Raw genomic sequence first — 1,140,840 nt, forward strand, 5'->3', positions numbered from 1 at the left:
TCTTTGATGATGGTGACGTACTGATGGGGTTTTGGTGTAAGTGTCCTTCCTGTTTGATAGTTTTCCTTCTAACAGTCAGGACCCTCAGCTGTAGGTCTGTTGGAGATTGCTTGAGGTCCACTCCAGACCCTGTTTGCCTGGGTATCAGCAGCAGAGGCTGCAGAAGATAGAATATTTCTGAACAGCGAGTGTCCCTGTCTGATTCTTGCTTTGGAAGCTTCCTCTCAGGGGTGTACTCCACCCTGTGAGGTGTGGGGTGTCAGACTGCCCCTGGTGGGGGATGTCTCCCAGTTAGGCTACTCAGGGGTCAGGGACCCACTTGAGCAGGCAGTCTGTCCCTTCTCAGATCTCAACCTCCGTGTTGGGAGATCCACTGCTCTCTTCAAAGCTGTCAGACAGAGTCGTTTGCGTCTGCAGAGGTTTCTGCTGCTTTTGTTGTTGTTTAGCTGTGCCCTGTCCCCAGAGGTGCAGTTAGATCGCAGACTGCTGTGCTAGCAATGAGGGAGGCTCCGTGGGTGTGGGACCCTCCCGGCCAGGTGTGGGATATAATCTCCTGCTGTGCCCGTTTGCTTTAAGTGCAGTATTGGGGTGGGAGTTACCCGATTTTCCAGGTGTCGTGTGTCTCAGTTCCCCTGGCTAGGAAAAGGGATTCCCTTCCCCCTTGCGCTTCCCAGGTGAGGCGATGCCTCGCCCTGCTTCAGCTCTCGCTGGTCGGGCTGCAGCAGCTGACCAGCACCGATTGTCCGGCACTCCCTAGTGAGATGAACCCAGTACCTCAGTTGAAAATGCAGAAATCACCAGTCTTCTGTGTCGCTTGCACTGGGAGTTGGAGACTGGAGCTGTTCCTATTCGGCCATCTTGCTCCACCCCCCAAGTTTTATACTTTCATATGCTTTTGTGTTACTAATTTTTTTCCAACTTGAAGAACTCCCTTTAGCATTTCTTATAAGATAGATTGAATGGCAATCAAGTCTCTCAGGTTTTGTTTGTGAAAGTCTTTATCTCTCCTTTATTTCTAAAACACAGCTTTGCTATATATTCTTAGTTGGCTGTTTTTTCCCCTTCAGCATTTTGGATATGTAATCTCATTCTTTCCTGCTCTGTATGGTTTCCGCTGAGAAATCTACTGCTAACCTTAATAGAGCTCCTTTACAATAGAGCTCCTTTACACGTGATTTGCTTCTTTTGCTGCTTTCCAGATTCTCTCATTGCCTTTGATTTTTGACAATTTAGTTATACAACGTCTTGGTGCAGTCTTGTTTGGGTTTAATCTGATTGGAGACTTCTTAATTTTCTGTGAGTGAATATTTATATTTTCCCCCAGATTTGGAAAATTGTTTGCTATCATTTCTTTAAGTAAGCTTTCTTCTCTTTTGTCTCTCTCTTAATCTTCTTTACCCTCTATAGTTTGAATTTTGCTCTTTGGATGCTGTTCCATAAATCCTGTCAGGTTTCTTCATGTCTTCTTATTTTTTTCTTTCTTTTCCTCTAACTGTGTATTTTCAAATAGCCTGTCTTTAAGTTCACAGATTCTTTCTTCTGCATGATAAATTCAGCTGTTGACATTCTCTATTACATTTTTCATTTCACTATATTTTTCAGCTTCAGATTTTATTTTTTTTTAAATGCATATAATTTCAACTTTTCTGATAAATTTCTTGTTTTGGACATTTACTTACTTTCTTGATTTTGTTGAATTATTTCTGTATTTCGTGAAGTTTGCTAAGCTTTCTTAAAACAATTATTTTTAAATTATTTTTAGGCAGTTTGTATATCCTTATTTACTTGGAATTAACTACTGGAAAATTACTGTGTTCTTTTGGTGATGTTTTGTCTTTTTGGTTTTTCATGTATCTGGTTGCCTTTCACATTGATGTCAGCACGTTTGATGTAGAAGTCACCTCTTCTAAACTTTATGAACTTGTTTCTCTGTAAAAAGACCTTTCCCAAATGAGGGAGGTTGTAACGGTACTTTCTGGGTGAGGTGAAAAGGTGCTGGCACCAGTGACAGCACTGCTGTGTAGTCTTTGTGCAGCTCTATGATCTGAGGTTTGTGTTGACAAACATTGCAGGAATTCTTTGCAGCAAGACTGGATATTTGCAGTGGTAATGAAGATTGTAGAGGTCTTTGGTGGCCATGGCCACATGTGCGGGCAGTATGGCTCCAGAATCAGCAAAGTAATTGCTCTAGTCCCTGAAATGCAGGCACCTTTACCACTATGTTATTAATAGTTTATGAGTCGCGGGTGCTTGTGGAACAGCCAGGGAGCTAAGAGGCACACAGGCTTGTGCAAGTTGAGTGTGTCTGAAGTTAGGGTGTGGCCTGGATGGGCATGTGCCATGAAAACTTGGTTTCAGGACTCAGAGTGTGAACTAGCTCATTATGGCTATGGCTCCAGTGTTTGAGACATAGTCAGACCCAATGCACCCATGGAGTTTGGGTCTAGAGTGCTGGGACACTTAGGGCAGCTGTGGTCATGAGAGATGGTGGTTCCTTTCCTGAAGCAGCTCAAGAGTGGTTGCATTTTTGGTAGAAGATGGGTGTATAGCCATGTCTCCTTCCTGGAGGTTCCCTGGTAGAAATTATAACCTCGGTGGCAAGAGATGCCAGTGTCCTCTGTGGAGCAGGCCGCTGGAGACTACAGTGGTTCCTGTCACATGATGGATATCAACAACCTGTGACTTTCTCATTTGTTCCTAGTCATCTACTGGCATCTCAGGTATGTCAATCTCACCAATGATCCTTTCTATGTGGATATTGTGTCTTTTTGCTCTCCTATGTTGCTGCAGATTCTTTAATAGGTCTTTGAGCCCTCATTAGCCTATTTTGATTTGTGGATAGCTGCATATATATTTTTGTGGTGGGATAAAGGCTGGTATCCCCTACTCTCCCAAAAAAATCAAATAATATTCTAAGGAGTAATTCAAGAAATGTCACAAAGCAGTGCAAAAATAATTGCTAATGCAAATAGTTTGGTTATTTAAAGAATATGTATGTGTGAATGTTATAAATGGTTTTTGTTGGCTCGTGTTGAGTCAGTACAGTGATGTCATGACAGGCAAGGCATAGTCTAAATGATTAAAAGAAAAACCAAACCAAAAAAACAAATACACTTTTAATGAAGAAAAATCTTTCAGTTAGATGGATTAAAAAAAAAAAAAACCGTCAATTGACCTAAACACACATTATGGCAACAACATAAAGCTATTCTACTTGCCAGCTGCTAAAGTTCTTTTCAATTTTTTTAATGTGAGAAGTCAGGGTCAGCAGAACTGCTAGAAAATAATATCATAATGAATACACTTAAAAGTTTCTCTTAAGTCACACAAGGTGTGTTTAATCAGATGTAAAGATGTTTTTGTCTTTCTCTTCCTGTGGTTTAAAGGCCACAGGAAAGCAGGAGGGAGCCCAGTCAGCTAAGTGGGAGAGATGCCTCCAAACTGCTATATCTGGCCACCAGCTTGAGCCATTTGGGATTGTTGCTCTACTTCTAATGCCTAGGTAGCAACATTCATTGCATCATTCTTATTACAACATAACACAAAAAGGATAAATTATAAAATAAAAAAGATGGATAATTTTTATTTCATTAAAATAAAATTTTATGTATGTGTATATAAAGGACTATATATATGCACACATATAGTCTTCAAGTTTGTTAGAGCCTGTTCATTATCTACCCTTTACTTCGTTTCTCCTGATTTTTATCTATTGTACTTAATAACAAAATTTTATTACCTTTCCAGGTATTCTTTGTAATATTATGGGCACTTTATATTTGTGAGCTATCCTGTTCATTGCCCTTTTTCCCTCTTTCTCTTCTCTGACACAACCATTTCATCTTGTCCATGACTGCACACCCTCACATTTCTTCTCTCTCCCTGATTTCTAGTATCATCTTGCTTTTTCTCAAACTTACCTATATTCAATAATTTGTCATTTTTGAGACAAAATATAATGCCTAGATTGTAAAATATAATGCCCAGTTTCTTGAGTTTTGATAAGTTTATAAATTGTGCAACTCCAACTCCAACTGAAACAGAGATCATTGTACTCCCCAAAACTTCCTTTGGGTCACTTCCTATCCAGCTTACTACATTCAAGTGGGTAACCACTATTCTAATACATAAATCAGCTATGCCTGTTCTTAGCTTTCATATAAATAGAATCAAATAGTATGTACTCTCCTGTGTTTGGATTCGTTCACTAAATACACTATTTCTAAGATTTAATTTTTGGGGAATTGTCAGTAGTTCATTCATATTCATTTCTGAGGAGTATTCCATTTTGTGACTATATCACAATTTTATTCATTTACCTCTTGATGGACATTTGGTTGGTTCTAGTTTTAACAATTATGGTTAAAACTGTTATCGACATTATTGTATAAGTTTTGTGTAAATATTTATGTTTACTTTTTGGGGTAAATATCTAGTCATAGAATTGCTGTATCATAGGGTGTATTTGTTTTAATACCATGAGAAAATTTCAGTCAGTTCTCTAAAGCAGTCGTACCGCTTTGCATTCATACCATTAAAGAATGAGAGATCCAGTTGCTCCACAAACTTGCCAACTTAAATATTCTCAGTCTTTTTTTTTTTTTTTTTTAATCTTAGTGATCCTACTGGGTGTAAAGTGATGTTTTATTGTGATTATAATCTGTGTTTTCCTGAATATTCATGTTGTAAAACACCATTTTTGTGTGCTTATTGACCATTCTAGTACACGATTTCTTTTGTGAAATAACTGTTAAAGTTATTTGTTCATTTTTTGTCAGCTGAATATCTTTTTACTATTGACTTGTAATTTTTTATATTTTTCTCAATATGAGTTATTTTTCTGATATATGTTTTGCAAATATTTTTCCTCATTTGCAGATTGACTACATTCTTAATGTTACTTTTGTTGTTCAAAAATTTTTTGAATGAACTAAAAATTGTGAATCCTTTTTCTTTTATAATTAAAATATATAAATATATATAATATATATTTAAAAATAAATTAAAGGTTGCTGCCCAGGCATTAGAAGTAGAGCAGCACTCCTGAATGGCTCAAGCTGGTGACCGGAGGTATAGGAGCATCTCTCCCACTTAGCAGACTAGGTTCCCTGCTTTCCCGTGGCTTTCCGTAAACAGACCATTCACGCATTTGCCTGTGAACTTAAAATAACCCATATCCCACATGCTATTTCCTTATACATATTGCTAGTTTCGTCTCTCTCTCTGCCTGATTCTTTATTCCTGCATCACATGACCCAAGGATGGAGGACTGCCCTCTTAACTCATTGCAACATCCCTGCCCAGGATCTGAAAGTAAAAGTATTTTAACTTGCTTTCTATTATGATGATGTGCTGAATTTGTGCCTTCGATATTTCAAACCAGGTCCTACCTCAGGCCAAACCTGCCTCAGGACATGGGGGTGAGATGGGGGGACACAAAGTTATGTTCCTAGTGCCAGAGTGATGGTCAGGCAGACCTGAACAGAACATGGGGCAGATGAGAGCCAGAAGGGTGTCTGCCATTGTAAACAAGTTTCCTTTGTGAAGAGCCCCTTGGTCATTGGTTGGACAAGTAGGCATTAGACCACCTGCCAGGTAAAAAAAAAGTAAGAAACACTGTAAACACCCATGTCCAACTCTCCTTCATTTCCTACTAGGGTAGGGTTGCTAGCTGCTCTGGTACCAGAACCCAGTTTAGCTGGGGAGACTCAAAACATCTATTTAAGAAATCTTTGCCTATTCCAAAGTCATGAGAATATTCTCCTGTAATTTCTAGTAGATGCTTTATTATTCCAGTTTTTACATTAGGTATGTGATGCAGCTCAACATAATTTTTGTTTGTAGAGTGAGGTAGAAGTTAATGTTCATTTTGTTTTTCATAGAAATAGTTGATTGCTTAAGCCCTATTTGTTAAAGCAAAACAAAAACAGAACACTCCTTTCCCAATTGAACTAACTTTATACTTTGGAAAAGTTCAACTTGCCATATAAGTATGTAGATTCCCTATATATTTCCTGGACTCCTTATTCTATTATAGTTGGTATTAAAAAGGCATTTCTCAAAAATTTACTGATAGTTTACAAAAATAAAATTGACTTTTGCATATTGACCTTATATCCAGCAACATAGCTAATTTTGCTCACTAATTCTACTTAGTCCTATTTTTTTTATTTTAGAATTCCATTGGGTTTTCCATATATAGACACTTCTGTACAATAACAATCTTCTTACTTCTAACTTTCTAATAATTACATTACTTATGTCTTTTACTTGTTTTACCTCAATTACTAGGATTTCTAAATCAATTTTGAATAGAAACTGTATATATGAACCTTCTTCTTTTCTCACAGTTTTAAAAGGAAACAACCTTCCAGCATTAAATTTCTTAGCTAAATATTTTTTGTAGATGCCCTTACCAGCCTGAGGAATTTCCCTTCCATTTCTAGTTTTTGAGTGTTTTTCTCATGAATGCAAACTGAATTTTGTCAAATGCTTTTTTGGTGTTTGAGATCCTATGATTTTTCTCTAGCCTACTGTTAATGAGATGAACTACATTGATCAAGTTTTGATGGTTAAGCCAGTCTTTCATTTTGGGATAAAGACTGCTTTATCATGTAGTATTATTAATCTTTTGAACACAGTGGGTCTTCTTGTAGGCACTTTTAAAATACTCTCTTTACTATTTTTCAGAGATTATGATGTGCCTTGGTATAATTTTTTTCATGTTTCTTGTGATTGGAGTTTGTTAATGCTTTTGGATTTGGGGGTTTATAGTTCCATCAAATATGAAAAATTTTCTACCATTATATCTTCAAAGTTTATAGTCCTGTACTTTGGTGACTTTAATTACAATATATTAAGCCATTTGAAGTTGTACTATAGCTCACAGATACTTTGTTCCTTTGTTTTATCAGTATTTTTTCTCTGCATGTTTTATTTTGGATATTTCTGATTATTGTGTCTTCACGTTCATTAATGTTTTAATCTTTTGTATCTAATCTGTCTTTAATCCTATTCAGCACACAGTTGTCATCTAAGACATTACATTTTTTCATCTATAAGATTTTGTTAAATATTTATAAATATACATGCCACATCTGTATCTAAACTGCTCCATCTTCTCTACATTCTTGAAAATATGAAATATATAGTCATCCTTTGTTATCTGCAGAAGATTGGTTCCAAGACTCCCATGGATACTAAAATTATGAATGCTAGAGTTCCTTACATAAAATGGCATAGTATTTGCATAAAACCTATGCACATTTTCCCTGTACTTTAAATTATTTCTAGATTATTTGTAACAATACAATGTAAATGCTATGTAAATGATTGTTATACAGTATTTTAAAATGGTCTGCTATTTTTATTGGTATATTTTATTATTTTTTTCAAATATTTTTCATCTGAGATTGCTTAATTCCATGGATACTGAACTGGTGGACTCATGGACTCCAAAGATTCTTCCACCTACAGTTTTCTATTATTTTTTCTATTGTTTTTCTATTATTTTTCCCCACAGGCCATAGGTAGTTTTCATACAACACATTCACTGATGTCTCAGCTAAAGACACTAGGGGAACTCTCTAGATATCCAGAGCTCTTTCTATAAGGCTTTCTTCTCTAGCTGCTTGGCCTTCTTGGATTCCATCACCATTTTTCTCAGTACAGGAGGATCTTCTACATTCTCACTGCAACCTGAAAACTGGGAAATTTCAGGTCTCATTTTGCTTGTTTTCCTTCTCTCAGGGATCACTGTCCTGATGGCCAATGACTGAAATCCCTATTTTATGTATTTGTGCTCAAGCCAAAGTCATTGGACAAGGGAACCAATTATTAAAGACATTTGAGGTTGATCTTCTGGTATATAAAGCAGCATGAAAAAGGCAGAGAGAGGACTTGAAGGGGCAAATAGAAAATATCCAGCATACTTGACCAAAGAAGTTCTCATCTTAGCTTCTTCAGAATTTATTCTTGAAAATAAACTGGACTGAGTCCTTTGGCCTCATTTCCTATTCTAAGCATCTATAGACTTTGCAACATATGATAAACTTAACCATCCTCAATTTCGTAGTTGCAAAAATACATAGTGTCAGAGAAATTTGGCCTATTTGTTCATCCATGTTATTTAAAATAGAAGGCAAATTTTACAAGTCCAAAAGTTAAGAGTTCAGTCTCCTGATTTTATTAATAATGATTCTTCATTATGTACAATGAAGTTCAATATATGTATTCAATATATCTGAATAACAATAATAGCTATAACTTATTGAGAAACGTCTGTATAAAATGTACATAATATATCATTTACAGATATTTTTCTTGTTTAATCCTCAGAGTACCGTTATAAAATAGTTATCATTTTAATACCTATTTACATATTAGAAAACAAAATTAAACTAATTTTGTATGTTCACAAAGATCATATAACAAGTAAATAGCAGTGCTTGGATTTAAGCATTGAGCTTTCTGCCTCTATAGCTCATTCTCTTGTTGCCTCTTTTTGCTTTGGTAAAAAAACAAAAAACAGTAATACAAGTTCAAAGGCAATTTTTATTGTTGGGATCCAGAAAAAAAATTATTCACATTTTCAATTTCAATATGAAGGTTAACTCAAGTGTTCTTTTATGCAGCTTGCCAAGACTCCACTGCTTTTCCTCCATAACTGGTTCTTTCCCTCATTTGGTACCTTTCTCATATTGAACGGTAAGTCCACTTTCAATATTTCTCTGATAGTGAAAGAGAGAGAAAAAGAGAGAGTATGGAGCTTTAAGCCTTTTATTTAGTTACAGCTACTGAAATATTTTCATGCGTAAAGGCTGCAAAACTGTACTCAAAAAGGGTTGCTTGACATTTCAAAATGGTACCATCTCTGTAAAGACAAGAAGAGCATGCTATTTACAAATCTTCCTTAACACATATGATGTTTCAAGGATTCTTTTCATCTTAAAACTGAAGTGCTTATACCTGTTTTCTCATCTAACACTGCATTAGAAGTGACAAAAAATAGCATGAATCCAGCTCTGACTGCCAATGCATTGTTATGTACAGATGGATAGAAGTCAGCTTTGTCCATATTAGCATTAGAAGACCTTGCTGACCTATTTACTGGTGTACAATATTTTATATCTAACTACTGAGAGGAATTAGTGCTCTGTGTGTGTGTGTGTGTGAGAGAGAGAGAGAGAAAGAGAGAGAGAGAGAAAATAGCAGGAAAATAACAGAGTAGAAGACAAATTGGAGTAAAAAGAGTGAACAGCCTCGTTTTTTGGATCTGTAGTCAAAGGGCAGAAGGAAAAAGAGGAAACTTTCATTTATGGTAAGTCCCTAACAGTTATCACCATCTGCAACTGACATCAAAATAAACGTCTCCATTATAGGACCCAATGCCACCAAACAGGCATAAAGATGTCACCTATTAATTCTCTGTCATGGGAGATGTCCCGGATAGAAGATCACTTTGGGGATATATTGATCATATTGTACCAAAGTAGATGTTTGATAGAATGTACTCAGAGGTCCCTTATAACTCCATTGTTCGATAATCTTAAGAGTTATATAGATTAATAAGTAATTCTTTCCACATTACTATGTATTTGTGATGCAAACAGAAATTCCCGACTGTTAGTAAGACACAGCATGTAAGTGCACAGCATATTTCTGACCTTTCATTGCAATTCATTTTTTAACAATTATAGAATTGTTATATTTCAAGATCATTACCTTCAACTTTTCATTATTTCAGATGAAAGAGCAAAGACTTGGAGAAGTGAATTGACTTGTTAAAGCTCCCCAAGCTACCTAGTGGTAGATCTGCTAAGTAAATCATAAGCTGCTAAGTAAACTATGGGAAGTTTAACTCAGTGCTCTAACTTATGCATGCTAAAAGATAGTTTGTAGATACAGTGTGCAAGAAAAAGCCATTTTTACTACATTTTACATTACTATGTTACATCAGTTATTAAATTTTCTACATTTAATTGTTCCATCAGTACAGTGGATAAACAGTTTTCTTCCCAGAAGTCATATAAATGTTGCTTCATACTTATAATTTTAAGATAATCATACAGAAAATATGCCATATATTTCCAATGATTTATATTTTTATATAGAAAAATAATTTTTAAAAACAAAATTTTAAAAATTTATATTTTTATATAGAAAGAAAGATAAAACAAATAATTTTTAAAAACAAGGCATGAACTGACAGAAAACTTTAGTTTTATCTGGACATTTAATACGTTTCTCTACTAATAAGCAAAGTATAAAAAATATATACTCTCAGAATTAAGTTGAACTTGTTGGTTATCTTTAAGCACCCCACATCAATAGATGGTTTCAAATTTTCTTAGTTATAGACTTGGTTACTGAAATAAGTCTGGTATTCTGAGCCATCCTGATAACTCATGATAAACTAGCAATCCACATGTCAGTTGAGAGGCCCTTTCTGCATTCTGTAGGTTATGTAAGTGCCCTCAACTCCAAGGCCTATGCGAATCCAGAACTCTCTCATGTTTTCTACAGAAGTGCAAGCCTTCACAAGCTTATGATCTCCTTTATCACCCAACCTCCTGTTTCCACATGCTACTCTTTTGCAAAACCCAACTTCCTTGGCAATTTCTATCCACAATCAGCAAGCATCAACAACATCCATACCTCCCAAAACATTTGTGAATATGGCATGACTAAGGTAGAATTTCCTAAGTACTGGAGAACCTGAGTAATGAAAAAGGATGAAAAGGTCTTGCTTATCATGCAGTGAACACTTTTAAGACTGAAATTAAACATTCCTTTTTTTCTGTAGTCCTCTGGGTTCCTCTCCTAGCTCCCCCCAAGGTATCATTCCATCTTATGTCCTTTCCAGATACCTTTCTTCACTAGCCCCTATTTCCTCATCCCCTTCCATTTCCTCTCTAAAGGAAAAAAATATATATCTTTCTCTGTCCCAAAAGACCAGCTCCATGCTTTGCTCTGAAGCCTTTAGCCTTTGGAATGTCCTTGAGACCCATCCAGGCAGTTATGGTATTTTTTTCCTAACTCAAAGACAGTTTTCTTTCTCTACAAATCTTGGGGTGTATTTATAGATAATAATTTATTTGCCATTTTTCCAGTTTTAAAGTAACTCTAGGGAGGGCACAAGAAGACCCAATATATAGATTGGCCTCTGAAAGATCCTAAAATTACCAGGAAACTATATTGGAGCAAATTATGTGCCTCCAGATCTTAGAAAAAAAGATAAAATAGGGTTGGCAAATGCCCACTTGCCTCATTGAATATTATTCAAGCTATGATTTTATCAAGGTTATTGTGTTTAATAATTTGAATTTAAGTGACTACAATAATGAAAACTGCTACCTTTATAGAAAGAAGTGAATAGTACTTCCTGCTTGCTAAGTTATTTTACATACTTCGTCTCACTTGAGCTTCACAGAAACCTTCTGGGAGAAATAGATGAGGAAATATTATTAATTTAGTTTTTGTTAGATGTCGTGAAGGTAAGTGATTTTTAGAAACGGGATTTCAACTTTAGTCCTTCCATATGTAGCTACTCAAATTTAGCCATTTTTCTATATCTCTCTGTCACTTCCACAATGGTGACCACCCTCCTGTCTTGAATTTCTCTAATTCAGTCTCGCTTCTGCAACCAAAGAGATATTTTAAAAATCCAGATTTGCTCATTCCACATCCTTTCTTAAATTGACTCAATGCCTTCCCATTGTGTGATGGTTAATATTAGCTGTCAACTTGATTGGATTGAAGGATGCCTAGATGGTTGGTAAAGTACTGTTTCTGGGTGTGTCTGTGACCGTGTTGCCAGAGGAGACTGACATTTGATTTGGTGGACTGGGAGAGAAAGACCCACTCTCAATGTGGGTGGGCAGCCATCAACTGCCAGTGAGGCTAGACCAAAGCAAGCAGAAGAAGGTGGGATGACCTTGCTTGGTTGGTTGCCTTCTTATAATCATTTAATCACAAATTGCCCCATCTATGACGTTGGGGTCAGGTGTCTTCATAGGAAAGCGTGCAATATCATGGTACCAGACATACTGTGGTACAACTGTTTTTATAGTCATCTATTTCTGTTAGTGGACTTCAAGTTATATGAGGACAGTGACCATATTGCTTAAAAACACTTGTTGAGTAAATTCGTTCAGGGGTCAGCAAATGACGTCTGTGGGCCAGATTTAACTCACAGCTGTTTTTGCACAGCTCACAAAGTGAGAAGTCAAAAAATTGTAGAGTTAGAGAGAGAGGAAAGATACAGGAAAAGAAGGATGAGCAGGAGAAGGAGAGGCAGCAGAAAAAATATATAACCCTCAAAGGCAAAAAAAAGTGTATTATCTCTAACTTTACAGAAAAAATTGTCAATCTCTAAATTAGTAAATAAAACAATGAAGATACTTTGAATCTAAATGTTTGCCTCTTTCAACAAGCCAAGATCCTTCTCAAATATCTTACGACTATCTTTAAAATCTTTTGATTATAGGGAGAGTCACTTAGTATGTTATAAGAACATTCTAAATGTCAGTTCACCTTACTGATTAATAACAATAATAAACATCTCTGATGTGTATTGCCAGGTAACAGTGGCTGCTCGTGGCATTAACTAGCTTCATGAGATTGATTCAACAGAGGTTGCTTATATCTGCCAAAAGTATGATAAGCTTGGCAGACTATAAAACAAAGTAGAAGAAAAGTGTTTTTGAGAGCAAAATCAACCTGGTAATTTCGACTCTCTTATACTTTGTTTCAGAAAATAGTTTATTCATCAAATTGAGAGCCCATATGTGAAAGAGAAGAAACAAAGCTTTCATGTTAGTGGGTAGCACATCCTCTACTGTTTTTATAAGAAAAGTGTGGTCTAGGTAGTTTTCAAAGGAGAAAAACAGTTTTTTATTTCTGCTGCTTTTTAATGTTTTTAAAGTTGTTATTTAAATAGCCAGCATTGTTAAGGTCTATTATGTATTCAACCACGTGCAATTTTATGTATTTTGCCCTTAGCAACCATATTTTCTTTGTTGTCTGCATCGAAATAAAGATATTTAGGTGAAGGTTTTCACTTTCCAAGTTTTCACTCTACTTAGCAAGTTACTGCATGATTGCTGATTCTCTAAAATTTCAAATTGTACATAGGATGACTAAATAAAAAGTCTCTTATTGGTATTTGATAATTTTAAAATGTATTGAACCTAGTGCTTTTTGCAAAGTCATGTGAAAATATTCTGGTGTACATTGTCTTTTTATGACAAAGTGTTTTAATAAGCATTGGACAATAAATGATAAAAATATTTTTGTTAATTTTCTTTATAATACTTATAAATTTACTTACATGAATAATGTCATTGGAAAACTAGAGCTCAACAATTTTACAGTGCAATTACTGAAAATATGTCCTCCTGTTCACTGGTTTGCTTATCAAAAGTCTATCAGCTGGAGGTATGATTTATTCTTTGGCAAGCAAGAGTGTGACCATTCAATCCAGTGGACACCAGCCCAGTCAAGTCTGAGCTTTCAGGATTTAGGGGAAGTGGAGAAGGGGAAGTACTGAGAACAGGGAAGGAATAGACTCTGTGCTGAAAAACCTATTAATTTACTTTTTATAGAGGAGATGATGAACATGTTGATTACCTATATTCTTAACATATGTAATCAGCTAATAAATAAAATTAGAATCCCTGAATTTGCATATATTATTTCTATGTATTATTTCTATATATTATTTGCAACAAATGATATATTACCATCTAGCTCCAAGTTGTGATCGCGTCCACTGTCAGAGCCTTTACTGGGAAATTCACAGAAAATGCAGAATCTGTTACTGTTTTAGCTCAGAGTCAAGTAGCATAAATCATACATTCACTATTCAGGAATTAGGCGTTGAAATGGCTCAGAATATGGTAAGTAATTTTTTAATAATTCTATTCATTTAATAAACACACAGATTTTGGAGCCCCTGATATATGCGTAGCATTTCACCATAAATAAAACTAGTGTTTTTTTCTCAAGGAGTAAGCAGTTTAATTGGGGGCAGCAACTTATAAATACTATCATTTCAAATAGCTTTGAAAGTATGAAATATGGGCTATGAAAACACAGGGCAGGTAGGAAAAAGTTTGTGTAGAGGATCCCTTATGAGGTTCATATTGTCACATCACCAAATAACTATGATAAATGGAAAGAAATAAAACATATTTGAGCTGCAAAAGTACCCCACAATTTTCCAAAGGGGAAAACATTGATACAACTCTATTTTTTTGTTTCTTTGTTTTGTACTGGGCCAGTTAATTTAATTAAGGGCAAGAAAGGTCTGGAAGACTCCGGTATTATAAAACTCAATTTATAACTTGAGTTCCTTTTATGAAATGCATTATAGACATACTTGATTAGGAATTTATTTTTAAAATATGGTAAATAGTTATTAGGAACTTTGCTGTCTTGATGTCAATGAAATAGTGAATAATAATGCTGGTTCTATCTACCTCTAATTGAGTTTTCTGTAAAACTCTACCAAGTGTTTGATATCTATTTTTTCCATTTAATTATTTTAATGAGCTAGGTACTATTATTATCACCATGTTACAGATGAAAAAACTAAAGCATAGAGATGTTAAGTAACATAGGGCAGCTAAGCAAGGCATTGGTAGGTGAAAGAGTTGGGATATAAACCCAAGGGTGAAGGACTCAAAGATATGCATTTAACTATTGTATTTTATGAAGGTAAAGACAAAATAAAGCTCAACATGCTTATATCTGAAAAGTCAACAACAAAGGATATTGGCCAGAATTAATATGCCTGTAACTTGGCCATAATCATTTACATATTTTTCTTTTAAAAATGTTTATTTGAAAGCAAAATTCTAGATCTTTTGTGTTGTGTTCCCTGATATTTTTTACCCACTGAATTCCAAATATACAATTTTACTCTATTTAAATACTCATTTTGGACCTGTGCCAAATCAGAAAGTAGTAATTTTAGGATACAGTGGTAATTCATAGCTTAAGACAAACCAAGAATGGAGATTAATAAACAGTAATCAAATGGTAGATATAAAATATGTGCTTGTGGGTGAGATTATATGCTATAAAGTCAAAGATGCTAGCTGATAAATAGTAATATTTCCATGCCTCTCAGAAATATTTATATATGCATTGTTGCCAAAAGTGGTAAACGTAGATGAATCGTAAAGCTCATTGTTCCCTTTGCTTTTTTCACACATGCTCCTTGCACTACTTTTAGGGAATAATGTGCCCTTGGCATCTTCCCTAGTCCCTTGTAAACTTTGATTACAGGATTCCCTTACATGGCCCATTACCATCAATTTGATTAATGCCGTATTCCTTTTTTTTTTTTTTCCCCTGGGGCCTCTCAATAACCAGAAACCTAGTTTTACATTTTCACCAAAAGCTGACTTTAATTATCACATCTGTGTTTGTTTCCTCTTGCTGCTGTAACAAATCACCACGTTTAGTGATTTAAAATAACACACTTTTATTTTCTTACACTCTGGGAGTCAGAAGTCTGAGATGAGTGTTACATGGCTAAAATCAAGGTGTCAGAGAGCTGTGTTTTTTTCTGATGGCTCCTTCATACTCCTTTTCTGAGAGGCCACCTACATTCTTTGGCTCATGTCTACATCACTCCCACTTTTACTTTCATTGCCATATCTCCTTCTCTGATGCTAACTCCCCTCACTTCCTCTTTCCTGTATAAGGGCCCTTGTAATTACATTAAGCCCACTTAGATAATCCAGAATAATCTCTGCCTCTCAAGATTTAACTTAATCACACCTACAAAGTCCCTTTTCCCTATAAGCTGACATATTCACAAGTTCTGGGGATGAGGATGTGAACATCTTTGGAAGGGCTACTTGGGACCATGATCCCTAAAAATGACATGGCAAGGTTTTGAAGAAAAACCTGTTTGCAATTTTCAACATATAAATAACAATCTTCATTTACAGGCAGTCCCAAATAATCCTTCCAGTTCTGCCTGATTATTTCTCTTCTCATCTTTTCTTATCTCAAGTGTTTGGGATAAAGTAACTGAATATAGGAATATAATAAGTCAAGTCACTTCATGTAGTAAATTATTATGTTTTTCCCCCCTACCTTTAGTCCTTTTGGTATTCACTAATGAAATCTGTTTCAGAACCACATTAGATTAAAAGAGGAGGCATTGTGGTATGGTACCTAATTATGTGTTCATATTACCTGTGTTTCAGGAATTATGTGGACATAGTCTGGTGAATGACACATGGCAAGTGCAAAACTAACATTTGGTCTTGCTTTCTCCATCCTTTTCAAAGTCTAGTCAAGTCTGTAGGATGAAATTCATCTGTTCTGAGCGTGACCCTTGAGTTGTCATTTTGGTCCTCCCAAACATCCATCCCAGTGGTTTGTATTGAAGCGGTCATTCACTGAGATTCTTCCATCTGTTCAGTTCCTGATCAGAGGTGACTTCAGTCCTTCAACAAATGGTGCATTTGAAAAGATTAATGGTTTTTTTTATCCTCAATGATGTTTCTAAATTCTGCATTAGGAAACAGAACTTGGGCTGGAAGATTTTGAGGGTAGAAGTTACCAGAGTCATAGCAGCTATGGTTTGGAATAGTGTGCAACTTAAAAAGTTGTCTCCTCTCCCTGTGCTTCTTGAATCTTTGAAAACACATTTATGCACAGAAAACATAAAACAAGGATAGCTTGCTTCAGATTGATTGAAGTTCCAACGTTTGCTTCACTTATTAAAGCTTATGTCATTTAATCCTGTTTTATTTTGGTAGGAAATTATTTAGGAGTAGAAGCCATTTTATTATCATAGAACAAAGGGAAATAATGATAATTTTTAAAAAGATTATAAAAAGCATATTTTATTTCAACCTTTCTAATTTTTAAAATAAAATAATGCACATCTGTGACTAAATAATTCTATTTAGGAAGAAAAGGTTTAATGTAGCTTCTGTGGGCTGTTGTACTAATGAGCCCTGATCAGCTGAACTCTATAAACTCTAATACTTACACCTGGGATTCTTGGGCCTTTGTCTAGATTCATCATAAAAGACCTTCAATATTTGCTGGGTTCAACCAACAGCCATAGAGTGCCCACTATCAGTTAAGGCTTTACACTATAAACTAGCAGTGTAAATATAAATAAGATATAGAGATGTTATATATTTATATTTCTGCAAGAGATTTATATTCTAGAACAACATTCAAGTTCTATCCAAATACAAGTACAGCACTCCCGCACAATGGTGACACCAACATAAATAAATCTGGTCCCTGCCCTATGGAACACAGAATCCAATGTGGAGGCAGAAAAGTCTGTAAGAAATACACTGTAGAGTGAATGTATGTGTATTAAGTGGAGGAGCTTTAGGTTGGAGAGGGTCAGCAGGCAAGTAGCCTCACAGAATTTTATGACATGGGCCATCATGCAGTTCAGAGTGTGTTGGTCACTCTGGTTTTTCCAGAAATTAGATAATCAGTGTACTCAGGGGAGATGATCAATCTCTCAAACAAGACAACAGTAACTACATTCTGAACATTAGTGGATACATCATTGAAGATATTCTTTTGCTATGATGAGAACGTTCACATTTCCTTTCCATATCATTTCATTTTCTCATTATCAAAATTATTACCATAGAGTATACTATGAATTACATATTTACTCATTCATAGAGCATACATGATTACATATTTACTCATTTAATCCTCAATACTAGTTTATGAGGCAGAAAACAGTATCCTCATTTTACAAGTAGGGAAAATGACGCATAGAGAGGTTAAGCAACTTTCCTGAAGTCCTGTAGTCTAGAAATGAGGAACTGGGTTTGGAGTGCAGCTTCATTCTAAAGCTGACAGCTGTCACTTCTGTGCTATTTTGCTTAAAGGGTCTTTAGAAGAAGTGTAAAACTGGTCAAATAAAATAAAAATTAAAACATTTTTATTATATAGGTTATTCTTGATTAAATTAGACGTAGGTGTTTCAGGAAGACATTGTCTCCCCAAATTATGTGTAAATTTAAATACTCTAAACTTTCAGAGACAAGCCTTATTTCCTTGGGTGTCATTTCTTGCCCTTCCAGCTATATCTTGAAAAAGGATCAGAATAATAAAGATGTGAACCAAGTGTGGTGGAAACAAAACAGAGAGATGTAAATGCTTTAAAGCTATAGCAACAGACGTGCTAATTAGTGAATAGCTCATCTCTATCGTTTCTGTATAGCCTGTGGTAAAATGTCTCCACGTGAGGGAGGTGATTTTATGTATATATGTGTGTGTGTGTGTGTATGTGTGTGTGTGTGTGTATATATATATATATATATATAGAGAGAGAGAGAGAGAGAGAGAGAAAGAGAGAACATATTTAACTTTTCTCCTCTCAGGATTTATCTGAAGGATCTGTCAGTGTCACCCAGCTCTAAAAATGGTTATGATTCCATAAAAAACCCTTCCATTTCCTTGCATATATAACATTTTTGTCTTAATTGCAAAGTTAATGTTATTTCCCATTGTAGCTATTAGTGTTAATCTCTATGTACAATTCGCTTATTACAGTAAAGCTTGGCTATCTGGAGACCAGGCATCCTAAAACCCCAGGCTTTCGTCCAGATCTGAAGACAATTGGAGAAAACATGCATACACAGGATCACCTCTGCCCATTTCCTTTTTGTCTTGGAGGCTTGTTTCCTGTAACCATTTGAAATACACAACAGAACCAGCTTAGATGAAATGAAGATCCCAGGGCTACAGTTCCACATTATAACTGATTTGTCTACCAAAATGAAGAAAGGAAGAATAAGTCTAGATAAAATTAGATTTTTTTTTTTGGCAAAAAGAAAGAATAGCATTCATTATGTAACAGGAAACAAAAAGACAAGGAGGGAGAAAATCAGAAAGATGGAAGAGAGAAACGGAAATTAATAGTATCTGGTTCTCTTACTGAGGTTGAAAATGAGGGTAAGGAGAGGAGGGGTCAATAATTGACTCAGAGAATCTTAATTTAAAACAATATAATAACACTGGAGGGGCAAATCAATCCAGAAAATCTACAGTAGAAAAGATTTAGTTGCTGGAGATGAGTGGAGGATTAGAAAAAATGCCCAATCTCAAAGGAGTCAGAGACCAAGATCAAAATCAATATGGACAGCAATGTTGAAGTGAATTGTTCACCACAGAGTGAAGTGGAATAGAAGCAACTGAAATCTACTGTAAGAGAGGGAAGAGTTCTGAGTGATAGTTTATAACTCGGCAGCATTAAGGGCTTGTTTTTAGGGTCACCAAGAGCTCTTTTCAATGGTGAGTAAGCATGGCTTGAAGAGTCAGTGCTGGGTTCACCTGTAGCCACAGTGGTGACTAAATGTTAATGAAGCAATTGGAGACTGTGGACAGCAGACACTTCAATAGTGGTGAACTGCAATAAAAAGGCATGGTTAGCTACATAGTGTTCATTATGCAATGATGATGATGGTAGAATTCCTAAATCCCTAATACCCAGGTATCCTCTCATTTGTTGTCCTTCCAGATATGCCTTGAATAAGGATCAGAATAATAATTCATATCCTATACTGTTTTCATTTCCTATAATGAATTCATTCTTGACTCTATTTCCAAATAGTATAGGATATCATTCTGTGTGTGTATGTGTGTGTGTGTGTGTGTGAGAAAGAGAGAGAGAGAGAGAGAATGGCATCTGTGCATCAACATTGAAAACTTCCTGAAACTGTTGATACTTCAATGCAAATTGCTTTGAAAGTGGTATCTCTCCATTAAACTTTGTTAAAACCAACTACTGCATGTACCGTTGACCCAACGAAGGGTGAGGTAACATGCTTAGTAGCTATGGCTTAAGTCCAATGTGCTATTAGCTGTGATGGGCCACAAGGCCCATGATGACTTATTATCTTCCATCAGCTCTCTCAGGTCATGTCATTACCCATACTAAATACTGCTGTTAATTATTCTTCCTTGTATAAATGCTTGAGTCCACCGGACACTTTCCCTTCATCATAAACACTTGGCAAAACCACAACCCTGTTTAAATTCAATTCCTTACCAACTCCATGGCTGTATCTGTACAGCTGGAAAAAATGTATAGCCACAGTGTGTTCATTCATAACCGCAAACCACAAGTGAGTCCTTAATACCATGTTGTAATGAGACAATGCTTCCCTAATTTGCTTTCACTGTTCCAAAAGTCTTGACACTCAAAACACAGGCCATAGGATCTGTAGCATCTTCATCACCTGGGAACAAAAATGCAGAATGAAATGCAGAATGAAATGCAGAATCTCATGCCAGAATTACTAAATTTGATTCTGCATCTTAACAATATCCCCAACTCATTTGTATGCACACTGAAGTTTGAGAAGTACCAATCTTCTGACCTCTCTCTTCCTCACTCTGCTCAACCCACACTTATTTCTATATATTCTTAAAACATAACCAGGCACATTTCCACTTCAGTGTATCTGAAAGGGCTATTCCTTCTGCCTAGAATGCTCTTCCCTTGGGTGTCCATGTGGCTAATTCCATCATCTCCTCCAAGTTTTGTTCAAATATAATTATCTCCTTGAGTCCTAACTTGATTACCCTATGTAAGAGTCTAATTCATTCTTCTTGTCACACATAACCACCCCTTACTGTATATTTTTTCTTTCCTTCTCGCTCATCGCTTTCTAACATACTATGTCATGTCCTTTTTTGTTTTGTAGAGCTATCTATCATTTGTTTTCTGTCTTCCCCCTCTTGAACAGAAACACCACGAAAGCAGGTTTTTTTTTTTTTTTTCTTATTTAGTTCACCGATGTATTCCAATCACCCAGAATATTGCCTGGTTCATAGTATGCACTCAACAAATATTTGTTGAATAAGCTAAAAAAAAAAAAACAGATGATGTGGAAATGAAATACCTGAACCTATGCCCCAAGCCTTAGGCTTTCAGTTTGGTCTGCAATTGAGTTCATTTAGGTTGAAGTGTCCTCAATGGTATGAGAGACTGAGAGAGTGAAATCGCCATTCCTAGCTTTGCTATTTTTGTCTATCCGTTTTAGTCCATCTTTCATCTACTTTTTGCATACAGAAAACTACACAGAAGTGTGTACTTCTTCTGTGACATAATTTTTTTTTAATTCCCTGCTTCTCCTGAGCCCCTGGGACTCCAGGATTAAAACTTGTATTTTCTGAACATTTTTTCTCAGAATATTCTTCCAAATTTCTTTTCCTAACTGAAAATTGTCTATACCCTGAGAATAGAATATGCTCTGCAGAAACCTCATGTATTAGTCCATTTTCATCCTGCTGTGAAGAAATACCCAAGACTGAGTAATTTATAAAGAAAAAGAGGTTTAATTGACTCACAGTTCCACATGACTGGGGAGGCCTCACAATCATGGCAGAAGGCAAAAGAGGAGCAAAAGCACATCTTACATGGTGGCAGGCAAGGGAGTGCGTGCAGGGGAACTGCCCTTTATAAAGTCATCAGATCTCATGAGATTTATTGACTATCATGAGAACTTCACAGGAAAAACCCACGCCTATGATTCCATTACTTCCCACCAGGTCCCTCCCATGACAAATGGAGATTTGGGAGCTACAATTCAAGATGAGATTTGGGTACAGTCAAACCATATCACCTCACTTGGAAAAGGCTAATACTTTCAAAACCCATTCACCTCACGTGGTATTGGTGTCCTCCTTGCTCCCATGAGCTGCTTCCAGACCACTGTTCATTCTCCAACTGCCCAACTCTTGGCTCCTACGCTATCTCACTTTCTTTCTCTACTTCTTTGCTTTTGTTTGTTTGTTTGTTTGAGACAGAGTCTTGCTCTGTCACCCAGGCTGGAGTGCAGTGGTATATCTCAGCTCACTGCAAACTCTGCCTCCCTGGCTCAAGCAATTCTCCTGTCCCAACCTCCCAAAATCCCGAGTATCTGGGACTACAGGTGCGTGTCACCACGTCCAGCTAATTTTTTGTATTTGTATTTTCAGTAGAGATGGGGTTTCACCATGTTAGCCAGGATAGTCTCGATCTCCTGACCTTGTGATCTGCCCGCCTCCCAAAGTACTGGGATTACAGGCATGAGCCACCGTGCCTGGCCTCATTGCTATTGTTAATCAACCTCCTGACCATTCCTTCTCATTCTTTAATGGCTAGGACATGGTCCACTGTGCAAGTTGAGAGACAGAGGAGCTCAGTATTCTGTCCTCCATGACTTTCAGATACTCATTCAGTGATATTTTTCACCCCTCCACAGCAGCCACTCAATTTCTATGGTCATAATCTTGATTTGTATTGCCCTGGACTGCTCCATTTGTGATGTCACTAATTCAGATATCTTACTGTCAGATGACAGCTTTCTACCTTCAAGTTATCTGTTTGTCTACTTTCACTCAAGTTTTCTGACCTCATCAGTATTTTCAGACAGCAGAGTCCATGGTCCATAATTTTAATCACCCTTTTTTCAATACTCTGAACCCCCTTGCCAATTACCTGGCCAACCTGCAAACCTGAATGAACTCAACTAAATGGCTTTCCTTTTCTGCTCTTATGAATGCTGATTGAGAAAACCATGTAGCTAGTTGTTTTCTTTTTGATCAGAATATGTGTCCATCCTGAACTGATTCGTCAGTACTCCTTAGGAACTCTATTATTTGTTTTGTAGTCAGATCATTTCTTGTTTCCTGTAACAATTATTGAAGTTCTCTGAATCTTGATATTTTGTTTTTGTACATGTGTCGTTTATGCCTACAGCCTATAGTAAGCAAGTACAAACAGCTAAGCAGTAAAACTCCAGGTAACTGAAGCTGGGAGCACTATCAGATGTCACAATCAAGCAATCTGGAGTTCATGTTTTCTGAGTAGAGAGGGAGCCTTTGTGAGGTAGGACTCAGCCTGGAAGCTCCAAAAAACACAGTTCAGATGGGCTCAGAAAGAGTCAGAAGGCACAGAGCAGAGAGCATGCAGGGCAGAAAGGCCATTCCCAGGTAGTAAGTGGCTGAGCCTGGCATTTTTCAGGGTTTTTGGAAGAAGGACAAATCTTAAATTGTGCAGACAGTGGAGTGGCTATCAGTGGACACAGAAATACCACTGATAAAGCCTCCAAGGAGTCTGACTGTAAGGAAGCTTTATCCAGGGAGTTGAATAATTCTCTATTATTAAAATTAATAACCTCAGTTCTGCTCCAATGTGGGATACAAAAAGTGTGGGATGCAGAAGAGATCAGCAGATGGCAGCACTAGATGATGAGGAGGAGAATCCAAATGGATGGAAACAGAACTAGTTCCTTATTTCCTTTGGCCCCCTAGAAAAGGGTTTCCTGAAGAGTACACACACACAAGGTAATTATTTGTAGTTTTTGATATGCATTCATACACTGATAGTTTTTGAGTGCTGTATGTGACTTTTTTGTAGTTTATGTGTTCTGTTATCCTATACTAATTATTTTGCTTCTTCATATATTTACATATAGATGATACTACTTTTAAACAGCTTATTCCTTGCTGAATGAGCTACACTTTACATAAGCACGGTCCAACTGCTGAATAGTTTTACAATGTTTTGGTATATTTAAACAGAAAGGGAAATGGATTCTCTTTTTATGTAATAATTGCTACAGAATTCTATAAGCTTACTGGTAGTTGTTAAAAAGTATCATTTTCCTAGAATTTTCAATTATGGAAAGCGTTTTGAAGCACATTTTTAAGCATTTTAAGTGTTGATGGCTAGTCATGAGAAATTTGAGGTTTCCTATGATGATGGTGATACGTTTTGGCTCTGTGTCTCCACCGAAATCACATCTTGAATTGTAATTTCCATGTGTCGAGGGAAGGAGGTGATTGGATCAGGGGGCCAGGTTCCCCCATGCTGTTCTTGTGATAGTGAGTGAGTTCTCACGAAATAGAATGGTTTTATAAGCGTCTGGCCTTTCTCCTGCTTTGCCCTTCTCCCTGCTGCTACCATGTGAAGAAGGTCCTTGCATCCCCTTCACCTGTTGCCATGATTGTAAGTTTCCTGAGGCCTCCCCAGCCATGTGGAACTGTGAGTCCATTAAACCTCTTTCCTTTAAAAATTACCCAGTCTTGGGTATTTATTTACAAAACTGTGAAAATGGGCTAATACAGATAGCATGGATTGTAATGAAAAGAAAAATCACAAGTCATTTTATCAAATTATTCAACAAATAGGGGAAGTGAACAGAATGTCAATGGGTGACAAATGTTTATGCATCAAGTGAGGAAATATTTTACATTTAAGAGAAAAAGTAATGTATCTGGAGGCAGCAATGGTGAGCTAAGAGATTTTGTCCTTTCTGCACTCTGAGGTAACAGAATCAGGGTGTAGGAATATGAACAGTCACCACTTGACTTGTCTTCAGGGGAACCTATGTTCCAACTTGGTTTTAGTTGATGTAGGGAGTTTGAAAAAACATGAAGTAAATCATATGTAGATAAATATATTTACCACAAACTAGGATTCTAGAGAAATTAAGGTTGGATTGAAAGGAACATCAATTTGAAAAAAAAAAAAAAAGGCAAATGAAGAAATCACATGGTTGTGTGTGAATACTAGGATTGAGCAAGTAGCTCACTAGAGCCATCTTACATTTGTCCAGTGACCAAGAATGAAATGGGCATGGGCCACAGTTAAACTGATACTTTTTGAGGCTACCATCTTAGAAATACAGGCGAGACTATTAGACAGCATTTAGAGAGTACATTCCTGAATTCTTCTGCTGTTTTGATTGGTTCTTTGAGGTAATTTTTTAGTGGTGAATTCTCCCTAGGCAATAGCAGGAAAATATTTGGCTCTTGAGGTTAACCTCCAGGGTGTAATCCCAGTTGCTTAATACTCAGAACAAGCTATTGAGGGCATTTAACTTGCTGGGATAAAAATAGTCCTTAATTACAGTTCCTAATGGGTATTGGTTTCATTCTGAATTCTTACCTCATTATTTCATTTAACCTCTAAACAATCTAGCAACTTAGATAGTACAACCTGTTTTAATAATGAGGCTAAAATAACAGTCTCAGTGGGAGAGGCCTGCAAACATTCCCAGCCTCTTCACAACTGGGAAGAGCCACTGGGGAAGTATTCACTTGCGCCTGGAGTTATACTGAGAGTCAAACTTAGGGAGAGTTTGGAGAAAAGTGAGCCTGTTTTCATGTCAGCAGTAGTACAGCATTCTCTTCAGGGAATGATCAAGACTTTGATAGTTTAGGAATACACTTTTCTCACCCTAACAGAAGTTTTTAACATGACGGAGAATATTACCTTTTTATAGTCATAGTATAACATGTAAATGTGGATAAGTATGCAGGCTAATAAGAAGGCATATGGGCATTGTGTCATTGATATTAAATGAATAATAATTTTTTAAAGTAACAGCAGTAAAAGCCAAAATAATAATACAGCAACAGTGAAAAGGGTGGTTTTCTGAAGAGTAAGAACACTACCAGTTGGCTAAATCTCTTTAACCTTTTATTTGATAGCTAAATTTAAGTTAAACCATTCAAGAAGTCATTCAATGTTATGCATTATTATATCTTTATTTTAAAAAAGCAAAAGATCTAAAATCTGACATCAGAGAAGAAAAATCCAACACTTTGTCAGATGTATCTGGCATCATCTGCAATGTAGGGTAGAGGGTTCCTTTTCATATCCATTTCTCAGCTGTAATAGGTCTTCTTCCACTGTGCTCTGGGAGCAATAGTTTGCTACATGCTCCTCCAGGGGCTGAAGACTTCTGTTTTATAAGGGCTAGGGTCTAGCTGGGGCTTCCTGGTTTTTCTGTGGAAAGGAGCTTTTCCTTCCTCCAGGCCTGCACCACTGAGAGAAGCTTTCTATAGTCTCCATGCCTGCCATCTTTATTAGTATGCACTGGAAGGAAGCCTGTAGAGAAGAAATAGTGGGTGTGGATTCCACTTACCTCTGTTGCTCTCAGGGATTATATTTTCTTACCCAAGCTTAAACTAAGCCTTTAGAAATTTGTTCACATTTCAGCTGGATTCCTCTTACTTGTTCATGTGTACCTGACATCCATCTTTTCCTTACAGGCTCTAACACAGGTGAAGCATGCTTATGTCATGTCTTGATTTGGATTTCAGGCTACTTAGCTCTCTGATGGGCTCAAGAGAAGTTATGATTTTGCTGTTTTTCTGGCTTTTTCTTGTTCTCAGAGTAGGAGTAACACTCTTTACGTATTTCTGCACTCTAGGCAGAAGCACCAAAATCCATAACTTCTCTTAATATTTAATATTTACCACCTCGTCCTTTCCCTATGTTTTGAACGAGGTCCTCCATACTATATTTGTCTTTATCCAGTCTGCATTTTTTAACTTTTTAGTGATTTTTTTTAGTAATTATAGCTTGCTTCCAGGATTACTTATTTTCTGTATTTTTTCTCTTCTTAATTTATATTTGGTTCTTTTCGGTTTCTCAATTTTTATTTTTTAAGCGTGCCATTTATTCCTCTATCTTTTTGACAACATTAAATGTACTTAGGTTAAAGTAATTTTTAGATCCATTATTTTCAATTCACTGGGAGTGAATTTATCTCTAGGATTATATTATTTATTATTTGATTTTTCTCAATAATAGTTTATCACTTATGCTTACTTTCTAGCCTTTTCTGAATGGTTAATTTATCTCTCTCTCTCTCTGTACCCATGATCTCTCTGCCACACATGTGGCAACATTGCATATCTCACCTCCATGCCAGTGGGTGGCCTGACCCATTTCCAGGTTGTACAGTGGTCTCTAACCCTGCTCACAGAGCAGACCTAGGCAGAAGTCACTGTTTTCATCCGTCCTAGTCCCTGATGTCACAGTGGAGCCTGATTCTGGTCTTTGCTGTGTGTTGGATGCTTTTCATCTCTTTTATTTGCAGCAGTTGACTTCCTTGTGGCTTTTTACATTCTTTCAGACCTAGAAGCCAGCAAGGCCTGTAGCTTTAACCTTTCTTACCACTGTGTGGTTCTCTTCTATTTTGGGCCAATGAAAATGTTTGTCCTTGAACATAATGACTGTATGGCAGTTCTTCAGATAAACAGAAACAAAGCGTATTGAATAGCATTAATAAAATATTTATTGTAAGGGATTGTGTCATGCAGTTGTGGAGACTGAAAGTCCAAGATCTATAATTGGCAAGTCTATGCAAAAGAACCAATTGTAAAGTTCCAATTCAAATCTGAAGGCCTGAGAACCAGGATAACTAATGGTGTAAGCCCCACGTCCAAGTTCAAATGCAGGAGAAGACTAAAGTCCCAGCTCAAAGACAGTGGGCAGAGAAACAGAATGCTCTCTTCTCCCACCTTTTTGTTCCATTTAGGTATTTAATGAATTGGATGAGACCTACCCACATTGAGGGGAGCAATGTTCTTTACTTACTCTATGGATTCAAATGTTGATCTCACCAAGAAACACTCTCACAGGCACACCCAGTGTGATGTTTAGCCAAATATCTGGGGCGCCCTGTGGCCCAGTCAAACTGACTTGTAAAGTTCACCATCACAACTACACTGTTTCATATCATTTTTTAAAAGTTATTGATAAAAGTTTGATGTGAGAAGAGCACTTAATCATTGAACTTACTCTGCCATTTTCATTGGGAATCTAGAACAAATAAATGTTATTGCTTTATTTAATAATAAACTTGGATAATTGTACATAGTGTATGGTTAACAATAATGCATAGAAATTTATTAAAAAGGTAATGAGTATATCTGTTATATATTGCTATATACCCTAGCTCCAGAAATTACTAGCTATGTGGTAGTTCATGAATTCCCAAATAATGTCATTTTTTAAATACTCAGTGTCTGTTTCCTCAGCTGTGCAGTGGAGATAGTAAAGAGTACCTATTTAATAGGATTATTGTGAAGATCATGTAAGGAGTTTAGACTGGTGTCTGACACATGGAAAGCTCTTGATAGCTGTTGTCTATTACTGCTACTATTATTATTACCAGTGTTTGTGTATGTATGCAAAATTAAATGGAATATATGCCTATCTTTGTATTCAGTTACTTATTCTGAGGGCAAAGCATAGGAATTAGACTTACGCAGTCATAGCCTTGTACTTTTTACCCTGTATGTTTGTTTTCCTTATACCAGCTGCCTTGATGCAAAAATTGTGCACCAGGCTCTTTACCACTAGCCTTGTAAACCTAAATCCATAAAATAATGGTCAAGTACACTTACACACACACAAAGATTCTCTTTATCATATCATGTCTTTTTGTGTGTGTGTGTGTGTGTGTGTGTGTGAGAGAGAGAGAGAGAGATAAAGTTTCGCTCTTGTTGCCGAGGCTGGAGTTCAGCGGCCTGATCTTGGCTCACTGCAACCTCCACCTCCTGAGTTCAAGCAATCCTCTTGCCTCAGCCTCCCAAGTAGCTGGGATTACAGGCACCTGCCACCATGCCCAGTTAATTTTTGTATTTTTAGTAGAGGTGGGGTTTCACCATGTTGAAGTCTGGTCTCGAACTCCTGACCTCAGTTGATCCACCCATCTCGGCCTCCCACAGTGTTGGGATTACAGGCGTGAGCCACCGCACCTGGCCCTATATTATGTCTTTTAAATATGACATAATATGACATTACAATTAGCTTTTAGTTTTAATAACTCTTACATATAATATATATATGCAGACACATATATAAGCATATATATATACACACACACACATATTTGCTGCTTTAAATATTGATCGTTCATTCCAAACTTTCAACGCTTCTCTACACTACACACCAACACAGATAAACACACATACTCACATACACAATTTAAAGATGACTTTGAATTTTATGCCATTGAACAAATAGATACTATCAGGTAGAAGTTCCTTCAACTTCCCTGCAAATTCTGCAAGTTTACTTGTGTCTGCATTTATTGCCATCCTCTTAACTTTAGTTTTCAGGCCCTTCTACATTCTCAAGAACCTTATCAACCTTCCCTTCTCTCTGTTATCAGTCTGATCCTCTCTACTTGATTCTTTCAATCAACAATTCAAAGTTAATCTCTCCAATAGTAAAAACAAAAATCAAAAAGAAAAATACCTGACCCAATTTCTCTTTGCAGCTACAAATCGATCTCTATCCTTCCCTTTACAGTCAAACTTCTGGAATGAATGTTCATGATGACTGTTTTCATTTCCTCTCCTCTAACTGACTGCTAACACACTTTAGTTTGGCTTTTGCCCTGAATTTTCCACAGCAACTGTTTCACTGAGGCCACCAATGTCCCCACTGGACACTTTACAATTCTCATTCTTATCCCCTCACCAGCATTTGCTGCTTTTCATCTCCTTTTTTCTCCTTTTTAAGATTACTTTGGTACGTACACTTTAAAATGCTGTTATTCCACCCAGCTGTGTCAGAGGCCCTTTTCTCTTCCTTGTTTATACACTCTGATGAACTATCTCTCTTATCAATCGTGCACGTGCGGACAGTTCCCAAATGTCCACAATATCCACAATGTCCACAGTACTTCCCTTCACTCCAGATCTATCATCAATAGCTAGCTGCTGTTTTCCACTTGGATTTCCCACAAGTACCTAAAATTCAACATATCCCAATAAAGCAAATTATTTTTTATTCCCCAAACTGCTATTTCTTCAGAATTGGTTATTTTAGTAAATGGTACAATAAGCTATTCAATTCCTCAGGCAGTAAATCTGGAAATGATCTCCAATGTTTTGTCTCTCTCACTTTCCTCTGCATGTCCTATCAGTTCTATACCCCGAATAACTTTCATAATTTTCCATTTACATCAATTTCCACTGCTGCCATTCTATCTACACCACCACCATCCTAGTGTGAATAATGTGAGCACCATTGAAGGACTGCAATAACCTCTTTTTAAAAAAAAATATATAAATTTAAGGGGTACAAGTGCAGTTTTGTTACACAGATACATTAAGTAGTGGTAAAGTCTAGGCTTTTAGTGTAACCATTACCTGAATAACGTACATTTTACCTGTTAAGTAGTTTCTTGTCTCTTACCCCCACCCATCCTCTCAACCTTCAAGTCTCCAATGTCTATCATTCCACACTCTGTATCCATGTGTACATATTATTTAGCTCCTACTAATAATTTACCTCCCATTATTTAGTTCTCGCTGAGAACACGTGATATCTGACTTTTTGTTTCTGAGTTATTTCACTTAGGGTAATGGCCTCCAGTTTTATCTATATTGCTGCAAAAGACGTGATTTTATTATTTTTATGGCTGAATAGTGTTCTACAGTGTGTGTGTATACATTCCATTTTCTGTATATATATTATATGTATATCTGTATATATACACACACACAGACACATTCCATTATGTATATATACACACATTCCATTCTGACTGGCTTAAGATGATACATCATTGCATTTTTAATTTGCATTTCTCTGATGATTAATAATGTTTGAGCATTTTTTTTTGTATGCTTTTTGACTATTTGTATGTCGGGTTTGAAAAATGCCTATTCATGTCTTTTGTCCCCCCCTTTTAATGGGGTTATTTTTCCCCTGCCTCTGGCTCCATATCTAATGGGGTTATTTTGTTATTATTGTTGTTGTTGAGTTGTTTGATTTCCTTGTAAATTGTGGATATTAGCCTCCTGTGAGATACCTAGTTTGCAAACATTTTCTCCCATTATAAAGGTCATCTGTTTACTGTGTTGATTATTTCTTTTGCTGTGCAGAAGGGTTTCAGTGTAACTGAGTCCCATTTGTCTATTTTTGTCTTTGTTGCTTGTGCTTTTGAAGTCTTACTTATTAATTTTTTGCCTAGATCAATATCCATAAGAGTTCTATAGGTTTTCTTCTAGTAGTTTTATAGTTTTGGATCTTACATTTAAGTCTTTCATCCATCTTGAGTTAACTTTCATATATGGTGAAAGGTATAGGTCCAATTTTATTCTTCTGCATATGGCAATCCCATTACCCCAGCACTATTTCTTAAAAACAGTGTCCTTCCCCAACCGTATATTTTTGGCAATTTTCTCAAAGGTCAGTTGGCTGCAGATATGTGTGCAATGACCTTTTAATAAATTTCCTTTCTTACATTTTTTTATTCATTTATTCATTGATTAAAAATATTTATGAAGTATTTACATGTGCAAGATAAACCATGTGCCAGGCACCCTAATGAATTAAAATAAACAAACAAATCTGTGAACCACTTCTCAAATAGGGCAGATGAAAATGCATAAATAAAAATTACTGGGAATCAAATGGTGATCTTGCAACAAAGGTATTACAGATGAAGTGCCAGAGAAGTTCAAAAGAAAAAGTACTACTTCCATCTTGAAGGTAAAGGAAGGACGTTTCATGGCAGAGGAGACATTTGAACTGAAATCTACATTTTTTGGCTTGAGAGTATTGGGGTTAAAAAGATAAAGGGAAAAAAGTATTTGGAAAAGGAATGCTCAAAAAGAAGAAACCAGAGTGAAAGAAAGCAAGTAGGGTTAACACGTATGCACATCACTAAATCTAGCATCCAGGCTGGGTGCTCAAAGGAGTTCATTGGAAGATGAGGCTGAGAAGTAAACACTTAACATAATTTATGGAGGTGCATTATTCCCACATTCTTCACCCCTCTGTACATTGCATTTGGTTGGTAACATATAAAAATAGAGGTCCAGGTGAGGTGGCTCATGCCTGTAATCCCAGCACTTTGGGAGGCTGAGGCAGGTGGATCACCCGAGGTCAGGAGTTCAAGATCATCCAGCCAGATCAACATGGTGAAACCCCATCTCTACTAAAATTACAAAAATTAGCCGGGCGCGGTGGTGCATGCCTGTAATCCCAGCTACTTGGGAGGCTGAGGCAGGAGAATCGCTTGAACCTGGGAGGCGGAGGTTGCAGTGAACCAAGATTGCACCATTGCACTCTAGCCTGGGCAACAAAAGTGAAACTTCAACTAAAAATAAATATAAATAAATAAATAAATAAATAAATAGAGAGGGCCATATCTGAAATTCTTAATAAATTGAAAGAGGAAGGAGATCTAGTTGAACTCTTCAGGAATGAGGTGTGACTCAGAAAAATAAAAATGGCTCTTATGTGAACATTTTCATCATGCCTACCCACTTTAGAGCCACATTTCACCTGGCTCCTCCATCCACAGGCAATCTTTACAAAAGGGAAAATTTCTGTTAGGAAATCCTTCAAGGCTGCACATTACCTCTCTATATGTGTAGGGGCAAATAGGCAAATATCTATCACCTTCTAGTGATCAAAATGATTTAGTTAGCTCAAAGCAGCTATTACATAAACCAAAATTTTAGATATAATAATATGGGTTTGAGGTAAAGTCTAAAAGGCTCTTTTTCATAATAGCATCACACATATTGAGTATGTCTAATATATTTTCCATTGTGAGAGTACTAGAATAAATGTGAACCTGCTACTTCAGGCTTGCAACCTGATTTGTGAATTTAAAAATTATAATTATTATTTTAAGCATCAAATATAGTACATTTATTTCTCTGAAAGAGAGAAAATGAGAAAGAAATGTGAGAGGGCAATTATCTCCAACTTGAATCCTAAGATACTTAAATCATCTCTTGTTTCCTTTGCATTAAATATTTATATTGATTTCTTAATACTGTAAGGGACACTTAACAACTCTATTTATATATAAATGACTGGAAGAACACTTTTATACTTTGAACTGAACTAGATTATTAAGAAATCGGCACTTGATATTGTATAAAAAAGTATTTTGTTACTTTAATGTAGTCCATAAATTATAATTGAGCATATGAAAACAAAAGAAAAATTTACTCATTACAAGCAGGGAAATCTACTCTGAACCAAATTCTTGCCATTTTAAGTTTAAGCCAATCATCATTTTAAGAGGTATTTTCCTAAAACATTTTCTTGCTCTTTTAAAAAGTCATTTAAATATATGTTTTTAGAGTTAGCTTTGAACTCCATTTATTTTCTGGATCTCATTTTTCTTTCCTTTTCTGGACAGAAAACTTACGTTTATCCACTTTTTTTTCTTAATGAACTTAATACATCTTACTTCGTTAAACATGCTCAGTTCTCCTCCAAATTAAAAATAAATCTCTTTTTTTTTTGGTAGCTGGCAAGATGGCCGAATAGGAACAACTTCAGTCTGTAGCTCCTAGTAAGATCAATGCAGAAGGTGGGTGATTTCTTCATTTTCAACTGAGGTACACAGCCCATCTCATTGGGAATGGTTAGACAGTGGATGCAGTCCATGGAGGGTGAGCCGAAGCAGGGTGGTGTGTCATCTCGACCCGGAAGTGCAAGGGGTCAGGAAACTCCCTCCCCTAGCCAAGGGAAGCCCTGAGGGACTGTGCCATGAGTAACAGCCCAGGTACTACACTTTTCCCACAGTCTTCACAACCTGCAGACCAGGAGATTCCCTCGGTTGCCTATACCTCCAGGGCCCTGGGTTTCAAGCACAACACTGGGTGGCCATTTGGGCAGACACTGAGTTAGGTGGAGGAGTTTTTTTCATACCCCAGTGGTGCCTGGAATGCCAGTGAGACAGAACTATTCAATCCCCTAGAAAGGGGGCTGAAGTCAGGAAGCCAAGTGGTCTAGCTCAGTGGCTCCCACTCCCACGGAGCCCAGCAAGCTAAGATCCACTGGATTGAAATTCTTGCTGCCAGCACAGCAGTCTGAAATTGACATGGGACTCTTGAGCTTGATGCAAGGAGGTGAGTCCACCATTACTGAGGCTTGGGTAGGTGATTTTCACCTCACAGTGTAAACAAAGCCAACTGGAAGTTCAAACTGGGTGGAGCCCACCACATCTCCACAAAGCATCTGTAGCCAGACTGCCTCTCTAGATTCCTCCTCTCTGGGCAGGGCATCTCTGAAAGAAAGGCAGCAACCGCAGTCAGGGGCTTATAGATAAAACTCCCATTTCCCTGAGACAGAGTACCTGGGGGAAGGGGCGACTGTGGGCACAGCTTCAGTAGACTTAAATGTTCCTGCCTGCCGGCTCTGAAGAGAGCAGTGGATCTCCCAGCACAGCACTTGAGCGCTGCTATGGGACAGATGCCTCCTCAAGTGGGTCCTTGACCCCTGTGCCTCCTGACAGGGAGACACCTCCTAGCAGGGGTCAGCAGACACCTCATACAGGAGAGCTCCTGCAGGCATCAGGTGGATGCCCGTCTGGGACAAAGCTTCCAGAGGAAGGAGGAGGCAACAATCTTTGCTGTTCTGCAGCCTCCACTGGTGAAACCCAGGCAAACAGGGTCTGGATTGGATCTCCAGCAAACTCCAGCAGACCTGCAGCAGAGGGGTCTGACTATTAGAAGGAAAACTAACAATCAGAAAGGAATAGCATCAACATCAACAAAAAGGACGTCCACACAAAAACCGCATCCAAAGATCACCAACATCAAAGACCAAAGGTAGATAAATCCAGGAAGATGAGGAAAAACCAGTGCAGGAAGGCTGAAAATACCAAACACCACAACTTCTTCTCCTCCAAAGGATAACAACTCCTCGCCAGCAAGAGAACAAAACTGGAAGGAGAATGAGTTTGATGAATTGACAGAAGTAGGCATCAGAAAGTGGGTAATAACAAACTCCTCCGAGATAAAGGAGCATATCCTAACCCAATACAAGGAAGCTAAGGACATTGAAAGAAGGTTAGACAAATTGCTAACTAGAATAACCAGTTTAGAGAAGAACATAAATGACTTGATGGAGCTGAAAAACACACCATGAGAAATTCATGAAGCATACACAAGTATCAATAGCTGAATCAATCAAGCAGAAGAAAGGATATCAGAGATTGAAGATCAGCTTAATGAAATGAAGTGTGAAGGCAAGACTAGAGAAAAAAGAATGAAGAGAAATAAAGCCTCCAAGAAATATGGGGCTATGTGAAAAGACTAAACCTACATTTGATTGGTGTACCTGAAAGTGATGGGGAGAATGGAACCAAATTAGAAAACACTCTTCAGGATGTTATCCAAGAGAGCTTCCCCAACCTAACAAGGCAGGTCAACATTCAAATTTAGGAAATACAGAGAACACCATAAATATACTGCTCAAGAAGAGCAACCCCAGGACACATAATTGTCAGATTCACCAAGGTTGAAATGAAGGAAAACATGTTAAGGGCAGTCAAAGAGAAAGGCTGGGTTACCCAAAAATGGAAGCCCATCAGACTAACAGTGGATCACTCTATAAAAACACTACAAGCCAGAAGAGAGTGGGGGTCAATATTCAACATCCTTAAAGGAAAGAATTTTTAACCAAGAATTTCATATCCAGCCAAACTAAGCTTCATAAGCAAAGGAGAAATAAAATCCTTTATAGACAAACAAATGCTGAAAGATTTTGTCACCACCAGGCTTGCCTTACAAGAGCTCCTGAAGGAAGCAGTAAATATGGAAAGGAAAAACTGGTACCAGCCACTGCAAAAACATACCAAATTTTAAAGAGCGTCAACACTACGAAGAAACTGCATCAACTAACGGGCAAAATAACCAGCTAGCATCATAATGACAGGATCAAATTCACACATAACAATTTTAACCGTAAATGTAAATGGGTTAAATGCTCCAACTAAAAGACACAGACTGAAAAGTTGGATAAAGAGTCAAGACCCATCCATGTGTTATATTCAGGAGACCCATCTCACATGCAAAGACATACATAGGCTCAAAATAAAGGGACTGAAATGTACCAAGCTAATGGAAAGCAAAAAAGGAGCAGCAATTTCGATCTCAGTCTCTGATAAAACAGACTTTAAACCAACAAAGATCAAAAAAGACAAAGAAAGGCATTACATAATGGTAATGAAAGAGCTAACTATCAAAGAAGAGCTAACTATCATTAGTATATGTGCACCCAGTACAGCAGCACCCAGATTCATAAAGCAAATCCTTAGAGACCTACAAAGAGACTTAGACTCCCACAAAATAGTAGTGGGAGAAATTAACACCCGCTGTCAATATTAGACAGCTCAACAAGATGGAAAATTAACAAGGATATTCAGGACTTGAACTCAGCTCTGGACCAAGCAGACCCAATAGACATCCACAGAACTCTCCACCCCAAATCAACAGAATATACATTCTTCTCAGCACCACAATGCTCTTATTCTAAAATTGGCCAATATTGGAAGCAAAACACTCCTCAGCAAATGCAAAAGAACAGAAATCATAACAAACAGTCTCTGAGACCACAGTATAATCAAATTAGAACTCAGGATTAAAAAACTCACTCAAAACCTCACAACTACATGGAAACTGAACAACCTGCTCCTGAATGACTACTGGGTAAATAATGAAATTAAGGCAGAAATAAATAAGCTTTTTGAAACCAACGAGAACAAAGACACAATATACCAGAATCTCTGGGACACAGCTAAAGCAGTGTTTAGAGGGAAATTTATAGCACTAAATGCCCACAGGAGAAAGCAGGAAAGATCTAAAATTGCCACAATTAAAAGAACTAGAAAAGAAAGAGCAAATTCAAAAGCTAGCAGAAGATAAGAAATAACTAAGATCAGAGCAGAACTGAAGGAGATAGAGACATGACAAACCCTTCAAAAAAAATCAATGAATCCAGGAGCTGGTTTTTTGGAAAGATTAACAAAATAGACAGACTGCTAGCCAGGTTAACAGAGAGGAAAAAAGAGAAGAATCAAATGGACACAATAAAAAATGACAAAGGGGATAACACCGCTGATCCCCCAAAAATACAAACTACCATCAGAAAATACTGTAAGTACCTCTATGCAAATAAACTAGAAAATCTAGAAGAAATGGATAAATTCCTGGACATATACACCCTCCCAGGACTAAACCAGGAAAAAATAGAGTCCCTGAATAGAAGAGTAACAAGTTCTGAAATTGGGGCAGTAAATAACAGCCTACCAACCAAAAAAAGCACAGGCCCAGACAGAATCATAGTCAGATTCTACCAGAGATGCAAAGAGGAGCTGGTACCATTCCTTCTGAAGCTATTCCAAACAACAGTAAAAGAGGGACTACTCCGTAACTCATTTTATGAAGCCAGCATTATCCTGATTCAAAAACCTAGCAGAGACACAATAACAATAACAAATCAGGCCAATATTCCTGATGAACATCAATGCAAAAATCTTCAATAAAATATTGGCAAACTGAATCCAGCAGCACATCGAAAAGCTTATCCACCACAATCAAGTCAGCTTCATCCCTGGGATGCAAGGCTGGTTCAACATATGCAAATCCATAAACATCATCCATCACATAAACAGAACCGATGACAAAAACCACATGATTAACTCCATAGATGCAGAAAAGGCCTTTGATGAAATTCAACACCCCTTCATGCTAAAAAGTCTCAATAAACTAGCCATTGATGGCATGTATCTCAAAATAATAAGAACTATTTATGACAAACCCACAGCCAGTATCATACTGAATGGGCAAAAACTGGAAGCTTTCCCTTTGAAAACTGGCACAAGACAAGGATGCCCTCTCTCACCACTCCTATGCAACATAGTATTGGAAGTTCTGGCCAGGACAATCAGGTAAGAGAAAGAAATAAAGGGTATTCTAATAGGAAGAAAGAAAGACATATTGTTTCTGTTTGCAGATGACATGATGGTACACTTCGAAAACCCCATCATCTCAGCTTAAAATCTCCTTAAGCTGATAAGCATCTTCAGCAAAGTCTCAGGATACAAAATCAGTGTGCAAAAATCACAAGCATTCCTATACACCAATAACAGACAAACAGAGAGCCAAATCATGAGTGAACTCCCATTCACAATTGCTTCAAAGAGAATAAAATACCTAGGAATCCAACTTACAAGGGATGTGAAGGACCTCTTCAAGGAGAACTACAAACCACTGCTCAACGAAATAAAAGAGGACACAAACAAATGGGAAAATATTCCATGCTCATGGGTAGGAAGAATCAATATTGTGAAAATGGCCATACTGCCCAAAGTAATTTATAGATTCAATGCTATCCCCATCCAACTACTACTATTGACTTTTTCACAGAATTAGAAAAAAACTACTTTAAATGTCATATGGAACCATAAAAGAGCCCATATAGCCAAGACAATCGGAAGTAAAAAGAACAAAGCTGGAGGCATCACGCTACCTGACTTCAAACTGTACTACAAGATTACAGTAACAAAAACAGCATGGCACTGGTACCAAAACAGATATGCAGACCAATGGAACAGAACAGAGACCTCAGAAATAACACCACACATCTACAACCATCTGATCTTTGATAAACCTGACAAAAATAAGCAATGGGGAAAGGATTCCCTATTAATAAATGGTGTTGGGAAAACTGGCTAGCCATATGCAGAAAACTGAAACTGGATCCCTTCCTTAGCCTTATACAAAAACTCACTCAAGATGGATTAAAGACTTAAATGTAAGACCTAAAACCATAAAAACCCTAGAAGAAAACCTAGGCAATACCATTCAGGACATAGGCACGGGCAAAGACTTCATGACTAAAATACCAAAAGCAATGGCAACAAAAGCCAAAATTGACAAATGGGATTTTATTTAACTAAAGAGCTTTTGCACAGCAAAAGAAACTATCATCAGAGTGAACAGGCAACCTACAGAATGGGAGAAAAGTTTTGCAACCTATCCATCTGATAAAGGGCTAATATCCAGAATCTACAAAGAACTTATACAAATTTACAAGAGAAAAAAAAATTAAAAAGTGGGCAAAGGATATGAACAGACACTTCTCAAAAGAAGTCATTTATGCAGCCAACAAACATATGATAAAAAGCTAATCATCACTGGTCATTAGAGAAATGCAAATCAAAACCGCAACGAGATATCATCTCATGCCAGTTAGAATGGCAATCATTAAAAAGTCAGGAAACAACAGATGCTGAAGAGGATGTGGAGAAATAGGAACACTTTTACACTGTTGGGAGTGTAAATTAGTTCAACTATTGTGGAAGACAGTGTGGTGATTCCTCAAGGATCTAGAACCAGAAATACCATTTGACCCAGTAATCCCATTACTGGGTATATACTCAAAGGATTATAAAGCATTCTACTATAAAGACACATACAGATGTATGTTTACTGTAGCACTGTTCACAGTAGCAAAGACTTGGAACCAACTCAAATGCCCATCAATGATAGATTGGATAAAGAAAATGTGGCACATATACACAGTGGAATACTACACAGCCATAAAAAGGATGAATTCATGTCCTTTTCAGGGAAATGGATGAAGCTGGAAACCATCATTCTCAGCAAAGTAACACAGGAACAGAAAACAAAACACCACATGTTCTCACTCATAAGTAGGAGTTGAATAATGAGAACACATGGACACAGGGAGGGGAATGTCACACACTGGGGCCTCTCAGGGGGTGGGGGCACTAGAGGAGGAATAGCATTAGGAGAAATATCTAATGTAGATGACGGGTTGATGGATGCAGCAAACCACTTTGGCATGTGTATACCTATGTAACAAACTTGCATGTTCTGCACATGTATCCGAAAACTTAAAGTATAATAATAAAAATAAAACAAAAGCACAAAAAATCATTTTTTTCTTGATGACTTTACCTTTTATGGTGAAAAGCCTAATCTTATTATCTTTCTGGATGATTTAAATTTCTATGTTTTATCAGTTTACTCATTTACATCACTTCCTTCATTTGTTCATTTTATTCCTTCAAAACAAATATGCACTGAATTTCAGTCAGTCCTTGCTCCTTTCCTTCACTAAGTTTCCATTGCCCTCTTTAATTCACTTGTGTTGTTTGTGTCCTACTTTGGTTATTTGTATATGTGTTTTGTTTAACCTTCTAATTAAAAGTTATTTGAGGATAGTATCTCTGCTTTGTGTATTTTTATGTCTTCTGAATATCTAATCAATTGCTTGGACAAGTCTCTTCAATGAAGCACAGAATATATACAAGGCATTAATTTCTAGAATTTCTATCTTAACAGGCAGGGATAGAGAAGGAATTAAAGTAACATAAACAAATTGAACAGAGATTCAGAGGTGGGAAGCCACGATTTGTCGTTTTGCAGACTCAAGAATCCACTTTTGCAAGACTGAAGGAACTGGAAAGAGGCTAAAAGGAGAAAACCTGGGAGTAGCATGTGGTGAAGTATGATTATGGCTGAAGTTAAAGTTTGACCAGCAAATTGTTTCACCTTTCTTCTTTTGGTAAACACCCTAGGCTTTTCCTACATCGGCCTTTACTGTATGTGTAAATCTTGTTGGGCTCCCTTACCTCATACAAGGGTACATCATGTGTCCTGCACTTGGTCAATAAAATTAACCCCATCTTCAGTCACAGAAAGGAATGTGTGACCCAAGCAAAATCATTTTAAGTCCTCTATAGGATTTCTTTTCTGTGTAACAAGGTAATTTTCCCTGGGGATGCTGCCCTGAAGAGTAGGTCTGGAATTGCTGACAGGCATCCTGCCCCAAAGGTGAAGAGAGGCTTCCTGAAAATAAAAGCAAGCCAAGGAATAAAGAAAAGGAAAGGAGAAAAACTTAAGGACTTCAGTTAAGGGTCTGAATACAATCAGGGTGAGAGCTAAATGCACCCTCAACTTCTCAGTTAGGTAACTGAGTTTGGGAGTTTGCTTTTTTTTTTTTTTTTTTTTTTTTTTACTTAATTGGGCCTGAGTTGAGTTTCTATCACTTTCATTATAAAGAGGATGGGTGATGTTGAAAGATGTCTGTATTTTTTACAATGAAATGGAAGATCATTGAGTATTTTAAGAAAAATAGTAATGTACTATTTGATTTTTTTTTGTTGTTGTTGCTACATAGTTCAGACACCCTTTCATCTCTTTTGTGTACTATTGCAATAATTTCATAACTAGCTTCCCTGCCTTTGGTTTTGCCTCTCCTTCCGTATTCCACTCCCCATGCTGCTACAGACAGACTTTTCTAGAAAGCAAATATGATCACACAATTTCCTTGCTTAAAACTCCCCCACTGACTCTGTTTGAAGGGTCAGGTCCAAACTTAATTGTCTGATACACAAGTCCCCTCATTATCTGACCCTGGTTACATACAAGCTCATTTATTTCCCCTCACCTACATACCTCTCCATGCTGTAGCTAAATTGAGCTGCTTGCCTTTAAGAACACATTTTGTTCTCTAGTGAGCTCATGTCTTTAAATATGTTAGTCTTCTCCTTGGAATATCCTTCCCTAGGAAGTCCTTTTGTATTAAGAATGAGGGTATCATAAGATCTAGGTAGGATGCTACCTCAGAGATATTGTACACTTCAAGTGGGAAGAGACCATGTTTCATAGTTCCTTTGATTCTTCAATAATGCAGTAAAAGGTACAGTTAGGCACTCAAAGGATTGATGAGTGAAAACTCATTTACTGAATTACATTTTCTCAGGAATGTACTTAACTCTGTATGTAAACACAGAAATACAAACTTCCAGGACTTAAATGTGATTGACATGAGAGAATGTAGTGTAAATAAACTTTACTAGCATACATACACACAAAACACAATCTTAACTTTCTTAAGAGCTATATACATAGTGCATTGTAAGTGTGATTTTAGGCTTAAATGCTTCTATACATTTCAAGTTCTTAAATAATTACCAAAAACGTACTTTAGAACCTAATACACACACACACACACACACACACACACACACCCCTAGATACACAGTTGAAAGAACTAAAACTCTGGGAAATGAGCAAATGTGCAAACTGTCATATAATAAAGTACCATTGGCTCTTAAATGAGCAAAGTATCTTTGAAAATATGGCACAATTGGTTTATGAAAACATTTGAGGCTAATATACACTCTTTCTGAAAATTATCTCAAAAAAGTGGGGTCCATGTACCATAAGTATAACTTTAATGTATTTTATGTAAGACATACATTTAAAAAAATTGTTTTCCAAGGACATCTGAAAAAATTCCTATGTCTTTATGCTCAATTTGTAGCTAAAGTTAGAGATAGTCTATAATTATGCCCTGGAAATTTATTATTGACTCAATTTGGCTTCACACATTAATTGAACTACTTTTAGAGCACCAAAATGAGTCAGGCATACTGTTAGGTATATGGCATACAGCAGTAAACAAAACAAATTAAATTAAGTCCCTGATCTCATGGTACTTATCTTCTGGTGGGTGAAAAAAGCTGGCAAGCAAACAAATAAATATAATCAGATTATAATAAGTATGTTCAAGCAAATTCAAGAATTTAAGAAGGCAAAGAGTGAATGGGGAGGAGAATGCTATTTTAGATAACAGAGTCGGGAGATTTTAAAAAATTATTTATTTAGAAATGGGGTCTTGCTATGTTCTCAAGGCTAGTCCTGAACTCATAGGCTCAAACCATCCTCCCATCTCAGTTTTCTAAGTAGCTGACTACAGGAGTATGCCACCATGCCCGGCAATATTTCTTTGAAGGTAACACTTGAGCAGAGACCTATAAGAATGAGGGATGGAGCCTATAGATATCAGGAGGAAGAGAGGTCTGGGAAGAAGGAATAGATATGTACAAGCTCCTGAGTGAGATATTATTTGATACCTTGTAAACAAGGGAAACAAACGATCCAGAAATAATGATGACACAAGATAGGCTGTGCTATTGCGTTATGGGAGGTGCAAATTAGTGACAGAAGAAGGGAAAATGAAAATAATTTCAGCTCAGGGGATCTTTAAGATAACATTTTTGGTAGTTTTCCAATAGGTAGAGATGGTGATTTGGATAGTCCAAAATAGAGAGATGTGGGATTGAAAGCCTGTTGAGCTTTGGTTCTTAGGATAAGAAGTTTGTATTTCACATGATAGAAAGTACAGGTTTATTAAAGGGTTTCAGAAATGGAGTTTGTCTTGTTTAGGGCTAGATAAAAACAGGATGGATTTAGCCAAGCTGTATAAACCATATGTGGTAGAGGGTTGGTGTGTGAATAGACTAGAGCTGGAGACCATGTGGATTCTGGTTAACTGGATATAATGTTAGTGACCCTAAAAGTCAGGTTCCATCTTGTTAGTATTAATAATATCTATATATTTTGTCCAGGTTATAATAAAACATTACCAGGAAGCTGTGCAGGGGGTCCACTTGGCAATGCTACAACTCAAAGACTATTTGGCTCTGTTTTTTCTTTTAGAACAGAAATATGAGCCGTCATTGCCCTATAAACTCTTTCTCAGTATATTATTTATATTTAACCAATTTTAAGTAAAATACATATAATTTATAAAGAAACTTGCAAAATAATTTCATCTAAGCATCACATTTTATTAATATTTTTTTCTTCCTAAATGCCTTGAGAAAGAAAAACAACATGCTAATCTCCTGCTGTGGGTCTTTGGGATTTTCCAAAGAATGAGTAATATTCCTGCTTTTTCTTTAAGAGAATATGCTATTTAATTTTCCTTATATAAGTAATTACTAAAGAAAAACATCTTTCCACTTGATGATCTCTGGACTGAAAGCATACTGAGTCTACACACTACTCTATTGAGGTGTCCGAGGTACAATATGCTATTTACACTCAAGCCTAGCTTTCTTTTTCAATATTTTCATTTTCATTCCTGGGAAAAACAAATTTTAACATCACAATGATTAGGTAATAGATACATGCTTATAAAGTTGATTTCTCTACTTCTCTAGTGGTTTTCCCCTATTCTCACTCAATAGATGTATTTTCATACTAAGATTCTTTTTGAGCAAACATTTTCAGAAAATGCTAACACTCTGCCTATTTGCTATATTGAAGTCTCCTTCTAAATTTACAAAGGAGCAGACATGTGTAGGCAAGCTTCATAGGGTTTTTATTTGTGTTTGACTTTCCAGGGTTCCAGTATTCATTTCAAACAATTCTTGACATGGTGAAAGGCAGTACACACAAGCACCATTAATGTCACAACCTAGAAGGCCACATGATTTTCAATGTAAGTTGGATCAAGTCTTCTATATTTTACTGATGCCTTCATCACTTATTCACATGTTTAATGTCTTCTTTTTTATGTCATCATTCACATTTAATGTTTAGTCTAATATTAAGGTTAATTAATAGAAGACAAATATACCATAAGAAAAACAAAAGGCAAGGCTGGGCACTGTGGCTCACACCTCTAATCCCAGCACTTTGAGAGGTGGAGGCAGGAAGATCACCTGAGGTTGAGAGTTCGAGACCAGCTCGACCAACATGGAGAAACTCCGTCTCTACTAAAAATACAAAATTAGCCGGGCATGGTGGTACATGCCTGTAATCCCAGCTAATTGGGAGGCTGAGGCGGGAGAATCTCCTGAACCCGGGTGGTGGAGGTTGCGGTGAGCCGAGATTGTGCCATTGCACTCCAGCCTGGGCAACAAGAGCGAAACTCCGCCTAAAAAAAAAAAAAAAGAAAGAAAAAAAGAAAAGAAAAGAAAAAAAAAAGGCAGGAAGGACCTAGGAATCACTCTAAAATCACTAATGACTTCCTGGTTATAGATACCATATATTGCCAGCAAATGTCATTATCAGTTTTTAACACTAATCTCAAATATCCATACACATACACGCATGTGTGTTGGTGTTTGAATCAGAAGAGAAAACATACCATGAAGATACTAAAAATAGAAACATCTACGAATTACATAATTTGTGTGCCAAGTGCTTCACATGCATTATTTTGGATAATCCTTACAACAATTCTACAAGGTAGGGACCATTATTATCTCCATCTTGCAGAGGTGAAATTCGAAGTTTAGGAAGATTAAGTAACATGGACCAGGCAATTACAAATTAAGTGTCAATCCAGGATTCAAACTCAGGCAATCTGATTCCAGAGTCCCAGCCCTTAACTACATACCAACAAAAGAAAAATAAAGTAAAAAACAAAACTTCTTGCTATGTAATTGCTTTTGAGATCAAATGGTAGGGGATGGGTTTACTTCCTTAATAGGGTTTGATTGGGATAGTGGGGAAAAAAAATGAGCAAGGAGGTTTGGCTCATTCGACTGTATGTACAGATTGTGATAAATGCTGTTTGTGTGACAATTCATTTTGTTAAAATGCTTAGGCTTTTTGTAAAACTAACTCATAGGAATGAGGTAATAATGGCCAGCTGATAAAGTGTAGCCATGAAAATAATGAAAAAGAACCCACAATAGAACCATTTAAAATTAATCTCCTACTAAAAATACCAAATATTGGAAGTGAAAAATGCTTAGTTACTACCTTTAGGATTCTGATATTAACCTCAGCAAATACAGTTAGGAGGTGGTGCCTACAGCCTTGGGATACAAGAGAGTATATAAAATATCATGTTATGTAAATTATAATGGAGAACTTTATAGAATCATCCTTTTTTATTCTTCACTTGTCAAAATCATATCCTATATCAAGTTAGGTTAATTATGTAATCTCATGAAAATTAACAGGACCCATTTAGCTACTTTCACAAATATTGAAATAGATACTTACTTCTCAACTTTCTTAGGAAATTCCAGACAAATTTCAAAGGGTTCAGGTTGTCAAATGAGACAAACTTGTGCAAGTTGGGCATGGTACACCTGTTACCAAGAATCAGATGCATGTTTCAGTAGAACGAAACCTCACTTTCTTGGGAGCATTACAGAAATCTGCTGGATTTGTCAACATATAGCCTAAAATTTAAACTTAAAAAAAAGAAAAAAAAATGACAAGATAGACTGGATTCTAAAACGATATCAAGACAATGTGGTACTGAATTTCCTCCAAGCCAAAGGAACATGTCTTATTTAAGACTGTTTTTTAAAAATCAGAGCGGAAATGGTAGAACCTTGGTTTCTTACTTACCGGTATTAATTAATAAATGAGTGATACTCAAGGGCCACTGCAGTCTAAATGTTAAACTTCCTTTCTTTTACTTGAATTGTACAGATTAAAGCATACGTAAGATTGAGAAATATGAAGCAAGCTCTTAAATGGTGAGAAAAAAACATATCTCTAGTTCACGTGTCACTTACAGCGATTTTCTACTGCTAGGTTTTCCTTTTGGGTTATGATTATTACAGGTGGCAATCAGTTAACTTAGTGGTTCTGTAGGCACCGGCCTATCTTCAACTCACTTGCATTTAAAAATTCACACAGAGAGGCTAGTGGGAGGCGGGTAGGTGTAAACAATGTGCTATAGTGAGTCACACCCGTCACAAAAGCCAACAATGATTAGCTGTAATTTTTTAAAAATCACCTATCCAGCGGCAGAAGCTGTGGGCACAGCCAGGAGGGAGAGGCCAAAGGCAGTGGCGTTGCGTTTACACTACTCGCACGGAACAGGCTACAGCCAACGAACGCTTCAATTCAGAGATTACTCTGCCTCTAGCTGGAGGAAGCAGAGGAAACAGAGGGGAGTTTGGTGGCAAGAGATTTACCAAAAAGCTGGGGGGTGAGGGGGTGGGGGGGGTGAGGGGGGGGTGAGGGGGTGAGGGGGTGAGGGGGTGGGGGGGTGAGGGGGTGAGGGGGTGAGGGGGTGGGGGGGTGGGCGGGGTGAAGAAGAGGCACAGTGGAAGGCTGTTGCCTCCAACTCCGCTCTCTCCGTCACCAAGACGAAAACGCCTGGAACCCAAGCACAACGACGCCGAGAACAGTGAAACTCAGAGCGTCCGAGGCCTCGCGTCTGGACGGCCGTGCCGGTTCACTCATACGCCGCTCTGAGTGGTTTGGCGAACGCCACACGTGACTCCCTGGGCCCTTCACCCCTCCTGCCGCCGCGGGCGCTGCGGGAGCTGCGGGCGGAGGACGCTCGCTACAGCGGGAGGAGTGAGGGAGGAGGGCGGAACTTGTAAAGGGAGGGACCATTACCAGCACCAAGTCTGCCACCGCAGGACCCGCGCCCCCGAAGCCCACCCCCCACCAAGATCGCGCCTCCAACCGGCAGGAGGGGCGCGCAGGGGAGGGGACGCTGTGCAATAAACCGGGCGGGGAGGGGGAGGCAGGGGAGGGAGTCCTGGCTCTGAGGGGGCAGGATTGGGTCTGGAGGATGGTATGGCTTGATTCAGACTCCTGCACCCGACAACGCCACGGAGTGAAGGGAGAGGGAGAGAGAGAAGGTGGCAGTGTGTGTGCGCGCGTGTACGTGTGTGTGCGTGTCTACAGGTAGCAGTGGCGGCGGCGGCGGCGGCGGGGACCGGAGCAGGGGACGCATCTGCAGCCACCTCCCCGCCTATGATTTTCGGAGGCGATTGCTCACTTAGCTGAGGATCTGTAGCCCCGGGAGATCTTCTCATCCTCTCCATTTCCAAGCTTCATAGGTGTCTTCCAGTTTCAAGTGTGTGTTTTGGGTATTTTATTTTTAATTTTTTTCCTTCTCCCTCTAAATCTTCTCGGAAATTCTGCATGTTGAAGCAGGTGGCTCCTGGTACGAAATCTCTGGATACATTTGGCTTGCCAAGTTTTGCTCTTCGCTGTCCCCTCCCGCTTACAGAAGCATCTGTGGTGCTTTTCTTTTTGGATTTACATGCAGAAAACGTATATATGTTTATATACCGACCGCATAATATATAAATACATATACGCGTGCCCAAGCGCCTGGTTTTCGTCTCTCCTCCCTACGAAGCGGAATGTTTTGGAGCCGATGGATAACAAGAACACGATTAACATTCTTTTGAGCTTGTTTTTTAAAAGGGGGAGGGAGCGTGAAGAATTGTTTAACATTCGGCCATCGTTTGGCTGCACACTAAACACCACGAAGTATTTATGGTTGCAGATCAGGTGCAAACGGGGCTTAGAGAGAAAGGTAAGGGAGCTTCCTGCGTCCGCCGAGCTCCGGCGTTAACCTTAATCCCGGGGACTGCCGAGAACTTCCTACTCCCTGCCTCTCCTTCGCCTTCCCCACCTTCCACCCACCCTTCCCTGCTCTCTCTCTCTTCTGTAAACTCAACCCTTTTCCAATCCCATTGGGGTGGGGGTGGGGGGTGCTGGAAGTGTAATCGTCTATTAGAGTTTAAATGCGTCTCTCTTTCACAGGCGAGTAACTGAGTTTTCCAATCGCCTTTCTGGTGGTTATAGGAAATGAATTTTGTCCTTTATAAAAAATAATGCTACCTAAATAAGTGTTTTAAACATCTGCAGGTTCCAGTCCCTCACCCTATCCTCTGATGAAAATAAAAGCAATAAAAAATAATGAACTTTAATAAACTGGGTGGTTTTTTTTTTTTTTTTTTTTTTTTTTTTTTTTTTTTTTTCCAGCGTTGGAGTTCATGGAAGCTTCCAAACGCTTTTTTTTTTTTTTTTTTTTTTTTTTTTTTTTTTTTTTTTTTTTTTTTTCATTTAAAAAGAAAGATAACCAGCAAACAAACCAGTATCTCAGGAGTCCACAGCGGAGGAGATTCGGCTTCCGTTTCTGCATAAAACCAATACATTTTACTTGGAGGGTAATTTGCCAGAGTTGAGCGAGACGAAGCCGTGTCTAAATAAGTGCATGCCACTAAATTTCCTTTTAAATCCACATTTTACACCATGGCCAGTCGCTTGTTTAACTCCCGTTCAAGGGACATGGTTTTCAGACCTGACCTTTTGGGGAGATGTGGGAACTTCCCCTCATTTCTTCTTATGTCCCTCTAACCTCCTTCCTCCTCCGCGCGGCATCTCTAGCCCTGGCAGTTTGTAAATTGCCCGTTTTGCCCACCCTCCTGGTGGGCGTTTTCTCCCCCACTCCACTCCTGCCCCCTCTGTCCTTTCTTCATTGGCGTCTTCGGAGCAGATGCATCTTCTTTTTTCTTGGGCTCACTCTCCCGTTTACCCCTCAGTCCTCCCACCCGCGACTCCCCACTTGCCTCAGCTCTTCTCGCCGCTCCTCCCCGCCTCCCCGCGGCTGGTTGACCCTTCAATCTCGAGTCCCGGCCTGTGGGTGGGCGGGGGGGCGCCGCGGCTGTGAGCAGAGGATCAGGCGGCGGCGCGGAGAGCGCGCCCGGGCGGCCAGCGCCGAGCGTGCGGAGCTGGCGTGGGGAGACACGGCAGGAAAGGCGAGCCGGAGTGGGTGATGAGAGGCCGGGAGAGCCCGTCCGAGCCGGAGAGACCGGAGAGAAGGGAGCGAGCGAGTGTGCGGCGCGCACGCTGCCAGAGCCCGGGCGGAGTGCAGTGGCCTCCAAAGCCTTAGAGCGGCGCCCCAGTCACTGCAGCTCTTCACCCTAGAGCTGTGCCCTGGGACCACAGAGACCAAGAGCATGGAAATCGGCTGAGAGGTACAAAAGAAATAAGGAACAGATTACGAGAAAGCGGGGAGGGTTTCCTGGCGAAATACGGAGGCTGAGCAGATGGAGGAACAATGCCGCCTCCAGAAGAAAACCCTTGCCTGAACCCTCGGCGGAGCGCAGAGGTGCTGCTTTCAGCCTTCTGCTCTCCCCAGGCCCTCCGGCTAGTTCTGGGGTTGGTTCCGCCTGTTAGTTTGACAGGGATAAGAAAGTTGCTCTTCTTCCCCACAACGTTTCCTGCGAGGTGGTTTTCAGATCTGTGTGGTTCCGGTCAAGATGTCACTCCCTAGATCCCCCGCGTTGAGCAACTAATATATTATGCATTATTGGGCAATAAGCTCTCCTGGGAAGAGAAGGTATTCCAAACATTTAAACCGTTCTCCATCGACGCCTGCCCGCCTCAACACAATATCTTGTGAGTAGAAATGAAAAACCACCTGAATTTAAAATTATTTAGGTTAAGATTTTGCATTGGGAATAATTTCTTCCAGAGGAGGTTGTTAGTGTGTTATAGAGATGAGGGATATTGCATGTTCAATATTTGATTCATTTGTGATAATTCTAAATCATGAACAGTTGGCCTCCACAAAGGTACTGTTTCTTTTTGCATTTCCAGGGCCATAGTGATACATGTAGGATTTGGGAAACGTGAATTCGTATAGTTAACCCAGTATCTGTTACTCTGCATTTTTACAGGTAGTTAATATACTCATTTTCCCTCTTTTTATACTTAAACTCCGGTAGACTATTTTTGCTTAAATCAATTGAGTTGTCATGCTGTACATGAAAATTACAGGGTCTTAATGCATTTCTCACAATTAATTGTGCTCAATTATTAATAGGATCATAGATATTAAAATGTCACTGAGAAAGGGTATGTGTACCTATGTTTGAGTGTAAAACCTATAAAATGTCTCAGCATTTCCATCAGCCATTGTAACCTAGCAGAACACGAGGTTTTTGAAATGAGCTCAGAAGCAAGGGCCATTCATGTATTTAAAATGTTAAATGTTAAATGCAAAAACATTAAATTTACTGTGCCTTTGGCAGAGAATGAATCTAAGTCTACTTGCATTGCAGAGTGATTGAGTGATTCACAGAGAAAGTGGAAGTTAATCATTACTCAGGCCTTCTGATTACATGGTTTGATTAAAAGAAGTAACTGTTTTCTGTAAGCCTGCTATTCTGCAGTTAGTCTTCCCAATCCTCTTAACATAAGCAGAAATTGAGGGAGTCAATCTTTCAGTAGATTCTACTAGAGTTCCAGTAGTGTGGAGTAAGAAAAGCTTCTTTAGTTCCCCTCCTTCCCATTGTCTCCCTTCTTCCACCCCCAAAGTACTTGCTGTCAATCTTTTCTTTATTCCCTCAGTGTAGTTTTACTTTGTGAAATTTTCCACTTACATTTAGTAATAACATACTTTCAAATGTAAAGGTTTGAATGGCTTTGAAGTTGAAGGTGAAATATACACTTACAGAAGGTAGGCTGAGAACTCTGTTGGTTTCATTTGCAGAGGGAAAGCCTGATGACCCTATGCATCCCTGGATGACTTTCTTGGATCACTCTCTGAAGTCTCTTCCAACTCTGAAATTGTTATATTTTATTCCGCTTTTACTATTTTCACATGGTTATCCAGTGGCAGGATCTACATATCCCTTCAAATTACATTAAACTGGCTGTTTAGGGTTTTCTTTATAGGATGATTAAGTAGCTAGAACTAGAAAATACAGTTATAAATCTAAGATAAGAGTGTTTTATAAAATTTTTCACATAAATTTTAATGTTATTGACAACTTTTTGTGAGACAATACTAATACAGATATAGCTATGAGGGACACATATCTCTCTGGGTTTTCACGGGTTGAAACAAATAGTTTTTAACATAGTAATGGTTTATCTCAATAATTCTTTATTATTTTTACACAAATGAGTTATTTCACAAATTACCTAACAAGTACTAATTTGTAGTTTGTGTAAGCAAAACACAGTTAAAATTAACAGTAATATTAGAAACTGCAACTGTGTAACATATACCTTTTCCACATTTTAAAGGCTTATTTTTTGAAGTGAAGTTTGCAGTCGGTTTCCATCTTATTGGATTGTCAATAGGAAAATATGATTTTTCAGTTATGTTTTAATTATTTGTAAATTGAATCACCAAAGTCCAGTCTTCTAGACTTAATATTATTATTTCTGAAATATAGGTATGGTCTTATTAACATTGGCCAGTGGCCCTTTATGGATTATTACATGCCAAAGTCCACAACCCTAATGACACTCAATACTTTTCACAATTCATTCTTAAACCTCCTTATGTAGATTAAAACACTGTCCTCTTGGCTCCCCTTCTGAATTTACTCTTTAGTCCATTCACAAGACTCTTACTTACTATTTTCCCCAACACTACATACCATTTTAGGATTTTGTGGTTTGCTTATGTTAATCTTTCTTCATTGATCCATTCCCTGCCTACCTACCCCACCTCACCAAATATACACCAATGATAGGACAGAAAAACATTTTAGTTCCTTGTGTGGTCTTTCCTTCATCACGCTGCTTCCTTCCCGTACCCTTACTCTGAGCTCCCACAACACAGTATTTATACTGGGAGTAGCCCACCTTTCACACTTCTGATGGTTGGCTTTCTCACTGCACGGTGAATTGCCAGAGGTCAAAAGACATGCCTGATTTATCATGTCATTCAGAAATGATAGCTTAGCTTCATGTCTGAACATAAAGTCTACCATAAATGAATAGTAAGTGTATTATTTATAAATATATTTGGCTATGAAGTAACAGAAAACTTGGCTAACAGTGGATTAAGCAAATAAAGCTTTATCTCACATAATAAAAAGTCAGGAGAGGATAGTTGTTTAAGCATTTTATCATGCTTCTTCTATTATCTTGGAAACTTTCTTCTCATGGGCACAAGGTCACTAATGTGCCTCCAAACTCGTGCTTGCTTTGGGGGCCCAAAATGGGGGAGAAAAAGATAACAGTATTCTCTCTCAGAATTTTTCAGCTTTGACACTGTTGTCATTGTGGGCTTGATAATTATTTGTCTTTGTTATGGGGGTGTGTACTGTACATTATAGGGATGTGGAGCATCATCCTTGGCCTCTATCCACCAGATGCTGGTAGCACACCCCACTCCCACCTCATCATGAGTTATACCCAAGTATTTCCATTCATTGCCAAATGTCTCTGAGAGGTCAGATTGTCCCAGGTTGAGAAGTATTGCTATGAGATCAGAAGGAAGGAAATTCTCTGTTTCCTACTCTTCCCTACCCCTGTTTTCTTTTTTGTTCCCCCTTGCATTATGGTGGTGGCGAGGATCTTTTTGATTTTTGTTTAATAAGTAATAGAGGACACATGATGAGATTTAAAAAACAAATAAGAAGAAGGAAGAGGAGGGGAAGAGGCCAAACAAGCCTTCTCTGAGCATTGTGTCTTTTTTTATGGTGTGAACATTCTCCCCATAGCCTTCCATTCTCATATCACTGCCAGACTGTGTCAGCTGGCTTCTTCTAGGTAACTGAGAGGTTGGAAGATAGATTTTTAGGATGGCATTTTACTACCTTCAACAAAATCAGAATCTTTAAGAAAAGAAGGGGAAATGGATTTGGGTTTGAAAACTTAGTGTTTGCCATGGCAAGTGAATGAATACATAAAATTCATCTAAATACTTCAGGAGAAAGAGTAAACACAAAATAAACATCCATCAAAGAGGGTCAATATAATTTTTCCACATGCTAAATGTTAATAAAGTAACTAGGATAAAACTGTGACATTTTTCCTTTTGATGATATTTTACTTGGAAAATAAATGGGCAGAATGGAAACATATAGCGCTTCATAACATTTTTCTCTGCAGACAGCTTCCCTTCTCCTCCAGTCTATTGAATAAAGCAATAGAGTTTGCTATTTATACGTACCAATTATTTAGTAATCATGTGAGAGATGTCAAAGGAAATAAAAATGCAGCTCTATTGTTTTAATACTTCTTTCTAATGCTTGTATTTAGAAAGATAACACATGCTAGTGAAGGCAGTAGGTAAAATGCGTACAGATGTGTTAGCATGGACTATAGAAACTTTAGGTAGGGTTGCTTAGCTGCCTACCATCTACCTACCAATAAATACTCTTGGATTCTATCATAGGAAATAATTCTACCTTACAAAGGTATATTAACATTGCTATGGATGACCAATGATCTTATCTGATTGATTGTAATATTTTTTCTTCCTACCCTTGTTTATATTTTCTGTAAGTTCGTTGAATGCAAATTTTTGTTTAACTTTGTATAGAATATAGAAATATAAAAGATGGTGTCTGTTAGGAAGCTTTTGCCTGCAAGTGACGGAATATCCAATTCAAGGCTTTAACAAAAAAGACATTCATTATCTCACAGAACCAGGATTCTGGAGGTGTGCTGATCCAGGGTTGGCTAACTTAGGAGTTCAAGGATGTCATGGCTCTGGTACAACTTCACTGTAAATCTCTTGAGTCTTTATGTTGGAAACAAGATAAACAATATGGTTATCACAGAGCCAAATATCACCTCTTCTCATAGCCCCACTCAAAGCAAAAATGAAAAAGCAGCCTTCTTCTCACGGATATATCACTTTATCTATAAGGAAACTTTTTCCCAGAAGATATCAGCAAACTTCCCTTTATGCCTGAATGACTAAAACTATGTCACATTTCACTCTTAATTTATAACTGGCAATGAGACAATGCGTTGTGCGATTGTTTTTGATCATCATGGTCGGTCCCTTGAGGGCTGGGGGAGAGGTCTGTTTTCCCTGTGGACTTGACTGCATCACACAAAAAATCAGAGCTCTGTTAAGTGGGAGGAAGGGGGCAATAACAATCTAGGGCTCCTAATGGGGAGTTCCACAAACAAAATGCCTATCCTTCTCAAATCTCTTAAAATATGGAATGCCTATGTGAAAATTAAATGCATGAAAAAATAATTACATGGTCTTTGAATCCATGGAATAAATGGTGTATATGTCTGGCTGCATGATTCTGATGTAGAATGCATGCTTTCGTGATGTTACAGAGTTTTTTTTTTTTAATAGAAACTGAATAATTGGAAAATGTAGGAATGTGTCCCGCATAAAATTGCAAATACTAAATTATACTATATTACATGTTTAAATTATAAACCTTGCTTTGTCAACATATACCTATCTATATGATCATATAATGTAAACCATAGTTAAATCAGAGGATGTCCACCTTACCAAACAGACCACGTATCCTTATCTATGTTTGTCATATGATTTCACCATCATAATGCAGAGATAATAAGAGAAATGACTGAACCCTTTGGCCAGTTACTCTCATAAAGAAGGACTTCATATATGCTTTGCACAAATAAAAATTACTTCTTTGTTTCTGATAACGGTTTATTTACTTGAGGGGCTCAAGGGAGGGATCTAATTTTCAGCTCACATACCAGTGAGCATCTCTCTCATTGAACATTATGACTCATTTTTGTAAACAAGGAAAGCTTTATTTTCATTCTTTTGCCTGACTTCATGGAAGCTCAGAGCCAATTTTGTGCTCAATTGAAAAAGATGTCCTTAATCATCTTCTTTTACTTGGCTTTATTATTTGGATTCATTTTTAAACTTTAACTTTGTTTCAATATTTGATTATTTCGGAGTTTTTTTAAATCGTAGCTGCTTGAAATTATTTTTTGGAAGGAGAAAGAATGTAATGAATACATGCACAAACAAATGAGTGCCATCACACATCACTCAATACATGTCTGTTTTCCCCCTGAATGAATATATGTTTGGAAATTAGACGATACTACGTTCGGTAAACTGCTGAATTTGTGGCATGAGAGGAGCAATAGGTACAATATGGTGCAATAGGATTTCAGGGAAAAGAGCAGTTGTGCTTGAGTTATTTTTATGGAGATACATATTGTAGTTTGCAGACAGGTGGGAAACTAAGGCAGTGTAGGTGAGATAAAGTATAAATGAATTGAATTCATTATATTTATTTTGCTCTATGAACAGGTATCAGTTGTGTCTCAACTTTTTTTCTCTCCAGTTTTAGAATTCTAATAACCTCATTGCAATAACTCTTTCTACAGTACAAAGGACTCAAAGCCGCAATGTAAAAGAAACATAAACTAGGAAAGGAATGAGTTTGATATCTCTGTTTCAAAGCAACTTTTGTGATGGATGTTGGCGATCTTCTTGGCTTACCTTCAGTATGTTAGAATGTGCCTTCTGAGCATCTCATCATTCCATTGGCAATGCTCTATTTTCAGGCTCCATGCCTAGAACTGTTTACACCACAGCAACCACCTCTGAACTGGGCTCCTCGCCTCCAGGGGAATTGATTTTGAATCAAGCTTAAAATGGTAATTAGTAACTCCATCTGTGTTTAGGGTCAGGAACAGATGCTTTTCCTTTTTGCTTTAATGGAAGATAGATTTGAAGGTGGAAATATAGTGAAATAGAGTTTAAGTAGATCTATATTGTGTTGGGCACTCCTATGTCAGGTGATGACCATCATGGAAGTATGTTTTTAAGCATCTACCTGAACCCTCTTATCAGATAAGAGGTAGATGCTTAGAAGGTTTATTTCACAAATCCAGTGTGAATTCATTATGCTTCATAGCAATGAGCCTAAGCTACTGCAAGTTCCTGAAACCTCTGCTAGGGAGTTAAATGTTTAATTATATTTAATATACCATATTTTATGAAAACCAAGGAGCACTGATTCTAGAACACTGCATTTTATTCACACTGTGGAAAGAACACCCCAATTTATTAATTCCACAATGCTTTCCTACTACTTAGAATTTTTACTTTATATTTCTATAAGGAGAATTTTTAGACAAATAGATACAGATTTTTAACATATATCAATCTTTTACATGAATAAAACATATAATATTAGCAAGATGCATTGGTTTAAGAATTAAAAAAAATTATCCTATTCATAACCTCTTCTGAATCATTTTTTGACTCATTCATAGCCATGTTTTTCCACAGAAAATAGTATGTATGTGTTGGTGATGCACTATTTTTTAAAGCCTTCGCGATTGTCTTCAGAATTTAATTCCAAGCAGCTGATACCTTCTGAATGATTTGATCCTGGTATGTTGTTGATTTTACTAGAATGTGACAATGGAATGTTTTCAGACAACAACCAGAACTCATATGCCTTCCTTAAATTGTCCGGAACTGTCAGGAGTGGTGGTTGTCTGGTCATGCTAAGAAGAATACAAACAATTTTCACATATTTAGTCTATGGCTACTATGCCTCCACTACTGCTTGGCCATAAGGAATTATAAAATGCACCCTGATTTCAGATATGTTAAAGGTGTCAGAGTGAATGAAATATGGCAACTTTAAATATACATGTATCCTCATTTTTTAAACAACCTAATGCAATAACGATAACTAATTAACCAACCTAATAATCTCCAAGTAGTTAGATAAATTATTGCATAATTGTTAGAAACTATGATTAAAATCGAATCCTCTCTCTTTTTTTCTCTATTTGCCCTCCAATTATGTAATATACAAAATACAGCTAGTCTTAAGAAAAGAAATAATAGTAGGATGAAAACAAATGAAGATAACTAGACCAGGAATGAAAGAGACCGATTTCTGGGAGCAGACGCTTCTAGTAACCCTCTGTGTCATTTCTCCTGATCCCGTCACTCTAGGCTTTTGTTTTCATGTTTCAAGTGTATGGTTGGACTAATTAAACATGTTTCCTGGCTCTAAAATCTGTTTTGGATAAAGATAATCAGAAATAAAGTCCATAATAATATATTGCACATGTTAAGTTAGTATGATATAAATACATAATAGTGGAGGGATGTACCCTAATCTGGTAAGCTTAAAATATGTAACATATATAACTTTGAGATTTTTTTGTATCATGTATAACTTTAATATCTTACATGTTTTGGGAGACTTGTCCATACATATCTTACTTGTTCTTTAAAATAACTGTTAAGCAATGCAGAGGATTCAACGGAACAAAAGTAGGACTTAGGAACTCTTCTCAAATATACTGGATGAGAAAGATTACTAAATAAATCACAGCCAAATAGCGGATGTAAAAGTGGGAGGAGGCAAGAAGAAAATGCATTTCCACCAAGAACAAAGAAAACTTATGCAAGGAATTAACTATCACTATATATAAATGTTCTTAAAAAGAGTTATCAGCAAGAAGCAAGAGAAAATTGACAGGTAAAAATGAAGTTTCCCTTTTTAATTTTATCATTACTGAACCATATTTCATATATATATATATCAAAGGAAGAGAAGAAGCCTATGGTTGGACTAGTCAGATGCTACTATTTGTGGATACATCTTGACAGTTCTTACTGTGCAATTCCACAGACAACAGTGTTTCTTCCCTGTATTGTATTTGAAAATTGCCACTGCTCTTAAGTGGTCAGAAAGCTGGGCACTTACTTTCTGATGAATAACAAGCTCTCCAGAGGTGTGCCACTCTCTCTCGTTGTAACTGTAGTCGCCACAGAGAAAACACTGTGTTGCTTTTCACCTACCTGCTTTGCTTAAAAAGTGATTTGATTTATGGAGCATGTAGAAAATCCTTCTTTTTTATTTTGGCTAGATATTCTTGAAGTTTTTTCATAATACAATTAAGATATCAAAAACATATCATACAGTATTACTGAAGTAGTTTTCTATAAAATTATTAATTAAATTATTTTAATCCTCTAGTTGTGTCACTTTGTCCATAAGAAAAATATTCAAGATACTAGTTTTTAAGATGCAGAGTACTATTTAATGGCTTAGAGTCTCAGACCATTAAATGGGGTTCAGATATTATATTCATATAGTAATCACATCTTTATGACTAAATGGGCAAAATCACATTTTTTGACCTAAGGCGGGTTGTAAAAATATTGTACAAAGGCATAATTTATTTCTAAAAACTTTAATACATTTTCAATGGTCTTTCCAGCTGAAAAAATGAAGGGGCCATGGTGGGTTTTAGATAACATAGGCCCACTTCCTTAGTTTACATGTGACACAACTGAAGTCCAGAGGAAAAAAATGATTTGCTTGTTTACGCAATGGTAGAGCAAGCACCTGATCTTCACATAATGCCTTCATGCATTAGTTTTATTTAAAGAGCAGTAATACATACATCAGCACTATATATTCTGTATATAAGTTACCATGATTACATAATTACTAGAATTTTAGAAGTATAGGTAATAATCGCCAGAACTGATAAAAAAGGGGAGTCATATTTTTAGCAAAATTTAGTGGAGGAGGTGTTATTTAAAGGAGATTAGGATTTGAATAAATAGAGAAGAGGGAGCAAGCATTGCTTGCATAAAAGCAATAAAAATCAAGACTAAGGCAGCAGAGGCAGTTGGCCATTCTAGATTCTTTCAAAAGTAAACACACACATACAAACACATTAAGAAATACCATTGTAGAAAGCAAAGAAAAATGCTTATTGAAACCATACATCTTATTTTGCATTTAGTATTTTGGTTTAGGACCTCTGCAGATTAGAAATAATAATTATACGTTTATTTTGAATAAATAGTCCTCAGAAAAATTGGTTCATATTACTCAGATCAGAAAGAGTTTGCTTCCACTAAAAATAAATTATTTAAAATGGAAAGTATGACTTTCTGAGATTGTCTATTCGTGTCACTGGTTGATACAAAATCAAGCTGAGATTATTTGATTGCTTGTCATCAAATGAGACGATTCTTCTTATCACGAGCCTGCCTACATATGGTTCTCTAGCCCGAGCACTCTTTCCATAAGAAATACTAGAAATGTTCTGTCTTACACAATATGTGTTCTTTTCCTTGCTCCTTTCCAACATGGTATTCCAAGCAGTCCCTCCAGATTTGCTGATTGCAAGACAAAAATTCCTATTTGCTTAAGGGAGAGAGAATCTAGTGGGTGCTAATCTGTCTTTTAATGCTCATTGGACATACTCACCGTCACTTAAAAATTTTTAACATTTTTAAGGTCTAAGGGACAATTTCAAGAGAGATGTATTCTTCTGTTTCTACTAAATTCTACGTAAAATCAATACATCCCTCCTGACTCTCCTTGAAGTCACTCTTCATAAAAACAGCAGCTCATTCTGGGAGTCAGTGGCTAGAATAACCCGCACCTGGAGATTAGGGAGGGAATCATTCAGAAGAGCATAAGCATGTTTTCTATAGAATTCCATAAACACGGCCTCTATAACTTCTCAAGAATAGGTGCATTGGCCGGGCGCAGTGGCTCACGCCTGTAATCCCAGCACTTTGGGAGGCCGAGGCGGGCAGATCACGACGTCAGGAGATCGAGACCATCCTGGTTAACACGGTGAAACCCCGTCTCTACTAAAAATACAAAAAATTAGCCGGGCGTGGTGGCGGGCGCCTGTAATCCCAGCTACTTCGGAGGCTGAAGCAGGAGAATGGCGTGACCCCGGGAGGCGGAGCTTGCAGTGAGCCGAGATCATGCCACTGCCGATGGAGCTGGACTCCGTCTCAAAATAAATAAATAAATAAATAAATAAATAAATAAATAAATAAATAAAAAGAATAGGTGCATTACAACTCTGCCAGTCAAAATACGCTGGGAATAGTCCTGATATTCCATTTTGAATGCCATTTCCTCACCAGCCTTCTCTAGAACTCCTAGGAAGCCTGAGATTTCACAGAACAGCCTCTCGTGGGACACTCTACCATAGAAATCTGGGAAAAACAAAGAGCATGGGGTGGTGCTACTGTAGGAGGGAACGAAGGTACAATCACTGGAAATGGAATAATTTGTTAGAGCATTAGAAAGAGTATAAAGAGCCATCTTTAACATTGCAATATCTTTTATTTATCCTGCTACACTCAGGTTTGCAAAACTGCCATATGTATACATGTATATCAATATGTAAATGTGTATCTACGTCTCTCTATCTGATTAAATTGAAAATTAAAGTCGAATGATTGACATGAGAAAGCCTGAGAAGAAACAATCACTTTTCTTGGAAAAAAATTGTTCATATTCCATATATACTGTACACGAGAATGTGGAAAAACACTAGAAAACATGTCACTGGCCACCAGGAAAATAAATCTAGCATTCATCTATCAGTCCATATATTTTTTTACTTGTCTTCATGAATATTATTTCTTTCCCCCATTTCCAACTCCTGATTTCCTGTCTCCTGATCCCTGTATCCAGTCAACAATGTCTCTTACATGGCATCCTTTCTGTACCTAAATCCAGAACCCAAATTCAAAATTTTCCATTGTGCTTTTGAAATGTTGCAAAAGCTTTCTAAATGCAAGTATCAGCAACCAACACTCTAATATGAATAAGTTTGTCTGAATATTTCCCTCCCCCATGTGATACTTGGCTAAAAGGAATGAAACATAAAAAAGACAAGTATTGCTGGGGAAGGCCAGGAAGATCAGTTTAAACCAAGATCATTGCCAGTGAGAACAAGCCTAGGTTAATGCCAGGTGCTTACTAGAAGGATGTTTTAGGGACCTGTAGGGAGGCCAAGAGGCAATCTCTGGAGAGGGTGGGAGATTGAGGAATTTGAGTCTGAGAAAGAGGCTGAACAAATGAGCAAGATAAGAGAGAAAACAAACAAAAAAACTCGTTCTGCATCATTCTTTAGCTTAATAGGTAACTTAATAGGTAACTTAGCTGCTGCTAAGTTAGTACTGAAATTCATGATTCTGTGTGGACTTCCCCTCTCTTTGATTTAGTTTTTCTGTCTGTAAAAAATACACTGAGAGTAGTCCTGCTAGTCTATTTTGAATGTCATTCCTTCACCAGGTTATTCTAAAACTCTAAAGGAGTATAGGGCTGTTATGGGAATAAACAAAATAACAGCACTTTTGCCTGGCACATAAAAAATGTTCAGAAGTGTTTGCATTATCATGAGAACCCTCTATACATAAACACAGACACACTCTGCTCACCTACTAATAGCCGTTTATCACATATTTCCTAAGTACTGGGTGGGACATGGTGCTAGGCACAATGGAGAAGGCAAAGATGAGTCAAACGCTATCTCAGTTGTGACAATCCTTTTTTCACCTGGAGTTTTTGACATTAAGATATAGTGTTCTACATCCATGTTTTTGCTAATGCAGGGGAGATCGGGCTGCTTTTATTTCACTAGCACATGGAAGGAGGGATAAAGCATTTAGAAATGGTGAAATTGGCAGCTTTAGAAAATTCAAGAACTCTATCAGCATTAGAATGTGAAAACATTTGAGTCATAGGCTTGCTAGGGAGTGAGTATTTAATAGGTGCCTTTGTAAAATCTCCAAACTAGGCTGTATCATTTTCCATACATGTTTAAATCTCTTAATTACAAAGCAACTTTAATTATACATAAAGTATGCCACTTCAATCATGTTTTAATCACACATAAAAAAATTAAATTTATCCCAAAGTTATTTTCTGCATTTCAATTCTGATTTTTAAACTCTGGCATATTCTGTACCAAAAAATTGCATTAAGCTAATGTTTATGCTTGCACATAATCCCACACTTTCAAGGCAACACTTAAAATATTCAGAAGAGCTTCACAAGAGGGAGTAGTTTAATTCTGTTGTTGACTCAGAGCCATTGTTCTTCACAGTTACAGCTCCGCTGGCATAGGCTACATATGGTCACTTGTTTTCTCAGTGTACAGAGTGATAATGCATTAACATTCTGGCTGGTGGTGGAGGCTATGCTGTGCTTTAGAGAAATATAGCAGGGAAGATGTGCTGCCTCTTTGGCAGAAAAGAGGACAAGATCAACACGGGAGAGCCTGCAGATTGCTATAAACTAATCACTGGGACTGTACACTGTGGTGGCTGACCTAGAAGTCAGATCATTCACTTACGGAGTCTAAGTTTCAAACATTGTCTGTCTGTGAGTAGGACTTACATTGAAAGAGTGGTCATCAGAGAGAACTATGGATCACAGCCACAGAAGGAAGTTTTGCCAGCTTCCTCCACCACTGCCATTCAGAGGTGCTGTTCTGGAGCCCTCGGTTGCCACTTGGAAGAGACTTTTTATGATCCCACTTTTGCTCTAATCATGGCTATGTAGGCCGCAGGTCAAGTGGAGTACTGGGCTGGTGACTGATGGCCCTGTTGAGGTCCATTAGAAGTAGTACTTAAGTACTTTCTTAGGTCATTAGTATGCAGCAACAAGAATGGGGATTTTGGCTGGAGTTTAGTAAACATGACTTTTCTTATGGCTTTTGCAATTACCTTTGGTGTGTATGAAGTGAGGAAAAAAGGCCAAGGAAGATATTAAGCATCGATTCCTACCCCGCCCTCCAAAAACCCCTCATCTCTTATCTAATATTATTCCATGTGGGATTGTATCCCAAGAGACATTTCCAGTTATGAGGGCTTCTACCTACTTTTTCCTACTTATCTGGGTTACATCTGTGGTTGTGAATAGAAAAATTAGTACTAGTGGCAGCACCAGAGGGAGCCACTTACACGCTTTTGTTTTTAAGCAGTGACGAAGCTGACAGTAAGACTTAAAATGCGGAAATATTAAGATTTAATTGTATTTTCTGAAAGAGAATGGCAGAAAAGTAGATGATATGTAAAACCTGTTAACAGCAATTCCAAATTATGGGACTAGCAGCAACCACCTTATTTCTCCCACTTGAAATATTTGTGAATGGTAATTGCCTGGCTGCAATCCAGAAAGTAAATCATATTTCAAAATGTAAAATTGTATTTGGAGCAAGAAGTATTCTCTCTGATCCTGGCATTGTCCCTCTGCAGAATACTATTAGCAAGGTTGCATGTTTGAAACCTATACCAGTTTGCTGTTTTTGTAATGTTAATGACGCTACCAAAAATAATGAGGAATTAAGACTAAAACTTTTTAGATATACATGTCAGTGCTCAATACATTCTCTTTCTCATTCTGACACACACACACACACACACAGTGTGCACACATATTTGCACAGGTGATTTTGTTGTAGAGCATTAGAACCAGGATTTCTGTAAGGACATCAGCTAGGCTTGTTCTTGAGTACCATGATGGGGTTGAGGGAATTAAAATACTGAAAGGAAAATAGAATGTATTTATCTTTATTAGCACGCTGACCATTTTTTTAAATGAGGAAATAGTCAATTCCATAAAGTTCTGAGTGAAACTCTTTTAATTACCACACTGACAAAATATTTCAAGAAAATATATTGATTCCAACTTCTTGTAAGGGAGGTTTCTAGCCCTTCTCTTGTTTTATCTTGGCTGATTCTAAAACAAATTATAAAAACCTTGGAAAGGAAGAATTGCTATAGTTCTTCTTTGAACAACAACAAAAGAAGTTGTATTCTTAATACTGCTCAGCCTTCCTCCACCCCACTTTGACAGCATCAGGCATATCCAATAACATACAATCACAAGAAGGGATTCTGTGAAATGAGATGATCTCCTTTGGCTCTGTAATGGTACTTTTTTGGCCTGATTTTGATAAGGCCTGCAGTACATAATGCTGAAAACAAATGCTTTCTTAAGTCCCTTTCCATGTAACAGTAATTATCTTCAAGAAAGTATTTGATTAACTATGGTTCGTGCTATAGATGGAAAGGAGAGAATAAGAAACATTGCTTGTGCTTGACTTCCTGGCGATATTTATCCTTCTTTCTTTTTAAGAGTCCTTTCTTCTCTTTCTGCCTTGCCCACCCTAGCCAACTTGCTGCCCTTGCAGGCTGCCCATTCCTAATCCATTTGTGGGGGAAGTGATGGACTAAGGAAGTTGGGGATGCAATGTGACTGTGATCTAGTGTCCTTCTGCCTGCAGAACTTTTAAGAACACAAATTTGCCTCTGAGACAAGGAAGTTCATATATTTTTTGTTTTATCTATCCATCCATCTACCTATTTAATTTTAATTTTAAAAATGAAATTTCTCAGCCAGGTGCTGTGACTCATACCTGTAATACCAGCACTTTGGGAGGCCGAGGCGGGCGGATCACAAGGTCAGGAGTTCAAGACCAGCTTGGCCAATATGATGAAACCCCATCTCTACTAAAAATACAAAAATTAGCCGGGCCTGGTGGTGTGCACCTGTAGTCCCACCCACTTGGGAGGCTGAGGCAGAAGAATCGCTTGAACCCAGGAGGCAGAAGTTGCAGTGAGCTGACATCATGCCACTGTACTCCAGCCTAGGTGACAGAGCAAGACTCCATCTCAAATAAATACATAAAATAAAATAAATTAATTTAAAAAAGAAAAAAAAAACTTCTTAGTCTAAAAAGAGGGACCATTACTGAGGAAGGGATCTACAGCAATTTTGTTAACTTCCAAAACTCTGGAAGACATTGGTTATCACTTCCTTCAGGAGCCTTGACCCCACATGTCTAGAGAAGTTCAGGGCCAGAGCAGCAGGTCAAATGGGAAGCCCTGGAGCTAAATATATCAGGTGATTCTGGCTACCCTATGGGCAAAAGGTTTCAAGAACCTTCTTCTCCCTGGAAAAACAATGAGAAAGGAAGCAGCAGTGGTTGTGGTACAGCAGGTGACTAGTGAAGGCTGCAGAGATGACGTGAGCTTTGTATGTCCAGAGAAGGTGCCCCCAGCATGTGGTTCCACACTGTAGCGATTATCATGTCTGCTTTGTGCACAGATGATCCTGGGTTCGGGAAAGTACCCCAAAGTGTCTCCAAAGCATCTTCATACTTATGTTGTATTAGGATGTGAACATATGGGAACAGGAGTGGGACCCGGAAGGGAGAGGGGCATGTATGGTACCGAAAATGATCATCTTCACATCTTGTTGTTTCAAGCTATGTCTGCAAGTAAATCGGGAGCTGTGCTGCTAACTTAACGGAAAGATGATGCTTGAGTATTGATTTGAGGGTGAGAAAGGATATATTTATTATATAGTACTCTCCTTGGTAGTATACAAAAAGCTGGGAAAGGGCAGGGAGCAGAGTGAGTAGAGGGCATGTCTTCCACTTAGGGAGATTAAATGGCTATCTTTGAATTGGACTGGAGGAGAAGCAATCCTTAGGGAGCTAGGAAACCAATGGACTTAAGTAAGAGATCAGTGTGGTCCTTTCTTTGTAATCTGAGAATTACCGCTATGCTTTGTTTAGCAGTGTACATAGAGGCTTCAGTTTTCCAACTCAGAACCTTAGTTAAGAGACTAGAACTACATTATATGATATGCAACATCTCCATGTGTTAAAAAAAAAAAAAAACCCAAAAAACAAAAAACTTCTTAGTCTAGAAAGAGGGACCATTACTGAAGAAGGGATCTACAGCAATGTGTCCATTTGTGTTTAATAATAAAACCCTTGAAAAGAAAAGGATCTGAACATTCATGTCTTTGGGGAGAGAAAGGCAGGATGATTTGAGGAGCAACATCTCACTTTGGAAATCAGATTTGGAGGAGCAGGACCACGAAAGGTGAAGTAGGTGGTTTTGAGAAGGCCCAAGGCTATACAGCCTAGAATGACAAACAATAGGAAACAGACAAGAAATGATCTTGGGAAAGAGCAGGGAAGAGGCCCTAAGATGTCCACATATGAATAACGTCATCAGAGAAATCCACCTGAAATCCCTAAACAAATAAATTGAAACAAGAACCCACAATAAGATGCAGATGGAGACAAAAGGGCAATCAAGGAGGCAACTGCCAACTAAGCAAAACTTCTCCTTGGTCTTTAATCAAGCAAAGTCAGAACATTTGCAGTGTTTTGAAAACTGCATTTGTTTGACAAGCTAATTGTTATTAAAGGGTGATTTCAAATAGTTAGATTTAACACTACTCCAAATAATTGTAGTAACTCAATGGTATATGGTTAAATTCTGGACCTTTGAGCAAGGCTTTCAGCAAAAACCTCCTTTGTCAAGTGCAAAATAGGCAAATTTACAGCTCCTATTATATAGGGATTGCTATTTAAATCTGAGATGGCAGGAAGTAGGAGGGGGGATAATTTAAAGCAACTGACAGGCATTATGTCTTTCTCTGATCCTTATTTTTTAAGTTCTCAACAAGTAGTTTAGCAGTAAGAAGACAAATCTCTCCCAGAAAAAGTAGAATGGAAAGAAGCTTGATGCTATGCATAGTACACTGGGATTGAAGTTGGATGATGTAGATATAAGTTGACGTAGGTAAGCTTTGACTTTGCTGTATGCTAATGATTGCTGAAGGCTGTTCAACCTGGCTGAGTTTCAGTGTTTTTCCCTATAAAATAAGAAAGACAACATATTCTTGCCTGTTTCATAGAGTAGTATTAAAGGACTGTAAGTCAAAGTCTGAAAAGGCATTTTATATACTATTAAACTCTATATGAATATGGGATACCATTGAGTATAGCAGAGAAAATGGTAGTATATTGTAGTAGAGTCAAATTGGATGAATTCAGGGCATAGGCCTTAGAATCAGAGGAACCTCTGCCATTAAGTTATTTAGTCTCTCTATGCTTCAGTTTCTCTATTGATAAAGGGAGATAAGGAGAGTACTACCTGTGGAACACTGCATGGAGTAAAGGTTATATATATATATATATATATATGTGTATATATATATATATATATAGAGAGAGAGAGAGAGAGAGAGAGAGAGAGAGAGAGATAAAGGAGCTTGACATAGAGCCTAACACACAATAAGAGTGCATACATAAAATGAATATTAGCTATTACCAGGTGTGATTATTGTGGTTGACACCACTGAGTTTATTTATCTTAGAAATGATAAATTCATGAGCTTCACAGATAAGGAAGGACCTTGAAGCTCAAGCACTTTGTTTCTATATAACACTTACATCACTTGCATTATACTTGTTGACATATAGATGGTATTTAAACCATGAGATTAGATTACACCACCAAAGGAGTGAGCATAGGTAGATGCTCAATATATGCATTCCATTCCCCAAACTTCTAAACTACATAACCCTATGCAAGCTCCTTATCCCTCTAAGCCTCATTTCTTCATTTGCAAAATAGAGATAATATCTTCCTCATAGAATGAGAGGGTTTAATGAGATAGTATATGCAGAATATGCAGCACCTCATTGGAATGATTTCATTCGGTTCTTTTGGTGAAAACTCAGCCTTCAGAGATGGCCTTGAAGGGCCAAAGGGAAAACAGGGCAACCAGGAGCAGCTTCTTCCTCATGAATTTAACTGTGTGAGTTGTTTTCCCTAACTCATATTTCTTTTGCTTTCTATTTTCTGAAAGACTTCATGTTTCAGTTAGTTCAGAAAATACTGCTTTGATCACAAAGCTGACCCCTACTACATATAATCCTGAGGCTTTTTCAGGTAAAAGACATGCAAAAATATACCTACAAAACAATGTGTTTATTTCTTACTTAGATATTCCAAAGCATGTGAGCATTAAGATTCGAAAGAAGAGGTGGGAGACATATAGTTGCAAATAATATTTGTATTCTTTAGAATTTGATATGATTAAATAGATACTGTTATGGCCCAAGCACAAAGATTTCATCACTTTAATATATATAGTTAAAGTGAGTCTAATGTATTTTGAGAGAGATATAAAGAAACTCAAGTATTTATTCTGAGATCTTCTACAAATAATGTTTTTGAAAGTTCATATAAAATAAATCTTTATGATACCATGATCAAACTGTAATATTCATCTGTCTGTATGAATTCAACTCTTATGTTCAATAATAGAAATATATGCTCTTGTAACTATAAAATTGAAACCTCTTGAGAGTACAAACTGGTAAACTTGGAAATCTATTACTTGGAATTAAAACTGCATGTTATTTTTTCATAGAAAATAATCTACCTTTTCTGTGTTAGGTATTACATTTGACATATTCTTTCATGTCTCAGGTAATACCTATGGTCTCACAAATTACATTTGTAATTAGTTATTCATGCCATTAAACTTAAATATACTATAGAAGTTGAAGAGAGTTCGTAGAAGTAGAAAATAAAAATAAAGTTTCTGATTTTTTTTTAAAATGGTCTTTTTCAGTTTTAAGACTATAGAATTAAATAATCATTTTAAAAGCTCACATATTAAAACTATTTTAAAAATGCCTTGATATGTGATACCTGAACTCAATTCTCTAAGTAATCTATTTACAAAAAATAATGATTTTCTATTTTGCTTAATTATCTGAATCATATAAGCATTTTTACTTTAATGGAAACAATAATTTTCTTTATAAAATGAGTAATTCATATTTTGTTATGATTATGTGGATTTAAACACTCTTAGAAAATACATATCAGACACTAATAGGAATTATTTTGAGTTGCTTAATTATACACTGCACAGAAATGTAATAATTCATAACAGATTTCTTGCAACAATAACTTGCAATTTCAAAGATATTATGTTTAGGTCTCTATCAGTTTGCAGTTATTTTGTAACTTATAAATAGTTCTTGTACATGTAACTGGTGTAACAGATATTGTAATACAAAGTGTAAAGGGAATGCACAATATGAAATATTGAATTAACTATGTTTTTTAGGTGTTTTATTTCTTCTTAAACTAAACTTTTATGTAAACTTTCTGCCTTCCTATTCTTCTCAGAGTAAGTTTTACTCATAAAATTTTGTGGCTTTTATTATTTTTATTAAACAATAAATATTCATCTTAATAATTAGACAAAAAACAATTGAGCAAATAGGAAGAAAAAACAGAATTCTGTCATCACAAGGTAGCTCCTTTTATTCATCCATTCTCTTTCTTTTTATTTCTGTGTTTGTGTGTGTGTGTGCATATTATTTGAAAGTATATATACATAAATATAAAATATAAGTATATATAACACAAAGATGATATTTTAATGCTCTGTTATATATATATTTGTTTCACATATTAATATGTGAAATATTAGAAGGTATAATTATAATTATAATATAATTAGAATATGTAATTATTATAATTTTAAGATATAATTAGTATACAATATAATATTGTATACTATAATTTAACAACTTATTGTTTGAATTTTTTTTGTTCTCAGTTCTTTTTTCTGTTAACTATGAACTGCATATTTCAATGCACAGTTGTTTATTTTCTTAGGATAAATTACTGATCATGAATTCTTGGGGTAAAGGTGTGCACACTTTAAATTCTTTCAATGTATGTTCCTAAAGTGCTTTCCATAAATGTCATAGCCCAATGAAATGTCTCAGGCAGAAGTTCGTTGTGCCCTGTGCAATACAGATGTTATATTCTTTTTGATATTTTCCAATCCAATAGGTATGATCTTTCTTGTCATTGCATAAATTGGCAAGTCTTTGATAGCTAATGATATAAAACTATAAAAAACATGTATTTGCCAAATGAATTTCATCTTTGAGATTTCATGTAATTTTTCTAATCTACTGTTCATTTATTCTGTTTATGTAAACACAGCTATAGATCATTTTTTGTTTCTTTCTTTAACATCAAGTTTAGATTCTGAGAAGCCAAATTATGTACATATTAACCCATATATTCTTTAGATAGTTTTATGTCTTGAGTTTTTACAATTACATATTTTTGTCATTCAAAATGTGTTATGTTATGAAGTATGATATAAGGATCCAAACCACACTTATTCAACTCACAGGCCCTGGGCCACATGGGGTCCAGGATGGCTTTGAATGTGACCCCATCACAAATGTGTAAACTTCCTTAAAATATTATGAGTTTTTTTTTGGCAGTTTCTTTTCTTTTTTTCTTTTCATTTCTTTTCTTTTCTTTTTTTTCTCATCAACCATCATTGGTGTTAGTATACTTTATGTGTGGCCCAAGACAATTCTTCTTCTTCTGGTGTGGCCCAGGGAAGCCAAAAGATTGGACACCCTAAAAATAGTAGTATTGAAGAGTCTATCTTTACACACTAATTTGAAATGTGTACTTTTTCATGTGCAAAATTTTTACACATAGTTGAGTCTTCTGGAATTTCTATTCATTGCCATTGCTCTGCTTATTGGGTGAAAATGCTGCATTGTTTTAATTTATTATGTATTTCTAATACTTTTGTAATATCAGGTAGTACAAGTCCTATGCATTAATTACTCTTTTTTTTCAGATATTTTCTTACTATTCTGTCTACTGTTTCTTCTAAATGTATTGTAAAATATTCATCAAGTAAAAAGTAATATAATTGTTATAATAAATTAATAAGGCAATGTTAACCTCACACTCTTGATTTTCAGAATCAGGAACCTAGTCTATTTCTCAGTTTTTAAAAAATCATTTTTTATTATATACTTTTTATTTTTAAATAATCTCTAATGTCTAGAAAAGTTATTTATTTGGACATAATCTTAAAATTAGAATTTGCAAGAGTACAAATGTCTATTTTTAAAGCCATTTAAAAGTAAGGTGCCCATCTTTCCTTCAAATACATTAGTGTACATTTCCTACAAATAAGGATATTCTCTTTCCTAATTACAATTGCCATCAAAATTAGGAATTAACATTGGTATGTTATCCCATCTAATCCTTAGACCCTTTTCAGTTTTTATCAGGTGTTCCAACAAAATCCATTATAGAAAAAGGATCCATCTTATAATAATTATTTTTATTATTATATGAGACAGCGTCTCTGTCACCAAGGCCGGAGTGCAGTGGCGCAATCTCAGCTCTTTGCAACCTCTGCCTTCTGGGCACAAGCAATTCTTCTGCCTCAGTCTGGGACTGGGACTACAGACTGAGGCAGAAGACTGGGACTACATGTGTGTACCATCATGCCCAGATGCATTTTGTATTTTTTGCAGAGACAGGGTTTTGCCATGTTGCCTCAGGCTGGTCTTAAACTCCTGGGCTCAAGCGATCCTCCTGCCTCAGTCTCCTAAAGTGCTTGGATTACAGTCGTGAGCTACCACACCTGGCCCAATTTTGAATTATGTTTTCTTTTTAGTTGCTATGTCTCTTTAGGCTTGTTCAGTCTGATACAGTGTGTTAGTCATTCTTTGATTTTATGCCTCAACACTTTTTAATTGATACATAATGATTTTACATATTAATAGGATACATGTAATATTTTGATACATATATACAATGTTTCATGATCAAATCAGAGTAATTTGGTTATCCATCAAATTCAAACATTTATTATCTCAAACTCAAACACTTACGATATATGTATGTTTATATAGTTGTGTGTGCATATATATATAGTGTACTATATATATTTATATATATATATATAGTGCACACACACAATGGAATACTATTCAGCTATAAAAAGAAGGAATTCTTGTCATATGCAGCAACATGAATGAACTTGGAGGACATTATGCTAATTGAAATATGCCAGGCACAGAAAGACAAATATCACATGTACTTTCTCATATGTGAGAGCTAAAACATTTATCTCAAGGAGGTAGAGAGAAGAATGGTGGTTATCAGAGGCTGTGAAAATAAAAATACTATATGATCTAGCAATCCTGATTCCATACCTTAGCTGCTATGAATAGCACTACAATAAACATAGAAATATAAATATCACTTCAATTTGATTTCCTTTTGGATATACCCAGTAGTAAGATTGCCAGATCATATGGCATTTTTATTGTTGTTTTCTTGAGGAACAATTATACTGTTTTTCTATAATGGCTGTACTAATTTACATTCCCACAATCAGTATACAAACCTTCCTCTTTCTCCTTGCCAGTTTCTGTTATTTTTTTGTCTTTTTGATCATAGCCATTTTAACTGGGGTGAAATTATATCTCATTGTAGTTTTGATTTGTATTTCTCTGATGATTAGTAATGTTGAACACTTCTTGTGTACTTGTTTGACATCTGTATGTCTTCTTTTTGGAAATATCTATCTGGATCATTTGTCTTTTTTATATTAGATTTAATTTTTGCTGTTGAGTTGTTTGAGGTTGTTATAGATGCAAGTTATTAATTCCTTGTCAGATGGATAAACTGCAAGTATTGTTTCTATATTAGTCCATTCTCACACTGCTATAAAGATACTATCTGAGACTAGGTAATTTATAAAGGAAATAGGTTTAACTGACTCACAATTCTGCATGGCTGGGGAGGCCTCAGGAAACTTACAATCACGGTAGTGGGTGAAGGAGAAGCAAGGAGCTTCTTCACAAGGCAGCAGGAGAGAGAGAGAGAGACTGAGGAAGTGCCACACTTTAAACCATCAGATCTCATGAAAACTCCCTCACTATCACAAGAACAGCATGTGGGAAACTGCCCCTGTGATCTAATCACCTCCCACCAGGCCTTCCCTTAACACATCGGGATTACAATTTGAGATTAGATTTGGGTGGAGACACAGAGCCAAATCATATCATTCTGCCCTTGGCTCCTCCCAAATCTCATGTCCTTTTCACATTTCAAAATCAATAATGCCTTCCTAACAGTCCCCCAAAGACTTAACTCATTCCAGCTTTAACCCAAAAGTCCAAGTCTGAAGCCTCATCTGTGACAAGGCAAGTCCCTTCTGCCTATGAGACTGTAAAGTCAAAAGCAAGTTAGTTACCTCGAAGATACAATGGAGGTGTGGGCTTTGGGTAAATGTTCCCATTCCAAACTGGGAGAAATTGACCAAAAAAAAAGGGGACATAGGCCCCATGAAAGTCTAAAATCCAGCAGGGCAACCATTAAATCTGAAACCTCCAAAATCTCCTTTGGCTCCATGTCTCACATCCAGGGCACACTAATGCAAGGGGTGGGCTCCCACAGCCTTAGTCAGCCCTGTTCCTGTGACTTTGCAGAGTACAACCCCTGCGGCTGCTTTCACCAGCTGGTATTGAGTGCCTGCAGCTTTTCCAGGTAAACAATGCAAGCTGTTAGCAGATCTACCTTTCTGGGATCTAGAGGGTGGTGGCCCTCTTCTCACAGCTTCACTAAGCAGTGCCCCAGTGGAGACTGTGTTTGGACTCCAGCCCCATATTTCCCTTCCACACTTCCCTAGCAGACTTTCTCCATGAGGACTCCACTGCAGCAGACTTCTGCCTGGACATCCAGGCATTTCTATACATCCTCTGAAATCTAGGCAGAGGCTCCTGAAGCTCAACTCTTGTCTTGTGTGCACCCACAAGCTGAACACCATGTGGAAGCCACCAAGCTTGGGGCTCACATCCTCTGAAGCAATTGCCTCAGCTCTAACCTTGGCCCCTTTTAGCCACAGCTGGAGCTGGAACAGCTGAAATGCAGGGCACCAAGTTCTGAAGCTGCACAGATCCACTGGGCCCTGGGCCCGGTCCATGAAGCCATTTTTCCCTCCCAGGCCTCTGGGTCTGTCATGGAAGGGGCTGCTCTGAAGGTCTCTGACATGCCCTGGGGGCATTTTCCCCATTGTCTTTGCTAGTAACTTTCAGCTCCTCCTTACTTGAACAAATTTCTATAGTCAGCTTGGCTCAAATTCCTTCCCAGGAAATGGGTTTTTCTTTTCTACCACGTGGTCAAGCTTCAAAATTTCCAAACCTTTATACTCTGCTTCCCTTTTAAACATAAGTTCTAATTTCAAGCCATCTCTTTGTGATCATATATAACTGAAAGCTTTCAGAATAAGTCAAGTTATCTTTTGAACACTTTGCTGCTGAGAAATTTCTTCTGCCAGATACTCTAAATCATCTCTCTCAAGTTTAAAGTTCCACAGATGTCTAGGGCAGGGGCAAAATACCACCAGTCTCTCTGCTAAAGCATAGCATGAGTGAACTTTACTCCAGTTCCCCAAATGTTCCTTATCTCCTTCTGAGACCACCTCAGCCTAGACTTCGTTGTTCGTATCGCTATCAGCATTTTAGTCAAAACTATTCAACAAGTCTTGAGGAAGTTCCAAACTTTCCCATATCCTCCTGTCTTCTTCTGAGACCTCCAAACTGTTCCAACCTCTGCCTGTTACCCAGTTCCAAAATCATTTCCACATTTCAGGTTATCTTAGTGGCAGTACTCCACTCTTCCAGTACCAATTTTCTGTATTAGTCCATTCTCACACTTCTATAAAGATACTACCTGAGACTGGGTAACTTGTAAAGGAAAGAGGCTTAATTGACTCACAGTTCCATATGGCTGGAGAGGCCTCAGGAAACTTAAAATTGTGGTGGAAGGTGAAGAAGAAGCAAATACCTTCTTCAGAAGGTGGCAGGAGAGAGAGATAAAGAGCGAGGAAAAACCATCAGATCTTTTGAGAACTCCTTTACTATCAAGAGAACAGCAAGGGGAAAACTGCCCCCATGATCTAGTCACCTACCAGCAGGTCCCTCCTTCAGCATGTGGGGATTACAGTTCAAGATGAGATTTGGGTGGAGACACAGAGCCAGACCACATCAGTTTATCATTTTGTAGATGACCTCTTCACTCTGTTGGTTTTTTCCTTTTCTGTGCAGAGGCCTTTTTTTTTTCTTTTAATCTTTATAGAATCTCATTTATCACCTGTGTTACCATAAAATCATTATCCAGATTAATGTTCTAAAATGTTTTCCCAGTGTTTTTTCTAATAGATTCATAGTTTCAGGTCTTATATTTAAGTCTTTAATTCATTTTGAGTAATTTCTGTATATGGTGAGAGACAAGGGTCTATTTCCATTCTTCTACATACAGATATCCACTTTTACCAGGATTATCTATTGAAGAGACTGTCCTTGTATGTTCTTGGTGTCTTGGTTGAAAATGAGTTGGCTGTAAATGCATAGACTTATTTCTGGGTTCTCTGTGCTATTTCATTAGTTTTTGTGATTTTATGCCAGCACCATGCTGTTTTAGTTACTATAGCCTTGTAGTATACTCTGAAGTCAGGTATTATAATGCCTCTAGCTTTGTTCTTTTTGCTCAGGATTACTTTGACTATTTGGGGTCCTTTGTAGTTTCTCGCAAATTTTAAGAATTTTTTTCCTAAATCTGTGAAGAATGTCATTGTTATTTTGATAGGAATTGCATTGACATTGTAGATCACTTTGGGTAGTATGGACATTTTAACAATATTATTTCTTCTACTCCGGGAACATGAGATCTCTTTTAATTTTTTGTGTGTCATTTCTAATTTCATTTATCAGTATTTTATAGTTTTTATGGCAGAGCTGTCTCACCTCTTTGGTGAAATTTATTCCTAGGTATTTTATTGTTTGTAACTATCATAAATGGAATTACCTTCTTGATTTCTTACAGATTGTTCACTGTTGGAACATAGAAATACTAATGTTTTTTGTGTCATGATTTAGTATTATATATTGCAACTTCATTGAATTAGTTTGTTAGTTCTAACAGGTTTTTGGCAGACTCTAGTTCTAACAGGTTTTGGCGGAACAGGTTTTTCTAAGTATAAGATTATGTCAACAGCAAACAAGGACAATTTGACTTCTTCCTTTTTCATCTGCAGGCTTTTTTTCCCTTTCTCTTACCTAATTGCTCTACTAAGACTTCTGCTATGATGTTGCATAAAAGTGATGAAACTAGGTATCTTTTTCGTCTTCCAAATTTTACAATAAAGTTTTTCAAATGTTCCCCATTCAGCATGATGTTAGCTATGGGTTTGTCATATACAGCCTTTAATGTTTTGAAGTATGTTTTTTTCTATATTTGTTGAGAGTTTTTATTATGAACAGATGCTACATTTTATCAAATGCTTTTCTGCATTCATTGAAACAATAGGCTTTTGTCTTTCAGTCTGTTCGTGTGCTATAGCACATTTATTTATTTATTTATTGAACCATGCTTGCATCCCTGGGATAATTCTTGCTTGATCATGATGAATAATCTTTTTGATATGCTGTTGGATTCAGTTTGCTAAAATTTTGTTGAGGATTTCTGCATCTATGTTCATCACAGATATTGGCTTGTAATTTGCCTTCTTGTTGTGCCCTTGTCTGGTTTTGGTTTCAGGGTAATGTTGGACTCATAGAATGAGTTTGAAAGAATTCTTTCCTCTTCAAATTTTTTGGAATAGTTTGAGGAAAATCAGTATTGTATTTTCTTTAAAAGTTTGGTAAAACTTAGCAATGAAATTATCTGATTATGGACTTTCTTTGTGGAAATTGTAAAACTTACTTAATCAACCTCATTACTTAATGGACTGTCCAGTTTTTTTATTTCCTCATGATTCAATCTTGTAAGATTATATGCTTCTAAGAATTTATTCATGCCTTCTAAATTTTCTAATTTGTTGGTGTATAGTTCTTCACAATAGTCTCTAATATTATATTTCTGTGGTATCAGTTGTAATGTTCCTTTTTTCTTCTCTGATATTACTTGGATCTTTGTTTTTTCTTAATTAGTCCCAGTAAGGTTTATCCATTTTGTTTATCTTCTCAAAAAAACAGCTTTCTATTTTGTTGATTATTTTTCTATTTTCTTTTTCATCTCAATTTCATTTACTTTTGCTCTGATTTTTAGTATTACTTTTTCCTTCTATGAATTTTCAGTTTTATTTGTTCATGCTTTTCTAATTCCTTTAGGTGCTTAGTTAGGTTGGGTTTTGGAAGTCTTTTTGTAAACATTTATTGCTGTAAACTTTTTTCTTAGTACTACTTTTTCTATATTGCATAGGTTTTGGTATGTACTGTTTCCATTTTAATTTGTTTCAAGGAATTTCAAAATTTTCTTTGCAAAGTATTCATTGATCCATTGGTTGTTCAAGGCCATGTTGTTTAATTTTCACGTATCTGTGCAATTTCCAAGATCTCCTTTTGTTGTTAAGTTCTAGTTTTATTCCATTGTGTTCAGAAAAGATACTTGATATGATTTCTACTCTTTTGAATTTGTTCAGACTTGTTTTATGACCTAAGATATGGTCTATCCTGGAGAAGTTCAATATGCTGAGGAAAATAATATGTATTCTTCAGCAGTTTGCTGAAATATTCTATAAATATCAGTTAGGTCTATTTGGTCTAGAAACTCTAATTTTCTTTTTTTTGGTTGAGTTTCTGTCTGGAGGACTTGTTCATTGCTTAAAGAGGGGCATTAATGTCTCCTACTATTACTGTTACAGTCTGTCTCTTTCTTTATATTTATTAATATTTGCTTTATATATTTTTGTGCTCCAATGTTGGAGTACATATATATTTATAATTGCTATATCCTCCTGTTATACTGACCCAATTATTATTATTTAATGACCTTCTTTTGATAGTTTTGGACTTGGAGTCTATTTTATCTGATATAAGTTTAGCTACTGCTTTTTTTATGGTTTCCATTTGCATGGAATCTTTTTTTTCTCCTTCACTTTTATTCTATGTTTATTTTTATAGGTGAAGTGAGTTTTCTGTAGGCAGCATATGATTGGGTCTTATTATTTCAGTTGCATAATTTAGTTTATTACATTCAATATTATTATTGATAGGTGAGGACTTACTACTATTGTTTTGTTTCTGATTTTCTGGTTGTATTGTAAGTTCTTTCTTCCTTTCTTTCTTTTCTACTGTCTTTGTTTTGGCTACGTGATTTTTTTCTGGTAGTATGTTTTAATTTCTTTTTATTTTTAACATATCTGTATTATTTTTGATTTATGATTACTGTAAGGCTTACAAAATATTTTATGATTCTAACAACTTAAACTGATGACAACTTAACTTTGACTCAAAGAAAAGAAAAAAAATGACTCCATCTCCCCACATTTTGACCTTTTTGTCTCAATTTATATTTTTATACATCCTATCTCTTAAGAAATTATGTAATTATTTTTGATAGATTTGTCTTTTACTCTTCATACTAAAGGTATGAGTGGTTGATACGTCACAGGTTTAGAGTATTGTGCATTTGTATTTGTACTTGCCTTTTCCATTGTTTTATACTTCCAGATGTTTTCGTTTTGCACATTAACATTTTTTTCTTTCATATTGAAGAACTCCCTTTAGCATTTCTTATAAGCTCAGTCTGGTGGTCATGAATTTCCTTAGCTTTTGTGTGTCTGGGAATGTCTTTAATTAGAGCTCCTTTATATGTTGTTTCTTTTGTTTTGCTGGTTTTACAATCCTCTTTTTGTCTTTGGCCTTTGAAAATTTGATTATTATATGCTTTGGAGTAGTCTTATTTGGGTTAAATCAGGTTGGTGATCTTTGATCTTTTAGTATCTGGATAATCTTTCCCTAAGTTTGCAATATTTTATGTTATCATTTTTAAAATAAGTTATCTACACCTTGCCATTTCTCAACTGCCTCTTGGCGGTCAATGACTATTAGATTTGCTCTGTTGAGGCTATCTAGATCATGTAGACGCTCTTTTTTCTTTTTCATTCTTTTTTTCTCTCCTCTGACTGTGTGTTTTCAAACAGCCTGTCTTCATACTCTCTGATTCTTTTGCTTAATCAGTTTTGCTGGCAATAACCTCTAATGTATTTCTCTATCTAGCCATTGTATTTCTCCGCTCCAGGATTTCTGTTTGATTTATCTTTTATTATTTTATTATTTTTGTCAAATTTATCTGAATAAATTTCTGCACTGATTTACTGTGTTATCTTGGAGTTCACTCAAAACTACTGTTTTGAGTAGTTGATCTGAGAGGTCACAAATCACCATATTCTTGGGGTCAGACATTGGCTCCCTTTTTGTCTTCTCGTGGAGGTCATAGCTACCTGTTTGATTTTGTTTCTTATGGATGTATGTCTATGTCTTTGCGTTCAAGGTTTAGTTATTTATTTCAGTCTTTGCTGTCTGCCTTGGTTTAGTCTTACTAGAGTACGTATGACTAGAAGTCCTGTGCAGGTTGATTTTTGAGTACCCTCAGCCCAAGAACACTGCCTCCTTTTCTGCACTAGATGGCACCCTTGATCAGATTTGCCACAATTCTTACAAATAACTTGAGAGTGCTGCCTGTCCCAGATTGGGCGTGGGGGAATCCTAAAGTGTATATCCCCGCTGTGTGGGAAAGCTGGCTAAGGGTTATGCCCAGAGAGCCCCTGAAGTACCTCCCCTAAAGCATGTTGCTGCTGAACAGATTTGGTGATTTGGCATCTCCTTTGACAGATGAAGAATAGGTGCTGAGTTTTGTTCACTGGCTGGTACTAGCCACACCTCTACTTTATGCCTCTAGTTTCCCTTAGAAGCCTTCACCCTACAGGTATTTATGATGCTTCCTGTGGATTCAAGCAGAAATGTTTTTCCTGTGAAGAAACCTAACTGGTGACGCAACTGTCAGTCTTCCTTCATCTCACTTTTTCCAGGGTAAAATCTGAATCTGGTAGAAGCTTTCTGCATAATGCCTGGCTAGGGGAAGGGTGTTGTGGCCAGAGAGTTTTGTTGCTCTTACCTCCTGCTTGTGGTTTTTCACTTCTCTGTGATACCTGGAGTCATCATAGCCTCAGTTTTTAGTTCTGGGATATCTCTGGTGATAATCTTGGCTCTAGATAATTGATTTTGGTTTCCTATGAGGGAGAGTAAAACCAAATTGCTCTTACTCCACCCTTTTGATAATATCACTCTCTCGACACTTTTAAGGATTATAGAACTGTTGTTTTATAGTCTCTAAGTTTGGAATTGTCTGATATTTCTTCATGATTACTTTTATAAGATGCATGTTTTGGAAAAATGTCACAGAAGTGAAGCTATTATCTTACTGCATCCTATCAGGTGGCTCTTGATTAAGGTGGTATCTGCCAGCCTTCTCCCCTGTAAAGGTTTCTGATATCATTTGGATATTTGTCTGCTCTAAAACTCTTGTTAAAACTTTATCCCCAATATAGGAGGTGTGACCTAGTGAAAAGTATTTGGGTTATGAGGGATATGTCCTCGTGGTTTAGTGCCATTCTCATGGGATTAAATGAGTTCTCACTCTTAGTTCCTTTGCCATCTACTTGTTAAAACGAGTCTGGCATCTCCTTTTCCTCTCTCTTGCTTCCTACCATGTGATCTTTACATATCAGCTCCTCTTTGCTTTGTATCATGAGCAGAAACTTCCTGGCAGCACCAGAAGCAGATGCTGATACCATGCTTCTTGCACAGCCTGGAGAACTGTGAGCCAAATATATTTTCTTTATAAAGTACCCAACCTCAGATATTTCTGATAGCAATACAAACAGATGAAGACAGTATTCTTTTCCCCTTTGTAATATATCATGCCCAGCTAACTTTTAATTAGTTAATTGACTGTATCAGTATGTATTCATTCTATTTTCACTAAATGGGTCACAGTTTTTATTACTCTCATTTTATTCTTTCATGCTAAAATTTTCTCTATTTCACTAGTAGAAACATGTTAGGGTAGAACACGTGAACTTTTACCATAACCCTATCATACTGAAAGGACTTTCTTGCCTTCTGGCCCAGTAAGATGTTCCTGGATCATCTTGTGCTTTTCCTTCTCTAGCTGTTGAACCAGCCATTTCTCCAAGGATCCTTGTGTTCCCTTTTTTTTTGTTTTTAATCTACATTTTGGTTTGTTTCTTTATGAATAAGAGTAGTTTTGGGCAAATATGGAGCAAACAATTTCTTTTTATTCATGTACTTTTCCTATCAAATCTAGCACACATATACAATGTACAAAATCTTTCTTGTACTTATATAACTTTTTATTTGTATGAAATATGATGAAATCAGTATCTGTGAGCATTTTTCAAATTCAGTAATCAATTTTTGCCATGATTTTTAGATATATACATATATATAATATATACTTTAATTTTTACAGCAATTTCACATTTGTAGTAAAATTGATTGGAAGATGCAGAGATTTCCCATATATGCCCTGCCCTCATTCTTGCATATCCTCTTCTATTATCAGCATCTTACACCAGAGTGATACATTGTTATGAACAGTGAATCCACAGTGACACATAATTATCATCCAAAATCCAAATTTTCATTAGGATTCAGTGTTGGTGTAATACAGTGTGTGGATTCCACAAATGTATAATGATATATGCCCACCATCATAGTATCATGCAGAATAGTTTCACTGCTCTACAAATCTTCTAGGGCTCTCTGATCTACCTATTTATATCTTCCTCCCTACCAGCCCCTGGCAACCACCAAGCTTTTTACTATTTCCATAGTTTTGGCTTTTTAAAAATGTCATTTATCTGAAATCATATGGTGCATAACAATTTTATATTGAATTCTTTCACTTAGTAATAAGCATGTAAGTTTCCTCCATGTCTTTTCATGGCTTGATAGCTCATTTCTTTGTAGTGCTAAATAATATTCCTTTGTCAGGATACATGATAGTTTATCCATTAACCTACTGAAGAACATCTTGGGTTCTTTTAAATTTTGCAAATGATAGATAAAACTGGTATAAACACCTGTGTGCAGGTTTCTGTATGAGCATAAGTTTTCAGCTTCTTTGTGGAAATACCAAGGGGTGTGATGGCTGGATCATTCAGTACAAGTGTAAGTACTTTTGTAAGAAATTAAAAAACTGACTTGCAAAGGTGCTATACCATTTGTATTTTCGCTAGTAGTCAATGAGAGTTCCTTTTGTTCCACCTCCTTGCCAGCATTTAGTGTTGTCAGCATTCTGGATTTTGCCCTTTCTAATAGCTGTGTGGAAGTACCTCGTTAGTGTTTTAATTTGCATTTCTCTAATGACATACGATGTGGAGCATCTTTTTCTATGCTTATTTACATCTGTATAGCTTCTTTGGTGAGGTGTTTGCTAAGGACTTTGGCCAATGTTTTAATCAGGTTATTCATTTTCTTACTATTGAGTTTTAAGAGTTCCTTGTATATTTTGGATGAATCCTTTATCAGATATATCTTTAATAAACATTTTCATCTAGTCTTTGGCTTGTCTTCTCATTCTCTTAGTAGTGTCTTTTGCATATTTTTTATTGTAGTCAAGTACAGCTTATCAATTATTTCTTTTGTGGATTGTGTCTTTGGAGTGGTGTATAAAAGTTAATGCCAAACCCAAAGTCCTCTAGACTTATTTCCTATGTTATCTTTTAGAAGTCTCATTTCCTTTTAGAGGACAGTGATATTTGAAGCCAATATTTGGGTGCTGGGTATCCTCATTACTATTTGGGAACCACTCCTCACAGGCTCTCTCAGTGGACAGAGTTGGGAAATATATATTTATCCAATTTATATCTCTTTATATTTCTATATCTTTCTATTAAAAATAATGAGTTCACACTACTACCTAAAATTCTAATCAAATACCACATAATTATTTGGGTTTTCTCCCTTTTCATATTTGCAACATTTTTATGTTAATGAGAAACACGGCTTTTATTATTCTTAAGATATTTACCTATTTGACCAATTGCCCTGTATTGAACCAGTCTCCCATTGCTGCCACTGTGCCTTCCTCTGACAGACATCCTCCTCACCCCACCTGGGCTCTGATGCTCCTTATTGGGCTGCCCTCCTGCAGGAACGCCCTCATCCTGTTTGGGATTGAGCAGTCTATGTCTGAACTTGCCTCTGTTTGGATGACTCCTCATTCTGCGAATCCCCTAGCTCCCCACAGTGTTCCCTCCCTGTCTGAAACCTCTCCTCACCATGCTCAGGCTCTGATCCCTTTCTCTGGGCCATCTTGGATGCAAGCCCTCCCCCATTAAGATGCCTACTTTCCTCTGTCTTACCCAGTTAGTTTAGTTTAATAATGTTCAGTAAGGAAAAAGAAGGAAAAGAGAAGAGGGCCTGATCTTTCATGTCTCTCAGTAAAATTTACAGTTTCATTGTTAGCTTTCTTAGATTTCTAGCTATTTTATATTTTTGCTTGTATGGTGCATATTTATTTTCTTTTTTTCTATTTTCTCCCTTTATTGCTGGTACATAGATAAGTTTTTATTTGTACTTTGAGTGTTTAATTTATAACCAACCAATTTCTTGATCATTTTGCTCCCTCCTTATATGTATTTAATCGAGCTCTTCCTAAAACATCAGTTGTTCTATCACTTTATGCATAATGGAAGTTTTCTTGATCTGATACTTCTTTGTAGTTGAGAAGCTCCTGGCTTAGGTTATATAATTTATGGGAAACAAGTTGCTTAAATAAAAATGTCCCTAAAAATTCATTAATTAGTATTAAGATTTATGATTTACTACATAAAATGCTGAAATATAGAATAGTGAGGCCCTTTTAAAAGTATTTAAGAATCAGCCAAAATATTGCTTGCTTTTTAAGCTTAGATTCTTTTCTTCTAGACTGTGGAAGTAGAAAATACACGATTATTCAGAATTCTAGAATCGACTTTAATCCAAAATCCTTAACTAGAAAGTGGGGGTCAGGAGGGGTGGGGAATTAGAAATTTAAAGCTATGTGTTATAGTTTATATTAGATAATTTTTAGACATATTCAAATTACTCAAACTATTTTCTCTTTAACTTTCCTTTTTTTCATAAAATCTTTAAGAGTATCAAACAGTATAGCAAAGTAGATTCTAATGTTCATATTCTTATTCCTAATATAATACATGAGTTCTTTGTAGTAGTGGTTTTCAAATGTTAACATGCATATGAATTACCTGGTAATGGGGGCTAGGAAATTGCATTTTTATCAAACACTGCAGGTGATTACAATTCATGGGCGTCACTTAAGAAACACTGATTTAGAGTGAAACAATATTTGAATAAATGCTTCAAGTGGTATACTTTGGTTTAAAGTGCAGACAAAGAGTAAACACACCTTTTTCTAGTGATTATATCATTATTCAGGGAATACAGGGCACCATGTCGCTGGAGTCAATTGCACTCTCTACAATCTACTATCAGAATAAGCTGTTGATGTTCACCAGCTCTCTAGGATCAAGAGCTAAGTTCCTTGAAAGTTCCTATCCTTTCTGAGGTTTTTAGTAAAATGACACCCTACAAAATAGTCTAAAAGGAGTTGTAAATTCACTCTATATTGTAGTTATTTATCCAATTTTCAGTGTTTAAGAAGCTTTCTATTAGGCAAGAGTAGGTTCAGAATTATCTGTGAATAGATACAAAATAATGGTTGTTGTTGGAAACTCCTAAGAATAGCACATGCTTTAGAGGAAATTTTTTGGTCATTTGGTCTAATGTAAAACTTAAAAGGTGGCCTGAAGTTCACCCACCATTTGAAAATATGTAGGTGCTCAGTTCCATGTAACTAATGCTCTGCTTTCTCTTTGCTTTCTGTCACTTCTGAGGAGCAGACCTGTGAAGCTTGAGGCCACTCAAGTTCCAAATTTGTGACAAATCCCCCAGGGCTCACTGGAGTGGCAGTAAGTTCTCGCAGTTTGATTTCTTTTCAATCATTGAAGTGTTAGAAAAGTAGCAACAAAAGCTCCGATGGAAAAACAGCAGTTGTGTTTCCTGACCATCCACCATAGTCATGACTTACCTCTTTTGTTCCGATGATTTTTCTGTTGAACAATTTTAATACTTTTATCCATACAATATGCAGTATAATTTTGACAGGCTGGTATAATCCTTTAACCATGCTTTGAGTGTGGCTACTGTTTCTCACACTTTTTCTCCTTCTACGCCCATAACCTGCCATAGAAAAATTGGTTTTATTTTTGAAAATTTCTTTACCCTTTTCAGCTATTATTTTCACTTTAAATATATAATGTTTTTATGTTATAAAGTTTGATTCTTTGATGGTATATACATACACACACATATGAAAATCTTACATTCATGGAAGCATTATTTTGTGATATTTATAATCAGTTCAATAAAGTCATTTTTAGAAAAAAACATGTAGTAGGTTGGGTGCGGTGGCACACGCCTGTAATCCCAGCACTTTGGAAAGCTGAGGTGGGGGCATATCACAAGGTTGGGAGATCAAGACCATCCTAGCCAACATAGTGAAACCTTATCTTTACTAAAAATACAAAATTAGCCAAGTGTGGCAGTGTACGCCTGTAGTTGCAGCTACTCAGGGGGCTGAGGCAGGAGAATTGCTTGAACCTAGGAGGCAGAGGCTGCAGTGAGCTGAGATTGTGCCACTGCACTCCAGCCTGGGTGACAGAGCAAGACTCCATCTCAAAAAAAAGCAAGCAAGAAAGAAAAAAATGTAGTAAAAGTCCGTACCATGCGTTTAGTCAACAAGGAAGGCTGACATCAGTTTTAATGAGAGAATATTATAAAGAAGAAATAATGACTTTTGGGTCAGAAAGAACCACTGATACCAAACTGAGGCTCTGTTCTTTGTAACTAAATCCCAAACCAAACCGATTAACCGACAACCGCAAGAACAGAATCAAACAACACATGATGCATGTTATTGGAGCGTGTCTATAACTCCATTTTTAAATGAACTTATCAAACACCGAGTGAACTCAGCACTTGTTGAAGAAGAGACAGAAATGATTATTTAACCTTTGCTAAGAAATTAAGAAATCAGTTTTAAATGACCAGCGTTAAAAGCAAAACAATGTTTCATTGTCACCATCCAAATATACTAAGAAGGAAACATCTAGAATATATTTCCCAATATTAAAATTATTTCAGAAGACTGCTGTACCTCACACAATTTTGTTTATTCTGGTTAGTGACTTCCATTCTTTGGCAAATAATACATGGCACACACATGAGTTCTGGAACATGTTTTAGTAACTCTGAATTTCCTACCACTCATGACCCATCTCTTATGATTTGAGGACATTACATTAGGGAAGTCAAACAGGGAAGACTCTATATTTGTGACCAAGAGCATTAATTTTAGGCATGGTTTAACTATGTATCCCATTATTCCATAACATATCTACAGGTTATTATCTGTAACTCAACCCACCCAGATCCATGTTCTGCTCTTCTCTGTCTTGTTCTATGCCTTGAGAAGCTAACCTTGACTTCTATAAGCTACATCCACCCAGGCCCCCTTGATAGTTGGCTTCTTTTAAAAATCCAACAAATGCAAGACAATGGTAGGAGAACAGAGTGTAAGAGAGAAAGTTTGGGTTATACCCCCATCCCCGCCATTCTTTCCTGCTCTAAGCCATGATTTCTAGCAGTGACTACATCTTTTTATCACTGTGACCCTGGTTGGGTGGCTCTTTTCTATGTCTCTAGCTCTAATTGTACTCCAGTAACACTATTTTTCTCTTGTCCTTAGACCAGTCGTAACTTCTTTCTGTTGCCATTCCCTGGGTGCTGCAATGTTCCTTTTTATTTTTCTTCACGCTGTCCAGATCTAAAGTTATCCTTATTAAAACTTCTCGAAGTAGATTCTGATTCCTGCATGACTGACTCAGACATTAACAATAAGAAGCACTACATAAAATACTTGACTGTCAAGATTCCATTTTTGGATATAGAAATAAGATGAGAAACCTGAGGAAAATTCCCAAGTCATGATCTGTTTAGAAAGTACCTATACTTGGAATAATTTGACTGTTGCTTCCTCCTGCTCTTTATCCCCTGGTTTCTTAATTATCACAGGTAGATTTTCAGCTGTTGGTATTATCCATCACCCCCAACACTACATGTGTCTATTGTGACTATAACTACTGCTTTCTGAGAGGACTCGGTCGTCTACTGTAAAGACCTAATTACGCACTGTGACCAGAAGCCCTTTAAGACTGAATGAAGAAAGATGAGGCTTTTTCAGCTACAATATTAAAAGACAGTTGCAGCTGCAATAAAACATGCATTGGAATTTATCCAGCACTCCTGTGTGCAGCCCCTTGCTCCTCCTGCTCTTGAACATTGATGGATATGACAGTGTGTCTAATCCCAGTTGTATTCTGTGGTACTTGTCTTGGAGCTGGTTGTCTGACTTGCCTCTTCATTCAGCTTAGTGGACTTGATTTCCTCTCATTTGGGTACCAACTTTTGATTTTCTTTAAATCTTGCCTCCAGACTGCAAACATGCCAAGTATTGTGCATCGTGTGCTGTTTCTTTCATTGCTGTTCCTGCCACCGTCACTCTTGGCTTTGCCTCTGCTGCTGCCATTACTTTCACCACCCCCATCCACAAACACACACATACACACACACACACACACTCGTGCATACACACACACACGTGCTGTGCTGTGTTACAGACAAAGGTCTGCTATCTTTGCCTTCCTGATCCTGCCTTCCCTGCTATCGGTCACCCTTTAACCACTGCCACCATCCCCTCTGCCATCAAACTAGCAATTTACTGGTCTGTTTCTTTCATTTCAGCCCTTAGACTGAGTTTTCAAGTATCCAAGTCCCCAAAGATTATACAATTTGTTATTTTGGATTTTTTTTTTAACATTGCAGATTTATTATCAAGGGAAGTTAGTCCTGGAGGATTCATTCATTTGGGGTTTATAGCAGATAGGCATGAATATATTTTTCTCTTAAGAAAATAGAAATAAGCCTTTGATGGTTTGGTTATTTTGAGATAAATTTCACTTTAATGGTGGTTTTTTTGTTTTGTATTTTTTCCCTTTGGACTGTATTTCCAAATCAAAACCCTTTTCATTTTATGATGGAGAAAATCTTATATCCTAGATGCATAAATATTTTGTGTTATAAAGTTTCTATACCAGAAACCCAATTTCCTGGTTAAGATAGGAATAGAGTTTAAATAAGGTGAAAAAATGAGCCTTATGCATATTGTCTTTCCTATTAAGACTATATAAGGAAAAAAATGACAGAAATGAAGGAAATAACTAAGTTAAAAGACATGCCAACTTGATCCAGAATTTCTTCCCTGCATTCTGGGCTCACAGATTCAATATGCAGTCTTTTCTAAACAGTATGCAATATAGTGCTCCTATTTTTCAAAATAATATGATTCTAATACTGATAACTTATAATTATGAATCACTGAGAAAAAAGTTTTATTTAATTTTTCACTTTTGTTTTCAAAGTTTAGAGCTGAAATTATTAAGAAAATACAGAAAAACTGTGGAAGATTTAGGGAGCACTAATAGTCACTCACATGTTTTAAAATGGGACTTCTAAAGAAAGATTAAAGGAATTAGAATTATTCAGTAGACAGAAAAGATAAAGATACAATTGCCTTCAGGGAGTTAATGGGTACTGGATGTTCCTTTTTTTTCCCCGGAATGTAAGAAGAGGGAACAGTGTTATCTGTTAGCAAGAAAAGTAAAAACGATAGTTACCGTGTGGACATTTTTAGGATTGTTTCTTCTGAAGTTCCTTAAAGATAGACTTATCTGGGAAATATTTCAGTATTTTCCAAATTCAATTCAGTGGAGACACAATTTATTAGAGATATTCACTTTCTAAGATTTCTTTGGTCAAAACAGCTTGACAAATGTCTCATATTAAATTCCTCTCTTGGATATTAGCAATCTGGATTAGCATATTTAAGAAAAATTTATGGAAAGAAAAGAGCTTGTTGGAGTCTATTTAATGCTTAGGCAACCAAGTTTATTTGCACAAGGGAAGAATTTTTTCCCTCATAGCACATACCACATTCTTTAGTTTTTCTCTTAACACCTGTTAAGAGACACTGGTTTAAAGCCTGGAGAATGATTTTCTAAACCTGTTGAGGCTCATTGTTGAGTTTTAGTATTATATTAACAAATGGTTATAAACTTGTGAAATTTAATCCAAGGGATGAATGGCAGCCAAATAAGAAATATGCAGGAAACTATATAGAGGAATTATTTTGAGGTTGAGTAAATACTTTATGCTTCTATTCCCATAAAATGTGTCCCAAGGTGTAGAACACAAGGAAAAACGTGCTCATCTCACATCTTTGAAAAAGTTGAAGTTTATTTCTTTTTGTTAAAAGGATTGCTTATTCACCTGCAAAAAAAAAAGGTACAGGAACACCTTGGATATATTGTAGGTTTTTTGTTCCACATCACTGAAATAAAGCAAATATTGCAGCAAAATGAATCAGACAAATTTTTTGTTTCTCTGGTGCATATAAAAGTTATGTTTACACTATACTGTAGTCAATTAAGTATGCAATACCATTGGATCTAAAAAAAATACGTATCTGAATTTAAAAATACTTAAAGCTAAAATCCTAGTGGTTATTTGAGCCTTCAGTGAGTCTTAATCTTTTTATTGCTGGAGGGTCTTGCCTTGATGTTTATGACTACTGATTGATCAGAATGGTGGTTGCTAAAAATTGGGGTGACTCTGGCAACTTTTTCAAATAAGGCAGCAATTAAGTTTGCTGCATCAGTTTATTCTTCCTTTTAGGAAAGATTTCTATGTGGCATGCAAGTTAGTTTGATAGGATTTTTCCTACAGGAGAATTTCTTTCAAAATTAGAGTCAATTCTCTCTCTTAGTTGCTTTATCAAGTAAGTTTATGTGATGTACTAAATCCTTTGTTGTCATTTCAACAATGTAGATTTTATGTCTTTGACATCCATAAGAAGCAACTCCTCATCCATTCAAGTTTGTTCATGACATTGCAGCAATTCAATCATATCTTTAGGCTCTATTTTTAATTCTAGTGTTTTTGCTTTTTTTTTGTTTTGTTTTTTAACCAAATCTGCAGTTACTTCCTCCACTGAGGACTTAAACCACTCAAAGTCATCCATGAGGGTTGGAATTAATTTATTTTTGCTAATGTTGATATTTTGATCTCCTCTCATGAATCACAAATGTTCTCAGTGGCACCTAGGATGGTAAATCCTTTTGAGAAGGTTTTCCATTTACTTTGCCCAGATCCATTAGATAAATCACTATCTATGGTAGCAGTAGCTTTACAGTGTATTTCTTAAATAATAAGACTTGAAAGTTGAAATTCCCTCTTGATCTATGGGCTACAGAATGAATGTTGTGTGAGCAGGCATGAAAACAACATTAATTTTGTACATCTACGTTAGAGCTCTTGAGTGACTGGGTGCATTTTCAATGAGCAGTAATATTTTGAAAGGATAGGTCTGAACTGTAGGCTTAAAATATTCAGTAATCCATGCTATAAACAGAAGTGCTGTCATCTAGGCTTTATTATTCTATTTATAGTTCACAGGCAGAGTAGATTTAGCATAATTCATAAGGATCTTAGGACTTTCACAATGATAAATGACCACTGGTTTCAGCATAAAGTCTCTAGTTGCATTAGCCCTTAACAAAAGAGCAGTCTTTCTTTTGAAGGCTGCAAGCCAGGCATTGACTTCTCTCTAGCTCTGAAAGTCTTAGATGATATCTTCTTCTAATAGAAGGCTGTTTCACCAACATTGAAAATCTATTGCTTTCTGTAGCCACCTCCTCAATGATCTTCTGGATAAATTGGTGCAGCTTCTACACCAACCAGCACTTTCTGTTTCACCTTGCACTTTTATGTATGGAGATGTCTTCTTTCCTTCAACCTCATGAACCAATCTCTGCTGGCTTCCAACTTTCCTTGTGTAGTCTCATAACCTCTCTAAGCCTTCACAGAATTGAAGAGAGTTAGGGCCTTGCTCTGGGTTATGCTTTAGCTTAATGGAATGTTGTAAGTGGTTTGATCTTTTATCCAGACTACTAAAACTTTCTCTATATCAGCGATAATGCATTGTTTTGCTTTCCTATCATTTTTGTGTTCAATGGAGTCACACTTTTAATTTTCTTCAAGATCTTTTCCTTTGCATTCACAACTTAGCTAACCATTTGAAACAAGAGCCTTAGCTTTTGGCCTATTTTGGCTTTAGGCGTCCCTTCCTCACGAAACTTAAGTATTTCTATTTTTGATCAAAGGTGAGAGATATGTGACTCTTCTTTCGCTTGAACAGCAAAAGGCCATTGTAGGGTTATTAATTGGCCTAGTTTCAGTATTGTTATGTCTCTGATAATAGGGAGGCAGGAGGAGAGACAGAGAGATGGGCAAATGGATGGTTAGTGGAGCAGTCAGAACACACATATTTGTTGGTTAAGTTTGCCATCTTTGTGGATGGGGTTTCCAACACCCGGGCACAATCACAATGGAAACATCAAAGATCACTGATCACAGATCAACGTAATAGATGTAGTAATAATGAAAAAGTTGAAATACATGAGAAGTGCCACACAAAACGAGCACATGCTGTTGGGAAAATGACACCAATAGATTTGGCGAATGCAGAGTTGCCACAAACTTCCAATGTGTGAAAAATACATTCTCTGCAAAGCCCAATAAAGAGAAGTGTGATAAAACAAGGTATGCCTGTTTTTGAAGTATATATTAAATCTGTTAAACCACCAGGTCATGATGTAAATTCCTGGTTGCCTTCTGTATTAATCTAATTTTAGTATTTTGAAATGAACCTGAAAAATTTGTATTGTAGGTGCATATTAGCCCTTTTAACTTCAAAACCATGACATTTGCACTCAAATTATGTAAAAATATGTATAAACAGCAATTAACTTAAATTTGGAGTAATGAATGTGTCTTTGCAAGTTGGAAAAATGCCAATAACATTTGGGGTCTTAAATCTGTTACCCGGTTTTTAATGTGCAATGATTTGTATTGAGTGCATTACCTGTTTATTTTTTATTTTAAAATCATTAAATATGAAAATCTTTTTTCTTTTTCTTTTTTTTTTTTGAGACGGAGTCTCGCTGTCTCCCAGGCTGGAGTACGGTGGTGCGATCTCAGCTCACTGCAAGCTCCACCTCCGGGGTTCACACCATTCTCCTGCCTCAGCCTCCCAAGTAGCTGGGACTACAGGCACCTGCCACCACGCCCGGCTAATTTTTTGTATTTTTAGTAGAGACGGGGTTTCACCGTGTTAGCTAGGATGGTCTCGATCTCCTGACCTCGTGATTCGCCCGCCTCGGCCTCCTCAACTGCTAAGATTACAGGTGTGAGCCACCGCGCCCAGCCTAAATATGAAAATCTTAATGCTATAAAAAAATAAGTGGGATTTTTTTGGGTATAAAGAGTATTGAGTTATTTCCATTATATTTAAAATGTATCAAATGTTTATTTTTCATGTAAAATTAGTAATCATATTTTCTATCAAACAAGTTTTTCATTATACAGTTAAATTGGTTTCATCTCTCCTTTTAATAAAGCAGATCACTTTGTTCCTGAATCCAGCCAAAAATAAGGTGTAACATTCAATGTGTGTAATATTCTCCAAGGAAAAAGAGATTCCTACAGGCTAATTTTTGTAACTTCACTTTGTTAGCATTTAAATGACTGGATGGGGGTGTTTGTATTGAAAGGTTTAAATTTTACACTAGTTTTCTTGTATACTTTCAGTAATTATTGAGTCTTAATATTAGACTAGAAACAACTATAAAATTATTTTCAAGATTATATTAAAATATTAAAAAACTAACTTTTGAAAGGTGTTTGATTAATTCTATTAATCAGAGGTTTGCAGGATTTGATAATAAACACCATGGCAAACAATATAGCCTAGAGATTCTGAATTTAAGGATGTTAATAACTTGCCTGCTGTTAGTTGTAGTAATAAATCTTTCAAAATTTATACTTTTGCCTGATTAATTATAGTATGACTTGGTCTAACAAGTAAGATACACACATACACATATTACGTGTATCTTTTAAGTAAGCCAGCAACCTATAGTGCTAACTAAATATAATATGATGCTAAACAACCAGTTTAGAGGAAATGACAGAGTGGTTTGAAGCCAGTTGGGGTCTATAATAGAACACTTATGGCACCAATCTTTCCAGGGGAGGCAAATGGCTGTATATTTTAAAGTGGAAACACAAGATTTAAAATTAAATGCCAGTCAGGTATTGTGCCTAGTGGCTATAATCGCATCTACTAGGAAGACTGAGGTGGGAGGATCACTTGAACCCAGGAATTGGAGGCTGCAGTGAGCTATGATCATGTCACTGCACTCTAGCCTGGGTGATGGAACAAGACCCTGTCTCTAAAAAAATAGAAGTTTTTTAAAAAAATTGAATGCCCAATTTTTATATTTTTACTTTTATATATATATGTGTGTGTGTGTGTGTGTATATATATATATACTATGACTATATATATAGTCACAAAAGGATAAATTGAAGCTCTTTGTGATTAAATTATTAATTTTTGAAACTGTACTCCCAATGCCATTTTATATAACTTTATCGATTATGATTTCTGTTGCTTTGAGATTTTACTGAAAATTATTTTCTATTTTTGAAAGCATTTAATGAGAATGGAAAAAGAAGTAAATAAACATATATATTGTATGTGCAGTATCAATAAGGATGCACATAGCACATTTTAAAACTTTACTTTCAGACTTTTCATATTTAATTTTCAATTTTCAACAATGTTTACTTTTTCTGGCAATTTATGAATTTTTGTTGCTTTAGTAAGAAAAACGTGTAAACATTACTCTTAAGCTGGAATTATTTTCTAGAGAACAATTTCATTGTATTTTCTTAGTAGAAAGACTATAGTGCTAGTTAAACCCATAACCATTAATATTGAAAATTGTAATGCTGTAAAGAACTTGAAGGGATCATATTTTTCAGGGTAATACACTTTTGAAATAGATAATTTACACCCACTCATGCTTATTCATTGACAGCATATCATTGTAGAAATGGCTCACTTAACTGATCAGTGAACATACATTCTTGGATAATAAGCAACATAAGATTGTATCAATACTTCGGTATTAATTTGCTCATAATTTTTGCTCCACTCTATTTTTTTGTGATATTTGTATATAATTTTAACTTGAAAAGATCTCTAAAAAATATAGTTTGAAAAATATCACATATACTGGGCATCTTTCTAAAAAGGCAGTATCACTGGAATACAATACTAAGATTATAGGAATTTAGACTTATAGTCTTGTTTATAAAATCCTGACTTAAACATCTTTTTAAAAAGTGTAATGGCTGCTCTTCTAAGGTTGTTATAAAATCAATTTCATATTTGATATTATGTTGTATGCCTAGATAAAACGAGAGATGTCTGTGGCTCCATATCTGTGTAACAGAAGGAGAGCAGGTAATGCTGCTCATCAAAATGAATAGGCTCTAATATCTATAAAATGGAAGATAAAATTTAGACTTCTGCTTGAATGAAATGAGCACGGGTGTGATTTCAGGCAGGTCTGGTATACATTTATTCCACCTTCTACCATCTTTTCTCCCAGTCTCGATAAGGCAACTTCTGCATAGCTGATTTATAAGCTAAAAATTACAACTATTAATTTAAACACAAATGTGTGGATTTTAGTCTTTCAAATATACATATATATATATATATATATTTTTTTTTTTTTTGAGGCGGAGTCTCGCTCTGTCGCCCAGGCTGGAGTGCAGTGGCGCGATCTCGGCTCACTGCAAGCTCCGCCTCCCGGGTTCCCGCCATTCTCCTGCCTCAGCCTCCCGAGTAGCTGGGACTACAGGCGCCGCCACCACGCCCGGCTAATTTTTTTGTATTTTTAGTGGAGACGGGGTTTCATTGTGTTAGCCAGGATGGTCTCGATCTCCTGACCTCGTGATCCGCCCGTCTCGGCCTCCCAAAGTGCTGGGATTACAGGCTTGAGCCACCGCGCCCGGCCTATATATATATTCTTTATTTTACTTTATTTAATTTGGTTCCTTGAGGAAAATGGAACATTTCTCAAAAAAGTTAAAACTTGAAAATGCCCTTACTATGTTAGTTTATTTTTTATATTTCCTGGCCTCAATGGCTGGATGTTTGCAACTATATACTGCAGTGTCTATCTGTCTATCTACCTATTTATCTATCTGTCTATCTACATATATACATGTGTATATATGTGTGTATATATAAATATACACGTGATAGATAGACACTGCAGTATATAGTTGTGTATGTATGTATATACATACACACAAACTCACACACATATATTACATTTTGTAGCCCTTTAACATTACAGAAAATATTTTCTTTGGTGTTTTTTTCTGCTGCTTCAAGAATGCAATTTGCAAGGACATATATTAAAAAAAAAAAAAAAAGACAAGTACTTGTGTGAAGATCTATTATGGTTTCCTGTCGATTGGTGTCTTTTGTTTTATTTTGTATTATAGTAAAATGACCTGTTCCATAGGTATGGTTAATTAAAGCTTAAGTTCATTAAAGATTAGTATCCAGGCTCAAAATTCTTTATACCTGTTTCAATTTATAGAAGCAAAACCTGAGACTTGGAGAGGTTAGATAATTTGCCAATGATCTCATAGCTAGTGCGTGGCTGAACTGACTGCAATTCCTGAACATTTTGCTCTTCCCATACAGTAAGCTCAACTGGTACCGCCTGCACTAATAGAGTAATGCTTTTAGAGCCCACTGAGATATGTTGGAGTTTTCTTCCACATTAAATGGCTTCAGATTGCTAAAACTTTGGAGTCATTGTGTTTTCCACATATCAGCAGCCTTATTCTGCATTCTTGTTGACCCTCATAGGGTTTTCTCTGTGCTTGCATCAGGGAAGCCAAGCATTATTTTAGAACCTCAGAGAACAGGGAAGTTTGGGAACACTTTCAGTTCACACTGACCAGCCTTAGAATCTGGCAGTTCGATTCCTCTTCTTTAGTTTCCCGATTTGTGCAATGAGGATTTCAAAACTTCTCCACCTCTAACAGACATTTGATCTATCCACCCGCGCCTTTACTGTGAGCAGATTACCCGGTTTTGCTTTACAGAGAAAATGAAAGCTATCACATGCAAATTCCATTAATTTTCTTTCTTTCTTTCTTTTTTCTTCTCTTTTCTTTTTTTTTTTTTTTTTGAGCCAGAGTCTCGCTCTGTCGCCCAGGCTGGAGTACGGTGGTGCGATCTCGGCTCCCCGCAAGCTCCACCTCCCGGGTTCACGCCATTCTCCTGCCTCAGCCTGCCGAGTAGCTGGGACTACAGGCGCCCACCACCACGCCTGGCTAATTTTTTGTATTGTTTTGGTAGAGACGGGGTTTCATAGTGTGGGCTAGGATGGTCTCAATCTCCTGACCTCGTGATCCAGGCACCTCGGCCTCCCAAAGTGCTGGGATTACAGGCGTGAACCACGGTGCGTGGCCTAATTTTCTTGCCGGCTTTAACATTCAAATTTTCTTATTGCTATGTTGACATGTAAGTCATGTTTTGTTGAATACTTACAGTATGTATCGTTTGTACACGGTGGATACTGATATGAACAGGTCTGTTTTCCTGGCCTCTAGTACCTATCATTCCACGGTAGAGACAGAACATAAACTCATGTTTAAATGCATTAGTCAATGTTATCCAGAGAAACAGAGTCCATAAGAGAGAGAGAGATTACTTGATAGATAGATGATTAATAGTACAATAGGAGATTCAGGGATACCTCAGAAATACTGTATATTCAGTTCCAGACCATCACAATAAACTAAATAACACACTAAAGTGAGTAATAGACATTTTTTGGTTTCCCAATGCATATATAAATTGTGTTTACATGACACTGTATATTAATAAGTGTATAACATTTTGTCTAAAAATGTACATACCTTAATTAAAAATATTTTGTTGCTAAACAGTACTAATGATCATTGGAGACTTCAGTGAGTCTTAATCTTTTTGCTGGTGGAAGGTCTTGTCTTAATGGTGATGGCTGCTGACTGATCAGGGTGGTAGTTGCTGAAGATTAGGGTGGCTATGGTAATTTTTATTTTATTTTATTTTATGAGAAAAGGTCTCATATTTTCTTTTTGCATGGGCTGGGGTGCACTGGTGCAGTCATGGCTCATTGCAGCCTCCACCTGCCAGGCTGTAGCAGTTCTTGCTAAGTAACTGGGACAACAGGTGTATGCCAACACACCTGGCTACTGTTGTGTGTGTGTGTGTGTGTGTGTGTGTATGTGTGTGTGTTTTGTAGAGATGGGATCTTGCTATGCTGCCTAACTGGTCTTGAACTGCTAGGCTCAAGTGATCTTCCTGCGTTGGCCTCCCAACGTGCTGGGATTGGGATTGGTAGTTTTTTTTTTTTTTTTTTTTAATAAAACAACAATGAAGTTAGTCACATTGATTGATCCTTCCTTTCAAGAAAGATTTCTTTATAGTGTGCAAGTCAGTTTGATTGGATTTTACCCACAGTAGAACTTTCAAAATTGGAATCAATCCTCTTAAACTATGCTGCTGCTTTATCACCTACATTTATGTATATTCTATATCATTTGTTGTCATTTGAACAATGTTCATAGCATCTTCTCTGGGAGATTCCATTTCCAAAAACCACTTTCTTTGCTTCTCCATAAGAAGGAACTCCTCATTCATTCAAGTTTGTTCACGAGATTGCAGCAATTCATTTATATCTTTAGGCTCTACTTTTAATTCTAGTTCTCTTGCTGTTTTTACCAGATCTGCAGTTACTTCCTCCACTAAAGACTTGACCTCTCAAAGTCATCCATGAGGGTTAGAATTGACTTTTTTCTGCTAATGTTTATATTTTGATCTCCTCTCATGAATGCTCTTATTGGAATTTATAATGCTGAGTCCTTTCCAGGAGGTTTTCAATTTACTCTGCCCAGATCCATCAGAGTAATCATTATCAATCTGTCTATAGCCTTATGAAATGTATTTCTTAAATAACAAGACTTGAAAGTTGAAATTGCCTCTTGATTCATTGACTGTAGAATGAATGTTGTGTAAGCAGGCATGAAAACATTAATCTCTTGCATATCTCCATCAGAGCTCTTGAGTAACTAGGTGTATTGTCAATAAGCAGTAATATTCTGAAAGACATTTTATTCCAGAACAGTAAGTCTTAACAGTGGGCTTAAAATATTCAGTAATCCCTGCTGTGAACAGGTGTTCTGTCCTCCATGCTTTGATATTCTATTTATAGAGCATGGGCAGAGTAGATTTAGCATAATTCTTAAGGGTCCTAGGATTTCCACAAGGATAAATGATCATTGGTTTCAACTTAATTCTCTAGTTGCATTAGCCCTTAACGAGAGAGTCAGTCTTTCTTTTGAAGCCTGCAAGCCAGACATTGACTTGTTCTTTCTAGCTATGAAATTCCTAGATGGTATCATCTTCTGGTATCATGTTTCTTTAGAAGAAAGCCTACAAGCCAGGCTTACTGTAGCCACCTTCATCAGTGATCTTAGCTGGATCTTTCGGATAAGTTGGTGGCAGCTTCTACGTCAGCACTTTCTACATGCACTTTTATGTTATGGAGATATCTTCTTTCCTTCAACTGATGAACCAATTTCCTTGGACTGATGAATAAACCTTGCTTCCAACTTCTTTTCTGTAGCTTCCTCACCTCTAACAGCCTTCATAGAATTGAAGAGAGTTAGGGTCTTGCTCTGGATTAGGCTTAGCTTGAGAGAATGTTGTAGCTGTTTTGTTCTTTTATCCAGACTACTAAAATTTTCTCTGTATCAACAATAACACATTATTTTGCTTTTTTATCATTTGTGTGTTCAGTAGGTAACACTTTTAGGCTTATTTCCAACTTTTGATTGAAAATGAGAGATGTGTGACTATTCTTTCACTTGAACAGTCAGAGGGCATTGTAGGGTTATTAACTGGCCTAACTTTAATACTGTTATGTCTCAGGGACTAGGGAGGCAGGAGCAGAAGGAGAGAGACTTGAGAATGGCCAGTTGATGGAGCAATCAGAACATACACAACATTTTTGAATTAAGTTTGCCATCTTAGATGGCTGCAGTTCACAGCACTCCAAAACAATTACAAAAGTAACATCAAAGATCACAGTGTTGGCCCATTCACATTGTGATTAATAAATACCTGAGGCTGGATAATTTATAAAGAAGGGAGCTTTATTTTGGCCTGTGAACCTCAGGAATCTCACAAACATGGCAGAGGGTGAAGGGAGAGCCAGGGCTTAACATGGTGAGAGCTGGAGCAAGGGGAGTAGACGCCACATTCTTTTAAACCATGAAATCTCATGTGAAAGAGCAAGAACTGGGCCGGGCGCAGTGGCTCAAGCCTGTAATCCCAGCACTTTGGGAGGCCGAGATGGGCGGATCACGAGGTCAGGAGATCGAGACCATCCTGGCTAAAATGGTGAAACTCCGTCTCTACTAAAAAATATAAAAAACTAGCCGGGCGAGGTGGTGGGCGCCTGTAGTCCCAGCTACTCGGGTGGCTGAGGCAGGAGAATGGCATAAACCCGGGAGGCGGAGCTTGCAGTGAGCTGAACTCCAGCCTGGGCGACAGAGCGAGACTCCGTCTCAAAAAAAAAAAAAAAAAGAGCAAGAACTGACTCATCTGACTCATTGTCATGAGGAGACACCAATACATTCGTGAGGGATCCACTCCCATGACCCAAACACCTCCTAATAGGCCTACCTCCAACATTTGAGGTTACATTTCAATGTGCGATTCAGTGGGGACAAAATATCCAAACCATATCAATCACTGATCACCCTAGCAGACACAATAGTAATCAAAACATTTTAAATATTTTGAGAATTACCAAAATGTGGCACAGAGACAGGAAGTGAGCAGATGCTGTTGGAAAAATGGTGCTGATAGACTTGGTTGATACGTGGTTGCCACAAACTTTCAATTTATAAAAAATGCACTATGTGGAAAGTATAATAAAGGAAACCACAATAAAACAAGGTTAGCCTGCGTGTATATATGGGTGTGTATGTGTGTGTGTGTGTGTGTATATATATTATATATGTTTATAAAGATTTATTTTATGTTATTGGCTTACACTGTTATGGAGGCTGAGAAGTTCTACAATCTGTCATCTATAAGCGGGAGACCCAGAAAAGCCAGTGTAGTTTGAAGGCCTGAGAACTGCAGAGATAATGGTATAGATTCCAGTACAGGTGGGAGGGCAGAAAGAATGATGGCCTAGCTCATACTATCAGGCAGAAAGCAAATTCAACATTCCTCCACCTTTTTGTGCTATTTAGGCCCATAAGTGATTGGATGGTATACAACCATCTGCTTTACTGGGGAGGGCCATCTGCTTTATTAAGACATCAATTCAAATGCTAATCTCTTCTAGAAACACCCTCACAGATACACCCAGCGATAATGTTTAACCAGATATTTGGGCACACTTGCCCCAGTGATGGTGACATATATAATTTATCATCATCATAAATAAATATAAATGATATTTTTAAAACTGATAAGCTCTAAGAAGAGAGTAAAGAGGTGACATGAAGCAGTGACAAGACAGGAGGTGAGGATGTGGAGAAGGCAGCATGAACTAGAGTGGCAAGGAATGATACCTCTTGGAAGCAATATAGCATGTTGAGAACATGGACTGAGGTTCAGATTCTACCACTTATTGCCTGAGTAACGTCAGGCAAGTTACTTAGACTCTCTGTTTCTTAGTTTTCTCATTTGTAAAATTGAAGCCCTGTCAGTATTTACATATTAGTGTCAATGTGATTTAAATATGTGCAATGTGTTTAGACTAGCACCTGGATTACAGGAAGCATTCAATAAATATAGCTATAGTATCTGTCAAAGACCAATTGGCTCATTCAAGAGTTCAAATGAAGAGAGTTTAATAAAGGGGCCATTTATAGATGTGTAGGATTAGCTAATGGAACCAGCAGTATGTGGAAAATCACCCAGGTAAAATAGTAACAGTAGAAAGCCAAGCCATTACTACCTGTAAGCCTGACGAGGCAAAAGGAAAGAATGAAAGTATTTACCAGAGCTTGGTGGGAGCAGTAGCTGTGTAAAATGATCACTGGTGTATTTTGGAGCTCAGCATATGATCTTCTTCCTTCAGTCTCCATAATCTTACCATAAAGGTGATTATTTTCTGTATGATTTAGCTGCTCTTGTATATGGATTCCCTGACAAGAGCTGTGGTGATAAAGAAGCTCATCCATGAAAGAAGAGTTGCTTGGCAGGGAAGAAACATGGGAGGTTGATACTGTAACCTATCTCTTCCCATTTTTTAATCTTCTAGCATTGCTTACTATCAGAACATCCAATCAGAAATCATAAGGGAATCTAGATGTGTTCATGAAGGATATCCTGAGGCACAGAGAAAGACACACAAGGGTTGTGAATGAGTTGAGGAGGACATTAGGCACTCAGCTTCATTATCATTATCATCATCATTATCATTATTATCATCATAATTTTCATCATTATTAAATGACATTTGTATTGAGAAGTCAGGCCATTCCAAAATTAGGGGGAATAGTACCAAGAACAGAGGACAGCAAGTTTCAACGCCCTGAATCAGGGTTGATACATGTGGTTGTGCAGATTTTGAACCACATAAGTGCAGGGAGTTATATACACAGAGGCTAGGTTCACAGAGCATAAAGACAAGTGTGACTTGAGTGAAACAAATATGGGAAATTGGGGGAGCGATGCAACTGTAATGTTAAGCAAGTTCAGATCATTTAGATTTTTAGAGGTCATGCTAAAGAATTTGAGTTTTATTTTACATGTAATAGGAGGCCCTTTGAGGATTTTAAATAAGGAAGAGAGGTGATCTTATCTATATTTACAAAAGACAACTTTAGATGCTACCCGAAGGTTAAATTCTTATAGGCAAGCAAGAGCAGAAGAAACAGGAATGATCTCACAGTAGTCTTGCTGAGAGGTAATAGTGGCTTGACCTAAAGCTGAGATTCAGTATGTATGAAATAAAGCAATAAGGCTATCTTATGGGTTGAATATAAGAGGAGGTGGAGATGATGAAAAAGAAAAGAACCGAGGATAATTCCAGGTCTTTGGTTTAGGCAGCTAGGTGGACAAGATTGGCATTTATGCAAGAGTGAAATCCTGGAAGTAGAAGAAGCATGTATTTTGCATGCATGTGTGTGGTGTGTGTAATAGGAGTTAGGGAGATGGGTGATAAGTAATTGTTGCAGAACCAGGAGTTCTGAGATTTCAGGATTTGAAGAATCCAAATTGACATATTAAGGAGACAGTCCAGAGTACAGAGATGAATTAAGGCCTGAGATGTACATTTGAATGTCATTGTGATATTGATGGGATTTAGAACTATGGAAAGTAGAAGAGGAGTAAGGACTGAGGCCCCGGGTACACCTCAGTGTTGTGTTAGGAATTTCAGCAAAAGTAGAGAAAGCACTGGAGAGTGAGAAGAAACAGAGAGAGAGAGAGGAGGGAAATCACTAGTGTTTATGTCATGAGTGCAAAAAGAAGAAAATATTTTTTTCTTTTGCTCTGTTTTGTTTTGTTTCTACATGATCCTGAAGGCCGGACATCAGAATACAGTGTTTTTAGAAAGAGGGAGGGATCACTAGTGTCCTGTGGAGCAATATGGTGCTGGACATACCACCTTCTTTCATTCTCAGGTATCTCACCCTAAAGATGATCCTTCTCTTTTCTGTATCATTTATCTTCTCCTCTGTATTCGATCCTGCCAATAATTATTTAAATATGCTAAAATCTTTTCTCTCTTAAAAACCAAACCAAACCCAAACAAACAAAAAATCCCACAAACTCCTCCCCAAACTCCAGATCCAGCTACTTCTCCCATCGTCAATGGCTCCTTCTCATCCAAGAGCAGTCTAGCCTCTGTTTCCAGTTCCTCATTACCCACTTTCCAATCTACAAGTGAGTTGTGATTCTTTTGGTAACAAGTTACTGAACATCTAGATACAAGTGACTTAAAAAATGAGGATTTATTTTTCTATTGAGAAGGTTGCATGTGGGAAGTTTTAGGGTTGTTTAATTTAGCAATTCAGGGATGTTGGTGCTCTGTAATCCCCTTGGCTTTTTTCTTATGGTTGCAAGGCAGCTGCAGCATTTCTAAGTATTGTGTCTGCACTTAGGAGATGTTTATTTTTCACTATTTCACATTACATTAAGGAAGAAACACCCTTTGAGAAGACACTAGCAGACGCCACTAAGATTTCACTGGCTAATACATGTACCCATTCTCCAGTCGCAGAGAGTCTGAAAGAGCAAAGATCTAGCATCTTTAGCCTCAGTGGTGGGAGACACTCTGTTAACACAAGAAATAAGAAATAAGAGAGTATTTTATTTTTAATGCTCAGCTCATAGCCCATCTCTTCCTCTAGATTAAATTACATGATCTTAGAGCAGTAATTTGTTTTGTTGTTCATCATTTTCTTAATGCTCAGCCCATTGCTAAACTCAGTTAAAATATACTTATTTAATGAATGCACAAATAAATTTCAATGCTTTTTTTAAAAAAAATTAGCTACACCAACAATTCTCATTTCCTGTTTCCACTTTGTTAGGGATTAAACAAATCCCCAAGTTTTTCAGGTGCGTGTATGTGTGCATGCACATACACATGTGAATTTAATTGCAAATATGCTTGGAAACAATGATAGCTTTCTTTTAACTAATGCATAAACTCAGTGACATTTCTTTGGTTAATCAGAGGCTATACATGCTAATTTTCTAGTTCTTGAGTTTGTTATGGTAAGCAGAGATTGACAAATAGTTGGCTTCCAGGTCAATGAGATATTATTTCATTGTAGAAAACAAGATCATGAGAAACCATGGAAGTTTTTTCTGGGTTCACATTTTAAAATAATTTCTGAAATAATCTGAAGGAAATTAATGTCTAGTTAAACTTAAAGATGCAAAATAAAACTATTGCCGTCAATATATTTATAATTTTATGCTATAATGATAAGCCATGCACAGACTTATTTCAAGAGAGTCCTTATAATATGTTTAAGTAATAGGCAAGTCCTAAATAATTTGTAGTTAAGTACTATAATAGCATATTTTTGTGTATCAAATACATATTTTTAAAGAGGAAATTATAATTAGGAGCCTTATTTATAAAGCTGTTATCAGGGGTTGTTAGGAATTTTTGAGGTTTTATTTAAAACAAAAATATTATGAGAAGTAATTATTTTTATAGCATATATGAATGAAAATTGACAATACAGAATTATTTTTTGCTGTAGGATTCTTGGATACAATAGACAATAATTTTAAAAATCAATATTAATTAACATATTAATAACACATATTTGGAGAGCTACTAGTGTAGGCCTGGCACTGTGTTAATAAGAGTTAATTGAAAATTTCAGTTGTAATATGTATTTTTATAAATCATGTAGGAATTTTTATATGTGCTCTAATTACCCTTTGGCCTCATAATAGTGTGTTGTAGGTATTTATGAAATACTTATAAGATAGCTAGACCAATAAATAATATTAAATTAAAGGAGGCAACATGCTTCATAACTAATGCTACCCACATGACCCTCAGAAAATGGTAAGCCTTCAGGAAGCTTACAGCTTAGAAGATCAGACATATACAAAGTGATGAAGAGCTGGGACAGTAAGAAGAAACTGCTATTCTCTGTTCTTTCTTTGAAACTTGGCATCCCTTCTTCCCATAATAGTTCAACCAGCTAATATTGAACTATTAAAGTGTTGAATGTTATCACCCAAATACTATGACAGAGCTCAAGAACTGAAGGCATGGTTTTTGTTTGTGTTTTTGTTTTTATCATTTTTGGGAACATGTAGAAGTAGAAGTACCAGTCATTAGAAGCTGCAACTAATTGTTTGGATTCTTTGCAGTTATATTGTGGCCAAAAGTTAGATACAATCTATATTCCAGAATTTCTATTTTCTCGGCCCAGAAAGAAGTTGTGTCTACGAATGTTAAAGAAATTTTAATTTGTTTATAGTCCATTTTTTTGATGTCTACATGGAAATAAAAGAGAGGTTTTCCGGGATAAATCATGGGGTATAAGCATTAGATCCAGTGTCCCAACCTCAGTTGACTTTGATGTCTTCACAGTATGAAGAGCTGCCTAGGGAATGCTCTCTTGCCAGACCTAAAGCACAGTCTTTGACACTCAGCAATCTTGTGTGAGTGGGTCTGAGACTTAGGCTATTTCCATGATTACATCTGGATGGTATCTCATACAGGAATGAATCAGAGAGAAAGTAGTATGGAGAGACAGTAGTTTACTCTAGAAACTATTGAGCACCAGGGTGGTTTATTATAAGCAAGGCAGATATATCTTGTAGTCAAATCCAAACAATTAATACCTATATGAGCCTTGATGTAAGGAAATCAATCAAGGAGACTGAACTGTCTATGCATGGCTGAAATCCTTGATTCTGAATCAAAAGGGTGGTAAAGTACCAAATTCAGTTAGTGATTTTAGTGAGCACTAGGGGAATTTTATACTCTGGCCAAACATGTGTTTATCCAATCCTCTTGGGGAAAATGTAGGCTCCTGAGTATACTAATTCTCTCAGTCCCATTTGTGTGTTTTTTTTTGTTTGTTTGTTTGTTTTGCCTCTTGCATTAATCATGAACTGTGCTAAATATTGCGTGGACCACATCATTTAATTCTCAAATGGGGGAAAGATTCTATTATGACCATTTTATAGACTTGGATACTGAGGTCTAGAAAGACTAATAACTTACTTAACTTTACTCTATTTGAACATCATTGACCCTAGTGACCTCCATTCTGCATAATATGATATTGTACATGTAGTAGGCCTTCAACACATAATATGAGAAATAGAATAATAATAATTCTCAAGTCAACATCAATACCATTAACTTTCAACTTCATTTGACATTGTCCTATAAGTACGTGTGATTTAGTAAATAAATATTATTGAATCATGTCCTGGTTCCTCACAAAAGAAACTAGAAAGATTATCTCTTCATATGGCGTAACCTGAAAATATATTGTAACATTCTACAAAAAAAATCTCTCTTCTTCCCTGGTTTCTCCTTTTGCCTCCTCACCTAGTTTTTCAAATTTTACTTACCTGTATAGGTTAAATGTCTTACTACTTAGTAGCTGTGACAGTTTTCCTAGTGCCTCAATTCTTCACCTGTAAATTTCACATAAGAATAACATTTATTTCATGACATAGCTGTGAAAAAGAAATCAGATAAAGCATGTGAAGTCGTGCTTCTCAAACCATCTATGGTGAATGAACATTTTCTAAAAGTTATTATCAATTGCAGATTGATAAAATATCAAAAATCAATTGTAAGATAAATTAAATAAAAAACAGAAACAAATTTTTATTATTAGGTTCAGCGCTGCTACTGTGTTGAATTCCTATAAAAGTCTTTCAAAGTTTGCTCAGATTTCTTTACTTATCTCATTGCAAACTGATAGCAAATAGTTTGCTCATTGGCAATAGTCCGTTGGCCCCATTTTGAGCACCACTGATGTAAAGCTCCTAAAAGAGTGCCCTTTACATATTATATGCTCAATAAATATTTGCAGTTTTATTGAAAATAAGCAAGGTACCAATGACACTGTTAGTTTTTTACCTTTCTTAACTTTTTAACTTTCTCCTCCAAATCACTCTGTCTTCACAAAATTTTCTTCATTAGATTTTACTACTCCCTATCCTCCTCAATGCTTTTGTTCCTCTTGCTAATTTATTTTGAATGTCCCTTTAATTCCTGAACTTAAGGCTCTCCCTCTTTTTGCATGCATTTTCTTGAATTCTTCATTTCTTTAGAAAGTCACCTCCTCCCTGACTCTACCACCTTCTCCCCTGGATTTCTGTCTTACCGTAGCCAGTCTCCAATTCAGACAACTCTGCCTCCCAGGTGATTTTGACTTTCGGCCTTGTTACCTTGCTTTCATATCAGTTCAACAATCTTCTATTGCTCTCTCTACCATCATTTATTTCTGTTTCAACTTATTTTGCATGCAGTGGTTATTATGTACTATTTCGATAATGCCTTACATTTAAAATAATTGTCATTAATTTGTTTCCTTAAAAAAAATCTGTCAGGAATTGAGAACCTGATAGTACCAAACAAATTCAAGAAAAGGTGTTTTATATTCTGCTGAGACTTTATTTCAGCAGTAAGTCCTCTTTTTAGTTCTCTTCAAAATTCAGCCTGTCTTTTCTTAGCTTCCTTCACTCACTCACTTTTTAATTCCTCACATCTTTCTTGAGGATTGTTTGTAATTCTGGTCATGCTGAATTGCTTTATATAGGAGAGTCAGGATCTCCACCTTGTCCTAATCCCTCTGGGACACTTTATTTGCTCAATTTAGCTCTGAGAAGAAATCATTTGTTCCCAGACTATGGGCTAGAGATCACTGGGGCATGCTAGTATGTATGCAAGTGATCTATAACTCTACAGGTACTCTCTCCCCAAACATCAGTGTTACTAACTCTTCTGAATAACTGAAACTATACTTTCCCTTAAAAGGATCATCTTGTTCAAAAACATGAGAACATTATTCATTGCAAACAAACTGAAAACAAATCAATACAAAATATACATCAAAGTGGGCTTATTCTTAATTGTATCCCTGTGTTTTCCCCACACTTGAAATTCCATCTCCAATTTCTTTTCACTTCTCTTCTGTAGAGATCTGTTGCTCCCGCTGACCTTGTGGTACATTCAGTTCCACATTCCAACCTTAGCCACAAATGTTAGCACTGCCTAGAATGTTCTGTTGTCGTGTCTCTGCCAATTACCATTCATTTATTATTGCTGTTATTGTAATTATCATCATCATTGTCATTGCTGAATTGGCTCACTTCTTCCAAGAAGATGTCTTGGCTGACTTCTTAAGGCAAGCAGTTTTCAAAGTGTGATAAGAGGATGCCTCGGGGTTCTTGGTACCCTTTCAACTACATATTTGTGTGTGGGCAGACTGTCTTCTAATACTTTAAGCAAAACACCGTATCACAACAGATTGAATGAAGAAGCAGATATGGCAATCCAGCTGTCTTATATTAATCCTAGCATTAAATACACTTGCAAAAGTGTAAAATGGCACAATTCTTCTCACTAAATGATTTTGTTTTTGAAAATATTGTTATTTTATATAAAATATATTTATATTAATATATAATGGGTTTATAGTTGTTGCTTAAAGATAACTTGATACATAATATACATTTTTCAAAATTTAAGCATATTATGGTAAATATCCATAGAGATATTCTAAATATTTTAAAAAAAAACCTCTTTAGAATCCTCAAGTATTTCTAAAGTCTAAAGAAATGGAGAGACCAAAAAGTTTGAGAATTACTGCTTTAAGCATTAAGGTATAAACGGCATTTTGTTGTTATATATATCTGCTCATTCTCTTCAGCTTCATAAATAATAATAAATAGCATTTACTGAAAGTCTACTATGGAGAAGCATGATATGATATGTACACTATCTCTATCCACACAGTAAACCTGTAAGTTAACTTTCTTACTCTAATTTTATAGACGCAGAAACTGATGTTTAGGGAAATTAAGGAATCCCTCAAGTTTTCCCAGAAACTATGCTGGTGGAGTTAGGCTACTACTTAACTCCAAATCCCTGCTATTTCTTAATATTTACCACTATCTTGCATAAATCCACATTATTCATCAAACCACCTCCCATGGTATCAGTAACAATTGTTTTCTCTTTTTTTGAGATGGAGTTTTGCTCTTATTGCCCAGGCTGGAGTGCCATGACGCAATCTCACCTCACTGCAACCTCCGCCTCCCGTGTTCAAGCAATTCTCCTGCCTTGGCCTCCCAAGTACCTGGGATTACAGGTGTACGCCACCATGCCCAGCTAATTTTTTTATTTTTAGTAGACACAGGGTTTCTCCATGTTGGTCAGGCTGTTCTCGAACTCCCGACCTCAGGTGATCCGCCCGCCTTGGCCTCCCAAAGTACTGGGATTACAGACATGAGCCACCGTGCCTGGCCGGTATCAGTTACAATTCTATACGCAAGGAGTTAATGAACAAAATAATTATTAAATAGATAGAGTCAGCCTATCTTTAGAAACCCCTAATGGCAGATGTTAGTCTTCAAATGACCTATTTATCTCTAGAACTATTGTTTTTTCTGAACTATTTTTTTTCTAAATTATTTTCAGTCTGAATTGCCTCCTGTAGACAGTGGGATATTGGTTCTGCAAATCAATAGGTTTCAAATAATGAACACAATTCATTCAACTTCTACTTAAGTTAAGCTTTCTAAGCTTAATTCTATATTAATTCACCTGTAGATGCTTAATTTGATCTGGAAACATTTTATAATTCCACTTCCTGATAATATGCTTAGGCATTTCTCACAGAGGAATTAAGATTTTCAAAGTTATCAGTACATAATTAAGCCTTGTTCAATTAACTGGCCTGCTGCCATGCTTGCAGGGTGCCGTGTCCTGCAACTCAGGAAAGTGACACAGCATCACAGAGGATTCTGGCTTTTGTAGACAGAGCCAACACTGAAGATGTAATGCTTAGGAAAAACACCCAAATGAGTAATCCATTTTAGTTGTTGCTGAGAACTTCTTGGAGGAAGGAGCTTTGCAGGACAACTGACTCATCTTGCAGCAATGTGTAATGCTTGTGCTGGAAAAGATTCTGGTAGGTGAGAGCAACTGTGGCAGCAAAGGGCAGAAACACCACCCCCTAGCACACAGAAACAAAAGTTATTTGAGAAAGGGCATTTGTCAGAAAAATAATAAATTTGGTTTTAGCCAAATTTGATGTAAAGCCTATGTTTTTAACGGAAATGCCAAGTAGGTAGTTAGAAATGTCAGAGTGAACATCGGAAAATAGTAAGACAAAATTCATAGAAGTGAATGTTTTAGATTAGAGGTGAGAGATGAAGTCATACATTTTTTGAAAGGAAATCACAAAGCAATAAGCTGAAAGAGATGACTGTTAAACTTTGCATAAATCTTATTGTTACACTGAGAGATTAAGAAAAGTAAAACTTAAAAATGGCAAAGAAAAATATGGTAGAACATGCAGTTAGAATATGCCAGTGCCTCCAATGTCTAGTGAGAAAGAAGTTTCAGGAAAGAAGATTCCATCGACATTGTGAAATATTCCAGAGAAGTGAAATAAAGAGGAAGAAAATATTTGGCTTGTGAATGAGAAGATACTTGGTGACTTGTGAGTTGTTGATACATGAGCTAGATGATATGGCAGTAAACATGAGAAAGAAATGTGATTATAGCTTAAGGAACTAATGGAAAGACAACAATTGATAAATAGACCAGGTTCGAGTGAGGCTGAAAGTTCAAGGTAGGATGATGCATGCGTAACTTGAGGGAAAAGTTTCATCATCTGCAGATTGTCTAGTAAAAACACGAAAGACATATTCATTGAGCAATTGTGGTATAGAGACGCTGTCTTAGGTGCTTGAACATAGCAGTCAAAAATCAAAACCTAGATATCTAAGCTGTGGAGCCTGAGATTTTTTTTGAATATTTAACAGGCTCCTAGCCCTGGGCTAATTAAGCACTATTAGAAGAAACACGCTCTTGTGTTATATACAGTGGTGTGCTGGTAATCTGGCTTACTGGGAAAAAAATTAAAAAATAAAAAGCCTTGATAGAGTATTTGAGGCGTTCCTAGTTGTACATATTCCTGTACTGTAGCCAATTTCTAGCTACCAAGATAATACCACTGGTGTGGAGTTGGGAAGGAGGTGCAGAATAGGCTCCCGAGCTGGCTGCAACAGAGCACTGGTACTGGCATGTTTTGTTTTGTATGCTAGATATTAACATACTTCTACCTTTATTTTATTCATATGTAAAATAGGAAAAATATTTTGCAACTTTTATGAAGTTGTTTATTGATGAATATTTTTGGCGGAACCAAAAACTGGAGAAATGCAAGCTATGAAATTAATCACCATTAAGTGAAATGGTTAGACATTTATACATGAAAACAATATTAAACTTAGATTTGGAAAAACATAGACAAAAATAAACTCACAGATGGTAGACAACTTTAGAAATGCAGTAATACACCTCACTTATCTAACATCTTCAGGGAATGAGCTGTTTCATTTAAGTGAATTTTCCTAATAAAACTTACAGATTCAAACATTAGCACTTTTTAATTTTAACAAGTTTATGTGGAAACCTTTCAAAAATGGATTTGAAAATTTGTTGCCTTCTTTATTTTTATAGCACATATTTTGAGTTTAAAAATAATATGTGATTATATAACATTTGAAAATAAACACATATAAAGGAGAAAATAAAAATATATTTCTAATCTCATAATCCAGAGGAAACCAGTGTTTTCAAGATGATTTAATTTAATTTCATCTTCTTACTTACATGTATATTTTTAAGTAATTGAAATATTTTTAACCAAATATATGTTATATGAATTTATTTGCAAGCATTTCTCACATCATTATTCTGTAAATGTATGTTTTTAATGGCAGTTCTATTTTGTCAAATATGCACACTAGAATCATTTTAAATATATACATATTGTTATTGATAGTAATTTACATTGCTTCCATTTTTCGTAATTATAATGTGCTGCAAAGAACAACCTCATATATCTCTTTCTACCTTAGGACATTTCTAATTATAAATTCCTGAAAATGGAATTAGTGGGTCAAAAGATAAGGTTGTTGTTTTAGACAGTTAATGAAGTTGGTCAAATTTTAGTGCAAATTGGTCAAACCTTGCCTGCAGAAAAAGTATGACAATTAATACTTTCACTAGAATGTATGAGAGTACCCATCTCTCTGTGTTCCTTGCCATCAGCAGACATTGCCATCTTTATTATTGTTTTCAAACAATGTGCTGCATGTCATAATGATTCAGTCATCATCATGTTTATAAGTGAGATTAATGAGATAATGTATGAGATAACACCTAGAGTACTGCATGACACATAGTCATTAGTTAGTAAATAACTAGGTCAAAGTTGAGGCTTAGCACAATGTTTATCCCTCATTCACATTTCAGTGTGAGTCAATGAGGAGTCTGCTCCATGCAGTCCTTTAGAGATCGAGGCTTCTTCCACCTATTGGCTTCACTATCACTTAAGGCCTTAGAATCCTTGCTTCAAAACTCACTTCTGTTTAGTGGTGACCACAGGCAATCTAAGGCACAGTTGTTAATTCAAGTAAATTTTTGTTTTATTCATATACAAAGATGCACCCATGATTTATTAAAGATTGTAAGCCTGTTTGCCACCATTGTAATGCCTTTTCTTCTTTTTATAACCTTTATGTCTCAAGCAAACACATATTATACTGATTCATGATTGCACACTGAATGTCTGCCACTCCTCTAGGGTAGAAGCACTTTGAGAGCCATGGGCTGAGCTTGATTCAACTTAGTCTCTTCAACACTTGATATGGTGTCTGGCACTTATTAATATTCAATAAATAATGATTGGGTCAATGAATAAATAACTGGATTAATAAATGTACTTTTTGTTCCTTTGCCTGCTTTTGTGGTTTCATTCATGTGGCCATATGTTCTCTCAGTGAGTCTCCCTCTCCTTCCACCAGTTATCCTAATCTTCAAACCTCTTGGAACTTCTGGGATAGTATATATAAAATAGAATATTAACTATCTGTGGGCCTAAAATAACTCTTGAAGTAGTTAAGCTTAGAAACATTAATAAAATTTATTTACATCAACACTGCCTTACTGTCTGGCCCATTACTATGTTCTGGGGAACTGAGGCCATCAAATAAACAAATCTGAATGAGTGAGGCACATTTTCAAATCAATGTAGGCAGATACTCTGTTACCTAAAAAAGAAAAAAAACCTGGATGTGCATTATCCTCATATGATGAATAACCCTTTTCCCTCAATAGTAGTATTTGGCATATTTGAATTCAACGTTTTCCTATGTTTTGTGTTTCCTGGACCAGGTCTTCTTTGGAATAAAAGGAAACAGAGAGTTCCTGGGATATCAAGAAGGTTCTGTCCATTTAATGACTTTTAAAAAAAGTCACTTACTACATCTATAGTAAGTGAGTTGAATCAACTCAATTGAAAAATAAAAAATAATTGTTCTTAGAGTTATCCACTGCAATGGAATTAAAAGCCAGTGCATAATAGAAAACTCTGTATTCTGGAATTGGGGAACTGATCTGACTTGGTGTATAACTAGGGTATTGTAGGACGAGCTACTTCAGATTCCACTACTGCTAGATATATAGCCTTCATATGAAAAATAAGTTTTATAATATCTGTTCTGTCCCCATCAGAAGTTTATTAGGCTTAGTTGAGATCAAATATTCAGAAGAAATAAAAATGTTATCAATACTTAGAGCAACACTACTTATTTTAAATAATACACTATTGATACTTCTTCTAAAGCCTTAATTTTTAAACTTTTTTCCAGTTCTTACTGGTAAAATGAATTTTATTCAAATTACAATAATGTTTCTTGAATAATTTATTATTTATTATAAAAGATAATGTACCTTTAAAATGGTTTCTAAAATCTCTCTTCAGAGAGGGCACCTTTGTTGATTTCCAACTGGGCTTTCACCCTAAGTAGGCCTCCCAAACATAGCAATACCTCTCGGATTGTTAATTAGTTCTCCTACTCCAAGTTACACTGATGATCCCCTCTTCTTTTCTGATAGTTCCTGGGGAAGCAGTCTGATTACACAGGCCATTGCATATTTAGTTGGCCAATTAAAATCTTTGTCATTTCAAAATGTTCCTTGGCTTGTATCGCTTATGCCAACAATCTTTATGATTCAGGAGAATATTCCTAAGGCAGCTGGATCAGCTGGATGCTAACTGACATTTGGGTGATGCCTAGGAAGCAGAGTTAAGTCCTCAGAAAGTTGGCATATGCACTTTTAAAAACTAAAAAAAAACAAACAAACAACAAAAAAAAATACATTCACAATGTTGTGTAACCGCCACATCTGTGTAGTTCCAAAACACTTTCAACACATCAAAGTAAAACCCCTTATCCATCAAGCAGTCTATCCTAATTTCCCCTTCCTTCCAGCACCAATCTGCATTTCGTGTTTTTCAAAACTTTTTAATGTGGAAGTAATTTGAAATTTATGAAAAGTTTTAAAATAAAAATAATACAAAGAACACCTACATAACACTTTACTCCAATTCATCTGTTGTAAACATTTACCTCATTTGCTTCTCTGTTATATATGCATATAATATATAATAATTATAATTTTATGTTAATTACATATGATTATATATATGTATAATTATTTTCTGAACCATTTGAGGGTGACCCTCAGACATTTGTGTGGTCTGGGCATATATTCTCAGATTCAACTTTAGAATTGACTTGTGCTCTTTCAGTAGCTGCCAGGGGTACATCTAAAACACAGAGATGATTGTATTTCTAATATGCTCAAAACCCAGTGGGGACTTCTTTTTTGAACAGAGAAATCTCTTAACTGCTTTGCAAGGGCATTCAGTGTGCCCACACCGTGTTTTTTAACATCCTGTCTTGCAACTTTTGCTGTCTCCATTTCTTTATCTTTCGTCAGCTTCATCCACACTGAACTGCTTATGATTGCCAGTGACTACCATCATATTTTTGGGGATTTCTTCCTCCAGATATATCCATCTCTCTTTCTCTCCTTGTCAAATTCACCCATGGCCCAGCTTAAATGCATATTTTTGTTTTCACTTCCTTGACCTTATCCTTTATCCCCAAACACACATAGCACTTGTAGCAGAGGGACTAACAGCATGGGTTTGTCTTGCCAAATCATGGGTCTGTCACTTGTTAGCCATGTGAATTTGAGCGATTTCCTTCTCTTTTCTTCTGTTTGTTCCTCTGTAAAGTGTGAATAATAATAATACCCACCTCCTAAAGCTGTTATAGAATTAAATGAGAGAACACTTCCAAGTGTCTAAAACAGTCTTTGGTAGATAGAAAACACTCAATAACATGTGAACTACAGTTTTAGCAAGACTCAGCTCAGTATATTTTGATTACTTGTTTATATATCAATCTCCCAGGGCAGGCTATGGGATTCTTAATGATGAAAACCCTTGTTTATTCATCTTCATATCTCCAGCCTCGCTGTTAGGAGAGCTACCTTGTGAATAATAAATACTGCTAACTTACAGGTAATGCCCTTCTTTAGACAGAGTGGATTACAAGAGACATTTCAAAGTGACACAATTTAAAAGAAAGGTGGAATCTGCACTAAGGAATCTTTAGCTTGTAACTGCTTGTGTGTGCTGGAATGAGCAAACAAAAATTCTAATTATCTTTCTAGGAAATGGATCAAATAAAAGAATTAGTTGATCTCCAGAAAACAACAACAACAATAAAAACCTGCATCCTTATAGCAAATTTATTGAATTTATTGTACTTCGAAGTACTGCTGTTGCCTCAGGTCAGCATTAAGCTTCTAAATTCTATGATATATCTACAAGTATATTAGTTTTTTAGGGCTACTGTAACAAAGTACAACAAATTCGGTGGATTAAGCAACAAAATTTTTTTTTTCACAGTTCTGGAGTCTAGAAGTCTGAGATCAAGACATCAGTAGGATTGGCCCTTCTGAGAGCTATGAGGAACAATCCATTTCTTGTCTATCTTTCAGCTTCTGGTGGTTTGCAGGCAACCTTTGGCATTCCTTGGCTTGTAGATAAACCAACCCATTTTCTGCCTTCGTGTTCACATGGCGTTCTATATGTGTATGTAGCTCTGTGTCAGAATGTCCTGTTTATAAGAATGTCAGCCATATTGAGTTAGGGGCCCAACCTAGTCTAACCCAACTTCATAATAAATAATTATATCTGTAATGACCCTATTTCCAAATAACCTTCTGAGATACTGGGGGGTTAGGATATCGATATGAATTTTGGCAGGTACATAATTCAACTAATAACAATAGACTTTTAGAGAATGCCTTTAACATTTATTAAGGATTGAATATCAATAGATGTGCTTTTGTTCTTCACTGTCCTTCTAATGAAAATTGTTTTTGATGCTGCTTTCCAGAACCTAAGTGTTAAGAGGAAACACTGAATGTTTCTAAACTTAGAGTTATGATACTTGATATTCCTGTGCACTAGAGAAATTCCTATCCAAATAGATAGATTTATGATTGTAACCTGAACTTTGCTGAAGCAGGCAGGTTTGCAAATTTTAGCAGTGTTGACATTCCAAGAAAGAAGGTAATGAATTCTAGAAATTCAAATCTGATCATTAAGGTGGAAGTGCTGGGGTTAATATAAAACTCACCAGAAGTAAAATATTTAGACAAACAGTAGAGGTATCATAGAATTTAGGGACTTGGGGAACATTCAGTCCTTCCCTTAAGAAAAAGTCATTATATCCAAAGTAATGCACACGCTATTCTCAGTTCTCAAACACAGAGATAGGATGTTGATTACATTAAAGTAAGAAATTTGAAAATACCTAGCTTCTTACCCTGCCCGGTGGTAATATCTCTTAAAATTTGACCACAAACGTATTCTACTCTCTGTTTCCTTCACGTTTTTGTTTTAGTTTTACCTGCAGAAAAACTTCTGCCATTTCTATTATTTTTGTCCTTAGTCATAATGTCTTTATGAATGATTTCATTGTTTTACCTTCTAAAATCTTGCCTTGTATAGAAAGTTTAAATGTGAGCCTTATAAGAAATGATGTTCCTTGCTTAGAAAGTATATTTCAGGAGTACAATTTGCAGAGTTAGAAATTATATTAAATAATTAAAATGGAGAATAGTTTCACTTATCAAATTGTATTTGAGTTAACCTTGAGAAACTCTCAGTATCTAGTATTGTGCCTTGGGTAGAAGGAATTTATTAATATCACCAACCCCCTTGGACTTATTAAAATTATCTTGTATTCAATATTTTTGAGTGAAATTAATACTTTCCCTTTTATTATTACTAATAAAGGAATATTATTAACCTGGGGTCGGAATACATAAAAAATATCATGAGGATACAAGTTCTTGAAGAATTTAATTACTGTGACTATAGCATCTTTTTTCTTAGCATTTTTTAATTGTCAGCTTGAAAAAGAATTGTCTGTACTATGTTAGGCATTTTGGCTCAACCCTGAGTATTTGACCCAAATGGGATAAGTGAATCGTTTTCATCTGCTCCCTTAGGAGTCTCTTGGCTTTATGAATCTTGCATCATGAATAATTAAACAGTGTTGGCCTATAAATTCCATCAGAAGCACAGTATCTCAGAGATTCATATTTATTTCACAAAAGATAAATACATTGAGGAATCAAATCTGGCAATTGTGTATAAAGCTTACTTTCAGGTATAAGTTTTTTTTTTGTGCAGTGAGAATTCAAAATCCTTAATAGACAAAATGTTAGTAACCCCACAACAGAAATCCAGGAAAAGTCCATTACTGCTTTTAAAACCTTCATATTAAGATTTCCTATAAAAATGTAAATGTTATGTCTCTAAATTTGTGAATTCAAGCTATTACACAGTACAAAAATATAGAAAATGTTTTGATAATTACTGCAAGTTGAGAATATGAACTGTTTCAGCGAGAGTACCTGGCCCTTCTAGAGTAATGAAACATAACTTCAAAGAAGACATTATTTTCTCTGTTCATTTGGATTGTTGGCTATTGGGTTAAAAGTAGAGATTAATTCCCCACTGTGGGAAATGAGCATTGAAATGCTGACTTGCAGAAAAGACGTTTAGAATGAATTCAGCTTTCCCATTTTTAACCTTCAAATATGGACCTCGAAGTCCAGGAAGACAAAACTATAAACTTCACTAAAATAGCTGTAGTTTGAGGACTATGTGCCTTGAGTAGTACTCTTCTCAGACAGTGAAGCAGCGTGATCTATTTCAGAAAACTCTTTCTGTTTTCCCCTTCATTCTCCCTATCCCCAATTGGCTGTTTATAAATGAAAATATTGTATAATAAAACAATACATTATTTTTTTCATTGGGAATTAATTTCTAGTGTATTTTAAATGTGCATTTCCTACTAAGTTCTCAAATAAATAATCTTAAGTCAACTTCTCTTCATCATTTTGCTGGTCAGAAGGACAAGCCTTGTGTGAGCACTATAGCTGCTAGATGCTAGTGGGCGAATAACACAGCGTTCCTCTTTAATGAGGTGGCAGATTTCCTACGTCTGAAAATTAAGAATGTTGGTCTCTGCAGTAATTTGGCACAGGGCTGCTTTTACTTTATTAAATTTCTTCTAGTAGCAATAAAAAGAGTGCCAGTGTTAGCCTTAAACCCAGGGCTAGAAAGAAAATGTGTTGTTAGCCTAGGCCAGGTCTCAGTTGAACTTTTTAATACTGTGTGTAATTTTTTTCTTCCTCCTGCTCCTCCTCCCCTTCTTCAACTTCAGCCTCCCCCTCGTTCTTTTCCTTTTCCCTCTCTTTTTCTTTCTCTTCCTCCTCTTGCTCCTTCTCCTTCCTTTTCTGAAGTCTAGTCTGTTTTTATTTGAGAGTCCTCAGACTACTCTCAACTATCATGCGGTAGAGTCTTCAGTACTTCATGAAAGACTTGTCCTTCTAAGAACTGAGAACAAATAAAATAAACCTGAATTAACAAACAATACTTAAATTCACAGATTGGAAAAGTGGCAATTATTCTGTGAAGTGTTGCATCATCCTAAAATAAAACCCCAAAACCTTCAATTTCTTAAGAATATCTATATCTATATGTGTGTGTGTGTGTGTGTATAAACTATATATTCTCATATGCAAATATGCAGCACTTCAATAAAATGCTCAAAATTATTTATGAGAACAGGAAAACCTGAGAATCACTTGCCTAATATGAGGTTATTCTGACATATAGTTTGATATGTATGTACTGATTGTCACAGTTTTCCTTGGTTAGTTTCAGTATAAAATATACGTGTTATTATTAAATATGCTTAAGAAATGGCAGAAGTTGGGCTGGGCATGGTGGCTCATGCCTGTAATCCTAGCACTTTGGGAGGCTGAGGCGGGTGGATCACGAGGTCAGGAGTTTGATACCAGCCTGGCCAACATGGTGAAACCCCGTCTCTACTAAAAATACAAAAATTAGCTGGGCTTGGTGGCACACACCTGTAATACCAGCTACTCAGGAGGCTGAGGCAGGAGAATTGAACCTGGGAGGTGGAGGTTGCAGTGAGTGGAGATCGCGCCACTGCTCTCCAGCCTGGGTGACAGAAGGAGACAACACAGAGTCTCACTCAAGAAAAAAAAAAAAAAAAAAAAAAAAGAAATGGCAGAAGTTATACATAACAAGCTACTATGATTCTGATACCATGAAACTATATACAATCTAAAAATAGTTTTTATATTATCTTAGATGCAACATCAAAATTACCAATATACATTTATACTCTGGCTAATGGATTTTCCAACATAGAAAAGAAAATAAGTGTTTTACTAATTAATTTCCAACTCATCACCTCAATAATTACTAAAGTTTGTGAAAAACATATAATTTCTAAACTAATGTTACTAATGTTATTTCAATGACTTGTTAGGGTAGTCAAAGCTATTTATACATGAATAACAAGTTATTCGTGTCTGCTTTAAATTTTTGTCTAAATGAATCATTCTTTTGTTTTCTAATTAACAAAATCCTTTATAAGAAATAACTATATAGAGTCTGTGTATATATGTGTACATTTATATATTCACTAGTTAGCATCTGATTACTCAGCTCTCTAACATGCTGTCTCAAAATTTTAAGTTATTTATTATTGTTTTTATTTTCAAATCTTCAACAAAATATAAGATTTAAAATCAGCTTGCCAAAAGTGCAACATCTTATATGGTTTGCACAATTTTTTCTTACAAGTCTAACAAAAAACAAACCTTTTTGGGAGCAAATACTACATCTTGTCTGCCAGTGAATCCCCAGATCCTTATATGATGACTGATACATGGTAGGAGCTCAACAAATCTTTTTAGCAAGATTTTTAGCAAGAGTTAATTAATGACTGATCACTTATTGCATAGCAATTACTACTAATCATTCCTCAAGTGTATGTTTTATCTCTTTGGACTAAGCACATTACTCTTAATAAGATTTACAAAATTTTTGGATGTAATGTAAATACTCAAATCCTTGCATTTGAGACAGTTTCTAAGAGAGAACAACTGCTAAATGTTGTTCAAAATCAGTTAATTGGGTCTATTAATTGGGTCTATTTATTAACTAAACAAGCACTGCATTTTAAGAGAGTACAGTTAATGAGATGAAAGGAAGGAAGCAAGTCATTTTCTTCTTTAAGAAATTATTGAAGTTGACATTGTATTAAGATATTTTATGGCTGTAGTTCTCTGCCTACAGTGCCTTATAAATATTAATTATTTAAGAGTAAAGTAAGACAAGCTGGAGAATTACCTAAAGAGAAGGCTAAGAAGACAACTAACATCCCATGTGGCCGGTAGACATAATTCAACTCAAAAGCAAGTTTGGTTTCCTTAGATAAGCGGAGTGCAGCCTGAGTGGGGACTCTGTCTCTAGAGATGGTGCTAATGCTAGGAGCTGAAAATAAGTTTTGAGGGAAACATTAACAAAAAGTCAAAATTTTATAATAAGGTGCTTAAAAATGAGTTTCCTTAGGCCGGGCGCGGTGGCTCAAGCCTGTAATCCCAGCACTTTGGGAGGCCGAGACGGGCGGATCACGAGGTCAGGAGATCGAGACCATCCTGGCTAACACGGTGAAACCCCGTCTCTACTAAAAAAATACAAAAAACTAGCCGGGCGAGGCGGCGGGCGCCTGTAGTCCCAGCTACTCGGGAGGCTGAGGCAGGAGAATGGCGTGAACCCGGGAGGCGGAGCTTGCAGTGAGCTGAGATCCGGCCACTGCACTCCAGCCTGGGCGACAGAGTGAGACTCCGTCTCAAAAAAAAAAAAAAAAAAAAAAAAAAAAAAATGAGTTTCCTTATGTTATCCTGTATGTGGGAGAAAAATTTGGATAAGTTTAATGTTGTAACTTTTAGGAGTTAAAGCAAGCAGGCAAGATAACTACATACATAATTATAAATCTGTTTATTATCTATTTTAAAGCTGCTCCAAAAAATTGTGGCCTTTTTTTTGGTTTAAGTGAGCCCAGTTAACACTGGAATCTAGGTTTCAGAATGAACAACCAGAATTGGTAAAGGTCTGGAGTCATAGAAGAATATAGAGCATTTGGGGAACTGTGTAATGAGTAGATGTCATAGGTGGTAGAGATGAGACTGAAGAAGTAAGGCCAGAGTATAAAGGGTCTTCCTGTGCTACACTAAGGAATCTGCTTTATCCATCCTTAAAGTGATGTGACAATGTACGGTTGCATTTTGAACTGTCATTTAGACATTTCCATGAAGGGTAAGTGGGTGGGCCTTTACTAGATATAGAGACAACATTTTAGTATGTTACAAGAGATAGAAAATGCATTTATTTGAATGTAGAATGGAAGAAAGATCTACCATTCTCCATTATAGATTGATTATGTGTTGGTGACAGAAAGGGTTGTTAACTGAGTCAAGGTAGTTGTGGAAGCAATTGATAGGATGATGGCGACTTTGACTAAGATAAGGAAGGGAGGAGGAAGAACGGATCGTAGAAGAGTACAAAAAATTCATGTTTTGATTTGTTGACGTTGGGTTATCTGTGATGTCCTAGTGAAATAAGCATCAGCAGCCAGTTGGATATATTGCTCAGAGTTCAGGGGAGAGATCTGGACTAGAAATGGGGATGTCATTTCTAGTAACAATGTAATGTAAGTGGGTATCAATGCAATGTAATGTAAATGGTGTCATTTACATACAGGTGGTAGGCAAAGCCATAGAAAGTGAGATGAGGCCAAGAATGAAACCTTCACCAGGTGCAGTGGTTCATGCCTGTAATCCCAGCGTTTTGGTAGGTTGAGACAGGAGGATCCCTTGAGGCCAGGAATTCAAGACCAGCCTTGGCAACATAGTGAGACCTTGTCTCTACCAAACATAAACAAACACAAACAAACAACAACAACAACAACAAAAACAAGCATAGTGGCCAGTATCTGTAGTCCTAACTACTCAGGAGGCCGAAGTTTATCACTTGAGCCCAGAAATTTGAGGCTATAGTGAACTGTGATCCTGCCACTGCATTCCAACCTGCATGAAAGAGCAAGAGCTTGTCTCAAAAAAGGAAAAAATAATAATGAAACCTTTAGTATTGACAGAGTTGTAAGGGACAAGCACAGAAAGGGTAGAAAGGAACCTCCTGAAGGGATCTGCAACTGAATAATTAAAGAGAAAAACCTAAAGAAAATTGAAGCATGGAAGCTAGAGGCAGATTAACTTTAAGAAGTTCATCATGCATTTTTCTAATGATAAGTGATGTTGAACTTTTTTTTTCACATGTTTGTTGGCTGCATGAATGTCTTCTTTTGAGAAGTGTCTGTTCATGACCTTTGCCCACTTTTTAATGGGGTTGTTGATTTTTTTTCTTATAAATTTGTTTAAGTGAGATACCATCTCATCAGTCAGAATGGAGATTATTAGAAAGTCAAGAAAAAAAATAGATGCTGGCGAGGTTGTGGAGAAATAGGAAGGCTTTTATACTGTTGGTGTGAATGTAAATTAGTTCAACAATTGTGAAAGATGGTGTGGCAATTCCTCAAAGATAGAGAACTAGAAATACCATTTGACCAAGCAATCCTATTAATGGGTATATACCCAAAGGAATATGAATCATTCTATTGCAAAGATACGTGCATGCATATGTTCATTGTAGCACTGTTCACAATAGCAAAGACATGGAATCAACCCTAATTCCCATAAATGATAGACTGGATAAAGAAAATGTGGTACATATACACTATGGAGTAGTATGCAGGCATCAAAAGGAATGATATCATTCCTTTGCAGGGACATGGTTGGAGCTGGAAGCCATTATCCTCAGCAAACTAATGCAAGAATAGAAAACCCAACACAGGGTATTCTCCCTTATAAGTAGGGGCTGAACAATGAGAACACATGGACAAAAGGAGGGGAACAACACATACTGGGGCCTGTAGGGGGTGGGGAGGGAGAGCATCAGGTTAAATAGCTAATGCATACAGGGCTTAATACCTAGGTGATACATCGATAGGTGCAGCAAACCACCATGGCACATGTTTACCTATGTAACAAACCTGCACATCCTACACATGTATGCTGGAACTTAAAAATAAAAATTAAAAAAAATTACAATGAACAATATCATGTATTAGAAATAGGCCAAGTGAAACAAGGACAAAAATGTGAAAATTGGGCTGGGCGCGTTGGCTCACATCTGTAATCCCAGCACTTTGGGAGGCTGAGGAGGGCGGATCACATGAGGCCGGGAGTTCGAGACCAGCCTGGCCAACATGGTGAAACCTCGTCTCTACTAAAAATAATCCCAGCTGCTCCAGGGGCTGAGGCATGAGAATCACTTGAACCTGTGAGACAGAGGTTGCAGTGAGCTGAGATTGAGATTGTACCACTGCACTCCAGCCTGGGAGACAGAGCAAGAGCTTGTCTCAAAAAAAAAAAAAAAAAAAAGAAAAAGAAAAAGAAAGAAAATTGGATGTGGAAAATAGTACTTCAATTTGGCTATTGCATGAGGTATTTCAATGTAATAATCAGGGTTGATGTAGTTGAAGAACTAGAGGAAATAAGTATAGACTATTCTTTCAAAAGTCTTACTTGGAGAAGGAAATAGGTAGAACAGGATATGCTATAAAAGATGGCTGTGTTTGTTTGTTAAATAAACAAGCCTCTCTGCACGCAGTGGAAAAATACTAAATAGAAAGGCATCATTTGAAGACATAAAAATAAGGGCTATGATGGAATGGCTTGGTTCCTGAGGAGATGAAGACATGAGATCTAGAATACAGGTGGCTATATGTGTAGCGATGGGCAAGAGTGAGGATGAAGGAAGTAGGAAAATAAAAGAGTGAGGAAGAGAGGAAAAGGGCCACAACTGATGTAAATTATAGAATCCCAAGCCAGAATGTATAAACAAACAAGAGACTGTATTGACTCTCATAATTGGGTAGGTCAGGAATAGAACTGGCTTCCATAGAGCTGGATCCAAAGGAGCCTAGTTATCACAAACGTGAAATCTGGCGGTGCTAGCTTAATTTTGTAGACAGGCTTTCTTTGTGTCATTAGCTTGATGGTCACTGTCCAGATAGTCACATGTCCAGATTCTACTCGCATTTTAGCCTCAAGGAAAAGACTCTTCTACTCCCAGTGTTGGTATATCAACCCAGAGGATTTCTCTGCATGACCTTTCTTGGCCATGTGCCTGTCTCAGATCACAGAGATGAGGGTGAAAAACCATTATAGTGAGCCCAGACAAGACCAGAGGAAATGGAGATTGGATGGAAAAACAAGTAAAAACTGACAGCAACAGGTAAAAAAGAGCAGCTATGAACAATAAAGAAAAAAATTGATATGATTTGAGAGAGGGCCTATGTGTGAGAGAGTAAACACACGACCACCTTTATTTTTATTTTTATTTTTTTTTGTAGGGTTGTAAAGTAGAAAGAGAAGTTGTTAAAGTGCAAAGGATCAGAGTCAAGTTAGGGACTTGCAGAAGGTGATGATTTCCAACTGTCATTGAAGAGAACCAGAAAGAAAGCTGGCCTGGATATGTAAAGAGGTGGACAATTTGGGGCATTTATGATATAAGACAGTTGAAAAGACACTAGATTTGGTTAGGACGGATTGGAGTATATTCCAGTGCTACCACATTTTGTTTGTACCTGTTTAGGCAACATCTCTTCTCCGGTCCTCTTTTTTCCCCTTTTTTATTTGTACAAATGAAATGTGAAAACATGATTCTCAGTGCTAGCCACAAACGAGGTATTGCATTATGGAGTCATAGACTCAGAATCAGATGAATGACACTAAAGTGATCTAGAAGCCAAATGTATGACTTGCCTCCTGAAAAAGAAATGAAGAATGGGTTTCTATTTGAAATTACCCAACTCCCACTGAATAGAAAATGTAAAATAAACCAAAACTCACTTTTCCTTCTCTAGTTTTAAAATATATTAAAGATGATCCTGCTATTTTGGTGATGGTTTGCACATATGCACTCAGATTTGAATAAACCAATGGAGAATATAAAAAGAGGAATAGGTCCAAGATGTTACTCATGGGGTCTGGATAGTACTAAGACAGATTTATAGCAGTTACTTTCTGTATCTCATTACATAATTACCCAATCAAGGACATCAACAAGATTTAGTCTCATTAAATTGGTACTAAATGTAGGAAATTTTCTGATTCATTAATAAGAAATCTCTAGATAATTTGATTAGGTGATAGCTCTAGCTTTTTAATTATTCCACTTAATTAGTCAATCACTTATCTAGATCTCTAAGATCTTTGGATAAATGTCACATGAATTTATTAAGTATAGGTTCTTTGAAACTATCTAGACTGTAGTCAAAATCCACATAGTTTAGTTAACTTTGCTCATCTCAGAAGAAGTAAAGTAAGATCAATTGGGTATGAATAATAGGTGCTTCATAAGCACAATGAGTTTGTGTGTGTGTGTGTGTGTGTGTCTACACAAACCCTTAAATTGCATTCATCATGTGTCAGGTATTCTTCTAAATACTTCACATACATTAACTCATTTAATCTTCACAAATATGCCTTTAGAGAGATATAATTGTTATTATTAGACTAGTGGTATTCTGATTTTTCAGATAAGAAAATTGAGGCATAGAAAGCTGGCATTCAAATTGAGGCAGTTTGGTTCCAGAATCTGTGCCCCCAGTAACACAATAGTTATGCTATAAATATATGCTATTTTAGAGAGATTATTTACACAGGGTTAAAGGTATTTTTCAGAATTGACAGGATTTGGTAATGTTTTATAACAACTAAATAAATATTTATTATGGAGTGTCTCCTATTTTAAAATAAAAATTATTTTCTGACTAATATAAAATTATCATGGAAAAGATTGAAAGGAAACTAAATATTACACATAAACTGCAATGCAGAACTAATAACTATTATTCATTTTGATCTGCTTCCTTCCATCCCTCTTATAAATATGTTAATTGATTTTACAAAATTTGGATCAAGTTTTAAATAAACTTGTATATTTTGTTTCTTTCACTTAACATTTTATTAGAATAATATTTCTTTACATAATCTTCAATATGACTTTTTTCTTCAAGTCATTTGTTTTGGATGTAATATTTTCATATGAATGTATCATATGTTAAATAAGTCTCTTATTTTGTTTACTTTGAAAATTCAAGTAATTTATTATATCAGATAATAATATTATGGTCATTGTTATGCCTTTTGAACATTTTTTAAGGTAGCTGCTTAGATGTTGAAATTATTCAATTAAATCATATGGTTTTTAAGGCTCTTTTAAAAACACTCACAAATTGCTCTCCAGGAATATTATTGTTCCAGTTTGCATTCTTACCAGCAGAGTGTGACAGTATTCAACTCATCACATGCTAATTAGCGTGAATATTTTCATTTTAAAAAATATTTGACACTTTGGTAAGTGACAAAATTATATTTTATTGGTGCTTTAACTTTTATTTCTTTGATATTAATAAAATGACACATTTTATGTTTGTTATTCGTTTGTGTTTCTTTTATGAACTGTTGAGGTCTTTTATCATTTATCTTTCTTGTTATTTACACATAGGGAATTTGTTTTTCAAATCCCTCTCCACTCTCCCTAAATTGACATCTATCATTCAATTTTGTTTGTGATAATATTTGATGATGTTCACTTGCATGTAATCAAGTCAAGTGGTCCTTCATGTGTTATTTTTCATTTTGATGACATATATGGAAATGCCTTTCTCATGTTTATATTACAGTCATCTGTATACCTTTCTAGTGCTTGTATGTCTTCATTTTTTTATAATTACACTTTAATACACCTACATTTCTCCTATATATGTGTGAAAGGAGAACCTCAACATTTCTTTCCAGAGTATTTTTGAAATTACTAGTTTATCATGTGATATAATTTTTTTAACACATTAATTTGTTTCCAGGTGGATCTGTCTCTTCAGGTTTTGATACTCTCAAATTCCTGCCTTCACTCCCAGCCCCATCTCCACACTTTCAATACACTATCAGAAATTTCCTGGATAGATTTTCCTGCTTTTGTAAATTATAGGAACATTTCTTGATTTTTCTCAAAATATGACATAGAAATTTCAATTTAAAAATTTGCTAAATCCCTTTATATTTTAACATGATCTGTTAGTTTTTTGAACATTTCTCTTGGAGGCTATTTTAGATACAGCGGTGAGGGAAGATCATTCTGAGACGATGACAGTTGGGCAGAGGGAGCTGAGTGAAGTGAGTGAGAAAACCAGAATTATTAACAGACATGAAGGAAAAGCAATCTAATGAGAGCTGGGTTTAAAAGACTATGAAACCTGATAAGAGCACTCTAATTTCCCGAATGCCTAAAACTATAGGCAGACAATGTCCTTAATTATTGACAACTGTTATTACATGGACAGAATCTTAGGTTTCCCAGAATTAGAAGGAAAACTTAGGACAAAAAAACGTCACTTTGATACCCTTTCTCATTAGTAGGAATAAAATTGCTTAGAATTTAAATGTGTTATAGATCACGTAATCAGTGGTAGAATTTAGAGAAGATACAAATTACTTAACTTCCTGTTTTATATCCAGTCTTTTAAATCTCCCAACCTCCAGTAGTTGATTCTGTGGTAGTCATGTTGTAGGAACTATAGATTATCTATCACACAGATATTCTTGGTAAAAAGCTCCTCAATAATTGAACACATCTTTTTGATGTTGTTTACCTTTTTGCTTTTTGAAAAACATATTCTAAACTTCCAAAATGTAATTTTAAAAATACCAAGAGATTCTAGTTTTCATGTCAGGATATAGTTGTTAACACACTTATAATAGTTATATTTTATGACAGTCTTTTTCATTAAACACGTAAATTAGACTTTCTGACTTTTTATAACTCAATAGGAGGGCATAGAATTTCATGAAGGTCAAAGCAGTATGATGCCATTGTTATAGATTGCGTAGAAAATTAACATTAATTGGAAAATACACAAATTAATATAATTAATTTTATTCTGCTAGTCCCACAAGTTTAAATGAAAAGATAAGTTTATTATTCAAACATAACAGATATTATATTTAATAATACATTTAATTTTTAAATGAGAAAATAGAGAGTCTATGAACTGTTAAAGACAAAGTTAATGATATTGAACTTTTTAAAATGTGAGCAACTTTATTTAAAATTTATTTTTGTAAGTCTTGAGACGTTGTTCCACTTGGAGAAAAAAGATTTGCTGATACATGTATGGCAAAAGCCCCTGACTTATAGAGTGGAAGGGCCCTTGCAGATCATCGAGTTCACTAGGAAGACACAGAAACTGCAGATAAGAGAAGCCATTTGGCCCACAACCCTAAGAAACAAAAGCATCCCATGTCACTCCTCTACAACTATCATTATTCCTTTGAACCACATAAATGAACAGATCAAAGGGTATGTCCATCTTTAATTTCATTAAACTTTGCCTGAAATGTAACAGTTTATAATAGTCAGCAATACATTAGAGTTATCATTTCTCCCAATTATTTCTGACTTTAAATTTTTACCAATCTTGATGCTAGTAGAGTTAAATATCTTTTCATATATGTTTAACTACAAATGTTTCTACGGATAACACGGATTATAAAAGGCTATAGGAAATTAAAATAGTGTCACCATAAGAGTAAATGGTAGACCAATTAAGCAGAAAAAAACCTTAGACCTATGTGTATTTAGAAAATATACAAAGCAGTGGAGAAAGCATTGCTCACTGAACAAATGATGCTGGGATATTTTACCACCTATATTGAAAAATACATGATTTATGGATGACAGAATCACATCCAAATGGATTTAAGATCTGTGTGTGAAATTCTAACTTTGAAACATTTTAGGAAAAAATATCTTTTTGATCATGGGGAGAGGGATGGATTTATTATAAATTCTCTTATAAAATTTTCTATTTGTTAAACAAAATTTAAAAGATGGAATGTGTAAGAGAAATATTGGTAAATAAGATTCATTAAAATGCTCGAAACACATTTTTAAAGGGCCTACAAGCAAAGCTGGGAAAAAAATTCACAGACTGAGTGTAGATGCAATGCATATTTCTCTTAGAATCTTAATAAGCAAAATATTCATATTAAAAGTCTCCTTCAAGTCAATAAGAAATAAACTCTAAAAGGGGAATGAAGTTGGAACAAAAGACATAGGCCAATATATCTATGAAAAGATATTTAACTCTACTATCATCAAGCTTGGTAAAAATTTAAAGTGTATTACTGATCATATTATAAGTTCTTACATTTCAGGCAAAGTTTAATGAAACTGAAGATAGACATACCCTTTGATCTGTTCATTTATGTGGCTCAAAGGAACAGTGATAGTGGTAGAGGAGTGACATGTGATGCTTTTCTTTCTTAGGGGTGTGGGCCAAATGACTTGTCTCATCCTCAATTTCTGTGTTTTTCTACTGAACTAGTTGATCTGCAAGGGCCCCTTCCACTCTGTAAGTCAGTGACTGTATTAGTCTGTTTTCACTTTGCTGATAAATGCTTACTCAAGACTGGGCAATTTCTGAAAGAAAGAGGTTTATTGGGCTTACAGTTCCACACGCTTGGGGAGGCCTCACAATCATTGTGGGAAGTAAAGAGGAGCAAGTCACACCTTACTTGGATGGCAGCAGGCCAAAAAAAAAAAAAAAAAAAAAGGTTGTGCAGAAGCTACGTATTTTAACTCTATCAGATCTCATGAGACCCATTCACTATCACCAGAACAGCCTGGGAAAGACCCGCCCCCATGATTCAGTCATCTCCCACTGAGTCCCTCCTGCAGCACGTGGGAATTATGGGAGCTACAAATGAGATTTGAATGGGGACACAGAGCCAAACCATATCAGTGACTTTAGCCATATACACATAACACAGGTTATAAAAAACTAGAGGAAATCACATAATAATTAATTAATAATCCTCTTTTCCCTCCTTCAAAAATTGTTGTGCTTATGTTTACTTTCTCTTCCATTTGAATTTCAGGATTTTTCAAGTCACATAAAAAATTATGCTAGGATTTTGTTGGGAGTCTTATGAAATTTAGATTAATGTAAGAAAAATTGCCCTGTCTGAAGTATTGATTCTTTCCATTTATGACCATGGTTTCTCTCTTAATATTTTCAGTTCATCTTTCATGTCCTTCAATCCAGCTACATAATTTTCTGCAAAGAATTGTCATATGGTTTTGAAGGACTTACTTTGAGGCATCTTTTAAAATTGTTATTAGAAATGACATTTTTTTTACAATGCATATTTCCTAATAAAATGCAACTGATTTTTATATATTTACATAGAATCTTGTAATACTTTTTTTTGCAGATACTTTTTCCTACATAGGTAATCGAATAATCTGAAAATAACAATATTTAGTTTTTTCTTTTCATATCTTTCCTTATATATTTTTCTGACATTAATTTGGCTAAATAGTCCAGGAAATGTCACATTTCTTTCTTGAGGTCTTATCTTTTTGTTTTGTTTTTTGTTTGTTTTTTAACCTCTTAGAAATCTGGCAAGGCCTCACAGTGTAATGTTGAGTAGTGCTAGTGATTGCACCTTTTTCTAGTTTCTAACTTTATGTTTATTTTTATTTTTGAGATGGAGTCTCACTCTGCTGCCCAAGCTGCAGTAAAGTGGCATGATCTTGGCCCACTGCAACCTCTGTCTCCTGGGTTCAAGCAACTCTCCTGCCTCAGCCTCTGGAGTAGCTGGGATTACAGGCACGCACCACCACTCCTGGCTATTTTATTTTTTGTTTTTTTTTTCTTTCTTTTTTTTTTTTCTTAGTTTTTAGTTTTTAGTAGAGACAAGGTTTCGCCATGTTAGCTAGGCTGGTCTCGAACTCCTGGCCTCCAGGGATCCGTCTGCCTCAGTCTCCCAAAATGCTGGGATTACAGGATTGAACCACTGCACTCAGACTAGTTATGCTTCTAATGTTCACCGTTATTTTGTGGTGAAGTTACAGGCTTCACTGGACTGTAAAAGGAGTTCATGGCACAAAAAACGCTCGGAACCTTTCACTGAAATTATCAGTCTAGGGATTTGGAGCAAACACTGTGGATAAAAGACTTCATAAAGCTTGCTGGTTGCCCTTCCAGTTTTTATCATTCCACAAAGCATAGGACTCTGTACCACCCTGATTTAGTTCTGTGGATGTCAGAACTAGAGCTCTGAGTCACTGCACCTCTTAGAACAAGCATTATGTAGCTCAAGGAAATGGAAGGAAAGAAGCAAGAACATAATTTGGTTTGTTCTTTACTATTTTATCCTCCCACACTCCTGACTGTCTCCTGCTCAAAGTGCAAACCTGAACAGAACAGTTCAACTTTTGCCTGTTATCATCTTTATTGTAACTAATATGTATGTTTCCTTAATTTCTGGTCAAATAGAAGAAGCTTCTTTCTAATAAATTAATATATATTTCAAAATCCTAACATCTTAAGTTTCAAGTTTAGTTCATTCTTTTTAACCTTTTCTTATTTTCTGATATATGCATTTAAGCTTATGTGTACTCCTCTAAGTACTGCTGTAGATATACCCCACAAAACATATATAGCGTTCTCACCATTTCAGACTTGTATATTTGTTATTTCTTCTTTAAGCCATCAGTTTTTAAAGGGGTATTTATAAATTTTCAAGTGTTAGTATGGGAATTAGGAGACAATTTTTTTATTATTTCTAATTTTGTTGTGGTGTGGTTTTTATGCTGTTAAATCTTCAGTATTTATTAAGACTTACTTGGTGATCAGTTCTTGTAGATGTTCCATGTGTTTGAAATAATATTGATCCACTAACTGTTCTGCCTAGGGTTTTGTAGTTATCTATTAAGTAATATTATTTTTTTCTAAATATTTCATGTCTTAGTATTGCTTTCATTTAATACATTAGATATTAACATATCTATGTTAAAATTATCGAATTCCATATTGGCTTTTGTCAAATTCTCTTTATAATTCTTTCAAGTTATTTATGTATTTTGCAACAATATTGTTAAGGAAATACAGATGAAGTATTATTGTTTCCCTAGTGAATTGTTCTGTGAATTACACATTTTATCTCTAATACTTCTTTTCGCCATAAAGTGTTTTTTATGAAATCAATGCGATTATGCCAGTTTTCCTTTCCATTTGCTTAATTTCTCTTTCTTCATTCCTTTCTTGAAATACCTTCACTGTTGTTATGTTTTAATAGTTATTTAAACAGTATGCAGCTGTTATTTTCAATGCATTTTAAGTTTCTGTCTCTGAACTACGTTTATTTAATATATGTTTATTCTGGCCACTGATCCATTTGAATTTATTCTTTTTCATCTTATGTGCTTTATAATTACTAGTTTTTGTTTTATTTTGTTATTGCTTTTTTATTTTTGCTTTTTCATTCTTCTTTTCTACCTTCTGTTTGATGACATTTTCTTTGTTCTACTTGGTATGTTATACATTTTATTTCTATTTGTTAGTGTTACATTAGATTATTAACACTCTTATTTACCAAAATAATGTTTAACATTAAACCATAATTATATCTTCTAAAGTATAAGAATCTCAGAATATTATTTTACTCTAATCACTACTCACCTAATCATTTTATATATTCATACTATTTTCATTTGTTTTAGTTCCAATTTGTGTTTAAATCAACCTAAACTAAAACCTACTCTTTGTTCATATTCTTTGCCATTTTTTTTCTCTATGTGCACGTATTTTTCTATGTATTTGCCAGCCATTATTTTTTATTTCCCCCCACTTTCCTCCTGGATTGAATTATCTTTTCTTGATGTGAGTGAGTTCTTTATCATTTCTTTCAATGACATTCTGTAAGTGGTACACTTTTGCCTATGACTATCTGAAAATATCTTTATTTGAGTCTCAGTTTTTAATTACGGTTTAGTTGATTATAAACTTTTAGGGTAACCACTAGTTTTCCTGGGACAGCTTGCATATATATTCCATTGTAGTCTGGTCTCTATCATTGCTGTTGAGAAATCTGGTGTTGCCTTCTTGGTATTCAAAAGCAATCTTATCCCGGCTGTCTTCTTTCCTTTTCCTTGATGTGCTGCACTATCATTTTGGTAGGTCTAAGGTTTGATTTTATTTATTCTACTTAGGATTTATTCTGAATCTGATCATTAATATATTGTATCTATCATGAAAAAGTCTCAGTCATTGCTTCTTTCAAAATTTTTTCCTTCAGTTTCTCCATTTTTCTCCTCTGAAACTTTTATTATTAGGTGATTCTTCAGCTTTCTTTTTTTTTTTAATTTCTGTCTCTATTTCTCTGCATTATATTCTGGGTAAATCCTTTTAGTGGAACTTTCATTTCACTAATATCTCCTCAACTACACCTAATCTGAGCTTTAAATTTTCTTTTCTACCCTCTGTTCACTCCTTTCTCAGCCTTTTTCTTTTTCTGCTTCCTTCTTAATTAATATTTTTCTGGGTTTCATTTCTGCTAATACTGTCTCAAGCAGTCATGTTTGTGCTAGGCTTCGATTATCCCCCATGCATTTATGACTTCCATATCTATATCTCTAGGATGATTCTTAGAGTATTTGCCTTGATACCTCAAAAACTCCTAAACTGAGCATCATTTCCTTTCCTGAATCTGCTCCTAATTTAGCTCCTTATAGAATCACATGCTGAAGCCAGTTCTAGGAGTCATCCTAAGTTGCCATTAACCCCTCAACTGTGCCATTAATATTCTACGCTATAACATCACTCACCAAATTCCATTTATTCTACTATGTAATGTGACCCACCTGTGATCCTTAGCACCCTTATTATTCTCACTTGAATGCTGTAATTCCTCCTCACTGATGAGGAAGCAAGATAGTGGATAACGGATAAGATATGGGAGCAAGATAGAGTGAATTTGAATTTACATCTCCGGGTTTATTCTATGTATAATTTCTCCAAATCTCAGTTCTTCACATAAAATGGTGGAATAATAACACTTACATCATAAAGTTGATGTAAACACTTTAAGGAAAAATGCATGAAAAGTGTTTAGTGCAGTATCTGACTTATAGTAGGTATCAATGAGTGTTAACTTGTGTTATTATTAGGAATGGGTCACCCTGCATCTACATTCAATAATACCTCTGTATAAAGTAGACCTGTCACATAGAATCATTTAATGAGCCTGAGCATTTCACATGTACCTTCTTAGATATAGTGCTTAATTCATTTATGGTTAGGGTTCTAGGCATAGTAATTGGTACATGCACAATACTGCAGGTATATATTTCTTATGGGTCAATCAAGCTGTATTTGATTGAAGAGCAAAATGAATGTTATAAATAATAATATTTGTTACAATAGAATTTCCTATATATTTGGATATTTTCTAGGCAAGGCTAAAATAGTGTGCATATATGTGGCTCATGCTTCTATTTAATTAAATTGTAACAAGATTAGAATACAATAATTACTTAGTCATAATTACGTAACAAGAAATATAATTGGCAAGGGAGATATTTTTAAATATATTAAATCAGAATCCATTGCAAAAACAATAGTTTACTGTAGCAGTACAAAAGTAGAATAGGTTAGAAGAAAACCAAAGAAGGAAAGAGGAATCTATAATCTTTGATTAAATTATTTGCACTGAATTATTAAAGCAGATGATAGTGTGAATAAATCATGCTAGAGAAACCCTATGCTTTAGGCTTAAAATTTGGAGTTACAATGTTCTAACATGGAAAATATTAGCACCTCCTTAGGAATCCTGGGTAGAGGGAATTTTCTGGATATTTGAGTCTATCCTCCAGCTCCAGGTCATTGTCAGTGGCCCCTGAAACATATCATTATTATATGTTAATGAATATTTCTCCAGTAGTAAAAAGTGAGAGCTCCACTTATTGAATTCACGTTATACATCATACTTTGGATTAAAGTTTTACCTATGGAAAATTTCATTTATTCTTCAGCATATGCCTATTGGGTATTACCAACTTCGTTTTACAAATGAAGAAATTGAAGTTCAGCAACATTAAATATCATGCCCCAAGTCACACAGCTGTTGAGCCGCTTGTCTGAGAATTCTATCCAGGCGTGTTTATGAGGTATGAACCACAGTCCCTGCCTTCTGGATGTGTGCCAGATTTTGCCTACTAGTGAGAGGACTCATTTTTACATGCTCCTTGGTCCAAAGAGTAGAAAATGGCATAATTTCAGTAAGCAATAATGAACTACAATTTTGTGTTAATCATTTGAAGCTGCTGATAAAATTGGGGATTAGTAACTCAACTTTAGTAAGCACTCTTGTCTATTGTAAATATATTTGGAGTGGGTGATGTATGTTAGTTAATATATGTATTTAATAATATTATAATAGCTAACATTTTAAAGTGTTTACCATGTGCTGGGCAAAATTCCAAGTCCTGTACATTCATAAACTCTTTCAATACTAACAGCAGACACATAGAAATAGTACTCTCATCACTTATATATTACAGATGAGAAAATTGAAGCACAGAAGGCCAAATACTTTTTCCACATTCACACAACCAGTAAGTGGAAAACTGGATAAAATTTAGGCAGTGTAGCACAAGAATTTAGATAGTCAACAACTATTCTATGAAACAAATACACATAGAAAAAGATTTGACACATGTAAATAATTTAATTGAATACATATGTATATATATAGTATTTCTTCAGAACTTTTACCTTATTTTGGTTTTTTTGAAAATTTCCAAAAATTTGTTAAAGTTGAAATAAAACTATACTAAATTTCCAGATGGCTATCCTCAGATTCAGCAATTGCTGCATTTTGCCATACCAAAAATGGTTGATGGTTCTCTAAAATGTATAATCCAGACTTCTCTGGTTACTTGTGGTTTCTTTGATCTTTTTCATCTGTGCCCTGTTTTTCCAATTCATTCACATCTCTGTCAATATTTAGCGTTATCGTTGAGTGACTGTGTGTGGGGACGGTGGGCGGCGGTGGCTGTGTTTCGTTCTATTGTTGCTATTGTTTTGTTTAGTTTTGGCCATTCTGGTTGGTGTATAGTGGTATCTTGTGGTTTTAATTTGAACTTGTCTCCTGATTGATGACACTGAGTAGTTTTTCATCTGCTTTTGGGCATTCGTGTATCTTCTTTAGTGCAATGTTTGTTTGTTTGTTTTCAGTTTTTCTGCCCATTTGTTTTATTGGTTATCTTTTTATTATTGAGTTGTAGTTTTCCTCAGTATATCCTAGATACTAACCCTTGGACAGATATATATGTATTTTATAAATAGCATCTCAAGTTATTGCTTTCCTACTTATTTTCTTAATGGTGTTTTTTAATGATTAGAACTTTTTGATTCGATGAAGTCTAATATATCATTTGTTTTTCTCTCTTTGCTTACATTCTGTGACATGCCTAAGAAACTTTGACTAACATCAAGTTATGCATACATTTTATGTTTCTCCAATAGCTTTTTATTTCAGATTTTATGTTAAGATATATAGTTTGAATTATTTTTATGCATAATATGAGGTAGTGGTTGAGAGTTCATTAATTTCCATACGAATGTTGTTATTCTAACATCATTTTTAAAGAAGACTTACATTTTCTTATTTGATCACTTTTTTATATTTTTCAAATATCTACTGAATAAATAATTGAGGATTTATTTCTGGTCTTGATATTCTTTCACTGATCTATTTGGCTGGTATCATACAGTCATGATTATTGAGAATTATACTAACTCTTGAAGCCAAGTAGTGTAAATCCTCTAACTCTGTTCTTTTACTGAATTGCTTTCAACATTCTAGATGCTTTGCATTTCCATATAAGTTTTACAAACAACTTATCAATTTTTATAAAATAGTCACTAGAATTATTAAATTTTGTTGAATCTTTTGTAATTTGAGGATCATTACTATATTAACAGTGTTAATTCTTTCAGTTCAGAATTATAACTATCTGTATATTCTTTGCTTTCTCTCAGCAATATTTTATCATCTTCAATTTACAGGTCTTACATACTTGACTAAATTTGTTATTGATGCTATTGCAAACATAATTGATTTTTAAATTTCATAGTTCAGTGGGTTTCTCCTGGTATATAAAATATATACATTTTTTATACATTAATATTGTGTTACTTGAGCTTTCTAAAATTACTTTTTTATTCTATCAATTTTGTAGATTCCTTTGGATATTCTATGTAAATTTTCATATCATTAGGAAATATAGATGGTTTTACTTCTACCCTTCTGATGTTTATACATTTTATTTCTTTCTCTTATTGCAATGAGTATGGCCTCTAGTAAAACAGTGGGTGAGTTGCGAGAATATACACCATTACCTTTGTCTGAATTTTAGGGGGAGAATTACGTTCAATATTTGACCATTAAGTTAGATATTAGCTGCAGCATTTTTTAGCACCTTTATCAGGTTGAAGAAATTTTCTTCTTTTCCTGGTTTTCTAAGAGTCTTTTTGGGAAAAAAAAAAAAAATTCTATTGAGGTGTAAATTACAAACAGCAAAATACACCATCTTAAGTGTATTACCATAATCAAGATACAATATATTAAACAACTCCACAAATTTCTCTTATACCCCATACCAGTCTCTGCTTCTGTCTCTGTACATGAAGTTTGTGTTTCCTAGAAGACATGTATTTTCATATGATTTGAATCATAGAGTTTGTATACTTTTGTAACTTGCTTCTTTTATTCAGTATAAGGTTTTTTGAGAAATAGTTGCATGTCTCTGTAGTCGATAATTTTCGTTTCTTCTTTTTACATGGCTAATTTCTCTATCTATGCTTGTTCTCATTTCCTGTCAGCTTCTGCAGATTTTGTGCTACCAATTATACTTGGATTTTCCTGTCTCCATGCCTTCTTTTATATTTCTCCTTAATATGATTCCATCTCCTTCATTACTCAACTTTGAGACCAGAGACTATGTCTTCATATTCTTTATATTCATTTAGTCAGTCCTTTATTGGGTGTCTATGTTGTGGCTGCCATGATGGGCTCTTAAGTGATGCCAATACTGCTGGTTCAAGGATCGCATTTGAATAGATAGCGTCTAGAATATTCTGTAATACTGGGGACAGGTGAAGGTTAGATTACTAAACATTTCCTCATCTAATACAAATAATATGTGTAATTTCATGTAAACATACAAAATATTAAAATTTATATTTATCAAGAAAGCAGATTATACTGCAGATGATCAGAACTAAATTTTTATATACATATATATGGTTATTCAATTCATAAATGTTTTTATAAAACATGGGAATATCCGAGATACATTGAATTTACAAACCTTGGAGAGATCACCTGCATGGATTCTTCAATCAGGAGCACATTCATATTTAGTCTGTTAGCTTATCACAATTGACAGAGATGCTTTGGTTGTGAGTTTGGAATATGAATATAAATGTGGTTGATGGAGAGACAAAATAAAGGATTTTTCTTAATGAGAATATATAAAAATAGATGGATTTACCTAATTAATATTACTCATGTGTTTAAACAGAATATGCACAATTAGGATAAGATTTAAAGAGATAAGATTTCCTGTTGTAAATAGAGATCTTATTATTAATATTTATTAAATTCCTTTTTAATCCAGCTCTAGGATTTTGAATCTTAGCGCTTCTTATAGTCTTCCAGAAGATTTTTTACTTTTCTCCTTCTATTGTTTAATCTTTTATTAGAGAGTACCAGCAGAAAAAGAAAGTTTTGCAGTGCTGTAAGGACACCTTTCTCGATGAATCATCATGATTACATTTTATGTAGACAAAGGCTATTACTTTGCCATTGTTTCTTCAGATATCCTTATTTAGGCTGGGCGCGGTGGCTCACACCTGCAATCCCAGCACTTTGGGAGGCTGAGGCGGGCAGATCACCTGAGATCAGGAGTTAGAGACCAGCCTGGCCAACATGGCAAAACCCCATCTATACTAAAAATACAAAAATGAACTGGGCATGGTGGTGCACTCCTGTAATCCCAGTTACTCGAGAGGGAGGCTGAGGCAGGAGAATCACTTGAACCTGGGAGGCAGAGATTGTGGTAAGTCAAGATCGTGCCGCTGCACTCCAGCCTGGGCAACAAGTGCGAAACTCCGTCTCAAAATAAATAATAAATAAATAAATAAATAAATAAATAAATAAATTCTTATTTATATCTTCTCTTAAACTTGAATAGCTATCCAGTAAACTAGCATTATCAGCTCACAAGATAATTTAGACATTTCTTTCTATGAAGTTTTGGGATTAAAATTACAAACATATACACATATATCTATTTCATAGCATAATTTTAAGAGCACACTTAAAAAAAACCCAAAATTATTAAACAACCACAAGGTAGTGTGTAAGCTACAAAAAACGTCTTCCAATCAATTCTTGCATTTGGAAAAAATCTCAAATGCTAAATAACTAGTCAAAACATTTGATGATTCACAAATTTATATTCTATTAAAATTCAGCCATAAAAATGAATATTTGCGTTAGAAAAAAAATCAATATTCAAGGCCCAAGTAGCCTAGGCTGTTTTTAATATTTGCTTTAATATAATTATCTTTATTGACTATGAGAGTTATTTTATGGTGTCTAGAAAAATAGTCTACATAAACAATAATGCAATAAATATATATGAATGTATCTGATAATTTTCACAATAAAAATTCCTTTGTTGTTCAGAAGATAGGCACTTTTTATAAAGTTTTAGCTATCATTAACAACATGCTTCCTCTCAAATTAGTATTTGGCTGGTAAATGTCAGTTTCTCTAAACTCTGAGTAGCTTCATTCTTTTAAATACCTTATTTTCACAGAGAGACCTCCAACTCCTCAGCATGGGTTTAGTCTCCCTGTTACAAGCTCCCAAGATATCCTGGGCTTATACTTCACAACACCCAGCACATATAATGGTGTTACTTGAGTAACTGCTTTTATTCTTTGCTATTCTGTGAGTTTCATTAGTGAAGGAACCAGGTATTATTTACTCTGCACCTAACACAATGCTTGCACGTGGTAGACACTAAAAAAAATAACTACTGGGTTTTTATGGTAATCAAATGACTGTGTTAGTATCTTCCCAATTGACATCCTCCAGGTTTGTTTATCTTTTTCCAAGATATCTCAGAGTTTTATTTATTTATTTTGTTAATTTTTATTTTATTTTAAATTCCAGATACACGTGCAGGACGTGCAGGTTTGTTACATAGTGCCATGTGGTTTGCTGCACCTATCAACCCATCATCTAGGTATTAAGCCCTGCATGCATTAGCTATTTATCCTGATGTTCTCCCTCCCCTGGCAATCCTCCAACAGGTTCCAGTGTGTGTTGTTCCCCTTCATGTGTCCATATGTTCTCATTGTTCAGCTCCCACTTAAAAGCATATCTCATAGTTTTAAACGGGTAATTGGATGACCTCCGAAGGCTTATCTCTCAGACTTTCATAGCATCCAGTAACAATTACTTTGTAAGAACCTAGCAAATTTTGATAAGCAAACATCTAAATAAAAACAAAACTTAAAGTCCCAGAGACTTTATCTACTTCCCACTTAGAAATTCTTTATCATAATGCAGTAGTTCTCTTTACTACATACCATTTATGTTACTATTGTTGTTAGTGATTTGGAGTAACAGATTTTTGTCCAGTTTTGAGAGATGGAAGGAAAATGTGAAGGAGCAGATAATTATGTAAATAAATTTATAATTATATATATTAGAATTATTTATAAAATATAGAACTCTCTACATATAGAATTTCTATATATAAAATTCTATAAATTCTATTTTTATGTTCAGTGAATGTACAAACATTTCATAATGTAAAGAATAGATATAGACAGACGATTTTTATCAAAAGGGAATTGGTTTTTCCCTTTCTTATTAAATAAATGCTGAACAATTATTTAAAGAATATTGGTTGGAAAGATTCCAAGTTGTTAGCCTGCCTAGCCCACCCACATATCTTGGTGCAGTCATGGTCTTATAATAATAAGGCAGTGTCTGAGTACTCACAGTTTTCAAGTACATGGCAGATCCTTACATGGTATCTGCTCACTCGTGCTTGATTTAATAATGCTTGTCATGACCTAGACTTTGAGGTTGCTAGACACTTATGACTCTATATGTTAGGTCACACTGTAATAATTTTTTCCACAAATATTTTTACAAGAGTAGACATTTCAAGTGGTAAGTAGTTCATTTTGATAACAATCAACTCTATTATCAAGAGTGGATATTCTACTTTTCAATATTCAGAAGTGATTATTAATTTTTTGGCCATGAACATCAAATTCTAGTTCTTGGCAGTTTTCCTAGAGACAGTAAGAGAGGATCTTACGATCCCAAATCTCCAAAGTATATAAATAAATCTTCAGGTCTAAAGGAGTAATTTCAATGAAATGTGATACCTTTATTCGTGTGTGAACTCTTAGATGACACAAATTAGGTTGATTTGAGGTTTGTGCTGTGTCAAGCTATGTATGTAATAAATGCTTCCAGAGAATATGAGCTATAGTTCTGATGTTGCCAGAATTTCATTTTTCACAGAAGGGATATATAGTTTTCTAGCTAATGTTTTCTTCATGAGCACACATGTTTCAAGTTCACTTATATGTGTGCATGTATGTGTGTATGTTTCAACTAACATGTAAACTTATTCTTTATACTGAAAAGTATATGTAGGAATACTTGTTATATGAAATTAGGCACTGCAAGACATGTATTAATAATTTGATTCAGCATATAAATATTAAGTGTAGAGCAACTGGGAAAGAGAAATAGCAAACTGCACAAATCACTGAGTTTTAATCGATGTCCCCTCCCCTGGCAATACTTTTAAGTTCCTATATAACCTTCACAAGGGGGTTTGATGTTAAAATATTCAGAGGAAGCAATGATCAGGCTAGCAGCAGCAGGTAAAATGCACTTCCTAGTCTTGAAAGACTTATATTTGAATTGCTGTCCATTGTAGTTACATAAACTAAAGTTGAATTATATATGAATCACATTTTGTTTATGAATTATATATGTAATTTTATAGACCTTTTGCAACTTATAAAGCCTTATTCATAGTATCTTCTTTTTTCCCCACAATTAACATGACATATAGCTGTATGTATATGGCATGTTTTGTGTGTGTGTGTGTGTGTGTGTGTGTGTGTATTTAACCCTATTTTACAAATAAGGAAACTGACACTTAAGGACGTTGAATGACTAACCTGACTTCACAAGTATTAAGTACCATATCCAATTACTTGAAGACTAAGACTCTTAGTTAACATCTACTAAGTAAATATATAAGAATTCTGCAATATGGAAACAAAACAAATCTTCGAGCAAATATTTGCTGAGTGCCTACTGTGTGCAAAGCAGTGTGGGAACCTCATTTTCTCAGGGCTCAGCAGCATGTTCTAAATCCCTTGGGTGTTTTATAGTTGCATTTTCCGTCATCATAAAGGCATGACCCTCTTCTGGGCTTCAAGCCAAACACTGAACAGCATGAGATAATGTGCAAAGGCTTATTCTTGACATCTGCTAATTTATAAAAATGAAGTTGTCCATGAGAAAGATTCCTATAAATATGTTTTATGTAAAATCATTTGTAGAAGATTTTACTTTTTAAATTAATTTTTTTGTTTTTCACTTAAAAGATTGTTGATAAATTTGGCCTACTAAGCTGTTATAGACCAGACATCCCTAGTGCCTGCAGTTCTCCCTGGGAATGCTTGTCACTTTGTAGGAATCATATTATCTTTTTGAGACCATCTGAAGATAGTTTGTTAATTTGTTGGTTTACCAGTCTCTAGTTATCCTGAAAGACTTAACTCCATTTCCAAAGGTGCTACAGGGTGTAGCACTGTAAATCTGATACTCGATGGTAATTTTTGCATTATATATAATATCTTTTATGGGAAATTCTGTATGCATAACTAGAAGGGAACCCTGACAGGGATTTTTTTTTCTTATTATCTTCTATTTAAAGCACTTTGCTTCTTTTGCTCGCTGAAGAGAAGAAATAACACACTAGTTATTGGTAAAAAGATAGGAAAATAGCAACATCAGAAATCTGATAATTAGGAGGTTTATAATGGCACATATGTGTCATAAACTGCCAATTAATCTTGATGATGAGAAATATAATCAACTTTAGTTACAAATAATGCCTCTCTTCAGAAGATTTAGAAAAATGTCAATGGTCCATACAATTTTTATCTTTGTTTCTGTTTCATTGAACCACTGTAGGCACACTCCTTCAGAATTTTTATCTGCAGGCTATCGGGAATGCTGGTCCTAGTTATTGAGTGTAATCCACACACTTGCTTATTTATACACTATCTGCAGCATATGTATACAGCATTTGGTGAATTAATGAGGAAATGTATGTGGTGGAATACATTCTGAGATTCTAAACTGATAGCTCATATGTGTGTTTTAGCATTTTCAGAAATAGTGTTTTTAATCCCCCCCCACATTGAATTTACTTCAAATTTACATTTTAAACTTCAATAATTCAAAATCTAACCTAAAAAGAGGAAAAATAGAGTTTGCTAAGCACATATCTTTCAGTTAAAATATTTTGATAGTATGAAGACCCTTGAAATCTCTTAACCTCACATCTGCTATCCACACTCGTCTGCTGCATTCACAGACCAAGGTTAAGAAAGACTTGTTTATACCCAAGATTTCCATGTCCTCTTTTCTCTTTCCATCTACTGCATTCGCAGACCAAGGTTAAGAAAGACCTTAAGATTTCCATGTCCTCTTTTCTCTTTCACTCTTCAACCCATTCCAATCTGGTTTCACACGAACTCCCCATGAAAATAGACTTTTTCAGCACTTGATGTCACCATTCATCATCTTTCAGTCCTCTTCACTGGCGATCTCTCAGCAACATTTCACCTCCATTGACCACTTTCTCTTTCCCTTAACTTTTCTTCCTACCATTCCCATTTCTTCTTTCCCTGCAGGCTTGTCTTCTTAAGTCTATTCGTGTTGGACTTCCTCAAGACGAAAAACTCCTAAATAAATATTTACAATTAAGGCCTCAAATCGAAAGAGCAGATCCAGAGATTTCAGAGCTTGTTTGATATCTACAGTTGACTGTCTCATAAACATCTCAAGTTTAACAAGTCTATAATTGAACAAAATATGCCCTTCCCCCACCCGACACACATGGACTCCTTCACATCCAAACTTCCTCTTCCATTCTGTGTCTCAGTAAATGATATCCCTCTTCAACTATTGCCTGAGTCAGGAAACAGAGACTTACTCTGGATGCCCAGCGTTTTCATCCTCTTTATTAAGACATCACTTTTAATTTATGAACACTCCTTGAATTATCCTAGTTCCAGTTTCCATTGCCGTAACCTGAATTCAAGTCACTTTAACCCCTACCTGGCTTAGAGCTTTGGCAGATCGTAATGGAGCTCCCTGCATGGAATCCAGCAGCCGCATTGCAGCCAAAGCGAACTTTTGAGAACAGAGATCTATATCATGCCACTGCCTTACTTAAAATTCTGCATTGGCTTCCTATAATTCTTAAATTAGGGACCATGTGTTTAATATAGCCTATGATGCCATTTAGAATTTAATATCTGCCTACTCTCCAGAGAACTCTGATATTCTGTACCACTCTTCTCCTAAGGGTCTTTCAGTATATCAAGCTCCTTGGTATACTGTTCCTTGGTATACTTGGTGCCAAAGCTCTATATGAGAGCTTTGACACATTCCATTACCTCCACCTTGAATGTTCTCTGCATCCATTGTACCCTACCTCATCTCCCATTACCTAAACTATTCTTCAAAGCTTGGTGAAAATGTCACTTCCTCAGAAGCCCTTCCTGACCATTCAGGATCTTCTTGTTATCCTAACTCTCACTGGCAGTCGATTCCTATCACTGAATTTAGCACAATTAAAAAATGACTTAAATAACTACCTGTTTGAAGTCTTTCTCATCTGCTATAATAGAGGCTTTATGGGATAAAGAACTATATGTATATTGCTCATTGCTGTACAACACCCAAAATAATAATTTGCCCATTACAGAATTTGTATGTATATATGTTTAATTAATGAACAAATGAACAAGTAATACTTTCAACAGCTGATACCACATATTTCTAAAACCACTGGCATAAGTGGGCACTAGGTAAATATTTATAAATAAATCAGTGAATATAATGAAAATATACATTTTTGCTTAGTGTTCCTGATAAACCTTGAACTTTGACCATGTTATTAACTATACCTTTTATTTTCAAAATGTTGTTTGCTCTTTTTTCCTTTGGCAAAAGGAATTTTCTATCCTCTTAAAAACATGCTTACCAGAGAAAAGAAGTTGTAGTGCTTCTAGTTCAACATACTAAAGCTGAGGGTTACCATTTTATACCTAGGAAATGTCTTCCTGTTAGAGTCTATATATTTCAGATTTTAATGAAATGAGGTTGAATGACACTTTCTGCAACTTTTAGATTTAACTGATTTTACCATCACATTATTTTAGTTTTTTTAACTGTGAATATTTCTTGGGCAAATTCATAGTCCTTTGCTGAAATGTAACATTTCCCTTAATTATGAATTTAGACAAAACACCACACTAGTAACTAGCTATAATTGTGACTTCAACACTTACAGAAAACACAAATATTTCATATCATTTTACAGTTGTTACAGACATTTTAAAATATTATTTTTACACATCCCTACCTTGAAATTATGGTAGCTATTAGACCTGCTTCTATGTTTTGTTACAAAATGTGCTAAGAGACACATAAATACCCATATTACATTTAGTCATAATATTGTTAACAATATTATTGGTTCCATCAGAATTCTATATTTGTTTATTTTTAATGAATTTTAAAATATTCTGGGACAAGGACTTGGTTCACCAGATTGCCAAGAGGTCCCTATCACAAAATGATCAAGAACTACTGCGTTATGCTATATTTTCAGTCGTTGTCATTCATTGTGTAGTGTTCAGAAAAACTTTTTAAGGAGGAGACTCTAGTTTTTAAAAGAAAGGTCAAAATGAAAAAGAATGTCACAAGTTGTACATTCAAACTTAATTGTAACACTTGGTTTTTCAAATGATTGTGTAGGTGTCTTGCCTTAATGTGCAGTATTCTTTTTCATCCTTATTCTTCTTTGCACCCAAACCCTTCTCACTTCAGGCAGAAACCGAGATTTTGAAGTAGGGTTGGGTCCCTGAACACTTGCTACTTCACACTTCGCTGCAGGAAAATAATTATTTTGGATTAAATTTTTTCACTTCTGCTGTAGGGAATAAATACATGTTTGCTGCTGATCAGGAAGAATTAACTTCAGGTTTACTCTATTCTGGACCACACAAATCTATGCTTTTGAATGGAAGGTGGAACCAAGAACCACCCTTAACATTTTGTCACACTGAGAGTGGAGGAATTGGTTGAGGAATCTTTTCATGGTCTGTAAAGGACAATTAAATCAATCCAATTAAAATTTAAAAAATGATAGCACAATTAGCTCTCTCTTCTTAACTGGATTGTTTTGTTTTTGAATGGAAATTTTCATTTCTTATGGTCATTACTAATGCCCAATAAGAGAGAATATATTTGAATTCTATGATTGCTATTGAAATAATTATGATTTCACTTAGTATGTCCACCATAGTACGTGGTCTTCAGCAAATTAGCAATTAATCATTTGTCTTTGTGATTGTTTTCAGGTAATAGTTATTTATGTAAATGTAGAAATTTTTTATATGTTGTATTGATGAAATTATTTCAAAATGCAGTACATCTTTCCTTACTTTCCCAAATAGTATGTGTGTGTGTGTGTGTGTGTGTGTGTGTGTGTACATATATATTCCTGCCTACATTCTAAAAATGATTTAATCGTGACTATCGGTATTACATTATTCTAAATATGACCCACTTTTCCTGACAGTTGTTAGAATATGAAAAAATGCAAACAGGCATTGGTATTAGGGAAGACATTGGCTTTGAAGCAACGTATCTGGGTTTAACTTCTGGCTCCTCTATTAAACATGCAGTTTTGTGACCCTGGACAATTTACTTAGCTACAGCTCAGTTTACTCAACTGTAAAAAGGGGTAATGTTAACGCCACCACATACTACCTCATTAATTGAGAAGTACATATCAGGTACCTAATAAATAGTAGTGATTAGAATTAGTGTGTTGTAAATTCTGTCTTAAGGACAACTGAATACTTGGTGTTTTCTCCTATAAGAAAAATCCATTTTAGGGTTCTTTTGTCTACCTTTAGTGGCTAACATATCACTGCTAAGAGTATTTGTAACCTGTAACTCCTTTCTTATTTTTGCTTTGGCTTTTTCTTCTTCTCTTTGTAATTTTGGCTTGTAAGTTTTAGTGTTATGATTAGCAATTCTTTTGTTTTACAGCCAAGGTTACAAAGGTATTACTACATGTCTATTCTATTTGATCAATGAGCTAATATATTACATTATGATGCATGTAATTATTTTTTTCTGACAGATCCTTTTGTGTCTTAGGTGATTTTATGTCATCGAGGACTTTTATTTTCCACTTGATCTTCTTTGGAACACCATGAAACTACCATGGAAAATAAAATGTAAGCCAGGGAGGTTTTCCTGTGTCATCTTCGCTATCCCTGAGGCTCTCCATGTTATATATCTACAGGAACATGATTACATCTTAGAAGTGCTAGGAGAAAATAGGTTGGGGTAGAGGTACATGATTCTTCCCGTGGAAGTGCCTTTTGCTGTATAGTTGTTCTTCTCTGGAGCCCTCTACTCCTGCCTTCCCTCTGCAACTTTTTTGTCTGCTGGTCCTGGGGGTCATTTGCCAGTTTCTTCCAAGTTAGCAACCTTTGATTTTGTCCTGCTAATTAAAAAAGAAGTCCACAGCTCTTCAGTTTGCTTCTCAAGGAATACAGTTCTCCAGTCATATAAAACTTTCCTCTCTAGGGCTAACAGCCCTAGGGTGAAGTTGAGGGAGGCAGGTTGTTTCCTAGTGGGGTCAAGCCCAGCCTGCACTCTTTTCCTGGTCTGACTGCTCATTCTAACCCCTGATGCTGCTGCTCCAGCTCAACCAGCCCGTTTGTATCAGGTGTCTTCTCTTTGATAATGCAAAAAGTTTCCATCATCGTCCTGATGTTCTTTTGATATTTTCACATCATAGTTCCATCATCACAAGTCCATCAGAAAGATGGCACTTCTGGAATACATACAAATTTCTTCCTTACAGGGTCTATATTTAAGAATATTTTGAAACCTGAAGTTCATCAAATAGTATCTCATTGTTATAAAGTCTCCTTCCCCACCACCCAGCCACTGCCACAAATAAGGCTCTAAGTAAAATTCTAACATAACCTATTCAGCTCCAAGTCAAAACTTGTTGCTACAAAGTAAGTATATGTATAATACATCTTGATGTTTTTAACATTTAGATATTTTGAAGGATTTTTAAATGATTTGCATCTCATTTGATTTTTTTTTCCATATATAGTTCCCATTACTCTTTCTAGATTTGTTTTTATTTTTTCAAATTTTGATATCAAAAAGGTATTTAGTTCATGACCAGCCTGGGTAACATAGTGAAACCCCGTTTCTGCATAAAATACAAAAATTAGCCGAGTGTGGTGGTGTGTGCCTATAGTCTCAGCTACTCAGGAGGCTGAGATGGGAGGGTCACCTGAGCTTGGGAAGTTGAGGCTGCAGTGAGCCATGTTGTGCCACTAAACACTGCACTCTAGCCAGGGTGAAGGGAGTGAGACCCTGTCTCAAAAAATAAATGAATAAATTTTAAATAGTATTTCTATATTCATGGATTTTAAATGAGTTTTTTCCACTGGCAAACAATAAGTCAGGATATGTAACTAAATAGCATAGTTATATAAGAATAGTGCCAACGTGCTTAGATTAATTTAAGAACATCAAAAATTATACCCATGTGAAACTATAAGGTCCATACACTACATGTTTGAATTTTAAAAGTATTATTGTATATTTTGTTCTATAGAATTGTGAATTGATTGTTTTGATGTCTTTTGCACCACTTAGTTAATTTCAGGAGAATGAATTTGCTTGCAAACTATGAGAAATATCCAATTTCAATGGATATGAAGGAGATAAGCACATGGAGTATGCTTCAGTGCACAGAACAGCAGTTTTAGTCACAGGAATAGATTTGATAGGAATCACATTTGGCTGTAACAAGAATCTACATATGGAGCAATGTACAAGGTAAATTCTCCATTTGCAGGATCAGAATGTAAGGTGGATTTAAATATCTTCCAAATTTTAGAATGCCACATAACACAATTTTTCTTTCTGTTTATGAATATAGAAGAAGCCTGCTGGAGGACAAGTAGAGAAACTGAGACTTCAACTCTTTCTTTAAATTTGGTTCCCTTATTCAGTGTGATGATTGATATCACTCACCTGGACCATTTAACTGACTACTGCACTCTTGGCAAGTGTTAGTCTCCATTAGGCTCAGCAGGTGATATCATCACTGCCCATATGATTAAATGACACTTAGTAATATGGATTTCCCAAATTGTGTAGTGTCTTCCTGGTATATCATCACTATCCCCATTCTATAGCCAGAACACAGGTGAGTTTGGCTCTGCAGTGACAGGTTCAGATAGATAAATATGAGAATGGGAGGTTTTCATTTGCTATTGGCATTGTTTAACATTCATAAAAAATTGTTTTATTGCCCAGATGTTGGAAATGTATTAATTATCGTATTGGCTCTTGGGCCTAGTTCTTGCAAGAATGATAGTAGATGCCAGAAGCTAAATAACCTTTTGTCATACTGCTGAATAAAGGATTGTTTGTGCTCTCCAGTTGATAAATTATCTCTGTGCCTTGTCATTATAAAAAGAAACTCATCTTGTTCACTAGCCTGACAGGAGATGAGAAGGCCCTAGAGAGCACAAAGAGAGTTTTTCCTTTCACAAATCACATGTAGGATGTATGCTGTGGGTCCTGTCTGGAAATGAATGTGGAAAGAATCCAGGATGAAGCATACAATTTTCATTGTTACTACTTGGTATATGATAGATTATTACAAATTTTCAAGATTAAGGCTTTCCTTTTACTCATACTAACTTATCTGAAATCCAGGAACCAATTCTAGCACAGACAAATGTTCTTTTGCGCATAGTTGAGAAAGAAAAGGAAAGCTTAAAATTTCAATGCAGCTAAGATGATATCAATAATTTTATGATTATTCTATTAGTTTGTGACAGAGATTCATGGGGACATTTGATATGAAGGCATATGGTTTTGTGTTAAAGAGAAAAAGCTCAGTTATTCCTTTAGTCCAGTGTTTCTGCTAAATAAAATGCACTGAAACTTGCAAATGGCAGGTTGTTTATGTTATTAATAAACTTTATTTTATATAACCCATTTTAGGTTCACAGCAAAACTAAGGAGAAAGTAAAAAGGGTTCCCATATGTCCCCAGTCCCCACACACTCACCACCTCTCCCATTATTGACAAACATCCTGAACTCAGTTGGTACCTACATTGATACATCAATATCACCCAAAGTCCATTGTTAACATTAGGGTACATTCTAAGTGTTATACATTCTGTGGATTTAGACAAAGGTATAATGATTTTTATCCAGCTTGGTGTTCCCTGAGCTTCCTTGATCTGAGGTTTCGACATTAATGTGGGGAAATTTTCAGTCATTATTGCTTCAAATATTGCTTCTGTTTCTTTCTTTCTTTTCCTTCTGGTATTCCCATCACATGCTTGTTAGATCTTTTTTGGTTATTCTACAATTCTTGAATATTGTGTTTTGTTGTGGGTTTTTTCAGTCTTTTTTTCTCTCTGCTTTTCAGGTTTGGAAGTTTTTATTGTCATATCCTCAAGTTCAGAGATTTTTTCCTCAGCTGTGTCCACTCTATTATGAGTTTACTGAAGGCATTTTTAACCTTAATTCTTAGAATTTTCATCTCTCTGCTCACATTATCCATCTGTATTTTTCACATTACCTACTTTTTTCATTAAAGTTATTTGCATATTAATCATAGCTTAAAAAATTCCTTGCCTCATAATTATATTGCAGGATATTTTCTTGACCCCCTCCTAAGACTCATGACAGGGGTGCATCACTTACTAAGCCCACCCACTCAACCCCTTATGGGTGAGAACATGCAAACAAACAAAGGCAGGAACCAGCTGCTTTGGTGCTGGCAGAAGTGAACTCCAGGCACGCTCATGGCAGCATCCAGGTCAGGGCGCCTGCCACCCCAAGACCCCAGAGACTGAGTTACAATGGTCTCTTAGCTCTGCCATCCGCAGACAGCAGTGTGTTATCAGCTCAGTGGGCCCTTTGCCTTCTCGCATGGGGCAGCTGCCTTCTGCCAGCAAGGGCAAAGGGTCAGTGTGACAGTCTTTTTTGGTATCCACACCCAGTGCATCTTGAATTCTTGTCTGGTGCCCAAGAGGAATGAGGCCACATGCACGAGTTGAAGGTGGTGAATGTGGATAATTTTATTGAGTGATGAAAGTGGCTCTCAGCAGAGAAGGGAGCTGGAAAGGGGACAGGAACGGAAGTCACTCTCCCCTGAAGTCAAGCCGCCTCTCTCTGATGTCCAGCCATTGTCTCTGAAGACAAGCTATGTCTCTCCAACATCCAGGGGCTTCTTCCCGATGTCCAGCTGTTTCTAACCTCTACCGGCTCAGTCTGGGGTCTTATAGGCGTAGGATGGGGACAAGGTGGGCCATAGGTAGTTTTGGAAAAGGAAACATTCGATTGATAAAAAGACATTATTCAGAAAGAACCAGTTGGGAGAGAGTGGACACACAGGGACGGAAGTTCTCACTTTGGACTGCGAGTTTCAGGCTTTTTGGTTCAAAGGTGGGGATTTGCCAGGGACCCACCCCTGTCTGCCTAGAGTTTCTCTGCACCTGTCACTGTCAGTTACAACATTTCTATCACATCTGACTCTGTTATGATGTTTGTTCTGTTTCATTTTTGCCTTTAGTGTATGTCTTGTAATTTTTATGTTGAAAGATGAGCTTGATGTATGGGTAAAAGAAATTTCAGTAAATATATCTTTAGTAATGCAAAGTAAGACGTGGAAGGAGGGAAATGTTTAAGTCTTATAATTAGATCTCCGTCTTTTGGTGAACCCCTATCCCTGGACTGTGAACTTTCAAACACTTCTCGAGTCCCCTATTTCCCAAAGTGTGCTACGAGAACTAGAGGAAGCTGAAGTTAGATATTTCCCTTCCCCTAACTGGGTTAGGCTCTGATAAACATTGGCACATTAGGTTCTGGTAGAATAGTTTCTCCTGAGGGCAGACTTTGTTACAGAATGCTCTAATGTATTTGAAATGGCTACAGTTCCCCTCCCTCTGATGAAAATGAGATTTTTTTTTCCTTTGATAATTGCTCTGAGGAGGTAGTAGAGCTCATGTAGGTAAAACTCGCAAAAGAAAGGGTATGCCTCTACGACTAATCCTTTCTAGACTTTTTTGGAACAAGTCTCACTTTCAGACTTGTTCAGATTGAGCCTTCAGCAATTTGTCAATTACAGCTTAGGTTTTCCTTCCCCAGCACTGCTTCCAGTGGAGGTTTTCATGGATTTCTGTTCACGTAAGTTGTGATTTTCTATATTTGCCTTTCTCGCTAATTTTTGAAGCAGTGTTTTGCCCTGTAACCTCACTTCTCTGACGAATCTAAGAAAAGTTGTGGATTTTTCTGTTTGTTCAGCTTCTCATTTGTTGTTAGCACAGAATGGCAACTTCTAAGCTCCATACATACCAAAGTAGAAACCAAAAGTTCCAGTTTTCTTAATGAAATATGTTCTCATTGTTTGATAAATAAAATAGAAATGTTCTCACTGTTTGGTGAAATCTTCCATCACTTTCATTAATGTATGTATTGGCTGGGCATGGTGGCTCACACCTGTAATTCCAGCACTTTGGGAGGTCGAGGCAGGAGGATCACTTGAGGTCAGGAGTTCAAAACCAGCCTGGCCAACATGATGAAACCCCATCTCTACTAAAAATACAAAAAAAGTAGCTGGGAATGGTGGTGGGTGCCTGTAATCCCAGCTACTCGGGAGGTTGAGGCAGGAGAATCATTTGAACCCAGTAGGCAGCAGTTGCAGTGAACAATGTGTTGTGTTATATATTGTGTAACAATGTAATGTGTTACATTAACATTGCTATGTCTAATGATACCATGAGATCATGTTAAGTTACTCACTGCCCTTCTAAAACATACTGACTGCACACATAAAATAAACAATGCTCAATATATAAGTCTAATGTATTCCGAATGAATCATATGAGATTTAATTAATATGTTTTTAAAAGTCATACCGGGTTATACTGAAGAATAATTACCTGAAATTTATCTATTTTTTGAGATTTAAAAAAAATTTTATTTCAATAGTTTTTTGGGGTAGAGGTGGTTTTTGGTTATGTGGATAAATTCTTTTGTGGTGATTTTTGAAATTTTAGTGCACCTGTCACCCAAGCAGTTTACACTGTACCAGATATGTAGTCTTTTATCCCTCAACTACCTCCCCTTTTTCCCCAGCCCAAGTACCCAAAGTCCATTATATCATTCTTAGGCCTTTGTGTTCTGGTGGCTTAGCTGTCACTTTCTAGAATTTATTTATTTATTTTAAATTTTAATTATCGTAAAACCACTTAGCATCAGATTTACCCTCTTCACAGATTTTTAAGTATACAATATAACATTGTTATCTATGGGCACAATGTCTCACAGCACAAATCAAGAATTTATTCATCTTGGAAAGCTGACATTTTGTGCCCATTGGTTGGCAACTTCTTGTTTCCCCATACCACTCAGCCCTGGCAACCACAATTATATTGTTTGCCACCTTGAATCTGATAATTTTAGGTATCTCATGTAAGGGGAATATTGTGGTATTTGTCCTTCTGCGATTGGCTTATTTCACTTAGTACAAGGTCCTTACTTTAATCTATGTTGTCACATATGGCAGGCTTTCCTTCTTTTCTAGGGCTGAATAGTATTTTATTGTATGCATATACCAAAGTAAATTTTTTATACGTTTATGTGTTGATAGTCATCTAGGTTGTCTTACATTTTGACTATTGTGAATAGTACTGAAATAAATATGGAAAAAAATGTCTCTTAGAAATCCTAATTTCAGTTCTTTTGGATAAATACCCAGAATGGGATTGCTGAATTATATGGTAGTTCTGTTTTTATTTTTTGAGGAATCATCAAACAGTTTTCCACGGTGACTGTACCAGTTTACATCCCTCCCAACGGTGCACAAGGGCAACAATTTATCCACAACCTCACCAACACTTACTTTTTCTCTTTTTGATAATAGCCATCCTAACAGGTGCGACATGATATCTCATTGTGGTTTTGACTTGTATTTCCTCAATTATTAGTGATATTGAGCATCTTTTCACACCTGTTAATCATTTGTCTTTTTTGGAAAAATGTGTATTCAAGGTTTTAGCCCATTTTTAAATCAGGTTATTACTTATTTTATTATTGAGTCCCTTATATATTTTGGAGTTTAAGCCTTTATCAGATACAGGATTTGCAAAAGTTTCCTCTCATCATGTAGGTTGCTTTTTCACTCTATTGATAATTTCCTTTGATTTGTAGAAGCATTTTAGTTTGCTGTAGTCCCACTTGTCTATTTTTGCTTTGGTTGCCCATGCTTTTGGTGTCACATTCATAAAACCATTGCTAAGACCAATGTCATGAAATTTTACCCTGTGTTTCTTCTAATAGTTTTATAGTTTCGAATCTTACATCTAAGTGTTTAATATATTTTGAGTTGATTTTTGTGTGATAGAAGGGCCCAATTTCATCTTTTTCATGTGAATATTCAATTTTTACAATACCATTTGTTGAATAAATTATCCTTTATCCATTGTGAAACTTGGTATTCTTTTTTTTTTTTAGGTTTTAATATTTTATTTTTTTACTTGTAGCCCTCATTTCCTGGAGATTAGATTGGCATTCCTGCTGAAGATCAGTTGACCATATATGCATGGGTTTATTTCTGGACTCACTATTCTGTTCCATTCTTATATATTATCTGCCTGTATGCAGTAGCACACTATTTTGACATTCTTCATTTTTATCATAAAAGGGTCTTGCATTTTATCATTTTTTTTTCTACATTTATTGAGAGACCAAGTGATTTTTATCCTTTCTGAACTCAATTTTACAAATTTATTTTTTTGACTGCTACCTTCAATTTAGTTTTCTTAGATTGTCACTGACCTTGTATATATGGAAAGTACTGTCTTGGGTGCTTCTAAAAATGTGCTGACGAGGAAATCATCCCTGATGATAGTGACAAATTTTTCAATGGAGCACATATTATTAAAATAGAAGGAATAATACAAGGGTAAGAGCCTGGATATTCTAACTTACTATTATGTATTGCATTCTCTAATTCCTTTTTATTGAATACACTGAAATCAATATGTCTAATCCATACAGCTCTCTTGAGTTCCAGCTCCACCTTTTCATACACTGTCTTCATATCTCCATCTAGATAGCCAGAGGTTTATCAAATTCCAGGTGACAAAAACAGAATTCATGCTCCTCCTACAATATGCTCCTCTTCCTGAACTTTTTGTATCAGCTAATGGTAATTTCGCCCCTTCTCTTGAACTCTCACCCAAACTGTTAAAATCACCTTCCAACTCTTCCTTCCACCTCCAGTCTCTTCTATCTTTGACATAGATGCCAAGAATTATCTTTCTATATTGTAAACATTGTTATATCTATTTCTCCCTCTAAAACCCTTCGGTGGCTCGTCATTGCCTAGAAAACAAAGTCCAGATTTCTCAACATCACATTCAAGAAATCTGCCTAGCTGTTCAACTTTATGTGTGTTCTTCATACAGTATTTTCATTGTACTCTCTATAAAACATGTCGCTTCCCATCATTCTGACACCAGTAGGGCATAGGAAGCAAAAGAGTATTAGCAGAAGACCATGATTTTCGAGCTAATAAATTACTGAGTATAAAACCTGACTTCAATAGTTTGGTAGTAATATGAATAATACAAATTGATTAGCTTTATCTACTTCATATAATTATATTAAGGATTCAAAAGACTGACTCTATATATATACATATTATCTTACTATCTGTCATCACTATGTACTTAATTTATTACCATTCTATTCATGTATCTTTAAGTATTAGATCTGCCACTTAGTAGGCAATTAATAATTTATTAATGTAATTATCCTCATCAGTCATTTGTTGTGTTCTCATAAAAGCTTCTTCTAGTTTCTGTTAATTAATTTTTGACATGCATCAAGTTGTTCAAAGAGGGATATATGCACATTGTTTTATAATTCCTTGTGTTCACTATCTATCTATTCCAGTATGAGTTTCTCATGGCCCTTAAATGAAGTAATGAGAAGGGAATTCAGAGTTAGAATAGAAGACGCATGGAGGAATTAGTTGTGGAACAAAGAAGGGCAAACATGGACCACTCACTGTGGAAGTTTATTCATAGCTACTGTTGTTTGTCATTTCCTTCACTCTCAGAAAACTTCTTGCAAAATATCTCTCACTCTGTCTTCTGAATCTCAATACTCTCTCTTACTCCTCAAACAGACACAGTGTGAATTCTGCACCCATTACTCATTGATAAAATCACTTATTCAAAATATACAATGGACTAATTTTTAGTGCTTATTATATTTTCTTTTAGCTATATTTGACATGTATACAATACTTATATAAGTATTGTGGGTTGCCTTCTGTGATACTAATGCTCTCCTTATTCTCTAATTTTTATGTCCACTATTCTTTGTTTTGTATATTTCACTCTTACTCCACAATTGTACCACCCTTTATGACATTTCTTTAAAGTTTGTTCTCTTCTTTTTCTATGTAAACTTTTGCTGAAGCAATTGCATCTACTTTCATGACTTAAATTTTGGCTTTTATAGTTATGATTTCCACATCTATACTTCTAGCAACTGAAGACTAGTATATTCAAGTGCTTATGGGACATTTTCACTGGGATATCTTTCAGATACCCTAAACTCAATGTATAGAATGTTGAATTCAAAGATTTTCTCTGTAAGTCTAGTCTTTCTTCTTTGTTCCTTATCTCAGTGAATATATAATCATATTGTTACTTTAGCAGATAAATTTGGAATTTTTCTTAACTCCTTTGTTTTTCTCATCTCCAAAATCCAGTTATCAAATCTTGTGTGTCTAAACTCCTCAACATGTTTTGAGTCTATTCAATTTATCCCATCTTTTAAAATTCCCATTATTGGCCAAGAATGGTGGCTCATGCCTGTAATTCTAGCACTGTGGGAGGCTAAGGTGGGCAGATGGCTCGAACCCAGGAGTTTGAGATGAGCCTGAGCAACAAGGCAAAAACCCATCTCTTCAAAAATAAAAAAATACAAACAATTTAGCCAGCCTGATGGCATGCACGTGTACTCCCAGAAACTCAGGAGGCTGAGGTGGGAGGATTACCTGAGCCCAGGGAGGTCAAGGATCCAGTGAGCCACAATTGTGCTACTCCAATTCAGCCTGGGCAACAGAGCACCAGGCCCTGTCTAAAAAAAAAAAAAAAAAAAAAATTCCTATCATTATCTTCTTTTTATGGAATTGCTGCCATCTGCCATCATTTCCTAATTGGTCTTCCTCTCTCCAGTCTGTTTTCAAATATATGTCTCTTATCAAATTCTTTAAAACCCCTTATTGACACTTCAGTAATTTTTTCCTTGAATGGAACTCATTTTCATGATCCATTCCTTCTTTTCTAGCTTAAAAGTTACTTTCTCTGGAGATAACTTTATAGCATTCAAAATGTATGTAAGATGCCCTTTTTATAAGGTTCCCCTATTGTCCTTTGCGTTCTGTATTAATAAACTTATCAGACTGTTCCACTAGTGCCAGGTTAGTTTTCTCCTCCATTAGACGGCAAGCTCCATGAAAGCACAGACCTTGGCCCTTTTCACTATTGTGTCCCTGAAGTCGAACAAAATGTATGGCATGAAGTAGCTACTTAAAAATATTTTCTTAATTTGGGGATGAAAACTAAGCAGACAGAAGACAATATGAATAATTGGAGGGATTTTGTTTGTTGGTTTGTTGACTTGTTTGAAAAGAGTTGGAGAAAAGGAGTGTCTCTTGTTTTTACTTCACATTTCTAAAGTAGTTTTTGTTCATTTTCATTAGCTAATATATACACATGCTACAAAATTGAAAAGCACAACAGAGTATACAGTGAAAAGTTAATCTGTTTGTGTCATCTGTCACCCAGTCATCCTTTTCCCCATCCTGGGGACAATTCCTGTGATTAGTTTTCTTTTCATCCTTCCATATACAGTCCATGTATTCTCAACATCTGTGTTTATATGTATGTGATTCTTTAAAACATTTTATACAGTCAGCAGCAGAATGCACTTTTCTGCACTTTGCTTTGGCAAATTTATCTATCTATCTATCTATCTATCTATCTATCTATCTATCTATCTCTCTATCTGTCTATCTATCACATCTATCTCAATGGTGGTAATATAGCATGCCCTAATTTTTAAACCTTCATGGAGTTCCAATATATAGATGTGCTATATTTTGTTTAATCTGCTCTACACTAATGGACAATTAGACTGTTCAAACCTGTGAAATAAAAGATATCACTACAATGTATATTCTTATACAATCATCTTCTGGTACACATGAGAAAAGGCTTTAAATGAGAAATTAGATCAAAGGGTGTATCTATTTTTAATTTTGAAAGGTTTTACTAAGTTGCCCTTATCAGAAACTGTACTACACTACTGCTCACATTCCTACCAGCTAGATCTTCAACTGCCTTTAGGCAATGACATCAATGCAGTGTGTTACCAGACAAATTTATTTTTGTCAAACCAATTGATTAAAAATATCTCATTTTCATTTGCATTTGTGCTAATGTAAGAAAGATACATTTTTTTCCTAAGATTAAGAGCCATATGTTGACATTTTTTTTTTCCTTTTGGTAAAGAGTTCACATGCTTTGCTCATTATTTTTCTAGTGAGCTAGGGGTCTTGTGATGAGCTATTTCCAAATTATACAGAGTTATAAATATTTATATGTATGTACATATATAATTACATTTACTGTAACTATAATTATATGTAGGTATGTGTATACATAGTTATATATACTTATATATTATAAAGATATATATGTATGCATGTATTATATATATGAGTATGTATATGTGTGTGTGTGTACATGCATGCCTGTGTATGTGTGTGTGTGTAGTGCGTGTGAGATATGAGTTGCAAATATTTCCCTCATTCATCTCTTGTTTTCTGACTTTGTTCATGGAGTTTTTCCTCCTACTTTTGAGAATCTTGTGTCTCCTGCTTCTAACAACCTATGCTCATATGTGTGAGCAAAGAAATAACATAAAACTGGAACTTATATTTAAAGAGCAAGCAGAGTATAAAACTTTGAAAAATTTGCAGCCCAGCCACATGGTAGAAAAGAAAAATCAATTTTCAGGGGAGAAATTCAAGCTGGCTACAGAAATTCACATAACTAAAAGGAAGGCAAATACTTACACAATGGGGGAAAGGCCTTGATGGCATTTCAGTGACCTTCACAGCAGCCCCTCTTTATGGGCCCACAGAGGTCTAGAAGGATATAATGATCTGTTGGCTGTGTCCAGGGCCCTATTGTCCTGCACAGCCTCAGAATGTTGCTCCCTTTATCCCAGAAGCTCGAGCTCCAGCCGTGACTGAAAGGGGCCCAGCTACAGCTCAGGTCACTGCTTCAGAGGGTACAAAACTGTAAGTCTTTGCAGCTTTCATGTGGTGATAAACCTGCAGGTATGCAGAGTCCAAGAGTTGAGTCTTGGAAGCCTCGGCCTAGATTACTATACTATGTATGGAAGAGCTGGAATGTCCAGTCAGAAAGTTGCTGCAGGGGTGGGGCCCTCATGGAGGACCTCTACTAGGGCAGCATGGTAGGGAAATGTGGGGTGGGAGACTCCACACAGAGTCCCCACTGGGACACTGCCTAGTGGAGCTGTAATTAGAGGGCTACTATCCTCCATGCTCTAGAATGGTAGATCTACCAGCAGCTTGCCCCGTGAACCTGGAAAAGCTGCAGGCACTCAACACCAGCCCTTGAGAGCAGTTGCGGGGACTGAACCCCGGAAAGCCACAGAGGCAGAGCTGCCCAAGGCTTTGGAAACACACTCCTTGCACAAGTGTGCCCTGGATGTGGCACATGCAGACAAATATTATTTTAGAGTTTCCTATTTAATATTTAATGACTGTCCTGCTGGGTTTTGAATTTGTGTGGGGCCTGTAGGCCTTTTCTTTTGGCCAATTTCTCTCTTTTGGGATGGATTATTTACTGAATTCCTATATCCCCATTGTATATTGGAGGTAACCAACTTTTTTTTTTTTTTTTTTTTTTTATCTTATAGCCTTATAAGTGACTTTCTTTATCTCAGATGAGAGTTTGGACTTCAGACTTTTGAGTAAATGTTGGAATGAGTTAAGACTTTGGGGAACTGTTGAGAAGGGATGATTGTATTTTGCAGTGTGGGGACATGATATTTGGAGGGGCCACGGGTGGGATGATATGATTTGTATCTGTAACCCCACCAAATCTCATGCCAAATTGTAGTCTGCAGTGTTGGAGGTGGGACCTGATGGAATCATGGGGCGGAGTTCTCATGAATGGTTTAGCATCATCCTCTTGGTGCTGTTCTCGTGATACTGAGTTCTTGTGAGGATTGGTTGTTTAAAAGTGTGTAGCATCTTCCTCATCTCTCTCTTCTCATGCTTTGGCTGTGTAAAATGTGCCTGCTTCCCCTTTGCCTTCTGCCATGATTGTAAGGTTTCTGAAGCCTCCCCAGAAGCAGAAGCCGCTATGCTTCCTATACAGCGTGCAGATCCGTGAGCCAATTAAACCTCTTTACAAATTACCCATTCTCAGGTATTTCTTTATAGCAATGCAAGAATGGATTAATACAGTCTCGTAACATGCTGCTGGATTCTATTTGTACTATCTAGTCCAATATCATAGGAGTAGATGCAAAATTTTGTTGAGATGAGAATGAACAAATGTAGGGACTTGTTATTGATAATCTTTTCCACTTCAATGAAATAAAAGGAGTAATAATCTATGTAGTCACTTAGCATTTGTAAAGCCCACACTAGAAACTAAGTACTGAATTAATGCTGCGGCTGAGAATATGGAAAGGGCATTATTTCTTTCTTCAAAAGCACACAACTGAGTGGGTCAGAAATATGGCCAACAAGTCATAATGTAGTGTGGTCAAAGCTTTTATAGTAATAGGGCCATTAAAACTCAGGGACCAGCATAACCTAGGATGTGTGAGGGAGTTGCAGGATGCATAACAGGTAGTGACATATAATCTGGCTTGGAGACCAAAAACTTAATGTAAGTTTTTGGAGAAACAACTGGGTGGAGTTTGTTAAGGAACAAACAAACAGAAGAGATGGTTTTAGGTAACCCAGACATTAAAAGAAGAGCCAACTTGAATTTAAAACATATTTTTAGAGAGCTACTTTTAAAACTACAATTATTGAATAACAGGTGAAAAGAAACTTAGGACTCATTTATGTTGCCACCTTGGTTGGTAGCATCCTTCTTTGGCATGAGAGGTGAAAACTGAGATGGCAATTAAAGTTAGCAGGTATAATAAGGCCTGATTGTGGTCAGTGTGTGCAAGAGTCTAAGCAGTTTATAGGGCATTATGGGCATTTATCACAGACAGTAGTAAAATTGCTATACTATGTGAAGAGAGAGGCATTAAGAATAAACACATTCTGCTGGTGTAAGATGTAAGAAATAATTCAGATAGGGAGACTGTATATCTAGTATTTCATAGCCTGCTGCTGAATGCATGGCAGATACCATACATATAATATCCTCTGATTCACAGAAATCCTGAGACATTGGTATTTCATAAGTGAAGGGTTAGATACACTGTATAATTTGTTGAAGCCAAAAGCTGGTGAATGACAGAGCCAGGATTAGAATGAAGGTATTTGAGACTTTGGTGAAGCCACAGATCACATAGAAAAGTGTGTAAGATCTCCATAGAGGTGCTAACCTTCTATCCCTACAAATTTTACCTATTAAGACCATGGGTTCTCCTTGTAGACAATATATGCCTAAAAGTATTGAACACCCAAATGAGGCAGTGATTCAAAAAGAGAGTAGTAAAGCCTAGAATCAGCACTGTACTTATGGCCTGGTCCCTTGTTTTTCACTAATTTTTCAGATCACGAATTCTGAGCCTTTTTCTGATCCTCGTAGTTATGTCTGATCCCATAGAAAGTGTGACCTTTCATTTATTGACACTGTTACTTCCAGAACCTCCCAGGATAATGAGGAGCTCTGAGCCTAGTGATAATAATAATGAAAATACTTCTGTAGCATTTATTATTTTCTTGACACTGTTCTAAACACTTTACATACTCGTTCAATCTTCACAGTTAATACTATGAGGTATATTCTACAGCATTAAGAACAGTCACAGAGCTTCTGATGACAGAGCAGGATTTGTAATCAGATTTTTTAAATTTTAAACATGTATTATTTGGGAGAACACAATAAATTCGACTTGTTTTTCAATACATTCTACTCATTTTCTTAAATTAAATTACATTTTATATTCAAGGGTTACATATTCAGGTTGTAACCATAGTAGCGGGTAATTACTAGTTACCCTAGAAACCCAACTCCCACCACTATAGTGTAACTATCACAGAAAGGGTGAACATTGTGTCCGATAGGTAATTTTCAACTCTCGGCACACCTTCCCAGCTCCTGATCTTTTGAAGTCCCCAGTGTCTACTATTTTCATCTTTATGTCCATATGTACCCATTGTTTACCTCCCACTTGTAAGTGAGAACATTTGTTAAACATTGATTTTTTTGTTTATGAGTTATTTCATGGAGCATAATGGCTTCTGGTCCCATTCATGTTACTGCAAATGACACTGTTTCATTCTTTTTCATGGCTACACAGTATTTCATGGCGTATCCACACCACATTTTCTTTATCCAGTCCACCACTGATGGACACTTAGATTGGTTCACTTTACTCTTGCGAATAGTGCTGCAATGAACATATGCATACAGGTGTTGTTGTTGTTGTTGTTGTTGTGTTGTTGTTGTTGTTCTGAGATGGAGTCTTGCTCAGTCACCCAGGCTGGAGTGCAGTGGCCTAATCTCGGCTCACTGCAAGCTCCGCCTCCCGGGTTCACGTCATTCTCCTGCCTCAGCTCCCGACTAGCTGGGACTATGGGCGCCGGCCACCAAACCTGCCAAATTTTTTAATGTATTTTTAATAGAGACAGGGTTTCACCATGTTAGCCAGGATGGTCTTGATCTCCTGACCTCGTGATCCACCCGCCTTGGCCTCCCAAAGTCCTGGGATTACAGGCGTGAGCCACCACGCTCGGCCATTGTTGTTTTTTTTAAATAGAATGATTTCTTTTCCTTTGGGTAGATACCCAGTAGTGGGATTTCTGGGTTGAATGGCAGTTCTGATTTTAGTCCTTTGAGAGATCTCCCTACGGTTTTTCATAAGGGTACTAATTTACATTCTCACCAGCAGAATATAAGTGTTCTGTTTTCTCCTCATCCATGCCAACATCTTTGTTGTTTTTTGACTTTGTAATAATAGTCATTCTTACTGGTGTAGGGTGATATCACCTTGTGGTTTTAATTTGCATTTCTCTAATGATTAGTTATATTAAGCATTTTTTATATGCATGTTGGACAGTCGTATGTCTTCTTTTGAAAAATGTCTCTTCATGTCCTTTGCCCATATTCTAAAAAATGAGGTTCTTTTTGTTGTTGTTATTGAGATATTTGAATTCCTTGTAAATGCATAATATACAAATATTTTCTCTCACTCTGCACATTTTCTATTCACTGTGTCAATTATTTCTTTTTCTGTGCAGAAGCTTTTTAGTATAATTAAATATCATTTGTCTATTTTTGTATTTGTTGCATTTGCCTTTGGCATCTTCATCATACTCCTTTTGCATAGGCCAACATCCAGAAGAGTTTTCCTAGTTTTTCTTCTAGAAATTTTATAGTTTCAGGTCTTATGTTTAAATATTTTATCCATCTTGAGTTAATTTTTGTATATGGTGAGAGATGAGGATCCAGTCTTATTCTTTTGCATATGGCTAGCCAGTTTTCCAATCACCATTTGTTGAATAAGGTTTCCTTTTCCCATTGTTTATTTTTGTCAACTTTGTCAAAGATTACTGGGTTATAGATATGTGGCTTTATTTCTGAATTCTCTAGTCTGTTCCATTGGTCTATGTGTCAATTTTTGTACCAATACCATGCTATTTTAGTTACTATAGCCTTATATTGTAATTTGAAGTCAGGTAATGTGGTGCCTCCAGATTTTTTCTTTTTGTTTAGTATTCCTTTAACTCTTTAGGCTCTTTTTTGATTCCATATGAAATTTGTGATTGTTCTTTATAAATGAAAAATGGCATTGGCCATTTGACAGGAATTGCATTTAATCTGTAGATTTCTTTGGAGAGTATGGTCATTTTAGCACTATTGATTCTTCCCACCCATGAGCATAGGATGTTTTCTCATATAATTTCTTTCATCAGAGTTTTGTAGTTTTCCTTAAAGAGATGATTCACCTCCCTGGTTAGCTATATTCCTAAATATTTTATTTTCTTTGTGTCTATTGTAAATGGGATTGTGTTTTTGATTTGACTCTCAGCCTGGACATTATTGTTGCATAGAAATGCTACTGATTTTTGTACACAGATTTTGTACCCTGAATCTTTAATGAAGTCATTTACCTAGTTGAGGAGTTTTGTGGAGGAATCTCTTGGGTTGTCCGAATATACAATCATGTTATCAGCAAATAGAGATTATTTGGCTTCTCTTTTCTAATTAGGATGCCTTTTATTTCTTTCTCTTGCCTGTTTGCTCTGACTAGCACTCCTAGTACTGTGTTGAACAATAGTGGTAAGAGTGAACATTCTTGTCTTATTTCAGTTCTTAGGAAGAATGCTTTCAGTTTTTGCCCATTCATTATAATGTTGACTGTGGGTTTTTCATATATAGTTCTTATTGTTTTGAAGTATGTTTCTTCAATGCCTAGTTTGTTGTGGGTTTTTGTCGTGAAGAGATGCTGGATTTTGTTAAATGCTTTTTCTGCATCTATTGAGATGATTATATAGTTTTGGTTTTTAATTGTGTTTATGTGATGGATCACATTTATTGATTTGCATATGTGAACCATCCTTGCATTCCTGTAATAAAAACCTCTGCCCCCGATCATGATCAATTATCTTTTTGGTGTACTATTGGATTCAGTTTGCTAGTATTTTGTTGAGGATTTTGCTTTTCTTTTCATCAGGGGTATTGTCCTACAGTTTTTTTATTGCTGTTGTGTTCTTACCTGATCAGAGGGTTACTGGTTTTATAGAATAGTTATAACAGGAATACTTCTTCCTCAAGTTTTTAGTTAGAGAGGAATTATTCTTCTTGAGGTTTTGAAATAGTTTCAGTAAAGTCGGTGCCAGCTCCTTTTATGTTTGGTTAAATTTGTCTGTGAATCTGTCTGGTCCTGGGCGGGTTTTCTGTTGTTATTTTTGGAAGATGTTTTATTACTGATTTGATTTTGTGACACATTATTGATCTATTCAGGATTTCTCTTTTTCTCTTCTTCAATCTTGGGAGGTTTTATGTTTCCAGAAATTTATCCACTTCCTCTAGGTTTTCTAGTTTGTGCACATGGAGGTATTCATAGTATTCCTTGATGATGTTTGTATATCTGTGGTATGAGTTGTAATGTCACTTTTATCATTTCTGATACATATCCATTTGAATCTTGTTTTTTTCTTGGTTAACCTAGAAATTTATCCTTTCTAAGAACAAACTTTTTGTTTCATTGATCTGTGATATCTTTTTTAGGTTTTAGTCTCATTTAATTGTGCTCTGATCCTGGTTATTTTTTTTTTCTTCTGCTAGCTTTGGGTTTGAATTATTCTTGTTTTTCTAGTTCCTTGAGGTGCAACATTAGGTTTTTAATTTGAGATCTATCTTTCTGATTTAGGCATTTAATGCTATAGGTTTTTCTCTTATCACTGCTTTTGCTGTATCCCAGAGGTTTTGGTATGTTGTGTCTCTATTTTCATTCATTCCAAAAATGTTTTTTGATTTCTTACTTTGGTTGTTTACCTAAAAGTCATTCAGGAGCAGGTTGCTTAGTTTTCTTGTACTCGTGTAGTTTTCAGAGTTCCTTTCTGGTATTCATTTCTAATTTTATTCCACTGTGGTCCAAGAAGATACTTGATATTATTTTTACTTTTTTGAATTTATTGAGCTTTTCTTTTTGGCCAAAACTATGCTCAATTTTGGAAAATGTGCCATGCACAAATGAGCAAAATGTATATTCTGTTGTTGGGGAGAATGTTATGTAAATATCTATTAGATTCATAGATATTTAGTATCTGTGGGTCTGTGTACTGTTGTCAGTGGGGTGTTGAAGTCCCTACTTCTCTATGATTAAATTCTTATCAATCTGTTTTCTTATGTCTAGTAGTATTTGGTTTGTAAATCTCAGTACTCCTATGTTGGGAGCATATATATTTAGGATAGTTAAATCTTGTTGCATTGAATGCTCTATCATTATATAATGCCCTTCCTTGTCTTTTTTTTTAAACTGTTGTTGGATTAACATCTGTTTTTTTAAATATATATATATATAAGAATCATTACTGCTCTTCATTTTTTAATTTTTTAATTTCCATTTCTGTGATATATCTTTTTCTGTCCCTTTAAATTTTTTAAAATGTTTAATTTTTTGTGGGTACATATTAAGTGTATATATTTATGGGTTCATGAGATATTTTGATAGGCATCCAATGAATAATCACATCAGAGTAAATGGGATATCTGTTGCCTCAAGCATTTATCCTTTGTGTTACAAACAATCCAATTATACTCTTTTAGTGATTTTTAAATGTACAATTAATGTATTTTTGACTATAGTCACCCTGTTATGTTAGCTGTTAGCAAATACTCGGTCTTATTCATTCTTTCTAACAATTTTTTGTACCTATTAAATATCCCCACTTTCCCCACTACCCTTCCCAGCCTCCAGTAACTATCCTTCTACTCTCTGTCTTCATGAGTTCAATTATTTTAATTTTTAGCTCCCACAAATAAGTGAGAACATGCAGAGTTTGTTTTTCTGTACCTGAATTATTTCACTTAACATAATGACTTCCACTTCCATCTATGTTGTTGCAAATGTCAGGATCTCATTTGTTTTTATGGCTGAATTGTATTCCATTTTGTACATGTACCATACTTTATCCATTCATCTGCTGATGGACACTTAGGTTGCTTCTAAATCTTGGCTATTGTGAATAGAGCTGCAATAAACATCAGAATGCAGATATCTGTTGGATATGCTGATTCTTTTTCCTTTGGGTGAATACCTAGTTCTATTTTTAGTTTCTTGAGGTACCTCTACACTGTTCTCCATAGTGAAGAACTTTCACAGCAACAGTGTATGAGGGTTCCCTTTTCTCCACATCCATGCCAGCATTTGTAATGGCCTGATTTTGGGATAAAAGCTGCTCTGAGGTGAAAAAATATCTCATCATAGTTTTGATTTGCATTTTTCTGATGATCAGTGATGTTGACTACCTTTAAATATAATTGTTTGCCATTTGTATGTCTTCTTTTGAGAAATATCTATTCAGAATTTTTGTCCATTTTTAAATTATATTATTAGAATTCTTTTCCTATAGAGTTGTTTGAGCTCCTTATATATTCTCGTTATCAATCCTCTGTTAGATGGGTGGTTTCCTTTACTTTGAATCTGTAGGTTTCTTTAGGCATTAGGTGAATGTCTTGAAGGCAGCAGATGGTTGGGTCTTGTTTTTGTTGTTGTTGATGTTGCTTTAGTTTTTTAAAATCCAATTTGCCAATCTGTCTTTCAAGTAGAGCATTTAGGTCATTTATGTTCAAGGTTAATATTGATATGTGAGGTTTTATTCCTATAAGAGTGTTGTTAGCTAGTTGCTTTGAAGTTTCAATTGTGTAATTGCTCTATAGGGTCTTCTCTGAGCTTTGTACTTACATGTCCTTTTATGATGGTGAGTATTGTCCTTTCATTTCCATGTTTAGAACACCTTTGAGCATATCTTATAGGTTCAATGTAGTGGTGATGAATTCCCTTAGTGTTTCCTTAACTTAATTCATTTATTTCCTTGAAATAAATGACTTTATTTCTCTTTCATTTATGAAACTTAGTCTGGTAGGATATAAAACTCTTTACTGACAAAATTTTTTCTTTAAGGAGGCTAAAAATAGGTCTCAGTCTCTTCTGGCTGAGATGTTTGCAGTCAGTCTGATGAGATTCCTTTTATGGATGATTTGATGTTTCTCTCTAGTTGCTTTTAATATTTGTTATTTTACATTGACCTTGCATAGTTTTATAACTATATGCCTTGATGGTATTCATCTTGTATAGTATCATCCAGTTGTTTTCTCAATTTATTGTGTCTGAATTTCTGCATCTCTAGCAAGATTAGGGAAATTTTCCTGCATTATTCCTTCAAATATGTTTTCCAAATTTCTTACTTTTTCTTCTTCTCTCTCAGGAGTGTAACTATAATTCATAGGTTTGGTCACTTCACATAATTCCATATTTCTCCAAGGCTTTGTTTATTTTTAAAAAAATATTTTCTCTTTACTTTGTCTAACTGGATTAATTTGAAAGACCAATCTTCGAGCTCTGAAATGATTTCTTCTGCTTGGTCTAGTCTACTATTAAAGCTTTCAACTGTATTTTAAACTCATTTAAGTAGATTTTTCATTTCCAAAAGTTCTGTTTGTTTTTGTTTTTAAGACACCTATCTCTTCCTTCATTTCCCGGGTTGCTTTTAAGGTTTCTCTGTGTTGGTTTTCAACCTTTTCTTTGATCTCATTGAACTTTCTTACAATCTATCCTTTGAATTTTTATGTAATTTCCGAATTTTCATTTTGGTTAGAGGCCATTGCTAGAGAGCTAGTGTGATCCTTTGATGGGTTCACAGCATTCAGATTTTACATGGTACCAGAATTCTTACACTGGATCCTTCTCATCTAGGGAAGCTGACACTTCTTGCTTTTGAAGTTACCATTGTTTGGATGGAACTTTAAAAATATATCTTTATTTTATTTATTCCCCCACTCCACCTTGAGGGTGTGACAGTACAGTACGTTAGGTACTGTACTGTCTTTGGCTTTGTTTCTATGGTCCTGTGAGCTTCTGTTGGCAGGTTTCATATTGCATTGTGTAGTTTTACCTATTGGCCAGTAGGTGGCACTTGCGGGTTAGAGCCAGCTGCGCAAAAGCAGGTGAGTATATACTTGACACTTGTTTACTGTGAGGTGCTCTCTGTTGTTTCATGTGATGGGCTGGGCAGCCGTGTTCGGAGTAAAGAGGGGACACAGATGGGCAGATCTGGGCCAGCTGGCTTGCCCATGAATACTCCAATGAAGAGCACAAGCACCAGACTTAAGGGGGTGACCTTGGGGGCTCCTGGTTAAAGGCACTGAGATCTTTGCTGGGGTTGAAGAGGCTGCACCAGCTCCATGCCCTAGATAGGCAAGAACGTGGTCTGTTTATCACACCCCTGTCCTGGGGCTTGTGACTCTTAGTTCAGATCCACACTGTTTGTGTATCTATCTCTAGGCCACAGTGCAGCTGAACGCGGTGGGAAATGTCCGACCTTCAGCTCTCAGTAGGAATGGTTTTGGGGTGGAACCTCTTTGTTCCACCCAATAAAGACAGCTTTGTGGCTAACCTGTTCTTCAGTGCAGTAATGTTGCTACTTTGTGTAGAGAAGGGGAGGATACCTTTCAGGATGTGCGTGCAGCTGGGTGTTAGCTATAGTGGAGTTGGCTGGCTGGGTTGACCGGCCTCTAGCCCTGGGTGGAGTGGTCAGGTGTCAGTGGTGTAGAACTGGACTAGGTAATTCCCCAACTCCCATGTTCCTAACTTATGGAACGCTTTTTAGTTTATTTTTTCTTTTTCTTTCTTTTTTTTTTTTTTTTTTTTTTGAGATGGAGTCTTACTCTGTCACCCCGGCTGGAGTGCAGTGGCGCCATCTGGCTTACTGCAACGCCTGCCTCCTGGGTTCAAGCAATTATCCTGCCTCAGTCTCCTGAGTAGCTAGTACAGTTACACACCAATATGCCTGGCTAATGTTTGTATTTTTAGTAGAGACGAGGTTTCACCACGTTGGCCAGGCTAGTCTTGAACTCCTGACCTCAAGTGATCCTCCTGTCTCGGCCTCCCAAAGTGCTGGGATTGTAGGTGTAAGCCACCATGCCTGACCTTATGGAGGACTTTCTGTGTGCTTAGTTGCGCCAGTCTTGTTTTCATTCCCACTGTGACTCTGAGGTAGGTATGATGATCCCCTTTGGTGAATGAGGGGAAGGAATATAAAGGACACTGATGAGTTCAATGTGTTGTCATCCTGGAAGAGACAGGGTGTGGATGAATGAAACAGAAGTTAAACTCACCTAGGGGAGAAATATTTTCTGTTGAAAAGTAGTAGATATCACCCTCAAACATAAAAGCTATTTGTGAGGGTAATTTTCTGAGGTGAGTTTAGTTAAATTACTTACAGATATTTAACCATATGAGTGAAATAAAAATTTTCGTCGTATTTAATTAATTTAGCACTTTTTATTGAAAGCTGTTGGTGTTGGTCTTCTGTCAGCAGAGAAAACATTACTGTGTTGTTATTTAAAGTGTTAATCGGATGGTTCTTTAATTTTTCACCTTTCTACTAAAACATCTGATTTCATGCTAAGCAAATGCCTGCTCTTTTGTTTTAATTCTGAAAACAGAGTTTAAATAATTACTTTCTAGACTCTTTATACTTCATCATTTTTCTTTTGTCAGTTACTTAGTTTATAATTATATTTAAATGCTCTTTGTTTTAGTTAAAACTATTTTTACTGTTCGATGCTCATTTTTTAAAATGAGTTTTTGAAAGTATTTTGGATTTTCTTGGGCTTTGCTTTAACTGACATAATTTTCCAGTTCTACCATTTTTTTGAACCTTTTAAAATCTTTTTTTCTTCTAAAATTCTTGCTGTCATTTTTGCTAGTCTTTGACCTAGTCTACTCTTCACTTTTAGAATATACAATTACTGTATTAGAAAAAATGGGCCGGGCGCGGTGGCTCAAGCCTGTAATCCCAGCACTTTGGGAGGCCGAGACAGGTGGATCACGAGGTCAGGAGATCGAGACCATCCTGGCTAACATGGTGAAACCCTGTCTCTACTAAAAAAAAAACAAAAAACAAAAAACAAAAAAAAAAAACTAGCCGGGCGAGGTGGTGGGCCCCTGTAGTCCCAGCTGCTCCGGAGGCTGAGGCAGGAGAATGGTGTAAACCTGGGAGGCGGAGCTTGCAGTGAGCTGAGATCGGGCCACTGCACTCCAGCCTGGGCGACAGAGTGAGACTCCGTCTCAAAAAAAAAAAAAAAAAAAAAAAATAGATGGCTGTGTATTGTGACACTTACTTTTCTTTAAACAAACATGCACTCCATAAATTTTATGTTTAAGCCTGTAATCCCAGCACTTTGGGAGGCCGAGACGGGCGGATCACGAGGTCAGGAGATCGAGACCATCCTGGCTAACACGGTAAAACTCCGTCTCTACTAAAAAATACAAAAAAAAAAAAAAACTAGCCGGGCGAGGTGGCGGGCGCCTGTAGTCCCAGCTACTCGGGAGGCTGAGGCAGGAGAATGGCGTAAACCTGGGAGGCGGAGCTTGCAGTGAGCTGAGATTCGGCCACTGCACTCCAGCCCGATCGACAGAGCAAGACTCTGTCTCAAAAAAATAAATAAATAAAATTAAAAAAAAGAAATAAATTATGTTTAAGCATACAAATCTAGGTAACTATTTTATTTTCCCTTTTTATTGCTATTATTTCCTCAAATGCTTTGATGCCAAGAAAATTGGTGAAAATATACAGAGGCATAGCACTTGGAGACCTTGATTTTTCAAGAACTTTAAAGTTTGGTATAAATGTAGAAAAATAGTGTATAAGCAAAATAACATGGTGCTGTGATGGACATTGCAATTCTTTTTAAATTTTATATTATTGCTTATTCTCTAGGCTGTTTAAAAGTACAAGAAACCTTTATGGTATTCAATTTTTAGAAAAAAATCTTTACTTCTATTTAAATTTTTATTCCTTTTTAAAGCTATTTCTAGCACATATGAACTTGATTTTTTATTCACTTTTATTTTTCTTAAAAATTGTATTTATTTTTACCTGTGTGAAATATATATATATAAAATACACACACACACACGCACACACATTTCTATGGAAATCATGTTGTTAGTCAGTCAAGTTCTCATATTCTTTATTCCAGCTAAACTTTCAACTACCTATAAATCTCATGCTTTATATTCAAAGTTAAGGTAACCAATTATTTAAACATGTATTCTCAACAGATCAAAGATTTCACCTTTGATTGGCAGCCAGTCTAAAGCTCTACCTTACATTTGATTCTTTTAAGCCTCCAGCAAGGATATTTGATCCTTTTGTAAGTCCTCTGCTCTTTTTTGCCCTCATGCCACTCATCTCCTTGTAAAATCCTGCATTTCATTATTAGCTTTACACAGACTCACAAATGGCTATTTTCTCTTATTAAGTTTCCCTGGGCTCTTCAGCCAAAATGGAGTTCTATTTTAGAGAAGTGCATTTCAACTCTTACTATTACTATTGCCTTTCACTCATTGCTTCAATTTCCTCTTCACTAGCTTTCCTTCGAATTTCCTTTAATTTGGCGTCTTAACTCATGAATTCGCCAAAGCTATACTTCCAAATGTCACTAATAATCATTTCTTGTTAAAATCCCAGAGCTTTTACTGTCTTCTTGTCTTTCTTTCACTCTTGATTACTTTAGATATATTTAAAAGTCTCTCTTCATTTGTTATATATGTATCTTTCAGTTCCAGAACCCTAGAGAATGGTAGATATTTGATGCCATCTCTTTGAGATACATCTCTTAAAGAAAACTATATATATTATTTGGTCTCTTAGGCCAAATTGTGGATATTTCAAGGTATAGTTATTTTCCAGGATTGGAAAAGTAAAGGATAATTGTAATTACCATGATATTCCTAATGTTCTATGCCCTCTTTATTTTGTATTTTCATATAGCCTAGTGAACATATCCACTAGGATAACCCATTGCCATCTTAAAGCAAACCAGAAGTTGCCAACTCCTTCCTGTTTCTAAGCCACTTGTCTTACTTGTATATGTGTGTTTCTTGAAGAAATCTTCGTGATTAAGGAGATACTATAAATTGTCTGTTTCACCATAATAAGCAAAGGCTGATAGAGTAGTCACTAGCAATGTGTGGCTACTGAACACTTGAAATGTAACCGGTTACATTTGTTTCTTTTTTATCTCAAAGGTTGGCCACTCAAAAATTTAAAATTACATATATGGCTCACACTTTATTTGTATTGGACATTGTGGGTATAGGTTATGCCACAGTCATAATTACAAAACCTTAGTGACTCACAGCTACACATATTTATTCTCCCTGATCCTCCATGTTTATTGCAGGTTGGCTGAAAGTTATGCTTGATATCTCCTTACTCCTGAACCCAAGTTGATGGAGCAACCATAGTCTAAAGACTGCCAACAGTGGGATAGAGGGAAAGAGAACTCTAGGGATCTTGCATTAAAAAATGAAATGATGTGGCCTCCAGCTGATTAATTTTGCATGCATATTCTTGATTCACTGACCAGAATAAGTCCCATGGTCCTTTCCTGTAGTTATTTAGAAATGCTGTTTTGGCAATCATACCATTATTTATTCTAGCATAATGGTAATTATTAGATTTAATCTTTAGAACAACTTTACATTATTTTCAATTTGTGATTAGAGCTTAGTTATTATTGGATAACCCACACAAAGCTTTTATACTTCAATTAAATCTGTATTAGAAAATTTATAAAAGCAAACATTGGAAGGTGTTTACTTATCCCCTTATAGATTGTTTTCTTCATAATTTTTCTCAAATTAAAGGATTTTTAATTCAGAATTCTACAGAGATGTATGCCCAGTTTAACAGAGACTTCATAGCAATTAACACTGTTATAAGCTGTAATGACTGGAAAAACACAGAAAATAATTGAGTTATTTATTACCCCATGAGTATACAGGCAACTCCCCATTCTCTGAGATGTGACAGGTCTTAGGATCACTTGGTTCTTCTGGAAAATAAAGCCTGTAATCTTATTTATTCAAGTTCTTCCATGGCTCTCTCAGAGAAAAGTTGTGAAATCCTATATGACAGACCCACTCTCCATGAAAATGAATGACCAAACAACATGTTTGACACAATCGTCAAAAAATATCCTTAAGATACAATTACGTATAGAAGTCAGGTTCTACCTGTAGAAAGGTTTTGGGGCCGGGCTCGGTGGCACGTGCCTATAATCCTAGCACTTTGGGAGATTGAGGCAGGCAGCTCTCTTGAGCTCAGAAGTTCGAGATCAGCCTGGCCAACATGGCAAAACCCTGTCTCTAGTAAAAATACAAAAATTAACCAGACCTTGTGGTGCACGCCTATAGTCTCAGCTACTTGGGAGACTGAAGTGAGAAGATTGCTTGAGCTTAGTAGGTGGAGGCTGCAGTGAGCCGTGATCACGCCACTGCACTCCAGCATAGGTCACACAGTGAGACCCTGACTCAAAAAAAGAAAAGAAAGGCTTTGGAACATGGGCTTTTTAACCAGAAAACATCTTCGTGGCACCATTTGCTAAGTGACTTTAATCAAAGTACTTAGGCTTATTCAGTCTTATTCCTGATTAGGAAAATGGGGATAATGCTTACCCTGTAGGTGTGTTACGTGTCTAACAGTCTTCTGGCACATATTAATTCCACAACAAATGCTAGCTATTTTAAAAGAACTGTAATGTAGCTTCATGCCCTAATTGGTGGTCACATAAACAGCATATTACTTTTCAGATAGATTCTTTTGCAAAGAGTATCCTCATTATTAATTTCTTCTTTATAGTGTTTTCACTTTATCTTGAAATTATAAATCACGTTCAATTTGCCCTTCTACTCAGATTTTTGAGGTACCTTTACTATATATTATCAAATTCATTAGGTTGCCCTTCATTCAAATCATTAGGGGCTTTTCTTCAAACTGGCCACAGCTGAGTCTCTGTCTTCGATCATTTATTTCTGTCTCCTTTCCCCCCAGGGCACTTTGCTTTTGCCAGTTTCATGGCAATTATTACACATGCCCTTAAACTATACTCTTGTATACATGAATTATTGCTCTCTAAATATTACACTCTTTAGGGCAGGAGCTATAATAGAAAGAATCAACTAAAATGCCTGGAAACCCTATTCCCTACTAGGTTTTTTAATTCCTTTATCTCAACTTAAATGTCTAAAGGACACAAAGGGGTGGGAAATTAAGGTTAAGACAGTAATTACCCAAGGCCACACCAATACGAAGTGGCAAAACCAGGATTCAAATCCAAGTTGACTTCTACCTAAAACGTCAGTTTTAAATCAGTTTCCACATTTCCTTTCCTCACACCTGCCCAACGCTGGTGGAACTCTCCACCCCTTGCAACATTCAACATAATGCCTTGATTCATGCTTTTAATTGATTAATAAATAAATTAAAATTTCCTTAACTATCATTACTTTTATTAGTAAGAAGCTGTTATGTTCTTTGCAAACACTGAAGGGAACAAAAGCACTAATAACTTACAGAGAATAATACCACTCTCCCCCAGTCACAGGGCATGCTGAGAGTGCCTGTTTCAAAAACACATACAATTTAACAGAATACAAATGGATTGAGTAAAAATATGGAGTAAAGAAAAATAAGAGAAAAAGAAACAGATATTTCAGGGATATGGTCAGTCCACAAGGATACAAATCAGAAGAGTGTGAATTGGAACAGACTTCAAATCTGATGCTGACCTTCTTTACATCAAAGTAAAGTGGAAACACAATGAGCTATGAAATATAGTGTTCCTGATACAGAAGAAAACTGTTTGCTTAAGGAAATTTGTTAACATATGAGGGCACTTCTGATGTTGTGAAAAACATCCTGCATTAAATACAACATTCCTTTTTGCATGGCTACGTGATAAGTTTTGCTTTGTGATCCAGTAGTGTAACAGAACTCACTTATTAAGTGGTGTGCATTCTGTCTCTCAGCCAAACACCCATATTATTTCCTGCTATATTCAGATATCAAGTCATAAGTGGCAAGACTACAGACAGTGTTCTGAGGCTTCATAATATATATATATAAAAGAAGAAATGCAAGGAGAATTGTATCTAGGCTGCTCAGATTATCAGCCACCACATACAGAGTGAGAGGATCAAACTAGTGTAAACTGTGACCATAAGATGTTGACTCACTCTTGATGGACAAGACCCACTTTTAATAATGGATTTATACATTTTTAATAGTTGGCTTACATTTCATTATAGTTTATTCAGTAACCATTACAAGCCTTTGGTTTTCAGTTGTCAAAATAAGTAGGATAAACGAAGATCAAATGGTCACAGTATTTTTTTTTTTTACTTCAAAATAGGGCACATGATTTAAATATAGGCAAGGGCATGCACAGATGAATTTTGATAGAACTGAGAAAATATTGACTGCCATCAAGTCAGCTCTTACTGTCTGAGACATATTAAGTCATTTGCAGTCATTTGATAAAACAGAAGAGAAACCATACTATGAAACCAGCTGCTTCAGGGTTGTGGGAAACATGTAAAACTAATGAATTCCCTGAGCATGGGCTCATTGCTACACTTCTTTTGCTGTGAAGTGAGTTCCTTGGCAGAAACAATGCTGGATGGACTATCATAACAGTGAGTAAGGCATTTTGTAAGTCATTGGATGATAGCTTTGGTAGAAATGTGCGCAGTAAGGCAAATCTATATCCAGGGTAAATGTATATTTCAATAAGGACCAAATGCTTCCTCTTCCATAATGAAAGCAGTGTGATACATTTAACCTACCACTAAGTAAATGGCTGGTCACTTGAGGAAATGGTGTCATGTCAGGGACTCATAGTTGGTCTCTGCTGCTGGCAGATTAGGCTGTCAGTAATGGCTCTAGCCAGTTGGCCTTGGTGAGCAGAAGTCTATATGTGAAGCCCATGCTTAAGCTTCAACCCTAGTAATTGTGGAAAGAAGCTGTGTGGAATCCACAGAATAGGTTATGCTATTCACTAAATTATCAAAATATTCCTCTGCTAGGGTCACCCTTTGGTGAACATTCACATGGAGCACAAATATCTTCATGTTTTTTTTTTTTTTTTTTCTCATTCAGAAAGTCCTATCCATACACATCTTCCCTAAATTTCCTTGTCAGCACTTTTCCAATCATGTTTCTTCCAAGTCCCTAACCATCTGGACAAACCATCAGCCCCAGCCCCTGAATTACTATATAATCACACATCTGACCATACCTCCTTACAAGAAAAGTGGACATCAGATGAACTATCTGAGGTTCTGCCCACTGGGAGGATTTCCTTCACCACTGTCTTTCAAGGGCGTCCCACAGAGGTCCTGTAGTGCTACATTTGTCTACTTTCGGGTGGTGCCTGCTTATTGTGCAGACCATCTGTAAATCATACCTAGGTCTTTTCTTCCTCTGTCATCTGATAGTAGGAAACTTCCCATTAGGCTGTAGGTGCTGGTGGGGAGAAAGAAGGCAGTGTAGTAGGAGTGGGGATATGTACGTTTGGGTCACCTCTTTATGAAACTCACTTGTGCTTTCAGGATCTGTTTGGGTTCCATCATATACATATATATGTTTTATATATATATATGTTATATATATATATAAAACTTCTACTTGATGATAGAGTGCTGCTGAGTGGGGCCAACTTTATAATGGTTTAGTCGGTTAGATAAGACTCAGTTTATTGTGGGCAGCTCAGACTACATGGTAGTGTGGTAGCTCCTGGTTAAGTGTTCAGTTTCTATGAAGGCCCAGCAGCAGGCCAAGAGCTGTTTCTCAAAAGAAGGGTAGTCGTCTGCAGAGAATGGCAGCGCTTTACTCCCAAATCCTAAAGGCCTGTGCTCAGATTCCCTTATAAGGACCTTTCAAAGGCTCCAAGCAGCATCCCTGTCTGCCACTGCCACTTCAAGCACTGTTGGATATGCTAGGTCATATGGTTCATGTGGCAGAACAGCTTGCACAGCTGCCTGGATCTGCTACAGAGCCTTCTCTTTTGCTGGACTCCACTTAAAACCAGCAGCTTTTCAGGTCACTCAGTAAGTGGGCCAGAGTAACACATCCAAATGAGGAATATGTTGACTCCAAAATCCAAAGAGGCCCGCTATGTGTTTTGCCTCTTTTGTGGTCATGGGAGGGGCCAGATGCAACAACTTAGCCTTCAGAAAAAGAAGGTAGTGCATTATGCATTGGCTCTTAAACCCTCTACCTGGAAGTGACACATGTCATTTTCAGTAACAAGTCTTTGGCAGTGGCTCCTTTCATGGGTCTATGAAATCTTAAGTAGGGCCAGGAAGTGCAGTCCTGCCATGTTCTCAGGAGTCAGAGAACAGGGAATGTTTGGTGAACAGAGCTAATGACTGCAAGTTCTATTGAAAAGCAAGTGTTCTTGTTGTTAAACTCCTCCCTCCTCTTAGACACTATTCCCTGGTGACAACTACTTCTGCTTCTGTGTTTAGTTCCTCTGGTGCATATTTTAATACGACACATTGACATGTTTTTTTCTAAATCAACTTATATGTTATGTATCAATTCCTGCTACAACACTGAAGGGTTTAGTTCATTCATGCCATCAACCTTTTCTCTGCTCTTGGCACCCAACCTCTTCTCGCACAATCACGCTTTCTTACGAAGTTAATTGAAGATGTACTTGGATTAAAAAACAGGGTGTACCAAGGATGATAAATACATAAGTATAGTGACATGCAATCCCACTATGATAGCTGTACTGCTGACCTAGAGGTCAATGAATGGAACACTCTAGGAAACAGTATATAGGGAATCTATAAGATATAAAGAATGTTTTACAGATTGTACACAATAGAGAACATTATAAAGGCATTTATAGAGTGCTTAAGGAGAATTCATTCTAAATTGACACTACAAGTATTTTCCTTATAGAGGCATAGGGGCTACTGAATACATGGGGGAATGAAATATAATCCTAGTGTATGACTCAAGGTTGCTGCCAATTATATTTGTATCATTATTGTAATAATAATGTTTATTAGATTTGATAGTTTGGAACTAATCCATATAAACATAAAGGTGTATTTAAGGCTTTATGACTTGAGTAGTGCAAAAAAGAAGGTGAAGAGAGAGGGTAGGAACATTAACATCATTTCTTATTCTATAAAATGGGGATTCAGTGCATATTGTCTGTGATTTGTGAAATTCAAAATGAAGGTTTAGCTATGCTGTTTGAAATTGTAAAGGCATCAGTTGATGAACTGAAGATAGAGATATAATTATTTGTAGGTAGGGGGATTAACTTAGTGAGAAAGGAAACAGAAGTGGTAAACTTTCTGATTCTTTGCCTATCTAAAAATGTGTTTATTCAGTCCTCATACTCAATTGATAGTTTCACTTTACATAGAAATTATTTTTGTCGTGCATTACTTCGAACGTTTTGTCTTATTTGTTTTTACACATCTAATGTTACTGGAATCTGGTTTGATTCCTGTTTACTTCATTGGTGACCTATTTGTCTCTCTTTAAAAATATTTGTGATGTCACCTTTGAGCTTGATGTTAATTTTTACAAGTTGTATGTAGATGTGGATTTTGTTCATTATTTTGCTGGGCCTTTGATGGACCCTATCAACCAAAAAGTTAAATCCCATACTTAGGGAAATTATCTTGTAGTATTTCTCTGATAATTTTCTACTACATTCATCCCTCCCCTTATTCTCTCATACTTAAACTGTGATTTATTAGTTACTGAGACCTCTCGGTTTGATCTCCTGCATTAAATGTTTTCTCTTACTTACTTTATATTTTTAATAAAATTGGTTTATTTTAAAATTATTTTATAAAATTTTAGCTTTATTTCTTCTATTGAATTTTTATTTTGAAAAAAAATCACTTCCCCATTCTAAAAGTCCTGTCTTATTCTTGTATGGCTCCATTTTTGTTGAATCCTCTTTTTGTTTTATGTATGCAGACTCTGCAGATCTTCTCTAAATATACAAGGGGAGACTTTTAAAAAGTTTTATTCTGTTCTTTAAAGGGTATTTTCATCTCTTTGAAAGTTAACTTTTTTATCTGCTTAGTTTAGCCTTCTTCCCCCTCATTCCCATTGCTTGATTTCCTAAAATCACCAATCACTGCTCACCTTTTATGGTTAGAAGTGAGGTAAATAAATATTTCCTAGAAGCACTATAGATAGAGACAGATTTGATTATTAGTGTCTTTATGGTAAACAGGCAAGAAGCTAACCCTTATATTGGGGGACTATAAATGTGAGATGTTTAAGTTTTCTTCTTATATTTTATTTATGGAAGAAACTTCTTTTTTTGTTTTGTTTTGTTTTTTGTTTGTTTGTTTTTTTTAACCTAGTATAAGTGGTGTGCAGGGTATTTTACAGTATGAGGACTTCTCTTTAGAGGCTTTCATTCTAACCCCTGTCTCATCTCCCATCTCTGGTATTATTTGTATACAGTTGTCTTTTATATTTAAAGAAGATTTTGCTATAGTTGACAGTTATACTTTAAAGTGATTGAAAATACATGCCACAAGTCTATTGTCTTTTCAGTTCTCAATAACTATAGAACATATCCTTTTATCTAAATAGTTGTAGCTGATGTGACTGGTATCTAGAGTTCTGAGTATTTCCTCTTACTTTCCTACCCCATCATGTCCAGGTTCCATGTCTTCAGCTTTTATTTCACAGTCGGTGGTGTAGCAGAATGTATTGAAGAAATATAGCATTTTATCTCGCTCTTTTGTTACCCTGTCTTTGCACAACTCAGATGAGCATATGATGTAGCTTAATTCTGTTTGATTTTAGGACCATATTATTACATTTTTTCCTGTATGCTAAAATGTAGTAAAACTATGTTTTTGAACGAGAAATCTTCCTACAGAAATGTTGCTTTTATAGCTTCCAGCTAATTTCACAACATATGTTCTGATTTTCTACTTTTGTAGATTAGCATAGCACTTAACAATGTTGTATAAAAATAGCAAAAATGGATGTATGGCTAATGAATCTATCACTTGAATGTCGGGCTTCCCTAACATAACAGAAAAGAACTTTTAGCTTTTTCAAGACAATCTTTCATTCCCAGCATTATTCTGTCTCTTTAAAGCCGTACATAAACTCCTGATATATACTTATGAGGATATACACTGAGGTAAAACAGTTCTTGAGTGATTGTTTTGAGGATTTTTGGTGATTCCGACAGTATCCACTGAGTGAAAAGTTTATCAGAAGACAGCAAGTGTATTCTAATATTGTGTTCTGAAACATGACTAAAAGAGATTGAATAAAGCCAGATATTATAAGTGAAATTCTTGCAAAAGTAACCAAAGAACCTTGGATTTTTAAAAATAAAACTTCTATAGGATTGATAATGATTCTTTTATTTATATGTGCAATTTAAAATATTTATTGAACTCTAAATCTGTGCTAGTCACTGTAGGAGAAGATAGAAATAAAATGGTATAGAAATAGGCACAATCGCCGGGCGCGGTGACTCAAGCCTGTAATCCCAGCACTTTGGGAGGCCGAGGCAGGCGGATCACAAGGTCAGGAGATCGAGACCACAGTGAAACCCCGTCTCTACTAAAAATACAAAAAATTAGCCGGGCGCGGTGGTGGGCGCCTGTAGTCCCAGCTACTCAGGAGGCTGAGGCAGGAGAATGGCGGGAACCCGGGAGGCGGAGCTTGCAGTGAGCCGAGATCGCGCCACTGCACTCCAGCCTGGGCAAGAGCGTGAGACTCCGTCTCAAAAAAAAAAAAAAAAAAAAAGAAATAGGCACAATCTTTGCACTCATGAAGCTTAGAGACAAGTGCAGAGAGAATTGTAATACAGGATAAGTTCAACAAAATATTACTTGTTATGAAACATAGATGAATGACAGTAAACCAAGGTTTGAGTGCAGTGAAAGGAGTCAGGGAAGACTTCTTAGTGGGAATAATATCTTAGATGAAATCTAAGTGATATATAGAAGCCAGGCATCTAAGAGGTTAAAGATAAATGTTTCAGAGAAAACTCCTATGGAAAATTCTGAAGTATGGGTAGAACCATGGTATAATTGAAGAACAGAATGTTCTGAGTTCCTGGAGTATTATGTTGAATTGCGGGTAATAGTGAAACAAGGTGGTAAGGCATATTAGCATGCCAAGTCATCATAAAGACTTTGCCTTTTTCCAAAAACAAAAACAAAAAACCAAAAAAAAAAAAAAAAAAAAAGAAAGAAAAAAGGAAGCCCTTATTTATTTTTAAGTAGTAAAGTACCAAGATTATATTGTGTGTGTGTGTGTGTGTGTGTGTGTGTGTATGTGTGTGTGTGTGTGTGTGTGTGTGAATTACTCTGGCTGCTGTGTGGAGAATGGTTTACAGAGAGCAGCAGAGAAAGCAGAAAGAAGACTATGCATTTATTTAAGACATAAGGATGTGGCAATCATGACAGAGAAAAGTAGATGTCATAGAATAGGTAGGTTCTGGTAATTGATTGGCTATGATGAATGGGGAAAAGGACTCAATAAGCACCCTAATTCTAGCTTGGGCAACTAGGTAGCTGTATAGTGGCTACCAGTTCCATTCCCTGAAAATGGGACTACAAGGAAAGGATTTAATTTGAAAAAAGTCCCTTGAGACAAGTTTGAGATATATTGAGTTTCAATGATCTGTGGGATATCCAAATAGAAATATGTAGTCATTATAAGAAATACCAGGAAAAAAATAATAAGTTAAAAAAAGATTTGGCCTAGATATACAGATTTGGAATTTTCAGTACATAGGTGGCAAATTAAGTCACAGAGTTCATGATATAATCCAGAAGAAGACTATCAGATGAAAAGGAAAAGGGCCCAGAAGAGAAAACTAAGGACGCTCAACATTAAAGACATGGGAAACCAAGAAGTCCCTAGAATGAGAAAGAACGGGAGGGAGGGGTATCACAAAAACCAGGAAAAGAAATTGTTGCAAGAGAAAGGGTGTGAATAACCAAAACTTTGAAATGATACTCATGGGTCAATATATGATAAAGGATAAAAGTTGTCTATTATATTTAATTATAAGGAGGTCATTGATGACTCTGCAAAGTTTTGTGTGTGTGTGTGTGTTTTGTTGTTGTTGTTGTTGTTTGTTTGTTTGTTCTGTTTTTTTGAGATGGAGTTTCGCTCTTGTCACCCAGGCTGGAGTGCAATGGCACAATCTCGGCTCACTGCAACCTTTGCCTCCCAAGTTCAAGTGATTCTCCTGCCTCAGCCTCCCGAGTAGCAAGATTACAGGCATGTGCCACCACACCCGACTAATTTTGTATTTCTGGTAGAGATGGAGTTTCACCATGTTGGTCAGGCTGGTCTCAAACTCCTGACCTCAGATGATCTACCCACCTAGACCTCCCAAAATGCTGGGATTACAGGCATGAGCCACCATGCCTGGCCCTCTGCAAAGTTTTTATTATCAAAGATGAATTGAAGCAGAAAGGCAGAAATAGAAGCAAATGTACATTTCAGAAAACTTACAACTTTAACAAAGTATGTGGAAATATACTTTCTTTGAAGCTTTTTCAGGAGAGAATGTATATTATGCTAGGTTGATAAACAGATTATTTTTTTAAAAAAATCTGAGGGTAATGGCCCTACCATCCCATTACTGGGTATATATCCAAAGTATTATGAATCGTTCTACTATAAAGACACTTGCACACGTATGTTTATTGCAGCACTGTTCACAATAGCAAAGACTTGGGAACCAACCCAAATGCCCATCAATCATAGACTGGATAAAGAAAATATGGCACATATACACCATGGAATACTATGCAGCCATAAAAAAGGATGAGTTCAAGTTCTTTGCAGGGATATGGATGAAGCTTGAAACCACCATTCTCAGCAAACTAACACAAGAATGGAAAACCAAACAACACATGTTTTCACTCCTAAGTGGGAGTTGAACAATGAGAACACATGGACACAGCGAGGGGAACATCACATACTGGGGCCTGTCAGGGGGTAGGGGGCTAGCATTAGGAGAGGGGAGGGAGAACATTAGGAGAAATACCTAATGTAGATGATGGGTTGATGGGTGCAGCAAACCACCATGGCACATGTATACCTATGTAACAAACCTCCACTTTCTGCACATGTATCCCAGAACTTAAAGTATATTTTTAAAAAATTCAAATGGTATTGATCAAAGACAGGAAGCCATGATGGAAAGGAGTTCAAATATGTACAATGTAAAAAATATGTCAGCATAACACTGATAGGGTAGAGGTATCATTATGATTAAATTTATGCAGATATTTAGAAATACACCACTGCATTCTATTTTGTGAAATAGTGAAACCCCTGGCACTTGGGATTTTCTGAATCAGCACTATTTTTTGTATCACGTATGATGTGTATGTATATTTTTCCCATACCATGAACCATCTATATAATCATTTTAATTGTCATGTTTTGTCTGTTGAGGTCCCTGATGTACATCCAATCCCTAAAATACTGTCTGGAATGTGTGAGGTGGGCAATATATATTTATTAAGTGCACAAAATTTTATTAGAGAAGTGCTGTTAAATAAAAATATATTGGTTAAATGAAAATAATCTGAGGCTTTCTCACACGAGTAACAAAAATGATAAATGCACATAAATTAGATTCCACTAGATCTGAGGTTTCTGAATTTTTCCAGGCTGTAGTTCTAATATCCCACTATGTTTCCTCTCTCTGTTATGCATAGGTATGATAAGCCTTGACAGTTGGGCTGTGCTATTAAATTCATGCATTATTTTTCAACTGATAATGAAATAATAACAATGGTCAAGAATCATTCCTTAATACAGACTTTTACTTATACACATAATACACATAAAGTTGAGCAGTATCCACCAATCTTCTATATCTTGGATGAAGAAGAAAATGATTAAATATCTTATATTCTTGAATATAATGAGAAATACTATTTCCTTGCAAATATTATTTATAACTTAGAAAGTAATATGTGCATATGCGTAAAAAAGCAATGAGTACAAAATTAAACACTATAAAATGATAACATGCCCTCTTATTATAAGTCCCTTGCTTACTCCCTGGAGGAACCCATTTTTTCAGAACCTTCCCATGATTCTGTAAGTAAGATATTCATTTTGGAGATACTCTACTTTGGATTACTTGTTAATTAAACTTGGGGATAGAAAGACTTGCATTATTTAAATTATTCTTGGGTACAATCGCTATTTTTTTTTTCTCATGACTACTTCAGCGAATATTAGTCTGAATCTCTCCAAATCTTGTTTTCATACCATGGACCACCATCAACTGTCATTTGAGTTCTCTATCATTATGAACTACAGTCTTGTAAATCTTTTATTCACTCAACAGGATTACAGCACATACTCTGAAAGAAGTACTTCATCCTAATTAGTTCCACAGGTGCCTTTCCTTTAAAAAGGAAATAGTTTCCACACTGTCTCCAGAAGAATGTTTTCGGGTCATTATCCCTTTGATAAATGAACGTGCTGCAGAGCCTGGGTTTCCCTGAAGGGTCTCTGCAATGCACAAAAATGCTGTGTTATAACTTTTGATCCATGATTGCCCTAATTTTCTCCATTTATCCAATATTATATCTAGATATGCAGTCCCAGATCTCCAATGAACCACACTGATGCTTCTTTGTTGATTTTATGTACTTATTTTTCCTCAGGTTGCTACTAAACATAAGTTCTTCTCTTCATACTAGGTATTATGTGTCAGCTTTTAGAGAATTAGATTGTTTATGGCATTGGGATGAGAATAAAGTACTTAGACAGTGGATTAGTGGTTTGAATTCTTCCCAGGCTATCAGCAATCAGAAGTAGTTAGTACTCTCTTGGGAGCTATATAAAATGAAGGTGGTCTGATTACAATTCTGGGCCAGCAGGAAGGAGTACAATTTCTATTACAAGGGGCAGGAACAGAAGTCTTGGTTAGAAGGCCAGATGTCTCCTTCTACTGGCTTATAGGAACAAAACCTGAACGTTTTAATTTTTTTTTCCTCAAAGCACTATCTCGGGAGTAGTACTAAGGTATTTCATTCCCTCCCCACAATCATTTTCTCCCACTATAATAACCTACTCATTAATTTACTTACTCATTTACTTCTTTCTCTAGCACTCAAAAGTTCAAAAAGTTCATTGAGATTGTCTCTATTTTACTTGTTCCAAGTCAGTGCCTACCAAAACCAAACACCTTTGACCCTTCATTTACCATATGCAGCCACCTTGTTAATCATTGTTTCTCTGGACCTCACAGTTTATTGTCTTTGCAAACAGAGGCTGTAAATCTATTGTGCTTCTCTAAAATTAATTTCTGGTCAATATATCAAAGAAGCTTTGACGACATTTGACCAAGGCAGACGAAGATACAAAAACCTATGTAGAATGATTCTGAAATGCTTCCTATAGATCAGCCAGATTTTTAAATCGTGTATGCCTTACTATAATGAAAAGGTGAAGGAGAAAGCATGAGGAAACTAGAGTAAACTGGGAACTCCGCTTGGAACCCAGAGTGATACCAGCACCTCAGTTTTTGTTTGTTTGTTTGTTTGTTTGTTTTTTTGTAGATCACGTGATGCTTCTGTAGTGGTTATAGAAGCAGTATGATCTGCCTGTAGAGCTAATTGGCATCAGTGAGTTTTAAGACAACTTTCTGAAGGAAAATACAGTATGTGATTTTAGTTTGGTAATGAAGTCTAGATTTTTATATTATTGAAACAGCTTGAAACTATTTTGACCAAGGCCTGTAGAAAGAAATATATGTATTTAATATTAGAATCTAGTGAACACAAACATGCTAACATGTGTGTATGAAAGTATATATGTATATATATATGAAAGTATATATATTTGTATATGAATATAATTTGAAGTGGAGATTCTATTAAATGATTCTTACCTTGCTATGTGTAATGTCCTCTGACATATTCTAGTATTTATTCTACACTCTACCACTAAAAAATAACTCAAATATCTGGCCTCATACCATTAGATCTATTTCATGTATGCTTAGTGGATCATGTACTGCAGTTTGAAAAACATTGTTCTATTGTTACTCCTTACAAATTGTGGATATGTATTTCTATATTATGTCATTTTTACCACAATTGCTTTCATTTCAAAAAAAATTTGTGTTAAAACATGTTTAAGCATTGGGTTTTTTTAAGCACTGAAGACTACAAATATGTTCACCATCATTGTGGACTGAAATAGTTTGTAACTATTCCCTTTTCACACAACTAGATAATAAATCCAGATAAATTATATGTCTGAGAGTACCAAGATTTTTCTTTTCACTCATACTTATCTGTTTCCTGAATAAATGAAAGCTAGCTTCCTAGAGTGTTATTACAACATATTTACAAGTTCTAAATATTCTTTAGCAAAAACCAAAATACTCATTTTTCATTCTTTTTGTTTTTTAAGTTTTAAATTTTTGTGGCTACATAATAGGTGTATATATGTATGGGGTACATGAGATGTAGAAAACATTTCACATTTTGATTAAACAAAGTGATTAGATTTATTTCACCTGTATGCCTGCTTTACTATAGTTTCAGTGTTGCCATGCAGATTTTTCCATTTATTGGTCCATATTCCTGTGTTAATAAAAAAAATAGGTACCTCTCATTTTATAACCAAATTTGTTTTCTCCCTGAATAAAAACAAGGCTTACTCTTTATTAGATTAATTTATTTACAGAAGGGATGCTAAATCATGCAATACTTGTTGTAAAAGTTGTTTGAAGCAGTTTTTTATATGCTTATATTACTGGCGGAAGATGACTATGCATATTTCTGAACAAAATTTAGATAGCTGACAACATTAACCCTTAGGATTTGAAGGACAAGCCAATCCTGTATAAGCTATTTAGGATTTCTTTTACGTACAAGTCATCCAACATTGCTCACTCTATTATGGAAGTCAGTCACTAAGTCTCTCCTAAAAGTTAACCTTTTCCAGTGAACCATTATTGGTGACATAACCTTATCTTCTACTTCAGTGATGAATTCCACAGGTCACTGACATATGATGGTTTTCAAAATGTAGAAGATGATGATGAGATTATGAGGATCTGTGTCAACTGAGTTAGACTCTGAAAGTTGTAAAAGTGTCATGAATCCTGTTGGTTCAGTCAAGACTTGATTTTTAATATCTCAGTTGAAGGTCTTCATGCTGCCTACATGCCATACAATATGGCAATTTGTTGTAAATTTTTCTTTAGCAATCTTAAAGATTTTTTTAAGGGAAATGTGAATGCCAATTATATTTAGATAATTAAAATGAATAAAATTTTGTTTTTAATAAATATATGCAGAGAGATAGAACAAAACTCAGTCATAATATTCTCCTCTTGATTAGATAAAGGGATACAATATATGTCATGTTTTGATGAATTGCATGTTTGGGCACACATGCATGTTGTCAAGGAAGGATCATCTGCTGTTATTATATCCTCCATCAATCTGCACAAAGAACTCAAGTTCAAGAAAAGCAGGAGGGTAAAGAAAGAACCTACATGTATTCATCATAATAATTATGTTAGCTATTTATCTTACATTTCCCTTTAACACATAGGAGCTCTGACGTGGCTACTTGATAATAAGTATATTTCCTAAGAGTGCTGAAAAAAATAGCATTTGCTAAATACTCGGAAAATGCATAACATTTACAAACCACATTTGTAACCTGCAATGTCTTTTTGAGACCATTAGGCAACTATTTACTGAAGTTAATTTTACTAACATAGGTGTTAATGGTACACTAGTGTCTTAAACAGCAGAATGCAAACTAGGATACTATTCAGAAACATCTTAGACATTGAGTGGCTGTGATTCATTAAAATATACATTACAACCTATTCATTTTTGGCTACATTGTATAAAGGGTACATTTTTATTTAAATATTCTTCAGAATTTTCTCCCTATACACATGAGAGCTTCCAATTTTTCTCCCTATACACATGACAGCTTGTCTCCTCTCATCTCAAACATTTTTACAAATCTAAGCAGATTTCTGCCTTTACTGTATTATCACCTTATTTGAGAAAGCTCATTCTGCTTCTTCTAATCACTTCTAATCTTGTCTCACCTTCACTGATAACTTTAACAGTGGAGACGTCACAGATTAAGTTGGACTGGATTTGTGGAAATAAAGTGAGGTGATTTTTCACAGAAATTAGAGGCATCTTAGTGATAAACAGTGTAATTTTCAGAATCTTGCCAAAAGTTTTTCCAAATACCAAGCAAAAATGGAAGGAGTTGAAATTAAGGATCATCATATTTTAGAAAACAAACCACAAAACTAAACCAGCTCAATGTGTAAGCTAAAGGCAGGAGCTCTTAGTTCTCCTAATATCTGTATTATGGATTCATTAAATTGGTTGTATACTCTTTACCACTTAGTTAATATGTGAGCTTTAAATAGCTTAAAAGCTGAGCAATTGTTTCATGTTTTAAAAATATTGTGTTTGACATAAATTCTTGTTAATGATCTCTGAGCCTAAGAAGGCTTATATTTATGCCCAGAGGATAGTTCACATTTAAAAAGATCGTTCTGGCTTTTACATGTACTCTGAACCTACTATGATGGAATCCCTCAATTTTAAGGATTATTATAATTACTTGCTTCAAGAGAAAACCTTTTATGCAGTAATATGAAATTTATTTCAAAGGCAGGCAGGGTTGCATTGTGATCTTGGTACCAAAATCATCCACTTACTCCACCTCCAGCTTACCCATTTACAACTTATGTGACCCCCACACAAGCTACTTCACATCTCTGAACTTATGTTTTTTCACTCATATAATGGTAACAATTATACCTACTTTTTCAGAATTCTGTAAGCCTGGCTGACACCAGTAATTCACATGAGGCGGACACTCAAAAATACTTGTAGTGGCTGCTATTATGGTTCCTAGGCACCTATTAGTAAATAGTAGGAAACTAAGTAAAACAAATATATCAAAAGTGATAGAAAATATTCTTTGTAAGCCATTCAGGAGATGACTACTGTTAAGAAATGGATGATTTCCTCCTTTGAGAAGAGAAAATTACTTCCTCTATATTGAAATAGACTTATTGCAGAATAGTCATACTATCACACATGAGAAAATTTCTGCAGTATGTGTGCCTAATCCCCCGGAGAAGAAATTTATTTTCACCCTCGTGAAAATATGGACAAATCTTTTTGACGGCCATAGTTAAGAGCTGACCACTGGGGAGGAGAGAAAGTCAGCTTATGGAAATCACTCTCAATTAACAAGTGGCAGGTCAGAAGAAGTCATGGCGGTTTTAATTACAGGACAAGTTTTTTTTCTTTTTCTTTTTTTTTTTTTTTTTTGAGACAGAGTCTCGCTCAGTCGCCCAGGCTGGAGTGCAGTGGCGCGATCTCGACTCACTGCAAGCTCCGCCTCCCGGGTTCACGTCATTCTCCTGCCTCAGCCTCCCAAGTAGCTGGGACTACAGGCGCCCGCCGCCACGCTGGCTAGTTTTTTGCATTTTCAGTAGAGACGGGGTTTCACTGTGTTAGCCAGGATGGTCTTGATCTCCTGACCTCGTGATCCACCCGCCTCGGCCTCCCAAAGTGCTGGGATTACAGGCGTGAGCCACCGCGCCCGGCCAATTACAGGACAAGTTTTGAGCAATTATTGTCTTCTAACTACGCAAAAATAATTTGAGAGAGTTTTTTTTTTTTTTTTTTTTTTTTTTTTTTTTCCCCTCAAAGGATCTATGCATCAGATAACAGTTGTTGGCAGTGGAGAGCTAATATGATTGCCTCTATTTTTTCCTACAAATTTGAGGTTGTTGCATTAAATGGCATTGTTGTAGGACTTTTCCCTAGTTCAGCTGAAAAAGGGGTCCTTGATCCACAGCCACAAAACTTTAGGCTTGCAGACGATTTGAAGGGTGAGAATAGTGGGATTTATTGGGCAAACAGGAAAAAAGGGGGAACATGGACGCTCCACAAGGCCACAGTTCCTACGAGTGTAGGCTTCCCACTTCACAGGTTGAATTTCACTTTCCGCACAGGAAGAGGAGGAGCCAGGCTCCCCCTCGCTGCAAACAGCATGAACTTCCTGAGGCTCCCCCACCCCTGCACGCAGGCCAGTTGCAGTTTTGCCAGGGAGCCGTTCCCGCCTAGCTGTCTTCCACATCGTTTGTTTATACATGTGTGGTACTGTTAATGTTTTGTCCTACTTATGTGTTTATATAAGACAGTAGTATGGAAAAACATGCTATATTTTTGAAACTTGAAATTTGTATGAGAAATTCTATTTAGATCCTGTTACTCAAAATAGGATCCATGGACTGGCGACGTAAAATCTTACTAAAAATATATTCTCTCTGTCCCTGGCTCAGAACTATTAAATCAAATACTATGTTTTAGTAAAATTCCCAGGTAATTCAATGCACATTAAAATTTACGGGGCAGTGGGTTAGATCACAAAGCTATTCCTGACTTTGGAGCTCCTTATGACTCCAAATTGTAAATACTTGGAGGATTCACTTTGAAAATCTAAATTCCCAAACTATGGGATCACCATTGTTAACTAGTACCTTAGGAAATAAATCTAGATAAAAAGATAACTAATTGCCTGGGGATAGATGCAAAAAGGAAATTATATTGTTTACTAAGCCTGATCCCAACACCTAAGGAAACATCAAGAAGAGATTCTAAATATATGAAGCGTTGTCCACTAGAATAGGAATGGAAATTACTCTCTATAGACCCAGAGAGAATTAATTACTAGGATCAACAAATAGAATTCGCGGGAAGAGAGATTTTGGTGCCAGATAATTGAACTATTTGTATGTGCAATCCTTTTCCTCACAAATTACATCTATTTATCTCCTTTCTTCAAGCCGAGGTTTACCCAGTATCTGTCATGGACTCTGTTGAAAGAACTTTATAAGTAAGAGATTTGAACGGAAAGACTACAGAAGAATGACCTCAGAGGTCACTTTGAAGTCTGAAATTCCAGGATTTGCCCACTCAGGGAATAACAAATGCCTGTGAATAATTGAATATATGTGACAAGTGAAAAGAGAACTGTTTGAGTGAACATAAGTAGTGGTTAGGTTTAACAACTAATAAGAATAATCAGCTACACAGCCTGTGCAGATTTAAGAGGCAAATTACATGTTTGGAAAAACCAACTAACAGAAAGGCTCTTAGCTATTTTGTGAGGACTTGAAAAGTCACTCGAGCCCTCTGCTGGCTGATATGCAGGGCACTGATTTTTAGATAGGAAAGGAGACTAAATTTTCCCCCTCGGAATAATAGGTGATATTCGTACATCAAAGAGAAGTAGTGAGAAATATCAAGGATAAGTTAATTAAGATGGCTTATGAGAACTGCAACTTGTTTGACTCTTGGACATTTATTTTTGATTATCTTTGTAATAGCAGTTGATTCAATTGCTACCATATGGTGACACCAGCAAATAATTTTTATTTTTTAATATTTGAATCAACTTTATTTTCAAAATCTATGTGGGGATTTATAATTCTATAAAGCTTCCAAACAATATAATTAATAAAGTACTAGCGGTTTCCTAAACTAAAAATTAAAGATGATTTAGAATTACTTTAGAAGAGAAACACACCTGTATGAAGTTTCTTCATGTGTTTCTGTGTGTTTAGAAGTATGTTTATTTTCAGACTAAATCTACAGTGAAAGTTAAGTTACTATCATTTCTGGACTGCAGTGGTAAGAGAGAGAATCCAGTGTATGGCAATGAAAAATACCCACTGTAGATTATTTCCATCATCCCCAAATGAAACATATCATCATCCCCCAAAATTCCTCCTATTGTGTTTTTTTTCAGTCAATTTCTAACACCTGCACAACCTAGAAAGCTACTCTTCTGACTTAAATTAGTTTTTCTTGTTCTAGAACTTCAGTAGAAATGAATTGTGTTTGGCTTCTCTGGATTTAAAAGATTCACCCAGATTGAGTTTATCACCAGTTTCTTCCTTTGTATTGATGAATAGTATTCCACCATTTATCAGTTCCCATGGTGATGAACATTTAGCTTATTATCAGTTTTTGGTTCCTATGAAAAAAGCTGATATGGATTTTTAAATTTCTCGTGTGTATCTAGGAGTGGAATTTCTGGTTCTTAGGGTAAATGTGTAACTACAAAAAACTCTCAAACTGTTTTTCATAATAATTTTAGGTTCATTTATTATGAAAAAGTTATATATTCTCATAAGTACTGTATGCATGAGAGCTCAAATTTCTCCATTATCTTGCCAATATTTGGTATTTTTAGACTTTTTTGTTTTAGCTCTTCTAGGGAATGAGAAATTGTATCTCATTGTGGTTTTTAACTTGCATTACTCTAATGACTAAAGATGTTGAACACCATTCTGTGTACTAATTAACCATTTATATGTCTTCTTTAATAAGTTATCTTTTCAAATATTTGCCCATTTTTATTGAGCTGTTTACTTATGTATTGTTGATTTCTTAATATATTATAGAAGTAAGTTCTTTATCGGATGAAGAAAATTTCATTATTGTTGCTTGGTGAAATATATTTTAAAATCATGAATGGGTGTAACATTTGGAAGATTTGTTTTTTCCTCCATCAGTTGAGATGTTGTATGACTTTTGTCCTTTAACTGATGAATTACATTGAATGATTTGTTAATGTTAAGCCTCCCTTGAAATTACTGAATAAACCTTACCAATGGAATCTTTCTTATGTTGTTAATCTATTTGCTAATATTTTAGTAAAGACTGATGTGTCTAATCTTAGGAGAATTAGTTCATATTTATCTGTTTTTCTTACATGTTTCTTGTCAAGTTTTTGTTTGTTTGTTTTCTGTTTTTGAGGCTAGGTCTCACTCTGTACCCAGCCTAAGTGCAGTGGCACGATTACGGCTCACTATAGACTCGAAATCCCCAGGCTCACGTAATCTTCCTACTCAGCCTCCCGAGTAGATGGAACTACAGGTGTGAGTAACCACATATAGCTAATTTTTATAAATATATTTTTTGTAGAGATGGGATTTTACCATATTGCCTAGCCTGGTCTCAAACTCCTGGGCTCAAGCAATTACCAGCCTTGGCCTCTCAAAGTGCTGGGATTATAGGTGTGAGCAAATTCTCCCAGCCCCATGTCAAATTTTGATATCAGGATTATACATAAAATGAATTGGGAAGTGTTCTATACTCTTCTATTATCTGACAATGCTTTTAAAAGATTGAAATTATTTATTCCTTGAATGTTTGAAAATTCAATAATGAAGCCTCTGGATCTATTTTAAGAAGTATGTTTTAGGTAGATTTTTAATCATTAATTAGATTTTTAAAATAGAGATGAAGCTGTTCAGATTTGTTTATTTTCTCAGTCACCTTTGATAAGCTGTGTATTAACAGTTTGTCTGCTTCATCTAACTTGTTACCTTATTCACCTGACATCGATACTATTTACATATTTTATTTGTATTATCTAAAATATTTTTTGTTGATCTTTTCTTTTTCATTCATGACATGCCTAATTTGTGTTTCTTTTTTTTTTTTTTTTCCTTCATCAGTCTTCCTAAGTGTGTTTTGATGCTATTGATCTTTACTTGAAAGAAACTTTTGGTTTTGTTGAGTTTTTAAAGATTATTTTGCTGTGCACAAACACACATTCATTGGCTATATTTGCTTTTCTTTTTTTAACTTATTGATTCTAGCTGTCAGTTTCTCTCTAATCTGTGCTTTAGTTGCAAATCACAGATTTTAATATTGTATGCTTTTATTATCATTTAGTTAATATATTTTCTAAATTACCTTATAATTTCTTCTTTTTTGACTAATTTGTTTTTAGGAGGGTGTTTTTATTTTCCAAATATATGGATATGTTTTTGTTTAAACACTTTTTTTTTTTTGTCTGGGTACAGTGGCTCATGCCTGTAATCGCAGAATTTTGGGAGGCTGAAGCAGGAGGATCACCTGAGCCTATTCAAGACCAGCCTGGGCAATATGAGTCCCCTTCTTACTATTTAACAATTTGTCCAGCCTGGTGCACATGCCTGTAGTTCTAGCTACTAGGGAGACTGAGATAGGAGGATTGCTTAAGCCTAGGAGGTCAAGGATGCCTTGTACTGTGATTACACCACTGCACTCCAGCCTGTGTGACAGAGCAAGAACCCATCTCAAAAAAAAAAAAAAAAAAAGAAAAATTGCTGTTGATTTCTAAGTTTATTCTATTGTGCCTGAGAAAATATTATTTATTATTCTAATATTTAAAGTTATTGAAACTTATTTTGTGCCCCAGATTATAGAATATCTTGATAAATGTTCCATGTGCAGTTATAGATTTTTGTGACTATATGGATATATAAATATAAATATTCATTAGGTTGATATGTTTATTCAGATTTTCTGTAGGCTACTGAAGTTTTGTCTACTCATTCTATCAGTCACTGAGAAAGTAGTGATAAATTTTCCAACTGTCATTCTGGATGCATTTACTTCTCCCTGAAATAAATTTTGATGCTTATTTATTAGGTATATAGATATTCAGTTATCATGTCTTCCTGATGAATGGACCTTTTATAATTATGAAACGTTACTTTTATCTCTCATAAAACTCTGTCTTCAAGCCTGTTTTTCTACTATCATCACAGTCACATCAGATCTCTTGTAATTAGGGTTTGTATGGTACCTGTGTTTCTATCTTTTTATTTTTAATTCATTTCTGTCTTTATATTTGAAGTATGTCTCTTATGCACAGCATATGACTTATCTCTTTTTTTCTCATTTTCAAATCTTGTCTTTAAATTATTTAATCCACTTACATTTAATATAATTATAAGATTGTATTGAAGTCTACTTTCTTTTATTGGTTTGTCTTTACCCTATTTAATTTTCTTGATTCTGTTCTGTTTTTCTATGCTCTTTAAATAATTGAATGTATTTAAGCCTTCTGTTTTATATCTTCTATTAACTTTTTATCTAAACCCCTTTATTGGTACTTGCTATAGAAATTACAGCATAAATTCTTAACTCATCACAGTCTACCTTGAATAAATATTTGCCACTTCACATGTAATACCAGAACCCCTTTCCATACATTTTATGCTGTTGCTGTCATTTATTCCTATGTTAGTAATCCCATGACACTTTGTTATTATTTTTTCTTAAATATTCAGTTGTCTATTAAACAAATTAAAGAAAAAAAGTATTTTATATTTACACATATAGTTAACATATTTTCTGTAGATTCAAATTTCTACCTGGCATCGGTTCCTCTTGAAGAGCTTCCTTTGGCATTTTTATTGTAAGTGACGTTTGGTAGCATCAATTTTTTCACTCTTATTTATGTGAAAATATCTTTAAAATTTGTTTTTTGAAGTTTTTTTGTTCTCTATATAATTTTGGATTAACAGATATTCTTTGTTCCCCTTTCACCATCTTAAAGATACAGTTGCATTGTCTTCTTACTTGTATTATTTCTAATAGAATATCAGATGTTATTTTCTAATTATTATTTTCCTAATTGAAATATCATTTTTCACTGCTTGCTTTTTAAGATGTTCTATATACCATTGGTTTTCATCACTTTGACTATTATATCCCTAAGTGTGATTTTCTTTGTATTCATCCTGCTGTGGTTTGTTGACTCTCTTATTCCTGTAAATGTATATTTTTCATCTCATTGGAAGACATTTGGTCATTATTTCCTCATTTGCATCCCCCCCATCCCTATCCTATATATCCTCTCCTCCTGGATTCCAAATACTTACATGCTAAAGTAGTTAATATCGTGTCACAGGCACTAAACATGTCACAGCCACTTTCATTTTTTTTAGCAATGTTTTTTCTTTGCTTCAGTCTGAATAATTTTTATTGACTCGTCTTCAAGTTTACTCATTCTTCTACCGGACCTACCCCATTCAGTTCATCTAGTGAATTATTTTTAGATAGTTTTTTAGAGTTTCTTTTCCTCTTTTGAAACAGAAAATCTCTTCATTCATTATATCCATTTCCCCTTGATATTTTAAAATCATAGTTATAATGGTTATTTTGAAGAATATGTCTTTTCTGTTACCTGGGCCATTTGTGGGTCTGCTTTAATTCACTGTACTTTTAATTGGATATGGTCACATTTTCTTGCTTCTTCATATATCTCATAATTTTCTTTTGTATCCTAAGTATTATATATAATACAAAAGTGAATATTTTAGTAAAGACTTTATTTGATTTTTGTTGTTGTTGCTGTTGTTTTTCCAAGTAGGTAAACTCTTTTCTCTTCCTGGTGGTTAAGATGTGGCAATCCTCTGTCAGAATTTTTTTGGTTGAATAAATCTGATATGGCACTCACGTTTAATTAAATTGAATTCATCTATGAATAGAGGTACTAACTACCATTGATATTGCCTCTACCTTTTTGATCTTAGTTTTGGAAGTTGGAAGTCATTGGGCTGCAGTTTCAGATATTTGGTTTATCTTTGGAATCATTTCCAGTAAAGCCTCAAAATCAAAGATGCTTGGAATACACCATGATTTCTCTCAATTTTCAGCCCCCTTTTCCACTGCTGGTTTCTTGATAAAATTCAGTAGGCAAGAATTGAGGGCCCAAACATTTGTTTTAGCATATGATTCTCTTTCTGATCTACATACATACTGCTGTCTAGAAAAACTGTCATTTGATCCTATTTTAGCAAGAAAACTATCATATAACTCATGTCTGAGGAAGCGTTGTCTTTACTTCCAAAGCCTCTTGTCTCTGGTACAGCATGCCTTAGTTCCGTATGTGGTTGTGATGTTGACTTCTAGCATCTGCCTCCTCCCTTCAACATTTTTCTGCCTTTTGTTTCTAAATCTCATAGCTTCCTAAATCCTAGTACAAAACCCCATCCCGAAGCCTTTTTATCTTCAGGCAGAGATGAAGCGGAGGTCATGATGGCTGTAGATATATCTCTCCCAACAAGATCCCCTGAGAAACACAAGCGTCACAGAGACTTTCCCCTTCAATTTAGAAAACATAATGGCAAAAATTAAATATATGTGGTAATAATATAAAATTCATTAAAATTAGAGGCCAAATACTATAATAAATATTAGTTAAAAACTTTTCTATGCAAAAGAAGTGAAGCGTTGCTCCAAATAAATATTTATTACCTTACTAATCAACTGATTCATTAAATTTTTAAATAAGAGTCCATATACCATATCAAGCATTAAATTTGATACTGCGAAGAATACAGAGATTATTTAAGACACTATCCCTGTCTGTAATGAATTTAACCATCCAATGGGAGAGAGAAAACATGCACATTAACAGGTATAGTACAAGGTATAATATACTGAAGGCTAGAAAACATTGTAGAAAAATGCTCTAATGGTTTGATTATTTTGTTTAATGGTGCGACAATTAAACAAAATACAGGATTGGAGAAATAGTGCTATAGAAGATCAGCACAGTTAAGATTTTTTGTTTTTGTTTTTGTTGTTTTCTTTTGTTTGTTTGTTTTTCTTAGAAGGTGGGGAAGCATGAAGACATTTTAGACAGCAAGAATGATGTGAGCCAAAAAATAAAGGAGAGCCATTGAAAGGCAGGTTCAAGGAATGAAAAGCAGCACATTTGACCAGATGCCAGGGAATGTAGAAGAGAGTAGCTGGAACTAATCCTAGACAGGGATCAAACTGCGTATGTGTGTGCATGCATGTGTGTCTTGGCCATGAGGAATGCTGCAAATGAACTTAATTCAACTACTAAAGACAATAGTAGACTGGGCGCTGTGGCTCACGCCTGTAATCCCAGCACTTTGGGAGGCCAAGGTGAGCAGATCACGAGATCAGGAGATTGAGACCATCCTGGCCAATATGGTGAAACCTCATGTCTACTAAAATACAAAAAATTAACTGGGTATAGTGGTACACACCTGTAGTCCCAGCAACTCGGGAGGCTGAGGCAGGGGAATCGCTTGAACCTAGGAGGCGGAGATTGCAGTGAGCTGAGATCTCGCCACTGCACTCCAGCCGGGTAACAGAGCAAGACTGTCTAAGGAAAAAAAAAAAAAAAAAAAGACAATAGTAACTTTATATAACACTTTGAAGTTTACAAAGCACATTTATATGTCACCTTACTCATCTTATCACCAGCTATCTCCACTGATTATTCCATAGTCTTCTTGGTTGGATATTCTTCATCTAGACATTTAAGATTCAACATTCAACTGATCTGAGGTTCAATTACTGGGTCTCATCTTATCTGTTTATACTCACTCCTTTGGTTTTCTTCATCCAGCCTCCCAGTGAGCCACAGTTTTTCAAAGTCATGTCTGTATTCCAGAAAGCTCTTTCAAAAATCAGATTTGTAGATAAGGACACAATAACTTTCTTTTGGCTATCTCCATCAAAATGTCTGATAAAATTGACCTACCATGTCCGAGGCTGAACTATTTATCTCTCCACAACTCCACTACCCACACACATACACACAAAAACTATTCCACCTGCGGCCTTCTCCACCTGAGATGATAGGGATTCCACTCTTCGAATTAGTCAGGCTTGTGCTATAAAATGTTTCAGTGTCTGGCAAATAGAGGTGGTTAATAATCATTCACTGAATGAAATAATACATTTTCCTCATGGATTCCTGTTAGCTTACTGATTGGGGGCATCTGAGGACATGAGCTGGCCTGTAGCTTTACAGTCATTGAATATTGAATAAAGAGAACACAGTGTGCTTGCTCATAGTATTTTTAGATAAAAATTTACAAACATAAGAATATTGATAATATGCATGCACTTGTTAGTTAATAAACATCAACTGGGCCTTTGAGATATGCCCCATGCTCACCTGAGAAAATCAGAATAAACCAATGTATCTGTTGAAAAAGCTAAAGGAAATTAAGTATAGGTAAATCTGCCCCGAAAGCCAAGGAATGATTTATCTTCCATAAAGAGAAGTAGTAAAGTTAAATTTATTGCTGAAAATGTAAGAAAGAAACAACTTTAATTGCAGACCCGCTAGCATTACCAGAACTCCTGATTCTCTTTGATCTGCTTATATCTGTTCTCTCTCATGCAGACTTACATTTTACTGACATCTTTTAAAATGTGGTAATAGTCTGCAACAAAGCCACAGACCTTAGAGTCATTCTTGGGCCATCTTTTTTTCCCCTCATTTTCTTGTATATTCTTATAAATCTTTTGGGATTTACCTTTAAAATACATAAGAATCCCATCCTTTCCTTGCCACCTCTATTACATCCACCCCAGTTAAACCCATCAGCATCTTTCATTTGAATTTCTGCAATAGGCTTCTTGCTCGTCTTCCTGTTTCCATCTTTGTCCCTCTACAACCATTCTTTGCACAGTAGCCAAATTGAATTTTTACAAAATAAAATGTATTCCTCTACTCCTTCCACTCTTCTGCTCAAATTCCTGCAAGGGGTTCCAATTTCTCTCTGGATAATAGCCACAATCCCTACAAAGACAAACAAGACCTGACCTGATCTGGCCGTTACTACCTGTCAGTGTCATCTCCTGTCTTGCTTCCCTCCTCTCCCTGCTCTAACCACACTGGTTTCTTTGTTGCTCTGTGAACATACCAGTTACAATCCTGCCATAGGGCCTCTGCACTCACTGTTCCATCTTCCTGGAATGTTTTCTACTCAAAAGAAGTTAGCTTTCTCATCACACCTTCCACCTATTTTAGGCACAGGTTTCCGTTAAATGCTTCCGTATTTTCCTCTATGCTCTTTATAGACCTGGATGAAGGGAAGATACAAAGATAAAGGATCAGTAACAAAGAATACAGATTTTTATTTATCCACCTTAGGGAGACATTAAGTAAAACCATCCTACTGAGAAATGAATATTTAAGTAGATCAGAGTTTGTTACTACCTGTGTAAAACATTATGAGTCCTCAGTAATATTTCCAGTTCTCTTCATGGATTACACTGCCATGTGCTCTTGAAGTTTGAGTGCTACCACATAACTTGCCTTGATCGTATGAGACAATGTTAAGTGATCTTCTGACTGAGCATGTAAGATCCTGTGTATAATCTTCCATACTCTTTTCCCCTTTGTGAACTGTGAGCTCCTGAGGAGATGGCAGCCTCAGAAGATGGTTTAACTTTTATTACTCTGAACCCTTGAGTTACTGTGAGAACCAAGAACCCCACTGAATTACGTTGGACATGTTGCAAACACAAGAAATCAGTCATTGTTGCCGCAAACAACAGGAATTTTAAAGTTGTTGTTACAGCCTAAGTGAACTTGTTTTAAATGATATCCTTTTCAATTATTGCCTTATGTTGTACCTGGGTTATCTCCTGTGACGAGATCATTAAGCTAACAGGAATTCATAAGAAAAATATATTATTTCATCCAGTGAATGATTACTAACCACCTCTATTTGCTGGACACTGAGAATATAGTGATAAGCAATAGCTCCTGTCTTCTGGGAGCTTAAAGTCTAGAAGTTGAGATTGTGTTGAGCACAATGTGTTGAGAGGGAATGATGAGGCTAATATCCTGCCAAAAGGGAAACTCTGCCCAGGATGATAAGGATGAGAGACACAAGGAGTACAGGGCAAAGTTAGAGCAGATGTCAGTCTGGGTTACATGCAGTATAAGGTTGGGAAGAAGCAGAGGAACATCAGAAATCAGTCCTTAGAAATAAGCCTTATGAGAAGGACAGCCAGGTGAAAATACAAGACAGTAGTCTCTTCCAGGCACCTTGAATAGACCAAATATAGCGAAATAGGCTGCCTTACAGATGGAGAATGAAGTTGACTGGGAAAGCTAAAGCAGATGTTTTGCAGAGAAGCAGCATGGAATTGAGAAGAGGGAGATTGAGAAGAGTAGAACAGAAGTGACCAGGATTTGAAAGTTGAACAGCCAAATGTTTTCCAAACCTTACTAAATCCCAAGACTTGTGCTGCTGAATTCCTATTTGGTCTACTCCACTGAAGCCAGGAAAAGAGCTAGAGTGCATTCAGAAAGCTAGATATCTACTTCTAATAATTATGATGGGCGTAGGGGAGGGTAGAAATTAAAAGATGGCATGAGAACATTGGCAGTTCCCCAGAGATGTAGGTTTATTACATTGCATAGGAAAATAGAGGAAAACTATAAGATAACTCTCACCACAGAGAAAGAAGCAGCAGCTCCAGACATGGGTCTTCAAATTCCTAGTTATATGTATTACCACGTAAAGGTAAACCAATTTATGCTACCCCCAAGATGCTTTGAAAGACAGAAATGTTCTGAGACCTGACATTTTTTAGTTGAGCAGAATTAATTGGAATGAAGATGAAGCAGATAATAGAAAGAAAATTTTATTAAGGTCATAGATGCATGTATTGAAGAGCATTTCCTTTGTATGAAAGAAAACAATAACAATTAAGACTGTTTAGGTATATGAAAATTCAGCGGATTAAACCAATTTTTCCATTAACTGTAAATAGAGATTTAATCATTTTTAGTAGAGATGGAGTTTAGCCATGTTGGCCAGGCTGCTCTCGAACTCCTGACCTCAAGTCAACCACCAGCCTTGGCCTCCCAAAGTGCTGGAATTACAGGCATGAGCCACTGCCCCCGGCCTCAATAGATTTCTTTAACTTATTCCTTCTATCTAATTGAAATTTTACATTCGTTGAGCAACAGTGAACAAAAGTATTTAAGAAATAAACAAAAACAAAACTAATTAGGAAAGTAACTTCAGGAGGGAAGGGAGTGTCTAGGACCCTTTTTTTTTTTTTTTAATGGAGTCTTGCTCTGTCATCCAGGCTGGAGTGCAGTGGCGCGATCTTGGCTCACTGCAAGCTCCGCCTCCCGTGTTCATCCCATTCTCCTGCCTCAGCCTTCCAAGTAGCTGGGACTACAGGTGCCTGCCACCATGACCAGCTAACATTTTTTTCGTATTTTTAGTAGAGACGGGGTTTCACCATGCTAGCCAGGGTGGCCTCGAACTCCTGACCTCGTGATCCACCTGGCTCGGCCTCCCAATGAGCCACCGCGCCCGACCTAGGACTTCTTTCTTCAACAGTCTTGTGTTTGTTTTCTCAGTGCTTTTCCCCAGGGAAAAAAAATACTGTAGCACAAGGGAAATGCATGATTCTTAAAAAGTACAGTAAAATTACTCTTCAAAAGGATTTTACACTAATAATGAGTTAGTTTATCCTATCAGTTCTAGGAGAACATTAGGCACAATTTGAAAATGTGTTTTATGAGACATAATTTTAATAAAATTATTATATTTAGTTTTTCTTGAAACCAGCAGAAGTAAAATAAAACAGGGATACCTGGGATTGTGAGCTTTAATTTATTTACTTATTACTTCAAAATCTATTATAATACCAGTTCTTTTTAAGTGAGAGATTTTCCCTTCATCTTTCGGCTTATGAATTAATCTGCAGTCACATGCATTTGGTTACTCAGGGCTTTTATTAATTTTTTTAACTTTCAATATTCAAGTTCTATCAAAATGCTGTACTATATTATAGACATATTTTCTGAGAAGGCTATTTTTTATTTTCTTAAAATAATAGTCCTTCAAATCGCATTAAGAGTAATAGGTTAAATTTAAATTTAAATTTTTTTTTTCTTTTTTCCGAAAATATCTGTTTTCTCATCATGGTTTTTTTTTTTTTTTTTTTTTCCAAATGCTTGCTGTTTCTTTTTTTCTGTTCAAATTCATGAATAAAAGATTAGGGTGCTTAATGTAGTTATCTAGCAAGACATCTGTCTTATGGTCCTGGGAGTTTTAAGAGCTGGGGATTGGGAGCTGCTGGGGTCCATGACTCATTTTCTGCCGGTATGATATAGCATAGGCACCAAGTTCAACTGAGACCCACTTCTTTGGAATGTGTACTACCCTAACCCACATTCATGCTTTCTCTAAGAAATTACTTAGCAGACAGCATTCATTCATTCATGCATTTCTTCTTTTTTTTTATTATTATTTTTATTATACTTTAAGTTCTAGGGTACATGTGCATAACGTGCAGGTTTGTTACATATGTATACTTGTGCCATGTTGCTGTGCTGCACCCATCAACTCGTCAGCAACCATCAACTCGTCATTTACATCAGGTATAACTCCCAATGCAATCCCTCCCCCCTCCCCCCTCCCCATGATAGGCCCCGGTGTGTGATGTTCCCCTTCCCGAGTCCAAGTGATCTCATTGTTCAGTTCCCACCTATGAGTGAGAACATGCGGTGTTTGGTTTTCTGTTCTTGTGATAGTTTGCTAAGAATGATGGTTTCCAGCTGCATCCATGTCCCTACAAAGGACACAAACTCATCCTTTTTTATGGCTGCATGGTATTCCATGGTGTATATGTGCCACATTTTCTTAATCCAATCTGTCACTGATGGACATTTGGGTTGATTCCAAGTCTTTGCTATTGTGAATAGTGCCGCAATAAACATACGTGTGCATGTGTCTTTATAGCAGCATGATTTATAATCCTTTGGGTATATACCCAGTAATGGGATGGCTGGGTCATTTGGTACATCTAGTTCTAGATCCCTGAGGAATCACCATACCGTTTTCCATAATGGTTGAACTAGTTTACAATCCCACCAACAGTGTAAAAGTGTTCCTATTTCTCCACATCCTCTAGAGCACCTGTTGTTTCCTGACTTTTTAATGATCGCCATTCTAACTGGTGTGAGATGGTATCTCATTGTGGTTTTGATTTGCATTTCTCTGATGGCCAGCGATGATGAGCATTTTTTCATGTGTCTGTTGGCTGTATGAATGTCTTCTTTTGAGAAATGTCTGTTCATATCCTTTGCCCACTTTTTGATGGGGTTGTTTGTTTTTTTCTTGTAAATTTGTTTGAGTTCTTTGTAGGTTCTGGATATTAGCCCTTTGTCAGATGAGTAGATTGCAAAAATTTTCTCCCATTCTGTAGGTTGCCTGTTCACTGTGATGGTAGTTTCTTTTGCTGTGCAGAAGCTCTTTAGTTTAATGAGATCCCATTTGTCAATTTTGGCTTTTGTTGCCGTTGCTTTTGGTGTTTTAGACATGAAGTCTTTGCCCATGTCTATGTCCTGAATGGTACTACCTAGGTTTTCCTCTAGGGTTTTTATGGTATTAGGTCTAACATTTAAGTCTCTAATCCATCTTGAATTAATTTTCGTATAAGGAGTAAGGAAAGGATCCAGTTTCAGCTTTCTACTTATGGCTAGCCAATTTTTCCAGGACCATTTATTAAATAGGGAATCCTTTCTCCATTTCTTGTTTCTCTCAGGTTTGTCAAAGATCAGATGGCTGTGGATGTGTGGTATTATTTCTGAGGACTCTGTTCTGTTCCATTGGTCTATATCTCTGTTTTGGTACCAGTACTATGCTGTTTTGGCTACTGTAGCCTTGTAGTATAGTTTGAAGTCAGGTAGCGTGATGTCTCCAGCTTTGTTCTTTTGACATAGGATTGTCTTGGAGATGCGGGCTCTTTTTTGGTTCCATATGAACTTTAAAGCAGTTTTTTCCAATTCTGTGAAGAAAGTCATTGGTAGCTTGATGGGGATGGCATTGAATCTATAAATAACCTTGGGCAGTATGGCCATTTTCACAATATTGATTCTTCCTATCCATGAGCATGGTATGTTCTTCCATTTGTTTGTGTCCTCTTTTATTTCACTGAGCAGTGGTTTGTATGACAAACCCACAGCCAATATCATACTGAATGGGCAAAAACTGGAAAAATTCCCTTTGAAAACTGGCACAAGACAGGGATGCCCTCTCTCACCACTCCTATTCAACATAGTGTTGGAAGTTCTGGCTAGGGCAATCAGGCAAGAGAAAGAAATCAAGGGTATTCAGTTAGGAAAAGAAGAAGTCAAATTGTCCCTCTTTGCAGATGACATGATTGTATATTTAGAAAACCCCATTGTCTCAGCCCAAAATCTCCTTAAGCTGATAAGCAACTTCAGCAAAGTTTCAGGATACAAAATTAATGTGCAAAAATCACAAGCATTCTTATACACCAGTAACAGACAAACAGAGAGCCAAATCATGAATGAACTTCCATTCACAATTACTTCAAAGAGAATAAAATACCTAGGAATCTAGCTTACAAGGGATGTAAAGGACCTCTTCAAGGAGAGCATTTCTTCTTTAACAAATTCTGATTGTGATACTTCATAGATTCAAAGGTAGGAATGTAGATAAAACTCTCTCTCCCAAAGAACAATTAATACAACCAAGTATGATAAAAGATAAGGATAAGCATAGTTTAAGTAGGCTTAACCCTAACCTAACTTGGGAGTGGGGGCGAGAAGGGGTCAAGAATGGCAGTGAGGAATGAGGTAGGATAGATTGTATCTCTGAAGGGTTAATAGAGGCAGTGCTGACTAAAGTAAGAATTGATGGATCTATGGAAATTAGAAAGGTAGATTGATTAGGAAAGAGGGCCTCCAAAAGGAGAGCCTGTCAAGCGGATTGAAAACCATGTGCAAAGGTGAAATGTTTCAGAAAGAGCAAGGTAGATTTGAAAAGCTACAAGTAGTGCAGCATGCTTAGAGAGGCAGTGTGTGGGAAGAGAGATTGCTGGTCAGGAAAGGAAGTGGCCAGCTTGGGGTGGTATCTGGAGCTATTCATACCCAAGTGATCTGGGAGACACTATAACATGGCATTTCATTAGGAATCCAGAGACCTGAAATCTTTAACTGAGTGAGCTTGACCACATAACTTTAATTTCTGAAGCCTCTGCTTCCTTCTCTTTAAAAGGAGCGTGTGATTTTTAACTAGCACTCCAGGAAGCCCTCCAATGGGTGCTAGGTGGGGATGGGAACTTGGTGGCCAGAGCTCTTTGTCCCCTGCCTCCTTCACTTACACTATATCAGTTTTGTTTTCACCTGAATTATTTGCTTACAAATTGAAGTGAATTTATTTATTGAAGAGAGAGTCTTGCTTTGTCGCCCCGGCTGGAGTGGAGTGGCGCAATCTCGGCTCACCGCAGCCTCCACCTCCCAGGTTCAAGCAATTCTTGTGCCTCGGCCTCCCGAGTAGCTGGGATTACAGGTGTATGCCACCAAGCTCAGCTATTTTTTTTTTTATTTTTTAGTAGAGATGGGGTTTCACCATGTTGGACAGGCTGGTCTCAAACTCCTGTCCTCATGATCCACCCATCTTGGCCTCGCAAAGTGCTCAGATTACAACCCTGTAATGATTACAACCATCATGCCCAGCCTATTTATTTATTGTTTTTGGAAAACTGGCCCACCACAAAAAATATTTTGAAAGCCACAAGACTAAGTTATCTGAGGTCTTTCTGTACACCACACCACTTAAGGAAAAATAGCAATGTGTACTATTAGAAAGAACAGTAGACCTGGAGTTCAAAGCTTGGATTTTTATGGTTGGCAGACCTCTGTGTGGCCATAGGGAGCCAATTTTTCTTAGTCGATTTTTTTAATTATAAAAGAGGAACAAATATTATCTGCCCTTCTTGTCTTAATTTTTTTCCAAAACTGAAATAAAATCAGATATGTTGAAGTGCTTAGTGAATAGTGAGGTATTTTAAAAATGACTGTTATTCTTAAGGAAAATATTACCTATGCTAAAAGCTGTCTCTAGGTATGAGTATCTAATATATAAAAGATGCCCTTGGCGTGATGAATCTGGTTACTTAATGGAGGTGTCACACTTCTTATGTTACGTTTTTCTTGGCTCCAGTTCCCCTACCTAAAAGTGAGATAAAAATCTCTGTACTGGACAATTTTCTCCATAGCTTTCTAGATTTATCAGAATAAGTTTTATTAAAAGAAAAATAAATATTAATCATCAACTTAAACTTCATTGAAAAGTGATGGTAACCTTTATCCCAGGATGCTTCCTTGAGTTATTCACTGTGCTAAGAGCATGCATTAGGCTGGAATATTACGAATCTTCTTTCATAGTAGTTTCATTACAAACTCAGGAGAAGTAGGTTAGATGTTTGTTTTTTGTTGTTGTTGGTGGTAGTGATCTTTTAAAGGAGCATTTCAAATCCAACAGCCCTTTCTCCTATTAATCATACTGCCCATTCTCAAAAGCAAAACTTAGGTATGTGTTAGGTTAAAAGATCTTCCTTTACACAGTGTGAACAGGGTAAAAAATTAAGGTTGAAGGAAATAGATAATTCTGTCTTTCTACAAATATTGCAGCCACTTTCACATTGCAGATGAGGAAAAAGAATAATTTTTCCCTCTAAGAAGTTATTACTCAGAGGGAATAATATAGTTAAATATCACTCAGGTTTTTCTGAATGCAAATCCTGTGCACATCTCCACATGCTATCAGGATCCAATTTAAGGAGGACTTTGTTACCATTCGACAGAGTCTAAAATATGTCTCTGGACCCCTGTTCTTAACCCAGGCTGCATGTAGTAATGATTTGAAGGTGTGATCTAGCCCCAGCTCCAGAGATTCTGATTTAATTGATCTTGAAGGAGGGGACCAAACATTGGCATTTTTACTCTCCTCCCAAGGGATCCAAGGAACTCTAATGTGCAACCATAGTGAGAACCACTAATTCTGGTAAAAATTAAGCAGATAAATGATTTGTTCAGATTTGTAGTATAAAAAATATTATTTTGGTGTCAGTGTGAGAAATAGATTGGATGAAAGTTAGATGAGGAGGGCAGAGGCCAGTGAGGCTGGCACAGCCATGCAGCCATGAACCAATCTGAGTCCATGCCAAGAATTCCCAATATTGCTTTCAATTTCTGGGTTAAGAATCTTGTTACCAAGTCCTCGGCGATCTGTTTCCTTGATTTTAGTTGACCTTTCTGCTTTCATATTTACTGGTCATTCTCTCGTGGTGCTTCTCGTTACACCTTTCTCTGGTTGTCCTAGCTGTGATTTCGAGCCAGTGCCCTTTCCCAGATAAAGAGGGAAACCAAATAGGTTGCTGTTAATGAAGTTTTGAATGGGCATCCTGGGTATTTTCTCTCATCTGATCAGACCTTTCAGGAGGATTTTGCTTACAGCTCCCAAGTTGCAGTCTCACCAGGGCCCTCCTCTAGTCTTCCCTTGCCTTAATACATAGTTCATCTTCACCCTGGGAGGAATCACTGTATCTCACTACAAGGAGACACCTTCATCCTCTGAGTGAGGCATGAGAACTGAGTGCCCTATGTGAGGCAGGAGAACTAGAGCTACACCAAGTCCCGGTGTTATTTCTGCCTCACAAGAAGTGCTTGGAGCATCCCATCACTACAAGGTGATGCTCTCTTTTTTAGAAGAACCTCCCAACTATCCATTCCATTTATATTAGCTCCTGAACCCTGAAACTATTTCCTCAGTATCCGTTCTCTTCAGCACTGAGTTACTACCGTTCACAATGAACAGGAAGTACAAGAGGCTTGGATTTAAACTTGGATATAATCTCAGTTTACTCTGTTGTTAGTAGCCGCAAGTCACTTAGTGTTACTGGGTTTCAGTTTTCTGATTTGTAAAAGTAGGAAAAATTGTATGTACCCTTCAAACTTGAAAAAAACCTATAAGCTGAAGAAACTAAGTACAATATTGGTACAGAAGATGCATTCAACAAATGAGAGTTGATATTATTTTTGCTATTCTGATTATTAAGTTTGCATGCCTTCAAGTCAGCTGCGAAAGCAAATACATAGATAAAAATGTTAGTCTTTGTAATGGCTAAATGAGGATACATGTATCTTCATATGTATATTATATATATATTAATTATATACATTTAATTCAGTATATTTAATAGATAATCATTTATAATATAATTATGTATATTATATGTATGCTGAAACAAGAGAAACAGAGTAGGGGAGAGTAAAAAGGATAATGAGTGTAGGAAGAAGACAGGCTTTCCTGAGATCTTATTATTTTTATGCTATTATTATTATTGTTTTTGTCTGTTATATTTGCTTCCTGGTCTAGTTCTTAATGAATATGGGAAGAGGAAGGATAGAGAAAAAATTTTGATCATATTAAGAGTCAAAAAAGATGAAAAACCTGGGCGCAGTAGCTCACGCCTGTAATCCCAGTACTTTGGGAGGCTGAGGTGGGTGGATCATGAGGTCAGGAGATCGAGACCATCCTGGCTAACACGGTGAAACCCCGTCTCTACTAAAAATACAAAAAATTCTCCGGGCACGGTGGCGGGCGCCTGTAGTCCCAGCTACTGGGGAGGCTGAGGCAGGAGAATGGCGTGAAGCCGGAGAAGCGGAGCTTGCAGTGAGCTGAGATCCGGCCACTGCACTCCAGCCTGGGCGACAGAGTGAGACTCCATCTCAAAAAAAAAGAAAAAAAAAAGAAAAAAAGAAGTTTTGAAGTTTTTATTACATGTGCTCTTTTTATAAGGTAAAGTCTTTTTAAATCAATTAAATGCTGTCAATAAGAAATACCTTTTGATAACAAAAATGTAATTGATTAAATGGAAATATTTGTGTAGCAAGGAGTAACCCAAATATAAGATCTTGATTTCTCTATTTCAACTGAGGACACAGAGAGAAAATAGATGTTAAACTTTGACTAAATTGAATTGAAATTCAATTTAAAATTTAATATTTAAATAATTTAAATTAAACTCTTTATTAGTAAATAATTTTTAAAGCATCATTGAAAATACTAATTCCAAAGCAGTTGATGGTTTTAAATAATTTATGTAAAGTCTGTAATCTAAGGCAGGCTACTTACTAAAGTGTCTCATTCCTATTTTACCATGAAACTAACATACTTAATGGACAAGCCCAATTACAAAACAAATTCCTTTAGGAATTTTATGCCTCAAAAAAGGAATAGAGACGATAACATGAGAGAACATATATTGAATACTACAATAGAATGATTGTTCAACATTTAAAGGATTTATTCAACTACACCATCATTTAGCCTATATGTCATAGCTTTGTCCATAAGAAAATTATGGGTGACTTTTGTAAAAGCCCTTGGATGCAGTTAAGATAAACAATGCAAATGACACATTTGATCTGCCACTCCAATAATTATTTAAAAAACAAAGACAGGATCTCACTCTGTGACCTAGGCTAGGGTGTAGTGGCACAACCATGACTCACTACAGCCTCCAACTCCTGGACTTGAGTGAACTTCTCACCTCAGTCTCTCGAGTTGCTAGAACCACAGTCTCACGCTGCCATGCCAGGCTATTTTGTAAAAAATTTGAGTCTCACTATATTGCCAAGGCTGGTCTCAAATTCCGGCTTCAAAGGCCTTGGCCTCCCAAAGCCCTAGGATTACAGGTGTGAGCCACTGCACCCAGCTCCAGTAATTCTAAGCAAACAAACAACAAAAGTTATGATGACTTTACACTTAGCAAACACGTATGAGCATCAGGTTTAGAATTTTAGTTAATGCCAAGATTGGTAAACTTCAGTTTCTGGAATCTTGTTTGAAGACTAGGACAGTTAATTTTCATGGCACTTTTTCGTGGTGACTTAAAAATAATAGATATTAGTTCCAAGAACACTTCTTCACATACTTTTGGTATTCTAAATTAGGTAACAGATTTGTACCTGAAATCTTAAAACAAATTTAAGTTACCTTCAGGTTTTCTTATTTCCTCACCATCATATTCTTTTCCAGTTCAAACACCATTGGAGCTGAGATTTAATAGTTTTGCTTTTCTCTTGGTCATTTGCTCATATTATGTAGTTGGTCCCAAGCAATGTTATTCTTATCCTATCCTTGGCTATCATTTTCTTCTAAAAATACCAGATAAATTTCTTCCTATTATTGCTGGCATTTTTACAAACTCCAGTCAACTGAGTATCATTAGGTAATCATTCTCTTCTTTCATGTTCTTTTTAACTTTTGTTTCTTTTCTGATCTTTCTTTTTAAATATAATTCTCAAATACAAAGTTATCAGAAACTTGCCTATAAAACCATCCTGATAATTTATAGAAGCCTTTGTGATTCTTTATCTAGATTGTGACACAGGTTTAGAATGATATGGAATAATATGTAAAATTTTCTTTTTAACTTGTTTCTTATAATCTAAAGCCACACTATTCTTTATGGTAGTCACTAGCCATATGTGGCTATTGAGCTATTGAAAAGGAATTATTCCAAGTTGAGATGTGCTCTAAATATAATATACACATTGGATTTTGAATATATTTATATGAAAACAATTAAGTTTCTCAATAATAGTCTTTCATATTGATTATATGTTGACATGATAATATTTTGACATATTGGGCTAAATATAATAAAGTATTAAATTTAATTTAACTTGATTCTTCATTTTTTCATGTGGATGCTAGGAAATTTAAAATTGCCTATGTGGTTCACATTATGTTTCTATGGACAGAACTGATTATTCCCAGAATATTTTTAATATTTTTAATTTAATATTTGTAATTAAGTATATTAGTTTCCTATTGCAGCTATAACAAATTCCCTCAAATTTAGTGGCTTAAAACAACACAAATTTATTATCTTATAGTTTAGGATGTCAGAAATCAAAAATGATTGTCAAAGGCTGTGTTCTTTTTGGAGGTTCTAGAAAAAATTCCATTTTCTTGCCTAGAGACTACCTGCTTACCCTGGCTTGTAGCCCCTTCTTTTGTCTTCTAAGCCAAGAGTGTAGCATCTTCAAATCTCTCTGACTCTTTCTCTCTCTTCTCTGTTTCTGTTATCACATCTCTTACTCTGATTCTGACCCCTGACCCTCTGCCTTCCTCTAATAAAAACCCTTGTGATTATTTAGTACCCATCTAGGTAACCCAGAATAATCTCTCCATCTCAAGATCCTCAATTTAATCACATTTGCAAAGTCCCTTTTGCCATGTAAAGTGGCATATTCACAGATTCCAGGAATTAATACATCTATGGGAGGGGTGGAGTGTATTATTCCAATTACCATATTAAGTATATTTAATGATATTCTTTCTTGATTTGTTAATTTCATTTTTTAAATTTTGGTTGTGGTCCTGTATTTTAAGATCAATGAAACTGTAACACCAAAAAATAATCATAAGAAACATCAAGTCAGGTGTGGCATGGCACAATGGCTTCTCATCTGGGTGATGCTGCTGACCTCAATGTGATCTTAGTTAAGTCACTTATCTTCTTGGACTTTTTCTGTTTAGTGAAAGGAGTCTGTGAGTCTATGAAGGAACTTTAAAAGTGCAGTTCTTTGGGCCACTGTTCAAATATACTCTAGTTGTTTTAATGATTATTTTGAGCCCTTGTAAGATGAATTTCAGCTACAAGGTATTTCTTGTAGCTTCACCAGACTTATGAATGACGAGGATGTGAATTGTGAGTTGGTTTAATGTATTACACATAAGCCAAGAATTATATTCTCATTCCATCATATAATGAGTATACTTTCTGTTAACACATAAACCATATATCCTCATAGTCTTATCTATTTTGTGACATAACAAATCATGCTTTGAACTATTTTGACATTACCTTTTCTGCTTAATCTATGTAAACAACTATGTCTGAAATATTACCATGTCCTGCTTTCCTTCTCTCCCTTCCTCCTAGTACGATTTATAAATAAAGAGTCAAAAATTAATTTTTTTTGGTAACAAATCCACCATTTGTTAGCTTGTTTATCACTAGGGAAGATTTGGGAAACTTTTAGAGAAGAGGACACAAGAAAAGGCTGAGAGTCATGAATTTTATGATGGTTGGAAGATTGAACAATTTCTTATGCATTGAATGTAACATAGTTATGTCATTCTGTTTAATTAAATCATTCTACTGTTTGTTTCTAGGTCATCAGAAATAATTTTATTCACATACAAGCAAAAGCAAACTCTAAAACCAAACACAAATGATCTTAGAAAAATATATCATTTTTGAAAAACTTGTGATGTATTTTTTCAGTTTCTTGTAAGTAATCAAAGATTAACTAAAGGAACAGATTAATGTATAGATAGATAGATAGATAGATAGATAGATAGATAGATAGATAGATAGACAGATAGAGACAGAGAGACAAGAAGACAGAGAAATAACCATTCCTTTAGAAGATATCATTTTAGGCTGGGTGTGGTGGTTCATGCCTGTAATCCCAGCACTTTGGGAGGCCGAGGCAGGTGGATCACGAGGTCAGGAGACCAAGACCATCCTGGCTAACACTGTGAAACCCTGTCTCTGCTAAAAATACAAAAAAAGTAGCCGAGTGTGGTGGCGGGCGCCTATAGTCCCAGCTACTTGGGAGGCTGAGGCTGGAGAATGGCATGAACCCGGGAGGTGGAGCTTGCAGTGAGCCAAGATCTGGCCACTGCACTCCAGCCTGGGTGACAGAGCGAGACTCCCTCTAAAAAAGAAGGAGAAGGAGGAGGAGGAGGAGGAGGAGGAGAAGGAGAAGGTCATTTTAAGGGTTCCTTTATTTAATATTTTGGAAATCATGGAACTAAATATTTTGGGACAGGTAGAAGATGCTCATTAAGTTGCTAATTGAACAATAATGAAAATTCAGGCTGGTGTTCAAGTTTAATTATGTAATTAGCATAAAATCCTATCCAAAAATAGAATACCCGACTCTTGTCTGTGAAGTCAATGAGATGTCAATGCCACTGAGATATAAGTAAAAATTTCTCTTTTCATCTTGAACTATGGAATATTAATTTTCATGTGGTTTCCCATCCTATTAGGTCAAATTTTATAGTATATTGTGCTAATATTGGAAACATAGACTCAAATAAACTAATATTTTACAATAAACATTAATAGATGATATTTAATAAGATGGTTTCCTGATTGTGTTTTTTCAATACTTAAATATCTAATTTTATACAATTTAACTCATTCTAAACTACATTGCCATGCCAAAATCAATCATGGTACTATGGAATTAAAAGCCACCAAAATATGAAGAGAACCTGCTCAGAGGTTATTAGAGCATCAGCGTGAATACTACCTCACAAATATACATTCAAATATGAAGAAAATATTCTGCAAAATATTGCATTATGCTATTATTAGCTAAAACCTTTGAAATTGGAAATTTCTATATTTTTCAATTTTACCAATTAAATAAATGTACAAATTACAGATGTAAAAAAGACCTCTTTCTAAAAGAAAACAATCTTAATTATTAGCATAATGGCACCATTATTGGAAAGTTTTTAACACGTCAAAATTATTTAAGTTTGTTTTGAAAAATCTGGATTTATTTCTGATTTAAACCCTTTTAAGAGTCCCTCTGTAAATATCTTTTAGCATCTCTAACCAACATTGATGAAAAAGCCCCATTTCAAAAGTGGCAGTCTCGTGCTAAAATATCTAGTCTTGGCTAGTCACAGTGGCTATGCCTGTAATCCCAGCACAGCCAATGTGGGCTTATTACTTGAGCTCAGGAGTTCAAGGCTAGCCTGGGCAGCATAGCGAAACCTTGTCTCTAGAAAAAAATACAAAAATTAGCGTGGTTTGATGGCATGGCATCTGTATTCTCAGCTATTCAGGAGGCTGACATGGGAGGATCACCTGAGCCCAGGGAGTTTGAGGCCGCAGTGAACCGTGATCGTGCCTCTGCACTCCAGCCAGGGCAATACAGTGAGACCAGGTCTCAAGATAATTAAATAAATATACAAACAAAATGTCTAGTCTTGCTCATCACTTCCTTAGCTTCCATTACCAGTCTGTATTCTATGGAATATAAAGATACATCTGGTATATTCAGCATCCAGGTAGATGTGTTCCTCCAATACGTATCTGAAATATAGTCAGTACCAGTCAAGCATTTTAAGTCGTCTCTTCTAATTAAGCAGGCTTGTGGGAGTAGATTCTTCCCAGTAGAAAGAACGTCTTTGTAAACAGTCACTTTTGCAGTAGTTAGAACTTACAATGTTGCAACACTTTTTATTTTTTTTCTTTCATAATTCCCAATTGCCGTTCATTTAGATTCAAGTCTTGAGCATATAATATGAGGTTCCATCAGGGGAGTTCTGAAGATAGTAGAGGATTTTTTTCCTCCAGACTTGCTTTACAATTCTGTTTTATTTTATTTCCAGCTTCAGAATTTTAAAAATTATCTTTAAAAAATTATTGTCAGTATGTAGTAGGTATATATGTTTATGGAATACGTGAAATATTTAGGTTCTTTCTTCTTTTTCAGACACTGACCTGCAATCTTTCACAACATCCTAAAACATTTATCAAAAGCCAGAACTGAATTGATTTGACCTGGTCATAAAAGATGTGCATTTATATCATTTATCAAAAAAACAAAAAATCCTTTTCCCAAAATAACTCTTTTGTACTAAAAGCAACAATGAAATACTTGCTCATCTACTTGTTACGAAAACCATGCTATTTCCTCACATTATCCATTTGGTATTAATCAATCCATCATTTTCTATTTGGTATAGAAACCAAAATAAGATATGTAATTCTAACATGTTTTTTATGAGAGCTGAAATTTTAATAACACGGTAAAATTGGAATGCCCTAGAGTGCTCGGGTTTGCCAATCTTGACTTTTATTTCCATTATTATTGTTCATACTAATTCTTACTTCCCTCTTGTATTGATTTCGTTTTCTGAAGAAATTAGCAGGCCCATCTAATGAAGAGATTCGCTTCATTAGAGAGTTTATTCTCTTCATATAGCAACTAGTTTTATTGTTTGACCTATTAAGTCAGTCATTTACTAATAATTTGTATCATGAGGGATACAAATATTAAATATGTTTCTATCCTATCAGTAAATCACCAGGGAGATAAATGAATTCGATTCACATTTTTATCCTCAAACACCTTTCCTCTATCCCTCCTTCTCCTTTCACTTCTCCTCCTTTTACTCCTCTTCCTTCATTAACTACCTTACTCTGTCAACCCAGTTTACACTTAAATACACTGAAAAATGAACCTTCAGTTCTATATTAATATCTAATACTTGTTCAGTATGGATGCTGAAATATTAATTTATAATAGTAATAGCCATTTACAATCAACAAATCAATCATCAATGGGAAACTAAGGGTTTGTGGTGGTTGGCTGTTTTAAAATCAACTCTTCTATGATATACTTTGGATTATGCCCAGTATACAGGAGGTATTCAACAAGTGGTTGCTGAAAGAATGTCAACCTCTCCAAATTTCAGAAATATAATGGTACATCTGCTGCTTCTCCCCAAATTGGCATACCACTATTTCCTCATCACAAATCTGTTTTGGTTATTTCCAGGAAATCTATTCAGAATAGTTGAAAGTTGATTGTTTGACAATTAACTCAAGCATTTTTCCTGAGTCCAGGGTGCATGGAATAGTATTAACTGCTCAACTGAGTTATAAAAAATGTCTTTTCTTGGGAGGCCAAAGCGGGCGGATCACGAGGTCAGGAGATGCAGACCATCCTGGCTAACACGGTGAAACCCCGTCTCTACTAAAAATACAAAAAATGAGCCTGGCGTGGTGGCGGACGCCTGTAGTCCCAGCTTCTCAGGAGGCTGAGGCAGGAGACTGGCGTGAACCCGGGAGGTGGAGCTTGCAATGAGCCGAGATCGCGCCACTGCACTCCAGCCTGGGTGACAGAGCGAGACTCCATTTCACCAAAAAAAAAAAAAAAAAAAAAAAATTCTTTTCTAACATTTGGTATCTCTTTTGCATGGATTATGAAATATAATGCCTAGTGATTGTGAAATGAGATTTCCAGCCTTCATATTTCATATCAACAAAGTCTTCTTATTTGAATTCACATACATATTTTAATATTCTGGGTGAATTTTCTTTCATGTTGTAATTTCAGGTTATGGCTGCACTGGCTTTGGTAGTTTATAGTTAACTGCTCAGACTGAACATAATCAATCAGTTGATTGACTGTTTCACAATTTCCAAGGCCCCGTTATTATTTGTGAGATCAAAGGAAAATACAAGAAAGAGCTAGCTGAGGATTATATATATATATATATTTTCAATTTCAACCACATTTTCCCATTTAGGTGGTAATTTTTGCTTCCTAGCTAGGATTTCTATTATCAGTTATAGAAATAAATAAACACCATTCCATTTACAGTTCTTAGAAATATTCAGTAGTACAGTTTTTTTAAAAAAATCTCCATATAAAAAGCACATTATGAAATATTGAAATTTCATAATTTTTTTCACATACACATTTTTTAATGAGAAAATTTTATAATATGGTAAAGATTCACGGAAATCATGTAGTCTAAATCTTTAATTTTAATAAAATATTTAAAGCATATAAACAATTTATATAGTAATATTGTAGACACCTGTGTACTCAAGATTCAGGCTGATAAATAGAGCACTATAGATACAGTTGAAGCTTCTGGTGATGCCTTTCCAATTTCACTTACTTGGCACCCTCCCCACAGTAACCTCTACCCTGAATACCATGTTTATAATTATCATGCCTGCTGATATAGGTTGCTCTATAAGTGTATCTGATCAAATACAATAGATGTAATTATTTTGCATGTTTTTGAATTTTATATACAAATAGCATCATTCTATAAACATCTTTCCACGACATCCTTTGTTGTTGTTGTTGTTGCTCCACATTATATTTTTTGAGATTAATGTATATCAACTCAAAGAGCTAAGGTCATATTCATTTTTCTTGTTACCGTTTCTGCTATTGCAGTATATGAATATTCTATAAATATTTTGTCCAGTTATTTATCTAAAGGTGTTTAGATGATTTCTCCCTCCTACTGTTTTTTTCTGTTTCAAATAATTCTGGAATGAATAGTTCTAGGAGTGGAAAAACTGGATTATAGGATATAAGAATGTTCAACTATTGATAAACTGCTCTCTGAACTTGTACTATCATATACTCTCCATAATTTCTTCATTTTCATCAATATTAAGTTTTGCTGGACTTGTGAATTTCTGCCAATTTCATGACTAGGAAACAAAAATTTCATTATTTTGAATTTCATTTCTCTAATAACTAGGGAGACTGAGGACCTTTTTCAGATGCTTATTGGACATTGAGAATCTTGCTCTTTCAATGAACTATTCATTTCCTTAACCCATTCTTTCCTATCATATTTTTTATCTTTTATAAGACCCTTTATGTACTTTGGATTATAATCCTTCTTTGGATATATGCATTGCAAATATCTTTTATGAGTGTAAATTGGATGTATATAATTGTTTTATTTTAATATATCAAATTTAACATAATTTCTTTATGGACTTTGGTTTTTTTATCTTGTTTAGTAAACCCTTCTGTTCTCATCTATCCAAAATCACAAAGTGATTTCCCTCTAAATGTTGTAAAATTTTGCTCAGCATCTTTAGTTCTTTAACCCACCTTAACATACATACATGTGAAGTTGCAATCTTGTATTATCATTTTTTCATGTGGCTAATTCAATATCTGAATATGTCATCTTCCCTTAGTGTTTTCTAATGTCACCAGTTATTTATCAAGTTTCCATAAATGCATGAATATTTTTCTGGACTTTCTATTCTGTTCCATTGGACTAGTTTCTAGCCCTGAACCAAATCTGCACTGCCTCAGTTACTGTTATTTTATGTTAAGCCTTAATAGTTCGTATGGGAACTTCCTGAACCTTGCTCTTCAGATTGTATTGATAATTTCTTACCCTTTGCCCTTGCAAACGCATTTTAGAATTAACTTTTCAGGTTCCACAAAAAAGTTGTAGTAGATTTTATTAATAATTACATTAGTTCTATAGGTTAATTTACCATATTGATTCTCCCATCCAGGAACATGTATATTTGTCGATTTATGTCAGTTTACCCCTTAGTGTTAACAGAAAAATTAACTGTGGGCCAAAAAGTGATGGCCCAAAGTCACATGGCCAATTAATAGCAACACCAGTGGTAGAAGAAAGGTCTTTTGACTCCTTAACACCTTGTACACTAAAAAGGCTTAATTATTTAGTCATTTAAAGAATACCTTGGACTCCTTGCAGCTACAGAACCCCTCACCATGAAAGAGAATTCAACTTCTCTAGTTTACTAGGCCCAATTTGTGTTTCAAGCCCTCAAAGTGTGATTAGAGTGCTTGAGAAAACAAAGTCCTGAAATTCCTTGCATTGACTCTCTCTGGAGTCTGTCCGAAATGCTAGGGTTAATCTTGAGGTCATTGAATTTCAAAGCATTCAGGTAAGCAACATTGAGGCCTATGTAATGACTCTTAGGCCTTGCTCTGTGACCACAGGCGTACAGGAACTATCACTTGCTTTGCTGAATGAACACTAAAAGTCCAAAATAAGAAGAAATTGTCTAAGAATACACACACACACACACACACACACACACACAATCATAGTCCTTCAAAGGAAATAAAATTTTAAATGTTTTTCTAAAAGCAGCATATCAGGATGATTGAGGCTTCTTCTAGATCGATAGTTATTCAGGAAACAAATACAGTTGCTTTGAAATCACCGAGTTGCCTCAAATTGGCATTTTAGCTACTAACTGCCATTGGGGAAAATGTTGTAGAAAAAAAAAAAAAGAATCCAGAGGAGACAGAAGCACAGAAGATTCAGTCTTTAAACATAAAACAAAGAAACATCAGATGCTGTATTCAAGCAGTCATATACTATTCATGTTAATTGCAGTTCAACCTTCTTTAACTACTACAGTAGTCAGTTATCTGAAGGGGCAAAAAAAAAAAAAAAAAAAAAAAAAAAAAAAAAAAGGTGAGGAGAGGGGATGGGAAAAAAAAGTGAGATCCCTGCAATATCGCCTGGAGCCACTAGGGGTATCTTTGTACCATTTTTCATCCTGCACCGATTTGGAGTAGAAACCTGTATTAGGGTAAAAACAGGGTCCTCGGCATTTTTTTTTTTTTTTTTTTTTTTTTTGCAAAGAGTGCACCCAGAATCCAAAAACGATTTTTGAAAAAAGAAAGAAAGAAAGAAAGAAACCAGAGTTTTTTTCAATCATCCGAACAGGGTTATGAAATTGTTCTTGTGGACATCAGCACCGGGAATTCATTTTTGAGGTCAATTTCCAATCGAGATAAATCTATTGGATTAGTAGGATTATCTGATTGCAGCCGAAAGAAGTAACGTTGTTTGATCATTTGTATTTCTTTCCTGATGGTCGGATTTACATGGAGGTGGCTTTGGGTCCCCAGGATTCTGGATCGTGGTTGCATCTGGAGAGAAAAAAGGATCAATCGACACGTTTTGGAAGTGTCCGTGGGTGAATAAAAAAGGAGGGAGGGGGGGCAAAACTGGGGTTGCGGATGCTTAAAGGAAAAAAAAAAAAAAAAAAAAAAAGAGAGAGAGAGAGAAAAGGAAGCGTCGTGAATCCTGAAACAAGAATTACTGGGTGCTCGAGATTTCAAAAAAGCGTCTAGAAACTGGTAAATACTTTGACCATTTCAGCTTGAATTTAAATTTGACGGCGAAGTGTTGCAGAAACGGTCTCCTTGAATCACTGCAAAGGGACCGGGGAAAGATGAGGGGTCTCCCTCTGTGGATTTATCTTGCTGAGGGTAAGTTTGTGGCTCTTTTATTGGGAGGGGGCTGACAGGGTTTTGTGCCACTGCGCGGAAGGTGATGCGGACGCGGTGCCTGTGAAACGGGAAGAGAAAGGGGAATGTAAAGCCACCTCGCACATCCCCGGAGGATCGCTAGGGAGCTACCTAGATCGAGCTAAAAACCTTATTTTTGTGGCGTCGGTGGGGGAGCCAAGCAGCTCTCCAAGCTCTCAACTTTGCATTGAAAATCTCTCAGTTGGGAGATGCTTCCCAGATCCAGTGCTTTCTCCTAGCACTACTTTAAGGAGAGGAGGCGGCGGTGCCTTGGACAACCTGCATATAGAGCGGAAAAGCCCAAGTAGAAATCGCTGGTGCTTCGGCCGCCGTTTCGGCGGCTGTCGTGGCTTCTAGGGGGATATTTTGGAGTGGGAATTGGCTGTTTTCATGTTGTCTCCTCCCCCACCCCTCTCTTCCTACCGCTTCCCGCTTCCTACTTCTCTCAGCCAGACACTAAAGAGTTACAGGGTCACTGCACCGTATAGAGACAGTAGAAGTGGGTGACTGGCCACACATGTTATCTTGTAATTCGCTTGCAGGACTTTCCATAACACAAGTCCGAGGTAACTTTCTTCGAGTTGGTGGAGCCCAGGAAAACGTTGCAGGCTTTTTGCCGAGGGCCCAGGCTAGCCAGTGCGCCAGGCAGAGGGCTGCGTTTCTGATGCATCCCTGACCTGCCTGCCTCGCCACTTACTGGCTTTTCTTTCCAACTGAGCGGTGCGCGCGCGTTCCCAGACATTTTCTTGCAGCTTAATTCAGGGATTTTTTTTCTTTTTAAAAAGACTTTTGTAGCTCCCAAGAAAAACTCATCTTTATTTGCAGAAGGAAATCAATTTCAGCAGCTATAATTAATCACTCAAATGAGTGAATATGAATTGACTCAGGCAACTAAAAGTTGCTTTGGAACCCAGAAAAGCATATTATTCTGAACTCATTTTGGAGTCCACGTAGCTTCAGAACAATTGCATACAAAGAACTGATTTATTTGAGGGATGTATATAAATGTGTTCAGTAGGCTAACGAATCTGAGACTTCAACATCACAATTTTAGTTGGCTTTCTTTTTTAATTTAACGCCAATTCGTTTAATTTTAAACTTTTAGACATTCGAATGCCTTGTAATAAAGTGGAGATAGATAAAAGATAAAACATACATTTTGTACGATTTAATCTTTAGAAGAAAAGTGTTACCTTTTTTCAGGGATTTCTGGTTTACAGATTATGAAGTGTATGCAGGTACCTTTGTGGTTTTACCACTGAAGTCTGTTATGTGTGAACTCATCAAAAGGCAACTCTTCAATGTCATCTGAAGCACACTCATTCTCTAGTACTTTTTTCAGGAATTCCAGTTACATGTGACATTCTGGCTATTGAAAGATTAGTCTCACCAGACTTTCTCCCTGGATTGATGTGTGTATGTGTGCATCTGAAATCTAATTTTGAAGCATGCATGTGAGATTTGTTTTTAAAGATGAAATAGCAAAATGTAAAACTTTTGTCTCCCAGGAATTCTTAAGTAGAAAAGGTAGATATTTCCTATTTCAGTAGGCATCGTGTAAGATTATTTAGAGATTATAGAAATAATAATAAATAGTTTCTCCAAACCCAATTGTTAGTTTTAAGGAGATATCGGAGAAGCTAGGTTAGTCTCTTTTTACTCTGCTATAAGTCACGTGGTTCTTGTGCAGGCTGAAAGCAGAAGAATGGACGTTCTGTGTACTGGCACAGTCTAGCCACTGATCCCAGTCACACTGTCTAATAGTTTTTAAAATATTTTTCAAAGTTTAAACAGATTTTTAAAAGACAGCTAGCAAATAACTTTAAGTGGTAATAGCAAATAAGTAATGACGGTGAGTGGTAAGTGGGTTGGAATTTCTCTTTTTAAGCTAATAGAGAATATGGCTGTTGATAGAAAAATAGATGGATGAAACATGAAAAAGAAGGTCCTTTTCAAAGTTGATTTGCATATTCCAAAACCATTAAATCAGTAGTCATTGCTTGTGCCACAGTGTTAAAATGGAAGACTTAACTTAATGTGCCTTTGTAGTGCCTGGAAAATATGTTTCTGTCAGAATAAACAATCCTTTCTACTCCCTTGTTATGTTCTCTTTTGTCAGTTAAAATGAAAAGGGAGAACGTGAACTACTCTTTGTTATAATCTACTTGGAGGGGCTGTATCCTTTGTTTCTACAAGCAGTACATACACAAAACTTTGGTAAACATTGTAGGTAGTAAATCCACTTTGGAAAACCAATAACAATGGAAATAAGTATATACAAAATACACACCAAAATTTTTTTTAAAGTTGTGGCCAGTAAACAAAGAGCAAGGTACCCAGTTAGATAAATGCTCTCCCTAATAGAGCGGATTGTTCTAAGAACTATTGAAAAACCTGAGGAGTTCACTGAGAAAATTATTTACATTTAGCTCTATCTTACCTGATACATAGTTTTGGTCATAATTATTAAAAAGAACATGGTAGACTTGATGAGTTGTGAATATTCTATAGAGTAACACAAAATGTGATAGTTTGGGGTGAAGAGATGGAAGCTCTCAATTAGCCCTGGAAATTTGCAAGCACAGTTTCTGATATAAGTGACAAGAAATAACACTGGATTCCCCTAAGCTTATCACTATGGAAAAACTGATGTTTCTTTCACTGGAGTTTTGCTTGACAGCTGCACCTCTCCCTCAAAAACCTTTTATGTGTTGTAACTGGCCTAACATTCACGAAAAGCTAACACATTTGCTATAGATTCTTTCTATGATTTTGAGATGATTAACTACATTAAATATTATTTTACATTAAAAAGAAGTTAGCAACACACTCTTAATTAGAAACAAAGTGATAAGGGCAATTATTTTTAAATGACTTGTTGAAATTTAACACATGACACTTCCAAGTGCAAATCTTCCAACTCTTTTGCTTTATTGAGAAATAAAAAAGAACAAAAATCAACTTTCAATTAATTTAAAATTCAAGTTTTTGACGTATTAAATTTGCCAACCATTGAAAAATATCAAATTTGTGAACAGTCATGATGAATCTAAGGTTTTTACTGCTTTTTAAGAGATAATTTAAAACATCATGAGGTAGCTAGCCATATAATCCTGTGGGATAGCAACATTCCCAACTGTTTCTAAGAAAAATGATTCCTGAATAGTAACACATTTGCTTGGTCACTTTTGTTCTATTATTAATGAAATAATGTTGATAATATCAAACATTACTATGTTGGTATAAAATGATCTGAATAATCTCTGCCTTCAGGAGTCATCCCCCAAACAAAGTAAAATCAAACAAACAAAAAACCCCACAGCCATTTGGTAGCTAACCTGTGTGATAGAGAATGACTGTCAACTCAAAGCTTAAGTGAAGTCAGGGAAAACTAGTGAATCATTCCAGGCATTTGAAATTATTAGACATTAAACTTTTGGGGCATTTTTATATGAATTCTTTTTATAACAGTCAGTATAATCTCTTCTGTGCCTATTTCTGTTACATGTAAGAGAAATTCTAGTCAATGGCAAAACGCTTTACTGCTGCCATTACTGCAGACTTTATAGATCAGAGATGTGTCAGCATGTTAGCTTTAGCAGTAATGCCTCTTTTGTGTGAAACCTTATGGGCCTTGCCGGCACTCTCTCATCCTGACACTCATAAAACGTTCAAGTCTTCATATTTATTATTTAATTTTCTTCCTATATATAGCAACACAGCACTTCAATATATGAATGTGTAGTCAAAAAAATGACAGGCAATTGTGAGTGGGACTAATGAGTTTTAATAATACACATATTAGGGACTGCTAAAGGAAGTTTAATTAAGAAAAACAAGTTGAGCATGAAATTCATTTTGGAACAAATGCAAGTTAGGTTACTACTACAGATGTGAATTCAAAAACCACAGTGATATATCACAGGAAATTAAGTTCCAGCCTGAGACTAGACCTACCTAATGCAGTTGACATCTTAGGACTTAGCTTTAAGTGGACAAACTTTGATTTAACTTATGAAACAGAAGAATATGTACTTTTTTTACTTTCTCCTGGTTTGTATAGAAATTTTACTTTAGTATTTTCACTGTGTATCCAGCCACACTTTATGTACATGATATTAATTCACTTGTGACAGGCCATACAGTAACTTTTTCTTTTTCTGTGGCCTACTTTTCTAATGCTACATATGCCTACAATTAGAGCTACCTGCTGAGGCCCATGCTATCTCTTTGGAGGTACTATAGTTGGCGCTTCATTAATAGAACTGCATAGTCATCAACTTTCCTCTACCTATAATTCTGTTTATGTTTTGCATAATTTAGAAAATAGATAGACTAATGTGTTTGCTTCCTTACTTTTATTTATTTATTTTTTTGGGAGTGGCAGTGTGTGCGGAGCAAAAGCAGAAGTTGGAGAGGAGATTGAATTTTGGGCAAATATTTTGTTAGAATATGATTTTCTTATATTTTGCCTGTATTGAAATAACACAGACACTTTCTAAAAAGAGTAAATAATCAGGCAATGATATGAAAGTCTTTTTGTATATATATGGTTCTCAACAACTGCCTATTGGGAAACATCCAACTGATATACTGTTTTTTATACCAAAGTTTGTCATCAGTTTTGTGTAACCATAATGATTCTTTTTTCTTCCCTGACACACCCGATGAATCGTGGATCTACAGGAGAAGAAAAGAGGTTACTTGTAGTGTTTGAAAATGAATTGAACATTGTCGGTGCTTTCTAAAAAATAGTCACAATGAATACTCTCATATTGTCATATGGAATACTTTCTATGCTTGGAAGATCAACAAGTTCAAACATGTAATCAAGTAATATTGATTTGATAAAATCCAAGTTGAGATTATCATTGGTATAAGTTTTTTTCCATATGACAACCACCACTTCCATGACAGAACTGACCAGAAAAAGTGATTACAGCATAGAACGTTGACCAATGGTTGTCACAGTAGTCACACCTTGAAAATAAAACTTGAGCAATTTCATAGTTAACTATAGAGCTAAAAGGAATAAAAGTTCACTTCAGCAACCATTATGTTTCAAGTCAGTGCATCTGTCATTTCTAATTTAAATCTGTATTACTTACTGTCCAACACTTTACACACAAGTGACAGTACTATCTGTTCTTTTTCTTATGGATAGAAAAAGTCGCCAGTTTCATTACCTGTTTAACTGTGCCAAGTGTTCTAATACATATGTTACTACAAGATTGATGCCAAAAGTCCCTATATTTCATGCCATGGTCTTTAATAACACCATCTAAGAGGGAAAATGTTTTTTGTTTTGAAGGAATACTGTACTAGTAGTCTGTATAACCTCCACCGTAGTAGGGGATTTTTGTCTGGTTTGTTCGGAGCTGAGTGTATTTCTCTTCATCACCTAGAACAGTACCTGGTACATAACTGAAGATCAATAAGTCTTTATTCAATGAATAAATGAAAATCGACTCATGTTCTAGCCTTGGATGTTAGTAACTAAACATGTAACCTCTTTATGTAATGAATGCCTGGGATCTTCATTTTTGCTTTTTAAAAAAAATGTATAACCAGTAATTATTTGAATTGACAAATTTTTTAAATAACATACAAAATTCCAAAGGTAGGAATGATTCTATTCAAAAATTGAACATTAATTAAAGACAGAGTAATTGAAGCTTTTTAGTGATTTCATATGGAGTTTATATACTTCACTTTGATAAATTATTTGACCAAGACTTACAAGTGTATTAGGATTATTTATGTTGTTATAATTTACTGAAGGTACATTAGAGTTATTTTCTTCCATGAAGAAAATGTGATATCTCAGAGAATGCTGGAATTACTACAAGTTATTTCAAACAGGTAGAACATGAACAATAAGACAGTAAGATTTAAAATATAACTGTTGGGGATTTTCATCATTACTTAAGATCTTTTTTCATTTGTAAAACTTTATGATCCCATTCTCCCTATTATAAAATTTGAATTTAAATGGTGACTTTATTTGGCAACTTATGTTCCATGAGTATATTAAATTCTTGTTAATATTCTATTCTATACATTAATATATTGATATACTATTTGTGTTACACAAATGGCCTATGAACAGGGCATTGTTTTGAATTTTGTTATTTTTATTAGTACTAATGCAACTTTTATATGAAGGGAGAAAACGATGTAGATGTATAAAGAAGATTGCTAGTGTGATATTCTTTCTCCTTTGGATCACTGGTTGTGCTCTAAGCCAGGTCAGAAGTGACAGGAAACCATTATTGCTGTTTAGTGCCTTATGTGAAAGGAGTTGGTGGTCTTAGTCCAGTTCCTAGTAGACAACTACTCCTTAAACAATAGTCACTACACTATTTGCCAATTCCAGCAAAAGCCTGGGACTGAATGGACACAAAGGTTTAACTACCCTCTCTCTGCTGATCATCCTCCAAGGGGTCAAGATTGACACACCCTGGCACAGGGCCATACTCAGACTTATCACTGGCCCTGCCAAAGTCACAGCTATTCTCTGGCAACAAGGGATTTTTTAAACTGGACTTTAATTAAGCAGGGAACCAGGAATGGCAATTTTCCACTCTTCCCAGGCATCAGCAACTCACTACAAAAAAAATAAGCTTAAAGAGTGAGTTGAGAATGTAGCACTCTTTTTAGGTTGTGTTAACTTCTCTATAAAGATACTAACAGGCATAATTAAGTTGCTTCTGGAAGCAATGACTTGTGACCCAAAGGTGGCCCCTTCCAGACAAAAGCATCAACTTAATATCAAGGGAAGTAATCAGCTCTACCAGGCTGTCTCTTCTGAGCTCTTGAGTGATTATTCATTTTCTTCTGTGGGATCACAGGGTCATCAACTGGTTTTAAAAATGTATCCTGTGGTATTTTACATATACATTAAAACTGTTGCCCATGACTTTTGAAAAACACTCAGTCTCATTGATTTTTGCCCCTCTTACCCCCTTCGTCTTCCTGTTCATTTGGAAGTCAGGCTTCCTAAGTAGATTCTAGATGTAACAATTAATATTTGGAGATTACACCTGAAAATAGTTTCAGAATAAATAGAAAGTAAAACTTATATAGTTAATGTTAATTTTTTCAGCCCCCCTTCTCTTCAGAATAACAAAATAAGAATCTGTCTAATATTTAGCCATTAGTTGTAATGAAGGTTATAGCAGAAATACTCAGTTGTGTAATGCAGAAGACAATGCTGTCACCTTAATCTTTTCCTCTTTTTGTTGTCAGAAAAGCTATTATGGCATCTTAGAATCTTATTTTATTTTCCTTTTTGCCACACAATAATGGAATTAGCTGCCAGTCTGTATGGATATCTGTGCACACTCCTACATGATGAGAAATTTCCATTGTACTGTAACCTGTTTCCACCTCTTCTATGTTTCATTCTCCGTGGCTGCAAGTTTAATTAAGCTAATGCCTTCACGGAGGTCAAGCATCACAGATGGATAAATAAAATCTGAGGGTTGTGTTAATTGATGAAAAATAGTATAATGAATTAATGGGTCATTCATTCAAGAAATATTTTCTGAGGACTTACAATGTAATGCATTGTTCTGGGGCTGGTTGTTAAAAACCAACAATTCAAAAGACACAGCCTCCACTCTCAAAGTGTAAGGGCAATCTGATCAAGTCATTTGTATGATTATAATGATTCTCATCATACTTTGGATAAGATCTCACACTCCTAAAATGGCCAGCAAATTCTTGAGTTGTCACATCCTTTCTCCTCTCCAGTCTGATGGGCTACCCTTCTCTCAGTTCACAGTGATTTCTTTGGAAAGCCCCAACCTCCACAGCATTTAGGTTTCCTGTTACTTCTGGCACATTCTATACCTTGGTTTTCAATTGCCAACTCCTACTCAATCTCAGACCCCAGTTTCCAGATTAATTCTTCAGGAAGATCATCATTCCAATTCCATATTCTTAAATCTCCCCTCAAAATACCTGGCATTATCCTTCTTGGTATAGTGTTTATTACTAGATAGCTGTCTGTGTAATAGACTTACTTAAAGTCTATCTTCCCCCATTGAACTTCCATCTTTTTAAAACAATTATTTTTGATTCAAAGGTACATGTGCAGATTTATTATATAGGTAAAGTCATGTCATGGGGGTTTGTTGTACAGGTTATATCATCACCCAGGTACTAAGCCTATTACCCAATAATTACTTTTTTGTCTTCATGAATATTAGCACTATTCCTCTCCTGTTCATGTTGTCCTCTCCAATGCCTAGTATTAATTATTTGCCAAATATGCGAATGAAAATGGAAACTGAGATTACAAATTACTGTGGAAAAAAGTACTGTGTGTTTAGTTGCAAAAAAATGTAATAAATGTTTTGAGAGGTAAGAGAAGGGAGTATTTTTATGACTTGAAGGACTAGGGAAGGAAGTCTTACTGACTTTTGACCCAGGCCTTGAAAGGTACTAGCTGTGGTCCCTTCAGAAGAAAATTGATGGGGAAAGCATTCTCCAGGACGAACAATCTTGGTGAACAAGTTGAGCCCAATTAACTGAGCGCTGCTTCCAGTGCTGTGCTGTATTAGTCCATTTTCATGCTGCTGATAAAGACACACTCAAGACTGGGAAGAAAAAGAGGTTTAATTGGACTTAGAGTTTCACATGGCTAGGGAGGCCTCAGAATCATGGTGGGAGATGAAAGGCACTTCTTACACGGTGGCAGCAAGAGAAAATGAGGAAGATGCAAAAGCAGAAACCCCTGATTAAACCATCAGATCTCATGAGACTTATTCACAACCACGAGAATAGCGTGGGGGAACCACCCCTATGATTCAAATTATCTCCCACTGGGTCCCCCCACAACACATAGGAATTATGGGAGTACAATTCAAGATGAGAGTTGGGTGGGGACATAGAGCCCATATCATTCTGCCCCTGGCCCCTCCAAATCTCATGTCCTCACCTTTCAAAACCAATCATGCCTTCCCAACAGTCCCCAAAAGTCTCAATTCATTCCATAATTAACCCAAAAGTCCGTAGTCCAAAGTCTCATCTGAGAAAAGGCAAGCCCCTTCCAGCTGAGTCCGTAAAATCAAAAGCAAGCTAGTTACTTCCTAGATTCAAAGTGGGCACAGGTAATGAGTAGATACAGCGATTCCAAATGAGAGAAACTGGCCAAAACAAAGGGGCTACAGGCCCCACACAATTCCAAAATCCAGCAGGGCAGTCAAATCTTAAACCTCCAAAATAATGTCCTTTGACTCCAGGTCTCACATCCAGGTCACGCTGATGCAAGGGGTGGGTTCCCATGGTCTTGGGCAGCTCCACCCCTGTGCTTTGCGGGGTCCAACCTCCCTCCCAGCTGCTTTCATGGACTGGCATTAAGTGTCTGTGGCTTTTTCAGGTGAATGGTGTAAGCTGTTGGTGGATCTACCATTCTGGGGTCTGGAGGAAGGTGGCCCTCTTCTCACAGATCCACTAGATGTTGCCCCAATAGGGACTTTGTGTGGGGGCTCTGATCCCACATTTTCCTTCCACACTGCCCTAGCAGAGGTTCTCCATGAGCTCCCTGCTGCTCCAGCAAACTTCTGCCTGGGCATCCAGGCATTTCCATGCATCTTCTGAAATCTAGGTGGAGGTTCCCAAACCTTAATTATTCACTTCTGTGCAACCACAGGCTCAACACCATGTGGAAACTGCCAAGGCTTGGGGCTTGCACCTTCTGAAGCCATGGGCTGAACTGTAACTTGGCCTCTTTTAGTCATGGCTAGAGTAGCTGGGACACAGAGAACCAAGTCTGTAGATTGCACACAGCACAGGGACCCTGAGCCTGGCCCACAAAACGGTATTTTCCTCCTAGGCCTCCAAGCCTGTGATGGGAGGGGCTGCTGTGAAGACCGCGACCTTAGACATGCCCTGGAGACATTTTAACCATTGTCCTGGGGATTAACATTTGGCTCCTTGTTACTTATGCAAATTTCTGCAGCTGGCTTGAATTTCTCCTCAGAAAATGGGTTTTTCTTTTCTATGGCATTGTCAGACTGCAAATTTTCTGAACCTTTGTGCTCTGCTTCTCTTAAAAAATGGAATGCCTTTAACAGCACCCAAGTCACCTCTTGAATGCTTTGCTGCTTAGAAATTTCTTCTGTCTGATACCCTAAATCATCTCTCTCAAGTTCAAAGTTCCACAAATCTCCAGGGCAGAAACAAAATGCCACCAGTATCTTTGCTAAAACATAAGAAGAGTCAACTTTTCTCCAGTTCCCAACAAGTTTCTCATCTCCATCTGAGACCACCTCAGACTAGATTTTATGGTCCATATCATTATCAATATTTTTGTCAAAATCATTCAACAAGTCTCTAGGAAGTTCCAAACTTTCCAACATTTTTCTGTCTTCTTCTGAGCCCTCCAAACTGTTTCAACCTCTGCCTGTTACCTAGTTCCAAAGCTGCTTCCACATTTTTGGGTATCTTTTCAGCAGTGCCCCCACCCTACTGGTACCATTTTATTGTGTTAGTTCATTTTCATGCTGCTGATAAAGACATATCAGAGACTGGGAAGAGAAAGGGGTTTAATTGGACTTAAACAGTTCCACATGGCTGGGGAATCCTCAGAACCATTGCAGGAGGTGAAAGGCACTTCTTACATGGTGGTGGCAGGAGAAAATGAGGAAGATGCAAAAGCAGAAACTCCTGATAAGACCATCAGATCTCATAAGACTTATTCACTACCGTGAGAACAGTATGTGGGAAACCACCCCCATGATTCAAATTATCTCCCACTGGGTCTGTCCCACAACAAGTGGGAATTATGGGAGTTCAATTCAATATGAGATTTGGGTGGGTACACAGAGCCAAACTGTATCATGTGTGTTACCTTACATTAGTATTGTTTATTTGCAAAATTAGTTTGCTACCAGGTATAACTTTTACCATGTGCTCATGTTTCACTCCTTGTTATTTAAAGAAAAAGTATTTTATTGGTAAAATTTTTTCTCCAATTAATTTAAGTTTTAGTTGGCCTTTTCTCATTCACATTCTATTTTCTGTCTCTTTTTTTTATTGTTATTGGAGAGGTACATTTAGTGTGGAAGTAGCCCAAGGGGAAAGGGAACAAATAGAACCATTTGTACACTCTGCAGAGAAATGGGAAATTTCATGCAACTCTGGAAAACTATTGAGGGCTGCCCACAATTTCTCCCAGAAGGAGGTTCTGGGCAAAATTAAGAAGGAGGCAGCATTTGTCTTTAGAGAGTGTTAATTCTTCTGCCGTGTCACTTTCTATTTCTTGAAGCTTGCTGCATCCATAAAATGTGCTCTTGTTTTATTGAAGGATGTTACTGTGGCTTTGTGTTTCTGACTTCAATTTAATTATCTGTTACAAGAAGATGATAATGATCTGTACCTCATGGTATTTAGAGACAATAAAGGAGATGATGCAGTTAGCTCAATGTTTAGCCCTAGTACTTACTCATTTGGTGCTTGTCATTAATCCAGTTATTATTAAATGATGCTCATGGCACAATAAACTTGTCATCACTTTAGTTCTCAATAGCCTTATGTTAATATGGCCATGACATGGGTCCTGGCATCCCTTGGAACTTCTCCACGATCAAGATCTTGAACTTTGATATTCTCATCTCAGAGTAAACCCTTTTTGGCCTTGGTTTTAATTGTCTTATATTTTTCCCCTTTGTGTCCTTCTAGTACTGCTTAACTCTGTTTTAGATTTAGTTGATCTGTTCTACATTAGGATTACCATTTCTTGTAACCTTTGCTCTTTGCTGTTCTACCATTTTTTCCTTCCTTATCCCCAACCCTGACTTCTATCATTTACTCTCTGCCCCAGGCTGTGGAATGTTCCTGGAAAAAAGTTTCAATACCACACTCTTTGGGGCTGCTGCAAATTATGACTATTAACTAATCCCAGCAAGCGGATGAGCAGCCTTTTTATTTTGCTTCTGTTGATATTCTATGTGTTTCACCCTCCTCAGTTCCTCAACCTGAGCATAGGACTTTATTGAATTGGTCTCACTGAGGTGCAGCGCACAAACTCCTGTGTCACAAAGGTTCAGGACATGTTCTTTGGAGTTAGGCAGTCTTGGATTTGTTTCTTGGATCTGCCTTTTCCTGGCATTGTGGCCTTCAGAGAGTTATCTGACCACTTTCACCCTTCTTTTTCTCACCTCAAATAAGAGGGCTTGGCTTATAAATCTGTTGTGAAGGCTAAGTAATATGAACTATGTAAAGTGTTTTGGACAGTGATTGGCAAGTAGAAGGTGACCTACAATAGTAGTTGTTTTTGTTGCCATTTTCACGTAATTGTGGATGAAAACAGCTGATATTTCAAACTGAACCTGGAATTAAGACTCTCTCAGGTTTCTTTTGCACCAGTTCATTCACAAAGGTAACGATTCCCACACCTTTGTATCTAGTCTGTGCGTTTCATAACCAAACCATATTTTTGCTAAAGGTGAAAAATGTATACATATATACATATATGTTATTTTTTAGTAAAAAATATGGTTTGGTTATCAAAAATGTATGTAGGAATATACATATATATTTAATAAAATTTATGTATGAATATACATATATATATTTGATAAATATTTCTATCACCAGATCATGAAATATACACAAAAATAGGCACTAAGAAGATAAGAAAGATAAAATTAACAGTGTTTTAAAATGTCTTATAAATACTGATGACTTCGTTGCATTATTCACTAATATCTTAAGGCACAGAGATTTTTTAGGACACAGTTCACAACGAATAAAATGGGCATTCATTCACACTTCAAGTTATCTTCTTGAGGTTTTCAAACATTTTTCTGATTTGTTATTATATCTGATTAGATGGCCATTATTTTTAATCTTGTGATATAGCTGAAGAAGAGCTTGTCCTAAAAGTAGAAATTTCATTTTGCCTTTTTACAGTTCTTTATTTATGATTGTATTTCTAGTACTCCCTTTCATTTATATTTGATAAAAACTTAATCCAGTAGTTTGTTTTTCAGGGTTACTTTAATTACAACTTGACACAAATGTGTAAATCTATTTATCCAATGATGTAAACTTTAATGCATCACTGCACATTGAAACTGAACAATGGACAATAACAAAGTGCTGCTGGTGGTTAACCAGCTGCACTACAGACCAATCTACCTTCCCAAGAACACTGTAAGTGCTATGTGCATCAATAGCCATGTGATGACACTGGTGTTAGGTCATATATTCATATTAGCAAACTTTAATTGCTTTCTCTTTTTGTTTTATATAAAAAATGGCAAATAGAAATTCAACCATTTAGTTCACTTATCTAGTCATCTTGTGGTGGGGTATGAACACACTGCTTTAGAGATCTCTGTCCCAAAATGCTGCCGGTTTAATTTTCTTGTGAATGAATTTGATAATACTTTCCTTCTGCTAGGAATGTGTAATGGCTTTTCATCATCTAGAGAATAAAATCCAAACCCTTTAGCCTCTTAATGAAGGGCTTGCTTGATTTGGCTGTAGCCTGCCATCTCAATCTTATCCAATGCTCATCCTCATTTACTCTGCATTCTGGGCAAACTAGACTGTGCCTTCCTCAAAAAAAAGCTTGACTTTTCTTTCTGTCATAAGTCAGGCTTCCAAAGGAAAAATTAAGACTTTGAGATGAAGGTTTGTCTACAAGAAGTTTCCTGGGATGTGCCATTGGGAACAATTCCTGTAAGGGAGTAAGAGAATCTCAACCAACTCCTCCCTCTCCCCATTTTCATGGGGAGCTTGGGGCTGAAGTAGCCCCTCTGATTATTCTGTATTGAGAAAAGGAGGCCAGGCCTTTGTATACTGGCAGAAACCAGTCATTAAAATGTGAAGGTGCTCTCAGGAAGTGTGAGCAGCACAGTGTCTACTGAACATTCTTTCCACTGTGGGATCCCTTCTGTGACCATCAGTGTTTATCCAAATCGTATTCATTCTTTTAAGTCCATCTCAAATTTCCCTTGATTCATGAACTCGTTTCTAATTTGCTAGCTGGAGGTAGACTTGTCTCTTCTTTTGAAGCCTAATATCATTTTGTAAAATTGTGTTCATTTGTATATTCATCCCATTTTAAGTACTTACTATGTGAGTTAATTACACATTAGTTACTCTAAGTATTCATTTGCTGAAAGGTGTCAAACAGTTTATACTCATTGGACAGCTTTATTACAGGCAAAGAATACAGTATGGCAACAGCAGAATAAGGATATGCGTTAAATTGAATTTAAACAATCTCAGACTCTGGATTTTTTTTTCTCCCACTCCTGGGTCACAAAGAATATCCTTTTGTCTCCAGGTCTTTAACCACCACTAGTGTGTATATGAAACATTTTGCTACAGGAAACCCAGTATCTGTCAGTGGTCAGGTTCTCTTACAGTGAACTGATCACGTAGATATATTTCAGGTATATGGCTAGTTTTGTTTATCAAATTTTACCACACTCTGCTGAAACCAGATATTATTAAATTGCATTATTTGTTATATTAGTATTACTAAGTTCATTTTTATAACCATTTATTATTAGCATATATAGTTGACAAGCTAGTGTGGCCTGACTCAAACAACTCACAGATCTATAAGTGCAAAACATTATTTGTCTTTAGTTAGTAGAGTTGATCTTCATTATTCCTGGTTTCTGTATTTGCAAACTTGTCTATTCACTAAAATGTATTTGTAATCCTAAAATCAACACTTACAGCACGTTTATAGTCATTCCACAGACATAGCAAAGCAGCAAAACTTTGAGTCACCCTATGAGCATCTTGCCAGCTGAAGTCAAACAAGGCATCTCTCTGCCTTCTTCTTTCAACTTTATGGACACAGGATGGACACTGTGCAGTGGCAGAGGCTGTGCAGTGCAGTGCAAGATGCTTCATCTTTGGGACCAATTTGGGGGCGTTTTAATCCCAACTCTAGCACCTGTTAGTGAGGCGGACTCAGGCACTTAATGCTTTAGAACCTCAGTTTTTCTTTCATAACATAAAACAGAATCTACTAGTTACAAGCATTATGGATTATAACCTATTATCTATGTGAGATTTATATATCTATATATGTGGGTATATCTATGTACATGTGTGTACACACACACACATATATATACACACACATATACATGTGTATGTTTTTAAAAGCAAAAGGTCTGTGTTCCCTAATCTAGTGTTCATGATGACTTTATAGAACATAACTACCATGAATAACAAGGATCCACTGTATATTGTATAACGTTGGTTAAGGGTCACCATCAAGCCAGGGAGCTCTAACAGTAAGCATGCTGTCAATCCAGACCAACTGAGATTTAACCACGCTTGCACTATGTAACAAATTTTCATATAGATTTTATGGGGAACATAAAGTTATTTTTTAAAACACACATGCAAAATCTTGCCCCAAGTAAGAAACTTAACAGGGAGGAGTTGAGTTCAACAAGAAAACAAATAAATGCAAACAATAAAACAAAGCAAGGTAGAAATAAAAAAAGTTAGAAGTTTGATATTTCCTGCTAGGTCCCACTCCCATATTCATCTTGTATTTATTGAACACATGTAACATTTCATCTAGCATTAGAGTAATTTTTTTAGATTACTTATTCCTTTACAATGGCGTAAGCTACTTGGGAATAATGAGTAGACTGTGCATGTCTTTCAATTCTCCTTAACATTCAGTGCAGTAGCTTACACATTGTAAATATCTAATGTTTCCTGAGTGAATGAAAGATTGGATGAATGTGGCCACCCAAAATATTATCTAACATCCCATACAGTTCTCCCTACTCCTTTTTCTGAGTTTCTCAGAAACAAACTAGTTGAGGGACCAGCTTTTGATGAATTAATGTAAGGGAGAAAATGTATTACCATTTATGATGCCCTTTTAGATATTATTTATTTTGATTTTATTCTTTTAGTGGGACTATACATGCTTTAAGTCAAAAAGAGGAATAATGAGGAAATTTATGAGCTAGTATCCCCATTAACTTCGAAGTCAGACGAAGCTAGTCGCATGTGGATTGATAGGCTAATCTACGGGTAATACATGATTTGGTCTACTGAGTAAGAGTTTTCTGGCCTTATTATTTTAGTGTATTCTGAAATATTTTAAACATACAAAAGAATACAGAGAATTCAAATACTAAGATTTTGTCAAACTTGCTGTAGTTCATTGCTGGCCTTTTAGGGCCTTACCACAGGTTATCTGTCTTAGATGTCAATTAAATAATTGGCCCAATTAATTTATTAGTTGCTAGAATAAGCCTTACTCTTTTTCCTTTTTACTTAGAGATGACAGCTATCCTTTTACTATGTATTTATGTATTTGAGAATAATATATAATATTCTTTTACATAATTTAAGTTTTCTTTAGATAGTATTTACTGTACCTAATTTTCTGTGACTTGTTTTGTCAAAAATTTTGAGATTTATATATGTTGATATTTTGGGTTTAGGCCCTTTATTTTCACTAATGTATATAATTTGAATTTGTGAATACATCATAATTAATTTATCAATATCTATTGCTGGACAATTAGGTTGTCATAGTTTGGGGGTTTTTTGGTTCCGAATAAATATTATTAAACAAATTATTACACAAATCATTGTTTTAACATGATTTTGTGTAATGACATAAGAGAAACCTATCACCACATTCAATATAGGGTAAAGCTAGTAAAATATGTATAAAAATATATAGCAAAATGAAATATTAACTTTCCATAAGAATAGGGTAGACCATTTTTTCTTTCTCTGTCCTGTGAAATTGTCAGAATATTTACTGAGACTTCATCTTCTGAAGAAACATAAAATAGTTTTACAATTCAATTTTAAATACACTAGGATCAATTTCTTAAAAAGTGATAATTTTGAATTGAGAGACTCTATCATGTATGGTGATCATAAGGATGACCTTTAAATCAGATAGCAGTGGGTGCCTGGATTTGCTAACAATTAGCTAAGAGACTCTGGCCAAGGTGAAATTCACCTCTTCAAGTCTGATTTCCTCATGAGTAAGAAGGTGATAACTGTGAATCTACTTCATAGGGTTGTTGTCAATGAGACATAAATGCATGAAAACTGAGGATTTTGTATACACTAAGGAAGCATCAATAAATAGGGGTAAAATTGTCAGCAAATTTGAGACTTTCTATTTAGGTATATATATGTATTTTAAATTTTAGTACTTTAAATAAGCCATATTTTTACATTTGACCTGGATGACTGCTGTTATTATAGTAGCAATTTCTGAAAATTTTGGGGGGTCAATACTATAGTTCTCCGTACATACAACATGTAAAAGGGGGTATTTTTGTAACCTCAGGAGCTAAACATCATTCAAATTTGAAAATCCATCATGGCATGCAGAATTCCAATCCTCTGCAATTTGCATTAAAGCAGCACATCAGTGGGAAACAGGAGCTTCTTTATCCTTAACACAGTTAGGGATCTCTAAGTACAAAAAAAGGAGTGTTATTTTATTAATAACAAAACAAGTATTTGATGTCAGTTGTGCGAAGAAAAATTTTTGGAAACTGCTGTAGAGTAATTGAAAATTAGGTTGAATAAAAAATAATGATGGAGACTTTTAAGACCTCACCACAGGTTCTCTAGGTTAGGTGTCCAAATAGTGCATTTGTAACACCAAAAGGAACTTGCAAAGATTCGTTCATGCTGTGGCCCACTATGATGCTGCACAAGAATAAGCATGATATACACTTTACAAAAATGTGTTTGTGTAGCTGAATCTTCGATAAATGCCAGAGTTCTGGAACAGGAATTGGATTGGTCTAAGCCTGTCTTTTGTATGTTAATGTGCTTTCACAGCAAAGGTATGTGAATTAACCCAGACTAAAGTATTTTCAAAGACAAACATTTATCTCCTTATAGCCTTCTGTGATGGATTGTTCAGAGATAAAGACACACTAGGCCAGAACCAAATCTCCTGCTGCCCTATATAGTTTTTACAATCTCCTTTTAAACAACAGAAAGTCAGGGCAGTCTCACTGCCAGACCAACACTTCTTTAGGAATCTTCCCATAATATACAGGATAGAACCATCTCTAGTACAAATCAGCACTTTATTTTCAAAGTAAGCACTTCAAAAGGTTGCTTGAACAAGAAAAGACACATTTTTTGAGCTGTACGTTATTTAACAGTTAACGTCAGGTTACTCCGAGGACTGCATTGCACCGAATGTTACATTTTATTCTGATGCATTTTAAGTTGAACTTTGTAAACAGTGATAGATGTTTGATTAGTGTTAATATGCAAGATGCCATGATTAGGGACGATTGTTTTTTTTAATCACCACACTCTCTTTTTGTAATCTTCCTTTGATCTCTAACGGACAGTGAGAAAAAAAATTGTAATTTAAAATATATTGACTTTGACTCATAAATTAATTTTTGCATTGCAAATTTATTAATATCTATCATATATAGCAAGATGGTAAAATAACTTGTCTGCAAAAAAAGATGTAAACTTCTATCTTTTTTACAAATTGTATCCAATGCCATTTTCTCTTTTAAATTATTGAATCTTAATTTCAAATAGGAAACTTATAAGCAAAATTTTATGAAGATTTTTGAGATACAGCAAGGAAGTGAGGTAGTTTCATCTGAATAATCATAGCTGAACTCATATTAGTTTTCTTGTCCTGATATTATCTTCCTTTTTTAAATAAGCATAGGGTTGGGAACCACCTTTTTGTGTGTTTTCCAATGCATACAGTCATTCTTACAGAGTTTGTATCTGTTCTGCTAGTTTACTGCCAGTTTCTTAAAATATTTTCTGCTATTGGGTTTTAAAATGGAAATAAATTAATCTTCTATAGCTTGAAGTGATTGAAGACTATTAATAAAGTATAAATTTCACACTAACATTCAGTATTTTTAAATACTTTACTGTGACATGTTTCTAAAACTGTGTATTTTAACAAGGCCTGCTTCCACGTAAATGTATATGACGTCAGCAGACACATTTCTCAATAATCTTATAATTGTCATCTCACTTCAATCCATGATTTTCCTATGGTAACATTTAACTTCCCTGATGCTAGTCATTATTAATGTATTTCTGTAGATTGTAAAACATCTAGTTATCACACTGTCTATGTTAGCTTGTTCCAACTCATGATTTATTTTCATTTTTTCTAGGATATAGACCCGCAGCTAACTGGATTTGATTTATAAGAGAGAAAACTACAGTCAATGCCCACTCTTGCCACATTGCTAATATGGAAAACAGAATGTTGAATAGGATATGGTCTGATAAAGAGTGATGATTGAAGATGCTGCTCCAATACATGTGAAATCAATGGGAGATACCTGCTGTCTGAAGATCTGTCAGAACTTTTCTCGACAAGCTCCCCTTTAAGAAATCGGAGGTATATTCTACCATTATACAGTCTTTCTCAAGTGGATATAAATACGTTTGCCTCACTGTAACCAGACAACTAGACACCTAATGTGGGACCATGGCACTGCCCAGATGCATGTGGCAAAATTATGTTTGGAGAGCAGTGATGGCATGCGTGGTACACAGGGGACTGGCTGCCCCATTGACTCTCTGTATGTTGGGATGTTTGCTTCAGGCTGGTCATGTGCTATCACAAAAATTGGATGATATGGACCCACTGGTGACTACCAACTTTGGAAAGATAAGAGGGATTAAGAAGGAACTCAATAATGAAATTTTGGGGCCTGTTATTCAATTTCTTGGGGTTCCATATGCAGCCCCACCAACAGGGGAACGTCGTTTTCAGCCTCCAGAACCACCATCTCCCTGGTCAGATATCAGAAATGCCACTCAATTTGCTCCTGTGTGTCCTCAGAATATCATTGATGGCAGACTGCCAGAAGTCATGCTTCCTGTGTGGTTTACTAATAACTTGGATGTGGTTTCATCATATGTACAAGACCAGAGTGAAGACTGCCTATATCTAAATATATATGTCCCAACTGAGGATGGTGAGTTTATTGCAGGAAAAACAGGGAGATATAGTTTTATATTTTTTTCTATTCTAAGTTCTAACAATATTAATTCATGTGTACTGGTAGTATGCATGGCTTTTCCTGTTGGCATGTAGACATATTTTACATGCGTGCATGGTGCTCTTTTTGTTTATGTGTGTCAGTGTATCTGTACTTATTTTTTTCCTGTGCTTACTCATTTTCTTTCCTCCACAGCACGTATATTTAGGTAGAAATGGGTTTCTAATTTCCATTTCCTACCAAATGACTTCTGAGAAGATGCATCAACATTTCCTCATTGCATGTGCAGGCTCAACGAATTGGGGATCTTTCGCACTCAGTAAATGCAGGAGCGTATTGAGTTAGATAGTGGTGTTGCATGTTCCGGCGGTCTGTGATGGAGCGCCATGTTATTTTCTAGTCTTCTATTCATTTTTCAGTAAAAAGAATATCCAAGGAATGTGCCAGAAAGCCCGGCAAGAAAATATGTAGAAAAGGAGGTATGTATAAAAGTGGAAATTAAAAATGGGGGAAAAGGCTTGCAGAGGAAGAACAAGATATTCTCCTTAAGGATGATTTGCTGATGCTGGGAAGTAAATGATTAGGTGATATTTGAAATCTGATGAAGTCTGTCAAAATAGAAAGGTGGTTAAGGAGCACTCTAGCTGAGTAGATTACATTGGTTCATTGGTTGTGTCTTGTGTTCTGGTGCTGGTAGCATCGGTAAGAGTTGAATCTCTGCTTTGAGTTTGTGTGTAGTGGAATATTTATTTAGGCTATTATGATACCTGCAAGGAGCCCAAACAATGCTGTCTTACTAACTGGTAACTTTGATCTTTGATCTCTGAACTCTTTTCTACAGATACATATTTGTGCTCCTCTTAAAATTTGATCACTCGATCACAAATCTAGTTTTTCGTTTATTCTCAGCATTCCTTCCGAACACTCTATGGACTTTCTCATCCTAAGGGTAAATTTTCCATAATTATCGAGCAATTATTGTTATCAAGGTAATAGTGTTTTTTTCTTAGTCTTTTCATTTTCAGTCACTTTTCCAGAGGAGAATGAGATTTTGCAGATTTGATACTAAATATTTACAGTCTTAAAATTACTTTAACATTTTTATATTTACGTTAAACAATTTAAAACATAGAGAAGTGCATGATTCAGAAGCTACAATTAAATCAACCTTCAAATCATCCTCTAGCCAGATTGAGCAAATGTAGACACTGACAGCTGCAAGCTTGCATCTGAATGTAGCTTGTCCACACTCCGCTTTTATATAACATTCAGTAAATCACTCATAGGAGAGTATGATTTTCTATGGCAGTAAATCATCTAAGTGTTATTTTGACCTTATTCATAACTTTGTAGAATTTCCAATCTTCATACAGAAGTCATTAATATTCTAATGCTGCACATTCTATCTCTCTATGCACTTCTAATCTCCTGACTAGACCAAATCAGATTTCATTATAGCATCCTTGTGGGGCAGGGAATGTCTAAACTGTTCTGTTTTAATGGGATTGCATTTATGTGGAAGACACTTTATAAATAACAAAATTCGTAACTCAGTTCAGAAGTATTTGCATTACATTGAGGATTTTTTGTTTGTTTGTTTTGTCTTTGCTCTTATTTCTTGGGTAATACTGGTAGAGTGGGATTTAACCTTCATTCTTTATTGATATTATGAATTGGGTTAAAAGCACAGTATACTTAAGAAGATGGATGTGGAGGCAACAAGGGTGTTTTAAACAACTAAAAAAAGTCTTTTTTTCTGCAAATGAAAATAACTGCAGTAATTTACATACCTTCAACTAATGTACAATACTGCAGTAGTTATTATTATGCAGCTTATCAAGCATGTGTAATTAGCTAAGTGACTTTCACCTCCTATTACAAAGATGTTGATTCACAAAGTCATAAATAAAGATGCTATTGAAGAATGCATAAATAGAGCATAATACATAAAAATATGTATGATGAAGAAAAAGATAAGAGCACCAAAAGGTAAGCTAGCGAGTGAGAAAGTGACCTTTCTTCTCAAACAACTTTAGAGGATAAAAGATTTATTAGAAAATTATTTTTCATTGTTCTTTGTATTGTTGGTTTCATTTGCTCTAGTAAAAGAGTTGGCAAAGAGACATGTAGGCAATGCTATTTACCTTCACAAACTCTGAACTAATTAATAATTAGAATGAGGACAACATCTATCAATGCCCACTTGAGCCTGTATGGTTTACAGTTTAAATATATTATGCTTATTCATACTATTAACTATGCATTCTAAAAATCATTTTGGCTTGGAAATTTAATATATCCTATTATTATTATTAAATACATTGTGCTCATTTATTAGCTGTTTGTACATTATCCTAAAGTCTAAATAACAAAAAATTTTTGATGTAATTTTATTATATAAACAGTACTTTTAAAATAAACAAAAACTAAGGTTTAGAATTTAGCTGTTAAGTAGAGGAGTAGAAATCATTTTACCAAACTTTTACTTTGTTTTTTATTATTTTTCTACCATGAAGGGGGTATTTTGGTTATTTCAAGATACCATATTTTTGGGAGTCAATAGATTATTAGTCACTTTATATCTGTTTATATATGTACTAATATATACTGCATATGGACTGTGAGATTTTCAGTAGAATGCCAGGAGTATATAAATGATGGTTTAGGAACTGTGAGAATAGTTGCTTAGCCAGGACTTTATGAATGATGGTTCAGGAACTGTGAGAATAGCTGCTTTGCCTTTTATCTAGATGCCATTCAAATCCTGTCTTGTTATTATTTATTCTTTTATGTGTGTATGGATCACCTGCAGAGACAGATGGACCCCCATCCCTGAGCCAAGTACTCTATAATCTGTGCATACTGTATTCATGCAAAACTATTTCCTAATTGCCAATTACAAGCCACATACTATTCAAGTCAGCCAGTAATAAATGAAACAAAGAACGCTCTTCCCATAGAACTTATAATCAAACAACTTTACAAAGAGCAAAGCATTTTCTGCACTTTGGTGTTTGTAAAAGGAAAGAAATCTTATCCCTCCTCCAAGAGATGTTGTTCTATAATTTTTAAATAGAGCATGTACAATATTTTCCTGCAATTTAAGAAAAAGCTCATTTTTATCAATAGGCTGCCTCTCATTTTAAAACAGGTCCCAGTTGTACTTTTTAATCTGTTTTTTAATATTTCCCATGATAGTTTTAGCCATATGTTAATTACCCTCTAGATAGTTCTTCAGAGTTTTATCCTTACAAAATGGAAAAGAAAAATGAATTCATAAATGAGATGATTGTCAACACTTGAACAAAAAGGCAGATAACATGATAGACACTGGAATTTGGTTGTGGAGAACAGATACCTGGTTTTATATATTAGGTGTTTTGCATAATGTATCCATTTAATCATCATAACAACATTAGGAGGAAAGTATATTACTCTCTGTTTTTAAATTTTAAATTTTTTATCTCTATTTTACAAGTAAGAAGGTAGACTCTGAAAAGTTAGGTATTCCAACCTTACCACTGACTGCTAGTTAGTGGCAGAGGCAGGTTTGACCTTAATTCTCTTTTACGTTAGATAGATTTCTGTTATGTTAAATTACCTTCTGTGATGATTTCCATAGCAGAGACTTGTATCTATCCATCCTTCCTCTTTCTCTTTTTTCCTTCTTTGTTTTACGCATTCAAATATGTCATGAGTTCTTTTTATCCTATCCATTGACCATATTTTAGACAGACTTAACGCTCACCTTAATTGAATTGAATCAAGCTAATGTTAGCAGCCAATTTCCAAAAATATATTCAGTAATCATTTAGTGAATACTTTAAACCTCAATTACTTTTGTGCCAATCTAATAATACCACATGCTTCTTACTGTCCAGACTAAGATCCCCACGTATTCTTCCTGGCTGCTATTAAGGAGTTGCTTTAATTTGCGTAAATTTCCCTCTGTTTCTTTAGGTTGCTCTCCTGTGAGAGTTTCTAACAAACAAGAAAGTGGTCAAATATTAGGCAGTAAACATAAGAAGGAGAAAAAAGGGACCTAGAGAGGATTCACAAACACATTGTCTGGCTCATGGATTCTCTAGTGTTGTGTAGTCTTGTGTTTCTCCAGCACTTTTATTATTATTTGCATGGCTCTCCTAAGAAGGATATAGAACTAATTTTCATTCCTGCACTTGTGAGACTTAACTTGCTTTTTTATTTACCCCAATTGGTATTGTGCAGAAGATTAAAATCTTTGTAGATGACTCTGGTACAATCATTTACTCTTTGAGCATTTTGTTCGTGATTTTCAAAAGTGTTTTACTTTTACATGCTCTGGTTCATAGTCTTTACCTGAGATAATATTGAATTCTTTCAAGAGCCTTTTCCATAAATTTTTGGTTTGTTTGGTTGTCTAACATAGGGACTGATTTTTTCTTAATTTAATGTGTATAACAATGACTCCTAGTACTGTCAAGGTATTTAAGAGTTTAAAAGGGGATTATATTCCAGAATGTTCTTACTTCTTGCTTATACATTTCTCACTCATTTACTTATTCATTTGACAAATATTTACTGAGTACTTACTCTGTGCTGGCTATCGCTCTAGGTGTAGAGTAAATAAAAGAAGACAAAAACCTTGCCTGCTTGTGTGAAGCTTGTAACCTAGTGTGTAGAGACAGTTTGTAAATGATGAACACATTAAAAACTAAATTAAAAAGGTGTGAGAGGGTGAGAAATTGAAACAGAGTGTGAAAGACTAAGAGTGCTGGTATGGAGAGTGAAAATAGTTAAAAATAAAATGAGGACCACCTCATTCGAGCAAGGATCTGATGGAGATAAGGTGATTATCTAGAGAAAGATATTTAAGGAACAATTAGGAATGTAGCAGATCTGGAAAGGGGGAAAAGAGAGAGAGAGACAATGAGATTCAGAATAATCTGACTTGATATTTTAAAAAAGTTACTCTGGCGGATGTATTGAGAGTAGGTTGTAGGAGAGCATGGAGAAATGGGGAGAGTAAGAGGTGGTGCTCCAGATAAGACTTGGTCAGGGTCCAGGCTCAAACCAGGGTAGTAACCATGGAAGTGATAGATTCTTCATATATTTTAAAGATCACATTCCTTGATCAATTTGCTGTGGGCTGTGAAAGAAAAGGAGAAGTCAAAGAAGATTACTATATTTTTGATCTGAATACCCGGAAGAATAGATTTGCCATTAATTAAGATGGAAAGGAAGAACATAGAAGGGTTTGGGGAGAAGCAGAATACAAAAATAAGTTTAGTTTTGGACATGTTTAATTTCAGGTGACCCTTCGACATCCAAGTAAAGACATCAAAAAGCCAGTTTCTTGAACCAACATCTTGAATCAAGGTAGAGATAAAGGTTTATGTAGAGATATAAATTTGGCAGTCACTCTAATATAGAAGGTAAAGATTTCAAGTCGTGAGCTTGAGAGAGAATGAAAGGAAGTGAATGAAGATAACGAAAGAAATAAGACACCAAGGTTTAATTTATAGGAACATTCCAACATTACGAGGTCTGGAAGAAGAGATGGAAAGCAATGGAAACTGAGAAAGAATTATGTATGAGATGGTAGGTAAACCAAGATTTTTGTGTTGTCCTGGAAGTTAAGTCAAGAAAATGTCTCCAAGTGAGCATAGTGATCAACTGCGCCAAATTAACTTTTGTGGGGTGGTGTGGGTTTTACACACTGGAGGGTGTCTAAGAGAGAATGGGTGAAGATTTGGAGTGGCTTAACATAAATAATTATTTTAAAGAGTTTTGCTTTTTAAAAAGAGTTCAGAAAAAATATGAGGAGTGAGGAAAATAGAGGTTGTTTTTGTTACTGTAGGTTAAGATAGAAGAAATAAAGGCATTTTTTTTTTATACAGCAGGAAATGAGCAATCTTAAATATAGGCAAAAGATGGTAGAAATTCTGGAACAGTATCCTTCATTAGGTGAGAAAGGTTGGATTTGGAGATTTTGAATTAAAGAAATATGGGTAGAAAAATTAATATGTTGCTATGCACAGTACATGAGTATGAGTGCATGGGCAGAAGTATAGTGGAGTTCTCTGCTCTTATCTGACTCTATTTCAATTGTTTGATGTGTAATGTTAAGGGAAATGAAGATAGAATTAACATCAGTGAGATCTTGCTATGATCTAGACATCATGGCATATTAATTTATTTGATATCACAACAGCCTTGTGAGGTTCCCACCCTCACTTTCCAGATGTAGAAATAGAGGAACAAAGAAGTTAAATTATCTTGCCCAAAGATTCATAATTTGTTGTTGGCCTACTATTTCCTTTGAAGGGGCTGTTTTAGAATGGAGGAACTAAAACAGAACAACAAAAACAGCACAAAGCAACAGTAAGAATCATGTTTATATGGGATTTAAGATCACAAATGGAAAATGAAATTGGTGGCCAATTTGCTAGTAGAAAAATCACCACACACTGAAATGTTTGTAACGCCTAGTTCACTTAGAGTTTGAAGATGAACGTAAAACTATTGAACCAGAGATTTGGCTTTATATTTGAATTAGTAACTGTGGACAGATGTGGTTATGTCTTCTAAAAGCTAAACAGTGTAAGTTGGGACTCTGAAATGAAGTAGATCTAAAGTGTTGTAAAGTTTTAAAAGAACAACATCAATTGTTCCATTGTTTACTGACAGGCAGAGTGAGTCTCCTGAAGCAGATGATTAAAAGACCATTATAGCTGTCCAATTCAATTTTTTCAAAGAATAAATACTTTTTTTCTTATAGAAACTGGGGTTGAAGTTGAAAGCATTTAAGATTTATGCCACCAGCCAAAAGAGTTATGCTAGAAAATGAATTCTTGGTAGAAACTGCTATCCTTTCTCCTACCATATGTCATGTCTTCCCTTATGTATTCTTTTCACATATATAGCATTCGATAAGCTTAATAATAATTAGAATGCAATGTTTTGTTTAGTTGAGTTCTATATTACTTACCATTACACATTTTGTAGATAATATTCTGGTCTTTAATATTTCTCCTATGAATAATCCTCTCTTTCTTCCTCCCCTGGCAGTACATGCTAATGTAGTTTAAGACATGGCAGAATTAGAACGTCACACCAGTATAGACATTTGCTAGTAACCATTCCACAGAATCATTCTGGGTTTGATCACCTCAAACTCTGGACAAGTTTTAGAAGCATAATTTCTAATCAGAAATCTTCACACAGCCATTTGTAACTGGACAGAACACTTTATGTAGCACTTCTTATATTGTATAAGTTGCCTAGGCTGCTGTAACAAATTACCACAAACTGTGTGATTTAAAACAACAGGAATCTATTCTCTCAAAATCTGGAGTCAAGAAGTTTAAAATCAAGGAGTGGAAAGGTTTGACTTCTTCTGGAGGCTCTACAGGAGTACCTCCCTGCTTTTTTCTAGTTTCCGGATGTTGCCAATAGTCCTTGCTGTTCCTTGGCTTGTAGTTGCATCACGCCAATCTCTAGCTCTGTTGTCACATAGCTTTCATTCCTGTGTGCCTCCCTATATCCCCGTGTCTTCATGCGTTCTTCTTCTTCTTCTTCTTTTTTTTATTTTTTTATTTTTTATTATACTTTAAGTTCTAGGGTACATGTGCACAACGTGCAAGTTTGTTGCATATGTATACATGCGCCATGTTGGTGTGCTGCACCCATTAACTCGTCATTTACATTAGGTATATCTCCTAATGCTATCCCTCCCCCCACCCCCTCCCCACAATAGGACCCAGTGTGTGATATTCCCCTTCCTGTGTCCAAGTGATCTCATTGTTCAATTCCCACCTATGAGTGAGAACATGTGGTGTTTGGTTTTCTGTTCTTGCGATAGTTTGCTGAGAATGATGATTTCCAGCTGTATCCATGTCCCTACAAAGGACACAAACTCATCCTTTTTTATGTCTGCATATTATTCCATGGTGTATATATGCCACATTTTCTTAATCCAGTCTGTCACTGATGGACATTTGGGTTGATTCCAAGTCTTTGCTATCGTGAATAGTGCCGCAATAAACATATGTGTGCATGTGTCTTTATAGCAGCATGACTTATAATCCTTTGGGTATATACCCAGTAATGGGATGGCCGGGTCAAATAGTATTTCTAGTTCTAGATCCTTGAGGAATCACCACACTGTTTTCCACAATGGTTGAACTAGTTTACAGTCCCACCAGTAGTGTAAAAGTGTTCCTATTTCTCCACATCCTCTCCAGCACCTGTTTTTTCCTGATTTTTTAATGATTGCCATTCTAACTGGTGTGAGATGGTATCTAATTGTGGTTTTGATTTGCATTTCTCTGATGGCGAGTGATGATGAGCATTTTTTCATGTGTCTGTTGGCTGTATGAATGTCTTCTTTTGAGAAGTGTCTGTTCATATCCTTTGCCCACTTTTTGATGGGATTGTTTGTTTTTTTCTTGTAAATTTGATTGAGTTCTTTATAGGTACTGGATATTAGTCCTTTGTCAGATGAGTAGATTGCAAAAATTTTCTCTCATTCTGTAGTCTTCTTACACAGATGTTGGCCCCTAGCCTTAGGGCCTGTTCTAATCCAGTGTGACCTCATCTTCATTATATTTCCAAAAACCTATTTCCAAATAAGGTCATTGTACTGGTTTTCTGGATTGCTGTAACAAAGTACCACAAACTGGGTGGCTTAAACAACAGAACTGTTGTTGTTGTTTTGCAGTTCTGGAGACTAACAAGTCTGAGATCAGCATATGGGCATGGTTGGTTCTTTCTGAGGGCTGTGAGGAAGAATAGTTCTGGACCTCTCTTCATGGCTTATCGATGGCCGTCTTCCCCCTGTGTCTCTTCGCATGGCCTTCTGCCTGTGTATATGTCTGTGTTCCAATGGTCAATATTTTAGAAGGATACAAATTATATTGGATTGTGGCACAACCTAATGACCTCAACATAACTAATTATATCTGAAATGATCTCATTTCTAAATAAGGTCACATTTTGAGGTACTCAGGTTAGGACTTTAACATATAGAATTTTGGGGAGACACAATTCAACCTGTAACTGTCGCATCCGAAAGTTCCAGCTGGACATAAGTTCTTGAGGCACACTAAGGACATTGCCACTTTTTTCCAAACTAATCCCCAGAATGATCTCATAATGTTTCTATCGTTATGTCTATTTTAAATGTTGAAAAACTATAGCTTACTGGGGTTAAATAAGTTGCCCAAGTTCACGTGAATAATGGAATTACTGAGACTCCTGTTCAAATCAAAACTCAAATTGTATGTGATAGCTCCCTTTACCATGATGACCCATCCTACAGATAATAAATTTTCTCTGTCCTCCTGAGAAGTTCTTTTAATTTTTTTTTTTTTTGGTATTTTTCTATCAAGATAGGATATGATGCATTAGTCCATATGCTTTTATATATCCAAGTATTTCACTTTGTGTCAACAAAATGATTCAGTTTTTTAATGTATTTCTTGAATTTTAAACATTTTATCCAGATGGTTGCTTATATGCAAACATGGTTTAAGTTAAAATGAAGATCTTACCAATTTAAAACTGTAATATTATTGCTTTTCAGTTCCATTTCATTTGTTACTTTAGGGAATTGAACAGTTATTTTTAAAATAATTTTTAAGTTAAGACCTAATTCTTTGTTTACTGTAACCCTATTCATTAGGTATCTATGAAATGATAACATTAAAGCAATTTAAGCATAGCTCATAATTTTCATGAAAGCCTGTAAAATGTTGCAAAAATCAGATTTAAGCAATAACAAAATTAATCTAATAAAAGGATCTGGAGTCATTGTAACCATAATTATAATTTTTAAAAGTAGAAAAATCTGATTAATCAACAGTGGTCCTAATTTTTTGGTCCTCATTGCAGGAATGAAGGAGTGAAGGAGCAAATCCTTTTCTTCCTATTTTTTCTTTTTCTTTCTTTCTTTCTTTTCTTTTTTTTTTGGCAAAGATCTTTGGAGTAGTTATTCCAATAAAACCAAACCAAACAAACAAACAAAAAAAAAAAAACTACATCATCTCCTAGTCTTAGAAGAATATAAAAACATCTACCTTTTCCTCTTACAAAAGTGCTCACATTTTCTTTTCTCCAAAAGGTTTGACTCTTCTATAGTCTTCTTTCTGAGTTCCCCTAATTGGAAAATGAAAGAAGGAAGAGCAAGGGCAGGGCGATAAGTATGAACAGGACAGGTTGACACTAGGACAAGTAATGTAACCCTGTCAAGTAGTAGTAACTATAGCTACTCCCAGTAAAGGAAGAGGGATCCCTGGTTAAAATTATTAAAAATATATATGTGCTTCCTAATTTGGACTCCTAGACCGCTTGGGAACAGGTATGTTCTGTGGAGGATCTCTAAAAAGAAGAATGCCTGTAATATCCTCTAACTCTCCATCCCTGCTAAGTTCCCACAAACCATCTTCCTCAGCTCACCATCTTTCCTGACAATGAGCAGGCCAGGCCTCAGCTTGCAATTCTGAGCTTTCATCAAAGAGAACTGATATGTTGCTTTGGCACAGTAATTTACAAGGAGGCAGATCCTGAGGTTTCTGAGCTGCTCCAAGCTAGGCAGCCGAGAAATCTGTCAGTGCTTCTCTTGACCTATTCCCAACTTCCCACCAACGCAAACACCCACACTCCCACACCCGCCCACCTGGACAGCTCCCTCATCCCTCCCACATGTGTATATGGAGACGCCACCTACAATGGAAAGATTTCTTTCCTTTTTTTCACTTTTCTTCTCTCCTTTCTTGATTTCTTTCTTCCAGAGCAAAGGGGGGTTCTGTTGCCTTATTAAAATGTTTAGAGGTCATTCATTTGAGGAATAACTTCATTTCCGTGAAAATGGAAATATTTATAAATTTGCATTCCAAGGAGAAAATATTTTCTAAAATGGCCACTTAAAATATTTTGTATTCCAACTGACTCTGAAAGGCCAGAGATGAGTTTTTTTTTTTTTAATCTGTATTTATTTTATGAAATTCTTTGGCCACCTCCACAGTTTAGCAAAGGGTGTTCTTATGGGGGTAGAGGGGAAGAAAACATAAAACTTTGTATAATATTTACTGGGGCCTCAGACTGTGGTCAGGTGGAAACTGACTATTGAAAGTTGTGCTTTTATCAATTAATTGATTGATTGTTGTTCTTTTTGGTGTTGTTGCTTTGCTTGGTTATGTGTTCTGTGTCCTGGAGTCCCTGCCTCAGGTTTCCCAGTTTGGCTGTTTTCTGTCTCTCTCAGCCATGGTCTACTGTGGACAAAGTGCACCATCTGGCACTTTGGGAAAGAGATGTCCTTTGCCCTCAGAGGGCTTACATTGCAACAAAAACCTCAGTAACAAGAAATAGGGCTTTTTTGTTGATGTCCATGTCAATATTACTAAGTAAATGTAAGTTTGATATGTATTAAAATCTCCAAAAAACAAAATGAGGAAAGAGCTGCTCCTGTAAAAAAAGAAAAGGTAATGATGCTGATATTTGGCACTGTGTTTCCTATAATAAAACATTTAATTAAATCTTTAAATGTGTATAGAGCACAAAGTATGCACGTCAGAATAAAACACATCAGGCATAACCAAAACTATAATTATATCAACCCTGTTGCCTGAGCCCACCTTAGTTGCTCTGCCAAGAAGCAATGATTTAAAACTTTCCATCCATCTGGGTTTTTTTAAAGCCTAAAGTGTACCTATACAAATCTCTTTAAAGCTGGGGAATGCTTTGGCTACTGATACAACAGCTGCTGGATTACAGGCAGTTGCTTCCAAGAGTAAAAATGAACAGCTGATGCTCTAGGGCTCTTTTCTCACTTTTGTTGGAAGTCTTCTCAGTGCGGAGCCCTGGTGTAGGTCCTGGAGATACTGAGATAAAAAAGGCATTAAAGAGCTCACTCAAAGAGTTCACTATCTTGTGGGGGAGGCAGATATAGACAGAGAAAATAACAATATAGTAAGTGCCCCAAGGAAAGGAGGCAAGGGGCATTGAGGGAACACACAGGAGAGGTATCTGTGGTTTGAGATATTTTAAGATAAAAAGTTACCCCTTACATGAGCACTTACAGATAAATACTTTAGTCTCTCAATACCTCCAAAGGCTAATATAGTCTATGGGACCATATATCAGAGATTAAAATATTTCTGAGTGCTTTTTAAAAATATGTGTGTGTGTTCTCTCTCTCTCTCTTTTTTTTTTTTGCATGGATATCAGTTGTCTCTTCTTCCTAATCTCACTTTGCCAGGATTTTAGAAACACTACCTGCTCACTTCTGTAGTCCTGAGTCTGATCGATTACGGTTTGTAAAACAGAGGACCCGCACTTGAAACACACAAACAAACAGAAAAACTTGTTTGTTAAACAACTGGACTCAGAATGAGAGTTTTCACCATCTATAACCCATGGGAACTTAAATATATTGACTTTGTTTGATGGTAATATTTTTTTCAGTTTTATGTTCTGAGTAACAGGCCACTGAAGACGTAAGCTTCAAATAAGTGAGGTGTTTACTAATTGGGAATCTATAGAAGCCAACCCTCCCGACATGAGGAGACCTTTTAGGGGTGTGTACAGGCATTGCTAACTCCTGACATTAAGGACACCTGCAGACACCATCCTTCTTCCCTGGTGCACGCCCTCCCTCCTTCTCCATTTCTCTCATCCTAATCTATAGCCTCTGTCATTTCTTGCCTCAACCACTGTAATAGCTTCTTAACAGTTCTTCCTATTCCCATTCCTGCTTCTGCAATCTCTTCTACACATAGCAGCCAGTGTGATCTTTGCTTTAAAGTCTGAAATCAAATTATATCACCTCTTTCTTAATTTCCCTCAAGGATTCTCTATTGCTTTTAAAATAAATGTACAACTCCCTACTATGGTCTAGAACACTCTGTAAGACTCTACGTAGTAACTCTTGTCTGCTGTTTCAATATCCTTCTGTATATTTCTCCCTTCTCTCTACTTTCTAGCTTTATTGATATTCTTTTTGTTACTGGAATAGTCAACCTCCATCCTACCTCAGGACCTTTGCACATGCAGATCCTTCACTTTTAGTGCACCTCTACCTCTTTTCATGTCTGACTAAGTTTTGTAATTCAAGTTTTGGAAAAATGCCACCTTGTCAAAACAGCCTTTGCTGATCAACCTATCAAGGTAAGCCTACCCTTTTACTCCAGTTATTCTTTAATATCTTTGTGGTTATTTTCTTCATTACATTTGTATCTTCATATGAAATTATTGTGTTTATTTATGTGCTTAGATATTTACTCTCTCACTGCCCCAGAATAACATTTCTCTTCCTCACTACTATATCTACAGCACTCACAAGGAATTCAATAAATATTCATTGAAAACATAAACAGCCTTAAGAAACAATGCAATTTGTTGGAGAGAGCCTTCATCTCCCACCATCTGCATTTATTTGAGTAATACTACACCTGCAATCATTGCTCACCAGACATAGTAAATTCTGTTCCTTTCTGCTATGCAGTCACTATTTGTTTATGGCACAGTGCTCCCCAAATGAAGTAAATTTCAAAGCCAACATCAGAGTCTTTAACTAAGAAATAACAGTGTTCAGTGGCTCCGAGTCTGACAGATATAACCTGGACTCTGTCGCAGGGGCCCTTGAGGCCAAGTGGCTGCCAACAGCCGGGGCTCTTGGCTTTCTGCCTGTACACGTTACTGCCAGCCTTATTGCCTCTGCACTGAATTTATATTTTAATACAGGATGCCGACAATGCATTTGTGTAATAGGAAAACTGAAAATGATTTTTCTTTACCAGCCAGAAGCTTCATTTTTCTTTTCCTACCTTCTATTTTAATCTTTTTCTTCTTATTCAACCCCAGTTTCCCTCCCCTGACAAATATATCTTCTAATTATTTTCTTTTTTCCTTGTTTTACCATCTAACTCTATAAATAGGACTTCTTGCTAACATTTTCTCTAAGACATTTTACTTCAGATTGTGTAAGAGGCAAAAAGCCTAAATACCAGATAATCTAAGAAGTGGTCTAATTGTATTTGTGTAAGGGATTATATAGCATTAAATAGCTTCACCAATGGCCTGTGTGGGGATCTCATTCCTTATGACTTGGCCTTCCATTTGTTATCACCATTAACATATACATGAATTCAGTGGGTTTTTGTCATTGTTTTTTGTTTCTTCTTTTTTTTAGAGACAGGATCTCACTCTATCATCCAGGCTGGAATGCAGTTGCAAGATGGTAGCTCACTTTAATCCTTGAGCCCATGGGCTCAAGTGATCCTCCTGCCTCAGTGTCTTGGATAGCTGGTACTAGAGGCACACACAACCATACCTGACTATTTTTAAACCTTTTTGTACAGATGCACTCTCCCTAAGTTGGCCAAGCTGATCTCTAACTCCTGATTGCCAGCAATCCTCCTTCCTCGGGCTCACAAAATGCTGGGATTACAGGCATGAGCCACTATGTCTTTTCTTCTTTTATTAGATATTAGCAACCACAGATTTCCCAGGGCAAGCCAGAAATCACTTTATCAAATGAAGCAAACCAGAGAGTGAGACTATATTATATATTTATCACCATAGGCAGAGTTTTGGGAACATGGTTAGTGTCCCCAAAACAGCTGATAAATGAAGGAGCATTTTGAGTATGGCAGAAAATGGGCCAGTTAGATCATTGAGATAAAAAAGAGTGGCCAGCGGCTTTTCTAGTGGATGGTGGAAGCTGAATCTTGGAGAGTTGGTGGTGGAGAGGCATACTAAGAATGTTATTGACCTATAACATCTCAATCTAGGAGTGAGAAATAAAGCTGGCAGTGAGATCAACTAGATCTATGCCTCAGAACACATTGCAGAGTGATAGAGAAAAGAGTGTTGGATTTCTGGTGGGAGTGACTTCGTGGGCTGGTAGTCTGTGTAGTTTGACTGATCCTTGAGCTCAGAATGGCCCCACACTTGGTTAAATAATCTTTATTCACCATCTTGAAATTCATAATACTTTTTGAACAAGGGGTCCTGCATTTTCATTTTGCACTGGATTCTACAAATTATTTAGCCAGTCTTGTTTCTCGGTTTTGCTGGCATTTTCCCCATGGTGCACATCGGTAAATGTTCATGTAATTATGAGAGATGATAGAATAGAAACCCTCTGTGCACACTGAATAATTATATTAAAACTCTCAACTAAAACATTATGACCACTTGTATTTTTTACCCTTAGAGTTCCCTTCACATCTAAGGGGAAAAATGAAAAAAAGACATGTTTTAACTTTGGGAAATAAAAGGTCTGTTCCTCTATTATTCTATCATTCTTGTTTTAATGCACTTGTTGAGTATCTGATCAGACAGTTGTTGAGTGTTTAATGAGTCCTAGAGGCTATGCTGGACCCCAAAGATAAAAGCAGGAAGACTTGGTACTTGTCATAGGGGACAATCAAGCAAAACTAACAGAAGTCATTATTATAATAGCTACAATTTGTACAGTGCATGCCACAGGCCAAGCATTGTTTTAATGGCTTTATATATTACCTTACTTAATCTTCACAATAAACCCATGAAAAAGTTGCTATTAATATTTCCATTCTTCTAAGGAGAAATATGAGGCACAGATGGGTTACTGTGCAAGGTTCTGCAGTTGAAAAGTAGCAGAACCAGGATTCAATGCCAGATGGTTTAGCTCCATTGACTGTGCCCTTAGCCACTCACTATAACAAACATTAGAGATGCTGTGGGAAATAAGTAAAATTTACATACGGTAGAATGCTACCCAAGGCGGGGAATGGACATCTCTATCTTGGATGGGAGCTGGAGAGAAAACACTTTATCATGGCAATGATACTTGAAATGACTGCAGAACAAGAGGAAGTGGCCCATCCACTGAGCACAGGATGTGCAGGGATGAGTGGGAGAGGGCTTGGTTAGGTAGAGAACAGCTTGTGATCAGAGAGTACAGTGAGAGATGAGCCTGGAGCTCTAGGCAGGATCCAGATGTCTCCGGAGCTTGGAGTTTTTCTTTAGATGATAGGATGTCATTGAGGGATTTAAGTAAAGGCTTGACATAATCGGATGAGCACTGCAGAATGTTCTTTCTGACAACAGTATAAATGATGGAATCCTAGGATGATGAACCACAATAGGGAATAACTAGAAGTTCAGTACAACTTAGTGTGTCAGTGACCATGAAAGCCTTACCCAAGACGATAACTGTGAGGTAGAAATAAAGAAATGAAGGGTAAGAGATATCTGTTTGGCAGCTTTATAGGGTTTGTGGAGTAACTGGTCGTTGTGGGGTGGCAAGACTAGGGAAATAATGGAAACAAGGATGACTCTTAGATGTCTCACTGTCCAGTACCTTCCTCCTTGACCTGATGCCCCTACTTCCCCTAACCAGCCTTGTCTAACATGGCTTCTTCACCAGAACTCAAGAAGGCAGAATAGGGAAGACAGTGAGTTAGAATAATTAAATAATAATAAGTTGGGGAAAAGGGAAAGTGTCAAAGGTAGAAAAGAGGAGAAAAAGGGGGAAAGGTACCAGAAAATAAACAGAAGGGCAGGATGGAATACTGAACAATTTTTTTTTTTTTTTTTTTTTTTTTTTTTTTTTTTTTTTTTGAGACGGAGTCTCGCGCTGTCGCCCAGGCTGGAATGCAGTGGCCGGATCTCAGCTCACTGCAAGCTCCGCCTTCCGGGTTTACGCCATTCTCCCGCCTCAGCCTCCGGAATAGCTGGGACTACAGGCGCCCGCCACCTCGCCCGGCTAGTTTTTGTATTTTTTAGTAGAGACGGGGTTTCACTGTGTTAGCCAGGATGGTCTCAATCTCCTGACCTCGTGATCCGCCCGTCTCGGCCTCCCAAAGTGCTGGGATTACAGGCTTGAGCCACTGCGCCCGGCATCTGAACAAATTTTTAATCACACATATGCCAGATAAAAGGTAAGTTCTTGAAAATAAAACATCTATATGGATTTCTTTTATTGAGTCATCTTTTAAAAATAGAATTTGGGAGAGAGATAAGTATGTCAGAGCGAGACAGAGATAGATAACACAGAAATGGGGCTGGGAAAGAGTCACAACTCTGCAGCTTACCCACGGTTGGGGTAAGCTCAAAAATGAGAAGAAAAACATGCAGAGACAGGAAATCATAAACTGTCAACTGGAAAGAAAGCAAAATCATTTAGTTGAAGTGTAAATTGCTGAAAAGAACAGACAGATGCATAATCTATGTAGATTTGTATTAATGACTAGACAAATGAACATAATTTTTCAGAACACCGGTAAGTCAGAAAATGCATATTGATTGAATGCAACGTGTATTTCTGAGCATTGACTGTGTGGCATGCCTCATGCTAGGTACTGAATGACAAATCAAGTCTACAAATTAGTGAAACGCAAAAGCCTAAAAGTACTGCACTTGGGTACTCAAAATCTGATATGAAAGCAGATTACAAATAATCAAATATGTACACTACAAGACTAGAGAGGTCATTAAGGAGGAAGAAATGTTATAGCTCTTCATAAAAATGTAAGAACTCATGAAGTTTAGGTTGAATCAAAAACGTATACTAGAAGAATAATATTTGATATCAACCTTGAGTGATGGATAGACTTTCAACAGGCAGAGATGCAGGGCTTTTGTCTGGTAAAGGGAAAGGCATTACAGTTGGTAAAGTCGGGGGACAATAAGTGTGAAGTTGATTAGATCACATAAAATACTGAATTTTGATAAAATATTGATTGTAGTAAAATATCAAAACCCTGGAGGGTCAGGATGAGGCATTTTACTATCAACAAGTATGCATTGATGGTTTTTGGGCAAGGAGCTGTGATAACAAGAGTGGTTTCAGTGAAGGGTGGGCAGGGAATGGGCAGGGTAGAGAATTAATTACAGGAAAGGAGACTAGATGTAATTTGTATGAAAAGTGACTGGCAGTGGAAATAAAAAGATAACAAATTTGAGAGACATTTCAAAGCAGAAATTAGTAGAATTGGAAAGTGATTGCATATGGGGGTGGACAGTGAACAAGGAGGCCTTGGCAAGGTTGACAACAGATTGGAAATGGAACAGCTGGGAGGAAGACGATGCTGTTAATAAATCCTATTTCCAAATCTACTCTGAGGATAGATGAGCTGTGAAATTTTCAGCAAAATTGATCATGGGAATGAATTTACCATTCTTTCCTTTATTCTTATCAATATAAAGGTATAAAAAAGCTATTTATGTCTTTGTAGTGTGTTCAAATAAAATATTAACCTCATCAATTCAAAGAAATGCACTGAAAAATCTTCCTTTCATTTTTTACCAAAGCAGGGAGAAAAGATGATACATCTTACACACTAAAATTTCTCTATTACTGTCATTTCTGGGCTGTGTATAGCTCTGGATTTCCAAAAGAGAAATGAATAGGGTACATAATCCTTTTTTTTTTTTTTTAAAAAAAAAAGGCTACCCACTGCCATAGACTGAGTATAATTTTCAATGACAAGCCAAGATTGAGGAATGTGTACAAGGCCAATTACAGACTCAGCTTGTTTTTTGAGCATTTAACTGTTCCCATCTAGTGCTGTGTTTATTTACATGGAAGCAGAATGGACCCAAAGAATTTGAAAGCAGTGAAAGCCGCATGTCTCGCTGTGAGAAGTACAGATGCGTCTGGTTAGGCTCTTTCCTGAGACTCATACACCTAGATCATCAAAACCACATAAACCTCAGAGAAAGACTGAGAATACAGAATATGGGACATGAAGTAGAAAATTATCTGAAAGCAATAGCAAGGACATCTGGAAAGATCAGAGTATGATAGAATGCCCAAATTGCTTTCCGATGCTGACCTGCTGGAAGAAGAAGAAAAATAGTCCCAGTGAAAAGAAGAGAAAAAAAACCACCCAAAACTTATTTTAAGATTCTGGAAAAATGAATAGAAGTTTCCACTTGACAGGTGATTATGCGGATGCCGGACTGCATTGGAGAAGTGGTTTTATTTCACCTTAGGTAGCTTAAAGGGCAGGTATTACACCCATGACATTTAGCATTACTGAGAACTATTTTTTGTTGCAAAAACTATGAAAGTAAATCAACAGTTTCCACAATATGATTCCAATAGAATAATTATTTATTGTTTGGCATTTCCAAAAAATAAAGAACAAAACTACTAACTGACCCAATTAGTAAACACAACAAGTTGCCGTACTTCCTGCTCGATAACAAATGTAGACCTTGAGGAAGCTGCACATGACCTTCCAGATCATTGAGCAAATAAATTCTTCAGAAATCGTTAACAGGGCTTCTAAATGCATTATGTACCCTCAAGAGAGTGTTGAGTCCCAGGGAACTTCAGCTGAATGAAGAACTAGGCTATGAAACCACAAAGAGCCAGCACCCTGTTTTGTTCCATAATCATTCGACAGCAACATATATTATTTAGAACCCCCATTCTGCCTCTAACGTGGCCTCTACATAAACCTCAGCAAAGGTTAAGTCATTCTTGTGTATTCTGTCCATAAAGCCCTTTGGCGTGCAAGTCAACAATACTAGTTGGATACTGGCAGCAGTGGGCCCACTGACTGTGTCAAGGAGCTCAGTCTGATTGGAAAAGAAATTAGGATAGGTACATACATACTGTAAAAATGGGGTAGCGTGATTATTTTTGTGAAAGTGAAAAACTGTTGGAGAGTTAAAAGGGAGGAGCAGTAATATCTAATTGTGAATGTGTTTTGGATGAGGTTAAAGTGAACAATCAGAAAATAATGAGGGTTAAGATAACCTTGAATAATATAGACTTTTGACAGGTCACTATGAAAGGAGAGAATGCGTGCCAACAAGAGAGAATAGCATGGGCAAAGAGAAACATTGAGTTGGGAAAGAACGAGAGTTGTAACCATCACGTGGCTGCAGTTGAGCGGGGGAACAGATAATAAGTACAAGGAAGGAAAGATTGATTGGGACATATTGTGAAGCGCTTTGAATGTCAGTGTGAGGATTTTAATTTGGTAGGCAAAGGGGAGCTACTAGATGTTTGTGCATAAGAGAGTGACATGATTAAAATTGTTTTAGGAAGATTAATTTGGCAGCTGTCTTTGGTTAGATTGATGATACAAGAGACTGGGTTTTGTGAAAAATAGTAGACTTTTGCATTTGTGCCATCTGACAAGAAGTTCATCAGTAATTTCAAAAATCTTTTAAATATTTAAATTTTCTTGCCGTCCCATTGACATCTATTTAAAAGGCCCGGAAAGATAGGCAATAAAGAAATTTGTTAGCCTTTTTTCTTTTTTCAAATAAAAATAGGAATGCTAGAAGAACCTGTATAAAGTTCAGAAGTTGTTCTCCATGAAAGGGACAGGGCCCTCTGGCTCTAACAACAGATCAGCTGTTGATGGAGTGCTTGACCCATGGCTTCCTGTTCTGGCTCTGTCATTCTGTTGCCGTGTATTTGAGCAAGTCATTTTATCGCTATGGGCCTCAGTTTTCACTTGTGTGAGATGAAGGTTTGGGCTTCATGACCTTCAGTGTTGCAAGATTTCTCATTTTCAGGTTCTTTCTAGGAGCAAAGGGACTCGCAATAGATTACAGGGTTAATATTTGTCTGCAATTTCTGCCTATTTCACTGACTTGTCAAGAATTCTAGTAAGGAGGATGAGTTTGAAGATTTCACTTCATGCATGGATTTAATGTAGCATGAGCTTGTTTCATTTATTGCAACAGTTTAAATGCCATCTTTAATGTTTTCTTCTCATGCTACTGCTGCTGTTTTCCCTGTTTCCAAGAAGGGCAACTTTTGCAGATATGCCTGCTCCCACGACTTACAATGAATTAAGGATACACACAATTTCTTCTTTATATTTAAGAAGATTTAGAATACCAATTTAAATAAATTAGCTGTGGTATGATAGTGGTATATCTTAGTTTTATCTGTCAGGCAATAATTTGAATCAGCTAACTATACTGTGTAGTAGTTTAACAACATGAAAACAAGACAGCTACCACATGCAGTAAGAATGAGCATAAGGTTTCTCCATTAATTTACTTAATTCTTATAGAATGTAAACAATATTAGGCAACCAATGGTAGTATACCTGGACTAATTTATAGTTCATAGGTTTTTTTTTGTTTGTTTGTTTGTTTTTGGGGACGGAGTCTCGCTCTGTCGCCCAGGCTGGAGTGCAGTGGCCGGATCTCAGTTCACTGCAAGCTCCGCCTCCCGGGTTTTCGCCATTCTCCTGCCTCAGCCTCCCAAGTAGCTGGGACTACATACAGGCGCCGCCACCACGCCTGGCTAGTTTTTTGTATTTTTTTAGTAGAGACGGGGATTCACCGTGTTAGCCAGGATGGTCTCAATCTCCTGACCTCGTGATCCACCCGTCTCGGCCTCCCAAACTGCTGGGATTACAGGCTTGAGCCACCGTGCTCTGCCAGCTCATAGGTTTTAATTTTTTTAAAAATAGGAAGATGATGATTTATATATATTTTTTATTTTATCCACTCTCTCTTTATTTGTAATTTTTTAAAAAAGACTTTCAGATAGTTCATAAAAGACTTCGGATGATGGTAAGAGTCTTCTTGGACTTTAATTTAGTTGACGGCGATTTCATCCATGTCAGTCTGGTCAGACAAATGTAGAGAATGAGTGAGTCAAATATTCTTAACTCTGCCCACTTGCCTTTTCCCTAATTTTAACTAGAGAGTCATCAATTGTTTCTGGATTTACTATAATTCATTTAAACAGTACTTAGCTGAGTTTGAGTCATCAAGGAACTGGGGATACCACTGTCAGAAGTCCTACTGTTTTTTTTAATTTTACAGAAAAATGGACAGATAAAGTAGAATGGTAAAGAAGTAAGGAAAATGAATGACATTTTATAATTTAGGGAAAATTTTCATGATGTGTATTTTAGACATAAGATGTGTTTTGATATATGTGTGTAAGTATTTTATGGTTGTACACATTGGAAGAACTATTTCCTGTCCCCTCCCCGCAACACACATACCACCACTACCACCACCCTGGTACGTCTGCTTAGATTGCAGTTGAATAAAGAAATTTAGGTTTGCCAGTTGATTGTACTAAATTTGTTTCAATGGTGACATGTGTACATTTACTCATGCTTTTGAACTTTTTCCAAATAATTTCCAAAGGTGTGTGGAAAGGTGGGGAAAGTCTCTGTCTTCCCCATTTTTGTTTGATAAGACAGAAGAGGCTTGTTTGTTTCAAGTTAAAAATCATTAACTGTTTATTAAATACATTTTATGTACTAGTTATAGATCAATAATAAATTGATATATTATTTACTGATGAAACATTAAGAGATATTAACTGATAAAATAATGAGGTTAAGGAGTATTCAGTTAACTTGGCTAACCTATTCACGTGAATCTGCATAGAAAATCTTGGAATGTTAATGTAATAAGTCTTTATGTAGTCTATAGATACAAATCAATTGACTTTTTATTTAAAACCGTATTTCTAGTTTGAAGAGCTCAGTATAAAATTGAAATAAACTTTCTGTTGGGGTATGGACTTTGTTACACTATAAAACATGATAGAAACAGTTTTGAAATTTAGTGTAATTTTTCTTGTAAAACTAAATACCACTTTGGTAATTGAGTTTTTATTAGCAGCTATATCATAATACATTCAAATGTATAATGTCCCTTCTCTGTTTATAACCTGTATATTAGTGGTATCCAATAGAGCTTTCTGTGGTCATAGACATATTCTATATCTTCTCTGACCAATACAGTAGCCTCTAACTCCATGTGGCTATCAAGTGCTTGAAACATGGCTAATGTGACTGAGAAACTAATTTGATTTAATTTTATTAATATAAATTAAAATTTAAATAGCTATCTATGATTAATTGCTACCATTTTGGGCAGTGCAGCTGGAAATGAGTATTAGTATTACCAGGAGAAAGAGAAAAATGATCTGGGATTTTCAAATATGAGTAAAATCTTAGTCTTTACATTTTGATATTTGTGAATTTACAAAATAGTAACTAGAAACTGTCACAAGAAAGGTACTTGTTCAAATAGAATATGTCACATGTGGTTTATTTTTACTTTTAGGCATTTTGAAAATAGGACAATGTAAAATTTATTTTACCTACTTCTTTGAAATTTTTGTTGAAATTTTGTTACAAATGCTTCAAAATTAAAGCAAAAATTCCTTTAGAATAGTCTGTTATATCAAGGGCTATTTTATATAAGACACTTTTGCTAATATTTTTTAGAAATATAAAGTAGGTGAGAATTATATTTTTGTTTCTGGAACTAGTGTTTACTATATTTTTTCTCAGTGATATAGACCAGTGTGGGCCACATACCTAGGCTATTCTAGAACTGGTCCCTGAAAAATGATGTCAACATTTGGAAATATTTCATTAGTTGTTTTTATGACTCTTGGTTTACAAACTTGTCACACCTTTTCTTTAGGAGATTTAAAATAGATTATTATAACTGTTGACTTTTCAAATAATTTCTTAAAGACTATATTGATGATCCATAATCTGTTCCTCTTTTTGGAAAAAGAGATGTTGTCAAAACTAACAAAACTATCCTAGCAGGAGGAAAAGGTAGATTTTCCTTAAAAAACGAAGTGACTTTCAAGTCGTTCCTTGAAAGTCACTGACTAGGAAACAAAAACATTTTCGTAAGACTGGCTCCTAAGTAAACTCACGTCATCAAAAGTGATATAATTTTTGTTTCCCTTTATTCTTTACTGTGATCTATCGTGGGTTTTTTGCTTTTTTCCCAGTATTATTGAGGTATAATTGACAAACAAAATTTGTATGCATTTAACGTGTACAATGTTTGTATCCTTTGACCATCTTCCCATTCCTCCCATTCCTCAGCCCACGGAAACCACCATTCAACTCTGTGCTTTACAAATTTGACTTTTTATGATTCTGTATATCAGTGAGGTCATGCAGTATTTGTCTTTCTGGGCTTTGCTTATTTAACTTAATATAACATACTCCAGGTTCACGTATGTTGTTGGAAATGACAGAATTTCCTTCTTTTTTTAAGCTGATGATATTCCATTTTACACACACGCACACACACATGTACACACACACACATCATTTTCTTTATCCATTTGTTTCCCAATGCATACTTAGGTTAATTCCTCCCTTGACTATTGTGAATAATGCTGCAATGAACGTGAGAGAGAAGATCTCTCTTTAAGAGAGTGATTTTATTTCCCTTGGATATATCTACCCAGAAGTGATATTGCTAGATCATATGGTAGTTTTATTTTTAATTTTTTGAGGAATCTGCCATAGTTTTAAGTTGAGCATATTATATGGAAACATCTGAAATTTGTAATTTTCCAGCATATTATCCTTAGAGCCCAAATTCTACTCATTACTTGATCATCTCTCCTAGTTCTGTGCTTCTTTGTTTGTAGCAAATCAAAGTACCTTTTTTGGCTTTTTTTTTTTTTTTTCTTAAAAGGACTTCTGCTTTAAGTTATTCAAGCAGCTGACTGTATTTCATTCAGGTGAGACTTTTTCATTTTAAAATGTTGGCTGTTCAGAAAAAAAAGGTATTCCTCAAAATCTGTGTGTATTATCTGAATTCTTTTGCCATCTTCCCATGAGGCTTATGTTGATGTTGTACCTCATTCCAGTATTTGTCCACTGAACTTCTCTCCTTTGTATTTTTATTTTTTGTGTGAATGTTTGGCTCTCTTCCTGTCAGGTATTGCTCTCCTCTTCTGTCATTGCATAGCTGGGAGTTTAAGCCCTGAAAAATAGTCCGTACTGATTGGGGCCTGTCCTACCTGGATAAGTAAGCTCCTTGGAGCCTTGTGGTTACCCTTAAGGGCTTGGAGTCGTCACCTCTAGGATCACCTTGCTCTGTAACATGTTCTTCTTAGGAGACTGTTTTCTGTTCTTGTTTATAGGTGTAAGAATGTCATTTGACGTCAACTTTAGGTTGAGCTCACTTAGCTACTGGGTGGTGGAGGCTAAACAACCCCGCCTTATTCTTCATTTACTACTGACTTTTTCTGCCTATAATGCATGTGAAAATGCCTTAGGTTTTGCCTTTTACAGTAGACATTAATAAGCAGCCACATGTGCAGAGGTATTGCACTGTGGCTGAATAAATATAAAGAAGTCAATGTAAATATGCACATAAAAAGAGAAGTTAGAGAATACTACAAATTAAAGTTTTACATATATAGTAAATCAATATGTTAAACATTGTTAGTTACTGTCTAATGAAACTGGGAGTGGTTTTAGAGATACTTTAGGCTACACCATCTTTTTGTTAAGTAGAGTAGCTTACTTGGGGTCTGATGTAGCTTTACAATTTTGTCCTAGGAAGCTGGATGTAATATTTTATTTTATTTATATTATTATTAGTAGGAGTATTATTTGAAACAGAGTCTCGCTTTGTTCCCCAACTGGAGTGTGGTGGCGTGATCTCGGCTTACGGCAACCTCCATCTCCTGGCTCAAGCGATTCTCGTGCCTCAGCCTCCCTAGCAGCTGGGATTAGAGGCATGCACAACCATGCCCAGCTAATTTTTGTATTTTTAGTAGAGACAGGGTTTCACCATGTTGGGCAGGCTGGTCTTGAACTCCTGACTTCGAGCGATCTACCCACCTCGGCCTCCCAAAGTGCTGGGATTATATGCTGAATGTAGTATTTTTATTACTCATCTCAGTGACATCAGAGTACTGTCTACATTGTGCAGCATTATACCAATAAATAGTATTACTGTAAAAGTAATTTTAGGATGCTTATCATAGTTTTCTTTTTTTTCTTTATTCTTCAATTTAATCACAATGGTGAAGGGATATGCCTGAGTTTTAGACTATCTTGTTGCTTTTTTCTTTGGTAAGTCTTCTAAACAGGAGGATCCAATTATTTATTTGTGCATAGATCATATTCCCAGACTGGAGTTGATTTAATCTTAATTAGTCTGGCAAACACCATCTCTAATTTATCATTTATTTAGTAGAGTAGGGACCTTGCTATGTTGCCCAGGCTGGTATTGGAAACTTGGGCTCAAACAATCCTCCATTCTTGGCCTCCCAAAGTACTGGGATTGCAGGTGTGGGCCACTGTGCCCAGCTTCCAATTTCTTAAAAATTAAATATTAAGAATAGCAAATGATCAATAGACAATTACCTTTATTAATTAACAATTCTTTTTAAATTAAAAAGACATATTCTTTATTCAGAGACTTAGCTTTAGGTTTTATTAGTAAAAGAAAAATTGTAAGTTATATTTAAATGAAGAGCTACGTAACAATAGGTCATAAAATATCCAGTGAAAGGTTATTTGACACTTGGGAATCCTTAGACAAAGGGCTTTTAGCAAGTTGTATATCAAGTTTCTACTAGACAACTCCCTTTGAATCATGTATGCATAACTAATGCCTTTATCTCTAGCTCCTTGACACCTTGTTTAATATTGCTGGTTATAAATGTATGTCTCTTCATTGCTTAAAAAAAAAAGAGAGAGCGACGGCTGTGTTAAAACATTGAAAAAATCAATCTCCATTTCAGACTTTATCAGACTTGTGCAATTTTCATTGAAAATGCCTTTAAAATTCAATAAATTCCCCTTTATACAGCCTTTTTAAAAAAAATAATATACACCAAAAATAGAGGAGAACTTAAAAAATGCTGGAGGTTAAAGAGGGCAGGAGTTATTTGAGAAGTATTTTCTCTTTTCAGACAAAGGAAAGGAGTGGGAAAAATGCTTGTCTTTAGAATAAACTATGTTTCTAGGTTACTTATGAGACATGTCTGGGAAAACGAACGAAAGCAGAGGCAGTAAGTGTAATTGGGAAACTCAGCTATTTTCGAAGTTATTACCAAGTCTACACAACAAGGAGAAAAGAGCTTAAGTGTTTGACATTCTTTCCAAGGTATGAGGAAGAATTCCAAGGGACAGAATTAATATTTCCCTCTATTGACATCCTGAACAGTGAACAGTGTTCTATTTATATAATGAATGTTTAAGTTCTAGAATCCCTAACTGTAATAATCACATACTTACCTGATTTTCTTTAATTTGAGAATAAGTCTGCAACATTTAAGAAGACAGAAACCAAAGGACATTTCAACATAAAGCTCGGTATAAGCTAAGGATTAAAAAAAAAAAAAAAAAGGAAAAAGAAAAGCTTTATTAAAATGTGCCTGGATGGCAGTGTTCTGCATTTCCCTAAAAATCAAGTGGTCTGGTATTTTTTTCTAGGTATATCTTACTGACCTTTAAAAATCAGATTCACTTTTTTTTTCAGTCATCTATTTTTAACATCATTCTAACTTAATAGTATCATCCTTCAAAATTTCTTCTCTTCCACAGAGAGAAACTCAATCCTTTGTGAGGCCTATTTATTATCTCTGCAAGGACATCTCTTATTAGGTACCAATATTCTTTAAAAGTCCTTCCCTTAACATGTTTTCTTAACACAGAACAGTATTCTTCTGACATGCCTTACTTAAATTTTCTTTTACATGCCATAAACTTCTTGATTTGGTACCCCAATTATCAGTGTATGCAAATATTAGAGTTATTGAAATTTGGTAAGAGAGAGACTCTTGGGAGAGATGAGACTTGAGAGGGCCAGTACAAAATCAAAAGCATCTAGAGGTGTGGTCTAGTGGAAGCTGGTCCGAATGGCGAGTTTCAAAGAAAGTCCCAAGAAGACAGCCAGAAGGCAAATTGCCTTCTCAGGGCATGAAGCTCTGCTGTGACTGCTCCGCCTTCTTTGCGTTCTCTTCTGATTGGTAACTGTGTAGGTAGTTTCAGATTTAAATGTTTTGAGGAACAACACGTTCACCCTGAAAGTGGTTATTTTAAATTAAATTTGTGGTTTCACTCATTATCATTATCAACTCTCTATGAAATGGCTGCTGAGTAAGGAATATTCTGCTAAGCAGGCAGAGGGAAGATTCTAACAATGTGGAGAATACAAATGTATTGTTCTGCGAAAGATTGTTAACACTATTTGTCCATCCTTTCTAAGTGTAGATGATATATATCTTTAGGGCTTGACTTTCCTTTTTTTCCCCTTTCTTATTTATTATGAGACTTGACTTGCCTTTTACTCCTGAACAGCAAAACAAACAAACAAACAAACAAACAAACAAAAAACAAAAAAAAACAACCAAAAGCTTTGCACTTGGTGTGTGTGTATCTGTGTGTATGTGAATTTGTGTATGTTGAAGGGAGGGCAAGTGTTTGTATGAATTTCTGTATATATATCAGAAAGAAACAGAGGCTACTAGGAGTAAGGGTTTTACTTCTCTCTTTGTACTTCATGAAGCAGGTTTTTGCCCTGGAGTTATTTTTAAAGTATAACATCGTTTGGCAACTTGGTAAATATAGATATTCATAATTATCTATAACCATGGTTACAAGAGTAAATCTAGTCCAACAAAGTAAAATTTACTCTAGAATGATATAGTTATTTGCTCAAAGTTATTTTCCAACATGCCCTCAGAATAGGTTAAAATAGATTTTCATCTCATAAATTTCTGGTCATTATTTTTCATGCATTATTTATTTTACTGAATAAAATTTACTTATTAAAATTAAGTTTTGGAAGAAAATTATTCAATCATATTTATAATCTACAATTTCAAGATGAAATTTAAAATGTTCTTTTTCTCATAATGAACTTTAATATTTTTCTTTTTTCTTAAGCCTACAAAACATGATCCTGTAGCAGATTTTTTACAGCTGGGTTATAAACCCTTGGGAAATTGTATTTATAATAGAAATGCTGCCATAACTTTACATCTAGCAATAGTAGGAGGCAGCCTTCAATCTTCGTGATTTGCTGACAACATAGAAGTTTGTTTTCAGATACATCTGCAGTGTCTATCTTGAGCATTCCAGATTGTAGGGAATGAAGTGTCTTCCTCTCTTAGAGGAAAAAAAAGAACATATTCATTTTGCTGAGGGCAGCATCAGTGGAAATGGGTTTAGTATGCTGCACATATCACTTTGTGCTTCTTGAATTTTGATAGATATTTTTGTTGTGACATGGGGCTTCCCAAATGGTGGTTGTGCAAACATTTGTTCTGCTTCATTTTCCCCCAGAGTATCTGGGAAAAGTAGCTGAGAAATTTCTGGGAATCAAGTGAAGAAGTTCATCTGGCTTCGCTTTCACAAATTTTGGTGCATCCAAATCTGTGGAAGATGCCTGCAGTCACTGGGAGTATATTTTATGTGAAGGGATGCTTGTGTCAACATGAACACACTCAAATAATGAGCATAAATTAAGTGCAGCAGAAAAAAATGGCCTTGGTTTATTTTTAGCTCTGTCCTACCTATGTTCATGAGAAGTTCAGAGAATTCAGTCAATTCATTGTTAGATATTTGAATACCAGCTGGGCACTCAAACATTTGCATCACTTGAAAATCTCAAAGGGACAGGATTTCCTGTAGCTGACTGGATTTCCACCTTTCAATCCTTCCTTTTTGAGATTTAGAGCCAAGGAAAGCAGCCAGACTTTTATGTTTCCCTAATATTGTGGATTCATTGTATAAACAGATAGGATTTTAGAGAAGTCCTCCTTGAGTGTTTTTTTGTTTGTTTATTTGTTTGTTTGTTTTAATAGTTGTCTTCTCAAAAAGGGATGACATGGGACTGCTTTAGTACCTGCTTCCTGAGAGCGATATGCATATAATTGCTTCAAGCAAACTACCTTGGTGGCCAAATGATTGTTGTTTGCTCGTAAAATATTTTTCTCTTGTGATACCACGAAATGTTTGTTGTGTAAAAAAGATTAGTGAGAATTAAAATCTGATAAATGGGGGCCTAGATCATAGAACATTTTGTAGGGAGCTAGAAGTACTTTAGTTTTTACTTTGTTTGGGACAAGAAGACTTTGTAGAGTTCTGAGCCAAGCATTGACACAGCTGACTTATGTTGACATTTGCACATCCTAATTGAGATTATTTCACCATTTTTCTGAACCCCATAACAAGTTTGAAACCTTCTATGGTGTTAAATTGCTCTTCATGTAAGATCTGCCATGGCTTGGCCTCTGCAAACTTTTCTAGCATTATTCGTGTCCACACGTGGCCTTGATGTCTGGTCTGCAGTCATTTGTCTTGCTTTCAGTGTTTTTAATGTACATTTCCCTAGGGCAATTTCACCTATTGTGTGTTCTTAGCCAAATATAGCTGCCATTCATATCATTGAGCTACAAGGTAAGTGTTTACAACTGATCTTTAAGAAATAGAAGATTTTGTAAGTTCCTGGAAAAAGGAATTTGGTGGCCTAGAAGTTCATCCTATGGAAAGAATCTCAGAAATATCTAATTCAAACATTTTACCGTAGCATTCAAAAATGACCCAATGAGTTGACACCTTCAGTTACAGGCAGGGAAAGTGCCATCTGAGAAGGTAGCCCAGCCCTTTGGGCTTTTCTGAGAAACAGCTTCTCTAAGAAAACAATTTCTGGTGAAGTCTGTTGGGTGAAGAATATTAGACTTCTAAGACCAGTAAAAAAACAAAACTCCCTGATTCTCCTTATCTTCTAATTATCGTTTAGCAGGACAATATTTATAGGAAAAGAGAATATATCGAACTGGATTTTTTGTTCCATAACCCTTTCTGATCCCCATAGCTTGTTAAACCTCTTACATATAATCCACTTATATTAGCTTATACTCACAACACTGTAAGGCATTGTTCTGTTGCCCATTTTAATAGAATTCTGAGATGATGTGATAAATTGCAACTAGCCTAAGTAATTCTCTACCAGAATAAAAACAATCTACTGAAGGCTGTATCTGCCAATAAAGGTAACCTTGCCTAAATCCACATTTTTAATTAAAAACATTATGGGATTTTAAGGTTTTTTTAATTTCTAAAGAAATACATGTTCTTTGTTAAAAAAGGAAAGGAAACAATACAATATTGGATAAAATAAATAAAAAATTCCCACTGACTTCTTCAAAATCACTAGACAATTTCTTGAGAGTACATATGATAAAATGTGGTTTAAAAATAAAAAAGAAAGTTATTTAAAATGAGTATTTCGTCCCCCATAAAAGAAATAAGTAAATAAAATCTCCAAGTTCCCGAATCTCATCCAAAATATATGATCACTATGAACAAATATGTATATTGCTGTGCCTCATGTTTTTATGTTTTTACTTGCATATTTCAAATACTTATATGCATTAGTACATAATTTCTTTTTTTTTTTACAAAATGGGATGGCATAATACATACCATTAAACAATTTCTTCTTTTCAACTAGCAATAAATTATAGACCTCTTTCCACATCAGTCAAAAAAAGATAATGCATATATTTTTTTGACTAATTTGTAATATATATGTGGTAGGAGGAAAGTGTCATGATTCATTTAATCATTTCCACCTTGAAAATGTAGTCTTAAATGCATAGTATTATTTTATTGATTGCATTTATAATTGAGTCTATTTACTGTTCTTACTAAGAACTATATTTTGGGAGGATTGCTCATCCACTTGAAGGCAGAATTGGAACTGAGAAGAAGAGTAAGATAGTTTCTCTCCTGGGTGATCTAGATCTGAGACAGAGAGAGCTGGACTAGGATAGGACAGAAGGAGGACTGAGGCTGAGAGATGCAGAAAGCACCATCAGGGAAGGAGCCCTTGAGATGGCAATAGGACCTCTAAGTAGGTGTGTAACAGACAAGGGGAGAGCGCCCTCCTCCACAATGCAGGGATTTTACCATTATAAGACATGGTTAGGTTAACTAAATTTTTAATCTCTTCTAAAATATAATACATGTAGCACACGTTAAAAAAAAAGTCATTCATAATAAAACTCTGCTTTATGTTTTGCAGGTCTATGAACACTTATTTTGTCTAAAAACATTAATAGTTATATTAATAATATGAATAATAACAAAATAGCTACAGAGTATTGTATGTTCTCCACCTGCCTTTTGTTTCTTTTTTTTTTCTTTTTTGAGACGGAGTCTCGCTCTGTCGCCCGGGCTGGAGTGCAGTGGCCGCATCTCAGCTCACTGCAAGCTCCGCCTCCCGGGTTCACGCCATTCTCCTGCCTCAGCCTCCCAAGTAGCTGGGACTACAGGCGCCCGCCACCTCGCCCGGCTAATTTTTTGTATTTTTAGTAGGGACGGGGTTTCACCGTTTTAGCCAGGATGATTTCCATCTCCTGACTTCGTGATCCGCCCGTCTCGGCCTCCCAAAGTGCTGGGATTACAAGTGTGAGCCACCGCGCCCGGCCAGTTTGTTTCTTACATACACATCATCTACTCCCTACAGTTCCTTACGACACAAGTTTATCATTTCTGCTTTATTTTTACTCCTGTGACTCAGAGATATTAAGTAATTTCAGTAATTTCAGTTTATAGGGAGTTATTATCTTTGGAACAATATCACTCCTGCAAATAAGGACAAGAGAGCTCCTGTTTGCTGCATTCATTCTCACTGGTTCTCAAACAAATACAAATTAATGTATAATGGCAATAGCAGTCGAGCCCTACCTCTATTTTTGAAAAACTATTATTCATCTACTCTGTTTTGTATTGAAGGTCTAGGTTCATTTTTCTGTTTGTCAAAAGAGAAAAACAGTCACAAATATCTGTAGTGTCTTAACTGTATTTCCAGAAGAAACAGGTAACATTTTCTAAAGAAAATGATTTCAGGAAACACGTTTTTGGAAATAAATGATCACCCGACCCGGAACTAATAAAAATCTGAATTCTTTCTTTGTTTGGGTGCTTTCTATACTTAGAAATGATTTACTTCTATTATCTTAATTTTCTCATTACTGTTATTAATTAGAAGCATATTTTATATCAATGAAAACTTTGAAGTATCATTCCTTCTTCCTCAAAATGATTAGGAAATATGTCTATGGGGACTTAAGTTAATTGGATAAAACATTTCTGAAAGGAGTGAGTTTTATGTCCAGTAAAATGAGACTCACATTTCTATTGAATTTTTCTTTACTATGGAATCTATTAATAAATAGATGTGAAAGAAGATAGTAATCAAGAACACTCGGCAGGCTCGTTAAGTGCAGTTCCACAGCAGAGGAGACTAGTATATTTATTGGCCTTGCTATCCAGGGTGGCAGTGTTTTATTTCCTGCTTTGAAATTATTTTAATTTGTTATTTGGTAAATTGCCTATCCTCGTTTTTACAGTTCTATAAAAAGTAAGAGAAGAACTTAACGATGGTATTTATCAACTTGTTGTTTAGTAGAATGTAATTAGTTGGCAAAAGAGGAAACATGCCATATGTAAATGATGTCTGCGATTCTTCCTACCCCACCGCTGCCGCATCCCTGCACAGAACTTTCCATTTGTACGTTGGTTTTTTGGGGTACGTCCACCAGTGCCAAAAAAGAAAGGAAAAGAAAAAGCAATGTTTTTGTCAACTGTCTTTTTCACTGTATAACTAATTAAGCAGTGAGGGGGTTCTATTCCTTCAAGGAAATTATAACTATTTTACAGATTAGGAAACCGAGGTTCACAAGCTGGGCATCTTCCTCAAAGTCATGGTTTGTTGATGACATCTCTCTCTCTCTTTTCTTACCTGTACTTTACTTTACTTTAATTTAATTTGTTTTGTTTTGTTAACCCTATCACTCCTTATTCTACTCTTAGCATATCATTTTTTTTGCTCTTCAGACTGGAATATTCTTTGGTATGATATAACTAAAAATTTCCTAGCCAAGAAAATTGAGTTCATGGTTTGGAATTTCAAAACATGATTATTTTAAACTTTTTGTCCACTCTTGGGACTACCTGGGAAATAGTTGTATGGGGATTTTTAATTTGAAACAACATTAAGGATAGATTATCTTGTAGATAATACAATGACTCATTTCTCTTGGACGCTAAAGGGGTCATTAACACCTATACTGTAAAATATTGTAATAATGAATAAAATCAGAAATTTAACATAAAGAATTAGAATGAAAATATTTTGCCGTGAAAAGAGGTCAAGAAAAGACAATGGGGTATCTCCTTATAAGACAGTGCTATGCTTAAGCTAGTGTGACAAATAAATACGGTCTTAGCTGTTAACTTTATTGTGCAAAGTGCAAATAGAAATAAGATAAATTCTGGGAACTTTTTGTCTCCTTGTGTTAGTCTTATAGTGAATAAGATAAATTCATAAAAAAAATAATTACTGTGGCTGAACAGCAAACACTGGGTGATATGCAACATTCTTTATTCCCAAACAAAAAACTTGGTTGTATAGGGACTCACCTAGCTTCAAAATCCGAAGGTCAATGAAAATCATTAAAGAGGCCTACTATGTAATGAGTCGGTAACTGTATCTAAAAGACAGTTTATCAGAAAATATCTTTGGAAATATGCAGAGTTTAAAATATTGAGAATAATTTTGTTTCTCCTTGCTTTTTCATCTGTCCTGCTATTATGGTACGTAAAAGGAATAATGGACAGAGTGGTCCCTTCTTTACATTTGAGTAACATTTAAACTAAATGACCCCTATTGGTGTGAATCATATAGAGAATAATTTTTACCACATAATTTTCTTTCATGTAAGCTTTTTGTATTCTCTTGTTCTAGTTACTGTAAAATGCTGAAAATAATCTTTTAATGAAGTAGTCAAATGACAGCATGCTTATTTAAGGACCACAATATAATGAGAATTTGGTTTGTATAACTCTTAATTGCTTCCACAGGCATTATTTTACAGCTAAGATATTGAGATACTATGATGTTATGAGGCATGTCTATGTAGCACAGATGTTTGTTCTCTGAGAAGCTTCTATGATACTTTATAATATAGAATTGAGCCTTGGGTGAAAAGACCAATGGGAAGTTTCATGGGCTAGGTATACTATTATGCAGAACCATGAAAATGGTTCCTTTTTTGCCTCAGTCATCCTAGAGTGCCATAGGTTACATATGATATAAACTTCAATTAGTATTTTCGTTTCTTTGTATCTGTGCTTGGGATTTGGTGTTATACACCCAGATAAAAATCTCCAGAGATGGAGTTTCATTCCCTTATCTTTCAACATTTGGAAGTCGAAAATTGTGAAACTTTGATAATAAACCCATCACTGCAATTGAAGATATATACTGATAGGTGTGCTAGTAGATTTTAATAGAGATATTTACTTTCCCTCCATCTCCCAGAAATCTGGAAGTTAAGATATGATTTTTTCACCTATGATAAAACTCCTGTTTTACGCCAGTTCACTTTTTTTCAGTATAGTTTTGTTTTGTTTTTTTAACCAATGAATAAATAGGGGAATGCATTTGTTAGAATTTTTTTTTTTTTTTTTTTTTAATGTAGCCATAAAGGTGAAAAACTTGGCTGTGACTCTGTTTAGATATTCCAGGCTGAGGAAGTGTAATTGTAGCTGTGAAATGAAGTGGGTGTAAAATGAGTTTGATGGTTCAGTCAACTTCAATGGAGAGATGTTGATTTTATCCTTTAATGGGAAAAGGTTCTGCAAAAATTATTATAAAATGGAAAAAAAAATAAATTTGCAGGTGTGCAAGTCTTATTAAAAGACGTATTTAAATGTTAAAATGAAATTTAAGATCATATTCTTGTCAATATTTTGTTTTTATTTTTAAAATAAAAACAAAAACTCCCTTTCATCACCTGCTGAGCATGTGAGGTCAGGTTGCTCAATTTCTCTGATATCTTTATTTCTCTTTTGTAAAATGTACGTACCACACAAGGATTAATGATCAATTTGATGAGATAATATACAAGAATTGTAACTTTAAGGGCCCTTTCACATAATGGATTAGTTTAATCAGAGATGGAATCTCTGTGAGGGGAGTTCTCTTTATTAAAATATCAATTTTAAAAACGTGATTCATAGTCTGGTGACACAGTGTTTTTCCTACAAGTTCATTGTGAGATGTGTCAGAGTAACTTTGGAGGAAAGACTTCTTTTCATGTATTAATTTTCATGTGCTAATTATAGGTATTAATTGTTTCTGAGATATATAATATCAACATGTAGTATAGGAAAACAATGAATAAATAAAGGAGAAGTACTTATGAAATAGAAAAAAAAGAGTGGAAACTTCAAGAGAAGTGATTGTTCTGCCTTTGTACTATGTCTAGTCAGCTTTGTGTGCTCAACAGGAATGCTGAAGGTCTGGTGAGCATAGGGGTGAGGAAGTTATACTGTTGGGCCTGAATCTTTGATATAAAATGCTTCACTTGTTAGAATTTTATTTCACTGTGTTTGCTTTCTAACCCTAAATGTGAATGGAATAGGCCAAATAATAAAATATTTAAGCAATAAACAATTTGCCTGGCCTGCATGTTCTTTCTGGCCCAGTTAAGGCTGCATCCTAGGGGAATGCTGCCAAGCAGCAATGGAATGAGGCAGTCATTTGGGATGTCTCAGTCTTGGAGGTTTACTGAGGCAGGTAGCTAATTTGGGTCAATCAGTGGAGTGAAGGGGACAGAACTTGGTCTGGCAGCAAGCAAGTTGTTGAGGCATCTCTGACCACTAGGAGAACTGGGCCAGACCTCAGCTTCTGGGTAGCCTTTCAGCCTTCTGGTCTTGTGAAAACTGATAGGGATAAGGCTGGCATCCAGTCATGGGGAATGGCACTGGACAGGTTCTCAGGCTATGTTTAGACATGGAGGACTGTTATCGGGATCTGCTGATTGAAAATGAGACTTAAGTGCAGAAATGTTTTAAGATGATCAGAACAAGACTTAGCAATTGTTTTGACCTAGCAATGATTCTCCTGAACTACTAGACTAGAAGTCCTGAAAGTCTCCCAGAGAAAAGTCAAGACTGATGCTGAAATATGGGGCTTAATGAGTTCACAACTGGAAGCCCAGGATCTGGTTAAGGAAACAGTTTGTCCTCAGCGAACGCTGCACATTTTATAACGTTCACTAAGCAATTGCCAGTCTTCCTCTTTCCTTTTCTTGTTTGTGGAGTCTTCTTCCTTCCTTTCTTTCTTCTCTTTTTTCCTCCTTTCTTCCTTTCTTGCTCTCTCTTTCATCTCCTTCCCTTTCTTTCTGTCTCTTTTCTTATTCCCGTTTCTTTTCCCTTCTTTACTCCTTCCATGTTTAGCTTTTACTGAAGGTCTAAACTCTAATATTCTAATTCATTATTGAAAAAAACTTTTTTAATCAGCTATCTGCATGATGCTTACTGTGTCATCTTTCAAGGACAATGGGGTGCATAATAAAATGATGCATAATGTACCAAATATGTTACGTATAAAGGATAAATTGCAAATTATTACCAAAACTATTTCTCAGTAAAATTATTCAGAGAAACAATCTGGTGATCAGATAGACTCTAAAGTCAGTCATCTGAAGCCTGTATGTTAATGAGGGAAATTTTACATTTTAGAAGAAAGGTCTATATTTCTCTAAAAATTTAATTTTTGGCATTTTCATAGTGTATTCTTCAAACGCTCTTTATATTCTTCACTTAAGTTCATTGTTAGTATTTTTATACATATAATTTATATTTATCATTTTATCTATCTAGTGACAATGTTTTTGAATCGTTTTAAACTAACAGATAGCAGGACACTTCACAACAAAATACTTAAGTGCATATCTCTTATGAATAATGACTTTCACAATAAGGCTATTATCATATCTAAGAAAATTAACATTTATTTAATACAATAATCTGATAACATAGAGTCCATATTTAAATTGACCTAATTGACCCAAGTAGTGTTTTTTATAGCTTCGGTGTTTGAATTTTCCATCCAGGAATCAATCAAAATCCATGAACAGTGCATTTACTGTATCTTAAATTAGTTGCCATACATTCTAATTTTTTGTTTTTTTTAATGACACTGTTGTCTTTTAATGACCAACTCCAAATGTTGCTCACAATGATTCACATTCTGTATTTGTTTGATTATCTTGTCATAGTTAGATCAGATTAAACACTTTGGCAAGATTATTACTTAGGGGTTATTGCTTACTTGTGTTAGGAAACAAATCATATCAGGGCTTTCTATTATTTATGTCACTATATATTTGAATACTTGATTAAGACAGTGTCCATCATATTTTACCATTTAAAAAGTACATTTTTCTCTTCATGATTAGTAAGCAAACTATGGAGTGATATTTTGAAGTATTGGAGATATTTTAAGATAGTGTGACTACTCTGTTTCCTAGTATCCTTGATAATCATTGAGTGACTAAATCATAGCACTAGAGGATGTGATGCAAATTTTAAATTTTTGATTCCCTTTGTACTTATTATTCTTTCTAAAAAACTATTTAATTTTGTTATAGTAAATTAATTCATTATTCTTTCTTATACTCTAATATCTAAAGTTGGCCCCTTGAATTTCCTTCACTTTAGCTACTTTTAATCCCGTTAATATCTGAATACATATTATTATTATTATTATTATTATTATTATTATTATTTGGGATGAAATCTCCCTCTGTTGCCCAGGCTGCAGTGCAGTGGCACGATCTTGGCTCACTGCAACCTCTGCCTCCCGGATTCAAGCTATTCTCCTGCCTCAGCTTCCTGATTAGCTGGGATTGCAGGCGTGCACCACCACACCCAGCTAATTTTTGTGTTTTTAGTAGAGACAGGATTTCGCCATGTTGGCCAGGCTGGTCTCCTGATCTCAGGTGATCCACTCACCTAAGCCATCCAAAAGTGCTGGAATTATAGGCGTGAGCCACTGTGCCCGGCCCATATCTGGGTACTACTTACCTTCCAGTGCAACATGATGTCTCAAGCTCACTTTGTACTTTGTTGCCTCAAACTGAAATTAAGGCATTTCCGAAGAAACCCTCATTTCTTTTAATGGAGTATAATATTTTGAAAACGAGATGTTAATAGCAGGTTTAATCTTTGTTACTGGGGTGGCATTGACCTAGATTAGAAGTGGGTAAGCTAGAGCCTGTGAAGCAAATCCAGTCTACTGCCTGGTTTTGTAAATAATATTTTATTGGAAGAGCTATTCCTGTTGTTTACATATTATCTATTTCTATTTTCACACTACAATGGCACAGTTGATTATGTGCAACAGAGACCATATGCCTGCAAAGTCTAAAATATATGCTATCTTACCCTTTACAAGAGAAAAAGAAATTTGCCAGTATTTTATGTAGATGCTTTCAGTGGACTGAACAAATCCTGAGAAACAAACAAACAAAAAAAACAGACGAGGTATGCCATACAACTCTCCCAATTTATTGCCTTGAGAGTTTTCAGACTACGCTGTAGGAAAGACAGACCCAGATGGAATCTAACCGACTCTCAATACTGGGGAGATGGACTCCAGCCAACCAAAGTGGCTATGGGTACAGCGGTGGGTGGCGGCAGGGTCAGGGAACTCCCTTGAGTATTAAGCACAATGATTAAAACATGCATGTGAAGAAACCATCAGAATTCAGGGAAAGAATTTTCGAAAACCATTACATTGACCAACGTATGATGTGCACACAAGACTAGAACTGATGCACACTGCTAACCAGCTAAACTGACAAATTAATTCATGAGACATGGGGTAGTGTACTCAGGAAGTTCTTGCCTTAGTGGTGGAAAATAATTAACCCTAGATCTAGTGCTGCCCTGTACCCAAGATTCAAAAGGCTTTGCAAACTGTTTTAATATACCTTAACAGAGGCTCAGCTCAAAGCTCAAGAATGTTTTTAGGGCTGCAGACATATCCAGCACCTAATAAGATAAATTTCAAAATGTTTGGTATCCAATCAAAGGTTGCAAAGTATGCAAAAAAGTAGTTACATATGACCCTTAATAAAGAAAATACTAAGTCAATTGACACTGCACTAGAACTGACCAATACATTAGAATTAGCAGACAAGACATTAAGAGCCATAACTGTATTAAATATTTTTAAGTTAAATATAAAATGTGTATATATATATATATGTATACACACATCTGAATCTACCTTCTAAACATGAAACCTATAATATGTAAGATGAAAAATACATAGAATGTGATTAGAGCAGATTAGCATCGCAGAAGAAAAGAAGTGAATTTGAAGATACAGCGATAGAAACTATTCAAAATGAAATGGAGAAAAGAAAATTTAGAAAAATAGAGAGAGCTTTGGTGACCTATCTGTGGGACAACTTTAAGAGGCCTCATATGTGCATAACTGAATTCTCTAAAGCAGCGTAGAGAGACAGGGTTACAGAAAATATTTGAAGACACAATTATTGAGAGAATTCTAAATGTGATGAAAACTATACATTTATAGATTCCAGAAGTTCTGCGAGTCTCGATCATGAGAAACACAAAATAAATGACACCAAGCACATCATAATGAAATTGCTTGAAAATAATGGTCATAAGAAAATGTGAAAATCATCTGAGAAGGAAAAGACACTGGGCATACAGAAGAAGATAATAACAGCAGAATTTTAATCAGACACAATGCAAGTGAAAATAAGGGCAAGCAAAGTACTTCAAAGTACACTACTTTAAAAAACAAAAACTAGCCACTGCACTCCAGCCTGGGTGGCAGAGCGAGACTCCGTCTCAAGAAAAAAAAAAATGCTGTCGGCAATTTGCACATTTCTACAATAGAAACAGATGCTCATTCCTCATTCACTCAATTGACATATAAGAATGTTATTGTGAAAGTTACTGAGCTTTATTTGGGCATACTGGGGGAGAAAACATCCTAGTGACCTCTTTGTTTGTAAGCAGGCTACCAGAGTTGGGGAAACAAGACTCTTACTCACTGAAAGAGACAGAATCTGGTTTTGCTGCCCAGGCTGGTTTTGAACTCCTGGGCTCAAGTGATCCTCCCACTTCAGCTTCCCAAGTAACTGGGCATACGCCATCACGTGCACTGGTACAGGTGTGTGCCACCACACCTGCCTTTCTCTCTATTTTAATTATAAAAACACACATCAGAGGAACCAGCAAACAGGATGCCCAAATAAAAGGCATACATGGAAGCTGCCAGTCCATCAACTGCGGATCACCTGAGCCCTGGGGCTGGTGCTTACCTACTGAGAATGGCACCAAGGACCAGCCAACAAAGGTTAATCTGGGACACTCTTGGACAGTGATTCTGATGTCTGTTCTGAACAGCGCACTCAACAGTATGACAAGAGAAAGGGCCCAATGTCCACTGAACTACCAGTTCTTCCTGCTGCAAGCTTTCCCAGGGCTGAGATCCCAGGGCTAAGCAAGGAGCCAGCCCCAGTCAGCACCTTGGCATCTGCCTGGTCCTGTCCTACTGGTATCTGTAAGACTGCTTACTTCCACGAGGTGATGCTTGCTGTGGGAGTCCATGGTGAACTTGAACTGGAAGTTCCAGGCAAGCATGTGGGCCCTCTTCATCCACAACACCTCCATCCTTGTCATGGTGTGCATGTACCTGCATCTGCACGGCTGCTGCCCACCGCTACTGTGCTGCCTCTTCTACATGCTTTGGCTCTGGCCTACTCATGAGAGTTCCTCGCCTGCTGCCTCCTGCACCAGTTCAACACCTGCCTCTGGAACTACTCCGAGTTCCACTTTGACTTCATGGGCCTGTCACCCTGGAGTATGCTGTGCCCTGGTTCTGCGAGTCCTTCATCATGGAACAACTCCAGGGCACTCTGCCCCTACTTCAGTGCCACCCAGCCTGGGAAGCCTAGCAGACCCCTGGCCCTGGCCAACATCCATGTCAAGACTGAATGAGAGTAGAGGGGGATGAGTGGGGATTCTGGGGGTCTCTCATGGAATTCATGGACAAATAGACCAAGCTGGTGTATTGCCCCTTCTGTGCAGTACAAGCCCTGCCCTGGCCAGGCCTCAGCCCTGTAGGGCACACACAGCCCCATACCCTCCAATGTGTACAGGTGTTGAGGGGGCATGGTCAGGTGTTGGGGGACAGGATGTCAAGGCAGTAGAGGAACATAGGGAAGGGTACATGGATTTTGGCCCAGCTCAGAGGCTGGTAGTGGAAGGCCTGTGGGTAAAGGGTGATTGGACCGTATGGTTGACTTTGGAAGCAGCAGGCCATCCTAGGTAAGGGACATTGAGAATGGGGCCACAGGTAGAAGGCAAGGCCTGACCTCCCTCCCTCTCATCTGGATTTAGTTGGGCTTTGGCTGGTTCCACTAGGCAATATTCAGGTTCTTGCTTGCAACCAGTACTTCCACAGGGACCTGCTGAGCAGTAGCGTAAGAGAGACTGGGCAGCCAGGAAGCTGCTTGGCAGTAATGTTGATGTACAAAAGCTGGGAGACCTTCCCTTGGCTCCTCTCCCCTCCCTCACAGACCTGCATAGCTCCCTTGGCCTTTGGGGCCCCCCATAGTGCCAGATTCCCACCAACCTTGGGCTTTTGGGGGTTTCAGTCCCCATGACAGTGCCCTCCCATCTCTTACAGGCTTTCCTCCACTATTCCCACTTTATCTCTTTTAGCACCACTATTCCTGGTGCTTGGGGAATTCCTGGGTTATGCCTCCCCACTCTTGGTCTAGTGGGCTGTGGCAGTGTCTCCTCTCCACAGTGGGCCAGCTGAGAATGAATGATGCCCTTCAATGCACAGTCAGGCCGAGATGGGCCTTGTGGATTCACAGTGGTAACCTAGAGGCAAATTAGTTCTGTGGGGAAGAATCAGAGTTCTCAGTCACTTGGACTCTAACTGGTTTATTTTCAACCTAATTGATCAATCTAGCATTCCAGGGGATGGAGGGGGAGGTATCCAGCATTAGAGGCTCATGGAGAAAGAGGGAGAAAGAAAGAGGTGTCCTTCAGTCTTGGAAAGCTCTTTGGAGCACCCTTTGTGGGAAAGGATCAGTTCTTGCTCTGCCATACCCCCAGCGCTGTGGCAGAGCATTCTCATGGTTGCCCCTCTCCCTGGCTCCCTCCCAGGGAGGAAGATTCTTTGAGCTTGCTCCTTAAACAGTCTTAACCCTGTCACACTCATGGGCATTGTCATCTTGGTTCTGCCCTCCCCCTTTTCCTTGTGACAGGCCCATTGCTGGCAGTAGGCAGGTGAAATCCTCACTCTAGCCACTTTCAGCTCTGCCCCCATTCCCTGAGGAGAGGGGTCTGTTAGAAAGTGGTCCATCCCATGGTATATGGTCTCTTCTTAACCACACTCAGATCCTTAGGTAGAAATTAGCCTTTCCCTTCTTATAGATCGTTTTTAAATGACAATAATCCCCACCTCCCCCCCCCAAACCAAAAACTATCAATGTGGAATTCTCTATACCCAACCAAATATATTTTAATAGCTACAGTGAAATTAAGACCTTTTGGAGGCTGGAATAATTAATCACCAGTACAAAGTAGGACTAATCATTTCCTGCTACTGAAGCAAGAACTTCCTAAGTACACTACCCCATGCCTCACAAATTAAGAGTTCACAACTTTCTCTGGTTAGGAATGTGCATTGGTTATAGTCCTGTGTGTGTATCACACACTGTTCACTTTAATTCTTTTGAATAATTTCTTCCCAGACTCTAGAAGAGAAGATTTGAAGTGTTCCCAACACAAAGAAATAATAAATGTTTGAGGTGATGTATATCCCTGATTGTATATTACACATTAAGTGCAAGTGTCAAAATATCTCATGTGCCCCATAAGTATGTACAATTATTACATATCCATAAAAAGATGTCCACTATAAACTCTAAATCAATGACTAAAATATCAAAACAAAGTGTTACATCTAGTAAGCCAACAAAGGATATGAAATGGAATTATAAAAATGTTCAACTAATCCAAAGGTAGGCAGAAAAAGAGATAAAGGGGAATAAACAGATGGAACATATTGAAAACACGTAATAAGATACAGTCAAATTTAACCATATCAATAATCACATTGAAGGCAAATGTTTTAAACATTTCCATTTAAAAGGCAGAGATTGTCAAAACTGGATTAAAAACATAATTAAAACATTTTTGCTGTCTAAAAGAAACACACTTTTATATAAAAACACAGGTTAAAAGTAAAAGAATGGGAAATATATGCCATGTTAACACTAGTCAAAAGAAAGCCAGGATGGCTATGTTAATGTCAGTTATACCAATTTCAGAACAAAGAATATTACTTTAATTATATGACAAAGTTCATTTCAAAATGATAAAGAGGTTAATCCATCAAGAAGACATAACAAGCCTAAATACTTATGCTTCTGATAATAGAACTTCAAAATACATAAGTCAAAACCTGATCAAACTTCAAGGGGAAACAGACAAATAAAAAATTTTAGTCAGAAGTTGAAATACTCGTTTTTCTATAACTGACAATCAGTAGACAGAAAATCATTAAGAATATAGAAGCTTTGAACAATGCTAACAACCAATTTGACTTAATTGACATATATATAAAACATTCCACCCAACCAGAGCAAAATACTACTTCTTTTCAAGCCTGCACAGAACATTTACTAAGATAAATGATATTCTGGGTCACAAAACAAGTTGCAATACATTTAAATGGATCCAAGTCATGCAAAGTGTGCTTTCTGATCTTAATGGAATTGAATTGGAAATCAATAAAAGAAAGTCTCTGGAAAATTCCCAAATATTTGAAAACCAAATAACACTTGGATCAAAAATAAATCAGAATAAAAAATGGAAAGTATTTTAAACTGAATTAAAATACAATATATCATAATTTAGGAATCTCCCCTAAGCAGACATAAGGTAAAATTTATATACTAAACCCCTATATTAGAAAAGAAGGTAGGTCTCAAATTAAAGGCATCAGCTTCATTTTATGAAACTATTATAGAAGAATAGGAGCAAATTCTGCCAAAGTCAATAACATGAAAATAGGAAATACATAGGGATGAATATGACAAAAGTTGTTAAAGACCTATATTCTGAAAATGGAAAAGTATTGTTGAGAGAAATCAAAGAAGACCAGAATAAATGGAGAAATACCTGGGTCTTTGAACATAAGAGGCACTGTTATTAAGATATCAATTGTCCCTCATTAATCTATGGATTTAATGTTATACCAATAAAAATATAATCAGCCTTTTTTTCTTAAAAAAAAAAAAAAGAAATTGACAATTTGAGTTTCAAAGTCATGTGGAAATGCAAAGGACCTAGAATTTTTAAAACAACTTTGAAAAAGAACAAAGTAGAATTAACACTACCTGAATTCCGGAAAAAAAAAATTGATAAACTGGACATTTCCAAAATTTAAATCAAATGACCTCATTAAGAGGATGAGCAGACATGCTACAAATTGAGAGAAAATATTTTCAAATAATATATCTGTAAAGGATTTATACCCAAAATGTGTAACAAAATCTCTAAACACAGTAAGAAACCAAAACACAAAATGAAAACCAGTCAAAATATTTAAACAATGCTTCACCAAAGAAGATAAGAGATAAGAAATAAGCACATGCTGTGAAATGCAAACGGCAGCAAAAATGAAATACCACTTTAGATGTAGCGAAATAAATAAGTTAAAAAGATGATCACACTGAGTTAGTGGAGGATGTGAAGAATTCCGAACTCTTGTGTGCAGATGGGAATGTAAAATTGTACAACCACTTTGGAAAACAAATGGGTAGATTCTTCTTCTTTTTTTTTTTTTTTTTTTTTTTTTTTTAAAGACAAAGTCTCACTTTGTTGCTCAGGCTGGAGTGCAGAGGCCCTATCTCAGCTCACTGCAACCTCTGCCTCTTGGGTTCAAGCCATTCTTGTAACTCTGCTTCCTCAGTAGCTGAGATTTACAGGCATGCACCACCACACCCAGCTAATTTTTGTATTTTTAGAAGAGATGGGGTTTCACCACGTTGGTCAGGCTGGTCTCAAATTCCTGACCTCAGGTGATCCACCCACCTTGGCATCCCAAAGTTCTGGGATTACAGTCGTTGGAATTATAGGCGTGAGCAACCACAATCAGCCCTATTATAAGATCCAACCATCCCACTCATCAGTATTTAACCAAGAAAAAAGAAAACATGTGTCTATTAAAAAATTTGTGGATGAATGTTCATAGAACCTTTATTTCTATTAGCAGGAAACCCAAAACAACCTAAATATCCATCAGCAGATGAACAGATAAACTGTGGAATAAACATAAAATGGAATACAACTCAGTAATAAGAAGGAATTAACTATTGAACATTAAAATAATTATGCTGAATGAAAGAAGCCAGATTCTGTCCTTGACAAGAGTATATACTGGATAATTCCATTAGTATAAAACTTTAGAAAATGCAAACTATAGTAACAGAAAGAATATGAGTGGTTGCTGGGATGGAACACTGGGGAAGAGAGAGAGGGATTCCAAAGAATATGAGAACACCGTTGGGAGTGATAGATAAGAATACAATCTTGATTGCAGTTAATAGTTACATATCTATGTAACTATTACATATACATGTCATACATATGTCAGTAGATATGTCAAAACATATCAAATTACATATTTTAAATATGCACAATTTATTATGTCAATTATACCTGAACAAAGCAGTTTAAAAATGTTGAGTCTACATTGTTATTTTAAATTCAAATGAAATGCCATAAGATTCTTTTTCAACTTCCCACATTCCCTCTGTGTATTTTCCTTTTCTCACAGTGAAAACTAGTTCCTAATAAGATTAAAATATGTACTTTCTGTTCTCACAACACACAGGCAACTATGATCACACACAGACCTAGAGAGAGAGAGAAAGTTGATTTTAGGGTTGTATCTATACTACTATTACTAAAAGAATATCCTAAAAGTAAAAATTAAAGGTTTCTTGCAGTTCTTTTGGTCCATATGATATAAACCATTAAAGTACACTGAAAGTGTTCAATAAGAAAACTATGTTCAAATTACTTGAGTTCTTATTTTAAAAATATAGTTTTTCAAAATAAAACTATATGAAAATGTATACTCAAATGTTTCTCCCATATTAATCTTTTTCACTTTCCATTTCCATTTACCTCATAGAAAGGAAACTATATTCTTAATTTCTTTTTCCAAAAAAACCTAAATTTTTAAATATTTGCATATGTAAATATGTGTGTATATGCATACTCATTTCTTATTTCTCATTTCTTACACAAATAGTGGCATGCTGTGCAATATCTTTATTTATCAACTTTTGTACAGTTTGATTTTTTTAACTTAATACATCTTAGATGTAATACAGTCCATGAGTATCCACTTCATTCATCTTCAGCTACATACTTTCCACTCATCATTATTCACTCAAATTCCTTTGCTATGGATGGCATCCTATGGACAATTTTCACTATTTTGTCTTTCTGAATGATGTCACAATGAATAAACTTTTGCATAGATATAGATAAATACGAATGTAGATATAGATCTAGAATAGATACAGGAAGTTTATTTTTAGGGGAAATTCCTAGAAAGGGAACTGGTTCTGTTGTGGTAGATAATACAGATTTCGCCACAATGATTACTGTGTAGTTTACACTTGCTCCAGAATCTATACCTGACTCCCTCCTATGTATGGATTGTCAAACTTAAAAGTTTGCAAATCCCACAGGTTAGGAATGGTATCACATTGTGCGTTAAATTTGTATCTTTGTGATAATGAGTGGTGTCTATATGGTTTACTTTTTTATTCACCAAAATTCTTGTTTCATTTGAAACTCATTGTGGTGAGTAATGTTAGGTTGCGAAATAAGTATTCAGTTGTCTCAACATAATTTATTACAAATATTTATGTTTTCAACAGTGAATTGAGATGCTACCTTTACTATACACTAAGTGTTCATACATTCTTAAGTGGATTTCTGGTAATCTGTTTTGTTCATTGGAGAAACATCATATGGTTTTAATTATAGAGGTTATAGAGTATGCTTTTATATTTGGCAGTACTGTTACCCCCTCTTGTTAATTTTTGGAGGGATTTTCTAACTATTTTTCTGTTTATTTTCTTTTTTATTATTTGTATAAATTTAAGGGGTGCATGCATTTTTGTTACATGGATATATCGTGTGAAGTCTGGGCTTTTACTGTAACCATCACTTGAATAATATACATTGTATCCGCTAAGTAATTATTCATCCCTCACCCGTCTCCCACCCTCTTACCCCTCCAAGTCTCCAGTATCCACTATTCCACTCTGTGTGTCCATGTCTACACACTATTTAGCTCCCACTTCTAGGTGGGAATGGGTGGTGTTTGACTTGCTGTTTCTGAGTTGTTTCCTCTTAAGATAATGACCTCCAGCTCTGTCCGTGTATGATTTCATTATTTATAGGGCTGAATAGTATTCCATATATATGTGTTTTTTATATATATATGTATATATAATAAATTGTTATATATATATTACTCTTTTATTTGGTCATCTGTTGATGGACAGTTTGGTTGATTCCATATCTTTGCTATTTTGAATAGAGTTGTGATAAACATAGGAGTGCAGATATTTTTGATTTAATGATTTCTTTTCCACTGGGTAGATACCCAGTAGTGAGATTGTTGGTTTGAATGGTAGTTCTATTCTTAGTTCTTTGAGAAGTCTTCATACTGTTTTCCATAGAAATCTTACTAATTTACATTCCTACCAGCAGTGTATATGTGTTTCCTTTTCTCTGCATCCTCACCAACATTTGTTATTTTTTGACTTTGATAACAGCCATTCTGACTGGTATAAGATGATATCTCATTGTGATTTTAATTTGCATATCTCTGATGGTTAGTAATGTTGAGCATTTTTTTATGTTTGTTGACATCTGAATGTCTTCTTTTGAAAAATATCTATTCATGTCCTTTGCCCATTTTTTTGTTTGTTTGTTTTTTGAGACAGAGTCTGTTTGTCGTCCAGGCCGGAGTGCAGTAGCATGGTCTCGGCTCACTGCAACCTCCACATTCTGGGTCCAAGTGATTCTCCTGCCTCAGTTTCCCGAGTAGTTGGGATTACGGGCATTCACCGCCATGCCCAGCTAATTTTTGTGTTTTTTAGTAGAGATGGGATTTCACCATGTTGGCCAGGCTGGTCTCAAACTCCTGACCTCAAGTGATCTGCCTGCCTCAGCCTCCCAATGTGTTGGCATTAGAAGTGTGAGCCACCGTGCCCGGCCCCTTTGTCCACTTTTTAATTGGGTTATTTCGTTGTTATTGTTGAGTTTGAGTTTCTTATAAATTCTGGATATTAGTCCCCTGTCAGATACATAGTCTGCAAATATTTTATGCCGTTATGTAGGCTGTCTGCTCACTCTGTTGATTATTTCTTTTGCTGTGCAGAAACTTTTAGTTTGTCTGAGTCCCATTTGTTTATTTTTGGTTTTGTTGCTTGTGCTTTTGAGATCTTAGTCATTAATACCTTGCCCGGGAAAATATCCAGAAGAATTTTCCTTAGGTTTTCGTCTATTATTTTTATAGTTTCGGGGCTTACATTTAGGTCTTTGTTCCATTTTCAGTTGATTTTTGTGTTGGGTGAGAGAGAGGGGTCCAGTTTCATTATTCTACATATGGCAATTCCCAGTACCATTTATTGAAAAGGCTGTCCTTTCCCTGGTGTATGTTTTTGTTAATCTGTTGGCTCTAGATATGTGGCTTAAGCTCTGGGATCTCAATTCTGTTCCGTTGATCTATTTGTCTGTTTTTATACCCGTACTATGCTGTTATAGTTACAATAGTCTTATAGTATAATTTGAGGTCAGGTAATGTGTTGCTTCTGGCTTTGTCCTTTTTACTTAGGGTTGCTTTGGCTATTCGAGCTCTTTTTTGGTTCCATACACATTTTAGGATGTTTTCTCTAATTCTTTGAAACGTGACATTGATATTTTGGTTGGAAATTGTATTGAATCTGTAGATTCAATATAAATCATTTTAACAATATTGATTCTTCCAAGTCATGAGTGTGGGATATTTTTGCATTTGTTGGTGTCCTGTATGATTTCTTTCCTCAGATTTTTGTAGCTTCCCTTGTAGAGATCTTTCACCTCTTGTTTAAATATGCTGCTAGGTATTTTTAGGTAGGTATTATAAATGGGATTGCCTTCTTGATTTTGTTCTCGATTTGATTGTCGTTAGTGTATAGAAATGCTAGTAATTTTTGTACATCTATTTTGTATTCTGAAACTTCACTGAATTTATTTATCAAATCTAAGAGGTTCTTTTGCAAAGTCTTTAGGGTTTTATAGATATAACATTATATAATCAGTAAACAGAGATGATACAACTTCCTCTTTTCCAATTTGGATGCCTTTTATTTCTTTCTCTTTCCTGATTGCCCTGGCTAGGACTTCCAGTATTGTGTTACATAGGAGTAGTGAAAGTGTAAATCCTTGTCTTGTTCTAGTTTTAGAAAGAATGCTTTCAATTATTTTTATTCAGTATGACATTGACTGTGGGTTAGCATTTATGGCCTTTATTATTTTGAGGTATATTTCTTCTATGCCTAGTTTGTTAGGGTCTTCATCATGAAGGAATGCTGAATTCCATTAAATGCTTTTTCTGAATTTATTGAGATGATCATATGCTTTCTGTCCTTAACTTTGTTTATATGATGAATTACATTTATTGACATAAATGTTAGTACTAACTTTTTAGCTTAAGAAAATGAAAACTTAGCATTTTTAGAAATATTATTTTCTATTTTTATATTGATATAGTTGATTAAAAGATAGCTATAAATTATTTACTATTTATGTATTGAGATGTGGAATCTGATTTCCCCTCCCTGGAGTCTGAGCTGGCCATTGTGGTTTGCTTGACTATTGGAATGTAGAAGTGACATTCTGAGACTTAAAGGCTTGGGCAGAAAAAGCCTCATAGACACTTTCTCGGTCTAGGAACCTCAGTTTTAGGAACTAAGTTCCTTTCTAGGAACCTGTTAGGACCCAGAAACCATGCTCTTAGGAAGTCCAACAGCTCCTTGTACAAGCCACATGAATAGGAGCCAAATATCCTTGTCAGCAACCTTGGTTGAGTCAATAGCCACTACCAACCAGATAGCCACATGAGTGAGTCTTCTTAGAGGTGGATCCTCTAGTCCTAATAGAATCATTCGGTTGATGCTATATGGAACTGAGTTGAGTCATCCTCAATAAGCCCTACTCAAATTTCAGATTTGTTTGACAAAAACTGAATAATAATAAGATTACTGTTGTTTTAAGCCAGAAAAATTATCTTAGGAGAATTAAAACTGGATAGATAATTTTTAAACTTTCCACTTTGCCATCATATACTCTTTATACCTTTGTTTTTATACCATATTCTATTAAAATAATGTTGAGAGGATTGTAATACAGTCTATTTAAATAAGCATTTTACCTTAAACACCTTAATAATACTAGTAATATCTTATAAAACATTAATCCTGAATAGCATAACATTATACTTGTTTAGTAAAATGAATAGTTTCTAGTAATTAAAATAAATTGTTACTCTTATCCTACATACTTCAAATAAGAGTTCAAGGCACTTAAAAATCTATCTATGCATCAGGTCCATGTTATAACTAAATAGAAGGAGAAACCTATAAAAAGTAGGGAGTACATTATTACATTATTTTCTTGGTTCTAAGTTTCATCCTTTTAACACTTTAATATGTCTCAACTTGGATGCTTCTTGTGATTGATATATATGTTTAATGTAGTGACTCTCCTACCATCCAAAAGCTATTGCTAAGTCAAATCACATGTTAGGATTGAAGAATTATGTATACATCTCAAAGCATTTTCCTTTTTTTCTAAAATAAAATTAGCATCTATAGATAGCTATCTGAGAGCTGCAAGAAGATTCTTCAGGAAATTAGTTTGAAATGGCTAATGTAGTTAGACAGATATCCAGTTTTCACAGGAAGTAAAGAATTAATGCATGGATGATGTATTTTTCTCTGCTTGGCCTTGCTTTCTTCAGTCATGTATATAAGCATAGAGTCAGTAGTGTATACAGTGCGGTCACAGATACTGAAGCCAGACTCCTTGGTTTCAGATCTCAGTTCTTCCATGGTAGGCATGTGACCTTGGAAAATTTTTGCTTCCATTATCGTTTTCTATGAGTATTCAATAATCTAATACTCATAAAGCACAAAGGAAAGTAATAGCATATAGTTTGCACCTTGCAGGAGTTTGTTAAATAAAATTAAAATGCAGGAAGGACCTCGGAAGGTGGAAAGCTAAATAAGTATTTTAGAGGAAGAAAGACAGGAAAAAATAGAACAGGCAACACTGTTACATGATTTATTTAAACAGCTGTTGTTTCTTTACATCAATTCTTATTCACTTATATGTGGCATCTCTGTAGAAAGTATGAAAGGCGCTTCTGAAAAGTTTTCGAGCATTTAGAAAGTTCCAAAGCCTAAATATATATATGAACCTTTTTGTATTGCAGCAAGTCATTCTGTTATGTACACATTTTAGTACAGATGGCTATTTTGAGAGAGTGTAAGCAAAACTGGTTATAACAAATGAATTTTCTATTCCCAAGATTTGTTTTTCTCTCAGTATGTTATCATTTTGAGGTACATTTTTGGAAGCATATATGACAGGTGTACTTACCAACTGTGCCTGAAAGAATGATGCTTATTAAAAAAAAAAATAACAACTACCACTGCAAACCTCTAGTTCTCTGTTCTTTCTTCACATTGAAATTATTTCTGGATGAATTTGTTTATTTCTTATTTCTCAGTTGTATTTATTTACACTTTGCACCCTACCTACATCCCAAATGATTTTAAGATAGCTTTTAAAAATTCGTGTATAATAAGACAATTAAAATTTTTAAAAAATCTGACACTAACATGTATATGACTGTATGAGAGCATGAGGTTCTCAATGGAAAAGTACATATGTTACCAGTGGATGGTGTCCAGGTTCTTGGCAACTTGAACAAAGAATTGGACAAAATGCACAAACTAAGCAAAGAAAGAATGAAGCAAGGAAAGCAGAGATTTATTGAAAATGAAAGTACACTCCACAGGGTGGCAGGGGACCCAACCATAGGGACTCAAGAGCCCCGTTAAAGAATTTTTTCAGGGTTTAAATATCCTCAAGAGGTTTCCATTCGTTACTTGATGTACACCCTATGTAAATTAAGTGGATGAAGGAAAGTTACAAAGTCATTTACTTGGTGTTTGTCCTATGTAAATGGAGAGGATATTTCCTGTCATAGCTGAAGTGTTTCCATTTGATTTAGTTTTAGGAAATCCTTAGGTTTCCTGCCTCCAGACCCTATTCTCCTGCTTCACATATGCCTAAAACTTTGTAATATCAAATTTTGTTTGAGCTTGCTGGTAGGCAAGGCAAAAAGGAGCACTGATTAAAAGAAGTATTCGAAGTTAATTAGAGCTCATAACCGTTTTCTTTTCCTCATCCTGAATTCTGAAAAGCATCCATTGGGCGGTTCCTACCTATACAGAAATAATACTCTCTGCAGAGCTTTTGCAGAAGATACAGAGACATCCGTCACATCCCACCCACTCTTGATGAAAGTCATAGGTGTACTAGGCAAATGTCACTTAGTGAAAATATAAGTTGGTGCTTGGTTTTGGATTGTTTTATTCATGTGTGTGTTGGTTTGCTGTTGGTGAGACCCAGCTGACATGGTCCGGATGTGTTGCCTTCTCCTCTGGTGACAGTTAGAACTCTTCAGGAAGTTGTTTTCAGAAGTTGACCCCCACCACTACCTGAATTAAAATCACATGAATAATGTGTTAAAATGTACATTCCAGGTCCTCAGCTCGGTCTTACTCAGTCCGAATTTTGGGGACTGGGTTATTTTTTAAAAGCCTCTCAAAGGATTGTTATGAACAGCAAAGAGGGCAAATTACTTTCTTAGACAAGTAGACCTGTGGGAAACGGATCAAAGGGCAATCTAAGCTACAAGAAAGTGAAGGTTTGAAGACTTTGCATACTACTCTGCAGGATTTTACAACTGACAAGTTGATCATTTTACCTCAGCTTCCTCCTCATCTGAAAGAGGAGGAAATCATTTTGTCTTACCTACTAGAAAGGATTGTTGTAAAGATTACATTAGACAATAAATGTAAAAATGCTTTGAAAACCATTTTATAAAAGAGAAGACCCAGTTTTCATTATTATCAAGAAAAACATGTAGTTTTTTAAATCTAATAAGGAGGTTGTTAGGCATAGAACTTTGGGATCTTGTGGGGTGTTTAACTCCTGAATTTCACTCACTATGGTATCTAAAATAAAAGCCTTAAATTCTGGGGCTCAGGGAATCTGGAGATCCTCTGCTTCTTAAATAGAATTTCAAACTCCTTCTGTCTTCAGATTTGCCCTCCCTGTCCTTCCGCTTCCATGTGCTGCCAATTCCTGGGGCATTTGAGGTTGTATAGTGCAAATTGAATTGGTTTTTGACCTTCTTTACTGCTAACCTAGGAATCAACTTTCTTAGCTAAGGATTTGCCTCTTGTCTTTCTACAGTCTAGCTTCTAAAATAGTGCTGTTTTCTCTCCCCGCCCCCTTCTTTTGTTATTGTGAGATTTTTTTCCTCTTTCAGAAGTTATTTGCAGTCATTTTAAGGGGTACTGGGCAGTAGGGGGAAAGCTAACCCAATATTTTTGCTTTGTTCTTTTAAAATGTAAATGCTTTCTCCTTAAAATCATTAGTTGCAGACTTGATTCACACTCTTGTTTTATGATGTTTTAAAATGTGGTGCATATATTTTGCCTTCAGCTAAAAAAAAGAGGAATCATGCCACCCACTCAAAAGCCCCAGATCTGGTTACTTTATTCTCAGCAGCAGGGTGGAAGAAAGAAAGAAGGAGGGAAGGAAGGTAGGAAGGAAACCATAATTAATGGATATTAATTTTGAAAAGTATTGGTGATGATCCTTGTCAGCAATGTATTAATACTTCCTAGATTTTCTTATGACTCTCCTTTTTTTCATATAAAATCTGATGAATGTGACAAGTTTATGCCTGATTGTACTGGGAGAGTGATAAACTTAAGTTTGTAAGTGCATGGTGACTTTCAGCAATATCCAGTAAAGGGACTTGGGAAAAAATAGGTTTTAGGAACCCTATTAATAAAACATAGGTAATTAAAGAACTGAAAATGGTGTAACTTTTATATGGTAGTTAGAGAATTTAACAGGCATGGTGACATTATTAGTTTACATTATTAGTTTACATTATTAGTAGATGCTGTGGCTATACGTATTTATATTGTAAGTCCAAGGTACCCTATATATAACTATGAGCAATCAAAGAGATATTGGGTCTTTGCAGATAGATGTCCTAACTACTTCTCATTTTCCATAGGTCTGTTGCTACCAGTATGTGATTAGGAAGCTATCATAACCTAAATTACTCCTTTGTTGATTCTTTGTTGGGTGTAATTCCATTAATTGCTTTACAGGAGAGAGAAAGAGCTTGGGATAGACAAGTTTTGAAGAGAATTAAGAACAGCAATTGTGCTTCAGAGTGGAATCCAGGCTAATGACATACAAGAACAATAATCCAAATTTGTTCCATTCTCAGGTAGTCCTACTTCTAATCTTTATACTGAAGCTTTATGACTACTGTAACTTTAATTTGGAAATAGCATAGAAATATCCTGCTCCTTCAGATGACTTCTGATGAGTCCATTTTTAGTTGTGCAGAGTCTTACAGAACTGGGACACATGATTCAGTATGAAGGTGAAGGCATCAAAGCCTTCTTGCTACTTTGCTTTGGTTCATTCAAAGCTCGGTGCTGCTAAACTAAGACTTCCTTGGGGTTGCCCTTGCTAGTCTCTCCCAGGGTCCTTTTTCAAGGGTATATAGGCATGGTTTAATTCCAGTGCTAGAGCACTGCTCTAAGAAGAGGCCCCAAATGATCCACTGGCCAAAATATCTTTGCGTGTTCTATAATGTACTTTACAATCTATTCATACAGCACTACATTTGTATGGTTTATACACATGCATGGAATGGAGGTTCATCCTCAAAATGTTTGTAAAACTATCCCAAAAAGTAAGGAAATTATTCGAAGAGTACAGTTAACCTTATTTGATGCTTCTATGAAGATAAGCACACAATTATTTTGGTCTTCTCTTCAACAGAGAAGTGTAACTACAGAAGCTTGAAGCCTTGCATTATCTCATTAGGCAGATGAGTCACTTAACTTCTATTGCCACTACTCATTTTTGCCAGAAAATCTTGTCTTTGCCAGAAAATCTTGTCTTACCATTAGCATTATTTAGAGAAATAACCAGTGTAAGTAATAATAAAATATCCAGTGAAAATAAAACCTAAATGTAGAAGAATTTTAGAGTTTAGGAAGGTGTCAAATTTAGAGGTATGCATTCTCATTGTCATATTATACTCAATATTGATGTGTAAGCTATTAAAAACAAAGCATATTAAAGAAAGGGCATTTCTGTTGTAATTTTTTTCAAATGAACAAAATGGTGATGCCTAAGACCATTTTATTTGCTGTCTCCTCTATTTGCTGAAGAGTCCAACTCTTTGTGACAGCTGAAATGACAATCGTTGCATGATATAACCATTTGCCTAGTGTGTACAAGGATATTTCAGAAATATTAGCCATGTGGGAGTCATTTAAAAGGCAAGTAAGTATGACCAGAATCATTTAGCACTTAGAAACTTCCAGAGCAGCAGTTTAAAAAATAGCCTTGGGCCACAGAGTCGTCTTTGCCAGCTAACATATTGGGTTTATTATATATATGTATATATAAAAAACCATTGTGATGCCTTGATCTCTGATTCACAAATTTAGAGCACTGCTAGCTTCAAATCTTGGTGTGCACCTTATGGTTGCTTATTTACGATTTTCTGGGCTCCTCTGTGTGTATGTGCGTGTGTGTGTGTTTGTGCGTACGTGCGCATATGTGCGTGTGTTTGTGTGTGTGTGTGTGTGTGTGTGTTTAGAAGGGGGTGGTGGTTTCTTCACTGCTTTCATCATTTGCATGCTTGTGTTTGGTTTTAGCGAGGAGGTGTATGTTTTCGGTTCTGTTTTGTTGAAATTCCTTATCACAATAGTCCACTACGTTAATAGTCATCTTGCAGGCTAAATGTGACTCCTGAAAGTCATAGGTGTTTTGTTCTGAATTTACATACTTGTCCTTAACTGGCAGATATTCAAGCTTCCTCCTTCTATACTTTGTTGATTTGTATAAGTCTCCTATTCTGAGGACATAGTGAGGGAAAATGTGGTACATGTTCTAGTAAAATGAGTGGTTATTCTTGCTATTCTGTAGAGACAGCGGAGGCAGGTGAATTATGTTCCACTATGTCAGCCCCAAGCTAAATAGAGCTTTATCTTTTCCACACAGTGAAAGCATCTAGAGGGAATGCAAAGTAGTTTCCATTGTGCAATGAATCACTCATTAAAGTCAATTGACATCCAAGGAACACTTGTTTCAGTTATCACAGCTATTGGTAGGGGGAAGCTGGTTATCAAAGAAAGATGGAATACCACACTGGACCAATCATCTCCTTATGTTTTTTCCAAATAAATAACATAACTTAGAAGTCAATTCATTACATTTTCTAGGTTCATGCATTGAAATTCAGGTTCCCCAACTTTCAAATTATATGTTATAAGTTTCTGAATATATATGCATTATTTTCACCTCTAGAAAGTTATTGAAACTATTAAATTGCTTGGATGACTGAAGATCAAAAGCATTATAGTCAATTAAGAGGAGAATACCATACTAAGTGATCTTTGGAATATAATACTTTAAATACTAATTCAGCTTTACAACCTGAAGGTAAAAACCAAACAATTACACGGGACAAAAGCTGCTTTAATGTATTACTTCTTATCTAAACACTGTTAAAATGCTCAAATTCTACTACTAGTATAAAATGAAAAAAATGAGCACTAAAATATATCACATTCTCCACCATCAAGTCCCTTTGACTGGTGAGAAAATACTGGTTCATATTTTATCTAAGTGCTCCCAAGCCATCCTCTTCACATTGTACTTGGATGCACCATGGTGTGCTGAAAAGACGTTTGGCTCAATTTCAGACTCACACATTACCTCTTCATGTGGTCTCAAGTTAATGAACTTCCCTGGGCCTGAGTCTCCTATCTATAAACAAAAAGAGTGTGAGAGCATTCATAAAATATTATTTGAAAAGACTGAAAAGCAAATGTGAATGAGTAGTGTCCAGCTAAGGGTGTGTGCCAATAATCCACTTGAGATTGTTCCTGCCTTTCATTCTGTGTGTTAGTGGCCGAGATGGAGGGAAATGAACTAATGAAAGAAATGTGTAGACGAATAGGATCAAAGGACTTCAAAATAGAGTAGTGAGTGAGCTGAAAATTTTTGTATAGTTTCTCTAGGATTCTAAGAAAAGAAATTCGTTTGATGACTGATAATTATAATGCTTCAAGTTTATTAATGGCTTACTGCAATGTGTCTCAATAAAAGGTGACTGATGTTATCCACATTTTTCAGATGGATAAGTTGAGGTCAAAGAAGATAAGTACCTTTCCTAACATTCCATTGCTCATAGCTGGGAGCATTTGGATTTGACTCTACATCTGTCTGACTTCAAAGTCAAAGTTCTCAGCATTGGGTGAAGAAGCCTCCCAAATTGTGGTAAAGGTACCTAGTTATTATTACACCACATAGTGGTAAGTGAGATTATAGAGCAGGAATAATTCCCCTTAGGCTACTAAATTTACTTTCCACCATTTGAAAAAAGAATTTCTTCTTCAATTAGATATTTGACCTGTGTCTTGATAAGCTGTTTCATCAGACATAAATTTATGTTGTGATTAGAGAAATGTATACTATTCCTTATCTTAAGCTATCTCTTAATAAAGTTACAATTAATGACTATAAACATGTATGTTTATATGATTATAAACATATTTATGACTATAAACATATTTATGACTATAAACATATAAACAATTCATGGCTATAAACACTAATGATATAGAATCATTAGTAAATTGCATAATCTGGCATTTGGGGCCACTTAGTGAAAGTCATTAGAATACCATTTCATTGATTAAAAGAGAAGTTTACCCATATTGTTAATATAAATAGCCATCTGTTTATACCATGAGCATGGTAACAGGCAAATCAGAGCAGGAAGCAGGGTACATGCAATAGCGTTTGGAACCTTGGTGAATCAGACCACAGCAGGACTTTGTTCGTTAAATTGCAGTAGGCTGATTGCTGAAGGCATTGATCTGTTCTCTTAGAACTCAAATGACAAGAGTCGCACAACTGTTTGTACATAGTAAATTCCTTAATCACTTGACTCATCGTGTATGGCTTATAATTCTCTTCAACAGAAGGATGAGCAAGTTATCGTTCCCTTTATCCATGGCTGCTGAGTACCTCTTTCAGCTCACAAGCATTGATGACAAAGAACATTATCTTAAGAAGAAAAGTATGAATGCCCAATTCCATTGCCAAAAAGGCGCTTACAGAGCTATTTATGGAATCCTAAACTTAATATATACGGAAGTAATAATGAACTGAGACTAAAATAATTTGCTTCTAGACATAATTCTGCTACATTAAAAAAAAATCAGCCTTGACGAAATCACCTTATCTTAGTTTTCTAACATAAGAAATGAGGAGGTTGTACAACTTAAGGTGTCTATCAGTCATGAAACCCATCTGTTCATCTATGCTTAATTTCATAAAGTATATTAAAAATTATTGGAATAATTTGTGCAGCTTAAAGTTGATTCATAATTTATCCATTTGAAGTATCTATGTGTTTCAAGATGGCTACATTGTTTTCTATTCTTACTCCTTTTGAAATAATAGATGTTTGATTTTCTATGAATCTTTGGAAGGATTCCAGATGTTTTCATTGGAGTCTTCCTTAGCCATTAGCCTATGATTTCATTAATTTTCTTCAACTCATATCAGTGGTTCTCAACTTAAGACATTTGACGTTCTCAAAATAAGACATTTTTGGTTGTCACAAATTGGGAGATGCTACTGGTATCTCTATTACATAAAGACTAGGAATGCTGTTTTAAATCTCACAATTCACAAGGTAGCTCCATAACCCCAACACAAAATTTTCTTGCCCAAATTGTCAACAGTATACTTTTCCGTAGGTATTTGGAGAAAGCCTAAACTAACTATATACATTAAAGTAGAGAGGAGCTAGTCTGGGAGTCTTATTTTTATACCAAATATAAAGCACACTGCAGGGAAGTTATAAATCAGTTTATTATGCATTTTAAAAGCATCAGGTGATACTTAGCTATAAATAATTATTTTCAATTTCAAAATTCAGTGGGCTAGATGATAAATGCATGGACTTTGGAGTAGGTGAACCTGGGTTCATATCCTGACTTTATCATTTAATAGTTATATGACTTCAGACAACTTATTTCTCATTTTTGAGTCTCAGTGCTCTCATCTGAAAAAGTATTTAATTATATCTTCCTTTCATTGTTGTAAGACTTAAAATAGAACGTTGAGTGCTTATAAGAAAAAGCTATTTAAAACAGACACACAACAATGATTATGTTAACAATGATAGCTGATTTGCTTAAAAAATTCCATTAATCAAATTTTTCTTTGCACAAAGTTGTTTAACTTATTAAGGTTTTATAGCAGAAAAGCAATACTGATAAAAACTTCTGTTGAAACTAGGACAAAATAGGACAAAAAAAACTTTTCAAAAACTTTTTTTTGTTTAAAAAGTATAAGAAAAACAAATTTTATGCTGTAAAAAGAAAGTTCTTGCATATATAGAAGCTAGTGCCAAAATAATAAATAGCTTTGGAAAGATATTGTAAAGAACTGTGTTGAACAAGAGAAGCTCCTAAAGATATTAAAACCACCCACAAATGAATCAGAAAAAAAGCTGCAGTTGAGAGATGACTAGAAATGTATTGGTAGCTGAGCTGGGAACAGTTTTCAACATGCTTTATTTCTAAACATTCCATCTTTTCGGCACTAATGTGTCCAGTAAGGTCAATGACTATAGAAAATGATCAAGTGTAGACAGAGGATTCATAGATATCTGAAAGCCAAGTTCCTTGAAGATTATCAGTTTAAAATCTGTGAATCACTGCTACTTTTTTTTTCATTATGAGCAGTCTTTTTCCCAAAGGAATCGTGCCTGATGAGTAGGAGTACATTGTTTGAAAGAGCTACAGAAGTACTTCTTAGGTGTTTTTCCCCTTTAGCAAAATGTTGGGAAGATGGAGCAGTATTCAATATGAGGTATGCTGTCATTATATTTATTCTAGGCCTTTCAGCACTGTAATTTATTTCTGTGCCAAAACAATGTGAATTGTTAAAAAATGTACTTCTCCAAAATGTGAAACAATTGGACTGGATCCCTATTGAATTATGCACATATCTTAGCTAAAAGAATGGTATTTTCTGAATAATAAAAATCATACTTTTTTGCAAAAGCAAAATTCTCAAAATCTTTATCAGTACATTTTAAGGGCTATTCTGCCAATTGGACCTAAAATGAACTTTAAAATTTCAAATGGTTCTCAGAAAGTCCACCACATTTATTTAGAACAGATTGTATCTACCATCTCTTATCGTTTGACTGAGATGATTCTTCCTGGTAATGAAGAATCCTAAATGGAACTGGCATCTAAAGTTTAGAAATACAGAATCACTTTATTGTGCATGAAGATGCTTCTAGAATAAATATGGTCATATGATACCTTTATGATAAAGAAATTGGCAGCTTGAGTGAGGGAACAATTAAAAGTGTTAAAAAATGAGCACTGGACAGTGTTAACAATTTCTTCTGCTGTGATTCTTACACAAAGGGAAACAAAGTTTTCATTCATTGAACACCCTCTGTGGGTAAAGTACTCTTCTGGTGCTTCCATACATGTTCTCATGGAATCCTCAGAGCCACGTGCAAGGTGTGGAAACTGTATTATGTGTTATGTGTTATTATGTATTATGTCAGAGATGAGATTACTGAGTAGCAGAAATGTTAAAATCATTCAATTAGTGAGTAGAAGCTCTGAGTTTGAATCCAGATGTAAAACGTCAAGTTCAGCGCTCTTTTCTCTAAATCACACTGCTTGCATTACTTATTATTATTTTATATGTGTTTGAATTTAAACACTCCCCAAAATGCTCTTAATTTCCACTGCTAGATGAGTTCTTCAATGTCAGGGGTAATGAGTTGAATGTTTCTGAGCTCATAATATATTCTGTATTAGTGACTGGCATATGGTTGGTCCTTATAAGTATTTGTTAAATAGATTCCATTACTGACAACATACAAGAAATACATCTTGCTTCATTTGTCAAAAAAAGATGGTTGATATGGTCTGGCTCTGTGTCCCCACCCAAAATCTCATCTTGAATTGTAATTATAATTATAATCCCCGTGTGTTGGGGGAGGGACCTCATGGGAAGTGATTAGGTCATGAGGGTGGTTCTCCCATGTTGCTCTCGTGATAGTGAGTTAGTTCCCATGAGAGCTGATGGTGTATAAGGAGTTTTTCTCCCCTATGCTCTGCACTTCTTCCTGCTGCCATGTGAAGAAGGACATATTTGCTTCCCCTTCCTTCATGATTGTAAGTTTCCTGAGGCCTCCCAGCCATGCTGAACTGTGAGTCAATTAAACTTCTTCCCTTTATAAATTACCCAGTCTCGGGTATGTCTTTATTAGCAGCTTGAAAATGGACTAGTACAGTGGCAGAATGGCACACCTGTCAAGCCATTTAGACGTTCTGAAGATAAATGTTATATAAATGCATCATTATATTTCTGCTGAAATGATGAGGTTTACGTAATTGACACTGAAGAATCTCACATGTGTAAACAGTGCTAATCTTCTGTCTAATTTAAATCTTGTTATCAAAAAAATTGTGTTGGGTATGTATTCAGAAATAGTTGCCTGGGATAACATAAAAAAGTTAAAAAGATATGTGTTTCAATGGGAAACATTTAAATATTACCTATGTGGTTTTATGCATTTCTTAATGTGCAGAGAGAAAAAACAAACTGTTGTTGAAAGATCTAAAATAGTAGTGACCAAATTCTTTTGGTACATTGTTTCCATAATATGAAGTTTGTCATAATTATTCATGTTTTTTGGATTTGTAATTGGTATTAATTTCGCCTTCCATCGGCATTATAACTTAGTGCTTCCAAATGCATTTTCTTTATATGCCTGACCTCTTTTCCTGAACACCTGAAGGGCAGAAAATGGCTATTCATCCTTGTCTCCCTGCAGGCATCTAATGGGTGAATTCATACTTTACCTTACTGTTGTATGTGATTGAGGATATAAATTGTGATATACTTGGAAAAAGCATCATGCCTGTCATGAAAGCTCTGGCCTTACATCTTCTCTTATATGTCAATTGACTTTGAGTTCCTGATAAGTGACATCATAGTGTTGTAGTATATATATATACACACGCACACACACACACACACACACGTATATAGATAGATATAAATATCTATATATATAATTTTTAGTTCCTGATAAAATCCCTTCAACACTATCAGCTTTTCCCACCTCTGACCATTGATGTAGATAAATACAAGCCTAAATATCCTCCTTTAGAAAATGAAGTGTCCTATTGATAGGATACAATCAATGTAATTCTGGACCAAACCATAAGCTCAGATATATTTTCCCCAAAATGTGTGTCATTTTATATGCAATTTTTTCAGTCTGAGTTAAAAGCTACATTATGAAGGGAGCTGAAAACATGCCTAATGTATTGGTGTTAAAACAGGTTATTGTTTTTGAAGGGAAATTGCGTTGTTAGAAATTGTGTTGATACAGTCCTGTTTTAATCAGAGGATGTCAGAGTTTAAGGATGTTAGAAATATGATTAACAGATCAATCATTCCCTAACAGGGACTCTCTTGGTGATGCTCTCTTTCTTTGAAAATGAAAATGATCCCAGTTATTTTTGGGTGTGTTGTTCATTCATTGCTGTCCTGAAGGTGAACACCCTGCTCCAGTGAAAAGTTTTTTAAAAGTTCATTTGCGAGGGAGACTCGAGGGGGTACGGAGCAAGATGGCCGAATAGGAACAGCTCCAGTCTCCAACTCCCAGCGCGAGCAACACAGAAGACCGGTGATTTCTGCATTTTCAACTGAGGTACTGGGTTCATCTCACTGGGGAGTGCCGGACGATCGGTGCTGGTCAGCTGCTGCAGCCCGACCAGCCAGAGCTGAAGCAGGGCGAGGCATTGCCTCACCTGGGAAGCACAAGGGGGAAGGGAATCCCTTTTCCTAGCCAGGGGAACTGAGACACACAACACCTGGAAAATCGGGTAACTCCCACCCCAATACTGCGCTTTAAGCAAACAGGCACACCAGGAGATCATATCCCACACCTGGCCGGGAGGGTCCCACACCCACGGAGCCTCCCTCATTGCTAGCACAGCAGTCTGTGATCTACTGGCAAGGCAGCAGCGAGGCTGGGGGAGGGCCGCCCGCCATTGCTGAGGCTTAAGTAGGTAAACAAAGCTGCTGGGAAGCTCGAACTGGGTGGAGCTCACAGCAGCTCAAGGAAACCTGCCTGTCTCTGTAGACTCCACCTCTGGGGACAGGGCACAGTAAACAATAACAAAACGCAGCCGAAACCTCTGCAGATGCAAATGACTCTGTCTGACAGCTTTGAAGAGAGCAGTGGATCTCCCAACACGGAGGCTGAGATCTGAGAAGGGACAGACTCCCTGCTCAAGTGGGTCCCTGACCCCTGAGTAGCCTAACTGGGAGACATCCCCCACTAGGGGCAGTCTGACACCCCACACCTCACAGGGTGGAGTACACCCCTGAGAGGAAGCTTCCAAAGCAAGAATCAGACAGGGACACTCGCTGTTCAGAAATATTCTATCTTCTGCAGCCTCTGCTGCTGATACCCAGGCAAACAGGGTCTGGAGTGGACCTCAAGCAATCTCCAACAGACCTACAGCTGAGGGTCCTGACTGTTAGAAGGAAAACTATCAAACAGGAAGGACACCTACACCAAAACCCCATCAGTACATTACCATCATCAAAGACCAGAGGCAGATAAAACCACAAAGATGGGGAAAAAGCAGGGCAGAAAAGCTGGAAATTCAAAAAATAAGAGCGCATCTCCCCTGGCAAAGGAGCGCAGCTCATCGCCAGCAATGGATCAAAGCTGGACGGAGAATGACTTTGACGAGATGAGAGAAGAAGGCTTCAGTCCATCAAATTTCTCAGAGCTAAAGGAGGAATTACGTACCCAGCGCAAAGAAACTAAAAATCTTGAAAAAAAAGTGGATGAATTGATGGCTAGAGTAATTAATGCAGAGAAGGTCATAAATGAAATGAAAGAGATGAAAACCATGACACGAGAAATACGTGACAAATGCACAAGCTTCAGTAACCGACTCAATCAACTGGAAGAAAGAGTATCTGCGATTGAGGATCAAATGAATGAAATGAAGCGAGAAGAGAAACCAAAAGAAAAAAGAAGAAAAAGAAATGAACAAAGCCTGCAAGAAGTATGGGATTATGTAAAAAGACCAAATCTACGTCTGATTGGGGTGCCTGAAAGTGAGGGGGAAAATGGAACCAAGTTGGAAAACACTCTTCAGGATATCATCCAGGAGAACTTCCCCAACCTAGTAGGGCAGGCCAACATTCAAATCCAGGAAATACAGAGAACGCCACAAAGATACTCCTCGAGAAGAGCAACTCCAAGACACATAATTGCCAGATTCACCAAAGTTGAAATGAAGGAAAAAATCTTAAGGGCAGCCAGAGAGAAAGGTCGGGTTACCCACAAAGGGAAGCCCATCAGACTAACAGCAGATCTCTCGGCAGAAACTCTCCAAGCCAGAAGAGAGTGGGGGCCAATATTCAACATTCTTAAAGAAAAGAATTTTAAACCCAGAATTTCATATCCAGCCAAACTAAGTTTCATAAGTGAAGGAGAAATAAAATCCTTTACAGATAAGCAAATGCTTAGAGATTTTGTCACCACTAGGCCTGCCTTACAAGAGACCCTGAAGGAAGCACTAAATATGGAAAGGAACAACCGGTACCAGCCATTGCAAAAACATGCCAAAATGTAAAGACCATCGATGCTAGGAAGAAACTGCATCAACTAACGAGCAAAATAGCCAGTTAATATCATAATGGCAGGATCAAGTTCACACATAACAATCTTAACCTTAAATGTAAATGGACTAAATGCTCCAATTAAAAGACACAGACTGGCAAACTGGATAAAGAGTCAAGACCCATCAGTCTGCTGTATTCAGGAGACCCATCTCACACGCAGAGACATACATAGGCTCAAAATAAAGGGATGGAGGAAGATTTACCAAGCAAATGGAGAATAAAAAAAAGCGGGGGTTGCAATACTAGTCTCTGATAAAACAGACTTTAAACCATCAAAGATCAAAAGAGACAAAGAAGGCCATTACATAATGGTAAAGGGATCAATTCAACAGGAAGAGCTAACTATCCTAAATATATATGCACCCAATACAGGAGCACCCAGATTCATCAAGCAAGTCCTTAGAGACTTACAAAGAGACTTAGACTCCCATACAATAATAATGGGAGACTTCAACACTCCACTGTCAACATTAGACAGATCAACGAGACAGAAAGTTAACAAGGATATCCAGGAATTGAACTCATCTCTGCAGCAAGCAGACCTAATAGACATCTATAGAACTCTCCACCCCAAATCAACAGAATATACATTCTTCTCAGCACCACATTGTACTTACTCCAAAATTGACCACGTAATTGGAAGTAAAGCACTCCTCAGCAAATGTACAAGAACAGAAATTATAACAAACTGTCTCTCAGACCACAGTGCAATCAAACTAGAACTCAGGACTAAGAAACTCAATCAAAACCGCTCAACTACATGGAAACTGAACAACCTGCTCCTGAATGACTACTGGGTACATAACGAAATGAAGGCAGAGATAAAGATGTTCTTTGAAACCAATGAGAACAAAGATACAACATACCAAAATCTCTGGGACACATATAAAGCAGTGTGTAGAGGGAAATTTATAGCACTAAATGCCCACAAGAGAAAGCAGGAAAGATCTAAAATTGACACTCTAACATCACAATTAAAAGAACTAGAGAAGCAAGAGCAAACACATTCAAAAGCTAGCAGAAGGCAAGAAATAACTAAGATCAGAGCAGAACTGAAGGAGATAGAGACACAAAAAACTCTCCAAAAAATCAATGAATCCAGGAGTTGGTTTTTTGAAAAGATCAACAAAATTGACAGACCACTAGCAAGACTAATAAAGAAGAAAAGAGAGAAGAATCAAATCGACACAATTAAAAATGATAAAGGGGATATCACCACCGACCCCACAGAAATACAAACTACCATCAGAGAATACTATAAACACCTCTACGCAAATAAACTGGAAAATCTAGAAGAAATGGATAATTTCCTGGACACTTACACTCTTCCAAGACTAAACCAGGAAGAAGTTGAATCCCTGAATAGACCAATAGCAGGCTCTGAAATTGAGGCAATAATTAATAGCCTGCCAACCAAAAAAAGTCCAGGACCAGATGGATTCACAGCTGAATTCTACCAGAGGTACAAGGAGGAGTTGGTACCATTCCTTCTGAAACTATTCCAATCAATAGAAAAAGAGGGAACCCTCCCTAACTCATTTTATGAGGCCAACATCATCCTGATACCAAAGCCTGGCAGAGACACAACAAAAAAAGAGAATTTTAGACCAATATCCCTGATGAACATCGATGCAAAAATCCTCAATAAAATACTGGCAAACCGGATTCAGCAACACATCAAAAAGCTTATGCAACATAATCAAGTGGGCTTCATCCCTGGGATGCAAGGCTGGTTCAACATTCGCAAATCAATAAACATAATCCAGCATATAAACAGAACCAAAGACAAGAACCACATGATTATCTCAATAGATGCAGAAAAGGCTTTTGACAAAATTCAACAGCCCTTCATGCTAAAAACGCTCAATAAATTCGGTATTGATGGAACATACCTCAAAACAATAAGAGCTATTTATGACAAACCCACAGCCAATATCATACTGAATGGGCAAAAACTGGAAAAATTCCCTTTGAAAACTGGCACAAGACAGGGATGCCCTCTCTCACCACTCCTATTCAACATTGTGTTGGAAGTTCTGGCTAGGGCAATTAGGCAAGAGAAAGAAATCAAGGGTATTCAGTTAGGAAAAGAAGAAGTCAAATTGTCCCTGTTTGCAGATAACATGATTGTATATTTAGAAAACCCCATTGTCTCAGCCCAAAATCTCCTTAAGCTGATAAGCAACTTCAGCAAAGTCTCAGGATACAAAATTAATGTGCAAAAATCACAAGCATTCTTATACACCAGTAACAGACAAACAGAGAGCCAAATCATGAATGAACTTCCATTCACAATTGCTTCAAAGAGAATCAAATACCTAGTAATCCAACTTACAAGGGATGTAAAGGACCTCTTCAAGGAGAACTACAAACCACTGCTCAGTGAAATAAAAGAGGACACAAACAAATGGAAGAACATACCACCATGCTCATGGATAGGAAGAATCAATATCGTGAAAATGGCCATACTGCCCAAGGTAATTTATAGATTCAATGCCATCCCCATCAAGCTACCAATGACTTTCTTCACAGAATTGGAAAAAACTGCTTTAAAGTTCATATGGAACCAAAAAAGAGCCCGCATCTCCAAGACAATCCTAAGTCAAAAGAACAAAGCTGGAGGCATCACACTACCTGACTTCAAACTATACTACAAGGCTACAGTAACCAAAACAGCATGGTACTGGTACCAAAACAGAGATATAGACCAATGGAACAGAACAGAGTCCCCAGAAATAATACCACACATCTACAGCCATCTGACCTTTGACAAACCTGAGAGAAACAAGAAATGGGGAAAGGATTCCCTATTTAATAAATGGTGCAAGGAAAATTGGCTAGCCATAAGTAGAAAGCTGAAACTGGATCCTTTCCTTACTCCTTATACGAAAATTAATTCAAGATGGATTAGAGACTTAAATGTTAGACCTAATACCATAAAAATCCTAGAGGAAAACCTAGGTAGTACCATTCAGGACATAGGCATGGGCAAAGACTTCATGTCTAAAACACCAAAAGCAATGGCAGCAAAAGCCAAAATTGACAAATGGGATCTCACTAAACTAAAGAGCTTCTGCACAGCAAAAGAAACTACCATCAGAGTGAACAGGCAACCTACAGAATGGGAGAAAATTTTTGCAATCTACTCATCTGACAAAGGGCTACTATCCAGAACCTACAAAGAACTCAAACAAATTTACAAGAAAAAAACAAACAACCCCATCAAAAAGTGGGCAAAGGATATGAACAGACATTTCTCAAAAGAAGACATTCATACAGCCAACAGACACATGAAAAAATGCTCATCATCGCTGGCCATCAGAGAAATGCAAATCAAAATCACAATGAGCTACCATCTCACACCAGTTAGAATGGCGATCATTAAAAAGTCAGGAAACAACAGGTGCTGGAGAGGATGTGGAGAAATAGGAACACTTTTACACTGTTGGTGGGATTGTAAACTAGTTCAACCATTATGGAAAACAGTATGGCGATTTCTCAAGGATCTAGAACTAGATGTACCATATGACCCAGCCATTCCATTACTGGGTATATACCCAAAGGATTATAAATTATGCTGCTATAAAGACACATGCACACGTATGTTTATTGCAGCACTATTCACAATAGCAAAGACTTGGAATCAACCCAAATGTCCATCAGTGACAGATTGGATTAAGAAAATGTGGCACATATACACCATGGAATACTATGCAGCCATCAAAAAGGATGAGTTTGTGTCCTTTGTAGGGACATGGATGCAGCTGGAAACCATCATTCTTAGCAAACTATCACAAGAACAGAAAACCAAACACCACATGTTCTCACTCATAGGTGGGAACTGAACAATGAGATCACTTGGACTCAGGAAGGGGAACATCACACACCGGGGCCTATCATGGGGAGGGGGGAGGGGGGAGGGATTGCATTGGGAGTTATACCTGATGTAAATGACGAGTTGATGGGTGCAGCACAGCAACATGGCACAAGTATACATATGTAACAAACCTGCACATTATGCACATGTACCCTACAACTTAAAGTGTAATAATAATAAATAAATTAAAAAAAAAAAAAAGAATTAGGGAGACTCAAGTAAGGCAAGCAAACAGATAAAATCTTAACAACTTCAAGTCTTAGTACCAAGTGAAGTGACCCAGTAAGCATGCAGTGGTCCTCCCATCTACCCAGCATAGTAGACCAATTCTACATTTCTTGCTTGGAATTATTTGAACTGAGATTATGAGGCAGTAGAGCAGTTGCGTGGCATGATCAAACCATCTTGATTAGCTCAACCACCATTTAAGTATGACTGGCAATGGGCCAGGAGAGCTGGGTATATACTATGAATGAACCAAAACTAACTGAAATAAAAAATTCTACACCTTAAGTTCTCTTCTGAAGAGTTCAATTTAAAAAGAAAATTAGCACAGAGGCCAACATAAACAAGGGAGCAAGGTTATTGCATACTTAGTACCAGATTGATCAACTGAATCATAATTAGAAGCCCTGCCACTAAAATAATGCAATTTGATGCTACATTTACTCGTGAGATATTGATTGGCCCCCCCCCCCCCAAAAAAAAGAAAAAACTCACAAAGCCAGCCTCAATAACATCACCAAATATTTTGGAAACTCTGTTTCAATCCTACAAATGCATACAATTATTCTCCCCATTTGGGAATGAGTACAGTTGGCTCCTGAAATAGAATTGATGGTGGAAGCATTGAGAAACAATGATGTTTTTGATTCTTTGGAATTTCTGGGCACTTATTTGGGTGTAAGAAGAGTTGAAAATCATTTTGCAGTAATAAAATAACACATTTGATATTAAAAAAAAGTTCATTTGCATGAATACTAACTAAAATGACAATAAAGATGAGAAACTTTATTTATAATAGCTTTTTAATGGTACCCAACATTAAGACATCTTAAATTCTAAAAACAACATCATTTTTAATTGTATTATTAGAACTATAGAAAACTCAGATTAACAAACAGAACACTCATTATGCTAACTCACATTAAAAGAAAATGTTAACACTTCATTGTATATTGTTCAAGATCAGTTCTTTTGCACATATTCAGAGATAAGAACTTTTTGGACATGAGATACAAAAAGTAAAAAAGAATAAACATAATCACATTGGACTTTACATATAGTGCATTCTACTTTTTAAGATGATAATAGATTACAACGACCCATGTATGCCAATAAATCTAAAGAAATGTAATAATTTTCGTGGCTGAATATAGCTTTGTGTGATGTAACATGATTTATTTGTTGGGCATTTAGGTTATTTCCATTTTAATTTTTCAAATATTGCCATAATGAAACACACACATACACACGCACACACATACAGCTCTGTGGGTGTTTCTGATTATTCCCTTGGGATACATTTTAACAGATAAAATTGTGAGAATAGTAAATAATACTTCTTTTCTTAAACATTTTTTAAAAAAACTAATATTGGACTTGCAGAAAAGTGGCAAAAGTAAGACAGAGATTTACCCAACACACCCTATCCAGATTCCCTGAATGTAACATCTAGCACAACCATGTTACAATGATAAAACCAAATAATTAAATTGGTATGATACTATTATCTAAATTGCAGACTTTAATGGAATTTCACCAAGTTTTTTTCTGTGACATATTTTTCTGTATCAGGAATCTATATAGGTTTTCACAGTTTGTTTGCTTGTTGTTGTTTCTGAAATTCCCCTTTTTTTTTTTTTTTTTTTTTTTTTTTTGAGTTTGAGTCTCACTCTGTCACCCAGGCTGGAGTGCAGTGATGCAATCTCAACTCACTGCAACCTCCACCTCCTGGGTTCAAATGGTTCTCCTGCCTCAGCCTTGCGATTAGCTGGGACTGCAGGTGCCCGCCACCACACCTGGCGAATTTTTATGTTTTTTTAGTAGAGACGGGGTTTCACCATATTGGGGAGGCTGGTCTCGAACACCTGACCTCATAATCCGCTTGTCTTGGCCCCCCAAAGTGCTGGGATACAAGCGTGAGCCACTGTGCCCGACCCCATTTTTTTATAATAGCAAAACCTGGAAATATATATAACTTCTTAATTTAATAATGTATTATGTCTCATTCATTCTTGCATGCAATTCATGAACATTTATCTTCAGTTGAAGGCACAAGGGATACAATGTGATTTCCTTAAGAAGCTTACAGTCTAGTAGGAAGAAACAGACCTGTGAATAATATTATTGTCTAAATACTATAATTGGCATTTGTCCAGATTATTATGCATTCAGAAAATAGGCAGTGATCAAAATTTCCTTAGGGAGACTCTAACTAGACTTCACAGAAGAAGAGACAGTTGCCAAGTCTTAAATATGAGAAAGTAGTTATCAGTTTAGTTGGGTTTTTAAGGCAGAAGAAAAAATATTGCCAGCAGAAGTAATGAGCAGAAAAATACCAGGCTCAACTAAAAGGCTTACAAACCAAATGGGTGCATTTTAGGGTAATATAGCAGTGTGGAGGCTGGCTGGTGCAAAATGAAGAAATGACATTGAAGTAAAACACAAGTAGAAGCCATATCTGAAAGGGATTTGGAATTATTGCTATTTTCATGTGATAGCTATCTGTGTATGTCTCTGAGGAAGACAATCCTGTGTGAAAGGCTTGGCCATGCTTCAGTGTTGTGGCCATGGACAATTCACTTTCTCACTAAGTCTTAGTTTCCTTTTTCTTTTTTTTTTTCTTTTTCCTTTTTTTTTTTTTTTTTTTTTGAGAAAGAATCTCATTCTGTCACCCAAGCTAGATGGAGTGCAGTGGCGTGATCTCAACTCACTGCAACCTCTGCCTCATGGGTTCCAGCGATTCTCAATGCCTCAGCCTCCTGAGTAGCTGGGATTACAGGCATGAGACATCTTGCCTGGCTAATTTTTGTATTTTTAGTAGAGATGGGGTTTCACCATGTTGGCCAGGCTGGTCTCGAATTCCTGACCTCAAGTGATCCGCCCGCCTCGGCCTCCCAAAGTGCTGGGATTACAGGCATGAGCCACTGTACCTGGCCAGTTTCTTTATCTTTAATATGGGAATACTAATACTTAGTTTTAGGGGATTCTGTTAAGATGTAATAGACATGGCAAACCCCCATGCATAGTCCATAGTGGATTATCGTAAGTGTAAAGCTATAATTGTTATATTTGCATGCAGTGTTTATTTTTTTTTCCTGTAGACACTGGGAAGTCATTGCAGGGTTTTAAGCCTACGAGTATGTTCTTACTTTAAGAAAAAAACAATGTGGCGACAATAGGTAGAATGACTTGAAGAGACAGTGAGACTTGTTAGGAAGGTGTTACATTTATTGGGTGTGTAGAGGGCAATGTAATACAATCTTGTTTTATATTGTTTATATTAGTTTCCCAGGGCTATTGTAACAAAGTACCACAAACTAAGTGGCTTAAAACAACAGAAAATTTTGTCCCTCAGTTCTTGAGGCCCGAAGTCTGAAGTTAAGGTGTTTGGCAGGGCCATGCTCCCTCTAAGAAAATATCTGTTCGCATCTCTCCCCTACCTTCTGGTAGATCCTTGGTTTGTGACAGCAAAACTCGAATCCTCACATAACATTCTCCCTGTGTGCATGTCTGTCTCTTCACTTGGCTTTCTTTTTATATGGATATCAGTCATATTGGATTAGAGACTACCCTACTTCACTAAGTCCTCATCTTAATTTAACTAATTACGTCCACAACAGCCTTATTTCCAAATAGGTTGCATTCTGAGATACTGGGGATCAGGACTTCAATAGGTGAATTTGTGGGGACACAATTTACCTTACAGAGTTGTTTTTTCTAACTTCAGCATTAAATGGTCCTTTGTGGGTGCTCCCTAGCACTGTGATAATGATTACAGATAAGAACATTTTAAACTACATTTTTGTAATAATGCAAGTTTTTTAATAGAACTAGCTACCACTGACCATTGCTGCCAATCAAAAACCAACCCCACCATTCAAACACTGGGCAAATGTAGGGGGGTGTATAGAGCTTCTGTTTACTTATGCATACGTTCTTGGATAAAGCAGTTTAAAACTATTATGTGATGTGAGGTTTTAAAAAATAAAAACACAAAATCTTGTTTACAGCATAATTAAAACTATGGAAGGAATATGCGTGTCTGAAATTTAATATACTAAAAAAAGTGTTAGTTTTTAGTATAGTGGTAAGATTTGGATTTCAAAATTATCTTTAAGCTGATTGTTTCCTGTAAATAGGGAGAAAGTAGATCAACTGAAAGCTTTGAATTCTGAATCTTAATTTTCATGCAATTTGAAAATTGTCATCATTATTCTGAGAACATAGGTGCCTGGTGCCTTGATGTGATTATTAATATCACATCTCAAATGTGGCATGAAGAAAGGACAGACCACTGGACTCTGTTATTGCATTCTTTCCATTTTTATTTTAACTATTGGCCCATTTCTTGATGGCAAGAGAGTTAACCTTTTTTTTTTTTTCTTAGTTTTTCCTTATTTTTAATTTTTAACAAATTTTTAGAGTAGCAGAACTATATGGGTGGGACATAAAAAGTACAGAATGAACCGTAATCATGATGATTCTTCTCAAAGTGGATGTGTAACTCTTGTTAAGAGTGCTTCTAAAGATAAATAACCAACTTTTTTTTTTTCACCTACACTATCCAAATGGTGCCCAGTAGTTACATGTGGCTATTGTGCCTTGAATGAGGCTAGTGTGACTGAAAAATTGATTTTTTTTATTATACTTTAAGTTCTAGGGTACATGTGCACAACCTGCAGGTTTGTTACATATGTATACATGTGCCATGTTGGTGTGCTGCACCCATTAACTCGTCATTTACATTAGGTATATCTCCTAATGCTATCCCTCCTCCCTACCTCCTCCCCACAATAGGATCTGGTGTGTGATATTTCCCTTCCTGTGTCCAAGTGGTCTCATTGTTCAATTCCCACCTATGAGTGAGAACATGTGGTATTTGGTTTTCTGTTCTTGCGATAGTTTGCTGAGAATGATGGTTTCCAGCTTCATCCATGTCCCTACAAAGGACACGAACTCATCCTTTTTTATGGCTGCATAGTATTCCATAGTGTATATGTGCCACATTTTCTTAATCCAGTCTGTCACTGATGGACATCTGGGTTGATTCCAAGTCTTTGCTATTGTGAATAGTGCCGCTATAAACATACGTGTGCATGTGTCTTTATAGCAGCATGACTTATAATCCTTTGGGTATATACCCAGTAATGGGATGACTGGGTCAAATAGTATTTCTAGTTCTAGATCCTTGAGGAATCACCACACTGTTTTCCACAATGGTTGAACTAGTTTACAGTCCCACCAGTAGTATAAAAGTGTTCTATTTCTCCACATCCTCTCCAGCACCTGTTGCTTCCAGATTTTTTAATGATTGCCATTCTAACTGGTGTGAGATGGTAGCTCATTATGGTTTTGATTTGCATTTCTCTGATGGCGAGTGATGATGAGCATTTTTTCATGTGTCTGTTGGCTGTATGAATGTCTTCTTTTGAGAAGTGTCTGTTCATATCCTTTGCCCACTTTTTGATGGGGTTGTTTGTTTTTTTCTTGTAAATTTGATTGAGTTCTTTATAGGTTCTGGATATTAGTCCTTTGTCAGATGAGTAGATTGCAAAAATTTTCTCCCATTCTGTAGGTTGCCTGTTCACTCTGATGGTAGTTTCTTTTGCTGTGCAGAAGCTCTTTAGTTTAATAGATCCCATTTGTCAATTTTGGCTTTTGTTGCTGTTGCTTTTGGTGTTTTAGACATGAAGTCCTTGCCCATGCCTATGTCCTGAATGGTATTACCTAGGTTTTCTTCTAGGCTTTTTATGGTTTTAGGTCTAACATTTAAGTAAGAGAGTTAACTTTAACCTCACTTAGTCACCTTTTAACTTAGAGTAAGGACAAAAAAAAAAAAGAAAAAAGAAAAAAGAAAAAGATGTGTCATTCATTTGTTTACAGGAGGATCATGAAGTATCATGTCAGATTTTGTTCTGGAAAAACATTTTTAGACTCAAAATAAAAATGCTATGCTTTTGAGTATGATGAGATGAGAAATAGAAGTGTACCATTTGCTACTTATAAGTTATTGGTGTTTTTTTTTCTTCAGAAGTTCTGTAAGTAGCTCTATTGAAAAATTTCAAAATAGACAAAGTACATGAAGCTATTTTGAGAACAAAATGTCATTACTGAAGGTATACTTTTTCATATAATGAACTAATGCATTGTTGAGAACGTTCTTTGCTAATTTATCAAAATGTCATCTTCAGGTACTGGGTTGAAAAATGAGTAACTGCTAGAGTGGGGGACCATTGGAAGGTGTCACTGCATTCAGGAGCCTATCAGCTTTTAGCTTCCAGCATAAAACAACAATGTTAATCATTAGTGTTGAGATTTAAAATGTCAGAAGTTCTTAAAGTTCTTAGCATAAAAAATAAAGGCTAAAAGTTAAGCATCTACTGTACTATAAATCCAGATGTACAAAAGGAGAACACAGTACTCAAAAAACACTTAAAAAGTACTCAAATAAATTCCTGAAAAGTGCATAGGTAACAAACAACTTTTAACCATGTAATGGCAAATGTCTTAATTTTATTCTTATAAAAATGATTCCTGTTGGCTTTTAATTACTCGAAATTGAGGAATGGTGTATTATTAGTACACTCTTCACATATATGCTATTCACTCCTAAATACTTATGTGGCCAATCATATGTTGGACAAATACAGTTTTGCTTCCCTGACAAAACTCTGAGCAATTAGAAGAAGTAACAGAAATCTATAGCAAAATAATATAAGAATTGAATCCCTTGGCCAGGCATGGTGGCTCATGCCTGTAATCCAGCACTTTGTGAGGCCCAGGCTGGTGGACTGTATGAACCCAGGAGTTGGAGACCAGTCTGGGCAAAATGATGAAACCCCACCTCTGCATGAAATATAAAAAATTAGCCTGTAGTTCCAGCTACTGGGGGGGCTGAGGTGGGAGAATCACCTGAGTCTGGGAAGTCGAGGCAGCAGTGAACTGTGATTGTGCCACTGCCCTCCAGACTGTCTCAAAAAGAAGAAGAAAAAAAGAATTGAATCATTTTACCTTAACATGGTTAACCACATTGGAAGACAGAGGATCTCAATATGAAATAACTTCACAATTGACTATACTTTTACTTGCAACAATACTTCTGCCACTTTATGTTTGGCACTTTGGTCAATCTCCCAACACTTTTGCATAAACTTTACTCTTTTTCTCCACCCATTATGCAAACAAGCTAGGTAGGAAATCACATTTGACAGGTGAGAAAATGGAGACACTGTTATTTTAAGTATCTGATCCAATGGCAAACACAAGGTAAAACACCTGGTACTACAATTTAGACTTTCGAGAGATCAGTGCTCCAATGCAAAGCTTTGTAGTTTAAATGTTATTTTTAATGCAGAATGAGCACTTAGTGCTCATAAGAATTCAAATAAGAAAGGAATAGTTTACCTGTAGTCATGAAGCTATACTTCTCTTCAAGGTTTTAGCAGAGTAACCTTTGGGATTTATGTGCTATCTTGCTTCCAAAGAGAATACAGAAAATTTTTCAGTTGTTATTAATCCGTACCTGTGAGATAGTGGATGGTTGCTATCAGGGCAAATAAAGACTGGGTGAAATGCTTACGAGATTTGCATAAGGTTATTGTTTACAACAGAGTCTGTTCTGACACCTGATGATGTAGGAATTCCTGGATAGGTGAAGATTAAATCTAGGATGTATTCTCAATGGCTTTGGACAAGTTATTAGACCTCTGAGAGCTTTGTGCCTTATCAATACAATGGGGACGCTGGTGACACCTCTTGGATAGAGTTGACAAAGACTTGAATGGGAGAGCCTATGTAAATTTCCTACAAGAAGACTGACACCTTCAAGGAGATAGTCTTCCTCTCTCTTCTCTCCCCACCATGTCAGACGCTTCTTCATTGTTTCAGCTTAGGTTATCTTATTCAAGCCTTATTATCATGATGTATAGCATTTTGTAATTTTATTCTCAAGTTGAAGTACCTATTACAATGTAGCTCTTTCAACTATACTTTTCTCCCCCTTGCTGAAAAATAGAGGTCAGTGTCACTTTATAACAGCAGAAATGGTTATACATTACTCAAAAATTGGGGAATATTTCAGCAGATAGACCTTTAAGGAGTCACTGTAGGTTTTTGCTGCTTTAAGCCTTGTCAATAAACAATTGCTCTCTCAGAGTAATTTAGAGGGATTTAGAATGACTGTTATATTTTTAATAATTGCGATGGCATGACAAGGAGACTGGTTTGTGATTAAAGGTTGATGCTTTTAAGTACTAAATGGAGACTTTTTAGGAAATTATATTGGTAATTCAAAGATTTACATTATCAGCATCCATTTTTTCCCTCAGGAAAAATCTTTGATAACCATATATGATCAGAATGGTATTTTCTTGATGCTTTGAAATGTACCCCTGGGTAACATAGTAAAATATAAAATACTAAAATCATTTGAGCATAATTTATGTTAAATCATTCGTTTAGCAGTAAGTAGCTACTAGTACTAGTTAATCCCTGATACAACTCTTATGTCATTCACAAAGAGGAAAATAATGCCTTTCTATTTGCCATGGTAGAGTACTTGTGCATTTATTCTGAAATCAGTATCAGAACATTAGAGTATCCATTAAAAGGAGAGGCATTAAAATATGGCCTATTTTACTGTTTTTGAAACACTGGTCTGATTTGCAAGGTCTAGTTTGCTTACCGTGATTTTTGTAGTAATAGAAAATGCAATTTTTGCAGGGATGTTGCAGGAGGATCAAGCATGGTGCATTTAGTTCCTAAAATAATGCTGTGAGCTCAGTGGTATTATCCCATTGTGTGCATGAGGAAACTGGGACGTAGAGAAGATAAATATGTTGTTAATGTTATACAACTAGTTAAACATCACAATGCAACCTCCATCTAACCACAAAGCCATGTACTTTTTTTGTTTTTTAAGTACATATGTTAATGGTAGAAGAGTGTCCAGGTTCTTGGCATCTTGAACAAAGAATTGGACAAAACACACAAACAAAACAAGGAAGGAATGAAGGGACTTATTGAAAATGAAAGTACACTTCACAGCATGAGATGGGCCGAGCATAGGGGCTCAAAGGCCCTTTTACAAATTTGGGGGGAGTTTAAATACCTCTTAGAGGATTCCGTTGGTTACTTGGAGTACACCCTGTGTAAATTAAGAGGATGAAGTAAAGTTACAAAGTCATTTACTTGGCCTACACTCTATGGAGAGGATATTTCCTGTCATAGCTGAAGGGTGAAGCGGCCTTACGTTCCCTGCCTCCAGATCCTATTTTCCTGCCTCACATATAGTCATCCAATAATCACTCATGTCTAGAGATCTATGTTAAGGACATAAATTTTGTTTCATTTTCTGAAGTAATAAAAGGTAAATGAAAAAATACACAAAATTATAGACTTTTGGTAGATTTATGTAAAACATGAAAGTAAATATATGAACAATCAATAGTAAAATGGCCTTGTCTAAAATACATGTGCATTAGCCATTGTACCAAGGATATTTATTGTGCTCTTATTGTGTACAAAGGACTGTGCATTCATGTCGTTACCCCAACTTTACAGATGAGGAGAGTGAGGCTTAGGGAGTTTAAATGGCTTGTCCAAAAAAAAAAAAAAAAAAAAAATTAGCCAACATCTGGGTGGCTTCAAAGTCTGTGCCCTTAATTAGTATGCTATATCTTGGGCTAAAGTGAAAGCCCCGTAGAAAAAAAGAATTGTAATGTTATGAATATGTTATTTAAAGTTATAGGAAAATTTGTTAAAGGAATAGAAAGCTGTCCTTTCAGAAATTAGATTTCTCTTTATATCTGTGTAAGAAATAATTACTGAGGAGTTAATTACAACAATAGTATATTAAGGATTGGAGACTATTAATTATTATGGTAGCTTTTAAAATTTCGAGTGGAAAGATCTTTCCTAAAGCTACTTTCCCCCACAAATTCTAGGTTAAATAAAACATGGTGAGAGAGCTTAGAGATTCCCATTTGGGATGAGACATAGATTTATGAACTTGAAGAAAATAATTCAGCCTATGCTAAGTTTTCTATCCCTCAGGATTCTGTAACTGTAGTAATAGGGATTTGTGATATATTTTTATCATTATAAAAAAATTTATGTTTTTTCATGTTTTTGTATGATGAGATTATTTTGGCTAATTTTTTTTTTACTCAAATTATATCAATCAGTGTGGTAGCATTATTTTTCATATGTTGGCCAGAAGTTTTGACTGACAGCTATATGCTTTTAATTTATAAAACACATTGATTATTAATAAATTGTGTTTGTTAATCTTTATTAGACGTAGTATAAAGGAAGAGAGAAGCAACAGAAAGGAAAAAAAAATCTTTGTTGATTGAATATTTGGAAGTGATTGCACTGATATCTATGTGGATCTTCTTAATGAAATGTTTTTATTTAACATGGATGAACATCAATAAAATATTCTTTTTTCCCCACTTTTTGGTCTTCAAAGTAGTCTTCAAAATGCCAGAATTCCATAGTCATTTCATTGCACATTTATCTCTCAATTGACCAGTCAGCTCAATCTTCAAAATTGATCATTTTAATGCATCTAGGAGCTTCGTGTAGCAGATGTAAAATGAATACATTATTAGAACAAACAAAGAAAACTTTGAGAAATCTTTATGTAAAATAATTCATCTGATTATCAAACCATAGATAAATAAGGAAAAAGTGTTTGCTAATAGGGAGAATAGATAGCACTTCACCCAAAAATTTTAGCCAATTATTTTGTTCTTGGTAGCTGATAATATTGTATTAACTATTGTTTATTGATGCCAGGAAACCATGTAAGGTCATTTTGTGGTTGCTAGAGGTGTGGGGTAGTGGGTGTGGGTTGAGAAGAAAGGAGGTGGATGTAGTTATAGAAATGCAAAACAAGGGATCTTGTTTTATCCTTCCAATAGTGATGGAACTGTTTTGTATCTTGACTCTTGTGGTGGACACATGAGCCTGAACATGTGATAAAAGTATATAGAACTACTCTCTCTCTCTCTTTCTCTCTCTCTTTGTCTCTCTCTCTCTCACACACACATACACACACACACACACACACACACACACACACACACACACACTAGAGTATAAGTAAAACTGGGAAAATCTCAATAGGATTAGTGGATTGTATCAATGTTAATTTGCTGGTTATGATATTTTACTATAGCTTTGCAATATGTTACCATTTAAGAAATGGATAAAGAGTGCAAAGGATCTCTCTGTAATATTTCCTAAAACTGCATGTGAATATACAAATAATGTCAAAATAAAAGAGTTAATAATAATAGTAGTAGTAATAATAATAATAAGATATAGCAAAAGGAAACTAGAAAGAAAATCCTTCGTTGAGCTTTGAGGCATGCTGCTCTTCCTCGTTTTCCAAACAGCCAGAGAGCTGAGGTAGTGATGCCTTTGACAGACTGTAGAATCTTAGCAGTCTAGCAGACAGATCAACAGGACTGGAGGTCAACAGGGCCAGATGGAAATTGGAACAAACAAAGCCCTAGTAGTGAGACCAGAGCTCTGCTATATTCCAAAGCAGTTCAAGTACTGTATGAAGAATTTTAGCCAGTCTACCCTTTTGGTTCCCTGACAGTGGCTATTTAGTATCCAGTAATTGCTAATATAAAGAATACGCATGCTATGTGTTTCAGATAATATAAAGTTTTTGGTTTTTTTCTCTATGAAGGTGATATGGTAAATGGATAAAATAATTTTATATATATACCTTTGATGTACTTTTTATATAAATTCATAAAATGGAAAATCGATTTTTTTCACATTTAAATTTATTTTAAATATATTTTATTCAAATTTTTATTTTGAACATGTAGTTGCTGCACACTGGAAATATTAAGTAAATATCTATCTTTAGTCTGAAGAATGCCTAAACTTCCACTGTACATCTCAGCATACCTCAAAGCAAAATTTCATATTTCCTTATAATTATTTGTTTTCATATGTCTCTTTTGATAAGACATTGAGTCCTTGGACTGTAGAACAATTCTTCTTATTTTGTTTGTGTCTCTCTTCTTACTTTGACTACCATCCTTTTACTCCCAGCCCTGATGTCTAGCATAGCACCCTGCAAATGTAGATGATTAATTAATATTTGTTGACTTAATTTAAAAGTGAATTGTGGGAAAATAGGTTTGGTGATAGAGCGTGTATAAATTTCCAGAGCATATTAAATTTCCAGAGAAGGAGAATAGAGTCAGAAATGAAGGACCTGAGACTTAGGGAAAGACTATTTGTGTAGCCATCAGAAAAGTACTTCAACAAGGACCAAGAGAGGCTGTACAGATACCTTGGCAGCTGTAGAGTGAAGGCTGGCTATTATCTGGCTAGAAGGATGATCTGAAGAACAAGATTTACACCCAGGAATACAAATCAGAACCCAATTATATTAATATTGTCTCCCACCAGACCCAAAGGTAGTGCCATCTTGCACCTGCTTGGAACTATATGCTAGAATACCTTTCAGACATCCAGGCTAGTACAGAAAAACATACAATATGTTAGCCTTTCTTGCATGTAACTCCATCAATCAATCATTCCTTTGTCTGCTTCCATTGCTTGGTTTTTATTTACTTTAATTTTTAATAAATTTGTCATTGAAAACCTTCAGGCTGCCTATAAATTATTGAGGGGAGAAATAGATTTTAATTTCCTTAATAATAATCTCTTTAAACCAAGGCAGTTTCTTCACAGATGAGCAGAAATATTGTTGTGCAAAGACTACTATACTACTATATAGATTTGATAAATTTATAACCTATCATCTATGAGGCTTATGCATTCTAAACATATATTTAAAAAACATTTAAATGCAGATAGATATAGATACATACATCTTTAGCTCCATGGGACAAAATGAACTACCATAAATAAACTGTCTATAACCAACTAGTCACCATAGTTAAGGACTCACATAATTTCCATAACAGTCCTTCCTGAATTCTGTATTAATGTCTACATTAGGTAGGTACAGCAATCAAATCTTGGAAACATTAAATTGTTGATTGAAAGTCCTACAGCAATACTAAAGATGGGATTAAACTTAGGGGCTAACAGCAGAGCCCTATTCATTCTTTGACACCAAGTAGCTATTTTCAGACCAAAACAAATGACGTAGTGTCATACAATTTAATTTTCAGTTATCTATAATTTCTGGTGCAATTTTCTTCAGTCCTGTCCAGTTCTGTGTGTGGCACTGTGTGTGTGCAATTTCCTCAGTTTGTCCCTTATCCTGCTGTTTATGGAAGCATTTATGGTATCCACTTTTGAAATGCCTCTGAATTGAAATACAATATATCTAGTCAACCTGAGTGTCTACAGGCCTTTAATGTGACAAGGGCAGTTTATTCTCACAGTCTCTAATATAGTCATTTGACAAATGTATATTCAATGCTTGCTGTTTATCAGGATTTGTTCTATGTACTAGGAAGACTAAGATGAATATGGCATGGTTCCTGCTTTTAAGAAACATACAGACTGTTAAGAGGGCTATGTTAGAAATAATTACTACACAGAGTAAGGACATGCCGCAGTAGAGGGAAGAGAAAAGGCCATTGGATATACAAAAAAAAGGAGAGTTTAATTTTGCCTTGTTATCATAAAGCTATAGGAAAACTAGGGCAGGCTTCACAAAGGATGTGATGTTTGAATATGTATTGAAGGAATTGTAGGAATTAACAGTTGGAAAGAAGATAGGGCTCATTCTAAACAGAAAGATCCACATCATAGAGGTTGCAAGGGTGCTGCAAATGGTTCGTTATGGCTATAGAGACTATAGAGTAAAGAAGTTGAAGAAGCAGCTGAAGACAAGAGATCCTCTGAGGTCTGATTTTAAAGGACCTTGTACACTAGGGATTAGACTTCATTTGTCTTGGTAAAGAAAACTATTCATAGGCTATATTTTTAAATTGGGAGAGTGATGTGGTCAGATATGAATTTCAAAATGATTACCCTGCCAACAACATGGAAAATAGATTTTAAAAACTGAAAACAGAATACTAGTTAAGAGGCCACAGATCCAATCTAGGTTAGAAACATTGAGAGCTTCCACTAAGTAAGTGATATAGAAATTGAAAAGGTGGACCGATTTTATAGACATTTAGGAGAATTCTTTGCTTTACAACCTTTTGGAATTGAAGAGTCTATAATAATTGGGTGGTTCCATTAAGCGAGAGAAAAAGTATGGTAAATGGAGCAGAGTTTAGTTGGGAATTAGATGAGTTTGGTTTAGATATGTTACTGAGTTTGAGGACACTCTGGAAATCACAAATTAGTATTGAACCAGTCTGTCGGTGTAAAGATTTTTCATTCATCTGTATTTTGCAACCCCGATGTGGAAAAAAAAAAAGTAAAAATGTACAGGGAGATTTTAGAAATGATTTAGAGTTGATAAACAGCAAATAGATTAGTTGATTGAGATTTTTGGTAAAAGAAAAATGTAAATAATTCACCAGGGCTAGTAAAAAAAGGAAAAAAGATGAATAAACTGATAGATGGACAGAAAATGTGCAGCTCAAGAAATCAGAGGTTCCAGGATTTCAGAAAAGATAAAGGAATGAAGGAGCTGAAATAGTGTAAAGATTTTACAGGCAGCACTAATTCTGAATCATGTGGTATTCTATAGATTCGGGTTATATGAGTGGGTTGCTGAAGTGATTTGGGGATAAATGTTCTGCAGGGGAGGGGATAAAAAAGACTGAGAAGCTAGAAAATTGGATAGGTTATCCAATCCAGCGACTGTGTTGCAGTTGCTGAATACCATTTCATGAGTTAGGTTGGAGAGGTAGACTATAAGCCAAGAGCTAATTTTCTCTACAAATGTAAAATGACCTGTAGGTCAGTTGAAGAAATGATGAAAGGATGGAGTAGAGGGTGTTACAGTAAAATAATGTTGGTCTCAGAGAGGAAAGACTTTTTCAAGAGTGAGTTAATTCTATTTTGAACTTTGAAGTAAGATGCCAGGAACATACCTGGAGTCTGATCTTAGTAATCCCTGCATCTGATTTTAGTAATTGTTAACCATGATAAACCTACTGTATGTGCTTATAACTAGACAATGGCCATTAATGAATGAGACATGGAAACCTCCTCTGTGTCCTACAGAATATGGCATGTTTTATGATAAAAGTTCTTTGAAAAGTTTATGCCAAGGAAACAATTAATTATGACTGTGAAAATAAATCAGGACATCTTCTACAGAAGAGAAAATATTGGACCAGTACTTGAAAAGTGCATATGATTTTGACTGGAGAAAAAGAAATAAATGAGTGGAGAAAAATATTCTGGAAAAGTGAATATGTTGAGGCTAAAGGAAAAAGAAAATGAGGGTAGAAATATTTTATTTTGTAAAAAATAAAATGAGGTTTTGAAAGTTTATTTTGTTTTGTTTCTTAGCAGGGGTCGTGGTACGGATAATGGGAGATATTTTAGGTGGAACTCGTGAAGAATTTGGTATGAGATGCTGAGCTTTGTGCTAATTTATGTTAATATACTGCAGCCTTATTAAGTATTTCACTTATTTTTCTTGATAATGTAATTTGTGCAATGGTAACAGTAATAATTTGAAGATGGAGGTGCCATATTTTGGAATGATCAGAAATGTACTTTAAAATTATCTATATACCTATAAATCACCACTGCTAAGTTCTAGAAAATTCTAAGGTAAAAGCAAAGATTGGAAGATAAAAATGCAATTTTGAATTAATTTGAAGTGTAGCCAGTCATCAGTTTCCAAAACAATATTCTCTTTGTTATCAAGGTGATAAATTTTTAAAATTCTGAAAAAACTAAATTCAGTTTAAATTTTAATTCTCTAGGTGTCAAGTAGCAAGATGGAACAAGGTTACGATTCTTGTGTTTGCTCATTAATACCGTTTTATGACAATGATGATATGTCTGCATACATTTTGAAATATATTAATGACATGTAGTTAAAAGAGAGGACATTGTTTGACAATTAAGTTGGACCTCTGTCACTAGGGACCATGGATGGAAACTGAAGTAACTTTGGGAGGTATATACAATATCTATTTGTTTTAGTTCTTGGTGCAGAACAGAATGTTCTGGACAAAGAACTAATGAAAATTTACCCTTTCTGGCTCCAACTGAAGTAATCTGATGCCTTGCAATTGGAATTTTGAGACATGGGAAACTGGGTCAGATTTTCTTTCTGCTTCAGGCTACATTAAAAAAAAAAAACCCTATAATAATTAATTTTAAAGATTTCCCATTTGCTTCATGTAAAAACTATGTTTTTCAACATGTTTAACAGTGAATTTTAGGTACGTAATTTTATTTGAAATTTTTTAAGCTATCAAATGCATGATGATTGGACTGACTGTTAACCTTTTATAGATTGAGTTTACTGCCTTCAAAAGAAATGCAGCATTTTCTGACCAGTGAGATAAGATAAGCAGAAGTCGTTTTATATTCAGAGTACTATTTTTTTTTTAATATGGTGAAGAAATAGAAACATGAAATGTTTTTTCCAAGCTAAGGTAACAAAATGACTTTATGGTCAGTGTTTGGATGTGAAAGAGGAATAGAAGATTGATGTTTTGATGGATAATAATTGACTGTTAGCTGTTCTCACTCTTCTAAAGGCAAGGATGAATTTGCACTGATGCTTCCTTACTGTCACTCTAAATAACATATTTCTGTGGCTCAAGCTGTTATCAGTAATTGTAAGTAGGTATTTTTGTGACAGTCAGTCCTCTGGAGCCTACATGATGAATCCATCCTTGGCCTCTCCAAACCTCCCTGGCTGATGTGCTTGAGGTTTACAACTCTGTACTGCCTACCCCTTAGGGAGAAATCTGCACGTCTTCGTGCTACTGCTTTTGTGGAGAACTCTCAGAGTAAGACATATTTTTGGCCCTGATTAAGCACTTAGGCTCCAGACTCAGACTGCTAGTAACTACTTACTAGGTGTAAAATTGGGCAGGTTATTTAAGCTCTCTGCACCGTGTTCCTTCACTGACCACAAGAATAGTGAACAAACAGTAACTCACCTCACAGGAACATCATCAAATTGAATGTTCAGGCATGTGATGCCATCAATACAGTGCTAATAAATGCTCAGTAATTACTTCTTATTGTACTTCTTTTGATGGTTTGGGGAATTCATTTAACTATCCTAGTCAACCTCCTTATTTATAAAACACTTGAACATAATATTTTTAAAGGATTCTGAGATTTGTGAAACTAACTTACTAAGAATTGACAGTGTAAGCTTTATTTAGTAGCAAAATGGGCTGTGAAATCTGTTAGACCTGATTCGATCATGACTATGCCATTTACTAGTGTTTTTCTGTGGGTAATTTGTCTTTACTCCCTTGTCTTTTTTCTCATTTTTAAAAAAAAGTGAGAATAATAGCAGTACCCACATCATTCCAAGTTTTGAAAGAATTAGATGAAAGAGTTTATACACAACATTTCATTTAGTGGCTAAATTCAGTAAATAATAACTATTGTTATTATTATTTTCAAATTTTTCATACAAATATTGCCTTTATGAACTTGTCTTTGCCCACCTATAAAGACAATAGGTGGCCAGGCATGGTGACTCACTACTGTAATCCCAGCACTTTGGAAGTCTGAGGAGGGTGAATCATGAGGTCAGGAGATCGAGACCATCCTGGCTAACACAGTGGAACCCAGTCTGTACTAAAAATACAAAAAATTAGTCAGGCATGGTGGCACGCGTCTGTAGTCCCAGCTACTCAGGGGGCTGAGGCAGGAGAATCGCTTGAACCCAGGAGGTGGAGGAGGTTGCAGTGAGCTGAGATTGCACCACTGCACTCCAGCCTGGGTGACAGAGTGAGACACTGTCTCAAAAAAAAAAAAAAAAAAAAAGGTATTAATACATAAGCCATGATTTTCCATACCTAAGAACTTAAATAAATGGGTTAATCCATTATGTCTGAGGTTGCAATTTTGTGAATTTTTTCAATCAGACCTTGGTGATGACCTTGAGCAGTAGGATATAAATAACTCCCACATGCTTCACGTTCCAATAATGGAACACCAGGCATAAATGGGTCAAGTCTTTTAAATTGCTGCCTGAGGTGTCAATGAATTATATACTAGCAAATCATGGATGTTGAAACCTGAAGTTCACGTCAAATTCAGGTATCTCTTTAGTTGAAGAAAGCCACCAAAGCTATTGTAATGTAAGGAGTTTACTCCAGCATGAGAGAATATTTAGAGATTTTTATTAAGTTGTCATATAAGTTACTGGTTTTGCAACTGTTGACAGATATTAAAACCGTGCTTTTCATCATAGGACATTCTGTATACAGTGTGCATTTTTGTGGTTAGTTTTAAAAAATAAATTTAAATGTTTCTTTCTCCCATTTAGTATTAAAATGCAGCTGGCATGTATTTATAAATGATGTATAAGAATCTATTTTTTGCTCCTTATAAAATAGAGAGCTAATTTGATTTGCTTTTCTTTCATTTTTATCCCCTTGTGTTCTCAGTGGAAGAAACTATCATTCCTACATATTTCAAATCCTCCTTCCTTCCCCATCCTCTTCCCCCCATGGCATGAATACTGCTTCATGCACTGTGTTTGAAAACACTGCTTTTAGTGAGTGCTGGTATTATCTTTCTGGGAAATAGAGTTGAAATTTCCCCAGATCCCACTAAGCTCTCCTCAGCCTGTCACTACTGAGGGTATGGAATTGACTACATATTGGGGGATCTCCAAGTGACAGAACCACAACTATTGCTGCCATGTATAAATTAGAGAAAATACTAGATTTGAGGTAGTAACTCAAAATATGATTTTCTTACCCTCTTTCTCTCACTCCGTATTCCCATGGTAATCAAAAACACTTAATTACTTAATTTCAAGTTAAGCATTTACTGTGAGAAAATTATTTATTCTTACTTTACTTCAGAACTCATCCACATAATTAAAACACAAGTAATTCTTTTCACTTAGTTGATATGATCAAATAAGATAATGTAAATTAAACAGATGATAAACTGTGAGGTGCGGAAGGGTGTGTCAGGTATAATGCTTCGTGCTTTGCATATGTTTTCAAATGTAAACATCATTTCAACCCGAAGAGATGCATTTTATCACCTTTTTGCTGATGAAAAAACAGAGGGTAAGGCCAGGTCACATGCTGGGAAATGACTGTTGGACTTGATTTTAGTGCAGATCCAGCTGATTCCAAAGCCAATGTTTTTCTTTAATCACAGTAAGCAAATCGTATATCATTTTAAGATTATGATTTACATAGTAAACAAAAGTATATTGTTATTACTTAATTGTATATAACAAGTGTACCTTATTTTATTTAATGTATTGAAATTCAAACATGCCAAAACAGAAAATAATTTGAAGTGATTATTAACTTTTCAAAAAACATCATTTGCTTTTGAAGAAACAGTAAGTCTTTTTAAATAGAACCCTTTTTAAAAAATTCTAGTATCATTAAAGATATGACTTGATTTTTGAAGACTTCACTTCGATATACCTTTCCAGCAGCATGTGTTTTAAACAGACTGATGTGCCTCTACAGTGCCTTTTTACTCTGAGCTCCATAAATAGATGAAGCACATTTGGCAAGGATAAATGTGAGTTTAAAAGTCAGAACTTAAGTAGTGTGCATATCTTTATGATACTATAAGACTGAAGTGTACCTAGGTAATAGATGTAAAAGATGTCCATTGCTCTAATTTACTTATAGGCCATTAGCTTTCCATGTATCTGGGCTTTGAAAAACCAAACCAAAGGAAAACCTGCTTGTGATGTTCAGAGAACCCAGTTTTTAAAATGTGTTGAAGTGGTCCCACTAAATCTCTGAGCTCATGTGATGTCCAGTTTACATCATATTGGAAACGTCGGTCACTGAATCAGGTTATTGTTCACTTTTTTTGTTTGTGGGTTCAAATTACGTATTGAGAATTTACATGCAGTAAGTGTTTCATGATGAAAATATCTGAAGCTTGAAAGTTGTACTTCAGTTAAATTAACTGTATATTCATCCCAATTTAATATTTTCCTGACCTTAGCAGTTAAAATTATAACTAAGCTATTTTAAAACTTAATACATAACAGTAGAATGTTATTCCAACGGCCTTTAAAGGTAAATAATCCTTGCTCTACATCTGATAATTCAGAAATTATTGTTTTTAATAGTGTTCTTTTGCATGTAGATAATATATTATTTCATACTGATAGATTTTAATGTGTGCCACCACTTTAATCTTCTATGCACAGTATGGCACCAGATTATTCTTACCATTATGTTAAGCTCTCATTATTAGACCATTTAATGGCCTTTCTCTTTAATAATGGAAACTCATTTAATAATGCATGGTTTGTGTTATATTAACAATAATTACAGGATGCCTGGTAGTTGCTCCAGTTGAAAATCAATTTAAATAAGTTGCTCCCAATATTACAGTAGACACAAAATGAAACTTATTGGTCATTAGTAATTATGAGACAAAATCATTAGGAGCTCTGTGGACAAGAAAAGAACAGATTCAAATCATTTTTTATGTATGGTTAAGACATATTCCCAGGTTTTATGAGCTATGAGGGTTGAGGTTACTAATATCTTATGAAAATTAACAGCTAAACGTGTTTTAAGTGCGTTAATAATTCGAACTGTCCTAAACACTATTATAAAAATGCTCCCACAATTCCTACTTAAACAATATTGCTGGATGATTTTCAAGGCCTTAAGTTAATAGTTACCACTGTTGTATACCTCAGCCCCTATACAAAACAAGGGCTGCCAGGCAGTCATCAAATCCCAGGAAAAGAGGTTATTAGAGTTCAATTATCAGAGATAGGCTAGAAGTCAATGATTTAAGATGGTGGGCTCTAAGTTGATATAGCAGAAAGATAGCTATGTCACCTAAGGACTCAAATCCAGGAAGTTTGGTAAATGATCCCAAGAGTACCAAGATAGGGTGATCCGGTGTAACTCTGAAGCAGGTACCGGGGCTTTTTGTATGTGCTGTGTCAAAAAGGTAAGCACAATGAGAGGGTTGAATGCGAATATGGAGATATCATTTACTATTCTTCAACATCAGAGGTCCTCTTACAATTAAAATAAAATTAATACTTCTTTCACTTGATTGAGAAGATCAAAACCTGAATTTATGATGTGGGAGTATGTGGACTCTATCAAGCTACAAGAAGGGTAAAGGGAAGAGGGAGAAGAAAAGATATGGCAGAGTCTAACAATCATGACCATGCTCATTGGGGAGGTGGCTAACAACTATTTTTAAATTTTTAAACATTTTATAGGAAATACATTGAGTTAAAACCCAAGGCAAGAACTTGTTCTTTTGGTTACAGTACACAATTGATTTTTCATAGCATAACTCTGGAGCAATACTGAGATAACTGTGAAAGTGGAGACATTTTAGCTTATTCTTCAGTTGTTGAATTCATAGTTCTCTTAATGTTGTACTAAGATGAGAAAGCAAATGCAAAGTACTTGACTAAAAGAAAAAAAAAATCAAGCAAAAAACAAAATAACATTACCCCAACTGTTTAATGAGCGAAAATTTCTTTTACTTCCTCTGTTTTTTTCATTTTCAAAAGGGAGTTTTAACTTCATTTTAATTTTATTATAATTCTCTTTAAACTAGAATTACTGTATAAAAGTTTTTGAATTCTGGGACTGACTCTAATGAAAAGTAAGGGAAATGACATTTCCTGGTGATCTAATCAAAGTTTGCCCTCTGAAGATTTTTAAGGGTGGTTAATTTTATTATCATCACTATGTAAATGTTTCCCAACTTCTAATCATAGGCATGCTATTGCTTATCCATGCTTCCCCCAGTCGTATAGACAAGATCCATAACCCACTCCAACATCCTGCATATAATAAACACTTGTGGCCGGGTGCAGTGGCTCACGCCTATAGTCCTAGCACTGTGGGAGGCCGAGTCAGGCAGATCACGAGGTGAGGAGTTCAAGACCAGCCTGGCCAACATGGTGAAACCCCATCTCTACTAAAAATACAAAAATTAGCCGGGTGTGGTGGTGGGCACCTGTAATTACTTGGAGGCTGAGGCAGGAGAATTGCTTGACCCTGGGCGTCAGAGGTTGCAGTGAGTGGAGATGACTCCGCTGTACTCCAGCCTGGGTGACAGAGCAAGACTCCATCTCAAAAAAAAAAATAGATATTCATGAACCTCATATGAAATCTGAATTATGTGTGGTATGGTAATGAGTATTACTGTGATACTCATTTTTGTATCGGAGGAGAGGTTACTGTGAGTTGGAAAGTGTGTAGCACTGGGACAGTAGTAGTCTATGCATGTTGGGTTTTCCTGTGGTTGTAAAGAAACTCCAATTGGAATCCACGATCAGGTTGTTTACCTTAAATTCTAGACTTAACTCTATGTTCGTAGAGCCGTGATGGATTCTCCTGTAACAGTGGTTCTCAATAACATAGACTTAATGACTCCTTTGTGTAAAATCTTTTGCAATGCACATTTTACTAAAATGAAGCTAATGGATAATATTCTCTACCCACACATGTGATTTTTTAAAAGTAATTTTAAAATGATATAGACCTTATTATGTAAATGCGTGGGTATGGCTTCACTAGAAGGTGGATGAAATAGTCAGATGCTTATGCCTATACATAGAATCACTAAGATGAAATAGCTAAAATGCAGACAGATACAGGTGTGCTTTGTTGGGAGCTCAAATAGTAGGAGCAGCCCTGCTGTCAGTCACTTGATTTTCCTAAATGGTAACTTACTCTTGACATAATTCTGAAAAATAAAATAAAAATGTCTCTGGATTTATAAAACAGTTGTATTTTGGGATAATTTATACTTATACTAAAAAGTGAGAAAAATAAAATGTTTAAATGTTGATATATAAAAAGGAGTTGTCCATGTTGTGGGCTCAGATAACTAACTATACATATTTATTTCACTTATGTATGTATGTCCAGCAAGTCTTTGAAAGTCGTGTCAGATGTAGGATAATTCTTCACTCTACAGGAATGTTCCTTGAATGCAGAACAGCTAGCAAGTATTTCCAGACAATCAATGAAAGAGCCTCCCAAATTAAAAAGCAAACAAAAGATATTCTAAGGAACACAGCCACTGCAGGCAAAAACTGTTGCTCTGTACTAGAATACCATGTTTTAAAATCTCAGTTAATTTCAGGAAACACTAGTTCTCTAAGAAAGGTCTAAAATTAAATAGAATGGTCAGAAGGTAATATTAAGGTAATAATACTAGTGTTTCAAATGCCTGATATAATGGACATTCTGCAGTTCATACACAGAATTGTATGTATTCAGTTGAGTTATAGACCTAGACTATGTCTGATGATGAGATTCTACTGGTCATATGCCTTTTCAAAGGCATTTTTTCAAATATTTAATGCTACTGCATGTTCTTCCACTTGTAAGTCGTATGACATGGTGTATGTGAACATGCTTTGTAAACCGTTAAGCCAATTATGAGTGTTATCAATTCTATTATGGAGATTTTCTTAAATACTGACACAAGGATTTGCTAATGGCTCCTGAGGATGCAATGGAATCCTCTTATTTCATTTGCTGTCCTAAGGGAAGTAAGTTTAAGTAAGTTTACACAAAGTTAATGATTCATTAGGCTTTGAGTTTTGGCCTCCTAAAACAATGCTGTTTTTCTTAGGACTTTGTATTCCTCTGAGTGCTGTGTGCTTGGGCAGTGGAGAGCGACTAAAAAGGTCATTCACATTTTCTTTTTAATCACAGCAATACACTGGAATCAAAGAATCATAGCCATTGAGAGAGCCCTGTTACCGTCTCAGTCATTAAAATAAAGCTGTTTATCGAACACTAAACACATGCCAGACACTATGTTATTAAAGATACCACAGGCAAGTCACGTGGTCTCTTACCGCAACTGGATGTGTAAGAAAACTAATCTTGCTTTCCCCTATTGGGTAAAAATTAACTGAGTATCCAATATGTTTTCAAGCTTAGGCAGAATATGAGAAAATAGTTCTTGTAGTCAGCATTCAAAATTAGTCTTCAAAATGTCATGGACAACATTGCTAATTTCTAAAACAAAAACCTCCTCCAATTTTCTTTTCTTTCATTAAAATGGTGCCAAGGAGTATTGGGGAAGGGAGTTACATATGAGACTTGACGAAAAGTTGGGTTGTTCTGTTTTGGCATCCTGCTGTCACATTTAGTGTCTACATTTAGTCACTTTCCATTTGGGTGTACTAATAATTTATGACTATCATCTGCCGCTAATGTCATTTATGTCCTACTCTGGTAGACCCAGATCTTTTCTCACTGGCTGCCTTGGCTCCATAAAAGTCAGGCTTTCCTTTATGTCCTGAGTCACCTCCAGCCCCTCAAGTATTTCTCCTGATTATGCTGGTGGACTGTATTGCAGGCCTGCTTGTTCTCAACTCAGTATCCTGGACATGTGGGACTGTGCTTGCAGCATGGCAAAACCAAACCCAACATCACCCCCTCTGACTACTTTTGCTTCTAAGGGTATGAGATTGCACTTGCCACAGGGCAGTGTGAGGTATTTTGTAAGGAGACTTCCCCTGGGAAGTTACAGAGACTTGGGTAATGGAGGAGGCAGCCCCAATCTGCTTGTAGAGTTCCTCTCACTTCCCTAATGCCCCTCCCTATCTCCTGGAGAAATCTGAACACACTTTCGCTGAAATGGCTGTTCAACTTTTCTTTCTGCCTCCCAAAATTCTCTGAGATCAGAAAGGGAAAATGGCATTTGACCCCACAGTCTTTTCCTGTAGGCACTATTAAATCTGACCTTTTCTACCCTAAAGAAGGAGCCAAAGGAATTTTAACAAGATTCCTCAAGATAATGGCTTGGTTTGCAAGGCTCCCATGTGCTGCAAAATCATATTTTGGGTATTACAAGCTGAATTTTATCTTGAATTATTTTTCATTCTATTTGTAACGAATCCTGATCCTCCCACTCTACCTTGCCCCATTCAGTTAGGTACCTTGGATGAACTACACTAAAAATCTTGTTCTCAGAAATGCAGTCAAGGAAAGCACTTCAATAGTTTTCAGAATAAACTAGAAATAGGGGATGCAATAGTGGAGGGGATAGACATGATCCCTTACTTCTATGGAGCCCATGTTCTATTCATGAAGAATGGGGGTCAGATAAATAAAAAATAAAATAAGTGGGGGATTAGTGTTATGAAAAAAGTAAACATAATATTAAGGTAACAAATATAGGGATGTTTGAAGAAATTGAGTGGTTCTAGTCTTTTGTTTATATTTGAAGAAACTGAGACTTAGAATTTTCCAAATATTAATCATTTACTTACTGACAGTCAAAAGTGGTAGCAGGACTCCAGAATCCTTACTGAGTAAGCCCATTTTATAGGCAACACTTTAAAAAGAAAATGAACTAATGGTCTTGGTGTGGATATAGGTTAGAACAGCTTGTATTAAACATTGTGCCAAAACATTTTTTAAAGTCTCTACTCAAGTGAGCTGGACTGCTGACCGCACCATCATGACTTACATGTTTTATACCTTTAAACTTTTTGTTTTTCAGTCCTAGAATGCCATTTACTCTCACTTCTAGGCATTATAATTTTTATTCTTGCTTAGACACCTCCTTACTTATGATTCCAACTATGATGACCATATCTAGAAATAAGCTGTCAGCTCTTGCTATTACCTTCTGTGGCGTTTTTCACATACTGCCTGAATTACTGTTTGGTTTCTCACTAAGTTGGAATCCTTTTGTGGGAAGAATAATATATACTATAAATGTACATAGTGCTTTGCTCACAGTTATCAGTAAATATTTGGTGAACAAATACATGAATTATGTAACGAAAGTCCATGATGGCAGATTCCACAGAAGCTCTTAGTGGATGAATGGTTCATGGACCTCATAATCTATAACCAAGTTAATGAAGAACATAGTTTCTGCTTCCATTTACAGCAGTACTGACTGCATGTAAGAATAAAAGCACAACGAGGCATAGTTTTTTTAAAAAGATAAAATGTGCAAGATACATAGATATGTGACTAATTATAGTTTGTGTATGGAGAGATCAGAGCCAAGTGTGGTTAGGGAAAGAAGCCAAAGGCAGAAAGACTTGAGTTTAAACCATTTTTGAAGTACAGGCTGAACAGGTTGTGGTGCCTTAGGGAAAGTGCCTTAGGAGAAGCTGTAAAAATTGCGGAGGTTGTAGATGGGTGAACACAGTTCTAGGTAGAATATATTAAGTTGATATACCTGACTGAAATATTAATTGGGGATTCCAGGAGAGGGAGGAGTGGAAACTTTGAAGCTTGTGATTAGCAGTCTGAATTATATTCAAAGAATGATTGGTAGTCATTGTTGGCTTCCAAGAGGGGGAACTTGAAATAACATTTAGGGAATACTCCTACTCCTGTCCTTTGCTCATGCTGTTTTCCCATCTGGAAGATTTCCTTTTCTCCAAACCCCTCTTCAGCCCATTTCTTCAAGGCTTAATTCATATCCCTCTGTCTCTGAAGCTTTTCCAATGATTTCAGTCAATGTGTTCTCTCTCTCTCTCTTTCTCTCTCTCTCTCTCTCTCTCTCTCTGTTTCCCCATCCTCTGCATTTATTGCTTTTACTACAAAATTAATATCATGCTGAATTCTCTCTTCTTAATTTATAATAGGCACTTTAAAAGATTTTCTAAAATACAGTTTTGCTCAGTAGCTGCAGGTTCTTATTTGCATCGTAAGGAAAATAAAATCTTTGAAGCCAGGGGCTTTATATTATGTTTTTGTGTACTCCATTTAGCTTTCATCTAGGTTCGTGTGTGTTTAATATGTGTCTTAAAGTGGGAGAACTTATAACCCAAGTATCAACTCAGAGATAACGTTTAAGAGTTAGGAGAGACCTAAGAGGTCCTCCCCAGAGCTTGTATTGAGATCATATATGAAGTCAGTACCAAGGGCATGCATCACATTTTTTTTTTCTGTCAGTGGTGTTATCTAGCTGGATCCTATATGATACTGACCATACTTGATTGTAAATGCTATCGAACGGCTTCCAAAACCAGACAAAATGAAACAACAGCAACAAATATTTTATTTAAGTGAAATGTTTTTACTACTAAAGATTTTTGGAAAAAAAATATTGGCTTATGGGTGGTTCCTGAGAATACACATTAAATTCCCATCTGTAGAAGGACTTTAGTCATTTGAAAGCTAAAAATTGACTGCACAATGCATCTTTTTATAACAGAATACAAAATTAATTTTATTGCACTAAGATACACATGGTATCTTGAATGTTGTGGATTTAATAGGTCAGAAAATAGTAGAAGATTTATTTTTCATGTAGCAATTATCAGGAAATAAAATTCAGTGTACTAATTAAATCAAAATATAGCATCCTTATAATTATCTTTTCATGTACTTGTTAGACATAAGGCATTCTCAACTGGAAATCAATATTTTGTTAAGCCCACTAGTGTTTAAAAAGGAAATTGCTCTGCTATTAATTATTCTGCTGGTAGATGTTATGACGTCACTTACTTATGTAGTCACCGTCTCTTCAGATATAAAAGGAGTAAGCTTTAAACCTTGTTTCGCAGTTATCACTGTTCTCTTTGAAGAAGTTTTTACTCAATTAAAAAGCCAGTGATCTATTCACATTTGTGGCATGAGGATTAACTGATAAGTGTCTCTGTAGCCCAAAATGTTATATGACTGCTATATAATAAAGCAAATAATCAGTTATGTCTTTGAAATTAGAAAATACTATATAAATGCAAAATATGACTTTTTCAACTACATTTTTCTAAAGTACAGAGGTAAGACTGGACTTATCTCATACCTGCAGTGGGTGATGAAAATCCTTGGTAACATACTACTTTAGTGTTTATATTGAGTATTTTAGAAATGTGTTTGATGCTACGATTTGGAAGTACGCAGAAGGCTACAGAGCCCTGAAGGCAAAGGTGAGCTGCTTGAATTAATATGAACAAAAATGATAATACTTTACACTTAAAAGCTCACTTTTTTGCAATATACTTAGAAGTCTTTAGCTGCATTACCTCTAATCCTAAGAATACATCGTGAGAATGGTCTCTGTGAACAGGGTTAAATGCATTGGAAAGAACACTGATGGAAATAAGGAGGGGTCACTTTCCCATTAACAGGGTCTATGTAGAGTCAAAAGCACACGCCTGATGTCAGATAGAGCTGAGCACACAAACCGTTTCTCCACCAGTGAGATATTTCAATCAAATCAAGTATCCTTGCTGTTTTGAATGGTTCAAATTGGTGGCCTAAAGAGATTTGTTACATGATTACCTCAAGAGTACACTACAAGTGAAAGTAAAAACTAGAGTTACAACAAGTTGGTTAAGGAATCTTTGTAAGGTAATTTTGTGGAAAAATAATAGAGCTAGTGATTCTGACAGAGCAGAATAAAATAAAATGCTGGGGATCTTGTGGTATTGAAGGAAGTGTTTCGATGTGCACCTTCTATAAAGTTTTGGTCCTTCACATACTTCGGAACACGAGAATTTTTTTAATTGTGAAGTTAGAGGAGGGACTGAAATAAAATTTACTTACCAACTATGGAAAGCAAATGCTATTATTGCAAGTTCCTTCATGAATAGGGAGGTAGCATAAATATGTAACACGTGAGAGTAGAAAACAATGGAGAATAATGGAGCATGTGTGAAAAAGCTAAAACTTTACCAATACCTTCAAACATGAAGTTACTTAAAGTATTAATATGGTATTTATAAATTAAAATTATCCACTCATTGAAGAGAATTTTCTTTACTAAGTATCACACTTGACAACCTGCTTATATTCATGTTGCATCAGAATTTTAACTTATGTTAGCATTCACTCTCCTGAATGTAGTAGCATGAATTAGAGATGTTTTTCTTCTAATATTGGCTATATATTTATTTATTTATTTATTAGCAGGCTAATGAATAAGTAATGTTTGGGAGAAAAATGCAAAAATAAGGAACAAAAAACCAGGAAATGGTGTTCAGAAGAATGAAAAATTAAAAGGAACGTTAATTTTCCTTAAAAGATAACAATATAGGTTTTTTGTGTTATTTTGGGTCTTTGAGGTATCCAGAACCAACATTTTTGGAGAAAGTTGAGGATAGTGAATTGTAAAATAAGATTAAGGTGTTTATAAGCTATTAATATACAGATATTAGTTTAATTCATACATTAGTTTAATTCATGCATTAATTCATTCATTAGTTTAATAGATTATTAATATTTTAGGGAAAGTATAAAATAATACATTTAAGGACAATACACTGCTGGTAATAGGAAGAAATAAAAGGAAAGTGTAAGAAAATAATAGGAAGAAAACAGTCCTTAAAAAGTATGAGAACCCAGAGGAAACTGAATCCCAAAGTATCAACAAAGAGAGAGCAATGAGACTGACCAGCTCTATTAGTGATTTTGTATGATGTATATTGCTTGTTTCTGGTCAAAGTTGTGAAACTCTGGTTTGTTTTTTTTTTTTTTTTTTTCTCTCTCTCTCTCTTTGTGTTCTGAAATAAATAAGGTCAATTTTGAATTATATTTTTTCTGTATGTTTAAGTCAGTGATCCACTCTGAGCAGTCTAGAACAATATATGACAAGATGAGCACCAAATAAAACATTATGTAATATAGAGGCGCTAAACTGAATGAAAATTGTTTGGACACTTGAGGGCCAAGTGTGGTGCTGAAAGCTTGTGAACAGTGATAAAGGCCCATTTAATGTTTCATTGTGTTTGGTTCATTGGGACATAATGACGTGTACATTATCCAGGACTTCCAATATATTGAGCTACAAACTGATTCAACAGAATATATTTTTCTCTCATATTGCCTTGTGTGATAAAAAGAAGCAAAACTGAATAAGATTTTGTTTGTTTGTCAGAGTGTACAGTAGGGTAAATGAAACAGGTTTTTGTGCATAGCTCCTGATACCCAGAGTGAAAACTTGTCATTTTTTCATAGGTGCCATTGAAAATATTAGTTACCTGGTAGATTCCAGCCTTCATTGTAAATTGAAACATAAGATTTTAAACCTAGGACTTACAACATATCTATGCAATGGTCCTGATTGGAATATTACTCACAAGTGCAATTTTGTGTTGCCTTGTATTGACTATGACAAGACACATGACATGTAGCATGTGCACAACCACTGCAAACAATATTAGCAGAAGATGAATTCCAAAGAGGGAGAAGAAAAATATGGCCCACTACCAGCCCTCCACTGAAGTGTGGACAGATAGTTGAGGTGTCAGAAACTTTCAGATGTCATTAATACGTTCTGCATTTATCTTTATTTGCTTTGACTTTTCTAATAATTGTATTGAGATGTTCAGTATCCAAGGGTTTTCCAGAGACTTTTAGCTATATATATTGAGCCTGACAGTCAAAGACTTCCAGCTGGGTGTTAAAATTAGCCAATTTTTTAAAAATCCCATATTTTATGGCCCAAATAAAGTTGCTAATAAATACTTCCTTTTAAAAAATAAACTTTTTCAGGAGAAAAAGAGAAGACTATCTACCTTCAGTATCCAGAAGTACTTTGAAGGCATGATTCTGTACTGTGAAATATTCTGACAAATCATACATTATTAATACAGTCAGTCTCCATGTTTCAAAGTAGTTGTCTTCTGAAATCCATTTGTTACTGGGTAGCTTGAAAATAAAAAACAATATATTTTTATGTAGGAAAATATAATTGGCTTTCCAGACTGATCCACAAAATTCTCCTCAAAGAATAGTGCATCCACAAGGATATATATGTTCATACTGAGGATTTTTTCCCATCCATTTATTGTTCTGAGTCGTTAATAAATTTTATTTATAAAACTAGACCATAGATTCAAATTTTTAATCTTATTATTTTCCAATGCCACTTACACTATACTAGCATCCTAACTATTAAATATTTTGTTTCTATTTGGTTTTGTTTTTAAAAACCTTATACTTAGCAGTAGTCCACAGCTTTTTGCCAAACTGGTAATGTAAGAAGCATATCCACAAGCATAACTCAACCTGATCGCCATCACTTCTTGAAATAAAACCTTGCACAATTTAATCTCTCTGACTTCCCCTCTGTTTTTCTCTCTATAAAGTGTGAATAATAATACTCGTATCATGGAATGTCTGTGAGCATTAGAGAAAGTTTGTGAAGTGCCTGGCACTGTGCCCAGCATATATTGGTGCTATCATGGCTCACTGCAGCCTTGACCTCCTGGGCTTAAGCAGATCCTCCGACCTCAGCCTCCTGAGTAGCTGAGACTACAGGTGTGAGCCACCACATCCAGCTAATTTTTGTATTTTTTGTAGAGACAGGGTTTCGCCATGTTTCCCAGGCTTGTCTTGAACTCCTGATCTCAAGCAACTCTCCCACCTTGGACTCTCAAAGTGTGAAGATTACAAGTGTGAATCACTGATCCTGGCCTTATTTGTAATTCTTTATGGTACCGGTGAAGAAACTAAGTTCCAACTAAGTTGGCTAAAAATGGAAATCTATTGGAATGTGCAATTCAAGAAAAGATTGAACAATATAACAGTTGTGTGACAGGAGGATTTGGCCCTCCAAAGATTTAAATACTGACAACATTCTCTTTTGATTTTTATTTCTGCTTGTCTTGGCTTCTTGACTCCGATGTCTACCTCAGCACTCTAACTTCTCCTTGTGGCATAGTGGGAAAATGGCTATGTTTTAGATCCCTAGTTTTATGTTTTATAGGTATGGCTACCAAGAGACTCTTTTTCTCAGCTCCAGTTTTTTAAAACTTGAAAAGGGACTGTGAGTGACCCTTTTGTTGAATCAAGAGATCCAACCCATTGCTGAGCCAATCATCTGTGGTCCAATTATGAAGTCATTCTGAACAGTGAAGAGTTGTATGGTTAGCATCTTTGAGGAGAGAGTAGACTAAAATTTCTAGAAAATGGAAGAGAGCACTGGGAAAACAACTCTGTTTACTTCTTAATTCTTTTCTTTCCTTCACCTTCCTTTTCTTTCTTTTCTGTAAGACGAATATGGTTATTGACAATTGAAAGAACACTAGTTGGGCTTATTTTTTGTTTCTTTCTTTCTTATGGGTTTTAACCACATTAAAATGTTGCCCTACATATACAAGAAAGTGTAAATTTCTGTGAACTCACCACACTTTTTCATAATTATATCACAGTTTTTTTTATTCACCTACAAGGTGTTCTGCAGACATTGTGGACTAAACACCTAAACAAGAATAGTATGTTTCATAGAGATATATTGCTACAGCAGATTTGGATTTTTATGAAGAAAAAATTTATGACTCTTCTGAAAATGGGCAGTCTGATAGAGCCATAGAGCAAGCTAGAAAGTAATAATAGCTATTACCTATTATTAACAATGCTATCCTTCTCATCATTTTAAAAATATGATCAGAAGTAGTATTGCCACTTTAGCTTTGATCCTAGTGAAAGTTAAATGTTTCTTTCCAGTTTTTGTGCTGCCTTTTATTCACTAACATATAGGTACATATTTTAATTACAGGAACATTGCATAGATACTCATAAAACAACTTGATGAGTTAACATGACGTGTCAGAAGGATATGCTTGGGAGTGTGTCAAAGAAGGACTCAAGTGTTTTTTCTGTACATATTTTCCAAGCTATGTTTCCTTAAGCAATCTTCCCTACCTTTCTAAGTCTCAGTTTCTACATCTGTCTGTTAATAAAGTAGATACAGTAAGCAAATTAGTGGCTGGTTTTATTTTTCGTTGCCTGATTTTATGAAAGGTTTTTTTAAAACATTTAGAGAGGGACATACAAATTTCTATATTGTTTGCTAGAGTAACAGGGACAGAGAGAAAGATTTTCGTTTTTCTTTTCTTTCTTTTTTTTCCTTTTTTTTTTTTTTTTTTTTTTGGTGGAGTTTCGCTCTTATTGCGCAGGCTGGAATGCAATTGTGCGATCTTAGCTCACCGCAACCTCCGCCTCCTGGGTTCAAGTGATTCTCCTGCCTCAGGCTCCAGAGTAGCTGGGATTACAGGCATGCACCACCAAGCCTGGCTAATTTTGTATCTTTTTTAGTAGAGACAGGGTTTCTCCATGTTGGTCAGGCTGGTCTCGAACTCCTGACCTCAGTTGATCCACCCACCTCGGCCTCCCAAAGTGCTGGGATTACAGGCGTGAACCACGGCATCCGGCCGAGAGAAAGATTTTCAATCTAATATTATTTTTATTACCATTCCCCTTTATAGGTCAGACCCTCTCTGTGATTAGGGGGTAAATGATGCACTTTTTAGTAATACATTATTTTTTTCAGATTATCGGGGCCATTTTGTAAACATATGTTCCATTGCAATGGATGGTAACCAGTGGCCTAAACACGTAAGGACAAGGCTTAAAAAATGAAAAAGAAAAACTTATTTATATATGCTTTATTTCAGGATAGCTTAAAAACTTTTTCCCATGTTCTGGTTCATTAGGATCATAAATCCTTAGGAGAATCACTGTTCTGTCGCAGAAGATGTTGTTCACTGATTTGTGAAGGTTTGTAGTTTATTTATTCTGCAGCTATTAGACATTCAATAAAAGAATTCGATGATACTGCTTATGGTATTTTTTCCAAGAATTAGAAATTCAGGAAAGAAGGGCATCATGTTGCAATACTGAATTATCAAATGGAAGGTTTTTTTGTTTTGTTTTGTTTTATTGTTTTTTTTTTAATGCCATGTGAAAACAGAATCAGCACTCAGGTGGTCTTCTTTCAAATACTCTTTCTTTCACTGATGAGAGATAAGAGACCACCTAAACCATTTCATTAAATAGCTTCTGGTCATCTGATGCATTTATGTGCCTTCTACTACTGAAACAACCATATTCCCTTTTGATGTATAAGACTTTACCCACTAGTGGCAAAATGCTTTAAAATGATAGAATCAATTGACCATCATATTTGTTCAGTTATCTGTATATACCTTATTCTATATTATGCCCTGTGGAATATACAAAAGAAATAGGTTTTCAAAGAGCAACATGTTTGCTACATTTTTTTTCTATTTTATGGAAAAAAATACCTGCAATTAAAATTCTGTTGTCCGTACATACACAAGAGAAGCTTTCCCAAATGAATAAATGATTAATTTCAAAAAGCCTTTATTTTGTTCTCTTTTGACATTATCTGCCTATTTGGAGCTAAGAGAATGCCAATGATGAAATTTTGAGAAATGTTGTGTATTGTGCAATTAGAAAACAGGAAGTTTTTTGTTTATTTGCTTTTGTTTTGTTTTGTTTTGTTTTGCTTTTGAGAGGGAGTTTCCCTCTTGTTGGCCAGGCTGGAGTACAATGGCGTGATCTCTGCTCACTGCAACCTCCACCTCCCGGGTTCAAGTGATTCTCCTGCCTCAGTCTCCCAAGTAGCTGGGATTACACGCATGCGCCACCATGCCCGGCTAATTTTGTAATTTTAGTAGAGACGGGGTTTCTCCATGTTGTTCAGGCTGGTCTCGAACTCCCAACCACAGGTGATCCACCTGTCTAGGCCTCCCAGACTTCTGGGATTACAAGCATGAGCTACTGCACCTGGCCCAGGAAGTTTTGAAAAACAAAAGTCTAGGACCTCATCTCCCCCTTTATCCTGGTAAAACCAGTTCTCATTTCAAAACCCAAATTTTTATTATGGTTTACCAAGCATGAACATAAAATAAAAGAACACAAACTAAATGTTACCAACACAGGTTAACAATGCACATCCATACAATTTAGAGCAAATCCAAAATCAACTGGACGTTAAATATGTTAGCCTATTCTTGACGTTAAATGTGTCAAGTTCTTCTCTCTTGGTTTGTTTTGACCTAAATTTCTAACCTGATATTCTTATTCAAATGTGTCATGAGGGCAGCCAAATGGCCTGACTTTTCCAGGGCAGCAGTGAAAACTGTTCTGCTTTGTCAAGGATTGCTCAAAATAAGTTGTTCTTGCAGGGAATACAAAAATGTAAGCTTCCTGTCTCAGTGAACTGAGCAACAGAATGGGAGTTTTAAAAGTCACAGATCCAAATCCCTCTCTCCAGTACTGAGCCACCATGTAGCCTTCGTGGCCTTGACTTCTTGGTTTTCACTATTGAAAATGGGAATTATAGAATGCAGAGAGTATTTTATGTTTTAAGGTTTAGGGGGAAGAAGGATGTAGAAAGGTACAGGAGAAGGAGCAGGTAATTTTTTGAGGACTGGTGAATAGAGACACTGTAAGATATACCTCACAAATAATGAGCTTTCCCCTCCCACCAGTGGGGAGAAAATTGCCCACCAGTGGAAAGTAGGAGGAAGACAGAAAAAGAAAAAGAAAAGAGAACTTTTCTGGTCACAGAGGTACTATTCAGTGCACTGGAGCATAGTTTATTAAGTGGACCTTTGTGACAAAAAAGAGCTAATTCACCTACCAAACTGAGCAGATTTACATTCTTCCCATCACAAGGACAAAACTCCACATAGTTAGTTATTCATCTTTTGGGAAATAACTGGATAAGATATGGGCAATGGAGTAAATCAGCAGAATGAAAACTATTCCCCAAATGCCAAAAACCACAGGCTCTTGGGAAATATACTAAAATATTATTGTTAATTGTGTATCTACAAAAATTATTGTAAATGCATTCATGTTAATCACTACTGCAGAAATGCTCTATTTTCTTACTTTTTATACCATTCTGTTTCTTGGAAAAATACAAGATAATTTTGAAAGCAATCAAAAGAGCCAGATTAGTTCATTTTAATTAAGTCTTACAAAAACTGCCTTGTTATCTATGTGAACTTTGGTTACTAACTTTCTCAAGGTGAGAAAAGATGTATTCAGATCTCTGTATTACTGTAATGTACTTTGTACTCTACAGGCAGAAACAAATAAATTCAATCATTAAGACTGTATGAAGAAAGCTGAACAGTAGTGGTTTATGTTTTCATAATGAGTTCCTTGTATTGAATGTGGAAATTCTGTTGTATTTTCATGGAGTCTGCGTAGAATCTATACATAATTAAATGCCTGTTTTCTGCTTTCTGATGCATTATCTTTAGGCAGAAACCTGCATTTGTGTTTTTGGTGTCTAGCTATTACTTGAATCTAATTTCTGTCATATTTATTTTTTAATGTGAAACTTCTCCTATCAGTGTTATAACTCATATATGGTAGGGCAAGACAATTATGTAGAAGTCAGAGTACAATGCTAATGTGTATGTTTGAGAGAGGCTAATAGGAATCTTAAGCTCTAGACCTCATAAAAGTGCCAGAAAATGCCATTGAATTTGGTCTAAAGTTTTTCTGAAGCATATAGGCAAAATGATGTTCCCCTCACCATCCAAAAATGTCCGTATTCTGTGAACATATTGGCCTACATTGCAAAAGGAACTTTGCAAATGTGATAATGTATCTTGAAGTGGGGAGATTATCCTGGATTATCTGGGTGCCTCAGTGTTGTCACAGGAATCCTTATAAGAGGGAGGCAAGAGGTTCAGAATCACAGAAGGAAATGTGATGAGGGAAGCAAAACTCAGAATAATGAGGCCACAAGCCAAGGCATGTAAGCAGCATCTAGATGCCACAAAGGATAAGTAACTCATTCTTCTAGAGCCTCCAGAAATAATGTAGCCCTGCGATACTTTGATTTTAACCCAGTGAAGCTGATTTTGGACTTCTGACATCCAGGACTGTATGATAATACATTTCTGGTATTTTCAACAACTAAATTTGTGGTGATTTGTTAACAGGAAACTAATACACAGTAATTAATCTGACTTTTCAATTTTAAATACAAAACTCTGAGGTTTGAATTAGAACACAGTGATTCAGATACAACCTTAAGCTTATGCCTTTTCTAATAACGGAGTTAGAATATAAGTAATACAAGCCCATTGCACTAGAATATAAATTAATACAAGCCCATGGCACTCCACTAGTGCCAGTGGAGATAAATGACTTGCTTAAGGTAGTACAGCTAGTTAGTGATAGAGATGAGATGAATTGGGCTACACAAGACTGTCAGACCACTGATATTTAATGTCTACCATGCTGCCTTTGCTTCATGGTATAAAAACATTGGCATACAAAAGTCATGTTTAAGATTTTTCAAGTGTGGTAAGAAATGGAATAGAAGTGGGTGTGAGGATGAAGGGATAGAGAAAGGGAAGAGTTACTTCATGGCAAGAATTTATATACGTCCTGCTAAGTTACAGATTAGGCAATCTGTAGTGAATCAATGAGACATGGCCCTTGTCCTCTTGGTACCTGTTGGGAAGACAAACATAAACAAATGTAATTATAATGAATTAATAGAATACTTTAAAGGAGCAAAGTTCTGTGAAGATTTTATCATATGCAAGGAGTTTTCCTCTTAATCTATATTGACTTTGAATAAGATGATGATTAAAAAGAATTTTATTTTATTAAAAGAACATCATATGATTTTGAGCTGTTACTCTTATTCTGTAAAGATATAATAATCACCTTTTATTATGGGGAAGAATGTATACATGCGTTTTTCAATGTCTTTGGAAACATACTTGTGTATATTTTAGAAGCCCAGGTTTGTGGATGACACTTCACAGCAATGCCATCAGTTTCTATGGAGACACTAACTATTGTGCAGTTAGGAGGAAAAAAAGACTCCTCTGCTTCCCTGTAGCTTTAAACTGTTTTTACATCTTTCTATTCCACACATTCAGAAATAAAATTAAAATGGTTTTCTTTTTGAGCAATATTACTTGAATGCCAATAGTATTATCTTTTATTTCACAAAGACTATAAAACATTTATGAATTAAATATAGTCCAACAGAAAATGACATCTTCCCTAGCCATCCCATACCAATGGCAAAGATAGTATTTCCTCTGTGTGGTTTATAAATCTAGAATTTTTATTCGTATTATGTTACTAGAGTTTTTTTTTTTTTTAAACTTATACATTAAACACTATCAATAACTTCAACCTTGGTCTTTCACACAGCTGTGGTGTGTAGATAACTTCCATTTATATTAAGTGAAGTTACATTTTCATGCTAGCAGGGAAGTACCTTTTATAGAACCAAATTAGTACAAAGCCATGTGAAAGAACAAATCTCTTCTACTTAGAAGAGGCACGGCAATTCAATTTAATAAAGAAATTCTACATCATTGTTTGTTTCCTGGATCCTGATGGGTTCATTTTGTCTTCTTTTGCATCATTAATTTTAAATAATTTTTAAAAATTGGTAATCAACAGATAATATTGCCTGATTTGAACTTCCTTTTTATACTGGCTTTATTTACTGCTGGGAACTTTTTATTTATTTTAACTTCTTCTTGAAATAAGAATCCCTGTTTTACTAACGTTTAGGTTTTTAAGTCCTGTGAATGCTGGATTACATAAGTATCAATAAATATTACAGTTGGCAAAAGCTTAAAATCGCTTCTAAAAATAATTTTAAGAAACCAAAAATAATTAAAATGTCACTCCTGAATTCATACATTCAAGTGTATTTTAATATTAAAGCTAAATGTTAAGTGTTAACCGTGAATCCATGGAGATAGTGTCATACTTTGTAGTCTAAGTACTTTTAAGTAGCACAAGGTCTTTCAACATAATTAGCACAGAATATTGAACCACGCCAGAAATACGGGATTCGTCATTAAATTTAGAGGCTTCTTTATCTCTCTGAGTCTAATCATGTGTGCAGAAGACTAATTGTTAATGGCATGGTCTTTATTGCTCATAGCTTTCTTTTATTTTAAATGGAATAGTCTGCTTTGTGAGAAATAATTAGGTTTTATAGGCCTACCTGCATGGAGCCTTTTGTTGAATGTCTTATGGTTTTGCCAATTCAGATCCTGAGAGCAATTAGACTCTGTGGCGGAACTGTTCCTTAAATCACACACATATTGTGTTATTGCCGGCCTTTTATTTTTTTTACCTGCAGTAGCAGATGCAGACGCTTCAGTTACTTGCAAGTACACAGACTAATTGTTAGCCAGTGCAAAAACTACTTGGTTTGGGAGGCATAAACTAGGAAGACAAAGTTGTTATAAGTATGGCACATACAAATGTGTCCTGATGTCTGACATTGTCCCCAAAATAATTATGTTCTCAATTATAGAACAAGTCTGTAACGATTCTCTAAAGTGACATGGTAGTTTCATTGTTTAAAATGATGGTCAAAATTGGTGGCCAAGTTGTAGTCTTTCAGTATGTATTGGATTTTTTTCCAACCAGAATAATTTATTTGCTTCCCATAGTCAGTTGGGAATTATTGTTCCTTGGTGAGGTAAATAATAGAGACACTTTTCAAAAGTGCTCATAACAGTTATCAAAATCAACGTTTCATTTCCGAAAGAGCTCAATTGGTATGATTAGTCAGAGATCCAACTGGTGAGATCTGATAGAAGTATTGTCTAAAATGTTGCAAGTTTCAATATAATTTTGAGAGAACTATGTGTTATAGAAGAAAAAAATGGCTGAATTATTTTGATCACTCTGCCTACTTGCTTTCTTCATGACACAGAAAGGCTCAATGAGTTTATTCTTAATCATTTAATAATGATAAAAATAATTGCCATTGATATGGTAGAATGCCTTCATAAATTGCATTTCCTTGGAACTGTTTGTCAAATTGTGGTTAGGGGTTGGTGTTCACTTTTCCAAAGTTCTCACATGAAGTTACAGTAAATCCTATTTGTCTACTGTTCTGTTTGACACAAATTTAGCAGTGTTTTATCTTCTCTGTGTTATCAACATGTTAGCCAGTTACCATTTTCTGAGGCAGCTATACTCCTGCTACTCTGTAATCAATAACAAAATACTTTCAATCTTGACAATTTTCTTTAGTGGAAAATTATTTTGCATAGGCGTTTTGCCATTCATTCAGATCTACAATGTCAAATAGTATCACTCCCAAAAAGGCACTGACAGCCTTAAACATATGCATGTATAAATCAATATTTTTTTTCAACTAGTCTCCCTTGGAAACTTTTTTTTTTTTTTTTTTTTTTTACTGAAATACTAGAAGGTAGACGAATTTGTGACCTACATCCTGTGGCAAACCTGAAGATAAGTTTGAAAAAAATGTCATATGAACTCGCAGGCTCCACAGAGAAATTTACTTGTGGGTAGTACATCATTTTTGATATAAAGAAATAGGTCATTGTAAAATGTTTTCATAGGAACCAATGGTACTGAGATGTTTATTTTCTGAATTTCTGTCTTTATTTTCCTAAATTCCTCCTTTAAATAAGGGAGGGCCAAGAAAACACCTTTTTGTTATGTTAGACAGGTAAAAATGCACATTGCTGCTTTGAAACACACCTGAGATTTTTGAAATTCTAAGAAGGGTTTACAGTTGTATAAGAAATTGGCTAATTAAAATGTTGTTGAAAGATTATTTGAGAGAATATTCCCTTTTAGGGAAAAGAGATGAGGAAAATAGAAAATCTAATAATAACCTTAGCAGGTAGAAAGTTTTGTTTTAAATAATTTAACATTTTTGTCATAAAAATGAATGGAATACTTATTCGGTCGTCATGGAGAAAGCCTAGCCTACCCCTCCTTTTTTTTTTTTTTTTTTTTTTTTTCCTAATATGTGGAGAGCCTGATCCTTTACATTTGCTTATGCTGCTTTGAACATTTTGGTCACAATTTTTATTTTTTATATTCAAAGTATATAGACCTTGTGACAATCAGTTGTAGCAATAACTCTTCTTGTAGTCTTTGAAAGATCAAAAACAAACAAGGAAAAAATTCTAAATAAGGTTGAGATTATTTGAATAATTTTCCCCTTAAATTTAGTGAGGTTTGGGAAGAATTGCGTGTTATGAGTTTATGACAACTAAATAATAATTAAACTTCAAATGATTAAACTTTAAATAAGTAAAAGAGAAATAATTTTCATGCTCCTTGCAGTAAGTCAACAGTGTTAGTGTTAAACAAACCATGAGAGTTCCTTGTAGACCTATTTTTAGAGGCAAAAATTGTTTATTATTTGGTGTATACCTTTCCATACTTTTCATGCGTATGTAAGTATATTTTATCTATTGAAATGTAGACATGCTGTATTTACTGTTCTATCTTTCCCCTCTTCACTTAATAATATGGGGAGGACTTATTTACACATTTAAAGCTATCACTTTTTAGAAATAGATGTAATTTTAAAAAATAATTATGCATAACTAAGATGTAGACTTTTCAAATTATTTTATTATAAACACTCTTGTAACAAAGGTTCTTATTCATGTGTCTTTACATACTTGTTCAATTATCTTACTAGTATGGGTTCCTAGAACTAGATTTGCTGGCTTAAAGGTGCTTAGGTAGATATTGTATACTTCATGAAAATTTTGGTTTCCACATCCCACAATAGCATTGTCCCTAACCATCTTTTATGTTCTATATTTCTCTAATTATAAAACTCTAATAGGTTTTAAAATCTGCTCCCTTTGGTTATTAACATATTGCTGGTCTTTTCAGCCATCAGACTGAGCAGGCATTACCAAGCCTATAGCAGAGGATATCTACACATAGATATCAATCTACAGATATGAATATAGATCATATAGATACAGATATAGACATAGTTATTGATATGGTTATAGAAAAGGTTATACACATAGATGTAGATATGGGTTTGGACAAAGACACTCATATACATACACACACGCACGCACGCACACATGCACACACACACATCTTTTCCCATAAGTAAGTTGTTGTTTATGCTGTTTCATCAACCTAGAAACTTTTATTTTTCGATATTCTACTTGATGTATCCCGAGAAGCTGAGCTCTGATTTCACTCTCCCTACCATGTCACAGCCATATTTTATTGCTGCTGTCAGAAATCTCATATTCCTTTATAGAACTTATATGGTGCCTTGCACTCTCCTATAACACTTATCCTGCTGTGTCTTTAATTTGACTTAGGCATATCTCAACTTCAGTATTCATAGATAAGGTCCTTGGTGGCAGGAACCATGTCTGACCTATTTTTTTAAATCCACAAATACTTTATGATTTGGCAATATTTATTGATTTGGGGTAGGTATTTAAGCCAGTGTTGTGTACATATGGATTTCCATTGTCTGCCACAAAAGGAGTAATTTTGAGAAATACAGTGTTTTGGAAAAGAATATGAGACATGCAGTCAGAGAATTTGCCACTTAATTTCTGTGTGGCTTTAAAGATGTTCCTCATCTAATATGAACCTCAGTTTAATTCATCTGTGAAATTAAGGGAATAACAATATACTTCAAAAGTAGTAAGCGTATCACAAAGTAGTAATGAAGAATAAACAAGATACTGGCTTGACAGTGTTTTGCAAATGTTATATAAACATAAATATAATAATTATATATTATTACAGCTAAGATTTCTGAATTCTTATGTCAGTAGAAAGTAAATAAGAAGACTGAGTCTGCCTCTCCCAACAGGTGCCCAATGGTATGAATCTTAAGAGACCGAATGGAAAACAAGATTCTGGATGTAAATGTTGTGACCATATGCATCCATCAGAAATTACTTAGTAAAAACAGAAAGAAAAATAAGCTCACAAATAGTGTTACACTCTCTTTCCTGTATGATAGAATAGTTAAATTAATGGCTAAATCTAATTAAGAAACTGAAAAATTACAGCATGACTGCTGCCAATACTAAACCCAATGGACTGTGAGATAGGGATATGGTAGCACTCAAAAATTACCTCACCATTGTTGAATATTAAGGCAATTTTGCTACCTATCCTTAGAAATAAAACAGCCCTTGCAATTAAATTTTGTAATTTGTTATTGGTTCAAGAATTAATGCCTTTTACTATCATAAATATATCATCACAGTTGACAAAGCACAATTTTAATTAACAGTGACAGGTAAAGCTCCTTACAGTCAGATTGAATTTATATTAGCAATTATATAAAAATTATATTTTCATCATCACAGTTTTACATTGAGGCCAAGAGTACTCATCATATGTAATCCTGCCCCTAACATTTTGTGGGGCATGAGCCAATATGAAAATTATAAAATAGCTATAAACTGCTTAATATGTCCTTCTACCTTGATAAATAAATATACTTTTTTAATAACCCAGAAGCCCAGGTTTGAATTTGGTATCCTCTGACCCTTTGGACTCCAGCATCCAACCTTGGCTGAAGAGCAGCAGGCCTCTCCCTTGTTGCCTGATCAGTTTCCTTTTCATCCCCAGCTCATTGCTGCACCACGGGGAATCCTGTGCTCCACCTCTATGGAGTCACACGTCTAAGCCCTGTCATCAGCACCTCTCAGCCCCAAAAGTCTGTGTCTGAGCCAACATGCTGGTCTAGGGATGCACACACTAGTAATGTATTTGATTTCAGGGGAATAGACTAGGAGAGAGGCCTGTATAGACCTTGGATTGGACTCAGGACCATTAAGGCAAGAAATCTCTATACCTAGAGAATAGCCTAGAAAAGGTATTGTAAACTGCAGGTGAACACATCCATTGGGCCCCCTAGAATCCTTGTTCTCTTAGGAGAAATACAGGACTGCAGAGAGCTATAGTGACGATTTCTGAAGTACAGGACTCAGGGGCCCACCTTGCCTAGATGTAGGGGTGGTAATGATCATACATTAAGCATTTGAGTGTATTTCAGAGATGTCAATTAAATGATGGCTCAAATATATCAGTGATACTGATAAGTTTAATACATTGATTTTCAATTATATATATGCTTTAGGAAAAAATAAAGTTTTATTTTAAACCAATACATTCTTCGGTATATTAATTTGTTTCAAAAGTGAAGTACTCAAAACATTATTTCCGTGTGTGGTATTATTTCCTTTTTGACATATTTATAGGGAATTTTTTATTGAGAAATGTAGATTATGTATGTGAAAGACACAAGCATACCGAATAATTTAGACACAGACATAACTATAGCCATGAGTGTCTGTGTTAGTCAGGAAAGTCTAGGTTTTGCTATGGCAGCAATCACACTAATTTAGTGGTTTAAAAATACCGAGGTTTATTTCTCATTTGCACTATGTCTATCACGAGTCAGCCCATGGCTGTTTTCTACAACATGGTCCTTCTAACACTGGAGTTCAGCCAGACCCAGCAGTCACCCTTTTGGTCTTACAAGTTGTAGTAAAGAGGGAAAAGAGAACAATGGCAAATCTTGCATTACCCATTATGTGCTCAGCCCAGAAGAAATACTTGCTCCTCTGGCCATAACTCATTGACAAAAAACAGTCATAACAATCCTGTGTTCTAGAGGGAGATAGAACCAAAATATTTGTTGATCAAAACTAATGATTAATCTTGTACATTTTACACATGTATGTATCTAGGAAAGCATAAGAAACACCAAGAAACGGCTGGGTGCAGTGGCTCACACCTGTAATTCCAGCACTTTGGGAGGCTGAGACAGGTGGATCACTTGAGGTCAGGAGTTCGAGACCAGCCTGTCCAACATGGTGAAACCCCTGTAATCCCTGTGATCCCAGCTACTCAGGAGGCTGAGGCAGCAGAATCACTTGAATCCAGGAGATGGAGGTTGCAGTGAGTAGAGATTGTACCATTGCATTACAGCCTAGGCAACAAGAGCAAAACTCCATCTCAGAAAAAAAGAAAAAAGAGAAATAAAAAGAAAAAGGAAAACAAAAATCAAGAACCATACATGCCAAATTGTTAATATGGTTTCCTTAAGGGTGGAATCTAGGTTACATCTACATTTTAACAACTTGGTGTATGTTTTTCAGTACTTTTGTAATATTTGTTAAATTAAGGCTATAAAATAGTCTTTAAAGGTATAAATACTAATGCAATACCCATATATTGAAAATTAAAACCTACTGTTCATCTAACATTAGTTGTACTTTCATACAAGACAAAATGGTGATGGACGTCTTTAATTAAACTTGAGATTCAGTAGACACTATTATGGTTCAGTAGACACAATTATGGATTTTTTAAAAATTCAATGAGTGAATATTTATATATTCAGATACTGTAAGAAAATTAAAATAAGCACACCAAAAGATACAGTAGAAGATATTAGACTTATATACAATGGAAAAGGACCAGTAAGGTACTCAGTTTGTTCTTCCTTAATTCTATGGGACATTTTAGATGCTGGAAATTCACTACTGCTGTGTTTAACATTTCATTTAGTATTCTAATGTAAGCTGTATTCCCACTCACATTAAAAAAAAATCTCTACATAGATTTCCCAGGATTTATGCATTTCTTTATAACTTAGCTGTCTTGCATAGCCTAAGTTTTCAGTATTTAAATATCTAAAATAAGTTTTAAATGCAATGTTTCGGAATTATTTTCTATTGTTACCTATTAAAGCAAGTCATATTGTTTAGAAGTAATTTAATTTCCTAGGACTTGGTTTATGAATACTTGGTAAGTCTATGCCTGCAACAACCACTGAATGCCCCACAGCACAGGAGTGCAATGTCTTTGATAGCATGGGTTTTGTTAAATTAATGAAACCTTAATAATTAAATTTTTAATTGCATCTGGAAATTTTTCATTAACTGAGAATCTTTTACAATAAAGTTCCTTTTTACCTGGCACACTTCGGAGGCAATGCATACTTTTGGAGGCATCTAATTCAGGCTTAGCAGTCTCAAAGCATAAGAAGACCCAGTCAAGTACCATGCAAGAGTAAACTGGGTAAGAAAGAAGGGAAACAGTCCATAAGAAAACAGATTTCTGTGAAGACCTGGGAGTGCATGCTCCTCTTAAAGGTATTCCAGTTAGAACAATTTTAAAGCATTATTCCAATGAACCTAAACACTCTCATTGGCAAAATTTGAGTAGCTGTCTATGAGTTTGAGACTCTAGGACTCAGATTCTTGTTTATCACACATATTTATTTATTATTCAATATTAGTCTACACAGGGAAGAAGATCCATAATTCATCATATTCTAAATTGTGCAAACAGAAAAAAACATAAAATCAAGAGATGCAAAATTCTTAAGAGAAAAATAGTATTAATTTTGTAATGGGTACATAGTTTTGTTAACCTCATTTTGATCATCTTTTGGATTTAAAAAATTCACAATAATATTTCACAGATACCTCAATTTAGATGCTTTATGGCTAAAAACGAACAGTGGGCTTGGTACTTTGTTTCTGCTGAGAGTGAGAGAAAAATCAGCATGTAAGTTGTTTTTATTTCAGGGAGAAGCAGGACAATATCCCAAGTCAAAACATGAACGAACAGAAGTCACCAATGAAACACAGACTGTTAGCACCTGTTGCAAACCTGTGTTTCCTTAAATCCAACTAGGATTTAGAGTTTAAATTATAACATTAAATTGGTTGTAATGATGCTTTATAACAGTGCCTTTGAAAACACTCATTTTTTGTTGTTTTGTTAATGCATAAAAGCAGCAAGGCTCATTATTTTCATATCTCTAGGCTCAGATCAGCCAAGGGGTTAAAAGAAAAATAGAAGCTGAAAGGACTTCTTTTGCCCAGGGAGCCTTCTCATCATTCTTATCTCTTACCTGTTCTTAGGAGGTAAGACATGCACTAAGCATATATGCTGCTTATGCTTGTTACTGGAATTGATCTACTATGCTGATAATGAGTCACCGTGAAATAGCAGCCCAGTTACTGAAGGAGGTAAGGTTAGAGACCAGAACCTGACTGGCAACAAGGCTGTCTGGTTGCCTCCTGACATACTGAGCAGCAACTCTTTATGCTTTCCCAGAGTAGGGACAGTACTGTTCCAAGTCTGGAGTGGCAGAGGCCAACGCTGATCACTAAGTGGATCAGAATCAGCACTAGGAAACTGAGGACACAGAGCAATATTTGTAATTTTACTTTTGAACCTGATGTTTGTTGTCATCTACAGTGTATTGGGTTCCTGTTTTCAGTAAGCTTTAAAAGGCAAACTGAATACCGATCAGGAAATTCATGGACATACTTCTATGACTGCTTCATAATAATGTGTGGGGTGTGTGATATGTGCTAACCACTGTGTTCAGTGTTTTTATTTTGCAGTTTTTTTGTTTTGCTTTTAGTTAGTTCATTTAATTATTACACTAACTCAGTGAGGTAAATATTGTACTTGGATTTCCAGATAAACATACTAAAGCTTTGGGAAGGTAATATGCTTGCCTAAGAGCATATAGCTATGAAGTAATAGAAAGAAGATTTAAATCCATGTCTGTTTAACTACCAAGCCTAAGGTAGCCATTCTTTGTTAGCTATGGTTAAGCTAATTATACTCAAGATTCTTAACTACTAAGTTTGTCTAGATATTTAGCTCAGTGGTTAACATTTAGGATCTAGCCAAGGCTGCCTGGACTCAGATTCTGACTCTGCCACCGACTACCTGTGTGCTCCCTAACAAGTTATTCTACTTTTTTCAACCTTAGGTTTCTTACTGTAAAATAAGAATAATAGTAGAATTTAATTTCTAGGGGCCTCATTAATATTAAATGAGTTAATACATGGGAAGTGCCCAGAACAAGTGGTGTCTAGGAGACATTATTGCTGTCATTATCTTATCATTACTATTATTAGTTATTGAAAACCAACAATTCTGCAAATGAATATTAAACAAAATCCTTATATACAAGTGCAACTAGCTGTGTTTTTTCTTAAAACTTGAGGCATTAAAATTTGATTTTTTAAAGATGAAAAATATGCAATCTGCTAGATAACAAATTAATTGTAAAACTTCAGAACAGGTTGGTTGGGGTGTAGACAAATATAAAAGAGCAAGAAAAAATTAATAAGGGGAAGGATAGGCGTGGAGGAAGAGACAACAGGAGATCTGTGTAGTAGCAGCTAGGTTGGAAATAATGACATACTTAAAGACAAAGAGGAAAATAGACATTCTAAGAGATTATATTCATCAAGTAATACAATTAACTCATGATTTCAAATACACTATTACTTTAAACAAGATTGCATTTTTATAATTCTGGGCATACATAAAAATATCCTCTCTTTGTATTTACTCAGATGGAAGCTGAAATTGCTTTCCAAAAAATGGCTCTCACAGTATCATTGGTCAACCTGACTGTGATAATGTGAAGTGAGAATAAAGAAAAGGAGTTAGGTCCCAAATGAGCAAAAACTAAAACACTTTACTTTATCAGTGTTTCCTTTATGCAATGAAATATTTGTATTATCTAGGTTTACAAACTACAAAGATACATTACTTCATAACTAGTTTTTTTGTCTTTATAATTATCTTCACTTTTTTCTTTATCTTTGGGAGCGAAGTGCTGATGAGTTAGTGTGATGTAAGAATAGAACAGTTAAGAGAAGGAGAAGAATGGCACCAAACACTAGCTTTATGTTCTCAAATTTGGTGCGTAGGCCATTGATAATTGTTATTCTTTTGAAAATATATATGTAAATTATTTTCATTTTTTAAATTATAATAATCCTATGTTCGGTAGAGATATTTTCTAGCTTATTTCACTGTTACTATATGATTGACTTTGGACAATTATTTAACCTTTCTATACTCTTCATTTTTAAGTTGAGATTAATGATAGTACAGGGTCCTTGTGGGAATTAAGTAGGCTAATATTGCAAAATGTTTAGAATAGAGCCTTATACCCATCTGTACTCAATAAATGTTAATTATAAGCATAGCTATCATGCGTATGGTTACATTCCTTAGCTCACTTTCTCTAAAACAAATCACGTATGTACCCTATATTGTAGGGTGCATTGTTATGCCTGAAAGATATTTAAAGTGATATATGACTTTATTACTAAAGAGTTATGCTGTTTATGGCTGGTTACATCCTAACAAGTTAGAGATGGCTCAAGAATACAAAGAAAAAGGAAAAAGATGAAGGGAAAACTAGATTAAGAAAGAGGAAAAATAAATATTTGAATGCAAAGTGTAATAGAAATACATTTGCAACTAGAATTTAAGGTTTAAATTATAACATTAACTTGGTTTTAATGATGGTATGTAACAGTGTCTTCTGAAAACATTCATTTTTTTTGTTGTTGTTATATTGCCAACTCAGCTGAGAAAGTCTTGGAATTGGAAATGGGCTCTGAAATACATTTAGTGTTCAAAATGTATTTCCATCATTGGTAGCTACAATTCTGGTTAACCTCTCTGTTTCTTGATTTTGTCATCTAAAGCTGGGGCCACTAGTATGTCTATTGCAAAAGTTTTTGGAGGGTTAATTGGGATAATGCAGGTAAAGGGCTTAGAACTGTGCTTGACACCATATTTGCATTCCTTAAGTGTAACTATTATTATATTGGATTAACTCTTAGGGTACGAGAAATGGTGATGAAAAAGGCACTGTTTTTGGTCTCATGCAGATCAGAAGTCAACTGAAGAAGAGTTAGAGTGAACAGACTCTTATAATATAGCTTGGAAATTGTCCTGAAGCTGCTAGAGGTACACACAGGTTGCTGTTAGAGCAGCAATTTAAGGGGAACCCATTTGTTTTAAGGAATAAAGTATGTCTTTCTGGAGCAAGTGATCTCTAAACTGGATCCTGGGAGAATGAGATTTAACTTGAAAAGGGAGTGGGGAAGAGTTCATCAAAGCTTGAGGGAACTGCAGGTGCCCAGAATGTTTTGGGAAAATTCGAGTACTTTCGTATTATGGGAGAAAAATGTAGGGGTCAGATGAAGAGACTGAAGCAACTGGTAGAAAAAAAGGAGGTAAGTGAGCAGGGTAAAATGAGAAGGGTTTTGCCCTGAGTGTTAGGGAGGTTAGACTTGCAGGGATTCTTCAGAATAATCACAGAAGAATACACAGAAGAGCTTAGATCTTTAGAAGAGTTATCTTCTCTGCCTTTTGATACAACATGAAGAGCAGACGGAAGGAGGCAAAGTTTCCAGGAAGGCAACCACTTTGGAATCACTTACAGAAATTGTTAGGAAGTGGTTGTAGCCCCTCAAAAAAGGCGTGAAGTGGGGGAGAGAGAGAAGTGGATGGACTCTATTATATTTAGATGGAATCAATAAGACAACGTTTTTTCACTTCTTAAAATGGGATTACAGGTCTTGGCTTAAATGATTATTTCATAGCCATTTCACTTGTTTTCTTGAGTAAAGATCTGAACACTGTGACTTGTTTTTGTCCAGTAAGACTATATGCTACTCATGTTCCATGGCCTTTAAATAAACAGTTTCATGCCCAATTCTACAATTATCATGTGGAATATTTCCACCTGAAATGTATTGTTAAGTCTGTGGCTTCAATAGTAAGAGAATAGTAAGCAAAATAAATATGCCACTTCTTTTTATCTTGTTCCATAAGTGATGGATGATTTTCTTGGTGTGATTCATCTCTCTTATTAAGAGCTTTAATGTTTAGGATTCTTGTTTTGCACTATTACAGAATCAAGGTAGCAAAAAGGGACTAGTGAGCTATTTCTATGAATCAGGAGGGAGGTTTTGTATCCCTTTTATTACAAGCACATATTTCTTTTATTTTCTCCTCATTCTCTTTCCATTGAATGGTGTATAGATAGAACTTCTTATTATGCTTGCTGATATTACATTGCTGGGAAAAATGAATTTACTTAAATAAATAGCATCAATGTTTAAGCTATTTTCCACACAGCATCCTATCTGGTTTTGCAGATAGTTCGTTAATTGGGCAAGTATAAACTAGTCACAGACTGCTGTAGTTGATAGCTTAAAATTTAAAAATAAAATCCTTGTCCTGTTTATACTGTTTTTTATGTCAGAGCATTATGAAAACAGGCTTTCAGACTTTTGAAAAAAAATTATTTTATTATTTAGATTTTGATTAATGTATTTTAATTCTTGCTGAACAAAAATATTTAAATAAGATAGAAGAGTTGTATTTTAAATTTTTTGGATGATATTAAAAATACCTAATACATAAATATGCTTATGATAACCAGAAATATTCATAAGACAATTCTATCATTCATAGAAAAAACTTTGAATTATTTCACGAAATAAAATTGAGCAAATCTACCACTTTATTGCTTTCCTGTCAAAGTTGGCTGTAGCTAAGAGCTGGTGGAGACAGTGAATTTGCACGTTCAGGAAAGGGATTTGAAGGAATTAATCTTTACAAGCATTTCTAATCTCTGAATTTAAACTATTTCTCTATTTTTGGAAAGATGGGTCACAGATTTTGTAGATATATTCATTTTACTTAAACACGTGAGTGCTTGTCAATAGGGTAGTGTTTGCGTATGTGTGTATATACACATAAAATATACCATCTATGCATTGAGATAGAATTTCAATTTGAAGCACCATGTATATAATCTTTAAGAACGTAACTTTCTTAAACTTCAGTCCCTTTTACAGCAGACTAAGTGCTGCTAATATACAGGAAGCAAGAGGCAGCAGGGTCTTCACCTCAAAAAGACCTTCGGATTGCACCCGTTTGGAGCTCATCAGAGCCCATTCAGGTTTATCCTGAGGGGTCAGTTGATGCACTGCCTGATATTACTTCTTCCCGGGGGCTGAAGGCACAGCTTCAGCAAGACACCCAACTCCTGCTGACTTGAGAAAAGTGTTATTTTAATGATGATTATAATGAGCTTTAGTGTTGCTGGGAGCCAAATGTATCCTTAAGTCTAAAAGAGAAAGCTGCAATCAGGATGAAGCATAATGTAACTTAGATTATTATTTGATATGTTGGCCTTTTTTTTTTTTTTTTTTTTTTTTGAGACAGAGTCTCGCTCTGTCACCCAGGCTGGAGTGCAGTGGCCGGATCTCAGCTCACTGCAAGCTCCGCCTCCCAGGTTCACGCCATTCTCCTGCCTCAGCCTCCCGAGTAGCTGGGACTACAGGCGCCTGCCACCTCGCCCGGCTAAGTTTTTGTATTTTTAGTAGAGACGGGGTTTCACTGTGTTAGCCAGGATGGTCTCGATCTCCTGACCTCGTGATCCGCCCGTCTCGGCCTCCCAAAGTGCTGGGATTACAGGCTTGAGCCACCTCGCCCGGCCATGTTGGCCTTTTAATTATGATTTTTCACTTTTTGATATTCATTTATTGCCTGCTGTTCCAAGGTGAATATTTGTCATGTATCTTTATGAAGATATCATAGCAACTGAAACACACTGAATGCGCTGAAGGGGTATGGGATCTGCCTCATACCGTTTATCCTGACACATTAATCAATGAAACTATAGCTTTGATCCTAGCACCTGAATTCATGTCTAGTATTTAATTTCCTCTCCGGCAGTCATTACAAGTTACTTTTTATTAAGTGACCTAGCTTTAGAAGATGGCTTTTAGTCACTTTTGAGCCCATTCTTGCACTGCATTGTCCTGAGAAGCTGATTAAGGAAACATTTAATAAAAGAAGCTTCAGTCAATTTGGTATGGTGATGCCATAGCCAATCCTTAAAGTTGGTGGAGTTTGAGAGTGAACTTTTTTTGTCTTTAGTAAAAGTTGATGTGATCTGTTCTAAAATTGTTGTGTTTTATTTATTCTGTTGCCAGATTTTAATATGATTGAAATTGTTTTGAAAAAAAAGTTAGTTTTTATTTTTAAGCTGTTTAGATCTCTTAAGGAAAGTACATTGACATGGTGCATGTCCATTTTTTACAAAAGAAATATATATCAAGCCAGTTAATATTGGGAGTGAGTAAGAGGTTGGAAACTAGAGGTGTTGATCCAGCTTGCTTGTAACAGTTCTTCACCAATGGGTTTCAAACTGTTTTAGCTATGATCCATAGCTAATAACCTATTTCACATGTGCTTGTAGGTTAAAAGTAGAGCAAAAATTTCACAAAGTGATAACCTCAGTAAAGGCAATGAATTGTATTTTCTTTTTTATTATAATTGATGACAATTTATTGAATATCTACTATATATGGAATACACACAATCTTAGGTGCTAGCAAGATACGAGTGAGTAATGCTTTCAATCTGTATGTGGCACTTTACAATTATATTAGTCTTTCTGCAAGCATCAGGAGCCACAAAGTGGTTTAAAAAATGATTTATAAACTCTGGCCCTCAGGAAACAATTAAAGATATCAAAATATCTCATGTACCCCATAAATATATAAACCTACAATGTACCCCCCAAAATTAAAAATAAACTGAAAATAAAAGGTGCATGATGTAGGTACAAGGGTAAGAGTGTTGTTTTTCTTACAAATTAGAACATTGTCAAACATTTGAGAATGTTAGAACTTCACTATATCATTTTTTAGTGTTTTTTATTGACACTAGACATATATACATATGTATGGGGCACATGTCATATTCTAATACTTACATACAATGTGTAGTGATCAAATTAGGGTATTTAGGATATCCATCACCTCAAACATTTGTTATTTCCCTGTGTTGGGAACAAGGAAATAACAATTTCCCTTCTAGCTATTTTGAAATACACAATAAATTATTGTTAACTATAATGACTCTATTGTTTTATCAAACACTAGAACTTCTTTCTTCTATCCAACTATATGTTTGTACCCATTAACCAACCTTTCTTCATCCACTGCCCCCAATCTACCCTTCTGGTAACTATCATTCTACTCCCTACCTCCATGAAATATCAACCATTTTAGCTCCCAAATATGAGTGAGAACATACAACATTTTTCGTTTTGTTTCTGCTTATTTCACTTAACATAATGACCTCCAGTTCCATCCATGTTGCTGAAAAAAATGCCAGTCACAAATTAGTAAATCGATTTTGTAATCTATAAATGAGTCTCAGTTTGTAAAACACTGCTCGCAACCACAAATTACAATCCTTAGAAGGGAGGTAGGCACACCATAAATTTCGAAAAGTTTCACTCAACTATAAAAATCTATGACTCTGACTAGAAAATGCAGCAGATTATGATTCTTAAGTGTCATATGACAAATTCTGGTTATAAATGTCCTGAGTTAGGCCAACATATGCATCATCTACTGGTATGGTCCTATTCAATATATGGCTTTATCTGACGCAAATTGTTTCAAAATAAGTGGCAACATGTAATAACTTTTTAAAGAACATTTAAAAATAATTACCAAAAATGTTTATAAACATACCAGAAACTTTCCTATTTTTAAACAGTAATGTATAGGTTTTATGATTGGTGAACTGAATGTGAAAAACTTTTCTTGAATCACTAAATAAAATAATTTCTTATATTGCTGAGCTATAGTTGAAAGGAATTAATGTAATGAAATCCACTTTTCATACCACTGTCATCTTCCTTGCCCCCAGAGTAAACCAGACTGGCACGGAGGCTTTATGAGGACAGGCACTATTCATGTTGTTCAACCATACTGATCCATTGTTTCCTCAAAGCAAAGCACTATTCCAGGCCCAGTCCCTTGGCACTTGTTAGATATATTATTGATTCTATGAATATGAATGAGCGGGTGGATGGATCAATCAGTTCGTTTTAGTAAGACTTGCTCGAGGTAACTGAAAAATGGCAAAAATTTATTTCGATCTCTGATTTTCCTTTCTTTTTGTCTTCCTTGGACTTAATTTCCTTAGTCAGTAAATGTGCACAGTCTGATATCTTATTTTCCTTAAACTCCTTTTTGTGAGTACCTTCTTGCCTGCACTAAGCTCTAGACCTCCCTCTTGTCAATTTTTTTTTTTTTTTTAACAAAAGTGACCATCCCAGTATCTGGTCCTCAGACATCATTTAGTTACACACAAAGTAATCTATGCAAAGGAATGAAGAAATCTCTTTCATGGCTTATAGTGTAACTCCTTCCAAGGGGACTTACATCTCCATCAGAGCCTACTGGGAGAAGGCATTGTATTGCATAGTGGAATTAAGCGCACTGTTAAAAAGATTTGGGAAATCTAATGGTAGCTATTTTGTCAGTGTCCCACAAAAACCTCATATAGTTGATGTTTGAACTTTTCTCAGAAAATACTGACACTGTGCTGAAGACAGAAGTTAATAAGGAATCCCGAAAATGTCGAAATGTTTATGTATATAGTATATATATTTTTCTTTCTACAGTCTAGGATGGGGTATTCTCAAACTGGCTGTAGATTTGGGGATGTGCCTAAAAATGCTGATTTCTGGGCCAGGCACAGTGGCTCATGCCTGTAATCTCAGTACTTGGGGAGCCAGAGGTGGAAGGTTTGCTTGAGGCCAGGAGTTTCAGACCAGCCTGGACAAAATAGTGGGACCTCATCTCCACAAAAACTTAAAAATTAATCAGGCATGGTGGCACACATCTATAGTCTCAGCTACTTTGAATGTTGAGGTGGGAGGATCACTTGAACCCAGGAGTTCAAGGCTGCAGTGAGCTATGATCATGCCACTGCATTCCAGCCTAGGTGGCAGAGTAAGACTCTGTCTCTAAAAAAATAATAATAATTTTTTTTTAAATGCTGATTTCTGAGTCACAATCCAGGCCTACTAAATCAGGATACCTGAATGTTGTAACCAAAATCTTTTTTTTTAAATAAACTCTCTTGAGAGAGTCACAAATTTTAAATATTTCTGAGGAGGGGGTGGTGAAAATTGTCTATGATAACTTATTTCTTTGAAACTTATTTGAAAATAAGTTTCATTTTTCCCTTATTCAAGTGACCTGAAGGTCACTTATTTTTTGTCCTGTATTATAAATGGTTGTTGATACTATGTGACATGAAAACAAAGTTTAACCAATAGAACCTTACATAGAATTCTAGGCTACTTCTCAAGACTTGTCAAGACTTTGCCTGCATAACAGGCAGAGCAGCTTCCACTATATCACTATCAAATATATCATTATTTGCTTAGGAAGGACAAAATATGTTAAATGAGAAGGTGGGAGTGGATATTTCAATTCTGTTTCAGCTCTAGAAACAACATCTCTTTCATTATATCATGTTATCAGTAAGTTAATTCCACTGAGGAGAAAACACAACAAAACTAAACAATTTATTTGTATTGCTATGTGAATACATTTTATATATTCCAGATCTTACCTCTCCATTTGAATCTCCCTACTAGCAAAGGTAAACGAGAGTTTAATATATTCTTTAGACCAATATTATTGAATGTCTATAAAGGCATAGTGCAAAGATCTGGAGATGAAGTAATAAAACAAAAACGTGATACCTGCTCTTGTGTGTCTGCTGATAATTTTTAAGAATAAGCTTATTTGTAAAATTAATTTTTAAGGTATCTAGGTAGAGCTATGATGAGGAGAAGTAAAGAGTATGGAGAGGAAGACTACCATGGTCTTGAAGAATGAATAAGAGGTAGCTGATCAGGCAAAAAGTCAGGTGGAAGCTTTTAGGCAGAGAGAGCAGCACAAATGAAGGCTCTGCTTTTTATTATTTAAAGACTGCTTTTTGAGTGCTCATATGTGCACAACACTATCATCCTAGCCTGTTTTAAAAATTATTTTCCTTTTGAAAGAAGCTGCAAGCCTCAACAATGAAGCCATTATTATGTTTACAAGTTACTTAGGAGAAAGAAAAATTATAGCAATTTAACATTTTACATTATGGCTCCAGTCACCAGGTGAAAATGAGCTTAGTGTTGACTGTCCTCACCCAGGTGACCTTGTGTCCAATCAAAAAGTACATCACAAAATTTGGCATCACTTGTAATTTCTAATATGCAAAAAGATAGCCAGGCCAATCTGCATGTTTTTTGGTATATTGACTAAGGCTCATTTAAGTATATTTTCTAAGTAAACGCTATAGTTTTTGTTGCACATAGCACTTCTTTGCTTTTTGCTTTCAAATTTCTCAGGTTTGGTCACCACACTCTTAAGGTAAAATGTAAATATACAATAATTTATAATAATAACAACACTAATGATAATAATGTCTTAGAGTGCTTACTCTCTACTAGATATTTATGAATTATCACTTCATTTTACAACAACCCAATGGGTTTTTCAAAGACAAAATACCCTATACACATTTTATGTCATTATTTATGGAGATTGTTAAAGAAGGACTGGAGATAGTAGAGAATTTTAAAAGAAAGAAATTTTGTTTATTGCTGCTTAGGAAGTTATAAAATGATTTTTACCATCTTTGCAGCATAGTACAGCCACTAGCACATGACTTACTCTTTGCTATGCAGGACCATTTAATCATTTTAATGAATTAGGAAAGTGGCCCCCATTTGGCCAGGATAAAGAACCAAGTATGCTTTGTTGCTGAGAAGGAAGCTGGTGTGACGTGATGGGCAACATAAATATCTGCTGGTAAAAAAAAGGGACCCCATTGGAATGGAGTTACGTATTCATTTATAAGGGTTTTCAAGTACTTCTGTATTTCATGTGTCTGCTACAAATTGTAAGTGCCCTAGAATGGAGAAACACCTTAAGTGATGACACCGCTGAGGAATTAGTAAAATAACAGAATTGATTGTAAAAGAGCTCCAAAGTTGGTGTCCACACAATGGGTTGATAGCCTTTGTTCAGTAACAAGTTCTGCAGTAACCTTGTGAAAGTCATTAACTTGTATCAACATACTTTTCTTTTCTTTTCTTTTCTTTTTTTTCTTCTTAACAGAGTCTTGCTCTGTTGCTCCGGCTGGAGTGCAATGGCGTAATCTTGGCTCACTGCAACCTCCGCCTCCCAGGTTCAAGCGATTCTCCTTCTCAGTCTCCAGAGTAGCTGGGATTACAAGCATGTGCCACCACGCCCGATTAGTTTTTGTATTTTTGGTAGAGACGGGGTTTCACCATGTTGGCCAGTTGGTCTCAAACTCCTGACCTCGTGATCTGCGCGCCTCAGCCTCCCAAAGTGCTGGGATTATAGGTGTGAGCCACCGCACCTGGCCAACTTTTTTTTCTTTATCTTCATAAGTGACCTCAAATCTGCATTCATCTATTAAGACACGAGAAACAATAAGGGAAGGTTCATTGTGTAGGCACTGCAGTCACACCAACCAAATCCGGAGTCTGTCACACATAATACCTTCATGATCATGACAAAATTACTTAATCTCCCTTTTCCTCACATTTTTCATCAATGTTTAATGGCAGTGATAATATTACCCACATTAATGATAATGTTAATATCATAAGGTTGTTGTGAAGATCCATTTATCATTTACTCATTCATCAAAATTTTAAGAACATCTACTATGTGCCAGGCACTATGATGCATTTCAATGAAAGATAGAAAGACAATAATTGAAAGATAACGAAAAATATAAAACATGTGGAAAATTAATTTGAGATGGGCAAGAATATTTTAATAAGGTAGGCAGAGAAGATCTCCTTGATAAAGTGATGGTTAAACAGGGACCTAAATGAAGTAAGTAAGTCTTGAAGCTATGAGGGGATGAGGACATATCACATAGAATGAACTACAGAGGCAAAGGCTGTGTGACACAAGGGTTCATGGCATTTTCAAAGAGCTGCCCGGAGGCCACTGTGGCTAGAGCTATGTGAGAATTTTCAGAAATAAATTTAGAAAGATGTCAAGAGGCTAAGAGAATATATGGGCCCTGTGGAACATTATAAGGATTGGCTTTTCCTGTGTTATGGAATTTAAAACATTTTTCATTGTTAGCTTCATCATTATTCTATGTACAACTAAGGAACAAAAACTGCCATGAAAACGATGGCACAATACTTTGTAATCATATAGATTTTTATTTTGTATTCATGTAAAGAGTTTATTTAGTCTTATTTAGATAAGAATTATTTTATATGCTGTGCTGGTCTGCCTCTCTTTCTTTTTATATACACGGTAACTTCTCTTTTCAATGTTGAATCATAGTCGAAACTTACTGAAGATATTCAATTCAAATGTATAGTCCCAATAGTGCCTGTAATTCAACTGAAGTGATGACCAAGTTTGTTCCTATACAAGCAATGATTACTATGTCATAACTGCCACCTGGCTGACAGTGAATATAAGACACTTTTTAATTTTCTATATAAAAATAAGTGTGTATTATAGTCATCTAAATGTGGAATGTAAATGAGATAGAAAGTCAGAAAAAGGTGTTGAGAGAAGTCATGATTCACTTAAAGAATTGCTTTTGCTGCCATGAAAAGAATAGACTGACTGAAATGCACAAAGGTGCAAGCAGAGAGCTGGCCAGGAGATGTATTTGATTAATAACGATTCAGATAGATGGTAGTGGTTTGGCTCAGAATGGTATCTTAGAGGTGTCATGAAGTGGTCAGATTCTGATGTCTTTTGAAGATAGAAATGACAAGATTATTGACAATTGGATGAAGGGGATAGGAGAAAGAAGTCAGAATAACTCAAGTTTTTAGCTTGAGACTGGGAAGATGGCACACAGATGGGTAGGGATCCATGGGGGTCAGGAATCTGCTGTTGGACATGATATATGTGAATTTCACTATTAGATATTCAAGTAGAAATGTGGAGTAGGTGACTAGAAAATGAGTCTAGAGTTCACAGAAGTAGAATCTGGAGATAAAACTTTGACATAAAATGACTCCTTCCCTGTATAGATGCTGTTTAATATTATGAAACAGGATGGCATCATCTACAATTGTGTTTCTCCATTTTTAGCTACTATTCACACTGTTTTTGAGATGGAGTCTCACTTCGTTGCCCAGACTGGAGTCCAGTGGCACCATCTTGGCTCATTGCAACCTCCGCCTCCTGGGTTCAAGTGATTCTCCTGCCTCAACCTCCTGAGTAGCTCAGATTACAGGCATGCACCACCACGCCCAGCTAATTTTTGTATTTTTAGTAGAGATGAGGTTTCACCATGTTACCCAGGCTAGTCTGGAACTCCTGACCACAGGTGATCCACCCACCTCAGCATCCAAAAGCACTGGGATTCAGGCATGAGCCACCAAGCCCAGCTACTATTTGTACTTAAAATAACATTTTATATCACCATGTCACTAGGTATCACACAAACATAAACTGGAAAAATATGTATTATTTAATGTAACTTTATTGTATAGGTATGATACATTTTGTTTTTCTTGTCTCATCTTTTCTCTGTTCAAAAGCCAAAAGTTACTACATGTTCCTGAGATTAAAAACACTAAACCAGAATGGGAATGAGAATAGAGAAGAGATTAGTTCCAAGAACTGAGCCCTGCTTCATGCAATATGTCCAAATATCTGCAGCAATGCCTAGCACATATTAAATGCTTAATAAATGTTAGTTTGTATTATTAAAGGGGGCTCCATTCCCCCAAAAATATTACTGATTTGTTTTTATCAGCTTCATAGTTGGAGGACTCATTACAGCATACAGAAAAAGAAACAGGTATTGCATTAGTTTTCTATGCTGTGTAACTAATCACTACAAACTTGTCTACGTAAAACCACATACATTTATTATGTCAGTTTTTGTGAGTCAGAGCTCTGGGTATAGTTTAGCTGGGTTCTCTTTTTCAGGATTCCACCAGATATTGGCAAGGGCTGCAGACTCATCAGAGGCTTGACTGGGGAAAGATCCACTTCAAACCTCCTCAGGTTGTTGGCACCATTCATCTCCTTATAGTTTTAGAGTTCAGTTCTGCACTATCTTACTGGCTGTTGGCTGGAAGTCACTCTTACCTCCTAGATGCTGCCTGCTGTTCCTTGCCATGTGACCCTCTCTGTAGGCAGTTCAGTGCATGCCCACCTACTTCTTCAAGGAGAGCATAAGAATCTCTTAAGCTCCAGTATGCCCAGCTGGGGTCTTATGTAACATAAATTATAATAGGGATGACAACCCACTACCTTTGTCATATAACATAACTTAATCAAAGGAGTAAAGTCACCTTTTCCATACTCTATTGGAAGTGAGTCATTTGTTGTGACCATACTCAGAAGGAAAGGATTACATAAGGACCTGACTTACTGGGAGTCATCTTAGGGCCTGTTCTTCTGCTTGTCTTCTTCTTATCCAAGGTATTCTTCCTGGAACTTGTAGGAAGGAGTAAAATTTTGGTCTTCATCTTGATGACGAAATAATAAATAATAGAACAGGGGTAAGAAGACACGAGCACTATTCTTAATACTTTCTGTTTTATCATGGGAATACAGCAAGGTAATTAATCTGTCATTACCTCAGTTTTCCCATCTTTAAAATGGCTGTACAAGTATCTTTCCAGTATATTTTCTCACAGGATTCTCAAGAAACTGATATAAAATATTTTATGAAAAATTGAATTTTTAGCTATAAAGTGGCATAACACATGATAATACCCTTTATTATTATTATCATTATGCTCTGGTTCTCTAACTTTTCACCAGCTGTCTAGAAGGACAAAGCAATGTTGTAAATGGCTTGTGACCTGTCACCTTTCTCTAAATCTTCTCAGCAGGAAGCTCTCAAATATTTATTGAAGGAATAACACATGTTTTTCTTCATTTGTTTTATATCTAGTTTTGTTCGTCAAGGGAACCATAAATAGTTTTACCTTTCTTTATAAAGTATGTTTGATTTTGAAAACAAACCACAAGTGTTGTACAGTTTGTATTAAAGGACTACTTTATTGCTTTTTTATTACCTGAAAAATGCAACAAAAGTTTAAAATTAATAACAGTCAGTAGTAACAGGAAGTAGAGATAATAAAAGTTATGTTTTTTTTGCCTCAGAAGCAACTTGCAATTCACTTTCCATTTCCTTACCCCCCCCCCCAAAAAAAAAGAAGGAGAAGAAAAAAACAATCAGGAACTTCTCTGGTGTTTTTTTAATCAAAGCAGCAACAGAAAAGGAGAGAGAAAGAAAGAAAAAGGAAAACTTCTAAATGTAAGGCAGCATCTGTCAATTGAGAAGAGAGTCAGGCATTTGCTTCATTTGGATAGTCCCTCTATCAACAGAAGTTTCATTGCCACTGTTGAGAGGAAAAAGTAACAGTGAAACATCAGAGGGGGAAACAGATTTACTAAGGCACAGCAAAGTCTAGTAGTGTTTAAGTATTTCATGGGATTAGTTAGTTAGTAAGTGGCAAGCTTAAATGACCATTCCCAGAAATCTTACGTAACATACAGAGCTGACTTCCCAGGAGAGAAACATATTTTCCTTTGGAGACCAATGTCTAGTTTTCAATTATTAAAAAGTAGGAAAACATTTATACAGCACATCTTTCAATGCTACTCTTTTAAAATAATAGATTCTTGCAAATATCTTTCATTATGCCTACCACTGACCTATCTAGTGCTAGAGTTATATCCCTTTCTAGCACCAAAAACTATCTCCTGGAAATAATACTGGCACAAAGCCTAGGCTTGGCTCTCACCATTTGCTGGGCATTTCCAAATGAAGATTCTTTGTGTTGAAATTCACTCTAGCCAAAGCCAATTTTTAACCTTTCAGCTCTTGCCCAACCCATACACCTTGCATGGACTGTAGGGTTCCAGTTCACAACAAGCGTATATATACGAATTCTTTATCCTTTATTCATGGAAGGAAACATTCTGGCTCTTTTACAAATCCTTTATAGCTCAGAATTTTGGTTTAAAGTGCCTTTTGAAATGAAGGCAGAATTATTCTCTTTATTTTTTGATGCTACTAAGAAGGAATTTCCTCTTGTAATCAAAAAGAAGTACAGGAAGGCAATGGAGACAATAAACCAGTATTACTGGAGGCGATGTTTCCCACTGAGTTGCAGAAGGTAGTATTTGTGGGTAAGTGAATGGATCAGATCATAAAAGTCTATGCAGCTGATGTGAAGAATGTAGATTCTACTCTAAGTAAATGGTAAATCATTGATGGCTTGCGGAATACGAATTTATATGAAAGAAATATAGGGAATTAATCTCTCAGTAGTTTTCCCTATGGTTGAAAAGTCTTGAGGCAAGGGTTAGTTTGAAGGTGGTTATACTCCTGTTAGTGTGAGGCACTAAGGTTGGGTAGAATTTGAAGTGAGAGAGAAGAATGGATGTGAGAGATGTGTAGTAGAGAAAAACGACTAGACTTAGTGACAAGATGTGACAAATGAATAAGACATGGCAAGACTATGAAAGTCCTAAGAAACATAAAATAAAAACAAACTAGTAGAAGATATATTACAGGCAAATTTTGGCATATGGAAAAATAATATGTTCACACTACCAGTCTAGGTGGACTTTGCATATATATATGAGAAGACAATATATAGCAGAGGTGACTACCTCTTTTATACTCCATTGTGTTCTGTTCTTCCCTTGTTTTGATTAAAGCCACGTGAGCTTTAGAATGGGCTAAATATCTATAGTGGGTTGAACAGTGCCGCCCCCCCCCCACAATTCATATCAACCCCGCACCTCAAAATGTGACCTGATTTGAAAATTGGTTCTTTTAAGATGTACTTAGTTCAGACGAGTCATGCTTGATTAGAGTGGGCCCTAAATCCAAAGACTGGTGTCTTTGTAAGACTAGAGGAGAACCACATGGAGACATACGTATAGGGAAGAACACCATGTGAAAAACAGAAGCAGACTTTTAAATGAGGTAGCTATAAGTCAAACAATGCCAAAGATTGCTGGAAGCCCCCAGAAGCTAGGAAGATGCAAAGGATTTTTTTTCCCTGGAGTCTTCAGAGGGAGTATGGCCCTGCCTGAAGGTTGATTTCAGACTTCAGGCATCCAGAACTGTGAGAGAATAAATTTATCTCATTTTAAGCGACCAAGTTTGTGGTAATTTGTTCCTGCAGCCCTAGGAAATTAATAACATATCTGAACTACAGGAAATAATAATTAACATTTATTGAACCATCAGTGTTTGCTAGACACTGTACTGAATGCTTTATTCAGATTACCTGATGGAATCTTATTTTGCTGAGATGACTGTCATATACTTTTAAAATGAAAACACTAAGACTTTGAGGGGTTTTATTAACCTAGGGCATATTGGTAGTAACTGGTGAAACCAGGATTCTTAAAATATCAGTTGTACTTAAGAGCCACCAAGCAAGTTATCTCTCAGTCATTCCATCCACTGCTGAGCAATTCCCAGGAAATGTATTTTCAGCTTTAAAGTTCTCGTAAAACAAAACAAAACATTCTTTGTTGAGTTCAGATTCATCAATGGATCAAGAATTCCTAACCTAGATAATATTTCTTGTTCCTATGTTTAGACTCCTTGGTCTTCTGTGAGCCTCTGAGTCTTTGGGGGTTACAATAACTTCATTTTGTTTCCATCTATCCTAATTCTTTAGGCTTTGGTATCTAAAGATTTTTATAATCTCTAAAATTATTTTACCCGGGGGCATAAGTTGCATGGATGGTTTAAAATACACACACTTACACAGATTTGAAGTCTTGGTGAAGCAATATGCAAAATTATAAGCTTTTCTAATGATTCTTCTTAATTTATTATAATGCCTTTGATGGAATGCAAATCCACAACTTGGAATTTCTGCTGTTTATAAAATAAGAATATTGCTAAGTTTAATTTTTAAGGAGAAATATTGACAACATTGATAAAAGCTTAAAAATAGCTTTATCGTTATACTTGTACATATTAAAGGCAAAGGTGAATGCATTGTTAAATGTCCAGGTCACCCACAATATAAATGTGTATGTGGTGCCACCCATACATTAGTGGTTTTGTAATCCAATCATAGAAAATTTTTACTGATAACCAATTTCCATATTATATCAAATGCTTCAAAAATTCCATTTTACATTTGCATATCTATTTGTTTCAGATATTTCACCTATGGGACTTAAAAATTTCTGAGTAGGTCAGTGAGGCAGAATTTCCTCTTTTTGCCCTCTGCTTCTGACTTGTGTTTAGTGCTAGAAAAATACATTAATTTAAAAAACAGTAAAAAAAATATGTTTATTGTGTGCCTACTATTGACCAGGCATTATTTTAGATATTGAAAATATAACATTGGAAAGGGGTTCAGTGCATATATGCTTATATATTATTATATATCAATGTACATTGTATATATAAATTTATCAATTATATTAGAAATACCTGGATATAAGAGAAAGAGTAAAACAAATTTGTAATATGAAATATCTTGTAGATAATATCAGTGATTTCAGATCTAAACTTTCATGCCTCATGTTTTGAGGTCTAACACACTACTGCCCCACCGCTCCCCCCAAAAAAAAATTAGAATGAAAGCTACAAATTTGTGCCATGTATGTAATTTTAAAATTTTTTAGTAGCCACACTGAAAGAAAAGAAATAGGTAAAATAGGTAAATGGCCATATTTTATTTCCAAAATATTATCATTTCAACAAGCGATCATTGTGAAAATGAGATTTTTACACTTTTTTCATTCTAAGCATTGAAATTCCAGTGATATTTTACACTCATTTCAGACTAACCACATTTCAAGTTGCTCAATAGCTGTTTCAGGTAGCTAGTGGTCACTGTACTGGACAGCGCTTATCTAATGCCTTGATTGTTTGCCTTGTCTTTTCCATTTGAAATGGGAGTATTAAGTAATTCATATCTTTTTTTCTCACACGCTACAAATAAAAAAAATGGGGAAACAGGCTAATTGTTTTCTCAACTATTCCAATATAAAAACAAAATATAGCTATTTATTTAAAGGTCTTTTTTTTAATAGAACAAAATGTTTAAAGCTTACTTACGGAATATCAGATTTGGGCACCAGTAGAAGATAATAAAATCTCTGATGTGTTCTCTTTGAAAATAATTGAGGAAATAATATTTTCTAACTTCAGAATTTTAAAGAGAAAGCAAACATATCAATTTGGGCAAGGCTTCAAAGAGGCCATGATATGTGCCTTGAGAAATCCCTTGGCCATCACCAAGGGGCTATTCTTTCTCTTGGAGCGGCTCTGCAGAATAATTTTACTGTATAATCTGTGACTCTTTTCATTCCGATATCATTCACATGGAGTTTTAGATGACAATTTCTCTTTTTCTAGGGAAAAAATTTAGTACTATTTTATGCATAATTTAAGTTATGTTATTACTAGACAGATTTTTAAAGGAAATAGGTTTTTGAAACCCTTAGTTTCATTTTATTCTTGAGTTCCGGTAAGTTTTATACATTTGTTAATTAAACATGACCATGAAACATAGCAATAAAATCTGAAGAATGGAAAGAAGGATGGAGTTACTTTATAATTTTGTTTCTAATATTTTGTAAGATCATTTAAATATAAGATGGACTGTATTCAATTTCAAGTTTTTATCTTGGAAATGTACAAATGGTATAAAATATTAGGACTTTGGATCCGGGTCCCACTAATATTGTGAGTTTCCTCATTATGAAATGGGAAATACTACCTATTCTGCAGAACTATTGAGAGGATTAAATGAAATAAATATGTGATAAATAGTATTGTGTAGCTATTACAGCAGGCTCTTAGTGAAGTCTAGTTATCTTTTCTCCTCTACCACAATTACTGCTTCCTTTTGTTTTAAAAAATTCCGGTTCCTTCTTCAATCTGAAAAACAGCATGAGAAACATTTTTCATTATTGCTTAAGGAAACCAAAAAAAAAAAAAGAAAAATACAAATTCTGTTTAAAAAATAATTCACCAAGAACAATATTCTGCACTTATAATTTACATAGAAATATGAATATATAAGTGAGATGTGCAAAATGACATGGATTTAGGTTCTTGTATTATGACTGAGTTCATGAAGTGGTCAAAAAATTAAAAAGATTTTTTTTTGTAAAGAACAATACTGCTGTTTGCTAACAGAGTAATGAAAGATAAACTCACTGAGGAATAAACTCAGTAAAATAATAAAAATCACTATGGTGTTAAAATAGCTGATGTATATTTTTATCAAGAAAAGTACAAACTAAATTGCTATTTACAGTTATTTTCAAACACACCTCTAATATGCCAGTGGTTAGGATAGTATTTTAAGGTAGTTCAGATAAAATATTATCTGTCATTTAAATTGCTTAAACCCCCTTCACTAGGACCTTAAATGCCCCAGTAGGACATCTTAGCATAGCTAGATGTTTTCCGTCTTTTAATTACTATGACTAATTTTTTACAGCTGAGTTACAAAACCTTGAAAATAATGAATATGGTGACACATTCTTAATTATAATGGTGCAAACAGCACCACTCTAATACAGTGTGAGTCTTACATTGAAAAGGAATTTCCCTGGAATTGAAGCTCCTCTGATTGCTTTCCACATCACGTTTTAAACAAACACTGTGGTGCTTTAGCCATGACTTGGTTGCCTAGGATACACAGTTAATGTAGCCCTAAGATGCTGCTACCAGTTAGGCTTTGAGGCCATGTCTGTAAGTGCTGCACATAGCCGCTTTTAATACAGTAGAAACATTTATATAACAGGGATACTTTGCAGCTGGGTTCCGGGTGGGTAGTTGCAGTTTCATTCATGAGATAACCAGCTGTATATTTCAGTAGTTACAGTGAAAATAGTTATTTTTACTTTAGTTTAGGTTAGTTTTTCTGTGAAAGAGGCAAAAAGTGACTGTGTTTTAAACAAATGCAAAATGGATTCAGTGACCTAATTCTAAGACACATTCTCAACGAATTAAATTTTCATTGTTGAAGAACTGGAAAAGGTAACTAGCTAAATCACAGTGAGTCATTTCTACAAGCCCCTTCATTTGATAGTGACTTTTATTTGTAGATTTTTATTTAGTCTCTGTGGTAAAACGTATCAGTTTATTTTTAGTAAGATATTTGAAAATTTCATGTATTATAAAATTATTACTATAATAAAAATAAGCATTAGCAAGATTATGTTTGTAACAGTAGTTAATGAGAGTATTGGTGATGAACCACAGAAATAAATAAAAATATTATACGTACAGCAGGCTCTTAGTGAAGAACTTTTACATTAAAAGTTATCTTTCAATTTTTATAACAGTACATTGTTAATGGTTTTGGTTATATATTTTAGCAAAACAACCTAAATCTGGTTTTAAAATTAGTAGTCTTCTTGCTTCATTCCTATGAAAACTTGAATTGTCTTCTTGGCTGATTGGAGTTGTTGAGTGAGTAGGAAGATCCAATTTGAACCAGCAGGTGGTGCTTGAGTTATAAATGCATTTAGAATAGAGATTTTTGACAATCTTGCACAACTTGCAGGAATGGTTGTTCTTATTTTCTATTTTATTGGGGTAATTACGTTTTAGAAGGAACATATCATGTAGAGCTTCTGAATTATCACTGGAATTGATAAGCTTAATGCCTTTTCATTCCTTCTCTCTTTCCCTTTCCCTTTTCTCTAATCATTGTTCCCTATTCTGCAGTAGCTTTCAGCAGCTGTACTGTCAGGGAGGAAGGATACAATCTTTTCTCCACAACAGAGGGCCTAGGTGGTGAAAGTGGAGTATATTTTTCTTGCAGTCGGGTATCCAGGAGAGCTTCAGGCATATTGCCTGCAAGTGTACCACTTTCTCTCCTGGGTAAGATTCAAGAAGGTTCCTAACTTCACCTTGAAATTTTGATGCATGTTTATGACACCACTTTTCAAGTTCACTCTTCTGTACATAAACCATTTTTGCTGTGTTTTAGAATGCAGATCTCTTAATAGTGACTAATTTCTTCAATCTTCAAAAACACGTATGGTCCCAAAGGTAATAAAATTATGGCCTTTGACATTTGTCACAGGGGATTGACGCTGTTTGTGTAAAAAATACTTCAGAAAAGCATTGCCCATACAACCAAATTCAACAAGAAAATAAAAGCATTGTTTTTTTGATGGATAGTGCATTTTCAATTTAGATGTACTAAATCTAGTGAATGAGCATAAAACCTAAATGACAAAAAATATAATATTACCGGTTATCTAGTGTTACTTCTTTCTATGAGCACATCAAGTAGACTTTACTGTTATATTTTGATTATTAAATACTAAAGCTAATAAAAGTCCTGGATATCTGCTATTCCTGCAGAAATAATCTGAAAGCATCTTATAATTACATTTTTTCATTTTAGGAAATTCCTTTATTGGTTTTGTTAATAACATTTGGTTCTATAATATTGATGGCTTTAGAATTTGATCATTTTAAGGCCTTAGAGCCTAATTTATTTGACCAATCACATTTGTGACATTTTAGTTTAAGATAATAACCACTGTACGTTCCTAAAGTAACATGTGTATTGTGTTTTCAGTCTATTGTGAATTATATCAGATAATTAAATTCTGTGGATAACTTTTTCTTTTTTTTTTTTAAGAAACAGGGTCTCGCCCTGTGGCCCAGGCTGAAGTGCAGTGGCTCAATCATAGCTCATTGTAGCCTCAGACCCCTGGGCTCAAGTCATCCTCCTGCCTCAGTCTCTCAAGTGGCTGGGACTACAGGAGTGTGCCACCACACCCACCTAATTTTTTAATTTTCTTTTTGTAGAGATGAGATCTCACTGTGTTGTCTAGGCTGGTCTTGAACTTCTGGCCTCAAGCAAATCCTCCTGCCTCTGCCTTCCAAAGTGCTAGGATTATGGGCATGAGTCACTGCACCTGGCCTTATTAATTCACTTGTAACAAGCAATCTGAATAAATCACATTGTTCCCCTTAAGAAACTCTTTTTCTTCTATTTTTCCTCCGTAGGAATTTTCCCTGACAAAGTTAATATCTTCAACAAATTATTGTAATTGTTTTTTTCTGAACTCTGACTCAAAGTGATCAGGACAATTGGTATTAGCAATGGCAGAATAAAGAGAATGGAATAATGGACCTTTCCTTAGATTATGTACAGGTCTCCATCTTTATGACTAATGTGGCATAACATTCTTCTCTACAAAGAATGAAACTTAATACAGTATTTGTCAGTTATAAATCCAGCTATGCAAATAAGGTTCCACTAGGACTGTGATGAAGGGAGTGAACTTCAGTTGCCCTTATGAGCTCTATTAATTTGCATGTCCATACTAATATATGAGCATAAGATACAAAAAGTAAAGATACAAAAAGTAAAGATGAGTCATTCAAATTCCAGCTACTATTGAAAAAAGTAACAACCAAAATTCAAAGTCCTAGCAATATTTAGTCCAAAAAGTGAATATTTTGTTCATTTAATACATGGGAGTTTATTTTCATTCATTTTCTCCCTTGCACATAGAACTACTGAAACACTTTTATTTTTTCCCAGTACATCTTTGGCCACATGAATTTATAGAGAAGAGAAGAGCAATGTAAAATACTAATGAAGCAATTCTTTCTCACATTTCATAGTGCTGCAAATCAAACTCAAAGGATTAGGAAAAAGACCCTTCTTACAAGTTTATAAGACTAACATTTCTTACTAGTTCATGAAATACATTTAACTTCTCATTCTTCTGCAACATAGAAAGCTGTTGTCAGCTGGCTGATTTCTCGCACACCAGGCAAACTCTTCTGTCTCAAATCTGCATAGAGATAAGTTGGAGAGGAGCAGAGTCCCTTTGGGGATGAAATTTGCTTTTGCTATTTTTGTTATTCCTTTTTCACAGGAGGCTGTATAATAATTTTCTGCCTAGGGTCTTGAAATAACATTAAAGATTGACAATTTAGTTAGGCTTGTCACTCTCAGGGCCAAAGTTGACTCATATTGCACAAGGGACTGGTGACATTCACATTTTTTTTAAAAAAAAAAATACCTTTTGCATATAAATATTATGTTTCCAATTACAGGTGGCATTTTGAAATGCTTTTTTGTGTTGTGAGTTATTCAAACATGTTATAAAAATATATATTTTATCTTTGTATTTTCATGCTTTCCTTTAGGGTGATTTTGGTTTTTTGGAGTAGCTCTTAGAAACCTCTTTCTCAGGCAGACACCAAGCAGATGGAAGCACAGAAAAGTTGGAAGACTTCACGTTTGGGAGGTAGGCACAGACTGAAGGAAGTGGATGCCCTAGGTTAGAGACAAGATAACAGCGTTGTGAGAATAGAGTAAAAATGAATTCAGCTTGATTTGTTTTGGGCTTTATGTTGGCTACTTAATACAGTATATAGAAGTGAGAATGCTTTCTACCTACCTTCTTTTCTTTTTCCTTTCTTCCTTTCTCCACTTCTAACTCACAGAAGTGAAATTGCTGATTGATTTCTGTGCTTAAGAAAGGAGAAAATTTTTCCCGTCCCCCACTCTCCTTCCACCAGTCCTACAAATGTGATTGCTAAGTTTAGGAAAAACATATGCACATTTTGTATGTAATGTTCTGGGAAGCATGAAGTCCAGGGGAATATGATTTACAGATGGATATGCAGAACCAATATCAAAAAAAAAAAAAAATGGAGGAGAAATATAAACATAGAAGGGGACCAGAACATAGTTGTTAGATGAGATTCAGCCTTCTGACTTGTTTTTTATTTCTGAACAAAAATTGTTCCTTTGTCACTTCTGATGAAGTCCTCCGTCTTTTTAGAAGGGAGGCTTGGAGAGAGTTGCAGTGTGAGAAAAGAGCCGTTGCAGATAAAAAAAAAATTAATTTCATCTTGGAAATTCAAGTACCTACAAAATATTAAAGGTGCTAGTAAACCATTAAGGTATAAAATAACCTTAAAATCTCAACCCAATTCACCTCCAATATGATTATGACTTCAAAGTAGAAATATATATTTATATTTTTCATATACCTGGCCACTAACATTGGCCAAAATTGATCATTATTGATAAATTAAAACTGTATACGTTTGCATAATACTTCCATTTAATTATGAGCAATATTGGTGCAGATAGTTTCAAAATGTGTCTGAGATTTTAATGGTGGCAGTAAATCGGAGAGGATCTATTTATTATTTCATTTCACCTACTCTAAAATGGCTGTTAATTTTTACAAAGAATCTTTCTAATTATACTCATATTACTAAACAGAACCCATTTTACTTAGTAGATCACGTGATAAATGCAAAAGCAAAAATCCACTGGTAGTTTATTTGGAATTTAGGTCTTACTACCTAGAGAAATACAGTAAACATGTGTCAGTTGAGTTTCCACACTAGACAATGCATGACAACTTCCTGTATGATTGCTAATATAAAGCCTCCTCATTTAAAAAAAAAAAAAAAAAAAAAAAAAAGCTTTATTGAGATTTAATTCACTTTCCAGACAATCCACCTATTTAAGATGTATGATTCAGTGTTTTTTACTATATTCACAGAGTTGTACAACCATCACTGTAATGCATTTTGGAACCATCACCACAATTTTCATTATCCCCAAATGAAACCCCATACCTATTAGCAGTCACTACCCATTTCCTTTCAACCCCTCAGCTCTAGACAACCACTAATCTGTGTCTCTATAGATTGCCTCTTCAAGACTTTTCATGTAAACAGAATCATATGATGTGCAACCTTTTGGCTTATTGTGTTAGTGTAATGTTTTTAAGATTTACTCACATCATAGCATGTATCAGTACATAATTCCTTTTTATTGTACAATAATATTACATTGTATGGATATAGTACATTTTATTTATCAGTGTCAGTTGATGGACTTTGAGTTTTTTCTACTTTTTGGTTAATATAACTCATGCTCCTGTGAACATTCATGTACAAGAATTTGCATGGACATGTTTTTTTATTTCTCTCAGATTATCTACCTAGAAGTAAAAGTGCTGCATCATATGATAACCCAATATTTAACAGTTTGAGGTACCAACAGACTATTTTCCAAAGTGGATGCACCATTTTACATTCTCACCAGCAGGGTATGAGGATTCCAACTTCCCTTTATCCTCACCAACACTTGCTTATCTGTCTTTTTCATTATGGGCATCTTAATGAATGTGAAATCATATCTCTTTGGGTTTTGATTTGTATTTCCCGGATGGCTAATGATGTTGAGAATCTTTTATGTGCTTGTTGGCCCTTTCTGTATCTTCTTTGAAGCAAAGCCTATTTGGATTCTTTGCCCATTTAAATTTTTTTTTAAATTTTTATTATTGAATTGTAAGAGAACTTTATGTATTCTAGATACAAGTCTTTTAGGAGATACGTGATTTGCAAATACTTTCTTTCATTTTATGTGTAGTCTTTTCATTTTCTTTATTATATTCTTTGTGATATAAAATTTTTAAATTTTTATGAAGTCCAGTTTATCATTTTTTTCTGGTTATTTGTGCTTTTGGCATCATGTTTAAAAAGGCTTTTTCTAGACCAAGGTTGTGACATTTTACTATATTTTCTTCTAATAATTGTATATGTTTTGTCTTCTCATTTAGGTTCATAATCTATTTTGAGTTAATTTTGTGCATGGTGTGAGGAAGGAGTCCAAATTCATTTTTTTACATGTTGATATCCAGTTGACTCAGGACCATTTGTTAAACAACTATTCTTTCCCCAGTGAATTTTCTTGGGGAAAATTCTTGACAAAAATCATTTACTGTAAATGCAAAAAGGTATTTCTAGTTTCTTGATTCTATTCCACTGATTTATATGTCTACACTTCTTCCAATACCACACAATCATGATTTCTGCAACTTTGGGGTAAGATTTGAAATTGGGAATTATGATTCCTCCAACTCTGTTTATTTTTGAGATTGTTTTGGCAATTTTGGGTCCCTTGAATTTCCACATGAATTTTAGGATTAGATTTATGCAAAGAGAGTATCTGGAATTTTGATTAAAATGTGTTGAATATGTAGATCAATTTGGAGAGTACTGCCATCTTAACAATATTAAATATTCTCACCATGAATATGCAATATGATTCCTTTTATTTAGGTCTCCTTTAATTTATTTCAACAATGTTTTGTATTCTCAAAGTATACGTTTTGCTCTTCTTTTGTTAAATTTATTTCTAAATATTTTATAATTAAATTTGTTTTGGATGGAATGTTTTGTAATTGGAATTGTTTTCCTACATTAATTTTCTGATCATTCATTGCTAGCATTTAGAAATTCAAGTTATTTTTGCATTTTGATCTTCAACAATGCAAGATTGCTAAACTCACATATTAGGCTTCATATACACTAAGGTAATCATGTTGTTTTTGTCTTTTATTCTATCGATATGATATCTTACATTAATTGAATGTAAAACCAACCTTGCATTCTTGAGATAAATTTCACTTGGACACAATGGATAATACTTTTCATACGTTACTTGATAACGTTTGATACGATTTTGTGTCAGAGCATCCACACATTTACAATGCAAAACATTTATAAAAACTGTGCTGACAGATCATTAAAAAACAGACTATGCATTTATCCTTGTCTTATTTTCATTCAACATGTTTGGTATCTGCAGCAAAAACAAGGAAATAGAAATGTGAAGGCCAGGCACGGTGACTCAAGTCTGTAATCCCAGCAGTTTGGGAGGCTGAAGTGGGTAGATCACTTGAGTCCAGGAGTTCAAGACTAGTCTCGGCAAAATGACAAAATGTCATCTCTACAAAAAATACAAAGTAGCCAGGCATGGTGGCTTGTGTGTGTTGTCCCAGCTGTTAGGGAGGCTGAGATGGGAGGATTGATTGAGCTCAGAAAGTCCAGGCTGCAGTAGGCCATGATTCTGCTACTACATTCTAGCCTAGGTGACAGAGAGAGACCCTGTCTCAAAAAAAAGATGTGAAATATTTCGTATTTTTAGTGCACTTGGTACATTAGTGGCATAGCTAAAGACAAACATAAAATACCAAAATCATGGCAATCCTAAACATCAGGTTGTAGACAGAATAAAATATTTTAAAATCTGAATCTACATGTTCTAGAAAGATGAAGTACCGGCTTCCATTGTTAGATAAGAAACAATATATAGATATATATACAGATGTAGGTATAAATCTCTATCTATCTATCTATCATCTATTTATCTATCTATCGTCTATCTACCTAGCAGTACAAAATTACAGCATATATGTTGAAGAATGCCATTTTCTAAGTCTTGCATGGAAATCAAATATGAGCACAACAAACTTCTGCCTTGAAGGAACTCACATTCTACCGGAAGAGGCAAAAACATTTGATATTAGAACATGGAAAACTATAATTTGAGGTAGCTTAATATAAGTGGCATAAAAGATGTATAATGAAACCCCCTTGTAGGTTAAAAGGAGAAGGTTTTGTACATGGATAATGAAAAAGACTATTCATGGAGGAGGCTGTTCAAGTAGTATGATGTAAACCTTGAGTTGTCTAGGATTTCATCAGGCTGTATTGGAAGAGAGGGGCTTGGTGAGAATATCCAGGATGGCACAAACAAAAGCTCCCCAAGCAGGAACTCATGAGTCACATTCATGGAGCATCAAACAGTTCAGTTTGGCTGGAGAATGGGATATGTTAAGGAAAGTGGTCAAATATTCTGCTCAAATAAAGAGACCATATTGTGGGGGGCAGAAAAACCAGCATAAGGGGTTTAGCATTTACTTGGTAGGCATTACTAAACCTCCACAATATTTTGATTGAGGATATGCTGTAATACTAGCTTGTAAAATCTGTTAGATGAAAAGCACATGTATCTGTAAATATTTTAACCCAAACAAAAGGCTACCAACGAAAGGTCCAGGCTGTGACAACTAACCTAGTAGATCCTCTTCTGGAGCAAAAGGAAACATTGCTTGTCTTGTCAACGGAAGGGGTTTGCTTATATTAATTCAGGATTTAATAGCAAGCTAAGCCATAGGGAGCTGCTGTCATAATGAAAAACGCCACTAGAGTCCTCCCGGAAAAGGTACTTCTGATGTAAAAGACCTCAGGGAAAGGTTTCTGGAGAATCCATAATTAAATGTCACATCATGGCAAGGGCAGAGGAAAAAAAATGACTCTACTTGGAAAATGGCAAAATATAAATGTCTGGTCAAAATATTTTTGTGCCTTATTTAAAAGAAGGCTGACATTCTTCCTAGTACTCTAGACTTTCAATTAACCATCCTCAGTAAATAGACCGTTTGTTAACAAAACAAAGGTTGTAAATGCACTTCAACTTTGCTTGGCAAGATAATGCCCATAGAAATTCCTAATTTCTGGGTGGAATTCTTTCATTCTGAGTTGATGGACTAGAAAAAGCTTAACAGATTGCTACACTACTGATTCATTTCCTAACAGACAGTTTAAAATATATTGGGGATGAGATCATTGTAACTGTTTTCCCATTTTCCCTAGTTTATTTATTTAAAAAAGAAAGAGTGTAGGGGAGAGGGAAAAAAACCCTAGTTTAAATTTTGATTGTGTAGCCTCAGAAGAGACTATTAAGATTCAAAAATATTCCTTCCAGATGGGTCCAACTCATTGCAATAAGCACATAAAACATAAAAGACAGTAAATTAGCACAGAGTACTTATCCCTGGAGTCTGCCATAAGAGCCAAACAATGGAAATTACTGGTATATGCGGAACTAGACAGTTAGTTAGAAGGAACTCAGTGATTTCGTGCTATATTAAGTCTAATCATACATTAGGGATAATAGAAAAATTATGAATTCTCTGTTATTTAACACTGGATTCCTACATTTATCACCTGTTTAAGCAAGTTAAACAGTAAAAGAATGGACCATATTTTGCACATGGCACATTGTAGGACAGTATTTTGCACAGAAAAAATAAGGCTCTTTTGATCAAGTCCGGACCTGCCAATATAAAACCTGTATCTTGGCCAAAATTCTCCCTCATGCCCTCCCATACCCCTATTCGAAAGAAGTACTGATTAGGAAGAGAATAGAGGAAAATAATTATAGACAAACAGAAAGAAAAATTTTAAGAATAGGAGTAAAAAAAATTACAGTGAGGTTTAGAAAGTTGAGAATATGCAAAACAAAAGTTATGGTGACAGGCAATGACGTCTAAAATGAAAATGTGCTTGTTTTTGCTCACACCATAGTTTATAGACAAGGAAGTAATCATACGTTTAATTCTTGGATAATGGAAGATGTTGGAATTGAAAAATAAAAGGAAAGGATAAATTGTTCTCAAAAACTAGAAAAGCCATGCATAAAGTGGAGAAGGGCTTACTAGCACTGACAAAGAAGGATCAAATGAAAGTAGATTAGATGTGAAATCAAGGAGTCAGATTATCTTCTATGACAATTTCAAAGCCTACAGAAAAAAATAGCCTTGACTTTATAAAACACGCAAAGTATTATTAGCAAAGCAAAGTAAACGTTTATGAAAACTCTTAGCATATAGGTATACAATTAGTTATCAGAATGACTAAATACACAGAAGTTTGATTTAGTCAACATTTTATAAACTAATAGAACCTAATGAAGACAGTTACCAGTACATAAGTATTACATCTTAAATATTGTTAGAATCAATGCAGTAATAATCCATTAACTTGCTACTTGGATTCCATTAAGTGGTATCAATTTTTTTCTGTTGCCTTGCATAGTGTCTGGCACAGAGCAGACAATCAAAAGCCATTTCTTGAGTTAACATATAATTTCTAGCCCAGGGCCATCATAGAAAAAGTGATATTATAGATTTAACGCCCAGGAAATATTTCTTATATACCTACTATGTGCCACATAAAAGGGACACACTGAAGTTCCAGGGACCTGATAGTCTTTGAAGTGACATACGTGAGCTCCTTAGCATCTTTCCACTAACTTGTGGTCTTCTATATCAGCTTTCTGGGTTTGTTTTTGTTTTTGCTTTTGAGACAGAGTCTCACTATACGCTCAGGTTGGAGCGCAGTGGCACGATCTTGGCTCACTGCAACCTCCACCTCCTAGGTTCAAGTGATTCTCCTACCTCGGCCTTCTAAGTAGCTGGGATTACAGGCACGCATCACACTTGACAAATTTTTATATTTTTAATAGAGACAAGGTTTCACCATGTGGGCTAGGCTGATCTTGAACTCCTGACCTCAGGTGATCCACCCTCCTCGGCCTCGCAAAGTACTAGGATTACAGGTGTGAGTCACCGTGCTCGACCATTCTATATCAGCTTTCTTACTCATGAAAACGTAATTATGATCCAGCTAAGAAAGTCCAAGTTACAAAGATTGAGAAAACTAAGAAAACTTCTATCACTGAGGAAATTGAGGATGTGTTCATATACTGCATCCCTCTAATTTACGCTCCCTTGTTGCAAGCTGGCCTTCCCACCCCCTCTAGGTCCTCTGGTGAATAAGCAAAACCAGTCTCACTCTAATTTTTACATCAACCAACTTGCAGAAATGTCAATTCATTCTGTGATGTTCTCTATTTTTTTCTGAAATAAGATTTGTTTCTTTCTTCCCTCTGCTTTTCCAGGAATCCATTCTTCTCCTTCTCTTCAAGGATAACTATATTACAATTTCTTAGGAATGTGTAGTATATCTATTTTCCCTTTACAAAGCTGCAGGCAGTTTTATTTTGAAGCTAAAACTCATGCAATTATCAACAAGGACATTGGGGAAGAAGAGGGAGGGATGTGATTAGGAGAACTGAGATTCTCTTTTAATATTAAGGCTGATGTCACTGTAGTAGGTAATAAATATGTAAATTTTCTGTTTACCCCAATTGATTAAATGTAATTAATACCTTTCCTAAAATACTTTGTTTGCCTGTTGAAAAAAAGTGAAATATTTTTCAAGCTTCTACTACATTCTATACATTTTATATGCAATGTCTCAACCTCTATTATGATCTTTTTAGTTAGCTAGTATATTACCATGTCATAGATGAAGAAGCTGAGTGTCAGAAAGATTAAGAGATTTCTTTAATTTCTTTCTTATACCTAGATATATTATGGCTATATTCTAAGCCTTTATATTTTCCTTCATAACATGTTTTTGGTCATTTAAGAAAACAAATATTTCATTTTTATATGACATTTTGATGCAACAAATTTCCCCTGAGAGTTCAGCCTACATTTCTTTTTTACTTTTGATTTGTGCTAGACAGTTCTGCAAGGGAGCAAAAGTTGTAATTTGTTTCCCATGAAAGTGGCCCTGGTTTTCTAGTATTAGTTGAGGTTTTAGGGACGTGTTTCCATTGTTTATCCCTAAGAAAAGCAGAAAATACATTTCTTTCTTGCTATTTTGTCTAAGTTATTCCTCCAAATTTGAGGGGGTTGTTTGTATTATATCTATAAAATTATTTGCATGTACTTGTATTTAAATACATACACCCGTAATCTTCAATATAGATTGCCTGGCTAGACCTATGTTTTAATAACAACTATGTTGCTACAGAAGACTAGTGTAGGGGATTCTTCACTTTCCTCAATATGCTGAGGCTACCCAAACTTGCATGGAACAGCTATTGAGACATTTCTCTTGATGGAAGTTTTCTACTGTTGACCCTTAAAGACTCATAATAAATTCACACTTCAGCAATGGATGGCAACAGTTGAGTTCTACGTTCTAAATTTGATTTATTTTTATCATTAATGTTTGATAATGACTTTAATATTTAAAATCATGCAAGCATCTAACAAGTGGTAACATGTACAGAATTCTGAGTAGCTTGTCCTGGAGTGTAGTCTAAATTATGTTTTCTGTGAGAATGATTTCATAGTGACTAAGCACCAGCAGCTCAAGGGACAAATACACCATTTACTCTATTATATTATATTTTCTTCTTTGAACAGCTGCTACTTATTATTCATACTACTTCAGTGTCACTGTCAGTGCTTTCTACTACCAATATATCACAGCATTTGCTCACATCTTTGCCTCTTTCACATAGAATTTGAGAAGAAAAGAAAAACAGGACTTTTTCTTTTTAGAATTTCCTCTTTTTCTTCAGCCTTTGAAAATGCTATTGCTAACATTCTGTTTTCTATGTCTAAGTGGAAAATGTTTCATCCTTTCTGAGGTTACAGGGATGAAATAACAGTAACAGCAAGCTACTGGCCTTTCATTGGACAGTTCGAGGGGGAGGGAGTGGGGATTGTTCAACTGACTCTGGCACTCTGGGTAGGGTTCTCTATTTCTCCCTCAGGGTTAACTTCAGTCCATGTAATTGCTTTAACTGCCTACAGAGTTCAGTGTTCAGAGATAGACAGTTGAATTTCATTTATTCTAAGTTTAATATTTTATACAGTAAAACATGTCAGAGAAGGCGGTTGTCAATACTCCAATTTCTGAACACTACACATCACAACTTTTAAAATTTAAAATGACTTTATAAATTCAGACAAATAGCTCATTATAAATTCAAAATAACTAGTTAGAAATTCAGATAAAATTCAGACATAAAGACATAAAGATGTGTGCTATGGTAAGGGAGGGTAAAAATTTCATGGATTGGGGCCAAACTAATCAATATTTCTATCTGCGCTTTATCCACTTTAGTTACGAAACCTAAAACCATCAACTTTATTCTCTGAAATTCAATAGAATGGGAATAAGAAGATTCAACCTGAAGGATTGTCATGAGAAATATGTAACACATCAGGACAATGGATGCTACTCAATAGGTGTTCAAAAAATGTTTTTCTTCCCTTCCTTTTCTTCCTCTTCCTTTACACAACATTCATTGAGTGCCCAGACACTATGCTTAATTTAAGGAGGCAATGATAAGCAAAAGCAGATTCACTCTCTGCTCACTGGGAGCATATTTCCTATAAGGAAAACTATGATAAAGAAACAATCACGAAAATACTGGCACACTCTCACTGGAGCAGGTGCTGCAGAAAGGAGGGACAGGGAACAGCATATTTTAGAAGGATTTGAGTTTGTCACAAAGATCTGGAAAGACTTCCTTGAAAAGGTAATAATGTAGCTGAAATCTGAGAGATAAGCAGGAGTTAACTAGGCAAGGCAGGGAGTGAGGAGCCATTGTCATCAACCTCATTATTATCTTTACTACCACCATCGTTAGAATGCATGATTGTGTGAACATTAAGCTTCTTTTAATTGTTCAGAGAAGTAAAACCTGCCAAAAATTTTGTAAATCATTAAATTTTGCTATGTATCACATCCTTAGCTTTCCTTCTGCCTTTCCCTATGACCTCGCCTTTGCTTTCTTGTGGAGGCCACTGATTGGCAGTGATACTGAAAAAGCTGTTATTTATTTATTTTGTTTTGACATCTTTGTTGGTCTGCTGGGATGGATCTGTTATATCTTCTTCTACTACTGTGTATACCAATAGCAGAGTCACACCGATCACTCTTTGCCCACACTGTCAACTTCAGTTTTTCCCGACATTGTTAATAGACCACCTATCTTTCCTTGCATTTAATTGAAACCAGGAGGTACAGTTGGATCCGTGATACACATTCTGAATGGCTCATCCTTAACCCGAACTGATGAGCCCTATGTATGGAGCAGACTGTGGCGAACAAGCACAATGACAGTTGTTTTCATCATCTATTGTGAAGTGTCTGTAGAACTTAGTGACTTGATGTCAGCTCTTGCCATATTTTCTGTGCTCAGAGATGCCTTGCTTGTGACTAATGTCCTCATTACAGATTGAATGAAGAAAAAAGGGAAACGGAGAGCAGATGACAGCTTTTCCCATCCACCAAAAGAACATTGTTTTCCTTTCTTATCTCCATGAACTCACCTCCAAAAAGTTACAAGACATCATTTTTTTTAAAGTAGGATCCTTGGAGATCCTAAATATTTTATGCTTAGTTGAATTAGTATTAAGCAATATACTAATTTAATTAAGTAAATTAATTAGCTTATATATTTACATAAGTACATCTAAAGCTTTTTTTATGATAAAGAGTTGGTTATTTATTTATTTTAAACAGATAAAAGTTCAAGCAAACTTAGAAATACCTGTGTTGTATCAGTAATGAGAATAGGGAGGAAGATAAGAGATCTTGTTTGAGGACTGAAAGGAATGTTAGTGATCATCAGCCCCACACCTCATGGTTTATAGATGAGATTATGTGACTTGCCCTAGATCACACTGCAGGTGTTTAGGGAAATCTCCCAGCATCAGGCTAGGTGTTTGGATGCATATGACATGGCTATTGGTGGCCCAGTTACCTAGTTCCAGGAAACAGGTACTCCAGAAAGAAGAGGTCTCATTTCTATGTCTCTATTTACCATTGACAAAGGATAATTTGAATCATGGGCTATTAGTTCAAAAGGAATTTCAGATAACTATAAGTTAGAAACATTCACTTCACAGATAGGGAAACTGAGGCTCGCATCATTGCAGTCAGTTATCTGAGTGTGTAACTAGTTTGCAATCAGGACACTGGACTTACTCAAAACTACCTCAGTGTTCACTGAATGCCCTCTCTAAGTGAGGCATTGTACTGGACAGCAGATTATAAAGGTAATTACAAGGATTTTTTCCCTCGGGATTGACGGCTTGTTTTCCTGGTTCCTAGGCAGCAGAAGGGAATGAAAAGTTTATACCCATCTATTAATCTTAGGCTGGGCTTGGTGGCATGCACCTGTTAATACCAACTACTTGGCAGGATAGGGTAGGAGGAGCCCTTGAGCCTAGGAGCTCAAGATCAGCCTGAGCAATCTAGTGAGACCCTATCACCAAAAAAAAAAACCAAAAAAACAAAGTTAAAAAAATTTATCTCAGGTTATGAGTATCATATAAAATATTTCATTTTCTGTTCTTATTCTCAAGATAAAGTTTAAAATGCTTAGCTAGAATCTATATGACCTTTTACACTTGGCCCTTTGCTTCTCAACACTCCTGACTCATCTCCTAATCCTCTCTCCTCCACTTACTGACCTCCAGTCATGCAAGGCTTGTCCCTGTCTCTAGCTTTTATCAGGACTTCCATGGTGTTTCCTCTACACTAGCTGATTCTGACTAATGAGTCAGAATTCGAGTCTGAGTCTTAAAGCCCTTCAGGAAAACCTTTCTTGACCGTCTACACTAGATTAGTCTGATTTGTCACATGGTATTATAGAACATTCTGACGTGTCCTCTACAATCACAGATATAAAAATCAGTTATTTATGTAATTATTTGTTCAAGATCTGTCCTTGTTACCAGAAGATAAGTAATCCCCATGAAACAGTAATCATCTTTTTATTCAATATAACACCTTCAGGCTGGGGGTGCTCATCTCAGCACTTTGGGAGGCTGAGGCAAGAGGATCACTTGAGGCCAGGAGTTCAAGACCAGCTTAGGTAACATAACAAGATCTTGTCCCTACTAAAAGTATACATACACAAAAAATTAGTTGGGCCTGGTGTCTCACACGTTGCACCTGTAGTCCCAGCTACTAGGGAGGCTGATGCAGGAGAGTAGCTTGAACCCAAGAGTTTGAGGCTGTTGCACTCCAGCTTAGGGTCTCCAGAGCAAGACCCTGCCTCAAAAAGAAAAAAATTATAGATAGATAGATACAAACATACACATATACATATATATATATGTATATATGTGTCTCATTTTTTGAGACAAACTCTCAAAACACTATATATATATTTAATATATATATCTTTAAGTATATATATATTTAAATATATATAATATATTTAGTACATAAAACAGAGCCTGGCACATATTTAGACTATCAAAAATTATTTGGTTAATGTCTGCATAAGCAAATGCATCTTTCTTAGAATGGTTTGTCCTTGAATTTTTGATTGGCAAGCAAAAGTCCTGTTCGAATCTCAAGGGTATATTTTTTCTTCACGATCTTTTCCACATTCTTTAGGAGATACTTTTTATGCACTTTTCACTCAGTGACACACATTTCCTTTTTACCTGATGACTAAGATTGAGTATTCAAAAAGGAATAATATACTTTTTGTTCCAAAGCAATTGAAAGTCTTATTCATTTAGGGACTAGCAACCATTGGACTATGATGTGAGAGTTTTAAAACAAAATCTTTCTTCTCTTTTTTTTTTTTTTTTTTTTTTTTTTTTTTTTGAGACAGGGTCTTACTCTGTCACCCAGTCTGGAGTGCAGTGGCATGATCTCAGCTCACTGGAACCCCTGCCACCTGGGTTTAAGCGATTCTCATGCCTCAGCCTCTTGAGTAGCTGGGATTATGGGTGTGCACCACCACCACATTTTTGGTTGAGACTGGGTTTTACCAGGTTGGCCAGGCTAGTCTCAAACTCCTGACCTTAAGTGATCTGCCCACTTCGGCCTCCCAAAGTGCTGGGATTATAGGTGTGAGCCACCATACCTGGCCTGAAAACATATTATTTAGGAGCCTAAAATCTAGTAAATATTATTTGTTGATATAGTACTGATCCAGAAATAACTGCATTGTTTTACTTTTGTTGTAAGAATCAAGATAGATTTTATCAAGAAGGAAGCAGGTAAAAGAAAGTTTCAAGTGCAGAAGATAGATAACAGTTGATCCCTTAGATTTACTCTTGCTGCTGACTTCCTTGTCTGTACAGGCAGAACATTACATCTGAACACATAGGGGCAGAGGAAGTTACAATGGAGAAATACTATCTACTGAGTATGTGCAGAACAGCTGGACTTGTGATACAACTTCCGGGAAGAAAATGTTGTAGTGGGAAAGGTCTTCCCTAGAGCTGTCCACAATGGGTGTGAGAAGAAACTGGTTGGATTTTAAAATCTCTGTATAAACATACATTTTTTGCCATTCAGTATCTAAATAAGGGAGGATGAAAAAGAATGAATGCAAGAAATTGGCCTCATGGTAACTGCCTAATTTACATATTATCACAACATCCAGATGTAATGTAAAAAAACAAACAAAAGGTTTCTCCATAACATCACTGGTAAGTTACTGAAAACTACTTGTCTTTGGTCTTGTTCTATTTACTTTTCATCTGAAGTATTCAGCTATGTAGATATCTTCTTGTCTCTCAGTTTGGAAGATTAGCCTCTCAGTAGTTCATCTGAAAACTACATTTGTATATCAGCCTACTGTTTGAGTAAGGTTGCTTATTTAGTTGAAGAAGTTTGGGTTGCAGCAAGGTGAAACTGATTGAAATAACAAGATGGCTACACCTCGGTGCTAATCCTGGATATAGAGAATTCAGGTTGTTAGTGGTCTTATGATTTCAAAGTAGGTGAAATCATTATATGCACATAGCATGACTGAATTCATTATGAAGGAAAAAAAAGCAGATCTGTTCAAATGCATGCTTATGTCTTATTTGCGTTTTCTGTAGGCTTGATGCCATCATGTATCGGTGAAGACAGTGAAACTGTAGTGCAGAGAACCCTATAATTTGATTAAGTGTACAAACTGTCTTGAAAAAAAGTTTATCTCACTCACCCTTTCTGTTTTTTAACCTAAAGACCTTTTTGCTATAACTTAGAAAGGAAACTTAGCATAAAGCCACAGTTTAAAATAACAAGATGACTTACAGCCTGCTATATTCCAAAGTCATTTTTTATGATCAAATAGTTCAGTCAAAGGACTACTGAACAGGTGTTAGGAGCCCTATTGGCCCCAGGCAGATCAGTTTGTCTTTCTAGGCCTCAGTTTCCTCATTTATAAAATGAGAAGATTGTCCTAGCTAAATAATCTCAAAGATATTCTTCTAAATAAAATAAACATTTTTGATTTGGTTACATAATGTGAGCATTTGGCACTTTGCTGACAAATTTGATCAATCTAGACAAATGGCTTGAATGCCAATCAATCAAACCATAACTGTTAATTTAATTAGAAAGACTCCCCTTCCAAAATAAAAGGTCAGCTTTCCAGTTTGAAACAATACCGGAGATCTTTATTCCACATGTAAGACATCATTTCCTTAAATAGTGCTTCTAACAACAACAAAAAATAATATTAACATATACACATATACGTTGTAAAATATTTCTCTTCTAACAAAAAAATTATTGTAACCTATTAAACATTACTGTCACTCTTTAGTGATGACTAATACATATTAATTGAAAACAGAATGACGTGCTCTTCTAGTACCTGATTTTCTGGGAATAACTCCCTTTGTAACAGGGTGACTATATTACATTCCAGTCTTCGTAAAGCACGTTAATTTCTCTGAGCAGTAAACATAGTAAACGTATTCCTGGTAATTATTGGATACTTTTCACTTATTCACTCTCATGCAAAGGTAAACAGTTCCCAAACTAATTAAAAGTGTGATGAAGTTTGTCCTCTGTTCATGCCTCTGTGCCTTTCCTCTTCTAGTCAGAAATTTGTCCAGCTGGAAATCTGCAGACTTAAATGGAGTTAATTCTGTTATCCCATCACAGGCTTCCTTCCCTGGTGGATGCTGTCCTGCCCTAACTTGCCCTGTACCAAAGCAATCTTCCTCAGCTCCTTGTCTCTCTTCATATAGGCAGATCTACACTCTCCTATCCCTTATAGCCCTGCTCATTATTTTGGACTTTCTACTGAAGCCTTTTTCATGTTGTCCCGGCTATGTGGCTGTATTTTACTTCATATTAGTGATAATTTATTACCATAGCAACACTGTCCTCATGGCTTACACCATACCCTTATGATTCCTGTGTTTGTTTTAAAGTCAGGTAATGAAGTTTCTGGTGAGAGTATGTCACTGGATTACATCACCTTTGCAAATTGGAGGTTACTGAGCTAAGATAGAAAACTCATTTCCTTGGCATTGTCAGAGTATTCTATTTGGTGCTTAACAAAATGTAACAAAACATTAGCTTACAGATTGAATGGGATTTGCCAGTTTTCTAAGAACATGAACACAGGTACAAGTAGTCGTGGATATGTATCAAAATAATTTTATGTCTATTGAGAATTCAGAATGCATTTCTGTGCCTCAAAGTAATCATTATGCACACTAATTATTGTTGTACACTGCAGAAATAGTGGTTAGTAGAGGTTTATTTTGATAGAAAGGCAGATAAATCAACTTCTCTGTTGTTAATTCTTTAGATGATGCATAATCCTTTTCTGCAAATGCTTGTCTTCCTGCAGTGTACATTAAGGTCTAAACTCCAGCTCAGTTATGATGTGTGGAAGAAAATTCAAAGCCAAAAAAGTTCTTTGTAATGCACTTGACCCTGGGATCATTAGAACATTTCAGCACAACTTAACTGCTGGTAGTAAGAATAGTGCTTTAGAAGCGCTAACTAAGGTAGTTGTATCCAAAAAATTTAAAAACTCACATTAAACTATTAGCCTATTTCTGCAGGGTATAACAGGAGCATATTTCTAAAAACAAATAAAAGGTCAGGTGTTTAGCCGTGTGACAGATGTGTTTTTTGAAACTGTGAATTGTAGTCACAAACTATAGAAGTAGAAGTATAGCTTCAAGTTTTGAAATATGATTCCAGGGTCACCTGAGTAGGGGCGCATCTATAATAGGACTATACTAGTTAAGATAATGTTTGTGCATAGATACACTATTTGCTTTTTTTGAAAAGAAAATAACTGATATAATCCAATTTCAAATGTCCTAAGAATTCTTCATTTCCACCTGTTCCTTGCCATGGAGGATCATAGAAACATGTAGTATGTTTATCAATTATTTAATATATAAAGAGATATAGCCATAACTTGTTGATTTAATCTAACATTGATTAATTTTCTGAAACTTTACAAACTAGTTTTACTTGAATCCATCTTTATTTGCCATGTGTTGTAAAAGTAAAAACATGTGAGGATAGCTACTATTTCTCCCTAAATATAAGTGTGGTGGATCTATTTACCTAACTCACTCAAACAGGCCTTAAGTAAGTTACCTTTGGAAGTGAGGCCCTGTTATGTTAATAATCAGACAGAGTAAGACAGAGATTTCCAAGCAAGGATGAACAGTCTAGATAAGCAAATCAACAATTTTGTTGTGTACAAGGAAAAATGAGAATATCCTTAAAATAGAATAACAGCACAGCAAAACCATAGAATGTGAAGGTTTAAGGGGGCTTGGGAAAAAAATACAGTAATAGCTACTAAACACTGTTCCAGGCACTGTGCTAAGAGCGGTACCTATATTATCTTACACTATTCCCACAACCATCCCTCAAGTTAGGTTTACCTTTCCTATTTTACAGATACAATGCTAAGGATTAAGGAGTTAATTAGCTTGACTCAGTTGACACATCTAGAAAATCACAGAGCTGTGATTTGAATCTTTTTCTGACTCTGAGGCCGGTACTTGTTAAAACACAATCTTAACATGAGTGGTTTAGCACAGCTTGAGGAAGAGGCCTCTGAGAAACATGGCAGAATTGTGAACTCTTTTCTAGGCTGCTGGTAAAGGCCTGTGGACATATGCCCTGTATTTGTATTTTTCTGATTCTCAAAATTGTGTTCACAAATGTAAGTTATTTCCAGGTTTATTGTAATGCCAAATGCCTCTTCTGCCAGACTTCTGAAGGGCAAATAACAAAACCTTACTGGTATCTTAAAAATACAGATTTGTATTCTTGACTTCTTATAATATGCAGAATGTACCCAGTGTTTAATATGCCAAATATTAACCTCCTGAACATACCTTCTTTCTTTTTGTCCTCTGCCCTATACAGTCATTTACACCCACCGGGATACCTTACACCTCATCATAAGCAGAAATCCCTCCCTGATCTTGCTGTCAAGGATTCCACTCTCTAACCACCAGCTGCTTTTTTCCCAGTTCACCCTCAATGCTCCAAGTCTAACATATTCTTCACTCCAACCCAGCACTGTAGTTGTTGAATCAACTAACTCTTCCTTATTTCTCATAGCATTAATACTTCTTTCCTTTGTTTAAACAGTTCAAAGTTCATCTTTGTTATTTTCTTACCTATAGCTGGAATTAATTTCCTTGCTCCTCTCTCTTTCTGGAACTTGATTGTCTCCTTCTCCACTTACTACACTAAACATGGCAAGAAAACTAAACCACACTGAATGGGTCACCACTTGAAATATAATGCCAACTTAAGTGGTTTTCAGACTGCCCAGCGATTCTATTACAGTTCCCCTGTCCATTCTCCTTCTACTTCCCAGTCGACTTCTCCCTCTCAAATCTTCAACAGTTTTTCCCCAGTCCTCAATCTCAGCTGTTTACTTTGCTTCCCAGTTCAGTGAAAACATAGAAGCAATTATAGGAGAATGTCCACTCTCCTCCAGTACCTACCGTCTACCCCATCCCTTCCCTTATACTCCAAGAAAGGCCAAACCCTTGACTTATGTATTAGACACTATTCTCTTTTGCCAACTTATGGACATTGCTCAAAAACATTCTACTCACCCCTCTTTTCAGTACCATCCACTTTTCACTGTCTACTAAGTTGTTCTCATCAGCATGGGAACATGCTACAGGTCTCAATCCTTTTACTTATCTTTTAAACCACACTCATTGCCTTATTCATTTCATCCAGACTCCTGGCTTTAAATACTGTCTCTGAATTTATAATGCTTAAATTTACATCTCTGCTTCAGACATTTACCTCAATTAAGATCTGAATATTTCTACCTATTCTCCAACTCTGCTTGGATATCCAATAGCCATCTCAAACTCAACATGCCCAAACTCTTCTTTCTTCCATATTTGTTTCATGGTTTTCCCTGTCTTGGTTAAAGCAACTCCAAACTTCCAATGGCTCAAGCCAGAACACTTGAAATCATCCATGATTTTCGTCTTCCTGTCATACACCATATCTAATTTGCCAGCAAGTTATTTTGGCTATACCTTCAAAATAGATCTGGAATAGGCTGTCTTCCTACTAAATCCACCCTGGGCCAAAACATTGTCGTGTCTCACTCGGATGAAACCAACAACCCAAACTGTTTTTTCTCTTTCTCTTCTTGTACCTCTAGGGCTATTATCACTTCAATATCCAGAGTGATTATATTCAAACATTAGTAAGTCATATCATATTGCCTCTTGCCTTAAAATCTTCCAGTCACTCTGCGTTCGTCCAGAATAACAACCAAATACACAGTGGCCTACCATGCCTCAAAAAGTCTAGCCTTTGTTGCTTTTGAGTCATCTACTTTCTATTCTCTCACTTCTTCAGCCCATTAGTCACTGTGTTCTCATTCTACCTCAAAGAAGGCACCCTCTAGCCTCAGAGTCTTTAATTGCTGCTTTGTCTGCCGAAAATGCCCTTTCTTCAGTATCTACATAATACAGCTTCTCAGTTTCTTCAAGTATTTTCTTTCCCTCTTTCTTTCCCTCTTTCTTTCTCTCTTTCTTTCTCTCTTTCTTTCTTTCTTTCTTTCTTTCTTTCTTTCTTTCTTTCTTTCTTTCTTTCTTTCTTTCTTTCTTTCTTTCTTTCTCTCTTTCTCTAACTGTACTACATGAAATTGCAATGCACATTTCATCCAATACTCCTTATTCTCCTTTCTCTATAACATATTTTTCTCTGCAGTATTTATTACCATCTAAAATATTACTTAGTTTACTTACTTACTTAGTGTATTATCGATATCTCTACTAATAGTTCTATTAGTGTAAGGATTTTTGGCTATTTGTGCTGTATCCCCTGGGCTTAGAATAGTACTTAACATATAGTAAACATTCCATAAATACTTGATGAATGAATGAATACATTGGTAGGAAAATGAGTAAGAGTTCTGTCACAAATCCAACTAGTACAGAAAAATAAATATTCAAATACGTTGTCCAAGTCTTAACCTAAGATAGTACTGAATCTTCTTAAATCTCTGTATCTACACTAATGTTTTCATTCTTCTTCATTCTTTGCTTTCATGTCATACATTTACATGTCCAGAAGGTCACTATTTTTTACCACTTTTTATGTCAACACTCCATTCATTACAATTTATACAACAATTCCAGTATTTGTCACCTTCAATCACTCATCACAGAGTTTATCATGAAATGCCATCTAAAGGTTAAAGATAGGACTTAAAATCTGTTTCTGAAAGATAAAACTATCAGATCAAGGTAGTGCTTACTTGTTTAAGAGAAGATAATTGTGTAAGAGAAAACATCATTTGAAACATTCCCTGACAATATTTTCCTTAGAAAAGCTTTACAAACCAGGAAAAATTTCAGGTACTGTATTTGTAGTCATTTGGCAATTTTGTTCAGTTAATATTTGCAATGTACATATTCCATTTTTTACAAAAATTAGAACAAAACTGTACTATGTGTATTATCAAGGTTTACCAATATTCTGATGTTATATTGATATAATGTTGATGTATCCATTACATTATTTAATGCCAAATCTAAGGTCAGGAAAACAAATTATTATTGCATCATTCTTATGATTATGATCTTTCTTATTAATGAGTTTACAGAAAGATATGGTGCTAAAACATACAAAATACTTCTGAGACATCAGTTTGCAATATCTATATTTTTTAAAGGAAAGAAATATAGTTTAAAATAGTTTCCTGTTTCACATGACATTTGACATGTTGTAGGTACTTTGGGAGCAATTTTCAAGGCAGACCCATGTGACTTATAGATGCTGGGATGGGAAAGACAGCACTGACATTAGGGCTGACTTTGGAGACAGAGGCAGAAACATATAGACAGATGAGTGGCAAAGTTGGAGTTCATTACTCAAATACATTGCCCCAGTCTGAGTAGGTAATTGAAAATGACAAGACTAATTAATAATTAAGGAGGGAGACGCAAATCAAGAGATGCAAACATAAAGAGCAATGTAAAGTTGCCACATTTTGTGCTCCTCAGGCTCACTCAAGAACTCTGATATCAAAGGCATAGTCAACTTTGCCCAGCAAACATTTTTGGGGTGTTTAGCAAATTTAAGTGCATTAACAGTTTTCCTTACATATTTCTACTGACATATACTTAAATTAAAATGCTACTTCTATAACTAATGATATTATATATTGATTCAACTGTGAGGTCAATTGTATTATTGATAAAATAGGTTATATTACTAATGAAGGCATTTTGCATATATATGGTATTTTTATTTTTAATTATACTTCTTTTATTCAAAAGTATTTTCAACAAATAGAGCTACAAAGAAGTCTTAAATTTCATTCAGTAATTCTGTTGTTAACGATATCTACATTAATGTTTTGGGATTTTACACAATCACATTTACACATTTTTTGTATCCAATAAGATAAACCAAATAAGCAATTACTTTTAAGTGGTAGAGCCCATGAATTTTAGTATAAGAGAAAAATGATACAAGCATAAAAATCAAAGTATAAAATTTTAAAAGTTAAATTTTAATTATAAACATCAATATAAATTTATTTTATTTTTCTCTTCAAATACATATGTATCCTAACTTTGAAGAGAAAAACAAGTCATGGATTCATTAGTTAATGTTGATATGAATCAAAATATTTAGTGTAAGAAAAAGAATATGAAAGTATAAAAAAATTAGAACTTTTCAGTGTAGAGATCTGCAAAATTCAAAATATAATGATGAGTTCTTCAGTACGTGTGCGTAGATATATATATGCAATATGTGTGTGTGTGTAAATGTATATATTCTAACTGTGTGTACTAAAAAAGGCTTAGAAATAGTGACAAAGCAGAAACAGTGACCATAAAACTTGTGTCTCTAAATACCATTTCCCATTAATAGGAAACAGAACTTCTTACAAAAATGGCTGATTACAGATCCGTGTCAAGAAATGCACAAAATGATTCAGCGACATTTGTTTTTTTCAGAAAACAAAGAAGATACAAAGACTAATGTATAAATGTAAGGAAAAAAAGCAACATAGAAATCTATATAAAACAAAAACCTACAGTAGAAAAAAAAGACAGAAATTTACATGAAGAGCCCTTTGACTAGTGCTTTTTGTGTGTCAAATAGAATATTGACTGTAGTTTATACAAACACTTCAAATAATAAAAATCAAAGAGTCTATAATGATACTAAGACAGAGAAAGTCAAAACAAAAGCCAAACACAAATACCAATGCATCGGTGGTAACTAGGGCACTGACTCCATTTTCTAAAAATTGTCAATTTGAAGAAAATAACTATCTAGAGGTGATGAAAATAATATCTTCTTTGTAAAAGAATTCTGTGTGTAAATTGTGGGAAATGATGTAACTAAGAACAACGAGCATTTTTGCAATATCTAATGATACCACCTGTAACAGATAAAATCATTAATGAATGAAACCATTGGATGAAAGGTTAATGGGAAATCAAATATCACCATCTTGATCCATTGCCTAATCTCAGAATCACTTAAAGCAGGAAACTCAGCATTATGTGACCTACAGATCCTATCCTGATATGTTGGAAGATGAAATACACAGAAATATTAAGAAATATTCTTGTAAAAAAAAAATAAAAGTTTTACCTCCATCTATCAAGGCTTTAGAGCTAATTGATAGTTTACAAGAAATACAGATGATGGTGGAATGAATTAAATTAAACCATAATAAATGTAAAAAATATATACATTTAAAACATAGAATAGTATACAAACAATCTGACTCAGTTTCTTAATTAAGGCAATTATAGCCAAAGAAGGTGGATGGGAAAAGAGGATTATAATTTTTAAAACTTGATACATAACAACCAATGGCAATGTGCAGACATCATTTGTGTCCTGATTCAAACGAAGCAACAGAAAAAAATAATGGCACTTTGGAGATAATCAGAGAAATTTTAAAATAGTCTGGTTGTTAGATTCTGCGAAGGAATTACCTTACTTTCCTTAGGTGTGAAAATGGCCAAGTGATTATGTAAATAAAAGCTCACATACTTCAAAATTACATACTGAAGTTTATAATACGATATCTGAAGCTTGTTTTAAAATACTTTATAACAAACAAAGTAATAAAATACATGATATAACAGTGCCCACATTTTAATATTTATCTAACATGGGAAGATGGATGCTACGGACTGAATTGTGTCCCCTCCCCAAATTCATATATGTTGAAGCTCTAAGCCTCAAGGTGTCTGTATTCAGAGACAGGGCTTTTAGAAGGCAGTTAAGATTATATGAGGTCGTAAGAGTAGGGTCCGTATCTGAAACTATTGCTGGCCTTATAAGAAGAGGAAGAAACAGAGAGAAAACTCCTTCTCTCCATGTGCATGTAATGAACAAAGGCTATGTAAGGACACAGTAAGAAGATGCCTGTCTGCAAGCCAGGAAGAGAGCCCTCATCAGATGTGGAATCAGCTTTCATCTTGATCTTGGATTTCCCAGCCTCCAGAACTGTGAGAAATAAATGTCTGCTGTTTAAGCTACCAAGCCTGTGGTATTTTGTTATGGGAGCCTTAGCAAACTGAGACAATGGATATATGGAAATTTATATATTTGAATCTCTAATTTTATGTATTTTGAAAATTTTAAAAAAAATCTTCTTGAAAGTTTCTGACCATGTCAATAAAACAGAATGTTATTAGGATTTAAATTCTCTTTTAACTGCTTTTAACTCCCAGATCCCAATCCATCTGATCTTGCAGCTTTCCTGCTAATATATTATCTATGGTACTTTATAGTCTACAAGAGAAAATCCAAGCTGCTTACCCAGCCAGTGTTTCCCATAATTAAGCTCCAAATGAATCTTTCCAGACATGTCTTGCTCTGACTTCTGTAACATATCCTTATTCTTCAACCAAAATAAACTTTATGTCACGAAAAATGCCCCCTCCATGTATATTTGTAGCAATTCTTTAAGTGATTCTCAATTTTTACATTGAGACTTCAAAAAAATAGCTAAGCAGTTAGTATACCCAATTACATGAAGCTGAATAAATGAATGCAGTGTAGGTTCTGATATCAGTTCTCAATTTTTCCTTCCTAAGGAACTAGAAAAAACCTTTAATCAGTGTGGCTAAAGGATTGCTTTAGAGAGAGCTGTAGATTCTCTCCTGTGGCTCTCACACTGAGAGCCTTGTTGGTGTATGGATATCTCCTAGTTTCATTACCTTTATTGATAAATTCTTAGTTTTACACTTTGGTACTTGCATGACGTTTAGTCTATACATATTAAGCATTATTTTTCTTCTACATCCCACATTTTCTTCCTCTTTTCTCACCACCTTCTTTTTCACATGTACCCCAGGATCTCAATTTTAACTTCCTAACATGAATTCTTCCTTATTTTTTCATGTAATTAAATACACACTCACACACACCCAATTTTCATGTCTTTGATTTAAAAATAAAATATTTTATCTATTTTTCTATGCATCTTCCTTTCACTAACTTAACAACTCTTCATGGAAATCCCTGCACATCAACTGACAGATATTAAGTACATTTTTAAATGATTTTATAATATTAGCAAAGATAAACCATAATTTATTCAACCATTTTCCTATTGAGAAACATTCAACTTTTTCTTATGCAGTTTCACCACCAACATGGTTCATCAATGAACGTCTTGGTACATAGTAGTGGTTTAATCTCTATGGGAGTGGAGTCACTGCTCTGTATGTTTTTAATTTGAACATGTTTTCACATTGCTTTCTTAAAAGCTTGTGACAGCTATTTCTTTGAACAATGTATGAGAGTACTCACTACATGGAGAATGTTAGGCATTGCAATGCTATTGATCGTGTAGCCATCTACTGAGGCAAAAAGGCCTATTGCATGATTACTTTCATTTGTATTTCCCTTACACTCCGGGGTTGTTCATCATACTTCCATGTAACTATTGCCATTTTTATTTGTAGAGTAGCTCGTATATTGTTATTCTTTGGCCCAATTTTCTACTAGGATGTCAGCATTTTTATCAATTTTAAAATCTTTTGTATATCATACAAAATATTTTTATTATCTGCATTATTTTTATTTTTTAATTATTTCATTATTTATTATCTCCCAAATTGTCCTCTGAGGGTTTTATTGTTTTATAATTACATCTTGAATCAACTGGAATTGGGTGACACAAGGATCTAATGTGTTTTCTTTTAGTGGATAGTCAGTTGTAACATTCATTTACTAAATTAGACCATCCTTTTCAAACGAATTGAAATACCTCCTTAGTGATCCATTACATTCCAAAATATACTGTGCTCTATTTCTGAACCATGTGTGCTTCTCTGCAAGTGGCTTTTAATTTTTGCATTCCTATAAAATCACATCTTTCACTAGTTGGAAATTCTGTCTTCTTGCTCCAGGGTCCCATAGCACTTTATTTTTACTTTGACCATGTCCTATCTCAAATTATAGTTGCTTTTATCTATATGTCTACTGAATTTCACTGTCTAATCCCTGAAAGAAAAATCCACACTGAATTTGTCTTTGTATGCTTCACAGTTTCTTGAGCAATTTAGAAATTTATGACATGGTTATTGAATACATAATTATTCACTAAATAAATATACTAATACTTAAATAAATATTATGAGAATCGTAATAGTTTCATACCATTTTAGAAACCGGAAGTGAGGGTGATTCTGTTCAAGACGTGGCAATTTTTATTCTTGTTTTACTTTATAAGTTCTTGCAACAATGAATGAAGTTAAACCAAAAAATTATATTTATGTAATCTCTCAATGTCCTATTCATTAGTACATAAATCATAAATCCAGACTACCCTTTTATGCATAGTTTATTGTACTGTATGAACATTTAGTAAGTAGCTCAGTCTAATTTAGTTTTATGTTTACTCTTTCTACTTAAAGCCATGAATGGTATAGATAAGTTTATAGATCTGCGAGAGCCAGGAAACTTTGATAATATTAAACCAAATGAGAGAAAAGCATATAAAAGGCAGTTTATTCATATTTTGACCTCAGTCACAGGTTTTAAGATGCAGATTTTCCTGTAGTACAATAAAACAGAGGACACAGCAACTAAAATTTCTAACTCATTAATATGTTAGTATCACAAAAATCATCCCAGTTAAGTCAGCACAATAGAGCAATTAGAAGATGTTTACCTAGAGCTACCTACAATCATGCAGTTTTAACTCTGGGCCTATAACAATTTTTAGAGAAACTGATTGTGATAGCCTCTGGGTAAAATAAAAGAGGAAATTCTGCTTCATTTCCAGCTGTTTTGTGTAGTACAATGAGAAATGTTGACAGCCGACCCAGTCTTGCCCTTTTTGCTATAATGTCTTTGTACTCAACATATAAACTGAATATGAGTTAGTGTGCAATGACTTTTAATACTCATATTACCATATAATGCTAAAGAACACTGAGATGCAGTTCTTGTGTCAAAAACAACCCAATCGCTTCTTCTGGTAGAGAGTTCAAAGCCCACTGGAGTGACCTCTTACTTTCTCTTCTATTAAAGAAAGAAAGAAGTTGTCTCCCTGGAGGTTGGCAGAGGTCCCAAACTCAGAAGAAAGGTTGATTAGATAAGCTGTGTTTAGTGGCTATGACAGATGGACATGGAGTCGATGGGTAAGAGGTAGGGGAGCCAGTGTCCACAAGCAAGTGTGATTCCGAAGTACAGTTCAACTGAGGGAAAAGCTGAAAGATTCTGATGAGGCAGGTAGATTAGCATGATATATAGAGCATCACTACCTTTTAAATATGATTATTTAGTTCATTTTGGGCAGATTTTATGAGATTTCTTATTAAATAGACCATAATATTTCAGAGATTAGGGGGCCCTCCATTTTAATGGACTTCTTTAATAACCTGCATTTCCTACAGAAACATTTCTTCTAGCCTGGTAGCTTCAAATATCAGTAAAATGAGAAAATAAGACCTTAGCCACCATTATATGCATTGGATGCTCTTTTTGTTCTTGTAGCCTTTGTTCTCTGATTTAAACTTCTCAATTGAGATAGATAATGCAGAATTTTTACCAGGGAAAAATCGGTGAATAAGGCACAGCTAATAAAATGGAGCTAAGGCTCGTCAGTCTGGGAGACTTCAGTTACATTTGGGGAATGAACCAACAGAACTCTAGTTCTCAGAGATACAAAGCAAAGAAATAATCCAAGAAAGCAGTGACGGGTTACAGAATGTTTCAGGGGCAAGAGTCTAACAGCTTGCTGGTGATTTTAATACTATTCAGCAATATTAAGGCATTATTCTGATTCAAACTGATGGTTTCATTTATTTCTTCCAGGACAGCAATAAGCAAAAGGTAGCTTAGATGGTTCTGAGCTTAGAAAACAGAGGCAGAGAAGAAACTCTCTTAATAAGAAGAGAAACAAGTAACAGAAGGACAGTGCTGATGGTAGATTCCAGGGAATCATGTTCTCTGATATACAAACCACTGAGTGTGACTTGCCTTCTCCAATAATGAAGTACATTTTTGTTGTTTTTTAATGAAAGGAAAAGCAGTTTACTATAACACTAGGTTGCTAAAATTGAGATCTGCTATAAAAGTGATGATGCAAAGAAATATCTGTACCTTTAAAATGATAATAAATAAAAAGAAATGGAGAACAAAACATTTGAGTGATTAAAATCTAGATGTGATGAAATACACTATAGCTATAGAAAGTATGCAAATAATGTGATTTTTTTCTTCACTTTCTTATGTCTTAATGGTGGGGGAAATAATGTACTTCCAACTGATACTAAAAAGAGACTGTTTTATTATGTTTACTACACAATGAGCCTGCCTAAGGCATTCTCTAGTTATGTTATACATTATTAACTGTTATAAACCATTACTCTGAATAGTACCCAAGCGGCCTGGAAGTTAATGTTTCTCTTTAAGTGCTTAGCTCACTATAAGAGAGTAACTTAGACATGAAAAGTGACTGCTTATTCATCAATGCTGATTCTGCCAAGATTAGGATAAAGTTTGGGGTGAGATTGGAGCATGTCAGGAAATATACAAGGAGAAAGAGGGGGAAAGGGTTAAACTTGTTAAAACAGAAATTCCAAATGCTAATTGTATGATATTTTAGGGCATCGATTTCAGTAACTGTTGTGGAATTCTCCAAGCAATGGGATTGTGTAAATTTGTCTCTGATACACACACACACACACACACACACACACACACACACACACACATATCTTTGACAGTCATGAGGCATATGGTTTCATGTTCTGACAGACTGCACCCTTTTTCTTATTACAACTCCTGATACTTAAATGTTTGGAGAAATGTAAAAAGCTTTGAGAGCTTCATTCTTCATCTTCTCCCAATCTGTTAAATTCATTAGGTCAGAAAATTTGTCAATATCTCATATACTGCCAAGGACAGAGATGATTAACTGTGAATTATTTAATGAACATCGTTATTCCAGCACATGATGTAAAGGAAGTACCTGGCCCCTTTTTTGTCCTAACCCCCACTAGCATCTATCAATACATATTCTTTTGTCTAATTGAATTTATTTCTTCATTTAACAAATATTTATTCACATATCTACTATGTGCCAGACAAAATGTAAGTGGTTGAGAGAAGAAAGACATATAATTTCATGCCCTCTTGAATAAAATGGAAAGCACAGTAGAAATTCATGATTTGGGTTTGCTTTTGTATTACAAATATAATTTTGGTTTGATAAGACATTTATGATTTTACTTTATTTCTCATTCATTTTGAATTTTTCCTAGACCCGTAAAAGTTTGTTTTGATACATGAAGCTTCTCATTTAATTTGTATATATGGTATAACTAGCAGAGTTTGAGATTCATTAACTGAATCTAGAACTGCCTTATGCCTTCAGCTCTCGAGCAAACTCCTCTTTTCTACTGCCTAGAGCTATAAGAAAAAGGGGAGGTATGAGGAAGAAAAATATTGAAAAGGGAACACAAAAAATGGAAGAGAGATGAAGAGGAGGAAAAAAAGAGTAAGAAAAAGAAGAGAAAAGTATGTTCAAAGTGAGGAAACAATATGAGGAATGTTAATGAAGGAAGCAGCCTCACAACCCACTTACCCTTTCACACATCAAGCATACTCATTCAGTTTCCTGTGAAATAAAAGATCATTTTATATTCAAACATTTTCCACAAAATCTGTACTGTGCTCAATAAGCTAACAAATATCTGCAACATTGCATTGAAGAAGTTATAAACATACTATTCATTTATTGTTTTTTAAACCTTGTTTTCTTTGGGTATGATCACTCTTTGAAGTTGCCTGTAAAATTTTCATATTCTCACCGATGAATTTCGAACAAATAGCAAAAACCCTGTACACTTCATGATGGAGAGAAGTTCAAGAAGAGCTCAGGATGGGAAAGACTAGATTGCAGTAGGGAGGGTTTTTAAAAATAGGTCAAAACTGGGATGTGGTCTCCAGGAAAGCTAATGGCATCTTAACTGACATGGAAGCATAATGTGCAGAAAGTAGGTGATAAGTATAATCTATCTGATCAGATCTACCTTAGGTTTCACCATGAAGGACCATGGACAGACTAACGCTATGTTCAGAGGGGTGTGACTGAATCACTGCTTCTTGTAAGGTTCACTTGTTCCTTAAGCAAGATGAAAGCAGGATCAAAAAGAACAGAATGGCTGCCTTCACTTATCTGAAGGTCTGCCATGCGGAAGAGGTATCTTCGCTCCTGTGTTCCCAAGGAGTTAGGAAGACTCTGAGAAGTATATCTCAGCTTATTTTTCAGATGACGGGATGGCGTTCTCAGATGCCAATAACAGATTGGGCTACCACAAAAGTTTTAATGCAAAATTTCCATTAGTCACAATTAGCATAATCTGCATAACTACCTGGTAAGAATTTGTTGAAGGATTCACTTTCCAAATGGATAGTTGAATGAAAGGATTTCTAGTTCTTTTTCTACTCAAAAACACAATTTTCTGAATAGGAATAAAAAACCATAAATATAGATCTCTGCCCCCTATCAAAAATATATTTATAAACAACCATATTAGTATCATTTTTCTAGAATAAAGAACTTATTACTTTGTCAATGTACTCATCAGACATTTGTATTATTTTTATAATGCTACAAGGATGCCATCTGATATTTCTTGTTGGATAATTTCCATGTCTAACTTATTAGAAAGAAAATATTTTTATGTCCATCTTTAGATAGGCTTTGAAAAGATGGATAGGTGAATAAATGTGCCAGAAGTTGCTAATTGCTGTGTGTGTGTGTGTGTGTGTGTGTGTGCACGCGCGCAAAACACATTTGTATGGAGGAGGTTTTTATTCGAGGAGATAATTCCTTCTTGCTCCCAGAAGTCTTTCTGGTTCATGAGGACTAAAAAGAACAAAAGCAAGAAAACTGGTGCAGTATAAAAACTTTAACTCACTGAAGAAAAATGGATAGAACAATGTGTTGCCAGAATCTAAAACAATATAGAATGAAAATTTCATTGGCTTGATAATAAAAGGTAATTGACCAGATAGACAAGAACTTTTTCTGCACTGTGGTCTAAGCAGATTCAGAGAAACCAATGATACTTTCTCTGGAGAAATGGTAAAATGATATGCAAAATAAAAAACCGAAAGGAAATCTGCCAGTAGGACAAGAAGGAGAAAAAATAACTGGACTCCCTTGCCTTTCTGTTTTGAAATTTCAATTTTTCCTCTTTTCTCAGTAATAGTTTTCTCAGTAACCTGAGACAGTGCCTTGGGAGGTATGGCATCCTGCCTTAGAGAATGTTACACACTCTCTTCAAGCCATACATCCCATTGTTATTGTTCCGATCTATCTCTATAAACTTAGTCCAATTTACTTCAATTTCTGGGATTTTGGAATGACCATTGCCACCATGCAGAGCCCCAAGCTTATATTACACAGTAAGAATACCAAAGGAAATTGTTTCTCACACTTTTATTGCTGGCTTCAAAAGAAAAGAAAAACAGAATGACTGCCATTTCCATTCTGCTCATTTTGTTCTCATACATACTCATCTGCTTCAGGATGATACTTCATCATCTCCTTCTGTCATTTACCACTCCTTCCCTCATTCCCTACCATCTCCTCTATCCTTTATATCCTTTGAAGGTAGGTCATGCTCATGGTTATAGTAGCATAGTAAAATTTGGTAGAGGAGAAGCTTTTCTATTTTCTAGATTATTAAACACATATTTTTATACAGATGCATGCACATATGCATGAAAACATCTAGAATCTTCCTTATTATGTTTTGGCTTGTCATCTTCTTATCTATTTTCTGAAACAGAGTCTTGCTCTGTTACACAGGCTGGATCCGGTGGTGCCATCTCGGCTCACTGCAACCTCTGCCTCCTGGGTTGAAACAATTCTCATGCCTCAGCCTCCTGAGTAGGTGGGATTACAGACACCCATTACCACGCCCAGCTAATTTTTTGTATTTTTAGTAGAGACGGGGTTTCTCCATGTTGACCAGGCTGGCCTCAAACACCTGACCTCAAGTGACCTACCCGCCTTGGGCTCCCAAAGTGCTGGGATTACAGGTGTGAGCCACCACACCCACCCTCATCTTCTTTTCCTCATACTTTTTCTCATTCTTTCGTATTTTCCCTCCTCCATGTTCTCCTATTAGTAGTACTAGTAGCAATATTAATTGTTATACTAGTAGTGGTAGAATAGTGGTATTTTCTACTTATTGAACACTGACTATATTAGTTGTGTGCTTGTCATCTTACATATATTCTACATAATCCTAAAATGCCCCTACTATGTTATTTCTCTATTTTATAAGATTGGAAACAGGAAGAGATTAAGTCATACAGTTAGAGGAGCAGGACCCCTGCATTGAATTATCCTAAGTGTTAGAATAGTATTGAATCTGAAATTTCACAATTTGTAAAGTTAGGAGAACTGGTCTCAATGAATATTGAAAGAAAAAAAGGGAAACTTGTTTTGCCTTTTTCATTTTTATAATATAAGTTTTTAAATCAAGGCCAGATTGGAATAAAAGGAACTTTACGGCTGTCATCTTATACAAAGAGTATCATTAAATAAGTTACAAGCTAATGTGCAAAATGATTATTACACAATTTTTTATCTAGATAAATGATTTTGAAAATTTGATTTAAAACGATCTGCTGTATTTCTCCCTAAAATTATCTCCTTCACTGATTTGCCATTCTCTAGTTCAGTAATGATAACATAAATAGTAATTACAATTTTTCTTGAGAGGGTATTTTAAAGCTTCAACTGTAAGTAGCTATAAATGTTTAATGTGTAATTATAATGTGGATATAAATTAATAATCTGGAAAAACAAAAGAAGGGACTGGTGTGTTTTTCTTCAATAATGAGTATTTTCTAATAGACACAGAAACAGAAATGTAAAATTGGTACTTAAAACAATGCTTTAAGTCTGAAGGGAATTCTTATACTTGATGACCAAATTATATTCATTGCTTCTTCCAACAAGAAGAATCTAACACCTATTTGACATATAATTGGTGTCTGACATATGTTAGGTAGATGAGTGATGGACAAAATATACTGATAGTTGGTTTGTACTTAGCATTAAAAATATGTTATTATATGTAGAGGATATTGGCCAAAATCTTGGAAAGTACAAATTTATAAGGGGAATATGCATTTTCACCAGACAGTAATAATAATAATAAATATTAGAAAATAATAAATACTAAATGATCATAACAACAGAGAATTATCCAGAAGGTTTAAGATACTGACTTTTTAAGACCTTTTCACGACAAATGTATTCTGTGGTTTAAATTGTCCAGCCAATTCATTAAATAATGCAATTTGTTTTATAAATATGTTCATTGTTTACTTATATAAGTACAGGGAACATAGAGTAAACAATGACCCATTCGATTTGAAGAAATCTTAGTAAAACACATATTTATTTTTATCCTAATTCTATATATTTAAGTTTTAAATTTTCTTCAACATAAATTATAGTTTAAGGTCTTGAAATGAGTCTAGACAAATCATTAGTCAAAATTCAACATTTTTTTTAATTTATTTATTATTATTATACTTTAAGTTGTAGGGTACATGTGCATAACGTGCAGGTTTGTTACATATGTATACTTGTGCCATGTTGCTGTGCTGCACCCATCAACTCGTCATTTACATCAGGTATAACTCCCAATGCAATCCCTCCCCCCTCCCCCCTCCCCATGATAGGCCCCGGTGTGTGATGTTCCCCTTCCTGAGTCCGAGTGATCTCATTGTTCAGTTCCCACCTACGAGTGAGAACATGCGGTGTTTGGTTTTCTGTTCTTGTGATAGTTTGCTAAGAATGATGGATTCCAGCTGCATCCAAGTCCCTACAAAGGACTCAAACTCATCCTTTTTGATGGCTGCATAGTATTCCATGGTGTATATGTGCCACATTTTCTTAATCCAATCTGTCACTGATGGACATTTGGGTTGATTCCAAGTCTTTGCTATTGTGAATAGTGCCGCAATAAACATACGTGTGCATGTGTCTTTATAGCAGCATAATTTATAATCCTTTGGGTATATACCCAGTAATGGGATGGCTGGGTCATATGGTACATCTAGTTCTAGATCCTTGAGGAATCGCCATACTGTTTTCCATAATGGTTGAACTAGTTTACAATCCCACCAACAGTGTAAAAGTGTTCCTATTTCTCCACATCCTCTCCAGCACCTGTTGTTTCCTGACTTTTCAATGACTGCCATTCTAACTGGTGTGAGATGGTATCTCATTGTGGTTTTGATTTGCATTTCTCTGATGGCCAGTGATGATGAGCATTTTTTCATGTGTCTGTTGGCTGTATGAATGTCTTCTTTTGAGAAATATCTGTTCATATCCTTTGCCCACTTTTTGATGGGGTTGTTTGTTTTTTTCTTGTAAATTTGTTTGAGTTCTTTGTAGGTTCTGGATATTAGCCCTTTGTCAGATGAGTAGATGGCAAAAATTTTCTCCCATTCTGTAGGTTGCCTGTTCACTCTGATGGTAGTGTCTTTTGCTGTGCAGAAGCTCTTTAGTTTAATGAGATCCCATTTGTCAATTTTGGCTTTTGCTGCCGTTGCTTTTGGTGTTTTAGACATGAAGTCTTTGCCCATGCCTATGTCCTGAATGGTACTACCTAGGTTTTCCTCTAGGATTTTTATGGTATTAGGTCTAACATTTAAGTCTCTAATCCATCTTGAATTAATTTTCGTATAAGGAGTAAGGAAAGGATCCAGTTTCAGCTTTCTACTTATGGCTAGCCAATTTTCCCAGCACCATTTATTAAATAGGGAATCCTTTCCCCATTTCTTGTTTCTCTCAGGTTTGTCAAAGATCAAATGGCTGTAGATGTGTGGTATTATTTCTGAGGACTCTATTCTGTTCCATTGGTCCATATCTCTGTTTTGGTACCAGTACCATGCTGTTTTGGTTACTGTAGCCTTGTAGTATAGTTTGAAGTCAGGTAGCGTGATGCCTCCAGCTTTGTTCTTTTGACTTAGGATTGTCTTGGAGATGCGGCTCTTTTTTGGTTCCATATGAACTTTAAAGCAGTTTTTTCCAATTCTGTGAAGAAAGTCATTGGTAGCTTGATGGGGATGGCATTGAATCTATAAATTACCTTGGGCAGTATGGCCATTTTCACGATATTTATTCTTCCTATCCATGAGCATGGTATGTTCTTCCATTTGTTTGTGTCCTCTTTTATTTCACTGAGCAGTGGTTTGTAGTTCTCCTTGAAGAGGTCCTTTACATCCCTTGTAAGTTGGATTCCTAGAAAATTCAACATTTAAAAGGAACTTTTTATTTTGATGCAATTGTACAAATCATTTTAATCTCTGCCTTTGAATAATTACATTTTTGTAATTTGAATTGTATTTTTTAACAATTTCCTTTGAACATATAAAAATTAATTTAATTTAAATTTCTTATTTTATATTAACATTAAATAAGTTGTTAATCAGAAACAAGTTTCTTATATTGATTTCTATTTTTTTCTACCCGAGATTCTCTCTCAAATACATATGTGTTCATGAAATACTTAAGATATTTATCTAAGTTAGAAAATGGAAATTAGGTAACCAATATATGTAATAAAATAATTTCATTTCCCAATACCTGAGTCTGGGGGAAAAAAAAGTTACTGTTAATGTTGAAAGAAAAGTAATTCATTGAATTTTAGAGAATACCTATTTCCTACTATGTGAGTTCAGAGATAATCTTCATGAAGCTCTTCTTCGCTAATCAAGAATGGAGTTACTCCTCAGTTGTCAGTTGCTTAAGATGGTACCACAGGAGCTAAGAGAAAACCTGGTGAGACAGTTCATGCACTCAGTAGCTTATTAATAAATCAATAGCCCTCTCCCCAATCATAGTAAATAATCCAGTGTAGATTTGCCTCTTAGGATCTTGAGATTTTTCATCCCAAGCATACCCCTTTCATAAATGCCCAAACTCTTGAAATGGTCACCATTTCAAGATACATAAGTTTACACCTTATGTATCACATATGTCAAATATTTCCTGAGGCCATCTTTTAAATTTTTCTCCCTTGGAACTTGTGTTAAAAAATAACCTTTCTATCAAACTCCATTTATGTTTTAATTAATTGTTTTATTTTACTTATCAAACACATATAATAGCCAATGAAAAAGAAATGTGAAGTACCTAATGTTACAACTAAATGATTATCAAAAGCAAAACAGCCCCAAAACCAAACTAACATTTTATTGTTGCTGAGGCAGGGTCTTGCTCTGTCGCCAAGGCTGGAGTGCAGTGGTGTGATCTCAACTCACAGCAACCTCTGCCTCCCAGGCTTAAGTCAAGCTATGATTCCACCCCAGCTTCCCAAGTAGCTGGGACTGCAGGCATGTGCCACCACACCCAGCTATTTTTTTTTTTTTTTTTTTTTAATAGAGGCAGGGTTTCACCATGTTACCCAGGCTGGTCTTGAAATCCTAAACTCAAGCGATCCACCCTATCAGCCTCCCAAATTGCTGGGATTACAGGCCGAGCCTCAAATTAACATTTTAACTGACCTAGATTGGTCTCCATTACCCTGTTCAAGAATCTTCAGGGCCCAGAAAGTCCAAATTAAGAGGCATAGTTTTGGAAGCATTAATAGTGAACATCACCTCCTACCCCTTATACATCTTTTCCACAGCTGTCAGAATATCATATTTACAATGAAACTCCTCTGCCAAAGATTTTTCAGTGGTTCACTGTTTCTTCCAGGAGAAAGACCAAGCTAATTAACATAGTTTACAAGGACAGTCCATCCCTCATCTTCCACCATTGTATGAGTTATATGCTCAAATGACTGTAAACTACTTGGCCTTCTATTCCACACTTCATATCCCAACATTCCCCCAAACACACATATGAGGGCCACGTGTTTCCTGCCAGTCACGCTCTTTCTCATAGCCCAACATTTACCTCAGGAATCTCCTTCGAACTTTTCAGCATGTGGTCCCCTGATAACTCATGCATGTGCCTGGAGTAATAGTACATGCTATGCATGAAACTGTCTGCCCTTCTAGGTGATTATCTCTTTGAAAGGTGTGTCTATGTCTCAAGAATTTTGTATTTATGCCAATCCATCCAAGGCCTGTCACAAATTACAGAGGGCAGGATTGGAGATGGAATGTAGGCTGGAGATAGAGGCATGGATTGGAAACACAAAAGAGTATAAAGTTGAGTGCATCTACTTAACAACTTTCTGAATTCATATGCCAGTGAATAAATGAACAGGGAGGGTCTTATTTTGAGCTATCTAAAAAAGAGTTTAGTGTCTCTTAGCTTCTGCTACATTCTTCCCTTACCTCATCCCACGGGAAATATCTAAAAGGTAGTATTTCCCCTACAGGATAGCAGAAAAATATCAGGTGTCCCTGCTTTATGTTTTCTGCGTACAGAATCTATAACTTTCAAAGCTCAAGGCAATTAATGGAGGCCCCTAATTTTCTGTTATATTCCAAGGATGCAGCAAAGTTTGGAAACGGTCCTCTTCCTAGAGCTCTGGAAAACGTCCTATCTTAGTAAAGATAATTCGCAAGCCATTAGGAACCTCAGAGATCTAGAGCAACTCTTTACAAATAAAGAAACTTTTGCTTTTTCATTTATTCTGTAGTGGAAAATGCCAGGAAAATGCCTGGTGCCAGAATAAAAATGAGTCAACTGGCTGCTCCTCAGGCATTCATAGTCTAGTTAGAAATAATGACCTATAATAAGACAATTAGACATGTAAAACATTTACAGAACTTGGGCTACAGAGGTGAGTTGATTTTCCTGAGGTTATGTGCACAGATAACGCTGGCTGATCTCAAGAGGAGGGTACAAATGATATGTCATAATTTCTGCCCTTGACATTTAAAAAAAAATTAATAGATTTTAAAAGTTTTATAAGTTATAGAGTCATGTGGATACTTTAATTACTTTGTTGCTACCCCCGATATTGTACTTTTCTCATGGTAGAATATTAAATAAATATTTACTGGAATATATCTAAAATTTTAATTAAGTGCGTCTCCTCATGGATTCCTAATTTCTTTGAGGGCGTGAATGGGAGTGAATAGATTTTGGAGTGAGAGACACTTGATTCACAGCTCTGGTCCTTCATTTACAGAAAATACAATTTCAGATGAATGTATTGACCTTTCAAAGTCTCAGTTTCCTCATCTGTGAAATGAAAATGGTAGTGTGCCTCCCAAAAAAGGCTTGAAGGGGATTGAATCGCATGTGATTCAATTAACATATAATTTGCACTCAATAGAATGAAAAAAAAAATCCTGCTATTTTGCCATGAAGAGCCTTTCAACCTTTATAGGAGAGCTTGTGAATCAAAAAGCATACTGCCAATAACCTAGCCTTTCAAAACTGAACCCAAGGCTTATACAGCTTATAAAGCAGAAATCCTATGCTCACTCTGTTTCCTCAGCTCGCAGTGTTCTTTCACGTCTCACCTCTCAAAATCCCTATCTTTTTTCAAGGTTCATCTCAAATGCACTTCCACAAAGAAGCCTTCACTGAGACTTCACAGAGAAATCTCATTTTCTTTTTCTCTTTCTTCCCATAGTATTTTACTTCTATTAATTCTAAATCATTTATTTTAACCACCCTGATTTAAAAATTGGCCGCATGTCTGTCTTCCCATTATATGATAACATCTGTGATCACATGGTGAATGGTTAGCACAATTTTTGTGCATAGTAGGTTCTTTCAAATGACATCTGTAAAATCAAACTAAACTGAAAAGAAAATAAGGAACTACATTATTTTTGTGACTCATCTGAATTTTGCAATCTTATGCCATCATTTAAAATCAAACCTATAAGCAGATGTGATGATTAGGGTATTTGAGCACATTGAGGAATCTTATAATTCAAGAAAAACTTAGAGGAAGTAATTTTATTGACTGAAGAGCAAGATAAACTCACTCATTTTTAATTGAGGGGGCAAAATAAATGCTTCTTGAATGAACAAGTACTCAAGGAAATAACTAACACCTTAAATTGTATGAGGTTTGTATATACCACCATATTTTTAAAATAATGGCTAGTAAACACAGAAAATTCGAGCTTTATTCATTCATTCATCTATTCTTTTTTTTTTTTTTTTTAAGTTTATTGAATCTTTATCAGGACTCTAGAATTGGACAAATTACTAAGAACGACCTCTGAATATTGTTAATACCTGTAATAGTAACAACATTAGACTTGCTCATTAGTATGTTTATGCCAACTTTTAATAAAAAATGTTTATATATATGAAACTTATTTCATCCATACCATATTGTAGTGTGGAAGCCTTTCGGACAGAAAATGTAGAAACAAATTAAAATATAATTATAATTATAAAAATATACATATACATGCATGTAGAGATCCTCAAGATAGCTGAGCATTCTAACGTTAACATGTTGTAGTTAGCTTGTCTTTTTCAACTTTGAATTTAACCAAAAAACAGAAAAGTGTAACTTTATTTTTAAAAATTATATAATTCTCTTTGATGAATATACTGATCATTACTACTGACCACAGAAGGAACAAAACCCAGGGCATATTTTTATTAGTCACATAAATGTGTTTTTCAATTATTTAAAGAGAAAAGTGAAAAGATTTAAAAGATTATTGGCTCATTTTTACTTTCCCTTTTCTGGATGTTAATCAAAGTTTTGACTAATTTATTCTTACTTTTAATAGTGTATGGTAGGGTTTTTTTTTTTTATTTGAAAGAGCAATTTTTATTATAATGAAGTTAAAATCAAATTTGTTCACATTTTCTCATATTGAGTCATGAAGTTTTAGAAGCTATTCAGTTTAAAAATAAAATATGAAGGGCACAGTGGCTCACTCCTGTAATGCCAGCACTTTGGGAGGTCGAGGCAGGAGGATCACCTGAGGTCAGGAGTTCCAGACCAACCTGGCCAACATGATGAAACCCCGTCTCTACTAAAAATATAAAAATTAGCAGGCATGGTGTCAGGCGCCCATAATCCCAGCTACTTGGGAGGCTGAGGCAGAAGAATTACTTGAACCTGGGAGATGGAGGTTGCAGCGAGCCAAGATCACACCATTGCACTCCAGCCTGGGTGACAAGAGTGAGATTCTGTCTCAAAAAAAAAAAAAAAAAAAGTAAAAATTAATATGAAAAAACAATACAAATTTATAAATTTATAATCATTGTACTTCTCAAATTTATACAAAATAAAATTTTCTTACATATTTAAATTCACTTATTTCTTAATAATTTAATGCATTATAAACTGTAGAATCTTCTTATTTTATTTTACTTTAAAAAACTATATGTACAAAAATATTATATTATGGTTATAAACACTCAAATCCTGTAGGTAAAGTTAGAATCACCCTTTAGTCTTATCCAGTTCCTTCGATTCCCAGAAACAACCAGTGTGATCAGTGCAGCTGCCATCACTTCCTATACATTTATATTCCTACACATAGCCATTGAAACAGCATTTTATGTGTATTTTTAAAAATACTTTATACAGATGTCCTGGAATTTTTTTCTTTATTTTTTGTCTTGTATTTAGTAAGTTAATTTTATCTACAGTGCATTTTAAATTTTTAATAGATTTAAGTTTAGCTCATAGTTTTAGTAACTATATTTTTCTCATAAAGCTTTCTAATTGTTCACTATTGTTATATTTGAGAGCTTCTGCTTTTTATATGTCAACCTGTTCAATTCATTCTTATTATTTGACATTCATTCTATTAAGTCTTCTTAAATGCTCATATTTTCTACAGATAGTGAAAATGTTCCCTCTCTCTCTTTCTTTCTCTCTCTCTATACACACAGAGATACGGTTTGGCTCTGTGTCCCCAACCAAATCTCATGTTGAATTATGGTCCTGAGTGTTGGAGGTGGGGCCTGGTGGGAGGTGATTGGATCATGGGGGCAGATTTCCCTCTTGCAATTCCCATGATAGTGAGTGAGCTCTCATGAGATCTTGTTGTTTAAAAGGGTGTAGCACTTCCCCCTTCTCTCCCTCTTTTACTCTGCCATGTAAAGACATGGTTGCTTCCCCTTCACTCTTCCACAATGACTGTAACTTTCCTGAGGCCTCCCCAACCATGCCTCCTGTACAGCCTGTGGAATTGTTAGTCAATTTAACTACTTTTCTTTATAAATTATCCAGTCTCACGTAGTTCTTCATAGCAATGTGAGAATGGCCTAATACACACACACACATACATACACACACACACACACACACACACACACAATTTCTTTCTTTCATTTTTTGGCTGGGTTCCTATTTTTTGGCATAAAATTCCCCAGTATTGAATATATTGAATAAAACCATAGAATGAGTGATTTATGTCATAATCATAAATGAAGTTTTTTCCCTCTCTGTGCATCTTATACCACTTGGTAGACTAGCTCTTATGTTTTGGATGAAACCTTTGGCAGGTCACACCTAGATAACAATAAAAACATCAGCAACAAAAACTTGATATGCCCCACATTTTGTTTAAAGTTAAGCTTTTCTTCTCCTTCAACTTGTTAATGCTTAGAAGCCTGGACCAGAGAATGGGATGTGGTGGTCTTCTTCTCTTCGCATTCCTGCTCCTCAGTGACTCCCATCCTTTATCTGTACTCACTGAGTGTATTATTTGGTTCTTTCCTAGGCTGCCAGACTCCTCCTCTTAATTGCAGCTTCCTCTCCTTCAGCCAGCAGGCTATAATTCCACCTCGCTTTTGCATCCAAAAGCATCACCCCAAACTCTTTTTGCAAAAGCAACCTTCCTCTGGCAGAAGTCTACTTGGGTTAGATTTTCTTTTCAAATTATTCCAGACCAACATTCCTACTATGAATTCCATATGCATCTTTCCAGACATATTCACTTTTAGTTCTCTATCAGTGAAAGTGCAGTAATTTTTTTTTCAACACAACACCCAGCCCCACTGCCGTAACCCACTTCAGTCAACATTTGTCTGCCTTTTCCCCACTGTGCTCAAAGAGCTTCAAGGCACACATATCAAGCTATCCAAGCTAACTCCTTAAAGTTTCTCATACCGGACTGGAAGTGAGGTGAAGCATTTATTTCTCTCCCTCAATGGGGAGGGGAAGGAATGTGCTTCAACATACAGCTTTCTACAAAGAAATCCTCCCCCAAAAAACACTTTTTTATTAATCTTTTATTTTCATATTGTGAGCATTGGACTAAGTTCACAGGCAGCTTATTGGTCATCTTCTTTGAAAGATTTACACCAATGATCTAGCAGTTCACCTTGGAATTGTTTTGTGCTTGGCTTTGTTTGAGACATGTTGTTATTCATATGTTGTTTTAAAAAAGTGTAGTGCCATTACTGATTTTAACTGTTTGTAATACGTTATCATTGATATGATGTTTGTTATATATTTTGGGCAGATAACTTTTGTTAATAAATACAATTTTTATTGAATAATAATTAAATTAAGTGTCTATTTGTGCTAGAAATTCTTTACATCACTGGGGATATAATGGTAGGAACAAAAGGTCTCCCTTCTCACACAGTAGTGGGAGGAGGTGGGTAGGTTCATACATTTTAAAAGCACACATATAATTGTATATATAAATGAAACTAGTTATTTCAGAAGTTAATAAATGCTCTGAGGTAAACAAAATGTAGTAATGTGACAGAGTGACTGAGGTATGAAATTAGATGTTGGAGGAGGAAAAACTTCTCTAAAGGGATGGAGTTTAAGCTGTACTTCAAAATGGAGTTAGTCACGTGAGGAGCAGGAAAGAGAACATCCCAGTCAGACAAAGCAGCACACCTAAAGTCATAAGGTGGGAATATGTGTCCTTTCTAAGAAACAGAAAGGACAGTGTTGCCAGAACAGCCAGGAAGGCAGACAGTGGCAGATGCATTCAGATAGCAGGGCATGTGGGCCACAGTAAAGAGTCTATTTTTTTTTATTTATAAAGCAATTGAAAGAAAGAGGAGAATTTTAAGCAGAAATGCTTATGACTTCATATGTGTAAACTGAAGTGGTCACAGGCAAGCCTTTGATATATAGTCCCCCTAGTTATAAGGCTACTGAGAGAGCCAGGGCAAGAAATGTCAGTGGCTCACACAGGTTCTTAGTAGTAGAGATGGGAAGAACTTATTTAAAATGTAAGTGGGGAAAGAGAAGGGTATCCTACCAGATAAAGTGCTTCAATAGTTGATCTTCTGGCTCTGGACACTCACTAATATTTCTCTGAGTTTTTGACTACCCAGTCATCCTATCTTTTCCACACAAACTCCTATATTCAATGTCTTATTGAGAGATAGTGACTGCTGTTATTGGTCTGGCCAAGAGGTGAATTGGAGTATATGTACAGGATTCCAGAACCACTCCCTGCTATCACACTCCACATAACTCTTCTGTGGGTTCTCTGGACTCACTTCTTCTTCTAGAATGGGTTGCTTATGGGCCTGGTCTTTCCTTGGTGTTGAATCTAGATTTTGTGTTAATTTTCTGTGAGTATTTTTGATAAAGTTTCTTTGTTCAGTTTAAGATCATTTGCTCTCTGACTTCCCAGGATTCTTTGTTGTTTCTGAGTACATTGGTACTCTCATTTGCATTTTTTTCTTGAAATTTCAAGGTATTTGGGGAGTGAGAGAATTTGCACCTCTAATACAGCCTCCCACACCCACCTCACACACACATTCTAGGTATGGCTTGTATTCTGTCAATTTAACATAGAGTGCTTTTCCTTATTACAACACATTTAAACCCAATCAAATCTTTTAACTATAGTTTTAATGCAGTGTCTACTAGTTTTGAAAAGGTTTCAGATTTGATACATTATAGTTGAATCTCCAAGTATTGAAAATATTCTTTAAAGCCTTTATAAGGTTATGCAAGCTTATGCAATTATAGTCAATAGTTTTTTATTTCTTAAATTTCTAGTTTCTTTCTCATCAAAATGCAAATTAGTACAATCAAATATGCTTCTGTTTTCTCAGTATTTATAAGAAATACTGGATTTACTAAATCTGCACTAAATGTCTAATAATTAAAAGGTAAAATTACAAGAACTTAATTTTTTAAAATTCAATCCTTTATTATGTATTCAGATTATAAAATTTAAATTATTTTATGACTTTATGTTTTTCATTACTCATATGTGTTTTAAAATGTATGCGCCTCCCTGTGTGCTCTTTCATCTTTTGATGGGAATGTGCCATTCGCCTTTAAGGCTTTGGTCTTTGGAGTTGAACAGACATGAATTTGAACCGTGACATGTTACTCTGTTATCCGGGGTAAAGTATTAACCTCTCTGATGCTTTTTTCTCCCCCACCATACAATTGGGACCATGCCTACTGCATGAGATTCTTCAAATTTGTTATATAACATACGTAACGCTCCTTTCACCATGCCTGATTCTCAATAAACGTTAGTTACCAGCGTCTCATTACTGACTCTACGTTGGCTTTCCATTTTGGAATTATCATTTATTAGTTGTGTAATCACAGATAGGCAACTTTAACTTTTCGGAAGCATATACTTTTAGGTTAACTAAATGAAAGAAAGGTCATAGAAGTAGTTTAAAAACAATAAAGCATTAATAAATACAAAGGGGGAAAATACAACTAGAGTGACATTTTGTTAACTTAGGTCATTATAAAAATATATCCCCATTACATCATTACAAAATAAAGTGAAAGATACAGAAAAAGAGACAACAATTATGTGATACAACTACACAGCACTGAGGCTAAAAAGGAACAATCATTATAGACAGTCCAGATATGAAAACATAGACTTTTGTCTATTCCGGATTTTCTACTGGAGTTCTTTACTGTGCATTATACTCACTTTCTACTATCAGCATTAGCTTGTCTGTACAAACTGTTTATTGCTATAGATTCTCTTTCCTTCGTCTTTTTACTAAACCTTCCAGGCAAAAATGCCTGACTAGTATTTTTCTTAACTGAAGTTTTATTTTCTTGGCTATCAGTCTCAAACCGCTGCAATTCTAAATAAGTCAACTTTCTCCAAATATTGGGGTAATGAACAAAAATACTTTATTAGAAATTGTAATATTTTATACCACCTATCATCTGTAAACTTTGTCCAACTGGCTTGAGAGAGCCCCTAAGCTGACTGTAAACAATATGAAAATAAATGGAATCTAATTAATCTGGATTCTCTGAAGAGTTGGGTAAGATAGATTAAATAAACCATGGCTTATTTAAAATTATTATTGCAGCATTGTTCCTTTCTCATTGTAATTATTTTACATTATCAGTCACCTGATTAAGATTTAGTTTCCCTACTGTTAATAAATAACATCAATGGGCATTGATGGTGTCAACCTGTGGTAATGTTGACAACCTAATACAGCTCTGCTTACTTCAGGAATATGTGTGGGGAGATCGATTTAGTTACCTGTCCCTTAGTAATTGCCTTTGCATGTCACATTTCCATATCTTTAATGTTAGAGGAAAAAAAACAATTAATTATTAAAAGGAATTTCCTCATACCTCTCTACTTCCTGATGTAAATTGGGCAGGTATGGAAGTGACATCAATGACTTGGCTGTTATATGTTTATTTTCCTCCATATATAAAAGTAATTTGGTTGACCTTAAAGTAATTCGACAAAGGTGACAGATTTGGTTGAACTGGATGGAGATACCTCTCTGATCCTCTGTTATGACTGACTAAAAAATAATTCTTATTGTAAAATTGGAGCATGTTCGAGTAGCAGTGGAATGATCTTTCATAGGAAAAAGTCAACTGAACACACAAATCAAACCTGTGAACCTGATCTCATTACCATCATAATCTTACCATGCAAGACAACAATCTTCCTTTGTATATCACACAGACAAAACAGAATAACTGTATCACTTGGGAAGGGTATAAGAGTGATTAAAAGCTCAAGCTATGTAACAACTGCTTTAAATTCAAACTCTTCACTCCTTGGGTTATGCAAGTTATTTCATCTTTCTAGAAGATTCGGCCACTTCATCTATAAAATGAGGATAATAACAATACCTACCTAAGAGACTTTAGAAAAGAATAAATGAGGCCATTTATGTAAGGTTTTTCTCTCACTGCCTGGAATATAATAGATACATGTTAGCTTTACTAGTTGTTATTACAATCATGAAACAGTATTTTGAATGCCCAAAGTAGCAATCATATGGATTCGGTGAGTGATTCATTATGAATAAGTGGCAGGTTCTGTAAGTGAACATTGAAATGACTGCTTTTTTGTTTGTTTTATCTTGTTTTGCTTGTTTGTTTGTTTTTTGGAGATGGAGTCTTGCTTTGTTGCCCAGGCTGGAGTGCAGTGGTGCAATCTCGGCTCACTGCAAGCTCCGCTCCACCTCCCAGGTTCACACCATTCTCCTGCCTCAGCCTCCTGAGTAGCTGGGACTACAGGTGCCACCACCACGCCTCGCTAATTTTTGTATTTTTTAGTAGAGACGGGGTTTCACCATGTTAGCTAGGACGGCCTCGATCTCCTGACCTCGTGATCCGCCCACCTCGGCCTCCCAAAGTGTTGGGATTACAGGCATGAGCCACCGCACCCGGCCAGTTTTATCTTATTTTTAATTGAGATACAGTAATTGTATATCTTTATGGGTTACAGGGTGATATTTCAATACATTTATACATTATGTAATGATCAAATCGGGATAATTGGCATATCCATCACCTCAAATATTTTTCATTTCTTTGTAGTGAGAACATTCAAAACCTTTTAGCTATTTTGAAGTATGCAATACATTATTATTAACAATAGTCATCCTACTGTGTAATAGAAGACCAGAATGTATTCATTCTATCTATCTATCATCAATCTATCTATCTATCCATCCCATTTTTAGAAATCCATTCATCCCTTGATGGTCACTTAGGTTGATTTCATATCTTGCCTGTTGTGAATAGTGCCAGAGTAAACATGGGAGTGCAGATATCTCCTTGAAATACCTATTTCAGGAAATGACTGCTTTTGAAAAGTTTTCTATTCTTTTCCAAACTCCATGCTGGTCTGAAAAGGCTCATACAAATTTCCCAAGTATCTATTCCATTCATTAAAAAATCTAGCATGTTTATGACTGATAATGATAATAATCATTGTGTTAAGCAATCAGTACTTCACTATGTAAAGGTGATTCACTTTTGTTATAATATATTCCTTAAATACTACAACCCAGTGAAGCATTCATCAAATTCACTTTTCACTTAAAGTGTTAAAGTTCATCCTTGGTACCTGCAAGGTCATTCCTGACAAATTGACTGGGGTTGTTAAGGTACAATTTCAGATAACACACAATTTCTTTAGTGTCTGTTTTTTTAAAAATACCTTGTTTTCATTGTGTATAATTATATACTTGCATTGACAAATATAAATGTCTTGTTCATGGCAGCTACTTTATCTTTTCTGGCTTTGGAGACCTCTTTTTTAGTTGAAATTTATAAATTAACCAAATGAAGTACTTCAGTATTTCTACCATTGTTAATTTTTTTTTTAAGGAAAAGACAAGAGTCTTGAATAATTTACAGCAGAATTTATTAGGCGACAGTTTTAGGAAATAGAAGTGAATTTTTTGCATGTGCCAATGTTTCCATCTTGTTACAGATGGCTCTTGCTGGCAGAAGATAAGGGCAGAGGAAAGCCAATAAACTTGCCAGATTTTCCCTAAAAAATAATGAAGAATTTAGTATATCGCTCTTAAAAACGAATTTTTGCCATTATTATCTACTAATACCTGCTTCTCTTTTTCCGCTTTAAAATTGCTACACAAAGATGATATTAAACCTTCATAATTTCTATGAAAGCAAAATGTAGTTATTGAGCGGATTTTGGCTCTCAGTCTTTTCTTTCTTAACAATAAAGTTAATGTTCCAAAAATGCATGAAAATTTATTTTTAACTGACAGTTAATTTTTTTTCAGTATGAAAATTAAATCATTTCATGTTCTTCGAATATAGAAACAAACGTAGAACTCTGGATGACATATTACAAAAAATAATATGAGTAATTAATTGATATAACAGAAGGTTGTGATATCATTTAACTAATTTGCAGTGGTAAAATTTTTCTTACAGAGTAAATGTAAGTACGGAGTTATTCAATTTAATTGGGATATGTAATGTATCCCTGTTGTAATAAATAAGATAAGTGACATAGAATCATATTTAATGTTTTGTTCATTAAAATACGAAATACTTTAAAGGATAAGAACATTCCTAAAATTAGAGTTCATTGTGCTTCATATATTTTATATACAAATCTGTAGAAGTAAATAGTTGCATTGCAGAAAAACTGGTATTTTGATAAGCTAAACAACCTTGAGATTCAGTATCTGATTAACTAGATATTAGCTCAAAATTTTATTTTAATTTAACACTTTTAAATATTATTTCTAGGAAGTAATATTTGAATTTTCTTAGTGAGCGCACAGTATTGAACATAGACTGCATTTTTTGTTTTATATTTATTTTCCTCTTATTCCTCTTAAATCCCTCAGGACCAAAATTCTGAATATCAATTATTTTTATATCAGATGATAACTGTGAATATATGGATGGAAGATATTTGGCTGAATCATTAGAAGACATGGAGATTAAGTGGAGGGTTACGTTTTTATTCAAGTCATTTTTCTTCATAGTTTTTATTCTCCCCTTATTTATTTAACAAAATTTTATTGAGTTCTAAACTACGTCAAATCCTGGGCCACAATCTCAGATATAAAGACAAAGTTGGCCTGGTCTTTTTCCATAGGATATTTAAAGTCTATTGTAGAAACTGGACAAGCATCAAACCAACTGAAAGCAGTGGGACAGAGACCTAATGTTAATATGGTTTGAACTAACTACTATGGAACACAGGATAAACCTAGATATTACCAAAAAATGAGAAAATCAAACTGTTTTTCAGATAAGTGGATTTTGAGGAAAGTTGTCAGCTACAAATCTGACAGTATAAGTCCCATGCACTGGGTAACAGGCCTTAAAGATGAGTGGCAGAATATGGTGTAAAATAATGAAAAATGTTTTACTAGTTTCCCTTCATCAACTGCTATTTTTGCAAGATTATGTAAAATGTTCATACATTGACTCTTCATTTTACAACTTCCTTTATCCCTTTTTTCCAATTCTGTCAGCTGTCTTTTGCCAGAAAGTGTTATCCATTTACCTACAAGGTCTGTGAGTCAGAGAATTAAAATACATGAATAAAATTTCCAAATTACATGCATAAAAAGCTATACATTTTCTAGATGGCTGCCCATGGAATATATAATTTGTTCTTTGAAATGTCCATATTTAAACTTAAAGTTGACACTTTATCCTTAATTCATGCTGCAATGCTTCTCACTTCCATACATAATAATGTGAATTAAAGATTGTAGTAATCTACAGTTGCTACTGCTGTCACTTGGTTCATGTATTTAATGATGATGCATGTTTCTCTCTGTATGATATATAACTACATGCATACATGTACCTGCATATGGTCAGTGTACATATATATGCTCAGTGGGGTGATAAATGTGTTAAAAATGTTAGTTATGTTCAAAACATGAATCTCAAATAAGACTCAATAGTTTATCAGCTGAAATAATTGCTACGACAAGTGCAAATAACTGGAAGACTTTAAAGTTTCAAATAATGTTTCATGCACACACTTAAATTGACCATCTACACCTTCAATGCCACATGTACTAGCAACCAAGATAAAAACATGCATTTTGCTAATCCAACCATAATGTTATTCTGAGCAGTTATTTTATTGATGAGGTAAAATTCCAATTCATTTATTCCAGTAGAGTATTATAATTAGTTAAAGAAATTAAATATTTATTCTAAAAGTCAGTAGAGATATGTGTACAAATAAAGTTGTTTGTAGATCAAGCAGCAATCCAAGAGAAGCAGACATTTAAAGGTGTGCCCAGAGTATTTACTTGATTTTTTCCATGTTAAACAGCAAGTTAAAAATTCTGATCACATATTTTAATGATAAAAATAATATATGTCCATGGTTTTTAAAAATGTAAATATTGAAGAACATGTAAGTGAAAAAGTAAAAATCCAGCCCATTTCTCCATATCACTGTACTCATACCCTAGAGAAAAAGCATTTAAAATAGTTTATTGGATATCCTTCCAGGAAATATCTATGTGTATTTAAACATAATATGGCTAATACTTTTTTCTATGCAAATAGGATGATACTTTTCAGATTATTCTGAAATTTGCCTTTTTTTCTTAATCCTACATCTTAGATAACTAAATATCAGAACATATGCATCTGCTTAATTCATTTTTATAAATATACAAAAATTGAATTTGTTTCACTGTTATGGATTAACTTTGATGGGCATTTTAGTTAGCATTTTGGCTTTTATCATACCCATTTTTGACTTAATGGATACATTGTTGTCAAAGCCAGTCGTTCAATTTAAAATCTGAGGATAGGTTTGGTTGATCTCCATGAAACGTATTGAATAGAGACATGGACACTGGAGTTGCCCCCACTAGTTAGTGATATCACTTCGGATAGGAGGGGTTAACTCCCCATGTCTCAGTAATTGGATTTGTAAGACAAATATATCTTTTAAAAGGCACATTGACATACAAGGTGGTCAGGAGAATCCACTGAAGCAATATATGTTGACGTGTTTTGAAAAAGATGAAATATTTTTTAAACTTAAAGTATATGAGGCACTGGTACTCTTGGTAGAGTCATAAACTATTAGCTCAAACTGGTCAATGTTATATGCCTCAATCACGGAAAACCTTACAGTAATTTTTTTATTAAGCTGTATTTGATTTAAGATTTAAGGGAAGGTTGAGGTCCTACTGAAGAACATGCAAGGTAGAGTAGATCAATTTGTTTCTCCTTGCGTTTTAGTTACTTTTATTGAAAGTGTCCCTGTGGGTCTCACCAAAGCTGTTGGGAGGGCTTTGGAAGTGTCTCTTTTCAGTCTTCTTTGTCTAGGGTATATTGGGGATAGGGAAGGAATAGGGCAAATTAGACATGAAATCTAATAATGTTGCTATGGTCGATTTGGGAAAGATCGGGTGTTGAAAGTGCTAAGCAGGAAAAGTACATACAACACCTCACAACATTCCTGACAGGCACACAGGCACTCAGATATTAATTTCTGGAAAAAAACATAGATCAGCAAATTAATTGAAATGCAGTAAAGGCAGTGGGTAATGTAAATATAGTAAAACAGAAAAAAATCTCTCCTCAAGATACTTTTACCATAAAACCATAAAAATGTTGTTATAAGAAAAAACAAGCACGTGCATGTATGTGTGTATGTTTTGGTAAACTGATAATATGCTAGTTTTGAGCACTATTTTCAAAAAGCTCAATTCCTCAATAAAAGCTCAATTTTATGAATGTAGTTTACGGACTTATGCTCTTGGGAGAAAATAGTAAAATAACTGTAGGTATTTTATCTATTCACTCCATGCCTTGGGCAGCCCCCGGGAGAACAGGAAAGGGAACATGTGTGGCCAGGCAAATTTTATTGTGTACTCAAAGCTTACCTTTTTATTTGGCATTGTTCTTACCACCCATGATTTAAAAATGGTATGAGAATTTTTCAAACTATGTCCTCATATCTTATCACTTTGCTTTTTGTGCTTCATTCCTCCCACCCCCACTTGAAGTACTTACAGCTAATTAAGTTTCTTTGAAAGAAATATGAAATCACTCAACAGGTATAAAAATGTATATACTAATACATATACTAATACAAAGAGATCTCCAATGTGCAAAACAGCGAATACAGAAAGCTGTCTTTTGTGAAAGAGAGGGAGTAAATAAATATATATGTATAATTTATAATCACTAATGTCTACAGAAATAATATCCTTCATTTTACATAGAGGACATGGAAAGGACACACACAAAAAACAAAGAGTGGCTGTCATAGGATTGGGGATGAGAGGTAGGAACAGGGAAGGTAAGGGTGGATGAGGGAGAAGCATGTTTTTTTTACCGTACTTTGGTTTTTATTGTTTGGATTTCTCAACTTTGTGAATGAATTACATATTAAAAAGATACCATTACATTTGAGAAAAACGTTGAAAAATTCATAGTTGAGGCAGCAAAATGCTGTGAAAACATTGGCTATAAACCCGAGGAGCATGAGGTTTCTGTAGCAGATTTACTACTGTTGCCTGTAACTTGGAACAAGTTACTGAGACTTTCACTCTCCCTAGCCTCAGTGTCTTCACCTGCTCCAGATGGGGAGGTTGCAGCTGATTGTCTCATGCCCTAGATGTCATTCTGAGCTATATTTTAATTGATCTAAGATTGTGCATAATCCAGAGTTATTGGATTAGTGCCATAGGCCACTCACTGAAAGTATGGAAACATGTTCTAGTGTATTTTACATCCAAAAAAAGTTGTCATAATGTTTTTCATTCCTTCGTTTGTTTTTTGAGACAGAATCTTGCTCTGTCGCCCAGGCTGGAGTGCAGTGGCGCGATCTTAGCTCACTGCAACCTCTGCCTCACGGGATTCAGCGATTCTCCAGCCTCAGCCTCCTGAGTTGTTGGGATTACAGGTATCCACGACCCTGCCAGGCTAATTTTTGCATTTTTAGTAGAGACAGGGTTTCACCATCTTGGCCAGGCTGGTTTCGAATTCCTGACCTCAAGTGATCTGCCCACCTCAGCATCCCAAAGTGCTGGGATTACAAGCATGTTACAATGTTTTTCGAAGAGATCTGTTTTATAGTGTTCTGGTAATGTTTCTTAAAGGTAGAAACTATGTCTAAAATAATCTGTGTAAAATGTTTGATTATGTAGCACGTTTACCTAGAGGAATTTAACTTTTCAATAAAATTTTAGCACTAATAAATATGCACTGATTGGAGTCATAAAATGTATGGAGCACTGATTATGTGCTAGGTAATGTACTCAGAACTTTACATCTATAATTTTCACACCAATTGACAATAAGTTGCTTTTGTCTACATTTTCACTTGAGGAAATAAGCCTTAGAGACTTAGATTATAGAATAGATATTCTAAGTGTAAAACTTGAGTTTCAACAGAATATGTTGAAAAATAAGGAAGGTGAATATTAACATCTCTCCATGGAAAATGGTAGTTGTATTCTGTCTGGAAGCCACAAAGGACTAGGTAATTTCCGGGAGTATTTTCATTGACAGACTGGATCTGAGAGAGGGTATAGATCACGGGAGCTTCTTTCACCTGCCTCCTGTCCCACAGGCACGCTCAACAGGGACATACAGAGGGAAGTGGCCACACTGAGATACCTACCCCATAATTCTTATATAAATAGGAGAAAGAAAGATGCACACACACAGACCATACCTAGAGGCAGAGACAGACAGAAAAGCAGACAGAGAGAAAGACAGAGAAAGAGAGTGGGAGACAGAGAGAGGAGAGAGAAACAGAAAGAGAGAAAGACACCGTCAGAAACCCAAAGTCAGAGAGAGCCACTACAGAGACCTTGACACTGTGATATGATCAGAAAGGAACACAGGCATACAGAGGGATCCCATGGTGTCAAAGCATTCTGAAGAAGAAGAGAGACTCATAAAAGAAGATTTGTAAATACACACAACAGATAGAAAACATTGTAGAAGCACACATCTGGCCAGAGAGATAAACAAGGCAGAGCAAGGCACGCAAATAAGCATCAGCAAGACACAATTAGGCAGTCTTATACATACAGAGACATATGCACAGAAAACAAAGTGAATGGTATGAGCCTCCACAGGGGAAGAATGAAACATGTTAAACTAGACAAAAGAAAACACACATTGGCCGGGCGCAGTGGCTCAAGCCTGTAATCCCAGCACTTTGGGAGGCCGAGGCGGGTGGATCACAAGGTCAGGAGATCGAGACCATCCTGGCTAACACGGTGAAACCCCGTCTCTACTAAAAAATACAAAAAACTAGCCGGGCGAGGTGGCGGGCGCCTGTAGTCCCAGCTACTCGGGAGGCTGAGGCAGGAGAATGGTCTAAACCCGGGAGGCGGAGCTTGCAGTGAGCTGAGATCCGGCCACTGCACCCCAGCCTGGGCGACAGAGCAAGACTCTGTCTCAAAAAAAAAAAAAAAAAAGAAAAAAAAAAGAAAACACACATTAACACACAAAAAAAAATACATAGACAGAGGCAGAAATGACATTTATGCACACAAACATAGACATACACACACATAACAAGACAGACATAGATACCCATAGTCTGACAACAATAAGAATCAGACTTTATTTCTGGCTATAATAATAATTCAAAAGCTGCCCCACTTCCCTGGCTTCTGCACTCGGCAGGGGGCCAAGAATTCCTAGTTTCCCAGGTCACAGAAGGCGCCATCACCCTTGGATCATGGTGCCTCATTCTTACTGTGTCTTTCTACTTCTGTTCATTTCATTATGTTCTAGTGAGCCTATTTCTCCCACTCCTTGGCATTTATTCCCCATCAATATATCTTGATAATTTCCACATCTTCCTTACAATACATTCCTTAATTTTTCTAAAAATATGTTCTAAATCACTGCAGGTTGGGTTCATTGTTTTATCTAAAAATGATTTTCTTCCGGGCCGGCGCGGTGGCTCAAGCCTGTAATCCCAGCACTTTGGGAGGCCGAGATGGACGGATCACGAGGTCAGGAGATCAAGACCATCCTGGCTAACACGGTGAAACCCCGTCTCTACTAAAAAAAAATACAAAAAAAAAACTAGCCGGGAGAGGTGGCGGGCGTCTGTAGTCCCAGCTACTCGGGAGGCTGAGGAGGGAGAATGGCGTGAACCCGGGAGGCGGAACTTGCAGTGAACTGAGATCCGGCCACTGCACTCCAGCCCGGGCGACAGAGGGAGACTCCGTCTCAAAAAAAGTAATAAAAATAAAAATAAAAATAAAAATGATTTTCTTCTCCCAGTCTTAGTTTTACTAAAGTCTGATATAATATTGTACAAGATAGTAGGGTGGGCATTTTTTGGTAATATATGGACCCCAAAGAATCTAAAATATTGTCAGTATTAAATAAATTTTAAACCAACATGGTACAAAATATTTTGAGATAGAGATTATTTATTGACTAAATTTCTAAGTAAATAGATATTTTAATGGCATACAGAGGCATATACGTATGCATAGTTGGGTTTATATATATACATATATATGTAAAATATATATGTGTTTATCTGTAAAGGTATATGTATAATCTCTCATCTATTTGCAGTATTCTTACAAAATAAAGCTTTGTTTGGGAGTAGACTACTGTTTCTTCCCGGCATTGTCTTCTCAAAGAGAAGTTATCATTTGAGTTGAGCTTATAGTGTCAAACATTTCCAGCTGTTGTGCCTCATAGCTAAGCATGTACACAATGTGATCAATTTTATATATTTATGTACAACTTTTCATTTTACTCTCCAGTGAGAGGTAAAAGAGGAAAGGGTCCAAATCTTACAAATAGAAAAAGGGTCTGGACTTTAAGTTTTCCTCAAAATGTGGTACATAGACCTCATTCAACATTAAATTGTTGAATTCTAGGCTCTACTCTGACCAACCTCAGGGGATAAGAGGGTTAGGAAATGTCATTTTTAATAAGCTCCCTAGGTATTTTTTTATGCACATCATGTGGAGAAGTACTGTCTAGAGAACGGAATTTTATTGATTTTTGTACAGGGATTAAATCTGAAAGCTATGTACCAATGCAGAGGGAGGGCCATGTGGGAAAGTATTATGGCTGTGAATTTTGTACATTAAAATTGCCCTGAATATCCCTATGTATTTCCTTTTCTTTCCTACTTTTTTTTTAAGTACCAAACCATTTTGATCATGATCTTGTTCTCGTATGTTTTCTTAATGCCCTTCTGATTAACGAGAAATGTCCAGAATAATTAAGCTGCCAACAGAAACAAATTTCTACTTCATTTCAACAAAATAGTATTGAAAATCATTCTTTCTCAATGGAAAGTTATCTTTAGGTGATTCGCAAAGGAGAAGTGAACCCATGTATCATATGTGTGTAATACACACACACACACACACACACACAATCATATACATAAATATGTATAGTATTTATATTTATAAATCAAACACTACTGCCGTGCTTAATAGTATATGAATCATTCTGGCCTAATTATATGTAACTAAAACATTAGATACTATTTCTTAACCTGTATCAGAAAAAAATGAATTTTAATACTAAGTAAATACAGACGCATTCATATGCAAAGAAAATATGTATAGGAATGGTAACGTAGAAAACAGATATGGGGCAGGGCACAGTGGCTCATGCCTGTAATCCTAGCATTTTTGGAGGCCGAAGAGGCGAGGAGGGTGGATCACCTGAGGCCTGAAGTTGGAGACCACCTGGCCAATATAATGAAACCCCGTCTCTATTAAAAATACAAAAAAATAGTCGGGCATGGTGGCAGACACCTGTAATCCCAGCTACTTGGGAGACTGAGGCAGGAGAATTACTTGAACCCCGGGAGGGCGGAGTGGAGGAGAGGTGCTGCTGAGGTTGCAGTGAACCGACATCGCACCATGTCACTCCAGCCTGGGCAACAAGAGCAAAACTCCGTCTCAAAAAAAAAAAAAAAAAAAGGAAAAAAGAAAAGAAAAAACAGATGCTGGAGTGATTATTCCCTTATAAGACTTATTTACCCAAATAATTCAGCATTGAGTACTCAAAATTGCAGTTTCTCTTAGTGTATTTAAAATTTACAAACATTAATTCATGTGCAAAGTTTTAAAAACATCTCTTGCCTAAAGTCAATTGCATATTTTTATTACTTTAAATTTTAATACAGCTGTTTCTATCTTTCTATACTAAAATAAAAAGTCTGTGATATTCAGGATATGGCTGTTTATTTAAATGTGAAATATTTCACAAAATCGAATGCGATTTCCACATATTTTTTTTTCTTTTTTTTTTTTGAGAGGGAGTCTGGCTCTGTCGCCCAGGCTGGAGTGCAGTGGGGCGATCTCGGCTCACTGCAAGCTCTGCCTCCCGGGTTCATGCCATTCTCCTGCCTCAGCTTCCCGAGTAGCTGGGACTACTGGTGCCACCACCACGGCCGGCTAATTTTTTTGTGTGTTTTTAGTAGAGTCGAGGTTTCACTGTGTTAACCAGGATGGTCTCGATCTCCTGACCTCATGATCCGCCCGCCTCGGCCTCCCAAAGTACTGGGATTACAGGTGTGAGCCACTGTGCCCAGCCGATTTCCACGTATTCTTAAAAATATACTTTTTTTTGTAGAAATACTGGAGACTAAATGGAAAAGTATTTATATTGGTAAAGATATTTTTCTTCAAAGGAAATCTTGGCTGCCAGTAGTTAATATTAGTATTAAATATGGTATATTTGATAAATGTTATTATTCTGGACTCTTACAAAAAGTAGCTTGATCTGAGACATTTTAGTAGCTTAAAGGGAAGAATGAAAATGTAAGGAAGGAGAAATCAATAAAGCATGGGGCCTCTTATCCCATATTGATTCCTGTAATCCAGCAACCATTAAACACTTCAATAAGACTCTTTTAAGATGGCATGTTTATGTTTTGAAGATCAAATACTTTAATTTGTTCATGGGTTTCCCAAACACAATTAATACACAAGATAGAAAGTAGGCTTTCAGTGACAATGTTTCCGATGTTTTTGAGCTGATCACAGCAAAGGTGCATTGTAAATGAAATTATGCTTAAGCAGTTGCTTCTTGCAGTGCTGGTGAACATAAATGCCTTTCAAACATTATCACAGATTATGAAAATAGGGCTAGAACATTGAGGCTGGTGAGTAATGAGCAAAAATATTTTAATAGTCAAATAATTAAAAAATATAGCATCATCTAGAATCTCATTCTTATTTTCCATTAAAAAAAATCGGCTTTTTAACTGCATAAAATTTTAGAAATACAGCTTTGTCCCAAAGCTGCCCATTTTCTTCTTAATGAGTATTATTACAATGGAAATAAAGAATTCTGTGACATTTTACCTTTAAATTTTCTGTATTTTTTTCTAATGCTATAAACCCAGACTTGACATTTTGCAAAAAAGAAAAAAAGAAAAAGTTTATCTTATCTTCATTTGCTGATAATCAATTTCAAATGTATAATGACTAAATATTAAATAGTAAATGGATAAAAAAATATTAAATACATTTAGAACCTTCACTTTTTAAAATGCAACACAAAATATCAATTGATTTTCTACTGTAGCTGTTCCATTGTCAACCTATTTTTTTTTTTTTTTTTTTAGTTTTTAATTTATTGTGTGGTAGTAAAAATTTTTAATATTTATTGTGTCCTCAACATATACCAGACTCTATTCTAAGAGCTATAGATGTATTACGGCCTTTTTTTTTTTTTTGAGACAGAGTCTCGCTCTGTCACCCAGGCTGGAGTGCAGTGGCCGGATCTCAGCTCAATGCAAGCTCCGCCTCCCGGGTTTATGCCATTCTCCTGCCTCAGCCTCCCGAGTAGCTGGGACTAGAGGCGCCCGCCACCTCGCCCGGCTAGTTTTTTGTATTTTTTAGTAGAGACGGGGTTTCACCGTGTTAGCCAGGATGGTCTCGATGTATTACGGCCTTTAATCTCATAAATGACCGTATGAAATTGATATAAATTATTTCTATTCCAAATTAACTAATGAAAAAAAAAAAAATCAAGAACTAGAGTTGTTAAGTAACTGGCCAAAAGTCTAACAGCAGGTAGAGTGGTGGAGTCAGGAAGCAAAATCGAGAAATCTTACTCCAGCTGAATGCAGTGGCTTGAGCTTTAGTTCCAGCTGTTGGAGAGGCTGAGGGAGGAGGATCACTTGAGCCCAGGGGTTGGAGGCTGTAGTGACCCATGATCACGCCTGTGAATAGCCACTACAATAATCCAGCCTGGATTACACAGCAAGACCCCATTCTGAAAAAAAAAAAAAAAAAAAAAAAAAAAAAAGACCTGATTGCAGAACCTGTGTTCTTCATAGCCAATAAGAAACAAAGAATTCTGGCCAGGCACGGTGGCTCATGCCTGTAATCCCAGCACTTTGGGAGGCCGAGGCGAGTGGATCACGAGGTCAGGAGTTCGAGACTAACTTGGCCAATGTGGTGAAACTCTGTCTCTACTAAAAAAAATACAGAAAATTAGCCAGGAATGGTGGTGCGTACCTGTAGTCCCAGCTACTCAAGAGGCTGAGAAAAGAGAATTGCTTGAACCTGGGAGGCAGAGGTTGCAGTGAGCTGAGATCTCGCCACTGCACTCCAGCCTGGGCGACACAGTAAGACTCCATCACAAAAAAAAAAAAAAAAAAAAAAGGAAAGTTTTCATTAAGAAGAAGTGTGAAGTGTGTATGCACTTTTTTTCCTGAAAATAATACAAATACAAATACAGCTAGTCCTTTGTGTTGTGACCATGCTTCTTTTCTTTAGTAGTCCCCACTATTTCCAGCTCACTTAATACGTATGACATTAAACTTCCACATTACACGTGAAAAGGCTCTGCAGAGCTTTCACAAACACCATCATATTTGATCCTACCACAATCTCCCAAGGTGGATAGAACGCATTGTCTCTTCCTTTTTATAGCCAAAGAAATGAAGGCTCAGAGATAGAAAATGACTTGAACAATGTCATATGGATTATTACCTAAGATATAAGAGGCAGAGTTCAAACTAGACCCCTAGGCTTCTGTTAATAACTTGGGCTCTTTGACTACAGAATTTAGCATCTGTAATTTAGGGATGAACCCTCCCACGCTGGTGAGGCCTCTGTGTACTGTGGGAGCAACTGACTCACAGCTTCACAGTCTGGGCATAGTGTACGGTGGTCCACACTCCACCCATCCTTCCTGGGATTAAGCAATAAACTAAAGTTCACCTTCAAACTTTTGTATTTGAATAGAACACATTTTCTTTGTTTTTCCCAACTGTCTCACCTCCGTGCAGCTAATTTAGTTCTGCTTTCTCAGCATCTCTTTTGGGGACGGCACCTGTGAGCTTCATTCCTTCTGCAGAGCACAGTCCCTACCCATGTCTTTTTTTAATCCTTTGTTGTCATAACCATGCCTCTCTTTCCTCATACCATAGAAGGCACATCTTGCTCTCTACCTTCCACCCACATTTATAATTGTTTCTTTTATTTTTTTCTCATCATTTCAATGTACCTTATGCCATGTAATAAATGAGCAACAGATTTACCCTGAGTGGTTAGAGAGTTTGAAATATATATATGTCTGTGTATGTGTGTGTGTGTGTGTAAATATATGTATGTATGTGTATGTGTGTATGTATGTATCCCAGTGAAGCACTCCTCTTGGATTTAAACTGCTATTCTATTATTCTCCCTGAAGTGGTTGCACGGAATAGTGTGAATGGTGTGAATTCCAAAGTAATACAGAGCTGAGTCCATATCCTGACTTCCCATGTTTTAGATAGAGGATATTGGACAAATTTGTCATCTTTCTAAGCCCTAGATTCCTTCTCAACCACCCATAATTCAGTGATAATTATCATGACTCTCACTGTATTCTCTTTACAGATCAGGCATTATACTAGGTATTTCACGTTCAGAATATTGAATTGCTATGAAAATGTTATTATGCAAGTATTATTCTGATTTACATTTAAAGAAACTAATAATAGAGAGGATAAGAAAACTACCAAGGTCATATAGCTGGCAGGTAATTTAGTGGCAACAACATAATTATAAAGTTTTTCTTTTTTAAGTGCATATCATACCAGAAGGTACATGTGTGAGTATGGTTGTGTGTGAACGTGTGTGTGTATTAAGGATTTGCTTTGAGGTGATGGATAGAAGAGAGGGTAAAACAAATATTTAACTAAACTTATCTATGCTAATCCTTGTAGGAGGCACTTTTAATTATTATCACAATATTTTTTAAAGAGCATGGCATTGTCTTCTGAGATGCTGTGAGATTAGAAAACATGTCAAAGGTTACACAACTAGCATATGAAAGAGCCCCAGATCCAAACCTATGTATATATCTGTCTCTAAGCCCTTTATGACACAGAAAAATTATCAATTAGTATTAACGTATAATTTAGGAAATATCTTTTACAGTCTTAGACTTCTAGATTTGGAAATATCTTTGAGAATAATTCAGAGGTGATAACAAACATATAAGTTGTCTACAGTAGTTAAAAAGGAATCTGCATAGCGTACTGTGACTGGGTGTGGTAGCCCCACCGATGTCAAACATCAACTCTTTAGTTTCCTAATCATGCTACAGTAAGGGTACCCTGGGAAATGGGCCCAGACAAAGCAAATTGGGTGCTTGAGTAGAAGGACTCTGACAGTTCTGGGCAGTCGTTTTTCACCAACCTGTACAAGCATTTCACTCTCTCATTGGCCTGTATGACCATCCATTAGTCCTAGCTACTCTTGCCCTTATTTTACATCTGGTTAATTATTTAATTTTTCCAAGCTTTAATATTTATTCCACATACCACCCAATTTAATAATATCCACTACTGAAAAATTATCCGATTTAACGGATATTACTTATTTAGTTTGAACTCTAGGATCTTTTGTCCTTTCAAAACCATTGGCTTGTTTTTAAGTTTCTTCTGTTTTTTGTTTTTTTTTTTCCTTTTAAAGGCACTTCAATAAATATTTTTCTTTTTTTTTTTATTTAAATTTCAATTGCATCTAGATAAAGTGTTGCTTAGGGTATTGCTAAAGGCTTTCCAGTTGTAATATGATTATAAAAAATCAGTTGATTTATAGTTTGCTTAAAACAGGCCTATGCTACACCCACACCCAATTTTTCCTTTTCTCTGCTTGTCTTTACTGCTATGTGACTTATTGTATAGGAGCTAACCAGACTGGGTGAGAGGAAAACTGACATCTAGACCTAGCTCTGCCTCTGACTAGCTGTGAGTCCTGGGCAAAATCTGTTACACACTCTACTTTTGTTTCTCCACCTGGGAAATGAGGAGTTCCATAGTCACTCAGTAGGGTCATTTCTAGCTCTAGTGTTCTATGAATCTGGGCACATGACCACTGGATTCCAAGTGTTTCTACAGTATGTAGTATATGCTTAACATTTATTGCATCATGTGAGATAGACAGAGGCAGAGAGAGAAAGGGGCAGAGATTGTGTACCCAAAATACTCCATCCTGCATGGTAAAAGAGGATCAACTCACGTGGAATAGCACAGAAAGTATGAAAAGAGTGAAATTGTGCTTCATTGAGAATCAAAGATGTTTAGCAAGGAGAGGCATGTGTGAGACCAGAAACTGTTAAGAAGTCATTTCAGGGGAATAGACGCTCACTGTCAGAGAGCTCATCCTTCACTGGCTTATTTCCAGTGAGACCCACTGAGAAAATAGGATCTTCATAATTACTGCTTCAATCTTTTTGTCTCACTTATGAAGATAAAATTTAGTAATGCCAAAAAATTAAGATATTTTTATAGTCAGGTCTTGTTGGTCTGTAGAGAACTCTCTCTCTCATTCATATCCTGAAGACAGCATTTTGGGCCAAAATACAAAGTAATACTCCTTTCTTTTCAATGATAAATGTTCTTACACATTATTCTAGAGGAGACTCTCCATGTTTGCACTAACACCTTTCCTCCTCTCTGAGGTGAGTTGATTATAATGAGAACTTGAAGGAATCAGACATATGGAATAAAACACACAAGGTCTAAGGATGAAGTCACTGTTTTGTTCAACAGCACAAGACTCACAATAAAAAAAAAAAAAAAAGAAAAGATGTATTTTGGAAAGCAATGGAACTTAGAGATAAAATGTGCAAATAGTAAGAGGGTCTTATGGGCTGGATTGGAGCATTTAGTATATGACAATAAGAATAAAGAAATAGTAAAGACTTTTAAGGAGAGTACTGAAACAATGAAAGTCATGTTTAAATTACATTAATCTGCACTGCATTTTTAAAAATGTATTTTACATGACTAGCTCCCATTTGGAATAGAAAATATCTTATTTTTGCTCATGAATTTTGAAAACATCAAAACTAGTGTTAAACCATATTTAGTTTTCATCTGTCTTGTTTTAGCTATTTTAAAATTCACAGTACAAGATTCACTATGTCTAAGTAAGACTTTAGGTTTTTAAGTTCCTGTTAGTTCTCCTAGAGTGCTTGCAATTTTAGTCTCAGAAGGAGTTGAATGTGTGCACATTTTAGCTGATGTTAATTTACAATGATTAAATCATTTTTCGCTTTGGGTTTGCCACTATTAATAACTACAACTTCAAAAAACCTATGGAATACAAAATGGATTGGGAGAGAGTCTAGAGTCTGCATGATGGTGGAAGCTACCAAGAGCTTTCTACAATAATTCAATCGTGTGGTAATGGTGGCCACTGACTAGGCTAACAGTAGGGAGTGTTTAATGACAGGAATGAGATTTCCCTGGGAAATCTGATGAAATATGATGAGAGCAAAGGAAGAAAGAGGGAATAGTTACATATTATTTCTAGATTTAGAGTTTAGAGACAGAGGGAAGGGTTACACCTCTGAAGCAAGACCTATGTTGGAAGGAAAATGGGCTTTGAAGGTGGAGACGATGGTCATCCTTGTTGTACTGAGATGTTGGTGAAATATCCAAGTAGAAATTGTTGCAGAATATTGTATCTTTGTATGAATATAACATTAATTAAAATATGTTAATTATTAGGCAAAGTGAATTTAACTTTAAATACATATTTAATCAAAATTTTAGAAATATTTATAAAATTTCAGAAGTGCTAGAGTCTTGAATTTTACTTTTTGGTGACATTAGTTTTACTTGCAAACAAAAATGGAATAAGACCTCAGAGGCTCCTTTTTCATCATCTAATTTCACTTCCATAAAGCTATTCTTGTCTGATGAGAACATAATGCAGGCTTCTGTATAAAATATTCCCTGTCATATTTCTGAGAATGATTTTGCCTCTTTTTGATTCTTGTGTTTAAGACTCAGGGCAGAGTTTATCAGTGTGTGCTTAAACCCTGTAAATGGCTTCCATTGCTTTTAAGATTAAGACAAAAATCCTCCAGCTGAAGGGGCTGCATGTTCTAGTTGAGTCTTATCTGGCTCTTCGTCCTCATCACCCACCACTCTCTTTTCTACTTCTTGTATGCCAGCCACAGGACCTCCAGGCTTCCTCTCTTTTGGGGCCTTTCTATGTACTGTTCTCTTGGCCTGAAATCTTCTTTCCCTCCTACCTCCTCATACCCAGCCCTTTGTCTGCCTGGTGTCTACTCATCTTTCAGCCTCCAGGCCACATTGCACCTAGTCACTGAAGATTTCCCAGACTCAGCCAGGTCACCTTGTATAACATGTCATAGCACCAAGACTTTTTCCTTGACACTCATCACAATTTTTAAGTATATGTGTATGTATATTTGCTTCAGGTCTCTTTGCTCAGGTCTAATTTTCATGAATGTAGTTGTCTTGTCTGTTTTGCTCCTCCATTTATCCTTTTTGCCTAATGTACCATATATTTGTTAAACAGCTGGATGACAGAATATTGAAACCATGGCAGGGAGGTTGGATTATTGATGCCATCCCAATCCCATCTTCATTGAAATAGCTCTGGATGTCTAGTGGCACTTGTGTCCTCACATGACTCCTGCTCTAGATGCAACTTTGGATAATACTTGGAAAGTCAGGGCAATGGAGAGTGTGTCTTCACAAAGTGGGAAAGGGTTTATAGAGTATCCAGAAGCATTTCTCCAGAATAAAAGGAACATCAGTTTGAGATTCTTCAGGCTGTAGAAATACTGCATCTGCACTTAAAAAAAAAAAATCAAACAAATATAGTGTTAAAAATAATGAGCTTTGTAAATTTGCTGATGCTCATGTTACGGGTTAGCCTATTTTATTTACTTTTTATCCACTTAAATTCTTTCTTCCCCAGATGCTATCATTGTTATTCTAGATGGAATTGCTTTTGGCATCAAAGTGTTATGTAATCAAGGTAATTTATGGAGAAAAACTATTTTTTAAATAAATACAAATGAGCTCTTCTCAATGTACAAGACCAGAGAAAAATTCACTTTTCCCCTTTCCTGACTTTAACATAAGATTCTCCTTTTTTTATGTTTTAAGTTGTGCTCTTGCCTCTGAAAAACTGTCTGAAGGAATATATTTTGTGTTTACGTGTCTTCTTCCAACACAAAAATAAACATAGGGTATGTTTGTTGCTTTCAGACCCTTGGAAATTGTTTCCTTCCAAAACATGTTCACATAGGAGCCATTAGCCTAAACAGACAGCTCACCTAAATGACACTCATTGTCATGAATGACAGAGTACCACCACCAAGATTTGCACTGATATGGATTCTTTTTTAAATAATCAAGTGTTCCAAAGTTCACTTCCAATATCTCATTGGAGTGGCTTGCATTGTATTTTCAGTTTAGCATAATACAAATGTATGACATTCTCAAAAATGTAATTCCCCTTTAACTGAAACATTTTCCAGAAAGAAAATTATTTTTTGGCTATGATTTCTTTATATCTAGTCATATAATCAATAGTTTTAAAAGTATGATAACGTTTTGTGGAATAAATATAGTAATATCAAGTTAGCGAGAATGATTCCAAATCAGTCACTTTTACTCATTTCTGTATTCTCAAAAGGTATGTACTCATTTTAGTTATATAAAATTAACTAAATTTCAATGGGTAAAATTCAGTAACTTTGCAATGACAACAACTGTCATGATATCTAATTTCTTAAAACCATTTTTTAATGATTGTCAGTTTGAAAAATTCAAATATAATAATATAGTCCTATTGTTACTTAAAATGCATTGAATTCTGGCATTGTTCTCCATATGGAATACACAGATTTTTTCATATCCTCTATTCAAGTTTTATAAACTAAATTTTACCCCAAGAGAATATACCTTGAGAATATTTAGCCTGCTTCCAATTGCTCTAGAACAACAATGGCAGTATCTTAAATTCTCTCATTGTGTAGAAATGGCCTTAGGGATGCTTTACAATCAGTTTACTTCAAAGGCTGCTGGGTCAAGAGGACAGGGGAAAAGAACAAGATCACTAGCCAGGGCTTTCCATCTATCATGGTGGGACCACTGGAGCCAGAAGCTCTAAATAATCCTTAAAAATTCAGAGACTTGTTCCCTTGAGAAGGACACATTTCTTATGGCCAGCTTTTCTAAGTCAGGAGCTAATAATACCCACAACCTACTTGCTTTTTGCAGATATGTGTGACACAAAGTATGGATAATTTCTGCTGAATTGAACCCGTAATGAAGGAATTTATAATCACTTCTAATGTATTTTGAGACCCAAAGTATATTAGCCTTTCATCAAAGGGAATGATAAAAAGCAGCATTAATATGGGTGGATAGTAATTATTTCAGAGCTCATAATTATTCTCCTGTTAACTACAGAGAAATGCTGATATTTTTACTCCTTTTTTAAAAAATAAAAGGCTCTGGTCGGATTCTGAAATGTAAGAATGCATTGCACGTCCTTTACAAGAACCCGTGCTTTGAATTATGCTCATGTTAATCGAAAAGGAACTATTTTCGAATTAAATGAGTTCAAAGTTCATGGCTAGGAGTTCCCTTTACCTTGCTTAGTCCTGTTGTTTCACCACTGAATTTATTTATTGCCCATAGGAGATATAAAGTATAGTAATTACTCTCACTCCCTTTCAAAATGACAGGAGGTCTACTTTCCTATTAACTCTAATGAGAGTTATGTGTGTGTTCCTCAGGGAGGACAGACCCAGTAGAGTTTCAAGGTAGAATAAATCACTTCTACACACTGGTTTTAGTGGTCTCATTTGCTTTATATTTTGGTGCTTTGAGATATCCATTTAAACTGCTTGTATTGAAAATGCAGTATTTGTTGTTTAAAAGAAACATAAGCTGTGGTTAGAATGTTGTTAATAACTGTTATTTCTATTTGGAGGATGAATGTATGTTACCCTTTGAGGAAATGATGTTGCTCAATTTACAGGAATACACATAGGAAATGTGTAAAATGTGACTGCCTACTTTTCATAAAAAAATAATGCCAATTACCTTTTACAATATTTTCTTTCTATTTAAAATGTTTTAACATCAGTGACTACATCAGTTGTAACAGTTTAGAACAAAGGGAAAATGAGCCAGACAGCCGGATGCCCTAGGCAAGAAGGGAGCTCTAGGCAGAGGCGGTGTTTTGTTTCCAGCACGGGAAGAGGGAATCTTGAGATCATGTAGGGATCTGTTGGTAATCCACAAGCATATGTTTACCCCACTGAGGCTTGAGAAGCCGGTGTGGAGTTTCTCCGTTTGCAGCCCTGAACTCTGTAGATATTTATTCTCAGTGCCTTTAGGCATAGAGATAAAGGAAATCTGTTTTCATTCTTCTTATAATCAGTTTTGCCCAAAACTGTTACCAACCCTCTTCTTCCTAGGGCACCTTCTGAAATAAGATATGTAAAAAATTATTCAGGTTAAGAACACCCAGATGTACTGAAATCACTGAAATACTGATGTAATTCGTACTATAGGAAAACTTACTATCATCTAATAATAACATTTTATTTAGTATCAATAAATGAAGTGTATTGTGAGAACTGGACTTAATCCTCCTCCAGGATAATCACATCCCCATGATATTGAAGCAATATTTGTATTTGTTTCGAATTCTTCAGATTTATTACAATAAAAGATGTCCTATACAAAGTATACATGCAATTATTATCTCACATCAGGTAAGAGACACACAGTTTCCTAAGTAAGGAAGGTAAAAATAACTAATGTAGCAAACAAAATCAAACTAACAGACAAAAAAACTGATCCATCAACCATGTATCCACGGAAAAACTCTCTCTGTATATACTGTCCATGACTTCTCTACATGTGCCCTCAAATAGCAACTGAGAACCTTGTCCCACATGCAAAGAAGTGGAAGATGATATTTTGACAACAATTCTCTTACTGTTGCAACTCATGTAGGCCCAAGAGCTAGCCAGTTCTAAATGCATGTAAAGTATATGGAAAGCACTGGCTCGATGGCTATATAAGCTGAATGATTTCCCCATAGAAATCATGTAAATTGACTTGGGTACCCTAGGAGGGGAAAGAAAGACAATTCCACCTGACATATTCAAGAGAGAGATCTTATAGAGTCCCGAACAAAATGAAGTGATTTAATTGTGATAGGTTTTACACATGCCTCCAAATATTAGCAAACTAATGATTCAGGAAAAAAATTTTGAGCTCACATTAATGATTTCTTAATATAGCCCAAAATTAAGCAAATTAAGTAATTTAACTAAAATTGGAAAGTAGATAGTGGTTTTGGCAGCAATAAATGCCACTGCATTTAAATTGTGTTGCTAACCAGTAAATAAAATCATAATTTCTACACAGCAGTCTAGAAAATAGAAATGTGAAAAATATATATATTTTTGCAATCTTTAGGAAATTACAGAAAAATTAAAAGCTTGAAAATATAATTTTTTAAGTCTAGTATTTTGAGGGATGCTTTGAAATTGGAAATATTTTAAATATAATATTCTGATTCGGCAATTTTAAAATTTAAATTACAAAATGTATAGTTTTCAGAAATGTAACTATGTTGTTGCATGAATGTCAAACAATCCTAAGAGTGCCTTTTGCATTTAAACAGGGTCATGTTAAAGAAATGTAGATTTCTGTGAACTTGCAACCGAGTGTCAATTAATGTAAATTATTGCTTTATCTAGGTTTTCTGTTAATGGAATGATTGCTTGCAGGTGTGTTTATAAAAGTATATCACTTAATTTATTGTTTACCGTTTCCCTGTCTGTGTTTGAAATGACCTTGAAACCATGACCTTTCCATAGAGTAGTCAATGTGACCACTTCCCTTCAATTACTTCATCCATTTTTGCCTTTTCAATCTTCTGATCTTTGACCAGTTATTACTATTTTTCAAGGCTGTCTCCCTGAGCTGATGAAACGTAACTGTATTATATCTTATTTTTTCCCTTCTGGTTGCTGGGATTGTGTTTTTCATTCTTTGGGAGTTATATAGTAAATTTAGTTTTGGAATTACAAATATAATGAATAATGATCTCGGAAAAGACTTAGAAATTTTTCTAAAAATGTTTAACAATCCTTCCCTATGAAGTGTGCTTAGGCTTATGCCTGCTTCTTTGCTACTTATGTTATTGAAATCAGTACATGACTTTCAGTCCCCTTTTCCCTCTTTTTTCTATGACTGTTATTTTATGCATGACAAAATTCTCTTGCTTACTGCTGTGTGATTGGCTGTCTTTTAACTTGAGTGTCCTGTGTTTGTAGTGACTGCTTTTTGCATGAGGATTATTAAATGTCATACAAATTAAATGGTTGTGGAACCAAAAAAAGAACGTGGGACTTCACTTGCTTTTTTGTGTGCTGAGTATGTCAATTATGTGACACTTAAAATTACTTTCATATGCCCTTTGACGTCCCCTTTGGTATGCTCCTTTATTCTTGCAAATTAGCATTGTTAAGTATAATAAAACACTTATTAAACATTCACAGTGTTTTAATACAATTATTCTCCTCAAACATGATCCTATTATAAATAACTATACTGAGCATGAAACTGCACTAAGGCATAATTCCATTATATTACTAAATTGATTATGAAATATAAGCCGTGACTCGGTAACTAGCTTAATAGCTAAACACCGACTTCTACTGATCGAACCTTTGCTCTGCCGAGTGATGAGACTATCTAGTGATACATTTGTGCAGGTTGCAAATGTCTTAAATCCACAAGTAATATTTAAATGAAAACACATGGGGAAATATTTGTGTAATGACAAGTAATTTTAAAAAGTCACAGTTTTGAAAAATTATGGATTAAAAATATGTAAAAACCAAATGTTAATGTTCTTAAAAAAAAAGAAGAAAATAGAAAAAGAACAACTTAAAATATTCATGTCTCTGTCTTCTCTAAGGTTATTATATTGTCTCAAATTTAAGAATGAATTTGACCTACTTTTTTTTTTAATGTTGTCCCCAATTTAAATTAGAAAAGACACTGAATAAATTAAGAATAAAATAAAGCTAATAAAACTTTACCTTTTTGTAGGCAATAATTTTTTTTTTAATAAAAACATTTTCTTTGCTCATGACTTGAGTTTCAAGCCATAATGTATTTTTTATACTGGATATATTTACAACCCAAATCTTCTATGAGATATTTTGGGGAAAGGGATTTTTTTTTTTTCATAAATGAAAATAGGTAATCAATTATGATGTGACCACTTCCCCACTCTTTTTGGAAATATCCTTGAGAATTTTAGTATTTATATTTATTTTTTCCCCTCAGTCTTGTTTATTCTTGAATTGTCTTTTTTTTTTCCCTCCATTTCTCCGTTCTCAATCCTAGGTCCCCTTACAAAGAAACAGACAGATGATTTAGGTGATAATGACGGTGCTGAAGATGAAGGTATTTTTTTTCACCAAATCTATTTGCATGACAAGGGCCTCAATCACTTTTTCCACCCCTTTCTATTTTTTTAACTTCTTGTCTTTTTTTGAAGAGTTGTTTTTAATTCCCATTTTTGATGTGTTTTGTCTTCTTGCTTGTTGTTACATACAAATATAGAGTATTAATTTTTTTTAAAAACTGAATGTTAAGTTTTACATTTTGATACCAACCATTGAAATGTTTTAAAAAGAGGGGCATTTTTTTTTGTTTTGTTTTCTTGAACTGACTTTTGATATGTTTCATCCCACATTTTGACTGAATTTTGTCCACCTTCTTTGAACTAACAATCTCTCCCTTGTAGTCTCTCTGTGCCCATTTTGCATGTTTTCTAATCTATGTAAATATTTTCCTGAATATTAAAATGTGTTTCATTTTTACATTCGATATTTGTTTTAAAAAAACACAGACACCCAATAAACTGAAGGACAAGCTGAAAGCTAATATAAAGTGTTTCTTGAGCAATATATTTTAGATGAAAAAATACTGTTTTCTGTTGATTTGCTTAAATGTCGCATAAATACAATTAAGTTGTATACATAAGAACAGGCATTACAACTATTTAGAAAATTGTGGTAAACATTGTACAGCCATTTAAGTATTTTGGACTCATACAGTACTTTTGATAGAGTTTGTAGCTATTTTCTTAGACAAGATTCAATGAGTATTCTTTAATTTCAAAGAGACATAATTTCAAGATTGTCAAATAAAATATTCTGATTCTCAAACATTGCAACTATAAGCAATACAATATTTTCTACTTCATTAATATCAAAATTGTTTCTCCTTACAACTTTCATTTGATATACAATTCTGATTTACTCTATAAACCTAAGAACTCACTACCTAGATTGGCTTGACATTTCTGATTTCACTGTACCTTTACATGTTATTAAAGTTAGCTCATCTTTTTTGGTTCCAATCAGGATTAAAGCTTATGTTTTTTGTTTGTTTGCTTTGTTATGTTTTGTAATCCCAGGTTTCTAAGTAATTGCCAGAAATCTAGAAATTAAATCTCATAACAAAAATAATAATGTGGTAAGAAAAGTTTTCCAAAATAAAATAATCTACAGCCAGGCCAGCAGAAGTGTTTGTTCCATGAGTTGCAAGGGAACTATGGGTAAATAAATTTTTACTAAAATATTTGCATTGTTTTCATTGACATATATACATTTAATAAAGTCATTCACAACAGATAATTAAATTATAGAGGTAGAGTATTGAGAACTTAAAAATTATATTTGGTGTTAATATTTTTAAAATATGTAAGAATTATTTTGATTAAATGAAACGTATGACATTTGATTAAATATTTATTTACCACGAACACCAGCAGTGGATTAAAGATTAAACACAAAGCAGTCATTAATATTTGAAATAAATCATTATCGCTGTCCAAGAGTTATTATTCTGAATGTTAACTAGCAAAAAATAAACTTATAGTCTGAAGATGCAAATTCTGATTTCTTTAAACACTATTTGAAATTTGATGTATTCCAACATTTAGGATATGTTTTGACATTGTAGAACATTAATCACTGTCTCCAAAGCTATAAGAAGACTACTTCCACTTTCAGGCTTTGGGACTTTTTGGACCCCTTGAAAACCCTTAACTCCTAGAATTTGTTATCTAAATAATACTGAAAGCATTCGGGACTTCTTCATGTGTATCTTTGTAAAGGCCAAATTTTCCCAATTTAGGCAAAGGGTTAAAATACATTATTTTCCTATTTTAAAAATATTTTGATTGCTTATTTAATATGATTTTGTGTGTGTGTGTTAAAACAGCATCAAGTGAAGAATTTACCTATTTAGAGTAGATAAGTCTGAGCAATCATAGCTAGGCCATGTAAACCTGAACCTATTTTATAGATATGTTTTGAAGCACATTTAACATTTTTAAATAGCCATTTAAAATATTCTCAAACCCTATTAAAATGTCAGGTAGTATTCAGGTTAAGTACTAAGCCATTCAGTCACAAGAGTTATCGAATCAATAAATATTTTTAAGTAATCAAAAGCGTAGAATGTCAAAGCAGTCAATTCCAGTTCGGTCTCTTCCTCTGTGTTGTTTTGGATAATTGTTTTGAAACAAAAAAGATGAATTCAGATATCCTACAGGGGAAAAGAAACCTTTTATAGAAATGTCTGAGCATTTTAAACTCAATTCTTCTTATTATTATTTTGTAGATGTGGCTGTGAATAAAAACTGTGCTCAATATCTACATTGAATTTGTTCCAAATGTTGACTCGACATCACTGGACATAAAGCAACAAATATGAAAGACTTGATAAGTAACTTCATTTACATCAGTCAGAAGTCAGGTCATCAGATGACTTACGTGAAATTCCCCATTACTTCCCAGTTCCCCTCTACCTATTATGGGCTTGATTTCAGGTCCCAATCTCAGCCACTGAATAGTGAGGCCACCAGGCATATTGCTGGGGCTTGCTGCTCACTGACTTATCCTGATGGAAGGCTTCTTTATGGAGCATTATTTGTTACTTCTAATTCTTGTGTCCCTGCTATCACTCTTTTGCCACATTTTGTCAAACACAATTATATCATTTTTCATTTAAGTTTTATAACAACTAAAAGAATGGTATATCTTTTTTTGTTTTGTTTGTTTGTTTGTTTTCTTGACGAAGTTTCCTTCTGTCACCCAGACTGGAGGGCAGTTGCATGACCTTGGCTCTCTGCAACCACCGCCCCCTGGTTCAAGCAATTCTCCTGCCTCAGCCTCCCGCGTAGCTGGGATTATAGGCGCCTGCCACCATGCCTGGCTAATTTTTGTATTTTTAATAGAGACGTGGTTTCATCATGTTGGACAGGCTGGTCTCGAACTCCTGACTTCAGGTGATCCACCCACCTCAGCCTCCCAAAGTCCAGGGATTACAGGCGTGAGCCACCATGCCTGGCAGACTTGTGTATCTTTTTTTTTTTTTTTTTTTTTTTTTTTGAGACGGAGTCTCGCTCTGTCGCCCAGGCTGGAGTGCAGTGGCCGGATCTCAGCTCACTGCAAGCTCCGCCTCCCGGGTTTACACCAATCTCCTGCCTCAGCCTCCCGAGTAGCTGGGACTAGAGGCGCCCGCCACCTCGCCCGGCTAGTTTTTTGTATTTTTTAGTAGAGACGGGGTTTCACCGGGTTAGCCAGTTTGGTCTCGATCTCCTGACCTCGTGATCCGCCCGTCTTGGCCTCCCAAAGTGCTGGAATTACAGGCTTGACCCACCGCGCCCGGTCCAGAATTGTGTATCTTTAAGATAATTCCATAGTTACAAACAAGACTAATCTGAAGTGACAAAAATGCTTCAAAGTAACATCCCAGATTTCTATCAACTTATTTTAAAAATTCAAGAAGTATTTTTTTTAAAAAAATTAATGGTGCTAATAGTATCTTCATATTAACATTTCAATATTTAGCCTGGGTGTGGTGGCTCACACCTGTAATGCCAGCACTTTGGGAGGCCAAGGTGGGCAGATCACTTGAGGTCAGGAGTACAAGACAAGCCTGTCCAGCATCGTGAAACCCCATCTCTATTAAAAATTTAAAAATTAGCCCAGCATGGTGGTGAGCACCTATAATCCCAGCTACTCAGGAGGCTGAGGCAGGAGAATCACTTGAACCTGGGAGGTGGAGATTGCAATGAGCCCAGATTGCACCACTGCACTCCAGCCTGGGCCATAGAGCGAAAGTCCATCAAAAAAATAAATAAATAAATAAATAAAAATAAAAATAAAATAAATGCAATTTTATATCCTGTATAGTTCCTTTTGAGACAATTTTTTGTAGATTTTGAATTTTTTAAACTAAAAAGATATGTTTAATTCTGTTATGTCCGGTTTAACAAGGAGAAATTCAGTCAACGCTTCTATGTTCATTCAGTGGTTCTGAATGATAACCTGAGGTTCGTAAAAATGACTGGAGGCACGAAAGTCTGCCTTGAAATGTTTTTTATAATAGAGAAATATATAATTGAGGCAATACTTCACAATTTCAAAACTGTTAATCCTAAAAACTCTAAAATATGGGCAATTAAATACTTCATAAGTCCTTTAAGATGGAAAAAAAAAACCCAGTAAACATATTTAATGATTATATCACTAATAATTATACACTAGGATCATTAATGGAAATTGTGATTTCAAACCCTGGTTGCCAGGCACAAATAAATCCCCATTAACTGCTCTAGATCTATTGATACTTGCTACATTGGCTTAAAATTTGAGTCTATAAGAAAGACTAAATAGGTACTAAAATTTTAAATCAAGGTGTTTACTCAGACTCCAATTTTTTTTTTAAACTGTTTATGTTTAGCAAGGCTTAAAACCATTGCAAATAACAGAAATTATAAACATGCCTGGCAAACATTTGTACTTTTACTGGAACTGAGTTAGAATTTTAAAATTTCTGAGAGGGTTCTTAGAAATTTTAGTAAAGTCAATAGATGCTGTTTAAGCAAAGTAAAAAATCTTAAGTGAAAATTCATAGTTCACAAATTCTACCATATTTATAGGTGGTTAAATATGTAACGAGGTTTAAAGAGACAACTTGGTTCTAAAAAATTAATTATAAATTAATAAGCTGCATTTGATATATTTGCACAGAAGATGAATGCCCCCCTCAACATTATTATTAAAATGATGGAATTAGAAAATGGTATTCAATGATAGTCTGTCTGATATATTAGTTTTATTTATAAAGAGTCTGGTTCTTTCTAAAAACAAATAAATACTTATAATTGAAGCTCTTTATATTTGCTATTTACATTAAAAAAAAAAAACTCTATAAACTAAGCATAAAAGTTAAGCCTAAGATAGAAATTTGTAATAAAACATTATACAAAGTAAAGCCTGGCCAGGCGTGGTGGCTCACACCTGTAATCCCAATACTTTGGGAGGCCTAGGAGGACGGATCACCTGAGCTCAGGAGTTCAAAACCAGCCTGGCCAACATGGTGAAACCCCATCTCTATTAAAAATGCAAAATTAGCCTGGCGTGTTGGCAGGCACCTGTAATCCCAGCTACTCAGGAGGATGAGACAGGAGAATAGCTTGAACACTGGAGGTGGAGGTTGCAGTGAGCTAAGGTCATACCACTGTACTCCAGCTTGGGTGACAAGAGCGAAACTCCATCTCAAAAATAAAAACAAAATTAAAAAAAGTCTAAGATGGACCACTCTGACAATGCACTATTAAAGGCTTCCAATTTTTCTTGTAACAGAAAATGTCCAAAGTTTCTATGGTTTCTCAAACTTCGTTAGCAATATAAAGGTTTGTTATGTCCAAGAATTTTACCTATTTTAGTAAGTACTATAATTACTTTTGCACCAACCTAATAATACTTTTTATAACATAAATCTCAGGGTTACTTCAAATGAAAAATATATTTTGGAACACAGCATAAGAATCCCAGAGAACTGTATTTAAAAGAACTGCTCAATATCTTAAGTTATTAGGCAAGGCTGAAATGTGAAAAGTTTGAAAAGGCAAATTCAAATTAAGATTAACCCAAACTATCAGTAATTCTTTCAAGTCAAATTTTCAAAGGAAAATAAAAAGATACCACTCAAAATAGCTCCTAGAATCTACTGTCATATTTTCAGTGTTTTCTGACAATGTCCACTTAATTCCGTTATTAAATATAAAACGTGGCAGTTCTTCTCAATGTGTGCCTGTATTGTTTTCCAGGTGAACAGAATGGTTCTACCAAGATTTCATTACTGTTCACAGTTGGTGCTTTGTAATTCTGTGTAATTTTAATTAAAGAAGAATTCTGAAACAGCCTCCCTCTGTGCTACCTCCAAGCATACAATTAGCAGAGTACAGTGTCTGCTGTGAACAGTCAGTTAATGATTTCAGTTTAATAATTTATTATTGCTTCTTCAGTGCCAGCCACACTAGAAAAATAAGAAACTGAAACTGTATGTAGCAAACAGGCATTTAAGGTGCATGGTTTAACAATCTCAAAAGGATTACTTTCTCTGTGTAAGTCAGCCTAACATCTCCACAAGCCCCAAATCCTTATAAGTGAATGAGTACTACTTTTTTCTCCCAAGGTTTCAAGGAGAAAATAAATTTAGATTTTCCTCTTAAATGTGTCTGTGTTTAGTGAATGGTTCCTATGTCAAAATATCCTTCCCTCACTACTTAAAAACAAGACATTCTTCTCAAATATACCTTTGGGGTATTAGAGGGGTATGAGTAACTTTATACACTGGTATTAAGTCAAATTTAAATAGTCTTTTAAAAAAGGTTGTAAGTTCTGCAATGAGCTATTTCCCCAATTCGAAAATCTGGTTAACCAAGCTGAACTGCAATTCTTGAACCTAAAATGATTCTTCATTTAAAGAAATCACTTTATTATTACACTAGAGAAATCAAGGCATTTACATTACACAATCTATTTTTTTACAAAAAATGCAAAGCAATCTCTAAGTAATCACTAGTTCTTTCAATAAATTTGTATTCTATTAGTCCATTCTGAAAATTGGCACCTCGATTATAAGGATGTTGGAGAGTTAAATTTGATAAAAAATTTCAAAAACAAAGGAACAAAAACATACTATTAAATTATACTTTTTAATATTGGCATAAAAAAGATAATACACTTGATGTAATTTGTTTCAATTGTGGGTATAAGAGATCATGGGCTATTATATAATAGTAATGTTTTATTTATGTATATATTCAGAGCCATATATATAGATACATATAATATTTCAAATATTTCAATCTGTATAATTCATAGATAAAACTATATTTGCTGATATACAGTTAGACTCCTCTACAGAAATCAGTACATTTTTCATATTGATTAAAATTATCTTATTTTATTTATATATTATTTCTAGATCCTTATTGAAAATTACATAATTGAGGAAAAGTATGAAAAAAGCAAATATATTTAATAAAATTCAGAGCTGTAGAAATCACTTTAACCGTAAATTTTTTTTTTTTTTTTTTTTTTTTTTTTTTTTTTTTTGAGACGGAGTCTCGCTCTAGCCCAGGCTGGAGTACAGTGGCCGGATCTCAGCTCACTGCAAGCTCCGCCTCCCGGGTTTACGCCATTCTCCTGCCTCAGCCTCCGGAGTAGCTGGGACTACAGGCGCCCGCCACCTTGCCCCGCTAGTTTTTTGTATTTTTTTAGTAGAGACGGGGTTTCACCGTGTTAGCCAGGATGGTCTCTATCTCCTTACCTCGTGATCCACCCGTCTCGGCCTCCCAAAGTGCCGGGATTACAGGCTTGAGCCACCGCGCCCGGCATTAACCCTAAATTTTTACACTTTACATTTGAACTTAGCTCTATCCCATCCCGTGTCTACAGGATAAAACATAGAGCCAAAGTGTGAAGAAGAAGAGTATATTAGCTACACAAAGAAAGTAAAAAAAATATTTGTCTGTTCTCTTCTTCCAAAGGGTAAGGGGCGCTGGATATAGTGGATGTCCTGAATTTCCCAAAAAATGTCATTCTAATGACATTCCCCTAAATGCAACAAGAGAAGCACAGATGTACATGACTTTACTGCCTAAACATTCATCTGAAATTCCTTAGGTAGTAAACTGAAACATCTTGCATAACACAATACTGTAATTACGTTCACACATTGGAGCATAAATGAGTTGATGTAATCATGTTGCATTTGACACAAAGCTTTACAGTACATAAGAAAGGATAAACAGATTGTTTTATTCACAGTAGCAATAATTCCATTGTCTTTAGTTTATGGCTCATAAATGTCATGTGAAGTCTATAATAGTTTTAAAAAGTAGTCCTAAGAATCATTGCCATTCTATTTCTTTTGCTCTTACTGTCACTTGAGGAATTAATCAAAATGCACTAAAATTCATATCTAATTTTAATTTGTCTAAGTTTTATAAGTCAGTTTGCAACTTGTAAACAAAATTTTGATAGAAAACAATGGATGCCTATTGCTATTTCCACAATAGCTATTTATCTGAGTTGCTTAAGAAACACTTTAATAAAAACAGCAGTTTAAGAACTATATTAAAATTATGCCCTCTTTTCTCTAAGATGGAAAATGTATTCTCTACTTCACTGTGTGTTATTTTTGAAGATAAGAAAGATTGTCAACCATTTGTTTTCCAGATATTCGGGACAGTGGGGGTCCCAAACCAGTGATGGTGTATATCCATGGTGGCTCATATATGGAAGGTACTGGAAATTTATATGATGGAAGTGTCTTGGCAAGTTATGGCAATGTGATCGTCATCACAGTCAACTATCGACTTGGGGTACTCGGTAAGAAGAATCTCTTTATCATTTTCACGACGAATCCATGAAGTATATGATGGTTTTGTTTTGATTTGTTTTGTTCTGCTTTGCTTTGTTTCACCCATGTTTTTATGCTTGTTGACGTTCTTGAACCCAAATTTTTTATAGTTTCAATGAACTCTATAGGTTGGCTTTATGATGTGAAACTAAAAGGTGATGAAATTATTTATGTTGTCATGGAATGTACTTCCTGGTTTATAAAACTCTGAAAGGCAAAATAGTAGGGCCTTATTGAAGAAGAGTTCGTCTTTGAACAAATATTTCCTTCTTCTGCTTTTCTATTTACAATAATGTAAGATTGCCTGAGGTTTGGTGTGAGCTAAGATGTAAGTTTACATTATCTTCTGGAGTATGTATATGGACTCGCTTTTGGGAATGATTGTTTGCCATTGTGATGGAGGTTTCTTTGGTTTGTTGTTATTTTGGTTCCATGATAATTAGTAATATTTTTCTGAATGTATTCTGATTGAATTATTTAATTTGAAAAAAGCATACATGGATTTTATAAAGTAAGAAAGAATTCAGTTCAATGATGCATACTCTTGCCAAAAGAATGATAAAATAAACATGAAGTGGAGATTTTTAGCTGTGATGAGAGAAATATTATTTATAAAATAACTTAGGTACTCTGAGATAGGCATGTTATCTTATGCAATAATCAGTTTTTAAAAGATAAACTTGCTATTCTAGTATATGTTTGTTATAATGTTGCCACAATTTGAGGAGTAAAATTACTGTATGATTTAGTAAAACATCTTTATCTGTGATGTACTTAACAGAATTTGCTAAAAGAGCATAATGCATCCACAAAATATTTAAATTTTTATTCTTGATTGTTCTCCAAGTCTTATCCCATACTATACACTTGAAGAAGTATAAATTATAATTTTGTTTCTACACAAAGAAGCACCTCACTCTTTCATTTTATTATCTAAAATATTCTGGAAAAGGATTTTGAATTATATTCCTTTTTATAATAATTGGTAGAATCATATCTTTTATCCATGTTAAGAATCAGAATTTTTTCCTCTTCAGTGTTATCCTAACTCCTATGCAGTCATAATTCTGTGTTTAAGCTTATCACAAAGGTAGAATAGTTTTAAAAGGTAGAATAATTTTTGTGAATCAAGTTTATAGTCTAGAGGAAGGAGACATTTTACCAATGTGAAGGTTAAGTCTCAATCATTTTCTAGTTTGCTTTTTTGGAATTTGGAGTGTGGTGAATGACCATAGATGTGCTGCATCAGTATAGGTATAAAATATTTCTGTAGCATTGATCAAATACACATGAGATCCTCCATAGTGTCTAATCATCCATTGCATCAAACATTCACACGATTTCTGTGGGCTGGGATGAGTGTCTTTCCACCAATGAAAATTCTGTGTATTAGAAGACGTACAAATGATTGCTCATAATAATTCTTGAATCTTAAATCTTGAATTCTTTTTTTTTTTTTTTTTTTTTTTTTTGAGACGGAGTCTCGCTCTGTCGCCCAGGCTGGAGTGCAGTGGCCGGATCTCAGCTCACTGCAAGCTCCGCCTTCCGGGTTCCCGCCATTCTCCTGCCTCAGCCTCCCGAGTAGCTGGGACCACAGGCGCCGCCACCTCGCCCGGCTAATTTTTTGTGTTTTTAGTAGAGACGGGGTTTCACCGTGTTAGCCAGGATGGTCTCCATCTCCTGACCTTGTGATCCGCCCGTCTCGGCCTCCCAAAGTGCTGGGATTACAGGCTTGAGCCACCGCGCCCGGCCTAATCTTGAATTCTTAAATCTTAATGTTGTCATTTGTTTCCTGTGGAACATTTTAATCGGAAGGAGGGTTTTTAATATTTTAATGCATTGAATTTTAATTGTAGTATTGTTGAGAGCTCAGTTGCTTTTGTTGATTATTATTCTTCTATTTTTCTAATTTTTCAAGTGAAAAATCCTGAGCAGTGACCAGTTTGCCAGATGAAACTTTAAATTGAAATGCTAAATTATGGTAACAGTGTTTTTAAGGACTTGAACATCCAGTTAGTCATATATATTTATTTTATTTAAGAAATGCTTTGGTCACAACTTTTTTTTTTTTTTTTTTTTTTGCCTCTTTCTGTTACTGGTTTTGATTATATAAAGCAAGATTTCATAAAATAAACTTTGTTGTTATGTTAATATAAACTTTACCCATTCTTTTTCTTTTTATGTATTCAGAACTGATGAGGACTTGACTTTGACCTGATTTTAATCCTATATTCATGCCCATGCCCCATTTTAAATGCCACACTGTGAGGATTAGATTGCAAGGCAATGGATTAACTCGCCAAAATATAAAGAACTCAATCACTTGGTTTAGATAGTAGCAGACAGCAGACAGTGTTGATGTTATCGAAGTATGATTTCCCAGTGTTAAATATTTGTTCTGGCTCTACTGTACCCTAGAATGTAACATTTAGTTGTCTTTTCTCCTTTATTTCTCTTAAACACATTATACACTGATAACAAGCAAAGGCTGTCCTTGATAGACCTCTTCTCAATGTGACAAAGCATAAACTCTGTGAAACATTGTTTAGGTAGACTTTAAGACATTAGCTCTCGAACAGATGTATTCTGGTCACTTTTTTTGAAAAATATGTGTTGGGTATTGTGAACATGTATTTAAATAAATTAATTCATAAAAGAGAAATTATCAGAACATGTGTTTCAGCATCTTTTGCATGAGCGCTGCACCACAGCAAGATCAACAGCTCATCTGACAGAACTGCAACAATAAAGACTGTAGACTTTTGAGGTTGGTGTTGTAAATAATTTGTCTAACAGTAAAAAGGTAAGCCAAGGTTTCTTGGGTGTGGGATCCAAGACTGCGGCTGTCTAATTTGCACTTGAGTGATTAAGTAGGAAATAAGATATGATCCCACATCTGAGGAAATCCTGAGCTGTGTTTTCACTGGGGTATTTTGGTGTGAAAGAAATAGATTTGGGGGTCCAATGGACAAAATGGGTAATTATAAGATCATTGATTCGAGGTGACTGGCTGGAACAATCAGGATGTCTGCAACAGGTAGTGCAATTTGTGTCGATCTGAACTTACCATGTGGAGGTGGTGGGGAATCTTACAAGTTTTGTTTTTCACTTTGTTTTTAGTGATGAGTAGAGATGTGCTAATGTTTCAGTTAGAAGATTCATACAGCTATGTAGCTGCCAATTTTTCATTTTAGAGATTTCATGTTAAAAACTTGTTTATTACAAAGTAGGAATAGAATAGAAGAAAAAAAAATACCTCCACTGTTCCTCAGAAGAAGCTAGTAACAGGTCAGAATTAGTTCTTCTACCAACACCCTTTAGTGGTTTCCTTTGGAATGGTAACACAGAATATCACTCTTACTGTGTTGTGTATGATTTTCACCCACCCTGGAAATGCTATTCAAAATGATAGGAAAAACTGCCAATAAGATTGACAAAGAGGGAAGGGAATGCAGGACTCTGCCTGCTAACCTCATTCCCTAGTTTCATGTTAGAGCTCCCAGAGACCTCCTACTATTTAGCCTCATACTTCTTATACACTGAATATTTAACTTTTCTTTCACTTTTGCCTATACACATTCTTTGTCCTCAGTCAGTTTTGACATAAACTTTCCATATTTGCTTTCTTCAGCATCTATTATTTGATACATTGTTACATAGTCCTTAAATACGTTTAAAATTATTGTTAGTAGGGTATTTTTTTTAACATTCTAGTATATGATTTATAATCATCTTGGAAATGTAGGGAGAAATGGCCAGGTGCGGTGGCTCACGCCTGTAATCCCAGCACTCTGGGAGGCCAAGGTGGGTGGATGGCCTGAGGCCAGGAGCTCGAGACCAGCCTGGCCAACATGGTGAAACCTCATCTCTAGCAAAAGTGCAAAAAATTAGCTTGGCGCAGTGGTGGGTGCCTGTAATCACAGGCTGAGGCAGGAGAAGCATCACTTGAACCTGGAAGGTGGAGGTTGCTGTGAGCTGAGATTGCGCCATTACACTCCAGCCTGGACGAGAAGAGCGAAACTCAGTCAAAGAAAGAGAGAGGAAGAGAGGAAGGGAGGAAGGGAGGAAGGGAGGAAGGGAGGAAGGGAGGAAGGAGGGGTGGGAGGGAAAGAAAGAAAGAAGAAAGAGAGAGAGAGAGAAAGAAAGAAAGGAAGGAAGGAAGGAAGGAAGGAAGGAAGGAAGGAGAGAGAGAGAAGGAAGGAAGGAAGGAAAGAGAGAGAGAGGGAGGGAGGGAGAGAGAGAGAGAGAGAGAAAGAAAGAAAGAAAGAAAGAAAGAAAGAAAGAAAGAAAGAAAGAAAGAAAGAGAAAGAAAGAAAGAAGGAAAGAGAGAAAAGAAAGAAAAAGAAAGAAAAGAAAGAGAGAGAAAGAAAGAGAAAGAAAGAAAGAAAAGAAAGAAAGAAAGAAAAGAGAAAAGAAATGCAGGGAGAAATATTGATGTGTTCTTAAAGGGGGAAATAATCAAAATTAAATGTTCTGATTATAACTAGGGTAAACATATTCTTATGAACAAGAAGGGTTACAGAATATATAAGATAAGAATTGAAAGAGAATATAAAATAAGTCACTATTAGATGAGGTGTTGTACACTAAACTTTTTTTTAAATAGAAATTATTTAAATGATAATATTGACAAATCTCAAGTGAAAAAATATGTTAAGTAATTTATCATTAAAATGTTTCAACTACTTATTTAAATTTAGAATAAATCTATAAATTACTTATGGAGTAAAAGAAAAATTTTAATACCCCTGTGAGGATCTTACTTGGGCAAACAAGATTTTAATCTGGTGGAAATTTAATCAGTTACTTTTATCTTGACATAAATATCTTGGAGGCAATTCTGCAATTCATAATTCTAGCCCATGTGATTTATTTTAGAAAAAAAGTGTTAAATAGTTTAGAAGTACTGATATCTATCTGGAAATTTGGCACATTTTTGGAAAAGGATCTAATTAAATATTTTACTTAGTAATTGAATATTACACCACCCATCCATGGAAAAAAATAATTTAAAGTGCTAGCTCACCTACTTGTATTTAAACAATTACATTTAGTTTACTTTATAATTTTATGTGGGGCTAAATTGTTTAAAACAAGCTTTTGTTAACTTTACTACATATACATTTAATGAACACTTTTATTTTTATTCTATTAGATATGGTTAATGAAATTTTAGACTATGCAATAATAATGCTTCAAGTATTATTAGATAAATGGCAACAATAAGTATAACTTTAGGCCAGGCATGGTGGTGCACGCCTGTAATCTTAGCACTTTGGGAGGCTGAGGCAATAGGATCACTTGAGCCCAGGAGTTCAAGACGGGTCTGGGCAAAATTGCGAGATTGTGCCTCTATAAAAAATTTTCAAAAACTTAGCCAGATGTGGTAGCATGTGCTTGTATTCCGGGCTACTCAGGAGACTGAGGCGGAAGAATCAGTTGAGGCTGTGATCCCACAACTGCACTCCAGCCTGGGTGACAGAGTGAGATCTTGTCTTAAAAAGGGTACTTGTGTATACACACACACACACACACAACATACATGTACATATATATATATATATATATAACTTTAGTGTGGTCAGTCATCAAATCAATAACACTTGTTTTCAGCATTATACACCTTTTCTGAGGGATAAAAGTGAGGACAGTATAGTTTTTAACTTTAAAGAGTTTTCAATATAGTTGAGGAGAGAAACAGTAGAGAATAATAATTGATATTCTACTTTATATTTATAATATATTGGTTTATTAATTGATCTGTGTGAATAGACTCACTTGATATATAAAAGAAAACAACAAGAGAAAAGGAAGGAAGGAAGGGTAGGATATCTGATGGATTAGTAAGGATATAGTAATTGATATTTATATTTGAATCTGATTGGCCGAGGATCAAGGAAATTTGCTAAAGCCTGTGCATTGATCATGATTTAAAGAGAGAAGCGTATTAATTCCTCAAGTGGTACAATGTTTTGTCATTGTTACTCCTGTTTATTGCATTGTTTTTGTTTCTGTCTGACTCTTTAAAAGAAACCACAAAAAACAAAAGTCCCAAACTCCAAAACAAACTAATATTCTACAACACATTCAAATGTGTTCTTGGGAGACAGAAAGAGAAGGAGTCAGTTTGTCTATAGAGTCCAGACTGTTTTCAAGGAAATGGTTGTACCTGAGGAAGGCCATGAGGAGTGGATTATCCTTGGTATTGACTGAAGTAAAGGGAGAAAGACAATCTTCATTTTTATTTTCATTTATTCATACTAATTTGAAAAAGTGGAAGTAATTTGTGACAATGCACACAAATAAATAGATTGGTAAAATCATAGTTGAATAGTAATGCTTATAGAGAAAATGATACAGAAAGTTAGGTCATGAATATGTACAACAGTTGAACATAGATGCATTTCCTAGTTTTCTAGAAGCATAGTAAACTATAATGGATTAAATTTCATAATTATCATAACCCCCAAAAGGAAACAAGCATATTAACTCGAAAAAAATACACAAATAATAGTTTTTCTTACATTGTACTACAGAAGAATTTATCATATGGGTTGTATTGCTTCTATTTGAAACAAGTGACAATATAGGAATTGTGTGATGATCTTTGTGTCATTATAAGATTCAAAAAATATTCTCAGTATATGATTATTTATAGTAACCTTCTGTAAAAGCCAAAGACATAGTAAAAGCAGCTGGGAAAAAAAAGGTAGCGAGGCCGAGAGCTAGGCCTGTGTCCTCCCATGGACGACCTTGACTTCCCAGCAGCCCCTGCACCGGGCCCGTGGGGTTCATGGGGTCCCTGGCTTTCACCCAGGGTACGTGTCTCGCCCACGAGCGGCACCCCATAGCATCATAACTTCATAAGTGCTCATAACTTCTATAATGTCATTTTAGCAAAGAGCTAACCAAATGCAATCTGGGTAAGATATTTGGTGATTTCACTTATAATAGGATAGAGCTAAAATCCAATTTAGAGCAATGGATGGTTTATTTGATCCATAGATTTCTTCTCTCAAATATGTTATATCAACTGGGTTTTAATAAGGGCCAGATGGTAATCAATTTTAGATTGAGTGCTAAAATGAGCTCCTGGAATAGAGAAACTATTTGTCCTTTAGCGGCCGGTGCGGGGGACAACTTTAGATAGGTAATGATATTTTGCAAAGTTGACTGTTCATTATTTTTATTCCCTTACTCCCTCCAAAATGGTATCAGGTGGCCTGCAGTAAAAGCAGCTATTTATTTATGCCCAAAACATAGAAAAAATCTGAAAGTAAGCATGCCAATTATTGTGGATGTTAGTTAAAAGAAGAAAAATGATGTGGTTTAGGTAATTCATTCATTTATTCTTTCAGCCATTTTTTCCCTTATTCTCTATAGATTGAGCAATATTATGTATGTCATTCTCTTAGCTATTAAGGGTATTGTGAAAAATAAGCTATATGTGATCCTTGCTATCAGTAGATTGTTAGCTTTAGGGAAGGTAGAAAATAAATAATTAAACAAATCATATAGTTTGCTAGATAATGATTGAATGAAAAGTTCATTTTCTTAACAATTGCCTATATAATAAATTCTAGAGAAATCGTGCAATGAGAAGGGAGCTACTTTATTTTAGAAACACAGAGCAGTTTCCCTGAGGAGGTAACATTCAAGTTTCCATTTCTTTTCTTTCAAGTTTCCATTTATTTTCTGTCTTTCCTTCCTCCCTTCCTCCCTTCCTCCTTCCTTCCTTCCTTCCCTCCTTCCTTCCTTCCTTCCTTCCTTCCTTCCTTCCTTCCTTCCTTCCTTTCTTCTTCTTTTTCTTTTTCTTTTTTTTTTTTTTTTAACACGGAGTCTCCCTCTCTGTTACCCAGGCTGGAGTGCAGTGGCTCACTGCAACCTCTGCCTCCCAGGTTGAAGTGATTGTCCTGACTCAGCCTCCTAAGTGGCTGGGACTACAGGTGTGTGCCACGCCCCACTAATTTTTTGTATTTTTAGTAGAATTGGGGTTTCTCCATGTTAGCCAGGATGGTCTCAATCTCCTGACCTCACGATCTGCATGCCTCAGCCTCCCAAAGTGCTGGGATTACAAGCATGAGCCACCACACCCAGCCCCATTTCTTGTACTCTGCCGAGAAAGTCCTTGTCAAGATTCCCAAAGACCTCTCGATTGCCACCTCCATTAGTCACTTCTCTGTTTTTATCTTGTATGATCACTTCCTAGCACAGGACACAGTTAACCATTCCTTTTTTGGCCTGCTTGTTTCGTGGCATCACCCAGGATTTTCCTCCTACCTCCCTGACTGCTTCGTCTCAGTCTCCTTTGCTGACTCCTGCTCTCCTACCCTGACCTCTAAATGTTGTGCAGTTAGGCATAATCCTTGGCTCTCTATCCTTCTGTCTCCATGATATGCCTTAAGGAATCATTTGCATTGCTTTAAATGCCATCTCTATGGAAGTGACTTTTCAAAACTGTATCTTCAAGACTAACCCTTCCTCAGAACTCCAGCCTTTCATATACTTCTGTATACCAACCCTTCCGATGTAGATGTCTAATGAATATCTCAAACTTAACATGGCTGAAATATGTTGAATTTCTCAGGCCTCCTTTTCTTATTGACTTCCACAACTAGGTTATAATATTATTATGTCATTCTGTTAGTTATTAAGGATATTGTGAAAATCCTTAAATTATATTATAATAATTATTTATAATGGTCAATTAAATATATTTACAAAATTATAAATATAATTTATAATAAATATAATATAGTCAATAATGAAATACTATAATTATATATTTAAATTTTTAACAATAGTTATAATTAAATCTATAATATCTAATTATAATTCTCAAATACTATAATTATAATTACTATAAGATTATAGCCTAGTTGTATAAGTCAATAATAACCTGATAATCATTGCAACAACAGCAATAGTGGACACATTCATTGAAGACTTATATTCCAAAGTTTGTTTTAAGAAGTTTACATGGATTGCGTTATTAAATTCTCACAACTCTATGAGGTAGCATGGTTAGTTTCCAGATTTCATAAATGCAGAAACAAATGAGTAGAGAGGCTAACTAATGTATTTACAGTCACACAAGCTAAACAGCATTCAGTGGTGGAGACAGGATTCTAATCTCTCTTAACAACACTGTACTGATATCATTGGCCTTATCCATCTGGATGATCAAGTAAAAACTCTTTATTTTTCTATGTTTTCTAAAATGCTAGATTTAAATCAGTGAAATTATCTTTTAAAAACATGCATTATAACAGCTCACTTCTCTGCTTAACCCACTCTAGTGGCTTCCCATTATTAATTTAGTATAAAATTGAAACTTCATCCCTGCTTTGTCTGGCAAAAGCCCTCATGAAGTGGTCCTGGCCTGCATTTCTTAGTTCATCTCAAAACACTCTTCCTCTCTGTTCCAGCAGTCATTTATTCTTCATACACATCAAACTTTCTCCCGTTTTAGGTATTACATGCCTGGTGTTTCCTCTACCCCAGATCTTTGTGGGGCCAGTTCTTTATCATTCTCATTGTGGTTTAAATGTCATCTTCTCAGGGAGATCATCCATGTTCATCCAGTCTAACAAGAGCCATCACTTCGTGCCATCTCCCTTTAAAAATTGTCTGCATCACAGTTATCATCTCTGATTATCTTCTGTTTATATTGGTATTGTTCATTTTGTTATTGTCTAGCTCCGCAAAGCCCAAAATAGTTTCTGGCATAGGATATTTTATCAGAAAATATTTGTGAATGAATTTAAACTGGATCTCAAGGGTCAATAGGTGTTGATCTGATGTGGTCATAAAGTGGCGGAGGCAGAGCTGTGGGTAGAAAAGAGGGTCTGGGTGAAAACCAGAGGAAGGAAACAGTTTTGCATGTTAACAGAGCTGAGCAAACTCAGCTGGAATGCTCAGTGTTCAATAAGGTTAAAAACATACGTAGCAGGCTGTGCGGCACCTTGTTAAAGATTTAGGACTTCTATGAACAATCAGAAACAATTATAAGAGACTGAGTGGGTAAGTGACATGATTAGATCTGCATTTTAAAAATGTTTTAGTAGGCCTAGACCTTGATCAAAGTTGACATTCTGCTGTGGATACAAAAAGCCCAGCTAATACCTCATTAAAGTGAGACGGTTGGTAGTCAATGGATGAGGCAGATATTTTGCTCACAGAAGATTGAGGGACCTGCTGAGGCTGGACTCACTCAGGTAAGTATAAGAATCTATTTTTTACACAAAAAGCAACAGAGATTTTGGCAGTTTTTCTTCCTTTATCTTGATAATGGAGTCAATCAAACCAGCATTGTGAAGAGTTCTTCTGAATGCCTGCTTTGAAGGAGTGAGAATCAATATCAGTTATATTTCAGAGACTGGCAAATATGAGAGATTATAATATAGTTAGTAACTTGTTTCATGCCTCCTTATTTCTTAATGTTTGTATGTTATTAATATGGCTTCATTTAAGTTTTGGGTTGTCCTAAAAAGGATATCTTATTATTTCTAATTATTGTCTTGATAGTCTTTGGGCAAATTCTGGGAGGAATTTGAGAATATGTGGTTTATGATTTTCTCAAGTTGTTAAGATCAGTGATTTGGAATAAGACTACAGAACATAGTATCAAAATTTCCCTCATTCCTAGTTAAAGCATTCTTCTAGGACTAGAATTCAACAACCATTTCCAGGTATTGATAGGACTACAACTAATCAAACAATAAACAAAAATATATTTAGCTTTCTTTCAGAGCAGAAGTCATCCTTTTAACTCATTCATTCATTTATTCTTTCGTTAATTCCACAAACATTTATTAAGCACCCACTATAGCCTTCTAATTATTGGTGTTTACAATGTTAAAAAAGTCAACCTCAATGCTTCCTCTCGGGAACTCACAGTGAGTGAGAAAAAATGACATTAAACAAATAAACACAACATTGAATGACATTAAGCAAATAAACAAAACATTAATACAAATTTTGATAAGTTGTATTTCTGAAAGAACAATGTGCTGCAAAAATGAATTTTTTTGAAATGTAGACTGAGGGTTTCAGCACAGTTTTATGAGTTTTTCCTGCATGCATTTACAAAATTAAATATTACAAGACAGATAAAATATTTTGAAATAATTTTAAAGCTGTAAAATAATTAGAAGCAAAACAAATCATTTAAAAAAAGCAACTGTGGAAAAATGCAAAATTCAGACAAACAAACAGACCACCCACAACCAACCAGGCAAAGTTCTCTATCTGAATTAAATGAGCAAAACTGGTTTGTGAAATCGAAAATATACAGGGAAAATATCCCAGGAGAGTGACTAGCCCTTAGGTAGACATTTGATCTGTGGAATGGATGGGTAACCTTGGAACTTTGCAGAGAAAATAAAAGGTTCTCTTTTATTCACCTGCCTATAACTCTGAGAATCATGAAATGTAATAAATTAGCTGCATTACTGACTTTTTAACAACAAAGATATAGGTCTTTTCTTCAGCCAGGGTCAGTTTTTTTCTCTCTGTTACAAAAAGACAATGAGGGCTTGGATTTTGCTTTTTAATTTTGTTCTGCCTTTGAATAGTTCTTTTTTTTTTTTTTTTTTTTTTTTTTTCAATAAGGAACTAAGGCAGTACTCCCTTACCTTCACATGACCTGGTGTCATGATCTTTGATGTTCTGCCCACTTTTACTGATTTGCCTTTAAAATATAGTGCAATTTCATATGTGAAGACATCTTGTTTGTTCTTTCTTTTTCTGAAATCCTTTAGAAAGGGATTTCTAAAGTCTTTCCTTGAACCACTTGCTCTGTAAGTATATGGATACTGCTTCTTTTTCTTTGTCTTTTAAGTTTTAATTTGCAGAGTTCATTTTTTAAAATCACCTTATGTTAGTTTTCTTCTTTCTACTCCCATTGCTACTACCTACTCACCTTGGATTACCAAGTGGGTTTTCGGCTGACCCTGCATCCTCCAGACCTAAATTCACATGCCAATTTCATCCCACACCACAACCAGGCAGATTACTTTAATGCCAGAGCACCAGTTTTCTTTAGCTTTTCCTCTGCTCCACATCTCTATACGGTTCTCGCTGACTCTGGGATCCATTCCACAGTTTTCCTGTCATTCCAGATCTGCTGAATTACTTTGCTCTTCTTCTTGTCAAATTTTACCTTCTATTGGTTTCTGAGAAATCCTTTTCAGGCAGGCCATACTAGACTCCTCACTGCCTAGGAGAATCCTTTCCAACAGCTGACCTGCCACAAATACCCATTTCCTCAATCGTTGTAGCCCAGTTATCTCTCTCCCTTCAATTATTTGGGCTTCGTTGATCCCTCTCTTCTCTCTGCTTCCATGGCATAAGCAGCTCAGTCTTTACTTTGGTATGCGTAATAGCAATCCTACTTGTTATGGTTATGTATATTAACTGCTTAATATGGTAGATGACTCACCACCCAAATTAAAACATAAACACTGGATCTTATCTGGTTTTCTAATTTTATTAAGACAACAGACTGCTCTGCATACATAATCAAAAGTCATCAATAAACATATAAATGAATTCACTGTGTGCTCTTCTCAGGATATGCATTTCTAGGAATACAGAGCAGGTAAAAAGAATGGCTGGTGGTATGGAATGTGGGTAGTAAAGTGTATTAACCATGTGCTTGCACAAGCTTCCTTTCAAGTCCCAAATATATGAGGTGAGGACTTATGCTGGCTTACACGGTGAAACCCTGTCTCTACTAAAAATACAAAAAATTAGCTGGGCGTGGTGGCGGCGCCTGTAGTCCCAGCTACTCAGGAGGCTGAGGCAGGAGGAGAATGGCTTGAACCTGGGAGGCGGAGCTTGCAGTGAGCCGAGATCGCGCAACTGCACTCCAGCCTGGGCAACGGAATAAGACTCAGTCTCAAAAAAAAAATAAAGTAGCAATCCTTTATCTCAATACCAGTGGCAAGACAGTCTCCTGGATTTTCTAGAAAAATATTCCTTGTTCTGAGACTATAATGCATGAAAGCTGCAATTTATTTTAAATTGAACAGCTATTTCTACATTTCCCATGTATTTAATGTTTGCATTCTTCTGGTTCCTGCTCAGCATGTGGTAAGTGAAAACGTTGGTGCTCATAAACATTAGATAAACATGAAAACAGTGTTGAAATGCTACTTTTTGAATTAAAATCCAATAGTACTCCCTTATTCACAAGGGGTATGTTCCAAAACGCTCAGTGACTCTATAACTGCGGATAGTATAGAACCTTAAGTAAACTACTTCTTTATGCATATGTACCTGTGATAAAGTTTAATTTATAAATTAGGCACAGTACTATATTAACAAAAAGAATAATAAAACAGAACAATTAAAACAATATAGTGTAATAAAAGTTATGTAAATCTAGTCTGTGTCTGAAAATATCCTACTCTACTATAAGATATTTACCTATTTTCAGACCGTGGTTGACCAGAGGTAACTGGAGAGTAAAACTGTGAATGAGGGAAGACTGCTATGCATATGATATTGCAGAAAGGATAACTATTCACTTTATATAGATAATAGGCTTTGGAACCTGTAACTTTTTCAGGCTCAGCTTAATGTTGTTCTTCTGTAAAGATAAGAAATAAAAGGAAATTGTAGTTTATTTAATTTTGCCTTTTGATACTTCATCCATCTTGAATTACAGGTGCACAACTATTATCACAAATAGAGATTTGGGTGCAATCTTAAACCAATCCTTGATTACCCTCACACCCACTCATCTTTTATAACAGTATAGTCAGGACCATACATTTAATTGTATTCTTAAAATTTTTCCCCAAATATGGAACAAAAGACATTTCTTGACTGATTTATATATTGGTAATTTCACCATTTGCAAACCTTTTTAAGAGGCGAGGCATATCCCTGAGATGAAACATATCTAAGAGATACACTAATTTCTGTTCTAGTATTTGCTAGCTTCTTGCATCTGAGCTTTGAAAAAAAGCCATCTTTACTGGAGAAATCAGTTCTCTCAGAGAATATGCAACATGCTCGAACAGAAGTAAGTTATTAAAAAAGATTATTTGTGGTAATATCACCATAATTAGGAGCAATTTTCTGACAGGAATAAGAGATGAGTTTATTCTTATGTTATTTAATTATGCTAGAATTCTTTATGTTTTTGACTTTGTATGAAAATAAGCTTTAAGAAATACTTATTATTCTTTTTCAATACAAATAAAACAATTGCTTCCGTAGATAGTGTTTTTCCTTAAAATATACCACAGTTTTATCTGCTTTAAGTAACAAGAAATTGGGATTTTAGTGAATACATTAGTCTCTTCTGTTTTAATATCAATCTGTACTATTTACTAAAGCAATTTATAGTCCACAATTCATATTTGGGTTTATTTTTTGGACATGTTTACAGAGACCACAGATCAGACATATGTAACTTTTTCCCTGATTCCAGGTTGATCTGCATCTATATGAGCAAAATCTACATCGTCCCTTAGTGATATTTCACTATAATTCATACAATCTTGTTATTTAGGAAAGTAAATAAATAAATAATTCATTTACCTATTTTTACCCTTCCTTGTGCTAGAAAGTATTTGTGAGAGCGTATACTATAACATTATGTTGAGATATACAAAATAAATCAGGTTTAGGGAAAGCAGAAGACTTGAAAAGGCAAAGAATAAAGTCTCAAAATATTTTCCAAGTTGATGAATTGAAACTCTACCGGGTTTTATTCATTTTTTAAGATCAGAAGGTTGTGAAACATGAAAAGTCTTCAGAGAAATCAAAGTTATTCTAGGCACTAAGCTCTGCAAAAGAAATTTCCCCTGTGGGACTTTATGTGTTGGGGACGATTACAAAAACAGAATTCTATGATAAAAATGCTTTTAAATGTAAGTAAGCCAAAGCCGTGTCATTTAATTTTATTTACGATCCGTACTTCCATGTACTCTATTTAGCTGTAACCGTCTACTCCATGCATTAGCTTTTCTCTACCTAGTCAGCCTCCAAATGGAACTGCTCAGGGACTCCAACGGCCAAAAGACCCAGCAGGGGTGATCAATAAATAATAATGATTTCTATGTATGTGTGTATTCCATAGGTAAATGTTCTAATTGAATATTGTTTTGATGAGAAAACTACTGATTATAGGTTGAACATTTCTAATCCAAAAATCTAATATCTGAAATGCTCAAAAATCCAGATGTTTAAAATTACCTTCTGGCTATGTGTATAAAGTATATATGAAACAGATTTTGTCTTTAGAATTAGATCCTTACTATGCATATGCAAATATTCCAAAATTGAAAGAAATCTGATATTTAAAACAATTCTGATCCCCAAGCATTTTGGGTAACTGTTAGGCAACCTATATTTCACTTTCTGATCCATTAATATAGGAAGTCTGAATCCGTGGGTTTGAATAAAAAAGAGCTTTTCCGTGGCTTGCCAAGTTCATCAGCTATATTTAAGAAGAAGAAATACTTTACTTATTTTTCTTTTTAAAAATGGTACCATGTGATTAAGAAAGCCATTTTTTTGTTTTCTCTTATTCCCTTAAAAAAGATCTACTTGCTATATTGTCCTTTCTTTTCCTTTTCTTTTTCTTTTTTTGTTCTATGCTTCTGTGACAGTCTTCATATAATAGTTTTTAAAAACCTGCTTTTTTTGGAAATAAAATTAAAATTGAGTAACTGCAATTTAAAATCATGTCAGTTAATTCTCTAAGACTTTTCTATATGACTCAAGTGATATACAGTAGATGTCAGTGGAAATTCTTAGTTGCGTTAAGATCAGCAAATCCCAATTAAAGATATTCTCATATAATTTTTAAATGTATATATATATACAATTTCTATAGGTTAATAATTGGTCTATTAGTTTAACTTGAATCTGTCATAAGTTATGAATCTGTTCTCTTAAATGTTTCTTATATAAATCTCTCTATGCACCACCTACTACTTGTGGACCAGTGCTGTTCAACAGAAATATACTGCAATACACATACATAATTTGAAATTTTATAGTAACCATATTAAAGAAAAGTAAGAAGAAATAGATAAAATTCATTTTAAATATTTATTTCATTCAAACTAATATATGCAAAATATTATCATTTCTAAATGGAGTCAACACAAAATTATTACTGGTACACTCTGAAATTTTTATACTTTGAAATATGCTGTGTACTTTATATTATACTTAACAGAACATCTCAATTCACATGCTAAATCTTCAACAGCATCTGTAGTAGTCCTACTAAACAATACAGTTGTGCATAACAGAAAACACTGTTTGGCACTGCTTCATTAAAAAAAAAATAAATAAACTAAAATTAAATAAAGTAAAAAATGCAGTAACACAGTAACACGAACCACATTTCAAGTACTCAATAGTCACATGTGGCTATTGGTTACCAGATTGGACAACACACAGTTCTACACTGTTGTAACTAAAGTTTTGAATTATAGACACCTGTTGGGAGAAATATATGAAACAAGAAACCTCAATTCATGGAAGTATTTGTAAATTATATACATGTACATGATATGAATATACTATGTATGCTATAAAATAATAGAAGACAGAAATTTTGAAGATTAATGAGTATTTTAAAATAATGTTATTTTCTTATTAATTTTATTAGAAAAACAAATCTGTTTTAATGCACTGTGTTAGGAAAACACGTCCTTATTTTTAAGATATTCATTTTACATTTTGTCATCCAGAGGGTTGGAAGAGTGTTTCTAAGATCAGTTTAATGTTTGGTTTTAATGGCTGTTACAGCTGAAAGAGATGATTCACAAAGACACAAAAGTACAATAACACATTTAAGGAGCAGTTCATTGTTAATCACAGTATATTTAAATCCACATAATAGTCTTATAGATAATTCTGAGAGCTGAATACTTGTAAAATAGGATTAAATTGTCATGGTTTCTACCTTGTAATGTGGTTGGCTAAAAGCTCATTCTCATAGCAAAAAGGAAAAAAATGTCAGCTTTGCCATTTTATGTGACTCATTGGTACTTGTACAATCTTCAATCTGTGGTTTATTTGCAAAAATCCTTTGAACCACTTGCTCCATGCAAATGCTAGTTTTATTAAAATTGGATAAACTAAACACTAAATTCACTTAACTAGGCTTATGTAATCAATTATGCCCTTGTTTATTGTTGTTTTTTAAAAATTAAATAAACAAATTAAATAAAGCAATATGCTTTAAAACAATAAAAGTGAACAAAGGTGTAAGGGGCTGCTAGACATCTCCATGCCCTCAGGGGACTGCATGTGCTGTGTATGACATGTATGTATTGACATGTGCACTTACATGACATGTTTGACTTACATAACCAGGAAAGGGTAAGTATATTTTCAAAGTTTGATTTCTTTTTTCTTTTATGAAAGATGCGTATAAATACAGGTTTTGATATTTTTCTCCCACACTCATATGGATCATGCTGTGTCTCCCTTGACTAAGCACTTAACCATTGTGAATATTACTAATCTAAGTTAAAATGCTCCTTATCAATATGATTTGGTGACGTGTACTGATATGGTTTGAAGATTTTCCTCTTATTAACCATATGTAGCCATTTCAATATATCTAGTGGAAGTAACTAGAAATATCTTTCATTGACTAGCATCGAACACCATGATTTTCCTAAAGCAGATTAGAAACATTATATAGGTTCTTTCAGTTTTTTGAGTATGTAAAAATCATATCCAACAATCTGGCAGCCCTAAAGTGGGCCCAAATAGCCACTTAGACCTTGGCAAATTGTGCCCAGGAGAAAAGCACAGAAAACTGTGCCAGCCAAAGAACAAGTGAAAAAATGAAGAAATTAAGGTCTCTATTTTTAAAATATTTCTCATTTCCATTCACTTTATAAGAATTCAAGTTATGCTTTTTTAAATTTTAGACTATGACACTCTGCTGAAAGGGATTGAGAAAGCTTTTCAGCAAAAATTATTTTTGAAATGTTGAGAGCATGGTTAATTTTCATTTATTTTTAAAAGTAAATTTAAAGTTGGACCATTTATTTTCAAATGACATGGCAATAATGAGCAATTGGAAATATCTTTTTGCATATTTAGTAATTCTTAGTGGAAAAAATGATAAGAGAATATGCCATTTTGTTCAATTTTAACGTTGATTTTGATTTTTATATCCTTTGCTCAGGCTTTGTAGTGATTAATATTAATAAGATGTATTCTGTTAGTTAAGATTTTTCATTTTATTCTATTTTCCCACAGTATATAATTATTATTAGAAAATAATTGATGCTTACACTGTGTTCTCCAAAGCTCATGTAGTTCCCAACTAAATTAGTGGATGCTTACCTCTATTTAACCTGATCTTTATTTACATGGTAGTTGATAAGCTCCTTTCCACTAATGAGAAGTAGATCTGAGAGGATTATATCTAAGAAATGGTAAGATATGTTCTCTGTACATCACTAAGATAGCCTAATCCTTAACTGTGATTTCGGTTTTTTTAAATAAGTCTTGTGGTAGAGCAAAGTAGAGTTCATTCTGAGTCGTGGCTCAGATGCAAACAGGCAAAGTTACCCCCAAGACTCAATTAAAATGGTGGCTCATTTTCTAGTTTATACCTGCACCTATGAGACATACTAATGCAAAAAACTAGCAAATGTAGTTTTTTTTTTAACAACTAAAAGTGCATTTGCTGTGTGTGTGTGTGTACGTGTGTGTGTCTGTATGTGTAGGAGGATGTTTCTCTGTTAGTCAGGATAGGCAACATTCTACTGCGGGAATAACAAACTCAAAATATTAGTGGCTTAAAATGACAAAAACTACTTCTTGCACACTCAGTTTCCTCTGGAGATACAGAAAACTCTTGATCAACTATCCTCTGTGTGACATTTCTGTAACTCAGACTGCCTTGATCTTAATCTTGTATCTCTGCCATCTCAATACCTGGCTTCCTCATTTCCTGAGGTAGAGAAAGAGTAGTCACAGGATTCCACATTGCCCTTTCATTGCCTCAGCCAAAAAGAACCCATAACATTGGCTAAAATGAGAGATAACAGCTCCACTTAACTGCAACAGAACTGGGAAATAGAAGGAAATCCATAGAACATGTTATGAGCATTGCTGCCTCAGCCATGATGTTACTCATTTGATCATAAACAGAATATTTCAGTTTTCATGTCTGATTTCTCAGAGATTTATCCTGAAGTTCCATATAAATAGTTTTTCTTGAAATGCTGGTTTGCAGTGTTCTGAAACTAAGGGCTTCTGCCGAGGGTGTTAATGATGATTCACTCAGTTGAAAAACAACTGGGTAATTTATCCTAGGCTACACATTGGGGATAGAAAGAGGAGGGAGATGCAGTGCTTCTGACCTGAAGGAGTTTACTGATTAGTTTTCAAAAAAGGTGTGTAAACATATATATTATACTGGTAAATGCATTCTCCCATCTATTGAACAAGTGTTTATTCATTGCCTATGGGATGCCAGGTCTTTTTTTTTTTTTTTTTTTTTTTTTTTGAGACGGAGTCTCGCTCTGCCGCCCAGGCTGGAGTGCAGTGGCTGGATCTCAGCTCACTGCAAGCTCCGCCTCCCGGGTTCACGCCATTCTCCTGCCTCAGCCTCCCGAGTAGTTGGGACTACAGGCGCCTGCCACCGCGCCCGGCTAGTTTTTTGTATTTTTTAGTAGAGACGGGGTTTCACCGTGTTAGCCAGGATGGTCTCGATCTCCTGGCCTCGTGATCCGCCCGTCTCGGCCTCCCAAAGTGCTGGGATTACAGGCTTGAGCCACCGCGCCCGGCCGATGCCAGGTCTTTTAATGGGGGCTTGACTTAGCAGAAAAAGGTCTCTGGTTTGTAGTGATTATATTTTAGATGGGAGTTGGAGGAGGTATATAGGAAACCAAGAAACAAAACAGAAACATATTTCATCAGAAAGTAATATGTACTGTGAAGAAAATAAAACATTGTGATCCCCAGAGAGGAAGCTGGAAAATCTCTGATTAGGTGATTAGGAAAGAATGCTCTAAAATGGGATCACTAATGGTCTACCTGAGCACATGCATTTCAAGATCTGGTCTGGGGACAAAGCATTCTAGGAGTCAAGGCCAGAAAACAGCAAGTTTCTTCTCTTGTAATTAGTTAGACTTTAGAAGACAGGCCAGTGGCACTGGAGCATAGTATATCAGGAACAGAGTGGTAAGGGATGAGTTTGAAGAAGTAGGTAAAATCCAGATTATGTAGAGTCTGTAGGTTGAGGTAAAGATTCTAGTGACGAGATATAAATAAACATAGGATATTTAAGGGAACAAAATTGGTTCTGTTATCTTAAGGCTGGGCAGAGGATCAGAGAAGAAAACTGCTTCGGGGAGAGGATTCCTGAGCTGGATTTTAAATGAGGATGAGTCAGCTGGCCAAGAAGTGTTGAGGGTCAGTACATGCAGAAAACATTTAGCAGCACATTAATAGCAGAGCTGAAAATAAGAAAGCAATGATCAGCATATATTTGACTGTGCCAAGAATTTAGAAGCATAGAAAACAAAGGGACAGCACTTTAAGACCCTCATCTTAATGAGGGATCATATATTTATGATGTGTGTGTGTGTGAATGAGATGAATAACATTTATTATGGAAATTGGCTAATGCAAGTATGGAGGCTGAGAAGTCCCACCATTTTCCATCTGCAAGCTGGAGAACCAGACAGAGAAGCTGATGATGTAGTTCAGTGTGAGTCGTAAGGCCAAGAATTAAGAGCACTGATGTCCAAGAGCAGAAAATAGATATTCCTGCTCAAATAGCCTTTCTCTGCCTTTTAACTCTGTCTGAGCCCTCAAAGGACTGGATGACACCTGCCCACATTGGTGAGGGCAGATCTTCCTTATTCAATATACTGATTTCAGTGTTCATCTCTTCCAAAAACACCCTCACAGACAACACCTGGAAATAATGTTTGACCAGCTACCTGGGCATCCCTTAGCCTAGTCACATTGACCCATGAAATTAGCCATTACTCCATATTAATATTCTGCTTGCTTAAATAAAACTAAAGGATGGTTTATAATGTTCATAATTTTGAGTTTGCTAAAATTATTTATTTTATTCCTATGATTTAAACTTGATTATATATGGATATAATAGTGTAATTTGAGTTGCTGCCACATCACTTGGATACTTGATTTAAACATTTATCAAATTTAACAATGCAGATTTCTTTCTATAGTGTGAATCCATTAATGTTTTTTCATGACTTAAACATTTTTGTAGGATTGTTACAAACCAGGAGATCTAAAACACTGGAAAGTATATGTCCAGGAACACGGGTCCCCTTCTAATGATAAAGGCAGATGAGTGGGAGCTGTCCCAGGATGTAAGAGTTTTTCTGTGTTCATCCAACAGATATTCACAGAATATCCTTCCATGCTAGATACCGATCTAAGTATTGGAGACAGAGCAACAAACACAAGATAAAAAACTCTTTTACCTTTTTTACCTCATATTCCAGTGAGAAGATACAAGTAATAAATAAGTAGATAAAATACAAAGTGTGTTTGATAGTGATAGATGCTGAGGAGAAAAATAGATCGTGGAAGGTGGCTGGGAAATTTGGAAGAGTGGTGGTAAATTTTAGTAGGGTATCCAGAGAAGGCTTTTGAGTAAAGACTTGATTGATGTGAGAAAATATATTATGTTGATATCTGAGGGAAAAGTGTTTCAGGCAGGGGGAAAAGTAAGAGCAAAGGAATTAAACAGAGATAGGAACTAGGTTGGTTGTGAAATAGAACTTGGCCTGTGAATGAGGTCAGATAGACCATGAGAGTAGGGTAGTGGCAAATGTTGTAGAGATGGCATTGGGAGGAACATGTTGCTTTACGTGGGAGCGGGGGGAGGGATTAATCTGGAAAGGCACTGATTAATTTTAAGCAATAATGGCATGACCTCAATGACTTCCTAGCAGTAGTCCCTTGGCTTTCTGTATTGAGAACAGTTTGGAGAAGAGCAAGAATGCAAGCAAGGAGACCAGATAGGAGGCTACTGCAATAATCCAGTCACAATATGATGGAGGCTTGGACCAGGATGGTGAGCGTGGAAGCAGTGAGAAGTAGTTTTATGTTCTCAGCCACTGCAAGAGGTAACTTTTGTATTCTGAGTGGGAGAAGATGGCAGGAGGAACAACTTTTTGGCAAGACAGCGTCCAGTTAGGGTAGATTAAATTTGAAATGCCTATTAAGTATCAAACTGGAGGTATCTATTTGATAATCAGATACACAAGTTTAGAGGTTAGAGGAGAGGTCAGGCTAGAGAGAAAAATCCAAAATCCAAATATGCATGACTTTCTGATTTTTTTCCCTTTAAAATATTTAATTGACAAATAAAAATTCTATACAATGTGTACAATGTGATGATTTGACATGTGTATACATTGTGTACTGATTACCACAGTCAAATTAATTAATTCATGTATCACCCTTCATAATTAAAATTTTGTGTGTGGGGTGTGTGCATGTGTGTGTGTGTGTGTATGTGTGTGAAGATCACTTAAAGAAACTGCTCTTTTATCAAATTTCCAGTAAACAATACAATATTATTAATTATAGTCACCATACTATATATTAGATCCCAAGAACTTAGTTCATTTTATAACTGAAAGTTTGTACCATTTGACCAACATATATGCTCTGGTAGGATTTACCTGATTTGTTCTCTCAATTTCCTTTCATTCACATTTTCGCTGATTCTTCTGCCCTCTTGCCTTCCGAAAGTTGACATTCAGCCCATCTTAATATGTGGCCTTGAGTATAGCCATATCTAAAAGGTTTTAAGTAATCATCTGTGATGTTTCCTTCTTACCTACGGTAAATAACTAATTGATCCAAACATGCCCTGTTGAGTGGTCATAATATTTGCTCAGTGACTTTGGGTAGGTTATAGAATTACAGTGGGTAGAGTATGTGGGGGAGGGGAGGAATAAAAAGAAGTCTTTGTGTCCACTCAGTTTATCAATATGTTTTCATCCATTTAAATTGTGTTTAGTTGAACTTATCTGAGCACGTGAAAGAGATATCGTTTTAATATAGTAAGCTATGCACACAGCCCAATATGTATTCATTGAGACTTATAATTCCTTAATTTCATAGGTCAGTTAATAGTATTCCCATTCAACCTCCAGGCTGTCATAACTTATGACATTCAAGTGTACATTTCGATATGGTCTTAGCCAAGGGAAGTCACATAGCCAGTGAAGCAGAGAGAGGAAAGAAGATTGCCATACTTGAATGTGTATCATCAAAATGATAAAATGGGTCTATAATAAACAATAGGTTATGGCTTCGTATGCCTAACAGCATCAATTGCAGTGCACAACAGGCAAATTATTTATGAAATGGGCCTTTTGAAAATATATAGCGTGTATAGTCTGAATCTCATTTCTATGTCCTTTCCAACAAAATAGATTGGCATTATCCATCTATTTGGGACACATGGTTGCTTTATTATTTTTTAAAATATGACACCTTATAGACAGGAAATATTGAGGAAATGCAATCCATACAATAAATGAAACACATAAATATATTTTTAAAAAATATCTCTTGTGGCATTTGGATTTTCACAATTCAGGAAAAAAATAAAATGAAATCTTCTAGAATTCAAAATAATATATGCTAGTGTTATTCATATATTATGTGCATTACACCCATAAATAATACTAATGATGAATTAACTGTCATATGTGCTAGCTGGAAAGGTTAGTCAGTCAGAAAATGTTCTGGAGAAATCATGTGAATAACTAGTCCATGTTTACCTTGTACTTCTAATCTAGATTTTTATTAACTCTTAGTTCCACCTGAGATTGAAGTTCAGGATTTTTAAGGAGACTAACACAGAATAACATCGATGAAGAATACACTTGACTTCTAGCCTTCTTTGAAAATAATAGGGAGATCATTTCAGATTTCATCTACAGTTGTAGCTCTCAATTTGGTCAATCCCCTTTAAAAGGAATATTTTCAATTAACATAATGATCTCCAGTTCCATCCATGTTGTTGCAGATGACAGGATGTCATTCTTTTTTATGGCTGAATAGTATTCCATTGTGTATATGTACCACATTTTCTTTATTCATCTGTTGATGGACACTTAGGTTGCTTCCAAATTTAATCCCTCATAACTATCCTGAAAAAAAAATCTAGTTTAGTATCATATTACCTACCTGCACATACATTTGTAAAAGGTATATATCAACCACATCTCTTATCTGCAAAGTAAAAGAGAAGATAAAAGGAAAATAACTTTTAAAGAAATGTGTGTTTCAAAGTGCAGGTTTTGGATGAGGACTGTGCTACAAGGCATAGTGAAGTAGACAAATGCCTCCTCATATACATAGAACCACTATGAACACAACAACTACAGTGGCGAGATGACAAACACTGGTGCATTGTACTGATGGCTTAGTTACCACCAGTGGCATTGCCATTGGATGTTGATATTTCCTGAGATAGTATAAACGTATTGATTAAATTTCATGTAAAAAAGTACAATGTTTGTACTTTCTACAAAGTGCTGTAAACTTCTTTAAAAATTTGTTATGTGAAAACAGGAAAATGTTTTTTCATGACAATCACATGCATTTTATGGGTGTGTGGCCCAATTTATATCAGTTAAAAATATACCCACAATTTTTAAAAACTTTTTAATTGAGAATGCTTGATTTAGAACTGGATGTTACAGTCATATGCCATTCATTATAATTCAGTAGACACACATACATAATCGGCAGAAAAATATTTAGATTCTCTTTCTCTTTGTTCTTTTCTTTATTCACTTTAGAGATTGAGTAAACAGGCCATCTTTATAATTATTATTTTTCATACATCTAAGTCTATATTCCACTTTCTTTTTCTTTTTCTTTTTGACACATAGTCTTACTTTGTTACCCAGGCTGGTGTGTGATGGTGCGATTACGGCTCACTGCAGCCTCAACCTCCCAGGCTTACGCGATCTTCCCACCTCAGCCTCTCAAGTAACTGGGCCACAGTTGCTCGCCTCCAAGCCCAGCTAAATTAAAAAAAAAAAAAAAATTGTTGAGACAGGGTCTCCCTATGTTGCCCAGTCTGGTCTTGAACTCCTGGGCTCAAGCAATTCTCCCACCTTGGCCTCCCAAAATGTTGTGACTACTGGTGTGATCCACTGCACCTGGCCTTTACTTTATTCTTAAAAGAAAATTATTTCCCCGACTAGTGAATCACGAAATTTCTCATGTTTCTTCCAATGCATATCTAATATTCTATTATCACTGGAAAACTTCCCTTATATTGACTATTGAATTTATTGTTTTTGGATAATACAGGATTAATATTTTTTTAATTTCATGCCAATTTGTAGCCATCTGAAGTCTTATACTGCTGCCCTTGCAAAGAGAAATCTCTTAATTGGAGGATGATGTTTGCTAGAAAAGTTTATGTAAACATTAAAAACAAAAAGTCATGTATGAAATCCTTATCTTCCTTCAAAGAAAAAGAAGACTATTCAAGATATAGAATATCTTGAGACTATTCAAGACTATTCTATATCTTGAATAGTCTTCTTTGATGAACCCATTCGTCAAAGCTATTTCCTTGTGTTGTCAAATTTTGTTAACTTAGGAAAGTACGAAAGTTACTTCTATCTCACATTAAAAACATATCATTATACTTAACTAGTTTTTATTTTTAAAGTAATACATATGCATGTTTAAATAAATAAATATATAAAGCCTAGAAAAGAGATATTAGGAAAAGCAATTTTCTCTTCAACCTAGGTTTGGTCTTCTTTAGAGGAAAAAATTTTTGTTTGCTTGTTTATTTCTCTCCAAAAATTTCTTACACAAATAAGTCTTGTTAATTTTTCTCAATGAATGTATATTGGAGATCTTTTCTGGTCAGTATACCCAGAACCTTTCCATTTCACTGCGGGATGCAGAGTATTCCATATGTGGAGGAAACCGTATGTGTTCACAGGTGATAAATATTTAGACTATTACATATTATTACAATAAAATAAATTTAAAATCTTGCACATTACATTTTATACAAACTGCTGAATATAGAAAAAAATTGAGAAGTGGTATTACTGGGTTACAGTATATGTGCATTTAAAATTTTCATATAGATTGGCAAAGTGCATTGCAAGAGATTGAACCAGATTACCTGCTCTCAATAACATATGCGAGTCTGTAACTTCACAAACCCTTTTAATTTGTATTTTCAAACTGTGTGCACCACACCATTTTGTTTGGTTTAAAATGTGTGTCAATTTGATGTGCATTTATTTAATTATGAGGAAAATAATCTGTATAGAATTTAATATACTTTTTTCCTTCCATGGACTGCTTATTTATACCTTTTGTCAGTTTTTAAAATTACATTTTGGATATTTTTTTTAATCTATACTAAAAAAAATAGCTTTTTTGGTCCTTTGTCTATGCATGCTGCAAGTAGTCACAGTTTATCCTCTATCTTTTATTTGTATCTATTTATTTTTTTGGAGATCATCTCCCACTTTTTTGTCCAGGCTGGTGTGCAGTGGCACTATCCCCACTCACTGCAGCCTCAACCTCCGGGCCACAGTGACCCTCCCACCTCAGCCCTCCAATGGCTGGGTCTACAGGCACACACCACCACGCCCCGCTAATTTTGTATTTTTTTGTAGAGATGGAGTTTTGCCATGTTGTCCAGACTGTTCTAAAACTTCCGGGTCTCAGCCTCCCAAAGTGCTGAGATTACAGGCATGAGCCACTGCACCTGGCCATCTTTTAATTTTTCATGACATGTTTTCTCCTATAGGAGTTTAAACTTTTTTATATAGTCAAATATACATTTTTTTCCTGTATGGCTTCAAGATTCTATGTCTTGTTTCAAAAGACCAAGATTATTGGGTGTTTTCAAGTCATTCAGATTTTTTTTTAATAATCCCCTTATTTTTTGTGGTTTACTTCTCAAACTTAAAATTGTCTAGGATTTATTTTAGTATGTAGAAAATAAGATTTACTTTGGTACATGAAAGAAAAAAATCAAACTTTTTCTTTCAACACCATGTTTTTCTTAATTGGTAGGCCCAATGTCATTCATTAATCCATCCATTTCTCACTAATTTTAAATGTTAACTTTTCATATTACACATTCATATTATAGTCACACTCTTATATTCCAGACATTCTGTTCTATCTTTTAAATTAGCTGTATATTCTTTGCTTCTATCAAACTTATTTAATTAATATGGCATTACAATACATTTTGATAGTGGGCATGGCAAACTCTGCCCTTTATTACTCTTAATTTTTTGGAAAATTCTTGATCTTTTTCACGTGGTATTTTTACTTTACATATTTTAAAATCAGCTCCTCTAGTTTTAAAATTTTACTATATTTTATTGGAATTCCATTAAATATTTAAGAAGAACTGACCTTTCACAACATGAATTATTCTTTAGAAAACAGGTGTTTTCCATTTATTCAAGTAAAGTTTATTGGTTAAGTGAATTTTCCCATTTACAAGTGACCTAAAATTCTTCTAAGTTCTCTAATAGTAATAATAATAATAATGATAATGATAATAATAATAGCAATGCTTACCACTCAGGGTGCATTACATCTTGGCCAAACACTATGCTACAAGCTTTACACATATTATCTCATTTAAGTCTTGCCCCATGCAATCAAATACATGAAGAAATTGAACATCAGAAAAGTTAAGCAACTTACATATGGTCATAGAATTAGGAGGAGATTATCAAACTCAAGCCCACACTATGTCATGCTCTCCCTCACTATGCTAAACTGTATTTATCTCTATGTAATCACTTTCATTCATCAAGGGCAAAAGGGCACTTACGAAACTGAACAGGGGATGTAACAGAGGAGAAATTCTGTGAACTTCACTTAAGAAGAGGCGTAATCTCTACGCTCTTCATCACACCAGCAACAAACCAGAATAAAGGCCATTGCTCTGTTGACAGTGAACTTATGTGTGCTGCCTAATTCTGGCAATGAATTCCTACCCAAATTTTCTGATAACTAATAATCCCTCTAAATGTATCACAGGAGAAACTATTTTATAACAATATGTAGAGTTCCCCCCATTTCTTTTGTTTCTTTGTAAAGTCATAATCTCACTTGAAGTTGGTAGTGATTTTTGCAGTTGATTCTGAGCGTTATAGTTTATCAGAAATTTATTACTTTGCTTTAAACATTGCTTGAAATTGTTTTCTGGACTTTCATATATCATGCATTGATAGCGCGTAGACAAGCAAAACAAGAGGAAAGACTTTTTAATAAAAGATATTTTTAGTTTACTTTGCACTCGATAAGAGAATAAAACTTACCTTGCATTTTCCTGCTGTGATCATTGAAATTTACAACAGAATTTAAGGCTGAATTGTTTTCTTTGGATACATATTTCATTATCAATCATCTAAGAAAAGTATTATTTCATATTTAATAGACATAAAGCATATATATTGAAAATACACATTAGTATATGTAATATATATGGATACGAATATGTTCAAAAATACATACACACACACACACAGTTTTTCTCTCATCTATGCCCTTGTTTATCTCCAAGAAGATTTAAAATAACATTTGGATACAACAGACATATAAAACTCAAAGTTTTAAATATTGAATTAAAGTTATGAATTGCCATCAAAGATTATAAATGTTTCCTTAATCCAAGAATACTAAATGTTTCCTTCGGAGAGTGAAAGAAGAGGTGAACATCGGCTAAATCTTGAGAATGAGAAATTTAGAACAATCACAATGAACATAAATCAACAGACAAGGGAATTTGAAAAATAATATCTTTACATATACATTAGCATTTGTGAATTATTTTTACAATTCCTATTTCCCTTGATCCTCACAACTGCACTGTAAAGTTGACAAGGACAGTATTAATAAATTCATTTTGTGTGCAGGATGTCAGAGACTCTGTGATGTTACAAGGAAAGTTCCACTGGTAGTTATTGCATGCCAGCACTGGAACTTGCAACCAGGTAACTTCACTCTGGCTAAAAATATAACTTCAAAATGGTTAAAATGAATCTGTAACATAAACCAATACCATCCTGACTATAGGAAATATGAAGACCTCAGAGTATTTTGGATTACAACCCTAGCTTTATGATGCCTAGTATATCAAATATCAAACATTATGATAATTCTATAATGACTTTGATGTCTTATAACATTATGATAAGACAGATTGGAGTTTTAAGATTTTATTCATAAAACAATTATTCCTTGGGGTTAGCACCATATTATCACAACTACTGTTGCAATTATTACTACAACTAATTCTATAGTAGTAATAATCATACTACTACTAATAATAATAGTTTATTGATTTATGGACCTTAATTTACATGCAAATCAGAGGATTTTGTAACTTTACTTTTAAGAGAAAAATGTATAAAACCCTCACAATATGCTCTTGTCAATGAAACAATATAATTGTGGAAAATAAATTAAGGTTTTATCAGATTTTCTTCAACAGTTTCTTCCAGGGTACATGAATTTAGTTGATGTTGTTAGTTTCTCTCTTAAATGTAGTATTATGATTCATGAAAAACTTCCTTGATTTTTGAAACTCAACTTCCATCTCCCCCATTACTGAGAAAGGAGATTTTTCAGATGCCCATCACCATCCATGTGGCATAATCTTTCTGTGTTCACAAAGTCTGGTACAATCTTATCAGTGGAATCAAAAGTCAGAACAGTGTGGCATTTCATGTAACTTCAAATTAAAATGAGCATTTCTTGTTTGGATTTTTCTAAGGCCATCAACAAAATGATAATGCTCACATGGGTAAAGGGATGCTGAATATGTAATTGCTTCCTAAATTTATCTAAAGGCCTGATATTGATCTACTGGGTAACATGACATTCATCTTTGAAAAACACTATAATATGGGTTATGAAAATCATCTAAGTATATTTACATAATAGATGTTAATACCTCTTTTGGAACTTACAGATCCCTTTTACATATTTACACAATGGACTGATAATACTAAAATTGTAGGTTGAAGAAACAATTTTCTTCTTTTTCCCCAAACTAAACATAAAAATGAGAAGAAACAGGAAATTAAGAGTATGCAATTTTCATTCTTAATTCATCTCCTTGCTGGCTCAGACTACAGCTACTATATTTTTTAAAAAAGACAAAAGATGTTTTTAAAGTTTTTAATACATATAAAATTAAGTAAAATCATACATATACTTTAGGGTAACATTTTCATTAATTTAAAAGTGGTTTATCTATATTTAAATACACTCATCATAATTATTATAGAATAAAGGAAAATATGCTTTAGGACAGTAAACATAGACAAGGCTTTGTTCTTTATGAGGCAATCTGAATTTTAATAGCATGTCTATTATAAAAGTATCTGAAGACTCTGAAAAGCCTTTTGTTTCATAATGATATTCATTAATGTACAATATGTTGAGCAAAAGAAACGGCTGTCACCTGAAGTAGATTCTCTGGTTTCTGAATCTTAGCAGGAAAAAATGAAACCAGCAAACTGAACATTCCAATCTTAATTCCACTAATTCCACTGTATAAGATGGTCTACATTTGTATACATACATTGTATTTCTAATTAACTCTTTCTACTGCAGAGGATTTTTCCAAGCATACTTACATATACATTTATTTTTCTTTTTAACTATGGCAAAGCATGAAAATATAAAAGAATAACTTGCCAAAATGTTTGCATGTGGCCATGGGGAATGTTGTTGCAGTTGGAGGGAAGTGGGATGGGTGGAGACTGTATGCAGTACTAGAGAATCAGTATTACTGATTTGAAATGTTTATATAGCTTCAAAAATTGATATATAAACTTGTACTTTTGAAATTTTACAAATGGCACACTTAAAACTGAAAAATATTTTATTAGTCTAATTTCGATTTTGTAGAATAGGAAACAGTGTTTCACGGGTAAGAGATATTAAGTGAGGGCAGGATTGAGTGCAGAATGAGATTTTTTTGATTCCCAGCTCAAGGCTTGTTCCTTTTAGTGTCTGATTAAGTTGAGCATTTGTTTAGTGTAAACACTAAATTGTTTGTAACCTGGTCAACTTTCTACACTGACCAAGGAAAATTTAAAAAAAAAATGATTTGATAATCTACTGTATAAGAATAACATTTTATCTTTATTTTAACATCAAGTTTGGCCAAGTGGATAGCCTTACAAAATAGATATGATAACCAAATTTTTGATAATTTACATTTACTTGTGTTGCTTTTTATTTGACCAGCTGCAGGTTCATTGAAATATTTATCTTGGAAATTAACATTTAACCACTATATAATGGTTTGTTTAGTTACTGATTTAGGTTACCATTTTATCAAGAAAAACTTTGTTTAGTAATTTTGTGTACCCGTAAAAATGTAAGTTTTTTCTTTAGCGCAGTAAATAATGTTTGCCAACCCTAGTCTTAAATTCATTCTCCTAGAACATACACTTAATAAGAATTGGGAATTTATCTGCCTGCTTCCATGCTGGACTCCCAGCCTCTAAATCCCTGCCTGTCAAAAGAGAGCCTTTGAAAAAAAAAAAAAAAAAGATTGTCAAATGAATGAATGAATCACTGCTGCTTTTGTATGAAACTTGTGAGAAAAAGTGGGTAATGATTTTGGTAGAGTTTCAGAATATTTCCAAGAACTTCTGAATTGCTTAGAGAAAGAGAAAAATGGGACTTATGATTGCTGAGGCAATGGATTCTATACTCATAGAGTGAAATTGTCTCTATGTTTGGATCCTGAGAATGTGTGAATAAAAATATGATGAGCAAGCAGTCTACGTTTGACTGATGCTTCACATGAAAAGTCTTACTGATATAGAAGTGTATTTTTTTGGTATATATTAATCCAGTTCAACATGCTGGAATGTATAAATTATTTTTTATTCAGAAAGCCATTTTCTTGTCTTAATTTTATATCATCAGAGAGCAAATTTGGAAGAGAAATGTAGACCCTCACACTCTTCTTTTTTTAACTTCTTGAATTGGATGGCTATTTTACAGATTAGGATTCAAACAAGCAGGTAACTTCACCTTTGGTTAATGTGAATAGTAAACAAAAATCCATCACCCTTTTCTTAATTTGTTAAATTTATGTAAGACAATAGTTATAATATTCATTGCTCTAGCATTTTCCTACTTTTTCTTTTAGTTTGAAGTTAATTTGGAGAACATTTAGAATGTTTATGTGCATATAAAATTGTCAGGTTCTTAAACAATGAGTTTTCACACAGCGATGCACTAGGCCACATTCTCAGCAAGATAAGATCCTCAATATCCTCAGAGACTTTTGTTTTGTTTTGTTTTGTTTTTGTTTTGTTTTTTTTGAGACAAATTATTGCTCTGTCGCCAGGATGGAGTGCAGTGGGGTGATCTCCACTTCCCGGATTCAAGCAAGTCTCCTGCCTCAGCCTCCTGAGTAACTGGGGCTACAGGTGCGCACCATCACGCCTGGCTAATTTTTGTGTTTTTAGTAGAAATGGGGTTTCACCATGTTGACCAGGATGGTCTCAGTCTCTTGACCTCGTGATCCACCTGCCTCGGCCTCCCAAAGTGCTAGGATTACAGGCGTGAGCCATCACACCTGGCTGAGAAGTTTTTAAAGCTAGTGTGCACTTTAAACTTTCATTAAAGGGCTATGTTTGTAATGCTTAAAGCACTGAAATATTAGCAGCAATTAAGGAGTAGGGAATTCAAATCATCTGGAAAAATTAGTGCATTGCATTAGGAAATGTGGTATTATAGATATAGCTAAAAGCTCTATTATTATTTTCCCAACTTAACTTACAAAGCAACCGAGGCACAGAAATATGTAAGTAACTTGAAATATTCATGCGGCTAGTGTGGTGGATGCAGACATTTAAACCTAGAGACAACTTAAGCCAGAGATTCCAGCTTTACTACTGTGCTATTTTACAAATTGCAGCATCAACATATTCAAGAAACACATATGGCAATATATGTGACTCTAAATACTATTATTGCATTTTATTGGACAGAGTCCTGATTTCATCTACCTCAGGTGCTAAATTCAAGACTCCAGAGCTGCCTTAATTGACAAATGTACTATCGTTCAAGAAAAAGGGGACAGAGTCTTCTCAGATCATCTGAATTTGGGGATAATGTATAAAATAGAAATAATAACTTACAACAAGTAGTTCTAAGGACTACCATAAAATTATCATATTTGACTAGTATTTGATTTGGGTTATATAGATGTAGATGGTGATATAAATATAAAGATAACTAATTTGGTGGAGTTTTCAAGTATTTCCAAGATTAAAAGCAGGTAAAAGTAGAGAGTAATCATTATGAAGTTAGTAGTTTCTATGCTCACAGTGTGAAATTGTTTTGTAATTCTTAGAGTGGGTTGACATCTATCATTTTAACAGGGATGCTAGAAGAAATGAGTATGTACAGGTAGGCTGAAGTCAAGTTGTAAGGCTATTAAAACCTGGGCTAAGGCTTCAAACAACATATTTTCATCTTTGATGACTCCTTCCTTCATCCAATCATTAGGTGTGCTTTAATATCTTTGTCACAAACAACAACAAAATATTCCTTTCTTCTCATACTCACATTTTTAGTGCAGTCACAGATATTGTGTATCCTCTTTTCAGTCTCCCATCTTTATGTACCTAGTTATTATCTATCACTATTTTCTTAACCACAGTCCAGCTACAACTTTTTACCTAAAAAGCTTTTACTAGATTTCCAATCTTAATTTGCTGGCGAAATTAAATATAAGAAATACCCTAACTCACATTTTAACATCCTCACAACTTAACTTCAGCTTACCTGTACAACCTCATTTCTTCCAGAATCCATGTAAATACTGTAGCTGTCAACCCACTTTAGGAATTACAAACATATAGACAATTTCATGTTGTGAACATAGAAGCTCCTAACTTTATCATGATTATTCCTCACTTTTTCTCAATGTCTAAGTAATCCTAAAGTTCTTAGAAATACTTCAAAACTCTACCAAATAAATAATTATATCTAGAGCTACATATATATATGTATATGTGCTAGTCAAATATGACAATTTCATGGTGGTCTGTAAAACTATTTGTAGCAATATTACAAGTGGATTGTTACTTCTAATTTATACATTTTCCCCAAATACAGATGATCTGGTAAAACTTTGTCTCATTTTTCTTGAATGAGAATATATTTATTTCTCTATTAGGCATCTTTGAAAAGTCTTGAATCTTGCACCTGAAGTAAAATCCAAAATTGAGAGGACTCTTGGCATTCATAAAATATGTGGAACAGGAGGAGGTTGTTAAGGGGGAATAAAGGATGAATTCAGCCATTTGTGTTCGTTCATTTAAGGCTGCCGTGAGATAGTGAGGTGATAATATTCCCTCCATGAGCAAGGACAAACCCTGTTCTGAAGTTCTGCAGGAAGCCATTGATTGGAGAGGTACATTTGGATGGCATGCATGGAGGGAGGGCACAGCTGAAGTCTCAGTAGCAAATGAAATTGCTAAAAAGGAAGACTGGAGAACAAAACATATAGAGGTAGAAACTTTGAGAAAACCGTAGAAGTAGAGGAGTCATGGCAAAGAAAATGGATCAGCATGAGAAACACTGGAGTTATAAGAAATAGCACAGGAGAGTCAAAGGATGAAATATGATGAAAAGGAGTGGTTAGTTCCTTAGAGAGGCAATGGAAAAATGCTAGTTATTTTGACAGTCATGGGTGACAGTTCAGAACCTCATTTTTATAGAATAGTAGGGACAGTATTTCAAAAGATTAAGGAATATATGCTTAATGGAGGGGGCAGGGGGAAGCAGCCTGTGTTAGTCCATTTTCACACTGCTGAAAAATACATACCCAAGACTGGGGGATTTACAAAGGAAAGTGATTTAATTGGAGTCACAGTTCCACGTGGCTGGGGAGGCCTCACAATCATGGCAGAAAGCAAGGAGGAGCAAGTCACATCTTACATGAATGGCAGCAGGCAAAAAGAAGAGCTAGTGCAGGGGAACTCCCATTTTTAAAACTATCAGATTTCATAAGACTCATTCACTATCACAAGAACAGTGCAGAAAAGACCAGTTCACATAATTCAATCACCTCCCACCAGGTTCCTTCCATGACATGAGGGAATTGTGGGAGTTACAATTCAATGAGATTTTGGTGGGGACACAGACACATTCATAACATTCCACCCCTGACCCCTCCCTAATCTCACATCCTCCCATTTCAAAACCTTCCCAACAGTCCCTCAATGTCTTAACTCATTTCACCATTAACTCAGAAGTCCACAGTCCAGAGTCTCATCCCAGACAAGGCAAGTCCCTTCTGCCTATGAGCCTGTAAAATCAAAACCAAGTTAGTTACTTCCTAGATACAATGGGGGTACAGGTATTCAATAAATACAGCCATTCCAAATTGGAGAAATTGGCCAAAACAAAGGAGCTATAGGCCCCATGCAAGTCTGAAATCCAGCAGGGCAGTCAAATCTTAAAGCTCCAAAACTGATCTCGTTTGACTGCAGGTCTCACATCCAGGTCATGCTGATGCAAGAGATGGGTTCCCATGGTCTTGGGCAGCTCCGCCCCTGTGGCTTTACAGGGTACAGCCTCCCTCCCAGCTGCTTTCACAGGCTGACATTGAGTGTCTGTGGCTTTTCCAGGTGCATGGTGCAAGCCATCAGTGGATCTACTATTGTGGAGTCTGGAGGATGGTGGCCTTCTCACAGCTCTACTAGGCAGTACCCTAGTATGGACTCTGTGTGGGGGTTCCAACCCCACATTTCCCTTCCACAGTGCTCTAGCAGAGGTTCCCCATGAGAGCCCTGCCCCTGCAGCAAACTTTTGCCTGGGCACTCAGGCATTTCCATACATCTTCTGAAATCTAGGTGGAGGTTCCCAAACCCCAAATCTTGACTTCTGTGAACTCACAGGCTCAACACCATGTTGAAGCTGCCAAGGCTTGAGGCTTACACTCTCTGAAGCCATAGCCCAAGCTCTACTCTACATTGGCCCTTTTCAGACACAGCTGGGTGGTTGGCACACGGAGCACCAAGTCCTTAGGCTGCACACAGCACAGGGACCTTGGGCCCGGTGCACGAAGCACTTTTTCCTCCTAGGCCTCTGGGCCTGTGATGGGAGGGGCTGCCATAAAGACCTTCTGAAGACATTTTTCCCATTGTCTTGGGGATTAGCATTCAGCTCCTCATTACTTATGCAAATTTCTGCAGAGGGCTTGAATTTCTCCTCAGAAAATGAGATTTTCTTTTCTGTTGCATTGTCAGTCTGCAAATTTTCCAAACTTTTATGCTCTGCTTCCCTTAAAAAACGGAATGCCTTAACAGCACCTAAGTCTCCTCTCGAATGCTTTGCTGCTTAGAAATTTCATCTGCCAGAAACCCTAAATAATCTCTCTCAAGCTCAAAGTTCCACAAATCTCTAGGGTGGGGCAAAATGCTGCCAGCCTCTTCACTAAAACATAACAAGAGTCACGTTTGCTCCAGTTCCCAACAAGTTCCTCATTTCCATCTGAGACCATCTCAGCCTGGACTTTATTGTCCATATCACTATCAGCATTTTGGGCAAAGCCATTTAATAAGTCTCTAGGAAGTTCCAAGCTTTTGCACATTTTCCTATCTTCTTCTGAGCTCTCCAAACTGTTCCAACCTCTGCCTGTTACCCAATTCTAAAGTCACTTCCACATTTTTGGGTATCTTTTCAGCAACACCCCACTCTACAAGTACCAATTTACTGTATTAGTCCATTTTCATGCTGCTGATAAAGACATACCCGAAACTGGATAATTGACAAAAGAAAGAGGTTTAATAGGACTCATAGTTCCCCATGACTGGGGAGGCCTCACAATCATGGCAGAAGGCAAGAAGAAACAAGTCACATCTTACTGGATGACAGCAGGCAAGAATGATAAGCTTGTGCAAGAAAACTCACATTTTTAAAACCATGAGATCTCATGAGCCTCATTCACTGTCACGAGAACAGCACAGGAAAAACCTGCCCCCATAATTCAATCACCTCCCACTGGGTTCCTCCCACAACACAGGGCGATTGTGGGAGTTACAGTTCCAGATGAGATTTGGGTGGAGACACAGCCAAACTGTATCACAGCCCTTGTTGATTGTTCTTTCAAGAAGTTGGCTAGTAGAGTAAGACAGAGGGGGTGTTTTGAGGAGAAACAGAGTTGAGAAAAAGTGCCTTACTTATTTTGTTTTTATTTATTGGTAAAATGTGTGGGTTTGTTTCTACAGTCAGGTCTATCTGTAGGATTGATCTTGCACGTTTTTATGAAAATTTTTGAAATAAAAACAAAAACAGTTGAGAATGAAAGTTTGATAAGGGAATGTATAATTAATAGAACAAGTTTCTGAAACACAAGGAAGAAGGTGAGGCACCTAAGCATGGAATCAGAAGACCGTTTCCTCAGATTTCACAGCAGAGACAGAAAAAAAAATTCAGCTGGTTTCATCTCCTCTGCATTTAGAGTTCTTGATTTAGGGTGTGAATATTGTAAGAAAGGAAGGGACAATGGGGACAATGAATAATGTTTGTGACTGTTTCATTGTAGACATTTCTTGAACAAAGTAAGCATAGTTCTAGAGTTTTGTTGCTTGATCGTTCATTGACTTTCTCATTCATTTGACAGATTGTATTGAGCCTGTAGTATGGATTACACACTGTACTAGAGAGAAAACACGTTGTCACTATATTTAAGGAGTTCATAGTCTTCTATTTTTAAATAACCAGCCATTATAATAGAAAGAAAATTCTGACATGCGAATGAAGACATTATGTCATGATCTGTGGAAGTTCTTTGTACTCATAAAATGCCATGCATTTAAGACAGTATCTCTAAGGAGGAAACTGGTTTGATGGGTTTGGAGGAATACCACTGGATTAGGTGATAAGTTTTATCAATGACCTTAAAAGATAGTGGTTTTCATAAAACAGCATCTCACTTTTCATCTTGTTATTTCCATATTCCCACCATTCCTGCTGATATTGTTGAATAAATTCTAATACTTAGCAGGCTCATAAAACTAATTATAGTGGAACAAATATATATTTGAGGTAGTCCCATAATGTGTAAGATGAGTCTAACTCAGTAGTTGAATCCTGGAGTTTTATTACACAATTAATACATAATAGGGCCTGTCTTATTGGACCATCAATATATGGCTTGTATGTACTGGGAGACAATAAGCCAAATGCCATCTACTTTCTATTATAGAGCATCTGAGTGAATGATCCTCTGTTGAAGCAAAAAGAAAGACACAACATAAACAAACAGAAAAACACACTCAGAAGTATCTTAATGCAATGATAAATTTCTATTGTGGAGAAATAATTCAATATTTTCAGATATTTCTCTAGGACTCAATAATTTTTACTTAAGATAGATGGATATACAGATAGGTAGGTAGATGGGTGGATAGATAGATAGATAGATAGATAGATAGATAGATAGATAGATGAATTATTCCAGGAGTAACTCAGTAGGAAATATAAGATGTTAAAGCTGGTAGATTCTTAAGCAGAAATCCGTCTAGTTTCTTCATTTTATAGGTGAAAAACTGAGGCAAGGTATTGGTAGAAGAAATGAGCTGGATTCCATTTATCTTGACCCTTAGATTTTTTTTCAATAATACTTAGTTCTTAGTTTTTTTAAAGTGTTTTTTTAATTACAATTGTTTTGATATCATAGTATTCAGTACCTTGTCATATAACCACCTGTTTACTTATTTATGTATTACTCATCTCTGGGATGGTAATTTCCGTTCTTTCTTTTTGTTTTTAAAGATGGGGTCTTGCTATGTTGCCCAGGCTAGTCAGCTCCCGGGCTCAAGCAATCCTCCTGCCTCAGCCTCCTGAGCAGCTGAGATTGTAGGCATGCACCACCACTCCTGGCTAGGATGGTAAATAGGAGCTACACTTTGCTTCTTTGTGTCCCCAGTACAAGTATTTGTGTCCCCAGTACAAGCATAGTTCCTAAAACATGGTAGATTAATTTTAAATATTAATATAAATGAATGAATGAACCCTCTTTTCTAAATTCTCCAGTTAAAATTCCATCCAGTGTTACTAAATGAAGACTTATTGGAGAGAAAAGGCTTTTCTACTCTTTTAGGTTTTCAGGCCTACAAGGTCTCAGTAGATAATGGATGACCCAGGGCTCAGTGCTTTTGTATAAAGTAAGCTATCCCTAGTATTTCTGGGACGTTTCTGAGGGACATATTCCCATGTGGGGTACAATGGAAGTTAACAGAAGACATTCAGATTACTCAGAGTGGCAGAGGTGAGGGAACATGTGTGGAGTATGGGATGGACCTAAGCCTAGATTTAAATCCCACCAAAATAAGCTGCATGTTTCTTAATTATGCTACATCTAGGACTCTGACCTGGAGAAATGGGGAATGTGATTTCACGATGTGCCATCTGCTCCCTCTCCCACCCCCATTTCCACAAATGTCTTGAAATGAATTGCAGGTCATCCTTTTAGGAAGAGATTGATAATGACATTTTACTCTACTGAGGAGAAAATCGAGGTATGGAAAGATTAAATCATTTGCTCAAGAGCAAAATGAATTATGCATGCATGCTTACAGTATTCACACCAACGTGTCTCCTTCTCTGCCTTCCCCGTGTATGGCTGAATTCACACCAAAGTATTACATAGAGATGTGTTACTAAATTAAATGGAAGTGTTTCATTTAATTGCCATGTAAATAGTGGACAAGCATTATCTTTATATGTAAATAAATCAAGGAATCACAGTAGTAAATAGCTCCTTGGTGTATCAATAGTTAAAACATTTTTAAAGCCTTCTTTTAGTGAATACTTTTTTTTACTGTGTTGCAAATGCACAAGAAAATAAAATGTCAAATTGCCCATGATGCTTAATAATAGTCCAAGGTGGTTGTCTTAAAAAGTATATGAAAGATGCTTCTCCTAAATGTATTCCTTTATCTGATTAAACAATTAAAGAACCAGTTTGAAATGATGAACTTTCCAGACAGTTAAATATATTCTTGCCTTTGAAAAATACTGCAATGAGAAGCTTGTTTAAAAGATATTTTGGGATTGTATTCTAAGATGACAACTGATGAATAGCTTTGTTTTGCTATTTTTTTTTTTTGTCAGAAAGATTGTTTATACATCACTTAGATCTCTCAATGCCTTTTTCTCACATCTTAAAGATGGTATTTTTTTTATATTATTTACCAAATGCAAATTAGACACAAAGGGAAACCAGACATTTTGATCAAGTGCTCAATTCTTCAAATAAATGTTTCCAACAATGATGGCTACCAGCTATATTAAAAATGTAGCTTTAAAGACTGGCTTATTACAATGAGAAGTTTTTAAAAAGCTGTATTCTTATATTATTTTACGCACTTTTAAAAGTTGCTTTCATTATCAGAAGATAAAAATATATTTTAAAACGTATTATATTATTATTTTGGAAGGCTGAGGCAGGCAGATCACCTGAGGTCAGGAGTTCAAGACCAGCCTGGACAACATGGCAAAACCCTGTCTCCACTAAAAATACAAAAATCAGCTGGGCGTGGTGGCATGCACCTGTAGTCCCACTTACTTGGGAAGCTGACGAGGGAGAATCACTTGAACCTGGGAGGCAAAGGTTGCGGTGAACCCAGATCACATCACTGCACTCCAGCCTGGGCTACAGAGTGAAACTCCATTTCAAAAAATAAATAAATTGATTAAATTAAATTAAAATAAAGTTACTATATTTTGAAATTCGTCTACTTTCACCTTTTCCTCACAGTCCAATGAATGGAGATCAGTAACAAGCAAATATATTCATTTTTCCTCTTCTGAGCATTTACACTTGCCACCTATTTTGTTAATAACAGGGCATGATTTCTGCAGCTGTATTACCTGGGTTCAGATTATAGAGTCTCCAGTTACTAGCTGTGAGACTTGGAGCATGTTACTTAACCCCTGCTTCCTTTTCCTGAAAAATAGTGATAATTACAGTATCTAATGTAGTATGACAATTTAGTTAACTAACAAGGGTAAAGACCCTAGAGGAATACTTGGCACACAGTAAGCATGAACTCAATAGTAGCCATTAATAACCCAAATCCTCATTCCACATCTATGTGGTAGGTGTTATAATCTCTGATAGACAGTGAACCTTACAGCAGTCAAATCACTTTCCCAACATTGCACCTTAAAGAGAGCAGAGATATGATTCAGTCCCAATTCAGATAAACAGACTCCCCTTTCCACTCATTTCAAACTGGTTTTCAAATTAATGTTCACATTGAGACACCTTCAAGTCATTTCTTTCATAAGGAGTAATAATATGCAGCAATATTATTTTTTCTTTCTACTGCATATATCATCTTTCTGAATGCTAAAATATTTTACTTCCCCATTGCTTTTTTCGTTGAAAAATAACAACAATGTAATGCCATTTTCCCCTGAACTACTAAGAAAGGGAACATTTGAAGTAAGTAATAGGCCTTTTGGAATATTGGCCTGCATTTACTGAAGTATGAACAATCACCTTCCAATTTGGAATGCTTGTTGATTTTCTTAGCTATTTTTTCTTCTATTTTTGGTGAATATTTTACTCAATCTTCATGTGAATTGATTTACCTCCTATTGAGCTTTGAGATGTGAACTATTTTATTTTCTAACTATTACAGAATTAAATAGGATATACCAATGTTAAAAATGAACTATAATTACCTGCAATAGATTTCTTTTTAAACAAAACTCATAAGGAATTACAAAGCAATTTTCTAGACATAAGGTATGTGGAGGGTGAAGGGTTGCATATGAGCTGAGAAACCAACTGGAGACCACATAACCTTCTAAAATGCACCAGATATGTAGGATATAGCTAACGATTTTATGTACAGCTCATTGTCAATTTTCCTTGGACTATAGATAATTTTTTGATATATTGTATAAGCTTCGCGATAACTACCATATAATGAAAAAAGAAAAAATTTCTTTTGCTTGGGGGTAGTGCTATATCTTTTCTTTTAAATTAATGAAGGCATTGTTTTATTTGGATTACTCTCTGTATTACTCCATATGTGGTAGTAGATAGATTTGCACCTAATTTTTTTTTTTTTTTTTTTTTTTTTTTTGAGACAGAGTCTCGCTTAGTCGGCCAGGCTGGAGTGCAATGGCGCGATCTCGGCTCACTGCAAGCTCCGCCTCCCGGGTTCACGCCATTCTCCTGCCTCAGCCTCCCGAGTAGCTGGGACTACAGGCGCCCGCCGCCTCGCCCGGCTAATTTTTTGCATTTTTAGTAGAGACGGGGTTTCACCGTGTTAGCCAGGATGGTCTCGATCTCCTGACCTCGTGCTCCCAAAGTGCTGGGATTACAGGCGTGAGCCACCGCGCCCGGCCGCACCTAATTTTAATTCATATTGGTTAGTTACCTTTCTGTCTCTACCGAACTTTATATACATCCTGGGACAAAATGTTTGACAAATTTAATCCCATATTGACTCATTGAGAAACCAGGCCTCCATGTGTATCTGTCAGTCATCTAAAAATCATAGGACCAGTTAGGCAAAACAAGAGACTGCAGAGTAACAGTGTGTCCTACATCTGAATATAAACATTAGTAGAGGTCGCATGTTACTAGAAACTTGTTTGAAAATTTATTATATTTTACTAATACAAAATCAGTGGTGTGCAAAATGTTAAGTAGTTTTTAGGGTTAATCATTCAGCATCATTTAGGTATGAGTATCATTCTATCTTAAAGCACTGCTTATGCCAGTGCTAATTACTTATCCCTGGTCAAGGACTACTGGGTAGTGGTGGGAACACAGTGTGTTGTGATAAACAGGGAACTCTGTTGTGGCTTTAGACTCTCATATAAATTTATGTAACTCATTTAAACTATCTGAGGCTCTTCATAAATAAAATTATGACAGAGCAGATGACTTCATGTTCCTCCTGTGATGCAATTCTCTGATACTGTGACTATGAAAAATCTAACCATTTAATAGATGTGTTCTTTCATAAGTGTGATTCATAGTTCATTGATATCACTGTTTGTGAGTTCAAATGTAATATAGTAATACACTGTAATAAAATATATTTATCTGAGGTAATGTTTTCTCTGCATTAATGTATTTTCTTTAATTATATTTATTACTTATATACACATGATTTCATATGAAAGTAATATTTGCTGTAGAAAATTCAAATAATACAGGAAAATATATAGAGAAGAGTGTGAAACGTCCTCAAGAAGTCTCACCATTCATAGGCAGCAATCAGAAATAGTTTGGTGGACACCTTTCCAAGTACCAATTCTTTCATTAATACCTACTAAATGACATAAAATTTTACATAAACTTCCATTTATTCATATATATCTTAGTATGTATGTGTGTATATATATGTGTGATTATGTGTATATAGAGATGTTGGATTTAACAGAATAGGACATCTCTTTATGGTAATGACTATACGTATTAATGTTGACATTCAATAACATACAATAACTACCCATAGTGATTCTGATAGGTCCCTGGGGCACAAGTTCTCTCTCTTCTTAAAAATCACTATGTTGCGATTTCTGGGTTATGCTTAACTCTTCCTAATCATACAATTAGAAGCGTGTTTACATTTAGCTTCTTCTGGCACTTCCCTTGTGGTTTTCTTTTGGGGAGGGTAGCGTTTTATTTTTACTCTATCTGCAATTTAGTGTAAAGAATGAGTTATTTTTTCCTACTGTATCCTTCAATGTTGTTTTGCCTTTTTTTTTTTTTTTTTTTTTGAGACACTTTCTCACTCTGTCACCCAGGTTAGAGTGCAGTGGCACAATCATGACTTACTGCAGCCTTAACCTCCCAGGGCTCAGGTATCCTCCCACAGCCTCAACCTCCTGAGTAGCTGGGACCACAGACACGCTATCATATCTGGCTTTTTTTTTTTTTTTTTTTTTTTTACTTTTTGTAGAAATGAAGTCTTGCCGTGTTGCCCAGGCTGGTCTCAAACCCCTGAGCTCAAGCAATCCTCCTGCCTCAGCCTCCCAAAGTGCTGGAATGACAGAAATGAGCCACACACCTGACTTACATATCTTTCAAACTTTTATGTTTCTTATACCATCATGTTTTATTTAGTTTCATAATACGGTTTGATATCCAATTGATCAAGACCACTCTCCACATACCCATTACTTTTATTATTCTTTTTCCTCGCAATTTGCACAAGTTTATTTTTCTGACAAATTTTAGAACATTTCATCAAGTCTAACCTCCTAAGAATCATGACAGGATTCTTTTGTAATGAAAGTATAAATTAAATTAATGAAGATAAACAATTATTTCAATAATAAGTCATTCATCTACATGAATAAAGTCTCTTTTATTGTTTAAGTCTTTGATGTATATTTCAATAGACATACATAACAAGGTCGTATTGCTTTATGATTATGTGTATTCCTTGATTTTGATACTTTTTAAGGGAACATTTGACACAATTTTAACTTATATTTTACAAATGTTTACTTTTCTGAAGTCATTCATAGCCAAACAGTTTAAAGAGTGATCTTATACTTTCAAAACCTTAAATTTTCCAGGTAAACAACTAAGACATTTGAAACTATTAATAATGTTATCCCCTTCTTCCTATATTTATGTTAGCTTATGAGGACCAGACCCAGGTTTCTCTTGCTAATATTATCCATTTCACCTTCTTGTGCCGGATACCTAGAAGATGCTTAATAAGTATCTGGGGATATATTAAAATTTTGATCTCGTAGTACTGGCTTAGGATTTAAACCAGAGAGGGAGCACCCTTCTATTGCATCTGCTTTCATAGGTTTGAAGAATTTTTCTGTTTGAGTCGAAGTCATAACGTATTCATGTTAAAATGTTAAGAAACTATACATTCATTTCTTATATTCTAAGAGTCTTCTTATAAAGCATTTAAAATGTTGTCAAATACAGTCTTTATGTCACTTTTTTTTTCTTTTTCATTATTAGTACGGCAAATCAGAGTGTTTCCTGTTTATGTGGGACTTAAAACACATAATTTAAGGAACCTCTTTGACAAAGGAATGTGTCATAAAAAATTATGTATGTAAAGTTGAGACTAAAAGTAAGTGGTTATTTAGATTGAAATGTAAAAGCTGCCATGGAATGCCCCAATAGGAGTAAAGTGTTCTGAATCTAAGGGTTCATCAGCTTCAGAATAATTCCACATCTTGTGGTGAATTAAAACATTTCTAATATATAACTAATCTTGTATTTCAGAGGCAAATCCCATTTGGTCATGGCATACTATTCATTAAATATCTAGGTTAACCCTAATTGTTAGTAATATGTTTATATTTGTTGTATCACTATTAATGTTAAATTATTTTATAACATATTTTTCACCAATTATATTTATGAAGTTTTAAAACCACCGACATGTTGGTTTTGTAAAAGCAAATAAGAAATTTCCTTTTCTTTCTATACATTTTCTATATTCCAGTGGAGCTTTAATATTCTTGCTTAAATTTGTAAAAGTCTTCTATATCCTTAAAGCAATCACTAACAATCTAGATCTACTAAGAGATGTTCATAAATACAGTGTCATTTTGCTTTGAAAGAAGTCATGCTTTTAACTCATCAGCCTGATACTGATAGAGCACAGTTAAAGATGTTTCCTGGTACTCTCAAGTGGGTTTATTGGTAGTCTTCAAATCTGCCTGTTATTGCTATTTCAATATGATTGCTTATCACAGATTTACAAGAAATGGACTCAGTCCTCCACATATTTATACACGTCTCCCTCACTTTGCACACTACTCTGTCTTTAAGACATCAACATAATCACTTGTGACCTGCTTCATTAGTCACGTCTTTAGACTTCTCAGGTTTCAGGTATGTCTTGTCAGCATAGTGGTGCCAGCACAGATAGGATAATGACAAATGCTACTTTTATAAGGTTGGCAGATAGCAAACTACTTGTAGCATATGGAAAACATACTTTTATTTTTCATGCACTTGTGATGTTCCCATTGCTGATGCTTACGGGGCATAATTAAAGAGAAGAATTAAGTATGAACTTATCATAAACTAGCTTCAGTGCATCTGAAAGTCAGAGACCTGATTTTTATTCAATGTTCCATTTTGTCATAACAGATTTGTTTTTCTCCCAAATTCAGTCATCTTTTCGGATGAAGAATTCATGAATTTAAAGCATTAAACTCAATATAAAAATAAGTATAACAAATACATTACAGAGTACCCAAAGTGTCTGGTAACACTAAGGAAATTGTATATTTATAATGTAGCATTATGGGTGGCTGAACTTCATAAATAGATTGAATTAAACTGGTATACTATTTCTTATGTGTGCTTACTAAGTGCATTTTTCTTACTGTATTTGACTTTGTAATATATCTTTTGGCAAACTAACACAACCATAAAAGTTTGCTTTATTTAAAAATATTGACTATGTATAAGCTTCATATTTTCTGAAGATTTTGCTCATGGTTTTAGGAATATTATGATTTAAATACCAACATAATTCAATGATGAGAGGTTCTCATGGTCAGCAGTAATAAAAACGGTATCTTTTTTGAGTTTAAATTAAAATCACATGGTAATCATTTTATAAATTATTTATTAAAATTTATATACATTTGATGGTGATCAATCTTATTTTATGCAATTGATATAGTCCCCCAAGTATTTTTGCACATTATATGTTAAAATACTATACCTTTAACATATTTTGAAATGTTAATTATAACACTCTGATCAAACATTAAAAAATCTTAAAAATAGTAGCTAAACTCTTAAAATTCAAACATCAATCTCTCATTTTATCAGTTTCATGCTTATAGAATTTCATGTTAGATTTTTTTTTAAGCAAGGTACACTTATAATATGGCAACAACAACAAAACTGTATCCATAATTCAAATACCCATTTCCCTTTGAAGAGTATTTCAGTATAGCTTTTTAAAATAGCCACTTAGGAACTCATTTTAATTAAAGTAATCATATTTGCTACCTAAATTAGTTGTCCTGTTACTACTGTGCCATTTCAATATATTAAAATGAAAACAGTACAATCATGCCAACTATAAGTCTGATTTTTTTTAACTTTGCCCAGGAAAATCATTTCCTTTGAAGCCTATATAAAAATTATGCAGGAAAAAGGGTGGGTTATGTAACTATGAATCTATTCTCAGCTTTCTGTGGCTGTGTCTACAATAATACTCATTTACAGCATAACCAGGGGAGGAATGACTAACTTCTCTTCTTATCTACAAGATAATGAATATCCTTTTTTTTTTTTTTTTTAAATCAATGTTTGCATTGATTTTTTTATGGTCACAACAGCAGCCAAAGAGAAAAGTTGCATGGTAAATTTGAAATTGTTGACTGATTTTTATAAATATTGAAGTTCAAGGAGTGCATTACCGTTAAAGGTCATATTTATTGGGGAAAACATTATTGCAGATTGATATCTGAACTGAGCTCATAGAACATGTAGCATTGAAATAGAAGGAGACAAGGAGAATGACATTATTCCCACTGTGCAAGGTGATGTTTAGCAGGGTTAACTTACATCTTTCATTACATCTAGTGGGTATAAGAGTTGAACAAAAAGTGCCAGTCCTTGCCAGGCGTTTTGAAAAATCATACTGCAAAATAAAAAAATTAGAACAAAAACTAGTAAATGTTTTGTTCAAAATCACAAATAATTAATTTTTATAGAGCAGTGTGTCTCTCCTGGTCTTTTATATTATTAACGTACAATGCCACATTTTTAACTGTTAGAAAGAAGGAGTAAAAGAAAATGTCCCATAGTCTGTCACTTTAGACACTTTAACGGTGTTTGACAAAATGTAGGTAAATTCTTCTAAGAATGTTATCATTAACAATTGACTATGGTGTTCATAAGAGTGGTGATATTAAGAATTTTATTTTAAAATTTAGTCATATCTGTATGTAATCCTAAGTTGCTGACTGAAGTTAAATCTTTTAAAAAGATAATTACAATTAATGTAAAAATATTTTCTGCACTCATGCTTTTTTCTAGATGTTTATATGTTGTCCTTCAAGTGTGTATGCTTAAATAAAATAAAATAAAATTATGTTTTAAAATATTCTTAAAAATATTTTAACTTTTAGAAATAACTGACTAAATATTCTCTTATATATTTTGCTCAATTAACTAGAAATCAACTAATAACAAAATGATCTTGATTTTTTTAAATTGAGATGTACTTGGCAAAAAAGTTTTATTGCACCAAGCCCTACATATTTGAAACATTAATTTTAGATGCCTCTATGGCAACATAATGTATTCTTGTAGTCTTCCAAGATGTGCCACACTTTGGAATCTTTGCTAAATGTCATACACTGAGAGACATATCATAAACAAAATAAAGAATGACCACAACGGTTCAAAAAGTTGCCAATACTAACAGTTCCAACAAACGTCTTTTATTCAAAATACATGATTTGAATTTCAAATAGTTCTGTAACTAATTTTGACATAAAATTCTAAACAATTCTGAGTATTGCCAGTTGCCTTCAGTAGAGGAAAGGCGATATCACAATTCAACTCTATAAATAAATATTCCAAGTCTTATAATTTATAATATTATGGTGGCCAGGTAGCAGGTTGGGGATCATACACTACCATATCACTACCATAATTTTAAACAACCGCTTGGTTTCAGGTTTACCCGTCACTCTAGCTACTTTGTGGTGAAAGAATGGTACTGTTTAGAATCTTCCCTCTTTCTGGATTTTCATCCTCAGGACTTATTTCTCTCCTAAAAGCAAGAAGCAAAGGAGCTATTTCTGAAGCCTCTAGCAACAGCGTTTTAAGTTACTCAGCTGTGTATCGGGATCTTGAGGCATTCCTTTTGGGGTACTTCGTCAAGTGTACAGCTTCTTCTTTAAGCGTGGATAATTACAAAAGCCACTTTCTGAATGCTGCAGAGACTTCACCTCTAGGGAATGTTGTTGCAGCATGTTCAGGCTTTTGCAGTAGTAGTAATAGAAATATTGCTAATAAAATAGTAGTAGCTGGTTTACTGTATATTAACTGCTATGCTGTGCACCTTGCTCAGATTATCTCATGTATTCCTTAAAACAACCTACGCTGTAGGTGGTATTACATTTATTTGGCAAATGGGCGTAAACTGAACGTTAAAAATCTGTAAGTCACAAGTTTGGAAACAGTCAAATTGAGAATATAAGGCAGGTCTCTCCCAGGTAAAAACTGACTATAAATCATAAACTTCATATTTAATAACTGTGTTTGTCAGAGGTTGAAAAGTTCTTTATTATGAATTTCCTTCCTAATTAGGAGCTATTGTCCAGCAAAAGCAACATGTTGTAGTGTAACAGCATGGCCCAAGCTGGAATTCAAAACCAAATCTGGGGAAACAGAAAGGTTGATGATCTTTCCTAGGGCCTGTTTGCATAAATGTAAATGCATGGATAATATTCCAAGGAGATTTCTAAAGAAAATGAGAGTTGTTTTACACCGAGGCCTAAAATACTAGAGAGAAAAGTGAACTGCACAAGGCTTAAAATATTATCATAAAGCCAGAGGTTGACAGGTAAAATTTTATGATAGGTTTTATAAGACTCAGTACAGAATAAACTTTAGGCTTCAGCTTCACAGGGAAGTAAAATTGCAGGGGATAATATCACCATTCTTCCATACAGAACCCAACAGTGCCCTGGCTCCTGGAATACCAGGGAATCCAGGAACTGGAGAGGTACCTTTGGCATTTGCAAAGGGCATTAGTAAAAAAATAAAATAAAAAATAAATTTTAAAAAGGCATGAAAAAAATTAAGAAACAAAATTTATCGTGTAGCTCATTTTATTCAATACTCACTCTTGAACACAAGAGGAATACCACCTGGACACACGAAGGAGTAACTGGCAAAAGCTTTGAAGTGGGTGGGGATTGGAGTAGCATGTCCTTAAGTCAAGCAGATAGAAGGTAAGAGCTAGTAATTCAGTAATCTGGACACAAATGTTACTGTTGATAGAATTTGAATCCACTGATAAGTGACCCCTGACATGCTGGGACTTGCATACCATTTACGTTCAAACCCTGAAAGACTAGACGACCTGAAATTTCTTCTATGCTGTAAATATCCCCAGCTTCATGGTTTGCATAGAGCCTTCTCAACCTAAAACTCCCTCCCAGGTCTATCTTTGAGATTTTATCACTTTCTTTTTTCAGAACCCGATACATTTTCCAATTTACTTAACTGTTCAACTGTTTTTCTGCTTCTCCCACCTCTGTACCCAACACAATGGACACAAAATAGTATGTTTTGCATTGATAATAGCAATATTGAACAAGTTCTGAAAATCAACCCACTAGTATAAAAAAATTGCAGAAAGTCATGTTGCCTCCTGGATTGCGAAAAGAGGGATAGAAGCAGGTGAGTTCTAAAATCAGTGCTACTTATTGGGCTATTTTGAGCATCTTCAGGGTGTTACTCTTTCTTTATTTTACTATCCAAGAGATCCAGAATCCCTTTATTCCCCATCCCAAGGCCACTTAAAAGATTACTAAGTCAACAATTACTAAAAGTTACTACTAGAAAGAATATGTTTTAAAATATGCTTAAGTTGCAGTATTGTCCTATACAAAACCATTTCTCTTTGTAAGAAGAGAACTATTTCAAGAACCTCACTATTTCAAGAACCTCATTTTGCCATTACTTTTTTCTTAGCGTCTTCACATGCACAGTGAGTCTGGAAAGAATTCCAGCCTCTTTTCTTCCATTTTGAATTCTCAGAGGGCAATATTTTGCTTGATTTTAAAAGATGCATGAGTGAAGAAAAATGAGTTCTGTCAGATTTCTCTGCCTTGGACTGAGTCATATATTTTCCCTAAATCCATGCACCAGACAAAACAGAAGGATAGACTGATTTGTCATTTTCTCTTCTAGGATGTTTAATTTCAGACAGCTTTTTTCAAGGTCTGAAAAACAGTTACCTTCTGTTTTAAAATTATAATCTAGTAATCAAGCCTATGTAGGTTTTGGGTAAAATGCTAAGATTTGAATTATTTTAGGGAGCCTTGCCATTTGGATAGGTTTCCAATTTCTGAATTTTCTTGTTCCTCACAGTTGTTGATTAAAATGGGTCATGATTTCTATCCTTGCTTATCCCATTGTAAACACACAACTTTAATATCAAAAGGAGTCTGTGTGGATGGTTTCTATGATAATTTCTAATTCATACATTGTTTGATTTCATTTTATTTGGAATGTCAGTTTTCAACCTTTAAGTACTGAGCCTAAATGAAATTTTTATATGAGATGCCTTATTCATCTTTGACCTAAATTGCATAGATAGTTTATATAAGTAGCACTGGATTTTTCATTACCACCACATTCCTGCAAAACACTTCTCCTAGGTCTGAAAATGATCTTCAAATCATTTACTCATCTCTTCACAACCATACAAGCCACACTAATAATGTCAGCAGTCTTAGTTTGAAATGCCTGTACAGCTTTTATCTAAAATAAAACTTTCTAAGCTTTTGTATTAGAGAAAATCATAATGTAAATTAATGATGTTTCTCTCTGTATTAAAATATCTGCGTTTAATATTCTACTTCCATATAGCTTAACTTCACTTTTATTTGACCTCCCTTTGCATGGAGTTATATTTGGGCCACCATTATTTTTTCTGCCTCTCAGACATAAATAAATGTGACCTAGCAAAGTTGTTTTGGTATATTAGTTCTTAGAGAGAACCCCGATGCCTGTAAGAATCTAGGAAAGTATTTATAAGGGCCCTATTTCACTCTTTAGGAAATTATACTGTTGTGTGATATGAACTAAATAAATAACAGCAAGAGTCATTTTGATAGGGTTCTTTGAAACTATTGTTACAGTAAATACAATCAGTTAATTAAAACAGTGTTTTCTCCTCACTGAAAAATTGAATTTTTCTCTCTAGGTCTCAGCTTTCTCATCTATATATTGGGGGAGTGGAACCAAATAATTTTTAGAGGTGGTCTAGACAATTTGTTTTATAAATTTGAAATTATTATTCAAGATTGTTGTTTTGTTCAAGAAGTTTTCTTGTTCAAGAGTACACAACTAAACATCATCCATTTTATCTAAGTTTTAAAAGTTTGAGTATAAAGTAAATTTTAAAATCTCCATTGTGTTTGTTGTTCTAGTATTCCTTCATTTTATTTATAACTTTAAAAAATGTGTGCTTTCTTATTTTCTTGATCAAATCCTCCCAGATGTTTATCTATTATATAAATCTTTCTAAAAATAACTTTTGATATTATTAATCCTATTTTGTTTCTTTGTTTTCCTTGTCATTATCATTATTTACATTTTTATCTTTCTTTTTCTTCCTTTGCATTGTTTTCGGTTTACTTTGTCATATTTGAAAATTATTTTAAGAACGCTGAACTCATTATTTCTAACTTATTTTTTCATTAAGTTATTAACATCATATACCTTTACAAAAATACTATTTTAGACATATCCTAATATTTTTATAGGTAGTATTTGATTGTTGTTCAGTTCTAGGCATTTATAAATTTCAATTATTGTGTCTTCTTTGACCCATATATTATTTAAAAGTGTGTTTTGGGGTTTCCAAATTTCTGAACATTGTTGCCAAATTTTTACACTTCTAATTTTATTGATTTTTTTCTAATTGTAGACTATAGACTATCAATTATTTTATCTTTGTTCAAATTTTCTTTGGTGGCCCATTTTAGCTATTAACTAATTACCTATTTTGTTCTAGAAAGTCAAAAACACTTCCTAAGATTAATAAATCAAGACGCAGGTGTAAATGTTACAACAGGAAGAAAAATGAGTATCATCAGTAAATTAGTTAAAATACATTTAAAAGAGCGAAGAAACTTCCCTTGTTAACAGTGTGATAGGGTCGAGTCATTAAAGAATCCAGCAGGCAGGGAGGTTTGAATCCAACCCTCTAGTCTCTAATAAAGAGAACTGAGGACTGCTCTCTAGAGAATGAAATGTGAATAATGTTAATTCATTATAACCTTATTCTTAAAGAAGAACCTTCCACAGTGTCTGCCTCTAACTGCCTACCTGCTTCCTCTATATCAAAATATGAAGGGGAGGTTACCTACTCATGTGACCTGGGAGAGTATGCACACCTCAGTCAGAGTGAGCATTCAAGGAATAGGCCTGCGGGGGACAGACGTATGAGACCGTCAAGGAACTCATGCCAATTGCCTACACCAGTCAACATAAATATGGACAAACAAGGAGTAAGAGAAATCTTTGAGTGAGAAAAGTTTTTATATTATAGGTTTTTTTCCTTCTGTATCACAGTACATGATTAATACTCTAAATTCTGGTTCTGTTTTTACTTTGTCAAAAGTTAGCCTGTTATAAATTCAAAGAAGACTTTATCATATTTTGAAATTTAAATACACACTTTAAAACTTGATGACATAAAAACAATAATAATTATAAAGCTAACAAATTAAATGATAGAAAATAGATGAGAGTTTGGAGAAAAGTATTTAATTTTCTCTTATCTTTCATACTGTAAAGTCAATGTGTAATTTTAATAAAACCAAGAAAAATGGAAGAAAGTATAAGCCTTAAAATCCTTATGGCAACCACTAGAAATTTTTTTTGAAAAAAATTATAATAGAGCAAAACAGAATCTAGAACTGGGAGATGGAAAGAAGGGTGAAACAGTGTTTAGTCTCCCAAAGTACTTACTTTTCATACTGGTAAGTTAATAGATTGCCAATTCCAGTAATTGGCATATATGTGTGTGTGTCTATATATACATATATATACACACACATATATACATATACATATATACATATATACACATATACACATATATGTATATATACACATATCATTGCAATTGTAATAGTTAACAAATATTAATAAAATGAAAATGATTACCAGAAACTTTTGAAGTGTGAAGTTGTGGGGATAGTATGTGCGTGAGTTTGTGTGTGTTTCTAAATTTTTCATTTTATTTATTATTTATTTATTTATTTATTTATTTATTTATTGAGACAGAATCTTGGTGTGTTGCCCTGGCTGGAGTGCAGTGGTGTGATCTTGGCTCACTGCAGGCTCCACCTCCTGGGTTCAAGCGATTCTCATGCCTCAGCTTCCCGAGTAGCTGGGATTACAGGTGCACACCACCACGCCCAGCTAATTTGTGTGTGTGTGTATTTTTAGTAGTAGAGACGAGGTTTCACCATGTTGGCCAGGCTGGTCTTGAACTCCTGACCTCAGGTGATCCGCCTGCCTTGGCCTCCCAAAGTGCTGGGATTACAGGCATGAGCCACCACACCCGGCCAATTTTTCCTTTTATACCACTCTAGGTAGTTAAAAATATTAAATCATGCACATAACTTACAATAATTTTTAAATGAATCTATATACAGACAAAGGATTGCAGTTCAAATCAATAACTAACTATGTCTACATCTGCTGATATGGAAAGAGAACTATAATATATTAATTAAAAATGAAAACATATTACATATAATTATGTATATTATAGATTCCAAATATGTAAAAATAGAGGGTATGCATATATGTTTGTATTAATCAATGTCTAAAAACATCTAGAAAGGGAAACACCAAGTGAATAATTGTGACTATTTAGACAGCATTTTATTTTGTATTTATTTGTATTGTATATAATCAGTACTTCAGTGCATTGATAATATAATAAAATTTTATTAGTGAAAACCATTGATATCCTAGATAATTTGGTTGGCAAGATATCTTACTTAATTTAATTTACTCTGAACTCCCAATATTCAAGTAAGAAGCTATGTGAGTATGGGAATTATCTGTGCCTTGCTCACTTCTCTAATCTCTGCCTCCAGGCCAGGTTAACCCCTATACCCATTATAAAAACCTCTGCAAATATTTCTGTAGTGAGTTAATGAATGTCACAAATTACCTTAATATAATAGATGCCATATAGTAGGTATGCTAAAATATGTTAAAGCTTTTGTTTTGTTAATAGTCTATGTGACCCAGTAAGAATTAATAGCTTTGAATAATAAAATTTGAAAATTGTTCAGAGAGAGCAATGTAAGCGATGGCTGATTTAAAAAAAAAAAAAACAAAACAAAACAAAAAAAAACACAACAAAAAACTTCTATTTTATGTTAAAAATTACCTATTTGTACATATGTTGCTTTTTTAAATTAAAAAGCTATAAAAAATTAATGTGATTGTTCTGGTTTAACCAGAACTTTCTCATTTATGACTTTTATATTTTTCTCCATGACATATACCTGCTGTCTTTGTGGTTCATATACTTAATTCAGAGTTCTCTAAAATGGATATACATTTCCTAAAGCTTCTTCATTATCATCTTTCGTATCAGTAAAGCAGCAGCAGAAATCTTTGCTTACTTTAGGTTTCTGAATGCTAATATGTAGAATAATGTTTCTTTTCTGTAAGTCCTATTACTACAATTTTTTTTTTAGTATGAGTATATAATGGCATTTACTTCCTCAATTAATTTCATTGTAAATGCACTAAAAGTTGTCAATGAAGTCATTCTGAATATCTTTAATAAACGATAAGCCTCAGTCATAAACAGAATGAGGAAAAATGAGGATGTGCACATGGACTAACTTGATGCTTATGGCTTCCGATGAATTTCTTTTTCCCTTCAGGGTTTGGACTAAAGCTGAAAGCAAAAGAATATTCAAGAGGCTTAAGTTTCTTCCTTGCTCTGATGTGGCTGTATGCAAATCAGTGGTGTTACTGGCAGGACTAGAATGCCACAGAATGATAGTGACCATAATACAGAACCCTATAGAGTGGGGTCTGGAAGTCTGCAGGCAGAAGAGAGCTTGATTGGCCATCATTGAGCTTTCATATTGTACTAATGAAGAAAAAGTGATCAATCTATTGCAGCAGACATAGTTAATTAACTCTTCCTTCAGATCCCAAGTACAACATGACAGAGCTGCCTTCCATATTTGGATGATGGTGGTGAGAGGAAAACTGGAAGAATAGTGATCTGTCTCAAATGGGAAAGCTATGATCAAAAAGGAAACATTTAAATATTTTGACTTTGTTGTAAATAAAATTGTCAACCCAATAATGGACTGTTGAATGCTGTGTTTAAATGCAAGAATTTAGTGAAGTGTTCATGAAATATGATAATATGCCCCTTAGTTTCACAAGCATAATATGACAGGAAAAATAACCTTTTGTCTCCATTTTAGAAATGAGATATAAGTAACATATTATAGATTTGTCCTAGTTCAAGGGTCTGACACTTAATAGATGTACATATTGGCAATTTGCTTAGTAGATTATCATTTACTGTCAGTTTTTTAATTAGAATGTGATCTTCCATTGTCTTTAATCTATTTACATCATGGATGACAAATTTCTTTCCCTTAAAGCAAAATCTTTATTTATCATGAGACAATTTTTACCAAAATTATTACACGTCGAAGGGGGAAATCGTAACTGGGATCATTTGGCTTTTGAATTTTCAGACTACCTGGCATCTTTAACACAATAATAAAACATATTTTAAGTGACTGATATTTGCACATTTGCCTTCTCAAAAACATTCTTAATTTTGCTATTTACCATAAATCTATTACTATTTTACCATTAATTTTGGAACCATGCCATGAAAAGTTTGATTAAATTTTTACTCTGTTTATGTAGGCAACTGAAACTTACATGAAGGCTATAACTCAATGTTTCTAGTCAACTCTGAAGGCAGGAGTCCCGTCCATGGTTTTCACATTGGCATATGCATCTCCTTACCCATAGAAAGATTGTTAAAGCAAATAGTTCTACTGGTAAAAAGGGATATTTGTAGAGGTACTCTGGGAATCGGAGTGGTGGAGGAGAGAGATGGCAAACCTAGAATGAGAAAGTCTAAACTGCCTTTTAGAGGGGAAAAGATGGTTTTGATGGGATATATGCCTTGTCATCCATTTCTGCTGGGAATATAACAAAAAGTATATTTAGATGATGTTTAAACAGTGAAACTTCGTTTAAATATTTCTGATTGGATTGTCAACTTAATGGTGTGGTCCTCTGGTACTAATTCCAGGGTACGATTGTGAATTCAGCATATTTGTCAAAGAGAATGCTACTCCCCGTTAGGTGGCATCTTTAGCTTTATTTTAGGGGTTTAGTGTGAAGTAAATGTAACCACAGTTGTATTAAGCCTTTCTTTGTGTGTTTTATGTTTATTTCACTGAGTTTGTTTTTTTAAAAAAATCTCAATTTTGAACTTACCTTCAACCCTTTAATCTCCTAAGACCTTAAAATCATGGTATATTATTTGATTGCATATGTACTGTCATTTTAATATCTTTAGGAAAGATACATCCTTATCTCCAAAATGCTGAATCATTTCCAGTAGTTTGCTTAGTTCTTTCATGTACATAATAATAACCAACATTTATCGGACATAGTATGTGCTAGAAACCATTCGAAGTGTTTTATGTGTACTAAGTAGTTTATTCCTCAATAAATCTCTATGATTTCAAAGCTATTATATTCACAATTTTACAGATAAAAACTTCCAGCACTGATAGATTTAAAAAAAAAAAAAAAGAAAGAAACTTGATCAAGATAACCCAGCTTGGAAGTAGAGAAACTGAGGTTTAAATCCAGGTCACTTGATTCCAGAGACATTGCCCTGAAACTTGATCATAGAGGTTTGATATTTAAAAGTAAAGCTGCTTCTTGGAAAAAGTGATCTTAAATGTAGTTATTTGACATTATTTATGCTTCAAAATGAATGATCTGAAAGAAGGCTTTGATGTGCATAAACCTGACACTGGAAGAGAGATCATTTTTAGGGGAGGAAATATGATGAAGAACTGAGATGCTAGAATCTTATAAACATAAGACCCTTACTTCAAAACTTTCATTAGAAAAATGTGTAAACACTTTATTCTGCTATTAACCACATGGGCCTGGAATCTGAGAAGTGGAGGGCACCAGGCAGCCTTCCTCTTTAACTAACTCTACTTCAGCGGGGTTAGATCTGCACAGTTGAGTCAGCCCCCTAAAGGAACCAGACACCTGTGACCACATCTGCTTCTTTCCCTTGAGCCTGACACCTGTTCTTTCATCAGGGTACTTCTGTAGTTTGGGAAGATGTGGTCGAAAGAATGTATTTGTGAACTGCAAGCAGGTAATTAAGGCAGCTCAGTACCTTGAACATTTCTGATGTTAGGAACAGGCATTTGAAAACAATAATGACAGTAATTAGATAGGTAGTGATTCTCGCCTGAACCTGGGAGGCGGAGGTTGCAGTGAGTTGAGATTGTGCCATTGCATTCCAGCCTGGACAACAAGAGCGAAACTCCATCTCAAAAAAAGAAAAAAAAAAAAAGGCAGTGATTCTTTTTCTGCATTATTTATTATTTACCTGTTAGAAACTAATGTATGTCTCTCTGCATGAGTTAAAAATAAACAAATGAATGAGAGAGAACAGTGATATTTTGTTGAGAAATTGGACATACGTTTGCTATAATCTATTATGAGCAAAACTATTTTAGAATTGAATTTTTACCAATTGACTTATATACAGTTGATTTTATATTCTCTACTAAGTTTACATCAATATCAAATTTGAAACCTCAGCAGCATCCAATTGATTTGTTGGTTTTAGACAAAAAGGAATCTCATGGAAGATGTTGTGCCTTTGTTAATACATAGCCACTGAAAAGACCAATTTTTCAATAAAGCCATGTTTTCTGATTTATATATTCATTAGGTTGGCAGTGGAGATTTAGATAATTGTGGGGTTAGTTATATAGCAGCCTTTTGGGGATGGTCATCCTTTCGTCATTAGAAGTGATAGGGTTGAAATCATTCCATAAAGATATATGATGTTTCTAATGTATTTGTGGGGAAGGAGGGTCAAAGATGGAGAAGAGTTACAAATGCAAGAATTATGCCATTCAGAATTGTAAGTGTGATTCTGTATCTTTGAATGTGTATGGCTTAAAACAGCCATAAATGGCATAGTACTATCTTCCAACAGCACAGTCTGTCTGTCTGTACTCCTAGAAAGATCTAGCAGCACACTAAGGATAATTTTTTCTGATCAACTAAGCATTCTTAAAACTGATTTAGATAAAAACGATCAAATAAAATTTAAAATGTAACCCCCTCCTGACCAAAATATGCCTAGATGATATCAGATTACAGCACAGCAATCAGTTAATTTTCTCTCCAAAATTTAGTTTCATCCGAGCAACAAATGTGTTTCCTGTATTGATACAGAAAGTAGAGACAATCTTTGCCTATAGCTTGATTTTATATATCTAATAAACTCGTTATATTAAATAAAGAGAAATGTACATTTTTCTGTATCAGCTACTTTAGAATGATTTGCACAAGGTTAAAATACAGAGTTACTGGAACTGGCAATTTGTGTTACTTATAATACGGTTCTGACTTTTATTATCTTTGATAGGTAAATTGAGCTTTACTGTATTTACTTTATGAATAATTCTTTTTCAAATCTAAATATTGAGAATCTGTTTTCCATAAGTTAAATAACTATACCAGTTTTTAAAGAAACATAATGTTGGTATGTTCTCTAACTTCATAGCATGTTAGTAAATTAAAATATTATTTAATTAATATTAATTGTCAGACAATATCTGATAATGAATAAAAAGGTGATTTATCATTATTGTATGATAGTGGTGATGAAGGGTACATTTCAACTGCTCTTTCAATTGTAATAATACAGTCACATTTGTCCCCTAGAAAAATCACCTGAAGAGTCAGAGTAAGAGGAACATGTGATAGATTGGGTAGTTTAAAATCCACTTACTAAAAGTAAATGAATGTATAAATATTTTCAAAGTGAGACAGGCCATTGCTTTTTTTTTTGCTTTGAATTGAAAATTGGACTTGCTTTAGATATAACAGCTACAGCCCCGTAGGAGAATGTTCTCATGTGGCTTATTGCCTTTAAAATAATTTACTGGAAAATCTTAATCTCCACTAAGAAAATAGCCCAGATCTTCTATATATCTTAACGTTTTAAAATATATTACAAACCTGTAACTTTTAAATATTTCCCAGTTACATTAGTCAATGTCATCCAATTTATATCTATGGCTTTCATTCACATGAAGGAAAAGTGTAACTGTTGGGGAGTTCTGAACTTTCCAGCCTTTACAGAATCCTGGTGGGCTGATTACTTAGTGGAGGGAGAAGCAAGGTGAGTAAGTGAGTATGGGCATGAGAGAAAGTGAACAGGAAAAGTCATGGGAATTGGATGACCAAGATGTTAGGGAAGCTATTGAAGGCAGTCCTATTTTGATTGTTTCATCTATATATGTTCAATCAACAATTGTGACTATATCGATATAATTCAGAGACTGAAAAATATTGTGGTTTAGCCACCCAGATAGTCTGGCAAATATGGAATATAACAGGGTTTGTGTGGTAGATAATTGTTTTGAAAAATTAGTATGTGGTAAGTCTCAGAATAAAGTTACACTGACTACTATTCATTCATTGGTGAATAAACAGTCCATAGACCTCTGATGTTCCTCCTCGTCCAGGTTTCCCTACCGTGGAGTGAGAGTAAAATACTTCCGCTTATAGTGAAAGGAGGGATTCAACTGGAAATTTGGCAGGGCCTGACTGCTTAGAAGTTCTAGATAAAGAAAGTCTACACCAGTGGCTCCCAAACTTCACTGGGCATATTAATCTTTAGTAAAAATGTAGGGGCCCTATTCCCAAAGAATCTGATTCACTAGGTCCTAGGACACAACATCTGAAATTTTAGCAAGCATCTCAGGTGGGCTAAGACTAATGTTTCATGTCTCTAGTTGAGCTTAAACCCGCAATATTTACATGAGGTATTTAAAAAGTAGGGAGAGAGCAAGAGAGAGAGAGAGAGACAGACAGACAGACAGACACAGAGAGAGAGAACAAAGAGAGAAATAAAAGAAAAACCTTACAAACACTCTGAATTGGACTCTAAAATAAAAGTTATCAGTAAGTTTTCAAAAAGTATAAGGTACTGTCTCTTCTCTACTTCAGTGCTATTTTTCATATTTTGAGTATATTTTGCTAAATGATATTCCATACTTTTAAGGAACATAGTAATAAATCAGAAAAAGTTAATTCCAACGGCAGAAGATATTATTAAGCTACATCATAATTTTTAAGTGCAGATAAGTGGCAATTAGCATTAAATCCTAACTTTGTAGTTTAAATGACATAATCATGCACTGCTAGAAAGAAATAAAAATAATACCTTTCAATTAGCAATTGTTCCTATTTGACAAGAATGATCTAATTTTCTTAACATATAAATTAATATATGCCTTTAAAACAAGTTCTACATATAAAATATTAGTAAAGAAATCCATAAACTTAATGAAAATGATAATCTTTAGCTTTGTGAGAGGATAATATTTTGGATTGCATATGCATGCAATCTAATGGCCTATGGCAAAGGTTGTTTGGTTTTATTCCCTGGACATCAGGAACTAGTCATCTTTTATTTTAAGAAAAACTGAAGGTCTCTTTAAATCTATACCCCAAATCTACTATTAAAAGGTCAGCTTTTCTGTATTTCAAGTAAGAAATGGGTGAAAATATCTGTCTGTAGTAAGCCACGTTTGCTGGTATTCAGTAACCTAACCTCAGCACATTACTGTAAACAAAAGCTTCTTGGTGTAGAAAAAGAAATTGTCACAGGTATTGGGAGACATATAGCACAAAAGAGAGTATTTCCTTCAACTTCTACTCCCCAATTTTTTTAACTGGCTTTTACTGGAATTAAAATATATGTCACACAAATGAGGCTTTAATTCATTGTCTCTTTGACTGATTTTTTTTTTTTTTTCTTGCTGTTTGCATCAGATGTTCAACAGAGGACAAATTACAGTTTCAGACTGTATCAAGAATTCCAGCAGACAGAGGCATCTGATTCAGATAAATTGAGCACACATTTGAAAGAAAGTCTTTTATTCTAGACACGCTGACTTCATTGCTAGCTGTGATGTTCAGCAATAGATCTAGAGGCTGGAAAAGAGGAAATGCTGACCAGTGCAAATGCATTTCAATGTGTGAAGGATGCTAGATTATCAGAAAGTATATTTAGAGAAAGCCTTCCTAGGTTTTAATAGAGATCCTTACTTTTGTGTCAAATAATATAATTATTATACATGTAATTAATATACATGTTACCATTATCTCTTCTAATCTGTTATTAAATTGCATACTTATATTTTGCCCTTATATTTATATATTTAAAATCTCAGTTTTAAAATAAATTCATTTACATATATTTCCTCTTGCTTTCAAATCCAACAACTATAAATTCCATGAAATTCAGCGCTATATCTTCACAAAAACCTAATAAAGTACATCTTCCCTAGATGGTGCTTAATGACTAAGTGTTGAAAGAATAAATACTTGCTCAGTTTGAGGCAGCATGGGAAATTAAAAAGAACTAGAAAAGCAAACAGGGCCTGGAAGCTGGTTTTAGATAACAAATTTATCACCAAATTTATCTCAGAGTTTTCTGACAGTTTCAACAAAAAGGGGACTGTTTTGGTTTTGGTTTTGACTGTTCAGTAAAAGGAGCATCCAGGGTGAGAAATTCATCTGGTTCTGAATTTAAGAATGTGTCAACAGAATGGTTAAAAAGAGTAGTAAGTATAATAGACTATTAATTCTCCTTCCGAGTTTCCTAATTTATATTTGGTGATTGATTTGATGGTTGATGCAAAACTTATAACATTCATTGTGGTGTTCAATACATGCAGAAAAAGTACTTGAGGCAATTGAGAGGCAGGTTATGATACTGTTATCGAATGAAAAATACCTGTTTGATCTCTGCCCCCAGTTCCTGGCACAGAGCTACTGAGCAATGGGGATGCTAAGTGCATCTTATATTCCAATGTTTGGTCTTTGAACCCATTTCTTGACACAGAACTCCTAATACCTTAGAATTTCCTAAGTGATATGAGGGTCCTTTGTTCTAATGAGGCAGCTCTTGGTAGACTCCTGGATGTAGGCTGTTGACCAGAAAGACCAACCCATAATTAAGAGCTTGAAACTTTCAACCCCATTATCCCATTCTCCGGGAAGGGGAGGGGAGCTTGAGTTAATAATAGGTCATGTCTACACGACGAAGCATTTATTAAAAATTCCTAAACTACAGGGTTCAGAGAGTTTCTGGGCTGCTGAACATGCGATGAGGCAGGGAAGATGATGTGCCCTGAAGAGGCTAGAAGCACCACACCCCTTACCACAGACTTCACCCTATGTGCCTCTTTATCTGGCTGTTGATCTGTATTCTTTCTTATATACTTTATAATAAACGAGTAGATGTGGAAAAAAAAATATGTATCAAGCTGGAATAGAGTTGCGAATGTATGATTTTTTCAAAAAGGAAAAATACAATCTTTATAGTTTTTGTATTAGCCCTTAATGATAACAGGAAGTATGAAATTAAATGTTTACTCAGTGAAGATTTTACATTGAAGAGCCACTAGACATAGATAGATCTTGATCTTTGTTTTCCTAGGGCTAGTCAAAATTCCTGGCACCTAAGAGGATCTCAGTAAATGTTACCTGAATGGAAAGATGTCAAGCTCAATTAAAAATCAAGTTGAAGATATTTCACTGATTTTAATTCTCTGAAAGATAGCATAGCTCTACTGGTGGCTAAATTTATGTATAATCCCTGAAACCCAGAAACTGTACAAGGCCATGCCTGGAACACAGTGCTGATGATACATCAAGAGTGACTCCCAGCTGGCTGGAGCCTGCATATTCGTGCTTTGGTTCTTTTTCCTCTAGTAGAATGGTCTAGACAAAGGCCATAGGAACAGGCCTGGGTACTTCAGTGAAGATGTTATATGTCCAGTCATTGTCTTGAGCCAGGAGTGTTTAGGACACTGTTTAGGATACAAACATTTTTAAGATTTTGGTGACATTCAAGAAAATATGAAATATTTGTTATGATAGGACCTTTCTATTTCAACCATTCCTAAGAGTTAGCTGGAATTCATGAGAATAACATCTTTGTTTATAACTTAAATAATGAAGACTGGTTGGATGACCCAACGTGAGGAGGGGAGTTAGGGCTAGCTGCAGTGAAGGTGGGTGGGTCACAAAAGATGCACTGGAAAACATGCATCTCATGGGCAAGAGTATTGGAAGTTGTCTCCCTCTTGTGGACTGAGAGAGGACAGGGTGGCCAAGGAAATTCCTTGGTAAGTGGCAGGCACGTGTCTAGGCCAAACAGGCAGGAGGACAATTTGATTTGACTGACTGACTGACTAGCTATTTAGTCTAAATTGAACATGTGGACAATAAAAGGTTTTCTAATGCGTCCCCAGTGTGGACCTATGCTAGTGATTGAACAAATGTGATTTAGACTGCAATGTAGTCTGAACTAAAATGGGTCAAAGAAATCTAGAATGGCAAATAGCTTCTTGGCCATGTTCCCTGTTTTTCTTCATGCACTAGAAAAATACAAAAAAAAAATGACCACTGGATTTTTCCAATGATCTTGACAAAACAAAGTTTTGTTTTAAATAGAAAATGTATTCTTCTGCTTTTACTATAGAAAAGACTTTGGTGTGAGTTTGTATGTCTTGCACACATGCAAATGCCCCTGAAGCACCTTAATTCCCTCAGGCTAAACAGAAGCTCCACTTCACAGGATTTTTTAGTGTTTAAAGTAAGTTAAAGTTTCTTCAGGGCTATCAGAATGACAGCTTTTCTTTCCCACTGAGGTCCTGCTGACTTGCTTCAAGGATTTTACTGTTCAAATTTCTATCTAGCTTTTCTAAATGTAGTTTCGAAGTGGATTATAAAGCTTTTAATCTCACTAAGTATCCATAGTTTATTTTTCAACACAAAGGGCTTTCATTTGAATAATATCTGGAACTTCTCCCCACCCCCATTTTTCAGTTTTGTTTTTTGTTCTTTATTACATGAGGAGACACACAGGGGATATAGGACAAGCAGATGAAAAAGGATGTGAAATGATCTTAGAGTTTGATGATATAATGTCACATACACAGTAATTACTGTGAAATGTCCCCAGTGCCTAAGGTCAATTGGGGCTGGCACATGAAGGAGCTCAATAACTACTTGCTAAACGCAGGGATGCATGTATGATGGATTTTTTTTTTCTTTCTTTCTTTTTTGAGACCGAATCTCACTCTGCTGTCCAGGCTGGAGTGCAGTGGTGCTACCTCAGCTCACTGCAACCTCTGCCTCCCAGATTGAAGTGATTCTCATGCCTCAGCCTCCCGAGTAGCTGGGATTACAGGTGCATGCCACCACACCGGGCTAATTTTTGTATTTTTAGTAGAGGTGGGGTTTCACCATGCTGGCCAGGCTGGTCTTGAATTCCTGACCTGAAGTGATCTGCCCATCTCAGCCTCCCAAAGTGCTGGGATTATAGGCATGAGCCACTGCACCCAGCCTGATGAATTTTTAAATATTGTACTTTTAAGCTAAGAAGATGATTTTTGAAAAATACTCTCTGTCAGTATAAGAAAAACTAACATAACTATTTGAAGTTATAAATAGAAAGTATTTAAAAGACAGAAGCACGTGTAAGTGTAGATTTTTGGGGGGGTGTTAACATAAAACAAGAAATTATTTAAAAATTTTATTGTATTTCGGTGTGGATTTATTACTTTTTTTTAGTCGTAGAAGATGGTTTACGCATTTTGCATAAATTTTTGTAGTAGTCTTTCAATCAAGTTAGAATAGCCTGATCATCTCTTAAAGCTTCTTCTCTTAATTGTCATCACCTCATTTTAGATATGGTATTCCTTCAGCTGCACATCCTGTCTCTTGGACCAAAGACCTTGAACAGTGATGGTTATGGGCTGAACTGTTTCCCCCAAAAAATCATATGTTAAGTACCTAACATCCAGTGCCCCAGAATGTGACTCTATTTAGAGATAAGACCTCTAAAGAGATAATTAAGGTAAAATAAGGTCAAATGTGTAGGCTCTAATCCCATATGACTGGTGCCATTATAAGAAAATGAGAGTAGGATGCAGACAACACATAGACCAACGGGCAGCCATGTGAGGACACAGTGGGATGATGGCCACCTGTAAGCCAAAGAAAGAGGCACCAGAAGAAACCTAACCTGCCAACACCTGATCTTGGACTTCCCAGCCTCCAGAACTGTGAGAAAATAAATTTCACTTGTTTAAGCCACCCAGTCTGTGTCATTTTGTTATGGCAGCACTATCAGACTAATACAGTGACTATCTTTTCATATTGGGCAGTCAGGAGACTTTCTAGTCTCATCCTGGAGGATGACTGGGCTATAGTTAGAACCCAGCTATTCCTCCTTAAGATGGATTCTAACTGCTTTTTGTTCCATAGACCTGTTAGGCAGTCTGATGAATCCTATGGATCCCTTCTCAAAGTGATATTTCAATGTATAAAATAAAATACACAAACTTACAAAGGGAACCAATTTTATGGAAATACAGTTTTCAAAATATTTTTTACATGTAAGATTTGAAGTTATATGGGCATTCTTATTAGCCAGTGAATAATAACATCTAGCAAGTGAATATAATTTTAATATTTGGGGCTATAATTATAATATAATATGAAAATATCTGTGGTTTCTATTAAAGACAAAGTCAAAAGTACTATTTATCCTCCTGTGGTTTATTTCCAACGTTCAAAATGGAAGAAAATGAAAATTTTCAATTAGAGGTTAGTGATGATAATCAGTAATTTTCCCCCTCATCCAAGTTCCACAGTTAAGAATCCTTGTCTTAGAGAAATAATAACAGTGTGATCTCCACTGTGAAAAAAGCTTAGGATTACAGACCACCAAGTAGAATGTACATTTTGGGTGATAAATTTACACAGATCTATTCTATCTCTTAATCATTCACCTTTGTGACTAGTGGTAGGTATTTGCAAGGAAGTGAAAAGAAGGAAGTAATCTGAGATTAGACATAGAGAAAACCTAACCTGAGCCGTAGGACTGTTGTCGTTTATGATTAGTGCTTAGGTGAAGATGTGGGCTACAGGCTATGCAACTACTTACGTTTAGTAACCTTAGAAAGTCTTTAGGCTTTGGTGTTCAAAGCAGTATACTATCGGGGGTATAAATCACATCCCCTTTGTTACTCCTGTAGCAGAGCAAGGAATTTTTCACAAGCCTCTTCACTTCCTGTTAGACTTTGCCATTCATGACATACCATGGATAGGAAGAGCATAGATGGTGTTTGACCGCTGTGGACATTGAATGCATGTTTTGGTGGGTCAGTATAAAAATTGAAGCCATGTCAGTTACTATTTCTACACATGACAGTGACCCTCTGCCATCTGAACTTTACTTGCCAGGTAGAATCTGTGCCTGGAGCCTTAATTCGTAAGATCTACACTCAAGTCGTGACTCTGCCACTGGAAACTGAATATCTTTTACCTTTAGTTTATTCATTTGTAAAATTGGTATAATAAAAATACCTGATCTGCTTTCTAAAAACATTTGTTTAAAGCATAAAATGTAGAAACACATGCAAAAGCCATTAAATGTAAGTGGTGAAGTGCAATACTAATGTAAGGCAATAATATATGTAAAGTAAACATAGTTAACATTATACTAGAAACTGCAAATTAATGTAGCAAGACTTTTTATTTATTCAAAATAATTTTTTTAAAAAAGTACCATTATTTTTAAATGAGAAAATATTATGATTTTAAACCTTTATTAATAAAAACAGAATCCTCATAATGCCCTGCGTTTTTAAACAGAGTTATGCTTTCAATTCGGCTTATAATATTAACAGGATAGAGACCCTCGATATAAGGAAGCTTCTTCCTCTCTGAAGTTCTAGCAAGAATTCAGCACTTCAGTTGAACGTTTTGTCTAATCTAATAACAGTTTTTATTTTCACATGATTAGGAAGCAAAACCTCAGATATGACTTTGTAGATGAAATACAGCTACTCAGAAAGAAGCTGGAGATGCTTACAAAGAGTTTAGTGCTGGTCAGGCTGGGGTAGATAAGAGTTTTAAAAGCTTAACACATGCCTTAAAAACCTCTCAAAAAAATCCCTGAGAAAATTTTAAAACTGAAGATAATGATTGATGAATGTGATAAATTCTAAGTATAGCAATAGTGATAAAGAATTGAAAAATCAAACTGATTCCCCTGGAAGGTAGTAACATATTAAGAAATATCAAGTTGGTAGGGATTCTTAAAGGAAACAAGATGTATAATTTTTGAACAGTAGGTTATGATGGCTGTGGAAGTGGTAATTTTGACAGTGCTTTTGGGGTGGTTGAGTTGGAACAGGTCAATTAGCTTTTACAAAATGTGTTTTTGCCTTAGTAACTTAACCACCGAATATTTATTTATCATAGTTTAAAAGATTTGGGTGTGCTTCATTTTACTTTAAAAATTTAGCAAGATTTAATTAATTCTAATTAATTAAAATAATGTTCAGGCTTTGTTTGTTTGCATTCATCAAACTGAAACACTTCTTGCAACTCGGAATAATTAATGAGGAGACTAAATTCAACAATAATTATAGATTTTTAAAGGGAAATTGTTGGTTTACATTGCTGTGTGAAAAATATGGAACACTGCTAAAAATAGTGTGATTTTAAAAGCTATTCTATGATTCCAGAGCTGGGGCAGGGAAACATACGATGAGCCTGGGGCATCTTTTGTTGCCAGAAAATAAAAATGTGCTGAAAGAGAAAAATGGGGCATTCCAAAAAGGCTTAGAAGCTAATGGGAAAGAGCGCCCAGTGGCCAAAGTTGGAACAACTTAAACAACATTATAAATAGCATAAACAAAAACATAAAATAAGCAAATAGAAAATTTTGGATTAAACTCAAAAACTAAAATAAGTATCTATGAATACATTTTGACAAAAATATATAGGTGAATAAATGAATAAATGCCATGGAAGTGAGAACTCTTCATTACCAAGGAATTGCAAAGAATTAATACAAAAAGAATGAAGGAAATAGAAAATCAGCATTTGGACACCAAAGTAATAATTGCTTTAGCCAAGATCTACTGATGGATATTCAAATTGGTGAGTAACAGTTTAAATAAGAATAGGATATTTGCATAGTCCCCAGGTATCTCGCTCCCAAAATGGGTAATAACAAAGGAACAAATAACCCTACAATGTTGCATTTTGGCAGGCACTACATTAACCGAGTGATCAATTTTAATTACTAGTACTACCTATTGATATGATGTACCTTCTCATATGATGTACAGAGAAGGACACAGGACCTCTCTGATAGCCTTGCCAACAATAACTAAACTCAATCTAATAATGAGAAAACATTTGACAGACCAAATTATGGGACAGTCCATGAAATTCCTGTCCATTATTATTCAAAAATTTCAGAGACATAAAGGACAATGAAAGATTGAGAAATTGTCAGAGACTGGAAGAGACAAAGGAGACATCACGACTAAATGCAATGCGGGGTCCCAGATTGAATACTGAAACAGAAAAAAAGAATGTGAAAAAAAAAACCCTGCAGAAACTTGAGTAAGTTCTATACTCTAGTTAATACTAGTAGTATTGTATTAGTGCTAACTTCTTAGTTGTGATCAACAGGCTATGGTTATATAAGATGCTATCATAAAGGGAACCTGGGTGAAGGGCATGTGGGAACTTTCTGTACTTTTTGCCACTCTTCTATTAAGTCTAAAATTATCTCAACATTAAAATTTTTTTAAATAAAAGCTCTTATAACAAAATATACATATCTAATTTTAAGATAATAGCTAACATTTATGTAGTAGTATGTACCAGGCATTGTTACAAATGCTTTACATATATTGATTTATATAATTTCTGCATTAGTAGCTGCCATTAACATCACTATTTTATAGATGAGAAAACTGAGGCAAACAGAGAGAGTTTACAGTACAGCTGGGACTTCAACCTGGAATTTTAGTTCTGGCATATGTACTCTTAACTACTGTTATATGGTCTTCAAATTAACCGACCTACCTCTAAGGAATACAGTTACCATAATATGTTACCTTAAACACCTTGGGGATTTTTTTTTTTTTAATCTTTTTGAGATGGAGTCTCTTTCTGTCACCCAGGCTGGAGTGACAGAATGGTACAATCTCAGGTCACTGCAACCTCCACCTCCCGGGTTCAAGCGATTCTCCTGCCTCAGCCTCCAAAGTAGGTAGGAGTACAGGTGCATGCCACCACGCCCTGCTAATTTTTGTATTTTTAATAGAAACAGGGTTTCACCATGTTGGTCAGGCTGGTCTCGAACTTCTGACCTTGTAATCTCCCTGCCTCGACCTCTCAAAGTGCTGGGATTACAGGTGTGAACCACCGCGCCCAGCCAAAATGCATAACATGTAATATTGTTTTGCAGCAGGCTTTTTTGTTAAACATTATATCATGACTATCTTTCTATATCTATAAAAATCTTCTGCATTATTTTTAATATGAAAAAATTTAATTGCTTGAATATATAAGACTTTGTATAATCAAGTATATTTTTGAAAAATTGTATCTATTACTCAGAAAAAATACTGCTATGAAGATCATTGTGTACAAATTATTGTATCATTTTCTGTTCACATTCATGCATTTATCAGTCTTTTATTAGTTCATATAAATGAACATAAATATGTATAAGTAAATATATAAATATATAAGTATATATATTATGTATATATACATATACAAGTGTGTATATATATATATTTAACCTACTGTGCTTCAGGCTCCGTGTAGGTGCTAGGGATATAGCAGAGAAGAAAACAATCATCCCTTGAACTCAAGGATCTCATATTTCATAGGATAAATTCCTGGAAATGGAATTGTGGAATCAAGAGTTATGTGGATATTTACACCTTTTGACTCACTCGGCATATTGTTGCCTAAGAAAGTGGTGGAAATTGACAGTTCCATCAGAAATGTTTTATTGAGGCTGGGTGCAGTTACTTACGCCTGTAATCCCAGCACTTTGGGAGGCGTTAGCATGTGGATCACCTGAGGTCAGGAGTTCAGGACCAGCCTGGCCAAGATGTTGAATCCCTGTCTCTACTAAAAATACAAAAATTGGCTGGGCATGGTGGCACATGTCTGTAGTCCCAGCTACCCAGGTAGCTGAGATAGGAGAATTGCTTGAACCTGGGAGGCAGAGGCTGCAGTGAGCCGAGAACATACCAGTACACTCCAGCCTGGGTGACAAAGTGATACTTTGTCTCAAAAGAAAGAAAGAAAGAAAGAAAGGGGGGGGGAGGGAGGGAGGGAGGGAGGGGGGAAGGAAGGAAGGAAGGAAGGAAGGAAGGAAGGAAGGAAGGAAGGAAGGAAGGAAGGAAGGAAGGAAAGAAGGAAGGAAGGAAGGGAGGGAGGGAGAAGGAAAAGTAATGTTTTATTGAGTTCAGGTAAACTGATTCCTCAATACTTTTTCTCTCTGTTCTTCAGACTGAACAATTTCTATTGATCTGTCTTCAAGTTCACTGGGTCTAATGCCAGCTTCAATCTGCTGTTAATCTCATCCACTGAAATTTTAATTCAAATATTGTATTTTTCAGTTCTAAAAGATTTATTTTCAAAATAGTTTCTATATCTCAGCTGAAATATCTTACCATTGTATTAATGCTGAGCATGGTTTTCCTCACATCCTTGAGCATAGTTATAATAGCTGTTTAAAATACTTGTCTACAAAAGTTCAACATGTGGGTCACTTTAGAATCAATTTTCATTAGTTGCCTCTTTTATTGAATATTGATGACTTTCTTTTTGTTTATTTGTTTGTTTTTATCTAATTTGGATTATATCCTTGGCATCATGAATGATACACTGTGGAGACTCTGGATTTAGTTATGTTCTTCCAAATGTGTGGAATCTTGAACCCTCTGGAATCTGCCCATTTGTAGTTTTGTCCATTGTCTTCAGATAGTTTTGCATGTTTTCTAGAATTTCTAGTTGTCATCTTTGAGAAAGTTGTTCCAATAGGAGCCACTTAGTCATGATGAGAAATAAAATTTCATGTAAATGAATTCTTAAAAGCATTTCTCAAGTGCATTTTAAAATACGTTGAGCATCAGAGTATTATTTTGCAGACAGAAAATTATTTGGACATATAAGTTCTTTAAACTTTGTTTAAATTTCATTTCTTTGTAGCTGTATCCTATAAGTAAGCATAGTTTGTTTTTCTTTCTCATCTTAAAAATATATTGTGTGTGAAAATCCAAAAATATTTTCTTCTTTGTAAAAGTAGATCAACCTTAAAAAAATAAATTTAGGTAAATACCTAACTTAAAGTGAGCTACAGAAGTTTTTAGATAACTTTAGCTGAATGATACATAACTGAAGAAATATATAGCTCATATGTAAATTGTGTTATTGTCAAGATAGAATGTAAAAAGAAATAAAATCAAATGTAGACCTTTTCTAGACTTGATCTTAACCAAAAGGCCAGAAAGTGATGAATGTAGATGTTTTCTAACAATTTTCTTAACTGTACCATTGCCATTTTCTTTTTACTAATTTATTTTAATTAATAAATAAAAATAGTATACAGGCATAGCTCAGATATATTGTGTTTCAGTTCCAGACTACTGCAATAAAGCAAGCATTACAATCAAGTGATTCACACAAATTTTGTTTTTATTTTCCAGTGCTTTTAAAAGTTACGTTTACCCTATACTGTTGTCCATTAGGTGTACAATATAAGTATGTTTAAAAATATACACACCTTAATTTAAACATGTTTTATTGCTAAAAATCGCTAACAATCATGTGAACCTTTAGAAACTTGTAAACTATTTTGTTCTTGCCTAAACTAAGGCTCTTGCCTCAGTGTTTATGGCTGCTGACTGATCAGAGTGGTGGCTGCCAAAGCTTGGGTTACTGTTGCAATTTCTTAAAGTAAGACCACAAGGAAGTTTCCCACTTCAATTAACTCTTCTTTTCATGACACATTTTTCTGTAGCATTCAGCAATGTTCCACAGCATTTAACTCACAGTAGAACTTCCTTCCTAATTGAAGTCAGTGCTCTCAAAATGTACCACAGCTAAGTTTACGCAAAATTCTAAATCTTTTGTTGTCGTTTCAACTATATGCACAGCATCTATACTAGGAGTGGACTACATCTCAAAAAACCACTTTCTTTGCTCATTCATAATAGGCAACTCCTCATCACTTGAAATTTTATCATGAGATTGCAGCAATGTAGTCACATCTTCAGGCTCCACTTTTTTTTTTTTTTTTTTTTTTTTTGGAGACAGAGCTTGGCTCTTGTCACCCAGGCTGGAGTGCAGTGAGTGGTGCGATCTCGGCTCACTGCAACCTCGGCCTTCTGGATTCAGGCTATTCTCTTGCCTCAGCCTCCAGAGTAGCTGGGACTACAGGCACGCACACCACTACCCCTGGCTAATTTTTGTATTTTTAGTAAAGACGAGGGTTTGCCATGTTGGCTAAGATGTTCTCGATCTCCTGACCTCGTGATTCACCTGCCTCGGCCTCCCAAATTGCTGGGATTACAGGCATGAGTCACTGTGCCTGGCCAGGCTCCACTTCTTTTTGTTTTGTTTTGAGGTGGAGTCTCCCTCTGTCGCCCAGGCTGGAGTGCAGTGGCGCAATCTCGGCTCACTGCAAGCTCCGCCTCCCGGGTTCATGCCATTCTCCTGCCTCAGCCTTCCGAGTAGCTGGGACTACAGGCACCGCCACCACGCCCGGCTAGGTTTTTGTATTTTTAGTAGAGACGGGATTTCATCGTGTTAGCCAGGATTATCTCGATCTCCTTACCTCGTGATCTGCCCACCTCAGCCTCCCAAAGTGCCAGGCTCCACTTCTAATTCTAGTTCTTGTTCTATTTCCATCACATCTGCAGTTATTTCTTCCACTGAAGTCTTGACCTCTCAAAGTTATCCATGAGGACTGGAATCAACTTTTTCTACACTTCTGTTAATATTGATGCTTTGACCTCCTACCCTGAATCACAGATGTTTTAATGGCATATACAATGGTAAATCCTCTCTAGAAGGTTTTAAATTTACTTTGCTCAGATTCATCAGAGGAATCACTGTCTATGACATCTATAACCTTTCGAAATGTATTTCTTAAATAATAAGACTTGAAAGTCTAAACTGCTCCTGATCCATGGACCTCAGAATGAGTATTGTGTTAGCAGACATAAAAAACAATAATCTCCTTGTACATCTCCATCATGGTTCCTAGGTGACCAAGTGCTTTGACAATAAGCAGTAATATTTTGAAAGCTTTTTTTTTTTTCTGAGCAGTAGGTCTCAACAATGGCTTTTAAATATTCAATAAGTCATGCTTTAAACAGATGTTCTATCATCCAGGCTTTGCTGTTCCATTTTTTGAGCACAGGCAGAGTAGATTTAACATGATTCTTAAGGGCCCTAGAATTTTTGGAGTGGGAATTGGCTTCATCTTAAATCACCAGCTGCAAAATATCTTAATGAGAGTCAGCCTATCCTTTGAAGCTTTAAAGCCGGTCATTGACTTCTATTTAGATATGAAATCCTAGATGGCATCTTCTTCTAGTATAGGGCTCTTTCATATACACTGAAAGTCTGTTGTTTAGTGTAGCCACCCTCATCCACAATGTTAGCTAGATCTTCTGGGTAACTTGCTACAGCCTCTGCACCAGCATTTCCTGCTTCACATTGCACTTTTATGTTATGGAGGTGACTTCTTTCTTTCAACCTCATGAATCAATCTTTGACAGCTTCCAACTTTTCTTTTGCAGCTTCCTCTCCTCTCTCAGCCTTCATAGAATTGAAGAGAGTTAGGAACTTACTGTAGATTAGGCTTAGGCTTAAGGGACTGTTGTTGAAACCTTCTCCATATCATCAATATAGCTGTTTCACTTACTGATATTTGTGTGCTCACTGGAGTAGCACTTTCAGTTTCCTTCAAGAACATTTTCTTTGTATTCACAACTGGGCTGTTTAGCGCAAGAGATCTAGCTTTCACCCTATCTTGACTTTTAACATGTCTTTCTCACTATGTTTAATCATTTCTAGGTTTTGATTAAAGTGAGACATGTGTGACTCTTCCTTTCACTTGAACACTTAGCAGCCATTGAGGAGTTATTAATTGGCCCAATTTTAACATTGCTGTGTCTAAGGGAATAGGAAAGTCAGAAGAGGAGGGGAAGAGATGAGGGAATGGCCAGTAATTGGAACAGTCAGAACATACATGACATTTATTGGTATAGTTTGCCTTCTTATATGGGTGTGGTTTTTGGCACCTCAAAACAATTGCAATAGTAAAATCACAGATCATCATAACAAATAATAATATTGAGAAAGCTTGAAATATTGCACTAATTACCAATATGTGACTCAGAGAGGTGAGCACACATGAAGTGAGTACATGTTGTTGGAAAAACAGTGCTGATAGACTTGATTGATGCAGTGTTGCCACAAACCTTCAATTTATATTAAAAAAAATAAAATAAAACTGCAATATCTACAAAGTGCAATAGAGTGCAATAAAGTATGCCTGTATATTTATGGTGCACAATGTGTTTGAAACATATATACATTATGTCATTGCCTGTTTCTGATTTAAATCCCTGTGCTATATATATTGATTTGTAATTACCCATGTTGACATGATGGTATCAGGAGCCATGATATTTTCAAAATAATTGTTTTATTAGTTTTGATTAAAGGGAAACCTTTTTTTTTTTTTTTAAGAATTCCATAACCTTTAAAGGTAAAAATTCTCTCAGCTTGGTGATAGAAATGGAGACACAATCACATTGATATTTCACATGAAAAATTGTCATTCTAGCATTTTTACTCTTTCCTTGAATAGTACCATTCAACCATAATAAATTATCCTCCCCTTTGAATACATATTTTCCTTTTGCATTTAGGGTAGGGCAAACTAAAGATTTCTTGTTGACTTTTTTTTTTTAATAGAAAGAATCATTAGCAACTAAATCATCTTAGGATGTTGTTTGCCCTCTAAAGTGCTGACCCAAAACTTTTATTTGCAATGCCTTACTAACTTACATCATCTTTGAAAGGAATTCTCTGCTCAATAATTGACAAGAATTCTCTGGGGGAGATAAAACTATAAATTTATGTTTTAAAAAAAGGAAAAGTAAGCCAGAAACATTATAGATAAGGAATCAACTGCAATTTCTGATTTGATTTCCTAGCACCTAATGTCTATTTCTAGGCATGTGCAAACATCCTGTCCTAGTCTTAACATTTTATCCTTATGTGCTATTTGTAATGAGGCACAGTAAGAATTTAGGTGACTTTTGATTTATGATGTGCTCTATATATGTTCATAATGATCTTTAAGTAAGTAGCATAAGTATAACACTTTCTGTAGTGTCTGGTAATATATTGTTGACAATGAGTGATGGAAGATACTGATTTAGATTACTTAAAAAGAAACTACATACTTTGAGTTTAGTCGAAATTTTTACACCCACACATACTGATAGTATATGGAGGAAACAAAGTTTCCTACATATGCATGTACATGCGACTTTAAACTTTATATTTATACACTTTTTTTAATCTCATGAATTAAAATCAGATGAACACATATGTAATTTACCAACTTCTTAGTCTATTTGTACTGCTATAACAAAATAACACAGACTGGATAATTGATATACAATTGAAATTTATTTTTCACATTTCTGAAGGCTGGAAAGTCCAAGATTAAGGTGCCGGTAGGTTCATGTCTCTTGAGGGCTGCTCCCTGTTTCCAAGATAGTCCCTTGTTGAGTAGCCTTTGAAGAGAATTGTCCTCACGTGGCCACAGAGAGGTAAGGAAGGGACTTACCCTCTCAAGCCCTTTTATAGGATGCTGATCTCATACATACAAGCCCCCTCTTATGACTTAATCACCTGCTAAAGGCCCCACCTTTGAATAGTATAAAATTGGTGATTATTTTTCAATATAATGAATTTTAGAGAACACATTCAAACCACAGAAACCAAAATGGTAAGATTCAGTTGAAAATTCACCATCTCCATAGATCTGAGGGTCTTTACTGAGCAATCTAGCAAATATTGATATTTTGTAGAAATTATGTTGTATACTTTGTCTTTACCCTGAATTTTATTAATGCATTTTTATAATCAAATCTGCACAATTTAGAACATATTCATATACTGTGTGCCGTAATTTTTTTCAAACATATATTGTCTCTGCCTAGTTCATTTGAAGCACCTTACATAATTGAAACTCAAAGTAGCTGTGCTGGTATACAGTAGGTGGTTGAGAAGTGAAAAGAATCTCTTTTATGTTATTTATTTTCACTACTATATTAAAGTGTAAAGTCAAGGGAAACACTTTAATACATTTTGTATAACTAAAATACTGTACATAGTAAGTGAAGTGCCATATAGTTAGGCTAGAAATAGATCCACTTACAGATAAAAATTTGATATATTGCTATTTTAATATATAATAAATAGGAATTATGTATCTATAATAAAAAGGAAGGATATTCAATAACTGGCTAAGGGATAAGTGTCCAAAAAAATAAAATAAAATTTATGCCACCATAATCCATTCACTAAATAGTTAAACACTTGAATATTTGTATACTGCTGAATGTCAAAATTTAGGAAGCAGAGAAAACGCAAAGAAGAAATAAACTTCAGGGAAGAAAGAAATAAAAAATTGAGACATCATTTTCAGCAAATACGAAAAACTGTGTAAATCTTCATTACTTAATGTATTCATGAATACTGGAATATGTTAAAACCCAGAAGATATATGGACAAAGGCACGAAGTGATAATTATGAAAAACGTAACTATGTAACTCCTCTTGTATTTCACATTTTCTTTACAGAACCTATTAGTAAGAATGAATCTAAAACATGAAGAAACTTATAGGGATGTTTGTTTCAACATTATTTAAAACGGTCATATCCCAAACACCTGGGGGCCTATCAGTAGATAAGTACTCAGGTAAATTGTGGCACACACAGACTATTATGTAACCACTACAAATATGGACCATGTAAGATCGTGGCGACATGTTTACTGTTCAATGAAAAGTCATCATTTAAAACGGGGAAAATAGTATAATTATAGCAAGGCAAAAGTAGAACACTCATGAAAAAACAGTGAAAGTAAGTACTTCAAAATTATAAGGTGATTTGCATTATGAAAAAGAGACTGTTAGTATTTTTTTCTCATTTTTCTAGTCCTCAAATTTACTGTTACATGAACACTGCCTTTCAAATGTGAAAAAAAGTTTAAGGTATAAAAAGAAGAAGAAGAAAATGTGCTTCTTTAGCTAGAAATACTCTAAAGTACATTTTGCATTTTTTCAGCAGTAGTTTCATCCATTTTGCTAATTATTATTTTTCTTTTATTAAGACAAATAATATTCAATGGGGGGCAAATGCAAGCATCTGTCTGGTTCTCAGGATTCCTACAGCTCTTAAATTATAAACTGAGCACTTATGTATAAGGCAAAAATAGTTTAAAAGGAAAATTAATTCTAACAATGCATTTTACCAGTAAAATATAAAATACGGATGAGTGTAAAAATCAAAATAAATGAAGAAATATGTCAGTCATAAAATTTCACCTTGGTGCTTCAACTCAGGCAATTCCTAGGGAGAAGAGTGGCCTCCTGACTCCATAGGAGGTATAATAAGTGCATGACCAGAGACTGCTGAAACCAATAAAAATAACCGTCAACCCACCACATGTCTTTGTAATCACTCCATATTATGATTTTCCTTGCACTATAAAATAGACTAAATATAGGAGAGTTCAAGAAAAAATTGATTTAAAAAATATCGCTTTTTTCTGATTAGATTTCATAATTTGCCAGAGACAAAATATCTCTACACTTCTTTGTCATACCAATCAACCTTGAGATATTCACCTTTCAGCATGTAAGTCTAAATTTAAATAGTCAGTATTCATCATTGCCGTTAGTTATTGTAAGGTATAGCCTATTTCTTTCATTGGAAATAAAGTACATTTCTTACCTGACCTCTGTGATTCTTAAACAATATTCATTTGAAAAGCTTGCAGACACTACTGCAGAGTGAAAATATCTACCTTTCTTATTTTCAGTACTTGATCACAGTAAAAATTGCTTTTATTTGGGGGAATTCTAGCTAGATTTCTTGGATCACAGTGATTCTAGAATCCTAAAGAGTTCAGAATTTACATTGCATGTCTTTTCTTTTCTTTTTTTTTTTTTTTTTTTTTGAGACGGAGTCTCACTCTGCCGCCCAGGCTGGAGTGCAGTGGCGCGATCTCGGCTCACTGCAAGCTCCGCCTCCCGGGTTCTCGCCATTCTCCTGCCTCAGCCTCCTGAGTAGCTGGGACACCAGGCGCCCGCCACCGCGCCCGGCTAATTTTTTTGTATTTTTAGTAGAGGCGGGGTTTCACCGTGGTCTCGATCTCCTGACCTTGTGATCCGCCCGCCTCGGCCTCCCAAAGTGCTGGGATTACAGGCGTGAGCCACCGCGCCCGGCGTCTTTTCTTTTTCAACTTCTTTCACTTTTGTAGCTAAACATTCGATCATAATGACTCAGTCCAAAAGAAATACGAACCTATTATTTTTAGTGATCATGAAAACAAATGCTTGGTGAATTTTTTTCTAAAACATCAAAAAAATTTAAATTTTAGAATTGCAAGAAGTCGTGGAAAATATTATCTAATTCTCACTCTTCACCTCACTAAAATTTTGAAAACTATATGTGATGTTCTAAAGGGACACAGCTAATTAGAGGCAGAGTTCCAATAGAAAACCTAAGTCTCTTGATTCATTTCCAATGCTTTAACCAATATATTGTGTTGCTATTTAGGATAGTTTAAATTCTAATTTTCCATGGTTAGTTTTAAAATACAATCATTTTTAAAATATACTAGTTAAACAGTTTTTGCTTTCTAAAAATAACCAGCTCTAAAAGGGATCTTTTCAAGCATTATCATTATTTTAATAACTGTTTTTTAAACCATCAACCTGTATTAGTAAAATTTTCACTCAGAAAATTTAACTACAACAAAAATAACACTAAAAGAAAACCACTTCTACCATTACTATCATCACTTAAATATGGATCCTTTTCAAGAAATAAAATTATAAACTTTAATTGAAACTTTCTAAATTACTTCTAACTGATCTTTAATTATATCCCATTCCTTAAAATAATGCAGATATTTAGCACCAATAGGAAATGCTTGTAGTGACAGTGAAACATGGTTTATATGAATCACCCATGTAATGCACATAATAAAATCTTTGTGAATCACAATGTTCCCTTTATTCTATTCCCAAGTCTCTCAATTATAGGCATATCTGGAGCTACTAATCCAAATATAATTGATGTAATAATAGATAGCTTAAAGCACAGTGAGATACAGTCATCCCTCAGTATCCGTGGGGGAATGGGTTCCAGGACCCCAGAGATACCAAAATCCCCAGATGCTCAAATCCGTTATACAAAATGCTATAGTATTTGCATATAACCTAAGCATATCCTCCCTTATACTTTAAATCATCCCTAGATTACTTATACCTAATATAATATAAATGCTATATCAGTAGTTGTTAAACTATAATTTTAAAAATATTTTTATTGTTGTATTATTATTTTTTTATTGTTCTTTGTTCCCGATAAATTTGATTGGCCATTGGTTGAATTGTCGATGCATAACCTGTGGGTATGGAACTTGCAGATACAGAGGCCAACTATTCTGAAGTGCTTTTAAAACATCATAAACTAAATAGCAATGAGCATATTTTTCATGTTATGTTCATATTAATACATGCTAATTTTTTGAATATATAATAAACTTATCACATTTTATTAATATGAATATTTGATGTCCCAAAACTTCTATATATAAACCAGGGAAAGTTTGTCATGATGTATTTTTTTCTAACATTATGTATTTACATCTTTTTTGAGTGTTGAAGAAGACATTAAAATGTTTAGGAGTATTTAAACTCTGCAATATCCCAGTAAAATTGAAAGCTCGGAGGTTTTTGTTTTGTTACCTTTATTGTCATTTGAATATGGACTATTGACAGCTCACCATTTACAAGACATGCACAAAGACAGATTTATTATAATTAAGCTGTTAATCACTTTGGCTGGAGATTTTCTGTTATTAGAGTAGAATACTACATTTCAAACCAGCTATACAAGTTTTTTGTTTGTATTCACTATCTCCATGTAGAATAATTTGAAATGAAAATTGAAGGCTTCTAATTTTATGCAGAGTGACAGCTATGTATTTCCATAAATGTATGAGCATTTTGACATGAAACTGTTATTTCTCATCTGAAGTCATAATTGTTCAGCATGAAAGTGGGCCATGAGAATGAATAATAATAATAATTTGCCTTTTTGAGATCATGGCATTAATAAGCATAATTTTCAGAGCTGCATATAAGCAAAAGGAGCTTTGCCTGTAGACAGTATGACAAGACGGTTATTGGGAGGAGGGTATGTGAATTGCCCACCTTTGCAGCCATTTTGCCTTTCTGACCTTTCTTTCTGCATAGCTGTAGCCTCTAGCCAGCTACCTTCCACTGCTTTACTAGAAACTGTGACAAAGAGAGCAAAATAGAGGCAAATGTAGGAATTCCAAGGAGTTAATACCTTTTACTACATAGCTCAATGGCATGACCATTTATCTGTGACATGTCGTTTTTAAGGTAGTCTGTTTCCTTTTAAAAGAATCCAGTTGTCAAAAAGTAAAAAGGGGTTTTTGTTGTTGTTAAATGATGTTTTAAAATCCTGTCCAATTTATGTTAAAGAAAGTACCTATGGAGGTTGAGACTGAAAGACAGTGATACATGAAAAGGAATAAAAGAACATGGCAAACATAAGGTCTGGCAACGACCATGATAGTTGTTTGCCTGCCAACAGCAATAATAAGGACTAGTTGTACTGGTTGAGAAAGCTGTTTAATTCAGATGCATCCAAAAAAAATATGCATCCTTCAAAAGAGATACAGTGCATACATTTATACTTTTAAAAACACCACCATGAACTTCAATATTGAATGACTCAAAGAAAACGTTTAAATTCTTCAAGATTACAGACATAATAAAGAATGCAATAAATTGTGGGAATTGGTAGAGATTTTGCTAAACATAAGGGCTTACTCTTTTCTGTATGCATGAGGGTGTGTGTGTGTGTGTGTACACGCGTGTGCACACGCATGTGTGTGTGTTTCATTAGGTAAAATTATATAAGTTCATTTAGGCTCTGCAGCATTTTCTGATGACCCAGTAATCATTTTCAGTTATCACACTTAGCTGTTAAGAGCAATGAATAGAAATCTGAAACCAAAAGCCATTCCCTTTAAAATTCTACATGCATTAAATTGGGTTACAGGAGGAAATTCCCTTATAAAACTGAAGGTATTACCATTAACACAGAGAACTGTCTTTCAGGTGTTCAGATAATAATTCTGACTCTCATTTCTAAGACCTGTCCCTTCAGTTGTTTTGCAGCTAATGGTCAGAGGTTTGTTCAGAACCACCCACACACACTTGTTTAGTCCCTGGGTGACCAACAGAATGCATTTATGAGAAGGCTGCTTGGGCCGGAGACCGCAGTGTGTGCCTCTGGTACACAGATTCTCTTTGGTGCAAAATCTAACTGGCCTTTACAGATATTGCATTAGCATCGTGCACAAAATGTTCAACTGCCTTACTCTTGCACCCTTTTCCCTGACCTCAAATGAATGTTTTCTGAAGATATAAATGTGTGAAAGGTGGTCATTTATATAAACCTGGAGAAATACAAGGAGATAGCATTGAAAGAAAATTGTTATTGCACTCTGATCTTGAAGGAAAATTGATTTATTATTATGAAATAACAAAGTACTCTTAAGGCTAAAACCTTTTTTGCCCTACTTCAACCTGACGAAAAGGTTTACTTCCTAGTTATAAACCCATCCAAAGCGTGGTCTCTAATGGAAAAATCCGAGAACTCCTTCACACATGGCAATAGGAGCCAGTGCTCTAATAAAAGCCTTCATTAAAATATGGTTGGAATCTATGTGCCATGGCAATTCTCAGCTACAAATTGAAAAAGAATTGGTTGCACCTGTAATGAGAGTTCAATTAAGTGATCTTGGAAAAAAGCTAGAAGGAAATTAAATATTGAATCCTTCATCACTGAGTGTTTATCTTGAAGGGAATAATGTATGGACCGAAGACAAGTGGAGATCAGCAGATATAACCTCTCCCGTGTTTATTCTTTATGGTGAAGTAGCTTGCTCTGATTCAAGCAAGGCACTTCTCTATCCACGTTTAATTCTGTGATAAAATAGGATAATACAAACCACATGGTTTATTACAACATAGAGATGTCATATAGGTTGACAGGTAATGACAGCAAAGCACTTTGGACACAATGCTAATATTGTGCACTCCTCATTATTTGAATTATTGATCATGTGCAATGGCCTCAATTATCAAAATAGCAAATATATAGCCTGATCTCTCAGTTCCCAAGTGGAAATATTATGGGCTGATGATAATATCTCCTTAGATTCTCTTTAACCTAATGTGGTATTTTGTCAGATTTTCAAGCTATCTGCATAGTCAGAAAGTCATTTTAGATATTTAGGCAGCAAAAGCCTCTTCACAGTACTGCATCTGGCAAGATGCCATCCTAAAATAGTTCCTCTTTTCCATATGTGTTATGCCTTTTGCCCAGTCTACCTCCCTTCCCCTTATGCCTAGTTTGGCCTTTATTTCTTCTTCTAAAGTTTCCAAACCCATGTTTTCCTAGCTGAACCATCCACAAACCTTAAACATTGAGGATGATTTACTCCTGGCCAATGTCCAGGGCCATTTGCCAACCTCCCCAGCAGAATTCTAAAACTTACCAAGGCAGTGGATACGAGTGGCCACCGCTGAGGGATCCTTGGGACACTTCTCAAATCCAACATAATCAAATTTAGAAAGGTTGGGTCTTTCTCATACCCTGTGCTCAAAAGAAATCTAATTATACAGGAAACTCTCCAGCTCTGTCCTAATCAAGTCACAATAATGCCCATCATGCAGAAAAGACAAAATTGCTTCTAACACACTGCCTCGCACCTTACGGTGAGTAATAAATACTTGATGAATGAATATGCAAGCAAGTGCACTAAATGGCAGAAAGTATATTCCACAGCCAAGGTCACAGCAATTATGTTTCTAGAAGCAGGAGTCACAGGAAAATAACAATCACCTGAATTACTGTTCTACTTAAGCACATCATTGAAATGGTTTTGTATGTCATGGAATCCTGATACGTGAGAGAAATCATCTATCTTTACAAGCATTTACTCCTGTTAACTATATATTATGTCATTAAAACAGAAAGAGTTTTTCACGTATATTTAAGGGTGTTTTTTTTTTGTTTTTTGTTTTTTTTTTTTTTTTTTTTTTTGCATTTCCCTTGTTTTTATGTATTTTTATGTTAGATCCTTTGTCCTGCTTGGGCCTGTGAAAACTTATTACTTTATAAGTCTCTATGTCATATTCTCCAATAGATCCTGGCATCTCTGTTCTCTGTTTTTACTTTATGCAACTTCTTTTTCAGGACCTTCCTAAATGTAGGTTGGGAGGAACAAAACATTATTCAGATTTTCCTATATATGTTTTATATACATCATTTTCCTTTTCACTTTCACAATAGCCCTGTAAGGTAAGGATGAGTAGCCCCAATTTACAGATGAGAAAACTGAGTCTCAGAAAGTAGATCACTTCCTGCAGGCTAATGTGTGTCAGCATCATATTCAGAACCAGGAAGAGAAGGCAACGTAAAAAAAAAAAAAAAAAAAAAAAAAAAAGACAGTTAAGAAATGAGGAATAAGAGATTATATTAAACTAGCATTATTTTTAACACTACCTACTGCAACACTGCCATGATATCCAATTGCCAGACACTGGATGGTGGGGCTTCCATCCAGCTCTATATCCAAGTTGTGATTCAGGAGTCACTGGGCAGGAGAATGTGAGGGCACAGAGGAAGCTGACTGCAGCAGGTAGACGAGAAGAGGAAGTAAGGCATGCCAGAGAGGCACCATCATAACCCCACAGTTAGGTTTTAACCTGACTTGGAAGCTATGTTGTCCTTGACAGCCATTGCAGTAGGTGGCAATATTGTACTACCTTGGAGACTTGGGGAAGCCTTTTCCCCTTTTTTAATATCTAAAATTGATCTGTATTATAACTATGCATCTTCTGAGCCCTTGCCTCTTGTATACCTGCTAATTACATTAATATTTGAGCCAGCAAGAGACTCAGACAGAAAACAGGTATCTCCTATCCACACTTTTCTGAGAAATCAGGCCCAGAAAATCAGGGGCCCTCTCATAGGCACCTCAAACCCTACATATCTCAAATTGAACATGTTTCCAACTTCTAGCTACTCATCCCTCTTTTTATGACCTTCCTAACTAAAGACATTCATCCGTCTAGTCACCCAAGCCAGAAATCTGGATGTCAGCTGTGGGAAGGCAATGACATGTGGTGGTTAAGAGCATAGCTTTTGAAGTAAGTTGATTCTGAGTTCAGTCACCAAGGTTTAGATTTCAGCTCTGATACTAAAATTGGGACTTTGAGAAAGTTACTTTACCTTTTGAAGTCTCAGTTTTTTAATCAATAAAATGGTTGTATCAATCATACCTTTCTCATAGCACTGTTGTATGGGCCATATGATATAATCCAAGTAAAGTGTTTAATGAAATAGCACGCAGGTATTAAGACACAGGAAAAATTAGCTACACTGATGATCATGATGATTAATGATGATACTTGACTTTTTCCTCAACCATCCTTCACCCTAAAGGCATCAAATCCTGCACATTCTAACTAAATACTTTCAGATCTTTACCTTATGTCTATCACTTTGTCTTAGACCCTAATTAATTTTTTGCATAATTATTATTGTATGGGCTCCAAACCTGTTTTTATTTTTTTTTCCTCCTACTTAACTCACCTCCCTTTGTCTTTTGTGTTGCCCCAGAGGCATAAATACAATTTGGTTTTCCTCTGCTTAAAACTCTGTGGTAGCTTGCCTATTATTTATAAATTCCAACCTCCTTTTTATGTCATAGCAAGTCTTGCATGTGTGGACCCTGAATACTTACGTTACAACATCTTTGACCTCCTGCTACTCGCATCCTTTATTCCCATTCACCTATTCATGCCTTTTTTGTGACAGTAATTCTACCTGAAATGTCCTGCCAGTTTGTCCAACTTTCACACTTTACCTTACTCACTATTTCAAACTCAGTGAAGCACCTTCACCTCCTCTCTCCTGCCATCCCTTGGGGTGAGCTGGCTGCTCTCTCTTTTATACAAGTTGGGCTTGGTATAGACTTCCATTATAGCACTTTTCACAAGGTGTTACAATTATCACCATCATCATCATCATCATCATCATCATCATATAGTTAGTGTAGTCCTACTAGAGGCCAACATCAAACACACTACCTAGCAAAAAACCTAGGTCATACCAATGAAGCACCGTGACTTACCAAGAGGTAAAAGGAAGGCAACCAAGCTAAATGCCAGGCATAATTCATCTCCAGAGACTCAAGTTGATAGTAAAAGAATAATTATTGGAAGCTTGCAAGTCTCCTGGGGTGGAGAAAGGAGTCTCTAAGTCATTCATTCTCCTGTATGATTTACATAAATTGAGTCTTGCTTTTCTTTGATATTTATTAAAGATACAGTCTCATAGATACTTCAGAGTCATATAGTAAATGAGGGTTCCATTGTTTCCATACAAATTACCTCAAACTTAAACATTTTTAAATGTTTAAAATAACAAATTTCTTTTTTCTTTTCTTTCTTTTATTTATTTATTTGTTTGTTTATTTATTTATTTTGAGGTGGAGATTTGCTCTTTTTGCCCAGGTTGGAGTGCAATGGCACATTCTTGGTTCACTGAAACCTCTGCCTCCCGGGTTCAAGTGATTCTCCTGTCTCAGCCTCCCAATTAGCTGCGATTACAGGTGTGGGCCACCACGCCTGGCTAATTTTGTAATTTTAGTAGAGACAGGGTTTCACCACATTGGTCAGGCTAGTCTCAAACTCCTGACCTCAATCCACCCGCCTCGGCCTCCCAAAGTACTGGGATTACAGGCATGAGCCCCCACACCCAGCCAATAAATTTATTTTCTTATAATTAAATAGTTAAAAAGTCTGACACAGGTATCACTGGGCTAAAATCAGTGTATCACAAAGACTGCATTTCTTACCACAAGTTCCAGGGAGAATCTGTTTCCTTGCTTTTTGTTGGGGGGAATTGTTGATCTAATTCAGTTTCTTGTAGTTGCACTACTGAGGAGGGTCCCCAGCTTCCAGAGGCCTCTCACATCCACTTTGTATCCTTCCTGCCTCCTCTTTCCTCTTGCATCTTTCTGAACACAGTCCTTTTAAGGACTGATGTGATTAGACTTGATCCATCTGAGTACCACATCCATAAAGTCCCTTTTTCTATGTAAGGTAAGATAGTCACAGGTTCTTGGGAGACTACTTCACGATTTTATTACAAAGGCATCAAGATGCTGGCAGGTGATGATCTCTACCAGGATTTCCCGGAAAGGAAAGCAATGAAACTGAAACTTGGGTAATCTTACTGTGAGGCAAAAAGAGTCCAAAATATGGTAAAGATTTTTAAAATATGTCCTTGCAGACACCATGTAACAGGGTACTCAGAGAATTCAACCTGAATGGAGACACTCAACTTCCCAGTGTCAGAGAGGCTTTTATTCCATGTTACCAGGAGCCTCCCAGCTTCCAGAAGGACCAGAGACCAGTAATCATTTGGTTCTTTGAATGATAGATTAATTTTCCCCAAAGAAGACCTCACAGAGAAGGAAAACCTGCCAGCTTCCAATTTTTTTTTTTTTTTTTTTTTGAGACAGTCTCACTCTGGTGCCCAGGCAATGGCATGATCTCGGCTCACTGCAGCCTCTGCCTCCTGGGTTCAAGTGACTCTCCTGCCTCAGCCTCCCAAGTAGCTGTGATTATAGGCATGCGCCCCCACACGTGGCTAATTTTTGAATTTTTAGTAGAGATAGGTTTTGCCGTGTTGGTCAGGCTGGTCTCAAACTTCTGACCTCAGGTAATCTGCCTGCCTCAGCCTCCCAAAGAGCTGGGATTACAGGTGTGAGGCACCGCACCTGGCCTCACAGCACCTGGCCTCAATGACTATACTTTTCCTAACAACTTGAGTCTCTGGAGATGAATTACGCCTGGCAATTAGCTTGGTTGCCTTCCTTTTACCTCTTGGTAAGTCACCGTGCTCCATTGGTTCCACTCAGATTTCTGCTAGGTAGTGTGCTTGATTTTGGCCTCTAGGAGGAATACACTAGCTATGTGATGATGATAATGATGCTTATAATGGCAACATCCTTTGATAAGTGCTTGTTTCTTAATCTGTTTCCAGTTTCCCAAAAGATCTGCTTTGTGAAGTCCTCATGGCGGAACCATTCTGTCTGTCATACATAGGACCAAATAATTACTGTCTAGCTGATCCTGCTGTGAGCTGGGAGAATCCTGATAATGTAGAATAAAAGTTTCTCTGGTTCTGGGAAGTAGAGTCTCTCCTTTCAGATTGAGTTCTCTGAGCACCCTGTTGTGCCGTGTCTGTGAAAAGGCTAGAAATAGACTTGCATTTCTACGGTAGCAGTTTTAAAATTGCTTGGGTGAGTTCTTCATGCCCTGGGAAGGCATTTTACTTTCATAGTATTTATGACCTTATTTGACATTTGTTAGTTTGATCCTACAAAATATGAACATCTGGAATAAAGTTGGTGTATGCTTTATTAGCATATATTCTCTGACATTACCTATGCTTTTTCATTCTCTTCTTCATCCCAGTCTCTGGTCACAGTTCTCATTCATACCATAGATGCTGACATGCTTCATTATAAGATGCCAGCCAGCCCTGAAATCTCCAGCTCTCTCAATGCTACCTCCTTATCTAGCGCCACTCCCATCCACTCTTCTCACCCAATCACCTTTCCCTCAGCTAGAGACCTGGACACTCAATTATCATTTCATTCAAATAAATCGTCTCTTCCCTGCCACACTCATTGTTCCTTTCCCTTGAACTTGACTGTCAAAGTGATCATAAACTGCCCTGATTACCACCCTTACTACTAAACACATCCCTCAATCCTTCACTACACACTACTCTTGTTTCTTATTCAACCTGTTACCAGGGTCCCAAAAGATATTCTTTGTCAGAACCAATGTTCTTTCATCCAGAAGTAAGTAACTTTCTTCCCTTTCAAATTTAGCTACTTTCTTCTTCAAACTCTCTATTCCACTGATCCCATGATTGTTTACATATTATTAAAATCTTCACCACATTTTTTACTCTTTCGCTGTGCAATAAGATTCCCCAAGATTCACTTTCACTGATTTTCTTTCCAGGCAATCCCTCTAGAGATCATCACCTGACTAGCATCTTGATGCCTCTGCAATAAAATCATAAAATATCTACTATCTTCCCAAATATCCATCCCATTAAATTAAGGTAGTAAAATTTGGTATCTTCCCTTGAAGAGGACATTGGCATATTGCTGTTGCCTTGTTTAGTTCCTGTAAATATATCATTCAACAAACAACCTGCACTGATCTCCTCTGCAGTTTTGTAGAAACAGAAATTGAGATCAAAATATAAATAGCTGAGGTTAAATGAGTTGTTGAGCTACTAAGACTATAGTCTCAGTCACCAGTAGGCATGGCTTATCCCAATATAAGCAATTTTACTTTTGGAGTAAAATCCAATGACAATTTACATTTTGATCTCATTATGTCTAGGTTAGGTAAAATGTTATACTGATACCCTCATTTGGATGTAAAACAAATAAGGCATTCTTGTTCTAACTAATGAAGGCAAGATAAACAACAGATATCTTGTAAGAGGAAAGTCCTGTTCACTGAACCAGATAAGCTTTAGGGACTCAATTCTACAAGTAAGCCGTAGATTTCTTCTCTCTTTGTCATGAACATCTACCACTCATGTTACAAATCAATGCTAATAGAATTGCATGGTGTTCTTGCCCCCTTTAGACAACATGAATCATTGCAATCAATCAGATTTGCATTTGTAAAAGCCATGGTGTACTGTAAAAGTTAACACTGGAAAAATTAAAGAATTCGAAAGCCACATGTAAAAGAAATGCTTTTCTAGATTATACTTGAATTATCATGATTCAATGGCAAAAAAAAAAAAAATCCTAATAAAAGTTTCTGCCTTGAAAATCAGCTTTCACTGACATTTATAAATGGTAATTTCTCTGCCTAGGCATCTCCCTATTACTTGTAACAATTCTAAATTGTACTCGTGTTAAGACCTTTAATTGTAAGTTATCCTGAAGATGTGCTTTAAATCCAACATTTTGTAATCTTTTAATCATTGAGATAATTTCATTTTATTGTGGAAATATACAATATTACAGAAAGTAAACATAGGATAGAGTTTTGATGTTCAGTTTCTCTTTTAGGTATCAGGAGAAAAATACTGCATTTCTTAGTACCAGGCAGTGAGGTGCTGAAGCCAGCTGATTTTGGCTTTAAAAGGCAAATAGTATGCATCTCTTCCCATTGTGCATTCAGAGATGTCACTCTGGTTGCTAGAAATAGACCATGGCAAGGTATTCACACCATAGAAATCAGTAAATGCTCCAAATCTCAGGGCTTTTCATCCCAGAGACCTGGTATTAAGCATTAACCAGCATACTACTGGTATTGCATGTTAACATACATACAACTTCTATAACAATGTAGTAGCTTCTAGCTCTGGGGAGTCAAATGGACTGATTGTTGTTGTTGTTGTTGGGTGTGTATGTTTTACAGTTAACTAGGGACTTATTCATTTCTGTAGTAAAACTGTCACCATTAACTGTGAAACCTTTTTTAGTAGTAGGGTTGTATGCTACTTTGACAAGGTACCAACTACAAATATTCCCTGTAGTAAATGGAGTATCAGCCACAGGATCAACACACTTTCAAAGAGACCTCATAAACTACATTGGATTAAAGCTGTCCCAATGACTTTACACAAACTTTAAAGGAAAAAATGAAATTGTTCTATGGACCATTCAGATAGAGCTTTAAGAGAACACCAAAACAATAGCAACAATAAAAATGAAGCTTGATCTGGGGTAAGGAGATAGAGTGGTTTCTAAGAATAATAAAATTATTTAAAAATGTTAAGTGTTAAAGTAATTCAGGTCAGAGACAGAATGTTAAACATGTACATCTCTGGATCTTTTAGCAAAATAATACAAGCAAGCACCCAATTTTAGTCCTTCAACTTTTCCTCCAGTGTACCATTCCTACCTCCATCAAACTGTGGGTTTCTATTAATTAAGCAAAGGCAGAAGCTTTAGAGGTTCTGGGGTAAATACATTTTAAAAACCTAAAATGGGGTCTTAGATAGCTTAAATTTTGTTGAACTTGATATAGAATCAGAGCAATCAAAACATTGAAAGTTTTTCAAACTAGTAAAAAATTTTTGGACTGACTTACATTAGTAGATTATACTCAATGTTTTTAAGAACAATTTAGAATAAGCGTAGAACATTTTTTAATGGAACTTTATCATTGAGAACATAGGTAAACCTTGGCAATTTTTTAAACCACTTCTAGTTAAATTAGTCCAGCTAGATTAAACCAGGGCTGGGCAAACTATGACCAGTAGGCCAAACCTGGCCACCTAGCTGATTTATACAGCCCCTGATTTAAGAATGATTTTTATACATTTTTAAATGGTTGAGAAAAAAATGAAAAGAATAGTATTTTTGTCATGTGAAAGTTATAGGAAATCCAAATTTCCATTAATAAAGTTTTATTGGAATATAGTTTCACCCATTCTTTCACATGTCATCTGTGCTGCTTTCAGGCCACAAAAGCTGTGTTGAGTAGTTATCAAACATTATATGGCCTACAAAGCCGGAAACATTTGCTATCTGCTACTTTACAGTGTAAGTTTGCTTACCCATGGACTAAATGACACTTATTTTTAATTTGATATTTAAATTCCTTTTCTTTAACTTGAATCAAATTTGAGATCAACAGTTTTCTTAAGGATATTAAATAGCTACATGTTAATTATGAAACATGTAAACAAAGAAATAAATGATGCATATGCCATCAACTGAGTTCATAAGAGATAATGTGTTCAGATTTTCCTTTTTCCTTTCAACCATCTCCAGCCAAAGGCTGTTGAGCAGCTGGTGAATCTTCTGCTTCTCCTCCCCAGAACAGAGAGGATAAAAGGGCGAAATTTAGAAGCTATTAAAAAAGAGGTTAGCAAAGATAATGCTCAAGACAGAGAAAATAAAAAGAACTTATAATTATACTGTGTTCTATTTTTGAGTGCTAAAAACATTAACTTGTCAAATGTACACTTTAAAATGTGCCCAAGTTTTGTAAACTCTGTTTTGTTACTGCTTCATTTTTTTTTTTTTTTTTTTTTTTTTGAGACGGAGTCTTGCTCTGTCACCCAGGCTGGAGCGCAGTGGCCGGATCTCAGCTCACTGCAAGCTCCTCCTCTCGGGTTCACGCCATTCTCCTGCCTCAGCCTCCCGAGTAGCTGGGACTACAGGCACCCGCCACTTCGCCCGGCTAGTTTTTTTTGTATTTTTTAGTAGAGACGGGGTTTCACCGTGTTAGCCAGGATGGTCTCCATCTCCTGACCTCGTAATCCACCCGTCTCGGCCTCCCAAAGTGCTGGGATTACAGGCTTGAGCCACCGCGCCCGGCCAACTACTTCATTTTTTAAATACCAAGAACTTCCAATGATTGGAATTAACTGGACCTTCTCAGGACCTGACCGTGACTTTGGGTGCATCTGTTACAGTAGAGATGTGAATATGCCCTAATATCATTGCCCTGCTGATATGCAAGTTTGGGTAACAACCCAGAGGAAAAGAAAGTAATTATTTCCAGATTAAGACTGGCCAAACAGAGACAGAAATAGATTTTGAAAACTCATGGATTTTTTTCCATGAATCCCTTTAATTACTTTTCTTATATGGTATTATTAAATATGGTTTAGAATAACTCTATCTCTATCTCTGTTCTTTTTAGGTTTTCATAAGTATGGGAGCAGAGAAAAAGGGAATTTAACTTACAATTATTAACAGGCAAGATTTACTTAAGATTATGTGTTCAAAAGTCAAATGACTTTGAGTTCTTCAGAGTTTGAGGAGAAGACGGTCATGCAAAGTACAAAGATCCAGAGAGAGGTCTATTAACACCGGGATGGTGCAAAATTTATTTTCACCAGTAGAGTAATCTCCTAGGATGTCAGTAAAACAATTAAGGCTCAATTATCATTTGTTCAACATTTTACCCTGATAGAACCTCTGATAGGGGAGCATGTTCTTTCCTGACATGGCAGGAAAGAAAACTAGTAGTTATGAAATGGCGTTTTCAAAGTCACAAAAGTAATAACTAATGTAACCGTGTTTAAGGCCAGGTCCTCTGACTCCAGACTCATGTCTTTTGGAACTACTGTTTAAGGAAACATCACAGAGTTCAAGAAAAGCACCTAAGAATACTCTTAAGACTTTTTTGATCATCTAATTTAAATAATATTTATTTAATGTTATTTGGCCTATAAAAATCTAGAATACAGATTTATTTTTTCTTGCGTTCCAAAAAAATCCCTTTGCTGGTGTTTGACACGGAATTGAGATTAAGAAAGCGTTAGAAGCTCACATATATATGCACTCCTTGATATTTGCATGTGCTACATAATCCACTATAGCTGGAGGAAGGAGATGAGGAGTACAGTTAATACATAGACATGTTTCTGAAACCAGTAACTAAAAAAATAGAAATAGAAACAGAATATTTGAAAAACTAGTATTTTTTTGGTTGTGTGTGTGTGTTTAAAAACAGTGGCTTGGCATTTCTCCCTATTGCATATTAGATTTGGATAATATAAAATTACTCTTAAATCTGTTTACAATCTCATTTTGGAGTTTATTCCATTTGTTAGCTGCCACTAAAGAGTATTTCTTATTTTGCTTATTCAGGATATGCGTATTCTGTATGTAAGACTTCGGTATGTGTGATCCTCATTTCTAAGATTCCATACGAAATGATAAAGGATTCTGTTTTGCAAAACTGAAGTATGAAATAGTAATATCTCTCTTTGTGGTACTCAAGACATCCTGATTTGATAATTTCATTTTGGAAACTTTATTGGGAAATGATCTGAATTTACACAGAAGAGTTAATTTCTTTTTCGAGAATAGGCCTTAAAATGCTGTTGAATTTTATTGATTTGCTCTGAGAATCACTGCACTGCCCTTCAAGAAATCTGAGCTGAATTGAAAGGACGTACTGCAGTTGCTGTGTCAGAGTCAGAGCCATTTGTCTCACAACATTACACAGTATATATTGAGACTTCAGATACATTTTGCTTGTCTAAAATACAGCTTTTACATTTAAGTCATTTTAATGGCAAGCTAGTATTAAAACTGACGATTGGATCTTCTGATGTGGATTTTATTATTAGTACTTTGCTTGGCATCCAAAATTTGGTTCCCTACAAAGATAGCCCTTGACAGAATGTTATTTGATTATCCAAATCAGTACTCACACTTTTTCAAGAAACCTTGAAGAAAAATAATTTCCTGCACTCTGCCATATCCCATACTCCTAACTTCTTTGAGCTTGAATACTTTTTCTTTAACTTTTCCAAATCTCATAATTTTTCTACTCCTCCTGAATAGGATCCATTAAAAGGAGGTGAGTTCACTTAGAGGTCACAGCTTCTGTCTGTTGTCCTGACCTTTCCATAGGAATACACACATGACTGGCCCATGTCTTACTTATTTCCTCAACTGGTGAGGATTTCAGAATTGACATAGACATAGCTTATGTTTGACACTGAAAATATGATTTTTCAGAGAGTTTATATAAGAATTTTAAAAATGTTATATCCCAAAGTTACAGGTCAACCTGGTTTCATAACAACATTTCATGATAGTTATTCTTACATAGACTTTCTCTCCACAATATGGAATAATTTAAGGTTACATTTATTATTACACATGAACTTTGAGTAACCTGTGGCTACTCAACCCAGTGTTCAAGTTGGCAAGCCTCTGGCAACTATATGTTAATATTTGATTGTGGTTATTTCAACAGACTTTATAGTCTTATTCTTTTTTATTACTTGGAGATAATCATAGAGTAGGCATGGAATAGTGATTTTTGGTTTATTTCTGGGCCAAGAGAGAGCATGATTATAATTATATGAGACTATAACTATTCTGTGAACCCACAGCATTAAGTCTAGAGAGGATACCAGGAGCATTCATTTAGCGAAAATGAGTTTTGTGAACTACTGTGTGCCAGGCACTGTTTTGATGCTGGAAACAGAGCATCAAAGGGAGGCTTAGTATTTGTATTAAAGAGGTCTCATGGGGTAAAACAAATAAACACATAAAAGTACCGTGTGTTTACTGCTATAATAAAAATGCTATAGGAATTTGGGGGTTTACCACCCAACTTGGCTTGGGTGTGTCACAGCATTCTATGCAGATGAATGGCACTGTAAAGGTCTGGAAAAGTTTAACGTGAGGAAGAGACTTGTGAAGTAAACAGTGGACAGGTCAGAAAAGGCATTGCGTGTTCTGTTAGGAATTTATCCCGGGGAAAAATGGAGAGCATTGATGGGCTTTTTGGAGGGTAACGGCCTTATTAGGTCAGATCGGCAGTAATCCAGGAGGAAAACTGGTGACTGGATCTAAGGAAAAGGGATTAGTATGGGGAGCAGAGGATTATCAGGAGAGAGAACAGACCAGACTCGGCTACTGACTGAATGAAGGGAGTGATGGAAATGAAGTACTCAGGGTCAAGAATGGTGTGGACAGATGATGAACCTTTTAACTTTGGTCATATGTTCTATGTTGAAGAGTTTTTGTATGGTAAAGATAATTTAATCTTTGTACTTTGATGATCTGAAATACATTTATGTAAAACATAAACATGTTTCTCTCAATTATTTAACAAGTAATGCTCTATACTACTGCATTTACCTATTTGTTACTAGAGGGGACAGATGGAAGCTGCAGATTGGGAAGAGGTGATTAAACAGTGAGAATTATCTGTTGGTGAGGCTAGGCCTACATATCAAGGTAGCTGTGCTATAGGTACAGAATATAGAAGAGAAGGTAGGAAGGTATACCTGCGGGCAAGGAGCGTCGGAGGGCCTCCTGAAACAATGAAGCGATTGCTGAAAGCTGGGACAGTTAGTCTTCTATTTTAAAGTCTCAAATGAGAGTTGGTGTCAGTCTCAGCCAAATTCCTTGAAATACTGTCATATATTTCAGGGAGCTGTAAGGAGATCTTTTATTACATCCTTTCAAATCCTGATGTGCCCTCTAGAAGCTGGCTTTAAAATAATTGTAGTCTTTTTTCCCCAGCACAGACTCAGAAGACTCTTTTTTTTTTTTTTTTCCATTTCCAAGCAGCTACAAAGTTTACTTTTAAAGTAAAGGTTTACTTTTCTAAGAAATTTTTGAAGGACTCCTGTATGACAGTACAATTTAAACTTTTAAGAACTTCGTAATAGATTCAACTTATAGGACTGTGGGCTGCCAATTTTATTTCATTATTTGGAAAGTCACACTATCAGTGGCTCTTGGTTTGCATATAAATTCTTTTGGACTCCTTTTGTTTCATTATTGCATGGCCTTTTTAAAATAAAAGAGGTATGATGTAAATATCTCCCTTTCTCATTTTTTAATCTCTCCTTTTATCTCTCCCTTTCCCCTTTCCAATTTCAGTTTAGCAAAAAATTACTCTTGGGCTAGTTACATTTAAGGCATTGTGCTAGCCCTGGAAAGACAAAGAATGTAGGAGGATAGCTCTAGGGTGAAGGGGTTAGAATCTCTTTGTCCTGGCTTCTCTCTTCTTAACTTTCACCTCTTTCTATTTTGCTTAATTTTTCTTCCTTTTTTTTCCTCCTAAATGAAGTATACTTTGGGGTATATGTGAAAATAAAGTGGTCTTTTTTTTTCATTTAGTTTCAAGTACACAGGCACGAATATGTGATAAATAGGCCCATTGAATGTTCCCATTTCAGTATGGCAGCTGGAGGAGGATATGGAATCATACCTTGAGGGAAATACCCGTCCTAATGTCTTCAGAATTTCAGGGGAAGAGACGCTCATATTTCTTTTCTGGGCCACTTTTTTTTCTAAGAGGGAATGCCCTAGACTAGCTCTGACCACACAAAGATATGTTTGCATTTATGATTCTGCTTGCTGGTCAACGAAGTGATGGTGATAAGATTTGACAGAAAATGCCAACAGATACAGAACAAGAGCAAGTTATTTTCAGGTAGGTAAAGGAAAAGCTTACAATAGCACACACTGATTCCACAAGACTGGTGATATTGCAGTGTTCCCAGTGGGAGGACCAACCTGCCCTGGCTTTCCAGGCCCATAAAGAGCCTGATATTGCTGCTTCTGCTCTCTTCTTGAGGTGAGAATCCTATCAAAATTTTGGAAAAGCTCCTCTTTCTAGTTTCATGGGGTTTTAAACCTTTGTGGCTCCTCCTGACAATAAAGTTCTGGCTACCTGCCTGATGCAAAGAATTAGGTAACAATTTCAGTATTGCCCTGTCTGTTTACCTGGGTTCTCTTTCCCATGTGGACTATCCCCATAGCAGCGTGAGGCCTTGGGCCTGCCAGAGGTCTAGTCCCGCAGATGCCAACTTCTGTTAGTTTTTGCAGATGAATGGCACTGCAAAGCCTTGTTATTTGTTTATTCTTGTTGTACACAGTTTAAATTTGCAACTTCAGCTGATTTGTTAAAAAGACTCTAGAGTGAGGAGAGCCAAAGAGTCCATATTAGCTTCCGACCCCAATTTGTACTGCCCACTTAAAGCAAGACGTTAAGAAAGATTTCAAGGCTTCATACTGGTTCACTGAGAAAGAGCTCTGGTCCATTATGTATTCCACAGACAAGGGAAGGGAATAATGGCACGCATTCCTGACATTTCCCTTTCCTGGTCTAGCACCATCCTAAATCTTTAAGAGAGAAGAGAGACCTCTTATGTGGCCCTCCCTTCTCTCTTAAAGGGTGGATGTGATAAGAAATACATCACTTGGGGCATTTCAAGCAAGCACAGAAATGTTTGGTGAAAATAACAGAAGACATGGATCCAGCAGCACTTTCCCTAGCAGGTTTACCTCTATAACTCCAAAAGAAGTCTCAGGGCATAGCCTTTCCTTGAAGCAAAATGTCTGTCACTGAATGGTAGGATTTGTGGGGTTCTGACAACTCTGTCTAACAGAAATAAAAATCTCTTTCATCAGCTTGTGGGTAGTCCCTGAAATTTAATCACAGGGGATGTATTCCTGTAGTATACTAGGAGATTGAGCTCTACTGTGTAAACAGAATGTAGAATTAAAGAACTCGGACTGAGAACAGACACAAGGGCGATGGATTTTAATACTATTGTTTTCTAGTTGAGGAAACAAAGGCAACTTAACCAATAAATTATCTTTAATTTCAAGGGGAAAGAGAACCAGTATTTGTTCACTAGTTACTGTAGATTGTTTTATAGATTAGGAAACTGTAGAGAGTTTAAGTATTGTGTTTAACATCACACAGCTAAGTTAGCGCCACAATCAGAATTTGAATCCAACTTTATCTGGTGCCTAAACCTATGTGCCCTTTGCACTTGATCGCATTGTTCTCTTTCATTAGCATTTTTTCCATCGATTCTCCTCGCTATCCCATTCACTTACTGTGTGTGTATCTTACTCTACTGAAATCCGATCTCTTCTACTTTGGACCTCAGTAAGATTCTGATAAACTAATTGATGATTTATATTAATAGTTGATGAAACTCAATGCCTTATGACCTTTATTGTGTACCTACTTTGGGATAGTCTCTAAGGATATAAAAGAAATTTCACCCCTGCCCTGAAAAATTCCAGAGTAGCCCAGTGCTTCCATCTATCTAGTCAACCTGTCACATTTTTGTAAACAAATTTGTGATAAAATTATTGCTACATTTTTTTCATCTTTCCCATGATGGAGGCAAAACAGTGGGTGATTCTTTGGGCTATTTCAAATCTACTTTTTCTATAACACTATTTATTTCCCTTCTGTCTCCCTTTTTAAATTAAATATTAAAAATGTTAGCCAGGCATAATAGGTGCACCTGTAATTCCAGCTACTCAAGAGATTGATACAGGAGGATCACTTGAGCCTGAGTTCCAGGCTGCAGTGTGCTATGATCGTGCCTATAGCTACTGCACTCCAGCATGGCTAACATAGTGAGACCTCATCTTTAAACAAACAAACGGACAAACAAAAAAAAAAGAAAGAGAGAGAGAAAGAAAGACAGAAAGAAAGCAAGCAAGCAAGCAAGCAAGCCACGTTACTGAGGCTCTCTTTAATTAATAAATGCTTGAAAAGGTCTTTGTAAGCCTCAAATAGTTACTAAATTAATTGTAAACTATCTACTTCTATGGGTTTGGGCATTTTCCCGCAAGAAACAGTTGAAGATCTTGCCAATCTCCCAGGCCTGGTAGTCATTAAAACTTAAAGAAGTATAATTAGTGACATGAAATATCCACATCTTATTGTTCCTGGTCAAGCTCAGCAGGCAGGAAAGAGTCAAAAGTCAGGAAGCCTAAAGCTCTGCTTCATTATAAAGAAACGCCACCACCAGCACTTCTCATATTTCTTTTGGAAAGAATATTTAAGTGTAAGGATATTTTCCCCAGCAATTCCTTGTTATTCATATCAAAATGTTATGTAAAGTTGATTTTCTCTTACCATGAGGCATCACTTAAAATACCTACCTATAGCTTTGTCCAGTTAGTGGAGAATACTTCATTTGTGGTATTTCCAAGAGTCCAGGATTCTACAGAGAATTTCTTCAGAGTTAAGAACAAGCACTCTACTTCCCCATTTCCCTACATTTCTGTATTAGAGCTGAGTTCTCTCTCTTTTTATCACATGTAGAGAGTTCTTAGGGACTATGAAAGAAATGAGGATCCAGGAGAAGTTGTAACTTAGATTGCTTTATCTCTCTCTCTTTTTTTTTAGACAGAATCTTGCTCTGTCACACAGTCTGTAGTGCAGTAGCATGATCTCGGCTCACTGCAAACTCTGCATCCCAGGTTCAAGCGATTCTCCTGCCTCAGCCTCCCAAGTAGCTGGGATTACAGGCATGCACCACCATGCCCGGCTAATTTTTGTATTTTTAGTAGAGATGGGGTTTCACCATATTGGCCAGGCTGGTCTCGAACTCCTGACCTCAGGTGATCCACCCACCTCGGCCTCCCAAAATGCCGGGATTACAGGCATGAGCCACCGTGCCGGTCAGATAGCTTTATCTCTTTTACCTTTCAATCTACTATAGAGCTAAAAGAGAAAACAGACAACTTTTATAGAAATATTAATTACTGCATGTTAGTTAAAACTCTAAAAATAAGGCACAAATAAGGGACCATTTATACCAACTAAATTGGAAAAATATGTATATTTAAATGGTAATACCTAGGCTAGTTTGATTGCAGTAAAAACATCACACATATCTAGTGGTTCTTAACCCAGAATTGTGCATTAGAACCACCTGGGGAGTTTTTGCAACTTACCAATACCAACCTTCCACCTCAACCTCAAATTCCGAGTAATGGAGTAACACAAAGGATGCTTTTTAAAAGTAATTTTTATAATATCTTTAAATAGCCACACAAAAATGTTTGTGTTTTCAAACCTCAGAATCTCACTTGTGGTAAGCTATCTTTAAAAAACTGGAAATTAGGAAAAAGCTGCATGAGAAAAGCTCAGAGTTGTTTATTATTTTTAAAATTTTAAACAGCCTAAATATTGAATGTGCAATATAGTAATTTCTATCCCCATCACCCCATACTCACTAATATAACAGCACCTACCTATGCTGGTTTTAAAGTATTTCTAGTGCAGAGTTGACTATGAAATCAGGCATGGTACAGCCTACGTGTAGCAATGTCTATAACTCTAGTGGGACTGGCAAACTCAGGGGCAATTAATATTGATATAATTGTGGAAATTATGTTAAAAAATAGACACTGCTTGTAAACAACTGAAGGAAATAGAGAAAAATGAAAATAATTTGGCTTGTTGAGATAATGGCATTGGGTAAGTTATTTTTCTTTCATTTTGAATTCTGTTAACATAATTTTGATGTCCATAAAAACATTTTTAATAGGAATTATTGGCAGGCTAAAGATGTTTTTAGCTTTATTAATTTATCTAAAGATTGAAATGTGATAACATCAACTGGCCAGACTCAAGTAGCCTAAACCCAGTGTAGTAAGAATCATTAGTCTTTTACTATCACAAAGGCTCCCTCTCTTCCAGTGAGGTGGGAAAATGGATCATTTTTCCATTACTGGCAAACATTTGTATTAGAACATTGTCTCCCAAGATTAACATTATTCGTTTTAAGGAAATAACCAGCATATGAATTGCATTCTATTAGCTAGTCATTAAGTCAGGAAGTCCTTGTGGAATGATTCAAGGAAAGTCAGATTTGGTTTCGGGGGAGGTTCAGTTAAGATATATTAAAGAAAAAAAAAAAAAAAAAAAAAAAGCCCAGACAATGGCATTTGGCACCTAGAAGAGAAAAGCGACTTGAACTTCAGTTTAACCCTGGGCTTAGCCATCTTTTTGATGATACATTTTCCCCAGGGACCTACACTGCAAATCATCCTTTATCAGAGGACTTTCCCAAACAGAAGCATCTCATCCTTCGGGCCCTTCCCTGAAAACAGTGTAATTCAAATAGGGATTTGTGTGTATCCTGTGCCAGGCACAGTCACAGTCTCTGGTGTCCTGGACCTTACAATTTGAAATGAAGACTCACTTATTCCATTTCCACTATTGAGCAATCAGTTTGCCTGGAGAAGCTAATGGTTGCTGGGAGATTATATTATTTTCTCACCTTCCCGTGGTTACATTTAAGTACGGACTTCTCAAGGGAAGCTTCGATGCAGCCACCCTCCCCACAGCATTTTTGTTTGTTTGTTTTGTTTTTTTGAGACAGAGTCTCGCTTTTGTTGCCCAGGCTGGAATGCAATGGCACGATCTCGGCTACCGCAACCTCCGCCTCCCGGGTTCAAGTAATTCTCCTGCCTGAGCCCCCGGAGTAGCTGGGATTACAGGCATGCGCCACCACGCCCGGCTAATTTTGTACTTTTAGTAGAGATGGGTTTCTCCACGTTGGTCAGGCTGGTCTCTAACTCCTGACCTTAGGTGATCCGCCCTACTCGGCCTCCGAATATGCTGGCATTACAGGCGTGAGCCACCACACCAGGCCTCCACAACATTTCTTATGGTGAAGACATGTTAGGTCAATAGGGGAGAGATTTGCTAACCCAGGAGTCTCTAATATTAAACCCTAAACTCTCCTCAGACTTTATTCCAGGCACTTGACACGACTGGGTTGTTCATGCTCAGTTTCTTTCTTCTCCTTCCTGATCGTTGGTAGAAGTTTCAGAGGATGAACTGCTTCTCAAATACTAATGTGCACACAAATCACCTGGGATCCTGCTAAAAATGCAGATTCTGGTTCATCAGAACTGGGGTGAGGCTTCAGATTCTGCAATTATAATAAGCCTTTTGATGCTGCTGCTTGTGTTATTTATCTCTAGTATCTGTTGATACTTGGGAACTGAGCTTGGGAAATGAGCTAAACCTTGAAGGACAAGGACAGGAAAAAAATGACACTTTTCCTACAAGAAACAAGACTGGATATCAGTGTTCATTGCCCATTCCAGTAATACATGTGATCATTCTAAGCCTGAAATTTGAACTTTTGCTACCATTTTACTTTGCTTTACAGTGATTCTCGTCTTTTCTAATCTCACATAGGATAAAATAAGAATAATTAAGTAATCCCTTTATATAGCTCGTATTTTCTAGTACCCTTTTATTTAGATCTATACAAGGTATGCAGATTTTCAACTATATTCTACTAAACTTCTTAAGATTCTAAAATCACTAAATTTTAATAAGTAATATATAATGCTCTCAGCAAGTGTGTGCTTCCTTGAGGAAAAGAGAAACAAAAATATTTCAGTAATAATGTAGCATAAAAATATCCATTTGGAGTGAGAGACTTGATTTTAAGATGGAGCTGTTTTAATCTCATTGTCACTGTGGCCATTTTCTTATCTTCTCCAAGTGTTCTTCCTCATCCATAAAATGGGTATGATAACTATATCAGAGGGTGTTGGAAAGTCAAAAGGAAAACAAATTATTTGAAATGCTTTGGGAACTGAAGACACTTTAAATAGCTGCTAATTATTAATTATTCATTACATTTTCATGTACCTTGCCTGAAATCACAATGTTTTATTGCATTTCACACACCAATATTTATGAATATTACTAAATGTAAGGATAAGAGACTAAATTTGGGAAAATTCTCCTAAACTCACTGCATCTCCAGAAAGAAAACAAACTGTTACAATATCCAAAGAGAATTTGTTAAGAAAGCAATCCCCCAAACAATAAAAATGTACTAATTTTGGAAAAATAATTGTTTAAGCTATTGCAAGCTCCAGTGCTTTTTATAGCTAATATCCTTTTCTCTAGCTTTGCTAAATTTAGTAGTTTATCTCAATTATTAAGTGACAGTAATATGTAAGTATCTAAGAGGTGAAATAAATCTATGTTAACCTTGTATAGAATGGCTTCTAAAACAATGATCAAACTTTATGAGAATGCAAAAATACTCCTTAAATATTGTAATCATCCAGAAACACTGACACACATGTCTAATGAGTCAAAAATATTAATTTCCTTTTTCTCTCCTTCAATACATGTAAATGTTAGCAAGCCTGATGAAAGGTTGAATCAGAGATTAGCTCAAAACTGTCAAGGAGAATATCAAAACGACACCTTCTGGGGCATGTAGGCAAACCAAATACTTAGTGGAGACAGGCTAATTTATCATAGTGCAGTTGCGATGGCAACAACAGTTCTTGGTGCCATGTGACCCAAAGCAGTTTCTGTTGACTGGCTCTAACTGACTGTCAGTTCAGCAAAGGTTCCACTGTTTGCAGTGAAAAGGAAGAGAGAGCATTGATACTTGTTGAAAAGGCATAATAATAATAGTGTATCTCAAACCCTGAAAGCATCCCTTTGTTTCCTCGAAGTTTATTTTTAAGCTGGCTAAAGGGATCCCTCTAATGTTTGTTACACAAAGACCCCTTATTTATTCACAGATTAAATATATGTCCCTCTGTTTACTAAGAATTCTATCTATGCCAATAGAGTTGCAAACAACAAGCATTTAAATCTTTCAAGATAATAATAATGTTTTATTTACAATGCACTAAATTTTTTACAGAACTTTTTCTAGTGTATTTCATAAGATCACAAGACATCTGGTTGCATGAAATATAAGCCAGTAACTAAATTTCCTGCATATAATTTTTTCAAATGCAAAAAATGGAGCCTGACAGTGTTCCCCTCTGATGTGAAGAGAGCATGAGATCTTTAAGGAAGGTAGACAATAAGTATTCACTTTATTCTTCTCGTCTCCTTTTCGCTGTTATTTTCATTGATGAGCAAGTAACAAGGGCCACGGAGATAGTCACACTCTTTGATTCAAAGAGTGATTTTATCTTGGGGAAACCTTACTAAAGGAATAGCTCTATGCCATAGAGGAGAAAGAATGAGATTTGGAGTCAGATATGAATTTCAAATCCTGGTTCTGCCACTCGCTCACTGACTGCCCTTGGGGAAGTATTTTTCCTCCATGAGCTTCAAGTTTTCTCATTTGTAAAACAGACTTGAGAGTATCCCCCCTGAACGGTGTTCAGGAGCCTTATAAATCATACGTGCTAAGTATCTGGTATATACCCATTGTATCTTCCAGAGCTCTCAGTATGTGGTATTTCTAAGTGCAGTATCATCTCTAAAAACACTGGAGAAACAATCAGTATTACTAGAATTAGAAAAATGAGAAAAATTAGAAAAATGACTTAGTAAACTTTATAAATGTGATGTATCAACAGAATTAAGCGTGATCTAATCATTTAAAATTTTGATTAAAAAGATGACTACAGGGGAATTTTATGATATAACAAAAATAATACTATTACAAAGAGCACAAGTAAAATTATGGACTTTATAATATTCTATCACTATATAAAATACACATGTCTGAAGATGGCAACTGGCTGAATGAAAATACTATAGAAATTATGATTACAAGTGATTACTGTGTTAATATTGATCCCTCCTTTAAGGCACTTCACTGTCCTTTCCATTAAAAATGTAAAGAAAGAAAACAGTATAGAGGTTGGAGTGGTGAGAGGAACGTCTTCAATGGCTTACACCACCACCAACAGCAACTAGAATGCATTTAAAATCCCTCTTTATCTTCCGCTTAAGAATACCCATTCACCGCAAGTGCATGGGAGGCAGAGGCAAAGTTAACTAAATATGGCTCTGCAAACACTTTTGTGCATGTTCTTGATATTCTGTGACCAGTACTGCCTCAAGGAAAAAACAGAAAACTATTTATAAGAAAGAATCCCTGTGTGAAAGAATTCTAAATTACACAACAAAGAAAGAGTAAGTGGAAGAAAAGTGGGAGAATGAGAGCAATTTGCAAGATTGATTAAAAGGTGTGGTTCACCTTTGGAATGAATTTGTGTTCAAATTTAAGATTTAGATGTTTGATACCCTGGCATGTGGGAAGAGCAGCTATAAGTCTTTTCCATAGGACTGGAAGTTCATTATAACCTGGAACTAATGGCCACAAGAACTAAGAGACACAAGATTTTCTAGCTGAGTCTTTTTAAGTGGCAGTTGAGCAGTTCACTGAGGGCCAGGTTCAGTGCTGACAGCCCAGGATGGAGCGAGGAAGGCAGATAAGAAGGCATTGACAGGGACAGCTGGGAAGGTCTCTCAGTGAATGCTGACATGCTTTCCTCTCTCAACATCCCAGCTAAACTGGCTAGTGTCCAGGAACTATTATCTACTCCGGCAAGGACAGGCCACATTTCATTTCATGCAAAAAGTATGTCGAGCAGAAGAACTCAGGAACAGCCAAAGAAAAGTGCTTGATGCTTTATTACACTCTTCTTATCTCAACTGGTCTGCCCCTGACTATGAGGTTTCTTAATTTACCAGTCTCTGTTAAAGAGTATTGCTGTTTTAAAGCAGAAAAACATATACTAAAACGATTAAAAATATAGACTGAAAATCATCTTGTTGGTCTTCATGGAAATTCTGTTAGTCATTGTTAGGGTTCCCTACGTAAGTCAAAATCACACTACACTGCAGGAAACTTATATGGTATACTCAAAACAAGGAAATGACATCTAAACTCCAGTCTAGTGTGGTCGCAACTGGCGTCTTCATTAGCAAGTCAAAGTGATCACATGAAATTTGGTTGCTCTGTGCTTCCTTACAATACACAGTTGATATCTTTGGGCTGTGGTTCTGCCTCCCTAGATACTCCAACAGCCATCTCTCTTTGAGGTCTCACCACTCTCTAGCCTGTGGCTGAGTTCCCATTGTTGTTTTCGTGACAGAAGTCTCCCCTCCCCCACATCCTTAAAGAAATCACTCTTGGATCTGAAGGAAGCCTCTGCCCCACTACCACCTCTCACATTCACTTTGCCTCTTCTTCAAAGGGTTTAGGCTTTTGTGAAACAAAAGCCAGCAAGACTTACAGGCTCTGCCTGGTTTGTGGTCAGCCTTATACTCACCCTGAGAAAATGAAGAATGTGAAGCATGGAGGCTACTTGAATGGCAAAAGGGAAAGGAGATAATAGAGAGAAACACACACACACACACATACACACACACACAATAAGCCTTAATGAATATATGTGTGTGTGTATATATACACATATATATACATACACAAACACACATACACACACACACATATATTTGATGAAGATTTACATCGTCAAGCAGCTCTGGGACCAAGTACAAGGTAGAGAATTTGTAGGGTATGTGTGTGGTGGCAGGGGATGGGTTTATTATGTAAAAGTGAAGCCCCAAGGCACAGGGACACTGAAACGGGAAGACACTAAAACAAACATGAATCAATAGAGGCAAAATCACCAGGTTGAGCGGAGTAACCATTTGAGTTTCCTGACATAGGCCCTTCACACTAGGTCAGCTCTAAAGATCACTGATTCCTAAATCAACTGTTTCAAGATTTGTGTTTTGACTTTGTTTTAAGTTAAAACAGTGCCATACTTTGTGTGGTGGTGTTCCTTAGAAGATGTGCCTGTACTTGAATGGAGCACAAGATTTTATTTTGAATGGCAAATAATCCTTGTGGTTTTTAAAATAATTGCTGCCATTACAAACAGCATTAATTATGACATTATTTTCTTTTTAATCATTTATACCTTCAGTTACACTTGGGCTCTTAAGATTAGCTGATTTGGGCAACATATTAACAGGACCAAGATCACAGGCATTGAAGATCTTGGGCCGGCTATGCTGACTCTATTTCATGATTATGGATTGTACTTCTAACCTCAGCCCTCAAGTTTTGAAATGCATTCTTCTGGTATCAAGGAATATTTTGTAAGAACACATGAACTAATCGATAAAAATCGATTTCCTATTGGAAAAAACTCAAATTGTATGACCTATATCTCATGAGTAACCAGCACCTCTGCATATGAAGAAACATAATTAATTAATTCATTTTCAAATGGAGCTGTCTACAAGGATGTCAGGGTAAAACAAATTTACATTAAAAACATTGTTTACTCTTGACAGATCAGTAGTCTGAAGTCTATATCTGCAGGCGGAAAATGTATTGCTCTTGAATAATATCCAAGTAAGCTTTTCAACATTTTCCAAGAGCATTTGAGAGGGAAAACATATCCCTTATCAAGGATTCTTTGCCTTATAACTAACCAGGTAACTTATAGAATCATTCTCACCATTGTTGATACAATCTATTCAAAATAATATCATGAAGAAGGCCGATTTTATCTGTAATCTATACAGATACAGTTGTGAGGTAAAGTAGGTTTGCTAGAAATAGTCATGGAAACCCACAGTTTTAGAGGCTCACATTCTATAACTGTTCTTGTCATGGGGTAGTCCCTTATTCAGATATTGAATAGTCTTTTTTTTTTTTTTTTTTTCCAAAAACCATGGTACTTATATTTTTGTATTCTTTTATTTTCAAGGATCATATAGCTTTTTTTTCATATTAATACTCGTATGCAAAGCCTATACTAGTCTTTCTTATTATTTTCTATTTTTTATTTTTTTTAGATTATAGTAGCATTTTAGGCTGAATCAGGATTGTGTGAGAAAAGTAGCAGGGTTTTTTAGGTCATGGACTTTAATGTGGAGCTCCAAGCAGGCCTTGTCTTTCACTGCAATGGGTTAGCATGAGCATGTCATACTCCTCCGAGCCTCAGTTTTTACATTTGTGAAATGTAGGTACTGATCCCCTATATCTTAGATTTCTTGTGAGAATGAGACTAGATAAGCATATCATATAAACTAGCATAGTGTTAGCATGTAGCACATACTAAAAGTTAGTATGATTATGATGTCTTACTATGATCATCAGATAATGAGGAGTTTAAGTTCAGTTGCCTTTCAGCTACCCTACTATTGCTGAGTTTCATGAGTGACCTCTAATGGAGTACAGAGCTCAAAACACAATTGGCTGTGGCATGCTCCAAATATTTTGCTCATTCATTCTCTCGTTCATTTACTGATCACCATAAGTGGAAGGACTGGAAACAAGAATATAAGCTATAGCTTAAGGAAATAGATAGGAGAGGCACATTATTGCAATATAGCCTAATTATAATATTTTATATCAAATAATTTAGATACATGTCAAAGTTTTTTGTAAATGTTGTCATAACAATAATTAGGACTACATGAAAGACATTAGATATGGTGCCCTTCCAGAGAGCAATTCAGTAGAATGACTCTTTTAATGCTATTTTCATTTATTGTAATACCTAAAGAAATACATATTCCAGTGAGGCATACACAAACAACATGAAAATTTCAGATGAGGCCACCTTTTTATAAAAGTGCTTAAATTTGACCACACTGGAATATAGGATGCGTGTTCCAGTTTATCCATAAAGATACCCTAATATTCTGAAGTTAAGGATTCATTGGATCTTGCTGAATACTGACAGCAAATCTAAAATGCCTTAACTAGTACAATTAAAAAAAAATAAGAACAAATGAACTTTTCTGGATGGTTTCCTGTGATTGGACCAAACTGTCGAAGGAAGCAGAAAGTAGAAAAGCAGACTTGTTTTATGTAAATGTGGGCGTTTTGTTTTGTTTTGTTTTCCAACTTCAGACTACAATTGCTGAATAAGCTAGTTTCCAGCTTACTACTCAATCAAGTGAGAATAGCATAGAAAGGGAAGAAGGCACACATTGCTTAAAAACTACTTCTAGCAAGAAAACCTGAATCCGTGCACTCCAAAGTCAAGTTGATAAACTATATAATGGAAATTAGTGACAAATTTAAAGATCTAATTTGCAGAATCTGATTTTGCTTCATTATATGAGAAGGGATTTCATGGATTTTATAATAAAGGAAGATTACAAAGAGACAATAATCTCTTGGATTACTTTATACTTTCTCTGGATTTATCTTTATCACGGGTATTGGAATCAGTCACATATGAAACTAAACTGACTATAATTTTAGACAAACCTTGTAAGTCTTAGTTATTTCTTTTGTAAAAATGGGAACATTCATATGTATAAAATATTCAGTAGTGATGGGCATAACACCAGGAACATAATCAATATTCATTACATATTAGTTTAATTTTGCCTAAATTTTTAATACAGATACTGATACTTTTCTTAAGAAAATAGCAAAACCAGAACTTAGATTGAATACAAAAGTGATTTTACTAAAACAAGAGAAAAGTAAACATATGCTTCTTTGCCTCTACATTTTTCTAAGCCCTGACCTAAAATGGCTCCTAAGTCCCCTAGTGATAGTTATATCAATTACTTCCTAGTCAGTAAGATGTCTAAGCCAAAAGTAAGGCAGAAATTCTGGAGAAACTGGCCATCAGCAGACACAGTGTATAACTGCCTCCATCTGATTGAGAAGTCTCATATCCATAACACGACGAAATTTTATCAACTGAACTTAGGAAGGGCGCTCTGAAATTCTTACAAAGCAACATTGTGCATGCGCACGTGCACGTGTGTGTGTGTGTTGGCCCTTATCTGGATTTATTGTTGATGAATGGCTTGACTTTAAATCAACAGGCTATGATTTAAACCATTTCACTTCCTTTCAGTTTGTCCATTGGTAAGTTAAACTTTTAAATTCAGTCCCTTGTCTGTAAAACTGCAGCTTATAAGAACACTTACCTCTAAGGCTGTTTTATGAATTAAATGAGATAGTGTATGTAAGATGGTTATCATATTGACACCTATTAAGTATTCAGTCAATTATAGTACTTGTTCTTATTATTTATTAATAGAAGTAATGTATTCATTTCTTATTAATGTCTTCCAAAGTTTGAAATTTGTAGTTCTTTAAACGTATTTATGTGAAATCTCAACTGTGCTTACTTAATGCTTCGTTAAGTGTTGCAACATGAAATGACCTCACTATTATTAAGTATCATTACAGTTCTCTGTAGCTTGCTACACATCTACAAAATGTATCAAACACCTGAATTTTAAAATGCATAGAATGGGCCAGGTGCGGTGGCTCACGCCTGTAATCCCAGCACTTTGGGAGGCCGAGGCAGGCGGATCACGAGGTCAGGAGTTCAAGACCAACCTGACCAACACAGTGAAACCCCGTCTACTAAAAACACAAAAATTAGCCCCATGTGGTGGCATGTGCCTGTAGTCCCAGCTACTTGAGAGGCTGAGGCAGGAGAATCGCTTGAACCCGGGAGGTGGAAGTTGCAGTGAGCTGAAACCACGCCATTGCACTCCAGCCTGGGTGATAGTGAGACTCCGTCTCAAAAAAAAATATATATATATATGTGTGTGTGTGTGTGTGTGTGTGTGTGTGTGTGTGTGTGTGTGTGTATATATATATATAGAATGGTAGCATCTTCTAGTCCATTTATTGCCTTTATTGAGTGTATCAGTTTCCTATTGCTGCTGTAACAAATTACCACATATTTAGTGTTATAAAATAATATAAATGTATTATTTTATAGTCTTCAAATCAATGTGTCTACAGGATTGTATTACATTTGGCAGCTCCAGTAGAGAATCTATTTTCTTGCCTTTACTATCTTCTAGGGGCTACCTGTATTCCTTGGCTAGTTCCTCTGCTGGTTTTGAATAAACTAGGAGTTCAGCATGTTCAATTGTCATTTTATCTCTCTCATTTTGCTTAAGTCACCACATCTGTTATCCTGATTCTCACTCTCCTACCTCTCTCCTTTCCTTACAAGGACTCCTGTGATTATACTGGGTCCACTTGGATAATACAGGATAATCTCTGTATCTCAAAATCCTTAACTTAATCACATCTGCAAAATCACCTGACAAATGTATTTGTAAAGTAACATATTCAAGATTCTGGAGATTAAGACTCAGGCATCTTTGGGAGGCCATTTTCTATCTGCTACAGAGAAGATGAAGGAAAAAGCTGTTTATCACCTTGAGGACATAAAGGACAAATTAAGGAAAAGATTCAAGTTTAATGTTGTTCATATTTTACTTTACAAGCATATTTCAAAGGGGATAGAGCAGAAAAAAACATTTTCTTGGGTTTTTACCATATGACAGAATCCATGTGAGATAATTTACACAATTTCATTAAATTGTCTAAGCCACACTCACTTAATTAGCCACATTTCACAGAAGAGGAAACAGGACTCCTAGGAAAATTTGTCAAAAATCATCCAGTTAATCATAGAATTAAGGATTTGAAATAAGCCTGGCCAATTCAAAAATCCACACTCTTAAGTAGGTCATGCTCTGTCTATAACTCATTGTATCTTAGCTAGAACAGTTTAAAAGAATTCCTAAAATATGAATAAAATATTTAAGAATTTCTACGTCACATTAAATGGCTGATTGTTTGTACATTTTACCCATGATTTTATCTTCTATTGAACTAATAATGAAAAATATGCAAACAGAAATGTTCTAGTACATATATACAGCTATTAAATATGCACAGTTTTGCTATAGAGGACTCATTTTTCTTTCTTAATAGATAATATATATTTTTCTAAAAATTTTATAAATCTTAAAAATATATGCAATCAATGTTTAAAATATTAACATGGATGCTGAAGAGCTTTGTACTTAATTTAATCAAAGGAGAATGCTGGGATGCTTTTTTTTTTTTTTTTTTTAATTTTAGTCTTAGGACTTTAGATTGCAAACTGCCCAGAGCAAGGTTGAGAGAGACACTGAGAAAAAAGGAGCAAACCTAATATCTTATGAAACTGAAAATTCTAATATTAATCTTCAGGCTGAAAGGAGAGATTAAATACAGATACTCTGAGACCACTTATGTGAGATAGAAATAAAAAAGGCTTGGATTATCTCTTATGGTTATCAAGTGTTCTACCTTACTGCTAGACTAGATTACTGCATATGAAGTACCAAATAAATGGCTCATTGGATTGAATGATTCATGGACTCCTAAAGCAGTTGTGTTAGAAAGAAAGTGCAAATGTAAATGTTATACTGCCATTGACTGTGCTCATAAAATAATGAAAAGTGTAATATAATTTGTTTTTTTTCAGATTTGGGCCATATGTTGTATCACATCGTATAAGAAAAATAGAAGACACAGGCTAGCACAAAGTTTACTCAAATGTCACAGGTGCAGATTGTTCTTAGTTGAAGGGACAGATGCTACCATAACACCTACCAACCTGCTAGTTTGGTTATGTTCATCTTCAGCCACCTTCAAACATGTGAGAATGCATATGAGCCATCACATTTGCTGTTAACTTCCTCTGAAACTCAAAGTTTAAGAGTCAGTAGCTCATCACACTCTATTAAACATTCACAACCCCTGGTTCAACCTCTAGGTTTTAAATATTGGAGTCACCTGCTGAAGGAGAAAAGATAGGTGAATAATAGAAGACTTAAGTGCTTCAGGTGTTTCAACCTCTGTCAGTCAGAACTTTCCAGTTCTTAGCTTGTTTAGGTAGATAGAGAGAGAGAGAGAGAGAGAGAGAGAGAGAGAAAGAGAGAAATGTTTGAAAATCACTGTTCTAGAACCTTGTGGTTGGCTGACAAATGTATACATATGTTTAAAATGAGAAGCTTATAGTTTCAAATTTTGAATCACAAATTCAAGGAACACAATATAAACAATGAATTGGAATTCAGCATATGTGTTTCAATTTCAACATCTTTTGTTGACTTATCCAACTTACTTTTTAAGATGGCTTTATGTTTTGGGGGTTTAAATGAGTTAAACCTCAAAAATCCTCCAAAGCAATCGGAATTTACATGAAGTTCATAGCAATAGATTTCACTAGAATTTGGTCCTTAATATATATAATTATATATAGTATACATTATATATTTATATATAATATTAATATATATTTATGTAATTATATATTATATATAGTATATACTATCTATTGTATATAAATATAGCATATAGCATATAGCATATATACTACATATAATTAATATTATATATAATATATAGTATATATACCTATATTAAGTATATATAGTATGTTATATATAGTATATATAGTATATAGTTCTACTATATATTATATATAGTAGAAAATAATTCAGTTGACTTTAGTAATATATTGTTTCAGTTGTAGTAATTTATTTTTTCTGTGTTCAAGTTCAGTTCATACAAGCAATGCATCTAGACATTAAAAAAAAGGTTTTTCTTTCCTTTCTCTAAAGGCTTCATTTATACTGTTTTGATTGTGATCAAATCTCATTTATTTTACCCTAGGAAAATATTATTTCTCAACAACTCAAACTTAATTAAATTTATTAATTTAAATTTTTATTTTAGTTAAGAGATTATCAAGATATTTTTCCAACAAGATTATATTACCCTCATTGAAGGAAACAATTAGCATGTGTATGAGTTCTTTGACTTGTCCCAAGTCATACAGCTAATGAGTGTTAAAACTTGAAATGAGCTGAACCCTCCTAGCAACTAGTATGCATTCTCATGAGGTTGTTACTTCTTCTATGTATATAACCTTTGAAAATACAGTCATCAGAAATTGACATCATGAAGAATTAAGTGGTGTTTATCATTGCTATGTAGTAGTTGGGGCTATTTGAATCACTGGCTGACTGAAACAGACCCTTAGGGCGTGCTTATTCTAACTTGCCACTCATTTTCTAGGCAGAAGGTTTTTCTTTGTGCCACTCTGAATACATTATACCAACAGCTACAGCAGAGCCCAATTCAGGGTCTTAGCAACCCAGGGTGGTGCTACATAATTCCTAAACTTTACCTAATATCTTTTAGGGGTGGTGGTGTTTCTTGGTTATTGGGCAATTTAATCCGTTTCTAAATAATGTTTTAAGTAAACAGGCTCATTGATCCAGGTTAATACAACTACACATATTAAGGGAATAATATAGAAATCTATATTTTTTATGACTTGGAATTTTAAAATTTGTATAAAGAACTAAATATTTATGTTTTTATATGTTCGATCGATTTTTATTAATAAATGTTTCCTGAACTTTAAGTAGACAGAATCAGGCTAATATATGTTATTTGCCCAGCACTGTAGAAGAAAAAGGGACAAATATAGTTTAGACAGTATACCTGTAGCTGCATGTATACTATAAAACTTTGAAGAGAATTATTTAGTCTTTTGTTTTCATGGCACCTTAAGGTACATGGCCTAAAGGTGTGGAGGAATTGCCTTATGGAAGAATGCAATAATATTAGGTACATTTAGGAACTGGGAACTCAAGGGAGGATTTGATGATTTGCTAGGCATATGTCTGTGAAAGGTATCTGGAGTGACTCAGTAATGAGGCAATTTCTTCAATTCAAGTTGTTATCTTCAGATAAAAACAGCAACAAAAAGACTTTGAATTGGCAATATATGCTAATTAGATGTATATCAAGTAATTGGCAAATTATAGCAACTTTTTTGAGTAATTTACATCATATTTAAATTTTTTATCTAATACCAAACAGCTCTGTTGAGAAAAATAAAATCTATTGTCTGAACTCTTCCTTCAATCAAGATAATCAAACTAATAAAACTGTTTAAAACACTCAAATAAAATGATGTTTTAAATATATTTCTAGATTTTATTTTGAATATAATTATGCACATAATTATATATTATTAATATATTTTGAATTTCTGGGTTGCAAATCACCCTGGTGGCCAAAGGACAGTGAACCAGAGGTCACAAGCTTGAGGCCCAAAGACACATGTTTGTATAGCCAACATATTATCTGTTCTGCCTATCGATTGCTACATCACAAGCCTACCAAAATGTAGTGGCTTACAACAATTTACTTTTGAGTTGTGTTCTGGTTCTGTGGTTGACTGTTCTCAACTGGGTAGTCCTCGCTTTAGCCTCATGGGTTTTCAGTCAGATGGTGTCTGTGCTTCAAGTCATGTGAAAACTTTACTGGGTTTAAAGACGAAAATGGCTTCTTTACTCATATACTAGATACCTCTGTGTTCCTTTATGAAGTGTGTTTTGCAGCAGGTTAAGCCAAGGTTTCTTAATATGAGCCAGGAAGCAGGAATTATTGTCCTATAAAGGGCCACCATGTAATCTGTGGAGCCTAGTGCAAAATAAAAATATGGGCCCCATGTTCCACAATTATTAAAAACTTCAAAACAGTGAGAACAGAACATTAAACCAAGCTTGAGGCCCTTCTAAGCGTTGGGTCCTGTGTGACTGTGCAGGTTACGTGCCCTTGAAACTGGCCTTGTAGCTACTTAGAGACATATCTACTGGGGAATCTCTGGTCACCCTTACCTGTAGCTCAGTGACAGTTGACTCTTTTAGATAGGGCAAGATAGGGAAGATAAGGTTGGATATTTCTTCCCCAAAATGGATCTGTTGACAAATATATATATATAATATATTTATCATAATTCTTACATCATATATATGTACATAATATGTGTGTGTGTGTGTGTGTGTGTGTGTGTGTGTGTGTGTGTGTGTGTGTAAAGACACAGAGTCACCTGTGGCAACTTTCCATGAGGGAAAGGCATGTGCATATGAGGCATAAAGAGTTGATGGTGGCCATCATGGAGGTAAGCTAACATTATGGCTTAAAAAGAAATGGAGTTAATGGTCAATATTGAAAAACTGAAAGATTTTACATTTTTAAAATTCTGCATTTCTGTTTTCCATTGATCAGTGGAAGCTCTGGCCACCCTTCCCTGCAGCTGAGTAATAGCTGATTCTTTTAGATAGGGCATGAAAACTCCATTCCCCACACTCTGTATACTTATTAGCCTCCTAGCCACTGTAAATATTTGGGCTTGAGACCTTTGCCTGTTACCAACATAAAGGAATTTTTTTAAATGATGCGAACATAGATTTTATAATTATTGTATAAACGTGTAGTTTTCAAAACTTTTATATATTTTCAAATTTGATTTTCTGCCTTTATTTCTCTACCTTTATTTCTCATTGTATGCCTTTTAAGATAAAGTATGTCACTACCTTTTTTCTCATTGTATGCCTTTTAAGATAAACTACGGATTTAATACAGTAAAAAATATGTATGATTTATTTTGACAAAACATGAAGAATTCAAAGCTGTATTTTCTAACAAGGGCTCATTCATACTTAATTTTATATACTATACTTTATCATGATGACATAGATCTTTAGTTATTTTAATTATGGCTGGTCCTGTTTATTAATATTAACCCATAACAACAGTAAAAGGAGCAGATTAGAAATTTTAAATTTCTGACCAATAAACAAACATCTTATAAACCATATTCTGCAGATTGTCAGAGCTTTTTGACATGATAGGATAATTCAACATCATACAACCAAAATCCAAAAAAATTTGAATATATGAAAGCTAGTATTACTATGTTAAAAATACTCTTTTTAAGTTCTAACAGTGATTTATAAAGATTTCATATCATAATTACATAAGCAATTGTATTCACTATAGTTTTCTTTATGTGTTTCATAGAACCTTCAAAATAAAAATGATGTATAAATACCAAGGAGCTGCATATATTTCTTTGACCATTTAACAACTATGAACTTAAAATACTTTCCTTTTACAGCTTTTAACTAATTATAATTCCCACATGAATATTAAGAGAGAAAATGTGCTCCAATTAAAATTGATAAGAAAACTGAATGTCGTACAGATATCACATCATTCACTTTAAAACCAATCAGTCACAACTTAGTGGCTATGGCTAATTATTTCTCAACAACTTTTTATATATAATGTTACCTTTGCTGGGAAATACAGCTCAAATTTTTAAAAAGCCATTTCTCATCATGTATCTGAACATATTTGTTCACATTCTGTTTTTCCTAGGAAATAAAAATATTAAATATTATGTTTTGGAAGACTATTATACTTTCATAAAATTATTTAAAATTTCATCCCAAGTGAGTTTTTGGGTACATTTTTTAAAGCTGGTTATTTATATTAATTTTACACACTTCAAGAACTGCATATTTATCTTCTCAGAATGGAGGAGATGGAAGATTTTTGGTAAGGATTATTGATAAAAAGGAAGCTTGAAGCTCTTTATTAGAAACAGTTAACTACTTTGGCTTCTTTTCTAGTGCCATGTATCTTCTCTGGAAAGCAATTTCCCCAACTGATAGAATAATATTTTAATGGAATAGTGTTTGTTAGGTGAACTGACATAGCAGATAGACTGCTTGGGGTTAAATTCCATGAGCAATTCCATTAAATTCTTTATTCTTCAGTTTCTTCACCTGAAAATGGGAAGAGAAATTGAGTCCACTTCATAAGGCTGTTCTGAGATTTGGATAAGTTAATGTATGAAAAGCTTCTGTACTAATGACTAGCACATATGTATGATATAATTATTATCATCATCATTGTCATTGTAACTTCGTATCACATTTCATCAACATTTTTTCAGCAATCTTACCTACAAAGCTGAAAGGTAAGATACCTAATCTAATAGTTTCAAAATTTATTTGACTATATTTTATATTTTTAAGTCTGTGAGTCTTAAAAGTGAAGAGGAAATAGGAAGCTAAGAGGTGGAAAAAAGTCACTTTACTACCATGGTTGCTATGGGCAGTGGGAAAGGCAGCAGAGATAGGAGCCTTAGTAGAGGGGTCTGTTTTGTGGTAATTGTTTTCTTCTTAAACTTCTGGAACTTCAAAAGGACTTTCCAAAAGTTTCAGAATCAGCATTTCTAAAGGAATTGAGATCTACATCTTGAATGGTCATACATACCCCACCCTAAAATGAACTGGCTAGAGAATGTGCCTGCCACAGAGAACTATTACACTGTATTCCTTTTCTTCTTCCCTCTTTAGAAGGGCACTTCATAAAGAATGGTGTACATCTCTCTCTTCCTAAAGTTTACTGCTTCTGTGATTTAAAAATTGCTGGTGTGGGTTAAACATCTTCCAAGACGAAGTAATCTTGAAGAAATATTCTTAGACTTATCTGAATGATATATGACATAATTTCCCTCTCATATCTCATTAAATTTTCAGTATAAATCTGATCAATAAATTGAAAAAAAAATCCTTAGATCATTAAGTAAAGAAAAAATTTAAAATATTGGTGATTGTATTTAGAAAAAGAATGGCTGAGTAAAAAATCCTTTGACAAGTCAGTTAATCTTCATTTCTTTCTTTTCAACAAAATTGAAGGTGATGATAATTGAGTTGTCAGCTGAGAGATCATTAACAGTAATTTTTATCATAGATCTCTATGTGATTTTTGGCATGTAACTTGGAAAAAGTTCAAATAATTGAATGGCATTTTTTAGAATAAAACTTCTTCCATTCTCATTTACTTTATGTGAATTCATTTTCTCAAAATTGACATCTATAAAAATAAAAAGTAAGCATAAACCTATGTTTAATATTACCTTATAGCAATGCAAACAAATTCACCCCTGACTACAAAAACTGATTGGAGGAGCAGAGGTCATCCATCTCATTAAGGACTTAATTCCCAATACATTTAAAAAATTGTTTAGTAATTATCAAATGTATTTCTTTATTTGGATCAAGTGCATATCAATAATAATTATGCAAAAAACCTGAAAGAAATATACTAACACTTAGATTGTCATCACAGGAATTTTTTAAATTTAAATTTCTATTTATATACATATTTTCATTGCACAAAATTTTAAGACCTTATAAAGGTCTTTCAAACGTGAAAAGTGTATTTCATTAAAATATAATGTTATGGGAAAGGTGAAATAAAAGTCCAAAGAGAGAAAGAAACAATGCAAACCATTTAAACTGTGCAGGGCTTTTTGATGCATTCTATTTTGTAATGTATGCTAGTAGGTCTTAAATTGATGTGACCTTCAGAGTCAATTAGGTATGTCTGTAATCCAGCATTTCAGAGGCCAAAGTATGAGAATCCCTTGAGCCCAGGATGTCAAGGCTGCAGTGAGCCATAGTCACACCACTGCGGTTCAGCCTAGGCAACAGACTATAACCCTGTTTCCAAAAAAAAAAAAAAAAAAAAAAAAAATTCAATTAGGTACAAATAAAAGAGTCAAAACAATTTTTATAACATGCCAATATTTACTGTGTGTTGGGAATTTTTTATTTTTAAATGTTAAACTTATGAGAAGACATTTAAGTTGTATGGTTCTTAAAATATTCTTTTAGAAGGTATATGGGTTAAAATACATAAAAACCACTAACTTGAACCCTTTCAAAGATCATCTGGTTCTAAGATTGCATGACTATTTTGAAAATGAAATACTTGCTTGGTGTATTTATTAACATTTTACTTAACTTTTTATCTAGAATTCCTTAGAAATATTTAGAGTATGATCTTTAAAAACCAATTTTGAGGTTTTTTTTTTTTTTTTTATTTTGCCTGTGGATATTTTCTTTGGCATCTTGATATTCTTTCTAAAAGTTAATGAAAGAAATAAGAACACGCTAACATTGAAACACAAAATGTATCAAACCTATTTTTTTCTTTTGGTGGGGGAAGAGAAAATGCAGGAATATTAATTAAAGCACCACTTAGTGTAGTAGAAATTCACATTTGTAGATGTTAATAATGTTATCCATTTTTAAGTACTTAATTAAAAAGTGACATTTTAGAAAGCTGTACCTGGATAATGAAAATAAGCCACTGAGGATCTTTTGGAGATGTTGGTATTTTGATGCAAGTTTTGGACTAATAACATTTTAAAGAAAAAAAAAAAGAGTTCATTTGAGGCCGGGCGCGGTGGCTCAAGCCTGTAATCCCAGCACTTTGGGAGGCCAAGACGGGCGGATCACGAGGTCAGGAGATCAAGACCATCCTGGCTAACACGGTGAAACCCCGTCTCTACTAAAAAAATACAAAAAACTAGCCGGGCGAGGTGGCGGGCGCCTGTAGTACCAGCTACTCGGGAGGCTGAGGCAGGAGAATGGCGTAAACCCGGGAGGCGGAGCTTGCAGTGAGCTGAATCCGGCCACTGCACTCCAGCCTGGGCGACAGAGCAAGACTCCGTCTCAAAAAAAAAAAAAAAAAAAAAAAAGAGTTTATTTAAAGAATTCAGAGTAGGAACCTTCTGACAAATGAGCCCAATCCATGGGAGAAATAAGGGAAGAAAATACCACCGCAGCTGCTTTTTTTAATTTCACCAATTCAGAATGATTCGAATGGCATCCACCTGGACCCAGTGTAGCGTAGTAACAGTTACTATTGCCCAGATGTTTTGTTTACCTGCCTCCCTCATGGAACCATTGTGCCACTTTCTGCTGACCTGGGAGCTGGAAGAATTACAGTCCAATTGTTGGGTGTGGAACCAGGACAGGAAGGAAGAGCCTGCTCCCAGAGCAAAGGCCGGGGACCCTGTCTGCAGAATAGGAGAAGATAAGGTTGGGTATCTTTTCCCAAAAAGCGGATCTGTTGACAAACATATATGTAAATGTATTCCAAGAGATTAATTATTTAAAAGTAGACCAGAGATATAAAAATATAAATATATATATTCACAGCTTAAAGAATAATAATGAATCAGCACCCAGATTAAGAAATAGTACATTACACTACCTTTAAAAAGTTGATTATTTTAAAAATAAAATCTATGTCATTGTTCTGATTGCTCTCACTCCAATTAGAAAGTAAAGATTTTCAAAGAGCATACATGTCATTCAAAACTTCTTTAGCTGTCATTCATTCTTATTTTTAGTGCTGTCATTTTCATTAGAATCTTGGTATACTAAAAACTCTAAGATATTACTATAATCTAATTCTATTTTTTAAAAAATTTAGTGACTAAAAAATGAAATACATTTAGATTTTCAGGTCTAAAGATTTTTTAAAAAATACTTTTTTTAAACTTTAAATAGTATTTTTTTTCTGCTTTCATGTTATCTAAGGAAAAAGATAACTGTGTCAAAAAAGACTACCACTCTTAACAACTTAAAATAAGTCTCAAGAACTATTAAAAGAACTATCTCTATTCTGGAAAAGATAATTTTACTAATTATGATTTAAGTATACTATGAAATCTCAAAGAAGTCTAAGTCTCCAACTCTAGTTTCTCTAAATAACACAGTTTTATTTCATCATTTTCCCTAACCACAAAACTGAAGCATAACTCATAGCTTGCCATAGAGAATCAAGTTCACCTGAGCGATTTGCTGAGTCGCATGATCTGATCCCAACCTTATTTCCCACTAAATTGTGAGAATAGTCTGTTTCCAACAAACCTACCAGTGTATTCATGCATATATTTATCATTCTCTACTACTTATTCACATTCTACCCACTTTTACAGAGTTCTTTATCTAGGCTAGAGCACAGTGAGTCTCATTTCTTTTACCTCACAAGATTTTCATTACCTGCAGCTATCTTTTATCTCACCTTGTAATGTTCCATGTTTATGTGGCATCGTGCTCCATGAAGGCAGGATATGCATCCATCCAAGTTAGAAACTTTTAGAAACTGTGTTTGGGAGTGGGTGGGGAAAGTGCAGGAAATATTATCAGTCCCAATGTTAATATAAACCTTAACCCACCCACTGTTAACCATACCCTTAGGCAATTCAGTACCACCTTCAAAGTTATAGGACTATTAACTGCTTTATTACCTGGAATTATCTTGGTAGAGTGTAACTGGAAAGCCAATTGAGTCTTTCTTACCACTTTCTCTTTTATCCAGATGTGGCAAATGATTTTTTCTCCCCATGATCAACAAACTTCGCATTGCTTTTCTGGACACCTTCTGAATTATGAATTGCCTGCCTGCCTGCCTTCCTCCCTTCCTCCCTTCCTTCCTTCCTTCTTTCCTTCCTTCCTTCCTTCCTTCCTTCCTTCCTTCCTTCCTTCCTTCCTTCCTTCCTTCCTTCGACAAGAGTTTCACTCTTGTTACCCAGGCAGTGCAGTGGCATGATCTTGGTTCACTGCAACCTGCACCTCCCAGGTTCAAGGGATTCTCCTGCCTCAGCCTCCTGAGTAGCTGGAATTACAGGCACATGCCACCATGCCTGGCTAATTTTTGTATTTTCAGTAGAGATGGGGTTTCACCATGTTGGTCAGGCTGGTCTCAAACTCCTGACCTTGTGATCTGACCACCTCGGCCTCCCAAAATGCTGGGATTACAGGCATGAGCCACTGCGCCTGGCTGAATTGCCTCATTTTTTAGTATTTAAAAGTGTAGAGTTTAGCTTAATATCTAAGCCAAAATCTCTCATCTAGTATGAATCTCCCCTTCTAACTTAGTTGTGACGTAGGCTCAGAAACTTAAGGGAGGGATGGGGGCACAATTAGCTTCTCCTCCTGCTCTTCCTGGCTGCTATACACTTCTTCCCATTCACGGCCCAGGCTGCTTCCGGCTCTTTCCAAAGTGTAGGAAGAAGATGGGGAGTGAAGTTAGAAAGACCTCCCTTGGAAGTTAGCATTTGCACATTTTTCAAAAGTGGCATCATTTTAGGATTGGAGGAGACAATGGGGACCTTGTTCTCCCACTCTCAACTGCTGCTCCGGAAAACACACACACACACACATACACACACACACACAGATACAGGTACACACATACATACATACATGTACATTCATAGTGTCACAGAAACAGGCTTTCTTCTTTTTGAACCCGAGAGCAGCTGCAGAAAGGGCCCTGTGATCCCTGTAGCATGCTTCTTCAGTGATAGGGAGAGGGGCTCCAAGAGTCCTTACTTCTCTGAAGATCTGGTTGTGTCTGGCAAAGTGCTTTTTATGTAGGAATTGTAGAACACCCCTCTGAATAGTTGAAATTCCCTAACATTCAGAGTTACACACACATTTTCTGAAATACAAGTGTAGCTAAGTCTCCATTATTTGTTTGTATTACCATGACCAAAAAGAGTTATTGTGATTATTCTTAACAACTTTAATATAAACTTCCGATTTTACAACTTAAGTGGTGAGTTACCTATTGTTAATCTTATAAATTGGCTAGTGTTATTTATATATGGAAACCCAGACTCGGAAAATTAATTTGTCCAGGGTCACACACTTTTAAGTGACAGAGTCTTCTGATGCTCTGTTCTTGGGGATCACCACACAGCCTCTCTGGGAACTTTCCTTTTTGCCTCATGAGTGACCTGAGCCTCAACTGTGTGGTACATTATCCTCTGTGATCATGACAAAGCACTTCAACTTTTCGAGTCTCAATTATCTTATCTCTTAAAACAAAAGAATCTTAAAAGTACTTGCCTCAAAGATGTATTGGGATAACTGAGGTCTATAATACCTAAAGATAGGAACTATGTCGCATAGTGCATGACACATAAAAGGCACTTAATATTCATTGAATTGAATTAAGTCTCACAGATTTAAATAAAAGGTCTTTGCTTTAATTTTCAACTTTGTATTTGGTGTGAGGTCTCTCTGTCTCCCTTCAATTAAATAATATTTAGAGGTACGCTCACAATAGATTAGACATAGGTTTTTTTTTTTTTTTTTTTTTTTCTTATTTTTTTGAGATAGAGTCTCTTTGTTGCCCAGGCTGGAGTACAGTGGCATGATCTCAGCTAGCTGCAACCTCTGCCTCCTGGGTTCAAGAGATTCTCCTGCCTCAGCATCCCGAGTAGCTGGGATTACAGATGTGCACCACCATGCCTGGCTATTTTTTTGTATTTTTAGTAGAGATGGGGTTTCACCGTGTTGACCAGGCTGATCTTGAACTCCTGACCTCAAGTGATTCACCCGCCTAGGCCTTCCAAAGTGCTGGATTACCTGCGTGAGCCACCATACCTGGCCTGACATAGTTAATTTTTGAGAGGATGAAAATTTAAAAAGGAAAGGTCGATTATTATAAATCCTATTCTTGTAGAATTCAGTATTAAAGAACTTTTAAATTTTTTAGTGAAATAGGTTCTATGTATCCAATCCAAACATCTTATATCAACTGGGAAAATTAGATATATTCCATTTAATATGTGTTTAATATACAAAACTTACATGAAGTTCTTACTTTTCCCTGATTTGAAAGGAGCAAAGTGCTCCTTGAATAATTCAATGGCTCAGGATGGCTTCAGATGGAAGAAAAACTTGTAACAGTTGCAGGATGATCAGTTATCTTCTTATTATCAGGGGTTTACAATCTGAGCACCATATGGTTGGTGTCATTTATTTTGCATTCTTGCACATTCTTTCTTTCTTGAAAATTACCAGCTAAGTTGTATGTTCACCTTAAAGAAATTCAAAGGATATGGCAGGTTGTCAGATTTGCCCACACAATATCTGAAGTCAAACCACCCACAGAGAGATTTAATTGGAGTTACCTTTTGCTGAGTGGATAGGTATTATGTGACTTTAGATTCCGTAGTTACAATGGAATATTTTATAATCACTGTCATTTACAAAAAAAAAAGGAAGAAGGAAAGAAAACAACTTAAAATTTCCCAAATATTTTCTGAGAGGAACAAATCTCCTTATTAAAGTGTATGTCTACCCAATAAGCTCACTCTTTCTTTCTCTCTCTCTCTCCCCTTCCTCCCTCCCTCCCTCCCTTCCTCTTTCTTTCTCTCTCTTTCCTTCCTTCCTTCCTTCCTTCCTTCCTTCCTTCCTTCCTTCCTTCCTTCCTTCCTTCCTTCCTTCCTCTCTCTCTCTCTCTCTCTCTCTCTCTCTTTCTTTCTTTCTTTCTTTCTTTCTTTCTTTCTTTCTTTCTTTCTTTCTTTCTCTTTCTTTCTTTCTTCTCTCTCTTTCTCTTTCTTCTCTCTCTTTCTCTCTTTCTCTCTTTCTTTCTTTCTTCCTGCCAGATTTTCACTCTTGTTGCCCAGGCTGGAGTGCAATGGCACAATCTTCTGCTGCCCGGATTCAAGCATCTTCTGCCTCCCGGGTTCAAGCGATTCTCCTGCCTCAGCCTCCCAAGTAGCTGGGATTACAGGCATGTGCCACCACACCGGGCTAATTTTGTATTTTTAGTAGAAATGGGGTTTCTTCATATTGGTCAGGCTAGTCTTGAACTCCCGACCTCAGGTGATCCACCTGCCTCGGCCTCCCAAGTGCTGGGATTACAGGCATAAGCCACCGCGCGGCCAAGCTTTTTCAAATAAATTCCTTCCTACAATGGTTTTTTCTGATGACGTCTGATGGCAAAAAAAACCAAAACCCAAAACAAAACAAAAAACTAGTAGGTGCTAGTCACGGTGAGAAGAGAATATTTATCTCAGCATCTCCACTTGATGCTTTTATAAATGATGAATGTTTTAGCTTGGAAACTCCGTACCTACTGGGAGAGTTATACTTTAATATCATTTATTAAAAATGTAAATTGCATATTATTCCAGGTTGGGGCTGATTATTCTAATTATTGTTATTTATTATTTTTTAGCACCATCAGTGCTGCACCAGGTAACTCTGGCAAAAAATGTTCAAGTTAGAGGAGGAACTGTTATTTTCATATTTCCTAAGCAACATCAATTTGTATGACTAACATTTCGGCAATAAAAAGCAAAATGTAAAACTGCAGCCTGCTGTGAAGGGAAGTCTACACATTGAATGAACACTGCAGGGACATACTCATAAATATTCATTAAACAGGGTTTCATTGAAAATGAAATTTAAGTACTTAAGGTAGTGTAATACAAGTAGGTGAAAAGCTATTTTACCCTAGCTAAGAAACCAGGATAGACTGAGATAATCTAAGAAAGAAGGATAGAGTTTAGAGGATGTCTTTTGTACCCCAAAATACGAATTAAGAAAATGAAGTGTTAATTCAATTGTCATATTCATCCTGGTGCTCAGAAGTCCAATCTTCACAATAAAAGAGAACATAGTGTATTTTAAACACCCTATAATTATGTGAATTTGGGAGGAGATTTGAAGGTCTAGAGAGTTCTCTCGGAGTAGATAATGAAATACAGTCTCCAGGAGATAGCATTGTTCAAGAAGTCAAGGTGGCCTGCTTAAAATCTGTGTGGCCTCCAGTAAGTCACTAAGCTCTCTGACGTAGTTTCTTACCTAGAAAGAGAAAATAGTACAACCTCCTCACTCACATAGTCTTGTTGAGAAGACAGAGTGTGTGTATATTTAGAAGTATTTTGTAAACTATAAAGCACCATGAAACTATCCATTATTGTAATTTGCTAGTATTCATTTCAGTGCATTTATGGAGCCTAATCTCAATCTCTATGATTGCTTAGTTATATTGACATTTTTACATTCATTGCTTCTATTTTCCTTTTTGTAAAGAATGAATTAATACATGAATTTTGAAACTCAGTCAATAAATTTTGAATGAAAACCTATGATTTTTCCAAGCATCATTCTAGGGGTTCTAGATAAACCAATAAACAAAACAAAATGAGAGTCTCCACCTTAATGGAGCTATGTCCTATTCAGGGGATGTCAATAAGAAGCTAACATCATAAATACATAAAAATTAAAATGTTAGTAGGTGAGAAGTGCTTTGAAAAAAAAAAAAAAGCGTGGAAGTGGCATAGCAGCATAAGGAACATGGAGGGTTACAGGGGTGGAGGGGCTTGGGTCAGTATTCTCAAATAGACTGGTCATCATGGAAGGCTTCAATGAGGAAAGATCATTTAAAGACAGGCTTTGAAGTAAGCTAGGAAGTTAAGTCTTGTGGCTATCTAGGGAACAGCATTCCAGGCGGAAGAAATCACACTTGCAAAGACCCTGTGGCAGGAGTGTGTCCTGGATATTGAAGGAACAGCAGTAACTGAGGGATTGAAAACTGAATGAGAGAAAGAGTGAGTAGAAATAGAGTCAGAAAGTAGGAAGCCACATTGCATAAGAACTTTTAGATCATCGAAGAATTTTACTTTGCCTGGGTAGAAGGAAGAAAATCACTAAAGAGTTTTGAGAGGAAATGTGAAAAGATTTGAACTACATTTAACCGTATCATTCTGGCTTCTGTATGGAATTAGGTGACCAGTTAAGAGACTATTGTAATAGTCCAAGTGAGAGAAAATGGTGAATTGGGAAGGGGTAGTAGCATTAAGAGTAGTAAGAAGCACTGAGACTATAAATTGTCTTGGAAGGTACAGCCAAAATAATCTATTCACAGTTTGATGTGTCAGACAAAAGCAGAATTAAGATGACTTTAAGGTGTTTTTCTGTGTGTTTTTTTTTTTAAATATTTTTTCCTGTTCTGTTTTGTTTTCCAGAGCAAATGGAAGGATTGCATTTCCGTTACTGAAAGAGGAGAATTATTTTATTTGTTTTGTTTTCTTCTTTCAATGCATTTGTGTCTAGGTGAGCATGTGGGTACACAGGATCAATCTTAGATGAGCTATTTGATTATTTTTTTTCAGTTATTTGTAATCAGTTGTCCTGTTTCTACTGTGATCAAGGTAAAAATGGTACTGTTTCAAATTGTCTTATGTCATTGTGGCAATAGTTTAGTTTTCAGTGTTTTCTTTAAGTTGCTTCTGAAGAAATAAATTGATCTATAACTCCTCTTTCATATCATGTTATTTAACACTAAGCTAGAGTTATATAGGGAAATTTTCTGATATGATTAATTCAAGAATGCTGAAGAGCAATGGGTTGTGTGTAAGCAGAAGGCAAACCAGTACTTAACTAGGACATCTGTCTATGAGAGAGAAAGGAAGTGCATATTATTTAAAAAAAAAAAAAAAAAAAAAAAAAAAAAGGATGTGGTAGGATTTGTCTACAAATTAAATTTGGAGAAGAACAGAAAGAGAGAAATTAGCTTTAATACTATTGCTCAGGAGAATTGTCCAGATAGTAACAGCACCAATGGGGACTGAGAAGGTAGGATGTGTGACCAGATTCTTTGTGGGATGACTAAAATGTTCTTTCTTTGCTAATCTTGATGAGAGCGATGGTTTCATCAAATTTCTTAGAGGCTAAAGAGAATTAAACTGTTGGCACTCTTGAAGGCTTCTGGCCAGGTGACTTGCTGAGTGCCAGGGAATAGCTGATTTGCATATATGAAGAGTCAGATAGATGTGACTCATGGCAGACACTGGCTGCCCCAGGGAGGTGCTGTATTATGGCTTAGCTCATGTGTAAGTTTAAGAATAGCTGCCACAGTTCTTTTGGCATAAGCCATCTGAAATTAGAAAATATTAATTTATGTATAAAGGTAACGGGGTGGTGGATAAGGATGGGATTTATTGGAAGATACTCAAAGAATCACAAGAAGTCCTAAACAAACAAACTCTGAGGCAGGCAACAGAAAGGCTCAGAAAACCTTTAGAGAAAATAGGAGGGGCCTCAGTGGAGTGTGAAAAATGTTATCTTGAGAGTCATTAAGTAATTGAATGGGAAAAATAGGCATCAATATGAAAGAGATAAGAAAGCAGACAAACAAATTAACTATTCAGAAGGGCACCTCCGGTGAAGCACTAGAAGTTCAGAGAGTAGCAGGAGAGAGGAGGTAGAAAAGTAATGATTAGAAAGCCTCATTGTGGAGAGAAGGACTGATTCCCACCACTAGATCTTTGAAAGGTAAATATGAGCCTCCACTAGTGGGAGACTTTTCAATAAGCCCCATATCAGTTAAGGCCAGAACTTCAAAGAATCTGTGGATTAAGGGAGTTTGATGAGTACAGATGGGGATTCTAGAGTGTAATAAAATGTTAGAAAAATGACCAGAGGGTCATTTTAATTGGTTGACAATTAAAGACAGCAGGTATCTGAGACAGTTTATCTAGCTTGCCACAAATGGCAAGTGCTTCAGATCCGTGGTGCTTGGGAAGACCCCAAGGATTTTGAGAGGAGTCAGATTTGACATAGTTCTTCCTTCTGGTCTTTTCTATTTCCTCTTTCAGAAACATATGATGAAATGATAATGACTATCAGATAAATCAACAGAGCTTTCTTCTGATATTTTATTTACTTTCCCCTGATTTAGATACAAATCCCATTAGGCAGTGACTAGGTTATTTCTTTGTTCTGAATAATATCAAGCAAATTCTCAATGTACTTCATAAATGTTAATCTCACATGTATCTCTCAACCTGAAAGGTTCAGTTTGGTTTGGGTAAATTTTTCTTAAGATATTTGTCAGATCACACTTCTTTTTATCAATATATATTATAAGTGAATAAGGATCTTTTATTAAATAATAATATAATAAAGAACTATTCCTCTCATTGAAGGAGAAATGTTTAACACCTAAATAATGCATAATGCTATTCTTAGTATTAGGAGATGTGCAAAGGACACTGCATTGCTTTGCAAAACTGTATAATATCATTAGAGAAAAACCGTATGTGCAATAAAATAACTATATGTAAATGAATAACTTCAAATAACATCTGACAATTTTCCAGAATCATTAAAAAATGTGGGATGTTTTGCATTCTGTGGCAGGTAAAAAAACACTAATATCTAAGTTATAATAATAATAATACAGTACTATTATAGTGTACAATACTATATAGTGTTAATATTAGTATTAGTATTAATATACTAATATGATTTAATAATAAACCATTATGTTATATAATAATACAATAATTGATATCTAACTCATTTCACTTCATTGTTTTATGAAGAGGTTTCAAGAAAAAGTGAATAGTGATGCAAATAGTAAAAATTTGCGTTTGAATTATAAGCAAATATTTTATTGACTGCGTGCAAACCACAGATTACATTAATATTATGATAAAACTCAAATGGTGACTTTTTGTATGGAGGATAAGAATTGTTACTTTGTGTAACTATCCACTTATCACTGGGCTTCTTAGCTTTCTGACCTTTTCTCAAAACAGAAGTCAAATTTCACACTTTTTCTTCCCCTGAACCTTTACACCCTGAAAAACCATATTCTGTAAATAAGAAGCAGTTTCTTTGTTTTTTTCTTTTATGAGCATTCTCAAAGCATTTTCTCAGAAAACCTCGTAATGAATCCATCTTCATCACAAAATTAGCCTTTAGGTAAGAATTAAATCACAAGGCAAGTTGAGGCCATACCTTTGTCACTCACATGTCACTATTTAAATATTTCATGAGGCTGATTTAAAAACCAATAATATCTCTTTAAAGAAATAAGATATTATGTATGCCTGTGGCAAATTTCTTAATAAAAGAGTCTCTATCCTAGTATTCCGTTTCAAAATTTTATTGCAACTTTGTGAGGTAGGTATTATTATTTCCATTATACAGATGAGGAAAGTAAGGCTTAATGATTACATTGTCTGTCCCAGACCACTCCATTATTTGCAAGCAAAGCTGCTTTTTCAGACTAATCATTGCTCTTAAATTCTGTGGTATGTTCCCATCTTCTGGGAGTTCTGGAGTTTTTCTCTTCGTTATTATTCCCACTGCCTTGGTTCAGGCCATCATCATTTTGCATCAAATCCAACCTAGATTTTAGCAAGCAAAGCCTATCACAATCTTGCCCATGTCAGTTAATTTACAGTTAAACTATCTGGGGGTTGTAAAGGTTAAGGGACCTGCCTAAGATCATACAGCTAAAAATATCAGAGATGAAGTTTAGCTGCAGCTTCGTGAATGAAAGGTACAATTCTTGGTTAAAATCTTGTAATGAGAATTAATAGTTAAAGTCTAATCTAAAACTTTCCTTTTATGTAGTCCAGCATGAAAATATGGATTTGTTTTACCTGCCCTGCATGTCAGTAGATACTAGTTTTATTGGAGCCCAAGAGAAACAAAAAATACAATAATGACACTCTTTCACAAAGTTGGCCCATTCTAGAATCTTGAAGTTCAAAGTGGCAGGTTTCATTTGTCATGAGAATATAGTCTAAACACACACACACACACAAACACACACACTCTCTCTCTCTCTCTGTCTCTCTCTCTTACTGTTAAATTGATTCAGACCAATAAAAATCCATTAAAACCAGAAATTAGATTTTGGATACACTAACAAGTGTGTTTTGGTTTTATTTTGTATGTATGTATTTTTGAATATTTTAAACCAATTGTTGGTGAAAGAAACAATGTTTAGCAACCAATGATTAAAAATCACTAGAATTTGTAAACTAAGAGAAAATATTGAATTATATCACGAGGCAAGTTGATAGCTAATACAGATTTTGAGACGCTAAGACCTACTAATCCTCTTGGACAGTGTGAAGCCTACAGCAAAAGCTGTTCTGAGCAAGTTAAAAGTTCTTAAGCATATTTTCAAGCATAATACCTCATGGAGAATATTGAATTAGTTACCAAAACTTTTCATAGGCATGGATTCTGTTGTGCAAAGTTATCATTTTTTTATAAAGACCTTTGGATTTCCACATTAAGTATTTTTTTTTTCATGGATCTTATGTAAAGGTTCTCACAAAATTGACTTAAAATAAGTAGTTGGTTTCTGTATTGTTTCAAACATTTATTCTAGTTTTGTAGTTTATAAATTCAGTCTCTACGTCTGCTTTCTCCTTAAGGGCACCACTTTTCATCTTAAGCATGGCCATGTAGATGCCTACCTCCTATACTTCCTCATAAGTACCATGCATATTATGTTTATTACTGTGTGTTTAATTTGCATTGTTCCAGATCCCTACACCACGGGTTTAGAAATTTCAGGTCAGTAAACACTATAAGAAGTATTTCTCTCATTTATTCTAGCATTATAAGGGCAATTACATCTAAGCAGTGTGACACCACTGTGAATTTGCTTGGATGGCTAGGATTACAATGGCAGATGGCAACCCTTGGACGTTATAACTGCAGTTTACTGTAGCATTTTCACAAGTTTTTACATTAAAATTCTCAACTGAAAGGGTTACACAAGATTAAAGATAGGACCTTCAGAATGAAATAACTTGCATAAGCTTTCATTAATTACTGTATTGATTCTATCATTTTTTAGGTCCTCAAGGTATATGTCTTATTTAGTTGTAATACACTGTTATAACATGATAACCTGAAAAGGCAGACTTCCTGGCATCAGTTTTTCACTTGAAAATTGGTGCTTTTGCTTCAGCTTTCATCATTATGTGCTAGGCAGTAAGTATATTTAAAAATTAGAAAATTTTGAATTGACAATGGTTTTATTGTATCTGTATTGGATTAATATTTTTATTTTCACTATTTAGAAATGCAAGAAAATAATCAGGTTTCTTCCCTAACTAAAGTAGCATGTAAAGACCATGTAAAATGAAACTCATTTGAACACAGGGACATATTTATACACAGAAACACAATGAAAGTTTTCTAAATTAACTAAAATTTCAAATTATGGAAATTTTCCTTCTTCCTTCTTCCATCTTTCCTTCCTTCTTCCATCCCTCTCAGCTTCCTCTGATCCCAACCTATAGGTCTCAGACCATTCGGTGAGCAACCAGACCAAAAAGATTTTTAGAAATGTGACCAAAATTAGGATTCACTGACTCTGAGTAAGAACATGAGCTATTAATTATGTGTACATAAACTTCAGCTAATGAACTCTATGATGATATTAGCTTCATAGGTACTTTTTTTTCTTAATTATAAACTGGATTTCAGATTACTGAGATTATGAAATAATTCACCCATCAATGAGAGGCGTTGAGATATATACAAATAGAGTGAAGATTATAGTTCAGAGAACAAATTAATACACTTCATGAATGTTACTAGTGGCTCAAATTGGGAGATGAGATTTATCATTGAGTTCAGAAAATGATGATACTTCAAACAACAGGTATAACTTGATCAAATTTTTATATTGCAAGTTATTTATTACTACTGAGAATTAAAAATCTGAACTCTGTGAATTTTTAAAATTAATTACAATGGAAAAAATTAGACAGGACTTGTATGCAAGAGAAAACGTATAATCTGCAGCTTATCTATGCCATATCCCTTAGTAAGTGATTGTTACAGATAAATTACTAATAGCTACTAATCACTTGACAAGTGATTTTATTCATATCACCTGTAACATCTTTGCATTATATCTCTAAAATGTTGGGGTTTTGTCAAAATGTGATTAATGCAAAATAAGATAGTAGAAGGAAATGTCTTTCATCAAAAAATGCAAGGCAATTTCTCTGGTCAATTATGTAAGAAAATATACATTAGTGTTTACATTTTCAACATTAACCCTAGATGCTCCATTAATATTTCAAAATTTAAAATGTAATATTTGTCAATGTGACCCAATAATGTAGTTGTTCTGATGTTAAAAAAATCTATCTGGGTTTATATTAAGTACATATAAAACTTATAACGATAAACATAAATAGGCCATTGTGTTACCGAATAGTTATTGAGCACCTATTAATTGTCAAACACTGGGAATACAAAGATGATTAAAAGAGGGTGCTTTCCTTCAAGGAGCTCATTTTCTAGCAGGGAAAACAGAAATTGCATCATATTTTGAGTATGGTTGAGTAGTCACTAATGGTATTCACAAGAACTGCAGTTCCCCTCTTTTCAGGCTCGGAGTAGAATTATACTTCCCAGTGCCTCAAAGTTAGGTATGGCCATTCTAATTGTTTTAGATGATAAAACGTGAGGAAGTGACCCTCCATAGTAGAAAATGTAAGAGCCAGAGCATGACTCAGCGTGTTTCTTTTTCCCCTTGCTCTTGATGCTGAGTACTGAAGCACTTATTTGCCATGGAAACATGGTCTTGGTGGCTGAGTTACTAGAATGAGCAGAGGCCTTTTAGTGATCTCCAGTGAACATGCATAATGACCAATAAATGTATGTTTGTTGTGTTAAACCACTGAGATTTTGGAGTTCTTTGCTACTGCAGTGTGACTTAGCCCTTGCTGACATATACTGCTAGCACTTACAAAATGTCAAGGAGGTACAAAGGAAAAATTTGTGAGCATACTGCTCAAGCTTGTAATAGATAGGATCAAATGAGTAATTAATCATTAATTTGGCTTCTCTAATGCTATAGCTTGACAAGAAGACTAGAATAAACACCTTCCAGATTAGAGGAAGCCCTTAGCGCACCCTCTTTTCTACTCTGCTTCTTATCTGATCAGCTTCTACAGAATGAAGTACTGAGAACAGGCATCAACTCAGCGGCTCCCAGCATCAGTGATTTATGACAGACGTCCTTAGTGGCAAGAGCAGGATTTAGGGATGGTGATCTATAACCCACACAACATTCTACAACCTAACTGAATCAGAGATATAATTTGGGGTGAAATAAGTAAATCAATGTTTTCCAAACCGAACTTGTCAACACAATGACCAGAGGAACCTATTTTAAAAAATTGAAAAAATATTTTAAAGTGTTACTGAACACATGAGAAAAAATGCAAGCCATAGCAAAAGGTTACACAATGTAAAGCATACATCTCTTTCTTTACCTAGACTGTAAGACTTACTCCAAAAATCAGTTAATGTACATAGTTTTTGCATGCTTCCAGAAATATGTAATGTGTATGTATATATGTATAGCCCTAAAATTTCAGCTAGAAATGTTTATCTAACAGAGTTCTCCTGAAAAGAGCTCAACTGTGCTGGACTCAACCAGCAACATTGATTTTCCATGTTCTTATCCCTTCAACTGAAAAGAATCAAGTTAAATCTGTAGGGAATGAAAACTAAACAGCTCTTTACATGAAGGTCCATGTCCTATTGCATTTATCTCGTGGGTTAAAATCATTCATTGATCGCTAATCACCTGTGGTTGTTTACACACAACAGGTTCCCTGGACAGCACAAAACCACAAGGAGGATTATATATACCACAGGAAACAATCAATAAAAAAGGCACATAACGATCTTCCTGAGAGGAAATTGAAAGATTTTCCCTTTGTGACAGTCTGTATATGTGTGATAGGATTGTCAAAACAGACAGAAGGGTTTCCAGCTGGCAGGAAAATGTTTTTAACATTTGGTTTTCATATCCACTTTTCTTGTCTCACTATAATAATATTAAAAATGAAAAAAAAAATTTCAAAATTTCTTTTAATAGAGAATTCAATGCTTGTTTTGCTTTTCTCCCCAAATAATAATGAAACATGCCTTTTGTCTCCTTTGAAATATTACTGGGTTTTATTTTTGTTTTTGTTTTGCCTCACTAATGCCTAAAATATCTAATCAAGAGTCCATTTTTGTTATCCAAAAGAAGTTGAACGACATTAGTTTAGGATTCTTAAAATCGATTTAATGCACTTTTAATTCAAAAATGATTAGTCAGTCTTAAACAGAAAGGACATTGTGTATAATCCACTAAAAATATTGAAAGTTATGTTTTAGGCACTGGACTAAAAACAGAAACTAAAACCTTCAATGAAATTAAAACTATTCTTTATAAATTTTACACTCAAATAGTTATATCTTTTTGTTTGTTTGTTTGTGTTTTTGAAGCGGAGTCTCGCTCTTGTTGCCCAGGCTGGAGTGCAGTGGCGCAATCTCTGCTCACTGCAACCTCCGGCTCCCGGGTTCAAGCGATTATCCTGCCTCAGCCTCCCGAGTTGCTGGGATTGCAAGCATGCACCACCATGCCCAGCTAATTTTTGTATTTTTTAGTAGAGGCAGGGTTCCTGGTCTACAGTGTATACCTAGTTCTCATTTGAGGAAATAATGGAAGTCATTAACTCAGTCAATACCAGTTTATCTTTCTGCATTTTGTTTCAAAACGTTTAATATTTATATAAAACTACAGATTTGTATGTGTCATTCAGAAAAACTGTCCTGAAAAAATTCAATTTAGAAATAGATCTTTCCCTCCAAGTGCCAAAAACAAGCATGAAGGAGTCTGACCCGTCTGAGAACATTTGCACATAGGGGGACAGAATGTCAAAATTTCCTTGAGATCTTCCAATAATCATATCCTGTTATTTCCTCATTTCATAAATTTGCCTTACAATTTCTCCCCCAGTGATATTTGATAGTTTTATATTTCTCATAAGTAGTTTAAGATGACTGAGTATCTATGTGCCTTTGTCTATGACGTATTCTTAGAACTAGCCAACTGCTTATTGTTATAAATTTCATACTAGTAAATACTTTTATTATATTTTATAAATACTAACTATGCATTGCTTAATGGTCACCATTTACTTTCCCCACTTCTGAAACTTCATGATTCTTACCCCATTTTCCATAATTATAGAAAGAAAAGTTTTCAATGTTACACTTGGTACAGTTTTATAAAGAGGCTTTTGTGTAGCTTTCATACATTAATTATGAAGAGAAAACAGGTGAGAATTCTCTAACTGTGTAAATGTGTAAATACTTTGAGAGTGAATGTCAATATCTACATGCCAGATAGTTTTTGCTTGCTGCTCCAATTATCCCAAGATCATAGTACAGAATCATAATTTGCTCTTCAAACCATTCAGGCCTTCCAGAACACCACCTGAAATTAAATCTTCTGCTTGTGCATGGCTTATAAAAATTGAATGGCAGTTCATTTTCACAACACATGACAAACATAAAGGAAATTATGAATTAATTTTAAACCTTGCTTAGCAGAGTCTTATCAAATTATGGCACCCTTTGTCTTACTGAAGTCAGGCATCAGAGCTGATATGCTTAATTAGAATCAGGCATCACCAAATGTTTTAGAGTGACTGTTCAGATCATCCTGTTGGACCCCCGGCCTTCCAATGGTTGGAGGCCTAAACAAGGCAATCGACTCAAAAGGTTGACTGGATTTGACTTTCATTTCCATGCATTACATTAACCACCTCAAAAAACATTATTGTGCTGGATGTTCAAATAAACAAAAACGAAAGATTTTGAGAGCTTATTTAGATAGATGGATGGAGACAGATAGATAATAGATCAATTAAAATATGTATATATATAGTATATATATATAAATACTATACATTTGTAGAAAAACTGCTATAGGAAACGAACTAAAGTTACAACTAACTGTCCTTCTGCAATTATTCAGGAACTAACTATGCATTTGATGAATTACTTAGATTTTAGCCTTTCCCATTTTGGCCATTTCCCTATTCATCACATGCCATCATGAGCTTCTAATTAACACCAAACCATGAATACATGTCCATTATCCATCTTAAAACATATTGTTTATGAACAAGTGACATCCACAGATGCTATGGAGCACTGGCTGTTTACTCCTAGCTACGATGCTGACACTGAGAGATGTCCACTATTGATGTTCCCTCTTTATTTACTACTAAGTGTGTTCTTGTGTTTGGAATATTTTTCCAGGAAAACATCATGGTCAGGAATATTGGCTGTTGGGGGGTATATATATGTGTGTGTATGTGTGTGTATGTATGTGTATATATATATAAAATATGTGTATATATATACACACACACACAGAGACGCATATATACATACATAGTGAAGCACTGCCTGTATTTTTGTCATCTTATAATGATTGTTGTACTGTTTGAGAACCAAGCAGTATCTGTGGTAGGTCAGGTTTAGGTCACATCTACTTAGTTAATTTATAAAAGTAACTTCGGAAAAGCACCCCATTCTAATAGTGTTGGCTTGAAGCAGGATCATAAGTGTAAACCTGCAGTGTATCATTTAGTGAAGACTGACCTAGTAGCCATTATAGGATGAAAATCAGGTACCTCAGACTAGTTCAGATCATTATTACATGGTTCAGATTTTACCAGCATATCCTGAGCTCAGAATAGCGCCAACAAGAGTTGAAAATGTGGCATCGACTTCATAGTTCAAGGTTTAGTTTCAACATTTTCTTTTCGCTTTGGAGGAAAAAAAACAGTTTTTATTCCTTAAGCGCAAAATGCAACCAAAAAAGAACAAAATACAGTCAAAAGATGTGTGCAACTTTCTGATGCCTGTGAGAACAAAGTTGTATTTGTTATCCCTTTTTTCATAGTTAATGACAGCCTCAAATATTACCTTCCATGACTGACTAAATCTTCCACTGAAATAATAATATTTATGAAAACCAGGGAAGTAAAAGATACAGACCCGTAAGTTAATGGTAAAACTACATTTTCACATATTAATTTAATTAAACATACAATTTATTTACTCGTTATTCTCTTTTTGGACCGACAGTGTAACATATTGGTAGACCTAAAAGTAATGAAGGACAGATCAGATGTGGTGGTTCACACCTGTAATCCCAGCACTTTGCGAGGCTGAGATAGGTGTATTGCTTGAGACTAGGAGTCTGAGACCCTCCTGAGAAACATGGCAAAACCCCATCTTTACAAAAAATACAAAAAATTAGTTGGGCATGGTGGCGCATGTGTGTGATCCCAGCTACTCAGGGGGCTGAAGTTGGAGGGCCATCTGAGCCCCGGGAGGTAGAGGCTGTAGTGAACTGTAATGGCACCACTGTACTCCAGTCTGGGGGACAGAAGACACTGTCTCAAAAAAAAAAAAAAAAAAAAGTAATGAAGGATATAAAAATATATTTTTCCTTTGTGAGCATTTAATATTAATTACTTTTTAAATGGGTCATTATAAATTTATCTAATTATTGCAACTCCAACACTGTCCTTTTGGGGGCAAGTATTCTTTCTTTGGATTTCAGAACCAAACAGCTCTTAAGGCTTCAGTTCTGCCCCTACAACTCTCATCTGGAAAACAAGTGAGCTCAGGAAAGCACCTAAGTCTATAACTCAACTTCAATGAAAGCACATTCAGAATGAATTATGTTTGAGCTGTTTCCTCTTTGTTAGGTAATGGCGAGTCTGCTCCCCTTGAATTGGGTAACATATCGTGTCATCTATTTTGTTAGAGTGCTCTAAGACTTGATAATGAATCAATGATTGAAGCTTTTGGAGGAATTCGGCTTCTTGGTTTGTGGGAGGAGGGGTAGGTCTGTGCTTTTGTGTTTTACAGGCAGATTTTCTTCTCTGCCATTTTATTTTGCACATCTCTTAGCATTATTGCTGAAACGTGAGAACAGCATTTAGGAAGCCTAACAAAGCTTCCCAAGTGTGAAGCTGTGACATTTTGTTATTCTAGAACCACTTCAGAAAGCAACATCTTATTTCTACTTAACATTTAATGTTTTGCAGCTGCTAAAGAATTATTTACAAAGTAGTAAAACAGAGAAAAAACAATCCTTTCCCAACATCATTAGTAATAAATATGTTTGCTTATATTTTCTAAAGAAGTCACAAGAAACGCAGATAATGAGCGACTATTTGACAGACATGTACAAATGTGCCAGCCAATATTAGACAAAGAAAAATACAAAACAATGAACTCAAACATTGTATAATGTTTTATAAATGTCATTTTAAGTGTCCAGTTAATAGTATGGGGGGGTGTGTGTGTGTATATGTGTGTGTGTGTGTGTGTGTTTTGTCCCTATGCAAGGAGGATTAGAAACCTTCCAGAAAGGAAGCATTGTATCACCTTCCTCCTTTTTATAATATATGTATGCTTGTATTGTATTTTACGGTAATTCCCAATTGAGCCTATTTAAAATGAATCACAAATGAACATGTGGAGAAAAATGCCATATTAAAAAAGGAGAGAAATTGAATTTCTCTCTGAAGCTTTGTTTATATAGGCAACGTGAAGTCAATAGAAACCATCTCTGCAGCATTTACTTGGTGCTCTATGTTAGAACTGAAGAGAGAAACTGGGAGTGGCAACCTTCTCTGGCCCTGGAAAAGTTCACTGGATGAAATGTTACCAGTCAGTTATCCCTGTCCTAAACCTAGGACGTTTGCTCTCAAGGGTATAGTCTGACTGGCAAGGCTAAGAAGGAATGGAGATATGATTCGAGCTAGAAAAAACGATGATTCCAATCAAGTCTCTTAATAACTTTTCCTATCATCAACTCAGGTTCAACTGGAAAGTGTGAAACTCCTCTCTAAGGCTGTCTTTTACTTTTTCCCATCACGCCCGGCTTTTTGAGTACATCTTTGCTCCTTTCTAGTCTGAAAATTTAATGCTGGCTATGTTAACTGTGTAATTTGTAGACTGTTAGCTCCTTGAAGGAAATGGTCTTACCAAATTCACATGGGGTGTAGAGAGTTGGTATTCAGTGATCATGATTTGTATAAATGGATGTGTAATAAAGAAGAGTTTTAACCAAAAATTTTATTTGTTCTGTCTGGCTAGGATTCTTTGGGTAACTTTATATTTGACAAACTTTGATGGTGAAGAGAAAATGAGATGGAGGCCACTTACTGAATAATTTGGACCCTTAAGCCCCCTTTACCTGGACTTAAATGGAAATTTGATTGGATTGCTTTCATCCAATCTGGGCTTCATTTGATCTGATTTGAAAGTCAATAACACGGTTTGATAGAAGGACTTTAATCTATGCCTCATCTGCTTGATTTCAAAAGTCTTTGGAAAATTGGAAAAAGGTGGGTGTTTTCCATCGTGCCTGGGCTCCCTTTAGAGGGGGTGGTGGGAACAGGAACCAAAAACTCTGCTCTCTGGTGATGTTGGTTACATCTGTGCAGCTATCAGTGTTTCCTCCTACACCTCTATCCTAACAAATACATTTTTTGATGTGGGTGTAAACCTAATTTTCCTGTGCATAATGCTAGTGCCTCTGGAGTGTGCAGAGCTGGCTGGAATGTGCTCTAAGTGGTTTGGGAATAAAGGCTTTTCTTGTCATTATTTGCAGTCTGTAGTATTCAGCTGCCAACCCATGCCATATTATTTGTGTGATGCTTGGTGACAGTCTGTGTTGAGTTTTAGCTATGATTTTTGACATAATTTAATGAGCTGGAATGCCATTTTCCGCTGTAAGAAATACGCACATATTTTCAATGCCAGTGAAAAGTTGTTTATTTTATACATATATTATTTTTCTGAAACCAGAATGTCTACTCTTAACAAATATTAACATTATATGTTCAGTATGTAAAATGTACTTTTTTTTCCCCACGCGCATTTATGAGAGGTTTAGTCGTCAGCATAATTGAAGGAAGAAAATGTACCTACTTGGTTGCACAAGGTTTGCTTCTTTCCTACTCTTCCTAATTAGCTTTTAACAAGCTGTCAATCCTCCACTCTATATGTTGCATTTGTAAAGAAAGGACAAGGATGAGTTGCAATCTCCCTGTGAAAACAGACTGTGCTTCTTAAGGCAGGTATATCCAGGCTGTCAGGGTAGGTCTTAGCCCTACAACTTTGAGTCAAATACAATATGATTTTTGCCTGGTGCCATAAACTGATGTTGAGCACATATTTATGTGTCTGTGCCATCTGCCCTTTTCCTTAGAGATGTCATCAGCTTTTTCCACATAGACTCACTTTAACACAACAGAAAAAGGCCCACCTAATATTTTTCGTTTTGTTAAATTAGAATTTAGAAATGCAAATTATTTTTTTTCTAATAAAAGAAGTAATACACGTTCAATGTGAAGGATGTAAGTAATTCACAGAATTTTACCCAATAAACCAAAATCACCTCTTAATCAATCATGCAGAGATGACCAGCTTAATATTTTAATGCATTTCTTTGGGCATTTATGTAATGATTTGTGTTTGGTTGTGTGTGTGTACAGATATTTGTTGTTTTCTTCATAGGAAGGTTGCATTTTACATATTATTTTCATAGCACGTATTTTTATTTACCAATAGTTTATGAACATTTCCTTTGTCAATAGTATTGTTTACAGCACTATTTTTAATACCACTCTAGCATAAGGCAATAAAATAATTTACTTAATCCTCTATTAATGGATGTTTAGGTTATTTTTCAGTTTTTGCTATTCATAAATTATCTCTGTGCAGTTCACGTTATGTATTTAGTATAGATTCCTAGCCATGATGTTGTTGGATCAAACGCTACGTACATGTTGGATCTAACGCTATGTACATGTTGGATCTTTTATAGCAATCGCAAATTGACCTACCGAAAGATTAACTAATCTTGTACTTCCACCAGCAAAGAATGAAAGTTTCTTCCTATGCACTGTCCTCTACTCAATGGGTCTCTCATTATCTTTAATCACTGCCAATATGTCCATTGAAATATGGAATCTTGTTTCTTTAATTTACACCGGCAAGAACAAATGCTTATCATATGTTTAATGGTCACTTCATTCAAACAAGAAAATGCAACTTCAGAAGCATCACAGTATCATGTTTAAGTGAGGGCTCTAGGGCATCAGAAAACCTGGTCCTCCACAACACTTCACCCAATTCATGTGGACTGGGAATTGTCTTCACTTGTCTATATAATGTAATCGGTAATGGAAATGAAATCACAGATTGTTATGATTAACTATCTAACAGTTGTTAGGTTTTTTGTTTTGTTTTTGTTTTTGTTTTTGAGACAGAGTTTTGCTCTTGTCACCCAGGCTGGAGTGCAGTGGCATGACAGCAGCTCACCGAAACCTCTGCCTCCCGGGTTCAAGCGATTCTCCTGCCTCAGCCCCCCGAGTAGCTGGGATTACAGGCGTGCACTACCACACCTGGCTAATTTTGTATTTTTAGTAGAGGCAGGGTTTCTCCATGTTGGTCAGGCTGGTCTGGAACTCCTGACCTCCGGTGATCTGCCCACTTCAGCCTCCCAAAGTGCTGGGATTACAGGTGTGAGCCACCACACCTGGCTCAGTTGTTAGGATTAATCAAGTCTTAACATACAATAGTGATAAGAAAAATAATAATGGCCTGAACATCTCCATAGTATTTACTGTATTCCAGGCACTGTCCTTAGCCCTTTGTATATTTTAACTCTTTTACTGTATTATGAAGCTATATATAAAGCTCTTAGCACAATGCTTGTCAGGTAGTAAACTCTCAATACATGTTAACTGTTATTTTTTAAATAATTAAACTTTTCTGATAACATGTGCTGCCAAAAGTGCACATGGATTAATTTTATGGATGAAAATTAATTTTATCAAAACATCTTCAAATCATCAACATTAAATTCCTTTAAAATATACAATACAGGCATTGAGTACCATGAACATTCACTTAGAATTTATTTTTAGCTTAATGTAAGATGAAATTAAAAGATGTTTAAAAATAGGTTTTTAAGTAATATAATGATTATTGAACTATCAAATGCCAATATCCCTCTTAGCCATACTTGAAATATACAAATTAAGTATAGAGTTAAGTAAATATCTAATCAATTGGAGTAATAGAGGGACTTTATTTGATAATCAAAAAATGAATGATTTCTTCATCTCACTGAGTGGTAGTATGGTTGTACCTGCTGCTATATGAGGTCAAGCAACTGAATGGTAAAATAGCTAACCATGTTCATTTGCTGCTTCATGGCCTGACATTTGGCTTCAAGTGAGGTGAGTCTCTGTTTCCTAAGGTTAGCATCAACACACAGGACTCTATGATACAATGTTATAGCACAGAGGTGTAGGTATGAACACCTATTTTATTGTTAGAAAACCTATCTTCAAACCACAGGTTTCCTTTTTAGAGTTGGTTGGCACTGGGAATGTTAGTTAAATTCTCCAAATTTTAATTTATTTATTTATATAATGGGAGTATTTACCTCAGAGGCTAATGTGAGAATTAAATGAAATAAGAAATGTCAAGCACATAGCACAGGGCCAAGAACATGTAACTAAGCTGTTAGCTGTTGATTTTATCATTACAGCAGAGACAATGCCAGATTATTCAACACGTGTTTTATTGATGTGCAAGACCTGACTTTGAAGTATCTGCAGGACAAAATAGTTGAGACGGCCAGAAGATACATAGGTTTCTTAGTCTGAAACTCACAGGAAAGACCAGAGTTTGAGAAATAATTTGTCCTCTGTAGAAGGGTGAGTAAATGGACAGGGATAGAAGTTTTAGGAGAAAGATTGCCCCTGAAAAGGTGAGAGACAATAGTGTCTAGGACAAAGGAAGAGGACACATTCCATAAACAGGGAGAAGGACATCTATGCCATAGTAACAGAAAGATAGACCAAGATGGGTACAGATAGATGCATGAATATTTACATGTTTGTCTCAAACTGTTCTGAAACTCCAGTACCTGTGCTTATGAGTGTTAAACATTAATGCTTTCCTGCCTGGTTATTCCTAAAGTTTTATTTTTGAATGATTCCATGATTGGACATTATACTTGATTATGATAAACTCAAATTTTGTGGCAACCCAGACAGACTTTAGATGAAATAAAGAGAATTGGGGAAATTCATAATAATATATTTTAAATAATTTTTTTAACAAGCAGAAGATACAATTTAGTAAATTTTAAAAAATAATGTTTTATATCTCCAAAAAAGTTTGCCCTATATGCAGACACCTCTCTTCACTCCATTTTTTTTTAACTATGGTCAACCTATGTAAAAATATATTAACTCATAAATTGAAACAGCTAAACAAGATAATCAGTATAAATGAGAATTTAGATAAAAAGCTCGCAGCACAGTCTTTCTGAACACACAGTTCTCTTTATATAAAAATAGCATGTTTTAGATGTCTTTTACTATACTTGCAAATCTCAAGGTGTAAATATATTTTTCTGAATATATTCCTTAATAGTTCAATAATTGGTTGCAAAAAGGGGCTTTATGTGTGATTCAGCCTTTAGTCATTTTTCTCTTCTAGCAGAAGTGATATATTTAAGAAAGAGAAAACTTCTTAATCTACAGAGTGGAAAAGAGCAAAACTGTAAATAAGACATAATTAGAAAGATGTATCTTCTTATATGATTTGGGGCATTTTTAAAGTTCTTCCTCCGCTTATTTATATTTTCAGAAAAATTCCCCTAATAGCCAATGCATAAATGTCAATTTATAGACTCTGGGGTAAAAGAGGCATCTGGATTGTGCTTTTGAGACCTTGTCTTTACTACTTTCAGACTGAATGTGATGAATTGTTAAATAATCTTCAGCTGGTAAAACCAAGTCTTAAAAAATGAAGACATCCTATAAACATTCAGTTTGAAAATACTAAAAAATATCTGTATAATATTATGTCAGAAAGTGAAGCATGACATTGTCATAATTCTAAAATGAAAATTTAATAGAACTAGAATTTATACAAATTTATTACAGTGAGTTTACCAGCGTTGCTAGAGTTTAAGATGTCAGAGGAGGAAATCATTATGTCTGGCATTGCTGGATCAATTACCTTTGTGGCCTCTAATAAATTTCGTCTTCTGATTTTCATGGATGTTTAACCATCTGCTCTGGAGAGATTTCCATTTATATACCTGGAAAATGCTTCAACTGAGTACTTATTAGCTGTTAGCAACTGAAAGACAGATATAGTTCTGTGGTTACTGTGACATAGACAAACATTGGGACCACATGATCACTTTATAATGAGATTTAGTATCCTTTTGTAGTTAACAAAAATAAAAAATTTGGTAAAATTATTGTTTTTCTTTACTATCTATAAATGCTTCAAAGAGTAGTTAATAGAGTAATGTATACTAAAACGTTCAACTATTGAACAAATGGAACTGTTGGTAAACACCTTGGAATTTTGTTTCTGTGAATGTAAAACTTTAATTCAGCCAAGTTTGTTTTAGCTCATATATAAATATTATGTAAGCATTTGATGACATAAAAATATATTTACTGGGAACTATAACATTTGTTTTCACATTTACAAAAATATCAGAATACTTATGTGTATGCTGGAACTTTAATCTTATCATTAGGTTGGTGCAAAGTCATTGCAGTTTTGCCATTACTTTCAATGGCAAGCACTGAACTAACAAATACATATGTTTATATGCAAAGGAGAGTTTAAGAAAATATACTGATGTTCAAACTTATTCTAAAAAGGTCCTAAACAATACAAAATAAATATGTTATTTTATTTATTTATTTATTTATTTATTTATTTATTTATTTATTTGAGATGGAGTCTTGCTCTGTCACCCAGGCTAGAGTGCAGTGGTGTGATCTTGGCTCACTGCAACCTCCGTCTCCCGGGTTCAAGTGATTCTCCGGCTCAGCCTCTTGAATAGGTGAGACTACAGGAGTGAGCCACTATGCCCGGCTAATTTTAGTAGTTTTAGCAGAGATTCTCCAGCTCAGCCTCTCAAGTAGGTGGGACTACAGGAGTGAGCCACTATGCCTGGCTAATTTTAGTATTTTTAGCAGAGATGGGGTTTCACCATGTTGGCCAGGGTGGTCTCCAACTCCTGACCTTAGATGATCCACCCGGCTCGGCTTCCGAAAGTGCTGGGATTACAGGCCTGAGCCACCATGCCTGGCCTGTTATTAATTATACAAATAGAGTTTCAGCACAATTCTTTGTCTACCTGACTGGAAAAAAATGAAAATGAAGAAAATTTTCTTTGGAAAATTATATGGTAGTCTTTCAATTTGTTAAAATTTGTCGAATACATGTATATGTCATCTGATAAAATCAGACTGTGGTTAAGACTTGTGTTCAAACTTTTTAGCAATTTTGATTAGTTTATTAATAATTCTGAAGCCACAACATCGTCTACCTTATGTCTTCTTTTTCCTATTAGATGTAAACTTTCTAAGAGCAGGTATCATTCTTTTTTTTTTTTTTTCTTTGTTTTGAGATGTAGTCTTGCCTTGTCACCCAGGCTGGAGTGCAGTGGTGCCATCTTGGCTCACCGCAACCTCCGCCTCCCAGGTTCAAGTGATTCTCCTGCCTCAGCCTCCTGATAGCTGGGATTTCAGGCACACATCACCATTCCTGGCTATGTTTTGCATTTTTAGTAGAGATGGAGTTTCACCATGTTGATCAGGCTGGTCTCGAACTCCTGACCTCGTGATCTGCCTTCCTCGGCCTCCCAAAGTGCTGGGATTACTGCCATGAGCCACCGCACCAGGCCAAGACCAGGTATCATTCTTATCTCTGTATCCTATATCATACATCTTAGTGTCCTCCAAATAGTAAAATCGACATTTCATGTATATATATCCCATACCATTCTTGCAAATTTTAATGTGTGCCTTGCATTTTCACATAATTTTATTGTGGCTTAATGTTAAACCATTTTGGTTAGATTTTTCACAGCATAACTTACACGTAGTGCAATAAAAGTACATGTCTGTGAACAAAGGCATACTGTTGAGAACATTTAATATTGCACCTGATATTATAACCAGCATTATTTCCCTTTCTTTTCATAAGGACACTATTTTTATGTGAGACGTGGGACGCAGGTAGGAAAAACACTGTTCCATTTATCAGTCTGTGTACTTCCAGCATAGCAAACTTCCTCCAGGTCTGTAGATGGGCATGTAGCATGGGTCTGTTCAGTCAGTCCAGCCAATCCCACAAAGATAGGTTTAAAGGTGGGCACATTTCCCAGTAAGAGGCAACAAGCCTGGAATCCCAGACTTCACTCTCTCCAGAGTCACTGAGATGAAGAATGTGTGCCTGGAGCTGCTAGCAGTCATGTTGCCCTCCAGAAGAGAGCTGTTGCCTAAGAATGTACACAAGAGGTGAGGCAAGGAATAGTCTTTGTGACATTTTTTTATTCCTGAATCTTGTCACGTTTTAATCTAGTGCTATCCTGGATTTTTCAGTTATAGAAGCTAACAAATGGCCTTATTTTTCCTTAAGCTTGCTTGAATTGTATTTATAACCCTTGCAACTTAAAGAAGCCTGGTTAATAGAGTCATCTGTACTGTGGTTATTTCATCTACAAAGCAAGGGACTGGAATAGATAGCTGTTGCATGATTTCCCTTTCAGAAATCAGTCTATATGTATAAGAGCATGAACTTAATTACAGAGATCCCGTGTGTTTATTATATCAAGATAAACTGAAAATGTTTATTATTTTCCTTCATTTTATTTTTTGTCTTACTACTAGTTTTTTTAAGTGGTTAAAATTTACTTTATTTTGAGACAGAGTTTTTGCTCTTGTCACCCAGGGTGGAGTACAATGGTGTGATCTCAGCTCACTGCAACCTCCACCTCCCAAGTTCAAGTGATTTTCCTGCCTCAGCCTCCCGAGTAGCTGGGATTACAGGCGCACACCACAACACTGGGCTAATTTTTGTGTCTTTAGTAGAGACGAGGTTTCACCATGCTGGCCAGGCTGGTCTCGAACTCCTGACCTCAAGTGATCTACCCACCTTGGCCTCCCAAAGTGCTGAGATTACAGGTGTGAGCCACCATGCTCGGCCCTAAAATTTACTTTTAAACTCTATATCTTTCCATGATTACTCTGCTGTTTATCAGCATTCAGAGAGGCTTAGAATTATCTATTTAAAAATTACTAATAAAAGGCAACTTATTGTATTTAAACATATAAGTGACTGTCAGAGAAAACAATTCACATTTATAAAACAGGTTATAATACCTGGTCCTCTTACCTGATGCTTACCAAATCTTGTTATCATTACCTAAGTTGTTTTTCAAAAAGATGAATTTTGTGTAAACAAAAAATAATACTTATTGATTTTCCTGCAGAAAAAACTTCATGGAAAAGAAAAAAAGTTATTGTTATGTTTCTGAATTAAGCTCTGTTCAATTTTAGAGCTGCTTGTTATCCAATTGGGCACTAAACTAAGGTGAACATTTATCTTGATTAATGGTAGACAGTCCTGGACTGCCTGGGACCATTTTATTTATTTATTTTTTTACTTACTTACTTACTTATTTACTTATTTATTTATTGAGACCAGAGTCTCACTTTGTCACCCAGGCTAGAGTGTAGTGGCACTATCATGGCTCGCTGCAGCCTCAACCTCCTGGGCTTAAGTGATCCTCCCACCTCAGCTTCCCAAGTAGCTGAGACTATAGGCATTCACCACCATGTCTGGCTAATATTTTATAGATAAAAGTTCTCCATATGTTGTCCAGGCTGGTCTTGAACTCCTGGACTCAAGCTACCCTCCCACATTGGCCTCCCAGGTGCTGGGGTTACAGGCTTGAGCCACTGTACCTGACTCATCTCTATTTATATCTGCTTTCCTGATGTAATTGCTAATGGTCCCCCATTTTGCTATCAAAAGTATTCCAGTTATGAGAAAAATTATGTGTTCATCCAAAGTATGGCCACCAAAGATGTTCTAAAGTTAAATGATAAAGGAAAATGATATAGTGATGAACTCGTAACACTTTGAAAATAAATGAGGTATCTGACAGACATTTTACAACTACCAATGGTAAATAGGGAAAGAATTTGTAAAATCAATAAAAATGCCAAATATTATCATCATCAGGCTACTGTAACTTATTGACAAGAAAAAATGAAAAACAATGCATATGCTTATGCTTATTGCTGAATTTAGCTGCACCACTAACCCTCAATGAACTATTCTTCAGAAATAGCAATCAAGCCTGACCCAGGGATAGCACATGGCTTCTGTATATCTATGCATTCTGTAGCAAAACTCGGTGCCAGGTGAAGCACAGGTGCAATCATCTACATCAGTAGTCACCAATAAGAAAATCTTTCTAAATTTTAAATCTTGAGGGAAGTGTAAAAGCTTATTATTGTTATTATCATTATCGTTGAAGTGCGTAGAAGTGTAACTGCTGTCATAGGGAAACCTGCATTTGAAATTTGTAGGAAATTTGCTTTGCAAGATAAATTTCAGTTCTAGCTTCCTGAATAAACTGTTCAGTTGAAGTGGAATCAGCATTTCACAATGTCTGCCAACCATTTCAAATGTCACTTCTTGAGTTGCTTCTTCCCACATCCCACTTTCTTCGTGTATGTTCTTTCAGTAGAACCAATGTACTTCTGAGGCAATAAGAGAAATAATCACTGATTAGGCAGAACTGACTATTGCTCATATGGTCACTAAACTAAGATTCAGACACAGAGGACAAACTGAAACCAAGGTTGCTCTTTCCAGACTCTCCTTTTTAGTTTATTTCCATCATTTTATGTAGAGTATCTTAAATAGCAACATAAACATACATATATATGCACACATACAGGGATAGTGGGCTAACTCACAAATACGAGAATTAGTCATTGAATCTGGAAATAATACTGAGTACTTGTAAAATCCATAAAATCTCCATTAGGTATGAAAAGGTTGTAGAGAGGGAATTGGCAATTATTTTCAGTCTAAGGCCAGGTAGTAAAAGTTTTAGGCTCTGCGGACCATATGATTTTGGCTACAACTATTTGACTCCACCATTGTGGCACAAAAGCAGCCACAGACAAAACACTAACAAATGAGTGTGGCTGTGTTTCCATAAAAACCTTTATTCATGAACACAGAAATGTGATATTCATAGAATTATCATCAGTCATGAAATCAAATGCTTTTTTTGAAATGTTTCAACCACTTAAAATATAAAAATCATTCATCCTTAGCTCATAGGCCATGGAAAAATAAGTCAATGGGCAAAATTTGGTATGTGAACCATCTTTTGCTGATGCTGCTCATAGAGCACTAATACAGTTCTCTCTCAGGGAGAAAAAAATAAAGAATTGTGTGTGGCATTTAGCAAAGGTTCCCAAATATGCTTTAAGATGCATGTAATGTTGTTAAAATGAGGTGCCACATTTTTCCCCTTAGAAAATACAGATTATTACAGTGCTAGGAAAGTGCTATGAAAACAACAGTTTCTAATTTTACATACAGAGTCCATGATAAATACACCTCCAGAACAATGCTTTGTTATACAGAGATATGATGTCATTTTCATGTATAGCCAGCTTCCTTGCCAATCAAATAATACTATAGATAGGTGTGACATTATGTTCAGGCATAATCAGTTTTGACTGATAGGTTGGAATATGGAATATAAACAAGAAACTGGAGAATAATTGCTTGACTTAAACTTCAGATAAAAATTGTTGAAGAAGACTAATATTACTAACATGAATGTATTAGAAATTATCTAAAAATTGTTTCTTCTGTAACTGTCAAGATGTAATCTAATGATGAGAGAAAGAACCTTGGAAATTTCTATTATTATTTAATTTATTGTTTAGTCAAATGGGTCATTTTAAATAGATCACTATTACAAATATAAATATTTTTGATACAATTAGAGATCATTCAGAATACATAAGAATAAATATAGTTTAATGTATGAAAGAATAAATTATAATCTGATATCAATTATTAGCAAAAAATATAATTAATGCTATATTCCTACTAGTGGAATAAATATTTTAAAATACAAAACTTCATACAATAAGCTTTTGTAGAGCTTATGTAGATCTTCAAAGATGTTAATATTAACGTATCCAAATTTGATAAGGCAGAGTTTAAATGTTTCATTTCATCATGTGGTTTGTCCAAGCCTGTCATTTTAAAATAAATAAATCAAGCAGAGAGATGCAAAGGGACTTATTTAAGGTTACACAGCAAATTAGCAGTGAATCAAGACAAGAATACAGCCTTTTTCTATTACAATATTCTATAACCAAAGGAAGCAAGAGAAATCTAGCTTGTGATCTGAGGAAATAAGAATGTTCGAAATTGACCAAAAGGTTTTTCTTTATTGTTGTAATCTCCTTCCTCCTCTTTCCCTTCCTCTTCCTCCTTGTTCCCTTATCTCTTCTTCCTTCATAAGCTAGTTAAATGTTATTCTGGGAAAAAATAAATATGATTTGAGTTATTGCTAACATGAAAAATAAAATTTTATGTGTCCTCAATTTAATTATATTTTATGAAACATTAACTCTGACATGATGGTGGTACGAACTGTATGGTGTAATATTTCTGATGTACTAAATGCACTTAAAATTGTGGCTTTTATGTATGGATATGATAGTTTTCTTTAAAGAGTTGTCAGTGTAAACATTCTAAATAGAACAAAGCATAATGATACCAGTCATGATTGAAACATTTTATTGATAAATAACATTAAATATAATCTTCCCACTCATGATTCCTAAGAAAGATTAGTAAAATCCTACATAGTAAACAGCTCACAGACTTCTATGGAGTTGGGAAAATTTATTTTTCCCACTGATCAGAACTTTTCTTCAGAGAACTCACAGTTTCCTACTGAGTTGGATTTTTTTTTAAATGAGTTAATAATATGGTGAACATTATAAAATGGTGATTTTAGGCATGTATGAAAAGCTATCAATAACAAAAATAGAGATATATCTACAGAATTATGATGCATATTACAATATAGCAAAAATATTTGGAGAGTAAAGTGATTTAATGAGAATTAAATACTATTTAAGATAAATTTTAAATATCTTAGTGGTAAAAGTATATGTCTTCCTGAGAAAATCAAATGTATTTATTTGACTGGATAAATTGTTTATCCAGACAAATATTAATCAACATTTATTAATTATTATCTATATTACAGCAAAAAGGGCAATATTATGAACATTTTCTTCCCCAAACAGCTGCTCAAACTCTGCACATCATAATGCAGATATAAATAGCATAGCTCATTATATTTTAGATAGCTGGAGTCTATTACACACTTTTGAAAATTATTATTTTGCTCTGCCTATTTTTCTCTCATGAGTTACAACTAAATACTGACATGTAAAAGAAACATGATTTAAAACTAGTTTTCCCCCAATATCCATTCTCCCCTTCTTGGAGAACCTGAGACTTTTAGCCCAGAATAACAGCTATATTATTTAGACTCGTAAACAATAATTTTTAGGCAGCTAAACAATCATTTCAAGAGACATCTGCATTATTTTGACCTACTGGGTCACAGCAGAAAATGCTATGTGCTCCTTACAGGTTGGACTCTTAAGAGAAAGAATAAATCTTACTTATAATTTCTGCTCCCTCCTGTGGGCCTGAATGTAGATTTGGTATTGTCATGAGATTCTTGGGGTGTTGCTTCACCAGCTGGAAACCTCTGTAGCCAGTGGCACCTGTGCCTCAGTTTTGCTTGGGCCTGCTGGGCTCATTCTGTCCACTCAGCCTGGCAGGCTGTGCTCGGCTTGTGCTACTGGCCTGAATCCCACACCTGCCAAGGAAAGTCAAGCGTGAAACAGCAAGGGGTGTGTGAGTGAGTGAGCATTGGGTCCAGCCACTGCACACAGCCAGGCACACCAGGTGCTGGCTCCCTGTGAGGCTGCAGCTGGACCAGGCATACCACAAGCAGCTTCCATGGTTGGCATCAGAAGCTTGGAGACACCAAGAACTGCAGAGCCCCAGACAAGGTGTAACAGCTCTGGCTTGGAGAGCTCCTAGATCTGGTATCCCTATAGGGGCTATAGCTCTTCTCTCCTTCTCTCCTTCTTGTCACCCTCAACATGGCAAGCAAGGGGCATGTTTCAGCCCTGTTAGTTATAGCTCTTTTAGCCCCGCCATTTGACAGGTTCCAAGTTCTTGTCTGACATCCAGGAAAAATGAAGTACATGGACAGGTGGAGGTTGAGCAAGGTGAAGAGGAACTTTATTGAATGACAGAACAGCTCAGGAAGGAGACCCACAGTGGATAGCTCCTCTCCACTGGCAGGGCATCCTGATGAGTGTTCAGCTCTCAACAGAGAGGAGACCCTGGAGTGGGTAGCTCCTCTCCGCGGCTGGTTGTCAGTTCATTTACTCAGCTCTCAGCAGAGAGGAGACCCTGGCATGAGTAGCTCCTCTCTGCAGGGAGGTCATCCCATTTTCTCCCTGAATCTCACTGAGTCTGGAGTTTTTATGGGCTTCTGAGGGGAGGAAGTGTGAGCCAATTGGTCCAAGAGCAGCCATGGGTAGGCTTGGAAAAAGCACCATAAGTTCCCACTCTGGTCTGTGAGACTGGCAGCCTGTCCCCCAAGATTCAGGCCTTCCCCAGCTTGAAGGTAGGGCTTCACTGGGACTCTCCCCTTCCTGCCCTGGTGCCTGTTTGCCTCCTACCACTGTTCATAGCACCCAGGCTGCTCATGCTGAGAGATGCCTGCAGGCCAGTGCTGAGTTGTCCTCAGCACCCCCTTGGCCTCTCTCCCATGCTCATTGGTGCCCAACGTCTGGAGGGGGCCTAGGCAGCAGGGGGTTTTCATGTCATTACTGCCCTGAGCATGCACACACCTGGCCAGGTTGTGACAGTGCCCTAGCTCAGTCTCAACTTTGCTGCAAGGTCAGAGCAAGTGTCAGGAGCAGGGAGAGGCCAGGCAGTAGGAGCAGGCACTTCTGAGCCTATGAGGGAAGGGGGTGACTTCCCAGGCGCCTGAGAGTGCAGAGATGCCTGGATCTGCAGCTGTGGTTTGGGTGGCTGCAGCTATGCCTGGGAGGGCAGGACACCTGCCTACTTCCAGCCTCCAAGAGCACAGGGATGCCCAGGTCCACAGTCACAGCTTTGGTGGTTGCAGCTGCACCTGGGAGAGCAGGGCTCCTACCTGCTTTGTGGAGCCCACAGCCCCAGCTGCTCCTTCCCACTGCAGCCAGTGTTTTTGCAGTGGCTGATCCAGATGGGCTGCTGCTGCCATCAGTAATGAGACATATTTATCAAACTAGAAGCAGGAAACACCTAGAGATGGCAGAGTAAAAAGAGAAAAGGAGTCTTAGGTCTCCCATGCCTGGAGTCACCATAGGAATCCTGGACTGACAATGCTTATGTTGATACATGAGAAAGAAAGAAAACTTTTGCTTCTTGTACCCTAACTTTCAAATTTTGTTGTTTATCAAGATGACCATATGGTTTTTTCCCATTATCTAATAATATGAGGAATTACATAAACACTGAATAAAATAATCAAAGAATGAATATTTTTGCGTTCTTGATTAAAACTCTACTTGGTCAACTTTGCAATAGATTCAGTTTGTTTCTATTTCATTTAAGCTATTTACATCAATATACAAAAGTGCTATTAGTCTGAAATTTTTATTTTTTAATTGTTTTGATATTATAGTTGTGCTAGATTTATAAAATAATTTTCAGAATCTTCCATATTTTCTGTGCTCCTACATAATTTATATGTGAGGTAAATATTGGTTTTTGGAAAACTTTAAGGAAATTGCTTTTAAACCACTATGGCCTAAATATTTTCACCCACTTTTCCATTCTTACATAATTATTGATATTCCTAGGCTTCCTTTTTTTTGATCAATTTTAATCAACCATATGTTTTTAGAAAATCATATTATACTGAGATTTGTATATCAGATTACACAGATTTGTATATGACATTCAAAAACATTTTCTCAGATTTTGGATCTTCTTTCTCATTCGTAATATAGTGCTCTTCAGTTTTACGCATTGCTGTTTCCTCGGCATTACATAAGACTGAAGTTTATATATTTAATTGTCTTTGTCAAATAATCTCCACTGACTTTTCTTCTTTACAATGTATTCACTTACTTCCTACAATACAGGCTCTCTTTTTGTTTTTCTTGTTTTGTGTTTTTATTTTCTTGAATTGATTGGTTAGTTCACTTATTTGTAGGTTTTTTTGCTTAACAAGAAAAACATTTGCAGATAAAAATTTTGATTTCTGATGAAACCTTTGATCATTCTAAAAATTTTTGATATATATTATTCCCACTGTCATTTTTCTACTAATATCTAAGTGGAATTTTTGTTTCTCCTTTACTCCAGTGTAACTTCGGGGAGTTCTTTTTCTTTTAAGTTTTAGATATTTGTAGAGGGTTACAATTATGTAACAATGTCTGTTACATATTTAAGTTAAAATAGATAGGAAGACAAGTTTTTTTTTTTCCCAGTCCTCTAATATTTCTGTCCATCTACACTGAAAGTTCTAAAGGGTTTATCTTTATATATTTAAATGCAAGATTATTCATTTTGCAAGTGTTTATGTCTGATCTATCTTTAATATATACTTCACAGATTATCAATGATGCAACATTAATGTCTGAAATACTACTTAAATTTATACTTTTGAGATCCCTGTTTTCACATTGAATTTGAGTAATATGTCTTTATCTGTCTTTTTACATTTAATTTTCTTGTGAGTCATTCTTTAGGTGTGGTTTTATGAATAGCATTTAGATTTGGTTTTGTAAACCAATGTGATAATCTACTTTCCAATTTTTTGTGGGTTTTTTTTTTTTTGGCTATTTCCTATTTATAATTTACTTTCCTCAGAAACATGAAGTATAGAATATAAAATATACAGTATATGTTTTTTCCAGCCAATCTGTTGACCTTCTGCCCCATTCCTTCTTGCTTTATTCTCCTTTTAGACCTATTGGCTCTGTATGAAGGCAGAAAAATAAAATGGTAGAAACAATTGTAGGAGGTCCTTAAAAAATCAGTGCCCAGAACATACGCTGAGGACATCTAGCAGAGCTTGGTTTTGGGGACATGTTGAATTTACTTACAACTTTACTAATTACAATGTATTATAATTTGATTCTTCTTTCATCTCTGGGCTGATTTAAGAGTGCTGTGAAAATACTGTTTATGCATATGGATTATTTTTTGAAAAGATTATAAAGAAGTCGTATATTCATTGGAATATATGCATATGTAACTAGTTCATTTTTGTAAACTACTTAAGATGAAATTAGTGAAGGACATTAGATATAGGTGTTAAGTATAAAGTGGATATAACTCTGTGTAGTCTTAAAGAAAAACCATATGACAAGATAGAAGACTCAGAGTACATCAAAAATGTGGACGGGTGCCCTTATGCAAATGAGGAAGGTTAGACCTTGAATGTCAGATATTAGGATTCAAGCTTCTAATGATTCTTCCTCTTTTTTCTTATTATAATCAATGAATAACATAACCTCACATAGGCTACCCTAAGTTAGAGAAGCTTTATCAACCAATTCTACCTTAAACTTTACCAGGGAGGTCTCTCCTGCCTACTCAGCTCTCCCCGCAAAAGTAACTCTGGGCTAATTTGTCCCCCATGGATATCTTCTTCCTCAAGCTGTCTTTTCTGCTTCCTGCTTCTTAACTTTGTTCTGGTCTCTAAGTAGAAAGTGCTAAGGAGATGAAAAAAAAAAAAAAAGTCCAGTTTTGAAAAGTCTTATTTTTAGTTCATGGACCTTTGTTACTGAGAAGAGAGTTAAAAAAATTAATTTGGTCTTTGAAAATCAAACACAAGACAAAGAGTACACAACAAAGTGAAATTCGAAGTATATGTATTTCTTAGTCTGCCTTCATCAAAAGTTGGCAGGATTTCCTTCCACAGTCTGGCAATTTGTGAATTAAGCTTAGCCTGCATATTAGGTGAATTTTATTATTTTCTGTGTTTTCAGACACATTTTGAAAGTCATATTAGGAAGAAGTTAAATAAGAAGTGTCTTTGACAAACATCACCTTAAGTTGAAAGCCCCATTAAGAGAGAATTTCACTCTTTCTTCTATAATATAATGTATTAGGTCAAACATCTTTTTCAAGCTGGGCTTAGTTACCCCAAATGTGTGTTTGGTAAATACTCTACCATGGACTGTCACATTTTATTCAAAGCTTTCAACATGAACATTGTATTTCTTAATTTTACCTAAAAACTCTTGAACATAGTTGTGAATTCTAAAACAAATGTTACATTGAGTCAAATATTTCCTAAATTTGTCATTTATTATTTTGAATGGGAGATTTAGTTCCCAAATTAAAGTTCTGAAAGGATAAAGAATTTACAATGTAATAAGCTAGAAAATTCTCTATTAATATAAAGGCATGTTATTTCCATTAACTAACAAATACATTCTTGGATTTGACTCAATAACTACAAAGTTATCCTTCTGATACAGAATAACCTAAGGGTGCTTTCTAATTAAAATTTTGAAAGTTGATGCTCAGTTACCATATCTGTCTGCAATTCTAAATTAAGCTGGATCTCTTATATTGAGTTAGTCTATAATCTCTTCTTTCACTGCTATGTAGCAGTTGAAGAAATGCTAATTTAGTAAATCAGATCAAGTTCAATCCTAAACTATTATTACTATAGCAAATAAAGTTAGTGGTAGTTATGGTCGAGTTGCAATTTATGGAACCTCATAATCTTACTGGTAATAAAAATAATAATTCCAACAATAATAATATTCTACCATTTATTACACTCTCGCTCTTGCTGTGTTCTAGGCCTTTAAAATGCATTATCTCATCTGACTTGTGCTACAACTGGAAGAGGGAATTATCACATCAATTCTATAGTTAAAGCAGCTGAGGTGAGAAAATAGGATGGTTTTCAATAACAAAGCAATGGGCGCCAGGGGGTTGAGTGATTGGGTGGAAGGTGCAATCAGAAAAGAGGATTCATTAAAAAGCTTTTAAGATATTGTAATAACATTTGTTTTAGGTTTTAAAATTGCCTTAGTAGTAGACATGTGCCTTAGATGATATGGAAAGACGAAGCACAACACATAAGAAAATAAAAATCATAAACTCCACTTCACAGGTTACATTTTACATGAGTGGGAAATTTCCAGAAACTGCCTACCCCTTCTATGTAGGGATCTGGAATTCAGGAGAGAGGTCTGACTGAGTTATAGCTTTGGAAATTATCAGTATATGATATAAGTTGAAGTCTCAGGTATGGATAAGACATTTTAAAAGAGCTTTGTGAACTGAGAAGAAAAAAGGACAAAGGGTATGATTGTGGAATTTGGATATTCAAAAAGCAATTAAAATGATAAATAATGGTATAATTAGGACAGAGTGTTATGATCAAAACTAATAAAGATTATATGAGACAGAGAATAGCTGAAAATGTTGAATTATGTTGTCAAGCAAGATGAAGCTTGAAAGGTATCTAATTGGCTCACCAATTAGTCAGCTGCAGACACCCATTCCTGGTGAACAGAGGTGGGCACACTTGGAATTCAGTTTTCTGGTGTATTCAGGAGTGAATGGTAGGTGGGTAGGTGAGGAAGTGAATGGAAATTCTATAAAGCAAGGGTGTGCAGAGATTAAGAGGTCGGTAGCTAGAAATCAAGAAAATAGTTTTATTAGAGAGACTACAACACATTTATCTCTGCACAGGAGTGAATGGTAGGTGGGTAGGTGAGGAAGTGAATGGAAAGTGTAAAAGCCAGGGTGTGCAGAGGTTAAAAGGTCAGTAGCTAGAATCGAGAGAAAACTTTTATTAAAGAAACTTAAACACATCTATGTGTGGAGAGAGAGAGAAGATTGAGACATAGGGCAGACAGATGATAGGAGAGTGATGCTTGAAGGAAGTCCAGTGCATAAATCTCAAGTTGTCCTGGAAGGGCTGCCACAGATTATCGTCTGCAGGGCACTGAGTGGAGGGGTGAGAGACAACACAAAGTCTTGTTACCATACTGAAATTACACAATGTCCGTGATAGAAAAGTCCTTAGGGTTATCTACGGCAATGTCCAGCTGTTATATTTGTGCATATTCAGGAAAGTGAAGGACTTACTTAGGGTGGGATAACTACATAGGGACAGAAGCAAGACCGGAATTTTGTTCTGATTTGTAATTCAATGTTCTTTCTGGTACACCAGGAAACACAGACTCAAGTTTATACTTTCTGGTGGTAGAATATCAAAGCATTTCTTAACAGCATCCTGAGTATTGAATTCACCTTTTATTGAGGTGAGGACTAGAAAAACTAATTTTTCTTGCTTTCTAAACTTGCCCTACTCCTGAAATCTGTATGAATCAACTGTAATTTGGACTCTTAATTTTTAATAATGGTTCTTCCAAAGTGGATTAAAAATGGTAGATGTACGGCAGTTTGATTTTGCATGATAGTTTTATATGTATATGTTCTCAAATCTAAATAACGATCATATTTTTGAAACTGTATGCCAATATTCTTGAAAAACAAGCATGGAAAATAAACATTTTCAGGTATGAGTACATGAGGATGGGATTGGAAATCACATGGATAAGTAAGGAAATTTGGAATTTTGTGGTAGCTGTTCAAATATGAGACCTTCAAGGCTGTTTTGAGTAAAAATATTCACAGTCATAAGTAGCTATGCAGTACAATTCTGAATAGTGGTATTCTGAAATTTGGTTTATATTTGAGTCATTGCTTTCCAAATTTTGATTCCCAAGTTGCTTATAGGTATTTTTTGAATAAAGAAGTCTGTGGTCAAATTTTGCCATACTTTCACTGTATCCTCTCCTACCCCTACTTGAAAATTACAATGCAAAGTTAAAGATCTAAATAATCCTACAGAGTAGAAGACCTAAAGACATCTAAGAATTCCAATTATCTTGTTGAATCCATGTTTTCCAAACTTGTTTAACCACAAAGCAGGGTTTTGTTTTGTCTTCCTTTTTTTTCCCTTAGAATATTTATTATTAATATTATTATTATTAGTATTATTGTTTGAGACAGATTCTCACTTCATCACCCAGGCTGGAGTGCAGTAGTGTGATCTTGGCTCACTGCAGGCTCCGCCTCCCAGGTTCAAGAGATTCTCATGCTTCAGTCTCCCTAGTAGCTGGGATTACGGATGTGTGCCACCAGACCCGGGTTTTTTTGTTTGTTTTCTTTTTAGTAGAGACAGGGTTTCACCATGCTGGCCAGAATGGTCTTGAACTCGTGACCTCCCTGATCCACCTGCCTCGGCTTCCCAAAGTGATAGGATTACAGACGTGAACCACCCAACGCGCTGGTCCATTCCTAAAACATTTATTATCGTCTCAAGAGTAAAAGTGTTCCACAATTGGCAGATAATTTTCTAGACTGGATTTTCTCTTTTTCAGGATCTTTTATTCAGTATCCAAATTTTTAAGACATCTGTTGAACACAAATACTTATCTTTCTCTGAAATAAACGTGCATTTGCCACACTAAAGGAGCTAAGAGCTAAACAGCTAAAGAGAAAAAAGGGCATGTTTTGCTATAGTACGTTTATATTCTATCAATACTAACATTGTAAAATATAATTTTTCAGTATATAAATATATATATTTTATATTATATGCATAATGTACATTATGTGTAAATTTTGTGTGTGTATACATTTTATGTGTACATTTTGTGGGGCAGGTGTTATCAGTACAAATATCTATTTTTTAATTAGGCTTGTTCGTATTTTGGGAATGTCTAAATTTTGTATAGCTCATTGGTATTTACCTTGCCTTCTTTATAATAATGAAAGATTTTAACTTTGGTTATCACCAACTGATATTCAAAATAAGTATTATTTCCATAATAATTTGGTTTATTGTCCTTTCTGTAACAATAGAGCCAATGACCAGTTGCCGAAAATCTCTCCTTTCCATGTTTAATATTAAATATTTGCCCAGTAAAAGTCCACAGCTCTGCCTTTCAAAGCTTACTTCAGCACACTCCTCTTACTCCTCTTACAAATGGTGACGTGTTTTCCTAAGCCCAAAAAGAATCTAACGTGTGACTAATCTAAAGATGCCAAGAGAGATTTGCTTTTGTTTTGATTTGAAATACTATTTTGAAGTAGAAGGTCCATCTCGAAGGGGCTAGCATTTGAAACATGTTACTGTGTCATCTAACAAAGGACATAAAGATAATTGAACAATAAACTAAGAAAGTGCATGAATTATTTCTGCCATCTATTTTTTAATTGCATAAAACAATATGGAAAACTGTAGATATCAGTCTAAGAATATTCAGATGCCCCAGCTAGTCATTGAAAGCACCTACCATTTCTTACAGACTCCATCTGCCATGCATAGCCAGACTTAGTGATAAGTGAACTTGATAAGTTGTGATGCTTGCTTAATCAGCAGTATCAACCTTGATAATTTGATATATTTAGAAATGCCAAAGTGAATAAAGCATTATATAAAAATAGACAATTTTTTTTTTCTTAAAATAGCATCATTGTAGTGCATCGCACTCTTGGTAACAGACCTTGGTAAAATCCCCAAACTGAAAGTGGTTTGCTGAACCAGGATGTATTTTGCAAGGTCAGTGTACACCCTATGACATGAACCAAGTTTTTATGTTTATTCAGAGAGAAAGGTCTATAAACGATGACAGTGTTCAAATATCTTTAGTAGATGAATTGGAGACTAAAATCTGAAAAAAATTCATATAGTTTCTGGTACAGTTTCACCAACTTTGCCTACGAGTCATACTTAACATCTAATGGTAAGACAAGGTCAACAACAGCGGGATCCCAGGACATCAGCATGGAAGTCAAACTCACTGAAATTCAGATTTACTGGGCTGGACGTGTGTGGAAGATGGATATCAGCAGGGTGGCGAAGCAGCTGATAGACTTGCTGAAATGGAGTGACTGTAAGCACAGTAGGCAAAAGAAGTACTCTAAGGCCTTTAAGCAATGTGGCATAACTTCCGACTGGAGGACAGTGGTAGCAGCAAACAGACCATGCTGGTGCACAGCAATCAGAACTTGTGTGGCTGCCTTCTAGTGACTGTGCTATGCAAACTCTAGGACTTTTGCTTGAACTATAATAAGGTAGCTGTATAGAGATGTATAATGGCATGCTTTCCTTTTGAAATAGATGTAGCTAGGTCTTTATTGCATTGATTTGAACACAACTAATATTTCTACTACAAAAGAATTCTTGTCAAAATCTGTCCCTTAGGGTCCTCACAAGTGATTTTTCACTCCTAAGTTACCCCAAACTATCCTGTAACCTCTCTTTACATTTTCACATTGCTATATAATTTAGCTTCTCAGAAATGTTTAGTTAGTTTCTGTTTTCTTTGGCATGCTCTCTGTAATTCTAACTTCTTATTTTCAAGGTTTACTGTGATTCTCAATCCTTCTGAAATGCATTTCATCCTGTTTCCTTTTGCTTTATTCTGTCTATGAACTTATCAGTTCAATGAGCCTTTACTTTCACAGGAGCCAAGAAACAAATAAGAGATCCAGTGAACACATGTTATGTGCTTTATCCTCACTGCCATTTCTTTATATATTTCATTTGTCTTTTTTAGAAATTTGACATAAAGCTTAGCCCTAGCATGAAGGCTTCCCAAACCAGTAAAGTTGATTAGAACATATTCAAGTTTAATTTTATCCCATTAAGCAAACTGGATTCAGGGCCTTTGAGCTTTGATGGTAGCTGATGCATGTTCCAGTAACATATAATTCAAATGCTACTGTCTAGAGTTTGCTGTAGTTTTGAACTTTATCCCTGAAAGGTTGTGTGGTTCAGACTTGTGTGTTTTTCTTTTCTAAGTTACAATAAGGTATAAAATTTCATTTTAAGAATTCTACAATCCTTGAAAACATCATGGAGTTTTTCAATTGTAGAGATTTAGAATAGATCTTATGATTGACATATTTCTCAAGTCCATAACACCTGATCTTGTTTAGTTACTATGAAGAACATCTTTTCACCCTATAGAAAAGGAATATTTTAAATAATGACTTAATTTTGAACTATTATTTTATCTTCCATACAAGCTATTTGATTACTGGAGTTTTGCTTTTCAGAAATAATTCAACCTAATTTTAAAAACAACTGATTATGGGATATATCTGAATCTATATTTATTTCTATATCTATATCCCTCAACCAATTATAGTCCTATAGAACATTTAGCAGTTCTAAAAAATGAGTCAATGACAATTTTTGCTTTTTTGACAGAAATACTGGATGAGGCTTATAATTAAGTGTGTTAATCAGAAAAAAAAACTTTATAGCAAGAATATATACAATGAATGCTTTATTGAGTCCTAAGACTTCTGGAAAATTATCACAGAATAAAGTTTGATGTGTTCACATTCTCTAACATCCCACAATTACTGAAAATCATATATATATATTTTTTGAGATGGAATCTTCCTCTGTCACCCAGGCTGGAGTGCAGTGGTGCAATCTCAGCTCACTGCAACGTCCACCTCCCAGGTTAATATAATTCTTCTGTCTCAGCTTCCTGAGTAGTTGAGATTACAGATGCATGCCACCATACCTAGCTAACTTTTGTAGTTTTACTAGAGACGGGGTTTTACCATGTTGGCCAGACTAGTCTCAAACTCCTGACCTCAAATGATCCGCCCACCTCAGCCTCCCAAAGTGCTGAGATTACAGGGATGAGCCACCGCGCCTGGCCTAAAAATCATCTTTAACATTACCAGTTTGTTATTTAGATGAGAAAAGAATATGCAAGAAGATTTAAAAATATTTTTTGTTACTTTTAATTTGTTGATAAAATTATTTTGTTTATTTTTATATTTTACTTATTGTCTAAAAAAAGATTTAAGGATGAGTTCAACATCAAAATGTGACCCAAACAAAAGGAACCAGAAATAAATTATAAGATATTTTGATTTTCCTTCAGTCAGGGCCATAAGGACAATATGCCACATGATATGATTTTAATTATTTGATAAAGGAATGCATGCCAGTTCATTTGGAGAAACAGATTTTTCCTAGTACTAAATTCTAAATAAAATCCATCATATAAATTTCTACAAAGGGTTTTAAAGTAACATAATTAGCTAGGTATTTTATAGGAAAAAGAAAAATTATTTTAATATTCCTATATTTACCCATCCATAAACACTACAAATTAAATATCACTAGCAAATATAGTGGGCACTATCCAGAATTTAGGTAATTTAGATGCTAAATTAATACATTGACAACATATATAAAACTAGAGCAAGGTTTAGCCTGCCCATTGAGAAGTCTATCTCAAATATCCTTGACTTACGTGAGCTTGTTTCAGGATTAAGTTATAGTCAGTTCAGGGCTGGATTCTGTGATGACTATCTGGAATGCCAATATTCCATGCTGTTGAAAGCGATCCATATTCTTTAAATCTAATATAAATCTATGGCAGAACTTACATTTATTATGAAAATCTGGCAACTTGATTTTTATTGTCACTACTTTCATATAGAAAGGTGCCTCTACGTAGAATTAAAATTGCTACAAAAAAAGAGTTTTGACTCATTCCAAGTAATTGCCCACTAATTTATTTGAAATCTCAGAGTTCTGTATGGAGAAGATATTTGGGCTTAAAAAAAAAAAAAAAAAACAACAAAGATCTAACCACAAAATAAATATAACCTTTAACTGCCTATTTTTATTATATAACTGTAATATTTTTAAGTGAACTGTATACTAGTTCACTTATATGCACTTGATATGCATTAAGTATGTGCATATCAAGTGTTGCATTTCTGATAGTTACCGTTTCTTTTTTAACTACTTTCATATATTTTAACATCTAAAAGAATAAAATTAAGGTTGCTATTTTCCCAATACAAAACTATTTAAACAAGTCCTTTAGTCTATTGTGCACCTATGATGTGATAACCACAGTCCTTGTTGCTAAAGACTAACAAAGCATTTGTTTAGTGGAGAGTGAAACAGGTAAACATTAGTAAAGACTAGAAATATTTTGTGATAAATGCAGTGAGAGAACATGTACAGGGTGCATTGTGAAAACAGAGGACAATCACCTCATTGGCCTGAGTCCCGAAGGCCATTTAGTTGTTAATCAGGTGAAGGGCATTTTAACTAGAAGGAATGGCAATTTAAGGAGTATTGAATCCAAATGCAAGAAGTTCAGTGTGGCTGCAGTCCAGATGTTTTATGGGCAGGTAGGAGGAGATTAAGTAGGAAAGGATGTGGAAGCCAGATAATGAAGGACTTTGCTTACAATAAAAAAAAAGTTGGATTTTATCCAAAGTGTTAAGGCGTTAATTAAAGCTTGAGGATTTATAGAGGGGGTAGATTCCAGAGCTATTAGAAGAACATAGTATAGCATAGCAGCTAAAAGGACCTGCCTAAACCTGGGTTTAAATCTAGGCCTTGTCTACTAAGAGTTATGTGACTTGAGCATGTTATTTAACCTCTAAACCTGAGTGTTCTTATCTGCAAAATACCCGCCTGGTACGTCGTTATTGTGCAGTAAAGAGTAGCTGTTGCTGCTGATTCTGGCTGCTACTTCCACTTCTTAAAAAGTGGACTTGAAGACTGAATACTGGCAGTAATGGAGGAGTAGAGTGCTACTGGAGAATTCACTAGAAATGTAGGAAGAAGAATGGGTTTGGATTTTGGTATTTTAGACATGTTCAATTTGAAACCGAAAGTGCAAATCCAATGGAGTCCATGCTAGTTTGTGAGCTATTAGCAAATGAGGTATCAGACGAAACCATGAGTGAATGACGAAACTGCCTACATAGAGAAGATAGACAAGAAGATGTCAAAGGTGAAAAACTGCGTGCATTCACTATTATTTGAAAATGATGTGGAAAAAGAAAATAAAATCCCTGAATGAGAGGAAATCATAAAGGGATATAAGAGAAAATGGTGTTACAAAAGTCAAAGAAAGATTTCCAGGAAATAAATTGTTTATCATACTGATTGCCAATGAGATGTCAGTTTTGATAATGCTAGAAAATATTCACAAGAAGGAGTCACTGGAAGTCACTGTCAGTGTTCAGAGAGGAAAAGGGAAAATCGAGTTTCAGTGGAATGGGAAGTGATTGAGACAAGAAGAAATGGAGAGTCTAGAGATTTGTCTGAAAAGGAGAGAGATGATGATGATGATGATGATGATGATGATACTGAGAGGAGAGCTTAACGACTTTTTAGTTTTAATTTGAGCATATTATCACATTGCATGCAGGAAAAGAGCTGATTAAGGAGGATATGTACACAAGAAAATGGGGAATAATTTTGAAATAGAAATTTTAGTTAAAAATTTTCCCCCAAACACTGAGAAACAGTATATATGAAATGCTAAAGTAAGGCATCAAACCACTGAGATGACTGAATTGTTGATTTAAGTTTCTTGGGCTTCCACGGGACCATGACATGGGTTCCTTGCAGTCACAAGCCATAAGGGGCTGGTGCCTAACTCATACCAAAAAGCCAAGACTTGTGCACATATACAAAGTAAGTGACTTTCCAGAATGTGTCAGGGCCAAGGATATGTAAGGATTACCTTTGAACCAGATAGGGACTACAACTGAAAACTGTTATACAGTCATTCTGACTCTTGTGCAAGTGGACTGCTTAGGACAGTAATGAGATAAAGAAGACTATGGGGAGTGGGCTCCAGGAAACCAGGAGTACACAAGTGCAGTTCACAGCATGGGAGTTCAGTGGAAAGTACCCAGCTGAGGAGCAGCTTCTGAAGAGCCCACAGAAGGCGCCACCAAGAAAGAGCCAGTTTTAAGCATATAACAGGACTACGGGGCATCAAGCCTCTTAACTTAAAAAGAACATTAACAAAGTAAGAGTATCCCACCTTTCTTTTCCTAATGGGAGAGCAGAGAGTAAAAAAGTGAGACTACCACATTCCCCTTCCTGAAGGCAGGAAACCTGCTTGCTTGCAGCAGAAGCATCAGCTTGGAGAAAAGTTTAGAGTTTTGATTATTCTTTAGGACTGGCTTACTACTTTATGATTTATTATATGTAATTTAAAGTGATTCGGTTTTTCTACTACCTGCAAATGACCAGAAAAGTCACGAGACTGCTTAGAGCTCTACAGTGGTGGTAGAATAAATGCAAAGGTGCAGAAGAACGTAGAAATACAGTTAAATTTTAATAATATACAAATCACACTTATTTGGCATTCTGGTACATTTGGTTCAGTAAGGTCCCAAAGAAGTGTGAGTGGATAGAATCCACATTTAGGAAAACTGACCTTGAATAGCAAACTTTCACAAATGTAGAAGAGAAAGCGATAAAAATGAGAAAAGATAATGATAAAATTTCGTTGGAGCAAACAGCTAAAAGAACAGAAATAAATGAGGAGAAATTTGACTTGATGAGCCTTATTTTTTCTGGGAATTGATGAGCTTCCCTTCTGTGAGTTAACAGTCCTGGTGAGGCAGTGATTAGATTGGAAGATTAAAAATTGAGAGAGGTTTAGAATGAAACAGAGTAGTGGTGCTCAAAGTGTGGTCCTCAGACATCCCCTGCGAAATTGTTATAAATCCAACTCCTTAAGTCTCAACCAGACTTCTTGAATCAGAAACTCTAGGGGTGGAGCCCAACAATCTGTATTTTAACAAGCCCTCCTGATGATTCTCCTGCACACTGTAGAGTCTAAGAACCACTGTAAGAGTTTAGTGATTTAAAGCACACGTTCTATGTTTAAATCACAGCACTGCCACTTATGGTCTTTTGCAAATTACTAATATTTAACCTCTCCTTGTCTCAGTTTCTTCATCTGTAAAATGAGGATACCTAGCAATAACATACTCATAGTATTTTTGTAAAGTCTATATTACTCAATGTGCTGGAAGTCTTCAGAATCTCTACCATATTGAAATAATAATTAACAAATGTGTATTATCATTGTGGAAAAATGGAATAAATTTCTAAGTATACATATAAGACAATGGTAGTTCTGATTAGTCTGTATGTACTTTGTGACAATTTACCCCTTAGTAGCCAAGACTCTTTGTTTTAGTCCCTTGCCACAAGCCTGCCCATCCGGGAGTCCTGTTGTCTTTTCCTTTTTCTGCACCATCTTCAGCAGCATAAGGCTACTTTGATGAAAGAAATGGAGGAAAGGAGGAAGAATAAACCAAGAAGCAAAGTAATGTGTGCAGGGAAATGCATATTGAATTAGTCAAGTTCTGTAGGAGTTTCAAATAAATATATGATAACAAATTTTGGGGGAATAAAATTTTGTTTTTTGTTTTTTGGAAACACTTTAAATGTTTCTTTGAGAAATAATGCTAGGAAGCCATATCAAATATAGTAGCCTGGTAAAAGACAAATTCTTTGGTATCTAGAGAATCTGGTTTCCAGTGCATTTGAAAGAAATGTCTAATTAAATTGATTATATTTTCATTTACTTAGATCTATATGGCTTCATTTTTAAAGTATTTAATGATATTTTCCAAGACCCAAATAATTTGATAGTAATAATGTTGGCTACATAGATGAGTCCCCAGTAGTTTTTTTGCTTATTATTACTGATAAAACCACATTCAAAAGTATACTATTTGTGTTTTTCTGGTTACACCCTAATAGGCTGAAAATATGTAATAAAATACCCTAATGACTACACCTTGAGAACTAAACCCTGTTGTAATTGCTTTGATGCATGGGCTAGCAGGATAATTGATTGACACTAAGACCTCTCAGTAAACAGCCAGCTAACAGAATTAGATTAATGAAAACATATGGTAATTACAACTGTGCAGAACAACTTGAAATCTACAATGTAGCCTCAGGATAAATAATCAAAAGTCTGATCAAAGAGCAATTAGAGTTAATAAAAGTCTTATTGTGCATTTAGGATTAAGAAGGCTGAAAGATAAAACTGTTTTAGGAGGGTATTTGATGAAAGATTTACTTCATTCCAAAAAAAAAAAAAAGAAAAAAGGTTTTGGTATTCTGGAGTAGTAATTGAATTTTTGAAAAAGGAAATTCTCATACATGTTTTTTCAACATTGCTTAAGAAACATTTATTTTAGGACTCTTCATACTACATTGGTATTTTCATAACACACATTTACTTAAATAAGTCCTTGAACTTCGACTCATTCATTCATCTGACAAACAATTATTAAGCACTTACTATATACAAGTCTCCAAAGAGAAAAAAAAGTAAAGGTAAAACAGTCACAAATGCTGACCTTTAGTATTTTAGTCTAGTAGAGAACTAAAATATGTTTTTTAAAAATTTGTGATTTAAGGTGGGAAGAGGTAGAAAAGCTTTTTAGAAACATATGAATAAAATATTTGAATGATTAAAAGGAAGAAGTGATTACTTTCGGGGGGGGCTTCAAAGAAAGCTTTAAGATTCCTTCATGAGTCTTTTAAGTTTGAAGAATTTGTTACATATATTGGCAAAGATAGGAATTTGTGTGGAATATTCTATTTCATAGTTTGTTAACCTGGTAACCTCCTGCACATCTTTTAAAATAGTTTGAGTATACTTCTCTAATAAAGCTTTCCATAATTCCTCTTACATCATAATAGGTAGAAAGACTATCACAATCTTCTGTGATTCCATTATAGCCAACACATATTCCTATCATAGCATCTATAATTTATTGACTTTTTTCATAGTTAGAATACTTGTATGTATGCATTTATTTTTATTGTGGTTAAAAACCTTTCAAATGCGATCTACTCTCTTAACAAAATATTAAGTGTACAATACAGTATTATTAACTATAGACACAATATTTTAGAGTAGATATCTAGGGCTTAATCATCTGGCATAAATGAAACTGTATACCTAACGAACAGCAATTCTCCCATTTCCCCCTCCCCCTTGGCCCATATAAATCACAATTTTTAATGACCAATATGTCTTTAGCTCTCATTTCAAACTTGCTTAAGAAGGCAATGGAGTGTGGTTTTTGACAATATGTGATTTGGAATGAGAAATACTTGAATTCAAGTCTTGCTTTGTTAATGAGTAAGTATAAAATTTGTGGCAAATCACTTACTATCAATAAACTAAATACAATTTGAATAGTAATTTTATTATTAGCGTGATAAGCCATTGGGTCTATCACAATTTGAATAATAATTTTATTATTAGAATTTTAAGGCTGTTGTGAAGACCAGAAAACATTTATTCTGGTTTTGATTATCTGGGCACCTACAGTGGACTCTTGCTGAGATATTTTCAATGGTCAAGAAGAGTGAATAACTCATAATAAATGCTTTCATGTTAATTCTTATTGATGGTAAGAATAAACTTATTTAACTGCTCTCAGTTCCTCAGGATGCCATATACTGAAGACATAGAAACTGAAACTCTTCCATCCTTTCCCACTCTGTTTGAAAACAAAAACAGAGCCACAACAGTCATCATTAGCTCTTCAGTATGTGCAAAATTGATATGTTATTGTCTCAGCATAGCTACTGTTCTATGCTTAATCTGAATTAATTTACTTCAGTGGAAAAATAGATATGGTAGATGTTGTGAAAGTATTGCTTCCATCTTCATGGGATTCTTATCTGACCTAATAATTGTAACATGAGGAAAATTTCTGCCTAAAATTTATAAGAGGTAAATGGTTCTCCACAATTGTGTCTTCTTCAGAACCCAGATTCTTCCAAATGATGCTAATAGTATCACTAACTCTATCACATCAGTGTTCAATCCTTGCCAAGAGGACTAGATCCTTTCAGAGAGGAGAGGGGGCAACATTTACATGAAAAGAAATGTTTCTGGAAATGAAATTTGAGACACATTGATACTTACATAGTAATTTGCTTTACAATACTCCTTACAGTGAGCCCTATTTTCTGTTTTGTCAGTCCCAGCATATCGTCTTTATAATTGAAAGCATATATTTGATTTTATAGTCTTATTGTCTTATTTCCTAGATGGATGAAACTAGAAGTAAAGCCATGAGTCATAAATCATAAATATTAGGCTTTCAAGTCTTATTTTGATTCAAGAGCCAATAACCCTTTTCTCACATGCCACCCTAAATATTTATTACTAGGTTCAATGAGTTCAAAATATAGTAATGACCCAAGGACCCACCAGTCTAGAGACAGAGAGAAAATTGGCTTAATTGTGTTCACATGTTTCTAGGGCTGGGGTCTGTGGCGGTGTCAGCATCATGGAAATGGATTGGAACCACTATAGTAAGATGTGCACATTTACGCTTACAGCTGTCTTTAGGTAAATTAATTGTCTCTTCTTGGATGCCTTGGGCTAAAGGCAATCTAGTTTATGTATCACCAATTTGGGGGTTCAGGGAAAATAGGGAGTGAGTTTACCTGGGTGTTTTTGGGTAGTCTCAACACTGGGGATCTCTTCCAGATCTCTCCTCGTTGCCCTTCACTCCTATCTTCCACCTCCCTTTCCGATCAATGAAGAGTGGTTGATTGGGGAAGGGAGCTCTGGGAAGCAGAGAATGACAAGACAAGAATTATTATATCAGAAAAAGTTGACAGTTTGGTGCTGTGCAAACCAAAAGATAATATTGATCACAGAACAAAAATGCAATTGATTTTCAAGGAAAGTGAATACCTTAATACTAAAACTTCAAAGTGTAATAGTTCTTTGAAGTATATAAAGATGAGTATAGAATCTCTTTTAAAAGATGAGAAAATTAAGATTCAGACAGAGCATGTGACATTACCCAAGATTGCATGGCCTATGTGAGATATTATCTTGAGATAATACTTTCCAATTCCTCTTGTAGTGCATTTTTTACTCAGACCAAGAATGCCCAGGTCTTCACTGAACACCCTACCAACTCCCTCCCACACTATCATTTTCTTGCTCCATTAATTGTCCTTTATCATATTTTTGGTGGCATTTTTTGTTCATGTTATTGTAGGATTGATTTTCTCATGTGTGAGATTATTTAGTTTCTGTCCACTAGAAATGAAGTTTCTTGAGGGCAGTCATATATCTTGTTCACTAATGTTTCTAAATCTGATTACCATTGCTGTATCCTCAGCACCTAATACAGCGTTGGTAGATCTGCAATATACACTTACTAACTGACTATTTATTTACTATACAAAGTGGGCTAGGTGGTTATAAATCAGAGTAATTCCAGCTGAGTGATATGCGCTCTGTACAATTGGAGTTGTGAAGATAACATAAATATTCCACAACTCTACATTCGGGTTTTTATTGTGTTATTCAACTATATTGCAAAATGTATTGCTCTCCTCCTTTCCTGAAAAATGCCCATTTAAACTACACCACAAAATTTTGCATATACTCTTATAAGATATTTATTGACCCAAGGTATTCTTAAGTATTGGCTATAGGATAAATTATTCTACAGGCTTAACAACACAGACTAGCTAAGTATGAGATTCCACAAGATTCCGTTCTAGACCCTGGGGAGCACAACAATGAATGTACTATGGTCCCTAGTTTTGGGTAGCTAATAGCCTAATTGCATGTAAAACTCTTTTGGAGTACCAGGATCAGAATTTTGGAGCAATTACAGACAATGTACTGATGAAGATGTGGGTCAGCATATTTTAGTGATTTGACCAATCAAGCTGGAGGTAATAGTAGAGCTGAAACTGAAACCCAGATTTTCTGGTTCTCAATCAGCATTTTTCCCCTCAGTGTTTACAAGTTCTAGTTATTATTTTTGCTGATTAACTACCATGAATAAATGTGTCTTACCATGAGCTTATTTCTCTGATTGTCTTTATTTCATTTTGTTTTTCTCAGCTGTATTGAAGAGCATGATTCTACAAGCCAATGATTCTTTCCCTGGTATCTGCCCTTAAGGAGTCTATGACCTTTCATGTTTCTTAGCTGTCATTTCCTCAAGCAAACATTGGCAGGTCTATCCATCTTTCCTCATAGATACTTTTCTAACCTCTTAATAATTTGATATTTTTAGCCACTTGCCAATTTACTCAGTTTGCATATTTTCACTTCACTGACTTGTATCTAGGTTCACACTCAACCTTTTAAGCACTACAGAAAAAAAATTTACTCATTCATTTTTCATGCATTATTTCATTTTACAAATATGAATGCCTACCATGTGCCAGGCACAATGCTAAGTATGGCAGACAGAATTGTGAGCAAATAGTCAAAGTACTTCCTTTATAAAAGAGTTTACAGACTACTGAAGTGGAGGAAAAACAATACACACACAAACACACATACACACACACACTATTGCAACTGTGACAAATGCTACAATAGAAAGATATTCATCCTATGTGAACCTATGATAGGAATATTTGACATTGCCAAGTAGGTCAGAAAAGGTTTCTCTGAGAAAGCAACATTTCAGTTGAAATCTGTAATATGACCAGATGGCAGTTAAGCAAATAGGAGGGGGAAGCATGTCTTAAATGAGAGTGGAGATGGGGGAAGGGCACGTACATAAACTCTGTAATATGTGAAGGATCATGGTGAAGGGTAGACAAAAGACAAGTGTAACGGTAGGTAGAGTACAAAAAGTGAAGGGGAGCTTTATCTGAGTTGACAAAACAGGTAGAAATTGGAATCTGCAGGATCATGTATAATACATTAAGAAGTGAATTAAGCCCAGAAGAAATTGGTAGTCACTGAAGTTTTTTTTGTTTGTTTGTTTTTGTTTGTTTGTTTGTTTTTTGAGACGGTGTCTCGGTCTGTCGCCCAGGCTGGAGTGCAGTGGCCGGATCTCAGCTCACTGCAAACTCCGCCTCCCGGGTTTACGCCATTCTCCTGCCTCAGCCTCCCGAGTAGCTGAGACTACAGGCGCCCGCCACCTCGCCCGGCTAGTTTTTTGTACTTTTTAGTAGAGACGGGGGTTCACGGTGTTAGCCAGGATGGTCTCGATCTCCTGACCTCGTGATCCACCCGTCTCGGCCTCCCAAAGTGCTGGGATTACAGGCTTGAGCCACCGCGCCCGGCCATCACTGAAGATTTTAAGGAGGAATTAACAATCTTTATATTAGAAGATAGAGGTTCCAAGGATGACTTCAACAAGCTGGTTTGTGTTCCTGGAAGTCTAGTGGTGCTATTTATTGACGTAGAAAAAAAATTATGGACAAAGCCCAAACTCTGGGAGAGCAAGGGAAGGAAAATCATGCATTCAGATTGGACCATGTTAAGTTGGAGATGCATGTAAGATACCTAAGATGAGATGTAAAGTAGGCAGTTGGTTAAACAACTTTGGAACTCAAAAGAGTATTATGGCCTAGAGATATAACTGTATGAATCAGTTGTGACTAGATGATAATTGAATCTGTGAGCATGGATGAGATCACTTTGGGAGAAAACATCAAATGAGAAAAGGAGAGAATGCTGAGTAGCAACCTTAGAGGAATGTCAACATTTTGTGGCTTGAAGGGGAATGAGAATGGCAGTAGAGTAGTAGGGAGAGGCAAGGTAACAACAGGAAAACCAGGAGAGAATTGCCTTGAAGCCAAGGGAAGAGAAAATATCAATTATGTCAATGTTTATGAGAGATAAGGAAAAGATAATAGGTCATGACTACATTGTTTTACAAGGAACAAATAAATGGTTTTTATTGATTCAGGGAATAGTAATGTCTAGCATCAGTCTGACTTCATTTAAGCCTTCATCAGACAATGCCACTAAGGACCAAATGTCTCTTCCCTTTTGCCTCCTTTGGCATTGGCTCTGTCTTTACTTGTGATAGATTGGATGGGAGATAAGTGATTATATAATTATATATTGGTGTAATCACTGGATGAATAATACAGAGAAAGAGCAGTTTAGGAGGGACATTTTTAGTTTAGTTATGGGCATGCTAAGTTTGCAAGATATGTGAAGATCCAAGTGCAGATGTTGAGTACATAGATAAAATTAAAGAAACTGGCAAATGAAGTCATGAATGTTCATGGAAATACCTATAAAAACATACAAAGAAAGTTAAGGGGGCTTAACATCTAGAATTGAGAGACTTCAGTATTTAAGGAGCGGGTCCACATGGTACAGTCAATTAATAAGGACCAAAAGTAGCAGTCAGGAAGAAGAAAAATCAAAAGAATGTAATGTCATTAAAGCCAAGGGAAGAAAAGCATTCAAGAAAGCAGTGGTCAACCTTTGTCAAATATTCCTGAGAACTGAGTAAAATGAGGCCAGGCATGGTGGCTCATGCCTGTAATCCCAGCACTTTGAGAGGCGTAGGCAGGTGAACCACTTGAGGTCAGAAGTTTGAGAGCATACTGGTCAATATGGTGAAACCACATCTCTAATTAAAAAAAAAAAAAAAAAATAGTCACTTGTGGTGGCAGACATCTGTAATCCCACCTACTTGGGAGGCAGAGGCACAAGAATCACTTGAACCCTGGAGACAGAGGTTGCAGCGAGCCAATATCATGCCACCACACTCCAGCCTGGGTGACAGAGTAAGATTCTGTCTCAAAAAAAGAAAAAATGAATCAAGAATGAATAAAATATCTATATTAATGAGCAACTGAGGACATTGGTGATCTTGTCTGGAACTGTTTCACTGATATACTAAGGACAAAGGAGGCAAGTAATGGGAAGGGGGATTAAGTCACATTAGAGTAAATTGAGGAGTGAATGGTGAAACAAGAAATGTGGAGGGCTTTTTTAGCAATGTAGATAACTCTCCCAGAAGAACAGATTATAAAGAGAAATAGATAGAGCAATAGCTAAAGGAAAAAGTGGGATAGCAAGAGGTGACTTTGTTTGATGAGAAACACCAGGCATGTTAAAGAATGACAGGAATAATCCAAGAAACAGGTAAATATTAAAGATACATAAAATAAAAGAAGTATTAATAAATGGGAAAGAATGAAATTTAGAGTACATGTTTTACAAGGTGAGCACAAGGTGCAAGTAAGAGGATTATTAAGCCTGAGAGTTTGTTAAAATAATGGCTGATAGACTCTAGATTGAAGAGAAAAGGTGTGAAGATAAGAATGGCAAATGGGTAAGAGGTAAAAAGAAGTGACAATGTGAAGACACCAATGAGATTAACAACAGCTATGGTTAGTGTAATCGAGCGCCAGTATGTAAAGTATGATCTGTTATAACATTAATAGCATATGCTAAGCCTGGTACACATTGCAGAATTTTTTGAGATTACCATGGAACTGGGAGTATTCTGAAGGTTGCTACTGGAGGGACACATTATTTTCCTATACATCCATAGTACTTTTGTGTCACTATACTAGTCCTATCACCATATCCTGTTACTGACTGCTTGTGTATCTGTCTAGATGAGTAGATTATGAGCCCCTAGAGCATCTCTTTGAGCCTACCAAAGCGTTTTAAATATAAGAATACTCAACATGTTCAATGGATTGAGGTAAAGTTTTCCATTTGGCACCTTATCAATAACTGTATTTATATCCCTGTGATTAATCTTCAGCTCCCAAGTGGTAGCAGTAGCACGCATTTGCTTACATCTCATCTTCTGGATTGAAGCATGATGTATTAAGGACCTGAAGTTTTAGAAGTAGCAAGGTGTTGCCCCTTGTTTAAATCAACTTACTCAATACAAATACACTGGGTTGTACCAGGCAGTTATGCCTGTTGGATAAATTTAAATCACTGAAAAATAAATTTGAAAAATTATTCTAAAGCATTAACATATAAACTCCTCATTAAAAATATTATGTATTAAATAGAAAGTAAAAAATGTATACACTGAACAAAACTAACATTATCTTAATGTATGTTCTTTTTAAGTTTACTTCATGTTATTTTCAGCTTTCATTCATATTTTCTATCATTAAATCATAGTATATATAAAATATTACAGCTTATTTCACTCTTCATTAAATTGTAAAATTATTCCACGTTGCTATATAGTCTTTTATATCTATCATTTTTAATGACTGCACAAAATGCCACTGGGTTGATGCATGATAATGTACACAGCCATTCCCCTTTTGTTTGACATTTAGTTTATTTCTATTTTTTCCTCAATATAATAGTTTAATGAACATCTTTGGGAATATAGTTATTTCTTGTTGGATTGTTTCCTTAGGATACATACCTATGGTTGGGATTACCAATCAAAAGATAAAAGACATTCACATGAAAGTTGATATGCTTTCAAAAAAGATTGTATAATGACACAATATCAGTGCTTCAAACTTATCTTTGTCAGCATCAGGTATAAAAATTTTTAATTTAATATATATGGAATAGCAAGGGGGGAAATTATTTCAAACTCATGTGACTAATCCTCCAAAATTTGAGTACTTTGATTGACCCATTTAGATTTTGAGGAATATTAGTTATATCTTATCCATTTGACTTATCTTTTAGAGAAATTAATACTTTGTAATTTGATCCTTTGATCCATTTTTTTTCAGTCCAGACTTTCCCAATTATTTTAGTTCAGTTATTTTTATTACATACAATTCTACATAAAATATTTTCTTACATAAATTTATACCAAATCCTAATTACAGCTATATGTCGGAATAAATTAGTAGCTGAAGCTGTGGGCATTGGAGTCACGAGAAACTTGATTTGAAAACCAACTCTGCCTCTCTAATTGTCCTTCTGGTGACATAATCCTCTGAGCTTCCTCATGTGGGAATAAGAATAACAACAGCATGACAGTTGTGTGAGGACTACATATAAAATATTTAAACATTGTGCTTAACAATATTCGGCTATTTGTTGATTTAGATTATCAGCCAACCCAGGATACTGGTTTTATTTTATTTTTCTCATCTGCCTGTAGATTCACCAAATTTTGGAATTGATAATATTTGGGTGGTTTCACAGCAGAAATAAAACATAGACTGGTAAAATCTTTAGTAAGAATATTGACCAAATAAATTTCCGTATGAAGTTGGTTTAGCTCAAAGTGCTGGAAGAGTTGAGGTCATGGCTCACAGGTATCACTGGTGTAACACATAACTCCAACTATTTCTATATTACATTAAAGCAGGGATCTCATTTTATCTGGTACATTACATTTTTGTTTAATAGTATTGCCTGAATATGTCTTCTGTTTCTTGTATTGCTATGTAAGGCCATGTTGTGATATGCTGTTTAATTTTGCTGGGGCTGTATTTTTATATATGTGTATAGAGAAATATCTTATACCTATATAATAGTGTTTCCTCTCTGTGTAGTACAATTCTTCATATTCATCATTATACCAAGTATATTTTCTTACATATAATCATATTCTAACAATAACACACATATTTATACTTTACCATTTAAAAATTCATTTTACTAATTTTCATTTTCTCTTTAATATACGCTGCCTAACTTAAGTAATATGCATATGAGTGTCATAATCTAGCAATCAACTTCCAAACTGCTTTATTTTTTCTTCAAGTGAAATGATTTTAACAGCTGATATTTTTATATTATATTTATGATTTTTGAAGTATACTAGCTGTCACATTTGAAAAAAATCTATTTTGATATTCAACTCAAACATTTGAGGAATAGAAAACCTATTAGTATCTTTAATTTATGAGTAAGGAAACTAAGATGCCACGGCATTAATTGATATTTTGTATGGTCTTATGAATAGAAGATGAAATGACTACGGCTAGAACTTAGGTCTTTAACCATCAGCTTTATTCTAACCATTAATATGTGCCTTTCTTTGGTTTGGTGTAAATATTAACTCCAGGACAGAGGCACTTTTGTTTCTGAGGATAAAAAGAAAATATTTAATTCTGTTGAGAAACATACCAGGAAGCTTTATCTAAAATAACAGATAAAAAAGTAATTGGATAATTTATATTTTAATATTTAATTATTACATATTTGCTTTTTCTTGAGACAAAGAGAAAGAATAAGGCTGATTAAAAAACAGGAGAAAATAATGAAATTCTTTTAGCTTCTCTAGCATTCTAACTCTACCATGTATTATTAAATGCTTGATCCATAGAAATATAGACCTCCTAGATAAGGAGCCAGAGTATATCATGGACATAGTAAATTTAGAATAAGGGCAGTTAACTCTATAAGGTAAAGGATTATTGATCATTCTGGAGAATATAAAAGTTTAAGAATGAAAAGCAGTGAATGCATTGACGGTCACAGCTAGATACACTCTGTATCAATTTCTGAGTCAAACTTCTTGTCATATTGGTTATGTTGATCCAGTTTTCCTTTCTATTGCTGCTGCTGTGAGTTTCAGTGAAGACAGTGCAGACATGTACCAGAAACATTTAAGTGCTTTTTGATTGCAGTTTTCCATAAAACATATAAGGCCCCAATTTAGGGTCTTGTGTTACATTCCCTTGTGGCTAAAAAAGTTTTCTTTGTTGTGTGCCAACATGATGCATCTCCATACCCAGGTCCCTATCTTAGAAAAGGTATCAGTCATTAGACAAATGGGTAGAATGTGGATAGTCATCTAAAGATCATAGACAGAATTAGTATGATAGAGTTCCACATTTTTTCTTATAAAAACATTTTTATTCCATTTTATTCTTTTTCTCTCGAGGAAAAAATGCTAATATAGAATAATTAAGTTTTAAAATACAAGTTTTCAAGTTCTTCTGTTTTTTTTCTCACTATTTTGGGTAAGTTATCATGTTTCTCATAAATATTGTTAATTTTCTTTTAGTTCACCTTCGTATTTGAAGGGCAGCACATTACTTAGTTTTAGTTGGGCATTGTCAATGCCATGTACTAGTCAATGCCAAATGTCAAATGCCATAAGCTAGAAGTAACTTGTAATTATTTGCAGATAGCATAACTCCAGGATACTCCTTTTCTTTAATTTTCCCAAGTCAGTTATTGAGTTGGATCTATGGGCTGTAAGTGAAGGAGTACTGATCCCACTGTGCTCAGGAAAAGCTTCTGGTTGAGTCCGGCAGACACCCAAAGGATTAGTGCAGAATTTCCTTAAACTTTTTCCATCCTGAATCAGAAACATGTGGATTCTTGTTTGAAAGGCAGATTCCTGAGTCCATCCCAGACCTACTGAATCACAGTCTCTGGGGCTGGATTCCAGGAACCTAACCTCAGTGCTTGTCTCTCTACCTACTCCTTGATCCTTATGCTCCAGCCTCTTTTAGTCTCTGACTCGTGCCAAGTATGTCTCCATTAGAAAGCCATGCACATCTCTTCCTTTGCCTGGATCTCTTATTTTCCAACTTTTTCATGAATGGTTCCCCTCATTCAGGCCTCAGTTCAAGTGCCACCTCCACAGACCAGATTTCGTTGACTCTCCAAGCTAACGCAACCCCCATCCTCACCATAACATTTTCTATCACATCAATATGTTTTATTTTTAACGTTTAGTGTCTGTCACTTTTTACTAAAATTGAAACTCCACTAGCACAATTACTTTTCTCTGTCTTATTCACTGCTGTATTTGCAGAAGGCACTCCAATACATACTTGTGGATTAACTAACTGAATTTTTAAACAAAAATTCACGTGGCTGTCACATGCCCTCAAATTTGGCAGCACAAGACTAGAGGATGTCTCAGGATGACTAGCATATGTTTCTCAATTAAAAACAAAACAATGTGATGCCCCAGGTGATTTTAATTATCTGGTTAAGTGGCTCTTCTCCGAGGCAAATGAATCGAACCTAAACCTCCAAGAGTACTTAGTTACATCAAGAAACCCTGTGGCAGTGTGAAAGTTTGCTGAGCTGGGATGGGGACTATAGCTTTGGCTCCTGCTTCTGCGTCTTACTATGTATTTTCCTTAGGCCAAACAATCAAAGATTATAGACTTCAGGGTTTTGTTGAGATGCTTTACTTCTAGGGGCCTACATATTTGCATATCTAAAATAAGAGAATGAGACTAGATTAATATTTCCCATACTAGGTTCTACAAAATGCTAGTTCATTGAGACCTAAAGATATTTCAAAAGCTCATATGGTCAAAAAATTCAAATTATTATGTCTCTTTCTCTCTTGGAGATTCAAATTACTATGTCTCTTTCTCACTTGGAGATTCACAATACATATTTGCAGTGCTAAAATACTAACAATCTTCCAGGAAATAAATTTGTTCACACTTATTTAACCCAACATTTATCAAACTTATCTAATCACAGCATTTGTTTTACCCTGTACAAACTATGCAGTAGCATTCCACAAAATTCAGCATGAGAAGTGCTGAACTAGATTATCTCAATGCTATATCTTGTGGTTCTTAGGGTTAAAAATTGCCTGGTGCCAGCTGGGGGTGGTGGCTCACACCCATAATCCCAGCACTTTGGGAGGCTGAGGCAGGTTGGTCACGACGTCAGGAGTTCGAGACCAGCCTGGCCAATATGGTGAAACCCTGTCTCTATTAAAAATACAAATACTAGCCAGGCATGGTGGCATGTGCCTGTAGTCCCAGCTACTTGGGAGGCTGAGGCAAGAGCATCACTAGAACCCAGGAGGTGGAGGTTGCAGTGAGCTGAGATAGCACCACTGCATTCCAGCCTGAGCAATAGAGGGAGACTGTCTCAAAAAAAAAAAAAAAAAAAAAAAAAAAAGGCCTGGTCCTAAATTTCAAGGATGTTTGCTATCTATTCTACTCTAGAAGCTCTGTAATCCCCATGGGGCTGGCTTCACATCTGCAAAATAGAGAATTATGGTGATTTGAAACTCCACTAGCACAATAACGTTTCTCTGTCTTATTCACTGCTGTATTTGTGAAATAGAGACTTATGACAATTTGAACCTTTTTGCTTTCAGTGCTGAAATCACTGGTCAGCATTCCCTAGGCTTGGAGTCATTCTGTGTGAGATCAACCCCTTTTCATTAGAACCTTTACCTACCACCTTCTCACTCCATCCAGGCAAGTCCTACATCTAAAAAGCTATGCAAAGACTAAGGGATTCAGGCCAAGAGAACTTTTATCTTGGTAGCAGGAACCCAATCTAGTGCCAGGAGATAGACTAACAGAAAGCATTTTGGTTTTTGTCTATAGAAAATATGCATTGAGTAAACAATACAAGGAATTTTAAAAGCTTTTCTTTGACCATCACTGGCACAATATTGTCATACATGAGGTGATTTAAATAACTCTGCGCCAGAAAGTTCATGTACCCCTGAAGTCATACGTTTTGTAATAAAGTATTTTTTAAAAAGAAACTATTGTGTGGGTGCGGTGGTTCATGCCTGTAATCCCAGCACATTGGGAGGCCCAGGTGGGTGGATCACTTGAGGTCAGGAGTTCAAGAACTGCATGGCCAACATGGCGAAACCCCGCTTCTACTAAAAATATACAAATTAGCTGGGCTTGGTGGTGCATGCCTGTAATACTAGGTACTCTGGAGGCTGAGGCAGGAGAATCGCTTGAGCCTGGAAGGTAGAGGTTGCAGTGAGCTGAGATGGTACCACTGAACTCCGGCCTGGGCAACAGAGAGAGATTCCATCTCAAAAACAAAAACAATGAAAAGGAAAGAAAGAAAGAAAGAAAGAAAGAAAGAAAGAAAGAAAGAAAGAAAGAAAGAAAGAAAGAAAGAAAGAAAGAAAGAAAGAGAGAGAGAGAGAGAGAGAGAGAGAGAGAGAGAGAGAGAGAGAAAGAAAGAAAGAAAGAAAGAAAGAAAGAAAGAAAGAAAGAAAGAAAGAAAGAAAGAAAGAGAAAGAAAGAAAGAAAGAAAGAGGGAGGGAGGGAGGGAGGGAGGGAGGGAAGGAAGGAAGGAAGGAAGGAAGGAAGGAAGGAAGGAAGGAAGGAAGGAAGGAAGGAAGAAAGGAAGGAAGGAAAAAGAAGGAAAGAAGGAAGGAAGGAAGGAAGGAAGGAAGGAAAAGGAAAGAAAGAAAGAAAAAGAAAGAAAGAAAGAAAGAAAGAAAGAAAGAAAGAAAGAAAGAAAAAGAAAGAGAAAGAAAGAAAGAAAGAGAGAAACTATTAAGGGCTGCTGTGGTTTGAATTATGGTTCCCTTAAGACTCACATGTTGTAATCCTAATCCCCAGTACTTCAACGTGTGACTTTATTTGGAAATAGAGTCATTGCAGATGTAATTAGTCAAGTCGAGATGAAGTCATACTGGAGTAGAGTGGATCCATAATCCAATATGACTGGTGTTCATATAAAAAGGGGGAAATTTGGGCTGGACACGGTGGCTCATGCCTGTAATGCCAACACTTTAGGAGGCCGAGGTGGGCAGATCACGAGGTCAGGAGTTTGAGACAAGGCTGACCAACATGGTGAAACCCTGTCTCTACCAAAAATACAAACATTACATGGGCATGGTAGTGCGTGCCTATAATCCCAGCTACTCAGGAGGCTGAGAGGGAGGAGAATTGCTTGAACCCGGGAGGCAGAGGTTGCAGTGAGCCAAGATTAGGCCACTGCACTCCAACCTGGGCAACAGAGCAATACTCCGTCTCAAAAAAATAATAAATAAATAATAAATAAAAAGGGTGGGGGAAATTTGGACACCAAGACAGACATGTACCAAGGGAAGATAATATAAAGATATACAGAAAGAAGATGACCAAGAAGGAATCATCCTTACTTACCAACACCGTAATTTCACACTTCTAACTTCCACAAATGTGAGATAATGAATTTCTGTTCTTTAGGCTGCCCACGTCAGGTGTTTTGTTTCAGCAGCCCTAGCAAATGAATACAGTCAAGATGCTGGAATCAAGTCTTTGGGACCTATATAGAAATCTATCCAATTGCCAGCTAAATTCCTCCTTCCAGACTACCAAATGTTTGAGTAGTCTTGGGACACGACAGAGCAGAACAGTGAACAATCTTCCTCAGACCACTTTATTTAGTTCTCGTGCCCTAGAGTAGCTGGTTTAGCTCAAGTCTTGGAGCAGATTTCTTAATAACATTTTGGTGAATCTTCCTTTACTGTTCTAGTGTATTTTGTTTCAGTCATACTAAGCAGAGATTGGAAGAAATTACAAATATTTGGAAAGATAAAAGGCAATAAATTACTTTGAAACTCACTTTCTACAGCCCCGTAAGGTTGACCAGACAACATTTTGGGCAAAACTGCCTAGATTTTTAAAGTGGATGTTAGAAGCAGGTAATATAGAAAAATTGAAGTGAATCTTCCCTGAAATTACTGCTACCATTACCACTGTTCTTTGAGGACCAGTCTAATGCAATTTATACCTCTTCAGCCTAACACTAAGAGGTCAGAGCTTTAAAATGGCACTTGTAACAAAGAGAAGAGTCAAATTGTTCTTGTCACTAATTAGTTCAGATGTTATTTCAAATTCACTTTGGCTCTGTTATTGACTCAAGAAATCCAGATCTGAGGAAATCAACTGTGAGAATATTACGAACAGGGAAAATTAGGTCACCATTTATGTTTTGCAGCTAGAAAAGGAATTCATTGCCCATGTTTAACTTCTCTTTAGCACTAATCTCAATATAAGAGGGTTAACAAAAATCTGAAAATAATTATAATATGAAAAATAATAAGGCTTGAATCCAAAACTGTGTGAAAATTAGAGCCACTTTTATGTTTTCTCTGTTTATAGTTTCTTTCTATCTCTTTCAATCCAGCTTACCATAGAATAATAATATCATCATCTACACACCACAATTATCATGATTAACTTCATTTTCACCAATAAAAGTCACTCGGTACCCTTCTGAAACTGTGCAAAGGCAATGCCTAAACCCAGTTCTCCTGTAGTTACTTTTAGTTGTATTGAGAATATGCCATACTGTGGTTCAGTTGGACTTAGCAAATGACTTAATTCTTTTTGGCATTTTTCAGTAAGGGAAGTCTTAATTCTGAATTCTCACTTGTATTGACAACTAATGAAATTGTCAATTGTAGTCATGTCTTTACTGTCAAATATTCCAAATGCCTTTCCTTATCAATGGTAATACTTTAAAGTATATTCTCATTTTATCAAAGCCAGTAGTTTGGTACTCTGATCATATTACTTGAACAATATAAAGATGCATAGCTACATTTTGGGAAAACTCACCCTTTTTCTGTCACCCAAAATAAAAAGATTCTCAATTATGGAATATGCCCACTTTTAAAATGTAGCTTCTCATACAGGAGTGCATTTCTTATTTAGTTTTCAAATATATAATGTATCTGGGGACACAAAGGCCAGAGTAAACAAGAACAAGTCCACGAAATACAATCTGTCTATAATCTAATAGCCCTAGTCAGGGGACTAGAATCTGGGCCTAAAGTCATTTTACTTGTCTCTATATAAGAAAAGTTACAACCAAAAACAGACCCTTGTTTAAATGCTTTTTCTTTGTATAGATCCAGGTTTTGTGTGTGTTAGATACAAGTTCATTCTATCAAAATAGATGAAGGTACAAAGTTTTTCATTCTTTCTTCTACTATGTTTATGTCATCACCAATCCTTTATTAATAATCGGATTCTTTTAAGGGTTTCCTATAGCCACTACTTTTAGTCCATTTCAGGATGAATGAAGGAAAATAGCAGGTTGCTCAGACCTTAACAGGAGTAACTAGGGTGGCAAGACCTTACTTTTTAAGCACAAGGCTGCCTATCATGACTTCTAAGATATACTATTTGTCCCAAGAATTATTAATAATGCCTCCTGGAAGAATAGCTATGCAGGCAGAAATTAACCTTTTCTCTTCTACTTTTCTTGCTCCATGTTTAACTTCCCAGAATTCCATACACAAATAGTTATTTTTTTAATCTCCAAATAATTTTTATCTAGTACTTTCTTCAGTTGAACTGATTGATCCTACTTTAAGTTTCTTATTAAATGTACACCTCTTATTCTTCTTGCCTTTAATACCACTACTCTCTCCTAAACACCTTATCAACCTCCCTGCCATCTCTACTTACCATCATTGTGATATTATTTAATCCCCTCTCAACCTTGTTCTCTCTTTCTCTGTTGCCCGATCCACTTTTGTTTTACACACTTAGGAGGCTGAAGGAAAGATAAGGTGGGAGAGAACAGCTAGCAGATTGAGAATAATTTTGATGAGTTGGCACTTAATTTGGTAAATTCACCAGACTTTGCCTCAGCTAATTTCATTCTGTCACATCTCTCAAGGTTGTTACTCAGTAACTAAACCCATAGAGCTCAAGGGATAAGGCAGTTGTTATCTCTGAATGAGAAACTTAACAGTCACATCAACTGATAAAACAGCATCAGCGTGACTTACACATTCCTTACCACTGGGCAAATCTACATGGGAAATCGCATGCTTGTACTCAGAACAATCTAAGTCAGTTTTTTAAAAAGAAGTAATCCTCAGCTAAGAGACATTGAAAAACTCTTGTCTACTATAAAGATAGCTTTGACCACAGAATAATAATACTTCAACTCTTTGGCCAAAATTTCCTCTCCCGTGGGCAGCACTTAAATGTGGAAAGTCAGGGTTTATTTTTATTTCTGATGTTTCTTTTTCTATACTTCCATGTCTGAGAAGCCTCCTTTAGGATTAACATATTTAAAAAATTCTGATGGTGCAATGAATCAAGGTATAGTCCAATCTAGGAGTCTCCTGTAATGTTAATATGACTTTGTAAATCTCTGATTTCACTCACTATAATAGTTAGATGGTGTTCAACTAAAAATAATAGAAAATCTTATTCACAGTAGCTTAAAATAAAAGTACATTTACAAAGAAGACCCATGGTTTGCAGTCTTACGGCAGGTGCAGCAAATAGCTTAATTATGTAATCAAAGACCTTCTCCTCCCACCCTTCCTTTTCCCCATGCTCAGCATTTTGGCTTCGGAGTTCATGACTGTCATAGCTTTACGTCCTCAGAAAACAACACACAAACCAAGAAGGGAGGGAAGGGATAAAAAGCCTCTCTCATCTCGGAGCACTCTCTTATCAGAGCCATTTTTGCACTCTACCTTGCCCAAGCTCTTCCTTGCAGTTTACTTCTCTTTGGGTATACCTGGATCACCAGCTCACTTATGGAAAAATTACTGGCCAAGAAGAATAAGATTGGCGTACTGGCTCAGACTAATCATGATCCATCCTCAGCAGCTAGACACATTGTCTTGGGTGGGGATGGAGGATGTTGTTGCCCTAGTAAGCAAGAAGTGGGAATGGCTGTTAAATAGACAATCAACAGAGATTATCACACCATACTCTGTTGGGTGATTAGGATAGTCTTAGGCTTTACCCAAAATCTATTGATCAAGCATCTCTGGTGTTGAGGATCTTCATGTAAAACCAAAGGAGAATTGGTTTTACATGAAGATCCTCAACACCAGAGATCTTCATGTAAAACCAATTATCCTTTGGGAGGCCGAGGCAGGTGGATCACCTGAGGTCAGGAGTTTGAGACCAGCTTGACCAACGTGGTGACAAGTCTTATTGATAGTCAATCAATAAAAACATATTATCTATATGACTTTCTATATTTGCAAGTACTTAGGGTGCTAGGCAAACTCACCATTTTCCCCATGTACTGCTTACGGTACCTTTCTTGATCAAAAAGTTGTCTACAAATTATTTGTTTGCTGACTATTTTCTTTATTCTCCTAATCTTGAGTGAAGACATTCACAAAAGGGTAAACCAATAGTACCTTATAGAGAAATACATTTTGTTTGGTGCAAACATACTTAATATTGCAACTTATTTGAAATTTTTTTGCAAATGAGCGTGCAAATTTTATATTACTCTATCACTTGCAAAACAATTCCAGTTAACAATCATCTATCTTTTTAAAGTTTAATTTTTCAGAGGGTCTTAATCTATTTTAAATATCATTTGATGCAGCCAGTATACTGAAAACTGTTTATTGGCAACTTGATTATTCCATAATTATAATGGCAGTTCAAGCAGTATGTGCCTTCTTCAGATAATGTCATTATAATTTAAAGAGAAAATTAGTAAACAACCCACAGCTGTTTTGGTATGAAATGTGCATGTGTAGTTATGAATATTTATATTCATAAATATTTTATCTTAATAAAAGATATTAATTCCATATTTTAAAAGAAACAATTGTAATGGTTATTAGAATATAAAAATACTTTTTAAGACTGTGTTTCATTTTCTCATTAAAACATTTTTTCTAAACATATTTTAATAAACTTTATAGAAGTTTTAAACTCACATCAAAATTTAGCAGAAGGAACAGAGATTTCCCATATACCTCCATACATGCAGAGCTTCTCCAATTACCAACATTTCCCACAGAGTTGTACCTTTATTACAATTGGTGAACCGATATTGACACATTATTATCACACAAAGTCCATAGTTTACATTAGGGCTCACTTTTGGTGTTGTACATTCCATGAGTTTCAACAAACGTATGACATATATCCAGCCTCCTAATATCATATGGAGTAACCTCACTGCCATAAAAATCCTATGTGTGCCACCTGTTTACCCCTTCCTTCTGCCCATAGATTGATTTTTAAAATGCTAAAAAACCTTAATAATTGATATAATTTAATAGAAAACACCTCTACCATCAATAAAAACGTATTTTCTATATGACTTTTATACCTTTTAGAAATTTTATGTGATTTAGTATTCTTCACTTAATATGAATATATTCAATGACAAAACATTGTGTGACAAATTTTGTAATTCATTGAAAACCTCTAGAGCAGGGCTGTCAAATTAAATTTTCTGTGATAAAAGAAATGTTCTATATCTTCCCTGTTGAATACAATGTTACTAGCCACACATGTCTGTTGAGAAGTTGATATGTGGTTCGTGTAACCAGGGAATAGATTTCTCAATTTTATCAAGTTTTAATTAATTTAAATTTAAAAAGTCATATCTGACTTGTCCTACTACATTGGATATCACAGATTTAGAAGGAAGTATAAAGTAGGAGAAAGAATACTTCTTCTTTCATACCTCACTGAAGGCTCCGGATGCCCCTTCTCAGGATATGGAGATGTTCTTTAATAAAATGGTCTGCAAACATCAGGACAGAAGAATTATCTGGAGAATTGGTGTTTTGTTGTTGTTGTTGTTGTTTTTGTTGTTGTTGTTTTTTGGAGCCTCCCTCTGTCCCCCAGACTGGAGTACAATGGCACAATCTTGGCTCACTGCAAGCTCTGCCTCTTGGGTTCTAGCGATTCTGGTTCTAGCAATTCTCCTGCCTCAGCCTCCTGAGTAGCTGGGATTACAGGTGACAGCCACCACGTCCGGCTATTTTTTGTATTTTTAGTAGAGACGGGGTTTCATTATGTCAGTCTACCTGGTCTCAAACTCCTGACCTCAGCTGATCCACCTGCCTCAACCTCCCAAAGGAGAATTGGTTTTACATGAAGATCCTCAACACCAGAGATGCTTAATCAAAATATATTGATGTTCATGTAAAACCAAAGGAGAATTGGTTTAAATGAAGATCCTCAGCACCAGAATGCTTGATCAATAGACTTTGGGTAAAGCCTAAGATCATGTGATTTTGATACTGGTTCTCAGAACCACACTCTGTGAAAGTCTTTTCTAGGGTGTGTCTATATACTCTTCCCTGCCTGTCCATAGGGACTATCAGCAGCAGACACTCTCACTAGAATAACGACTTTCAAACATATTTGCCTTTTTCCTCACAATTCATAGTAAGAAACAGATTTATTGTTACCCGCACATGCACACAATATATGTGTATTATTCATAAGTATACATATATTTTTATGTGAACTCTGATCCTTTAAATTACATTTTACTTTATTTAATTTTTCAGAATCTGGTAGTGATCCAATAAAATGTGTCAGGACTCAAATCAAAAAAACGTTGTGCTGAATAGCCATAATTCAGGCCCTGAGGCTGCACACAAGACTCTAGGGCAGAGACACAGAAAGAACAAATTGAGAAAGGCTTTTTTGCTCCACCCTTCTCCCATGGCTAAGAAATGTCTCATTCAACAAATGTACCAGTGGCTCTTTTTTCCTTTTAAATGATTCAAGAATAAACCACATATTTATGATGTAACTGCCATAAAAATCAAACACAAATGTCCCATGAAAGAGTTATTTTTATAAGTAAAATAAGCTTATCTTTTTAAAGTATGATGTTGATTTTGTCCAAAAATAGATATTGTGGTGACTTTTCATGCTGAACAGTAAGTCAGTAGTTTCAAGGCACTCTCAGGGTATGTAATGTTAGTTTTTAATGTATTCTTTCATTTTTATAGACCCAGAAAAGACAAGAAGATATTGAGAGCACACATATAGTCTATACATCTGTTCTTTGTATGAACCTAAATACTTATTACAGACCCTTACGCCAAATAATACTGCAATATATGTGCTTGTTTAAAAATAACCTGGAAGAGATTTCCATTTACAGCAATCTTAGTCTATTTTTTTTTCTTTTTTTTCTCCTGTTGGAATGGATCTTAATTTTATCCATGTGGGTTACAAATCTGAAGCAATTAAAATTAATGATTGTGTGGAGTAATAGTACAAGAGGCTATTTAATCCCTGGGGGATAAATGTTCTTCATTATCATTTATTATCCTCCTGTTTCTTGTTAAAATATGTAAATAAATAGAAGAGGGACAGCTTACAGGCATTTTCATTATTTTTTGATGTCATTGGGACACAGTTTAATACTGTCATTATGAATGGCATAGACACACTTGGAATTCTGTATTCAGTGATATAGCAGCTTCATAGAAATGTCTTAAATGTGTTGTGGAAGCATGTAAACCATCTTAAAGATCAATGCCTCATGGGTTTATTTGTACGTGGCCAAAGCAAATCACCAATGTAGTTGTTCATGTTGCCATTTGCGGTTGGTAAAAGACATGCCATGTGTCCACTAAATGGTGCATTTTGCGCTAGATGTATTTGTGGCACAATGTCAGGTTGAATTTGGAGATATGATTCACTCTCTTTGTTCCAGAGCAGATGCAAATTATCATAGCATGAAGTAAATAGAGCTACTAGTGTGTAGGTCAGATGTTAAGAATGATGTGTGTTTTTCTTTGTGTCCCTAACAATGCTATGGTAACTTTTGGTCAGTAGATGGAGTTGCAGGTCCCGGACATGTTTATTTTCTTTTGGATACTTTGGCCTTATTCAAAACAGAATATAGATAGAAAGATAGATAGATAGATAGATAGATAGATAGATAGATAGATAATAGATAGATAAATAGATGTATAGTTCAGGAGCCAACTAACAGTACTTCAGTTTTTCCATTCATTAATTTAATAATGAAGTACATATATAAAGTATATATATAAATGGTATATATATATAGTATTGTATATATATAATATTTTCCTTTACCCTGCACAAAAACAAAATGTATACATCCATGCATTTTGGTGTGTATATGTGTGTGTATATATACTATATATATATTATAAATATATGCACACACACTCACATACACATATACATATGTGTGTATGTGTATATATAGTAACTAGGAACCCAATTTAAGGCAAATTCTTTGTCGTCTCATATTATCGCTAGTAAATTTTCCAGATCAATCAATATAAGTAGATTGCCAAAAGGATTTTGAATGTTTAACTTTTATGGAAAACTAACCTAAATTTGAAAAATATGAAGTTTAATGTTTCACTTAAAAATTGTGAAATACACAGAGAATGTATTGGTAGATAATTCTTTTGTTTGTTTGTTTGTGGTTGAGACAGGATCTCACTCTGTCACCCAGGTTGGAGTGCAGTGGCATGATCACAGCTCACTGCAGCCTTGACCTCCCAGGCTCAAGTGATCCTACTGCCTCTGCCTCCTGAATAGCTGAGACTGCAAGAGTGCACCACCACGCCTGGCTAATTTTTGTATTTTGGGGGGTTCTGCCATGTTGCCCAGGCTGTTCTCAAACTCCTCAGCTCAGGCTATCTGCCTGCCTCGGCTTCTCAAAGTGCTGGGATAACAGGCGTGAGCCACTGTGCCCAGCATGTATTGGTAGATAATTCTCAGTGAGATTTTCTTTTGTATGAAAATTTTTAATTTAACCTTGAAAAAGGAAAAAAAAAAAAAAGAGAGAGAGAGCAAAAGAGAGCCTAATTAGTAATGCATTAGCTCTATTTTAAAACCTATTAAAATTTAGTTCTTTATCTTACATCTGATGGCAAAATTTTAAGCTCATGCGTGATTCATGTCTCTCTTACTTTGAAACATTTTGTTTAGCAGAGATCCAGGCAAAATTAGGTGACAGCATTAATCTTTTATTTCTCTCTACTAGCGTCTAATTTTTTGGCTTTAGGTTAGATTTGGGCACATGTGCTTTGCCTGAAGGCTACTGATATTTTTGTTTTTAAAATTCTGAACCGTTTTTGGAACACCATGAGCATTTTACAAATGTCAAATAATTACAGTACTACCAAGCATAAGGCAAGACCAACACCAACAGCTTTCCAGAAGAAATGTTGGAAACTTTACCTTTGCAAAGAGGACACGTAAGGAGAAGGATGAAAGTTAATGGAGTTAGGCACCAAACCCTCAAAAACTAGTATATATATATAAAATGGTTGTCAGTATAAGTTTCTGTTTATATTTGTCTCCCATTATTTACACACCTAATTTTGTGGATTTTCTTGGACCAAAGAATTCATTTCATTTTTCCTGCTGCTAGTTTCTTAAAAATTATCCGGCCTGCTAGCCCGAGGTTTGCAAATTTGCTTGCATATGAGAGAAATAAACTAAAGCTGGTGAAGCCAAGAAACATTTTATCCAAAGGTTATTCACGTGTCTTGAAACCTAAGAGCCAGAATTCAGTTGTTCCAAAGGAAGAAACTAGAATCAGGGGCCTCAAGCCTAGTGAACTCTTTGCCATCTCTGCTCCCTGCTTCTCTCTGTCCACCGGCCTCATTGTCCTCTCTGTAGACTGGCTTTCTTTCCTTCACACAGACATGGAAGAAAACATGGCCACTCCTCAGTTCTTGAGTTATATGTTGCAAATACAGCTGCATAAAGGGGGAGTACAATGAATCTTTATGAATCCTAATCCCAAAATTTTAAAAAGGAGACTGAGCTGAAATAGGTCAAGTGCTCTTCCTAGTTCTATCAAATATGTCAAGATGGTATCCCACTGCACAAAATGGCTGCAGAAACCTTTCTGCCCTGAGTGAAGAGGGAAATAGGGAGAGAGTATTGTGAATTGATCAGTCACTCCAAAATGCCCCAATTAGTGTTAGACTATTTTTGATGTTTTTATTTTTCTTTCTTTCCTTTTATTTTTATTAATTTTTTTTTAGAGACAGGGTCTCACTCTATTGCCCAGGCTGGAGTACAGTGGCTCCATCTTGGCTTACTATAGTCTTGAACTCCTGGGCTCAAGTGATCCTCTTGCCTCAGTTTCCCAAGTAGCTGGGACTCCAGGTGCACACCACCATACTCGGCTAATTTTTAATTTTTTTGTAGAGACAGTGTCTCACTATGTTGCCTAGGCTACTCTCAAACTCCTGGCTTTAAGCTATACTTCTGCCTCTTCCTCCGAAAGTGCTGGGATTGCAGGTGTGAGCCACTGCACCCAGCCCTCGTGTTTTGTTTTTAACCACAACAATCACTTTAATTTGTTTTAAAATATCAACAAATATTTACTGAAAGCTCACAAAGAGCAGAGTATCAGTCTAAGCATTAATGTATTTCTTCGTTGACGTTTTTCAAATTTAAAAGTAAGCTTCAAAATTATGAATGGTGCCAGATAGAAAACTCTTAATTCCTGCTTCTATTCCGTGGTGGTAACTCAGCATCTATAATTTACATAATAGTTTCTTGTTAGTCCACATGTTTAAAATTACTTCTATTTTAAGATCCTTGCTGTATATATAGTGCAAGGACATGCTGCTTTCCTGAATCAGTGCTTCCCAAACTGTCTGGTGCCTCAGATTCACCTGGAGAATTTGTTAAAGCACAGATTGCTGACTCACACCCAGAGTTTCCAAACCAGTTAGTCTGGAGTGGAGCCCCAGTAATGCACCTTTACCAGTAAGTTACCATTTGTAACTTAGTGGTAGAGAATGTTAGAGAATGTCAGTCCTGGACCACAATTTGAGATATAATTGCCTTAAATAAAATTAAGTTCAACTTCTCCAAAGCTGGCCAGTGAAATAAGGCTTTCCAGGTTAAAGTCTTAGTTCTCACCACTGCCCTCCTGAAGTTGATCTTCCCTGGAGAGACTGTTTTACACACTAACACCAACTCTCTCCACAACACTGGCCTCACCAGGTACGCTTGAACATTTCAAATCATTCATAATTTTTACCTTCGTTCCTAGAACTACGATTTGGACTACTTCAGACTGTGTAACCAAGGGATCACTCTGAATCAAGGGAAAATTATAAAGAAGAGAATATGCAACAAAGTAATCTGAATTGCAAACTTTGTGTTATGTTTTATTTTCTGGCAGGGGAGGTGGTTGGGGACCACTGTGAGAGATGACTTCTTTGAGTCAGTGAGAAGTGACTATCAATGAGACTTTATGTGGAGGACACCAGGAATTTCCTTGGCAAAACCACTTTAACAGGGCATAATAGAAGTCCCACATCTATACAAGACAATGTCTTTTAAATAGTGATTTGTGACCTATTAGTGAGTGAGTAAATAAATTTAGTGGGTTATGTCTATTTTTTAAATATTGAATAGAATGGAAAATAGCAGAATAAATCTTATACTTAGGTCAATTATTATAGTGTGAAACATGTTGTACAATATAGGTCGTGGTCATAAACATTTACAGCAAACTACATTCAATAACTTTTTGAAGTGGATGAGATAATAATTATTAATTATTTTTAAAACATAATTAAACTTGGAATGGGACCTCAGTACACTTTTGTGCAAAATGATGATGATGGAGAAACAATATTCCCACCATACTCATTCTACAGCCAGGCTATAGATAATTTGTCAAACAGAGGAGGCACCAGACATCTATATTAGTTGATCCACATTAATTGATTAGGATTCTGCATCTTTCAAATATTTCAAAACTCATTGCATTTTTGAGCTGGATGGAACATCCAGAATCATTTTTTATGGTGACTTTTAAAATACGTTTACAGAATTCTAAGAGTTTTATTGAGATTTCCAGGGCTCATAGTCCCTAGTCCTGTTTGAATTAAAGCTCTTTATCAAATTGATTCTAAGTCTTGTTGATGGTATTTACTGAGCTCTGACTATGTTCCTGGCAATATTCATAATCATCCTCTAAGGATGGTAGTATTATCACCCCATTTTTCAGTTGAGGAAACAAAGGCATAGTGAGTTTAAGTAAATTGCTAAGGTTCCAGATTGTGTTCTAACCATTATACTCTAATTCTCATAGCAAAACCACCACAGAGCTCAAAAAACACCCACTTAAGAAATATCCTTATTTATTCTAGCCACTTAATTATAAAGGTTTTTATAGCTTACTGAAGTAAAATACTAGAACCAGACTCCATAGATGTAGTAGATTTAGGGCTAGAATTGCGATCCCTCAGTTTGTTTAATATTATTCCCATTCAACAAGCATTTGACCAAGATCTTGCCCATTGTCAGTACACTGGGTAACATCAATACATGTTTCTCTATGGACTGAGCAATACTTGAGATTAGCCAAGGATTTGTCTATGGCTAACCTTCACAATCTACAAAACCTCCTGACAGGCACTCTTGTTCTTACTGTTTCATGAAGGAGAAAAGTAAATCCCAACAAGGATGCATAGCTCTTCCTGTGTTACCTGTTAGGGTCACAGGCAGCCTTTCCATCCTAGACAACCTGCTTTGAAAGCAGTTATTCTGTTCACCTCATCCATTGCTATTTCGGTGGCCAGGTCCCCCATTGCCACATTACTTTGGGAATCAGAACATCCTACTTCAAAGGAAGCTTTTCCATTTATCCAAGCTTGGAATTTATCCAAGCTTAAAACACACTGTTACAACTTTAGGAGGAAACTTCCATTTTCTTTGAGTGTTTAAGTAGAGGAGGTACTTCGTAATGCTCTGATTCCCTTCAGCATGTGGCTCAAATAAATTAAGAAGAAACAATAAAATGTAACTTCAATGTGAGGCTTCACTTGATTTTGTGTATCAAATAAAAGACATCACTTTTATTAAAGCCCAAATTATGATATTTTCCTCCTTCCTTGCCCACTAAGAATTTAATTGCCTAGGATTCAGTTGTTTCAGAGTCTTCAAAACATTGCCAAGTGTTAAGAATTAAGTCTGCTTACACTGTTTTCTTCTCATGAGGCAATAAAATGTATAAGACTTTATTCTTATAAGTCTACTTGCACTGTTTTATTCTCATGAGAGAGTCACTCTGTTCTATGACTGCTCCTTTCAGGATACCAGTGGTCATGCTGATTCCAATTCTCTCAAAGCTATCAACCCCTGAAATATTGGTGTGATTCTGAGGTCTGCACATTATTCACTTACATGCACTCTCCAACTTCATGCTGAATGCCATCACTTGGGTCTGAAAGTGTTATTACCCATTATAGTCTAATAAACATCCTTTTCAAATAGTTCCTTCACCTGTTGATCTTCAGCTTCTAAACTCTTAGCCGTAGTTGCACACACCAACAAAGGAAACACACTTACTTCTATAAGGATCAGCAATAATCTTCAGGCGTAGAGCATGTTTTCTCCAACTTAGAAACTTCTCTCTATGGGAGTTGGTATCCCTAGAAGGACAGTGAAACTCTAGATGCTCCATAAAATAACCTCTTTGTTACCTGACAGAACAGATGAGCTCCTTAGAGCTATAATTGAATAAAAGTCTCATCCATTTCCAAAGAAGATGACTGCTTATATTCTCATAATAAAAGGTCTTCTTGGTGGTTTTCCTGGAACACAAGAACAATTTGCCCCAAAATGATTTCAAGGAGTTTTCAAGAAAGCTTTGAGATGATATATTTTTTTTTCCAACTTTACTCAGCAAGGCTTTAAAAATTCTAGGACTGAATTTCATCTGAAGTACTTGGTCATAAATAACATTAGAGGAGTTCTAGGAGATGATTTTACCTTTGATACCTCTAAATATATGTTGTAAAAAACCAGAAATATAATTTCAACTGTACATCTTATAATAATGGGAAAATTGCTGAGACTTAGATGATACAAGTAAGGGAAGTTTCATAGAATATGTTTGGAAAAAAATACTGACCTTTATTCTCCAAACGCCACTTCATTTTTAACAAAATCCTAATAACATTTTGGGAAGCTACCTCTTCATTTGCCTGCAGGACCAATTTGTAAGGCAAAGACATCAATTTCCTTTCTAGTTATACCTCATTTTGCCCAGAGCTGGTATTACCCAGCATGACCACTATTTTATTCCCGAAAGTAGCTTCAATTGACCTTTCAATTGAGATTCCAAAGACCTGAATCCACTCTTAAAGAGTGAAAACATGTTACTAATAAGTAAACTCTGCAAAACATTTCAAAGTACAACAGCATTTCCAAAAGAAGAGTAAAAATTTGTCTTAAACAACGTCATAACTGCCTGAATTTCTAGAGTCATTAATTTGAAGAAATAACAAACAGATTTTTTTTTTCTGATATAACTAGATCTTGCAAGCCCATCACAGCAGAGAATCGTAATAAGGGGTTACATGGTGGATATCTTAAACATTTTATTATTTCGAAACATGTAAGTACATATTATTGTACCAATCTTTGATTCAGGACTGAGTATTTTCATCTGTGATTTGGTCCACTGATGATGGTTCCTCTCATTGTTTCTCATCTATAATACCGTGACTGCACATTTCCAGATTCTATTTTTTTAGAGTAAAACCTTAAAGAAAATTTATCATCAAGAATTTCTACTTATATTTTTTGCACCTTCACATCCAATTAACAGCAACTTGAATTTTTGCAAAACATTTAACTTAGTTTTCATAACAACTGCTCTATTCACATTCATTTTCATCTTTGTAAGAAATAATTAATTTATATATGTAACAAATTCAACTGGCATAAACAATGTCAGAAATAGTTTTGGCAAACAGACAACTCCAGATATGGAGGCAAAGATGAGTTGATGAATCCGAGCGAATCCTACCTCCTTTTGGATTCTGTTGGTATTGAAAAGCAGTCAGTAGATTTTACAGAGTAACAGAGAGCCATAGTTAATCCAGGCAGTTGAGTAAATCAAGGTTAGTTAATATAATTTTAGTATATTAATTAAGAAATTATCTTTACATCTTGTATAATGTGAAATGTATACAGCACCAAATGTGAAAGTCACACAATGAGGGCAAGAAGGCAAAGGAAAGATCCCTTTGTTGGAGGATAGTAAAGATGAATTCATGAGGTTAGTTGAACTTAAATAATGGATAGATTTAAATAGATACATGAGATGAAGAGAGAAAAGGTAAGACTTGACCTGTTCATTGTGGCAACATGTCCATATCCAAACATGTGTCAGATCAGCAGCGCGCCAGAATTAAATTCTGCTGAGTGGACAGATGGGTGGACACTGGTCTTCTCCTGACTTTTTCTGAACCCCAGGATATCCTGGGAGTTCAGTCAAGGACTCCACGTGTATTGTCTATGGTGTGGTACTCCAGATGAATGCACACTACCTGCTCCCCACCCACCTCCATGGACAATTCAATTATACTTTGCATGTTGGGCTCAGACGAAAGATTGAATTGTACAGAGAATGCATCAGCAAAAGACTTTTGAAAAAACACTCTACAAAATTTTTCAGGGAAGAGAAAGGGAAGAACAGATGAGAGCAAAATTGAAATGGGCTTTTGAATTGCCAAGCTAACATTTTCTGGTTTAATTTCAAAGGTCTGAGGTGACCAGAAAAATGTTGGACTGGCATGACAGACTGAACACTGAGAGGATCAGTGAGAGGGAGGTTAAATGATGACTCAGTACTAGAGCTAGAAACAGATTTTTTTCTTTGAAAAAAGAAATCAGAAAATTGGGAATAGAAGTAAGTTTTGGATAAGAAACATAAACTCACCTTTAGATCCATTTAATTTGATCAATATTAATTCAACACCTACTCTGTGTCAGGAATTGAAGTTAAGTCATTATGTGATAAACTTCCAGAATGCTTATAGTCTTGAGAAGAGATCAGTAATGAAAAGTCTACAATGAAAAACGTATTGTAGGGGTTAAGAGGATAGTCCCCTGAGACAAAAGCAGATGGATGTTGGTCTATATTCTACACCCGTGCATCTCTGACCTTGTTTCCTTATCAATAGTGTGTATATGTACCTCATTACTATACTTTGAGGATTAAATAAAACAGATAATCTGTGTACAACAGTTAGCTGAGTACCTGGCATATGGAAAGCATTGGTTAATATGGCGATGGTAGTGGTGACAAGGAAATGGGATGATGATGATGATGATGTACAGCAGTGGTCCTCAATGTGATTTTGCTTGTTAGGGGACATTTGCCAATTTCTGGAGACAGTTCGTGTAAAAACATCTTATAATGTACAGAATAATCTCCAAACAATTTTCCAATCCCAAATTGACCATAGAGCTGCACTTCAGAAACCCTGATGTAGAAAGAAATGCTATGACATGGATAAAAAGATGCCATAGAAATATGGGAGTCCTGGATGAAATTAGGCTAAGTTAGGATAACAGAATCACCTAGACAGACCTTTTTTTTTTTTTTTTTTTTAAATACCAAGATTAGGGCCCTACTCAAAGGCCTGAGACTTTTATGGGGAAGGAGGTTGAAATCAGTATTTATTTATTTATTTTTTTTTGAGATGGATTCTTGCTCTGTTGCCCAGGCTGGAGTGCAATGGCATGATCTCAGCTCAATGCAGCCTCCGCCTCCTGAGTTCAAGCATTTCTCCTGCCTCAGTCTCCCAAGTAGCTGGGATTACAGGTGCCCGCCACCACGCCTGGCTAATTTTTGTATTTTTAGTAGAGATGGGGTTTCACCATGTTGGCCAGACTGGTCTCTAACTCCTGAACCCAAATGATCCACCCTCCTTGGCCTCCCAAAGTGCTGGGATTCTAGGTGTGAGCCACTATGCTCGGATGAAAATCAGTATTTTTTAACACTTAAAATGTTAAGTGAATCATTTTTACTTTATGACTTGTAATCAGTGATTACTGTAATCCGTATTTTTTAACACTTCCAGGAATCAGTCTTTTTTTTTTTTAAACTTCTCAGATTATTCTAGTGGTACCACAAGTTGAGAACTGCTACCCCTCATGAAATAACTAATAGGTAGAACAATGTATGAAATTGACCTTTAGTTTGTATCTCTTAGAAACTGACAAATGTTAAAGACCACAGTGAATTTCTAGTGAAATTTTTTGCCTTGTGAAGAAGTCATTCTATGGCATCCCTTGGGAAAAAAAAAAAAAAGGATGGAAAAGTGGAGGTAGGTAGTAAAACAGACTGGTGCTGCTCCAGTTTCTCTCATTCGTGACTTCGTTCGGGTCAGGCAGCTGAAAGCTATTCATTGCAAATAGAAATTGTTTTACACTTGTAAGTAAAGATTTTTAAGCTAGGTCAGGATAAAGTCTTGAGTAGTCCATTTATCCATCAACTGTCAATGCTTTGTTTCAGTTTACCTGATATATTTAGCAGGCATTATTTGAATTTAATTGATAGCTTCACCGAAGAAGAGTTCTTAAATCTTTGCCAGTTAATGAGTGGTCCATGGACCAGTGGCACTAGTATCACCTGGGAGATTGCCGGAAATACATAATGTGAGGCCCACTTTAAATATGTAAATATATTGTACACACATTAAAATTTGAGAAGCACTTCTGTAAATTATGGAGTCAAGATATGCATTCAAACCAAATGATCTGTGGAAACTTTTTATTTCATATTCTGAATCCTGCTTAGCCTGAAAACAATTTTAAAAGACTTTAATTCAATAGATATATTTTTCTACAAGAATAGAAAGAATTTTTAAAAACTCTAACATATCTCTCTGTGTATATTTCAGTATAAAAATAGGATTTGTTTTTATTTTTAAAAAATATGGAAAATTTGACTCTTAAGGAAAGGACATTTATCTATTTTATCTGCAAATCTTAAAGGATTAGATGCCTTCTGCTGGATTAATATGATAAGGACTGGTATTTTTCTGCAATTGAATGTATCAAAATAATAATAATTTTCAATGCAAAACTCAGATTTTAGAAGTACTGTAGTATATAATCAAAGATTATATGTGATGCATTTAATCGGATTTGTTTGATGAAAGCATACTCTATAGTAGTATATATTTTGCATGAAATCACAGAATCTTAATGCTGGAATAAACTTTATAAGTGAGTTAAAACAATATACATCCAATTCTGCAATTTATTTTTCCGTGTCTGTGGATTGGGTTTTGTTTTCCAGTGTCACTTAAAATATAGTTCTCTGAATTGAATCAAGCATCAGATCCACAAGCAGTGATCACTTCCAATAATCTGGAATCTGAACTTCAATTTGTGTAGCCTAAAGATTCCTGTCAGCTTTGTTATTACTGCATCTTTATTAACATTAGTTAGAATCATTTAAAAATATATTATTAGTACAAACTATCAGATAATTTCCCATGAATTCTTACTAATAGGATTAACTACAAAACTAGGCTTACACAATTGGTATTTTGAAAGTAAAAGCCTATTTGTCAAGTTATCCATCGTGTAGATTTAGAGTAGCTTGTTAGCATTTGTCAAGATAATTTTGAATCTTGATTTGGTCACTTCTTGCAACAGCTATCATTTCATGTTTTGTAGTATCTTCAAATTTTATATATCTTTTTTTATTCTTATCTAAATAACTGACCCAAGTGGTTAAACACAAGGGAGTGCTCTGCTAAAATAAAAACATTCTTGGACTCTCATTTACTAATATAGTAATTCTATTTAACAAAATTAGATAAATTTGGAAGAAGAATCTCTGTGGATCTATGTTGGCTTCTTTGTTGTTGGTTATTTTCTGAATTCAAAGATGATAATTTGATAAGCAATAGGAAAAGCAATATTTCTACTTAAACTTTAAAATGGAATGGAAATTATCAAAATGTAAAAGCATCAGATTAGCATCTATTGTTTAAACAGAGTAAAATGTTATATGCAGAGAGATGATTAAGTGTGGCCAGGTACGGTTACTGTGGGAGTCATAACAATGTCTTAAATTATGTTCATGTTAAATCTCAATCATAACATCATTTTACTATAGAATATATTTTATTTAATTAACTTCTGATTTTACAAGTTGTATCTTTATTACTTCTGCAGGAAATGATAAAAGCCTCTAAAGATTATTTGATATATTTAAGATAACAAGTCTGTCTGGGTCAAATCCAGTAATTAATATTTTCCTAATGAAAATAAAATGAAGATTTCTTCTTATTAAATAGTATTATATGCTATCTTCATTTATTAATATGACTTTGCCTCTTCAATGTACCTTTTATCCAAGGATATAATAGCCTCTTATAATTTGATCTCTGTTTCATTGATGGACAAACTGGGATACCAGAGGTGTAATGATTTTCCCTGAATTGTATGTCCCATTAATTATGACGGTAGTTTTATTATAATCTATGATCTCTAATATCAAATGTTTAGTTCCGTTGCTTATAAAGTTGCTGATGATCCCTTTAAGTGTTACTATTTGGAAAATCCATAATTTCTGGGACCTTGTGTGTGTTGCTTCCCATTGTATCTCTAGATTCTAATGTAAGTGCCTGGCATGTAGTAGGTGTTCAATAAATATTCATTAAATGAATGTACCAATGAAATGTAATATATATGACTGTCATGTAGGAAATGCCTGCTATTGTTAAGTTCAAATACATAAACTATACTTACTCTGTCAACTTGTTCCTATCTTATTTCTTGTGATGAGTACTCAGCAAAAGCCCTCTGCTGCATCTGTGCTGATCTCAGTTTACGTAATCCCTCAACCCCTTACAAGCAGACACAATACTGTGTCCATGCATGCAATTGCTCAGGTTTTTCTTGTCACCTTAATTGAACTTTTTTTTTTAACCACCAAACTAAATTTACATAGAGAAATAAAAGAATAGCACTTAATATATGTATTCCTGAGTGAGGTGCCTGGGATCTCTTTTATTTACTAGCTATGTAACAGTAGATAAAATATGTCATCTATCTGTGACCCATTTTTCCCATCTGTATGATGGGGATTATGATAGTATCTACTTCATTAGATTTGTAAAGATTAACTCATCAAATAGTTAACAAAGTTATCTTTATTCTTACATTTTCTACTATATTTAAGACCTTGTTTATGTACTATACTTCTCTCTACTACTACACGATCAAACTGCCCTCTCCTGCCTCTGCCTTCACCCCCTCCAAACCTAAGAGGACTATTTGATAAGGTTACACATTCATCCCCTCGTTGCCTAATATAATGGTCTTTCTCAGAGTTAACTCTTCTCAATCTCTCTGCCCTATAAATAGTTATAAAGACCCTATTACTGACTGCAAAAACTTCCCTCTCCAATTTCTTGGCTCACTCCAGGACGTTTCTACTTCTCTAGACTCTGTTTCTATTTTCCAGACTCCTATTTGTACTCTTTTCCAAAGAAATCTCACCCTTTTGTGGCCGTCAGTATATAGTCATTGATCACAAGAATGAATAAGTTATGTTTTCATCTTACTGTTTTTCTGTCCCTCATTCAGGAATTATTCATTATGTGTCACATTGGCTTCCACATGTATCCCTGTCTTTCTGTCTGTACTGACATTCTTTTTAACTGGGTCACCTGCTGTGTGCCTTTGAAAAGATCTATCCAATCTCTTCCTCAGTCCTAGACACTTGGCACAGAGACATGATCTTTCTAAATCAGAGCTCAAATTGTGTGTCCCTCTCTCCTACTTACAATTTTTCAGTTTATTTTAGTTGCCAACCAACCTATATTTTATTCTATCTATTCACCTAGTTATAGACCTCAGTTGTGGACAAAATTCGTATGTTGAAGCCCTAACCCCCGGTTCAGAATACTTCAGAATGTATTTGGAGCGGGGGCCTTTGAAGAAGTAATTAAGTTAAAATGAGACTGTTAGGGTGTGCCCTAATTCAATCTGACTTTATCCTTATAAGAAGAGGAAATCAAGGCCAGGCATGGGGTCACATGCTTGTAACCCCAGCACTCTGGGAGGCCGAGGTGGGTGGATCAATTGGGGTCAGGAGTTCAAAACTAACCTGGCAACATGGTGAAACCTTGTCTCTACTAAAAATACAAAAATTAGCTGAGGGTGGTAGCAGGTTCCTGTAATCCCAGCTACTTGGGAGGCTGAGGCAGGAGAAGTACTTGAACCCAGGCAGCAGATATTGCAGTGAGCCGAGATTGCACCATCGCACTGCAGCCAGGGTGACAGAGCAAGACTTCATTTCAAAAACAAAAAACAAAAAGACAAGATTCAGACACACAGAGAGACACTAGGGATGCATGCACACAGAGGAAAGACCATGTGGAGCACAGTAAGACAGTGACCATCTGCAAGCCAGAGAGAGGCCTCAAGAGAAACCAAACCTATCAACAACTTGATCTAGGATTTCTGGCCTCCTGAACAGTGAGAAAATAAATTTTTTGTTGCTTAAGCCATCCGGTCTGTCCTGTAGTATGTTTTTATGAAAGCCCTAGCAAACTCATACACACTTCTGTCCTTTATGGTCCCACGCTTTAATCAAAACGTGTGATTATTTTCCATTCTGTGCTTTCAATCACGCCTTTTTCTCATTCTCAAATGCTGCAACTGTCCTATCAATAAACAGTCTTCTCAAAACCACATTGCCTGAATCTCTCCTGACTGTGACTGCCCACAGTACTCTGTTGCACCCTCCTTTATGGAAATATTTCGTTTATATCCTTAGGATAGGTTATATCCAATGATGTGCAAACTTATATCCCCAGCTAGGAGATAATTTTCTTGATAACAGAAACCAGATCTAACAAGACATGCATATTTAGGCAGGCTGCACTGGATGAAGTATGCTCAACATAGTGAAATGATAACTACTTTTTTATGTTCTCAAGGTTTACATATGTAATCCCACTAATATTGTAAACCCTAGAAAGCAGGAATCGTGTTTTATCATAGTGCATATCTGAATATGCTGTTAGAATTATACATTGTATACACACACACATTCACACACACACATTGACTTGTGAACTTGCGCAAACATAGTGAGGCTGGATAGATGTGTAGCAATTGTTAATTGCTGAGTTCTCCAAAGTGAGTACATTGGTTTTGCTGACCCAGACCAGTCTAAGTGTGTGTGTGTGCGTGTGTGTGTGTGTGTGTGTGTGTTGTAAGTGAGGATGGGGAGAAGCTACTGTGGCATTTTGCAGAAGGAGGTATTTGCCCTAAGAATGAACTCTTAGAAGAGTTCAGTATCCATTAGCTTCTGCTGGCTTCTGCTGTAGTAATAACCTCCAAAATCTGTATTCTTGGCAACAGCAAAGTTTGTGGGTTAGCTGTGCCTCTGTTCCATTTCTTCTTCATTTCTGCCAGGCAAATGCCAGGTAGAGGGAAAAGATTAATAGAAAGATCTCACAATATCTCTTAAAGCTTCTGCTCAAGTGTGGCATATGTCACTACTGCTCACATCCCACTAGCCAAAGAATGTTACATAGGCAAACCTGCTGTCATTGAGATGGGAATAATATCCCTCCCTCCCCGCACGGAGGAGCTCTTTATCAATAGGCACTTAATTTTGAGGAAAATGCATGAACATTTAGGCAGCTAAAGAAAACTCCTAGGTTCCCATTGCTTCCCAGAGCATCATTTCCTCCCTGTGTTCTCTTCTGTTTGTTCCTCACCTGTGTCCTTGCCTTAAACACAAAGCAAGAGTACCTCACTCTTGACTCTTCAGACAGGTACTCAGTTTTGCTTGTATAGTAAACCCCTTGCTGAAAGAGGAGAACATGTCCTGAATGTGTTCAAAATACTGATCCTCACTCTACAGCTCAGATTGTGCTTTGTGGATTTAGGGAGAAGTGCACGTTAATGTTTGCCAGGAAGATCAGGAACACAGGGCCCCAGATAATCGCCTGCACAATGAGTAAGCAAATGTCTTCACAAAATGTAAGGTCCTTTCACAATCTTGCATGTATAGAGATAGTGTTTCTTGGAAAGAGATAAAAAAAAATCTTCTCAAATTAAAGCCTACTTTTTTTTTGGTTTGATTTCATTCATTTATTCAATCATTCATTTAATAGTACTGAGCACCTGCCCTGTACTATATTCTGTGTTTGACATGAAAGATACTAAATTACTAATGTCTTTGTCAGCTCAGGCTGCTACAACAAAATACCATACACTGGGTGACTTAGCAATGAACATTATTTCTCATAGTTCTGGAGATTGGGAGTCCAAGATCAAGGCACTGGCAAACATGGTGTCTGGTGAGGACCTGCTTCCTGGTTCATAGTTGGAGATCATCATCACTGTGTCCTCACATGGCAGAGAGAAGGAGCAAGCTCTCTTAAGATTCTTATGAGGGCATTAATCCCATTCATGAGGGCTCCCTCACTACATCATCTAATATTCTAATTACCTCCCCAGAACTTTACCTCCTAATACCATTCCATTAGGGAGTAGGGTTTTAACATATGAATTTGGTGGGAAGAAGTGAGGGGTTAGGGTTGGGGAATAGACATTCAGGTCATAGCAAGTATTAATGAAAATATCTAACAACGATTGAGTGTTTATTATATGTCAGTCACTACGATAAATGCATTACAAGATGCAGTATTTCCTTTCATCTTTACAAAATCCTAAGGGATAGTTATTACCATTTTATAGTAAAAGAAAAAAGGCTTAGAGAGACTACATCCCTGTGCCACATTCACTTAGCCAGAAATCAGTGGAGTGAGTACATGAATCCTGGTCTCTTTGACTTCAGAGCTCACATTCTTAACCACACGGTAAACACAGTGATATATTCCCTCAAGAACTTTATTATCTAATTGGCTGATGAGTGGCAGTAGAATTTCTAAGTATCTCCATTAAATAAAATGTAGAAACAAAGTAATGTACTTATAATCAAAGTTCCACAGGAGAAAAGAGAAAAGTAGTGGTGATTAATTCCAATAGGCAACAGAAGGGAAACATGGGAAACCTTCTTTTAGAGGACAATGGCTCAGCTGGGCAAAAAGGGTAAGTGGGATTTCAATAGGCAGAGAGCATTTATAGCTTAAGCAAAGTCAGAGAAATGCTGCCATGCATAGGGGACAGGGCACGGATCTGGGTGATGCTACGTGAAGAGCATCTCTCTAACCTAGTAAGGTTAGAGAGAAGATTGGGATTACAAAAAAACTTTAATCATTATACTAGCAAATTTGAACTATTTTGGAAGTCAACACAGAACTACTTCCCTTCTAAATCAATATCAACTTTTAAGTGGGTATTCTTGAGAACGTGAAATGAGAGCTTTAAAATGGCTTTAAAACAAGTATTCAAAAAAAAATTCAAATCAAAACATAATACCTCTGAAGACAAACTCTATAATGCTTCAGGCCAACTCAGTCTCTGAAGCTCAAATGAGCATAAATGCAATTAGCCGTTTGCTCCCTTAAAATGAGGGTAGATCTGTCTAATGTAGTTTGTAATTTGCCAATTGCATGTAAATTGTTTTCACTTGAAAATCACTTAAGTTATGTAAAGGGACAGTCCTTTCAACATGTTAATCCCAATTACTGACACTTTTTTCCCCCAAAATATTGCTGTTTATTTTCAAGATATACTACAAAATAATACAGAGGCATAAAAACTCTTTCCAGTTGAATTAAATATTATCAAAATCCTTCAGGAATAATTTTGTTAAGGCATCTATACTTAATATTACATATTCCATACACAACATTTCTTTCTGATTTGATTGTTAATATGTTCTACATATAGTCACAATTCTTCTTATGGAAGGTTTTACGTAACATCTGAATTGCTTATCATTAAATATTTTATAACAGGTAAAATGATGAATGAAAAACTTGAATTGGTGAATTAAAGTTGGGCTGCATCAAAATTTCTTGTCCCTGCATGAAAATTGATGAGCTTGTTGATGATTCATTGCATTTTGCATTTAGAAGCATTATATTTAGTGCCACTAGGTTACCATAAAAAATATGAAAGGCTAGAAAAATTAATATCATGTCTCTCAAATTTGATGATGGGATGAGAAGGTAAAATCTAAATCTCAGCTTTCAAGGTCAAAGAGGGATTTCTTGCTCGATTCAATTACTGCTCAGTTTGGTAGCAGTAAAGGAGTTAAGAGCATCTCTGCTATAATTTGGCTAGACTTTCATTATAGAAATAGAACACATTAACAGGAAACCATTAAATACAATTTACGTATGAATAGCCCCCTCAGTGGAAGCTTTGTTTCTTCCATTTGCAGGGTAAAGTAAAGGTAACCGTTTCATATCAATTACCAGTCACTGTGGACAACATACTTTTATTAACTCTGTGGTCAAATGCATTCATCTTTATATTTCAAGAATGGCACAAATCTATTCTTTTTCAGTATTAATCTATGTCCCACACAATTAGTGCCCTGACATTTATTGGAGTAATAAATTGGCTTTAGTGTTTGTTGGCTTTTCCCTTCTTTCAGCCATTCTGCTTTCCTGAGTTTTATAATGTGCCTTCATTTTTTTAACTGACTGGAGGGAAGGTGGTTCTAATTTCACATTAGTGAATGTGGCCCATTTATTTTCATTTACTTGGTACCCTAAGAGAAAAAGAAAAGTATCTATATTCACAGTTTCAATTTAGAACAGTGAATATAAATGCAAAATGCAAACAAGCTTTGAGGTTTAAAGCTTACATTTAATCATCAAAGTTTTAGTTTCTGTTTCTTGCACCCATAACTATACTAAAATGGTTGTAAGTATGTAATTGCACTGAAGAAACCTGGGTTCAAGTGTAAACTCTGCTTCTCTCTCTCTGAAACCGTGGGGCCCTAGGAGTTCTCTTAATTTCTCCAAATCTTATTTATTCATCTGTAAAATGGAGATACTACCACCTACCTTCAGAGTTATTGTAAAGGTGAAAAAAAATTTATATTCAATAATATTTATAGAAATTCATATTGTTCCAGACACTGGTCTAGGCACGAATTACATGAGAGAACAAAACCTAGGAAAAAACCTTCTCTCCTGGAATTTATAATTTCTCATACAAGAAAACAAAATGCAATTTTATGGTATAAAGGAGGTGCTCATTATTCCCAGATATTTTCAGCCTATAACAACAAAATGAAATGACAATTCTTTCAAATAGCAAATTTTGATAGATGCAAGACCACAACTTCTCCTCAAAGCTTTCTTCAGTACTCTCAGAACTCCCAAGGAGCAGTCTAATGTAAGCTCAGAGAAACGGCTCAAGTTCTCTCCTTTTCTCTCCCACCTCAGACCACCATGACAATGAGTTTGTGCTGCTAAATTCGTGCCACTGCACTTGTACTTGGAATGGCCCTGCACAGGCCCCCAAGGTGTCCCTTACCACCCATCTCCCACACTTACACCCCAGTCTCAGGAAATGCTAAGCTCACCTGGCCTTACATATTGCCTAGATATTGCTCTAGACAGAAGAAGAATTTATGCCCTGCTCTGTTCTTGAAGAGATCTATTTCTTTAATTCGTATTTTCTGTCCCTTAGGTTGATCTTATTTTTAAGTATGAGTGATTGTGTGAAATCTCACTGATTTCAGAAGAAATGCCATTTCCCACTCAAAAGGCACAAGTCCTCACCTTCAGTTTCTGAGAGAATAATTAGTAGAATATAACAAAGCATCCTCTATCATTCATTCTTGACTAACACTATCTGAAGGGTACCTATTGCCCAGTCCACATCCTCTTTACTGTTTATCTTCTAGTAGAGGAATTCTACAGGTTATTCCTGCAGTCTTTGCCTTTTGCCTTAACTTTAGAAACCAACTACTTGAAGATTTGCATTCTATCCTCACCATCATAGTTTCAAAGACATTGGGGTCAAATATTGGTCACAGCTGAGCCCTAAAAAGATAACAGCAGATGGTCTACTCTGTTTTACTGATCTAGCTCCAAAAAGGACCACATTCTCCTTGTCATATATATAATAAGTTTGAGATTGTAGATACCAGTTTCAAGTGATGTACTAGAGATGTTAAATTTGGATATAACAGTTAACCAAGAGCTTCAATTTCTTTGAGGGTTTTGATCTGATATTAAGTTGCCGAAGCAGAGCATAGAGCTTAAAGCAACAAAATTGAATCAGATAGTGAGGAGGGAAAGCAGGTGCTGTATTGATATTTACACATGGACAATAACATCATCAAAACTGTCATCTTCAAACACGTAAAGCAGCTTTTGCAAAAATGAGAGAGAATAGTAAATTCAGAAATGAGAGTAACTTTAAACTGTAATGTACATAATGGGTAAAGTCTTCCAAATAGCTCCTCCAGATTTTGCACAAAGCAGTGAATCCTGAGTGAGTCCAATTTTTGGTTACGGGTATTTTCTTTGAGATGATAATAGATATGTGGGATTCTGAGTGTTCTTGAAAAAGTCCTTACTCTAGCCATCCTCATACTGGTAATATTTTGTCATAAAGATTTTGAAAGGTTCTAATGTTATATGATTTGCAATTGACTGTTACTCCCCCTCAAAATAACACAAATTGGATTTAAGACCAATATCCTCAAAACTGGCTGAAATGAAAAATGAACAAAGGAAAACATAAAGTAATATTTCTGCAAAATAATAGTATTTTAATTACTCAAAGGCAGTTATGTAAGTGAGTGAGAGCTTATCTTCAGAAGGATCAAATTCAATAATATAATGGGTCAACTTCAGATTAGCTATTGTTTAAAATTATTGGTGATTGAATAGAACTTATAATTCCAGACTAGTCAACAGAATCCAAGCATATGTGATGCCTCACATACATTTTTGTTAAACCAGACAAAAATAAATCTCTACTTTTCTCATCTTGAGTCTAGTGTTTTCTTTTCTTTGAGTTTTTTATTTGTTTGTTTGTTTGTTTAAGACAAGCTCTCACTCTGTCACCCAGGCTGGAGTGAGATGAAGTGAGATCTTGGCTCACTGCTGCAGCCGCAACCTGCTGGGCTCACTCACTCCTAATTCAGCCTCCCATGTAGTTGGGACCACAGGCAAGTGCCACCAGGCCAGGCCAATTTTTAAAATTATTTTTAGAGACAGTGTCTTACTATGTTGCCTAGGCTGATCTTGAACTCCTGGGCTCAAGTGGTCCTCCCTCTTCAGCCTCCCAAAGTGCTAGGATTATAGGCATGAGCCACTGCACCCGGCTGAATCTAGCATTTTCTAAAGATACTGCCAATAGTACGAAGGTATGGTTGATACTGCCATGTCTTAGGTAAATGGAAACTTCACCCAAGATTTTGTAAGTGTTGAAGAGTTAACAATATAAGTTAACAGAGGTTCGCAAAATTGAAAATAACCCAAGTCCCATGAAACATGTAAAAAGAAAAAATAGTCAAATGGCCTCCAAATATCTTACGATATGTAAACTACATTGTTGTGTTAATAAGCAAACATCTGATTTAGCCCTTTTTTTCTTACACAATAAACTTCAGCCTTCTTAATACACCATTTTAATCTTTTTTCTTTATTATGCCTACCTGGCTTTTCAGATTTGACCTTATTTTGCTTAGACTTTTGCCACATCTGATAATTGCTTGTTCCTGTTCTTCACCATCTTTCAACATTCTACTTATACTGCAAGGCACTATTTAAATGTTACCACTTTAGGAAGAAAGAATCACTCACCCTCAATGGCTACTTGTGCCACATTCTTCTATGAAATACTTCTTACCATCTCCCCATATGAGGTTATATTGCACTCTTTGCATGCATCTCATTCATTAAATTGTTCGTTTCCAGGAGAAAAAGACACGCCTCGTCCCTTTCCTTAATCTCAATAGCATGTCATAAAATACAGACGTTTTGGAGTTAGACAAACAAGGTAGGATTTTGAATCCTAGTTCAGAAGCATTATGTTCCAGAACAAGTTATTCAATCTCTCTGACCTTCTGTTTGCTTATCTGTGAAAGGAAGATAGTAACCTTCCTCTCAAGCTTGTTGTGAGAATCAAGCGAGGGATCATATAAAGCACTTGGCTCAGTTCCTGACCCCAAGTAGCAGCTTCATGAATGATAATCAGGACTCTTGAAGGAAGGGGTATGAGAAGAAAAGTCATTTATTTTCAAGTCCACCTGAGTGGCCATGAGCAGTAGGGACAGGGTGAGGGGACAAACTGAACAGCTGTAGGAAGCCTCTACCAACACAAACGTAGGTGATTTTCATGTGGAGAAAAGCATAGTCTTATTTATCTTATGTCTCAAAGTGGTGGTTTTATCTTTATAATTCTATTTTGCTATATTTATTCTTATAGAATTTATGATAAAATACATTAGGTCATTATTTTAATTTTATGGTTATCAGTTAAGAAGTAGCACTCCATGTTCTTACAGAAGCTATTATCAAGTTGGGTGCTATGTTCCTTCGTCAGTTTGGGCTGCCATAACAAAATACCACAGAATAAGTGGTATAAACAACAGAAATTTGTTTCTCAAAGTTCTGGAGACTTGAACTCTGAGGTCAGAGAGTCGGAATGGTTGGGTTCTGGTGAGGTCTGTCTTTCTGGCTTACAGACGTCTGCCTTCTAGCTGTGTCCCCCTCATGACAGAGAGTTAGAGAGAAAAATTAAGCTCTCTGGTGTCTCTTCTATATGGGCACTAATCCTCTCACGAGGGCCCCATTTTTAGGGACTTAGGTAAAGCTAATTAACTCCCAAAGGCCCCATCTCCAAATACAATCACTTTGGGGGTTATGACTTCAACATATGAATGTTGGGGGAACATAATTCAGTTCATTGCACCGTGTATAAAAAGATTTGTATATTTAATCGTAGACTCAGCAAAACCATAGATTTTAAAGAGACTTAGTTACATTTAGCCAAATTTCCCCATTTTTTACAATGGAGAAAACAGAAAACAGGAGGGGTTAGATGGCCTGTCCAAGGTTATTACACCAATTAACAGACAAAATGAAAGTAGAATTAGATTCTTTGATTTTTTAACTAGTATTTTCAACATATAAGTGGCAGATAAAGTGACACATGGGCACAAACCACTAAGAATGCTCATGCAGAGTGAGAGTAAAGAAAATAGAACAGAACGTTTTAGAAAATAATAAAATAAAAGGGGGACTGAAAATGATCATCAAAGCGGTGGCAAGAGATTGGAAAACTGAAGAGAACAGTATCTGGAAGACAAAAGCAGCACCGAAGGGGTGGCAGACAAGGCAGAATTCTATATAAAATAGCAACATTTCTAACATCCCAGAAATTAGAGTAGATAGTGTTGGGTTCTAATAATGTGACTCACAAAAATGGAGTCTCCAAGTATTCTGATTAATAACTAACAACTCTATAGTAACAGATGCTCCATTTTGAGTCTAAACTGTGCTTAATCTAAGATTCCAAAGTAATTGGAAGCCTAGAAATGTCAGTTTGCCAGAAGACTTTTAGAGTGAGCACCAGAGAAACTTTTGGGTTATGACTTCTTCTAAAGCAAAAGAGACTGGATGTATATGGGCCAGAGTCTGAAAGTACAAGTACAAATACAGGACAGCAATCATTACTCAGACTGTCTTATGACTAGTCCCTATGGAGTCATGGCTGATTCATACAGCATTGCAATGAAAGAATAAGTATATCTCGGAAAGAGCTGCTTTATTATAATAACCACAGGACACTGAGTGCACAAGACATTAGCAGATTGAGACCAGCAACCATCGCTGGAGCCAATTTTCTTGGCATAGGGAGTAACACCCTCAATATAGGAGCATCGGGTGGCAGGGTTGATGCCAGAAGAAATGACCGCACTCTCTGTAGATGCTTATAATTGGGTTGCTGTTTTTGGCATGAGAAACTATCAAATTGGTGCAAAAGTAATTGCAGTTTTTACCATTAAAAGCAATAGTAAGGAATATTTTCATTCTTTTTTTTTTTGTATTAAAAGTAATATAAAGAATATCTTAATTGCAGGCCTTAGCAAGAGAGGAGTAAATACCTGAAGCCACATAGCAGCCAAGAAGACTTCCTCACGAGGGACAATAGAAACTTAGAAACTCCCAGCCCAGAAAGAAGAATTATCACTGGAGGTTTATTTTGCCAGAAACATTGGATTGGGTTGAGGAATGAGCAGAGAAGGGAAAGATTCTCTGCTCTGTGGTTGCTTTTTGAACATTTTATTCAAAGCCCAGTGTATGAAGCAGACACATATACCTTAATTGCTGAGATGTATATAGTAAATAATTTCCTTGACAGCCTATCAGTGTTTTTTAATGAATCCGGAACCATTCATATCATTTGTCATTTTAGTGGAATCATAGGAATTGGTAGTTTGTGGTCATTTTAGGATGAGTTTATTGAGGTTCTACATGACTTTTTGAACAATAAGATTCTACAGGTACATCTAGAAACATTCTTAAAACAAAATTAAAATTCCCTTTAGAAGACATCATACACAAGGATGCTTCCTACAGGTCACTGAAATATCCAGTGGTGCTCATTGATTTCCCCACTTTTCCTTTTCCTCTGCAACCTCATTTGCAACCCAGAAAGTTCAGGAGTTGATACTGCCTTTGATTAAAGTATCCAAACACTTCTGTGCATCATTTAGATCACTATAATGTGGATTGTGTGTGTGTGTGTTAAACCTAATATTGTATTTTTTAAAAACTAGAATCAAACCAATAAAAATGCAAATGTATTTATTTTGGAATATAAGGAAGAAAAACTGAAAAATAGCCCCAAATATAAACAAATATAGCTAATAAGGTGATGATCACAACAATGTTCATCGTATCAAAAATAAAAACTTCCAAGTGTCACAAAATGGAGTATTAATAAATTAGGTATTCAACACCACCAAATACAAGCAGCAGTAAAGCATGTATGTGTTGTTGAATTTAGGCAAGCATGTATATTCCTAGTATATTGATATACTACATAGTGGCTTACAAAATTATGTGTATAGTATTGCTATGGTCTGAATGTGGCCCTCAAATTTCATGTATTGGAAACTCAATCCCTAAATTCATATGTTGATGGTATTTGGAGATGGGGCCTTTGAGAATAATTAATATGAAATATGGTCATCAAAATGGGGCTGCCATGATAGGACTGGTGGCTTTATAAGAAGAGGGAGAGAGACCTGAGCTGGCTCACTCTTGCTGTCTTGCCATCTGATACCTCCCACCATGTTATAGCAGTAAGAAGGCCCTCACCAGATGTGGCCCCTCAAGGTTGGCCCACCTCCAGAACTGTAAGAAATCAATTTCTTTTCTTGATAAATTACCCAGTGCTATTCTGTTATAGCAACAGAAAACAGACTAAGACAAGTATGATATCATATTTCGTTGCAAGTAAATACTTTTAAATATGAAAATATAATTAGAGACAGGTAGAGAGAAAGGCACCAACATCTTAACAGTATCTCTGCATAGTATATTATCAGTAATTGTTGTTTCTTCTCATTCATTTGGATTTTCTACAAATAATATGCATTATTTTGCTACTAAGAAGAATGGGAAAAGTTAGTTTTCATAAACAGCTTTATTTTCTCTTAGCATTTGGTTTGCATAGTTATGCACTAGAACAAATGATTGACTGCAACTGAAATAGTAATATATAAATAGCAAGCATTATAGAAACCATTTAAACAGTATACCTTGACTCTCACTAAAATCTGGCCCTCAGGTCTATGTCACAAGATTGTATGATTAATTTAACAGCGTTCAATGACTTGCTCCTAAAACTTAAAGTAAAAAAGCCTCTAGGTTAGAGGCTTCATGTATTAACTTTGTGCTCTAATACATTGTATTATAGTAGATTCTGCTCCTCTTGTATTTTAATGCACATTTCTTTTGAAAATTTTTTAAAAAGAGAAATAACTTGTATCACACACATTTGTAGGTCACACATCCATCTGAACCTTTCATTTACCCAAATTACAGAACCATCATGTGTGATTTGTCTCAATTAGCAACTTTATAGTTTGCAATTAACTTTACTGTTAATTGATTCCTTCTGTAATAAATGTTTGAGGAAGTGAAATGAATATGACATAATTCTTTCTCAAAGAGGAAAATTTTAGGTTGAGACTTGAGCAACAAGTTTGGAAAGACAAGTTTTTTTTCCTTCTAAAAATTGTCCCCAAGTGATTGATGGAAAACTTGTATCAGGTGTTTATGAAGACTGAAAATTATATTGATAATTGTAATATTGTTTTACTTCTTACTTTATTTTTTTTTTCTCACTGAAAATGTTACCTAATTTAAAAAACATTGATGTCTAGGTCCTGATGTGCTACTCTCCTTAAAAAGATGTAATAAATGTGCTTTCTTAAAGAAATCTATTTTAGTAACAGGTTGAGGATGCCTGTATAAATTTATAAATGATTAAGTTTATGTTATACTGGAGTCATTCACTAATGCAAATGGTAATTTGAAAGCTTGACTTGTGGTTGAATGACTGAATGTATTTCAGTGTAGTAGTTTGTGTTATGTTCTTTAGTGGTGAAGAGAAATCTTCAGTTTAAAGACTTCATTATGTTTATGAATACATGGGAGAGATGGGTAAAATGCAATTAGAAAACAATACTAGCAAGTTAGTATGTATAGTCTTACATAAATGTCTGGAATCCAAAGTAATTTTGTACCCTCTAATTGGTGCTAAAAGCATTTAGAGATGTGTTCTGTGTTTTCATATTGTGTAGAAATTCAAAGACAGGAAAAAATTTAAATTGATATAATTCAAAAAGGACAAGGAGCTTCATTCCTTTCTCATAAGTAACTGTGCCACTGAGTATATCCCTTTTCTCAGTTATTGCTCCTCTCTTGCTTTTTCCGCTTGATTTCTTGCTGTTAATGAATCTATGTTGACCTTGGTTTCTGGTAAACTAATGGTTGAGGAGGGTGGCTAGTGGTAAAGATAAGAAACTTAAAACAAGATTGTGTGGAGAGAGAAATATGTTAGTACTCCAGGTACCCACAACAGCTGGCTTCCATCTCTTGGTATCTTTAAACAATAATATACAAGGACTGGTGCTGGCCAGTGATGATACATTCATTGGTGAAAGGAAAAAAGTAAGGGCAAGTAATAAAGTTTCCATAAAGCAAACTATATTTTATTTAAAGAACTTTATTTTCTTCTAAGATTATAAAATTTCCTCTTTTCTTAGTTAAAAATATCCTTTTGTGTAATGAAATGTTGTTACTAGAAGAAAGGTAGTTAATTTTGTTTTTTATTTGTCTTCCAGGGAAAACAATAAGACAAAAATTATAATTTGGCTTCCCAAATATATGTTTTTACGTTTTAATCTTATGATTCCATGAAACACAATAATCTTGGAAGTAGTATAATAGAAACGAAGAGAAGAAAAGCAGTGCCTCTCTGTATTCAAGTGAAGAAGCACATCTGGGAACTGCCAGTCACGCGGTTCTAGCCTTATGTATAAGCACATCTGAGAAAATTAAAGCTGCATGCTGAGAATCAGAAAAGAGACAGAGAGACAGAAGTCATCAGGTTTCCATTTTTGTTATCTTCTTTTGATTTTACTTATAGGAAATAATACATTCCTTTTTTACATGAGATAGTTTCTGTTGGATTTCTGTCACTTACAAATGAAAGCATCCAGATGAAGGAGTTTCTGGAAAGGGCAATCTCCAGCTCTCTGTGAAGGATCCTTGAACATTTTCTTTCAAGAGCAAGGTCTGCAGTGAGATACAGAAGTGCGATTATTGACCCGAGTTAAAGTGGCAGAAATCTGAGAATAGGGTTCAGTTGTGGTTTCTTCTCCCCGCTCCGGGCTGTGTTGCCTTGGTATTCTGCCGATGACCTCTAGTTGGTGGAGATCTGTGCTACTTCACCAAATTTCCGTTGTTCCATTATCTCCCTGAGTTTCTTGATTCATGCTTGGTTGACTCCCACTAAGAATAAATATCCTTTTAATTTCCAGCACTCCCTAGCAGTCAGTGGGCAACCCTTTGGTCTGTCTTTAGTCTGAATAAAGCTGCTTCTTCTGCTTATTCAGTTTGCCTTACAGAGTTTGCTCTGGAACTGAGTTGAAATTTAGCATGTTTGTTACCGTGGCATAAACACTCCAGAAAATCCCAGAATTGCAAAATGAAAAGGAATACATGAGCATTTAATTTTTCAAAAACTATAAGTACAGAAATGAGGAGACCAAGGGTCTTTATGATTTTAACATATTATTTACATAGACTTGTATAATTTTATATCCTGATAACTGCTTATTAAAATATATCTAGTATTTATTTCCATTTTTCTGTCTTTCCTCTTTTTCTTCAAATGACATATAGTTCCCATATTTCTATTATTTTAATGTCAATTAAATTATAAATCTTTAAAAATTCAAATTCAAGTGATACACAATTTGTAGTAAGATAATTTATCATAAATTTATGTATCTTCACTCTCATAAAGGGAAAATTTTTTTACAGAGAAAATGAATAAGTATGATTATTAAGGTGCTATTGAAGTTTTGGAGTACTTTAAATCTGCATCTTCAGAGCCATCAGGCAAGAGAGAGAAATAAAAGATAAAAGGCATCCAAATAGGAAGAGAGGAAGTCAAACTCTCCCTCTTCACAGGTGATATAATTCGATGCCCAGAAAGCCCCATATTCTCTGCCCAAAGTCTTCTAGAACTGATAAACAACTTCAGTAACATTTCAGGATACAAAATGAATAAATAGAAATCAGTAGCCTTTCTATATACCAATAACATGAACCTTGAGAGCCAAATCAAGAATGCAGTTCAATTCACAATAGCCACAAAAAGAACAAAATATCTATGAATACTGCTAACCAGGGAGGTGAAAGATCTCTACAATTATAATTACAAGACACTGCTAAAATAAATTAGAACTGATGCAAACACATGGAAAAACATTCTATGCTAATGGATAGGAAGAACCAATATTGTTAAAATGGCCATACTTCCCAAAGCAAGTTACAGATTCATTGCTGTTCCTATCAAACTACTGATGCCACTTTTTACACAATTTAAAAAAGACTATTCTGAAATTCGCATTGAACCAAAAAAAGTCCAAATAGCCAAAGCAATCCTAAGCAAAAAGAACTAAGCCAAAGGCATCACAATACTTTACTTCAAACTGTACTACAAGGTTACAGTAACTAAAACAGCATGATACTTGTCCAAAAACCGATACATAGACCAATGAAATAGGTTAGAAAACTCAGACATAAGGCTGCACACCTACAACCATCTAATCTTTGACAATGTCAATAATAGGAAGCAATGGGGAAAGGACTCCCTATTCAATAAATGGGGCTGCAATAAGTGCCTAGTCACATGCAGAAGATTGAAACTGGATCCCTTCCTTTGCACCATATGCAAAAATAAACTCAAGATGGATTAAAGACTTAAACGTATAACCTGAACCTATAAAAACCCAAGTAGAAAACCTAGGAAATACCATTCTGGACATAGGTTCTGGCAAAGATTTCATGACAAGGACTCCAAAATCAATTGCAACAAAAACGAAAATTGACAAGGGGTACCCAATTAAACTAAGGTGTTTCTACACAGGAAAAGAAATCACCAATAGAGTAAACAGACAACCTACAGAATGGGAGAAAACATTTGCAAACTATGCATCCAAGAAAGGCCTACTATCCAGAATCTGTAAGGAACTTAAAAAATTGACAAGCAAAAAATAACCACTCTGTTGAAAAATGGGCAAAGGACAAGAACGGACACTTTTTAAAAGAAGACATACATGTGGCCAACAAGCATATGAAAAAATGTTCAGCATTACTAATTGTGAGAGAAATGCAAAGCTAAACCACATCAAGATACCGTCTCACACCAGTGGGAATGGCTATTTTTTTAAAGTCAAAAAAGTACAGATGTTGGTGAGGTTGCAAAGAAAACAGAACACTTATACCCTGCTGGTAGGAATGTAAATTAATTCAGTCACTATGGAAAGCAATTTGGAGATTTCTCAAAGAACTTAAAACAGAATGACCATTCGACCCAGCAATCCCATTATTGTGTATATACCCAAATAAATATAAATTGATCTACCAAAGACTCATGCACTCATCTGTTAATTGCAGCACTATCCACAATAGCAAAGTAACGGAATCAGCCTAGGTGCCTATCAATGGTGGACTAGATAAAGAAAATGTGGTACATATATATCATGGAATACTATCCAACCATAAAGAAAAAAAAGTGAAAATAATGTCTTTTGCAACAACATGGATGCAGCTGGATGTCATTATCCTAAATGAATTAACACAGGAACAGAAAACCAAATACTGCCTGTTGTCACTTGTAAGTGGGAACTAAACATTGAGTATACATGGGCACAAAGAAGGGAATAATAGATAGCAGGCCCACTTGAGGATGGATGGTGGGAGTATAGTGAGGTGGGGGAAAGTACCTATTGAGCACAATGCTCATTACTATGCTCACTACCTGGGTGATAAAATCATTTGTGCACCAAACCCCAGTGATAAGCAATTTACTCATGTAACAAACCTGCACATGTGCCACCTGAATCTAAAATAAAAGTTGGATGTGATATATATATCATATATATAAAATATATAGAATATATTATATATATCATATATATCATATATATATATTATATGTATATAATAAACCTGCATGTGCATACCGACTATTGATATACTGATTATTTTAGGGCACTAAACTTAATTTACACTTGTTCTGTGAAATATCTTACAACAAGCTGGTAATCATACATGCACTGTAGTAATAATTAAAAGTTAAACTTTCAGTCACTCTCATCGATTATACCTCAAATTGAACTGAATAATTAAAGTTGTACTAACACATCTGAGTGCTTGCATCATAAAAATCTTAAGATTGTCTTTACAGATAAAACCTGATGGTTAGAGACTTTTACACTTTTCTGAATTACTTAACAGCCTTACATCAGAATCCATGTCTAATGACGGCCACAAGGCCAACAGTCCTGGCCAGTGATGGCTTATCTGGCCTCTTGGTAACGAAGTTCCCATTGCCAAGACACCATTTATGGAATAGCTTGTGGAAGATGAAAGAGAGAGTCATCTTTTAAACACAGCCAATAATAGTGACTCAGGAAAGGCAGAAAAGAAATCTTGGAAGTAGATGTCCTGGAGTCAGTTGTTGAAACAATCCTATTGACAAGTACTGTGGTAGGTGGAACAAGACACATATACCAACAAGCATATGAAAAAATGTTCAACATCACTAATCGTGAGAGAAATGCAAATCAAAACCACATCGAGATACCATTTCACACCAGTTGGAATGGCTGTTTTGGGGAAATAGCCACTGGGGAAATCATGGGTCTAGATTTTTTTCTGGAAGAATTTTCATTTGATGCAGGGGATATCTTTTGTCCTTGGTACAAAGTTTCCTAAGAGACTTTGAATCTGCACTTACTGACTTACCATTGTCGTTCCAAACCTTGCAGGACCAAAAGGGGACACAAAGGGGTTTCTGGAGGTGCTGGTAATGGTCTCTTTTAGAGCTGGGTGTAGATTACAAAGGTTTATTCACTTTGTAAAAGTTCATCAAGCTGTAGATTTAGGATTTGAGTGCTTTTCTCTGGATTATGTTATACTTCAATACAATTTTACTTAAACAGAAAAAATACCTAGAAAGAAGCTTTATTGATTTAAAAAATTCGCAGAGGCAATAGCATCCATAAATTATTGGAAGAGAGATTCAATGAGACAAAGAAGAAAAGGCAGAAAGAAAAATGAGGCAAGATAGACAATATGCCATTCCTACCTCGCATGTCCCTGCTGCAACTCACATTGGGTACCTATTGAATGCCAGGACTATTCTCTGTGCTCTACATGTAACATCTCACTTAGCTCGTGAGTTTAATAGTATCATTTCCATTTTACACATGAGAAACTAAGAGTTCAGCCAAGTTATATGATTCTAGGCTCACAAACCTAGGATCTGCAGGAGTTGGGGGTCTGTCTGGAGGCAGGCTTCTCCTAGGATATGTGTAATGCTTTTTGGTAGTCATAGGAACTCCCTTTACTCAGGCCTCCAAAAATGCTGGCATCTGCTTGCTGTTTGCAAGGGTGAAGAATGGGATATGGGTAGAAAGGCATAGAATGAGTATTGGAAAATCTCAAGGGGATTAATGCCCATTCCTTCCTTTGAGGTGGAAATCCATCATCTTAGTGTGGAGAGGCACTGCTGTTAAATTCTCTGCCCTCTGCAAACAGCCATCTGTCTGAGAACTCCCTGAAGTGGCTGCCATCCAGGATGACTGTGTTGCTGCAGTCTTTGAGTGGTTGGAGCGCTGTAATGTCTATGTTAATAGCTGGGAAATAGCAGTAGCAGCAGCCAGACCACTCCAATGGAACAATCCAAGTTGGAGTAAGTTTGATTGAGCAAAAAAGTCATGCTGACTGTGTGATGAAGAGGCAAAACTGGTAACAGTGACAGGCCCTGCAGTCAGCAGCTGTGAGTTTTATGTGCAGGGCAGACTGATCTGGAAAATGGGAAGAGCTGACTGCCAATAACACCTTGGGGGGAGGTTTGTTCAGTGCATCTCCCCACTCCTTGTATACCTCTGATTGCATGCGGAAGCTTAGGAAATAAAACACACTTGTAACATCACAGGGTGCAAGTAAGTACATGTGGATGCTGGTGTAGAGAGAAGCAAAATCTAGTTTTCATTGCAAGAATCCAAACAGAATAATAGGGCTTTGTCCACTATCTCCAGTCCATGGTTCCATGGTATTCCTAGAGTCCTATTAGAAAAAAAATAAAATTAAGAATAAAAAAAAACATGGGCTGAACCATAGTTAAACTGCCACAGCAGAGCATAGATCATCCATCAATTAGCTAATATTTAGGGGAGAACAAAGGGATTTCGTGATTCCTATCAATAGGAGTTTGCAGACGAGTTAAGGAGATTACGCTTGTCAAGAAAAGACAACTAAGAACTTTGCCCCGTAAGTGTTAGCATGCCAAATGAGTAATGAAGGCAATGAGGACAATAGGAGTGCATCCCTCCTCAGAGGAATAGGTTATCTGCTAGAATCAATTATATTGTAAGGAATAAGAAAAAAGCTAGGATTGGGGACACTTTAGATTTATGGTCTATGTACAACAATGCACAGAGTTAAATTTTCTATATCCCACTAAGAAAAATGTTCTCTTTGTACCCAGGAGTGTCATTTGTATGTGGCCCTCTGTAGAACTCATCCAAGGCATTTCTGAAAAACAAATAAAATAAATAAAAAATAGTCATCATTCAGAGCTATGGAAGGCTCTGAAGTCCTCTATCCAAAGCATTGAATATGCAGGTAAAAAGTCAGATTGCCTGAAGGGGCACCATGACTCAGTCTTTCATAAACATCAGTGACTCTTGAATTATTTTATCTGCTCCTTGACAATATAAAATTGCCACTGCTCTGTCAATCTGTCATTAAATATTTGGATCTAATAGTGATGCCATTTGGGATTTGTGGCATCTTCCACTTTAAATCTTTAAAATATAAATTAAACATATTCAGTTTCATCAGCATTTAATTGTACAAGCTCAAAATATAAAAATTAAATGTTCACCTCTAAATCACACTCATCATTTTTCATGAGCCTAGGCTGTTCTTTGTTAGTTCTTTTTGGCTAATTGTTTCTAATGGTAATAGCAATAACTGCCATTTAGTATATGCTTGCTGTGGGCCAAGAATTAAAAATGCTTTACCAATGTTTATTTCATTTAACTGCATTTTTCGTTTCTGGTTAATCACAAATTTATGTAGAATTTTTTCTAAATTTAGCATTAAAAGACAAATTCACAAGTACCTAGGCCAAATCTGTTTTTCCAAATGAGGTTACTAAGGCTGAGAATGGTTAAGTATCTAGCCTGTAATCTTTTTAACCTTGGATTGCTTTTAAAAGTATGACTTAAACATGACTTCAAAAGCACAAACCAATTGTGCACAAATTGTCAAAACATAAATAAATTAAGAGTATGACTATAAGGATATTAAAATATTCTGTTCAATTAAGGAAATTGCATACAAAGCTAACAGTTTAAGAGAAGATATATTCAGCATCTAGAGTTGATAAAGGAAATATTATATCGAATAGACAGATAATGCATTCAAATCAACGAATCAATAATCATTTTCAGGGACTCCAAGACAAAATGGACAAAGAATGAAATTAAGGATGCAGAAAGTTAAGCCCAAATGGATAACAAGCATGTAATAAGATATTTAAGCTTGCTAGTAAATAGGAAAAAAGACAAACTATAACAATGCAATATGTTTTTTATCAATCAGATAGACAAAAATTAGAAAGATGTATAATTATCTGGACTGCTAAGGATGTAGGAAGCTGGAAACACTATGCACTGTTGATAAGAATGTAAACTGGATTAGCTGTTTTGGAAATGATTGTCACTGTAGAGATGAATTTATATGGCAGCTTTATGACATTGGCTACATGGTAGAATTTAGCTATGTAAAATTCTTATATTCACAAAGAGATGGAATTTGTATTTTGTGGAAATACTTATAAGAGGGAAAGGAAGCCATTTTATCTGTAGTTTCAAACTCTTAACTAAAAATTAAAATTAGGGTCTTTTTTTTTCAGATATAGTTATTTAGGCTTATATTTCCAGAGGCCAAAGACTATGTTCATTATTGTGCATTGAATGTATTTGATACTAATAAATAGCTGTGTATGAATAAGGGAATTTAAAAAATTAATGTGGATTATTTATTTTTATTTTTACTTTTATTTTTGAGACTAGGTCTCACTGTCACCCAGGCTGGAGCACAGTGGCACGATCACTGCTCACTGCAGCCTTGATCTCATGGGCTCAAGCAATCCTTCTCCCTCAGCCCCACAAGTAGCTGGGACTATAGACATGTGCCACCATGCCAGCTAATTTTTGTATTTTTTGTGAGACAGGGTCTCACTTTGTTGCCCACGCTAATCTCAAACTCCTGGGTTCAAGCAATCTGCCCACTTTGGCCTCCCAAAGTTTTGGGCTTACAGTCATGAGCCACCACACCTGGCCTAGATGATTTTTTTTAAAATCCTAATATCTTGCATATACATAGAGTCATATGGATAATCTTAAAAATGCTAAGTGAAAAAAAATAGCTCAAATGAGAAATACAGCACAACCACAACTCATGTAAATGAAAGCAGATGAACACACAACATTACTATATATTTTATAAGCATAACTCAGAACATATATCAAGCTTAATAGAGTATGAGGTTGGGGAGAGGTTGGGTAAAACAGGTGGTCAGGAACAAAAGAAGAAAACAATAAAACTTGAGCAGGATTTTAGAATACTTATCATGACTATGTCCCATGCACTATCAGAAATGGTTAGCCCAATTCTCTGCACTTGAGGGCCAACAATCAAACAAAACCACTTCTTTTACACAGCTTGTTAGCAGCAAAGGCAGAACTTGAAGCAAAGTTGCAAGAATTTCTGTTCCTAATTTTATTCTCTTTTTATATTGCATACTGCTTTTGTACTAAATATTTACATAATATATTCATGCAATGAGGATATTGTAATTCAATTCAAATACGTTTATTAAGCAGCAATTATATGTAAAAGATTGATTGTCTTAGATGTTCAAGGACAACACAGCTAGACGTATAAGCCAAATAAAGCTTGACTAAGTTTGGTCTACTTCGATTATTTTAAAAAAAGAAAAAAAAATATGAAAAAAAAGCACTAAAAACAGAAATCCATCTTCACCAAGCCTTTAAAGCAATATAAATTTATACTGAGGTTCTCGCATACTCACAGAAGGAATTCCTAAAAATGTTCTTTATCCAGCTGTCTACCCAAAGTTCTATCATCCTGGCAAACTGCTCTCTTCAAAATTTATCATCTTGGACTCTCTCTGAAGCTCCAACCCTTCTCTCTTATACCCTGTTCTCCAGCTTTTGAATTTGTTTAGTTTTTCTTCCTAATGTAGCTATTTCTATTTATCATTTTGAGCTCTGGAACTCTAACCACTACTAATCACCAAAATAAAAGACTGGCAAGTAGATTCAGGGGAAAGACTATACATACATACACAGGTCCACAATCTCTTTGGTGCCAGATGTATTTCAGAATTCCAAATTTTTCAGGTTTTAGGAAGAAACTTGGTGCATAATAAACACCACGAAGGGGACTGGGAAGCACTGATGTAGTAATGATACATTATTATTACTGCAACAAGACTTATAGTCACACTATATAAGGCAGAGACACATCAGTTCAGGTCACGTTTTACTCCCAAATGTATTCAGGATGGCTCAAGTTTTGCTGTCTAATGAATTTTTAAAAGCTCAATTTTTATAGCTTTATAAATTATGAAATTGAAGATGAGGGCATGTCGTCCTGTACATCAATACTCAAGGATCATATGAGTTGATTTGCATAAAACTCATAGATCAGTGCTTAGCTGATATGGTTTGGCCCTGTCCCCACCCAAGTCTCACCTTGAATTGTAATCATCTCCATGTGTCAAAGGTGGGGCCAGATGGAGATAACTGAATCATGGGGGATGTTTTCCTCCATACTGTTCTCATGTTAGTGAATAAGTGTCATGAGATCTGATGGTTTTATAAATGGGAATTTCCCTGCATAAGCTCTTTCCTGCCACCATGTAAGATGTGACTTTGCTCCTCATTCATCTTCTGTCATGGTTGTGAGGTCTCCCCAGCCATGTTTAACTGTGAGTCAATTAAACTTCTTGTCTTTAAAAAGAGTACAGACTAATACAGTAAATTGGTACTGGTTGAGTGGGGTGTTGCTGTAAAAATATCCAAAAATGTGGAAGTGACTTTGCAATTGGGTAACAGGCAGAGGTTGAAACAGTTTGGAGGGCTCAGAAGAAGACAGGAAGACGAGGGAAAGTTTGAAATTTCCCCAAAGTTGAGACTTCTTGAATGGCTTTGACAAAAATACAGATAGTGATATGAGCGACGAAGTCCAGGCTTCAGATGGTCATGAGGAACTTGCTAGGAACTGGGGCAAAGGTGACTCTTGCTGTGTTTTGGCAAACAGATTGGTGGCATTTTGCCGCTCCCCTAGAGAGCTGTGGAACTTTGAACTTGAGAGAGATGATTTAGCGCATCTAGCAGAAGAAATTTTTAAGCAACAACGTGTTCAAGAGGTGACTCGACTGCTGTTAACAGCATTCAGTTTTAAGTATTCACAGAGATATGGTTTGGTATTGGAACTTATGCTTAAAATGGAAGCAGAGTATAAAAGTTGGGAAAATTTGCAGCCTAATATTGTGATAGAAAAGAAAAACCCATTTTCTGAGAAGAAATTCGAGCCAGCTGCAAAAATTTGCATAAATCACGAGGAGTCAAATGTTAATCACCAAGACAATGGGGAAAATGTCTCCAGGGCATGTCAGAGGTCTTCATGGCAGCCCCTCTCATCACAGACCCAGAGGCTTAGGAGGGAAAAATGGTTTCGTGGGCCAGGCTCAGGGCCTTGCTGCTTTGTGCAGTCTCAGGACTTGGTGCCCTGCATCCCAGCCATGGCTAAAAGGGGCCAACATAGAGCTCAGGCCATCAGAGGATGTATGGAAATGCCTGGATATCCAGGCAGAAGTCTGCTACAGGGGTGGAGTCCTCATGGAGAACCTCTGCTAGGGCAGTGCAGAAGGAAAATATGTGGGGTTGGAGCCCCCATACAGAGTCCTCACTGGGGCACTGCCTACTGAAGCTGTGAGAAAAGGGCCACCATCTTCCAGAACCGAGAATGGTAGATCTACTGACAGCTTGCACTGTGTGCCTGGAAAAGCTGCAGACACTCAACATCAGCCTGTGAAAGCAGTTGGGAGGGCAGCTGTACCCTGAAAAACCACAAGGACAGAGCTGGCCAAGACCATGGAAACCCATCTCTTGCATCAGTATGACCTAGATGAAAGACATGAAGTCAAAAGAGATCATTTTGGAACCTTAAGGTTTAATGACTATCCTATTGGATTTTGGACTTGCATGGGGCCTGTAGCCCCTTTGTTTTGGCCAATTTCTCCCATTTGGAATGGGTGTATTTATCCAATGCCTGTACCCCCATTGTATCTAGGAAGTAACTAACTTGCTTTTGATTTTACAGGCTCACAGGTGGAAAGGACTTTTGACTTGAACTTCTAAGTTAATGCTAGAATGAGTTAGGAGCTTGGGGGACTGTTGGGAAGGCATAATTGCTTTTGAAATGTGAGGATATGAGATTTTGGAGAGATCAGGGTGGAATGATATGGTTTGGCTCTGAGTCCCCACCCAAATCTCACCTTGAATTGTAATAATCCCCACGTGTCAAGGGTGGGGCTAGGTGGAGATAATTGAATCATGGGGATGATTTCCCCCATGCTGTTCTCATAGTAGTGAATAAGTCTCATGAGATCTGATGGTTTTATAAATGGGAGTTCCCCTGCACAAGATATCTTGCCTACCAACATGTAAGATGTGACTTTACTCCTCATTTGCCTTCCACAATGATTGTTGGGCCTTTCCTGCCATTTGAACTGTGAGTCAATTAAACCTCTTTCCTTTATAAATTACCCAGTCTCAGCTATGTCTTTATTAGCAGTGGGAGAACAGACTAATACAATAACTCATGGTAAATACGTAATAAGTGTTGGCTATAATCAGTATCAATACAATTTTATGGCACTGGATAACACATGGGTTATTTCATTTAATCCTTATGACCACTCTTTAAGTTAGCTATTCTTTTTTTTTTTTTTTTTTTTTTTTGAGACAGAATTTTGCTCTTGTTGCCCAGGCTGGAGTGTAATGGCATGATCTCAGCTCACTGCCACCTCCGCCTCCCAAGATTAAGTGATTCTCTGGCGTCAGCCTCCCAAGTAGCTGGGATTACAGGTGTGTGCCACCATGCCTGGTTAATTTTTGTATTTTTAGTAGAGGTGGCGTTTCACCATGTTGGCCAGGCTGGTCTCAAACTCCTGACCTCGTGACCCACTTGCCTCAGCCTCCCGAAGTGCTGGGATTACAGGCATGAGCCACCATACCCAGCTAGCTATTCTTAATACATTCCATAGAAGAGGACATTCAGACTCAGTATCTTGCCCAAAAACATTTGTGTAGTTTGTGAGCAAGTTAAATTTCCATGTAAACTGTGTCTGATTCTGAAATATGCTTTTAAATCATATTGTGACTCTTAATCTCAGGGAATTAGCCTCTGGTTAAAGATGACAGATTGAACTTATATTTTTACCTATTCTCCTTCCTGAAATGTAAAATAGCAGTAATGGGATATTTAAAAATGCTTAATCCACAGGCGGTCGCAGTGTGGTAGAGGTAAAATAACAACAAAATTTTGGAAACTAGAAAGCAGATGGGCAAATCTACTTAATGACTAAATAATACCAGGGAAACTAAGTTCTAAGCCAATAAGTAACCCAATTTACATTGCAAAATTCCCCAAAGGCTCAGGACATTACCAAATTAGTCATCTCTAGAAGTGAGGACAAAATTGGGATGAAAAAAGGAAATATTGGTCAAAACTCTTTAGATGCATGTTAAACCTTTCTTTTTGCCATACATCTAAAGTACCTGAACACAACTCTCCCCTGGCCTATGGTATAAAACTGGTTAGAAGGTGAAGAAATTTAAGGGAAGGCTTACATATGGAAGAGTAAAACCTTTACATTCATTTGCTTTCAGTGCCCAATACTGGCAGTCAAGTTTATACCCTCCAGAGAGATGGGTGAGAAATCCTTCTTTGGGAGAATCTAAGCAGTCCTAGAAAGCTTCTCCACACCAATGCCTTCTCCACAATCAGGGCCAACTCTCCAGGGGAAAAAGACTGCCAGAGGCTTATCCCAGTGGAGGAAGGGCATTATTTCTACCCCTAGCCTGGCTGGCTTTCACTAGCTTTCCCATTTCCTGACCCCAATAGATTCAGAGAGGGAGGTTCTTCATTGAAATGGTCCATCCTAAAGAGAAGTCCAGAGTTGGCAAGCCTCATCCACTGAGCTTTTCATCACCTTTAGTTTCTGTTTATAAGTGTACAAATGCCAATGATCAAAAGATATTTGAGACAAAGGTTTGTGATTAAAAAAAAAATCAATAAGAAAGAGGCAAATTGAAGGAGACTCTTCAGGAGAAAACTACAACAAGTCATAGTTGATATCTTCAGAGATGCAAAAGATTATAATGTTTCCAAAACAAGAAAAAGCTGTATGGCATAAAAAAGGAATATTCACAGACTAAAACCTCTTAAAATTTTTAAAAATCAATCAATAAAAATTTTAATGGAAGGTTTAGAATACAGAATTTAAGAAATATCTCAGAAAGAACAGTAATAATGATAGTCCTAGAAAGAGAGAATTGAGAAAATATAGAGGAGGAAATATCAAATAATTAACTTAAGAAAAGTTGCCAGAATTTAAGGATAGGAATTTTCAGATTTCAGAAGGCAATTTAGTTCCTTGTATCCTGGACGAAAGTAGGTCTACACAAGGCCTACGTTGTGTAATTTTAGAAGACTAGAAGAGGAATAAAAACTTATAAAAACTTCAGAAAAGAAACAGATTTAATAACAAAAAAAACTTAATAGTTATTATATATTTGCTTAGCATCATAAGAAAGTTAAAAAACAAAATTCAAAGTTAAAAAAACAAGAAATTCTAAGAAAGAAACGATTTCCAAGGAAGAGTCCTATAACCAGGCATGGTGTTAATAAGTTGAAAGGTAAGAGTAAAGAGTAATTAGATCTACAAAACCTCAAAATATGTAACTCACACATACTTTCACAAGAAGCCACTGGAGTATGTGCTCTACCAAAACAAGAACGTAAGCCAAAAAATATGAAGACCTAGGATTCAGTAACAAAGAATTCAGCAATAGAGAGGAACAAAGGGAATTTCCAGTTTAATGTGAAGGGAAATCTGTGAAGGAAATGTTTTAACAGGATCTTAAAGTATTACACTGAAAAATACTAGCTAGACCACACACTGAACCAATTAAATCAGAAAATCTGGTGATGGGCCCCAGGCATCAGATTTTTTAAAGCTCTTTAGGTGGTATCAATGCATAGGTAAGTTTGATAACCATTGGTGTAGAGGCTTGTTGTACGAAGTGTGCTCCTTGGAGCAGTACCATTGGCATCACTGGGGAACTTGTTAGAAATGAAGTATCTCAGGAATCGTAGGGACATGGAAATATGTTTTAAAGACTTGCTGGAGGCTGAGTGTGGACTACTGTAAGAGTGAGAAAATTCTAGGGGATGCAGTCTTAAGGGAAAGATCCATACTCTCATGGGCTTTACCTCCAGTAACTCCACTAAGATCTTATGGTGAAAATCCAAGAAAGATGATGTCCTTGTGCCTCCAGCAGAGGAAAGGAAGAATAATCATTGTAAAAACACCAGTGCCTTCTCCACAACGAGGGCCAACTCCCCAGGGGAAAAGACTGACAGAGGCTTATCCCAGTGGAGGAAGGGCATTATTTCTACTCTAAGCCAGGCTAGCTTTCCCTAACCTTCCCATTTTCTGACCCCAACAGGGATCAGAGATTCAAGGAAATAGATTTGGAATGCTGCAGCCAGAGAAAACAGTAGGGGACAGAAGCAGAAAGATATATTACTAGAGAATCACTTGTGAAGGTCACAGCCTCAAGACAGCCCACCAAATAACTGAGATTAAATCATAAGATTATAAAACACTTCTTCTCCCCCACACTGTACCACCACACCACAGGGCTCTAGTTGAACAACGATTACAGGTAAAAAGATGCAACACACAGACTTTCTTTGAGGATTAATTAGGGAATTCTAAAGTTGAGAGTGAAGACAAAAACAAGGACAAAGGAATTAAAGACCTCTGGAACTGTAACTACTGCGAACATTGAACAAAAACACAAATGTTTGAAACACCCAACTCCTAACCAAATTAACATAAATCCTGACACTAAGGATTTATTTATTCAGTTTCTAGTACCTGATATGTATTTGGCTTTCAAGGAAAACTTACAATGTATACCTAAACCAAGAGAAGAAGGATAAAGCAATCATCAGAACAAGATTCAGATGTAACACAGATGTTGGAAATATCAAATGGGGATTTTAAAATAACTGTGATTCATGTGTTCGTTGCTCTAATGGAAAAATTAGACAACATGAAAAACAGGAAACATAAGCAGAGAAGTTAAATCTCTAAGAAAAAATAAAGAAGAAATGCTAGAAATGAAAAACAATTTAAGAGAAGTTGAAGAATATCTTTGATGGACTCATGAGTAGACTTGATACAGTGGAGGAAAGAATCAATGAGCATGAAGATAGGACAACAGAAACTTCCCAAACTGAAATGCAAAAAGAGAAGAATTTACAAAGCAAAACAGAATATTCAAAAAAATCATATGACAATTTTTAAAGGTGTAAAACATGTATAATTGTAATACTAGAAAGGGAAGAAAGAGACAATGGAGCAGAAGATATCCTGAAAGTAATAATGATCAGGAACTTTACAAAATTAGTGACAGACAGCAAAACACAGATTGAGGGAATTTAGCAAACACCAAGGAAGATAGGTACAAATAACTAACTAAATAAATAAACTAAGAGTGTCATATTCAAACTGCAGAAAACCAAAGATAAAGACAAAATCTAGAAAGAAGCCAGACAGAAACACTTTATATATAGAAGAACAAGAATAAGAATTACATGAACCTTCCCATCTGAAGCCATGCAAAGAAGAAGAAAGTGGAGTGAAACATTTAGTGCTGAAAAAGAAAAGCCTCATAAATCTAGAATTCTTATCTAGCAAAATTATTCTTCAAACATGAAAGAGAATTAAAGCCTTTCTCAAACAAACAAAAACTGAATGAATCCATTTTCAGCAGACATAAGAATGTTACATAAAAAATGTTAAAAAAAAATATTTGGGCAGGAGGAAATTCATATATGTCAGAAACTTGGATCTACATTTAAAAAGAGCATTAGAGAAGGAAAGACAATGAAGGGAAAATATAACCTTTTATTTTCCCTATACTTAATTGACCTAAAATATAACTATTAAAAATAGTAGTAATAATATTTTAGGTGATTATAGTACGTGGATAAGTAAAATGCCAGCAATGTCACAAGGGTTGAGAAGGAGGAATTGGGAATATGCTATTATAAATCACCTGTACTACATGTGAAGTGGTGTAGTGTTATTTGAAGGTAGACTTACATTAGTTTAAAATGCATATTGTAAACTCTAAGCTAAACACTAATTTTTTAAAGAAATACAGTCGATAAACTAAAAGAGGAGATAAAAAGGAATCATATAAAATGCTTGTTTAAAACCAGACAAGGCAGAAAATACTTGAGGAAATGGGAAAAAAACAGCAAATGTAACAAATGGAATGTAAGTTACAAATTAGGTAGATATTAACTCAATGATATCAATAATCGTTTTGTGAATAGTTTACACAGACCAATTAAAAGACTGATTGTGAGGGTGGATTAAAAAAGATAAGACTCATGTGTTTATAGACTCATGTTAAAAGTTGAGGGATGGAGAAAGATATGCCATGCTAACCCTAATCAAAGGAAAAGTGGAGTAGCTATGTTAATTTCAGAGGAAGCCAACATCAGGACAAGGAACAATTTTCAGGGGTTAAGAGGGATATTTCATATAAAGCACCTGCTCTGTGTCTAACACCATGACAATTTTTTTAAAATTTACATTATTTAATTTATCCCTCTTGAAAATACAATTGGTGGGTGGTATTTACTCTATGTTTAAAGATTTAAAAATTAATAAACTGTGAATAATGGCATTATGAATTGGTCTCCTTTTGTTAACTATATTACATTGCAACAGCAAACAAAAATCAGCATTTGAAAGGTGCAAACAGGAACTCAATACACCATTTCACTGGTTAATTGTATATTTCATTGATTATTGTCATATGAACCTATTCAAAACTGCTGACACTATTGCTGCTCAGGTAGGCAAGAGACTCAGGAAGAGGCATATCAGTAGAACCTTCTATACCTGCCTGTTGTCTTGTGTGGTTTGTGGCTATCTTGTCTCACAGGCTGCTGATGCCATGTGATCTCACATGTAATCCTGGTGGCAGTTTCTACTGCTTTTTATTGTCTCACAGCTTTACCACATGGGTTGATGTGTTTGGTATGCACTTAGCACATTTTATCTGCCTGCCAAGTTGGGTTTTGCTCCACATAATGAAGCTCCTGCCTTGGTGTCCTGCTACCGTTTATCATCTGCAAACACCTCGTCCTGCAGAGCAGAGCTAGAGGGAGCATGACTTCGTGTTGCTGAGCTGGCTGGAGTCCAGGTTCTTGTAGTCAGTGATCTGCAATTCCATTTCATAATAAAAAAGAGCTTATAGTATTGCTGGTGAAACTGCCTGAAGAAATCCAGGTGCTGGCAAGTCTAGATCCTATTATCACTGCCCTGTACATTAGTGTTTAAGTCCACTAACCTCATTCCAAGTTACATGACCTTCTGCACCACCAACCTTACACATTCTGCATTTACAAAATAGACAATGTATTACTTGGTCTGATGTGAGAAATGACATGAGTTATTATACTTTTACAATAAAGAGATAGATGGTATCTTCATTTGTAAAGGTACATGGCAATTTATTAACTTATGCAGAAAAATATTAATGCTACATTATAAATATTATTCTTCAACTAAGGACTTTACGAGTAAAATCTAGATCAGATTAAAAACAAAATAAAACAAACTAGCAAATAGTTTAATATCAAGATCAGTGTCATAGTCCTCACACTTCCTGGCTTTTGAAGTTTATTTTATACACTTTAGTTTTATTTAACACACTCTTATGTAGTACTGATTATGTGATTTAGCAAGTTCTTCAGGCGATTCTTATGGAGGTGGAACCACTGACTTAGTGGGAAAAGTAAAGCTCTTGGATACCTCCTAGTATATGAACCTTATTCTCTTACTTTTCAGTTGACTGTTTCTATGCAAATAAAGATCAATAGTGTAATTCTAACTCTATTACAACTCTATTACACATGAGAACATTTAAGTTACAAGCTTGGAGGCCACGAATTCCTTGGAAGAGATAGTAGGGAAAAACCCAAACACATTTTATCTAGTGACTCCTGGTATTTTGGAAATAGTTTTGTTTTTGTTTTTGTTTTTCAAATTTAACATGTATTTTAACTTCAAGGGTACATGTGCAGGCTTGTTACACAGGTGAACTTGTGTCGTGGGAGTTCATTGTACAGGTTATTTCATCACCCATGTATTTAAACCTAGTCCCCATTAATTATTTTTTCTGATCCTCTCCCTCTGCCCACCCTGTGCCCTCCAATAGGCCCCAGTGTGTGTGGTTCCCTTCTATGTGTCCATGTGTTCTCATCATTTAGCCTGCTTATAAGTTAGAACTTGCAGTATTTGGTTTTCTGTTCCTGTGTTAGTTTGCTAAAGACAGTGGCCTCAAGCTTTATCCATGTTCCTGCAAAGGACGTGATGACATCCTTTCTTATACCTGCATAGTATTCTAAGGTGTATATGTACCATATTTTCTTCATCCAGTCTACCACTGATGGACATTAGGTTAATTCCATGTCTTTGCTATCGTAAGTAGTGCTGCAGTGAACATACGTGTGCATGTCTCTTTATAATAGAATAATTTGTATTCCTTTGGGTATGTACCCCGTAACAGGATTATTGATTTGAGAGATATTTCTGTTTTTAGGTCTTTGAGGAATCGCCACTGTGTCTTCCACAATGGTTGAACCAATTTACACTCTCACCAACAATGTATAAGTGTTCCTTTTCCTCTGCAACCTCATCAGCATCTGTTATTTTTTGACTTTTTAAGGGAAGGGGTTTTAACCTATAACTCACATTGTATAGGTATACTTTCATTTGCCTTTGTTTGTATCTAAAAACTAAATAATCATCAGTGATAGTTTCTTGATATGCCCCAGGAACAAGTGAACCACCTTACTGTCAAAGGTGCTTCTCTCTACTAGCGTGACTATACTGGATAAAACTATCTTTTGATGTTAGACAACACGATGTTGATGAAAGCGCTAGCAATATAATAGCCCTCAAAGCAAAATGGTTAAGAACATAAGCTCTGTGGAGCAAGTATATTTACATAGTGCCATCACACAAAGTATTACTTACCAACAAACACAGGTGAGGAAATAGGAAAGAAAACTATTTAGATATTTGCTGAGGCTGATAGTTAAGGACAGATTTTGTTACATGTTAATTTAGGATACTTAATTTTAAAAGAATAAATATATCACTAATGCTATTTTGCATGTTGTAGCACCTTTTGCTTTTTCTGAAGTAAACACATGAAAAGAGAAATTAAATAGCCTTTGATGAAGGCTAAGGCAGTGGCTTTGAGCATATTAGTTGGGTGGTAATTTAAACAATAAAAAATTACAATTGACGGTGTGGTGAAACATTATTGAAGCAGGATATTATGAGGACTATGGTTTAATTGGTTGCAGGAGAAAGTGTTGAGGCAAAAAGGGCAGAGATGGTTCCTGATATTAATGCCTCCAGTAATGATTAAAAATATATTGAATGAATTTTATGATACAAATACATCACAAATATGGAAAATTATGTTTCTTATTCAAAGAATGTTATGAGGCATGAAGCCTGCTGAAGAATATGAACTAAAATAAGGTAATAAAGAGAGAGAATGTGGCAGTCGCTGTGAATCCAGGCAGTATAATTCTTGTCAGGTTTTTACTTTTAATTCTGTAAATCTCACTCAGCTGCTATGAGCAAGTCACGGAACTTCATTGCCTCATTGAATTGCTAGATTTTGGTCAAAACTGAATTTTTTTTTAATGTCATGGCTAGTTGCTCTGCAGCCAACAAACAGCCTTTTTTTTATCAAGTGTACGGGGCTGATTTTATGAGGTGTCAGTCATTCCATCTCTCACTTGGCTCTCAGTTCATGCACCAGATTGACAAGGAGTCTACATCATTTGCCCTTCTTGTGACGTGGGACATGATCTTTACCGGAAACTCCTTTTCAGAAAAAGATTCTCAGCAGCAAGCCACTTCTATAATAACTTACCCTAATGATGGTCCTTACATCATCTAAGTGCATACTAAAAATAAAGTTTAATGCTAACCTTTCCACATCTTTCTTCTTTAAGAATTGTTCAGAATGTTCCTCTATGTGCTACATCTTATGGAATATTCACTCTAAGGTTACACCCCTGAGTCCATAACTGGTTAACTTAAGAAAATGCCTTCCTTCCAAATAAGCAAAGTCAGCTACTACAATGAGTTAAATTTATGATTTAGAGAAATATTTTGTTCTGGGTATTCAGAAGTTCTAATTGCCTTAAGTTTTACTTCCTGACTGTCCAGGTGGCCGTTCACAAACCCTTCACACTCTTCAGAGTGGCTTCCTTCTCTTTTCTGGGAAGCTTGAAGAACTAAGAAAATGTATCGTAGCCCTCTTAATATCTCTCCTTCCATACCCACAGTAACCAGTGATGCTTAGCTATTTTGGGGTTTGAATCGTTTCATGTACATAACTCTCAGGGAAAGAACATGCGGTATTTTCCACAGGATCTACCATAGACTTGAGCATCAAAAATTGCTCATTGAATATAAAAGCAATTCGCTTAGTGAGCTCTAATTTCACTGGAAGTTGTTTCCCATAGCGTGATACTCCCCAGGCTTGAGAAAACAAGAGAGATTTCCTTAGGAGTCAGTTATTTAGGAAGGAGGCATTCAGTCCCATATACTAGTTACCTCACACATTTTATCTTCAGACACAGAACGTTATATAGATATAGATATAGATATATCGTTTTAATTTTTAAAATTTTACTTTAAGTTCCAAGATACATGTCCAGAATGTGCAGGTTTGTTACATAGGTATACATGCGTTATGGTGGTTTGCTGCACCTCTCAGTCCATCATCTAAGTTTTAAGCCCCACATGCATTAGGTGTTTGTCCTAATGATCTGTCTCCCCTTACCCCCTACCCCTGACAAGCCCCAGTGTGTGAAGTTCCCCTGCCTGTGTCCATGTGTTCTAAGTCCTCTATGGGAAGAACTATCCAAGATGTCTAAGTTAATTCTTGTATTTCCAAAATGTTTTCATTGGCTCTCCATGATTTTTTTTTTTTTTAAATCTTTTGAAGATGAAGCATTCAAAGGCACCAGGTAAGGGAGATAAGACTCAGTAAATTAGTGAAGTTATTGGAGCTCACTCATTGCAAAGGACAAAATATATACACCTGAAAAGTGAAAATAGCAATAGAGTGATTTCCAGGGCCAACACAGTCAGGGCTTCTGGCAGCAAGGGTGAGATGGAAGATGTGTTTGGAATCATTTGTGTTTATGGTGCCTTTGTAGGCCTGTGACTGCCTGTGCTTAGAAAGATAAGAAACGCTGAGAGGTAACAATTTTCTGCCTAAGAATGTGAGAAGTGACAGCAAAATAAGTAGGACTTTCGTGTTGCAGCAGTGGTAGCTGGAAAGCTTACTGAAGTTGAGCTACTGATAAGCCCAGAATGGAAATAAGACCAACCCTCTGATGCCCCAACCACCTCCTTGAAAATGATCTGTGTGAGGCCAATATTCAAAATTCTCGCAATTCAAAGACATTACTCTGTCCTAATTATCTTTGACTTTCCATAGCGTTCAGCTCCCCACTATTCATGGTAATCTCCAATTTGACATACAGGATGCCCATTCCTCTGTTGTTGTTGTTGTTGTTGTTTTTTCTGTTTTGCCCTATTCCCTTCTTTTCAGAGAAAAGGGACTGGGGGCTAAAGAAGGCTAAATGCCCACCACGTGTCTTCTGATTAGCTCTGTGTGTTACATAAGGGGAATGACAGAGAGAGCAAAGTCTGTTACTAGGTGAGGTCAAGGACATCCTTCAGAAGAAACTCCGAGCAAGTGACTGCTTGGCAACTATGTACAGAATGGATGAAGAATGAAAGTTAAGTAGACAATCTAAATGAATTCTCGAAACTTCTGAAAGGAGCTATCTTTGACCTTGAAGGGGAATGTAGACAAAATAAAGGAAAAAATAACTGCCACTCATTAAAGACCACATTTGTGTAGGACATCTCATTTTATACATTACACAAGAAAAAAATTGATAAACAACAAAAAAATTAGAAGTTTCTGCTCATCAGAGGACACCACTGAGAAAATGAATAAGCAATCCACAGAGAGAATAAAAAGAAATATTTGCAAAACATGTATTTGAGACCTCATTGTCTCATTTTACTTCAGAAAATTCTGGAGTGTTAGGAATTATAGTTTTCCTCTTTTAGAAAGTAAGAGGTTTTGAATTTCAGAGACTTTTTAATCAAAATTCTCAAACATTAATAAAGTGAAAAGAATTTTACAGTAAATGTTCATATATCTATTGCCTAGATTCTGTCATTAACATTTTATTATTCTTGTTTTACTACAAATTTATTCACCAATCTGTTTTATTTTTAATATATAGTTCAAAGTAAATTGCAGATAACAGTACAGTTCTCCCCACATACCTCAACATGTATGTCATTAACTATAATTCAATATTTTATGTATCTTTTTCTTTTGATATAAAATATACACACACATATATGTGTATGCAATGAAATTCACAAATCTCAGGTTTATTCACTCAGTGTTGAAAAATACAAACCATACCTGTGTAAGCCAAGCTTCTCTCAAGATGCAGACCATTGTCATCACCATAATGCTCCATTCCAGCCATTGACACCTGTCTCCAAAGTTTTAACTACTGTGTGGATTTTTTTAAAACGATTGTTTAATATTGCCTGTTTAGAAGTTCTTGTTAATGAAATTAAATAGTGTACACTTCTTCCTGTAAGGCTTCTTCTACTCAGCACGATTATTTTGAGATCTATCTATGTTGTCAATATGTTAGTATTTTTTCTTTTCAGTGTTTACTAATATTCCGCTGTGTTATTACACCACAGTGAGCTTATTGATTCTATTATTAATAGATACTTTGGCTGAAGGCAGTTTGAGGCTATTAATTTTTTTTTTTTTTTTGAGACGGAGTCTCGCTCTGTAGCCCAGGCTGGAGTGCAGTGGCCCGATCTCAGCTCACTGCAAGCTCCGCCTCCCGGGTTCACGTCATTCTCCGGCCTCAGCCTCCCGAGTAGCTGGGACTACAGGCGCCCGCCACCTCGCCCGGCTAGTTTTTTTTTTTTGTATTTTTAGTAGAGACGGGGTTTCACTGTGTTAGCCAGGATGGTCTCGATCTCCTGACCTCGTGATCCGCCCATCTCGGCCTCCCAAAGTGCTGGGATTACAGGCTTGAGCCACCGCACCCGGCCGAGGCTATTATAAATAAAACTTCTGTGAGTGTTATTGTACAAATATTTTTGTGAATACATATTTTTAAATTCCTTATGTGAACACCTAGGAATGGAATTGCTGTGAGATATTTCTCCAATGTGACAGTATCATTTTGCATTTTTACAAAAAAATAGATGTGAGTTGCAATTACTTCACATCCTTACCAAAATTTGGTGTGGTCAGTCTTTTAATATTTGTTATTCTGGTGGGGTTTGGAGTGGTATCTCATTGTGCCTTTAATTTTCCTTTCTCTAATGATTACTGATTTCATGCACTTTTTCGTGTGTTTAATGGCCATTTGTATTAATATATTGGCCATATATTATTTTGCAAAATTTGTTCAAATATTTTTCCCATTTAAAATATTGAATTATTGGGAGTCCTAGGTGGGCGGATCACTTGAGGTCAAGAGTTTGAGACCAGCCTGGCCAACATAGTGAAACTCTGTCTCTACTACAAATACAAAAATTAGCTGGGTGTGATGGCAAGTGCCTGTAATTCCAGCTATTTGGGAGGCTGAAGCAGGAGAATCACTTCAACCCAGGAGGTAGAGGTTGCAGTGAGCTGAGATTGTGCCCCTGCATTCCAGTCAGGTGACAGAGCGAGATTCTGTCTAAAAAAAATTAGGTTATTGGACTTTTTATTATTAAATTTTAAAATTACTCATATCCTAGATACCTGTTCGTTATCAGATATATGTTTCACAGGTATTCCCTCTACACTGCGGCTTGCCTATTCATTTTCTCACTGGTGTCTTTTGATGCAAAGAAGTTTTAAATTTTGATGTTTTAATTTTTTTCTTTTATAATTATTCTTTTCTATGATCTGTTTAAGAAAGCTTTGTCTAGCTCCAAGCCATACAGACATCCCCCTGCATTTTTCTCTAAAATATTTACTGTTTCATATTTTACAATTGGGTCAATCTTCAAATTAATTTTTGTGTGTGGCATGAGGTAGATGTTGAGATTTATTTTTTACCATATGGATATCTAATTATTCGACTACCTTTTGTGAAAACACTTTTCTTTCTCTATAGCATTGCTTTGCCTTTTCTCTGAGACTTGTACATAAGTTGTCCAAGATTTCAGTTAGTGGATCAAGGGACATGAGTCCGAACTTATGTTTGATTGATAAGGCCATTTGGGTTCTTTTCCAAATTTTACCTAACGAAAAATAATACTATCAATTACCAACACTTACTAGTCACTGTGATAATTGTCTTAGCATAGATTATTTTATTTCATTTGTAAAACTCTATTAAGTAAACTTTTTTTAAAATAAACATTTTTATGATGTCCACTTAGACATAAGGAAACTAGGGCTCAGAGTAGTAGAATGTGTCAAGGCCACACAACTCATAAGCAACAAAACCAAAACTTGACCTGAGGCCTGTCTGAATCCAAAAATGGCTCTCCCAACCAGTGTGCTATGATGTATTAGTTCCTTCTCATGCTGCTATGAATGAATACCCAAGATTGGGTAATTTATAAAGAAAAGAGGTTTAATTGACTCACAGTTCTGCATAGCTGGGGAGGCCTCAGGAAACTTATAATCATGGTGGAAAGCACCTCGTCACAGGATGGCAGGAGAGAAAAATGAGTGCCAGCAGGAGAAATGCCAGATATTTATAAAACCACCAGATCTTGTGAGAACTCACTCACTATCATGAGAATAGTGTAAGGGAAGCTTTTCCCATGACTCAATTACCTCCTCTTGATCCCTCCCACGACACATGGAGATTATGGAAACTACAATTCAAGACCAGATTTGCATGGGGACACAGCCAAACCATATCATTCAGCCCCTGGCCCCTTCAAGATATCATGTATGTCCTCACACTTTAAAACACAATCATGCACTTTCAACAGTCCCTTGAAGTCTTAATTCATTCTAGCACTAACTCAAAAGTCCAAGTCCAAAGTCTCATCTGAGACAAGGCAAGTCTTTTCTCCCGATGAGCCTGCAAAATCAAAATCAAGTTAGTTACTTCCTAGATACAATAGGGGTACAGGCATAGGTAAATACATCCATTCCAAATGGGAGAAATTAGCCAAAACAAAGGAGCTACAGGCCCCATGCAAGCCCAAAATCCAATAGAGCATTAATTAAACCTTAAGGTTCCACAGTGATCTCCTTTGACTCCATGTCTCACATCCAGGTTACGCTGATGCAAGAGGTGGGCTCCCATGGACTTAACTAGCTCTGCCCCTGTGACTTTGCAGGGTACAGCACCCCTCCCAGCTGCTTTCACAGGTTGGTGTTGAGTGTCTGTAGCTTTTCCAGGCACACAGTGCAAGCTGTTGGTGGATCTACCATTCTGGAATCTGGAGGATGGTGGCCCTCTTCTCACAGCTGCAGTAGACTGTGTCCCCAGTGGGAATGCTGTGTAGGGTCTTTGACACCCCCATTTCCCTTATGCACTGCCCTGGCAGAGGTTCTCCATAAGGTCTCTGCCCCTGCAGCCTGCAGCACATTTCTACCTAGACATCCAAGTATTTCCATACATCCTGTGAAACCTAGGCAAAGGTTCCCAAACCTCAATTCTGTGCACCTGCAAACTTAACACCATGAGGAAGCTGCCAAGGCTTAGGGCTTGCACCCTCTGAAGCCATGGCCCAAGATGTATCTTGGCCCCCTTTAGCTATGGCTGAAGCAGCTGGGATACAGGGCATCAAGTCCTGAGACTACACTCACCTGAGGAGCCCTGGGCCTGGCCCACACCATTGTTTCCTCCTTGGTCTCTGGGCTTGTGATGGTAAGGGCTGCTGTGAAGGTCTCTGACATGTCCTGGAGACATTTTCCCCACAGTCTTGGTAATTAACGTTTGGCTCCTCATTACTTTTGCAAATTTCTCCAGCCGGCTTGAATTTCTCCCCACAAAATTGATTTTTCTTTTCTATCACATGACCAGACTACAAACCTTCCAAACTTTTATGCTCTGCTTCCTCTTGAATGCTTTACCAGTTAGAAATTTCTTCTACCAGATACCCTAAATCATCCATCTCATGTTGAAAGTTCAGCAGATCTCTACGGCAGGGGCAAAATACCACCAGTCTCTTTGCTAAAGCATAGCAAGAACCACCTTTATTCTAGTTCTCAATAAGTTCCTCATCTCCATCTGAGACCACCTCAGCCTCAGCCTGGACTTCATTTTCCATATCGCTATCAGCATTTTGGTCAAAGCCATTCAACAAGTCTCTAGGAAGTTTCAAACTTTCCCATATCATCCTGTCTTCTTCTGAGAACTCTGATATGCTTTGACTGTGTCCCCATCCAAATCTCATATGGATTTGTAGTTCCCATAATCCCCACATGTCATGGGAGGGACCTGGTGGGAAGTAATTGAGTGATGGGGGCGGTTACCCCCCTGCTGCTGTTCTCATGATAGTGAATTCTCATGAGATCCAATGATCTTATAAGAGGTTTCTCCCCTTTTGCTTGGCACTTCTTCCTGCCATCATGTGAAGAAAGACATGTTTGCTTCTCCTTCCACCATGATTATAAGTTTCCTGAGGTTTCCCCAGCCAGGCAGAACTGTGAGTCAATAAATTACCCATTCTTGGGCAGTCCTTTATAGCAGCATGAGAATGGATTAATACACCATCCGAACTGTTCCAACCTCTACCTGTTACCCAGTTCCAAAGTTGCTTCCACGTTTTTAAGTATCCTTACAGCAATGCCCTACTACCCAGTTACAATTGACTGTGTTAATCCATTTTCATGCTACTAATAAAGACATATCCAAGAATAGGTAATTTGTAAAGAAAAGAGGTTTAATTGACTCACAGTTCTACAGGGCTGGAAGGAAGAAATAGGCCTCAGGAAACTTACAATCACAGTGGAAGGGGAAGCAAACATGTCCTTCTTTACATGACAGCAGGAAGGAGAACAATGAGTGAAGAGGGGAAAAACACCTAATAAAACCATCAGATCTTGTGAGAACTCACTTCTATCATGAGAACAGCATGGAAGGACTGCCCCCATGATCTCATCACCTCCCAGGAGGCCTCTCCCACAACACATGGGGATTATAATTCAGATTACAATCTAAGATGAGATTTGGGTGGAGATACAGAGCCAGACTATATTATGTCCCTTAATGAAAATCAGTGTGCCAATCATACATTTTACTTTGTGGGAAGTAACTGAGACATTAGCTAAGACTGCTTCTACTACATAGAAAATAAGCATATTTGATTCTATGTGCTACCCTGAGGAAACTGGAATTTCAGACCAGTATTCCTCGAAATGGTAACTCACTTTCTTAATGACTTATGTTTTTATTCTTTACTCTATATTTTACTGACAGTATTTGAATAAATCTGCTTGCAAATGTAATATAAAAGTAGCCAAGAGTAAGTATGGAAAGCTGAGCTTTTAAAATTCTTCTTCCTTATCAGTTGAAACAAAACAAGCTTTTCAGTCCTCTGAAATAATTTCTATAACAAGAGCTCCAATCTCAGATGAGATTTTCTTAGTTTCAAGAAATCTGAGGAAAAGCATTGTGATTTAAAGTCATACTAGGGCAAAAGCTACATGCCTATTTGTTCAGAAAATATTTGGTCATTATACTCCTAGTGTTTCAATAATGACCTAAAGACAAAGGTGCTATCTTAATATATGTGAGATTTATTGCAAATACCTTCGTAAGGAGAATTGTACCAACTATTTTGCAAGAGCATGTAAAAAACTGAAGCTCCATACTATATTTTCTTAAATGTAATTCAGTAGTAATTTGAAATTGCTTTCATATACAAAAAGATGACAATAGTATTTCCTCAAATGGATTTGAATACAAGAGTTTTGTTCTTAAATAATAATGGAAAATTGAAAATTGGTACAATAAGATACTCCTTCCTGCTTTATTAAGAGCAGTCATGGCTGCATTTAATAGAAGCAGGCAACTTTTTATTTTACTGTATTACTTTGTTTGTTCACTTTTGCCTCTTGTAGTTCTACATTAGTACAAAGCAAATGGAGCTGTGAAGAACTTCTGGGATTTGCTCTTGATCTTGCAAGCACAATCCCCTCCCTCAGTGTGACATTTGTTGAACTCCAATTACCACTTGTATCTGTGTTTGAACACACATTGCTAGGTTCAACAAACACATGGTTTACTGTGCTTAGAAGGAATTAAGATAACAATCTCATGCAACTTTGTGACTGTTTCCTAAGGCTTATACCTTAGAAGTGTAGAAGAATAGATTTATAGTTCTATCTCATAATGGGGCTTCCTAGACCCTGCTTATTTATAAAATTAAGAAGAGGATCAAATGAAATAGCTAAGTAATGTATATTTGTGAAGTATGAACGGGCAGATTCTATTACTAAACAAGGAATTGCTTTCTTATTCCTTAATTTTATTTAGTGTTATGCCATTCATCCAACAAATTTTACAGGAGTGAAAAGTGAATGTGTATGAGAGCAGTATAGTATAGTTAAGAAAATTTATAAAAGGTTTGGAAGTATTAAAAATAAATCTACTAATAAAATAATTTACATTGAATGTAAATTAAATTGTTAAGGAAAGTTATCAATGATGAAAAGGTAAGATTTCTAAAGTTTTAAGAGAGTATAAAATAGATGTTCATTAGGTCAGAGATTGTTGCATTTTTCTGTGCCTTAAGTTACTATGTTTATTATATTTAACTTAAGTACAAAACAATATTGCTGATATCTTAAATGTTAATATTTATTTGAAGGCTATAATTTTATCATAATTCACCATGAATTTACCATAATTCACCATAATTTTAAATATCGGTTGCACTAATAGTATATTTTCATAAAGTGTACATTTTTCCATTTTCCACAAGTTAGTGGAAAGACAAGATTCCACTAACAGAAATTTATTGTACAGTAAACCCTAGGATTACATATCTATTCTATCAAGTAAGAGATTTCAATTTTAGCCAAGGTCCAATAGACAATTCTATATGTAATTGAGATTGTGACTGAGAATTGAATTAGGAATTAGAGTTTAGCGACAAATTTGGAAACATCCAAATCCATTATTGAGTTGCCACCATATGCACATACTATTGTTTTTACTAGAGAAATTCGAAAAAAATATTTTGATACAATTACTGTCCTTGGGGATTTTGCAATCTGATAGGAGAGATAAGATAAATGAAAAAATCTTAAACACACATGCACAGATGCACATGGGCAGGCACACACACACTCTACACACAGATACACATGTCAAGAAAAATCTTTGCTAGAAAAAGTAATTTAAAAACAAAGGGACAGTAGAGTTCAAAATGGATGTTCTGCAATCTTAAGCACTTCATAGATGTAGGCAAAATTGTTAGGTATGAACTTTCTAGAAAGCAATTAAAGGGAGATCTGATTAGGTTTGTCATTTTAAAAGTCTAAATAGAGCAGTTGCACAGGAGGGACTTATCTGTCCTCCATACTCAGCAAGGAGAGAATTGTTTTCTATCTAACCTCAAAAAGAGAACATTGTGGGATAGACTCAACATTCTCAACACATCATTGCTATAAACATAACAGATTTCATGGGATTATTTTGATGACATCCCTCCAGATGGGCTGCTGGTTTAATGTTAATTTGATCTGGAGATAGTTGTGATGTGTAATTTTGGACCAGTCACTTGCCCTTTATAAGCTTTAGTTTAGTTTCTAAGTTTAGTTTCCTCATCTGCACAATGAGGGAATTAGACTGATTGGATGATTTAGAGAAGAAATTATAGTTTAAGTGCCCGTGAGAGGTGAAATCATTGGTGTCAATGATGGCAAAGAAGGATAGGAAAAAGAGGTATTGAGTTTGGTCACGGACAAGTTGACAGTTTTGCAGAAACTTCAAGGAGACAGTTGGAAACAAGGCCTCAGATAATTACTGAAGCTGAAAAAATAAATGTAGGTCAGTGCTACATATCAAAGATTAAAGATATGAAAAAAAAAAATTTCTCCTGGGGGAAATCTGTAGATAAAAGACAATAGCTAATCCATAAAGAATGACAGAAGAGTCACAAAATGAAAGAGGAGCCAACAAGGTGACAGAGAAATACAGAAATCAAGCATTTAAAAAGGATATAATGATAAATGATAATTGTATGAATTATCATCAAAGATAATACTTGAAGATAAAATACAATAATAGATGTGTTGAAATACAATTGATATATTCAAATTAAACACATAAAGAAAATTATATTAGTAACTATAGATGCTAGGTACCACAGAATTTTTTTTCTAAGATAGAGTTGTGGCTCTCAAAAATATGTTATAGGAACAAAGTGCAGTAAGTAAAAAATAATCAGATCATAAGCTAGAGTATCACAAATACCCAAAGATAAACAAAAATTTCTGCATCTTTTGATAAAGATGGGTTACATTCAGCCAACCGTCCATGGTGGGTTCAATTAAGGAAAAAAATTAAAAATTACCCCTACAAGACAAAGAGACAAGAATAAAGAAGGGAGGGGGAGTAAAGTATTTTTGAATGTCAGAAAAAGCTCGGACAAAGGCTTAGATATAGGAAAGTCTGGGATTTTCAGAAAACAGCTAGTAACTATGTAGTTCACATAGAGTATATGTAATGCAGGAGCTATTGATATTTTTGAAAAAGTTAAGTTGAGACCCTCTAATTCCAGAGTAAGAAAAGTTATACTTAATATGTCGGATGATGAAAAGCTATTCAAGATTTTTGAGCCAGTAAGTGGCATGATCAGGGCAGTCCCTTAGCAAGATGCATGTGACAGTTATGGATAGGACAAAGGAGAAAAGGATTGAGCAGGGATAAGCTGGGATGGGAGTTCTCATTACACCATGGCAATAGTGTAGGTGGCCTGAACTGGAGAAGTCACAGTAGAAATGAAAAGATCCAGAGGGCTAGCAAACTTGGGCAGAAACTGAATGTCAGTGTGTAACTACTGGCAAATGACATTGGGCCCTAAGGCTAATTCCCTAACTCCCTGCCATCTTTCTTACTTAGTAAAAATGGATTATGGTGTTTTGCTTCTACCTATCTCAGTGATGCTGTCAGAATTGATTATGCATATTTGTCCAAAGTAATCTAAAGTGCTTTAATTCTTTGGAACTGGACACTATGTAAATACGATTATTCATTACGTGTAAAAGAGGAATACAGAATGATGGATGTGCCTAGCCAACGTGAGAGAACTGTTTAAGAATATTGAGAGGGAAATAAGCTAAGTAATCAATATCGTGTTTTAATGTAGAGAGCTAAAGACATTGATAGAAGGATTCTGAGTGGAAGGGAAATAGGTGAGGATAATGCATTTGGGAGTTAAGACTGATAAAAGCAGGCTATGTTACACTAAATAATTTCAAAAGAAAAGGTGAGTATTTTAGGTTCAGTGTTCAGTATTATAAAGTAAAAAGAAAAAAAGTTTAAAATGAAAATTAGAGGTCATTTGTAACATTTATTAAAAAGTTGTAAGAACAGTTATGTATGTCGATGTACATTCTGAATTTTGCATCAAAAGTGATCAACACATACACACATGCATTATAGAATAACATTTGATTTCAAAGACAAGTCACTGGAATTGTAGAGTTCAAGTGATTCAAGTCAGGTGACTAGGATTCAAAAGGGTGGGCACCATTGTAGGCTACTATGGCATTGACATTAAGGTGTCAGTTTCTCTGGAATACACAGAGATCACTTTAGGATCATGTTTTTACTTGTTACCTATAACAGTAGCCATGAAAAGAAAGAATTCTGACAGTGAAATTTGGACTTTGAAACATTTTTTTTTTTTCTGTTTTCAGTCCAGGATTATGGACCAGATAGACCTAGCATTTAACATAGATGAAAAGTCTATGGTAAACTATTAGAAAATAGTGTATCACTTTCTTGTTTTCTCAAGCTACTGAAAAAATAATAATTGAAAAAGAAAATAGTACATCACTTAGCATAAACCAAGTTATGTCACAGTTTGACAACTAATGCCATGGCCTGGTGCAGAGAGGACTCTCTGCTTTGGATTAGGATAAGAAATAAATTTAAATTGGTCTTTTAGGCCCCTTCCCTCCACCTTTATTGAAACCTTACCACACTAGCTGCTTGGTCTCCTTCCCACTTAGAATGTCTTTAAAGCTTTTCCTCCTATAAGCTGATAGTTTTAAGATTAAAGTGAACATATGAGTGTTGAAGAACATTTTAGAATTCAAAGCTCTAATGGTGACATGAGGACTAGAGGTATTGCTCTGAGGGCAAGAAGTATCACTCGTGTCTATTTGTCTGGCCAGTTGAGCATGATGATTCCAGCCATGAGAGAAGAGAGTGCTGGGCTGAGAGGTTAGCTGTTGGAATAAGGTTTGGTTAACTTTGGAATTATACAATCAGCGAAGGGATGTCCTTGCCAGTACTTCTAAGAGACCCAACAAGAGGGCCTCCAGCTCCCTAATTCTGGTTCTACTGTACCAGCTCTGCTTTAATTTGTTTTAGGCAATGGGATCCCAGATGCTATTACATTAAGAATTCTAATTTAACTCTTAAAAAGTATTTTCTTAGATAAAGTAACTGGAATTCAGGGAGATAAAGTAACTTAGTGACTCACCTAAGTTTCCCCTTGTCTCCAATTTCAGGATGCCACCCACCATGTTACCATGTTGATTTGTGAAGAGACTCTCAAGTAGTTTCAATTTCATAGCCTCAATTTAAGAGAGAGGCTAAGTGAGGATTTGGCATACCACGTAGGAAAGGTTGCCAAGCCCTAGATTTCACTGATGAGACGGTTCCATTCTCACCTATGTGTGCTGATCAGCTGCCACCTAAACCAAGGAGAGCTCCCATTTGCTTTGTGTGAACTGGCTTTGCTGTAGCAGTGCTAACTGGCTACAAGGTAGATTTCTTACAATCAATTTGGCATGGCTCTTTGCTCTTACCCTTATGTATGACAATCAAGTCTACATGGATGCCTAGGGGATGCTTTAGGGATTAGAGGACATAAATGGGACTAAAAAGCTCATAAATGAGGGCATGTCACAAAAACTGAAATTAGAGAGTAATTATGGTACTTAGGGCTATGGGAAGAACTAATGGGATCAAACTAATAAAATATTTCTTGAGAGCAAGTGACATTAGCTTGTGTGAGGATTCCAAAAAGACTGTGGAATTACGTTCTGTGCCATCAAAATCCTTACCTCATCCAACCAAAGAGAAAAGCATATCCCTCACAGGCAAACGGGTCTCATATGTTTTTGCTCTAATTTTCTGTTTGTCTGAATAAAGATGCAGCACAATACAATTGAAAAAGGACGTGGATTCAGTGCTGGACAGTAATAGTTCTAGCCCTGGGTTCTCTGTCTTTCCAGTACCAACAAGGAACCCCCTCTCCTCTCTGTGAAAAAAAATTAGTTATTCATGTGGCATCATCTGTTTAACACTTAGCTCAAGGCTCACAAAATCTAAGTGATTCTTCAGTAAAATGATAATTTCCTGTTTTACTTGCAGCCTCACACCCATATTGAGATGTCACCGGGCTTTTTTTCTCCATGAACCATTTTACTGAATGTGCCAAGTGAGAGATGTAAAATGAGGTCATCATTTCAATCTGGGGTGAAAGGCAGGGCATGTGTTGTATAGGGGAAAACTACTCAATGCAGTAGTCTGTAATGCAAAGACAAATTCAGATGATTTGGGACCCTTATGATAGCATGTTCTACTTTTTAAATAAGGATATTATTTTATTTTCCCTTGAGATTTCATTGAAGAGTCAACAAGATTATTGACTTTTTTTTCAAATTAAGCAAGAAATATACTTGAGAATGCGTAATTCATAATAAATAAGCATCAAAACACTTTATAAAGACAACAAGCAAAGTTCATTCTGACCTATTCAATTTTTAACTTGAATACATTTCATATTTCTTACCATAACATTATATTTCAATGCACTAAATAGTGATGTACTGGTATATTTAAATGTGGCAATAAAAATCAACTGGAACCAACCAAATTTATGTGATAGGACCCTTGAGGCTAATATTTTACTGTATCATTTATTTAAATCTTATCTTACTAGTCTATTTAATAGGACAAAGTGAGGTAATTAGGTGCTTCTATTTGAGAGTGTACAGTGCTTGTGTCTGTGTCACTGACACTAATGGCAGGGATCTGTGTGATTTTCAGTACTGGAAATTAGACAACAAAATTCACTGTCAGTAGATTTCCAAGAGGATTCACAGTTTGGCTTAATCAGTGGATATTATTATTTTACAAAGCCAACTGCTTTGTGCAAGTAGCAACAATGTTCTTTCTATCAAAAATGCTCCTACAAAATAGATGCAGCAGTAAATGTTTTACAACTAGCTAATTGCCACCTGTTCCCATGAAGGCTGTTATGGAATGATGTTATTTGCACTCCTTTCTTATACTATCCCAAAGCACATGTGTAGGACTTCTTAGAGTTATCATATTGTCAGAGCAATATTATCTTTTTAGGGGGATAGTGGTGTGTTGAAGAAAGTCCCCCCAAAATGAAATAAATACATTGGGTGAGTTTCTTGCCTTTAAAACTTTCTACCAGGTGATTCGGTGCCAATCTCTAAATATCCCTGAGCTTTAGTGTGCTTCTCAACAAAATAATAGTAAAATATTTTGCTCTACTCAGTTCTCAGGACTGTTATGATAATTAAAAATGACAATGAAAAGTATTCTGTAAACTGTAGGACAAGAGACCAATGGCCATAATTATATTTTTAAAATGTATGCTTCTGGTGGTCTTGTAAACACAATTTTATTAACTACAAATGTACCATTTGAAATGAACTATCTATACAGTTTTGACATCACATTTCATTTGTTATATTTTTTTCAGTAGGTTTACCCAAGCTTCAGTTACTTTGAAACTGTTACAAATAAACATTTGTATATTTTTAAAATTTTTGTTTTGATGGGCTGGTGTTTGGGAAAAGAGCAGTAAGTAATGGGTAAAACTAAATGATCCCTGTCCTTTAGGTGCTAGCATTTAACAGTTGCGTCCCTTTTTGGCTTTGACTCTTCCGTTCCCTGCTTTCTTACTCAAGCCATCTTGTCTCTATTCTTTTTTCCTATTCCCTAATCCTTGCCCTTTTCCTTCTTTTACTCTTCAATTCATCCATTTCATTTGCTACCTTTCCCTTGGGTGTCTAGTTATTAGGAAAAAACATTCACGGCATTACATTACACACTGATTACTTTAGAAATTTGTTTTTCTTTGCTTATATTCAATATATTCCCTATGTTGAAAATTCTGAAATTTTCAATATAAGGATTTCTGAAATTTTCAATATAAGGAATTTATTTATGCCAAGCTTCTTGAATTTTTTTTTATTATTATCAAATACAAATCTGAGCAAGTTCCTAAAAGTTAAGTAGTCTTGGGAAAAAAATCACTGGAACTTTTAGGGACATAACAACAGTTTGCCAGACTTCTATAAAACAATATATTTGCTCGAAATATAGCTTCTTTGTGAACTATAGGTATGGCTTCAAGTGTTTCCACTGACTGCATGATGAGCAACTAGAGAGCAAGGATTTGGTCTAATTTATGGCTAAATACTTAGTTGCTAGCTTGGAGCTCTGAGTAACTAAAACAAAATGGTAAATAGACTTGGTGTAGTCCCAATTGCTACATGGAGACAGACTAGATTCTTGCTATGCAGCAAATTACACACACATGCAAGTAATTTTATTCAAGAATTATTAGACAGTAAAGACCTGGGCAGTTGTGAGAAATACAGTGATATCTAAAATAAAATCAATCATTAACAAAGAGTTTACAATCTTGAAAGATTAATTCAATGAGTTCTATAATAAGAAATTGTTATGTTGACTTAAATAACCCTTCATGATCTGATCCTCTCTTTCTTCTCTATTTCAGTTTCTTGCCATCCTTCCTCTCTATGCTTTAGGGGTTCTGAACTGGTGCTTTTCAAATTGTGTGGAAGAACGATTTGCTTTTGATTGTTTGAATATTTCATTTCTAATGCACTGTGGACGTGTGCATGGGTACTGCTGCATGCATGTGACTAGTACACTGCTCATTTCACATGACAATACGAGAACTGGTCCAGACCATTTTCAAGGCCATGATGATGAGTTCACTGATATGTTGATGTTATAACTGTGTCAACTTTTCATAAAAGTTTCTAAGCACTTATTTGCAATGTCCTATCTTATATCTATGCATAGTCTGACAGTGAATTAGTGGATCACTCTCCACCAATCAGCGCACTCTTAAATTACTTGCAGTTTGCAAGCCAGTTGATGCCCCCTGCCATTTTGCTTTTGGTTTCTCCTTCCTGTAATGACCCTTATTTCTGCTCCCAACTAATCCTCTACTAGTCTGTTGAGACTTAGCACTAGAGTCACCTCCTCCAGAAAGCCTTTCAAGACTGATCCAAAACTCCATTACTATGCTTATCCTCTGCATATATCACAGCACGTATTGCCTGGATCTGAACATGTGTGCTCAATTTTCTGAATATCGACTCCTTAAAGGAGCTTGCTTTTTTTTTCTGTCCAGTGCCTAAAATGACTTGTGGTCATCATTTACATTTAATATCTAATTATTGAATAAATTAATAATCAAATGAACCAAAAGACATGTCTGAAACCACAAAATAGGGAGATATTGATTCTGGTTGAGGGAACTGGGAAAGTTGTCGCTGAAAAAACATTTTGAACTAACGCTTGAAAGAAGAGAAAGTTGGCAGGCATAGGAAGGAACAACATATTTTAGGCTGCAGAAAAGACAAAGAGGCAAAAAGGGCATTGAATTATGATCTGATCAAGCAACGATGACTTGTCTTATGTGACTAGAATGTTGAGTCTCTGGCAGATAAGGCTGAAGAAAAATCTGGAGAGGGAGGCATTTAGATTTAACTTGTGGGATGTGTGAAATCATTAAAGATTTTAGGCACTCTAGGAAAATTCATTCCTGTGTTCAGTCCACAGCTCCTAAGCAACAACTGAATGCCATATACTATGTTTGGTCCTGCTACTAAAGCATAATCCCCATCTTCAAACAGCTAGTGGAGTAGACACACAAGCAACATGAAACCATTCTCAAGACTTTTGGTGAGAATTAAATGTGTGCAACACTTAAAACAATGCTTGGCATATTACAAGCCCTCAATAATTGTCAGCAATAATCATTATCATACCTGACTTGTTATTTTTTATTCTTATAAGTTTACAACATTCTTAATGTCAGGTATGCCTATCCAATAAAAGTGGATGTTGAATTTTTTTTTTTTTTTTTTTTTTTTTTTGCTATTTTTACAAGTAGGTTATAGCCCATTGTCTCTGTCCTAGTAGAATCTGAAAATAAATTGTTTTATCGAATAAGAGAGCAGATTATATGCTAAGTATTGTGCTCTGGGCTTTACATGTGTTACCTCTATTATTTAGTTCTCATAGCTCCATGAGCCAATACTATTATTATTTCCCTTTAAAGACGTATAACCTAAAGCTTAGAGGGGTTAAGTAACTTGTCCAAGGGATTTTGAGCAGAGGTCTATCCCCGGAAAGCAAGTTCCTAACTATAACATTCTATGGCTATTTATCCAGAAGTACAATTTTTATATTTTGCCGTGATGTAATGAGTGTGTTTGGTGATTCCTCATATCTGACTTTCTTTCATACTTTATTGTTCCTCCTCTTTCAGATTATCAAAGTGTGATGTAGGCTGTTTGGTTTTTTTTTCCCCAAAAAAAACCTTCTTTTTAAATAATATTTTTTCCCACTGGAAATAAGTAATTTCTTTTTCTTTTCATTGAATTGTATGTCATATAAAATGATTATTCTCATGTCATTGTAACAAACAGACCTATTTGTTACTTTTTTTGCCTAACTCAGGGACATAATTTCCCTAAAAAACGAGTAACGTGTGAATCTATCATTGGAGCAGGTTTTACTTTCAGTGCAAACAAGAATCCAAAGTTTGTATCATGGAAGTTCTCTAATACCAGGATACATAATGGGATTTTTATAGTCATTCCTCAAAGATAAAGGCCATTTATGTTTTTATTTTCCCATAATGAACCATTTAATAAAACATTAAGTGTCTGTATGCCATTTACAAATACGCTCAAGCACTGTATTTCAAACTTAAGGAAATCATTCTCCTTTCAGGCAGTTTTAATAGAGAAACCTTGTCACTTACTATGGTAAACATGAACTCAATCAAATTATTAATAAAGTCTTTCTAATTCATCTTTGGATGTTTTCATTCCCCTAGGAAATATAGTTTTATAATCTAACTTTTAAGCCATATATATACTATACTTTTTTCATTTTTCTACATTATGATTAATTACTTGCTGATTGACATTTTGAGTTCGGTCTTATTTTCCTCCCGCCTAATTACATCCAATCATTTTGTTATCCTTCTGTAATTTCATGACAACTCTACTGAAAGTATTGTGACTATAGATTGATGTTCCACAGCTTCTTATAGTCTTGTAATTTAGGGCCTATTAATGGCAGACTGAGGAGGAAAAAAAAACAAGAACTTAATTGGTTTTAAATTGCCCTTAAATTGTAATTAGAGGAGAAGAGAAGTAAGTCATAACTTAAGTACTTTTTGTCACAACAAAATGTAGAGGCATCCATGTGACACGGTACTGTTTTTGATGGGGAAGGGGAAAACTTCTTGATAACTAGACGTGTGAATGCTACTGCAATTCTTACTGGGAAAATAAACCAGCACCTTATGGAGATGTGTATGAGCCTGCATGTGGCAGCAGGGCCTCCAGGGAATCCCATAGTAGCAGTATGACCTTAGGTCTGGGGGTGACTAAACAGAAAGGTGAAAGCATAATTTAATATATAAACAAAATCTTCCAGCAAGACATGGTGCATAGAAATGAGTTGCTTTCTAACAGAATTTGAGAAACCTCCCTCCATAAGATAAGTCTTCTAATCTTCCATGTGTATTTTTGTTGCCACCATGAGTCAACTTTGGCTGAAAGTAACATTGATCTTGCCATGGTTTTGGTGCGGATGTAGATGGAAGGGCAATCTGGTTGCCACATATATCACCCATTGATTTTCCATTGATTTTGCTCATGACTTGGTAGGAGGGGTCTCCTTTCTTTCTCCATCTACATCTCTCCCGAACCTCAATCAAAAAGAACGCCCCTATAAAGAGCAGAAATCATCTTTAGTCATGTTGTTGAATTCTATGTGTATAATTTCAAAACTAGCTCTGCTTGTAGGGAGTAGATAATTTTATATAATTTGCTAAGTTACTCTACCTCTTTTACAGTCGAGGGGAAATAGTCTTAGATATTGAAGAGAAATACTTGCAGAGTTAAATACAGAAGGAAGAGTATAAGATTTAAGATTGGCATAGGTTGTGATTTTGAGAGAAGAGACAGTTGTAGCTAAGATGATTTCTTTGCATTTTCAGTGAAGTGACTGTAGAAATGCAGTAACAATTCAGATGGCAAGTGGTAATAAGGCAGGTAAGAATATATTCACCAGTATTTTTTGTGCTTCTTTTGTCAAGTGAGTGATTTCAAAGCCTTTCATATCATTATTCATGGATAAGCAATTTGTGCATGGGGAATTAGCCAGAAAGACAGTTTTTATTTTCACAGTTGACTTTCAGAATTATGAAAACTTAACTTCTTTAACTCCATTTGCTTGTACATTGTTTTGACACATTCTGTAACAAAAGTTTATGACAAGGTAAAGCATTTATACTGGAGAGTACCTGATTCAGTTAAATTAGAAAAAAGCATGAACTGGACACACTTCCCACCCCCTTGCAGATGAATCTCACTTTTACAGATTGTAGAAAAGAGCAAAAGGGGTGCCATGTTACAACACAGAGAGATTTTTGTACTTCATCTTGTTTCTTTCTTACCCTTTCTTAGTGCCTATCAAATTGCCTGAAATACAATAGGCAGATACTCATATACATGTGTTGAAAAGTTCATAAGTGAAGAGATGAATATTAATTACAAACTATTTAAAGAATTTGTATCATAAATCAATTTTTCATATACATTTTGAAAATTAATAAAAATATTAACAAATCTCTTATTATTTTACCTGACCTACTTCTGCCTGAACCTGTAAGGGTATTTAGCAGTAGACATGTACCTTGTGTAGTTATTTGAAAAAAATCATTCCTTATAGTAATCCATGTCATTTAACTGCGATTTTTTAAGAGACATATTTGTATGTGAAAATACATAAAGCATTAAATTTGTCAGTACTTCCTTGTCTATAGATAATTTCTGTTGCCAAACGTTCAGCATTTCCTTGGTCAAGATCTTGAGAACTCAAAACAAATGCCAGTTATTTTACACTCAATTCTGCAGGCTTGAGGATGAAATATGAATAATCTGATCTACAAATACATTCACAAATGTGTATAACAGCTGTATGTAGACAGAATATGAACAGTTTCCCGTTGCTGTTTAATACTTTTCTGAGCTTTCATCATGTGTTTGGTGCTAACTGGGCACCTCAATTATTCTCCATCTGCACTCACTACCAAAGCTGCCAGCCATCATACTGCTTGGGCCCCCGAGCCTATGGCAGAGAGCCTGACAGGGTAAATGATGCAATCTAGTACTTCTTCCTGGGCTAGCCTAGCTAGTTAATCTAGTAAATGGATTACTTTGTCTTCAGCATTGACTTAGACTACGAAATAAAGCCGTGGGTTGTCACAGCCTGAAAGGCAACTTCGAATGGAAAGGATATTATATCAGAACTCCATTTAGCAGTGTTTTTCAGTGCACATGGGATGAAATGGTTTAAAAGTGAAACTACTGTAAATGAAAGGTTTTGGGTGGGGCAAGAAAGGAGTTAAGTAATCAAATTAGAGGATGAGATATAAAATCCATCAGCCTCAATTTCCAGTTTCATTCCCTATCAAATAGTATGCCAAGCTAAACCAGATGGCCTTTTGCTTTTTAAGCCTATAGACATTTTTCACTGATATGGAGGCTTTTCTTGATGAAAATGGACATCCATGACTTCTCATAATATTTGAATCAAGTCATATGTCTTATGATGACTGCAATTACCATTTATGGAGAATCCATTATGTGGCAAGCTCTGTGCAAAAAGTCCTATGATAGCTAATTCTTGTATTAACTCCACACGTTAAATGCTATTACAAATTGACAGGAAGGAACCTAGGTTCAGAGTAGTTAAGTAATTGTGCTGAATTTACATGGCTAGCAAGTTTCTGTGCTAGAGATTTGAACCTGGCTGCATTTGGCAGCATAACAGTTATTCTTAATTTATTTCACACTCTGCATCTAAGAGCCCAAGACTCTCATGGGTTTGGAACCAATTTCTGCAGCTTCTGGATTCTTACCTTCACTTTTTATAAAGCTGCAGGTGAATTTGTGAGTGGGAAGAGGGGCACTCAAAAACGTCATTAACTTTTCTAAGGGCATTGAGGACAATCATCATGGCACCACCAATGTTGGACCAATGTTGATCTTAAATTCAGAGACTTTAAAAAAAAATTTTGTGTTTCTACATGGTACTTATTTTATGGTTATATTTCACCACAGTATAAAATATTTTAAAATATATATTTTTTAAAATTGGGGGTTGAGCTGATGAAAATGGTGGGGAAGGCAGTGAATTGGAATGTTTTCTCTTTTCTCACTAAGTCTGAGCAGACTGCCCCATCTCATATGTTAACAGATCACGCAGCCTCAGCCATGCATAACTTGGACTTTTCAAGTTGATGTGAAGAATAGGGAAAGAGGAAGAAGAAGGACAGGAAAAGAGAAAATGGGAAACAACTCAGGATCTGATTTAAAACTGCAAAAAGAAGAACCAGAACATGTACCCCCCTTTACCCTCCTTGAACAGTAGGATTTAAACCAAGTAGAACAAAACTTTTCTCTTTACTTTGTCTCTCCCTAAGCAAATATTCATTTTCTTGAAGGAGATTGCTGATCAGAATCAAGCTCTTCCTACCTCTCTCTTGCCACATCCCATCTTGCCCTACAATTCAACTTGCTTACTCTTACACCTTCAAGATTCCCCCACTTTCAGTCAATCAATCATGTGAAGAGCTATGCTATAATTTTGTGCTTTTCACATCCTCAACTTATGTTACAATGGGATTTCGAGGTGCTTTTTGCTGGCTCAAGCTGATAAGAAAAAAAATATATGAGTGTTGGCTTCTTGAGCTTACATCAGTGTTGTGAGTTGTATAATGAAACCTGTCTGGATTGGGATCCTAAAGCTATTATCCTTCTAGCACTGAGCTAGGACACCTAAGGAGCCATTTAGAATCTCTTTGCCACTTACAGGTTGGAAAATCAGTTCTTTTCTTCTTAAAAAAGGTTTGTTGAGGGTAGTTATTCAGCTTACCATATTGTCAACATTTTGCCTTATCAGCCCTGGGGAGATATACTGAATTCTAAGGTATGATTTCTCCATACGGTTATTTTGCCTCTTTAATGAGGTCTCAATATCTATTCTGGTGGCGTTTGAAAAGTTTTCACTTGGGATCTTCTGTGACCTTGGTGTTGTGTGCCATTTGTGCATCATTAAAAGGTTGTAATGAAGTTCTGCTGCACACAGATTGTAAAAGGTCAAGCAGAAAGTTGGGAGCCAATGAAGTTGGGAAGAAAAATTGTGCTTGCTGCAGAAGTTGAGGGATTCATTATATTGATGCTATGGGGTTTTCAGCAGAGTAATAACTGGGTTAGCAATAGAATGTAAATCTTCGCAGCCACTTAGTCTGAATCTGCTTCTTCTTGATTTGTGGGGATATATTTTTAACAGAGTACAAGGAAAGTCATTACACTCAGAGGAAAGCCGGTAGAATTGGTAAATGCACTGTAGATAGACCAGCCAAAAGAAGAGCAGAGCTAGAGGGATAAAGCATGTCAGCCTTCCTGGTTGCTACTCTGAGAAGTATTGTCAATCCATATAAAATAATTGTCTGATAAGAACTTTGCATAAGTAATTATTTCAATTCTTTAAAGGATATAAAGGACTGTTTTTTTAACTTTAATGGCTCAGAGGTACAAGAATAGCTAATTAACTTGCTTAAAATAGAAACCAACAGAATTAATTAAAATAACAACATAAAAATAACATCAAAATAACAGCAACTTCAAGTCAATTTATTTAGAAAGGATCAGCAAGGTAAGCTAATATGGGCTTGGCTACTCTATAAGGTGCAGAAGCTCCAGCTACTGGATCTCCATTGAATATTCCCTGTTTGCAGTTTCTTAAAATGGGATTCTAGAAATTATGTGTAAAAGTGCAGCAGTTGATTGCATGTCTCACAAGCTTACATATGGAGTGAGATAATTTCTTCTTTAAACAAGCCCCAAACCATCTGTTGACTCAAGTCAACCCTCTGAATTTTACTTTGAAGTAAATCGGAAGCCTAGTTATTCCACAAGACTAGTTTAATGTGTTTTCTAAATTCATACATTTGAATGCTTGTGGGGGAAGAAAGTGTAAGAAGGCTTTTTCTGTAGAAGGATAAAAGTCATTAAGATATGGCTTATAAAATTAAGACTATTATTAGGAATTTCAACTTAATTCAATTCCACTGGTCTTAATTGAGTGTTTAAAAGGTTTTAAAAAAGAAAAAGTGACTTTTAAGAAAGCTTTTGAAGCTTGGGAGTGAGGGACAATGGGAGGTTACTGACAATTTTTATTTAATTATTATGTTGTATTATCAAGTATTTTAGTATTAAGGCACATAATCTAAGGTAGAAGGACTACATATAGTTCTCTTTTCCATAGGTGGCACCCTGTTTTATATAGAAACTAATTTTTTTCTTCATCAATACCATATGTTGGCTAAATAGCCAATGTATCAAGTGGAGTTAATCTTTTGTCGCTGTTCACATATAATAATCTCAACATCTCTTAAATTTTTGCTTTCAAAAAATTCTGATTAAATGCCAATTAAGAATTATAATTATATAATTAATTATAATTATATGAACCAGAATATTATACAACAGCCCTTTAGAACCAGAATAGTCTATGTCATATATATCATTCATTCTATAGCCTAGTTATTCAGAGGATGAAACTATTGTTTCTAATTTTTTTCTCTAAAATGAAAATGTTGTTGAAATCGCTATCTTTGTGATGAAACAATATTTATTAATACATTTATTTTTTTAGAAACTACTTTTTCTATTAAAATGTACCTACTCAGAGTACTATCATTATTAATTTTACTGTGATTTAAATATAATAGTCATGTGGAAAAATATTACATTTATTATGTTCTTCCCTCAGTATAACACTATATTAGATACTGATCATAACAACTAGAACCTTTTTCATGGCAATGGTACCAATCTCATTCATTCATTTACTCATCCATCAAACAGTCCCTTAGAAATTGTTCCATACCAGGCTTCGGAAAGTTTCCTCTGAAAGAAAATTCCCTTTTCTAGCAAAGAACCAAATATGTAGAAAAACAATTTCAATCTAACATGATAATGTTGGATGTAAACTATCATTGCATACATAGGAACAATAATATGGAATACAGCTGATTTCTCATGAGAATTAATGGGGTATGGACAACAATGGAATGACATCTGAAAAATGTTGAAAGACTGTAACAACTGAACTCAGAATTTTATTTCCAGGGAAAATAGCTCTCAAAATTAAGGGTTAAATAAATACATTTTTAGATAAATAACAACTGGCAAAATTTATCACTGAAGACCCATTTTACGAGAAAAACTAAAATAAGTTCTTGATGCTATGGGAAATGACATCTATAGAAATTCTGATCTGGAAATTATCAATTTTGAGATAAACAGAAGAGATAAACTTCTTTTATTTTCTTATTTTTTTAGGTAGACCAATGTCTGTTTAAAATAATAACAAAATATTGTGAATTTTCCCATATATAGATGTAAAATATGACAACACTTGCACAAAGGATGAGAAAAAAATGAAATTATGTCATGAAGTTCTTATATTTTATATAAAGTACTAAAATTTGTTATCAACTAGCTTAGCAAAAATGATAATGTGTGTACTTATGTGTGAGAGAGAGGGAAACAGAGAGACAGAGACAGAAAGAGACAGATTAAGTGAGAAAAAGGATGTTTTAAAATTTTAACAGTTGATAAATTTAGGACAAACATATGTAGGCATGTATTGCATTACTCTTTTAACTTTAGTATGGTTTTGAAATTTTTAATAGTAAAAGGGTTAGAAGTAAAAGGAAAACCAGATCCTAAATGATTTAATAAATAAATAAATAAATAAATAAATAAATAAATAAATAAAAACAAGGGGGCCAGGTGCAGTGGCTCACGCCTGTAATCCCAGCACTTTGAGAAGCCAAGGTGGGTGTATCACCTGAGGTCAGGAGTTCAAGACCAGCCTGGCCAACAAGGTGAAACACCATCCCTACTAAAAATACAGAAATTAGCCAGTCATGGTGACAGGCACCTGTAATCCCAGCTACTCAGGAGGCTGAGGCAGTAGAATCGTTTGAACCCATGAGGCAGAGGTTGCACTGAGCCAAGATTGCACCATTGCACTCCAGCCTGGGCAACAAGAGTGAAACTCCATCTCAAAAAACAACAACAAAACAACAACAACAACAACAATTAAAAAAAAAAAAAAAACAGGGAAGATCCTAGGAAAAGCATATAGAAAGCTTCATGAAGACAACATTTTTTTCCCAACACCTAATATAGTGATGGAATTTAGTGTAAAATATTTTTTGGTGAATTATTAATTATTAATGAACAGAAACTTGAGAGGTGAAAGAGTAGAAAAAGGAAAATAATTCGGAATGTTAGCCTATCATCATAACTACATTAACATATAATGCAGTGGTCAAGAGCAGGAATTCTGGAGCTAGATTAATAGTTTGGGTTTGAATGTTGACCCCACTGCTTACTAGCTGTGTAATCTTGGACATATAACTTAACCTCTCTATGCCTTAGTTTCAAATGAATTGAATTACAATGCTTATTAATTTCATTAATATTAATTATGATATTAATATATGATACATATATTAATAAGAAGGATATATGAGAATATGTATATGTATGATAGGATATATGTGTGAATATGTATATATATGTATAAATTTAGGGAAAGCAGTTACAGATATTACATTAGTCTTTCAACTTCTCAATAGTTTTGAAATTTTTAATAATAAAAAAGTTAGAAGTAAAAGAAATAGCAGTTCCTGGAGCACTAATTATTAGACAATTATTAAGAGTAAAAAAGAAGTAAGAATGCGAGGATATATATGGATACATATTATATATAATATTTATAACAGTGGTGGTCACATAGTACTATATAAATGTCAGCTTCTATTATACTGTCTTATAAAACATTAAAAATATCTTAAAGAAAACTATATTCAATGAGGTGTCACGTATTTTATAAATAAGTACAGTATATAAACCTTAAAAAGAAAAAAAATTAATTTTTGAAATAAACAGAAGAGATAAACATTTTGTTTTCTTATTTTTTGAAAGACTACTATCTGTTTTAAAATAATAATAATATGTTGTGTATTTTTCCATATGTAGATGTAAAATATGACAGCATTTGCACAAATGATGAGAAAATAAATGAAATTATGTTGTGAGGTTCTTATATAAGTCCTAAAATGTATTATCAAAGAACTTAATAAAAATGATAATGCGTGTTTCTGAGAGAGAGAGAGAAGCAAACAGAGAGACAGAGACAGAAAGAGACAGCGATTAAGGGAGAAAGAGGATATATGTATAATTTATATGTATAAATTTATCATTCACTATTTGTCAATTATTTGATCATATCTTTTGAAATATATTAGGTAAATATTCTCAAAATACATAATCAAATCTTGACTTCTGAAAGAGAATTCTTCTTGGTGTGGAAGAATAATTGAAGCATGATTTAAACATTTTAAGACATTGATTTGAATTCCTCAGTGTAGTGTCATAGCCTGCTTCGAAAATGCGTTTCAACGATTCCTGCCTCCTGATATTCTTGTTCTTGTGTGTTTAGACACTTCTTCTGATATGTACTTACTTGCTTCTAGTGAATAGAATATGGTAAAAGTGATGAATTGTTACTTCTAAGATTACGTTACATTAAAAAAATGACATTTCTGTTTCCCTCGTACTCTCTCCCTCTCTGGCTCTTCTCACATGCTGTGAGGAAGACAGCCGCCATGTTGTAACCTTCCTTTTGGAGAGGCCTATAAAGTACAGAACTAAAGGCAGTCTCTGACCAATAGCCGGCAAGAAACGAGGCCCTCAGCCCCGCAACGTGCGAGGGACTGAATCTTGCCAACAATCACACGAGTGAGCCAGAAGATCCAGCTAAGCAGCACCAAAATTTGTTATCCATAGAAACGATGATGTAATAAATATAGTTGAAGTTTTGGGTTAATTTGTTACACAGCATTACTAATGCACTTGGATTTGTAAGACTGCTTTTTAAAGCAAATTTAAAGAGCTAAATAACTTAATGACATTTCTGAGACCTTAAAAAAGGGTTATTACAACAGACTTGATGCCAGCTTTCCCACGATACAAATAATTTGCAGGCTAATTATTTATGGTCTCACTAATACAAATTTTCAGAGAAAGTTTATTTTCCTTATTTTCTTGTTTCCCTCATTTAGAAGAGATAATCTGATAACTAAAGTAACTTGAAAATTATGGACAGCTTTTTTTTAAAAGATTCTAAAATTATCTGCCTCAAAGGAAAAACTGAAGTCATATCAAGATAATGTATTTATCTCAAATATTTTTAAGTAAACTGTCAGCCTATTCCAAGGTTAAGTGTGGTTTTACAAAAGTTTATTCTCTTATTTTCCTTTCACTTTTGACCCAAATATCAGTTTCATCTAGCCACAGTTTTTAAATGGATGTATTTAAATCTATTTCTCTCTCTCTCTCTCTCTCTCTCTGTGTGTGTGTGTGTGTGTGTGTGTGTATCTCATAATTTTAGTTGTTTTTAGGTTATAGATAGTTCCACTGTAGTGAAGTAAACCAGTGTGTTATCAACAAATATATATTACATGATGTAAAGGTAAAATTATGTCTCGGTGACCCTCTTTTTAAAATGCTAAACTTAAGTGGGTCCTTGCTATGGGCAAGGTGTGATTTGGCAGGACCTTAAATCTAAATGACTTGTTAATGTTGGAAATTATGACCAATACACAAAGGATTAGAATCTACAGTTTGTTCAAATGACTGTTCTGGTGTTTGATAAAAAAGGAATTTAATAGTAAGTAAGTTCTAAAAAACTAAAGTGTTTTTCTCAGCCTGTGATGCTCTTGGTGATTAAAAAAAAATAATATTAACACAAGATAACTTACTTGACATACTTAATCTCAAAAGCTTTTGTTTCTCTGTATTTCTGAGTTTGTTGTTTAATAAACCTCATAAATATTTAACTGTTTCACTGAGAGAAGTTACCTTAAATAACTCATTCAGATAAAGAAAAAAATTAAAAACAAATTCACAAAGGAATTATAGGTATATGATACTATGTTGAAAATTGTCAGGTTTGGCAAATCCTGATCATTTTTCTTCCGTTGCTGAGAGACTGAAATAAATTTGATAAATCCACCTCTCTACCTCCAAAGCTCCATTAAATTAATCATAATACAAATGGGAATTTAGCAAAACTAGAATATATTTGAGGGGGTATATTTTTGCTGATTATAAAAGCAGTCTGAACTGTAGTAACTTTTATTTCTACCAAGCATTTAGAAATAGTAGATCAATAATTACAAATTCAATACCCAGAATTGATTTCCTTCTGTGTTAAATTAGAGAAGGTATTTACAGTGGCATTTGTTTACAAAATGCAGCTTAAACACCTGCTTCGAAAGTCGGTGTTTTCCTTCTTCTACGGTTACTGAGTCAGATGAAGTCTTAATTGCTGTTAATGTAGGCAGATCTGAGTACATTTCTGTGAAAATGCCTGTCCTCAGGTCTCCTCTACTCTGATGGGCACAGGATGTTCTACTGGAGGAATTTCATCGGACAAAGTTTTCACAAATCTTTGCAGATCAGTTCTATTTAGTACTTTAAGTCATCTGTTATACCCTGTGCCGGGGCCCCCTGATGACTAAACTTAGATATCCTTTAAAAATGGAATGATCAAATTCATCTATTTGAAGAAAATACTTTGGGGCACCTGGGGAAAATTCAAAAGGACATAAATATTAAAGAAAGTAAAATGTGGAATGTTCAAGTACAGAGAATTGTCTTGAGAATCAGGACACAAAAGTTTTCTAGTATTTGTTCTATGAATAGCACACCCTAGTTATATGAAGTAATATAAGATTGCCTCTCAGCAGGCTGGCCTGAGGCAAACTGGGAAGTAGGTGAGACTGGAGTGTTTTTTCCCACTTGTGTCATTCCTTCTAGCAATAAATATGCATTTGCATTTTAAATGGATGTCCTTGCTTTAACTACTGGAAATTGGCATTTTAGGCACTGAAGATAGCTAAGAAAAAGTGTTTCTGAGTAGCAGTAGCCTTTTAGAGCTCCAAGTTCAGCATAGAGCTGGCTGCGCGCTCTGCCTAAGTACTCTGGGCCTCTACTATCTTGAGGACACATTAGGTAGCACAGCAAAAATGTTGTATAAAATACATAGGTATCCATAGGAAAGCTTCAAGTCTGTTCCACTCCTTTCCAGCCTGCAACCGTCAGCCCAGTATGCTAGATATTCTGACCTCTATGCATCTCCTTTCTAAACCAATAGTAGAACCCCGGAATGCTTAGGCAGAGCTGGCAGCCAGCTGTATGCTGAACTTGGAGCTCTAAAAGGCTGCTACTACTCAGAAATACTTTCTCTTAGCTATCTTCACAGTGCCTAAAATGCCAATTTCCAGTAGTTAAGGCAAGGTCACCTGCTTTCTACCCATGTACTTGACTTGAACCTAAGTCTATTTTGTACTCAGAATTAGCTAAATGTTATTTGCTTAACAGAAATATTTGCCTTAGACTGACTTTATTTGCAGGCTTTCAAAATTTGTTTTTAAGTATTATGGATTTAGAGAATGTTGAGCACCTCAAAAAGAAGTTATATTTGATATAAAATGATTAGAGTCACAATTTCACTTTAATCAATCTCAATCATCTTCTGCTTCATTTTTAAAACTTTTAATGATATTTATCTAAGATAACAGGTGAGGTCAAATAGATTTTTTATTTTTAATATAAAAATGTGAACAGAAAGCATTTTATTGAATAGCAAGTGTATTCTACATTAATGTGTGTGCCAATGGTGTGGGCTAATTCGAGAGATTTATTTAACACCTGTAACACGCCAGGTAGAGAGAAATGAGTTGGTGGAAGAAAAGAGTTATTGTTTTTTTTTTTTTTTTTTTTTTTTTTTTTTTTGGAGACGGAGTCTCACGCTGTTGCCCAGGCTGGAGTGCAGTGGCGCGATCTCGGCTCACTGCAAGCTCCGCCTCCCGGGTTCCCGCCATTCTCCTGCCTCAGCCTCCTGAGTAGCTGGGACTACAGGCGCCCGCCACCGCGCCCGGCTAATTTTTTGTATTTTTAGTAGAGACGGGGTTTCACTGTGGTCTCGATCTCCTGACCTTGTGATCCGCCCGCCTCGGCTTCCCAAAGTGCTGGGATTACAGGCTTGAGCCACCGCGCCCGGCCAAGAGTTATTGTTAAACATAGTAGTATTTAATTATGTGCCAATCTGTGTGGTGGAATGAAGGAGGATAACAGGGTTTCAAAGGCAGGGGTCATATTAGAAGACAAGAATGTTGCACAGACTTTGTAGAGATATAAATAATGGGGTTTAATTTTTCTTGAAGATCCAGGAGAAGCCCCGTGGTTTAGAAGCCAGAATAGACAGGACTTTTTATAAATCATAGATTAAGTAACACATTATCTATAGCAGAACCTCATGGGAATTGAGGTAAAGCGCATAAGAGGAATTTAACTGCTTTGGATACGAGGCTAAATAATAAAAAGTTTTTCCTGTAGTTTGTGAATCTGCGTGTGGTATTATCAAAGTAGTGTTTTGGAACTGTAACTCTGATAGCTGTGCCCAGGCCACATGAGACAGGAGAGAGGAGGCCAGATGAGGGAGACCAATTAGAAGGATATTGCAGTGACGGGACAGATGATCATAGAGAGAATGATAAGGAAAGGAATGCCCTAGGGACAATTTTCAAAAGTAATTAATGAGACTACCTGTTTATATAAACCTATGTTATCAAAACATATATTTTTCAAAGCAAATGAACACTTTAAGACTGGATGAAGGAAAAACAGAGCACACTTAGTTGTGGACAGCTGGGCATGAGCTGTGAAACTGCCCACACAGGGTACAGTATAAGGGGTCATTGATTGTTCAGCTGTTAGGGCAACATTTGCCCTGAATGTAAAAAGAAGATGAGGAAACCACCTCAGGTGTCAGATAAGTACCAGAAAGTAATTCAGTCTTCAATCTTGATATTATTTCGGGAAAATCAGTAGGGTAAAATGGTTATTAGCATAGGCTTGGAGTCAGAAAGACCAGGTTTTGAGTTCTATTTAGCTGTAAACCTGAATACTTATGTGAGCTGGGTTGAGTGACTTAAGCATCACTAAATCTCAGTAACCACATCTGTAAAACAGAAACAGTAAGTGACCTTTATAGTTTGATTGTAAGGATTAAATGAGATAGCTAATGTACAATACTTAGGAGAGAGTTTGACGTATAGTAATTAGCCAGTACATAAATATTAACTGTTGCTGTTATTACGGTGATGATGTTATAAAATGGCCAAAAGAACACAGGATCATAGCTTTGGAAGGAATTAGAATCAGTGTTGCAAGTCTGATATTTTTCTGCAGCTCTAGAGAAAACTAAGGGTATGAAAGGCTAAATTGAAGTGAACCCAGACAGAAGATTCCTACCTCATATTTTTCTATTGAAATGAGAATAAAAGCCTGAAACTATGCCTTATACTTGGTTATTATTTGCAAGATAATTCATAACATATACCTCACTATCTCTGACCTTTTTTTTTTTTTTTTTTTTTTGAGACAGAGTTGGAGTGCAGTGGCACAATCTTGGTTCACTGCAACCTCTGTTTCCCGGGTTCAAGTGATTCTCCTGCCTCAGCCTCTTGAGTAGCTGGGATTACAGGTGCCCGCCACCACACCTGGCTAATATTTGTATTTTCAGTAGTGATGGGGCTTCACCATATTGGCCAAGCTGGTCTTAAACTCCTGACCTTGTGATCTGACGACCTCGGCAACCCAAAGTGCTGGGATTACAGGCGTGAGTCACCGCACCTCGTCTTATCTCTGACATTTTTAAATAGAAAATTCACATTTTAAATATTAGAACATTATAAAACTATTTTTATGAGAATGTCAGGGCTGGCTAAATATATAAACTGATAAATTACTATGAAGTTGGTATATTCATTGATAGTAATAGGCACTGGGTGCAGTGGTTCACGCCTATAATTCTAGCATTTTGGGAGGCCAAGGCGGGTGGATCACTTGAGTCCAGGAGTTCAACACCAGCCTGAGGAACATGGCAAAACCCTTTCTCTAACAAAACAATACAAAAGCACAAACAAAAAGCAATTAGCTGGGCGTGGTGGTATGGGCCCAAGCACTTGGGAAGCTGAGGTGGGAGGATCGCTTGAGCCTGGGAGGAGGAGATTGCAATAAGCCAAGATTGCACCACTACACTCCAGCCTGGGTGACAGAGCGAGACCCTTTGCGAGACCCTGTCTTAAAAAAAAAAAAAATCAAGTGTTCATTTGGAAATATGAATCAGACAAATGAGTAAGAAATATTTTCAGTTCATTCAGTTATTTATTTTGCACATATGTTCTGTGAGAAACTGTGCTAAGTATTTCCAAGAGTACAGAGACAATAGTTTGCTCTCAAGAAGCTTATGTCCAAGTAAGATCTAGTCGCAAGATCAGGAAAGCTTTCTGAAGAGGTTAACCTTGAGAATGCCTTCAAAACAGAAGATTTCAGAAGGCAGAGAGTAGAAGGCACCTCATGTGGAAAGGACCAGAATGAATTAAAGGGTGGAAAAATGCATAGTTGATAACAGAGAATTAAAAGTAATTATGTTACGTGATTGCAGAAAAGGGAAAATCAGGGGGAGAATCTTTGAAAAGTAAGTCTAAGTCTACTTTCACATTATTGTATTTATCCTCGCAGTTACACTGAGTGGCAATTTCATGCTCTTTTCATTCTACAAATGAACCAGAGAATTCGTGGGTTTGCCTAAAATCACTTAACAAGAAAGTATGATATAAGAACTCCCCATCCTAAGGAGAAACTATGAACTTGGGGAAGGAAGCAGAGAAGGTTTTGATCTTGGGTGAGTTAAAAGATGGCATTGTAAGATAGGGACTGGAGAAAGCCAACAGAGAACTAACTTTGGCATGAGGACAAACAGTGTGTGCTGAAATGGTTATTTGACAGGTGCCAGTAGGAGAACAAAAATAAGATTTGAAATTATAGACTCAGGAGTTTTAACTTATGTTAATAAAACCATGAAAATGGGGAGCACATCAAGGATACCGATGGCAAAATATAGGATTTGGGCATAATAATGAGGTCTGAGTTAAAATTGAGCAACAGGAATGTGAGGGCAGCTACATCTGTGAAGCTAACTACTTCCCACAAAGCTTGCAGTGCAGAGCAGGAGCAGACCAAGCAGACGCAGTGAGTGACGGAGAAAAGGGTATTGGTGTTTGCCACTTTAGCATAAGATAAAAGGTCAAAGATTCATTTTGGAGCCCCTCCAGAAGGAACTGACCATGGAGTTCAAAATGAGTTCATAGCAGAGTAGCAATGAGGAAGCTAAAGAGAATGGCTGAGTGAATCACTACCCGTATTAATATGTCCATACCTATGAAGTGGATTTGAAACATAAATGACTCAGCTTGAAGACAGCAAGATATATTGCCACTCCCAATGTAAAGGGTGTCATATTTTCAGATTAATAAATTAAATGACTCTGAGTAAAACATGCCTTCTTGAGTGGAATTTTCTTGAGTGAAATTCCATATAAATACCAAATGGCTTCATTACCTAAATAACTCGTTAGACTTTGTTTGTATGGTATTGATATAAAATATATAACAACTATCTAATCATATTTTTAAGAGAATAATGAATCAATAAAAATAAAATTTTAGATATAATGAGTTCAAGAAAATCAGTTTTTTTTTTCAAGTGAAGAAACAGGATTAAGTCATACTAGGGATACAGAAGGCATTCTTTTAGAACATTATTCCATTCAATTACAAAGTTTATATACAACTTCTAGAAGTTTTAGTTTATATTTAATTAAAATTAGCTAAGAGGTTATGCTGCATATATTTCAATAACTTTTGAACAACGAAATTTCAGAAATTCTTTTTTGGGAGGGAAATAGTTTCAAGATGAACATTGAGCAGCACATCTTTTAAACAGAGTTAATGAGGTTTAACTAAAATCATTTCCTCCACTGGTAGAACATTGCAAATCTTGGCATCACTTTTTTGGATTAAGACACTGATTCTCTGTTTGAGTTCTTTTCCTTCTAAAAGTCTATATGTAGCAATGAAGCCTGAAAGATTATTTTCAATGTTTTGGAAATTCTAATGTAAATCTTAATTTACTTCTTCCCATTTGGTTGAAAGTATCACAATTCTAAATTCATGCTAATCAGAAGCTCAGATTAACTGCTGGTGATATCACCAAAACTTCTGGAATATGATGATAGAGCAGACACACTTACCTGAATCACATGTCTGACGATCACAGTACCCATATCCATCAGTTATTTCCTCACAAATGCAAAATACAGTCAACATCTTTCAAAACATAAGATCCACAGAGGAATAATAAAGTGGTCCTTTTAGTTAAATAAATGATAAGTACTATATTTAAGGCACTAAGAATATCTTGACTTAAATGTAAATGTTTCCTGGAATAAGGTAATAAGGAAATTGTTAGCTTTCATCTAATATAAAAATGGAGATTGATTTATCAGATACACTAGCAGAAAGGAGTCTATTACAGTATGCAGGAAGGGTGTCAGTGAAATTGAAAACTGAAAAGGTTGGGAATAGGATTCTTTTGGGAATGTTTGTAACATAAGCTTGTTTGGAATCCAGTGTAGAGGGAGCATCTCAAAATAAAAGGCTTGATTTCAAATGGAGAATTGAAGATGTAAATAACTCTCATGTGTTTCTAAGACTAACTCTATATAAATACCTAGGAAAATTAAGAGAATCAAATAGACTTTATAAATCACAATTATTGCCTATTTCCTATTGGCAAAGATGATAATGTGCTAATATTTATGGTTAAGCTTCTGTGGTTTGGGTATTGTTTGTGATTATAATTTCACACTAATTTAAATGATGTTTACTTTAGTAGAAACATAAATATACAAAAGGAATTATTTAATTCCAAACTGTTCTTTATAGTAATAACCAACTATATGATGACAAGGGTAAGTTTAAATTCTGGGTGATTACTTATTATCTTGTTGAAAACATATTGAAAATCTGGAATAAAATGCAAGTCATAATATTTAGGATCAGACACGGACGTTACTTTGGCAAGTTACACAAGGTTTACTTTTCTAAAGGATAGAAAGGGAAGCCAGTACAATCAAATTTGAAGGTAGAGAAATCAGCAACATTATTTTACCACAAACATCAGTATAAGTTTCTGAGCTTCCCAGTGCCAATTCACTAGTGGAAACGTAGTTGTGGATGATTCTTAGCGAGTAAGGGGCACATCAGACCTTCTGAAAGTTCAATTGCTCCCTTCAGCTTAGCTTTAAAAAGACAAAAGTTAAGCAGTCTGTGACACAGTCTTGCCCAGATACATGCTGGCCACAACTACACCTGAGCCATGGCCTTCTTAGTCAGTCTTAGAGTTCTACCTTGCACAATGTGATTGCTAGTGTATAACAGACACGCTTAATTTGGAATAAACTTCTAATCCACCACTCTTGGTCTTCCCAAGATTATCTTACTTGGACTCAATACATTCCTGAATCTAGTGCTGTGGCATCAGAGCAAGCCAAACATCTCTTGGAGCGTCTAACAGACCCTTGGATGAGCTATAGATGTTATTTGACAGGAGAGTACAAAATCTACCATAAATTTGCATCCTGAATTCTGGTGGCATTTAAAATATTTTCTTATAATAGTCTAACTTAATTTTTAACTCTTCTAAAAATAAATACAATTTTATTATATTTGTAAAGAAATATATTTCCATATCATAGGAACTGGGGAAATTTATGATACAATCAACAATTATTTATTTTAAGAAAGCATACTGTCAAGATAAGCTATAACATGAAGATAATGATTTTAAACCACGTAATATTGATTGGTTCAGATCCTTAATCAATAAAAATTAGCAAATCTATTTAAATGATAATCAGAGCTCCTAGATTAGAAATAATTTTGATGAAGCGGTCCTTTAAAGTAAATGCCAGACATGATTGAAAATGTCACAAAATGAACGGAATTTCCTCCTGATGCCCAACCTGACAGTATGACTTGCCCAGGAATTGCACATTCTAATTGAGAGCAGAGTGGAGCCAGATAGGCATAGACATTTCTGCAAATTTATATGACTCTTTTTTCAGTTTTTAACAGTAAGACTGGTAAGTATTTTTATATTAAAAAATGTCTTAAGGAAAAATAAAATTTTCTTCCGGATATGTATGTTTCATCATTAGAGTTAAAAAGAAAAATGAAAAGGACATAAAATAATGCATAAGTGGATTATTGATTCTTAAGCATGTCAGCATTTAGATATAAATTTCAGTGGAACTGAAAATAAGCTATTAATATTTACATTTCATTGCTTTCATTAATTTTATCAGTATCAAATCATGCATGAAAATAGCTAATTTAACACTAAAAGTATACACTTTACATTGTTATATGAAGAATCACTGTGGGTGTAACAACATCTAAGTAATTAAACTAGGCAACATCACTTTATTTTACACATGTCTGCCCACACTATATCATTCAATTAGCTTATAATTGTTAAAGCAATTAAATTCTGATTTTTATTAATTATGTGTCCAATATAGATGATATTTTGTGTCCAAAATTTGACCAGTGGTTTTAAAGCAAGACATTTTGTCATTTTAAAAATAATTTATTTTCAGATAAATTTTGTTTCATTTAGAAGTGATACAGACAATCACATAATTCTAAGTTTTTGAAATATATTTAACGTTTCTTTACATCTATGTATATATGAAAAGAAATGTTATGAAATATCACATGTTATATATAGATATTTATTTATTTTTAAAAGTCTATAACCATTAGACTCAGTTTCCTTTGTTGGTTTAGCCGCTTGAAGAGCATAGGGAAATAAGGCCTTACCCTTCTTTGCATCACTCCATTCAAACCTCAGTGCTATTTCCTGAACACTTACAGTTTGTTTGAATCTGATCTGCATTCTGGGGACTCAGGATGCATCTGAAGAGGCCCAGACAGTGTTCCTCTGTGCTCAACCAAAGCTTTCCTCTAAACTGGAAATGTTTTTCCATATTCTCTTTGCCTAATAACTTCCTATACATCTTTCAGAATCCAATTAAATTGTTATATTCTCTATGAAACCTTTCCTGAAGCTGCTAAAGAGTGTTAATAGTTCCTTTCTCCTCTGGGACCATAAAGAGTGTGTGTGCGTGTGTGTGTGCGCGCGGGTGTGTGTGTGTTTATCCTCACATGTGTGTATGTACATATGTGTGTTTCTAAAACCATCAGCGCTTGTCAAAGATTGTATACAGGTGATGGCTAATGAATTCTATCTATGCGGCTGTTACTTTTAAAGGGTTAAAGAGTGTCACCACTTGGTTAAAATTGTTTGTGGCCGTTGGAAATCACTAACAATGATACCTAAATAATTCAAATTTCTCCTATCCAAAGCAGCTCCAAGTATGTTCAGCTTGTAAACAATTAAATACAGAATTCTCTACAGCCATTAATAAATCCTGATTTGTTTAAATAACTGGACATTTAAAACTGATTCTCAATAGGAAATTAACCTCATGTATCTTACATGCATATTTTCCTACTAAATCAATATGCTGACGGACACATCAAGTGACAAATAGCAGATAAAAATATATTTCTTTCCAGGAAAAAAAGACCTATTCCCACTTTTAAAATGAGATTATGTAGAATACATTGTGGGAGGAAATGAAGCATTATAGTACTTAGAAAGTAATGCTCCATTAAGATCCAAATGCATCAACCTAGATACCCTGACTAATTTTATAGGAGTTTAATGCACTACTAGAACATGGAAATCTGTGAAATATCTCCACTAACTTGATTTTTAAGTAAAACTTGTGTTGTTTAAAGGAAGCAGTTTACTTTTAAAGTTGTTATAATAGAGAAATTAATTGTATAAATAGTAGCATATGATGATCAGAAAATATTTGGATAACATGAAGAAATATATATATTTAGACTTTTATCTTCTTTCTTTTCTTTTCTTTTTTTTTTTTTTTGAGATAGTCTCTCTCTGTTCCACAGGCTGGAGTGCAGTGGCATGATCTCGACTCACTGCAGCCTCTACCTCCTGTATTCAAGTGATTCTCCTGCCTCAGCCTCCTGAGTAGCTGAGACTACAGGCGTGTGCCACCACGCCCAGCTAATTTTTGTAATTTAGTAGAGATGGGGTTTCACCATGTTGGTCTGGCTGGTCTCAAACTCCTGACCTCATGATTTACCGGCCTCGGCCTCCCAGAGAGCTGGGATTACAGGCATGAGTCACCGTGCTTGGCCTATCTTCTGTCTTTTTAATAATACCAGCCAAGGAAGACACATTTAATCTTTACAGGGAATAAAAACCAGAAAATTTCACAGATGTGCAGTTACTCTCTAATGAGTTAAAATACTGTTTCCTGAAGTTAATCCATTGGAGGTGGGGGAACAAAACCGAACAGTTAAATATGTATCTATATATGCCACATAGCGTTTTGTCTACAGAAGAAAACAAATCTCAATATTGCTAAAACTTAAGTAGAATATTTCAAAAACCATACTATATGATGTCTCGATTATATTTTTAGAAAAAAATCACTAGTGAGGTTTTCAAGGAGAGGAACATAGGTAAGATAGATTATTTGCTAATTAATTTATAGCATGTAATGCTGGAAAAGGATGACTAGTATGTGTCAGATTCATCCTTATGTCAATGTAGTTTCCTGAATCCACACAGCTTGCACAGTGTGGAAACAAAGAAGAATTCAGTAGCATTATTAGAAGTATTAATAGTGATCAACTATCCATTGGAAGGGTTCTAGGCAGAAATTTAGACTAGATTGTTTCTGAAGTATCTTACAACTCTGAAATTATATGTTATCTTAATTTTGTTTTCCTGTTTATACGTGTATAGGATTAGAAGATTTCTTCTCACACAAAAGAATATAGACATTAAAAAAAAAAAAAAAAAAAAGAAGAGGTAATGACCTAATGGAAGGCTTTTACTCTTTGGGGTCACAAAGGCCAAAATGTAACTCCTAAATCATTATGATGCCACTTCCTACCTATGTAGCATTAGGATTATTTATTTAGTTTTTGAGACGCAGGTTCGTTCTTCATAGGGTGATCTTAAGGTTGGAAATTACTTCCTCTATTTTGCAAAATAGTCTCTGAAAAAGAAAAGGACTGACAACCACAGTGGTTTACCACTGTTTCACATTAGAAGAAACATCAGATCTGTTAATTTTAGAGAAACTTTATTTCAGTCATGTTTTGCAACTTACTACTTTGGAAATATCTTGCATTTACCCTGTCCTTTCCAAACCAACAAATCTAAAGAATGATTCCTTAATACTAGCTGCATTTCTATAAACGAAGATTATATATCCTTTATTTTTTAGTGAAACAAGTACCATGATACAACGGGGTATGTGTGTGTGTGTGTGTGTGTAAATGTGGATATATTTTTCCCTTTAGTCTCAGATTGCAATGTTACTGCATTTGGCTAAAGACTGTATATGCTCTCAAGCAGAAAACTCACAGAATGGGAAATTATTTTTGTAAATTATGCGTTCGATAAAGGTCTACTCTCCAGCATCTAAAAGGCACTTAAAAAAAAATTACAAGAAAAAAAGAAAAAAAAAACTACCCCATTAAAAAGTGGACAAAGGACGTGAACAGAAAAATTTCAAAAGGAGATATACATGCAGCCAACACTCATATGAAAAAAAGCTCAACATTACTGATCTTTAGAGAAATGTCAATCAAAATCAAAATAAAATACGATCTCACACCTGTCAGAATGGTTAAAGAAATTTAAAGTCAAAAACAACAGCTGCTGGAGAGGTTTCAGAGAAAAAGGAATCCTTATACACTGTTGGTGGAAGTGTAAATTGGTTCAACATTGTCAAAGACGTTGTGCTGATTCCTTGAAGACCTAAAAACAGAAACACCATTTGACCCAGCAATCCCATTACTGGGTGTATATCCAAAGGAATATAAATCATTGTATTATAAAGACATGCATATGTTCATTGCAGCAGTATTCACAATAGCAAAGACATGAATTCAGCCTAAATGCCCTTCAGTGGTAGTCTGGATTTAAAAAAATGTGGGACATGTACACCATGGAATAGTATGCAGCTATAAAAAGGAACGAGATTGTCATTTGCAGGAACATGGATGCAGTTGGAGGCCATCATCTTTAGCAAACTAAAGCAAGAACAGAAAACCAAATATTGCATGTTCTCACTTATAAGCGGGAGCTAAATGGTGAAAACACATGGGTGCATAGAAGGGACCCACACGCACTAGGGCCTATTGAAGGGTGGAGGATGGAAGGAGGGAAAGGATCGGAAAAATAACTAATGGGTACTAGGCTTAATATCTGAGTGATGGAATAATCTGTACCACAACCCTCTTGACACAAGTTTACCTATGTAACAAACCTGCACATGTCCCCCTGAAATTAAAATTAAAGTCAAATAAAAAATATTAAAAGATAAACAATGGAAAAATCTGTACATACTCTCCATATATTACATTTGATTCTTTTGGCCCTTTGCTGTAATAATTTCTGTCCAATCAAACATTTCACCAGTGCCTACATCCAAAATATATACCCAATGGGATGGAAATGCTCAATCATAACATAGAATAAATTAGCCCTTTCTTATAGTTCTGTTACCAGCAGCAAATTCATACGGGTCTGCAGCAACACCACTTCTTGCTTCCTCAGAAGAAGGAATTTGACCAAGGAGGCATAAGGCAGAAGGAGAGACTGAGACAAATTTTACAGGAGTGAAAGTTTATTAAAACAGTTTAGAGCAGGAAAGAAATGAAGTAAAGTACACTTGGAAGAAGGCCAAACAGGTGACTTGAGCGATCAAGTGTGCCATTTGACATTTGGCCTTGGGGCTTTATATGTTGGCGTACTTTTGAGGTCTTGCATTACTTCCACCTGATTCTTCCCTTGGGGTGGGCTGGCGCATGTGCAGTGGGCTGTCCGCAAATTCAGTGGCCAGTGTGTTTAATGGAGTCGTAGGTACGTTCACTTGAGGCATTCTTCCCTTATCAGTCGTTCCGAGAACATCTAAGTTAGACTCCACATTTTGCCTCTTAGTGTGCATGCTTAAACCCACTTGCCCAACTCCTGAGATCTTATCAGGAGGCTGCTGATCATCAGTTTCAGGTTTTTGTTTTGTTTTTTTTGTTTTTGTTTTTGTTTTTTTCTCTATTGGGAGACTGCCTTTCCCTGGTGCTGGCTGAGACCAATTATTGTTTTTGAGAGACAGTTAACAACTTCCTAACTATCATTTGATGGTCGCCTGACATTGATGTGTGTGTGTGTGTGTGTGGTGATAGGGGGAGCCCTCTCTTGCCCTGCTCATACCTGACTAGCTACCTACTGTAATAGTTCTAGTAAAAATTAAATGTCAGAAATCTAGTTACTGTGTTGGGTGAGCTGCTGAACTTAAAACTCATGTTCATCAGTGGATAAGTTGCATCCTTAATCCAGTTTACAAGTAATGGAATATACTTAACCATGACTTATAACTTAGACAAGAAAAAGTCTGGATTGCTCCATGTTGGTGTGCATTGGAGGGACAGAAAGACACATATTATATTTATTTATGACTTGGTGAAATGGAGATACTTAAATTATAGAAGCTTCCAGTCTTAGTCCATTTAGGCTGCTATAACAAAATGCTATAAACTGGGTGGCTTATAAACAAGAGAAATTTATTTCTAACAGTACCAGAAGCTGAGAAGTTCAAGATCAAGGCACCCGAAAATGTGGTGTCTGATGAGGGCCCACTTCCTGTTACATATAAGGTGTCTTCTCAGGGAGAATTAGCATGGCAGAAGAGGGCAAGACAGCTCTATGGCACCTTTCTTATAAGGACACTAATCCCATCAATAAGGGTTCCGCCCACCTGATGTAATCCCCCCTTACATGTCCCACTTCCTAATACCATCAAATTGGTGATTATGTTTTCTTTTCTTTTCTTTTGTGTGTGTTTTTTTTTTTTTTTTGAGACAGAGTTTTGCTTTTGTTGCCTATGTTGGAGTGCAGTGGCACGATCTTGGCTCATCACAACCTCCGCCTCCCGGGTTCAGGCGATTCTCCTGCCTCAGCCTCCGAGTAGCCGGGATTACAGGCATGTGCCATCACATCTGGCTAATTTTGTATTTTTAGTAGAGACGAGGTTTCTTCAGGTTGACCAGGCTGGTCTCGAACTCCTGATCTCAGGTGATCTGCCCACCTCGGCCTCCCAAAATGTTGGGATTATAGGCATGAGCCACCATGTTTTCAACATATGAATTTGTGGGAAACACAGACATTCAGACATTACCATCCACCCTGAATTATTTTAATCGAATTTGGGGACATTTCTACTATCCAGTTTATCCATATGAGAGAACAGTTGATGATTCCAATGTGAGCCATTTAGGCTGTAAGACTGATACTGAAAAATGTGCAGTGGCTGCAGTGTAATTATTACTTTCCTAGTGATGTCATTAAAATGAAGATCTAAGAAATTGATTTCATTATTCAAAGTGAGCTTTTGTAACTGCTTCTCTATTTCAAGAGAAAATATCAAACAACTTTAATAGAGCCTTCCATCTGAGAATTCTCTGATGAGGCAAACCACACATTTATGTAAGATATATACATATATTCCCAATACTTTCTTGACATGACTACCTAGCACTCACTTTTTATGTGCCCATCCTAATGTTATTTTATTTAAGATCCTACTTAGATCATTGGGCTAGTGAAAAGTCAATTAAAAATAATAATAATTTAAATAGGGAGGGTAGATATTTTACTTGGCTTATTAACACTAGCGTTAGCAATCATTTTTCTATGACTTTTCCTTTAAAATGAGACCATTTTAAATGCAAACAATTGGCGGCATGTTATTCAGTCATTAAAAATAATGACAAAAAACACTACATAACAGAGTTTAAGATATAATAGTAAATAGAATATATACAATAGTATATACTGTATATACAATAGTAAAAGAATATATACAATAACTACTAAATAAGATTGGAGCTTTGTTTTAAAAAGCAATATATTTTTAATACGAAAATATATAAACACATTGGTAGTATTTATTTTTATGTGTGTGACAGAATTTCTGTTCATATTTTTCTTTTTTTTGAAACAGAGTTTCATTCTTGTTGCCCAGGGTGAAGTGCAGTGGTGCAGTCTCAGCTCACTGCAACCTTCGCCTCCCAGGTTCAAGCAATTCTCTTGCCTCAGCCTCCCAAGTAGCTGAGATTATAGGCACGTGCCACCATTCCTGGCTAATTTTTTTTTTTTTTTTTTTTTGTATTTTTGGTAGAGACAGGGTTTCACCATGTTGGCGAGGCTGTTCTTGAACTCCTAACCTCAGGAGATCCGCCCATTTTGGCCTCCTAAAGTGCTGGGATTACAGGCATGAGCCACAGTGCCCGGCCCTGTTTATTTTTTTCTACTTTTTTCTCTATCATTTTATTTAATAAACATAGATTATGTTCTTAACATATTAGCATCTAATAAATATTATAAATATTAGATATACAACATATATGTTAGAAAATGACATGTATAGTAGATGAACATATGTTAATATGAAGCTATACGGCATAGGGAAAGAATCCTGTAGATTCTGGACTCTGGCAGAACTTAGACGGTGATTCCTCTTAGCAAATTAGCTCAACTCTGTGTAGCTCCATTTATTCATTTATAAAATGGGTATACACAAATAATCTTAATTTATGAATTAAGATAAATATATTGTTAGGAACAGATGTATTTATGTATATAATGGAACTAAAATAGTGTCTCGCACATAGTAGGTAGTAAATATGTATTAGCTATTATGATGAAATTGATACTATAATGAAAACACCTTAAAATTGCAGACAACCTAATATTCGGTGTTCTTTGAAAACACATAATTCCTAGAATTTAATTTAAAATATATAACAACATCTCATATATTCAGGTTACTTGCTTAACAACTTTATTTGGAAGAAAGTAAACAATATAGATTTTAAGTATTGGAATATTTTTTTAAAAAGAAATGTCAGAAAGTTAATAAACTGATGCTCATGTGATTCATTCTTCACATAGTCTCAAGCTCTCACTCAGAGAATTTCTTCTTCTTTTGCCTCCAATGCTAATATCCGGCTAATATAGAAATTTTTTCCCCTTATAACCACAGCGAACAAGCGACAGGTAAAAGGATGGTCGCCATTGGAAACAGTCTCTCTGACAACAGTGAAAAAAAAAAGAGCTGATAGCCACATGGTGGGAACAGAGACAGACCAGCTGCATATTATAAAGAAACAAAACCACAACCACAACAAAACCAAGAACTGTTCATTCTGTAGAGGGACAAGCAGCCTTTAGATGGAAAATATCATTTTGTATTTTGCTGTAGAGTGAATACAAAAAGGTGATGCTTCTGCTAAATTATTATTATTGTTATGATTGGAACTCACTGTTTTGGAAAGCAGGAGTATTTTTTCACACATTTTAAAAGAATTTTTTTAACTTTAGTACTTTTGTGTGGGATGGGCTATGGAAAGAAATAATTGCATGAAATAACTTATTCCTTAACCATTTCAGATAGTTGAGTAACAATACAGAGATTCTAAATCACAATTTTTTAAAAAAAGAGTTTTCCTCCTTTACTGTTCAAAATATTTAAAAAATATTCTACAGGCACTTACATTACAGCTGAGTCAATCTAACTAACAACAGTTACTGAAGAAGAAAATTCATTAGTGAATACGTTGCAGCGAAAATTAACGTATCTTCACATAGAAATTTTCTCCAGATTTTACATTGAAGAAAAAATAAGCCTTCCTGCTCTCTAAAAAGACAGTACAAAGTGAAAAATGAGGAATAAAAATCAACAGAAATTGAAGATGCAAATTATATTCATTTAATCTTTGTCCTCTAAAAATTCAGAATATAATATAAACCAGATAACCAAAATAAGGGAGAGATTATAATTGTGTTTATCATTATTCAGAAGTCAAAAAATGGTAAGAAGGGATTATCCTGGCCTAAATAATGATACAGTGATAACAACCACCTAATAACTTCCCTGAGAAAATACTGTTCCTGACATTTAATACTCCAAATTCTTCCTGTAATCTTTGTTCCACTCTTTTATATGTCATAAAAGTCTACACTTTTGTAATTCAATCATGATTCATGTTTTTATATTGGAATAATGAGCTTCAGTTTTGATATCTTGCTAAAGTTAATTCCAAATACTTAAACAATGTGAAATATTTTTCTTTAAAAACTAAAAGTGAAACTCAATAGGAAGACTGAACCATAATTCTTCTTTTTTATCAAAACTAAGACTATATTTCTTCAATTGCAAACTATATTTGATTGTAAGAATCATTACCAAATTAGTAAAAATTCTTGAAAGGAAAACATTACCATATTTAAAATATATTTTGGTTGTGAAATGAGATTTAACTTCACAAAAGTTAAAATTATAAAAATGTAAAAAGTATTTCTTAAAATTTGCTCCTTAGGGAGGGATAGATAATGTGATAAAGCAAATGTAACAAAATGTTAGCTGTAGTTGTTATATGAATATGTATTATATTCTCTTTACTGTATATTTGAAAATTTTCCAGATAAAATCTTGGGAAAAATATGCTTCTTAGAACAGAGAAGTTTAAAACTCCTTATTCAAATTAAGAAAAATAGCATTTATTAGGCTTTCATTGCATTTACTGAATTATCTTTCTATGATGACTCATTTATAAATGGTTTTTATATATACATTTACATATATACATATATGCATTTACATATTACATATATACATTTATAATATATATATGTTTAAGTGCATATGACCAGTTTTTAGATTATATTATATGATTGTTAAACAAATACTTTTTAATTTTTTTGCCTAATCTTGAGACATTATTAATAGCTTTAATATGCAGTCTTAAGGAAAGAAATCACATATATAAAAATATTGACTACATCCTCCAAAATGAGCCTTAGTAGAAACATGGCGAAGTGAATATAACATAAGTTAACTTCAGAAAAGAATATAAATTTTATAAGTCAGTATAAGCCACTATATAAAACATATAGTTACTTAAGATGATTGGAAAGAGAAACTAAAAAATTTTAATAGCCTTTGTACCTCTGTGGTGAAATTTACGGAATTTTTTTCCACCCATTTCACCCAAAACTATCCCAAAACTTTCAAAAATATTCAAAATATTACTATATTTAAAATAAATATTTGAATAATACAACCTAAAATAATATATAACCTTTGGGTTTTTTCTTACTTTAAATTAAAAGTTTACAGCAGAATCTCTACAAAGTTGTTTGTGTTTTGTGCAGTTGTTCTATTTTTCTTGTTATAAATCCCCAAAGTCAAGATTCAGACTCTTTTAGCATCCAAAATGTAATTAATCTGGAAATGTGGTGTAAAATATTTCCTGAAGGAATACTATTATCTTTACATAGACAAACCGTGGAGCTGGAGGACATTATCCTTAGCAAACTAATGCAGGAACAGAAAACCAAATACTGCACATTCCCAAGTGCAAGTGGGCGCTAAACACTGAGAACACGTGGACACACAGAGGGGAACAATACACACTGGAGCCTACTTGAGGGTGGAGGTGGGAGGAGGGAGATAATCAGAAAAATTAACTGTTGGGTACTAGGCATTGTACCTGGGTGACAAAATAATCTATACAACAAACCCCATGACATGAGTTTAGATTATCCATATAACAAACCTGCACAGGTACCCCTGAACCTTAAATAAAATTAAAAAAAATATGTGGATGTTTGTCAGAAGCACTCATTTCCTTACAGCCATTTTGTTTTATATCTAACCTGGTAATAACAAGCTGATAAACTTTTCTGGAGCAGTTAACTGTAAAATTACAAAGCTGCCAATGCATGCATATTCTACTGGTATCTCAGAAAACAGTTTGATGAAAAGTGCTTTTATTATTTTAAGCCACAATTATACCATGAAAGAAAAACACATACCTGCATAATTTTCCAAAGTAGTAAGTAACTACGAAATATGTCCCGCACTCTCACCCCTAAATCCAAACCCAGACCTGGGTTTCACATCTTTGCATACATACATTCTCCGCATTTTTTCATGACTGTATATCCTGGTCTTTAGATATAATGTAAAGTTCTATGCCAAAGCTGTACATGTGGCCACTACAAAATGAATTTTAGTATGTTTATATTTGCCCACATAATTATTTGACACTTCATAATGGATCGTAAGGATCCATCACTCAATGAATTTCCTTTTTGAATAATTAATTATGAATAAGAAATGCAGTCAGTCATGTATTTAATTTCTCTTAGTCCCAATTACATATCAGGGAAAGAAAGCAAATGGGTTCTCCATTTTAAGAAGTATTTTTTATTGTTTGTCTTTTGCTTTGTATTCCTGCAATATGGCATCATTTGCTGCTCAAGGCAGAGACTTCTAAAGTGTTAATAGGTTTTGCTGCCTGGTATATATGCTAATATATATGTGTGTATATATATAACGTATATATGCTAATATTACATTTTGTTCAAATGCCAAGGTATAAAATAAAGTAATATAGAATAATAAAAATTCTTTTGCTTCAAAACTTATTTTGTATTGACATTAATAACATAAGTAAATGACGAATTTGCAAAAGGTAAGCAATTAATATCAGAGGCTAGCAAAGTTTCAGATACTTTACGAGAGAAGGCAGTAAGGTGCAGAAGCAAGGCAAGTGACAATAAAAAGGTGACTAGAAGAGGAAGTAAGAGATTACGCAGGAGGCCTTTGGAGAATATGCAAATGAAGGACCTGTTACAATTTCCCATTTTACAGCCTTTATTGCCGCAGTTGAGAGCGTTATTTATCAAACTGTCAAAAGAAAAGAGACAGAATAGGATTTTTAAAAATCATTAATTAAAACTAGATTATTTTGGCCGAGCGCGGTGACTTATGCCTGTAATTCCAGCACTTTGGGAGGCCGAGGAGGGCGGATCACGAGGTCAGGAGATCGCGACCATCCTGGCTAACACGGTGAAACCCCGTCTCTACTAAAAACACAAAAATTAGCTGGGCGTGGTGGTGGGCGCCTGTAGTCCCAGCTACTCGGGAGGCTGAGGCAGGAGAATGGCGTGAACCCCGGAGGCAGAGCTTCCAGTGAGCCAAGATCCTACCACTGCACTCTAGCCTGGACGATATGCGAGAGTTAGTCTAAAAAAAAAAAAAAAAAAAAAAAAAAAAAAAAAAAAAAAAAAACCTAGAATATTTTTCATTTCTTAAAAATAAAGAAGTATCCAAATATTTCAAAACACATTAAAGAAGGTGCCTGAAATTCATCACACTAAGTGTTGGTCTCTGCAGAGTACCTATTTTATGACAGATTTGAAATAGAAGTTGGGGATATCATAGAATATAAAGACTCCGATCTCTTTTTAAAAATCAATAGGTTTTAAAATCCTAAATGCTCCCACTTCTGAGATTAATAAACACTAAGAATCCATCCTGAATACACACAAAAGGAAAAATGAAAACAGTGCTATTACTGACACAGTCAATAGATCCCACCTCAGTGTATATCGTACTTTCTATATTTTTAATTTAAATGCATATAGTTCTAGGGACGGGAGCATGATCAGCATTCATTCACTTCAGAACATAGTAGAAGACGTGGAAGATTTTCCCATAAATAAACATATAACCCGTCTTGGGTACTATTTGCTTAAAATATTTTCTCTGGAAACTTATCTAGCCATTCTCAGTATGTGGTTCTTCCGCTAACCTGTTCTTTATTACTGCTTTCCTTCTTTCTACTAAAACTTGAGCAGAAAATCATGAAATTGAAGTCTCTGCCTCAGGTTTGAGGACATAAAACCTAGAGTCCACAAAAACAGCAGCATTCCTTGAAAATAAGAGAGGATACAAGAAAAGTTTACATTCACACTTTCCTTAGCGTAAAGGAACACACAATTTTAGGAGCATAACGAATTTTCGGAGTACCTGAAAATATTTCTTACTCTTTGTACTTATGTGCCCTTGCAGTAAAAGGGACCTCTACTTTAAAAAAATTTAAAGTAGTTAATATATATTAATTCAAATGATCCTTCAGCAAGACTTCTATTCTTACTATGAAGGGCGAGACCACCAATAAATCATTCAAGAGAGAGCTTTACAGTATTCATGTGAAGTGTGCTCCAGATCCACTTAATCCAGTTAAGTTGAAGAAGTAATTCTCTCATTGATGGGCATCCAGAATTTCTATGGCAAATTCACAAATGCATTCAGAGGGCAAAGTAAGCTCTATAATATTTGCCTTGAGGACTGCATCAACAGACTTTTTTTTTTGTTTTAACATATTATTTGGCAGACCTAGGTTTTAGTGGTGGTACAATCACTTTATCTAGAGTCATCAGTTTATCTTAACTCATTAACTCTTTATCAGCCAAAAGGCAGTTCTCTAATGAAATGTATCTTAATGAAAAGCAAACCTTTATTTATTGAACTGCCTTTCAAAAAATGTAATCACTTTTTGTGTATGTGAACCAGCTAAGTGTTCTGTTTACATAATGTAAATTATTTTGTGTTAGAATTTTAAATAGAAAAAAGAAAGAAAAAGAAACTAAGATCCGGGTGAAGTGGCTCACACCTGTAATCCTTGCACTTTGGAAGGCCGAGGCGGGCAGATCACTTGAGGTCAAGAGTTCAAAACCAGCCTGGCCAACATAATGAAACCCCGTCTCTACTAAAAATACAAAAAAAATTAGCCGGGCGTGGTGGCAGGCGCCTGCAATCCCAGATACTTTCGGGACTGAGGCAGCAGAGTCGCTTGAACCTGGGAGGTGGAGTTTGCAGTGAGCTGAGATCTCGCCACTGCACTCCAGCCTGGGGGACAGAGCGAGACTCTGTCTCAAAAAAAGAAAAAAGAAAAACAGACTAAGACAGTAATTGTTTATTGCTCCAGAAAGTCCCACCCACAAAGATATTTCAAGGGAGAAAAAATACTTGGACCAGTTCATACACTGAGAAGGTTGGTCATTTGAGAACCAAATTGAAAAATTGTCTGTAACCCAACCAGTAAAACTCAGGTTGAATACGGAGACACATAAGGATCAAAACTCCCAGAGAAATGGCAATATTTGTACATGACATATGGTGAAATTTAAGAAAACAAGGTTTCGTCCACCCCCGCCCCCTCACCCCCCCCCCCCCCGAGATGTTATAGCAATCTTCCAGAAAGCCACAGATGATTCAGACCCTTGCTATTCAAAGTGTGGTTCTCAGACCAGCAGTATAGATATCATCAGGGAGGTTCTTAGAAATGCCGGCATCAGGCTTTATTCTGGCGCGTCCATGGGATTCTTGCTCCTTCTAAACTAAGAGTAGTAATTTTTGCCTTCGAAGATATTTGCCACGCCCACTGGACTTTCACAATTGTAAATAAACTTGTGACACTGATGCATTGCTAGACCATCAGCTCTTGCAGCTGAAGAAGTACAGTGCTGCAGCTAGGAGGCAGAATTTCTCTTTTTCAGACAACTCTGACCTTCCCAGGGCAGTAATTGATTTTAGATGACCAGGTGCCTGAAGGAAATTAACCTGGAGTTGTAAAATCAAGATGAAATTTGAGTTAATCTCGAATCAATCTGTCAAATGAATGATTCAAGGGCTTCAACATTAGTCATCTCTAGTGAAACCTTTTAAAACAGCTCTTTGTGTTTATAGCTTTCTCTTGTAATCATCAGGTGGTTTCTATATTTATTCAAAAATTATAGAATGCATTCTACTCTGAGTTTTTAAAAATTTCTCTAAGTGATTTATGCTGACTTAACACCTGATGAAAACAAATGCCTTTCAGTTACTTAAAAGAAAAACTCTAATAATGGGCTTGCCTTCAAACTTTGCCTGTGGCACAAGCATTTTCTTTAACTAATGTACTATAGTATTTAGTCAGGGACCATGCTAGTTCCAAAATAGATATGAAACTATTGTTTATTCATTCACAACAAGCTAACGAAGAGGTCATGCTGCAGCTACCATGATTTTTAATCCAAAAATATTGTTTTTAAACATAGGTTGATGAATCATTTATTTTCCTTCTCAGGAACCAAATACATACTTTTGTTACAGTGCCTGGTTTTATAAAAGTAATATATAAAGTTCAGGGTATTTCATTTTTGCATTTAAGATACTGTAAAACTCAAATCCTACCTGTTACAAGTTAAATACATTGATATGTTTAAAAGATAATTTCTAATTCATTAATTACTAATTAGTGGTTCCTCTGCCTCTTCCTGCTATGTCGGCTTTGATTATTTTACTACTATTATAAGCCTCCCCAAGCATGGCCAAGTCCCAAAGGGAAGAGCAATCAATCAAATCTATTCTAAGAGTACTGTACTAAGGAAGTTTTGTAGTAAAAGAATTTTAAAAACAAATCTGTTACCCTCTCCCAGCTTATAAATCTTTCAACATATAAAGATAAATATGTCCAAATTACTATTACAAACAAAAATATATAGAATATAAATATGTATGAAGAGATAAATAAAAGGAATATGTTTGTGCAAAGCATTCCTCTTAGCCCATAAATATGTACTATAAAATGGAGTTGCACTGAGAAGTCACGAGAAACAGATGACTCTTCAGAGCTTGTAAGACGGTACTGAATTGGTGAATGGAAGGAGGAAGTTATGAGCTGCGGAGAGACACATAAGCTAAACCAGAGGAAAGAAGACATGTAGAGGAAAATATCCAAGTATGATAGAAAATAAAGAATAATCTCACCAAAAAATGGGGAACAGGTACCGTAGGTATAGACATAAGATTGGGAGTCATTTTAACAATGTAAGGGAAAATTTTGTGAAAGATGAAATGAGGATTTGGGCACAAAAGATTTCATTTCTTCATATATGCTTGAAGAGCTATGTTTGCTTCCTATTAAAAACTCTTGTTACAACAATTTGCCATTTGGCAATTATTAAAAAAATGAAAGTAATACCAGTGATGGAATTCTGTTTTCCATTTTTGAGATAAACCAAAGAGTGACATTATTCATAACATTATAACATTTCTCTTATTATTATTATAATTATTTTACTTCAGCAGGGAAATTGGGTCTCTGGGGCCCATATCTGCACCATATATGCACTCTGATGCATGACAATACTGGCCACTTCACGAAGATATATAGTTAGTCCATTCCAGGTGTCCCTAAAGAGAATATGACCATTCAACTTAATTATTATTCAAAAGTTATGGACAATTGCCAATTCAAATGTGGACCATGGATTCTAACTTCAAATCTGTTCTCTGTCTCCCTTCCCCCCAGTGTTTAATTCATCAAGTCCTTAAATTTTCTAAGCCATTATCAAAATGAACTGGATCCACACCAGGATTTAGAAAGAAGCAGTCCCGTAGCTCATTGTCATTCCCTTGAGCTAGCCAGTCCCATGGGCCATACCTAACAACAGTGAATGCAAAGAATAAATCAAACTCTGGGATGACTTTAAAAAGCTTAGTTTTCTTATGAAAATGAAGCTTTAACCTTGCCTGGCATATCAGGGATCTAAAGGAATACAATCTTCCATTTATTTGCATTAGCCAGAAAGGTATTGTGCCAACACGGAACCTTATTTTCAGCAAATACAATTTTGCAGGAGAGAAGGAAAAGCAAGAATTAAGATATCTATCTGAAGTAAATTCAACCAGATACAAAAATTCTGTTATGGCTAAATAAGTGCAAGTAATAAAGATACCTGTTTACAGAATAGTGCTTTCTTTACTAAAATTCTACACAGCTGTTAGAAGATGAGAGTATTTTAGAAGCACACAGCTTCCAGCTAAGCAGCTGCAACACATTTCAAAGCTGTGCATGAGATACCAGTTAGAGGATGGAAGTACAGGCTCATCTCAGTATATTTTAGAAAACAAATTAAAACAGTAGTTTGTCTCTCTGAAGCAAACTGATTAATAGTTACACACAGACTCATCAATAATGCTAATGCCTACCAATAGGTTAATGCTGTACATTAGCCTATTTGATATAAATGAAACCACAGGAAATATTTATTTAAGTTGTGAGTTTCATAGTGTGATTGCCTCTTTCCCAAGGTTGACCTTATAATTAAATTGTTCACACCACACATATAATTATTTTCTGCTAGTTGGTGTACATTTAATATTCAGGCAATCCTTTTAGCCAATGTCACTATAATTTAGTTAATAGTCACTATCTATTACAAATACAGAGATTGAACCTCTTTGCTCCTCTCACCTCCAACATATATGCATTCTAAAATGTTTTATACATTTCCTTTTTTTTCCTCTCTAACGGTTTTTCTTGCATATAATCTCATATATCTCATGAATAAAATTTAGTATCACGGTTTGGGAATTTAAGTGAGGAAATTTTGTTTTCCACTGAAATTAATTTGGGGAAAATTTTCTTTATTATATAAATCTACAAATCTGAACATAATCCAAAAAAGTAAAAATCTGTATGCCCTAGTGTGCTGCATAGTATAGACTAGATTTAAAGAATTAGTGACACTAACCAAAAACTAGTCATAACAAGATGGTTCTCTCTATATATATATTTTTTATTATTATTATACTTTAAGTTCTAGGGTACATGTGCATAACATGCAGGTTTGTTACATATGTATACTTGTGCCATGTTGCTGTGCTGCACCCATCAACTCGTCAGCACCCATCAACTCGTCATTTACATCAGGTATAACTCCCAGTGCAATCCTTCCCCCCTCCCCATGATAGGCCCTGGTGTGTGATGTTTCCCTTCCCAAGTCCAAGTGATCTCATTGTTCAGTTTCCACCTATGAGTGAGAACATGTGGTGTTTGGTTTTCTGTTCTTCGATAGTTTGCTGAGAATGATGGTTTCCAGCTGCATCCATGTCCCTACAAAGGACACAAATTCATCCTTTTTTATGGCTGCATAGTATTCCATGGTGTATATGTGCCACAGTTTCTTAATCCAGTCTGTCACTGATGGACATTTGGGTTGATTCCAAGTCTTTGCTATTGTGAATAGTGCTGCAATAAACATACGTGTGCATGTGTCTTTATAGCAGCATGATTAATAATCCTTTGGGTATATACCCAGTAATGGGATGGCTGGGTCATATGGTACTTCTAGTTCTAGATCCTTGAGGAATCGCCATACTGTTTTCCATAGTGGTTGAACTAGTTTACAATCCCACCAACAGTGTAAAAGTGTTCCTATTTCTCCACATCCTCTCCAGCACCTGTTGTTTCCTGACTTTTTAATGATTGCCATTCTAACCGGGGTTAGATGGTATCTCATTGTGGTTTTGATTTGCATTTCTCTGATGGCCAGTGATGATGAGCATTTTTTCATGTGCCTGCTGGCTGTATGAATGTCTTCTTTTGAGAAATGTCTGTTCATATCCTCTGCCCACTTTTTGATGGGGTTGTTTGTTTTTTTCTTGTAAATTTGTTTAAGTTCTTTGTAGGTTCTGGATATTAGCCCTTTGTCAGATGAGTAGATTGCAAAAATTTTCTCCAATTCTGTAGGTTGCCTATTCACTCCGATGGTAGTTTCTTTTGCTGTGCAGTGGCTCTTCAGTTTAATTAGATACCATTTGTCAATTTTGGATTTTGTTGTCATTGCTTTTGGTGTTTTAGACATGAAGTCCTTGCCCATGCCTATGTCCTGAATGGTATTACCTAGGTTTTCTTCTAGGGTTTTTATGGTATTAGGTCTAACATTTAAGTCTCTAATCCATCTTGAATTAATTTTTGTATAAGGAGTAAGGAAAGGATCCAGTTTCAGCTTTCTACTTATGGCTAGCCAATTTTCCCAGCATCATTTATTAAATAGGGAATCCTTTCCCCATTTCTTGTTTTTGTCAGGTTTGTCAAAGATCAGATGGATGTAGATGTGTGGTATTATTTCTGAAGGCTCTGTTCTTTTCCATTGGTCTATATCTCTGTTTTGGTACCAGTACCATGCTGTTTTGGTTACTGTAGCCAAACTACTGTATAGTTTGAAGTCAGGTAGCGTGATGCCTCCAGCTTTGTTCTTTTGACTTAGGATTGTCTTGGCAATGCGGGCTCTTTTTTCCATATGGACTTTAAAGCAGTTTTTTCCAATTCTGTGAAGAAAGTCATTGGTAGCTTGATGGGGATGGTATTGAATCTATAAATTACCTTGGGCAATATGGCCATTTTCACAATATTGATTCTTCCTATCCATGAGCATGGTATGTTCTTCCATTTGTTTGTGTCCTCTTTTATTTCACTGAGCAGTGGTTTGCGTATGTTGAACCAGCCTTGCATCCCAGGGATGAAGCCCACTTGATCATGGTGGATAAGCTTTTTGATGTGCTGCTGGATCCGGTTTGCCAGTATTTTATTGAGGATTTTTGCATCATTGTTCATCAGGGATATTGGTCTACAATTCTCTTTTTTTGTTGTGTCTCTGCCAGGCTTTGCTATCAGGATGATGCTGGCCTCGTAAAATGAGTTAGGGTGGATTCCCTCTTTTCCTGTTGATTGGAATAGTTTCAGAAGGAATGGTACCAGCTCCTCCTTGTACCTCTGGTAGAATTCAGCTGTGAATCCATCTGGTCCTGGACTTTTTTTGGTTGGTAGGCTATTAATTATTGCCTCAATTTCAGAGCCTGCTATTGGTCTATTCAGGGATTCAGCTTCTTCCTGGTTTAGTCTTGGGAGAGTGTAAGTGTCCAGGAAATTATCCATTTCTTCTAGATTTTCTAGTTTATTTGCATAGAGGTGTTTATACTATTCTCTGATGGTAGTTTGTATTTCTGTGGGGCCAGTGGTGATATCCGCTTTATCATTTTTTACTGCATCAATTTGATTCTTCTCTCTTTTCTTCTTTATTAGTCTTGCTAGCGGTCTATCAATTTTGTTGATCTTTTCAAAAAACCAACTCCTGGATTCATTGATTTTTTTGGAGGGTTTTTTGTGTCTCTATCTCCTTCAGTTCTGCTCTGATCTTAGTTATTTCTTGCCTTCTGCTAGCTTTTGAATGTATTTGCTTTTGCTTCTCTAGTTCTTTTAACTGTGATGTTAGTGTCAATTTTAGATCTTTCCAGCTTTCTCTTGTGGGCATTTAGTGCTATAAATTTCCCTCTACACACTGCTTTAAATGTGTCCCAGAGATTCTGGTATGTTGTATCTTTGTTCTCATTGGTTTCAAAGAACATCTTTATTTCTGCCTTCATTTCGTTATGCACCCAGTAGTCATTCAGGAGCAGGTTACTCAGTTTCCATGTGGTTGAGCGGTTTTGATTGAGTTTCTTAGTCCTGAGTTCTAGTTTGATTGCACTGTGGTCTGAGAGACAGTTTGTTATAATTTCTGTTCTTGCACATTTGCTGAGGAGTGCTTTACTTCCAATTATGTGGTCAATTTTGGAATAAGTGTGATGTGGTGCTGATAAGAATGTATATTCTGTTGATTTGGGGTGGAAAGTTCTGTAGATGTCGATTAGGTCTGCTTGCTGCAGAGATGAGTTCAATTCCTGGATATCCTTGTTAACTTTCTGTCTTATTGATGTGTCTAATGTTGACAGTGGGGTGTTGAAGTCTCCCATTATTATTGTATGGGAGTCTAAGTCTCTTTGTAAGTCTCTAAGGACTTGCTTTATGAATCTGGGTGCTCCTGTATTGGGTGCATATATATTTAGGATAGTTAGCTCTTCCTGTTGAATTGATCCCTTTACCATTATGTAATGGCCTTCTTTGTCTCTTTTGAGCTTTGATAGTTTAAAGTCTGTTTTATCAGAGACTAGGATTGCAATCCCTCCTCTTTTTTTGTTCTCCATTTGCTTGGTAGATCTTCCTCCATCCCTTTATTTTGAGCCTATGTATGTCTCTGCATGTGAGATGGGTCTCCTGAATACAGCAGACTGATGGGTCTTGACTCTTTATCCAGTTTGCCAGTCTGTGTCTTTTAATTGGAGCATTTAGTCCATTTACATTTAAGGTTAATATTGTTATGTGTGAACTTGATCCTGCCATTATGATATTAACTGGTTATTTTGCTCGTTAGTTGATGCAGTTTCTTCCTAGCCTCGATGGTCTTTACATTTTGGCATGTTTTTGCAATGGCTGGTACCGGTTGTTCCTTTCCATGTTTAGTGCTTCCTTCAGGATCTCTTGTAAGGCAGGCCTGGTGGTGACAAAATCTCTAAGCATTTGCTTATCTGTAAAGGATTTTATTTCTCCTTCACATATGAAGCTTAGTTTGGCTGGATATGAAATTCTGGGTTGAAAATTCTTTTCTTTAAGAATGTTGAATAGTGGCCCCCATTCTCTTCTGGCTTGTAGAGTTTCTGCTGAGAGATCTGCTGTTAGTCTGATGGGCTTCCCTTTGTGGGTAACCCAACCTTTCTCTCTGGCTACCCTTAAGATTTTTTCCTTCATTTCAACTTTGGTGAATCTGGCAATTACGTGTCTTGGAGTTGCTCTTCTCAAGGAGTATCTTTGTGGCATTCTCTGTATTTCCTGAATTTGAATGTTGGCCTGCCCTACTAGGTTGGGAAAGTTCTCCTGGATGATATCCTGAAGAGTGTTTTCCAACTTGGTTCCATTTTCCCCCTCACTTTCAGGCACCCCAATCAGACGTAGATTTGGTCTTTTTACATAATCCCATACTTCTTGCAGGCTTTGCTCATTTCTTTTTCTTCTTTTTTCTTTAGATTTCTCTTCTTGCTTCATTTCATTCATTTGATCCTAAATCGCTGATACTCTTTCTTCCAGTTGATCGGATTAATTACTGAAGCTTGTGCATTTGTCACATATTTCTCGTGTCATGGTTTTCATCTCTGTCTGTTTGTTTATGGCCTTCTCTGCATTATTATTCTAGTTATCAATTTTTCCACCCTTTTTTCAAGATTTTTAGTTTCTTTGCACTGGGTACGTAATTCCTCCTTTAGCTCTGAGAAGTTTGATGGACTGAAGCCGTCTTCTCTCATCTCATCAAAGTCATTCTCCATCCAGCATTGCTGGCGATGAGCTGCGCTCCTTTGCCGGGGGAGCTGCACTCTTATTTTTTGAATTTCCAGCTTTTCTGCCCTGCTTTTTCCCCATCTTTGTGGTTTTATCTGCTTCTGGTCTTTGATGATGGTGACGTACTGATGGGGTTTTGATGTAGGTGTCCTTCCTGTTTGATAGCTTTCCTTCTAACAGTCAGGACTCTCAGCTGTAGGTCTGTTGGAGATTGCTTGAGGTCCACTCCAGACCCTGTTTGCCTGGGTATCAGCAGCAGAGACTGCAGAAGATAGAATATTGCTGAACAGCAAGTGTACCTGTCTGATTCTTGCTTTGGAAGCTTCCTGTCGGGGTGTACTCCACCGTGTGAGGTGTGGGGTGTCTGTCTGCCCCTAGTGGGGGATGTCTCCCAGTTAGGCTACTCAGGTGTCAGGGACCCACTTGAGCAGGCAGTCTGTCCATTCTCAGATCTCAACCTCTGTGTTGGGAGATCCACTGCTCTCTTCAAAGCTGTCAGACAGAGTCGTTTGCGTCTGCAGAGGTTTCTGCTGCTTTTTTGTTGTTGTCATTGTTGTTGTTGTTGTTTAGCTGTGCCCTGTCCCCAGAGGTGGAGTCTGCAGAGACAGGCAGGCCTCCTTGAGCTGCTGTGAGCTCCACCCAAGCTTCCCAGAGGCTTTGTTTACCTACTTAAGCCTCAGCAAAGGTGGGTGCCCCTCCCCCAGCCTGGCTGCTGCCTTGCGGTTAGATTGCAGACTGCTGTGCTAGCAATGAGGGAGGCTCCATCAGCATGGGACCCTCCCGGCCAGGTGTGGGATATAATCTCATGGTGTGCCCGTTTGCTAAAACCCTTGGTAAAGCGCAGTATTGGGGTGGGAGTTACCTGATTTTCCAGGTGTTGTGTGTCTCAGTTCCCCTGGCTAGGAAAAGGGATTTCCTTCCCCCTTGCACTTGCCAGGTGAGGCGATGCCTCGCCCTGCTTCAGCTCTCGCTGGTCAGGCTGCAGCAGCTGACCAGTACCGATTGTCCGGCACTCCCTAGTGCGATGAACCCAGTACCTCAGTTGAAAATGCAGAAATCACCTGTCTTCTGTGTCGCTCGCGCTGGGAGCTGGAGACTGGAGCTGTTCCTATTCGGCCATCTTGCTCTGCCCTCCAGTTCTATATATTTTCTTAAACTGTTTATTTACTTTATATTTTATCGATATACCATTTGATTATCTAAAAAGCAATTTATAAGTTATGTCCCCAAAATAGCATAGGATAGACACATAAGTGAAAAAATAAGTTCTACCTTTTGTTTTTCATTTAATATGTTTGTACATTTATGTCTTAAATACTCATTATCTTATTTAGAGACTTGTAGCTGTACAGCAAGCTTGTCCAAATGCATGGCCTGGTGGGCCGCATGTGACCTAAAATGGCTTTGAATGTGGCTCAACAAAAATTAGTAAACATTCTTTTTTTTTTTTTTTTTTTTTTTGAGATGGAGTCCTGTTCTGTCACCCAGGCTACATGATCTTGGCTCACTGCAACCTCCGCCTCCCAGATTCAAGCAATTCTCCTGCCTCTGCCTCCCAAGTAGCTGGGATTACAGGCATCTCCCACCACACCTGGCTAATTTTTTTGGGGGAGGGGATATTTTTAGTAGAGATGGAGTTTCACCATGTTGGCCAGTCTGGTCTCAAACTCCTAACCTCATGATCCGCCCACCTCGACCTTCCAAAGTGCTGGGATTATAGGCATGAGCCACTGCACCTAGCTGACATTCTCAAAACATTGAGTTTTTTTGCAATTTTTTTCTAGTCATCAGCTATTCCTAGTGTTAGTGTATTTTACATGTGGCCCAAGGCAATTCTTTTTCTTCCAATGTGGCCCAGGTAAGCCAAAAGATTGGATGCCCCTGCTACAGAGTGAAGTTATCATCTTGCAGTTTGATGGGAGGAAGTATGGCTGTGGCTCAAGTCCTTTCATAGCGCTTTGCCTTAGTTTCCCATATGTGAAATGAGGTTCATTGTTACCACCATTTTTCTTTAAGATGTAATTTATATCCATTCAGTTTCATTTTTGTTGGACTCATATCTGAAGGCTACAGTTTATATTAAACCATGATAAATCTCTGTGAAAGATTCTTCTGTAACTTTCATTGTGAGGCATAATTGTTTCAGGGATAAATATGGGATTCTAGGAATGTCTGGGCTTTAACCATAGATTAGTATAATATCCTAGGCAATTGTCTTTTTGCTAAGACTCAGTTTCCTCTTTGATAAAATAATTACAGGCTCTATCTCACTAGGTTGTTGTAAGAAATAATTGATCCTGTAATGAGTTGTTTGTAAATTGTAAACTGTGCTACACATGTTAATCAAAATATCACTGAGGAAATTGCCATGCCATTGTGAGCTTTATTTTGTGTTTAAATAGCAAACTTGAAATTCTGCATTCACATTAGAATCAGCAAATCTTAAAAAATATGCAATCCTTGTTAGGTAGTATTTTTAAACACATGGACTTCTGTAGTTTTACAACTACAACAAAAATTCATGTTGATATCACCTTCCTTGTGTCATAGCACAGACTTACTTGTTTGATGGAGAATTTACTCCTGCATTTTCTTTAATGAATGCTTGCTCTGCTTCATTTTACTGAGATAGTATAAAATTGGTAGAGGAGTGATGATAGTTAAATGGAAATCAAGAGAACAAAGTTATCTTTTCAAAGTAAACTTCCCTCCTCTTTCTAGTAATTGGACAAAACTAACTTCTTATTGGACACATAATTGACATCTCCATTCAGATGGAATTGGGCATGGCAAACAATGTGTCTGCCAATTTCACCTCATACCACAGTGTTCTTGAATTCCTAAAACAAACAAGTTCTTATGGACCCCAATATCTTTATACATGCTATTATTTTTGCCCCAAATAATGTTGGAATGTCCAGCTCTTCTCATCTTTTGAGTCTCAGGTTAGATGTTGCCTGATCCAAGAGAATGTTCCTGACTACCTAATCCAAAATACTTCTCACTTATTTTATTATTTCCTTTCCCTTCATAGCATTTATCTCATTTTGTAAGTACATATATCTTTTTACTTAATAATTTGTTGTTTGCCTATTCTAGTTTACTATATACTCCATGAGAGAGGATTATCATGTCTGTTTTGTTCATCTCTGTATACCTAACAAATTGTCTAGTACATAGAAGGCACTTGATAAATAGCTATTGAATAAATGAATAAATTAGTAAAAGCAACAGATAAAATATATCTGTCCAGAGCAGCCATCTCAGAAAATTACACTGGGTGGTTTTAATTGCTGGCTGAACAACTTCTTGTGGATCTCTTGCTAACATTTTAAGCTCAACATGCCTTAAGCTCAACTCATCATTTCTCCACTCTGTACTTTCCACCAAGCCTGCTTATCTTTAATCCTCTGCCTATCTCCTGTGATGACTCCATCTACTTCCTGGTAAGAGTAATCTTGGGAATCAAATTTAGGTCCTTCATCTTCTTTACTCCATACATCCAAATAGGTTTTCTCCTCCAAAAGTCTCTTTTATTTATTCTTATTTCATATTCATTTGAAAATGAAGTTGTATGAACTCCTCATTAATCTCAATTCTCCAGAGTTTGTCCATTCTTATTTACATGCTTATACCCCCTACTAGTTTATAAACATACTAAGGGCAGGGATTCTTTTTATTATCACAGTTCCTAACATGGTGATATGCACACATGGCCAATTCTGGCTGCGTGTTTATTGACTTCTCCTAAGATTCACTAGTTTCTGCAATGTCTATGCAGAGCAAAGTTATAATTTGTAATAATTATGATATATTTTTAACATTGCTTCACAAGATATCTTCAAAACCCTTGTCTCCTAACTTAGCACTAATTTGGTAATCATTCAGACATTATCATTACAAAACCTACAAAGCCTATTCTTTTCTCTCTTGCAGGCAGTCTGCCCTGAGGGCATAAACAATAGTATTTATTATTTATTCTTTAGGACTCCCATGTTATACCCTATTAAACCTTGATAAATATTCTTCTGTGTTTCTAGAAAAAACAAATTGCTTTCCTGCTCATCATTCCTTGGCTCCGCTCAAAAAAAAAAAAAAAAAAGAGTCAAGCATATTTCAGCTGGGAAAAGGAAACCGTAGGGAGCCAGACACAGAGACTATACTGTTTCTCATTTCATTTCATCAGCCTTGGGACTTGAACAGCAGGTCACTCCATTTGAAAACTCGCAGACCTAATAAGTAGGAAGAGGCATAGAAAGCAGGCTGACCACAGATTGGACTATAGCACCCAGCCATTTCTGTCTGTGCTGGAAAGGTCAAAGAGAATGGCATCATATACCGCCATTGTATCGAATGTTTGTGGCACCATTTTCGGGGCATTTATGGAAAAAAAAAAGGGGGGAGGGATCAAGGACTGGATAAGCCCTTTCCTGCCTCAGTACCTGTTTCATGATGTTTCTTTATAGTCATCATGACTGGCAAAATAATCTTTAGGTTGCTGGCAGTGTCCAAAAAGTAGACAAATAGACCTTGTACGTGTGGAAGAAATTTTAAAAACTAAAAAAAAAAAAAAAAAAAAAAAAAAAACCCGTAAAGGTGCTTTATGAAAAAAAATTATATAGGTGTGGAGCTAAATTTGGCTAAAGAAGAAAAAAAATCTGATCTGATTTTAGTAACAGGTAGCCAATGAAAATCAAATTAAGAGCAGTCCTCACATATCTTATAGATTAACTTCCCAGAAAGTCACTAGCAGTTGTAAAAAAGTATGCTAAATTAAATTGTACACATGATAAGGGAGTCACTTTTCTTGTGCAAGAGCTGATGTGTGTGTATGCATGTGTGTGTGTGTAAAATTATGGATATGACACACACATCCATAATATATCTATCTATATAATAAAATGTGTGTATATATGTAATGTATATGTACATATATATAAATGTATTTGTATATATGCATACATGTATAAAATGTGTGTGTGTATATATGTATGTATACATATGTAAACGTGTGTTTATAGATACATATATACACACACATTTTACTATATATATTACAGTCATAATTTTAGGCTGGGAACAGTGGCTCATGCCTGTAATCCCAGCACTTTGGGAGGCTGTGGCAGGTGGATCACCTGAGGTCAGGAGTTCGAGACCAGCCTGACCAACATGATGAAACCCCATCTCTACTAAAAATACAAAAATTAGCCAGATGTGGTGGCATGCACCTGTAGTCCTGGCTAATCGGGAGGCTGAGACAGGAGAATAGCTTGAATCCAGGAGGCAGATGTTGCAGTGAGCCAAGATCACGCCACTGCACTCCAGCCTGGGTGACAGAGCGAGACTCCATCTCAAAAATAAAAAATAAATAAAATGTAATTTTAAAATAATGTTATAAACACTATCATAAGCCTTATTTACAAAGAGTGAGTTTACAAACATGTTTAACTGCAGAATAGCTTTTGATATAACATTTTTAATGGACATAATGTATATAATAGATGAAAATGGAATTAATGTGATATGTGTGTATATAATTTATAAAACATATGTAATATATGTGTGTATGTGTATATATGTATGTAATACACATAAATATAATATATGTAATATATAAACATACTGTTATTGAGAGGAACTAGGAACAGAAACTTGGTTGTCTTTCCCATCTCCCTTGGTGACCCATGAAGGGTTCTCCACGGAACGTGGCTTGATTTAGTTAAGTACAGATATAGCCTAGTTATACTGTAATAGTGTAAAACTTTCTAAAATGCATTTAACTTAAACAATATAATCATGGAAATGTCATTTTATAGAGCATTAATTCCCTAAAAGAGATTATAAATATACCTCTACCATCAGAATACAAAAGTAGATAGAAGGTCGGTTTGAAAATGGATAACTTTTACATGGGAAAGTTCTCCCCAAAATACCTACACCTTTCAGGGTGAATGTTTAAATGAGATGATATTTTTGGTAATACATTATAAATTTTAAAAACAAATTATAACGTGATTTGTAACAGTAAAAAACCACCTGGCTTCTTTTATGTTATTTAAGTTTTTATTAGATGTGATAATTTTTAGAAATCATATTGAAATATATTATTATAGTGAGTACCCTCAATATTTCTTTTTATAATTAAGAATATTAGAATTTTTCTAACGTAATTGAACATGTAGAAATGATGACAGTGGTATTTAAAAACAAAGATTTTCATAAGTGACCTCAGAAGACAAGGTAACATATTACTGGAATTAACATCTGGGAGTGAAATTTAAGACAATAAATAAGTTTTTGTATAAGTATGTATGTGTGTAATCATGTGTGTCTGTAAGTTTTTTTTTTTTCTTTTTTTTAACTAATGGCTTTTGCCACAACTGAATATTTAAAAGGCTTCCATTTATTCATTTTGGGAACGATTTGAGGGTTAAGAAGACAATAGGACTACGGGTGCCACTGTAGAAAGAGGCTAGCTAGATATAAATGATTATAATTATCCAATATTCTGAATGTTTTCTTAATCAGCAGATGGGATATTTCTGTTCATGGCAAAGAATTTCAAAGACGTAATCATTTCATTTTTGTAACTATTCACAATTTTAAGTATAGCTCTGCTTAGAACTCAAATAACTTTAGAAATCATTCATATTTATTCTTGAGGGCAAAAATTAGTGAATGGATATGAATATCTTTGGACTGTCTACACACCAAACAGCAAACTGAAAACTTGGCAGTTGTTCAATTTATTTGATCAGTGTAGATTGTCAAAGGGAATATTCATGGCCCAAAAGAGAGCCTTTAAAATTATTTGAATTTAGAGCTGCAAAGAATCATTTTTATGTATTAATATAATGTGCATGAGTCATTTCTATCCAGTCTGTGTTATAAACAGATAATTCTGCCAGTCACTCACTCAACCTTTTGAATAGTCAATCATTAAATCTAAAATTATTTCAATTGATGTGAATGTAGGGCACAATTATGTAGTGTTTTGGAGTGAGTTTGTCCAGCCAGCTATGAATAAAAACATAGTATGTAATGGAAAAATGTCTGATCCAGTTTACAAAGAAAGTGGTTATAAAGAGTTACTGGAATAGCTCCTGGAGTTTGACAGAGATCAAATCCTCAGGGAAGTGGTCAGAGGTGTGGCACAGTCTCTAATTATGAACAAGGATACCTGCTTATTATCACTCCAACACCAGTTCACCCTAAGAAGGTGGTGATTCATTGTTAGTGGGTGAGTGGTACATAGTTAGCAAAATAACTGCCCACCATTTAACTAACTCATGTAGCTCTAAGCATGTGTCTGGATTATCTGTTTTATCAGTTAATCCTCCTGCAGTAGCTTCTCTGCAGTATATCACTGAGGTGGTATTAACATTCATCTGATAAAATCAAAGCATTTCTCCATAAATGTTGGACCACAGCAAACACATTTAAGGGAAAAATAAAAAGGAAATTTACATACAAATCACTTTCATAATGTTACTAATTTGTTGCTACTTGCAGTAAAGTTCTTAATGAGATTATCCAGGATTGGGACTATTTCCATTGAGAGTTTCATTTGCCTCCCGAACATTTTTCCTTTGTTTGTGGCTGTGCATTTATTACATTCCATTACCTATATTTCACATTTTGTAATTCACAGTTTGTGGAAATTTGTAAAATGTGTTCTTACAACAAAAGGAAAAAAATTTAAGAGTAATCTTGTGCATGAGCACACTTTTCTTACTATAACACATATGTCTATGAGCATTTACCTCTATACCCACTTAGCAAATTGGTGAAGGTAAAAGGAGGGTCAGTGGGAAACATTTTTACCAAATTCAGAAAATCTGCTGCCTCAAATGTTTTTTCCAGTGTAGTAGACAGTAAGAAAATAAATAGATATTGGACATCTGGCTGTCTCATCTTTCTGCAGTCGTACTGAGGACTGATTTCACTAGAGTATAGAATAGTGCTTCTCAGACTTTCTTGTGCATTGAAATCACCTGATGGTCTTGTTAAAATTCAGATTCTGATTTAATCAGTCCAGTGTTAGGCCTGAGTCACTGCATTTCAAACCACATCCCACAAAGGCCACTGGTCCACAAATCAATCACACCTTGAGTAACAAGAGTATAATCTATTAAACTACTAATAGATAAACTCACTTTCAGTTTAAATAACTGAATATAAAGCAAATGCATGTTGTAAGCAAACACCAAAAAGTGAGCAATGCCTTAAAAATGCATAAGCCATTAGAAAATTTATTACATAGGAGCCTGTTTATACATTTAATGAGATTTTAGCTTTGTTAACTTAAATGAGATCTCATGAAACAAATGAAAATGTCACAAAATTAAGATATCAACTAAGTTGGTCTCCCTGCTGTGAAATTCTGATGGTCATATTAAAGATAAATCACTTTATTAAAACTGGACATGTTTATTAAAATCAAAACAGTCATTAACAACAAATGTATAAATCAAAATGGCCATGTCCAAGGGAAAACAGAAGTTATGAAACAGACGTTTTAGTCCCAGTTCTGCCATAAAACCCGTTTCCATTATTTATAAATTGAAGATGATAAACACCTGGCTCGAATCTCTTAAATATGTAGTTGATAATTCATTTGTAAGCATTGTGAATGAATTATAACTTATACCTAAGACATTTTTTAGAATTGCAATATTATTTTCTGCTGTAGATACCATGCATATGCTAATTCACAGTGTTTAAGGCTATTTATGATCTCCAGGTTTTAAGATATGTGTGGTCAATTTTAGTTGGTATTGCATTTTTAACAATGCCCCAGTTTCACTGCAAAAAATAGATTTAAATGCACAGAGTTCATTGAAATTTATAGCAATATGTAACAATATTAGTTCTTATTGAAGGCTTTCCCTGGACTTCTGAGGATTACAGGTGAGAATATAATTCCAAATCTGAGTAAACAGTTATAGAAAGTGATTAAAACTTATTTAGTGATAGAAATCAGTGATTATTTTAACTTGGCGGTCTATGTGCCATCATTTTAGCCATTTAGTATGACATGGTAAAATAATTCAAAGGGAAGGCTTAATTCAGAAAAAAAAGTTCAAAAGAATGAGCTAGTAAAAATAGGCCCTCTTGTGAAAAGAAAACTTATTGTTAGTCAATACTTTTATCTCAAAGAGAGATAAACTGTGAAAATACCTGTAGAGTTAATTCTCTCAGGGAATAGAATGTTTCTCGACATTCATGTATGGACAGGATGCAGTTCTGATGTGTTTTGCTGAGTCAGGGATTTCTTGTGGCAACTGTCACTGTTGATGCATCATTTTTAAAGATGTGCCTTAGAACTTTGCCATGACCCTTGGCGGCTTGTTGATTTTTCTGTGAAATGTATGAAAGTATAATTTAGTTTGTTCAGGTTTTACATGAATTAAATATGGGGTTTGTGCTCCTTACTGAGCAAAATACGGTGAAAAAAAAAAAAAACTTCCTTAAATTTTTCAGAGTTTGACTTGAAATGAAAACTCAAAATGTAATCTTGTGCTGTTATTTTTGTTTCCATTACGTGATGCCAGAGACTATAGACAACTAAGGAATCTCTCAACATGGCTTGAAATTTTGCGTGTATCGATAAATACTTATGGTAAAAAAAAACTTTATTTTAATTTTAGCTACTCTATAATGTTCACCATAAAGTATATTTTCGTTTATTTTTATCAATTTAATTCAACTTATTTTATTGAGCTCTACTCCACTGCTAGAAACATATTCCAAAAGTACAAGGCTAATCTTGTCTCTCTTGGTTTAAAGTCCTGCAATGCCTTTGCTTTCCCAAGGCATTTGCCTAAAGTTAAACCCTTTCAGTGTGGCCCACAAGCCCCCTTAGGATCTGTCTCTGCCTGCTTGATGTATAACCCAATTTCTCCCCTCACCCCATCACTTCACATGCTGGCTTCCAGCCACACTGAATTCTAAAATGGTTTTTCCAACGTGCCATCTTCTCTTAAGCCACCAGGCTTCACATAGGCTGCAGTTTATCACTAAAAAGGCACTTTCCTGTTTTTTTCTTCTTCAAAATCCCTTCATTTCAATTAAGAAGTCACCTTCTGCCTCCTGCTTTCTAAGATCTTCATAAGGGGTAAGAAAGGTGCCCCTTCTAAGTAAAGTTACCATTTTTTTTTTCTGGTTCACCAGAGAAAGTTGCAATTTATGTCAATTTCCTCATCATTTCATTTATTTAGCACTCCCTTTCACTTACAATGGGGTGTGTTGTTCTGGTTTGGATAATACACTCCATGGCCATCATACTTCTGGAGGCTCCATATTCCCCTCTCCAGCAAGTACAAGGCCAAGAGCAATAACTGTTTTGGAGTCAGCCAGGCCTGTTTTCAAAACCTGTTTCTCCCTCTGTCAACTGTGTGATTTGAACATACGTAGTTGCTGAAAATTTTTGACATTGATTTTCTTATTTATAAAATTGGGACAGTGATGTCTAACTTCTGGTACTTTCTGATTTTTAAATTCAACCATGCAAGTAAGTTACATAGCTTAGTGCCTGGTACATTTTAGGTTCTGTTAATAGATAAATATAGGCACATTACAATGTTAAAGAGCTATTTCAGACAAGGATTCAAGAATCAGGCAAATCAAACTATAAGCAGTTCGGACTCCACCAAAGGAGCATGAGAGGAACAATTGTATAAGGTGTTTGAGGAATTAATACACAGAAACTATTTGCTTGTTTAAACTGGAACAGTAGCTTTCAGGTCTCTAGTTAGAGATTACTTGGCAGTTTCTGGTTGGTTCAGCGGAAGTTTTGTTTTACTGTTTATACTGAGTTAGGTTTGATGAGCTTATGTCTGAACCCAAAGTGCTGGAGCCATCTCAGCCTAATGGCCTCCCAATTAATTTTGTAAACAACTCTCAATGAATCACATCTTTTAAAAAACTTAATGATAGCACTGTGTTCTAATGATATGTTGCTTCCTTCACAGGACTGTATACTTCTTAAAGTCAAAAACGTGTCTTTGTCTTTTATGTATTTTTCCTCAGGCCCTCACACAGTAGTGCCCACACTATAGATTCATAATAAATAGTTATCAAAGGGATTAATGACTAGAAAAATGACTGACTGACTAAAAAATGAAAGAAAACATACTATCTGTCCTCAAAGGAAGAAAGGTACTTTTAATATAAGCCACGCTTTATGTCATAAGTGCTCCCCAAAAGGACAAAGAAAACAGTGAAGAAATTACCCTATTTCCAATCAGGACATCAGGGAATATTCACAGAGGAAATGACGTTGAAATAGGGCTTCATTAGGAAGAAAGATGTGTTATGGAATAGTACTTCAGACAGAGGGCATGATCACCATATTTTCATCATACAGTAAATATGTTAATGAATGATATGTACTTAAAAATAACAAAAAAAGTATTTCCACAATTATATGCAAAAGTTTAGATTTTCCACCCTCCAAAGTGGCCTTTGTGATTGCCATTCTTTTCACTGACAAATGTACTGCTGAGTGTGATTTCTCTTAAGTTGATATGTAGTATAAAAAATCATAGCCAGCTTTTTTTCTCCGTCTCTTGGTTTAACTCTTGCACGTTCGTGCATAGGGGGGTATAAGATGTTCGTTCTTTTCTCCTTTGCTTTTTAATATGATAATTATCTCTTAAAACTAAAGTTGAAATTAATAAAGATCTTTTTTCTAAAATTAGAAGGATCTATTTGCTTTGACAAATTCTAACTGTTTATAGTGTCAGATTATTTTCAAAATATTACAGATGTGGAAAAGGGGTAGAATTAGTTTTGAGTAAAATTATGGCTTGTCGGCAGATAACACAATCAACCTTTCAAACGCAAACACCTCTTTCCAAGCATAATTGTTAGGAAATGAGAGCCTTATTCAAATGCTAAATAAGAAAAATGACGATAGGAATAAAAACTCTCCTGGTAAAAAAAAAATAACGAAGAATAGAATTTTAGGCATGGTTTTCAAAAGCTCTCCAATTGCAGGTGTGACCTGGCTGTTGATTGGTTGATTGGATGGCCCTGATAGTGTACACAGCCCATGAATTCTCTGACAGCCCAGGGAATTCAAGTTAATGGACAGTTAATATCATGATTGAATGGTGCCTGATCTATTTGAGGATGGAAAATCAATAGTCTACTAGATTCGTCAGGAAAAGTGGGGGAAGAATAAGCATGCCTATTTGCCGTCATTGCTACGGTTTACACTAATTAAGCACCACCTTAAGATGGAGGGGAGTCTGGAGAATTGAACTGGTAATGAGACTCACACTGGAAGTAAATGAAGCAACTTTACCATAAGGCACACTGACAGACAATTAAACCTTTTTATCAATGCAGCTTTCATGCAGAAATAAAATCTCATATGGCAACTGTACAATAAATGGAGGACTGGGAAGAACTGTAAACCTTTTTCTCAGCTTGCAGTTGTATTTATAACTTTCACACTGTTTTGACATTTGGATTTATTTGCATTAGAAGTCAAAGTGAGTAACATTGCATTTTTCTACATAGAAGTTCCATGTGTCACATTCATTGAAATGTTTCAAGAAAGGTTTTGATTAAACATAAAACCGATTAGAGATAAGCAATTTCCTTCAAAAAAATTTGGACTGGAAAGAGGAAATATTCTAAAGAGTAATAATTGCTGTATTTCAGAAATCCTTCAAAATATTTTAAAGTTGTTAATTGTATAGATAAAGGCTTATTTTTGCTTATACAAATATCTTTTTCCTCACTTTAAAAATTATCCAATAAGAAAGACCATCATACATAGCCAGAGAATCTTGCCATCTTAATTTTTAGAATGGGAGTAGATTTTATTTTAAACATAATGATGGGATAATGGGTTTTTTAATTGGCAATTAAATGTTCTAGTGAAGTGACAGGTATTAATATGCCATTATAATATAGTAAAGTAATATAACTCACCTGCATTTTTAAAGAAAATGTGCCTTTGAATCAGAGGCCTTTTGTTATGTTGCAGTGAACTAGTGGTATGGTAAACTTTTGCACAAAACATAAAGATATTATTATTACCTATTAGAATCACACCTAAATTCCTCACCATCAATATTCTTGAATATAGTTTTTACTGTATGGCATAGTCATGCATTTACCTGCTAAATTTCTATAAATAGTCTCTAAAGGTTTTTTAGGAAAATAACTAGAGCATATACTTTTTTTTTTTTTTTACTTTTTTCATTTCTCTGTTATACCTAACACTATGTACTTCACACTACTGCTACTTATTATTTTTTTTCTATATAGATTACTGGTAACATTCCTAGTTTATCTTCTGTATAAAAGCAGAGAAATAGAACACCTGGCTGTTTCTTCTCACCTCATAGTGTAATGATATTTTACTTTATCTTTTATTTACTCTGATACATTTAATACAATTTTTCATTTCCCAGTCTTTTGCAGTAGCTTCTCATTTCTCCTTTCAGGTTTCAAATCATCCTTCTTTAAGCCCTTGTTATGTCCTTATTTCCTCTGCAGTTATTTGGTTATTTGTCTCTCTATCCATGTCCCATGGCTTGGCTATTCGAGTTTCAAAAATATTATAGTAATATTTCACTTAAATTGACTTGTGAGCTTTAAAATGTTATAATAATATTTCACTCAAAGCTATTTTACTCAAATGGCTTTTATTGAGCACCTGTTAGATGTATTTCACTGGGGTATATTTATACCATGATTCAGATGTGTGCAGTAATTCATGTTTTTACTCAAAAATATTTATTAAATGTTTAGAATTGTGTGTTCTGCATGTGCTCAACACCATGAAACATACTGGGGATTCAAAGACTGCCTTACTAGGCATAGATTCTGCCTTTAAGTATCTTGTAATACTTGTTTTAAAAATACAGCATATAAGTTAGACATGTAGGAAAATTAAATATAATCTAAATAAGAATAAAAGAGATGATATAAAAACATACACTTGAATTATAGTGGTACGGAAAAAGTTGAATTTTTGTTGTATTGTTCTAACTCAAGACAAAAAAAGAGCTTCAGAGAAAAGATAGGATTTGAATTCAGTCTTACCGATAAACAGGATTTTGTTAAGTGGAGAAGAATTGGAGAGATGCTCATGATCATGTAGGTGTGCAAGTCAGCAGGGTTAGGGTTAATATTTTCTTTGGCAGGGTTGTAGGTTGCATTGAGATAGGAAACAGGAACTTAGGGTGAGGTTACAGAAGGTATTGAGAGTCATGCTGAGGAGTTTAGACATTATTCTGGGGTCAATAAGAAGCCACCAAAGATGGCTTCTAATCGGGAAATTACATGACTTATGAGTTTTCAGGATATGGCTAGTGGCAAGAGTAGAAAAGGATGTGTTCTCAGATTATAACTAGAAGCAGGCATGAAAAACAACGAGTCATCACAGAGTTCAGTGAGGAAGTTATTGCATAAATACAAGTGAAAATAATATATGCTTGTGTTTTAGCCAAGTAGGGTATAGCTAAGAAAGGGGAGACCAAGAAGTAGACTAGAAAGACATAATGTATGGGACTTAAGTTACGACTGGATATGAAAGGTGTAAGAAGGGGAGGAATTGAAGTTGAGTTTCATTATTTGGATCAAAGAATTTGGCTTGCTGACATGGTGGCTCATGCCTGTAATTCTAGCACTTTGAGAGCCAAGGCAGGTGGATCACTTTAGCCCAGGAGTTTGACACTAGCCTGGGCAACATGGTTAAACCCTGTCTCTACAAAAACTACAAAAATTAGCCAGGCATGGTGGCACGCACACATATCCCAGCTACTCAGGTGGCTGAGACTGAGGTGGGAAGATCACTTGAGCCCAGGGAGGTCAAGGTTGCAGAGAGCCATGATAAGGCCACTGCACTCCAGCTTGGGCAACAAAGTGAGACCCTTTCTCAAAACAAACAAGCAAACAAAACCAGAAAACAAAGAATTTTTCTTTTAAATCAGTGACACCAGATCATGTTTATTCAGGACAATTGTCTTCACCATATTGAGAGATATCCTTCCTTATATATATATATATAAGTCTCTCTGACTCTTCTAGCATTTCCACATTTTAGCTTTTTACCTAATGAAATCCTATTACCTTTTCCAATAGAAAATAATAGTGCACAAGACTCTTAAGGACCCATGGAAATGTATACTGTTAGCAATGTTGGTTTTGGAGCCATTATATGAATGGCTACAATATCCCATGGCCATGGGATTTATTTGAGGTCACATTGGTTAATTGCTCAATAAAGCAGAGCATCATTTTTTGACTGACATGCTGGAGCCCCTGGAAATAATTCAGTAATTATCATCGATTGAGAATCTATATTTTACTTGACCCAGTGATAATACCTTTACACAAAACATCTTATTTAATTGTTAGTAAGAACCATAAGCCTTCTTTTACAGATGTGTAAAATGAAGTTCAAAAAAGTTAAATCATTTGATCAAAGCCTCAATTAGAATCACCCAGGAAAGATTTTAACTTATGTTAGAATCTAGAGCTGGCATAAAGTTTACATACTCACTGTTAACTTTTGAGGTTAGGGGTCTCTTTAATATATGCTGTTTCTCCAAGAATATAGCATTATGCCTTGTATGTATATAATAGTTTCTCAAAATTTCAGGATCAGTTATACTTTTCTATTATGAACTAAATCTAGATTTTTAAATCTGATCTTTTCTCTCAATATTTTTGTGTCTTGAAGCAAAAATACAAAAATGTTCCAACCACCCATGGTCAGGCTTCCTCAACAAAATATTCTCTTCTTGTCTTTATGGTTTTAAGAATTAATTGTATTCACTTATTCAAATAAATTAAAAGCCATGAATTTCTATATACTATATTTTTTCATTAAACATTTTATTTTTAGATAATTATAGATCTACATGCAATTGTAAGAAATGGCAAAGAGAGATCCTGCCCCTTTCTTGGTCCTTTGACTAAAGAGAGCAGGCATTTTGGGAACTATTTTTTGTCTGCACTCCCTGGTATTTCCGGGTACCTCTTTTTCAGTACCAAGCCTGGACTATATAAGGCATAGAGAAAACACAGCACACTCACCATTGTTAGAAAAAGCAAAGCTGGACAGTACTTAAAGAGGTGAAGAAAAAAAATTATTCAAGAACTATTGCAACAGGAAAGAAAGAGACCTCAGTATAAAACTGAGCTCAATTCTGGATAAAGCATTGACAAGGGGAGATTAATAGCCAAGGAACAGGACCTGTATTAATCAGAAATCTCCAGAGAAACAGAACCAATGAGATACAGAGAGAGATACATAGGAGGAGATTTTTAAATGTGAATTGGCTCACGTGATTATGGAGGCTATGACGTTCCACCATACACCATCTGCAAGCTGGAGAACCCAGAGAGCCAGTGGTATAATGCAGCCCAACTCTGAAGGCCTAAGAACCAAGAGCTCTGATGTCTGAGGGCAGGAGAAGATGCATGTCCCAGTTTTTTCACCCTTTCCCCATTTTTTTCTTCTATTCAGGCCCTCAGTAGGTTACATGATGGCTACATACGTTAGTGAGGGTGGATGTTCTACTCCATCTACTGATTCAAATGACAATCTCTTCAAGAATCACATACACACACACACACACACAAAGAGAGAGAGATAATGCTTTACCATCTATCTGTGCATCCCCTACTTCAGTTGTCACATAAAGTTAACCATCAAAGATCTTATGTTGCCTTTACCCGGGTCACAGTGATAACGTATTGTGAAACTATAGTACCACATCACAGCCAGGATACTGATATTGATACAGCCAAGGTGAAGAACACTACCATCACCATAAGGATCTCTCATGTTGCCTTTTTGTAGCCACTTTCCTCCAGCTCCACCCTCTCCTAAACTTTACCTATGACAACCACTAATCTGTTCTTCAATTCTATAATTTTGTCATTTCAAGAAAGTTATATAAATGGAACCACAAAGTAAGTAAGACAAAGTAAGTAAGACTTATGCATGGCATTTTTCCCTCAGTATATTTCTGTAGAGATTTATCTAGGTGATTGTGTGTATTAATAGATCTTTCCAATTTCTTGTTAAGTAGGATTCCATAGAATGATGCACTGTAGTTTGTTTAACCATTCACCCATTGAAGGACATTTAAATAGCTTTCAGTTTTTGACTATAAATTAAGTTGCTATAAACATTCATTAACACATTTTGAGGTGAACATAAATTTTCTTTTCTCTGAGAAAAAAATTCCCAAAAGTTCCATTGCTGGATTACACAATAGTTGCATTTTTATTTTTTAAATAAAGTACCATATTGTTTTTCAGCTGAGGCTGTGCCATTTTACATTTCCACTAGCAATGTATGAGTGATCTGATTTCTCTGCATCTCCAGTAGCGTTTGCTGTTTTAACTCTTTTATTTTAGCCATTTCAACAGGAATAGTGACATCTCATTGCTTTAATTTGCATTTTTCTAACATCTAAAGCTGTAGAACGTCTTTTTATGTGTGTATTTGCTATCAACATATCCTATTCAATGGAAATGGCTCTTCATGTCTTTTGCCCATTTTCAAATTGAATTATTTGCTTCTTTTACTGTTGAATTTTTAAGTTCCTTGTACCATATTTTTACATTTTAAATAGTAATATTTCATTAAATATGAAGTTTACAAATATTTTCTTTTTATAGCTTGTCTTTTGATCCTTTTAACTGCATTTTTCCCAGAGCAATTTTTAAAAATTTTGATAAAATCTATTGTATTGATTTTTTTCTTTCATACATTGTGCTTTTTGTATTATGTCTAAGAACTATTTGTCTAACTGTATATCCCTAAGATTTTCTCCTGCATTCTTTTATAAAAGTGTTATAATTTTACATTTAAGTCTGCCACCAATTTTGAGTTGATTTTTGTATAAGATGTGAAACTTAGATTTCTGTTCCTTGCTTGGTTGCCCCTTTCTTGGTCCTTTGACTAAAGAGAGCAGGCATTTTGGGGACTATTTTTTGTCTGCACTCCCTGGTATTTCCGGGTACCTCTTTTTCAGTACCAAGCCTGGACTATATAAGGCATAGAGAAAACACAGCACACTCACCATTGTTAGAAAAAGCAAAGCTGGACAGTACTTAAAGAGGTGAAGAAAAAAAATTATTCAAGAACTATTGCAATAGGAAAGAAAGAGAGCTCAGTATAGGACCGAGCTCAATTCTGGATAAAGCATTGACAAGGGAGATTAATAGCCAAGGAACAGGGTAGGGGTCAGTGCATGGAAGTTACTAAGAGGAAACATCAGGAGTAAGGGGGAGTTCTGGCTAAACCAACTTGCAAGGTTTCTTGCTAAATAAAACTGAGTGACGCAGGTCTGGCAAGGCAAGCCTAATTGAGCAGATGGGTCAGCGGAGCCTGGCTAAACAGAGGAAAGAGACTTAGTCATCAGCATGTCATTTCTTGGGTCTGAGGTTCCTAACTGGTCTGCTGATCTGCTTGCTCTTCATCTTTCAGTCTCTCTGTCTCTCTGTTCTCTGTCTCTATGTGTGTGTGTGAAACATATATATATATATGTGTGTGTGTGTGTGTATGTCTGTATACATATATATGTATACATATATATACACATATATACAGACATTCACACACATATATAATAGGTTTTTTATAAATGTGAATATTAGATATATTTATACAGCAAAAAGTACCCTATAAAATTTAAAGAACTATTTGAAAAGATACAGGCTAAATACTTTTAAATAACCTTCACAATAAATTGTCTTATTAAATTTTTTCCTTTGCTAAAATTTTAAACTAGTTTATTTAAAAAGAGAAAAATGAAAAACAATTAATAGCATAATGCAATCTAAAACAAGTGCCTTCTAATTATTTTAAAGTAATATTATTATACTTTTGTAGTGATATATCCTTTTGAGATAATTTTTAAAATAATAAGTTCCTTTGCCTTCAGTTTTAAAAATATTTTCCCTCATACTTACTTGCGCCCTCCTATGACTGTGCATTATATTTTGTGTACTACTTTCTAGTTTGCACATAAAGTCGCTGTTACGCTGTACTCAATAGTTATTATTGCCTTTTGGACTTGCTTCTCAATTTTTTATCCTCTATTCCTCACTTATAAGGACTCCCTCCTCATGTTTGATCATGAGCATTTTACTGAACCACAAAATTTTCATGAACATTTTATTTGACCTACAACTGTCAAGAGGATCCTTTCTCTTTTCATGTAATAATGTTTTTCTCTATATCTGACCTTATAACTCCATCAAGAAATTAACATATTAAATGTTTTCTTTTATCCTTCTTTATTTAGGCTCAGTTGAATTTTTATCCAACATAGAAAAAGGTATTGGCTGTTAAGGTACTGTACCTTATTGGAATATTTATTATAAGCAAAGATGTGAAAATATTTTAGGCATATAAAGATTCCTTCCAGTGTTATGTTTAATGTTGCTTTCAAGGAACATATCCTTTGAAATTTAAATTTGGATTCAGTGTGTGCTGATAATATAGCATTTATGTCAGAAGCAAAATCAGAAGCCATCCGCATCTTTCTCAACTATGTCTGGTGTGGTCAACTGAAAAGGAGCCAATGCAAATGCCCCATTGGTAATTAAAGACATTTTAAAGACCTGCAAAAACCTAAATCACCATATTCGTTGAATTCTGTAGAATGTTCCACACTTTTTTCTTTCCTTTCTTTCTTTCTTCCTTTATTCATTTTTTCTTTCTTTTTCTTTTTCTTTTTTTCTTTTTTTTTTTTTTTAGGTTTTTAGAGTGGTATACACTTGATTTGTCCTTTTTGTAAGTGAACATCCTGCCACTACATACTTCCCAAGACTTGTTAAAGCTGGAAACTACAGATGTTCACTTGGGTGGCTTCTCCTCAGTGAACATTTCCCTGACTTGTAGTTAATTCTCTATTCCACTGGGTACTGTGCTATATTTCCCTGTAGATTTGTGCTTGCTTTTCCAGGTTTTCCACATCTCTACCTCTCAAATGAACTAATCATAACATTATGTTTGGTTGTTTGCATTATTACTGTGTTTAGTTTTTATCTCTATCTGGCTGTTTTAAGGGGATGTTCATTTTATTTTTTCAGGTAAAGTTAGATATTATTCCTGTTGTCGCCTGGATCTGACATCCAGAAAAAGCTTAAAACCTGAAACCAATAAGAAACAAATGATTTTAGTCCTTGCTATTTAACTCTTCAAGCATTTTTCGTTGGGTTTAAGTACATTGTAAAAATTAATGAATATTATTAAAAGAGTTAACTATTATGACACTAACCCCAAGGATAATGCCAAGCGCGTAGTAGGTAGTTAAAAATATTCCAGTGTACAAACAAGTAAATAATGAAAAAGGTTAAAGAACATTTGCTTGATATAGTCTGTTAAAATACATAATTCTGACCAAGGAATTATTTTTCTAACATGATGACTTTTTCCCTAAATTATCTGGATAAATGCCTTCATTTTAAACTATGTTTTGTATATGTAAACATAGAATCTTAGAATATTTTCTTTCAATCCAAAGAAACCCAAGGTAAAATGTAGATAAGTTAAACCAATTTGAAGCACTAGATAAGAAATATGTGATTTCAGAGAACAGTGTCTCTATATGGACTTTGGTAAATAGTTACTGCTGCCTTTTAAAGGCCACAGTCAGAAACACCCAAAGTAAGTGTTCAGAAATATTTATCGTCAGTCCTTATACACACTTGGGCACTGTCCAGCATTAAGCAACAGAAATTTCTCATGGATTGGCCAGAATACACTCTATTTAAATAATTATTTTAATCCAAAGAGAAAGGTATCTTAAAGAGTTAACATTTTGTAGTTTTCATAATTATTAGATTTTACATTTTGCTAACTACTAATCTGCCAGTCTAAGAGAGGAAGTACCAATTCATACTCCACAGTATGGCTACATAAGCTAGTGAAGCAGGCTAAGAATGGGACTGTAGAAACTGGTGTGGCCCAGAAAGACCATTCCCCAGTCGTTACTTCTTATCTCAAATTGATCGTATGTAAGAATGGAGACCGAAACTCTCCAGATATTACAATTTTAAGATTTTAAATTTAATAAAAGCCAGAACTTTGGATTTTTATATGAACCCTCCTTTCCCAGTTTTTAAAAGTTGCCAATTATTTCACAAGCTTTTAAATCCACTGTGATCAAAATAAGCTACAGGAATATGCTAAATGCAGGTTAATTTTAACATATATTAAATTTATATTAAATTTTAAAATGATCATAGGATAAAAATGGCCTGTTACATTTGGTAAAGTTAAAAGTTATAAAATCTACTTTTAATTAATACATATTTATGCAATAAAACTCTAAAAAAAGGAAAGCAAAGGAATAGTGTAGTGGACACAAGGATATAGAATGGTAATTACACTTGGTAGGGGAAGGAAGGGAATGAAGTATTAGTTATTACTATGGTTTTGCCTTATGGTCTGAATGGAGGGTTACTGGGTGCTATTATGTTATTTAAAATAATCAATTAAATGAAAACTAAATAAAAGAGAGCAACACATGAACTTGCAAGGAAAGTATGCCATGAAGCAAGGGTTAAGTTCTATGCATATTAAATCCAATTTAAAAATATATTGAAACATGCTAAACGTATCGACTACTGGAACTTCTGTTCTAAGACAGAAACCCAGCCAGCAAGATGATTATGTGAGTGAGAAGTTGATGCATAAGACAAAGTTCAACAGAATGACTCAAAAAATGTCACAAAATAATATCTGAATAATTACCAAATTAATATAGTGGCAGTTGGCACTAGATTATAAATTAGGAAAATTTCTAGTGGCTTAGAAAGATGCCTGAGTATAAAAGCTGAGTCTTTGTGTACGAAGAGTTTATATATGAAACTTTGCAAGGTTGAAATATCTAGATTGAAGTCACTGGATAGTGAAATAGATAAGTTGATTGATTAATAAATGGAAATCAATTAAAAATTTCTCTTTCTCCATTACCATATCTATAAATATTTTGTAAAACTTTCTCAATGCATCAGACTACTGTTAATAATATGACAACAAATTGACAACATAGAGTTTGAACTTATTGGATAGAATCAAGAAAATAAATGTGAGAGAAACCACTATTCTTTTTCTTCTGAACTGATCACTGCAATTTCTATTTCTCCCTTTTAGACTCAGTGCCATTTCAGTGTTATTTGCTAATATCATTCTATTCTACTCACTGTTTAATAGATCCATGACACAGATTAACTGCCTTGGTTGGATGCAGAATGTATTTTATATCTTCTGTTGTATTGAAAAGTCATTTTAAAATGTCACTCATTACTTCCGCTTAAAATGATGAATTCATACAGTAGAAGACCAGATTAAATTGATCTAGAAGTCCTTATTTATAAGCCAATAACATCATGTTTCTAAAACTATGTTAGATTAAAATGAAAATATGATATATTTTTATTTTAGACCCATTGTTGATTAAAGAATTTGACACAGTGATTAGTATATAGTAAGTACTCAATGAATAGTCAGTGAACAAACGAATTCATGAGTTTGTGCTTGGCCTTTAGTTGACTCTCTAAACAAATTGATACAAATAAAAAGTCTTTATCTTTAAACAGAAATATATGTGTATGTGCTATTTTAATAGGTTATGTATATAAACACATATATATAGTATCTTCTATAATTCCATTTTCAAGAAATATTAATGTTAGATAGGACAGAGGGATTAGTAAGGAAAGGAAGAAGAGGCTACTTAAAGTAATCCCATCACACATACTAGATTTTAATGTTTATTTTTTATGTTCTCTGTGGTAAGCACTTTGACATTTTTTTACCTTGAATGCATTCCTTCTAAGAGCATTTACTTATCAATAGTATATAATCTCTAAAAAATACATTTTCACATGCCAGTAGGTTAAGATGCTAATTTTATATACTTTCAAAATTTGATCTTCAAGAAATCAAGCAATAACCTATAGTGATTTTGAGCTCTAAATGTTTCTAAGGAAGATTGACAAAATGAAAGCAAAACAAAAAGAAGAATATGATTTATTTCCAAAATAAGACAAAGTTTTATGAGACATAGTCTTCACCATTCAATTCAAACGTATTCTACTCTAGTATTTATTGGGGGAACACGTCAGTAAAAACTGATTTAAAACTTTGTAGAACTATAACTTTCTTATCATTCTTACATCTCCTAGCTAAAATGATTTCTTTTTTTTTCCTGAGAATTTTGCAACAGTTGTTGCCATTCATTAGCTGTCTGTCTTTAGAATATTCACTTAATTTTTCTGAGCCTGGATTTAATGATTTAAAATGTGGGCACAGATCACACTTATTTATGTCATAGGCCTGTTCTATAGATTTAGTAAAATGATTCTTGAATAGGTCTTAAGATAATGCCTAATATTTAGAAAATTAATAACACTTTATTATTTCTGATATTTTGATTAGTTGTCAAGGTTTTATTTATCACTAACTGTACATAGGTGAATCAACTGCAATGTTCAAGGCTGACAATTGCAAGAGTCTATATCAACTCTTTTTATAGTCACAACAGAAATCTTTGAAAATCAGGACTGATAACAGTAGCACAGATAGAACTTAACTACCTCACAGTAGTAGTAGGAACCACTCTAATAAAAATAATTTATTTTACCAGATACTCTCTTCTCTAACTTTATTTTCCCCTCCTCTACTTTTAGATTGAGTGGTACAAAAATTAGCTAGGAATGTCCAACATATGTTAAATAAAACTCCTCTTGTGTGACAGAAATATATTTCTGCATCCTTATCTAGGCTGAATTATTGGCCTTAATTTTTCAGTGCCGTGCATACACAGGCTTTAGTTTTTATGCCATGTGATGCTGGCTGTTTTCACCCATGTGAAACACTAGAAGTATTTAGACATGCAAGTTTCTAGAAATGAAGATTGCAGTAGCAAATATATTTTATAAACATTGAGGAAAGATTTTATGTAATTCATTAAAATACCAACCTATGAATATCAACTTACAGCCCCCGGTAATGTGAGTGAAGTTGGAGAAATGATCTCTCTCATTATGGATAATCCTCAATTTTAAAATGGCATATAAACAATTTCAAAACTCCCGGAAGTGCTCTAAATATTGTAAAATTGATGCTTCATACCAATTTATCTGATGCCTTACTCAGTGAGGATTTAAGTCTCAACCCAATCAAGTCACAAAAATTATTAATCTTTCAAATACAAAAAAAAACGTAGGCATCTTTTCTTTTTTCAGTATGTTTCCTTTTAAATTACAGTTTTGTTAAATCTAATTTTGCTCACATAACTTCTAGTGATATTTGTCATACTTTGTCTAACGCTGCATAGTTTACATGCAATTATACATTATCTGTAAGATGTTATACTTTTCCACCTCACATATGTACCGAAAAAAATGCATCTGTCTTTATAATGTTCATTGTTCATTTTTACCCCAATTCAAAGGTTCCTAACAATAATAGGTCTCATCAAAGAGACTAGGCTCTTCCAAGTATCAGGAATCTCTGACTTTCTAAATTCCTTAATCTCAATATTGTCCTACAAAATAGCAGGCGTCTATTAAAGACAAGTAAACTGAGTTACAGAGTAATTTGCTTTCGAGTATAAAGCTAATAAAGAGCAACAACTGGATCAGAATCTAGATTTTCCAAACTTTGATAGACATATCTTTACTGCCTGGTTAACAAAGGACTATTGACTTTACTGACATCTAAAATGGTCCTGGGATTGTGGACAGTCTCTTTCAAAATTAATTATATTTTGATTTTTATAGTTTCAAATTAAAAATCAAAGTAAGTAGAGAATGGTCAATGATTTGGGTTCAAATTTTGCACAGCTTGACCTTGGAAAGTGATTTGATCACCTGGAGTTTACTCATTTTCCAATGAGATTAAATGAGAGAACTGCAGGGCTTAGTTAAGCATAATGACTGATACTTAAGCACAATATATAATAGCCTTTATTATTGTAAAAATTGAAGCATGAGAAAACAAGATTAGATCTCAGCTGTTATTTAGGTTCTATCCCTGATTCTCCATGTCGCTGACTGCTTCATTACCCTAAGCAAATCTTACCTCTAGATATTATTTTTGTCATGTGTTACACAGATATATAAAACCACATTATAGAATCCATATTAAGATAACTGATTCATGGAGAGGTCCTTCCATCCAGAGAATGTTGAAGTAATGGGGATAACTTTGGAATCCTGACCCAGAAGTAAAAGGTACAAATGAGGCTGGGAAGAGATGATAAGGGAGAGCGTGTTAGTTACCTAAAAGACTATGTAGAGATAAAGGGAGCCTGGGGATACTCTTACATCTCAGATGTCATAATAAAAAAGACAACACTCTAGGGTTTAAAAGTTTGGACTACAGTTTATCCTCTATCACTAATTTGCTGGGTAGCCTCAAAAAATGCCATTTAACTCCTCTGAGCTTTAATGCTTTATTTGCTCAATGAAGATGTTGAAGTATATGACATGTGACTGTGGTCACCTCAAGCACTAAGGTTCTATATGTCTCTACATTAGATGAGAGCATCCCAAATTTATTCCATTAACAGTTAAAAATGTTCCCATAGTGAATCGTGCATATGCCACCTATCATCTAAAATTTCCTAGTAAAAACTCTGAGAATATTAAAACACTGGGAAGTCCGTTACAACAAGAAAATTATTAACCATTCAATTCCCAAATCCCATAGCCTCCATGGAATTTGTTTAATACTTTTTTTATTTTTATTTTTTGGAGACAGGGTCTTGTTCTGTCACCCAAGCTGGAGTGCAGAGGGCTGATCTCGGCTCACTGCAACCTCCGTCTCCCAGGTTCAAGGAGGTTGATTCTCCTGCCTCAGCCTCCCAAGTAGCAGGGATTTCAGGCATGCATCACCAGGCCCGGCTAATTTTTGTATTTTTAGTAGAGACGGGGTTTCATAATGTTAGTCAGGCTGGTCTTGAACTCCTGACCTCGTGATCCACCCACCTCGGCCTCCCAAAGTGCTGGGATTACAGGCATGAGCCACCATGTCCGGCCGTAATACACTTTTATAAATACTAAAATAGATAATATAAAGGCTTTGGAAAGTATGTTTTAGTCAAATATGAGATATTATTATTATCACCATTATCATTGCTGTACACGACCAGCATCAACACCACTCATTATCAGCATCACTATCATCTTACATTTATGAACACAAGTTCTATATGCTGCATTGTGAAATGTGACATGTAAGATCTCTTTTTTTTTTTTTTTTTTTTTTTTTTTTTTGAGACAATCTCACTCTATAGCCCAGGCTGTAATGCAGTGGCATGATTTCAGCTCACTGCAACCTCCATCTTGCAGGTTCAAGGGATTCTCATACCTTAGCCTCCTGAGTAGCTGGGATTACAGGTATGTGCCACCATGCCTGGCTAATATTTGTATTTTTTGTAGAGACAGGGTTTCACTATGTTGTCCAGGCTAGTCTCAAATTTCTCGTCTGAAGTGATCTGCCTGCCTCGGACTCCCAAAGTGCTGCGATTACAGGCATGAGTCACCACGCCCGGCCACCATGTAAGATTTTTAGAACTCACAGACTAAGATAGCATTTGGAAACTGTATACATACTCACATACCACAAAGATGAATGTTGATCATGAACTTCAATATTAACTCAGTGCAAATGGAGAGTTTAAATATTCTTAGATAATGGCAATTGAAATAGAAGGCATATGAGCCATATTTCAGTTAAATTTCATTTCAGTTCCGAATGACTTTCACTTATTCTATCTTCTCATTTCTTAGAAGACTTAATAACATGATATATGAAAAAATATTTCTATTCCATGAATGGAAAGTATATACTGTAATTGACAGCCTTATAATTTAATAATACACAGGATTCAAAGCATTTTACATCCATTATTTTATTTTATATTTGTAACAATCATTTAAAAGTTGGCTTGACAGATATTATTTTATTCATTTTATGCACAGGCACACTAAAAGTAAAAACGGTTAAATGCCTTCTTCAAGGGTACAGATAATCTTGAATTTTCAGTGATATTTAACATTTTTAACTTTATAGCCTATTTTGTTTTGCTATCATTCCCTTCAATTACATTATGTCTGTAATAGGCATCTATTAAAAAAAACTGGTTCATGTGAAAAAATGAAGATATCCAATGACAGTAGATCAATGTTTCTTGAGTTGTTTTATATATATAATATATATCACAGCACACAAAGAAAAATCACTGCGATAAATGAACCAGCCTGCTTATGGCTGGTGAGGAATGGCCATGAGAGTGGCAAGAAGTCCATAACACACCTGAAACCTCTTTGCAACACATCATTGTGCTGCTGCCTATCAGCTGGAAAGCTCTGAAATCCATGAAAAGATGATTGATTTAACCAAAGATTTGAAGGAAACTCTATTACTGTCATTTTCATAAAGCAGGTTTTAGTTTGTGTGACTCATTAAAAAATGTCCTTTATTTAACATATAATCTTAACAGACACTCAAGTCCAATACTCTATTTCAGGATCTGAACTAATCTGGCTTCAAAGAGAAGAAAGAAATACTATATGCAGGAAATTAAATGTGCTTCACCAGGAGTTTGTTTTGTTTCTTCTCTCTGTTAATGAAGGCCATGTTATTAGTAGTTATTTGTTGTTGATTTTTCATGTACTTTAGAAACCAGTCATTTTTCTCTCTTTTATTTTTATTTTTTTTTTCAAAATTCATAAAATGTTTGAGCCACTGCCACTTACCAGTGCTCAGGGATTTTTTTTTAAGGGGAATGGGCAGCAAGCATTTTCTCTAAATTCTTCTCATGACCCTAATCACTTTCTTCTTAGTATTATTTGTATCTATTTCACCTGTTTACCTAGTGGAAGCATCTATGCCTGCTTCAGCTTCAGAGTTCTCAGAGAGCTTACTCTAATATTTTGCACGTAGCATCCTAACTCCATGACCAAAGCCATTGATTTTTGAAACACTTAATTTGAGATTAATTTCCAAAGCCTGTGTCTTGCAGGCTCTGAGAATTAAAGAAGAAGAAGAAGAAATGTTTTTGTTAGTACACAATGTAGTAATAGAAGCTAAGGTTCTATCTACAACAATTTCAGTATGTTGCAATAAGTGTTAAGATTTAAAATTTTTTAAGCATAATATATTCACTTGTGGTGGAGAGTGAGCTAGTGAGGAAACATTTCACCAAAGAATAAAATTCTGAAGTTCTTCTTGAAGTATTCTTAGATATTCAGCAAGTACATATAGGTGAGGAGTAGGAAGAAGGAGGTTTCTAGCATTTGCCTACCTTCATGATCTAAAAGAAATATAAGAAAATCTAAGCATTTGGAATGGTCTGGAGAGGAGATGTTATGTCCAAGTAGAATGCAAATTAGGAAATTGGTGGCTTTGTATTACATATTAAAGGTCATAATATGGCTTTTCCTATTGCACCCTTGACTTGTACAGATTACCTAACTGAAGGTGAGCATTGCCTGACATTCTTCATGTGATATAGTAAATGACCATATGTAATCTCAACATGATTCTCTATAATCTTCTAGAAAGGCAATAATAATTGGTATTATATCTCTAGTTAAGGCAGAGGACATAGAAAAAAAAACAGTGGAATATGCTTTTTTCTTCATGCTTAGAACATATATGGTTAAATTAAAATAAAATTATTATAAAAGTAATACTTTATTATTGAAATCTCAAATAATACTAAGGTTAGTAGAGTAAAAATTCAATGTCTTCATTTACCCACGATGCATCATCCCATAATTCATCTTTTCAGAAGCCACCATTAGAGTTTTGTATGTGAATTTCCTGACCCACTTCTGTGCATTTATAAATGTACATGTTTCTTAACATGATAAATAAAATCTTTATATAATGTATTTTCTACAATTTGTTTCTCTTTCATTTAATTATTTGATATAGACAACATTCTCTACATTATGCATAGGTTTATCTTACTCCTTTTAACCACTTCAAAGTATCTCATAGCTTGGAATTTTTAGAATTTATTTTTAAATCCCCTTTGTCTTAAAATTTTGTGCAAACCTATTAGACTGGTGAAATAGTTTCATTTCACATGGATATCAGAAAGCTTTTTCATGTGCCTAATCATTCTATGGACTTACACTGGGGTCGTCTAGTCTATAACACATGCTATTTCTAGAGTCTCTAAAACTGCTTCAAAACAAGAGTTTCTTCCTGGAATGACTACAGTGTTACTATACAACTTACTTAGAAGCTAAACTAGCTTCTTAACTTAGAAAGTGCTCTAGGAATATTTGCCTGGGACCCATCATAAGATTTACTTAGATCAGAATTTCCCAAACTGTGTTTTGTGGAATGCTAGTACATCTTAATAGTTGTTCAACCCAAAGAAATTCCTTTGTCAAATAATACAATTCTACCGTATTTTCCCTTATATATTCATGGTCCAGTGACTTATATTAAAGGCCAGAAAGTTCCTGTAGTAAAGATATTTATTTATCTTTGTTTTACCTAGCATTTAACAGGAGTACTAAGCTCCTTTTAAAATAATAGCTGTATTTTATTAAATACTGCTATTCACAGTTTGAAAAACACTGATATAGATGCTTAAATACCTCACAAAATGTCCATTGACATGAAAAACAGCAAACATTGACAAACATCTGAGTATCACAAAAGTATAGAGCTTGAAATATAATCAGAAATGAATGTAAGGTTGATTTTAAGGGTTACATGAGATGATGTGAAGCAATTTACATTGCATCAAGCACATAGCAAGTATTGAAAAAAGTACTGATTTATGGCCAGGCGTGGTGACTCACGCCTGTAATCCCAGCACTTTGAGAGGCCGAGGCTGGTGGATCACAAGGTCAGGAGTTTGAGATCAGCCTGGCCAACATGGCGAAGCCCCATCTCTACTATAAATACAAAAAAAAAAAAAAAAAAAAAATTAGCTGGGCGTGGTGGTGCATGCCTGTAATCTCAGCTACTCAGGAGGCTGAGGCAGGAGAATCACTTGGACCCGGCAGGCAGAGGTTGCAGTGAGCGGAGATCATGCCACTGCACTCCAGCCTGGGTGACAGAGCAAGACTCCATCTCAAAACAAATAAAAATAAAAAGTACTAATTTATTACTGGTTCCACCTGGTCATCTTATTAATTCATTTATTAATTTGACTCTTAAAAAATATTTACCAGTGACCCACTTTGCCTTCTTAAAGAGTTTGAATTTAACCCTATGGCATTAAGAAACAATTGGAGATCTCAAAACAAGATACGACGTGGTCATATTTCAGTTACAGAAACATACCTCTTTCTCCCTGTCTCTCTCAGCAGTATGGAGATTTAATTGACAGAGGAGAGTTATGCTCCCAAAAGGTAAAGTTTTAAACCTCAATAAGATAGTTTCTTGGCCAAGTTATCACAACTGGAAAGCGTTGAAACTCAAACCTAATTGACTTTGAATCCAGGCTTCACTGCTCACGACTCTACTGGCTGTATTCCTGACTCTTGCTATAAGGAGGCCCAGCAGCTGTTATTCGACCCTCAATATATCTGTATCTGCAGAACAACAGGCCTTGTTATGTTAGCCATTCACTTCAGTAAGCTAGTAGTCTGCAGCTTTCAAAGTTCTGTAACTTATGCACCAGGAATTACCTTAGAGCAAGGGAAATTCAAGTTCAACTTGAATAATACCTTTAGAGTTAACTGGGTAGCCTTGTGTGTGCCCTACAGTTGGTAATACATTGAGAGTTCAGGCCAAGCACATATGCTCATTATTTCTGCTGCTTTGGAGCAGTGACTAGTGACAGCATTTGAAAGAACAAAAGCAGCAAGTTCTGTCTAAGAGCCACTTGACCTTTTCAACTCTACTTGACCTCCAGTCTGTCCATAGGTCCTAAGTGGAATGAATGTGACTCGGAATATTATTGTCTACAGCAGCATTTTATTTTGAGATTAGTGACCAGACACATTTCCACCCAACAGGGTGACCTGTGCTTTGTGTAAAAATGCTGTGCGTAAAGCACAGGGCAACACTGTCACACTGGGTCCACATTTATATTCTAGACAAGTTGGCAAGTATATGAAATTAGCTAATGTAATCAGCAATTGTGGCTTGAGCTTCAAGTAGCCTTAGAATAAGTTCTAAACTAGACTTCCAGCACAGGAAACTAAGAAAAATAATATTTGCTCCATAGCTATGGGCATACAATTTCATTTGGAATAGATTCACTTCTGGATGCTTAAATATCCAGTTCTCAGCACTGTATTTTTTATCAAAAAACAAACAATAGGTTTTAACTTTCAAGTTCTTATACCTCCAGGAGCTTACACCATGAGAACTATATGCCCATATGTTGAAGCGTTCATCATTTAACTTACATAGGATTTCATGGGGACAAAATCATAAACTAGAATATACTACCAGAACGTATGTTTCTAATTTCTTTACTTTGTAGAGCTGAGCCTACATGAGCATATAAACATGAGAAACTGAACTCACTATTCTTGCACTTGTCATTTTCTTCTGTAAATCAAGCAGACTTTTTCTGCCTCTAATTTACACCCACGCTCTCCTCCATCTATCCCTTTACTTCATATATGTGGAAAGTTTTTCCGTCTTTCCTAAGTAAAGACTTCTCTTTCTCCGCTTTGAAATTCCTTCTCCTTTGGACTGGCTTTCAATTATACTGTCTTAACATACCCTGTAGAATTTTTATAAACATAGATAATAGGAAAAATGAGTAAACGTATTTCCCAAGCAGTCATTTTGCCCATTTTCAATCTCCGTAAAAACATAGTGAGTTGTTCAATGCCATCTGCATCTAATTATTTTCCCCCCTATTAGCAGGTAACCTCGTTGAGATCAAAATTTTTTCACATAAAGTTTTAACCCATTTGGAAGACTGGTTTTCTGCATGTTCTCTAAGAGGCTGAGCATGAAGGAAAGGCTTAATAACCACAAAATAAAAATAGCAGTGTCCTACAAAGGAAATGTAACATTGCTGCACACTTTCTTGCTTTAACTGAAAGACAGGTTATGTCCTCTGTTAGCTGAAAATCCACCAGGATCCCTTGGTCTTTTATTATCTTCTACCTAGAGGGGGAGATTATTTTTTTTCTACCTCTCTGATGACATTTTCAAAATAATTCTTGTTCTGTAATAACCTCTTCAGGGAGAAGGAAAAAATGCAATTTACGCATCCCCATGATCATCATGTGGCAAATTTGCCCTTCAGATTTCACAATGACATTGTTTTTAAGCCAAAGCCCAGAGCTAGACCTCCCAAAGCAAAGATCATTTGCTCTGGTTTTTCCCTCACATGGAAAATCGTTTCCTACCCTTGCTTAGTTTATGGGTTTTAAATAACAGACAGAAGAGGGATTTTTTTTTTCTCATTCTTAGATCTGCTATACCTATCTACGCCGGTGTTTTTGGTTGTCAGAGATGTACTAAGTCAATTTGTTTCAGCAGCATGCTATTGATTAACAAAAATAAAATTTAATAATAAATAAATAAAAATTTCCTCTTTAAAATGAGATAAGGAGAAAGCTTTTTTTTAAGATAGCAAGCGTATATGCAAATATCAACTGATACATGAATATATCTTGGAACCACCAAGAAGAGGATGCCAAATGCTACCAGTTACTCATTTAGCTAGAAGACAAGTGAAATGTTAAACCATGGATGCTTAATTTAAGGTAAATTCACCTACCACAAGATTTCTGGCATAGACTCCAACTCATCAGGATTCATAATTGAGAATCCCAAAGCAAAGAGCAGAGAGCCATTTGCAGGCAGGCTTTGGAAATAAAAACCAGTGACAAAGGCAGAAAAATTAATGGCCCCCAGAGTAGGCAGAACATTGGGATTTGTTGCCGGCGAATGACAAAAGAGACAGCCGAGAGCCCATGCATTGTCTGTGGTTGTCAAAGACTTCTGCCTGGGCGTTAATCAATGTTGAGTCTGTAGTCAAGAGGCTGTTTTTGTTGTTTTGTTTACCTTTTGTTTTGTTTACAATTCTGCCTTGGGGTTTCTTCCCTGGTTTGGAAACATTCCCTTCACAGTCCCCCATTCTCATAGAGTTCTTTCTATCCTCTTGTTTCAAAGAGTCATGAATACATATTTTTTTCTTCCAAGCAGTCATAGTGCATTATCTTTCTATGGAAGTCTCTTAGAATGACTCCCTTTCATGTATTTCTATTTCCATTACTGAAGATCTTGCTTCCATGCCTCATACACTGGTGAATATCATAGCCGGCACCCATTTGATCTATTCTGCCCATAGATGCCATACTAATCGTCCTGTGAAACTGCAGTTATTTCTAAGACTTCCTTCACTAATCAACGTATCTGTCCAGCTTTTAGAACCTCTTATTAATATATCCTATGTATTTCACCTGCCTGCTCCTCCAGATATGTTGGTGCATTTCAAGTCTTGTATATCTTCATAAAACATTGTGCTGTGATCAGAATTATGTTCTCTCAAATATATCTGTTGAAGCCCTAACATCCAGTGTGACTGTATCTAGAGGTAGGGTCTTTAGGAGATAATTAAGATTAAATGGTGTCATAAGGGTAGGGCCTTACTCTAGTAGGATGGTGGTCTTATAAGAAGGGGAACAAAGAGAGATCCCTTTCTGTGAGAATGTGGCCATCTATAAGCCATGAAGAGAGACCTCACAAGGAACCAAATTGTCCGGCATTTTAATCTTAAACTTCCCAGCCTCTAGAACTGTGTGAAAATAATTTTTGTTGTTTAAGCTACCCAGTCTATGGTGTTTGTTATGACAGCTTAAGCTGACTACTATACATTGTCACTGATATAATTGTTACTGCTCTGTTAATAGCTACCGTTTATTGAACATTAATCCACTGAATATTCTTCCATTGAAAGATACTCTTGAGCACCTGTTTTGTACGAGCATTGTACTAATTTATGGGAATACCTTGGCACTGATAAATAAAATCACCATAGTCCCTGTTCTATGGGAGAGATTAAAATGAAACAAATATACTATACACATATATGTATATGTGGATATACATATATTGCACACATATAAAAAATATGTATGAATATTATGAATGAGCTAAATGCTGGGATGAAGAAACACAGAATTTTATGGGAGCATGTAACAAAAGGATCCAGTTTAGCATGGAGGTTCCTGGAAAGTTTTCTGAGACAGTTTAAGTTAACACTTGAAGTTTGACTGGGAACTGACCAGGCAATGTCAGAAGGGCCAGCAGATTCAAAGAGCCTGGCTCAGGTGCGGGCTTGGGATACTTGAAGAATGTAACAAAGGCTAGTCTAGCTGGAGAATATTGAGAGTAGGTGGAGAATGGCATGAGATGAAGTTGGAGGAATACTTAAGTGCCAGATTATAAGGTAGCATTTTAGGCAAAGGTTGAGGTTTTTATCTGTATTCTAAGAGCAATGAAAAGCCATTAAAAGGCTTAAAGTTTAGGTATGATCTGAGTAGATTTTCAGATTTGAAAGGACTTTGATGACTGTGTGTAGGATGATCTAGGTGAAGAAAGGAAAAGTAAGACTCACTTAATATTTTCGTCTATAGGCCATGTTCGCTTACACTAGGTTGCAGCAGGGGAAGATAAAAAGTTGTTTTGATTTAAAATATATTTAAGAGGAAGTCATGAAAAGATTTCATGATTGACTGTATATGAGCACAAGGAGGTGAAGATTATCAAAAATGATCCCTAGATGTGTAGCCTGAACAACGAGCAAGATGGTCGTGCCATTTACTAAGCTAGAGGAAACTAAGGGAGAAGGAGTTTGGGTGGGGGAGGTGGTGTGCTACAGGGAGTTCAGGTGTGGACATACTCTTCTTAGGATGCTGAAAAGATGGTTAAGTTGAGATACTGAATAGGCTGCTGCATATTCCAGTTTGGGACTCAAAGAGAGGTCAAAGTCTGAAATATTGCCTAGTGAGTTGGCAGAATATACATGTACATGTCATGGTTGTACATGAGATTGTATATAGAGAAAGTATACAGTGATAAAAGAAGCAGATAAAACTCAGCACTGAGTCCCCAAAAAAACCAAGAGTATTCAAGAGATAGGAAGAAAACTTTTTTTTTTTTTTTTTTTTTTTTTTTTTTTTGAGACTGAGTCTGGCTCTGTCGACCAGGCTGGAGTGGTGCAGTGGCCGGATCTCAGCTCACTGCAAGCTCCGCCTCCCGGGTTCACACCATTCTCCTGCCTCAGCCTCCCGAGTAGCTGGGACTACAGGCGCGCCACCTCGCCCGGCTAGTTTTTTGTATTTTTTAGTAGAGACGGGGTTTCACCATGTTCACCAGGATGGTCTCGATCTCCTGACCTCGTGATCCACCCGTCTCGGCCTCCCAAAGTGCTGGGATTACAGGCTTGAGCCACCGCGCCCGGCCAAAGAAAACTTTTAAGACTGTAGCATCCTAGGCCACAAGGAGTGAGGAATATTTCCGGAGAGTGGTCATCAGTCACTTTGTCAGAAACTATTATAAGGTTAAATCATAAAAAGAAGAAAATACCTGTTAAATTTAACAACACAGCTTCTACTTTGGGGCAGACATCATACAAGACCTTTTACATCAAATTTTTAGTCTCACAGTGCAATAAGTAATATTGTCATGTTGCAGATGAAGAAATGAGCATATGAGTGCAAGGTAACCCATTAAGAAGGAGTGGAGGCAAATATCTGTTCACCCAGGCATGATGCTGGAAAGAAGAAGACTTTTACTCTATCACTGCCATTAGAGCCTTCACCTTTCCCTTTCTTGAACTGGATTTGCTGTATTGTCACTGTTTCTTTCTTTGTTTGTTTCTTTGGGCTTTAAAGTCAAGGCCAGAGAACTAGTTTCTGTTTATTCTCTTATTGCTTTATGTGTGGTAGCCCTGTCTCTCCCATTAGATTTATGAGTTCACTGAGGGCAAGCACCAGAGCATAGTGTAGAGGAAAGAAAATATACTTTGCAACCTGACAGACCTGGGTCATAGTTTAAAAATCATAATGCCCATGAAGTGTCTAGAGGAGTGACAGGTACAGATGAGCCAAGTGTTGAATGAATGTGGCTTTTATTATTTCTGTATATTCCTTCCAGCCAAATGCACTGCGGAGAGTAAGATTAAATATTTATGTAACTTAATTCTTAGGATACTGTGTGTGGCAATAAATTCTTCCTCAGTTAATTGTTCCCATCATAATTGTTAATATAGTTAGAAGTCAATTCACTCTCCATATGAAAACTTGCCTTAACCTGGAACTGAGAAGATAATATAAAATAAGATATTCTGCCTTTCCTTAAACCTGTGCAAATGCCATATTGGAAAACGAGACCCCTGAAAGTCATGAACTCCTGGAGGACAACTTCTGTGATTTTTCTAAGCTGCCTTTTCCATTGTACCTAATCTAGCACCAGGCACATGGTATTTACACAATACTTACTAAAAATAAATAAATAAATTTGATGTTAATGAAGAGGAGATTTCTTGGCCCCCAAAGACATTAGAAGCTTTTTTTCTTAACTACAAAATGTCATGTGTTAGCATGGCATGCTAACTTCTTAACTACTGCTCTAAACTCTATTGGTAAGATAGATAGATACAGTTTATACACATGCACAATAGGGTATATTCATTCTTTTCGAAAATATCATGGGGACAATATGATTTTAGCAGTTTTGTTTGAGACCAGAAGAAACTAAAAATGTTTCCTAGACTGAAGCTGAGGCTTAATAAATATTTTTACCATCATGACTCATCAAGCTTAATATCTTGGAATACTGTGTGAAAAGTCTTATCTAAACAGTTTAATCATGCCCAAGTGTGTGGGAGTTTGATAAGATCAAGTAATGTAGACATTTAAAAACTTCTAAATTATCTGTATTCCTCCCCTTTCAACCTTTACAAGTAGAGTAGAACCACACGATCCAAGTGTGTGGTTATTTTCTATTATTTAGGCATTATAAGGGCATAATATTTTAAAACCATTTGATTCTATGTTATCCTTTTGTTATTTTTTGGCAGATTTTTTACTTGTAATAGCTAATTCTTTTGACATAGTAACAATAGCCCCTGCATTTTTTGCATCAGGTGTAGGACTCTGAAATAGTATTACTCCCTCCTTCTTCCCATGTTCCTGCCAAACTCGTCTCTTCAACATTCTTAAATGTGTCAGTCATACTACCTTCACCTGAAATGTCACCCTCCCCTTGTGTCCTACTGTAGAAACTCCTCTCCTGTCAAGGTTCAGTTCCAATACTAACCCTTCAAAGAAGGTACACATAGCAGGTACTTAATAGAGGCTTGAGTTGAGTGTAATAACAGCTGGCTATTTTCTTTCCAACTTTATCCTTCATGTATTATTTGAAATGCAATAAATTGGGTCCACTTAAGGTCTCTTTCTAGAATCTGAGTGCACACTGAAAGTATATTCCAGGCATCACAAACACAAATGTTTATAGGAACAAGGCAGTTAAAAGAAATGAGTAGAGTGAGCCTGGTTGTCTGAATATAATACAGGGGTAGTAGGGACTATGATAAAACTAAAGTAGAAAAAGCTGTGTACAGAAGCAGCTCCTGCTAGTTCTAGCTAATTTTTGCCACTTTGTTCTGTCATTTTCTCAATGTGTATAAAAGTGCCCATCTCTCAATGAGAATTTGTTGAATGAGTGACTGAATGAATGAATTAATGCTAAATGAGAAACTATTGCTACCAAACCTCCTAATTTTCCAATAAATAAGAGGAATATGAAATTTTTATTGGAAACACTCTGAGTTTTTAATTTTGATAGTCAGTCCCCTAAAACAAAAGATCTTTTTTGACCAAATAGATTTACACAGTAAGCTTAGTCTGAGAGCCAGCAGGAGTGCTACCTATCCTACATTCATTTTTAAGAGGTAATTCATTTCTAATAACTTTGTAAAGGTATAATAATTTAAATTTGACTTCCAGCTTCCCTCCAGCTGGAGTCATGAAAAATAGTAAAATAATAATAGAAAAGATAATATGTGGGATAGATAAGAATTAAATTTTAACATTTTCTGAAATATCTTCATTTGGATCCTTACTTGATCCTTACAATGGCTCACTTAAATGGAAAGAAAGTAGCTTTTGCCTCCATTTTACTGCCTTTGAATACATCCAGTCTCTTTACTGCTGTTCTGATTGAATGGTGATTATTTATTGAGCCATTTTAAAAGCAGCCCCAAAGTCCATGTAGTTCTCATCTTTGTACATTTAGTCCAAGTGTCTGACCTTAGACAACCCATAGTGATGGTGCTTTTACCTTCTCAGTTGGTAGCTTGTAACTTGTCCATTTTGGGACAAGCTATTTCAGTGGGCTTCATAAAGGAGCCACCTGCCTGGACATTCAGGAAGACTGAGTTCTTTACATATGGTGCTGCATAAAGCAACCTGAAAAGAACATCATAAAGCATGTCCTGATTATCACCCTCCTCACTGCTTCATCTGGAAAATGTGTCTGCCTGCCAAATACAGCAGGCCCAGGAAATCAAAATAGAAACGGGAAACAAAGGAAATTAGAGAGAGAAATTTCTCGTCAGAATGCATCCTTGTCCTGTGGAGAACAGAACGTTGCATCTGTTCAGGTCATTACCTGGACATTATAGGTAACAAGCTTCAATTAACACATATTCAAACATATATGGTTAGCTTGTCAAATCTGGCGATAAGAGCCCTAACACAAGCAGATAAGTAGCATATAAAAGCATTGTCTTGCCACTCCTTACCAAACCTTCATTTGGTTTCAGAAATATCAGTTGGCTAGGGAAAGTTTTTATCCTCTACATTCAAGACTTAGAAGTGTTGAGGCCCAAGCAATCAATTTTTGGCTCATAATTTAAAGAGGTAAGAATCTCATTTTCTTTGGCACAGATGAATCAATGTGATTCAACTTACCACCTGTTGCTCTATCTCCCCACTCCCGCCACCCCCGCTTTACAACACACACACATCCATTCATTCATTCTACTGTATCTACGAAAAACATATGAAGTGGAGCTGAAAAAATTTACAATCACAATGTACATTTATTTTTAGGAAAAGCTCAGAATTTTTCAAAGTTCACTAAAGGTGAATTTAGTAGTCAAAGTACATACGAAATTTGGGTTAAGACGGGGTTGTTAGATTTTTTGAGGGCATTGACTTTTTCAAAATTGTACTGGCTATACTTTAGCTATGCTGCTGAGTGGGATACCCCAGCCAGTGAAACAGTATAGCTTTATCTTTAAGCCTAGGGCTGAGAATTAAGTCTTTATCATTGTATATGTGAAGGGAAATTTGTATTTAATAATATTTTTTAAAGCATGCAAAGATAAATTAATTAATGTGCCTTATAAAATAAGATACCTAAATGTAAGTAAAAGAAGTTGCAGTGGGTCCTAACTATAATTTTTTACTCTCTGATCTAACACATTTGTCACTGAAAGTTCATGTGTAATATTCAAATGACAATATCTTTATATTTACTACTGATAAGACTATGTTGGTCATTGAATCCACACTTCTCTTGTAACCATTAGCATCTGTAAGAGCCTGTCTGTTGCGAGCTTGCAGAATGCAGCTGCAGACCACACCAGGAAAGAGACTGAATTTCAGAGCAGGGATCAGATAGCACTATCCTGAGATCAAATCACTGTATAGGAGGCTGGGCATGGTGGCTCACACCTGTAATCCCAGCCCTTTGGGAGGCCAAGGCAGGTGGAGCACCTGAGGTCAAGAGTTCGAGACCAGTCTGGCCAACATGGAAACCCCATCTCTACTAAAAATATAAAAATTAGCTGGGTGTGGTGGTGCACACCTGTAATCCCAGCTACTCGGGAGGCTGAGGCAGGAGAGTCACTTGAGCCTGGGAGGCAGAGGTTGCAGTGAGCCGAGATCGTGCCATTGCACTCCAGCCTGGGGAACAAGAGTGAAATTACATCTCAGAAAATAAAAAAAATAATAACTGTATAGTAGACCACCCTCACCCCATGCCTCCAAACCTTGATCCAGTTTCCAAAACAAAATTTGTTCCTTGCCTGACAGCTCTAAGTCCTCTAAATGGGCCAGGTGTAATATAATGAAAGATAAGAATAAAGGCATTCATCCCTTTATTCACTCCACAAAGTTTAAAGGACCTGTGATATATCAGGCAATATGGTGTGCAGGAGACACAAAAGCAAATGAACTTTTTGGGAGATGATGGCTAGGAGAGAAAATGGCAAAGGTGTAGCAGGTGATGCAGACAACAAGAATAAAAGTAAAGGGACAGGATTGTTCATTAGGAGAGTTGCAGTCATTCATGATGGAAAAATGAGTAGAGTATGAAGGGGAGAGAAATGAGAGAAGACGATGAAAAGTGGAGTTTAAAATTTGATTTTTATACTGAAAGTTAAGAGCATGTAGATCATTCTTCAGTCAATGGCAGAAACTACTTACTAGCAATTATGTTCTGTAGTGTCTGCCATTCAGTTCCTGCCAAATACTCACAGAGACAATGAAAACAATTGTCACAGGGATATAGACTTTTTTCTGTGAAAGATCTTCATGTGATTCTTCTCATCATACCCCTTTCCTGAGAAGAGAAAAAAATAGTGTAATGAATATATCAATTATCTATTTATTAAATTTCATCTCTAAAGTACGCCAGGTTACCCGCAAGTACTTAAGCATCATTACACACTTAAATTCCTCATGCAGATACTATGATGCCCTTGCCTTTCTCCAAAGCTAATGTATGAAATACATGGAAAATGAGATTAACAATTATAGTATTAATAGCCATCATAAGTAACATATCTATTATTTTATCTGAAGATAATAGACTTTTTATGTATGCACTGCTCTATTAATAAGTGTATGGTCCATAACATTGTACAAAAAGATTTGTATAAACATTTTCACACATATTCCTTAGTTCCCTGAGTTCTTCTATTAGCCATAAGAAAGCTACATAACCACCGTGTTTCCCTATTTATTGTGGATGAGGAAAAGCCCAGAGCTGAATTCTGATTTACATGGTGGCTGTAAAGTTTTTTCTACATTAAACTCTCTGAACTTCAGTTTTCTCATTTGGAAAATGAGCCTTATAATGATAATATTGATGTAAGTAAGTCACCCATTATGTTATATGAAGATAATACACTTCTTAAAAAAACTTTAATATAAACAGTGTAGTGTGTGATTATGTATGTCTGTTTAAGTAAACGACAATCTATTCTTTAGCACTGAAGGACTCAAATCAGGATACTACCTTCCAGGGTGGCTACATGAGTTCTTCAAATATTATTAGTGAAATTACACCAGAAAGCTTGCCAATTAGCTCAAGAGATATTAGAAATCTATATGGTAAAATGACAAGTGTTTAAAATATGTCAGTGGCTAGAAAGGTTGTACTGATATCACTGCTCTTTCTTAAATGAGGCACTAGAATGTAAAATCTCAACAGGTTCATACTTTCAGAAAAGTGTTCACAGTCTGGATGCCTATTTGGTACCATGTGTCTCATTTCATGGCCTGCAGCTCAAACAGTGGCTGGCCTCACCTTGTTGCATCTGCCTGGGATGTAACAGAAAAGGAATTTCCATTCATAGTTGTTATTCTTCAAGAGTTCCGAGGACAGCGGGTGTGTGCTCCCTTGAATATACGAGGAGAGGATGTATGAGAATATTTGTGTCTGCTTACTAATCAACCATTATAAAAATGAGAGTTTGGTCTAAGACTTGCTTTCACTATAACATAATAGTTGACAGCCTGGAGAAGTATATAACTCCACATGCCTCAGATTACTAAAGGCTAAAGATATTTATAAAACAACTAGACAGTTGAGGGTAATGTCATCTCAGAAGATTAAATAAAAAAGCCAAAACCTTCCCATAAATATTTGACATCCTGATTGCATTTGCAAACCCATCTCAGAAAGGTAGGATATTGAAATTTTTTCTTTCATGTTTCTTTTCTTTTAATAGGATATTGAAAATTTTTCCTTCATGTTTCTTTTAAGACTGCTTCAGAAAAAAAACAGTTTGAACACTCTTGTAAGTCTGGCCCTGTCTTAAGGGATTTATGGATTTTTTCAGTCTGTTTATAACCTCCTGTAAAGCTTCTGAAACCTTTTGGATTAATCATCAATAAACATTTACTAAGCACTTCCCAGAGTTCAAGGTACTCTACTAGTCACCATGGGCTTAACAGTGTTCAAGGTAGACGCAGTCACTACCTCAGGAGTCAGCAAAATGATTCTGTTCTTTATCCAGTAATACATTATTTTATATGATCTCAACAAGGAAATTCAATCCAACAAATGATTGAGTATGTCCCAGATATAAGACTCAGTGCTCTCCAAGGGAGTGGAAGAGATTGCAGAAATAGGCCATCTGAATTAAAAGAGCCATGGAGAATGTTTACCAAGTAAGTAACCCAAGGATCTACTAGGGTCACTCTGTCCTTTGGCCAGTGACAAATTAGGCTTAACCACTAATCCATGATTCCTGGAAAATTTAACACCCTCCCCAAAGTTGCTGTGAAATCTTGAATGTCATTGATTCCACCTCAGCCTCTTCTAACCTACTGCCAGTAAATTAAAAATGATCAGTTATAGATCATCTGTCTATAGTGCCTTGTGGTTCTTGTTCCTTCTGTGTCCACTTAGCCCCACTCCTTGAATTTTGTGTGAAAACACAAGAATATTTGGCACTTATTAGACTTTTCTGAGTGATCACTTGGTCAATAACATTACAGTGTGTAGGAAGAGGAGCAATGTAAAACCAAAGAAAAAGTAGCGAAGAAGTTAAAGCCTTCACAAGCCATTCATTCCTTCATAGAAGTTTCCAGATCCTAACCTGTTTTCTTGCCTTGAGCCTCACTTGGAAAATATCTTCTAATCTTTGACGTCTGAATCTCCAATCATCTTTCAGATAAAAACTCCTCCCATTTAATCTTTCCCTCAGGATCCATTCCTCTTTCTTCCAACAGAGTAAGTCTGGAATCTAAGAAATTCAGTATTAATTAATGCCTGGGTAACAAACCAGTCAATCTTTGGAGGTATTTTGTTCTTTAAATCAGATAAAATTTTGGCTTTTGTCGGGAAGGGGGTGGACAGTATGATGACAAGGAGGTTGAGGATGAGGAAGAGGCTTTGACAATCCTTGTCTAGTTTCCTTGAAGGGCTTCTCTCCATATGAGCTGAAGGCCTTAGTTATTCCTCTGACTATAAGAGCAAACTCGCACACTTCTCAAAGACAAGCAGTAAGTTTTTGGAGACAGATTGTCCAGTCCCATAAGATAAAACCTTTGCCTAACTGCCTTCTTAATTAGGAAGATTATCTTTCTCACAATGGAGTATGTCTTCTTATCATACAAAACAAGATGTGCTTTTTCTTTATCTGTCCCCCACCACACCCCACAAAACACACACACACACATATTTTTTACTTGAGCCTTTTTAAGATTTAGAAACAGATCTGAATAACTCTAAGTTATTCCAATACGTGGACAAAGCTTTAAAGCCACTGCTAACAAGATTTTAGACTGTTAACAAGGTCTCAGGCAAGGCCTTCCTCTTCTTCAGCTTTAATCTTGAAGGTGAAGGAAAAGGACACATTATATTTTATTGTAGCCACAAAATCAAAAGAAACAGTTGTGATTAAAGGACAGAAATAGGAGAATGACTGACTTAAGTAAACATTAAGAAAATAATCCAAAGGATCATTTTAGAAAATGGCAGATGGGAAAGCCACTTTGCAAAACATTAAGGAGTGACTGGCTGCTGGGGAATTGGTGAGGTTAAAAACCAACAGAGCTTTTGGGTGAAACTGAGAGAGAAATGGAAAAGCAGCATGACCCATCTTGTCTGTTTATCAATTCAATACTTTCATGTACATGAAACAATTTATTTAGCCAAAACATTAAATAAATCATTTGGGGGAACTTTATAATTTACATTATATCTGTATTTAACACATTACAGATGAAAAGAAAATCTACATTTCTTTACAAACCTGAATGAGATATACTGGCCCCTTCCTGACTTTATACTGAAGGACTAAGAAACCAGTCTCATGGTGGGTGCCCAAAATGACGTTACATGAAGAGGCTGAAGCATGTGAGGTAGTGAGAGAAACTTGATTCATCCTGATATTTCTACATAGCCCCCGAAAAGCCTGCAACTTCAAAGTAAATGACTTGAAGCTGGATAGTGTGGGCCCTGGCAATTCTGAGGAAACTCTCATATGCCACCAGGAAAGTAAAGACTGGATCAATTTCTCATACACACTTAAATGCGACCAGACCACTGGAGATACAACTGGGTGCCCAGGTAAAAGCAGAGGCCAAGGTCTAATTCCATGTTCCCAGATATCCAGCAAATTTTTGGAAGCATATGCAAGAAAGATTAAGGCTGTGCCTTTCTAGTGTATTCCTGGAGGGGCTGGCACCCTGTCTGATATTTATGCTTTCCTTTCAGAAGCAATTGTAGGTACTTCTGACATAGAAAAAAAAAAAAAAACCCGCAATTTAGTGTTCCACCAAAGTTCTGAGATTATTAAAACCATTTTCCTAATGTCTTTAGTATAATACCTATCATTCTGATCATCCCACGTGTAACATTATTGTTTCTTAAGATTTCTAATGCATCTTAATCAGACATTTGGTATCCTAAATTAACCACTATTGAGGCAATTTCATGGTGGTTATATTTCTCAGAATCTTTATTTTAAATAGTTTATTAGGTAAATGTCTGAATATACTGAGCAAATTGATAAGGTAAAAAACGTTTGTTTTTATTTTTTGACAAACAAAATTGTAAGTAGTTAGCTAGAACATATAATAGAATTGTTTTGGGTTATATCCTAATGATAGGCAGAGGACATAAAGGTGTAACATGTTTCAAGGTAGACAGTTAAATATGCTCGAAAGTGAGCAGTGGTTGTCTAGAGAATATGTGGCTTAAAGCAAATATTTTTCTAACCCTCGAAAGATGTTAATGATTCATATTAATAACACAGATAAATCTTTGAAATAGCAAACTTTTTTATTCACTCTAGTTTTTAGAAAATGGGTTTGAAGTGCTAACAGTTTTGACTTTTAAAAGAATATTTGGTTATTTCCAGATCTTCTGTGTAACAGAATTTACATATTTACAGAAGTTGAAATATGACCTAATAGAATACCAGGGAATACAGGACCCAATGCTGGAATCGTCACTGTGGTCATTTGATTCTTAGTTTAATTAAAATAAAAATTGAATTTTATATACTGCTATGTATGTAACACAAAATTTACTGATCAAGAACTATCTTGACTAAATAATTCCTTATTCATTTAAGCTAGTACCTTTTGGAAAAGCCATCATTAAGATTCAGACCTAGATCAAATCTAGTAAAATAATAAAATGGAAACTATTATTACTATATCATTGAAAATTAAGATTCTATAAAGTAAAAACTGACTACTATTTGCAGGCCGCTGTTATTAAATTTTAAAATTCTACCTCTTGCTGCTTCTTTCTGCCTGAACATGGCTTAATATATCTTCTAATATGTTTAAAGCCATGCATGCCTGTGGAGGGCTTTGATCTTTGCTTCATCTGGAAATAATTTCAAAGTTGCAAGATTGGAACAGTCCTCAATTTCCAAACATCTGCAGCAGGATGCAATAGATACGGGATACAACAGATGTTTGTAAGTTCCAAAAATACATTTCTGATATATTGGTGGAATGTTCACATAAATATTAAGAACAGGAAAATAAAAGGCACATAGCAATACATACTATTGGGTGTTTGTTACCCCCACTTTCAGATACTGTAGGAAATAACTAAGTTTGAATAAATACTTAAGCCTGTTTCCATAACCCTACCCCTAAACTGTTACGTTTCAGTATTATTAAGTTGGGACTTAGGTCATTGTATTGTCAGGTCACAAAGTTATATAAAATACAGGAGAAAATTGACACTTATTGGGTGGGCAGAGCAACATTGTTTTGACAGTGAAAATTACCAATTTATAATTTTTAAAGAAATGTATGCCTAGCACAGACCACCTGATTACCAAGAGGAAGCTGAAGAGATTCTACTAGAGGTAAGGAAGACATACTGTTTTCTCGACTGTGTTCATTAGGCTCAAGGTAAGCAACTCTATTTACCAAGAATAAGCCAGTTCTTTTTCATCTGAAAATATGTCTGCCCAGGTAGGCCTGCAGACATAACAATGTTAAAAACAGGCAGCATTATTGCAGCACTTATCGGTACCTTGACTATTCAAAAGTGTTAATATGCCAGGTTTCCCAAAGCAATTAATTTTTGTCTTACAGAATATTTGTCCCATTTACATAGTTTGGGAAACACAGCCATAAATGTTACAGATGCTCCTTGACTAATGATGGGGTTGCATTTCAATAATGCCATCATAAGTTGAAAATATCATAAATGGAAAATGCATTTAATACATCTAACCTACCAAACATAGTTTAGCCTAGACTATCTTAAGCATGTTCAAAACACTTACATTAGTCTACAGAGGCAAAACCATCTAACAAGAAGTCTATATATATGATAAGGTATTGAATATCTCATGTGATTTATTGACTACTATGCTGAAAGTGAAAAACAGAATGGTTATAAGGACACTCACCATTAACATTCACAGTTGAAAGCACCATTGTAAAGTTGAAAAATCATAAGTAAAACCATCCTAAATTGAGGACTCTCTGCATTTTCTTGGATTTTTCCTGAAATATGTTTCTATGTGTTTCCGTCTAATAGAAAATGGAATATACCATCAAGCAAAATGTCTAAATATTTATTTCAACCCCTGCACGTTTTCCTAAGGCTGTTTAAACCTTAAATTTGAATATTAGGATTGCATATGACATAATTTTATAGTAAAGATTGGTTTAGAAGTCACTAATCTAGGTTTTAATCTAGACTCTACCTAATTAACTAGCCATATGACCTTGGAGAACTAATGTCAACCTTCCAAACTTTAGTTTTTCATCTTTTATATGAGAGTACTAAAATCTACTTTGGCAAACTTGCTGAATTGTTGGAAATCTCAAATAAGGTCATGGTATTGAAACAATTTTAAAAACTCTCACATCAAGGGATTATTTTTATGCTCTACCAGAAATTATATGTGTCATTTAATGCCTAAGGATAAGAAAAGACTGTAAATATGCATAATGAGTCAAGACAGCCATATAATTTTGATATGTCTTTGTGGGAAAATACCTATAGTTCTGTATTATTTTATCTATTTTACATGTGGGAAAACATAAATCTGAAAAGGAAAATCATTACTTCTGGTCTTATTAGGTAGAAAGGGGCATTACTATCTATTCCAGCTCCTGATTTCTGGGAATAAACAAAAACAGACTTTATTTGCACATATGGTGCCTAAATTGTTCTGGAAACCATTTATCTGGTAACATTTGGCAAAGTGTCACTCTACTTGTTAACACCATTAGCATAGAAGAAATTGATCACTCCAATTGCTCTGCTAATCCATTTGACTCTAAGTTAGAAATGACACTACATTTGGAGACTATTACAAGTGCCCTAATATAATGTTTTAGATGAACTGTTAAAAACTTGGCATTGCGGTAAATAAATAGTTTAACAGCATGTTTGGTCTCAAAGGAATTTACCCATATACTATATATATAGTAGTTATTTGAAATTTGGCATAGAAATTTAGTCCCCAATGTATAGGGTCTCTTGGTAAGTCAATTCAAGTTATCAGAAAAAAATCTGGTTGCCACAATGTATGCAAATTATTTTCAATAATGTTGTTTTTACCCTCTCAAGGCTTCATTTGAGTTGTAATTTAGAATATAATTGAATTATTTTGTTATAATTTATTCTACATTCACTAGTACTGCTTTCTACTATTTTTTTGTTTGTTTGTTTGTTTGTTTTTTGAGACAGAGTCTCACTCTGTCACCCAGGCTGGAGTACAGTGGCGCCATCTCTGCTCACTGCAAGCTCCGCCTCCCGGGTTCACACCGTTCTCCTGTCTCAGCCTCCCAAGTAGCTGGGACTACAGGCACCCGCTAACACGCCCGGCTAATTTTTTGTATTTTTAGTAGAGATGGGGTTTCACCATATTAGCCAGGATGATCTCTCTCTCCTGACCTCATGATCCTCCCCCCTCGGCCTCCCAACGTGCTGGGATTACAGGCATGAGCCACCACGCCCGGCTTCTACTATTCTTAAGATTTAGTTCTTTATGCATAGCTGCACTGAGTATATTGCTTTACTTACCAATCTTTACTTCCTCGTTTTTGGCTCTTTGCAAAATGGGAAAAAAAAGACAAGAGGGAAAAGGTGGTGCTCAAAGTAAAAAATTAAATTATCTGGTTTAATTAAGTTCAGGCAGTAAACTTAAAGCTTTTTTTTTTTTAATTTAAACTTAATTATCTGGTTGTTTTATAATCATGGCTAAAGAATATAGAAGCCAAACATACTTTTAATACCCAGTTACAAAATATTTTGTAGTAAAATTAGAATCTGTCTTGTACTAAAACTAAGTATATTGCACGTCTTGCACAGGTAATGATAATTGACACATTATTACTCAGAGTCCATGGTGTACCTTAGGGTTCATTCTTGGTGTTGTACATTCTGTGGGTTTGGACAAATGTGTATGGACATATGTACACCATTGTAGTAACATACAGAACAGTTTCACTGTCCTAAAAATCTGCTATATCTGCTTATTTCTACCTTCCTCCTAATCCCTGACAATCACTGACTTTTTTACTGTCTCCATAGTTTGGGGATTTTTCCAGGAAGACACATAGTTGGAATCACACAGTATATAGCTTTTTCTGACTGGCATCTTTAACTTAGTGATATGTATTTAAGTTTCTTCCATGTCTTTTTATGGTTTGATAGCTTAATTTTTTTTTTTTTTTTAAACACTGAATAGTATTCTGTTGTCTGGATGCATTGCAGTTGATTTATCCATTGTTCTATGGAAGGACATCTTGCTTACTTCCAAGTTTTAGCAATTATGAATAAAGATACTATAAATATCTCAGTGCAGTTTTTTGTGTGGACCTATGTTTCCAACTCCTTTGGATAAATAAAAAGAGGAAACGTGCTGGACTGTATGGTAAGAGTATGTTTAGTTTGTTAAGAAATGCCAAAATGCCTCCCAAAGTGGCTGTACCATTTTGCATTCCCACCAGCAATAAAAGAGGGTTCCTGTTGCTTCACATCCTCAACAGCATATGGTGTTGTCAGTATTCTGAATTTTGGCCATTCTAATAGATATGTAGAAATATCTTATTGTGGTTTTACTTAGCAATTCCCTAATCTTTTCATATACTTACTTACCATTTGAACATCTTCTTTAGTGAGGTATCTGTTTAAGTCTTTTGCTAATTTTAAAATCGTGTTGCTCATTTTCTTATTGTTGAGCTTTAAAAGTTCTTTGTATATTTTAGATAACAGTTATTTATCAGATGTGTCATTTGCAAGTATTTTCAGTCTGTGGTTTGTCTTGGTCTTCTCTTTACCAGATGCTTTTCTTCTGTTGAAATATTAGCTGTACTTTTAGGGTGATTTGCTATATATTATTTATTTAATCCATCTTTAAAAAACATTCGTAATATTAGACAAGCAAAATTTTCCTATAAGGTTTTAAATATAGAGTTGATCTGTGATTTTTTTGCCAGATAAATTTATATGCTAACTTGAATATTTCTAGTACAGTTTCTAAATTTCTTTTAGATGTGTTCATTACCTAGAGTTAGGTTTTAATAGATACTTCGTAATATATTCATTATTTATTTCATGCAGAACTTGAGTTAGATAAATTAATCTTTATTCTTAAACTTTCATAGTTTGGGTAAATGGTAGTAATATTTATTGAGCATATATTACTTGCTGGGTATATTTTAAGTATTTTATATGAATTATTTTATTCAGCCCTCAAAAGCCTAGGAGACAGGGAATACTATTTTCATCCCCGTTTTATGGATGAGGAAATGAGGCAAAAAGAAAGTAAATTTCTGAATGTCATACAACCCATACATGAGTGGAAGAAATAGTGTACAAATCCAAGTAATGGCTTAGCTATTACTCCACATTACTATATGTCATCTTCCACTTTCTGGAACATTAAAATTCTTGAATTGCTCTTGGTTGACAATATCTTCCTTAGTTTTCTATGTCATGGATTATTTTTTAAAGATCAGTGATTTTTACAAAGATTAAATTTTGAAGAAAGAGCTGGGTGAAAGTTATCATTTCATTTAGGCTATTCTTTTGTTAAGTGTTCACAAATTTTATAGCCAAAAGTTGAATAATTTTGTATAACTCTATGATTGGGAAAAATTATATTAGATAATGACTCAATTTTGGGAATTGATGTTAGAAATTTATTTTTAATCTCTATATTAAAGTGTATTATCATTTGTTATTTCTAAAATAATTAAAAGCCAAATAGTGCAATTTTAGTGAAAGCAAAATTTTAAAAGGCATATGTTAAATGTTGTTTAATGGCTTCTTAGCTCCTCTTATAATTATTGTCACACTTCACTTAACATTTTTCTGGTTTTCTTTAGTAATTAAGTACTTCAGGCTTTTCCATGCCATTTAAGTAATCATTTTTACACTGTTTTATATTAAGAAATTAACAAGAAAAAGGCTTCTTTTTTTTTAAATACAAGCAAATCATTTTTCAGGCAGTTAACAGGAACAGGATTATATCCTTCAGGAAATTTATAAGTAATTTTCCTATCCAGTAATAAAATAAATGAGAGGAGGGTTGCTGAAGTGTTTCCTAATCTTTCATCTTGTCACTTTAGGATTCATTTAAATGCCAAAATCCAAAGTGTCTCATGTGAAGAAGAAAAAAATCGCACATATCAATGACCAAATATGCAAGGAAGAGCAATGGGTGCATGTCTAGGAAATTTGGTTCGATAAGAAAATGGTTTCATTCACTGAAAACATGCAAGTTGAACAAATTTAATTAAAATCTAAGGTACTTAAGGAAAAGATCCATATGTACCTGAAAATGTCTTCTTCGTTGTACTCTGAAGTTATATTTATAATAAATATATGCTAGTGGTTCATTAAGTCAACAAATATGTTTAGTACCTACTAATTGCTAGAGTGTCTCCTATCCTCAGCTCTCAACCACAGAGTCCACGTGCCAGCTTTGTGAAGCCTGCAGTCTGCTAGAGAAGTGGGGAGAGATGAACAATAAATAGATCAGCATTAAATTAATAAGGTCGTTTCAGGCAATTGTAACTTATGAGAAAATAAAACAGGATGTGGTACAGAAGGACTAATGGTTTATATTTCAGTTTTTAAATTAAATGTTAAACACATAAAAATGTTATTATTTAATACTACATTTATATTATTTATTTCATGTGTATATCACAGATATAAAACCAAAACACACAGCCTCTTAAAATCTAGTGAAGAAATAAAACATTTAAATCCCCTACATACCCTTCTAATCTCAAATTTCCCCCATCCTCACCTCTAGAAGTTGCCACCACATTTACTTTTGTGTTTAATTATTTTATTACATATACCTGTACCTAAATATATAGTATCATTTTGTACATTTAATATATTGTATAAATGAAAGCATACTCTTTTTTAATAACATCCTTTTGAGGGTCTATATTTTGTTTTAGACACTCATCTATGTTGATGCATATTTGTTTGTTTTTCAATACTAGGCATAATAATTCACTATATGAATTCATCACAGTGTATTTATCCATTCTACTCTTGATTGGCAATTGGTTTGCTTACAGATTGTTTTTCTCTTTAATTGCCATTACAGCTAATGCAGCTGTGATCCTTCTTGATCACACTTTTGACCTCATACATATGTATAAGTGGTTCTCAATGGGTATGTGCCTAGGTGTAGTTTCTGAGTTACAAAGTATGTTAGTACAAATTTTCTAAATAAATTTTCTGGTTTGTTTCAAGCAGCAGTACTGATTCACAGCAGAAATGTGAACTTAGAAGCAGAATGTTCTCCACAGAGAATACAAGCACAGGCCCTGAGGTAGAATGAGCTTGGCGTATTCTAGGAAGAGAAAGAAAGACAAAGAACTAAAACATAGCAAGACATCTAAAAGCTAAAAAAAAAAAAAAAAAAAAAAAAGGGTTAAATCAGGGCATAATAGGACATTTGAAATAGGAATCAGGAAGAAGAACATAAGATTTTATGTACAACACTAAATTTTTGGTACAAATATATGTGCATTTATATTATATGTGTGTTCTTGCACTGCTATAAAGAAATATGTGAGGCTGGGTAATTTATAAAGAAAAGAAGTTTATTTGGCTCACAGTTCTGCAGGCTGTACAGGAAGCCTGGTGATTGCATCTGCTTCTGGTGAGGCCTCAAGGAAACTTACAATCATGGTGGCAGGCAACAGGAAGCCAGCATGTCACATGGCAAGAGCAGGAGTAAGAGAGAGAACAAGGAGGTCTCCGACTCTTTGAAACAACAAGATCTCATGTGAACTAATTCAGTGAGAACTCACTCATCACCACAGGGATGGTGCTAAACCATTCATGAGGGATCCACTCCATCAATCCAATCACCTCCCACCAGGCCCCACCTCCAATACTGGGAATCAAATCCCAGAGATTAGGAGGGCACATCCAAACCATATCAATCAGTAATATTATTTATATTAAATAGTACATAAATACTGTTTAATAAGGAATTTATGGGCTGCTGCATATTTTATAGAGCAGAAAGACAAGTGAAGCCCCTGTTAGCCACTGGAAAATTTTTATTTAGGAACTTCATTCAAGTTATGAAACCAAAGTGAAGAGAATGACAGAAACCAAAGATGCTATGATTATTATTTGGTCATATGTTTACAATTATTACCTCAACAAATGGCATATCTGTTTTCCCTCAAGACGTCACCTTTCATAATCTCTGTATTCCAAGTGGAATCAGTGATTGTATAGCCTGAGCAACAGTTTTTGTGCTAAAAAGCAGCCAGCAAAAAAGAATTCTCTTAAATGAAAACTTAGCCTTCTATATTTACTTCAGGTTGACTTTATGACGTGCTGACGGAGATTTGGCGGGGGTATACAGCATCTCCCCACAATGCACTCTTTGGCGAACCCACAGATAAATCATCTATGTATAAAATCATGGTCAGTTATTTCAACCTTCAATGTGTATATTTTCTTCCATCAGACATAAGTTTAGGATTGGTTAACAAATTATTCATAGCAGAAATTAATTACTGAATTGCAACATCTATGAAGCTGAATAATGCAGCGTTGCTTGATTAATTAGTGTACCAACTTTTTTTAATTTTAGACTTGGATGCTTTATTGCATTCTTGTTTCAATTGATAGTTATTATTATTATTATTATACTTTAAGCTCTGGGACACATGTGCAGAATGTGCATACAGGTTTGTTACATAGGTATACACATGCCATGGTGGTTTGCTGCACCCATCAACCCATCATCTACATTAGGTATTTCTCCTAATGCTATCCCTCCCCTAGCCTCCCACCCCGTGACAGGTCACGCTGTGTGATGTTCCCCTCCCTGTGTGATGTTCCCCTCCCTGTGTCCATATATTCTCATTGTTCAACTCCCACTTATGAGTGAGAACATGCAGTGTTTGGTTTTCTGTTCCTGTGCTAGTTTGCTGAGAATGATGGTTTCCAGCTTCATCCATGTCCCTACAAACAACATGAACTCATCCTTTTTATGGCTGTGTAGTATTCCATGGTGCATACATGCCACATTTTCTTTATCCAGTCTATCATTGATAGGCATTTGGGTTGCTTTCAAGTCTTTGCTATTGTGAATAGTGCTGCAATAAGCATACATGTGCATGTGTCTTTATAGTAGAATGATTTATAATCCTTTGGGTATACGCCCAGTAATGGGATTGCTGGGTCAAATGGTATTTCTGGTTCTAGATCCTTGAGGAATCACCACACTGTCTTCCACAACGGTTGAACTAATTTACACTCCCACCAGCAGTGTAAAGGCATTCCTATTTCTCCACATCCTCTCCAGAATCTGTTGTTTCCTGACTTTTTAATAATCACCATTCTAGCTGGTGTGAGATGGTATCTCATTGTGGTTTTGATTTACATTTCTCTAATAACCAGTGATGATGAGCTTTTTTCCATATGTCTGTTGGCCACATAAATATCTTCTTTTGAGAAGTGTCTGTTCATATCCTTTGCCCGTTTTTTGATGGGGTCTTGTAAATTGGTTTAAGTTCCTTGTAGATTCTGAATATTAGTCTCTTGTCAGATGGATAGATTGCAAAAATTTTCTCCCATTATGTAGGTGGCTGCTCACTCTGATGATAGTTTCTTTTGCTGTGCAGAAGCTCTTTAGTTTAATTAGATCCCATTTGTCTATTTTGGCTTTTCTTGCCACTGCTTTTGGTGTTTTATTTATGAAGTCTTTGTGCATGCGTATGTCCTGAATGGTATTGGCTAGGTTTTCTTCTAAGGATTTTATGGTTTTAGGTATTACATTTAAGTCTTTAATTCATTTTGAATTAATTTTTGTATAAGGTGTAAGGAAGAGGTCCAGTTTTAGTTTTCTGCATATGGCTAGCCAGTTTTCCCAACATCATTTATTAAACAGGGAATCCTTTCCCCATTGCTTGTTTTTGTTACCTGTTTTGTATTTATAGAAATGAGATGTTTAAGATAAAACAGACGGTCAGGCTCACGCTTGTAATTACAGCACTTTGGGAGGCAGAGGCAGGCAGATCATGATGTCAAGAGATCGAGATCATCCTGGCCAACATGGTGAAATCCCGTCTCTATTAAAAATACAAAAATTAGCTGAACTTGGTGGTGCACACTTGTAGTTCCATTAACTCGGAAGGCTGAGGCAGGAGAATTGCTTGAATCTGGGAGGCGGAGGTTCCGGTGAGCCAAGATTGCGCCACTGCACTCCAGCCTGGTGACAGAGTGAGACTTCATCTCAAAAAAAAAAAAAAAAGGAAAAAATAAAATAAAATAAAATAGACAAAATATTTAAACAAAAATATATTGAAAAACATACATTATGCCTGCTTTTTAAAAATGAATTATCATTCTTGTCTTTGACATTGCTACTTGTGTTTTGCAGCACATTTGATTGTATTCCAATAGAATTCTCCTTTTTAAAAGACTAGATAATGCTCTAAAAGTCTAGGACATGGCCATCATTCTTGATTAGTAAAATTATAATACATTTTAATAATTTTAAGCACTGTAAGGCTAAAGGTGCATACATTTTAAAAGTTGTTTAAATCTAAACTTCACTTTTACCTAAAATATCAACAACAATTTATTAAATATTACAAACTCTAATAGGAGGCAGCAATGTGCCATAGTGCAGTAGTTTAAAACCCTTTTGACCAAATTTCAGTTAGAAAAAATATTTTACGTCATGACTAGTGTGTGTGCACACACTTGTGCCTGCTCACACGCATGCACAAACCTTGTAACTGCATCAAAAGTTTAAGAATCAAAATTTACTATTAATATATGCATGTACCTTAATATAATCTGTTAATCTATTCTACTCTTTCTCCTTCCTTCCTTCCTTCCTTCCTTCCTTCCTTCCTTCCTTCCTTCCTTCCTTCCTTCCCTTTCCCTCCCTCACTTCCTCTTTCTTTCCTTTTATTCTTTTACACTTCTGAAGTGGTTAAGAATGCTACTCGGATATGTAAGACATATGTATAGCAAATCATCACGTTGTACAATTTGAGTATATACAATTGTTGTCTATCAAATATTTTAAGATTTTAAAGAAGCATTGTTAGGCAAGTTGTTTCATCTCTAGGTGTAAAATGAGAATAGCAATAGTACACACAATATGATTTTTGTGAGGTTAAATAAGATAAAGTATATAAAGTAATCAGCACAATTTATAACTACTGGTAACTGCTCAATAAATGTTAATGATCAGCAAATGTATTTTTACTTTTAAAGGAAAGCAAAAGCAAATTATTTTAAATGTTTAAAGATCATTAGAATAAAATTCTTTATAAAATATCTGACAAGAATTTTTTTTTTTTTTTTTTTTTTTTTAGACGGAGTTTTTCTCTTGTTGCCCAGGCTGGAGTGCAGTGTCGCAATCTTGGCTCACTGCAACCTCCGCCTCCGGGGTCAATGCGATTCTCCTGCATCAGCCTCCGGAGAAGCTGGGATTACAGGCACCCACCACTGCGCCAGGCTGATTTTTGTATTTTTAGTAGAGGTGGGGTTTCACCATCTTGGCCAGGCTGGTCTCAAACTCCTGACCTCAGGGCATCCACCCGCCTCTGCCTCCCAAAGTGCTGGGATTACAGGCGTGAGCCACTGCACCAGGCTGACATGAATCTTAATTACAAAGTAGACGTTTAAAAATATTTGCAATATATAGTATACCACTCTTCTTAGTAGTGTTTACATAAAACTGGTTTAAGAGAAGAAAATTCCGTTCATAAAAATAATGCTTGAAGAAGAATGAAAAACATCCTTTCAAGCAGAATGGAAACTTTTGTTCAGGATGGTTTATCGGTATGTAGATACCCGGTGAATCCCTGATAGCTGAGATTGGCTTCCTCCTTCATCACCAGTTATAGAAAAAGCATTCTAGTTCCGGCCAATATTTTTTATTCATGCCAAACCACAGCTAAGCCTAGACTACCCAGGTGAACTAGGGTTTGTGTAAGGATGTCACGAGTAGCGTCTGTGAAAGTTCCCGTCCCGGCGCCAGGAGACCAACGAAAAGTGAGGTTACCTGGAGTCAGAGCGCACGGACCCCGCCTACAGGTCTACCCAGCAACAGCAAATTGTTGCTATGCGGTGTAGGTCCATTGTTGCCAGTTCTGATTTTCTTCCAAAAGGGAAGGAAAATCTGGATTTTTGTGTAACGGCTTTTTTTGTTTGTTTGTTTTTGTTTTTTGTTTTTTGTTTTGACAGAGTTTCTCTCTTTTTGCTCAGGCTGGAGTGCAGTGGAGCGATCTCAACTCACTGCAACCTCCACCTCCTGGGTTCAAATGATTCTCCTGCCTCAGCCTCCCAAGTAGCTGGCATTACAGGCGCCTGCCACCACGTCCGCCTAATTTTTTTTTTTTTTTTTTTTTTTTTTTTTTTTTTTTTTTAGTAGAGATAGGTTTTCATATTTTTAAATTCTGGAAAATAATTTTTGAAAATTAAAAACTGTGTGGGCCAAGCAAAACACATTGCTCACTGGATCTGGCCGAAAAGGTGCTAGTTTAAAACCTGTGATATAATTCAGCCTAAAGATTCACACTTGCTGAAATCAGAGGAAGAAACGGTGCGGGAATTAATTAGATTATTGTGAATAAGAGTTTCTTAATATATTTGGAAAGACCTCCACTTCAAACACTGCATATGAATAATACATGATAATGACATGAATATTATTATACTTTAAACATAGATGAACTACCACATTAAAATAGCTTCTAAATCCTCCTCTTGTTCTTAGTTGCAGAACAAATTTGCATGCCCCAATTACCAACATTCTGGTGTGCATTTTGCAGAAGAACACTTCTACTAAAGAATGTGTGTCATTCAGTGAAGAACATGGCATAACACAGTTTCAAGCTACTAAATTGAAAAATGAATTTTTAACTTTCTCAGTGACAAATGAGTTATTCTTCAATCTGATTAAGGAGTATGGGTATTTTCCCATTTGTAGATGTTGCACTGTTTTTCTGGTTTAAAAGAAAAGAGGTCCTTAGAAAAATGTGTTACTTGTGAATGTGTTAGGTTTCTGTTCAGTTTTAGTAGCTTAGATTACATGTAAAAGGGGACACAATATGTCCTAGATAATACAATCCTATAGAAGTCATACATTTCCTAAAAGAAACGATAGGGTATTAAGTAATTACAACTATATAGTAAGTACATCTCCATTTTACAAGTGCTTAAATAAATATAAATATGCATTCCCCTTTGCTAATTTAGAAATGCATCCCAAATTACCATAACCCTATAGCTACACTTGCGTTTTTTCTCCTTCCCACTCTCTTGCCTATCTTTAAATCTGTTTTAAGTAACATGTAATTAACACTCAGCAGCATAACTCAATTTACTAGCACTTAATTGTCTCCTCCTAATTAAGTATATAAATCTGTTTGATAAATGCATCATATACACTTTTACGTGGGTTAGAAGAAACTTTACTTGTTCTAAATCTAAATAGAATTATTAAATAGAAATCAAAGATAGTTGGCCATTAAGGCTCTATAATAACTATTTGTGTGATTTCTTTCCTTCATGTTATTCATCAAATATTTACTTAGCATTTACTATATCCCTGGCCCTAGTATGTGCATGATACAGTGGTAAAGTAAAGCATTTATTACTTATACTACACATTTCCACAATTATATTATTCTGCTATTACAGGCCTCCACAGGCATACCAAATGAAGTACAAGGTATTGCAGTGTATCATTCAAAACCTGTTAACAATAGGACACTTTTTTCCTTACATTATTTCCTACTCTTCTTTTATGTGTGCCAATGTTCTGGTCACATCTGATTACATTATCAATTAGAATACTTTTATTTGCAAAACATGGTGAACAAGGAAGTTCTTAGTGGGTAAAAAAGAAGTTCCCAAGGCAAAACTTCATCCAACAGGCATGACTTCACTTAGCTCTCATGCATTTACATTTAATGAGGAGAAAAAACTTTCAGAGTAGCATTAAACCCACCTTTGATGTCCCCCAAGGTTTCATTGGCCAGAATTGAATCACACAGTCATAACTAGCCAGCACTGTGGAGTAAGCTAACAATACAATCTGCTAAAAATTCTTATTGTAACCCAAACCTAACCATTTCTTAGCTCTGCCTCCCTCCATGCCATTTCTTTGAAATGCTTTCTTCTTCTGACTTCTGCATGTATTAAAGTTCTACATTTCAGCAGTCAACTGTATTCCAATGCTTTAATATTTCTCTACTTCACAAAGAAAAGTGACTTCAGCATTCTCTACACTTAGTCCGTCCCTATCTTCTCTAATGTTTATGCTTCATTCAGTAGTTGTTAGCATGCTTTTCTTTATTTTCATATCAAATTATAAGCATCCTTGAATGTAAGGGCAGTTAGGTTCTTATTATTTATGGCCTTTAAAACTATCACCACTTTATGAAAATAATGTAGCCATTAAAGAAACATTGATAAATTTAATAAAACTCTAAAATGTTAACCCAAAGATCTTTAAAAATATTTGAAGTGATTTACAAGTTAAAACTAGAACAAGATATGATAGATAATAATAACACAGAATAGAGACTATAGAAAAGAAAATTGGCTAGCATAGAAAACCTGGATAAGCACATCACTGAGGTTGGGTATTAAATTGGTTTGAGAGCTTTTGAATAACTAGGTGAAAAAAGGAAAACAAGCTGGATTAAACAGGTGTTGCATTCTGGCAAGTATGACTTAAAAAGTCATATTTTCCTGTAAAGAAACTCAAGGTGTGTATATTCAACACATGGAAAAATTACACCAGTTATTGATTCATAATCTCTAACTTTTTCCTACTGTTCCCTGAAAGAATCTTAAAAACATTATTTGTTCCTGTCTTCTTTTGCTCTATAATTGGAAATTAGCCAACGAGTCACAATGTAGTTACCATTGTAGAAGTTGCCATTCATTGTACAGTTAGTAACATGGACAATACATAGCTATTCAATAGAAACTTAGTTATTTCTCTAAAATATCAGAAATATGACCACATAGTGGACATTTTTCATATTTTAAGTGTAAATATATACTGGCACCTATAAAAAATAATTAATTCTGCATCCTCTCTTTTCTGTATCAAAGTTAATGTGTTTCAACAAAGTTATTACAAAACAAGTATGTCTAGTGCAGGGTTTCTCAACTTCAGCATTCTTGACATGTTGTGACAAATAAATTATATGTTGTAGGGGACTCTCTTGTGCACTGTAGGATGTTTAACAGCATTGCTGATCTCTGCACCTTCTCAGTTGTAACAAACAAGAAATGTCCCTAGGCGTTGCCAAATGAATCCTATAGAGTAAGATTGCCCCTATTTGAGAACCACTGTTCCAGAGCCAACCCTACCTTCCTAGAATTACATTGGGAGCTGCAGTTAAGCCCAAGTTAAGAAAGTTGCACAGCATAATCCAATAAGAAACCATATGAATACTGAAGTCTCTTATCTGATCATTGCTGCAGCTATCATTAAAGGTCATAGCCATTATCTTGCAGAGATTCAAAAGGTAAATATTAGGAAGAAATGATAAATCACTACTTCTATTTGGAGCAGGAAGTACAGGGATGGAGAGTAGAAAGCCGTAATGTTGGAGAATACAGTGGCATAGGAAAACGTTAAATAATCAAAGATTAAATTATTGATAATAAAAATTCCTGAACAAAAATTAGTCCTGCAGCATGCTTGTCATTGTAGTACAATAATTGCATAAACTACCGTCCACTCAAACTAGCAGTACTCAATCTAGTAGGCCGTTTGTCTTAATAGCATTTTTCTCATTGTGGACACTCTCCTCTGCCTTTGAATTCTCTGGTTTATAGACAATTTTTTCCCCCAAGTCTGAAACATCTCTACAGCTCACATAATCCCCTTTCTCTCTTCTATATAAGTGTGTGTATCTAACAGAGTAGAGCTGCAATATCATATATTGATGAGTGGTGTCTTTTACACATAGAAAGCCAAAAAAAAAAAATCCTCCTTCACTTTGAAACATTGGATTATATAAAATTAGTTAATTCCTCACTTACCCTCACTTCTACAAGCTTAATAACTTGTTTTTGTATTATAACTGATAAAAAAAGATGTTTGTTAATAAAAAGATTGCTATCTGTTGATGAATGGATCAATCTGTATTTGTTAATAGTCATAATTTTTACTTTCTACCTTCATTATCTCCTAATTCCATCAGTGAGTATTTGAAACAGTTGCTGTAATACTGAATAGCTGATCATGTGCATGATGTTTAAAATTTCTTCTGACATCTTTGCCATAGTATGGGCTTGCATTTCTCTGAAATGTTGAATGCCCTGAGGCCTCTAAATTAGAATGTATTTATCCTTTTAAATAAAGTTCTAATAAAAACGTATCACAGACAGATTAAGTTTCTATGAATCTCTAGAATGTTTGTTCTTTGTAAATCTTTACATAGCCTTCTGAAAACATGCACGGCTTGATACAGATTTACTCAGATCATTGTGTTATGTTGATGGGTTTCCTTTGTGTAACCTAGTTCTACAAAGTTTTCTGCATTTAGCACTGAGTGACTGATCTAGAACAAATGTGCTGCCTGAACCATTTGAGTATTAAAAAATGAGGCACAGATATTCCTAAAGTCTTTGAAAGAGTTCCTCTTTTGCTCTTCGACTGATTTCCACACTACAGATAGACAGAAAAAAAATATTTTAAAACTCCATTTCTGAGTTAAAAGTTTGCTGAGAAAAAAATATATATACCATGAACTTCCATATACCAATTTTTGAACCTCATAATGTGAATAGAAAAAAAATAACTATTAGAGAAAGAATATAGTTACCAAAGCACTTTTGCGTATCTGTTCTAATATCAGAACATTAGCTTTAATCACAAATCACATTCAAAAGTATTCATCCAGAACAAGTCTGATTTTTGTCTTCTTCTGAATTGCAAAATATAACGGTGAGAAATAAAAATCATTAACTAAAACTTCAGAATATTTGAAGAGAAGTAGAGCTAAACTTTTCATCTAGGATTATCTCAAGTGTACCACATAATATTCAAATACTAAAATAGTATATGTCTATATCTGTATGTCTATTCTTCTATATATATAAATATATCATCTAAACCATATTTAGTGTATTTTGGATTCTTCACAAGGAAAATCAAACAGATGTTCTTAATGTCAAATAAATTTTTAAAGATTTAAAAATTAATAGTACTTTGTTTATCAAATATATTAGGTTTAAAGGACATATCATTTAGGCTGACACATAGTATTCATTGAGCATTAGGTGAGTCCTATAATGTTATGTGGAAACATTTTGTATTTAATCTTCAACTAAGAAAACCAGATACTTAATATAACATGATAATGCTGAACCATCCACATCTGTGTCATCTATTATCTGTTCATCATCTAATATGATCACTTTTTAAAGTTTATCAAATAATTTTATTCATCTACTTAAAAGTCTTCACTATCTTTTCATGCACTTAGAATAAAATGTACAGTCTATTCTATATAGACAGGCAAGCCTGTCTCTTCTAAATTCTTATCTAGCCCTTGCCTACCTTTCTGACTACTTCCTGCCTCCCATCTCCATCACTACGCTTTGCAGACATAAAATACCAGCTCAGGTCCTCTACATGGGAAACCAGGCTCTTTTATTGACTGATTTCGTAGGCTTCAAATCTTAGTTAAAATGACACTTCTTGAAGAGGCTTAGCTATAATATGTCACTCCCTTCTTCGACTTTTTCCTCAACACTTCATAGAATTTACCACAATTTATAACATTGATAGATTATGACAGTTGCATTCATAGGACAATGGTCATTGTGATGATTATACTAACGTAAGCAAGGTAACATTGCAAGGATAATTTTAAACTAATTTTCCTTAGGTTTGAAACAAATGTGAAGGTAGACATGATATTCACTTTCCCATATACATTTAAAATACCTATAGGTATACATAGATGTAGCATTTTGCTTACAGAGAAAATTGCAATGAATATATCATATTGTCTGTCCAGAGGTCTTAAGCATTATCTTGGTTTCTAACATCAACTCTCCAACTTAATAATCACATTCATATATACACTTATGTTTTCATGATTTTAAAACAGGAAACATCTTTGAAATGTTTATGATTCTATTAAATTTAAATTGGGTTAAAGTTGGCACATAATTAAAATCACAATATGTTACAGTACTTTTTTTTTAAATCAGCTATATATTGAGCCCTGAAGATTCCAAAATTGGCCAGGTATAGTGGCTTACATCCATAATCCCAGAAATTTGGGAGGCGAAAGTGGGAGGAGCGCCTGAGCCCAAGAGTTTGAGATCAGCCTGGGAAACATAATGAGACCTTGTCTCTACAAAAAATTTTTTAAGCCAAACATGGTGATGCATGCCTGTGATTTGAGTGAATTCAACTGAATTTCTCTCCTTTAACTTAGTTGCTACTTTTCCAAACACTAGCCAGTTCAAAATGGCTGTGAATTTCTCTATTTATGTATTTTATTGTTTGGCATTCACAAAAGAGTGAACCACAATGTAACCAAAATAAAATGTAATTGTGATTCATTTCCATATGTGGTTAATGGCCCATGGCAAAATTTTGGTGATAACTCATCTTTACTGAATTATATTGGGTTATTATGGAATCAGGAAGACATCTAGAACTATCATCATTCTTTAAGATGGGCATTTTTTTCTTCTCAGAGTTGACGTCAGCAGAAGGCATCTTGGACAGAAAATGAATCACCAAAGAGTTTATGCTTCATTTTATAAAGAACTTCAATACCAAATTTTTAAAAATAAATTTTATTGTTTAGGATGATAGTATAAATATACTTTTAAGTGCTGTAATGGAAAACATAAGACTGCATTTCTGTGGAAGAGAGTGACAGTATTTCCCACTTAATCAAGGGCTCCCTGTCCTCAAATAAATTGTTCTGCAGGTGACATAAAGTAAGTGATTTGGTCCTTTCTACACAAGATTTTTCACATCAAGTTTTTATGAAGGAATATTACTACAAGGAATTTTACTGAACTGGAAAGTGTAAATGAAGGATCATTGATGAAATGTGTTGCAATGAGAGCAAAATGTGAAATGTTGCTGAACTAAAATGAACTTTGTTTTGTCTCCAGGGCAGTCATGACTTAATGAAGTACAGCTATAAGCAAGATAAGTCAGACTTTGCACAGAAAACTGACAATGAAAGCGGTTACATAGGAAAAATCCCACAATGCCCCCTAAGTAGATTGTGTGTGTGTATGTATATGGTTGTGCATATGTTTTATGTATATACATTCATACATTCATGTGTATATACAGTATACATATTGTAGATAGATATAAAGATTTTCATTTTATAAAAACATCTTAAATATTTGGAATGCTTTTGTTACACAGTTATTGAGAGATCAAAAGCCCATCATTTTAACATCAAATAGCATAACTTGCATTTTTTTATTAAAAATACTTGCCCTTACTATGTCTTTTCTCAAAGACAAGACATTGATCCTCTAGGTGGAGGCTGTTTATGTTTTTTTCTTTCAAGAGATGCTTGACAGCTGCTCCCTGGAGAGGAACTCAGACTCCTTAAATTTGTATTAGGCTACAGTATTTGAAATTTGGAAAGTAGACATTAGTCTTTGAGGTGCAGTGTTTGATGGTATGAATCTTTTAAGCTGTAGTACTGCAAGAGAAGAATTTAGAGATTAGCTACAGACCATTTGTCAGGGGAGACTGAAGCATTCGTGAACAATAAATAGTGAAAATATACTTGCAAACTTTTCATTAGACAATATAGAGAAATCTTATTGTGTGTTTTTCAGGTTTCAATGCTATATCAAATAACATAGCTACTAAGGTTATAATGGATTTTTTTTTCCCCATTTGGTTCTCATTTTCAGACAAAAGAAATGTCTTCCTGGCTAAAGTTGCTTTATATTATAGAAGTAGTATATAGCATAAATTGCTATGAAAATAAGCAAGAACATGCAAAGTGAATAAAGAAATATCAAAATGAATAAGGAAATAAGGGTAGCAAGAACTGGAGGGTGTATGTGCTAACATTATTTTTTTGTAATCAAAAAAAAAAAAAGGCTTGTGGTGTTTTCAGAGACGAAAGTCAATCTTAGTGAAATCTATTTTGTAAGCCTTAGAGAAAGGAAAGAAAGTTATTCCTTTAATTTATTTCCTTACAAGTGTTTCTGTCTTCATTTATAACCTAGCTACAATGCTTTGAAACACCTTTACATAATAACATAAACTATCAGGAGGCTAAATTTAAGGCACATATTGCTTATTTTAAGTACCTAGACTGTGAGAAGAACATTTATTACATTTAACTAGTTAAGGTATAAAGAGCAGTGGTACAGGTCTTGGTAGAAAAGTTCTTTTTAAACATATAACATCATTCCCTGTTTCTTTTCCACTTTAATGCATATATGGGATAAAGGTGGCTGAAACTTGTTATTTGCTGGATAGTGACTTTAGGAATACCATTTAAGCCAGTTAGTTGACTTAATACTATAGTAAATGTTTTTAACTAACAGCTATATCTGGAACATTGTATTTCTCTGGGAAAGCTATCTAGGAGATATTTCTGGCATAGTCAGCTGGGCTCACAGAAATATGTTCAGCCTTGTTGCCTTTGTTTTCTTTTTGACCTAATGTTCTGCTTTGTTTTGTTTTGTTCTTTTAATGCTGCCCATTCTGTAAATGAAAGTCAGACGATGTAATTTGAATGGAACACTTAGAAACCCCTTTCATGCAATGACTCTGTATAACTAGTCATTTGTCAGGGAAAAGTGTGAGATTTTTCTCTAAAATTAACAGATTTGAGAGTAAGATTCCATATTTAGTGTATCAAAGGTAATTGTTTTAGGAATGATATTAATTTTAAAATAGTCTAATATAAAACATAAGGGGATTCTCACTTAAGGAGGTCTTCATATTTAAGAGGTAAAATACAGTTTGTAGTGTGCAATTTTGAAAAAGTATGATGTTGATAATATTAACAAAGTCTGACTTTTGCCCAAAATTTGTGATTAATGTCAAAATTTAAAACAAAACATTACCAAAAATAGTACTATTGCAAAGCTATGTGGCAAGTTAATTATAAACTACATTTACTATATTTCTGCACTATAGTACCACTTACTCTAGAAAATATAAATATCCCACTATCATTTGCATAGATTCATTTTAAATTGCATGATTTTAAAAATTAAACTTTGTCTTTCTACATAGTCTTATTTAAGGAATATATGTAGAAATATATGTGTGTGTATATATATATTCCTTAAATGAAATGTAAAAGCCCTGTATTTTAATTACATATTACACTAACGTGAGAATTTCAAAGGCACCTGGTGAGTGGTGGACCTGAGGATGTGTGGATGTGTTGGAGAAAGAAACGGATGTTTTAGCGCAAAGCCAATCTGACCAAAGTGCTGTGAACAAGATTTTTAGATCATTTATATTCAAGGATGCTTCTTAACAAGATGCTTATTTAACTAAAAACATAGACGCAAAAACCAGTATAACTGGTAACCTTAGAATACATTTTTCCCCCTCTTTCTCATCATTACATATTAGCATATTAACGAAAATAAACAGTGTGGTATATTTTTATATGACATCTCCACTTGTGCTTATTAATAAGTATTATAAGTCATTATTAAATATGATTGATGAAAGGTTTTTTTTAATAAAAAAACAAAACTCATCAGTGGGTTTAGATAATTCAGATATTCATTTTTTAAAAATGGGTTTGAATTTTTCCACCAACGATAGTTGACCTAACCGCCCTCCACTCAAAAAGACTAAAAGGAAACAAAATGCCTAATACAATGATGGTCTTCAGTAAATGTTAGAAATCTGTAGTAAAGAGAGTTTGGACAAGATACTTGCAATGTCTCTTTAAGCTCTAATGCTGCTGGGAACTTTTACTTGCAACCTAAACCTCTTCATCTGCTGGAAATTGATTGTCTTGATCATATTTTCTGTGGTCTCTTTTCCAAGCATGGGGAAGAAGCAAGGAAAGAGTTCTGCAAGGAGATTGAAAACAGATTGGAGGCAGAGAGTGTTAAAAGTCTTTAGAAGCAGCATCGTAAGTGTATATAAGCTATTTCGTTAGATCTCTTCCTTTCCACCCTTAGAAAACTCACTCCCACACTATTTTTCTTTAATACTTTTTAGTCTTAAACATCAACCAGGATTCTAATACCACTTACAAAAATTACTTATTTTCTTCTGCCTTAAATAGAAAGTACGTTGTCCAGCCCACAGGTCCCTTCTATTATGGGGCTTCCGGAGGGTCATAAGTAGAAGAGAGTATTGGTGACAAATGAAATGCTGTGTCTAAATGGCTTTAAGATTGGATGAAAGAACAGCAGTTTGCTTTGTGTTTACTTACCTTGTTAAGTGTGTTTTCACTCACTCCTCAAATCAATTATAGTTTTTACTCTGCTTTTATTTTCAGGAGCTAACCAACAAAATTTCACACATGAGTTTCTCAAATGTGAAGAAGAAAACTATTGTTCAAAGACTTCGTAAAGTAATACATTTAACGTAGAATTTATTTGAGCATGTATTCCTTGAATGCCCACTATGTATCTGAAACTATAATGTATATTATGTGGAAATAAAATATAAGTAGAAACCAAATCTCAGAAGTTTATAAAGCTGGGTGAAAGAAGAGATAATATTTCTAACCATATAAACATTAGAGACAATATAAAATAGAATATCATTGAAATGCCCTAGAAAGTCATTGTGATATATAACCTTGCTACTCAGTGTTGTCTATGGATCAGAAGCCCCAGGCATACCTTGGTGCTGTTATAAATGCAGAATCTCAGACCCTGTTCCAAATCTACTGCGTCAGAATTTGCGTTTTTGCAAAATTCTCAAGGTGTCTGTGTGTACATTAATGTTTGAGAAACACTTAATTGGAATAGTGTTATTTTGTGTGGGTATAAATGTGTTTTATAGAGTGAGAGACTGGAGGAGGTGATAAGGGGAGGCAAGACCGGATATATGTACCATAGTTTGAAAAAGCCATTAATCAAACAATCAAGGCTTAGTGTAGATGGCAGCTTATCATGTCCTGGCTCCTGAACTCCACCTTATTATCAAACGGTCTGCATTCCTTAGGACTTCCCCATCACTTTCTATTTTAATCCAGGCCATGGTAAGCTCCTTACAACTATTGGGTGCACCTAACTTTTTTCAGTCTCCTTTTTTAAAAATTGTGTTTTTGCAGTCTTCGAGAAGTACAAAATGAAGAGATACAAAAAATTATTCTCTGGTTATTAGAGAAGAATTCTTTACTGAGTAACTCCCGAGTCAAATCAGGAATAGCCAGGCTGCTATTCTTCCAGTATAACCTGGGTAGTATTGCATCTATGTAAAATATCTTCACCAGCTCCCTAGGAAATGGCTACTACCATAGAAGTAAGACAGTTTATTCTGAATTCCTGGCACTTTGAAAGCCAATTACAAAATGAGATATTTGTGAGGTTTTTTTACTCTTAATATCTATACATCTGTAAGATTAAATTTTGGTCCATTTTTCAAGTGTTACTTAACCAAAGACAAATTAGTAAAGAGCCAAATCCATGGAAATACCAATTTGTAGTCAATTTTTAATTGAGAGAAACATTTGAAAAACTCAGTTCTGACTATAATATTTTAAGGGTCATATTATATTCACTAAGCTCAACAACTAAATTTTATAAAGTACAGTTTGCTCTGATTATACAGTCAATAATGGGCAAAAAAGAAAAACAGGATCTAGTGAATAGGTGGGCAATGGAAAAGAGAAAGAAAGCCCAACAAGGTAAGAGATTTTCTAGAAGAGGTGAAGAGACAAAGAAATATTTATAAAGAGAAGATCACACAGAAGAGAAAAAATTGAGACAAGCAGCAAGAGACAAGTTCCCTAGGCTATGAGGCTGATGTGTTAATCAAGTTAGGCGGCTGGTTGGATTCCACAGTGTATTTGTACTATAGTCATCAAAGTAAGTTATCACCTGCTATCCCTAACCTTTGAAATTCCAATGAGCTTTTCAGCAATTATCCACTAGCCACTGCTCTTCAGCTATTATTATTATGCTTAACCTTCGCTAGGCATTTAACAAGATGCCATGACAGCCTCCATGGGGGATTGATTTCATTCTCTTAGATGCAGCATTAAAGCCACACAGCAGTATCATTTCATGAGTACTTGAAGTGAGCCAGATGAAATCAATTTCTTATGAGATTTTCTTTTTTATGCAAAAGACATTCCGTTTTTAAATATATTCCTGATTTCTAGCATGAATTATTTTTCTTTTGTTCATCTCTAGAACCCCAAAATAAACAGACACACAAACACACACACACACGTGCTCTACAAACAGAAGCCATTACTTTTTTACTCAGTTTGTATTTAGAATAGTTTCACACTTACAGAACAATTTTAAAAATTAGACAAAGAAATTCATCCAGATTTTCAAATGTTAAAATTTTGCCACATTTACATTCTATCTCGTTTGTTTTTTCTCAGCCATTTGTGAAGAAGTTGTAGACCTGCAGATCCTTATTTCTCTCTCCTAAATACATCAGTATTCCTCTCCACCCCCCTCCAAAAAAATAGGAAATCCTTTTACATAACCATGGTAATGAATAACTTAAACTTTTTTATTATTAAAAATATTTGGCATTCTCTAACAATGAATTTCTTATTTACAATGAAGAATATTTCTTATTTAGCATTATTCTTTCCACAAGAGCTTTTCTTCATTTGCTAACGTCTCATTTCTTCATATTCATCCTTATACTTCTATAAAATATTTTGTAAGAAATGACTGCAAAGCATAAAACTTTGAGTGTGAACACTTTTCTTTTTCCACTATTTATCATATCTCCTTCCTGCAAGTCAATATAATAGTGTTACTCATCTCCTCAAGCATTTATCCTTTGTGTTACAAACAATTCTTTTAACTATTTTAAATTGTCCAATTATATTATTATTAACCGTAGTCACTCTGCTGTGCTATCAAATACTAGGTCTTATTCATTCTTTCTATTTTTTTTGTAACCATGAACCGTATTCACCTCCTGCCCACAACCCCTCTAGTACTCTGCCCAGCCTCTGATAACCATCCTTTCACTCTCTATCTCCATGTTTTCAATTATATTGATTTTTGGATCCCAATAAGTAAGTAGAAATGAGAGGTGACAACATGCTAGCAGCCCTGGCTCTTGGTGCCTCCTCAGCCTCAGCATCCACTCTGGCAGTGCAGCCCTTCAGCCCACCATGGCACTGTGGGAGCCCCTCTCGGGGCTGGCTAAGGCTGGAGTCGGCTCCCTCTACTTGTGGGGAGGTGTGGAGGGTGAGGCGCGGGCAGGAACCGAGGCTGTGCGTGGCACTCGCGGGCCACCGTGAGTTCCGGGTGGGCATGAGCTCAGCAGCCTGGGGAGTGAGGGGTGTAGCACCTGGGCCGGTAGCTGCAGAGGGTGCGCCAGGTCCCCCAGCAGTGTCAGCACACCCGTGCTGCCCTCGAATTCTTGCCAGGCCTCAGCTGCCTCCCCATGGGGTGGGTCTCGTGACCTGCAGCCCGCTATGCCTGAACCTCCCCCCACGTCACACCATAAGCTCCTGCGCCTCCCTGACAAGCTACCAGCACCGCTCCCTGCAGGGCAGCGCCTGGTCCCATCCACTGCCCAAGAGCTAAGGAGTGCCAGCACACCATGTGGGACTGGCAAGCAGCTAGCTCTGCCTGCAGCCAAGGTGTGGGATCCACTAGGTGAAACCAGCTGGGCTCCTGGGTCTAGTGCGGATTTGGAGAGCCTTTATGTCTAGCTGGAGGATTGTGAGGGCGCCAATAAGCACTCTGTGTCTAGCTGAGGGTTTGTGAATACACCAGTCAGTACTCTGTATCTAACTAACCTAGTGGGGACTTGGAGAACTTTTCTCTCTAGCACTCTGTGTCTAAGGGATTGTAAACGTGCCAATCAGCACTCTATGTCTAGCTCAGGGTTTGTAAATGCACCAATCAGCACCCTGTGTGTAGCTCAAGGTTTGTAAATGCACCAATCAGTACTCTATATCTAGCTAACCTAGTGGGGACTTGGAGAACTTTTCTAACATTCTGTGTCTAGCTCAGGGATTGTAAATGCACCAATCGGCACCCTGTCAAAATGGACCAATCAGCTCTCTGTAAAATAAACCAATCAGCTCTCTGTAAAGTGGACCAATCAGCAGGATGTGGGCGGGGTCAGATAAGGGAATAAAAGCAGCCTGCCTGAGGCTGCAGGGGCAATCCGCTTGCAGTCTCTTCCACACTGTGAAAGGTTTGTTTTTTTGCTCTTGGCAAGAAATCTTGCTGCTACTCACGCTTTGGGTTCATGCCATCTTTAGGAACTGTAACACTCACTGCAAAGTTCTGCAGCTTCACTCATGAAGCCAACAAGACCACGAACCCACCAGAAGGAAGAAACTGCGGACACACCGTCTTTAAGAACTGTAACACTCACCGCGAGGATTGACGGCTTCATTCTTGAAATCAGTGAGACCAAGAACCCACCAATTGTGAACACAGAAACATGTGATGTTTGTCTTTCTGTAGTCATTTCTCTTTTCACGGAGAAAATACTGACCAAACGTTAAACAACCTAACTGTGTAGACTGTTTTCTTTACATTTTCCTTTTTTCTACTAAATTGCGTGAAGTGCTGTGAAATCAGCTCTAAATCTGTGATGGAAAACTTTATGAATAATATTTAGTCTAATGGATCATAGCCTAGAATGCAATGACAAAAAAAAATATATAGCTGTTACTCACAGTTAGAATTTCACATGTCAGAACTACATCTCCCAAAGGAAAGCATTATTTTATTTGCGCGCCAGAGAGAAGGAGCAAAATATTTAATTCATGCTATGTGCTTGTATGAAAATTTGTTTTATTGTGATTCAAGATGTCTACGATTGTGTTACCAAAACTCTAGGGGTTTAGTTTAGGTCTCGCTGCTTGCCACACAGAAAGCTAATCACTGAGACAACTAGTATTGCTAGTGAAAAAGGCTTTAAGCAGGTGTCGCAACCAAGGAGATGGGAAATCACTCTCAAATCCATCTCCCTGACTGACTAAAATTAGTCGTTTCTGTAGTAGGGAAGAAATCCAACAATATATAGGAAAAGAAAGAATGGGCGGGGTAAGGAAGAAAGGCTAGTCAACAGGAAGCAGGCGGCCAGTGATATGACAGGACTAGCGTCTCATTTTCCAGTTGCGGTGATCTGGTAAGTTTCAGCTCCTTAATACTATGTGGGGGGTCTGGTGGTAAGTTTCCTGAGAATGGGACTGATAGAAGACAAATGTAACTTTCTCAAGTTTAAAGGCTGGGAGGATCAATTTCTATGTGTATTAAAAGAAACCATAAATATCAGTTCTGCGGGACAATTGGACTGGTTTCAATTGTGAGCCTCACTTTCCACTTGCTTCTACAAAAGCGGGAATTCTAGGGTTGGAAGAGCTCATATGGATGGTGCAAATCCCATCTAATATAGGAATCGTCAGCATTAACTCAACAATGACAGTTAACTCCTGGGATAGTTAGATAAAAATACAGCCAAGACTAGTTTTGGGCATTTTAGTTTCTAAATTGAGGAACAACCTGACCCCTCAGAATTCTGTATTCATGTGTGTTAGATATGTTTTTTTGAGCAATATAAATGTGGTTATATCATACCTTTCACACACAAATAGAATTAAGAACTCTCATGTTGTTAGGTTTTTTCTTCTTTCTCTAGGCTCTGTTTAATCAGTTCTTCTGTCTCTTACTAATATGAAATGGTTTCCAGATAGTAACATCATTCTCTATTTTGTGTCAATAAAACATCTAGAAGCAATCTGTATAATCCAGTTATGGATTGACTTTGGAGGGACTGTAACTTCTCGCTAATCAGAAACTATTGCCATTGGCTCAACTTTGAGAGCAGTTGCTTGACATTTTTCATTCATTAATACAATGATTGATAAAATCATTATGTTTGTTCTGCCTTTTAGGAGCGACTGCTATCAAGTGAATTATGTCCAATTCTGTACTGTGCAATTGATTTCTTGAATATAATCAAGATTTTATATTCATTATTCTAAATTTTATATTTAGATTTTATATTCATTACTTTTTTATTTTCTGAAGAAGCTGTTGGGTTACCCTCAATTAGAGAATGACTGTGGATCCTAACCATGAATTAGCACTAAGGAATGAGACAAGTTTAAAACAGTCCTATGACTGTTCCACCATCTTGTGAAATGTGAGCTTCCCATGTCAGCTAGTGTGTTGTCATAGCCTATAATTCAAGGAAGAGGCATCTGATTAAATGAGGATGAGAGAAAAGAAAAGAAAAGAAAAACATTGCTTTAATTCTGTGGCTACTCTCTGTCAGGCACAGGATTAGGTAAATTAAATATCAGTTTTTATTGACGCTTAACTCTGAGAGGAAGATATAAACAGCCTTTGTACGCTGCCATGCTAGATTTAAAGCCTAGAGACTTAGACTCACATCTTTAGCCACTATTTTTTAGCTGTGTGTTCACAAGCAAGTTCCCTGGATCTTCATTTTAAAGTGGAGAAAAGATGAAATTAAACCTTACAAAGAGAATTTTCATTAACAAGTACTATTTATATTAAAGTTATCACTAGCTACAGGATACCACTGTCTACTAGACTAGATTTCTTTTTTTCTAGGTAGAATAGAAAATATTCTAAGAACAAGAGCATCAACCTTGTTCTTCAGGTTAGGAAGTTCCCCCCTTTAAAATTTTTTTCTCCTTTCATGAGATGCACTGCCCATGGATATTTCTAAACTTAATTTCTCTCATTGAACTTTTGTTGTTTCTTAAACATACAAAGTAAATTTCCATGGCTTCAAAGGAACATACTGCAAAATAAGAACCATGTCTATGCCAAATCCAGAGCCAGTACCATACTGAATGGGCAAAAACTGAAAGCATTTTCCTTGAGAGCTGGAACAAGATAAGCATGTCCATTCTCACCATTCCTATTCAATATAGTACTGGAAATGCTAGCCAGAGGAATCAGACAAAAGAAAAAAAAAACATTCAAATAACAAAATAAAAAGTCAAAAATAAGTGGCATTTCTAGAACCTAGAAAACTTTTGTTTTCCGTTTTGTTACATCTTGAAGGGTCTTCTTAGTTTGTAATGTTTCATTTATTTACTCTTTTCCAACTTTTAGACTCAGGGGTATGTATACGTATTTGTTACCTGGGTATATTGTGTGATGCTTAGGTTTAGAGTATGAATGATCCCATCACCCAGGTACTGAGCATCGTACCCAACAGTTTTTCAACCCTTGCTTTCCTCCTTCCCTCCCCACTTCTAGCAGACCCCAGTGTCTATGGTTACCATCTTTATGTCCACGAGTACCTGATGTATTGCTTCCACTTCTAATTGAGAACACACAGTATTTGGTTTTTTGTTTCTGTGTTATTTCATTTAGAATAATGAGCTGAGCTGCATCAACAATGCTGCAAAGGAAATGATTTTGTTGTTTTTAATGGCCGCATAGTATTCCATGGTATATATGTACCACGTTTTATTTATCCAGTCCACCATTGGTGGGCACCTGAAACTGATTCTATGTCATTGCTATGGGGTATAGTGCTGCAATTAACATATAAATGCATGTGTCTTTTTGGTAGAATGATTTGGGTTTTTTAATATATATACTCAGAAATGGGATTGCTGGGTCAAATGATACCTCTGTTTTAAGTTCTTTGAGAAATCTCCAATCTGCTTTCCATAGTAGCTGAACTAATTTACATTCCCACCAACAGTGTAGAAGTATTCCCTTTTCTCTGCAGCCTCATCAGCATCTGTTGTTTTTTCTTTTTGAGTTTTTAATAGCCATTTTGGCTAGTGTGAGATAGTATCTTATTGTCATTTTGATTTGCATTTTTCTGATGATTATTGATGATGATAATTTTGTGTATGTTTGTTGGCTACTTGTATGTCTTCTTTTGAGAGGTGTCTGTTCCTGTCTTTTGCCCATTTTTTAATGAAATCACTTAGCTTTTACTTGTTCAGTTGTTTAAGTTCCTGGCTATTAGATCTTTGTCAGATGCATGCTTTACAAATATTTTCTCCCATTCTGTAGGCTGTTTACTCTCTTGATAGTTTTATTTTCCTGTGCATGAATTCTAGTTTACTTAGGTACCACTTGTCAATTTTTGGTTTTGTTTTGCCTTTTCTTCTATTATTCTTACAGCTTGAGGTCTTACTTTTAACTCTTTAATCTATCTCGAGTGAATTTTTCTGTATTGCAAAAGGTACAGGCTGTTTTATTCTTGTGCATATAGCTTGCAAGCTAATCCAGCATTATTTATTAAATAGGGAGTCATTTCTTTATTGCTTGTTTTTGTCAACTTTGTCGAAGCATAGATGGTTGTAGGTGTGTGTTTTTACTTCTGGGTTCTCTATTCTGTTCCATTGGTCTAAGTGTCTTGTTTTTGTACCAGTACCATGCTGTTTTGGTTACTGTAGCCTTATAGTATAGTTTGAAGTTATATAGTGTGATGCCTCTGGCTTTGTTCTTTTGCTTGGGATTGCTTTGGCTATTCAGGTTCTCTTTTGGTTCCATATTAATTTTAGAATAGCTTTTTTCCAGTGCTGTGTAAAATGACATTGGCAGTTTGATAGGAATAGCATTGGATCTGTAGATTGCTTTGGGAAGTATGGACATTTTGCTGATATTGATTCTTCCAATCCATGAGCATAGAATGTTTTTCCTTTTGTTTGTGTCGTCTCTGATTTCTTACAGCAGTGCTTTAAAATTCTTATTGTAGAGATCTTTAGCCTCCTTGGTTAGATGTATTGCTAGGTATTTTGTGTGTGTGTATATTGTAAATGGGATTGCATCCTTGATTTTGCTCACAGCTTGAACGTTATTGGTTTATAGAAATGCTACTTATTTTTGACTTTTTATTTTATTATTTGAATGTTTTTTCTTTCTCTGGTCTGATTCCTCTGGCTAGCATTTCCAGTACTATATTGAAAAGGGATGGTGAGAATGGACATGCTTGTCTTGTTCCAGCTCTCAAGGAAAATACTTTCAGTTTTTGCCCATTCAGTATGATCCTGGCTCTGGATTTGGCATAGACATGGTTCTTATTTTGTGGTATGTTCCTTTGAAGCCTAGTTTCTTGAGGGTTTTTATATGAAGAGATGTTGGATTTTATCTAAAGCTTTTTTTTTTGGCATCTATTAAGATGATCATATGGTTTTTGTTTTTAATTCTGTTTACATGGTGAATCACATTTATTGATTTGCATATGTTTAACCAACCTTGCATCCCAGGAATGAAGCCTACTTGATCAAGGTGAATTAGCTTTTTGATGTGCTGTTGAATTTAATTTAATAGTATTTTGTTGAGGATTTTTGTGTCTACGCTCATCAGGGATATTGGCCTGTAGTTTTATTTTTCCACTGTGTCTTTGCAAGCTTTGGTATCATGGTGAGTCTGGCCTGATATAATGAGTTATAGAGGAGTCTCTACTCCTCAATTTTTTGAAATAGTTTCAGTAGAATTGGTACCAGCTCTTCCTTATATTTCTGGTAGGATTTGACTGTGAATCCATCTGGTCTGGGGCTTTCTTAGTTGGCAGGTTTTTATTACTGATTCTGTTTCAGAGCTCAGTATTGGTCTGTTCAGTGTTTCCTTCCTGATTCAATCCTTGGAGATGGTGTGTTTTCAGAAATGTATCCATTTCCTCTAGATTTTGTAGTTTATGTGTGTAGAGGTGTTCATAATATTCTCTCTATGGATATTTTGTATTTCTGGGAGATTGGTTATAATGCCACGTTTGTCATTTCTGATTGGGCTTGTTTGGATCTTCTTCTTTCTTTTTTTTCTTTTTGCTTTTTAATACAGTTAGCAATCTATCAATCTTGTTTATCCTTTCAAAGAACTTTTTGTTTCACTGATATTTGTGCAGATTTTGAGGTCTCAATTTCATTCCGTTCCATTCTGATTTTAGTTATTTCTTTTCTTCTGCTAGCTTTAGAGTTAGTTTGTTCTTGTTTTTCTAATTCCATTAGGTGATGCTAAGATTAATTTGAGGTCTTTCTAACTTTTTGAGATAGGCATTTAGCACTATTAAACGTTCCTCTTAACACTGCTTTTTCTGTATCAGAGACCTTTTGGTATGTTGTGTCTCTATTTTTATTTATTTCAAATAAGTTTTTGATTTCTGCTTTAATTTTATTGTTTACCCAAAAAAAGTAAGTTGTTTCATTTCCATATGATGGTATGGTTTTGAGAGATCTTCCTAGTATTGATTTCTATTTTTACTTTACTGTGGTCCAAGAGCATGGTTGGTATGATTTTGATTTCTTTAAATTTATTGAGGCTTGTTTTATGGACAAATATGTGATTAATCTTGGAGTATTTTTGGTGTGCAGATGAGGAGAATGTATATCCTGTGGTTTATGGTTGAAGTATTCTGTAGATTTCTATTATGTCTAGTTGGTCACATGTGAAGTTTAAGTCCAGAGTTTCATTGTTAGTTTTCTGCCTCAATAGTCTTAATGCTGTCAGTGGGGTGTTGAAGTTCCCCACTACTAGCGTGTTGCTGTCTAAGTAATTTTGTAGGTCTATAAGTAGTTTTTTATTAATACAGGTGCTCCATGGTTGGGTGTGTATATATTTTGGATAGTTAAATCTACTCATTGAATATAACCTTTTGTTATTATGTAATGCCCTTCTTTGTCCTTTTTTTAACTGTTGTTGGTTTAATGTCTGCTTTATCTGATATAAGAATTACAACTCTTACTCTTTTTTGTTTTCCTTTTACATAATAAACCTTTCTCCAACCCTTTACATTGAGCCCATGGGTTGTCATTACTTGTGAAATGGGTCTCTTGAAGACAGAAGAAACATGAGTCTTGTTATTTTATGCAACTTGTCACTCTGTGTCTTTTAAGTGGGGCATTTAGACCATTTACATTTAAGGTTAATATTGATATATGAGATTTTGATCCCATTGTGAAGTTGTTAACTGGTTGTTTTGTAGTTTCTATTGTGTTTTATTCTATTTTTGCTTTAAAGGGTTTGCAAACTATGCATTTAAGTATATTTTGGTGGTAGCAGGTATCATTCATTTGTTTCTATGTTTATATTTTATTTCTCCTTCATTTGTGAAATTAGTTTGGTGGGATATGAAATTCTTGTTTGGAATGTCTTTTCTTTAAGAATGCTTAAACTACTCTCCCAATCTCTCCTGGCTTATAAGGTTTCTGCTGAGAAGTTTGCTATTACCCTAATGGGGTTCCCTTTGCGTGTAATCTACCCTTTTTTTTTTCAACTCTAGTTGCCCTTAAGATTTTTTTTTTTCTTTAGCATTGACCTTGGGCAGTCTGGTGACTATATGCCTTGGCGATATTCGTTTTGTATAGTATCTCACAAGTGTTCTTTGCATTTCTTATATCTGAATGTCTAGCTCTTTAGCAAGATTAGAGAAATTTCTTTTATTATTCCCTCAAATACGTTTTTCAAGTTGTTTGCTTTTTTCTTTCTGTCTCAGAAATACCAATAATTAATAGGTTTGGTAACTTTACAAAATCCCACAGTTCTCAAACACTTTCCTCAGTTAAACATTAAAAAAATTTTTTTTTTTGTCAGATTGGCTTAGTTTAACAGACTTGTCTTTAAGCACTGAAATTATTTTTTCTGTTTTTTTTTCCAGTCTATTGATAAAGTTTTCAATTATATTTTGAAATTTCTTAACTTTTTTAATTCCAGAAATTAGTTTCTCAATTCCAGAAACTGAGATTTATTTGTTTTTAAGTTTATCTCTTCTTTGATTTCCTGGACTGCTTTAGAGGATTTCTCTGTGTTGATTTTCAACTGTGTATTGGATCTCACTGAGCTTCTTTGCAGCCGTTCTTCAAATTCCTCTGTCATTTCTGAGTTTCCATTTTGGTTAGGGATCTTTGCCAGAGAGCTAGTACAATTCTTTGGTGGTGTCACTACGTTTAGATTTTTCGTGGTGCCAGAGTTCTTATGCTGGTCCCTTCTCATCTGGAGATGCTGGCACTTCTAATTTTTGTAATTATTTATATGAAGGTAGGATTTTCTTTTTCTTTCTTTTTCTATAATATTATTTTTTAATTATTTTTTTTTCTTTCCCCTTCTATTTTCCCCCTCCCTAGGGGATGGAAATGTAGAGAATGCTGGGAAGGGTCATTTGACATTGTTTATATAGCTCTATGCACGTCTTTAAGCAGGCTTTATATTGGTTATTCATCTAGGCAGTTCATCCTACAAGCCCGTAAATGTCACTTATAGGTAAGAGCTGGCTGCAGCCAATGTGACTAGGTATATACTTGATTCTTGGTTATTTGCAGAAGTTCTCTGTTGCCTCAGACAATCAGCTGATTTGAAGACTGTACAATAGTCTGAGCTCCCTACTCAGCCCTGGGTGGTGTGGGTGGGGAGTCAAAACAGGGGGGGCTAACTGGGGCATATCCACCTGCTGGTTTCCTGATGGCAAGCATGGTACTAGTGCCAAGAAATAAGCCAGTGGGTAGCCTAAGACACTCAGAGGTGTGACAAACACTCAGGAGAAACTTCCTTACCTCCAAGTTCTCTGCATGGGGATAGGAGGTGGTCTAAGCTCTTAATCCAAGAGAGTAAGTCCTCCAGATGCCTAGTGGACTTGACTGAGTATGGAACAGAGAAAGCCTGCCTATACGAAAATCTCCACACAGGAGGGGTGGGGTGACTCAGTCTGCTTCACCAGGCTTGGAGCCTACCTGTCTTGAAGAATGCTTGGAGATCTGCCTGGGTATGGAGCAGAAAGGGTCTCACTGTACTACAATCTATGTCCAGAAAGGGTGGGGCAGCTCAGACTGTTGAACTAGATGAGTGGGTGCTCTGAATGCCTAATGATCTGCCTGGGCATGAGGCAGAGAGGGGTCTCCTTCACCAAGATCTCTGTACAAGAAGGGTGGAGTGACTCAGGCTGCTGGACCAAGCAAGCAAGTGCTCTGAATGTCAAGAGATATTCCTGAGCATGTAGCAAAGAGGGTACCCCTGCACAAGGATCTCTGCACAGGAAAAGTGGGGAAGTTCAGGCTGCTGAATTAGGCAAACAAGTATTGTGAATGCCAGAGGATCTGCCTGGATGTAGATCAGAGAGGGCCTTGATGTACCACACCTAGATTAGGAAGGGTGTGGCAACCCAGACTGGTGAACCACATGATCAGGGTGCTCCTAATGCCTGAAGATCTGCTTGGGCTTAGAACAGAGATAGTCCCTCTGTACCAAGATCTGTGTCCAGTAAGGGTGAGGTGGTTCAGGCTGCTGAAACAAGTAAGCCAGTACTATGGATGCCCAGGCGTGGAGCAGAGAGAGTCTTGCTGTACCACAATGAATGTGTTAGGAAGGATTAGGAAGGATGGGTTACTCAGGCTGCTGGTGCAGGCAAGCAAGTGCTCCAGATACCTGAATTTCTGCCTGAGAGTAGAGTAGAAAGGGCCTAACTTCACCACAATCTCAGGGAGACAGAGTGGGGCACCCAGCAATGGCACATCAGATCAGTTCCAGGTCACTAAGCTGGCCAGGGCTACGAGTCTCATCACTCAGGAGAAACTAGCTGTAGCAGCTCTCTTCTTGCCCCAGGCTTACGATGGGGGAGACCGCAATTCCAGTGCCTACTACATCTGGGGAAATGTCTGCAGCTTTTCCCAGTGTCTTTCCCTCACAGCATTTTCAAGCCTCTCTCTAAGTAAATTCCAGGGCTTGGGAGAGGCAAAGTACTCTCCCTTGGCCTGGGTTGCTTGGATTCCCAGCATAAAGGTGAGTCACAAAGGGAGCTTCTCTGCCTCTCCCACATACTGGGGCTTCACTCACTTTGAACAACCAGACACCTTCATGGGGAGCTGTTTGCCGGTGTTTTCCTCTCAAGATTTGGGGTATCCTTCAAGATTCCAGTGGATTCCTGTTGTCCTTCTGGAATTAAAGCTCACAGAGTTGATCTTTATGTACTATCTTGCTGTTGCTAGGTGGCTGAGGCATGCTGAAAGCCTCTCATCTATCGTCTTTGAAAAAAAAAAAAACACCTTTAAGTTTTGTTTAATTCATCCATCAACATTTCCCACCTCCTACAATCTTTGATAACACTTTCAAAAAATTATAAACAACACTTTTCCAGGAAGTTTTAGTTGTTTTCAAAGCTGCTTTGCTTTTGTGTCTCAGTAACGGTATGTTATAGGGCCCAGCAGCACATGGGTGATCCACGCTGTAATCCACCATCAGGGCTCCCTATCTCCATGATGAATTATTGCATTACATCATCAGCCCAAGGGCTGACGGGAAAGAAAGTACTTCAAACAGTCCTCTTTCATAAATTGTTTTAGTCTTAATGAAAGAAAAAAAATGGTTTTGAATGGGTATGGATGAGTAGAAAAACTGACTATACCTTTCAGATCTGTATTGAATTAGGTACATGTGAGAGCAGCTACCAAAATGTTCTTCACAAGATGGAATTTTCTGTTCATTTTAAACATATGACACTAGCTAATGTGCATAACAGTGACCACAATGAATGCAATATTCCATAAAATACTAAAGAGATTTTAGATCATCTGAATCAAAGAAGAAATTTAAGTAGTGTTAGTATGGGTTTTATAATATGTGCATTTTAGTTCTTCAATAATGTGTGCTATTGCCCTATTAAGCCAAATGTTTGTTTAACCACATACTACATTTTATATCCTTGTCAGATAACAGAATTATCACTGAACTTGAATGTATTCATTTACATATTTTTACATGAAAAATGTGAAATGAAAATTTACATTCATATCAAGGGAAACAAATCATGAACTCTATTATCAACTTACTCAATATTTGAAATTTAGTAAGGTTGTAAGTTTGTTGAAAGAATAGATTGGCGAATGAATTAATAGACCTCTAAGTTCCCTTTTTTCTTTATAAGAAATCTGTTTGAAATGTACAGTAATGTTATGTTTTTGAGAGTAATAAATCAAATATTTCTGCAAACAACTTAAATATATATCTTTTGCCACTCTATCTAAAATAACTTAAAATCAGGTATCTAATTGGTTGTTATTAGAGAACTGTATGGAAAACGTAGATTTGAAAGACTGAATTTTTTTTTTAATTTGCCTACATTTCTCTTCTTTATTAAAAGAAATTAAATAGCACCATGAACAAAATTAACTATAGGACAAAGCCTGTTATTTCTATTATTGTGAATATGCCCCTTCTGCATCATTTTCCAAATGTAATATTTGCTCGTTAAAAATAAGTAGTGGCACACTTTATATTGGCAAAGAAAAACATGATCTAGAATATGAGCTTGTAAAATAGTTTCTACCCTTTTCTAATAACTCATTTAGTGTCTTAAAGAGATCTTTAATGTTGAAAAATTAAATATTAAAGTCTTTAATTTCCTTCTGAGGCTGCTAATAAAATTGGGTAAAATGAGTTCATAAGCATTTTTACAGAGTTGTCATAATACAAGCACTACAGATCATACGATAGTTTGGAATTTTGAATCTTTAGGTATTTTCTTACACTCTGTCTGTGAAACATTTAGTTCCATCAGTTTAACTCTTCTTTAACAGTCGCAGGACCTTTTCCTTGTCATTAGTTTCCCACCTCTCACCCCAAGTTTGGGACCTTGAGAAGCTCATGGTTCCACATGTCAGGGTCACCAGCTTAGATGACAATAACTGTATCCTCTTAGTCCTCCCTCAGATTTTTATGTATCTGACAGCTTATTTATTATTTTGGTTATTATAATAATAATTTCAATATTTACTTGCTAAGACCCAAATTCTAATATAATCCTTAGATAGAATTTAGACTCAAATCTTTGGATCTTTGCATGCTAAGAGTTTTGTTCAAGGTTTTCTCCATTTCTCCAGTTTGCTAAGTATCTCTTATGAAGTTCTCTTGATGCTTTTAAATGTTTTTTAATTTGTATGTGTTTTTAAATTTTCATATGATCACAGTCATATGTCATATGTCATAGATCACATATATATGAGTTATATTAGATATTTTGATATAGGCATGCAATGCATAATAATCACATTGGGGTGAATGGGGTATCCATCACTTCAAGCACTTATCCTTTCTATTACCAACAATCCAATTACACTCTTTTAGTTATATTTAAATGTATAATTAAATTATTTTTTATTATGATCGCCCTGTTGTAGTAGCAAATACTGGGTCTTATTCATTCTTTTTAACTATTTTTTTATACCCATTAACCATACCTACCCTCTACTTCATATTTTAAGGTCTTACATTTAAGTTTTTAACCCAATTTGATGTGATTTTTGTATGTGGAAAGAGATAGAGGTCTAGTTTTATTCTTTTGCATATGGGTGTCCAATTTTCCAAGCACCATCTGTTGAAGAGACTGTCCTTTCCCCAGTGTATGTTCTTGGCACCGCTGGCAAAAATGAGTTCATTGTAGATGTATGAATTTATTTCTGGGTTCTCTGTTATTTTCTACTGGGTCTATGTGTCTGTTTTATGCCAGTACAATGCCAATTTGGTTATGATAGCTTTGCAGTATAATTTAAAGTCAGAGAATGTCATTCCTCCAGTTTTGTTCTTTCTGCTTAGAATAGCTTTGACTATTCAGGGTCTTTTGAGACTCCATAAAAATTTTATAACTGTTTTTTCTATTTCTGTAAAGAATGTCATTGGTATTGTGATAAGGATTGCATTACATCCATAGATGGCTGTGGGTAGAATGGACATTTTGATAATAATTTTTCTTCCAGTTCATGAACATAGAATATCTTTCCATATTTTTGTGTCCTCTGCAATTTCGTGCAGCAACAATGTTTGAAAGTTTTTATTGTAGAGATCTTTCACTTTTGGGGGTAATTCCTGTGTATTTAATTTTACTTATAGATATTGTACATAGGATTTTTAAAATATCTTTTTCAGATTGTTGACTGCTGGCATATAGAAATGCCACTGAATTTTGCTTGTTGATTTTGTATCGTGCAACTTTACTGAATGTGTTTATCAGCTCTAGATTTTTGGTGGAGTGTTAGGTTTTTTTCAAATATAAAATCATATCATATGCAAACAATAATAATTTGACTTATTCCTTTGTAATTTGGATGTGCTTTATTTTTTTCTCGTATCTGATTGCTCTAGCTAAAACTTCAGTATTGTGTCAAATAATACTGGTGAAAGCGGGCATCCTTGTCATCTTCCAGATCTTAGAGGAAAGGCTTTCAGTTTTTCCCCTTTCAGTGTGATATTAGCTATGTATCTGTTGCATATACATCTGTCGAATTTGGATTATAGGAGGGTATGTTCCTTCTGTACCCAATTTCTGAGGATTTTTTATTATGAAGGGAAATGAATTTTATGAAATGCTTTTTCAGCATCAATTGAAAAGATCATTTGGTTTTTGTCCTTGATTCTGTTGATATGATGTATCATATTAATTGATTTACATATGTTGAACCATCCTTGCATCATTGGCATAAATCCCACTTGGTCATAATGAAGATCGTGTGTGTGTGTGTGTGTGTGTGTGTGTGTGTGTGTGTTTCTCAGTTCTTTAATTTAATCAGAAAGATTAATTAGCACTCTTTCCAAAGCAAATCTACATTTTTATGTTCTTTTATCTAATTATTTTTCTTTCTTTCTTTTTAATTTCCAAAGCTTATTGGGGAACAGATGGTGTTTGGTTACATGAGTAAGTTATTTAGTGGTTATTTGTGAGATTTTGGTGCACCGATCACCCAAGCAGTATACACTGCACCCAATTTGTGGTCTTTCATCCCTCACCTCCTTCACACTCTTTCACCCTGGGTCCCCAAAGTCCACTGTGTCTTTCTTATGCCTTTGCATCCTCATAACTTAGCTCCCATATATGAGTGAGAACATACGATGTTTGTAATTCCATTCCTGAGTTACTTCACTTAGAATAATAGTCTCCAATCTCATCCAGGTCACTGTGAACGCCATTAATTTATTCCTTTTTATGGCTGAGTAGTAATCCATTGTATATATATGCCACAGTTTCTTTATACATTCATTCATTGATGGGCATTTGGGTTGGTTCCACATTTTTGCAAGTGTAAACTGGGCTGCTAAAAACATGTGTGTTCAAGTGTCATTTTATATAATGACTTCTTTTACTCTGGGTAGAAACAGAGTAGTGGGATTGCTGGATCAAATGGTAGTTCTACTTTTAGTTTAAGGAATCTCCACACTCTTTTTCATAGTAGTTGTACCAGTTTACATTCCCACCAGCAGTGTAGAAGTGTTCCCTATTCACCACATCCATGCCAACATCTATTTTTATTATTATTACTATTTGATTATGGTCATTCTTGCAGGAGTAAGGTGATATCATATTGTGGTTTTGATTTGCGTTTCCCTGATCATTAGTGATGTTGAGCATTTTTTCATATGCTTGTTGACCATTTGTATATCTTCTTTTGAGAATTGTCTATTCATGTCCTTAGCCCACTGTTTGATGGGATTGTTTTTTTCTTCCTAATTTGTTTGAGTTCTTTTTAGATTCTGGATATTAGTCCTCGATGCATCATCAGGTTGTTTATTTAAAGTTTTCTCTTTTTTAAAAAACATATAAGCACTTATAGCTGTAAACTCCTCCCTTAGTACTGCTTTTGCTGTATCCCATAGGTGATTTTAGAATGTTTCCATCATCATTTGTTTCAAGAAATTTTTCAATTTCCTTCTTAATTTCTGAATTGACCCCCAATCATTCAGGAGCATATTGTTTAATTTCCATGTGTTTGTATAGTTTATAAAATTCTTCTCACTATTAATTTCTAGTTTTATTTCATTGTGGTCAGAGAGATGCTTGATATTGTTTCAATTTTTTTGAATGTTTTGAAACTTGTTTTGTGACTTAACCCATAATCTATCTTTGAGAATGATCCATGTGCTGAGGAGAAGAAAGTATACTCTGCAGCTTTTGAATGAATATCTATTAGGTTCATATATTTTATAGTGCAGATTAAATCTGATGTTTCTTTGCTGATTTTTTTGTCTGGAAGATCTGTCCAATGATGAATGCGGGTCGGGGGCAGTCTCCACTATTATTCTATGGGAGTCTCTTTCTCTCTTCAACTCTAATAATATTTGCTTTATATATCTGAGTGTTCCAGTGTTGAGTGTGTATATATTTACACTCATTATATCCTCTTATTGAATTAGCACCTTTATCGTTGTATAGTGACATTTTTGTCTCTTTTTGTAGTTTTTGTCTTGAAATCTATTTTTTCCTGAGGTAAATACAGCTACTCCTGTTCTTTCTTGCTTTCCATTGGCATGGAATATCTTTTACAATCCCTTTATTTTTAGTATGTGTCTTTATTGAAGTTTTCTTGACGTTTACATTATCCAACCCCTATTTTAGTGGCAAGAATATTGCATGGAAAATTGTCATTCAATTTCTACTCCTAGAACCCTCTAATATCTATTGATTCTTTCCATCTCACACACACTGAGTGCTATAGCATTTATAAAGTACCTTAATGTGTAATTATTTTTAAAGATTTGTGAGGTACCACAATTTTTTTTCACCATTTTCAGAATGAGGAAAATTAGACTCAGAGATTAAAAGATTTCCCCATGGTTACATGATCCTGGCATATAGTCAAGAGCTACACCAATCCTGTAGGTCTTTATGCTAGAGATATCACAGTGCCTTCCTAATAACTCTTCCAGGCTCATTACTGGCATGATTTCCATTGAGAATGTCTTCAGGATATTTCTCTCTTCACATTTATGGTGCAAATATTAGATTTGTCTTCATTCACCACAATGAGCGTATGTTTTTCATATTAAATCTGCCTACTTATACATAAACAACTCAAAACATACACAATTGGGAGGACTTTTGTACTTAATATACATCCATGAGTTCTGTTTTCAGGTCAGGTTTCTGGCCCTGAAATCAGGCTTGTTGAATACTTTATTTTACTATGTAATTTACAAGTCATGTTGGGAAGTTGGACCCTACAATTATATGTATTTTTAGTGCAAAACATCATCAATCTTTTACCTTTAGAGCACCTAATTTAGGTCTAATGAAATATATTTAAATGAAATGTAGAAAGTAGTCAAACAAGTCTCCCCAATTCTGTTACCTATACCAATATTTAGAATTTTTACAATAAAAATCTTCAAACGGTATTTAAAGTTTTACTGTCATTGATTAATTCTAGTTGTTTATAGATGTAAAAAAATCATCAGTGGTATTTTCAAAAGTTCCAGCCATGATGTATGTTGCAACAAAACTTTGCATTTACAGTAAACAGTTTTTCTGCAGCCCATCAGTGATGAGACTCCCTTTCTCTACTAAGCAGACTGCCTCCTTGGAAAAGAAAGAACCATTTTAGCTTAGCACTTTAGTTTAGTTTAGTTTTGTTTTGTTTTTCTAGAAGGATGTAAATTGTTCTGTTTGTTAAAATGCAGAACAGTGAATGAAGAGTGAATAGTAACTTTGTAATACAGATTGCTGTCCAAAGGGAACAGGGGCCAGAAACATCATTTTAATTGAACTCAAAAATCTAGAATGTATCTTTAAACACAACTGCATGAATGCATCTAAGCACTTACACAGTTAATATCATTTGGCTTCATCTTTAGTCATAATTTATGTTCATTACATATGGGTAATGGGTATGACTTGCCTCAACTAAAAGGAACAAGTAGGGGCTGCCTTAGTTTTGGTGACTCTGAGTTAATCTACACATACTTGTGCTAAGTTGTGTGGAACGCGTCAAATAAAGAGTTATCTGGTCCGGCATAGTGTAGGAGATATTTACAATCTGACAAACTGAAAATTTAATTTTAAATAAGGCTATCATAAAAAAACTAAGTTAATGATTTAGAAGAGAAAATACACAAATATTATTTATACGCTCCTAGTTATGCACAATACTCAAAATTTGGAAACTGTTTCAGAGATTTGGGCTGTATAGACATTCTAATTCAACAATAAACATTTTCTTATTAAAATATTCATTGAAAAGTTTTGAAACGATATATGGTAACCCATTATTTTTCTCTAACAGAGGGCATTATAGAGGTACTTTTTCTCTTCTTTCTACATTTTTATTTTTCTTGATTTCCTATGCTAAGTACATATTTCATGAGCTTTGAAAAACTTCTTCAGAAAATCACTAGAGATCAAAATTTTAATATTTACTTAAATGTTTAATGTTAATTAGTATTCTGATTAGAAGTGATGACCATATTTTTTGGCAATAAATTCTGCTTGATTCCTCTGTTCAGAAGCTCCATTATTAGTTTTACATTAAGTATATATTGCATATAATAAAAGTGAAGGAATAACTAATTATAAGTCAGTGTCTTCAGCAAGGAAGAACATTAGTTAACTTTATGGAATAGAGTTCTTTTCAGTTTAACAGTTAAAAGTAATTATAATTTGAACGCCAGCTAAAGAACTGTTCCTAGATTAGCAAGTCCTAGTATAAAGAAAAACACGAGATTCTTATATTCAATTATATATGCATATAGTCAAAATATAATTATTTACTCATGGCCTTTCATTGTGTCATATTCTCCTTAAGAAATATGAGTGGTCTTGATAATAGACATTAAAGCATAGTCATAATTAATAAATTTTTTATTTATTCTTCATGTTGGAATTAGTCTTTCACCATAATGTAACAACAACCTAGATAGCAATACTGCCCCAGATGTACTTGCCTCGTCATGGGAAGGTAGAACAGTGAAGTGATAAGAGCATCGATTCCAGGGTCAGGTGTGAGATGAATTCTTAGCTCTCGCACTCACTAGCTTTATAAAATTGGCCAAGCTCTTTAATCTCTCTTTGCCTCCGTTTCTTGATCTGTAAAGTAGGAATAAAAAAAGGTAAAATGGCTTAATAGTGCTTGGCACAGTAGGACGTTCATGACAAAGGTTAACTATTTAGAAGAATAAGTGGGAAGGAATGCATTCTATCTAGTGAACTAGGGCAAAAGCTTTTTCTCTTGATTTATTCAGATAACTGGCCCCAGAAGTATTCCTTCTGTTTTCATTTGAGTTATAGTCATAATTTTCTCTATTTCCAATACAGTGTGTGTAGTCAGCCTAGGTGTTATTCAATAGACCTGTTCCAACATCTACTGTGATTGATTTATTTAGAAATACCTCCAGGCCAAAATGAGAATGAAAATAAATGGAACAGATGAAAGTGCCCTGCTGCAAGCAAGAGCTACAAATTGAGGTTAAGAGTAATTTCTTCGGCATAATTGTTATTTGTAATCTTAGAACAAATGCAAATCTCCCATTAGGAGCAGTAAATCCGGTGCTTAAAGTAGAAGATGAGTATTTCACTGCCTAGCAATGGGAAGCCATAACTGAATGCTAAGTGCAACGACATAAAAATTTCCTCAGGCCTTTCATTCAGACTAACAATGCAAGGAATATAGTGGACACAGGAGTACCTTCAGAAAAATGAATATCAAAGATGATTTATTTGCCCTGTGTATTTTTTTCCAAGATACACTATAAAAACTTTGTCTTTAGATTTATAAATTCATACTGTGCATGCTTCATAAATACTTTATATTTATACTGAGCCTGACTTCCAGAAAGCCTGATGTGCTTTTTATGGTTATTAGTCTTTATACCTTCATTACTGAAGTAGATAATAAGGTGAAGATATTAGCTTTACTTTAAAGAGATAAGAATAGAGGCATATAGGAGGTCAGTGACTTTCTCAAGGTTGTGAAATCATTCTGTGGTAGCTCCGGGAAGAGTAAAAAGAATACATGATTCAAACTCATTTTAACTACCACATCATCTTTTTTCAAATTAGTTTTTAAGTCAGTAGTTATTATTACCAGTGAAATTATGATAATCATAGTGATGAGCCAAAGGTTGTAAGTAGATTTCTCAAATATCCAACAATTCCTGGGCCAAGATTACTACGTAAGAAATGTTGTATTTATTTTTAAATGAATTCTTTACCTCATAATAGAATACTATTTTAAACTATTAAGTTAAAGCCTAGATAAGATTAAATTGAGTTATTGGCCACACAGCAGCTTATTATCTTGATTTAAAAAAAAAGAAAGAAATCCCAAGGTCCATGTGTACCTGTAGAAATATTTAGAAATGTAAGTAGTTGAAGAAAAGAGTAGACAGGTAAAGTTGAATATGTGTGTTTCAGAAAGTGAAGGGCGCAATGGGATGAAAATATATTGCAGTATTGCTATAGAAGAATGAAAAACATCAGTATTCAGACAGTTTCTGATGTATACATAGCTGAGGTCAAATATCAAGCAGATATTTTTTGTCTCCCAGACTGAGATCACACTGCCTTAATATTGTTTGTTAGATATTGGCAGGGAAAAAGTTTAGTATGGTATAAATGTATTTTTTAACTTAAATCATTTCATAGATTTTTAAAGAATTCCATGTAAACTCTGTAGAGGAAGGAGTACAATATGTAGTCTGTTGCAAAACCAGAGTAGTATATATTTTAGATAAATGGATATTTTTGAACTCTAGAAAAATTGAGTATTTCTGGCGGTTATTACCCCACGACTGAAATCCAAATGTGATCTCAACTTTCTTACAAGGCCCTTAATAGTTGAAGAACAGAACTTTAATTTAAAATCCATCTCTAAGAAGCAGCATCCACAAGACTACCCTCTGATAAACTTTTTAACCTGTGACCTCTTCCTATAGATCTCATATGGTGACAGATTTCGATCTGTGATCCTAGTTAATCATTAATGGTGCCCCAGATTGCGAGAGTCATTCTTTGCAAAACAGTAATAGAATTGTAATAGAATTATAGCAATATAATCCCAAGCTGATTCAGTGAGACTATTTTTCTTAAATAAAATAAAAGAGCTGTCAAGCACTATTTATGCCCCCAGCTGCTATTTCTGTAGTAGCCCCTTCCTTCAATTTACTAAGGAGGCAGAAGAGTCACAGAAGAGTTACAAATGAAAGAAAAATGAAACAATACAAAAGCAAGAGTGCCTCTTAGCCTGCATTAGGGAGGTTGGAGTGAAATATCAAGGACACAGATATTGCCTTCAATGGTTCCCTCACAAAACAAATTGCCAGTAATTTGGAGGTTTGTAGCTTCATCACTTTCTGTCTCTTTCCTGTAGGCTACAACGTGTGGTCCAATTTTAGTGTGAGACTGACCTAGCTACGTAATTGTATTTGGATAACAAAGCGAATAAACAAGTGCAATTTTGTTTTTGAGCTGTTTATAGAGAAATGTCATGTAATTATTGCAAAAGCAAATGTGGAATTTAGAAATATTTTAAGGGTACAAATGGCTTTAATGAGGGGCAAAGGTTGCTAGTATCTTCTCTCTTAAAGCCAGTTCTGAGTTATTAATGATTTATATATATTAAGCAAGTTTGGGGAAACAATTCACTTTCAACTTCATTATTTTAAAGGGAATAACTCTCACTTTTACCACTAATTATCTACTTAGTTCAATAATTAAGAATTCAGTTAATTCTTTGGAGATGATAAATGTTTTCTTGTGTGTCTACTCTGTGCCAAGCATGATCCACTGAAATGCTTATAAAAATGAATAAGATAAACATTTTAACTTCCCACAGATCACAATCAAGTGGAAGACTTAGACTTTAAAAAAGGAAAGATAAATGCGTGAAAAATGAGGTACAAAAACCATATAGAACTATAGACAGGAGAGAAGGGATATGGACTGGCTTCTTTGGGGGAAAAAAGAGAGGTATTTAAATCAGTTTTGAAAGATTATTAAGATTCTAAAAAGTGATTGGAGTGCAGAGAAATCAGATGTAAATTTGATTTACATCACTGCAGGCAAAGAGCAGGGGTAACACTAAATTGCCATGTTCTCCATGTCAGAGACCTGTGTTGCAGAAAATACTGTGTACCTTGATCTGAAATAACCAGATCCAGGACACTTTAGAATTGTCCTGCATTCTTTTCAGAATATCAAAACTTCTCCTGGCTCTGCATACTGCTGTCACATGGAACAATATAAACTCATCAAATAAATCATATATGTTCACACTCTCAGGCCTTCTGTACTTACCTAGTGTCTTATATGTCTGTAAGTCTACTTTCTCCCTGCCTTTTTATCCACAGAACGTACATACATATACCTGGCTATTTATTAGAGTTTAATGACTCATTGTGGGAGTTCTGTCTTCTGAGAAGCTTCTGTCCAATGCTACCATCTCAAGTTTAAATTAAGTACCCCTCCTCAGGGGCACAGAGCCCATCCCTGTTACCTCTATCACAGCACTTACTTCATGCTATCTCAATCCACAGGTGTTTCAGATCTCCTCCTGTAGACTATAATCTTCTGAGAGCAAAGACAATAATATTAAACACCAGGAAGAGAGCCTGCCCTGCAGAAGACCCAGGTTCAATTAATACTTGCTGACTGGGAAACATTCAGATATAAAAATGTAGAAAAAATGTCTGTAGACAGCTGGGCACAGTGGCTTAAACCTGTAATCCCAGCACTTTGGGAAGCCAAGGCAGGCAGATGGCTTGAGCCCAGGACTTCAAGACCAGCCTGGGCAACATGGTGAAACCCTGTCTCTCCAAAAAATAAAAAAATACACACACACACATATACATATGTACATACAAAAGTTACCCAGCATGGTGGCGTGTGCCTGTAGTCCCAGCTGATGCTGAGGTGGGAAAATCACATGAGCCCAGGGAGGTCAAGGCTGCAGTGAGCCATGATAGCGCCACTGCATGCCGGTCTGGGCAACAGATTGAGACCCTGTCTCATAAAAATAAAAAATATATAAAAAATAAAAAATAAATGTCTCCAAATAAATTTGGACTGTCATTATCATTGTTCAACAAAATGAGTAGGTGAGTGTACACACCTAACCCATATATTCGGTACTTGTCTCTCACCTTCACGTTTCATATCCTTAATTAGCAGAGCCTACCAATCTTCTTCTCTAAATATTTTTTATTATTTCCACTTATATTTTATCTCTACTATCATTGCCTTAATGTGGGACTTCATTTTTCACTTGGACAATATTGCAATAACCTCTTAACTGGTCTCCCAGTTATAATAAATGTCTATTAAATTTAAATGGTTGAATTGCTTAAAGTAACACTCTCTATTTTGAAAATAAATCAACTAGCAAGTACCTGCTGCCCACCTACAATATGTTCCAAACTTATTATGTGCTATGAGGGAGTCAGGAGAAGCAGAGCATACAAACTTCAACTTTACCCCCACAAGACTATCATGTGGGCAGGGAGAACTGAAACAGTGCTTCTCAAAGTACGTCATGTATACGCATCACCTAGGCATGTTACTAAAATACTGATTCAGTAGGTCTTGAGCAAGGCCTGAGATTTTGCATTTCTAACAAATCCCCAGGAGATGTGGGTGCCACTGGTCTGTAGGTCATCCTTTGAGTGAAAAAAATATTAAAATCCATTAAATACCATATGACATACCTCATAGTGAAGATTTTAAGTGCAGGCAGACTTCATGAAAGTAGTAAGTGATACAATGGACAACTCTCCATGATGAGAAAAGAATGGACACTGAGAAAATGCAAGCCCATGTCCTGTTCCTGGTCAGCTTATAAGATGACTCACTTCTCATCTTCTCTCGAAAGCCTTTCTGACACAATCTCACATTGCTGCTCTCTCTCTACCCCTTTTTATTCAGGCTCTAAAGTATTAATACATTCAGAAAGATCTTTCTAAAATACTAATCCGACTTTGCCACTCTTAGGCTTAAAGTCCTTTAATTCCTTTCTATCACCTGCCATGTAAATTCCACACTGGAAAGCCCTTCTCAGTTAACCCCCTTCCTGACTCTAGACTCAATTTCCACCACTTCTACCATATGTCACCTGCATTAGCCAACCTTCAACACACTCCTTCTTACCTCTGCTTGTCATAGGTCATTGCCTGTGCCTGGACCTCCCATACACATTGTCTACTAGGAAAAAGTGCATCCATTCTTACTGGAAACTCCAAAGTTCCCTCCTCCACAGGGCCTGCCTTGTCCTGCCAGGCAGAGTTAGGTATTTCAATGCCCTTTTGAGTTCCATAGCATATAAAACATTATTGAGTTCTATTTATCTCTACTGATTTCAGCACTCCCAAGTGAGCCCCTATTTTGCAAGGACCTGAATCTCATCTTTCTTCACATCTCCTACCCATAAGGCTATATTCAAAATGTAAAAGATGTTTTAATAACTGTTTGTTAAAAGAATAAATAAATAAATAAAACTAGCTATTTGCTCAACATCCCTTTTTACCAAGAAATAATTTATGATGGCGCTAATAAACAAAATCAACGTGTTCTGTGATGAGATTTCAGTTCACTACAGAAGTAAATGTTAGGGTGAAGGGGAAAGAGAAAGAGAAGACAGAGGAAGAAAATTCTAAGAAACACTGCAATGAGGAAAATAGACATGTACTACTTACATGTTAAGTCTTTTCTGAGCACACACAACATTCACAATTTAAACTACCCTAAAAAGTCCAACCAAATTTTAGCTCATTCCCAGAAAGCAGTAGAAAAGACAGGAAAGTGTGTTAATACTCCTTCTTTTCCAGTCATTATTCACCTAGATACTGGAAGTTGTGTCTCAGATATTGGATTGAACTGAAATGAAAGAGGGTCTCTTGATGAGAGCAGTCAATGTTCCTCCTATTTACAGATGGCATGGCTGTGCTTATGGACAATGTTTGTGAATTATTATTTTTCAGTTGAAAGCAAAACTCAACCATGAATTTCAGGGAGCAAGTAAAAGATAATCCTGAATATAAATAAATCATGCCCCACAACTCATAAGAAAGCCACCTAAATGGTCATATTGGTAAAAGAGAAGGATATCTTTAGAATTTTCTTTAGAACATTGCTCCATAAAGAAATAGAAAAGTCAAAAACACTAGACAAAATAATATGCAATAAAACAAATGAAATATTTAAAAGACTGTCATTTATACTGAAAAAAATTAGACTATCAGCATTATTGTTACTCGGAAATCTCACACTCTTAATATAAAAGAAACTTGGCAATGAGTAAAATGATTAAAATTATTCAGTGTGTCAAAAAACACTAAGCCAAATATTAATGTAAATAGAAATATCAATAAACAATTACTCATAAAGAATAATGTCACATTACATAAGGATTAACTTTAGTATTACATCAAATCATTCTTCTAAAGTTATTTATACTAAATGTCATTTGATACTCCCAAAATTTTAATACTTTTCTCTCTTTTCTCTTATCATCTTTTGTGTCCATATTTTTAATCTCCAGATAAAAAGTGAGTGCTTGCCAGGTTGTAGGTTCAATATGTGTTGAAGCTGAATAAAAGTGAGTTATCATCAGCAACTGTATCAATCAGTCAACCATATTTTCCAGAGCATCTGCCTACATGCTCAGCACTGCTCTGAGAGAAATAGAAGAAACAGGGAGCCTGAAGTTGGTCTTCTTTCCTGGGCATTAAGGTGTAGTCAGGAGACAATGCTAAATGCTAACAGTGGGATCAGTGAGAAACTGTGGAAGCCAGTTCATAAGCCATATCACATAGTTCATGATAAAATTGCTGTATAGGATTCAGAGTAGAAAAGTTCTACTCGGACATGGTCTTATGAATTGGGGATGGAATGATTAAAAAGATTTCCAAAGGAACAGACATGGAGTGAAGTCCAGAGTGAACAGATCTGAGGAGATGTTGCACTCTTGAGATTCAGGAAAAAAACATGACCACAGATCCAGGGGCAGGAATAATAGTGCACAGCCAGGCCCTGGTAACACAACTAATATAGGAATAGGACCCTGTAGAGCTGCAACTGCACAACGTGCACAGTATGCAAAGACCCTGCTATACAGCTCTTTCAACTTGTTGTGCTGTTTTGGCTTCCTTGTACCCACTTGATTCCATCCTTTGAGACTCAAATGTTATTGCTTCTGTGAAGCCTTTCCCTTTTCCCAACCTTCCATCACATTCTACATGTATTAACAATGTCTCCATATTCCATAATTATATATCAATCATTGCATATAATCTTTATCCTACCTGTTCACTCCTCCTCATCCCACACATTGTCTAAATCAGCACTGACCAACAGAACTTTCTGTGATTATAGAAATATATCTGCACTGTCCTAAACAAGATCCTTTAGCCAAATGTGGCCACTGACCACTTAAAATGTGGCTGATGTGACAGGGAATTCAATTTTATTTATTTTAGATTTAAATTAAAATTTAAATAACAGCATCTGGGCAGCGGCTACTGTACTGGACATATGGTTTTATACTATGAACTTCCTGAAGGCAAGAGTGATGTATTATCATCCATATACTTTAGTATAGTCAATCATAGTATGTACTCAATAAAGTTTTGTTGAATAAATGGCCAAATCTGAATGAATCATAGTATGTAGTTGACAAAGTAATGAATATAAAGATCAGACATATGAAAAAGCAAAAAATTTGATGGTGCCTAAAGATAATTATTGAAAGATGAGAAAGAGAAATAGTGTGACTTGAATGTAGTTTGCTTTTTTAAAAAATATTAGTAAAGGTACCCTAGAATAGAAATTAACCAAAAAAAAAAAAAAAGTTGAAATGCTGATACTCTATCTTCTTTGTATGTTTATGTTTTATACTGCCTTTTTGCATTATTTTATACTGCCTTAATTATATCTAAGTCTTCAAACACTAGACTGTGACCTCTTTGAAACAGGGACTTTTATTCCCACTGTATACCCAGTTCCAAATGTAAGCTTAGAACACAATAGGTACCCAATAAATTTTACTGGGAGAGTGAAATGAGTAATAAGACAGGTAATAAACTATTTTAATAAAACTAGCATAGTTGATGTTCAGAAAGAAAAGATTGCTATTAGAAAACATCCTAAGACTGTGAACAATAAAGCATTCTGCAACATCTACTTTATGTGTGCATTTATGCCTTGTGTTTGAGAAACCTGTGTTATTTCAAATAACTTTTTCCTAAAACAAAATCATGACTGTCTTATTCTCCCTGTCTCCTACCTGCCATTCTATAAAGTCCCATTGCTTTTAGCTTTAAATTTAGTTTCAGCCTCTCTGACTCTTTTACTATTTTCTTTTAGTATTTCCTTTACCTTAAGAGAGTGAATACAGTTGTCTTTACTTCCTCGTGGTAGCAGGTTAACAGTATAGAAGTATGAAAATGTCACCCCAGACTAATCAGAACAAATTGCAAGAGTTTTTCCTAATGCCTCTGCTTCAGACCTACCATGTAGATTAGCATATCAGATTTATCATTCTGATACATCAGAGTCTGCTTTATATTTGTCAGCCAGTGTCACTTCTCAGAGCATTGATTTTTACTCTGAGTCAGAACAGGTTTCTTTGATATCTCCCTTAAGAAATGCCAAGTTTGGCCACCATCTATATCTTTTACCCTTTCACTAGGTGGCTCAGAAATCAATAAAAGAGCAGGTTTATGATTGCTGATGCTTAAATTGTACTTGTCATTCTAAAGATATTTATTGCATACTTACTATGCAAAACTGTGTTCTAAGTGCTTTAAGGGAAATTGAGATGAATCATGCATGAACCTGACCTCCAAGAATATGGTCATCACTGAAAGATAAGATACTGGTGTAATAGATACGAAGTAGCAATTGCTAAGTACAATTATTCCTCCATATCTGAGTGGGATTAGTTCTAGAACTCCCTCCAGATACTACATTGCCATGATGTTCAAGTCCCTTTAAAATGGCATATTATTTGCATATACCCTATACACATCCTGTATACTTTATATTGTCTCTAGATTATTTATACTACCAAATACAATGTGAGTACTATGTAAATAATTGTTATACTTCATTATTTTCTATTTGTGTTATTTTTATTGTTGTATTGTTATTTTTTATTCATTTTTTGGAAATTTTCAATCATGGTTGGTAGAATTCACAGATGAAGAACCCTCAGACATGGGGGCCTACTGTAGAGCATAATGGTTTAGAGCAGCCTTGGATTTGTATTTTGACTCCCATATTAGGAATTATGTGACATTAAACAAAATACATGAACCTTTCTGTGCTTTACTTTCCTCTTTTGCAAAATGATACCAGGTTTTGTCTCTGGATTATTGACTTATAATCTGGATGAACCCAAATCCCCTGGTGGAGGATGACAGAGACCAAGCATGTTGATACCTTAATATTGTTTTGTCCCTGGCACACATATAAAAATGCTTAGCCAATGCCTGATTATAAGCAAAATGCTCTCAGAGTTTAGAGAGATAATGCTTTTGCAGTATGGATGACGTGGATTCTGTCTGAAACTGAAAGATTGTTGGATTTAGACATAGAAAATACAAAGTCAAAATCTGAAAAGAAGAGCATCAACTATCCACAATAATTCACAAGGCCAGGAGATCGGAAATTGTTATTTTTCTTCACAATTATGTTTATCGAGACATTGTCTAAAATTTATGAAGTACCAGGCTAGGTGCCTTAGGGAACAATGACACAAAATAAATGGTCTCTACTCTCACAGGAGTCTTTGAACTAGTAGAGGTTCCTGGGGAATCATGCCATCTTTAACCTACAGCATGTTTTTCTCATTGGTAGAGGTAATACTGTGGGTTTGTTGGGAGGGTGGACTGCTAGATGTCAGGGACTGTGTTTTAGTTAACTTTGCCTCCACGTTAAGCACAACTCTTAGCACATAGTAAGTACTCATTACGTGTGTATTGAATGAATCAATGAATATATTTTGCATGAATATGTTCTAGTGCTTACTCGGTAGTAAAATTAAGACTTTTATAATAATTCTTAAAAATAGCTACTTGAGTTCTATAGTGTTATTACCTAAATGATGTTTATCAAAGGGTGTAACGTTTCAAAGGCAAAATTAACAACTGCTGAATGATTTTAAAGATGAAATAACATTCATGGTAATATTACCACATTTGTATAACACTTTATACCTTTCTAAAAACATCTTTTGGATAATTTTCCTGGTTTTTGGTTTTGTAATTTGTATGTTTATGAAATGTGGTATGTTTTGTAATTTGTACATTTATGAAATGTGGTATGTTTGAATTTGAGTAAAATCTGCTCACCTAGAATGTTTAGAGAAATGAAAAAGTGTAAAATAATAACCAATAATAGTAAAAATAATAACAATGATGACAAAACCATGAGCTTCCATTCACTGAGCAGTTGCTATGTTTCAGAGCCACTACCAGTGCTTTACAGGTGTCCTCTTATTTAATCCTCACAACAATCCTACTTAACAGGAACTACTGCAAGTTCCCTGCTACAGTGAAGGAAACCCAGAGTTATAAATCTTAGAAAGAATATCAAAGATCATAAAGCAAATAAATAGCAAGACCAGGATTGAAACCCAAGTTTGTCTTCTCCCAAACTCCAGGCTCTTCACACCCTCCTACTAAACTGCTACCCACTCCTAAATAATGACAACGAAGACTATTTATGAACTCATCCTTTTTTTTTTTTCCAGGTATTAGACCTTTAGTGAATTATTTATCCTCAAAATAATACTAGAACAATATAGGTTTTGATATTCTATTTTCCAGATGAGAAAACTGAAGCTTAAAGAATCTTGGCTGCTTGCCCATGTTTACAGTACTAGCCATGGTAGAATAGAGAACGGACCCAAATTTATTTAAGAGACAACAGGGTCCTTAATCACTATCTTCTATCAATGGTAATTAAGTATTTTGGTTAGGAAAAAAAATCATTGTATTTAGTTCTTACTATAGTTAAAATGAAATAATGTACTTACACTTAACATTAAAGTCACACCAAATATAATTTCCTCTTTTCACAATGATTAGAAAGGCACTTCAGAATCTGGAAGTGCCTCATTATCATGCACATAATTAGCATATAATAATATTTTTAAAGGGTGGGTGTTTGAACCTTTGGACCATTTAGCTTCTGGACATGTGGGAGTTTGTTTTTAATGTTTTATTTTACTAAACAATTTCTAGCTAAATTATCTGGAAATCAGGTCTGAATGAAAGACACAGAGCAAAGAGTACTCTTAACCCAACCCCTATTTCCTCAGATGAGAGAAATAAACCCATCTTTCTTCACTGGATAGAAGAATTATGGAAGAAGATGAGCACAGCTCCAGTGTTTTCTACATCTTAAGTTACTCATCAATATCTATTTCATTTCATTATGAATTCATCCACCACCCAATTTGAGTAATTGTCAGTAATCAGAGAACCTTTCCCCAACCTTCAAATCTATTTCATGGACATGAAAATGTCCCTAGCGCCATAACGGAGGAAAAAAACTTACGTTATATAATGTGAAAATATTTGCCATTTTACTTGAGCTACTGGGATTTAAATTATGTATATGTCCATCATTCTTCAGCATGTTTCCAAATCTGCAGTGTATTGTATTTTTTGCAACTAATAGAACTCATTACACTAATAGTCTAGTATTATGTAAATGTATTTTATCCAAATATCTAGTATCCATAAGTAGTTTGTTTTCTATATCCCTAATGTAATATATCAAATAATAACTCATTTTTCAAAGGGAGACAGTTCATTAAAATTCAACAACTGTTTGGTCAGGATAAAACAGCAACAGTATAAAAATTGATGTTGCAAAACTTAACAAATGAGGGTATAAGGGAAGTGAGAATCAGGAAATTGCAGGGCTGCCCTCTAGGGCCATTTTGGGGCCACTTGTCTGAATTTTAATATTACAATTGTTTTACAAAAAGTCTCCAAGTTATTAGGCTGGGAGGGAAGTCAATTTACAGCTAGGTGACTTGAATATCAGGGGCATTCAATAAATGAGAACATGATATCACTTAGGACATAAGGTGGAAAAGGTACAACACTTGAGCACTGTGCTACAATTCAGTTTTTAAAAGGAAATTATTATATGACTTAGAAAGCGTATTTCATCCCTTGTTAAGCTGTATTTAAGTAGTGTAGTGAATAAGAGTTTTAGACTATTTTGTTTGTGGTTTCAAATGTAGTATTTGCTCCATACTTTTTTAAAGCAAAATACCAAGTGTAGAAATAGCACCTACCGGAGGTTTAGATAATTTGAAAAGCAAAGAACATGAACCTGCTGATGAGCTGACACCCATTGTATCGCAAAACAGTATTAGGAAAGGTGAAAAAAAAAAAAAACATGTAATTTTTGAAGGTAGTCAGAGAATTACATTTATCCTTTGGGATGTATCTATGAAATCTGCTTAAAATTAAAAATAAAATATTTTTAAATATTTAAAAAATTAAACTTAATAGACTTATTGTAAAAATATTAGACTTATTTATATAACTATGTTCGTCAAAATCACTTTATTCAAAAATTACTATATTAACATATGCGTATGTATACATTTAAGAGGGAAAGTTCTTTATGTTTACATGCATGCTGCTTTATACTTATACATGGTTTACTTATTAGCTGTATATAACTTAACTGAATAACTTCTCGTCACTTTAATATTACCTACATACTTTTAGAACTTTTTGTTTCTAAACGGGTTTTTCTCCATATGCTGTTTTCAAGGAATGTCATGTTTGACCCTTCATATAGCCAACAAAAACCCTGCAAGAAATCTCTTTCCAAAGGCAAATATTAAGGGTGTGACTGGGGGCAGAGATCTCTTGTAGCTGAGATTTTATACTATTCTCTTGTCTTTTTATTATTATTATTATTATTTAAGTTCTAGGGTACATGTGCACAATGTGCAGGTTTGTTATATATGTATACATGTGCCATGTTAGTGTGCTGCACCCATTAACTCATCATTTACATTAGATGTATCTCCTAATGCTATGCCTCCCCCTTACCCCCTCCCCACAATAGGACCCAGTGCGTGATGTTCCCCTTCCTGTGTCCAAGTGATCTCATTGTTCAATTCCAACCTATGAGTGAGAACATGTGGTGTTTGGTTTTCTGTTCCTGTGATAGTTTACTGAGAATGATGGTTTCCAGCTGCATCCATGTCCCTACCAAGGACACAAACTCATCCTTTTTTTATGGCTGCATAGTATTCCATGGTGTATATGTGCCACATTTTCTTAATCCAGTCTGTCACTGATGGACATTTGGGTTGATTCCAAGTCCAGTTTCAGCTTTCTACTTATGTCTAGCCAATTTTCCCAGCACCATTTATTAAATAGGGAATCCTTTCCCCATTTCTTGCTTTTGTCAGGTTTGTCAAAGATCAGATGGCTATAGATGTGTGGTATTATTTCTGAGGGCTCTGTTCTGTTCCATTGGCCTATATCTCTGTTTTGGTACCAGTACCATGCTGTTTTAGTTACTGTAGCCTTGTAGTATAGTGTGAAGTCAGGTAGCATGATGCCTCCAGCTTTGTTCTTTTGGCTTAGGATTGTCTTAGCAATGCAGGCTCTTTTTTTGGTTCCATATGAACTTTAAAGCAGTTTTTTCCAATTCTGTGAAGAAAGTCATTGGTAGCTTGATGGGGATGGCATTGAATCTGTAAATTACCTTGGGCAGTATGGCCATTTTCACAATATTGATTCTTCCTATCCATGAGCATGGTATGTTCTTCCATTTGTTTGTGTCCTCTTATTTCACTGAGCAGTGGTTTGTAGTTCTCCTTGAAGAGGTCCTTTACATCCCTTGTAAGATGGATTCCTAGGTATTTTATTCTCTTTGAAGCTATTGTGAATGGGAGTTCATTCATGATTTGACTCTCTGTTTGTCTGTTACTGGTGTATAAGAATGCTTGTGATTTTTGCACACTGATTTTGTATCCTGAGACCTTGCTGAGGTTGCTTGTCAGCTTAAGGAGATTTTGGGCTGAGACGATGGGGTTTTCTAAATATACAATCATGTCATCTGCAAACAAGGACAATTTGACTTCTTCTTTTCCTAACTGAATACCATTTATTTCTTTCTCTTGCCTGATTGCCCTAGCCAGAACTTCCAACACTATGTTGAATAGGAGTGGTGAGAGAGGGCATCCGTGTCTTGTGCCAGTTTTCAAAGGGAATGCTTCCAGTTTTTTCCCATTCAGTATGATATTGGCGGTGGGTTTGTCATAAATAGCTCTTATTATTTTGAGATACATTCCATCAGTACTGAATTTATTGACAGTTTTTAGCACGAAGAACTGTTGAATTTTGTCAAAGGCCTTTTCTGCATCTATTGAGATAATCACGTGGTTTTTGTCTTTGGTTCTATTTATATGCTGGATTAAATTTATTGATTTGCGTATGTTGAACCAGCCTTGCATCCCAGGGATGAAGCCCACTTGATCATGGTGAATAAACTTTTTGATGTGCTTCTGGATTCAGTTTGCCAGTATTGTATTGAGAATTTTTGCATCGATGTTCATCACGGATATTGGTCTAAAATTCCTTTTTTTGTTGTATCTCTGTCAGGCTTTGGTATCAGGATGATGTTGGCCTCATAAAATGAGTTAGGGAAGATTCCCTCTTTTCCTGTTGATTGGAATAGTTTCAGAAGGAATGGTACCAACTCCTCCTTGTACCTCTGGTAGAATTCGGCTGTGAATCCTCTGGTCCTGGACTTTTTTTATTGGTAGGCTATTAATTATTGCCTAATTTCAGAGCCTGCTATTGGTCTATTCAGGGATTCAACTTCTTACTGGTTTAGTCTTGAGAGAGTATAAGTGTCCAGGAAATTATCCATTTCTTCTAGGTTTTCTAGTTTATTTGTGTAGAGGTGTTTATAGTATTCTCTGATGGTAGTTTGTATTTCTGTGGGGTCGGTGGTGATATCCCCTTTATCATTTGTTATTGCATCTATTTGATTCTTCTCTCTTTTCTCCTTTATTAGTCTTGTTAGTGGACGATCAATTTTCTTGATCTTTTCAAAAAACCAACTCCTGGATTCATTGATTTTTTGGAGGGTTTTTTGTGTCTCTATCTCCTTCAGTTCTGCTCTGATCTTAGTTATTTATTGCCTTCTACTAGCTTTTGAATGTGTTTGCTCTTGCTTCTCTAGTTCTTTTAATTGTGATGTTAGAGTGTCAATTTTAGATCTTTCCTGCTTTCTCTTGTGGGCTATAAATTTCCCTGTAGACATTGCTTTACATGTGTCCCAGAGATTTTGGTATGTTGTATCTTTGTTCTCATTGGTTTCAAAGAACATCTTTATTTCTACCTTTATTTCATTATGTACCCAGTAGTCATTCAGGACCAGTTGTTCAGTTTCCATGTAGTTGAGCAGTTTTGATTGAGTTTCTTAGTCTTGAGTTATAATTTGATTGCCGTGTGGTCTGAGAGACAGTTTGTTATAATATCTGTTCTTTTACATTTGCTGAGGAGTGCTTTACTTCCAACTATGTGGTCAATCTTGGAATAAGTGTGATGTGATGCTGAGAAGAATGTATATTCTGTTGATTTGGGGTGGAGAGTTCTGTAGATGTCGATTAGGTCCGCTTGGTGCAGAGTTGAGCTCAATTCCTGGATATCCTTGTTAGCCTTCTGTCTCATTGATCTGTCTAATGTTGACAGTGGGTGTTAAAGTCTCCCATTATTATTGTATGGGAGTCTAAGTCTCTTTGTAAGTCTCTAAGGACTTGCTTTATGAATCTGGGTGCTCTTGTATTGGGTGCATTTGTATTTAGGATAGTTAGCTCTTCCTGATGAATTGATCCCTTTACCATTATGTAATGGCCTTCTTTGTCTCTTTTGATCTTTTATGGTTTAAAGTCTGTTTTATCAAAGACTAGGATTGCAACCCCTGCTTTTTTTTTGTTTTCCATTTGTTTGGTAGATCTTCAAGCATCCCTTTATTTTGAGCCTATGTTGTGTCTCTGCATATGAGATTGGTCTCCTGAATGCAGCAAACTGATGGGTCTTGACTCTATCCAATTTGCCAGTTTGTGTCTTTTAATGGGACCATTTAGTCCATTTACATTTAAGGTTAATATTATTATGTGTGAACTTGAGCCTGTCATTATGATATTAGCTGGTTATTTTCCTCACTGGGTGATGCAGTTTCTTCCTAGCATCAATGGACTTTACATTTTGACATGTTTTTGTAATGACTGGTACCTGTTGTTCCTTTCCATGTTTAGTGCTTCCTTTGGAATCTCTTGTAGGGCAGGCCTGGTGGTGACAAAATCTCTAAGCATTTGCTTGTCTGTAAAGGATTTTATTTCTCCTTCACTTATGAAACTTAGTTTGGCTGGGTATGAAATTCTGGGTTGAAAATTCTTTTCTTTAAAAATGTTGAATATTGGCCCCCACTCTCTTCTGGCTTGGAGAGTTTCTGCCGAGAGATCTGCTGTTAGTCTGATGGGCTTCCCTTTGTGTGTGACCTGACCTTTCTCTCTGGCTGCCCTTAACATTTTTTCCTTCATTTCAACTTTGGTGAATCTGACAATTATGTGTCTTGGAGTTGCTCTTCTCGAGGAGTATCTTTGTGGTGTTCTCTGTATTTCCTGAATTTGAATGTTGGCCTGCTTACTAGGTTGGGGAAGTTTTCCTGGATGATATCCTGCAGAGTGTTTTCTAACTTCGTTCCATTTTCCCCATCATTTTCAGGCACACCAATCAGACGTAGATTTGGTCTTTTCACATAATCCCATATTTCTTGGAGGCTTCGTTCATTTCTTTTTACTCCTTTTTCTCCACACTTCTCTTCTCACTTCATTTCATTCATTTGATCTTCAATCACTGATACTCTTTCTTCCAGTTGGTTCCTGAAGCTTGTGCATTTGTCAAGTAGTTCTCGTGTTATGGTTTTCATCTCTATCAGTTCTTTTAAGGTTTTCTCTGCATTGATTATTCTAGTTATCCATTCATCCTTTCTTTTTTCAGTGTTTTTAGTTTCTTTGCGCTGGTTACATAGTTCCTCCTTTATCTCTGAGAAGTTTGATCAACTGAAGCCTTCTTCTCTCAACTCATCAAAGTCATTCTCCGTCTGGCTTTGTTCCATTGCTGGCGATGAGCGGCGTTCCTTTGGAGGGGGAGATGCACTCTGATTTTTTGAATTTCCAGCTTTTCTGCACTGCTTTTTCCCCATCCTTGTGGTTTTATCTGCTTTTGGTCTTTGATGATGGTGATGTACTGATGGGGTTTTGGTGTGGATGTCCTTTCTGTTTTTTAGTTTTCCTTCTAACAGTCAGGACCCTCAGCTGTAGGTCTGTTGGAGTTTGCTTGAGGTCCACTCCAGTCCCTGTTTGCCTGGGTATGAGCAGCAGAGGCTGCAGAAGATAGAATATTGCTGGACAGCAAATGTTGCTGTCTGATTTTTGCTCTGGAAGCTTTGTCTCAGGGGTGTACCCCACCATGTGAGGTGTGAGGTGTCGGTTTGCACCTAGTGGGGGATGTCTCCCTGTTAGGCTACTCAGGGGTCAGGGACCCACTTAAGCAGGCAGTCTGTCAGTTCTCAGATCTCAGCCTCCATGCTGGGAGACCCACTGCTCTCTTCAAAGCTGTCAGACAGGGGCATTTACCTCTGCCGAGATTTCTGCTGCTTTTTGTTTAGTTATACCCTGTCCCCAGAGGAGGAGTCTACAGAGGTATGCCGGCCTCCTTGAGCTGTGGTGGGCTCCACCCACTTCGAGCCTCCTGGCGGCTTTGTTTACCTACTTAAGCCTCAGCAATGGTAGGTGTCCCTCCCCCAGCCTCGATGCTGACTTGCAGTTACATCTCAGACTGCTGTGCTAGCAATGAGGGAGGCTCCTTGGGCATGGGACCCTCTGGGCCAGTTGTGGGATATAATCTCCTGGTGTGCTGTTTGCAAAGGCCCTTGATAAAGCGCAGTATTAGGGTGGGAGTTACCCAATTTTCCAGGTATTGTGTGTCTCAATTTCCTTTGGCTAGGAAAAGGAATTCCCTTCCCCCTTGTGCTTCCCAGGTGAGGCAATACCTTGCCCTGCTTCAGCTGTCGCTGGTCACGCTGCGCCCACGGACCAGCATCAACTGTCCAACACGCCCCAGTGACATGAACCCGGTACCTCAGTTGAAAATGCAGAAATCACCCATCTTCTGTGTCGCTCACGCTGGAAGCTGGAGGCTGGAGCTGTTCCTATTCGGCCATCTTGGGCACGCCCCCCTGTCTCATCTTTCTAATGACAGTAGCCTGTGTGTGTTTGTGTGTGTGTGTGACTTCCATTTTCCTACTTGCACCCAATGTATTAAATTTATTTTTTTCAGTTAGCAGAAGCCTTTCCATATGATAAAAATGACAAGCATTATGAAAGGCATTCAAAGTTCCCAGGCTTGTTAGGCCTATTCAAGGATCAAGTCTTCCTTCAAAATCTACTTTCAAGATTCCACAAGTTTATTGCAAGATTTTCATATGCAAATAACAGACCTGTGTAATGATCTCCCTAACATATTTTTGCTCTATCAAGGTTCAATTTGCTGTTAGAAAGTAGCAGTTAATGTCACAACTACTGTTCTGTTATGCAGGCAAGAGAATCAAAGTACAGTAATCAAAGTATAGTAGATAATTTTTTTTAGTACATAGTAGAGTAGTACAACTAAACTTTCTTTTAAGCTGTTAGTCAAATTATACAGCTAAGAAGCAAAAGACAAATGAGCAAAGCTGTATTTGCTACACAGTTTGTCTCTTAACCAAGATCAAAGAATGAAGCTGGTTTGCAACTCTGTGACCTGTCATTCTGTGAAAAATATCTCTCGCCAAAAATGAAACTACAAATCACATGCTGTTTGATGGTGTTCCTATGCTTGTGTGAACAGGCCACTTCATTCAAGCTATGAAAAAGCTGCTAACAGGTGTCGTCTGCTTTGTAAAATCACAGTTTCCACAAAGCACCACGAATTGGGATCATTAAGAATACCCAGATGCTGTATCCCAGGCTTCATGGCTTAAACATGTGCTTCAGATTTTGAGGTTTTTGTGTTTTTTTGGGGGGTTTTTTTGGTTTTTCTGTTGTTGTTGCTGTCAGTTTCAAAGATCTATCTCCAAATGAGATAATCTGCATTCAATATTCATTCAGTAAGTTTCCTCTTTGTGCTTAGCATTGGACTGGCTCCTAGAGAAATGTATATGTAATAAAAACAATGTAGGTTCTGTCACGATTTACTGCTGCTTAGTTTGTATGTGTTTTTGTCTTGTCTTTTCTACCGGCCTATAAGCTCTTGGGACTATTCGTATAGCATCATGAGTTCCCCAAAGTACTTCCCACAAAGAGCTCAATTAATACATAGTTTTATTTGCCTAAGAAAAGCATCTGTTATAACTTACTTTCCTTCCCTCATTTTTTTTCCCAATTTCCCTCCCCAGCAACTTCCACTCTGTCCACACAGAACTGTTCATTATTCCTTGGAGTGATTTGCATTTCCATTTATCTGGGCCATTGCTATTACTAAACGTCTGTGTGTTTTGTTTTGTTTTTTAATGTCCTTTATCCATAAACTTAACTCTTCCTTCAAACCAAGCAGAATTAGTTCTCCTTTAAATGTACCACTATTAAAGCACTTATTACATTGGTATATAACTAATTGTCAACTCCTGTCACTAAACTACTAAAAGTTTGGTTTGATATGATTTTATTTTCCTCTTTGTATCTGTAATGCCATGTAAGACCATTTATAAGGTGACATACAAGTTGGTACAAAGGAACAAAATAAAATGGCATACAATAGTTTTAAAAAGTTTGCTACAGCTTTGTCCAACAATTAGTCATTGCTTACTATTGAGCAGGATAACTCTGCCTTGCGATTGCTTCCAAATCCCTCCTTCTCTGAACTCTCTGCTCTTCAACTTTTCAAGAGTACCTTTTCCATACACTCTCTACCTCAAAAGCTTTTCACTTAAAACCCTCCTGCCAAAGTTGGGAAAGGGATTATTGGTGTAGTGATGGTACTTTTTCTGGGAGTATTTGAATCCAAACAAGAAATAAATTACCTTAAACCAAAAAAGTAGGTTTCGAACTGTGAGGTTTCAAGCAGTAGCAGAAACAAGGGAAATAGTTTTGTCAGAGGCCACACCTACAAGTCCAAAATCTTCTTACAACTCCATTGATCGTCCTGTGCCTCTTGATGTTTTCATGAAAGATGGAGGAATTGCTATTACATAAGAAATAAGCTATTAGTAAGATTATTCCATTCTACCATGGCAAAGTAGTGTGGATGGCCACATGGGAAAGCTGAATAAATAATTATTTCATAAAGAGAAAACTAAAGAATCCATCTCTCATTCCTAAAAGTACCATCACTGTGCTATTTTGTGTAAGATTACATTTTTAAGGCTTGGTTTAGAATATTTTCATTACAAATTTTTCTCTGACATCATCGTAACATTTTCTATTTGTTTTATAAATTTTATTTTTAAAAAATTAATTTAAAAACCAATAGTCACTGCAGAGCTTAGAATAAATTTCATCATTTTTCTTTATCTACATTTACCAAGGGAACACCATAGCATACCATTGCTGAATGGTGTTTTCATTCACTAGATGACCATCCTCCTCCACTTCTGTTATTTTACTACTAAAGAAACTGCAATATTTTTTATTGTGATATAATATTTACTTCCCACATGTTTTCCAAAAGATCAAAATTTTAATCAAAATTTAAGAAACAATCTTCTGGCCAGGCGCAATTATTCACACCTGTAATCCCAGCACTTTGGGAGGCCGAGGCAGGCGGTTAATGAAGTCAAGAGATCGAGACCATCCTGGCCAATATAGTGAAACCCCGTTTCTACTAAGAATACAAAAATTAGCTGGGCGTGGTGGTGCACCTGTAGTTCCAACTACTCGGAAGGCTGAGGCAGGAGAATTGCTTAACCCGGGAAACGGAGGTTGCAGTGAGTTGAGATCGTGCGCCACTGCACTCCAGCCTGGAGACAGAGCAAGACTCCATCTTAAAGGAAAAAAAAAAAAAAAAAAGAAACAATCTCCATCATTCTTTTATTACATAATCCACCTATATACACTTCTAACTAAATCAAGATATTTAGATTACAGTCTAAGTTAAACCCAGATGTACAAAAATCATCAGGCTATTTGTAGAGAAAATATTGTTTTGATAAATATAGTTATCTCAAAAAAATTAGCAAAAAATGAGGATATGTTTAAGAAGTAAATAAATATTTGTGTGTGTACGTGTGTGTGTATATATATATATATGTATAATAGACATAGATAGTTACAGATACAACATTATCTTTTAGACCCATAAGGAATGTTGGGATAAAGAAAATACAGCCTATTCACTAAAAGAAAAGAAAAGAAAAGAAAAGAAATGAGAACCAGGAAGAAAGTTTCAGTGACCCAACTCAAGATCTTTTTTTTTTTTTTTTTTTTTTTTTTTTGAGATAGAGTTTCATTCTTGTTTCCCAGGCTGGAGTGCAATGGCATGATCTCAACTCACCACAACCTCCACTTCCTGGGTTCAAGCGATTCTCCTGTCTCAGCCTCCTGAGTAGCTGGGATTACAGGCATGCACCACCACATCTGGCTAATTTTGTATTTTTAGTAGAGATGGGGTTTCTCCATGTTGGCCAGGCTGGTCTCAAACTCCGGACCTCAGTGGATTCCTCCTACCTCGTCCTCCCAAAGTGCTGGGATTACAGGCATGAGCCACTGCGCCCAGCCAAAGATCATGTTTTTTATTCACAGTCATAGCTAGACCCAAACACAGAAGTCTTGACCTTTAAACTAGTTCCCTTCTCATCATATATAATAATTTTTGAAAAGTTATGTTCAAAATGGACTATACAAACAAATTTAAGATCTCTCTTTTTTAGAAAATTGAATATTTAAAAAATATGTTTGATGATATTTCAGAGGCATTATTCTTAACATCAATTATTAATAAAACTTACATTTAAAAATTCCAGTAAGCAGACTTACGAAGAATGAAGAGTTTATTAACTACACTCAAAAAGACAATCTGAAAAACAGACTAATAAATCAGAAAAATAATTACATTAGGAAGCTAATCTGTGTATGAGATTGCTCCTCAAGCCAAATCCACTCTGAACTTGGACTTGGACTTAGTGAGGGATTAGAGAAATCTCTCTAGGGGCCAAATTCATAATCCATGGCAGCCAATGCAGCCGAAGTGTCTGTGCACAAACAATATTCTTGCCTGAATTGCAGTATCATGATGCTACATGTTTCACCTAGGTTGGAAGAGATGCTGCTAAAGAGCAAGGGGCACAGGAAACCTGATTCGACTTTTGGAAACCATTAGAGAAGTGTGTGAAGTTTGGGGAAAAAAAAATGCCTTTTTCAGGGGAAATTAAGTATAATCAGAGGTCAAGGCAGAAATGTACTATCATAGATTGGTCAACCATTTACATGGATTAGGGTGTGGGCTCACTCGTTTCACCAAATACCACACCTGGAGAGTAAACATAACTCTTAGGCATCAGTCACTGGGATTCCCTGGGTTCCTTAACGCTCTGTCAAGATTGATGAGGATAAGCCAGGAGGGGAACAGATTTAAGCCTATAAATTGAATCTTAGGTAAGCCTATACTCTCAGATAGACTATATTTTAGAAGGCAGAATCTGGCACACTTTAAACTTTGATTTTTAGAAATGTTTTTATTAGTTTAGTACATTCACTTAACAAGCATAATTTTATTCACAACTGCCTATTATGTGCCTGGCAATAGGGTCTGAATTCTTCATAATCCAGAACTTTGTCATACTCAGTTTTTAGCCTCAGAAACTAACATAAATTAATACTTATTGATAAATCTGTGCTTTTTTTTTTTTTTTTTTTTTTGGCTGCATTGATAATCTGAAGATCAAATTTCCCAGGCTCTCCCAAAAGTCAGGCAAAATTATACTTACTTAGATTTTCTATTACATTCATTTGTAAACTTATGTTAAAATCTATTTTCAAAAGTTCTCATTTTGAGTTTTATTCATCTTGTATACACTCTGCATGTAATGCCACCAATTAAAATGAGAATATGCTTAGAAAATCTTTATAACCATCTACCATGGCTAATAATCTTAACTTTAATGCACAAAAATGTTATTTCATTGGAAATTTGGTGCGTTCTTACAGAGTGAACCTTGTTTCTGTAGCATTTTCAGTGATTTTAGATCAAAAAGCACCAACAAATATTTCTAGATTTATTTTCTATAGCAAGCACTCATATGGCACTTAACTATTTGAAAAATCAGTTACATTTTAAATAATTGCCAACAATCAGTGTTGTCATGATCTACAATGTATAGAAAAAAATAGCTTACACAAGTAGAACTTTGCATACGCCAGGATTGTATTTGAAGTGCTTTATATTTATTGACTTTATTCATATTTACACCAACTCTGTAAGAACCATTGTTATCCCCAATAGTAACATTCCCAAGACCTTTCAGCTTGCCGTGGTAGAAGTAGGGCTTAACCCCAGATGGTCAAGCTCCGGAGTCTGTGCTTTTAATAAATATTTAATTTTGTCAATTTATAACAAAGTCATTTGGAGCATCTCCTGTTGCTGGGGATGCATGGATGGCAAAAATATCTTTATCTTTTAGCTATCACCTTTGCTGAAATGTTGGGTGGCCCATGCCCACAGGACAGAAAGTTTTATATGCTTATTTTTAACAAATAGAACATAGGATTTAAAAAGACAAGGGTAAATTTCAACAATGTAGTGTATATGTTGTCTTCTAAGGAGCAACAGAAGACAACTCTGACTACCTTAAGCAAAAGAAAATGTTTTAGTACAATAGTGGAAAGCCACAGAATTATAGGAAGCCTACAGAACCAAGCTTAAAAACTAACAGGAACCAAGCCATCTTGGTGGAAGAGGAAAAATAACTACAGGTATAGTTTATATCAGATACGGAGTGATTAAGTGAGCCATACTAGGATAAGTGAATTCCAAATATTTTCAGTCTATTTGCTTCTCTACTCAAGACTTAAACTCTATAAAACGAGAATCCAATTAACCTGGCTTGGGTAACATAACTCTTCCTTGACTAAGAGAGGGAGGGGATTGGAACACAGCCCTGTCAGTCTATGTTCAATGAGGACAATACTTTTCTGAATGCAACCAAGGCTGCTCTTAGGAAGTAAAAATAGGTACAGGCAGTCAAAAACCCACAGACATCCATGGTTGTGACTTTCAAAATAATTCCCACCATCGTGTGTGTGTGTGTGTGTGTGTGTGTGTGTAGGTAAGTTAATCAGTCATAAAAACTGCTTTAAAATCATATTTCGTTAAGATTTATTTCTGATTATAAAAGTAACACATATTCACTGTAGAACATTTGGAAACTAAATATAAAAAGTCACTTATAATCCCAAGAACTGTCTGGTATTGTCATTTTGATGTTTTTCTTTTTTTCTTTCTACAAGTAGTTATACATACACATATATCTATATACTGTATACTAAAATTTGAGATGGTTCCTGTAATTTTATATTGTACATTTGCCACTTAGTTGATTATTATGTTTATATTATTAATCTCTAAGAACATGATTCCATGAAATAGATAATCATCTATATGTAACCATTCTACATTGTTGTACATTTAGGTTAGTAAGTAATAATAGTAGTAACAGAGAAGAAACTAAAACAGCTAATATTTATCAGGTACATATGTGGGTCAGATACTCTGTGACATGCTTTACATGAAGTTTTATTTTACTAAAGCAGAAACTAAAGTTCAGTGAGATAAATTTCCCCAAGATCAAAGAGCTAGTGACTATAGAGTTGGGATCTGAGCCCAGATACTCTGGATAGCCTGTGTTCTTGGTAGTTGTATCTCTGTGTTATTACTCAATATATTGTGGTGTACATCCTTACATATAAATATTTGCAGGGCTTATTTACTTTAGATAAATTCCAAGATGGGAGATTGCTGAATCAAAGTCTAAACCTTTACAAAGCCCTTGATACATTTTGCCTGTACAAATATATAAATTTCTATTTTTTCTGGCAGAATATGAGAATGCTTATGTCATAACAGTAGTCCCATCATTGGATAAAATTATTTAAATTTTCAAATTTGAAAAAAAAACAAGTAAGGGGATCTTATTTTTATTCTTTTTTTTTTCAATTGATAATGAGACTCACTATGTTTCAATTCATTACTTTTTCCTCTATGGTAATTAAGTGACATTCACTGAACCATATTTATCTGAGTGCCCACACTTCTCTCCCCTGGGGTATTATTTAATGACGAAGGTAATGTGCATGAATCTACTTTGATTTGGCCTCATGACTGGATTTCATTTTTTTTTTTTTTTTTTTTTTTTTTTTTTTTTTTTTTTGAGATGAAATCTCACTCTGTTTCCCAGGCTGGAGTGCAATGGCACTATCTCACCTCACTGCAGCCTCCACTTCCCCGGTTCAAGCAATTCTCCTGCCTCAGCCTCCCGAGTAGCTGGAATTACAGCCATGCGCCACCACGCCTGGCTAATTTTGTATTTTTTGTAGAGATGCGGTTTCTCCATGCTGTCCAGGCTGGTCTCAAACTCCCAGCTTCAAGTGATCCACCCACCTCGGCCTCCCAAAGTGCTGGGATTACAGGCGTCAGCCACTGTGCCCATCCTGCATATTCTTATATTCATTTTATGAGCAGCTTTTCCAGGAGTCAGTCTAACCTTGCTACACTGAGAGTATGCAATGCTTTGACAAAGGATGTAAACCTCAGGTTCCTTATTTGTAAAATGATAATGACAAGAATAGCACATACCCCATAGGTGTGTTATGATGATTTAATAAAACATAAAGGATTTGAAACAATGTTTAATTCATTTTAAGTGTTTGGTCCATGTTAGCTACTATCAGTCGTAGTAATGGTAATAGTAGTAAGAGTGAGGGTGGATATGTGGCCAACGTGATCTTTTCTAAAAAGCACTATTTTCTAATTCTTGGGGATGTGGACTGCCTTACAGAGGGGAGTAAGTCTGAACAGTGTGGGAGAGTTGACCTACAGCTCACAATCTTTGAGGGTCCTTTTCAAGAGGATCCTCTCAATGGACAGATACTTGCATCAGTAAATAAATACAATGATTAGATAAGGTTTGCCTGCAGTAAGGACAGAGGCAGAGGAACAGTCAAATCCATGCTCTGAAAGGCTCCTGGAAAGAAACTTTCTCCTCATTATCATTTTGGTGCCAAAAATTCCATTTTACTTCTGCAGAAATCCAGGTTGGAATGGCATTTATTAGGTGCCTATCATGTGGTAAGCACAGTTCTACAAGATTTTCAAACATCTCATCTTAACCTTATATAAAAAGACACCCAATGGATGTGAAAGAAGTAATGTTATTTACAGAGCAGTATTATTTGCAGAGGAGGAAATAAATACCATAGGAGCTTAGTAATTTACCCAAAGCCCACAGTTATAGTCAAGTTAGTCTGTCATTTTTTTCCTGCCAATGGCCTTTTCTGGACATCTAGGCCTGGAGAGCTCTCCTTGGGGACTAGATTTAACAGGAAAGTTTTATAGCTCCTGGTGTGATCTGCAGTGGGGTGCTGGGGTCTAACAATAATGGACCAGGAACCCTGAGTTTGACTTCAGCTCCTTTGCCTCTGCCCTTTACTCATTTGATCACTTTGGAAAAATTACTTAATTTCCTGTTTCCTCATCTGTAAAATGCAGGTAATGACTGTTACCTTGCAGTGCTCATGCAAGAAGAAAAGGTAACTGCTGTAAAGTTCCTAGCACATAATAGGCAGTGAATAATTAATAGTCATTATAAATAATGACTCAGAATATGAGTCAGAAATATGGCTCAGAATACTAGCTATTCAACTTCTAAGACTTGAACACTGTGTTCTCAACTCTATAACCTTAATATTAACACAGAGAAAAACCCAAAGCTTGAGTCTTCACATTCTGATCTAGAAAGACTTCCTTCATTGTTCCTGTCATTTATACACCAAAAGTAAACTGAGTTGTTACTGCATATGAAGCTCGTTTTAAATGCTTTGAGAGACAAAAGATTCATCAGACGCAGATTCTTCACCGAAGGTCCCTACAGTCTAGAAGACAAGATTAAGCATGACCATCAATAACTAGTACCCAGAGTAGAAAGTGGTAAATGCTTCAATAGGCTAGATTTCATGGAAAGTGCTATATGTTGCAGTAATATTAATTTCAACTATTAACATCATAAAGCAATAATATTAACAAACTTTTTATTTTATATGTACTTTTACCTAAGATCAAAATTTCACTTCAGCCTCCCTCTCAGCTATTGAACGGGGCAACTTTATCTTACTTGACCCTAAACAGACCAGTTATTCCTCCTCCACTATATATTTTCCTTATCCATCAGGCAAAAATATTCTAATTACATGGAACAAAAACCACTGCTAGTCTTTTTCTCTGACCCTAGAGCAGTAGTGTCCACAGACTATACAAGTGTGTATAGCCTGGGGGTAGAAACTGAACCCTGTCAGGGCATGGTGGTTCACGCCCATAACCCCAGCACTTTAGAATGCTGAGGTAGGTGAATTGCTTGGGCCCAGGAGTTGGAGACCAGCCTAGACAACGTAATGAAACCTCCTTTCTACAAAAATTACAAAACAGTAGCTGGGTATGGTGGCACACACCTGTAGTCCCAGCTACTGGGGAGGCTGAGGTAGAAGGAGAACATGAGCCCAGGAGGGGAGGCTGAGGCTGCAGTGAACTGTGATTGCACCACTGCACTCCAGCCTGAGCTACAGAGTAAAACCCTATTTCAAAAAGAACAGGAATAAGAACAAGAACAGGAAGAGGAACAGGAATGGAACAGAAAGCGAAGGGAAGGGAAGGGAAGGGAAGGGAAGGGATGAGGGAGGGAGGGAGGGAGGAAGGAAGGAAGGAAGGAAGGAAGGAAGGAAGGAAGGAAGGAAGGAAGGAAGGAAGGAAGGAATGTGGGAGGGAGGGAGGGAAGGAAGGAGAGAGAAAGAGAGAAAGAGAAAAGAAATTGGGCCCTGTTTGCTCTTGGCCTCTCCTAATGTCCTACTTACTTAGAGGTACTGCTGGGATTGATTCTGGGTCTCCCACCTTCCAGCTCTGCTTTCTCTTTCCGGTACAGCATCACCCCCTCTCAGCAATAACAGGTCACTTACAATGTTCTCACTCCATGGACAGGCAAATTAAAAATTACAGCCTAGTGATCTAGAAATTGCAAATTCAAATGAATGAGGTCCACTGAGAAGCAAAGTTCAAGATGTCAGAAAATTCTCAAGTTCATTGAGCTTAAATGTAAAAGGAGAGGGCAATATTGAAACAAATTTCTTGCATATAAATGTCACCCAGCAGCATTTCCATCTGCTCCCAAATAAAGCTTGTGTCTAGGTAAGGAAACCTCATTTATATGGACAATGTAATGAATCTAAGAATCCATGATAGTGTTCCACAGCACTTCTTTCCCTCTCACCATGGTTCTCCTTTCCCTAATTTGTCCTGACCTTTTAGATGAAGTTTCTTATTGAAGGCAGATTTTTTTCCTTATGTTCTCTTTATCATTCAAATTTTCTCTCATTCATTTCTCTCTGTGTTTCTTATTCTTTAATCATTCTTTCTTTTTCTTATGCTTTCCTCTCTTCCCATTTCTTCCTCCTTCTTTCTTTTTATCTCCTTTTATGCTCTGAATTCACTTCTTTATATCTCAACATGTCCCCGTCTCTCTAAGTCTTTATGTCTCTCTACCTTTCATCTTATCTCTCTCCCTTGAAATGTGTTTTCTGTGCACAGTACTATGGTACTTGAGGAATTGGGAATAAAATGACCTGGATCCAAATACAAACCCTCTTGCCCAACTAAGCTAAACACAGAGGAGTTGGTATTTTATTCTTGTTCCCTGCTCCTCTTAAATAGCCATGTCTATTTCCAAATGAAAAGTCTGCTAATGACCTAGCAGGTTCCCAGTGTCGATAGGATCCAATTATCTGCTATTTGGCACACAATGGCCTTTGTGTCTGCCAGCCATGCACCAGGTGGTGAAAATAGCATGTCTACTTTATTCCTAAGCATGAGGGTGTTTTTCTACTAGAAAAAAAATAAAATAAAACCCTGAAAAATAGTTTTGAGACTCAGAGTATTTTACCCAAAAGGTCAAAGATTCACTGGAATTCTATTTTCTTTTTCTTGTTATTTTTAAGTTGTCATTTTTCTGTAATATTAGTTGTGCTGTGTGTATATTTTCAGTCTGAGTTCTCTTTGTTCCTTACTATTAGATTTTCCTTAAACTCATAATCCTGACTGCTTTTCAGAATGTTCATTTTCCCATGGCAACAGAGATGCAAATGAATAATTCTGGTGTTACTGTGGGGAAGAAAAGAAGAACTTGTGTGTGACTCATACAAAAAAATCTGTTATTCAAGAAGAAATATCGCAGCAATAATAATAAAGGTCAACGCTCCCATCTCACCCACGCGAATCAATGAGAGATACACACGTGTGGTTGAGGACAGGCTGTTAGTCCTCAGTGAGTGGTGAATCTTGTTGGTCAAGTGAATTGCCCTCATTTTTCTGTTAGAGGTTGTGGACTATTTTTCTTAAAAGGGAAACACTTGATTGATTGATTGATTGGTTGATTGATTGATTGATTATTTTGGGGGTAGAGCGTGTCATTGAAAGGTACCTGACCCAAAAAGATGAGTCTGTGTAATGTGCCTGCTTACTGAAGCTAAACTTAAGATCTCTCCTCCTATGATTATGAGAGTTCTTGGCTATTTCTACCCACCAGCTCACATTGCTGACACCAGCAGAAGTTCACTGATGCTTCAATGACCTAGACAAGAGCAGTAATTTTCTGCCCTGTGCAGTGTCTCAAAGGTTAAAAATTCTAATTGCTACTAAGGATTTCCTTCAAAAAGAGATGTTTAAAATCGTTATTGGAAGATCTACTTCACCATGAACAGAGGAAGTGTATTCATTCCCTCTGTGAAATATAAGCACTCACCCCTCCAGATTAGCCTGTGGTACATTTGTTCTTGGGCAGTTCGATGTGGATGAATCTTGTGAGACAGGGAAGCCGTGGTAAGTATGCTGTCCTGGGTGTTCTGTCTCAGGACTTTCCTCTGCTGCCCAGGGCAGTGATATTCCATCATCCGGCATGGTGCTACAGCTGCAGAAGGCAGATAGAGATCTGATACATCCAGGGTACCCACATATAAGAATAAAATGGATGAAAGATCAAAGAACACCATCCCATCACCACTCTTTCAGCATCACCAACCCAGGATGCCATCTTACATGAATATTGACTGGGACTTGTGTAATTGTAGCTCATAAAGCAGGATCTTTTGGATAGATACATATTTTTCATAAGGTATATTTCTACAGAATTTCTAGATTTGAATGATATAGCTGTGGCTATTCTGTTATTACTAGAAACTTAATCCAATCGTTCTTTATTAAAATAAAAGATTTCCATAGCAACACAGACACAAAACAAATTTCCTGGGTAGATACTATAATTTGTTTCAGATAATATAGAGCTTCTATTGGAGTCATTATTTTAAAATTACAATTATTATACAGACATTTTTATCATAGCATTAATATTAATACTTTTATAATGAATTCATGCCAAAAATAATAATTTTATATCTTTCTATTAAACATAAGAGACAACAGACTTGTATCTACATAAGTAAAATTAAATCAGATGATGATTTTTAATGAAATATGTGTTTTTCTCCAAATCTCTAATGTTTCTTTTAGAGCAGTAGGGCTTTTTGTTTTGCTTTTTTTTAAATTTTACAACCTTGACCTATTATTACCTCAAGTATTTTCTTGATAACTTCTAATTCCAGAGCAATTTTGTTGTTCTTTAAGGACAATTAATCAGAATAGATTTTAACATTGTACAACACTCTAAACTTGTTTCCAGAGGAAGAAATATTCTTTGTATATCAAAAAAAAATTTAACCTAAAATGTGATTAAGCAAAAGCATGGATTAATTGTGTTTCCACTGATGTAAAGAAACCTTCATTGAATGTTCCAGCCGATTAGCCACTGGATTAGTGCATAGGATAAACTCATCCACGGATGTTAACTGAAGTCCTATGTGTTCTCAGTAGAGTGTGTCAGATTCTGTTGGTATTTGCTCCACTAAACATAGGGTTGGGGTTTTTTGATAATAAAGTTTGGGGTGAAAGTCTTGAGACAGCATAAGCTCATGAAGAAGCAAAAATGTAATCTGATTAGCAGGATTTGTATCTATGCATGGTAAATTATAGAAGATTGTGGTCTTTCCATGACTAATGCACTAGAAAAACTTTACAAATGAAAAGTTTGATCGTTAACGTGGATACTCTTTCATCTCTAAAACAGCTTAGTATATTACCTACCACAACTTTTCAACTTTTGAATTTCTAGGCAAGTAAAACATTAAAATGCATATTAACTAAACTTCAAACAGGTTTTTTTTAGATGTCACCTGAAAATCCTTTTGGATTACTCATTTCCAGTTATCATATCCTAGTTTGCAGGGGCTTATTAAAGAAGGATTTAAATGTAATAGGCACCAATGAGTTGGCAGAAATAGACCATAGAAAACTAGTCACATGATCACAGGATCATGAAGTCTCTTGATCCAGAAATTATGTAACTGTATTGAACACAAAATAGTTAGCAAACTATTGTGGCACTTTTATTAATTTGAATATGATTCAAAATTTTAAAAAAATATTTTTATATGAGGCCGGGCGCGGTGGCTCAAGCCTGTAATCCCAGCACTTTGGGAGGCCGAGACGGGCGGATCACGAGGTCAGGAGATCGAGACCATCCTGGCGAACACGGTGAAACCCCGTCTCTACTAAAAAATACAAAAAACTAGCCGGGCGAGGCGGCGGGTGCCTGTAGTCCCAGCTACTCGGGAGGCTGAGGCAGGAGAATGGCATAAACCCGGGGGGCGGAGCTTGCAGTGAGCTGAGATCCGGCCACTGCACTCCAGCCCGGGCGACAGAGCCAGACTCCGTCTCAAAAAAAAAAAAAAAAAAATATTTTTATATGTTCAACTAATATCTTGAGTAACATGAAAATACATTGTGGTTTTTCTACTCTTGGGAATCCACTGAAGTTTCCTCTTAAGAAAGTTAAGATAGTCAAAGCAAAACACTTGAAGATTTAGCATTGATTATATCATATTCTGTTTTTAGAATACAATTAGCTTGAGGTTAAAGTTAAATATTATAACATTGAAATTTTCAAAAAGAAAATGGAGATGTTTAGATTTTCATTACTCACTCTTACTTCAGCACTTCTTTTATAATTAGTACATAAAACTCTCCAAATGTAATATAAAATAAAAGTTTTAATTTTAGTTAACATTTAAAAATAAAGTAATTATTGTTATTACTGAAAAGAATATGCATATTATGGTAGTAATTTTTAAGGTTTTCAACTCTTCAGGACTTTCCAATGATGTTGCTGTCATAGTATCTGTATATGTGTTGGTCTTTTGTACATATTTTTAAATTGTGTTAATATAGGCATTTGTAAGTGAAGCTTTACAATAGCAAAAATGAACTAAATCACCTGTAAATATGTCCCTTATCTAATTTCTGTGTTTTTGCATCTGAAAAGAAAATACCTAGACAGATGACTGATTTGTAGATATTAAATAGGAAATGCAGTGGCACTTAAATTCTGATTAGACAATGTACACCTTTTTTATTTTAATATGTTTCCACAATATATACTAGAGAAAGCCTATTTTTAAGCACATGTCCCAGAACTGCTAAGTTCAACCTTATAGGATTCTTATGAGTATCACTGAAATAACTACATGTTAAGTGCTTCAATTCAGTGCCCAGCAACCAGAACTCAGTAGGCAATGGCCACGATTATTTGTATTAAATATTTTAATCAACATAGGTGAAGTAGACATGAAAATTATGTGACTAATTTGTTCACTGTAGAACCCAAAATCAAACTTAGCAACTGAGAAAATACTTCAATTATTAATATTAAAGTCCAGATGAATCTGGCAAAAATCTCCTGATAAGATGACAACATTTGTTTCAAACCAGCAAATAAGAACATGGACTCTGATTTTAGATCAACAAAATACAGCATGTATTTTCAAAATAATCACATATAATCTCCTAAGCAGGTACCTCCAAAATCCTTGAGGAGGCATTGTGTTCCTTTCTTCACTTGGTCTCCTCTGCATGCAGTGACAGGGGAGAAATCAGATACTGGGCTCAAGGATCACACCAACTTCAAGCCACCAAGGTCAAAGAGGCAACATCAGGCACCTTGGAAGCAGATCGATCCTTGGCAAAACTGAATTTTGTTTTAGCTAGAGCACCTTTTTATCTTTTACCTTATAGTACACTAGTGGGTTCATAGGCCTCCCCCCTCATTTGCTCAAGACCTCTCATCCCTACTGTCCACCAAGGCCCCCAATCAAGACAAGGAACGAGGGCCTGTGTCCTACACTCAGTCCCCACTGCTGTTCATTTTAAACTGCTTTGCAAACCTATCGGTGCTCTATAGAAGTTACCTCTCAGAGTCTCCCTGGGCTTGGTTTTCAGCTACCAGTAAAATAATGTATGATAAGTTCTTTTCTGATGAGAACAGTTTGCCGTGCTTCCCAGCATAACTGGTATTCTGAAGACCTGTATGGAACGGGAAAAAGAGCATTATTACCTAGGGAGCACCGCGTGTTCCTGTCATTGTGAAACTGATAGGCTCTTGGAAGCAAGGGTGTGCCTTTGTTTGCCCAGCAAAACCCAGCACAGGGTCAGGCAAAATATAGACAAGGCTCTCAATTGGAGTGAGCCTCTTGGGTTCAAGAGTAGGTACTTCTGGTTGCAAGTTTGAAGTATAATATCCTGCATACTTGCCTTATTCCCCCTGGACTGGTCTCAGGATTACCATGGAAACACACACATCAATCAAAGATCCACAATGAATAAAACAACCCCGCCCAGCCAGAAAGACTGACAGTTGACTTGTAGGAGAAGTGAAAGAATGTTCAAAGTTCTCTTTCTTGTTCTTCTTCTACCAGAGTGGTGAGATTTTGAAACTGAATGGTACTTACGTTTGGAGGTGTTTTATACCATGTTTTTTTGTTTAGCTCATTCATGGAAAAAAAGAAAAAAAGAATGGCAAGCATTGGAAACAAAAAGTGCAAAAATGAGTAATGATAACACGCTTGGCTGGTGTACCGCTCTCTCCCCATTATATCTTCTGGTGTAATGGCCCTGCCCAGATCCTGCACAGAATAAGACCCTAACAGGTTCTTTAGCCACAGGCGCAGGACTTGGCATAAAGTAGGCACTCAATACATTTCTATCAGATGAATGCACCCATACTAAGATACAGACAGATTGCAGATTTATTCTCAGCTCAATTCAAAATAAAATGAATATTTTTCATTACAAAGAAATTGATTCATGTTATATTGCCAAGCCAAATGTGTGAACTGAATGGACTTTATGATAGTCAAAATGTATGTGGCTTCTATATACAGAGGCCACAGGCTACGAGACATTTCCACTATAGTAGTATTTTGTACTGTAGGATATTTTCCTCATCTCATTCTTCAAGTAAGACAGTCAGAGACAATTGTCCCCAAAGATATTTGCTTATACCTTTTTATAGCTATTAATAATTTTTTGTTTGTGTGTCTTGCTGTCTCAACAAACAACAATCTCTTATTCCTCTTTCAACCCCTCATGGTGTCAAGCACAGAAATTTGCACATTCTAGGCCTTCAGTAAAACTTGAATTAATATTCTTGTTAGAGATGTACAAATGAATTTCTCTTAATTGAAATACATGCAAACTAGAACTGCTTGCCAAGTTCTAATTGGTAAATAATGCAAACACTGCATGTATTTGGTTTGCTTTATTTGAATACTGCCTGTATTTTTCAAACCCCTTGACACATTATAAAACAAAGCTTTAGCAAAAAGCAAATCAATTTATTTTAACAGAGACTCCTTAAGAATGCCTTTTGGGGACATAAGTGAATGATACACAATAGGCATCTGCTCCCCATTATTTCGAGGTCATGAAAATATCATTCATTTCCAATTCTATGCTTCCTGCATGACCACCCAAAGGAAAGCAGCAGTCTGACTTTACATTCTCAATTCAAACAGAGAATCATCTGTGGGAGGTAGGGAGATATGGTTGAATTAGATTAGGTCAAACTTTTATTTCACTTAAGAAAGGATATACCAAATCTGCAAAGCAAAGAGCAGGGGTGAGGATAATCTGATTTGTTACTGTAACTTAATAGTAAGTTTATTCAGATAAGAAGATAAAACAGCAGGTGGTCACTCAAATGGTAGGTGAAGGTAAATGACTCACCATTATTGCAGCCGACATGACCCCCTTCCAAACACCCAATTTAGATCTGATCACCATTACTTTAGAAAGCTAAGTCTAGGGTCAGATATAGGGCAGGTTCTCATTGGAATTTTCTAATGCTGTCTAATATTACTGGTACATAGCTAGCCTAAGTAGCTTGTATTTATAAATCTGACAGCCTACTTATATGTTGCCTTCAAAGAGGTACGATTATTGCAAGATAACGCCATTATGGGGGTGGGGAGGAAAGGAGAACAATAATTTATCAATCATGAGGCCCAGAAAGTAAACACAATGTCTCGAACCTCAATTGAATCAGCAAAGGTCCAAAGGATATCATCAGCAGATCTAAAAGAACTGAATGTTTATCTTTTTATTCCTTTGTGAGGGTGTTTAGTATTATATGTTGCAGGGAGCAATGTGTATAATGTGGTGATATAGGCAGGTGGTAATTCTGTATTTTATTTTCTTTGTTTTCCTTTTTTGTTGTTGTTTTTCTTTGTTTAGACACGGTCTGGCTCTGTCGCCCAGGCTGGAGTGTAGTGGCATGGTCTAGGCTCACTGCAACCTCTGCCTCCCAGGCTCAACATCCTCCCACCTCAGCCTCCCAAGTAGCTGGGACTATAGCAACATGCCACTGGGCCCAGTTAATTTTTGTATTTTTTAAATAGAAACAGAGTTTTGCCATGTTGCCCAGGCTGGTCTCAACCTGCTGAACTCGAACAATTCACCCACGTCAGCCTCCCAAAGTGCTGAGATTGCAAGTGTGAACCACCGTGCCTGGCCTAATTCTGTGTTTTCCACTTAAATATTGCTACTTTTGTTTTGATTTGTTAAAACATACCTCCAGCCTTCCTTCTGACTGCACTATAACTCTATTTCTTCCTTATTGTACTTTATCACTATGCTTTATATACACTTTAGATCAGTATATAGAGCATCACAGGGTTTGTTGTTTGTCAGTACTCATTAGCATAAAAATAATATTCATCCCATATTTTCCAGTGGATATCTCCATCACATAGTGGCAAACAAATCCCTGCAGGTAAATGCCTAACAAAGTTGTTAGGTCAGATGAGAATATGTATTTATTGGAGTAGACTTATATTGTCACTTGAGAAAGGATGATGTTCACCACACTGGTACATGCCCACTGCTGTCTATCCACCTTTCTTTTTTTTTAAGATGGAGTCTTGCTCTTCTCGCACAGGTTGGAGTGGTGTAGTGGTGCGATCTCGGCTCACTGCAACCTCCACCTACCGGTTTCAAGCAATTCTCCTGCCTCAGCCTCCCAAGTAGCTGGGGTTACAGGTGCCCGCCACCACACCCGGCTAATTTTTGTATTTTTAGTAGGGACCTGGTTTTGCTGTGTTGGCTAGGCTGGTCTCAAACTCCTGGCCTTGTGATTCTCCCACCTCGACCTCCAAAGGTGCTGTGATTACAGGCATGAGCCACCATGCCTGGCTGTCTATCTACCTGTCTACCTGCATCTTCTATCACCCTCATCCAAACCACAATGTCCTGAGCACCTTGGCATTATCTTTCTTTCAAGGCACACCCAGATCATTTTTATCTTATAGATGTTTTGATGCCTTTTCCTGGAAAGTTCTTACCCCAAATCATCACATTATAGGTTCCCCTTAACATGTAAGTCTGAGTTCACATACCTTTTCCATAAAATTCACATCATCTATATCCTCCAACTCCATCCTCACTCTCGAGCGTCAGTTTTTATTTGTCACATCCCCTTGTTTGAAAGTTTTCATATCACTTATCACTATCTGAATTTAGCACATTTACTTTCTTATTTGTTCTCAGTGTATTTGTGTCTCCCCATTGCGAAAGATACATGGGATGAAGGCTGTTGTCTATATTATTCTCTGATGTAGTTCCAGCACTTTCAGGTGTATCTGGTACACAATATTTGTACAACAAGTATTTTTGAATAAATGAATATGCCCTTCAAAGAGTATAGTAGGCCAGATTAATGGAGGCAACCGGTGTTGGTAATGGTGGCAGGGGGTGGAACAGGACTGCATATTTTCCATGATGACTAGATTTTCTGAAGCCCTGGAATGTCACAGAATTTAAAAGCTGCAAAAAGCTTGAGGCCCAAAGAAAACAAGATCTTCCGTCTCTTTATTAATAATTGGCAGAACAGAGATAGATCCAAAGTCTTTCTACTGTTTTTCTTCTCCCTACCAGCTCTCAACTTCAGTGCTTGGCACTCTAAGCTGTACTTTCTTCCTAGCTTTATATCAAGTAGCAGTTAAAAACATACAATTACATGCCACATAATGACATTTTATCAACGCCAGAGCAACAGGAAAGAGGATGTATATGAGGGTGGTCCCATAAGATTATAACACATTCTTTTTACTGTACTTTTTTGAGGTTTAGATACACAAATACTTACCAGTATATTACAGTTGCCTGCAGTATTCAGTACAGTAACATGCTAGACTGTATCATTTAGGTTTGTGTAAGTGTATCCCATGATGTTTGCACAATGATCAAATCACCTAGGAATGCATCTCTCAGAATGTATCCCTGTCATTATCAACATACAGAGATGTTTATTAGTTTTCTATAGCTGCTACAGTAAGTTACCGCAAATATAATGGATTAAAACAAGACTAAGTTATTTTATTACAATTGCACATGTCAGAAGTCTGACACTGGTTCCATTAGATTAAAATGAGGCATCAACAGAGCTGTGTTCCTTCCTGAAGGGGAATCCATTTCTTTGCCTCCTACATCTTCTAGGAGCTACCTACAATCCTTGGTTTATGACCTCTTCTTCCATCTTTAAATGCTGCAAGGCTGGTCCGGTCCTTTTCATATCATACCGCTCTGACCTTCTCTTCTGCCTTTCTCTTTGACACTTAAAAGGCCCCTGCGATTACATTAGACCCACCTGGATAATCCAGGATAACAGTTAATTAACCATCTTAATTCTATATGCAACTTTAATTCCCCTTTGCCACATATGGTAGCGTAGTCACAAAATTTGAGGATTAGGATGTGAACATCATCAGAGGCCTTTGTTCTTCCTATCACAAGAAGCATTATGAAAATAATTACTATGTTTCCCTCATTCAAAATAACTATGGTTTAAATTTTGGAGCATACGGTACCATTTGAGTTGTGGGCAATTTTGGGTACTAATAAATTCTGCTATAATAGTTGTCCATATCTATTGTCAATTGTTGTTGTTAGAGTGTAATTTTCTGAAAATTAAAAATAGGACTTTCCTTGAAATTTAAGATAAACACATGTCAAATGTTTCATTCAACTTATTAATTATTAAATAAACCATGACTCTAAGACTGCTTCAAAGAAATATATGAGGAACAGAGATATATAATCAATCAAACAATGTCAAAATAATAATAGTAAGCAATAATAATAATAAGTAATAAGAAGCAAAACTGTTTAATATCCCATATAATCATAAAACAATAACCTTTGGGTTATTCTTTTCTACCAGGCAGAAATCTACTAGTTAAGATGTAACATTATAGTGTCTGCACTTTGCATTCTTTTAGACAATTTTTTAATCCATAGAAAAACCTGTAAAAACAATTATATTGAAGAGAACTGCATTCATTCCCTTGCTTTCCAAGTTTTGAATAATTTTTCTTAATATTTTAGAATAAATTCTAAAAGAAGAATTACTGGATTAAAAGAAAAATTTAAATTACTGAATTATTTTAACGTTATAATTTACTTTTGAAAACCATTACATTTGTAGATGATGATTCATAGCGTTTGTCTTCCTTGGATGTAAGATTAGGGATAAAACACTGGTTTCATGATGCTCTTTTACCATATTTAATTTACAATTGTTTGTCTTAAAGGGCTTTTTTCTCCCATAATGTGAGAAATAATATATGTGACATGCTTTTTTAGTACTTTAAAATAAATCGCTTATGACAATGTTACTCAAAGAATTTTGACTTACTGCAAGGGTTTTTTAAATGTTACTCTGAGGGTATTAGCTGTAGTTTTGTATCTTTTTAATGTCTGGAATTTTAAAAGATACAAAACTACAGCCAATACTATAAATTGTGTTGCAATTTTGCAACAGAAATCAGCGATTATCAGAAATGAAATTAAGCAATATCCATTATGTTCTCAGAATTTAAATTTTTCCACTATTTTTATTGTTTCTTCAGAATCATATTTGCCGTGTATAGAGTTTCTGAATTATTCAGTCATTTTCCTGGATTTTCATTAGCTTTTCTGAAATGCTTAGTAAATTATAGTGAAACTAGCTTATAGAAGCAATTACTAGTGAATTCTTAGCCTTCTTTGCTCATGCAACAACAGTGTTCTCTATTAAATATGTTAATAAGTGCTTTACCTATTTATGGACACATATTTTAGTGTTGTCTTCCAATGGACCCATACTCACAAGTCCTTTTGGTGCCTTTTTTTGGTTATCCATGATGGTAGGTATCAAAATATTCAGTTACTTAGTTTTTAGAGAGACTTCTGGGCTTTGTTTGTTTGTTTTTAACTATGGCAATAATCTGTGTGCAGTTAAAATTCTCCATATTATAGTATAGAAAGCTGAGTAAAAGTGACTTTTAAAATAGCTAATCATAGTCTCTAAAGTAAAAGGAGTTCACAAATGGTCAGTACTGGTGGTCATTAGGGACCCAGCATTCCATATCCCTACCCTGAGTTCCTTCTTCAAGGCTATCTTGTTGTCCAAGATGCTGGTTCTTAGGACATTCCACCAAAAACTTACACTTATAGGTAACTGTCTAAAATTTATCTGAAACAATGTAATTTGTTTGGTTAGTTACATTATTGCTACCCAGAATAAAATCTGTAAAAGAAGGGAAAAATGGGTATTCAGTGACAATGAACAGTTTCTACCACACTTATTTAATCATTTAAATAATTAGAAACTGTCAGGGAATTGACAGGGAACTCAAAGTCAAAATTTCTGAATATCAAGTCCACCTACTATTAACTAGGAGTTTTTCTCGGTTGAGTTACCTAAACTTCGATTTTCAGATCACCCCCTCTGACTTAATTATTTCTTGGGTTTCATTCAGTTCAGAAATTCAATAATCTCATACTGCAATTTATATTTAATCTAAGACACAAATGGTGTTTAGATTTAACTACTACCATATAGGCCTCTGGTATGCTCAAGACATAAATTGAGAACTTCTTGGAGAAATATTTGAGCACACAGAGTGCCACTTGCTGTCTCACTAACAAAAATGTGACACTTTCAAAAGCCTGTGGGTAAGCCTCAAAGCAGAAATATCTATTTAAAATTATCCCTCCTGCCTATTATTGAGCTGAGACACTGAATGCTTCTCTTCATCTGAAACTTTAGGGATTATTTGCATATTAGGAGTGTAAATCTTAACTAATCCAGCAGGAGGGAAAGTATTTATTTTGTATTGAGAAAATTTTGTTTCAGGCGGAGAGAAGATATTCGAGTGATGATTGTCATCTTTTATATGCCTTGTAACTGTGATAGATGGTCTTGAGCTTCAGTGATTCATAATGGCATTTGGAAGCATGCAAAAAAAAGCAGCTAATTCAAATGAACGAGTCAGTAAAACATCACAGCAAATGTAGGTCGCAGAAAACTGTGGAAATCTAACAGAAGGGCAGTGTGTTGCCAATGAATATATTTGAGGACAGTAAGAGAAAACTATTTCTACACTCATCACTGGCTCCAAATAAAATGGTGATTTTATCTTTTCTACAGCAGCCTCCCAGTGGGACAACCTTCCTCTCTCCATTCCTTTTACCTCCTAAACCTCCTCTCCCCACAGAGCCAAATGGCTTTATACTTGCTCCCTTTTCAACAGTCAAATCTTCTTAATATTCAGAGAAGGAAAATGTGACCCAAAAGAGATTCATGACAACCCAAGGGGTAGGTTATTGGCAGTACAGAGATTAGAAATCCAATTTTACTGGATTTCCAATCCACTTTCAATTGCATTACTGTGTTCTTTAATAATTCCTGTTAAATTGTGCACTTTACAAATTTGGGTGTCACATTAGTAGCTAACCTGAGGCCAGGATCTGGACTCCTTCCACTGACTCTTTAGCATCACCCTCTGTCCTCACAAATGGGTTTTCATTGTAAAAACAAAGATGACTTCACAGAATGGGTGAGACAAGCAGAGGGACATAGGACTCCCTAGAAAAGAACCCATGAAATTACAATGTATGGTGACTTCTTGTCATGAGGATAAGCCAGTTCAGGCTTTATGGATCAATTACTATTTCACTCTTTCTTTCAAATAGCTTTTGAACACATACTATGTACCATGAACTATGCAAGGTGCTGAAGATTCAAGGGGAAGAAACTCAGTTCTTCCCATCTTTCAGGTGTGTTGGTCTTGGGCAACTGAGTAGATAGACATGCCCCTTTCTGAAATAGAAAAGACTGTATGAGGAGCAAAAATGCAGGACAAGAGCAAGTATCTACCAGAGTGAGAGATACCCTCGACTCTCAACCAATAACTACCTCCTTTGCCATGTTCCTTTCTGTCTTTGCATTACTTAGGAAGTGAAGTTCCAAACAGGATAGTTTAGATGTCAGGTTGTAATGCTAGGTCAGCTCAGAAAACCCTGGAATTAGGACCTGTCATGTGAAATTGCCCCAGATGACTGCCCCAGATCCCTTTCCATCTCAAAACACCTTTCCCATTCACCTGTCAATTACCTGAGTCACATCGTTAGTGGTATTGCTTCTGCCATGTCATTGTCTACTGAAGGCCTTATTATAGTAGACATATGTAAGTTATTCAGAAATAACATTTAACAAGTTAGTCTCTGTGCTAGTTTCCTAGGGCTGCTGCAACAAAGTACCACAAACTTTGCTGCTTAAAACAATGAAAATTTCATATATCATAGGTCTAGAAGTTAGACATCTAAAAATAAGGTGTTGGCAGGTCATGTTTCTTCCAAAACCCCTAGATAAGGCTCTTTCTTCCCTTTTCCAGTTCTGGTAGTTGCAGGTGTTTTTCAGCTTGTAACAGCATAACTCCAGTCTCTGCCTCTGATGTCACATGGGGTTGTTCCCTTATGCATCAGTAAATCTTCTCTTTTTATAAGGACCACATGCTACATTGTCATGCTACATTTATTGCCCATTCTAATCCAGTCTGATCTCATGTTAACTGTTTGCATCTGCAAAGACCGTATTTCCAAATGAAAACATAATCTATAGTAATGAACTGTCCTAATGGGCCAGCCTGCCCTCACAAAATACCATAGACTGGGCAGCTCATAAATGACAGAAATTTATTTCTCACAGTGCTAGAGACTGAAAGTCCAAGATAAGGGGACCAACATGATCGGGTTCGGGTGAGAACCCTCTATCAGGTTGCAGACTACTGATTTATTGTATCCTCACATGGCAGAGAAATCCCATGAGACCTCTCTGTGCGATCCCTTTTATAAGAGCTCTAATCCCCTTCACGAAGGCCCACTTTCATGACATAATTACCTCCCAAAAGCTCCACTTTGTGGGGGACATGAAATTCAATCCCTAACGTGAATGTTAGAACTTCAACTTATCTTTTGGAGGGAAACAGTTTTGATGAAGTGTAGGGGCAGGATGAGAGAGACAGAGAGTAGGGTGAAGGCACCTAGAATGAAGTCAATGTGGCAGGCTTAAGTAAGGTGTGAAAACAGATAATCCTTGGTCAAACAGGGGACTATATACATACATTAGGCATTCGAGGTAAGCACCAAAAGAATATGCCAGAAAAAGTAGTGAGGGGGATAAAGAAGACAAACTTCACCTAATTCATAAGCTTGCCTGAGCCAGAAAATAAATGAACTTTAGAAGTAGAGTTTTGCAGTTTAAAGTAAATTAAGTCGATGAATAAGTTCTTTGGAAAATTGTCTTTGGCCCAGTCACAGCTCTTTTATGGCTTATACCAGCTTTTTCATGGGAAAAATTAATGCTTTAGACAAGTTGAATCCATACCACTTAAGTTCCCTTTAAATAATCAAGCAAGGTTAAAATGAAAGTATTCATGGTAATAGAATTTGCCACCAGGGGATTATAGCTTACTAAGAAAACTATGACTAATACCATTCATTGACTACCCTTTACCTTCCCAAGAGTAATACGGTAAAATTGCAGTAGGGAGGATTTAAGGCAGACAATAAAAATGTTCCCAGTACAGTTTTTTTTTTCTAGTATTGCTGCATCATCTTTTCTTCAGTGAGGTTAAGGAATTGGAAGGAGATTATCAGAAAAGGTTGAAGTAAAACGATGCCTTATTTCACTCAGTCAAAAATATTTCTTGATTTACGCAATAATCTTTCCCACCACAAATATTCTTATTCTTTGCTTCTCAGCACAAACTGATAGTTGCTTTTTCAATAAATATCTCTTACAACCTTAGGAACCTCACCTCATAATGGTATTATAGTTAAGGTCCGTGCAGCAGATCCCTTTCAAGACAAGGAATCCTCTCCTTTGGGACTCTCTTATATGCGGGCTAAAGTGACCCTTTAAAGTGAGACCCCTCTCTGGAAAATTGTATCAGGACAGCATAATTGAGGCCTTGTTTGTTGAGCCTAATATCAGATAAGCAAGCTATATTTGTGAAGCTATCTTTCCCTTCATGAGCTTCATTGTAATTTTGCTTTCCTGGCTCTTGACATTCTACATGTTTCCCACTCTGTTCCGGGATCCAGCTGACAGTAGCCCATTTTCTATTGTTTGGGAGCATTTCTTGAGTTTCCTAAAGTGGGAGGATTGCCTCAGGGCTGTTATTGCCATTTATTGAGATTGGGATGATGCTCTAGTTCTGACAGAGCAGTCCTGGTTTCTGTTCAGCTGGTGATTCATTATGACCTAGATCATTTTCTACCATATTTGTTCATATTCAATCTTTCCTCATTTTAAAATAAGGACAAAATATCCAAGTATATTTCAGGCAACTTGTCAAGATATCCAAAAAATGGTTTCCTGTTTTCTGAAATTCTGGCAAATGATGTCAATAGCACCAGCTGGTACCATAAGTATGTACAGTTTATCTGGGAGACCACCCTGGAGTGGGAACCAGGAACCCATGGAAGATACAGCGAAAAGGTTCTCTGAAGCAGTAAAGTGGGAATGGCAAGGATTTTCAAGCCACATAGACTGGGTTTGAATCCTGCTTCTTCCACTCTTCAGTGGGGAAAGTTACATAACGTTCCAGTCCTCAGCATCTTAATCTGGAAATTGTGGTTTATTAAATCTGCTCCACTGAGTTGCTGTTAAGACAGTATTCTTCAAGGCATGGTCCTCAGGCCATCAATGACATAATCACAGGGGTTGCTTGCTAAGGCAGATTACTAGACCCCAGAGGTAAAGATCTGATTGATAAATCTGGAATGAGGCCTAGACCTCTGACATATTAGCATACATTCCGGATGATTACCTGCTAAGCTTAGAGAACTGCAGCTATGAAACAAGTGTAAACTGCTTGGTACATAGTAGGAGTACAACAAAATAGATCTATCGCTGGACAGATAATCAGTTCCTTGAAAGCAGGTTGGTGTGTATTCACTGTTGTATCCCCAATAGTCCAATGCCTTGGCACAAATCAGATGTTCCATAAACGTTCTTTGATGTGAATGGTTAGAAATCACTAGTCAGAGCTGAAAGCAAAGACCAAAATGGTCAGGGAATGTTTGCTTCAAGTAAAATAGGAAACAGAAGCAAGATACGCCATCAGAAAATAAGCAAGATTGCTGGCTGCAGTTCAGTTTTTCCAGATGTCAGCATTAGTACAGAAGAGCAGCCAGCAGGTGTCAGACAGAGAGAAGCTGTTGGGAAGGCAGCAGAAAAAATAAGTTAGACAATATAATGAACACTGTAGTGGGAAGGGACCAGGCAGGGAGGTGATGTAAGGCTCTGGCAATCAGGACAAAAGTGTCCACAAAGTCTAAAGAGCAAGACAACAAAAACTGGAAAACAGAGACCTTGCCCTGAGAGTCCAAAGCAGAAAGTTTGAGCACCTGGATGAGTTTGGGACTGTGTGAGCAGATTCTCATAGGAAAGTCTAGATAGTTTCAAGGATGGCACTAGACAAAGGCAAAACTAAAAACATAACAAAGGAAAGTGGCAGAATCACTAGTTCTGTGATGAAATCAGACAAACTGAGTAGACCAACAAAATCAAAATTTTGGTTCTAAATCAATATGGAGATCTCCTACAGAAGTGAACCTATTAGGACTGTTTCATACACTCTGGTATAGGCCTAGAGATACATAATTAACATTTTATAACTAGAGCTAACCTGGTTGTTATTGGAATCATAAACAAACAGCAATTACATCCTTATGTGCAACATTTCCTAACAAAGGTATACTCTGGCTACACACACATACTTGAAGACAAATATAGATCAAGGTGACATTATTTCAAAAATAATAGTGAATTGAGCATATGAAAATTACCTTACATATTTGAGAAATACACCTGATGTGTGCATGTATAAAACTTTATTCCTCTTTCATTTTTACATTGGTTACCTCAGACATTATGCTGAACAGTGTGTAGATCCATTTTTTGAATCCTAACATAATATAGTTTTCTAGGGCATTACTTAACAAATGGTTGTGCTTTCCCTGTACCTGAATTATAGCCTTATATCTTATTATGCATATGAAATATGTAGACAGCAATTAGCCCAGCAATTCAGTGTATTAATTACTTGCCTTTTAGAAAGCAACATGTCTGCAATCTGCAAAGAGAGCCATAAAAGGAATTCTATAGCAATACAAGCATTTGTATGTTTTTACAGATAATTCCATTACATAGAGTCATTCATGGAGAATAAATGGCAAGAAAAAATAGGATTTATCAGGGTAAAGCCCTAAGGGTTGAAGAAAACACAGGAAAACCCAATTAGGACTGCAGGGAGTTGGTTCAATCTCTTAATCGGCACTGCAGCACAGCAGATTAATATTATTGCCTACTATTTACACTTTATTACTCCATTTTTTTGTCTGTGGTCCTCTGTTTTGCCAGCCCACCTTGAAAAGATGGCGGGCAGAACCATATAATACTTTTTATGGCCTTGGCAACAGCACTGTTTTGTGGCTTGAAAGATAAGTACCATTCTAGAAATGATGAGGTGAGGAAGCAGGCGACACTTTAGCTTGTTTTATAAGCCAGAGTGTAAGGCTGTTTGCCCTGCATTCTAATCACAAAAACCATCAGCACCAGCACTTTGCCAGCTTCTACTGACCGGCAGCAAAATTTATGGAGTCATTTTTCTACAGAATTATCCTCATAAAGTTAGAGGCATCTGGAGACAGTGACTACAGCAAAGACTCCAAATAGGTCTTGGTCTTGGGTTCCAGTTATGACACAGACTTACCAGATGACCTTGAGCACTCAATTTTTGGCATCATGAACAGTAAGTTTATTAAAAGCCAGATTCTTAGATAAATGGTACTTAAATAAACATACGTTAATTTTTTTTTTCTAAAAAGTGGGGCATATGAGTTTCCTAGGGCTGCTATAACAAATTGGGTTGCTTAAACAGGAGAAATTTATTCTCTCAAAGTGCCGAGGCTGAAGTCCAAAGTAAAGTTGCTTGCAGGGCCATGCACCCTTTTAAGCTTCTAGGAAAGAATTCTCTCTTGCTTCTTCAAAGCTTTGAGTGGCTTCCAGTAATCTCTGCTGTTCCTTGACGTGTAGCTGCGTCATTCCAATCTCTTCCTCCATTATAACCTGGACTTCTCTGTGTCTCTGTGTTGGATCTGAATGTTGCTCATGTTTTTGTTTCGTTTTTCATTTTATGGAGACATCTGTCATTAGATTTTGGCCCTCTTCTAATCCACTATAATCCCATCTGAATTTCACTAATGTCTGAGAAGATCCTATTTACAAATAAGTTCACATTCTCAGTTTCCTTGCACATATAAATTTTGGGGGGATTCTATTCAACCAACTTCAGTGGGAAATCACATAGCCTACATAGCCCTAAATCTTTGAGTATTTTGAGATAAGTAGTTGTGAGCATTCAGATAACTTAAATCATGAGTCTATTAATGAGTTATTACATGTATGTGTTATACACACTCATGCAGTCTGTGATTTTATGGTATGTTAATTTATTCCACAAGCATTTATGTTACCTGAAACCCCTTAGTTATAGTAAAATCATGTTGCATATTTATTTCCCTAAGTTTATTTTGCAAATACTTCAACTAACAAAATAATTCTAGAATTAAGAGGTTTTTTTTTTTTTTTTTTTTTTTTTACTTTATATAGATATTTGGTAGGCAAATGTTAATCTTGGTTAGAAAAATTAGGAACTAAACATTAGTTTTCTAAACTTTTATCCCCACCACAAATCAATGCACACTTTATTTTATATAGTAAATGGGTGTTTTATGTGTCGCACAAATCAAATAATCTCTTATTTCACAATCAACATGGTTCTCTGAGCTAATCATTTTTAGAATGAAAGACTCCTAGGTTAGGTTTGGGGTTTATTTTGCATTGACACAAAAACTCATTAGATTCAGCTCAGTCAATATATCTGGCAAAATAACATTCCTGTTTGGGCAAGCAAAGTTTTCTTTTCTCTGAATTTGCAATTCTCTTCCAGTTTTCAGGTTTATAAGACGCATATAAATGTAATCTCCCTTCTGCACACCACTGGCTCATTTATTTCATTCGTTTCTTCCCAAGTGTTGATTAGACCACTCCAGTTGCTATTTTACAGTATAGAGTTGTTCAATTATTATAAATGGAAGTGTTTATTTGAAAATATAACTTTTTTTTTCCTTCTGCTTCTACTCTTCTGATGTTGTACTTTACATTTTAAAGTGTGCTACTAATATTTTTTTAACATTTTCAAAATCAATCATCTCACTTTATCTAATTTATTTCCCTGGATGCTTACATGCTTTGTGCCACCAGAGAGGAGGGCAGATCATCTCAACTCCTTCAGGGATTTTATTTATTTCTTCTGTAAATCACTGAGGATACTTTAACTCTCCTATCAGAGTTCTCACAATGATCAGAGGAGAGCTGACAACTTCATTTTGTTATCCCTTGTTGCACCTCCCACTTCACCTCACGTCCTTGCCTTCTTTACCTAAATATGTGCTTTATCCAGCTCACTACCCCTTTGTGCCAAATTACCGTGCCAATTCTGCTTTTTATGTTTATTCTTACTCTGATTAATGTCTTTTTGATCCTTCATGAGACCAAACAGGTCTTTTTGGTCCTGCATGAGAAGTCCCTACAGGGAAAGCTCGAATCTTTATAATTTTTTTGGCACGAAAGCAAGCAAAGTACTAAACACAATTAAGTTTCTGACAAGCTTGGTCTTCTCCCTTGGATTTCAGTACACCTTTTTCATTTGTTTTTCTACCTCTTTTACTCTGTCTGTTGCTTAGTATTGGTATTCCTCTAGCATTTCTTTCCTTCTCACTTTTTCTTTACCTAATCTCACCCACTCACCTGCCTTCAACTAACACCTGCCCCTGGCAGCTCTCAAATCAGTGTGTGCAGCTGGATGTCTTTTCCTGACTTCTAAATGTGTATTCTAGATCCAGAACAACTACTTTGTTGACAACTGCACTTGAATATTTTATATATACCTTTTCAACAAATGTTTTTCAAGCTTTGTCGCCTGGTGCTCACAGAAATAAATGCATATTTGCATCTCAAATCACCAAGTATACCGAAAGGCCCGAAATCACCACATGACTTGGTGCCTACAGTAGCATGACCAAAATTTACCAAATCATTACCTTCCAATTGCTCCTCCCTCTGCATTTCCTCCCCAAGGAGACTCCAATGTAGGAATCTGAAAGTTATTTTAGACTCCTCCCTCTTGTATTTCTCAGAAAGAGCCACAAAGTCCTAAACATTCTACTTCCTAAATGTCTCTCTAGTTTAACCCAAACTTTGCATACTGCTTCACGAACTATTTTGCATGATGACCCTGATAGTTCTGCTTATCTCTTTTCTATCTTGTGAATATTTAGTCTATCTTCTATACTGGTATACAAATTATTTTTCATCACCTTCTGTTTGCTTATCTTTCTCATTCCATAGAGCAACCACTTTCAGGGTTCTAGAAATGGCCAATAAAGAATGCTTCTTCTGAGTTACTTACAATCCAGTAGAGGAAACATAATTATAAACTAATTACTATATCATACAGAAAATGTTCTTATTTTGTTGAGCATAAGATATTCAAGTGCAGTTGTCAAATGTTCTCAAATTGTTGAGCAATTTCAACATTTCAAGAAAGGAATGACATGGGAATCAAAAAGAAGCACCTAACATGGCTTAAATTTTCTCACTTAAAAATGGAAATCTGGCCGAGCGTGGTGGCCCATGCCTGTAATCCTCAGAACTTTGGGAGGCCAAGGCGGGCAGATCACCTGAGGTCAGGAGTTCAAGACCAGCCTGACCAACATGGTGAAACCCCATCTCTACCAAAAACACAAAAATTATCTGGGTGTAGTGGCAGGCACCTGTAATCCCAACTACTTGGGAGGCTGAGGCAGGAGAATCACCTGAACCCAGGAGGCAGAGGTTGCAGTGAGCCAAGATTATGCCATTGCACTCTAGCCTGGGTGAAAGAGTGAGACTCAGTCTCAAAAAAAAAAAAAAAAAAAAAGAGGAAATTTATGCACTCACCTGCCATCACCACATCTACCTTTCCTGCTAGGAGGTGCATCAAGCTAACCAAACTTTTGTTGCACTAGGCTTTCATCTTGAGATGGTCACTGAAACACTTTTCCAGAATCCCCAGGATTTCAATAAACAAGCTTTGTGTAATGCTGATGTAGTCCAACACACTCAGTTTAGAGACAAGTCAAAGAGGTCAATTGATGGGTCTAAATTTAGAAGCTTGTTAGGGGTTTAGTCAAAAGGAAAACTCAAACCTTCCAAGAGACAGTCCAAGTTTTTATCTTGGACTTTATGTAGACTCTTTCCTTTCCCTCCTACTCTTCCCTCCCACCACTAGAATGGAAAAATACAAGTATCTTAAGTATCTCAGTAATCCTGTACTTTGGTTGGGAAGGGCTACCTATGAGGCCTGAAGTATTAGTCATAGCATAATATTCTCAAGAAATCCCAATACCAAAGTTTTTAATGTTGTTTAAAATATCAATAAAACATATGGCCACTTTTTTCAGACAAAAATATACCTGAAACCTTAAAGTTTCTCAGATCCCACTAAACCCTTCCAGGGATCTCATGTAAAGAATCTCTGCCCTAAGGGCTTAATGGGCATTTACTTTGTGTGGTAGAAAAAGAAAAAAGAAAATTCAACAACCAGTATCTGGTCCAGCCAACCTGTAATATGAATATCCAAAGTGATATAACAAGTCTTGTACTATGGCTTTATTCCCGTAACATTAGATTATTCTTGCAAGTCAGAGAAATGCTAAGGGGGAAGAAAAATATGATTTATAATTAAGACCATGAAGCACCTTTACTATTTGGAGTACTTGGGGGGGTTTGTTTTGGTTTTGCATCATTACAATTAAAATCTAGTGTAGCAAGGTTTATTAAACAAGTCAAGGAAAAAATTCTAGAGCAGAAATACCCGTATAACATCTAGTAAAATAGCAGAAAGATCTAATTTTATTAGGAGTTGTGTGGTCATGATCACAGATTTCCATAGTTTTCCCTTCTGTACTGAAGGTGATGTTCTCTTTATGAACCAAAATTGAAACTCACTAATGGCCACCAAGACTCCATTATGCCTCAGATCATCAAAATGTATTCAAAGAGATGATTAGGAAACATATGGCTGGAAGTGCCTCATCTATGAAGAAAGCATGGAAGTTCTTTATGAGCACAGCTATGAAATAATTATGAGTGCCAAAAAAGTACATGGGCTCTAATTGAAGTCATATAATAGTACTAGGAACAAGAGGTAGACAATTATCTACTCCCCCACCCCCTTACTCACCACCCCCGGTTATCTAGGTTTGCTTTCACCATCCATTTCTTACACAGTGCCAAAGACTGGACGAGCTCAGTATAAAGAGTGAGCTAAACAGGTCATAGGTTGAGAGGGATTTTTCCAGTTGTTTTGGGGGTTGTTTGTTTGCTTGGTGGCATTATTGCATTTTTCTGGTACAAGTAGCATAACACAGAAGTCATGATTTTAAGTTCTAGTCTGGATATGCCTTTCCATATTGCTGAAACGTTGGGGAACTATTAAAGACTATATATAAGATGCTCTTAGTCTAGTTTTTGTCAAGCTCAGCTTTTAAAAGACTCGTGATGCACTGAATTTTATTGTTACTTCCTCTACTTTTTAAGTATTTTACAACATAAGAACCAGGTGCTATATGTCTCTTACTTAATTAAAAAGTGTTATATACCATCCACTAAAATTTAAAATAACACTAAACTTTTTTTAAAAATGACTTGCTGAGGTGTTCCTTTGTGAATACTCTCCCTGTTCCTTGGGCTGCCTTATTATGACCATTCTATCCAAATTGGCAGTTCTGGGAATTACTCATTTCTGGAGTTGATGACTTTTTCCATTTGCCCCAGCTACAAAGGAGTACCTGTGTTTTAATGAAGTCATATATAAAGACCTGGTTGTTTATTACTGGTATACAAAAACTGAAAGCAAGAATGCATAAGATTGTTGCCTTTTAGTGATTCTAATATTAAAAATAATTTTAGGCCTGGTCTAGTAAGGTTTATAATAATAGGTGAGTTTCTAAGAGTAATGAGGACTAATTGCATAAGCTTTGCATGAATTGATAAATGGAGAAATCACTGTACTTACCTGCCACGTTCACACAGTCTTCAGGTGTAAAACACAAAGCCATGTTTATTACGTGTACAATTAGCTAATTGAACATCTAAGTCAACTTAAAATACTATGAATTCATTAAGTTAATCCAAATTCCTGTGAAATATAAGACTGAAAAGAAAGCAATCCAAGGGAATATTCACCCTTGCTACATAGTGGGGAAAAAATATTTAAAATTTTACTGCCTTTTCCATTTCACACATGAGGGATCTGAGACTCAGAAAGGTTAAAGAGAAGGCCACAGAGGTTGTAAAAGTTACAGCAGGATTCAAACACAATTCTCTTCAATTTATTAATATCTTTTTATTTTTCTTTAGTACCCAAATAGTCATGTCACATAATATAACTATTTTGGTTTTACATCAAATTATTTCATAATTTATCAGGAAAGCTATAATTTTAGGTAAATGTAGTTTTTATAACAGAAAGAGGCCCTCAATTTATCTACTTTAGACCTTTTATTTTACAGATGAGAAAACTGTGACCAAAAGAGTCAAAGAAAATTTCCTAAAGATTCATAAATGTCTGGTGGCAAATGTGTCACGTAGATTTCCAACAATCTTTCAAAAATGTTTATGAAATAGCATTACTTAATTAATTCAAGTAGATGTATATTTCAAGTACAAACAAGAAAGAAAGAAGTTAATGTTAGCATCATCTAATATCTATTTGACTTATGCAAATATATGAAGTGTGTTAAATATATAATTTGGCTAATTGCCTTTAAATTTGGCTCACTGTATGAGCGTAAATAATAGAATCAAATCTGATATTATTTGTATATTATATATGCTTAAATGACTTTTAATATATATTTGTACATATTCTTAGAAAAATTTGTATATCTGATACTGAGACATATTGTTATTAGCTCAGGGTTATAGTGTTTTTCTCTCTCCATTTTTTTTTTTACATTGAAATTGTTTCTCAATTGGTTCTTCCAAAGAGAATCCTTCAGTTAATTATGTATTAAGATAATTGATTCATGAAATTAAGATTACCTTTTGTTCATTTGATTTTGGAGGAGCACTGCTATAACAAATAAACAACCTCGTTATTTGCCACTTTTTTTCCAGTGACTGCTCATGAAAGAAATTAAAATGATACATCATCAGTGGATCTTCCTGTAGAGTAAGATAGAACAACTTTTGCAAATCAAATGGCATGCAACTTCACATAAAAGAGATTTGGCTCAATTATGTGTTCAATTATAGTTCTGTTAGCATAAATCATTTTCCTTCATCCCCAAAGGCATGTATTTGCAGAATACCTACTAAGTGGTAGGGGCTACAGAAACAGAACTAGAGACATCAATGTATTTTCTGTATTGTGCATACAAGGGTAGAGGGTCATAAAATGTATTTTAGAACATAGGTTAGATATAGATGCTATTCAGCACTAGGTAACTATATACTTGTCATTTTAATTCCATGTTAATATGCTCCTGCAAATAAAATTCCATTTGCTCTTTATCTAAATTGGGTGAAAAAAAGTTTTATTTCAAACTACAGCAATAAATGTTCCCTTCCTTTTCACAACTCTTCTTCAGAGTATTCCCTGCCCACAAACAAGCCTTTTTATACAAATCTAGTGACAGGACAGAGAAAATGGTGTTTCTATTCTATTAGGTTTCTGTGGGAACCAAGAAATAGTACAAATATTGATCATGTAAGTAGACTATTATATTTATTATAATATAGACATTGATTACTTCCTGGAGAGTATTACCTTGTAGAAACTAGGCTACAGTATCATATTCCCACTGAAGACAGTATGGATTCCATTTATTTCCAAAGCACGTCAAGAGATGCCACCGTGTTGTATTTCAATGTACACACTTACATCTCAAATTGCCTGGGTTTAATTTCCAGCTCTGCTACTTCCTGGCTGTGTAAACCTGGACAAATTTTTCACCTCTCAGTCTTTTAACTTCTTCACTGTAAAACAATGGTAATTACAGTTTTCGTTATATAGAATTATTAAGAGAACTAAATGCACTACTATTTCTGAAGTACTTATAACAAGATCAAGTATGCCAAAAGTGAAAAAGAAAGAATGTGAACTTTGGTGACAGGCAGAAGTAGATTTGGGTTATGAATCTGTCATTTACTAGTGGTGTGATCTTGTGCAAATTTTCTAAAATGTGCAATCTGAGTTTCCTCATATAAAAATGAGGACTGGTACACATCAAACCTCACTTATATAATACACATTCATCCTCTTCTCTTTCCCCATCTCCATAAAGTCTATTTACGAATATTACTGCTTATGCCAACGTCAAATTATGCCCTCCCCAAATTAATAAAAGTGAAATGTTAGATTTGTTTTCATTTACTTAATTTGAATTTGCTTAATTTACTTAATTTCATTTACTTAATTTGAACATCATTTGCTTTCATATCTTTGTCTTAGGCAAAATTTTCTTTCTAATGAATACTAAAAAGTAAAAGAAAAAAACTAGCAGATATATGTATTTCTAGGATTTGCTCAACTTCCTTAAAACATGATTGGAATTTCAGTGAATGAATTTAAGGAAGTTTTAATTCAGAATAAAGCAAGAGAATATAACAAGATTCCATTTTACTGTAATTGTGATTATGTGATGTTGCTTTTGAAATAATTTCTTTTGGTGGGAAGGTAACTGTAATTTCTTAGCCTTGTTTTACATAAGCCTCTTCCTTTGTATTGACGGTGTATGGAATCTATCCACTTCTGTGTGAATAAAATATACTTGAGCCTCCAGTTCTTATGTGCTGCTAATCTGACAGGAAATATACTCATCCCAAAATGATTAATTAAACATTTAGAGAAATCCTTACATTCCTTCTCAACCAAAACTATTTTTTTACCCCCATTTCATTGTTGTCTTCAGCTGCATTTTTAAAGAGAAATCTCCTACGAGTGAAGGTCTCACAGGTCCATACATGGCAGTTTGGTGAAGTGCAATTAGACTCTCACACTGATTTATTGAGCACCCACTATATGCAGAGACAGGTGCCCTATGAGACCCGACCCGGGAGAGGAATTACAAAATTGAAAAAGCACAACATGAAACTTTAAAGGGTGACTGAGAATTGAGATGAATATTTTCCTAGGAAAATTTTAATCATGAACTCTTAGACTTATTTGTGAAAAACATGTAATTTCACTAAGAAATCAAAGATATACAAATTAAAATGAGATGTCATTTTCCCCAATGAATCTATTAAAGACAAATACAAAATGCATAATTCCCAGTGGCAAGAGTAGTACAATGGTATATATCTAACATTCACTATTACTGGTGTGTAAACTTTCTGAGAAAAAAAGTTGTAATATTTATCTATCTTAAAGTATGAATAGATTTTCATTCAGTGTTTTCATTATCAACAATTAAAAAATGAGAATAGAAAAAAAATTATCTACAAAATTATTCACCTTGGCATTATGTGTTTTAGTGAAGTATCAGCATTGGTCTAATATAAAAAAATAGAGAACTAGCCCGGCATGGTGACACAAGCCTGTAGTTCTAGCTACTGAGGGGGTGGAGGGGAAGGCAAGAGGATCGTTTGTGCCCAGAACATAGCAAGATCCTCCTTTCTAAATGGATAAATATTTTTTTAAAAAAAATAGAGAAATAAATTAACGAATTATAGTACATTTATAAGATAAAATATGATCCTCTCATTACATACTATATTGTATATTGTAAATGGCTTTAATGGTGTAGGGAATTGTTTTCTTGTTTTGTTCAAAACAATAATTTTTAATTTTGAATCTTGTGACTAATTTGTTAGTCCTGCAAAGTCAATCTAGTCCCCAGGCAGGAAGGGATTTTTTTTGAGAAAGGGCTGTTACTGTCCTTGTTTCAAAGTTAAGCTGTAAACTAAGTTCCTCCCAAAGTGGGTTCTGCCTACATCCAGGAATGAACAAGGACAGCTTGGAGGTTAGAAGCAAGATGGAGTCAGTTAGGTCAGATCTCTTTTACCGTCATAATTTGCTCAGTTATAATTTTTGAAAGGGCAGTAATAAGAGAAAAACTTCAGCCGAATTAAATTTAAGAAGTTAAGTGAGTAATGAATGATTTGAGAATCGGACAGCCCCAGAATCACAGCAAATTCACTGAGACTCCAGGGGTGCCTGGTGATCAGAACACATTTATACACAAAAAAGGTAAAGTGACATACAGCAATCGGAAGCGAGGTACAGAAACAGTGAGATTGGTTACAGCTCACCGTTGGGCTTATTTGAACGCAGTTTGAACATTCAGCAGTCTATGAGTGGTTGAAGTATGGTCACTGGGATTGGCCAACACTCAGCTGTTGTTACAGGTGCATGCTACTAAGCTAGGTTTTCAATTTTGTCTGACTGTTAAGCTAGAGTACAGTTCATCCACAAGGACTCAAATATAGAAGTATAGAGTCCTTCTCAGGCCCTATTTAGTTTGCGGTTTCAATGTGGATAGGATTTGGTAATTCCTAATTCTCTGCAGAGCAGCCCTTTTCCAAATCTAAATGTCTCTGGGCTCATGATCCCTAATTTCCAGGGCTCTCATGCCATTCTCCCAGCCCAGAATCTTAGCCTGGCATGTTGCTCCCAAGTCAAGCCAGCCTAGCTGGTGTTGACACGCTTTCACAATTGCTTCCCTTTTCGTATTGGCTCTACTCTGCAAGGTTCCTCTTCTGGGTGGTTGTTTAGAGGAATTATTTTACCTTTCTAAGTCTAGGTTTTCTCCTCTATGAAGTTACATATCCCTTAACTTTTGGGATAGTGATTGCTAACCATTTAAATAGTCATCTGTTCTGTGAAAGGACTATATATGCAAAGCAGCCCCCACATATCGAAGAAGCCAAGAAACTGGGTTTGCTAAAAATTACTGACATGAGGTGGATTGATTAATAGGAGAAAATGCATACAAATTTATTTAACATGTATACATGGGAGCCTTCAGAATGAAGACTCAACTTCCCAAATAGTTACAGAAATGAATATGCCATCCTAAGGCCACAGTAAATAACGCAGGCACAGAACATGGCCGGAAACAGGTAAATCAAGTTTAACGTCAAGACAGGTTAAGAGAGAGAGAAAAGCCGGAAACAGGTAAATTATGTTTAATGGCAAGACAGATTAAGAGAGAGAGAAAAGACGATTTTGGCTAGCAAAAAGTGGCCTTGTCATGTAGATGAAGCTTCCCTCAGGGAGAATAGATGGTAAATGTTTCCTTTCAGATTTTAAATGGTTCAGACTCTCAAAGGAGAAAGGAACAAGGCTGCCTTAATGGAAATTCTCTACAAATGCAAATTTCCCCAACTTAAGACAGCTTTGCAAGACCACTTCTGTCAGGCTGGCCAAGTGGCAGCCATTTCAAAATATGACAAAGAAATGTATTTTGGGATAAAATGCTTTAATTTCCTTCAAAACCAAAGAACAAGGCAGACAAATCCAGTTTCTCAGTAAAGGATGTTTTATTGAGGGGACTTACAGACAGAAAGGTGCTCTTGGGTGGCAGCAAGACAGGAAGATCTTTGCACTGTTATTCCCAGATTCTGGGCTTATGTACTTTAAGGAAAGGGTGTATGTGCTCCAGTAAAAAAATTCAAGGCGCTGGATGCGGTGACTCACACCAGTATCCCAGCACTTTGGGAGGCTGAGGCGGGAGGAGTTTGACCTGAGGTTGGGAGTTCGAGACCAGCCTGACCAACATGGAGTAAACCTCGTCTCTATTAAAAATACTAAAAAATTAGCTGGGAGTGGTGGCGCATGCCTGTAATCCCAGCTGCTCGGGAGGCTGAGGCAGGAGAATCACTTGAACTCAGGAGGGGGAGGTTGCAGTGAGCTGAGATCATGCCGTTGCACTCCCGCCTGGGCAAGAAGAGCAGAACTCTGTCTCAAAATAAAAATAATAATAATAATAATAATAATAGTAATAAATAAACAGTTAAAGGCAAACCTGTTGAACAGACAAGAATGCTATATGTGTAATACATAATTTGTGTGATAACATCAAGGTTGGCATAGTCTTACATTAGGGACAGTCATCCATAAAGTTGTAATCAGGAGGCATTCTGGGGACTGAGGTTAATCAGAAGTCACCATGGTGGATTAGCATCCAAGATGGAGTCACTTTTGTCTCCACAGCATCTTTTTTGGGTCAAAGAATTGACTTAAAGATGTGGGAACTTCAACAGAACTAGTTCACTGAAGGTGACATGTAATTTACCAGTATTGTTAAGTCCACAGATGTAGGTATTGCCACAAAATATTACCACCGTTGCCATTTAATTCTCTAGTAGTGATAAAAATGCGGAATTTATTACATGCTAATTTCTAACTTATTTTTTGTTGTGCCTATTACATGTTGACATACAGCTTCTTTTTCTTTTATTCTTTAAATGAGCATTTAAACTTTAGTTTTCTATAGCTCTTTTCATTAACCTACTTTAAGTTCCATGTGAATAGAGGTGTTTCGGCAGTGAATCCATTTGAGTCTGCAGCAACCTCAATTCTTACCTCCTCAGAAAAAGAATTCAACTAAGGGGCATAAAGCAGAGTAAGAAACCGAGGCAAGTTTTAGAGTAGGAGTGAAAGTTTATTAAAAAGTTTTGGAGGAGGAACAAAAGGAAGTAGGATATGCTTGGAAGTAGGATATGCTTGGAAGTAGGGTACCCTTGGAAGTAGGATATACTTGGAAGTAGGGTATACTTGGAAGTAGGGTACACTTGAAAGTAGGATATACATAGAAGTAGGGTACACTTGGAAGTAGGATATACTTGGAAGTAGGGTACACTTGGAAGTAGGATATACTTGGAAGTAGGGTACACTTGGAAGTAGGATATATGGTACACTTGGAAGTAGGGTACACCTGGAAGTAGGGTACACTTGGCCAAGCAGGTGACTTGAGAGATCAAGTGCACTGTTTGACCTTTGACTTGGGGTTTTACATGTTGGCATGCTTTTGGAGTCTTACATCCCTTCTCCCCTGATTCTTCCCTTGGGTTGGGCTGTCTGCATTCACAGCATCCTCCTAGCAACTGGGAGGGAAGCATGTGCAGTGTATTTACTGGAGTTGTATGCATGCTCACTTGAGGCATTCTTTCCTTACCATCCAGATGTTCCAAGAAGGTCGTGTACCAGTTAAACTCCATGATTTTACCTCTTAATGCATGTGCTTGAGCCCACTTGCCAAACTCCTAAGATCTTACTATGAAGTTGATGAGCACTAGTTTTAGATTTTTTTGTTTTGGGAGACTGCCTTTTCTTGGAGCTGACTGCAAGCAATTATTTTAGAGAAACAATGTAAGAACTGCCTATCACCTGATGGTTGCCTGACATTCCTGGTGGGAGTCGGGGGAGCCCTCTCCTACTCTGTTCATGTCTGACTAGCTACCTACGGAAACAAAAGCATATGAAATTTAGTCATTCCACACTAAATCATTCAGTTATGCTTTTAGCACCAAATTAATATAAAACAAAATTATATAGTTTATAACCTCAATTTTAAAATATATAAGAAAATCCTCTTTTTCCAATATTTTAGTTTGAATTTTTTTTTATATTTCCTTTGTTGCATTTTTTTTATATATATTTCATCCTTCTGGGCTCTGTAAAATAAGAGGATCATTGCTCTCACCATTCTAGTGACAGTCAGGTTTTTTTAGTGTTACCACAGCATCAAACCAACATGTGGAGCATCTGACCTGCATTCCCTTAACTTTGCTGCTGACTTGGGCTGAGAAATCAGATTTCATATGTCCGGAAGTTTGTAGTTGTCTCTTCCAAATTTATTTAGAAATCTACTCTTGATAATGTTTAACCCAATTACACAGGAGATTAAATAAGAACTCCTTCATGTACACCAAGTATGTAACTCCCACTCTTACCATCTCTTTTCTCCTGAACTTTTCCTCTTGGCTAAGACCTCAGTCCTAGGGAGTAATAATTAATTTCAGCAAGCCTGGTGTGAGGAAAAAGGAACAACAGAAAGCACATCATTCTTAATACAGTTACTTGTTCACACTCCAGTTCTACTCTACATCTGTGTGAGATAATGTGATTCTAGCTTAGTGATTTAACAAACCATTTTTAGAACATGTCATCCAATGATTTCCCTATAATACCCTTGGCAGATGCATCATAAGTTCAAATTCCTAAGATACAGAAAAAGGAAAACAGAGGATCTGTTTTAATAGAACACCCTTCTCAACTGGCTTGATATTATTTTATCTATTTATCTTCTTTATGATTACAAATAGGACATAGAGTTGCTACTTTCCTTTTAAAACTGTGGATTTGTTAACATATTTTCTGTGTTACAGATTATGTAAAATCATAAAAGGCTTAAATATGAGTAGACTAGTGTCTTCTAAAAGAGTAGAACTAAGAACAGACCAAATTCCCAGTAAGTTTCAGGAACGTGACCTAAAAAAGGCAAGAAATAGAATTTAACTCTTTAAAACTCCACAACTGCAATTCCCCTTATGCTTCCTTATTATCTCTATAGCATAGTCTACTATCTGATATAAAATATATTTGCTGGCTTATTTATTTACTCCTGTCTTCCTCCACCTAAAATGTAAATTCCAAGTAGTTAGGGAGTTGGACTCTTATTCACTGCTCTTTCTTCAATACTTAGATTGTGCTGGCACAGAGTGGGTCCTCAATAAATATCAATAAGTCATGATCAAATGAATGTTACTAGTATGCTTATTTGGGATCTATAAAGATTTGAGGCCTACCGTACAATCAGTTTTGATAAATATGCCTCCGGTGCTTGGAAAGAACTGTGTTCTCTATAGGATACATGTGGTTCAATACCAGTATGTTACTTTAACCTATGATCCAAACATGTAATTCAAATCATGAAATCCAAATTCTCTATGCCTATATATATATTTTCCTACCTAGTCTGTTAAATGCTCAAAGCATTAGATGAAATTCCTGTAATTGTTTTTCCAGATGTTTCCCTTTTATTAATATTTAAAGTTACTATATTTCTAAGAGTCTTATGTTACGTGTTTTAATGTAACATCAGAGACATGTAAAGATTGGTGACAACTATTTTCATTGTAGATTGTAACTCTGATCCAAAAAAGTCCCTCTTTTTTAAAAAAATTAAGTTGTTTTATATTGTCTTTCTTGAATTTTACTTTTTCTAGATTTAATGCTATTCTTAGTGCTGGCTTTGAGTCTCTGTTTACTTGTGAAGTTTTGTCCATTCATTGATTTTTACATGTCTTTAATATGTTACTTTCAATCAATATGTATTTGGATTTTGTTTCTTAACCAGTCACAAATTCTTCGCCATTTAAAACTAAAATTTATAACAGTTACATTTATTATAACTGTACTGTGTTTAGTCTTATTTTAACTTTTGTTATTTTATTATTTATCATTGTTGGTAGTTAACTTTATTTTCCTTGTTTTTATTATATAGTTTCTATGGGCTTACTTTTAGTTACCCAGTTAGTATAACAATTTTCAAATCTATAAAAGTAAGTCCATCTATACACACTCTGCTTCTAAGCCTAAAGTTAAGTTCATCAGTTCATTAATCTACTATTTATTGAGCACCTATTGTGTACTAGAAAATATTCTAGGCAGTTGAAATACATCAGTGAACAAAATACGCAACACATGGAACTTGTGTTCTAGTGAGTTGCTTTAAAGAAATTAGAAATAATTATCTTATAATTAATTTATTGATAAAGTCAAAAATTAAATAAAGTCTTTTTTGCTTTTCTAATTTAGTGTAAGGAATTTCAAATTCTTTGTCTTCATTTTTATTCCCTGCCATCCCAATTTAAAGTTATTGTCAATACAATCTACATGTTTAGACCTGAAAGCTTACATTAATATTTATTCATAGTTTATACAGATTCTATTCCAATATTACATTTTGTTTTATTCATTTGTCTATCCAAAACTACAATTACTGACACTGTTAATTATGTTTAACAATTTTATATCACACCAATCCTTTAATGACATAATTTTCCTATGTTAAAATTCTTGCTTTTTATTCATCATTCTGGGTCAGCTGAAATTCACCTTCAAGTAATATTTGCAAAATGAACATAACTATCTGAGCCAAGCATATCTGAAGTTAGTATTCTATTGTTTTTATATGTAAATAAACATTTGGTTGGGATACTTTTTTTTCGTCTTGAGACAGAGTCTTACTCTGTCACCCAGCTGGAGTGCAGTGACACAATCTCTGCTCACTGCAAACTCTGCCGTATGAGTTCAAGCGATTCTCCTATCTCAGCCTCCCAAGTAGCTAGAATTACAGGCACCCACCACAATGTCTGGCTAATTTTTGTATTTTTAGTAGAGATGGGGTTTCACCATGTTGGCCAGGCTGGTCTCGAATTCCTGACCTCAAGTGATCTGCCTACCTCGGCCTCCCAAAATGTTGGGATTACAGTTGTGAGCCACGGCGCCTGGCCAGAATAAAATTTTTAGGTTGTAAGTTGATATCCTTCCCTGAAAACTCTGTAGCACCTTTTCTGTTGCCTCCAGATATTCCATGTGTCAAAGAAGTCAGTTGCTAGTAAGACTTTTAATTCCTTTGTGGACAACATTTTTACCTATATAGTTGACAGTAGGATATGCTAAATATCCTCATGAATCAAATATTTTGTTCCCGTAGGTATCTATATATACTAGGCCACTGGAATAAGGACAGTTCTTTTCACCTCTATACTCATTTGTTTTTGTTTTGTTTTGTCTTCAAACTCAGGTAAGTGTCATCCATGTACTTTCTTTTTTTCCTTGCTAATTGCCTCCTTTGCAGCTGCCCTAATGTGTTCCTCTGGAATCTGTATCTAAACTCTTAAGGTTAAATAGACAATTCTTCAATCCCTACTTTCTGTTTTTTTCTTTCTTATATATATATTTTTTAATCATTTCTTCTCTATTATGAAGTTCGTTTTCTTTTTTTTTTTTTTTTTTTTTCTTTTTTCTGAGACAGAGTCTCCCTCTGTTGCCAGGCTGGAATGCAGTGGCATGATCTCGGCTCACTGCAACCTCCACCTTCGAGTCCAAGCAATTCTCCTGCCTCAGCCTTCTGAGTAGTTGGGACTACAGGTGCGTGCCACCATGCCCAGCTAATTTTTGTAGTTTTAGTGGAAACGGGGTTTTACCATGTTAGCCAGGATGGTCTCAATCTCTTGACTTTATGATCCACCCACCTCGGCCTCCCAAAGTGCTGGCATTAAAGGCGTGAGACACTGCGCCCAGCCTATGAAGTACTTCTTATGTTTTTTTTCTCCCTCTTACAGTTTCCATTTTCAGTTAAGGCTTTAATTTATCCTTATGACTTTGAACCCAATTTCATAGACAGAGGATGCAAAATAGTATGTCTCTATTTGTTTTCCAATCCTTGTAGTAAATCAGTTTTAAAGATAAGCACTCACTCTTATTTGTACAGATAATAAGATAATATCAACTCTCTGTCTCTCTCTTTCTTTCATTTTCTATACTTAAATAAAAGGGTCATCTATACTGATTATATGTTTCCTACTCAATGGGGTTGGTGGAATGTCTTGACGTTCATTATTGACTAACTGGGAGCTCATTAGGCATCCGTTTCTTACCTACAGCTAAAATGCAGAATGATATATTGTCTAGTCCGTTCTTTCTTTTCCTTTTTTTTTTTTTTTCTTTTTTTGACGGCGTTTTACTCTTGTCCCCCAGGCTGGAGTGCAGTGGAGATCTCGGCTCACTGCAACCTCCGCCTCCCAGGGTCAAGTGATTCTCCTCCCTCAGCATCCCAAGTAGTTGGTATTACAACCATGTACCACCACACCCAGCTAACTTTTGTGTTTTTAGTAGAGGTGGACCTTCACCATGTTGGCCAAGCTGGTCTCAAACTCCTGACCTCAAATGATAGGCCTGCCTTGGCCTCCCAAAGTGCTAGGATTACAGACATAAGCCACCCAGCCTGGCCTATATTGTCTAATTCTAAGAAGTTACATGTATGCATCTAGCATGCTTGTACTGTATTTCTCTTGGCCCCTTTTCATCTAGAATTTATGCAAGAGAAGGTCCTGTTAGTAGGGGTTAAACATTTGGATTCAGCTATTCCTGATTGCATTTTAGTTATTACATCATGTAATGCAATAAGTTTCTTTTGTTACTCTTTTTTGCTTGATTCATTTTTAATGTTTCCTTTTGTATTAATTTTTTAAATCTTGGATAAAACAATAGTTATTATTTCTTTATGTGTTTTAGCATGGCAGAAAGAAGGGTAGTCGATATAATTGTAAATGCTAAAAACTGAGTCAGCAAGAGTGTACATTGATCAGACATCCAGCCTTAGTTCTAAGAAGAGGGTTTGGCTAGTTGACAAGCTGACTGAGTAGGACCAAGAACAAGTCAAACTCATATTTTGACAAACTGCAGGGACGGATACCTTGCTCAAGGAAAATAAAGAAAAAGAAAACATTAAAAATAAAATAATATTTTTCCTTTTAAAAATATTATCAAGCAAAAAAAATGGATTATCCTAGTAAAAGTAAAGCAGAACTCTGAAAATAATACAGGAACCCCAGAATATAATTTTTAGAAATTGACACTCTTTATAGAATGTACACTACATTAACTTTGAAACAGAGGCAAAAATCAGAGAAAATAGATTTAAATAAAAAGACATGAGGTTAATATTTAACAATGGGTGTGTATAATAAGGAGGGATATCAAGAGAATTAAACAGTAATGACAGATTTTAACTTCAAAAAAATTGATGCTAATAAAGAGTGGAATCAATACAATAGAAAACTGATTCATTGCATGCAGGTCATACTTAAAAAGTTCACTTGTAATATAGAAAAAAAGAAAACAAAGTTGAAATGAAGAGAAAGAACATAATACATATGATATTAACCATATGGAGATCTAACTTTAGAATTTTCTAAAGAAAGATATAAAAATTGGAATATAAGTATAATGAAATGTAATATGGAAGAATTTTCTTGAGTTGAAAAATTGGCTCAAATATCCAAATTGAAAGAGTCCTCCTTATAATAAGCAAGGATTAAAAAAAAATTACATTTAGATAAATTCTGAAAAATTTTTAAATTACCAAGAACGCTGTCATTACCCAGGCCAGACAGGAAAAAAAGTCCGTTAAAAAAAAACAAAACCAACAATAGAATATCTAGAAAGTAACAAAAAAATCACACACCCAGTCTCTCTGCCACTGTATTGCAGAGTATGATAGAGCAGCAACCATAGAGTTTTGGGAGAAAACATCATGACCCATGGGTATTACACATAAGAAAACTTCTATTCTGGAATATTCAAGGACTCAGAATATGTACCACCCCTGCATTCATTTTGAAAGCAAAGTAGTGTTTCAAGCACAGGTTATATGTAAGAGAATTTGTGGGTCTTTTCATTCTTTGTTTGATTCCAACTCAAGAATCCAGGTGGACTGCTTCCTGTCAGGGGAATTTTGCGACCCAGGGGATATACATGGCTCTACCGTATTCCTTTGCTGTTTCTTTTCTGCTTCCACATTTCTACAAATTTCCAAAATCTGTTCCTTGTGCCAAGTCTTCTACTTTACCATTGAGATGGCCTCTGGTGATTTACTTAATGACTACTTAACATAACAGGTGCCATCCTCATCCAACCCCTTCTAACAATGACGAAACTTAGTTTCAAGAGTTTAAAATAGCTTTGAATCCTACATTTTTATTTATTTCCTTCCTAGAAAAACAAGGAAGATAAAGTCCCTTTATACTCATTTTAACTGCTAGGAAATTTTATTATCACTCTCTATGATGTTTTAAAATTCTAATTCATAACCAGTGTCATTTTTTTCTAATATGAAACAGGTAGTTTATTTTTGACTGTTTTATATATCTTTTCTTTTCCAGGTTTTAAATTTTATTAAGTGTACTGCTTTTATAGTAAAAATATACTTCATTAAAATTTTTAATAATAGCTTTCCCACAGTAGAGATATGGATGCCCAGTTAGGTGTGTTGACCTTGGACTTCTGAACCAGGATTCTTAAAGCGGGGTTTTCTAGCCATCATTTAGACCTGCACTTATCCACCAATTAAAAATAAATAAATAAATAAATAAATAAATAAATAAATACAAGAGCACCTTCCTAATACTCCGTATATATAAAAGAATAAAATCAACACAGTCTTCATTCCCAAGGATATTACAATCTTTTGGGCACACAGATAGTGAATTGATAAACCCCTACCCCCCAACATATATTTTTTGGTTTTTGGTTTTGTTTTGTTTTGTTTTGTTTTGTTTTGTTTTGAGATGGAATCTCGCTCTGTCGCCCAGGCTGGAGTGCAGTGGCGCGATCTCGGCTCACCGCAAGCTCCGCCTCCCGGGTTCACACCATTCTCCTGCCTCAGCCTCCTGAGTAGCTGGGACTACTGGAGCCACCACCATGCCGGGCTAATTTTTTGTATTTTTAGTAGAGACGGGGTTTCACCGTGTTAGCCAGGATGGTCTCGATCTCCTGACCTCGTGATCTGCCCACCTCGGCCTCCCAAAGTGCTGGGATTACAGGCGTGAGCCACTGCGCCGGCCCCAACATGTCTTCATCAATGTGGATGTGTGCCAAGAGAGCACAGTCTCTCTGCTTCATGAAGCAGTTCTTAACCTATTTTCTCACAGCAACGGAGCATAATGGTTTTGAGCATGGACTCTGTAGTCAGAGAATCTGGGTTCGAATTAAGACTCTGCTACTTACCAGCAGTGTGATTTTAATGTGGTGATGATAATACTGGCCTACTAGAGTACATCGGGATTGACTGAGTCAACAGTTGTAAATTGATTAGACTGCTTGGTACACCATAAATCAGGGGTCCCCATCCCCCAGGCCATGGACCGTGCCAGTCTATGGCCTGTTAAGAATCAGGCAGCACAGGAGAATCGCTTGAACCTGGGAGGCGGAGGTTGCAGTGAGCCAAGATTGCGACACTGCACTCCAGTCTGGGCGACAGAGGGAGACTCTGTCTCAAAAAAAATAATAAAAATAAATAAAAATTAAAAAAAAAAAAAAATCAGGTGGCATAGCAAGAGGTTAGCTGCAGGCAAGCACGTGAAGCTTCATCTGTATTTACAACTTCTCCCCAGGGCTCACATTACTGCCTGCGCTCCATCTCCTGTCAATTCAGTGACAGCATTAGAGTCTCATAGGAACCTGAACCCTATCGTGAACTGTGCATGCAAAGGATCTAGGTTGTGTGCTTCTTATGAGAATCTAATGCCTGATAATCTGTCACTGTCTCCAGTCTTCCCCAGATGAGACCACCTAGTTGCAAGAAAACAAGTTGAGGGATGCACTGATTCTATGTTATGGTGAATTATATAATTATTATGTATTACAGTGTAGTAATAATAGAAATAAAGTGCATAATAAATGCAATGCACTTGAATCACCCTGAAACCATTCCCACCCCCATCCATGGAAAAATTGACTTCCACAAAACTGGTCCCCAGTGCCAAAAAGGTTGGTGACCACTGCCATAAATGATCTAAAGGTATTAAATGAAACCCAGCATGATAAACTTTATAATGACTCTAGAAAAAAACAAAAAAAAGATTCTTGCCATAGCTTAACTCCCTGCCTTGATTTTCATTGTCATTTCAAACTTTTTATTTTTTCTATGTCCTTTTTCTGAATTTGAAGCAAAGATGAGAAATGGTATGTTGGAGTTATTCAGTCAGACACCATTTTTAATCACAAGTCTTGGAAAACTGAATAGATTATCTGAGCAGGCCCAAGTCACTGGTGTATTTAAATGTTCACATACAGACATTTCTAATACTCAAAAAGAAAGTATGCCCTTTGCCTATTGCTTTGATAACCCTTTGCTCTAAGGAAGGAGATTATATTTAAATTCCTCCTTTCAAACATGTCTAACTTCCCAGATCCAGGGCTCACAAAATGACTTAATGTGGCTTGTTAGGCTCGTGGGTGGCCAGGCTGGAGATTTAGTCACTATGGCAATGACAGGTTTAAATAAACAGTGCTAGTAATATAAATAAGCTGCTGCCACAAAAAAACACTTTTAAACCAAACACAGAACCACATTTTAATGACTGTAAGCTTAGAAACTTTTAGTTAATATTAAATTAACTAGGTCTCTATGCTTGGGCTTTCTCTTTCTTACAAAATCTTAAAAATTCCCCTATGTAATTCCGTTTCTATTCTAGTTTCTTTTTATACATTTCTAACTTTTTTTTCCCGAAATCCCATGAGGTTGGTTATATTGCAGTTTCTCATCAATTACAGTATACGTAATTCCTTACTCTTAAGAAAAGGGCTGGAGAATACTTGCTACAGAGAGATAAAACATTTTAGTAGTTCTTCTGACATTGTATTTGAATAGTAAGTACCCTACAAAAACGACAGCTATCCTGAGTATACACAATCAACACATATTAACACATTTAGTCCTTACAACTTACTGAGATGTTGCCTCATTCTACAGAGAACACTGTTTCACAGAAGTCAAAGAGCTCACCCGAAATTCATACCACTTTTGGGTGACAGAACTCTCATTTGGACTCAGATCTTCTGATTTTTTTAGGTCCAGGGCCTCTAACACTTCCCTCATTATAGGGAAAGAAAAAAAGCTGAATTTGCTTTACTTCTATTTCATTTTTGTGTTTTATCTCTAAAAATCATAACTTATAACTGAAAGTAGACTCTTTTCTTTCCTAATAAAATAAATGTGGATTTCTTTATATTTCAGTGTGCTTTTTAATTCAGCTAATGGCTAAAGAAGGGAAAAGAATAGTTCCAATAAAGCTATTTTTATTTATTAAAAAGTTTGTGTTCTTAGTCATACATTCTAGATTCTAAAAGAAGAAAGTATTGATTTAAGAACAGATAATCAAGTGATAATCTTCCTGTTTAATTTGTGGGAAGTTTAAAAATGTCAAATATGATGCCCAAAATGTTCTGCATTATGCTTATCATCTACTAAGATGAAATTTTAATTTGGGAAAACAGTAATTAAGAATCTTTCCTCTCTTTACTATAAACACTGCATTTTCTTATTGTTGAGAGTTACATATGCTCACTGAGATGGAAATACCATACAGAACAGTGTTTTTCAAATAAATGTCTTTTAATTATTACTTTATTGAAGAAAATGCCCTTTAATACTAAGTACAAGAGAATAATTAAAATAAAAGGAAACAGTGTAGGTAAAATAATTTTTTTAAGGAGATGATTAAAATTGACTCTTACTACAAAGAATTGTGGTTAGGGGAAATTTAAAAAGGGGAAGTCATGGATGTGTAAAATAGGTATATTGAGTCTTTTAAAAGGCAAATTTAAAGTGTTGCTAGTTTCTGACCAGATATTAGGACAAGAGGTGACAGAGAGACCCCCATTAAAATGCTTGGTGAGCACTCCAGAAGCCGCCTTTGAGTTAATCGGTAATTTTTCACAGACGACATCTAATCTATGAGTATAAATTACTTTGCACTCTTATTATTCCTTAATTGAAGTGCACCAATGTGAAATTGCCATAGATGTCGCAGGAATGATTCTAGCCTCAATTAACTTGGGTGGAATTGAAGCCCTTTTTTCCCTGAACTGGGATTATTGTCTGACATCTTGTATTTATTTAAATTGTTGCTAGAAATTAGAGGGAGACTGTGTGTGACTAGGTGTTTTATAAGGATGTTCTGGAGCCAAAAGAGCATCTATGCAATCTATTTCTATTTTAATCTATACCCATTGTACGCTGCTGTTTTGTGTAACAGATGTGCTGCTGGCAGAGGCTTAATCTCCCTAGATTCTGTTTGGGAAGTGGAAATTAATAGCACTCATATTTTTTTTTAAAGTGGCATTTACAGTCTTTGTAATTTTTAGTTCAAAAGGCAATTACCCTATTAATTTTTTAAAGTAAGTCTCCTACATAGCTATTTTTGCTTAATATACAAAACATTATTTAGGCTTTCTTTCTAGATTGTGGGGAAGGGCGACATGAGTGAACTCTACTGTGTATCCTACTTTACCAATCCTAAAAACTATTGGAAAAATATTTTACCAATAGCTGTTTAACATTAATAAGTAACTGAATTAAAATATCTTCTTCTGTTTTTTCCTAATGAGTATCAGTTGGGTAAATATTCCTGGTATGTTTGTTTTCGCCTGGAATTAAAAACCATGAAGAAAATAAACCCAGTGTCTAATTACACAGTAACCAAATAGATACATGTAAATTATCTCTACAAAGACTATAATGTGCTGATAAAATTACTTCCCAATTCTCAACATTACTAATAAATATTACCGATATCCCAGATTATATATAACTAGAGGTGTTTTCTAAAAGTAAATTTTATAAGGTCTCCATAATAACAAATTGATCAATTTACCTCAAATATTTCTGCCCACTTACTTACACATTCTTAAGTGTACGAAAAGCCGTGAATGTTGTCTCTGAAAGTCTCCTATTACATGGAAATGTTACCTAATATGGTAACCTAATAACATATTGTGGAAGTTAATTGGCATTACTTGGAGACTGACATCAAAGGTGATTTTCTCTAGCTTTGATAGAATTGTGCCCATTGTCAAATTGATTCCATGTACATTTATTGAGTTTCTATTATGTGACAAGCCCTAGGGTGACACATTACATGATCCTTATTCATTCAATATAATTTAGCATAAGTTCATTTAACAGATTATTTAGCTAGTCTCAAACAAATGTTCTAGGAATGAGAATTGTAGTACTGTTTCTAGACATCACTGGATACTTGCTGAGGCTAGAAGAAAGCAGAAGGACTTGAAAGAAATTTAGAAATGGCAACATCCCCACTACATTTTTACTTACCTATTTTGAGTCAGTCAAATTCAATGAAAATGAAATAATTAATCTTTCAGTATATTGGTTGCTCTGTATGTGATCTTATCTTTAAAGCCAACTGTTTATTATTCTAAAACCAGCTTATTATACACATGCAAGATTTTTGAGAAGAATAGACAAGGCCATTCTTCTTGAGGAAAAACTTACTAGGACGGCCCTAGTTCCGTTTTTTTTAAAAAAAAGACAGGTTCTCATTCTGTCACTTAGCCTAGAATGCAGTGGCCTGATCACAGCTCACTGCAAACTCAAACTCTTGGGCTTAAGTGATCCTTTGGCTTCAGCCTCCCAAGGAGCTAGGACTGCAAGTATATGCCATAACACCTGATTAGTTTTTCAATTTTTTCTAGAAATGTTGCCCAGGCTAGTCTCAAATTCCTGGTCTCAAGTGATCCTCCTGCTTCCACCTCTCAAAGCATTGTGATTACATGTGCGAGCCACTGTTTTTAGCTCCTAATGCCATTTTTAATAAAGCTATGTTTTTGAAGCTTAGAGGAAATACACTCATGAATGAATGGATGGTTAAATGGTTTGCACTGGGGAAAACTTGGTCTTGATAATCTACTGATGATCACATTGATGGACTGGATCAGCAGAAACCAAAGCAAGCATAGCTGGTCCACTCTAGGAATTTGACAAGTAAATTAAACTAATCCACCCCAAACACCCATTGGTCTCATTGATCCTTAGCCTCATTATGCTATGGTCCACGTAGACATACAGAGCAAAATAATTCCTAAGAACCAATAGCATAGAGCCTATATATTGGAATATTTCCAGATCTTAAGGTTGATACATCTTAAGCATTCTCTAAATTACTGTGACTCATTTCAACCTATCTTAGGAAAGATTGTGCATGCCTCTTCACAATGCCAACAACATTTTTGAGGTATTATTGTTTGTCGGTGTTACTTGGAGATCGACATCAAAGGTTGTTCCCCAGTTTTGACAGAACTGTGTCCATTTTCAGTTGAAGTTAATGTACATTCATTGAATGATTATTATGTGTCAGGTCCTGAGCATACATGTCATCTGGAAGCTGTAAAACTAGTCACTGACCTTAACAGGCTCACCACTCATTGAGCTTCCATTTAACACAGGTTCTTCATTATGATCTGGCTAAAGGTAGTGTGGATGGCTTTGAAAGATAAACCCACCTACATTTTTCTGTTAAGAGTCTGTCTCTCAAAACTCTTCCAAAGAGCCTTTTATCAGGTCTTTCTCGTTCCTGCTGTCTCTCACTCTCTCTCTACATTGTATTCAGACCTCTCATCTAAATGATTTTATCAGTTCAGCCACAAGTCTCTCCAATCCTTTAACTTTACTTACAGTTATCTATAGCCTCTTGGTAGTTGACAACTGTCAGCTGGACCAACCTGCATTCATTATTCACTCATCAAGTGACCCAGCCTGGAGATGAGATAAAGAGCCCAAGCCAACAGTCCATTAAAGCTATCCCAGGAAGCCAATAACAGCCTTCTCAGCTGGAAACCACCCTGGCTGTGAAAGACAAGACATTTTCAGGCTCCACAGTGATGGTTCCCGCTCTGCTTTGCTCCAATGTCTGACCTCATCTGAACAAGAACTGAAAGGGTCTATAAATCTGCCTGAAAGTTTGCAGATGTGTGATGTATATTAATTAGATTCTTGAAAAAGATACTAATCCACAGGACATGTTTTTAGCCTGTGTCTGTACTCAAAAAATAAGCAGACCAGGCATGACTAATTCATTCATATTGGCTATGTTAGCAATTGACATGGATCACTGCAGAATCAGTTTAGCTTTGGCACTGATAGGCACCAGATTTCTAGCTCCAACTTCAGATTTGCAAGTGGAACTCAACTAGCTGATAGGCAAGTAAGGGGACATGTAGAGAGGATTACAGTGCTAAGACCCCATTTTCACTTGGGAAAAATGATAGCCAGATTCATTTACATTTTTTTTTATTCTATAAATTTGTACATATGGCATACTGTGTGCTAGAGATTGGTAAGTGATATAAGGATGATTTCTTTTCTTTCCCCTCAACCTTCTCAAATGTTTATAGTGTAATAGGGAACAGGGTCAGGCAAATAGACAGTTGTTTATAAAGAATATCCACCATTAATATGCATAGTCACCAATTCAACAAACATTTATTGAGCATGTAATATGTGTAGAAAGTGTGCTAGGGACACATTGCATAATAAAGAGCGCTAAATATAGACTGTATAGGCGGCCACAGTGGCTCATGCCTGTAATCTCAGCACTTTGGAAGGCCGAGGCAGGCAGATCACCTGAGATTGGGAGTTTGAGACCACACTGACCAAAACAGGGAAACCCATCTCTACTAAAAATATAAAAAATTAGCTGGGTGTGGTGGCACGTGCCTGTAGTCCCAGCTACTCACGAGGCTGAGACACGAGAATCGCTTGAGCCTGGGAGGCAGAGGTTGCAGTGGGCTGAGATCGTGCCACTGCACTATAGCCTGGGCAACAGAGTGAAACTCTGTCTCAAAAAAATAAAATAAAAGACTGTATGTTGGAGCTACAGCTCTATAATAAAGAACTTGAAATAAAGACTATATACTGTAGGAGATCTGAACAAAAGTGGGCACTATAATCCAATATACAATTTTCATATTAGAGTTTTTTACACTACTTCCATCCTGTCATCCTCTCCACTCCTGCTCCTTTGCTTCCTACTCTGTGGCCTCTCCACATCCAGGAAATTTATGATGGTGCTATATTTAATTAAAAGTTTCAGATGAGATTTGCTAGGAACCCTAAAGGGGCTGTAACAATTACATTAGTGACCATGTGTTTGTCTCTTAATAGTACAGCCTTAGACTGAATAAAATGATGCATATCTCAAGTCCTATTTTGTAGATATTAAAAACATACCTTTTATAAGTTCTATCCTTCACCCATGTTTTCTATTATGTCATTGCTTCATTTATGTGCAGCCATAAGTTGAGAACTGCATTTATTCCTTTATTTTCATTTTAACATGATTGCTCTAATTCACAAGTTACTTATTTGCCATGCCTCTCTACACTTGGTGCCTTCTGTGGTACCTGTCACATGCTGCCAATAACTTTTCTTTTGAACTGAACTATAAGATATGTTATGAATGTAATTAAGATAGTTTTTTCTCCCTCTTAGAATCATATAGTACTAAACAGGAGATGTAAAGAATGGAGCTCTCAGGGCAAAGATCCAATGTCAGTCTCTTCACATTGCATGACAAGTGAATATGGTCCTTCCTTGAAATAAGGCTAGACAGTTCTGTCCCCAGGAGCTCTGACAGAACGCTTTCTTTGAGATGAGTGCTCATATCAACTGAAGCTAGTTCACATTCCCTTTAAAATTAATGTAAAATTGAATGAGTACTTTATCCACTTACCTACTTTGTGAAAAGTGAGTCCTATTCTACTTAAATGAAAGCTAAAGAAACCACAAGTCGTTAGCCTGGAAATACTTTTGATGAAAGACCAATTTTCTATTGAGTTATGTTTAAAACCAGGGGAGTTTTCTCTCACTTTCCTTTTTTGCTTAGTTATTTTTCTCTTCTTTGATTGTGCCTTTGTGTTATAAGAAGGAGGCTGCTGTGTTTCATTGTCACAAATGGGTCATGCATTTGTTCCAATGTGTGACCTCTGGAAAGGAGAAGATTATATTATCAAGGAATAGAAGGTTGTAGCTTGGATGATTTGTTAAGGAAGAAAAAGTTAAGTGTTCAGCAGAGAGATACTGAGAAGAGTAGGAAATCTTTTAGGTCGTTATAGCAGAGGAATATTTTGTTCAAAAAAAAAAGATCATGCATAAAGCCACACTTCATTATTAAAATATTAAGTGCACACTTTTTTTCAGGACAAAGCCCTTAAGTCTTACTCTGTCATTAACGTACTAGGGAACCTAAATTCTTATCTTCTGATCAGGGCTATTATATCAATTACATGAAATATGGTATACAAGTACTTAGCCAAGTGCCTAGCACAGAGTAATGGTCTCAATAAATTCTAGTGATAGAACATAGGAACAGTCACCATTATTATTAATTGCTATATGATTGAATGGGCATTACTAAAATATAATTAGTTCATATTCTGGAAAGACCAGATAAATACATGTATTCAAATCAGTTTTTTATTTGAATTGTATTTATTTGATTTCAGTTAAGGGGTTTATTGTCTCGAGGGAAAGCATTGCAAAAAACAAAATTATTGCTTGAAGAGTGAGGATCTGTTGCAGGGGAGCTTTAAGATGGCAAAGGAAACACAACTAGAAGGACACTGGCATCACTGAAAGCCTAGAGGAAGACCCTGAGGTCTGGAAAAGGAAGAAACAAAAGTCTGCTCTGCCTGAGTCAAAGAGGCAGAGGAAAAAAGAAGGGAGAAGGAGGTCTTAGTAGTGAAGCGGAGTTGGTGCTGGACCTTGAAGCTGAGTTTGAGACGTTAACATTCTTTACCTCTGATCATAAATAATTTAAAAACTACAGCCCATCTCGGGGGAAAGAAGAAGCTGTGACCCAGGATATATAGATAATCAAATACTGATCACCCTTTCTACCCTTAGCGCCTTGCTTGTTCCTCTAAGTGAGGTTTCTCTGGGCAGAATCTGACATGCTGCTTTTAATAAGGAAAAGGCTTTTTTGTTTTGTTTTGTTTTACTGTTGAGCACAATACGAGTACACCAGCTTAGCCTAATAGGGAATAAGGTTTCCTCTGATTGTCAAACTTGCACCTGTAAGTGGTGCTGATGATTTTTTATCAGTCCGTGCATCACATGTGCTCTGGTGGAATCCATCTTCCATCACAGCAACATCAATCAACTCTAATTTTAAAAACTAAAAGGAAACTATGTACAAAAATAGGAAAATGCTATATTTATAACTCTAAAATATTCACAGAAATGGTTAATGCAAAATGAACATTTTTCAAATCACGTTTATTTATTATTTAATATTAGATTTTCAGTTCACAATATATCATGAGTAATGATGTAAGAAAATTCTTTGCAAGAAATGGTTGGATAACCTTCCTTACCATATAGGGAAAAAAGTCTAAGCCTGTTTACATTCAAATCTAATGCTGAACGCCTGGCCAGAGCTTGTTGTAGACCTTTTGGTGAGCTGCCACTAATTCATAAAGTAACTCTGTGCAAATTAGAAAAACATACCTCCTGGAGGCAGCCTCTCTTGTGCCATTACAACCTCCTCAACCAGGAGGTGGCCCTGTTACATGGGCTACCTTGTGGCACCTGGGCAAAGCTGGGCAACTGCAATATACCACCAGGCCTTTCCTCTAAGACACGCTTGAAAAAAAGTTAGCTCGTTGCATGATGGTATTTCTTTTGGCATGGATAACAGGTGAAAACCCTAAAGAGCACACTATTTTCTGTAGAATTTATAACATTGATTTTGTTATAATTAACTTTATTTAAATAAATTGCAAATTAAGCTACTATAATTTGGCTCCGATCAACAAATATCCATCTACATTATGTATTGATACACTTATACAAAAGTTGGAGACTAGTTCCACACAACGCAGACAAAAAAGAATTAGATTGCTTTTCCTGAAGAGTAAAGAAAGTATTTTCTTTGAATATCCTGCCAGAGGAACCTGCCAGATGTTTTCCATCTTTTCTGAGTACAGAAAAAAAAAAAAGAAAACTGGCTTAAGCTACATAGATATTTCAGCTCTGGAAAAAGTTTCCTGGCAAAGAGAATAATAAAATTAGTTTATAACAAAACTTTTTTTTCTCAAGGTAGATAGAATTTTAAAGGCAAGAATAAGCATTTTATTGGCCCATTTTAAAACCCAGTTTTTCCTTTCCTTTAGAAATATAAGGATAATTTCTAGATACAATCACATTCTTAACTGCAAGAAAAAATAATAAAGGTACATAAAACAGGCCTCACATACTCATTTCTTGTCATAGAGAAATGGATTTTTGCATGGAAAAATATCCCTGCTTGTCTAGAATAGTTAAGTGTGGATAAAATGTAGTCTGGAGGAAAGGTCAACAGAGTAGGTAGTTTCAATTACTAGATTTTTGCCATCATGTTTCTATAACAAAAAACACCATTACATAAAAATAGTAGATTAGTAAAGTGGAAAGGACAGGAAATGTGTAAAACTCGTATATAACAAAATATTGTTATATAGAAATAATTTACTAGTAAAGCAAAAAAGAGAGGGAACATACACAATATAGTGAGTTGTTTGAGTAAAGAAATCCACAACCTATTTTTTTTTTCCTTGACTAGCATTGGACTAGAAAACAGAAAAACTAGGATCCTAACCAGCTGTGTGAAATCAGGCAATTTACATTCCCTCTCTGATCCTCGGTTTTCTCATTTGAAAAATTACATGGTCACACTAGTTACTAAAGGCTCTTCCAGCCCAATATTTTTGTCAGAATTCTTTACATTCTTTAAGACATTAGAGTTCTCAAATTTTAGGATATCAAAATCACCTGGGAATTTGATAAGAAGGCAGATTCCACCCTAGAGATTCTAGGCCCCTCTCCAGAAACTCTGATTCAGTACATAAGCTCCAAAGCATCATTTTCCACATACTGTCTCCATGGTGAGATCGCAGGAAAAAGGGAGAACAGGAGACATGTCTTATTAAAACTATAAACTGAGTAACTAGCAGAGTGTCTGGCAAAGAATAGATGCCCAACAAATGTTGACTTAATGAATTATTTTTCATTAAAAGATTCTTTCATGTTCATGATCTTAATTGATTTTCATCATTATCTGATTCTCTAAGAGAACGAGGGGTTATTTCTTTTTTTTCTGAGATGGAGTCTCGCTCTGTTGCCCAGGCTGGAGTGCAGTGGCCGGATCTCAGCTCACTGCAAGCTCCGCCTCCCGGGTTTACGCCATTCTCCTGCCTCAGCCTCCCGAGTAGCTGGGACTACAGGCTCCCACCACCTCGCCCGGCTCGTTTTTTGTATTTTTTTAGTACAGACGGGGTTTCACCGTGTTAGCCAGGATGGTCTCCATCTCCTGACCTCGTGATCCGCCCGTCTCGGCCTCCCAAAGTGCTGGGATTACAGGCTTGAGCCACCGCGCCTGACCAGTTATTTCTAATAGAGGGAAAATAGTCTAGGTTGCTCAGTAGCTACAAATTGATGTAGAAGTGCTTTGTAAAATTAGCAAATGTTTTTAAAATTTATTTCTTTTTTTCAACATAGCTGCCCTACAATCTTCAATGTAAAAGAAAAAAAATGAATTCTGTACTTGTATACTTTTTGGTAAGCGGCGTAATAACAATATGCTCATTTTATTCTGAAAAAGGACTCACTCTTTACAGTAAAGTGCTGGAAAATCAAGCCGTCAATTCAACCCACAGCAGCTGTCTCTTGCACCATCTCTGCCAAATGTCACCCTTCCTCTCGGGTTTGATTCTGCTACTGTATCTGGGGGAATATGCCTCGCTGCATAGTTTGTAATACCAGTCTCCGTGCCTTCCAGTCTCAGATTCCTTCTCATTTCACCTCATGTATATTAATACAAAGATTAGTTTCACTTTTTTTCTTGAATAGCTAATCACTTGGCAGCCAACATCCAACTGTGGCATTACAGGTCAAATCAGTTGAAAAGGACAGTGACTTCAAGCAGGAAAATAAAATGCTTAGTGAAAACTGCACCCAGAACAGGACCTCAGACTTGTCACTCGGACATGAAAGATTTATTTTCAATTATAAATCTGAGCTTAATGTGAGGGCACCCTGGGGGAGATTCAGATCACTGCCTCTTCTAAATTGACCTTCTACTTGTTTCAATATTTCCTTCTCTGCTGAACAGCGTTCCATGACCCTCTGAGCTGAAGATCCATATTAGCTACTGTAGTAATTCCAACCCTGGGAAAACTTTTGAAAAATTTCTCTAACTGAAGGCCAAGTTGCATGAATAATTTTCTCCTTGGTGAGCCTTCACTGGCTAACACAGCAATAGATTTGGGGCTTCAGACAGCACCTCCAGAGGATTGCGGAAGCCAATATCACCATGTTGCTTAAACTTGAGTGGAATCCAAAAGCCAAATATTATTCCAGTTTTCAATATTAGGTGGATTAATTGTAAACAGCCAACTCAGAACTATTATATATCCTCTTGGCATTAGTCAACAAGATTCCTTGAAGCTAGCTGCTGATACTGCTACACTGGCTGCTGGAATCAGGAGTTTGCCTCGGGATATTTCAGTTCCTTGTTCTAGTGCTTTTATGTGCACTTAGCAGATGCACCAAAATACATACCATATGGCCCTAATTTAGGGTTCTCAAGCTTGTCTCTTAAAAACTGCTAATTGTAATTTCTTAGGAAAAGTCCTTTTTAATTTTTTTTTTTTTTTTTTTTTGGTAATTTAAAATTTGGGGTAGTGAGAAACTTGAATTATCTTTCAAGTTCTATCAGAGACCTGATTACTGAAAAGTAGCTTAATGTAATTTTCTTTCCTCTATAGCTTTCACTACATCTAACTTGAGGCTTTTCTCTCTACATGTGTTTCTAGATCATGTGTTGTAGAATACTTACACCAATTTTGGTTCTCACATTTTAGTCTAATTATTATGTCCATAAGCATGAATAATTGTGTTAGGTGAAAATAAACATATTACCTTCACTTAGTTAATCTTATAGATATTTAGGTTTTCCACAGTGATTTTATCTACATAATGTCGGGAATGGCAGATACAATCTACCATTATGTCTACCAATACAAAAAAATATTGGGTCCAGTTTTTCCTTTCCTTGAGAAATATTAGGATTTCTAAACAAAATCAGCATTTTTAACTGCAAAAAATGTAATAAAGATATATAAAACAGGCCTCACATACTCATTTCTAGTTTTTGTAACTATATTTGTATTTAGGCTATGTATAAAAAGAAATCATTAACTAATTCTCCCTTGTTATATATATTTTAATTACTTTTTTTTCCAGAATCAAAAGTGCTTAGAAATAACCACCTTTAACTTCATAAGATTTATGATACACCTACTATATGTGTGACACTTTGCCAGATATGGGGATGGTGTTAAACAAATAATTCCAAGTCAGTGTTGGTACACGCTTACAAATGAATGTCTAGATTAAACTGGGTGTTTAGAGGAAAGTAGGATAACTGTGTTTAAAGTATTCCCAAAAACATTTAAGCCAAGCCTCAGAGACAGAAGAAGTTGACCATTGAAACATGTCAAAGAGCAGCGGAACTTTGCAGAGAGGAATCTGTGAATGAGAGTGACAGTGATAAAATCAGCCAAACTCCCTCTCACTGCAAAGACTAGAATATTTTGATCGCTTTTGAGATTTAGAGAGAATATTTAGGTTATTATAGAACTAAGTCTTTTTCTTTCTTTTCTTCTTTTATTTATTTATTTATTTATTTATTTATTTCATTTATTTATTTATTTATTTATTTATTTATTTATTTTTTGAGATAGGGTCTCACTGTCGCCCAGGCTGAAGTGCAATAGTGTAATCTCAGTTTACTGCAACCTCTGATTCCTGGGTTCAAACGATCCTCCCATTTCAGCCTCCTAAGTAGCTGGAACTGCAGTCATGTACCACCATGCCCAGCTAATTTTTGCAGTTTTTATATAGATGATGTTTTGCCATGTTACCCAGGCTGGTCTCAAACTCCTGGGCTCAAGTGATCCGCCCACCTCAGCCTCCCAAAGTGTTGAGATTACAGGCTTGAGCCACTGCTCCTGGCCTTCTTGAACAGAAAATTTTTATTCAAAAATTATAAAAGAAGTTTTAAATATATTGAGCATAGTGTATGTTAGTGTTCTCCCATTCCCAGGGTATCATGATAATCAAGTCAAAGGCCAAGTTCGTGAAGCTACATGCTCCATCAGGCAAGAGAGTATAATAATAGAAGTCTTACCAGGAGATTCATTCGTTTTTTATTTATTATTTCATGAAATATTTATTCCATGGAAATTAAGCTAGGTGTCAGGAACACAAAGGTATACTGTGTTTATTCAGGGGACGTAGGCCAATACACCAGTGACAACAACATGTCAAGAGTGCCAGTGGAGGTAAATCCAGAGATTGGTTGCTTAATCATCTCTACATCTCTCCAAAATGCTGTCCCACTTCTCAGACAACATTGGAAATGTTCAAAGAAAGCTGACTTCTTTCCCTCCTCATTACCTTTATTTTTTCTAATGACATAATCTACATAACTCATATTACCATGCTATTTCCATAATCTATGAAATTTAAGCCATTAATAGTATTTTTTTAGCTAGGATGAATTATAGACATTAGTGCTTTCAATTTTTACTTGGTGTGTGCATGTGTGTTTGTGTGTGTGTGGCAGTGTGTTGGTACTTCTATATGCAATGTATGTGAGATTATTTAGTATTGTTCTAGATTGTGGTTTTACCCCATTTTATGCCTCTTTTTTGGAAATGAAATACCACTATACTCCAAAACTTAGGAATAAGCTTCAGTTTCTGTTCCCTGTAATTACTAGAATTTTTAAGTAATTTTCTTATGCAAAAATCAACTCAAGGTGGATTAAAGACTTAAATGTAAAACCCAAAACTGCAGAAAACCTAGAAGAAAACCTAAGCAATACAATTCAGGACACAGGCACAGACAAAGATTTCATGACAAAGACACCAAAAGCAATTACTAAAAAAGCAAAAATTGACAAATGGGATCTAATTAAACTAAAGAGCTTCTGCACAGCAAAGAAATTATCAACAGAGTCAGACAATGTATCAAATGGAAGAAAATTTTTGTAATCTATCCATCTGACAAAGGTCTAATATCCAACATCTCTAAGGAACTTAAACCAATTCATAAGAAAAAAAACTACCCCATTAAAAAGTAGGCAAAAGACATGAACAGACACTTCTCAAAAGAAGATATACATGTGGCCAACAAACATATATAAAAAAGCTCATCATCACTGGTCATTAGAGAAATGCAAATCAAAATCACAATGAGATACCATTTCACATCAGTCAGAATGACTATTATTAAAAAGTCAAAAAACAACAGATGCTGGTGAGGTTGTGAAGAAAAAAGAATGCTTTTACACTGTTGATGGGAGTGTAAATTAGTTTAATCATTGTGAAAGAGAATGTGGCAATTTCTCAAAAACCTAGAGGCAGAAATGCCATGTGACCCAGCAATCCCATTACTGGCTATATATCCAAAGGAATATTAATTGTTCTATTATAAAGATACATGCACACATATGTTCATTGCAGCACTATTCACAAATAGCAAAGACATGAAATCAACCTAAGTGCTCATCAATGATAGACTGGATAAAGAAAACGGGGTCCATATAGGCCATTGAATACTATGAAGCCAATAAAAGGAATGAGGTATGTCCTGCACAGGGACATGGATATATATGTATATATTGTATAAAGGGGACTTTATTAATAAAGTATTAACTCACAGTATCACAAGGTCACACTATAGGCCATCTGCAGACTGAGGAGCAAGGAGAGCCAGTCCAAGTTCCCAAACTGAAGAACTTGGAGTCTGACATTTGATGGCAGGAAGCATCCAGCATAGGAGAAAGACATAGACTGGAAGGTGAGACCAGTCTCTCTTTTCACATTTTTCTGCCTGCTTATATTCTAGCCATGCTGGCAGCTGATTAGATTGTGCCCACCCAGATTAAGGGTGGGTCTGCCTTTCCCAGCCCACTGGCTCAAATGTTAATCTCTTTTGGCAACACCTTCACAGACACATCCAGGATCAATATTTTGTATCCTTCAGTCCAATCAAGCTGACACTCAGTATTAACCATCACACACGTGTTTTGATTTATATGTGGGAGCTGAATGATGAGAATACATGAACACATGTTGGGGAACAACACACACTGGGGCTTGTCAGAGAGTGGAGGTGGGAAAAGGGAGAGCATCGGGATTAGCTATATATAAATCAAAATGCATGTGTGATGGTTAATACTGGGTGTCAACTTGATTGGATTGAAGGGTACAAAGTATTGATCCTGGGATGATCTGTGTAGCAAATCACCATGGCACACGTTTACCTGTGTAACAAACCTGCATCCTGCACATGTACCTCCAAACTTAAACTAAAAGTTGGAAAAAATAGTAATAATTTTTATAATTAGCTTTTGTAATTTTAATTAATTCTCATTTATTAATTTTTTTGTAAATTTAATTAATTTGATAATTACTAAATATTTAGGAATTATATATGAGAAGACTATTCAAAAATTTTAACCAGACAAATAAAAGAAAGCCAAAGTCCCCTAACTACTAGTTAGAGGTTTCTTGTAAAATTGCTGTATTTATTGTGCCAAAGAAAAGATGTGTTCAAAGGTAATGGGTACCTGTCAAAATGACAGAGGAACCAGCTTTGAGGGGCTCCCACTAGCCATATGTGGGACAATTGTAGCCTCAAAATATGGCAGTAAAAGATTATAACCACTAGAATAAAATAAGAACCCATGAATCCATAATGATATAAACAAATGAATAAGTGAATAAAAGTTGAAAAGAAGAAAAAGCTTTTTTTAACAGCCAATTCCAACTAATAGTAAAACAAATGATAACATTAAATTTTCTTAGATAAGGATTGTCAACAGATGTTAAGATTAATGTGTAAAAGTGATGTAAAAGAAAATGTTTATAGTTTCAATATATCTGTATACTTTATACTTATCCCCTGCAAAGGGAAGATAGTAACTTTGTAATGGAGAAATGGCAAAATCACCACCCAAACCAAATGGTCAATGGGCAAAGCAACATCATGTGCCTCCTGTTGTAGTGCATGGAGATGATACAACATCCCTTCACTAATCTTTTACCAGAAATGCATAACCTGAATATAATTATGAAGAAACATCCGATAAACCCTAATTGAGAGACATTATATGCAATAACTAACCTATATTCCTCAAAAAATGTCAAAGTCAAGAAAAATAAAGACCAACAAACTGTTCAAAGTTAAAGGGACCAAAGAGAAAACTAAATTCCACATGTGAGTTCAGGTTTGATAGGAGAGGGAGAGAAAAGAAAGGGAAGGGAGGAAAGGGAAAGAAGGAGAGGGTTGAAGAGGGGAGAGTAAAAGTTATTATGTTGGAGATACGGTTGAAGTGTAGACAGTAGTTCTTTCTACTATGTTTTACATTTAAAAATACTGAAAGTATTCAAAAGCTTTAAAATCACTAAATCTGTCAGAATAGCTTTTAATGGAGAAGACTATAATATTAGCAGCATATAATAAATACCAGGTTTTCCTAGTCATTCATTAGGGAGATATTTATCCTCTCAAAAAAATTTGATATACTAGAAATAAAATATGGAAAATAATCTAGTCTAGTCAACATTCTTACTAAATTATCTTGTCATTTTTATACATTACCCAGACCTTATCTTGTATCTTTCTATTATTTGTGTCTGTCTCAGGGATCAGCTAGTGTGAAATTAAAGACCATAGCATCCCTCTTTCCCACTCAGACCCAGCTATTTGCAGTTGACCCTTGCTACCTCTTTTACGATGATCAGATTTCTCACATATCACTTCTCTCTCTCTCTCTCTCTCTCTCTCTTTCTCGCATTCTCTCTCTCCCTCATTCTCCCTCATTCTCACACTGTTTTTGGAGGAGATGGCTTTTTTTCTACTCTTTTTCCGATAGCCTAAAATTTGCATCACTTATGTGTATTAGAAATTTTTAAAAAACTATTCTAAAATAATGAATTGTCAGCAAATCAAGACACAATGTCCTCTATTTCATATCATCATAGTATTTTGGTTCACAAAACTGTTTTTATTACAATACAATCCAATTAAATGTTTGGTTTCAATTCTAAGAAACTATCTACAGTGAATACAAACATGTTCCTTACCCTTAATAGAATTCCTTAAATTTGTTTATTGTTTAACAAAATACTCTTACTCTACCTAAAACTAAGAGGGCAACATATATATATGTTAAATATATATGTGTGTGTATATATATATATGTTGCCCTCAGTGCATACGTGTATGTGTGTGTGTGTGTGTGTGTGTGTATACATATATATATATATTTGTTTTTTTTCTTTCCAACTTTTATTTTAGGTTTAGTGGGTGTATGTGCAGATTTGTTACATGGGTAAATCGCATGTCAAGTCATGATTTTGTTCTTTTCTATGGCTGCACATATTTCCACAGTGTATATATACTACATTTTGTTTATTCAATTCACCACTGATGGGTATCTATGTTGATTCCATGTCTTTGCTATTTGAATAGTGCTGCAATGAACATACATGTGCATGTGTCTTTATGGCAAAACTATTTATATTCCTTTGAGTATATACCCACTAGTGTGATTACTAGGTTGAACGGTATTTCTATTTTAAGTTCTTCAAGAAATCTCCAAACTGCTTTCTACAGTAGCTGAACTAATATACTTTCTACCAGGAGTGTATAAGCATTCCCTGTGCTTCACAACCTTGCCAGCATACTATTTTTTGAATATATGTATTTTGAGATGCCGTGCCAACTCCTTTCCATGGAATAGTTTAAAAATGTGGTAAATTTTACCCTATTTTGTATATTATAAATATTTAACTTTTTGTAATTCTTAAAAACTTTTTTCTTTTAATTCTTCTTGACTTCATTTTTTTTTCAGTACAAATGGATGAGTGGTTTATTCTATTTAATAAGTGATAATAAAGAAAATGTCAAATTCAGTTAGTTAATTATAGCCAAAGTATTTTTATACAACATATATTAAGCTCCTTGCATATTAAAAACATCTTTTTTTTTTTTTTTTTTTGAGACAAAGTCTCTCTCTGTCACTCATGCTGGAGTGCAGTGGCACAATCTTGGCTCACTGCAAGCTCCACCTCCTAGGTTCACGCCGTTCTCCTGCCTCAGTCTCCTAAGTAGCTGGGACTACAGGCGCCCGCCACCACACCCAGGCTAATTTTTTATATTTTTAGTAGAGACGGGGTTTCACCGTGTTAGCCAGGATGGTCTTGATCTCCTGACCTTGTGATCCACCCGCCTCTGCCTCCTAAAGTGCTGGGATTACAGGTGTGAGCTCACCATGCCCAGCCACATTATCTCTTTTAATAATGATAATTTTATGGGATGGATACTATTATTAATATTGTCTATTAGAAAACCAAAACTCAGAGGGACTAACTAATTGACACAGTAATTTGCTCCCAAACCTATGTTAGTCTGTTTGTGTTGCTATAAAGGAATACCTAAGGCTGGATAATCTATAAAGAAAAGAGATTTATTTGGCTCATGATTCTGCAGTTCTGTACGAGAAACATCACACCAGCATCTACTTCTGGTGAGAGCCTCTGGCTTCCACTCATGGCGGGAGGCAAAGAGGAACCACTGTGTCATATGAGGAGGGGAACAAGCCATTCATGAAGGATCTGCTCCCATGACCCAAACTCCTCCTAATAGGCCCCACCTCCTACACTGGGGATCAAATTTCAACATGAGATTTGGAGGAGACAGATATCCAAGCTATACCAACATCCTGGTTATCCCACTAAGTCTGGCTGTCTTTTTGCCACACTAAATGTTGAGGGAATCTCAACAGTCTCTCAAACTTTAGGACCTTGACCTGTATTCTAGACCAATATTCTGGGATAGCCTACTGGGCCACGTGTCTACTTATCTCATCTTGGATAAGCCCCACCCAGGATTGTCCTATTTTTCTCTCTTCAAAGCTAATGCACCCACACTGCATCTTAGAGTACTTTCCCTCAAGATTGGCTGCTGAGAGGGATTTTTCTTAAGTTCTCACTTCACTGCTGCCATCTAAGAAAGATAATAGACTTACTTCATTTGGAAAGTTTAATTGTTAGTCTTCATGTGTTAATAGAAAATTATAACATTAATACTGTCCTTCATTCAGCAAACATGTATATAATGACTATTTGGGGACAATTACAGTGGATAGAAATTGTAGTCCAGAAAAAAATAAAGAATATGAATGACTTATAAATACTATATTACAAAGCACACACACATACACACAGGTTACAACAGGAACACTTAAGAAAGATAAAAATAAATATTGAACAGTTAGAAAATTGCAAAATAGGTTTAGTTTTTATTGTCCCTGAAGCTACATAGTATAATTCTGAAGTATATATTTCCTGAGGAACTTTCTCATATGATAGACATTGTTGTTTCTTTAATGTCATGCTTTGAAGTGCACTATGTCTTTAAATCACTAGACATACTCCCACACAATCAGAGCAATTAGAAATGAAGGATGTGATTTCTTTTGACTCAAAAGTCCTTTTAGAAGGGATATTTCTTCTTTTTCCACTTCTTTGTGAGAGCAGTTATTCAAAATGCACAGGAACTTTGTGAACTTTGATACCAGGTTTGTTGTCCAGATACACATAGACAGGAAGTACACAATAGCCTAAAGAAGGGAGTGCTGGATAAGCTTTTCTTAAGATGCAGACCCAGAAAACACTAACAGCCTTAAATTGTGGTGAAGAATATGGGGTTGGTGATGGGAGCTGGAACTGGGGATTACTTTTTCCCTAGTATCTTGGGGCATTCTTGAAATGGGAATGGTATATGTGATGCAGAGCTAAGTAAATCAGGACCCTTTTTTCTAACTATTACAACCTAAATTGGGAAGAAATCTGGTTAAAATAAATACTTTGGTCTTATTTGGGGGAAGAAGTCACAAGAAGTTAAAATTGAGTGTAATATAGAAGGAATAATCTCACCTCTTTAACCTGGAGATGGTAACACTTTGGAATTTGGAAACTGAAAACCAAAGAAATAGCTATAGGTATTTTCTTTCCAGGCATCTGTTTACAGTCATCTTCTTCTTTCCCACTGTACTCCCCGTGTCCAGCTGTCAGTGATCAGAAGCCATGAGCAGCAACACAGTGTGTTATTTCTGAGGCAAGTCATTAAAGAGCAGATTATCTTAGAACAAATTAATAAGTAGATTCACCAAAACATAAAATTTTGGAAATACCGCCAAGTTGTTTGATGTTAAGATATTGACCTCATTTCAGAGCCAGGTTTTTTTTCCCAAAAGATACACACGAAAAGGAAATTGTTTTTACTTTGTCCTTCATTGCTTTCTAAGAAGAATTTAGACAGTAACCTTCAAGGGAACACAATAGCAAGGAAGCTAGCTGTATATGGCGAATAATTAAATGCTGTGTGTGTGTTCTTTTCCCTCACACAGACCCCAAGTTGTCCAATTTGGAGAATTTTTTTTATTATTATGGTAAAAAAAAATTAACATTAAATTTATCATTGTTACCATTTGTACATATACAGTGCAGTAACTATATTAATATATTAAGTATATTCACATTTTTTTTTTTTTTTTGAGACCGAGTCTCGCTCTCTTGCCCAGGCTGGAGTGCAGTGGCCAGATCTCAGCTCACTGCAATCTTCGCCTCCTGGGTTCACGCCATTCTCCGGCCTCAGCCTCCCGAGTAGCTGGGCCTACAGGCACCCGCCACCTCGCCCGGCTAGTTTTTTGTATTTCTTAGTAGAGACGGGGTTTCACCATGTTAGCCAGGATGGTCTCGATCTCCTGACCTCGTGATCCGCCCGTCTCGGCCTCCCAAAGTGCTGGGATTACAGGCTTGAGCCACCGCGCCCGGCCTATTCACATTGTTTAGCAATAGATCTGTAGAACTTTCTCATACAGCACTGAAACTCTATACTCATTAAATACTAATTCCCCCTTCCCCTCTCTCCACAGCTCTTGGTAGCCACCTTTCTAATTTCTCTTTCTATGATTGTGACTACCTTAGATATTTCATATGAGTAGAATCCGACAGTATTTGCTTTTTTTGTGGCTGGCTTATTTCACATAGCACATTGTCTTTAGAGGCTCATCCATGTTGTAGCATGTAACAAGATTTGCTTCTTTTTTAAAGTTACACAATATTGCATCATATGTATATCTTCTTTATCTGTATTTTCTTTATGTGTTCATCTGTCAATGAACACTTGGGTTGCTTCCTCTTGGCTATTATAAATAGTACTTAGATGAACATGGACTTACACATTTCGTGTTGGGATCCTACTTTGAATTCTTTTGTATATATACATATATATACAGAAGAAGGATGCTGAATCATATACTAATCCTATGCTTAATTTTTTGAGGACTCTCCAAACTATTTTTGATAAGGGCTACGTGTTTTACATTCCTACCAAAACAAGGGTTGCAAATCTCCTACATCCTTGCCAACACTAAGTATTTCCTAGTATTTGATAGTAGTCATCCTATAGGTGTGAGCAGATACTACAGTATGGGTTTGATTTGCATTTTTTAATGACTTGTAATGTTGAATATCTTTTCATGTGTTTATTGTCCATTTGTATATCTCTTTGAAGAAATGTCTATTTAAGTTCTTTGCCCATTTTTTAATTAGGTTATTTGGGTTTTTTGTTGTTGTTGTTTACTTGTAAAAATTTCTGGATATTAATGCTGTATCAGATACATAATTTGCAATTGTTTTTTCCCATTCTGTTGGTTTCCTTTCACTCTGTTGATTGTTTTTTTGATGCGCAGATGTTTTGAAGTTTGGTGTAGTCTTATTTATTTTTTATTTTGTTTCTTGTGCTTTTGGTTTAATATCCAAGAAATCATTGCCTAATCTAATTTCCTGAAATTTTTAATACATGTTTTATTTTAGGAGTTTAATAGTTTTGGATTTTTTCATTTTGAGTTAATTTTTATATGGTGTATACTGAGAGTCCAACTTTATTGATCTGTATCTGGATATCCAGTTTACCCAGTATCATTTGTTGAAGAAACTGTTCTTTTGCCATTGTATAGTCTTGGCACCTTTGTCAAGAATCATTTGGCCATATATGCCTAATTGTAGGGATTTTAATACATTATATTTTAAACAATTTTGACTCAAACAGAAATAAAGGGAAACTAATCACATTCTAGCATGAGGATTTTATTTCCATATAGCCATGTCACCCCATTAGAAGAGAATATTTTTCAAACGTGAGTAGTGACAGATAGAAGGAATACTTACTTGCTGAAAGTTTGGAGGTTAATTGACTAGTTATAATGATTTCAAGGGTCTAAGAAGAAAGGAGGAGGACCTGGAATAAGTCCGTGACATAAAGTTTAAAGCACGAGACAGAGGCAGAATGCAGAGGAAGACATGACTGAACTTGGCAACTGAAAAGATAAGGAGAGTTAGCACATAGGATATCTAGTTGGATTTTTAGCTGGATGAATTCAAGGTTTTGTTTCCACAGTTTTCAATCCTTTTATGTTTAAGATCCAAAGTCCTTAAAGAGCTATTTTTTTGATCCGTATTCCCAAGTCCCTAGAAGGACATCTCACTATCATTCAGAGTCTCATATCTGCAAGGCTGTCTCTTTAATACTCAGTATGGTCTCTATTGTGAAATACTTAGCAATGTGACTCAAAGAACAAACCACAGTCATCTGTATCCAGGCAACAGCATTGATAAACACTGCAAATTTCTTTTCTACCTTATAGCTTGAGCTACATAATGTGGGCTAAAAATAATACTGTATTCTATTCAGTGTTTCTAGAAATTAACAACTATAAACATAGACACTCAAATATGTTCCTACCTTAAAAAAAGAAGGAAGCACAGCTACAGTATAGAATCACTGTCATCTTACATTTCTGACATTCTAGTTGTCATCTCAAATGTAAATAGTCTGCATTCTTTTTTTTTTCTTTTTTTTTTTTTTTTTTTTTTTTGCTTTTAGCATTCTAAAGATATTTGTACATGGTTGTTTGATTGTATTGTAAAAGACCTAAGTATAAATTGGGTCAACCAATAAACCGCAGGGCTACTGCCTGACAATTTAAATTAGCTCCTTTCACACTCCTTAGGATCTGCCTATCAGAGAGTTATCTGAGTTCCATAGACAACAGTAACCTAAGCCAATACCTTGGTCACAGTAATTATCTGTTTTTATTTATTTTCCTCTTGTCCAATTTATTTCAGGCCTGTTCTTATTTTTCCATTACAAGAGCCTGTGCACCCATGTGCAATTACCTGGTTTCTCTCTAGCACTTGAAACTAACTCTTGTTGCCAGTTCAGGTAAACAGAAAACTCAAACTAAGCCTGCTCAGTAGATGTAATCAACTCAGTAGAACTAGTAGTTTCATGTAGGAACCACAAATGGAAATTTTTTTTGATACACTGAGTTTTTAGGTGGGAAGACTGGTATTAAATTCTGTTTGAACAAATAGGTGAATGACAATTGTAGTAGATATATGAATCAGTCAAATAATTTTTAGCATAATTGCAATTATGAATTTTGAGAGTTAGCCTTAAGTTTAAAATTACTAATTGTTAAAGTTTTATATTCCTGAGTCAAGTAAATTAAGTAGTTGAATTTTTGGGGGGATAATTTTGTGCATTTTTCTGAAAAGGAAAAGAGTTTGTTTTATAGTCATTATTACTCTATTTTACAAAAACAATAATGTGTCAATGTGTTACTACAATAATTAGTCACACATCCCAGGAACTTAAAATGAGTGTCAAGAAAAGTCAGATAAAGTAGTGACTATCTGTTAAGAATGATTTAAGTGACATTAAAGGAAAAGCCTTCTTCTCCAAAGTAATCATGAAGTGAGGACTCTGCAAAATTGAGTTCCCCAATGACTGGACTATAGTTGAGCACTTCAATGTAAAGTTTCAGCTAGAGTGATCTGAAATAGTGGTGCTGTTAAGGACATAACAGCTAAGTCAATTTAAAAAGAACTTTAAATGACTGCTTCACTAGATAGCAAGGTATAAAGAATGCTGCCAATGTACATCACTTGGGTAATTAGCAAACTGTATCTCTTTTGAGACAGCAATTTAACTTTCCTCATTTTGTGCCTTTAATTTAGCCACAGGATGTTATACCATCAGTAATCAAAAAATGTATGCAAGTATATATCTCTCTACCAGGTCTGAAGACATGTTATTTGCTTGGTCAGCGGCCTTAATAAAGACAGCTGCTATCAGTTTTTCATAAAATAAAACCCAACGTGGTCTTCTAAATTCACTCTAATGATCAGTTAGTTTCAGATAGATGATATGGATGGATGAATGGATAGATGGATAAATAGATAGACAGATAGATAGATAGATAGATAGATAGATAGATAGATAGATAGATAGATAACATACACATGAAATACACTAGAATCAGGAGTAAGAGAAATTCAGTACTTAAGGGTAAAAATGGAGCTTGACTGAGTAATCTTGGACATTTTGAGGCTACAACACAATAACTTCTACCCAATGGTTTACTCCATTTTCTATGCTGTGGTTTAATAATGACATTTTTGAACTGAATTTATTTTATTTAAAACTCTTTCTTGAATGTATTACAAGACTTCTTTAGACTATATATAAAGTAGAAGTTACTCTTCAGAGGAACTCTTTTTTTTTACAGCACTGTTATATAAACACAAAGCTATTTGACTAAAGAGTGCATCTATAACTGGAATTATAGAGGGGATACAATTTAGTTAATGTGGAAATAATTGTCTTATTACCATGGTTCTCTACATGCTACATATTGGATGATGATTATTTTATGAGTAATTCAATTCTGTATGGATGTAAAGATTCATTTGAAAGTAAGTGGAGTAATTTGAACGTAACTGCAATTATTTTTGCACCAACCTAATAACAAGAGTATTATGTTCTTATTCTTTCACTCACTCTCTCTCTTTCTCTCTCACACACACACAGACACACACACATCCTTTTTCCTTCAAGAGTTTCTCTATCTAATGTACAGTAATCCTTCCGTAATATTGTTTTCAGAGTTCTTGCCAATAGTCTGTCTTTATAGACCAAAACATTTGTAAGAGAGTCTTTCAGAAATGTAAACTAATAATTCTGTCTTATACCAAAGTTGATGTGATAGCAAATAGAGTTAAAAGAGTTCCCTGCCATACTTCTGTTTTGTATTTTATTGTCCTCTAATTTATATGCATATTGAGTATTTGCAAATACTTCTATCTAAGAAGACACCATAAAAATTTTTAAAAATTATTATTCAAATTCAATAAAAGAGAATGGGTATGACCAGAAAAATTTGTTTATTTGAACTGTGTTTTTACAATTTTAGTCTTAAGGAAAGTTAACATTTTAAGGATTCCACAAACACAGAGACACACACACACACAATGAGTTAGAGACTGCAGTTTTATTTCTTAGAATTTTTGATCTTGTAGGAAAAGAATAAGCACTTTCATTTCTTCAAAGTTTTCAAAATTATTCAGGAGGATTTGTCTTCATCTATTCCTTTCTATAATGATCCTAAAGAATTTCTTATCCATATATTCAGTTTGATTATGGATTTATTTGCTAACCTGATAGGTAGTGTTATCATGGTTTTGTTTTCATAAATGTAATCAATGTCTTAGCTTATTTTACAAAAAGATATATTTCAAATTGAATAAAATAATTTTTATCACATTGACCCATTATATTGAATTTCTATAATAAGTCTCCAATAACAGAATTAATTTTTTTAAATTGGTTCTATAAATTTGTTGAGATTGGAAATTATATCCCTGAATATAATCAATTTATATCTAATAGGACTCTAAATATTTTCTACATAATATAAAATAGTCCATAAGATGGAGTATTTTATGAAACACTTTCTACATTTTCATTTATACTAAATGCAAAAATATATTAAAGAATAGATGTTTATTTTACAAGTTATAATAAACACACTATAAAAGCTATTAGGTCAGCTAAATGAGTGAATATGTTTAAGATATTGCTAAGTAATATGTTTGACTCTCCCTTCTACAACTTTCATAGGTAAAACAGTTACTCAGATCTTAATGCCACAATATTTTTTCTATCAGTCTTCTTTTTTTTCAATTGCCTTTGCCATTCTGTCAGTTCAGATCCTTAAATTCTCTCCCCTGCCTCCATTTTCTCTCCCGCTCATTTTCAGATTCACCTCATTTTCCACTCATTTTCAGATTTACTACAAAGCAGAGCTTTGAGCATTCCAGAAATATATGTCTGAACTTTTCAAAAACCTTCAATTATTCTACACCATTTGCTAACTGAGTAGCTCCCCTCAGTTTGACATTTAAAGTAGTCCTAACCGTGTCTTCAAGTCATCTCTGGCACAGTAATTCTTTCTTAATCATTGATCATCATTGATAAAAATGTACATAGTCATATACATGCAGAGTTCGATATAATTTTATGGAGTTTACCAAATCTTTCTCTACAAGTCTTAGAGAAATACCCGCCTGCTCTACACATTTCCATCCTGCTACTCTGCCACACATGCCTAACATTTCAACCACGTTCGATGACAAGCAACTTGAGGACAGACATAGTGTTTTCTGCAAAATGCGCATTTACATAAGCCCCATGATACTATCCAAATGTCTCCACTGAGTAACTTGGCCCCTGGAATGTCTTTCCTCAGGTTTTCAGAATGTTTGCATTCCCTTTATCTGTCCCTGTTACCTGTTACCTGGATAAGTTGGGAGGCATTTGGAGAAGATAAATGTCATTTTTCAGATTTCAGTCACTGCTATTCTTGCTAAAGTAAATTCTTTTATTATGGTGGGAAATAATCTTTACTAATGAACTTGGACTGTCCTTACCTTGATTAATATAGGCTTCATTTGTATTTAAATTTGATGTCTATTTGGTTCATGTCAGCTCAAAAGGTGTTTTTCAAATTTATATTTTTCAGGTTTCTTGAGTACAGGGGATCAGGCTGCAAAGGGGAACTATGGACTCCTTGATCTCATACAAGCTTTAAGATGGACTAGTGAAAACATTGGATTCTTTGGTGGTGACCCCTTAAGAATCACTGTTTTTGGATCTGGTGCTGGGGGTTCATGTGTCAATCTGCTGACTTTATCCCATTATTCTGAAGGTAACCGTTGGAGCAATTCAACCAAAGGTATTATGCAGGTTGCAAATTTTGACAATTTTGGTGTCTGCATGCCACCACCATCAATAGTATGTGATGCTCTGTATATTTCTCTGTTCAAACTGAGTGTTAGGTTGAACTCAATATCTGTTTAAAGCTTTGTTTCTTCAGCTTTTCTGTGCATGTTTAAATTTTCGTCAAACTCTTTTCTTTGTCTCCTGTGGAGCTTGGTAAGGATGCCCTTTCAAGCACACTTCAGAATAGTTAGCATTACAGTTACTCTTCTTTCCTTTAAAGGGTGATTTGAGGAAAAAATCAGACAAAGACATTCTACAGTTCTGTCATCTTTGTTTATTCAGTGATCAAAATCAAAGATGAGACTTTTTAAATGCAGGGATTGTATATCATCTATTTTCAAGACAATAGACATTTTAAACCCTTCATTAGTATGAAGCTAACGAAGCAGTCGTAAGCTAGTTTGTCTGAAAACATGTGATTTCGCTTGTTGTCTGAGTACAGAATGGACTGTTGATTATTTTGCATGCATGATCCAAAATTGTCAAAGCATCAAGGTCACTGGTAGAGCTTTTGATTAAAAAGAAAAATACATTTGATTCAGTGTTTTTTCTATTTTTAGCTCCAAAAGCATTATTTTCCTCCCTAAACTTGGCAAGGCAGCATGGAGTACTGAGGCTGCTGAAATCCATGAAATATTTTTCTCATTTCCATCTTCTGGCTTTGACATATTTTTTCCAAAGTGCCTGTCCAAGGCTTACCATATTGTTCTTTATGAATTCCATCTCCATTTTACCATGCATAGAATCACCCATTCCGACTGCATTATTAATTTGAAATTTCACAAGAACAGAAGAGTATTGCTGGAGAAATTTGCAAAGCAAATACTTTTTCTGCATTATTTATGTATAATAGAGAGGAAGACAGAGGATATATGAAAACGCAGACCATCTTTTAATTTCTGATCTTTTATTGTCATTTTATATCCAAGAAGAAAGTATATACTGTCAAATATAATTCATGAAGCATCTTAATTTGTAAGGTTGAGTTTTGTGATAGGAACACCAGATATATGATATTTGTTTTTGGTATCAAAAACACATGAGTGTTGAATTTCAAAAGAAGAGCCAGTCCTTAAATGAATCTGTATATTTGGAGAATCATATATAGACTCAATTTATTAACACAGTTTATATAAGATTTCATTTATATTAGTACAATTCTGATTCAAGGTGACAAAATAACACAGATGAACATTTCCAAGAGAGATTTCATCTGTAAAGAAATGGCTTCTTTTGAAATAATAAATTTAGTGGTTTTTAATTAAACAGATTAGATTGTTCTAACCTCAGTATTTTTCCTAGTGCCACTATGTAGCTAGAGCAACACTAAGCCACCTATATACTTTAGATTGTTCTAATCTCAGTATTTTTCCTAATGCCACTATGTGACTAAAGCAACACTAAGCCACCTATATAGGTTTCTCGGGGCCACTTGATCAAAAATTGACATGAAAGCCACCTTTAGCTAGTATAAAACTAGCACGGTTTAAAAGATAAGTCAGTTAGTTCATCAGCTAACACTGCTAGTCATCAGCTGATGGTGTGGTAAACAGTGGGAAATGGTTATGCAAACTGTTGAAAATACAACATTTTATTATACACTTCAGGGAAATCTGTCTATCTCTGGAAAAAGACATGAACTTAGGTTTGGCCTAAACCTATCTCCAGACTGAGCTGCCTGATTTTATCAGGAGATGCTCAAAAAAAATCTCTTGAAATCATCAAGCTGATTCTGCCTCCAATGTACATGTAAACTTTAAAGGCAATAAACCCCACAAAGGGCTGCACCAATGCTCAGGCCTGGATATACCGTGAGTAAACCCCATCTTGCATCCACACAAGAGGCACTTTCACTAATGATAAAACATATGGTGTTCCCAATACCATCTAGGTGGTATATTTTAGGATATATTGAACATGATGTGCCTTTCCTTCTAAATCTCTTTCAGTATATTTAGTTAATGTTGAGTCCCTGAAATGGGAAATAATATTATAGAAATCACCAGATCTATTTTAGTTATATAATTTTTATTTATTAAAATATTTTCCTGAGCAACCGTTAATAAACAGCAACCGTTAATAAACAGATAATTTTTAAAATTATCTGCATTTGTATCATTTGCTCTAGCATACTTTGTTCTAGTAAACTAAAAAATGTTTATAAAGATGTCAGAAAACCAAAATAAATGTATATTAATACTGTTAGATTTTTAAAATAGCTTTAGAATTGTATGGGAACATGTTACAGACATGTTGAATGTATAGGCATATTAGGTTAAAAATATCTAAAACTCTCCTTCTAATTCAAACAGTGCTTCAACACCTTTGTGAAAAGAGTTTTTATCTCATTAACACATATGAATAATTAAGCATGTTTTTAAATAACTGAAGCACAAAGCTGTATTTGGAAATTGATAATAAATTTAAATATTTAAAAGCAAATAGATAAACTATATTTTTAAAAAAGGAATTTTATCAGAAAAATACCTTAATGAGAAGATAAAGTGCGTTTGTAAATTTTAATGACTTGCAGCACTTAACAAACTGCATATGGAACCATCATTTACAATTCTTAAATGCAATTAAGTAAAAAGCAGTGGACCATGTGCTTTTCATCTTTTATGATAAGAGTAGTAGTGTACATTCAACAGTGGCAAAAGTTAAATCACACCACACTAAATCTGTCTGCTGATGGTTTTTTCTTTAGCCTAGTGAAAACACTTCAAATGTTATGTCTTCTTCTGAAAGATGAATATTCAGCATACTATGTCTGACATGAAGATTGGAAAGAGTACGTCTAAAGTAATATTCTGTTTTGTGTGAATTCAGGGCCAACCCCAGGGTATAAACAAACAGCCAGCCCCAGTCATTGTGTGAGCCTTCAAGAATTCTTTTTCAAATAACATCTGGTTAAAACAAATATATAGAACTATTTTGAAGGAAGATAGGCACAGCCAAGCTAGAGGAAATATTCCAAACAGACAATGTAGAGTCTGTTGAGGACTTGAATAGGAGAAGATTGGCCCCATCTGGTTAATGTTGATGATAAGTATTTACACACTCATTGAAGAACATATTTGGGACTTTGTACCACTACATCTTCTCCTTTTCTTCTTGCCTGCTACCTCTTTGAGGCTTCTTGATCCCTAAAGCAGGTGCCACTCAAAGCAGAAGAATTAGATCCACCTCTCTAATCCACTATACCCTGCAGTTGGCTTTGTGTAATTCCCTTAAGCAAAAATGTCTCTATCTCCCTGTTTCTTGAGTTGTATCTGGGTTTTTATATACATGTCTAAAATATCAGATGTTACTGTTTTACCACAACATTACTCAAAGATCATCTAAAATTCTTTGTTGATTTTCCCATAGGACTTTTTCAACGAGCAATAGCTCAAAGTGGAACAGCCCTTTCCAGCTGGGCTGTCAGTTTTCAACCTGCAAAATATGCTAGAATGTTGGCCACAAAAGTTGGTTGCAATGTTTCAGATACAGTAGAGTTAGTGGAATGCCTACAGAAGAAGCCTTACAAAGAACTTGTTGACCAAGATATTCAACCAGCTCGATACCACATAGCCTTTGGACCTGTGATTGATGGTGATGTAATACCAGATGACCCTCAGATATTGATGGAGCAAGGAGAGTTTCTCAACTATGATATAATGTTAGGAGTGAACCAAGGGGAAGGGTTAAAATTTGTTGAAAATATAGTAGATAGCGATGATGGTATATCAGCTAGTGATTTTGACTTCGCTGTTTCAAATTTTGTTGATAATTTATACGGATATCCTGAAGGCAAGGATGTTTTGAGAGAAACCATTAAGTTCATGTATACTGACTGGGCTGACCGTCATAACCCTGAAACCAGAAGAAAGACATTATTGGCTTTGTTTACGGACCATCAGTGGGTGGCACCAGCTGTAGCCACAGCAGATCTTCACTCAAACTTTGGTTCACCTACGTACTTCTATGCCTTTTACCATCATTGCCAAACAGATCAGGTTCCAGCTTGGGCTGATGCAGCCCACGGAGACGAGGTTCCCTATGTCCTGGGAATCCCCATGATTGGTCCTACAGAGTTATTTCCTTGCAATTTTTCCAAAAATGATGTGATGCTGAGTGCAGTTGTAATGACATACTGGACAAATTTTGCTAAAACTGGGTATGTACCTAAGGAATGAAGTTTATTTTTAATAAAAATATTATTTTAACCATTTTAAAATAATAGATATTTATGCCCAGATAATCTCATATTGGATTAATACCTGCAATATATTACAATCCTTTATTCAAAATTAATTCTACATTATGGTGTTTTTAAAAGTCATTGCTTTATTATTTCTGGTGTTTTAGAAGCTTGTTAAGAAAGTACATATCTCAATTGCATTACTTAATTACATATGCTTTTGGTTTTTGAATTATACAAGACTTACTATTGTTCAGCAGTACAAAATATTATTTTATAGTGCTTTGTAATTCACAACACTCTTTCATCCTTCCAACTACCTTTCTGAATCTGGCAGATCAGGTACTATTAATCCCACTTTACGAAAAAGAGACCTGAGGTTCTGGGAGTGTCATAGAGATGGTCACATGTCTGGTATATAGCAGAACCTAGTCTCAACCCTTTATCTACTAATTTAAAATCAAAAATCCTTTCCACTATTCCGTGTCATCTCTGCTAGTTTGCCTATGAGACAACTCATACGTATGTGAGTATTTAAATAATTCTTTAAAATCTTTGGGTAGATAGTAGCCCATCTCAGGATAGGCAGAGAGAACAAGAATGTGAGACTTATTGCCTTACATTATTATTCATCGAACAATCTGCCTGCTAGGAGATTTATATTTCTAAATTGACCCAAGTTAATTTAAAAAACAATCTAAAGCATTTCTGAGTCATCTCTTTAATTATTATATGTTAAAGTAGTGTGATTTTAAGTAAAAAACAAAATAACTTTATCTTTTCCTTTTTAGTGACCCAAATCAACCAGTCCCTCAAGACACGAAATTCATTCATACCAAACCCAACCGTTTTGAAGAAGTAGCATGGACCAGATATTCCCAGAAAGACCAACTTTATCTCCATATTGGATTAAAACCAAGAGTTAAAGAACATTACAGAGCCAATAAGGTGAACCTCTGGTTGGAGTTGGTACCTCATCTGCATAATCTCAATGACATTTCTCAGTATACCTCTACAACAACTAAAGTGCCATCAACTGACATCACTTTCAGACCTACGAGAAAAAATTCTGTACCTGTCACGTCAGCCTTTCCCACTGCCAAGCAGGATGATCCCAAACAACAACCAAGTCCATTTTCAGTGGATCAAAGGGACTACTCAACAGAGCTGAGTGTCACTATTGCAGTTGGAGCATCACTGCTGTTTCTGAACATCTTGGCCTTTGCAGCCCTGTACTACAAAAAGGATAAGAGGAGACATGATGTTCACAGGAGATGCAGCCCTCAGCGCACTACTACCAATGATCTAACCCATGCACAAGAAGAAGAAATCATGTCCCTCCAAATGAAGCACACTGATTTGGATCATGAATGTGAGTCCATCCATCCACATGAGGTGGTTCTTCGGACCGCCTGTCCCCCAGATTACACACTAGCTATGAGGAGGTCACCTGATGATGTTCCCTTAATGACACCCAACACCATTACAATGATTCCCAACACCATACCAGGGATTCAGCCCTTACACACATTCAACACATTTACTGGAGGACAGAACAATACTCTGCCCCATCCCCATCCCCACCCCCATTCACATTCAACAACCAGGGTATAGCCAGATAACAGAAACAAACTATTTTTTTGGTGGATTGCAGTAAACGATTACTGAAGATTCCTTGGCTTTCAACCTACAAGACTTACTATTTAAATAAGGAGGAATGTTATGTGAATATACATATCAAGAACTTTGGGGGTTTTGAAAAAAATGAATTGTGTATATACAAATCAACTTTAAAAACAAATTTCAATTGCTTGAAGCAATTGTGCCGAATGATACTTTTTCATTCACATTCAAGAATTAATTTTTTGAAGATTTAAGTTACATAATGGAATTAGGCATGTGGAACACCAAACAGGAAAGAACTATGTCTGAAATATAAAAAATAAAAATAAAAAAACTATGAATATGCACAAGGGACACACCAATGGAATGTCAGATAATTTTCACCAGTTTTTATTTGGAGCCGTTTTATTGTGTAGACCATATTTACATATTTGGATAAGTACACAAAGCGTCAATGCTGTTAATGGCCTTAGCAAAGGCTCATGCTGAAATTTGCCAGTAAAACAAAGAAGTTTAAAGACTGGCAGGTACAACATTATCACATAAGTGCTGTCAGTATAAAGTTGTGGGGATAAAGGAAACTGGATATTTTTAGCACGATGTGCATGATAATTTATATGCTTGGTGGCTGTGCTGCTGATTAAGCCGTAATTAAAATTCTTCTCATCCCATTGGAGTTTTTAATAGAAGCTTCCTCCATCAATTGGCAGAACCTAAAGATTTTAAGGGGCAAAAGTAATTACAATAAAATAATTCACAGTAGTTTCAATATAGAAGGAATTAGTTATTAAAGGTATTTGAAGAAACTATAGGTATAGTGGTGAATACTCGCTGATATGAATCCCAGAAAAAAAATTCCCTGTTTTCAATGTTCTTTTCATTCTCATCTAGATAATTTATAGAACTATAACCCTAATTGGACATGTGGTACAGGATCTATAAGTTGCTGTGTTTTTTTTTTGTTACTCTGTATTTTGTTCCTTTTGGTAAGGTGAAGTGTGTCCAAAGAGTTACTTGCAACAGTCTTTCATGATATGAGGATGCCCCAGTATTAACACTCTGATTATAGTTCTGAGTTCATTGATTTACTTATGCTGCATGACAAACGTTTACTAATAACAATTCATTATAAAGTTATGTCCCTCTTTACATCACTTATCTTTCTCACTGAGGTTCATTCACTGGAATTTACTCACGCAATCTCAGTAGAGTGCAACGTAGATACAGAACCTAGGAGAGTCAACACCTGGAGGATTTTAGTCTTACACATACGTGTGATTTTAAATGAATATTCTCAGACCACAGGAAACTCTTCATCCCCCTGTTGTTTACCAGTAACAGTATATCACAGACCTTTCCAAATGTTTGTATATGTAATCAGATGTACATTTATATTTAAAAAAAATGAGATGGACTTAAAGAGCACATCCTGATAAATACTTTCTCTCTTACCTGTACTATATTTCTATTAGACTAAAGTTATGTGATTTTTTTTTTACATTTTTTCAGATGACTAGCAATTTTGATAGTTTATAAGATAATGCAAAGAACTTTCTCTGACAAACTAACTGCAGTAACAGAAACCTTTCTTTTCAGTTACTCTTTTTCAAGAATGAAAGATTATTATACAAAAAAATTGTATACTACTTGATGGAACCAACTTTGTACATCTTGGCCATGTCACTGGTCACTGTGTGAAATAAAGATAATCTGGATAATGACTATTAGTCCAATGCTAAGAAACATGATCTTTGCTCATTAAAGAGCTAAAATGTTTATTGCTGTTTTGTCTTTCTTTTTTCTAAAAAAAAAAAAAGAAAAGAAAAGAAAAAGAAAAAAAGGAAAAGAAAAACAAAGAAACATGACTGTCTCAAAGAGTAATTTTTCTAGATTAGACCAGTCGGGTTTTTGAAGACACATAGGTAACTTCCACAGAAAACACAAACATGTATTTAAAGGCAAGTCTCATCTAAGATGAAACTCATAAAACTTTAATGTTATGAATTTAAAAGCTCCAGAAATTCATGAAAAAAAGAAAGATTAGCTTTGTGTTGTTAAATATCTCTTAGGTACAGATGTTGTAGAAATAAAGTGTCAATTGTTTTCAGTTAGAAACATAAGTTCCACTTCTGGTCATCAAGGAAAAGGTCTACTGAAAAGAAATGTGCAATATTTCATGGAATACAAATAGCTAGGATCATAAAATGGGGGTGATTAAACTACCATAAAGTAATGAATAGAAAGTTGCCATGCTAAGAGAATGTAAACGTGCTGAGCAAGATATTAAACTGGCACTAAAAGATAAAAATCTATTTCAAGGAATTTATTTGATTATAATCCCCCTCCCAATTGTTATCTATCAATGAAATGTGTGTATTCCTCCATAATTAAAAAAAAAAAAATCTCTGTTAGAAGCAAAAGTCTTCAAAATCCAGAGTGATCTACATGCAGTTTTTGACTGAGGTGGTTATGCTTTTAAACTGTGAACTGCCAGTGTACACAAATAGAAATAATTGTTTAGCATCTGAAGTATTGTTTAATTGGAACACTGTATTTTACTGTATTAATTAAACAAAACACTAGAACAGAATAGAAATGACAGCAAAATAAGATATGAATGAATACTTTTGTATGCATTGCTTCATTTGGCAAAACCAAACATTCTATTAAATATTGTGTTTTAACGATGGCCATATTTATAGCTATTTACCAATCTATTGCTCTGCATTTATCAATCTACCTATATATAGCATAACTGTCATCCTCTTTATATTAATTTAGGAAAATGATTTCGGAAAACAAAATATAGCCCTATTATTTTCTCTAAATTAGGGTAGAATAACTTTATGGAAGATAAAGCAGCCTAGGTTTAATAGCTGTTCACCAGTCACGTGATAAAGTCATTGTGAATGAGTGTTAGTTGCTACTTTTATAATTTCCAGTCTCTAGTTTTCTGAATGAAAAAGGATGTTCCACAATTACACAGAACATTAAGAACTGTTTTTAAAGCTGAAACATAATTTTTATATGCAAGGAAAATAAATACTGTTACTAAATTTTAGAAAGTATGTTGAAAATGTGTTTATTTAGATAATAATTTTCTTTGAAAAACAATGTAAGTAAAAAATTAAAATAATATTTTTGTCATTATTTGTTAATTCAGATTCTCCTGGCTCCGATTAAAAATTAGGCAAAGCTGCTTATAATTTATATAAAAATTACACTAAAGTGAACTTCATTTCATTGTTTCGCTGTTATATAAAATTTTTGCCAAATGTTTACCAACAGATTAATGTTTTAGAGTATGGGTTTAGAAAAATAAAAGTGACAGATTTCATAGTCTTAAATCTTTATTGAACATGTTGACTATGAACAGAATCTAATTGGCTACCACAGATATATAACAAAGTTTATTACTAACTTTATGCAAATTGGAAAATAATTTGCTAAAGCATTAAAAATATCCAATTTGGAGACATCTTGCTGGCAACTCAAAGCAGAAAATCTGAATATATATTATTTTATTCCTTATTTCAAATATAAAAGTTGACCAAAATGATGCTTTATTTCAGACTTCCTGATCTGTACATGAAAACAGCAACAACATTTTTAAAAAATTATCAACCATATGTAGCACTAAAAAGGAAAACAGATGGCACTAATTTTCTTACAGAAGTGAAGTGCTGAAACTAAATTGTTATATCTATAACAACAGTTTTTTCACCTCTTGGCACACTCATCGTGACACACATATTAATATCAAAAAAGGATACAAAGAATGTGAGAAATGTGTTCCAGCTTTAAAGACACTACCACATAGAAGTTACTGGGATTCTTTTCTTTGGCGAGTTTCACTGAAATACTTTCAAAGGGTGAAATGATGAACTGAATTCTTAAGAAGCTATCAAATATGGCAGCCTTTTGATGTTAGTAATTTTGTTTTCTTCTGTGTTATTGGTTCAAAGTACTGGCCTTTTCCTTCATTTCCAGTAATTAGTTGGTATAGACTATCACTTTTTAATGTGAATGGGAATTAGATAATTTGGTTATACTTGTGAAAACATGCTTCCAAACACATTCAATTAATGGGCACTTCCCTGCTGAGATTTTGTTATCATTCATTTAATTATCTTGTCAAGCTTTCCCGTTACGACAAATGTTTTAGCTTTCTGGTCAATAAACTAAGGGAATTTCTCCAGTAGCCTTATACCTCTCCTGCACTTGATCTGATAGCAACATACCCTTCAAATTGCCATCAGAAGTCTCTAAAGAAATTTCCTACTGATGTGAAACATTTGGTGACCAACTTGATTCTTTTTCATAAGCATTCTGATTTGACTTTATTCTGGCACTTTGCTGTATTTGTATGCAGGCCAGAAATCAATTCCATTTGATAAGGGTTGTGGAGAATACAGACAGGAATAACCACGTGCAGGGCTTAAGTGCCTTTTCCTCCTGAGATTTTATTTATAAAACTTAGCTTTTTTTAAAATTTTCAGATTCTGATAATTCAATTTAAAGAGTACAATAGGAAGACTATATTATAAATTACCAATAAGACAAGTTTATTTAGACATTTTTACGTTTAATTTGATTTTTAAAATAATATCAGATGGATCTAAATGGCTTCTGGGAAAGATTGAGGTAAATTTTTGAAAGTGACAATTATATAGGCATCTGGCTTGATGGTACTTAAGAATAAAAATTTAAATCTCTAACAAACTTTAAAAATGTTCCAAATATTAAGTTTAATTTAAAAGAAGTCTGAAGCTATTAGAGATAATCATATAGTAGATAGGTATATATTTTTTTTCTAGTCAGCTATTACATACACCACATAGTATATATACCCTATATACTATATGGTTTATATAACATTTATAATGACCCTTTCAGACCCATATACTTACAAATGACATTGTATAACTACCTACATATATATTAATGTGACTGAATTTAGTCCTCTATGGAAAGTCAAACCAAATAGCTAGCAGTTTTGAGTTGAAATGAATGATAACAATTAAAGCTTTTAAAAAATTGGTAAGGGTACAGTAACAAAAACTCAGCAGATAAATGTAAAACAGAGGGACCATTTTTGAATGCCATTTTCAGAGTTGACATCTAAACTAGATGGTGTGTTTAAAAGGATTTTAGTGGTTTTGATTCATCCTTTCTCTGCATTCATATCATTTAGCAAATTAATGGGACATATGTCACGGTTTTTGTGAAAAAGACCATTGGGTTGTCATGATTCAGTTTGTGTTTGGACATCTATGTCTTTCATTAAAAACATGTTTATTATCATGAATAAATATTACCATGTTTTCCAAGTTGTGTTGACTATTTTTAAACTCAGAAATAATTTCTTCTCTGTTTGCCTCACAGAAAAACATTACTAAGATAAGTGTTTTCTTACAAAAATCTTTGTATTGCTTACCCACACCTGACAGTTCTCACTTGATAGAAACAATGATATTTTTTGATCTTTTCACCTCTTGGTGAATGCAAGGCAAGAATTTAGAGAATAGATTTGGGAAGCTTGGACACAATTTTTCAGAAAAGAGAGAGGGAAAGTGGGAGAAGGAGAAAGAAAAGAATGGAAAAAAGGAGGAAGTGAGAGAGAAAAAAAGAAGAAAAACTTCTCAATTTTGAATTAATGACTTTTTGCATCCAAACAGTGTTTTAAATAGAGATGTGTGACAGTTTTTTAAAAAGAAGAGAAAAGGAATTTAAATAAATCTCTTTAAATCATAAATCTATTATTCTTAGAGAACAAAATTAATAATATCTAGGAAGATATCATAAATTTAATTCTTGATCCAAGTCTTGATCAAATCATGTCACCAGAAACAAATAAAAATAAAACCTATACTGAAATTTTTATGGTTCTATACTATCTAATCAGTAATGATCTTGGTAGGAAGACTGTGTGAAGTAAGATCATCTCTCATCTGTATATAGCCCAAGTTAAGAATACAGCAAAGAGGACATCATAGAATTTCCTCATACATAGCCTAAAGAAAAATGTTTCCAGTGGCTAAATAAAAGAATTAGCATTGCTTTACAAGTCTCTGTGGCCACATATGGCCATGGGCACCAAATAAATTAAACAGTTAAAAAACATATTCTAACAATTTCACTTTCCATAAACAGGTTTTGATGTTTTGTAAAATTTGATGTTGTTTGATATGATTACATTTTCACTAGTTTTATATTTCCTTATGGTTTGCAGGATGTTATTTCTGAGTTCAAAAAAAGTTTCAAATATACTCTGTGAATGTTCATGTGAAAGCAATATTTTCTAATGGAATGCTCTAATTTGAAGTACTGTCTCAATTTTGGAGAGTTGATTGACTATCTAGTTAAAACATTTCTATCTCCCCTGAAAATACTCAACTTTGTTCTCAGAGCTGCCTTCCTCTGCACTACAGGAGATCTTCTTACCAGTTACTGTGGCTCCTATTTCCATGGCCTATCCTATTACTAGTTATGGCCTCTTCTCCAAGGAGGTAAAGTTGTGCTGAAAGTCTTAAAAGGGGATCTGACTAACTGGTGCCTTGGGAATTGGCTTCCTCTCTTCCTCAGGCAGGTTAGAAACTAGTGAACATCAATCAAGCAGTGAAAGAAATTAGTCATTTCTTCTTTCAACAAATGGTGTCTACTATGTGTCAGGCAACATAATGGGTATTAAACACGTGGCCAATTCTATGACTTACTAACATACAACCATTGTCAAGTTTGGAATAGGTTCAAACATTTGGACTGATTTAGACCACTTTCTATGCTATACTCTGTAGCAAATCATTGTACAATTCCTCGTTTTGTCTATTTTACATGTCTCAAAACAGTAAACACAAATCAACATTTCTTGAGTTCAAAAAAAATGTTAGTTGAATTCTATTGAGTCAGTTCACCAGTTAAGGTATTTGGCAGCCATCTTTCCAAATAATAAATACAGCCCTATCTGAAGTCATGCTACAGTATGCCAATTCAAATTTCATGGAATATGAAATTTCCAGCATAAATCTCATCTGATCCAGCCCCATAAGTGGTTCCTTAACCCTTTGCCACAACCTCAACATGTAATTGTGAAGTCTGCCATTGAACACTGCCATGGGTCTGAATTCTAAAACAGCTGGCTACATTTTGGACTATTTGAGATATCTTTTTATATTGATTTATTGCTCCATTGTTTTCTTTTTATGGTCATACAGTCTTCATCACCTGAATTGCTCTCAAATATTTAAAGATAGCTTTCATATCTTCCATGAGTTATTTTCTCCTCAAAGCAAAAAATCCCACTTGCAGTACAAAATAGTGCAGTCTTTTCACAATTCTAATCACTGTTCTCCAAATTTGCTCCCCAGCCTAAGTTTCTTGGAAAGTTTAATGTCTAGGATTGACCATAATAAACACTTACGTATAGTTCATCACTGCCTAATAGAGTTCCACTATCAACTTCCTCATTACACAAACTATATTTATTTTAATTTAACTTGCAATACTATTACATTCTTTGTTGGCCATAGCATACTGATAATTCAGATTGAGATGTACTTTCTACTAAAACTTTAACAATTCTACATGCACTATTGTTAAGCAAATTCTGTCTTTCTACTGCCCTTGATCATTTGAGTTTTATTGTATGTTCAAGATATTAAACACTATTAAATTCTACCTCATTAGGTACAGCACTACAGCCTATGGAGACCTATCTATCCACCTCAGAGTAATGAAATCAACAAAGGTGATAAACTTCTATCTTCAACCAATCACTAACGAAAAAAATACCAGCAGAATCAGGTTGAGGATAAATCTCTGGAATAATAGTAATAGAGATAGTGTGTAAAGTACTGACAAAAGCAAAGGTGACAATTACTAAGCCCTTTTATGTTCCAGGTTCTGTATCGCACCCCACAACAAACTCCTACATACCACTCTCAAAATATCTTTAATACCTGTTGATGTGCTTATTCACTAATTCATTGTTTAAAAGATTATTATTAAGCATCTATTATGTATGTTACTGAGCTAGTTGTCAATGATAGAAAAGTGAATAAAATGTGGTCCCTGTTCTCACATTACTAGCAGTCAACTGATTACTCTTCCTCTCTTCTACACACACAGCACAAAATACGCTATCAGATACATTTGCAGGATATATTTTTTTCCATGTGAAATATTTGCCTGACATCATAGTCATCTTTAGTAAGAAAACTTGGATAATTACTCTAAACTTTCCATTTGGGAACTTCTGGGTTCCCGGTGCGTTGTATTAAATGTTAGAAGATGTAGAAAAATCATTCTCACACGAATCACCTATCATAATTAGGATGTGGATTTAGGCCAGTCAAGTGTGGTCTTAAAGTGGGATTCCTTGTATGAAAAAGTAATACATACATAAGATAAAACAAAATATTTTAAAGTGAAAAGTAGACATCTCTTTTACTACAGATTCTAATCCCTTAGTCTTTTTCCCCAAAGACATTGACTATCACCAATTTGTATATAAATCTCTACAAATATGTCATTCATGTGTAAACGTGTAAAGGTGTATTTTCTGTGTATGTATGTGGGGGGCATTATATATATATATTGATATATATACACACACACACATATATTCACATATATATATACACACATACATACATATTCTTTTTTAAAATTTATCTGGAAATGTTCCATGTGAGGACACTATATGTCAGCTCTAAGGACAAAACAGAAGAAAATAAAAATAAGTTTCAAATTTCTCCTTACATTCAAGGCTATTCTAATCAAAATTTCAACACTGTTTGATTACACACTTTAGGTGAGTAAGGGTCAGGAATAGCCAAGATTATTTTGAATCGAACGAATAAGCAGCAAATACTTTGTCTACCATATTTCATTATTTACTATAAAACTATTGTAATCAAAAGAGTGTTACATCAGTTCAGAGACAGACCAGTGTAGGATAACAGTGAACCCATAAACAGATCTATGAAGAAAGAGGAACATGGCATATAAAGGGAAATACAAATCAAGAGAAAGGAGAGATGCCTCAGCTAACAATGGCTATCCCTACCCATAGAGAAAACATCCCTATGTCATACTACACACAAAAATCAATCCCAGACAAATTAAAAATATAAACATAAAAGCACATTTTAAATGTTTCAGAATGCATAGGAAAACATTGTCATGTCCTTGAAGTAGGGAAGAATTTATTAACAAGACATAAAACAACATAAACAATAAAGAAAAAGAATAACAAGTTAAAATTAAACTGTCAAAACATCAGATAACAAGATTTTTAAAAAACTGATGATAAGCACATATTGAAAGTAAGTATTTGCAACACATATCAGCAATGAAAGATTAATTAATATGAGTGGATAGAAAATTCCTGTAGTTTAAATAAGGAAAGGACAAATTCACAAGGAAAATAGAGCTGATTAAATACTGGGAATAAAAGACATGTGTGTTTTTTTCCCTGTTGTTAATTTCCACAAAATGTAAGGAGAGGACTAAAAAATATATAAACTTATCAGAACAAAAAGGAATAGAAAAAGAGATAGCAGGTAAGAAATTCTAATAAGTTTTTGAGAGATAGAAATTAGATAAACTGAAAACATTAAGAATATAATACAACCTATGAAATAACAACATAAGTCAGAATTAGAAAAGTTAAGAGATGCTTTAATATAACTCAAGAAAGAATTATAAATAAAAGAAAAAACAATTTTTAAAATCAAGACCAAATTAAAAGAAATGCAGACCAAAGAATGCTTTAAGAGACAGAAAAATATTCAAAAAGAAATAGGAATAAATAGTAAACAGTCGAAAAAATCTAAAAAGTTTCAAAAAGGAAGGAATGGAGGATGTGAGCTGAGAGGGAGAGGAAGGGAGAAATAAGAAAAAATCAAGCATAAGTGATATGAAGATAGAAAAAGGAGATTCAATATACATGTATATGAAACCTTCAAAAAAGAAAACCAAAACAAGGAGAACACAACAAATACAATGAAAGCTATATTCAAAGACACTTTTACAATACAACAGAAAAAGATTTGTTGTCACATTTTCAAAAAGCACACTGAATATCTGCAATAACTGATCAAAAATGACCAACATCAAGACATATGTTAACAAGATTATTGACTATCAAAGAAATAATACAAGCATTCACATCTAGCTAAAATCACCAAATCTCTTAAAATGAAGACTCTTTTGTTATATAATTAGATCATCATCAGACTTCAGAAACAATGCTTTATACCAGTAAAAATTAAAGTAACATGCGAAAGATAAGAAGTTAGAATGTAAGCAAGTTATTTTTATATTCAGTCATAAACTAACTTTCCTACAAGTACGAAGGGCATGGACAAACTGTTACTGGCATTCAAGAACTTAGGGAATACTGTTACCATGAACACCTCCTGAGAAGTTTACCAGAAAAAGACCTGTAGACAAACAGAAGGGTGACATGGACATAAGGACTGATAATGGGCACTAAATACCAGAGAGCTAAGACTAAATGAGGGCTGTATGGTGGAGTACAGGGTAAGCTGGTTGCATGCTCTGACAATGAAGACACAGTACAGCTATAAGAAATATAAAGATAATACAAAAATCATGGGTAAAAATTTTCATTATGTTCAATAATCATATTTACAGTGGTAGCAGTGCTCTTGCTACTCTGAAACTGCTTTCTGTGTAACAGAATACAGCAGAGGGATATTGTGATATGCTAATTCTATCAACTGCACTGTCTTTGAGAACCAGCACTCTTAATGTGGAAGAAAGGATATTCTGAATCAGAGTAGAAGAGGTTAAGTAAAAACCCATCTTGTGGTTTCAATTTTAAAGTGCAACTGTCAGAATGAACACTTCAAAAAATGTTATGCAAACTATGATCAAGCCAGTAGCAATGAGTATCCCTAAGGACCAGATTGTGGTCTTAAAAGAACATTTCCTACTTTAAAAAATTCACCACGCACACAAACACACATAGAAAGAGAGGTCTGGGGAACAAACTGTAGAAGGTGAACCTGGAATATCTTGTCAAAGACTTCTAGGAATATATCTAAAGGACATCGGAACCAATACAAAGATGATCTCACTATCTAAAGATAAGACAATTTGAACATCAATAAGGATAATTTCAATTAATTGAAAACAAATTGAGTTTAAATTCTAAAGTGAATAATAATTAAAAAGAAAACATCTACCACCTATGGCAGATAACTGGAAAATAATTCATTGTTTTGAAAACTCATAAGTAAAAAGAACAGTTAAATATTTTGTCCTGCCATTCCTCCACCAACTGTACATCAAGGCAGCCAAATGGTAGATGAGAATTCACTCTTCGTAGAAGTATCTCAGCTAACAAAAGAAGGGAATTATTGTATTAGAATTTCAGTTGTCACTTGTTTTATTGCTTCCAATAAATCAGTGGATCTAGGTATTAAACATCACAAAATTAGAAATAATGAGTCAGTCATCATGTGCCTCCTGGATAGATATACACAAGATTACCTTTGAAAAGGCTTGCAGTCAAAACCAAACCTGTATATGATGAAGACTCTAGGTTCAACTGTCAGAAAATATATAGGTTCAGGAAGTACATCAAAGAAGCATGCTAAATTATACCATAGATATGAAATCAGACAATTCACACTATTTAAAATTTTCCCAATTAAATTTTCTTGTTTCCTCAGTAAATAAATTGAAAAAAAAAATACAGAGAAAATACGTAGATTTTTAAAAACTTGCAAATACTTTTAAAACAATTTCTGCTTCAGGAAGTACGACTCGGTGATAAAATTATAAAGGACAGCAAGATGCAGTAATCTAAAATAGTGTTGATTGATAACAAAGGAAATAAGCTGTGATTGAGATGGTCCATGTGGAGGGATTTTTTTTGCAGTGGCTTGCAAAGTGCTATTTCTTAATCTGGGTGTTTTTTACCTGAGCATTTTCCTTATGATGATGTTTTAAACCAAACATTTATTTCATGATGTTTTTCTGTACCTGGATTATATTTTACAATAAAATAAATAGGATTGTAATAAAATAAATAATACATGAAAATGTTTCGGACTTAAAAAACATGAGTTTACTAATTGAAAGGGCCTACAAACTGCCCCGTATAATGGATGGAAAAACCACCCGTGAAAGCACACCATCACAAAATGTCACGGCATCAGAAAAAAGGAAAAATTTCAAAGCTTCCTCAGAGGAACAAAAGGAATTCTCAATGTCGGCTCTGGAAGCTAGAAGACATTGCATAATATTTTCAAGAAAGAATTATGATCAACATATAGAATTTTATATTCAAACAAAATGTAAGTTCACTGTATCAGTCCACAAAGGCATACATTCAGGGGAGAGAGGAAATAAAAAACCAGGATCACTGCTCAGGAGACTGGAGAACAGCTCAGAGTATGAAGCTGGGGAGTTGTAGAAAGAATATCTATACAACAAAATTAAAACTGACATGTTTCATCAGTGAAAAAAGTGTTATTTGTATAGATTTTACATTTTTTTGTTAAATTTGGAAAGAATGTAGAAACTACACCACAAAATCAAAATTATTAATGCAGAGAAAAACAGAAAGTACTATAAGAAATGGAATGTAATCTTTGAATATATATTTGTGCACACGAATGTAAGTACAGATAATTCTTACAAACAGAAAGTTTGGAAAAAGTGTATTTTAAGGTTTTTTTTTCTACTGATTTCCTAATTGATTTAAAAAGGTGTTATTCAAATTTACATTCCACAAACAGTGTATTAAAGTATCTATTTCCCTACTCTCTAATCAAAACTGTGGTTATCAATTTTTTATATTTTCCATTTCAATATAAATGTAATATCATTATTGTATTAATTTGCATGTTTAAACTGAGGTAAAACATCTTTTCTTATGCTTATAAGTCATTGTATTTCTTTTTTATATTAGATGTATTCCTTTACTTTGTATATTTTTTCTATTTGTTTATTAATCTCTTATGAAATTATAAGAGTTCTCTATAGATAAATAAAATCAGTACTTTTGGTCATGTGTGTTGCAAATAATTTTGCTCAACTTTTCTTTGAATTTTATGTTATTTTGTGCTAGGCAGAAAATTTTTTCTTGTGTTCAATTATTGAAATATATCAGTGTTTGCTTTGTGTTTTCTGAGTTTTGTTTCTTGCATACAAAGACCTTCCCCGTTTCAACGTTTAATTCATTCATCTTTTCTTCTGTATGGACAGCCTCATTGTTTATAGTTAAATCTTTGATCCATCTAAAATGTATATTGACATAACCAGTAAGAAAGGGATTAAGTTTATTTTTTCCCAGATAAGGTTTGAATGCAATTCAGACCTGAATTAAGTGGATTGTGTTTTATTGTAAAGTTGAGGACTTTTTATTTTCAGCTACTGAAATCTGTAAGACTGTAGAAGAGCAAGATGCTAGCCAAGCCACACAAGGTTTATTACTACTTCTAAGTGTCTTCTTACATACTTACAACTAAGACCTGCCCTCCTAGTATGTGACTCCCAATTCCAAACACTATCCCAAAAAGGAAAATGACCCAACCAGTGAAAGGAAGGCTCTCTCACTTAAACAATAACAATCTGTACATACATTTACATCAACAGACCATATTTTAAAAACTCAACACTAAAATAGCTTAAGAATTTTCTCAGCCCTATGATCAAAAGAAAATCAATGGAAATGAAAGAACTATGATGGGTAAGTGTGTTGATCTAGGTTGGAGTCAGAAACGGGCAACAACAGAGGTATACCTTCACCTGCACCTGGAGTCACAGACCTAAACCAAATGTCTCATAGATGCTGCTGTAAGATTGCCAGTGATTTCCACCAAGTAACGTACTATTAAAGACTATAGTAGTTGTCTTGGCATTTTAAAAATACCCTACTTGGTGGTTTTGGGTTTCTTCCCAGCTTGTAGAGTAATAAAATAAGCAGTCCTCTGATTCTTTTTTTTTTTTTTTTTGGTTGCTTAGAAAGTTCTAATTTAAGTTTTTTGCATCATTTCTTCATCCATTGTCCAAGATTGCTACTGTATCTGTGGTTTTCTGGTCATCATTTTTTGAGACTGGCTCTTGGAGCTTACACTCTGCTATATGAATTATTTATCTACATTTTTACTCTAATCATTAAAGGGCTTAGGAACAAGAAAAAAATGTTAAAAATGCAATAAAAAGCTCCACATTAGAGTTGACTATTTAACAGAAACTATTTTTGTTCAGATTCCTATGAAGGCTTTTAGCAAAGATAAATGAGCTTATGCCATAAAGCTATGCATGTTTTGAAAAGTGATAAAAGGTTAATTGGGTACCATGTAAGCAAGAGTGTATACGAAGAAACCCTTTAGTTGGTGGTCAAGTATATTTAACAAATGTTCATATCTTAAGTCTATATTAAGTTGCCATTCTACACGAATACTACACAGTGTATTTAGAAACAAAACAAAAGAGTTTAGCAATGTGTGAACAGTTTTCAATAAAAAATTTGGGGGGAGTTGGGTGAAGGATGAGTTAGAAGGAGAGAACTGAGCTGTGTAGCAGACGTGAAAAGATGTGTTAAAGAAGATGATCTCTAAGTATTTTTGTTTCTGGCAAACAAAAGCTGCCTTCAATAATAAGCACATATGTTTGTTTCAAGGACTATAAAACCATGGAAAAGATTAAGGGCCCTAGTAATTAGGGCTGAAGCTGAAAGGATTATTATTTGCAGAAAAAAACCTTAGGAGGGAAGAAGGAGTCCTGAAGATAATATTGGCAGCAAGTAAATCTTGACAACGTCCTCTGGAATTTTCCACAGTCCGAATCCCATGTTAAACTACATTTTCTTCTCACCAAAAAACCAAGAAATATAAAACTGTAGATTTATATACATGTAGCATGTGGGTAACTCTGCTCTCCTACCAGGAAATATACCCTTCGTTCTTTGCTATGTAGACCAGCAGTACGGTAAAGTGGAGTGGCGATTTGAGGCTCCTGAGATTTTTTAATTTGTTATGAGAATTCAGCCTTAAAGATCTTGGCCAAATCAAATAATCATACTTTTGTACATCAGATAAGAAGATCTATCAAGCTGCATTTGCCCAACTAAGGTGACTTGATTACAAAGGCAACCTTCCACCTAGTTTTGTCTACACTAGCCTCTATGCAAAAATAACATTTCACTGCAAATCCAGTGTTTCCTGTTTTCCTTTGTCACTTCTGCTCTCCACAGCCCCCAACCTTTCTTTTCTTACTTACAAACTTCCTGTCCGTTGTCTTTGCGTTCACCATCTTGCCTTTCTTAAGGTGTAGCCTTTAGCTTTACTCCTGAGTGTGCTTTCATCACTGTTCTCTGTAGCAATACACTCACGAAAATTTCTTGTGGTAAAATCTCTCTCAGTGAGACTAGATTTGAGGAATTTCCTTCCCATGTGCCCCGTATCGTTTCATATGGATTCTTCTCTTCATTAATTGTCACTGCCATTTCATACTTTGAAACCCTCATCCACTCTTACCTAGATGTTAAAATAGCCTCCTATGAGGTCTCAAAAAGTCCTGTATGACCCAGCTGCTGTTTGCATCCAATTCCTTATTCTCTTCCTATGTAGCCTGGACTCCAACCACAAAGAAACTGCCTAGAGTTCCTCAAACACATTGTGATCTTGATCTTCCTGTTCTGAATCTTTGCATGGATTTCTCTATTTTCCCTCTCTTTCCTTGGCCAACTCACAGTAACCCCTCAGGACAGGACTCGGTTAAGATGACAGCTCTGCTTAGGTAGGCCTCTCTGCTTGGTGACTCCTAGGCTAGGTAAAATCTTGACTTTCTTTTTTTCTGCCACAATATAAATCACATTTTATTTTAATTATCTGCTTCTCAGTACCCCCTCAAGGCTACAAACTCCTTGAAGTCAGGAACTATCTCATTTGCTGTTATTCTCCTTGTGCCCACTGCTCAGTTCATATTTGGGGAAAAAAGGGGCATGTACGGTTTCTAAATATATCTTGACTTTGCTACCCCCGTGATTTTTCTCATACTATTCTTTTTGCCTAAATTTTATCCTTTCCAATTTATTCTCTCCCCAGTCCTATGTGCACGTGTTGGTCTATTAAATCCTACTTATTTTTCCAGCCAGATTCAGGTGTTGTCTCTTCTATGAGAATTCCCTCATGATACCCACTAGAACTGATCTGAATTCCCACTCTTCTGTATCCTAATCATGTAGCATGAATCACACACTGCTTTGTAATATGCTCAGTCTCTGTTTTTACTCCCACACTAGATGGATTGAAAAGTAGAAACGATGTTTTAAAATCTTTGTATTCCTCATGTTATCTATCACAGTGTTTTGCAGAGCTGGTGCTTAATATATACTGAATGAATTATTGTGAAATAATTTCTCAGAGCAATAAACTTCTCTGTGTTTTATCTAGAAAATGTTCAGTCACAGCACGTTTTCCCCCTTGTGAATCTCTTCATCTTTCCTATTCCAACAAGGAAGTATATGATCTATTTCTACATGTTTCCCTTAGAGCACTGCAGCAGAAATCTTTCTGAAGATGTGGTGGGAGCAGTAGAGATATGTGAATAATTCTGTTTGGTATACGTGAAATTGTAATTGGATTTCACATCTCTTCTACTGCTGTTTCAAAGACCCAGAGATCTCCAGGAGGAACTCTTTTCTCCTCTACCTAATAGCAATGTGGAGATATATGTCATTTTTTATATTATTTCCTCTCATCACCAACATGACCAAAACCCAGCCTCCCATCCTTAGAGACCTTAGCTCAAGTAAGACATTATTTGTGAAGTCTTCTCTACTTTCTCTAAGCTGAAAACACTCACTTCCAGCCCTGCATACACATAGTACTATATCTATATCTCTATGACAGTCAACTCTCTCAGCCTTATGTTTCAGTAAACATTTATGCCCAAGTCTTATTCCCCTTCTAGAGTATAAGCTCTCAGAGGGCAAATTTTGTTCCTGGTTTCTCTATTTCCTTTTACTCATAGAAAAGTACATCCTTTTCTATGTACATATGTGTTCTCTCACTTACATATATGTTAAATGGTATACAAAATATACATAAGGAATATGTTGTCTGGGTGCTGTGGCTCTTGCCTGTAACCCCAGTGCTTTGGGAGGCTGAGGAGGGAGGATTGCTTGAGGTCAGGGGTTCAAGACTAGCCTCGGTAATCTAGAAAGACCCTTCTACAAACAAAAATTTTTTTAATTAGCTGGGTACGGTGATGTGCGCCTGTAGTTCAATCCTAGCTCTTTGAGGCAACAGGATTGCTTGAACCCAGGAGTCTGATGTTACTGTGAGCTATAATCAGGCCACTGCATGCCAACTTGGGCAGCAGAATGAGACCTTGTCTCTAAAGGCAAAAAGAGAGAATATGTATATGAATATGATATATACACGTAGTACCCCTATTTATATCTTTGGAGTGGAACTAGTATCTATATTAAGCCAGTCTGTTCCACTGTAAAAGTGATAACATGAGATTGATTGATTGATGCTATTAGAAACTAGGTTATTGTACCAACTTATTTTAGTACCATTATCCTCCCTCCTAAAATGTAACAAAAGGCTCAAATAGAATTTTGGCTCTATGTTTTAGATAACCCTCCTTCCCAAAGACTCCCCTGATCCCCCCAGATTTTATATAGTTTTCATCATAATTCCAGAGCCATAATTACAGCATATTGTAGCTACTCACTCATTTGACTGCTTTCTCTTTGATTTCCTTGAGGGCATGGACTACATCATAATATTTTTCTGTGTTTACACTACTTAGGAAGACAGCTATAGTAGACAGAATAATTCCACCACTGCCCTTCAAAGATGTCCACATTCTAAACCCTGGAACCTGTGCATATATTATCGAACATGGAAAAAGTGACTTCAGATGTCATTGTTAAGAATACTGAAATGGAGAAACTACCCTGGATTATCCAGATGGGCCCTAAATGTAATCACAAGGAGTCTTATACGTGAAAGAGAGGAAAGAGAGTTAGAGTTGAAGAAGGATATATAACTACAGAAGCCCAGGTTGGAAGAATGTGTTGCTAGTTTTAAAAATGGAAGGGGGCTGGGCGCGGTGGCTCATGCCTGTAATCTCAGCACTTTGGGAGGCCAAGGTGGGTGGATCATGAGGTCAGGAGTTCAAGACTAGCCTGGCTACCAATGCTGAAACCCCATTTCTACTAATGATACAAAAAATTAGCTGGGCATGGTGGTGCGCACCTGTAATCCCGACTACTCGGGAGGCTGAGGCAGGAGAATCACTTGAACACGGGAGGCAGAGGTTGCAGTGAGTCGAGATTGCGCCATTGCACTCCAGGCTGGGTGACAGGGCAAGATTCTGTCTCTAAATAAATAAATAAATAAATAAATAAGATGGAAGAGGGCTACAAGTCAATGAATGTGAGTAACACCTAGACAGTGGAAAAGGCAAGAAAATGGAGTTCCCTCTTGAGCCTCCAGAAGGAAAGCAGCTCTGTCAGCACCTTGATTTTAACCAGTGAGATTCATTTGGACTTCTGACCTCCAGAAGTATAAGATAATAAATGTGTTGTTTTAAGCTTGTGGTAATATACCAGCAATAGGAAACTGACACAACCATCAACACATGGCATGTGCTCCATAAATATCTGTCCAATTAAAGAGCCATTAGATATTCGGCTTGAAAAATATCTGATAGAATTAATGGTTGCATTTAACTATCGAGGGTGATCCTGAGGGAGAAGAACAGATAAAGAAAAATTACACATTTCCTACGTGAAGGTGGGCCTGAAAAAAATGTGTAGGAAACACACACACACAGAGATAGAGAAGATGAAAGAGAGAGAAAGAGAAAGACAGTAACTCCAATTTTCTGGCTTAGATAATAGGAATGGATTTTTCTGGAATGGATAATAGGAAATATATAAAGAACATACTTACATGCTCCTAATTTTGGACGTGTTTGATAATAGGGTCCCTGTGGAAAAACTGGGTAGAGACAATGGGTAGGAGACAATAAAAATTTTGACTCAGGAAATTAGGGGATATATAATGTAACCCAGTAGCCTTGATATATGAGGTTAGAATAGAAAATAGCTAGAGATAAGACTAGAAAGGCAGTGTGATGTTTCCTAAATACCAAGGGAAACCAAACCCAATGCTTCAGAAAGAGGTTGAGAGGAAAATTGAAGGCATTTGAGCTGGAAAAAATGTAATCAAGCTGATGCTTTAAGATTAATCTGGCAACCCTAAATATAATGGATTGGTAAAAAGGAGGACAAAGCCAGAAATACCATTTAGGCTTTAGTGATTACTTTCAAAGACTATCTCATTTGATCCTCACAGCAATCTCCTGAGGCAGGTAAGACAAAGCATTATCAAAGCCTATTTTTGTATCATCATAATTCCACTTGTAGCATATTGATGACTAGTTCACTCTACATTTAAAGCATTACATACAATTTGTAATGGACTTAACTTTTTACTGTTCAAATCAGTGTATTAAGATGCTTGGTCAACTTTCTTGCCTCTAGTGTTCAGGGATCATTTATTAAAAGAAAATCAGGAGAAATGAAGAAAATAAATGGAATTTATTTATACAAATAATTCAATCCTTACATACATAACCAAACTGTCCTGAGAAGGGAAAAGGAATATTTTATTATTTTTAAATGGAATAAAACATTATTTCTGTAAATTGAGTTTGATCAGATACTTTCATCAGAAATAATCATTGTTATGATGGAGCCACATTTGTCCAAACTTATTAACCAATAAAAGGCATTTGGATAAACCACTGCCAACCTTCTGCAGAAGTTCTCTCACAAAGAACTTGTGACATTTCAATATTGAATCTAATATCAATCTGAAAAGCCTTTAAAATCACAGAACTTAAAAATCATATACTATGATGAAAGAGTCCCTGGGGCTAAATTTAGGGGCCAGCAAATCACCAGGAATGATTTGGTCAGAACAAGAGAAAGATAACTGGGAGAATAATCAGGTAAATCAGGTTAGGAGCTCAAGATTCCTCACCATTGTTCGCCATACTATTCCCAATTTAATTCTCTCCCTTTGATTTATGGGAGGCTGCTCTGAAGCATTTATGTGAATAATTCAACACTTAGAGACAGGAGATACAACGTATGTCGATCTTCATATAGATTAAAACTGGTTCTACAGCTGATTTCACTGATTTCAAGCTCATCTTGGGGTTCACTTTGGACTTAGTATTTGGTTTTCTAAATCATTAATCCAGGTAAGAACACTATTATTTTAGACATGTTTATTACTGGCAATGTATTTTTTTCAAAATATAAATATTAGTCATTATTTAGGGGATCTCAGTAGTTCAGTAACCCAGAAATGGCCAATATGAACTAAAACCTTATTGCTAAAAGCATGATTTGTGGACCAGCAGTGTCAGCAAACTGAAAGCTTGTTGGAGAAGAAGAATGTAGAGACCTCCCATGAACCTGCTAAATCAGAATCTGCATTTTCACAAGATCCCCAGATGCACATTGCAACTTGAGAAGCTTGGATCTGAATTACAAACACTTCAGAAATTGCTTTAATTTTACTTCCTCAAAACTCTCCCAGCCAACATTTCTTTGACATCATAAGAGCTCCAAGCCTCTCCAAATTTCTTATTTATTTTCTTTCTTCGATCAGTTTTCACTATCCTAAATAGCCAATCATCTGAAGGGTTTTCAGGCTCCTCATGCTGGAGCACAGTAATTGAATACATGTGAGGGCCGATTCTTCTCACAAAACAAACTTCTTGCTTGACTATACACATGCCACATTGCCTTTATTCCAGCTTAGTTTGACTTTGTTTAAATTTGTACAAATCTTAAAAAGGAAGGCAGAGGGTGCACAGTTGACAGAAAGAATGAGTTGGGATGAGTGAAATGCATTACAGCTCAGTATCTATTTCTCTCTGGTTCCACCTCATGGGTAATAATTTCAATTACTGTGTGTATGATTTTAACCAATTTATGTTAACTAGAGATTCATTCATGGGAAGCTCGGTCTGGTGCTTTGGATCCATTTCCATCGGTCCTTACAGCCACTCCTCAGACTCCAGCAGCAAAGATGGTGAAGCAGATCGAGAGCAAGGCTGCTTTTCAGGAAGCCTTGAACATCGCAGGTGATAAACTTGTAGTAGTTGACTTCTCAGCCACGTGGTGTGGGCCTTGCAAAATGATCAAGCCTTTCTTTCATTCCCTCTCTGAAAAGTATTCCAACGTGGTATTCCTTGAAGTAGATGTGGATGACTGTCAGGATGTTGCTTCAGAGTGTGAAGTCAAATGCATGCCAACATTCCAGTTTTTTAAGAAGGGACAAAAGGTGGGTGAATTTTCTGGAGCCAATAAGGAAAAGCTTGAAGCCACCATTAATGAATTAGTCTAATCATGTTTTCTGAAAACATAACCAGCCATTGGCTATTTAAAACTTGTAATTTTTTTAATTTAAGAAAATATAAAATATGAAGACATAAACCCAGTTGCCATTTGCATGACAATAAAACATTAATTCTAACACTAAAAAAAAAAAAAAAAAAAAGAGAGATTCATTCATGGAAAACAGATAAACTATGCAATTTAATAAATCACTTTCAATTTTACTTTCTAAATTTTCTTACTCAGAGATGACTTTGGTATAGTATTTCCTTACAAGTAGAGCAGAGAAGCAGAAATCTCTTCTGTAGCAATGTTTCTTTTTTTTTTTAAAAAAAAAAAAAGCCATCAGTTTGCTCTTCAGGGAGTGTAGGAAAGTTGGAGCTGGCATGGAAGCTTCCTGAGACCATCCCGCCCTGTCTACCTAGATTGTTCACTTGTCCTGATCCTGTTTGTGGCCTCCCACGTCCACATCATTGACCTCTCCATCACCAGGTTACTCATTGAAATCATTCAAGTCATCTATGTCCTGCATGTGCTCATCCTCCGCTCTTTACTATCCTCCTCATTTTCATACTCCTCCCTCTCATCCTCATAGTGCTTTGATCCTGGTTTAGGCAACACGTTGTTGTCTTTCTCTGTGAGGCTCCCGACCTTCCTACTGCTGCAGCTCTGTCTCCTCCACACAGGGTCAATATAGATTTAAATCACAATGTATCAGTCACTTCTGGGGCAGGAGTGAGGGGAACAAGGTGGACATGGCTTCTAGATTGCTGATTGAACTTGGCCAAGTCACTTAACCTCGCCAAACCTGAGTTTCATCATAGTGCCAGGAGGCAGCAGTTTGCAGTAATATCTTAGGCTATGGAGTATGCATGGTAGCAGGACGATAATAGGAATGAGTTGTTTTCAGTTTCCTGCAAGGATATTCACTCTCAGACTAGATGTTAGGCACAAGGGAACAGGTGTGTATATATAGAGAGATTTAGGGAACCTCAGTTCCAGTCCTGGCTTTACCACCATTTGCAACCCTTTGCCATCCACGTTTTTAGATGATCATTTAGCTTACCTAAGCCTCTATCTCCTAGGTGAGAAGGAAATCTTCACTTATATTCAATATCTAATATGTATCACATACTGATATGGTTAGGCTTTGTGTCCCTACCCAAATCTCACCGTGAATTATAATTCCCATAATCCCTACATGTCAAGGGAAAGACCAGGTGCAGGTAACTGAACCCTGGAGGTTGTTTCCCCCATGCTGTTCTTGTCATAGTGAGAGAGTTCTCACAAGGTCTGATGGTTTTATAAAGGGCTCTTCCCCGCTTGGCTCAGCACTTCTCCTTTCTGCCGCCTTGTGAAGAAGGTGCCTTGCTTCCTCTTTGCCTTCTGCCATGATTGTAAGTTTCCTGAGGCCTACCCAGTGGTGCTGAACTGTGAGTCAATTAAACCTCTTTCCTTTGTAATTTACCCAGTCTCAGGCAGTTGTTTATAGCAGTATGAAAATGAACTAATATACATACCTTTACATGCTTATATCAGACATTCTTCCCAACAATTCTATAGGACTAACATTTAGTTTTTAATAATGAGAAAATTGGTGCTTATAGAAGTTAAAAAAAGTTTCCTAAGATCTCATAACCTGCAAGTAGTTGAGCAAGAATGCAAAGTCAGGTCTGTCTGACTCCAAAGTACTTTTACTCGTTTTTCCTCCAGACTAATGCAGTCTGCTGCGTACTGAATGTTGTAAAGTTCCAAGGAATAAATGAATGTAAAATAACTGTCGATAAAAGCAAAACACTTGTTTTAGCCCCTTTGTGCTGTTATAACACTTCTAGCATGTATTCTCAAGAGACACAGTCTGAGCCAAACCTGAGCCTGCTTGAACCATGGCTGAGGCAGCCAATGAGTGTTGCTCTGGCATGCAGGGAGAAGAGACTTGAGACGGCCCAGGACAGTGAGTGCTAAGATTTTAAGGTAGCCTGAGGTACACCTCCTTTAAAATTGTTCTGCTCTCAAGGCCCTACCAGTCTGGGCCTGTGATGGGAGTGGAAGTCTCAAATATCTCTGAATATTTGGGGTCATTTTTTCATTTTCTTGATGAATAGCATCTGACCTCTCTCTATCCATACTAATCTATTTATTAAATGCTTGCTTGGCCACACCCTTGGCTTTCTCTACCAAACAGCTTTTTTATTTTTCAAATGTCAAGGCTGAGAGTTTTCCAAATCTTTACATTCAGCTGTTTGTTTGATTATAAAGTATGTCTTTAATTTGATTCTCTCCTCTCTCATTTCACTATAAGCAGTAAAAAAAAGCCACATAGCACCCTGAACCCTTTGCTTACGGATTTCTTCTGCAAATATCCTAGTTCACTACTTTTACATTCTGCCTTCCACAAAGCTGTAAGACAGGCATGGACAAAATTCAGCCAAGTTCTTGTCACTTTGTAACAAGAATTACCTTTCCTCCAGTTTCCAAGATAGTTCTCATTTCCATCTAAGACCTCATCAGAATGGCCTTTATTATTCATATTACTGTCAGCATTCTGTTTACAACTACTTAGATAATTATTTGGAAGATTTAGACTTTCTCTATATTTTTCCTCTTCTTCTAAGCCCTCACCAGAATCACCCTTAATGCTCCATTTATAGTAATCTAGGCTTTTTCTAGCATGCACTTCTAAACTCTTCCAGCCTCTGGAAATGTCCTTCCACATTTTCAGGTATTTGTTATAGCAACACCTTCTTCTCTGTTATTATTATTATTATTATTCTTTTGAGAAGAAGTCTTACTTTGTGGCCCAGGCTAGAGTGCAGTGGCATGATCTCAGCTTACTGCAACCTCTGCCTCCTGGGTTCAGGTGATTCTCCTGCCTCAGCCTCCCAAGTAGCTGGGATTACAGGCACATGCCTCCACGCCAGGCTAAATTTTCTATATTCAGTAAAGACAGGGTTTTGCCACGTTGGCCAAGCTGGTCTCAAACTCCTGACCTCAGGTGATCTGCCCGCCTTGGCCTCCTGAAGTGCTGGGATTACAGGCGTGAGCTACCGCATCCAGCTCTGGCATTAATGTTTGTCTTAGTCAAAAGTAATTGTTATGTTTGTGCTGTTATGATAAAATACCACAGACTGGGTAATTTATAAAGAATAAAAATGTATTTCTCATAGTTCTGGAGGAATGGGAAGTGCAAGATCAAGACACTGACAGATTAGTGTCTGATGAGGGCCTGTTTCTCACAGATGGCACTATCTAGGTGTCCTCACATGGAAGAAAGAATGGAAGGGGGAAAAGGGGCACAAACACATATTCTCCAATGGTGGAAGAGCAGAAGAGAGGAAACTCACTCCCTCCAGACCTTTTATAAGGATTTAGTCCATTCATGATGGCTGAGCTTTCATGAGTTAATCACTTTCCAAAAGAATTTACCTCTTAATACTGCCACAGTGGGAATTCAGTTTCAACGCATGAATGCAGGGGACATTCAGGTCGCAGCAGGACTGGTTGCAATATTTTAATTAATGTATATTTTTACGGAATTACATAATCAAAAAGTCACAGATTTCTGTAAATGACCCAAAATGCTCATAGTCTGGTTGTGACAACTCTTCATGAAACAGAAAAATGAATAAACCATATTGTGTATGTTCAATCCAATGACTTAAACATGTGATAACACTGGCTTGGATTTTATTGGAGATGCAAAGAGGAAGAAAATGGGCTCCTTCTCTCAAGAGAGTGCATTTTGATGAAGTTGATAGGTAAAGACCTTGCTGTAAAACAAGACAGAATGAAATGGGTGTTAAATACTGGTACAAGCAGCATATTGAGGAAATACAAAGAACAAAACCCTGAATTCTGACAGAGGGTATCAAGGAAGAGTGTATAGAGTATATATCTTTTATGAGTCTTAATAGATGGGCAGAGAATGTGAGAATGTATTCCTGGTTGAGAAAAAAAAAAAAGGCAGGTAAAGGCATAGAAGCTTGAAGGTGCCCATGTGAAAAACTGTGGAGTGGCGGTGGTTACATCTGGGAAGGAAAAGTCCCTGGAAAGAAAAAATGGAATGACTTTCCAGTTTAACTATAACTATTTGGTATTACTGAGTTTTTTTCCCATCTGCATTTAATGCCCTTCTGATTTTTCTTCAATTTAAATGATGTCATATCTGAAGGAAAACAATGTGTTAGTTTGAGCAATGGGAAAAAGTTTTTTCATTGTATCATGTGCTAATTACAGGTACCAACAGTAAAACTGGAGGCTAGAAAGACAGAAGTTTCCCCAGAACAGAAATGTGCACATAGGAGATTTGAGTTGACCTTAAATTATAGATAACTGATAACCAGATAGAGAGGAGAGAAAATAGAAAGAGAACTAAAATGATTTGTCATGTCAATCATGTCTTTTTGTCTGACCCAGTTTGCCTGAGTGGAATTGTGCAAACAATCCTGGAACATCTCTGCCACCATGAGTATATATTGCCTTGGTTAAGTTTAAAAATGCATGAAATGAAGCATGCTACAAAGAAATCGAGTGTTTTTCAGTTTGGTCTTTAAAGTTCCTCCTTAGCAATTTCTATCTTCTCTCCAAAAGCTTAGAACAAATTTAAGTTCATGGCACTTAAGTTCACCTCTTTCTTTCCTTTACCTCTCATATTTCAGTGTGAACAGCGGAACTCCTAAGAGTAGAAACTCTGGATACTTATATTTGAATTTTTAAACGGATATTGTTATTGCATCATTAGTTTTTTGCAAATTCATACATGCACTTAAATAAAAAACAATAGTAAATCGGTTCCTAAGTGACTGCTTAAAGATCACGCTGGAAGAATAATGAAAGGATCCAAAATATAAAAGAACATTGGTTAAGTCTATGTTAAATACTACAAGCAGAACCTAGTGCATTTTCATGTTTCATCAAAAATTAAGTCGATTATATCAATAGGCAGTGCTTTCTACATTTACCTTTTAAATAATGTTTCACTCGTTCAGAAAAATAATGAGAATTTTACTAGCTCTATTATTTTTAAGTCTCTGTTTTTCACCTCAATAATTGCATCTGTGAACCTGAATCCAAGTTTTTTAGGCCCTGGCACAGACCAATCCCTTTATTAGCAAGTGGGTCAGAATCTGCATATGGGCCTTACCATCTGCAAAAAGCAAACCATCTGGATGGAAAAGAAAGCTGACCTTAGAAAACCTGCTTTTCCTTTAAAGTTAGACATCCTAGAAATAACTTTCCTGTGTTACTGAGGTCTAGGTCTTCTCCTAGATGCCAGGAGGGATAGTGAGTATGGTTGTTCATTAGGAGAGCAACCCACACTCAGGTCCTGCTACTAAGCCAGGTGGAGAAAAGTTAGATACTCTGAGGAATTCCCAAATATGTCTACTCAAAATTGAGAGGCCAAAATGTAATTAACGGAGTATAAAATATGCACACTCCTTGCCTAATGGTTCAAATGTGGACAACCAGTAAAAAATATCTTCCTCTCTCAACATTCCATTCTTCCAAGAGTCTTTTTCAGATCTCTCAACAAACCAAACAGCATCACCCTCTGTCTTATCTCCACATCTAAGATTCATCCCCATGCATTATTTTCTCAATCCTGGCTCCTGAGACCTCAGCAAGGTCTGCAGCCCAAGTAAGTCAGATTTAATCAGAAAAACAGAATTCTCTCCAGGGATGTACTAGTCAGGGTTTTCTAGCGGGAGAGAACTAATAGGGTATATGTATATATGAAAGGGAGTTCATCAGGGAGAATTGACTCACACAATCACAAGGTAAAGTCCTACAAAGTTGAGGAGCGAGGGAGTCAGTGGTGGATCAGTCTGATTGCCAACATCTCAAAAGCAGGAAAGCCGACAGTGCAGCCTTCAGTCTGTGGCCAAAGGCCCGAGAGCCCCTGGCAAACCTCTGGTGTAAGTCCAAAAGTCCAAAAGCTGAAGAACTTGGAATCTGATGTTCAAAGGCAGGAAGCATCCAGCACAGGAGAAAGATGAGGGCCGGAAGACTCAGCAAGTCAAGTACTTCCACGTTCTTCTGCCTGCCTTATTCTAGCTGTGCTGGCAGCTGAATTGATAGTGCCCACACAGATTGAGGGTGGGTCTGCCTCTCCTAGTCCACTGACTCGAATGTTAATCTTCAACACCTTACAGACACACCCAGGAATAGTACTTTGTGTCCTTCAATCCAATCAAATTGACACTCAATATTAACCATCCCAAGGGAGTTCAAAAGATGACTTAATTACAAAGAACTAATTACAAAATTCTTGGAAGAGATGCAAAACCAGAAGCAGTGATGAGAAAATACCTGCTTGCAATAGCAGAAAGTCACTACCACCCCTGGGGTTTCAGGAATAAAAAAAGGAACATGGAATTACTAGAATGCAGGAGCCAGGGATGGCCAGTAGAACCTGAACCACAGAAAGAAGTACTGATTGGTAAGCTGGTTCTGCAAAAAGAAGCACAATCATAAATATCTCCCAAGTCAGAGAGCAAGAAGGGAAAGAAAATTCTGACTTTTTTACTTCTCTACCTTCAATTATCCTGCCAATTTCATGCATAGGCTGAATAAAATAGAAACCACCAGAGCCAACTCCTTGTGATAGAGGGTAGAGCAGAAGTGTGAAGATGGATCTGAGCAAACACTAAATAACTGACCTAGTCTTGTTTTTACCCAGGACTAGAGATCAGACATTTATTTCACATCCTTCCCCCACAGGTCCTTCAGAAAGACATCTGAGGCCCACATACAAGAATACCCTAGAATAACAGCTTTTATGAATCTATATCTTCTTGAGTGAGTAATATTTTTCTCCCCAAACATCAATTGAGATTTGCTGCAGAGCCTAACATGTGGCAGCTGCTGAAGAGTTCCTCCACCTAATGCTGCCAGCCAGGAACCACAATCTAATCACAGTTGTGGAGTCTACACCCTGACTTTAGAACTTAGCAAGAACTCTTATCCCACCAATGCATACGAAGTCCCCGATGCCATTGTATTTGTGCAATGGACCTGGAGATATTCCAGTTCTCCAAATCATATTGCATTTGGTCAGGATAACCATCTCTAGCTGCCACCATAAAGATACACCAGATTCTCAGTGGCCTAACATAATAGAGGCTTATTCCTCACTTGCACAGTCTAGTGTGGGTCAGGATCTTCCCTCCACGTTGAAGCAAAACCATTTGGGTCACATGGCCTATGCAGTAGCTCAGCAATGTCTTTTCTCCTACACCTAAAGATTCATCCCCAATTATTGTCTTACCCAGTTTTGGCTCTATACCCAAAAATCTATAATAAAATGGTCATTTAGGCCATTTATCAACTTTGACAGGAGGCAAGATCAGTGATCACGAAAACTGTGCAGTTCTGGCACCTCACCCAGAAGCAAGAATGGAATAAAAGAACAGAGAAAGAGGACTGGAAACCCAGATTCACTGGCCCAAGATTTGGAAATATCTGGCAGCATCATGGTCCAAACCTCGGTCAGTTAAGCTTGTTGATTTCCCCGTACTTAGTCCTGCCACTTGGCCACTACCCCAACTACTCAATGGCCCTGTGCCCTGACCTATGACCACACTAGCTCCTATAGGGCGGAAGCGTGCCATACTAGCACGTACCAGTGCCATCTCTACCACCTATCACCATTATTGCCTAGATATCCTGCCCAACCAATCACCATAATCATATCATTTGCTAAATTTGTGCCAAGTCTCCAGACATATAATCTCTCTGCAAGGAAGGGTTTTCAGACAAAAAAATCAAACAGGTGTGTCCTATAGTGAATAACACTATCACATAGTCAATCAGTGCCTGAGTTCTTGTTCTAACCAGAGAGTTTACTGCTTATTCGAGATGAAGGATGAGGTCAGTATATTGACAGAATCTTTGAGACACAAAGAAGCATCATCAGAGGATCTCCCTCCATCTCAGGGCACCTGATGTTTTTTGTTAAACAAACAACAGTTAAAATAAAAATATAAACACCAGAATGGTGAGCTCTTCCACTATCAACACGGTAGCCTCCTGCATCTCTTTATCTGTAAGGAATTCTTCCTCAGATACCTTATTGATCTCTGATCCCTTAAACCAGAACCACTAACTATTAAACTAGTTTGCTAGGGCACCTACAACCTATCCAGGAAACTAAGGAATAGACAATAATCTTCAAGATGCAGCAAATCAGTAAAAGCATATAATGATGCCATTTGATCTGTGAAATGCCCAAGGTCATGTAATTCTTCATGTATAAATTATCTTGTAGTACTTCTTAGGAAAGGCTGAAATCAGTGACTATATAGATGGTTGCTTACTCTCCTGACCCCTTGATTCCCTGTATTTTATTTCTGACTTGTTCCCTGATATAGACATCACTCTTTTCTTGCAGTGATTGTGTTCTTCATCTAGATGATGCACATTTTTTCCCTTACGCATGTAGATAAAACTGTTCCAGCATGTTATCAATGAGCTTTTCTGACTTCATGAAGCATCTGGCAATCTAATCTCCCAGTGAGTCTTTTTGCTTTTTTTCTCCTTTTGAAGTCAGTGTCTAGTTTTTGTCAAAGTTATACATTCACAAGCTTTAAAGACTCACATAGTACTAAAAGTCATATAAGGATAAACAGTAGTCAGTCACTATTATCAGATTTTTATCACCAGAGACAATCAATTTCTACTTTTCTATTATTTTATGTGGTGTTTACCTTCATATTTATAAATATGCTTGTATTGTCTCTTTTACTGTCCAATTTTTATTTCCAAAATTTTCAAACCCATAGAAGAACTGAAAGAATTGTATCTTTCCCTGAGATTCACCAATTGTTAACATTTTGTCACACTTGTTTCTCTTTTCAATGACCTTTGTAGATGTAAGTTGCAAATATTATGACATTTTACAGTAAAATGCTTGAGCGTATATCCACTAAAATAAGAGATTTCTTCTGTATAATATCTCATGGCTTTTGATGACACAGACTACATTAATAAAGCCCCAACTCATAAGTCATAAAACAATGTCCTAGTGGAACGTATCTGCTGATCACAGAGGATCTATATTCCTATAGTGCATAATAGTTCATTTTTGGCCCATCTACTTTGATACCATAGAATTTGAATATACTTCCTTACATTCCACTACCTGTGATATTCTCTCCTATAGAAATAATGAGCTTCATTTTCACCGCTTTCCTTCAACCCTGGTGCCACATACATATATTTTACATCTATTAATAACTTCCAGGTGATTTCTTTAACCAGTGAACTGGAAGGACCTCAAATATACTTTCAAGTGTACAAGAATTGTATTAAGCAGCACCAAGCCTTGGCTGTTAAATATTCTTTGGGCCTTCCTGTGTCATATCCACACTTACCTTTATGCTAAAAGCAGAAGAAACTGAGCATAATGGCAGCTATCAACCTTTTTCTTTCTAATTCTAATTGTCTCCCTTCAAGCATCTCCATGTCATCATTCATAAATATATTATACTTCAGACTCCAGAGGCCCTCTTGAGTAATGCAAGATGGGAAAACACCATATGTTGCACAGAAAATGGTGCTTTATCCGAACTTGTAGAGGGACCAGTAGAAAAAGTCCTTCTTTTTCTGAAATTTGGAATGTCTCTTAGAAGACTGGTTTAGTCGTCATTCCATGAAGACTAAAGCATCTCCCCATATCTGGGAAAGGATGTGGGAAGTAGTATATGAGTCAGCCTAAAAATCCTGAGTTTCCTAGGGCAGGCAATCCAGATGTCTCCTCTATCCTCCTTTCCCCATCTACTCAGAATTTGAGGCAGGGGAGGAGACTTATAGAATCATGCTCCTGAGACCCTCAAGTTTATCCTCAGTTGAAGGCATGAAGCAAGGACTTACCCGGATCTGATCAGAGGCCAGACGAGGGATCAAGTGAAGAACAAGAGATGGAATGTGCATTGCTGGGATATTCAGTAAAGTAAGTCTGAAAAATTAGGTCTCTGGTGAGAAGGCCCTTTCATTTGGAGTCTAGCATGGACAGCCAGGATGAGGGCAAAATCTTGAGTATTTTATGGGCAGGAAGGTTGATCTTTGATTTTTGTTTTCCTTTTGGATGTTTGTTAACCATATATCTTTTCATTTGGCCAATAAAAATCCAAGTCATTTATAACAATGCATGCTTAGGGTGTTTTTAATGTCTATTTAACCTTCCTTGAACAAAGAAAGCTTTTGATTGTATCTCAAGGGAGAATCCGTAAGAGCTTACTGACAACTTGTAAAAGGAGCCGTCATTAGCTGTCTTTCACAATGATCCTTCTTATCCAAGAATTTTGACCCAAAGTTAGCTTGGCTTTTCAGTTTTCCCAGTCATCTTTTATTTTCCTACCTCTCTCTGCATAAGCAGCAAGAGGAACTAGAGCATCCCAAGCATTTCTCCACCAGAAGAATGATTTTTCTAACTGTTTTTTATCAAGAAGAGAAATGACTTTCTATATATAGCTCCTGCTTACTTTTTTCCAAGAGAAACCCAAATTTACTCTTTCCTTTCCAAAGAGCACATTAGCTGTGCATTTTACCAACTTAATGTACATGGAATAATTCCTATAGCAACTACTATACACAAGATCCAAAACGACGGCTTTCTAAAACAGTCACCTCCTTAAAGAGATGGTAAAACCACAATTTATATAAAACATTCTAGATTTCACATAAATCAAACTTAAAAATGATTAAACACAGAAGAAATGTAGAATCAGCATAAGGGAATATGATAAATTAAGTCATATTGCTGAGTTCAAAATATATGTTATGGACATGGAAAAAATCTTTAAAATTGGACTTCACATGAAACACATTTCCTTAACTTTACTGAATTACTTTGAAACTCTGGTATGAATTTCTATAGTCCTGTTTCTCAAAGTGTGCACCACAGATCAACAATATCAATATTTCCATTATATGTATTTATAACACCTGATTCCTACTCCGGATGGATGCCTGGTGATTCTCACCCAGACTAATGTTTGAGAACGATTATGAGGGAGAAGAAAAAGTTGAATAATTATTTGAAAGAAATAATTTTACAAACATAAAATATCAAAGATAAGTAAAAAGAAAAAACCATAAACATTTCTGTATTTGGAGACACATGCTAAAACTTCATTTGCTGATGAAATGGTATAGCATCTACACAGGGCGCCATTGGTCTTGAATTCATTAATGTTGAAGTTGAATGATATAAACATGGGATCGTTATATTATTCTATTTTTATATATACTTAAATTTCCCATACTTCAAAGTCTTTCAACATGTTGTTACGTAATATTCCGAAAATCAGAAAGAGACATTGGTCATAGAGTGGCTTATCTTTTTCCACATGATGAACTTAGAAAGCTAATCCAACATGCCCTGAAATCATTTGGTATGTGTCTGATATTTAATCTAATTGTGTCTGAGTTATATCTGATAATATAAACATACAAGTTTATATTTGAAAGTATTTTTTCTTTTGAAATCAACATTCTACTTATAATAGTCATTTAAAATTACTTTTTTTACCTTCATGACATTTCTCAATGTTGCCAATAGCAGTTATTAATTATAGCTACTCTGATATAATATCACCTTTCATTTTCTGATCTTTGTCTTTTCTACATGATCCTGTCTCCCTTGAAAAATAAAACTCTTATTTTAGAAAAGCAACTTTAATAACTGGGATCAGTGGAAAGGGTCATGTCTCATTTATTAATGTGCTTCAGTCTTTGTCCCTTTAGTCTTTTTTTGATCTGAAGAAAAATAACTTCACTTTTTTCTACTAGCCCCAAATACTCTGAGGCATTGAACTCTTAGCCTCTCTATGCCTGGCAGATCCTTTTTAAAGGGCTAAACTCTCCTTAGATTGGTTTGTACAAGTAAAACAATTCGAAGTACATCCATAAGGTTTATGAAATCAATAGACTGGTCTACACAGGAGATGGCAGAATGGTTCTAAGAACTGTCCAAGCCACAGCTTTCTTTCGAACAGCTCAACAGTTTTTATAGATATCAGTAAAATTGAACTAATCAATACCTCCTAGCTTCTGCTAATCACACTGTTATATAGACAAATGGCAGTTGGTTAGTTTAATCAAAATCATAATTGGAATAGTCTGTAGCTGTAAATATAGAAATAGTCCAAGACTTTAAAAAGAAAAGGCATTATTATGATGAATCTGTTTTAACACTTATTTCCAGTGACATTTTTAAAAAGGCAGAGAGACGAAAAAGAAAAACCAAGAGGATAGTAACTTAAGAATGGAGGAAAAATATTATTTTAAAATAAGTTAACTTCTTGTTAATTAAAAAAAATAGCTAGGCTGTTAGAGGGAACACATTTTGTCTCTCAGGATATCTTTGGATCATATTGACTGTGCTTGATCAATCCCAGTGGCGATGGCTTCTGCTTCCACATATGCTACATCTTTTCTAACCAAAAAAATATTGTCTTCATAAACAGGCATAACTAAATTCTATTGTTTAGGAATGCAAGCTTTGGCATTAAAATTGTAAAGCAAAACAAAGATGTAATGAACCCAGAGGCTGGGTTCACAGTCACTTGTAAGAGAGAGGTAGAATTATAACTGGGAACGTCCACATTCTCTTTTCTTAAACTGAGAGGTGGCTACACGGGTGTTATATTCATAATGGTTGATTGAGCTATACATTGATGTTTTATGTCTTTTTGAATGTATATTTTATACTTCTTAAAAACATATAATATCTCTACTTGCAATTTTGCTATACAATTAAACCTAGTCTAAAAATAAAGTTAAAAAAATAATAACTAAACATTTAAATAAAAAGTTTTTTAAAATTTAATAAAAGAACTGCTTAAGAGACTATGATTAACATCTGGTTGGCTAACCATGGCTCTGACCAATATGAAACAGGGGCTAAAGCCAAACAAGCATTTCCAAGGGAAGTTTTTCCACTGTTAAAAAGTACCATACATATAGAAACACTATGCACAGACACATTTTTCCACATTATTTTGCTGCTTCAGTAAAGATGTTGTAATTGAAGCAACATTTCTAACACCTGGATAAATGTAAAGAAGCACAGTTTCAGCTAGGAGGATTTCCACCTGAACTCCTTGGTTTGATTACAATTATACTGTATATATTTTCCTCTTTTTTTTTTTTTCCACAATATAATTTTACATTTCCTAATCAGCTCCTCTAACCTGCCTTCTGTAAGGTCTCCCAATCAAATTACCAAGGAAACTTGGTACTCTCTCACCAAATGTGAGATAATACCACTTCCAATAGCTTCCTCAGGCATGCCCTGCTTCAGGCCAAAGTAGAGCCCTAACTAAAGTACAGATGATATCAGTGACATACACATGACTACAAAGCTACGAGATGGTTTTTCTTAAACCAAGAGCGGTGCTTGTACCATAATGCAACCTAAAATAAATCTTATTTGAATATGCAGCTAATTCATTTAATTCAAGGCTTTAGCTGTTGCTAATAATCTGTATCCGTAAACTAAGTTCAATAGAATTATGAGAACTCTTAACAGTCTTAACTTTAGCCTAGATATTACAGGTAAGTCTTTATCCCATCAACATTGCAAGAAATAAGGAATAAAGATGAAAGCAGGAGTGAAAAAACTTTGTATTTTGTGAAGAATACTACATTTGGAGTTGTGGTTGAAAGTTAGTCAAATGAAATTAAAGATGTGTTTTGTTTTAGTAAAGGACTGAACTAAACTCAGAGACACAAGTTACAACTTACTACTAAATATCTTAACATCATCTCCCAAATGTCTAACTTAGACACTGTTTATATCATCTTCAAGCTTCCGACTGCCTCCTCAGGCTAAGCGTCCCTACATCCCACCCCTTCTCATTTAGTCAACTTCCCTTTACTTTTCCAATTTCATGCCCAGGACAATTTTATTCTAACTCCTAACATTGTTCAGTATTATTTCATGCAAAGCTATCTCTGGACTAAAAGAATAAGATCCTTTACAGGTTATACTCAGTTCACCCAAGGAAATAGTGAAAATGTGGGCATTTCAGGGCAGAGAGTGTGGGCAGAGCAATAGATATCATTACTGCCCCAGTCCCATCAAGGAGGTGCTTCCTGATCTGTGGGTGTGGATGTGTGAGCTGGTCCTGAAGACAAACCTTGGTGTGACACAACCTAGAATTCCTGGAACCTAGACATTCAAGAAGTAGCCACAGTAGTCCCCAAACTAATTTACACATGGAAAAGTCCTTAGAGAAAAGTTCTATTTCTCCAAAATAAGGTCACAGTGAACGGTAGTAAAGAGTTTATTTGGAAAACAAAATATTTGTCTGAACCATCAGCAGAGGGATAAATTATAAAAAGTGTCCTTGGTGATGTAAGGTTGGAAACCACTGCTTAGGCAACAGGAATTTAGGCTATTTATACTGTACGCACTCTAATATGTGTGGGAACTGATACATTAAAAGTGATTAACTAGCAGTCCTAAAAGAAATCACTGACACTATGCCATTACATGATGCTGCTACAAATAGATTCTATATAATATCAACTGAAACACTATAATACTACTCTGGTTTCAGCCTTATTAAATTTGGAGAAACTGAAGTACAAATTACCTTAGTGCTGGCAATAAAGTGTGTTTACGCAAGATACATTTGTTTGTTCTTGTTAGGAATTGGTTGATTTGTTCTAGGAAGTTGGGTACTTTTCTTTTTCTTCTCAAGGCTGAATGAGAGGTTTCATAAAATATGCATTGAATAGACACTTTCCTGAGAAGTTGTCTGTAAAATGCGCCCTTGGATGAACAGAGTTTAACTGGCAACTAGATCACCCTCTTAAGCTGAGGAATGGGGAAGTTCTTTAACTTTTCTGAACCTCTGATTCCTGATAATAATAATATAAAGTTAAAGATCAAACAAGCAAAAGATACACTGAAAGCAATTTTCAAACAAGGGCAAAATTTTAACATATATAAATATGTATATATACATAAAGATAAATATAATATATTAAACCTAAATATAAATATGTATCTATTTTATTGGTTCTCTCACTAAAGAACCCTGACTAATACATATATAGGCACCTCCGTATTAATAAATTTACTATGGCTTAGCATTTAAATATTAAATAAATGAAATATGTAAAACCTTTAAAATTACCATTAAAGCAAGTTATCTTTAAAAGCTGTTTAAATCAAATTAAAAAACAATATTACATATTTATTTTATTTTATTTTTATTTTTTGTTATTATTATTATTATTATTATTTTTGAGACAGAGTCTCACTCTGTCACCCAGGCTGGAGTGCAGTGGTGCAATCTTGGCTCACTGCAACCCCCGTCTCCCAGGCTCAAGCAATTCTCCTGCCTCAGCCTCCTGAGTAGCTGGGATTACAGGCATATGACACCATGCCTGACTAATTTTTGTATTTTTTTTTTTTTTGAGACGGAGTCTCGCTCTGTCACCCAGGCTGGAGTGCAGTGGCGGGATCTCAGCTCACTGCAAGCTCCGCCTCCCGGGTTCACGCCATTCTCCTGCCTCAGCCTCCCAAGTAGCTGGGACTACAGGCGCCCACCACTTCTCCCCGCTAGTTTTTTTTGTATTTTTTAGTAGAGATGGGGTTTCACGGTGTTAGCCAGGATGATCTTGATGTCCTGACATCGTGATCTGCCCATCTCGGCCTCCCAAAGTGCTGGGATTATAGGCATGAGCCACTGCACTTGGCCTACATGTTGATTTTATTACTTCAAACTTCCTTTAATTGCTGGAAGATGAGTGGTGCACTGTGAGCAATTAATATATAAAGTTTTTTTAGACTTCTCCTTTTTTTGAATTAAAGATGCCCATAGGCTGAAAATGAAGGGATGGAAAAAAATATTTCATATATGTTGTGGGAAGTCAGGGGCCCCGAACAGAGGGACCAGGTGAAGCCACAGCAGGAGAACATAAATTGTGAAGATTTCATGGACATTTACTAGTTCCCCAAATTAATATGTTTGTAATTTCTTACACCTGTCTTTACTGCAATCTCTGAACATAAACTGTGAAGATTTCATGGACAATTATCACTTCCGCAATCAATACCCTTGTGATTTCCTATGCCTGTCTTTACTTTAATCTCTTAATCCCGTCATCTTCATAAGCTGAGGAGGATGAATGTCACCTCAGGACCCTGTGATGATTGCGCTAACACACAAATTGTTTGCAGAGCATGTGTGTTTGGCCAATATGAAATCTGGGCACCTTGAAAAAAGAACAGAATAACAGCAATCTTCAGGGAACAAGGGAGATGGCCTTGGACTATGACTGCTGGTGAGCCAGAAGGAACAGAGTCAAGTTTCTCTTCTTTCAAAAGCAAATAGGAGAAATATTGCTGAATTCTTTTTCTCAGCAAGGAACATCCCTGAGAAAGAGAATGCACCCTGAGGGTAGATCTATGAATGGCCCCCTTGGAGGCGTCCATCTTTTATGGTCAAAGCTAAAGGGATGAAATAAGCCCCAGCCTCCTGTAGCGCTCCCAGGCTTATTAGGACAATGAAATTCCCACCTAATAAATTTTGGTCAGACAGGTTGTCTGCCCTCAAACCTTGTCTCCTGATAAGATGTTATCAATGACAATGCGTGCCTGAAAATTCATTAGCAATTTTAATTTCGCCCCATCCTGTGATCCTGTGATCTCACCCTGCCTGATCTCACCCTGCCTCCACTTGCTTTGTAATATTTTATTACTCTGTGAAGTATGTAATCTCTGTCACCCACACCCTATTCATGCACTCCCTCCCCTTTTGAAAATCGCTAATAAAAACTTGCTGGTTTTACGGCTGGAGGAACATCACAGAACCTGCTGACATGTGATGTCTCCCCTGGACACCCAGCTTTAAATTTCTCTATCTTGTGCCCTTCCCCTTTATTTCTCAAACCAACCAAGATGCCTAGGAAATAGAAAAGAACCCATGATAAATATTGGGAGTGGGGTTTCCCCCAATACATATACATAGTCGCCAAAAGAAAGCAGAGATAAGAGAGAGAATTCTGGGAAGATAGTGGAGTAAGAAGCACCAGGAGTCATTCTCCCACCTAGACAATTTCACAGGCAGGGTATGTCTGATGTAACCAATTTGTAATGCTGGGATCTATTCAAGGTTTGAAAATTCCAGAGAAAGGCTTGGACAATAAATTATAGTTAATTTTAGCCAATTTCAGCTCTTAGGACAGTGGCAGCAACCTATTCTTCATCCCCAATCCTGTAGCAGGCAGATATGCATATGTTCCTGAAGTGATGTGCACACATCTTGCAGGAGCCAGGATAGGCAAATAGGACCTTGTACTCCAAATGCCAGTAATCTGTGCACAAGCATACAGACAAAGAGTTGGGTGGCTAATATTGTTGCATCTCCCCTCATTGTTGCAAACCCCTCCCTCTCTGGCTGAAGTGACTTTCAAGGAATTTAAAGGGCTAAAGCTCCCTTTTCCTCCTTCATTTTGCTATTGTAAAGGGGACTTTTGGGAAATAGACATTAACCACTTGAGCATTTCAAAACAACTTTATATGCAGAGAAATGAGAAGACAATTGTGCAGACTCAAAAATGACCTAAACTCACCATAAATTTACACCACTGACTGATTGTTGGCACAGAGATAGCTTACAGCAATAAAAGAAAAAAGTAAAAAAACATAATAACAAAAAACAGCAAACCCTGGGAAACTGGATGAATTTGAGTTGTAAAAGGCTAGTTTTTTTTTTTTTTTTTTAAATCATAAGTCATACAAAGAAAGAGGAAAATACAGCCCATTCAAAGGAAAAAGAGTAAAACAGAAACTACTCCTGAAAAAGATCTGATGCCAGATCTACTTGACAAAGATTTCAAAATAACTGTCTTAAAGATGATCAAAGCTCTCAAAGATGTGAAAAAAAATCAGGATAACAGCATATGAACAAAATGGCAATATCAATAAAAAGATAGAAAACCTGGAAAGAAACGAAAAAGAAAACATAGAGCTCAAAATTACAATAACTGAAACAAACATTTTACTAAAGAGATTAAAAGGCAGACTTGAACAGACAGAAGAAAGAATCAGCAAGCTTGTAGACAGGACAATGGAAATGAAGTAGTCTAAGGAGCAAAAAGAAAAAAAGATTAAAAGAGTAAACAGTTTTATTTTGTTTTGTTTTGTTTTCCCCACAATAGCAGATTAGAGGTAGTGTTGGCCTGCCTCTCCCACTCAGAAAGACAGAATAGTGTGTAGAGATTCACAGTGAGATCTATTTTCTCAAGAAGCAGTACAGGAACTCAAGACTCCACAGACCCTTTGAAAGAAAGGAGAGGGCTGGTCCGTGAAACAGGTGAAAAACTGTAAATTCTCAGTGTAAGATGGAGAGAGATTACCTCCAGAATACACATCCCCACTGGGGAATCTGAAAATCCAGGCCAAGGGAGAAGGCCTTAACCCTACCCAGAGGTGGAACTGATTTAGGGAGTGATGAGAACATAACATTTAGGGAGTGATGAGAAACATAAAAGTAAAGGCAGCCATGGGAAGTCCTTTGCAGGGATTCCCAGTCTCCAGTATGAACCAGGGAAGCCTTACCTGAATGTCTCACAGGGGATCTAGGGGGAAATCAGCCAACTAACTCTGGGATGGATTGCACGGTGAAAGAAGCTCCCAACTGAATTTCATGATATAATCTCAAGCAGAGATGAACTCTCTTGACCAGAACCTGGGGGGAGGAGGGACGAATGGGAAGCGTGCTGCAGACATGAGCACAGGAGCTGGGTGCCAGGCCTTGCAGGCAGACAGGGAGGGGCATGGCCTGAAAGCCACAGTTGCTATCTTTGCTTGGAAAGCTTATGGCCTGGGGTAGGTCTGAGTTTTATACGCAGACTGTCTGAATCTAAACCTGGTTCTGTCCACAGAGTACTGCAGGAGTGAGATCAGCCTTGCCAACTGCATGGAAGCTAGGTAAGGCTTACCTCCCCCTGCTACTCCCTACTCCCATTGTGAACTCTTTCCTGAGGCTGAGGTAGTTGTACACTCCTCTAGAACATTACCACAGAAGCCTAAGAAACACCCCCGATCATCACAGCAGCTGTGGCCTGCACTGCTGAAGGAGAATAAGAGTGCAGACCCACCTAACCCTGCACCCACTTGGTGGTACCCCTCCACCCACCCTGGTAGCCTAACACAAAGGTCATAAAATTTTGGGAGCTTTATAGCCCCATTCATTGGCTGAGAAGCCAGATTACTTCCTCTGGGCAACTTAGGATAAACTCAAATCCCACTAGTACTACTGCTCTTCTGCAAGCACAACCTCCTGGCTGGAGGCCAACTTACACAGTCCACTCCAGCATCTCCAGGTAGAATAACACTGTTCCCAAGAAGGAGAAAATGGCTGGGAGGCCTCAGCTATCACCACCTTCTATAACACCCTGGCTAACCAGAGGTCCTGAGTCTGTCCACATGACAAGTTCACTACAATTATAACCAGCATTCAAGAAAGTCAATACACTAAGCCTATCTAAAACCAAGGAATTTTAGAGAGTCTATGTCACTCTCCTGCCACTGCCATCAGAGTTGGTGCTGGTACCTACTCCTTGGAGACTTGAAGACAGGTCATATCACCAGATCCCTTGCAGACATTCCTCAACACCAGCCCAGAGTGTGGCAGCCCCATTGGGTGGCTAGACCCACAAGAACAATAACAATCACTGTAGTGAGGCTTTCAGGAACTCCTACTTCTGGGGGAAGCAGGAAAGCACCACATCATGGGAACATCCTGTGAAACAAAAGAATCTGTATGGTAGGCCTTGAGTCCCAGATCTTTCCACTGGGGATCTTATAGCAGAGACACAATTGTGATGCTGGGCAGAGCAAGGAAAATCTGCACTGTTACTCAAACAGGCAGACAGCCTTTGTGCTCATGAAGGGTCTTGGAGAAGGGGTTCTTGTTCCCCTCTTGTAAACCACACAGACAAAGCTGGGGCTTCTTGCATGGGAAGTCAGCATGGATGCATCTATAGACGGCCTTCCTGGAACAGTTCAGTGTGATTTCATCCCCACAGGAGAAGCACTCCCAGGTTCGAGCTTGCACGAGAGGCAGAGTCAGATCCCTCTCTACTTGGAGCATCAATATCCCTACAGATGAAAAGAGGTCCCTATCTGATGTGAATAGCCAGGACACTGAGATAGGAGTGAGACTGTGAAGTGGATCACTTTCTGCTGGCCTGATGGGGGAGCTGCGGTAGCTCCTATCCTTCACCCTGATAAAACTTAGTGCATCTAAGTGAGAGCTCCCTCAGCAACTTTCATCAAGGCAGAGACCTCTGCCCACCATTGGGTATTGCATCTACCCACCTGCTTTAGCTACAAGCAGTTCATACCCAAGGATACATCCCCTACTGACCTGAAGCCTGAACCATCGACTCAGTAAATGCAATACTGGGGAAAAAAATTAAACAAATAAAAAATGTTCACACCATGGGGGAATTAGATAAGAAATTCTTGCCATTTCAACTCCATTGGAGACAATGAACTCTTATACACTAAGTGCATAGCTACTACAACCAGCATGTGAAAAAGCCAGCACACAAAGACTCTCTATAACCAAAGAAATCATACAGAGCCTTCACCACCAAAAGCACCAAGAATAAAATATGACTATAATAAACTATAAGTATTAAAGTTACATAATTAAGAGGGAAAGAAAGAATTCAAGAAAAAAACAGTCAAATTAAAAGCTAATTGAATAACAATTTGAAGAAATAGTCTATCCAAATTAGAAGAAACCAGAAAAGTAATTCTGGTAACATGATAAAACAGGGTTCTACAACACCCCAAAAGATCACACTAGCTCACCAGCAATGGACCCAAACCAAGATGAAATCTTTTAAATGACAGATAAAGAATTCAGAACGTTGATTATTAAGCTACTCAAAGAATTATCAGAGAAAGGTGAAAACCAACATAAAGAAATTTTTCTTAAAAAATCAGGATATTAATGAAAAATGTTGTAGATAGATATTATAAAGAAACTTCTGGAAATGAAAGACACAGGGAAATGCAAAATACAGTGGAAACTTTCAATAATAGACTAGAACAAGTAGAAGAAAGAATTTCGAGCATAAATATAAGGCTTTCAAATTAACCTAATCAGACAAAGATAAAAAAGAACCAAAAGAAATGTACAAAGACTCCAAGAAATATGAGATTTTGTAAAATTGCCAAACCTAAGATTAATCTGTGTTCCTGAGAGAGAAAAAAAAAAGATTTAAAATTTAGAATCTTATTTGAGGATGTAATTGAGGAAAACTTTGTTGGTCTTACTAGAGATTTAAATATCCAAATACAAGACCTTTAAAGAACTCCTGGGAAATTCATTGCAAAAAAAATCATCACCAAGAAATACTGTAATGAGATTACTAATGTCAACACAAAGGAAAGAATTCTAAAAGCCATGAGAGAAAAACATCAGATAACCCATAAAGGAAAACCTATTATACTAACAGCAGATTTATCAGCAGACACCTTATAAGCTAGAAGGGATTGAAGTCCTGTCTTTAGCCTTCTTAAACAGAATAATGATGAGCTAAGAATTTTGTATGAAACAAAACTAAGCTTCATAAATGAAGGAGAGAGAGTCTTTTTCAAGCAACAAATGCTGAGGAAATTTGCCACTACCAAATGCACACTACAAGAAATGCTAAAAGGAATTCCAAATCTTGAAACAAAAGCTTGATACATGACAAAATAGAACCTCCTGAAAGCATAAAACATGCAAGGTTTGTAAAACAACAGCACAATGAAGAAAACAAAGTATCGAGGTTAACAACTAATATGATGAACGGAACAGTACCTCACATCTCAATATTAATGTTGAATGTAAATGGCCTAAATGCTCCACTTAAAAGATACAGAATGACAGAATGGATTGTGCCAACCAAATATCTACTGTCCTCAAGAGACACACCTAACACATAAGGATTCTTTCAAACTCAAGGTAAAGGAGTAGAAAAAGATATTCCATGCAAATGAAAACACAAAATGAGCAGGAGTAGCTATTCTTACATCAGACAAAACAGGCTTTAAAGCAACCATAGTTAAAAAAATAAAAATAAAGACAAGAACATTATGTAATAATAAAAGAATCAATTCAACAACAAGATATTATGATCCTAAATTTATAAACGCCCAACACTGGAGCTCTGAGATTTATATAACAATTATTACTAGGCCTAACAGATGAGATAGACAGCAACACAGTAATAGTGGGGGACTTTAATACTCCACTGACATTACTAAACAGATAAGCAAGACAGAAAAACAACAAAGAAACAATGAACTTAAACAAATGAACTTTACAGATATTTACAGAACATTCTATCTAACAACTACAGAATATACATTCTTCTTAACAGAACATGGAATATTCTCCAAGACAGATCATATGACCAGTCTCAAAATAAGTCTCAATAAATTCAGAAATACCAACATCATAACAAGTATCTTCCCAGACCCTAGTAGAATAAAATTGAAAATCAACTCAAAAGGGAACCCTCAAAACTATACAAATACATGGAAATTAAATAATTTGCTCTTGAATGATTTTGAGGTTAACAATGAAATCAAGATGAAAATTTTTAAGATTATTTGAAATGAATGATAATAGTTACATAAGTTACCAAAACCTCTGGGATACAGCAAAAGCAGTGCTAAGAGGAAAGTTCTTAGCATTAAAGATTTACATCAAAAAGTCTGAAAGAACAAAAATTGACAACCTAATGTCATACTTCAAGGAACTAGAGAAATAAGAACAAACTAAAACCAAAGCCAGCCAAGGAAAGAAATAAAGACCAGAGCAGAACTAAATAAAATTGAAACAAAAAACATACAAAAGAAAAACGAAACTAAAAGGTGGTTCTTTGTAAAGATATACAAAATTGACAGGCCATTAGTGAGATTACCAAAAAAAGAAAAGAGATGATTCAAATAAGCTCATTTAGAAATGAAATGAGAGATATTACAACTGATACCACAGAAATACAAAAGATCATTCAAGGCTACTATATGGTTAGGTTTTGTGTCCCAATCCAAATCTCATCTTGAATTATAATCCCCAGGTGTTGAGGGAGGAACCTGGTAGGAGGTGATTGGATCATGGGAGTGGTTTCTCCCATGCTGTTCTAGTGATAGTGAGTGAGTTCTCATGAGATCTAATGGTTTTATAATTGTGTGGCGCTTACTCCTTCATTCACTCTTTCTCTCTTCTTCCTGCTGCCGTGTGGAGTGGTGCCTGCTTCCCATTCTATCCTGCCATAATTGTAAGTTTCCTGAGGCCTCTTTAGCTATGTGGAACCTCTTTCCTTTATAAATTACCCAGTTTCGGGCATTTCTTTATAGCAGTGTGAAAAAGGACTAATACAGCAAATTGGCACTGGTGGAGTGTAGTACTGCTATAAAGAAACTGAAAATGTGGAAACGACTTTAGAACTGTGTAACAGGCAGATGTTGGGACAGTTCAGAGGGCTCAGAAGAAGACATGAAGATGTGGGAAAGTTTAGAACTTCCTGGAGACTTGACGAATGGTTTTGACCAAAATGCTGATAGTGATGTAGACAGTGAAGTCCAGGATGAGGTGGTCACAGACGGAGATGAGGAACTTACTACGAACTGAAGTAAAGCTCATTCTTCATATGCTTTAGCCAAGATACTGGTAGCATTTTGCCCCTGCCTTTGGTATCTGTGGAACTTTGAAATTAAGAGAGATTATCTGAAATTGGAACTTTTGTTTAAAAGAGAAGCAGAGCATAAAGGTTTAGAAAATTTGCAGCCTGACCATGTGGTAGAAAAGAAAAACCCATTTTCTGGGGAGAAATTCAAACTGGCTGTAAAAATTTACATAAGTATTGAGGAGTCAAATGTTAATAGCCAAACAATGAGAAAAATGTCTCCAGAGTATGTCAGAGATCTTCAAGGTAGCCCCTCTCATCACAGGCCCAGAGGCGCAGGAGAGAAAAATTGTTTCATAGGACAGGCCTAGGGTCCTGCTGCTCTGTGCAGTGTCAGGACTTGGTGCCCTGCATCCCAGCCACTCCAGCTCTAGCCATGGCTAAAAGGGGCCAACATACAGCTCAGGCCATTGCTTCAGAGAACACAAGAGCCCCAAGCCTTGGCAACTTCCATATAGTGCTGGGCCTGCAGGTACACAGAAGTTAAGAATTGAGGATTGGAAACCTCTGTCTGGGTTTCAGAGGATGTATGGAAATGCCTTGATGTCCAGGCAGAAGTCTGTTACAGGGGTGGAGCTCTCATGGAGAACCTCTGCTAGGGTCATGTGGAGGGAAAGTATGGGGTTGGAGGCCCCACACAGACTGCCCACTGGGGTGCTGCCTAGTAGAGCTGAGAAAAAAGCCATGGTCCTTGAGACGCCAACAGCTGCATCACTTGGAAAATCCACAGGCTCTTAACACCAGCCCATGAAGGAGCTGTCCAAGGCCATGGGAGCCTACTCCTTGCATCAGTGTGCCCCAGATGTGAGATATAGAGTTAAAGGAGATCATTTCTGAGCTTCAAGACTTAATGACTGACTCATTGAATTTTGGATTTGTATGGGGCCTATAACCCCTTTACTTTGATAAATTTCTCCCATTTGGAATGGGAGAAACTGCTGGACCCCCATTGTATCTTGCATATAACTAACTTGATTTTGATTTTACAGGCTCCTTGGCAGAAGGGACTTGCCTTGTCTCAGATGAGACTTTGAACTTGAACTTTTGAGTTAATGCTGGAATGAATTATTATGTTTGGGGACTGTTGGGAAGGCATGATTGGTTTTGAAATGTGAAAGGAACATGAGATTTTAGAGGGGTCAGGGTGGAATGATATGATTAGGTTTGTGTCCCCACCCAAATTTCATATTGAATTGTAATGACCAGATGTTAAGTGAGAGACCTAGTGGGAGGTGATTGGATCATGGAGGTGGTTTCCCCCATGGTACTTTCATGATAATGAGTGAGTTCTCATGAGATCTGATAGTTTTATAATTGTTCAGCAGTTCCTAGTTTGTTCACTCTTTTTCTTTTTCTCCTGCCACCTTGTAAAGAGATGCCTGCTTCCCCTTTGCCTTCTGCCATGATTGTGAGTTTCCTGAGATCTCCCTAGACATGCAGAACTGTGAGTCAATTAAACCTCTTTCCTCTATAAATTACCCAGTATCAGGCATTTCTTTATAGCAGTGTGAAAATGGACTAATACAGCTACTATGAACACCTTTATATGCTCAAACTAGAAAATCTAGAGAAAATGGATAAATTCAAATGGAAACATACAACCACACTAGATTAAATCAGGAAGAAGTAGAAGTCCTGAAAACCTATAACAAACAGCAAGATTAAATCACTAATTTAAAAAAATTGTCAAGAAAAACAGTCAAGGACCAGATGGAATAACAGCTGAATTCTACCAGACATTCAAAGAAGATTTGGTACCAATCCTACTAAAACTATTCTACAAGACAGAGAAAAAGGGAATCCTCCCTAAGTCATTCTATGAAGTCAGTATCACCATAATATCAAATTTAGGAATGGACATAACATAAAAAGAAAACTATAGACCAATATCCCTGATGAACATAGATGCAAAAATTCTCAACAAAGTACTAGCTAACTGAATGCAACAGCACATCAGAAAGATAATACATTATGAACAAGTGGGTTTTATTCCAGGGATGGAGGGATGATTCAACATATGCAAATCAATAAATGTGATGCTTCACATAAATAGAATTAAAAACAACAAACATGATTATCTCAATAGATACAGAAAAACATTTGATTACATCCAGCATCCCTTTATGAACTCTCAATAAAATAGGCATAGAAGAGATTTACCTCAAAGTAAAAATATATATATAGGAAAAACCCACAGCCAACATCCCACTAAATGGGGAAAAGTGGAAAGCATTCCCCACAAGAACTGAAAAAAGACAAGGAAGCCCACTTTCACCACTTCTATTCAACATAGTACTGGAAGTCCTAGCCAGAGCAATCAGGCAAGACAAATAAATAAAGTGCATCAAATTGGAAAAGAGGAAGTCAAACTATTGCTGTTCGCCAATATAATTGTTATTCTTAGAACACCCTAAAGACTCATTCAAAAGGCTACTAGATGTGATAAACAAACTCAGTAAAGTCTTAGTTTAAAAAATCAATGTATACAAATCAGTAGCATTGCTATATACTAACAACAACCCAGCTGAAAATCAAATCAAGAACTCAATCTCTTTTACAACAGCTACAAAAATATAAAATAAAATACCTAGGAATATACTTAACCAAACAAGTTGTATTAGTCCATTTTTATGCTGCTGATAAAGACATACCAAAGACTGAGCAATTTACAAAAGAAAGAGATTTAATTGGACTTACAGTCCCACGTGGCTGGAGAAGCCTCACAATCATGGCAGAAGGCAAGGAGGAGCAAGTTTCATCTTACATGGATGGCAACAAGCAAAAAGAGCTTGTGCAGGAAAACCGCCCCTTATAATCACCATCAGATCTCATGAGATTTACTCACTATCACAAGAACAGCATGGAAAAGACCTTCCCCTATGATTCAATTACCTCCCACCAAGTCCCTCCCGCAACACATGGTTATTTGAGATGAGATTTGGATGGAGACACAGCCAAACCATATCACAGGTGAAAGATCTCTACAAGGAAAACTACAAAACACTGCTGAAAGAAATCACAGATGACACAAACAAATAGAAACACCCCATACTCATGGATAGGAAGAATCAATATTGTATAAATGACCATACTACCCAAAGGAATCTATAGATGCAATGCAATTCCCACCAAAACACCAACATCATTTTTCCCAGAACTAGAAAAAACAACCCTAACATTTATATGGAACTAAAAAAGAGCCTACATAGCCCAAGCAATACAAAGAAAAACGAACAAATCTGGAAGTATAACATTACTGAACTTCAAATTATACTACAAGTTTATAGTTACCAAAGTAGTATGGAACTGGTATAAAAATAGACAGAATAGAGAATCCAAAAATAAAGCCAAATGCTTACAGCCAACTGATCTTCAACAAAACATAAAAAACATAAGTTGAGGAATGAACCCCATTCAATCAATGGTACTGGAAAAACTGGGAAGCCACATGTAGACAATAAAACTGGATGCCCATCTCTCACTTTAGACAAAAATTAACTAAAGATGAATCAAAAACTTAAATCTAAGATCTGAAACTATAAAAATTCTAGAAGATAACATGGAAAAAAAACTTTTCTGGACTTTGGCTTAGGCAAATAATTCATGCCTAAGACTCCAAAAGCAAATGCAACAGAAACAAAAATAAATAAATTGGACTTAATCAAACTAAAAAGCTTCTGCACAGCAAAAGAAAATCAGCAGATTAAACAACAGCCCATAGATTGAGAGAAAATATTCACGAACTATGCATCTGACAAAGGACTAGTAACAAGAATCTATAAGAAACTTCAACAAATTAGTAAGAAAAAAACAAATAATTCCATCAAAATGTGAGTAAAGGACATAAATAGACATTTCTCAAAAGAAGATAAACAGCCGGCAAACATAAGAAAAAATGCTCAATATCACTAATTATCAGAGACATGCAAGTTAAAACCACAATGAGATACCATCTTATTTCTGCAAGAATGGACATAATTAAAAAGTCAAAAAAATAAAAAATAAAAAACTCCACAACAAAATAATAGATGTTGGCACGAATGTGGTGAAAAGGGAAGACTTTTACACTGCTGATGGGAATGTAAGTTAATACAACCACAATCAAAAACAGTATGAAAATTCCTTAAAGAACTAAATGTAGATCTACTACTCAGCCCAGCAATTTCACTAGTGGATATCTACCCAAAGGAAAGAAGTCATTATATTAAAAAGACACAAATGCATGTTTATAGCTGCACAATTCACAAGTGCAAGGATGTGGAACCAACCTAAGTACCCATTGACCAACAAGTGAATAAAAAATGTGTTATATATACACCATGGGATACTATTCAGCCATAAAAATTAGTGAAATTATGTCTTTTGCAGAAACTTGGATGGAACTGAAAGCCATTATTCTGAATGAAGTAACTTAGGAATGGAAAATCAAATACTGTATGTTCTCACATATATGTGGGAGCTAAGCTATGAGGATGCAAAAACATATAAAGCAACATAATGGACTGGGAGGACTCGGGATGAGGAGAGGTAGAGAAGTGGGTGAGAGATAAAAGACAACATATTGAGGACAGTGTATACTGCTTGGGTGATGGGTACACTAAAATCTCAAAATTCATTACCAATGAACTCATTCATGTAACCAAAAACCACTTGAACCCCAAAAACTATTGAAACAAAAAAAGTGAACAGTGCCTAAGGGATATGTGGAAAGCCATCAAATCAGAAAACGTGTGCATTGACAGAGTCTCAGAAAGTGAAGAGACAGAAAAAGGGGCAGAGAGAACATTTGAAAAAATAATGGCTGAAAACTTTCCAAATGTAATGAAAGACATAAAATATCCAAGAAGCTCACAAACACCAAGTTAAAAAACTCAAAAAGACTTACACCAAGACATATTATAAACAAAAATTAAAAAGACAAAGAGAGAATCTTGAAAACAGCGAGAGAAGTGAGTCATCATCTGCAAGAGATCCTTAATAAGATTATCCATAAATTTCTTATCAGAAATTTTGGGGGCCAGAAGGCATTAGTCCAATATATTCAAAGAGCTAAAAGAAACAAACTGTCAACCAAGAACTCTATGTCTGGCAAAACTGTCTAATATAGTTTGGCTCTCTGTCCCCACCCAAATTGCTTCTCTAATTATAACTCCAACATGTCAAGGGAGTGGCCTGTAATTTCCACGAGTCGAGGGAGGGAGGTGATTGGATAATGGGGGCAGTTTCTCTGATGCTGTTCTCATGATAGTGAGTAAGTTCTCATGAGATCTGATGGTTTAATAAGTGTTTGGAAGTTCTTCCTTCACTCTTATCTCTCCACTGCCACCTTGTGAAGAAGGTATCTGCTTCCCCTTCCAACATGATTGTAAATTTCCTGAGGCCTCCTAGCCACGTGGAACTGTGTGTCAATTAAAGTTGTTTCCATATAAATTACCCAGTCTCAGGTATTTTTTATAGCAATGAGAAAACGGACTAATACACTATCCATCAAAAGTGAGGGAGAAAGTAAGACATTACCAGTTAAACAAAAGCTAAGTGGGTTCATTAGCATGAGACCCCATGCAAGAAATGCTAAATGGAGTACATCAGGTTGAAATGAAAGGATACTAGACAGTAACTAGAAGTCATATGAAGAAAAAAGATCTCAATAAAGGTAAATGCATGAGCATTAAGAGACTAATAAATTTAATAATAAACAACTGTTAGTTAAAAGCTGGTATCGTTGTAACCTTGCTTTGTAAATCCACATTTTGTTTTCTATACAATTTAAGAGATTGCTGCTTTTCAAAAATTATTAGTTTATATTTTTGAACACAAAGTGTGTAAAGATGTAATTTTGTGACATCAGCAATTGAAAGGAGAAACACAGTATCTACTAAAAAAAAAAGTAGGGTTTTTCAAAGGAGAGCCTCAAAATCAAAAAAGAAAAAGAAAAAAAAAAAGAAGAAGCAGAGTTTCTGTATGTTAGTGAAGTTAGTCTTGTATAAGTTCAAGTTATAGTGGGATAACTTTAGGATGTTAAAGGTAATCCTCATGGTGGCCACAAAGAAAATAGCTATGGTATATATAAAGAAAATAAAAATAATTTTAAATATTTCCCTACAAATAAATTAACTAAATAAAAAATAAGAGGGTAATGCAGGAATTGCAAAATAAAGAATCAATAATGCATATAGAAAACAAATTGCAAAAAGACAGAATTTTCCCTTTATCAGTAATTACTCTAAATGTAAATAAATTGAACTCAATGCCTAAAAGACAAATATTAACAGAAGGGGTTAATAAAAAGAAACATTATCCAACTATATGCTATCTACAAAAGATTCATTTTAATCCAAAGACACAAATAGATTGAAATTGAAGCCTGGAAAAATATAGTCTATGCAAATAGTAACCAACAGAGAGTAGGTTTGGCTATACCAAAGACAAAACGGATTTTAAACTTAAAAAGTTAGAAGAGACAAAGAAGAATACTAACAATAAATAAAAATATTAATATAGCAAGAATATATAGCAGTCATAAACCTTAATAGACTTAATGACACATCCTCAAAATATACAAAGAAAAACTGACAGCATTGAAGAGGGAAATAGAGACATACAATAAGAGTTGGAAACTTCAAAATCCTACTCTCAATAATGAATGGAACAATCAGACAGAAGATATGTAAGGAAATGGAGGATTTAACACAATAAAACAACTAGATCTAATAGACATATATAGAACACTCTATATAGCAGCACAGAATACACATTCTTCTGAAGTACAAATGAAACATTTTCCAGGATAGACCATATGGTAGGCCACAAATTAAATATCAATAGATTTTTAAATAGATATCATATAAAGCAGTATTCTACAACCACAATGGGATGAAGTTGGAAGGCAATAACAAAACTAAAACTGGAAAGTTTATAAATTTGTGGAAATTAAATCACCCTCTCTTTAAAACCCAATAGATCAAAGAAGAAGTGAAAAGGGAAACTAGAAAATACTTAGAGATGCGTGTAAACAAAAACACAACATATCAAAACTTAAGGAACGTAAAAAAGCAGTGCCCAGGAAGTGCTATAAGCTATAAATGCTTACATAAAATTAAGAAAGATCTAAAATAAACAAGCAAACTTTACAAGTTAAGGAACTAGAAAAAGAAGAACAAACTAAACACAAAGCAACAAGAATGATGAAAATAATATATATTACAGCAGAGATCACCAAAATAGAGAGTAGGAAAACACTGGAGAAAATCAATAAAACCAGACATCGGTTGCTTAAAAAGATTATCAAAACTGGCAAGCCTTTAGCTAGATGAAATAAGAATAAAAGAGAGAACAATCAAATTACAAACTTTAGAAAGGAAAATGGGGACAGTATTGCCTATTTACAGAAATAAAAGAATCATAAGAAAGCACTAGGAAAAATTGTATGCCAACAAATTGCATAACCTAAATAAAATGAATATATTTCCAGAAACACAAAGCTCACCAACTCTAAATCACACAAAAAAGCTCAAGAAAATCTGAACAAACCTGTAACCAATAAGATGATCTGATCAGTAAACAAAAAATCTCCAAAAAGAAATGCCCTGAACCTAATGGCTTTACTGGTAAATTGTTTCAAACATTTAAAGAATAACTCATAACAGTACTTTGCAAACTCTTCCAAAATATTGAGGAGGGAAATTTTCCTAACTTACTCTGTGAGGTCAATAGTTCCTTGCTGCCAAAGCTAGACAAAGATGCTAGAAGAAAAGACAACTCTAGACTAATATCCTCTATGACAATTGATGCAAATATCCTCAGCAAAATACTAGCAATCTAAATATAATAGCATATTAACAAACTTATATATAAATGGGATTAATTTCTTGAATGCAAGGATGGTTCAACACACAAAAGATGATCAATGTCATATACCATATTAACAGAATGAAGTAAAAAAATATACAATCATCTAAATCAATGCAGAAAAGTGATTAGACAGAATCAACACTTTTCCATTACGAAAACATATAACAAACTAGGAATAGAAGAAAACTACTTGAATTTAACTAAAGCCATGTATTTAAAAATACACAGTAAACATCATACTTAATGGTGAAGTACCAAAGGCTTTTCCTCTAAGATCAGGAACAAGACAAGGATTCCTGCTTTTACCACTATATTTAACAGAGTACTAGAAGCCCTTGCCAGAGCAATAAGGTATAAAAATAAAACAAAAACTATTCGAAATGAATCAAAAGAAGTAAAATTATCTCTGTTCATAGAGGACACAATGTTGCATTTAAAAAATACTAAAAATTCAACAAAGGAACTATTAACACTAATGAATGAATTCAACAAAGTAACAAGATATAAAGTCAACATACAAAATTCAGTTGTCTTTTTATACACTAAAAATAAATAATCTTAAAAGTAAAAATAAACCATCTTAAAAGAAAATTTTTTAAAGCTTCCATTCACAATAGCATCAAAAATAATAAAATACTTGGAAATTTATTTAACCAAAAAGAAAAAATACAATAAAAATAACAAAATATAATTGAAATAAAATAAAGAATACATAAATAAAAATGAAACACATTAATGTTCATGAATTTAAAAACTTAAATTATTAAGATGTTCATGCTACTTAAAGCAATCTACCAATTCAATGCTATTCATATAAAAATCCCAAAGACACTTTTTGTAGAAATAGAAACAAAGTCTAAAAATTTATATGGAATCTCAGTGGGCCCAAATAACCAAAAAAAAAAAACCTTAAAAAATAAGACAAAAGCTGGAAGATTCAAAATTCTTCACTTCAAAAGTTACTACAAAGCTACACTAATCAAAACAGTATATTACTGGCATAAAGACAGACAAACAGACCTATGGAATAGGTCACAAAAAGTGGAAAAGTATTTTATGTTTATGGATTGGAAGAATCAATATTGTTAAACATCCATGCTACCCAAAGCAATCTACAGATTCAATGCAATCCTTATCAACAAACTAATGACATTTTTTCACAGAAATAGAAAAAGCAATTCTAAAATTTACATGGAACCAAAAAAGACCCAGAATAACCAAAGCTATCCTAAGCAAACAAAATAAAACTGGAGGAATCATACTCTCTGACTTCAAAATTACATGGCAGAGTGATAGTAACCAAAACAGCATGGTACTGGCATTAAAAACAGACACATAGACCAATGGAACAGAACAGAGAAACCAGAAACAAATCTACTCACAGTGAACTTATTTTTTTAAAAGGTGCCAAGAACATACACTGGGGAAAAGATAGTCTCTTCAATAAATAGTGCTGGGAAAACTTGATATCCATATGCAAAAGAATGAAACTTGACCCTTGTCTCTTACCACATACAAAATTTAAAGCAAAATGGATCAAACACTTAAATCTAAGACCTCAAACTATAAAAGTACCACAAGAAAACATTGGAGAAAATGTCTAGGACATTGGTCTGAGCAAAAATATCTTGAGCAAAAACCCACAGGCACAAGCAACCAAAGCAAACATGTAAAAATGGGATCATATCAAGTTAAAAAGCTTCTACACAGCAAAGGATATGATCAACAAGGTAAAGAGAAAACCCACAGAACAGGAAAGAATATTTGCAAACTACCCGTCTGACAAGGAATTAATAACCAGACTACATAAGGAGCTCAAATAATATTATGGGAAAGAAGTCTAATAATCCAATCAAAAAATGGGCAAAAGTTTTGAATAGATATAGCTCCATTTAAAAAAATTTATTTAACTTTTATTTTAAGTTCAGGGAGTACATGTGCAGTTTTGTTATACAGGTAAACTTGTATCATGGGGATTTGTTGTACAGATTCTTTTATCACCCAGTTATTAAGCCCAGTACCCATCAGTTATTTTTCCTGATCCTCTCCCTCCTTCCACCCTTTACCTTCTGATAGGCCCCTGTGTGTTTTGTTCCCCTCTACGTGTCCATGTGTTCTCATAATTTACTGCCCACTTATAAGTGAGAACATGGGGTATTTGGTTTTCTGTTCCTGTGTTAGTTTGCTAAGGATAATGGCCCCCAGCTCCATCCATGTTCCTGCCAAGGACATGATCTTGTTCTTTTTTATGGTTGCATAGTATTCCATGGAGTATATCAGAAGACAAATAGCAAACATGCTTACATAAAGATGCTCAACATCATGGATTATCAGAGAAATTGAAATCAATACTACAAGAAGATATCATCTCATTCTGGTTAAAATTGGTTTTATCCAAAAAAACAGGCAATAAAAAATGCTGGCAAGAATGTGGAGAAGAGGGAACCCTCATATCTGTTGGTGGGAACATATATTAGTACAACCACTAGGGAAAACAGTTTGGAGGTTCCTCAGAAAAACAGAAATTGAACTCCCATATGATCCAGCAATCCCACTGCTGGGTATATACCCAAAAGAAAGGAAATCAGTCTATCAACGAGATATCTGCACTCCTATGTTTGTTGTGGCACTGTTTACAATAGTTAAGATTTAGAAGCAACCTAAGTGTCCATCAACAGAAGGATGGATAAAGAAAACATAGTACACATACACAATGCAGTACTAATCAATGTAAAAATGAGATTCAAACATTTGCAGCAACATGGATGGAACTGGAGATCATTACATTAAGTGAAATAAGCCAGACACTGAAAGACAAACATGGCATTTTCTTACTAATTTGTGGGAGCTAAAATTTAAAACAATTGAACTCATGAACATAGAAGGTATTAACAGAAGAATGATTGGTTACTAGAGGCTTAGAATAATTATTATTTGGGGGGAGTTGGGGATGTTAATGGGTATAAAAAAAGAAATAATAAATAAGATCTACTTTTTGATAGCAAAATAGGGTGATTATAGTCCATAATAACTTGCTCGTATATTTTAAATAACTTAAAGAATTAATTGGATTGTCTGTAACTCTAAGGATGAATGAGGGAATGGATACCCCATTCTCCATGATGTGCTTATGTCACATTGCATGCCTGTATCAAAAATCTCATGTACCCCCTAAATATATACATGTACTATGTACCCACACATTGTTTTTATAATTAAAAAAATTAAAAAAACAGGAATAAGAGACATTATAACAGAAGCCTCAGAAATAAAAAGAATCATGAGACTATTATATACAATTATACACCAATAAATTAGATAACCTAGAAGAAATTTACAAATTTATAGAAACTAAATGACCAAAACTGCATCAGGAAGAAATAAGTAGCCCGAATAGATGAATAAAAAACAGGAGATTGAATTAATAATAATTAGTAATAAAAAATTTTTCAACAAAAGAAAGAAAAGGACCCAATGGCTTCAAGGGTAAATGTTACTAAACATTCAAAGATCAATTAATGCCAACTCTTCTGAGACTCTTCCAAAATATAGAAGAAGGATCACTTCTAAACTCATTTTATGAGGCCAGCATCACCCAGATACCGAAACCTGACTAAGATAATACAAGAAAAGAAAACTGCAAGCCAATATCACGTGGACCAAAAAAAGTACTAAATAAAATACCAGCTTATCAAATTTAACAATACACTAAAAGAACCATACACCATGACTAAAAGGGATTTATCTCAGGGATGCAAGGATGGCTCAATATATGCAAGTCAATCAACATGATACAACAAATTAACAATATGAAGGAGAAAAAAACACATGATCATCTCAATTAACACTGGAAGCATTTGACAATCTTCAAACTCCATTGGTGGTTAAAACTCTCAACAAAATAATTATAGCAGGATCCTAATCCAATCCAAAAAGGTCTATATATGAAAGTTCCCCAGCTCACATCATAATCAATAGGGGAAAACTGAAGGTATTCTCTCCAAGATCTGGTACAAGACAATAACTCCTGGCCTCATGGCTTATTTTCAACATAGTACTGAAAGTCCAAGCTGGGCCATTAGTCAAAAGAAAAAAATGAAAGGTATTCAAAACACAAAGAGTAAAATTGTCTCTGTCTGCAAATGTCATGCTCATATACACAGAAAAATCTTAAAGATTCAATGACAACAAAACTGTTAGAACTAATATAAAAATTCAGTAAAGTGCAAGACACAAAATCAATATGCAAAAATCCAGCATGTTTCTATACGCAAACCATGAGCTATTCACAAAGAAAATTAGAAAAACAATCTCATTCACAATCAAGACAAAGATAATAAAATACATAGGAATAAACTTAACAAAAGAAGTGAAAGACTTGTACACTAAAAATTATAAAACTTTGACAGAAGAAATCTAAGAAGACACAGATAAATGGAAAGATATCCTGTGTTCTCAGACTGAAACAATTAACATCAAGAAAATATCCATACTAACAAAAGGGATCAACAGATTTTCAATGAAATCTCTATAAAAATCTAATGTCATTCTTTACAGAAATAGAAAAAAAATCTAAAATTTATATAGAGCTACAAAATATTCCAAATAGCCAAATAAATCTTGAGTAGGAAGAGCAAAGCTAGAAGAATCACACTGCCTGATTGTAAAATATATTACAAATCTACAGTAATCAAAACAGTATGGCACTGGCCCAAAGACAAACATATAGACCAATGAAACAGAACAGAGAGATAGCAGAAATGAATCCATACAGCTATAGTTAACTGATCTTAAACAAGGCGGCTATGAACACAAAATGGGGAAAGAATAGTCTCTTTGACAAATACTGCTAAGAAAACTAGATGTCCACAGCAGAAGTAGCCCTTACCTAACAACATATATAAAAATTTACTCAAAATAGGTCAAAGACCTAAATATAAGGTCTACAACTAGAAAACTCTTAGAAGATAACATAGACAGAAATTTCAAGACATCAGATTTGGCAATTTCTTGGTTATGACAGCAAAGCCATAGACAAGTAAAGCAAAAATAGTCAAATGCGATTATATCAAACTAAAAATCTTCTGTACAACCAAGGAAACAATCAACAAAGTGAAGAGACAACATTTAAAATGGGAGAAATTATTTGCAAACCATATATGTGATAAGGGATTTTTAGCCAAAATGCATCAGGAAATCAACTCGATAGTAAAAAAATAAATAATGTGATTTTAAAATGGGTAAAGGAACTGAATAGGCATTTTTCAAAAGAAGACATATAAATTACCAACAGATATATGAAAAGGTGTTCAATATTACTAATCATTAGTGAAATACAAATCAAAGCCAAAATGAGATATCATTTCACATCTGGTACAATAGCTATTATCAAAAAGATGAATGATAACAAGTGTTGGTGAGAATGTGGAGAAAATGGAGAACTGCTACACTATTAGTGGGAATGTTAATTGGTATAGCCATTGTGGAAAATGGTATAAAAATTCCTCATAAAATTAAAGTTGAAAAATACACCAGAATTACTGGAAGGTTGATACAGCAAACTAGAAGCTATGATATTTGATATAGCATGGCCATACATGTAGGTAATAAAGTACTTGCAGTGATGGAATAATTTGAAGTGAAAGACAAAATGTGTTTCACGTATCCAGAACTTGATTAAATGTTGGGAATAGTCAAGAGTTGATCAATGATAGCCATGAGGCAGGATAAAGAGTGGCATGTGCCTCAAATAAGTGAGAATTTCCATACCAAGACAAGGGAATAGTGGTTTGTAAGTGGCAGTGGTGTGCAGGATGGGCTAGAGAAATGACTGAATGTAGGGAGACCAATTAGAAGTCTATTGCAGTGGTCCATGCAAAAATCAATAAACCTTTGATTCAATTCAATTCAACAAATATTTATTGAGCACTGACTATGTGTCAAGTTCTGTGCTCAGGCTAAAATAGTGAACAATACAGTGTCACATTCCTGCCTTCTTATAGTCTAGTAAATGAGGGCAAAAACAATAAGAAAGAAGACTATTGCAGCATGAGAGATTACAGAGATTGAATTGTCTGGTTCCATCTTCACATGGTTGGTTAAAAGAGAAATCATTTCAAAAAAAATTCTATGGGCTTAAATTTAAGTAACAGGTAAAAGAGAATGGTCATTTATAGAGAGGAGGCAAGTTATTCATTCAACATATGTTGAATGTTTCCCAATGCCAAGACTTAGAAACGTAAAGATTAATAATACAGGAAGAAGCACCAGATTGGAAAAGTGGCTGGTTGATGTGATAATAGTGCCAATTACAGACAAGCTGAAATTTTGATTGAGGCAAGACATTCTTGTGAAATGTGCAACAACACAGTTGAAAGGGTTGTTTTGAAATTCAGGAGAGAAGTTAGAGAAGTCTGATCTGCCTTTCAATTCATTTAGGAATGATTTTGGAGGATATAAATTTTTCAAAAAATAATGAAAGTTATTTTGTGGAAAAAAAATCATATGAAAAAGTTGTATTAAAAAATCCCATATATATAATATATGACCAATTTTTAACTATATTAACCACACTAATATTCTAGAAATCACTTGCTTTAGCAGTAATCACATATTATCATTACATATATTTGTATTAATTTTGGTAGCAATATTAAATTTTTTAGTATCAATGAAATTCTGCTTTCAGAAAACCAAGATTGTTATCTAACAGGAGAATTAGTAGGCATGGAAATGTGACAAAATTGTATTATACTGGTTTATGTGAATGGGTAAGTAGAAGTGAAGCTGAATATTTAGATGTACTTATTTCAGCGATCATTGTTACTAATGGCAATTGAAAAGATTTCTTTGCATTTCCCCAGGTAAGACAAGGTAAGCAGTTTATGTGTTGTAATTTTTAAAGACAGTACCTGAATTTGTATCTACTACGTTGTTTTTCAAAGAGTGTCACGATCATGAGGGAAATTCACTACATGCCTGATTGCAAATGATTTAGTTGAAATATACAATTGCCTCTTTAAAGTATTTAATACTTCCCAGAGACAAATCAATTTTAATTTAGTGATGAGCTAAAAGGGCTGGAAAATAAACTACAAAGAAGCTGAAATCACCAGAATTAAGAAAAAATGAAACAATCTTGTGCTCAGAGTAACTCTTACAGTTGTCTAAAAAACGCTATTTTTTTTAGTGTGCCCTTTATTATGGAAAAGTATTTTTCATCTTTTATTTATCATTTCTGTTCATAAATTAAGCCTTTGGTTCTATGTTTAAACTGCATCTGAAATATATGCAACAATTTGTAGGTATTTCATCATAAGTGCAGAATCTACAGCACATTTTTTCATGTTTTATTCCGCGATCATCATTACATATGAATAAAAGACAAATGCAGCCATATATTTTTGATATTTCTCTCAATGAAGAATGCCCAATGTAAATCGAACAAAATACAGCATATTTTTAATGACTTTTTTTTAATGATGACACTCAAATAAGCGCATCCAAACTCTGAGAACAGTGATTATTTTGTAATGTGCACCTTTTTTTTTCTGCTTTATGTTTCACATCCAAAGTTGCTTCGCATTAAAATAGTTTGGTATTTTCAAGAAGTGAATAAAGTAGATCTCAAGTTTAGTTCTCGAATATTTTCAGAAACCCCACAATTTTCATTTGAACAATAATGCTATGAATACCAGGCTATGAGAAGTTTATGTGGCCACACTAGACTGCCAGATCAACACACAGATTTGAAAGTAGTGGTGTTTCTTGAACTGTGTTATGCTGATTGCATATGTCAGAATCACTGTGACAATGCATATTCCTTGGTTTTCTCTGAGACTTTTTGAGCTAAATTTTTTTTAGCTATGGCACCCAGAAATCTACAAACAACATTTTCCCCAGGACACTTGTGCAAAATCCACTGCTTAATACTGTGCTGGCTTAATATTGTGTTTGGCAATTTTCATGGCTATGGAGGGAGCAGGCAATGATGGATAACTGAAAACAGGTTGAAAACTGTTGAAAAATGATGTCTTTATTTGAAACATAGACCACTGTATATTTGGCTACCTACATTTAGGTTAAAGAAATATAGTGTCCTGCTCTACGGTAAGCAGAATTCTAAGATGACTGCTCCCAAGGCCCACTAGCAGGTATCTACATCCTGCATTATCTCTAAGACTGTGGGTATAATGGACCTTACCCCCATTATTAGGTTATACATATGGGACAGCTGACCTTAAGAAAGATTATCCTGGGTGAGCCTGCATAATCACATGAACCCTTAAAGGGGACTGGGGTCTCCCTAAAGTCAGAGATCAAAACATCAGAGAGATTTGACAAGATTCTCCATTGCTGGATTTGAAGATGAAAGGGACCATGTGGTGCGGTACACAGGCAGCCTTAATGAGTGAAGAGCAGCCCTCAGCTGATAGGAAGCAAAGAAACAGGGACAGCAGTCCTATGTCCACAAGGAATTAAATTCAGCCATGCACCTCAATGAAATGTGGAAGCAAATGGTTTCCCAGAGCCCCCAGCTGAGAATGCAGGTGGCCAATAACCTGACTCCAGCCTCACAAGACTGTAAGCAGGGAACCCAGTCTCATTCCACGCCTGGACTTCTGACCTGAAATCTGTAGGGTAATAAATGTGGCTATTTTTTTAACCTGTTAAGTTTATGGTGATTTGTTATGCAGAAATGGCAAACTAATACATACCCAGATTACGCAAAAGTAACTCTGCCTATGGTAATTAGAGTTATACCAACACAGCTGCTCTTATGTATACTTTGATTTCCTTGAGTTGTGTGTATAAATGGCATTGGAAACTCTTGGTGTTATGAACCATCAGATTTTACATATCAGAGTTAAGTTCATAGAGTCACCAAGACCTGTTGTGACCAGGTTAAACAATTCATTAAGAAATCATTAGTAGGAAGAGCAGAGCCCCCAAATAGTCCAAAATTTCTCTGTCTGAAGTGTTTTTAAAGAACTTTATCCAAGATTATATGTTACAATCAACATTATAAGGTAGATTAATATTTTAATTGCTATTACCAAAGAGGTATAAGAATTTAATTGGAGCTGATGGTCCAAGATTGTGCACTAAAGCTGCCAGCTTATGGTAATAAGACCTCATTCTCAGAACAATTCTTTTCCCCAACAAAGAAAATCCCATGATTCCATCTATTTAGCCAAAATTAATCAAGTTTTTATTTTTATGTGTCCATGAACAACATTCACTTTCCATTATTTCTTGTGGTCACACAAGCATGTCATTGAATATTTCTATAAATAGCTTCCACATGCCCATGCCTCCTTTAATGACTTTGCAATTCTAATAAAGTGATTAGAGCTCCTCACCCCTGCTGTGGCCTCTGCTAAACGATGTGAAAATACCCCTCCTGCTGGGGTTATCCCGCCAGCAAAATCCAAATGACTCACCAAAAAGTACATCTGTTGTAATTTGACTTTCTTTGCCCTTGTTACTTTTTCCTGCCATTCTATAAGATCTTTAATTTTTCCCTTGGGGCTCTAAATTTCTCTTTAATTTTTTATTTGTGGGGAAGCTCTTGTACAGATAAAATCAGGTTGACTGCTCTAGTTTTCCTCTAACTATTGGAGCAGTAATGTGTCACTCTCTGAAACTTCACAGCTTCCTAATTAATATTCTGCTCAAACATGATAGGGTTATATGATTTCATCTTAGACATTCATTAAGTGTTCCATTATGGGTCCCAAATATGCTAATTAACAAGTGTACAGTTGTGATCTCACTGAGAAAAAATGTTGCAAGGAGTCTCTGAAACACGGTCAACAAGATATTGGCAAGTAGTTTTGTCAAACCAAGGAGGTAATTTATAGTGGAAGAACATTTAAACACAAATTGCTAAATGTTTTGTAAATCTTCAACAAATGTTCAAAAACAAGCTGGGTTTGGAGGCACGCTCTTTTTGAACTCTGATTTATGGGCTCCACACAGGTAAGAAAGGAAATTTGACGACTTGCTGATTTTGCCTTTAGCCTTGGCCACTGGTAGAAGCACCTGATTCTACTTTGGGAAGTCAGTCATTTCCCAGTCAACATATGGAACATAATACTGAAACTACCTCCTGACTCCAGGTTATACTGGTGACCCACGCCTAGCTAACAGAGGCCACATAGCACTGACCATGTGGGGACACATCACCATTTAGGGCCAGCAATAGTCCAAGGACTTTCATAAAACTGTTGGGAAAGAAAAACTCTCTTTTTCCTCTGGGTTTTCCCCCAAGGATTGAAAAACTCTTTAAGATGCTATTGACCCAATTCGCTCTAGGGAGTCCTTGCTCGAGAATTATAATAACCTAAGGGAAAGCAGTACTGAGAAGAAAGAGAGTGAGTGAGTGACTATTTCTTTATTCCATCCTTTGAGACCCTATACCTAATCATTCCTGAAGCTATACCACTCCCAGCCTTTACAATTACTTGAGCCAATCGATTTTCTTTAATAGTTAAGTTCTTTTGGGCTGGATTTTCAAAGTTGGAACTGAAAGGATCCCACTTTATAAAAAGTCTCTCTCACAAAAATTAATTCAAGACACTATTCTTTGAATTTAGTAGAAGTAACTTTATAAAGCTAACTTACTAACTTAATAATTTTCAAATGGAATACAATCAAATTCCCAAAATATTCCTTTGGTGGTCATATTATAAAGTTAAACCATTTACACAGTTTAATTTTTTGTAATATTTAAAGATATTTAATGATACAGTCTCGTTAATTCTTACAATATCATTTTGAACTAACCAGGGGACAGGTATGCTTATGTAACAATATAATAGATTTCTCTTGAACCTCATGACACATTTCAGTGAAGGTTAAATAACAAAGCCCCAGGTCAGCTGTGTAAGCACCTAGAGAAAACAGTAATTATTTCCCTAATGGTGTAGGTAGTATATCACTGTGAACATCAGAATAAAGATTACAGTATAAATTTGTCACCTTTGAGCAACCATGTGGCCAATGAGAACTTTTGATAAATATAAAATTTATATGATATATGTTATATATACTATGTATTTAATCAACACAGTTTAATAAAAGTCCTTCTACTTGTACTTCATTGTATGTATATTACACAAAAGCATATAATTTATGAATACAGTTATTAAATGGTTTCTGTATATATATCATCATAAAATGAATATATAAAATATATATGAAAATATTAATATAAAGTTAAAATATGCTAACAGTAAATTTAAGTATTCCCATTATATTTTTTTCTCATTATATAAAAAGGTTTTTTTCCCCCTCTCAATTAAATAGCAGCTTTTCAGACTCCTTAGTAAAGCAGTACTGGGGTAGATTTTCCCATATTGTTAAATATTTTTCTCATTAAGAACCAAATTATATCTTAATATTTTAATAAAATTTTTTCTAGAATATGTTATACACCCCTACCAATTTAACTTGCTCTTGATGACTCATTGGCCTTCTACTGAGCATCCAAGTTATAAAATTTTAAATGCTTCCTCTACTGAAGTATGTAGAGCTGTTTAAACATGAAATGCTATACTTTCTGAGTTTATGTGTCCCCTTTTGATAGTTTCCTATTTTTTATTCCTTGGAGTTTGTGCAACTTTAATAAACTCTTTTTACTTGAGTGACTTTGAGTTTGTATTCCTCACTAAACATTGTAGGGGTGTTTACAGGATACATTTTAATATGTAGTCTTAAAAAACAACTACATGACCCAGAAATTTCATTCCTAGATATAAACCCAACTGAAAAATGTATGAATATGCCTACTGTAAGATAAGTCCAAAAATATTCGGAGAAGAACCATTCATGATAGCTCAAAACTGGAGATAGCCTCAAGGCCTATAGTAGAATTGGCAAATAAATTGTGGTATATTCATACAATGGAATATTACATAGCCATGAGGATAAATTAACTGCACAAAATAATAAGGATAAAACTTCCAAACAAAATGTTGAGTGAACAAAATTGGACACAAAAGAGTTTGATGGGTGGAGGTTTCTGGTGACTGGAACAAGAAGAGAAACTCTGAGTCACTGGATGCCAGTAATATGCTGTTCCTCAATCTTGGTCTTGGCTACAAAAGTGTGTATACATTTTGAAAAGTCATTGAACTGTGCTATAATGTATGTAGTTTTCTGCATATATTTTATACTTTAGTAAAAGTTTGCTTAAAAAGATAGAAATTAATTATAATGCATGCCTTTATTGTACACCATTTTCAAAGCACATGTATTATCTTTCAAAAAGCACATTATCTCATTTTATTCATCCATTTTCTTCCTTCCTTCCTTCCTTCCTTTCTCTCTCTCTCTCTCTCTTTCTTTCTTCTTTCTTTCTTTCCTCCTTCCTTCCTTCCTTCCTTCCTTCCTTCCTTCCTTCCTTCCTTCCTTTCTTTCTTTCTTTCTTTCTTTCTTTCTTTCTTTCTTTCTTTCTTTCTTTCCTTCTTTCTTTCTTTCTCGTCATGATCTAGCCATCAGGCAGGGAACTAGGAATAGAGCACAGATTAAGTTAGACATAATCCTACTTGTATTGAGTTTATAGCCACTTCTGTTTCATGCCCATAGCATTTCTGCAAGGTAAGTAGAGAAGGTATGAAGCTATGGTCTTTTGTGTCATATTTGTTTGTTTGTTTAAATGGAAGACAACTAAGCATGTTTATATACTTCAGAGAAAATCCATTTGAGAGGCAGCAGATGTACTATGTAAGAGTGAAGGAAAGATTTAAAAGCAAAACCTCTGAGGAGGACAGAGAAAAGAACCCAAAGTGCAGGATAAAGGAAGAAACACTCCAAACTGGAAATTATCAGAGGCCATATGCTGTTTGTTAGCAGGTCATGGACTAAAGTCCAACAACTTGACATCACAACTACATCAAATCAAATTTTTCTGCATTGCTGCCATTTCTAGAATGCCAAAAAATCATTGACACACCCTTTAAATAACAAATTTTAGTCCCAGATGCATAGTTCACTATTATCTGCTGGTGATTCATTATATGACTCTCAAATGAAGAGGCATTCAGGCCAATTTGCATGTTCTAAAGCTATGATAAATGTTTTTGCTTTTTCTGACAGCTTGGAGAACTAGAGTGGAAGAGATGGACAAATTAGTAGTGTAGAGGATCAGAAAAGAGAATAATGGCCCTAGCTTTAAAAATGGAAGGAAATGGCTGGGTGCAGTGGCTCATGCCTGTAATCCCAGCACTTCAGGAGGCCAAGGTGGGTGGATTACATGAGGTCAGGAATTCAAGACCAGCCTGGCCAATATGGTGAAACCCCGTCTCTACTAAAAGTACAAAAATTAGCCAGGTGTGGTGGCACACGCCTATAATCCCAGCTACTCAGGTGGCTAAGGCAGGGTAATAGCTTGAACCACAGAGGCAAAGGTGGAACTGAGCTGAGGTCGTGCCACTGCACTCCAGCCTGGGTGACAGAGTGAGACTCTGTCTCAAAAAACAAACAAACAAAAACAAACAAACAAACAAAACACACACACACACACACACACACACACACACCAAAAAAACCAAAGAGGGGAAATTTCTCTTCAGAACTCATTGATTTGGATAGTGAATTTCTGAATATGTTGGAATTTGTGATCAAAATCCTTCCTAAGAAGGAGAGGCCTCTTGAGCCTTGGGATGAGGTTCTTTTATTTGCTAGTCCAGTCCTGCAGGAAGCACAAGCCAATATAGAATTCAACATCTAAAATATTTCTAAGAGGAGTGTTTACGAGGAAACTAAGGGGGATTGGAAGAACCAAGAGACTTTAATGCAAGTCTGACTCTTGTAAAAGAGATAAGAAAAAGGTGAAAGTAGTGTGGAAGAGTCTTGGACTAGTGTGCACTTCTGAAAAAGTTTAGTAATGTTGATGGGGAGTCCTCAAACTTAAGTTGTCCGTCATATTAGTCCAACATCCCCCAGTAATGAGCCTGCCTTAGTGTTCCTGATGCACTCAGTCATGTTCTGGGAACAACTCTAGGAAATGTTGCATTGTCAGGAATGCAGTGTGGAATTCCAAAGTGCAGCAGCTGGGCTAATATTTGAATTATCTTCTCCCCAGTTGGAGATCTGAGAGAGGCATTATCATAGCCACCACACTTCACATACCATGAAATTGCTGTTTTACAGTTAAATGGAGCATTACTCATCTTGATGATAATAGAGACTGGGGATTTTTTAATACTCTAACTCTTCATCTGGACTCTGCAGTTAAGATGCCAGATAGATAGATAGATTAGATAGATAGATAGATAGATAGATAGATAGATAGATAGATAGATAGATAGATATCAATTTTTACTGTATACATGTACAAGTATCTATCTCAGGAGAAGAGGTGGTTACCGTCAAAAGTTGTTTCTCCCATTATTTATTCAGAAATATTTATTGATCATCTATTGTATGCCTGGTACTACTATAGGCTCTAGGAATAGAGCAGATAAATAGCTGTCTCTCATAGAGTTTAAGTGCTATGTAGTGATAGGACTATAAAGAAAAATAAATCTGGATACGAAAAGAAAGAATGATAGTGGCAGAAAGATGTTATTTTAGAGGGAGTGGTCACAACAGTTGTCTCTGATAGGTGATGTTGGGTAGTGATATGAGTAAGTAATACACTTTCAGGCAGAGAGAACAGTAAATGCAAAGGTTATGAAGAGGGGTTGTGCTTGTCTTGCTTAAGGAATAGCAAGAAAGACAGTTGAGAGGGCAAGAGGGAGTGCAAGAGGGCTACTTTAGAGTAAGCAAGGTGGAGAGTAGAAGGAACTTACTAAGTTAGAGGACCTGATCATAGGGCTTGGTCACCATGAAAGGAGTTGTATATTTCTTTCTTTCTTTTTTTTTTTTCTCAGAGTCTCGCTTTGTTGCCCAAGGTGGAGTGCAGTGACGCAATCTCGGCTCACTGCAACCTCTGCTTCCTAAGTTCCAGAGATTTTCATTTCTCAGCCTCTTGAGTAGGTGAAACTACAGGCACATGCCACCACACCTGGCTAATTTTTGTATTTTTAGTAGAGATAGGTTTGTGCCATATTGGCCAGGACTGGGATCAAGTGATCCACCCACCTCAGCCTCCCGAAGTGCTGTGATTACAGGCGTGAGCCACTACACCCAGTCAAAGCTGTAGATTTCATTCTGAATAACATGTGAAGTCCCTGAAGAGTTTGAGGATAGGGAAGTGATATGAGCTGACACATGTCACTAAAGAAATAACACTGGTACCCATGTGAAAAGCCACTTTTGGTAGAAAATGATTTTGAAATCATGTTTTTTCAACTTTTCAGTATCTATCTCCCTATCTCAATTACTGTCTCAATCCTATATGTGCTGCCTTTCTCTTGGGCTTCTCAACAGGTCGCACATTCAAATGGGATAACTGAAGAATACTTAATGAAGTAATTGTATGTAAGAACATGAGCAGAGTAAAGGAAAACCAACAAAAGAAAGAAATACTCCCTGGTCCCCACCCATAGGCATGAAAGAATAAATGAGTGGGATTATGCAAACTAACAAACTTCTGCATAGCAAAGGAAGCAATTAACAGAGTGAAAAGACAACCTACAGAACAGGAGAAAATATTTGCAAGGTATTTATCTGATGGGGCATTAATATCCAGAATATACAAAGAACTCAAACATCTCAACAGCAAAAAAAAAAAAAAAAAAGACATAAAACACCCAAACAATCCAATTTAAAAATGGCCAAATGATCTGAAATGATATTTCTCAAAAGAAGACATACATCAGGCCAACAAATGCATTTTAAAATGCTCTATATCACTAATCATCAGGGAACTGCAAATCAACACACAATAAGGTATCATCTCACCCCGTTTAGGATGGCAATTATCAAAAATAAAATAAAACAGCCACAGGGGCTTGTGCCTTAATCCCAGCTACTCAGGAGGCTGAAGCTGGAGGACTGCTGGAGCTCTCGGGCTCTAGGCTGCAGTGAGCCATGATCATGCTACTGCAGTCCAGCCTGGGTGACAGAGCAAGATTCTGTCTCTAAAAGTACAAAAAAAAAAAAAAAAAAAAAAAAAAACCAGAAAATAACAAAGGCTGATGAGGAGGATGTGGAGAAAATGAAACTCTTGTACACTATTGGTGGAATGTAAATTGTTACAGCCACTATGGAGAACAGTGTGAAGGTTCTTCAAAAACTGCAAATAGAACTATCAGATGACCCAGCAATGCAGCTACTGGACATTTATTCAAAGGAAAGAAAACCAGTATATTAAAGAGAAATCTGCACCCCTATGTTTATTGCAGCACTACTCACAGTAGCCAAGATATGAAATCAACGTAGATGTCCAACAACAGATGAATGAAGAAAGAATATTTGGTATATACACACAATACTATTCAGTCACAAATTTAAAAAATATTGTCATTTGCAGCAACATGGATGGAACTGGAGGACACTACCTTAAGGGAAATAAGCCAGGAACCAAAAATTAACTACTTCATGTTCTCACTCACGTGTGGAAGAAAAACAAAAACAAACAAACAAACAAAAAACTAACAAAAGGACCCATTGATCTCGTAGAAATGAAAAGTACAGCAAAGAACACTAGAGGGATACAGAGGGATTTATTAAATGATACAAAATTATAGCTAGATAAGAGGAATAACTTCTAGTGTTCTACACAACTGTAGGATGAATGTAGTTAACAATAATATAGTTTTGAATATTTAGAAGGAGGATATTGAATGCTCATAACACAAAGAAGTGATAAATATTTAAAATGATGGATATGCTATTTACCCAAACCTGATTATTATGCATTGTATGTATTGAAACATCACTATGTATCTTCGAAATACATACAATTATTAGGCATCAATTAAAAATAAACTATAAAAATTAAAAAAATAAATCTCTACTCAATTCCCCAAATCTCTCAAATCAATCCTTCTTACCATTCCTATAAATATTGCCTTGATTTATGTCATTTTCTAATAGCAGCCTTTATATATTAAGTACTACAGTAATCTCTTTTAAGTAAATATGTTATCTCACTTAATCCTCATAAAAGATATGTGATAGTGTCTTCACTGAGGTTCTAAAATAGAAAATGTGAAAGGTCTCAGGTCAAAAGAAGTGAGGGAATGGGGCAGAAAAGCCCATGCCAATATCCTGGTAGATCCTACAGGCAACAGGCACTGGTATATTGGAGAGATCAACAGAATGTATCCAAGAAGTGCCCATCTGAACTATAAGAGTTTAAGAAGTTTATTTATAGCTGCCATCCCCATTGTTAGAGAATTGGTCCTGGACCATATTTTCATTTGTTGAGAAGCGCCCATGGCCCAGAGACAGAAGGAGAAAAGATACACAGCACACACACTTGAATTGGAACATTGCCTGAGAAAGGCGAGTCTAAGCTCACTTGGAATTACTCACCACAGCTGCAGCTAAATTCAACGTAAGCCAAGGAGAGGTGACACAGAGCACCAAAGACATCTGCTACTGTTAAAAAAAAAAAAAAAAGGAAAGCTTTGAGAGGTAACACAGATTGCAAAGTAACCAAGCTAGAATTTAAATCTAGGTCTGACTCCAAAGCCTATACTTTTAATTACTATGTGCAAGAAGTTTCAGCCAAGTATAAAATTAGAGGACACAGTTCCCAAGACTGCCCTGAATTTTGACACCAACTGTAAGTTGAGGAGGGGACTGGGATGGCATTCACAAAACCATATTCAGTTTCAATACTTCTCTGAAAGGACTCATAAAACTCTCCGAAACCTGTTATACTCATAGTTAAGATTCATTACAGGGAAAGGATACAGATTAAAATCAGCTAAAGGGAGAGAGGCATAGGGCAGAGTCTAGGTAAGTTCCAAATGTGACCTGTCATTGTCCTCTTCCCATGGAGTCAGGATGCATTGCTCTCCTGGCATCAGTGTGTGACAAAATGCATGAAGCATTGCCAACCAGGGAAACTCACCCAAGTCTTAGCATGCAGAGTTCTTACTAGAGCACCATCACTAAGGAATTTTTGATTGATTGATTGATTGCCCATTTGGTTAATCTTAGCCTCCAGGCTGACTGATATCACATAACCCAAAACCCCTACCCAAAATGATAAGGTTGGTCTTTTTACAAAGCCAATCGCTACCCCAAGACTACTGAGTGTGTCTGGCCCCACCCTAAGATATGGTGGGCCAGTCCCCACCCTAAATAATGGGTGTGAGAGAGTTGGCCCTGGGCCATTTTTGCATGATAATCCTGAACAAAGATAATCCTACCAGGTTTGACATATATTAGCTCCCAGAAGCTGAAGATGAGATCTCTCTGTGGGCAAGGCCAAATTCTTTGCTATGCACTATTAAATATAACATGAAGCATGGTCATTATATAATATAGATCTGATTGTGTCTCTCCCCTCCTTGAATGCCTTCGATGCTTCCCATCACTTTTATGGTGCGATCCATTCTTTTGGGGTGGCATCCTAGGCAGCTCAGGATCTGTCCCCTGTCTATGTTTCCAATCTCATACTTTGCACTCCTTTTTGTATCCTACAGTCCTTCCAAGCCACTGGCACTTCCACAATTACCCTTCCCTGCTGTCATCAGGGAAATAAAAATATGTGACAACACTTTCTCTACCAAAAACAAAAATAAGTTATTCTCTTTTCCTTTTAGTCGGTAAATAGACTAGGACAAGGTCCTGGGACGTATGGGTGTACTTGTGGATGAGTTGTTCCTTGATGAAACTATCATTTGAAGAGGAAAGTAAATGTGATAGAATAGGAAAGAAGGAGGGACATACTGCAATTAGCCAGGTGAGTAGCAGAAGTAAGATTGAAGCTCATTATCTCTTCCACCATTTGGAGAGGAGGTGGAATGCTCAAAACTCCATCAAACCCCATGCATGGCCCTTTCTTGCCTCAGGACTTCTAAGCATGCAGTAAGTTCTTCCCAGAAAGTAAATGTATGCGTACACACACACATACACACAAACACAGCTATGTTTCAAGGCCCAACACAGAATGTCTTTCTTGACAACTATTGTTGCCCTCCCTCTTCTCCCTGTTTATTGTACAATACTCCCAAACAGTTATTGAGGTGCATTATTACTGTTTATTTGTATATTCTTCCCATGGTTATAAGTTCTATGAGAAAAGAAATCATAGTTTTACCTTTGTATCCTTATCATCTACTACAGGGCCCAACAACATTGAGATAAAAATCTATAGACTAGATGAGCAAATGAAGGAAGAAAGGGAGAGAGATAGGAAAGAACAGAAAAAAAAAATGGAAGGGAGAGATGGAGAGAGGAAGGTTCAAGTTCACTTGGTTTTAGATATGCTGAGGAGGAGTTAATGCCAAGTTTAATAAAATACTACACCTAAAACCCCCAAATCCCATCCCCCAAGCAGCAACCCTGTTTCTGATGGCAGAGTTTAGTTAGCTCAAGGAAAACACACAGCATAAGCTAAATGACATTAAACTGCTCAGGGGTTCATGCCCAAACCAATTCCCTCTGCAGGGAGATAACATTTCTGTAGTCTTCTACAGCACTTTTAGAATCTCTCCAGGCTATGGCGGCAACAGATTTAGTAGACAAGTGGGCACTAGAAGCACATCACATGAACTGAACTGGAAAATGTCCTGGCCAATTAACAGCAAATGTCTCTGGCAATTAACCAACAGCCTGGTAACAAAGACTATCTGTGTTGTTTTGCTCAGTCCTGGAATGTTTATTGTCTCTTCATGTCTTGGTTTTATAGTTTCAGCGTTTGAAAGATGTATATTCCACTTTTTCAGTAGTTTGTAAACTCCCTTGAGGACCCAAACTCATTGAATACGTCTTTTTATTCACACAACACCTAGCATAGTGTTTGACTCAAAGTAAGAATGCTGTAAATATTTTTAAATAAATAAAAAAACTTTATTCCAAACCTGATGCTACAGATTAAGTCTTCAGCTACCAGGGGTCCACAGCATGACATGGGTGTACAAATTAAGTAGTGTGGCTTAGGCAATTCTATATACTTTTTAGTTGCATTTTTCAAAATAAAAACTGTTAATGTTAGGTTTGTATTAGGAAAGGGTGTTGGGAAACAATTTCATTCAATTCTCTCCTTTTCAGATGGGAAACCCGTTATATTGGCTTGTCTAACATGCTAGTTAGAAATATGACAGGACTCTAATCAGAAGCCAGCTCTATAGACTCTTAGTCTAGTGCTCCCTTTTTAATAGCAAGTCTTCTGTCATTACTTGCTTCTAGTAACAAAGACAACAGAGTGTTTTTATTACAATATTTATAAAACATAAAGTACTTTGGTACATTTTGGTAGCATTCTCACTAACACACATCAAGCAGCCTTAAACATGTGTTAACTAAGATTCAAGAGCCACTCTTGATGGTTTATCATCAATCAACCATTCCATTCCATCTTCTTGAAAGAAGAGACCGTCAGCCAAGGTCATTCTATACTTCTGATTCCCTATCTGCACACTTGCCCACATCCATCGGCAGCAGTATTGTTTTCTCTTTGTTAGCCTTAGAGAATGAGGTGCTTCCCCCCTTTCAAGGCCAAGCCTTTGCCATGGCACATTTTTCAATTCTCATCAATATTCCAGAGATTTGCTCCACAGTCTACGCTCTTTCTCTCCTGAATCTTAGACCTCTTTCTAGCTACTATCGTCATAAGCAAATTCAAGTGTCTTCCATCTAAAGCCTCCCAACCCAATGTATTTGAATGAGTGCTTTCAAATTCTATTCTCTCTTTCTCATTCAAATATCTTGAAAGAATATGCTCAGTCTCAATTTGTTAGCTTCAATCATTTCTTGTCTCATTGCAATCTGCCCTCCACCCCTGGCACTCTACTAAAATGCTCTAAGCAAGGTTTCAAATTGCTTCCTAATTATGGAATGCAAGGGAAAGTTCCACTCTAATGTTTCTCTCTCACTTCCTTTTCAAAACAACTCCTGTTCTTTCAGTTTCCGTGACTCTGCGCTCATTTGATCTTGTGAAATATTTCTGCTCATATTTTCTGTTTTCTGTGTGGGTTCCTCTTCTGCTTACTCTTTAAAATGTCAGTTTCCGAAGGAAGTGTAATAATGGTTTCAAGTACCAATATATACTGATGGCCAAAAAATCTGTTTTTGCAGCTCAAATAGCTCTGGTATTCGGATACATATGTTTATATTCCTTTTCATGGGTTTCATCTCCATACCTGATAAGTGCCATGAATTCAATATCAAAACTCAACTCAACATCTTTGACCTAATTCTCCAACTACACATAGAACCACCGAAATACTATATGTTGGATTGAAAGAATTGTATCAGCCAAAATTTGAGGCCATATTGTTACAAGGTGAATTTAAAAGTCATGTTATAAAATTGCAATAGGCACAAAAATAAAGACAGTGAAAAATATAGTGAACCATACCCTGACTGTAGCCCCAAATAATCACAAGGCACTCACTTCTTGACTACTCCTTGCTCCATGTTCTTCCCCCCAGTTGGTTCCTCCCTCAGTCTTTCTTTGATTAACATGTGGGTCTCAGAGGAAGATTGGAACCAATCACAAATACCATTACATCCAAATTTGTGCCAGGGAGCAATTTTACTGAGTCTTCCATCTTACCTAGTAGAACTGTCATGAACCTGATCACTTAAACATTTAGGATTGATTCGTAAACCCTCCTTCCATTACCCTCTATATCCAACTAATCACCGGGTCTTGAAAATTGTACTTCTTAAAAATTCCTTGAACTTACACAGTGTCTCCGTATTACTTAATCCAGACTTTAATTTCTTTCTGGGCTACCCGAACAGCTTTTTATCAGGTCACTCTACTTCCAGACTTGTCCCATTCAAACTTTAGAACTGAGATTGCAGAGGAATTGTAAGGTGCTGCCCCACATCCCACAATCTCCCTTGTGATTTCAAAATATGCCAGTATTGTTCATGACTCTGCTATTTGTTACTGCAGCTTCCTCTGCTTAGAGCCCTCTACTAACTCTTGGTCTGCCTGGCAGTCACCCATTAATCTGTTTGGCTTCAGCTCTAATTTCATCTGTGAAGACATCTCCGTCCTGTCCCTTCTGTTTTTTCCCCAACAAATATAATTGACCATGCCTGTTTTTTTTTTTATTGCACTTTATATGTATGCATGTATCTTTTATTTATTTATTTATTTATTTATTTATTTATTTTAGAGACAGGGTCTCACTATATTGTCTAGGCTGGTCTCAAACTCCTGGTCTTGAGCAATTCTCTTGCCTCAGCCTTCCAAAATGCTGAGATTGCAGGCATGAGCCACTGTGCCCAGAAGCATACTTTTTAAAGTACCTGTAACATTTTATTATACCTAGTCACTTATTTCTTTTTCCAAATAAGCAGTAAATTTATTGAGGAATGGGGCTAGGTGTGATTCATCACTGAGCCTAAACGGTGGATAAAAGGTATTTATAATTATTTTTTAAACTGAACTATCTTTTATGCACTATTTGTGTCATAATTTTTTTCTCAAAAAGGAAAAATAAAAGATATTACACAGAGCTAAAAGATATCTGAAAGGCAGAAGTCAAATTAAAAAAAAAATAGATAGGAAAAGGGAAGCTATGGTAGACAATCTTAGGTAAGGTAAAGAGACTATGTTTGCTATCTGTCACTTTACAAATTATGACTCCTTTTTCGAAGTCAATCTTTTGCCTTGTTTCCTATTCTTTTTTTCCATCTAATAAGTGAGAGAAAACTCTCACTGGCTAGAATCACATACAAGCACTCATCACTCTAACTCAACACACAGATCAGTAACTAGAAAAATCATGAAGTAAAACAGAGAATTTCCTCCAAAATATAAGTTTATAAAACTCCCTAAAATTACTTAAAATGAGTATTATTACTAGATATAAATGATCTTACCCATTCTTTTATTCTCTTTTTTTTTTTTTTTTTGAGCTGTAATCTCTCTCTGTCAGCCAGCCTGGTGTTTGAGATGGAGTCTCTGTCGGCCAGGCTGGAGTGCAGTGGCTAGATCTCAGCTCACTGCAACCTCTGCCTCCTGGGCTCAAGTGATTCTCCTGCCTCAGCCTCCAGAGCAGCTGGGATTACAGGTGCTCACCACCACACCTGGTTAATTTTTGTATTTTTAGTAGAGACAGGTTTTCACCATATTAACCAGGCTGATCTCAAACTCCTGACCTCAAGTGATCCACCTGCCTTGGCCTCCCAAAGTGCTGAGATTACAGGTGTGAGCCACCATGGCTGGCCCCTTTTATTCTCTTTCAATAATTTTCATTCCAGACCTCTCAGAGAGATAACAGATTTCTGACGTTACCTTTTCATGATAATTCAAATCATGGAATTTCGTAAATGAGAACTATTCAGGCTTGTTATTTCTCTCATTCGCTACAAGTACTTAAATGAAGAAGTAGAAAGTGTTTATAGGAGCAGGTATTCCAATGGAAATAATGTAACCAGTGGCAACTGGAGAACTTCTGTGTAGTAGAAAAGACATGGGACGTAACACTTTGGCTGAAATCAGGATCTAAGAGACTTGTCTAGGAGATGTATTCACCGTGTATGCTCACCATTTTATTGGAGTGTATTTTTGCTTTGTGAAAACTTGAGAGGGGTGTGGTTGATAGACTGTGACAGGGATAAATCATCTTAAGTCATCTATGTGTGCTAACACCAAACACTACATATAACTGGGTTCTTGAGATCTGGGGTTTTGTTTCTCATTTTACAAATGCACCAAAAATATTAAAGCCAGGATATGGGGATTAAAATTTCTGAAAATTAACCTAAGTGATCATAGTTTTGTCTATTTCTGAACAGAAAAAGCAAAAATAAATAAAAATGACAATGGTGGAAATCAAATGTAAAGATTTTCTTCATATTATATATAAAGGCACAGAGAAATTAGTACAAGAGTCCTGCTTTCATCTCCATTTATGTTAAAGCTTTCTGTATAATGATGGAGCAATATCTCTCACTTCATATCACTCTGGTTGAATAATCTACATTAGTGCATGTATTGCCTGATGAAACATGAAATTGTGGGATTCAACGTTCCAAATTTCATCTAAGGAACAACAGAATGGTAGAATCTCTTACTTAGCTTTCGTGAACAGAATTTGAAGTATGTGCCATCGGATAACCACACATTTTCTCTAAACAATAGTTTTTATCCCCTAAACTCTTTTCAGTTGTAGGGTGGCATAATGTGACAGTAAGTGTCTCCAAGTACTAGTTGAACCAAATTACACTCTTGAGCATGTGCGTGCTCTGCCTGTTGATGGAAATGTCCCTGTTTCCGATGTCCTTCCTCATCAACTGCCTTGATAAAGTGTGCAGTGAGTAATGACTACAGGGTGATATTTAATGAAAACGTTACCCATGACTCTGAGCCAAATGTGACCCCTACTCTTCTTTTACTATTAAAGACTAATTATCCATTCCCCATGCAATTACAATCGATTGCGGGTGGCAGAGATCTTGAGTTGCTGAAATATGCCAGTAAACTATTCAACTTTTTAAATTTCTTAACATCTAAAGTGCTAATATTGATATAGAACTGTATGAGAAGTAAAAAGTCTGGCACTTGGGAAAATTAAATATAAATAACCTTGCTTTCACTAATTTGGGTGACTGTTGCAACATCTTTTTTAACTATCTTTTATATAGGAGATGAAATAAAGATGCCAAAGATTAATGCTGTCAATTTCAATGGCCAACATGTACCCAAAAGGCAAACATATAAATCTAGAGCAAATAGAAGTGCATTACTTAATTTCTGCTTATCATTCATTATACAATTGCCAGGAAGTTAACCATTTTGCAAATCCATCACTTCTTAAATTCATCTTGGAAAAGCTCCTTCTTCTATTACTGTATTGGGTTTTTATGGACATTTGATGGCTCTTGTAATCAGCACTGTAGGAGTCATAAGAGGAATGCATACTAAGTTCTGAGAGAAAGAAGATGAGTATATTCCACAGAATTCTCTAATTTTTTTCAGGGCCTCAAAACTAAGGACATGAGCTCTTAATCTGGGCATGTGATAATTTGCTTTCAATGACCATAATGCTAGGGAGAAAAAAGTAAGTTTGGAGTTTCTGGTCGCTTATTTATCTATATATACAAAATAGTAAGCAAATTGTAATTTCTCATAAAGCCCAAAGTAAAATGTCCGTAGCATTGAAAGAAATGATTTTACATCATTTAAAAGTAAGTCTGTTTTGTAATAAATAAATTTTCTGGCTTATGTAAGCTTTTTATATTCTCTTATATTTATTATTCAATACTTTATTCAGTTCAATTAGTCATTCAGTTAACAGACTTGTTTTTTGATACTGAGCTAAATAACACAGGTAGCAAAGAGAATATAGAAACATTTCTCACAGTTAAGGCATTTGTATTCTAATACACCAGACAAGCATAAACTAATACAGATATTTAAAAAATTATACTTGTAATAATAGAATAGAGAACAGAAAAAAATAGAAGTATAATGAAGCAAATGGTCAATTTGAGAAAGCGTAAGGGGTAAGATGAAATATGAACATGGTCCAAAGCCTTCATAAAAGAGACGACTGCAGACAGGAGTCTCAAAAGATAATAATAGGTATTTGCTCTGTGGACATGGTGATTTGAAATCATGTTCCTACATTCTTTGACATTCCACCCATAGAAAAGTGGAATCTAATTCCACCTTCTTGAACATAAATCGTCCTTAGCAACTCCTTTCTAATGAATAAAATGCAGCAGAAGTGACATTGCAAGCCTTTTTAGACTAGCCATGGAAGATGATATGGCTTCTACCTGACTCTTGTTCTACTGAGACAAGTATTTTAAAGCTCTGAGCCATCATGTAAGTAGTCTGACTCTGCTGAAGCTATCACGCTGGAAAGATCATATCAAAAGACCACAGAGAGGAATACCCAAAGAGCCCAGCTGTTCTAGATTTCAGCCGTCTGAGTCTTTCAAGTCCAGGTACAAGACATGTGAGTTAGCAAGTCCCAGACAATTTACAGTTTTAGCCACCATCTGACTGCATTCCCATAAGTGACTCCATTGAGTAAGGACCACCTAGCTAAGCTCTGTCAACTCCCAGGACCACCAGTAAGTGTTAGTATGACTTACTACCCAGCAGTAGATAACTAGAACAATAGATAAAGTAAGTTGCTTATGAAAAGCTATGGAAGCTGAAATCCTGATGTTTTCGAGCAAGAACAAGTAGCTCAGTATGATCAAATGATAGAATTTGAGTCAGGGCAAAGCAAGAGATGGATATAAAGAGGGCATCAGAGGCCAGGCCATGGAAGTCTTATGCCATCGAGTTTGATTTTTATCCTGAAACTAATAGATATTCATCTATATTTTGAGACCTACTTATTTATAAATATTTATTTATTGCTTGTGGAAATTTTATCAGCATATTATATATTAATTAATTTGTGAATAGACAAACACATTTACTCACTTTCTCACTCTCTCATATACATGCACACACAGAAACATACATACACACACACACTGTATTGGCCGTTTAACAAATAAATGCTCTGTAAGTGTGCTCATTTTGTTGGTATGCATCCTTTTTAGTCTCTGGAAACTCTGAAAAACTAACTGCTTAGATCAGCACTTCACTTTACTGAAATCAAAGAAGCCCCTCCTGGATAATGGCTTGTCCAGACATTTTATCAGTCAGGGGTTATTTTCTTCTCAACAGCTCCAATGGCTCTGGCTTTATTTAGAAGGATTTCAGTGCTTGATTCAAATGGTTCATCTCAGCACTATGTGGATGGTTAACCTCTTGTGGCTATAAAGATTACTTAGTAAGAGTCTTTAATTATAGGAATCCTGAATGGAAAAGAGGTTAACATAGTTCTCAGGTTCACACAGCTACATAGCATTAAGCCCAAAGTAAGACCCACACCTTTTTCCAATTAACAGTTCTTTGCAAAATGCATTTGACTGGCCAACTAGTGGCCATGTTAAAACAAGAAAGGTTTCAATGCTTGCTTGAAAATATCTCCAAAGGTATCTTGAGTTTGCCAAATACTCACATTTGGCAATCTATAGCTGAAAGTTAGTCTTATATTTGTAGCAGAAAACATATGTTTTTAAAAGACAGCAGAGGTAGAAACAAATTTTACAATATAAGATCTGCTCACTTTATAGATTAATATACATGTTTTGTCATAATAAACTTCTAAATTAAAGATGTGAAGAATGTGAGTAGATTTACCTAATGTGAATTTTTGGAAGCAGTATGTTATAGGCAAAAGACTATGAAATTTATAAACAAAATAACAAACTGTTAAATGAGGCTTATTCTATTATTTCTGAATTTCAGCTGATGCCCCAAGACTAAGGAAAATAGACTCTATATATTCCCTACATTCTAAAGGAAAGTGTTAGACACAACCATGCAGGACTAACTTAAGGCAGCAAAATTCATCCAGTAACTTATTCAACATAGCTGTATAAAAGAAAGTTGTTTCATCAAAGAGGCTAATTGGGGTGTATGGTTATCAGCCCTACTGATGTATATATCATTCTCTAGTTCAAGGTAAGTGAGGAGACTGCTGATAGAATTGACATAAATATTAGGAATGTCTAAAAGGGGACTCTAGCATCTCACTCCCCAGCTGGCTATTTGGGAGGACCTGACCTGTGTTGCAGGGCATACGTAAACATGGAAGCAGCTCCTGCCTCTCACCTGGAGAATGCTCAAGGTGCAAGGATGGCCAAATTGATTTAAATGGCAAGACAAGTAGAGAGCACAGCAGCAATGATCAGACTGCACTTATATATTTGGCCAGTCAAAGATGTCTGAACTCCCTTATGCCAAATGGATTCCTCAGAAAGTAGGGTTAAAAACATACTGATGGGCCCTGCCAAAGAGTATCCTATAGGAGAAACTGAAAACATGCCTCACAGTAGAGGAAGTGAAGTTTAAAGACATCAGTCAGAAAGTGAGTCCTCTGTATCAGCCAGCATTTGGAAACGTCATTGAAAGGGGCACTGACAGATAGCATACTGCAAGGAAGATGTTACTTTTTCCTCCTACTTCCATCACTCTCCAGCCTCCCCTGAATCTGAAGCAGCCAACTGCTGAGTAAGTGGAGAGGAAAAGTGGAAAAGCCTAGAAAACAGAAGAATATTACATTTCCCTGGCTTTACCCCTTCAAATCTCTGACGCTCAGCTGAGGTCTCAGTTAGAGCATGGGGAAAACTTTGAGTTGATAGGCGTTTGAAGATTTGCTTTAAGAAAGATTAGATTTGCTAATACCTGAAAATGAAAAGTGTCCTTAAGTTAAAAGCAACTCAAAATTTGTGCAATCTCCTCAACAGATGGGGAGATGCAAGGGAGCATTTTGGAATGCAAACACAGAAGAAAAATAAAGCTGTGTCCTGATTATAACCTATCAGGATATCATTCATTCAATAAACTGGTTAGATACTAAGAAGTCTGAATGTCAACATTGTCTCTTCAGATCTGTTTGAACCAAGCTTCCTGATTTTTAAAAATGGGATCATAAGACCTATGTCATAACCTGTTGGGAGGAATAACTAAGATAATGCATGTATAACAACATAATACATAAAAACATTCTGTTTCTTCTTGTGTCTTTTCTTAGTTGCCATTTTTATAATAGAGAGTTAAGGCTTCTTCTAATTAGGCTGCTTAAATAGAAATTGAGAATCAAAGTAATATGAAGGAGTGAGTGGCATAACAGTTTTGCTACTGCGATTGGGTCTCAAATTTGAATTTGCTGGAGGCCAGAACAAAATAGGTACAAAATTCTCATTACCTGATTAAAGGAAACTTTTTCTTCAAGAGAGAAAGGCTTCTGGGGTATGAAATTCTAAAAACAAAAAATTATTGTTTAAAACATTATCCAGAGAACATTTATTTATCTTGTCCAGAGATTCTAAAACATATAAATCACTTAAAATATAATGGTTTATTATATTTGGTCTGTAATTTGAAAGTCAGAAAGATGTTGTAGGCCAGCCCATAAAAGCTGTTTAAGTCACTTATAGCTCTTCTTTATGGTGGTATTAGTATTCCCTGAGTTCTTTGTCCTAATGGTACAAAAATCTTTTGTTTGTCTAGATGGAGTTTTGTTCTGTTGCCCAGCTGGAGTGCAGTGGTGTGATCTCAGCTCATGGCAACCTCCGCCTCTCAGGTTCAAGTGGTTCTCGTGCCTCAGCCTCCCGAGTAGCTGGGATTACAGGCATGTGCCACCATGCCTGGTTAATTTTTGTGGGTTTTTTTTAGTAGAGATGGGGTTTCACCATGTTGGCCAGGCTTGTCTTGAATTCCTGACCTCAAGTGATCCACCCGCTTCAGCCTCCCAAAGTGCTGGGATTACAGGTGTGAGACACCATGTCCAACCCAGAAATCTTGAATATAACCTCTCTGTGTGTGCATGTTTGTATGTATATGTGAGTACATACATGTGCATGCAATGAGGACAAAGACAGTTTTGTTTTCTAAATTTCTCTTTTCTTGAAATAGATCAGTGCCCTTCCCTGTCTCATCACGTGACCCACCCAGACCTAGTCCACAACAAAGTGTTCTCTGTTTTCACATTATTTGATTTCTTCTCTCCAAACAAATTTATATTGTCAAGGCCCTTGCTGAGTTTAGAAGGCAAACAATCTCATTAAATTAATTCATACTAACATGTAAATGCCTACACACCATTTAACATTCCCAGAAATGTTTGCAATTTTATTTGGTATTTTTTAGCCCAGATATTTTAATTATAGAAATGTCAGGTAGCATAACAAAATGAAATGAAAAACTTCAACTGCTAAAACCCAATCAAAATGGCCTATTCCCTTAAAGCCCTGAGTCTTTGTATAGCACTTTGTGTAGTAATTTCTTATGCTGAGAGAATGGAACAGCCGGGATAGCAGCCAATTTATGCATGGGCTGTGTATGAAGTAGGCTTTTCTAATTCAAAGACTGACTTCCTTTATTACAAAATCTCATTCAAAATATACAGCTCATCTATACTGTATTTTTAATTATATTGGATCATTTGAAATATTTCTTAATGTCTCTAAGTTACTAATAGTCAAACTAATGTAGAAAAGAATAATCTCTGAAAAAAAAAATCTATTTGACTTGTCAAATGGGAATAAGCTATGAATTATCTAAAGCAGAGGCCAAGTAGCCCTTAAACTGCTAAGGTCCACTCAGCAAAGATATGACATTCTTCAAAGAAAGCTTGTGTTCTGGTTCTTATGCAAGATTTTCAGTGTTTTGGAAATAACAATCAGGCTGTTCATTTATGTGTGATGAATGAATTTCTGAGCAGTTCAACACTAAATTTAGAGACTTTGAAAGGAGTGAATCGTCCCTGCGACCAACAATACTGAACAGGCTCCAGGGAAAAAAATAGTAGAAGGAACAATGAAATATTTGTCAGCCACCCTGAAACCCTATGGTTTTTCCTGTGAATTGTGGTGCTTTCTTTAATAAATGTTGATGTTTACTTGATTGGAGCAAAGCATTGTTAAAATGATTTTCAAACAGAAAGAACTTTCTTAAATGTCCCTAATCTCTGCTCATCTTTTAGAGGCTGCCTGATATGATGGCCTGCAAGACAGTAGTCTGAATTCAAATATTAGATCTGATAGTAAACCCTTGACTTGACTTTGGACAGTTTACTTAATCAATGAAGTTCTCATTTTCTTTTATATCTAAAATATGAAGATTAATGCTATATTGTATATGATCTTTTTCATGAAACTCTGGCTGTCTCCTTAAGCTTAACTACAGACCCAATGTGCTACAACTACACCATAATGCCCACTCCTGACTCAAGCAATATTTTCAAGCTTTGCCTTCAGCATCCCAGCTTAATACTCCCGGTAAATCAGCAATGAAGTTGGCCTTTTTACCTTTATATCTTATCTTTTTATTCATCTCACCTTGCCACTGTGAGATGTGGTAATAACATAGTTTACAACTGATTCAGAAATCCTGATGTTTGTTAATGTTTGCTAGTTGCTCCCCTTGCCCCACAAGCCCCATACCTTGCATTGATAGCAAGAAAAATTCATAGGATATAGTTTTCTGGTATTTAGTACAAGCGACCTGTAACCTGTAGGGCAAGAGCTTCCTGCTCCACCCAGAGCATAAGAAAGACCATCTTTGAGCTCTAACATACTATGCCTCTTTATCTTAATGGAAGTACTAATTCCATTATCTTCTACATCCTCTGAATTCAGTGCTGTGGGTTATTTTTTTTCTTTAATAGCTAGAGCCTACCAATCTACTTTGTAATCACGTGTATTGACTGTTCTTTCATAATCTGTCAAAAAAAAATCTTTTTATTTTTATTACCCAGAATATCCACTTTTTCTTCTTAAAGTAATCCAGCTTTCCTTTGGCTGATTCATTTAGATTTCAGATTCAACAGCACATAATGGCAGCTGCAGCCCTGGTAATGGATGAGATCACTTGGTAGAAACACAGATTGAGAAGGCTAGAGAGAGCAAACCAATGCTTTAGGGTCAGGCAAGTGAGAAGGCAAAAAAAAAAAAAAAAAAAAAAAAAAAGAGAGAGAGAGATCAAAAACATTAACAGTGAAAAAGCTTAGTAGAAAAAAAAATAGAATGCTATCTAAGAAGCCAAGAAAAAGAAGCCATCTCATGTGGGAAGGAGATGGGGTATGTACACAGAATGGAGTTTATGTCAAAAAACAATTTAAAGAGATTTGACAATATGAAGATAGTAATAATTCAAAGAGTCGCAAATGTCAGCTTGCAAAGGGTGGAATGGTAAATGAGTAAGGTTTTGCCATGTTTATAAGAAAATGGGATGACAGTTACAATGTAATAGAAAGAATGGACAAGATTCAAAAGAAGATGGCGTTTGAACAAAAATTACTACAGAATGTTTACAGAAGAAGGGTCTGGCAGTGAGAAAGGGATAGAAGATAGAAAAAAAAAAGGGGCCAAGCCTGTTGTGGTTACTCACATCTGTAATCACAACATTTTGGGAGGCCAAGGTGGGAGAATCACTTGAGGCTAGGAGTTCGAGACCAGCTTGGGAAATGTAGTGAGACCCTGTCTCTAAAAGAAAGAGAGGGAAAAGAGAAAAGGAAGGAAGGAAGGAAAGAAGGAAGGAAGGAAGGAAGGAAGGAAGGAATGAAGGAAGGAAGGAAGGAAGGAAGGAAGGAAGGAAGGAAGGAAGGAAGGAAAGAAGGGAGGGAGGGAGGGAGGGAGGGAGGGAAGAAGAAAAGAAAAAAGAAAAAGGATATCTGAGGCAAACATCTGAAAGTGTCAAGAGAGAACGAAATTTGGAATCTGATAACAATTTAAGTAAAAGTGAGTCAGTGAGTGCCTTTTTCCCCAATTAACTTTTCAGTTATGCTATTACTGTTTTCCTTCCACTCTAGATACTTAAACGAACCCCTGCTATAATTTGAAATTCTCTTTTGCTTAGTTTACATGAAAATAATAGCAGTACAATGCCCCTTTGCCATTCTAGTGTATCACAATGTTTACTATTATTCATCAATAAATATTTTAAAAGGGTCTGCCTTAAATATAAATATTTAGGTTTTATATAAGTGCTCCACAGAATAATCTGGTATTTTTATCTTGTTCTCTTAAGAGTCCAAGGTAATAAATGAGAAAAGATGTCCCCAAGTGATAACACACTTTAAAAAGCACAATTATATTCAAAGAAATGTATTTCCATGGAAATAAAACACACAATAACAGAAGTTTGATGATGGGAAGGACACACTTTGGGAAAATTTATTTCTCAAAGTATCTGCTAAAGCTTTGAAAGGGAAATTGCTAAAGCTATCTTAAATTAAATAATACCCTACTGACAAACACCAAGAGGGCAATGTTCAGTTTTTAGTAGAGTTTATTTGATACCTGACAAAATGATTGTACCTAAGACAACCATTGAAATCATAGACTACTAAATTACATAGTGAAGAGCGAATGGGGCTTGGTCTTTTAACACAAGGAAAAGGAGCCTCAGTAAACTTGCCAATCACCTCCTTAGATACAGCTTCCCATTTTAGATAAAATGTTACAAGTAATAAAAGTGTCACAAATTAAGCAGCAGCTTCATTTACAGGAACAGCACTCAAATGACTATTAAAACATAATGCAATATAATGTGACAACTGATGGAAACAGTTACACAGGACAGGAACACAAGCATCTGTATTTGTAGCCTCATTCAGAAACAATCCCAGGTCAGATTCTCTGGGAGACCCCATGATGAGTTAAATGACAAGGACCCACACAGCCTGGAGCAGGGAGTCTGTAGTGTTTCTTCCCCACTTGAAACAAATTAGCCCTCCCAGTTTTAATCCTCAATAGGGTGGATATAGAATGGTTTTCTATTTAGATCTAATGTTGTGTAAGCAACCCCACTGGTGCTCTGAGCTCTTCGTAAGGAAGTGAACACTGTTGGGTGCCAATTGACCTCTTCCAGTGACATCTTGCAGCTTTGTTCTGTGACTCCAGTAGATTAGAAAGTAAAACCAATCATAATTAAAAAGTTCGGAGTAATGCTGCTTGGTGCTGAAAATACTTGTGTTTCAATCCATAAGCAAGCTATTCTAAATAGATCTATAACCCCTTTGGCTTATAGATGAAGGTGTGTGAGCAACTAGAGATAGCCAGAGGTTTATGACCAGAATAGGATGCAATAGTATTAAAACAGGAGTTTAATTCTAAAAGTTGGGATCTTAACCATTCCTTAAATACATGTGTGTAAAACCAATGATAGATAGGGGAAATCTGTAGTTTTAAGAACGCAATATTTTACTTGTCATGAAAAAGTCAATATTAGTAAAAAATAAAATAAAATTTGAAGTAATATTTAAACATTTTAATTTTGCTGGTTTCTGTCACCTAGGATTTCAAGAATCATGATTTCAAAAAACCTCTTCTTTTAGAGACAAGTAATAATTTCAGGTTTTATATAAATACAGATTATGTGGTAGCTATAAGTATTATCCTGTTCATTTGCCATAAGAAATTAACTAAACAAACTTCTTATTAATTATGAGATAATGAAAGGTGTTATTACATCCTTATTATAAAGATGTTGTTGAGTATAGAGTCAACTACATTTATCAATATCTCTGCTTTGAAAACTGAAGAAACATTTCTTGAATCTCATTTTCAAGAGAAATTGACCTTCTTCTGACTTCTGAATAAGTACTTCCTTTTTGTTTTGAGATATACATATGCTGAGAACCTTGTGACCTGCTTGATTCTCTGCTTTGTCTGCTAGGACTCTCAGCAAAGAATATTCAGTCCATCTGTAAGAACGTTAGAAATATTATAAAATTTTTGTATGAACCTTGCCCTGGGCTTTATTATACTTATTCTTTTACCCCAAATTCTTCATCTATTTACTTTTTAAAAAGTTATTTCAATATGAACTGACATACTTATTTTATACTTTTATAATTCAATAGTACTTTACTTATTTTAGTGATTAATTGTTCCAGTTTGGGTCATTGAGTGCTCTTTCACTTGGCTCCTGTGTTACACTGGCATACTCTTGTTCATTATTGTGGGTTTTAATTTCTCTTTTTTAAACACTTCCTTGCTTTATGGTAGTACTAGATTCTCCAGAATAATCTTGTATATTTTCTGCACCATCTGCTCCTCAAATCAAATATTTCTCCAAGCAGCCCTGGGTCCTTTTATTGGAAAACACTATCAGAAACAAATATCTGAGTGCCAGCTATGTCATTGCTTCTAGGTCCTCTCAGCTGACACGACAAGGAAATATATTTGTATATACTAACCGTTTATATATGTATAGCTGTCAGTATTTCTTTATGTAGCCATCTATATCTATATTACTTAAATATAAGTTTATACTGTTGTCTCTAATCCATTACCAATTACAGAGATCATTCTAACCTCCTCCCTTTGCTCATCTGTAAACTCCTACTCTGACAAAGAAATCTGGCTCCCACTATATAGCACCCATTTACTTTATTGTTCAGTTCTAATATATATGTATAGAAGTTTCAGAATTATTAACCCATTCCCTCATGGAAAACAACTTTATCAAGTAGAATACAGTGCTTACGTGCAGTTCCTTTTGCTGTTAGTCTTATAGACTTCACTAATTTTCAAAGGTGCTAAGATCAGTATCTCCACTCCCACCCAATTCAGGGAAGTTATTTCATTCATTTATGATACAGTTAAATTATTTTGTCACAGTGCGCAATCCTTCCTAGGAACTATCAACCTCCTAATTTTTAAAAATTAAATTTGTATACATTAAAGTTTACTTTTGTGCTGTAAAATTCTACGGGTTTTGAAAAATGCATAATGTCATGTATCCACCATTAAAGTCTCATACCAAATAGCTTCACAACCCTAAAATTATCTTCTGTGATTAATGCTTCCCTACCAAACCCCTGGAAAGTCACTAACATCTTACTATTGCTATAGTTTTTGCCTTTCTTAAAATGTCATATAACAGGAATTGTATGGTATGTATCCTTTCCAGATGAACTTCTTTAACTTAGAAATATACAGTTAAGGCCAGGCATGGTGGCTCATGCTTATAATCCCAGCACTTTGAGATTCCAAGGTGGGTGGATCTCTTGAGGTCAGGAATTTGAGAGCAGCCTGGCCAACGTGATGAAACCCAGTCTCTACTAAAAATGCAGGCATGGTGATACACGCCTGTAGTCCCAGCTACTCAAGAGGCTGAGGCACAAGAATCACTTAAATCAGGGAGGTGGAGATTGCAGTGAGCCAAGATTGTGCCACTGCACTGTAGCCTGGGTAATAGAATGAGATTAAAGAGGGAAAGAAAAAAGAAGGGAAAAGAAAAGAAAAGAAAAGAAAAGAAAAGAAAAGAAAAGAAAAGAAAAGAAAAGAAAAGAAAAGAAAAGAAAAGAAAAGAAAAAGAAAGAAAGAAAGAAAGAAAGAAAGAAAGAAAGAAAGAAAGAAAGAAAGAAGGAGGGAGGGAGGGAGGGAAGGAGGGAAAGAAAAAAGAAGAAAGAAAAAGAAAGAAAGAAAGAAAGAAAGAAAGAAAGAAAGAAAGAAAGAAAGAAAGAAAGAAAGAAGGAGGGAGGGAGGGAGGGAAGGAGGGAAAGAAAAAAGAAGAAAGAAAAAGAAAGAAAGAAAGAAAGAAAGAAAGAAAGAAAGAAAGAAAGAAAGAAAGAAAGAAGGAAGGAAGGAAGGAAGGAAGGAAGGAAGGAAGGAAGGAAGGAAGGAAGGAAGGAAGGAAGGAAGGAGGGAGGGAGGAAGGAAGGAAAGAAGAAAGAAAGAAGGAAGGAAGGAAAGAAAGAAAGAAAGAATGGAGGGAGGGAGGGAGGGATGGAGGGAGGGAGGGAGGGAAGGAAGGATGGAAGGAAGGAAAGAGAAATGAAAGGGAAAGAAAGGAAAGGAAAGAAAGTTAAGATTCATCTGTGTCTTTTTTGTCAAATGGTATTTTTTTTTTAATTGCTGAATAATATTCCATTATATGCATATGCCACAATTTGTTTTTTTTTTTCTTTAATCTATTTAAAGACATCTTGGTTGTTTCTAGTTTCAGGTGATTATGAATAATGCTACTACCAATATTCAATTGCAGCTTTTGTGTGTATACACTCAGCCTCCAGCAAGTCATTAAAATTATCATTTAAATATTCCTTCTAGGTTATGGCTCCACTTACTTCTACTCCAGGTAAACAGATCTCGGTTATGACTCTGGATTTGCCAGTCTCTACAGATTTCTGGGTGTCAGTTTGCTCTGTAACCTCTGTTCCTTGAGACATTCAAGAAAACTTGTGGTTTTCCATTTGCTTACCTTTTTCTTGCTGCAAGAAAATGAAGATTTCCAAGTGTTTTACATGTCAGAGATGAATCCAGAAATTTTATTTACTTTTTATCCATTTATCAAAGCAATATCTGCCCATGTAATAAAATTTTAGTGGAGAAACACATAGAGATATACAGGAAAAATATCAACTGATAATGCCATCACTTAGAGCCACAGTTTCTTCAAGATTAATTTGTATTAAACTTTTTAATTTTAATATATTTTCCATTGTCATTAATAATTACTCCCAAATACTGCTTCATGGTTATACGGCTATGTTTTATCTTAAGTAATAAATATGCTAAGTTCTAGTTCAGATTTTGCAGAATGTAGAGTCAAACATGCATTGTCATTTCCTTTTCTTTAACTTTGCAACTAGTAGAAATTCCTCAGGCACTGTCATATACAGTAAAGGATTTTCGCCAACTTCCACAAACGGCAACCAGATTTACCAGAAAATGTCCTTTAATTCATAAAACTTAACAATATCCCCAGTACACGAACACTTATGTCCAGTGGGCTGTCAGCTCCAGCCATTTGAGACATATAATTTCATAAACTAGTGAAGTATTAATATGCTATGTGAGTGCAAAATAAATAAAAGTTAGTGTCTCTATGAAGATTAATTTGTGAGATACTTTTATAGTTGAATGTTTTGAGAAGACTTGGAAGAAAATTCCTAAAAATATAAGAGTCTGCAAGTTATTATTTAACTGAAAAAAAACTATAAAAAGCAACTGATAAATAATGTTTCATATCATGTCTATGCAAGAAATTTGACTTGGAATCCCAGTTATATGAACATATTCCATAATAACAGCTAACACTTAAGGTTCACACATATAAGCATTGTTCTTTAATCCTCTAATTAATTGTTTTATAAACTGTTAATCTTTACAATAACTCTGCAAAATAAGTTTTATTTATGTCCTCATTTTATGGGAGAGGAAATGGATGTAGAGGCCATAAGAAACTTAGCCCATGCTGCATAATTTATAAAAGTTAAAAGTGTAGTTGTTCTTCCCTCATGTTTATGTAAATCAAAAGCCTAGTTCTGAAGAAAACAATATGGCAGTTTTATAAAAATGTATATATAAGTTTACCATACAACTCAATAATTTCACTTCTAAAATCCTACCCCAGAGAAATGAAAGCTCATGTCCATACAGACTTACATGTGAATATTAATAGCAGAATTATTCCTAATATACAAAATGTAGAAGAAAATCCATGTCCATGAGTGAGTGGCTAATCCAAATCCATGTGTAACCATACAATGGAATTTTATTCAATAATAAACAGAAATTAAATACTACACAACATAGATAAACCTCAAAAATATTATGAAAAGTGAAAGAAGCCAAAAACAAAAGATCATATATTATGATTCCATATATGTAGAATGTCAAGAACTGCAAATCTAAGAAGACAGACAGCTCTTAGTTGTTCCCTGGGTTTTGAAGTGAGAATGGAGGTTAAAACTAAATGGATACAAAGAATCTTATTGGAGAAATGGAAGGGTTCTACAAACCGGATTGTGGTGATGGTTGTATAACTGTATTAACAAAAATATTTCAATTGTGCATTTTATATGGGATAATTTTATGAGATGTTAATTATACCTCAATAAAGTTGTTTTTAAAAACGAGATCGAAGTGGTGGTTGCACAACATTTGAATGTACTAAATGCCACTGAATTGTACACTTTAAAATGATTAATTATGTGTTCTGTAAATGTTACTTAAATTTTTAAAAGGCACTAAAAAGTTATGGACATTGTCAGAATGTGTGTATTTTTAAGTTTGCTTTATGATGTTTTTATTCAGATATTTATATTTACATATGTTTCATGTTCATTGTATAATAAGCAGGAAATTAAAAAGAAAAGAGGTTTTTCTTAAAATTGTTCATTATTCTTCCACCTAAGAATAACAGTGAACTTGTGGACATATATCCTGTGATGATTTTTTCTGTGTTTTTACCAAATGCATAATCATACCACATACATGGTTGTGTAATATGCTTTTGCAGCCTAACAATATACATAAATATCATACTATATCAACAAGATTACATGGCTTTGAAATTTGAAAATCAAATACCCACCTCACTTAACAATGAAATCCATTCCTTGGAAGATACAATGGCCAATCCAGCAGTGCAAACTGAATAATTAACCACTATTGTCTGTATGTCAAATGCTATGGACTAAATTATGTCCCTTTGAAATTCATATATTGAAGTTCTAACCCCCAGGTGACTGTATTTGGAGACAGAGCCTATAAGGAGATAATTAAGGTTAAATGAAGTCATAAGGGCGAGGCTTCGACCAAATAGGATTGGTGTCCCTATAAGAAGAAACACTGGAGGGCTCACTTTCTCTTTTTTCTGCCATATGAGGACACAGCCAGAAGGAAAGCTGTTTTGCAAGCCAGGAAGAGAAATCTCACCAGAAAACTAATTGGACAAGATCTTGATGTTGGACTTTCCAGCTTCCAGAGCTGTGAGATATACATTTCTGTTGTTTATTCTACCTAATCTATGGTGTTCTATTATGGCAGCCTAAGCAGATTAATACTCCATGTCTTCCAAGCTAAGCTACCTCCTGGACTTATCAAGAAAGCATATAATAGCATTTCTTGAGTGTGAATTATTATATTTCAAGTATTGTTCTAGGTTGTTTGTTTTGTTTTTTTTTGAGATGGCGTCTTACTCTGTTGCCCAGGCTGGAGTGCTGTGGTACAATCTCTGCTCACTGCAACCTCTGCCTCCCAGGTTCAAGCAATTCTCCTGCCTCATCCTCCTGAGTAGCTGGGATTATAGGCATGCACCAGCACACCTGGATAATTTTTGTATTTTTATTAGAGAGTGGGTTTCACCATGTTGGCCAGGCTGGTCTCGAACCCCTGACCTCAAATCATCTGCCTGCCTAGGCTTCCCAAAGTACTCGGATTGCAGGCGTGAGTCACCACCCCCACCCAATGTACTAGGCACTTTAAATGTGTTAGTTTATTTCTAGAACCTTCATTTGTAAAAATACTTTACAAATGAAGAAATCAGGATCCAGAAAACCAGAAAAGAAAACTAACTTGCTCAAACATCATAAAGCAAACTTAAAAATACACACATTCTGACAATGTCCATGACTTTTTAGTGCCTTTTAAAAATTTAAGTAACATTTACAGAACACATAATTAACCATTTTAAAGTGTACAATTCAGTGGCATTTAGTACATTCAAATGTTGTGCAACACATTTTAGCAGATGGAGAGGAGAAGACCCAGGGAGATTTCAATTTACTTGGTCAATATCATCCAATTAAAAATTGCTTTATCTGAGGACAAGACAAAACACTATGAATTTCTGTATGTCTGACTGCAGGGGCAATGTGCCTGCCATAACAATGCACTGCACACTGTATCCCAGGAGGGCAGGAGACTGCTACAGCTAAGAAACTTTGCTAGGAATTAATAGTGCAGATATATTTTCAACATGAATTTTCACCTAGATTACAGTTTTATGCATAATCTACTATGTGCTAAATATAATTTGTGAAAGGCAATAAATGCCAAGCTATAGAGTTTTGATTTTATGTTGCAGTCCAGAAGTCAGCTAAACTTTTTTTTCTGTAAAGCATAAGATGGTGACTATCTTAGGCTTTGTGGGGCATACTATCTCTGTGGAAACTACTTAACGCTGCCTTTGTAGGACAAAAGTAGCCATAGGCAATAAGTAAATGAACAAGCATGTCTGTGTTCCAATAAATTTTGTGTATGAAAACAGGAAGCCGATTGGATTTGGCCTACATGCCGTGGCTTGCCAACCCCTGCTGTACTCAATAGTATGTGATCGATTGAAAGTGCTTGAGAAGGATTTAACTGAGGATGTGTTTTCAAATTTTTAGATGATAGTAGTAATATACATGATGATTTGGAGGAGGGAGCAAACAGGCAGAGAAAGTTTGAGAAGACTAAGACTCAAAAGACTTGGTAGAAAGCATGAAGACAGAAGGGAAATCTATAACAAATATGATTATGTCAGGTTTTTAGATCATATGTTGATCTCTTTTAGAACTCAGACCTTTCCCTTTAGAAAACTCACAAGAATAGGTTATGTGTTTAAGTCAATAATCAATTTTTTATTTCTCTTTTCTTCTTGAAAAAACTTTCGACAACTAAAGAACTTGAAGACATGGTATAAAGCATGAAGACTAAAAAGAAATATATAACAAATATGAATATGTCAGATTTTTAGATCATATGTCTTAGAAGTTTCCCTTTGGAAGACTCACAAGAATAAGTTATGTGTTAAAGTTAATAATTTATTTTTTAATCTATTTTTTCTTGACAAAAAGTTTCAATAACTAAAGAACCTGAAGATATTCAAAAGTGAATATCTTATTCTCTCTATATATATATAGCTATGTATATCTATATTTGTAGATTATATATCATATATACACACACACACATATATATGTGTGTGTATATATATATATCTTTCTCTTTCTTCCCCTCTTCATGTCTGTGTGCATGCGTGTTTATGTCCAAGGAACCACAGGAACAAAAGGACCACAGACTATCCATCAAGTGTCTTATTTGTAATTTTTGTAATCATGTTACTTGGTAAATGTGAATGTGAAATTGAGAAAGATGAGGAGGAGTTCCAGGCCACACAAATTGCCACAAAATTGGGTTGATGAATAAGAATAAAACCATTCATTTATAGAATCTTCCTTAAGCAGAGATAGGAACTAAGCCACTTGGCCTTTTATTTCTCTCCAGGAAGTCGTCTTTTACAAAAGTGTTGGCATGACAATTTTCTTGTGAGGCAGTGAGCAGGCTGACTTGACTATACATTTTAGCAGATGGAGAGGAGAAGACCCAGGGAGATTTCAATTTACCTGGTCAATATCATCCAATTAAAAATTGCTTTATCTGAGAACAAGAGAAAACACTACGAATTTCTATCTACATGATCTTACAGCCACAAACTAGAAAGTGAACAATGCAATTAATGAGCCATTTTCGTCTATGTGATGATAAAACATTGATTTCACTCATATTACTTTTAAATTAACCAACTGTTTAGGTAACATGGTGCAAAACAACTGGCATTCCAAACCACTCATTACTTCTTATTAAGCTATATTGCCTTATAACTGTTAGCAAAAGATCATTCACTCATTTGTTCATGCATTGTTTACTGGTTACACAATTAGTGAGCACCAGCTGTTTCCCAGTGCAGGACATTATGCTTAATAATAGAGAAAATAACATAAATGAGTGAGACACAACCTCTGCCTATGAAGAGCTTACAATCTCACAGGGAACATAAGCCAACAAAAATAAATATTGATACGTAAGTAGCAAAATGTGATGTGTCATATATTGACAGAAAGTCAGGTGCTTACACTCTACAAGGCTTCTCTTTGAGGAAAGGGCATTTAATGCCAATCTGCTCTGTTGGATTCAGATCCTAGTGTCACCACTAGCCAGCTGTTTACCATTTGCTTAGTCACAGCTTTTCTAGTCCTCAGTATCTTCACCTATGAAAGGACAGGTTACAGTAAATGTTTTTTAATATTCCTTCTAACAATATTACCCTAAGTTTCAATATTTCAAGTTGGGGAAGGAGATAAATCAAAGTACATTTCAAATAATAAAGGAAGCCATGATTAAAAAGAGTAGAAATATGGATGTTCTTGAAGATCCACTTGAATACAGTAGATCTTAATTGATGCCGATGGCACACTCTTTAAATAAGGGAACAGTATAAGCCAGCTTCACAGGTAAGAAAGCATAGCAATGACAATACCTACATTTGTGAGGTAAACATCTGGAAACAGGACCTGCTCATTAAATTGGATGGGGGTGTTAGGCCAAAAGCAGATAGAAATGTTGGTGGACAGTATTTGGTCAGAAAAGAAAAGCGATGTTTTGAGTCATCCCCAACCCACTTTTCTGAATGGACAGGTGCAGAAGGAGAGGGAAGGTATGGAAGTGGAAAAGGCTGTCCAGTGCAGAAGGTGATAACCTGGCACATCAGTCCTGGGCACTGAGAAGCCACAATAGCATCAGTAGCAAAATGAAGCATCGTCACTCTCACAGCAGAGGACTGGTACAAAGAGGCAGAGATCTATCAGAATTCAGTCTCCATACTAGATGTGTGATGGATGGCTAGGGCCACTTATGGGAATTTCTAGGACTATAGCCTATTAGGTCGAAGTCAACTAAATGAGTGAAAATGACAGGGATCTAGAAGTTTGATTCACAAAAACACTGGCAGAAAGGGAAAAATCTTCAGTTCAACCTTGGTGCTGGAAAAGCTGTGGTAAAGGGTAATCAAGAAAAGAAAACAGGGGGGCGGAGCAAGATGGCCGAATAGGAACAGCTCCAGTCTCCAACTCCCAGCGCGAGCGACACAGAAGACCGGTGATTTCTGCATTTTCAACTGAGGTACTGGGTTCATCTCACTGGGGAGTGCTGGACGATCGGTGCTGGTCAGCTGCTGCAGCCCGACCAGGGAGAGCTGAAGCAGGGCGAGGCATTGCCTCACCTGGGAAGCACAAGGGGGAAGGGAATCCCTTTTCCTAGCCAGGGGAACTGAGACACACAACACCTGGAAAATCGGGTAACTCCCACCCCAATACTGCGCTTTAAGCAAACAGGCACACCAGGAGATCATATCCCACACCTGGCCGGGAGGGTCCCACACCCACGGAGCCTCCCTCATTGCTAGCACAGCAGTCTGTGATCTACCGGCAAGGCAGCAGCGAGGCTGGGGGAGGGGCGCCCGCCATTGCTGAGGCTTAAGTAGGTAAACAAAGCTGCTGGGAAGCTCGAACTGGGTGGAGCTGACAGCAGCTCAAGGAAACCTGCCTGTCTCTGTAGACTCCACCTCTGGGGACAGGGCAATAACAAACACAGCCGAAACCTCTGCAGACGCAAATGACTCTGTCTGACAGCTTTGAAGAGAGCAGTGGATCTCCCAACACGGAGGTTGAGATCTGAGAAGGGACAGACTCCCTGCTCAAGTGGGTCCCTGACCCCTGAGTAGCCTAACTGGGAGACATCCCCCACTAGGGGCAGTCTGACACCCCACACCTCACAGGGTGGAGTACACCCCTGAGAGGAAGCTTCCAAAGCAAGAATCAGACAGGTACACTCGCTGTTCAGAAATATTCTATCTTCTGCAGCCTCTGCTGCTGATACCCAGGCAAACAGGGTCTGGAGTGGACCTCAAGCAATCTCCAACAGACCTACAGCTGAGGGTCCTGACTGTTAGAAGGAAAACTATCAAACAGGAAGGACACCTACACCAAAACCCCATCAGTACATCACCATCATCAAAGACCAGAGGCAGATAAAACCACAAAGATGGGGAAAAAGCAGGGCAGAAAAGCTGGAAATTCAAAAAATAAGAGCTCATCTCCCCCGGCAAAGGAACGCAGCTCATCGCCAGCAACGGATCAAAGCTGGACGGAGAATGACTTTGACGAGATGAGAGAAGAAGGCTTCAGTCCATCAAATTTCTCAGAGCTAAAGGAGGAATTACGTACCCAGCGCAAAGAAACTAAAAATCTTGAAAAAAAAGTGGAAGAATTGATGGCTAGAGTAATTAATGCAGAGAAGGTCATAAACGAAATGAAAGAGATGAAAACCATGACACGAGAAATACGTGACAAATGCACAAGTTTCAGTAACCGACTCGATCAACTGGAAGAAAGAGTGTCAGCGATTGAGGATCAAATGAATGAAATGAAGCGAGAAGAGAAACCAAAAGAAAAAAGAAGAAAAAGAAATGAACAAAGCCTGCAAGAAGTATGGGATTACGTAAAAAGACCAAATCTACGTCTGATTGGGGTGCCTGAAAGTGAGGGGGAAAATGGAACCAAGTTGGAAAACACTCTTCAGGATATCATCCAGGAGAACTTCCCCAACCTAGTAGGGCAGGCCAACATTCAAATCCAGGAAATACAGAGAACGCCACAAAGATACTCCTCGAGAAGAGCAACTCCAAGACACATAATTGCCAGATTCACCAAAGTTGAAATGAAGGAAAAAATCTTAAGGGCAGCCAGAGAGAAAGGTCGGGTTACCCCCAAAGGGAAGCCCATCAGACTAACAGCAGATCTCTCGGCAGAAACTCTCCAAGCCAGAAGAGAGTGGGGGCCAATATTCAACATTCTTAAAGAAAAGAATTTTCAACCCAGAATTTCATATCCAGCCAAACTCAGTTTCATAAGTGAAGGAGAAATAAAATCCTTTACAGATAAGCAAATGCTTAGAGATTTTGTCACCACTAGGCCTGCCTTACAAGAGACCCTGAAGGAAGCACTAAACATGGAAAGGAACAACCGGTACCAGCCATTGCAAAAACATGCCAAAATGTAAAGCCCATCGAGGCTAGGAAGAAACTGCATCAACTAACGAGCAAAATAACCAGTTAATATCATAATGGCAGGATCAAGTTCACACATAACAATCTTAACCTTAAATGTAAATGGACTAAATGCTCCAATTAAAAGACACAGACTGGCAAACTGGATAAAGAGTCAAGACCCATCAGTCCGCTGTATTCAGGAGACCCATCTCACACGCAGAGACATACATAGTCTCAAAATAAAGGGATGGAGGAAGATTTACCAAGCAAATGGAGAACAAAAAAAAGCGGGGGTTGCAATACTAGTCTCTGATAAAACAGACTTTAAACCATCAAAGATCAAAAGAGACAAAGAAGGCCATTACATAATGGTAAAGGGATCAATTCAACAGGAAGAGCTAACTATCCTAAATATATATGCACCCAATACAGGAGCACCCAGATTCATAAAGCAAGTCCTTAGAGACTTACAAAGAGACTTAGACTCCCATACAATAATAATGGGAGACTTCAACACTCCACTGTCAACATTAGACAGATTAACAAGACAGAAAGTTAACAAGGATATCCAGGAATTGAACTCATCTCTGCAGCAAGCAGACCTAATAGACATCTATAGAACTCTCCACCCCAAATCAACAGAATATACATTCTTCTCAGCACCACATCGTACTTACTCCAAAATTGACCACGTAATTGGAAGTAAAGCACTCCTCAGCAAATGTACAAGAACAGAAATTATAACAAACTGTCTCTCAGACCACAGTGCAATCAAACTAGAACTCAGGACTAAGAAACTCAATCAAAACCACTCAACTACATGGAAACTGAACAACCTGCTCCTGAATGACTACTGGGTAATAATGAAATGAAGGCAGAAATAAAGATGTTCTTTGAAACCAATGAGAACAAAGATACAACATACCAGAATCTCTGGGACACATTTAAAGCAGTGTGTAGAGGGAAATTTATAGCACTAAATGCCCACAAGAGAAAGCAGGAAAGATCTAAAATTGACACTCTAACATCACAATTAAAAGAACTAGAGAAACAAGAGCAAACACATTCGAAAGCTAGCAGAAGGCAAGAAATAACTAAGATCAGAGCAGAACTGAAGGAGATAGAGACACAAAAAACTCTCCAAAAATCAATGAATCCAGGAGCTGGTTTTTTGAAAAGATCAACAAAATTGACAGACCACTAGCAAGACTAATAAAGAAGAAAAGAGAGAAGAATCAAATTGACGCAATTAAAAATGATAAAGGGGATATCACCACCGACCCCAAAGAAATACAAACTACCATCAGAGAATACTATAAACACCTCTACGCAAATAAACTGGAAAATCTAGAAGAAATGGATAATTTCCTGGACACTTACACTCTTCCAAGACTAAACCAGGAAGAAGTTGAATCCCTGAATAGACCAATAGCAGGCTCTGAAATTGAGGCAATAATTAATAGCCTACCAACCAAAAAAAGTCCAGGACCAGATGGATTCACAGCTGAATTCTACCAGAGGTACAAGGAGGAGTTGGTACCATTCCTTCTGAAACTATTCCAATCAATAGAAAAAGAGGGAATCCTCCCTAACTCATTTTATGAGGCCAACATCATCATGATACCAAAGCCTGGCAGAGACACAACAAAAAAAGAGAATTTTAGACCAATATCCCTGATGAACATCGATGCAAAAATCCTCAATAAAATACTGGCAAACCGGATTCAGCAACACATCAAAAAGCTTATCCACCATGATCAAGTGGGCTTCATCCCTGGGATGCAAGGCTGGTTCAACATTCGCAAATCAATAAACATAATCCAGCATATAAACAGAACCAAAGACAAGAACCACATGATTATCTCAATAGATGCAGAAAAGGCTTTTGACAAAATTCAACAGCCCTTCATGCTAAAAACGCTGCATAAATTCGGTATTGATGGAACGTACCTCAAAATAATAACAGCTATTTATGACAAACCCACAGCCAATATCATACTGAATGGGCAAAAACTGGAAAACCTCCCTTTGAAAACTGGCACAAGACAGGGATGCCCTCTCTCACCACTCCTATTCAACATAGTGTTGGAAGTTCTGGCTAGGGCAATTAGGCAAGAGAAAGAAATCAAGGGTATTCAGTTAGGAAAAGAAGAAGTCAAATTGTCCCTGTTTGCAGATGACATGATTGTATATTTAGAAAACCCCATTGTCTCAGCCCAAAATCTCCTTAAGCTGATAAGCAACTTCAGCAAAGTCTCAGGATACAAAATTAATGTGCAAAAATCACAAGCATTCTTATACACCAGTAACAGACAAACAGAGAGCCAAATCAGGAATGAACTTCCATTCACAATTGCTTCAAAGAGAATCAAATACCTAGGAATCCAACTTACAAGGGATGTAAAGGACCTCTTCAAGGAGAACTACAAACCACTGCTCAGTGAAATCAAAGAGGACACAAACAAATGGAAGAACATACCATGCTCATGGATAGGAAGAATCAATATCGTGAAAATGGCCATACTGCCCAAGGTAATTTATAGATTCAATGCCATCCCCATCAAGCTACCAATGAGTTTCTTCACAGAATTGGAAAAAACTGCTTTAAAGTTCATATGGAACCAAAAAAGAGCCCGCATCTCCAAGACAATCCTAAGTCAAAAGAACAAAGCTGGAGGCATCACGCTACCTGACTTCAAACTATACTACAAGGCTACAGTAACCAAAACAGCATGGTACTGGTACCAAAACAGAGATATAGACCAATGGAACAGAACAGAGTCCTCAGAAATAATACCACACATCTACAGCCATCTGATCTTTGACAAACCTGAGAGAAACAAGAAATGGGGAAAGGATTCCCTATTTAATAAATGGTGCTGGGAAAATTGGCTCGCCATAAGTAGAAAGCTGAAACTGGATCCTTTCCTTACTCCTTATACGAAAATTAATTCAAGATGGATTAGAGACTTAAATGTTAGACCTAATACCATAAAAATCCTAGAGGAAAACCTAGGTAGTACCATTCAGGACATAGGCATGGGCAAAGACTTCATGTCTAAAACACCAAAAGCAACGGCAGCAAAAGCCAAAATTGACAAATGGGATCTCATTAAATTAAAGAGCTTCTGCACAGCAAAAGAAACTACCATCAGAGTGAACAGGAAACCTACAGAATGGGAGAAAATTTTTGCAATCTACTCATCTGACAAAGGGCTAATATCCAGAACCTACAAAGAACTCAAACAAATTTACAAGAAAAAAACAAACAACCCCATCAAAAAGTGGGCAAAGGATATGAACAGACATTTCTCAAAAGAAGACATTCATACAGCCAACAGACACATGAAAAAATGCTCATCATCACTGGCCATCAGAGAAATGCAAATCAAAACCACAATGAGATACCATCTCACACCAGTTAGAATGGCGATCATTAAAAAGTCAGGAAACAACAGGTGCTGGAGAGGATGTGGAGAAATAGGAACACTTTTACACTGTTGGTGGGATTGTAAACTAGTTCAACCATTATGGAAAACAGTATGGCGATTCCTCAAGGATCTAGAACTAGATGTACCATATGACCCAGCCATCCCATTACTGGGTATATACCCAAAGGATTATAAATTATGCTGCTATAAAGACACATGCACACGTATGTTTATTGCAGCACTATTCACAATAGCAAAGACTTGGAATCAACCCAAATGTCCATCAGTGACAGACTGGATTAAGAAAATGTGGCACATATACACCATGGAATACTATGCAGCCATCAAAAAGGATGAGTTTGTGTCCTTTGTAGGGACATGGATGCAGCTGGAAACCATCATTCTTAGCAAACTATCACAAGAACAGAAAACCAAACACCACATGTTCTCACTCAAAAGTGGGAACTAAACAATAAGATCACTTGGACTCAGGAAGGGGAACATCACACACAGGGGCCTATTATGGGGAGGGGGAGGGGGGAGGGATTGCATTGGGAGTTATACCTGATGTAAATGATGAGTTGATGGGTGCAGCACACCAACATGGCACAAGTATACATATGTAACAAACCTGCACGTTATGCACATGTACCCTACAACTTAAAGTATAATAATAATAAATTAATTTAAAAAAAAAAAGAAAACAATTAAAATTAGCAAATCAGTCTCATTTCGAGCAGCAACACAGGCACTCTCAAACTTAAAATTCAGAAGCTTAAGGGTGCATGAGACACTTGAAGAACTGACCCCTTTCTCTCATTTCTCCCAAATAATAAATATTACCTCAGAGAAAGCAAAAGCAGTAACTTTGGAATCTTGTGGGAACAAGTGTAAGAACTAGCTGTCCCAGCACAGTCCTTGATGGGTGGCATTGCTGTGGATATAGACCTGGAATCAAGTCTATGGCATAGAAGCTTTTGTAAGTATGTGTGGCCTGATGGTTTTTCCTCTCCCCGTAGTACTACTTGATTTTCTTTATTTCCCTCCACCCCAATAAAAAAAAAGAGAAAGAAACAAGACTTAGTCATTCCGAACTTTTCGTCCCACTAGGGATGTCGGGAAATTTCAGTGAAGTCTACATCATCTGTAACGCTAGGGAATCTATCCTCTTATAATCAGGAAGAAGAGGAACTGGAGGTTACAATGGGAATATCAAAAAGTTACTATAGGAGTTTAACAGTGGAAAACCCCTGCCTCTCCTAAGAATACGCTCAACCTAAATCTGTTGCCTTTACCCTCAGGAATTATAGATCATCCCAGAAATTAAATGGGAAGAAAGGCCATGTGATATAAAACTGGATAAATATGATGTCCAGGTACTTTTAGGGTTAACAGCTGATCTACCAAAATTGAGTTTGAGTAAAATAAGCTTGTCCTAACAGGAGCATTATTGTGGTACTAAAATCCCCCAAAGAGATTGTAAAGTCATATCTAGGAAGCAGCTATGTGATGTGTCCTATACTAGATTTGGTGGTAGTGAAAGGATGACTCTTTTCATCTTGTAGCACACCATGGCCACCACTAAGAGATATTTAGTCACACCAAACATGTCTAATGTATAATGTCTAATGACATATGGAGACAAAAAAAAGAAAATAATCCCTAAAAACACCCATGTCCTAGAAAATCCGAGGACCTGAGCCTAGTATTCTTGCATTTTGTGGTTTCTTTAGCATCTGAGCAGACAAAGAGGTTAACGTGAAAACCGAAGTCAATCCCTACATGCCTGGTTTGTGGGATGTGCCCAAGGGGAGCAGCATACCATCATGTTAAATGACTCAAGGGCATTTCTGGAACAATCTAGGAGGATTGCTTTTTGTGGGAGATTAATGACCTCAGGGATCATCTTGAGGAACTGTTGGTTAATAGGATCATTACTGAATCATAGCCCATATGCTTCTCCAATTGCGATAGTGAGAAAGGAGACTAGAAAAAATTGAAAGTATGTGCCTTATTATACTGTTAATTGTTGAATTAGGAGTGATCAATAAGCTGTTTGTAAAAACACCTAGAGTTCACCTTGCTAGATTTGCAGAATGGCTATTGCCAGATAGCAGTTACAGCTGATGAGGACAAAGATAAGTGAGCTTTTTTTTTTAATCTGACCAGCAAGATTTCATCTACTTGAGATGATGCATCACCGTCCCTAAGGAGGCCCTCCTGTCAACCCACAGTGGAAAAGGTTTTTTGTGACAGAAGCTAGTTCAAGGATACTCTCCCTTTCATCTGAAACACCTACAGTTTCTTGAGGGAATAGGTGAATTGCTTCTCACCTGTGCGTTAATAAAGGCCCCACCACTCAGGTAACAGACGATGTCCCTGTCTCACCCATATCTTCTCAGTGTTCACCTCTAAGCTGAAGGCTGGTCACTATGAATAAACACAACTCTCTATTGGATGTTTTTGTTTTGTTTTGTTTTGCTTTGTTTTTGGCTTGGTAGCACGGTGCTATCAAGGCCAGACAAAAGTGAGAGGAGTTAATGTGTCTAGAGTCAGGCCTCAACTGATAACGAATCCTCACCTTTCTTGAGATGCTTCTAAGATATGGTCTATCCAGACCCCAGAGTTCTCCAATAGCCTTGAGCTCCAGTTCCTCAGTCAGAACTTGCTTGATAATTTGCCCTCTATTGACTTTTTTTTTTTTTTTTTTTTTTTTGCCTTTCCTGCTTCACTTCCTATGGACCATCTCCTCCCCGAAATGCATATGTTGAAACTCTATCCTCCAATATGATGGCATTAGGAAGTGGGGCCTTGGGAATTAATTAGGATTAGCTGAGATCATGAGGAAGACACCCTTAAGGATGGTATTATTGCCCTTATAAGAGCAAGACAACTTGCTTCTCTCTTCTCTCCACAATGTGAGGATACAATGAGAAATCAGCAACCTGGAAAAGGTTCCTCACCAGAGCCCAACCATGCCGCCATTTTGATCTTGGATTTCTAGGCAACAGATATGTAAAAAATAAATGTCTATTGTTTATAAACTACTCAGTCTGTAGTATTTTTCTTACAGCAGCCTGAGATGAGTAATGCACTTCCCTACACTCCTACTAGGATCACTTCCTCCTTCCTCTACCTTGTCTTGTCATCATCTTTTTCCCTACCTGTGGGAAAAGGGGGAATAGGAGTTCAAATCTATAGCCTGTGGGCTCATTAAAAACTTGTTACTGGGGCTGAGTGTGGAGGTTCACGTCTGTAATCCCAGCACTTTGGGAGGCCGAGGCGGGCAGATCACGAGGTCAGGAGATCGAGAGCATCCTGGCTAACATGGTGCAACTCCATCTCTACTAAAAATACCAAAAAAAAAAAAAAAAAAAAAATTAGCCGGGCGTGGTGGCATGCACCTGGAGTCCCAGCTACTCGCGAGGCTAAGGCAAGAGAACCTGGGAGGTGGAGCTTGCAGTGAGCCGAGATCGTGCAACAGAGCAAGACTCCATCTCAAAAACAAACAAACAAACAAAAATTGTTACTCAAAGTTTGGCCCTCAACATCACCTGAGAGCTTGTTAGAAAAGCAGAATCTCAGGCCGAGCGTGGTGGTCTACGCCTGTAATCCCAGCACTTTGGGAGGCCAAGGCGAGTGGATCACCTGAGGTCAGGAATTCGAGACCAGCCTGGACAACATGGTGAAACCCCGTCTCTACTAAAAAATACAAAAATTAGCCAGGCGTGGTGGCGCACACCTGTAATCCTAGCTACTCAGGAGGTGGAGACAGGAGAATTGCTTGAACCCAGGAGGCGGAGGTTGCAGTGAGCCGAGATCGCACCACTGCACTCCATCCTGGGTGACAGAGCAAGACTCTGCCTCAAAAAAAAAAAAAAAAAAAAAAAAAAGAGAGAGAGAGAGAAAGAAAAAAGAAAAAAGCAGAATCTCAGACCTCAGACCACACCCAGACATACTGAAGAGAAGCCTGCATTGTTGCATTGTTTAAAGCCAGATTGCCAGGTGATTCAGGTGCACGTTACAAGCTGAGTGTTACTGTCTTCAGAACACAGGGCTGTGGTCTTTCGGAGGAGAAAGAAGTTTTATTTCTATTAGCCAATCTTAGTAGCTGCAGCTGTCTGCATGATAGTACAGTGTATACTGCTGTCAAGTAACCCAAAGAAAAGCCCCAGAATTTCCCTTTATTGAGGTTGTCTGGGAATAAGTGAAATGTTATCAGTTGCCAGCAGATATAATGAGCTGTCAGTACCTTCCAGCCAAAGACCATCAGGAACAAATGTAGTTGAACAAGTTGGGTGTTGCCTCAAGAGAGAATGTACATCATGGGGACTCCTGGGTATCTCAGTAAAAGACTTAAAGGATTTGGGATATGGTTGAGAGATTTTTGAGGAGGGTCTAATGAAGTAGGACTTTCCTATGAATTGGGTGTGATTTCAATGCAGGGATAATTTTATAATTGGGTATCTCAATAAATCTTATTTAGAGAGAGGGCAGACTAAACTGAGGCTAGAACTATAATTGGAAAAAACACACACATGCACAGTGGTCATTCATATTAGTCAAAGAGAGATACTTAGTATTTTGTGGCTTGGACAACGTTCATGCTTTGTGTCCAGACATAATTTTAGAACAGTCTTTGTTTTGATCAATTATGGTCACAGAGTGGTCTTATCATATGTTGAGGTTCTATGAATTGTTTCTGTTCACAAGAGAACATAAGTCCTAGATGTGAGTGACAAACCAGCTGGTAACACCACCAAGAGCTTGCTGAAGAGAGTCTTATTTATAGTGCAAAAAAAGTCTAAGGTTAAAAAAATAACTAATTTGATTATTGGACATTCCTGAGCTTCAGCCAAGCAGAACAAGTAGAATATTCAACTGGATTAGAGAAGAGATTTTGAAATTTAGCTAGTGCAAAAAAAAATAAAAGGGGGGGGGTAGTTTCCTGTGACTGGATTATGAAAATCTAAAATCATTCCAATTTATGGTTAAAACTTCATAAATGTAAGTTTCAATCAAACTTGATGGAATGTATACAGGATAATGCGGGAAAACCTAAAGGACCAGTTGAAGCCAATATGTGGGATTCCTGGTGTAAACCCTCTCCTCCACTAGAGATTATAGTACTATGTGCACCCTCATTTTTTTCAGTGTTCTGAATATTAATATCCCATATATCTCTGCTCATATATTGGTGAAAATAATTAATATCCAAGTATGACTCTATAACAATTAATCTCAGGAAGAAGAAAAGGACACATTCCAATGGAAATGCTCCAGTACTTAGTAATTTAAAAGAAAACATTTTAAAAATAAAGCTTAGATGAGAAATCTGATGATGGTAGAGGTTAGAGGAAGAACCAAATTTTATTGTCAAATTTTGGCATCTCAGTAAGCCAAGTAGGTGCAAATCTATCTCTTATCTAAAGTTGTTCCAACTGTACATGGATTGAGGCCATGCACAGTAGCTTTCGAACTTGCTACCCCTGCCTCATCAGGTACTAAAGTAACCCGAGGGCCCAAAAGAATCAAAGTTCTTGTTTCTTAAATTGAAAAGTATTGAACGCTCTCTTTGTAAGGAAGAACCAACATTTTAAGAATGGTTGAAACCCTGCCTGTTTGTCAGTTCCCTAATAATGCCCATGGTGCAACTTAGAATGAAAAACTTAGGAAACTTTGGGGGAATTAATATCATATATAAATAGAATATATTCTAGTTCACATATACATTTTCAGAAGAGAGAGAATTAGTTTAGATAGTGGGATCAGTTTTTTCTACCATTCCTGACAATAAGCATATGCCACAGAGTAAGAATGAAGCAGAAGACAGGAGTCTGCTTTTTATTCTCTGGGTTTCAGATTCTTTATGCCACAGTTTATCACACTTCATTTGAGTCTGGAAATTAAAAACACATACTGTTTGTACAACATAGACGCTAAATTCAAGCCAATGACTTCTTTAATATTCAACACAAGAAGAGTGACATGTTCTGTGGTGAAAAGGGAAACATTTGTGTTGGACTTACTGCAAAATGATATCATTTAGTCATTTATTGAAAAAGTTTTACTGTGTTGCTCCTATGTACCACATAGTATTTTCTCGTTGTATAAAGATACGTATAATATCCTGACTCCCACAGAGCCTGTACATAGTGAAGAGGGAAAGACAGTAAACAAATAAATATGAAAAAAAATTCAGATAGTAAAAGTGCTAGGCAGGGCACAGTAGCTCATGCCTATAATCCCAGCACTTTGGGAGACCATGGTGGGCAGATCACTTGAGCCCAGGAGTGTAAGACCAGCCTGGACAACAAGGTAAAACCCCATCTCTACAAAAATACAAAAAGTAGTAGTAGTAGGAGTAGTAGCAGGGACTACTCCCTGTAGTCCCAGCTACTTGGGAGGCTGAGGTGGGAGGATTACCACCTGAGTCTGGGGAGGTGGAGGCTGCAGTGTGTCATGATTGGGCCACTGCACTCTAGCCTGAGCAACAGAGTGAGACCCTGACTCAAAAAGTACATTTTTTTAAAAAAGTGCTATGAATAAAATGAAACAGAGTAGAGGAATAGTTGGATAGAAAAATATGGAGAATGGGTCTGCCTTAGGTCCTTAGTAGGGAAGGCCCCTCTGAGGCAAAACATTAGAGCTGAGACATGAATGATGAGAAGGAGCCAGTCATGTACAGATTTGAGGCAAGAGTATTTGAGACAGAAAGAGCAGATAGTGCCAAGGCCCTGATATGGAACAAGATTGGTGTTTTCTAGTAAAAGAAAGAAGGCCAGTATGGGAGGAATGTAAAGAACCACAAAGAGAATGGGACAAAAATAGGTTAGACGGTAGAGAGAGGAGGTCTATAATTAGCAAACCTGTCAGGTTTGACATGGCTAAAACAGTTGGCAGTTGGATGTTTGAGCTTGGAACTTGAGTGAAAAAGTTCAAGAGATGTAAATTTGGGGATTGGCAACTATATTATTACTCTGCTATTTAATCCTGAATTCTGCTTAGGATGTATCTTCAGTATATAAATCCCACAGGAACCAGGTATAACAGCTCTTGGGTAAAGATAGATAAAAATAATAGGAAAACATGATCTAAGCTGATATCTTTGGAATAGGTGAAAATTTCGAATTTTACTCCTCACCCCTTACTGAGAACCAGAAACAAATATACAGTATCAAGATTTTCATCAGCAACAAGCCAGAACTCAAATATGCAGATGAGGTATTTCATAGGTCCTAGCCAGCCTTTCCACACTGTAATGTTCTGGAACATCTTGGAAATGTTCTGCAGGTAAAATTGGGAAAGGGTGATCTCAACAAGGAGAAAACAATCCTGAAGAGCCAGATCCTTGAGTAGAATCTGCTCATTGATCTCCAGGTTGAGTGGAGAGTGGCTCAAAAAAGGAGAACACACATGTTTGTAGCATGCAGCAGAAATGAGGAAAATGAAAAGAGCGAGAAGGAGAGAACTCAAATATTATAAAGCAGGGAACTAAAATACACTCATGGACTGAAAGAGAGATTAACCACATATAATACAAACTTTACAAGAGACAATATTGCTGAGTAAAGACTGAAACAAAGGGCCTTTAAAGTGAAAGAAAGATTATAGGAGTTTTCATATTGAGGACTTTGCTTATGTTATTTCATTAATATGTTTCATCATTTCACTTTTTGATAATTATGTTAGCTGGGACTTAGTCTTCCTGGACAGATACTTTAATGCTCTTTCTTTTTTTGTGTGCTTTTTATCTCCTTTTTAAATAATTATTTTCTTAAAATAATTTAGAGTACATTTAAATAATGTATGCCACTTTTTCAGATTTTATACATAAACAAGAAACTAAGCAAATGGTTGAAGTAAGTATGTAGCAGTATACATTCTGCACATTTTGCCATGTGCATGGATACTTTTATTTTATTTCACTTAAAACATTTTTAAGTGAATTATAGAGACTGTAAAGTGCCTAAGATAAGAAATAGATATGGAGTTCTTACTATTTAGCCAAAAAAATTCACTTTAAGGAAAAAATTTAAAGAAATAATTGGAAATATACATAGAATTTATGTAAAGATAATATAGGAGTTCCAATTTTTTAAAGGTGGCATAAGTCGGGTGTGGTGGCTCACGCCTGTAATCCCAGCACTTTGGGAGGCCGAGATGGATGGATCACAGGTCAGTAGTTTGGAACCAGCCTGGCCAACATGGTGAAACCTGGTCTCTACTAACAACACAAAAATTAGCCGGGCTTGGTGGTGCGCACCTGTAGTCCCAGCTACTTGGGAGACTAAGGCAGAATTGCTTGAACCCAGGAGGCAGAGGCTGCAGTGAGCCGAGATGGCGCCATTGCACTCCAGCCTGTGCAACAGAGCAAGACTCCATCTCAAAAAGAAATAAATAAATTAATTAATTAATTAAATAAAAGGTGACATAGAAGCAAGCTTTACTCCCCACTCCCTACTGAAAACCAAAAACAAATATACAGTATGGGGATTTTCATCAGCAACAATCCAGAACTCAAATATGCACATGAGGCAGATCCCAGGGCCACAGACAGGTGAAGAAACTCCACGCAGATGGTAGGAGAATCAAACTTACATATCTGGGAGGTCCTTCCCCGGTTTCTCTGCCAAGCAACAAATATGAGGAATATCTTTTCCAATTCACAGACTCTACATTGGAAAAGGTGAGACTGAGTTGGTCAACTAGCTTTCCCACCATCTTGGGTTCCCTGGTAGGAGACCTGTTGCCATAATCCATGGGAACATTGTGACTACCTGAAGGGAGAAATATCCCTGAAGACAGGCAGAGAGAAGGAGAGTAGATAGGAATAACATCCCCAGCTCCAGAAACTCTGCTCTGTAAATTGGCCAAAGGAAATGCTAAATCAGAGTGGCTGCTCCACAGCAGCACTACACTATTGACTATTTGACCAAGAAGTTTAGCTTTAAGGAAAAACAACAACAACAACAACAACAACAACAAAAACCTTAAAGAAATAATCAGAAATATACATAGAATTTTATATAAAGATACTCAATATGGGAGTTCTAGTTTTAAAAATGTGGCATAGAAGCAAGCTTCACTCCCCACCCCCTACTGAAAACAAAAAACAAATATACAGTATCAAGATTTTCATCAGCAACAACCCAGAACTCAAAATATGCAGATGAGGTGTTTCACAGGTCCTAGCCAGCCTTTCCATACTCCAAAGAATCCATACTTTGATTCTCTTTGGAATCAAAGATATTATCCCCCATTCAAAATAGACAGCTCTCTGATCATTTACTAGAGCCAAGACAAACCTGGGCTTAAGGCACCAACTAGGGCAGTAAAAAGGCAGTGACCTAGCAGTAAATATTTGCTAAATCAATTTATCCAATAAAAATCAAAACAAGCCAGAGAGAAAAAACTAGAATAACAACTAATTTTTCAGTGCAAAAACAGAAACATATGTCCACAAGAAACACCAGCAAACAGGAAGCCATGACCTCCTAAAAAAACAAAGCAAATATCCAGCGACCAACACTAATGAGATGATGATTTGTGAGCTCTCTTCCCAAAAAGTGAAAATAACAGTTTTAAGAAAATCCAGTGATCTCCAAGATAGCACAGAAAAGCAATTCAGAAATTTATCAGAGAAATTTAACAAACAGGTTTAAATAATAATAAAAACTCATACAGAAATGCTGTAACTGAAAAATACATTTGCTGAACAGAAGAACTCATTAGAGGCTCTCAACAGCAGAATGAACCAAGCAGAGGGGAAAAAAAATCACTGAGCTCAAATACCATCTATTTGGAAATACAGTCAGAGGAGAAAAAAGAAAAAGCAAAAGGAATGAAGACCACCTATAAGATAGAAAATTAGCTTAAGAGTCCAAATCTGAGAATTATTAGTGTTCAAAAGAGAACTGAGCAAGATAATGAAAAGTGAAAATGAGGGAAATGGAGTTAAAGTGTATATTTTTTTCTTTGTTGCCTTTGTTTCATTTATTTTATTTGTGATTTAAGAAAAGTTGTCACCTTTTAAAATAACTTGTTATAAGATGTTTTTTGTAAGCCTCATAGTAACCACAGTACAAAAAAACTATAACTGAGTCATGAAAAATAAAAAGTGACAAATTAAAACATACTATGTGATATGGTTTGGCTGTGTCCGCACCCAAATCTCATCTTGAATTGTAGGTCCCATAATTCCCACATGTTGTGGAAAGAACCTGGTGGGAGATAACTGCATCATGGTGGCAGTTTCTCCCATATTGTTCTTGTGGTAGTGAATAAGTCTCAGAAGATCTGATGATTTTATGAGGGGTTTCCCCTTTTGCTTGGGTCTCATTCCCTCTTGCCTGCTGCCACGTAAAATGTGCCTTTTGCCTTCCACCATGATTGTGAGGCCTCCACAGCCATGTGGAACTGTGAGCCCATTAAACCTCTCTTTCTTTATAAATTCCCCAGTTGTGGGTATGTCTATATTAGCAACGTGAGAATAAACCAATACAGTACCAGAGGAAAACCACTTAACAACAAAGGAAGACAGTAAGAAAGGAAGAAAGAAAGAAAATTGTCACAAAACAACTAGAAAACAGGCAATAAGATGGCAGCAGTAGGTACTTACTCATCAGTAATAACACTGAATCTCAGGATCTCAGTTCTCCAAGTAAAAGACAAAAAGTGGCTGAATGGATAAATTAACAAGACTCAACAATATTCAAGATACCTACTTCACCCATAAAGACACATACAGAATGAAAATGAAGAGGTGGAAAAAGCTATTCCATGGAATTGAAAACTAAAAAAAACAAGAGTAGCGATACTTATGTCAGAAAAAACAACAAATGTAAGACTGCAAAGAGACAAAGAAGATCAACATACAACTACAAAGGAGTCAATTCAGTACAATAATAGTAAGGGACTTTTTACCCCACTCTCAGTAATGGACAGATCATCCAGACAGAAAATCAACAACAACAACAAAACAGCAGAGTTAAACTACACATTAGATCTAATAGGCCTAACTGACATTCACAGAATATTTCACCTAATTGCTGCAGAATACACATTCTTTCCATCTGTACATAAAACATCCTTCAGAATAAACCATGTCTAAGGAACGGTCTTTATAAAACAAAACTGAACAAATTCAAAAAATTGGAAATAATTTCAAGTATCTTTGCTAAACAAAAGGGAATAAAAGTAGAAAACAATAACAAGAGGAAATATGAAAAATTATCAAACACACAGAAATCAAAAACATGCTTTTGAATGACCAATAAACCATGAAGAAATTAGGAAGAAAAATTTAAAATGTCTTGAAACAAGTAAAATGGAAATACAACATACCAAAATCTATGGGATATGGCAAAAGCAATACTAAGATTGAAGTTTATAGCAATAAACACCTATATCAAAAAAGTAGAAAAATTAAAATAAACGACCTAATGATGCACATCAAGGAACTAGAAAAGCAAGAACAAACCAAAACAAAAATTAGTCAAAGGAAAGAAATAACAATCAGAGCAGAAATAAATGGACACTAAACCAAAATCAATGAAACAATAACTTGGGTTTTTTAAAGATAAACAGAATCAACAAAACTTTAGCAAGACTAACTAATGAAAAAGAGAAAAGACATAAATAAATAAAATCAGAAAGAAAAAGGAGACATAATAACTGAGACTTCAGAAATAAAAAGAATCATCAGATGCTATTGTGAACAACTATATGCCAACAAATTGGAAAACTTAGAAAAAATGGATAAATTTCTGGACACATACAACCTACCAAGATTGAACCATGAAGAAATAGAAAACCTCAATAAACCAATAATGAGTCATCAGATTGAAGCCATAATAAAAAGTCTTTCAATAGAGAAAAGCCCATGATCTGATGGCTTCACTACTGGATTCTACAAAACATTTAAACGAGAACAAATACCAATCCTACTCAAACTGTTAAAAAAAAATGAAGAGGAAGGAATACTTCCAAACTAATTGCGCAAGGCCAGCATTATCCTGAAACCAAGATCAGACAAGAATACAACAAAAAAAGAAAACTACTGGCCAATATCACTAATGAACATAAAGCAAAAATCCTCAACAAAATACTAGTAAACTGAATTTGACAACACATTAAAAAGATCATTCAACATGATCAAGTGAGATTCATCCCAGAGATGTAAGAATGATTCAATATATACTAATCAATAAACAGGCTACATAGCATTAATGGAACCAAGAACAAAAACCATATGATTATGTCCATTGATATTGAAAAAGCGCTTGATAAAATTTGACATCCCTTTATGATAAAAACTCTCATCAAAATGGCTGTAGAAGGAACACGCCTCAAAATAATATAGGTCATGTATGACAAACTCATAGCTAACATTGCAATAAATGGGAAAAAGTTGAAGACCATTTCTTTAAAGACCAAAACAAGACAAGGATGCCAACTTTTAATACTTTTATTCAACATAACACTGAAAGTCCTGGCCAAAGTAATTAGACAAGAGAAAGAAATAAAGGGCATTCAGAATGGAAAGAAGTCAAATTAGCCTTATTAAAAAATGATACGATTTTATACCTAGAAAAAACCTAGACTTCACCAACAGCCTGTTAGAACTGATAAATTCAGTAAAGTTGCAGGATACAAAATCAACAAACAAAAATCAGTAGCATTTATATATGCCAACAGTGAACAATCTGAAAAAGAAATCAAGAAAGAAATCCCATTTACAATGGCTACAAAATAATGTAAAATACCTAGGAATCAATCTAACTAGAGAAGTGGAAGATCTATACAAGAAAAACTATAAAACTTTTAAAGAAAAAAAAATTGAAGAGAACACAAAAACATGGAAAGATATGCCATGCTTATGAACTGAAAGAATTAATATTGTTAAAATGACAGCACTATCCAAAGTAATTTACAGATTCAATGCAATCTCTATCAAAATGCCGATGGCATTCTTCACAGAAACAGAAAAAAAAATACTGGAATGTATATGGAACCACACAAAAAAACCAAATAACCAAAACATTTCTGAGCAAAAAATAAAAAGCTGGAGACATCACAGGTACTTCAAAATTAACTACAAACTATCAAAACAGAATGGTACTGGCATAAAAATAGACACATAGACCAATGGAACAGAATAGAGACCACCAATATAAATCCATGCATTTATAGCCAATTCATTTTCAGCAAATATACCAAGAACATACAATGGAGGAAAGGACAGTCTTTTTAATAAAAAGTGTTGGGAAAACTGTATGATGCAATGTAGAAGAAGGAAACCAGATCCCTGTCTCTCACCGCACACAAAAATCAAATCAAAATAAATTAAAGCCTTAAATCTAAGACATGAAATTACTAGAAGAAAATATTGGGTAAGTGTTTCAGGACGTTGATCTGGGCAAAATTTTTTTGTATAAAACCCAAAAAGCACAGACAACATAAGAGAAAATAGACAAATGGGATTACATGGAGCTAAAAAGCTTCTGTACAGTAAGGGAAACAATTATCAAGATGAAAAGACAACCTACAGAATGGGAGAAAATATTTGCAAACTATTTATCTAAAAATGAATTTAATAACCAGAGTATAGAAGAAGCTTAAACAACTCAATAGCAGAAAAAATATATATAATCTGATTTAAAAATCAGCAAGAGATTTGAATAGACATTTCTTGAAAAAAGACAAATGGCTAATGGATTATAAAAATAATGTTCAACAACACTAATCATCAGAGAAATGCTAATTAAAACCACAATAAGATATCAATTCATCCCAATTAAAGTGGTTTGTATCAAAACACGGGTAACAATAGATGCTGGCAAAGATGTGGAGAAAGGGGAACCCTGTTGGTGGGAATATAAATATATAAATTTACACAGCCACCATGGAGAACAGTATGGGGGTTCCTCAAAAAACTACAAATAGAACTGCCATATGATCCAGAAAATCTACTGCTGGGAATATACCCAAAAGAAAGGAAATCGATATATTGAAGAGATATCTGCACTTTCATATTTATTGCAGCACTCTTCACAGTAGTCAAAACAGGTAATCAACCTAAATGCCTGTCAAAAAAGTTATACATATATATATACAATGGAATATTATTTATCCATATAAAAACAATGATTCCTGTCATTTGCAATAACATGGATGGAACTGGAGATCATTATGTTAAAGGAAACAAGCCAAGCACAGAAAAATGATTATCACATGTTCTTACTCATATGTGGGAGCTAAAAAGTGTATCTCATGAAGATAGAGAGTAAACAGGTGGTAACCAGAGGCCAGGAAAGGTAGAAAAAGAAGGGGGGATGAAGAAGACGACAATAATATAAATGTTTTTATTACCACTGAACTGTAAAGATGGTAAAATTTATATATATATTTTAACTCAAAAAATATTAAAACTATGTTAAATATTACATTATTTATTTATTCAACAGACTCTGCAAGATTTTTCTTGTTTGCCTAACTTTTAAATGCTATTTTAAGCTGGAATCAGGGCATAGAAAAAGTCTCTATCCTCATTAACATTACATTCTTATCTAATTAGATGAAGTAAAACTGTGAAAACAGCCTAATTTCCTATATGGTAGAAATGGTTAGATACATTATATGCATGTGATGAAATGCTAAGTAGCTATTAAACATAAAGTTTACCTACATGTATTAACTTGGAAAGTTCACCAAGATTTACAGTGAAGGATCTATATTGCTCTCCAGTGTGTAGCATATGGCTCCCCAAAAGACAGTAACTGGCATACAAATGAATAGTTTATAATGTTAATATTTGTCCAATTATCTTTGGGTAATTAGAATATAGTAATTTATTTTCTTAGTTATATGTCCCATATTTTCAAATTGTTTACCATTACCATGCATTATGTCAACAGCTAATAAATGTATGTTAGTAAATGTTGACAATGTCACTTAATAATATTAGATACTATTACTAGTATTTTAATAACTATGACTTATTTTTAGGTATAAATAAAAAGCCTAATATTAACCTGGAAAAGCAATAATTTTGGAGATAATGAATTGAAGAGAACTTCACTGAAGGATATAAGCCCTTTTTTTCTAGGCCTTCTTTCTTTGTGGGCTTACCAAGCATCATCCTTCAAAGATAAATGGGTGTGTGTGTGTGTGTGTGTGTGTGTGTGTGTGTGTGAATATTTGTTCATATTCTCCCAGTTAAAGGATTTTGTTCTTTATCAAAAAGATTTCAAAATGTTTTCATTTTTCACATGGAACTGCTTTTAACCCTTTATTTTAAAAGGATAGGAAAAAAAAAATTTCTACCATCTCACATAGAATCGACTACACAATTTATTATAGTTTGATACTTAAAATTTGGAGAAAATACAGACTTTAATATGATAGGGACAATGAGAACACTGTAATAATAATCTTAATTTTAATAATTGCTAACACGAATTAAGATCTTAATATATTCTAGGACTCGTGCTTTCTACATAACATGCATTATTATCTCATTAATCCTTCAAGAAATGTTTTATGTAAAAACAACTATGATCCCCCATTCCACAGATTTAAAAAAAGGGTGTATAGTGGTTTCATCTATAGCTAGTGAGTAGAACCCACTTACAAACCAAAGTCTGTCACGCTCCAAAGCCAATTATTGTAATCTCTGCTTTTTTGCACACATGAGGTATTTCAGAGTTTGAATTTTTGAGGTTGTTAATCTTTGATTGTTTAAAAATGGTAAGAGTCTTCAGACAAGAAAGGGCATATGTCTCCCCTCCTGCCTATTTACCTAAAGATGTTCTTCCCCTACCCTTCCTGGACTCTGGTTACCACCAATTTACCCTCTTTCTTCCTGAGATCTCTTTTTAGATCCCACATGCAAGTGAGAACATGTGATACTCATTTTTCTGTGCTTGACTTATTTCCCTTAACATAATGGTCTCCAGTTCCACCCATGTTATAGAAGACTGCCACTATACATCCTGCCCACTTGAGTAGGTTCAGTATCTAGAAGACTTAACAGCACTAGGTCCAAGAGTTGGTATCCAGCACAAGGAAAAGGAGGAGGCAAAACTAAATAGAAGAAATAGGGAGCAGGCAATCCTCTTGAACAAGGAGTCAAGGAACCTAGTCATAGGCTCAAGGAAAGCAGATAACATTTATTTTTACTTATTTATTCTTCCAGTTGTTGTATAAAATAATCTGTGGAATATAATATGTAGGTAAATATACACACATACATATTAATGCACACTGTGTAAATCACTTTCTAGCATTGTTACGTAACCTCTATACATGTCCACCTACTTATCTGTTAAATGGCAAAGATAACTACCTTAAAGTTGTATCATGTATATTGTAAGAGATAATTAATTCAACATGCTTAAATGGTACTCAGTATTATGTATGCACTTGATATTTGAAGAAACTTCTTCAGTCCCAGAAACATTCATATCTATGGATGTTTAGACTTTTGTACTAATGAAGCTAAAAATTTTATTAAAAATATAAAATAGTACAAGTTTTTTTGAACAATGGTGCAAACAAGTCATTTATCTTTCTATGTTGGATTGCTATGTCTGTGATAATTAAATTATTTAGATGTACTACACAATCTGAAAAAATGCAAAAAACAGTGACTCAAACTTAGTTAACATAAGAATCTACCACAAACTTTGTTCAACTGGTAAGGTCTTAGGGAAGGCACAGAAGTCTTCATTTTGAGATGCAATAGCACAAAGTCTTATTCTCTTATAATGAACTACAGAACAGTGAATAAATGCAATTGTTCTTCTTGAACTGATGCTTTCTCTCTTTTGTTAAATAGCTTGGAGCTAACAAAATGTCATTTCTTCACATTCTATAATTCGGTGCTTTCAGGGATTTAGATAGATCTTGACAAATACTATTAATTGGTGAAGTTTTACTACTGGTTCAAATTCTGTGCTATTACCTTCAGTATTTAATAACCGTAAACTTTGAGGGGTTTGAACTATACTTGTAGTTTAAATAGTAAAATTGTTTTATATAACTGATATATTAGTAGTTTGAAAAGGTCATATTCGACGGGGCGTGGTGGCTCACGCCTGTAATCCCAGCACTTTGGGAGGCCGAGGCAGGCGTATCACAATGTCAGAAGTTCAAGATCAGCCTGGCCAAGATGGTAAAACCCCATCTCTACTAAAAACACAAAAAATTTAGCTGGGGGTGGTGGCGTGCACCTGTAGTCCCAGCTACTCAGGAGGCTGAGGCAGAGAACTGCTTGAACCCGGGAGGCAGAGCTTGCAGTGAGCCAGGATGGTGCCACTGCACTCCAGCCTGGGCGACAGAGCGAGACTCCGTCAAAAAACAAAAACAAAAACAAAAAAACTCATATTAGGTCTTTCGGCCGGGCTTGTGAGCGGGACGCGTCGCCATGGGCCGCATGATCTGAGGACAGTGGAAGGGTGCCGGGTCTGCGTTCCCCGCCCAGGTGAAGCACCGCCAGGGCATCGCGCGCCTGCACGCCATGGACTTCCCCCAGCTGCTACAAGAGCACAGTGAAGGACGCTATCCACTACCACTACCCGGGCTGCGGTGCGCCCCTCGCCAAGGTGGTCTTCCGGGATTCGTACCGGTTTAAGAAGTGGAAGGAGCTGTTCATTGCCGCTGAGGGTATTCACATGGGTCAGTGTGTGTATTGCGGCAAGAAGGTCCAGCTCAACATTGGCAGTGTAGACACCATGCCTGAGGGTACGACCGTGTGCTGCTTGAAGGCCAAGCCTGAAGACTGTGGCAAGCTGGCCCGGGCATCAGGGAACGATGCCTCCATTATCTTCCACAACCCTGAGACCCAGAAGACCCATGAAGCTGCCCTCTGGCTCCAAGAAGGTTATCTCCTCAGCCAACAGAGCTGCGGGTGGTGTAGTGGCCACAGGTGGCCGAATTGACATAAGCCATCTTGAAGGCTGGCCGGGCCCACCACAAATATAAGGCAAAGAGAAACCGCTGGCCACGAGTACGGGGTGTGGCCATGAACCTTGTGGAGCATCGTTTCAGAGGTGGCAAACGCCAGCACATCGGCAAGCCCTCCACCATCTGCAGAGATGCCCCTGCTGGCCATAAAGTGGGTCGCATTGCTGCCCGCCAGACTGGACGTCTCCGGGGAGCTGAGACTGTGCAGGAGAAAGAGAACTAGTGATGAGGGGCTCAATAAAGTTTGTCCTTCTGCCACCAAAAAATAAATAAATAAATAAAAATAAAAGATAATATTCATTCCTAACTCTCTTAAGTGTGCTTCCACAATTGAAAGAGATGTATTATGAGTTTTTTGTTATATAAATATAAGATTATTGTAAAATAGTTAAGTGGTACATAAAAAGGTGAAGAAAGGATTATATATCACCTAAAATCCCACCAACCTGAGATCAAAAACATAAGCAATTTAGTAGCCATATGTTTGTGCATTTCTCTATCAACATAAATCTATACACACATATGTAGTTGTGTGTGTATATAAACATACATATACATAATTTTATATTAAAAATCAATCATATTGTATATGTTATTTTACTTTGAATTTTTGTAAGTGCTGTCTTTTGTGGGACATCTGCTTGTCTCTCTTCTTTCCCTCTAGTCCCCCACTCTATCTCTATACATTCCCAATATTACATCTCCCTCCGTCACTGTGTAACCAATTCATAATGTGGTGTTTATCTTTCTCATAAGCACATTTATCAATTTACCATTGTTTATTTTACAAAAGCATAATCATCTTACATGCAACTCTTTCACATCTTTCTTTTTTCCAACATATATATGATATATATATATAGCTCATTCATTATATATTTATCTCTCTCATTCATTATATATATATATATGTATAATTCATTCATTCTTTGGAATCCCAACTTATCACTTAGTAGCAGTGATTGGGACAAATTATTTTGTTTCTGAGTTTTTATCTGTAATATGGGCATAATTATTGTAACTATTTCCTTGGGTTGTTATTAAGCACAATATATTAGTCTGTATAAAATGCTTAGAACCACATCTTACTCAAAGTAAGAGCCATGGAAGCATTAGCTATTATTTATAATAGGTGCAGAATATTTTTTCATGGTATAGATGTAAAAAATATATTTAACCAGAAAGCCCCTAATTAAATAATGGATCTAAGCAATGATCATCAATGGATACTAAACTCTTTGGATGAACAGTGGCGGGTTGATTAGACAGACAAAACCTGAATTCATTCAATAATGTTAAAGAAAAAAGTGGTACAACTACATATTATTTGCCTACAGAGGTGATAAAATAGGAAGTATTTAGCGCCATCTATGAAACATTGTTATCCAAGAATCACAGAAACTTATTTTTGCTTATAATCTCCTTATGTGTAAAAGCTAGCATTCTCCAAGCCTTGGCATTAGAAAGGACCTTTATCACCCATTTGGCTATTTCTGCTGGAGAAGGAGACAAGCATATTTTTCTAGGAACACTCATTTTCCTCCTGGAGATTTGTTGATCTCTGCAGGGCAAGCTCCCTTCAGGATTCACAGAATTTTTATCAGCACCTTGTAGTTCTCCATTACTGGTCTCTGAAGGCATCCCTAAGAGCAGAAGGGGAAAAGGTATTCCTTTTCTCTCCATCTGTTCTTGGAAGAACCAACGCCTGGCTCCTACCCTCTAGACTCCTGTGAGCTGGTCCAACAGCTGCTTGGCTCAGGAAAGACAGTTTGTCATTGATTTGAACTGGAGGGAAATATTCAAGCCACCATCTTCATAAATGAAAGCCTTTACTATTGACTAGGTCCAGTCGCTCACACTTGTAATTTCAGCACTTTGGGAAGTCAGGGCAGGAGGATCACTTGAGGCCAGGAGTTTGAGACCAGCCTGGGCATCATAGCATGACCCCATCTCTACTAAAAATCAGAAAAATTAGCCGAGTGTGGTAGTGCATGCCTGTAGTCCCAGCTACAAAGGAGGCTGAGGCAAGAGGATCCCTTAATCTCAGGAGTCTGAGGCTGCAGTGAGCTGTGATTGCACCACTGAACTCCAGCCTGGGCAACAGAGCAAGACACTGTCTCAAAACAAACAAACAAAAACCATTACAAATAACAACAACAACAAAAAAGGCTTTACTATATATTTCAAAAAACAAAGTGATTTTCATAAAGTACACAGATTTTAAGCAGAAAAAGGAAGGTAAAACTCAGATGAATTACATCATTGAGTCATAAAGGAAAAGAGCTATCATCCCATTAGAGGAAACTCGCATTGACTGAAGAAGGACAAGATAATATTTTACACTTTGGGAACCTGAACAACTAAACAGGAAAAGAGAAATAAACATAAGTAATTAAAAATTAAAAAGAGTGCAGAATCGCCATACTTTTAGTCTGTCTTTCTTCTATGGGAAGATTCTAACATTGTTGAGTATGCAGGTAAAAGAGAATGGAGTTGGTACCTGGAATTTTTCCTTCTGTGTCCTCCAAGGAGCGTGGCATTATATATGTACCTTGCCATGAAATAAATATCACCATAAGAGAGGAAGTCAAACATAAATGCTGTGCAAATTCTAGCAGACCTGCTTTATGTCTGTTCATTTCTGGAGATGTCCAGATACAACTTGTATGGTATTTTTTCTTTTTTCTGAAAATCAGAACTATATTTTTAAAATTTATAATAACCAGTTGAGCAACAACGATACACTTTCCATAAGAACCATTTTTACCCTGTTTTAATAAGGTTGGTATGCATGGAGTGCAGGGCAGCAGAGCAGCCGCAGGCAGAATACATGGGACTGCTATGAAGCAGGAAAAGTTTCCCTTAGGAAAGAACTATGCCTTTAACAGTGCGACCTAATAGAAGAGCTCCAGACATAAAAATTCAGCCTTCCCAAAGCATGAAGCTTTCATTCTTCTGCAACTGCCATGGTAAGAATAACTCCAGAGAGACTGTAAAGGAATAGTGCTGTTGTCATTATCATTCCTGTGTAAAGAAAAAAATATATATGTCTAAAGGTGTTTCTTTTTCCATTTTATCAAGGGTCTTTGTTTGGAAACTTTTAAATATGATCTTATGACTGCTTCTAAATAATACACCTGCTATAATATAGTAAATACTCAATTTGTGATACTCAATTCAGCTCTACTTAAATTATTTTCTTATAAAAGTTCAGAAGATCATCTACTTATGACTTGGTAGTACCTGCAGGATGCTATGACACATGTGTGAACCAATAGCAATGCAGTAAAATTTCATGAAAAGATGATTAATAAACTCGGCCCTGATGAGTACTCACATGTTAAGTGACATTTCGCCTACTATGTTGGGGATATAGTTGTTAGACTTTAGATCTGAAGAAATCTCCAGAGACTTTCAGGTTTATACCCTTCTCTTCAAATATTTCAATACCATTCAAGACTGACAGTTGTTTGTTTTCTTCATAAAGATGTTGCAGGACAGAGATTCCATAATTTTTAAGATTTTTATCATTCCACTTACAAAGTTGCTTGCAGTTATCCCTCTAAAAATTTTATATTAATAATATTATTTCAAAACTGTAGGATTTTTATTTTCTGGAAGAACTGGGACATAAAATGAAGAAGCTGAATCCTTAAAAGAGTGAGTAGGATTAAAATTCCATCTTCTGATTGCCAACTCATTCTTTCCAGTATAATATGCCATCTCAAAAGTGAACAAAAATATCACAATAGTATTTTAAAATACCTTCATCCATTACTAGTCAGAGTGATTTTGTCTTTTAATTTTTATATCCTTACTTCTATCACCGTGTAGGCACAATATAAGAAAGGAATAAGAACCCATGTAAATGTAACACAATTTTTTAAAAAAGAAATACTGTAATTGGTTAATAAATTCTCACAAGTTAAGAGAAATTTGTTTAAGCCAGATCATTTTACTCATAGGTAAAATGAAGAAATTAAACTAGAGGATTTGTGAGATACCTTTCCATTAAAAGGTTTTAGAACATGTCTTGCCAACATATAGCATTTTGGGGTATTATTTTGAGCTAAAAGAAATTGAGGACCAACAAACACAGTTGTTAAATCAAGTTTAGCCTAAAGCTGCCTGCTTACCTATTTTAGGTTCAGCCTAAAGACCTGGGTACATAGGTAACTATAGCTTAAATGGAGGTGTAAACAGATTGTGATGTACTTCTGTGTCAATCATCAAGTTTTGACCAATCAACAGGGGTCAATTGTTCAAAACATATTCAAATAAGGCAAATACCAAGTTGTAACCAATTTGGCTATTTCTGTACCTTACTTCTGCTTTCTGTACCTTGCTTTCCTTTTTCCCTCTAAAAATTTTCTTCCACCATGTGGCTGAACTGGAGTCTCTCTGAACCTACTTTGACTTGAAAGGCTTTCCGATTTGCAATGTCTTTGCTCAGTTAAACTCTGTTAAATTTAATTTGTTTAAGGTTTTTCTTTTAACACAAGAAAAGCTCTTTACTTGCCCCTCAACTTACTGAAGTATAAATTTCACGTTTTGTAAAAATAAATTTAGTTTATAGAGGAAATTTTCATTAGTAAAGAAAATTTTCATTAGTAAATCTGTACCGGGAAGAGAGCTACTCATCAGCTGAGAGATTTTTATCTGCCTAACAGGCAATCTTCATTCACCCTATATTTCCTCCCTCCCCTCACCTTCCCATAATTTATCTCCCCACTTCCCTGTTTTAAAAGTCTCAGTTATCTAAACTTCCTTAAGTCTCATATTTCTGTAGGACCCCTGTGCATACATATATAATTAAAATTGCTTTTTCCTGTTAATCTGTTTTATGCCAATTTAATCCAGAGACCAGCCAAGAACTCAGAAGAATAGAAGGAACCATTTTTTTTTCTCCCTTGCACCATTTTAACACTGCTTGAACCAATTCAATTTTGTTTTATGAAAGCTTTCCTTGTGCTTTCCACGCTAACGTTATCACCATATTCACCATGAAAGCATGTAGGACTTTGGGGTGGAACTGGAAGGAAAAAAGATTAATTTTCTCTCTACCCTTTATTGTTCTTAATGAGGACAGACCTCAGTCATGAAAGACAGATTAATTACAGGAAAACAGTTTATTGACATGTATACCTCATATACCTCATATAGACATAGGAGATACTCAGAGAAATGAGTAAATATAAGAAAGACAGTTTTGAAATCAGGCTTAAATACCATTTTTAGTTAGAACAGAGACTGGTTATGAGGAGGTGACCAGGAAAAGCACAGCAAACAATGGTAAGTTTTGTTATACAGATTTCAGTCCATGCCTTCTCCATTGATAACAGTCTCTCGTGACTTAGAGTCATCCTTCTCTTCCTGGAACTGAGAGGGAGACACCCTTACAAATGGAGATTTCCATTATAGAAGTAAATGTTTCTTACAAAAGGATAAATCCTATTCTTGTGGCTGCTGTTTCTCAAAATAATCCTGACGCCAAAGAGGCACATTTTGGAGTGGTATGTTCTGGTCCCTTAAAGCATGTACCTTTATATAAGAAAATTGACATAAATTTTACAATTTAATGGAGTGCCATTCATAGAAAAAGTCTTTCTGAACCCAGCCTCTATTTCATTAATGTTACGGATTTAAGGTTTGAAGTTATGGATTTAAGGTTTGAAGTTATGATCTTACCTTTTGTTTTCCACTTCTTTTTTGAGTTCCTAAAGAATTTGTGAGAAATCAAAATTAATCCATCCATTAGAGATGAGTATGACAATCATCTGCAAATTACCATTTCTTTATATATTTTAAAGTTCTTCTCCCACCATCAGGAATACATTACAATTTCAAAGACATATTCTTTATAAACATAACACAAAAATAAATGGGATTTGGAAAATAGATAAGAATTGGTCTTTGTAAAATAAGAAGCTCTCAAGTTGCACATTCTTATGATAATCTACACTGAATCAATACTATTGTAGGTCTCTTGTATCTTGTAGCAAGATTTCTGTCTCCTAAACTTAAATCTAACTGAAGATAGGATGGTACTTTATCCCTATGGTAGGTACAAGGACAAAAATTAGAAATAAATGTAGAAATCATCACAACCTCCTTCAATTTTCCCACTCTACTCAAGCTTTCAACCTCATGTCACTCCATTAATGCCCTGGCTACATACAGATGGTATAATCTTATAATGTTGCTATAATAAGGTCTCCTGATTATAGTTTCTTCAACTTCCATTTCTGCCTGAAAATTTCTATCATCACAGATTCTACTTTCTTCATTGTACAGAAGCAGCAGCTAGGGCTTGATAGACAAATGTGTCCAGTTGCATTATTTACCAGCTAAGCAACCTTGTGCAAGTTATTTAATCTCTCTGATCCTCAGTTTCATTAAAATGATAATAATAATACTTCCCCACAGGATGCTGGAAGGATTAGAGATACCTCTCTGTAGAGAAGTATACACTAAGTGTGCTTAGTCCATTGGCTCTAGTTGGCATATCAAATGTGTCCAATACATCGTCATTGTCGTCTCTGAGAAAGTGTCTTTCCTCACCAAAGGTAATTTCTCTTATCTTCTGTAAAACCATCAAATGTCCTCCACTCTTTCTCAGCTTTTAATCATTCACAACAGGCTCCTCCTGGGCTTACCAATATGTACAAATGTGTTTTTTGTTTTTGGTTTTTGGTTTTTGTTTTTTTGCTGTACAGTACTACGACTCTTGACAAATGTACACTGTTATGTAACCACCACTGAAAAAATAAATATGTAAAAATTCAATCACTACTACCCCGACCTGCCCAAAATTCTTCTGCATCTTCCCTCATTCCTAGCTCCTGAATATTGCTAATTTGTTTTCTGTTCCTATAGTTTTGCCTTTGGAAATGATACATATAGATGGAATCATACAGTACATAACCTTTAAAGCCTGAATTCTTTTATTTAATAAAAAGGATTTGAGACTCATCCATGTTGTTTCATGTATCAGTTGTTCTTTTTAGTAGTGTTCCACCGAACAGGATGGAATGTGTTTACTCATTCTCCAGTTGAGGGGCATTTGAGTTATTTCCAGTCCTTGGCATTTACAAATAAACTAACACTGAGTTTTAAACCACTTTTGTTGTTCGAATTATTTTTCAACTTTATCTTTAACTATTTGAGGTTTTCAGTTGCTGCTTCTATCCTTAAAAATCCAAAAATTCAGATTCATCTGTGCTTGCAAAGTGGCAATTTCTATTTCAGCTAACCTTCTTGTAAATATTTTTTCTGGACTCAGGCTATGTCTCTGAAAGCATGCTGCCACCATTCTATTTTGCAATGTTTTTTCTCCTAGTACAAAAAGTTCATTAGATACATCATCATCCATCCACATCATTGAGAGCAACAGTTTATCAAAAGTTTTCTACTATGGAGAACAGAGAAACAGTCTGACCTTCAATATTTTCTTCCCCACTGTTTCCCAGAGTCCATTTTGTAATGCAAAATATTTTGGTTTTTTATTACACTATCCCCCACATTCTAGACACCAATTTTCACATTAGTTGGGTAATGCTGGGGTTGCAAAATCTAGTGTCCTACCACAATAAGCACATTTTATTTCTATGTGAAAGTGACAACTGCTACATATGTTTGTATCTCATTGGCCAAAACAAGTCCCAAGGCCACATCTAACTTCAAAGGTGGTGAGGAAATACAATCGTACTATGGCCCCAAAATAGAGAGCTAAAAGTATACGATGGACAGCACTGATGACCACCGCAGGGTCTAATTTGTCCCTAAGCACTTAGCCAACTTTTCTAACAACATTTATTAAAGATTACTCCCATTGCCCAGTTATTTTAAATGTCACCTGTACTATCTACCAAAATCTCATATGTAATGAATCTGTTACCAGTCTGTATTTTATTCCATTTAGTTTTGTTGCTTCCTGTAATTGTACCTCAAGTTTATCATTACCACAGCTGTACAAAATATTCTGATAATAGCAGAGCAAATCTTCCTTCACTAGTCTTCTATTTCAAAATTTGTGTCAGCTAGTCCCTGCATTGATTCTTCACTAGGCTTCTTCTATGTATTCTAAACACACAAGTAATATAGGAATAAGAATTATAAAACACACTTAAATAAAGCATAGATATCCCTCTTTAATCCCCTTTTTCATTTCCATTTTCCGGTTAAGAAGTGATTTTTGATCTATATTCTGTTAGTTCTTTTTTATATATGTGCATACATACTTTTGTACACTTAAAATGTATTCATATCTTCATCTGTTCGGGTTGCTAAAACAAAACACCATAAGCTGAGTGGTTTATAAAAGCAGAAATTTCTTTCTCATAGTTCTGGAAGCTAAGAAGTCTAACATCAAAGCACCAACAGTTTCAGCATCTAGTGAGAGCCCATTCCCTGTTTCATAGATAAAAGGATGTCTTCTCACAGTGTTCCCACATGGTAGAAGAGGTAAAGGATTTGTATTAGTCCATTTTCACACTGCTAATAAAAACATACAGGAGACTGGGCAATTTACAAAAGAAAGAGGTTTATTGGACTTACAGTTCCACGTGGCTGAGGAGCCCTCACAATCATGGCAGAAGGTGAAAGGCATATCTCACTTGGCAGCAGACAAGATAAAAGAGTTTGTGCAGGGACACCCCTGTTTTTTAAAACATCAGATCTCGGCGGAGCAAGATGGCCGAATAGGAGCAGCTCCAGTCTCCAACTCCCAGCGCCAGCGACACAGAAGACCGGTGATTTCTGCATTTTCAACTGAGGTACTGGGTTCATCTCACTGGGGAGTGCCGGACGATCGGAGCTGGTCAGCTGCTGCAGCCCGACCAGCGAGAGCTGAAGCAGGGCGAGGCATTGCCTCACCTGGGAAGCGCAAGGGGGAAGGGAGTCCCTTTTCCTAGCCAGGGGAACTGAGACACACAACACCTGGAAAATCGGGTAACTCCCACCCCAATACTGCGCTTTAGGAAACAGGCACACCAGGAGATCATATCCCACACCTGGCCGGGAGGGTCCCACACCCACGGAGCCTCCCTGGTTGCTAGCGCAGCAGTCTGTGATCTACCGGCAAGGCAGCAGCGAGGCTGGGGGAGGGGCGCCCGCCATTGCTGAGGCTTAAGTAGGTAAACAAAGCTGCTGGGAAGCTCGAACTGGGTGGAGCTCACAGCAGCTCAAGGAAACCTGCCTGTCTCTGTAGACTCCACCTCTGGGGACAGGGCACAGTAAACTAAGACACACAGACACCTCTGCACAGACGCAAACGACTCTGTCTGACAGCTTTGAAGAGAGCAGTGGATCTCCCAACACGGAGGTTGAGATCTGAGAAGGGACAGACTCCCTGCTAAAGCGGGTCCCTGACCCCTGAGTAGCCTAACTGGGAGACATCCCCCACTAGGGGCAGTCTGACACCCCACACCTCACAGGGAGGAGTACACCCCTGAGAGGAAGCTTCCAAAGCAAGAATCAGACAGGTACACTCGCTGTTCAGAAATATTCCATCTTCTGCAGCCTCTGCTGCTGATACCCAGGCAAACAGGGTCTGGAGTGGACCTCAAGCAATCTCCAACAGACCTACAGCTGAGGGTCCTGACTGTTAGAAGGAAAACTATCAAACAGGAAGGACACCTACACCAAAACCCCATCAGTACATCACCATCATCAAAGACCAGAGGCAGATAAAACCACAAAGATGGGGAAAAAGCAGGGCAGAAAAGCTGGAAATTCAAAAAATAAGAGCTCATCTCCCCCGGCAAAGGAGCGCAGCTCATCGCCAGCAACGGATCAAAGCTGGACAGAGAATGACTTTGATGAGATGAGAGAAGAAGGCTTCAGTCCATCAAATTTCTCAGAGCTAAAGGAGGAATTACGTACCCAGCGCAAAGAAACTAAAAATCTTGAAAAAAAAGTGGAAGAATTGATGGCTAGAGTAATTAATGCAGAGAAGGTCCTAAACGAAATGAAAGAGATGAAAACCATGACACGAGAAATACGTGACAAATGCACAAGCTTCAGTAACCGACTCGATCAACTGGAAGAAAGAGTATCAGCGATTGAGGATCAAATGAATGAAATGAAGCGAGAAGAGAAACCAAAAGAAAAAAGAAGAAAAAGAAACGAACAAAGCCTGCAAGAAGTATGGGATTATGTAAAAAGACCAAATCTACGTCTGATTGGGGTGCCTGAAAGTGAGGGGGAAAATGGAACCAAGTTGGAAAACACTCTTCAGGATATCATCCAGGAGAACTTCCCCATCCTAGTAGGGCAGGCCAACATTCAAATCCAGGAAATACAGAGAACGCCACAAAGATACTCCTCAAGAAGAGCAACTCCAAGACACATAATTGCCAGATTCACCAAAGTTGAAATGAAGGAAAAAATCTTAAGGGCAGCCAGAGAGAAAGGTCGGGTTACCCCCAAAGGGAAGCCCATCAGACTAACAGCAGATCTCTCAGCAGAAACTCTACAAGCCAGAAGAGAGTGGGGGCCAATATTCAACATTCTTAAAGAAAAGAATTTTAAACCCAGAATTTCATATCCAGCCAAACTAAGTTTCATAAGTGAAGGAGAAATAAAATCCTTTACAGATAAGCAAATGCTTAGAGATTTTGTCACCACTAGGCCTGCCTTACAAGAGATCCTGAAGGAAGCACTAAACATGGAAAGGAACAACCGGTACCAGCCATTGCAAAAACATGCCAAAATGTAAAGACCATTGAGGCTAGGAAGAAACTGCATCAACTAATGAGCAAAATAACCAGTTAATATAATGGCAGGATCAAGTTCACACATAACAATCTTAACCTTAAATGTAAATGGACTAAATGCTCCAATTAAAAGACACAGACTGGCAAACTGGATAAAGAGTCAAGACCCATCAGTCTGCTGTATTCAGGAGACCCATCTCACACGCAGAGACATACATAGGCTCAAAATAAAGGGATGGAGGAAGATTTACCAAGCAAATGGAGAACAAAAAAAAGCAGGGGTTGCAATACTAGTCTCTGATAAAACAGACTTTAAACCATCAAAGATCAAAAGAGACAAAGAAGGCCATTACATAATGGTAAAGGGATCAATTCAACAGGAAGAGCTAACTATCCTAAATATATATGCACCCAATACAGGAGCACCCAGATTCATAAAGCAAGTCCTTAGAGACTTACAAAGAGACTTAGACTCCCATACAATAATAATGGGAGAATTCAACACTCCACTGTCAACATTAGACAGATCAACGAGACAGAAAGTTAACAAGGATATCCAGGAATTGAACTCATCTCTGCAGCAAGCAGACCTAATAGACATCTATAGAACTCTCCACCCCAAATCAACAGAATATACATTCTTCTCAGCACCACATCATACTTACTCCAAAATTGACCACGTAATTGGAAGTAAAGCACTCCTCAGCAAATGTACAAGAACAGAAATTATAACAAACTGTCTCTCAGACCACAGTGCAATCAAACTAGAACTCAGGACTAAGAAACTCAATCAAAACCGCTCAACTACATGGAAACTGAACAACCTGCTCCTGAATGACTACTGGGTACATAACGAAATGAAGGCAGAAATAAAGATGTTCTTTGAAACCAATGAGAACAAAGATACAACATACCAGAATCTCTGGGACACATTTAAAGCAGTGTGTAGAGGGAAATTTATAGCACTAAATGCCCACAAGAGAAAGCAGGAAAGATGTAAAATTGACACTCTAACATCGCAATTAAAAGAACTAGAGAAGCAAGAGCAAACACATTCGAAAGCTAGCAGAAGGCAAAAAATAACTAAGATCAGAGCAGAACTGAAGGAGATAGAAACACAAAAAACCCTCCAAAAAATCAATGAATCCAGGAGTTGGTTTTTTGAAAAGATCAACAAAATTGACAGACCACTAGCCAGACTAATAAAGAAGAAAAGAGAGAAGAATCAAATCGACGCAATTAAAAATGATCAAGGGGATATCACCACCGACCCCACAGAAATACAAACTACCATCAGAGAATACTATAAACACCTCTACGCAAATAAACTGGAAAATCTAGAAGAAATGGATAATTTCCTGGACACTTACACTCTTCCAAGACTAAACCAGGAAGAAGTTGAATCCCTGAATAGACCAATAGCAGGCTCTGAAATTGAGGCAACAATTAATAGCCTACCAACCAAAAAAAGTCCAGGACCAGATGGATTCACAGCTGAATTCTACCAGAGGTACAAAGAGGAGTTGGTACCATTCCTTCTGAAACTATTCCAATCAATAGAAAAAGAGGGAATCCTCCCTAACTCATTTTACGAGGCCAACATCATCCTGATACCAAAGCCTGGCAGAGACACAACAAAAAAAGAGAATTTTAGACCAATATCCCTGATGAACATCGATGCAAAAATCCTCAATAAAATACTGGCAAACCGGATTCAGCAACACATCAAAAAGCTTATCCACCATGATCAAGTGGGCTTCATCCCTGGGATGCAAGGCTGGTTCAACATTCGCAAATCAATAAACATAATCCAGCATATAAACAGAACCAAAGACAAGAACCACATGATTATCTCAATTGATGCAGAAAAGGCTTTTGACAAAATTCAACAGCCCTTCATGCTAAAAACGCTCAATAAATTCGGTATTGATGGAACGTACCTCAAAATAATAAGAGCTATTTATGACAAACCCACAGCCAATATCATACTGAATGGGCAAAAACTGGAAAAATTCCCTTTGAAAACTGGCACAAGACAGGGATGCCCTCTCTCACCACTCCTATTCAACATAGTGTTGGAAGTTCTGGCTAGGGCAATCAGGCAAGAGAAAGAAATCAAGGGTATTCAGTTAGGAAAAGAAGAAGTCAAATTGTCCCTGTTTGCAGATGACATGATTGTATATTTAGAAAACCCCATTGTCTCAGCCCAAAATCTCCTTCAGCTGATAAGCAACTTCAGCAAAGTCTCAGGATACAAAATTAATGTGCAAAAATCACAAGCATTCTTATACACCAGTAACAGACAAACAGAGAGCCAAATCAGGAATGAACTTCCATTCACAATTGCTTCAAAGAGAATAAAATACCTAGGAATCCAACTTACAAGGGATGTAAAGGACCTCTTCAAGGAGAACTACAAACCACTGCTCAGTGAAATCAAAGAGGACACAAACAATTGGAAGAACATACCATGCTCATGGATAGGAAGAATCAATATTGTGAAAATGGCCATACTGCCCAAGGTAATTTATAGATTCAATGCCATCCCCATCAAGCTACCAATGAGTTTCTTCACAGAATTGGAAAAAACTGCTTTAAAGTTCATATGGAACCAAAAAAGAGCCCGCATCTCCAAGACAATCCTAAGTCAAAAGAACAAAGCTGGAGGCATCACGCTACCTGACTTCAAACTATACTACAAGGCTACAGTAACCAAAACAGCATGGTACTGGTACCAAAACAGAGATATAGACCAATGGAACAGAACAGAGTCCTCAGAAATAATACCACACATCTACAGCCATTTGATCTTTGACAAACCTGAGAGAAACAAGAAATGGGGAAAGGATTCCCTATTTAATAAATGGTGCTGGGAAAATTGGCTAGCCATAAGTAGAAAGCTGAAACTGGATCCTTTCCTTACTCCTTATACGAAAATTAATTCAAGATGGATTAGAGACTTAAATGTTAGACCTAATACCATAAAAATCCTAGAGGAAAACCTAGGTAGTACCATTCAGGACATAGGCATGGGCAAAGACTTCATGTCTAAAACACCAAAAGCAACGGCAGCAAAAGCCAAAATTGACAAATGGGATCTCATTAAATTAAAGAGCTTCTGCACAGCAAAAGAAACTACCATCAGAGTGAACAGGCAACCTACAGAATGGGAGAAAATTTTTGCAATCTACTCATCTGACAAAGGGCTAATATCCAGAACCTACAAAGAACTCAAACAAATTTACAAGAAAAAAACAAACAACCCCATCAAAAAGTGGGCAAAGGATATGAACAGACATTTCTCAAAAGAAGACATTCATACAGCCAACAGACACATGAAAAAATGCTCATCATCACTGGCCATCAGAGAAATGCAAATCAAAACCACAATGAGATACCATCTCACACCAGTTAGAATGGCAATCATTAAAAAGTCAGGAAACAACAGGTGCTGGAGAGGATGTGGAGAAATAGGAACACTTTTACACTGTTGGTGGGATTGTAAACTAGTTCAACCATTATGGAAAACAGTATGGCGATTCCTCAAGGATCTAGAACTAGATGTACCATATGACCCAGCCATCCCATTACTGGGTATATACCCAAAGGATTATAAATTATGCTGCTATAAAGACACATGCACACGTATGTTTATTGCAGCACTATTCACAATAGCAAAGACTTGGAATCAACCCAAATGTCCATCAGTGACAGATTGGATTAAGAAAATGTGGCACATATACACCATGGAATACTATGCAGCCATAAAAAAGGATGAGTTTGAGTCCTTTGTAGGGACTTGGATGCAGCTGGAATCCATCATTCTTAGCAAACTATCACAAGAACAGAAAACCAAACACCGCATGTTCTCACTCATAGGTGGGAACTGAACAATGAGATCACTCGGACTCAGGAAGGGGAACATCACACACCGGGGCCTATCATGGGGAGGGGGGAGGGGGGAGGGATTGCATTGGGAGTTATACCTGATGTAAATGACGAGTTGATGGGTGCAGCACAGCAACATGGCACAAGTATACATATGTAACAAACCTGCACGTTATGCACATGTACCCTACAACTTAAAGTATAATAATAATAAATTAATTAAAAAAAATAAATAAATAAAAAATAAAATAAAAAAAAACACAAAAAAAAGAAATGATAAAAAAAAATAAAAATAAAAAAAATGAAACATCAGATCTCATAAGACTTATTCCCTATCATGGGAACAGCCCAGGAAAGACCTGCCCCCATGATTCAATTACCTCTAACCGGGTTCCTCCCATAACACATGAGAATTCAAGATGAGATTTGGGTGGGAACACAACCAAACCATATCAGGATTTATCTGTGGCCTTTTTAAATAAGGGAACTAATTACCTTTATAAAACCTCTGCTTTTATCACCTAATCACCTTCCAAACTCTCATGTCCTATCACCTTGGGGGTTAAAATTTCAACCTATGAATTTTGGGGAGACACAAACATTTAGATCATAGCAATTGGTTTGCTGGATTAGTATTATTTAACATATATAGAATCATACCATAAATATTGTTTTGCTACTTATATTACTAATTTAATTTGGTTATAGACAGAGTACATGATTCCAAACTTTGAAATTTGTTAATATTTGTTTTGTGGTTCAGCATATAGTTTACTGCATGTTTCATGTACTCTTGAAAGGATTGTGTATTCCACAGTTGTTGGAATAGTGTTTTATAAGCATAAATTCGATCAGGTTGATTGATAGGTTGGTTTAAATTGTCTACCATAATTTGTACTGACATTTTGTCTACTTGTTGTACCAATTACTGAGAGAAGTATTACAGTCTCTAGCTTTGGGGATTTATCTTTTTATCCCTTTAATTTTATTCATTTTTGCTTCGTGAATTTTAAAGTATTGTTATTAGGTGTATTCACCTTAGGATTGTTTCATATTATTGATGAATTGACCCTTTGTGATTGTAAAATGATCCTCTTTATGTCTGGTAATACTCCTTGTCTTGAAGTCAATTTCATCTGACATTGATGTAGCACAATAGCTTTCACTTGCTTTGTGTTTGCATGGTGTACCTTTTTCTGTACCTTCATGTTCAATCTGTCTTTATCAATATATTTAGAGTGGATCTCTTGTAGGCAGCAAATAGTTGGGTTTTGCTTTCTTATGTAGTCTGATAAACTCTGAATTTAAATTATTGACATAAGTGACATTGAGTCTATTATAGTGTCATTTGCTATCTATTTGCTCTTTGTTTCTTTGTTCTTCCTTTTCTGTCTTCTTTTTGGTTAATAAAAATTTTAATAGCCCAAATTATCTTCTGTATTGGCTGCTTAGCTAATACAGTTTTTGGGGGGTCTTTATTTCCTCTGTGGATTACAACGTACATCCTTAATTAATCACAGACTTCTTAAATTCATATTATGCCACTTTATGTAAAAACTGGTAAATTCCAATTTTCAGCACTCATATTCTTTGTAATGTTATACTATATATTCTACTTCTACACATTATAAACCTGACAATGTATTGTTTTTACTTTTGTTTTAAATAGTCTATGGCTTAAAGAATTTTAAAAATAAATAAAAGATAATGTTTTATATTTACCTATATGTTTAATATTTCTGGTATTCTACATGCCTTCCTGTATATCTGAATTCCCATCTGGTATCAATTTTCACAGTGTGAAGACATTCCTTTAACATTTCTTTACAGTAGCAAATTCTTACAGTTGGCAACAAATTCTCTCAGCTTCCATTTTTCTGAAAACATTTTGCTTTCATTTTCAAAAGATATTTTTGCCGAATCTAGATTTCTAGGTGAGACTTCTACTTGCTTCCATGAAAAAAATAAGATAATCTTGAATTAGCTCTTTCTGTCAATTAGAAAATAAAAAATTTACTGGTGGGTGTATTAGTCTGTTCTCACATTGTTAGAAGGAAATACCTGAGACTGGGTAATTTATTTAAAAAGAGGTTCAATTGGCTCATGATTCTGTAGGCTGTATAGGAAACATGATGTGGGCATATGATTGGCTACTGGGGAGGCCTCAGGAAACTTACAATCATGGCAGAAGACAAAAGGAGAGCAGGCACTGCCCATGACCAGAGCAAGAACAAAAGAGAATGAGCCAAGCCAAGTGCTGCACTTTTAAATAGCCAGATCTTACAAATATTCACTCACTATCACGAGGACATCACCAAGGGATGGTGCTAAACCATTCATGAATAATTTACCCCCATGATCCAATCACTTCTCACCAGGCTCCACCTCCAACATTGGGGATTACAATTCAACATGGGTGGGAACACAAATCCACTCTATATCATTCCACCCCCAGGTCCTTCCAAATCTCATGTCCTTCTCACATTGCAACATACAACCATGCCTTCCCAACAGCCTCCCAAAGTCTTAACTCATTGCAGCATCAGCTCAAAAATCTGAAGTGCAAAGTCACATCTGAGACAAGGCAAATTCCTGCCACCTATGAGCCTGTAAAATCAAAAACAAATTATTTAATTCCAAGGTACTGTATTAGTTCATTTTCATGCTGCTAAAAAGAACTGCCTGAGACCGGGTAATTTATAAAGAATAGAGGTATAATTGATTCAAAGTTCAGGATGGCCAGGGAGGCCTCAGGTAATTTATAATCATGGCAGAAGACAAAGGGGAAGCAAGGCACCTTCTTCACAAGGCAGCAGGAAGAAGTGCCAAGCAACAGGGGAAGAGCCCTTTATAAAACCGTTAGATTTCATGAGAACTCACTCACAATCATGAGAACAATGTGGGGGAAACTACCCCCATGATTCAATTACCTCCACTTGGTCTCTCCCTTAACATGTGAAGATTATGGGAATTATGGGGATTACAATTCAAGATGAGATTTGGGTGGGGACACAAAGCCTAACCATATCAGATACAATGGGGGCACAAGCAATTGGGTAATTATTCCTGTTCCAAAAGGGAGAAATTGACCAAAAGAAAGGGGCTACAGGTCCCATGTAAATCCAGATCCCAGCAGCACAGTCATTAAATCTTAGAGCTCCAAAATAATCTCTTTTGACTCCATTTCCCACAACCACAGTACACTGGTGTAAGGGGTGGGGTCCCAAGGCCTTGGCCAGCTCTGTCCCTGTGTCTTTGCAGGGTGCAGCTTATGCAGCTATTCTCACAGGCTGGCATTGGGTGTCTGTGGCTTTGAGGTATAGGGTGCAAGCTGTCAGTAAATCTACCACTCTGGGGTCTTGAGGATTGTGGCCCTCTTCTCACAGCTCAAATAGTCAGTGTCCCAGTGGAGACTTTAACCTCACATTTCCCCTCTGCCCTAGTTGAGGTTCTCCATGAGGGCAGAGCACATGCAGCAGACTTCTGCCTGGACATCCAGGATTTTCCATACAACCTCTGATATCTAGGCAGAGGCCCCCAAGCATAAACTCTTGCAATCTGTGCACCCACAGGCTGAACACCACGTGGAAACCACCAAAGATTATAACTTGCACTCTCCAAAGCAGCTACCCAAGCTCTACCTGGGCCCCTCTGAGCTAAGGCTGGAGCTGGAGTGGCTAGGATGCAGGGAGCAGTGTCCTGAAACTGTACAGGACAGCAGGGTCCTGGGCCTATTACACAAAACCATTCTTCCCTCCTAGGCCTGAGGACCTGTGATGAAAGGAACTGTAGTAAAGTTCCCTGAAATTCCTTCAAAGTCTTTTTCCCATTGTCTTGGCTATCAGCCAAGACAAATTGTTTATGCAAATTTCGCTAGCAAGTGGTTGCCCAGCAGCCCACTTGAATTCTTTGCCTGAAAATGGGATTTTGTTTTCTACTACATGGCCAGGCTGCAAATTTTCCAAACTCTTATGCCCTGCTTCCTTTTTAAATAAGAGTTCCAACTTATTTATTTGCTTCCACATCTGAGCATAGGTTGTTAGAAGCATCCACACTGCATTTTGAACACTTTGCTGCTTAGAAATTTCTTCTGTCAGATACCCTAGGTCATCACTCTCAAGTTCAAAATTCCACATATTAATAGGGCATGGACACAATCCAGCCAAACTCTTGGCTAAGGGATAGCACATGTACCTTTGCTCCAGTTCCCAATGACTTCCTCATTACCATCTGAGACCTTGTCAGCCTGGCCTTCACTATCTTTATCACTATGAGAATTTTGGTCACAACCCTTTAACTAGTCTCTAAGAAGTTCCCAACTTTCCCTCATTTTCCCAACTTATTCTAAGTCCTCCAAACCCTTCCAATCTCTGCCTGTTCCAAAGCTGCTTCTTCATTTTCAGGTATCTTTATAACAATGCCCCATTCTTCAGTATCAATTTTCTGTATGCGTTCTCGCATTGCTATAAAGAAATACCTGAAGCTGGGTAATTTCTAAAGAAAAGAGGTTTAATCGGCTCACAATTCTGCAGGCTGTACAGGAAGCATGATGCTGGCATCTGCTCAGCTTCTGGGGAGGCTTCAGGAAACTTACAATCATTGTGGAAGGCAAAGGAAGAGCAGGTATATCACATGGCCAGAGTAGGAACAAGAGGGAGCAAGCAAGGTGCCACACACTTTTAAACAAACAGATTTCATGAAAACTCACGCACTATTGTGAGGACAGCACCAAGGGAATGGTGCTATATCAGTCATGAGAAATCAACCCCCATGATCCAATCACCTCTCACCATGACCCACCTCCAACATTGGGGACTAGAATTCAACACAAGATATGGATGAAGACACATGTGCAAACTGTATCAAGGGGCAATAAGCATCACAGGACTCTGATCTCTGAGAAACTGAAAACATATGAGGTGAGTCCTGTCATTGTTGTGACTTTCTGAGTGGAAGCTGTTTTCAGATTTTGGCACAGGGAAAGCAGACCAAAAAAAGAGTACAAAAATCTCATGGAATTGAGAAAACACAGACTGGAAGCCAACGCAGCTACACTTTTCAGAGTTCAGAGAAAGAGCTACCCAGAGAGAAGTTTTCGTAATCTGAACAGGGTTTCCTTCCTCCAAAGTTCAAATCCTTCCAGTTTCTGTCTTATTTTGGTTGCATTTAAATAGGCCTGTTTTGAATATTTTCCCCAGAATTTATAATTGTTATCAGCAGGAGGATGAGTCTGATACTCCTTTATTAATATAAGCCAGGATCCTATATTTGTTTTTTAAATACATTGTCTCAGAGATATATACATATATTTGTTTTGTTTGTTTTGTTTGAGATGGACTCCTGCTCTGTCACCCAGGCTGGGGTGCAATGGAGCAATCTTGGCTCACTACAAACTCCGCCTCCTGGGTTTCAAGCAATTCTCCTGCCTCAGCCTCCCAAGTAGCTGAGCTTACAGGTATGCACCACCAAGCCTGGCTAATTTTTGTATATTTAGTCAAGATGGAGTTTCGCCATGTTGATCAAGCTGGTCTCAAACTCCTGATCTCATGATCCATCTGCCTCAGCCTCCCAAAGTGCTGTGATTTCAGGCACGAGCCACCATGCCTGGCCTCAGAGATCTTTTTCAGCAATGTTGCCTATCACAGCTCATTCTTTAGTGCTTGCATAGTGTTTCAAAACACAAACAATATGATTTATTTAACCATTTTTCAAGAAAGATGATTATTTATAAAATTTTGCTATTAGAAATAATGTTATAATAAATATTAAATAAGTAATATACTATAAATATGTCTTTTTTACTTTTCTAACTGTTTTGTACATTTGGCTCTCAGAAATGAAATTGCTGGGCCAAAGGGTCTAAACATTTAAAATTTGTATAGATATTTACAAATAGCCTTTACCAAATTCAACTTTACATAATATGTTGTCCTGTTTCATTTACTCTTCAAGATTAAGTTTAAAATCAACTTATCAAACTCAGTTTTTAAATGTTATTAGAATTAAATTCAGAATATTGTTTTCTTACTTTATTTAAATGTTTTATATTTGTTTTAATTTTATTTTATATTTTTAACCCATTTGAATTTTTGTTGGTGGGGCTGTTGGTAGCTGATCCTGTTGTTAATACATTTGGCTTTATATTTCTAGCATAAATTGATAAAACATTATTTAGGAAAAATTTGAGGAACACAAAAGAAAAAATTTTCTTTTTCTTAAAATCTTAGGACATTTTATTTTAATATTCTTTTGTATGCACAATTTTTGGTTTTAAATAATTTGATCATACTGTAAACTATTATACTTATCCATTTAACATAATTCGAGAAGCATTTTCTTTCTTGTTAAACATTCATGTTCTTTCAGTTTTATTTACTTTAAATGCCTCTGCAGTGATTTTGTACTTCTAGCTTCCTTTAGAGGTAGAATTGTCAGGGATGCGTGAACCTAGGAGAGCCAGAATAAGGCCATTTTAAGTTCAGCTCTGTCTTGAGACAAATCAGGCACATTCCTTTAGTCATAACTCATGGTCATAAGATGTTTATAGTTGAGAAAACAGCCTAAGGATACCTACAAGGACACACTCTTACATCAACAGAACCCAGATATCCAAATACCCATCATAATATTTTTTATATATATATATAATTGTAGTTATGTTTTGATGTACTCACACAGTACAATGTCAAGGACAGTTTTCTTTAAATCAACAGAACAATAAATTTTGTCGTGCTGTCACCTCACCTGCACATAGTCACAGCTTAGTCTTTACATAGACAAGACCTCTATATAATAAAAACTTAAAAGATAGAGCATTCCTTCCCTTGCTTTCTGAGGACACTCTATAATGATGTAGCTTTCAATAAACTCTCTTCTCACTGAGAGGCACTCCTCTGCTTGCTTTCTGAGGATGCCCTACACTGTAACATAGTACTTTTCTTTCTTTCTTTCTTTCTTTTTTTTTTTTTTTGAGGCAGAGTCTCTCTCTGTCTCCCAGGCTGGAGTCCAGTGGCCGGATCTCGGTTCACTGCAAGCTCCGCCTCCCGGGTTCACGCCATTCTCCTGCCTCAGCCTCCCGAGTAGCTGGGACTATAGGCGCCCGCCACCTCGCCCGGCTAGTTTTTTGGGGTTTTTTTTTAGTAGAGACGGGGTTTCACCGTGTTAGCCAGGATGGTCTCGATCTCCTGACCTCGTGATCCGCCCGTCTCGGCCTCCCAAAGTGCTGGGATTACAGGCTTGAGCCACCGCTCCCGGCCGAGAGTACTTTTCAATAAGCTTGCTTCTTTCCCTGCACTTTGCAACTTTCCTTGATTTCCTTCCTGCAGGAGATCCAAGAACCCTCTTTGGGGAACTGCATTGAGACCACTTTTTCTGGTAACATAATTGTCTGGTCAAAGATACATATTTAATAAATATAGCTGAATTGCTTTCCAAAATGTTTTGATACTTTACATTCACATTATTGAGTGTGTTTTTCTTTATACCTATGAAAATACTTTTTTAAAAACTCCACTAATTTCATGGACAAAATAAATGGTTTCTCATTTTTTTCAATCTAGTTATTGAGCTAAATTTAATTTCTATTTAATTAAATTGAACAAATTTCAATTCAGGTCTTGAGCTAAATTTAAATTTTTAATTTAGTTACTAGTTCATTAATTATAAAATTGGACTTTGTTTTATAGGTTTATTAAGCAATTAATTTTCTTCTATTGAAAATTATTAGTGTCTTTCATTTCCTTTTGGTCCTAACTACCACTATTCCCATTTACTAACATCCTGATAACTGTTTCTAATTAAGTAATGGCTTTGTGAAATTATTTAGACTTTCTTAATTTCTGCAATTATGCTGGTTATCTATCAACATCTATCTAATATCTTTGCTTGTCATTTTATTGACTTCCTTTCTTCCATAGACTTCTACCTCCACTTCATTTTTTTCAGCCTCTCCTACCTTAGCCATCATTACAAGTAGTCTGAAGACTTAAATTTCCAACACTTCTCTGACCTTTTCTCACTATCCCAGCTCTCCTCCTTCATTATTACTGTAATACTTTGTCTTTACCTAATTGCCACATACTTAAAAAATATCAACCTCTCTCTGTCAAAAGCTATATATAATTTGTCTATAAAACACCTTTTCAGAGCCACATCAATTCCATGAAATATTTTGATAATCATCCTTCAGATTAGACCGTTATCTCTTGTCATATATATATGATATCATGTATATAACCAATAACATATGTAACATATAAGCATGTACATATATACATATGATGTTGGTTATATGTGTGTCTGTGTGCATTTGTGTGTATAAATTTTAAAAACCAACAGCTCAATTCACCAATTCTCCTTCTCTCTGACTAAACTTTGCTGAATGAGCACTGATGATGATTAGCACCATTACAAATTCAAGATCTTTTGCCTCCACTGAGCCTTCAATGTGCCTCAGAAATCTTGTGTATTTCCTCTGGTTACTTTCTCTTTATCTTACTCTAATTCACAACAATTACTAACAGAAGCTTTCTTTATTTTCTCTAAACTACCAAGGCACCTCTTCCAACATCACTTTCAGAATGTGATCTCAATCATCACTTCCTAGGAAACAGTAGCCAAACCTGCCTCAGCCTCCCACCACTCTACTTTCATTTTACACTCCTTCGTTCTTTCTTCCTTCTTCCCTGACACAACTAGTAAGGGGTTGTTTCTCTTAACTAAATGGAAAATGACTTCTATCTTTGCGTTTCTCTCTCTCTTCTCCACCAGTCACTCTAGTTCTCATGTCTTCTTCCATGACCAAGTTTCTTGTCAGCATTTAATTTTGATTAGGTTACTCCATATTTCCTAAGGAGAGACAGAGGAAAGAGAGTGGTAAGGAAGGAAAGAAGAAAAGAAGGGTGTCAGAGAGGATGAGAGGAGAAAGAAACTTCATTTGGGATGCCACTAGTTAATATGCCTGGCAGATAAGAGGTTACGATAAACATTTATGAAATAAATATTGAAGAGCATTATGTTTCAGTGTGATAAGCCTTGATTTATGAGCTTTGTGATGTCAAAGAAGAAAACAGTATTATCTTTCAAGAACTGTAAACATGAATCCAAGTAATGCCTTAAAGGACATACTTCACATGACTCATCCACCTGTTTGTTTGTTTGTTAACAGCAAAGATCAGAGACAAACCACAAAATGGAATGGACATACATTTTTCCTAATCATATACTGTAATAAAAAAAAGTTTATCTCTTTCAGGAAAGGTAGGAAATTTACAAAAGAACAGAGAGCTCCTTTAGTTGAATTCCGAAGAATTCCAATATATAAATTTGTTTTACTTTCTGGTTACCTTAAAAACATACAATTTATATTTCATAATTTATATTTCATTTTGTTCATATTTCATTGGGTTAGTTTTGTTTTAATTTTTTTTTTTAGACAAGGATCTCACTATGTTACCCAGGTTTGTCTCAAGCTCATGAATTTAAGCAGTTAAGCAATCCTTGCCCCTCAGTCTCCCAAAGCGTTAGGATTATAGGCATGAGCTACTGCACCTGGCCCACTGGGTTACTTTAGAAAGCAAATGTTGTATTTCACAATTCTAAAAATCTTTCACTATGTGACAACTTTAAGGGCAGTGATTTGCATTAAAAAAAATGTCATTAATGCACATCACAATAGCATTTCTTCTGTTAATCTTGTCGAATTACTTGGTTTTATCTATTACTTATAAACTTCCCAAATGTGATTTTTAATGCTGAGTGTCAATTTGATCGTATTGAAGGATGCGAAGTATTGATCCTGGGTGTGTCTGTGAGGGTGTTGCCAAAGAAGATTAACATTTGGGTCAGTGGGCTGGGGAAGGTAGACCTACTTTTAGTCTGTGTTAGCACCATCTAGTCAGCTGCTGGTGCAGCTGGAATACAAAGCAAGCAGAAAAATGTTAAAAGAATAGGTTGGCTTAGCCTCCCAGCCTATATCTTTCTCCTGTGCTGGATGCTTCCTGCACTTGAACATCTGACTCAAAGTTCTTCCGTTTTGGGACTCAGACTGGCTTTCCTTGCTCCTCAGCTTGCAGGCGGCCTATTGTTGGACCTTGTGATTGTGTGAGTTTATATATATATATACACACACACACACACTATATGTATATTAACTAATATATATATATATAAACTATATATAGGAGTGTGCATGTGTGTGTGTGTATATATCTAATTAGTTCTGTCCCTACAGAGAACCTAACTAATACAGATTTAGGTACCACCAGGAGTGGTTATAGAGGAAGAGAATATTAAGGATAGAGTTCTTTTGTTGGTTTTGGGGTTTTTGGAATTGGCTGCTTAATATGATTAGACCTGAAAATACTAAGGACTCTACTTCTAATAGTATGGAGAACACTGATAATCCTTGACCTAAACTGTTCAGAGAATTATGCAAAATAAATGCATTTTGCACTTCTGATTCATGGCTCGTGAGAGGCAAGGAATTTAATGACTATGTATATAATACCTTTAACCATATGTGGAGAACGAAGAAACCTAATGAAACTGGTTGGTTGCTCCTAAGTTCAGTGGACAAAGTGATGAAAAAAAATGATGAACTCAGGGATTTTCTCCCAGCTTCAGAAGGCTTCAGACACTGAACCTCAAATCTGCTGAGATTGCCCTGAGCGAGAGTCTTATCTTCTTTAGACAAAGAGCTAAAATTATGGAAAAACAGACACAAGATCTTATCATGTGAGTGGCTAACCTGCAATGAAAGGTGCATGCGCAGCGTCGACAGGTGTCTACTGTTAAAGCGAGGATATTGATTGGAAAAGAAGGGAACACTGTGACTTGGAATGGGGATGTGGTGAGAGAACCCTGATAAAGCTGGGGACACTGAGTTTGTAACTTTTTGCCAGAAGAAACAGCTTCCCCATCCCCAGTAGCGGCAACTCTCCTTGACCCATGCTGCCATCAGCCTTTCTACCTTTGTCTGAGGAGATAAACCCTGTGCTGCTTGAGGCAACAGTGATGGCCTCCCCTGAGGCAGTTGCCAGGAAAGATAATGTTGATTCTCCTTAGGAGCCATCACCAACACCCCTGTTTTCTTCTAGACCTGTGGCTAGACTAAAGTCCTGGCGGGGTCCTAGAGGTGAGGTTGAGAGTGTGACCCATGAGAAGGTATGCTACACTCAAAAAGAACTGCTTGAGTTTGCTAACTTATATAAGCAGAAATCTGGAGAATAGGCATGGGGATGGCTATTAAGGGTGTGGGATAATGGTGGAAGAAGCATAGAGTTGGACCAGGCTGAATTTATTTATCTGGGCCGACTAAGTAAAGACACTGCATTTAATGTTGCAGCTTGGGGAGTTAAAAATGTTCTAATAATTTATTTGCTTAGTTACCTGAAATATGGATTAAAAGATGGCTCACTGTGAGCATGTTGGAAATGCCTAACCTCCCTTGGTTTAATGTAGAGGAAGGGATCCAAAGGCTATGGGAGATTGGGATGGTGGAGTGGATTAGTCACTTTAGACCTACTCATCCCAGCTGAGAGGGTCCAGAAGATATATCCTTGACCAATGCCTTGCAAAATTGATTTGTAAGGGCAGCACCTGCATCTTTGAAGAGCTCTGTAATTGCTCTTCTCTGTATGTCAGAGACTCATGGCCCTCCATCAATTTCCAAACTTGAGCCAGTTTACAGTCCCAGAACCCCTTGAATAAAAGAGAGACCAGATCCCACTGAGGAAGGACCCCACCACACTACCAAGAATTTATGCTGTTAATCTTTCTCCTTCCCCAAGGAGATCTCTGGCCATTTACCAGAGTAACTGTGCACTAGGGAAAGGGAAATGATCAGACATTTTTGGGACTTCTGGACACTGATCCTGAGCCGATGTTGGTTTCAGGGGACCCAAAATGTCATTGTAGTCCTCCAGTTAAAGCAGGGCATTCTGGAGGTCAAGGAAGTAATGGAGTTTTAGCTCAGGTCAGACTTACAGTGGTCCGGTGGGGGCGAGGATCATCCTGTGGTCATTTCCCCAGGGCCAGAATGCATAATTGACATAGACATGCTAAACAGCTGGCAGAACCTCCACATTGGCTCCCTGACTGGTAAGATGAGGGCTATTCTAGTGGGAAAGGCCAAATAGAAGCCATTAGAGTGGCCTGTACCTAGAAAAATAGTAAATCAAAAACAATATTGCATCCCTGGAGGGATTCCAGAGATTAGTGCCACCATTAAGGACTTGAAAGATGCAGGGGTGGTGATTTCCACCACATCCCCGTTCAACTCTCCCATTTGGCCTGTGCAGAAGACGGATCTTGAAGAATGACAGTGGATTATTGTAAGCTTAACCAAGTGGTAGCTCCAATTGCAGCTGCTGTACCAGATGTGGTTTCATTGCCTGAGCAAATTAACACACGTCCTGGTACCTGGTATGCAGCCACTGACTTGGCAAATGCCTTTTTCTCCATTCCTGTCCATAAGCCCCACCAGAAGCAATTTACCTTCAGCTGGCAAGGCCAGTAATATACCTTTACTGTCCTACCTCAGGGGTATATCAATTATCTGGCTTTGTGTCATAATCTTATTCAGAGATAATTTGATTGCTTTTCCCTCTGCAAGCTATCTCACTGGTGCATTACGTTGATGACATTATGCTGACTGCATCCAGTGAGCAAGAAGTAGCACAAACACTGCACTTATAGGTGAGACATTTGCATGCCAGAGGATGAGAAATAAATCTGACTGAAATTCTGGGAACTTCTCCCTCAGTAAAATTCCTAGGGGTCCAGTGGTGTGGGGCCTATCAAGATATTCCTTCTCAGGTGAAGGGTAAGTTGCTGCATTTGGCCCCTCCTACAACCAAGAAAGAGGCACGACATCTAGTAGGCCTATTTGGATTTTCAAGACAACATATTCCTCATTTGGGTGTGTTACTCCAGTCCATTTATCAAGTAACCCGAAAGGCTGCCAGTTTTTAGTGTGGTCCGGAACAGGAGAAGACTCAGCAACAGGTACAGGCTGCTGTGCAAGCTGCTCTGCCACTTGAGCCACATGACCCAGCAGATCCAATGACGCTTGAGGTGTCAGTGGCAGATAGGGATTCTTTTTGGAGCCTTCGGCAGGCCTCCATAGAAGAATCACAGTAAAGGCCTCTAGGATTTTGAAGCAAGGCCCTGCCATCTTCTGCATATAACCACTTTCCTTTTGAGAGACAGCTCTTGGCCTGTTACTGGGCTTTGCTGGAAACTGAACATTTGACTATGGGTTATCAAGTCACCCGTGTGACCTGAACTGCCTATAATGAACTGGGTGCTTTCTGGCCCATCTAGTCATAAAGTGGGTCGTACACAGCAGCATTCTATCATCAAATGGAAGTGGCATATATGTGATGGGTCTCAAGCAGGTCCTGAAGGTACAAGTAAGTTACCAGAGGAAGTGGCTCAAATGCCCATGGTCTCCATTCCTGCCACCTACCTTCTCTCCCCTAGCCTGCGAAAATGGCCTCATGGGGACTTCCTTATGATCAGTTGACAAAGGAAGAGAAGACTAGGGCCTTGTTCACAGATGGGTCTGCACGATTTGCAGGCACCACCCGAAAGTAGACAGCTGCAGCACTAGAGCCCCTTTCTAGGACATCCCTGAGGACAGCGGTGAAGGGAAATTTTCCCAGTGGCCAAAACTTGGAGCAGTGCATCTGGTGGTGCACTTTGCTTGAAGGAGAAATGGCCAGATGTGCAAATATATACTGATTCATGGGCTATAGCCAATGGTTCAGCTGGATTGTCAATGACTTGGAAGAAGCATGATTGGAAAATTGGTGACAAAGAAATTTGGGGAAGAGGCATGTGGACGGACCTCTCTGAATGGTCAAAAACCATGAAGATATTTGTATCCCATGTGAGTGCTCACCAACGGGTGACCTCAGCAGAGGAGGATTTTAATAATCCAGTGGATTGGACAACCCATTCTGTGGATACCACTCAGCCTTTTTTCCCAACCATTCCTGGCATTGCCCAATTGGCCCATGAACAAAGTGGCCATGGTTGCAAGGATGGAAGTTAAGCATGGGCTCAGTAACATGGACTTCCATTCACCAAGGCTGACCTGCCTACGGCCACTGCTGAGTGCCCAATTTGCCAGCAGCAGAGACCAACACTGAGCCCTCGATGTGGCACCATTCCTAGGGGTGATCAGCCAGCTACCTAGTGGCATGTTGATTATATTGGATCTCTTCCATCACGGAAAGGGCAGAAGTTTTTCCTCACTGGAATAGACACTTACTCAGGATATGGGTTTTCTTATCCTGCACACAATACTTCTGCCAAAACTACCATCCATGGACATATGGAATGCCTTATCCACATCATGGTATTCCACACAGCATTGTCTCTGACCAAGGCACTCACTTTACGGTTAAAGAAGTGCAGCAGTGGGCTCATGATCATGGAATTCACTGGTCTTACCATGTTCCGCATCATCCCGAAGCAGCTGGATTGATAGAATGGTGGAATGGCCTTTTGAAGTCACAATTACTAAGCCAACTCAGTGACAATTCTTTGCAGGACTGGGGCAAAGTTCTCCAGAAGGTAGTGTGTTCTGAATCAGCATCCTATATATGGTACTATTTCTCTCATAGTCAGAATTCACGAGTCTAGGAATCAAGGGGTGGAAGTGGAAGTGACACCATCACCCCTAATGATTCACTAGGAAAATGTTTGCTTCGTATTCCCAACGCATTACATTCTTCTGGCCTAGAAGTCTTAATTCCAGAGGCAGGAATGCTGCCACCAGGTGACATAACAATGATTCCATTAAACTGGAAGTTAAGATTGCCACCTGAACACTTTGGGCTCCTCCTACTTTTAAGTCAACAGGCTAAGAAGGGAGTTACAGTGTTAGCTGGGGTGATTAACCTGGACTATCAAAATGAAATCATTACTCCACAATGGAGGTAAGGAAGAGTATGCATGGAATACAGGAGATCCATTAGGGTGTCTCTTAGTATTATCATGCCATGTGATTAAGGTAAACGGGAAATTACAACAGCCCAATCCAGGCAGGACTAAAAATGACCCAGGTCCTTCATGAATGAAGGTTTGGGTCACTCTGCCAGAAGAAAAACCATGACCTGCTGAAGTGCTTGCTGAAGACAAAGGGAATACAGAATGGGTAGTAGAAGAAGGTAATCATCAGTATCAGCTACAACCACATGACCAGCTGCAGAAATGAGGACTGTAATTGTCATGAGCATTTCCTCCTTCTTTTGTTAAAAACACGTTTGTGCATATATACATTTATATTAGGAAAATATATTTTATTTCCTTTTTCCTTTGTCATGTTACATAAGATTATTGACTTCATATCAGCATTTAAGTATTGTTAACTTTATGTAACAGCATTTGGGCTGGGGATTGGTGCAATTCCGGTTGTATAAAGGATAGTTGTGCTATGTTAGGCATAATTATGACATTATTGCCTCCATTGAAAGATTATGTATGATCTCAGGAGATGTGTATGGGTTCAAGTTGACAAGGGGTGGACTTGGGATGGTTGATGCTGAGCGTCAACTTGACTGGATTGAAGGATGCAAAGTATTGATTCTGAGTGTGTCTGTGAAGGTGTTGCCAAAGGAGATTAACATTTGAGTCAGTGGGCTGGGGAAGGTAGACCCACCCTTAATCTGGGTGAGCACCATCTAATCAGCTGCCGGCATAGCTAGAAGATAAAGCAGGCAGAAAAATGTGAAAAGACTAGACTGGCCTAGCTCTCAGCCTACATCTTTGTCCTGTGCTGGGTGCTTCCTATCCTCAAACATCGGACTCCAAGTTCCTCAGTTTTGAGACTCGGACTTGCTTTACTTGCTCCTCAGCTTGCAGATGGCCTATTGTTTGACCTTGTGATTGTGTGAGTTAATACTTAATAAACTCCCATATACACACACATACACACATACATATATATATGGGAGTTTATTATTATATACTTAATATATATATATACACATATATATGTGTGTGTGTGTGTGTGTGTGTGTGTGTGTGTATATATCTCCTATTAGTTCTGTCCCTCTAGAGAACGCTGACTCATACACCAAATTCTGGGCTGGGTGCAGTGGCTCATACCTGTAATCCTAGCACTTTGGGAGATCAAGGCTGGTGGGTATTTTGAGACTAGGAGTTTGAGACCAGCCTGGGCAACATAGCAAAACCCTGTCTCTATAAATGTGAAAAGATTTAAAATTCCCAAATTCTTTATGTGTTCAAAGTGAAAAAAGAAATTTAGATTAATTTAAATAGTAGAAACAGACTATAAACTCATTCTATGTATGGATTCTTATAATACCCAGACTACCTTTAAGAGTAGATTCCTTGAATTTCAAATATACACTAAGAACTGAAATTTATTTTTTCATGCACCAGATGTCACTGTTTCTCCGTGCTAGTAAAATGAATCAGCAAATTTTGGCAGTTAAAAAAAACAAAAACAAAAAGCCAGAATGATGGTATGCCACTGTAGTCACACTTATTTGGGAGGCTGAGGTGAGAGGATCATTTGAGGCCAGCCTGGGCAACATGGCAAGACCTTGTCTCTAAAAAATATTTTAGAAAAGCCTAATTACCCTCCATTTCCATTTTAAGTGTAGACTGAATGGAAATGTGTAAATTTGTAAACCAAAAAAAAAAGACCTAAAATGTTCATAGTGGTGGTACTTGTAGTATCCCAAACTGGAAGCTACCCAAATGCCAGCCAATCAACAGTAGAATGAATAAATACATTGGGTGTAAGTATGGACAGTGGTATACTATGCAGCAAGAAAATGAAGAAAAAAAAAAATACAACTACACACAGCAAATCCCAGAAACACGTTGAGCAGAAGTCACTTAAAATAGAATATGTATTTTATGATTCTATGAGTTTTATAAAGTTCAAAAACATGCAAAACTAATATATGGGTTAGCAGTCAGATTAATGATTGTCCTTGGCGACAGGTTGTGACTAGGATAGGGCAAAAGGAAACTTCTGGGGTGCCAGTAGCATTCTGTCTCTTGACCATTTGTTCAGTTTCTAAAAATAAAATGAGCTGTACTTTTATGATTTATGCTATTTTATTTATATGTGATATAATTTAAAAGTTCAATTAAATCAATTCAAGTATGAAGAATTACTTGAAACTATGTTAGTAAACCTACTGAAGATCTACTCAAAATGTAATTCAAATTTGATGATTAAATGTGCTGGAAATTCCCAAGCTTTTTCGTTTAGTTGATTTCAAATTCCTAAATATTTTTGTTTGGTTCCCATGTCTGCTCCCTTTTGTGATCCAAGGAAATTTTCTTCATCATGGCTTATCTCATCATACCGTATGTCCAAGGAATGTACTCTTCAATGATGAGCTCAATTCTTCATTATCTCAATTATTTCCTTTCTACTGATTCTTTCCCCTTAGCATATAAAAATGTCTACGTTTTTCTCATCTTCAAAAACAAAATATACTTCCCTGCTTCTTAGCTCTCACTAGCTATAATGCTATTATTTTTCCACTTTTCACAGTCAGGCTTGCTTGGCTCCATATCCTCATCTCCCAAGCACATCTCCCATGGCAACACATAACTCCATGAAAACTGTGCTCCCTAAAGTCACAGGAAGCCTCTATATAGTAATTTGCCTTTGTGTTATTCCCTGGGACATTTCAACTTTTAATAACTATTTTTTCAGGGGAGCTGAGGTGTATGAAACAAAAGTCCTCACCTAATGTGTAGTGGTAAAAGTAAATCAGTCCAGTACAGTAACTTTAGTCCTATGTGACAATTTAAACAATATCATTAGGTCTCATTTTTTATCAGTAAAATTTCAAGCTTCTCAGACACGTGTTACCGTTCCAAACACGTCTCCAAGACAATGTCTATGTACAAAGTAGAGTGTTTCTTATTGTTTCTTCTTGGTAGTGAGGGAAAATGTTGATCAGAGATCTATTAATCCACATAATTTACTTATGCTATTTTGGCACTCTTCTCTTCTCTTGATAATATCTTGCCTATCTAATTATTACTGCTCTTAATGGCATTTGTGGATAAAATCATTGGTTTTTCATGAAAGCAGTACTGCCCTCTAGGGAATGTTTTGGAACTGTGGGGGAAGTGGCAGAGGAAGTAGTTTGTCCCATAATTTGTAGAAGTTACCAGTATTCACTGGGTCGAAGTCAGGGCTGTAGGTGTCCTACACAACCAAGAATTGTCCCACATTGTTAGATTTGGGTATATTTATATTTCATTTATATAAATGAAATCTATATAAAATAATTTATAGCAATGAAATCTATATAAAATAATTTATATAAATTTATATTTCTTTGGGTATATACCCAGTAATGGGATTTATATTTCTTTGGATATATACCCAGTAATGGGATTGCTGGGTCAAATGGTATTTCTGTCTCTACGTCTTTGAGGAATTGCCACACTGTCTTCCACAATGGTTGCACTAACTTACACTCCCACCAACAGTGTAAAAGCACTCCTTTTTCTCCACAACCTTGCCAGCAACTGTTGTTTTTTGACTTTCTAATAACCATTCTGACTGGTGTGAGATAATATCTCATCGTGGTTTTGATTTTCATTTTTCTAATGATTGGTGGTGTTGAGCTTTTTTTCATATGTTTGTTGGCTGCATGTATGTCTTCTTTTGAGATGTGTCTGTTCCTGTCCTTTCCCCACTTTATAATGGGTTGTTTGTTTTTTCTTGTAAGTTTGTTTAAGTTCCTTGTAGATTCTGGATACTAGAACTTTTTCAGATGCATAGATTGCAAACATTTTCTCCCATTCTGTAGTTTGTTCACTCTTGTGATAGTTTCTTTTGCTGTGCAGAAGCTATTTAGTTTAGGATCCCATTTGTCAACTTTTGCTTTTGTTGCAACTGCTTTTGGCATTTTCATCATGAAATCTTAGCCTGTGCCCATGGCCTGAATGATATTGCCTAGATATACTTATAGGGTTTTTATACTTTGGGTTTTACATTTAACTCTTTAATCTATCTTGAGTTGATTTTTGTGTATGGTGTAAGGAAGGGGTCCAATTTCAGTTTTCTACATATGGCTAGCCAGTTCTCCCAGCACCATTTATTAAATAGGAAATCCTCTCCCCATTGCTTGTTTTTGTCAGGTTTGTCAAAGATCATATGGTTGAAACAGCGTGATCTTATTTCTGGGTTCTCTATTATGTTCCATTGGTCTATGTGTCTATTCTTGTACCAGTACCATGCTGTTTTGGTTACTGTAGCCTTGTAGTATAGTTTGAAGTCAGGTAATATGATGCCTCCAGGTTTGTTTTTCTTTTTTTTGTTTAAGATTGTCTTGGCTATTTGAATTCTTTTTTGGTTCCATATGAATTTTAAAATAGTTTTTTCTAATTATGTGAAGAATGTCCATGGTAGTTTAATGGGAATAGCATTGAATCTGTAAAATGCTTTGGGCAGTATGGCCATTTTCACAATATTGATTCTTCCTATCTATGAGCATGGAATGTTTTTCCATTTGTGTATGTCATCTCTGACAAAACAAACTTTAAACCAACAATATCGAAATAGACAAAGAAGGGCATTGCATAGTGGTAAAGGGTTCAATTCAACAAGAAGATCTAACTATCCTAAATGTATATGCACTCAATACAGGAGCACCCAGATTTATAAATAAAGTTCTTACAGACCATCAAAGAGACTTAGACTCCCACACAATAATAGAGGGAGAATTTAACACTCCACTGACAATATTAGACAGATTATCAAGACAGAAAATTAACAAAGATATTTAGGACCTGAACTCAGCTCCAGGTCGAGTGGACCTGATATATACCTACAGAACTCTCCACCCCAAAACAACAGAATATACATTCTTCTCATCACCACCTGGCACTTACTCTAAAATTGATCACATAATCAGAAGTAAAACACTCCTCAGAAAATGCAAAAGAATGGAAATCATAACAAACAGCCTCTCAGACCACAACACAATCAATTAGAACTCAAGATTAAGAAATTCACTCAAAACCGCACAACTACATGGAAATTAAACAACCCACTCCTGAATGACTCGGGTAAATAATGAAATTAAGGCAGAAACCAAGAGGTTCTTCGGAACTAATGAGAACAAAGATATAATGTGCTAGAATCTCTAAGACACAACTAACACAGTGTTAAGAGGGAAACTTATAGCACTAACTGCCCACATCAGAAAGCTAGAAAGATCTCAAGTTAACAAACTAACATCACAACTAAAAGAACTAAAGAACCAAGAGCAAATAAACCCTAAAGCTAGCAGAAGACAAGAAATAACCAAGATCACAGCTGAACTGAAGGAGATACAGACATAAAAAACCTTTCTAAAAATCAACAAGTTCAGGAGCTGTTTTTTTAATTGTTAACAAAATAGACCACTAGCTAGACTAATGAAGAAAAAAGAGAGAATATTCAAATAAACACAATCAGTAATGATAAGGGGGATATCACCACTGACCCCACAGAAACACAAACAACCATGAAGAGGATCCCACAAACATCTCTATGCACATAAACTAGAAAATCTAGAAGAAGTAGATAAATTTCTAGATATGTACACCATCCCAAAATTGAATCAGGAAGAAACTGAATCCCTAACTACACCAATAATAATGAGTTCTGAAATTGAGGCAGTAATCAATAGCGTACCAACCCAAAAAAGCCCAGGACCGGACAAATTCACATTGAATTCTACCAGAGGTACAAAGAAGAGCTGGCACAATTTCCACTGAAATTATGCCAAACAATTGAGAAGTAGGGACTCCTCTCTAAGTCATTGTATTAAGCCAGCATCATACTGATACCAAAACCTGGCAGAGATACAACAATAAAAGAAAACTTCAAGCCAATATCCTTGATGAACATTGATGCAAAAATCCTCAACAAAATAGAGCAAGCCAAATCCAGCAGCACATCAAAAAGCTTATCCACCACCATCAAGTAGGCTTCATCCTCAGGATGCAAGTTGGTTCAACATATGCAAATCAGTAATGTGATTCATCACATTAACAGAACTAAAGACAAAAATGACTTGATTATCTCAACAGATGCAGAAAAGGCCTTCGATAAAATTCAACACCCCTTCATGTTAAAAATTCTCAATAAACTAGGTATTGAAGAAACATACGTCAAAATAATAAGAGCCATATATGAAAAGCTGCAGCCAATATCATACTGAATGGGCAAGAGCTGGAAGCATGCCCCTTGAAAACCAGCACAACATAAGGTTTTACTCTCTCACCACTCCTATCCAATATAGTATTGGAAGTTTTGGCCGGGGCAATCAGGCAAGAGAAAGAAATAAATTGTATTCAGATAGGAAGAGAGGAAGTCAAACTATCTTAGTTTGCAGATAGCATGATCCTGTATCTAGAAAACCCCATCATCTCAGCCCAAAAGCTTCTTAAACTAATAAGCAACTTCAGCAAAGTCTCAGGATACAAAATCAATGTCCAAAAATTGTAAGCATTCCTATACACCAACAACAGGCAAGTCGAGAACCAAATCATGAATGAATTCCCATTTGCGATTGCCACAGAAATAATAAAATACCTAGTAATACAGCTAACAAGGGAAGTGAAGGATCTCTTCAAGGAAAAATATGAAAAATGGTTTTTAAAAATGGTATGCACCCCCCAAATAATTATTTTTTTGCACTCTCCTACTATTCGATGAAGTTTTCTTTCTCTCTTTTGGCGGATACAATAAACCTTAGTGCATTGCATTTAGGTACAAACTATATTTGCTTTTGAATTTTTTATTGTTACTGTTATTAACTTGTTTAATTGACATGTTTTTCTTTTTTTTAATTTTCTTTTTTTTTTTTTTTTGAGACAAAGTCTCGCTCTGTCGCCAGGCTGGAGTGCTGTGGCGCGATCTCAGCTCACTGAAACCTCTGACTCCCCGGTTTAAGCAATTCTTTTGCCTCAGACTCCCGAGTAGCTGGGAATACAGGCACGTGCCACCACGCCCAGTTAATTTTTATATTTTTAGTAGCAATGGAGTTTCACCATGTCGGCCAGGATAGTCTTGATCTCCTGACCTCATGATCTGCCCCCTTTGACCTCCCACAGTGCTGGGATTACAGGCATGTGCCACCGCGCCCAGCAATGCTTTCCTATTTGTAAGCATCTTTGGTTACCTTGGGATGAGATGGAACACATAATAAATTTTCCCATTTAAACTAAAGGAAAAATTGTTTAATATGAGAGTTTTCATGTTACAGTTTTCATGAAATATCATTGTTATGCAAATGATAGATGTATTTATCCTTGACTTCTAAATACACATTCAGATTGTTTTCTACCCTTCCAGAGCTGTGGGTACAAAGCCACCATTGTATAACAGGAATTCTTAGGGAGGTGCTGCTGGTGTGACCTAGGACTGCAATTGCTATTTAGTCCTTTGTTCCCATCAAGAGAACAGAAAGTGAAAAAAAGATCCACTGTATGATATTTCAATTGAAAATATTCTCTCTTGTTATCCAAGAATCACAGTCAGGAATTCCTGTTAACATTTTGTAGCTTATATCATAGTGAATTATTTGATAAATTAAGGAGAGGATAAATTTGGACATTTAAATACAAATTAATATTTTCACCAATAATTTTTACTTGTATTTGCTAGTGAAAGTGAAGAGTAAAAGTATTCTAAGAGATACAGAGAATGAGAACACAAAATAATTTTCTCTCCATGGCTTTTCTTTCATCCTTACCTATTACACATGCCCCAGTTTTCATTATGGAATAAAAACATCAAGCGAAAATTAATAGTGTACCAATGTGCATGTGTATAAAAGTGCATTAACTTGATAAAAACATTGTTAAGTTAAACATTCAACTAGATACCCCAGTTTATGGAATGTAAAATTATTCTGACTTAAAAATGCTCTGTGCACAAACATATTAAATTTTCAGTCAAACATTGTTTTATTATAACTTTATCGATTTACTTTTCTTTAAATTTAGACATTGTTTTTACATCACTGGAAGCAAAATAGTTATTTTATATAGGAAAACACTGCCTTTTATATCTGTTTAACTACAGTTTAGCTAGGAACTCCCTCAAACTTCACCTGTCACCCAAATCTGTTTTTTTGTAACTTGTCTAGTCCTGCAAATGTAATAATAATGTATTAGATTAAAAAGCAAAACTAATCCTTTTGGTCCCTGATCTAAGAAAAATGGATTGATGTAGTATGAATTCATGTGAGGCAATGGCCTATCTTATTATAAAACCATGAACAAAGGTATTGAACCTCTGGGCCTGGCGCAATGATGAACACTGATTATTGAGAAGAGAATAAAAATGTTGACAGACTGTCTACCAGGCAGATCTTAAATCTAGTGGGAGAGATAGAAAATAACCAAGAAAACAAATAAGTATACAATTACTAACGGTGATGAGTGCTATGAAGCAGACGAGGTGTAGGAAAAGAAGACAATGATGAGGACAGTTAGGGGAAGTTTCCCTAAAGCCAAGGCCTGAAACTCAAGAAATAGTACAACACTTTAACAGAGTGAAGCAAAGAGGGAACTTGAAAGAGACAGAATAGTATGTTCAAAGACTCTCAGGCAGAAGAAAGTTGAGCACACTCACAGAGCTGGTTAAGCTTCTCCTTTCCCTTTTCTCCCAAGTATGAGACTGGAGGATTTGAAATATATGAGCCCTGTTACTGGAGGTTTTCCAAAGAATTCTTTATCTTAGTTAAAAACTAGGGTAACTGTCTCCCACCTGTCAGGAATCCTAGAATAGCAATAATAACAGTTTGTGTAGCAGCTCATAATTCAAAAATCTGTATCTTTTCAATAACTCATTTTTTAATTAGAACTTTCTGCCACCTGAATGACAGAAATTTTATAACAATTCATTTGGGGCTCTTCCTTTCCTCAAGATATAGACAAAGTACTAGGTAACATTATGGCAATAATAGTAATTGTAGTTGTGCAGGAAAACTATTGTGCAAATGTGATTTGCAGGCCTGCCTTGCTCTAACCCTGTACATTCCCAAATATCTTTTCAAGACTGGCCCTTGTCCAACTCCTGGGATATGAACTCTGACCCCTGGAAATATTCTTTCTAATAAAAGACATTTTGTATATCTGAGGCATTTAGCAACACAGTACCAGTTTGATGAGATAGTTTATGCTAAAAATGAGATCTATGGTAAATGCCCCTTTTTGTTCTGGGATGTTGTAGTCTAAGTCAGTATCTGTGGTTGGTCACTCAGGTACTACATCCATACATGACTGATTTCCAATAGAAATCCTGGACGTCATGGTTCTGGTGAGATTCCCTGGTTGGCAAGACTTTGCATGTGTCTTTGTTTGTTTCTTATTGCTATATCAGAATACCATAGACTGGGAAATTTGTAAGGAAAACAAGTTTACTTGATTCACAGCTCTGGAGACTGAGAAGTCCAACAGCATGGTGCTGGTATCTGGTAAGGGTCTTCTTGCCCATTGTTCCATGATGGAAGAGCAGAAAAGCAAGAGAACATGTGAGATACAGAGAGCTTATATTTATAACAAAGCCACTCCCATGATAATGAGATTAGTCCATTCATGAGGGTAGAGCCCCCATGACCTATCACTCTTAAAAACCCCACCTTTTAATACTGTTACAATGACAATTAAAGTTCAACATGAGTTTTGAAAAAGGCATTCAAATCATAGCAATATGTATTACCATACACCATTTCTGAGATAATTAAACATATCCATGCAATTCCATTGGGAGAGGGCACCAGAAAATTTGTGCTTAGCTTCTCCTAGACCTTATCCCAGGCAACTTTTTATTTTGCTGATTTTAATCCATTTCCTTTCACTGTAATAAACTGTGACTGTGTAGGTAACAGCTTTTCTGAGTCTTGAGGGTAGTCTTCAGGACCCCTAACATAGTAGCTAACATTTATACAGTGCTTACTGCATTATAGCCACAGTTCTAAGCATTTTAGCTATATTTACCCTTTTAATCTTTGTCTTAGTCTATTTTATGTTTCTATAATAGAATAGCATAGATTGAGTAATTTTTAGTGAACAGAAACATATTTGGCTCATGGTTCTGGAGGCTGAAAAGCCCAGATCAAGGGGACACATCTAGCGAGGGCCTTCTTGCTGTGATCACATGGCAAGAGACAGCAAAAGAGGCCAAAGTGAGGTCAAACCTACCTTTATAAAAAACTCACTCCCACAGTAACCACCCACTCCCAACAACATTAATTCATGTATGAGGGTGAAGCCCTCATGACCCAAATACCTACCATTAGGCCCCACCTTCCAATGCTGTGGCATTGGAGATTAAGTTTCCAACACATGAAATTTGGAATTTGTGTTCAAAATTCCAAAACATTAGAACCATAGAGATCCTGAAAATCATTCTTTGAAGTAGGGAATGTGATAAATTCTATTTTAAAAATCAGGAAACTGAGGTAGAAGGGGAATAAATTATTTGTCTAAGATCACAGAACCAGTAAATGACAAAGTCCAAATCCAAACCCAGGCAATCTACCTCTAGAAGTTGGATGGATACCTGACATACTCAAATGCTGGCTTAAAGCACAGAAGCAGTGAAGGACAGTCCAAAGTGTTTTTGAATATTGTATCCATGCCAGTATTTACCAAAGTGTCATTACCCTCTTATATTCCTGTCCACCTGGCTTCCTCAGGTCATTCATACTCTCTATTTCTCTGCCTTGCTGGAAATCCTGGAAACTATGTACCCTATTCAGCTACAAACAGCAGACAAGCCCTCATGCATTCTTGTTCTGAAAGCAGAATATGCCTATACTCTACCCCTTTACTTCTCTCTTTACTCTCACCTAGGAGTTATCTAGTTAGAGGGTGAGATTGGAGAAAAGCTTACTCTCCACCACTTGGAGTTCTCAACATTCCCCAGGGCATATATATCCCATTTACAGAAGAGGTAAATGAGGTTTAAAAAGGCTAACTTATTTTTTCCACTCAAATGTACATATCTAATAAGTTGTAGAAATGGAATTGAAACCCACTCAGTTTGAGTCCATAACCAGTACTCATTAACATTTGCCATCCAGCTCTTTAACGCAGATAGCTACACTGTTCTTTAAAGAGATAGGCATTGGAGAGAATGAGGATAGAATTGTATCCATGGAAAAGAGAATTTCTATAATATTGCTTGTACTATATACCCCTTTCCTGATCTTAGAACATGTCTTCAAAAGGTGCTGGTAGGTGAAAGTATCTCAATGGAATGCCATTCAAAAGAGAAAATGTTAAACCAGAAACAAAAGAGGTTGCGGGTAGAAAGGGGGAAGAAGCTGGGCCTCAGGTAATAGAGCCAAATAGAGGTAACAGATTAGTGAGTGACTCACAAACAGGGAAAGTTTTGGTAACAGAGGAAACCCTAGCACCTGAAGAGCTAACAAGAAGAGAGAGATCCTGCAAGCACTGACTCCAGAGTAATCTTGGAGTTGGAAACTTCAGTTACCAAGATAAATGCCACTGTTCAGCTGCAAGAAGAAACATGAGGGGAAAAGCCCAATCTAATTCATGGGCAAATAAAAGAAATACACCTAGTCCCAAATATTTTTATCTACTCATCTATTGAAATGAATATTAACTTTAATAGATTAGAGCCACAAATAAACACTATAGAAATGAGATAGTTAAAATAGCTGATTTATTTTTATTTGATTTGATTCATTTATTTATTTATTTTGAGACAGAGTTTCGCTCTTGTTGCCCAGGCTGGAGTGCAATGGCGTGATCTCGACTCACCACAACCTCTGCCTTCCAGGTTCAAGCGATTCTCCTGCCTCAGCCTCCCTAGTAGCTGAGATTACAGGCATGCGCCACCACGCCTGGCTAATTTTGTATTTTTAGTAGAGACGAGGTTTCTCCATGTTGGTCAGGCTGGTCTCTAACTCCCGACCTCAGGTGATCCGCCCACCTCAGCCTCTCGAAGTGCTGTGATTACAGGCATGAGCCACCGTGCCCGGCCTAATAGCTGATTTATTGACCATTTGCAGGCACTATTTTTTACTTTGTTCATATCACTGAATATTATTTCATTTGCTTACAGAAATATAATTTTCTTGTGAGGAGGGAATTTTCTGTCTTGTTGACTGCTGTGTGTTCATTAACCAGAAGAGGAGATGACACAGAATAGAGGCTCAATAAATAAATATTTGTTAGGTGACTAAGTGAATAATTAAATAAATGGTGGAGAAGTATTCCAGGGATTTGTCCTGAGCCTTAGGGGAAGAAGATTACAGCGGAAGGCAATAGGAATGAGAGAAAAGTAAAAATATTCCAACCCCAAAAAGAGGGAAGGCAGCCTCATCTTTGCCATAGCATTTAGATGAAGATGGGTGTTAACAGTCTCGTCTCACAGTGCTGAGAAAAATCATTGCATGGCTTAGTCACAGTTCAGTGGCTTGAACTGATTTACTAGCCTGAGGGGAGAATGGCTGTATCTTGAGCCTGAAACACACAGTAGCTCAGTGTAACACTCATTGATAGCATCAGCCACTTTAAGAGAGAAACCCCATATTCAAAGAAAAGGATGGAGTTAAGGTGGTGATAAACAGAGATGTGATCATATTTGAGTCACTCACACAGAGGAAAAGAAGTTTGTATTGAAGCTATAGTAAGGACGAAAATGGCAGCATATTAGAAAAGAAAGTGATTTGAGCAATACTACAATTCTTGAAATTATTTATTGAGGGCTTCAGCCAGAAATAATTGTGAATTTCTATGGTTTCTCTTTTTGCTGCATTATTGATTTCTTTTTTATCTCTTTAGGCTGATGGACTGTGGAAGTATATTTACTAAATTGTTTGTTCCCTAATGAGATGGGCTCTAGGTCACGGATTCAAATACCATTAACAGCTTTAAAGACAATTTTTACTTAATATGGGGAGTATCACTCATTTTCTTCCTACTTTTTCTTCCCATATCTTTTAGTCACATATGTAAAATAGTACCTCAGGATATAGAAAACCAGAAACCAGAAACCTCTGGCATTTTTTGGTAAATAACTGAGATATCCAGGTGGGTATAACCTTCCTCTCCTCTCCATTTCAAAATTAGCTGCACATTCTTGGGACCATGTAAAATATTGACCCTAGCTATGTTATGAAATAAATACCTTGGGAGGAAATTTGAAACAAGTAAGAATTTTAGCCAACAGTTTGACATTGCCTTTGACTAGCTCAGGGCTCAGTTGCTACTCGGAGTCATTGTACCATTCAGCCACAAAGGCATTTCCCACCAAGCTCTAAGGACATAATATCTGCAGGGTCCATGCTACCTGTTCTTAGACCTAGCACTGTCCAAGATAACTTTAGCCAAACTTGAATGGTTATAAATCAGATACTTTTATTCATGCTTTTTTATCTACCCAAAACACAGACTTTCCTGGCATATTACTCGGTTCTTTCATTTGAAAATCTACTCTGCTCAATAGAAGCTATCTTTCATCTTCTTATTGTTGACTGCCTTCCAAACCCTTCTTTGTTCTCTGGGGTCACATTCCACTGTCAATTTTTTTTTTCTGCATATTCATTCTCTTCAGAGAAAATTATCTTCATATTATTATTCTAAAGCAATGTTTCCCAAAGATGATTTCAGACTATCCATGTATAAATATTTAAATTGTAATACTTGGCATTTTATTTTAATGTATATTCAAAAAATATATATCAGTCATGTTTGCACATATATTGTCACATAGGTTAAAACTAAAGGAAGTATTTTGATTAAAGAAAAAAGGGAGGAAGGGAGAAATTAATTTAAAGAAAAACAATGAGAAATCAGTAGTATACATAGAAAGTAGAAATGACAAAAATCTTGAATGACTAATGATTCAAAAGTGCTATCTTAATGTAAAACTAATTTTCTATTGAAAACTCCAATTTCACTATAACTTCTCCAGTGTATGTTCTACTTTCTCATATCCCAGCTACCATAGGGCCAGGAGGTGACAAGGTATCAACTGTATTCTCTCTCATTATTCTTTCCAGATCTTGACTTTCTTTGTCTGCCTTCATTTGAAATCGGTCTTCTTTGAAGTTCACATCTTCAAACCATAACACTCTATAAGTCCCATATTTTTTCTCTGTAGACCATTGTCCTTCAGATCTGTCTCTTATAGTCATAAAAAGCTTGAGCATCCATCTCACAGCCTTATACTCTTGTGGTTACTGTTCATATGTGTGTGTGTACTGTTAATAAAAGTGATATACATCCATTTTTGAATACTTTGAATATACAGAAATTACTACTGTCAATATTGCTGAGGACCAGAAAAATGATACCCCAAAGTATGGCACTTTGGCATGCTGAGCACTTTGAACTACAGAAAATGAAAAGGTTTCAGAAGCATCCTCAGAACCAAAGACTTTCTGACCTTCTCCTGTTTCTCTCCCTAAGTGAGGGCTGAAACTCTCTCTGAAGTTCCCTTATCTGAAGCTTCTTCAGAAGGAAGAAAATTGCCTTCAATCCCCTCCTGAAATTTCATTAACCAGGAAAGATTAAACTTACATGGCAGGAAGGAAGACTGAGGAGTGTCACCACACCTAAACAGACTTTGTCACAAGCTATTGTCTGTTTATAGTTCCCATACAATTTCCTAAAATAATCATTGACACATTATTGTCTGTTCTTTGTTTTGGGCCCATTCAATTTTCTAAAACTCATTTAGTACTCCTTAAAATTGCCTATATTCTGCCATCTTCCTCTCCCCTCTGAAAGAGGGCATACAACCTTCTCAACCTTGGGGTTACTGGGAAATCACTTCCCTGTGATTTCCCTGTGCACATAATAAACTTGCTTTTTTTTTCTCCCGTTAGTCTATTGACTGTTGATTTCAGCAGACTCACATGTAAACCAAAAATAAAATTCTAAGCACCCCCAACCAACTGAATAGACTCCTCCTCTTAGCCAAGGGCATTCTGAAGTTAACCTCAAACAATAGTTCAGGCCATGAGACTAATGAGTGGTCAGACATGCCTCATTCTACCTTCCTCCCTTTGGAATTCAGGCACAGCTGACCAGCATTAATATTAAAACAGAGACCATAAGAGTGACAATAACAGACTCTTTGAAGCAATAAGACACCAACATGACAGTAGGCCCTAAAAGAAATTAAAGTATTTTACCCCAAAATACATTTTTTTGACCCATTTTGAAATGGCCCTGCAAAGCTATCTGTTGTGAAGAAAGTACACATTTTATATAGAATCCTCTTCATTTTCCAGATCTTTGTGATGATCCAGGAGAGAACAACTGAGTCTGGCACCTTTTTAAGTCTGATAAGAAACATTTAAAATCTATTCTCTCTGAAGCCAGCTATCTGGAAGTTTCAGCTAAATAATAAGAACCTTGGTCTCCACAATTCCTTTCCTTAACTTAAACACTCCCTTCTGTCTATTCTAGGTCTTTAGATAAACTCTTTCAACCAATTGCCAATCACAAAATCTTTGAATCCACCTATGACCTGCACACAACCCCTCCACCCATATACCCCCGCCTTGAGTTGTCCCACCTTTCCGAACCAAACAAATACATAATACGTCTTACGTGTATTAAGTGATGTCTTGTATCTCCCTAAAATGCATAAAACCAAGCCAAATCACCTTGGACACATGTTCTTAGGATCTCCTACAGCTGTGTCATGGGCCATGGTCACTCATATTTGGCTCAGAATAAATTTTACAGAGTTTGACTCTTCATCAACATGCACCTTAAAAGGAGAAGGGAAAATTCCCTTCACCTCTACAACACCATTAGTGTTTTGTCATTTTTGTTCAGATTTTTTTATACTTTATCATTTAACAGTACATCCTCCAAATTTTTAGATGTTATTAAAATGTCTTTATAGTATAACTAATCCTTAATAGCCTAATGTAAATATGCACCGCCATTTATCCATCCATTTGTTGAATGTTTGTGTAATAATACATTTTCATGATTGTACAATTTTTGCAATAAGCATTTTTGTGCATTACTCATTGTACCAGTTTGAATTACTCCATTAGGCTATATTCCCAAGATAAGAGGTCAAATATCATGAAAAATTTTGACTGTAATTGGATAAACTGAGCACTCCCAGGGGGTATTTATAAAGAACAATAGGTGGTTAAAATGTTGCTAACAACCCTGGCTTTGGCACTTTTCTTATCTAAAGCTATTCCATCCATCGACTCTCAGGCTTTTATTATGCTGAGTGGGCCATGGGAACTGAATGAACTTTTTGAGAAGCCCAAAGTTAGAAATGCTGGGAATAGTAAGAGCAAAAGTAGGAAAGGAAAGAGATGTAAATAGTACCAGGGGTAGTGAAATTTTGTGAGAATGAACAGGGATATTTAAAGGAAATATAATAGGATTTAGGAAAAATTTTTATGGAACCTACATTCTCTTTCACAAAAAGCTTGTAATGTTTGTTCACACTGTCTTCAAGAAGTTCAGACAGGTCACATGGAAATTTACTAAGGCTGGCACACAAAGGCTTATAAATGCAAACTTCAAAAGCATATCTGCAAAGCTTGCATGCTATGAATCTATAAAGTAGGTATCTGGGTTAAGGTTATAAGCTTTTGGAACACAAAAAGCCTTAAAAAAGGCTTTTAGCTACTGTCTGGTGGTTTTAAATTTGGGAGGAGGAGGTAGAGGGTGGGACTTATGGAAAGGCCTGTAATGATAGTTTCCAAGTTTAGATGTTAAGGAGAACTGGATACAAATATATGCAATTTTCAACAACACCCACTTTCCTGTAAAAAAGGGTTTGATAGTTTCTAATGAGGCAGTTTAAGTCTAACATTTTGTTTAAGACTATAAACTAAAGCACCATGCTACCTGAGTTCAAATACAAAATAATAAAAGGCAAAAAATGAGTAAAAATGGTTTACCTGTATAAGAAAAGAGAGAATAGGAAAAACCACCCAGGGGTGGAAGCTAGTTTTGAATTCAGAATCATGTAAATGTCACACATATCTTCAGAAAAATAATAAGTCCAAAGGATGACAGAACAAACCATCCCCAAAATTAGAAAACAGAGTGAAACAAATAAATCTAAGTAGGCCGGGTGTTGTGGCTCATGCCTGTAATCCCAGCACTTTGGGAGGCCGAGGCGGGCAGATCACTTGAAGTCAGGAATTTGAGACCAGCCTGGTCAACATGGCGAAACCTCGTCTCTACTAAAAATACAAAAATTAGCTGGGCCTGGTGGCTCACGACTGTAATCCCAGCCTCAGGGAGACTGAGGCAGGAGAATCGCTTGAACCCAGGAGGCAGAGATTGCAGTGAGCCAAGATAGCCCACTGCACTCCAGCCTGGGAAACAGAGCGAGACTCCATCTCAAAATAGTAAGTAAATAAATAAATAAACAAACAAACAAATAAATAAATAAATAAACCTAAGTATATATTGGTTGGTACCATTCTTGCATGGATAAGAATTATTTCAAATACTTTTCAAACATGTTAGCTTGACTCTACATCCCAAAACATAATATCCTGACTCTACGTCCTTGTATCCTAAGAAAAATTCACTGAAAAAAACACTGAAATTGTGTTTGGTGGTATTACGCTAGTATTAATGTTGGTGTCGTTATTTCAGTATTTGGTTTGTTGGTACTGTTATTGTTAATGGAGAAATCAACCTCTGTAAAATATTTTAGAGAGGTTTATTCTAAGCCAGTATGAGTGACCATGGCTTCTGGAAACAGTTTCGAGGGGTCCTGAGAAAATGTGCCCTAGGTGGTCGGTTTGGTTTTATACATTTCAGGGAAAGAGGAATTGCAGACAAAGACATAAATCAATACATGGAAGGTATCCATTAGTTTGGTCTGAAAAAGTGGGATATTTTGAAGTAGGGGCTTATAGGTTATAGATAGATTCAGAAATTCTTCAATTTGCAATTGGGTAAAGAAGTAAATCTTTGTGTAAAAATTTGGAGTCAGCAGAAAGGAATTTTTATGATAAGAAAGTCTGTTAACCAATAGACTGGGTCAGAGTGACCTGTAAGCGTGCGTGACTTAAGCCTTGTCTGGCATGGCCTCGGGTCCTGTTTATAATTGGGTATCTTATTGTCACAAAAAGTCCATTATGTTAGTCTTATGATCTCTGTTTTAACATTAATGCTGGTTGGTGGTTTTGCCTAAATTCCAAAAGGGAAGGGGTATAATTCCATATATCTGACCACCCTTCCTGTCTTAGACAGGAATTCAGTTTTTAAGGTTTTTCTGGGATCCTCTTGACCAAAAAGGGATCCTTTTAGTTGGTGATGGCCTAACATTTTTAATTTACATTATTTTGAAACTTTCATGTACATTATTGTATATCTTATGTACACACATATTTATGGTAGGATAAAGCAAATGAATAATATACTTATGTCATTATAAAATAAGGATTCTCAAACAGAAAAAGAGATACAAATATGAAATCAAATAAATTATGAAATAAACCAAAATTTAAGATTTTCGATGTATTTATTTCTAAAAAAAAATTTATTTCCTAACATCATTTGCCAAACATGAAACAAATAGTATAATAAAAAGATGACAGCAATAGATCAAAATATGTCTTGATATAGATATACAGATATAGATATATGTAAATATCATAATGATATTCATAAAGATTAACTTCATAATATTCAAAAGGAAATTCATACATTAGATTTGATGATTACTAAGAACTCATTATTATAATAATAAAAGAAGAAAAGATAACATTTATTCTGCTTTCCTGTTGAGATTATATTTCAGAACACCCAAAAAATGTATGAAATTTCCTCTTTAGAGAAGAATAACAACTAATTAAACTCAGGAGTAATATTAGAATTGAAACATCACCACTTTGCACCCTGAATTAAATAATAAATGCTAAAACTATTGGATGGAAGATTGATGGGAAAAATTTTAATGGATAGATGACAACACTTGAACCATCTTAACCTAAATAAAAATAAGAGAATACATTATGTTCTTCCTGATGAGATGCAATAGGAAGTTCAGATTATATCACCTCTCTATGGTCTGTTGTTACCAAAAAAGTTAAAAAGCAAAGATGAATCTAATCAAGTCTGGATCTACTGCCAAATTATTGCAAAAACATGGATGTGGAGAAACATGTTAATTAATACCACATTCATATAATCAGTCTAGTGAAAAATATAAGAGATTTTGCAGTACAAATGATTTGGTAGCTGTAATGAGAAATGGCATAAAAGGAGGTAGGGAGACTTAGCATACAATACAAACATGCTCACATGATGTGCCTACTCCCATAGGTCTGATACATGCTTCTTTTCTAGTCCTACTTGATCTAATACATAGGTCTAAATATATGCTTCTTTTCTAGTCATACTTGATCACAATCTTCCTATCTTACTCCTTCCTGACTTCTCACCAGAGAGCTAAACCATTAACTATTGCCTAAGAGTTCATGCATACCCTTAGTTTGGACTACTTTTCTTACTATACAAATGAAGGACCAGATGAACTGACAGATACTCAGCCTAAGGGATTTTCCTCACAACTGTCTTTCAGAGACATTCCCAAGTAAGGGGTATAGTAAAATTTTCTACCAGTAACCAGTTCATTTTCTACCAGTAACCATGTATCAACCCAATCTATCCATAGATCAAACTCAAACTTTCTTTCTCTATCAGCTGGTAATGGAGAACTCCTCCCATGAGGCTGAGGGAGTGTTGTTAATGCAACATTTTCAGGTGACATGGAGGTCCAAGTCATCTTTCTTGCAGCTTACTTAAGCTCTCTGGACTTAATTGAGGCCAAAACTTAATATAACACTTCCATTTTATAACAGATTGCTGCTGAGGTTGCCTAAAGTTATGACTTGTTAACTAATGGTCTAACTCAGTTGAAGACAGATAATTTTATTATGTGGTCATTTGATGCTCTAGGTTCAGAAGACTGGCTTCTATGTGAGTACAGTAGTATATCAAAAGCTGTTTTTCTTTTTCTTTTATTTTCTTATTTATTTTAGAGACAGGATCTTGCTGTATTGCCCAGGTTGGTCTCCACCTCCTGGCCCCAAGTGATCCTCCTGCCTCAGCCTTTCGAGTTGCCAGGTTTACAGGAGTGAGCCACCACACCTTGCAAAAAAGCTCTTTTTCAAATGGTGTATAGTTCTCTCATGCAAATGGTTTATCAGTCTGAGTCCTATCAAAAGAAAAACAACACAGTAATTTAAACATGAAAAGTTTAATATAAAAATTGGCAACAATAAGGGATTAGAATATAAAGAGATTAGATAGTAAGAGTAAGAAAAATTAACAGAATATAGGAGGAGCAAATAAAGGAACATTAATTATTCCTAGGGCTGAGATTAAACACCCAGAGGAGTCTCACCCTCCACCCAGAGATGAGATCTAGACCTTATGTCAGGAACTGAGAAGGGTCTGATGTTTGTCCTCCTTGACAACTAACCAGTTAGTCTGCAACAGATTTGTAGATGCTGGCAGACAACACGAGATGCTAGAGTCAAAGACAAATAACACAGAATAGGAAGGTGTCTTAATGAAGGTAATTTACCACAAACTCCCGCTATGAGAGGTTCTGCAGGGAGCTGCTGGCCGCTGGGTGACGATGATGGCCAATGTGCACTGAAGGAGCCCAGCACTGGAGAAATTACAAGTGTTGCAAGAGCTTGGTGCTAGAGAAGCCTCATATGCTGCAGCAGTACAGGGGAAGTTTTGTGTGCTGCAGGAGTGTTTGGAAACCAACCATGCATTGGGAAACAGGAAGCAAAACCATTTTGTCCTTGCAATGTCTCTCCAATGCTCTCAGCTAAGAAATCAGTGCCACCTTTCAAAAGGAAAATACATGTATGCATGTGTGTGTATACACACACACACACATTTTTTTGTGCGGGACGATGGGCAGTGGGGACGGAGTTTTGCTCTGTCACCCAGGCTGAAGTGCAGTGGTGTGATCTTGGCTCACAGCAACCTCCGCTGCCCGGCTTCAAGCCATTCTCCCACTTCACCCTTCTAAGTAGCTGGGATTACAGGCATCTGCTGCCATGTCCAGCTAATGTTTTGTATTTTTAGTAGAGACGGGATTTTGCCATGTTGGCCAGTCTGGTGTAGAACTCTGGACCTCAGGTGATCCACCAGACTCAGCCTCCCAAAGTACTGGAATTACAGGCGTGCACCACCGTGCCTGGTCTCCAAAGGAAAATATTTAAATATTTAAAGGACTTAGCTCCATTAATACAGAGGAGGCAAATACATAAATTTGGAGCTAAAAATAAATCAACTGGTAGCCAGTACAAGTGGCATGCTGTTGCTCTAGAATGTAAGAGTGTACACTTTGACTCTGCTTTTCACTTTTGCTAGAGGCTCAAGAGGGCATCTTTCTCTAGTACCTTTGTACATGATGGGTTATATGGTCCAAGTAGATCTCCCTATACCACAGTCAAAACATGTCAGAGCCCACAGTTAGAGCCCTTACTTGCTCTGAGTTTGCATTCAAAACTAGTAGACTCCCAAACCGTCCAACAGAAGGTTTTGGGCACTATTTCAGGTGCAAAATATGCTACTTCTAAAATCCAAATGAACTTACCAAGATTTGTACTTATTCCATATTGGTGGGTAGTGTGATAAATTGTTGTTTACTTTGGAATAGATGCCCTAGATGACAAGATCACTAAAAACTTCAGCGAATGATCATGTCCTTGAAACTATATAGAGTTTATCTCCCACCTCTTGAAACATATATCTTAGCAAGGTACCCAGAGTATTTCCCATTTCTTGCTCATCAGGTTCACTTAATAAGATGTCATAAATCTAGTGTACCAATACATTATTTTGTAACATGTCCACATGATCAAGGTTCTTTTAGACCATAACGACAAAGAACAGGAGAATTTAAAAAGCACTGAGGAAAGACCAACAATATATACTGTTTTTTATTCAATGAATGCATACTGCATTTGATCCCCACCACCTTCTTTTGTAGAATAAATTGTATGTAGGGCCTCACCATACTGTCTTTTTTTTTTTTTCATTTCTTAATACAAAATTTTCTTTTGCTTTCTAAAGCCATTCCTTAGCTGCATAACTTTGGGCAAGTTAATTAGCTTCTCTGTGGATCAGTTGCACCATCTGTAAAATGCAGACGACAATATAAATATCTCAAATGTGTTATTTTTAGAAATAAGTGAGTTAACACATGTGAAGTAGTTGGAATAGTTCCTGATGTGCAATAAGCATACAATGTTATTATTGTTGCTTTTAAAAAAATCTGTCCCACACATACATTTGTCCTATAAGTAGAGCTGTAGACTAGTCTGGTGATCAGGAAGAAATTCTCAGGCCACTGTCTGCATGTCCTACATATGCTGTCCATCAAGTTCTAGCATTCATAGCTGTTTAGAAAATCTGCCTCTTAACCTAGCGAGAAGATGCTTTGGACATCTGGTGATTATGTACCATTTTTTGAACTTGGGTCTGTTGAGTACTCAAGGATGATATGAGAAGGTGGAAAGAAGCACTATGTGACTTCACTCAAACTTTCCATTTCTTTATATTTGAATATTTATAAGGTCTGTAACAATTCTAAGGGGCATCAAAAGATTAGGTGAAGAGTTTTTATTGCCTTCCCCAAGTCAAAAACTTTATAGAAAGTTTTGCATTGTGACTGTAATGTAATTCTCATCAGTGCATTTTTTTTTTTTTTTTTTGCCAATGCGTTTGTACTTAAATTTGTTGGGGTTTTGGTTCAGCAAGTCTATGCCTCAACTGTCTTCAATGCGGGTGCAGGGCAAAGTTGACATATAGGCCCAGTTATAGGTAAGTGTTTACATAAATTTCTCAATCCAGATTGCCATATTACTACCAGGAAAATAGATTATTTACATTCTCAACAACAACGTGTAAGATTCTAGTTTAAAATACCTTCACCAGCACTGAGAACTATTCATTTTTATTTTTGTTCATTTGATAAGCAGATAACTCTGCCCTCCTTTTTATGAGAAAAAGAAATATCATTCGTGCATAAATTCCTTACATTCTATTTTCTTTTCATAGCTACAGGGATATCTACAATTATACCCATCTTCATTTCTTTCCTTTAACTAAGTCTTAGAGGATGTTGACATCCCTCCTTCTCTTAGAGGTTAGCCTACTACTTGTAATCTGATGCCTATACACATGCACATTTTCTTCTGGGACTTGCTACATTAACTATATTCTTGTTGGTACTTTCAGCCCTTCCTTCTCTATTTACTACTTCCTCTCTACCTGAAACATGAGTCTCGATCACTTTAAAACTATTTTTTCTTAATCCTGCATCATCTCTTTTCTTTATTTTGCCACCTCTTTTCTTTCTCTACTTATCCTTATTTCTATTCCTATCTTGAAAGAGTGGTCGACGTTTCTTCATTTCTCATATCCATTTAAAGTCACTCAAATAAGATTTTCATATATAACTTCTCAATATGATTATTTTGGAAATGATTTCCAATAATCCCCCTAGTTCATAATTCTAATGGCTACTTCCAGTTTATATAGCATTTTACCTCTCTAAGTTATTTGGCATCATTGACACTTTTCTTATTTTTCTGAAATGCTTTCCTCTATTAGCTTTTGTGCAAGATTTTGTTTTGTTTTCTTGTTATGTGTTTTTTTTTCTTTTGTCAGTAAACATTCATCCTCACTCCTTTCTATTCTCTTCTAATTATTGCTAGAGCTAGAAACACCAGGAATTAAATTTTCAAAATTCTTTCCCACCAGAATTTTGCAGTAATTTACATTTTGACAATGAGAGCTTGCTTGAGATTTGAAACACAGAGGAAGCAAAAATCAATTATTTTTCTGGAATCAATGGGCACCAGTAAAGGCTTCTGCAAACACGTAGTCAGCTGTGATTATTAACAGCAATTGTCCAAATTTCTAATAAGTTATAATAAATCTCTTTCTGATTAAAATAATTAGAGGTGTTTATGTTTATGTTTTTCTGATGAAAGCCTTACTAGTCAGCTTACATGAAAAATACTCTGGTTTTTATTCTGATCCTTCTCCTACATCTCAGTCTGCTCTTTCTCAGTGTCCTTTGCAGCACCTAGTTCCTCTCTGCATTCCTTAAATGTTGGTGATCGTTGATGCTCCTCTTTTCTCATCCTACTACATCCCCTCCCTAGTCAATATCACTCATTCCCATATATTATTCTTAAGTTGCAGATTCATATACAATAATAATTATCACATTCATCAGATTGGATTTGAGGTAAAGGATAATTCCACAAGTTTAGTGGCTTACACAAACAAAAGTTTATGAGTTACTTGCATTTCATATCAACTGACGGTCTGTGAGTAGGATGTGGGGCTGAGCCCCTATTTGGGACACACTGTTATTACATGGTTCTCAAAACTCCTGCTTGGATGTGGCATATATCATCTGCATGATCAAGCATAGCATGAATGGTATAGGTATGTATATTGTTTACATGGGGAGGCACTGCAACTCACCTAGCAATTGGCATGGTTGTATACTCCTGCTTCAGGGATAAGGAAGTTAATATCTGTGGATGACAATTTAATCTACCACAACATTGATATTACTAATATCAATAATTTAAAACTGTTACAATGTACAGTATTCCTACTTCTAAAAATCTTTAGGATGCTTTTTGTTTATTTCATAAAATACCTATAATAGAGATAAACAGAAAATGTAAGAAATGTAATGACCTAACGGCCATTTTCTTTCCCTCCACTTCTTACACTTCAAGTCTGAAGCAACTGATATTAATAGCCAAGTGAGTGCTGGTAAAGCCTCTGGCTCTGCTGAGATTTGCAGCTGATTGCTAGTTATCTGTTACTATCCATTCTCTTTTCATATAATAGAGTAGAAAGTAGTCACATATCTTCCCAGCCAAAGTTTATAATCTCCAGATATCTTACAGTTAAGGGTAACCACATCACAAAGCTTTGCTCAAAGGGATGAAAGAAAATGAAAGGTACTGTGTACCACTCTGAGACTTCAACAGCCAAAAATGATTGGGAATAGGCCATTCTTTCCACTGGTGAGCAGATGAGAATCAATGGAGGATCTTTCCAGAGTTGCACAGGAAGGTCACAGCTATAAGTTGAGTATGGCAGAGATGACTACAAGGACAAGTTTGCCTATTTATCTCTAAACTATTACATGGACAAGGGTAAACTTCTTCTTGTTGAAGTTTCTTGGTCCCTTTATTATAGTAGCTTACCTTGCAGCCTAAATAATACAGGGCCCTGGTGGAGAAACACCAGTCTGATGTATTTCTTTTCCCCTTTTCCCATTCCTTTTCACCTTGTTGGTAGACATTTCTAGAACAGAGCCTGGAAGTGAGGACCAGAAATCTCTGGATCCTGTTAAGAGACTCGCATTCAGATCCTAGTGGACCCATGAGGGAAAGGTTGACACTGGCCACACAAAAGCATGTCAGGTCTCTAAATTAGTTCCCAAGAAGACTCTCATTTCCCTTTATCCTGCTTTATTTTGTTACATAACTTATCACTATATGAAATACTATATAATTAGTTAAATTAAAATACCTTAACTTTTGTGTCCAAGATAAAGCCAGAAAATAGGCTCATTGAATGGGATGTTTGCTGGGGTAATGGCACCCAGTTATAATATTGGGTCCTAAGATAGATCATACAACAGCTTGAGGTGATTCCAGACTTCCACAACAAACTGAGAGATGTTTAGGGCTGAAGACGGAGGAAGGACACTGCTGACCAGGAATGATTTAAACTAAAGACCTCCATTTCCAGAGTGAAGTTATCCTTATTAAGGAAATTATCTTGGGAAATGATGCTCTCTGTCCACACATTTGAAAAGAATCTTGCCTCTGAGCAAGTGCAATCGAAGCATAGAGCTAGCTAGCCATCAGCCCTTCCAATGAAGGCATCTGTAAGCAAAGAAACATAGCCCAATGGAAATTTTAAAAAGCACCTTTTGATAGATAGCCCAGGCTCAAGAACTTCCCATTCAGAGCCTTTTAGTAGAACTTGGACTGGAAAACAACATCCTAGGTGTAGCGGGTGCTCTTGGTGCCTCAGTCACATCCCCTCTGCAGGCACTTACCTTTTGGTTTCATTTTGATGACTTTTTACTGCAAGTTCTTGCAACTTTCACCTTTCTCTGATCATAGGAGTGTTCTCAACCTGTTCACAGGGTAGGTTAGGAGGACCAGGGAGTAACCCCCCTATAGTCCCAGTGGAACTGAGCACCAGTTGCCCAATGAAGCAATCTTCTCATCAACACACTTGTTTTGGCGTCCTCTACTTTGTTCTCTTATTTCTCCATTCCCTTCCTGGTGCTTCCTGTGATCACTTCATTCTAGGAACACCAGCTCTGAAATTCTAGGACTTGAGGTCTTCTCTACTACTTACAATTTTTAAACTTTGGCAAGAATTTCCCAAAGTAAGTTGATTAGTCCATTTTCACACTTCTATAAAAATACTACCTAAGACTGGGTAATTTATAAAGGAAAAAATATAGTTGACTCACAGTTCTGCACGGCTGGAGAGGCCTCAGGAAACTTACAATTATGGTGGAAGGCAAAGGAGAAGCAAGGACCTTCTTCACAAAGTGGCAGGAAAGACAGAAAAGCCTAGGGAAAACTGCCATTTATGAAACTATCAGATCTTGTGAGAATTCCTTCACCATCATGAGAACCGCATGGGGGGAATCACCCTCCACGATCCAATCCCCTCCTACCACGTCCCTTCCTCAACACATGGGGATTATGACGATTATGATTCGAGATGAGATTTGGATGAGGACACAGCCAAACCATATCAGTAAGAGAAGCTTGTATTAATGCAGGCATGGCTTTAAATTTTCCAAAGTCTTTAGAAATGTTAATAAATAAAAACAGGAGTAAACTTTGTAAAAAAGCATCTGACTATAAATGTGACCCATTTAATCCTAGAAGAACAACTGATAACAGAGCTATTCTTTTTATTTAGTTGCTGGGAATTCCAATGTCCACATTATCAGGAAGTGCAAGATCTCCTTCTGAAGGCTCATCTCTTTATGTACCGTCCAAAACCTCAGGCAGAGAAAGAAACGGAAACTGTGACCAGTCCCCTAAGAGGGCTTACATTAGGCTTGCCATTGTTCCCACTGCTGTCACTTAAACTTGCTGTATAAACTTTGTCTTGCCTAAACTGGAGCACCTCTGCCCTCTGTTGCTGCCCTCAGTCACCCAGGTTCCAGCACAGGCTTCAGAAGGGCACCATACTCAAGATTCCAGGATGATACTCCCAGGCTTTGCCTTTGTGACCAATGTGCACAACCAAATGTGTCAATGTAGGGATAAAATCATCTGCTCTAAGGAGATTCTTCTGCATTTACATAGGCCAGTGGAAAATTAGAAGCATCTTTTAATGATACATAAGTGAATTAATGTTTTCAATATTTTTGAAAAACTCGGGGAAGGATAGACGTCAAAATATATGTCATCATATCTACATGTTGAAATTATGGTTGATTTTTAGTTTTCTTTTTGTTTCTGTATACTCTAAATATCTCTAATGCAAATGAATTACTTTTATAATTATATTTTTAATGCTATGTTTTTTTGGAAAAAAAAAAATTTTAATGTGACTTAAGAAGTTAGACCCATCAGAGAATGGAAGAGGGCACAAGGCAAAACACCACCTTGTAAACTTTAGAGTCAGGTACATCCAGAGACATAAAGCCACCAAGATCTGTTTCTCCGAAGCAGAAACCACTGGACTCCAAAGCAGGGGTAAAAATACTTACGTAACATTTTTAGTGAATTGCTGGAGGCTTAGTGCATGCTGGTATAACAGTGAAGGGCTTTCAAGAGAAATAGTATAAGACAGCCCCTTACATATTTGGATTTTTCCTCAGGAAAACCACCAGATTCTTAGAGGAGGTCTCTGAGAAAGACCCCTCGTGGAATTGCCAGGGAGAAAGAAAGAGAGTATTCATTGTGAAGCCCTCCCAGAATTTTCTCCATGACAAAGGGCAACTCTTACCCAATCCAGTCCTATCCATCCTGCCTGTCTCACCTGGAGGGCAAGGGTTAGGGGAAGACACCATAATCAATAAGGGAGGGAGGCTTACAGAAAATAGCCTGGGAATGCTGTACCCAGAGCAGATTGGAGTGCTGGACTGGGAGGTGACAGAAGACAGGCAGGGGAGAAAGGCTAGAATGAGTCATGTGGTACTGGATTAGAAATCAGTGCTCTGTACACTGCAAGGGCCTAAAAGCTATGATACCCAGTATGGGTAAGCACAGCCAACATTGCTTTGTAATACCAAACAAGAACTTGGCCTCACCCTTTCCTATTTTGGGATTAATGAAAATACTTTTTATCTTAGACTTGTATAAAGACGTTGTGCATGTTTTTTTTTTTCTTTCACTAATTGTACATTTATTTTTGTGATTCCTTCATATTTTTTTAATATTATAAAATTAATTTAAAAGACTCCTCATCAAGATAAGCAGTGCAAGGTGGTACATGAGGGCTCTAACTTCAGAACTTTTGGTTGCAAAAGACAGAAATCCACTTAAGAAAACCAGGAAGTATATGATTCACTTACCTGAGAGGTCTAAGTGTGTAGACACAGGTGGCAGCTAATACTGTGTCATGGGAACATTTTCTGTCTTGGCTCTGCTCTCCTCAAGAGACTCCTCATGAAATGAGGAACGTGGCTGTCAGCAGCTCTAGGCCTAGAGCCTGTACAGCATTATAAATAATTGCAACTATCTTTCCCCTAAATACGGTATTGGGGCTGGGTACAGTGGCTCACGCCTGTAATCCCAGTACTTTGGGAGGCTGAGGTAGGTGGATCACCTGAGGTCAGGAGTTCGAGACCAGCCTGGTCAACATGGTGAAACCCCGTCTCCACTAAAAATACAAAAATTAGCTCAGCATAGTGACAGGAGCCTGTAATCCCAGCTACTCAAGAGGTTGACACAGGAGAATGGCTAGAACCTGGGAGGTGGAGGTGGCAGTGAGCCGAGATTGTGCCACTGCACTCCAGCCTGGGCGACAGAGCAAGACTGTCTAAAAAAAACCTATATATATATACACACACATACACACACACATATATATACACACAGACTATATGTGTATGTGTGTGTGTGTACATACATAGTATCGGGGCTTTGAGATCACGAATTTGCCTCTGTGGTGATGGAGAGTAGGGCCCTTTTCTAGATAGTCCTAGCACATTCATATGGGGTAGAGAAAACCATTTCCCCAAAGGCGAGGACATATTGCAGAGGAAAAGAAATGTAACAGATATACATTGCACAGACTGGAGTGTCAGGATGAAGAGATGAAAGTTATATTAATAGATACAATTTTATACTTAATGTAGAAAATCATGAAATTGGTGAACTGAAGAAACCTCAAACATATACACTATATAAAGAAAGTTGAAAAAAATTATGTAATATTTGGGATGGATTATTTTGCCTTTGTTTATACAAGGCTTAATACATGATTTCTATGGTTTGAATGTTTGTCCCTTCTGAAACTCATGTTGAAACTTAATCCCCAATGTAAAAGTATTAAGAGGTACTGCCTTTAAGAAGTGATTGGGAGCTGGGCACGGTGGCTCATGCCTGTAATCCCAGTACTTTGGGAGGCTGAGGTGGGTGGATCACCTGAGGTCAGGAGTTCGAGACCAGCCTGGCCAACATGGTGAAACCCTGTCTCTAATAAAAATACAAAAAATTTGCCGGGCACCTGTAATCCTAGCTACTTGGGAGGCTGAGGCAGGAGAATCACTCGAACCCAGAAGGCGGAGGTTGCAGTGAGCTGAGATCATGGATGCACTCCATCTTGGGCAACAAGAGTGAAACTCCATCTCAAAAATAAATACATATATATAAATAAAAAAAAAAATATATATATATAAATTTTTTAATAAGTGATTGGGTCATGAGGACTCTGGTCCCATAAGTGGATTAATGGTTTACTAGATTAATGTAGTATTACAGAAATGGGTCTGTATAAAACCCAGTTTGGTTCTCTCTCACGTGCTCCTCCTGCTCTGTGATGCCTCCCGCCATGGTATGATACAGCATGAGGTCCTCACCAGAAGGTGATCACATGTGGCCCCTCAGCTTTGGACTTCCCATATTCCAAAGCTGTAACAAATAAATTTATTTTCTTTATGAATTACCTAGTCTCAGGTATTCTGTTACATCCATACAAAGCAGACTAAGGCAGTCATTAAAACCATTCTGTATTCTAGTAGTCATCTTTCTTTTTAATCATTAGACAATCATTGTATTTTGATATCAAAGTGGATTCTAAATCATATTTAGGAATGCTTTGCTGTAGTTATTTAAGATACTCTTTGGTATGAAAAATCCTCACGGATATTCATGGTAAGCCAGAGCCCAACAGAGCTTGGGCTGCACATACCATTTAATATTTTTTCCCGGTTCATTTGGTATATTGACACAGCAGGGAGAGAGAAATTCTCAAGTCTCTTTGCCACCTTATAGTCTGGCCTTGTATCAGTAATTTTTGCAAAAAATAGATTTTCAAGATGTGATCATATTTTAAAAGCTTTGTAACATGATGAAAAAGAAAATTGGCAATCATACAGTTCATTCTTTTAGTAAATAAACCATTTAGGAAGATCAGAAACACAAGGGGGAAAGAAGAAAATTTTACCCCACATAAGAAAAAAATGAGGAATGGAGGCAAAAAAACACTTCACTTTTAATTTTTTGAGTAATTAAGATTTTGATTTCATGAATAGTTCTCTAATTTTAAAAAATCAAACATGTCTTTTGGGCAGAGAGGGAGATATTCTTTGAGCTACTTGAAATTTAAAAATACATGTATCAATCAATCATACCAACAGTAATTGTAGTAACAAAAATTTTAAGTAGCCTCATTATTTCAGACATGGAAGTTCATTTCTGAATGAACATACAAAATTTGGTCAGGCACGATGGTAGTTATTGTCTGTAATCCCAGCACTTTGGGAGACGGAGGTGGGAGGACTGCTTGAGCCCAGGATCAAGATTGGCCTAGGCAACACAGTGAGACCTTATCTCTATTTTAAAAAGTAAATAAATTTAAAAAACAACATTCAATGCATAGATCTAATATGGAAATATGTGTATTTTAAATATTACATTAAATAAATGAAAATTTTGTGTATAAAACTGTTAAGTCTTTAATACTTTCATAGATCTTCAGAGTTCTTTAATTTTGCATTGAAGGGAAATTTTAAATTTCCTACTTGAAATAGTCAGACTAGGCTAAAAGCTGTTATAAACAGCACCAAAATCTCAGTGGCTTAAAGTAATAAACATTTATTTCTCATACACAAAGTCCAGAACAGATGTTCTGGGTTCAGTGGCTCTCCTAGTGTCTAACCGCTAAGGAAGAACTCAAGGACCCACGCTCTTCTTATCTAGTTTCTCCTCCATGGAGAGGTCAGCGATTTGAACTCACAAAAATGCACAGTTGTTCTGGATATGAATTTGCTTTACTTGTCAGCAATGCTTTGGCCAGCACTACCATTCATAGACTTCCAACATGCCAAAATTTATTACCTTGAAGTCCCACTCAACACTGTTTTATGACAAAAACAGTGTTTCCCCCTATGTCACAGGTCTTTCCGCCTATGCCACTGACTTAGATTATCTGCTATAGCATACAATATATGTTTTGAACACATACAGTGCTATTTCTGCCACAGCCAGAATTCATGGCTCAGAGAGTCAAGAGGCAGAAATAAAAGTGGCTTCCCTTACTGTTAAATCTAATTATCCATTTACAAAAGTTTAGTTTCCATCCCTGAAACTTTCGACTCTGCTAACTTAGCAACCTCAGTTCCCAAAGGAACTAGGAATAATTCCACCAGGAGACACAACCCATGTTCCATCAAACTGGATGTTGAGACTACTAGATAGCTATGTTGGGTTTTTCATAAATTTTTAATGAATTAACTGTCAAAGAAGGGGATACTTTATTGGCTGAAGTGATTGACTCTGATTTTCAGGGAAAAATTAAGTTCCTGCTACATAATGGGCAGAGAGGATAACAAGTGGACTCTCTGAGTTACCTTTTAGTATATACGTATTCAACAGTAAAAATTAAGGAAAACAACAGAAGTCCAATAAAGACAAAATGACTGAGTCATTAGATCTTCCGATATAAATATTTGATGTTACTCTACCAGGTTAATAACTACGACCAGCAGAGACACTGGCTGAGGTCAACGGAACATGTCGTGGATAGTGGGAAAAGTTACAATTATCACATTTCTTGGCTGGGCACAGTGGCTCATGCCTGTAATCCCAGCACTTTGTGAGGCCAAGGTGGGCGGATCACCTGATGTCAGCAGTTTGAGACCAGTCTGGCCAACATGGTGAATCCCCATCTTTACTGAAAATATAAAAATTAGCTAGGCATGGTGACATGTGCCTGTAATCTCAGCTACCTGGGAGGCTGAGGCAGGAGAATCACTGCAATCAGGGAGGCGGAGGCTGTAATGAGCCGAGAGGGCACCACTGCACTCCAGCCTGAGCAACAGAGTAAGATTCCATCTCAAAAAGAAAAAAAGAAGAAGGAAAAAAAAATTCTTCTGACTAGTTACAGAAACAAGGACTAGTAACTTTGCACATAGTATTTTCCCTCTTTCTTCTCTATGTCATTAATTTAGATAAGGATTAGTGTTGACGATTAGCATTTTTACTTTGTGGCTCAGTTATAGAGTATCTGAGGTAGTTATGACTGAATCAGTAGAGGGACTGAGCTAACTGATAGATCAAGAGGGTGATGTTAACATTTTTATCTATATTTCCCCTTTTGGAGGAGAGGGTGAAAGTATTTTTGTCTGAATAAATGCAGAATCATGAAACTGTTGCTAAAGAAGTTAAAAAATAAGAAAGGAGGGTTGGGAGTGGTGGCTCACGCCTGTAATCCCAGTACTTTGTGAGACTGAGGCAGGTGGATCACCTGAGGTCAGGAGTTCAAAACCAGCCTGGACAATATGGTGAAACCCTGTCTCTATTAAAATACAAAAATTAGCTGGGTGTGGTGGTGCGCACCTGTGATCTCAGCTACTAGGGTGGCTGAGGAAGGAGAATTGCTTGAACCTGGGAGGCGGAGGTTGCAGTGAGCCGAGATTGCGCCACTGCACTCCAGCCTGGGCGACAAAAAGAGACCTTGTCTCAGAAAAAAAAAAAAAAGAAAAGAAAAGAAAATAAAAGAAAAAAGAAAAAGGAAAGAAGGAAGGAAGGAAGGAAGGAAGGAAGATGTGCACAGATGCTGAGATAACAGAGGTAAAGAGTGTGCAGGTTTTTTGCCCATTGACTTTGCTCCAAATCTATGCTTCCATAGTGTTTTCTGTAGTGCTAGTGTATACCTGGAGCACAGGTGTACATTTCTGAGACATCTACTAATTTCTGCTAATAGGTGGTTGTCACTAAAGGGATTTTGGAAGGTGGAAAAGAAAAGGACTTCCTTTTTTCCTGTCAGCATGGTTTGAGCAGAAGCAGTTAGATTCCATCTTAATTGTCTTTTACTATTCTCAGAACTGGTCATACATTCTCTCAGAGGGATCAGTTGCAGCCAACTGTGTTCTGTGTTAAGAGGTCACAGCACCATCCTCTAGGGTCTCTCCTCTGCACTCCTGAAGTACAGAAAGTAGCTAGGAGACACCCTTTAATAGAGTCTGACTTCATTTTTTTATGTTTGACTTTTAACTTATTTTAGCCTCACCTCCCCCTTCCCATTTGGCCCCACATCTAAACATGCTGATAAGAAAACCTGTGCCTCCTCCTTTGGCACGGGTGGAAAATTCAAACCTTGCAAGTAGCCAGCCTATGGATAGGAACTTTTCCCCATTCCCACTCCCTAGCCATCATTATGGTTTAACCCATTCCTTCTACCTGACTTACATCAGCATGAACCTGCTTGTGCCTGTGTAAGGATCACAATGCTTTGGTAAAGAACAAGCCGAGATAAACATCCAGAGTGACTCAGCAAGTTTAGAGCACAGGTGTATAACTCCACTTGTTATCACAGCCGTGTAGCCATAACATGGGAAGGCCATCACTTAGCTCTAAGCCACTATTGTCTGTAAAAGGTATAATTGCCCTGCTGACACTGTATAGGGTGCACTTGTGTCCAGAGAAAGAGAGAGTCATAGCTGTCTGTCTTGCAGACAACCAAGGGGAAGCCAGGATGCAGCTCAGCTCACTTGTGCCCAGAGAGAGAAAGAGTTAAGCTGCTGACCCTGAAGGCAAGGGAAAGCCGGCTGTGCAGCTGTGCATGGGAGCGGCTGGCTCAAGCAGCCATGACAGAGAGGACAGTGTAAGAGAGCTGCTGATGAGAAAGCTGCTGAATAAAGCCATGTCTCATTTACCTGCTGTCTCTGGAGTGTTCTTCCAGCTGCATGCCCCACATCTACCCACACCCCTTTGATCTCAGCTGGGGCTGGACCCTAACCTTGAGCATAACAGCCTGTTCTTATTGCCTTAGGAGTCACTGTGTGAGTAATAAACGTTTTCTCAAGTTTATCTGGTGTGTGGAATGTCTGCAGCATCTACATCATATCTCTAATAGGAAGGGGATCTATACCACCTTTAATGGTGACAATATGTATAGCCCTTTCTCAGAGGACTGACCAAATAATTTGTGATTAATTATTTTCTGAGTTCCTAGGTTTTTGTAACCCACCTGTTCCCTTTTGTTTCCCTGATGTATTTGTTATTATTGGGGCATAACAAATTACCCAAAATTTAGTGTCTTAAAGCAAATGTTTATTATTTTAGTTTCTGAGGGTTGGGAATGTAGACATAGCTTAGATGGATGCCTCTGGTTCAAACTTTCTTATGCAGTTGTATTAGAATTGTTGGCAGAGGCTGTGGACTCATCTGAAGGCTTGACTGGTAGAGGAGAAATCAGCTTCAAAGCTGTCTCACATGGTTGTTGGCAGGCTTTAGCTCCTTGTCACATGAGCCTCTCTCCCTGCTAGACTGCTTTGTAACATGTCAGTTGGCTTTCCCCAGGGTAAGTAATCCAACAAAGAGTGAAAGAGAACATGCCAAGACAGAAACCATAGTATTTTTATATCCTAATATTTAAACTGACCTCTTATTATGTCTGCTTAGTTCTATTCATTAGAAGCTTCATTAGGTCCAGCCTATCCTTAGGGGAGGGTCATGTATGAATGCAGGACATGAGTATCAGGAAGTGGGGGTTTTGGAGACCACTGAATAAGCTCTCTGTTACAACCAGCCCTAGGGTAGTAGCTGTTTCCTGCTATTATCTCAGAACTAAAAAGTAACTTTGTGCTTCTTCATCTTCAGTGATTACACACTTGTGTAATCAGTGTTCTGATATTAAATCCCCTCTCTTTGAATAAAAAGCATGATTTATTTTTCCTGACTTGATGGTAAAAGACCCAAGACTAGGATCCTCTGCTGGAGTTTTTCTACATTTAATTCACAAATAAAGAGAGCATGGCATACTTTTACCCACATCCCATTGGCCAGAACTCAATCGCATGACTAATATAACTGCAAAGGTGGTTGACAAACGCATGGAACACACAGATTTTAGTGAAAATAATAGTTTCTGCATGCTGATTATTTTTCAAGAAGTCATACACACACTGTCAATACTTCCTAAGTACTACTTTCTAAGATAAATAACTTTCTTTACAAATACATTTTTTTCAAAAAACTCAAAACACTGCAAGCATGGTGATTCTAATTTATGGATTTTTTTTCCCTATTGAATTCTTCACGAGGAAAGTAATTTTCCAAAAATGTGCTGAAAGTAGTAGAAGCTTCATGTAGTCAATAATTTGGGTCTGTGATTCAAAGGTAATTTAATACTTTTTTCAGTTATTATAGAATTAAAATATGAATACTTGTTATACAGTGTTTTCATCAAAAATAGTAACTTTTAGAAACTCTGTATAACATATTATCATAAAATGCACTAAAATTTATGCATATATTTCTGTTTTTCTGAAGTTTAAAATCATTAGAAATGAAAACGAATCTTAATCTATGTGTGAGGGCTTATCTATTATTTTCAAATACTATATATCTTTATAGTCAACACAGATGTAGATTGAATCCATGGTTTAATTACTAAGCAAGAATTCTTAATAGTGAACTTCAGTACTTTCAGAGTTATGACAGGGAGATTACCCAACTTTAAAATAACTTTTCCAATTTTATCTGTTTATGTTTTATGAACACTTATGGTGCACCATTTATAAAGATATATATTCATAATATCGACAAATACAAAAAGAGTAGGCCCAGCTCTAAAGTAGCTCTAAAGGACCATAACTTCAATATTTTATTGAAGTTAAGCTGGTATAAATTAAAATAAGGTTATTATAACTTTAGAATGTTTACTGTACTCCCCAATGTAACCACAAAAAAAGTAGACATAGAATATACACATAAAAATATGAGAAAGGAATGTAAATGTTTCACTAGAAACAATCAACTCAACAAAATGAAGACAGTATTGCAGGAAATGAAATACAAAAAGCTATAAAGCATATAGAAAACAAATAGCAAAATGACAGAAGCAAGTTCCTCCTTATCAGTAATTACTTTAAACACAAATGAATTAAACTTTCCAATCAAAAGATGGAGATTAGCAGAATGGATAAAAAACAGGACCCAACTACAGTCATGCACTGCTTAACAACCAGGATTTGTCCTGAGAAATGTATTATTAGGCAATTTTCTCACTGTGAGCATTATAGAGTATACTTACACAAACCTAGATGGTCTAGTGTACATACACCTAGGCAATAAGGTATAGCCTATGGCTCCTAGGCTGAAAACCTGTACAGCATATTACTGTACTGAATACCACAGGCAATTATATCACAATGATAGGTATTTTTTAAATCTAAACATATCCAAACATAACAATGAGGGAAGAGAGAGACCTTCTTATACTGTTTTATATTGTTTTAAACTCAGAAAAGAAAAGAGAAGCGAAACTAAAGGGAGGTAGCCCGGCACCTAAGGAACCAGACCCGAAACCAGGCATGGACCTGCGTGACCTAAGCCTGATAGTTAAAATTCCACCCCTGACCTAGCAACTGACGTCATCCATAGATTCCAGACATTATATGGAAGGACACTCTGAAACCTCCCGTTCTGTTCTGTTTCACTCTGACCACTGGTGCTTGCAGCCCATCACTTACACCTTGGCTTGCTCAATCAATTATCACCCTCTCACGTGGAACCCCTTAGAGTTTTGAGCCCTTAAAAGAGACAGAAGTTGAGCACCTGACGAGCTCAGATTTTAAGATGCTAGCCTGCCGATGCTCCCAGCTGATTAAAGCCACTCCCTTCACTATCTTGGTGCCTGAGGGGTTTTGTCCGTGGCTCATCCTGCTACATTTCTTGGTTCCCTGACTGGGAAATGAGGTGATTAATGGATGGTTGAGGCACCTCCTTAGGCAGCTTTAGCCTGCCCTGTGGAACATCCCTGCGGGGGACTCTAACCAGCCAAAGCAATGTTGATCCTGAGAGGCTCCTGGGTAGGCATTTGCCCTGGTGGGATGCCTCACCAGAGCAGTGTGTCACAGGCCCCCATGGAGGATCAATGCAGTGGTTGAACACCGGGAAGGAACTGGCACTTGGAGTCCAGACATCTAAAACTTGGTAAGAGTAGTCTTTAGAACTTTCCCACTCCATTTGATTGAAAGCGTGGCCTGATCACCCACAGCGTGCATTTATCGGCACTTTGGTTTTGATTTTGGTTTTGACTTGGTTTGAATTGCTTGACAGGACTGGTCTTAGGAACTTTCCCACTCCATTTGAGTGGAAGCTTGGCCTGATCATCCACGGGGTGCCTTTATCAGCACTTTAGTTTTGGTTTTGACTTAGTTTGAATTGCTTGACAGGACTGGTCTTAGGAACGTTCCCACTCCATTTGAGTGGAAGCTTGGCCTGATCATCCAAGGTGTGCCTTTATCGGCACTTTAGTTTTGGTTTTGACTTAGTTTGAATTGCTTGACAGGACTGGTCTTAGGAATGTTCCCACTCCATTTGAGTGGAAGCTTGGCCTGATCATCCAAAGTGTGCCTTTATCGGCACTTTAGTTTTGGTTTTGACTTAGTTTGAATTGCTTGACAGGACTGGTCTTAGGAACTTGTCTACTCTGTTTGAGTGGAAGCGTGGCCTGATCACCCATGGTGTGCCTGTGCCAGCACTTTAGTTTTTGTTTTTGACTTGATTTGGATTGCTTGATACTTTGGTTTTGGTTTTGACCTGGCTTGAATTTCTGGATACTCTGATTTTGGTTTTGATTTTGATTTGGTGTAAACTGCAGAAGTGTGTGTGTGCCCTTTTTACCTGTACTTTGTTTTGTGGTGTGTGTGTGGTGTGAACATGGTGTTTTATCTCGAAGAAGCATGGGCCAGGCACAAATAAGCCCACCCCACTAAGAACTATGTTGAAAAATTTCAAGAAAGGATTTAAGGGAGATTATGGTGTTACTATGACACCAGGAAAACTTAGAACTTTGTGTGACATAGACTGGCCAGCATTAGAGGTAGGTTGGCCGTCAGAAGGAAGCCTGGACAGGTCCCTTGTTTCAAAGGTATGGCACAAGGTAACCTGTAAGCCAGGGTACCCAGACCAGTTTCCGTACATAGACACTTAGTTACAGCTGGTTTTAGACCACCTTACTCCCCACAGTAGTTAAGAGAACGGCAGTATAAGCGGCTGGCAGAGGCAAGGAAAGACCAGCAGAGAGAAAGAGAGGAAAGAAACAGAGAGAAAAAGATGCAAAGAGAGAGAGAGGAAAAGACAGAGAGGAAGAGACAGAGAGACAAAGGAGTCAAGAAAAGAGAGAGAGACAGAGAGAGAGGCAGAAAGAGAGAGAGAGATAGAGGCAAAAGGAAAGGCAAAGAGAGAGAGAGAGAGAGAGAAAAATATACAAGTAGTTAAGAAAAAAAGAGTATACCCTATTCCTTTAAAAGCCAAGGTAAATTTAAAAACTATAATTGATAATTAAAGGTATTCTCCATAACCCTGTAACACTCTAATACCACTTTGTTGTCAGTATAAACAAAGGCATATCTCGAAAGCACTGAGGCCTTCCTATCAAACATCCTTAACCCAGTAACCCATGGATGGCCCAGATGTATTCAATCTGTAGCAGCAGCTGCTTTGCTAACAGAAAAAAAAAGTAAAAAAAAAAAAAAAAAAAAAAAAAAAAAAAAAAAAAGGGGCCATCTATACCAATTCTAACTTAATTTCGACTAAACAAGGTCTTATTGATAGTAAAGGATAATTGAAATCCCAAACTTACAAGGTTTTCAACAAAAGTAAAGTTTGCTAAAAGTTAACAGTGTAACATGTATTATAGTAACTTCTAATCTTGTGGCCTTAGACAGTCTAGTCCACAGAGTAGATAAATAAAGTTTGCTTAAAAAAAAAAAAGTTTATCTTAAAAAAAAGGAAAAAAAAGGAGGAGGCAGAATTTATGTAAAAAGAGTGTCATACAGTAAATTCTTGTCCTGAAATAAAATAATTGGTTGTTTAAAGAAAGAAATGTTTGTAATAAGTCAGAAAGTTGAGACATGTCAAAAAATTGTCTGCCAAAGTTGTGAAAGAAAAAAAGTTATTGAAAATTTTACGCAAAAATTGTTGTATAATTTAAAAGTAATAAGGTCTCCTGAGTACTACTGAACAAACAGTTTATGTGTAAGGTATATAAAGAAAGTAAAATATACCTTTGGTAAAAAGATTATAAGGAGGCATAAGAATGTGGATTTTTACCTACATTAAAAAATTAAAAAATACATTGTTTTGAAAGTTTAAGCTTTAAAAGTTTAAGTTTAAGCTTTGAAAGTTTAAAACGTTAATTGTAAAGAAAATTCTGTGCGTAAACATATTAGCTAAAGTTAAAAAGATATCATCCAGTTTTTCTGTGAACTAGACATTAAAGTAAAAACACAGCAGGTTTTTCTTAAAGCACCAACCTGCTCTTTAACAAAAATTATAAAAAGTTAAAAAAGAGTCTATAAAATCTTACCTTACGGTCAAACATGAAAAATTAGATAAATATGTCTATAAGGTTTTATTAAAATTAAGTTTAACATTAATAACACACTAATATAAAGGTAAAATTTAGCTATCTGGTATAAAAATCATACAAGAAGCATTATTAAATAGAAAATGGTGTTTAGCTTTCTTTAGTCTAAAAACTAATAAAAATTGGTGCTAAAGGAAACATTCATTTTACTAGAGGATCATAGAAATTAAAGACTTAAAACAAGCTTTGGAAATTAAGACAGCATACCAAGATGCAAATGCCTAGTTAGAATGGATCAAATATTCCATCCTCACATTAAACAAAAGCAATTATGCTTGTGCATATGGCAGGCCAGAGGACCAGATTGTCCCCTTTCCACTAAGGTGGTCCTCCAGTCAACCAAGCATGGGCTCCATGGTAGCTCTTTTCCAGGATTCTACAGCCTGGAGTAATAAGTTGTGTCCACCTCTCTCTGCTATATCCCAAAGTCCAGCCCCCTGCGGGTCAGCCCCTGAGGGCCATCCAGCCTCTGTCTCCCAACACTAAGTTCACTTCGTGTCTCTCACGACAGGGAGGAAACTTAGCATTCCTTAGAGACCTGAGGGATGCAGTGAGCTTAAGAATTTTCAAGAGCTTATCAATTAGTCAGCCCTTGTTCATCCCCAAGCAGATGTGTGGTGGTATTGTGGTGGACCTTTACTAGGCACTCTGCCGAATAACTAGAGTGGCACTTGTGCTTTAGTCCATTTGGCTATCCTTTTCACCCTGGCATTTCATCAACCGGAGGAAGAAAAAAAATATGACATCATAAAGTGAGAGAAGCCACTTATAGGTCTTTCAACTCTCATATCTATTTAGACGCAATTGGAGCCCCACAAGGAATACCAGATCAATTTAAAGCTTGAAATCAAATAGTTACAGGATTTAAGTCAATATTTTGGTAGATGACAGTCAATAAAAATATAAATTAGATAAACTACATCTATTACAACCAACAGCAACAAGCTTTTCATAAGTTAAAAGAAAAACTCAGGTTGGCTCCAGCCCTGAGGCTACCTGCTATGTGTCAAAAAAAAAAAAAAATGGCAGTTGGAGTTTTAAACCAGACTGTAGGGCCCTGGCCAAGGCCAGTGGCCTCTCTCTCAAAACAACTAGACGATGTTTCGAAAGGCTGGCCCCCATGTCTAAGGGTCCTGGCAGCAATAGCCCTGTTAGCACAAGAAGCAGATAAGCTAACTCTTAGGGAAAACTTAAACATAAAGTCCCCCCATGCTGTGGTGACTTTAATAAATACCAAAGGACACCATTAGCTAAGAAATGCTAGACTAACTAGATACCAAAGCTTGCTCTGTGAAAATCCCCGCATAACCATTGAAGTTTGCAACACCCTAAACCCCGCCACCTTGCTCCTAGTATCAGAGATCCCAGTTAAACCTAATTGTGTAGAAGTATTGGACTCAGTTTATTCTAGTAGGACCAACCTCCAAGCCCATCCTTAAACATCAGTAGACTAGGAGCTGCACGTGGATAGAGGCAGCTTTGCCAACCCCTGCAAAGTGACTCTGAAAAAGATGACAAGCCCTGCTCCAGTCACACCCAGAAGCTGACTGGTCCATGCACAGCTGAAGCATGAGGAAACTCATCGCAGGATTCATTTTCCTTAAAACTTAGACTTGTACAGTAAAGACTTCAACTGACCTTCCTCAGACGGAGGACTGTTCCCCGTATATACATCAAGTCACTGAGGTAGGACAAAAGATTGCTACAGTCCTATTATTTTACAGTTATTATAAGTGTACCAGGACTCTAAAAGAAACTTGTTTGTATAATACTATTTTATCTATGTAGCCCAGGAAATAACCAACCTGATGCGCGTTATGACCCATTTTAAGCCTCCCATGATCACAGTTTTAAAAATAAAATTAAGGACTGGTCCTTTTCTAGGCGACACAAGTAAAGTAATAGCTAGGACAGAAGAAAGAGAGGTCCCCAAGCATATAACCCTAAAATTTAATGCTTGTGCCACTATCAATAGCAATCGGCATAAAATAAGATGCAGTTCTTTAAATTTAAAAAAAAAAAAAGTTACATGGCAGGAAATAAGTATGTCTGCCATGAATTAAGCTCATGTGCAAATGTGTGTAATTACTGGTCTTGTGTCATCTAGACTACTTGAAAAAAGGATGAAAAAGATCCTGTTTAGCTCCAAAAAGGAGAAGGCAGCCCCTCCGGTACGAGTGGAAGCTGCAACCCCTTGAAATTAGTAATTACAAATCCCTTAAACTCAAGGTAGAAAAAAGGAGAACACGTATCTCTAGGCATCAATAGAAAAGGACTAGATCCCGAGTAAATATCTTAGTAAAAAAGGAGGTTCGTAAACCCTCTCCAGAACCAGTATTTCAGACTTTCTATGATGAACTAAATGTGCCAGTACCAGGGACTCCAGGAAAAAACCAGAAATTTGTTTTTGCAATTAGCCAAGCATGTAGCCCAGTCTCTAAATGTCACTTCATGTTATGTTTGTGGAGAAATTGTAATAAGAGATCAATGGCCATAAGAAGCCCAAGAATTAGTGCCTACAGACTTCCTGATGAATTCTTGGCCCAAAAGAATCACCATGATAATTTCTAGGTTCTAAAAGTCTCAATTATTAGACAATATTGCATAGTTAAAAAAAAAAAAAAGAAAGAATTCACTCATTCTGTAGGATGCCTTAGTTGCCTAGGACAAAAACTAGGTAATGGTACCACAAAAACAGTTACATGGTGGCGTTCGAATCATACAGATAAAAATTCATTCAGTAAATTTCCAAAGTTGAAGACCATTTAGGCCCACCCAAAATCCCACCGGGACTGGACGGCCCCCACTGGGCTATACTGGATATACAGACATACAGCCTATGCTAAGTTGTCTGACCAGTGGACAGGTAGTTGTGTTATTGGCACTATTAAACCATCATTCTTCCCACTGCCCATAAAAACTGGCAAACTCTTGGGCTTCCCTGTCTATGCTTCCTGAGAAAAGTGAAACGTAGCCATAGATAATTAAAAAGACGACGAATGGCCTCCTAAAAAAATTATGCAATACTGTAGTCCTGCCACTTAGACACAAGATGGCTCATTGGGATACTGGACCCACATTTACATGCTCAATCGAATCATACGGTTGCAAGCTGTTTCAGAAATCATCACTAATAAAACCAGTCAAGGCTTGACTATTCTGGCCTGGCAAGAAACTCAGGTAAGTAATGCTATCTATCAAAATAGGTTGGCTCTCGACTACTTGCTAGCAGATGAAAGAGAGGTCTATAAGAAATTTAACCTAATTACTGTCTACACATAGATCATCAAAGGCAAGTAGTTAGAGGTATAGTTAAAAATATGACAAAACTGACACATGTGCCTGTACAAGTGTAGCATGGATTCGACCCTGAAGCCATGTTTAAAAGGTGGTTCTCAGCACTAGGAAGATTTAAAACTCTTTTAATAGGAGTTATAATAGTAACAGAAACCTGCTTACTGCTCCCTTGTTTGCTACCTGTACTTCTTCAAATGATAAAAAGCTTCATTGCTAACTTAGTTCACCAGAATGCTTCAGCACAAGTGTACTATATGAATCACTATCAATCTATTGCACAAGAAGACATAAATAGCGAAAATAAGAGTGAGAACTCCCACTAATAAAAAGTGAGAGTCTCAAAGGGAGGAAATGAGGGAAGAGAGAGACCCTCTCATACTGTTTTATATTACTCTATACTCAGAAAAGAAAACAAAAGCAAAACTAAAGGCAGGTAGAACGGCGCCTAGGAACCAGACCCAAAACCAGGCCTGGGCCTGCCTGACCTAAGCCTGATAGTTAAAATTCGACCCCTGACCAAGCAACTGATGTTATCTGTAGATTCCAGACGTTGTATGGAAGGACACTGTGAAACCTCCCGTTCTGTTCTGTTTCACTCTGACCACCAGTGCTCGCAGCCCCTGTCACTTACCCCCTGGCTTGCTCAATCGATCACGACCCTCTTACGCAGACCCCCTTAGAGTTGTGAGCCCTTAAAAGGGACAGAAGTTGAGCACCTTAAAAGGGACAGAAGCTCGGATTTTAAGACGCTAGCCTGCCGATGCTCCCAGCGGATCAAAGTCACTCCCTTCACTATCTCGGTGTCTGAGGGGTTTTGTCTGCAGTTCGTCCTGCTACAACAAAGTTGTAGTAAAAATAAAGTATTCTAATTGTATGGGACCACCATCATATCTTTAGTCCACTGTTGACCAAAATATTATTATATGGCACACAACGGTATCTGTGTCTACAAAAGAGTCATTTTAGATCCAAAGATGCAAATAGATTGAAAGTGGAAAGAGGGAAAAATATGTTTCCTGCAAATATTAATAGTAACCAAAAGAGAGCAAGGGTGGTTATACTAAAATCAGACAAAATAGACTTTACATCAAAAAGTTTTACAAGATAAAGGATAATACATATTAGTAATAAGTTTTATACAACAAGATATAACAATGATTAATATTTATACACCTATATAAGACCATCAAATGTTGGAAGAAAACCAGACAGAATTGAAAGGAGAAATAGGCAATTCTACAACAATTGGAGACTTCAACATCCTATTCTCAATAATGGACAGTACAACTAGATGGAATAGGACAGTAGAAGACTTAACACAGTACATCAAACTAGATCCGCTAGATATGTACCTTCCAGTCTATCCAATAATGGAATACACATTCTTCCCTAGAGTACACGAGACATTTTCATAGACCATATGTTAGATCACAAATTAGGTCTCAATAGAATTAAAAAGACAAACAGCATAAAACGTATATTCTCCAACGCCAATGAGTTACAGTTAGAAAACAATAACAGCAGGAGAAATTCACAAATGTGAGGAAATTAAACAGTCTTACACAACCACCACATCAAAGAAGAAATCACAGGAAAATTAGGTAAAGTTAGAGATAAATGAAAAAGGAAACACAGCACCAAAACTCATGGCACTAGTGAAAGAAGTGGTAAGCATCAAATTCACAGCCATAAACGCTTACGTCAAGAGCCAAGAAAGTTCTCAAATCAACAACTTAACTTTACAGCTTAAGAAACTTGAAAAAGAATAAGCTAAATGCAAAACTACTAGAAGGAAGGAAATAATAAAGACTAGAGCATAGATCAACAAAATAGAAATAAAAAAATAGAGAAAATTAATGGAACCAAAAGTTGGTTCTTTGAAAAGATCAACAAAATTGACAAACTTTAGCAAGATGAACAAAGAAAAAAAGAAGATTCAAATTACTAAAATCAAAAATGAAAGTGGGGACATTATTATTGATTCTACAGAAATAAAAAAAGATTATGAGAGTACTATAAACAATTGTATGCCAACGAATTGGATAATCTAAATGATATAAATAAATTCCTAGAAATGCAAAACCCATGGAAACTAAATCACAAAGAAATACAAAACACTGAGTAGACCTACGGCTACTAACAAAACTGAATCAGTATAAGATACATATATAAAAAAGGATATTTTGCCTTTTCTTATACATTCAATACAACAGAGAATACTTCACGTCTAATCACTAAGGTATGTGGGAATTTCTCCCCACCCATGAAACAAACAATTCAGCAACTGACACCAGCTGGCTGTCCTATAATTCAACTCAATTTGTAACTATCTAACTGGTAATAGTGTCAGATCCCACAGGTTGAGGGCTCAGTTCCACATGGGTGCTCCCCACTTCAGATGCCAGTCAGTTGCAACCACAAGTTATGATCTGTGCTTCTGATCAACCAGTTATTAATCAGGGTTCCCACAACTCCCAGGTTTAAGTAATTTGCTAGAATGGCTTGTAGAACTCAAGGAAACACTTATTTATGTGTACCCATTTATTATTTTCAAATATTACAAAGGATACAGATGTATGGCCAGTTGGAAAAGATACAGAGGGGAAGGTGTGTGGGAAAAAGCACAGAACTTCCATGCCCTCCCTAGGTGCACCATCCTCCAGGAAACTCTATGTGTTCAACTATCTAGAAGCTCTCCAAACCCTGTCCTTTGGGGTTTTTATGGAGGCTTTATTATGTAGACATGGTTGATTACATCAATGGCCACTGGTGATCAAACTTATCTTCAGCCCCTCTTCTCTCCCAAGGTGGGGTGTGTGTGACTGAAAGTCCCAATCCTCTTCTTTTTTTAGTCCAGTCACATTTCTACGTGTCTGTAGATCACAGATCACATCTTTTTTGTCTAACTGCAATTCTACACGGCTGCCCATTCTTAATCAAACTTAAGCCTAAAAATAGCTTTCCCTAGGTTTTCGGTCTTCATTTCTGAAGACTCCTGTGTCATGTAAAACTTCCATTAAATAAATTTGTTATGCTTTTGTCTTGTTACTTTTCTTTTGTTATAGGAATCTTGGCCATGAGGAAAGGTATCACATCTGTCCATCCCTACACACCCATTAGGATGGCTACAATCAGAAAAACAGAAAATAAAAAGTGTTGGTGAGGATG

The 1,140,840-nt window shown here is 35.8% G+C and overlaps 1 protein-coding gene and 2 pseudogenes across 4 annotated transcripts; all 3 read left to right on the forward strand.

Moving 5' to 3' along the window:
- Window positions 1-47,116: 47,116 nt before the first annotated feature.
- NLGN1 (neuroligin 1) lies at window positions 47,117-956,406 on the forward strand. 3 transcript variants are annotated; one of them, XM_015131524.3, is made up of 6 exons: window positions 47,117-47,698; window positions 240,295-241,107; window positions 459,188-459,340; window positions 938,965-939,177; window positions 942,594-943,383; window positions 944,199-956,406. In XM_015131524.3, exons 2-6 carry the CDS (start codon window positions 240,615-240,617, stop codon window positions 945,019-945,021), a joined length of 2,472 nt encoding a protein of 823 aa, XP_014987010.1. In that variant the 5' UTR covers window positions 47,117-47,698; window positions 240,295-240,614; the 3' UTR covers window positions 945,022-956,406.
- A 9,659-nt stretch (window positions 956,407-966,065) lies between these two features.
- LOC106996998 (thioredoxin pseudogene) lies at window positions 966,066-966,588 on the forward strand (annotated as a pseudogene). The gene has a single exon (XR_001443100.3). The product of XR_001443100.3 is annotated as a thioredoxin pseudogene (transcript).
- Window positions 966,589-1,064,084: 97,496 nt separating this feature from the next.
- LOC693294 (large ribosomal subunit protein uL2 pseudogene) lies at window positions 1,064,085-1,064,846 on the forward strand (annotated as a pseudogene).
- Window positions 1,064,847-1,140,840: the final 75,994 nt, after the last annotated feature.

This window comes from Macaca mulatta, chromosome 2, assembly GCF_049350105.2.
Source record: "Macaca mulatta isolate MMU2019108-1 chromosome 2, T2T-MMU8v2.0, whole genome shotgun sequence".
Lineage (NCBI taxonomy): Eukaryota > Metazoa > Chordata > Mammalia > Primates > Cercopithecidae > Macaca > Macaca mulatta.

Coding starts and splice junctions, on each gene's coding strand:
- NLGN1 (XM_015131524.3), top strand. CDS start 240,615: ATGGCACTGCCCAGATGCATGTGGCAAAATTATGTTTGGAGAGCAGTG. Junction 241,108..459,187: donor ATATGTCCCAACTGAGGATG/GTGAGTTTATTG, acceptor TTTGTTTTCCAG/ATATTCGGGACAGTGGGGGT. Junction 459,341..938,964: donor CTATCGACTTGGGGTACTCG/GTAAGAAGAATC, acceptor TATATTTTTCAG/GTTTCTTGAGTACAGGGGAT.